The sequence below is a fragment of the Caretta caretta genome, chromosome 4 (assembly GCF_965140235.1).
Source record: "Caretta caretta isolate rCarCar2 chromosome 4, rCarCar1.hap1, whole genome shotgun sequence".
Taxonomy (NCBI): Eukaryota; Metazoa; Chordata; order Testudines; family Cheloniidae; genus Caretta; species Caretta caretta.
This window is the reverse complement of record NC_134209.1, coordinates 133827814-134981246: the sequence shown is the minus strand read 5'-3', so window position 1 is coordinate 134981246 and position 1153433 is coordinate 133827814. Positions and strand designations below refer to the sequence as shown.

At 42.3% G+C, this 1153433-nt stretch overlaps 8 protein-coding genes, 2 long non-coding RNA genes and 1 pseudogene across 38 annotated transcripts in view; 5 read left to right on the top strand and 6 right to left on the bottom strand.

The window, feature by feature from the left end:
* Window positions 1–52069: 52069 nt before the first annotated feature.
* POLN (DNA polymerase nu) lies at window positions 52070–278400 on the bottom strand. Its single transcript, XM_075128232.1, has 23 exons — window positions 278311–278400; window positions 265856–265906; window positions 264342–264488; window positions 248501–248565; window positions 243877–244392; window positions 238645–238841; window positions 229460–229566; window positions 218490–218647; window positions 213173–213241; window positions 189320–189380; window positions 188704–188768; window positions 166082–166165; window positions 165067–165156; window positions 154136–154192; window positions 153258–153311; window positions 152949–153014; window positions 110320–110377; window positions 108067–108144; window positions 107079–107193; window positions 73052–73134; window positions 66953–67084; window positions 54865–54975; window positions 52070–52242 (listed from the first exon to the last, which is right to left on the bottom strand). Exons 3-23 carry the CDS (start codon window positions 264481–264483, stop codon window positions 52070–52072), a joined length of 2481 nt encoding a protein of 826 aa, XP_074984333.1. The 5' UTR covers window positions 264484–264488; window positions 265856–265906; window positions 278311–278400.
* Window positions 266188–278417, bottom strand: HAUS3 (HAUS augmin like complex subunit 3). Its single transcript, XM_048849089.2, has 5 exons — window positions 278311–278417; window positions 276750–277749; window positions 272901–273343; window positions 269349–269577; window positions 266188–267716 (listed from the first exon to the last, which is right to left on the bottom strand). Exons 2-5 carry the CDS (start codon window positions 277659–277661, stop codon window positions 267483–267485), a joined length of 1818 nt encoding a protein of 605 aa, XP_048705046.1. The 5' UTR covers window positions 277662–277749; window positions 278311–278417; the 3' UTR covers window positions 266188–267482.
* An 8024-nt stretch (window positions 278418–286441) lies between these two features.
* Window positions 286442–342740, bottom strand: MXD4 (MAX dimerization protein 4). 4 transcript variants are annotated; one of them, XM_048849091.2, is made up of 6 exons: window positions 342554–342739; window positions 341918–342014; window positions 322565–322594; window positions 299577–299691; window positions 294509–294668; window positions 286442–291955 (listed from the first exon to the last, which is right to left on the bottom strand). In XM_048849091.2, the coding sequence occupies exons 1-6, from the start codon at window positions 342615–342617 to the stop codon at window positions 291807–291809; spliced, it is 615 nt and encodes a 204-aa protein (XP_048705048.1). In that variant the 5' UTR covers window positions 342618–342739; the 3' UTR covers window positions 286442–291806. The 4 variants fall into 4 exon arrangements, with proteins under 4 accessions (XP_048705048.1, XP_048705047.1, XP_048705050.1 ...); XM_048849090.2 differs by having other exon boundaries at window positions 341918–342017; window positions 342554–342737; XM_048849093.2 differs by having other exon boundaries at window positions 341918–342084; window positions 342554–342728.
* A 105189-nt stretch (window positions 342741–447929) lies between these two features.
* ZFYVE28 (zinc finger FYVE-type containing 28) lies at window positions 447930–772699 on the bottom strand. 12 transcript variants are annotated; one of them, XM_075128096.1, is made up of 16 exons: window positions 772313–772699; window positions 701490–701640; window positions 700467–700508; window positions 592039–592179; window positions 540636–540773; window positions 537462–537664; window positions 536055–536144; window positions 534012–534101; window positions 527927–528028; window positions 511476–512837; window positions 495519–495623; window positions 476915–477069; window positions 476079–476195; window positions 475301–475405; window positions 451919–452022; window positions 447930–450257 (listed from the first exon to the last, which is right to left on the bottom strand). In XM_075128096.1, exons 3-16 carry the CDS (start codon window positions 700494–700496, stop codon window positions 450126–450128), a joined length of 2874 nt encoding a protein of 957 aa, XP_074984197.1. In that variant the 5' UTR covers window positions 700497–700508; window positions 701490–701640; window positions 772313–772699; the 3' UTR covers window positions 447930–450125. The 12 variants fall into 12 exon arrangements, 10 of the variants coding, with proteins under 10 accessions (XP_074984197.1, XP_074984198.1, XP_074984195.1 ...); XM_075128097.1 differs by lacking the exon at window positions 772313–772699 and adding an exon at window positions 749429–749559; XM_075128094.1 differs by lacking the exons at window positions 700467–700508; window positions 701490–701640.
* On the top strand, window positions 526175–526257 carry LOC125636310 (U6 spliceosomal RNA; annotated as a pseudogene).
* LOC125636238 (uncharacterized) lies at window positions 634661–664266 on the top strand. The gene is made up of 3 exons (XR_007356521.2): window positions 634661–634818; window positions 659537–659685; window positions 663687–664266. It is a non-coding gene; the product is annotated as an uncharacterized LOC125636238 (long non-coding RNA).
* On the bottom strand, window positions 695168–698517 carry LOC142071950 (uncharacterized). Its single transcript, XR_012668218.1, has 2 exons — window positions 696391–698517; window positions 695168–695375 (listed from the first exon to the last, which is right to left on the bottom strand). It is a non-coding gene; the product is annotated as an uncharacterized LOC142071950 (long non-coding RNA).
* A 428-nt stretch (window positions 772700–773127) lies between the features above and the next one.
* CFAP99 (cilia and flagella associated protein 99) lies at window positions 773128–879215 on the top strand. Of its 4 annotated transcripts, XM_075128090.1 has the most exons (17): window positions 773129–773284; window positions 777771–777898; window positions 786495–786639; window positions 806396–806540; window positions 810521–810615; window positions 818531–818643; window positions 823030–823204; window positions 828434–828514; window positions 831393–831467; window positions 832524–832583; window positions 836521–836609; window positions 839409–839613; window positions 841398–841539; window positions 843862–844013; window positions 848081–848286; window positions 872636–872816; window positions 878683–879215. In XM_075128090.1, the coding sequence occupies exons 2-17, from the start codon at window positions 777876–777878 to the stop codon at window positions 878836–878838; spliced, it is 2043 nt and encodes a 680-aa protein (XP_074984191.1). In that variant the 5' UTR covers window positions 773129–773284; window positions 777771–777875; the 3' UTR covers window positions 878839–879215. The 4 variants fall into 4 exon arrangements, with proteins under 4 accessions (XP_074984193.1, XP_074984191.1, XP_074984192.1 ...); XM_075128092.1 differs by lacking the exon at window positions 831393–831467 and having other exon boundaries at window positions 773128–773284; XM_075128091.1 differs by lacking the exons at window positions 773129–773284; window positions 786495–786639 and having other exon boundaries at window positions 777776–777898; window positions 878683–879214.
* Window positions 879216–883260: 4045 nt separating this feature from the next.
* Window positions 883261–933334, top strand: RNF4 (ring finger protein 4). Of its 11 annotated transcripts, none has more exons than XR_012668215.1 (11): window positions 883322–883435; window positions 887393–887461; window positions 888558–888575; window positions 899209–899376; window positions 899913–900033; window positions 902740–902819; window positions 904507–904516; window positions 910403–910568; window positions 910838–910947; window positions 931809–931948; window positions 932674–933334. XR_012668215.1 is itself a non-coding variant. In XM_075128083.1 (10 exons), exons 4-10 carry the CDS (start codon window positions 899317–899319, stop codon window positions 921076–921078), a joined length of 636 nt encoding a protein of 211 aa, XP_074984184.1. In that variant the 5' UTR covers window positions 883263–883328; window positions 887393–887461; window positions 888558–888575; window positions 899209–899316; the 3' UTR covers window positions 921079–923517. The 11 variants fall into 11 exon arrangements, 9 of the variants coding, with proteins under 9 accessions (XP_074984186.1, XP_074984184.1, XP_074984190.1 ...); XR_012668214.1 differs by lacking the exons at window positions 931809–931948; window positions 932674–933334 and adding exons at window positions 920222–920270; window positions 920929–921017; XM_075128083.1 differs by lacking the exons at window positions 910838–910947; window positions 931809–931948; window positions 932674–933334 and adding exons at window positions 920222–920270; window positions 920929–923517 and having other exon boundaries at window positions 883263–883328.
* Window positions 933335–954235: 20901 nt separating this feature from the next.
* On the top strand, window positions 954236–1058076 carry FAM193A (family with sequence similarity 193 member A). 2 transcript variants are annotated; one of them, XM_048849035.2, is made up of 22 exons: window positions 954236–954727; window positions 986649–986714; window positions 991703–991948; window positions 1002484–1002650; window positions 1002897–1003064; window positions 1005590–1005824; window positions 1009459–1009583; window positions 1013776–1013920; window positions 1018891–1018968; window positions 1019633–1019745; window positions 1019927–1020169; window positions 1029664–1029817; window positions 1029919–1030098; window positions 1031264–1031515; window positions 1038477–1038675; window positions 1040299–1040571; window positions 1041279–1041561; window positions 1043816–1044002; window positions 1045499–1045729; window positions 1048282–1049128; window positions 1055146–1055227; window positions 1057195–1058076. In XM_048849035.2, exons 1-22 carry the CDS (start codon window positions 954449–954451, stop codon window positions 1057286–1057288), a joined length of 4647 nt encoding a protein of 1548 aa, XP_048704992.2. In that variant the 5' UTR covers window positions 954236–954448; the 3' UTR covers window positions 1057289–1058076. The 2 variants fall into 2 exon arrangements, with proteins under 2 accessions (XP_048704992.2, XP_048704994.2); XM_048849037.2 differs by lacking the exon at window positions 991703–991948.
* Window positions 1058077–1147352: 89276 nt separating this feature from the next.
* TNIP2 (TNFAIP3 interacting protein 2) overlaps window positions 1147353–1153433 on the bottom strand; it is a 10397-nt gene continuing 4316 nt past the window's right edge. The window contains exons 2-6 of the mRNA XM_048849075.2: window positions 1153062–1153364; window positions 1150472–1150561; window positions 1149820–1150101; window positions 1149245–1149364; window positions 1147353–1148614 (exon numbers count right to left, since the gene is read on the bottom strand). Of these exons, the coding sequence (XP_048705032.2) occupies window positions 1148330–1148614; window positions 1149245–1149364; window positions 1149820–1150101; window positions 1150472–1150561; window positions 1153062–1153364 (1080 nt within the window). The 3' untranslated portion in view covers window positions 1147353–1148329. The remainder of the gene's footprint in view (window positions 1148615–1149244; window positions 1149365–1149819; window positions 1150102–1150471; window positions 1150562–1153061; window positions 1153365–1153433) is intronic.

Genomic DNA, 1153433 nt, shown 5'->3' with positions numbered 1-1153433 from the left:
CAAAAGAACACTGATTCCACAAAGACAATGTCTCAGACTTGGAATGCTGCTGCATGAGAGACATTTTGACTGAGTATCTAGTGTTCCAGATGCCATAATTAATTATGAATAAAGATTAGTTAGTTATTTTATTCTATAAAAATATGCAGTTCAGTTAACACAAGCAGCATTTTATTCAAATGTAACTTTTACTGATGTGTCTTCTACCTAATATGGGTCTCATTGATTGCATCTTACTGAGTAGCAATATTAATGGACTTCATTGGTCTAGAATATATATAATCAAGGTTTATTTAGACAGTCCTTTAACATCTATAATAAGATAAATTAAACGAAGCATTCAAGGTGGAAAAAACCCTAGACATCTTGGTTAACTTATGTTTGAAATTATTAAGTATGGTATCAACAGTGCTCTATCAACCAATACATAACTTATGTTATCTCCCTGGAGATAAAGGAGTACTCAGGAAAGAGAAGGCCGTTGCAGAGAAGCTAAATGATTTTTTTTGCATCTGTTTTCAATGCAGAGGATATGGTAGAGATCCCCATACCCGAACTGTTCTTTTTAGGTGACAAATCTGAGGAGCTGTCCCAGACTGAGGTGTCAAAAGATGAGTTTTTGCAACAAATTGATAAAGTAAACAATAAGAAGTCACCAGGACCAGATAGTATTCACCCATGAGCTCTGAAGGACCTCAAATATGAAATTGCGGAACTACTAACTGTGGTATGTAACCTATTGCTTACATCAGCCTCTGTACCAGATGACTGAAAGGTTGCTAATCTAATGTCTATTTCTGAAAAAGGCTCTAGAGGTGATCCTGGAAATTACAGGCTGGGGTAAGCCAAACTTCAGTACCAGGCAAATTCATTGAAACTATAATAAAGAACACAATTATCATATGAGCATAGATACTTTGGGGAAGTCAACACAGCATTTGTAAAGGGAAATGTGCCTCACCAATCTGTTAGAATTCTTTGAGGGCGTCAACAAGCATTTGGACAAGGGTGATCAAGCTTGGACTTTCAGAAAGCCTTTGACACAGTCCCTCACCAAAGACTCTTAAGCAAAGTAAACAATCATGTGATCAGACGGAAGGGCCTCTCACGGATCAGTGACTGCTTAAAAGATAGGGAAAAAAGGGTAGGGATAAATGATCAGTTTTCACAAAGGAGAAAGGTAAACAGTGGGTTCCCCCAAGGATGTGTACTGGGACACGTGCTGTTCAACATGTTCATGAATGATCTGGAAAAAGGGGTAAACAGTGAGGTGACAAAATTTACAGACAACACAAAATTACTCAAAATAGTTAAGTCCAAAGATGACTGCAAAGAGTTACAAAGGGATCTCACTAAAGTGTGTGACTAGGTAACAAAATGGCAGATGAAATTCAATGTTGATAAGTGCAAAAACAGTGCACATTGGAAAAAATAATCCCAATTATACATACAAAATGATGGGATCTAAATTAGCTGTTACCACTCCAGAAAGATATTGGCGTCACTGTGGATAGTTCTTTGAAAACATCTGCTCAATGTGCAGCAGCAATCAAAAAAGCTAACAGAATGTTAGGAACCATTAGGAAAATGATAGATAAAAGAGAAAATATTATGATCAACACCCACCACATCTTTCAAAACCATGGGTTCTACACATGCCTATCTCAAGATGTCGTGTATCTCGTCCTGTGTACTAAATGCCCCAATAACAATTATGTGGATGAAACCAGATAATCTCTACAGTCTCAAACGAACTCACACAGGGAAATGATAAAAGACAAAACCACCCTATCACCTATGGGTGATCACGCTCTAGCTGACCTATCATCCTCATCCTCAAAGGAAACCTGAATAATACTTTCAAGAAACGAGCCTGGGAGCTTACATTCATAACTTTCACTAAAAATCATGGTCTTAATAAAGACACTGGATTTATGGCTTATTACAACAATCTGTAACCCACTAAGCCCCCTTTTTGGCCTATGATGACAGTGGTGTTAATGGGTCACTTCTGGAGCCCTGCGTGGATACAATGTGTATCAGCATCCGATCGGCAAAAATTGTCTGTGGAGATCCACATCTCCAGATATCCAGGGATTTTCAGGGCTCTAAACAGCTACACAGGTCACTCCGTAGCAGTGACACAGGGTATGCCAAACCCCCAACCACCATCCCCCCCTCCAGCCCCACTGCTCCCCAGAGACCTCCTGCCCTGCTGCCGGCTCTGCCCCCACCATACCTCCTTCCCCACTTCAGGCAGGGAGGCTGCAATCCTGGACCCTTCTATTCAGTACCGTCCTCCCAGTGGTGGGTTCGGACACCCTACGCAGTTGTGGCGGCTCTAATGCATACAGCCATTGCCACCCAGCTAGTTTAAAGAACAACCACACCTCTTTCAAAATGGCGCTTGGCTCACTCCCTTCTGGGAGTTGTAGTTTACCTCCTCCATCCCAGCAAGTTGGGGACTACAACCCCCAGAATGCCTGGCCTACCGCTGCGTGATCCAGAGAGGTGACCTAGAGCCTGAGGGCTGGGTGACAGCTGCTCCGTTCGGGTGAGTGTGTGCTGCAGAGCCCTGTGAGGATATAAAATTTTTATCTGCATCTGAGCTGCGATCCTCAAAAATGGTCTGCAGATATCTGGTGCGGCTAAAAAGCAGATATCCCTGGATTTGCAGGGCTCTGGTCTCTTCACCTTGAATGGTCCCTTAGAATATGTGCTAACTACTTATGCTAAACCACCTGTTTGATCTTGTATTTAGCAGTGACATTCTGAATACCTTTCCGAGGCCTGAAGAAGAGCTCTGTGTAGCTCGAAAGCTTGTCTCTCTCACCAACAGAAGTTGGTCCAATAAAAGATATTACCTCACCCACCTTGTCTCTCTACTATCCTGGGACCGACATGGCTACAACACTGACTACAACAATGGGGACAATACGTCAGCTGGTGTGTTAAGGTGAGGTCTAGTATAGGCACTGATTCTACTTGAGCTGACTGGATTTTTTTAAATTGCTTGTGCATGAGACTGGAACAAAATTTCAAAAAGTGCTTAGGCCCCAGATCCTCAAAGGTTTTTAGGCACCTGACTCTCAATAGAAGCCCAGGTCCCATTTTCGAAAGTCACTGAGGGCTTGTCTACATGGTGTGTTAATCTGCCCTAGAGGGCAGTAAATTCTAGTGCGCACTAGCACTTCATGCACTAACTGGCCCATGTGGACCCTGCTAGCACAAACTAAAAGTTATCTAGTGCTCATTAACATAGCACTATTTGCAACAGGAGGACATTATCACATACTAGGGAACTTCTAGTGCAAGCCATCAGGGTCCACATGGCTAGTTAGTCTGCAACACACTTGTGCACACTAGAATTTATACCCCTCTAGTGCAGACTAAAACACCGTGTAGACAAGCTCTTAGGCATTTAGGAGTCTAAGTTCCACTTACTTTCAGTGAAACTCCAGCTCCTACATGAATTCTGAAAATGGGACTTAGGCACAATTTTAGAAATTAAAACAAACAATTTTTGTGAACCCCCCCACAAATATTATAATAATAATTACTATTAATAGTAATTAATAAATGATAATATTATTAAATGACTTACAAGTATTCAAATAATTAAAAACTATATTTAAATAATGTAAGGGTTTGACCCGAACTGAAAATAGCCTGCAAATGCTAATTGGAGGCTGAGGATTGCAACCTTAGAGCCTCAGCCAATTCACAGACTAAACTGAAGATGTTGAGTGTGAACCTTGAAAATAGCATAATGTGACTTTTGTTGGCTTGTGCTCTAACGTTAATGTTTTTTCATTGTTATTGTTGTTCCTTAACAATTTTTTTAAAAGAAATGTAAAATCAGGACATGCTATTAAACGTTGCTCAATCAGAAAACTGAATTTTTAAAATTCAGTCAATTTTAAAAAATCCCAGTTGAGTCTGTCCTTTAAGGTGAATCTATACCATCTTGTGCTGTGATCTAGTAAGATCTCACAAATGGGCTGGGTGAGTACCTGAATGGGAGATCTCCAAAAGACTAGGTACTTCAGTTAGCATCGGCAAAGGTAGATGGTAATCTTTCCTATGACTCAGTATAGAACAATTGCACCAATGTCCTGTGAGTGGGATATTGTGATGTTAATGGTGCCATTTTCAGTGGAGATGTAAAGTGAGACTCTGCCCACTTGTGATAACTGAAAATCCCATGGCACTTTTAATAAGAACAGGCAAGTTGACCCTAATAATGTGGATAAATTCCACTTTGCTGATGTTCTGCTCATCTTAAATTTCCTTGAAGTTTCAATATATTTTGGTATCCTTAACTTCCTGCTCTAAACTTATTGTGTTCAGCTGCTGTAAGCTGTTAAATAGCTACTATATTTCACCCCAGAGGTGCATTCCAATTAAGTGAAATGATACCTCTATAATATGGATATTGGTTTGCTAAATTTGAAAAGAACTTTGGAATTCTTTGGGATGAAAGGGGCAATATAAATGCAGAATTATCAATAATATGCACAGAATTAATTGCTTTTAGTCCTTTATTGTTAACTCAGGAATAGATCACATACTAATACATAATAGATTATTATTATTATTATTATAGCTAGAGCACTAATGACATATACTACTGAAGTTGCCTATGTGTTTCCATTCTAAGCCCATTCCAAAAGCTTTCTAAAACTTTCACATAACAAGCTGAAGTTTTCCCTATCTAGTCTCTGCCCAAAAGTGAATTTTTTTGGTCACTTTCGAGCATTATTCGGTCATTTTCAAAGACAAGGACAGTGGGGAAAATATACTTCCCTCATTATAAATAAATTCTTCTGACTTCTTTGGAACAGCACTGCAGCTGAAATGAGTGAGAGTGGAAATCTGAAATTTGGCAGCGCAATACCACTTGCTGCCCAATGCCTTTGAGTGTTACAGTGATAGCTGGCCTTAATCTGACCAAGTTAAAAGACTTTGAAAATTGCACTTTCCTTTATGCCCAGTGCTTAAGAAGAGCATGATCTCAGCAACATTTAGAAGGAAGGTCTCCTCTGGAGTGGTGCTTCATACAATACAATCTCCTAATGTATGCATTTAATCCACAGAAACCCTTGACTCACTGAGCGTACACTTTGTACTGGGCAGGAAGCTCCCAGTAGTGTCTAGCCAAATAATTCCAGAATATATGTATTTTTTCTTCTCTTTTTCTTTTAAAAAGCCTTGGGAATTCTACAGTATTTAAAAATCCCATATCAAGAGATTGCTAACGTTGCACAATCGAGCATTCAGATGTCACAAAATGCCAATTATAAGGTTGCACACACAGCCTTTACTCTACTTCTTCGTGCATAGGCATGCAGCACAATCTTAGATAATTAGATACTGTGTCAAATAATACTGCCACCATACACTTGGTCTATATCCTTACTAAGTGCAGAAGGGCTCTAATGCCCAGATTCTCAAAGGTACTGTTTAGGCATTGCTCCATTCAGCATTGCAACACTTAACCCCTAGGCAACCTGCAGTAGAATTGCAGTAGTCCTGAACTAGCCAGGAGTGAAATGACTGAATTGCTGAGGAGAGGAGCAGAACTGAGGCACGTAAGCCACTGACTTGGTGCACCTAGCTGATGGGCCAGAGATAGGTCCCTCCCTCTTCTTAGGATTCTCTTCTGCCAATCCTCTCCTGGAGTCAGGGAACTAAGCCAAGTTAGCTGCTTTGGTAGCCTGTGCCCTAGGAGTTGAAACCATCTCTCTCTGTGTGTCTAGCCCTCATTCAATGTCTCTCTCACACTTGCTCCACAATTTTAATTGTTAATTTAGGAATAAGCAACTTAATCTATTAAGAATTATCATCATCATCGCTGGTGAGCTAGAGGAAGATGTTGACTTAGAGTTTCTTTTTCTCCTGTTCCTTCTGTCATATAATGCTGGGCTTAAGAAGGCAGCATTAGGGACTGCAGGCTCATGGAAGGCGTAGGTCTTCCAAAGAAATTTGAATGAGAAGCTGGTGGGGCATGACACACTGATTCGGAGGGCATTCCAGATATAAAAGCAGCATAGAAGCAGGCATGAAAGTGCCTTTCTCTTCTTTAATTGAAACTTACCTTGCTGTTATATTAAATGTGTCCATAATGTGTAATGTAGAATTAGTGTTGTAGATCAAATATACTTACACCAATATGTAAAGCAGCATAAAGGAGAATAAAATTGTCCCAACTTCTTTGCTGTTATTGAAAATATAGCCAAATCCTCAGCTCATGTAAACTGGCACGGCTCCATCAAAGTCAGTGGAGCTATGCGGATTTACCCCAGCCACAGATCCGGCTTATAATTAAAAGGTAGAAGGTTCTAACTTGTTTAGAAGCCAGCTGCTAATTTTAAAACAGAATCAGTTTTTAGAAACAACTTGCTGACTCACTTTGGCTGACAGGTTAAGCATGATTAATATGTAACATGAGAAATAAAATGATGGCTATGAAACTGATTGTTTTCAAAGTTTAATGCCTTTTAACACAATAAAAAGATTGTTCAATTTTAATTATACAAATTAAAACTACAATAAACTGTTTCACTGCACGGAATCTAAAGCTGAAATGACACTACTGAAGCGTTAAGCATTTGGGGCCCAATCCTGTGAGACATTGAGCATCTCTTGGAAGGCTCTGTGTGTGTCCTTAACTTCTAATTAGGTCAGTGGGACTTGATGGTGTCTGCACTTCTCAGGAGGACCAGACAGGATTGGGTCTTTAGTAATGCTGCATAAAACAACAGATTTACAGAACAAGCAATACTAAACAAGACTAAGCTATCAACCATAAATCTAAGCATTAAGCCAGAAAGGTGAGCCCAATTTTGGACCTAAACCTTTATCATAAACAATTATCTAGTAATATTTCTGTATTTTAAATAAATTAGGTGAATTTTCCTACAACATTCCTCATTCACTCTAGCACATATTGTATATTGGGTAAATTCATATACCCTGAGTTTGAAAAAAAACAACTCAAGCAGCAATTACCTGCACTGTTGGCCTGGCTCTTTGAAAAGCATTTAGGCGTCCAGGATCTGTCTACCTGTTTTGCTTAAAAAACCTCACGATGATTTAAGGTTGAATAACCATTTTTGTCTGAAGAAAGCTAATACAGTGCCTCATAAAAGCCAAACAGACACATCATTCACAAATTATGCAATAACATGTTGAATAAAACTGTTGGTAAATTTAAAATTGTGTAGTTGAGTTATTTCAACTATCCTGCATTCATAAAGGCATCTGACAAAATATTTAATGTTAACATGCCATATGTGTATGAACTAAATATATATTATGTTCCCGAAGGGTTAATGTTGTCTTGCTTCATTTCTTACATGTGGTACTTTAGCTCTGAACAAAAGCAGCTCCCTGCTGGTTACCTTGGCTAAAGGAAACACAATGAACTGGTAAAAACCAGTTTTATCTTACTGCTGTTGCCTAGGGCTACAGACAAAATGAAGTAAAAAAATTCACATGCAGAGTATTAGGTGCTTATGAAAGATCCAGCAGAGCTGTTGCCTAGTGATTCAGTAAAGAATCAGTATAGGCCAATGATGTGTACTGATACTGAATAACATCCCTGATGACTGTTGTTTTACAGCTCCCGTAATTCTGTCATGCAACCCCATGACTTTCCAGTGGTAAGAATCACTTTCAAGGGGACCTGTCAATAAGATTTAAACAAATAAATAAAAAGTATACAGTGAAAATATTCTTATTTTTGCTTCTCCTTTTGGAGTTCTTGATCTAGGCTACGAGCTTCACTAATTTGAAATATCTTTAATTAATGTCTATTTTTATTTAATTATCATTAACTACAATTCCTAATTAAAAAGCTATAACATTTAGGACCACAGTTTGTCTTTAAATGTGCCCACACATCTCACTAAATTCAAAAGGAAATCCCAAAATGTGTGTGTGGGGGGGTTAGGAGCTACATCATTGTCAGGAATATCATAAAGATACCATTCTTTACCATTTACTTTTCTGGCCTTCAGTTTTGTTTACTTCAGTTAATTTGTGATCACTGGTACTGGTTAATCCTCATTAACAGGAACTGTACATTTTGGAGAAGAAGCCACTTAAAAGATACAGAGTATCTTGTCCTTCCAAAACAAACAAAAAAACCTTTCTCCACTAAAATTGTGTGTGCTCTACTTTGTGACACTTCCTTCTCCATATTAAAGGGGCAATATTCAGATTAACAGAGCATACAAATATATATGAAATAGACGCTAGGTATATGCTGAGGCATTTTATAAAAGCTTATCGTCTTCATCATTCACATCTCAGAAGCATTATTCTCATTATACAAGATAAAATATGACAACAACAAAAACAGATTTTTGCTTTAGTGAGCACAGGATCAGCTCAAACTATTAGTCCATTAAATCCGATATCTGGCACTGATCCAAACCTGATACTTCAGAGGAAGGTGAAACACCTTCATAATGCTCCTAGCCTATTGTGCATTAGAGGGAGAAGGTCTTTCTGAATCCCACAGGGATGCCCTGAAGCAGGAGATGTTGATTATTCTTATTTTAACCAGATTTAGTTACATATATTTTTGGTCATAAAAATACTCCTAACTTTTCAATAAACTCCGCTCAGCAATTTCAGTGAAACCCAACTCCTGACTACATATTGTCTGAGCATGGATTTCCTTTCACCTGTTCTAGATGTACTTGTCATTTACTTGGGAAATGCCAAGCTATTGTGGGAGTGGCCATATTTGATCAGAGCAGTAGTCCAGTTAGTCCAATATCTGACAGTGTCTGGAACTAGATACTTTAGAGGGAGGTATAAGAAACCCTTCAGGCCCCCTCCTCCAAGGCCCTGCCCTCACTCTGCCTCTTCCTGCACCTGCTCTGCCCCTCTCCCAAAGCCCTGCCTGCATGCCCACCACTCACTCCTCTCTGCCTCCCCGAGCACCTCCCACCAGATGCTTGCTGCTCCACCCCAGAACCCGCCATACAGCTGATCAGCAGCCAGCCCGGCCCTGGAACCACTGCGGCTGGTGGGTGCTGAGCACCCCCTATTTTTTCACATGGGTGCTTGAGCCCCGGAGCACCCACGGAGTCAGTGCCTGTAGGCAGATGTGTAACATTTTGCCCATAGGAACTTTTTCTTACCAACCCCTGCCAGTTAGTAGTTGTTTATGCCCTGAAACATGAAGATTTATATCCTCTTATGTAACTTGAGATGTTTGCATCATCCATGATCCCTTTTTAGAACCCTCCTAAGTTCTTACATCAATACCACCTCATGGCAATGACTTCCAAGGATTAATTATGTGTTGTGTAAACCAAGTATTTCCATGTACCAGTTACAAACTCATTCCCTTTCAGTGTCATTGAATGTTCCACCTCCTACCCCCTCATCTTTGTATTTGAAGGAGGGGTAAATAAGAGTGCCTGGGCAATTTTAATCTTGGCATTTCCTAACTTTTCAGTGATTGACTTTGCAACCTTAATGTTCTTTTAACACATTTTTGTATGTAATTTAATCATAGAATCATAGAATATTAGGGTTGGAAGAGACCTCAGGAGGTCATCTAGTCCAACCCCCTGCTCAAAGCAGGACGAACCCCAACTAAATCATCCCAGCCAGGGCTTTGTCAAGCCAGGCCTTAAAAACCTCTAAGAACGGAGATTCCACCACCTCCCTAGGTAACCTATTCCAGTACTTCACTACCCTCCTAGTGAAATAGTGTTTCCTAATATCCAGCCTAGACCTCCCCCACTGCAACTTGAGATGATTGCTCCTTGTTCTGTCATCTGTCACCACTGAGAACAACCAAGCTCCATCCTCTTTAGAACCCCCCTTCAGGTAGTTGAAGGCTGCTATCAAATCCCCCTTTACTCTTCTTTTCTGCAGACTAAATAAGCCCAGTTCCCTCAGCCTCTCCTCATAAGTCATGTGCCCCAACCCTCTAATTATTTTCGTTGCCCTCCGCTGGACTCTCTCCAATTTGTCCACATCCTTTCTGTAGTGAGGGGCCCAAAACTGGACGCAATACTCCAGATGTGGCCTCACCAGTGCCGAATAGAGGGGAATAATCACTTCCCTCGATCTGCTGGCAGTGCTGCTACAAATGCAGCCCAATATGCTGTTAGCCTTCTTTAGGGTGACCAGAAGTCCTGATTTTATAGGGACAGTCCCGATATTTGGGGCTTTTTCTTATATAGGCTTCTAATACCCCCCACCCTCTGTCCCGATTTTTCACACTTGCTATCTGGTCACCCTAGCCTTCTTGGCACCCTGTTGACTCATATCCAGCTTCTCGTCCACTGTAATCTCCAGGTCCTTTTCAGCAGAACTGCCGCTTAGCCAATCGGTCCCCACCCTGTAGCAATGCATGGGATTCTTCCATCCTAAGTGCAGGACTCTGCACTTGTCCTTGTTGAACCTCATCAGATTTCTTTTAGACTAATCCCCCAATTTGTTTAGGTGACTCTGGACCCTATCCCTACCCTCCAGCATATCTACCCCTCCCCTCAGCTTCGTGTCATTTCTATATATTGAGGTTGTGGCTTGTGAATACTTGCCCCGAGGAATATTCAAACAGTGAATAATTGTTGTTACATACTCAATTTTTGCAAACAGGGGGTATGGCCAAGTTTTTAAAAGTGACTAGGGATTTGGGGTGCCTCCATTTTGGGGTACTCCATTTCAAACATTTTAGCGAGGCTGACATTTGAGAGGGCTCAGCACTTTCTGAAAATCAAGTACCTTTAAGGTGTCTCAGGTTAAACAAACAAAAACTAAGGTTTCAGAGTAGCAGCCATGTCAGTCTGTATCCGCAGAAAGAAAAGGAGTACTTGTGGCACCTTAGTGACTAACAAATTTATTTGAGCATAAGCTTTCGTGAGCTACAGCTCACTTCAGCAGATGCATTCAGTGGAAAATACACTGGGGAGATTTATGTACACAGAGAACATGAAACTATGGGTGTTACCATACACACTGTAACGAGAGTGATCAGGTAAAGTGAGCTATTACCAGCAGGAGAGCTGTGGTGGGGGAGGGGAGAACCTTTTGTACTGATAATCAAGGTGGGCCATTTCCAGCAGTTGACAAGAACATCTGAGGAAGGCGGGGGAGGGGGGAATAAACATGGGGAAATAGTTTTACTTTGTGTAATGACCCATCCACTCCCAGTCTTTATTCAAGTCTAAGTTAATTGTATCCAGTTTGCAAATTAATTCCAATTCAGCAGTCTCTCGTTGGAGTCTGTTTTTGAAGTTTTTTTGTTGAAGAATTGCCACTTTTAGGTCTGTAATCGAGTGACCAAAGAGATTGAAGTGTTCTCCGACTGGTTTCCAACACACCTGTGAACAACATACTAACCCACAGAGACCTTCCTACCAAGACTACAAAAACTGGGTGGACTCCTTCTGAAGGTCGAAACAACAGACTGGACTTCTACATAGAGTGCTTCCGCCAACGTGCACGGGCTGAAATTGTGGAAAAGCAGCATCACTTGCCCCATAACCTCAGCTGTGCAGAACACAATGCCATCCAGAGCCTCAGAAACAACTCTGACATCATAATCAAAAAGGCTGACAAAGGAGGTGCTGTCGTCATCATGAATAGATCAGAATATGAACAAGAGGCTGCTAGGCAGCTCTCCAACACCATTTTCTACAAGCCATTACCCTCTGATCCCACTGAGGGTTACCAAAAGAAACTACAGCATTTGCTCAAGAAACTCCCTGAAAAAGCACAAGAACAAATCCGCACAGACACACCCCTGGAACCCCGACCAGGGGTATTCTATCTGCTACCCAAGATCCATAAACCTGGAAATCCTGGATGCCCCATCATCTCAGGCATTGGCACCCTGACAGCAGGATTGTCTGGCTATGTAGGCTCCCTCCTTAGGCCCTACGATACCAGCACTCCCAGCTATCTTCGAGATACCACTGACTTCCTGAGGAAACTACAGTCCATCGGTGATCTTCCTGAAAACACCATCCTAGCCACTATGGATGTAGAAGCCCTCTACACCACCATTCCACACAAAGATGGACTACAAGCCATCAGGAACAGTATTCCCGATAATGTCGCGGCAAACCAGGTGGCTGAACTTTGTGACTTTGTCCTCACCCATAACTATTTCACATTTGGGGACAATGTATACCTTCAAATCAGCGACACTGCTATGGGTACCCGCATGGCCCCACACTATGCCAACATTTTTATGGCTGACTTAGAACAACACTTCCTCAGCTCTCGTCCCCTAATGCCCCTACTCTACTTGCGCTACATTGATGACATCTTCATCATCTGGACCCATGGAAAAGAAGTCCTTGAGGAATTCCACCATGATTTCAACAATTTCCATCCCACCATCAACCTCAGCCTGGACTAGTCCACACAAGAGATCCACTTCCTGGACACTACGGTGCTAATAAGCGATGGTCACATAAACACCACCCTATACCAGAAACCTACTGACCGCTATTCCTACCTACATGCCTCCAGCTTTCACCCTGACCATACCACACGATCCATTGTCTACAGCCAAGCTCTGCGATACAACCGCATTTGTTCCAACCCTTCAGACAGAGAAACACCTACAAGATCTCCATCAAGCATTCTTACAACTACAATGCCCACCTGCTGAAGTGAAGAAACAGATTGACAGAGCCAGAAGAGTACCCAGAAGTTACCTACTACAGGACAGGCCCAACAAAGAAAATAACAGAACGCCACTAGCCATCACCTTCAGCCCCCAACTAAAACCTCTCCAACTCATCATCAAGGATCTACAACCTATCCTGAAGGATGACCCATCACTCTCACAGATCTTGGGAGACAGACCAGTCCTTGCTTACAGACAGCCCCCCAACCTGAAGCAAATACTCACCAGCAACCACACACCACTCAACAGAAACACTAACCCAGAAACCTATCCTTGCAACAAAGCCCTTTGCCAGCTGTGTCCACATATCTATTCAGGGGACACCATCATAGGTCCTAATCACACCAGCCATGCTATCAGAGGCTCGTTCACCTGCACATCTACCAATGTGATATATGCCATCATATGCCAGCAATGCCCCTCTGCCATGTACATTGGCCAGACTGGACAGTCTCTACATAAAAGAATAAATGGACACAAATCAGACGGCAAGAATTATAACATTCAAAAACCAGTCGGAGAACACTTCGATCTCTTTATTCACTCGATTACAGACCTAAAAGTGGTAATTTTTGCAAACTGGATACAATTAACTTAGGCTTGAATAAAGACTGGGAGCGGATGTGTCATTACACAACGTAAAACTATTTCCCCATGTTTATTTCCCCCCCCCTCCCCGTTCCTCAGACGTTCTTGTCAACTGCTGGAAATGGCCCACCTTGATTATCACTACAAAGGTTCCCCGCCCCGCTCTCCTGCTGGTAATAGCTCACCTTACCTGATAACTCTCGTTACAGTGTGTATGGTAACACCCATTGTTTCATGTTCTCTGTGTATATAAATCTCCCCACTGTATTTTACACTGAATGCTTCCGATGAAGTGAGCTGTAGCTCACGAAAGCTTATGCTCAAATAAATTTGTTAGTCTCTAAGGTGCCACAAGTACTCCTTTTCTTTAAACAAAAACTAAGGCACCCAAAATCACTATTCACTTTAAAAAATCTTGGCCAACCCACACTAAGATTTCAGCATAATCTGTGAGGGGAACAGATTCAATTTTTTGGGCTGTGACTGACTAAAATCCATATCTTCTTACATAATTCAACAAGGAAGATAACTTTGTTGAATGAGTTTTTGGCTTAGTGAAGATATGACTGAGGTCTATAAAATCATGAATGGTGTGGAGAAAGTGAATAGGAAATGTTATTTATCCCCTTCACATAACAACAAGAACCAATTACATTAATTTGCAAAGGTTTAAAACTAACAGAAAGAAGTATGACTTCACACAACACACAGTCAACCTGTGGAACTTGTTGCCAGGGGGTGTTGTAAAGGCCAAAAGTATAACTGGGTTCACAAAAGAATTGGATAAGTTAATGGAGGATAGGTCCATCAATGGATATTAACCAAGTTGGTCAGGGATGCAACCCCATGGTCTGGGTGTTCCTAAACCTATGACTGCTGGAAACTGGCACTGAATGTCAGGGGATGGATCACTCAAAAATTGCCCTGTTCATTCCGTCTGAAGCATCTGGCACCAGCCACAGTTCTCAGTTTACAGGAAAGCCAGATACAATGTAAGCAGTTATTTAAACTTTCTGTACATTGTATTTGCCATTTACATGAATCATGGCTTGGAAAATATGCCTTCTGAAGCAGTCAGATGTCCAGTACTTGAGTCGGTAGCTTAACTCATAAAACAAAACCTGGACTTTTGCTGTGAAGAAACTGTTAAATATACCAAGCAGCACTGAATTACTGAATACTTTTTGTGGTTTGGATCTAACTGAAACTGACTGAGGAGAGGTGTTTTGGAATAGATTTTCAATACAGGATGTCTGAGACACATTTTAGAAAGCCTTTGCAGGATATAAATGATTTCTCATATTTTTCATTCTTCCACTCTAAACAGGAATTCCACAGCAATGAATGAAACAGATGTTAGAGCGATCACAGTACAATGTTGACATAAATGTCAGAATCTGGACATGGCCTTAAAAATTTAGAGAAGGGTTTCTTTCAGTCAGTTGTGTTTAGAGCTTCTACTGTGATTTTAAGTCTATAGTACTTGCAGATATGAAAAAGAAACTCGTGAAGTGAATTCCAAAGTAACCATCTATAGGTTCTTGAAATAATTAACAGTAACCTGTAAAAGCCAATATGATAGAGTCTTCAGGGTAAATGTAATTCAATCCAGAATTGTCCATACCTTTAGGGGCATTTCTAAGGCTTTGATTTGCTGCAGGGATTCCATTGTTCTTTTTACAAGTGCTATAATAAAAACATAAAAGTTTGAATATATTCATCTTTAATTTCTAATTTAGAACTATTATATAGAAAGAAAATACTTTATTTGTGTCATGCTGAATACAGTCTTTACTCCTAGATTGAATACACATTTGACTATTCAAAAATTACTCAAATTGTTCTTGTATATCAAACAAAGAAATAAAATGGAAATCCTTTTCTGTTGTGGAAGAGACCAGTTACTTTTAAATAAAACTCACATTCAATTTAAATGAAATTAGCAATTTTAGAGACAATTTTAAAAATATCTCTAATATCTATAATATTTTCAATTAAAAATAATTTTTGAAGTTTGAAACTCAAGAAATACCAAAGCACAGCACTTCAAAGAGACATAAGTATGTAGAGAATGTCTGATTGCTGTGGTTCAAAGTTGTATGGCTTGGCATTTCTTTCCTAATAAAGTATGGTTAAATTTTAAATATGTGAAACTGGGTCTAAAACAAAACTAACAAAAACAATAATACATTTTAGACAGGCTGTGTCACTAAAGACTGGAGCTCTCTTATTCTATGAACCAAAGAGACCAATGCCAGCTAAACAATCCTCCATGTGAGATACCTGGGCTGTTGCTGTTACCACTGCCACAACACTGTCTGTGCACAACACTGTCTTTAGTCTATGTCCAATGAAATCCTAATCCATGCTTAATCTTCTCTCTCTCAGAGGCTTGGTGTACACTACAGAGTTAGGTCGACATAAGGCAGTTTATGTCGACCTAACTATGTCAGTGTCTACACTACAGCTTTGCTCCCACCAGTGTAAGTGCCCTACTACACCAACATAATAACTCCACCTCAAGGAGAGGCACAGGGCTAAAGTTGGTGTAGTTAGGGCGATGCGATATCTGTGTAGACATTGTGTTACCTACATTGTCTATTGGCTAAAATTCTTGTTAATTTCATGGCTCCCTTCTGGAGCCATGAAATTGACAAGCAAGGCTGGTAGGTTCCCTGCTAGGAACCCTGTGCCTGGCTCACAGCTTGGGCTGTCACCCCAGGGCAGGTGAGGGGCTCCAGCTAGAGCCCGGCTGCCCCTGGGCTTTCGACTACCCGCTCCCAGTGGGCTGCTGCTCAGGCTCCTCTCTCCCGCTGGGCTCTTGGCTCCTAGTGGGCTGCTCCTTGGGCTCTCTGCTGGGAGCCCTGCTTTCCCCCAGTTCCTGGCTCCCTGCTCCCAGTGGACTGCTGCCTGGGCTCCCCTCTGTCTGCTGAGAGCCCTGGTGCCCCCCCCCCAGGCTCCCGAATCCCAGTGGGCTGCTGCCCAGGCTCCCTGCTCCCAGCCAGACTGCTGGGCACTGAGAGCCTGGATTCCCAGCCCTCCACAGAGCTCCCAGAGCTGCCAAGAGTGCAACATCTCTGAGCAGAGACAATAGCTGCGTGAAATTGACAAGAATGTCAATTTTACCACTGGTAGGCTCTGTGCTGTGAAACTGAGCTTGTGTGGGGCTCACAGCTGGGACTATCACCCCAGGGTGGATGTGGGGCTTCAGCTGTGAGCCCTGCATGGTTGTCAGTGCCCCACTTTAGTCAAGTGCAAGAGGATGCGCTCCACCGCCAGAAGGAGGGTAGTGTGGACACCAACAGCCAATTGAATTACTGCGGTGGCTGTAGGTTGACTTAATTTTGTAGTGTAGACGAGACCTTACTGTTGTAATACCCTTCTCTATTGTCTTCCCTAGTTTGAGTTCTGAAACCTCTCATATGCCCAGAACGCTGCTGCCTGTTTATTTACAAAATTAGGAGTCCAGAATGCCCACACCATGAACAATTTCACTGTGTCCTCATTCACTTCTACAATCTATTTAAAACAAGCCTCTGTGGACTTGCTCAGTCTACCTCACAGCTTTTCTTCTCTCAGCTCTGCTTCTCATTCCCTTTTCTCATCTAGCACTGGCCTCCTCTCTGCCAGTCCCTGCTCTACAGAGTCCAGCCAGAGACCCTTCAAACTTCAGGGATCTAGGTCTTGCTATATCACTGTCTTATAAAATCAGACTCTTAAAAATATGATCTGAAAAAACATTCCCTTGCCTATCATACTTCAACTTTTTTCTTCTACTGTTATTTATTATGTAAATCCGTAAACCATTTTGGGGTACACTATACAAAACTGTGCTGGATTGCATGGTGTTCTTATCTCTGGGTGCTGATTTATTGCTTGGACTCCTGAAGGAACCAAGTTCCATGAGTTTATTCTTCTACCTGGTTAGAATGTACTGGAGGACTGAATTTAGACTCACTCTTTGTCTGACAGACATGAAGAACTGCAAGAGACGTCCATCGCTGTGTCTTGATTAATTTGTCCACTTGACCACAATCACTACACTTATCCTCCTAGCCCTTCGAGCTGCCCCACAACTTTTGAATGTTTCCACTGGTTCCTCTACTTCAATCACTTCAGATTTAAGCTTCTCATTCTCGCCTTCAAGTTCCTGTATAACTCTGTCCCTTCACACTTATTTGACCTCTATTTAGCTCTACCAGTGATGCCAGCCTCAATGATCCCCTTCATCTATTTTTCTCTCAGACATCTCTGTTCCCTTTTTCATACCACCCCCTTCTTTCTCTGGTTCTCCAAATCACCATCTCTCCTCTTTAAAATTCCTCTGAAAAGTCACCTCCCCATACCCATAATAAATATCCATTCTTAGCTTTATCTTCCTTATCTGTTTATACATTACAAGGCAACATAAGTGAACCACAATGTTTAAATGCCTACACTAAATAACCATGTAATCATATTACTGTATTTCTTTGCAATTCCTTGCCTCCTCCTCTTCCTATTGCTCATTACTTCCCTCACTGTGTCATATCTAACATTTAGATTGTAAAACTTTTGGGGCAAGGACTCTCTTTTGCTCATTGATGTGAAGCACCGAATACATCTTCGGGCATTATAAATAATAACAATAAAAAGTTATTGTGCAGGCAGACATATCCCATCATTTCAATTCTGTCTGTAGAATTCAACTCCAACCTCTGCAATTCAACATATTGTTTCATACAGTATAGTTTACAGTCAGGAATTACAGTATCCCACAGATTATTTTTATTCCTGCTCACTTCACAAATGCCGGTAATGTCATGTTTACTATGCTCTGTACTCTGTCACTACCCAAAAGCATTGTTGGGGATGAGATGAGGTGGAGAAAATCAGAGGAAGTGAAATATTAACAACTAGTGGCATTCTCTTGGTAATGACCAGAATAAATATACTTACTGAAGAAGTTATAAATAGGTGCGAAGAGAAGGAATGAATGCTGTAGGTGGAACAAAAGCTTGTTTGAACCAATTCCATTGAAGAATCTGTTCAAAAATCTTTCATCCATGAGAGAGTATGAAAAATAAAATTCTTAGAGAAGGGAAACTGTAACTTTCTTGTGACGGCCAGTTCCTCCTTTTCTCCTTCCAATTATCGTAGCCCTCTTTTGAACATGTGCCCTTCCTTATGTAGTTGGCAAGTTTCCCAAGAAGTGCATCAAATTATAGCTAAGTAAATAATGATTTATAGAATTTGGCCATAAGCCTACTATTTTTATTCAGATTAAATAAATCCAAGACACTGGACTTGTGATAACTAAAGACAAAGTCTTGAGTCATCAAACCAACTGCGCTTTAAAAGGAGATGGCTATGTTCAGTCTGATTTTTCTGGTATGTGTTGGTTTGTTTGTTTTACACTTAAAGCAATTATTTCTGATGAAAATGTTTTACCTTTTGAAATGTATGAAATATTACCCAAATCTACATGTATTGTATTTGCCAGATAAAAATAAATACAAGGACAAGGAATTCCTAGATTCAGTCCTTCTACCAAAAATGCACAGACAGAACCTAATTCTAAAAATTGCCATAAAATTATATTAACTTGTGCTATAGCACACCACAGATAAGGAAGTAAAACAGAGACATTTACACAAAAATGCACAGAAGGTATTTTTGGTGGTAAATGCCCTTCAGATTAATTGCACTGCTCAGTAATGGGTGTAATGAGGTATGAATAGGAGTTGTGGGGGCAAGCAACTTAACTAATTTTAAGAGAACTGACCAAATTTATGAGTGCAATTGTATGTGACGGGGTTGTTTGTGATGGGAGGAGGCAGAGCTCAGAAGTCCTGGGGCTCACTTCCCGTTTATATCTTATGGGGTTCCTATAAGCTTCAGGGTTTCAGCTATCCACTGGCAGGAGTCAGGAAGGGATTTCCTCCCCCCCCCCAATGTATTCTGGGTTGTTGTTTTTTTAATCTCCTTCCTCTGAAGCATATGAGATGGCCATGGCTGGAGATGGGACATTGGGCATGGTGGGCCAGGGCTCTGAGGTGGCACCAAGCATTCTCTCAGGTATGTAGGTGGCTGGTTCTTGCTCACATGCTCAGGTTCTAACTGATTGCCTGGTTCAGAAGGAATTCTCCCCCCAGGCCAAATTGGTTGTGACTTTGGGGGGTTTTTGCCTTTCTCTACAGAGTGTGGGTGCAGGTCACTTCCCAGGATTATTTGTATACATATGTCACTTAATGAATTCCCTGCTATTGCAGGGACCTTGTGCACTAGTGCACCTCAGTCCTCCTTATTCTTTGCCTGTGGGCTATAATATTTTGGTCTAATTTCAGTTGTTGGGTTTAGTGTGCAGGTGCTGGGGAGTGCTGGTGGCCCATGATACACAGGAGATTAGACTAGATGATCTGGTGGTCCCTTCTGGCCTTAAACTCTATGATTCTATAGAGGGAACACTCCTTAGTAATTATTAAAGATAAAGCTCACCTCTCAGATCTGCTGGGCAGATATGGAATATGCAGCAGAAAATCAGACCTTACAGTCATAGCCACCTGACTATCCCTATACTGTAAGGAGATTACTTTGTATTCCTCCAAAACAGGCACACTCCCACTATAGGCATTAACACATTCAAGGTGACCACTGCTTATTTGCTGAAATGTGTAAGTATGTTGCCACTGACAGCTGTGGGGAGAAAAGTAATTCCGTTTCATGGAAGTTTTCGATATTTTGAAATGTGGTTTAGTTCCAGTTTGAAACAAACCCCAAAATTTCAAAATTCTCTAGGAAAGGGAAAGCACTGGGGTCCCAAGCCCCAGAGCTACAGCCCCAGCAAGCCTTGGGACTCTGAGCTGAGCTGCAAATCTAGCAGCTTGGGAGACACCAGCGCTTGCAGGGCTTCCAGGCTTTTGGCTCCCCATCAGGCAGCAAGGTGGGCTGTCGAAGAGCTAGAAGTCTGATAGCACCCCTTCCCCCCCACACACACACCCACACCATGCCAGGAAGACTGCTGAGGAGCCAGGGTGCAAGCTGGCGGAAGAAACACAGGTTATATGCTTGATTTCAGTCAGCATATTCATCAAAATCGAACTGTCTTCGTAGAACATTTTGATTTTGACGAATTGGCATTATCTAATGGGAAAACCTGTCTGATAGTTTCCAAACAACTCTACTGCCATTTCCTCTATTTGGGCAAATAAGAATTAGTGCCAAATGTACACCACATCCCTGTTGATTACATGAATTATCAAGGAGGAACATGACCTAGCCAAGTTTGGATATTTTAATGAATGGCAAAACAAACCTCTTGTTTGGATCCTGAAATTAAGGCTTGGCTAGGCCCCTGAATGGAGAAATATACTGCATATATACACACAGAAGGATCTGTGAATGTTGGGCAATGTCTGGAGAATATGTGCCCCCCATACCCAAATACAGCAATTGTCCTGTATGTGACATCACACACCATGTGTCTCTGTCCAAACTATAGGAAAATCAACTTACTATATACCCTTTACAGCAGTACACGAAGTTCAAAAGACTCAAAATCATCTGCTGGCCAAAACTTATGAGGTGTACTATCCTCACCTCCTACAGCCCATAAATCCCCAATAAAATTCCTTGCACTGTTGATGACATTATGTCGGGAACGTACGCATATGGTGAGTGAAGATAATAATAATAATAAGTAATAATACCAAGTTTTTATTTTTATACCTATTTCATCAGTAGACCCCAAAGGGAATCACAGTCTTTAATGTATTTATCCTCCCAAAACCCCTGTGAGAGAAGGAAATGCTATTATCTCCATTTTACACAAGGCCCAGAGGCCCAGATTTTTAAAAGTATTGAGGCATTGCTGCATTCAGTATCAGCATCTAACAGATTTAGGAGCCTAAATCTCATTTCCAAAAGGGATTTAGACTTTTAGGAGTCTAAATCCCATCAATTATCAATGAGACTTTGGCTCCTAAGTGCCTAAAACCCTTTTGGAAATGAGATTTAGGCACCTAAAATAATCAGGCATAGCACAGCAACACCTAAATACCTTTTGAAATCCGTGCCAGAGAGGCTAAATGACTTGCCCAAGGTCATCTGTAGGGGAGCAGGGAATTGAAGCCATCTCCCAAATGCTAGGCTAATGTCCTAACTTCTGGACCAACCCCCCATTCACCAAGGGAAAGTCATGCCTGACTAATCTAATTGCCTTCTATGATGAGATAACTGGTTCTGTGGATGAAGGGAAAGCAGTGGACGTGTTATTCCTCGACTTTAGCAAAGCTTTTGACACGGTCTCCCACAGTATTCTTGTCAGCAAGTTAAAGAAGTATGGGCTGGATGGATGCACTACAAGGTGGGTAGAAAGTTGGCTAGATTGTTGGGTTCAACGGGTAGTGATCAATGGCTCAATGTCTAGTTGGCAGCCGGTATCTAGTGGAGTGCCCCAAGGGTCGGTCCTGGGGCCGGTTTTGTTCAATATCTTCATTAATGATCTGGAGGATGGTGTGGATTGCACCCTCAGCAAGTTTGCGGATGACACTAAACTGGGAGGAGTGGTAGATACACTGGAGGGTAGGGATAGGATACAGAGGGACCTAGACAAATTGGAGGATTGGGCCAAAAGAAATCTGATGAGGTTCAACAAGGACAAGTGCAGAGTCCTGCACTTAGGATGGAAGAATCCAATGCACCACTACAGACTAGGGACCGAATGGCTCGGCAGCAGTTCTGAGGAAAAGGACCTAGGGGTCACAGTGGACGAGAAGCTGGATATGAGTCAGCAGTGTGCCCTTGTTGCCAAGAAGGCCAATGGCATTTTGGGATGTATAAGTAGGGGCATAGCCAGCAGATCGAGGGATGTGATTGTTCCTCTCTATTCGACATTGGTGAGGCCTCATCTGGAGTATTGTGTCCAGTTTTGGGCCCACACTACAAGAAGGATGTGGATAAATTGGAGAGAGTCCAGCGAAGGACAACAAAAATGATTAGGGGACTGGAACACATGAGTTATGAGGAGAGGCTGAGGGAACTGGGATTGTTTAGTCTACGGAAGAGAAGAATGAGGGGGGATTTGATAGCTGCTTTCAACTACCTGAAAGGTGGATCCAAAGAGGATGGATCTAGATTATTCTCAGTGGTAGAAGATGACAGGACAAGGAGTAATGGTCTCAAGTTGCAGTGGGGGAGGTTTAGCTTGGATATTAGGAAAAGCTTTTTCACTAGGAGGGTGGTGAAACACTGGAATGCGTTACCTACGGAGGTGGTGGAATCCCCTTCCTTAGAAGTTTTTAAGGTCAGGCTTGACAAAGCCCTGGCTGGGATGATTTAGTTGGGATTGGTCCTGCTCTGGGCAGGGGGTTGGACTAGATGGCCTCCAGAGGTCCCTTCCAACTCTGTTATTTTATGATTCTATGATTCCACAGGGTGTAATGAACATCTAGCAATCCCCAATGCTTCTCAAAGCACTGACCATCAATGAGTAAAGGGACATCATCCAGTAACATTCATCTTTGATCCTGTTACAAACTGTCATTTAACACTGTTACTATCTAGACCAACAACCATTTTTTTAAACATGGGGACCCATCTGACCCATTTATGGCAAGCAGTTACAATTCCCCTTTTATGCTGGCATGTCAATAGTGCCACATGTTCTGCTGCATTTTTCCATATCTTAAAATGTAATTTCTGTGGCCAGGATGACGAACGAGACTTACATGTAATGAAAAACAGCAGCCACACGCCCCCTGAACACAAATGTCGGGGATGCAAGAACTCACGGCTCTTTGCACCACAGTATTATTTTTAAACAGCAAGTCTTGCGGTTATTTTGACAAATATTCATAATCCTATATATCGTGGACTCATCTGGGATGAAGACCAGTGGAGGGATTTTCAGAAGCATTTGAATGAGTTCGGAGCACAAGTGCTGTTGACTTTCACTGATTTTCAGAAACTCCCACCTTTCATCGGCTTCTTTGGCTAGTAGGCCCTTAAACCCGTGTTTCCCAACCAATGTGCCACCAGACCTGAACAGGTGTGCTGCAGAATTTTTTTTAAAAACTACATGCGAGAACAAAAAACCCTTCCCTTGTGTTTTAATCAGTGTCAGATCTGGATCACATTCTGTACTTTTGCTCTCTGGGACAAGGCCCCTTTCAAGTATTATGCACGCATCACATTCCATTCTCCAAAAGAGTTTAAGATAACAAATTTGAGTCCTGCAGAGTGGGGGCTGGCGAGAGAGAAGGAACGGGGGAAGGCTGCCTTCTGATTAGCCATCTGCCCCACTTCCTCCAGGGGTAGAGCAACCAATCAGAGCTCAATCTACCTCTCCTCTCCCCTCCTGTGAGCAACCAGTCAGCTTCTCTACCCCTGCCCCTCTCTCCTGCAGCTGCTGGTTGGGGGTTGGAGGGAAGAGCCCATGGAGCCACTGCCCCAAGCCTGGAAGGGGAGCAGGGATCTTGCTGCAGCCCCCAGGGTTGGGAGTGAGGAAGAACCCCAGGAGGGGCTGAACTCAGGGGTGAGGACCGGGTGTGAGGTGGAGGATCTGGGGGGCAGAACTGGTGGGGGTGGGAAAGCTGAGAGGCAGAACTGGGGACTTGTTGGTGTGAATGAGTGAATTGACTGAAAATACTTGTCACAATCTGCAGAATAAAGTTAATGATGTTAGAGTCTAACACAGGGCTGGGCAAACTATGGCCCGTGGGCTGGATCCAGCCCGTCAGGACTTTGAATCATAGAATATAAGGGTTGGAAGGGACCCCAGAAGGTCATCTAGTCCAACCCCCTGCTCGAAGCAGGACCAAATCCCAGTTAAATCATCCCAGCCAGGGCTTTGTCAAGCCTGACCTTAAAAACCTCTAAGGAAGGAGATTCTACCACCTCCCTAGGTAACGCATTCCAGTGTTTCACCACCCTCTTAGTGAAAAAGTTTTTCCTAATATCCAATCTAAACCTCCCACACTGCAACTTGAGACCATTACTCCTCGTTCTGTCATCTGCTACCATTGAGAACAGTCTAGAGCCATCCTCTTTGGAACCCCCTTTCAGGTAGTTGAAAGCAGCTATCAAATCCCCCCTCATTCTTCTCTTCTGCAGGCTAAACAATCCCAGCTCCCTCAGCCTCTCCTCATAACTCATGTGTTCCAGACCCCTAATCATTTTTGTTGCCCTTCGCTGGACTCTCTCCAATTTATCCACATCCTTCTTGAAGTGTGGGGCCCAAAACTGGACACAGTACTCCAGATGAGGCCTCACCAATGTCGAATAGAGGGGAACGATCACGTCCCTCGATCTGCTCGCTATGCCCCTACTTATACATCCCAAAATGCCATTGGCCTTCTTGGCAACAAGGGCACACTGCTGACTCATATCCAGCTTCTCGTCCACTGTCACCCCTAGGTCCTTTTCCGCAGAACTACTGCCTAGCCATTCGGTCCCTAGTCTGTAGCTGTGCATTGGGTTCTTCCGTCCTAAGTGCAGGACCCTGCACTTATGCTTATTGAACCTCATCAGATTTCTTTTGGCCCAATCCTCCAATTTGTCTAGGTCCTTCTGTATCCTATCCCTCCCCTCCAGCGTATCTACCACTCCTCCCAGTTTAGTATCATCCGCAAATTTGCTGAGAGTGCAATCCACACCATCCTCCAGATCATTTATGAAGATATTGAACAAAACCGGCCCCAGGACCGACCCTTGGGGCACTCCACTTGATACCGGCTGCCAACTAGACATGGAACCATTGATAACTACCCGTTGAGCCCGACAATCTAGCCAGCTTTCTACCCACCTTATAGTGCATTCTTCCAGCCCATACTTCCTTAACTTGCTGACAAGAATACTGTGGGAGACCGTGTCAAAAGCTTTGCTAAAGTCAAGAAACAATACATCCACTGCTTTCCCTTCATCCACAGAACCAGTAATTTCATCATAAAAGGCGATTAGATTAGTCAGGCATGGCCTCCCCTTGGTGAATCCATGCTGGCTGTTCCTGATCACTTTCCTCTCATGCAAGTGGTTCAGGATTGATTCTTTGAGGACCTGCTCCATGATTTTTCCAGGGACTGAGGTGAGGCTGACTGGCCTGTAGTTCCCAGTTTGGATCTGGCCCACAGGATTTCCACCCCATGGTGCCGCGGGCCTCGCACCACTCCTGGAAGCAGCCAGCAACACGTCCCTACGGCCCCTGGGGGATGGGGGGGAGGGGCAGAGGGCTCCATGTGCTGTCCTTGCCTGCAGACACCGCTCCCCGTAGCTCCCATTGGCCGGGAACGGGGACCCACAGCCAATGGGAGCTTCAGGGGAGGTACCCGCAAGCAAGGGCAGCGCGGGGAGCCCTCTGTCTCCCCTCTCCCAGGGGCCACAGGGACATGACACTGGCCGCTTCCGGGAGCAGCGCGGGGCCAGGGTAGGCAGGGAGCCTATCTTAGCCCTGCTGCCACCCCGGAGACGCTCCAGGTAAGCGGCGCCGGGCCGAAGCCCGCACCCCAAACCCCTCCTGCACCCCGCACCCCAACTCCCTGCCCTGAGCCCCCTGCCTCATCCCTTCTGCACCTCAACTCCCTGCTGTACCCCTGAACCCCAGCCTCCTGCCCTGAGCCCCCTCCTGAAATCCACACCCCCTCCTCACCCCAACCCCTTGCCCTGAGCCCCTTCCTGCACACTGCACTCCCTCCCACACCCCAACCTCCTGCCCCAGCCCTACATTCATGGCCCTGCATGCAACTTTCCCACCCAGCTGTGGCCCTTGGGCCAAAATGTTTGCCTGCCCCTGCTCCAACATCAGTAACTGTATTGTACAGACTGTGAATGGAAAGGGTGGTAAACAGATTAAACCCAGGCGATAAGAGGGTGAATCCATTTGGAGACAATATGGTAGTGTGTCTCAAAATAATTAAAGATATCAAGGTGTGCTGCAGCAGGGAAAAGGTTAGGAACCACTGCCTTAAAATGACTGGAAAATATTAGGAGATGGATTCTCACTGGTGCAAACAAGTCAGTGGTGGTTTCCTTAGTATTTAACACAGAAGATAAATACTTAGGAATTCAGTGCTCATTCTCTGGGATAATGAAATCTTCACCATGCCTATTCTTCTTTCATGATCAGCTACAAGGTGAAGGTGAACTTTATTATTGTTGTTCAAACAAGCTACTATTCATGTACTGTGACATTATCAGAATTAGTGTGTGATGAGGACAATGTTTCATGGCTACAAGTGCAGTGACATTGACTACCATAAATTTGAGAAAGTTTATATTACTCCTGTTTTTCTATCTAAACCACAGGCTGAATACTAATGGCTTCCAGACTTTTATGGAAGTACCTGTTATAATGAGCCAGTCTGCTTTGCCTTGAAAGGTTCCTTTCCCCAGATTTTCTGGGACAGCTCATTTTACCAAGGATGCTTTGACTGCTGTTGGAACAGTGACACTTAAGGACTAACTGTTCCTGCTCTGTTACCATGGAGAGGTTTAATATGACTTTAAGGAATTTAAGTGGAGATGGCACTGAGAAACTATCGGTAAAATCCTACCCCACTGAAATCACTGAATATTACAGTGGGGCCAGGATTTCAGCCTAAGTTTATACAAGAGATTATCAGACCTAACATTTTTACTACATCTCTTGCTGAGATGCAAATATAACGTTTTGTGCATTGATGTTATGTACTTTTACTCTCTGAGGTAGGGCCAATAACTATTTTACAGGTATCAAAATCCACCCCTAAATGAGACAGATTTGGAACTGGTATCAAAGACATTTCTCCATATTTACTATGCATCCCAGATCTTGAAAATAATGAATCTGTCATTTACTGCTTTCTGTGCTTGTAGAAGACATGGTTGCCTGAGTATTAGTACAAAAAATTGAAGGAGTTGATATGAATCTAAATCTACTGATATCTGGATTCTGAAGAACAATCAGTTCCAAAACCATTAAAAAACTTGGATTATATTTTTAGAGCCCTGCATAGATACAAAAATTTGGATCTGCATCCTCAATAATTGACTTGTATGTGGACCACGATCTGCACTCCACCTTTATATGTATCCGCATCGGCACCTGTACCCGCATCAGCACCCTATCTCACTGTGCCTCTTAGGAGGAGCATCTGTGTGAATGAATGTGTACTATATAAGAAAGCTATATGGCTTAATAAATGGGCACACTATTATTGTTATTACTACTATTTTAAACATCAATCTTATTATATAACATGCATCAGAACAAATAGCCTTTTACATAAAAAATAATAAAATAAACATCTCAAGTCAATAATGCTCAAAATTACAAACTGAACTATAAAATAAAAAAGTTGGACGCCTATTTAGCTTGTGATGTATAACAGCCCTGAATTGAGGGACTTCCTCTCAAATGTCTTCCCTGGGAGAATTGATTTTCTTTGAAATATTACTGGTAAAAACATTAAATCAGCCACAGTTTCTGGCTTACATGAAGTATGATTCTCATTAATTGTGTAAGCAGAGACTGAGAAGGCTCTCTTGGAGGGTGTGCTGGATACAGGGATGGAATGCACAAACCATGCAACTCAACTAAGAAGGGGGAAATTGTGCTTGTGTTGTCTCCACCACTCCAGCAGTTGCTCATCTTCATTCTTCATCAGCTTCAGGGTGATATACCTTGATACTTCATCATCGTCTATCTCGCAATCCAAATCCTCAAACTCTGTATGTGACCATTTTGTCTCTCTTGGTGATGGTGTTTGTGTAGCTGACGAAAGAAGGATAAGATTCATTGCAGGAATATTTTTCTCCTGCAATCAGACAAGCATGTGATAAACTTCCTCTCTCTCCTCTTCAGTGAAAACTTTCATCCTCTTCATTTGTGGGTGCAGGAAAACCACTACTCTGTGCATAGGCTTGATTTCAAACTTTTCAATGAGATTTTGCAAGGCTTTGGATTTGAGTTGACTTAGACTATTTTCATCAGTGACAGAAGAATGGGGATCCTTTTTCAGCCTTTTGTACAAAATTGGCACCAAGTGGAGACTAAGCTGTGATGGTTGCTCTCACGCATATGATGCTTCCTTGAAAGGCTGCAGGAACTCTATTAAGATGCTCGAGGTGTTGTGGTCAATGCTATCAGTGAGCTGAGTATACCCCTCTTCTGTCAAAATTTCATATATTCTGTCCCACTGCTCCTCGATTATCTTAAACATGAGTAGTTTGCTGTTCCATCATGTTTCTACATCTCCTTTCAGAGACTTTTGGCTGTCTGCTTTGAAGTCCAGATCTCCTGAAATAATTAACGAGATTTTGGCTTGCGTGGATCAGTTCGGTTACTGCTTCCTCTTTCTGGTTTGCCGGTTTGGTAGTGTGCTCAAGTACAGTATTTATAACGTGCGCTGAGCAGCTTATTCACACATAGGACTTCAGGGCTGCCACTACATTTTCTCCCTGGTCCATAACAAAACCATCTGGTTGGTAATGCTGTGTATATCAAATCTTCTGAGTGCTTGAATAACAGCATAAAAGAATAAAAGGTTCTCTGCAGTGTTTGGTTTCCTGCTGTCAAACTGAGTCACACAAAGCACCTGTTCCACCATTCCCAACTGTTGCGGGTCTGTGTAATGAACAGTTACTCCCAAATAGGCAATCTTTCTGTAATTAACTGCCCACAGATTGAGGGTAATGTTGTGGAATATCGTATTAGTGCATGTGTATCCATTTGGCACCCATGTCAATCAAAGATTGAGAATATGCAAGGAATCCCTCGCCGCTGACTACTTTGAAAAGTCTTATGTCTGTTGCTACAAACTTCAGCAATTCCTGAGTCATGGTTCTCTTCATGTCCTGTCTGATAGTGACACATTTCTTGGGAAAAAGAAAAGGAGTACTTGTGGCACCTTAGAGACTAACCAATTTATTTGAGCATAAGCTTTCGTGAGCTACAGCTCACTTCATCGGATGCATTTAAAAATCTTTTTCTTTTTGCAAATACAGACTAACACGGCTGCTACTCTGAAAACTGACATTTCTTGGGGAATATCTTCAGCAAACTGGATCCCAATTCCGGACTACATTTATGTTTAAGTGAGTTTGAAGTACCAGTTTTATGGCTAGTAAAAGCACAGACTTTTTTGCACACAACACATGTGACACATCCAGGCATAGTATCTCAGTTTTCATGAATAAGAAATCTGAATGTATTCCAAACTGGTGATTTGCCTTTCTCCTTTCCCTTCAAACTGTATGCAGCAGCACTTAATTTCTTTTGAATTTCTTTCTTCATTGGCTTTTCAAATACAGAGTTTGGGATCTTTTCTGGAGGCAACTGCAAGGAAGTGCAGAGGGGTGACACTGTGATGATTTCAGTTTTCGCTGATGAACTGACAATGCGATATAGAAGCAAATTAAACTTTCACTGGCATTAGCTGAATCTGAATAATTATATCCATGTCCGATCTGCAATCTGCAAAGATGGCAAACAATACAACCGCATCTGCATCCGCGGGTGCAGATATCTGTGAATATAAAGTGGATATCTACGGATTTGCAAGGCTCTATATATTTTATTGCTATCTGATAAAGATTATACCTCATAATTATGTTAGAGTGCCAAGTAATTTTTGAAATTAGTGGGAAAAGAAGAAAGATAGGAATTTAAAGCGGCGCCACTAAATATAAAGGGTTCTTTCCATTAGTACCCTGTAATCCAAATTCTGAGATAGAAAAGACAGTATATCAATTGATGCATCTTAAAAACAAACAAAAACCCCCAACTCTGTTGCAAAAGAAATTAAATCTTGTACTTTTTAAATCCTCCTTAAATTCTTGTGCCTGGAGACTTTTTAAAAATCAATAAACCTAATCATAATCTCTCTAGAAGCACAGGAGGAGTATATGGCAGCAGTTAGGAGTTTAGAAGAGGTGCCACACTTCATGTCAGAGCTGTGGACAGTAGTTCCTGCAAGGTCAGTGAATCCTTTATGAGAAATGAGGGACAGGGGAGGTTTTTTTTTGTTTTGTTTTTTTACAGAAAGCTGATGGAGGATCAATTTTAGGCACCAATCTCCAAGATATGATTCTGATTTAGAAAGTCTAACAGACATAACATGGTTAGCAACTAATTTTATTACCTTGGTATATTCTCACTGCTAAGAAGTACTTTTCATTATTTCCTGTTTTAAAACATTGCTTTCTTTCCCAACCATCCTTTATAGTTAGACAAGTTCAGAGAGTTAGCTGAATGTTTTGATGTAATTGTATAAAAAACTTTGGCTTCTGAGAAGTTGAGAGATATCTGTTGAATCTGACATGGCCCTTTCTTCCATAGTGAGGTCTGAGGAATTATAACTATCTGCTCATTCTCCATTTGGTCTTAGAGGAAATACAGAGGCCAGTGGAGATAAGGAGGACATTATTATTCCACAGTGGTTGCACACGAAGTTGCTTCTTTTTCTTTACCTTAGATCAAGCGAAAGCCCTGATCTAGTGCCACACTGCAGACCTCCCATTTTTACCACAAGCTGCATGCCAAACTTGATGGAGACATCACCAGCACCCTGCAGACCATCCTGGATACCTTGGAGAAGCCCTGACAGACACCCCTGCCATGAACAGTGAGAAGGAGGAGGGGGGAGATGTTGTGGGCGAGGCAGGGTCCAGCCATACCATGAACCAGGAGCTGTTTGAGACTCCAGCACAATCTAGGTTTAGGAAACCACCTCTGGCTTCGGTGACAAAGAATATTAATACTTTAGTCTCTCACATGTGAAGACATGAATGAGGTCACATCTGAAAATGAGACTGGTGGCCTGATCTAAATCCTCAATATATGTCTGTCAACATCATGATATTAAAAATACTGTACAATATCACACAATCATCAACCTTTGAACAGTAGAGATTCAGGACTGGGATGACATGGGGATTGATAATCAGCAGAGAGGTAGACTGTGGAAGAAGCTTGCGCAATCTTAAAAGCATTAGACGCAGCAGCTGCCAAGATTTAGCGCCATTAGTCCTTCACTTTTATGATCATTGAGTTCTTTTCACATTTTAGAAAATATTTATCAATTTAATAGTTTTCTGCCTGTTTTTAGTGAAAAAATTATATTCTTATTAGTTGTACTGAGATAATTTAATACTATTCTCTACACAATGGGCCAAATTCTTCTCTCAGTCATACCTGATATAACTCCGTTGATCATACTGGCGTTATTACAGATTCACACTATTGTAACAAAGATCACAATTTGACCCAATAAAAACAGAATCTCTGGGTGATAGATATACTTTTTATCTTATTGGAATAATTTTACTGCTAATGAAAACAGGCCTAAAATAGAGTAGGAAAGGTCTGTACGTTTCCCCACAGATCCCGGCCAATGACTGCACTACTGTGTGCAACTCTGAAACTTTGGTATCTCAGCCACTGTCCTCTTCTATAATCTGTGCTGAATGATATAGTGGTTTTATAATTCAAACCAGATTTGAACTCCTGTATTCAGAGGTCAAACACTAATACATTAACCTAATTCATTACATTGCCCCCATAAAGTGGGCTTAAATATTTCTCAAGTTCTTTGTTTTGATTAGGTGGACAGTCTCTGTTCTCCTTATGAACTAATACTCATAAGGGGAATCTTGATGAAGTGAGACTCATAAGGCAAATTACCTTGTTTAAATTAACACAACAGAAAAAGGTTAACGTCATTTTTATTTGGGAGGCTTAGGTTACAGTGGAAAATATTTATTGTGCCAATTAGTAGAAACGATTCATGACCTTATACCGATTATCTTAGCTGAGGGTTTTGTTCAGCTTCGAACTAGATTGAAGATTGTGAACAAACATTTAGTGCCTCACAAAAATAATTTCACCACTCCTCATTGGAGAAGAGACTCTGCAGCCTCATGAGTACCCTTCTTGGCTAGCTAAATCTGAACCAGATGCAGAATCAATCTCTAGATTAGGAAACAATGCTTGGAAGTATGCCAGGTTACAGGATACAAATTTAGGCATGAACTCAACTGATCCTTAGCCTGGAAGATCCATCAAAGTTCTCAGAGTAAAAAAAGCAGAAAAAAATCAGGAAACTAATAGACACTAACTACATTAAGGATTTCAGTATTTCTTTTGCATTGGGTCAACCTTACTATTTAACCTTATATTTGTTGGAAATTTCAACCACTTTTGTTCATTTCTTCTATTTAAATCACTGCTTTTAGACTTATTTTCTCCTTTTTCTTTTCAGGTCTTCTGAACCATTATAGAAACGATTACTATTTTACTGTTTTTAGGCTCCACACTGTTTTTATTTTTCTTCTCAGGGTTCGTTTATTCAAATCAATGGTGTTTTGATTAATTCTGGATAAGCTGCAGTATATAAGATTTTGTATATCACATAGACAGTGTTAGGAAAACCTCAGAAAAGTCTGCACTGTACATGTTTTGTAAATCATGAAAAGAAATATGGTTCCTGCTCTTGTGCCAACTTTTTATACTCACAAATTGAAAGTATTCTGATAAGAAAAGAAATGAAAAAGTTTTAGATTGTACTAACCTGAAAACTCCTGAATTTGAGAATCTTCCACTTCAAACAATAATTCATCATGAATTTGGGCAATAAACCTAAAAAAAAACCAATTTAATGTTAGTCACGGAGCCTTTAGATTTCATTAATATTATGCTCCTGTCTTAGCACAAAAGAATTCAATTCACATTGTCATATAACTGTTGCCATATGCTAGATGCCAACATTAAATTGAATGCAATCATTCCTAGAAAATAAATGTATTCTTTACTAAATGAAGAAGGCAGTTTTTTGTTTTGTTTCTTTAGTTACTTTTCTGAAATATATGGGCCAGGTCCACACAACACATTTTTGCCAGCATAACTATGTTGGTCAGTGGTGTGACAAGGGCCACGTCTACACAACAAACTTTGCTCAATACTAGTTGCATTGGCATGAAACTGCCACTGTTAGTATATCACTTATGTGTGTGCACACATGGTTCCTTGCTTTGGCACTGCTGTATTCACCAGGAGCGTCTGTGTCATGAGTAGGTATCCCAGTATGCAACTCACAATAGTCCAGCACACTATCTTCTGGGAAATAGTGGCCATGCATGATGGGGCAGAAATGAGTCATGCAGCAGTAACTGGGAGCAAGGCCTCAAGTTTCCGTCTGCAACTTTCTCAATCCCATAATCTTCTTGTCTTTTTTTTAAATCCCACAAACCCATACAGCATGATGATTTCATGGAGGACAGATTGCTGTGGGACATAGTGAAAACCAGTTCAAGGTTGTTGGTGGCATTCATGGAGCAGTGCAGATAGGGGAGCACCACTTCTGGGTCTGAGAAATGTGCTTTGACTGGTGGGATCACATCATAATGCAGTGGCTGAAGAACATCTGGATGTGAAAGGCCACATTCCTGGATCTGTGTGTGAACCTCACCCCAGCCCAGGGACCAAAATGAGAGTTCCACTGACAATGGAGAAGCGAGTGGCGGTCACACTGTGGAAACTTGCAATGTCAAATTGCTATTGGTCAATGGGAAATGATTTTGGAGTTCAAAAATCCACAGCGGGGGCTGTTGTCATGCAAGTGTGTACAGCCATTAATTGTCTCCTGCTCTGTAGGATTGTGACCCTCAGCAATATGCAGGACATAGTGGATGGATTTGCAGCAATGGGATTCCCGAAGTGTGATGGGGAGAAAGATGGTGCCATATCCCTGCCCACCTTGCCACAGAGTATCATCAATAGAAATGGCTACTTCTCTATGGATATGCAAACATTGGTGGATCACAGGGAATGTTTCACTGACATCAGTATTGGCTGGGCAGGGAAGGTGCTTGATGTTTGCATCTTTAAGAACACAGACTGTTCAGAAAGCTGCAAACAGAGACATTCTCTCCCAACCAGCAGATTACCAATAGCAATGCTGAAATGCCAATAGTGATCCTGGCTCATGAAGCCATACACCGTCCACTTCGACAGCACCAAGGAAAGATTTAACTACTGGTTCAGCAGGGGCAGAATGATTGTTGAATGTCCTTTTAGTAGACTGAAGGGATGCTGGCATTGTTTACACAAGATTGGATCTCAGTAAGAAAAATATCCCAATGGTTATAGCTGTCTGTTTGCCTCACAGATAATATGCAGGACACAAGGGGGAAAAGCTGTCGCTGGAGTGGAGAGCAGAGGTGGAGCAGCTGTCTGCAGAGTTTGCACAGCGAGACACAGGGCCTATGTGAAGAGCTCAACATGGAGATATGCAGCTGAGGGAGGCCTTAAGGTGCACTTTAATAGTCAGTCACTGTAATGTGATGAGACCTTCTGGTATGCCTGCTACAATTCCTTTGCTTACACACAGCACTTCTGTTGATCCCTGTTGTACCACTTTACCTGCATTCACCATGCAATCAGCTCATAGATATCCATGCTTCTGTGACTGCTCCATGGCTGTGTCTGCACAGTCTCTTTTCCCCACAGGCCCAAGAGATCCAATACCTCATATCTACTCCAGACAAGAGCACATGTGGAGCCTGTAGCCACCATAGTCAGTTGCATAAAAAAGGAGAGCTGCTGGATGTGCTCGCTAAACTGGACAGTCAGAGAAAAGTGTGTGTGTGTGTGGGGGGGGGGAGTTAAGCAGGGGAGGAGGAACAACTTTCAGCCTCTGTAACCCCTGGGCAGTCGAGTTCACAATTGTAACCAGACTGGTAAGTGTTAGGCATTCTGAAACAGCTGCTGGAGGACTGTGAACATTGACATGTGTCACACGGTTTCAACACTCACATTGCATCGACCACACTACATTGACCCTGATTCAATGCCATTTGGGGAGGTGGTCTTATGTGTCACCAAAATGGGTGCTTACATCAGAAGAAGACAAATTTGAGTGTTGACCCAATGAGGTCAATGCAAGGTAACTTACATCCACCTAACGTTGTAGCGTAGGTCAGGCCAAGATATGATCTATGATCCACATAGCTGTGCCAGCAAAACCTCCTAGTCTAAAAACAGTTATACTGCCAAAATTGTGTGTTTAATATAGATTATTTTGCTCAGAAGAGCCAGAGCGGCTTGAATAAGCTATCTCAGCAAAAGAACAGTTTTGTGGGTATCAGGTGCATCCATAATGGGACACTTTGCCAGTATAATATACCAGTAGAGCTACATTGGCAAAGTGTTCCCAATGTAGATCAGCCCATAGACACTGGAATCCTCTTCAGGAAAGAAACCTTTGACATATAAGTGCAAGGCAAGTATCTACATGCTGACACACTAGTAGAATGGGGGGCATTGTGGTCTAGTTGATTGAACGTAGAATTGAGATTTGAAACTCCCATGTCCTAATCCTAGTTCTGCCATTGACTTTGTGTGGCATTATGCAAGCGGCTTACTTTCAGTTCCTTCATCTAAGAAACAGGGAAAATATCTAGCCTTATTGACAGCCAGACCAAGTGAGGCCTGTTAACTCTAACCCTGGAAACTCTGAATGTCCTGCTAAATCAGAAGGAGCCAGGGACAAAGAAGGCCTACAGGGAACAACCATAGATATCGCCACATTCAGGAGTAAGCTCAGGCAAGAAGTTTACATTTGTTGGGATTTAAATTATTAATAAATCAAATCCAAGGAAGGGGCTATGATTGGATCTTATCTAGAGTGTGTGTATTTGTCTCTCTCTCTCTCAGTCCTCAGCTGGCCCCAGCTGTTTAAGGAGTCCCAGCAGGTCTTTATTCAGGTTCACAGAGTGGATTTCTTAATGTTTTTTTCTTGTGGGTGAAAACAGTATGGAAGGTGGTTCTTGAATGGTTCATCCTTCTGTCCAGTTTTCTTCCATTTTAAAAGTCAGAACAAAAAGTTCTGCAAGTGCTTATTGTACCTCACTCCAAAAGAAAGATAAGAGGATGGTGTATTTCAACTAATTGTAGTGAAAACCACTAATCGGTGTACAGAGATACCAGTTGTCTGCCAAGACTCCCTGCAGAGCAGGACTCACCAACTCAAAGCAGCACCAGATCCTGCCAGAACAACAGATGCAAAACCTGCAGACATATCTCCACTGCTACAATGATCAACACCCCCCACAACACACCTTTCCAGATACACACAAGCCTACCACAACATGTGGGTTCTCATCCAGTGCACTAAATGCCACAATAACAACTGTATGGATAAAACCAGTCATAGACTCATAGAATATCAGGGTTGGAAGGGACCTCAGGAGGTCATCTAGTCCAACCCCCTGCTCAAAGCAGGACCAATCCCCAATATTTGGCCCAGATCCCTAAATGGCTCCCTCAAGGATTGAACTTGCAACTCTGGGTTTAGCAGGCCAATGCTCAAATCACTGAGCTATCCCTCCCAGGGGAGGGAGTCACTCTGTTCTCAAATTAATTTACACAGGAAAATGATAAAAGATAAAAACACCTACTCTTGAGGGAATTCTGAATCAAAAATAAATTCTGCACCAAAAAAAAAGATTCTGCGCAAATTTAAAAAATTCGGCAAAATTCTGAAAATTGTATTTGTCAGTAAATAAATGTGCAGGCTCCAGCATGGAAATGGGGAACACAGGTGACTGGCTGCACAGAAGTGGGAGATTGCCCTGCAGCCTCTGTTCCCTTCTAGGATGCAGACTCGGGGATGAGGCTGCACCCAACCCTGACATAGTGCAAGCAGCGGAGAGGGTTGCAAAGCTGGGGGAGGTTTCTGGAAGTCGGTCTGACCCAGCTCCAGACCTGAGCCACCCTGGCTGCTCTGTGCAGGGGAAGTGGGCTCCTACTCTGCCCCTAGCAGCTGAGACCAACGCAGGGTAGGAGTCACTGATCAGGGTAGGGCTGGGAAGGACTAGGTGTGGGGGTGGTAGGGCTTGGTGGGGGTTCTGGGTGCAGGGGGACTCTGGATGTAGGGGATGAGGCTTGGCGGGATGGAGGTTTCAGTGCGGGGGCCTTTGTAGGAGGGTTCTGGGTGTGGGGGATGAGGCTCGGCAGAGGGGTCTGGGTCTGGGGAATCTGGATCCATGGGCATTAGACAGATTGGGGGTGGGTCAGACCCAGGACCACCTGGGGCATCCCAACCCCACCCCACCCCAGTGATTTACCTTTCTGCCGGCTGCTCTGGGTGCCAAAAATGACATGCCCATGCTCATGGGCAGCGCGTATAATAGGCCAGGGAAGGCTCTGCCTCCTCCAGTGCTGCTGTGGTCACCAGACCCCCTGTGGCGGGGTTTGGCAGTGAAGTTTTTGCTTTATTATGCCCCGTGCAGGTTCCGGTGAAGCGGAGGAGGCACATACTGCCTCCTCAGCCACTCCCAAAACCTGCATGGGTCATATCAAAAAGTGTGTTCTACAGACGCTTTTCCCCTGGGCGGTGGGTGGGTTGGCTCCGGGGATGGAAAGCTTGGCATGGCTGCGGCCAGCCCCGGGCTCCTCCAGGCAGCGGGAGGCTTGGCTCAGGGCTTCGGCCAGTCTGGCCGGGACTCCTCTGGGCAGGGGAGACTCAGCTCAGAGCTTTGGCCAGCCCAGCTGGGGCTTGTCTGTGCAGGGTCAGGGGCCACTCCGGGCTGCGGCTGGCCCGGGCCTCCTCAAGCCAAGTCAGGGGGGGCGTTTCCGGGCTGCGGCTGGCCTGGGGCTCCTCCGGGCAGGTGGAAGGTGGGGGGATCAGGGCTTCAGCCAGCACGGGGCTACTCTGGGCAGGGGGCTTGTGGCTTTGGCTGCAGGGGGTCTTATGGCTCCGGCGTGGGTGGAAGGGGCGGAGTTTGGAGCTAGCCTCCCCAGAGTAGGGCTCCACCTATGCCCATGCTATTGCGGAGGGGCATGTGACGGTTCATGCAGCTTCCCTTTGTTTCCCCATCAGAAAGTCATTTTTCTGTGAGGAAGCAAAGAAATCTGCACAGAACATTAATTCTGCAGGCATGCAGTGGTGCAGAATTCCCCCAAGAGTAAACACCCTATCACCTGTTGGTGAACACTTTTCACAAAGCAATCACTCTATATCTGACCTATCAGTCCTCATCCTCAAAGGAAACCTGCATAATATATTCAAAAGACAAGTCTGGGAGCTTAAATTCATATTTTTGCTAGACACTAAAAATCATGGTCTTAATAAAGACACTGGATTTATGTTTTATTACAACAATCTGTAACCCACTAATCTCCGTTTTTGTCCTATGGCTACAGGGGTGTTAACAGACCACTTCACCTTGAATGGTCCCTTAGAATATGTTCTAACTACTTATGCTAAACTATATGTTTGATCTTGTAGTTAGCTGTGACACTCTGAGTACCTGTCCCAGATCTGAAAAGCTCTGTGTAGCTCAAAAGCTTGTCTCTCTCACCTACAGAAGTGGGTCCAATAAAATATATTGCTTCACCCACCTTGTCTCTCTAATATCCTGGGACTGACGCTGCTATAATAACACTGCATTTATCTTCCACAGATTCAGCCATTGCCAGGATCTGTTGGCTTACAGCTTCTTGAGCCTTTTCCTCAAGGCTCCTGGGGGGAGCTTTCTTCTCTTCCTTAGTACCCCATCTTCCAAGCTCACTTTGCCTTAAAGCAGAAGTCTTTATAGTAGCTGCAGGTGTGCTTAACTGAACCACTTCCTGTGTCTCTTTGATCCTGCATGAACCCCTTCTTTATCTTCACAGTGTATAACATCTATACATCCCATCAAAGAGCACCCTGAGAAAGTCAGTAGGTATGAATTCTGCAGAACACTATCCATCACAGAGGACTAAAAAACTTACATAGTATATGTTGTACGCATCACAGTAACAATCACTACCATCTGGCAACCACCTGTGACTACTGTACTTACTAACTTAGGCAATATATCCATCTCTACTCTTACTTTCTCTCCTACCTCCATCCCTCCAATTTTTCTGTTTATTTACTTGTTACATTTTGTCTAAATCTTAAATTGTGAGCTCTCAAGGGCAGGGACTGTTTTTGTATTATTTGTTTGTACAGCGCTCAGTACAATGGGGCCCTAATCCTTGTACAAGGATACAATCGCAATAGCAATAATTAATAAATTCTACTGAATCATTTCCATTGTAGAGTGCATGGAATCTGGCATAGATTTTCCTTGAGCCAAATTCCCACTCATAAGCCAAACGTAGAAGGTAATGTTATATGTGATCATATTTTAATCCTGCTCAATTTACTTTATTATCTATTTTAATTATGTCTCTCTTTAAAAAGGACCATAAAATAGTACCAGCTATTTCTGAATTGCTGTGCAATCCACATATTACATTTAAATTCAATGTTTATTGCACAGTTTGATTAAGACCTAACAGTTTGTCAAGTGACTTTTTTCTTAGAAATGGCTGAAACATCAGAATGGTTACTAGGTTTAACTTTTTACAGCTTTAGATAAAATAGCCATCAATAGTTTCACACTGCTTTAAATAATAATATGACATTGACTAACAGTGTGGGGAGAGTTAATAATAGATCTTAAATTATTAGTCACTTACACACCATGATCAGAGGCTGAGTGAAACAGATTAACATATTTCTAAGAAAACTGGGGCACAGAATACTGAAAGAAATGAATGAGGGCAATATAGTCTGTGGCAAGAGAACACAGCCAGATGAAATGTTATAATTTCCAATAAATAGATAAATCATTATATTAACTTCCTCTCTACCATTCAAATGAAATATTAAAGGTCACAAATCACAAAGAATTGTAAAAATTTTGTTTGTAAATCTTCTGGTTATATTGAAAAGTAATACAATAAATGAAAACTATTAACTTTATTGATTAAATAAATACAGAAAGTATGTGTTATACTGGTAATTATTAATTATTATAATTATTATTACCGTAGTGCCTAGAGCTCCAACCAAGATTGGAACCCTATTGTCTTCAGCACATTGTACCTATACATTATAAGAAACAGTGCCTTCACAGAAAAACTTACAATCTAAAGGGAAAGATAGCATTATCCCCATGTTACCAACGGGGATATGAAGCACAGAGCGATAAGGTTGTGATTTTTTAAAACACTCAAACTTTGATCAGCAGTAAAACTACTTTCAAACTGATTTCAAAGGAACAAAATTCAAAAGACCTAGGAAGCACTGGGAATTCAACCCATATTTCTCACGTCGCAACCTAATGCTTTCTGTAAGCCACATGACCATCCACTATGGGTACATCTACACAGCAATGTAAGCCTGAGCTCAAGCCAACCCCCACCTTGCATTCACACACCAACTAGGTTAACCTAGGGCTCGAACCTAGGGTCCCAAAACCCTGCAGGGTTGGAGGGTCCAAGCCCTATGGCTTTCCTGTCTGCATGTGGCCCCAGCGTGACTCGGGTCCCACAAGTCCTCCAGATGTATTCCAGAGTTCCCTGGGGCAACTTCCTTGGTCCTCTCTATGCTGACAATCTGTGGCGCAGTCTATTGCCCTGCAGAGAGGGGAAGGGCCCAGTTTCCAGCTCAGTATGGCCAGGGGAGGGATGATCCCCATCCCTGCTTCTCCCCCTCCCTGCAGAGCAGTTGCACGGTCCCCCTCCACTCTTTGGCTCTCCCTGCCTGCCCTGGGGCTGTGTACACAGGGGTGCCCGGACAGCATGCACTGTGAGGGAGATGAGTGGGAGCCAGCCCCAAAACCTCCCTGTGGCTCTGGCTCCTCCTGGCTGCTGTGCAGAGCTTGCCCAAAGCAGGGAGCAAAGTTGACAGGTGGGAGGCAGCTTCTGGTCCCCCTCTATTCTCTGTCCCTTACTCCTGGGCTTCCCCGGGGCTGCATGTGCAGAGGCTCCTGGACAGCATACACCATGAGGGCAGTGAGTGGGAGTCAGCCCCAAAACTTCCCCACAGCCTTTCAGGGATCCCTTATCCCTGCCTTCTGGGATGCGGTGGGGGCAGGAATAAGGATTCCTGCGCAGTGCTGGAGCACACTGCACCCCAGTCCTGGGGATATACTTCACTGCTCTTCAACCGGCAGCAGCCAGGCTGGGGCATGCATGTGTTTTTTCTCTGAAACCTACATTTTACGTCAAACTTCAAAACAAAGAGACAAAAATAAATAAATAAAATCAATCAAACAAAAACACCTTCACTGAACATCCCATTTTAAAAATTAAGAATTGCAAGGGTTAATTTTAATAGTTTGACAGCCCTGGAGACTGATGGCCTAGCTGTCCTCAGAACAGGTGCATGGGGGCATTTTCCTGCTAATGGGACTCAGCCAAAAGGTGGAGAGCCCAATTCTCAGATTAGATGGTAATTCAGTATAAAGCCTTCTCAGACTGCACTCATGCTACTGAGACAGCCACCAAAGGCGCTAATTCTGCAGGTTATGTACTCAGATGCTCCTTCTGAGCACCTGAGTCCCACCAATAACATCACCACAGCTAGGAAACAGGATGGGCAGTAAAGTTTTCCCATAGTGCAACTCATTCATAGGGCTAGAGTGTTGACATGGGGCGGGGGAGGGTGCTAGGCACTTTGGGATAGGGCATGGGTGGCGCGTGAACTACCCCTTTGGGAAGGCTAGCCCCTGGCCTCACCCCTTCCACCTGAGGCGCTGCCCCAACCTCACCCTTCCGTCCCCTCACCCGCCACAGCCCCAAGCTCCCCCACACACTGTGGCCAGAGGAGCCCCAGCCAAACCTCCCCAAGCAGGGATTTCCCTACCCCCCCCCCCCGAATTTCCCCAACCCCCCCTCCCAGTTACAACTAGTTCTGTAAACTAGTTACATGCAGTGTTGTCAATTTAGTGATTGTTTGGACATTTGAATTGAAATTGAAACATTAATACACACTTTAAAAGCATATAAAGTGTATGATAAAATATGTGTATCTGAAAAAGTATAATAGATTTGAAAAGTATGAACATAGACTAGCTTCCTTATACAGCTGTTGTTTTTATGCCAATGTCAGTGCATTCATTTTGGTGATGTTGGCCAACCTAATAATTTCAAATTATGATTTGTAAGCAAAGTCTAAATGAGCTCTCCCTGACAGCTAGTGATGAGCTGGCAGCTGGGGGGAAAGGCTTCAGGACCAGATTGTATTTACTTTCACACCTAATCTACCTAGGTATCCAGCAAACAGAGCTGTCAAGTGATAGATTTTGGCTGGGGTTGGGTTACAAATCACTTGAATGCGGGGGGGGGGGGTTAATGAAATGTTGTTATTCTTACTATATGAGTAAAGGGCAGTAGAACTGTACTTAGCCTGTGCTGATTGAGGGCATCAGAAAAGAGGGTGGGGACAGGTGTTTTGCTTGATGGTCTGCCTGAGTCACAAGTACTATTTGACCTGCCCCTCTCCACTGTTTAAAGACAGAACTGATTAGGCTCCATAGATAGTCTCTTGTTTTGTTAAGTGACCACTACAGCTGAAATCACTGATAATCAGGTCTCAGTGCTTAGACCTGCTGTGGGACAGTGTTTCTGTGGAAGAGACAGCCCAGTCTGCACTAGCAGCAAGGTTCCCCCACTGAGAGCTCAGCTGAAATCACTGAGAGCTGGGTGGAACCTCAAGAGACCAACTCGCAGAGGTCACAGTGGCAGGTAGCAGCAGAAGGTGATGTTGCAGGGCCATTGGCAACAGAGCAATGGAGTGAACAGTGGCACAACGAACAACAGGGCCAGAGCGAATAGTGAGCAGCTGGAGGAACGAGCAAGGTGCCTTCTTGCCCTCCACCCGGGAGGTGAACTCGTGAAAGTACCTCTGAACTCTGAGTATCCACTGACCAAGGACAACACTGGTGAGTGTTAATGAGGCTGTTAAGAATGCTCAAGACACAACACAGTTCATGCGAACAAACATGACTGTGGCACCATACTTTCTATTTAAGCAAGAGATACCACACTCTACAAACTGGAGGCCAATGTTAAGTGCATTGTTGCTTGTTCATCCTGAAGTTGAACACTGGTTCCGAACAAGACCAGCAAATGCTCACTATCTTTCTGCAAGAAACTCAATTGACTGGCTAGAAGCATGTGATGCAACAGTGAAAGACTCAACAGTTGAAAAAGTGAAGAACGCTCTCACCACATTCAAATTTGCACACATGGCTGATGAATGCACCGATGCAAATGGACATCAAGTATTAAGTCATTGTGTATGTTATCTTGATGTCAGTGGTAGGCCAGTAGATGCATTTCTAGATGTTCAATTATAGAAGACATATTGGGTGCATCTGTGACAACCCACATCTTAGAAGAGTTAAATGCTTGTCAATTGGACGCCAAACAGATGGCTGCTTTTGCATTTGATGGAGCTGCAAATTTCTCTGGAAGACATGGTGGAGTACAAGCTTTGTTCAGAGAAAAGTGTAACCCTAATCTCTCCAATACACACTGCAGAGGCCATCTACTCCAACTAGCGCTAGTACGAGCTGCAGACTCTTCAAAAGACATTAAAAAAGCTATAAATTTAATGTGTTCATTATGTTCTTTTTTCAGCAAGAGTCCAAAAAGACTGAATATCTTGGAAAATATAGAAGATACACTGGGACTGAAGTTCAAATTAGTCCAACCTGGGAAAACCCTCTGGCTTTCTCATGAACAATCCTTGGCTGTTGTCTTAAAATTACTCCAGCCTTTATTACTGGCTTTGGAAAGTATCTACCAAGATGAGATGGAACTAAGTAGTGAGGCTGGTGGATTGCTTTTGCCATTCTCTCTCTTGTAAGTCTACTGTTGAAACCACTTGGGTCATTGAACAATGCCATCCGGGCATCTGCTACAACAGTAGTAGATTTTTGTCTAGAAGCTACATTTGGATCACTCAGAGATCTATCCATTGAAAAAGTACTGGAAGAACCCTAAGCAAAGACTTCAGTCCAGAAGTTGACAAATGAAGGCATTTATATTGAATCCTTAAGTGAAGGGGACAAGAAATGTTTGTTAAGACAAGTGAAAAAGTATACAGACTTGCTTCTTAAAAATCTAACAGCGACTTCTAGATTCTACTCAACCTCTACGTAGCTTTTACAGATCCCTGTCTTATAAAACACAGACAGTTGAGTGGAGTGAGGCACTACCAGCAATGGGGCTGCCATGTGCTCAGGACAGAATAGAGAATCTGAACACAGAGTGGAATATCATACGACGAATGAATGAAGATTTGACTTCAACTTCTTTTTTAACATCACTAGTGGCTCTACCCAATTTTTATGCTGTTTCCTGGGATGAAAGAAGTAGGAATTCATCTCTTGCTACTCCCAGTCACAACAGCTACAATTGAACTTTCTTTTTCATCATTGAATAAAATTTTGTCTACTGAAAGAAGTCACCTTCTGCCTGATCATGTGAATGAATTAATGAGCATATCAGTTGAAGGAATGGCAGTTCCGGACACACGAGAAGCCACCAAAGATGAACGCATTGCATTCAAGAAGTTCATTAATAGAGTTGTGCAAAATTATAACAAGAAACCAAGAAGGATGAAGACATAGTGCTTCATAGAAGGCTTGAGTAGCCAACTTTAATTTGTGTGATGATTTTAAAACATGAGTTAAATCTAATAAAATGGTAATGAAACATTTTTCAGTTTTTACTATGGTGCAATACAGCCCACTTTCACCCTCATGGTCTCACCCCTCATCGGCCCTGATTCCCACCCCCCTGTAAATTAGAACACCCCCCCTAATTTCAATTCCTGGGGAAAACACTGTCAGGCTGCCAGCCAGCCCGACCCCCAGGTTGTCGGCTGGCCCATGCCACCTGTCTGGCTAGCCCCGAGAGCCCGCCTGACCCCAGGTCCGCTGGCTGGCCCGAGTTGCCACAGGTTGTCGGCCATCCTGGGCCACCAGCCAGCCCAAGCCCCCAGCTCCAGACCGCTAGCCTGAGCTGAGCCCCTGCTGGCTTTGGGGAAGACAGGGAGCAAGAGCGGGGCCTTGGGGCGGAGCATGGGCGAGGTCACAGCCTGGGTTAGGGGAGGCTTAACCTCCCCTGGCCTCTGATATCCCCAACATATGGGACAGGGTTACTTTGACTCGAGTCTATGCACTGCAGAGTGGATGCCAGAGCCCTAGGTTTGAGAAGAAAATCTTTAACCTAGAGTTAAAATGCAGTATAGATGCTCAAGCCCAGTGTTCCCTTACAGGGTTCAGCTGACTCACATCCCACTAACCCGAGGCTTACATTGTTGTGCGGACATACCCTATGTCAGCTGCAGCACAGAGCTAAAAGTTAGGATCTTAGTTCTCTTCCTAGTCTCTTTTGTGAGTGTCTTGCTAAATGATGCATGAGCCTCAGTATACTCAGTTGTTAAAACTGGGACAGTACTCACTTATCTCATGTGTGAGGTTTGATACATTAACATTTGTAAAACCCTTTGACCCTCAGATGAAAGGGTCTGCATAGATGCTAGGTAGCACTATTAATACATTACACAATTTCCTAGTTTGGTACTGTGTAGAGGTGGAAGACTATACACCATTTTCCTGGTTTCAACTGTCTCTGCTAATCCTTCTGTAATTTATGAACTAATATGATATTCCTTCTACTCTCATCCCTCTGTCTTTTTATAAGCTCAAAATTGCACATTGTATTCTTGAAGCTATGTAGTACAGGTCTTTGTTTTGTGGAGTTGTCAATGTACAAACCTTTTTATATAATGCACTGTACTCCATATAGCATGGGGCATTAAATTCTACATGAGTATAATTCAAAGAGAAAATTATCACAGCTGTTTATAGATTCAGTGTGTTTGATACAGTACCAAAAAGACACAAGTGATTAGCTGTGAAATATCTCAGTTCTAGTCAGTGCGCATATGCATTTTGCAGGCTTGGTGAGTGTAATCACAGTAGCTGTGTGTGAGATATTTTGAGAGAATAATTTGGGATTCGAGCTTCGACAGTTTAAATAACCAACCAGTAGGCTAATCAGCCTATCTTCTCCAGTACAATCTTGGAACAGGAGTGACTGGAATCAGTCTTTTGCCAGAATCAGTGATGGGATAGTTTCAGTACTACAAGTTAGGCACCAATTAACTGTGTTTCCTTTTCTGCAGGCGATATTAAATGCTCCCTAAGATTTTGATTTAAAGGCTTACATTTGCTTAATTAATTCTTTGGCTATACTGCGAAAGAATGATTAAGTGCAGCATGCTTTGCAGCTAGACCAGTGTAACATTTTGAAGGCGTATTTTTAACACTAAAACAAAACAATTGCTTTTTGAAACATTAAATATGGTATTAATTTTTCCTTAAAAAGCTATTGAAATCACAAAGATCAAATTTCAGGAAACAGTAAATCACTAATCTTGTTCATTAGAAGGTATTTGTTTTAGGGTTTTGAGAGCACTGCTCCCTTTTTGTCCTAGAAGCCCTGCAATGCGTGAAAAACTGCTTTCTATGTCAACAGCAGAGTGTGACCAAGAGGGCACCTGGAAGAACAGCACTGCCTGCAGAAAGAAGACACAAGACAGCTGTTTCAAACAGCACTTGTGAACCCTCTCAGAGAACCTGGGTGCCAGAAAGACCTATTTCTGCCCAAGGGGAAAAGCAAGCTGCTTATCCCTCTCTTCCTATCCACCACACAAGCAATCTGGCAACGGGGTGGTTTTGTTGGGGGGAAGAAGAGAGAGACACACTTCCAACACACCCACTAGCCCAGGCTAGCTTTATTTGGGAGCATTTATAGGGTGGATGGGATCCTGAGGGGCAACGATGGGTGCTGTGGTTAGGATATAAAGGGAGCACTGCAAAGAAATGGTCAGAAGTCAGTAATGCTGGCCCTAGCAATGAACTCCCTTTGACCTATCCCTGCAGAGCTAGTGGTCTGGCCTGCCCACACCTGATCTCTTTTCCTTTCAGCAGCCCTTTAAACTGCAGCTAAGAAGATGTCTGATAAATGAGGTTTTCTTGCTCCCGCTACAAGTCTGTAACACAGAGAGTCTCTCTCTCACCCCAGATAAATCCTCTGACAGGAAATTCTTTGCTGGCACTAGATCGAAGGGCCACTTGTCAGAGAAGAGACCAGAGGCAGGTGGTCCATACTAGCTGTTGTGCAGGAGCAACAACAGGGCTGACTCAGGCTTGCCTTCACAGTTCCTGAGCTGACCTTAGATTTTCATTCCTGTGCTCCCAGCAGTACGCTCTATTATACCCTTTACCACAGTAGCGCTTCTTTTGGAGGTACAAGGCTTGCCCACAACACCCTTTCAAAACTGACCAAATGTCCTATGTGCTATGGAGATTTAACAGGAAAATTACCATGATCCCCCATCTAGTGCTTGTGGTGCTACATCATCATTCTTCCCACCTTCTGTGAAATTGCACTAGGATTGGGGCCGGAGTTGGGTGATAACAAAGGATCCTATGCACGCAAGCCTGAATTCACACCAAAACCTGATGTGTATTAAGCAAACAAACAATTTAAGTACCTATTCATTTCCCAGTGCCTCAACAGATGCAATCAGTGATCATCACCAGAATATCATTATATAATAGATTCCATGCATGCCAAAACAGATTAAACCTTCTGTCAAGAGATTTTTTTATAAAGTATTCTAAGGAAAACGTATGCAGTAATTCACATCTTGAAAGGGGAGACACATAGGAGGTCACAGAAAGTACAAATGTTAGTTTTGTGACGATGGAATCACCTAAAATGATCAGTTTACCATTAACTGGGACTGAACTGAGGATGCTATCAAGGGTTTGATAGAAGTCCTCCTTAACCTCATCTGGATGTATCATTGTTGGGGCAAATGCGCTGATGACAGAAGCATAATGACCTTTAACAAGGCCAGTGTTGAGCAGCATAAATCTGTCATTAATGCTCTTCAGCAGTGACTCAAGTTTGCAGGCAACCAAAGATCTCTTGAACTCACTACATACTACCCATAGAGACTACATAGCAAACAAGGATTTGGCAGCTAGAAAGGCTGCATATCATCGAACAAAAGAAATGGTCCAGACCAGACTTCAACAAATGAAAAACCAGTGGTGGAAAAGCAAGTGGCAGAGTTACAACTGGCAGCACACGGAAAAGACACCATTACAGGGAGACAGCAGTGCACATGCCCAGAGGCAGAAACAGAGGCACATAGGGAACTACTGCAAAAAACTTAGGGGTCGAGTGAGTTTAGGTGCCTACAGGGCTCAACAGAAGTTTTGTGCATCACGGTGGAGCCAAAGCTAGGACTTGGATCCTAAAACAGAGAGTTAGGTGCCTAACTCTTTTTGTTCCATAGTAGCAGCTGTGTTAGTCTGTATCTGCAAAAAGAACAGGAGTACTTGTGGCACCTTAGAGACTAACAAATTTATTTGAGCATAAGCTTTCATGGGCTACAGCCCACTTCATCAGATGCATAGAATGGAACATATAATAAGAAGATAAATATATACATACATACAGAGAACATGAAAAGGTGGAGTGAGAGGCTAATTAATTAAGATAAGCTATTATCAGCAGGAGAAAAAAACTTTTGTAGTGATAATCAAGATGGCCCATTTAGACAGTTGACAAGAAAGCATGAGAATACTTAACATGGGGAAATAGATTCAATATGTGTAATGACCCAGCCACTCCCAGTCTCTATTCAAACCCAAGTTAATGGTATCTAGTTTGCATATTAATTCAAGCTCAGCAGTTTCTCATTGGAGTCTGTTTTTGAAGTTTTTCTGTTGCAAAATTGCCACCTTTAAATCTGTTACTGAGTGGCCAGAGAGGTTGAAGTGTTCTCCTACTGGCTTTTATATGTTACCATTCCTGATGTCCGATTTGTGTCCATTTATTCTTTTCCGTAGGGACTGTCCAGTTTGGCCAATGTACGTGGCAGAGGGGCATTGCTGGCACATGATGGCATTATAACATTAGTAGACGTGTAGGTGAATGAGCCTCTGATGCTGTGGCTGATGTGATTGGGTCCTCTGACGGTGTCACTAGAGTAGATATGGGGACAGAGTAGGCAACCAGGTTTGCTACAGGGATTGGTTCCTGGGTTAGTGTTTCTGTGGTGTGGTGTGTAGTTGCTGGTGAGTATTTGCTATCTGTAAGCGAGGACTGGCCTGCGTCCCAAGGTCTGTGAGACTGAGGGATCATTTTCCAGGATAGGTTGTAGATCGTTGATAACGTGCTGGAGACATGTTAGCTGGTTGCTGTATGTGATGGCCAGTGATGTTCTGTTATTTTCCTTGTTGGGCCTGTCCTATAGTAGGTGATTTCTGCGTACCCGTCTCACCCTGTCAGTCTGTTTCCTCACTTCCCCAGGTGGGTATTGTAGTTTTAAGAATGCTTGATAGAGATCTTGTAGGTGTTTGTCTCTGTCTGAGGGATTGGAGCAAATTCGGTTGTATCTTAGGGCTTGGCTGTAGACAATGGATCATCTGATGTGTCCTGGATGGAAGCTGGAGGCATGTAGGTAAGTACACCGGTATAGGGTGGTGTTTATGTGACCATCACTTATTTGCACTGTAGTGTCCAGGAAGTGGATCTCTGGTGTGGACTGGTCCAGGCTGAGGTTGATCCACCACACTCTCTTGGTATGGTGTGGTTACACATAACCAAAAGGTACCAACTCTAGGCTATGGCAATGGAGTCTAGCACTATAGGAATATGAGATGGAGATTGTGCACACAAGAAAGAAAGAAAATGTGGTAGCAGACACCCTGTCCAGGAAAGAGCACTCAGAACTGACACCTGCAAAATAGCCAGCAGCTAGCCCTACTGTGTTAATGTCAGATAGGAGGTGTGATACAGAGGCCTATTGGTGCCAAGAGGCAAAGGGTTCTTTATAAGCAGCTCATGTCTCAGACCTGACAAACACACTACACCAAATATCTCACTTTCATAGTATTTACCCATGAAGGGTAGCATGTGAGGTCTCTACTGAAACTTGTAACTTATTAATATTCATGCTCATAATCATTGTGAGATGTATGTATGGGTAAATATTTAAGGAATAACAAATATATTTACCATGTAAAAAGCTATATTATTATTTAATATTACTATATGCATTACCATAGAACTAGGAGCCCTAGTCATGGTTATAGGTGCTGTACAAATACAAAACAAAAAAGACAGTCTTGGTCCCAAAGAGCTCACAATCTAAGTATTATATTATTGTAAAGTATATTTATGGGGCCAAATCCTGGGTTTTTTTGATTAAATGAAAAGTCCTGTTGAATGATTTGATATGTTATTATCACAATTGAGATTTTTTACAAAAATCCCAATATCACATAAAAATATTCCAATAAAAACTTTGACATTTTGCAAACCTTTGTTCTCTGCTTTTATCAGAAATTCTACTTCAGATTCCTCAAGTTCTATTTGACCACATACCACAGCATTATGAAAGACCAGGATTCATTTCTTTTCCCCCCATGTTTGTCTTCAAGGCTTTTGTCATAAATATAAAGGGAAGGGTAAACACCTTTAAAATCCCTCCTGGCCAGAGGAAAAACCCTTTCACCTGTAAAGGGTTAAGAAGCTAGGATAATCTCGCTGGCACCTGACCAAAATGACCAATGAGGAGACAAGATACTTTCAAAAGCTGGAGGCGGGGTGGGGGGAGAAACAAAGGCTCTCTCTGTCTGTGTGATACTTTTGCCGGGGACAGAACAGGAATGGAGTCTTAGAACTTAGTAAGTAATCTAGCTAGATATGCGTTAGCTTTTGATTCCTTTAAATGGCTGAGAAAATAAGCTGCGCTGAATGGAATGTAGATTCCTGTTTTTGTGTCTTTTTGTAGCTTAAAGTTTTGCCTAGAGGGATTCTCTATGTTTTGAATCTAATTACCCTGTAAGGTATTTACCATCCTGATTTTACAGAGGTGGTTCTTTTTACTTTTTCTTCTATTAAAATTCTTCTTTTAAGAATCTGATTACTTTTTCATTGTTCTTAAGATCCAAGGGTTTGGGTCTGTGGTCACCTATGCAAATTGGTGAGGATTTTTATCAAGCCTTCCCCAGGAAAGGGGGTGTAAGGGTTGGGAGGATTTTGGGGGGAAAGACGTTTCCAAACGGACTCTTTCTCAGTAATATACCGGTTAGAGGTTTGGTGGTGGCAGCGATAAAGTACAAGGGCAAAAGGTAAAATAGTTTGTACCTTGGGGAAGTTTTAACCTAAGCTGGTAAAAGTAAGCTTAGGAGGTTTTCATGCAGGTCCCCACATCTGTACCCTAGAGTTCAGAGTGGGGAAGGAACCTTGACAGCTTTTTTCTATTAGAGATAATAATAATAATAACGCTTAGTGACTTTTTGCACCAATAGTTCTATCTTTTATGACTGAACATTAGGTTCTATTCTTCTTGCGAGTCATATATAAGAATCTGGAGGCTGTCCTGTGATCTATTGCCCAACTGTGCATAGCTATACTAACAAAAGGAAATTGTGAGGCATTAGCTTTCCCTTACATTCTATAAGATATTTCCCTTTATGACATAAAATACACATAAATAAATAAATAAATAAAAGTTGCCTGCCGAGAAGCACAATTTGTTCATACAGTTCTCTTCAGTTCTAGTGTCCTGGCTACTATGTTTTTTTCCCTAATCCATTGAATGTGTTAGTAATTTACATCACATTCAATCAACTTGATAGAATAAATTCAGAATAAGTAAAGACATGACCAGTGGGCTTAATTTTTAAAAAAGCTGAACACCAATGATTTCAAATGAAGTTGCGGGTCCCCATTATATCTGATGACTAGGCACAGTATATGTGGATAGAATTACACAGAAATCTACTTGAGCACAAAAATATAAACAAAAATCTTCCAGTAAATATACAAAGTAATAGCATCAGCCCTTGCTTGTTAAACGATTCAGATGCATACTAAACATTCATCTAGCTGAATACAGTAACAAGAAAGAAAAGTCATAGTTAAAGTATAGGTACAATATGTCATATTACATGGAACAATAAAGAATAAAATCCCAGAAATGCCTTTATCTCAGCTACTTCTGTCATAAAATGAAAAAGAACGTCGCTTACTAACCTGGCTGTTAAAGTTGGAGAAATGGCAACAGAGGTAAAAATCTCAACCATAGCCATTTTACAAAGGTCAGCTGCAGATCCTACAAAAGAAAGTGATCTGTTTTAAATATAAAATATGGGGGTGGGCGGGGAGGAAGAGCTCTTTAGTCCTCTGAACTATGCAAAATGACAGCAGGTCTGAAACTGACTCCATAAAGTTAACAAAGATTCAGTATTACAAAAGAATAAAAAATGCTTATTTATACTATTAATGAAGGTATGAATTCATCTTTAATATTGATATGGGAACATAGGAATTGCCAGACTGGACCAGACCAATGGTCAAGTGAAACACAGTATTCTGTCTCTGATAGTGGCTAGTACCAACTGCTTCAAAAGAGGAAGATGCAAGAAAGCCTCTAGTAGGAAGTTATGGAATAGCCTACCCCCCCCCCCAAGAAATTCTTTTCTGAATTACCATTAAAGGTTGGCTTACACCCTGAAACATGAATCATCCCAAATATACATACCGTGTGCATGGGAGAGAGAGAAAAGGAGTTTCTTAACTTATCCACGAGAAAAATCAAAGCGCTTAATAGCCTAAATAACCTAGATTTTAGCTATGGTAAGGCACTGTTTCATGAGTTAAAGCTATAATAAATCTATGGAATAGAGTTATAAAAGACGACAGAAGCTCAGTTAAGAAAGTTGAGCTAGAGAATGGCTAATAAGACAAATATCTTCAGAAAATAATCATGTCAAAGTCAATGACAGCCATTTCAAATTGGTACACCATACATTCCTTTCACTATTTGTGCCATAACAAATATAGTTTTTTAAGCATAAGTTGTCACCAAGATGAGATGCTACCTTACTATATGAAATCAGTACTGTATCTTTTACCACAGTAACTGTAGTCAGTATAAATAGAGGAGTTTAATATGGTTTTTAAAAATGATCTAAGCTGAAATTCTGAAATTAAAATCTCAATGTAGAAGGAATTTTTTGTTACTATTAAAAATAATTGAATATTTTTAAATTATAAACCCATTTTAACACCCTTCCGAAATACCTATCATAATTCTGTAAATAGCTGAAAGCTTTCCAGTCGAACATTTTTCAACTGGAAAATGCTGATTCAACTAAATGAAACGTTTTGTGGGAACATACCAATTTCACTGAAATTTTTGACAATAAATTACTGAAACATTTCATTTTGATGAGGTCTAAGTGCTTCATTTTTACTTTAGTGTTTTGAATATTAATAAATAAATATAAATATAATATATTTAGTCAAAATGATAAAGTCGATAAAAAGCTACAATAAGGTCATTTCAAATTTCCTTTCAATTTAGGAGAAAAGAAAATTTTGAAATGTCCTGTGGAATGGAAATTCCAAGTTTCAACCAATTCTGCAAAATTCTCTTCTTGTGTTTCAATAATGAAAAACCCAAATTTGTTGTCTGAAATTTGGGGTTCAGTCCTGCAAGACACCAAATGTCTTCTGCGAGGTGCTGAGTGTCCTCAGTTCCCACTGACTTCAGTTACAGATGCTCTATACCTCCTTGTAAGATGCAGCTGCCAATGGACAATAGTCCAGAATATTACATAATTAATTTGCCTATTTTGAAAACAAAACATTAAAAGAAAGTAAGTTTGAGGGCAAAAAAACCCAACAACTCATTCTTCCTTCCTAAAGGAAAATTCAAGCCACTTTCATGAGAAGCACCTTCATAAACATGTCTAAAAAGCATTTTTCATTTGCATGATAGGGTTCACAGCTCCACTCTAACTTGCAAACATTATGCAAATCATACCAACATCAGCTCTTTAAATAAGTAAAAACCTGTAGATTTTTAATGCAACCTCTTAAAGCAGCAGAAAGGGTCATTTAAAGACACCACGTTACTTCAAATGAGGTTTGAACTCAGCAGACTGACATAAGTAAATTATGTGGATTTATTGCATTTTGTTTGGCAAGTTTGCTAATTTATATTGCGAAGATAACACCTGTTTAACTCTTTAATGCTTTCTTCCTGCACATTACACATGAAGAATGAGCCCTGGTTTCAACAGAAATAATAATAAAACAATACAAAGTCCCTTATAATAGGTATTTCCCAAAAAACAGAAATCTGAAAAAATAAAAATTTGAATCTCTTAGTAGTAAAACCATTGAAACCCTTGTTTCTGTGCCATGGTCTACATGACAAATTTATGTCTGTATGACTACATCTCTCGGATGTGTGGAAAATCCACCCCCCGAGCAATGCAATTATACAGATTGAACTCCCAGGGCAGACAGCGCTATGTCAACAGGAGGGCTTCTCCTGTCGACATAGCTACCACCTCTTTGTTAGGTGGAATACGAGCTTCTCCCGTTGGCATAGGTAGTGTCTTCACTAACTGCTGCAGCTGCACCACTGCAGGGCAGTAAGTGTAGACAGGCCCTCAGTCACAAACTGACAAAGAAACCAAAAAGAGACAGCCTTAGGAAAACTGCATCTGAAAATCTTCCACCTCATACAGCTAGCTACCATACAGTATTGTAGTATACCATTGTGTTCTTGTTCTCTACAGGCTAGTGAGTGTTTCATACTTCTGTCACTTAAAGCTGTAAAATACAAAATTAATTCATGCCACCCATTTATTATTTCTTGTTTGTTGACTTCAATTCTCAACCTCCACCCAGCCAGAGGAAATTAAACTTTTTTTTTAAATACCTTGGACAACAAAGTTGACAGCCTGCCTCTCTGCTTGAGCACGTAGTCTGTAGTCTCGAGCATTGATATTAGGCAAGTGTCTTTTACGTCCCATGATGGAAACCACATATCCTTTTGATATGTAAAATAGAAAACAGCGTTAATGGAGTGGTTAAATATGAGATTTGAAACAAATCTTCCATTTGTCATACATACATTTGTCAGCAATTGCCTGATGCTTTTGGCCAATATTACAGAATACTGAAAATAGTCTAAGTCACTTGATGCACAACATTTGTTTCCCAGCTATTCAAAAGTAGTCTGACTGGAAGAGTGAAATGTGGATGTAACCATGTATCACTGATATCTCCATTACTCTAACCCTGCAAGGCATTAAGCACACTCAATTCCAGTTCAAATAATTAGAGGTTGAAGTTGCTCAGGCCTGGTCTACACTTAAAAGTTTTGCTGGTATAGCTATGTCGGATAGGACAGTGTGGGGAAAAAAAATTATACCCCTAACCAACATGCCAATGCCAGCAAAAGCCCTAGTATAGACTGAGATGCCAAAAAGTCCTTTTGCTGGTATAGCTTCTTTTATTCAGGAAACTGGTATAAGCAATTTCAGCAAAACAACCCTTCCCAGTAAAAATTGCACCTCCTCTAGGAGGGTTTGCTGGTATAGCTATACTGGTTATATCATAGCTGACAGCTAATAATGGACTCAAGTAGAGACAGGTGTCTTCCATCTCTGCATTGGCTCGCAGCCAAGGATTTTAGCTATGGGACTTTTCCTGGTTATATACATGGATTCATTATCACAGAAATGGGAATGTTTTTTGACACATCTTTCAAGAAAAGAAAGCTATATTATTTTAAGTAGATCTAATCAAAAATATATTGCTTGAGTAGCACTTCATCAAACAGGATGTTTAGGAGTTATTTATGGCTTTAAATATCTGCAGTAATCCACTACTCTTTAGTAGAACTAACTTATTAATGCAGTTATGATATGAAATGACAGCTTATGGTTATGTGCAGTGTTGTGGCTGTATTGGTCCCAGGATTTTCGAGAGACAAGGTGGGTGAGGTAATATCTTTTATTGGACCAATTTCTATTGGTGGAGGATGTGATGACCTGAAAAAGCGCTCTGTGTAGCTTGAAAGCTTGTCTTTTTCACCACAGAAATTGGGGTTCAGTAAAAGATACTACCTCAACCACCTTGTCTCTAAAAATCTATGGTGATAGTAATTTTTTAAGCATTGCAAAGAATAAACAAGGAACAGCATGTCTTCTGTGAGTAGAAGTCTGAATCAATTATATGCTGTTATAAAAAGAGGCTGAAAATGCTATTCTGAGAAAATGATACAGGAAAATGATAAAACACAAAACCACCATATCACCTGTGGGTGAACACTTTTCACAAGGCAATCACTCTATATCTTACCTATCAGTCCTCATCCTCAAAGGAAACCTACACAACACTTTCAAAAGTTGAGCAAGGGAGCTTAAATTCATAACTTTGCTAGACACTAAAAATCATGGACTAAATAAAGACGGAATTTATGGCTTATTACAAAAATATCGCACACACTAACAACCTTCCCCACCAGCTGTTTCTCCCACCCTTTGTTTCCTCCTTATGATTGGATGAGTGTTAATAGGCCACTTCACTTTGAATGGTTCCTTGAAATATGTCTTAACTATTTATGCTGAACAATCTGTTCCATTTATATTTAGCTGAGTAAGTGTCCCAGACCTGAAGAAGAGGTCTGTGTAAGCTCGAAAGCATGTCTTTCTGACCAGTAGAAGTTGGTCCAATAAAAGGTATTACCTCACCCACCTTGTTCTGAGAAAAGTAATTTTCCTGACACAGCATTACAGTTGCAGTTATTAAAGTAACACATTTGATGACAATGCACTCTTCTTCATTGTGACTGGTAACAATAGATGGCAAATCTGTTGATTTTTTCTACGAAATGTTTGTATTGAAAAGTATGTTATGAATTTTGGGGTGAGTATATATATTCTTTGACAATTCGGATAATACACTGAAAAAGAAAATGTCAAATATCTACAACTTCGCCCCAGGAGCGTAGCCACAGGTGGGCCTGGGTGGGCCATGGCTCTGCTCTGGCCCCAGCACTTGGCACCAAGTGCTTGGGAACCAGTGGCAACCTCTTCCCTGGCCCTGATTACTATTATGACACATGGAGTACATTGACTCTGGGTACCCCATTCGGCTATACCTGAGCCCAATTCACCATACCACCTAAATCAGTGCCAGGAAAATGTGTGGTTCCAAAGGATCTAGAAGTTCTGGAGGAGCTGGAGTGTTGTTTACTTTGGGTTCAACTTAACATTCCTCTGGTATGCATGTCCATTGTTACATCAATACTGACCTCTTCCCCCGCACAACATCCGCTCCAATGTTACACCCAGTACTCCTGCCTCAGCAGCCCCTCCTTTAGAGGTAGAATTCTCTTATTCCTCATCTGACTCACAGCACAGTGGGAAGGGATCATCTATCTATTCCCCTAAAGCCTCTTCTTCTGAATTCTATGGGTCAGAAATGGAGTCTTGGGTCTCCTACAAACCTAAACACCATAGTGTTTTCCTTGGGCCTTTATGTCTTATCCATATAATATCCATGCACGGCCATACTGGAAACTGTGCAGTCCTTATCATGGGCATTCCCCCAAGCTCCACCTCTTAGAGAAAGAACTGTGCAACCTCAGACATTCCCAAATCATTTTCAGCCTGTAGAAGTCTCTGAGCCCTGGTCTCCACTACAGGGTTAGGTCGAATTTAGCCGCATTAGGTCGATTTTATAATGAATGTGTCTACACAAGCAACCCCGTTCCGTCAACCTAAAGGGCTCTTAAAATTGACTTCTGTACTCCTCCCCGGTGAGGAGAGTAGCATTAAAATCAACCTTGCTGTGTCAAATTTGGGGTAGTGTGGATGCAAATCGACGGTATTGGCCTCCAGGAGCTATCCCAGAATGCTTCAATGTGACTGATCTGGACAGCACTTTCAACTCCGATGCACTAGCCAGGTACGCAGGAAAACCCCCGGGAACTTTTGAATTTCATTTCCTCTTTGGTCAGCATGGCGCGCTCAGCAGCACAGGTGACCATGCAGTCCCCCCAGAATCGCAAACAAGCTCCAGCATGGAGAGAATGGGAGACACTGGATCTGATTGCTGTATGGGGAGAAGAATCTGTGCAGACAGAACTCCGATCAAAAAACAGAAATGCAAATATATTTGCCAAAATCTCACAGGGCATGTTGGACAGAGGCTACAACAGGGACACACAGCAGTGCCACATGAAAGTCAAGGAGCTCAGGCAAGCCTACCAAAGACAAAGGAGGCAAACGGTTGCTCTGGGTCAGAGTCCCATACATGCCGCTTCTATGATCAGCTGCATGGCATGCTAGGGGGGACCCTACCACTACCCCACCACTGTCTGTGGACACCTGCAAGGGGGAGTCTCACGTAACACAGAGGAGGATTTTGTGGATGAGGAAGAGGAGGAGGAGGAGAATGCGCAGCAGGCAAGCAGTGAATCAATTCTCCCTGGCAGCCAGGACCTTTTCATCACCCTGGAGCCAATACCCTCCCAAGGTGGGATCCCCGACCCTGAAGGCAGAGAAGGCACCTTTGGTGAGTGCACATTTGTAATTACAGTACAGGGTTTAAAAGCAATAGTGTTTAATGTTTGATTTGCCCTGAAGACTTGGGATGCATTCGCAGGCAGTACAGCTACTGGAATAGTTTGTTAACGTGTCTGGGGATAGTGCGGGAATCCTCCAGGGACATCTCCATGAAGCTCTCCTGGAGATACTCTGAAAGCCTTTGCAGAAGGTTTCTGGGGACGGCTGCCTTATTTCGTCCTCCATGGTAGGACACTTTACCACGCCAAGCCAGTAACAAGTAGTCTGGAATCACTGCAGCACAAAGCATAGCAGCGAATGGTCCCGGGTTTTTGTCGCATTCAAGCAACATTCAGTCTTTATCTTTCTGTGTTAGCCTCAGGAGAGTGATATCATTCATGGTCACCTGGTTGAAATAGGGGAATTTTTGTAAGGGAACAGTAAAAGGATCCCGTTCATGCTGGACTGTTTGCGCTTGGCTAAAAGGGATCATCCCAAATAGCCATGCGGAGTTGTAGGGGCACATCCACCCAAAAACCGCAGCCCCTCTTTTTAAATGGCAAATACAACTGGCATTGCTTGCTATGGGAAAGGAAGATGCTGCAGTTTGAAAACATTCCCACATGTTGTGAAGGAGTTTGAAGCCAAACCTGCGTACCCTTTGCCTTACCATGGCTGCCTGGAAAACGAATTCTGTTGCCCAGCCATGTGTGATGTCACTCGCAATGACATGTTTTCCGAGATCATGCAGTCCTCCCGCACTGATAGGGCACAGCTGAATGCATGGAGGCATTCAGTGGCAGAGTCCAGGAAAGCATTAAGTGAACACGATGAGAGAGGCAGGATGTAATGCTGAGGCTAATGGGGGAGCAAACAGACATGCTCAGGCGTCTGGTGGAGCTGCAGGAAAACCAACAAGTGCACAGATCCCCGCTGCATCCACTGTACAACCGCCTGCCCTCCTCCCCACGTTCCATATCCTCCTCACCCAGATGCCCAAGAACGCGGGGGTGGGGGGGGGATGGACAGGGAGGCTCCGGGCACCCAGCCACTCCACTCCAGAGGATGGCCCAAGCAACAGAGGCTGTCATTCAAACAGTTTTGATTTGTAGTGTGGCTACAATAAGCAATGTGCCCTTGTCCTTTCCTCCTCCCCCACCCCACCCCACCCACCTTATCACTTATCTCCCCTTTTTTTAATTAATAAAGAAATAATGCATGGTTTCAAAACAATAGTGACTTTATTTCCTTTGCCAGCTGTGATCGAAGGTGGGAGGGTGGTTGGCTTACAGGGAATTAAAATCAACAAAGGGGGCGGGTTTGCATCAAAGAGAAACACACACAACTGTCACACCATAGCCTGGCCAGTCATGAAACTGTATTAAGCCAGTTACTTCTTGTCCTACCCTTGGTGGCCATGGAGAACATTTGATTATTGTCCTCTTTATAAAATCCCTTAACATATTTGAAGACTATTATCATGCCTCCCTTTGGTCTTCTTTTCTCAAGGTCAAACATGCCCACTTTCTTTAACCTTTCCTCAGAGGTCAGGTTTTCTAAACTTTTTATCATTTTTGTTGCTCTCCTCTGGACTCTCTCCAATTTACCAAATACTATTCATTAATGGAAGCTTCCAGAGCAGGCGTTTCTTATGGCAGGACTGTATTGCAATCCATTTTTAGATAGACTCCAAGCACCCACCAAATTACATCATGTCCACTTACCAGACAGGCAAATAACTTTCTTTTTGCTTGATTATCTGCAGTGGGTAATGCCTTAAGTGCCTCAAAATCTATTCTATTAATTGCAATGAAGCTTCAAAGCAGATCTCTCTCTTATCTACCTGGTCTCTTATACACATAACTGAATGGAAATAGGGATGTCTTTTGGCAGGGATGGGCATCTGAAACTTCATTGTTGAACAAGAGCCACTCAGGACTGGCCTTCTGGTGAGTGACTACAGTGATTCTTGTATTACAGTCACAATTTTCTCAAGTCCTACACTTTGGAGAGTCTCCCTCCAGGTCATGTCTCTACCCTGACTTTCTCAGAGTGAGATCAGGCTTCTTCTTATATAGTCCCCTTCCGAAAGCAGTCACATGCTCCTCCAGCCCCATAACTCCTTCCTGGTCATGTGCTCCAGCTGGGGGAAACTACAGGTCCCAGAATGTTCCTTTCTGACAGGGCTGAGGAGTATGACATGTGAGCTAGGATGTATGCATGCACCCAACAGACCAGTGCACTTTTACAAATTGTATAATATTTATTTCATTAAACTTAAATTTTCATAAGTCATTGTTTGGGGTAGTGAAGGAATTGGTTCATCATCTTCTTATTCATTACAAATTACTGTAAAATTGTAAAACCTGTCCTCTTTTTTTTTCTTTGAGATACTTGCTGAATAAGACCTCTGTTCCCAGAATGAACCCTGCTCATGTCAAATTATACTACATTTTATTGATATATGATGTGCTCCAGCAGAAAACAGCCTAAGGAACCTATTCTTAAATAAACAGACTTGATGGCTTTGGGCCCACAAAAATTCAGCCTCAGAGTTACAAAGCCATAATCCAATTCAGGAGCCAAAAATTTTACATATTTCTTCGATGCAGTCAGCCAGCATTTGTGCTCTTGAACTGTATTTAGTATCTGTGGCTGCAGGGCCATGGAGAATGGGTTTTTTTGGGCCAACAGCTGCAGACTCTCCTTGTATTAAATCATGTGCCCACTACACATCCCCATTTGTCTTTAGTGAGTATCCATACCCTAGGAGTGAAGTAATGAGGGAGGCGAAGCAGTGACATAACCACTGGGCTCATGGAGCTGTGCCCAGGGGCCCTGGCCAACTGGGAACTCCCGGAAAAATAGGTGCCCCCAGGGCCCAACCTGCTCCACCTGCCCAGCGCTCCTGCCGGGGAGCAAGGTTGGGCGCAGGGGCTTGCCTCACTCCACCTGGTGCTCCTGCCAGGGAGTGGGGTTGCGGGTGGGTGGATGCCAAAGTGGGGCAAGCCCCTGCGCCCCAACCTCCTCCCCGACTGGAGCCCCAGGTGGTGAGTAGTGGTTGGTCCTGCACTGCCTTTTATGCTTGTAGTATGGGAGTGCAAGGACATTCAGGATGCATGAATGGCCCCAGCAGACACTGCTGGCCAAAAGACTCCAATCTTAACCGCATGGGCCGCATGTGACCAACAGTGAAATATAACATTACTCTTGAGGGAATTCTGCACCAAAAAATTTAAAATGCTGCACACAATATTTTAAAATTCTGCAAAATTCTGCAGATTTTATGTCAATAAATAAATGTGGAGGCTCCAGCATGGTAGTGGGGAGCACAGGTGACTGGCTGCACAGAGGTGGGAGATCACCCTGCAGCCCATTCCCCTCTGGGATACAGACTCAGCAGTGAGGCTGCACCTGACCCTGACATAGCGCAAGGTCTGGGCCCGCTCCAGAAGTCTGTGTCTTGGTGGGGGGGAAGGCTGCAGTGTGGTCTCCCATCTCAATGCAGCCAGTGGCCTGTGCTCCCCACTGCCATGCTGGAGCCTCCACATTTATTTATTGACAAATAAATTTTGCAGAATTTTAAAATACTGTCCACAGAATTTTTATTTTTTTGGTACAGAATATTTAATGTTTTGGTTCAGAATTCCCTCAGGAGTAGCAGGTGAAGCAACTCACCAGGGTTAGCAGCCCCGTGTCAGGTGTACAAGGTGTGGGCAGGCAGGTTCAATCTGACAGGATCCAAGTGTGGAGGGGCTTAGTGTATGTGGGGGGATCCAGGTGTAGGGTGAGAGGGTTCTGTGCAGGACATCTGGGTGCAAGCAGCTCAGTGGGTGGGTCCGGGTGTGGGGAGGATCTGGATGAACAAGGGCTTGTGGGGGGGGGGGGGGGGGGGGTTCGAGTGCAGGGGGGTTCGGGTGCAGGGGCAATGTGATTCTGAAGGGGGGGTCCAGGTGAATGTGGCTGCGGCTCAGTAGGTGGGGTTCTGGTTGTGGGGAGACTGGGTGCTGGGAGACTGGGGCTTGGCGGGGGGGTACAAGTGCAGCTGGTTCGGGCTAAGCAGGATGGGGGTCTGGGTGGGACTGGCTTGTGGGATGATCCAGGTGCATAGGGGATGGGACTTTTCAGGGTTGGGATTCAAGTGAGGGGGGCTCAGCAGAGGGTGGTCTGGGTGCAGGGGTGAGGGTCTGGATGCAGGGATGAGGGTCTGGATGCAGATGTGAGGGGAATGGCAGGGGTCCAGATTCATGGGGAGTAGGCAGATGGCGGAGCAGCTCCCTGTACAGTGACCCCTCCCTGCATGGCTGAGAAATGATAAGGGCAGGAAGCAGAAGGAGTGCAAATCTGGGGGAGCTTCTGGGGGTGGGTCTGATCCAGCTCTGTCCCTGGTCCAGCCCCAGCTGCTCTGTGCAGGGGAAATGCACTCCTACCCCGCCCCCAATCCAGCAGGGACTAGCAGCTGAGCCCAGCGCTGGGTAGGAGCAACTGGCTGGGAGGGGCCGGGTGTGGGGGTGATGGGGGCTCTGGGTGCAGGGGGTGAGGCTAGGCAGGGTGGGGGCTAGGATATGGGAGGCTCGGGGGGGGGTTCTGGGTGTGTGTGGGGGTGAATCTCAGCAGGGCGGAGTCTGAGTATGGGGTCCCAGATGCACAGGGACTGGGCAGATGCGGGGTGGGTCTGACCCAGCACCAGCTGGGGAGTTCCCAGGCCTGCCCCTCCCCACAGTGATTTACCTCTCCGTTGGCTGTTCCAAGTGCCGAAAACGATGCACCCATGCTGTTGGGGAGTGGCACATGATCGCTCATGCAGCTTCCCTTTGTTTCCCCATCAGACAGTCATTTTTATGTGGGGAAGCAAAGAAATTTGTGCGGGACATGAATTCTGCATGCAAGCAGTGATGCAGCATTCCCCCAGGAGTAATAATATATATGGGCAAGTACTCTAAGAAGAACTTAGAGAAACTTTAGGATGAAGTGACACATGGTGTGAGGAAGGAAGCACCAAGTAAATGACTAAGCAACTTGTTGGGGAGGCATCTAACGCCATTTGCACCAAAGGGTACCAATGCTCCTAGGAACAGCCTTGTCTTGTTGCTAATTACTTTTTTTCCTGAACAGCTCTACATGCCTTCATGCATGTGCATATGCACACAAATTCAAAACCAAGCATAGAAAGTCAACATGTCAATAACTTTGCCTACATCGAGCACTAAATGTTTATTGTTATATATTTAGATTTTTCAGTTATGCCTATCACACACTCTAGATGCACTACCAAAAGTAGCAACACAGACATTAAACAGACCAGATCAACCTTTGAAAAGACAGACCTTTACGCTATCCTATCATCCTGCAACCAACTTTCTCCTCTGAGAAAGTTTGCGAAAAGAACAGTTGAGTCTAGTGCTCTGATGGACCAAAAGCAAAAAGTTAATTCTAAAGTGAAAACCCTCTCACTAAGGACATCCTGCCACCAACCCAAATCTAAGGCTTGGTCTACACTACCAACTTATGTTGATATAACTACATCACTCAAGGGAGTGGAGAATCCACCCCCTTGGGCAATGCAGTTATACCGACCTAACCCCAAGCATAGACAGTGCTATGTTGACAGGGGGCTTCTTCCATTGACATAACCACCACCTCTTGGGGGGTGGAGTATCTAAGCTCTCACATCGGCATAAGTAACATTTTCCCGGTGCAGCTGCGCTACGGCAATGCTTTAAGTGTAGACAGCCACTAAATTGTTAGTGTAAGGGGACTGTTGCCCCCTTACTAACATTCAGTGGGGGTGTGTTGGTTGGCTAGCTCCCAGTACTAAAAGGGAAAGGGTCTATGTGAAATCAGGACCCTGAGACTAATAGTCCCCAGGAACAATGGGGAGAGGCCAATGCTCCAGGTCAGCCTGAATGACAGGGCGGGCAGGCTAATCAGGGAGTCAGGAGGCCAGGGAGGTCCCGTCCTACGTGTGAGCTGGATTTGCCTGGGTCAGACAGAGTGGGGCCGAGCTAAGGAGAAAGCAGGGGCCCAAGCTAAGCTGGAGAGCAGAGCCAGATCCAGAGGGATCAGAAAAGCAGCCCAGAGAGAGCAGACTTGCCCTGGGAGCAGAGCTGCAGCAACCAGAGCCAGAGGGGCCAGAAAAGCGGCCCACAAAGCAGGTCAGTGCTGGGAGCAGAGTCACAGAAGCAGCCGGCACAGCAGACCTGTCCTGGGAGCAGAGCTGTAGCAACCAGAGCCAGAGGGGCCAAAGAAGCAGCCCAGGGAGCTGGAGGCAGAGCAGCAGCAGTGCAGAGACAGAGTGGTGGAGCTCGGGCTGGAGCAGTCCGGAGCTGGGTGCGGTGAGCAGCTGGGGAGAGCGAGGGGGACCCTGGGCAGTGGGCCCAGCACAGGGAGACGCCTCAGCCAAGAGGCTCTGCAGGCCAGGCTTGGATTGTAACCCCGACAGGGCGGGGGCGACACTGGGAAGAAGGGTCCTACCACTTAGAGCCTGAGAGCGTGTGGCCACCACCAGAGCAAGTGTCCAACCCACAGCATCCCTGAAGCACAGCCAGGGCCTGAGAAGAAGGCCTGGGACTTACAAGGAACAGACTGTGAACTGCCCTGACATTCCAGAGACACTGTTTGTAATGTTCCCTGCCACAGAGTGGGTTGATGTGTTTTCTTTAACCTTTCCCATTTTTCCTTATTCTTTTTAAAATTAATTGTTGATTAAATAACTTGCTGTCAAGGTTCCTTCCGCACTCTGAATTCTAGGGTACAGATGTGAGGACCTGCATGAAAACCTCCTAAGCTTACTTTTACCAGCTTAGGTTAAAACTTCTCCAAGGTACAAACTATTTTACCCTTTGCCCTTGGACTTCCACTGCCACCACAAAACGTTTATCTGGGTTTATTTATTAGGAAAGCGTTGTTTGGAAACATCTTTCCCCCCAAAATCCTCCCAACCATTGCACCCCACTTCCTGGGGAAGGTTTGGTAAAAATCCTCACCAATTTGCATAGGTGACCACAGACCCAAACCCTTGGATCTTAGAACAATGAAAAAACATTCAGTTTCCTTACAAGAAGACTTTTAATAGAAGTAAAAAAGAATCACCTCTGTAAAATCAGGATGGTAAATACTTTACAGGGTAATTAGATTCAAAACATAGAGAATCCCTCTAGGCAAAACCTTAAGTTACAAAAAGAGACACATACAGGAATATCCATTATATTCAGCACGGCTTAATTTCTCAGGATTTAAAGAAATCATAATCTAATGCATATCTAGCTAGATTACTTACTAAATTCTAAAACTCCTTTCCTGTTCTGTCCCTGGCAAAAGCATCACACAGACAGACACAGACCCTTTGTTTTTCTCCCTCCTCCCAGCTTTTGAAAGTATCTTTTCTCCTCATTGGTCATTTTGGTCAGGTGCCAGCGAGGTTATCCTAGCTTCTTAACCCTTTACAGGTGAAAGGGTTTTTCTTCTGGCCAGGAGGGATTTTAAAGGTGTTTACCCTTCCCTTTATATTTATGACACTTGCATTTGCTTTAAATTGTATGTAATGGTCAGTGGGTCAGAGAAGTGCCCAGTGCAGAGAGAGTACCCCGGAGTGGGGACACCCTAGCCCCTATCCTAGGTGACCACAGCAGGGTTGGGGGTTGAGCCCCTCAGGAATCCTGGGCCCAGCCTTGTTGGGGTTACGAAGACTCTGCCAGACAGGAGAGTGGAAGGGGAGTCCTCAAGGGCAGGGAGGCCACTGAGTAAAGAAAGTGGGAGCAAGGACTCAGATCCTTTCGCTAGCCCACTTCACCAGGGTAGTGCAGAAGCCAGGAAAGTTCCCCACAACAGCGGGACTATTCCCCCGCTTACATTAGCTTAGACTCTTCAGATGATCACATCTACTGTGACATGACATGGGATAGACAGATGGTGTTTTGAGTTCATATCTTTTAGGGCTTTATAGCCTTGGATACCCAAAAGCTCACCAAGAAATCATGGGGTAGCCAGTGCAGATCACAGGCCATAGGTGTAACATGTTCTCTTTGTGAAACAGTGCTTACTAAGCAGGTTGTGTTATGCCCTAGCAGCAACTTCTTACTAGTTTGACAATATGGTGGTATGTATATTGCATTGCAATAAACTAATCTCGAAGTATAAATATGGATAACTGGACTTTGAGAGCCATATTAAAAAAGAAAGGAACTTCTTGCCATTCACAAATGATAAAGAGCATTCCTGGTAAATAACAATATCTGGGAAGCAGCAGCTGTGGTGGATCCAACCAGATCCTCCCAGTTTGCCAGCATAACACAGGGCAGACCACATTCATCGGGGTGGATATTTTCATCATTTCTTTCAACTTTTTCTCTCATCCTACAAGCATTATCTGAGTTGAGTCTCTGTCGTCATTGTAAAATGTAGCATAGCAGCTGAACGGTAAACAAGAATGTATCTTATAGGTTTTATTACCTTCATTGTGGCATTGCTCAATGGTTTTCTTTGTAAAGTCATGGATTTTCTTGTATTTCACCAGAAAACTCTCTATAAATTGACCAGCTTGAAGAGGAGTAATTCCCAGACATCCAGCAAGACGTTCTTTACCTTGTGCACAATAATGTAGAACAGAAAATCATTTAAATATTGCTTTATTATAAATATTAGTACTGAACTGTACATTGACTAGTGGAATATGACCAGTGTAGTTATTTTCACAAATTTGGATGGTCACATATACTAAGGTCCTGATTCAGCAAACTACTTAAGTATATGTTTCATTTTAAGCTTACGTGTTTTAACTGATTAAGAAAGGACTAAACTCGTCGTTGAAATACCTTACTGAATTTGGGTGTAACTCAGCAGAGGTTTTCCCCCCTGCATATTACATCTTAATAGCTTAAATACAAATCTTAGGATAATATCTGTATTTTAGATTCATAACATGTATCCTGTAGGGTTCTTAGTTTTGTTCACTTTTATTCATAAACTAGTCAGGGGTAGATTTATGCAGAGCCTTGATACGAGGATTAGAAGATTGAATTTAATGTTGAATAAGCAGGGAAGTGAATGCAGAGATGTGAGGATGGTGGTGATGGGGCTGAATGATTTTAGGTAGGGTGTTTTGGACAAGCTGGAGAAGTGCAATGCAGGGAAGCAAAAGAGAAGAATTCAGTAATTGAAACAAGAGATGACCAAGGCATGGACCAAGGTTTTAGCAGGAGCGATGGAAAAGAAAGGATAGATTTTAAAGGAAGCATAGAGAAAGTCGCAACAAGACTTACCCAGCATCTAGATATGTGTTATAAGTAAAACTATATCAAAGTGAATCTATAACAAGATAAAGCAAAGGAGTATGAGAGAAAAATGAGATCAAAGTTTTCCATGCTATGAGATTAAAAGGTAAGAAGTACAATTTAAAGAAATTTGAACCAAGTAGTTCAAGTGCAAATAAAACCATACATCAACATTACTGACAGCATTGTATCTGCAAATAACATTTGCTGAAAGGCAATGTCTTGAAGCACCAGAGATATAAAATATTAGTCGTCACAGTAATAATGTCAAGAGAAACTAGATGGTGTTTTTGAGAGAAGTAAGATTTCAGCCACCCAAATGCCATCACTGTCAGTCTGATATGCATTTCATAATAATTCTCTAGTATTTTGTACTCAGCTATGTCAGGAGCTGCACTGATGCCTAGAAGAACAAATCTAGCCAAAGTGCAAGAATCAGAAATTTGCAAGACATCTGGGATGACTCCTAATGGAATTATTCCAGTGTTGTATTATTGTTTGACGACCAATTAATTTAACTCTCCCCCACTTCCCCAAAATTTCTCATTCATTGTTCAGAAAACATTGTTCAGAATTACCAGTCTCTCTATACCAGTTAGGAATCTGCTTGTGGCTTCACAAGAGAACTGTAACAAATGTCTAAGCTGGCCACATTTCCCATCCAAAGAACATTTAATAAATAGGTTAAAATATCACATATGAAAACATGCAAATTAATCAGCAATAGCAATGAAAAACTGAAAAGGACAGAAAGTGTCAACAATAGCTTTACACTTTAAAAAAAATCATCTTAGAAGACTGAAAATACAAATTCTTTTGTTTTTTTGTCTCCCCTTCGTCCACCCAAACACTCAGATATTGCACAGAGGGATATCAAACAAAGGCTATGTCCACACTACAACCTATGCTGGCAAAACTTCTGTGGCTCAGGGGTGTGAATATTCCACCCCCTTAAGCGACATAAGTTACACTAACGTAAGCACTCATGTGCACAGCACTATGTCAATGAGAGAGCTTCTCCTGCCAACATAGCTTATGCCACTCATGGAGATGGTGTTATTATGCCAACAGGAGAGCTCTCTCCTGTCAGCATAGAGTGTTTTCACCAGACACGCTGTAGCAGTGCAGCTGTATCCGTACAGCTGTACGCTGCAGTGCTGTACATACAGGCATGGCCTAATTTAGGATTTAATGAATTAATTAACTAACAGATAAGTTGGTGCCCCTCATTATATTTTTTACAGATGAACAAGGCACAGACAGGTGCTTCAAAGTAGACAGGAAGTCTGTAGTGTTGTCACTTCTCATGCTGTTCAGTTTGTGTGTTAAAGTACTAGCTTCTGGAGGCAAGTGATTAGGTGAATGTCTCACGGGTTTTGTTTTTGTTTTTTAAGTACATATCTAGTTCTCATGGAAGACCTTGGAAATGTGATCCAAGTGTAATCTAAAGGCTCAACAACCAGAAAAGAACTATATATGATATGATCACCATTTTGTTTTCTTCATTTGCGATGTTGCACTTCAGACATACCTAAATTTGTAAATATGTAGAGCTCTCTGAAATGGTGGAAGAATTCCTGAAGACTACGAAGTGTGAGACAAAAAAGAAAGATCAAGGACGGTGCGAGTCCGCTGCTCAGTGGAGAAGGTGAGCTGGTAACAGAAGATGATAGAAAGACAAAGCTCCTCAATGCCTACTTTGCTTCAGTCTTCTCATAAAAAATAACATGTGACTGCATCTTTGAAAAGGGGGGAAAGGAGGAGCCGGGGAACTATAGACCAGACAGTCTGATTCAATATGTGGGAAGCTACTAGAGTAATGTATAAAACATTCAATTTGACAATACCTGGAGGATGAAAGGGCAATCATTAGCAGCCAGCATGGATTTACCAAGAACAAATCATGCCAAACCAGCTTGATTTCCTTCTTCAACAGGGCAACTGGTTTGGTGGATAGGGGGAATGCGGTGGACATAATATACTTGGACTTCAGCAAGGCTTTTGACATAGTCCTATATGACACTCTGATAAGTAAGCTGGAGAAATGCGGGCTTGATGGAACCACCATTAAGTGGATACATAATTGGTTAAACAACTGCCAACAAAGAGTAATTAGTAATGGAATGATATCAGATTGGAGGGAGGTCTCAAGTGGGGTACCACAGGGATCTGTTCTGGGTCTGGTGTTGTTTAACATCTTTATTAATGACCTGGATGTAGCATACTGATCAAATTTGCAGATGACAAAAAGCTTCAAGGGTTGCCAACACTTTGGAGGATAGAGCTAAAATTCAGAGGGATCCAGATAAATTGGAGAACTAGGGTATAGACAACAAAACGAAATTCATCATAGACAAATTTAAGGTACAGTACTACACTTCAGGAAGAAAAACCAAATGCAGAAATACAGAATGGGGGATAACTGGCTTGGGAGCAGCACTCCTGAGAAAGATCTGGGAGTTGTGGCGGATCACAACCTCAACATGAGTCAGCAATGTGATGCTCTTGCAAAAAAGGCAAATGCAATTTTAGATTGCTTTAACTGAGGCATAGCATGTAAGTCATGGGAGAGGATAGTTCCGCTCTACTCAGCACTGGTTAGGCCTCAGCTGAAGGACTGTCCAGTTTTGGTCACCAATGTATAGAAAGGGATGTGGAGAAACTGGAAAGGATCCAGAGGTGAGTGACAAAGATGATCAAAGGGATGGAATGCAAGCCATAAGAGCAAAGGTTGAAGGAACCGGGTATGTTTAGTTTGGAAAAGAAGAGATTGAGTGGGGACAAGATAGTGGTCTTCAAATACTTGAAAGGTTGCCATTAAAAAGACGCAGAAAAGTTGTTCTCTCTTGCCACAGAGGGCAGGACAACAGGCAGTGTGCTCAAATGACAGCATAGCAGATTTAGATTAAATCTCAGGAAAAGCTTCCTAACTGTAAAAACAGTAGGACAATAGAACAGACTTCCTATGGAGGTTTTCAAAAGGAGGCTGGATAGCCATTTGTCTTGGATGGTTTAGACCCAACAAATCCCACACTTTGGCAGCGGGTTAGACAACATAACCTTTGCAGTCCCTTAACCCTATGATTCTAAGTCACATACAAGTGTATATTACTGTACAGCTCTAGTTTTTAATGTTTTATGGTCTATACTGCTACCAGATTTCTTATTTCAATGCTTTATTAAACAGTTAAATCAATGAGTTGTGTTAGTAAATTTGCCTTTAAGAGCACTAGCATTTGTCAGTCTAACAGCCAAATAAATATTAAAGGTACATGCAAAGGAGTAAAAATTGGGTTTGGGTCCTTTATTTTTTTTCATGATGTAGAAATGCCTGAAAGCTATTTCTATTTATTCTTTACATTAGAAATCTAAACTTTGGAATAATATATTTATTAATAAGACAAATTCCAAGAAAGTGAGAGGGGAAGTGATTTTTATTCAGAATCTTCACTTGTTTCAACCAAAATCTTTTGAGGGGGGTGTCATAAATATAAAGGGAAGGGTAAACCCCTTTGAAATCCTTCCTGGCCAGGGGAAAGCTCCTCTCACCTGTAAAGGGTTAAGAAGCTAAAGGTAACCTCGCTGGCACCTGACCAAAATGACCAATGAGGAGACAAGATACTTTCAAAAGCTGGGAGGAGGGAGAGAAACAAAGGGTCTGTGTGTCTGTCTATATGCTGGTCTTTGTCGGGGATAGACCAGGAATGGAGTCTTAGAACTTTTAGTAAGTAATCTAGCTAGGTATGTGTTAGATTATGATTTCTTTAAATGGCTGAGAAAAGAATTGTGCTGAGTAGAATAACTATTTCTGTCTGTGTATCTTTTTTGTAACTTAAGGTTTTGCCTAGAGGGGTTCTCTATGTTTTTGAATCTAATTACCCTGTAAGATATCTACCATCCTGATTTTACAGGGGGGATTTCTTTATTTCTATTTACTTCTATTTTTATTAAAAGTCTTCTTGTAAGAAACTGAATGCTTTTTCATTGTTCTGAGATCCAAGGGTTTGGGTCTGTGGTCACCTATGCAAATTGGTGAGGCTTTTTATCCAACATTTCCCAGGAAAGGGGGGGTGCAAGTGTTGGGAGGATTGTTCATTGTTCTTAAGATCCAAGGATCTGGGTCTGTAGTCACGTAGGCAAATTGGTGAGGCTTTTTACCAAACCTTGTCCAGGAAGTGGGGTGCAAGGTTTTGGGAAGTATTTTGGGGGGAAAGACGCGTCCGAACAGCTCTTCCCCAGTAGCCAGTATTAGTTTGGTGCTGGTAGCGGCCAGTCCAAGGACAACGGGTGGAATATTTTGTACCTTGGGGAAGTTTTGACCTAAGCTGGTAAAGATAAGCTTAGGAGGTTTTTCATGCAGGTCCCCACATCTGTACCCTAGAGTTCAGAGTGGGGGAGGAACCTTGACAGGGGGAGACCTTCCTTTTACATTGTATAGAAGTAACATGGAAACAAACTCTATTTTTCCTTTTGCAGGTCACCTTTAGGAAGGTTATATAAATTGAAGTAGTTTATAGTAGATTAAGAAAAAATCAGCACATCTAAAGATAGATTAAATAATTAAATAAATGGGATAATAATGGGAAATCCTTCACATAGTGATATGAGATCATGATAGTCAAGTATACAGGAGAAGCCCATTTTATTAAAACAGAAACTTTACCAATATTAAAGGAATTGTGGTATGTATATTTTTGTCTGACTTAGATTCTGAGCTCCAAAGAGCAGGGACCTTATTTTTCCTACAATATTTTGGAAATAGTATTTATACTTATGGTACAGTACAGAGAGTTTAATAAAAATACAACATTCAAGGCCAAATTCTGACCTTGATTCAATAACAACTTCTTTCATCTTCTATGTGTGCATCCACCGGTGGTATGCAGAGGATATTCCACACTGAATTATACTAATTTTAGGTAGGTAAAGACAGATGTTTGAATTACATTGACTCATGAGTCTCCTTATAGTAGCTCAGATGTACTTAGAAGTCAAAATGCAAAATAAGTCAATGCATCAACTTAGCCAGGGAATAACTTTCATATTATGTTAATGCTGCTATATTATTCTGAATGATTTTTAAGTAGACTATTTTATGATAGTCAAAAAAATCAAGATGCAATATTCTGAGATCACTTTATTCACTTTCAGAAATTCAGTGCATGGCTAGTGTTAAAAAATTTAAATTAACTCAAATCCATTGCAGCTCTAGTTAATCATCTAAAAACATAAACAGTAGTGAGAATAAACTTGTCTCTAGTTCTATACAGATCCCTACCTGCTCCATAAACTACTGAGTAGACAACACGCTTTGCCTGTTCTCTATCTGCATGCTTCACTTGTTCACTTGGAATACCCCTCCTAAGCACAAATATAATATGGTTTTCATCTTCTATTTCTAGTTAAAAGCAAATATATATTCCAAACATAATTGAAAATACATTTTAAAGTCAATAATTTAATAAGTAAGTGCAGACACGTAGCATATAAACAGAAGCTCAAGGAGGCTTTAATCTTGGCCTTTGAATCCACAGCTTTTTTGTCATATAATTTGGTGGGGGATGTTGTCTCTAGTGAACCAGGCTAATCTTGACCTTTTATCTCCCTTTTCCACCAATGGTTTGGTTGGAAAAACATCTGCTCTTAAAAGATTAATTTATTATTAGAGATGGATGAACTGGTTCAGATCAAATAAGAACTGACCCAACCCTTTGATATTCCTTGACCTGAACAAAAATCAAACCCAAATATTTGAAGTTTGGAAAAGTTTGACTGAGGACTAGAACTGTGAAAAATATTTGCGCCTATTTTGATTCCACTGAGATTCTGTGAAAATTCAGTAATTTGCATGCATTTTCCTTACAAGTGAAAATGTTGAAGATCTGGAATGCAGATTTCTACATTGTTTGGGTAGTTAGATAAAAATTCACAGAAAGGTTTTGCACTGCATTTTCAAGTTGAGTTGGTTGATATTAGTCACCTGAATTAAGTAAGATATTAAGGTCCCAAACCTGCAAACACTTATATGTGTGCTTCACTTTACTACCATGAGTAGTCCAACTGAACTCAACAGGACTACTCATGATAGTAAAGTTAAGAACGTGCTTACGTGTTTGCAAGATCGGGACCTGTACTTCTGGTTCAAAATTGTCTAAGTCTACCACTGAAGTCTGAGGAAACTGCTTTGACTCATTTTCTTCTGGGAGAGATTGTAGATAAAATGCTCTATGTGAGTTAATGAGAAGCCATTTTAGCTGTGATATTTTTCTCCTCCTGCCCCCCCTCCCCCCAGTATTTATTTATTTCTCCTGGGAATGGATTGCTTTTCGGGTATTCTTGAAAATATGTAAGTCTCCCACTGTTTAGGGTTATTCACAGTTTTAAAAGGGAAAAACAGGTACTGCAAACTGAAAACTATCATAGAAGCCTTCAGTCCTAAAAGTTATTTTGCCTTCTTTGATCTCATGATTTATGCAGCAAGGAAAAGGTAGGTCCTTTATGGAGGAACCACGTCTTGCATTTCCCTATTTCATGTTATTTATGAGACACTAAACTAGAGGTACAATTTTAGTAGTGCTTAAGGAATTTAGGAGCCTCAACCTCATTTTCAAAGTGATGTGGTACTTAGAAGTCATCTCTTTGAGAGTCAATGGGACCAAGGCTCCTAAGTCACTAGGGTACTTTTGACAGTCCTAACCTAGATTTATGACATCTTACAAATACCTCTTAATTTACCAGTAATTATGCACATATATCCATACATACACACACAGTCAGACTTAACTAATCCACACAACCTGCAATTCTCACCCAAATAATGGTGCTCACTCATGACAGCCCAGTTAAGATTTTGTAGCGGTTGGCTGAAATGAGGTCTCCTATTAGTAAGACTCATCAATATCACTTCTGTTGGCTGCCTTATCTCAAACAGTCCATGCAGTCTGCACTCATGCCAGTCACACACTGTTAAATTTAACATTTTCTCATCTTTTATTATTCAGGAGATATGGATATGCTGTCCCCAAAGTGATTAAAACCTTAGTACTTGATGTCATTCCTTTTAATATAGTGCTAAAAATAATATGGTGAGTCAACACTTGTATTTGTGTGTCAGACTGGGGAATTCCAGTATTTGGCAGTAAGGGATTAAGTCTAGCACTCTATGCAAGTTTAAATGTGTGTGTATCACACATAGAAACGGCGTATAATAAAGCAAGAGACAGCATAATTCACAAATGTTTGAGCAAATGGCAAGTCATGAGTCAATTAAATACTGTTTGTCATGCCTAAAAATGAAAATAACTTGTCTCCCTGCCTATCCTCACAATTTTTGGTTTTATTAATAGCATATTTGATTCCTTCTGTAATTCAGAGTAGCACTCCTCAGGTGTGAGGTTGGCAGGGGGATGTTATTCCTTTGAAGAATGAAATGACACTGGTGGGTCAGCTTCTCCTAAATGCAGCTGTCAGATGAGAAATCCCTAATGGACTTTCCCCCTTAACCTCATTTCTATTGGCAATGTGTTTATTTTTACATTAACAAATATGATTTGTTGTAGGAGGTATTGTACAAATCTATTTCTAGATAAGAATCTTATTTTAATTTGAGTTTCATCTTTCATGTTATGCAATGTCATGGTTATCCAGGGTAAGCTAGTGCTGTTTCCAGCTGGGATAATGATACCATAACTATAGGCTCTAAGAAAATGATATATGCAAATAGCATGAAAACTTCATTATATAATTGAATTGTGGTATAATGCAAAACAGACAGAGCCAATGGAGTTGCATCTTCATACACCAGGTCTGAATTTGGCCCACACAGTAATCAGCAGTGTGGTCTAGATGCATTTTTTTAAATAAACTTGAGCCTGAGGGAAGATGCTGATTAGGCCCAAATGGGGTTCAGCTGTTAACCCTAGATATTCAGATAAAGACAGACTGCAGTTCAATCAGAATTGTCTGTATCTGGAGAAGGCAGGTGGGATGAGTACATGTCAAGGGAGTAGAGGTCAGTGCAGAGGAGAACTCAAAAGAATTTGTTGGAGGCTTTGATTCTGAACTCTAGCAAGGAGATTCAGGGGTCCTTCCCTGAAAACAAATTGTAATTACTTTTGACATGAAGCCTTCTATACTTAGCCTTCTTTTGTTTCTTCCCCTCAATTTTCAACTTTGCATTGTCCAAAAGTTTGGATTTTCCATTTTTTTCCTTCTTCTACCTCTTTTTTTCAGTCTCCTGGTTTTCTTCCTCTTCTTTCCCTCTTCTACCTTGTCTTTCCTTTTATCCCTCTTCCATTGTCAAATTCATGTTCATCATCCACATCCTTCCCCACCCCCACTTCTTCTCTCAACTGTCCATCTCCAACATGTACAACATTTCCCCGTCTGATTTCTCATCCTCAGGATGTCCATCCTTGCCTGCATATCTTTCCACAACAACAGTTTGCTAGTGGAGTACCTTCCTTTGCTTGATACTGCTTCCTATGTTACCTGATACACACCTATTAGATAGAAAAAAGAATGGAGTCCTTGTACTAGAAGGCACTTACAGAGTTAATGTTTTACAGCTCTCACTAGAAGAGCTAAGCACTCTAAGAGGGCGATGAGGTCAGCAAAATCCCCAGTGCAGAATACAGTTAAGGAGAATAGCAGGCAGGGCCAGGAAATGTAAACTCCTTAAAGAAGTGGCTCTTCTGAGACATGGGCTGCAGGCCAAAAACAGAGCAGCTTCAGCAAAGATGCCTAAATCCAACAGAAATAGACACGGAGGGGGCAGTTCTATAGTAGCAATGAGGGAGGGGAAGAACAAGCTGCCTTAAAAGTACATTAATGTCAGAAAGAAGAATTAAAACCAAGCATATATAATTTGTTACTTTTCAAGGTCAGTGACAATAATATTCCCCCAAAAGCTTTAACGTTGTTGATTCATTAGTGTAGTCAGAATGGATAGGCCATCTCAAACAGTTTCTAGTGCATCAGGACTTATAATGAGGAATACCATTTTTTCTTATATAGACCATGGGCAATGAGGCAGACAACATACTGATGATGATATGAGACCTAACTCTAGATCAGAAAAGTATGAACAAAACAATGAAGAAATTCTGACGTACATTTCCTTGGAAAACCCGAACATCCCTCACAAAATATAGAAAGCGAATCTGAAGATGCATATTTCAATGCACTGTGGTTCAACAAAAAAGCTCAAAAATACCCACAAAACAAAAAAACCTGAACAACTCTGAGAGAAGATGTTGGGAACATGTGACAATGAATGGAAATCAACCTTTGAAAGATGTGCTAAGACACTTCAGCATTCCTGGTCAAGGTTCTCCAACTGAGAAGCTGACTGCAATAAATATAATAAAAAAGGATATTGGCAGCATTATGTAGACCTTGTCAAAGGAGCTGTGATTGATACATGCTGAAAAAGAATCACAACAGAAAAGGTTACAGAGCTGCCCCTGTGTGATTATGTGTAGCTGCCAAGATTTGTAGAGCTCTATGTGTGATGTCTCGTAATGGGCTATTTGCATTTTATAACTAACTGAACTGTATATACACTTCAACTTAAAAAAAATGTATGCCGGTGAAAGGGACTGGTGTGACAGCTTTGGTGAATGTCGTACATACAGGAAAGTAGCAGGACAAACTTCCAACACACAGCAACATGCTAGTATGCCTCAGCCCTGATCTGAAGCACTCCACCTCTATGGAAAACTGGGATAGATCAGTTTCCATGGCCCACTCATGCAGTTCTTGGCTTCTCTGCTAAGTCTGCCAATTAAGGCAAAACTTGGTGGTGTGGGAACAGGGATGGAGTGTCACCAAACTGCTCTCCTATATGGGTCACCAAATGGGAACAGGCTTTAATACCTGGTGAGCTGGGCTAGATTGAGACTGGTAACCTACAGGAGAAAGACTGTAGCTCACTAGCAAAGCCCTCAGACAGCCAATCCCCGCAAATGTTACACTTTCAAGAATGAGGCTTGCTTTCCTGAAAGATAAGTTGACTAAATTAAATTATTTTCTTTTTGGAGCTTACACAAGAAAAATTATTCCACTTTCTGGAAACAGGCAAAACCTTCCACACTGCTCTCAGTCTCATATTTATATTTATTTATTTATTTATTTATTTATTGTATTACCATAGTCCTAGACCCCCTAGTCATGAACCAGAACACCACTGTGCTAGGCATTGTAGAAACACTGAACAAAGAGACAGTCCCTGAAAATACTCTGCAATTAAGTGTACCACTCTGTGTTTAAAGGAACAACTCCCATTAAGCAAGATACAAACAATTAAAAAAATAACATGGAAACAAATATTAACATAACATATAACATCACTACTAAATACAATTTTGCAGTATAAAATCAGTTCAAAAATTACATCTATTCTAAGGTCCTCACAATAACTTAAGGATTCATATTATATATTACATACAAAAAACCCCTACCTTAAAACATTAAGATTGCAAAATTAAGCACTCAAAAGTTAGGAAATGCAAGAATAATAGGTACATTCTCCTTCTTTTTCTTTATGCTGCTTTTCCTGGTGAGCGTCACAGTGGCAGCACTGAGAGTAGGGAGGACCACACCTCTCTTTCCTCCACAACAGGTTCCAGCTCCTCCTAAGGGATTCCTCAGCACTCCCAGGCCAACCGGGAGATATAATGCCTCCAGCATGTCCTAGATTGGCCTCGGGGCCTCTTCCCAGTGGGATGTGCCCGTTAGAGTTTGAAACAAAGTCTCCCAGGGGGCATCCTTATCAGGTGCCTGAGCTAGCGGCTCTACTCCAAGGCTCTCTCAAATCGCCGAGCTCCTCATCCTGTCTCAGAGAATAAGCCCAGCCACCCTGTGGAGAAATCTCATTTCCGCCGCTTGTACCTAAGATCTCTGTGGGAGCATGAGATCAACCGGCAGATTGGTGTGGGGGCGGCAGTGATGCGGGCACTGTACTGATCCATGGTGGTGAAGCAGCAGCCGAGTTCTCAGACGAAGCTCTCGGTTTACAGGTCGATCTACATCCCCATCCTCATCCTATGGTCATGAACTTTGGGGAATGACCGAAAGGATAATAGTTACCTGTGAAACCTTAATTTTGCCTCCCTGCATGTGTGTATTATGATACAGTGTTTAATTACATATCTTATATATTATTTCTCCCCATACACACACACATACCAGTCATCAGCAGTGTTTGAATCTTCACATACATAGCACTGAAAGAACTCTTTCACTTGAGCTAAAGGAGCAAACTGTTATAAAAGAAGGCTGTCATCAGCCGTGTGGAGCAGCCTCCAGAAGGGGAAACAGCCCCATGATGCCTGGCTTCTTGCTACCGAATTAAAGGAACAGCACACACATCCTCAAACTACCTGCCCTCTTGTTAGAGTATACAGGGAGACAATATTGGGCTCTTGACATTAATACTTTTTTTAAACTGAAAATAACAGTCATTATTTCAGAAGGGTGTTTTTATTGGAGGTCTCATCACACCCAGATCGAATGCTGACTCTTCACATTACTTCTGGATTATCACTAATAAAAGCACGGTGTCGCAACCACATGCTATTCCAGCCGCCTTCCTGCTTGCACATGATGTCACTTGACTGGAGGTTATATAAATTGCCAGACTCAGAGCATTGCTCTGAACTACTCTAGCACAAATGTACGTATGACTGTAATGACTGCATATCAGTTCTCTAAGAAATATATTTCTATTATTTAATAAGAGTGAAATGTATACTATATGTGTGGGATTTTTAAACAGCTGTTGCTGTTTACTATGGGTTAAAGGTTGGTCATATTGTATGTGTATGTCTGGAATGTTGGCACATGAAATTGTGTTTTGGCTGGAATTCTAAATAATTGGTGACAGCTGTAAGGCTTAGAAATACTTCCAGTTTTATGTGGATACTGTTATGTTGATTGCATAAGATAAATACTGTAAATTTATTCCTTAAATGATGTAGATAGGATTACATTTACAGTGGGTAAAATATATGAGCCACTATATGCCTTGGAATGACAGAAGACAGAGATGGAAAAAATGTTACATCATCATCTAGTCCATCCTGCTGGTCACTTTGGATAAGCTATTACCAGCAGGAGAGTGAGTTTGTGTGTGTGGTTTTTGGAGGGGGGTAAGGGAGTGAGAGAAACTGGATTTGTGCTGGAAATGGCCCACCTTGATTATTATACACATTGTGAAGAGAGTGGCCACTTTGGATGGGCTATTCCCAGCAGGAGAGTGAGGTTGTGTGTGGGGGGGCGGAGGGTGAGAAAACCTGGATTTGTGCTGGAAATGGCCCAACTTGATGATCACTTTAGATAAGCTATTACCAGCAGGACAGTGGGGTGGGAGGAGGTATTGTTTCATGGTCTCTGTGTGTATATAATGTCTTCTGCAGTTTCCACGGTATGCATCCGATGAAGTGAGCTGTAGCTCACGAAAGCTCATGCTCAAATAAATTGGTTAGTTTCTAAGGTGTCACAAGTACTCCTTTTCTTTTTGCGAAGACAGACTAACACAGCTGTTACTCTGAAACCTGCTGCTAGTGTAAGGGTCATGCCAAAAAGTCCATTTTCTGAAAGTCGATATACAGTTTCATGGTTAAAGCAAGATACTAATGTAGCACAGATGAAAAATGTCTTCCATTAGACAATTTAACCATGGTATCTGGGAGATAAAGGAACCAAGATTGCACGTATTCCAGTATAACCATAGTCTCCCTAGGAAACTGTTTAAATTTGGATTCAATTTAATTTAGCCCTTTTATTCAACCTTCTGCTACAGTGATGTATCGAATACAGCTTTTCTGATCAAAAGGCTGCAGTGCTCCCAGCTTCTTGTAATCCTTTCTGTGGTAGAGGTGGTTCTGTATCTCCTCCCTCAATCCCTCTTTTCCTCTTCCCAATCCAGCCTGTTATCTATCTACGAACTTCCTTCCTGTACACTACTTAACTATTCCTGATCTTCACCCATCTGCCTGTCCCCTGTCCTTCCTAATCTATCTACTTTAGCAGAGGGTTCAAATGTTTTCCTTGGCCTGTATTGTATCAGGATTGATTTCTTTATTCTTAAATCATCTCTAAAATGGGCATAAAGTCTAGCTTTCAATATTTCACTACAGCTTCATCTCCTCCTGTACTGCCCAGCTCTCTTCTTACCAAATTGTGGGTCAAGAGAGATGCAGATAATGAGACTAGATCCAAGGCTATGTCCTATATTATGTCTATTGCCAGTATAAATTACTGAAGCATGCCTCGGGGAGTCAGTAAAACTTGTGAACCACCTTGAGAATGAGGTTTTCACCATCAAGCTAAACCCAAGGACATTGGACATCTAGGAGATCAGGGTGCATTAGGAAATAGTTATTCTCCACGTTGAGACAAACAAGAACTCAGAGACCTCTGATGGGAGGTCAAGAGTTCTGGACTTTTTCCAGTTAAGAACTTTAGGTTCTCTGACATTAACTGAGAAATTTGAGAGTGCTCGTCTCCCCCTCTTCACTGCTGCAGGAGTGGGAATGTGGCTGTCTTCTCACCACTATAGCTGTCTCAGGTCTGCCAACTGATCTGAGTAGGAAAGATCTATTTCCAGGTCCTTGGATGAATTAACTAACTGGGGAATTATTCTGCCTCACTCTTTGTGGCTGTGAATACAGAATGAAAGGAAGTGGGAAACACTAGCTCAGGTCCCAGTGTAAACACCATTGGGGTGGGCAATGGACCTGAAAGAATAGTGAAACATCATGTCAAAGAACAAAGAGTGGTTCCATGAATTGTGTGAGGTAGCATCTCTCAGAGATTGCATCTCTGACACTGTAAACAGATCAACACTACTGGACCATTTTCTTTGCCTGCCACTCCTAATTAACTAGCTTTGTTGTGGAGGCTTCAGCCATTGAAGGAGGAATGGAAGCCATTCTGGGAGATAATACAGCAACTTCAGAAAGGGCTATATCAAATCATTTCTGGTCTTGGTCTTGATACAAGGAGGCAACTCATACAGGAACTCTGCAGAGGCCTTCCCACAGAGACAAAGGAGGCTGCCTGTGCCATGGGCAAAGATGATCTTGGCTGAATCTCCAAACCCAGAGCATGGTTGAGGCTGAAGGCAGGAATGAAAGAACAACCCTGCCTCAGATGGATGGCATTATACATCTGCTTTCTCCCTGCTTTCTATTTTGGGAATGAGACACCAAAGAAGCCCACGTTCTGTTGAACTGCAGAAGGAAAACTGCAGAAGGAAAACTGGAGTGTTTGGAATGGGATGTTCTGGAAAGGGATTGGGTTTGGAGTCAGAACTTCAGTAGCAGAGTAGCTCATCTATCTGTGTGAAGAGATGACTGAGAAACATTCCGTTACTTCCAGATCAAGCAGTAAAGGCTTTCTAGCTCTTAAGATTAGAAATTACACATGCTACACCTGTGTTTTCTAAATGTTGTATTTAATTTATTTGACATCTACTCTTCTTAATTCAGAGTATTAGTATACAGCATACACGCATTAGCTCATCAGCTTCCATTTACCAAAAAATCCAAGAATGTAAATCTCAATTTGATGTGTGCAGTCCTGAGATGCAGCTGTTTATAAATTTTGTCCAGCTGTGCTTTAACACTTCAGACCATTTTCAAAAAGACATGGACCAATAATATATGCCCAACCAGACCTATTCATTCTCAATTTTAGCAAGATACAGCTTGACCTTAGCATTAAAAGGTGAAGAAAAAAGGGTTAACTGAGAATAATGAAATAAAATGAACTACAGTCAAGTCAGCATGTCAAACTATATTCTGTTCCCATACAACACATGCTATTTTCTTAAAGCAAAAGAAGCAACAGAATAAGAATATAGTAAAATGGCCTCTTTTATACATAGCTGTCTGTGGAATTAGTAGAGTCATACACTGATGCTGGGACAAAGGACTGTTAGGATGGAATTGTCCTATTCTATCGCAAAGCCCACTTATTTTGTTGCATGCATAATGGAGAAAATTATTAAAATTATAGCTTCTTTTTCAGCAGTTTTAGATCAATTATAGGAAACTAAGTATTGTACAACAACAATAATCCTCCAGTCCTGACATCAAATTAAGCTATCTTGTTAAACTTCTGGTTAAAAAAAATGGTTTCACTCATGCTATTGTTTAACTCATCTAAAAACAGAAGCAAGTATTCTTCTCAAAGACTTTCCCCCTGTGCCTTATCTGCTAGTCTAAACAAATGTCACAGCTGCATATCTTCAAGGGAATTGTGAGCAACATGGTGAAATTGCTGTAAGCTGCCATCCAGACAGTCTGTCAGAATGCAAAGCAAGACAACTGTTACATTTCATTACTATCAACTACTGCTTCTTGCAAGAGAGTTTTTAAAATAGATAGAAATTGCTTTGCTGCAAAAGCAAAGCTGTTAAAATATTCCAGCTCAACAGTCTTGGATGTTTTGAAATCATTAGGGCTTAAAAATATCTTTAAAACTCTGATTCTGAGAAGGTCAAAGAAAGAATATATTTTAGTATTTACCAGTTACTTTTGGGATGCAATATCCAATGAAAATATTGGAGGAAAACTAATTGAAAAACTCATGCTGTAATTAAAGATGTGGTTGAACCAGAACCCAAGATCTAAACCTTATGTTTCTATAAGAATCTGAACTAAAAATCCAGAATTTGAACACTCCTGGAGTTGAGGGTTCAAAATCTAGATTTGAACCTTCCCAAATTTAAGGGTGTTCAGATTCTGTCCACTATAGAGAGATGTGTGAGCAATGACCTCTAATCTGAACTCCCAGTTTTGGTTCAGGCTCATCTCTAACCATAATGTCCCTAACTAATTGTGCAATTTATCAGGAGCTGAAGAGAACTCATTCCTAACTGAAAAGGAGTACCTGTGGCACCTTAGAGACTAACCAATTTATTTGAGCTTGAGCTTTCGTGAGCTACAGCTCACTTCATCGGATGCATACCGTGGAAACTGCAGCAGACTTTATATATACACAGAGAATATGAAACAATACCTCCTCCCACCCCACTGTCCTGCTGGTAATAGCTTATCTAAAGTGATCATCAGGTGGGCCATTTCCAGCACAAACCCAGGTTTTCTCACCCTCCACCCCCCCACACAAATTCACTCTCCTGCTGGTGCTAGCCCATCCAAAGTGACAACTCTTTACATAATCAAGTCGGGCTATTTCCTGCACAAATCCAGGTTTTCTCACATCCCCCCCACCCCCATACACACACAAACTCACTCTCCTGCTGGTAATAGCTCATCTAAACTGACCACTCTCCAAGTTTAAATCCAAGTTAAACCAGAACATCTGGGGGGGGGAGGGTAGGAAAAAACAAGAGGAAACAGGCTACCTTGCATAATGACTTAGCCACTCCCAGTCTCTATTTAAGCCTAAATTAATAGTATCCAATTTGCAAATGAATTCCAATTCAGCAGTTTCTCGCTGGAGTCTGGATTTGAAGTTTTTTTGTTTTAAGATAGCGACCTTCATGTCTGTGATTGCGTGACCAGAGAGATTGAAGTGTTCTCCGACTGGTTTATGAATGTTAGAATTCTTGACATCTGATTTGTGTCCATTTATTCTTTTACGTAGAGACTGTCCAGTTTGACCAATGTACATGGCAGAGGGGCATTGCTGGCCCATGATGGCATATATCACATTGGTGGATGTGCAGGTGAACGAGCCTCTGATAGTGTGGCTGATGTTATTAGGCCCTGTGATGGTGTCCCCTGAATAGATATGTGGGCACAATTGGCAACGGGCTTTGTTGCAAGGATAAGTTCCTGGGTTAGTGGTTCTGTTGTGTGGTATGTGGTTGTTGGTGAGTATTTGCTTCAGGTTGCGGGGCTGTCTGTAGGCAAGGACTGGCCTGTCTCCCAAGACTTGTGAGAGTGTTGGGTCATCCTTTAGGATAGGTTGTAGATCCTTAATAATGCGTTGGAGGGGTTTTAGTTGGGGGCTGAAGGTGACCGCTAGTGGCGTTCTGTTATTTTCTTTGTTAGGCCTGTCCTGTAGTAGGTAACTTCTGGGAACTCTTCTGGCTCTATCAATCTGTTTCTTTACTTCTGCAGGTGGGTATTGTAGTTGTAAGAAAGCTTGACAGAGATCTTGTAGGTGTTTGTCTCTGTCTGAGGGGTTGGAGCAAATGCGGTTGTATCGCAGAGCTTGGCTGTAGACGATGGATCGTGTGGTGTGGTCAGGGTGAAAGCTGGAGGCATGCAGGTAGGCATAGCGGTCAGTAGGTTTCCGGTATAGGGTGGTGTTTATGTGGCCATTGTTTATTAGCACTGTAGTGTCCAGGAAGTGGATCTCTTGTGTGGACTGGACCAGGCTGAGGTTGGTGGTGGGATGGAAATTGTTGAAATCATGGTGGAATTCCTCAAGGGCTTCTTTTCCATGGGTCCAGATGATGAAGATGTCATCAATATAGCGCAAGTAGAGTAGGGGCTTTAGGGGACGAGAGCTGAGGAAGCGTTGTTCTAAATCAGCCATAAAAATGTTGGCATACTGTGGGGCCATGCGGGTACCCATAGCAGTGCCGCTGATCTGAAGGTATACATTGTCCCCAAATGTGAAATAGTTATGGGTAAGGACAAAGTCACAAAGTTCAGCCACCAGGTTAGCCGTGACATTATCGGGGATAGTGTTCTTGACGGCTTGTAGTCCATCTTTGTGTGGAATGTTGGTGTAGAGGGCTTCTACATCCATAGTAGCCAGGATGGTGTTATCAGGAAGATCACCGATGGATTGAAGTTTCCGATGGATTGAGAGTTACCAAAAGCAACTACAGCATTTGCTCAAGAAACTTCCTGAAAAAGCACAAGATCAAATCCGCACAGACATACCCCTGGAACTTCGACCTGGGATATTCTATCTACTACCCAAGATCCATAAACCTGGAAATCCTGGGTGCCCCATCATCTCAGGCATTGGCACCCTGACAGCAGGATTGTCTGGCTATGTAGACTCCCTCCTCAGGCCCTACGCTACTAGCACTCCCAGCTACCTTCGAGACACCACTGACTTCCTGAGGAAACTTCAATCCATCGGTGATCTTCCTGATAACACCATCCTGGCTACTATGGATGTAGAAGCCCTCTACACCAACATTCCACACAAAGATGGACTACAAGCCGTCAAGAACACTATCCCCGATAATGTCACGGCTAACCTGGTGGCTGAACTTTGTGACTTTGTCCTTACCCATAACTATTTCACATTTGGGGACAATGTATACCTTCAGATCAGCGGCACTGCTATGGGTACCCGCATGGCCCCACAGTATGCCAACATTTTTATGGCTGATTTAGAACAACGCTTCCTCAGCTCTCGTCCCCTAAAGCCCCTACTCTACTTGCGCTATATTGATGACATCTTCATCATCTGGACCCATGGAAAAGAAGCCCTTGAGGAATTCCACCATGATTTCAACAATTTCCATCCCACCACCAACCTCAGCCTGGTCCAGTCCACACAAGAGATCCACTTCCTGGACACTACAGTGCTAATAAACAATGGCCACATAAACACCACCCTATACCGGAAACCTACTGACCGCTATGCCTACCTGCATGCCTCCAGCTTTCACCCTGACCACACCACACGATCCATCGTCTACAGCCAAGCTCTGCGATACAACCGCATTTGCTCCAACCCCTCAGACAGAGACAAACACCTACAAGATCTCTGTCAAGCTTTCTTACAACTACAATACCCACCTGCAGAAGTAAAGAAACAGATTGATAGAGCCAGAAGAGTTCCCAGAAGTTACCTACTACAGGACAGGCCTAACAAAGAAAATAACAGAACGCCACTAGCGGTCACCTTCAGCCCCCAACTAAAACCCCTCCAACGCATTATTAAGGATCTACAACCTATCCTAAAGGATGACCCAACACTCTCACAAGTCTTGGGAAACAGGCCAGTCCTTGCCTACAGACAGCCCCGCAACCTGAAGCAAATACTCACCAACAACCACAAACCACACAACAGAACCACTAACCCAGGAACTTATCCTTGCAACAAAGCCCGTTGCCAATTGTGCCCACATATCTATTCAGGGGACACCATCACAAGGCCTAATAACATCAGCCACACTATCAGAGGCTCGTTCACCTGCACATCCACCAATGTGATATATGCCATCATGGGCCAGCAATGCCCCTCTGCCATGTACATTGGTCAAACTGGACAGTCTCTACGTAAAAGAATAAATGGACACAAATCAGATGTCAAGAATTCTAACATTCATAAACCAGCCGGAGAACACTTCAATCTCTCTGGTCACGCAATCACAGACATGAAGGTCGCTATCTTAAAACAAAAAAACTTCAAATCCAGACTCCAGCGAGAAACTGCTGAATTGGAATTCATTTGCAAATTGGATACTATTAATTTAGGCTTAAATAGAGACTGGGAGTGGCTAAGTCATTATGCAAGGTAGCCTGTTTCCTCTTGTTTTTTCCTACCCTCCCCCCCCAGATGTTCTGGTTTAACTTGGATTTAAACTTGGAGAGTGGTCAGTTTAGATGAGCTATTACCAGCAGGAGAGTGAGTTTGTGTGTGTATGGGGGTGGGGGGGATGTGAGAAAACCTGGATTTGTGCAGGAAATAGCCCGACTTGATTATGTAAAGAGTTGTCACTTTGGATGGGCTAGCACCAGCAGGAGAGTGAATTTGTGTGGGGGGGGTGGAGGGTGAGAAAACCTGGATTTGTGCTGGAATGGCCCACCTGATGATCACTTTAGATAAGCTATTACCAGCAGGACAGTGGGGTGGGAGGAGGTATTGTTTCATATTCTCTGTGTATATATAAAGTCTGCTGCAGTTTGCACGGTATGCATCCGATGAAGTGAGCTGTAGCTCACGAAAGCTCAAGCTCAAATAAATTGGTTCGTCTCTAAGGTGCCACAAGTACTCCTTTTCTTTTTGCGAATACAGACTAACACGGTTGTTACTCTGAAACCTGTCATTCCTAACTGCTACAGCTGACTGAATAGAGTGAGGCCATCCATGCTTGAGTGTTTTAATGCCTCTACTTCACAAAAACTACTAAGAAGACACTCTCATCTTTTTGGAGTACTTAAGACAGTATAGGGCAGGTGTTGTTATGTCTGCTAAACTTCATCATAATCAATCACTCATTAGGACATATGAGAACTTTGCCAGTTCACCCTCAAAGCCAGGAGACTGCTTATTTCTCTCTTTTGCAAATATGTCATACATGTATTGATGAAAGGCCATTTTGCTACTAGAAAAATATTCTTTCACTCCCTGAAGCAAGACAATAAATAATAATAAAGGGGTATGTTAGATATATTATAAGTATGCAAATCAAGTCATTGTGAATTTTGGGTTTATAGCTCATTAATGTGCAAATTCCAGATCTCTTCCATCAAAAGATCATTATGCTTTACCTCACTGCCCTATAATTTATAGTTTTTATTGTGTACACTGTATACAACACATTAACAATTTAATTAAGTACCTTAAACACCATGAGTAGTATCTTGAAAACAGCCTTAAATATGTTTCTTAAAAATACAATTAATCACAGCCACTGTAAGTCTATTACAAGATTTCAGTAACATGATTTCAGAATTCTAAGATCACAACTTTTGAACACTTCAGAATGATGTGAGAATCCAGTCTTTGTATAGTACCTATATCCATGTTCTATTCTCACACTGTATTTTTGATAATACGTGTGTGGAAAAATCTGTTAGATCTGCAATTGTAATATTGGATTTTCCAAGTTCAGTGGTAATGACTACAGTATATTATAGATTAAAATCTGACCTTTTCGAAAGAAACAAAGAAACAAAGAAAGAAAGAAAGAGCATAGCACATTTTGGTGCCAAAGTTGCCTCATATGAAAAGTAGGCATTTCAAAGGTGAAATAACTTTTTGAAAAACCATTAAATATAATATTTACAATAGTCCCACTAATCCCTTTAGGTTTGTAGCTGAGAGATTTCAAAATCTTCCATAGCAGAAACTTACATTCCTGTGAAGAGTACATATAGCTTATTACACTAATATAAAAATTCCAACAGTTACTGTAACTACTAATTAAGAAACAGGTATGTTTTCAGAAGTGATGCTACATAAGAAAGGAATGCAGGATCTGATACTCTGAGGGTTAGTGCTTTGTGCCTGATCCAAGTATGCAACGTCTTAAATAATCACACTTTCCCAGAACAATGATTCAATCTGTTATCATTACAGTTATTTAGATAACCAGCCTGAGATGCTTCAAATTTATGTGCATGATTACAAATCATATACTGGTTTAAATAAACTCATAAACCAGAATTATTAGCTGAGGACATGGATACAACAGATTTAAGGAGCAGCACCTTCAAATAGGACCAGATTCTGCCTACCCGATAAGTGAGTATATAACAGGAGTAGGGAGAACGGAAAATAGAATTGCAGTCCAGAGGAATACACAACTGCTGCTTTCTATCATTCTCCCATTGGTGCATTCTGCTGCAATAGGTGCAGAGGAGCAAAGTATAGGTGGCATCAGGGCTCCATCTTGTCCCCTCCAGCTGTGTGTGAGTGAAAGTATGTTGTACCGCTTAAGAGTATTGCACTCCCTGTGAGCTGGGGAGCTCCAGGAAGAATTCTACTTCACAGAATCTAAGGAACAATAATGAGGATAACAGACTGAATAACTGTTTTTCGGAGAAATTTGATTACTTAAGATCAGGCCTGCTTGGATCAGGCACAACATTAACTTGCAGAGTATGATATCTTCCATTCTTTTCTTCCAGAGCTTCACTTCTGAAAACATACCCATGTCTTTATTAATAGCTGTAGTAACTCCGTTAACATTTTTCATTATTACAATAAGCTATAGCTATCCCCCACAAGAATTAAAGTTTCTGTTATGGAACATTCAGAATAAAATCTTCTCTCTCAAATACAATCCTATGAAATCTTTCCAGAAGAATGCTTCCTGGCCTTCTTTTGGAGCCACACAGTTCTGCACTGTTACAACTGTAGGGCTCTGCCAAAACCTAGCCCACAATTATATAATCAAAATATCTAATTATTAAGAGCCAGAGAACCTAGCACTATTGCTCACAATGAGTAGTACTACAGTTCACAAGAAGACCTATTGATATCAATTAAGCTAATTTTGGAGTAAGGAACTACTCCACATGAGTAAGGGTGGCAGTATCTGCCCTTAAATGTTTTGGAAACATAATTAGGTTATGTTTTTCTTTGGTCAGCTGGGTGAAACAAAAACTTGAGAACGTGGATTATTTAAATGCCGTAATAAACCAGAGTGCAAAGCGTTGCACATGCTCTACCTAGTCAGTAACTGCACAGCATTTCTGCACTCTTTTTGGCTGAGGCCACTCCAGTTCAGTATAAATATAGTTGAAAGAGGAGGTTGCTTGCCTGTAACTGGAAGTCTTTTGAAGTGTAGTTGTATTCCACTGAGGAGTTATGCATGCTCTCTATGCCTCCAGATTAGGAGAATTTGAAAGTAGTGTCCATTGGTCCACGCCTGCGCCCTGGTTCACCTTGTGCTTCTGTCCAAGATGATAAAGGATGGGGCAGACCAACCGTGTCTTCAGTTCCTTCTCCACTACAAATCCAGCAGATCAGTAGTAGAGGGGAAAGAGGGTAGGAAGTGGAATACAGATAGGGACTACACATCTCAAAGAACCTCCAATTACAGGTAAGTAACATCCTCTTCTTTTTTTGAGTGGTAGTCCCTCTTGTATTCCACTGAGGGTGATTAACAAGCAGTACCTAAATTGAATGAGGGTGTAAGGATGAGGATGGTATAGTAGTGTGGAGGACTGTTGTGCTGAAGGAGGCATCCATGGCTGAGTCCTGTACTAATGCGTAGTGCACAGTGAAGGTATGTAAAGAACTCCACGTGGCCTCTCTACATATGTCAATGAGTGGCACATTCTGAAGGGAGGCCAAGGTCGAAGCCTGAGCCCTCATGGCGTGAGCTTGTCCTCCTGCAGGGGGACACAGACCGGATAGTTGGTTGCAGAATTTAATACACCCCAAAATCCATTTAGAGATTCTCTGGGTGGAGATGGCCTGTCCCTTGAGTCTCTCTGCTACTGTGATCAATAGAGAAGACTGGGGAACCAGAACTGTCTGGGCCACTGTGGGGTGATCAGAATTATCATGGCTCTGTCTTGTTGAATCTTGTGTAGTACTCAAAGAAAGAGTGGTAGTGGAGGAAAGGCGTAGCTGAGTTGGTTCAACCAGGGGAGTAAGAGGGCATCACCCTGGGAGCTGTGGCCAAGGGCTCCCCTGAAGCAATATGTCACGCGATTGCTGTTCACCTGTGAAGTGAATAGGTCTCTGGTCAGGGTCCCTCACTGAGCAAAGATGTCATGTACTATCGAATCGTGAAGTTCCCACTCGTGGTCAATCACAACATGTCTGCTGAGTGAGTCTGCTTCTCTTCTATTGGCTACTAAAAATTTCTTATCCCTGATTGTACTGTCCTCAGAACTTCCCATCCATACACCCATGTGAAACGTGGCCACCTTATTTCCTAACCTCTCACTCCATCTGTCCTAGACTCATTATGTCTCCCCACTCATCCTTGCCCCTGAGGAAGGAAGGGATCATAAGTGAATAAATAATAAATTGCATCGCAATTAAATTGTATTTTTCAATTGCTTATTCCAGCCACCATTCTCGTCTTCTGCATAAATAACAAGAGTAATTTGTCTTTAATCTCTGTCTAAACATGGAAGGGCTTGCCCAATCAGTGCTGCTGGTAACAAAATGGGAGAGGAATCTGGACCATGCACAAAATCCTACTAACAGATAGTCACAACAGTTTTCAAACCACCTCTTCTAAGAGCCATGAGCTGTACCCCTCAGTAGTATATTTGAGCAGCACCTCACCTGTACCCCATTTCTCATTTCATTAACAGCAGTGCTGAATGGAAGAGTCTGATATAAACAAAATAGAAATAACACAAGATATAGAATTAAAGATATTTTGGAAATAAAAACTAGAACAGAAATTAAACTTAGCTTATAAAACAATAGAGACAATGGGCAAGTAGAAATCATTCTTAGGTTAAAAAAATACAGTAGGAATTATTTCTTCAAATCTGTCTCAACAGAAGAAAATGACTAGAGGGTATTCAACTAATTTAAAAATGATTAAATTACTACCACATAATCAGTTTTTCCAGTGTTCGTAAAAGAAAAGGTTAGAGTATATGTAATGTGATGCCCCTCGATGGACCTTGCAGCAGCTAGGATAAAACCAAAGACCTTTGAATTTAAAATGAACCTCTACTGCCTGAGCTAAAAAAACCCCAGGGTTCATAGCTCAAAGGCTACAGCAGACTCATCAAATTCTATACATGGGCTAACCACTGGAAGGGGAATTCAGAGCCACACTGTTAGTGGGTGTTCGAGTGGGAGGCAGCATGATACAATGGACAGGGTGCTGGACTGGGCCTCAGGAGACCTAGGTTCCATTCCTTGCTCTGCCACTGACCTGCTGGGTGATCTTGGGCAGGTCACATCACCTCTCTATGCCTCTATCAGGTAGGTGCAGCTTGTCTGCGGTGGCAGGCAGCACACCCAGGAGAAGGAAAACTCCAATTTCAAACCAATAACATCAGGCCTGGCCAGCCAATTTGTACAAGTTGTGCCAATCACACAAGCTCTATGGGTTACATATATGATACATAAGCCAACTTCTCTCCTATTTCTTCAGAGGAAGGATCCTAGAAACCACTGCAATATTGCAATGTACAGAGGCGCAGGGAAGAGATATGTATTGGCATATTGTTTTACTAGTGTGAAGTTTAGATTTCAAGCCCTATTTATGTCCAGTGGCTTGAAAGACAACTTCACTGCAGCTCCAAGAAAACAGAGATATGGGTTCTTTCCATCTTTTGGAAATGAAGGAACTCACCCTAGCAAGCGAAAGAGAGTCATGAACAGCTGGTGCCACTCCTAACTGAAATAACCAATGCCTCATTCAGAGTAGGAATCGTCCCTTCCTCCTTGACCAACACTGAAGAAACCCACCCTGGATACTTCAGTCCTAGCCAACCAGTGTCAAACTTGTCTTTCCTGAACAAACTCATGGAGAAGCTACCAAAAATTAAACCACAAGCTCATTTAATTGAAGCCAGCATCCCAGACCCGGCACAATCTGGATTTAGGCCAGGACACAGAGTTGAAACTACTTTAATGGAACTGATGATCTACTATTAATAGATAGAGGGCAGAATCTATTCTCATCCTCCTGGACCTCTCTGCAGCATTCAATATTGTTGACCATGAGATACTGCTCTTTTGCCTGATGGAGATGGCAGGAATCCCGGGTAATGCACTAAAACGTTTTGAGTCCTTCCTGGAGTGATGCATCCAATGAGCAATGATGGGAAACTACATCTCTCCACCCCTAACTTATGGGGTTCCACCAGGATCAAGTTTCTCTCTGGTCCTTTTCAACATCTACATTCATCCACTACGTGAACTGGTCAGATGACAAGGAGTTAAGTGGCAGCAATATGCAGATGACACACAGTTCTGCCTCTTCCTATCCCCCAGCACATATGACATCATGACCACCACCAAGATGGCCCAGTGCTTGGATGAGATCATTTCATGGATAAAGAATATCTGGCTGAAGCTGAACTAGAGCAAAAGAGAGGTGATACTGATACTGGTGGGCAGAGGAAAGTAGTTTGAGTGCAGTCTCTTTTGACAATGTTCACATCCACAATTGATCAATTCAGTCCATAGTCTAGGAGTAGTCTTAGATTCCTCACTGAGCTCTCACATTGCAATGGCCAGGAGTAAAGTTTTCTACCCTCTCCAGTTGGCTAGGAGACTGTCCCATTCTGGCCTGAGTTATTCATGCCTTCGTCACCTCACAACTGGACTACAACAGCGTAATGTAACTGGACATAAAATCTTAGCACTTAGGAAACTCTAACTAATACTGTAGCAGGTCTCCTCAGCCACAGAGGCTACAGTGAGCATACCACCCGTGTCCTCCACTCTCTACACTGGCTTCCCATAGAATTTCAAATGAGGTCTGAGTCCTTATCTTCAAAGCTCCCCATGGCCGGGGCCCAGGATACCTAAAGACCATTTAAAACTCTGCGATAAATACTGTGGTTGACAACTTCACTTTGCTGGTGTAATGGAACTCTCAATGGTAAGATAAAGCTCATCTGTGTGGGAACTGAACCTTCTCTGGGGGAGGTCTGAGACTGTGGAATGAACTAGAACTAAGGACTATCACAAACCTCACCACTTTCTGCTCCCAGTGCAAAGAGCAATTCTGTGACCTTCACTTATCTAACAAGAACCCACAACAACAGGTATATTTATCAAAAAAACAAAAAACAAATCTACTAAAATAAGACATGTCACTCCTCTCTCTATGGGAAGAGGATGAGAGAGCAAGCAACATGTCACAGAAGTGTAGTCACATTGCCCTAATGCATTACTGGAAGCCGGTGCTCAGATACAATGGTAATGAGCAAATTGTTAAAACCTATACAGAATAAATGTAGTTTGGAGCTCAACACTGAGAACAGTGAGAAGTTGGGCAACCACATTCAGAAAACAGCGTGCTCTAACTTATGTATAAGCAGCACATGGAATAGTCTGTGACTGCCTGAAAAGCCTGTCGACAAAGATGGAGCCCTAGGCTGATATGTCTCATCCATAAGACATTGAAGAAAAGTCTGATTGCTTGATTCCCTAGACTCCCTGAACAGAAGCCCAGACATCTCCTGAGTAATGTGAGACACTGTTGGTAATATATTTATAAAAATATGTAGGTAAGCACAAGTAATCGTTGTTGGCTTTGTAGCTATTATCTAACATTTTCCTGTATGTAAAAGCAATTTTTCCTTTGTAAAATGTATATATTCCATTCCTGTTTTATTATCTACTGTTATTAAAATTTAGCTTCCAATTTTTAAGTATTAGATTTAGGACTAGTCTTAATTTCTTTCCCCTTGTGACTGATGTTTATACTTATAAGTAACAGTAGGTGGAAATCAGCCTAAGGACTGCCATTAATATATGCTACTATAAATTTATATAGAGGAATCAGGGCAACAACTAGGATTGTGCAAAAGGTCCTGAAAAACCCTTAATTCACCTGAAATAAGGGTAGGCCAAAATCTACCTAAATATAGATACAATGAGCCTAGCTCCAGACTTGAAGAGCCCTGGCACCCTACCCTTTCATATCCCTCTACCCCCTCACAGCTTCTCCCTCATTTCTGTGTCCCTTCTGCTTGCTGCTGCTGACTTTCCAGAGGTCTTCAGGAAGTGCAAGGCAATTCCTCTTCTATATTATATTTTTAGGGCTGCCTTAGGTAGAACTACTGTCCACCACAATCCACTGCTTTTCTGGGGGATCAGGAAGTAGCCTGAACCAGCAGGGAGAAGGTACACAGTCACCGTGTCTCATTGTAGCTCCTGCTAGACTAAATGGCAATCTTCCCATTATCAGATATGGCCAGTGCCTCAATTTATCTTATTAGTTGGGTGGTTTAACCCTTCAGCTGAACGAAAATCCTCCCTCTCCCAGAGTACAATATAGCAGTCCAAAAGGAAAAGACATTACATCTCTGCATTACAGTCCACTCAACAGGGTCTGGGTGAACATCTCGTCCCTTTTTCAACAGTTTTCTCCCCTTCATGAAAGGTTCCTCAATAGATCTTTCTTCAGGTCCTCTCCAGGCTACTTTTGCAGGCTTCTTCCTTAAGCCCTTTCCTTTCAGCAACATCAGCACACTTGTCTCTTGTCTCCTCCTTGCCAGAGAGATTCACTGCATGTCTGACCATTGCCCTGACCTCCCTCAGACAGAGAAAAGCAAGCCTTTTATACCCAACATACTCTGTCGGCAGCCTACAGTTCCCATGACTTCCAAGTTCTCAGATTCCTCTGGTTTTGGCAGAGGCGATGTCCAGAGAAGTGAGGTGAACTTCGTCCTTTTAAGGAGCCAACCAAGCTCATCCTGTGACAAGATGTAAAGAAACACTCTTCAAAGTAACTAACTTTAAAGAGGAGTTTTATAGATCCACTTGGATTCCATTGCTTACATGCACTGTCCTAATATGGGACACTTGTTTCCTCTGCTACTTCATCTAGCAGTGGTATACAGGGAAAGGGTGCGTCCCCTTCTTTCTGGATGCCTTTGAAGGGGACAAACCTTTTCCTGACCTCTCTGAAGACCCAGTGGATTTAAGTGAGCAGTGGCCCTACCTGAATAGACATGGTGCAGGAAGCCTCATTACCCAGAAAGCAGGAAATCTATAACTTACCCATCAATGGAGCAAGGAATGGCAAAGAGAGGTGGCTCAGGGTCTGAATAGGAAGAAACAGATTGGGAGGAAAGGGGTACATTGAAGGGGTTTCATGTGGGTTTGGCTTTTATAAAATGCAAACCATAAAGTGGAACAGTAAAAGTTGGGTCACTGTCAATCCCTTCAGAGTTCTCTCAGTCCTGGACTACCCTAAGTCTTGAGCACTTTATATTACCACAAAATTATATCTTCTTTCATTTTAATAAACAACTTCAATTTCACCATTCAGAATCATACACCAATTTTCTTGTTATTGTTAGTTTTTGAGAAAGGAGAAGCCAGTCACATCAATCACACTAAAAGAAATTCAAGACTGAATCCTGACCTAAGCCTTTTCTACCACAGACTAATCAGTCCTATCCAGAATCTGGTTAAGTCATTAAACTTTCAGTCTTAATATTTTATAACATTGTTTTTGTAGCATCAAAGATAAATAGCAGTGAAGGACAAATGCATCATTGTACATCTGGAGAGAGATTGTTATCATCATAATGTGTGTAGGTTAAATTATATACTATTTACTGGGGATAATCTATTTTAATATTCGAATACTGTCAGTTAGCTACATCATTCAGGTAATTCTCTTTCAATGCATACCACATATAGGTCTGGAATTTCATTAATATGTCCTTCTGTCTTCATGGTACTAAGTGGTTTATAATAGAAATGGTTAAACTTTGTATTCTCATCCTATTTTTAATCTGTAGAAGATAAGAAAGAATTTATTGCACATACAAGAACTCCGAAAATGTTCTCTTTGCTCCCATATTCAGATGATAAAACTCTGAAATGAAAGTGAACTTGGAAGAGCTGAAAAGTACTTGAACTTGACTAGTAAACACCACACTTTTCCAACAATCTATCTTCTTTAGTTGCCAGGAGGTGCTTCCGAGGCTACAGTTTCATAGGGATTTCTTTAGAGTAGACCAACGAACTTCATATGGAACAGCATATATATGGGGACATGACTAGATCTTTAGTCACTTCCTGAAAATGATTACCTACAGAGATAATTATCTTTCTGACACCAGGGTCTGAAATGGAAATATGCATTTCAGGGTAATAGAAGATTTATTTTTGCAGTTATATTACACTATATACGTTTGTTTAAGGAGCTTCAGTAATTGCTGTTATCCTCAAATAGCTTGTATAATTTGGAGAAGGCCCTGAAAAAGTAATATTTACTGAGATTCCTAGGCTTATGTCACCATTTTATCCAGGAAGGAAGCATGGTATTGTGATTAAAGGAATTTTCCTGGTTTCACACATTAAGATAGCATTCCTAGTGGCTCAATCAGCAAGGATAGTAACTATAATCCAAGTTCTGATATCTAAGCCTTTCTACACAGTGTTCCATAAGTATAAGGTTTCAGAGTAGCAGCCGTGTTAGTCTGTGTGCGCAAAAAGAAAAGGAGTACTTGTGGCACCTTAGAGACTAACAAATTTATTTGAGCATAAGCTTTCGTGAACTACAGCTCACTTCATCGGATGCATTCAGTGGAAAATACAGTGGGGAGATTTATATACATAGAGAACATGAAACAATGGGTGTTACCATACACACTGTAACGAGAGTGATCAGGTAAGGTGAGCTATTACCAGCAGGAGAGCAGGGGCGGTGGGGACCTTTTGTAGTGATAATCAAGGTGGGCCATTTCCAGCAGTTGATAAGAACGTCGGAGGAACAGTGGGGAGTGGGAGGGGGGAGGATAAACATGGGGAAATAGTTTTACTTTGTGTTATGACCCTTTGTATAATTTTCCACTGAATGCATCCGATGAAGTGAGCTGTAGCTCACGAAAGCTTATGCTCAAATAAATTTGTTAGTCTCTAAGGTGCCACAAGTACTCCTTTCTTTTTGCGAACACAGACTAACACGGCTGCTACTCTGAAACCTGTCATTATGCAAGGCACTGAATTTAGCCGTATGGAGTGGAAATCTATCAACTTCATGAAAAAACTGGTACAGATACAGACAGGCATCATCTTCCTTTCCAAATGCAAACAGATGGATATCATACCAAAAGGACTGAAGGTAAAAAATCCATTACAATCTACATACCACACAGACGATGCTGACAGCTTGTGCCACACGCTCTCAAAGAAACTGCGGAACCACCTGATCAACATCCTCTATAGGAAACAGGGAAAGATTAAGAATGAGCTCTCAAAACTGGATACTCTCATAAAAAAACAACCTTCCACACAAACTTCCTTGTGGCTGGACTTTACAAAAACTAGACAAGCCATTTACAACACACACTTTGCTTCTCTACAAAAGAAAAAGGACACTAAACTATCTAAACTACTACATGCCACAAGGAGTTCCCTTAACCCACCCAGCAATATTGTTAATCTATCCAACTATAATCTTAGCCCAGCAAAAGAATCTATCCTATCTTGGGGCCTCTCCTTCTGCCCCTCCACCGCCACGAACATGATACAGTTCTGTGGTGACCAAGAATCCTATTTTTGACATCTCCGACTCAAGGAATATTTCCAACACACCTCTGAACAACATACCAACCCACAAAGACCTTCCTACCAAGACTACAAAAAGAAGGATTCTGGGTGGGCTCCTCCTGAAGGTTGAAACAGACTGGACTTCTACATAGAGTGCTTCCGCCGATGTGCAGGGGCTGAAATTGTGGAAAAGCAGAATCACTCGCCCCATAACCTCAGCTGTGCAGAGCACAATGCCATCCACAGCCTCAGAAACAACTCTGACATCATAATCAAAAAGGCTGACAAAGGAGGTGCTGTCGTCATCATGAATAGGTCGGAATATGAACAAGAGGTTGCTAGGCAGCTCTCCAACACCACTTTCTACAAGCCATTACCCTCTGATCCCACTGAGGGTTAACAAAATAAACTACAGCATTTGCTCAAGAAACTCCCTGAAAAAGCACAAGAACAAATCTGCACACATACACTCCTTGAACCCCGACCAGGGGTATTCTATCTGCTACCCAAGATCCATAAACCTGGAAATCCTGGATGCCCCATCATCTCAGGCATTGGCACCATGACAGCAGGATTGTCTGGCTATGTAGACTCCCTCCTTAGGCCCTACGCTACCAGCACTCCCAGCTATCTTCGAGACACCACTGACTTCCTGAGGAAACTACAATCCATCGGTGATCTTCCTGATAACACCATCCTGGCCACTATGGATGTTGAAGCCCTCCACACCAACATTCCACACAAAGATGGACTATAAGCCATCAGGAACACTATCCCTGATAATGTTACGGCAAACCTGGTGGCTGAACTTTGTGACTTTGTCCTCAGCCATAACTATTTCACATTTGGGGACAAAGTATACCTTCAAATCAGCGGCACTGCTATGGGTACCCGCATGGCCCCACACTATGCCAACATTTTTATGGCTGACTTAGAACAGCGCTTCCTCAGCTCTCGTCCCCTAATGCCCCTACTCTACTTGCGCTACATTGATGACATCTTCATCATCTGGACCCATGGAAAAGAAACCCTTGAGGAATTCCACCATGATTTCAACAATTTCCATCCCACCATCAACCTCAGCCTGGACCAGTCCACACAAAAGATCCACTTCCTGGACACTACAGTGCTAATAAGCGATGGTCACATAAACACCACCCTATACCGGAAACTTACTGACCGCTATGCCTACCTACATGCATCCAGGTTTCAGCCAGACCACACCATACAATCCATTGTCTACAGCCAAGCTCTACGATACAACCGCATTTGCTCCAACCCCTCAGACAGAGAAACACCTACAAGATCTCTATCAAGCGTTCTTACAACTACAATACCCACCTGCTGAAGTGAAGAAACAAACTGACAGAGCCAGAAGAGTACCCAGAAGTCACCTACTACAGGACAGGTTCAACAAAGAAAATAACAGAACGCCACTAGCCATCACCTTCAGCCCCCAACTAAAACCTCTCCAACGCATCATCAAGGATCTACAACCTATCCTGAAGGATGACCCATCACTCTCACAGATCTCGGGAGACAGGCCAGTCCTTGCTTACAGACAGCCCCCAACCTGAAGCAAATACTCACCAGTAACCACACACCACACAACAGAACCACTAACGCAGGAACCTATCCTTGCAACAAAGCCCGTTGCCAACTGTGTCCACATATCTATTCAGGGGACACCATCATAGGACCTAATCACATCAGCCACACTATCAGAGGCTCGTTCACCTGCACATCTACCAATGTGCCAGTAATGCCCCTCTGCCATGTACATTGGTCAAACTGGACAGTCTCTACGTAAAAGAATAAATGGACACAATCAGACGTCAAGAATTATAACATTCATAAACCAGTTGGAGAACACTTCAATCTCTTTGGTCACTCGATTGGTCGCTCTTTGGTCAGACCTAAAAGTGGCAATTCTTCAACAAAAAAACTTCAAAAACAGACTCCAACGAGAGACTGCTGAATTGGAATTAATTTGCAAACTGGATACAATTAACTTAGGCTTGAATAGAGACTGGGAGTGGGTCGGTCATTACACAAAGTAAAACTATTTCCCCATGTTTATTCCCTCCAACACACACCCCACTGTTCCTCAGATATTCTTGTCAACTGCTGGAAATAGCCCACCTTGCTTATCACTACAAAAAGCCCCCCCTCCCCGCCTCCCCCATGCTCTCCTGCTGGTAATAGCTCACCTTAAGTGATCACTCTCATTACAGTGTGTATGGTAACACCCATTGTTTCATGTTCTGTGTGTATATAAATCTCACCACTGTATTTTCCACTGAATGCATCCAATGAAGTGAGCTGTAACTCACGAAAGCTTATGCTCAGATAAATTTGTTGGTCTCTAAGGTGCCACAAGTACTCCTTTTCTTTTTGCATAAGTATAAGGTGGCTCTGATTCTCATTCTAAATTTCTGACTTAAGGTAGTGTTGGAGTTTCAGCTTAATACATCTGTAAAACTACTATTTGGTAAAAAGAAAAGGAGTACTTGTGGCACCTTAGTGACTAACCAATTTATTTGAGCATGAGCTTTCGTGAGCTACAGCTCAGCTCATGCTCAAATAAATTGGTTAGTCTCTAAGGTGCCACAAGTACTCCTTTTCTTTTTGCGAATACAGACTAACACGGCTGTTCTTCTGAAACCTACTATTTGGTAGAGTTTTTCTCTAAACCTTATGATTTACAGGCGAGGCTAGGTTATATAGGCTATATATTAAATGGTCTCTTAGTTACTGTTTAGACAGGACAAAGGTTTTTCATAAATCTCTTAGGGTGTTTGTGGTATACGTAGACAAGTCTGAGTAGAGATTGTCTCAGTGGATTCAAACCTGTTATGACCTTGCTGGTTTCTGCACATGAATGTCTTAGAGCATGAGGTCCGAAAGCAGCGTTTCTGCTGCATAACAAAATACTTAAGGCTGATACCTGAAGCTCAGTTCACACATTTATGCAATATTATTGACTTGGCCTCTAGCCTGATGTCTGATTTAGCAGAGAAGGGCTTCAATCATTATTTAACCAGTTATGCTCAAACACACTGCCTTTGAAGATTATTAGTAGTTCATTTTCCACAAATCTATATGGGCAATTCTTGAAAGAACTGTGGAGACCTAGTCAGACACCAGAGAAAGAAGCAGCAGAAAGAACTTTGTTCAGTAGTTCTGGACAAGTTAAAAGGAAATAACCAAAGCAGAAAGGTGAATTCCAGTGGTTTGACTCAGGGGAACATATCAGCCACGTACTGATGGCCCCGTTCAGGGAAGCACTTAAGCACATGCTTAAAGTTAAGTCTGTGCTTAAGTGCTTTCATAAATAGGTATGCCAAGACCAGGACTAGCACATCCTGTGTTGGTGAACTGCTCCCCAGCTGAGAAGCATAACAAACCTCCATTTTATATCAGAGATCTACAGCCACAATGCAGTCAGGAAAAACACTTTGCCAGAGGACACCAAAAGGACTCATTGACTTTTAACTTCACTTATTCTTTAATCCCAGTCTATCTTTGACAGAGAATTCATAAACTATTGATCCCTCTGTCTAGCTAGGAACGATACAGCACTTTACCTTAGTATTTGAGTGCCTCCCAGATTTAAGTCATACTCTCTCTTTCCTTCTTCTAAGTGGAATTTTTAAACAAAATTGCTTATTATTCATTTATTGTGGGAAGGCTAGGTCAGAGAAGTCAGATTTATACTTTACTCTGAGTTGGTTGTCATTTGGATCTCTTGTGGCAGTAAACGCCACAGTGCTTGGCTGCCAAGAAAGCTTTCATTTTCCCTCTTATGAGTCTCAGTCTTGTGGTGACAGTTCTATTCTTCCAGAGAAATGAAACTGTCATGGGGAATCATGATTATGGAGAGCGAGGTGATCTTGCAGGTTGCTTGGACCAATTATATAAAGCATTTTGAAGATTAGGACCAAAATCTTGAACTTCACTGTATTTGATGATGAGTGGTGCACTAGGGCAATGTATTTGTGGTTGTCTATGTTAGAGATAAAAGGGCTGGTTGGGAATTTTCCACTGGAACTATTTTTCAACAGAAAATGCCCTTTTCATAAAATCAAAATTTGATACAGGTAAATTTCAATTTGCTAAAAAATTTTCATTTTCCATCCAGAATATTGCTGGCAATTTTAAAATCTAGATTGGATTTTTTTTAAATAAAAATATATGCTCTAGTTCAAACAGGAGTTATATTGGGGAAATTTTATGGTCTGTGTTATACAGGAGGTCAGACATGATCACAATGGTCCCTTCTGGCCTTGAAAGTTATAAACCTTTGAAAATTGGGCTCCTTGCTGCCTGCCTGGAAGGATCTTGTCAATTTCACTTTCAGCCATCAGGGAAAATGTGAAATTGACAAGAGCTTTTCAGGCACACTGCTGGGGAGATACAGTGGGCCTGTGGGGAAGGCAGGGAGGATGAGTGTGCCTCCTATTGCCTCTCATTTGCCTCTCAAGTCAACCTCATAGGATCTATAATTAAGTCTTAATTTATTAGCATTGAAATTATTCTGTTTGAATCACAATCATCTTAAAGGGAAAATTCAAATAACTCATTTATTGTTTTAAGATTATTGTGATACGTTGACATATATAATTATAAAATTGAGAACTTATATAGCACTTTAAAAAGGTAAAACACTGTATAAACATGAATTAACTCTCATAACACTGCTGTGAGCTAAGTATTATCATCCCTATTTTACAGAGGGGGGAAAATCAGAGAAAATATTTATATCAAGTTATTTCCAGAACCAAACAGAGCCAGAGGCAGAGCAAGACTTGAAATATAGGAGGAATTCCTGGCCCAAGTGCAGGTATCTCTTTCTAGTAGATCATGGTGCTTTCTCATGTAGGTAGTGTTAGCAGTTAATCATTGCTTAAGAGCCATCAAAGGGCAAAACAGTGTCTTTGAGTGTGTAACTACAAATCACAACTAACCTGCACTCAACTTCCTTCTACAAGATCTTTACATTTTAATTAATTTTAGTTTTATATAAAAACTATTTATTTGCTTATTTCTTCGATTACTGCACTTAATATGCAATAAGCAAACACTGTGTCTTCTAACCTTTGTTAGGTTTTAATAATTGGAAAAATGTTTTATCTACTAGATGTTTTTGTTTTACCAGTGTTTGTACTGACTATGTTTAAACACAGTGTACTCAGTGTTTTTGTCTTTGCTATTTTGTTCACTGTTTTTTAGATTGTTATGTTTTATTTGCCATGTATTTACATAGAACCACCACATACACAAACTGTACCCTAGTGTATAGAAATTAGATATTTGCACACATTCAGATACTCAATGTTTTCCAGGCAGAATGTAGGGCATGAATTTTAAAATATGTCCCTAAGTGTTAGTTTGGATCCATACAGCTTATAACCCATCTGAAACCATAAGTCTCTTTGCAATATCATAATCGTTTCCACAGCAGCTAAACATATGTCATAAATTAAGGATTCTGACTACAAGAGCTGAATAAGAATTAGGAATGACAAAATATTCTAAAAGTTCTTGTTTTTAATAGAAGACTTCTTAACCAGCAAGAAGGAGAGAAAACTACAGAAAGTCTGTGTGCTCATACAGAACCTAGTACACTAGATCCCCGATCCTGGTTAAAGTCACTGGGTGTTTCTGTAATTAATAATGATCATAATAATATGTATATTATAAAGTTGCTTCCAAACAGAAAGTTTTCTTGAAGTTGAAAAGAGAAGGCAGCCACTGTTTGAAGAATCATTATGTAATAGTTTTGTAGACACATCATCTCACTCATATCTGATAAAAATATTTGACTGTAACATTTCATTGAAGTTGAAGTTCCTGTGTAGCAACTATATGAGGCTGGAAGCTGCCAAGAGCTGTGAGATTACTGACGAGAATAACATATCTGGAGCCCTGCCCAGAACTGAGACAAAATTTGATTCATATTCATGCATACACTTACAATATACCTCCAAAATGGAATAAGGATTTAATTCCAAGAGGTTCCAATGACATGATAATATGTCACACTTAATTATATCAGGAGATGCTCAAAATTGAATCTAACAATTATTTTCTAATAAGTGTGCTCTTATCAGTCGATTGTCTTTCTAGAGCTCCACTCCTGGGGATCTGTGCATCCGTGAGTCTTGTGCCATCAGGCTACCCATCCCACCTGCATTGATTGAAGAATCGTAAGGTGGATGCATCCGATGAAGTGAGCTGTAGCTCAATGAAGTGAGCTGTAGCTCACGAAAGCTTATGCTTAAATAAATTTGTTAGTCTCTAAGGTGCCACAAGTCCTCCTTTTCTTTTAGTAGAAACTCAGTAGCAGAGAAAATCAGCAGATGCTGGGACTGATGGACTCTGATGATGTTATCGGTGCCTGACTGGTTTTTACACCCTTTACTGTGGATGGCCTTTCTCCCCCCTTTGCTCCCAACAAAATTCCATACAAACAAATAAAAAAAAGAAAAACAAAAAAAGGGTAATTTACATAAGGCTTGCAGACCATCACTTTGTTCACTCTGCTTGTACGCTACGCCCTCTCTCTCCAATCATTTGTCTATCTTGTCTATTGAGACTGTAAACTCTTTGGGGCATGGACTGTCTCTTACTGCATGTTTGTAAAGTGCCTAGCACAATGGAGTCCCAATCTCAGTTGGTGTCTCTAGGTACTACCATATACAAACTAATAAGTAAGGCTGCGAGTTTGTCATGGAGGTCATGGATTCTGTGGCTTTCTGTGACCTCCATAACTTCTGCAGTGGCCAGTGTGCCTGGCCACGTGCATCGGCCACTGCTGGGGCAGTTTTGGGCCGCCGTCCCCCCACAGCAGCAGCAGGAGTTTGGATGTGGGAGGAGGCTCAGGGTTGGGGCTCAGGAGGGGGTGAGGGCTTAGGGTGGTGCTTATCTCGGGAGGTGCTCCCTGGAAGTGGCAACATCCCTTGGCTCCTAGGCGGAGCCATGGCCAGGGGACTCTGTGCGCTGCCTCCACCTGCAGGTGCCACATCTGCAGCTCCCATTGACCGTGGTTCCTGGCCAACGGGAGCTGCAGAGCCAGTGCTTGGGGTGGAGGCAGTGTGTAGAGCTGCCTGGCCTCGTCTCTGCCTAGGAGCTGAGGAAGGGGTATGTCACTGGTTCCAGGGAGGCGTGGAGCCACGTAGGGAACCTGCCAGCCCCGCCACCCCTCCCCAGCACCAGTGGGGGTCCCAGGCCGTGCGCTGTCCGCCTCCCACCCGAGCGCCCATCCCCGAACACCCGTGGCACCCCCAGGCTACCCCTAGCCCAAGATTTAGTCAGGAGTATATAGTACAAGTCATGAACAGGTCGCAAGCCGTGAATTTTTATTTACTGCCCGTGACCTATCCATGACTTTTACTAAAAATACCTGTGACTAAAACATAGCCTTACTAATAAGTATACACTTTAAATAATGCAGTTACTAGAAATACACCATTTTTTCTTCATTCTCTGGAGATCAACAAAGAGTAATAATCCCAAGAACAGGGCTGAGAAGGACTTAATTAAATAAGGAGTGAAACACTGCTCTTTCTCTGAGGGTCTGCCAGGAGACTGAAGTATCAACAAGTAGATAAGCCCTGATTGGAGCCACAAGAATCCCATGAGTGCTGTCCTCTCTGTTTTCTGTACAGGCAGAACTTTGTTTTCCAACGCCTTTAGCAGATGTCTAAGGTTTTCAAAATACTTGTGATGTAATTAGAGAGAATATTATCATCAGGAGACTTGACAGAGAGAAAAGATGTTTTATAATCCTTCAGGAAGCTAATTTATGTCAACAGCTGAGCCGATCCTTTTAAAATGTATTTGTGAATAATTATGCAATAAAAAATTGTCAAGATTTATAACATGTTATTTGCAATGAGTTATTTGACCAGTTCTAGTCGTCAGGCTCATCTAGGTCAGTATTATTTGAGCCTTGAGAGAGATTATTCATATATTAGCCAATGGTAATGAGAGCTGTGGAGGAGAAGGGGGGTGAATAGAACCCCTGCATTGCTTTGGAGGACATGGGTGAGGAACTCTAATACCCTTTCATAATTCTGAAATCCTTTTGGTATGCTTGTCAGCTCCCAATCTTTTGAAAAAGTAACAAATTTTCAAGGAAATAAGTATTGTTTCTAAATACAAGATTTCACTATGAATATACAGTAATACAAGAGTTGAAGGTACTTTTGTCATTTTGTTGGTCTAGTTCATTGGTTTTCAACCATTTTTCTTTTGTGGACCCCTAAAACATTTCAGATGGAGGTATGGATCTCTTTGAAAATCTTAGACATAGTCTGCAGACACCCAGGGGTCTGCAGATGACAGGTTGAAAACCACTGGCCTAGTTTACATCAGATGAGGTGAGCTGTAGCTCACGAAAGCTCATGCTCAAATAAATTGGTTAGTCTCTAAGGTGCCACAAGTACTCCTTTTCTTCTTACCATTGAGAAGCCAGTGTAGTAAACACATCAGTGGTTTCAGGTTCTTGGAATAGTTTCAGAAGTTCTGGATCACAGGATAGGTGTGCAAGGATTCTTAATTCAATATGGGAAAAATCTAGCAAATAAAACTCTCTCAATTAGTACCCTTGCAACTTTTCTATTATTATACTTTTTAACATCCTTTCCATATTTATTTCCATTCTTATATTTTTCAGTTACAGGGCAACAGAATTTTATAGAATTCATGTTTTTTCACAAAAGGTTATACTTTTGTGAAAAAAACTCAAAAACAAAACAATGTAAAACTTTAGCGCCTACAAGTCGAAGCATGAAGGGACATACAAATGTTTAGCATATCTGGCATGTAAATACTTTGCATCATCAGCTACAATACCTGTTCTTACTTTCAAGTGACATTGTAAATTAAAAGCAACCAGCATTATCTCCCATAAATGTAAACAAACTTGTTTGTTTTAGCAATTGACTGAACAAGAAGTAGGACTGAGTGGACTTCTATGAGGTGAATAGAAAAACATCCAAAATATTTATAATACATTTAAATTGGTATTCTACTATTAACAGTGTGATTAAACCTGCAATTAACTGACTACTTTTTAATCTAGTTAATTTGCTTTGAAATAATCACATGCATTAACTGTGATTAATTGACAGCTCTAGTGAGAATTAACCTTGCCCAAGGCATGAAAACTTTCTGCATGAATGATTAAAGTTTGGCAAAGTTATAGGTGCTTATGCTGAAAAGTATTAGGTAGCTTTACAGATAGATGTTGCTAACAGCACTGCCTATAATACAGACATTCAGACTCTGCTTGTGAGGAATGGGCCACACTTGAAGATAACTACACTTAACATCAATGCTTTTCCTTCACAAGGTCAATGAAGATGTAGTGGCATCCAAATGAGGACTGGCAGCAGATATCACAGGACATTTGTTAATAATAAACAATTATAATGGAAAATTTCTTACCTGCTGCTAAGAACATATATCCTTTAGCTGAAACAAACAATGTTCTTGGAGAAATAGTTACTATTTCATTTTCTTTTCCTAGAGAGGAGATGGGAGAAACATACATTACATCACAGAAACAAAACAAAACAACAATAAAACTTTGTTGTAAAACAGGCAAGGTTGCTAAGCACAGGACCTATCTGACAGACCACCACAAATGCAAGGAATTGAAAAGTTAAGCCATCTAACAGCACTTACCCTGTACTCTACAAATAAATAATGAATTAATTTCCTACTGCAGACACAATTTCCTAGGAAATTATTTCCATGTGTACTGAGTCTTTACAGAAGAAAGGACAGGATGACAAGTAAAGTGAATGCATTACTGGAATCCTATTCCACTTGGTGTAGGAAAGGCAACAATGCTTGAAGCATAGTATATTTCCTCTACTACTGATTGTTACCAACTGACTGTAAAAGTTGCAAAGGAGGAAATGAGAATGTCTGGAGTAGTTTGCAAAGGGAAGGAAAACCTGAAAAAAATGTAGTTTTGCAAAGTACATATGATTAGGGCTCAGTGTTTCTCACGGACGTCATGGAAGTTACAGATTCTGTGACTTCTTGTGACCTCCGTGACTTCTGCAGCAGCCAGTGTGGCTGACTGCAGGGCCGCCCAATCAGCTGGCCCCAGAGCCAGCTGCTCAGGCGGTCCTGCAGACAGCCACACCGGTCCCTACTCAAGTGCCTCTGCATCCAGTCGCTTGGGCGGCCCCACAGCCAGCCGCTGCGGCTGGCCCTGGGACCACCTGAGCAGCAGTTTCAGGAGCGGCTGGAGCTCCCGCAGCTTGGCAGCTCCCAGCAGCTGTCCCAGGGCAGCCGGAGCAGTGGCTGGCCCCAGGGCTCCTCACTCCCTGGCAGTGGCCGGAGCAGTTGCTGGCCCCCGCAGGGCCTCCCCCCCAGTGGCAGTCGGAGAAGCCACTGGCCCCCCAGGACTCCTCCCATGTCGTGTCTGGAGCAGCCACTGGTCCCCTGGGACTCCCCCTTCCACGGCGGTGGCCAGAGCAGTTGCTGGCCCCTGGGTCTCCCCCCCCCCGAGCAGTGCCCCTTCCCCTAAGATTCATTCAGGAGTATTTATGGTATAAGTCATGGATAGGTCACGGGCCGTGATTTTTTGTTTCTTGCCCATGACCTGTCCATGACTTTTACCAAAAATACTCATGATTAAATTGTCGCCTTACATATGATCCAGGAGCATCATTAATGAATTTTGGCAGACTCAGTCTAGGTCTGCCTATGTGTTGTAGTACACATTGGGTAGCATGCATATGTATCCACTGTTTGTACAGATGACATAGCTAAAAATGACATGGGAAATTACAAACAAATTGCCAGCTTTAGAAATTTAGATTTTTTTCTCATCTCAGATAGACTCTTATCATTTTAAGGTTTTTATTGTTATTCCAAACTCTGCTCCTCCTTTCACTTGCACTTATATAAACCCTTTTGCTTCATTATATTGAACTGTATCCTATTCCAAAGCCTCCAGTGCAAAGCCAACCACTACTCCCTCCAAAAACAAAGCGCAACAAAGCAACAGCAGCAGTTCTACACCGTGGTCCTGTGCAGCTACCTGCGGGAAGAAAAGGTTCTGTAAGCAAGTCTCTCTTACGCTACAGTTCACTGTTGAGGGTCCAGTCCTTTCTCTATCACTTGGGTCATGATTCCCTAGGACTTACAGCCCTCTCTGTACTATCTTCCTTGAATCCAGTTTATAGCATCCATCTGACAAGCAATCAAAGGATATTTTGGTCCTTAGCCATTAGTTTGATTTACATGGCCTAGTCAATCTAGCATTGGCAACTCCCTAGGAGAAGCTTTCTGAGATGAAAGCACAGGAAAACTTCTTAGTAAGATAAGGCAGGATAACTTGGTTCCATTACAACTATGCAAGCTCCAAACTGTGGGAAAAGAACACAAACTGAAGGTAGGGGGACTGGCCAGGAGAGCAGAGAATATTTAAATTGATGAACTTGCTTGCATAAATCAAGGAAGAGGCAGCAAACCCACATTCTGTACCTGCAAGAAGCAGCAGAAAGATAATGTAAAAGATAATGTTGTATTATAACTACACAGTTTGAATGTAGTCTTTCTTCATTTTTGAGATGTTGGTATGCCTTAATAGTACTTGATCACATATTTTTATTCAAACACTTACTTAGATAAATGCATGTCCTTTTATAAAACTATATAAACAAAAGCTTTTACCTTTACCTTTTACATATTGCTTCTTAATAATTTGAACTGGATACTTGGAGATACCTTGGATATTCTGTAAATAAAATAACAGGAAGTAAAAATTTACAGGAATTGAAAATGTATTTTAAAAGTATAATTTAGCAGAACGTCAAATATTAATTTGATTACATAATGTTAACATATTTTGTTTGTTTTATATTAAACAATATTTGAACTATATTTTGACAATATACATATACTTAATTTTTCAGTACATAATGTAAAATTAAGATTTTGAATTATATGACATAAAAACCCAACTAATGGAAATGATAATTATGTATGGCATACACTCACATGTATGTCATGAAATGTACACTAAAATTTCAAGTATGGAATTGGGGTGTTAGAGAGTCTAGTGGGGTTAAGATGGGTAACTAAATTATTGTATCAACAGATGAGAAAGAGAAGCAAGCACAGCAAAACTATGAAAATTGAGTGTGGTCTGGAAAGCCATATTAAGTAGAAGAGAAGGCAATAAAGACTTACATGATGGAGAATTGAGAAAGTCTAAAAAGCTTAAGAGAAGAGAAGGCATTATTATGATAAGAGAGATTTGAAGTAAGTTTTGGGTGGAGTGATTGCCATATATGCAGGTTACTCATGTTGGCTTAAGAATCATTAAATTAGGGTACGAGGTTAAATCTGGACTCTTTCATATCATAATACATAGAATTGTTATTTTGCTTATCTAAAAAATATGTTTTTAGTTAACCCAAGTAGCCATTCTGTGTACTGTATATACTTGGAGCCAATCTGTCAGCGCAGGACAGGATGCTTCAGGGCAACTTGGAATAGTGGGGGAAACACATGGCTGGGTACACTTTTCTGCTCCTTTAGAGAAACAATATTCATCCTAGCTGCAGGCTACGGCTTACACACTGAAAGGCTGATCAAACCCCCAAGCTAGCAGATCACTTCTCCCAGCACTGTGATGCACCAGCCAGGGCAGTCAGCCAGAACGTTACCCTAAATCTAGAGCAAAATCCCTCTCTGCTGTTACACCGATGGGAAGGGCCTGGGCCAGACTTAAATTCAGCCGGAGATGTCCAGAGCAGAGCTCTAGTAAATATTTTCAAACCCTCAGGAGCCCCGGTGTGCCTTGCAGGGCTGAAGCCCTGAGCCCTGTAGCTCTGGGAAATACTCAATGAGAATTTAAGCCCTGGGAAAATTAAGGGTTCTGAACACTCTTTTCCTCTACTAGCACACCTCTGCAACACAGGACAAAGTTTTGCCCTATATTTAGCATTTTATTTGCTATTCCACATTTTTCTTCACCCTTTTCTTTGGAACCATCACCTGGTAAAAGCAAGTGGGCATACATTGCTGTCAATTTTTCTGTGACTGAACAAGAAAGACACCTGTGGATCTTTGCCCTTCTTTACTATAATATTTCTGGCGTACTGTGAAACTTTGAACAATGAGAATGGATATCTAGATGAATCATGCTTTATGTAAGGATAGGATTTAAGTAAAAATCTAAGATTTTCCAAAGTTATAAGATGTTCTAACACAGTTGTCTTCGCTTTTGGGAATAAAATTGAATTCTACAGGAATTGTTTATCCTTGAAAGACTCTTACATGTTGATCCTGATTTGTGGATGAACCACCAAACATAATAATTCAGACAAAAAGCTTTTTTTAAATTTTAACCTGTTTTATCTCAAATATTATTTTCAGATACTATAGCATCATGAGCTTACACTGCCTACTATTGTTGCATTTTTAAATTTATAATAAATTATGGAAGGGGTTGTTTATTAAGTACAGCAAATGTACAAGTATAAAAGCTGAGAACTGTCTAGCTTATCAGTAAAGAAGACAATGCAGGGCTAGGTGTCAAAGGGATAATAATTTAGCCTTCACTTTTAGAGACCTGGATTCACAGCCTGTAAGAATTACCAATGAAAGGTATCACTGAAATCAGTAAGGACTATCAGTGAAGTGTGAAACATGACATCCGTGATAACTTCCTCCTGTTACTTTGTAACACTATTCCCCATCACCTGGACAGGCAGCATCTGACAATACATGACACGTAACATCTAGCATATGATAATGTGTGTCAACCCAATTGTTATCAGTTCATATAATACATCTGTACATAACTCAGTGGTTAGATGAAAGTGCCAAAGTTATATGTTGGAGGATTCAAGAATGTTGGGAGCAGGGATGTACAATTTCAAAATAAGAAAAGTCACTCCCTATGCAGTTTTGAACTCAGAACCATTTTTTTTAAAACTAAAAGGTATGCAATCAAATTAAAAAGTAAATTAAGTTAAAATTTTAGCAATCCATGTACACCTATAATGGAATAAAATAGAAAAAAGTAAAAATGATTTCCCCCAGTACCACTATGAGGGTATTCACAATTAAATGTTTCAGAGTAGCAGCCGTGTTAGTCTGTATTCGCAAAAAGAAAAGGAGTACTTGTGGCACCTTAGAGACTAACCAATTTATTTGAGCATAAGCTTTCGTGAGCTACAGCTCACTTCATCGGATGCATTCAGTGGAAAATACAGTGGGGAGATTTATATACACACAGAACATGAAACAATGGGTGTTACCATACACACTGTAATGAGAGTGATCACTTAAGGTGAGCTATTACCAGCAGGAGAGCAGGGGTGGTGGTGGTGGTGGACCTTTTGTAATGATAACCAAGGTGGGCCATTTCCAGCAGTTGACAAGAACGTCTGAGGAACAGTGGGGAGTGGGGAGGGGGGATAAACATGGGGAAATAGTTTTACTTTGTGTAATGACCCATCCACTCCCAGTCTCTATTCAAGCCTAAATTAATTGTATCCAGTTTGCAAATTAATTCCAATTCAGCAGTCTCTTGTTGGAGTCTGTTTTTGATGTTTTTTTTGTTGAAGAATTGCCACTTTTAGGTCTGTAATCGAGTGACCAGAGAGATTGAAGCGTTCTCCAACTAGTTTTTGAATGTTATAATTCTTGACGTCTGATTTGTGTCCATTTATTCTTTTACGTAGAGACTGTCCAGTTTGACCAATGTACATGGCAGAGGGGCATTGCTGGCACATGACAGCATATATCACATTGGTAGATGTGCAGGTGAACGAGCCTCTGATCGTGTGGCTGATGTGATTAGGCCTATGATGGTGTCCCCTGAATAGATATGTGGACACAGTTGGCAATGGGCTTTGTTGCAAGGATAGGTTCCTGGGTTAGTGGTTCTGTTGTGTGGTGTGTGGTTGCTGGTGAGTATTTGCTTCAGGTTGGGGGGCTGTCTGTAAGCAAGGACTGGCCTGTCTCCCGAGATCTGTGAGAGTGATGGGTCGTCCTTCAGGATAGGTTGTAGATCTTTGATGATGCGTTGGAGAGGTTTTAGTTGGGGGCTGAAGGTGACGGCTAGTGGCGTTCTGTTATTTTCTTTGTTGGGCCTGTCCTGTAGTAGGTGACTTCTAGGTACTCTTCTGGCTCTGTCAATCTGTCAATGTGTATAAGATGGGCCTCTGCCTAAACAACACACACAAATATATAGTGCATTACTAAATTAAGTCCATTATTTTTTCACATTACAGGAAAACTAAGAACATTTTTCTCAGCCCACTAATGTGCAGACTGACAAGGAAAGAAACACTTGTTACCACGAATAAAAGTTTTGAAATTTATTTTTTGTTTTTTAATTCTTGATTTGAAAGTAGCAATTCTAAACATTTGTGTTGATAGCCATTCTGATGTAAAATAATGTGGGGTTTGTGATACCAGGGATAAATTTTCAAAATGACAGCTATATAAATTGTGTGCACATAATCCACATTTATGTGCACAAAACAAGTATAGTAAATGGGTGTCTATGTGCTTGTTAATGTGAATAATGTGGACAGTCTAAGTGGGTGTGCGAGCTGCTGGATGCTCAGCATTTTTGAAAATCAGATCACTGATTGAAATCAGATCACTGATTCCAATATTTCTAGGTATAGATTTAAGAGTCTACCTACCCATTTGTCTTAGAAGTTTTTCTTCTGACAATTCAATATTGAATATTATTTTATATTCTTTTTCATTGGGCTTTCACAAGGCGAGTGACACTGCTCACCAAGATGTGTGATTCCAGCTCTATGTTAAGGAATGCCACTTGTAAACAAAAACTTTAAAAACAATAACTTTCAGTTATTCCTGCTGATTGGAGAGCCTGAACTTGTGAATTTCCAAATTCCTGCACAAAGTGAAAATGATACAAATTTCCTTTAGAAATTACTTTACCAAGGTAAAAGAATGCTGTATTACAATCCTATTCTCACTGAAAACCAAATGCAAGTACAGTGTTCATCATGCTAATTTTAGTGTTTTCAGAAGTTTTACTAATGTCTCTTAAAATTCCATTCATGCAATCCCAAGGCAAGAAAAATGTATACTGCACCTATTTTCTCATGGAAAATAGTCAGCAAATTACAATTTAAATAACTCTTCAGAAGAGAATTTGGAAAATGTGTGCAAGTTAATGCTGATTTTTAAGAGCATTTAGAGATTTAAGAAGGTAGAGAAACAAAGACAAGGAACTTAAAAGAAGCCTCTTCATAAAAATCTTCTCACTACTTGAGTCTGACAGTTCTCTAAAAGTATTATTTATTATTTCAGAGGTGGATGGTTGATGTGCCTTAGGAATATGGCTATAACTTCTCTAGTAGCACTTTGCACAGCCTATTAATTTATGTATCGAGTACAATACTGTAACCATGTCATAAATGCTATCTTGACATGTGATTATGGTCCTATGATGTTAGATGGAGACATCCACAGGATTGTAAGAAGTAACACAGAAACAGAACCATTCTCTCCCAAGTTATAATATTGTTATGTTACTCTGAATTGAGGCTCTAAACAGGGAAGAAAAAGCAAGTCATGAAAGAATCCACCATTGGCACTTCCTCATTGTTTCTAGATGATCAAAGGCCCTGGAGGTTTTTCGCCTTCCTCTGTAGCATGGGGCACGGGTCACTTGCTGGAGGATTCTCTGCTCCCTGAAGTCTTTAAACCATGATTTGACGACTTTCAATAGCTCAGACATAGGTGAGAGGTTTTTCGCAGGAGCGGTGGGTGAAATTCTGTGGCCTGCGTTGTGCAGGAGGTCAGACTAGATGATCATAATGGTCCCTTCTGACCTTAATATCTATGAATCAAAAAAGCAAGCTATTCTACTGTATGATTAACAAGAGAACTCTGGAATTAGTTTAAAATGTCAGTAGTTGTACATGGAAATGCCAGATAAAGAATAGCGATAGCCGTGTGTAAAAATAAAATTTTAAAAAAGAGCCTACAAATTTCAGTAGACTGCTCAATCATCTTTCTAGAGAAATATATATTTTATATATAAGAACAAGTGGGTTCCCTATGTGTAGTACACTTCAGGTTGCACATGCACTCCATAACCTGGGACCAGAGAATTTTTCCTATCAGTGTGTGTTTGGTCTGCACGTGTACCCCCACTCTCCTTTGTGTGCTCCACCGATGGTATAAAGAGGGCTGCTTTTCCATTGCCATTTTAGTTCCTTCTCCACCAGTAGGACCTGAGGCAGAGGGGCAGGAAGATGGATAATCTACTGCACATAGGGACAACACATCTCATGGAACTCCAGTTACTACAAGGCAAGTTTCCTTCTGTCATAAATATAAAGGGAAGGGTAAACACCTTTAAAATCCCTCCTGGCCAGAGGAAAAATCCTTTCACCTGTAAAAGGTTAAGAAGCTAAAGGTAACCTCGCTGGCACCTGACCAAAATGACCAATGAGGAGACAAGATACTTTCAAAAGCTGGGAGGAGGGAGAGAAACAAAGGGTCTGTGTCTGTCTGTGTGATGCTTTTGCCAGGGACAGAACAGGAATGGAGTCTTAGAACTTAGTAAGTAATCTAGCTAGGTATGTGTTAGATTATGATTTCTTTAAATGGCTGAGAAAATAGCTGTGCTGAATAGAATGAATATTCCTATCTGTGTGTCTTTTTTGTAACTTAAGGTTTTGCCCAGAGGGATTCTCTATGTTTTGAATCTAATTACCCTGTAAGGTATTTACCATCCTGATTTTACAGAGGTGATTCTTTTTTACTTCTATTAAAAGTCTTCTTGTAAGGAAACTGAATGCTTTGTCATTGTTCTAAGATCCAAGGGTTTGGGTCTGTGGTCACCTATGCAAATTGGTGAGGATTTTTACCAAACATTCCCCAGGAAGTGGGGTGAAGGGTTGGGAGGATTTTGGGGGGGAAAGACATTTCCAAACAACGTTTTCTCAGGAACCCAGATAAAGTTTGGTGGTGGCAGTGGAAGTCCAAGGGCAAAGGGTAAAATAGTTTGTACCTTGGGGAAGTTTTAACCTAAGCTGATAAAAGTAAGCTTAGGAGGTTTTCATGCAGGTCCCCACATCTGTACCCTAGAGTTCAGAGTGGGGAAGGAACCTTGACACCTTCTTTGAGTGCTTCAGGTGATTCAGTGTCCTTCTCAAGGAGGCAGGTACCCGGAGTCCTATGCCACAATGAAATGTAGAACTGACCTGCCCAGGAAAGCATCCAAGGCAGCTAATAGTGTATACAGAACTCCAAGTCGTTGCTCTACAGATGTCAATAATAGGGACATCCTGGGGGGAAGCTACCAAGGCTGCTTGGGCTCTTATTGAATGTGCTCTCATGCTGCCCTCAAGGAGGACATTACTACTCCTGGGGAAATTCTGCACCAAAATATTAAAAATTCTGTGCACAATATTTTAAAATTCTGCAAATTTTATTTGTCAAAATAACACTTTATAATCACACCAGTTTCAATTATTTTGGTAATTTGTTTCAAAAAACCTGTCAGCAAGTATGTCTGTAACACTACAGACACATACAAAAATTCCCCCAGGAGAAGAGAGTTAAAGAAACCCCTATGAAACCCAGTTCCTGCTTCTCTGCCCCTTCCCTCCCAGAGCCCAGCCACTCACAACCCCTTTTCCCCAGAGCTGAGCCCAGCCATGCCCCCACCCCAGCCCAGACACTCTCACCTCCTTCCCCCCAGAGCCCAGCCATGGGCCGCCCCCAGCCCAGACACTCACACCCCTCCTCCCCAGAGGCCAGCCACAGCCCCCCCCCCCAAATCCGGACACACATATCCCCTCACCCCCAGCATCTCAGACACTCACACCCCCTTCCCTCCAGAGGCCAACCATGCCCCCTCCTCCCCAGAGCAAGCTGCATCCCCCACCTCCGCCAAGACACTTACCGATCCTACCCTCCTAGATCCCAGGGATCCAGAGGGAGAAATGGCTTGATGCTGGGTTCTGGGCTTGCACAGACTTTCCTGCTTTTCAGACTTTCCAGACTTTTCCTTGCACAGACCTCCCTCCAGGGTGTGTTGGGAATTGCAGCTGCTGGGAACCCTCCAGTTCCCTCCCTCTCCCCCTAGCCTTGTCTTCTATTTGCAAGCTGAGCTCTGCCGAGTCCAGCAGACCCTAGTGGTGGTCAACATCTCTGCAGCCCATTTCTGTGGGGAGAAAAGGAAATTCTGCGTGCCCAACATGAATTTCTTCAAAATTCTGCATTGTGCAGTGGCACAGAATTCCCCCAGTAAATCATTGTACTGCTCATAGCAAAATATTATGCATCCTGAGATCCATTTTGACAGCCTAAATTAATGCAATAGGTTTACCATGAGTGCCCCTAACTCCTCTACCCTCTAGCCAATGTGATCAGGTACAAAATTGCCACCTTTATGGAAAGGTCTTGTAGACAGCAAGATGCCAGATGCCACTTCACTTCTTCTTACTGGTGTGTGGTTTACAGTAGGACACAGGTAACTGGATACATTGGTTGATGTGAAAGTCTGACACTACCTTAGGGATGAACTTCAAGTATAGCCTCATGGATACTTTGTCCTTGTGAAAGGACACGCAAGAGGATTATGTTGTAATAACTGGGCCTACAAATTTACCCTAATTGTGAGCTCAACTGTAAAAAAGTAGAAGTGAGTGAAAATTCAAAAAGTTTCAAAATAACCTGTAACAACAAATGTTGATGGGGAAATGTGCAAAAAGAAAAAAATCAAAAAGGCCCACTAATATAACTCAAGGATTATGTTAAGATGATGACTGGTGAACAAGAAAAGTGGGGGACTAGAAATGAATTAGAGTATCAGAAATTAGACTTTTGGGGGGACAATTGTTAACTGAAAGAAGGGAAAGGAGTAAGCTTCACCATCATGGCTGCCACCTCCACCATCTTCTCAGATCGTGGGATCCACCAGGGTGCTTTGAAGTCCTGGCAGATGGATCATAGGGCAACTTACAGAGGTATGCACCAGGACAATGGCCTCCACATATAGCTGTGAGCAGCATGCCCCTCCATGCCTGTTGATGGAACAGACTATCATCATATTGTTCAAAACATCTAGACTGACTGGCTACGAATCATGGAATCATAGGACTGGAAGGGACCTTGAGAGGTCATCTAGTCCACTCCCCTACACTCATGGCAGGACTAAGTATTATCTAGACCATTCCTGACAGGTGTCTGTCCAACCTGCTCTTAAAAACCTCCAGTGATGGAGATTTCACAACCTCCTTAGGCAATTTATTCCAGTGCTTAACCACTCTGACAGTTAGGAAATTTTTCCTAATGTCCAACCTAAACCTCCCTTGCTGCAATTTAAGCCCATTGCTTCTTGTCCTATCCTCAGAGGTTAAGAAAAACAATTTTTCTCCCTCCTCCTTGTAACAACCTTTTACATACTTGAAAACTGTTATGTCCTCTCTCAGTCTTCTCTTTTCCAGACTAAACAAACCCAGTTTTTTCAATCTTCCCTCATAGGTCATGTTTTCTAGACCTTTAATCATTTTTGTCGCTCTCCTCTAGACTCTCTCCAATTTGTCCACATCCTTCCTGAAATGTGGCACCCAGAACCGGACACAATACTCCAGTTGAGGCCTAATCAGCGCAGAGTAGAGCGGAAGAATTACTTCTCGTGTCTTGATTACAATACTCCTGCTAACACATCCCAGAATTATGTTTGCTTTTTTTGCAACAGCTTTACACTGTTGACTCATATTTAGCTTGTGGTTCACTATGACCCCCAGATCCCTTTCTGCAGTACTCCTTCCTAGGCAGTCATTTCCCATTTTGTATGTGTGCAACTGATTGTTCCTTCCTAAGTGGAGTACTTTGCATTTGTCCTTATTAAATTTCATCCTATTTACTTCAGACCATTTCTCCAGTTTGTTCAGATCATTTTGAATTTTAATCCTATCCTCCAAAGCTCTTGTAACCCCTCCCAGCTTGGTGCCGGCAGCAAAATTTATAAGTGTACTCTCTGTGCCATTATCTAAATCACTGATAAAGATATTGAACAGAACCAGACCCAGAACTGACCCCTGTGGGACCCCACTCGTTCTGCCCTTCCAGCATGACTGTGAACCACTGATAATTACTCTCTGGGAATGATTTTCTAACCAGCTTTGTGAATGTGAAGGAGAAATTGTTTGCAGGACAGCCTGATTGCTCTAAACTTCAATATGATGATGTGGAGCATAGATTCTTGAGAAGACCATGTCCCTTGCACTACCTGCCCCTCCATGTGTGCCCCTCACCCTATGAGGGATGTACTCATTGTTATCATCTTTGTTAGCAGTGGGGAACTAAACAGGAAGCCCCCACACACATCCATACACCCCTATCTTTCCACCAGATAAAGAAGTCCAGGACTTTTCAAGGAACCATGACTAGAAAGTCAAGACTGTGTCTGCCTGAGGCGTACGCTGTCTGTAGCCATCCTTGCAGGCATCTGAAGTGAAGTCTTGCAAATGGGGCCATGTATGTTTTTGCAGCCAAATGACTCAACAGGACCAGGTAAGATGACACGGATGTCCTGGGGTTCATCTGAATTTACTATGAGAGTCTGCTCATACCAGACAATCTCTTTCTTGATAAGTATGTCCTGGCCAATACTATATCTAGCATTGCCCTGATAAACTCTATAGTTTACATTAGTTCCAGGGTAGACTTTTCAAGGATCACCCTGAGACCTAGCCTCTTGAACAAGTCCAGATACACTGTGGTCACTTCCTGAGTTACCTGGTAAAATATTACCTGTAGGAGCCTGTGACAGGGCGCGCCTGACCCACACTGGTACTGCAGGGGTTAACTCCTCCCTTTCGGCAAACTCCGGCTAGAGACCAGGCATAAAAGGGAGCAGCCCAGCTCATTCAGGGCTGACTACTGAGGAGGGAGGATGCATGTTGCAGGCCCCAGCTGGCAGAACCAAGAGGTGCCGAAACCCAGGTAGATGCCCAAGCATCTATGAACACTCAAAGAGTGTTGGAGTGGCTGAAAGCTGCCCAGGCCTAGGAGCCCAGAGACATCTGGGCCAATGCACCAGGACAGGGTAGGAAGTAGCTCACAGGGACTAGTCATTGTGCTGGTGGCATCAGTGTGTTTTGGTCAGATTCTCCACTGACTTAGTGGCGAGCACACTTGCTACTTCCAGGGCCCCAGCCTGGGCCCCAGTGGAGCAGGGAGGGCCTGGGTCCCTTGACCTGGCTGCCTCCCACCCCTAAGTGGTGGCTCACTTCCCTGACTGGCCACTAGGCCAATCAGCCCTGCTGAAGAGGGCAGCAATACTGACTTTGGCTGCTAGGCCACCCCAGCAGAAAGGCAGCCATATTGACCTTGGCCGATAGACTATGCAGATATATAGACCCTGGTCAGTAGGCTACATGGCCCGCACCTGAGGGCAGCCATCTAGACTTCGGCCATTGGGCCACACAGCCTGGAAGGAGAGGGCAGCCATTTTGACTTTGGACATTAGGCCACACTACCCCGAAACCCAGAGTGATCATGCAGACTTAGCAGCAGGTCTATAACAACTCTTACCCCATCCCAGAAAGGGGATGGGGCGCACCTGCCCCATGACAGAACCAATCCTCAAAGCAGGGGTACACTGCCACCCCCTGCTGGTGTAAGTGAGTTGACACCACTAACAGTAACTTGATGAATCCTCTTGGTGCCATTGAGGATCCGAATGGAGCACCAGGTCCTGGCTGGGTTGCTAATCGGAGACAAACCTCACAAATCTCCTGTGTGCCAGATGGATGTTGTCATAAATATAAAGGGAAGGGTAAACCCCTTTAAAATCCCTCCTGGCCAGAGGAAAAATCCTCTCACCTGTAAAGGGTTAAGAAGCTAAAGGTAACCTCGCTGGCACCTGACCAAAATGACCAATGAGGAGACAAGATACTTTCAAAAGCTGGGAGGAGGGAGAGAAACAAAGGGTCTGGCTCTGTCTGTATGCTGCTTTTGCCGGGGATAGACCAGGAATGGAGTCTTAGAACTTTTAGTAAGTAATCTAGCTAGGTATGTGTTAGATTATGATTTCTTTAAATGGCTGAGAAAAGAATTGTGCTGAATAGAATGACTATTTCTGTCTGTGTGTCTTTTTTGTAACTTAAGGTTTTGCCTAGAGGGATTCTCTATGTTTTGAATCTAATTACCCTGTAAGGTATCTACCATCCTGATTTTATAGGGGTGATTCCTTTTTTTCTGTTTACTTTTATTTCTATTTAAAGTCTTCTTATAAGAAAACTGAATGCTTTTTCATTGTTCTCAGATCCAAGGACTTGGGTCTGTGGTCACCTATGCAAATTGGTGAGGATTTTTGCCAAACCTTTCCCAGGAAGTGGGGTGCAAGGGTTGGGAGGATTTTGGGGTGAAAGATGTGTCCAAACTATGTTTCCCAGTAAACCCAGTTAGAGTTTGGTGGTGGCAGTGGATATTCCAAGGACAAAGGATAAAATTAATTTGTACCTTGGGGAAGTTTTAACCTAAGCTGGTAAAAGTAAGCTTAGGAGGTTTTCATGCAGGTCCCCACATCTGTACCCTAGAGTTCAGAGTGGGGGAGGAACCTTGACAGATGTTCATGTGAAAACAGATGTCTTTGAGATGGAGAGGTCTGAACAAATTTCCTGGATCTAGTGAGCGGATAATTGAGGACATGGTCACTATTCTGAACTCCACATGGTAGATAAACTTGTTCAGTTCCCTGAAGTCCAACATGGGTCTTCATCCCCCCTGTCTTTTTGGGATATGAGAAAGTACTTCCAGAATAACACTTTCCCCTTTGCTGCTGGAAGCACAAGTTCTATAATCCCTAGTTGAAGGAGTGACTCTGCCTCCTGCAGAAGAACCTACTCATGAGATGAGTCAATTTCTAATACCCATCTGTCTGTGGTGATCTCTGTCCAGGCTAATAGATAGTGGGATATTCACACTCCAAAAAGGGGTGAGGGGAAGAACCATGAGACTAGTCTAAATCCAACAGGGCTGCTTGTGCTTGGCTCTTGAGAGTTTCATCAAAACACCAATTTAGGAGCCAGAGTTGGCTGAGAGACAGAAGACGACTGCCCCTGGACAAGCTCCCTGTGCACAGGCACTGACTTATTTTTCCGGGTGTGTGCTCCACCCCCACTCCACTCCTTCCCCCGAGGCCCTGCCCTTGCTCCGCCTCTTCCTGCTCCCATTCTACCCTATCCCCTGAGGTTCCCTGCCCGCTTGCTGCTCTCTACCCTCCCCCTAGCTCCTCCAGCAGCCACCTAATAGCTGATTGGTGGCACTGCTGAACAGCTGTAGTTGCTGGGTGCTGAACACTCCCTATTTTTTTGCTGTGGATGCTTGAGCCCACTATAGAGTTGGTGCCTCTGTCTCTGTGCATTCTCTGACATTTGCAGGACAGCTCATGCAGAATGTTAGTGGAGGCTGGTGTCTTTGCCTAAACTGGGGCTTGCTGGATTTCTGCTTCATTGCAGTTGTGTATATACCAGCTTCATGAGTGTCAGTTTCTAGCAGTCAATACAATTCTTGAAGCCGGGGATCCTTGGTATGCTCTCTGCCACTGTAGAAGTCAGCACAAACACTGAATCTCTCTCCTAGACCACAAGCAGTAAGAAGGAACCAAAACAGTGACAGGCCGGCATCCCCCTTTATACCCTCAGTGAAGAGCATAAGGAGAGTGAGGGTGCATGCATAGACCAAATGGACACTGCTAGGAAATATTCTCTGGTCCTAGTGTCACGTTGCCTGGAGTGGCTCAGAACTGTGAGTGCCTATCTCAGGGCAAGACAGTCTTACCATGGAATCACAGTCAGTCCCCTTAGCCTCTCCAGTCTATCTTGCCACCCAGACAAACAACTTTGTGATAAAATGCTATTAAAACAAAAAAAATCACACCATCAGGTTTCTCCCAATCCCAAGAGACCAGTCACTTACCCCAGATCAATTGGTACTCCAGATCTTACACCAAAGACAATGCTGGTAATCACAGTTTGTAACTCCAAATGGTGGCAGTGATGTAATAAACTGTTAGTTTCCCAAAAGTCTTTCAGGGTAACCAGATTGTCTCTGGGGATCTCCACTTTGCATCTGGTATACTTCCCTGAAAAGCTATTCTTTGAATCCATATTTATAGTATCTTCACACATGAAGCAAGCTGACAGTGTCTCTATACACCTGAGCTTTTCCTTTGATGGTATGTGAGGAATGCACTTAGTCTTTTGACTTCCAACCATGATAAATAATGGCCATTTCTTTGAAATTAGCTTTTTCTGTTAAAGGTCTTAGGTCCTTCATTGGCATTCCACAAGATTTCTTTGAGGGGTTATTTAGTTACACGGTGCATACAATGTAAATGTTTGCTGTCACATTATAACAGAAACAGATAAGTGAAAACAATACAAGTAACATTCCACTAGTTTTCATGAAGTTTAAACATCTGAATACACACTTATACATTTAACACTTTGATCTGTACTAACACACAAGTGTTAATAAAATCAATTTTTTATAAGCAAGCAAAGGAAAATGTTCACCACTGCTTTAATCTTGCCAGGTTCAATTACTTTCAGAAACCTTGCCCCAGAAATTCAACCACATTCCCTAATGTTCAAGGAAAGCCAAAATTTCCATATACTTCCAGCAAAGTTCCATTTTATTAACCCATGATTTGAATATTTCAGCAAAAATAAATTAGTTTACCAGCAACAAAACATATTTGTGAAGTCTTTGTGACAGGGTCAGGCCAGATGGCTACAGGAGAGTAACAGAAGGCAGATATATTAGTCCCAGGTTAAGTAGGTCCCTTTTCCCTGGGTAAGGTAACAGGTAAGGTTCCAGAACAATCAGGAACCTTCTGGAGACAATTAAGACAGGCTGATTAGAACACCTGCAGCCAATCAAGAAGCTGCTAGAATCAATTAAGGCAGGCTAATCAGGGCACCCTGGTTAAAAAGGAGCTCACTTCAGTTTGTGGTGCAAGTGTAGGGAGCTGGGAGCAAGAGGTGCTAGGAGCTGAGAGTGAGAAGGCGTACTACTGGAAGGCTAAGTACAAGCATTATCAGACACCAGGAGGAAGGTCCTATGGTGAGGATAAAGAAGGTGTTGGGAGGAGGCCATGGGGAAGTAGCCCAGGGAGTTGTAGCTGTCGCCCAGCTATTCCAGGAGGCACTCTAAACAGCTGCATTCCACAGGCCCTGGGCTGGAACCCAGAGTAGAGGGCGGGCCCAGGTTCCCCCCAAACCTCCCAACTCCTGGTCAGACATGGGAGGAGTTGACCTGGACTGTGGGTTCATGAAAACAGCCAAACTGAGGGCTACCGTGAAGCTCCAAGGAGAGCAAATCTGCCAATAAGCGCAAGACCCACCAAGATAGAGGAGGAACTTTGTCACATCTTCTACCGTATTCTCTGAATATCTTGTTCTCCTGGATTGGAGTCACATTTTCAATGCTAGCACTAGTGATAGGTCTGCTAGTTCCACTGTCAGAACATAATTACATATTGATATTGCCCTTGTTTCCTATCCCTTTCAGGGTATTTTACTCTCTCAGAGGTCTGGTGAAATTCATGCAGAGAACTCTCCAATAAGAACCCAAACCCTACAAGGGAACATATGAGAACACATTTTGATCCTTAGTACTTTTGTCCTTCTGAAGCAGTGTTGCCCAGCACTTTTGTGTTGGAGATCCTTGTGACAGACTGGTGGACGGACACTGTCCAGAACTTTGCATACCATGTTCCCAGCAGAGTTTCTATATCTTTCATTTTTTGTCTTTATTCCTCTTTTGTCTGTCTTTTTTAAATGAAGTTTTGCTCTCTCTTCTTCCCCCTTTTTTGGCGGGCTCTCCTTACCTAAAGCCTTCATACATCTTCAAAGTGGGGATGCGAAAGGACTGACTCATTGCTGGCACTTCATTGTGGCCAGGAGTGATGTAGTAGCTCTCTCCCCGCTGGGTGTCTCTGCCAACAGCCGATCTGTCTTTGTGGCAGTCTGCCTCTTCCTGTGACATGACCCTCCAGCCAGGTCACTTGAGAATCTCTCCCCTTCTAAGGTCCTCCATGAACAAAATAAATAAGGGGAATTAACACAAATAAACTGAGTTAATAGGAAATAGAGGGAAAGGATTTATTCTCAAGGTGCATCTGAATTTGGCCCTCCCTTCCCTCAGGAAGGGGCGTTTGGCCAGTGGTGGTCTGGGAAGATCCTGCCTTCAGTCAGTCATTTCCTCGGGAGCTGAGGGCTGAAGGTCTGTTTTCTTCCTTGGTTTGCCAACAAGTAACAAAAGTTGCTCTGTCTCCTTTTTAAGTTCCTCCTCCAGCCTGTGCATGCCTTGCAGTTATGCCATGGCAGAGCTGCCTAACAGCTTGTTGTCCCTTGTTGTCCAGTGTGGGGTTAGGGTTGCCAGATGTCCAGTTTTCAACCAAACAACTGGTCGAAAAGGGACCCTCCCTGCAGCCTGGTGAAAATGAGTGAGTGAGGGTGGGGGAGAGCAAGCGACGGAGGGAGGGGGGATGGAGTGAGCGGGACAGGGCCTCGGAGAAGTGGTGGGACAAGGGTGTTCGGTTTTGTTCAGTCAAAAAGTTGGCAACCCTAGGGGTTTGTATACTCCATCACAGAGGGGCACCTATTGGTTGCTCTGTGGAGCCAAGACATGCTCCCACCACTCAGCTAAGTGTCATGAGAAAAGAGATGTAAAGTTTGGTCCGGTGAGCTGCTTCCTGATTCCGAAGACCTGTACTTGTGAACTGCTCCTTTACTACGGATCATGGCTGCTGCCGAAGTAGGGAGGGAAATTGCACTCCACTTGCAGCAGTACATTTGCAGCAGGGAGACAATGAAGACTTCCCCAACCAGGCCATCCTAAACCAGACTAGCACCTCCTATGTTGGGAAATGCTATTCTAGAGAGATTATACTACAGAAAGATGAAAAATATGTACTATAAGACTTACCATTTGAAAAATTCTATTGTTTGAATATTGGTCATGGTAGCTTTCTCAGTGTAGAAGAATAAAAATAGTATGTGGCTATTAACATTTCTACAGGAACTTTGTGAGACAAATGGTTACAGTAAAAAAGATACATTTCCCAAGGTCATGTCTGTAAGGTTTAGAGAGATAGAGTATGCAGTACAAAAAATAGGGGAAGTATGGCAGTGATCAAAGTCACCATGGTAACAACATCAGACTTGGAACTAGTGCGCATATGCAGTACCAAGTAGCTGGTTTGACTTGTGTGTAGTTGCCACCTAGTGGCTACTAACAAATTAAAGGCATACATTTTCATTGAGGACAAAGCCACAGACACTGGTTTTCAAAAAGGAAAGATTACTCACAAGTAATGCAGTTGGTCATAACCCTGTTCACCCATCTTATTCAAAAGAGCTGTAACTATCAGGATTATGGCTCCACCTATCAAGAAGAAGGGAGCAAGATCTATCAATGAACTGTGGTATTTAAGTTCCTTTCCCTCGGTTTGAAAAGCTTGTAAAAGCATGAAAGAATGAGAAAAAGTAGAATAAGTGAAGAAGAACCCACGCTAAGTAACACTCCACGAGACTTGGCTGAAAGAAGACTACAGCATACTGGCTTACAACACACTGATAGGTTACAGTCCTTTACCAACAGACAATGGAAGTCTTGCATGCAGCTTGGCTCTTAAGTACTTAAACCCTGCCAGGGTCTCCATGTGGAAGATAGTTGACCATCTGGTAAGCAAAGCATGCATATAAGCTGCTTATTGTTTTTGAGAGGCATTTTCTCTGAAATGCCTTTTGCTCTGAATAAACAGAACTTTACTTTATGAAAGCTGTCTGTGCCACTGGATAAACTTTTCATTGCCCAGAGACAACAGAACTTCAGGTGCTGAACTGAAGTCAGATCTCCTGAGGTGATCACGGTGAACATCAGGAGCCTGCAGTGTAAGACCCTAGCCTGCAGGGAGAGGATTGTGGGATCCCGCGCCAAGGAAGGTGACAGCTGTAAGCCTGAGACCTAAGTAAGGTGCCTTCGAGGAGGCCACAAGGGGGGCAGAGGTGCAATTAACTCAGGAAGAGTGACAGCATGCATTAGCAGGGAATTCACCATCAGGCCAATAAAAACCCTGTCAAGAAAAGCCTGCAGACATGAGGATGAATGAAGAAATCCAGAATAAATGTCAATATGCTTCTCTTCCTCCCAGTGAGAGATGGTACTCCTGAAACAGGGAGTATTTCAGAGATTGTGGAGCTCGTTGAGTGCCTGTCACACAACAAAAATCCTTCCCTAGATACTAGAGGTATTCAATCTCCAGTCTGTTTGAGTTGGATTTTCTGGACTGGAAAACTGAATAAGGCCTACACTGAGATCTTGTCTAAGTCAGCTTCCACAGACAGTAAGTGATCAGACTCATCATTTTGGAGAGCCAACGACAAGGTCTCACGCAAGCCAGCAGAATGACCTCTGCCCTATTCTGTCTATCTTCAGTAACACCATGGTAAGCAATAATTCACTTCTGTGCTCCAATCCTGAGAGAATGCTTCTATTCACAGAGTTCTAGGGACAAAGTGCCTGGAGAAGTATCTGGGAAACGTTGCTGTCTTTTTAGAAGCAAAGTACTTGTGATCACTATGACCATAAAATATGGGGTTAATAGTAAATAGTAATGTTACACATATCACGGTGGTTATACGGAGAAACAACTTGCCTAAAAGCTGCAAGAAAGACTAATGCTGAGAAAATGCTTTTAAATTTTGAAAAATGGAAAAAATATTGGACAATTGAAAAGTATTAGAAAAATGAAAAATAGAAAAAAATAATTTTAAACATTTAGATGGGGTAATTGCATCCCTGAGGGATAGAGGAAGAGAACCTTTCAACCAGTCCCAGTCTTAGTGTTTAGAACAGTAAACACATCATCACTTTGTTCGAGTTGAAACACTGATTACTAATCCATTAATAGGTCCCGACTTCAAGATACAATGTTTCTTCTCTAATAGATGATTATATAACGATACTTATCACACTGAAAATTAGAAGGCTGTAGATGTGTTTTGCAGACAGAATAAACTGGAATGAGTATAAAATCTTCCGATAGTTCCTGAAAAAGAATTCTCACTACATCCTTCTCTTTTCTAGATTCATTACAATAAAGGTAGCAATCCGCACTTTGATAGTAGAGATTAGATTTTTGTTTCTCATGCATGTGCTATGTGCAGCATTTACAAAATTCTGATTTCAAAATTTCTGATTTTCTAGCTTGTCCTTGCTTTCAAATATAGATGAACAAGCCTTTAAATTTATTGCAGTATGAAAGGGTTGTCAATCAACGTAACAGACAATAAAAATATCCCTCTAAAACTATAAAAACTATTTAAATCCTACTTGTAGTATATTAAGTTCGTACTTCTCATGCAGAGTACCATGACACTACTACAGGCATGCAAGAATCAGGAGGTAAGATTTACAGGCAATAGGTTCACAGGTAAAGAAAACTCATCTTCATTTCTTCTAAGTAATATTTCTCCAGATTTAAAAGGAAATAGCTTAGATCAACCCTGTATTATCTTTTCCAGTACTAGAAGAATACAAATATACGCAAGAAAGTTCACATAGCCATAAACATTTTGGGTAAATGAGGTCAGATACTCAGAGGTGATTATAGGTATTTCACTGAGAAAGTGAATAAAGGTTACTTACCACTAACTATGGTTATTTGAACTGAATGTCTGTACATATTTACACTTCTGAGGTATGCAAGTACCTTCAATGAAGTCTGAATGTTCTGGAAGATAGTAACTGTAGGGACTACTCATATGCTCTCTTGTATCACCAAACATTCCAGTTCTTTCCACTTATTCAGAACCCTCTAATAAAGGGGCAGACTGTCCATAGCGCTTTTATGGGTGTGCATTGTAGCGAAGGAGGGCTCAAGGAGCTTTTCTCTCTTGTGAACTCTCTATAAAGGTCACAAATAAACAGCACAGGGAATGAACAAAAAAAAGTCTCTGGTACTAAAATCACTGGGTTGCAAAGAAGGCTAATCCTACTTGACTTCTGAACTGATCATGCAGATGTTAAAAACAGCTGTCAGAACACATTTGAGTTCCTCTAACCCAAAGGATCTTCCCAGTATGGCAAGAGAGCAGGGCTGAAACACTTGCTACATGCCTTCAGTCAGCCTTAAAAAGATGCTTACCTCACAGCTCCTGGTTAATTTACTTACAGATTACCTGGTGCTTTAGAATATCTGGTGGTACTTTAGAATAGTACTATACTCCACAATGATGTATCATAACCAAGAAGTGCTCTATTTATTAGGCACTATTTCTATCTTATAATTCTAGGAACAAAGCCATGTGGGAAATCATAGGGAAAAGAGTAAGAGGTATTTATATGTAAGAATACTTTCTACTTCTGGAATTTTATTTGTGATGTTTCTTTTTGTGCTGAACAGTTTGTTTAAATTCACAATCCCAACGTGTTTATATCGTATGTGTTTAAATTATCATTATTGGAGAGATTTTGGCTCCCTTGGCATGACTTGTGGTGAAGCTGTCTTACATGATATTACCCTATGGTATCAGACTGCATTAGATTTATATAATCTAGAGAAAAATCACTTTTGTTAATAGGTTTTCACCATAGAGAGCAGACCACATTAATCTGTGTTCACTGACTGGAAGCTTCAGTATTCTATAGTTTGATTCCATATAACCTTGAAGTTCAATTGCTATTATAAATCAGATTTTTTTTTAGTAACCCTCCCACAGCTACTTTCTTAGTCTGTTTAATTTTACTAAGTTCATAAGAAAACAACATGTATTAGCCAGTACATAATTTAGTGGAGTTTTGATTGGGTTTTTTTTTCCTGATCAAAAATCCCTGGACATTTATTTGCAGTGTCAATGATTGTTGGCCACATATGCCAAAACCTTTCTATTTTTGAAACATAAATATAATTTTTACAGCTTTAAGTGTTGCTGAATTATTTATGAATTCTGTTTAAAAAGTTGAAAAAATAACATTCCAATCCAATCAAAATATGGCTAGTTTGCTTTCCAGTAATCTGTAAGTATTGTCCCTACAGATTAAATAACACTAAATTATAAATTTTACTTATGTAACTTCCACGTCCATGACTTCCATTGAAGTCAATGGAACTAATCACACATTTGAATCTAAAATGTGCTTAAGTGCCTTACTGAATTGGGGCCTTCACTGTGATGTCAACAGGTGAGAAACACAGAATCCTAACCTCAGGTCTTCACAGATATGCAGCAATTGATTTTCAATTCTTATTTTAATAGCTATGCACATTTATTTATAAGTCTACAAATACATCTTTTGTCTTGTTTACAGACTCTGTATGTTAATTTATTAAAACAAATTTTAAAACTATTTAGTTCACCTTTTCCTATTTTACAATAAAAAAGAAAAAAGTTACTAATCTTTCAGTAATGGGAGTTTTGAATTGTATTGTAAATATGTATTCCACTTATGGTACACACATACTTCATATGCTCAAAATCAGAGTCATTTGGCCAGCAGTGTTTGCCAGGGCTGTACATAGAATCACAGAACTGGGAAGGGACCTCAAGAGGTCCTCTTGTCGAGTGCCCTGCACTCAAGGCAGGACTAAATATTATCTATTTCATCCCTGACAGCTGTTTGTCCAACCTGCTCTTAAAAATCCCCAGTGATGGAGATTCCACAACCTCCTTAGGCAATTTATTCCGGTGCTTAACCACTCTGACAGTTAGGAAATTTTTCCTAATGTCCAACCTAAACCACCCTTGCTGCAATTTAAAACCACCATTGCTTCTTGTCCTATCCTCAGAGGTTAAGAAAAACAATTTTTCTCCCTCCTACGTGAAACAACGTTTTTCATACTTAAACTGTTATGTCCCTTCTCAGTCTTCTCTTTTCCAGACTAAAAAACCAGTTTTTTCGATCTTCCCTCATAGGTCATGTTTTCTAGACCTTTAATCATTTTTGTTGCTCTTCTCTGGACTTTCTCCAATTTGTTCACATCCTTCTTGAAATGTGGCACCCAGAACTGGGCACAATACTCCAGTTGAGGCCTAATCAGCAGAAGAATTTCATCTCATGTCTTGCTTACAACACTCCTGCTAATACATCCCAGAATGATGTTTGCTTTTTTTGCAGCAACGTTACACTGTTGACTCATATTTAGCTTGTGATCCACTATGACCCCCAGATCCCTTTCTGCAGTACTCCTTCCGAGGCAGTCATTTCCCATTTTGTATGTGTGTGTGACAAGATGGCCGATGTTAGTCTGCTGAGTCCTGCACTTTTCTTGGTGGGGAGCTAAGATGCCACCCCTTGCCCCTGTCCTTGGGGCATCGATGGCCCCACTAGAGTCCTAGGAAGGTGGTAAAGGAGGGAAGCGGGGGAGGGGTCTGGGTTTGCTCCTCACTCTGAGCCCCAGCCCCTGTCAACTCCTGTAGGTTCTTACCCTCTTCCCCCTTGGGTGGGGTACCTGCAGTCCTTAGATGCTGGGGAAGGGAGTCTCCCTCCCCTACTGGGGCAGGGTCCCCTTACTTCGGTTCTCTGATTTTCCAAGTCTCACAGCACACCTCCACGCTCCAGTCCTCTCTCCTTCCTCCTCCTCGGTCTGCCTGAAGCAGGGGGTTTTATTAGGTTCTTAACAGGGCCTTAATTGACTGCAGGTGCTCCAATTAACCTGCAGCCACCTTCCCTAGTCTACGAGGAATCCCACCTTAATTAGCCTTGAGTTTATATATTTCCCCTCTAGCACTCTCCCACTGCTCCCTGGCCCTCCTGTATTACAGTGTGCAACTGATTGTTCCTTCCTAAGTGGAGTACTTTGCATTTATCCTTACTGAATTTCATCCTGTTTACTTCAGACCATTTCTCCAGTTTGTCCAGATCATTTTGAATTTTAATCCTATCCTCCAAAGAACTTGCAGCTTGTATTGTCTGCGAACATAATAAGTGTACTCTATATGCCTATATCTAAATCATTGATAAAGATATTGAACAGAACCGGACCCAGAACCGATCCCTGCAGGACCCTACTCGTTATGCCCTTCCAGCATGACTGTGAATCACTGGTAACTACTCTCTGGGAACGATTTTCCAACCAGTTATGCACCCACCATATAGTTGCTCCATCTAGGTTGTATTTCCCTAGTTTGATTATGAGAAGGTCATGTGAGACCATAACAAAAGCCTTACTAAAGTCAAGATATACCACATCTATCGATTTCCCCCCATCCACAAGGCTTGTTACCTTGTCAAAGAAAGCTATCAGGTTGGTTTGACATGATTTGTTCTTGACAAATCCATGCTGACTATTATTTATCACCTTATTATCTTTTAGGTGTTTGCAAATTTATTGCTTAATTATTTGCTCCATTATCTTTCCAGGTACAGAAGTTAAGCTGACTGGTCTGTAATTCCCCAGGTTGTCCTTATTTCCCTTTTTAAGATGGGCACTATATTTTCCCTTTTCCAGACATCTGGAATCTCTCCCGTCTTCCAAGACTTTTCAAAGATAATTGCGAATGTCTCATATCTCCTCAGTCAGCTCCTTGAGTATGCTAGTATGCATATCCTCAGGCCCTGGTGATTTGAAGACATTTAACTTGTCTAAGTAATTTTTGACTTATTCTTTCCCCAGTTTAGACTCTGATCCTACCTCATTTTCACTAACATTCACTATGTTAGACGTCCAATTGCCACCAACCTTCTTGGTGAAAACTGAAACAAAGTCATTAAGCACCTCTGCCATTTTCACATTTTCTGTTATTGTCTTTCCCCCCTCATTGAGTAAAGGGCTTACTCTGTCCTTGGTCTTCCTCTTGCTTCTAATGTATTTGTAGAATGTTTTCTTGTTTCCTTTTATGTCCCTAGCTAGTTTGATCTCATTTTATGCCTTGGCTTTTCTTATTTTGTCCCTACATACTTGTTGCTTGTTTATATTCATCCTTTGTAATTTGACCGAGTTTCCACTTTTTGTAAGACTCTTTTTTTATTGAATTTTAGATCATCGAAGATCTTCTGGTTAAGCCAGGGTGGTCTCTTGCCATACCTTTCCAATTTTTCTAGAAGATATAATTGCTACCAAAAAAGTGTTTTTATAGATAAGTGCAATAAGGAGCAGCTTTCCATGATTCAAATGGGTTCAAATGGTGGGGGGGCGGGAGCGATTTCATTAAACCTGCCAAAACCACATTAAGTTCCCATGGGGAAGGTAGTTCCCTTACTAGTGGCAAAACACAAATTAGGTCCTTAAGAAGTTTAACCATAATGGGGTGGAAAAACCTGTCTAGCCTTCAAGAGTTCACATCCTTGTTGTGTGAATCAAGGGCACCAGAACTGTACTTGGCATACCCTGACTGAGGGACTCTCCCTCAACTAAATGGCACTCACTGGGCAGGGGACATGGGTTCCAAAGCCCAGTGAGTTGAGCGGAGGTGGGGACCATTTTGTACATGGTGATGTGAGCCCTGCTTAAGGGTCTTAGACACTGTTTGACCCTTTTGCTCTTCACTGTGTAATACAAGAGTTAATTTAGACTCAATTGAGAATCTTGTTACACATCCCAGAGCTGAAATCACTGATACTTAGGTCTAAGCATTAGACCTGCTTTGGTACAGTCTCTCTGATACAAGAGACTGTCCAGTGTGCACCAGCAGTGAGGCTCCCCCACTAACAGCTGAAATCACTGAGAGCTGTGTTAAGTGGTGGGACCTGAAGACATCCTGGTGGATCAGCAATCAGCTGGCAGGGCAGCCAGTCGAGAGGTGTGGCAATCAGCTGGCAAGGCAGCCGGCAGAGAGGAACAGAGCCCCACAGAGCGCCGTGGCAATCAGCCAGCAGGGTGGCTGGCGGAGAGGAGCCCGGAAGAGAGGCATGGTGATTGGCCAGCAGGGCAGCCAATGAAGAGGAGCAGCGAGCAAGTGCCAAGGCAGTGGATCGAGTAAGGTGCTTCTTATCCCTCCTCCACTCACGGTGGGAGTGAACTCTGCAAATGTACCTCTGAACTCTGGGTCTGCACTGGCCAAGGAGAACAACTGTGAGTGGGGTGCAGAGAAAGGACGGGCATATTAAAGGGACTTTTGGTTGCTGGATTTAAGAATCTGAGGGAAAAGGCACTGCACAACTTACTTGGGGATGGGCCTTTTGCTAACGGTTTATGTTTATGAACCCTTTGTGCGGTGTTTTTCCCAAATTAATGCCCAGTTACTTCCCTCATTTTATTAAAAGTTTTTTTGCTACTCTCAGACTCTGAGCTTGTAAGAGGGAAGCTTGTTAGAGGCACCAAGGCGGTGGTGTGTCATTGTCCCAGGTCACAGGGTGGAAGCTCGAGCCGGTTTTGTGTCGTATTGTTGAAAAGGAACCCCTAGATACTGAACCCGGCCCTTTTTGCTGCCAACTCTGACTGGCAGAAGGGTTACAAATCTATTAACCTCTGGTCATTGTGCAACTCCTGACCAACCCATCAAAATGGTTGTTTGGAAGCAGGCGCAGAGTGGGATAAAATAGTAGCACAGGCAGGAGGTCTCCATTTCTGCAAGCACTGCCTCTTTCCTGGGGGCTCCAAGATTCTTTGATGGAAAAAGGAATCAGGTGATGGTCTCTATTTGAAGCAAGTGAGCGTATGGCCCAGGAATCTTTCAATGAGTGAAGTATCTCATCAGTTTTCACACTGAAAAGATCTAGCGCCCTCAAAGGGAAGATATTAATGAAATTCTATTATGCCACATTATAGATGTGTGCAATATAATTTCAAAGGCATTTACAAATCCAGATTCATCCTGTTGACACGAAGATGCAAACTACACTTGCTTATATCAACCTTTGCTGCTGTGCTCCAGGGGCATTCACTTGGGAGAGGGCAAGTGGTTGTACCACCAAGTAGGATTTCCATAAGGGACTGAGTGGGCAGTTTTAGTTTGCACCAGAGCTCCAAAGTAGCACCACCAGCAGAGGATGTCTAAGACAGTGGTTTTCAACCTTTTTTCATTTGCGGACCCCCAAAAAATTTCAAATGGAGATATGGACCCCTATGGAAATCTTAGTCTGCGGACCCTCAGGGATTCATGGAACAATGGTTGAAAACCATTGGTCTAGGAAACAAAGTGAAGCAGCACATCCCCAGCTAGCTTAACAAAACCTACACAGCAGTCAAAATAGCTCACATTTGCGACTGTGCTGGTCACCTGTCTCTCTCTGAACAGAAAAGGTTTACAGGTACTTTACAATAGTATAAATCTCCCTTCAAAAGGCTAAACTTCCCTGAGGAGCTATCTGTCAGGATGTGCATTAGCAAAAGGCCACCGGTGAATTTGGCCACAAGTAAATATTTTATTATGTTCTAAAAATATATTTTAGTTCATATTATCTTGGATTGTGTGAAAAATCATTTCTGAGCTACTAATTTTAATTGTTCTAAACTATTGTTCATATGTTATCCTTGTAGTATGTTAAGAAGAAATAGTAGCAAATAAATGGAGTATGAATTTTTTTTAAAAATAGCCCCTAAAATTATGCATATACATTTTATATGCACACTTATTCAGTTTGTGTACACTCAAAAATTCTGTAGCAGAAAAATGACTTCCTTAATTTTAGAGGTAAGATTGGTGCCCTTGGAAAATTTTGCCAAGTATGAATGAGCTATTTAAACATTACATTTTTCTTTTCGGTTGAAGTTTTGGGCTGTTGGCTAGAAGACTGATTAAAACGTATTGTGCTTCCAAAATTTGTGATGGGGCCTACCAGTCTGTTTTTTACAAATAGAAATGTTTTCCTCTGTATTGATTTCTGTATGACAGTAGGTTTTGTAAGCTTTGCACTATTTATCTCCAACTACAACCCCAAACTACGTAACTATATATAAAAGATCATCCCAAATACATAAATAGGTTTTAACTGTGTTTCTGCCCTGATCTTATTATTTCAGTGTTACAGATCCCATCACATGATGCTCCAAGCTTTTGAGCTCAAGATGCAACAAAGCATGCAAGGATTTGTAGTTTCCACACAGACCACACCACTATATTAATTATGCAGTTTGCTATGTTACATAGATTATGCATAAGGTTAAGATTTTTGTCAGTTATTTTTAGTAAAAGTCACAGACAGGTCACAGGCAATAAACAAAAATTCACGGAAGCCCATGACTGCCCCTGACTTTTACTAAAAATGACTGTGACAAAATGGGGAGGGGGAGTCCAGCATCCACCACTGCTGTGGCTAGGGTGACCAGATGTCCTGATTTTACAGGGACATTCCTTTATTTGGGACTTTTTCCTTATACAGGCACCTATTACCCCCCACCCCCTGTCCCGATTTTTCACATTTGCTATTTGGTCACCCTAGCTGTGGCTCTGGGGTCCTCCTGCCACTCGCAGCAGCTGAGAGTCCTGGAGTCCTGTCCCCCCGCGCTTCCTCCCCGTGGCAGCTGGAAACTGCAGGGCCTGAAGCAGAAAATGTCATGGAGGTCTCTGGAAATAATGGATTCCATGACCTCCGTGATATAATCTTAGCCTTAATTATGCACACTGCTTTCCAAAATTGCCAAGGGTATGCACAGAACTTACAGTGGGTATCCATAAAGGCAATTCTCACATAATTAAGCTCTGAGGCAGGGGCTGTCTTTTTGCTTTGTTGTTCGTTCAGTGCCTAGCACAATGGGGTCCTCGTCTTTGACTAGGGCTCCTAGGTGCTATGGTGGTAATAATAAATAACAACCTTTAATAATTTGGTTATAATTACCATAGAATTCTCAATGCTTCATTTGTTCAATTGCTTTAATTATGTAAATTCTCATTACATTCTTGTCAGTATGCTCATTCACTGTGGAGGAGTGAGTCCAATTCTGGGTGCTACACTTTAAGAAAGATGTGGACAAATTGGAGAGAGCACAGAGGAGAGCAACAAAAATGATAAAAGGTTTAGAAAACCTAACTTATGAGAAAAGGTTAAAAAAACTGGGCATATTTAGTCTTGAGAAAAGACGACTGTGGGGGGGACCCAATTACAGTCTTCAAATATGTTAAAGGCTGTTCTAAAGAAAATGGTGATCAATTGTTCTTCATATTCACCAAGGATAGGATAAGAAATAGTTGGTTTAGTTTGTAGCAAGGGAGATTCAAGTTAGATATTAGGAAAAACTTTCTAACTATAAAGGATAGTTAAGCATTGGAACAAGTTACCTAAGGAGGTTGTAGAATCCCTGTCATTGGGTTTCTTTATGAACAGGTTAGACCAGGGGTTGGCAACCTGCAGCTCCGGAGCCACATGCGGCTCTTTGGCTGTCCCCTTGTGGGCAGCCATTTTTTGAAGGGATGCGAGGTGGAGGCTCTGGCAGGGAGGTGCTTACCACAGGCGGCTCCCAGCCAGCGGCACAGCAGGGCTCAGCAGGCTGCCTGCAGGCCCTGGCCCCACGCCGCTCCCAGAAGTGGCTGGCTGCTGGCATGTCTCTACATCCCCCTTGGGAGAAGGGGAGCAGCAGGTCCCCTTTTGCTTCCCATGCCTGCAAGCACCGCCCCCGCAGCTCCCATTGTCCAGTTCCCAGCCAATGGGAGCTATAAGCACGGTGTTGGGGGTGGGAGCAGTGCGTGGAGCCACCTCCCCCCCGCCAGAGGCACACAGAGCCATGACAGCAGCCAGCCACTTCTGGGAGCGGCCTGGGGCCACGGCAGGCAGGAAGCCTGCTGAGCCCTGCTGCGCCTCCGGCTGGAAGCCGCCTGCAATAAGCACCTCCCAGCCAGAGCCTGCACCTCACACACTCTCCTGCACCCCAATGCCCTGCCCCAGGTCAGAACCCCCTCCTGCACCCAAACTAAGACCCCGCACCCCCTCCTGCACCCCAATCCCCTGCTTTTTAATCAAGGAAGACTGGCACCCAGCAGAAGAGGTGGGAGGTTTGCATGCAGGGGTTTCAGAGTCCGATACAAAGCCAGGGTGAGGTTCTCATAAGCATATAATCCACTGCAGCATGGGTGTAGTTATTGTGTCATCTCAGGTACACAATGCTCCTGGCACCCCGTGATTCAGAAGGGCAGAGACCACTCAGCCCCCAGGGAGCACACACATTGTACAGTGACATCACATTTTACTGTGACCCCCTGCCAGGATACTGGCCTAATTCAGAGCCTCATTTGAGGGACTGTCACATCACTGCACGCCCTGTAGCAAATGCATTTTAACATACCCAAATCTGAATGCAAGTATTTGCAGGAGAGATGGGTCCAAACTTATTTGTATGTCAGTAACTTTTCAGTAGACCCAACTGAGATCAGGTCTCCATTGTGCTAGGTGCTGTACAAACACAGGGGGTGTCCCTACATTGCCATCAGAAGCATGACTGCAGCTCTGCTAGCTTTAATCCAGCTACCCTGGCTAAAGATAGCAGTGCAGATGCAGCGGCATGGACCCACCATGGTCTAACACTGTGGCTACATACCCAGGCTGTGGACAGACTGGTACAGTCCTTGTTGAAGCACCTAGATTCTAGTCGCATTGAAACTATTGGTGAGTAGTAATAACTTTAATATGTTCAATTATTATTAGTTGATAAATTCTAACTCTACAAGTAGCTTTGTGTGTGATGCGGCTCTCAAAATACTTTGGTCAAAGACAAAAACAAAAAAATGGCTCTTCTTTGAAAGGTTGCTGACCCCTGGGTTACACTAACACCTGTCAGGGATGATCAAGGTTTATCTGGTCCTGCCTCAGCAGATGGGAGCTGGACTAGATGACCTCTTGAGGTCCCTGACAGCCCTAAATTTCTATGATTCTATGATTCACTTTAAAACAAACACCAACAATAACAAAAGAAGGTGGATAGAGCATTTTAGTCTCCAAGAATGTAAATCCAGCTCCTTTCACAAGCACTAAAACCTTAATTCAAATACTTTTAAAGTTTAAAACAGCAAAAAGAACTGTAAACACATTAGAACTTGACAACATGTACATAAAAAACTCCAAGACTCTTTTGGCAGTACTAATGCAGTCATAGTCATCTTGTGACTACATAGTATTGGGACAAATAAATAAAAAGGAACATGATCCAAAATTAAAATATGCTTTGAATGCAAGGGATACTCAAAGAACAGAGATCTACTATAATAAATGGCATGTGTGTCCTGACTTTCTCTATCAACATGTCAGCACATCTGAGTGATGCATTGTTTTGTATCAGCTAAAAAATATGACACTGAAATGCTTTGATCCAAAGGTCTAAGAATATGCCTAGACAAAGGTCAGTCCAATTTCTCATCCCTGTTAAGACAATCTACCATTATTTTAGTGAAGCTGATGTCACAGCATACTTATCTGAAAAATGCTTGTTGCTAACTCTAGATAATGTTAAAAGAAGCCTTTCAACTAGATGCCTCAAATGAACATGGTAGAAGTTTCACTTATGTGCCAATTTCCATGGTGTTTTTCAATAAAGACCCCATTTTTTTCTTTATTAATCAAGACATACTAAAACAGGTACAGCACAAAGTTTAATGGCTATACTGTAACATTACTTGCCCATTTCACAATGTCAATATTGGATAAGCAACGTGTGTGTCTAACTACATGAAGGCCGTGCATAACAGTACTCTTATCTTCATACAAAGTGTATTCTTTCTTTCAGATAATTGTGCAAATGTACAATGTATCTTTGAACTTTTAGAATTTAAAAGAAGAGAGAGTCATAGCCTACTGGTTCCTGTAGCTGAAACAGAAAAATTTAATACCTTTAGATCAACCACTGATCACTGTTTGATGAATGTCTATGCCTAAATTTAAGTAAATACTAACTATTGCGCTTGAGTGTTCTAGAATTCTTTCCAACTGTGCATAGAAATCGTGCATCTGTTCCTAACTAAAACTTTTATTATATGAGGAGTTTCTAAAATGTGCTACAGTCTTTTAACTATACAACTGTTGTGATGCTATGGATGTGTATTTCTACCCCCCTCTTTTCTGCTCCAAAAGAAGCAGTATTAAAAAGGATATGTTTCCTTTCAATGAGACTTTCTTGGCAAGATATTTTAAATATATGGATTACTGTGTTTCCTAAAGGCAAGAAAAAGTACTTACCAGTTAGTTCTTATATATTGCTTCTTCAGAGTCACACTGTTGGAGTCATACACCATGCTCATAAGCTACAGAATCATTGATAACAATGAAGCCAGTAGGGGGCACTTCTCCACATGCAAGTATCTAGATAATTTATGGCCTCAATCTATAAAATGTTCCCCCTGTATCCCTATTCAGTTCCTTTCTGGCTCAAGGCATCCCAAAAAAGTCTCTACAGAAGAGAGAATGAAGAGTCATGTGGATCTGCAGAGTAAGTAACCTTCTTTCCTCCTTCGTGAACTGCCTCTTTAGATCAATACTGAATTAAACTAAGTCAGCAGTATCATGATTCAGCAGGACTGAAGAACTCAAACAATGATAGAGCCACTGCCCTCCCAAACAACGACTATAATTCAGTTCTAAAATGAAAAAATGTCTAGGTGCCCACTTGATAAAATTTTAAGAATAGAAATATTATGCAGACAAGCAGCTGATGTAGGCATTCCTCTCAGAATGATTTCTTAATCTTTCTGTTTCACCCCCTGCTCATAACAGACATAGAGACAATGAACTAAGAGGGCTTTGGCCTTTGGACTTCTCTCCATAAGCAACAGTTAAACAACAAAGTTACAGTATGGCTTAGTTCTTTCCAAATACTAATTATATCCTTTTAATATCTAGACTGTGCAATCTCATTTCCCCTAAAGACTGTGAGGCCTAGGAAAAAATATAGGGAGAGTTATACCGTTTTAATTATCGTAAAAAAAATCTGTTACCATCCTTAGCAAAAATTTCAGATGAGATTTAAAACACATTTAATCCCTTATGAAAGGTACTATAGCAGGGTCAGCCATAAGAACCTCCAATTTCACTTTCTGAAATCTCCAACTTTTTTGTCCACATACATTCTTAGTATGGACTTAAGAATTCCATTGAACCTCTTTGTCTCTGGGTAGTAAGGGGCAGACTAACTGTTTTATCCCGCAGTTCTTCCACAATTCACTCAATATTCAGGGACATAAAATTTGACCCTCTATCTGATAGGATTTCCTTTGGAAAGCCCACCCTGCGGAATATAGAGAACAGTATATCTGCAACTGTCTCAACTTCCACATTTGCCAGGTGACTGCCCTCTGGATCTCTGGCAGCAAAATTGACAACTAATATGTATCTTTTCCCAGTTTTGGATGGCCTAGGAAATGATATCCATGATGACCCTGTAAAGTGTAATTCTTTAATCACAGCCAAAGGCGGCAACAGAGCTTTGTGGCAACCTGTTGGTTTCTTCCACTTCTCGGTCACAAGTTTTACAATACTTCTTAACTCCTGAATATGGGGCCAACAGAAATTTTTCTTAAGCCTCATAAGTTCTCTGTATTCCCAAGTGACCTGCAAATGGGCAATTGTGCATTAATTGTAGCAGCTCTGCATGATGCCTTTGGGGAACTATAAATTGACTCAAGGGCTCCCCAGGACATCAATTCTTCCCGACTGTGGCTTCTGTGTAAACTCTGCCCTCCTACAAAAAGAGCCTACCCCTGTTCTCTCTGTTGGGGCATCAGTGCAGATAGCCTCCCTTATACTTTCTAGAGAAGATCAGCATCTTGCTCTGTGGCAAATTTTGCTGTGTTTTTGTTTATACCCAAAGCTGTCTTACACAAAGAGGCTGATTTCTCAACTCCCTGCTCTGAAGACCAGCTGCTACTTCCTGCCACTAAGGTTACAGAGGTTTCTCCTCCTTCTACAAGATCAGTGTTTGGGGAGTCACAATTATACTCTTTCTTACTAAGAGTTATAATTTTAGCAGCTTTACGCAAAGACCTTTATTATTACCCTTTAACATATCCACCAGAATGGTATCCTTTATACTAATATTTGAAGTACCTTTTAAACTTTCCCACTCCAATTCTATTTAGGCTAAAGGCACAGTGGCTTCAAATTTTCCTAATTCAAGAAGTATTACATTTTCCCCTAGGTGGAAATCAGCTTCCAAAACCATATATTTTCTGACCAGAGAAATCTGGGCATTAGTATCCCTGCACCCTTGGCATATCTTGCCATTTACATTGGCATCTTTAATAAACTCTTTATCAAATTCCAATAGATCAGCCCTTCCAAAATTCACTAGGCAAAATTCACCCCCTCTGTGGCTCCTGAGTCTAAGACAGCCACATTAATCTGGATTGAACAGGGTTTGTACTTGGATTCCCAGTGATTAGGGAAATCTTATTTTCTATGCTCAGTGGAGCCACATGACTAGCCCAAGTATACAGGATAAAAGACAATACGAAAAGAGGGAGAAAAAGGAAGTGAGAATTCTCCTTTCACTAAATGAAAATCAGCAAATCAACTGGCTATAAATTTACAAAAATTCTAAATGCACATAACACCACTACCATAAGGCAAATATTTTCTACACTCTTTTATGCTATTATCAGGTCTTTCATTGCATACGTACCCAGGGCAGATGCAACCTGTAGCAGGTATCTTCCATAGCAAGGACCACAGGATCTTTTAATCATAGAGTATGCACTTGTCGAACAGTATGTATGCTTGGCTAAATTTCAGTTTGTTCACTCATTTACATTAGTTTTGAAATATTGTTTGGAGATGTGATTTTATTAAAAACAGTAAACAATTTGAAATATATTTGTAGATTTTCAGAACATTGCCATGTTCTCCATCCTGAACATGAGAGAAGACACGAGAAAAAGAAAAAAAACAAGGGAACATGGAAAAACTAATCATACAACCTTTCATGAGTAGTTATCAAAGCTGCATCTGTTTTACAGAATCACTGCAATAGTGATATATGATAGAATAGCAACTATCATCTTAATAAAAGGCAAGGTACTTGTATATCCCTATTTCAATTAATATACCATTCCATACTGAAATCTTCCTAACATCTGTTATGACTTTCTTTTGCTATAAATGTTCTTAGGCTGAAAGTCACATCTTATGATAGATGGAGAAAATAGCAAGTGAATTTTTATTTCACTGTTAATTTAGGAATGTAGTCAGTACATTTAATAAGATTAGCAGCAAAATAACTAAAAACAGCAGCATGAAGAAATGGAAGGTAAGATTCTAACATATGTATTCATTCAAGAAAAGAATTTATTTAGTTATAAAAATATACTCAGAAAAGGGACCCCCATTAGCTCTATTTATAATAAACACAGATTATCTGCATCAGAATGAAAAGAGGATAACTAGGAATGGTATGGTACTGTAATAAAGGAATTTAACTGAAGAGTTAAAGTGTTTTATTTTTAGCTTTTCACAAATACAAAATGTATTCAGTCATCTAGTTGTAAATAAACATTTATAATGCCTACAGAAAGATCACAGTTCCAAAATGCACTCTTGTTTAAGGATGTGCTATATTACTATACATCGCTTTCTGTTGCTAGTGAGAAATGAATCAGCTATGCACTGTATATTTATAATGCAGGTGAAGAAATCAAACTCCAGACACACCAGCGTTGAGGAAAAATAGAAGAAACAAAGTTAAACTAAACTGGGTCATGGGGGGAGGGGGAGATAATGTGAACACTACTGCATGAAACAACAAAAAAACAAAACAAAAAACAACATCAAAAAGTCACATGCACTGACTGTCGAGCATGCTGATCTATTCAGGGTAAAGTCTAGTTCACTGAAAGCCAAAAAGAAATATTTGAGAGTTGTGGAGCTGCTGGGGGACAGGCTAGTGGAAAGTTACTGTAAGTCACAAAATCACAGAAATGTAGGGCTTGAAAAGGGACCTTGAGAGGGACCTAGTCCATCTCCCGCCTCACAGTGAAACAGGGCCAAGTATACCTCGACCATCCCCGATGAGTGTTTGCCCTTGGTAGCCTATTTCTTATAGATAGAAAAATCTCTCTTGCTGAAGATCAAGCCAATTACTTCTTGTCCTATCTTCAGTGGACACAAAGAACAACTAATCACTGTTCTCTTTATAATGGTCCTAAACATATTTGAAGACTGATCAGGTCCCCACTTCACTCTTCTCAAGACTAAACATGCCCAGGTTTTTAACCTGTCCTCAGGGGCCATGTTCTCTAAACCTTTTATCATTCTTTTTGCTCTTTGCTCTTACTTCACTATGGAATCCTACAGACAACTATGTACAAGAAACCCATGGATCACCACATCTACCTTCATAGATCTAGTAACTACCCCAAAACAAACAAAGAAATCTGTTATCTTTAGCCAGGCACTCAGATACCACAGAATATGCCCTGAGGAGAAAGTCTGGGATATACACCTTAACACACTCGAAATCACCATCACCAAACAAGGACACTCCACCAGAGAAGTAGATTGCATCATGGAACGGACCACCCAAATACCCCAAGAGAACCTGCTTCAATATAGAAATAAAACCCACTCCAACCACACACCCTTAATTGTCACCTACCACCCCACACTTGAACCCATACAGTGTATCATCAAACAGCTACAACCCATACTCGATGGGGACCCCATCCTGAAAAAAAAATCTTTCCTGAACCCCCTCTTCTGGCCTTCAAACTACCCAACTACTCCTACCTCATCATCAGAAGCAAGTTCCCCACAGACCAGGACACACCAACTCAAAGCAGCACCAGATCCTGCTAGAAACAACAAACACAAAACTTCTACAACAAGGGCTAGATTTCCAATTAGGCACAGTAGGCATGTGTGTTGGGGCGCCGGCATTCTAGGGGTACCTTACCTCTCTAAAACTGTGTGCAACACGAAGGTCAGCCATAGGCGGGAAGCAGCGGTGCTGCAGATGCTGTGCCTTGGGGTTCATAAGGTGTAACTCTGGCCCCGGCTACAACGATCAATGCCCCCCCCCCCACCACATCTTTTAAGATTCATGGGTCCTACACTTGCTTATCATAACACGTGGTGTACCTCACTCAGTGACTAAATGCCCCAACAAACAACTATAAGGGTGAAACCAGACAACCACTATGCTCTCAAATGAACTCACACAGGAAAATGATAAAAGACAAAAACACCATATCACCTGTGGGTGAACACTTTTCACAAAGCGATCACTCTATATCTGACCTATCAGTCCTCATCCTCAAAGGAAACCTGCACAACACTTTCAAAGGATGAGTCTGGAGCTTGAATTCATAACCTTGCTAGACACTAAAAATCATGGTCTTAATAAAGACACTGGATTTATGGCTTATTACAACAATCTGTAACCCTTAACCCCCCTTTTTGTCCTATAACTACAAGAATGTTAATGGGCCACATCACCTTGAATGGTCCCTCAGAATGTGTGTTAACTAATACTTATGCTAAACTATCTGCTCTACCTTGTATTTAGCTTTGATACTCTGAGTACCTTTCCCAAACCTAAGGAAGAGCTCTGTGTAGCTCCAAAGTTTGTCTCTCTCACCAACTGAAGCTGGTCGAATAAAAGATGTTACCTTGCCCACCTTGTCTCTCTAATATCCTGGGACATGCCTACAACAACACTGTATTTGGCCACTCTTATCAATACTGACATACTCACTACACCTCACATCCTGGTGTCGTATTTATTTAGAAGGTGACATGTAATATATAGTTTGCTCATTGATTTCACTGTGAAATGTTTGGAACAACACTGTAGGTGAAATTACGGGGACACTGATATTATGTCTGTCATCTGGCACTGGGCTACATGGACCATTGGTCTGACCCAGTATGGCTATTCTTATATGATGTCTTGGATACTATGAGCAGACAAAGGGGACAAAACGGGATTTGCCATATAAAGGGGAAAGAAAACATGGTGGCCGATGCCCTGTCTAGGAAAGATGATTCTGACCTGCTGCCTCCAGGTCAGCCAGTGGCTAACCCTCCTCCAGTTTTGTAAGAGAGGAGGTGTAACCTTAAGAGTATCTCACTGCCAGATGGCAAGGGACTTCCTAGTATGTAGCTCTGAGTTTCAGCTGGCTTGACCAGCCCAGTGTATGCTAACTCATTATTGTCATAATCTGTATCTAAAATGGGTCACATAAGGTATCATATGTGAACTGGTGACACATTGGTGATTAATATCATTGTGAAATGTATGTATTAGCACTATATGAGGAATTATGGATACTCACTAATATTATGCTTTAAAGTCTGTGATCCTTCCCCACAGAAGGACAGATCTCTCCTTCTGATTTCCCAGACCAGTGTTTATGGACGTTTGGAAGGAAATAATTGTCAGCATGATGGATTACATCTCTACTCTCTGAGTGAATTCAGTGACAGAGTTTAGCCATGCAAATGCCATCTTTGGGCTCAATGGCCCCATTAAAATTTCTTCACTGCCTGAATATCAACCATATTACACAGGGGATATTTCTGGCTCTTACTTGGGTGCTGTCCCTAACTCCTTCTCCCATCCACACACAAAAGCCTCTCACCCAAGTTAAGTGGTGATTTTTAAATGGGTTAGCTGGCACAGGTGGGGTGTGGATTAGCATTGTTTCCACTTTCACTCTGGAGAGTAACCTGCCATGCACTCAGGATGCAGACTAAATCATCTGAGTGCTGATAGTCTTCCAATGCCTTCCCAAAATTCCATCCCATGTGTCCAGAGGGACAGACAAGTTATCTCACAATTCACTGGGCAAGAATCATAGAGCAGCTCAGCTTACTGTAACACAAAAGAAAAAACAGTTTCTCACCTTTCATGACTATTGTTCTTCGAGATGTGTTGCTCATGTCCATTCCATTGTAGGGGTGTGTGCTCGCCTGAAGTTTTTCCCTCAGTTGTATCCATAGGGGACTGCCTCTGGTGCTCTCTGGAGTGGTGCGTATATGCGCTGGTATAAGAGGTGCTGCCGGCCCCCTCCTTCCCTCAGTTCCTTCTTCTGGAACTCCAACAGAGGGGAAGGAAGGTGGGTCATGGAATGGATATAAGCAACATCTCAAAGAACAACAGTTATGAATGCTTGCTCATGTCCATTCCATTGTAGGTGACTCCCAAGCAGTACCTTCAGAGGCAGGTAGGAGTTCACAGACAAGTCGATCGCAACACAGCTCTGCCAAATCCAGCATCATCCCTGGCTTGCTGGATGATAGCATAATGCGTTGTGAAGGTGTGCACCGACGACGATGTCGCAGCTCTACAGATGTCCTGAATGGGGATATGGGCCAGAAATGAGGCCAATGATGCATGAGCCCTCATGGAGTGAGCAGTTATTAATGGTGGAGGCACCAGCCATGCCAATTCATAATAGGTACGGATGCAGGTAATGATCCAGGATGAAATCCTCTGAGCCAACACTGGGAGGCCCTTCATTCTGTCAGCCATTGCAACAAAGTGTTGAGTCAATCTGCGGAAGGGCTTAGTACGCGCAAGGTAGAAAGCCAGGGCACGCTGGATGCCTAGGGTGTGTAGACGCCTTTCCTTGTTGGACGCATGGGGCTTTGGACAGAAAATTGGGAGGAAGATGTCCTGGTTGACATGGAAGTGCAACACCACCTTTGGCAGGAAAGCAAGATGGGGACGCCGTTGGACTTTATCCTTGTAGAACACCGTGTACAGGGGCTCCAATGTAAGAGCCTTAATCTCAGAGTCTTGCCTCACCGAGGTAATCGCTACAAGGAATGCGACCTTCCATAACAGGTGCGAGAGAGGGCGCAAGAGGCCCAAGGCTCAAAAGGAGGACCGGTGAGCCTGGAAAGGACCAGGTAGAGATCCCATTGGGGAACTGGATCCTGGACTGGAGGAAACAGTCTCTCGAGGCCCTTCAGGAGCCTGATCATCCTCTTATGTGAGAATACCAATCTACCGTGGACGTCAGGGTGGAAGGCCAATATGGCCGTCAAGTGCACTTTGATCAATGAAAAGGTAAGGTCTTGATGCTTTAAATGCAGGAGGTAATCCAGGATGGACTGCAGAGACATGCTGACTGGAAAGATGTTCCGCTCTGACGCCCAGCAGGAGAAGCGCTTCCACTTTACGAGGTAGGTAGCCCTAGTGGAGGGCTTTCTGCTTTCCAGAAGAACCTGCTGGACTTGACTGGAGCAGGCCTGCTTCTCAGAGTTCAGCTGCCCAGCATCCATGCCGTGAAATGGAGAGGGGTGAGATTCGGGTGCAGCAACTGCCCGTGATCCTGAGAGAGCAAGTCTGGACGGTTGAGAAGAGGCCATAGTGTTGCTACGGTCAAGTCCACGAGCGTGCTGAACCAATGCTGATGAGGTCAGGCCGGGGCGATCCTAATGACCCGAGCTTTATCCTTCTTGACCTTGGAAAGGACCCTGCTGATCAAAGGGATTGGCAGGAAGGCATACATCAGAGTGCCCGACCACGACAGGAGAAAGGCATTGGATAGTGGGCCACTGTCAAGGCCTTGCAGAGAGTGAAACTGGTGGCATTTTCTGTTCTGCCTGGTAGCGAACAGGCCCACTTGGGGAGCTCCCCACCTCTAGAAGAGCATCCTGATGACCACTTGTGGTGAAAGAAGGACGTGCTGAGGTAATCCGCCAGTGTCTTCCAAACACCGGGGAGGCGGGAGGTTTCCAGGTAGATCGCATACTGGATGCAGAAGTCCCACAGGCAAAGGGCTTCCTGACAAAGGGCTGATGGGTGGGTTCCCCCGTCTGCTGACATAGAACATGGAGGCCATGTTGTCTGTCAGCACCTGAATCACGCGACCAGACAGATAGGGAAGGAATACCTCGCAAGCCAGGTGGATGGCCTTGAGCTCTCTGACATTTCTGTGAAGCGACAACTCTTGCAACCATAGGCCCTAAATCTTGGGAGCTCCGAGGTGCACACCCCAACTGAGGTCAGACTCATCTGACACCAGAGAAACTGTGGGTCGAGGAGTTGCAAATGGAACATCTTCCAACACTGGATCCGGTTTGGACCACCATTGAAGGGAGGTGAGTACCTGGGGCAGGATCGTGAAGAGCCTGTCCAAAGGGTGTCTGGCTGGGGAATAGATCGATGACAGCCACATTTGAAGGGGCCTTAGCTGCAGCCTTGCATGCCGGACGACATAGGTGCATGCAGCCATGAGTCCTAGGAGTCTGAGGCAGACCTGAGCTGTGGTGAGCAAGTGTGCGGTGACTTGGATCAGATCTGATATTGCCCTGACCCTGGCCTGTGGTAAAAATGCTCTGGCCTGTGTGGAGTCAAGGACGGCTCTTATGAACTCTATCCTCTGAACAGGGACCAATGTTGATTTTTGTTCATCAGCAGGCCCAGAGCTTGACAAGTGACTCGCAACATTGTGACACTGAGCTGCACCTGCTCTTTGAAGCGGCCCTTGATGAGCCAGTCGCTGAGTTAGGGATAGATCTGGATACCTTGACATCTGAGGGAGGTTGCGACTACTGCCATGAACTTTGTAAACACTCTTGGTGCTGTCACTAGGCCAAATGGGACCACCACGAACTGGTAGTGTGTCTGACCAACCACAAACCGTAGGAAGAGACAATGCAGGCAAGTAAATTCTTCATTAAATTGTTACTCCTTACTTTTTTAGTGGGGTGTTGGGGTTTGGGGATTTTTTGGGGGGACTGCTAGACTTGGCCTGAAAAACAAAGGACTATATCTCTGTTCCTTGTTGAAGTATTAAAGCTGCCATGAAGTCCTGACTAATGTCTTGTGATGATCTCAAGCATGCTCATGATGGGAGATGTGAACATGAGACACAAAATGCCCATCAGTTTCTTTTATGCCTTATACTCTTCACACAGAAAACACAAATGGATCAGATTTTTAAAACTCAACCTTCTTTAAATGCACAGTTTGCCAGTATAAGTAATGGTGCAATTTGCGCAGCTGATAAGAACATGGTGGTAGTGCAGTAAGACTAACCTCACAGAAGGGAGCACATTGTGAGATCCTGGTCAAAATTAGACCCTGTATAGTTGTCCCTTCAATATTTTTGCATAATAGTGAAAACAGAAGCTGACGATCATTGCAAAAATATTTAGTTGTATATTTATGAAAACTATAAGAAAAATTTTGTTTTGTTTATTTGAAACAGGAGGGAAGATATTTGGCTAGATTTTCAAAAGTGCTCAGCACCAACAACTGGGACCATAATTTCAATATTTTCAATAAGAGTTGAAGAGTGCTGACTGTTATTTAGGTGCCTACAGGGCAGCAGAGTGTTTTTTAAATTCTGGCCCCACTTCTGGAAATTCTGGTCATAGTGTTAATACATACTACGACGCAAGTATCAGTTTACTGTGAAATACAAAAGAAAAATGTTATGTTTAGTTGAACTATACTGCGTTACAGACAGAATAATCATCAACCTTTTAGCATTCTGCTAGTTCATTTGTCGGACTGTAGTATGTCAGACATAAGTGCTTTTTCACAAACATTTATAAACCAAAATCATGAAAAGTATAATGTAAATAATGTAAAATGACGATAATTTTGAATGCTGGAGTGTAAAAACACTATTTTCTCCTCCTGTCCCTCCATTTATACACTTTGAAGAGCTCAGGTTAAAAATGCATAACCTTCTTCTGTTTGCCACATACCCACAGCCAATTTATATGGCATGTTACCTAATGCTGACAATGAAAATGTCTAAAAATACAATCTTGTGCAAGAAACATGCACAAGATACTTTGTAATGTCAGAGAAGTCATACTGAAACATTTTAAAAACTTCATATACACAGTGCACTTATAAGCAAACATGTTTCCCTGCCTCAAAAAAGGCATGAACAGAAATCAAATTAGTTTTATTTATTAAAAGACATTTCAGTACTATTAGAACTAAGGTATTTGTTTTGTATAAATGCTTCTTGAAAGTTTCTGTCTATCTAGGTAGTTATGGGGTCCCATCAATGTCATAAGAAGTAATCACATTTAATATGATTTAGTAATTCAAGATATCCAGAATTAGGTTAGCAAACCAGTTATGTTTCAATGTAAAATGAAATATAGACCCACTTGCATTAACATAAGAAAGGTAAGAACAATTAGCACATCTTAAATATATGTGTTAAGCACTGATCTCTCTTTAGGTTTCTGCTTTAGTTCCCTCATTCTTTAATCTTTACATTCCCCAAAACTATTAGCAATAATTGTGGCACATTATTTTAAATACATTTAACCAGGTTTAGCCTTTTCTCCTTTTTACTGTACATGTACACTACAATGTCAGAAATAGCAAAATGTCATTAATTTTAAACATTCATACTGATAAGATCTGATACATATTTATTTTTTGGTTTATCATTTTTTGACCCAGTGAAGTTGACATGACCTAAGACGTGCAAGCCCCAGAAGGATGCAGATACTAGCTCAACGGCAGGCTGACCTATTCAGTAGAAAGATCCCAACTCCCCTTAATACTGCCATTTCACAAATGGAAAAGGGAAATTATGTAACTTGACCAATGTCACAAACCAAATACATGTCAGACTCAAAAGTCAAATTCAGTCACTCTCTGCAATCTAAACAAATGGCACATGAGTTTTACTTAAGCCTTTTAAATAAAAAAGTCACCCTGAAGCAGAGACCAGGCCTCAGAATTTCAATCCAAAAAGATGAAAGTTTTGGAAAATTAGGAGCAACTGAAAACAGGAGTTTATATAATGGGTGTGATCTGGCACTCATTACAGCTCTAGCTACAAGAAGTAAAGAATTAAGGTAGAAAATTAAAAATAAAAGAAAAAATAAATAGAATAAATATACAGACACTGAAATGAAACAAAGGTAATGAGACAGAAATTCAAAGAAAAAGTATCATCTTATGTATTGGGTTTAAAGGCATGAAGGGTTATGTTACAAAGTGTGGGTGTGATTTGCTGTCCTTGCAGAGCACAATGGTTGTACCTCAGGTCAAAAGTTTTCACTAATTGCTCTAACAATATCAGGAACCAGAGGCTACATGGCTCAGAACTGACGATTTGTAATATCCCTGTCTCTTTTAGGTAACCTAAATGCTAAGCAATGAATATTATACTCTGTTCTAAAAGTAGTTGTCAATATTATTTAATGTAATCTCTGTCTAAAGTGCAATACCAACTTAACTATATATTTTGTTCCTCTCTCCCATCTACATACAATATTGAAATTACTAGTTCTTTGATCCCTCTGATAGCCAAAGGAATACTAGTTTGGAATTTTTCATGCATATTAAAGAGCATGAAGCAAAATTATGTAAAGGGAGTGTATATTTCCATTTAGCTAACCCGGAGCCCTCTATTGGACATGGCTGACAATGAAATGCATTTTCACCACACTTTCTTTGAATGAAGAAGGCTTCTAAAACACTCACTTACAGGATGCTTGGCTGAAAGTCTGCCAGTCACAGTTCCTGTCTGATTCCATGTAGATGAAATAAATCCCTTTAGAAGTAAAAAAAAATCCAAATATAAAAGCATGTTGTAAATTGTTGCAGAAGTCAATATGTGAAAATGAAATTTTACTCTAAAGCTTATATATACTATGTTATCAATATTTCCATATAAATAGAAACAAGGATTATATTTTTAATAAAAATGTTATAATTTTAAAAAACTTCAGAATTATTTCAAAGCATCTTATATAGAATACTCAAATTTACAGGGGGAGCTTTTTTACATTCTTACCTTTTTCATGCATGAAAGTACTCCATCCACATAGGTTGACTTTATCTTGTGAACCTAAATTAGAAAAAGAGTTTAGTACCTCTCTCTCTCTCTCTCTATATATATATATAGTTATGTAAATTGTAAGAGGTTTTCAAGTGGAAACTCATACTCTTCAACCCATTGACAACTATAGAAAATGTGTAGATACCGCAAAACATTTTCAATAGAAAGGATGACAGACATATTCAATAATGGTTCAATACACTGACTTTAATGGTGTTGAATATTTGGCTCTAGTCTAAATATTTGGCTATGCAGATGTTGCAGTGTGAAAGTTTTAGAGTTTGTCGCTCAGAGATGCAGAAACAAAGGATGACACAAGAAAGCCAAAGACTGATTTTTTAGTTTTACTCTGGAAACACATCCATTGAAAACCCAACTGTTAAATGAAATGGGCATACTAAACTAATGTTGTGATGGACTGTCAGCAGACTATTGTAAAAATAAGAAATAGCAACATATCAAAAAGTCCACTGATGTAGCCCCTTACAATCTCGAGCTCTGTTCTTGTTCCAGATTTTCTCATTGGCAGTGCACTGTATCACCAAACCAATTTTGTTAGTGAAGTTTTCTAAAATTGTTTGTGCAACAAATATTTAGCCAAAAATGTGGCTTCAGCTGTTAACTGCAAAAAATGTCGTGCAAACCAAACCTATTTTTGAACTCATACTAAGAATTTACCTAATGCTCCAGAAACATGAAGATTATTTAAAGAAATACGTGAAATCATATGCTAGCCAAAAGATTCTCAGACAAGTGGTGTAGTAAAGCTATATTTTTGTTCAGTTAATTCTTGCTTTCAATGCAAATATGTTCTTTATGAAAAATGAACTCACCTGTCGGTATTCTAAAATTATCTTAGGCAATGGATGAAGATCTTGCAGTTTATGTAACTGGAGAATAAATAAAGAATTTGACTTAGTAGTGTGCTAGTTATTTAATTAAATTTTGTTATGTTAACAAGCTTAATTTAGCATTTAGAATACTGACTGATTTCTAGATGGCTGAAACCTGAATACTACCTCTTTTAGTAGTTAGGAGCAGCATCAGTAGTGTTAAAGGTCAAGCAGAATTTCTAGAAGCTGAGAAGTGGGACAGGAGGGGACTTTTTACAGAATATCAGGGTTGGAAGGGACCTCAGGAGGTCATCTAGTCCAACCCCCTGCTCAAAGGAGGACCAATTCCCAGCTAAATCATCCCAGCCAGGACTTTGTCAAGCCTGACCTTAAAAACTTCAAAGGAAGGAGATTCCACCAGCTCCCTAGGTAAAGCATTCCAGTGCTTCACCACCCTCCCAGTGAAAAAGTTTTTCCTAATATCCAACCTAAACCTCCCCCACTGCAACTTGAGACCAGTACTGCTTGTTCTGCCATCTGCTACCACTGAGAACAGTCTAGATCCATCCTCTTTGGAACCCCCTTTGAGGTAGTTGAAAGCAGCTATCAAATCCCCCCTCATTCTTCTCTTCCACAGACTAAACAATCCCAGTTCCCTCAGCCTCTTCCCATAAGTCATGTATTCCAGTCCCCTAATCATTTTTGTTGCCCTCAACTGGACGTTTTTCAATTTTTCCACATCCTTCTTGTAGTGTGGGGTCCAAAACTGGACACAGTACTCCAGATGAGGCCTCACCAATGTCGAATAGAGGGGAACGATCACGTCCCTCGATCTGCTGGCAATGCCCATACTTATACATCCCAAAATGCCATTGGCCTTCTTGGCAACAAGGGCACACTGTTGACACATATCCAGCTTCTCATCCACTGTAACCCCTAGGTCCTTTTCTGCAGAACTGCTGCCAAGCCATTCGGTCCCTAGTCTGTAGCGGTTCATGGGATTCTTCCGTCCTAAGTGCAGGACTCTGCACTTGTCCTTGTTGAACCTCATCAGATTTCTTTTGGCCCAATCCTCTAATTTGTCTAGGGCCCTCTGTATCCTATCCCTACCCTCCAGCATATCTACCTCTCCTCCCAGTTTAGTGTCATCTGCAAACTTGCTGAGGGAGCAATCCACACCATCCTCCAGATCATTTATGAAGATATTGAACAAAACCGGCCCCAGGACCAACCCTTGGGGCACTCCACTTGATACTGGCTGCCAACTAGACATGGAGCCATTGATCGCTACCCGTTGAGCCCGACAATCTAGCCAGCTTTCTATCCACCTTATAGTCCATTCATCCAGCCCATACTTCTTTAACTTCCTGGCAAGAATACTGTGGGAGACTGTGTCAAAAGCTTTGCTAAAGTCAAGGTATAACACGTCCACCGCTTTCCCCTCATCCACAAAACCAGTAATCTCATCATAGAAGGCGATTAGATTAGTCAGGCATGACCTTCCCTTGGTGAATCCATGCTGACTGTTCCTGATCACTTTCCTCCCATGTAAGTGCTTCAGAATTGATTCCTTGAGGACCTGCTCCATGATTTTTCCAGGGACTTAGGGGAGGCTGACTGGCCTGTAGTTCCCCGGATCCTCCCTCTTCCCTTTTTTAAAGATGGGCACCACATTAGCCTTTTTCCAGTGGTCCAGGACCTCTCCCGATCGCCATGAGTTTTCAAAGATAATGGCCAATGGCTCTGGAATCACATCCGCCAACTCCTTTAGCACTCCAGGATGCAGCACATCCGGCCCCATGGACTTGTGCTCGTCCAGCTTTTCTAAATACTCCCGAACCACTTCTTTCTCCACAGAGGGCTGGTCGCCTCCTCCCCATGCTGTGCTGCCCAGTGCAGTAGTCTGGGAGCTGACCTTGTTCGTGAAGACAGAGGCAAAAAAAGCATTGAGTACATTAGCTTTTTCCACATCCTCTGTCACTAGGTTGCCTCCCTCATTCAGTAAGGGGCCCACACTTTCCTTGACTTTCTTCTTGTTGCTAATATACCCGAAGAAACCTTTCTTGTTACTCTTACCATCTCTTGCTAGCTGCAACATCTAGGTGTGATTTGGCCTTCCTGATTTCACTCCTGCATGCCCGAGCAATATTTTTATACTCTTCCCTGATCATTTGTCCAATCTTCACTTCTTGTAAGCTTCTTTTTTGTGTTTAAGATCAGCAAGGATTTCACTGTTAAACCAAGCTGGTCGCCTGCCATATTTACTATTCTTTCTACACATCGGGATGGTTTGTCCCTGTAACCTCAATAAGGATTCTTTAAAATACAGCCAGCTCTCCTGGACTCCTTTCCCCCCTCATGTTATTCTCCCAGGCGATCCTGCCCATCAGTTCCCTGAGTTTGTCAAAGTCTGCTATTCTTAAGTCCAGGGTCCATATTCTGCTGCTCTCCTTTCTTCCTTGTGTCAGGATCCTAAACTTGACCATCTCATGGTCACTGCCCCCCAGGTTCCCATCCACTTTTGCTTCTCCTACTAATTCTTCCCTGTTTGTGAGCAGCAGGTCAAGAGCAGCTCTGCCCCTAGTTGGTTCCTCCAGCACTTGCACCAGGAAATTGTCCCCTACACTTTCCAAAAACTTCCTGAATTGTCTGGCATCAAGAAGCAGAGTAAATTCTTCACTGCTGTGAATGCCTGTGTATGACGCTCTGTACCTCGGGGAAACACCCAGCATACCCCCATGTTCATTCTTCTTAAATGATTGTGTGGTATCCCTTGCAAAAGTTTGTCATGTCAGGTGTCTTCAGAAGGCTTATGATGCACTGAACATTGTTGTTATAGTAATTGTTGTTACAGTAATGTTATAGGTTGTAATTTCATGTATATAGTTATGAGGCTGAAAATGTGTCTTCATGGCTTAAAATAAGTCCAGGCAAAAACTCTCTAACAGCACCTCATCAAGGCATGTATGGGACAAACCCAGCCCAGCCTCACAGAAATAAAGGACGCTGGCCTCAGCAGCAACAAAAGGATTTGTTGGACTCAAGTGAGTCACCCCCCTTCCTTTGGTCAGTTTGGGACTGCGATGAGGTAATGCTCACCTGACTCTGACGGGGAGGGGGCAAAGCCAAGAGGGAAGAAAGAACGTGATAAAAGGGAGAGATGTTTGCCATGCTCTTCCTCCCTCTTCCACCTACATCTACAGACACCACCAACAGCAAGTGATTGAAACGCTAGTGGATGAAAGGGGAGAGCCTGGCTGAAGGGCAACCAGCCAGTCTCTGGTGAGAAGCATCTAAGTTTGTAAGAGTACTGAAAGTGTTAAGATCAGCTTAGAATGTGTTTTGCTTTTATTTCATTTGACCAAATCTTACTTGTTATGTTTTGACTTATAATCACTTAAAATCTATCTTTGTAGTTAATAAATCTGTTTGTTCATTCTACGTGAAGCAGTGTGTTTGGTTTGAAGTGTGTCAGAGACTCCCCTTGGGATAACAAGCCTGGTCCATATCAATTTCTTTGTTAAACTGACAAACTCATATAAGCTTGCAGCATCCAACAGGCATAACTGGACACTGCAAGGCGGAGATTCCCAGGGTTGTGTCTGGGACCGGAGATATTGGCTAGTGTCATACAGTTGCAGAATCCGAGGAGCAGCTTACATGCTAGAGGCTCTGTGTGAACAGCCCAGGAGTGGGGGTTCCCAGAGCAGGGTAAGGCTGGCTCCCAAAGTCAAAGATTGGAGTGACCTAGGAGATCACTGGTCCAGATAATACCTTAGGGGAACATCACACTCCGGCATAGTTGGCACTGAGATCATATTTGGTCGATGCGATGATGCTGAAGTTGGCAGTGTAGTTTCTGGAACGGGACTCAACGGTGCCCATTCTTGCACTACGGTCAATTAGTGGTGCTGTCTTAGGCACTAATTTGGAGGAGGAATGCTTGGTTCTCTCTTGCACTCTAGTCGACTCCCTTTCCCCCTGCTTTACAGAGTTTGTGGGGGTGGAGATCTTCCTCTGGTCAAATCTGGCATCAGTCCTTCGTATATGCCTTGCCCAGGCACTTGAAACAACTGTTGTGCAGGTTCCTCACAGGCATAGGCTTTGACAGAAAGCACATGGTTTGAAGCCTAGTGATCAGGGCACGACTCGGTACTGGCAACAGAACCCCAAAATGGGGAAAAACAATAAAAGCAAAACGTTTAAACTACTAAAACTTACTAACGACAGAAACAACTAACGATAACTAGACTATGTACATAAAGGTTGAGAGAAAACTGCACTAGCAATTGACAGGCATTCCAATGACTGTTACGGGCGGTAAGAAAAAAAACTATCGGGGACCAGAGGTGGTTCTGCTCTTTATACCTGCATGCAGTGGTGTGCGGCAGCAGAGGGTGCTTGAGCTACCCAAGAGATACTGATGAGGGAAAAAGTTTCCTATGACCGTGCGCTGGGCACAGAGACACCAAGAGCAGAATGCACATGTGCAACCACTCAAAGAAGAATCTGTTCTCCATATCTTATAATATATGACTAAAGAAATATCCAATGAAATTGAAAGGTGGCAAATCCAAAATTAATCAAAGGAAATAGTATCTCACACACCACTTAAGTAGACCGTGGAACTCATTACCAAGGACTTGTTGCTGAGGGCAAGAACTAAACAAGATTCAAAGAGGAACTGGGACATTTATACAGACAAGAACATCCAGATTTATTATAGTTAATGCTAACTAAAAGAGTATGTTAGTAAAGGAGATGAAACTTCATGTTTTAGGGTTTACGCACATTTCTAACTATTATGGATTAGATTACACCTGCAGGGGGGCTGATTGCCTCATACCTGCATATTGTGAGGTTTATCACACATTCCTCTTACGTATCATAGAATCATAGAATATCAGGGTTGGAAGGGACCCCAGAAGGTCATCTAGTCCAACCCCCTGCTCGAAGCAGGACCAATTCCCAGTTAAATCATCCCAGCCAGGGCTTTGTCAAGCCTGACCTTAAAAACCTCTAAGGAAGGAGATTCTACCACCTCCCTAGGTAACGCATTCCAGTGTTTCACCACCCTCTTAGTGAAAAAGTTTTTCCTAATATCCAATCTAAACCTCCCCCACTGCAACTTGAGACCATTACTCCTCGTTCTGTTATCTGCTACCATTGAGAACAGTCTAGAGCCATCCTCTTTGGAACCCCCTTTCAGGTAGTTGAAAGCAGCTATCAAATCCCCCCTCATTCTTCTCTTCTGCAGGCTAAACAATCCCAGCTCCCTCAGCCTCTCCTCATAACTCATGTGTTCCAGACCCCTAATCATTTTTGTTGCCCTTCGCTGGACTCTCTCCAATTTATCCACATCCTTCTTGAAGTGTGGGGCCCAAAACTGGACACAGTACTCCAGATGAGGCCTCACCAATGTCGAATAGAGGGGAATGATCACGTCCCTCAATCTGCTCGCTATGCCCCTACTTATACATCCCAAAATGCCATTGGCCTTCTTGGCAACAAGGGCACACTGCTGACTCATATCCAGCTTCTCGTCCACTGTCACCCCTAGGTCCTTTTCCGCAGAACTGCTGCCTAGCCATTCGGTCCCTAGTCTGTAGCTGTGCATTGGGTTCTTCCGTCCTAAGTGCAGGACCCTGCACTTATCCTTATTGAACCTCATCAGATTTCTTTTGGCCCAATCCTCCAATTTGTCTAGGTCCTTCTGTATCCTATCCCTCCCCTATCCTGTGCTGGCAACTGTTGGAGGCAGAATACTGGTCTAGATGAACCATGCATCTAATCCAGTATGATAATTCCTATGTTCCTATGACACAGAAGACAGGTTTTTCCATGACTTTGTCTCCCAGCCACTGAATCAGAAGTAGTCCACATTTTTGTTGTTGACTGATACAGAAAACTCTGTCTGTGGTATCCCCTATCTTGGAATATAGACTGCTGCAAATTGTTGTTCAGTTCTCATTTCCTTGGAGACCGTTCTGAATGTCGAGTTTCCGCATGAATATATTGAAAAGCTGAAAGTACCGCACTCCAACTTTTCACTCAATTAAGTCAGTCCAAAAGACTTCCATTCTCAACTGACAGTTGAGGGTGCTACTTTGTTACATAAGCTACAGCCGTGCAACTGTCACTCAGAGCGGAGAGACAAAGTGGATAAGGTAGTATCTTTCATTGGACCAACTTCTTTTGGTGAAGGATACAAGCTTTTGTGCTTACACAGAGCTCTTCTTCAGGTCTGAGAAACTAACTCAGAGTGGCAGGGGCAGTTGCGGGGGTCACGAGGCATCTTATGTCTTATCCGTTATCCACAGTGCTCCTCTTGTATTCTAGAGAGGAACCATTTTTCCCAACAGGAAAGTGTACCCATGTGCACCCACAAATTGGCCAGGCAGGCTTTCATAGTGATCCTGAATTCAGGAATTTCAGACAAAGATTTCCCTTTGGTCAGGTTTCTATATCTGCTCCATATCATGAACTGAAGGACTGAATAAGTCAAGTGAACTCACACTGATAAAAGAAACAGGTGAAAAGGCCTCATTTAAATAATCACTCACTTAACTATATCTAAACAGGAGTCAAACTGTATCTGAATCCTAGGAGACCAAGGGCCTACCAAATTGTTGTAGTTGGATCTCAGTAGGGTCTGAAGTAGCTGCTTGATGTTTGTTGCTCTAAGAGAAGTAAGACACTCTGAGAGTGAACAGAGCCTGGCACAAGGTGTCAAATCTTGTGAATGGGATAAAAGAATCTTGTCCTAATTGTTCACAAATTCATGTTGTTTAAGAACCTCTCTCTCTGTGAGCCCAAAATCACCTTCTGTCTGCACTGAAATCCGATGGAGAGATCATACAAGTAGTGAAAAATGCAGATACCTCATCTTTGAAGGAGGCAATAATCATACCACAAAAAGGTTGAAGAAGATTCTTGGAGCTGACGAAAGGCCAAAGAAACAGGTAAAAAGTAGGGCTGTCAAAAGATTAAAAAAATTAATCACAATTAATCGCACAGTGAAATAATAATAGAATACCATTTAAAGATGTTTGGATGCTTTCTACATTTTCAAATATATTGATTTCAATTACCACACAGAATACAAAGTGTACAGTTTTCTCTTTATATTTATTTTTTATTATAAATATTTGCATTGTAAAAAACAAAATAAATAGTATTTTTCAATTCACCTAATACAAGTACTGTAGTGAAATCTCTTTATCATTAAAGTTGAACTTACAAATGTAGAATTATGTATATAAAAACTGCATCAAAAAATAAAACAATGTAAAACTTTAGACCTACAAGTCCACTCAGTCCAACTTCTTGTTCAGCCAATTGCTAAGACAAACAAGTTTGTTTACACATTTGCAGGAGATAATGCTATCCGTGTCTTGTTTACAACGTCACCTGAAAGTGAGAATAGGCATTCACATGTAACTGTTGTAGCTGGCGTTGCAAGAAGCGCTAAAGATTCATATGTCCCTTCATGTTTCAACTACCATTTCAGAGGATGTGCTGATGATGGGTTCTGCTCGATAATAATCCAAAACACTGCGGACTGACAGACATTCATTTTCACCATCTGAGTCAGATGCCACCAGTAGAAGGAGGATTTTCTTTTTTGGTGGTTTGGGTTCTGTAGTTTCCACACTGAAATGTTGCTCTTTTAAGACTTCTGAAAGCATGGTCCACACCTCATCCCTCTCAGATTTTGGAAGGTACTTCAGATTCTGAAACCTTGGGTTGAGTGCTGTAGCTATCTTTAGAAATCTCACATTGGTACCTTCTTTGCATTTTGTCAAATCTGCAGTGAAAGTGTTCTTAAAATGAACAACATATGCTGAGTCATCATTTGAGACTGCTATAACATGAAATATATGGCAGAATGCGGGTAAAAGAGCAGGAGACATACAGTTCTCCCCGAAGGAGTTCAGTCAGTCACAAATTTAATTAATGCATTTTTTTTAATGACCATCATCAGTATGGAAGCATGTCCTCTGGAACGGTGGTCAAAGTATGAAGGGGCATACGAATGTTTAGCATATCTGGCACATAAATACCTTGCAACACTGGCTACAAAAGTGCCATGTGGATGCCTGTTCTCACTTTCAGGCGACATTGTAAATAAGAAGCGGGGCAGCATTATCTCCCGTAAATGTAAACAAACTTGTTTGTCTTAGCAATTGGCTGAACAAGACGTCGGACTGAGTGGACTTCTGGCTCAAGTTTTACATTGTTTTGTTTTTGAGTGCGGTTATGTAAGAAACAAAAAATCTATATTTGTAAGTTACACTTTCATGATAAAGAGATTGCAGTACAGTACTTGTACGACATGAACTGAAAAATACAATTTCTCGTTTATCATTTTTACAGTGCAAATATCTGTAATAAAAAAAATACAAAGTGAGTACTGTACTCTTTGTATTCTGTTGTAATTGAAATCAATATATTTGAAAATGTAGAAAAACATCAAAAATATTTATTAAATTTCTATTGATATTCTATTGTTTAACACTGCGATTAAAACTGATTAATCGTGATTAATTTTTTTTAAATCACAATTAATTTTTTTTACTTAATCGTGTGAGTTAACTGTGATTAATTGACAGCCCTAGTGAAAAGGCCTCATGTAAAGAAGGCTGTACATAAAAAAAAAGGGTGATTCCTATTCCAGCCACAGGCATCAAATGTCATCCCACAGAGCTGTTCACTTAGCAGGGCTGAACGTTTGTGCCATCTCCAGAGAGGGACCAACAAAAGCTGCTGCACCCACTAATGAGATAGCCCGTGCTAATAGTTCAGCCGGTGTATCTTGCAGCTGGAGGAAGACACTGGCAGACAAGTTGCATTTACCTACTCCTAACTGGTCCACCATTGAGGTAGATCAGTCTGTGTCCTCCGAGGTGGAAGGGTGAAGAGAGATGACAGAAAAAGCAGGAAATAGACTGTCTCCAAGATCTGAGTCTGATGGTTCTCTCAACAAACCAGGCAGAGACAGCAGAGTGAGGTGCTTCTACCAAATGGAGGCAAAACATTGGACTTTTAGCAGAGTTCCAAGCTATCGATCTATAGGGAGCACTTTGGTGCCAAAATCTCTCCAGTGAACTGCCTCCATGAGTGCCTGTGAGTGTTGTTACCTAGTAGTCTGTTCCAGTGCCTGTGCCTGTGAATAAATATTTTTAAAAACCAAGGAAGGAATCCTGAAAGTTAAAATATACCTAGGCAGCCCACTGCCAAGTTCAAGAGAGTCCCTTCTACAGGCGAAAAAATACCTGCCATTAGGTGTATCTTCCCGGCAATACCAAGGTAAGGTTCTGGGGAATTTTAAGAACTTTATAGCCAAAAAGCTAGAGAGTACTCCATTATCCCTGAAAAGCCTTGTAGTAGCTAAATAGAATTATAATCAGAATCTTTTCTATATTAAGCCTGCAAATATCAGGAGCAACTGAGTTCTTCACTAGCCTTTTTATTATTGATAAACAGTACCTACATTGGACAAAAATTCTTTTTAATTTTTGGCACAAGAAAACTAAAATGAGATTATGACAATTCAGAAAGTGAAGGAAAATTTTTAAGCAAATGACAAGTCTACTGATGCAATAATAAATAAATTGTATTCCTATAAACTCTCACTATTATTACTGAAAATAACAAGGATGAAAACCACCAATGTAATAACAGACCCCCAAGGTTATACTCCTGTAAAATGAAAGCATTAAACAGGTATGCATGGTTTCTTAAGTACAATATTTATTTGTAATAAACTGTCAATCAATTTTCTACTTAATAATTGTAAAATGTAATTTACTGTTTCTCACTTTTGCTATGCCTTTTTTCTGTTCCTGAGTTCACTTTTTCTTATCCTTCCTACAATAGATTTTGATGTAATTTTTCCTGCATAGTGTACAGTTGTGTTTCTTCTTTTCTTACTTTCTCTTTCTTGCACTGCACTCACTGTGTGCTCTATCTGAGCCTCCATCATTTGATTTTTTTTTAATAGTTTCAACGGATAATATCTATGGTTATTTTTAAGCATTTTTCTTTTATCAACATAAATTTTCACAGTTGCAGGAAATTATGGAGAGATCAGAAAAGGGAAGCTCAGGATTGTTTAATAACAATAGACTTTGAGATTCAAAAAGTTAAAGCTTCATAACTATTACAACACAAATTGTTAATATCAGATGTCAAAATATACAAAGTAAATATCCTTATATCAAACTCTAAGTTCACAAGAGGCATTTTTCTTACTTTGCCTAGATGTAAATTTCTATTATCAATGGAAATATCTTTTCGTTTGTGTGTGGTTGGTAAAATTGATGTTTACCAACATTTACTGATTAAAATCTAATCCTTCCAAGCCTGTCTATATTTTTGCCTTTCCAACTTCATTCCATTAAATGTCTTTCTACTATGTCATTTTTCCAAGTTATGCAATCAATTTTTCTCACCTTCCCAGCCTTTCATGCATACAGTTAGTCAAATGTTCCAGGCACATGAGAGCCATAGAACTAAACTAAGACAAGGGACCCCAATGTCCAGAGGCAACTCCCAAGAATACTTACTGGTGGTCAGCAGAAAGCTGCCTTTTGGAAAGCTGGATGCCAGCTCTCCTCCTGGTTTCCAGATGTTAAATTGCATCAAAAGACAGCTAGAAATACACTAAACACTTTCTTAATATTATTTTCTTTACATTATTGCTGTAGAAGCCACAGGGATGTAATGTGATCATGAATAGCAGTAAGTTCATCCATAAGACATCTCTCTCCATCATATGAAAAAGTTTGACAATTTCTGAACTAAGTAAACTGGACCGAAAATTTGAATCAAGTTTAAAACTTAAAAAACAACAAATAAATATTTATGAGTTTTGTTATGCTAGCAAATTCTAAACTAGGTATATGTTTAAAAAACCTTTCAGTTCTCACCACAACTTCAGAAGTGGATTGAAGATGCTGCATCTCAGTTCTGGGAACTTTCTCACACAGCATATGGAGCTTTAGTTTTTCGAACAATACCTATATTAACAAAAATATATATATTTCAAGGTGATGAAAACGTTTGAAAATTGAAATTGAAACATAATGGAGCATTACTATTGTGCATCTGGCCTTAAACTCTATAGAAAACAAAAAGCATTCTGTAGCAAAGAGGGAACAAAATGGGTAAAAATTGTTAGATATTTGTAAAATTGTTGTATTTATCAACATCAAACAGATCTTTAATTTTAAAGATGCCTAAAACAGATGAGTCAAATATATTGCTATTGCTATGACTTGGGTGAAACCTTTTATGGATTGAGTTAAAACCCCATTGAGATTGACAGATATGAACTCACCCTTCAATTAACATGACCCATCTAAGACAAATGGTGTGTGGTGACCCTGCATAGGAACTTCAGATAAATATTTTTTTGGGATGTGTGGTTGTGTGTGAAGGGCAGATCACACAGAAACAGAGAACAGACAAGAACAGAGAGAGAGGGACAGACAAGAAAGCCAGTTTGGAGGTTGGAAGCATGGTGTGACGCTGGAAAAAGCTAGTGAAAAAGCTTTTGATCTGGTGTTGGCTAATGAGGCTTAGGGACTTAAGCTAAGAAATTGCTCCTTTTGTTCTTGGTTCCTTCTGCATTCAGAGTCACAGGACTTTGTACATTCCTTGTAAGAATAAACAAGACTTCATCAAAGAAAATACCAGTCTCCATCAATTTCTTCTTCCAGTTGGAACATCCCCAGGACCCCAAACTTTGCTCAAGTCAAAAAGGGGCAATGCTATGTTTGTGAGAAAGCTGATGACATATCCTCCATCATCATCATAAAATGACATAACTAGTACAATAAGGACAAGATTTCCAAAGTTGTGAGCATTACTGCTTTATAATCCCTCTCCATGAATATTTTATAGTGTTAATAATTTAAAGAAAGGTAGCAATCTAAACAGTACCTCTCTCAGTTGACTACTGCTGGTCAATAGGAATTGTTGTCCAGCAGCTCGATGGGCTTCCTGCTCAAGCTCTTTCAATCGCAACTATAAAATTGGTACATCATAATTATTCCACTTGCACTACTTTGTTCTATTTAGAGTTACAGTCTAATTTAACAAGCATTCAGGACTATTTTTACTTACTTGCAATTTGATCACTGTATGTGTCACCATTTTTGGCTATGTTTAGTTTGAGAACGTAATTTATTAATGATTTGGAAAGGGGCTGAGTAATAAGTAGTGACTAGCAAACTTTGCAGTGGACCAAGTTATTTAGGTTAGTCAGGACCAGAAAGGACTGTGAAGAACGTTAGAGATCTACACCATCTAGGTGAATGGGCAACATGATAGCAAGTTAAGTTCAGTGTTGATAAATGCAAAGGAATGCAAATTGGAGGGCAAAATTAAAACTACTCATGCACTTTACAAATTTCTAAATTAATTGTATCAGCTCAGGAAAGGGACCTAGGCATTATTATGTGGACTGCTCAGTGAAGACCTCTGCTGAATGAGCAGTTGCAGTCAAAAAAGCAAATAAGATTTTTGGATGCATAAGAAATAAGATGGAGAATAATACAGAAAATATTACAATTCTATTATATGAATCAATGGTGTGGCCGAATCCACAATACTCTGTTGCAGCACTTACCACCTCATCTCAAAAAAGATATTACAGAATTGGAACATGCTCACAGAAGGGCAATAAGAATGATAAATGGCATGCAAAAACTCTCATATGAAGAAACTGAAAAAAACCTGCAATTGTTTACCTAAAAAGAAGACAAATGGGAGGGGATGAGACAAAAGTATATGAAATAATGAATAGTTTAAAGAAGGTAGATCAGGAACTTCTCTTCTCTGTCTCACAACACAAGAACAAGGGACATTCTATTAAATTAAAAGTGCAGAAAATTCAAAATTGATAAAAATACTTTTTTCATACTTTATGCAATAAGACTGTGGAACTCATTGCCACAGGACATTGCTGATGTCAAAAAATTAGCAACATTCAAAAAGGGACTGGATATTTATATGGATAATAAGAATATCCAGAGATATAATTACTGATGAAAAATTGTAAGTGATATTGAATCTCATGCTGCAGGTCTTAAGCTAATCTCTATAGAACAGGATGAACCCTAATATGGAAGCAAACTGAAAAATAGTTTACCTGGTAACAGAAACAAAATTATCACTTTCTCTTCTGATTCATCACAAGGGAGTAATGCCTGTGGACTTTGGAGGTGATTTTATGTTGTTTCTGAAGGCTTCAGGACTAATCTCCACCCTTCAACTCAGGCCACAGAAAGTTCTTACAAAGCTGTAAAAACTCTTCAACCACCAATTACTAGCATTAAAACAACAACTTTAAATTATATTGCCTAACCTTAAGGCCAAAAAAAAAAATGTTTAAGTCTCTGTGATGAGGTGTTCACCCCACATTTGCCTTGAAAGGGTTAATGCAGACTGAGAAGGGAGCTATTTAACCCAACAGGCCATAGCTAGGAGAAATCAGGTGGCTAAGCAATCCCCTGACCCAATGAGGAAGCCCAGCTGAGGGGAAACGAGCTGGGCAGGGATAATAAAGACAGGAAATTGGCAGCAGAGGAGCACTGCTGGGAATGTCTACAGTCACTCCCTGAGAGAAGGGAGGTGCATTTGGGCTGGCAAACCCAGAGGAGGGAAACCAGAAAGGTAGGACAGGGCTCAGGGAAATGCCATAAAGTCTAGAAGGGAACAGGCCTTGACTGCTGGCTAGAGGGTCACTGAGCCGGAAACCAGAGTAGAGGGCGGGCCTGGGGTTTCCCTGCTAGCCACTGAGGAAGTGGCACCGAGGTAGTGAATGGGAAGACTGCCTAGCACTGCTAGCAGGGAAAGACTTTGATACCCTGCAAGGGGAACCAACTTAGTGACCTGGCCAGAAGGCTGAATCACAAAGATGCTGCAGCAGCTAGTGGGATTAGAGAGGGGCCGCAGACCCGTGGAGAGATGGCATGCAATTGCAGGAAGGGACATTGACCTGGTGAGCTATTCCCCAGAACAATCAGGAGATGCTGCCTTCTTGACAGTGAGTGGATCATCCCATCACAGTCCCCCTTTGGAGAAAAATTCTAATTTGTATTCCAGTCATTTAGACTATCCAGGTGGGTTGAATGAGGAGAAAAGCTGCAAACAGAAAGACAATTATCAGAAAATAATTTTTTGTTTCTGCTGCACAGCTTCTGTCCTTATCCATATAACAAGATTCTAGGATTGTCACTGTTTGTCAAGCATCGTTGAGGGCACTTTTTGTTCAGATATCACCAGGTTCAATCATCACTGGGTTTCACAGTCTGTTACCAAGCAATTTTTAAGTTCTCAGCCATTTTGACTTTACATATTACACTTGTGCAGTGTACAGCTATAGTAAGGGATGTATCTATGCCATTCCAAGAGTCCCAAACCATTGTGATATACAGGTAACTCAACCAATCACCATTCTAACTCTACAGCCAATTAGCATGCAATAATTTCATTGTATGAGGGAGACTGCACAGATGGTGGATTACTTGGCCAACTGCCTCATCCACGTGCCCAACTGTTACTCAGCCAAATCAACATAACTATCCATATACAACCAGCACATACAGTAACCCCAAACATCACTCTGAAGCCTAGAATTTCTGTTGGAAACAGCTGCAAGCATGGCGAGTTTCTTTTGTTTAGAATATCACCAGGTTCAATCATCACTGTGATTCGGTGTCCATCTTTTAAGTTTTCAGCCACTTTCGGCTACTTTTTTCCCCCACACATACAACTTACGAATTACACCTGTGTGACAGCACGGGCCTTCAGCTACTAGTTCACCACATATGGAAAGTAAAGAGCAGTGATTCACAGAAGTAGGAGAGGAAAGGATAAAGCAGAATTTTAATTATTATTAAACAGTAGAACAATAGGAATAAAAGTTCCCCCTCCCATATAGTAAATGCTTCATAATTTAAATAATTATTTGAGAACCAAGCCAGCAGCACCTTCCTACCAAAGGATGCCGCTGCAGAGGAATGGAAATCTACTTTGCCAATCTTCCTCAGATGTGGCTTAGCCTCTTTCTTCTGACAGTGATACCAGGAGCCTTGAAGAAGTCGTCCTGAGTCCCTTGGTATATGGTTTCACATATCTTTTAACATCTTGCCTGCAGCAACCTTGAGGTCTTAACACCTTTCTACTTTGGAGTGAATGAGACAAACAGGATACAATTGGTATGTGTACTCTGTATGCATGAGATGTATCTTTAGAGGTCTCGGAATGTCCATTTATGCCACAGCCTTCCAAAGGAAGGCCAAGGAAAAGAAAACAGTTCCCTAAACTGATACAATTATCTCTGGTGAAACATGGGTTTGATGTTCCATCAAATCACTTCACAACCATATTTTAAGAAGGTTGTAAGTGAACAAATTAAGTTTGGGAATTAGAGCAAAATGGTGGAAGAACTATTTCCCAGAAATTGCAGAAAAAGAATTTACCATGGGCAGAATGATTTCTGGAGCTATAACAACTTTTTCCTCACAACAGCAGCAATGTATTTCTTTTATAGACAGCAGAACTAATGCCAAAACCTGTCTTTTGAAGGCAATGGTAACTAGAGAAATCAGCCAAAGTTTTATTTAATTTGTCATTCTGATTAATCTTGACATTTAATTATACTCAATTCAATGCCTAACTAAAGAATGCTCCTAAGGCTGTTACCCACTTTTCTGTGATACTTGGTTTTAGGACTCTAAGCAACCATCTTGGAGCAACTCTACTGTAGATAAGATTTCCAGAACTTTATTGTTATTATTTCTTTCTATTATGATAGCATCTGTTAGGATACAGATATTCAGGCCTGTCTGTAAAGGCCTGTACGCTAAGAATTTAGGTGTATTCTTATCACTTGGCTAGTTAGAGAGATATAAAAGAGAGAATCAAAATCACTGTCTGCCGGTGTAAGGTCTTTCTCTTACTGTGACAGTCTGAGGCCCGGTTCTTAGGCTAAGGCCTTTGGCTAAGCAACAGAGGCAGCCATAAGCTGGGAAGTGACCAGTCACCTCCTCACATTCCAAACTAGTCACATTGAAATAAGGTGCTATTGGGCTGTTAGGAATACAATCCTGTGCTGATAGCGCCCATCACCTCCAGAGAAAGGGAAGTGCCTAAAAGATGTAAAAGAAAACTTAGTTTGATAGCATCCTGTCTGGCAAGAACTCACTTATCAATAGCTGGGATGTGAAATCCTCACTTCTGTATTGTTTTGTCATTATAGTTCCCACTTTGCTATTGTTTGTCTGTATAATCTCTGTCTGGTTCTGTGATTGTTCCTGTCTGCTGTATAATGAATTTTGCTGGGTGTAAACTAATTAAGGTGGTGGACATAATTGGTTAAATAATCATGTTACAATATGTTAGGATTGGTTAGTTAAATTTCAGGAAAATGATTGGTGAAAGTATAGCTAAGCAGAACTGAAGTTTTACTATATAGTCTGCAGTCAATCAGGAAGTGGGTGGGTGTGGGTGGGGGAGATGGGAACAGGGAATGGGGGTAAGAAAATTGGAATCATGTTTTGCTAAAGGGGGAAATGGGAACAGGGAATGGGAGTAAGGAAGTTGGAATCATGTTTGGCTAAGGGTAGGAATGGGAATAGGGACACAGGTGTCAGGCTTTGTGGTGTCAGAGCTGGGAAGGAGGATACTAAGGAAGGAAACTGGAATCATGCTTGCTGGAAGTTCACCCCAATAAACATCGAATTTTTTGCACCTTTGGACTTCGGGTATTGTTGCTCTCTGTTCATGCGAGAAGGACCAGGGAAGTAAGTGGGTGAAGGAATAAGCCCCCTAACATCTTGGTGCCGGTGACTCGGATGCATCGCATTGGATAGGTGAGTGGCAGCCTGTAAGTCCCCCTCCCCAACAGTCCGCGCAGCTGCTTGGAGGGGGTATCGCGAACTTTTGTGATGGTAGTTGCGGGTTCTGGCAAGCCAGGGTAAAGGATTTTTTAGATAAATGGATAAGGGAGAACCAGGGCCCATACCAGGTACAGGGGTCAACCTGGGATGAGATTAAAAAGGAAATGGAGGAAGTGTTAGGGGACCCAGAGGGATGGGGGGTGGCTGAGGAGCCCACCCTCCTTGGTACATGGGTAGTGGAAGAAGGTCCCTGCCCATGGGGACTGAATGCCTTCCAGGGAAAGGAGGCACTTCAGTCCCCTTGTGAGAGGTTTGAAGTAAGGGCAGCATTATGGGAAGCTACCAGGAATCTTTCAAGTTTGGTGCTGCTTCAGCAAGGGCTGCTGAAGGGTTGTAAATTAGTTAGGGGTAGTTAAAGATGATTTGGCACAAAAGGGTTTAAAGTCAAAAGCAGAGTTAACAGACTACCTTTAGAGACTGGATCTGAGACTTGGTCCTGGGGGAGTGGAGAAAAAAAAAAGTTTCAAAGTGCAACCTGCCATTCCACACTCTTTTGTTTCTCTGAAGTTTTAATGGAGGGTACTTTGGATACTTATGTGAGATGTCAAGAAAGAAGTTTTGTTTAATGATAAAACCCAGTTATATACATGTAACTGTATGTGCAACTCTGTGCAGTCACATTGGATGGAAGCTTGATAATTAAATTATCCAAGGGGTTCAGGTCGAGTGGCTACTACCACCACTATGCTTCTGTCCACAGAAGCCTTTACAGCTATTCTGAGGGAATATGGGCCCTTTTCCCACAGAAATAGTCTATAAGGGACTGCTGCAGGCAGCAGGCAGAGAGAGAATCTGATCAAAATTATTTGACTTTTGGGTAATGTAATCAAAATCACTAAAGGATGGAAGGGGTTTCTTTTGGAACTTAACTTGGCTGCCCCTGGTTGTGTCTAGTTGTACAAGATGGAAGTGTAATCGGGGTACAGTTGTGTAAAAAGAGTAATTACAGTGCAAGGGATGTTAGGCAAAACAGAATTTTGTGTGCACACACAGGTAAAAGGAAAAGGGGAGGAATGATGGGAACACTGAGCCTTGGGGTGGCTCTGGGGGATCAGATTGTTGCTTTGGTGGGTGTGCATGAAAACTCTGTGGGCATGGGAGGCAGTTACACCTTGTGTAACATTAATATGGCTAATATATTATGAAGGTTAAACTATCTGGAAGGAATGTGCATTTTCCCAGGATGTGTACAGTGCTAAAATCTGAAGCTGTCTCTCAGCTATTACCTGAGAATAAACTTAAAGCTTGGTACAGCAGAGAAACTATTGCAAACATGGTCTGTTGTACAAGAGGGGAAACTGAGGTATACCACCTCATGAATTTCATAAATGACCAGCGAGTGGGGTAATTCACTAGCCTGACTACAGAACAAAATAAGGATAGCCTGGAGGTAATTCTTCTGTTTTTCCTGCAATTAACAAGGAAATTTGTAAAAGAAAGTGATATTATTATTAAGCAATAATCTGTCCCCACCAGGGGGGTGGAAATTATTTATTTTGTTTTTCAGACACTCTACAAGCTGGCGCCAGTGGGAAAAATAACTCAGAATACCATGGATCTATGTTTTGTGTTTGTCTGTGTTGTTTGTCTTGTTGCTAGCATTGCTGTGCTTCAATGAACAAAAAATCTCATGACATGGGTGGGGGATGGCTTCAGAAGGCTGACTTTGGGGGGCAGATGTGTATGGGAATGCAAAATGCTCAACTAGGAGGCCAGCACCTGTGTAATAGCTACTGTGGTACCTGGAAATGGAATGGCAACTAAGGTGGTTCCCACGAGCCGTATGGAATAATGAGAAGGGGAGGAGCTCACTGGGAATCAATGGAGGTGTGTAAAATAGTATAAATCAACAGAAGATGTTAAATGTGCCCCTCTCCTGTGACTATGGAGGAGCAGGATCAATGGTCTATGCAAGGGGTGGACAATTGGGTGTACTGTGTATAATTTGTTTTGCTGGGAATGTACATATTACTGGGGGCACAATTACACCAGCCCATAACCAAACTACACCCATCTATATGCTGCTATCTGGACTTTGGTGCACAAATGGATCTGTGAATCTTATTGCTGTGAATAATCAAACCAGGGCATACTGCCTGATTCCATACCAAGTGGTCAAGCTGGTTTGGACAATATCACATTTCTCTGTGAACGTTCAATGGACTTATGATATGGACAAAAGCAAGCAAAACCTGCAGGGGCAGCTTGTTGCAACTGCCAGCAACTGGACACATAAGATCATGACCCTGTCAAAGGAGGAGAGGCAGTGTTTTGGGGGTATCTTGGATGTTGGACCATACTGCAGTGGTCAGGACTCGGTGTTGCTGTGGATTTTGTATCGTTAACTGTACTTGTGTTACGTTGCATATGGAGATAACCTATAAGTAATAAGCCCACCAAACCCTGCAGTGTACTAGATAACCCGGACCCAACCTTCTCTGGCCCACTATAATGGGAAGTCTGGAACACTAATTGGAATAGGTGTGGTATGCCCAGATGAGCGAAGGTCCAGGGCACTATACTACACAAGGGGCAGTGGGACAAATGGACTATTGACACCGTCCACCTTGATGCCTGGCCCTATCAGGAAATGTGTTGCCATATGTCCTATGCTTTTCCAGGGATACCTGGGCAGGAGGATCCCAAAAGGAAAAAAAAAAGGCGTGGAGTGTTAGGATACAGATATTCAGGCCTGTCTGTAAAGGCCTGTACGCTAAGAATTTAGGTGTATTCTTATCACTTGGCTAGTTAGAGAGATATAAAAGAGAGAATCAAAATCACTGTCTGCCGGTGTAAGGTCTTTCTCTTACTGTGACAGTCTGAGGCCCGGTTCTTAGGCTAAGGCCTTTGGCTAAGCAACAGAGGCAGCCATAAGCTGGGAAGTGACCAGTCACCTCCTCACATTCCAAACTAGTCACATTGAAATAAGGTGCTATTGGGCTGTTAGGAATACAATCCTGTGCTGATAGCGCCCATCACCTCCAGAGAAAGGGAAGTGCCTAAAAGATGTAAAAGAAAACTTAGTTTGATAGCATCCTGTCTGGCAAGAACTCACTTATCAATAGCTGGGATGTGAAATCCTCACTTCTGTATTGTTTTGTCATTATAGTTCCCACTTTGCTATTGTTTGTCTGTATAATCTCTGTCTGGTTCTGTGATTGTTCCTGTCTGCTGTATAATGAATTTTGCTGGGTGTAAACTAATTAAGGTGGTGGACATAATTGGTTAAATAATCATGTTACAATATGTTAGGATTGGTTAGTTAAATTTCAGGAAAATGATTGGTGAAAGTATAGCTAAGCAGAACTGAAGTTTTACTATATAGTCTGCAGTCAATCAGGAAGTGGGTGGGTGTGGGTGGGGGAGATGGGAACAGGGAATGGGGGTAAGAAAATTGGAATCATGTTTTGCTAAAGGGGGAAATGGGAACAGGGAATGGGAGTAAGGAAGTTGGAATCATGTTTGGCTAAGGGTAGGAATGGGCACAGGGACACAGGTATCAGGCTTTGTGGTGTCAGAGCTGCGAAGGAGGATACTAAGGAAGGAAACTGGAATCATGCTTGCTGGAAGTTCACCCCAATAAACATTGAATTGTTTGCACCTTTGGACTTCGGGTATTGTTGCTCTCTGTTCATGCGAGAAGGATCAGGGAAGTAAGTGGGTGAAGGAATAAGCCCCCTAACAGCATCTAGAGGTCAGGGCTGGGCAGCATTGTGCTGGGAACTGTACAAAACACAGTTCTTGCCCCCAGATATTTTCCCTTCACATCAGAAATGTAATCTGAGCAGATGAATGAAATTTCTTGGTTGAGTTGACTGGATACCAAAATGTGGCACAATGAGGATAATGGAGAATCCCCATTGAACAACACTTCTCTTCCAATGCCCAGGCTGTAACAGTAGGTGGCCCAGATCCAGATGAAGGAGTCTGCTTTAAGACGTCTGACCTCTGCGGATGCAATGGAGGTTCCTGGGCTATCAAGTCCAAACAAGTGCCTTGTGAGCCAATGTAGAACTAGGAGAACGACTTCAGCTCTCTCTTTTTTAAAGACACAGATACCGAAAAGAGGAAAAAGCAGATTTTTTTCTGCCCAGAACATTATTTCCATACAGAGAAGCTTTGACTCCTGATTATTTCCTGGTTTTGGAAGGAATATAAATACTCATGCTTCAGATCATAAGCAAACCTCTTATTGGACTAAATTTCCCCTCTGGGATATTCTCTAACTTCCTTCTGTAGGGTTTCTTGCATCTGGTACTGACCAGTGTCATAGGCAGGATACCGGACTCAATGGATCATTGGTCCAATCCTGTATGGCCATTCGTACGTTTTTGATCAGACACAACACTGATAGAATTACGTGAATTAAAAGGATGTGTACTCTAAGATTTTGGAAGTTTGTCTTGCAGGTGTGCTGCCCAGCCTGCAAGGCTTGTCCCTGCAAGAGTCTAGAGTGAAAACCGATGGTCTTTCATCATGTTTGTAACTACTGCTCACAAAGGGACATTTGGATATGACCTGGGAATTATGCTGTCATGGGGTGATATTGACCCTTTAAAAGGGAACAGGGCCAATGCGCTCATGCCTTACCTGCACGCTCCAGTTTGGCCAATTGGACTTAAAATAGGGCTCTAGAAAAGAAGACCTAGTGAGTCAGGGCTGCCTGGAAGGAGGAGACTGAGTAGGAAATGAGCACTGGTAGAGACTGTATGTTGTTACTGGGTGGAGACTGAATGCAGAAGAGGAGCAAGAGGAGTTTGCTGTCTGGTGTCTCCATCCCAGAGAGCCTGGGCTGAAGGGCCAGGGAGCAGCACAGGGAGCTGCCCACTCGCTCTAAGCTGGAGCCAAGGGCCAGAGAAGGCTGAAGGCAGGGGAGCAGCAGAAGAGTTTACCCGCTGACATCTCCAGGGCCAGACAGCTGAACCTAGAGGAACAGTGAGAGGGCTGTGGAAGTGTCCCAGCAGGGAGGCTGTGGGGAAGAGCAGGGTTGCAGTCTAGCTTAGAGGCTGGGGGGGCTGCCCAAGGCCAGAGGGACAGAAGAAGGCTGACAGTCCAGATATGGCCAAAGGTACTGGTGTATGGATGTGGGGCATAAAAGGCTGAGATGTCAGGTGAACTTAATGACTATTTGCACTGGAAGTGAGAAATTGATTTTGTGTTAGGACTTTTGCTATGGACCGGTTTTCATGAAGGTTCTTTTTATAATAAATTAGCCCCAAGGAGCGGTATTTTTGATAGAGAAGAGATTGCATATGAAGTTACTGCACTACTTGAGAGCAAAAACTGATGCAGGGAACCACTGAGGCATCCTCAGCCATGAGCAGGGCTCAGGAGACGACTGACCCTGTTACAGATGCCTAATTTTGCATTGCATCATGCGAGTGATTCCATATCCTCAGAAGGAATTTCTGGAGGCACATTTTGTCAAATTCCATGCATGGCACCAACAATCCTAGCCACTGGCAATAACTGTCTATGAATGACCACCGACAGGAAATGACTGATACAATAAAGTTTTGGCTCTTTGCAAATCTTTACTGTGGTGATAAAATTATGGCCAGAGTCATGCCTGTTTTTACCCCTGCATGATCAGTTCTCTGTAATGGATTTAAAAAATTCTTCTTGATTTTAAACACCTCGTGGGTTTGAATCCTTTTCAGCAGCTGGTGAATTACGAGTGGGTATGTTTTTCTGGACAGGGCACTGACAGGTAAGTTGTCCATGAATGGAAATAGATGTGTAGCTTGCGACATGAGCCATGCTATGGCTACTACCAGCCATGTAAGACTCTGGGTGCAAAGGGTAGATCAAAAAGAAGATCAAGACGGTACAGGAATTGTAATAACTCATGCACATATGTTCACTTTGTCTTTGAGAGAGATAAGGTGGATGAGGTAATATCTTTTATTGAACCAACTTCTGTTGGTGGAAGAGACTAGCTTTTGAGCTGCACAGAGCTCTTCTTCAGATTCAAAACCAACAGAAGTTGGTCCAATAAAAGATTTAATAATTTTATTAAGATGATGTTGAAGTAAAAAGAAAATGGTACAGAGTTTAAGCATAGAAGTTTCTGGTTATCACGGAATAAGGTACAGATTATCAAGGGGTGCAAAATTCGGTTTAGGAATGGATGGCGTAAGGAATACATAATCTGCAATCTCCCCAATTGGGGGTAAAAGTTTAAGGGGTCAAAGTACACATTGAGATATGGGGGTATGTTTTTCATAGATATTTAGGTCAGAAGGGACCATTATGATCATCTAGTCTGACCTCCTGCACAACGCAGGCCACAGAATTTCACCCACCACTCCTGCAAAAAACCTCACACCTATATCTGTGCTACTGAAGTCCTCAAATCATAGTTTAAAGACTTCAAGGAGCAGAGAATCCTCCAGCAAGTGACCCATGCCCCATGCTACAGAGGAAGGCGAAAAACCTCCAGGGCCTCTTCCAATCTGCCCTGGAGGAAAATTCCTTCCCGACCCCAAATATGGCAATCAGCTAAACCCTGAGCATATGGGCAAGATTCATCAGCCAGATACTACAGAAAATTCTTTCCTGGGTAACTCGGATCCCACCCCATCTAATATCCCATCACAGGCCATTGGGCCTATTTACCATGAATATTTAATTACCAAAACCATGTTATCCCATCATACCATCTCCTCCATAAACTTATCGAGTTTAATCTTAAAGCCAGATAGATCTTTTGCCCCCACTGCTTCCCTTGGAAGGCTATTCCAAAACTTCACTCCTCTGAAGGTTAGAAACCTTTGTCTAATTTCTAGTCTAAATTTCCTGGTGGCCAGTTTATATCCATTTGATCTTGTGTCCACATTGGTACTGAGCTTAAATAATTCCTCTCCCTCTCCGGTATTTATCCCTCTTATATATTTATAGAGAGCAATCATATCTCCCCTCAACCTTCTTTTAGTTAGGCTAAACAAGCCAAGCTCCTTGAGTCTCCTTTCATAAGACAAATTTTCCATTCCTCGGATCATCCTAGTAGCCCTTCTCTGTAACTGTTCCAGTTTGAATTCATCCTTCTTAAACATGGGAGACCAGAACTGCACACAGTATTCCAGGTGAGGTCTCACCAGTGCCTTGTATAACGGTACTAAAACCTCCTTATCCCTACTGGAAATACCTCTCCTGATGCCTCCCAAGACCACATTAGCTTTTTTCACGGCCATATCACATTGGCAGCTCATAGTCATCCTATGATCAACCAATACTCCAAGGTCCTTTTCCTCCTCCGTTACTTCTAATTGATGCGTCCCCAGCTTATAACTAAAATTCTTGTTATTAATCCCTAAATGCATGACCATACACTTCTCACTATTAAATTTCATCCTATTACTATTACTCCAGTTTAAAAGGTCATCCAGATCCTCCTGTAGGATATCCCTGTCCTTCTCTAAATTGGAAATACCTCCCAGCTTTGTATCATCCGCAAACTTTATTAGCACACTCCCACATTTTGTGCCAAGGTCAGTAATAAAAAGATTAAATAAGATTGGTCCCAAAACCGATCCTTGAGGAACTCCACGGGTAACCTCCCTCCAGCCTGACAGTTCACCTTTCAGTAGGATCCGTTGTAGTCTCCCCTTTAACCAATTACTTATCCACCTTTCAATTTTCCTATTGATCCCCATCTTATCCAATTTAACTAATAATTCCCCATGTGGCACAGTATCAAATGCCTTACTAAAATCTAGGTAAATTAGATCCACTGCGTTTCCTTTGTCTAAAAAATCTATTACTTTCTCAAAGAAGGAGATCAGGTTGGTTTGGCACAATCTACCTTTTGTAAAACCATGTTGTATTTTGTCCCATTTACTATTGACTTCAATGTCCTTAACTACCTTAACTACCTTCTCCTTCAAAATTTTTTCCAATTTAAATGTTCGGTGAGTTTATGGTTCCAGTTCATATGGTCCAATGGAAAAAGTCTCTCAGTCCCTTTCCCATAGTTGATGCACGATGTCATACCGGCTCACACTTCCTGGTACTGTCGGTGGCCAGTGATGTGTTCGATGTAGATGTCCCTGGACCATCGGATGGAGTCCGAGACCATGAGGCGCCGCATGAGCCATGCGTAGCGTCGACCGATCCCACAGGTCTGCGGCACACGCTCGTTGCAGGGGTCCCAAGCGCCCAGGGCTCCGATGATCAGGGCATCCATCTGCACCTCGTAGCCCTTTGCTCTCACGGTGTCGGCCACGGGGGCATATTTTTCCAGCTTACGAGCCTGGGCTTCACGGAAGGCCGGGGTCCTGTTCTCAAAGGAGACCGTGACATCGATGAGGATGATCTTTTTCTGGGCCTCGTCGGTGACTACCACGTCAGGTCACAACTGGCTGTCAGTACCAGGGATGGCGCAGTTCACAGCGACCTCCCCCAGGCACGGTGCGATGGCTTTCACCAGGTGGTTCTGGATGGCGTTGTGGCGCAGCTGCCAGGCTCTGGAGTGGGGCTTGCAGCTGCACAAGACGTGGGGCAGGGTCTCGTTGGCGTAGCCGCACTTCCTGCAACGCTTGTCTCAGTTCCCGTGGCGGACGGCTCTGTTGAGAGGGACACAGTTGAGCCAGGCACGGTGGATGAACTGCCAGTCGGCGAAACGAGTGAAGCCGCCCCCAGCGAGGAAGTGGTTGCTGGTGTCCCACTTGCTGGTCAGTTCGAAGACTCTACCCTGGTCCAGTTTACGCTTCAGGGTTTCCATGTACAGTGAGTGGATGGCTGCCTTCAGGGTCCTCTCCAGCATGCCCTGGGCACTCGGGGTGACGATGGTGTTGTCATCGGACCTGATCTGCAGCACCAGGACTCCCAGCTCCTGGCACTCCTCGCTCCACTCCCAGCGGCAGCCGATGCGCTTCCCCAGGCGACGTGTGGCATTGCGAGCCCGGGACCACAGTGAAGCGATGTCACGCCCGTCCCGTCCGAATTCGCCATCCAGGGAACCGCTCAGGAAGGTGGCGGTGTCTTGGTTGGAGGGGGCTCTGCCGATCTGCTTCTTTGTTGCATCATGGAGGGCGTTTGCTGCGATGTTCCTTACCATGGAGTCAGGACACGGCAGCAGACGCAAGGCTTGTGTGATTACCGTGATATCACACAGGTCGCCCATGTGGAGGACATTGGCACTGCCATGCCTGTGAGCGATGCAGACCAGCTCGTTGCTGGCTCTCTGGGGAAGGAACAGCCACTTCTTCGCCAGCTGCCGGACGATCTTGTCTGCCTTGTTGAGGGGTACCTTCGCCATGGTGGATCCCCTTAGGATGAACGAGATGCGGAGGATCAGGAAGGTGTTCAGGGCATTTATCTTCTGCCACGGTGCTAGCAGGAAGGCATCCATCTTGGCGGCATCCTGCAAGATCTTCTGGATGGTGTCCTTGAGTGTCTGCCGGACACGGAAACCCGTCAGCGTGCCGAGGTGCTGGTACGCCTGCCCCTCTGCCAGGGGGATGATGGGCTTGCCCTGGATCTGGAACCCTGTCGTCTGCACCGAGTCCCTTTTGCTGCTGTCGATGTGGAGAACTGCGTACTTCTTTGCATTGAAGCAGAGCCCTATCCAATCGGCAGCTCGACTGGTGGCATCTAGCATACGTTGGAGGTTCTCTGAGTCGTCCGCGGTCAGGACCAGGTCCTGCATAAGCCAGGACGCTCACCCTCTCACCGTGGAGGTTGAAGCCATCTGTGCCATTGGAGGTTGCTCGCAGCAACGGCTCCATGGCAAGGTTAAAGATGATGGGGCTGAGGGGACAGCCCTGCTTAACTCCGCTCCGGATTGGGATCTCGGCGGTCTCCCCTTCGACCGAGCGAATGGTGGTGCTGCATCCCTCGTACACCTCTCGGATCACACGAAGGAAGTTCTCTGGCATCCCAAACTCCTGGAGTGTGGCAAAGATGTGGTGGTGGGACATGGACACAAAGGCGTTAGCCAGGTCGAGCCACACTACCATGCACTGCCTCCACGCCCTTCTGGCCATTTCGATGGTGGTTTGGAAGACAAAGTTGTGTTTTACTACAACACCCACCTTGTCTCTTCTATATCCTGGGACCAACATGGCTACAACACTGCAAACATTTTGTCTTAGTCATGTTGAGAATTCTCTTGGTTTGGAAAAAATAATGTTTATAGGTTTCCTTGGGAGCCTCTGCTCCAAATTTTCCCCTCTGCTTGGCTAACAGTCCCTTCTTCAACACCATTGGTTTTGGCAGTGACTTACGAACTGCTATGCTGGCTTTGCCAGTAAGGGACAAGGCCCCTCTGCATTCTCAGCTAGCAATTTTTCTAACATTCCCAAACAACTGCATACCTGTTAATTTGGATACACAGGGTATCTGCTTATGATTGACTGCTATTCATGGGTGTAACATGCCTTTGTTATAGCTACAGAGTTAGAGCCATTGTTCTTGTCAAAAATCACATTAAGGATTTGACCAGAATATGAACCCAAGACTTATTACACTCAAATCAGATCTCTAGATGATGAGCCACTTGCTGGTCACCAACTAGGTTTTCTTTATTAAGAGAGAGTTACTCACTTTGTGTAGTAATTGAGGTTCTTCAGGATGGGTGTCCCTGTGGATGCCCAACTTTAGGTGAATGTGCGTTCCTTTGCCTGTGATCAGAGAATTTCAGTAGCAGTGCCTGCTTGGGTCACACGTGTTCTCCCAGACTTGTGCCACTCCTGGGAGCTACATACTGTGGTGCTATCAAACCGTCCTCAGTTCCTTCTCCACCACAGAGTGTATATATGAACTCCGAAGTAGAGGGAAGTAGAGCTGGTAGCGACACACCCACAGGGACACCCATCTGGAAGAACCTAAGTTAATGCACAAGGTAAGTAACCCTTTCTTTTTCCAGGAGTGTCCCTGTAGTTTTTGCAGTTCATTAAGCTTAGAACAGATCCTTTAACTTTCGGAAACATCCTATTAGGACAAGGCCCCATGAGATTATTCTGAACCTGCCTGGGGCTCTAGGGGTGTTACCCCACTACAAATAATAGACTAGAAACTGACTTAAAATAGGAGTGAAACTGACATTTCCAAGTCACTTTCATAGTATTGCCAACCCCAAATGTTCAAAAATCAGGAATCAGGCTCACCAAACAATATGAGATTGGCTTTAAAATAATGAGATTATGTAAAAATAATAGATTTGATGTCCTTTTTATTTACATTCTGCTTTTTGAGACTTTAGGGTGCACTGGGGTCATATTTTGAAGCTTTCTCCACAGCCACAAAGGCTAGAAACTTCATTTTTCTTTAAGAATGAAGGCTGAAATCATCACATATCACTTGACTCCAGGAGCTGGGACTTTAAGGAAAACAATAATTGTCATGAGACCCATTACAAAACCATGAGAGTTGGCAACGCTGCTTTCACTTCTGTTTAAAGGCTAGTTACTTTCCGGAAGTGTCTTAAACACAACACTACAGTGATTGAGTTGCAGTTTACATAGGAGAATGTTTTAAACGAAACACCAAGAAAATTCCATGTTTTAAAGTTGAGGAAAAAAATTAAGATTTCTGAGGTATATCAGGGCCACAGCAGGAAGGAAAGGAAAGGAAAATAAACAGGCACAGAAGCTCTGCGTAGCTCTTCCTCTTGAAAGAAAGCTGAAGGGTCAAATCTTCTAGTCCTTAATCCAGTAAAACTTCTATTGCTGTCAGCATCTCCATTCATAGATATTAACATGTGCTCAATAACTATACACTTTGTACTTAAATATCTGAGTCATCTTATCCAGAGTTACACATTTTATGTGCATTGGCTCAGGGACTACAGTTTCTGGCATATTCTGAACTGTGGTGAGCACACAGATGGTGCCCAGTGAATAATACAAACCATGACAATAATCATAGACTTTATGGACTCTGTGGATGCAATTTCTGTTCTTTGTTCTGGAATTGGCCTGAATACAGCTGAAACCCTAAGAATTTGAAGTAGAATTACATTTGATACTCACATGAAACTTTCTCATTCCTTTCTTTTCTTAAACTCAGAACAAAAAATGACAAAACAAAATGGTTTTCAGTTAAAATCTAAAATTGCACAGCAGCCATTGCTGTACAACCCAGCCCGGGGTAGAACATGCTACCCATTGGAGGTTTAGTTCTCTCCTCTCATCTGACTCTGATTCTTTCTTTCTGTTTCTTTCTTTCTTCATCATTCCTGACCTCTGTGCTGCTTTTCATACTGTCAACCATGACATCCTTCCCAATCGCCTGGGACCAATTGCTGGAGTCTGAGAACTGGACTTCTTGGTTTTGCTCCCATCTGAGTCTTCTTTTTTACAGCTTGCAGCAGAGAGAAAGGCTGGTCCAGTGAGACCAGGGTTCTACTTCCCGACCCCCATGGACTTCCTGTATGATCACAGGTCAGTGCCTTAGGGACAGAGTTTCAAAGGTTTTTAGATACCCAAAGATACAGCTAGGCATCTAGTGGGATTTACAAAGCACCTAACCTTCTAGGCACTTTTGAAAACCCCACTAGGTGCCTCAATACCCTTGAAAATCTGGTCTTTAGTCTGTGTCTCTCAGTGCAATGGGAATAACAGCACTGCTCTACCTCACCGAGGGGCTGTGATGTGAGGCGCTCAGATACTATGGTGATGGGGCCACATAAGTACCACAGTAGAGTGGGAACTTCTCTGTACCACTGCTATCCCTTCCCTGAGTTTTGGCCCCTTCTTTTCATCTACTTCCCTCACATCTCCCTCTTTTCTGAATGTAAACTTGGCTCAGAGGGCTTAGCTGTATTTCTTCTGAGTCCCCTGCGTTCTCTCTTCAATTACCCCTGCAGGAATTCATCTAACCACTTCACTTCCAGAGCCTTAATTTAATTACCAGCTCTTTCTTATCTTAAACACCCTCCCTCTGCTTGTAAACAAAACACTGACTCCCTGCCCCGGGGCACAAGCTGGGAGAAGCACCTGTCTGCAGAACTCACATTCCACACTAATTTTGTGCAGTTAAGAGCTCTGCCTGGTAGTACACCTCATGTATGAAACTCGGGGGTGGCAGGAGTCCCCCGGCCCTCCCTAATTGGTGCCCCTGACAATATGACAGTACTGGTCCGTGGTAGGCCCCACATGCCCTCCAGACCTGAAGAGCATGTTCCAACTGGAGAGGAAGCTTAAAAGGGAGCAAATCAGCCCCAAAAAGGAAGGTTGGAGAGTAAGACAGACCTATCCTAAGGGCTCCTGAATAAAGGTGCCAAAGAAGACTCCCTGTGAGGAAGAAGACTGCCTGCTGAGCCAGGTTGGAAATGAAGGTTTAGTGCTTTTCTTTTGCTATCCTATATTAGATTTGGAGATGAGAGGTAGGCAAATGATAGAAAGTGAGCCAGGAGGCAACTCTGTTATAGGGCCCTGGGTCAGAGCCCAGTGGACTAGGAGGGCCTGGGCTCCCCTACCAACTTCCCTTGTTGCAGGAGGGGCATAAGCCTCATTTCCACCCCACTCCCCTTCTAGTAAGGAGAAGGTAAGGATGTTGAAATCCCTGAGATGAAGCTAAGCCATATACAAGGGTTAAGAACTGGAATGAAAGCCTGGTGAGACTGGAAACTGGGTACACTACCCACTAGGCCACCCAGAACTCTGAAGACTATTAGACTCCCTAGCAACCATTTGAGAAACCTTCTACCATTTGGGGCTTTACTCAGTAATCAGGAGATATTTTGAATATGGGAAGAGATTTCTCTCTTACCTCTTTGTTATCTTGCAGTAGTGCAGCTGCATGATACATTATATGACTCTGTTCTGGGCACAGACTGCTTGAAGTACTCCGTATGCTTTAATGTGGAGAGAGTATATGTTGAGAAGGAGGGATGAGAAAGACCCCCTCCCACCGACTACAATTCTTTGAGGGGGTCAACAAGCATGTGGACAAGGGGGATCCAGTGGCTATAGTGTACTTAGATTTTCAGAAAGCCTTTGACAAGGTCCCTCACCAAAGGCTCTTAAGCAAAGTAAGCTGTCCTGGGATAAGAGTGAAGGTCCTCTCATGGATTGGTAACTGGTTAAAAAATAGGATACAGAGGATAGGAATAAATGGTCAGTTTTCAGAATGGAGAGAGGTAATTAGTGGTGTCCCCCAGGGGACTGTACTGGGACCGGTCCTATTCAATATATTCATAAATGATCTGGAAAAAGGGGTAAAAAGTGAGGTGCCAAAATTGGCAGATGATACAAAAATATTCAAGATAGTTAAGTCCCAGGCAGACTGCAAAGAGCTACAAAAGGATCTCTCAAAACTGGGTGACTGGGCAACAAAATGGCAGATGAAATTCAATGTTGATAAATGCAAAGTAATGAGCATTGGAAAACATAATCCCAACAATACATATACAATGCTGGGGTCTAAATTAGCTGTTACCACTCAAGAAAGAGATCTTGGAGTCACTGTGGATTGTTCTCTGAAAACATCCACTCAAAAAAGCTAACAGAATGTTAGGAATCACTAAGAAAGGGATAGATAATAAGACAGAAAATATCATATTGCCTCTATACAAATCCATGGTATGCCCACACCTTGAATGCTGCGTGCAGATATGGTCGTCCCATCTCAAAAAAGATATATTGGAAAGGTTCAGAAAAGGGCAACAAAAATGATTATGGGCATGGAACAGCTTCCATATGAGGAGAGATAAATAAGACTGGGACTTTTCAGCTTGGAAAAGAGACAGCTAAGGGGGGATATGATTGAGGTCTATAAAATCATGACTGGTGTGGAGAAAGTAAATAAGGTGGTGTTATTTACTCCTACTCATAACACAAGAACTAGGTGTCACCAAATGAAATTAATAGGCAGCAGATTTAAAACAAACAAAAGGAAGTATTTCTTCATTCAACACACAGTCAACATGTGGAACTCTTTGCCAGAGGATGTTGTGAAGGCCAAGACTATAACAGGGTTCCAAAAAAAACTAGATAAATTCATTAAGGATAGGTCCATCAATGGCTATTAGCCAGTGGACAGGGATGGCGTCTCTAGCCTCTGTTTGTCAGAAGCTAGGAATGGGTGACAGGATGGATCACTTGATGATTACCTGTTTCGTTCATTCCCTCTTGGGCACCTGGCATTGGCCACTGTCAGAAGACAGGATACTGGGTTAGATGGACCTTTGGTCTGACCCAGTGAGGCCATTCTTATGTTCACCTCATAGGTAGGGAAAAGGGCTCAGAGTCTATCAGCTTACATGGGCTGAAAACCAGACAGACATAATTCCTGTTACTCCTGTGAAGTTCTGCATCAGACTACAATGTAACAGACTTCTCTGTATACCCAGATATTGGGCGGTGGGGCAGGGGGAGCTGGGAGCAGTGAGCTTCTGTGTATGAGAAACGCCCCAGCAAACACTCCTTCAGGGTGGGAAGGCAAAAGAGGAAGACTTTATACCCTTTTTTTTACACCACTTGCTTGTTAACAATATGCGTTGCTGCCTTATGAAGGGGATACTTGCTTTTTGGAACTTGGTCTCTTGTGGGCAAGTTTTGCACACTCCAGAAAGCTGTGAGGAGTTTTCCTCTCCCTGGGGATCCTCATACAACTCATCAAGCTTTCCTACAGTGGAGTCATTGCTTTGGGTGGTGGTCTAGGCCTCTGCATGCCTAAATGACTCAGAGCCCATTGTGCTGGCAAAGGAAGGGTCAGGAGCTTGCAGCAGGAAGACATAACTTGATCTCTGAGGCTCCTCAAAGCTGCCTATAGAAACTCAGACTTAGCCTGATGCTTGCAGGGCTTTACTGCTGCTATGGTGGGAGGCAGAGGGAACCCACAAGAGAGGTGGTTGTACTGGAGAAACTAGAGGGCTAGAAACTCAAAACTCTAGTGATTCCTCAATTCTTGAGAGAGAAAGCAAAGGCAGAAATTGAAAGGTAGTAACCACTGCATTAAAACAAGTAAAAATTACAATTATACAACAAAGTGGTGATGAGAAATTGAACCGCCAACTTGTTCCACTGCCAAAGGCAGAAACTCTTGTGGCTTGAGTTGAAGGGTAGGGCTTAGTCCTGGAACCTGCAGCATCAACGTTGAACCACCTCCGGATTCCACAGGTGAGAGGCATAACCCATTTGTGATGAATGTGAAGAGAAGCTATATGACAGAATATCACACATCTGCCCATTGCAGGGATTTTACACCTTTCTCTGAAATATCTGGTACTGGCCACTGTCAGACAGGATACTGGACCAGCTGGATCTCAGGTCTGATCTAGTATAAGGTCTACCAACTCTTGCGATTTTCTCACAAGTAACCTGCTTTTGGCTGAGACTGGAGCCAGTCTCACTATGATGCAAGATGTGCCACCCCTTTAGCAAATTTCATTCCTTACTGGGAGGAAAACACCCTCTGACTGGCTGCCATCCCCAACTTCCCCATCCTCCAATCAGAGCTGTTGCAAGAGTTAGCCATATCTCTCTTTCCCCTTCTCTCAGGTGCCAGAAGAATGGAGGGGTAGAGGAGAGGGAGCAGCTGAGACCATTCTCATAGGAGAGGCAGTGGGGAGGAAACAGGAGAAACATCCTGGCAGCTCAGGATGGTTCTGCTCCCTCTTCCCTTTGCCCCTTCTGCGAACTCTGGGTCAGTCTACTTCCTAATATTCCCCCATCCTCACCTTCCCTGCAACACCAAGCCTAGTAAGAGGGGAATAAGAGGGTGGAAAAGCCCCAGTAGACACACACACTCCAGCCTTGAGAGAGGGTGCTGAAAAACCCGAGGGGAGGTCAGGGAGCAGAACTGATAGTGGGGAATGAGGGGCAGAATTAATTGCTCGACTGCAGGGGATGAGCAGATGTGAGGGTGGGAGATTTAATAGATCAGAATTTTGTGGTTTTAGGGAGAAGCGGGAACTCCACACCCTCAGGCAACAGGAGCTAAAATCACTGTAATTCATAAATTTGGGAGAGTTGCCAACACTAATTGTCACACACATACAGTAAGGTTGGGCAAGGGGAATTCAAAAAATCAAAGACTAAAACACAATATTTACTTTTAAATCTCATGATGTTGGAAGGCAGGGGGGTTGACTCATGATTTTTTTTTTTAATTTTGGAGATGGCAATACTGCAGCATGGCAATTCCTATGTGGAGGCAAACCTATGAAAATACTTGTTTTGGTCGTCAAATCTGACCCTAGAAGGCTTTGTTATACCTTCTTCCCAAAGTATTACTCCAAAAGCAGGAATACTAACAGATAAGAACAAAGATAGGAACAAAGAGGTTTGGTGAATGGACACTCAAATCAGAAAACCAATTTACCCATAAAACAATAAACTGTCTGCCGTATAAGGGGTTTTGGCAAATAGATCTATGTCTTGCTTTTATAAATAAATTTAAAGTTATCCCAACTTTAAGTTAACTCATCATTAGCTACAATACATTAGAGGACCCACACCTATATTTGAACTTTCATACAACAAAAGCCTACGGGTTACAAGACTGTTAACTGGAGAACATATTACAAAGTCAAAATGGAAACGAATGTTAAAATAATTTTCTAACTATAATCTTGTCCTCTCCCAGTCAATGGGGGAGTGGTCCTCACACTATATGTAGCACATTTTCAAAAAAGGAAATACAATAGTTTACCCCTAGAATCTCTGATGTTCTTTTTAGTTCTTCTTTATTCACATGTATTTTATGGGTTTCCATCACTGTAAATACAAGTATATAACTGAGAACAAAATACAATTTTGAAAAAACCTTAGAGGCATCAATTCTATATTCAAGCCATAATATTAAAAAATAGTGTTGTATAATGAACTAAGTACCACCTTGGGAACCAGGAATTCCTGGGTTCTACTCCCAATTTTGCCACTGACTTGCAATGTGACCCTGAGTAAGTCACAAAGGACAAATTTTTTAAACTTGGGTGCAAAGTTCAGAATTAGGCACATATGTCCATATTTAAGTACCTAGAAAAATGGCTTGATTTTCAGAGGTACGCTTTTCTAGATACCTAAATATGGATTTGAGTGCCTATCTTTAGGCACCCAAATTTGACAGTTTTGGTCTGAAGCTCTGTTTCTCCATCTGTAAAATGAGGAAAATAGCATTAGAGAAGTGTTGTGAGGATGATATGATGATTATATAGCACTTTAAAGGTGCAATGTTCTATTTAACTATTAAGCATTATAAATCATACTAGAAAATGCTGTCTGAAAAAATTGTTGAACAATCTTATATTTTACTCACATTTTCTTACCTGCCAAAATTTTTATCAAGGGAAGCTCCAAAGTGCAAAAGAGTTTCCACAAGCCTTGAACCTGTAAGGCAGAACACAAAATCTTTCCAATATAAGCTTATTTTAATTATGAAATTGGGCCAGGGTGAGATACTGTTATTCACCATGAGTACTACGTGAATCCACAAGTAGTACTATTAAGTAAATGGGACCGAATGTGGAGTGAACTACTACTCTGTGTGAATAACAGGATCACAATCTGGCCCATAAACATGTAGTCTTCCTGGAAGAGGTACAATTATGCTAATGATGAGCACATGTGTCTCATTCTTTGAAGTGATATATAAAGAGAAATACTCATTGTAATGTAAATTCATATGCATGCTGAGACATTTATATGCACAGATAATAGCATAGAGAGTACACTGAAAGTTTGTGGATGATACCAAACTGGGAGGAGTTGCAAACGCTTTGGAGGATAGCATTAAAATTCAAAATGATCTGGACAAACTGGAGAAATGGTCTGAAGTATATAGGATGAAATTCAATAAGGACAAATGCAAAGTACTCCACTTAGGAAGGAACAATCAATCAGTTGCACACATATAAAATGGGAAATGACTGCCTAGGAAGGAGTGCTGCAGAAAGGGATCTGGGGGTCATACTGGATCACAAGCTAAATATGAGTCAATAGTACAACACGGGGGGGGGGGAGAAAACATCATTTTGGGATGTATTAGCAGGAGTGTTGTAAGCAAGACACAAAAAGTAATTCTTCTACTCTATTCCACGCTGATTAAGCCTCAACTGGAGTATTGTGTCCAGTTCTGGGTGCCACATTTCAGGAAAATGTGGACAAATTGGAGAAAGTCCAAAGAAGAGCTACACAATTATTAAAGGTCTAGAAAACAGTACCTTTGAGGGAAGACTGAAAAAACTTGATTTGTTTAGTCTGGAGAAGAGAAGAGTGAGAGGGGATATGGTAACTGTTTTCAAGTACATAAAAGGTTGTTAGAAGCAGGAGGGAGAAAAGAGAGTTACCTTTTTGTTACTGTTGTTCTTCTAGATGTGTTGCTTATGTCCATTCCATTGTAGGTGAGTGTGCTCGTCACATGCACTGGTGCCAGAAGTTTTCCTGCAGTGGATGAGGATGAGCTCTGGTGCCCACTGGAGTGGTGCGTGTATGCACCAGTATAAGGGGCGCCGCCAGCTCCCCACCCACTCAGTTCTTTCTTGCCAGAAACTCTGATAGTGGGGAAGGAGGGTGGGTCATGGAATGGACATGAACACCACATCTCAAAGAACAACGGTTACGAAAAGGTAACTCTTTTCTTTTTCAAGTGCTTGCTCATGACCATTCCATTGTAGGTGATTCCCAAGCAGTACCACTGGAAGCGGGTAGGAGTTCATGGATGTGTTGATTGCAAGCAGCTCTGCTGAAGCCAGCATAATCTCTGGCCTGCTGAGTGATGGCATAATGCATCGTGAATGTGTGTAGTGAAGACCACGTCATGGCCCGGCATATATTCTGGATAGAGACATGCACCAGGAAGACAGCCGAAGATGCCTGCACCCTAGTCAAATGGGCATTCACAATCAGTGGAGGCACAGCCTGAGCCAACTCGTAACAAGTATGGATGCAGGTGGTAATCCAAGGAATCCCTGTTGAGGTTACAGGGACAAACCATCCCGATGTGTCGAAAGAATAGTAAATATGGCAGGCGACCAGCTTGGCTTAACAGTGAAATCCTAGCGGATCTTAAACATAAAAAAGAAGCTTACAAGAAGTGGAAGATTGGAAGAGTATAAAAATATTGCTCGGGCATGTAGGAATGAAATCAGGAAGGCCAAATCGCACCTGGAGCTGCAGCTAGCAAGAGATGTCAAGAGTAACAAGAAGGGTTTCTTCAGGTATGTTGGCAACAAGAAGAAAGCCAAGGAAAGTGTGGATCCCTTAGTGAATGAGGGAGGCAACCTAGTGACAGAGGATGTGGAAAAAGCTAATGTACTCAATGTTTTTTTTGGCCTCTGTCTTCACTAACAAAGTCAGCTCCCAGACTGCTGCACTGGGCATCACAGCATGGGGAGTAGATGGCCAGCCCTCTTGTGGAGAAAGAGGTGGTTAGGGACTATTTAGAAAAGCTGGACGTGCACAAGTCCATGGGGCCGGACGAGTTGCATCCGAGAGTGCTAAAGGAATTGGCGGCTGTGATTGCAGAGCCATTGGCCATTATCTTTGAAAACTCGTGGCGAACGGGGGAAGTCCCAGATGACTGGAAAAAGGCTAATGTAGTGCCAATCTTTAAAAAAGGGAAGGAGGAGGATCCTGGGAACTACAGGCCAGTCAGCCTCACCTCAGTCCCCAGAAAAATCATGGAGCAGGTCCTCAAAGAATCAATCCTGAAGCACTTACATGGGAGGAAAGTGATCAGGAACAGTCAGCATGGATTCACCAAGGGAAGGTCATGCCTGACTAATCTAATCGCCTTCTATGATGAGATTACTGGTTTTGTGGATGAAGGGAAAGCAGTGGATGTATTGTTTCTTGACTTTAGCAAAGCTTTTGACACAGTCTCCCACAGTATTCTTGTCAGCAAGTTAAGGAAGTATGGGCTGGATGAATGCATTATAAGGTGGGTAGAAAGTTGGCTAGATTGTCGGGCTCAACGGGTAGTGATCAATAGCTCCATGTCTAGTTGGCAGCCGGTGTCAAGTGGAGTGCCCCAGGGGTCGGTCCTGGGGCCGGTTTTGTTCAATATCTTCATAAATGATCTGGAGGATGGTGTGGATTGCACTCTCAGCAAATTTGCGGATGATACTAAACTAGGAGGAGTGGTAGATACGCTGGAGGGCAGGGATAGGATACAGAGGGACCTAGACAAATTGGAGGATTGTGCCAAAAGAAATCTGATGAGGTTCAATAAGGATAAGTGCAGGGTCCTGCACTTAGGACGGAAGAACCCAATGCACCGCTACAGACTAGGGACCGAATGGCTAGGCAGCAGTTCTGCAGAAAAGGACCTAGGGGTGACAGTGGACGAGAAGCTGGATATGAGTCAGCAGTGTGCCCTTGTTGCCAAGAAGGCCAATGGCATTTTGGGGTGTATAAGGAGGGGCATTGCCAGCAGATCGAGGGATGTGATCGTCCCCCTCTATTCGACATTGGTGAGGCCTCATCTGGAGTACTGTGTCCAGTTTTGGGCCCCACACTACAAGAAGGATGTGGATAAATTGGAGAGAGTCCAGCGAAGAGCAACAAAAATGATTAGGGGTCTGGAACACATGAGTTATGAGGAGAGGCTGAGGGAACTGGGATTGCTTAGTCTGCAGAAGAGAAGAATGAGGGGGGATTTGATAGCTGCTTTCAACTACCTGAGAGGTGGTTCCAGAGGGGATGGTTCTAGACTATTCTCAGTGGTAGAAGAGGACAGGACAAGGAGTAATGGTCTCAAGTTGCAGTGGGGGAGGTTTAGGTTGGATATTAGGAAAAACTTTTTCACTAAGAGGGTGGTGAAACATTGGAATGCGTTACCTAGGGAGGTGGTAGAATCTCCTTCCTTAGAAGTTTTTAAGGTCAGGTTTGACAAAGCCCCGGCTGGGATGATTTAATTGGGGATTGGTCCTGCTTTGAGCAGGGGGTTGGACTAGATGACCTCCTGAGGTCCCTTCCAACCCTGATATTCTATGATTCTATGATAATCCAATTCGAAATTCTCTGAGAGGACACCGGAAGGCCCTTCATCCTGTCAGCTATCGCGATAAAGAGCTGGGTCGATCTGCAGAAGGGCTTGGTGTGCTCCAGGTAGAATGCCAGGACATGCTTGACATCCAGAGTGTGCAACCACCTCTCCTCTTTGGTCGAATGAGGCTTCAGGCAGAACACTGGGAGGAAGATATCCTGGTTGACACGAAAGTGAGACACTACCTTATGCAGAAAAGCTGGATGGGGCCGCAGCTGGACCTCGTCTTTGTAAAATACCATGTACGGGGACTCTGAAGTGAGGGTTTAAATCTTGGAGACACGCCTTGCCGAGGTAAGCGCTACAAGGAATGTGACCTTCCATAACAGGTCGGAAAGGGAACAAGAAGCCATGGCGGACTCCGTGAGCCTGGAGAGGACAAGGTTAAGGTCCTATTGGGGAACCTGGTCCCAGATTGGCGGAAAGAGCCTTTCAAGGCCCTTCAGGAACCTGATCGGCATCTCATGCGAGAATACCAATTTACCCTGGATGTGAGGATGGAAGGCCGGTATGGCTACCAGGTGCTCCTTGATCGAAGAGAAGGCGAGGCCCTGGTGCTTTATGTAGAACAGGTAATCCAGGACGGACTGCAGAGATGACTGGGTCAGGGAGATGTTGCACTCTGACACCCAGCAGGAGAAATGCTTCCACTTTGCCAGGTAAATCACTCTAGTGGAGGGCTTTCTGCTTTCCAAGAGAACCTGCTATACCTGACTAGAGCAAGCCTGTTCCTCTGGATTCAGCCACCCAGCATCCAAGCTGTGAGGTGGAGAGAGGCAAGGTTTGGATGCAGGAGCTGACCGTAATCCCGCAAGAGTAGGTCTGGGCGGCTGGGAAGTGGCCATGGGGCTGCCACTGCCAGGTCCATGAGCGTGCCAAACCAATGCTGGCAAGGCCATGCCAGGGTGGTGTCAGCAGCGCACTCCACACTGAGCCATGGTGCTAGGAGCATTATCTGATCCAGTCGGCTCTGAGGCTCTGAGGCCGACTCCATAAGTAGTGCTCGGAGACTAATGTCCCGCTCCTTTTTGGTCCGCGGAAGACGCTCTTGCAGATGCAACACTTGTCGCTAACGTGGATTTCCCCTAAACACTTCAGACAGCTTCTATGGTGATCACTGACTAGCATGGGCTTCTTGCAACAGTCACTGGGGTATGCCCGTCCCTAGGCTAAGTCCCATTTGGAACTAACAAACTATCACTAACTCTACACTAAGGGAACTATAAAACTTTAACAACAAAGTTTTTAACAACAATATACAAAAAGTTCACAACTAGGCACAGTTGAGAGGAGTAAGCTTGCCAAGGCAAGGAGACATTCCAGCACCATCACTGGTGGTAAGAAGGAACTGAGGGAGGGGGAGCCGCTGGTGTCCCTTATACCGGTGCATACGTGCGCCACTCCAGAGGGCACCTGAGCCGGCCCCCTATGGATACCACTGAGGGAAAAACTTCCGGTACCAGTGCATGTGGCGAGCACACACACCTACAATGCAATGGACATGAACAAGCACTAGAAGAAGAAAAATTGTCGGTGGTCCTCCAGCCCCATTCCCACAATGCAGTGAACCCTTTTCTGCCTAACCTTTACCCACATCTATAAAAGGTCCCTGTTGCCCTGCTGTCACCACTAGTAGCAAGTTGTGCTGACCACTTGAGAATGATTTTTCACTGCACTCCTTTGATCAGTACAGGTGACCATGGATAATGTTTGGAGAGCAGCCACTTGCTCTGCCAAGCACACAGCAGTCTTGATACATGTGTGGTCAGAGAATATCATCCTCTACGTCTTCTCCTGTACCAGGAAATGTTACAGAGGCTGGAGAAAGTGGTCATTCTCTGGACTCCAGCCCAATGCTAGGAACACATGAAGCACCTGAGGCTCCGTACCGTAGAGCAAAAAGACTCCAACATTCACTCCAGATGGGATCGTCATACGTGCCTTTTCTATGATGAACTGGACAGGGTGCTCTCCAGGGCTCACAGTACAGAGCCTGAAGTGGGTCAACCCCCTCCTCAACCCTGCCAACCTCATCATCTGACAGGATGCTGATGAGGGCCAGGGCAAGGCAAGGAGGCAGCAAGGGACCATGGAGGAATACCTGAAAGACCCAGATGAAGAGGAGCGTGTCATTTTGCACCTCTACCCAGAGAAGCCAGTTGAGCAAGCCCCCCAATTAGCCTGAGGAGGACCCCGAGGCATGGCAGGAATGAGCACCCAAGACTGGTAAATTACAGTAGACCCCCCCACCTTTCCTGCCAGTATCCCATCTTGCTCTAATGTGATATACCTGATTTTAAGCCCAGCGCCTGGCTCTGCATCACCCCAAAATGGTCCCCAAGCAAAGGCAGCTATAAAGCAATGATTTTATAGAATTTGTATGAACCACTATTACATATTGGCAGGGGCTATAAAAAAGACTTTTAAACTACCCTTGTGCCTGTACATTTCTCAGCCAGCATGCTGTCAGTGATAGTCCTGGGGCCCTGTGGACCAGGGAAAAGGGAGAGGGCAGGTTTGGAAAGAGCCCAGTTGAGGATAGGACAGTTGTAGAAACCTGATTGTTGTCCAAAGTTACAGCGGTCTTTGGCTCCTTTGAAGATTACAAAAGAGTTTAAGTGATTTACCTGAGTTAACCCTGCCCCACCTCAGTCTTCCTGTCACCTTACAACTGGGAGCCACGCGGCACAAAGGTGCACGTGTGTTAGGTACAGGAAGGGAAAGGGAATCCTTTGGTTGTCTGAGGAACATCACAGCAGTCCTCACTCTCTTTGAAGATTACTTTTTTTTTTTTAAACTGTTCCAATGATGCAGAAGCCATGAGAAATGTGGGTGGGTGAGAGATGCACTCTGGAGGTAGCACGAACACAATGCCATGTCCTTTTGCAATGGACAGGTGAGAGGCTTGCAGTGTTGATTGGAAGCTTCAAGGAACAAAAAGAAGTTGTGGTGTGTGTCTTTCTTTCCCTGAGCCTTTCACCACTGTTCAGGGGACACCGGGATTGGATATTCTGATGCTGCAGGGGGCGGGAATTGCAGGGGGAGGAGTTTGCTTCTCCTGTTCCATGGAAGCTCCATCTGCAGGCTTAGAATATCATCAATTTCCTGTCAAATTGCCTTCCCAATCCTGTAAGCAGGGCCGGCTCCAGCTTTTTTGCTGCCCCAAGCGGCGGGGAAAAAAAAAGCCCGATTGAGCTGCTGCTGAGGTGGAAGGGAAGGAATGAAGGACTCACCGCCGAAGACCCAGACGTGCCTCCCCAATAACTGATGGTGTGCCGCTCCTTTCTATTGGCTGCCCCAGGCACCTGCTTCCTTCACTGGTGCCTGGAGCCGGCCCTGCCTGTAAGCTCATTTCAGCAAATGTCTGGTTTAGCAGAAATACCAGCTTGTTTTGAAGTTCAACAGCAGCACAAATGTACTTGGTCCAACTTCATAGCTGACCAAACCCCTCCAAGCAGCAATATGTAGAGGGGTGATGTCATAAATATAAAGGAAAGGGTAAACCCCTTTAAAATCCCTCCTGGCCAGAGGAAAAATCCTCTCACCTATAAAGGGTTAAAAAGCTAAAGGTAACCTCGCTGGCACCTGACCAAAATGACCAATGAGGAGACAAGATACTTTCAAAAGCTGGGAGGAGGGAGAGAAACAAAGGGTCTGGGTCTGTCTATATGCTTCTTTTACCGGGGATAGACCAGGAATGGAGTCTTAGAACTTTTACAGATTTCAGAGTAACAGCTGTGTTAGTCTGTATTCGCAAAAAGAAAAGGAGTACTTGTGGCACCTTAGAGACTAACCAATTTATTTGAGCATAAACTTTCGTGAGCTACAGCTCACTTCATCGGAAGCTTATGCTCAAATAAATTGGTTAGTCTCTAAGGTGCCACAAGTACTCCTTTTCTTTTTAGAACTTTTAGTAAGTAATCTAGCTAGGTATGTGTTAGATTATGATTTCTTTAAATGGCTGAGAAAAGAATTGTGCTGAATAGAATGACTATTTCTGTCTGTGTGTCTTTTTTGTAACTTAAGGTTTTGCCTAGAGGGATTCTCTATGTTTTGAATCTAATTACCCTGTAAGGTATCTACCATCCTGATTTTACAGAGGTGGTTCCTTTACTTCTACTTACTTCTATTTCTATGAAAAGTCTTCTTGTAAGAAAACTGAATGCTTTTTCATTGTTCTCAGATCCAAGGGTTTGGGTCTGTGGTCACCGATGCAAATTGGTGAGGATTTTTACCAAACCTTTCCCAGGAAGTGGGGTGCAAGGGTTGGGAGGATTTTGGGGGGAAAGACGTATCCAAACTGCATTTCCCAGTAAACCCAGTTAGAGTTTGGGGGTGGCAGAGGATATTCCAAGGACAAAGGATAAAATTAATTTGTACCTTGGGGAAGTTTTAACCTAAGCTGGTAAAAGTAAGCTTAGGAGGTTTTCATGCAGGTCCCCACATCTGTACCCTAGAGTTCAGAGTGGGGGAGGAACCTTGACATGGTGGCAGAGTGGTGGGATTAACCTGAAATCATTTTGAGATCAATTTGAGATTTTTTGAACCAGAAATACAGATTTTAAAAAGGAATATTTTTTTCCTTTGGGGCTGCTGGAAAGGAGGTCCAGAAAGCAGCTGAAACTGCTCACTATCAGAGAATAGGTATTCTATTCCAGCACAGCAAAATTTTACAGCCAAGTTTTGTTTGTTTATTTCTAAACCTTGGGTGTAAAGTTAGTTAAAAACAGAGAGGTTAGGATGACAAAATCCACGGCTCGACGAAAGCTGGAATTAGCCAGATTTCAGGCTGAGGAAAAACAAAGGGAACATGAAAGACAGATAGAACTCATGCGGCTGAAGGAGGAGGAGAGGGAAAAAGAGAGGAAGCATGCACTGGAGATGGAGAAGGTAAAGGCTCAGCAGAATATACCAACAAACCCTAGCAATCCTTCTCCAAGTACCACTCCCTATCCCAGAAAGTTCCCCACCTACAAGGCAAGCGATGATACTGAGGCCTTCCTAGAAAACTTTGAAAGGGCCTGCCTTGGGTACAACATCTCTACTGACCAATACATGGTAGAGCTGAGGCCGCAGCTCAGTGGACCCTTAGCTGAGGTGGCAGCTGAAATGCCTAAAGAACACATGAACAAGTATGAACTGTTTAAATCCAAGGCAAGAGTCAGAATGGGGATAACACCCGAGCAGTCTCGTCGGAGGTTCAGAGCCCTAAGGTGGAAACCAGATGTGTCATTTACCCGACATGCCTACCACATTGTAAAACATTGGGATGCCTGGATATCAGGAGCAAGTGTTGAATCTCCAGTAAATTTGCCCTTCCTAATGCAAATGGAACAATTCTTAGAGGGTGTTCCTGAGGAAATAGAAAGATACATCCTAGATGGGAAGCCCAAAACTGTAATCGAGGCAGGAGAGATTGGAGCCAGATGGGTGGAGGTGGCAGAGAAGAAGAAAACTGGTCGCAGTTGGAGCGGAGACCAGAAGGGACAACCCCAGACCACACCCGATTACCCGGGGCCTCCCAAAGCCCCACCTACCTCCCAAAGAACCCTCCAGACCCCTTATCGTCCCACCAACCCGTTCTCCAGCAACCCTCCTCACCCCAGTGAGCCGTCAGCTGGACAATGTTTTAAATGTAACGAGCTGGGGCATGTAAAGGCCAGCTGCCCCAAGAACCCCAACAGATTACAGTTCATTGCACCGGAATCACACCAGAGGTCCACAGGCCCAGATACCTCCCAGATACCCTTGGAGCGGAGGGAAACTGTGAGTGTGGGCGGGAAGAAGGTCACCGCTTGGAGGGACACCGGAGCACAAGTGTCAGCTATCCATGCTTCCTTAGTGGACCCCAATTTAATCAACCCAGAGATCCAAGTGACGATTCAACCCTTCAAGTCCAACTCTTTCAATTTGCCTACAGCCAAGTTGCCTGCCCAGTACCAGGGCTGGTCAGGAACGTGGACTTTTGCAGTCTATGATGATTATCCCATCCCCATGCTGTTGGGGAAAGACTTGGCCAATCATGTGAAGTGGGCCAAAAGGGTAGGAATGGTCACCCGTAGCCAGGCTAAACAAGCAGTGAGGCCTAGCTCTGTTCCGGAAACTTCTATCAGGACCCAGTCAGAGGTGATGAACCCGGACCCCAGGCCAATGTCTGCAACAGCAGTAGCGGATCCAGTCCCAGAGACCCAGACGGAACCAGTCCCAGAACCGGAACCAGCAGAACAACCAGCACCAGACCATTTGCCAGCACTGAATCCAGTACTTGCAACCTCAACACCAGACGGCCCCACCGAATCTGAACCGACAGCAGCCGATAACCCTTCACAGGAGGCTCAGCCGGAGCCTGAATCCCAACATAGTGCACCAGCGGAGAACGGTTCACAGTCAACGGAAACAGCCCCATCCCCTACATCGCTTCCAGAGGGACCAAGCGTAGGTCCACAATCCAATGAGGAACTGATGTCTCCAGCATCAAGGGAACAGTTCCAGACCGAACAGGAAGCAGATGAAAGCCTCCAGAGAGCTTGGACGGTGGCACGGAGCAACCCACTGCCTCTCAGCTCTTCTAATCGATCCAGGTTTGTTGTAGAAAGAGGACTTTTATACAAGGAAACTCTTTCTGGTGGACACCAGGAAGACTGGCATCCTCAAAGACAGTTGGTAGTTCCAACTAAATACCGGGCCAACCTCTTGAGCTTAGCCCATGATCACCCTAGTGGCCATGCTGGGGTGAACAGGACCAAAGACCGTTTGGGGGGGTCATTCCACTGGGAGGGAATGGGCAAGGATGTTTCTACCTATGTCCAGTCTTGTGAGGTGTGCCAAAGAGTGGGAAAACCCCAAGACCAGGTCAAAGTCCCTCTCCAGCCACTCCCCATCATTGAAGTTCCATTTCAGCGAGTAGCTGTGGATATTCTGGGTCCTTTTCCGAAAAAGACACCCAGAGGAAAGCAGTACATACTGACTTTCATGGATTTGGCCACCCGATGGCCGGAAGCAGTAGCTCTAAGCAACACCAGGGCTAAAAGTGTGTGCCAGGCACTAGCAGACATTTTTGCCAGGGTAGGTTGGCCCTCCGACATCCTTACAGATGCAGGGACTAATTTCCTGGCAGGATCTATGGAAAACCTTTGGGAAGCTCATGGGGTAAATCACTTGGTTGCCACTCCTTACCACCATCAAACAAATGGCATGGTGGAGAAGTTTAATGGAACTTTGGGGGCCATGATATGTAAATTCATAAATAAGCACTCCAATGATCGGGACCTAGTGTTGCAGCAGTTGCTCTTTGCCTACAGAGCTGTACCACATCCCAGTTTAGGGTTTTCCCCATTTGAACTTGTATATGGCCGTGAGGTTAAGGGGCCATTGCAGTTGGTGAAGCAGCAATGGGAGGGATTTACACCTTCTCCAGGAACTAACATTCTGGACTTTGTAACCAACCTACAAAACACCCTCCGAATCTCTTTAGCCCTTGCTAAAGAAAACTTACAGGATGCTCAAAAAGAGCAAAAAGCCTGGTATGATAAACATGCCAGAGAGCGTTCCTTGAAAGTAGGGGACCAGGTCATGGTCTTAAAGGCGCTCCAGGCCCATAAAATGGAAGCATCGTGGGACGGGCCATTCACGGTCCAGGAGCGCCTGGGAGCTGTTAATTATCTCATAGCATTCCCCACCTCCAACCGAAAGCCTAAGGTGTACCATATTAATTCTCGAAAGCCCTTTTATTCCAGAGAATTAAAGGTTTGTCAGTTTACAGCCCAGGGAGGAGAGGACGCTGAGTGGCCTGCAGGTGTCTACTACGAAGGGAAATGTGCTGGTGGCGTGGAAGAGGTGAACCTCTCCATGACCCTTGGGCGTATGCAGCGACAGCAGATCAAGGAGCTGTGCACTAGCTACGCGCCAACGTTCTCAGCCACCCCAGGACTGACTGAACGGGCATACCACTCCATTGACACAGGTAATGCTCACCCAATTAGGGTCCAACCTTACCGGGTGTCTCCTCAAGCTAAAACTGCTATAGAACGGGAGATCCAGGATATGTTACAGATGGGTGTAATCCACCCCTCTGGAAGTGCATGGGCATCTCCAGTGGTTCTAGTTCCCAAACCAGATGGGGAAATACGTTTTTGCGTGGACTGCCGTAAGCTAAATGCTGTAACTCGCCCAGACAACTATCCAATGCCACGCACAGATGAAATATTAGAGAAACTGGGACAGACCAAGTTCATCTCTACCTTGGACTTAACCAAGGGGTACTGGCAGATACCGCTAGATGAATCTGCCAAGGAAAGGTCAGCCTTCACCACGCATCTCGGGCTGTATGAATTTAATGTACTCCCTTTAGGGCTGCGAAATGCACCCGCCACCTTACAAAGACTTGTAGATGGTCTCGTAGCAGGATTAGGAGAATATGCAGTCGCCTACCTTGATGATGTGGCCATATTTTCGGATTCCTGGGCAGACCACCTAGAACATCTACAAAAAGTCCTTGAGCGCATAAGGGCGGCAGGGCTAACTGTTAAGGCTAAGAAGTGTCAAATAGGCCTAAACAGAATAACTTACCTTGGACACCAGGTGGGTCAAGGAACTATCAACCCCCTACAGGCCAAAGTGGATGCTATCCAAAAGTGGCCTGTCCCAAAGTCAAAGAAACAGGTTCAATCCTCCTTAGGCTTGGCTGGTTATTACAGACGATTTGTACCGCAATACAGCCAAATCGCCGCCCCACTGACCGACCTAACCAAAAAGAAACAGCCAAATGCCGTTCAGTGGACTGAAAAGTGTCAGAAAGCCTTTAACAAGCTTAAAGCAACACTCATGTCTGACCCTGTACTAAGGGCCCCAGACTTTGACAAACCGTTCCTAGTAACCACAGATGCGTCCGAGCGTGGTGTGGGAGCAGTTTTAATGCAGAAAGGACCTGATCAAGAATTCCATCCTGTAGTGTTTCTCAGCAAAAAACTGTCTGAGAGGGAAAGCAACTGGTCAGTCACTGAAAAAGAATGTTACGCCATTGTCTACGCTCTGGAAAAGCTACACCCCTATGTTTGGGGACGGCGTTTCCACCTGCAAACCGACCAAGCTGCACTGAAGTGGCTTCACACCGTCAAAGAAAATAACAAAAAACTTCTTCGGTGGAGTTTAGCTCTCCAAGATTTTGATTTCGACATCCAACACATCTCAGGAGCTTCTAACAAAGTGGCTGATGCACTCTCCCGTGAAAGTTTCCCAGAATCAACTGCTTAAAATCGTCCTTGAGATGTGGAAAATATTGTTAGTCTTTATGTACTTGGTAGTATATTTAGAGATGCATGCGTCTTATTAACTCTGTTTTTCCTAGAGCTCCAGGAAGAAATCCCAGCCAGCGTTTCACTCTAGCTGAGATGTGGGGGGCGTGTCATAAATATAAAGGAAAGGGTAAACCCCTTTAAAATCCCTCCTGGCCAGAGGAAAAAATCCTCTCACCTGTAAAGGGTTAAGAAGCTAAAGGTAACCTCGCTGGCACCTGACCAAAATGACCAATGAGGAGACAAGATACTTTCAAAAGCTGGGAGGAGGGAGAGAAACAAAGGGTCTGGGTCTGTCTATATGCTGCTTTTGCCGGGGATAGAACAGGAATGGAGTCTTAGAACTTTTAGTAAGTAATCTAGCTAGGTATGTGTTAGATTATGATTTCTTTAAATGGCTGAGAAAAGAATTGTGCTGAATAGAATGACTATTTCTGTCTGTGTGTCTTTTTTGTAACTTAAGGTTTTGTCTAGAGGGATTCTCTATGTTTTGAATCTAATTACCCTGTAAGGTATCTACCATCCTGATTTTACAGAGGTGGTTCCTTTACTTCTACTTACTTCTATTTCTATGAAAAGTCTTCTTGTAAGAAAACTGAATGCTTTTTCATTGTTCTCAGATCCAAGGGTTTGGGTCTGTGGTCACCTATGCAAATTGGTGAGGATTTTTACCAAACCTTTCCCAGGAAGTGGGGTGCAAGGGTTGGGAGGATTTTGGGGGGAAAGACGTATCCAAACTGCATTTCCCAGTAAACCCAGTTAGAGTTTGGGGGTGGCAGTGGATATTCCAAGGACAAAGGATAAAATTAATTTGTACCTTGGGGAAGTTTTAACCTAAGCTGGTAAAAGTAAGCTTAGGAGGTTTTCATGCAGGTCCCCACATCTGTACCCTAGAGTTCAGAGTGGGGGAGGAACCTTGACAGGTGACAATTAGCAGAAACATTTCTCTGGAATAGATTGTTGGCTCTCCTCCAAGGACTGAAAAGGCATCTCTGATGACCAGCCTTTAAAGAAGAAATTGACACCTGGTAACATAACTCTTGGAAGGAACTGAACTCCACTCCAACTGCCCCCTTGAGACACTGTAAACATTATAATATTTTTAAAACATTGCTAGATGTATCTTACCATTATTAGCCTCGGCTCCTTCTTTGGAAGCTGCAAAAGTTGTTTGAGAACAAAGAACAGTCTAACAGTCGCATTCTTGAAATGCAAAAAAGTACAGACATTGTGGCCTTCTATAACAACGTTATGTTATGTGTGGGGATTTCTTAGCTTCTTTCTAAATGAATAAAAAAAGAATTGGAAGGCCCTTCAGCTGCTGAGAGGAAAACCATTTTGCTAGGAGGGCAGGAATATCACCACAGAGATGACAGAGGCAGATGGAGAAAGACTCTAGAGCAATGGTTCTCAAAGCCGGTCCACTGCTTGTTCAGGGAACCCCCTGGTGGGCTGGGCCAATTTGTTTACCTGCTGCACCCGCAGGTTCAGCTGATCGCAGCTCCCACTGGCTGCGGTTAGCCGCTCCAGGCCAATAGGGGCTGCAGAAAGCAGCACGGGCCGAGGGACTTGCTGGCTGCTCTTCCCGCAGCCCCCATTGGCCTGGAGCGGCAAACTGCGGCCAGTGGGAGCCGCAATCGGCCGAACCTGCAGACGCGGCAGGTAAACAAACCGGCCCGGCCCACCAGGGGGTTTCCCTAAACAAGCAGCTGACCGGCTTTGAGAACTACTGCTCTAGAGTACATGCTCATTGCATGGACAGGAGTGACCAGGAGCCATTTGAGTTTCTCCTGGCATGGGAGGGTCAGGTTCTTCAGCATGAGGACACACAGAATCCATGCCACAGGGCAAGAGAGCATGCCCAAAGGAAACAGGAGAAGGCTTAAAGGAAACAGGAGCTTGCCCAAAGAGAATGGAAGCATGCCGATGCAGTCACTAATACAACTGATGGCCAAACGAATTTGGGGCCCACCTGCTGCTGTGACTACTGCTACTTTCTGGGACTCCACCTCTGCTACTCTCCTTTTCTAGCTGCTGCCCAGGGTGCTACTGAAGCAGAGGACCCACACCCGCAAGTGACTGGGAGGAGCCTGCAGGACTCCCGACACAACACCCTCCACTACTACCTTAAACCCCTAACAAGGAAACCCCTTGAACATGCAGGAGGGGAACAATGAACCGTTACCTGAAGCAATCCCTGAAGCCCAGAAGCCCCAAACCCTGCACAGGAGACGTCCCTGGTTTGTCTACTCCAGAAAATTTTCCGCACCTGTTCCCCCCCCTTGTTGGGAAGGGGAAGGAGAAAGGCAATGAGATGGGTTTAGAGACAGTAGCAGGCATGGTGCTCAGGAAGCCAGACCACTTGTGATTTCATGTGCAGTTCCTTTAAAAAAAAAAGTTTCACTTTTACATTTCATGTGTCGCTTTTAATAAAGGTTACAGTTTCCTTAGTCTAAATAATAAGATGGGTGAACTAGAGTGCCTTGTGCTAAAGGAGGATATTGATATAATAGGCATCACAGAAACCTGGTGGAGTGAGGACAATCAATGGGACACAATCATTCCGGGGTACAAAATATATCAGAAGGACAGAACAGGTCATGGGGGGGGGGAGGGGAAGGAGTGGCACTATATGTGAAAGAAAATGTAGAATCAAATGAAATAAAAATCTTAAATGAATCCACATGTTCCAAAGAATCTCTATGGATAGTAATTCCATGCTCTAATAAGAATATAAAAGTAGGGATCTATTTTCAATCACCTGACCAGGACAGTGATAGTGATGATGAAATGCTAAGGGAGATTAGAGAAGCTATCAAAATAAAAAACTCAATAACAGTGGGAGATTTAAACTATCCCCATATTGACTGGGTACATGTCACCTCAGGACGAAATGCAGAGACAAAATTTCTCAATACTTTAAATGACTGCTTCTTGGAACAGCTGGTACAGGAACCCACAAGGGGAGAGGCAACACTCGATCTAGTCCTGAGGGAGCACAGGATCTGGTCCAAGAGGTAATTATAACAGGACTGCTTGGAAATAGTGACCATAATATAATAATATTTAACATTCCTGTATTGGGAAGAACACCTCAACAGCCCAACACTGTGGCATTTAATTTCAGAAAGGGGAACTATGTAAAAATGAGGGGTTAGTTAAACAGAAATTAAAAGGTACAGTGACTAGAGTGAAATCCCTGCAAGCTGCATGGACACTTTTCAAAGACACCATAATAGAGGCTCAACTTAAATGTATACCCCAAATTAAAAAACACAGTAAAAGAACTAAAAAAGAGTCACCGTGGCTTAACAACCATGTAAAAGAAGCAGTGAGAGATAAAAAGGCATCTTTTAAAAAGTGGAAGTCAAATCCTAGTGAGGTAAATAGAAAGGAACATACACTGCCAAATTAAATGTAAAAATGTAATAAGAAAAGCCAAAAAGGAGTTGGAAGAACAGCTAGCCAAAAACTCAGAAGGTAATAAAATGTTTTTTAAGTACATCAGAAGCAAGAAGCCTGCTAAACAACCAGTGGGGCCCCTGGAGGATCGAGAAACAAAAGGAGCACTTAAAGACGATAAAATCATTGCAGAGAGACTAAATGAACTCTTTGCTTCAGTCTTCACAGCTGAGGATGTTAGGGAGATTCCCAAACCTGAGCCAGCTTTTGTAGGTGACAAATCTGAGGAGCTGTCACAGATTGAAGTGTCACTAGAGGAGGTTTTGGAATTAATTGAGAAACTTAATAGTAACAAGTGACTGGGACCAAATGGCACTCACCCAAGAGTTCTGAATGTTCAAATGTGAAATTGCAGAACTGTTAACTATGGTTTGTAACCTGTCCTTTAAATCAGCTACTGTACCCAATGACTGGAAGATAGCTAATGTAACGCCAATATTTAAGAAGGGTTCTAGAGGTGATCCTGGCAATTACAGACCACTAAGTCTAATGTCAGTACCGGGCAAATTAATTGAAACAATAGTAAAGAATAAAATTGTCAGACACATAGAAGAACATAAATTGTTGCGCAAAAGTCAACATGGTTTCTGTAAAGGGAGATCATGTCTTACTAATCTATTAGAGTTCTTTGAGGGGGTCAGACATGTGGACAAGGGGGATCCATTGGACATAGTGTACTTAGATTTCCAGAAAGCCTTTGATAAGGTCCCTCACCAAAGGCTCTTATGTAAATTAAGTTGTCATGGGATAAGAGGGAAGATCCTTTCATGGAATGAGAGCTGGTTAAAAGACAGGAAACAAACGGTAGGAATAAATAGTAAAGTTTCAGAATGGAGAGGGGTAACTTGTGGTGTTCCCCAAGGGTCAGTCCTAGGACCAATCCTATTCAACTTATTCATAAATGATCTGGAGAAAGGGGTAAACAGTAAGGTGGCAAAGTTTGCAGATGATACTAAACTGCCTAGGATAGTTAAGACCAAAGCATACTGTGAAGAACTTCAAAAAGATCTCACAAAACTAAGTGATTGGGCAACAAAAATGGCAAATGAAATTTAATGTGGATAAATGTAAACTAATGCACATTGGAAAAAATAACCCCAACTATATATACAATATGATGGGGGCTAATTTACCTACAACTAATCAGGAAAAAGATCTTGGAGTCATCGTGGATAGTTCTCTGAAGACGTCCAGGCAGTGTGCAGCGGCAGTCAAAAAAGCAAACTGGATGTTAGGAATCATTAAAAAACGGATAGAGAATGAGACAGAGAATATCTTATTGCCCTGATATAAATCCATGGTACGCCCACATCTTGAATACTGCGTACAGATGTGGTCCCCTCATGTCAAAAAAGATATACTGGCATTAGAAAAGGTTCAGAAAAGGGCGACTAAAATGATTAGGGGTATGGAACGGGTCCCATATGAGGAGAGATTAAAGAGGCTAGGACTTTTCAGCTTGGACAAGAGGAGACTAAGGGGGGATATGATAGAGGTATATAAAATCATGAGTGGTGTGGAGAAAGTGAATAAGGAAAAGTTATTTACTTGTTCCCATAATATAAGAACTAGGGGCCACCAAATGAAATTAATGGGCAGCAGGTTTTAAACAAATAAAAGGAAATTCTTCTTCACTCAGCGCACAGTCAACCTGTGGAACTCCTTGCCTGAGGAGGCTGTGAGGGCCTGGACTATAACAGGGTTTAAAAGAGAACTGGCTAAATTCATGGAAGTTAAGTCCATTAATGGCTATTAGCCAGGATGGGTAAGGAATGGTGTCCCTAGCCTCTGTTTGTCAGAGGGTGGAGATGGATGGCAGGAGAGAGATCACTAGATCATTACCTGTTAGGTTCACTTCCTCTGGGGCACCTGGCATTGGCCACTGTCGGTAGACAGGATACTGGGCTTGATGGACCTTTGGTCTGACCCAGTATGGCCATTCTTATGTTCTTATGTGTGGATCCTCCTTCCTGACAAATGGGAACTTTTTATTTAGGTTCAGGTTAGGGCCCCATGATACATAGTACATTTTTGATTTGTGTAACTCAGTGGTGCCATCAGACTGCAAAGAATTCTTTGTCCCTCCCATGCCCCTTCACCGCCGCCACCACAGTTCCGTAAATATAAGAATTCCAAAGAATACACCAGAGGGATAGCTAAAGTTATGCCCAGAACACACTAATAGTTTTAACAGAAGACACAAAACAGGTTAAGTAAACTTCTTTATTGCTCGGTTCATACATAGAACAAGGAGGAAACACAATTAAAGTGACAGTAAAGCCAACAGATGCTGAACAGTGATGAAATGACCCTCTTCCCCACTCTCAGGAAATCAAGGCCAGTTTTCAACCTTGGGTGTACTCATGCATAATAGCTGACAAGTGCTGTTATCTCTGCACTCAGTCAAATGCTAAAAGAATTTCTGAAGCCCCTCCCAAACCCTTAAAGAATTGTTTTGAAGGTCATTGAAACTGACTGAGTGCTCCCCTTAATATAGTCTTCAAAACAGATGTTAACATTAACACCAAAGCATTTCATAATGATGGCAACAGAACTGAGTAAACACACTCCACAGCAAAAACTCAAGCCCCATAGTGTTAATGCTGTGGAGGTGCCCTGCCACAACTGTCCATAAAAAGTCAATAGTTACAGAAATGAATGGCTAATTACACAGTTACAGGGAACTAAACCCTCACAAACATAAGAACAGCCATACTGAGTCAGACCACTGGTCCATCAAGCTCAGTATCCTGTCTTGTGAAAGTGGCTGGTGCCAGATGCTTCAGAGGAAATAAACAGAGCAATTTATCAAATCTTCCATCCCGTCATCCAGTCCCAGCTTCTGGCAGTCAGAGGTTTAGGGACACCCAGAGCATGCGGTTGCATCCCTGACCATCTTGGACAATAGCCATTGATGGACCTATCCTCCACAAAGGTACACTCACTCCCAAATATGTGCCTATGGTCACTCCTGTGCAACTCCAGCAGCTCCATAGGGTGTGATATTGTCCCTCAAAAATGCAGAAGTCACCCACTGCATCCCACTGTTCCAGAATGCATGCACATCAGGTATCCCAGATTTTTCTTGCCCTCCAAGAACCAGGACCACCATGCAAGCAGGCAGGATCTGGCTGTCTAAACGCTTTGCAAACAAGTCCTCTCTTGTGCCCACACTATATGGAAGTACCCGCCTTTACCCTCACATACGTTGTGAAGGGCACAGCAGGCCACAATTATGAGAACAGCATTGGCCACACTGGCATCCAGACTGGTGTGTAAGCATCATCCAACTTTCAGCCACCCAGACTTGAACTTCATGACCATTCGCTATCTATGCAATTTGTAGTTGAGTTCCCTTTTTCCAGGGTCATTGATGTCAAGGGTATGGTTTCATGAGCGAAGCTAAGAGTGGGTATGCAGGGTCTTCCAAAATAACTGTTGGCACAAACCCACTGTAGAGTACTGCTTAGTTTCTAGGGAATGAAGTCCCTTCTTCCCTCAAAGTACAATCCCAATCTCCTCAGCACCCTGGTGTCATGAATCTTTACTGTGTTTCCAACAGTGTTCATGAACTCTGTGGTCCACTAAGCCCTGAAGAATGATTGAGTAGTAACCTTTTCGGCTCACATACTCACTCGCTCCTTTTGGTGGGCAAAGTATTGGGAAATGGATGCCATCAGTGGCCCATGCAGAGTTCGGAAACCCTATTCTCTGAAATCCAGCTATAATGTCCAGTACTCGGATTATGGCAACCACTCGTGGGTAGGTGACAGTACTATTTGTCTCACAAATCTGTACAACCATGACCCTGACAGTAGACTTCCCAAATCCATACTGGTTTGCAACTGACCAGAAGCCAGCTGGTGTTACCAGGTTCCACAAGGCAAAAGCCATGTACTTCTGTATTGGTATGGCTTTCCAAAATCAAGTGCTCTGGCACTGAAGGGTTGGAGCAAGCTCTCTCACATCTCCATCAAGGTCTTCTTCCTCGTTCGGAAGTTCTGAACCCACTGCTCCTAATCCCAGGTTTCCAAAACCACGTGATCTTACCACATCGTGCTCATTCTCCTGGACTAGTAGCGGCAGTCTACTCATGGGCATACCATGGCAATAGCAGCAGACACCATATCTGTTCCATGGGACCATAGTGGATTGTCAGTCACCTGCTTGGTCAGCTGTCTTTGGCTTTTCAAAAAGTTCTAGCACAATTCCATCCAGTATCTCTCACTGATTGCTGTGACAAAGCTCTGTCCTTGCCTCCGTGGGTCCTGCATTTCCTGGCAGATTTCGGTAGCCTCAGAGGCTCACTGTGACCCTCCACGTAACCCTTCTCTCTCTAGAGAGAAGGGTCACAGTCTACTGAGCCATTTTCATCATAAGCCAGCGAGGGAAAGCAGGAGAAGTTATCCTTCATTGCACAACCTCTGTTGTCTCCCAGTCTCAGTGATTAATCAGGGGGCAAAAGGGGGGGGACCCTGGGCCCACTCTCTACTCCGGGCTCCAGCTCAGGGACTCTAATAGTATCAGCTATGGTATCTGACCTTTTAGAAACATGACATGTACAATTCCCTGGGCTACTTCCCCCACAGCAGCCCTCACTATTCCTCAAGCTCCACTTCACCCTTACCTCAGGGCCTCCTTCCTTATGCCTGATATGGTGTGCACTGCTCAGTCTCTCCAACAGCACAACTTCCTTCCTGACATGCACACTCACCTGACTAACTGGGAGGCTTTTAACTAGTTTCAGCCAGCCCCTGATTGGCTTCAGGTGTCCCAATCAACCTAGCGTTCTCCCTGCCTTCTGGAAAGTTCTTAATTGGCCCCAGGTGTCTTAACTGACCTGGAGCAGCTGCCATTTCACTTATCCTGGTACCAGGGATTTGTTTAGCCTGGAGCTAATATAGCTGTCTCCCACTACTTTTCTATAGCCATCTGGCCTTGCCCCGTCACATTGCCTATTGCACTGGAGAAAACTATGTCCCCAAGACGAAGCAGGAGCAGAACCACATCATCATTCACTTGCTCCACATCTTCCACCTAGTTTGGCAGAAGGGAGAGGTGAAAAGGAACTGCCATCGGCAAATATATGAAGGTGGAGGACAGCACCAATACCAAATAGTAAGGCAGTTCCTAGAGCTTCTCCTTTGATGCACAGAAACCTGGGATATGCCCCTGAAATGGTAGTGCTAACATCACGTACCAAACACCGGCAGTGTGGATGGTGGTATACACAGGTACAGCATACATGGACACTCAGTACAGGTATGGGGTACACGTGGAAGCGTACCTGAGCATGCGTGCAAGTATAGATGTAGCCATAATTAGAAAGTTTTTCCTAATATCTAATCTAAATCTCCCTCGCTGCAGATTAAACCCATTACTTCTTGTCCTATGCTTCATACAGAACATACAGAACAATTGATCACCATTCTTTTCAAAACAGCCCTCAACGTAATTGAAGACTGCCATCACGTTACCCCCACCCTCAGTATTCTTTTCTCAAGACTAAATATACACTTTTTTTTAAATCTTTACTCATAGCTTAGGTTTTCTAAACCTTGTATCATTTTTATAGCTATCCTCCGGACTCTCTCCAATTCGCCCACATCTTTAAGTGTGGCATCTAAAATTGGACAATGCGCCAGCTGAGGCCTCACCAGCACAACGTAGAGCAGAACAATCCCATGTCTTCCACGTGACACTCCTGTTATTATACCCAGTATATCTGTCAGCTCCACACTGCTGATTCATATTCAATTTGTGATCCACTACAACCTCCAGATCCACTTTAGCAGTATCACGGACTAGTCACTTATTTCCCATTTTCTATTTGGGAATTTGGTTTTTCCTTCCTAAGTGTAGTACTTTATACTTGTCTTTACTGAATTTCATCTTGTAAAATTAGACCATGGAACTCATTGCCACAAGGCCTACAACTCCGAAAGATTTAAAGAAAGTTTTGACATTTATGTGCATAATTAGAATATTCAGTTATAATAATAAAGACTAACAAAGAATATTGGAAGGGATATAAAACCTCATGACTCTGGGTTTAAACCAATCTCTAACAACTATTATTTTCACAGGGCACAGATTATCCCAAAACTGCGTACTACTAGTGTTTTTTGCATCTTACTCTTATGCATCTAGTGCTTGACACTGTCAGAGATAGGATACTGAACTAAATATAAAATGGGTCTGTTCTAGTATGGCAATTCCTACATTCCTAAGTATGAGAGAGAGGGCTTCTGGCAGGCCATTTCTGTGAGAGCTCCGTTCTTTTGGAATTTTTCCTCCTTGGACCAAAATAGTCTGTATTTATTGATATTCAAGACATATACTGCAAGGCTCATCTTTTTAAGATACCTTTTGGGGAGAGAAAGCTTGCTTAAGGAGGTTACATTTAAGGAGTGTGTAATATTTCTTTTCATTTTATTTGGCTAGAGGTTTATTTACTTATTTCCCTTTGATTTATATTGACTGTGCATGTACTTAAACGTTAGTGGCACTGAAAGATGAAATAGGTGCCTCTTGTGGTCTTATAAATTAAACAAAATCATCTTGAGAACACTTTTGGCATAATCTTCTGATGCCAACCACAGGCCATTACAGGGGCCTCAGGCATTGGTGCACCTTGGTCCCTCCTATTCTCTGCCTCTGGCACATAGTAGTTTAGATTCCTGATAATTTGGTCTAATTTCAGTTCTTGGGCTTGGGGTGTGCTGGTAGCTGGATGGTGTTGATGGCCTGTGATATACAGGAAGTCAGACTATATGATCTGGTGATCCCTTCTGGCCTTAAATTCTATGGTTATGTCTACACAGCAGCTGGGAGCATCCCTCCCAGCATAGATGGAGAGACTCACCCTAGCCACAGAGCTAAAAATAGCAGTGAGGATGTTATAGCACTAGCAGCAGCTTGGACTAGCCATCTGAGCTCAGACACAAGGTCAGGCGGGTTTGGGCTCAGATAGCTAGCCTGAGTCACCACCCATGCCACAACCTCCTCACTGCTATTTTAAGAGCGCTATCTCAAACAGAACTAATGCTAATCTGTTTAACCAGGTGGGAGGCAACTGCAGTGTAAATATACACTATGATTTGGAAACAGCCTTCATTAGCTCTCACTGCTTCAAAATCTGTGTGAACCCCACTTAGCACACATGGCCCTAAATCATGGGAGTGCCTCTGTTACTGAAAACAGCACCACTGGTGGATTCAGTGTCTAATAATATTTAACATATGAGGCCTTCTTGTCTTTTTCCATATATAGACTCTGACTTTACTTTTAATTAAAGGTAAATCACAAATGTTTTTTTTCATTCACCATATCACTATGTAGGTACAATTTTTTGGTATATTTTGCTATGAAAATCTTACCTGTAATTCATCAGCCAGATCCATCATTATGCAGTAAAGTATCTTCAAGTTTAGAACCAAGTTCTGGTGCTGATTTAAAAATAAATAAATCAAGAATACTCAATTACTAATATAAAACTGGTAAGATTATTACTTCAATACTAAGTGACTAACCAACATGAAAGCATTTTTCCTTGTGCATCTACTGATGCTAACTCTTGCATATCTAGTAATATTCTTAGGCCACTGATAATCACATTTCAAGAGCTCCTGGGGAAGTAATGATCTGGAATATTTAGAACTTAATGTATTCCTTATTTTACATACCGCACCTGGGAACACAATCTGAGCATGAAGATTGAAGAGGTGTACTTACTTTTAAGAGATAATATTGTAACATTGGGCTTTTGATACTAGAGTTAAAGTTCTTGTAGTAAAGTGATCATGATAGGGTTAACTGGGTTATCGAGAGCATTATGGGATGGAGCCATTCTCCTCTCCCGTGCCTTACTTCCTGTTTTAGTCCATGGGAGTGTTCTCCCCACTCTGTTGCGATGCAGTTAGATATACAGCAAGTCCCCAGCCTGAAGTCCTGCGAATAGACTTATCTTTGTTGCACTGAGCAGTCCCTTTTCAAAAGTTCTACCATCATGTCTACACAATGGAAGGTTTCTTACCTGATCATTTCCATTCTGCTAGCAGTATCTGCCACAATTCTGTGACTTTGGGCTGTTCCCCTCCTCTCTGAAAAAATGAAGGCAGTTCAAAGTTGCAGCATAGCTCATGCTGGCTATGTTCCCTTCTCCAGCTGCACACCAGAAGAGTCATTCCAAAGCTGTGTAGAAACTCTTACAATATGATTAGTAACAATAGTGCCAGTCAGTGAACTACGTACAGTAGGCTATCTGGCCCACAAATTGTAGACATAAAATAAATGTCCTTTGGCTACTGGAATCTCATCAGGGACTGGTAGAATTGTGGGAGATGCTGCTAGCAAAAAGGAGATCACCAGGTAAGGCACAACATTCTGTAGCCCAGCGTCTCAATTATACGATGCTTGGGAAGTAACGAGCAATGAATTATAAGAAAGAAAGGACCAAAAAAACAGACTGAAATAGAGAACTCTCTGTTTGAAAGTACATGGCAAGTTATTTTTGTATCACCACATGCAGAACCTTCATTCCAAAAGAGGCCTCTGCAGGGGATAGAAAATCCATCTTACAATGTTTGATAAAGCTGTTGACAGAAGACCAGGTTGGAGACCTTCAGATTTCCTCAGTTGAGGCATACATCCTTTCTGCTAGATGATATTGGTAGAGATCTCAGAGGTCTTCAGGAATAGGTGAACTTGATGCCATGTGTCTCCATTACACATAACTTCATCCATCTGGCCAGTGATTGGTAGAATGCCAAAAGGCTTTGGCACTTTGGGTGAAAGAATACAAACAAGGAGCTTGAACTTCTCATCAATTCATTGCACTTGAAGTAGTTCTTAAGTGCTTTACATACATCCAGAATATGCCACAGCTTTTCTGTAGGATGCTGGGTCTTTGGACAGAATAATGGGAGGATCTCTTCCTGTGTGGTATGGAAAGAGAAATCTCACCTTTGGTAAGAAAGATTCTGGAGTCCTTAGAACCAACTTGTCATCATGGAACAGTGTGTTGCTGTATGGATAGAGCTGCCAACTCAGACTTGTCAAGCTAACATAATAGGGACCAAGAAGCATGTTTTGATAGATAAAAAACAAAGGCATAACTGTAGTCCCTTGTCTATACTGTCCTGAAGAAAATCCAGAATAGCTGGAATTCCAGGGTATTTGGGATTTCTGTTTATCTCCAGGAGTTTAACCATGCCCATATGGAGAAGTAGGCCTTTAGTGCTAAAGTCTGTCTGGAGACCAGCAGAGTGCTGACCATCTTGGAGAATAAAATGACTGCTTATGCTTCCCTCTCAATAGCCATGCAATCATATTGATTTCCATTACAACTCCGAATATGAAATGTACAGTGCTCACTTTATATTATTATTATTACTACAAATATTTGAACTGTAAAGAAGATAAAATAGTATTTTTCAATTTACCTCATACAAGTACTGTAGTGCAATCTCTATCATGCAAGTGCCACCTACAAATGTAGAATCTTTTTTACATAACTGCACTCAAAAATAAAGCAATGTAAAACCTTAGAACCTAGCAATCCACTCAGTCCTACTTCCTGTTCAGCCAATCGCTAAAACAAACAAGTTTGTTTACATTTATGGGAGATAATGCTACCTGCTTCTTATTTACAATGTCACCTGAAAGTGAGAACAGGCGTTCACATGGCACTGTTGTAGCCAGCATTGCAAGGTATTTATGTGCCAGGTATGCTAAGCATTCATATGCCCTTCATGCTTCGGCCACTATTCCAGAGGACATGCTTCCATGCTGATGATGGGTTCTGCTCGATAACAATCCAAAGCAGTGCAGACTGATGCACGTTCATTTTCATCATCTGAGTCAGAGGCCACCAATAGAAGGTTGGTTTTCTTTTTTGGTGGTTTGGGTTCCGTAGTTTCTGCATTGGCTAGCCTCCCTGAGTACAAATATACCTGGAACCGGTTGGTATATATTCAAGGAGGCTAGTCCATGCAACCACTCAACACTGCTCATGCTACTGTGTCTACACTATTATTTTTAGCACATTAGCTTGAGGCAGAGCTAGCATGAGTATGTTTACATGAGCTGGGAATCACACTCCTAGCTCCAAGTGTACAGACAGACTTAGTGTCTTTCATCTCTTCTACAGCATCATCCTTTATTTTTTTTTTAACTAGACTGATCTTTCCTCCTTAAAATGAAGATCTTCATTCTGTGAATGAGCCTTCACAAACAAAAAATTTTTAACCATGAAAAGTTGTTCAAGGTAACTGTTGTCACCTCATCTCTTGCAGAAGTGTCCAATATTTTTAATTAGGCAATCTATACAGTTCATTTCCATTAAACCCAATAGTGCTGATCATCAGATTACATTGCAGAGTTTTAAATTTTGAGAGGCTGTGTGAGTGGTCTTGGGTGAAGAGGAGAAAATTACTTGCCACTCTGGCATGGAATTTATGAAAACGCTTCTCAGTTAATCTAGTTGGTTGTAAAATGTTTCCCTTCTGTTGACTGCTTGACTAGACTAAACTTAAGGTTAAATAAAATTAGGTAGGGTAGGGTAAAATTAACAATCTATTATCACTTCCTACTCCTAACCACCAAAATAAGAGAGGTGTGGGAAATGCAACAAGATGTACTTATCTCATTTACCTTTTTAATTTTTTTTAATTTCTTATTTCCTTCTCTTGCTTGGCTCTACTCTGTCTTCTCTCTCTCTATCTCTCTATATTTTTCACTAAAATTTTAACATTTTTCTTCTTTTTGTGAAAAGAGTAGAATCCCTTGCCCATTTCTCTTTCCTGCTTCCTGGGAGTATTTTCCATTTTCAATTACCTCTCCTCTTTTCTTATACTCCGCTCTCTTTCTTAAATGATATTCTCATTCTGTACACCCCATTCCCATGCCCAGTGTTCTCTCCATATTATTAACTCACCATACTCCCCCAATTTCTTATAGTTTTGCCAGCAGAATGGTGATTTCTGTGGAACATTTCTATTGCAGCAGGGCTAACAATTAAGAATTCTATTTTTTTAAAAAGCTTCATTAAATAGACAAAACGTTTCTATTCTTCTTCTTTCATATGACTAGTGTAGAACAGCAACTACAATTTCACCTGAAGTTGATCGAGTCAAATGACTACATCAGTAATAGCAGAATTTATTGCAGTAATGCCTCCTTCATATTTATAAATTGGGTAGTAGGTAGTGATATGTTTGATGGTCTGTCGTGGGGAGCCACACTCACGCACTGGGGAGTCCTTGATTTTCCATTTGTGCATTAGATATCTGCATCTACCATGGTTGGTTCAAATTCAGTTCAGAATTGACCAAGATGAGCGTGGAAGTTCAAACCAGGAACCTTCTGCGTGGGATCTGGCACATGATGCTTATTTTTTAAGTCTTGTTTAGCCCAATCTACTTTCCAAGCCAGGAGGGAGCAATGTTAGACAGAACAGGTAGCCACGGTGTTGGAGTTGACTTAAGGGTTCCCGTGATGCACTGTATTTAGCTGTGTATCCACAAGTCATGTGCGGTTGCATCTGCTCCATACTGGTGCACAATATTCAGTTACTGAATATACAAGTGCTACTGCAGATATTCACAACACTGATGCTGATGCACTCCAGGTTGTACCTGCTAGTTTCAGGATTATGTTGGCTCTCATTTTTATCTTTGCAGCTACCTTGGATTGTCATGGCAAGATCATCTGTATATCCAAATTTTCGTGATTTAGTTGGAGGTATCCCATTTATGTATATATAAAAAGGGGGATATGTTCAAGAAGTTTATAGGTCGTACATAGTAGAGAAATTGGCCTATAGATTCCAGCTTCATCAGGGGGCTTTTCACGCTTTGGAATGGCAATTACCATTGCCTCATGCCATATATTTCTTCCAGAGTGTAAGATGACAGCCTTCTCACTCTGTTAAGTGAGAATTCACAACAAATGCCATCAACTCGGCAACCAAACATTGCTCAGCAATCTTCTAGTCATCAGAGCAGCAACTAAACAAAATTTCTATCATACTGACTGTGACAAATTCACAGATTTTCTGTGTGCATGTTGTGTAGTTGTACATAAAGTTCCCCATGATTCCATGACTATGTAATTTGACATTTTCCCAAGATGCCATGAAATTCAGCATTTCTGGCATGGAATTCACCATTTTGCTGCAGCCAAGTGCTCAACATTTTGTATTTTGTCACCCTACCAGCACTCTGCCTGCAAATGCATCTCTCTTTTCAAATTTACCTCACAAAGGAGAATTAATTAGATTATGATGCATGCACCCTGTACTATTCCATGCAACGAGGCAGCAGGGCATTGGAGATGCTGGGAGTGAGAGTTGCAATCCAGCTTGCAGCCAGGGAGTGGGAGGAAGAGAACAAAGGAGATTTCATGTTGATAACACTAATTAATGTTGCCATGGAATTTAGGGTTTGTTCTGCAGGATTTAGGAGCTACTCATAGAGAATTTGGTTCCATTGGCCCACAGAATATTACAAGCCCTGATTAATCTATACCAATTATCTGGCATATATTGCTAACCAAGATAACCCTTTGCTCTCAGAAGAAAATCCTGCATGTATTTTTCCGGTATATTTTTCTCTATTGTACCTTACAAAGTATCTAAATATCATTACTATTTCACCGTTTGGTTTATCTGACTATGAGTCTCTAAAAACTACTTACCAATGTATTTCTCAAGGAATCTGCATTCATATTCACTGTTCTCTCTGAGACAGGCTTTTCAAAATGCTTATGTATCAAATATTCAAAAGAGGGGACAGTGTCACTGGGGTTTATCAGCCATGCAGCAATCCTTGGATCTAACACAACACAATCAGCCACTACAAAAATAAAAAACTATTTTAATCATTCATTGCTGATTTAATAAAAAACGGTTACTGACCTTTAGTAACTGTTGTTCTTTGAGATGTGTTGCTCACATCCATTCCACATTAGATGTGTGCACACAGCATGCACCATTGCCAGAGATTTTTCCCTCAGTGGTATCTGTCGGGCCAACTAGTGCCCTTTGCAGCCACGCGCTTATGCGCTGATATAAGATATCCCGCCAGCCACACAACCTCTCAGTTCTTTCTTGCCGGTTTACTCCAACAGAGGGGTGGGAGGGAGAGTCATGGAATGGACATGAGCAACACATTTCAAAGAACAACAGTTACAAAAGGTTAGTAACCTTTTCTTCTTCTTCAAGTGCTTGCTCATGTCCATTCCACGTTAGGTGACTCACAAGTAGTACCCCAGGAGATAGGCTCAGAGTTCATGGACATGTTGACTGCAACATCACTCTCTTTAATCTGGCATTGTCTCTGGCCTGATGAGTGATGTCATAGTGAGATGTGAAGGTATGTACTGATGACCAGGTTGTGGCCTTGCTCATGTCCTGGACTGGGACCTGTGCAAGGAATGCTGCTGACAAAGTCCGAGCTTTTGTGGAGTGAGCAGTTAAGATGGCTGAAGGCAGGACATTTGCCTGCTTGTAGCAAGTCTGAATACAGGCAGTTATCCAGGACGAGATCTTCTGGGCTGACACAGGTAGCCCTCTCCTCCTTTCTTCTATCGCTACGAAGAGTTGGCCTGGTTGCTATGGAATTGTGACACCACCTTTTGCAGGAAGGCTGGGTGGGAGTACAGTTGGACCTTGTCCTTGAAGAACACTGTGTAAAGTAGTTCCAACATAAGGGCCTTGATTTCAGATCACAGGCGCCAGCTTCTAATTTACCCCATGGTGCTCATTACCCCAACTCAGCTCCAGGCCCTGCCCCTGCTCCACCCCTGTCCGGCCTCTTCCCACCCACTCCCCTGAGTGTGCCCCGTCCTCACTCCTCCCCCTCCCTTCTAGCGCCTCCTGCATGCCGCTGAACAGTTGTTCCACAGTGTTCAGGAGACACTGGGAGGAAGGGGAAGGAGCTGATCGGTGAGGGCTGCCAATGGGCAGGAGTGGGGAAGTGGGAGGGTAGCTTGGCTGCCAGTGGGTGCTAAGCACCTGCTAATTTTTCTGCGTGGGTGCTGGCTCATGTCCACACAGGGTCAAGGACTGAGCCCCTCCCTGCTTGTTGATATAGAACATGGCTGCAGTATTGTTTGTCAGGACTAGCACCACCTCGCCTGAGATCTGGGGAAGGAACATTTGGCATACTAAGTGAATCGCCCTGAACTCCCTTACATTTATGTGCAGGGAGAGTTCTTGGGACCAAAGGCCGAGTCCTGAAGTTGTTGAGGTGGGCCCGCACTCTAGGTCTGACACATCTGAGACCAAAGACACTGACGGTTGTGGGGGAACAAAGGGCACCCCCATCATTTCTGATCTTGACTCTTTCCACCAGTCTAGGGAGGCAAGGACCAGGGGAGGAATTGTTAGCACTGAGTCCAAGTGTTGTCTGCTCGGGGAGAACACTGAAGCTAGCCACATCTGGAGGGGTCTGAGGCACAATCTTGCGTGTTGAACCATGTAAGTATTTGCAGCCATGTGCCCCAGTAGCCTGAGGCAAACCTGAGCTGTCGTAATTGGGTGGACCATGACATCGGATATCAGGTCCAATATGGTCTGGAATCGGGTCTCTGGCAGGAAGGCCATGGCTTAGGTCAAGTCAAGCACTGCCCTAATAAATTCTATTCTCTGAACTGGGACAAGAGTTGGCTTTTGTTTATCAGCAGACCCAGTGCTCTGCAGGTGGCTTGGACAGTGCTGATGCTGTTCTGTACTTGAGCCTCTGACCGAACTTTGGTCAGCCAGTTGTCGAGTTATGGGGAGACCTGGATGCCTCGTCGTCTAAGTAAGGCCACTACTACTGCCATTTACTTCATGAAAACACAAGGGGATGCAGAGAGGCTGAACGGTAGGGTGGTGAATTGGTAGTGGTGTTGATTCACAATAAATCTGAGAAATCTTCTGTGGCCATGGAAGATACAAATGTGAAAATATGTGTCCTTTAAGTCGAGGATGCCATACCAATCCCCTGGATCCAGAGTGGGAATGATAGAGGCCAGGGAGACCATGCAGAAGCTCAGTTTCTTGGGATATCTGTTGAGGCAATACAGGTCCAGAATGGGCCGGAGGTCCCTCCTGGCCTTTGGGATAAGGAAATATTGGGAGTAAAACCCCTTCCCTCTCAAGTCTTGCAGAACCTCCTCCATGGCCCCATTCGTAAGGGGGATTGCACCTCCTGGACTAAGTATTGCTCATGAGAAGGGTCCCTGAAGAGGGACGGGGATGGTGGGTGATAGGGAGGGTAGACAAAAACTGAAGGGTATAGCTGACTGTCACTGTACTTTGTACCCAATGGTCCGTGGTTGTGTGGGACCACACTAGGCTGAAATGGGACAGACAGTCCAAAAATAAAAGGGAAGTTGGATCTGAAGCAGTGACAGCACACCTTCAAAAGGTCCGCTTGGGCCCCTCAGAGTACCTCCGAGACCTGGCTGGGAGGTTGAGGTGGACAGGAGCGGTTGGCACAGTTGATAACTTCTGACGCTGAGAATGAGGAGGCTGCTGGGGCCTGAATAACTTCCTGGAAGCCGTCGGAGCGTAAAGGCCTAAAGACTGAAGGGTGGCCCTTGAGTCCTTCAGGCTGTGAAGTCTTGTGTCCATCTGCTCCAAGAATAACGAGGAGTGGCCGTGGATGGTTGGACTTTGTGAGGAAGTCCCCAGGACAGGAGTCAAGATCACCACCTCATGGAGTCCATTATCCTGGCTGCCAAGTTGGCTGCATCCAGAGCTGCCTGGAGAGAGGTCCCAGCCCATTCTTACCCTCCAAGAGGGCAATGACCTTCTGCCTTTAATTTTGAGGCAGGGAGTCCTTAAATTTACCCAAGGAGTCCCACAGATAATAGTTGTATCTCCTCAGCAAAGCTTGCTGGTCAGAGATACGTAGTTGGAGGCTACCCATCGAATAACCCTTTCTTCCAAAAAGACCCAGTTTCTTGGCATCTTTTTGTTTGGGGGTAGCACTCAGCTGGCCCTGCCTGTCTCTCTCATTGGCTGCTGACACAATCGGGGGATATAATTATAAGCAAAGTCTGAATGAACTCTCCCAACAGCTAGTTGGAAAGGGGGAGAGACTTCAGGAGCAAATTGTATTTACATGAACACACCTATTCTGCCTAGATATCCAGCAGATAGAGCTGTGTTGCTCAAAGTGATCAACTTTAGCTGGTGTTGGGTTACAAATCACTTTAGTACTGAAAGCAGGGGCAGTGAAATGTTGTTATCAATGTTGTTCTCTTTATTGTATGAGTAAAGGGGATAAGTAAACGCACCTTGTAAGTTATTTTCTGACACTACCATTGGAGCGCTGTCTGCAGCCGAGGATAGTTGAGAAGGAACTGAGGGGGTCGGGCCGCATGAGTGCTAGATGAAGCGTCAATGACACCACGAGACAGCTACTGCACATGTGCGTCCCAACCAGGCACTGCTACCAAAAATCTCTGATCAGCAGTGCCGGGATGCACCAACACCTGAAGTGGAGCACCCCCAGGGACAGCACTTGAAGAACTGTGCTTAACTGTCCTAAATGAGGGAGTCACCTTCAGCTGAAAGGACCTCACTAAGCCAAGGGCTCAAATGTCAGACCCCTGTGAAAGTAAGAGGGGTGGAGACAGGTGTCCCAGCCAGGAGGTGTGGACTCTCCCTAAGGGTCGCCAGTCTGGTTTAACCTGTTCCTCCCCACAGTTCAAAGATAGAGCTAAATAGGCTCCATTAGGAGTCTTTTGTTATGTTAATTGCTCACTAAGAACCGAAAGTCACTAAGGGTTGGGTGGACTCTCAAGAGACTGACTTATAGAGGTCACAGCAGAGAGGCAGGTAGCAGATGGTGACTGGTGAGAGGAACAGCAGCTGGTGAGGAGGCCAGTGGAAAGAAGCGGCGGCCAGCGAGGCGGCCAGCCAGACCAAGTGCTCAGATGGCGGAACAAGGTGCCTTCTTCCCCAGGTGGGAAGTGAACTCACACAGATGCACCTCTGAACCCTGGGTCCTCACTGACCAACAACCACTGTGAGTGGGGTATGATGAGGAAGCAGAGAGGGGCTCAATAAAGGAACTTTTGGTTGTAGAAGTTGGAGTCTGGTGCCGGGCAGGAAGAAGCAGAAGCCTGCCTCTTGGAAATCTGAGTAGGAGAGGCAATGGAAGGGAAGACCCGGTATGAGGGGAATGCCCCAGGGGTTCTGTAAGGCCACTGTATCAGTCAGCGACCTGCTGGCCAGGTGCCATCTGGGGGACTAGTACCAAAGTCCAGTGGCATGTTGACTGGCTACTGGTGGTGACCCTGAGGTTGCACACAGGGTTCCCTTTCAGACTTGGAAGAGAAGTCCTCTCTTAGAGACCATGGCACAGTGGTACCTGCCTCTGCCTCCATGTGGTGCCAGGGGTCCAGGGACCTGTGGCAAACTAGAGATGGTTGGGACATCAGGGTCAGGGACAGCTTGCCTCTAGAGAGTGCTGGAGGGCCCAGTGCCGGGAAGGAGCTCGATGCTCCTTGCTCCTTCCAGTAATCAGAGCTGGCAGGTATCCCATCAGAGTTGGGCAGGGGGACCAGGAGAGATAGTAAATCCCTGTTGATGGGACAGTCAGATTGCTGGTGCCACGGTGGCTTCCGGGTGTGAGCGGAGAATACCACACCGGACTCAATGCTCTGGGCATAGTTGATGGTGCCATCACGGAGCCAGGAGTGGAAGTGTGGCACAGGTCTCACCGTGATTCCTTCCCTCCTCCTCCCCCCCCCCCCGGCTTGTCCTTCTTCTGCAACAGTGAGCGCCCTCTATGGGGCGCTATTTTTTGTGCTTTTTCCATAGCACCAGAGATGTCAAACGGTACCAGGAAGAGCTTGGTTCTGGAGGAGCACTTTGCACTGACACCAAAGTGCTCGGTGCCAAATCAGAGCAGCTCAGCTCTGAGGCAGGTGTGAGGGGAGCTTCCATGATGATAGTCATCAACCTGATGTGTCTGTCTTTTTTAGTATGGGGTCTAAAGTCCCAATAGATCTGGCATTTGTCCTTCACATGAGTTTCCCCCAAGCACTTCAACCAGCTGGAGTGCAGATTGCTCATGGGTATAGGTTTGCCACAGGAGGCACAAGGTTTGAAGCCCGGGCACAGAGGCATGTCCCTTGATGATAGGGACTATTTACAGTAACTATGTACACTGACATTAATCACAATAACTATATACTCTAAACAATGATAAACTAAGAGTTATAGTCCAAAAACTACTGGGGAGAAGCCTTGCCAAAGCAAGAAGGGTCATTCAAGCAACTGTCATGGGCGGTAAGAAGGAACTGAGAATGTTTGTGGCCGGTGGTGCCCCTTTTACCGGTGCATAAGCACGCAGCAACAGAGGGTGCCAGAGCCAGCCCAATGGATACCACTGAGGGAAAAATCGCTGGCAACAGTGCACACACCTAACATGGAATGGACATAAGAAAGCACTCAAAGAAGAATATTTCAAATTTATTTACATTATAGCAAAAGACTAAAAAAAAGGTTTTGCAAAGTAGCACTTTCCCATCTTTTTTGAAGACACATTCCTATGACAATACAACTAAGATCTAAATTAGAGTCAATACTCTATGACTCATACTTTTGTTGAGTGCCTGGGAAGAGATGTTTTTAAAAGGTAGAGAATTTAAATTTGAGGAATAAACTGGGTGATACCAGTAGTTCAAAGTTGAGTTTCTACAGTGAAGGGATAATTATTTACTTGTAATACTACTTGTCTGACTGTATTGTTTTACCAGATTCCTACTTTTCTACTTCCACTCGCTAGTGCAAAGAAAGTCGGAACCCCCTAAATCTCAAAGAGTTGGGGTTTTTGAAGCCCAGGTAGTTTAGCCCTATTCTGAGACCAATTACCAATGCCTCAGTACTCCCCGGATCATTCTACTATAGTTTCTTCAAGAGAAGGAAGTGGAGTTATCCCTAAATTCTAAGTGTAACTAACAGTCAACAAATATTTATAAGGTAGGAGGAGTCCATCAGAAAAAAAGAATCAGCTTTTGAAAAATTATTGCCTCCTCCTCAATAGTGAGGGGACACAGGTGGATGAGTAAGAATCCGGTCAGAAGATATCTTCCAAGAAGCACAATTACAGGTTAGCCTTTCTCTAAAGAAGCCATATTAACTGGATTCCTATGCTTAGAGACTAAAACATATGAGGAGAGTTTTCCATGAATCCATAAATTTTCCAGTCATAGAACAAAGGAAAAGGGAACAAAGAACCTAGGGAAAGAAGTCACTCACCTTGTGCAGTAATGATGGTTCTTTGAAGTGTGTCCCCCTATGGATGCTCCACTGTAGATGTGTCTGCATCCTTGTTCTGCTGATTGGAAAACTTTGGTATCACTGTACATTCTGCCTGAGCTGTTTCTCGCCTACCACGAGGTTAGCCAGCATGCACAGGAAAACCCTCCTCGATTCCTTCTCTACCACGGAGTTAATGACAAGAACTCTGAAGCAGAGGGGAAGAGGGTGGGTTGTGGACCACCCACAGAGAGACACATCTCGATGAACCATCGTTACTGGACAAAGGTGAGTAACTTCTTCTTTGAGTAGTGTCTCTATGAGTTCTACATTGTAGGTGACTCCCGAGAAGTGCCCACCACTAGTGACTGGGGCTTCAGAGTCGAGACTGTTATAGATGCTGGCTCCATGGCACTAAATCTGGCATCTGCAGCCAAGTCCCCCAGGATGGCATAATGTTCTGCAAAGGTATGTGCAAGATGTTCAGGTAGCTGCTCTGCAGATTTCTGATACAGATTTTCTGATATCCTTGGAGAAGGTGATGGAAGAGGAAACCGATCTCATAGAATGCATGCATATTGAAGACGGGAGTGTTACATTACGTATCTGGTAACAGAGCTTAATATAGTTCGAGACCCATTTGAAGAGTCTTCGAGGTGAAATTGCTGTACCTTTTAACCTATCTGCAATGGAGAGGAAGAGTCTCAGAGACTTTCTGAAAGCTCTTGTTCTGTCCAAACAGAAGGCCAAGGCTCTCCTCACATCTAGTGTATGGAGGATGCCTTCCCTATTATCCTGATGAGGTCTGGGATAAAAGGTTGGAAGCCAAATAAGCTGATTTATATGAAATGTTGAAGTCACCTTGGGAATGAACTTCGGATGTGGTCTAAGAGTGACTTTGTCAGAGAAGAACACAGTGAACGGGGATGCGCCATTAGAGCCACTATCTCCCCTATCCTTCTTGCTGAGGTAATGGTGATCAGGAATGCTGTCTTCATTGAAAGGTGAGTTAATGAACAAGTGTTCATGGGTTCAAATGGAGGTCTAGTCAGTCCTTTTAACATTAGGTTGAGACCCACTGAGGACTGGGAAGTCTGGGTTAGAGAAAGAGGTCTGCTATGCCTTTGAGAAACCTCTTTGTAATTGGATAGAAAAAGACTGAGTACCCTTCTACCTCCTGGTGGAAGGTTTCAATTGCTGCTAGGTGAATCTTTAGTGAGCTAATAGAGAGAGACCCGATTTCTTGAGAGTCAACAGGTAGTCCAGGACTACTGGTAGGGTGGCTGCATTTGGGATGACACCTTTGGGCCGACACCAGATTTGAAACCTTTTCCTTTTGTAGGTAGGTACAATGAGTACCTCCTTTCCTAATGTGTAATAACACCTCCTGTACCTCCTCAGAGCAAGATGTCTCTATGTGCTGGAACCATGAAGGAGGCAGGCTTTGAGTCAAAGAATCCGCAGGTTGGGATGGATAGCAGGTAAGGAGTGACTGGAAGAGTCATAGGTGCACAGTGTCAACTGTGTCAGGTAACGGTACCATTTCTGTCTGGTCCAGGTGGGAGAAATCCATACGATGTTTGTTTTTTCTCTTTTCACTTTCAACAGGACTTTCAGTATTAGAAGGAATGGGAGAAAGGTGTAAAGAAGACTGTCATAAATATAAAGGGAAGGGTAATCCCCTTTGAAATCCCTCCTGGCCAGGGGAAAGCTCCTCTCACCTGTAAAGGGTTAAGAAGCTAAAGGTAACCTCGCTGGCACCTGACCAAAATGACCAATGAGGAGACAAGATACTTTCAAAAGCTGGGAGGAGGGAGAGAAACAAAGGGTCTGTGTGTCTGTCTATAGTCTGTCTTTGCCGGGGAAAGACCAGGAATGGAGTCTTAGAACTTTTAGTAAGTAATCTAGCTAGGTATGTGTTAGATTATGATTTCTTTAAATGGCTGAGAAAAGAATTGTGCTGAATAGAATAACTATTTCTGTCTGTGTATCTTTTTTGTAACTTAAGGTTTTGCCTAGAGGGGTTCTCTATGTTTTTGAATCTAATTACCCTGTAAGATATCTACCATCCTGATTTTACAGGGGGGATTTCTTCATTTCTATTTACTTCTATTTTTATTAAAAGTCTTCTTGTAAGAAAACTGAATGCTTTTTCATTTTTCTCAGATCCAAAGGTTTGGGTCTGTGGTCACCTATGCAAATTGGTGAGGCTTTTTATCCAACATTTCCCAGGAAAGGGGGGGTGCAAGTGTTGGGAGGATTGTTCATTGTTCTTAAGATCCAAGGGTCTGGGTCTGTAGTCACCTAGGCAAATTGGTGAGGCTTTTTACCAAACCTTGTCCAGGAAGTGGGGTGCAAGGTTTTGGGAAGTATTTTGGGGGGAAGGACGCGTCCAAACAGCTCTTCCCCAGTAACCAGTATTAGTTTGGTGGTGGTAGCGGCCAGTCCAAGGACAACGGGTGGAATATTTTGTACCTTGGGGAAGTTTTGACCTAAGCTGGTAAAGATAAGCTTAGGAGGTTTTTCATGCAGGTCCCCACATCTGTACCCTAGAGTTCAGAGTGGGGGAGGAACCTTGACAAAGACCCTTGTCTCAGAAAAGGAGGAGAGCATCTCCCATGGAGTGTTGTCCGATCCCCACTCTAGAGCAGTACTGTGGACATTTCTTGTTCTTGTAAGTAGCTAATAGGTCTACTGTCGGTGTCCCCCATTGTTGGAATATGTCATGGAGGAACACTGAATCTATTTCCCATTCGTGGTCATGTGGGAATTTGTGGCTGAGACTGTCCACCTTTGTGCTGCACACGCCTATGTTTTTCATGCCCCCGCAGTACTGGTGCTTCTTTGCTTGTGCCCATTGGGTCTTTAGGCAGCCCAAATTGCTCTGTCAACTCGGTACCACCATGCCCATGGTACCAGATATAGATGGCTTTGGTGCTGTTGGTACCAATGATACTGATTGAGCCTGAGATTGTTTTGGGCTTGATTGGGGCTCACTATGTGGCCTCACAAACCTTTTCTTAGAGGCCTTATGTGAGTGGTTCGCAGGTGTCTCCCTGGACTCACCTCCCTTCAAAGGAGAGGGTTGCGGTGAGGGCTCCTGCCAGGACTCCAGAGGTTGAAGGCCTGACTCCATGAGTAGAAGTTTGAGTCTCAGTTCTCTTTCCTGGATATGGGCTTCAGTCACTGACACAAGAAACACTTCTGTGGAATGTCAGGTTTCAGAAGTGAGCTGTAGCTCACGAAAGCTTATGCTCAAATAAATTGGTTAGTCTCTAAGGTGCCACAAGTACTCCTTTTCTTTCTGTGGAATGTGTTTCTCTCCCAGGCAGTGAACACACTGCGAGCGTCTGTCAGTCGCTGGGATAGATTCCTTGCAACTGAGGCACTTTTTGAAGCCCGGGGAGCCGGGCATACCCTTGTCCAGTGTGTTGGCAGAAGACTGTTTGTGTTTTAAAGCAAGGCCAAAATAAAATGCAAACAAAGTTGGGAAAGAAAAAAGGCTTCAAGGGAAGATAAAAAATAGCAATTCTAAAAGAGTTAATCTGCAAACGAACAGCTCCAGCTCCATCTCTAACCAGGGATGGTTGAGAAGGCACTGAGGAGGACTCACTCAGGCACGTTGGCTAATTTTGTGCCAGGCGAGGAGCAGCGCATGTGCAAACAGAATGGATACTATTACCAAAATTCTCCGATCAGCAGTGCAGGGATGCAGACACACCGACAGTGGAGCACCCATCAGGACACTATTCAAAGAATCCTGGAGACTTCCAAAATGATAAGAACTGCCATACTGGGTCAGACCAATGGTCCATATAGCCCAGGATCCTGTCTCTAACAATGGCAGATACCAGAACTTCAAAGGGAATATACAGAACAGGACAATTTTGGAGAGATCCACCCGTATCTTCCCCTCCCAGCCTCTGGCAGTCAGAGATTTATGGTTGCGTAGTGGGTTAGCAGTAGTCCCTCCCACTCGGGGTCAGTGGGAGGCCACTCACTGTGCGTTGCTCACTGCCAGGGAATTAGCAGATCACTGCACAGCCTATGGCTCTGGCCTGCAGTCCAGGCAGAGCAGCAAATGAGTCTCTGGGCCCCAGATCCTCAAGCAGAGCGAGGCACCAACCAGTCTCTGACTCCTGCCTATAGTCAGAACAGAGCAGCAAACAGTTAGAGGTTCTGGCCCATGATCTGGGCAGAGCAACGCAAAAGTCTCTGAGCCCCGGTCCAGAAAGAGTGGGTAAGGGTCAGTTCTGATATGATTCTGTCTTTAAAATTACATGTAAAACGATTAATGTCACTGTATAATTGTTTTAATAAAGTATATTTATTATCAATTATACACTGATTTCAATGGAAGTTTTGCCAATGCAAAGATGGCATAATTAGGCACAAAACATCTTACCTTGTTTCCAGTTAATATCATCACCATAAACATGAAGCAGTGTTCTCAAAAAATCCTTTGCATTGAAGCAAACAACAGTACAGTGTAGTATTTGAAATAGTATTTCCCTATATAAGATATAAAAATAAATTCACTAACTGAGCATTTCATTTTTTCATATTACTGAATGCAAAATTTACATTATGTACATTTCTGTTGAACATGAATTAATATCACTTATTTAGTTAAAACAAATAAGGATTCTTACTTCTTGTACAAATAGGCTATCGGGGATTAGAAATAAATGTGGTTTCCCTCTCCCTCCCCATTGCTTCTGCTGAGCAATGAATAGGAAAACAGGATTGTATTTTCATTTTACTAAGTTAACTTTTTTCCCCTAAATTATGTTTTTCAAATAACAACCACTTAGTTGATATGCTTTCATAAGAGAAGGTTACTCACCTTGTGCAGTAACTGAGGTTCTTTGAGATGTGTGTCCCTGTGGGTGCTGCACTCTAGGTGATGGTGCGTCCCAGCGCCATTGATTAGACATCTTCAGTAGCAGTGCCTAGCCAGGCCACGCATGCGCAGCTGCTGTCTCGTGGCATCGCTGGAGTCTGTTCAGTGCGCACACAGCATGACCCCCTCAGTTCCTTCTCTACTGTAGAGTCCTCTTTTTTCCAGAGTAGAGGGGAGGGGTAGTGGAGCATAGACAGGGACACACATCTCGAAGAACCTCAGTTACTGCACAAGGTGAGTAACCAACCTTCTCTTCTTCTTCAAGTGCTGTCTGTGGGTGCTCCACTCAAGGTGAAAGTAGAGCAGTACCCACTATGGTTGGGGGGACTTTGGAGTTATGTGCATGGTAGCAGCAGAAAGGACAGTAAGGCCTACTATGGCATCCGCCCTGGGGTCGTGTGTATTGGCATAGTGCTTGGCAAAGGTATGGTCTGAGGCCCATGTGGCGGCTTTGCAAATATCCGGAATGGATACATTGTGCAGGAATGCCACAGGTTGTTGACACGGCTCGAGCAGACCTGTGCATTTTTCTGTTATTAAAAGAATCTGAGTCCAAATTAAAAAAAAAAAAATAGCACCCGGTGTTAGATTTTAAGGCCTGTTTCTTAACCATTCCTAGACTAATTAACAGATTCACTTATAAATTCTCAGAAAAATTCTATATTCAAAGAGGTGTAATTTTAGGAAGGATATGATGTATTCTTCCTATATAGCAAAGGGGTTAAAAATCCCTACTTTAAGTGCAAAACTCAACTCAATATTCTTATCAAGCCACAACTGGCATCTCCATAACAAACTTAACCATGCTAATGGTGCTAAAATAAATTCAATCAGCAGTTTATGCAGGCACATTAGTGAAACCATGATTTAAACAGTTACTGAAAGCTACAAACAAATTGTCAATATTTTAACACTGTACAAAGTGATATTTAAATATAACCTGCTTGTTGCTCTTAGATCCCTTGGGAAAGCATAAGCACATCACACTACTTTTCGTCCTTCTCAAACTAGTTACAGTTTCTTTGCCTGTGCTGTATTTAATAATTTATGACGCACAGTTATAAAAAGAAGAGAGATTTATGTAGACTTTGCTATGAATCAAAACTAGGATGTCACTAAAAGGAGTTCTCATGGACAAAAAAGATTGTGTTTAATAGTAAACAAAGCTTTAAATAACAGTGGACTAATAGATGTAGGTTTTGTCTAAATGCTAATGATTCCACATTAAAATGATATGCTGGTTTTATAGAGGTGAACTATTGTATACAGTAGTACACTGATGAGTTGCACAATTTATAATCTGAAAGAAAAACTAATGCTGGGATTTCATATTACTGAAACTTCACTTTTAAAAGTGCTTTAAGGAAGGGATTATTCTATTTTTCTGAATTGCACAGCACAGTGCCCAGTGTAAGTATTAAACAATAATAATTTACATTAAAATTACTAGCAGAATATGAATAGTAATAACTAGCACCTTTATATTTACAATTTTATAGATGGAGAGAGAGAGAGACATAAAAAAATAAAGTGACTTGCCCTTTGATATAGTTAACTCAAGAACTGTGACAGAACCGAAGTCCCTGTCCCCCATCTTATACTTTGTCAAAATTAATTATACTTTATAATCTGATTTTGTTGTTGTTGTTTTGTTTTTTACTTTTTGCTCATTTAAAAAATTCAGTAATTCACAATAGACCTCCCAGTCATTAGGGTAAATTAGCTAAATTCTAATAAATTTTAAAAAATTGACTAACATTACATTCTGGTCCCTTTAGAATTCTAAGTCCTGTGTCTCCCAAAGTCTAACATATAATAATATATTAAATTTTTAAATAAAACTAACAATGGAATTTGATTAAATTTAAAAAAATGGATATTTAAAAGAAATAAATGCAATCTTTAAAATTAAGTGGCAATAGCAAAGAGAGATTTATACTTTAAACAACACTATCTTATAATTTAGACTGAACTTTTGATCTATAATGTTATAAAAATTGCTACTGGCTGCTAAGAAATATCCTCAGGAATGTTAAATGCTATTTTTAAAAAATCTACTCTATTCAAAAATTTTAAAAAATTATGAATACAGTTCAAAAAGCTGTGCTGTAATCCTGTTCATATGGTCTCTTTACAAACGCCCATCAAAAATCTCCCAGAAATGAAGTACAACATCCATAGGCAAGAAAGAAAAATAAAATTGGAAAGGAAAGTTATTTACCTTTAGTAACTAGAGCTATTCAAGATGTATTGTTTACATGTGTTCCACTTCGAGTTGTATGCATATGCCCCATGCACTGGAGATTGGAAGGCTTTAGCCAGCAGTGTCTGTTAGTCACACCTGCTCCCCGATGACCTTGAGGCCTTCTCACTATGTGATATAAAAGGGTGACCAACCATCCTCAGTCCTAGCACCACTGTCAACTCCAGGCTATTGGTCTGCACAGTAGTGGGGAAAAGGAGAGTGGGTTATGCAACACATGTAAACAATTCATCTCTAAGAACTCCAGTTACTAAAAGTAACTTTACTTTCCATTTTGAATGCTTGTTTACATGTGCTCCCATGCAGTAAGTAATAGATGGAGCAGAGTACTGCAAGTCTAATTAAATAGAGAATGCAACACAGACTTCCCAAACTGGGCATCTGAATGAGATTCCTGAACTAAAGTATAATGGCTTTGGCTAGTGAAAGTATGTATACTACTATAAGTAGTAGCCCTACATATATCAGCTACAGTTATCCCTCTAAGAGGCTGCGGAAGTGGCCTGTGCTCTAGTACAGCGGTTCTCAAACTATGGGGCGCACCTTCCAAGGAAGGCATGGGAATGTGTCAAGGGAGGCGCAAGTTTTGTGCTGCCGCTCCCCCCCTCCCCTTTTTTTTTTGGAAGAGCTCCAGCTGTCAGCCCCTGGTGGCTGAAGCTCTTGCAGAAGAGCTGGGCACACCCGGGAGGTGGGATGGAGGGGATAAAGGGGACAGTCAGACCTCCCACTGCCTGGGGCTTACTGCCAGACCCCCTCCTGCCTGGGCTCTCCTTCCCCACTCCCGGCTAATCCTTCATCGGGAGGCAGCCTGGGCTCAGGCTCTACTTCCCTAGCCTAGGAGGCTCTCTGAATGGTTTTGTTCTAGACAAAATGATAGGGTTGCCAGGCATCCAGTTTTTGACTAGAACACCCAGTTGAAAATGGACCCTGGCAGCTCCAGTCAGCACAGCTGACAGGGCCGCTAAAAGTCTGGTTGGCCTAAGGTGGGCAGGCAGGCTCTGTGCCCAGCAGCTCTGTATGGCTCCCAGGAAATGGCGGCATGTCCCTCCAGCTCCTAGGCAGAGGGGCAGCCATAGAGGCTCTGCGCGCAGGCGCTGCCCAGAGCACCAGCTCCACAGCTCCCACTGGCTGGGAACGCCGTGGTTGCAGCCAATGGGAGCTGTGGAGCCAGTGCTTGGGACAGCGCCTCCGGGCGGCGTTCAGTGCCTGTGGGCGGGAGCAGCTTGCAGAGGCCACCTGGCCGCCGCTCCGCCTAGAAGCCGGAGGCGCATGCTATCACTTCCTGGGAGCCATGCGGTCTTCCTCAGTCCCCAAGAAATGCTGGGGCCACCTGAAGTCAGAGCCACCTGGAGACCGCACCCCCTCCTGCACCCCAACCCTCTGCCCCAGCTCTGAGCTCCCTCCTGCACTCTGAACCTCTCGGCCCCAGCCTGCAGCCCCCTCCTTTACCCCCAAACCCTTCATCCCCGGCCCCACCTGAGAGCCCACAACCTCAGCTGGAGCTCTCACCCCCTTTCACACCCCATTCCCTGCCCCAGCCCAGTGAAAATGAGCAAGTGAGCGAGAGTGGGGGAAAGTAAGCGATGGAGGGAGGAGGGATGGAGTGAGCGGCCGGCGGGGCCTTGGAGAAGGGGTGCGGGCGGGGGGCGGGGCCAGGGTGTTCAGTTTTCTGCAATTAAAAAGTTGGCAACCCTACAAGACAGAGCTTGGAAAACATCAGAGTATGTAATGCAGCCTCACACTTAGCTGAATGAGGCTTTGGGAAAAAATAGGTAAGTGAATGGACTGATTTAAATAAGTGTCAGAGATTACTTTGGGAAGAAATTTAGGTTGTGACCAGAGTGTAACTTTAACCCTGTGAAAAATTATATATGGGGGGTTTCACCATAGAGCTTGCAATTATCTGAGGAAGGATGGTCCAGTGGTTAGAGCACTAGCCTGGACTGTGGAAAACATGGGTTGGGGGGAGGGATAGCTCAGTGGTTTGAGCATTGGCCTGCTAAACCCAGGGTTGTGAGTTCAATCCTTGAGGGGGCCATTTAGGAATCTGGGGCAAAAATTGGGAATTGGTCCTGCTTTGAGCAGGGGGTTGGACTAGATGACCTCCTGAGGTCCCTTCCAACCCTAATATTCTATGATTTCCAGACCCTGCATGCCGATCTATAGGGCCCTACCAAATTCACAGTCCATTTTGGTCGATATCAAGGCCCCAGGATTTTAAAATTGGTCAATATCACGATTTCAGAGGGAGGTGAGACTGATCTCCCTGTGCTCCCTCACTTCTGCGCTGCCACTGGAGGTAGATCTCATCTCCCCACCCAACCCAGGTTAGCAGCTAGGAGCACCTGGCTGAGGTGCTCCCAACAGTACATGGAAGATTGGACCACCACCTCCAGAAGCCTCTTCTGGCTGCAGAAAGCTTCGGGGATGCTGCCCAGCCCTAGAACTTCCTGCAGCAGCGGGAGGTATGCAGAGGTGGGTCTGATCTCCCCCCGAGAGTGGCTGTGCTGTGGAAGAACAAGTCCTGTGTCTTGCCAGCCAAGCCTGGACTAGCAATTAGGAGCCCCCAGCTGGAGTGCTCCCCGGAACATGGGAGAGATCACATTTCTCGTGGAAGGGCTTATTTCACAGTCTGTGACATGTTTTTCATGGCCATAAAACTGGTAGGGCCTACCAATATAACTGCAACAAAAAATGCCATCTTCATAGACAAATGGAGTAATGAGCACAAGGCTAATAGCTCAAATGGAGGTCCCTCCAAGTAGATAAGTACCACATTAAGATTCCAAGATAAAAGTAAGCATTGTAAAATAAGTTATTGAAGGAAAAACTCTCAGAAGACCTTTCACAAACTTTTTAACTGAAGGATGAGATGGTCGTGAATTGGTGGATGATGTGCAGAGATAGCAGCCAAACACACACGTAATGAGCTTAGCAACAAACCAAAGGTTTTTAAGAATAATAGATACTTGATATGAGGGACTGATGTCTCTCATGGGTAAGAATTTACTGAATGGATGAAAAACATTTCCATTTTTCAGTCCTCAGAGACTCCTTTCTTTTTTCTGCTCTGAATCAATATGCTGTATATATCAACAGAACTGTTAGCCAGAGAGTTTCCATGCTGTGAGGTTTAGGAACAACAAATCTAGATGAAATGTTGTCCCATTGTTCTGAGTAATTAAGTCTGGTAGATACTGGAGGTGTCAGAGAGATTTCTGATTTCCTTGAACCAGTATTGCCTGGGCCAGTCTAGGGCTATTAGGATGACTGAGGCCTTGTCCGGTTTGACCTTCCTTAACACACGTAGGGTCAGAGGAACTGGGGGAATAAACATACAATATGGCCTGAACCCAGGGGATTAGGAAGGCATCTTCTTGAGAACTCAGACTTTGTCCTCCCTTGGAACAAAATACTTTGTATTTCTTGTTCTGGTCAGCTGCAAACAGACACTACTGATTGAAAATGGACTTGATGACCAAATCCTTTAAGGACCATTTATGATTCGGAGCAATAGGTCTGCTTAGATTGTCTGCCAGCCTGTCGTATAGTCCTGGAAGGTGATATACAGTTGTTGTGCAGGATACATCAATTCCATAGATCAACTGCTTCCCTGCACAACATTGTTTATCTAGTTCCCACGTTTGTTTACATAAAACTTTGTGGTGGTATGGTTGATTCTCATCTGTACACTCTGATATTTGATATGAGGTAGAAAGGCCATGCAGGCAAGCCATATTGCTCTGAGCTCCAGGACACTGATATGAACCCAAGCATCTCTTTGAGACCATTGACCCTGTACTGTACACTCCAGCAACGACACATCTGTCACTACTGACTTAGTGGGAAATTCTGAGGAGAACAGAAATCCCTTGCAGACCTAATATGGATCTTTCCACCAGTTGAAGGAGTTCAAAACTTCTTGAGGTATGTGTACCCTCATATCTATATTGTGGCCATCAGGGTGATAAGCCATCCATTACCACCCCTTACGACAACAGAGACACGGTCTAGTGTATCAACAGCTGAACATGATCTCCCAGAATGACACTGCCCAAATAGGATAATGCTATCCTTGGATGCATAAACAGAGGAATCTCGAATAGGAGTAGAGTGGTTATTTTAACCTCTGTATTTGGCTCTACAAGAATACTGTGTCCAGTTCTAGTGTCCACAATTCAAGAAGGATGTTAATAAACTGGACAAGTCCAGAGAAGAGTCACAAGCAAGACGATTGGAAGAATTGGAAGACATACCCTACAGTGACAGATTCAAGGTGCTCAATCTATTTAGCTGAGCAAAATATAAGGTTAAGAGGTGACTTGATTAGAGTTTATAAGTACCTACACAGGGAACAAATATTTGATAATGAGCTCTTCAATCTAGCAGAGAAAGGTACAACACGATACAATGACTGGAAGTTGAACATAGACAAAAATTCAGACTGGAAATAAAGTGTAATTTTTTTTAAACAGTGAGAATAATTAATCACTGGAACAATTTACCAAGGGTCATGGTGGATTCTCCATCACTGGAAATTTTAAATCAAGATTAGATGTTTTTCTAAAAGATATGCACTAGTAGACCTGTGTTATATAGATAGGCTAGACTGTCACAATGGCCCCTTCTAGTGTTGGAATCTATGAATCTGTGAAAGAAAAAAAATCTATAATTGGGGTCACCAGAGTACCTGAAGCCATGTGACCTTAAAACCAGAGACTTGAACTAGATTTGTTTTGCAGTTCATTTATCAACTCTGACCTACTGTTGAATCTGCCCTGCAGTAGGTACGCTTGAGCCATCATGGTATCGATTAGAGTCCCAATAAACTATCTTTTGTGTTGGAATTAAATAAGACTTCCATGTTCATTCTCAGTCCCAATCTGGACAACAGAAGTATGATGTACTGAACACTGCTTATCACCTGCTCTGGAGATGATCCTCTCACCAACCAATTGTCCAATAACATGGACACCAGAGAAGCCTTCCAGGATGCCTCCTGCTGGAAAGAGAAGGGAGGGGCTGCTTTCAGAGCTTTCTTCTTCCTGAAGACATAAAGAAGTGACCCAATCCTCTTTCTTTTAAGGGATTCTTGAGAGATCTTCCTCTGTGCTCCTGAGAGGTGTGATGCCTATCCCTGCTCGCAGCCACAGAGGTAGGAGCAGGCAGAGCCCCAGAAATAAAGGCAGTTACTGGGACACTTTTCCCTGAGGACAATCCCAGACTAGACGGATCCTGTCTCCCATCCAGTCAGAGACTAGCCTTATAGCTTTCTCTAAAAGGAACTTCATCTTGATGTCCCTAGATTTAGTTGTCCTCTTGTAAGGATTTTACAATTCTTAAACTTTTCTTTTACATATCCTTCACTTTAAAGCCTGGATTTTTCTGTCCCAACATCATGCCAGACACACCCATCCCCACCTTCCGTACAGGGTAAAAAATGAACCTAGAGAAAGCTGAAACCTACACTCATCACTATACTAAATATGTAGTCTAAATAATTAACTATTTACAAAGTCAGAATAAAATATGCAACTGGAAAAAGAGTGGACATTGTTGGCTGGCTCAGTCTCACATCCAGGAGCAGCTGAAAGGAACTGAGGGCCAGTTGGACACTTTGCCCCCCCCCCGCTTTATACCTTTGAGGCCACCAGCGGAGCAGATGCAACCAAACAACATTGCTGGCTAAAGCATTCTGATCTCTAGCACGTGGGTAGGGTGACCATATGTCCCGTTTTGGCCAGGAGACTCCCTTTTTTAAGCCCTGTCCCAGCCGTCCTGACTTTTTTGGCAAAAGTTCAGAGTGCACCCCCAGAGAGGCAGAGAGGAATGTGCGTGTGGGCGAGGGAGGGGGGGTGAATAGGGCTCTGGCGAGCAGCAATGCGAGCCAGGGGAGAGGGGGCAGGCAGGATATGGACAAACAGTGATGCCAGCCGCATGAGGGGAGGCAGGGTTCAGGCAAGCAGCGACACCAGCCTTGTGGGAGGCAGCAGGGATCAGGCGAAGAATGACACCAGCCCCACATGGGGAGCAGGCTGGGCTCAGGTGAGAGCCCTGTGCATGGTGGTGGCAGGGCTGGGGCCAGCAACTCAGGTCAGCCCTGTGCTTGTGGGGAGAGGAGGCAGAGCACAGGCCAGCCCCATGTGCAGGGAGGGAAGAGGGTAGGGAACAGACAGCCCCAGGTGCAGAGGGGGAGGGGGTATGGCTTGGATGAGCGGGCCCCACGCAGTGTCCCGTTTTCCCTTTGGGAAATATGGTCACCCTACACATGGGGCATATTCACGCCACCAGAAATGGAACACATGCAAATAAGCACTCAAAGAAGAATTACTTAGACATTTGTTGTAGTATTAGACAACAGTGACAATCAACATCACTACTATTTACACACATACAGAACAAAGATTACTGTCTGTTCCCTCACCTGATGTACTTCTTATGAGTCTGTTCCTGTTGCTCCCAAACAGAAGAGTGCTCTATTTTTAAATAAATAAACTTATCATTTCTGGTACAGGCATCCCAAACAATTGGATTAACAATTGAAGAGCCATTGGAAGGACAAAGTTGGTCTGTCTGTCTCTTTATTAACATAACAATTCCTCTTACTGATGAGACTACGCCCTATAAGTACAATTGATTAAGATGAGTAATATTTTTCTACTGAACACCTTTATGCAATTCTATATAGAAATTTCCACATTTCCCTAGATGCAGTGTGTTACATACAGTACATTTATTTAAAAAACAAAGATATTTTAGGGCCGTCAATTAATGGCAATTAACGCAAACAATTAATGCAAAACAAATTAACTAGATTAAAAAATTAGTTCCGATTAATCGTAGTTTTAATCATACTGTAAAACAATAATAGAATAACAATTTACATTTATTATAAATACTTTTGGCTGTTTTTCTACATTTTCAAATATATTGATTTCAATTACAGCACACAATACAAAGTGCACAGGGCTTTATATTATTTTTATTAGAAATATTTGCACCGTAAAAAAGATAAAAGAAATAGTATTTTTCAATCCACCTAATACAATTACTGTAGTGCAATCTCTTTATTGTGAAAGTGCAACTTACAAATGTAGAGTTTTTTTAACGTAACAAAAACAAAACAATGTAAAACTTTAGAGCCTACAAGTCCACTCAGTCCTACTTCTTGTTCAGCCAATTGCTAAAACAAACAAGTTTCTTTACACTTACAGGAAATAATGCTGCCCACTTCTTATTTACATTGTCACCTGAAAGTGAGAACAGGCATTCACATGGCACTGTTGTAGCTGGCGTTATAAGAAAACCAACCTTCTGTTGGTGGCATCTGACTCAGATGACGAAAACGAACATGCACTGGTCCAGTCTGCTTTGGACTGTTATCAAGCAGAAACAGTCATCAGCATGGATGCATATCTTCAGGAATGGTGGTTGAAGCATGAAGGGACATAAGAATCTTTAGCACATCTGGCACGTAAATATCTTGCGACACTGGTTACAACAGTGCCATGCGAACACCTGTTCTCACTTGTAAACAAGAAGCAGGCATGATTATCTCTGGCAAATGTAACCAAACTTGTTTGTCTAAACAATTGGCTGGAGTAGGACTGAGTGGACTTGTAGGCTCTAAAGTTTTACATTGTTTTATTTTTGAATGCAGTTATTTTTCTGTACATAATTCGACATTTGTAAGTTCAACTTTCATGATAAAGAGACTACAGTACTATTGCACTACAGTACTTGTATTTGATGAATTGAAATATACTATTTGTTTTGTTTTTTTAAAGTGCAATGTATTCAAAAATAGAAAGTGAGCACCGTACACTTCGTATTCTGTGTTGTAACTGAAATCAATATATTTGAAAATGTAGAAAACATCCAAAAATATTTAAATAAATGGTATTATATTATTGTTTAACAGTGTGATTAATCACACGATTAATCACAATTCATTTTTAATAGCTTGACAGTCTTACATATTATTACATATTTCTATTATGGTAGCACCTATAAGCCCCAGTCATGCACCAAACCTCATTGTCGTAGGCGCTGTACAAACACAAATAAAAAAGATGCTCCCTGACCCAAGAGTTTATAATTTAAGTCATTAACCCTGGATACTCATCCCATTTAAAAACAAACACAGTATAAAATACTATATAATATTAAAGACTAGTCATAACATCCTGACATATAAATACATACACATCCAACTACTAATATGAGAATAGCAGAATAAATTAACCCTTCCAACTCTCGGCACACACTTTCTCAAAAACCTGGAGGAAAAAGATGGTCTTTGCCTTATTGTCCAGAAGTTTCTGGTGGACCAAGGTAGAGCAGTGAATTTCAAAGTTAGGGAAATCTCAATAAATACCTGCCAATGACTCTCTGAGTTTGTGTTGAGGGAGCTTCTGCTCAAGCACCTTACCTGTTCACAACTGCAGTATGGCCTAACATTACTATAGTGTATTAACATCTTTTAAATAAGCAAAAAAAAAAAAAAAAAAAAAACCACCCTGCATCAAAATGCACCCTTCTCAAATTTTAGTGAGTTAGAGGATGCTGTTTTTTAAAGTATATACAGAAATGGGAGAGGGGGACTAACTTTTTAAGATCAATACAAGCTTTATAAATATGCCACAAAACCATGTACTACAATAAGTATCTACAATACTTGTGGTCTTCATAATAGAGTGGACGCTGATATTTACATTTTTCCAAATATAAGTATTTTCAGTTTCTGTTGTGCAGAAAAGCTTTTGCATTGGTTATTTTTGGTTTCAGTTAAGAGGTGCAGAGATAATATTTTCTTCATTGGGAATATTTCATTCAAAGTTGAGAAACAGAGCGGGAGATGAAAAAGCAGAAAAGATTATTTATAGATTGGAAAACAAAAACCAGCTGAGAGACAATGAGCTCTACTAATTCTAAAAAACTTGAAGGGCCTGGGGCTAGATTTTCAAAGGTATTTAGGCACCAGAAGATGCAGCTAGACAGCTAAAAATACAGATTTCAATGAGAGTTAGGCACCTAACCTGCTTAGGGACTTTTGAAAATCCTACTAGGTACCTAAATACCTCTGATAATCTGGCCCATGGAAACCAGAAACAATCTGTGAATTCATTAACTACAGTTAATACTTTGCTTAATAAATCAGTTTTAAATGCAAAATATGTTTTGATATATTTACTTTTTTTTCCCTTATGTATCCAACACATTTAAGGTAGCCATGTTTAATTAAAAAAAAATTAAGTGCTAGTTCTGTGTATTTTTAATTGAATTTCAATTTCAATTCAAATGCAGCTTGATACAACTCATGAATACAAAATTAAGCATCTAGTACAATAAGAAATGGATCAGTGACAATTTCTAAATCAAGATTGGCTGTTTTTCCAAAAGCTATACTCTAGGAATTATTTTGAGTGAATTCTATAGGCTGTGCTATACAGGACATCAGATTAGATCAGGAGTTCTCAAACTGTGGGTCGGGACCCCAAAGTGAGTCAGGACCCCATTTTAATGGGGTCGCCAGGGCCAGCATTAGACTTGTTTGGACCCAGGGCTGAAGCCCTCTCTCCCACTCCCCAGGGCTTGGGCTCCACGCCTCCCCCCCCCCCCCCACGGATCATGTAGTAACATTATTGTCAGAAGGGGGGTTCCAGTGCAATGAAGTTTGAGAACGCATGGATTAGATTATCACAATGGTCCCTTATGGCTTCAGAATCAATGATAAATTTTCATATTCTAACACAATAAAAATGTAAAAATTTAAAATCTGAATACATTTAGATTGAGCTATATAAATGCTTAAATAAAATATTTACAGATATAGTGTTTCCTCCTGGTTAGCAAAGAGAACCACCAAATTTAGTAAAGATTTATGTATAATATTTAGCATATATGTATATTACAGTATATGTAGTTGCGAATTAACATATTTTAATTGTTATACCCGGAAGTGCAGCAAACCCTACAGAACCTTTCCTTCGAGGGCGTGGGGATTTTTTCAGAGCAGACAGACTCCAAGCTGCACAGCTTGAAAGACTCCAGGGCGACCATGAAGTCGTTGGGAATGCATACGCCGGCAACCCAATGCAAGCACTTTAGTCTCAACCACAACAACAGTGCTTATATCCTCCTCGGCAGAGGCAGGATTTTTATAGACGAAGGGGCAGGAACGGCAGGCAGAAACCTTCCAACCCCCCTTCGGGCAAGGTCATGGCCAGTCTAAACAGGCTCTAAACAGGCCTTTTGAAGATGTGCCCAAGGATGGCGCACCCACCACACTACCATGTTTTCTGAATCATCTATCCCATTTCTACCATGCTTGGTCCCAAATAACATAGGATCACTGGGTTCTTTGCATGGTAGAAGTGGGATACTCTCTCCAATTCTGTTCCTTCCCCCTCTCCCCCCCCCTTTCAGGGACCCCTCTCATGAGCAACTCCTTATCCAGGAGGTGCAATCGCTCCTCGCCATAGGGGGAGTGGAGGAGATTCCTCAGGAGCTAAGGGGAAAGGGCTTCTACTCCCATTATTTCCTAATCCCCCAGGCAAAAGGGGGTCTCAGACCCCTTTTAGACCTGAGAGGACTCAACCAGTTCATGGTGAAGTTGACGTTCCGCGTGGTCTCCCTGAGCACTATTATACCTTCCCTGGATCCGGGAGACTAGTACGCCGCACTCAACATGAAAGACGCATACTTTCATATAACCATTTGACCTGCACACAGACATTTTCTCCAGTTTGCGCTCAAACACTATCAGTTCACGGTCCTCCCATTCGATCTGTCAACAGCCCCGAAGTATTCACCAAATGCATGTCAGTCGTAGCAGACTTCCTCTAGAGGAGGCAGGTGCAGGTATACCCCTACCTAGATGACTGATCTGTGAGAGAAAAGCCAGCAAAGGGGGGTGGCTATTAAGAGCTATTGTACCAGTAGTGGAAGACAAAAAACTCCTAACCATTGTGAGTAGTCATTTGGGAATCAACCATGTCCCTTAAGGATACCTGAAAACATCCTGGTTCCAACCGCCATTCAAGGAGGATCATCAGATCAAGTCCCTCTCCAGTTGGAATACATGTACCCCAACCTCAAACCAAAGGAAACCATAAGTATCTGACACGGGTAATATCCAACCCTCCATACTGCACTCTCAACCCAAACATTAGATCTAGTGTGTATCCAGCCTTAGAAGACTCTATAACCACCTGAGACAGACCAATTGTTGGCATGACAATCATAAAATTCTTGATTAATCCAAAAGAATCATCACCTATGCAGATTTCTGAAGTCCTCAAACACCATTCCATGTTGACTCCAGGCTTCTCTGTACAATCAGCCCCAATAAAGCCTCTTTCCTTGAGTGAGTCGATCTGTATACCCATCAACATATTCACCCATATGGTTCTATATTCCATGAGTTTTGCTTTGAATCTAAAAAGAAAATTCACCTGGAACCTCTATGTTTCACCTGGTTTTGCATCAATATTTTTCAAAACTCCACAAATTGGCCAAGTTCTCTCAAACCATTTATTGATCCTTGTCAGAGCTTAACAAAACTCAAAATCAGGCAAGTTTCACACATTTTTCACAGCTCTAGTATGAACATTTTCTTAAATTCATAGAACAAAAAAGATTGTTATTCACTAACCTGATCTGAGCTCAGCTGTGAAGAACCATCTTGAAATACCATAGTAACTACCAGAGCTACTGCCTCTTTTATAGTTGTGATTAACTGGCTTTTTTCCTCATGTCCTAAATTTCTGATGTCACAAAATGTTTTTTCTGCTTGTTCAGCAGCCCAATCATGCTTTGTTTTATGTGAATTAACATCTTCTTTCATTGGTAACCACCGTTCCATCTTGTATGAGCAATAAGTAGATATATCCTGCTTCCTTTTAAGACTGGTGATTTTATTATTTTCACTATTCTTATTTTTCTTTCTTTGTGCTGACGAGTTTCTCTCTGTATAGTCCCATTTTGGTAGGTCTACATCCTGGTAATTTATAAAAGTGCTCATACTAGAAGTGAGCAATACTGAGCTCACTATTTTAGTGTTTTGATTACAGAACATTTTGTCCGTAAGTTCTGTACTAGCTAACAGACTACTGCTTTTTGCAGTGCTGGTATTCATATTTAATGATACAGCCATAGAATCATGGATCTCCTGGAAGAATCAAAAACTTTTTAGTGGATACATTATTCACCTTAGTATTATAGGTCAGAAAATTAAGCAAATATAAATTTAACATTTCCTGAAAAGCTTTTCAAAATGATTTATGCAGGAAAAAACTCAAATATGTTGATATTGTCTTACTTTCATTTTAAAATAAATCTGCCTGATGCATTTTATGAGTTCTATTAAGATAGAAAGATTCAGTTTAACAAGACTATATAACAAAGAGAAAACACTATAAAGACTAAATATGCATCCCTTTAAAAAAATCACTCTACTCCTTTATATTATTTGTAATAAAAATTACTATTATTTTTCAATTGTTGCTGTTGGGGTCATATTTAAGTGAATTAAAGGGCTCATGGAAAGTGCAAAGTTCACAGCCAACTGACTGCAAAACTGGTATTAGCAGCTGCTGTACACGCTTCTCTATCATTCATATTAAAGTGCTTCATCCATGACCTGGAAAGACAGTCTTCAGAGGCCAAATGGAAGTTTATTTTCCATGCCCATTCACTCTTTCGCCTCATTTATCAAGCAGGGTACCAAAAATGTGACATTAATTTCCCCTTCCTCAGCTTATTCCTCATGCTCCCTAGCTTCAAAGTTATGAAACCAATTCTCTAGCCTGAGACTACACACTCTGGGAACAAGTTGATAACCAAACACAATTAACAGAAAAATCTGTCTTCTTGTACGTGGCTTGTCTGCCATCAACATAGCTAATGGTTCTGACTGATATAGGGTGACTAGATGTCCCGATTTTATAGGGACAGTCCCGATTTTTGGGTCTTTTTCTTATATAGGCTCCTATTACCCCCCACCCCTGTCCCGATTTTTCACATTTGCTGTCTAGTCACCCTAGACTGATAGTATCTGGTTAGGGAAGAAGACAAACTGAATGAATCTGAAGTGAACAGAGTGGGGGGCACTAAAAAGAGTTTGCCCCAACCAGCATTCCCAATCACATGTGCTGTAACCCCCCCTGGCTTGAAGTGGTTTCCATTATATGAAGGCTTTACAGTTTGGTTCAATAGCTCTCAGCACTCCCACTATAAAAATTGTTCCAGAGCCCCTGTTCCCAATAGGACACCATTAAGGCTGAAAGAGAGGGAATATCCTTAGCATGACACCCAAACATTCTATCAGCTGATGCAGTGGAGTGAATTCTACTGCCAAATAGCAAGCAGCGAGTTCTACATTTTTTGTAAAAAGAAAAGGAGTACTTGTGGCACCTTAGAGACTAACCAATTTATTTGAGCATGAGCTTTCGTGAGCTACAGCTCACTTCATCGGATGCATACCGTGGAAACTGCAGAAGACATTATATACACACAGAGACCATGAAACAATACCTCCTCCCACCCCACTGTCCTGCTGGTAATAGCTTATCTAAAGTGATCATCAAGTTGGGCCATTTCCAGCAAAAATCCAGGTTTTCTCACCCTCCCCCCCCCACACAAACTCACTCTCCTGCTGGTAATAGCCCATCCAAAGTGACCACTCTCTTCACAATGTGTATGATAATCAAGGTGGGCCATTTCCTGCACAAATCCAGGTTCTCTCACTCCCTCACCCCCCTCCAAAAACCACACACACAAACTCACTCTCCTGCTGGTAATAGCTTATCTAAAGTGATCATCAAGTTGGGCCATTTCCAGCACAAATCCAGGTTTTCTCATCCTCCGCCCCCTCCCCCCCCCACACAAACTCACTCTCCTGCTGGTAATAGCCCATCCAAAGTGACCACTCTCTTCACAATGGTCATGCCTCCAGCTTTCACCCTGACCACACCACACGATCCATCGTCTACAGCCAAGCTCTGCGATACAACCGCATTTGCTCCAACCCCTCAGACAGAGACAAACACCTACAAGATCTCTGTCAAGCTTTCTTACAACTACAATACCCACCTGCGGAAGTGAAGAAACAGATTGATAGCCAGAAGAGTTCCCAGAAGTCACCTACTACAGGACAGGCCTAACAAAGAAAATAACAGAACGCCACTCGCCGTCACCTTCAGCCCCCAACTAAAACCCCTCCAACGTATTATTAAGGATCTACAACATATCCTGAAGGATGACACAACACTCTCACAAATCTTGGGAGACAGGCCAGTCCTTGCCTACAGACAGCCCCGCAACCTGAAGCAAATACTCACCAACAACCACATGCCACACAACAGAACCACTAACCTAGGCACTTATCCTTGCAACAAAGCCCGTTGCCAACTGTGCCCACATATCTATTCAGGGGACACCATCACAGGGCCTAATAACATCAGCCACACTATCAGAGGCTCGTTCACCTGCACATCCACCAATGTGATATATGCCATCATGTGCCAGCAATGCCCCTCTGCCATTTACATTGGTCAAACTGGACAGTCTCTACGTAAAAGAATAAATGGACACAAATCAGACGTCAAGAATTATAACATTCATAAACCAGTCGGAGAACACTTCAATCTCTCTGGTCACGCAATCACAGACATGAAGGTCGCTATCTTACAACAAAAAAATTTCAAATCCAGACTCCAGCGAGAAACTGCTGAATTGGAATTCATTTGCAAATTGGATACTATTAATTTAGGCTTAAATAGAGACTGGGAGTGGCTAAGTCATTATGCAAGGTAGCCTATTTCCCCTTTTTTCCTACCCCCCCCCCCCCCCCGACGTTCTGGTTAAACTTGGATTTAAACTTGGAGAGTGGTCAGTTTGGATGAGCTATTGCCAGCAGGAGAGTGAGTTTGTGTGTGTGTGTGTGTTTCGAGGGGGGGGGGTGAGAAAGCCTGGATTTGTGCTGGAAATGGCCCACCTTGATTACCATGCACATTGTAGGGAGAGTGGTCACTTTGGATGAGCTATTACCAGCATGAGAGTGAGTTTCTGTGTGTATGGGGGTGGGGGGGTGAGAAAACCTGGATTTGTGCTGGAAATGGCCCACCTTGATTATCATACACATTGTGAAGAGAGTGGTCACTTTGGATGGGCTATTACCAGCAGGAGAGTGAGTTTGTGTGTGTGGGGGGGGGGGGCGGAGGGTGAGAAAACCTGGATTTGTGCTGGAAATGGCTCAACTTGATGAGCACTTTAGATAAGCTATTACCAGCAGGACAGTGGGGTGGGAGGAGGTATTGTTTCATGGTCTCTGTGTGTATATAATGTCTTCTGCAGTTTCCACGGTATGCATCCAATGAAGTGAGCTGTAGCTCACGAAAGCTCATGCTCAAAAAAATTGGTTAGTCTCTAAGGTGCCACAAGTACTCCTTTTCTTTTTGCGAATACAGACTAACACGGCTGTTACTCTGAAACCTACATTTTTTGTGTTCACTTTGTGTGCATGTAAAATTGAATTATGACACTGGAAGTATTACACATAAAACTGTGGGTGACAGTTCTCCTGTAAAGGCTCAAAGGCAGAACAGACAAACAAAATGATTAATTTACTCTATTTCAAAATGTCATTTTGGGAGGAAGGAAAGGTTTGACTCATGAATTTTCAACACTTGGGGCTGGGAATACTGTAATCCTGACTGTTCCAGGCTATGGCTCCTAGGGTAAAAAATGTTCTTGCTGGAAACAGGAAGCAGAAATTTGGGCATGTCTCCTTTCCTCCTCTGCTCACTAGAATTCTTTTTCTGCTAGTTAGAATATATGCCTCTGAGTGTGTTTATTTTGGGGGTGGGACGGGGTTGACTCCGCATGCACAATATACCCTTTCCACTCACCTCCCATGGCTGACTACAGCTATGTCCCCAGGAGCCACAAAGAAGCAAGGTAAACATAGTCCCCATATTATACTAGTGGTGGAAAGAAATGGCACCTCAAAAGTAATACCAGCTTCTTCCTGGAGAAACAGCTAGAGACAACTTGGGAGTCATTAGAGTGAGCTGACAAAGAAGGCAGAACTGGAACCAAGACTCCTGCTGCTAACTGGATGACAGAGGTAAGACAGAAAGCTAGAAGAAGGATGCATATTGTCTGAATGGGTGACTAATCATACACACAGAGTTTGTTTATAAAATTTATGATGGAAAATAAAACAACATAAAAAGTACATTTTTTGAACTTTTTCCTTAGTTTTACAATATACTTGCCTCTTCATTTTCCAAAGTGATTTTCTTTCCCCTGAATTTATACTCATTCATCTTCTCACTATTACCTTAAAAAAAAAAAAAAAAAAAGTGGCAGCAATACCTATGGCTAAGATCTTCAAAACCTTTCCTTTAAAAGGCCCTATTTTCAGTTGCTTTTAACTTCACCAAACTTTAAGCTTTTGCACTGAAATTTTCCCTGCCATTTATATGCTTCAGGCTGAAATTTTTTAAAAAAGATGGTGTTAAAGTGATTCAGCTGTTTCCTAGAATAATTATAAGGAAAAATACATTTTTCCCATGTTGAAAAAACCTGCACAACTTCGCTGAGATGCATTAATACCTCTGTGTGCTGTTGCAAGGGCTTGACATTTGGCAGAGGTCAGTCTCTGGTGTTAAGGATGTGCGTTTTCCCATTCCTGTGAAAAAGCCATTCATTCACATTTGGGCAAGTTATAAGCATATGAAAAATCGCAATTCATATACAATTCTAACCCTTAGAGGCTGGCAGCTTTATTCTCCAAAGAGTCCTCCTTCACCAAGAGGCTCCATTCGTGCACACAAATCCTGTGTGTCAACCAGACTGCGCATGCTTCATCCCCACAGAGTGCCTGAGCATGCCTTATCCCAGAAGAACTGCTAGGGCTGAGCAGGATTTTATTTACAACTGACCCTTCTGGCAGCAGGTGATGCACTCTGGTGCCAGGCACAAGAACTGAGAGCAAGGAAATTCTTTCCTCTTGAGCTTACCAGAGCTCAAGACAGATGGAGGAACAAGAACAATCTGCATCAAATGCAAAGGGATGAGAAGCAGGGGTAGGCTGGGAGAGGTTAAAACAGAGGGGAAACGGACAGGAGCCAGGGTAGTTGATAGGAAGATAGGAACCAAGGAGAACAAGGATAGATGCCAACAGAACAGGAGCAGAAGGGTGAACAGGGACAGAAGGGTATATAACTTCTAGAGAACATCTCCCTCCAGAACCTGGAATTGAAACTGGTATTCCAAAGTCTCAGCATTTTTCTGCTGTCTAGCAAATAGACATAAAACCCACTGGCAAAGTGCACGCCAGCCCCTTTTAGTTGCTGGCCCAGAGGATAACAACTTACTACCGTTACCAGCTACCAGTTAGCTCATGTGATAGAGGTCTGTGCCGTGTATCTAAATATCCTAACCCTGCTAATGACCCATGTGGGGATCAGCACCATTCCACATGATGGAATTATTTTTTTTCCAGTTTGCTGAATTAAATTGTTTCAAAAAATTATTGGCAGAGTGAACAAGGCCCTTTACTCAACTTGATGGAATTTCTCAGTTTGTCTGTAAGTAACCCAATAACTTTAGAGCACCATATTTGATCGATTCCAAAATTTCAAGGAAAGTTCTGGGCAGAACCCTATTGACTTTTTGGGACCGGAGAGAATCAGCAAACAGGAAAGTGGAAATGAGGGACACACAGAGCCCCTTTGCATCTGCGTAGCTCACTTAGCTGTTTTAACCAGCTCAGTAACTGACCTTCCATCCCAACCCCTAACCCCAACCTCCATCTCAGCTCTGCCCATATCCCAATAGAGTTTAAAATGTTGATATCCTGTAAGATTTATCTCCCAGACAGAAAGAAAAGAAATATCAGGGGGAGCCAGAGGGAGAGGAGAATGAAAGAGGTTTTATTCCTTCCTCCCTTAGTACTTTGCTTCCCCAAAGCCAATTCCATGTGGGGGAGGGCACCAGCTATCTGCCCATCCCTTCCAATCCAGTGGGAGACTAAATTTACTTTGGAGACACATAGAGACTCTGGCATGGGAGGAGAGGTGGAGGGGAGATGCACAACCCCTTGCATGAGGTGGGGTGAGTGCAAGATGAACTGAAAATACTCCTGCTTTAGATATTTGGATTATTCAACACTCCTTTTTATGGCTGTTTGGAGGTACTTAATTTAAATTCACCACTTATATTTATGTCATATGTAGGTGTATTATATTATGTTTTTGAATGTTATGATTTATCATAGCATGGGCCCAAACATTTGAGGGAATTATGTTTGACCCTGGGTTCAATAACAAACATTTATATATATATAAGAAAAAGACGAGCAGCTTAAATGACAATTGAATTTAAGTTCTGTGGCAGTACACTGTAAAATGGCAATAGGCTCTAATCTAGCCATACATTCCACGGATTCTCACTGCATGTTTTTTCCTCTCAAAAGCCATTTGCACTTAAAGAGTTAAACAATACACAGACCTCAGCCTGCATGAGCCACAGTGGGGATGGCACATGGAGGTATGTAACTTACATCCCTGGTCTGCACAATGAGCTTGGGCTACAGAAACAATGAAACGTGCAACCCTCTAGTATCACATTCATTCACAATAGCTTCCCCCTGCTTTCCCCCAACATGGATCATCAGCAAGGGTTTGAAACCTGGCCCTGTAGAATCCCGAGACCCTGAGCTACAGCCATAGGATTTATGCCCTTAAGACTTGAGCTAGCCTTTCTGTGGACCAGACAGTAAGGGGCGGGGAGGGGTGGGGTGGGGGGAGACTTGGCAATTTCCCATTGGATTACACCACTCTTTGCTAGACAACTGTAGAAAACCAGAGATGAGGAATCCTGGATTCTATTCCCACTATAATGGATTTTGAGGAGATAACCAAAGCATATAAAAGTGGATTAAGTGGGTAAGGTTTGGATCTACCACATTACAGAACTGGGTTCTATATTCCCAAATATCAGAATGACCTTATGTAATTTTGCTGTTAACATATTTGTAAAACTGGAACCAATGTGGGCCAGGGGGGCGGCAGAGAAGCAGCAGCTCATACTTACCTGTCTTCCAGGGTTAGGATCACAGCCTTGTTTGGTAATAAGGGTGGTGAATGTAAGGAAATATAAAGCACCCTCAGTAGAGAAGATTTCACCTCATGGTCTCCTATTTTGCAGCTCAGGGAACTTTCCCATAGACCAATATTATATAATATATTATATTACAGAAAAGTCCTACAATGCAGACAACACTTGTCACATGCCGATGATAGTGTTGAGAGTGCTTAATATGTCTGCTTCATGCAGACAAAATTAAAAAATAGTAACGTAAAAACAAAAAACAAAAAATAGGAGTACCTACTTCTAGTTAATATTGTCCTACTTAGTCTCATACCAGATGTAATGTGCGAGGCAAAACTCAGACCCCTTGGAACTTATACGTTTTTAACAAAAGGCACCCAAAATAGTCCTTATCCTATTAAAAAAAAATTGATTGATCATTTTTACATCAACATGTAATGTATCCAAATGTATTAAATTGATCTGCACCAAACCAACATAAAAATTCAAATACAATGAATTTTAATTTCAATGGCGTTTCCCTGCTCCACACATACTTTTACATTTCACAGTTTTGTCAAAATATAAATGTTGCCACAACCTTAACTATGCAAAAAGAAAAGGAGTACTTGTGGCACCTTAGAGACTAACCAATTTATTTGAGCATGAGCAAATCCAGGAAATGGCCCACCTGATGATCACTTTAGATAAGCTATTACCAGCAGGACAGCGGGGTGGGAGGAGGTATTGTTTCATATTCTCTGTGTATATATAAAGTCTGCTGCAGTTGCCACGGTATGCATCCGATGAAGTGAGCTGTAGCTCACGAAAGCTCATGCTCAAATAAATTGGTTAGTCTCTAAGGTGCCACAAGTACTCCTTTTCTTTTTGATAATATATACAGAGTATGTATATTTATAAAACAAATTATATTTATTTATATCTTGAATATCAAACTGCTATTACAATGAAACAGGCAACCAATAGGTAAGTTCTATTATTTATTTAAAAGCAACAAGTTGGCCAAATTCTGAAGTATTTATTCAGGTAAAACTCTTATTGTAGTAAGTGGGACCTTTCCTTCAGTAAGGCCAGACACTAAAAACATAAAGCTAATAAACATCAAATAAATTATACTACACTGTTGCATTATAGGATGAAGATCAGTGGACAATATTAAATGAGAAAAAATTGTAAAACATTAATTCTGCTAGGTTTCAGAGTAACAGCCATGTTAGTCTGTATTCGCAAAAAGAAAAGGAGTACTTGTGGCACCTTAGAGACTAACCAATTTATTTGAGCATAAGCTTTCGTGAGCTACACATCCAATGAAGTGAGCTGTAGCTCACGAAAGCTTATGCTCAGATAAATTGGTTAGTCTCTAAGGTGCCACAAGTACTCCTTTTCTTTTTATTAATTCTGCTAAGGACCTCATTTAATGCAATTAAAATAATAATCCATTAACGTTCTAGATTTTATTCCAAGGGAATCTCTAGTTTTGCCCACTTATACCTTCCTCACTATGCACTGCTCAGTGGCTCTCACCTGTATCTTAATATCCAACTAACCTTAGTTCTGTTTTGTATATTTTTCCTGCAGTCTGAAAAAAATGACACTAGATGGCAATATAAACCTATCTTTGCTTTCAAAGATTTTAAAGGCTAGAAGAAAGACAATTGTGATCATCTAGTCTCATACCAGAGGCCATAGAATTTCACTCAGTAAATTCCTTCATAAAGCCCATAATTTTTGGATGAAATAGAGACATACAAACTTTCCAACAGGCACTTCCAAGAGATTAGCAAAATCACATTCAATTCTCCATGTATTACAATAAAATACGGTCTAAAAGTGTCTCCATAGAGGGGGTTCTAAAAGGCTTATCTCAGAAGTTGAATTGTGTGTGTCTTACAAGAGAAACAGTTAAAACAGAAAATTGTGATTCCTCTCCATTTTGAGTCTACCTGTTCTTGAGAATTGACTTCTTTTTCCATCTATCATACAAATTAACAGGCTTAAACCTAGGAAATTCTCAGAATAGAGCACAAATTGTAAACTTATTTTTAAAAGTATAGAATAGGAATAATCAAGACCTTGTTTACTAGGTTGAAAGTGGTTTCATAAAAATGTTGTATTTTCTGTAAGTTTGTTTTTAAAAGTATCCAGTTTTAGGTAAGTAGGACAATTCTATTTAGAAGTAAGTACTCTATTTTTTGTTTTTCCTCAAGTTTACAAATTACTGTTTTTATATCTACTTTCTCTTTTCCACCTACAAAAGAGTTCTGTGAATTGTCTACATTTTCTTTTATAAAAGTAATACCTTTAATTTCTCATTTTAAATATGAAGAGAAGAGAGATCACAAAGATCTAGCAGCAGAGCAACATAATATCACACAGAAAAATGGACCTACACTAGAACTCAGTCCCTCGTTTCCAAGGAAGTAGGGGCTTGAGAACAGAATAGAGGCAGCAAGCTTATCCCTTTGAGAGGAGGGCCGGGATCTTGGAGGGCAAGACAGATTAAAAAGTGTTATGGATATTGTTGCATATGTATTTGTATACTTTTATTTGGTAGGTATGTTTGGGGTTGTCAGGATGTAATAACAGGCCAAGTCAGAACTGCAACCTTTGCCCAGGGACTATTTTTGTTAATGTTTCTCAAACTGGAAATCTTTAGATTGTCATCTAGTTTGTGTAAATTGTATTACATAAATTTACAGCTATGACTAAATCTACTATTGTAGCTTTTTCTTAATTATGTTTTTATAGTTCTAACAGTTTAAGAGTACTGAAAGGTATATATAAGTTATAACGAGCAATAACATGAAAAGCATGACTTCATTAGGCTAACTGAGGACAGTTTAGGTTCTTGTTGAGATGTAATGCTTAGGGACAAATCACTACCATTCTAGAATTAGAAAGTACGTCCTAGATAAAAAATGAACTTTCCAGCTACTACTGTGTCATACATAAGATACGATTTAGCAAGTAGCCCAATGGTTTTTATCAAGTTTTTGAAGCATGGGTCAAGAGATATTGCTGCTGACAAATCACAATTTTTTTCCAAACACAAGTTTCCATATTGCTTTAATTATTCCTGAAGCATTGCTGTTCTTTTTCTCAGATGGGTCAGTCACCTACCCAAGAAGCAAATAAAGAAATGGAAGAGTTTGGTTCAAGCATGACATGTCTGAACACATTACAGGGGTTACTGCCTCAATGGACTACGGAAAGGAAAATCTACTTAGGCAAGATACTTTTAAAAAAAAAAAGAAGTTAAAAACTGGAAACGTGGGGGTCAAAAAGCAGATCTACACTACCAGCTGTTAGCCTGGAATAAGTAATATGTTCTCTGTCAGTCCACCTCATGGCAATGTAACATTTAGATGACGTTTGTGTCATGTTTAGGTATATTTGACTGTGGTATAGTTCCTAATGTTTTATGTTCCTTTGAGTAAGAACTTTTTATTGGTTTGGTTGGTCTTTAGAACAGTGCCCAACTAACTCCATTTTAAAAAAAAGCTCAAGACCAACAACCTACAAGCAAGAGTACATGTATATACTATACCTGACTGCTTTTGTATGTATGTAAGACAAGGGCGGTAACTGTTGCACTCTACTCAGCATTGGTGAGGCCTCAGCTGGAATAGAGTATCCAATTCTGGGCACCAAGCTTTAGGAAAGACCTGGACAAATTGGAGATGGTCCATAGGAGAGCAACAAAAATGATAAAAGATTTAGAAAATCTGACCTATTAAAAAAACAACCTATGTATGTTTAGTCTTGAGAAAAGAAGACTGAGGGGGAACCTAATAATAGTCTTCAAGTATGTTAAGGGCTGATATAAAGAAAATGGTGACCAATTGTTCTCCATGTCCATCGACAGTAAAACAAGAAATAACAGGCTTAATCTGCTGCCAGGGAAATATTAGGCTAGATATTAGCAAAAAGAAAAGGAGTACTAGTGGCACCTTAGAGACTAACCAATTTATCTGAACATAAGCTTCCGTGAGCTACAGCTCACTTCATCGGATGCATTCAGTGGAAAATACAGTGAGGAGATTTATATACACACAGAACATGAAAAAAATGGGTGTTATCATACACCTTGTAAGGAGAGTGATCACTTAAGATGAGCTATTACCAGCAGGAGAGCGGGAGGGGGGGAGAAAACCTTTTGTAGCGATAATCAAGGTGGGCCATTTCCAGCAGTTAACAGGAACGTCCGAGGAGCAGTGGGGGGTGTTCCTCGGACGTTCCTGTTGAAAATGGCCCACCTTGATTATCGCTACAAAAGGTTTTCTCCCCCCCTCCCGCTCTCCTGCTGGTAATAGCTCATCTTAAGTGATCACTCTCCTTACAAGGTGTATGATAACACCCATTTTTTTCATGTTCTGTGTGTATATAAATCTCCTCACTGTATTTTCCACTGAATGCATCCGATGAAGTGAGCTGTAGCTCACGAAAGCTTATGTTCAGATAAATTGGTTAGTCTCTAAGGTGCCACTAGTACTCCTTTTCTTTTTGCGAATACAGACTAACACGGCTGCTACTCTGAAACCTGTCATTATGATAGATATTAGGAGAACCTAATTACAAGGGTAGTCAAGCTCTGGAATAGGCTTCCAGAGAGGCTGTGGAATCCCAATCATTAGAGGTTTTTTAAGAACAGACTGAACGAACACCTGTCAGGAATGGTCTAAGTTTACTTGGTCCTGCCTCAGCACATGGGGCTGGACTTGATTTCTCAAGGTCCCTTCCAGCCCAACAATTCTATAATTCTATGCTTTAACAATATTCTTACATGGGATTAAGATATCCAATTTTAAACAGTTAACTGAGTCATTTACTCAACAACTCTTGCAGTAATGCCATGAAATTTGTAAATATCCTGAAACAAGTGCAGTCTTGCTTGTGAAAGTGGTCAGTGCACACATTATCAACTCTGACTTGCAGCAATGGAACTACACAAATTTAACATGTTTGACTTGTACACTGACTTCCAAGATGACTTGCACATATGGGGACAAATTCTATTCTGTAATACTGATGCAACTCCTCAGTGAAACTGTTGAGGTTGAACAAGTGTACAGAATTGGACCATATTGTTCAAGTCACCATGAACTTGCACACCAGAAAGGCACCACACCAACTGCTTTCTTTGTCCAATAGATCCTACCATGGAGCTTTCAAACTAAATTGGTTAAGACTGAAGCCACATTACATTACATGGGAATACTCTATATTGCTGTGCCATGCACTAGGTACCTTCAACATCAACAAGTTTCTTCAACAAGCTCGCCTCTGCCCCGCGGCATAAGGACACCAGAATGAGAGCTGTGCTCACAATGGAAAGGCGAGTGGTGATCACTGTGTGGAAGCTGGCAACTCCAGACTGCTACCTGTCAGTTGCTAATCAGTCTGGAGTTGGAAAGTCCACCATGGGGATTATGGTGATGCAAGTGTGCAGGGACATTAATCGCTTCCTACTATGAAGGACTGACTCTGTGTAACGTGCAGGAAATACTTGATGGCTTTGTGACGCTATTCCCTAACTGTGGCAGTTCAATAGATGGCATGCATACCTCAATTTTGGCCCCAGACAATCTTGCGACAGAATACATCAACTGAAAGGGCTACTTCCCCATGGTCTTGCAGACACTGGTGAATTACCAGGGCCGTTTCACTGACATCAGTGCAGGGCTGGTCACGGGAAGGTTCAAAATGCATGCATCATTAGGAACACTGGGTTGTACAGAAAACTGCATGTTTGGACTTTCTTTCTAGACCAGAAGATTCCAGTGGGGGATGTGCAAATGCCTATAGTGATCCTGGAAGAACCCACCCACCCCTTGTTCCCATGGCTCATGAAGCCTTACACCAGGAACCTAGACAGCAGCAAGGAACGCTTCGACAACAGGCTCAGCAGGTGCCAAATGAATGTGCCTGTTTAGCAGATTAAAAAGTTGCTGGGACTGCCTTTTTGGCAGGTTAAACCTCAATGAGGAAAATATTCCAATGGTCACAGCAGCCAGCTGTGCTCTGCATAACATTTGCAAAGTGAAGGGAGAAGTTTCCCCAGGGTTCGAGTGCTGATGTGGATCAGCTGGCTGCTGATTTGGAGCAGCCAGATACTAGGGCAATTAGAGGGGCTCAGCAGGAGGCTATTTGAAGGAGCATTTTGATAATGTGCCCCAGTAACGTGTCTTTATGTGATGCATTCAGCTAGGCAATGTTTACTTACTGCCTTGAATGACCCCTGTAATGCTTCCTTCCTGAGCATTAACCGTGATGAGCAAATGTTCTTGCCTGTAGCCACTGTGAATTTTAGCAGCAACTACTGTGTGCATGACACAAATACTCATTTTGTTTCAAAAACTACACTTTAATTAAAAGGATAAAAATTTTTTTTTTTTTTGCACAAACAGAGGAATGGCAATGAGGAACAGTCTCACGGTCAAGGCTCTCACAGCTGTGTGTAACTCCAACTTTCATCATGAAACCAGTCTCTGGGGATGGAGTGCAAGGAGTACTGCGACACAACAGAAACATGAGAGGAATGTGTTGAGGGAGTTTGGGGAAGTCACGGAACAGCGTTCTGTGAGCACGGATGTGCTCAGACTGCAGCTCTGTGAGGGACTTGAGCATCTCTGTCTGGCCCTCCAGTGGCTTTATCATCCATTCCTGTCCATCTATCATCAACTCCTGCCCCTGTCTCCGTTCCAGGCTATCCAGCCTGAGTTTTTCATTAACGGTCTTCCTCCACACTCTTTTTGCTATCTGCTGTATCTATTGACTGCAGTACTTTGAGAAACATATCCTTCTTACTCCTCCTGGTTTGCCTCCTTAATCTGACGGAGGAGCTCTGCTGATGTGTTGGAATTGGTCCTCAAGGGCACATCTGCAGAAGCCAAAGAAACAATGAACAGACACAGCATTATGACTGCACTCTCAGGCATGAATCACAAAAGCCACATACACCTCTTTCTCACTGTCCCTTTGCTAACACACAGCTTGGTGAGAGTCCCAAATATGGGGAGTTCGGTGAAGCAGGGCGGGTTGGGAAGAGGGAATGGCTAAGAAGAGACAAAGGGTATGGGTGATTTGCAAAGAGGGTCACTAGACATGCCTAGGGAGATATTCTGAATATTGGCACCCTTTTCGACAGGCTGGGACAATCAAACCTGATATCTCATTCCATAGGGTAACCCGGCTGCAAGGGTCCATCTCCTGCATGCATATGCCTTCACACCGGGTCCATATGCTACTTACCTATGTGCCACTGTGGTCCCTGCAGAAACAATTGCCTGTTGGCATGATAAAGTTTCCTACACCAAGGGGAGAAACAAGGCAGCTCTGCCAAGGAATCTTCAGCACAGGATTTCAGAGTACCCACATGAAAGTTTCCTAGAGATCTCTATGGAGATCTCTTGGACAGTGTACATTAACAAACTTTTTCACCAAGCCCCCACTACCTAGCTGCATAGGCTTTATTGTTTGTTATATAGTAGAAGAGGGATAAGGGATAGAAACTAAGTAAATGAGACCTCAGTCACCGTGCAGTATGAAAGCAAAATGGGTGCTTACCAGAGCTTGCCTATCCTGCTTCATGTGTGCCGGAGCCTGAGTACTGGGACTGGATAGACCCCTCTGGAGTCAAAAATAGGTCCTAGTTTGCAGGGCTTTGGAGCGGAGCCTGGAGCTGGAGCACGGAGCAGTGGAGCTGCAGGTTTTTGCCCGGACCTGGAGCGGAGCCGGAGCACAGAAAATCTTGACTGCTCCAGTTTTTTTTTTTCCCTCCATTTTCAATCCAAAATGAATGATATTTAGCAAGGAAATCCTAAAGGTGCCCAAAAGTTTCAGCTTGTATAACAATTGATATTAACATCTACTTTATATAATATGTCACAGTTATTCTCACTTTGGCCAAAATCAAGATTTAATGTACAGATACAAAATTACCAAGTTTTTTGGAGATATGTTTTATTAAAGAATCTGATAATTATCAGACAGGCGGCAACACTGCAGACTGCTCCCACCCTTGTGCCAACGTTAGGCGAGTACGTACTCACGTAGATTAGACAGTTAGATTAATATGTGTTGATACTTCTTTTGTAAGGGTTGATCAACGACACGCTATGAGCGCTGCGATTATGGAAAAGTGTGACGCAAGATGCAACATTTTAGATATCACAAACAGGTATATTGAAAAAAATATGTTTACTGATATATTAAAATATTGCAAGACATATTAACCACTTAAGCTCATTTCTCACACGGGCTCCCGTTTCCAGTACATTTGTTCATTTGTACCTGCTCCCATATCACTCTGGCAGACTTATTTTATAGGTCATCTGTTCAACTGTCTTTTTGGTAGCGTTGTTTGTAATTTTACATTTACTGAAAAAGTCACGTACAGCAGGCATATAAATATACAGTAAACTTTTGCATAAATTAGGAGTGATTTTTGTGATATATCCAGAATGATTGGAAAATGTCCAACACAACTTTGGGGGTGAATCTTTAGGTCATTTTAAGAAAAAACATTTGTGAACACGTGTCCTAAAATTCTTCCTAAGGGAGCTACAGTCCCTTCAAGGAGATGATGAAAAGTTAATTGCTGATTAATATCTCAAAAACACTTTGAAAGGCTTGTCGTTGACTGCCCCTGGCTACGAGCGGTAATATGTTCCATAATAAGTTAATAATTTTTGGTTATTTAATACTACATTTAAACTTTGGAACCATAAATTTTAAAAATAAGTAAAATTGTTTGTATCATTCTAAGCATCTAAGCAGTTTAAAATTTTTAAACAGTTCTCGGAAATGGTTAATTATACAAAATAAATTAAGAGTACCATTTTAATGCGTGTTTTAGCATTAAACCATATTCCATGGTTGTACCTGTTAAACAGGCAAAGATTTAAAAAATATTAAATAAAATTAGCCCAGTCCCTCCCCAGTTCACGATGCCTGTAGTTTAAATAATTTTTTTTTTAATGATGTTGTATGATAGAATGTTCGAAATAAACTTTAATGGGAAAGCAGATTCAAATTGCAAGCAGTCCTTTTAGTAAAGAGAGCAAATTTTCAGAAATCTTTTTCCTTCATCAGGCTGGAAACATTATACAAGACAGAACCTGTTATTTGCTCTTTGTATAATCTAATCAGGCTGATGAAGCAAAAACATATTTCTGAAAATTTGTTCTCTTTACTAAAAGGACTGTGCTTGAAATTTGAATCCACTTCCCCGTTAAAGTTTATTTTCAATCTTGTAACATGTAGCCTCGTTACTTCAACAATTAATGTTGTAGAACAGCGATAGCATGTACTAATGCTACAGCGCATACCAAATTTCATTGATATATCTATATTAAAGAGTTTGAGATATTAAAAACTTGCAATTTATAAAAAAAGGTATATTAAAAATACTTGTTGTATTGTAAACTGCAAGAAACATGTTAAAATATTAAAATATACTTTAATAATTGTGTAAAAAGAAATGTGATCATTTTTGCCCAGAAAATCCAAAATAAATTTGAAGTACCTCAGTGGTTAAGATATCACAAGCAGGTACATTATAAAAAAAATGTTATGATCTTCAAAAAGCAATGAACAAAAGCATTACAAGAAACATTTGGCTGCAGTAGCAGTATAAGAAGATTTGGCCATGGCTTATAGCCAATTTACGGAAAAAGGATCTAAACAACGTCTTTACTTTTGAATTTGAAAAAAGCCCAAATTTGAGCTTTTGGGAAAAGCAAAGAAGAAATCAGCAACGTGCAAAGTGGAAAAGTGAATGGCGAGCTCAAACCATGTAGCTTCAAGACAAATGAAGCAAGTGCGCGAAAAGTTACAACTTTTGGCAGCATGTAACACGTAACCATCCTGAAAACTTATGCGACTCTGGTTACAAAAAAGGACCAGGAAGATGAAGCAAAAACAGAAAGCTGACACGGCTAAATGACATTCATCTGGCTCTTTGAAAACTCCTGGAGAAAAGATTTTTCGTGGAGCTTCATCTGAGAAGAAGCCCATAACTGAGCAAACAAAACTTGACTCATATTTGAAGTCCTCAAAGGTTACAGTCACCATGGATGCCAATACTTTCTTTCCATGAAGGGCTGATGGAAATCGTTTGCTTGAGTTCAACACTGCTCACTACATTCAGGCTAAGGAACAAAGGATTCCAAAAAACTGCAGGTGAAATGGGTCGGCAGCTTTGTGTTTCGATGGGGCACAATGCGGTTTGTCATTTAGTTGTCAACACAGCTGAGTCTGGTTGCAAAGAGCTCAAGAAAGCTTTGGAGCAAAAACTGTGCTACCTGAAAATGGATGTGGCAATCTGTGGAGACAGAAATTTCCTTGCAATCAATGCTCAATACTACAAAGAAGGAAAAGATAAAGCTGTGGTAAAAATCTTGGAAGTAATCGACACAGAAGGGCGTCACAATTCTTCATATGTGAAAAGTCAAGTAAAAGCTATTTTAGAAAAATCTGGGGTCAAATGCAAGTGCTGAGCATCTGCATTGACAATGCAGCAAACATGATGTGTGCCATCAAAAATTTCAGCGAGGACAATGAAACCATTTCTACCTCTGAGAACAGGGATGTGGACAGAACTGAAGCTATTTTGCCTGATCAAGGAACTAAAGGAATGGATGAATTAAACTCAACATGCTGCTGTGCAATGGGTTAATGACCCTAGCCTCATATTTCCAACATGGCTTCAGGAGGACGACTCAAAAGTCCAATTAATGAGGGGTGGTATTCACACTCTTCAGCTGTGAATCTGGGATGGACTGAACAAAGAAAATGCGAAGAAATTACTGGCAAAAATTCGACAAGTCGTTGTCAAACTACGTACCCCAAGTATTCAGTGTTCTGCTTGATCTACCTGGGGTAACTCAATCATTGGATACTGTAACTTGCTAGGGTTCAACATTTGCGATGATTGATCGGCTTCGTTTTTCAATCTTACTGTGAACAAGTGGCTGCTGCTGGAACAAGAGAACTCAAGTTAACAAAAGCTGAATGGGACAAAGTGAAGAACTTGCGAGACCTCTTGGCAAAGCCAAACCAAACAACCGTGAATCTTCAAGCTGTTGATGTAATCCTAGGAGTTTTAATGAAGGGATAGTGAAAACTGTCAAAATTCTTGCAAGAAAATGGTGAACAAATTGCAGAAGGAATTCTATCCTCCATGCAGAAATGTGAACAATATTTTTAACAATATTCATTTTCTTGCTGGGGTTTATGTTGACCCACGGTATCGGATTCTTTTTACCTCAAGGGAAATACCAAAGGCAAAGGAAGGGCTCCTGGATACTGCTCGATGACTCAAAACCCAAAATCTATTGCTACATTTGAACTCTGCAAAAGAGGATGAAGAAAACAAAACAAAAAGGAGTCATCAATCGAATCTGCGGTTTCGGAAAGTTCACATCCTTCAGAAATAGCAGGCTGTTCTCAAACTTTGTCTCCACTCTGAACTTGTTCAAGCATCAGTCCCTGAGATGTCTTCAACCATTACAGGAAAATGGAGATAATTCAAGCACCAATTCTTCAGAAGATGATGCCTTCAAAAACGAATTGGATAAACAAGACAGACGCCGGCGAGTTTCTGCAATTCATAATGGTAATGAAGCATTATTCAAGAAAAACTTTCGGGAAGATTGTGAGGCGATGGAGTCTATTGGTAAGCTAAAAGTTAAGTCTGTTTTTGAGACTACCCACACCACATTCAGGCTGCCTGTAGAATTGCTTCAAGCACGCCAACAACTCAAACTTGTGTAGAGCAACAGTTTTCGGCTTTAAAGTTTTTTAAATGATTTGCGGCAGGCTATGAAAGACTACTTGATTGCTGCAATAATTTTTTTACAGAATGAATTATGAATGATTCTAGTTTGTATCGTTGATGACATTTAAATTGTTTTAAAAGTGAGTAAAAATAATGTTTTTTCAAAATTACAGTATGCACTTTTTTATTTATTTAAAAATTAATTTGAGTCAGAGTACGGAGCGGAGTCGGAGCGGAGCTGGAGCAGTCACTATTGGTGCCAGAGCAGAGCAATTCAAAAATTTGATTGCTCCAACTCCCTGCTAACTTGCCATCGCACCAGAGAACCCTGTTGCACAGGGCTCTTGGCAGTGGGTCACAGCCAAGGATAGCGCGCAGCTCCTTGAAGTGGCATGTCTTCGGCAATGCACCAGAGCAACAGTTGGCCTCCCTTGCCTTCTGGTACATCTGCCTCAGCTCCTTGATCTTAGCACAGCACTGCTGCATGTCCCTTTCAAGTCCGTTCTCCTGCATGCCACGAGCATTGTGCTCGTAGATATTAAAGTTCCTACAGCTTGAGTGAAGCCGAGACTGCTCAGCCTCCTCTCCCCACAGACCTAGCAGATCCAACAGCTCTGGCATACTCCAGGCAGGAGTGCATCTGTTGTGGAAAGCTGGCATAGTCAGCTGGGAAGATGCTGTGTGAACAGTACACACCGAGCAAAGAGGAAGAGGAATTTCAAAAGTTCCCTTTAAACAGAGATGGGGTGCATGTCTGTGTACCTGCAGCGCAGCAAACTCCAAAGCGCTAACCAGAGGGGTCAGAATGGGCATTGTGGGACACCCCTGAAGGCCAATTACGGCAACATAAGCAAGCGCAGTGTCCACACTAATGCTGTATCACTAACTACATCCCAAACAGTTCTATGCCTCTCATTGAGGTGGTTGTATTATGTCGGCATAACAGGGGAGTTACATCAGTGGAAGGAGCATTTCAGTGTGCACACCTCCACTGGTTTGTTGATGAAAGTTGACTTTCGTTGACAAAACTGTATAGTTTAGACAAGGCCTTAGTGTTGGAGATATTTCTATGTAAAACTATTGAAACTCTACTTCTACCCCTCAAGATGCCAAAGTGAGTGTTTAGAAAGATAATTTTTCCTTAAGTCTTTCCATTTTCATGATCCATTTCCAAAAATGCATAATATAGTACAAAGTTAAAAACTGAACAAGTTACTCACTCTGTTCACCTTCTCTGCTATTCTGAGCTTCCTCTAAAGGAACAGACTGCATAGCTGACATAATCCTTTGAGCAATATTTGATAGCGGCACTTTACAAAGGTCATGTCCTATGTACTCCTTGTAACCCTCCATTTTTCTCATCAACCCTGAATACAAGATATCACATGTGTATTATACAAGAGACATTAAGATCATGAAATAATTAGCATCTATTACATAAGGCTGAAGATGGAATGGATAATGCATACATAATATCTAGTATATCCACCCTCTACCTAGAGCAGCGGTTCTCAACCTGTGACCTGCTTGCAGCTGAATCAGCACACAGCTGTGGCTCATGTAACATCCTCAGAGCCATACAGGTAATATATATATGTTGTGTGGACAGGGCCCACATAATACAGAGAGCTGCATATGCGGTCCACAATGGTTAATAGGTTGAGAACCACTGACCTAGAGACTTTAATATATACAAACTGATTTTTTTCCCTTACTACCATGTATCCACATTGGTTTGTCAAACAGTTTCTTATGAGTACTGGCAGCTGCCAATTTGAGAGAAATAAGCACTGAAGCATGATTGAAACAGTTTGATACACGCTACCAACAGATTTTCAAAAAGAGGTAGTCACAGCCTTTAAGAGGTGTATTCAGCAACACACAGTGCCTTTAAGAATCAGTCTGACAAGAACTCCAAATCAATGTTATGTGTCTTTGAAAAGTCTCCCACATTGTTTTCTAATGAAGATCTAAAAATTAATGCATGCAGATATTCATTACTTTCTATCCTTACAGCAAAGCACAAACCTCTAAACAGTTTTCAAGTCTTAAGGCTAAAAGCAAAAAAAAACCTCAGAAGGCTGAAACATCATTAAAAGATGGAAAGAAGAGCTGATTATTTAGACACAAAGTTCAGCATTTTCAATTGTTCTCTGATGTTTAAACCTCCACATATATTACTACTGGTCTGGAATCTTATATTTCAATTGACCTGCATTTAATCACATTCTATAATATCTAGATGCAACGTAAGTACAGAATGTAATCACATGGGCCACTGGGGAGCATGAGAAGCAAAATCGTTCATGTCACTAGAGAAGACTATCAGTGTAAATTATAACATGGAGACTCAGACAATAGGGATAACATTTTGAACCATTTACAACATACTACAAATATTTACATAGCATGCCTTACAGTATTTCTAGGGGGTCAAGTTCTCAACTGGGGTTCAAACACCATAGTGTTGGTGGATACAACTGGCAGTTCAGTAGTGGTTAAATAACTTATTCCCATACAGAGGTCTTGACTATTCACTGGCCAATCTTGGCTCCCTTCACATGACTAGTACATTTCCAAATCAAATTCTATCAGACAGTATTTTCTCCCTCTTTAAAGGGAACCACTCATCTTAGCTCAGGAGAAACATTTGTAATGCCTATGGTCATCTCTGTCCAGTATGTGTCTCAGGTCAAGAATGGTCATATAGTCATGACCAAGCCTCTTTTCCTACCTTGGATAGAAAAACAGTCAAGAGATTGTTCCTTAGGTCTGTAGCTTCTCCCTAAAGGAAGAGATTTTTTAAATGTAAAAAAACTTTTTCTCTTGTGGGAGGGGTCAGTCTTACCTCAGGTGGCAAACCTAGATTAGATTTAGAATTTGGCAGGCAAAAAGGTACAATATACCATGGATCAGAATATATAGAAATGTTATGCATTTCACAACCAGATCCCACCATTAATCTGAAACATTCTTATGTTTGTGGATTTAAATCACTTAATATTAAGGATATAAATGCACATATTGTGTTTTTTCTTTTTAATAAAGGGTGTAGGACACATTCCATTAACTTGTAGTGTTTTTACCCTTGATATGATTTATTAATGTTTATAGTCAAGATGATTAAACATTTAATAGGGTTCAAAAAAGACAGTGCAGACTTACAAACGTCAAATATTTTAAAGTACTTAATACTTTTAACAGAGGTTATGCTCTTATTCATTTAAACATGAAAGGTAATCAAATACAATTTTACAGTTAAAAACAAATTTAAAATGTTATTTATACACTAAAATAAATTTTACCTGAAGTTATAAAAACAGTCAGTCTTAATTTGCTTCCCTTTATCAAATACATATTATAAACATATCTGTATATGACCTGAAAGCAAGAACTGCTGCTCCCATCAGGATCCAGATCCAATGGACACAGTAGAGAAAAGGCATCATAATTGTGTGCAATCACATTAAATTTTCTTTAATCTGTAGTAAGTTTCCTATATAGTTTGCTACACATATCTTGGGGTTGCAGTTGATGAGCCAAAAAATCTTTATTAAAAATTCAATAATTCTGGCAGAGTTATTAAAACATTCTGAAATTTGTGTTACTACAAATTCTAGAGTGAGCCAAAAAAAGAAACAGACCATAGCAGATTAATTATCTGCTGAACACAAACATCCTTGGGACACCCTGCTAAAAAAGGCAAGTTCAAAACTCTTGCTCTTAGAGCTTCAAGATTCTAGGAAGAGTAGCATGAAGGGGAAAGAAGGGCAATCAATTAATCCAAAGGATTTTGGACAGTTTGTAGAAAAAAAATGCAGACACACTTGGTCTATAACCAAACATGCTGTCACTTTTGCACAACTGCACCTTACGTCCTCTCAAAGGATCGCAGGACAGAAATTACTGTAAAATTTTACTATTAGGAAAACCATCCGCTTCAGAAGGAAGCATACTATATTCAAAAGCTGTTCCAACCCCTAAAATGCCCTCTCTGCACTAACTTTGCAGATCACACATGAAGAGGATTTCATAACATCTGAATACAAAGGAAAAGCACATCATGGAAGCAGGAATCTGCATTTACTCTGCACATTAAGTAATAGAGGGTAATATGTAGTCTAGCAGTATCTAGATACTTAATGCATTCCCTCTCTCTTGTAAAGCAAACCCTCAAAACTGAAGTATGAGCCCAAAGTCTCTGTATGCCAAAAGCTATAAAAGGGGCTTACAGTCTGTTCTTGATAAGGCTAATAATGATATATTAGTTTATCAAAACAGTTTGTTTTCCCATTGAATCATAAAAAGTCTACACTAAATATTTCCACATCTTAACAGTAGAACAAAGATGCATTTAATGTTTAATCCTCTAGACCAATGGTTTGAGCCTGAGACTGATGCTCTAGCTTCTCCACAATAGCTTTCAAATAGTCTTCATCTTTGAAAAAATACACATACAATTTTCTTTCCATCTGATGCAGTGTATGTGTCTCTAAAACCTTTCTTTTGGCCTTTACATCAGCAAGAAGATCCATAATAAGCTGATTTAGTTTATTTAAGTTCACTTCTAGTTGATAAAGTTGATCTGTTAGTTCCTAACAGAAAGAAAGAAAAAAAGGAAAGTTTATTACATTTGCATTGTTGATACATTAATTCAACTAAAATATAAAACAAATTAAGTTTTGGAGGCAGGTTTGCACAGCACACAGGATATGCCTAATGAAAGGAAGCAAAAGTACAAGGTACAAGGTAATGAATCTCATTTGATTTATAGAGCTCATCTGGCCAGACTGTAATACCCTTACTCACACTGAGTAGTATCTTACTTTACAAATAGTCCCACTCAACTAAGTGAGATTACAAATAGAGACAGCTAGTACTTAATGTGAACAAGGGTATCAGAATCTATGCATCTGTTTTGTATTAGATCAAGATGGTAGAACAATTTTACTCACATTAAAAGTGGTTACAATTCTACAAACTACTCCTCGCACTTAGACAAAAATAATACTTTGTAGATTTAAACTGGAACCAGATTATTGGCACCTGTATTTTTTCATCTTTCACTGCTTCATAGCTTGAATTAATCTTCATTTTTTGTAGCGCAGGTAGGCTATTCATTTTATTATGTTATAAGCACTCAATGCAAATGTCTTGTTATTACTATTTGTATTATCATGGAGCCTAGTCACTGGCCAGGACCACATTACATTAGGAGGGGGTGTGTTGTGCAGGAGGGGGCTCATGGCAAGGGGTTGGGGTGCAGGGTGTGGCAAGGGGCTCAGGGCAGGGGATTGGGGTGCCTGAGGGGTGCGGGCTCTGGCCTGGCACCACTTACCTCAAGCGGCTCTGGAATGGCAGTAGCGCGCAGCAGGGCTCAGGCAGGCTCCCTGCCTGCCCTGGCCCCATGCCGCTCCTAGAAGCGGTCAGCATGTCTGGCAGCGGCTCCAGCAGAGCGGAGGCTGAAGGCTCCGCTGCACGCTGCCCTCACCTGTGGGTACCACCCCCGAAGCTCCCATTGACCACGGTTCCCAGATCCTGTCCAGTGGGGGCGGTGCCTGCAGGTGAGGACAGCGCACGGAGCCCTCTGACCCCCACCCCGCCAGTGGCCACAGGGACATGGTGCCGGCCGCTTCTGGGAGCGGCGCAGGGCCAGGGCAGGCAGGGAGCCTGCCTTAACCTCTCTGCACCACAGGGCTGGCAATCCTGTGGGCCGGACTGAAAGCCCTCATGGGCCGGATCCAGCCGGCGAGCCATAGTTTGCCCTCCCCTGCACTATATGAACCACAGAACAAAGACATTCTTAGAAAGAGTTGCTGCCAGGAAAAAATATTACTATAGATTGTTAAAGTGGTAGTGTAACATTATATTTCAGCCCAAAGATTTCTATCGAACCATACCACAGTAGCAGGAAAGAAACATCTTAAGTTTTTCTATTAGAAATTCATAGATGCAATTTATGACATAATATACTCTGATGAAACATATACCCTACAAAGAGGTATACATCAGTTGTTAAACTGCCATGGCTAATGATGACCTATATATGATCATTACACATTTGGAAAAAAGCTACTTTTACTTCAATACTAAAGGAAGTATTAATTCATGAAATAGATAAAAATATATTACATTACATGTTCAGACCCTTTTGTCTGTATAACTAATCATTTGCAAAATATGCTTACTAATGTAGCAATAGCTGTAATTCTACAATAAAGACTTACCTGGTTACTAAGCAAGATCTGATTTCCTCCCCAATACAGAGAGTCACAAAGTGCATCTAAATCACTATCCAGCTTAGACAAAAAGAGAAATTGTTCTTGAGAAGATACTGCTAGGTGATCTTGCACTGAAGTAATGTCTTGCTTTAATTTCTGAGCCATTTGTTCAATGCCTTCATGTGTTCTGAACAATTGTTGTTTCGGATTTTCTCCTTCCAAAAGCTGGTATAGCCTACGGTGACAAAAATTTGAGATGCAGCATTCATCTTTTAAAAAATTTAGTACATATTTATGCCATCAGTTGATTAGGTAAGGCAGAGCTTTTGCACATTCATCTCTGGGAAGTCATTCTGATGAAAAGGCAAGTACAGTCCTGCCCAACAATGTCAGAGTGATGCGTGTTGCTAACTTCTGAGCTGCTCCTGGTCACTTCTAAGACCACCCTAATTTTTTGGTTTAAGCCTTGGTTGGTAGGAGACGGAAATATTTCAAGCTACAATTAAAGGGACACTGTCATCTTGAAATCTAGTCTATTAAAAACAATTAGTTTAAAAGTAGTCTGAGGACAATACACCTACCCAAGTCCCACTGCCAATTTTTGTGCTTCAGCAAGCATTTTCTTATATTTGAAAAATAATTCTCCCCGAGAAAAAAACCTACACAAACAAGAAAAAAAGACTGTATAAAAAGGTAAGCAGTGAAACTAGCCACAAAGTACTTTCAAATACATTAAAAAAACTGAAAAAAAAAAAATCAGAAAAATGTTTGTCCTCTATTCAGTTGCAGTAATCTTAGGAATTACTCGTTTAATAGATGGTAAAACTGATTCTGACAGGAGTGAATTTTAAGATAACTCTCTAATGGCAGTAATTTTTAAGTATCCCTAAAAATATAGAGTACTTGTGAATTTGTAACATATGTTCCTTCCTGTAAATGGTAGAACTCTAGATACTCAACCGCTAACCTATTTAAAATGGTATTCTTTACCAAATTCAGACACATCAGTGTCCCAAAAGTACACTGTTACTGCTCTATGTTGCCATACATTCTACTATTTTAGCAATACAATCAAAAATTGAATATAATTAACAGTATTAAAAAGAAAATCTTTATCACTTAGTAGTTTATAGATCTGTAGAATAAAATTACCTTGCACTTCTCTAGCATCCCAACCCACTCACACTGCTGTACCTGCTAATCTGAATCAAAACAAAGCCAGTTTTGTACATTATGGCCTAAATTTTCAAATTGGGGTGCCTAAATCTCAGTCCCTATTTTGACACCAAATAAAATACGACTTAATTTTTCAAGAGTGCTGTGCAACTGTAGTTCACAGTCACTTCAGTGGAAATGGGAGACTCTCAGTATCTCTGTAAATCAATCTACTTTTGGACCTTGACATACCTGCCATGAATCCATACTAATCTTCATTAAATTTTCAACATGGCATTTATGACTAAATATGAAGAGGGAACTAGGCCAAAGGTAATACTTTAATTGACTGCATCGAGGGGATAGCAGTTACTCAGCAAATAGTGATGTCTCCTATATTGTGTTGCATTCTTATAGCATTAGGTGGGGAAAAAAATTGTAATCATGTTATTAAAGATTGTACAGTAGACCCTCAGAGTTATGAGCACCTCAGGAACAAAGACTAACTCTGAACAAAACGTTATAGCTGTTCCTTCAAAAGTTTTACAAGTGAACATTGACTTAATACAGCTTTGGAAGTTTACTATGCAGAAGAAAAAAGCTGCTTTTAAGCATCTTAATTTAAATCAGGGGTTCTCAAACTGGGGATCGGGGCCTCTCAGGGAGTCACGAGGTTATTACGTGGGGGGTCGCAACGTGTCAGCCTTCTCCCCAAACCCCGCTTTGCATCCAGCATTTATAATGGTGTTAAACATATAAAAATGTTTTTATATATTTAAAGGGGGGAGTCACACTCGGCAGCTTTCTGTGTGAAAGGGGTCACGAGTAGAAAAATTTGAGAACCATTGATTTAAGTGAAGCAAGCACAGAAACAGTTCCCTTACTCTGTCAAATTACTTAAAAAAAACCTCAAAGTACAGCTCAGTACTGTGTTAAACAATTTTTTTTAGTTTTTCATCTCTGCTGCTACCTGATTGCATACTTCTAGTTCCAAATGAGACATGTGGTTGACTGGTGAGTTCGTAACTCTGAGGTTCTACTGTAGTGGTTTCTCAACTTATTTACTATTGTGGACTGCATCCAATACTACTTGTATGGCCCTTGAGGATGTCACATGGGCCAGAGCTCTACTTGTATGGCCCTTGAGGATGTCACATGGGCCAGAGCTCTGTGCTGATTGGGCCTCAGGCTGAGAATCACTGTTCTACCATATCATAGTTACTGCTAACTGCAAACATTCAGAACTCATGAGTTGTGCCCCCCAAAATCATAAGATATGCGTTTTACAAATATGTTTAATTTTTAAGCCAAAGGTTCTTTTCATGTGCCTTTTGGTTTCTGAGCCTTTAGGGTGCACTCTATTCTTGTTTTCAAGCTTTTCTGCACAACCATGAGGACTTCATTGTTGTTTTTAAATGAAAAGTGAGATTTTTATGTAATACTCGGATTCAAAAAGTTGAGGCTTTAAGTAAAACCCAAATACCATGAGACTCAAGTTATGAATATACATGCAGTTTTACCAAGGGAGCAGAATTAAAATTGTACAGGGAACCATAAATCCAACTTTTCTTATCTTCTGAGAGCTTCACCATAATCAAAGTGTTATTTTAACAGTTATTTTGCTATGTATTTTAATAGGTTTTTTTTTTTAAAGGTAAAAATAAGTCTATAAATATACAATTGGAATAAAAGCCCCCAATGTGTCTCATCAGCCGGATTTGAATCCTGAACCTACAGCACCCCACCACATTCCGACCACTTGAGCTACAGGACTAGATAGCTATATTAGCTAAAAGCAGGAGAATCCTATTATTCCAATGTAGGGCGGTGGTCTCTGGGGCTATGTTGGGCCTGGGAGTATTTGGGGGGGAGCCAAACCCAGCTCTGTACCCCCTTCAGAGATGGGAAGGATCCTGCCCCCGATGGTAACCTAAAGGGGTGGGATTGGGCTGATGGGGCCTCATCCTTGATCCAAGGGGCAGTTCATTCCAGCCTGGTACTCGCCCTCTTTACCCTGCTCTAGCTGGTACTAGGTATTCCCAGTTCAGTGTGTTCTGCTGCCCCAACTGTAGCATGGGCCTGGCCTTAGAACAGTCACACTCAGTTATTCTGGCATGCTGCTAAAGTTTTCCGGAGCAATACCATGGAAAGGAGGGAAATGGCAATTTGAACTATTTCAGCCAAATCCAAACAGAATTTCACAGGACAAGTAAAAGCAAGTCTCTAGCCACAGGGATTTGTCCCTGGTAGGAATTTTAAAGGCCTCTTGCAGTTAATTAGAGCGTCTCAGTAAGAGATAGCAAGAAGATTATAATGGCAAATGGTAGGCAACTTACATGGAGATCTACTAGCTTCCACATAATACTTCATATAAAAGTTTGACAACCACTGTACAACATTTACCTATGAGACACATCATCCCTTGAATCAATAGTGTTCCTTGGTACTGCATGCTGAGATATAAGTGGGTCAGACATCACCTCCAGTCTCTGTTCTAGGGCCTTGCTGCTCTGTTTCAGATCTTGTATTATGTTTTCGAGTTGACGATGGATATCCCGATGTTTCCTCAATTCAATTTCATAAGCTAGCTGAAGAAGTTCAAATGATGCTTTCTGTTTTAGCAACTGATTGCATACTTGATCTTGTCTTGATGTATAGTAGTCCTGTCTAGCAATCTGCAAATCAAAATCTCCTTTCACCACAGGCATGTTCAATAGCTGTGCATTCTCCTTCACCAGGGAAGGCAGTATTTCATTATTTATTTGAGTTAGCTGTTTTTTTGTTTTTGAAATTTCACTGTTTAAGCTACAGATTCTAGCCTCAAGGTGTTCTTCTTTTCCAAAAGTCTATAAAAAGCAAAAGTACTTGTAAGAACATATTCAAAGACGACTAACATTTTTATTCATGTTCCATGCATTTCCCATTTTCCCTAAAGAATTTAGTTTTAACTCCATATTAAGGATCATACAATTAACAAGTCAAATGGAAAATAGCTGAGGAGATGTAAGATTAAGGAAAGACCCAAAAAATATTTCCATAGGACTGTGGAAAGTAATCAGATATTTTATTACAGAGATAAAAAATAGATTCAAATATGAATATTTCAATACCTACTAATGGATTCCATCTTAGAACATTAAAGTGTTATAATTTAAACCATTTGCTGCTGGCAGTTAATGAGAAAGGTGTGCTGAACAAAATATATATTAAATTTTGCATAGTGAAAATCCTTCATGTACAAATATGACAACTAACATGCTCAGCTGATGGAAGCTAGTTTACAATGGGTTCACAACACTGCTGATAGCAGAAGCTCTGTCTTTTTATGAAGACTTATCAGGTTCATCTCAGTTACTCATCCATAAATAGAAATACTGTACATGAATTAATGTGATGGCTACAAGTCACTTCTCTCTGGTATTGACTGGGCAAATGGTGGGTGATTTGAGATTCTCTTTTCAGCTAAATTTTAATGTCATGGCTCTCACCATCTATACTTGCCCCCAACCAGTTTGTTTGTGTGTCTTGTAGTAATGTGACATGTAGATTATAACTCTCTGAACAATAAATGTCTTATTTGTCTGTACAGTGCCCCAATCCTGTTATAAAACAAATAATGATGATTTAAAACAAATAATGATGATTTAATCTCAAGAGATGCAGTGTCTGAGCTTTTGAAAATACACCTGAGGTGCCAAAAATACGTTCTGGAAATTCAGAAATTCTTCTGCAACCACCATCAGCCTCACAGCTGGTTGTATGGGGACTGGATCCTCTATTTTCCAGTAACACTAGATGGAACAGTCAAGAAAACCTTTGTCTTTATATTTGCGTACAACTATCTTAAAGTATGCTGTTTTCAGTAAGCACAAGAAGGACTGATCAAAACAATAGCTCATGTTTTACACAACAAGAAACTCTAAAGAAACTAAACTTCCAAAATCAAGTGGAGGAGACTACACAGAAAGATTACAGGCTGATGACTCTACGGTCACATGGAAATCTGGCATAATCTAATAATTACAAAAAAACTTGGAACAAGCAAGACTGGAATCAAAAATAATTCAAAGAAATTATAGAACTTTTCCATTATTTAGTTAACACGACTGATTCCAAATTCAGGTTCAAAACCCTATGACTTCTGTAACATGAATAGGCTGCAACATAATCCTACACCATAAACTGCATAAAATTGAAGATCCAGATTTCTACCCTAAATCTGCCACCATTTGTTGAATCAAAGTGGTAGAAAATTATGGAAGTAAAATCAGAGGACAGAACAGTTGAGTTCAGAGTTTTGTCAATTAATACCTGCTCTGATGTCCACACAGCACACCATGCAGCGTATTTTACCACATTTTCAGATTGGTTTTCTAAATATTTCATAATAAACTAGGTGCTGAAGCTAAAACATTAGCATATCAGTCTCTAAGGCTAGATAAAAAATGGTCATTTGTCAGCTCAGTTATTGTGTTTGTATTTTACTTAGAATTGGCAGCTTTTCATCTTAGACAATGTGAGCCTTTTTATGTCTGAGAAGTAAATACAATTAAAAGTGAATCACAATGTATATGCATTAAACACTTTTCTTTAATACTTAAGGTTTTCAGGACAATGAAAATCACAACCACCGAAGGTAGTGTCTGATGACCTCGTTCACAACAATGCTAGCTATCTCTGTGCTGCTGAGGAAAGGAGTAGGAACAGGCAGACATGTTCTTATCCAAGAGAACAAAACTTTTAACAAACATGTTTTGCAGTCTCTCTTACCAGAACCACAGTCCTACTCATCAATCATTATTAAGGCTCCGTGTTTGTCACAGATTCTGCAACTTTCCAGGATCTCCAAGACATCTGCAGCAGCACCGTGTGGCTGGCCCAGGAGCTGCCTGAGCAGCTCGGGCAGCCCCGGGGTCAGTCGCACTGACTGCTGCTGGGGCAGTCTCTGTCCCACCTCCCAACTCCAGCAGCAGGAGTTTGAGTGTGAGGGGGCTCAGAGCCGCTGCCTACCTGGGTGGGGGCTCCTCTCCCTCAGCTCCTGTAGCTCCACATGCTGCCTGTGCTGGCAGCCAGGCATGGCCCCACAGCTCCCATTGACTAAGGTTCCTGTGAACTTTTGTTTTCTGCCCATGACCTGTCCATGACTTTTACTAAAAATACCCGTGACTAAAACGTAGCCTGAACCATTATGCCATATGCAAACAATTCTTATGGTACCAGATAAATAACCAAGGTTTTAAAGTTGTATGGTGGGGAGGGAAATCACCACCACACTTTTATAAGGTGATTCCAAAATGACTGGAGTTTTATTTTGGAAATTTTTTGAGATACCAGTCTTATCTAACCCACCCTTTCCTCTTGGTTCTGTATGTAGCGTTTTCCATTAGTAGTGTGACATGGCCTCCAATCTGATTCCCTCAGGCCAACCCAGCTCCCTTGCACGCACTCTTGCCTTACAAATTAGCTCCCCATGCCAAACCTCCCAAACAAAATGTTTCCTTCAGTCAGCCAAACTTTTGCAGACACCTCTGATCCTTGTTTCCCCCCCACTTTCCCAGCCACTAGACTTCTTTCTCCCAAGGAATGATGGCTCCTCTGTGAAAGTCAAGGGATATCTAGAACTACCATTCCAAAAAGTAAACAAACAGAAAATCCTGAATGGTCTGATCAATAAAGGAAGATAAAATCTTTTTAGTCAAACGGAATCCTATTTGTGATTAGCCAGATTCAAAACAGTAATTTGTAACTTTAAAAATTCTTCACACAAAAGGTAGATGGGGTGTGGCAGGTATTAAAAAGTTATGCTAAACAAGAAAAAGGGGCAGGAAAATGTTTCCTATTTTAATTTTTGCCCAACAGGCAACAAAAAATTTTAAACTCAACCTCTACTTGTATTCATATATTATGGAGAGCCTTCTGCATGTATATTCTGTCATACAGTATCGATCAAATGAAATCAACAGTACATAATCAAAGGACCAACCAGCTATTTAAAAATATTTCTAGAATTACTACATTTATAGAAAGCTAGCAAATGTGGTACTACCATCATTGGATACCTAAGAAATTATATTTTGCTAAATGCACCAGAAACTGGTGCTATTTCATAACTATTAAAATTTGTTATTACTACTAAAGAAATACAATTCAAGTTAAAAAGTGAGTAATCGTCAGTTATTCTTTTGTTAAATCCAGAACAAGTCTAGGTTTTTAGACGTCCACTAGATTACATAATTCTCTTTAACAGCTTACCTTGTTCTTTAAGGATTGAAGATTATTCTCTGCCCATTGTACAGCTGAGTTTATGCTTATATCTTTAGCTTTCAGTTGAATCAGCTGATGTTGAGCACAAATATATGCCATCTGCAGCCTAGCCATCTCAAGTCTCTCCTTGCAGACTTCATTGTTCTCATCACAAATTAATGGTTTGCTTATATCTACAAGTTGGAAATTTTCTTCATTTGAGCTTTCAACCAATTCTGATATACCTTGAAAAAACTGTTTTTTTGTGTATGAAGTAAGTGCTGCAGTGCTTTTCTCTTCCTGACACAAATATTTATCCAAGGCAAGTTGGGATAAAAATACTGGATGAGGACCTAACCCTTGTTCTGAGTCAGAAAAGGTGAAGAAAAAGGTCAACTTCTTAACTCCTTCAGTAAGAGAGTGAAGTTCATTATTTATCTTAGTATTTACAGCAGTGAAAATTCCTTGTCCCTCTTTCAGAATTTTAGCTGCTTCTTCTGCTTTATCATTTAACTTCAGTGACATATGGCTGTTTGTTGAGGCCATCATTTGAAGCTTATTACGACGATGAATTTTTAGGTTTTTAATTTTCTGAAGAGCTTGAAACTCTTCCTCTAGCTTCTGAAGTTCTCCTTCTTCCATGCTACTTGATTTTGAATCAAAGGTTTTGCAAGTTTTAAGAACTTCATCCAAAGCCTCTTCTTCTAAAATGGGCTTGCCAGATTTAAGAAGAGCATCAAAAGCTTGCAGTTCTTTTTCAGCTAACACATGCTGCTCATTCACATTTCCACAAAACCATACCAAAAATGATTTATCTTCCACAGTTTCAAACAACCAGTCAAAGTCTTCTCCATTAAGTTGAGCAGCTTTTGGATAACCAACTTTCTTCAGAGTTTCCACAAATTGATTTCCACTGTTCATGATTATAAGCAACACTTTTGCTATGAATATAAAGATCTACAAGCAGTCTTAAAAAAATATCCAAACACAAGGAAAATCTGGAGTCTGTCTGCTAGCCCAATGATAAATAAAAAAAAGAAGTTGTTTAAAATATGTATACAGTGATTTTAATAAGAAAGGCACTGTACAGAAAAAAGCAAGTGTCAGATCACAAATAAGGAAATACCATGCTAATACGATTTGCACAGTGTATATCAATTCTCCCACATTTACAAAACTGAATTAGCCATCCCTGAATTATAATTGCTTTCTAAATATAACCATTTAACAAAAATATTTTCAGTTGCTTTGCAATTTTGATGCCAAGTGAAGTCCCAACATTTGCTTAACTTCACTACAGTGAGTAGTCCCACTGATTTTAGTGGGACTACTCAGTGTTAGTCAAGTTAAGCAAGTAAGTATTTGCAGGATTACAGCCTAAGAAAGTAGTGCACTTTTATGCAAAACTGCTTGATTTACATTAAAAGTTTTCCCTACAATCCAGACCTACAACTAGATATCCTAGAATCACAGCAGCATTTTAAAACATGGTATTTAAGAACAGATATCCAATAAAGTGTAAAATCTACCAATATTATATAATGTGATAAAACACAAAAAAGTCAGTTACCTTTCACTTCGAAGTATTACTTAAGATTATTCCTTCAGCCCCTAGAAATGTGTCCTTTAAAACCTTTTTATTTTTCTCTTAATACTCCAATGTTCATCAATTATTTCCTGTTTGGGGACAGGGAAGAAGTATTTCAGTAAAGCCACTTTGAATGATTAAGAATAACAAGAGCTGTCAATTGTGTGGTGGTGGTGGGGGGGGGGGGTGGAGGTGCACGTATAACCCACACGTCTCCTGGGTATGGTGTTCTGTTCCATCTAGTGACACTGGGACCACTTAGAGAGAGAAAATGAGTCTGCTCTACAGCCTTACCTAACAGGCCGTTGGCTTTCAGCTCATGCTGTAGGGGCTCATGCACTAAGCTCCAGATGTCCCAGGTTTGATCTTGCTGTTACACACACACACCTCTAAATATTATAATAAAACCTATTAATTGTTAAATGTGAAATATGAATTAACTGTATCCAGTGTATATACTCTGGTGTGCCAAGCTCTATTACTATACAAAGTCTCCAACCTTTTTTTTTTTTTTTTAAATTAAAGAAGGGGCCTGAATAATCAGCAGCAACTAAGGAGAGCACACTCCACCATGAGAAACACTGCTAATTTCTCTGTTGCCCTGAAGCTGCACCACTATGGATTGTACCCCTTTGCTTGTTTAGGGCATATAAAGCACAAAACGGTTCTGTTTTTATTTTTTCTGTTTATTACCTTAAGAGTACCAAGAATGTCAAATATGGGCCTTCACTACTTTTGATGGACTACTTGTTTGGGGCAGGGGGAGAGAAAGGTGCTGAACACCCAGAAATCGTCTTTTCAACACCTAATTAACTACAGCATGGGGGGGAAAGGTGGTGAGAAGGGATAGTTACTAACTGTGATGTCATCACCCTATTTCTACCTTCCAGATCCATTAGAAATTCTGGGGTAAGAACAAGCAAGGAGAAAAGGAGTACTTGTGGCCCCTTAGAGACTAACCAATTTATTTGAGCATAAGCTTCCGTGAGCTACAGCTCACTTCATCGGATGCATACTGTGGAAAATACAGAAGATGTTTGTTTTTATACACACAAATCATGAAAAAATGGGTGTTTATCACTACAAAAGGTTTTCTCTCCCCCCACCCCACTCTCCTGCTGATTGTAAGGAGAGTGATCACTTTAGATAAGCTATTACCAACAGGAGAGTGGGTTTGTTTGGGGGGGGGGGCCGTGGGGGGGAGAAAACCTGGATTTGTGCTGGAAATGGCCCATCTTGATTATCATACACATTGTAAGGAGAGTGATCACTTTACATTAGCTATTACCAACAGGAGAGTTGGGGGGGGGGGGGGAGAGAAAACCTTTTGTAGTGGTAAACACCCATTTTTTCGTGATTTGTGTGTATAAAAACAAGCATCTTCTGTATTTTCCACAGTATGCATCCGATGAAGTGAGCTGTAGCTCACGGAAGCTTATGCTCAAATAAATTGGTTAGTCTCTAAGGTGCCACAAGTCCTCCTTTTCTTTTTGCGAATACAGACTGACTCTGCAACAAGCAAGGAATCACTTTAAAAAATCCGGGATTATAAAATCCTTCAGGACTTCATGACCCACCAAAAAAAAAACAAGCGACAAACCCACTCCTATTAGTCAGTCTAAAGGGCCCTTTCACTCAGCCAAGCAGCCCACCCCCGACAACAGCCGCAGCGGCCGCCACCACAGGCGCGGGCAGCTCAGCCGACGGGGCAGGCCTGGCAGGGCAGGAGGGGAAAGGGGGGTGGGAGTCATAACCGCGCCAGGCCCGAAGGCAGCGACGCTGAGTACGACCTGCCCCCCACTCCGGCCGCGACGACGCGGCTACCGCGCGCGGGCGCTCCCTGCTTGGCCGGCAGCCGGGGAGGGACTCGCGGCCGGCTAGCCACCGCCCCCTCGCGCCGCGCGGGACCGGCCTGGATGTCGAGAGGCCGCCGCAGACGCCAGCCCGGCCACCCCTCTGCCAGGTACTCACACCACACGGCTCGCCCCGGTTCGGAAACAGGACCGCCCAAAAGGGCACCGTGACCTCGCCCTGCCCGAGGGAACGGCCGGGCCAACGGCCGCGCTGTGGCGAGGAGAAACCGTTAGCGCGGCACCCGCGAGAGCGATTCAAACTCCTGCCACGCGCTGAAAACTGCCCCACCCCGAAGGGACGGGGGGCGGAGCGGAGCACGATGCCCGCCTCGGATTCGCTCTGAGGGGGAAGCACTGGGCGGAGTTATTCGGGGCCTCTGGCAGCCGGCCGGCGCAAGCGCCGTACGCCACGATTTCTCCGGCACACTGAGCGAGGGGCGGGGGGGGGGGGGTGAGGGAGAAGACTACACTACCCAGAATGCAACGCTCGCCGGAGAACGCCTCGGCCTGCATCGACTAAACTACCCAGCATGCAAGGTTTCCCCGTCAGCCCGATATGGCAGAGAAACGGCGTTTCCCAGGGTGCGTTCCGTCTCGCGAAGGTGGGGCCGCTGACTGATTTAGGGCTCTCCGCCTTAGGAGCCTGGCGGGTGGGGGGGGAGGGGTGACAAAGCATAAGGAATCCACTGGGGTCATTTTTAGGTTCCACGTTGAAATGGGAGAAGTTTGCTAGAAGGGAGCTGAGGCTGCCGGTGCTTAACTCCCATCGGAACAAAACACCTCAATGCCCTTAGTTCTGAGAACCCCTGAGGGGAGAGTAGAGCAGCAACCTGAACTTTTAATCCTAGCTCACTTGGTTCCATAGCTGTAAGGCATGAGGGACGTGTAGGCACAACTAAAGGTTTTCAGTCCCAAATATCAAGGCTAAGTTCCCTACGATTATCAGAGATTAAGGTCTTTTTTTAATTTTTATGTAAGGAGTGCATCTGTGTCATCATCATGGTCCTGTTATGCTCCTGGTATACAAAGCTCCTCCGCTCCTGTCTGTTTCTGGCAAGTCTTTCAGTGGTTCCCCAGCTGTGCCCCAGATTTTTCAGCTTGGCTTCCACAGCTCTTTGCCATGTTGTTTTTGGATGGCCTTGTTTTTCTTGCCTTCAGTTGTACATCTTATTGCTACTCTGGTGATGGAATTAGTTTCCATCCAAAGCCCATGAACAAGGAACCATCTACAAAATGATGTGGCTTATCAGTGGTAAATGGCAGACACCAATAAACACTCTCATCAGGAACAAACAAAGCCACCCACTAACAACTGAGGAAGAACGAGAAATGCACTGGACAGAGTATTTCAAAGAATTGCTGAACAGGGAGCCACCTAAAGAGGAAGCAAACATCCAGGAGGCAGAAGAAGATCCTCATATCAACACAGACGTCCCAACTAAGGAAGAGATCATTCAAGCCATCATATCCTTAAAAAATGGGAAAGCTCCTGGCAAGGATAATTTGAATGCAGAATTGTTCAAGGTAAATCCTAAATTAGCAGCGTCTATCCTGGACTCTCTATTTACATCAGTCTGGGAAAGGGAAAAAGTGCCAGATAAGTGGACCAATGGGGTTATAGTGAAGATACCAAAGAAAGGACCTCTTAGTGATTGTAGTAACTGACATGGTATCACACTTTTATCTGTGCCAAGCAAAGTATTGTGTAAGATCATAGTCCAGCGTATATCAGAGGCAATCGATAGCGTTCTCAGAAAAGAGCAATCTGGTTTTCGGAAAGGGTGGGGATGCAGAGACCAGATCTTCACTCTACAAAACATAATAGACCAGTGCTTAGAATGGCAACGGCAACTCTACATAAAATATGGTGCAGCTATGTGTTAAAGTACAATTTAAAACAATTGACTTCTAAACATTTTCTCAAATATATATCCACATAATAGTTCTAGGTTTTCCATGTTTGTTACCATTGTGTTTGTGTGAGAAAGTTGATACCCCACTTGACCCATTTCCAATGATACTGTATTATCAGAATTTCCACCAACTGGAGGATCTTGGAGCTGGAAGGAGGGGGGTGGGCAAATTCCCACACCATTGAAATTATGGTTCTGTAGATTTTTATGAACCAAATGACACCTTCCTTACCGTTCTGTCACTAACTTGCATGTGGAGTGAGATTTTTCTTCATTAAACTCCCAGACTAATAGGATACAATTGCAAAACCACTATGTGGCCTTATTTCCATTTCAAGTCTCATAAATGATCTTCACCGAAGTTTGTAAAGAAAAATTGTCAATCATTATTGCCTTTGAAAAAAGGGTGAGTAAATAAAAATGGGTAGCAGATATGAAGGCAAGGCACGTGTATTGTTTTCATTTAACTTGCAGAAGGAAACTAAGCAGGCAACGGGATGGGGAAAGTCCAAGGTAGGTGCTCTGCATCGGAAAGAGAAAGTAGGTTTAGGAATAATACTTTTCTTTATTCTAATAAAGTACTTTGTTCAGTGCTAGGTGAGAGCAATTGCTGTTTCTTACATTGTCTCATGGAAGGCTTTGGCTTTTTGTTGCTTTCAAATGTTTACTATGCAAACCAATGGTTAATACCAACTGAAATGAAAGCATTGAAATAAAAATTTTGAACTTATTTGTAACTATTTAGCAACCTATTTTTTTGCATTTGTCCCAGCAGTCCTTTTCAAACAGAAGTGTCATCACTCTTGCTCACAGCCACATCGGCTTGTAACTTCAGGCAAACAGCAGTAGTTAAGGAATTCTTGAAGCAGATCCTTGCTGTATTAACCATTATCTGGTAATGTGGTGTGCAGAACACGTCATTGTTATGTGGATTCATTTTCATTATAAATGTAGCATTTCTAAGAGGTCTCTAACAATTCTATAATGATACATTTACTATGTAAAACAGTTTGGCAACCAAACCGTAAGCAAAATCTACAGGAACAATAGAGATTCAATGCTGAGACTCTGGTGATGCTAAAAAATCACAGGTTTCAGAGTAACAGCCGTGTTAGTCTGTATTCGCAAAAAGAAAAGGAGTACTTGTGGCATCTTAGAGACTAACCAATTTATTTGAGCATGAGCTTTCGTGAGCTACAGCTCACTTCATCGGATGCATACTGTGGAAACTGCAGCAGACTTTATATACACACAGAGAATATGAAACAATACCTCCTCCCACCCCAATGTCCTGCTGGTTATAGCTTATCTAAAGTGATCATCAAGTTGGGCCATTTCCAGCACAAATCCAGGTTTTCTCACCCTCCACCCCCACACACACACACAAATTCACTCTCCTGCTGGTAATAGCCCATCCAAAGTGACAACTCTCTACACAATGTGCATGATAATCAAGTTGGGCCATTTCCTGCACAAATCCAGGTTCTCTCACCCCCTCACCCCCCTCCAAAAAACACACACACAAACTCACTATCCTGCTGGTAATAGCTCATCCAAAGTGATCACTTTAGATAAGCTATAACCAGCAGGACATTGGGGTGGGAGGAGGTATTGTTTCATATTCTCTGTGTGTATATAAAGTCTGCTGCAGTTTCCACGGTATGCATCCGATGAAGTGAGCTGTAGCTCACGAAAGCTCATGCTCAAATAAATTGGTTAGTCTCTAAGGTGCCACAAGTACTCCTTTTCTTTTTTAAAAAATCACAGTGCTTATTATTTTCCTTGCGTGCTGTTGGATACAAATTTTCATATACAGAATATATGTGCCAATATTTTATATTGGGTTTGCTGATTTCCAACCTGAAATGTTAGTGCAGTTGGATTAAACAAACTTTTTTTGTGTAACAGATATTTACCAATATCATTTAGAATGGTAGTGAGAAACTAAAAAAACTGAGAAAGCCAGACTCTTGTGTAAATCTGGAGGTAATTTCTTGATTTATACTGGTATGTAAGAGAGCAAAATTTGGCTCTAAAAACGAGTAAATAGAAAAAGGGAGAGGTGTTATGGCATCATTTACATTCTGTTTCTTCTTCAGGTCCCTATTTACCCTGTCTATCTCTTACTACCACCAGTGATACTGGTTTAGCTAGTGTAATTACCATATATGATGCACGAAGTTGGCGTGCTTGGAGGGTTATTCTCTTGGACCCTGTTTAAAGCCCATAGCTGGGCTAATAAAAAATCATTTTAATTATCACTAAGTGGTCTTTGTTCATTACAGGTTTCAGAATAGCAGCCCTGTTAGTCTGTATTCGCAAAAAGGAGTACTTGTGACTTTATGCATCCAATGAAGTGAGCTGTAGCTCACGAAAGCTTATGCTCAAATAAATTGGTTAGTCTCTAAAGTGCCACAAGTACTCCTTTTCTTTTTGTTCATTACAAGTTGACATGTTTTCTGTACACACACTAGGAGCCAGGGCAAAGAACGGGAAGAGTAACTTGCTCTCTTGCCCCTTCCCTTCTGTTTCTGCTTCCTTGGCTCTGCTTGCATCAAATTGCAGAGTAGCTATTCCCCACCCTCACAGTGAGGGGGATGAGGGAAGTGGCACTGCGAAAAGCTGTGGAGATGGCTTTCTAGCCTCTTGCAGTGCCACTTACTCTGCCTTGGAGCTGAGCCTTTCATGGATGAGAGGGAAGAAGCCCCTAACCCATTGACCCAGACCCAGCCTGCTTACCCACCTTAGTATCAGCCCCCATCCCTAGATCACCCATCAACCCATAATCACCTGGGGGCAGAGGAGTCCCTGGACCAGTATCCTTTGAAACTGAAAAGGATTGTGGAATTGAGAGGGTTATTACAAAAGCTATAGGTAGCATAGAATTTGGAGCAAATCAGTTGAAACATTGCACTAAAACGCCTGTAAACTGGTTATTCTAAAAGAAATTGTTAGCTACCTCATCATGAGACTAATCTACCAGCTATGGCTCTTTCTCAAATTTAAATTGAGTTGCACAGTGGTATAAAATGTTTGTTTGCCCAATTAATAAATACTTCAAAGTTGTAGGCACTTTAATATTTAACCAGCAAAACAGCCCACCATTAATTGGGAGATCAAACGTACCCTAACTGTAAAGAAAACAAATTATAAATACATTAAAAGATTAGGCCTGTACAATCCACAAACTACATGCTGTTTATGAAAGTACTGTCACATTATCTTTCATTACTCATTATTACTGCAGCTGTCCTGCACTACTCACCTAACCTTAGTACTGCCCCAAAATATGCAGAGGTCAAAATAACAAATTAAGATGATTAAATCCTTTTTTCTATTAAAATTTATTTATTTATAATCTAGTAATTTGCTAAATTGCCATTTGTACGCCTTCTGCACCACCTGCATTTTCAAAGCTCTACTGAAAGAATAGTTTGTGAAGGTTCAGTTAGGTTTTGTGCAAGAATCTTTAGTGATTCTACAGAAGAACAAAGACGCTCAGTCTGATATACAACTGATCTGAATCAAGGCTAATTGCAATTTGACAAATTTCTTGTGATTCATTACAAGTTAAAACCTAAATTATTATGTATTGAAATAAATCTGTCTTAAACCTGCACAAGAAATATAGGTAAGAAGCACTCACTATGGAACAAAGACAAGTGAGATCATATTGCTGAATACCAATTCAATATGAAATGATATAACCAATGTGCTTTTGCATGTTAAATTGCTGTATTTATTTTTTATTCTCACATTAGCAGGCCAAAACCTCAGTCTTTAATCAGGATATCTACCACTTTTGGTGTGAGCTCTATGCTCAGTTTAGTAAAACACATTTTAGTCAAACATACAGCTTTCTATGCTGTGTTAACACCTCATTTTGGTTATACCTTGTATACAGATGGAATGATTTTAAGTGAAGTTATATTTTCTTCATATTTAGAGCAGAAATTAATGTCTCATTTTTTTAGTTTGGTTTGGTTTCACACAAATACAGTATTGGTATGCATGTTCTAGGGTAGTTCTGGGCATACATGTTAAGAAAAAAAAACCCAACTCTTTTAAAATAATGGGCCTAATTAATTCCTGGTGTAATGCCGTTGACTAAAGTGGAATTACGTAGCATTTTTATTTGGGCCAGTATATTTAGCAGAGAACTTTTGACTGGTAGCTCCAAACTAGCTATAGCACCACCATGAAGACTTGCAAGGGTCTTTTACCAATGAGCTTTTTATAAAAATGTTTGTTAACCCTGTGTGAAATGAATTGCAAGGAAAGGAAAAGTACACACACAAAACAAATGATGAAAGATGAAAAAATTAGAACTGAAAACCACCACAAATCTCAGGTATAAAAATTGTATTTATATTACAAGGAAAGAATAATATAACACAATTCTTTCAGTGTGTGCTACACAGCGTAGCATGCACCATGTATGTGTGTACAAATGAATCTTTACAATATAATACATCTTAGAAGCTATGAAGCGTTCCTTTTCAGATATATATTCCAATGGCTCTGGCACAGAACGCACCCAGTACACCTCTAGAATTTCACCAGAAACATAAACCTCCACAGCAGGAGGCTCTTTTTCAATGCCTACCCTGTACTTCACATGTAGTGAAATATCACCCATTAAGACTTATTGCACAGACCCTTTAAACCACATAAATTGAATGTTACCATATTTTATACCCACATTACCTATGCAAAGTTGAAGGCTGAAGTTCTGAAGTTAGACTGCCTTCACTATGATTCACTACCAAGTTTTCTATAGGTGTACTTGGGTCACCAGGAATCTTCGTTGGGATTCATTTCTAGAATTTAGGATAATGACAGGCCCAAATGACCAAATGCTTTCTAGTAGGTCCCACCTTATACTTTCCCTTCATTTTAAGCAGTTACATAGTACACATAACTTGGATATTTCTTTTGGAGCTATCAGTTAGGAATATTGCCTTTCATTCACTAACCACACTAACACACATTCATTGTTGGTGAAACCTCATTCATTCAATTTTGGAAAGGACATTATTGATAGATTGAATGTTTTGTCACAATTTTTTTTAAACACAAGGCGCTGGCCTCTAGCAGTAAATAAATATAATTAAGAAGGATTCTGAAATTTGGTTTTTAAACATTAATAAGGTAATGACTTCACAAAACAAGTATATAAAATTAATATCCTTTGTTCAGTGATTGTGCTGACTGGGTTCATAATTGAGAACCATTTTATTTTGCACATGGAAATGACCTTTGAGGAAAAAAACAGTGACAATTAAATGGATTAATAATTGATTTAACATAGATAAAAGGGTCAAATGATCACTCGTCCTATCCGTATATACTGTTTTATACAACTGCAAAAGAACTGGGGACTGTATGCCACAGTTGAGCAAGCATTGGTGTAGTGGACAAGAGCACACTTGTAGACCAAACTCACATGTACACAATCTTATTGTTTTTTAAAACATTGTGATTAATTACTTTATCATTTTAACTGAAAATACTAAAATAACATTGGTTTGATAGAACTTGTGGTAAAAAGAAAACAAAAACCACGTAAATATTTATCAAACAAAAAATTCTCCATTTGTCATATTACTCTCCAGATTGTTACAAACTACCTGCTTGCAAAAAAAATTAAGTTGCAGTTGATATGCCTGATCCAATACCCATTCAAGTCAGTGAGAGTCTTTTCTTTAACTTAAATGTGAGTTGTACCAGGCCCTAGCAGACAATACTTCCAAATCTGAAGAAAGTTTTACAATAAGAAATTAACATTTAGTATCTTTGTAAATACCAGACATGAACTTTAGCCTTATCACTCTTTTTTTTTTGGGGGGGGGGGGGGGGAGCATATCACAGATTTAATTTTTTTTGGCCCATTCCTGCATTCTTCACTCTGGCAAAACTCACATTGAAGTCAGTAGGAGCTTTGCATAAGGAAATACAGTATCCAGTTCTTGCACAGATCTTACTCTTCTAAAAAGGGGAGGGTAGGTTGGTTAGCCATCCATTAATTTGTGGAAACACACCTGGGGAGGGTAGGATGGGACATCCATTGTCTCCCTAAGTCTTGTGGGGAATCTGAAAACAATAAATGCTGCCTTAAGATGCTTTGACTTTTTCATTGCCCCACCCAGGCAGTGGTACAGAAAATACTCACAACGTGACCCAAGTAGAGCTGAGGAGGTGATGAACAATAGGCACCAGAACAAGTGTAGAGGCACAGATCCTGGCCGGGACCTGGCCTCTTGCAGATACCCTGGGACCTGTGGGTTCTGAAGGCAGAATTTCCTCTTTATTCCATGGGTAGGAGAGCAGTCAAACTCCTCATCTCCTTATGGAACAATCTGAGAAAATTCTGCAAAGAAAATTTCATGGCAATTTCCTCCAGGCCTTCTTCCATGGGAGAGAAGCTCCAGCCCCATACGCCTGTAGACCTCACAACTTTCCACATTTAGAAAGTGCAAAAGAAAGAAACTTAGAAATGTGATATTCTCAATTTTGAAAACAATATAACACAACATGGCAGGATGATTGGATTAGATGCAGTTACTCCAAGAAAATGATTAAATGTCTCTCTCCCATCCCTCCTCCCTTTTTTGCTGTACTATTTTGATCACAACCCTAATAATTACACACAAAACGAATGACAAACATCCACCTTAAAATTATTTAAAAAACAAAGCAAAACAAGAAACTGTATTCATCCCTAGTTGCCATGCCATAAGGTAATGTCATAACACTGTTGAATAGGATGGAGAATAATGTTTTGGAACAGAATCATAGGAATCCATCCATCGCCACAGAAATCAAAGGGAGATGGAGAGAGCTGTTAGTACTTTGCTACGGGAATGATACTGTTTGGGCTATTGGTCTGATCCTGCACACCCTTACTCATGCAAATAGTACATCAGTTGTGCCATTGACTTCAATAGAACTACTTCTATGAGGAAGGATTTGCAGGAATGGGTCCCATGTCTGAAAGTGTCATATTACATCAGGCTTTAATTAAGACAAACACTCCATGAAAATGATACCATATTTCTTTGTCTTGATAATGGTTACCATGATAATATGCAAAAGAGTAAAAACAAATAAAACCCTTTTTATTTCCATTCAGATTATTGGAGTAATTTTTATTGAAAATATAAGATCTACAAAGCCATGGATACCCAGCGTGGAAGAACTCATTAAATTAGCACATTCATCTTTAAAAGGAGAACTTCAGATCAACATAAGGTACAACAATGTTGGATTTAAAATCTCTACTCCCCTTCTGTGAGTTTCAAATCTCTTTTTATTAGGAGGTTCTGTGCAAGAGCTGCTTGTCACAAAAGGAAACACTTTACAATTTATGAATGTGTTCATTATATAATAAATGAACAGCAACAATATACTAGCCTTTTCCCCCCCGTTAACAGTCCTGTGTTAAAGTAAACACTTAATTTTTCCAGATTTGGAAATTAGTTACATATGCACCAAAGGAGCTAGTAATTTTTGCTGCTTGTCAGCTACACACAATGAGTATATTGCTGTGTGTTTTCCCCAACAATGAGGATTTTAGTAATATGCAAAGGTGTATAACATAATACCAAAACCTGCATTACAGAAAAGGTTAATTGTTGTTTTTTATTATTCAGCTGCCAGAGTTTATAACCTTAGGCCCCCTCCCCAAAGCCAAAGTACGGATGGCCATAAATTAGGTTATGTAACTTTAAAGTATACATTTTCCTTGTTGGCAAGTTCCAAGCAGTAAGCGAGAGTGCAAACAAGGATTGTAAGCTGCCACAAAATGTATTCATATTTCTACTCTCTGTTGTAAAAGCCAAAGGGAGGGCACATATGTCTAATGTTGAAAGAACAACTGAATCTTTGTTTTGATCATTATGGTCAGTATGTCATGAGTTTTTTATATTTGAATATTAAAATGGTACCACAGTTAGACATCCTATAGCATTATACAATACATTTGTCTCCATAGCCATTTAATATTGGTCTCACAGAGACCCTGGTTCAAAAAGCTAACAAAATGTAGATCTGTGTGCTGAAGAATCAAAGGGAGGGCCTCTATGAAGTATAACGTAATTAATGGTTAACCCTCTCACCAAAACCTAATTTTATAATTGTACTAAAAAGACACACTGATTGGATGTGAGAGAATTTATAGCTCTCCGTGCTTCATTTGTAATAAGATGGACAACTGACCATTCAAACAGAGGGTCTTGAAAGAAACAAAGCTTAGTTGCCTTTAAACAATGAAAAAGGAGAGACATACATAAATGGTCACCAAGGCACAATATGACAAGGGTGAAGAGTCCCTGAGACTCTGGTTTGGGTCTGTACCATTCCCCTCCCTATACAAGTAAATGAGAACATTTAGGAAAATATAATACAAAATCTCTTACAGGAAATATAGACTACACTTGCTAAAATCACTTCTCTAGAAGTGTTTGTAGCTTTTTTTCTTTTTTCTTTTCTTTTTTTTTTCTTTTTTTTTTTTTAAAAGACCTTCTTTATACAGATAATGCAAAGACTGGTCCATTTTTCTTACCCAGCAAGCCAAGCTCTAATGACTTCACTAAGCCAAAGTTGTATTAAAATACAGCTTCGTAGTATTGCTACAATTTGGGTAAATATGTTCTGAACAGCTTGATGAGTACTAAATAAAACTTTGCTGTTTTACAGCATACACTTTATTTTTTTGCACTTTATGTAACAAAAGAAAATGCAATTATAGCGTGCAAAAGAAGAAAAAATGATTAATTATCCTCTAGCTGAATACTGTAATTATAAGCCATGCCTTCCATAAAAATGTATTGGTAGCTATAAATAGGAAAAAAGAAACATTAGCAAACATTCCTTGTAAGGAGAGGTTTAAATTATCAAAATCTGGCTCATTTGAGCTCTGTATTCTTTACAAAAAATACCGAAATGTTTCAAAAGTCACCTCTTCCATGATAACAGGTTAACACTGCAATGTTGCTTTGTGCTAGCTCTGTTATCACGGTGAGAATGATTTGCTGCTGGTTGGATGCTGAATGCAAAAAGCAAAAGAAAGTTGAGATAATCCCACATGAAGTCATTATTAGAGCTGGCTTTTTTCCTCTCCATTTTGAAGTACAGTAGTGACTTGTTAATATGATCTTTTTTCTAAAGATCATCTGAGATTTGGAGATTTTTTTCTGTCTGCTTCTCTCAAACACAACTAGTAAAAGAATTTATACTCTACAGCCTGCTATAAAGCATTAATAATTTTTCATGAAGAAAAAGAAAAAAAAGTAGTTGAATTTTTATAGATTTGAATCACTAACACATCATAGATTCCATTTATTCTTCAATATTTGAAAATGGTTTCTGCAAAATCAAAATGATTTTCTTATTAAACTATGCCATCATATGCTTCCAACAGTTTGAATTTAATACTTCTTGCATGGAATGATATGATTTTTTAAAATTTGCAGAATGGCTACATCAAGCTAGCTTTAAGTCACAACTGTACCTAACCGCAGTTCTCTGCAGCAAAACCATGATTTACAATATCGAATATTGTGGTTACAGTGCAGGGAACCGTGGGTACGAAACTTCCATTTCAGAGTGCTGTGGTTGGGGTTTCCCGGAAGAGTGGCAGTTGACACCTCTGGAATTTTCTTCTATAAGTGCTTCAGTTAGATGGTCCTGAGCTGAATTGGTAACTCAGGCACTATGAGAGCCTGGCATTAAGTCTGCGGGAATGTGTATAGCCACCATCACTTGAACTGCTTTGCAAACTGTAGTGGTCTTCAACATCACTGGCACTTCCAATACTGTCCATTTCACCTGGTGTAAATTCCATTCCTTCAATGTCTACTTCTAAATGAAATACAAAAGGCAGATTTTCAGAAACGTAGAGAATACAGTCAGTTACCATGCGCTGATATTGAACATGTTATTAAAAGCCTAATGTGAAACTCAAACCACACTTAGTTTTCCCAAATAATATTTTTAAATTCAGTCTTAGTGAAAAGTACCAGACCGACAGCCCTAGGAATTAAATCCTCTACATATTTATCCACATAACAAATACAACATGACATCAGCACTAAAGGCTTTCTCATACTGTCCCGAACCCTGGTATGAAGAGACCATCTCACGATGTGGAAAGATCATCTCTAGGGCTGAAAAATAATAGTTTAGCTCCCAAGACAATTTAATACTAGCTGTCTCTGCTGACACTACCAACAAAGGTGACAGCTAGTGACAGCTATGGTATATCTGTCCCCTTAGAATTGGACTGATCCCAACAACTCATTTCACACAAGCCACTGAAAATCCATCATTTGGTAACACGTTTAAGTAATAACAACTAACAAGGGAGGGTACCATAGAGTTGAAAGATCCATATTTTATGACTCATACTTTGAATCACACAGCCCAAACTTTTGGTGGTGAATATCATCCTGGACAAAATTTTCAAGCATTTTCTGGTCTGACTAATGCTTTACACAGAAATAAAACAGTCTATTAAGCAATATAATTTAAGGGAAGATATGCCCATTTTACCAATCCTTCACAAAAACAACTCTAACCATGTAATGCTAAATTTTAAAAAAACTGACAAAAATGCATGAAATACAAATGCTAAGTGGCAGTACAAAACTCTGAATGTATTATTACAGCTGGTCAAAAACCAGACATTTTTGCCAAAATTTTAGTAATTTTCAGAAATTTTCATTCCACGGGGTTCAAAGTGGAACAATGTTTTGTTTATTTGAAGTTTCAATTTTTTATTAAAAGAAAATCATTTTTTTGATTTTCCTTCTCCCTTTTTCCTTTTTTGATTTTGCCACTGAAAAAAAGGGTTATGGGAGGGGACGATAAACTGATGAATGAAAAAATGAACTAATTTTTTTTGTCTTTCAGCTTCCGTGGAAAAACTGAAAACATTTTTCTGATGATTTCTGATTTAGAAAAGGCTGTTTTTCAGTTAAAGTATTTTTGTTTGAAAAATCTCAACTAGTTCTGCTTATTATCCAGAGAAGGAAGAACATGAAACAACCAGGAGACAAGCAGTACTAGAGACTTAGCAGCCATCTGAAGAAATGTCCTAACGAAGAGTCAGATTCTGACATTCTTGCTCACAACAAGTAGCACCTTGTTTCACAAACAGTCCCCTTTATTCCAGTGGGACCACTTTTGGACTGAAGTCTTATCATCCTGACCGAGGATATCTACATCTAATTCCAAGAGCTCAACACTAATCCCAGTGAAGTCAATGGCAATACTACCAGTGACTTAGAAAGGTGCAGGATCAAGTCCAAGGCACCAGTATGGTACATGCATACGACATAAAGAAAATTGCACTGCAGTTACTTATTAACAAAAACTATTATTGAAGTAATAAATTTAACTTGTGACAGCAAGTAATCAAAACCAGGAAATAAAAAAGCTAAATTTGAAATGCCACCCTTAAGTCACAGCTGGCAAGACTGGGACCTGTCTTCAAAAAGGACATAATTACCTCTTAAGAAAATAAACACTCACTATATCCTTCATTATAACTTCAAGCCAAAATAAAAAATGTAATACAAGAAGTAACAGAGAAGATAAATATCTACCAGAGGATATTATCCTTGATGCAGGTGTAAAATTCCCATTAATGTTAGTAGGAACTCATCTCACTAATCAGGAGAGAATAGTCCCCATAATGTATTATTAAAATCATGGCATAGAGGAATTTATGTTGTTATTCACTCAGTAAGATAGTTGCCAATACTCTCTTACATTTCTATATGGTTTAGTGCCTTTACAATCCTGCCTTGTTACAGTGCTGCTCACATCCCCTTGTAGAAACTGATAAATGAGCTATTAGATCATGTGCTGGATCATCAACTGGTGAAAATCAGGATCGGTCCATTGACTTCAATAAACTCACAAAGATTTACAGCAGCTGAGGATCTTGCCCTTAGTCTCAAGTATGATGGGCAACAGCATTCGGAAAATGTGCTGTAGTCATGGATTATATTAACTACAATACATCTACTCTGTAATACATTTTCTAATATGTTACCAATATATATTAGAATAAACATATTTACAATCTAATTTTTAATACAAAATTATAATGTGCAATACAGAAGACAATAAAAGTTCTTAATGATAATCCATTATATTGGAGTAAATTTCATTTTTAATACTTGCATTGATTACTGATTTATCATAAATACACTCGGCTAGATTTTGCATTACTCATGTGAAGTAGTAACCTTACTATGTAATTAGTCCCACTGATGACATAAGAATTTACTCAGAATAGAACAGATTCCAATGGGACAGCACGCAGCATAAGACACTACTAAATTTGAGTAAGGGTGGAAGAAGCTGGTCCAAAGTTTTAATGAACCAGGAGACCTCTTGTTAGATTACCTTGTTCAGAATCAGTGGATATTGTTGATCCCATACTGTCAGTGCGGATACGTTCCATGCCCTGCACGGATAGCTGCTCCAATCTGCGTTTGAGGTAGCGGTGCTCCCGCTGTAATTGTTCTTTAATATTTAGAGCTTTTCGGTCCTGTTCTTCCAATTTCTTTGGGGGTGAAAAATAAATAATTAAATCATTAACATACACCAATTTTAAAATGTAAGTAACTTGTTTCAAAATATTTCAATCTATGTTTCTCATATACATGTAATATTTTTTAAAAAAAACAAACATATATGGTGGGCCAAAATCTTTTCTTTAGTTCCACTGACTTCAGTAGTTTCAACTGCAGAAGCCAGCAGTGAGTTTGGCCCATAATAGAACACCTATGCTTTGAAAATATCCCTTAGAAATAGCTGAGCAACTGTCAAGGCTTTCTCAGACTAAGACCCAATTATTGTTACATTAGTGCTGGGAAATACTTAAATCACTGTACCAATCATTAACAAAAGAAATGAAAAACAGACCATATTAGATTAATACAGAATAAAATAACAAGCAAGAACCAGTTTTCAGTCACAATGTAATGGTTGCTTAGGTGTAAAAGGGGTTTTAATCATAGACTTTAATGCCAGAAGGGACCATTCTGATCACTGTCTGACCTGCGTAACACAGGTCAGAGAAGTTTTACTATTTAAGGTTCTCATTAGTTAGGCAATACTGCAATATCATTACATTGGAAATGGTTTGTTAATGGTGAATTTTCTCCTTGTTTCGTCTATTTGCTTTCCCCCAAATTTCTCCTTGGTATGTACTGTTCATACATTTGTTATGAAATAGAGGTGTAAAGCCAAATGTCATAGACAAAAAGCCAATAAGATAATTATATTGTCTACCCAAAATTTCCCTTCTAGTTTTAATAAGAGAAGTTACTGATCAGTTAATACTCAAAAGAAAAACAGCCCCAACATTTTGTACCGTGTTGCTTATATAGATGGCTGCATTATTCATGTCAATTATTTTCTGCGATTTTGTCTTGAGCCTTTTTGCCTAGTCACATAAGGTCATTTATGGAGGAAACAACAGAAGAAGATACTACACTAACATGGAAGTAAATATAAAGAAATTTGGAATCATATGCAAAAAATATCCACAAATCAAGACCTTTCACGTGTACATGTAATATATTTTCCTCAGAGACCAACTCCATTAACAATCAAAAATATGTCATTCTTTTTGCTAGTTGGTCCAGAATGATGCAGGAATTAGCAGTAAGGGTATGTATAGAAAACTCCCACTTTACATGCCTTCACATGATTACCAAAATTCAAGAGACTTATTAGGAAGGACCATGGGTGCTGGAAGGACTCTTCGCTCACCATATGAATTTGTTTATCCCTGATTTTCTAGAGGAGAGTGCTTCGTGAAAGTGTAGAGCAAACAGCAGGTTGCCATCCTGAATGATTTCAAAGATCCTGCTGTTTCAGAGTAGCCATCATAAAATAGACGTATTGACCTTTTGAAGGAAGGAATAATGTGCACTGTTGATCTTGGACATTTGCCTCATATTAAGACTTGTCCAAGGCCAGGTACCATTTGTGTATATATATATATATATTATACATAGATACACACAACATACCAATTGGAAGAGAGATTAATCCACCTACACTTGTTGATTTATCAAACTACCTGAGCCCAGCTGATCAGATTTCCTTATTCTCCAGCTGCTACTTATCTGCCACAAACTTGAGTTCTTAGGAACACTTTGACTTTAACTCTTGATTCACAGTCAGACTGAAAACTCTATCCAGTACTTCAGTGAAAATACAGGTCTGTTGGGGGAAGGGAAGGGAATGTTCAAAATCTGTTAAAGTGATTCTGCCATTTTAGCAATAGTGAAGGAAGACAAGCACTAGTGTGACTGTCATTACAGCTACAAGAACAGTTCCAGCCAGTCTTAAGAAAAGTAGTGCTGACAATCTGAAAAGCCTCTACACCTGCTGGAGAGAAGCAATCCAGTAGCCATTCAAGAGGAATAGGTTCAGTCTAACTCTTTAAAAAGAAAAACTATTCACTTTCCAAAAATTGGAGATTAATCATAATGTTCAGTGTGGTCAAGGAACAAAGCAATCAAAGGGCATTTATTCCTAGCTTTACTGGCATCTGAATGATGTTTCTTTGGTTAATCGCACAAACTTGTCACTTTTCAAAGCAAATTGTAGTTCTGAATTCTGTAGTACAAAGGCCCAATACAGGTAGTATCACTTGCAGACCAGAACAAAAAGAGCATTCACGGCCCTTCATTCACTTTAATCTAAACTATGAGAGGCCTGATTCTCAGCTGTTATAAATTTGTGTAGCCTTGTTGAAGGAAATGGGAGTTACAATGATTTACACCAGCTGAGGATCTCCCTAATATATTTATTACTAACAAGGATGGCTTTGCTTAACTTCATCTACAATATTTGACAAGAACTATATGTTCCACTCCTGTTAGCTGCATAATTAATACAATGCTGTATGACAGCAGGCTTCTTCCATCATATTTCAACATTTTTACTAAAAAGTATTATATTCCCTTTAACACTCTTCTCATTACACAGTGAACTTTGCTGTAACTTTAGAATGAACCAACTGAATGACTACAATACTGGACATAAAAGCAGAATTTTTGTTATACTCAATTAGTACAGCAGATAAAAAAATATTTTGAAAGCAGGAGCCATCTTTCAGTTTCTTCTTAATGACCATCAAGGTACAGGGCACATAATGTTACTAATAGTAATAAGCTTTTCCACTCCATCAGTTATTTCAGCCGTGAATAGGGTTGTCTTTTACATTAACAGCAGTGCAGTAGCATACCTGCCTGCCCCCAGCCTTTCAAAAGATCAGAGAACAGCCATTATTGACTTGTGCATTATGGTTATAAGGCAGAGTATAAACCAGCAGAGACTGAGCAGAAATCAACATTTTATATGCTTGGGACTGCAAGATCATTTTTAAAGTGTTACTTCAGATGAAACAATACTTGATCTAGAGGGCTTGAGACATAAGGCCTTGCATCTAAGGCCTGGTCCGAGGCCTGGGCTAAAGTAGGAGTAAAAGCTTTGCTGCTATAAATAGGGGTGCCAACTTTCGAATTGCACAAAACCGAACACCCTTGCCCCGCCCCTTTGCTGAAGCCCCGCCTGCAATTCACTCCAGTCACCCTCCATCCATCGCTCACTCTCCCCAACCTTCACTGGGCTCGGAAAAGGGGTTAGGGTATGCGAGGGGGTGAGTGCTCTGGCTGGGGGGTGCGGTCTCTGGGGTGAGACCAGAAATGAGGGGTTCAGGGTATGGGAGGGGGCTCTGGGCTGCAGCAGGGGGTTGGAGTGCGGGAGCAGGTGCTGGCTCCAGCTGGGAGTGTTGGTTCTGGACTGGGACCAGGACCAAGGGGTTTCGAGTGTGGGAGGAGGCTCAGGACTGGGGCAGGGGGTTGGGGTACGGGCTCCGGGAGAGAGTTTGGGTGTGGGAGGGAGCTCAGGGCTGGGGTCAGGGAAGGGGCTCAGGGCTGGGGCAGGGGACTGGGGTGCAGGAGCAGGGTCTGGGAAGCAGTATGTGTGCGGGAGGGGGCACAGGCCTGGGGTGCGGGCTCCAGGAGGGAGTTTGGGTGTGGGAGGGGGCACAGGGCTGGGGTCAGGGGTTGGGCTACAGGAGGGGATGTGGGGTCTGGAAAGAGGTTCAGGGCTGGGGCAGGGAGTTGGGGTCTGGGAAGGAGTTAGGGTACAGGAGGGGGTTCTGACCTGGGGCAGGGAGTTCACGGTGTGGGCTCCTGCCAGGCAGTGCTTACCTCAGGCAGCTCCTGGTTGGCAGTGCAGTGGGGCTAAGGTACGCTCCCTGCCTGCCCTGGCTCTGCGCTTCTCCTGGAAGCGGCCAGCATGTCCGGTTCCTAGGCGGAGGTGTGGCCAGGTGGTTCTGTGCAGAACACGCTGCTCACACCTGCAAGCACTGCCCCTGCAGCTCCCACTGGCCGCAGTGCCCGGTCAATGGGAGCTGCAGAGCCGGCGCTTGAGGCAGGGGCAGCGTGTGGAGCCTCCCTGGCCACCTACGGGCTGCAGGGACATACCAGCCACTTCTGGGAGCTGCGCAGAGGCAAGGCAGGCAGGGAGTTTCCCTTAGCCCCGCTGCGCCACCGACCCGGTTTTAATGGCCCGGTCAGCAGTGCTGACTGGAGCCACCAGGGACCCTTTTTGACCAGTCTAAACCAGATGCCTTGCAACCATAGGTATAAAGCAAAGTTAAGTTGTGAACAAGAGGCAGGCCCTGCTCACAGAATCTGGCAAGAACAGAACTGATATTGCAGAAACATATATTCCTAAGTAGTGCTAGGTACAAGAATATACACAGAAACACATTCCAAAAGGGTGGTACCAGAAAACCCGATACTAGTACATTCCTCAAAGATAACAGGAACACGCTGACCCATCTTAAAGATGAGGTCAGGATGACAGCATGATGGATAAATATGTTTTGATTAAACCAATAGGTACAAGGCAATGTGTGGTACCCAAATATGTCAGAGGGCGACACCTAGATACGCCACAGAAGGAATACATAACTTGTTTGTATTGGTGTATAAAGAGGTTATCTCAGAGGGAGTGTCTTTGGCCAGCCGAGGGGGACAGCGGAAAGTCCCATCATTAACTGAGCTGCGTCTATTGTCACAGGCATACATGCATTGAGTGTACTTGTAGCAAGTATAAGTCACCAATCCCGTGCTTCATCAACAATAAACCTGACCAAGTTCCTTCACTACGAACTGAGTCTGTGGTTATTGGGCAGTTCAGTGAAAGTCTGCTGTCTCCGCTATCTGTGCAGAGCTGGGACAGCATACTGAAAGAACACACACAGCCAAACATCTGACCACAGTGTTTAATAAAGACATGGACATAGGGAAGATCAGAAATACTACATGTGGATTTACTGTAAAAAAACTAAAAAAAAAAAAAGTTCCTTTTCAACCAATACATATTCCTGAAGGTTCTATTTTAAAGAAAACAAAGTATGGATGGATATTTTTGTTTTTACCTTGATATGCATCTTGGCTCTTTTCAACAGACTTAGAGTGGTGTGTCTGGTGCTATCTGGCCCAAGAGGCACAAGCTGTTTTAGCTGCTCCAAATATAGCCGGAGTTTAGCCCGTCTGAAATTATTAAAAATGAAGAATGTTGTAGAAAAGTTACTCTGTGATAGCATATCCTGTTTTCAAACACCATCTGCTTGCCTGGATTTCTGTATAGAAGTTGATTCAACAACAATGGCTTCCTTTTCTCTCCCTTTGTCAAAGCTTCAGGCCCCAAAGCTTCAGGTCACTTGAAATAATAGCTGGCACTTCTGTAGTGCTTTTCATATCTAGATCTCAAAGCAGTTTGCAAGTGTGAGTATGAATCATTATCCCCATTTTAGAGAGGGGGAAATAAAAACAGAGATGTGGATTAACTTGGCCAAGGCCACAAAGCGAATCAGTGGCAGAGCCAGGAAGAGAAAACAGGCTCAAGCCAACTGCTATTCATGTCAGAGTGAGTTTCTCAATTGACTTAAACGGGAATTGGATCGAGCACTATGTCTCCTGACTCCCATTCCTGTGCCCTATCTCCTGGGAAAATATACCCCTCCAAATATATATATATATATATATATGTTCTATCTTTCACCATACATCAAGAATGGTGTTTGCACTAAAAACAAAAGGGGAAAATGAGGAGTTACAACTATGGAATATTCTGTCATGTTTACTACAATATTCCTTCGTAAGTAACACTTCTAGCTACAACAATCTGCCTCCTACATTAAACACCATCCAGTTCATCAGTAAAAAGAAAGATGATAAACATCTATAAGCTGGTATTCTGTGTGTGTTTTTAAAGCATTCTGTGTTTTCTTTCACCAACTGTCTGGCAGTAAAACAGTTTGTTCAATATTTTTACTTTAGAACCCTAAAACAAAGCAAGTGATAAAACAAAACATTCCAAGAGTATATTTCTGCATCTAAAAAAATAAATACTTCCTACTTTTTTGTACATACAATTGAACAAGAAGCAATATGAAGTTCCCATGTATCTTTACAATGACGTGGATATCCAAGTAACTACTTAAGCAATGTTTGTAATCTTGTGCCCTTTTCTGTCAATCTTATCTCAGTGAGAAATTAAAATCAGCATTCTTCACATGTGTTAGCATGAATGGGCCTTTTTAACATCAGAGAAGATTAAAGTCTTAATAGACTGATGATCCTAAAGCTGCCTAAGACCACCAGAAGCAGTAATAATAATAATAATAATTAATTACTAATGAAAATTACAAATATGCCATAAATAATCATTTTCTGCAAAGATATAACTTTTCATTTAAATTCTGCTACATGCTGCAGTACATCCAACCATCTTAGCATGGTAATTATATGCTTCTGAACAAAAATTGCTTACACTTTGCTTTTTTTTATTACTATTTAGAATAAGTATTCAACATCAACATTTAACAGAGTCTAACACAATTTATTAATGCATAAAAGGCCATGTAATTTGCATGAACAAAGACAGAAGACAAACGTAGAAAAAAAATTTTTTAACTTTTTATGACAGATGAACTATTAAAATACAGATAATTGCAAAACTTATGACGTCTATAGTACTGCATGTCTGACTAGATACACACACTTATTAGTTACTTTTTATTGATTGCACAGAGATTAACATATAACATATATGAATAATTAATACAATAAGTGTGAATTAAAATGGCATAATTGTAAAAAGTGCTAATGTGAGATAATTTTTCCTCCTTCAGCCAATCAGGAAAGGAGAACGCTGTAGAAAAATGTGATGTCTTTGGAGAAAGATCACCACAAGGCTTCCTGTCTGTGCATGGGATCTTGTGTTTAAACACAAGGCTTTACTTTCGTAATCTAAACTTTAAAAATGGGAAAAGATCCCATGAATAGGGCCAAATTCAACAACCTGCTCAAGCACATGCCTAACTCTAAACATGAGCAGCCCATTGCACACGAATACTTAAGCAGCTTGCAGAGTCAGGGCCCGGATTCTGATCTTTAAACCAATCAGAAAGGTTAAATAACATTATTAGAGTCTACTTCTACAAATGCAGACACTTTCAACCCGGGAGATTTATCGTCTATACATCTGTAACCTCTAAAAGGTGTCTGGGGTTGTTTTGTTTTTTTGAATTAACAATTTGCTTCTTGGATGAAACTAGGGGAAACATTTTCAAAAGGGAAATTTTCTAACTTTGCACACAATCATTTGTGTGTGCAAGTAGCAGACTTTAGATGCACCAGCAGGATTTTTGCACATACATCAGGAAGGTGGAGATTAAGGAAGAAGCAGCAATGAAGCAGATGAGACTAGAACACAAAGTGGTGCAGTAAAAAGTTAAATAAACTGTACTTTAGCAATCAGTAGATTAAGAGTAGCTAAATTATGTAGAAATATACAGGACTGTTAATAAATGGGATTTGTATTGTTAATCCAGAAAAACTCATATAAAAATGGAACCTTTTTACTAAGCTTACTTGCTCTCTGAGTGAACACACACTAATTCCAGTGGAAATAGTTTTTTCTATTTATTTATTTGTAAAGCATCTATTCCTCTGTATTATGTGCAACTCAGAGATTGCAGCATTTGTGCATACTAACCAGAAAGAAAAACTAACAGAAACTGACTAGACTCTTTTCACTGATCAGTGAGAAAAATATAAAACGACAAATGACCTTAACAGCGATAAGTATATTACATTTTTAAAATGTCTTCACTTTTAATAATCTTGATTTAAGTATTCCAAAGCATGGATACGTTCAGAGCCAGCTCCACATAAATGAGATTCTAACTGGTTGGAAACCAACTTAATGCCTGGAAGTTGGGATTTCCTTAAACTGTTTTCAATATATACGTAATCCTGATGCTAAAAGGTTAAACTATTCTGACAAATGTACATACATGTTTACATAAAACAAAGGTAAAGCAATGACCCCAAGTCTGAAAAGGCCAAGTGTACATGGCTTTTCAATATCTATGTTATGAACAGCTGTACCTTTCCAATCTACTGGTCAAGGAACATCAGTTGAAGAATTCTGTAAATCCATATTATGGATGGCTTTTCATGTAATTCAGCCATAAATGTTTCACATCAAAATTTGAGTACACACTGTGTGTGCATATGACGAAGGACAAATAAACTACATATTGTCATGTGAACAAGGTTCATGCAAACGTCAGGTTTAGATAATTGTAATGAAACAGATTATTCTTTTTAAAGTGTCAGAACTGAAAAAACAATTATTAAATTAAATCCCAGGTTTTGTAAAAAAACAACACAAAGAACTCCAAACACTATTCAGCCATCAATTTGGTTATTTATATGCACTGAGTGACAGCATTACTGGGAAAATTTTCAAATCTTTTAAAAAACTGGCTCAGCTAAATCAACTTCAAAATCAGGTTGGAGCAACAGTGTACACGTGGTTTTAGGTAGTTTGTGGTGGCCTGAGCTGTTTTTACTAAACTGCTTTCAAGACCACTTCAACTCTTGAAACTGGTTCTGACAAAATGGGCCAGGCCCCTTTAGGCTGGGTCTACACCTTGGCTCTAACCAATTTTAAAATTGGTTTAACTGAACAAGTTTTGTAAGTGTTTAGTAAATTCTCCCAGTGTACATGGGCCCAAAATCTTAAAAACGTCTTTTTAGCACATCAAGCAGTGGGATATTAGACTAAGCAGAAAAGTCTTGTGTATGTTAGAGAAATCTATGATTCCAAGAACTTGTTTTTATCACTGGAATACTGGTAAAACACTTCAGGTTCACACACAAAAGTACTCTGACTAGTTTACATGCATTCTTGAGCAGGTTTAAGAACTACTGTAGTTCCAACTGTTTCAGTCTCATCCATTTTAGTGCCAGCGTGGATGTGGACTAGCTGAAATGGTTCAACTAGTCCTCCCACTATCTCAACATACAACAGGGACCTTTGAAATGTCCCAAAATCTACTGCTTCTGGGAAATCTTCTGGGAGCTGCGAGATACCTGTGGGACTGAGGAGGAATCAGAATGCATTGCAAACAAAATGGTTTAGAGGAGCACTAATGAGGGCAAGAGACACCAATTTGCAATGGGTTTTAAATTAAAGATTGGACACAATGAACCTTTTGTGCTTAAACCAGTCCTAACCAACTGGTTCAATTTTCTAGTCCAGACAGAGCCTTAGAGTGTATTCAAAGGACCAAATTCTGCCCTTATTTGCATGTTAAGCACCCATATCTTTTGGTATCGAAAAGTTTGGTTTACAGAGGATGGAGTTACTGCATAGAATGTGGATCAACAAAGAACTCAAAATGTAGCTGTGGGAAACAATACTATACAACTATTGAACTCTGGATAATAGTACTGTATTTGTCAAGCTAATTCCAGTCCCACCTCTTAGGTATTAAACTATTTTTTCCACACGTAAAGCCTGCCGCAATCCTACATAATGCTATATGTAAGGGGACAGTTGCCCCTTGCTAACATTCAGTGGGGGTGTTGTAGTTGCTAGCTCCCAGTACTAAAAGGGGGAAGAGTCGATGGGGAATCAGGAACCTGAGACTGACGAGTCCCCCAGAACAATGGGGAGAGGCCAATGCTCCAGGTCAGCCTGAATGACAGGGCGGGCAGGCTAATCAGGGAGTCAGGAGGCTGGGGAGGTACCATCCTCCGTGTGAGCTGGAATTGCCTGGGTCAGACAGAGTGGGGCCGAGCTAAGGAGAAAGCAGGGGCCCAAGCTGAGCTGGGAAGCAGAGCTGCAGCCCCAAAGCCAGAGGCACAGCCCAGAGACAGCAGACTTGCCCTGGGAGCAGAGCTGCAGCAACCAGAGCCAGAGGGGCCAAAGAAGCAGCCCAGGGAGCTGGAGGCAGAGCAGCAGCCGCCGTGCTGAGGCAGAGTGGAGCTGGAGCTAAGACAGAGTGGAGCTGGAGCTGGGGCTGCAGCAGGCCGGAGCTGGGTGTCATGAGCAGCTGGGGAGAGCAAGGGGGGACCCTGGACAGCGGGCCCAACACAGGGAGACGCTTCAGCCAAGAGGCTCTGCAGGCCAGACTCGAAGGGGGATTGGTAACCCTGACAGGGCGGGGGCAACACTGGGAAGAAGGGCCATGCCACCTAGAGCGTGTGGCCACCGGCACAGCAAGTGTCCAACCCACAGCATCCCTGCAGCACGGCCAGGGCCTGAGAAGAAGGCCTGGGACTTACAAGGAACAGACTGTGAACTGCCCTGACATTCCAGAGATGCTGTTTGGGATGTTCCCTGCCACAGAGCGGGTTGAGTGTTTCCTTTAACCTTTTTCATTTTCCCTTATTCTTTTTAAAATTAATTGTTGAATAAATAACTTGCATTTGCTTTAAATTGTATGTAATGGTCAGTGGGTCAGAGAAGTGCCCAGTGCAGAGAGAGTACCCCAGAGTGGGGACACCCTAGCCCCTGTCCTGAGTGACCACAGGAGAGTTGGGGGTCGAGCCCCCCAGGAATCCTGGGCCCAGCCTTGTTGGGGTTACAAAGACTCTGCCAGACAGGAGAGTGGAAGGGGAGTCCTCAAGGGCAGGGAGGCCACTGGGAAAGGAAGTGGGAGCAAGGACTCAGATCCTTTCGCTAGCCCACTTCACCGGGGTAGTGCAGAAGCCAGGAAAGTTCCCTACAATAGCAGGACTATTCCCCCGCTTACATATATAATGAAATGAGATTCACGAAGAGGGATTGAGTTTGGAAGTGTTACAGCAATGTGAACTTGGTCACATTGAAAATATGTAGTATTTTCATTCCTTGTTAAATGTAACTTCATATAATTTTTTTAAAATACAGGTCACCTTTAGAAATCATTCATGGAATGTTTACCCTGTAATGACTTACGGGCCAATCCTAAAGAGTTAAGTCAGTAGGAGTTTTACATGTTGCAGGATCAGGCCTTTTCTTCATTGAACCACTGTGCCTGCTCCTGCAGTTAACATCTTTTTAATCAATACAGTTATCGTTCTGTATAGCAACTAATATTTTACACCTGGTCACACTGTATGTATTGTGCTAAGGGTTTTGCTGTAAATTGCCTTACTCTTTCTCTCTGTGTGTGTTTTACTATCTGCCCAACGATAGGCTTGTGCTCAAGGGCATTGATGAATGAGGGCCTTAATCCCTATTAAATTCTATAACACTTTTTCTTAAAGGAGAGGTATCAAATATATTCTATTTATGGTTCTAATAATATTTTTACAGGCTAATTTTTATTAAATTAAAGTTATTTTGTACCTATGAAAATATAAAATTATCTTTGTTTAAAGTATTCTGTAAGTAAAAGGAAAGCATCAATCAATGCTAATAAGAAATGTTTCTAGAGAAACCAACTCAGTTGTGGCCTAGACACAATTTAAAAAAAGATTAATTGCAATGTAAGACAGTATGAACTTTGCTTTTCAAAGCATGACATTCTACTTTTTCCATATTTATTCAGCCACAAAGAGTCCAGGCCCCAGTCAGAAAGAGTCCTGATTATTTTTATTTTTTTTGCCTTCCCTATAAATATTTCCAACAAATATTTTACAGTGAATCCCAAGTCGAATTCAAATTTCACAATATGCTTCAGCTATATAGCAATTTCGCTTTAATGAAGAGGGAAGAGAAACTCTTAGTCCTAAGGCACTGTACCATGGCAAGGCACCCAGTGTGCTGCACTTTAACATTGTGATAGCTATGAGATATGTGAAATAGTTGCTGACAGTCTAGTGCCTTAGAGCTAAAAACTGAACATTCAGTAGTGTTCTCTGTCTATAGCAGATCTCCGTGCTTCTATTGTGCAAGCAACAACAACAACAAAAAGATATATATATGTAGCACATTTTATGGTAGATGTACCGTTTTTTTGCTCACTAAGGCCTCAATTCTGCAAGTTGTTCCGTGTGCATGGAGTATAAGTCGAAGTCCCTGGAAATCAGAAGGGGTCTTTCCATTGATTTCAAAGGACTTTGGATCAGGCCTTAAATACACACACAAGACCTCATGTGGGCCCCTGGACCTAAATTCTGCAGCAAGGTCTGTGGAGTGTGTGTTACTCTGGCACAGCACACAGGAAAAACTGTAGCTGCTTAATTTAATTTAAAGAGGTGGACTGTAGTGAAATAACTCTGAAAGTCAGTCATACAATCCGTGCAGTAGCCCCTGTGTTATTTACTTTAATAGTAGCATTAATTTCATTCTCTCCCTACATTTTCAGTGTTCTACAGCAGATTTCTATATTGTCCATGCAGCTGCATGGCTGAAGGTATCTGGAAAGAAGGTGAACGTTTTTTGCAGCTTGATAAGGATGAGTTGGGGCTTTTTATTTGGAAAGGTATAGGAGGTGGCTTGGGTTTGAGGCATAAGCACATTGGCTGGATAAATCTTGTAAAACGATCAACAATGAAAAACTTAACAATGTTGACATTAAAATGATCTTTTAGCTTCAGTGTATACACCCCACTGAAATGAGTGGTGCTGTTCACGTCTCTTGAGCTAATGTTTCAGGCTGTCTACAGACTGAGGAACACAACCCTACATCAGTTCATGCTTGGTTCACATTTTCAAGCTTTTCTTCACAACCAGACAACTAGAAATTTGTTTTTCTTAAAAACAAAAGCTTTTTGCTTGGAGCACAATTCTGCAGCAAGGGGTGGATACAGTGGAAAGAAAGCTTTGAGCAAAAGTAGAGATGGGTCACTGTAGCTAACCATGTAGGAGGATGACTCAAAAATGGAAACCATAGGAAGGGACAGTGTAGAACCTTATCCATTCTCTGAATTCTTACCAGGGACCACATTGGTGAAACCCTGTCATTTTTATTAGCTTTAATAGGTTTAGTTTTCTAAAAAGTAGGCAACTGGTATTTTTTTCAAGCCCTAAAACATGACCCTGAATAAACAAGAGCCACCATATATACCATCCAGTTGATTGGTTGGTTGTAATGGAACCTCATTCTCCAACCACCTAATTAAACTATGTTATTGTCAAAGTTTGCCTACCGGCTATGAAGTAAAACAAGAAGATTGATGACTTGGGAACCTAGACCTGTACTACAAAAACCTCCTGCAGAAGACAAAGAAAAGACTGACTACCTATTACATTCAGTCTCCTGTGTATTTATCATTTTTAAGAATGGTGACATCTGGTTTAGATCACTGTACACAAATTTATATTCCATAGTATTCAGTGCATACTTCAGCTCTTAAAAAATGGGACTACATTAAATACTACCTATCCTGAGCCCAGGTTCAAAACTTTGACTTGGGCCTTTTTCCTTTGAAGTCTGAAGCTTGTCCATGCTATAGAAGAATATTTGTGACACACCAGAAACTATTCCTACATCTTTTAGCAAACATAAATACGGGGAAATATCTGTAATACCACAAATGTATAAATTCTTGCCCAGCTCTGCAAGTTGGCAGCAGCATCCAGAAAGATGGGCTTGGAGCAAGTTGGGGACAGGTGAACACAGACTGCATTGTGTCAGGGATGTACTTGACTCATTAGAAAGAGAGTGCCTGGCAGAAAGTCTCTACAGCGTTTTTCTCACAATCAGTTCACAGATGAGTACCACTGATGGCTGCCCTTTAGAGACAAAAAGGGATAGTCACACCACCATGTTTCCTAAATAACAGTGAAGTGCTGACACATCAGCAAACTAGGAGAAAAAGAATTGGAGCAATATGATAAAAGAGGCAGAGCAGCCCCAGAGAATTCCCTAGCACAGGGACAACACCTGACTGTATATGCCAGAATAGAGGCATATTAGAGAGATACGCTGGGTGAAGTAATATCTTTTATTGGACCAACTTCTGTTCGTGAGAGAGACAAGCTTTCAAGCTACACAGAGCTCTTCTTCAGGCCTGGGAAAGGTATTCAGAGTATCACAGCTAAATACAAGAATGAACAGATGGTTTAGTATAAGTAGTTAGAATATGTACTAAGGGACCATTCAAGGTGAAGTGGCTCATTAAAACCCCTGTAGTCATAGGACAAAAAAAAGGGGGTTAGTGCATTTACAGATTGCTGTAATAAGCCATAAAGCCAGTGTTTTTATTAAGACCATAATTTTTACTGTCAAGCAGAGTTATGAATTTAAGCTCACACACTCGTATTTTGAAAGTGTTGTGCAGGTTTCCTTTAAGGATGAGGACTGAGAGGTCAGATATAGAGTGACTGCTTTGTGAAAAGTGTTCACACCACAGGTCATCTGGTGTTTTTATCTTTTATCATTTTCCTGTTGAGAGAATAGTGATTGGGTTCATCCACATAATTGGTGTTGGGGGATTTAATGCATTGGATGAGGTATACACCACATGTTGTGATGAGCATGTGTAGGACCCATGAATCTCGAAAGGTGTGTTGTGGGCAGTGTTGATCATTGTAGCAGTAGAAATACGTCTTCAGGTTTTGCATCTGTTTTGGCAGGGTCTGGTGCTGCTTTGAGTTGGTATGTCCTGGTCTGCAGGGAGCTTGCTTCTGATGATGAACTTGGAGAGGCTGGGGGATTGTTTGAAGCCAAAAGAGGGAATGCAGGAAAGACTTCTTTCAGGATGGGGTCCCCACTGATTATATGGGTTGTAGTTGTTTGATGACACCCTGTATGGGTTTCAAAGGGGGGGTAGTAGGTGTAAACTAGGGGTATAGAGGCATGTCAGACACAAGCAGGAATGTCGAGTACTGCCATAACTTAGAGGCAGTTGCTAAGTCTGTGGTAAATTAAAGCAGGCTCTGAGCACTGCAATGACTTTCACAGCAACCTAGAGTATGGAAGGCATAAAAATGGCTTGAAGGTATCTTTGTCCCACCATCTCAGCGCTGCACCTTTATCCTACTAACACTAGTACATGGTACCATCTTGATTATACGCAGAATGTTAGGCTCCAATTTGAACTATAGGGCAACGCTCATTCCATTTGTGGTTTTGCCCATCTGGGCAGCAGCTAAGAATCAACTTATATAAATGTATATGTATAAATCTGTTTTCACATATTTAACTGCACATACCTGGTTGAGAATCTGCAAGGTCTGACAATGCTGGTTCTGTTGCTGGTTGTACAAACCAGTAAGTTTTCACCCTTTGTGACTTTTTTTTTGCAGAAGAGTGTGAAGTGGGCCTAGATCTTTTGTTGCATGTCCATTTATCGTACAGCTGGAAACAAAGCACCATTCTTTTGTTGTTGTGAATAACTGACATTAATTTTGAAGGTTTGAGATGGTATATTAAATTTATCACCTGCATAAAAGGAAATTCTATTTAAAGATATTCCCTGTTTTTATCCCTTTTACTCCTCCTCCGCCCCCATACTGTTTGATATGGCTATGAGTGGCTCTACTGAAATGGTGAACAGAAGTAGGAAAGAGGCCAATCCTCGTATATACCTCTTAAGTATAAGAAATTGAGCAATAACTCCAATGACATCTTGTACAATGAAAAAATACATCTGAATGAAAAAGGTTCATTCATACAGGATTTGCTTAGATTATTTCCTCTTCAGTATACTAAAAAATCCAATGGCATGCCTACATCCCATGGCACCTATATAATTTAGGTAGATGAACAGCAACGACTCTTGGAGAACTATGCAAACTCTTGAAAATACACACACAAATATACATGCATAAGCGTACAGAGGGCTGGAAACAGCATTTACAAAAATAAGACTTTTAATGGGTTCATGTCTTCGAAGTTGTTTTTTTTTTAAAAGGCTTACCGCCATATCATAGCCTTTCACTCACTCATTTTGCACACTAACATGCTGGAACTCTTTTCCCCATGTAACACAGCTCCACAAATCCATCTGTTTTAATTTTGGTTTTATTTATTTGTTAACTCTGCAAAATAGAAAATCCCAAATCTTCATAAGTCAGTCTGGTGCCTAAGGAAACTGAAGGCCCAGTCCAACAAACCCTTGAGGGCAATGAGATTTCCATTGCACGACCTATTTATTCAGATGCTGGTACATTATAGGTTTAATTCCATTACTTTATATATACACCCATCCTGGACATATGTCTTAATACTCCAGGGCCTGATTCTGCCCTAAATTATACAACTGTAAATAAGGAGAAACTCCACTAAAGTCAGTGTGTGGTTAAACTGGTTTTATACCAGCGTAAGGGAGAATGGCATCGCCAGTCTTCTATATATTTACTTTATTAATTTAAACAATACTCCCCCTAGGGTGTGGGTTCAATCAACATGTACGCACACACACTGTGCATAATCAGGCACAAGACACACTGTCGCTCAGCACACACCAACTGGGTATTTATCGACTGACAACACACATCCTGGAGCACGTTGCTGCTTACAAATCAGCTCATGGCTTGAAACCTGTTTTAATTATCAGTGTTTCCCCACATCAAAATGCTAAACAAGGACATTGTGTCTCTGGACTGTGGCCAAGAGGAAGGGATCTAGAAAAAAAAGTGTAATGCTAGCAAATCTGAGCTGCAACACAGACTAAATCAACAATGCACAGTACTGGGCTCTCAGCAAGTCTTTAGTCTAAGAATGATAGAGGATTTCTTGGGGTTTTTTTACTAAAAAGAAAAGGCATTTTTGAAACACTCAGTTTCCCTTAGCAGGTGGTACTGAGTTGATGGCAAGACAGGCCAAGTTAGATATGGAGATTAATTAGGGACAGTATCCATAAATGCTGAAAACAATATCCTCTTTGCTTTATGACAAAACACAAAGTTGGTGGGAGGTACACACCCTGCTTTGCTAATCACCCAGAAGAAACAGTGATCAGTGGGTGAAAGCAATATATATCCACATTAAATCCCTTCTCCCACCCACAGTTAACTAGAGAATAGATAAGTAGATAAGATAGATGCATGTGTGTTTTTACTGTTACCATGGCAAGGTAGAATATCCTTATTATTGCAAGTTAAATATTTAGGTGCCAGCTATTGACTTCTAAGAGCTATCCATATACCAGGCAAATGTCACAGACAAACAGGAATTCCTCCAGGGAGCGAGGGCAGGATACACCTATGCTGCTACTGTAGCTCAGAACCTTGTTTTCAAAGCTAGGTAACCAAATTTAATTCTATAGTGAGGCACCTAACTAAACATCTGATTCTGTGAGGTAACAAGTGCCTTTAACTCTCACTGGCTTTTGTGGGAGGTGTATGTGCCCAGCATCTCTGAAAATCAGGTAACTTTTAATCAGATGACTGCTTCTAGGTACCCACACATGAAGATTAGGCCTCTGACTCAGTTTATATAACTAACATTTTAGTTACTAGAAACAAATCATATTTGGGGGAAAAGTTTTTAAATATCAAAAAACAGAAGTTTTATTCAACGACATTTCTGTATATGCCCAGACGAGCTTCTCTCTCTGCTGGAGCCATCCTGCTCGTGATAATCCCTTCTCAGCCCCTGAAGTTTTAGCCGTCACAGGGTCTGAGCACATAGGGGGTGCATATGTAATGACAGTAGGGTGAGCAGATGTCCTGAGTTTATAGGGACAGTCCCGATATTCGGGACTTTTTCTTATATAGGCGCCTATTACCCGCTCCCCCAACCTTCTGTCCCGATTTTTCACTTTCTATAGGGTCACCCTAAATGGCGGGAACCTGAGTGTATACAAGCAGAGCGAATGCTAAAGCAGCTCTAGCTTTCTGCCTGTGTTTAGAGCTGTGGAAGTCGTTAATATTTATAATGCTGATGTCAGAACAGGGCAGTTGTGTTGCTCCCCTGGAATGAACACCATTTGGTAGATCTCTCTGCAAAGCAATGATTGAGTAATGCCCTGAGCAAGAACAGAGAAGCTAAAAACCCTCCTCAGTGATGTGAACATATCTATGTCCCAAGCCTCTCCTACTCTGCTTAAACCCCATCTATCAAAACCTTTAGCTTCTGCAACATAATTAGGTGTTAATATAGCAGTCCCCAGCACAAAGAAAACTGAAAATTTAGGGGGGCAAGAGTAAAATAAAGTGAACATAATAGCAATATATATATATATATATATATATATATATAAGCACAAAGGACTCTACTGATTCTATTATTCATTTTCAAATGTAATGAAATAAAAAACTGTAAACTTTCATTTGTTTAATACTTCCCCCAAACTACTGCAGAATTCCCTGTCTCCCAACCTGGAGCACGGCAAATTAAAAAGGGCTTTGCGACAGAATTTAGATTTACCTTGCCACAGAAGTGTGTAGGGCCCTGATATAAAGGCAGTTCCGTTCTATTGCCCTTTACATTTAACAGCATGAAACTGGTATTTCTTTGTGCTAGACAGGATGTGGTCAGGTAGAAGATTGGAGCCATCGTTCTGGAGTGGTAAGGTAGGGAAGAGCTTTTACAATTTTTTCTCCCCTCCCCCCCCCAAAAAAAATTGTCTTGCTTCATAAATATCCTGAGAAACATCTGGTGATAGCAGGACAGAACTAGTTACGAGTCCAAATTTTAAACTTGAGCACTGAAAGTTAGGCAGCTAAACCTACAGCCAAGCACCTGAAAGTCTGTTTTAAGTGTCACACATTAGCACCTAAGATTGAATATTGGTTTCACTGCTAAATACAAAAAAAAAAAAAAAAGCTAACCCACTGCCTGCTTCTAGCCAACAAATAAAACATATTGAGTTTAGATTTCCCAATAGAAATGGATTAAAACCATGCTTGACTTACTCTATCTATGCTGCTTGGTGTAAGAGACCAACACCAAAGCACTTCCAGTAGTATTAGATCAGCTTTTTGAGTTCTGCTATGATAGACTATGTTACCTTTACATTTAGGAATAATAATATGTATAAAAAGTAGGGTTGTTAAGCGATTAAAAACTTTCATCTTGATTAATTGCACAATTAAAAAAATTAATCACGATTAATTGTGTTAAACAATAGAATACCATTTATTTAAATATTTTTGGATGTTTTCTACATTTTCAAACATTGATTTCAATTACAATACAGAATACAAAGTGTACAGCGCTCACTTTATATATATATTTTTGATTACAAATATTTGCATTGTATTAGTGAACTGAAAAATACTATTTTTGTTTTTTACAAGTACTGCCAGGGCAATCTCTTTATCATGTAAGTTGAACTTACAAATGTACAATTATGTACAAAAAATAACTGCATTCAAAAATAAAACAAAGTCCACTCAGCCAATAGCTCAGACAAACAAGTTTGTTTACATTTGTAGGAGATAATGCTGCCAGCTTCTTGTTTACAATGTCACCTTAAAGTGAGAACAGTCATTTGCATGGCTCTGTTGTAGCTGGTGTCGCAAGATATTTACGTGCCAGATGTGCTAAAGATTCATATGTGCCTTCATGCTTCAACCACCATTCCAGACAACATGGGTACATGCCGATGATGGGTTCTGCTCGATAACAATCCAAAGCAGAACAGACCAACGCATGTTCATTTTCATCATCTGAGTCAGATGCCACCAGTAGAAGGTTGATTTTTTTTTTGGTGGTTCGGGTTCTATAGTTTCCACATCTGAGTTTTTCTCTTTCAAGACTTCTGAAAGCATGCTCCACACCTCGTCCCTCTCAGATTTTAGATGGCACTTCAGATTCTTAAACCTTGGGTTGAGTGATGTAGCTGTTTTTAGAAATCTCACATTGGTTCCTTCTTCGCATTTTGTGAAATCTGCTGTGAAAAAGTGTTCTTAAAACAAACATGTGCTAGGTCATCATCCAAGACTGCTATAACATGAAATATATGGCAGAATATGGGTAAACAGAACAGGAGACATAGATTAATGGGTTGGGTTTTTTTAACGAGCATCATCAGCATGGAAACATGAAGGGGCAAACAAATGTTTAGCATATCTGGCATGTAAATACCTTGCAACACTGCTACAAAAGTGCCATGTGAAAGCCTGTTCTCAATTTCAGGTGATGTAAATAAGAAGCAGGCAGCAGTATCTCCTGTATATGAAAACAAACTTGTTTATCTTAGCAATTGGCTGAACAAGAAGTAGAACTGAGTGGACTTGTAGGCTCTAAAGTTTTACATTGTTTTGTTTTTGAATGCAGTTATTTAAAAAAAAAAATCTACCTTTGTAAATTACACTTTCACAATAACGAGATTGCACTACAGTACTTGTATGAGGTGAATTGAAAAATACTATTTTTTATTTTTAGATTGCAAATATTTGTAATAAAATAATATAAAAAGTGAGCAGTGTACACTTTGTATTCTGTGTTGTAACAGAAATCAATACATTTGAAAATGTAGAAAAACATCCAAAATATTTAATAAATTTCAATTGGTATTCTATTAACAGTGAGATTAACCAATCGCAATTAATTAATACAGTGATCCCTTCCCCTGTGGCTGAGGAGCAATGTGGGCAGGAAATGGGGGGGGGGTGAAGCTCCCTGCAGCTAGGGGAGGTTTCTGGGGTTGGCCCTGACCCTGGACCCAGCCCTTTCTTGCAGGGAAATAGGAAGTCACAACATCCCCCACCCTCAGCCCAGCTGAGACTAGCAGCTGAGCCCACCGCAGGGTAGGAGCCACTAATCAGGGCATCCCCAGCCCCCCCTTACCCCAGTGATTTACCTCTCCACCAGCTGCTCTGGGTACCCAAAATGACATGACTACACTGCTGGGGAGGGGTGGGTGACCACTTTTGCAGCTTCCCTTCACTTCCCCGTCAGAAGTCATTTTTCTGCAGGGAAGCAAAGAAATCCACAGGGGACATGAATTCTGCATGTGTGCAGTGGCGCAGAATTCCCCCAGGAGTAATCTTAGCAAAGATACAGCATGGAGTTCCCTTCCATACAAACTGCCTGTCACGTTGCTCCCAGGGGGAAATGCTTTTCAGAGTGGGGGCACGACTACAAAAAGAAGTGGCAGACACCCCAAAGGACACCCTCCTCTCTCTCTCTCTCTCTCTGCCTATTGATTTACTGCATCAGAAGGAACAAAGGAAGTAACTATTGAAGGGATCCTGACCTAAGAAGTTTAGTCAGACTGCTGAGAATGTGTGGTGAGAAAAACTTTGCTTTGAATTTAACAGTTGCAGTTTATCTTTATTTTTACTGTAACCATTTCTGGCCTTTGTGCCTCATTTCTTGCACTCAAAATCTCTGTCTTTGTAGTTAATAAACTTGTTTTATTGTTATATCTAATCTGGTGGGTTTGAATTGAAGTGTTTGGGAAACTCCATTTGGGGTAACTAGCTATGTGTATCACATTTCTATTCATAGAATCATAGAAGATTAGGGTTGGAAGAGATCTCAGGAGGTCATCGAGTCCAACCCCCTGCTCAAGGCTGGACCAACACTAACTAAATCATCCCAGCCAGGGCTTAAAAACCCTCTAAGGATAAGATTCCACCACCTCCCTAAGTAACCCATTCCAGTCCTTCACCACCCTCCTAGGGAAATAGTGTTTCCTAATATCCAACCTAGACCTCCCACACTGCAACTTGAGACCATTGCTCCTTGTTCTTTCATAAAATGACCGATATTGTATAAACTTGTATTGTCCAGCAGAGGCCTGGGCAGTAAAGGACATACATTTCTGGAGTATGCTGGGTTCATGGAGTCACCATGCAATATAACCAAGGCTAGTAAGAGCCAAGGTGTGGCTGGTTGGCTGCAGCACACATACAGACATCGCTGGGAGCGACTTTCATGCTGGAGGCTGTTTGTGAGCTGTCCAGACGGCAGGCGACAGCAGCAAAGCACCATAAAGGGCACCCCAGGTTAGAGGGCAGAGGTGACACAGCTACTCATTAGTCTGGACTGTACCCTGGGTATGTCACAGAGCATAACTTGGACCACCCACAAAATGGTCACAAAACAAAAGCAACTGAAACACACTGGGCACTAATCCCCCAGAGGCTTTGGCCAGCCAGGAGGGGAAAGAACATACCCTTCCCCTTAGGGTAGCCTAGTTTCCCCCCATCTAGGATGGGAAAGGACACACCCTTCCCCTGTAGTAGCTCTTCCCAATCACTATTCACAGTTCTTAAAGTCCTTCCAGGAACTCACAGCCAAGGCTTCCCCCTAGCCAGTTCCTGCTTCCTGCATGCCTCCCTCTTAGGCTTTTTGCCGAGCAGGTTCAGAGAGCCCCCTCCCAGTTGTTTCCCTGACCTTAGGATCTCCCTTCTCTGCCGAAGAGACAGGAAGCTTAATATGTGATTTCCTATGCAGCACATGACTACATAGGGACAAAGGACTGAAAGGAACCGCCTGGATCATTGAGTCCCCTGAAATCCCCAGGCACCCCCATCATATAATCTGGCTCATAAACTTATCAAGCTCCATTTTAAAACTAGTTAATATTATTTGCCCCCATCATTCCTATGGGGAGGGGGGTTATTCCACCCCTCTGATAGTTAGAAACCTTCTAGTTTCCAACTTAAAATTTATTCCTGGGCCTTTTATACCCATTTGTTTTTGTGCAACCATCATCCTTTAATTTAAATAGCTCTTCTCCCTCCCTGGTGTTTACCCCCACCCTCCCAATGGAATTTACAGTGAGCAATTATATCCCATCTAGGAAAGCAAGCATGTGATCTGCAACTCAGCTCCCAGCTTTAAGAGGTCCAAGGGCCAGAGCGGACAAACTAGGACATATATATATGCATCCCAAGGGCCAGTCCCCTCTTGCACATCCCTTTTTAATAATTGTGGCCATTGATTGTAGGGTATATTTCTGGGTTGCACTCCTGTGTATGATATAATTGTCATTGTTTGGTCTCCAGAGCGGCAGGCTGTGGGCTACAGTGATATGTATGTAAGCGTAGGGGAAAAGTAACTATTTAACACTAAAAAAAAAAAACCAACGAACTCCCTGGAAGCCTTCTATTGCTGTCTAATAGGGCTTGGTCTCCAGGTATAAAATATATATACCTACAAAGTTCAGTTTAATCTATTAAAAAACAAAACAAAATGCAAACAAAATAACCAAAAAAAAATACAACTTGCCAAAAAATGATGCTTTACCTGGATCAAAAGCATTGAAAGAACTGATCCAATTTAGACTGCTATGAAGAGATAGCATTATGCTTTTCACTAGCATTGTTTATTATCTGCTAGGTTAAATGTTCACATTTAGCACTATTTCTGGAACCCGAACTGCATATTTCACAACACAGCAGGCCCAATTCTGCTCTCAGATGGCATACCTAACTCCCATTAAATTCCCTAAAACTGAGAGCAGATTTGGATAACCAGTCTGCAACAAGCTAAACCACCATATCTGCTTCAGGGGGGGAAAAAGCAGATTAAAAATTAATTGACCCCGAAAGAATTTTGTGCAATAAATTTAAGACACAGATTTTTATGCACAAGTCCCAGCCAACGAGAATGAAAAAGGGTAATATTTCACAAGCTGCAACAGGGACATATACACTGTACAATGCTTAGTAAGTAGAGAGCTTAATTTGGGAAGAAGGCCATCCTTCCAGTCTTTCTACACCAAAAAAAAAATTTGAAGGTAAAGCTTCACTGTTCAGAAAAGGATTATTACTCCTGCAATTGAGGCCCCAGTTCAATCTACAATAAACTGAAGGTTGAAACTTAAGTTGATCCCTTTGGATACACACTGAAAGCAGACTGTAAGAAAAGGCACTATGGAATTCCATGTTTATTGTCCATCATGGATTCTGTGCTCAATATACAATTTAAAAAAAAGAAGCATTTCTAATGGTCAGCCCTGAAAACTCAACCTGGGTTCTAGATTTCTCATGCCATTATCACTATTAAGGATTCGCAGGCCAAATTAGACCTTTTGTTATACTTGTGAACGCTCATGATCTTCAAATGATGCCCCGCATGACACCTGGGTAAACCCGTTGCTCTTTGTAGGTTTCCAAAGCTGTAACTGACTGCAATTTAATAAACAGTTCTGTTGATGATGTACAAGACTAGGCTCTACTCCAGATTTCTAGGGCCTGGATTCACAAAGGGACTTAGACATTGTAACACGGAACTTTTAGGCAAGTGGAAAAAACACAGGAACAACACTGTGATCCACAAAGCCAAGTCAGGCGCCCAGGCTCCCTATACAATGAATGGAGAGAGACGGGCACCTTAGAATGCAATCAACAGAAGTCAGCACACAAGGTCAGGAGCCACCTAAGCTAGCCAATGGGAAATTCTTACAGTCAGGGTGTTGCAAAGCCCTGCCCCTCTCTCAGAGACTAGCACTTAAGTCAGGGCTGCAGGGAGGCGCCTATCTCTTGTTAGTGTTCTACAAACAGGAACCTGCCGCCTACAGGCTTACGTGCCGAAGACATTTCTTGAAGGATGAAATGGCAGAGGAGGAGGGGGGTGCCCACCTTATAACTTTTAGAGACTCAGTTCCCCTCTTTGCTGGTGGGTGAGAAGGAATTTGAACAGGGGTCTCCCACACCTCTCAGAAGCAGGGCTCTAACCACTGGGTTATGGGATATTCTGATGTGGGCTTCGCTAGGTCTCTCCTGTTGAAGCTGTTCCACTGTGGATAAACAATGAAAGCGTGATTGGGGCAGGGGATCCTGGGTCTCCCACCTCCCAGGTGGGTGCCATAACCACTGGGCTACAGAGTCATTCCCTCTTTAGCTCTCTCCAGCCCAGTGACTGTGGATAAAAACAATCACTGGGCCAAAAAGAGATGCCGCCCACATCCCAGCGAATGTTCTAATCACTGGACTACAAGTTTTAAGGTGAGCACCGCCACTTCCTCCTCCGGCCAGATTCTGAATGGGACCCAATCCAGTAGGCAGCCTCTGAGCACGTCTATCCCCATTCATGAATTGCTCTGGGGCTTAGGCGGCAGATAGGCACCCAGTCACCTAGAGCGAGGCAGCGGTGCTCATGTCCAGAAGCAGGAACATAGGCATTGAGTAAACGTTTATTTCCCCTAAAATGTAAGCACTGAGTGAGTTTAGGTACCTAGAGATGGCAAAGTTTGCACATGATACCAAATTACTCAAGACAGTTAACTCCAAAACTGACTGTGAAGAGTTACAAAGGGATCTCACTAAACTATGTGACTGGTGACAAAACGGCAGATGAAATTCATTGTTAATAAATGCAAAGTAATGTACACTGGAAATAAAATCCCAACTATACATACAAAATTATTGGGTCATTAATCATTAGATTTACCACTCAAGAAAGAGATCTTGGAGTCTTCGTGGTTAGTTCCTTGGAAACATCCACTCAACATGCAGGGGCAGTCAAAAAAGCTAACAATGTTAAGAACCATTAGGAAAGGGATAGATAATAAGACAGAAAATATCATAAGGCCAGTATATAAATCCATGGGATGCCCACGCCTTTTGCCACATCTAAAAATATATATATATTAGAATTGGAAAATGTTTAGAGAAGGGCAACAAATTATTAGGAGGAAGGAATAGCTTTCACATAAAAAGAGATTAACAAGATTGGAACTGTTCATTGTAGAAAAAGAGATGACTGGGGGATAAAATCATGAATGGTGTAAAGAAAGTGAATAGGGAAACATTATTTTATCCCTTCACATAACACAAGAACTAGGGGTCACCTGACAAAATTAACAGGCAGTAGGTTTAAAACAAACGCAAGTAGGTACTTCTTCACACAACACAGAGTCAACCCACAGAACCTGTTACCATGGAGATGATGTGAAGGCCAAAAGTATAACTGGGTTAAAAAAAAATTAGATAAATTCATGGCAGATAGCCAAAATGGTCAGGCGTGCAACCCCATGTTCTGGGTGTCCCTAAATCTCCAACTGCCAGAAGCATCTGGCATTGGTCACTGTGAGAAGACAAGTTACTGGGCTAGATGGACTATTGATTCTGACCCAGTATGGCCATTCTTATGTTCTTAATTTTACACATTCATGTTTGCAGGCTGGATTAAGGCTATCTGAAAATTTGGCTTTAACTACAGTTTAACTTTAGAACCTGCAGTATGTAACTACAATTAAATATTCTTAACTGAATGCAATTAGAAGCTATATCTTCAAGTTCCAATGTGAAAATAGGTAAACTGCAGAGAGAAAATGCCACAGTGCCAAGTACTATTGACATGCATGTGAAAAGACACATTGCAGAACTCAAAGTGAGAAACTGAAATGTGATTATATACATATAAAAAAAAAATCACTCCTTTCCTGCACCTGCATGCAGTGCTAATGCCTCCCCCAGCCCGTGCTGCTTAAATGTGCTCAGGACTAGAACAGAGGGAGAAATAGGAAACTACATGCTGAGATAATAAAAGAGGAATGGGGGAAAACGGATACTCAGTAAAGATGGACAGATTAGTAGTGATAGAGCAAGGAAGGGTACTAAGAGATTGAATGGAAGATCAAAAGACAAGAAGGAGGAAAAAAACAACAAGGTGAAAGCACGGGGACAGGAACTTTAATAAAGAAATTGTGATTAAGGTACTTTGTCCTATTTTGGGATAGGACAGGAAGAAAATGTCAACATTACAAATATCACCCTTCCCTTTGGATGCAACACAGTAAGAGTAACTATCAATCACCCTTCACGTAGTCTGAAGAATGCATCAAATCTGTGTGCATAATTTCATGAGCCATACTTGTCACCTATTCTATACTGCCATAGTTTGTTTGCATACATTGTCCTCAGCTCCAGTAACTGCCTTAGGATCCATGGCCTCTTTTTTCTATAGAGTCCAAACCCCAAAATTGTGCACTTGTGTAGTTGTTACTATAGTTATGAAGAGTCTATTTAAAATTCTGGGCCTAAAGGGTTTCGTGAACTTCTTTAATTAATAAATACACCTCTACCCCGATATAACGCGATCAGATAGAACGCGGGTTTGCATACAACGCAGTAAAGCTCCAACATGCTGCTCTGAGCAGCATGTTAAGGGTGTGGGCCGGGGGTTGGATAAGGGGCAGAGGGTCTCAGGGGCGGTCAGGGGCTCCCCCCGCAGGGTCTGGGAGGCAGGAGCTGTGTGGGGGGCACTTTGGGGGGCTTCGCAGTCCCAGAGTGGCCCGGGGGATTAGCGGGGGGCCGGGAGCAGCCCGCTCCCCTTGCCCAGTCCCAGCCGCGCTGCTCGGGGGAGGGGGCTTGGGGGAAGGGATCCTCTCCGCACTCACCGGCAGCAGTGGAAGCAGAGCAGCCCGGCCCCAGACCACTCCACTCCGCCAGCTCCCAGCTGCGTCGCTCCGCTTCCAGCTACAGCTGAGTACGGGGGGCATCCTTTCCCCAACCTCCCCGCACTCACCAGCGGGGGGAAGCGGAGCGCTGCGGCTGGGAGGTGGCATAGTGGAGCACGTTGCTCCGCTTCCCGCCGCTGCCAGTGAGTGCCTGTCAGGGGGCGGAGGGTGTGGATAGGGGTCCGAGCAGCCAAGGAACAGGTAGCGGGGGGTTGGGTAGGGGGTGGGGTCCTGGTGGTGATTAGGGACGGGGGGTCTCTGGAGGGGGCAGTCAGGGAACAAGGAATGGGGGGGCCAAAGCAAGTTCGATATAACGCAGTCTCACCTATAACGCGGTGAGATTTTTTGTCTCCCGAGGACCACATTATATCGGGGTAAAGGTGTAATAGTTTTTCAAAGTGTTGCAGACACTTCTAGCCCTGGTTTCCAGCCCTGAACATAATCCTCTGGATGGACCCTGCTGTCTCTGCAAGGAAGCTGAGTTAATGGGAAATTTGTTTGCACCAGTTTATATAGAGTGGGAGTTGCAAGACTAAATCCTTCCTCTGTGACACATAAGTTTACTTTAAGTGTTGTTAAACAGTAAAGTAATTCTGCATTTCATACTTCTCCCCTAGCCCCAAATTCATGCAGCTTAATCATGATAACTCAATTTCTATTGTATTAATAACTCTAAAGGTTTGCTAGCAAACAACTAGGGGAATCAATTTCTTTAATAACATCATTAATATTAAAGTTATACTTCTATAAGTACAGTATTAATCAACTATAAGTTTAGATGGTTCATTCAGGACACCATTCTAACACCATATCCCTGTCTATACATGGTCGTCCTAACATCTACGATGCTTTTTCTAGATAATTTCACTTTCTTTTCATGACTTACCTATGTTTTTCTAGTTCGTTGTGTGATGACCTAGTAAAAATAGAAAAAAAAATATTTTAGAATGATGAGTACTGGATTTTAGAATAGCTAAAAATGTCACCTATATGGCTTTCAAAAGAGATGTTAAAAGCCTGCAATTTAAAACAGATTATAAACTAAACTAAAGCCTAGACTTCACATGGATTTTAATGCAATATATGTTTTTAATTGGTTGCTTTTAACATAGCTTTCGAAAGACTTCAAGGTGTCAACATTTTTTTAGTTGTTTCCCTAGAATATCTAGCTACTCCATTTGCATGGGTAAATCTTTTTGCACAGACTACAATTTGTACAGAAAAGTTTCTTAAATGGTCTTCAGGCACTAAGCACACTTCTGCCTCTTAATCTGACCCAAGTGGTACGAGAAACAAACCACACAACATTTTCAGCCATGGAGAAAAGGGAAAAAAGATCAAACAAACAAAACAGTTGCAAGATTTAACTGGTAAAAGATAAGAACTGTAAGAATAAGAGGGACGAAATCCCAAAAGAACAGACTCAAAACTTAGTTTCTGGGAGACCCTGAGGGAAGCATTTAAAAAAAAAAAACAAACCACCATTTAACAGCTGGAGTAATTGTGAATATCAGTCTTAATGCAGAAAAGATGTCTCTTTTCTTTTGCTAAACCTGTGTATGGATGAGAAACCTAGAACTTTAAAAAAATAAAAAATAAAACTTCCAAGAAATTAGGACCATTTCCCATTCTAGAAAAATTGAATCTACTATCGAAAACTCCGTTTAAAAAACAAACAAACAAAAACCCACCAGATTCAGACAGAAACACTAATTACATTTATTTATACAACTGAAATTAAAAACATTTCTCAGATGAAATTATTGTCACTGTTACAAAACCAGTCATTTCCTGGACTAGTAGTTCTAGTTCTCTGAGAATGGAAATAGATGTTTATTATTCCAGTGTGTGAAGATCATGAATATGAAGGTGGCAGCAGCAGCTTTTAGGGTGCAACACACTGCAGCATCAAGATCCATGCAAGCAGATTTTGTTGAATCAGTTTTCCAACAGTATGCTAGAAACCGAACCAGCTTCCGTGCACTGTGTGCTGACAGAGGTTGCTTTGTTCATGCCTTAGGTGTAAAGAGCACAGTCCATTCTAAGACATGTGCAGTTACCAGGTGCAGCACAGGGTCATCGATCGTTCCTACAGAAGCATGTGGCTGGCTCTTAAGCAAACCGCCCACATAGATCTTGCAGCATACTTGAAATTTCTTATTGATGTGAACACTGCAACCAATGTACCCATCTGGCTGCACAGGGAAAGCAAAGCTAGGATCGTGTAATCACCAAATTCATGACCATGAAAAACACGTCACAGACCGTGAAATCTGGTCTTCCCCCATGAAATCCGGTCTTGTGTGCTTTTACCCTACTATAAAGATTTCACAGGGAAACCAGCATTTTTCAAATTGGGGGTCCTTACCCACAAGGGAGTTGCAGGGGTGGGAGGTCGCAGTATTGCCACCCTGGACTTCTGCACTGCCTTCAGAGTTGGGTGGTCGGAAAGCAGCGGCGCCCCACCAGCAGCAGCGCAGAAGTCAGGGTGATAACACCGCATCATGCCACCCTGACTTCTGCACTGCTGCTGCCTTCGGAGCTGAGTGGCCGGAGAGTGGTGGTTGCTGACTGAGGGCCCAGTTCCGCAGGCAGCAGCGCAGAAGTGAGGGTGGCAGTACCATACCAGGCCGTCCCTACTTCTGTGCTGCTACTGGCGGCAGCTCTGCCTTCAGAGCTGGGCTCCCGGCCAGCAGCCGCTGCTCTCCAGCCGCCCAGCTCTGAAGGCAGCGCCACCGCCCAGCAGCGCAGAAGTAAGGGTAGCAGTACCTCAACCGCCCCTACAATAGCCTTGCGACCGCCTGCCGCCCCACACACACACACACACACACACACAGCTCCTTTTTGGGTCAGGAGCCCTACAATTACAACACCGTGACATTTCATATTTAAATTGCTGAAATCATGAAGTTTACTATTTTTAAAATCCTATGACCGTGAAATGACCAAAATGGCCCGTGAATTTGGTAGTGTCCTAGTAATCACTCATGATCAGACCCTGAAATGTTTTTTTCCACGTCCAAGTCTACCCACTATGGCCCGAATCCTGCAAACATTTATGCACTGACTTAAATGGGACTACTCACATAAGGGTCGGAATGTGTAAATTTTTGAAGGATCAGGGCCTCTGAGCCCAATCCAGGCTTCTGTGGAAACCTCCCCATTGATTTTAGTGAGAGTTGAACAGATCATATACGAGTTGGTATCTTTTTGGGAAAAAAAAAGTGTCTTTATATTTTAAATCTTAAACTAAGTGCACCATATCATAAAGTGAAACAATGGGAATACATATACACATTATTTCCTGCTCAAATTAATCACGTGAAAACTATTTAAACATAATCAGAGCAACAGTGGTAGACCAAAAATGTGATCTGCCTTTTTATCAGTTTATCACTTAAGATTATGTAGTTGTGTTACATACACAGACCCCCAAAACAAAGACAGAATTTAGCTCCCAGAAAAAAAAAGCAACCTTGCAACAAACAAACCAGTGTGGCATCCCTACTGAAAAACCTCTCCATATAACTGTGTGTGCATCATTTCTGAACTTGCCCCTGTGTGTCTGTGGGCATATTCCATGCTTCTTTGTGCTGAAATGCTCTCGGATTCTTTCCCAGTCAACTGCAGGAAAATCTGTTGGTTGTTCAGGGAGAACTGTGGAAAGGGCACTGAGGCACTATTAGTTCTCCAGTGATTTTGCCGGCATCCTAGCGGCAAAGTGGGCAGGTTCCAACACAAGTTAAAGCTGAGCCTGGATTCTAACCCAGTGTTTCCCGAATGGAGGGTTGTGAAAAGGTTCTAGGTGGGTCACAGGCCCAGTGTGGAGAGGAGGCCCAGAGGAGGAGAAGGGTATTGGAAAGCGAGCCCTCCCTACGCTTATCCCATAGTAGTGGTTTCTGTCCCTGGGGCTGGGCCCAGCTCTGCTCCTGGTGTTGTGACCCAGCACACGAGGTCACAGAGCTGCTCAGTCAAGTTTGGCCCAGCCGCCCTTTCCCTTCGTCCCCGCCCCCCCCCCCATCACGAAGGAGGGGTGGCTGGGCCAACCTGAGTGGCATTGGAACTCCTTGTGCCAGGTTGCAATGCTCAGAGCAGGGAGACGGGCTCGGAGAAGACAGGAGCTGCCACTATGAGGTGAGTGTGGGGCAGGCTCACTCTCCAACCCCCTCTTTCCATCCAGGGCCTCACCTCCGCACCAGGCCATGATGGAGGGTGAAGCTGCAGGTTGTTGGTGCCCCTCTGCAGGGTGAGGAGGTGGCACTGGCAGAGGAGAAGGACATTGGCCTGTGATTTTTGGCCTTAGAACAGCTTAAAGCAAACTCTACACAAAACTGGCCTGTGTTTAAAGCATCCTCCAAACTTGGATAAAAAGTTTTTCTGTGTAGATGGTAGGGGGGTTGGGCTAAACCCCAGTAAGAGCCCGTGTTAACTGTATAGTAAAGACACACATACAGGGAAATAATCTTTCAGCAGGAAAAGATTTCCAAAGCTCTCATGAGCATACCCGCTTAAATTACGAGAAAATTGCTCACATAAAGCGTTTTACATAGCAGATGAAACAGGTGTTGGGCTAAATCATCCCTACTGCACAGTAACTTTATGGAAGTCACTAGAGGTGAACCTAGGATGAATCTGACCTGTTACACACAGCCAATCAGCTCCAACGTCGCTCCAGAAATCAGCCTGCTATAAGACAGACTGTACAGCGTACATCACACTTGGATTATTGGAGCAGACAAAGGTAACAACCCGTATACTGTAGCAGAACAGCAAAAGCAGCGGAATCCTTAAACAAGAATTTTTGCATAGACTGAATCCTTGATGTGCAGAGTATGCTTTGCTAAGTTAAAGAAAAAATTGTTATAAGTCTTACACGTTTGAAAGTCTGCCTGGGTACAAGTGAAGTTACAACGTTGCTGCACTAAGCTATGATGTGACTCCAGACTGCAATGTACATATGAATGTAGCTAAGTGAGCTTTGTAGTAAAATTCCTAGGCCCCCCTGTAACCAGGGTCCTAGTGGGGCACCAGCTGTGATCACTCCATTAAGGTGAACTGCAAAGAATGGGGCAGACAATCCCTAGAAAGCTGGTGGATATTCCAATACTTAGATTTACCAAACCAGCATAAAACAGCTTCTTTGTTACCTCATTGGTTACTCAGAAGTCCAAACAACACAGTTCCCTTAAAGTGATCCAGCCTCAGGCCTCCATCCAGGTGCCTAAGTCAAATATGATGATTTCTGAAAATCTTATTTCATCATATAAAAGAAAAGGTTCTACCAGTCCCAAAGGATCGGACACATTACCTCCCAGGTTATTGAATATTCCAGATCTTACCCAAATACATGCTACAGCCAATTCTTATTAACTAAACTAAAATTTATTAAAAAACACAAGGGGGGGTATGGTTGAAAGATCAATATACATACAGACATGAGTTCAATTCATTGAGGTTAAGATTCATAGCATAGATGGTGAGCTTTGTAGTTGCAAAGAGTTCTTTCAGAAACAGTTCAGAAACTATAGTCCAATATCCAAATATCATACTCAGGACGTACCAGCATAACTGGGACCTCAGTCTTGCGACTCAAACTTCCCCTGATGAAAGTTAAGCATATCTGAGAGAACAGAATCAGGACCCAAGGATCTTTTATACAATTTCCTGTCTTCTGACAAGTTGGCATTCAAAAGGTAATTAGCATGACTTTGAAGGTCCATCACCGGTACTTAGCATAAGGCAATTTGTTTGTTCCTCCACCATTCACAATACATTTCAAAGAGAGATGAATACTGAGATATCCCGTGTTTACAATTCATTTAAATGCTAGGATGTTCTTTTGATCTCTGAATTATCAGAATACAGCACAGACAGGGACTGTTGATTACATTGTGGACCCTACTCATACAGATGTAAATTCACAAAAACACAAACATTCTCTCGCCACATGTCTTTTGAGAGTTATTTATTTTGCAGGATGTTTAACCCTTTCTAGCCATGCGTCATACCCCCAACGTGTGGAAGGGAGCAAATAGAGCTCCTGGATACACCTTTAAGACCTTCCAACATTGATATCATTTGTGTTTACACTGAATTCTTTGTAAGGCAAATGACTGAGGCACGCTTTGGCCCAAGTTAAAAACTTAGTCCACACTCTGTGAAACACTTTAGTGATTCCAAGGTTTGGTTTATATGTTGACTTAACATAGCCATTAATGTTCTTTAGAGAGCACTTACTCTGGCATTCAGCCATGAAGGCTGTTAGGAGTTGTACCTCAGTTTCCCCTTTTGCACAGCAGTTCAAGCTTGTGGTGGTTTTTCTGCTGTGTACAGTTTCAAGATTAGATACAGGCACTAACTAAAATATCAATATCAACAGGCCTTTTAACATAAAGTGTGTTGTCAATGAAACAGTATAACCATGAAGGCTTTTACAACATGAGTTCTTATGTATTTCTCCCAACATGTTCAAGGTTTTTCCCAATAGACCCTGCACATTCTACATTTTTACAGTTCTTGGCATCAGCGCCACAGTCACAAACGTTAATATTAGCATTAACATCAAATTTATTACAAGTGTACATTTACAATCAGTTTTTGTTATGCCAAGTCTTTTGTTTAGGCAAATCATTCTTTAGGTCAGGTTGTTCAATATCCCTTTTGAACCTTTGTAGCTTTTTCTTGACCCTCAGGGTCTTCCTTAACATAGGCTTTTAGTTTAACCACTTCCTTGGGGTTCTGGTGTTTTATGGTTAACCTGTGGCTTTTATTTGCAATGTTTAATCCTTCCCTTCCTCCCTATCCAGTAGGGTCAAAATCTGAACTCTTGAATAACAGAATCCATTGGCTGGCTGGGTACATCCTCTTTGCTAAGGGCTATGGGCAAGTCTTTCTCCCCCTAGTCAGTCAGGTAATTTGCATCAACACAGACACTAGCCTGTTTACTAGTTTTCAGATCCTCAAGATTTACTGATTCCAAGGCTGGACTCGGTCTTAAAGAGATACCATCCATTTTCACTAGCATGTTAGACACAAGGTTCTTTTGTCCTTCCCTTACCAACCTCTGTTTCCACATGGAAACAGATGTCAAGTCCACTGAGAGATTAGAAATCATATTCAAATTGTCTAGAGATGAGAGTTTACTTGCTCTCCTCTGCATCCTTGTAGGTTCAGTTATAAGGCTGTTATGCGCTGAAAAACCAGTAACCCGATCTTTTCTCAGTACCTGAGTCACAGAATGCTTATTTACAGAATCAACATGGAGACATTCATGTTCCAACAACATCTCCCCAACAAGCTGATTAAGCTTATAGGGCTGTTTAAACTCCCTAACATTTTTTATTACATCTGAAATCTTTTCAAAGCTATCCACACTGGGTCTTTCTGAAGCAAGCCCATTGGATTCATACACATTTGAAAGACTTTGGCCATTAGGCATCATCACACTTTCCTCAGAAGAGAGACTGTTTACTATCAACAATGGCCCATTAAGAGTCACTGGAAACAATTCCTTTTCACAGACTTCAAAGACTTCACTTCGAAATTCCTTTTCTTTTGCAATATCATGCACTGCAACAGATTTCTTCTGAGCTTTATTTATGTCTAGAACCAACTTTGGCACAACAGACAAATCACCAAACTTCTTCTGAATTTCACTCACATCCAGAATCACCTCTGGCCCATCAGGAGGATTTTCACACAACCCCCTTTCAGGTAACCTGCTGGACTTCATAGTCACAAGATTAGAAGTATTCTCTGCCTTGTTCCATGTTTCCACACTGTCAGTAGGTAACAGTCAAATTACCTTCATGCTTTCCTTGTGCCCTGGGTATATCACATCACCCTGATCAGACAAGGTTGTCATATCTTTACCCAGCAACACACTAGCAACAGGCAAAATAGAAGCACAAGAATCGCTTGGTCTCTGGGAGCTATTTAGGACATCAACTGGATGGTAACCTAGTTGCAGTGTCATCATCCCTAGCAGCTACAAACTTAGGAACACTTCCTTCTTGGGCTTAGTTGTATCCAGAATCAACTTTGGGTCAACTGATAAATTTTCAACCATCGTAGGCTGACAGGCTTCTTCTGTCTGCTTTACAGACAGAAAAGAGCTGGAGAAACATTCCCCTTTAACAGACAAACAGCTTGGGTTATCCTTTCCTTTGTCCCAGCATACATGGCTATTCATAGACAACTGCTTGGAGATTGGTGTAGCTCCCTTTATGGGCAAGTCATTACCCCTAACAGACACAGGAACATTTCCTTCACCATCACAATTCTCCACACTGATAATAGGTAAGATATGGGGATACTCATGTTCCACTAACCTTGCCTTCCCAAACCACTGATTAGACAAAGCCTTCAACTCAGAAGGCTGCCTACGCTCATCTAAACCTTCTTTGCCTTTCCCTCCCTTAACAGATAAACTGCTGTTTTCCACAAATAGTGTCGTATTACACTGCGCTTCTTTAAGCACATCACTTTTACATGGTCAGGCTTACTTTCCCAAGCTTTACCCGCCAACAATTTAATCACTCACCAAGAATGTACCCCTTCCTTCCTCAGTTAGGGCTTTAACCTGGTCACCAACTTTAACTTGCTCTAGAGAAACATCTTCCTGAGCCTTATCTAATGCCAGATTCACTTGTGAGGTACCAGACAGACACTCAGAAATTTCTTCCACAGATGCACTGCTTTTTTGCACAAACAGCTATTTTCCTCAGACAAACATTTAGAGAAACCCTACATAGGCAAATCCTTGCCCCTAGCAGACACAGGTTCAGGATTATTTCTTTCCTGTGACTGATTTATGTCAACCTGACCGAACAAAGCTTTAATATCATCCCCAAACAAAAGATCCTTAGGCAATAAGCTTCTTTACACCAGCTATAACTTCATGTTTAACACCATTCCATTTAAGATGGATTCTGGCTAAAGGCACACTTACAGTAAACCTCACAGAGGATTACAACATTCACACTCCTATTTGGTAAGTAATCTTCCTCTTTGACAAGATCTGCTTTAACAAGAGTGATGTTAGAAGCTGTAATTTGCCCTAAACATCATTTTCCATTGACTTTTACATTCTCTGCACAAGTTATGGGGTTACCTCCACCTGCGCTCACAGTAAAAGCATTTACATAGAAGGTGACAGTGTTGGGGTATATTTGGTTACACACAGACAACTGCTTAGAGTCAAACAACATACCAACATTGTTACCAACTGGATAGATTCTATCCCCACCTTTGCTGTTGAGAGGAGCTGGCTTTTCAGGATGATACAGTTCCTGTTGTTCCTTTATTCTGTTGAGTTGGAGCTTAAGTTTTTCACTTTTGCCTTAACTTCTAGTTCTTGCAATCAAATATGTGCCATTCTTTGTTCATGGTCAAAACACAGGTGTTTTCTTTCAGCAACTTTTCCTTCCAGATCAGCTATTTTTTGCTTTTGTTCAAGTGCTAGCTGCTGGTTTCTCACTGCAAGCATCTTCACTGGGTCTGCTTCTTTATCACTAGTAATTACTAGTAAACTTGTAACAGATTTTTCAGTTCCTGTTCTAGGCCTTTTTCTTAAATGACAACTCCCTCTTTAAGCACAATTCATCCAGGCTTTTTCTGTCAGAATCTTGATCATGAGTCACTCACTGTAACTGATTTTTAACCCTTAAGCTCTCTAATATCAAAATTAATTTTTCACAAGCGTGTGGTTCTGATCCAAAAACCTGTGGTAATGTGTATCCAAGCATGACCACACCACTGTGACCGGGGCCTAGTGGGGAGCCAGGTGTGGTCACTCCATTAGGGTGAACTGCAAAGAATGGGGCAGACAATCCCCAGAAAGCTGGTGGATATTCCAATACTTAGATTTACCAAACCAGCATAAAACAGCTTCTTTACTATCTCACTGGTTACTCAGAAGTCCAAACAACACAGCTCCCTTAAAGTGATCCAGCCTCAGGCCTCCATCCAGGTGCCTAAGTCAAATATGATGATTTCTGAAAATCTTATTTCATCGTATAAAAGAAAAGGTTCTACCAGTCCCAAAGGATCAGACACATTACCTCCCAGGTTATTGAATATTCCAGATCTTACCCAAATTCTTATTAACTAAACTAAAATTTATTAAAAAACAAGAGAGCAAGAGAGAGAGAATGGTTAAAAGATCAATATACATACAGACATGAGTTCAATTCATTGAGGTTAAGATTCATAGCATAGATGGTGAGCTTTGTAGTTGCAAAGAGTTCTTTCAAAATAGTTCACAGATTATAGTCCAATATCCAAATATCATACTCAGGATGTACCAGCAAAACTGGGACCTCAGTCTTGCGACTCAAACTTCCCCTGATGAAGCCTAAGCATATCTGAGAGAACACAATCAGGACCCAAGGATCTTTTATACAATTTCCTGTCTTCTGACAAGTTGGCATTCAAAAGGTAATTAGCATGACTTTGAAGGTCCATCACTGGTACTTAGCATAAGGCAATTTGTTTGTTCCTCCACCATTCACAATACATTTCAAAGAGAGATGAATACTGAGATATCCCATGTTTACAATTCATTTAAATGATAGAATGTTCTTTTGATCTCTGAATTATCAGAATACAGCACAGACAGGGACTGTTGATTACATTGTGGACCCTACTCATACAGATGTAAATTCACAAAAACACAAACATTCTCTCTCCACATTTCTTTTGAGGGTTATTTATTTTGCAGGATGTTTAACCCTTTCTAGCCATGTGTTACACCCCCAACATGAGACTGGTGTGGAAGGGAGCAAACCGAGACCTGCAGCACCCTGTGGCTTGAAGTAGTAACAACAACCAAATACTTGGCTTCTACTTTCAGCACCCCCACTACAAAAATTGTTATAGCACCCCTGCTAGTGGTTTAGGCATTGAAAAAATCTGAGATCTGACATAACCTGCCAGTTTCCCAGTTGTAAAATGGGAGTTAATAGTTCTACAGTACCTACCTCCCCACACAATGAGGGTTCATCAGGAAAGGTTGTATAGTTCTTTGAGAGGATAAAGCTCGATATAAGTAATTACTATTTTTCACCCAGTCAGTTCTGAGAAGCACAGAGCACTGCCCCAGGGAGAACCAATATTTCTGCGACCCCTCATCCTGTATCCTCTGCTCTTCACACAACCCAGAGGGCAGATGGGAAGAAATCTAAGGGCAGATTTACACACATACCTGCACCAAAATAAATAAGTGATTTTATTCCATATCTTTTGTTATTTCAGCACAAAACTGTGTTTGGCGAGCCAGAAGCAGAGGAAGAATAGAAGGGACTGGGTAGGGGAATGTTTGCCACAAACATTTCCTGTGGAGAAAGAAGAGAGGCCAGATCCACAGAAACTCTGGCTACTTTAAGATGCAAAGCAGCTGTTGCAAATAGTAATGGCTACTATCTAGGCGTTCTGGAATTCTTCTGGCCAGGACTGCACTGGTTCTCCGCAGGGGTCCTCCACCTGCCCCTGGAGGAGGGAGGACAGGGCCTGAAGTGCCTGCACACTCAGGTCCATGTCTTCCGCCTCCAGGCCCTGAAGAGGCTCCTTTATGGTGCAGGTAGCCCACCGTGGAGTGTACTGGCACATGCCTTCCTGCGCCGCTTTCGAGGGCTCCAATACGACCAGCAGCTCCTTTAGCTCCATTCAAAAGACCTCTCTGGGCTGCCAGTCTTCTACCAGGACCTCCTCCGGACCTGGAAACTGCTCTTGGCGACCAGGTCCGTGGCAGCCACCGAGGAGGTGGATCTCCTCGAGGAGCCCCTGCTACACAACCCCCAGCTCCATATGCAGGTGGCAGAGTCCCCCTTGGTGCACCAGAGGCTGGTCCTGGCCGAAGTCACCAGAGTCTGAGACCTCCTGGACTACGACCAGGGAGACTGGCTGGATCCTCTGACACTCGCTCAACGCCTGGGGCTCTCCAGGCCTCATACTCCCTGGCGCATACTTCAGGAGGTGAGGGCCGCTTTACCGCCCACTGCTCGGGGTTCCTCGACCGGGTCCTGAGAGAGGGCGTGCCCTGCCCACCCTACACCACAGGCCTTCAGGACCTTTTCATCGGGTCCCTGCCCGGTGGACCTACCCAGCTATCCCACCCCTTTACCGCGAGCTGGCTGCATGAATATCAGCTGGTTCGGTTCCGGACCATGCCAAGGAAACATCTCTACATGCTCATGCTCCACACTCTTCATGTACTCACCCTCGCATCCCGCCCCGACACAAAGTGGCAGGACCCCCCTGCCACCTCTGGAGGGTGAGGCACCCCGGTGGGCCAGCCTATATTCCACCCTGGTCCCGTGGCCCACCGGGGACATCACCTCCTTCACGGAGCCGTGAGCATAGGCGTGTACTTGGCATGGTTCACTCCCCTCCCAGACACCTGCCCCTTTTGCGGCTTAAGGGAGACCCTGGCGCACGTATATCTGGAGTCAGCCAGGTTGCAGCCCCTATTCCGATTCCTCCTAGATATATTATTACATTTTTGGTTGCACTTTTCCCCTCACCTTCTCATCTATGCACTCCCTATCCATGGCCCCACAAAGTCACGGGACCTCCTTGTCAACCTCCTCCTAGCCCTGGCCAAAATGGCCATCTACAAAACCAGGGAGAGGAGGTTGGCTGACGGGGTTTCCTACGGCCGTGAGGCCTATTTCTGCTTCTCAGTTCATTCACGTATCTTGGCAGAGTTCCTCGGGGCAGCGACCGCTGGCTCCCTTGCCACCTTCAAGAAGCAGTGGGCGCTGTCTGGGGTTCTCTGCTCAGCGTCCCTGTCCTGTTCCCTTCATTTAACCCTGTGACCTCACTCCCATTCCCGTTATATCTTTAGTTGTCCCCTGCAATGATTTGGAATCCCGGACCTGTGGATCCGCCCCTTAGACTGAGGGGAGGTCCTTTAGCAGTCTGCCCACTTCCTGGATCCCAACTGGATATAGGTGAGACAGCATTAGCATTCATTATCTAGTACCAAGGAGTTAAATGGTGATTAACCAGGTGTGAAATTCTAAGCTCTGATTCTTTTAAAATGCAAATTATCAAATAGGATTAAGGGGCATGTTTTCTTCTGTAGCTGGAGTCAGGGATGGCAGCACCTAAAGAGTCTCTAGCCAAGTAATTACAGATTATGGCATTTACATGCTCTAATTGCAATATTTTACAAACCAGCAGTTTCTTAATAGTGAAGACAAAAGCTCTTTCTCCTCCTCATCTTTATTCCTGTTTTTTTTTTTTTTTAAAAAGGTACCCTTAGGAAGTTACCTTTCAGATATCGTGTTAGTGCAATGTTAAGACTACATGTTAAAATGCTCAGATGTACAGAAATATCAAAATTAAGGTCAAAAGGCCAGGACCCTGCCTACCAGCTGACACTGGCTGTGCAGGTGGGGAGCAGAGAACTCTGCACAATGTTCTATAGTTTGACTGCTTTCCTGTTAACTCATCTTCCTCTCCCCTTCCCCCACCCATCTGTCTCATCTTCCTCTTCTGTCATGTCAAACCTAGTCTGTGCGCTCCAGGCACTACTGCAGTTCAAACACTGGGAGCCATAGATAAGTTACTGGCTGCCACCATTATTTTAAGCCCCACGTCTATTAGAGCAGCATTGTAGAAAGTGTGCTTAAAATGATGGTGAGCGACATCTAGCATTACTGGTATACTGTCAGCATTGAAAATATATTAGAAATATTAGCCCAGACCAAAACACAAGAACAAAGAATGGTAAGTTCCACAAGATGCTACGTACATATATCCACGCTGGAGGAAAAACACACAAATAAACATATTTAAATAAATTTGTTAGTCTCTAAAGTGCCACAAGTACTCCTTTTCTTTTTGTGGATACAGACTAACATGGCTGCTACTCTGAAACAAATAAACATGACAATGCATTATTCAAGACACAGCATGTGATCATCTAATAAGAGTCTGCAATGTAATAGACATGCGTGAGGCAGAGATAGGGTTGTATTTTCAAGTTGAAGGTTTCCATCTGCTTTACTTGAACTTGGTGCCAGCACACCAATCTGCAGCGGGGCTGTATATTGCAGGATCAGGGCCTAACTTTGGAACTACCTGATATTTGAGTGGTTAGAGCACAACCTCACTCAGTTCTGCATTCATTTATTCTGACTCCCACCCCCACCCTTTTTTTAAAAAAAATTGACCACATAGTATCTCTTAAAAATATTTCTCTTTTAGTTCCACCTCACAGCAGAATTTTGTCAGTATTATGGATGAGGGCTGGGATTCTGCAAATAGATACATCGGTGCAGTTCCTTATGCAGAGCCTTGACTCTAGTGAGTATGATAAATCTCGGTGTAAGAGCAAGGCCTGATATTGCTTCTCATTTGGTAACTTTCTTAAAAAAAACAAAAACAAAACCACATAAAGACTGCTACTCTGGTATATACTATAGTTCCTCATTGGTAATAGATCAACTTACAAGATGTATTTTATTAGTGTACCACTAGCATTATTTAATTTTTTTTAATGCATTCTGTAATATAGACCATTTTCCTTCATGCCTCATTTTCCTGGGGGGAAAATAACAAGAAGGATACACTGAGTTTAGAGAGTGCAAAGCAGATTGTTTTGTTTCCACAGTCTGGATGTTATGGTATTTTATTCTCTGCCTTTCATTTTAAAAATGAAGGAAAATAGGCACTGATCCCTAAGCTGCTTCCTCGGATGTAGAGGTCTATCTGCATTGGAGCTTGGCACATAACTGAATTGTCAGTTCTCTTGACAGTTCAGGGGGGAGCGCAGGAAATCAAAATAAGCTTTCAGTTCAGGTTGAACCAAATCCAAACTTTCAGAATTTTCAGTGAATCAAAAAAGTTAGAAAAATGTTGTTTTGGGTTGAACTAAATTTTTGGGGTATTTTTAATAAAATGAAAAGAAAGAAAGGGCTAGATTCACAGCCAGAGGAGAGGGAAGTGGTGCTCTTCTTATAATCTTTAGCCCAGTGGTTAGGGCACCACCCTTGACTGTAGGAAACTCAAGTTCAAAATCGCTCCTCTGCCTGATTTGGAGCAGGGACGTGAACCAGATCTTCCCCATCCCAGATGAGTGCCCTACCACACAGGCTATTCTGGAGTGGATCTCTGAGCCTCTCCTGCTGAAGGTGTGCTACTTTAAATGAAATACTTTAATAGTCATTGGGCCAGAGACAGAGTGACTCGATAGTCCAGTGGTTAGGATTCAAGTCCCTGCTCCAGAGTGGAGATTCAGACTTGGGACTCCCACAACCCAGGTGAGTGCCCTAAGTATTGGACTAATGGTTATAAGAGGGGCACATTCACCAGTTTTGCTATATGAATCTAGCCTGGAAAAAATCAAAATGAGACATTTCAGAAATGTCAAAAATAGTTCCTTTTGACATTTCTGGAGTTTTTTCTTTTTTCCACTGCAACCGAAACAATTCACCAAAGTCAACATGAATTCACAAAATGTTTCAGTTGACCCAAATCTGCATTTTTTGGCTAAGAAAGTTTTGGCTGAACAATTTCACACACCTCTAGTCTGCAAAGAGCAGCTTGCCAGATATGGGCCAGAGACTGGTTTGCAGTGACAGACGTGCAATATTAACAAAAGAATGGAGACATTAAATAATGTTTTCATTTGAAATATCAGACCGTTTTGACCCAACACCTTCTTTTGCACATATATCCCTTCATCAGAGCAGAGTACATTGTACACAACTCTATTTATTGATACAAAAACATTATCAAATATTGATTAGTTTCAACAGATGCAGTGGGATATTTATAAGCCCAAGTTTTGCTTTCATTTTCCCTCCTTTTTATCAGCTCCTAAATTAACAGGCCAAGCAGGCTACTTCACAGACTTCCATTTCCTGCTCTGGCAGTAAATTTAACTGTGACCCAATAGACAGGCATTGAGCACTAAGGTTTTACTCTGCATATTAATTTAACTTCTGATCTTTTCATGGGCACAGAACACACATTGGGCCTGATGGTCTGCTGCTTTGTGCAGTCTTTTACACTCACATAAAGGTACAATGGGCGTTTTACACCCACTATTAGGGTGACCAGATGTCCAGATTTTATAGGGACAGTCCCAATATTTGTGGCTTTGTCTTATATAAGTGCTTATTACCCCCATCACCATCCTGATTTTTCACACTTGCTTTCTGGTCACGCTACCCACTATACACAGTGATAAGAGACTGCACAAAGTACAAGGCAGTGGAAAATCAGGCCTGTCTAGTTGTTACATGTGCTGGTGCTGCGATGTGGGCCACTGTCCACAAGGGGATCAGTTCAGACTACCAGTTTTCCCCCTTATATAAACACAAAAATGTATAGGCTTATCTCTCTTAAGTCGGCATCACAAACAGGAAACAAAACAAGAAAGCTCCAATTATCTGAAAGCTACAGTGAATTCCTATTAACAAATAACTTTCTGCAACCAAGTAAGCTTCTGAACTTCATTGACTTTCTGCTTCTGTGAAATATTCCCTCTGAACAAATTGCAGACATCTACAATACATCCATTTCATTACACCCACTGTACTCAATGGAAAGACATTTGACAGTTTAACATTTCAACCTCCAAGGCACAACTCTACTAAATATGACATTTCTTCTAGCCTGATTTTATTCCAGCAGCATATTAGCAAGCATGTTAATGAGCTCCACTGTATTGCTTTTAGGAACTACAGTTATTATTCTATCAAGAGGAGACATTTTCCGCACTACAACCAAATACTGTCTAGTTATCACCATTACAAGAAGAGCTGACCTGGGTTTACCTCCCCTACCCTGGAAAATCAAATACAAACTTGCGCCTTTCTCAAATCATCCATTCAGATTGGAAAACAAAAATCCAATTTCATCTACTAGGGGATTTTCGTCATAATCATCTGAGGGGAACACTTCCAAATCTCAGGAGAGAACGCTATATAAACAAAGAAGTTTTACATAAAAAAAACCTTTCAAATCTGTTTTGTGTAAAGTGGGAACATTATATATATATATATATATATATATATAGATAGATAGATAGAGAGAGAGAGAGAGAGAGAGAGCGAGCGCGCGCGTGCTCCTGACTCAAGGGCAAGAAACTACAAATCATAAAAGGAAATTTATAGATCAATTCATCATAAATAAATTTAATATATATTATACAAAGATGGGGCAAAAAATGGCATCAAGCAGCATTTTCTACCATCTGCACAATAACATGAAAATGTTTCTTCTATCAACATAAAATTAAAAATTGACAAGTAATATTTTAAACAAACACATCAACAAACAAAAAAAATGTAAAAATTATGAACTCTTTCAATGGACTGCCTAATTATAGCTTTCTGGTAATGGCCAGAGCTACGGCTGAAGAAACACTTTCCCCGATATGCACGTGTGTCCAGTTGCCTGTAACTTGTTTGGGGAGAGGAAATTTTTCATACTTGTTCTCAGTCCAAAGGCTAATTTAATTTTTTTAAGTTTGATACAATTCTGAGCCCGATTTTTGAGTTATCCATGCACGAAAGAGATGCTTTTCAGGCTTTAAAAACAATTGTTTGTGCGCTTTTATTTGTGCTCAAATGACATATGCAAAGGTTAGTTTTCAAACCTGCTGAGACTGCTGGAAGAAATCGGATTTAGAAATAACCAAATTACTGAAAAATAACATTGGTGCAATTTTGCACTATGCAATTGCCCCCACCCCAGGATCCTCCAAACTCTGGCCAGATGTCTACCCCTCTTAATTCCTGAATTGCTTATAAAGATTTGATTGCATGATCAAATTGAACACTACATTCAAATCCTATGCACTCTGAGGCTGTGACCCAACATCTAAATAACCATTAAATTAGCTCCCAATCAGGGGTGCTGGAACAATGTTTATAGTAGGAGTGCTGCGAGTCATTGAACCAAACTATAAAGCCTGCATTTAATGAAAACCACTTCAAGCCCGGGGGTGCAGCAGACCCCCAACACCCCTAATTCTGGCACCTGTGCTCCCAATACGAATAACAGCAGTGGTGTGATTTGAATTTGGGATCATAAGCTCATAGGTAAAAACAGGCATCTCAACCTGTTACTTAAATTTGAAACACAAGTGCATGTTGTAGGCAAGCACAACGCAGGACTGCCAATGTACCTTATCACAAGATCCTGCTATTTCCAGCCAGAGGTGTGTGTTATAGAAAGATTGTCAGGTATGCCCAGCGGAGATGGTTGTTGTTTTCCTTAGGGTGTGAACAAATATCCATGGTGAACTAAACACAAAGACTGAATCTGTGGCCCTACTTCTCCAGGGGTGTTGCCTTACCCCAGTATGAATGAGCCCTTGCTAGTCTATAAACGATAAAGCTGGCAGGAAAATGATAAAAATATCACTATGCATTTTTTTAAAAAGTGTTTGGGTGTGCACGACAAGAATCAGAGTGAGAAAAAAAAACTGTGAGAAATATCTGACAGACAATGGTATCTGTCAATAGTGATGTGTGTTCTGGCTTTAATAAATAATGCTACCAAACCTGTAACAATTGTTTTTTCAATTCTGCTGAAATAGATAGATTACATATCTTCTGCTAAAAATTCCTAAAAGCAGCTTACAGTTCAAATAAATGATTGTTTTGCTGTGGACAGCGAGAAACCCAAGAAAGGAAATGATGGAATAATGCTTCCACAAGTAATACAGATTTCTGTCTCTTGTATACAAGAAACAAGGATCAGAACAAGACCATGAACTCTAGAACTAGAAACCCTAAGAATTCTGTTTAAATTAACTGCCTTTGTACAATATGGAGAAATGTACAGAGATGAAAAATGTCTCCAAATCTAGGTACCCCTGTGATGCCTGATCAGACCCCTTTAAAATGAACGGATCTTGTATCTTTGTACACCAATTTAACTATTACCCCCTCCTCCCGAATTTATAGCCCCGGAAATATCAGCACTGTTTGGAGTAAGGGATGGGGAGAGAAGGATTTACACCCTGTATTTCCTCAGTTGCGTTCAAGCACATTGCCCTGCAGCGGTTACTGCAAGCATAGCTCATTGTGATCTTGTATGTTTCTAAGGGAGATGTTGGATTTTTGTTTAGCTCATATTTTCAAAATTTAATATCCGTAACTGGGCTGTTTTCTGCTTTCCCATTTTGCCAGTAATCCCATTGACCACACTGGGGTTGTGCAGGATTTATGCTGGACTAACTGAGCTCAAACAACTGGCCCGATCAGACTAACTTTCCTCTCATTTGGAAAATAAGTCATGTGCAAGTTTTGTTCATTTTAGGCTATTCTGCAGGGCTCATCATAATCAAACAATTTTTTTTAAAGGAGTCGTTTTGTAAAGAGGAGAGCACCAATGCTTTGGAGAAGGAGGGAACCATCTGGGCATATTTTGTGTGTGTGTGTGTGTGTAAGAACATAAAGCGCAAGAAAAGAAGGAATTCCTACGTAAAGAGGAGGCGCTGTCTCTTTAAGACAGCCTTCTGCACGTAGACAGTGCACTCTGAGCACTGCCCGGTCAGGCAAACAAAGCTGCAGGGAGGCTGCGCAGAAAAGCTTGAGCTAAGGGTGATCACAGAACAGGTAGTGGCTGCAAGAAAAAAAAACAAACAAACAAAAAAGGCAGCTGATAATAATGTAACCATGCACTGTAATTCAGCTGCATGCAGAGGGACTCGCTCGTGCAGGCGATGCACAGACCAGAGCAATGGTGCAGCAGACCCTCCGGAAAGGTCAAGTTCACTCAAACACTTGAAAATACATACATAAATCCAAGTTCACTAGGAGATAAATGTTCCCTCCATTCCCCTTCCCCTCCACTCTTCCCCCGCCATCAAGATCCCGGCGTTACACTGCAGCTGGAGGCTGCATTTGATCTCGCAGCAATAAAGAGATTGTAAATAAGGACTGGGAGGGAATTTGCAAGGGAAGTCAGGATTTTGATTATTATTTTAAAAATACATAGGAAAACAAGGCGCCCACACCCATTAACAAACCGGGGGAAGAAGCGTGAGTGCAGATGGTTTAGAAAGGCAGTGAGTGCTAAGGCGATGGTGTACGCGTGGCAGTGTTTATATGAGAGATCAAAACAGAGCCAAGCCCATACAGGGGGAAAATGGCGACTACTGGGAACTGAGACACAGGATTAGTTATTATTTTTATGCATCTATGCGCTACACACAAAGCTAGACATATAGGAAAGGTTGCCAGTTCACTGTGGAAAATGACGGTACATCTATTACCTGTTATTCTGGGATTTTCTGGCCAGCGTGCCTGCCTTTGTTTTCTTTCTGGAATAGTCACTATCGAAGGGTAAGACTGATGCATAGCCATGTTCTGCTTCTAGGGACAAAGTCAGCATTAGTGGCAATATATTTTCCCATGCATTTTTTCCTCCTTTGCAGGAACGCTAGGGTAAAAAACAAAAATTTTGGTTGATTTGTTTGGATTTCATTCCGGAATTTTTAAAAGAAAGACAACAAAACAAAAAGTGCCAAAAAAGGAGGATCATCCGAGTAAATAGTAAAAAAAAAAAATTGGCTAGATTCATGCACATCTTGAAACATTGTGACAAGGGGGAAGGGAAACTGCAATGCAATCACAAACGGCAACATGCACAACAATGTAACCTACACTGAATGCTGCAACATACATACGCTCCAAACAGACTCGAGCCACGGCTCGTTTGTTCAAAGATTTTGCAAGAAAATAGCATTTGTTCCCCCCCCCCCGCAATGCATCTGACAAAAACATGTTTAAATCCCATGGCACCTTTGCAGGTGAAGGAAATATGGACTCAGAGAAAAGGGCGTCCGAATACCCACGCAACAAAGAGAGTGAAATGTTTAGAAGTGCCTGGTAGTCATTTCTCTGAATACCTCTGTCTCTTCTTTCCAAATACTCAGCTGCTTCCAGGAGAATTAACAGAGAGTTCAGCTCCATTTTTATGTGTGTTCTTTGAGTTACCCCCAAACTCTATGTCTGCCTTTCAAACAGCTGAGGAAGGCAATGAGCATTAAAACTGCACTGAGTTCACAGGCTGGGGACTTCCAAGTCCCCTATATAAACCACCTCTCTCAACCTACATTTGACACACAGGCGACTGGCATAGCCAATCATGGGCAGAATTTCTAGGCAGAGGCGGGCTTTAGTCCGAAGGTAGAGCCAATCAGGGCAGACAAGCGCCCTCTGGTTAGGAGACAGAATGTTGACAGATCTGAATCTTCTCCCTGATAGGTCAGCCACTACAGTAACAATTTAGAAGCCGAAGCTTAGCAACAGCACGTGGTGGCCCAGCCCCCAGCCTCACTGAGTGGCCGGCTTTATGCATTTTAAGCAGTCAGCAGCTGCTGATTGGAGATGAGGAGGCTATGCAAATAAGCAGAGAAAAACTAGCCAATAGTTTTGGAGAGGTGTGTCTTGTTGCAAGCAAGTGAAGGGGGAGGGGCTCAGGCAAGTGAAGGAGGAGGGGCCCATCCACCCATGGTGCTGGTGGAATTATTGTTGCTGTGAGGAAGAGAAGTCTGGGCTGCAGCTCAGTTAGGGACTGGGGATAAATGCTAGGGTGTTAGAATAGCAGCCCCCATGGTTCTCTCCTTCCCTCGCTGCAGTCAGATGCATGAGCTATAAAACTGCTAAATAAAACAAATGTATCCACCATCCAGGGAATGTTATATAGAGACTGCCTTGCATGACAAAGAATGGTAAAGTACCTAAACTATGTAGTATAGATATACAGCAGCACCAAATGCAGCCACCTCTGGGTGGTAGGGCTGCAGCAAGTAAGGCAAATACATTCGGCACAGAAGATTTTGCTTTTAAGATACCAAGGTAAACTTTCTGTTCTTACAACAAAGGGCCATGGGATCTTGAAGCCAAAAATGTTCCAATTTTGGTGCTTTGATTTGTGAGTGACCAACTTGAAATATGTTGGACTTGATTTTCCGAGGTGCTGGATTCTCAGAACTTAGGGTCACCAGATGTCCTGATATCATCAGCACTATCCCGATATTAGGGGATTCATTTTATATGGGACCTTATTTCCCCCCCACACGCGCACACACACACACACACCGGCATAGTACCCTTTCTCCTGTCCTAATTTTTCATACTTGCTATCTGGTCACCATATCACAACTCCAGCTGAAAATAATGGGAGCTGTGGGGTTTTAGCACCTCTGAAAAATCAGGCGTAAGCTATCTAAAGTTTAGAACCCAAAATGAGTGAGCTTTGAATATATTGGCTTTAAGAGTTCTGACAGAGAACACACAAACAGCTTTTAAAGTCTTACTCCAAAGACCCACACAGTCACTCTGCCCCAGAAAGATCTGAACCAGACTTGATGGGATGTGAACTTATGAGTCCAGGAAATCTGAATTTCAAACATGACAACCTTTTAATGCACCCATATGTGAAAACTGAGCTCATTGTTTTTCAGAGCTGATGCTTATTCCACTAAATCAAACAGGCTTTGTTTTGTTGGTTATGCTTTGTCCAAACTCTTCAGGTAATAAACTATCGTATAGCATCTTTCATTCCAATGGGCTTTATAGATTTAATAACAGTTTCAGCAGTATATAATAATTGATATAAATATAATAAGCAAATATATTTTCAAAATTCTGTTTTACAGTTATATACAATACACATATTTGTAGCCATCCCCTGACTGGATGGCTGTTGCTGTCATAGGGGTGTTGCTAAAAGGAAAGTAAAAACACATCCTGCAGCAAGCAAAAGCAGAGCACTAGAAACAGCAAATGCAGAAGTTTTATGCTGTGCTTATAGCATATTGTACATATCTAGTTTACCAAAAAAGAAACCAATATTGTGGAGCTGTTTACGGGAAAACATGACTTTGCAATTCATTTATGCAACTGATGCTCCATCCTGCTTCTGCTTAGAATGATAGGAGGTATTGCAGTGTGTGGTTTACGCATGTATGTATGTTTTATGCGTTGCAACCAGATGGGCCTCCTGTATGTAGGACAGCAGGAGGCAAATGCCCTCAACTCGTTTACTTGCTCTCTGCCAGCTCCCTGTGGAGGCTGAGGTGGGTCAGGAGACTTTAACAAATTTTCTTTCCCAGGCTGACTACAAAAGTATTCTCGCTCCCTCCCCCTAATCCTTTGAGGAAGATAGGAACTGCACTACTTGACCAGTGATCCAGTTTGTGCAGTATTCTGTCTCTGACAGTGGCCAGTACCAGCTGCTTCAGAGGAAGGTGCAAGAAACCCTGCAGAAGGCAGTTGGAGAATAGCCTGCCCATATGGAAAATTTCTTCTTAAGCCAAGAGCATTTTAGGATGCACAGAAAAACAGATAATTTTGGCTTGAGATCTAAATATTGCAGCAGATTTTTTCAGTCTAGTTCTTTATTGAAGGGATTAAGGAATACACATCTGAAAAGTAACCTGCCATGGATAGACTAGGGCATAGTTACCTACTGTTTCTGTTCATGAGATAAAATGGTATCTCCCTAGAACTGTTACCTGTTACTTAACATGAAGGAGCACAAGGCGGAAAAATGCTTCATTAATAAACATTTAATTAGTGAAACTTTCCTATCTTCAGGTGGGCCCTGATCCTGCACTGATAACCCTGTAGGCACAGCCTTGTGCTGCAGGTTGCCCTGGGACAGGTGTTGGCTCATGCAGAATCCCATATGTTAGTGGGACTCCATATAGGGAAATGGCTCTGTCCAGAGACCCTTCAATGTCATTTAGGCTCTCAGGTGCAGGGGTCTGCCTTCATAGCTCTCAGTGCAGAATTGGGGCCATAAACAAATATACGATGTATCATTTCCCCTAACTTCCAGTTTACCTTCAGCTAGAGCCCTAGTGATACCTACATTTCAAGATTTTAACATTGTATTGTACATCTTCTGCTAACCATCAGTGAGATGGACCAGGAAGAATTTAAAATTGTATGCAGAAATATCATATGTAAAAAACCCAACAATAACAAGATCTCACAGTAGATAATATGTCAATGAGATGAACTGGAAAAAAAGAGATAATGCACCTGGCTGTCTAGGATCTGTATAAAGACTTGATCCTATGATTCTATAGTTTGCAAAATGTGATTCCATACAGTGACCAGAGGTTTAAAAAATTGCAGTGGTGCACAAATATGCACTAACATTTAAAAAAAGACCAAAACAGGCACAGCTCAAAATCTTCTCTAACCTGAATTGTAAAAACACCTGAAGGGCTCCAGGAACGTAGTCACAGCTCTCTGCATGCCACCAGCATATCCAGTTCCCTTTCTTATCTGGATATGCTGTGCACAGGAGCAACCTTACATACCAATCTAGACTGGTTATGAAGGTGCTCAGCACCTCCCTTCTGACGTCCATACTCTTTGCACTACTATAGTTTAGTTTGCGCTTTTAGCCCAGAATGCTGGTGACGGCTGCACAGCTGCTGCTGCTTGAAGACTGGTGATCCATTCACCTTAACAAGAGCAGGACATAGTAACAAAAATCAGGCCATCACCTGACTTGCTCGCTTCTTTAGTCTAATAAGGCCAAATGCTGCATCTGTTGAATAGCACTTACATGAGTAGTCTCATTGACTTCAGTGGAACTATATCATAGAATCATAGAATATCAGGGTTGGAAGGGACCTCAGGAGGTCATCTAGTCCAACCCCCTGCTCAAAAGCAGGACCAATCCCCAATTAAATCATCCCAGCCAGGGCTTTGTCAAGCCTGACCTTAAAAACTTCTAAGGAAGGAGATTCCACCACCTCCCTAGGTAATGCATTCCAGTGTTTCACCGCCCTCCTAGTGAAAAAGTTTTTCCTAATATCCAACCTAAACCTCCCCCACTGCAACTTGAGACCATTACTCCTTGTCCTGTCCTCTTCTACCACTGAGAATAGTCTAGAAACATCCTCTCTGGAACCACCTCTCAGGTAGTTGAAAGCAGCTATCAAATCCCCCCCCATTCTTCTCTTCTGCAGACTAAACAATCCCAGTTCGCTCAGCCTCTCCTCATAAGTCATGTGTTCCAGACCCCTTGTGAATAAGAGCTATTCAGCATAAGTGAGGGTTGCAGAATCTGATCCATCTTGTTTACCTCATGGTATGGTTTAAACAACTTTTTACTTAGAAGCAGAAAGTAGAGTTTATGCCCATGAGAGCTGATGATAGCCACACTCCACCACGTGCCCTGCCTGCCTCTTTTCTATCGAGTATGATCCATCGTCTTTTTGGTAGTATTTAAAGTCTTAAATAACATAGCCCCATTCTTCTCAAGGGGACTTCAGTTGCCCTATGTCCTGATATATCATTTGAGATAGTATGGTTAGTAGTACTGACAGTCCTGAGTTATTTATAGCCTTTGAAGGACCATAGAGGCGAGGTCTTTAACTCTGGAACTCTTCCATTCACAATTCACCATCTGCATCCTTTTATACTCAGTCCTTGCCCAAGTTTCAGGATTTGTTGCATTGTAGCTATTTGTTATTTATCTATTTTTGTTTTTTTCCTTCCCTGGCATTTCACTATGTCAACACCTGAGCTTCACTCTGACTTTGGGTCAGTCCCTCTGGTTTTTTGGTTTAAGGTGTTCTGAGGCTTAATTCTCTAATGAAGCAGTACAGTTCTCTTTCCACATAGGAAGAGGGGTCTACACACAGGGACGGAAGACAGTTTTCTCCCTGTATGTGGCCATGGATGTCTTAAACTCTGTTTAATTTCATGTTTCACTTATGGTACAAGTTGTTACCTTAGTTTTACAGATGGGGAAACCAAGACACAGAGAGATTAAGGAAGGCAACAATTTCAGCAGCGGCCATTGATTCTAAGTGTCAAATCTGAGACATGATTGGTCTGATTTTCAGTGGTGCTGAGCACCCACAGCTCCCAGTGAGTTCATTGCCTCAAAAAAGCAGGCCCAAGGTGTCTCAGGTTTGGCAACCCCAAATTAGTGGCCACTTTCAAAAACATAGGCCTCTATGGCTTGCCGGGGTAAGGGGGGACATTGTTGGTGAGTCAGACAGGCCCAGGATTTGGAGTCAAGACCCAAGTTCTAATCCCCATTATGGTGCTCTTATTCAAGTCAATGGAAAAACTCCTATTAATGTTCATGATGCAGGATCTAGTCCTATGTGCCTGAGCCAACACACACTGGGGTCCGTGGGAACCTTTCCACTGCCTTCAATGGACTGTGCAACTGACAGTATGAGGCTAGCTTACTGCATGAACTTGAGCTGCTCTTCCGCTGACTTGATGCTTGGCCTGCTCAAGTCATGCACACTTCTCTAGTCTGTGTGCTCCCTCTCTCTATATCTCAGGGTTGTGAGTTCAATCCTTGAGCGGGCCATTTAGGGATCTGGGGCAAAAATTGGGGATTGGTCCTGCTTTGAGCAGGGGGTTGGACTAGATGACCTCCTGAGGTCCCTTCCAACCCTGATATACTATGATAATAGGAATGACAACATTTACTTCTCTAACAGGGCTGATGGGGGGATAAAATAGTTAATGTCTATAAAATGCTTTTGATAATTTTACACTTGAAAATTAAACCTGAAAATTTTAGTACTTAAAATATTTGAGTTCCAGAGCCCTGTTTTCACTCATTGCTGTCTTAGAGAAGGCTTAGGACTGTTACTAGTAATAATACCTACCTCTTATTTAGTGCTTTTCAGGAGTAAACCTGAAAGCACTTTACACCAGAGGCCAGTATCATTATTCCCATTTTACAGATGGGGAACTGAGGCACAGAGACTTGCCCAAGTTCACACAGCAGGCCAGTGGCAGAGCCAGGACTAGAACCCAAGTTTCCTGAGCCCCCACCACTGCTCTGTCTACTAAGGCACACTATTACAGGAATGTGTGTTATGGCAAACTGGGCCTGATTCTCTGTTACTCTATGCCCCCCTTCCCCTTAGACTACTCTAGCATTGAAAAGTTAATCATTAAGTTAAGTTAAAAGTTAAGCATTAAATCATACTTACACCCACTTTAAGGCCCCTCTAAAAGTATAATGTAATGCTCCTGGACTTAGAGTAACTGAGAATAAGACCAACTGTGTGTGTGTGTTTCTGTAATAACTACTGTTTGAGCAAGCTGAAGAATTAGAAGCAATTACTTAGCTCTTAATCGGTCACATCTGAGATCAGGCCTTCTTGTTAGGTTATCTTTAATTTTGTTAAGGCATGTCCCTGATTGCAACAAAGAGCATCCTTTAGAGGAGTAAGCACATTTTCTAGCAAGCAGTTGTTATAAGTTGCTTTTACAGTTACACAACTGTTGCAGTTAGGGACATTTCTTAGTGAAATAAAAGATTCCAACAATCCTTAGCCAGGCTGGGCACAAATAAAAAACCCCAGAGGTGAATCCAGTTCAGCACTGGCAAGTGGAACGTTCCATTTTAATAGAAAAGGGAGGTGAGTGTGGGGTTTTTGATCAACCTGTAATAAAAAGATGTAAAGTGCTGTTGTAGTCAGAAAGCGTAAAACCATTTTCTTACCCATTATATCTGCATCCTGTGTGGCTGTGAGTCATATCTTCTGCATTTACTGGAAAAATATTTTTGTATTACTGTCAGCACTGAAAAGTTAGTATAGGTATGGAAGAGCAAGCTTGATTCTATTATGTCTCGTACATCAACAACAAACATCAGACTGCAGAATATTTATTACTGATGGTGAGGAAATAAGAGGCAAAGAGAACACAGCTTGACTTACAGATCTTACAGGGAGTTTTCAGCACTGACCATCTGGACAACCATCTTTTGGCTTGTAAACTCGCAGCGAGAGCAAAAAATAGAGGTGGAACCTTGCAATGTCATTTTTACACAGTAATTTTTCTGACAACAGCCACATTTAATATATAAGCAAGTTTTGTTCCTCAAAAAAAAAAAAAAAAAAAAAAAAACAACAAAAAAAAAAGATCTATAATACATTTACAGGCATAGCTGTGTGGCTGCAGAATGTAAGTGTACTCTTACAAGTCTTACCCCCTCCAATGTGGAATTTTTATGACCAGTGTAAATATTTATGACAGATGCAACTCCATTGAAGTCAATAGAACTGTGCCTGCTTGCTTATGCCAGCAGTGAATTTGGCCCAGTAAACATGCAATGGAATACTCTTATAACCTGAAAAATTAAATAACAATAGTTACAGTGCTATGCACTCTAATAGTGCTCTCCCTCAAGCATTTCAGAGTGCTTGACCAATTTTTGTTAAAGGTCAGATTTGCCTTTACCCACGTCACGTTACCTTCATGTCAGCAAGTAAGACACTGCTTAACCGACAGAGGGACTCAGAATCGGTCCTAAGCTGCACAAGACTCCTGTGAGTTAGGTCAGTATTACTCTACTATAGATGGGAGAACTAGCACACCAATTAAACCTGTCCCTTAAGTTGTCCACATTTTAGTAGAGAGATTATGTCTAGTGGAACGGCTAGCTAAATGGCTGAGATTTGTGGTTGACATAGGTTTCTTGGCAGCTGGCCCCAGGCTGTGGAAGTCACTCCCAGTCCATGTCAGAATGACCACGAATCTTGCTGTTTTCAGTATAAAATGCACAATTCACTTATTTGTCTTAGAATTCTTTGAGGTGGAGTGGGAAAGTTTTCACAATGGCAACGCTACTCACAGTTACCATATCCCCACCAACAGCTATAAGAAAAAAGAATCATTCGACAGAAGACCCCACTGGGGATAAAACCACATACTTAATCATTACATTGTTTGATTTAGGGAAAAAAATTACTGTGAACTCCTTATACATCATATCCACCACAATCTCACCACCACCTAGAGGACACCTATACAGTCCCTGAAATCCAAGCACTAGATAGTGATTAAACCAGCAGAGAAAGGGTGTGCCACCATAGTCCTCAACCATGATGACTACATTAATAAGGCCAATTGACAACTCTCTCTGACACCACCCACAATAAAGAACTCAAAGAAAACCCCACACCACAATTCATCCAGGAACGTAAGGGTATCATCAAATCCTTCCCCAAACAACTTCAAGAGAAACTCTACAACCTCATCCCTCATGAACCCACCCCCAGGGACCTTCTACATGCTTCCCAAGATACACAGATAAGGGAACACAGGCAGACCCAAATCTATCTGGCCTTGACACTCTTACTGGAGGAATATTAGGACTCATAGAAACCATCCTCAAACCACTCTCCATACAGAAGGCCAGCTTCCTCCAGGACACCACCGATTGCCTCCAGAAACTCCACAACATTAACTATCTCCCTCAGAACACCATCCTTGCCACCATGGCTGTCATGTCCCTATACACCCATATCCCTCACAATGACAGCATTGCTGCCTGCCTCAACTATCTAAAAGACAATGGATAACACTCACATGGCCACTCAACACACATCGACAAGCTCCATTTCATCCTCAACCATAACAACAAAACATTCAACAACAAATACTTTATCCAAACCATGGAAACAGCCATGCGTACTAAAACGGCTCCTCGGTACGCCAACCCGATGAAGAATTTCTGGAAAAATGCACCACAAAACCAATGATGTACCTGAAATTCATCAATGATATTTTCTTCCTGTGGACAGATGACCTAAACTCCCTCATAGATTACTACCACAACTTCAACAACCATCCATCAAACTCTCTCTAGATTGGAACACTCCCACACCAGCATCAACATCCTAGATACCACAATCAGGTTTAACAATGGAACGCTACAGACAGCTAAATACAAGAAATCCACCGATCGCCATACTTACTTTCACGGATCCAGTAACCACCTCAAACTCACAAAGATATCTGCTACCTATAGCCAGGCACTCAGGTACCAGAGAATATGCTCTGAGGAGAAAGTCTGGAATACATATCTTAATACACTTAAAACTACTTTCACCAAACAAGGATATGCGACCAGAGAAATAGATCACATCATGGAACGGGCCACCCAAATACCACACAACCTGAGTTATCACCTATCACCCCACAATGGAACCCATAAGGGGGGGAGGATCATTAAACAATTACAGCCCATTCCCAATGGGAACCACATCCTGAAATAAATCTTTCCCAAACCCTCTCTTCTGACTTTCAAACAGCCACCCGCCCTCACCAAGCTCATCATCAGAAGCAAGCTCCCCACAGACCATGCCATACCAACTCAAAATGGCACTAGACCATGCCATAACAACAGATGCAAAACTTGCAGACATATCTCCACTGCTACGATGATCAACACCTCACACAACACACCTTTCAAGAAGCATGGGTACTACACATACCTATCACAACATGTGTACCTCATCCAGTGCACTAAATCCCCCAATAACAACTGTATGGGTGAAACCAGACAATCACCACGCTCTCAAATGAACTCACGCAGAAAAATGGTAAAAGTCAAACACACCACATCACCTGTGGGTGAACACTTTTCACAAAGCGATCACTTTATATCTGACCCATCAGTCCTTGTCTCAAAGAAACCCGCACAACACCGTTAAAACATGAGCCTGGAAGCTTACATTCATAACTTTGCTAGACACTAAAAATCATGGACTTAATAAAAATATATGGCTTATTACAACAATCTAAAGCCCATTAACCCTCTGCCCCCTTTTTTGTTCTGTGAGTGGAGAGGTATTAACTAGCTACTTCACCTTGAATGGTCCCTTTAACTACTAACTACTGCTAACTACTTATGCTAAACAATCTGTTCCACCTTGTGTTTAGCTGTGACAATCTGAATACCTTTCCCAGACCTGAAGATGAGCTCTGTGTAGCTCAAAAGCTTGTCTCTTTCAGCAACAGAAGTTGGTCCAATAAAAGATACAACCTGACCCACCTTGTCTTTCTATTCCTTCTTTTCACATTTCCACAGATTGGGAGTATGTGGCCTCCAGTCAGTTATAGGTGGGGACTAATGGCAATTTTTTTGTGTAAGAAAAATTCATTCAAATCATTCAGTTCATTCATTGCATGTGATTTAGCCCACCAGAATTTAAATTTTTTGTGGAATTTGTGGAAGACTGAAAAATTGTTCATACAAAATGAAAGAAATATGTGGCGAGTGGCTTGTGCTCAGGGCTGGGAGCCAGGAACTCCTAATATGAGTTCTATTCCTACCTGTGTCGTTAGCAGGCATTACTTAAACTTTGAACTTCTTTAGCCCATTGAAAACATTATTTACATTATGCCTTTAGGTTTTTGCCCTTTCCGTTATCACCATGCCCTACATGTGTGTTAACCTAGATTTCTCTCCTTCTCCATCGGCTTTTTTTCTTTATTGTGGGAAAGTTAAGTCAAATACACGAGCTGTGCATTTTATAGTGAAGACAGCAAGATTCGTGGTCATTCTGATGTGTTCTGGAAGTGAGTTCCACAGCCTTGGGCAAGCTGCCAAAAAACCTATATCAACCACACTCACAAGTCTCACCCATTTAGCTAACAGATCCACTTGAACATTTGTGGGCTGCCAGGGCCACACAGAAGCTGGAAGTTTCGTTGGGTTAAGTGGGCCAGAGCTGTGGAAAGCTTTGTATGCTAGGACCAAACCCTGGCTTTGATTTTTTGTTCCATGGGAGCCAGTGCTGGGAGTAGAGCACTAGCATGATGTTCTCTCAGGGTATGTCTACACTGTGATAAAAACCCCACAGCACCGAGTCGCAGAGCCTGGGTCAGCTGACTTGGGCTTGGTGGAGCTCTGGCTGCGGGGCTAAAAATTGCAGTGTTTGGGCTCAGGCCTGAGCATGGGCTCTGAGATCCTCAGAGACCAAACTCCAGCTCAAGTCTAAATGTCTCCACTGCAATTTTTAGCCCGGTAGCCTCAGCCCCATGAGCCCGAGTCAGATGATTGGGGCCAGCCACAGCCATGCTGCTGGTCTTTTATCCCAATGTGAATGTACCCTCAGTGGTCCCGTGTTGCTGTACAGGAAAGAGAGCTGTTACATTTTGAGCCAATGAGCAAACCTAAAGGTACTCTAGGTTAATGTTATTGACCCTCTTTTGAAGATGGAGAAACTGAGGTTAAATGACGTGTCCAAAGTTACATAGCATGTCCCCGCCAGAACCAGCATTAGAACCTAGGTGCTCTCACTCCCTCACTGATGCAACTCTACTGAGGTGTTACACCAGAGATGACACTTGGCTCATTGGACCAAATTGTAATTTCAAATATCCATCCAGAGGACAGACTGAGGAGTCAGAAGGCATGAGTTCTGTTCCCAGATCTTCCAATGGTTTGGTGTGGAACATGGCCAAATCACATAACCTCTGTGTATTTTTGTTTCCCAATCCGTAAAATGGAATATCAATGCTGATCCATTGATTTGAGAGCTATAGCAGGAGAGTGCTATATAAATACTAAGTATGTTGTTGTGAGCGTGTAGGTGTGTGTGGCCCTCCCTCGCTGTCAATCTCCAAGGGAGGCCACGCCCCTGGAACAGCAGTCTAGAAAAGGGGAAGTTAGCAGCTTTAGGGCTCCAACCCTCAGGCAGGGTGGAGCAGTAAATAGTTCAGGGGCCCAGGCCCTCAGGCAGGGCTGGGCACTGAGCAGTCTAAGGCACCAGCCCTCAGGCAGGGTAGAGCACCAAAAAGTCTAGGACTCAGACTGGGTGAGCACCAAATAGTCTAGCATCCTAGCTCAGCGGACAGTAGACCAACACAAGCCTCCTGGCCTGGGGTGAGGTGGCAAGGGGACCCGGGCCCACCTGACTCCACCAGGTCCCAGCCCATGGCCCTAACAGTAGCGGAGTGTTCCGCCACTGGGTCAGCAGGGATCCAGCCACAACACGCTGACCTAGAGTCTGCCAGCAACGTATCCAGACAGTAGGCGGCTGCCCCCGGGCTACTTCCTTCCATCCCCTTGGGGTGTACCTGAATCCTGGGGTCTCCTTCCATCTTCCCGGAGTACACCGCCAGCAGCTCCTCAGTGTTGGGTGTATCTAGCAGTTCTGGTAGCTCAAGTAAGTCCTTGGGACAGCAGAAGTTTTCTGCAGGCTTTGGGTCAGCAGGGGTTGGAAACATCTGTCTCCCTCGGTGACAGATCAACTAAGCTACAGGGCCCTCCTCTTATACTTCCTGTTCCTGTCCTGCCCTTCTGCTCTCAGGATGGTGGCCAAGGCCCTCCTGGGTCTGCCCACCAGGGAGCATCTGGCCCCGCCTCGCTGTCCATCTCTGAGGGAAGCCACACTTCTTTGCTACAGTTGTATATTTTTTAAAAAATCTACTATTGCTACTTGGATGATCAGTAACCAACATACTGGATGATGTTACATTGAAGCATTGCATTCCGCTCATCTGGCACATACATAGCAAAACTGGAACCATTACAGGTCATCTTAGTTAATGCAAAATGTCATATAGACTGAAGTCATCATGCTTGTTCTGGATTATTGTAAGAGCTAGAAATAAATTGCAATGTTAGACTAATATGAAAGATTTTTAGTATGTGTGTCTGTGGGGGCAAGGGGAGTGCTAACCTTCCAGAGTTTATTCTTTGAGAGTGACACTCCAATACACCAGTAATTCATTGGGCTTCTTCAGAATTTTCCTATTTTTACTTGTAGCCTGTATATTGTATTCTCTTTAGCAGAAATTTGAACAGTGCACACTTCAAATTTAAAGTGTCCTATTTCTCTTTGTCGTCCCGCCCCCTCCCGACTCTGACCCCCCCCCCCAATAGTATATATACCATCAACTGTTTATTTTTTTAAATATTTCTCTCCTAACAAAAAGGTTCTGGAAATGAGAGACTTTAACGAGATATGATGTAACACAAGAAGGTGTTGTGCGGCCATCCCTTGAGTTGTGTGGAAAATACGTTGCAGTTCTGACAGCAGCCCTGCTATTTTGGTAGTAGGCTACTGCATGGAGAGTGAGATCAAACCTTACTGATTGTAGAGTGATTCTGAGATCTGTTCTACGTACAACGTGAATGAATCTGCCTTACACTTTGTAATCCTGAATTAACAGAGGTAGGTCACATTTCCTAAATATTACTGTGCTATTTTCATGGATGATGTTGTGGGCTAGTTAGCGATTAGAGCAGTGGGCTGGGAATCTGGACTTATATATATATGGATATAGACCCCATATTTTCAAAACTTGTATTATTAATGCTTTAGAGGCTTGAGCCAAAGCCTGTTGAAGGCGGCTTTCCATTGAGTCTAATGGACTTTGGATCAGGCCATAGATTAGTAATAACAAAAGCATTTTAGAATTCCAGATAGACTGTTTACTTATTTTCAATGCTCTCAACTTGGGCAGTGAATGGAACTGCTCAGTGCGGCTACTCGTATGCTGCAGTGCTTTACTAGATCAGGGTTTGAATAATTAGTGGTCCCTTAAAGGACAGAATGAGCATTGTCTCCAGTTCTGGGGTAGAGTCTGACAGAAAGATGTGAAAATGCCACTGTCCTATGGTATGGCTAACTCCAATGGGTGTCATTCTGGGGATGTTTGCACTAGCATTTCCCCTCTATTCCCTCACTTCCCCTTGCCACTATGGGCATCAAGCTACAGGAGAGGAAGCAGCTTGGGGTAGCAGGGAAGAGATTCTGTAGCCATCACTGTGAAGTGAGTTTAGTGATTTCAGTCCAGTTCCTAGCTACTGGTCAGACGTCTGCAGCTCTAAACCAGTGCTTAATTTGTGCCAGGGCTGATCCCAGCACTTCTAGGCTTGGCAGTTCATACCCCTGGCACCTCTGGGCTTGCTGCGTGAGTTATGAATGTAAAAAACATTTGTTGAGCCCCAGCATCTAATTACTTGAGCCCTGGCGCCTCTTTCATTACAAATTCAGCAGTGCTCCAAACCAACCACTTCAGTTGAGAGGCCAATAACTAAATGGAGCCTTGGCTGCCCCCTCTCACTCTTAGTGGTGGAGCCACCAGGTCAGGGCAGAGGCTCTGTGGTGAGGATGGTGTAAGGAAGCTTGCTTTGCCATGAGGCGTGATCCTACTCATGACTCCAGTCAGTAAGACTTACTCAGGTGATTGTTCCATTGTCTCCAGGGGCACTTCCTGTGGGCCAGATTCTGTCATCCTTAGTCATTCTGAATGATAAGTTATTACACAAGTAGTTCTGCTCATGTCAGTGCAACTGCTCGCACGGCAAAGCACCACGCAGTGTGAGTGAAGGTGGCAAAACTGACTCCTGTGTGAATTAGGATTACTCAAAGAAGTAAGAATTGCAGTTTTGGATCCACTCTCTGTGCAACATCTGTTCTGCCAATAAACAGGACTTAATTCTCCAGAATTTCCAATCTTGCACCTTTGATGACCAGTACACTACACGTTCCTCAGTATGGTTTTATCTATTCTGAAACATTATATATGTATTTGATGTCTTAATATTAATCACATCTTTCATCCAAGAGCACTTAAGTTGTAAGGTATGGAAATCAGTGAATGCCAGCAGTCAGTTTATGTTTCCTCAGTTCAGAGGAAATTCCCAAGGGGTGGAAATTGCTTAAAAATGTAACTCTGTATTGTATTAATAAAGAAAATATAAAAAAAGTCTTAAAATATACAAAGATATTCTATGCTATTAGCAGCATAGGTGGAGACCGTTATAAAGGCCATTTTAAGAGACGAAATGAGAATGGTATGTATTAAGACAGCGAGGATATACTTGCCCATTGGGACAATAAAATAATACATTTCTGGTTTTAGGTGACCGTGCCTGGAGGCCTTCAGGCATCTTAACATGAAGTAACTAAAATCATAATTTACAGTGCTGCAGCTAACATAATTCTCCGGGGAAAGAATATCCCACGGGGGGGGGGGGGGGGGGCAGCTGAGCTAAACCCTCAGCAGCCCGCCTGCAAAAACCAGCCAATCCACAGGGAACCAAAAGGTCTTTCCCAGAAGGACACCTCAGCTGGACACTGGTGGATGTGGATTTCCAACGTTGTAGGTTGTTGGGGGCCACACCTTTCCAGATGATGCCTGGGATGGGTAGAGAAATAATTGGAAGCTTCTTCTCAGTCCGTGTACATGGCTCAGTGCTGCCAGTTCTCTCTCACTGGCAAAACAAACAAGCAACAAGTTGCACTGGCATTTTAAAAGTAGCTGCAGTGAGAATATGTCAGGGACTGCTTCCTGCCTAGCAGAGTCTGAGGATTATTTATTGAGCACTATCAGTTTACTTGGTGCTAGACTAAGCATGGAGGAAAACATGATCCTTGTTGTAAAGAGGCTTTCTAAGGCTAGATTCTAAGACTAGATAAGGGCTTTGCTCCAAACTTTGGATGTCGAGTGGCATGCAGTTTCCCTTCCTGTTTTCCAATAATGACAGTTTGAGAACCATTTTTTTTCCAGTTTGCTAATAAGAGTTTACCATATAAACACTTTATATATACCATATACTCCACTTTATCCTGAATAAGTAGGCTATGCTGGTAGGTGGGTATTGAAAGCACCAATATTATGTCAATTGCAGTGGTGTTTTGTTCTGTAAACCCACATTGACAATGAAGCCCCATGTTTGGAGCTGGGGAATAGGAGCATGGGGGGTGGGTGAAGACCCTGTTCAGGGAGGCTAGCCCCCTACCCTGTCCAAGGACTCATCGCGCCCTCCCCTTGCCTGCCAGAGCCAGAGTAGTCCTGAGACCCTCACTGCGGGCCAAGCCACCCAGGCCAGCCTGAGCTGCCCTGGGCCACCAGCTGGCCCCAGGCAGCCCGGAGCTGAGCCCCCGCCGGCTTTGGGGGAGAGGCGGAGTAAGGGCGGGGCCTTGGAGTGAAGCATGGGCAGGGCCACATCCTGGGTTTGGGGAGGCTTAGCCTCCCCTGGCCTATTATACCCGCCACCCATTAATAGGAATCAAGGTTCTGTTCCTGACCTGCTCTGTGACTTTGGACAAATCATTTAGGCCCTGATCCTACATAGTTAGACTCTTAGACGGGAATTTTCAAAGGAGCCTAAGGACACCTACGTCCTATCAAAATCCCAGTCTGAACTTCTCAGCGTCTCAGGCCAAAAATTTCAAACTTGAGGATGGGATTTTCAAAAGCACTTAACTCAATGGAATTTGTGCTCCCAAGACACTTATGTCCTTTGGGAAATCCCACCTGAGTGTCTACAATTAGTTACATAAATTTACATGCAGGCAGCTGCATAAGCATCTTGATCTTCCTTAAGTGCTGACGCTCACAACTCCAGGCAAAAGTCAATGGGAGAGGAGGGTGTTTGGCACTTCTGAAAATCAGGCACAGGGTGTCTTAAGGTGAACATTCAACAGTGGAGGTGTTCAAAGCCAGGGGATACTACTGCAAGGTTTGGTCTATGTTTGAGCATTCTCTTCAATGATGTCTGTTCTCTGAGTCTGCTTTTTAAAATTATACAGGTAGAGCGTTCTCTTTAACCTGTGATTTGGCTAATTCCCAACAGGTTTTCCATTGATCTCCCTTGCAGGATAATCAGTGCCATTTAATAAAACAACAGTAGCAATAATAATAAAGGAATCATGCCCATAACAGCTTTCTGATGGCAGATCTATAAGCACTCGCAATTCTCTGGTTAAGATTCTGTATCATTAAAACTTTCAGCACTGACACTCAGCCTGATTATAGATGCTCAACGAATCCATATGATGCATAGCACAACACCACACACACGCCTGTTTAACAGAAATTGTAGTCTTTCTGCTCCAGTTATTGCATGGCACTTGGAATATCGTTTAATTTGCAACTTTCATTTGGATCCATTTCAATTATTCAAATTATTTCACACAAAGTGTAATGAATATTCAGGGGCATAGGAAGAAGGGGCAGTGAACCAAGGAGCACTGGTCTGTTTAAGGTATCATTGGATATGTTTCCAGGCAATGGAAGGAAGAAACAGTTGTAATGAAAGCAAAGGAGAGCACTAGGCTGTCCTTTGAGCTTAGCACTGGCTCTCTCAATTGTCAGCCTCCCTCGAGCCCTGTTTAGACTTAGCCCTGCAGTAAAATTGGGTAAACAATTACTGAAATCTAGAGGCTGCATCTGATTTGAGCTTTTGTCAGTAAATAAATTAAAAAAAAATAAGGAAATCTGAAGTAAAGTTAATGGGAAATTAGCTTTACTAGGTCTCATGCCATTCTCATACCCTAAAATTGAAGTGTTTTCCTGTTTTTATGTGAAATATCCTGAGTGCATCTTATTTGTGACTGTGAACTAAGCATTGTGCAATGAAAACAGATTTCACAATGGCCACTGATGTTACACAGTTTACACTCAAAAGTAAGCAAACAACAAAATTAAGGCTGTCTGTGCAATCTTCTTTCTACCCCCTGGTGTTTGTGCAGCACGAGACAGTATTTAATGACCTCATGCTGCAGTCCATACACACAAAAAGGCAGAGTTCCTGCTACACAAGCTGCATGGGTCAGGACTTGGAAGATCTGCTAGTTTACAAAAAAAATGAGACATAGCATCCATAAATGACATCAGCTAGATTGTTTGGCTGAACATTATCACAATGCACCTTAGGTGAGTCTAAGCGGTCTCAGAGCAGGACTCCCTTGTGCACACATTCATTACAAATGGTGAGACTCACCCCATGTGCGGAAGACCCAGGCACCACTTAAGATCCTCTTCAGCTCCATTTTGTGGGCTTTACTGGGACTTAAATGGTGCATAGGCCTTGAGTGGGCCCTCTCTAATGGAGACAAATATCACCCCAAGTGCACAGGAACCTCCCTACCATGTGCAGGAACTGAGTGAGCCAAGCAGAACTCTCCACAGACACAATTTTTCATGCATTCCTAGATTCTGAATGTTTTTCCAGGCGGCTCCCGAATTCCCACAGGGGAGCCACATCGTTCAGATTCCCCTTCTGTGCCTGAGCTTGGGCAGCAGGTGACTCCATTGCCAGGCTCTCAGCAGCTGAGCCTTCTGAGCACTAAGCGCAGGGTTCTGTTCTACTGCCTCTCCTCCACTCCCTAGGGGGTGCGGTTGTGGAGCACTGCTTCAGCCCCTCAGCACTGGCAGCTGGCCTAGGGTGAGGGGCGGGAGAAGTACTGTGTGCTGTCCTGGGGAGAAAGCGTACGCTGCACCACTTTGAAAATAAGGGTTTATAACTGCCCTGCTTTAGCACTTGTATCACCCAGTGACTGATGGGCCAATGGGATTCAGGGTTGGGTTTTTTACTGAAGAAATAAATCACCGTTCTGCAGAATGAAAGGGCAGTGAATAATACCACCACATTTCATCCAGAGATTGCCAAGTATTGTGCAAAGGTGGGTGGGCAGGCTAGCATTAGTACCCTTCTTATAACCTGGGGCAATCCAGGCACCAAGAGGGGAAAGGATCTGGCCACGATCAAAAAGGAAGTCAGTGGCAGAGTCAGGGCCAGCACTCTGATTTCTTGAATCCCAATCCTTTGCCCTGCCCTCTCAACAATCTGCCTCAGCTTGTGTCGCAGATAATTTTGCTGTTGATGTCCTCTGGGTGTATACAAACCTTTTATGTACGTTGTCAAAATCATTCTAAATAAAGGACTGGTAGAATTTTCTGTGCACTGGGGTGGACAGAGCTATACCAGTCCCTGAGGTGCTCCAGTTCTGTAAAACAACAAGGAAAGCAAGCACGTGGTTGTGTTGTGGCACAGTGTTTTCACTTTCCTGTACGATGGAATTGAGTGGCTATAAATCAAAGTTATCTGTCACAATTTGTACTCCCCCATTGGCTCAGCATGCCATCTTTCCATCCAGTGTCAATGAATGTCAACAGATGCACAAAGAAAAAAGAAAATGAGAGGTGACAATAACAATGATATTGCTAGACAGAGCACATCCTGGGAGAGCATTCTGAAAATCTGCTTGCGATGTAAGAGAATTCTAAATGGAGGGCCTGCTCCTGCAAACAGCCCACACTCTGGCCCTCCCACAGACGTCACTGAGAGCTCCACAGGCAGAGCACAGGCAGGGCTAGGCTCAGAGACACGACTGCTTTATTTAGCATTCCCCTCCAATTCTATTCTATGTTTCAAGTACTTGGCCTGTCTGCACACAAAGCCAAAAATTCTGCCTGGAATTACACCATCTGCAACCCCCATGTATTCATTTTGTCTGTTTAAAAAACAAGCTGTAAAACTTTTAGCTGTTTTCCTTAAAAGCTAACTCCATCTCTGTGGTGGGAAATAAACTTTGAACCTGCAGCATGAGTCCAGCTGTACAGTCTCCTGCAAGCTGGGAAAGCCTGTTCTGTTAAATACCCCAAAAAGCCTGTTGGAAAGCTCTGACTTCCATCCTGCTTCTAGGATCCATGGAGACCTGACACACAGGTGACTGAATGTAGAAAAATCACAGTGTACGCCTATTTGGCAAGCCATACGAACTCTCTTCTGACTAGCAATAAGCCACATAGAACTCCTGGTGGCCCACCTCCTAAAGCTAGTGGTGGACTCACAGAAATTAAAGGAAATGAAAGCATGGCTTGCACTTTCGTGACCTACACAAAATAATACTTAGCAGCTTCCAAATAGTGTGGAAATGTTAACTAATTAATCCTCTCTATACCCCCTGAGCCAGGTAAATTGTCCCCAGTTTACAGAAGGGCAAACTGAGACACATTAAGGGCCAGACTTTTAAAAGAGTTAAGCACCCAACAGCTCCTATTGAGATCAATGGAAGCTGCTGGATGCTGGCCGCTTCTGAAAATCTGACCATAAGTAACTTGTCCAAGAACACAAAAGTAAGTGTGAGAATGGGAGTGGAACTCAAGGGCTCACCGCGCCTCATCAGGCCACTGAACCACATTGCTCTTCTAGAACTGGAGCTGGCTTTTTTCTCAGTGCTAGGGCTGGCCTTACCACCAGGCCAACCACAGGATTTGCTCCTTTCTCGGTCTCTACATCACTCCTTATTGCTTTGCTCCCACACTTTTTAGCAACTTTTTCAGTACCTTCATGATTTACCTCTTCAGAATGATGTGTCTCTATTTCTATTCAGTTCTGTGCAGTGATAAGGGGACTTCCAGAGGGGTAGAAATTTTTCATGCAGCATCTCTTCTCACTTTCATTGGAATGAATTAAGAATAAATCTATTGAAGACTATGGAGTTAAACCAAAGTCAAACTGCACAAGCAGGCTTCTATTTTTTTTTAGGTGACTTGTGGTTTGGTTGCATTATGCTGTGTTTGCTACCTTCCAATTTTGGTGCCATCAGAAAGTTTGATCATGCCTGGAATGTACACGAAAGAAACACTCAACAAAGAAAGATACTTCCAGGTGCCACCAATTTGAGAATCATTGAAATGAAGAGTCAGTTTCTGAGCGCACTTCTGTCTTAGAACCATGAGTTTTTCTTAGTAGCTGTCAAAAGTGAAAAGAAAAGCTGTGGCATTGATTTTCCCTTTTCTATCCACATGGCAGGTAAAAGACGTGGAAACATTTGTTATACCATTTCTGGTGATAGCTAAACCCAGGGGCCTTCGCCCACTGAAGATTTTGTTCTGCTAATCTTTTTTTGTCACCTTTGTAATGGATCTGCTCTCCACAGTTGCAGGAGGATGGAACCTCACAGTTGCTTTCATGAAGAAATAAAGACACACATCTCAGCCTCCTGATGGGGGAAAGAGTGATAAATAAATCCCTCTGGTGACTTCTGTTTGTTGGCAAGTACATTTCTTCCTTTGAGAATTTCAGGTCGCTTCCAAGGCAACTAGCACACTAGCTACTCGAATGCTGGAATAGTAAAAGATAGAGAGATTGGGGTTCTTTTAATAACAAAAAAAAAGAAAAAAAGAACGGCCATACTGGGTCAGACCAAAGGTCCATCTAGCCCAGTATCCTGTCTGCCAACAGTGGCCAGTGCCAGGTGCCCCAGAAGGAATGAACAGAACAAGTAATCATCAAGAGATCCATCCCTTCTCGCCCATTCCCAGCTTCTGTCAAACAGAAGCTAGGGACACCATCCCTGCCCATCCTGGCTAATAGCCACTGATGGACCTAGCCTCTTACAGTTGGTATGGCTACTTCCACCTTTTCATGTTCTCTGTATGTATTGTGACAAAGTTCCTCCTCTACCTTGGTGGGTCTTGCACTTATTGGTGGATTTGCTCACCTTGGAGCTTTACGGCAGCCCTTAGTTTGGCCGTTTTCGTGAACCCATAGTCCAGGTCAATTCCTCCTGTGTCTGAGCAGGAGTTGGGAGATTTGGGGGAGAGCCCCAGGCCCCCCCTCTACTCTGGGTTTCAGCCCAGGGCCCTGTAGAATGCAGCTGTCTGGAGTGCCTCCTGGAACAGCTGTGCGACAGCTACAACTTCCTGGGCTACTTCCCCATGGCCTCCTCCCAACACCTTCTTTATCCTCACCATAGGACCTTCCTCCTGGTGTCTGATAATGCTTGTACTCCTCAGTCCTCCAACAGTCCGCGTTCTCACTCTCAGCTCCTAGTGCCTCTTGCTCCCAGCTCCTTACACGTGCACCACAAACTGAAGTGAGCTTCTTTTTAAACCCGGGTGCCCTGATTAGCCTGCCTTAATTGATTCTAGCAGCTTCTTGATTGGCTGCAGGTGTTCTAATCAGCCTGTCTGTCTTAATTGTCTCCAGAAGGTTCCTGATTGTTCTGGAACCTTCCCTGTTACCTTACCCAGGGAAAAGGGACCTACTTAACCTGGGGCTAATATATCTGCATTCTATTACTCTCCTGTAGCCATCCGGCCCGACCCTGTCCCAGTATATATATATATTTTCTTACTATATGTTCCATTCTATGCATCCGACGAAGTGGGCTGTAACCCACGAAAGCTTATGCTCAAATAAATTTGTCAGTCTATAAGGTGCTACAAGTATTCCTGTTCTTTTTGCGGATACAGACTAACACGGCTGCTACTCTGAAATCTATCCTCCATGAATTTATCTAGTTCTTTTTTTAACCCTGTTATAGTCTTGGCCTTCACAACATCCTCTAGCAAAGAGTTCCACAGGTTGACTGTGCGTTGTGTGAAAAAATACTTCCGTTTGTTTTAAACTTCCTATTAATTTCATTGGTGATCCCTAGTTCGTGTGTTATGAGAAGGAGTAAATAACGCTTCTTATTTACTTTCTCCACACCAGTCATGATTTTATAGACCTCAATCATATCCGCCCACACCCCCAGTTGTCTCTTTTCCAAGCTGAAAAGTCCCAGTCTTACTCTCCTCATGCGGAAGTCGTTCCATGCCCCTAATAATTTTCATTGTCCCTTTCTGAACCTTTTTCAATTCCAATATATCCAATATATTTTGAAATGGGGCAACCACATCTGCATGCAGTATTCAAGATGTGCTTGTCCCATGGATTGATAGAGAGGCAGATATAGAATCCTTTTCTTAATGATTCCCAACATTCTGTTTACTTTTTTGACTGCCAGTGCACATGGAGTGGCTCCTTTCAGAGAACTCTCCACAATAAGAAAGAAGCCAGGTATGGTTACAATGCAGACATACGGGGCTAAGTTCACTCATTGTGATCCACTAGCAGAACCCAGACCTTGGGCTGCCTCTGGTAGCAACTCCACATAAGGGGACAAAGCAGTGGTTCTGCCCACAAAGTGAGTAAGACCAACCAGGAAAGGTGGGGCAAAGCTAGACCAGTTGGAAGAGGCACTGATCTCATACCATCCCAACCACATTGTATAGCTGCCCTTTCCTAATGGGACATCCAGGGAATGGCAGCGGCTGCAGCACTGACAGTCACTGACCCCAGAGTAAATCTCCCTTCTGGGGCAGCTGTTCCCAGGGGCACAGGAGTGAATCTGGCAAAAAACAAACACAAAGGAGGTCTGAACATGGCAAGTGGAAAATGGCTGAAACTTTTGTGCCTCTACTCCCTTCGCTATTCACCCAGCTTTAGGCGCCGCATGTGTGAATTTTACCAATTGACAGTGTATTGCTGGTGTTTGGAAGGAACGTTGCTGCTCTAAGAATGTCACTATTTTGCAAAAGCATTTCAGTACCTTACTGGATGCCAGATACCCAGACTCGCTAATGCAAAATGCATTAGCCCAAACAGCAGGAGCTCTAGGGCTGCTGGCGCCATTGAGTTCCACTCATTTCATCTTTATTATAAATACCACATTGTAGTCTCATTCTTTTCTCCCATCTTCACTTCAGAAAAGAACTATAAGGCTCTAGTTGACTGGTTCCTTTGACTTAGTACAGTTGTTAAACCACAGGCAGTAAATACCTCTTTCAATTGTGTAAGGCGGATGTATTTATTTCATTGGAACAACTGAATGAAATCTGAAAAGGCTAAAGAATCCCCCTTTTGAAAAATACTTTTGGCTCCACTTTTTCCATCTATGAATTGGATGCCAAAGAAACACTTCATAAAGATGCCATGTGAAATCAGTTCCTTTTCAGGCTGGGCCCTGTACTGATTGCATTTTTCATGTTTCTTGATATATTTGGGACTAAAAATCTATAATAATAATAATAAGAAGAATAGAACAGCTTATATTTAAATAGAACCCTTCCTCCCAAGTACCTCAACACACTATACATTTTAATTGGTATGCAAACTATTCAGAAGATCATGTCTCCCAACACTGAAATGCAGCCACCTCTGGGGTAAAACGTGGCACCTTGCAGCTCTGCACTTTATGCAATGGAAACCGCAAGGGCAATATAGGAAAGCTAATATTATTAATTGAGCTGGAAATTTGCCAGGCCACCATGGCTAATATTCCTGCATCTGTGAAAAAAATATTAATGGTCTTTAAATGACCCCAAGGGGTCAAGGAAAAATGTGTTTCATCTCATCCAAAAGCAAGTCTAAGAATACGTTTCTTCTATATCATCAGACTATTGGAAATGAATCTGAATGATCAGTGATAAGTAGTCATGGCTTTACGCAATAGATTTTGAATTGACTGGTGCAAGTATTGTTCTCACTTAGACAGAGCCAGGTACCTGAATGGTACAGGGATGTGCAACAGGCAGCTCGCTATGCTGATAAGGCCCTTGGCATTCTGGGTGCAATTCACTGTGGGGAAGGGCAAGCAACATCCTGCTGAACACTCATGAGAAGCCCAACCATCATAGATGGTCAAGGGGGACACGATGGTTCAGCACAGCACTAGGTCACCACCTGCTTTTTTGTGCTTTCCACACTGGATGAGACACTGGAGCTGTCTTATTGCTATTCCAGCTCTTCACCCAGTGGGGAGTTTTGGGTGCATGGGGCCCAGGCCTCAGTATAAACCATGTGCATGTGTGAATCCATCTCAGAAAGGCTTAGTGATGATACTAAACTAGGAGGAGTGGTAGATACGCTGGAGGGCAGGGATAGGATACAGAGGGACCTAGACAAATTGGAGGATTGGGCCAAAAGAAATCTGATGAGGTTCAACAAGGATAAGTGCAGGGTCCTGCACTTAGGACGGAAGAATCCCATGCACCGCTACAGACTAGAGACCGAATGGCTAGGCAGCAGTTCTGCGGAAAAAGACCTAGGGGTGACAGTGGACGAGAAGCTGGATATGAGTCAACAGTGTGCCCTTGTTGCCAAGAAGGCCAATGGCATTTTGGGATGTATAAGTAGGGGCATAGCCAGCAGATCGAGGGACGTGATCGTTCCCCTCTATTCAACATTGGTGAGGCCTCATCTGGAGTACTGTGTCCAGTTTTGGGCCCTGCACTACAAGGAGGATGTGCATAAATTGGAGAGAGTCCAGCGAAGGGCAACAAAAATGATTAGAGGTCTGGAACACATGACTTATGAGGAGAGGCTGAGTGAACTGGGATTGTTTAGTCTGCAGAAGAGAAGAATGAGGGGGGATTTGATAGCTGCTTTCAACTACCTGAGAGGTGGTTCCAAAGAGGATGGTTCTAGACTATTCTCAGTGGTAGAAGAGGACAGGACAAGGAGTAATGGTCTCAAGTTGCAGTGGGGGAGGTTTAGGTTGGATATTAGGAAAAACTTTTTCACTAGGAGGGTGGTGAAACACTGGAATGTGTTACCTAGGGAGGTGGTAGAATCTCCTTCCTTAGAGGTTTTTAAGGTCAGGCTTGACTGAGCTCTGGCTGGGATGATTTAGTTCGGGATTGGTCCTGCTTTGAGCAGGGGGTTGGACTAGATGACCTCCTGAGGTCCCTTCCAACCCTGATATTCTATGATTCTATGATTCTAGTGGTTGGCCAAGCCTGGGAGTGCACCTTCTGGTCTCTCATGCAAGTAAGTTAAGGGGACCCCTTGTATGAGGAGCAATTCTTAGCTCTTTATAAAGCTTTTCATCCATAGCTCTCAAAGCACTTTGGGTAAGGTAAGCACAGTCTGGCCTGGTGGCCTAGGGGCAGGAGCAGCACAGAGGAGTACCTGCCTTTCAGACTCATGTCCAGTCCACCAGATCATGCTGCCTTCAAACTATGGCATAAATTTCAATACACGCTATGCAACACCTTTATCTTTCACTTGTGGTTGTCACTAAGCTCTCTCTAGATCAATTACATCATTGTTTCCATAGTAATTAATGTGCTCCTGCGGTAAAACTGTCTACCTTTTGGTCTTTCAAAGCATTCTGCAGGGCATCTCTCTGTAGGAGGGCTCATAGAGAACCCATTATTATTAGGAGTGATTTAAAAGGAAAGCGGGGAATTTGATTTGTTGGAGTGCATTTAGTAATACTGTGTATATTTATGGGGCTTCCATTTATGGTGATAGATGGATTCACTATATTTTGAAATACAGTGTTTAAACTGATGCTTCTTTCTACTTTATAATTCTACATATAACCATGTTTTCTATTTGTCTATAACTGTGCATTGCTATACTGTGAATTTTCAATTTCTTTTAATAAAACAGACCAGATCCATCCCTGATGTGCCTGCATCAACTTGAATTGTGTTACACTGGGAATGAATTTGGCCTAATACATTTTGAAAAGAAAAACAAGGAAATGAAGAATGGGGGGAAGGAAAAAAGGAAGCTGCAGCCACTAATTTGATTTGAGGGTTCAGATGGGGAGGAAAAGCCTTATTTGTATTTGATGGTTTTAAAGGCCCAATACTGCTCCTTTTAAAGTCAGTGGCCAAATTTCCATTGACTTCAGCAAAAGCAGGATCTGGAGCTATCAAACAGGAAAAGAAAAACATTTAGCCCAAAAAGACTGTTCCATTTATGAATGACCTCACAACCACTTCCCCATATTTGCACCATGACCCCAGTCTCTGCCCTAGAAACAGACCATATTCTCTCTTAAGTCAGTCATGCTCTACTTTCTCCTTGAAAAGTGCTTTCCGGCAACTTATTTTTCACAATGTGTTAAAAATTCTCCTTCAAAGGGCAACACACATATGAAATCAGTGGCCAGTGAAGGCTCTTGGTCCCTCTCAGCAAGGGCATTTGGCAAGGGCTAATCCTGTGCTTGCAGTGTCCCCTGGGTGTTTTCATCTGAGACAGAGCTGATAAGGGATTTTCTTTCAAGTGGAAAAGCATAAACTATATTTATATGGAGATAATTGCTGATTTGTTGTGTTTAGCTTAACAGGCTCAATTTATGGCCTGCCTCTCTGGTTCTCTCTGACCACATGAAACATATTTCCAGTTGTCAGGATGGAAGATTATTTGCCAGAAGTTGGAGAAATGCCTTAGAAATGTTGGCATAAGAGGGCAAGGGTGACAGGATTTCTGATTCCTTTTGCATCTATTCTGTAGGTTGATATAAAAGGGGGGGAGGGCTGTAATAGGCCTCCGAAGCTGTTTAACATTTGCAACTATTTTTATTTATTACAGACATTTATATTGGTGCACATCACTGTAGTATCTGGGCATACTATGTATAGTTCCGATCAAAACAAAAAATATTCCCTATATTTATCAAGATAATACCTTGTGAGCCACCCTCAACACTATGATTTTGTAGGGTACAGACAAGGAGGACGTTGGTTAACTAGGTGGCTGGAGAAACGAAGCTACACGGACAGAAAAGGCTGGATACATAAGTGCAGCTTACAAAACTCTGTGCTCAGATTTAGGTGAGGCAAGATAAAGTACATGTAGTAAAGGAGATAGATCACTTGATTGCCTGTTCTGTCACTCCCTCTGGGGCACCTGGCATGGGCCACTGTTGGAAGACAGGATACTGGACCAGATGGACCTTTCGTCTGACCCAGTATGGCCATTCTTATGTTCTTATTCAAAAGATGCGTACTGTCATCTCATTAGACAGGGTAGCGAACTAGCAATCAAGAAGGATTTTCCCCATCTCCTTATTGCATTTCACAAATTGGCCTAGTATATTACAGGTTTTTTTGTTTTTTGTTTTTGCCTTCTCCTGAAGTACAAGATACTGGCAATTGCTAGAGGCCAGATACCAAATGAGGTAGAACTATGGTCTGATCCTCTATATCAGCTGTGTTGCATTCTTGTGTAAAAACAGATAATCATCAATACCTTTCTTGCTACCTAGGAGGCTAATCCTTGCAACTCTCACATCAATTGGTGGCTTGGCGATATCCCAATGCCATTTCAATCACTGTTCCACTGCATTTTACATTTAAAATGGATTCAGCCTTGTGGCCCAACCCATCAGGAATATGCAAGCAGATACTTTGGCCGCATTACAATTGCTACATTTTAATGTGAACTTTCATGCAAACAATTGCATCAGCTTTAAATGACCTTACCCAGGATTGACCATTTTTCAGTTTTGCCTCTTCCAGGACCTAAAGACTCAGTGCTGAGATTCCTTCCAATAGTCTCCTCTGCCAGACCCTCACTCTTTCTCCATCTTGTTCCTTGTACTTCAACTCATTTTCATGTATCTTTCTAATCAACCTTTTCTTTATGTTTTTGTGCTGTTGGAAACTTTTCTGCTTATGGTGCTTCATTTTTTTTCTTGGGAAATCTGATTTTTAATTGAGTGGAAGCACTTCCTACATCCACAGTGAAGGCTTTGATGGCAAAGGATATAAAAGGAAATAATGGTTCAGAAGGTGGGAGAATACTGAGGTTCAGGAAACCCATCCAGGAAAATGCGTGCTGTGGTTCTGTTTTCTACTAAAAACTAACCTGTTGCACAGTTGCACTAGCTACAAAGTGCAATTGTAGGTGAAGCACATTTCAAAAGGCTGGAATGCAAAAAAGCCTTCAGAATGCCATAATTATGGGAAGGAAAATCTGTCTATACCCAATATTATCCAACTCCAAGTCACTTCCTTCACAGTTCAAAGCATTTTGCAGCCAAACTGATCACCGGTATTTTTAATTCCTTTTGCTTTAGCCTCTCAGAATCCTGCCCAAGGAAATGAAATTTTCTTCGGAGATGTATAGACAATTTTTTGGGAAGGGAGGGAGCAGAAAGGGCAATATGTTTCATTGCTCCACCCTTTGGTTTTATAACCAAGATGTAAGGTGAGGACAGAGAAGAGATTGTATAAATTATACATGGGAGAAGGAACTTTTATCTATAAAAACATCACAAGCCTCTTCCAGTCTATGTAATAAAAAAGACCCTTAATGAGGGACTCTTGGGCTGTCACAATTCTGACTTTTAAATATTTGTTAAGCAAAAGCAGTTCTTATTTTAAGAAGGCAGCGATACACGTTTGGGAATGACTCCAGAAGCTTTATTCCATCTCATCCGAAAAATGACCCCATTCCACCACTGCAGCTCTACGTCTGCTCAGAAGTCATTCCTATGGGCAATCAGGGGTTTTGTCTCCCAGAAACTGTAGATGTTTTACATCGTGTACATTTTGGTTCTCAGTTCCCCGTTACTGTTTTCTTTCACTTTGGGGATAATCTGAGATGTATGTTTCTTGCCACTTAAAACCAAGAGAAAAACCACAACAGTATTTTCCATGTAAGCAGAAATCTTTCACATGTGCCAAGTGTCAGGGCAGACAAAAGGGCTTTGATCACATTCAGGCACCATAACTAGCTACTTGTTTTAGTTACAAAATGTTTTAGCTATTATTGCATGATGGCCTGGCACACTCGGCACATGACATAATTTTATGAAAGCTTTTCATTTCTTTCAGCGGAGTTCCAGCCCTGGGCCATTCCACAGACAGTGGAATAAGAATCATTTTGAACCAACCAAAGAAGATTATCTCAAACTGAGACCCACTGCAATCTGATTACACTCCGACTCCTCTTCCCATTCAGGAATTCAGGCTGTCAGCCTGTCCACCAGAACTGAATTCAGCCCAAGTTCAGGGTTGTGAATTACCCCCAGACTTTGGTTTTTATTCATTTTTTTTTCAATTTTTGAAATCATGCAATTAATTGTTTCTCAAGAACATATTTCAGTCTATGCCTGGTTGTGAACTACTTGCCTTGACTTTTGGTCATGTGTTTTCCATTTGTAATATACTGTTGATCTTGAGTAGTTGTCAGCTAAATCACCTGATATTATTTCCACTTCCTGACTGGATTGCTCTCAGACCATTCACAAATACATTTGCATGGGTTTTCCTGTGTGATTACATAGTTTCACACATATGTGCTGCACTTTCCCTTTTTGAAAAGCCTTCTTGGGAACAAACTTTTGTTGACCAAAATATTGACAAAACAGCAATCATCATCTCTTATTTGTATCAAAGTGGAGCCGTGGTTTCTACTTGAACAAATGCTCATGAATACTCATTTGCAGTATCTTTACATCTCTAATCATCATCACCTGAGCATGTTAAAAGAGAATATTTGGAATATAAATTGCATTCTGTTCACAACACCTAATTGCAAATGAAATTAAATCATTAAGTGTATTAAATACAATAAAAATGAATTGTCAAATAGGAAGCTGCCATCTTGACACTGAGAACACAGAGTGGGACCGAACGAATCTGCTTCCCGATTTGCAAACATGGGAAAGCAGCTTCAAAGCTATTTAGTTCTTTGATTAACAGTAGTTAAACTAGCTTGTTAATTCAAGTGCTGATTGATCTTTAGGCACGAGTAACAGCCCAGTGTCGGTTCTTGTAGTGTGGCCTGTGTGTGTGATTTCACCATGTCAGTTTTACTCACATTTAGACAATCGTGGTGCTGAAGTTTGCCTTAATCTAGTGCTGGTCCTAAGGGTGAGCAAATTCCACCACTGAGTGATACTGAACATGACAATAAGGCACTTAAATAATGACAACAACCTGTAATTTAATCACTACCTAATGGCAATATTCTACTCTTGATCTTAATGGGAGGTTTGGACCCAGGCACCTCTTGATGCTAACTGGCAGAGGGCACAAGGGGTGCATAGGGATCCCTTGAATCAGGTATATACATATTAGTTCACCATAGGATGGCATTTGAGGTCTGTACCAAAAGCTAGTAGCCCACTGGTCATCAATCATTGCAAAATGTATGTACAGATAATATTTCAAGAGTTTTGTCTCTATACCAGTGGTTTTCAACATTTTTCATTTGCAGACCCCTAAAAATGGAAGTGTGGACCCTTTGTAAATCTTAGACATCGTCTGAAACCCCTAGGGGTCCATGGACCATAGGTTGAAAATCACTGTTGTATGGTAACGACCACCTTTGGCAGACCCCTTATACATACTCTGTGGCCTCCCAGTAGAAAAAACTACTGATCTATATGGAAAATTATGCACTTAAAGTCTGGGAGTTAAGATAGGTCATCATATCAGAGGTGATAGATGCTTATCTCTCTCTGTCTGGTCCTGTGGGTATTGTGTATTGTATTCCTATTGAAGACGGAGCCAAATGCTAATCATGAGATTGTGAAATCACCAAGAAAGAAGTATACAGGAAAAAAAAACACCAGCAGGGGACACCTTATTTATCATAGAATATCAGGGTTGGAAGGGACCCCAGAAGGTCATCTAGTCCAACCCCCTGCTCGAAGCAGGAATATGAGTAAGGACAATGGATTGTGGGGATATAACTGGGGATGCAGGGATACCCCCTCTTTCATCTTTTCACCTAAGAGGCAAGCTGACAGCATGACTTGTCTCATGATGGAAGATCACAGCCAACTCTGGCTGTAAAGACACTGGAAGGCTTTTGGGTGAGCTTTGCTCTATATGACAGTAAGGTATCTAGTTAAATAAGTCTAGATTCTAGAATGTGTGTTATAATTTTTAATATTTTAATATGTAACGCTTTGTTTTCAATACTTTGTCTGGGCACTCCAGGGAAACAATCGGAGGCCTCGGGGGTTGTAGTGTGCTTATCGCTAACCTGTAGCAGGAGAGTGGGGCCTACACAGGCCTAGAGGGGAGAGTTTGTGTGGCCCATGGCCAGTGGAGTTGGGAAGCTGACCCTGGCAGGCCCAGACAAGACTTCCTCTTGCTAAGGGCAGGTGGTAGCGAGGTGCCTCACAGCCCTGGGTATCCCTGGGAAGTGTCACAGATTTTTCCCATTCACATGAGTGAGTGATTGGCACTGGATTAAGGCTGGCAGGGAATCCTACATTTATACCCCAGCTCATGGGCCATGATTAAAAATGGAACTCCAGCCTATCAAATGACTTAGACTCACCTCAGAGACACCATTTTATCAAATGGGTGCTCAAGAATTGGTTTGTCTATCTTAAGTCTTTATATAGCTACCATTACCATAGTATCCAGATGCCTCCAATCCCCCTGGGAGTAGAGAAGTACTTTTATTCCCATTTTACAGATGGGGAACTGAGGCCCATGCCCCAGGTCACACAGGAGGTAGATGGTGGCCTAGAGAATTGAAACCAGATCTCAAATTTCAGGCTACTGTCTTACCCACCTCCTCCATGTATCATATATCAAATGCATACATACATGATGTAGCATGCATCATACATGTCCAGCAAGACTGGGCAGCTTTAAAAAAATCCACTGGTTTGAAGATGCTTCCTGCTTTAACAGAATTCCCCCATTGTAAAGATATGGAATCTCTCTGGAATGGATAAAGTCCTTCATATCTGAGGGTCACCCTCTACATTCCTTACTCCTCCAATAATTAATAATGACATTTTAATACACTTAAGTAAAAGCATGTGTTTATTATAAAGATAATACATTGACTGTAGAGTGTGACTTGTTTTAGTTAATGAGGACACAGAAATAAAAGATAGTTATTAAACTTGGGCTGTACACCAAAAACTATTTTTTCAGCTGGGCTGGAATAAAGACATTCTTTAAACATGGATCTGTCACCTCACAGTGTCAGTGGGTTGTCGTCGGATATTCAGAACACATGAGCACTCTGCCAGCTTCCTCATGTAACAGAAAAAATAACCCTTTCCTCATATTACTTGATTTGGGATTATGTTTCGTTATATCTCATCACGTGACCTGCTGTAACCAGAGACAGCTTCAGGTGCTAACAAAACCTGTGGTGTGCAAGAGTACAGTCATCTTTGCAAAAATCGATGTTTGTGTTACAGATTCGCAAAAACAGAAGGCCTCATTGTTTGACTTTTTACTCAACATTAAATGAAATGTGGCCCCAGTGGGCTGCAAGAGAGAGAGAAATCGCTAAAATAATGAGACCTCAACACTGACTTCAGTGCCAGGATAATGACTCATGAGACTCAGCTATGTAAAAATGTTTTTATCCTGCCAGTCTCCTCTCCCGCATGTTGTCATTTATTATACTACCAACCCATCAGTCCTTCTGAAAAGCAATCTACAGTCACTGCTTCAAAACACTCCAGCGCAAATTAATGTCAGTCACTGAAAAGAGCTTTTGTCTTCTCTTGCAGAAGAGACCAAGCTAATCTGGGGAAGTCTTTCCACCCATCTGGAAGTGTAACCCACACTTGGAAAGTGGGGGGCTTTCCCCTTCTCTATTAGTTGGTTCACATTATTGATATGAGTGTACTACTGCTATTAGCTAATGGAGCTACTCCTTTAGCTAAACCAGTAGAGACATGTTTTAATGCTACAGATTCAAATCCCACCACCAGCCCAAACAAAATCAATATAAAAGCAGAAGCAGAGAGGCCTAGTTGGATTTAGAGGATTCCAAATATAAAAGATGCTCAAGGCATTCAGAAAATTCCAAGCCCCCTGCATATGAAATGGACCCTTTCCTCTCTTGGATAGTAAAGCCTAAAGAGAATGCCAGAGAAAACTAGTTTTGGAGGGCAGTACTTCCTAGAGATAAGGACACCCTGCAGAAACCTTTTAGCATGCAATAATCCAGCCTGCACCTAAGGAACTAGCACTCAGTGCAAGCTGGCCTGAACCTCTGTAGGCTTTGTCTACACTTACAATGCTAGAGCAGCACAACTGCTGCATGGCAGCTGCAGCATTTTAAGTGTAAACACTTACTACAGTGACAGAAGTGGTTCGCCAATCACTGTAGTTAATCCACCTTCCTGAGAGGTGGCAACTGGGTTGGTGGAAGAATTCTTTCATTGATCTAGAGCTGTCTACACCAAGGATTGGGTCAATTGGTCACACCCCTTAGGGATGCAGCTATGCTGATGTAACTTTTCAGTGTGTAGTGCTGCCCTAAGAGTGAGTATCTAGGAGTAATCCTACATTGCTGGTTGCTCCTGGAGATCAAGAGACGGTGGTGGCTAAGGATGGATTTTTAAATCTGTGCTTGATGCAACAGTTGTTCCCATTTCCCCCGGGCATGCACCTTATCTCTGACTCAGCTTCTATCACTGGGTAGCCAGGAGACTGCCTCTGCTGCAGGCTGGCCCCTGACATAGGCTGATCAGGAGCAGCTCTGCTGTTTTTGAAAGGTGTTAAGCCCTACCTCCGCTAGTGTTTAAGATGCATTAATATATGTTAGCTCACACATTTTAAGACATGATCGCTTTTCCTAGCATGGACAGGCCAAAAAAAGTTTCTCTCCCAAGGGGGGGTAAGACATTTGAGTTAAGTAGCCATTAATAAAAGTAAAGGAGGACTTGTGGCACCTTAGAGACTGACCAATTTATCTGAGCATGAGCTTTCGTGGGCTACAGCTCACTTCATCGGATGCATAAAAGTAAACAACATAGAACATGCAAATAATCCTCTCTCCTTTCAAATGCTGTAGTTTCAGTTTCTTGCAATGCCACAATGCCACTGGCTGTCTAGAAATCCACCAGCTAAGGCACCCTCCAGTTAAAATCTGGTTCTTCTAATGAAGAAGAAAGAACCCCAGTAATATCTACACTTTAAGAGTAGCAGGGTAAAATGGGGAACAGAAAATCCCCACCTGTTCGTGCACCATAACAAATCAAATAAAGATGGGAAGCACAAACATTTTTTCCCCTGGCAGTTCGTTTTAAATAAAGAAAAAGAAATTTCATAGGCACCCATTAATCCCCCAAGCCCACTGCAGTCCATCTGTTATTATAACAAGGCCCCCGGTGTAGACGGTGCAAATCATGGATTCTGGCAAACTCCTTTATCTGATCTAGTGATATTTACAAACAGAAGTTAACTATGTTTAAAAATACCAGGAAAGGTTTTATTGGACCTTGAAGTCGTTGCCCTGCATTGGAGTGTGTTACCCAGGTGCACTACCGCAGCAGAAGCTCCAGGAGGCATTGTGGCCATTGTGTCATTTCTGAAGAGGGCACTGTCCTCTGAGCCCAACAACACACTGTTGGGTGGTGTCAGGATGTGTGGGGAGGGGGGCGGTGGGATTCTGGAGAGGCTTGTGCCAGCAATAGTTCTAACTGTGCAAAATCCTTGGGCTCATGGCATGCAAGGACCTCATTGTCCCCAGACCCTGCAATGGGTATTCAAGTAGCTCCTGGTGCCCTCTCCCCACTTTGTGCATCTGTGCAGGGCCAGGAAAGCCTTGCTCAAAGCGTCTGATTGCCACCAGTGGCATGGGAACAGAACTAATTGTCAGACCTCGGTAGTCCCTCCAGGTCTGTGCTAGAGCATGGACCAGCATGGGGAAACTGCCATTGTTTCTTCCTGTTATATCTGTATTGTGGATAAGAAGATTTCATTATCCAGAGCTGAGAGCCTGGCACCTCTCTCTCTCTCACACACACACAACCGGCTCTTGGCACCAGCAAAGCAAGCACGTGCTTGGGGTGGCACATTTCCAGGGGCGGCCTTCCCCCCATCCTTTTCTTTCGGGGCAGTTACGCTCTCGGAGCTGCGCCACTTAGACGGGGCCAGGGCGCCGTGGCCCCGGCCGCAGCGGGAAGGGGAAGCCCCAGCCCCGGGATGCTGAGCTGCCAGGGCCCAGCCGCTACCTGGGGAGAAGAGGGCGAGTCCTACCGGGGAGCCGGGGCTGAGCTGCCCCCTCTGCGCACTGGCTGCTGCGCTGCCTCGTGCCACCCCTTATCTCGGGGCTTCTCTGCGCGGCCAGGCGGGAGAGGGGGGAAAGCCCCTGCAGGCGCTGGGAGAAGGTGACATCACTCCCTCCGCTTCCAGTGCCACCTGCGAGCCCCACCCCCACCTGAGCTTGGGGCGGCAAAAAACCTAGAGCCAGCCCTGCACACGCACACGCACCCGCACCCACACCCCCCCCAGCAAAAGATCTACGTGCACCAACTCAGTTCACACAGACCTCTAAGTTCAGTGATAGTTAACCAGGACTGGAATCCTATTCCCAACCATTTCATTAAATAAATAAAGTGCTGACACGGAAGCTGATACCTTCAGTATAAAATATTAAGAAACATGCACAGCACATGACCAATGAAACAGTGGTATTTCAGCATGCAAATTGGTTTGATACTTCAATCCATAATAGACTTCGATCTCCCTTCCAAAGAGATTATGTTTCTAATTACGCATACCGTTTATCTTATTTTGAAATCATTATTCAGTTTGAAACATTAATTAAAAATACCATGCAAATTTGGGTGAATTGAAGGGTCACCCACCTATCTGTAAAAGAGACAACCCAGAACGGTTGTAACAAAGCTTCTAAACACATAAGCTGCATACCCTGTAACTGTGTTAGAGAGCCTGGGGGAGTGCATCATTCAAAGAAACAGACAATAATGCCCTTTTGAACAATTTACAGAACTCAGAAGCTATGAGGTCTCACAAATGACTACGGGTTCCAAGGACAGGGATATTTTCTCACCTCGCTGTGCATGGCTTAAGTTGACATACACACAATCCACTTGCATGCCCAAGTCTCAGTAAGTTCTTTCACCAGCACATTCAGGTGTTAGCACTTGGAGGGACTGCATAAGCATTTGTGGATGGACAAAAAGATCCCTTTAGAACAAACCAACCAACCAAAGGTTGCAAGGTTAGAACTATTTGCTGGCACAAGCCTCTCCAGAATGGGTGTAACCCAACTGCCCCAACAGTGTGTTGCTGGGCTCAGAGGACAATGCCCTCTACATGCCAGTCCAGGTATTGAGTATGATCTCCATGAAACAGAGCCAGATATTTAAAAAATAATAATAATAATCAGCAATCGCAACTGGGACCATTTTTTCAGTTGTACTCAGCAAAGAGGGCAGCTTTTCAAAAGAGCTCAGCTCACTGGGTGCAGAAATTAGAACTCTTGAAAGTCTGGTCATTATTTAGGTGCCTAAATGGGAGTTGAACTCTTGAAAATCTGGCCACACCTGTGAAGACTGAGGGACTGGGGAATGCCCTTCATTTGGAACCTGTGTTTGAAATGTTGAATGAGGTTTTTTTCCTTTTGTCATTTCATTAGACATATATTCATGGGCCTATCAAGACTCCCTCTAGTGTTTAACTTAACACCTGAAAATTCAAAACCATCTGAAAAAGAGGACACATTCCTGCATTATTCCTTTCAGGACATAAATAAGAATTTGTGGTGAGCCAACAATACAAGATTGAGTTGTTTATGTGGCTGCAGTATCTGGTTTGGGCACTGAATGAACATGCAAGCAGAGCTCAGGCCTAGTCTTCACGTCGAAGTTTTGTTGGTGTTGCTATACTGACAAAACCTTCCTTGTGTAGATGCAGCTCATAGCAGCAAAAAAATGCTTTTGCCAGTATAGTTCATACCTGTTCAGCAATTGAAATAAGCTACACTGGAAAAAAGTACTCTTATGCTGGTATAACTGTGTCTACACTAGGACTTTTGCAAGGACAGAAATGTCACCAATATAATCTCACCCCTAACCAACTTTACTATACCAGCGAAAGTTTTTAGTGTAGAACTTGCCTCAGATTTTGTTGAAAGAGGGAAGGTGACTCTTGCACTTTTTTCTTCCCCAAAGTTTTGGTGAGAAGTGGGTTATTCACATGCACCTGTGTTCCCAGTTAAAATCCACAAGTGGTGGGTAATCGGAGACAATGCACCTCAGAGATACCAAAGAGCATGTTTCAGGAAATGGAAACTTTCCACAGCTGTTTCTATAAAAAAGAAGTTGTGAACATTACAAAAAGTCAGTCTGTGAAATTTGTTGCTTTTGAGATAAACCCATTTTTGGCAATCCGCCAACTTCTCCCCCACCATCTTTTTGATGAAAGGTAAAATTTTCAAAAAAAGATTTGATGAAAGGTAAAATTTTCAAAACAGCCTAAGTCCCATTTTAAAAAGAGACAGGTGCTTATTATTTATTTACATTTTTGTAGCACCTAAGAGCCCCTGTCATCATGGCTCAGGACCCTATTATGCTAGGCAGTCCCAGCTGCAAAGATCTTATCTAAGGATCAGACAAGAGACAACAGATGGACACAGGCAGATGGGGAGAGTACAAGGAAACAATGAGATAACGTTGTCTAAATAGATCAGACAGACACAGGATGGCCGAAAGGGTAGAACACACAAGCAGAGCAAACAATGTGATGGCGGCAAATGTCGTGTTAGTTCCACAATTTTTTTTAATGGGTTCATATTTAGGAGGGAAAGAACTAAATGGAAAGAAAAGGGAAGAGGGCAAGGGAGACAGGTGTGGAGTGAAGCCACTGGTGCAAGTAGAAACCATTTCTTGCAGTTACTGTACTCATGGGAGGGACTCAAGGGGGGGCATGTGACCTCCCCATGTGACCCTCCATGTGATTCCTCCCCACCCCGCTCCCAGCCCAAGGCCCCCACGCTCTCCCTCTGCCCTCTAACATTGACTGGCTCTAGTTGGAAGTATCAAAGGATGCATAGATCAGGTCTATTTAACCACTATTACCTTCATCCTGCCTCCTCATTCCTTCTAATTTTTACTCCCTCTTGTTCATTCTTGTCTTACATTAGGCTGTAAGCTTTTCAGGAAAAGAAGCACATTTTCCTATGTATTTCTAGGATGTCTAGCACAACAGGACCTGATCCCCAACTGGATCGCTGGAGACTACCAAAAAAAAGGCCAAACACATTTATAGACCCACTTCCGAGTACTAGGAGTTTTACAAGACAAGCAGGAGCCATGTACTCCACACAGGTAGCTTTATAGTCTGCAGTTTAATTACAGACATGATACAAGAAGCCAGAGCAAGGAACAGGGATGAGGGTATGATAAGTTTTGTTCAATATCTTCATTAATGATCTGGAGGATGGTGTGGATTGCACCCTCAGCAAGTTTGCAGATGACACTAAACTGGGAGGAGAGGTAGATACGCTGGAGGGTAGGGATAGGATACAGAGAGACCTAGACAAATCAGGGGATTGGACCAAAAGAAATCTGATGAGGTTCAACAAGAACAAGGGCAGAGTCCTGCACTTAGGACGGAAGAATCCCATGCACCGCTACAGACTAGGGACCGAGTGGCTAGGCAGCAGTTCTGCAGAAAAGGACCTAGGGGGTTACACTGGATGAGAAGCTGGATATGAGTCAACAGTGTGCCCTTGCTGCCAAGAAGGCTAACGGCATTTTGGGCTGTATAAGTAGGAGCACTGCCAGCAGATTGAGGGACGTGATCATTCCCCTCTATTCAACATTGGTGCGGCCTCATCTGGAGTACTGTGTCCAGTTTTGGGCCCTACACTACAAGAAGGATGTGGAAAAATTGGAAAGAGTCCAGCGGAGGGCAACAAAAATGATCAGGGGGCTGGAGCACATGATTTATGAGGAGAGGCTGAGGGAACTGGGATTATTTAGTCTGCAGAAGAGAAGAATGAGGGGGGATTTGATAGCTGCTTTCAACTACCTGAAAGGGGGTTCCAAAGAGGATGGCTCTAGACTACTCTCAGTGGTAGCGGATGACAGAACAAGGAGTACTGGTCTCAAGTTGCAGTGGGGGAGGTTTAGGTTGGATATTAGGAAAAACTTTTTCACTGGGAGGGTAGTGAAGCACTGGAATGCGTTACCTAGGGAGGTGGTGGAATCTCCTTCCTTAGAGGTTTTTAAGGTCAGGCTTGACAAAGCCTTGCCTGGGATAATTTAGTTGGGGATTGGTCCTGCTTTGAGCAGGGGGCTGGACTAGATGACCTCCTGAGGTCCCTTCCAACCCTGATATTCCATGATTCTAAGAAAAACTATTGATGGGGAATACGGGAAGGGTCATGGGAGGATAAGCCAATGCTTATTAACAAGTTAGATTTGTTCTCCTCATCACTAGTCCTGGCCCCAAGACTGGATGGGAGAGAGAAAACAGAGTCAGAGTTCCCCTTTCCCTCAGTGCTAACAGACTGGGGTGAGCCAGCTTCCAGGAGAGGAAGAGACCAGGAAGTGGCTCTTGAGAAGCTCTGTCTTCTCACATGAAGGGTGCGTTCAGGAAGAGGCGCAAGCAGAATTTTTCTAAGGAGGGGCCCAGAGCTCTTCCTCTGCTTCCCTGCACCCAATCCAAAATCTCTCCCCCGAACTGTCCCCCACACTTCCCCCCACAGCTGGCTCCCCCCGACCCAGCCCCATGTCCTCCCCCACGAATGCCCCATGCCCAGTCCTGAGCTCTCACACTCTCTCTGCCCCCAGCCCCATGTTCTCCCCCCGCCCCATGCTCATGACCCTCCTGCTGCCCCAACCCAGCCCCACACTCTTCTTCCCACATTGCCCTGCACCCAGCTCTGAGCTCTGCCCCCTGCGGCCAGATCCTTGGTCTCCCCACACCCCACCCTGCTTCCAACCGTGAGCTCATACCCAGAGAGGTGGTCAAACTGAAGAACACCATGGACTAGGCTGGTTTGGGAGCTCCAGATCCCATCCTCCTTCTGCATCTCCACTTCCCCAGGAAGCACAGGTCCAGTCCTCCAACCGTTGGGGCTGGAAGTTCCTGTTGACCCTTGCTCCATCACTCTCCAGGGGCTATGATGCCTGGTACCCAGGGGTGCAGGAAGGACCAGAAAGGTGGCGGGACCAAGCACAAGGTCATACCCCCACTCAAATTTGGTCCGACCACCCCTCTTTCATGAGGGAGAGGCTGCTGGGCCAAATTTGAAAGAGCGGCATTGTAACCTGGTAAAGGGGGTCACAGCAGCACTCAAATTTGGCTCGACTGTCCCTCTGTCATTTCAATAGGGAAGGGACTGCACCATTATGTCACCCTGCTCTAGTCAGGACACAAGGAGGGTGTCCAGGTCCCCTGTCTCCCTTCTCATTTCCCCCACAAGTTGCACCCTTGGACTCAGACATGGTACAACACAAGCTTGTTCTACAGTAATAGAGTTGCCAACTTTCCATTTGTTCAAAACCGAACACTACAGGCCCCTTCCCCCGTCACTTACTTCCCCATCCCTCTGGACTCACCTGCCGCCTGCCAGAGTCAGGGTGGGAGGAGCTGGTGTGGAGCCTGCCTGCCCAATTGGGGCACAGTGCGGCAGTGGGGGGAGTGTGTCTGTTCCTGGAGCAAGGGGCTGGAGAGAGCCAGGGCCCCAGGAGGCTGAGAAGTTGGAATAGGCCATCACAGGTGGCAAGCCTGGCTGCCAACCCTGCTGCTCAAGTGCTGTGCACTATCAAGATCCCTCCTCCTCCAACAGCAGCCACTCTTCCTGCCCTTCGAGTGGCAGAGGCCAATCGCGGTTACTGCAGTAACCGGACTTTTGGTCTTCGGTCAGCAGTGCTGACAGGACACTGCACGGGTCCCCTTTCAACTGGACTTTCTGGTCTAGCTGACACTCTCCTTTTGGCAAAGCCTTCTGGGAAAGGAAGGGGTCAGGAAGAATCTGGAGCTTTATAATCCTAATTCCCTCAGGGCTTCCTCTCTGCACCTTGCCTCTTTCCAGGGCCTACCACAGGGATTAATTCCATCCCTCTGACCTTCTTCAGTCTGCCCGCCCCAGGCCCTTCTCAGAGAGGGAATTCCCTACCTCCTTTCTCTGTGGTTTCTCTGTTGCAGGGCCTCCTTTTGCACCTTTCCTATAGCTTTCATTTCCTTCTCCTTTGAAGAAGGCCCAGCTTCTCCCCCAGCTGGGCCTAATAACAAATCAAGGCTGACACACTCTCCTGGTGCAGCAAGGTGGGCTAACTGAGCTCATGGACTCCTGTTAACTCTTTGTTCACCTGTGCAGGGTAGACGCCTCATCACACCTGATTGCCACTAAAATCACCATTTGGCCACTCAGGATGCAGAGGTGAGACAGTGACCTCACAGGTGCCTGTGGCAGGGGAGAAGAGTCACTCTGGATAAAGAGGAAAGGCAGCGACCTTAGGATTAGGGGGTCCCTCATCTTACATCTAGCCAGCCCCATCTCAGCCAGGGCTCTCGCCCCTCCACTCTGGCTTGTGTGATGGGCAGGATCATTCTAATATTCTTCTGTGGACTTACTACAGAGGGGAAATAAGGAGAAGGACAGCTGCAATAATAAGATTACATGATTAGTTAGGCTTGCTATATGCATTGCTAAAGGGTTTTGCTTTAATCTAATCAGTGACATCTCACCTCACTTGGTACCAGCGGATAGAGGCTGAAGTGAAGGATTTTTAAATAAGACCAGTAGGGGAACCAATGTCACTTAATTTGTTTGGAGCTCTCATGGGGGCCAAATCCTGATGCTCTTACTCAGTCAAACTCTCAGTGGGAGTTTTCACTACATATAAACTAAGAGCCTAAGAATTTAGCCCAGAGAGATGGCAGGGGAAGTAATAAGCAAATGGCATACACTATAACCATGTGTTTGAAGACCTTGTGAACCCAGTACAAAAATACACTATTAGGCACCCTTTGTCTGAAGAAACCACCCAAAGTATCCCCAAATATTGTTATTTGTATTCCAGTAGAACCTAGAGGAGTCTACCACGATCAGGGCCCCACTGTGTCAGGCAAACACACAGTAAGAAATAGTTGTTTGTGCCAAAAAGCTTATTGTCTAAACTGACCAGGAGTGAGAGGAAAAACAGGCACAGAAAAGTGAAGTGTCACAAGGTCACTTACAGAATCATAGAATCATAGAATATCAGGGTTGGAAGGGACCTCAGGAGGCCATCTAGTCCAACCCCCTGCTCAAAGCAGGACCGATCCCCAATTAAATCATCCCAGCCAGGGCTTTGTCAAGCCTGACCGTAAAAACTTCTAAGGAAGGAGACTCCACCACCTCCCTAGGTAACGCATTCCAGTGTTTCACCACCCTCCTAGTGAAAAAGTTTTTCCTAATATCCAACCTAAATCTCCCCCACTGCAACTTGAGACCAGTACTCCTTGTTCTGTCATCTGCTACCACTGAGAGTAGTCTAGAGCCATCCTCTTTGGAACCCCCTTTCAGGTAGTTGAAAGCAGCTATCAAATCCCCCCTCATTCTTCTCTTCTGCAGACTAAACATCCCCAGTTCCCTCAGCCTCTCCTCATAAATCATGTGTTCCAGTCCCCTAATCATTTTTGTTGCCCTCTGCTGGACTCTTTCCAATTTTTCCACATCCTTCTTATAGTGTGGGGCCCAAAACTGGACACAGTACTCCAGATGAGGCCTCACCAATGTCGAATAGAGGGGAATGATCACATCCCTCGATCTGCTGGCAATGCCCCTACTTATACATCCCAAAATGCCATTGGCCTTCTTGGCAACAAGGGCACACTGTTGACTCATATCCAGCTTCTCGTCCACTGAAACCCCTAGGTCCTTTTCTGCAGAACTGCTACCGAGCCATTCGGTCCCTAGTCTGTAGCGGTGCATTGGATTCTTCCGTCCTAAGTGCAGGACTCTGCCCTTGTTCTTGTTGAACCTCATCAGATTTCTTTTGGCCCAATCCTCCAATTTGTCTAGGTCCCTCTGTATCCTATCCCTACCCTCCAGCGTATCTACCTCTCCTCCCAGTTTAGTGTCATCTGCACTAAATGGATCACATCAGCTTAGTGTCAGAGCCAGGACTAGAATCCAGACTAGCTGACTCCCATGCCTTACCCACTGTGCCCCATGAAAAGTCAAAATTATTTAGCCTAATAGCTTTCATCTCTCTTTATTAGAAGACTACCTCCTTTGCAAATGTATTTCTGTTGGTCATCAGAGACAGGTTTCACTATATATAAATTCATAACTCAGATGTTTCAATACAGTACTCATCAACAGATGGGAAAGGATGAAATTTGCATAGGGAGTCAGACACAAAAGCAAAGCCTGCAGGATCAGAGGACTGAGCTATTGAACTGATACTAAAGGTATTCTAAAAATAACACACTTATCAGGGATGGAAGAGCCAACAGTTCTAACTCGAGGAGAAGAATAGCGAAGCGCTGGCATAGGAGGATTTCTTTATTGTTAGAAGTCATGGGCTGATTCACAGCTTGCTGATCTTGTGCAAATATATTCCATTTGTTTAAGACTCCCAATAAAATTGGTACAATTATTCAGCTTCACGTTCACCACCCACCTGCTTGGCCATTTGCTATTATGCAACATGGCATGAGTCAGAGCTATTTCTCTTTATAAAAATAACACGAAAGCCATAGAACTCGTGACTTGACCAACATCCACCAGAAGCATATAGGCTTCACTATCAGAGTCCAAACTAAATGGCTTGGCAGCCTCAACTGAGGAGCATAGGATGGACTAGGCCTACACTCTTACCCTGTACAACAAGGCTGTGGTGCAGTGATGGGGCAGTTCAGGGAGAAGATTGCATTGCAGAAAAAAAAATCCCATATCCCCCAAACCACTAAGACAAATACATCAGTAACCTAAAATAATCACATGGCTGTATTCTTGTAACCCTAGTCCTTGCTTTCCCATTTCTCTCCCTATTGTTTGCTGCTTTCACTCACCATGCCATATCTAATATTGAGAATGCCAAGTCTTTGAAGCAAGGACCAGGTCTTTTTAAAAATCTGTTTGTATTTTGTAAAAAGAAAAACCTAGTGTATTTTTGGACACTACACAAGTAATTACATAACAGCAATACCCAATCTGTGGCAACACAGAGGATGGTGGTTTCTGATCCCATCAATCTAGCATGTGTCACGAGTGCTAAGATCTTCATACAAAATAAATCACACAAAGAGGTGAGATGGAGGGGGTTCTTTCATGCATTCAAGCAGCACGTAAGAGAGAGCAGACAGCTGTGAGAGAAGCAGAGGAATGGGGCAGAGGTTGGAAAGGGCAAAGCATTTGGGCTGGTGATAATTCTGGTAGCACTTTGGATAAATGCTTTAAACTGAAATTAGGAAAGCAGCCATGCCTCTGATCAGGCTGCAGTTAAGTGTCAAAGAAAAGAAACTGTTTCCTCCTGGCTTCATCATATTACTGGTTAACCAGCTGAGGAGGAAGTTTATTTATTCATTATTATTATTAATTTTTTTTATTACAGTCATGCCAAAGAACCCCATTCATGAATCAAGGCCCCATTGCATTAGGGGCTGTACACATAAATGACAAAGACAGTCCCTACTGCAGAGTGCTTACAGCCTTGATGATGAACATTCAGATTTATCGTTGTGCCACACAAGAGAAGTCAAGACTATCCCACGCATGCTACATGTTCCTGCTGCCACAGGGTTGCTAAGAGAGATAGACTCTATACACAACCCAGAATACCTACCATGTTAAAAATATTTCTAATTGATCCAACCAGTTTTTCCATGGCTGCCTGCTGGACCTTTTTGTCACTTTTGCACCTGATCAAGACTAGCAAGAGAGCAACTGAAGAAGCAGATGAGTCACTCACAGAAACCACATCCCACAAGCAGTTTTCCTCAACCGGAATAAAATCCAATTGGCCAAAGTGACAAAGTCCTGGCACTTAGAAGGTAACATATTCAGACACAACAGCGCGAGATCAGTTCCTGTTTGTCTGAAGTGTGCTGCACTTTGCACCATAAACCCCAGACTTGTAAGAGTTTGTACGACTCCACATTTTATTTTTTTAGCGACAGTATACGTGCACAAATGGACAGTTTCTGGGGGAAAAAACCCACTGCCACTCCTCTCCACAGGATCATGTATCTGCTTTACAATTTACACATGCCTGGGAAGCTCAGACAAATCCCACTGGAGCAGCAAGCTCAGTGGGAGTTTGTTTATTTAAAACAGTGCATGCAATTGCATGGAAAGTCTTGAATGTATTGCAAGCTGTACGTCTTAATTCAAAAGCAGTTATGCTTCTCTTACAATACCATCTCGAGAAACCTCCTTTAAAACTTGGCTTCCAGGGGTTTTTGGCTTGCTAGTATCCTCACATACAGCACAATATCATAGCATAATTAAAAAATTTACAAAACAAAGATAATCTATGGCCGGATCCAAGTTTCTGTGGAAAGTTGGAGGCTATGGTGCATGCAGCTGTTCACGTCCAATGCAAAGGTTGGCTGTAACTCCACTTCTGAGCACATTCATAATTTAGGGGATAATGTATCTGTTCTGTTTACATAGTTGTTCTCAGCTTGCACAGCCCTGAATATAGCTAGTACATGGTTCCCATGTAAAAATGGCATTTGTCCCTTGCTATCTTAGTCCAAGCAATTAACTATATTTTTATAAATTAGCAAAACTTCCCTATTTAAAGGTCTAAGTGCTGGGGCTGCAGATGCGGAACTGCATGACGTGTTGCACACTGTGCAGAATGAACAGGAGAGAGAATACAAATGCTGTCGTCCCAAACTAGTACTGGCTCATAACAGCCAAGAACATGCCCCCACAGAGGAAGCACCATTTTATTTAGCATTTGGGAGCCATCCAACTTCAGCTCTGCTCTACTTCAACTCTCGAGGGATTTATACTGCCTTCATCACTGAACTCCGAGTATCAGAATGCCATGTCCGGTAGCGTACAGGGATATAGTCATCTCTTGGGCTACAGCCAATGGCAGTTGCTGGCAGTAAGTGAACGAACTGGCTGTCATTTGGAAGCCAGCAAACCAGACTGAAATGAAGGACGCTGGTACCAGATGTTTCATAGAAAGGGTAGGGTGGGTATAAGTACAGCCCTGTAACTGTCTATTCCTGCAGTTGGCCCAGCCTGAGAAGGCTCCTGAAGTTGGTGCCACCTGCAAGAGCTGGTTACAGTGTTTGCTCCTTCTCCCCATCCCCTACCCCCAGTTAGGGCATTCAAATTGTGTCTCCTGTTAAACAGGCCTGGATGCATGTACACAAGGGAGAGACGTATCAGAGGAAACTGGAGTGAGGGAAAACAAAGAAAGTCACCTAAGAGAAGATGCTGCCATATCCCTTTAAGGATAATTAAGTATGTTTATAGAGAGCCATAAGTGTGCATGACCCCTTATAGGCATAGATTATGCAAGTTCCCTGCCTTGAGGATTGTACAAATAATTCAACCAGACACCATGGAATTGGGGAGGACTAGTCAGGGCAGGGGAACAAAACAAAGGAAGAAAGGGGGAGAAGTGCTTGGGTCAGCATCTTAGATGTTTTCCATGAAGGACTTTTGGGGTGATGTCACTGGGGGGGGGATCAGTACAACTGTTGCTTTCTTAACACAAAGCTGATGAAAGCCAGCCAACCTACCACTAGTTGCGAATGAACAGTGCTGCTATTGGTATTGTCTCACAGACCCTTATAATTGTGGTGGGTAGGCAGGTGAAATCTCATGCGCACAAACCTACTTGCTCCCAATGAATTTGTGAACAATGTAAATAGCTTTATTTTTTTATACTAAAGGTGCTTAAGAAGAATGCTTTAGAGCCCTCAGCAGAAAGACAATAAGCCAACAGACTAACTTAATTTGCAGTGAGTTAGTGATGGCCACAAAGGTAGGCCTGGCTTGACATGAACAACTGGACATGGGTACAAGGCATCATTTCTTGGCAGACAGGATTAGGGAGTTAAATGGAAACAGAATGCCTGTTCTAGCTAAGATAAGGGGAAACACTGATGGAACCATTGACAATGGACAAGATAATAATGGATAAGATAAGCCTGGAACATAAGATGAGGAAAAGAGTAAGCCGTGCATTGACAGTGTGTGCTGTACTGGCTCCTACAAAGTAACCAAGCCAGTCCCAAAACATGTAGCGCAAAGTATATGTAATGTAATGCAATGAATGCCATGTAATGTGTCAATGTATATAAAGGAAGAGGTTTGCGGCATAATTTTGGATGTGTGGTACACCTGATACACACCCCTTGTGCTTGAGTCTGATTAACTCAGCATAGCTTTGCTGTATGCCAAATAAAGGAGCCTAAGTGACAAGACTGGAGTTGAACTGAGTTCTTTGGGAACCGAGCAGAAGAGGTCTCAGTGGAACCCCAATGTAGTGGTGCTGTGACTTGGATCCTCTCCTCTGGAGCAGGTAATGTATACACCCCTTAGTGTGAGGGTTGTAACCTGACATTAAGGGAAATGGCATTGGAAGGGATTAAGGGTCTAAATACGAGGAAGTTAGTAGCATCCTGGAGAAGTGAGTTACACCTGAGGGCAGACTCTGTGGACTCTCCAGAGAAGTATTAGAGGGAAACTGGGATAGCATGAAAAAGGAACTCCTGAGAGTGGTATTACATTAAAAAAAACAAAAAGACTACTTGGCAGAGGACTGCAGAGGTCCGTTAAATGCCATAAATAAATAAATAAATTGTTGGCAGAGCACAGGAAAGTTCTGTTGAATGCCACTGGAATTTTCAAAAAATTGGACCCACTGGCAGCCCTGGAAACAATAGTATCTAGTTTCTTTTAGCCTAATGCAAAAAAAGCCCAAATCAAAGTAGCAGCTTTACAAAGATTATTTCTGGTGGCTAAAAGCTTACAGATGAAATGTGCCACCTGGAGGAATGAATGCAAAAAGCATAAAAAAACAAATCAGAGTTGTAGAGGAGGAAACAGGCTAAATGAAAAAGATTCCTAAAAAGTCAACATAAACACGTCTGTTACCTATTTGCATAAATCCAAAGTGAAAAGCAGGCATCCTTCAAGGCTTGTGTTTAGTGCGTACAGCTTTTCAGTCAAAATGTATTATGTTAAAAAATAAGTGCAAAAAACAAAAGATAAGCTTAGAGCTGCTGAGAAAAAGTCCACTGAGAAATGTGTTACTCTGAAAAAATAAAATAACAAAGTTACAGAATTTACTCGCTAGTGAAGTCTTGGGGGGTGTCTTATTAAACAATAAAACTGAAGTAAATTTTTTTTTTTTTAAGTATGTGCCGTTAAAATGAGCTTTTGCACAAATTAACACTGCAGAGCTTGAAAAAGCTAAATAGTCAGAAGTAGTAAAAGTAACAGTGTTAAAAACATTAAAAATGTTAAAAAATGCTTGGTTTAATAATACAGCCCTGTTATGGCAATGCAACTTAGTGCAGTCATGCCTAGTAAAAGCCTTAGTAATGGAACAAATTATGCAAAGGGAAGGTCAGGTAGTGACAATTACCACCACTATGTCCCCCTGCCGAGAAGCCTTGACAACCATTCTGAAGGAAACTAGTCCTTCTCAATAATGTGTCTGTAAGTAATCCATTGTGCCAGCTGCTACAAGTACAAAAACAATCTAATTTAAATTAACTATAAAAATGTAATTAAAATCACTAAAAAACCACAAACTTTCTACATAGCAAATCAGAGTTGTAGAGAAGGAAACAGACTAAATGGAAAAGATTCCTAAAAAGTCAGAGACAACATAATGTCTGTTAATAAAAAACGTAACCTAAGCACAAATAAATAAATAAACAAAACTAAATTTAAAAATAAAACAGCAAGTAAAACTCCTTATGAAAAAAGTTAAATGTAATAATAAACTTATTAAAATAATAAATAAAAACAACAAACCATTGGTAAAATACAGCCATATCAAAGCCCAAGCCAAAAATATTATCTTGTCTATAAAATAAAGTTTTCAAAGCTTAAATATAAAAATAAAAGTTGCAGTTTAAAAATGTAACACACTTAAATATATCAATCTACTCATAACTTACAATTTACAAAAAAAGACCCTTCGAAAACGTAAAACCATTAAAAAATGTCAGAAACTTGACTAACAAAGCTAAATCAAGCAAGTTTAAAACATTTGTTTTGGTTCTTGTAATAAACTGTTTACAAGACAGCAACCCCCATAAAATTTTTTAAAATACCTATTTATATATATAGGAATTTTTTTAAAAGCCAATTTTTATACACACACACACACACACACACACATATATACACAAAATTTAACTTTTAAAAAATTAAATTATAAAAGTTAAACATAAATTAGTAAATAAAAATAGGGACTAAAAGGGTGGCCAGAACCAGGATAGTGGGGAGAGATGTTGGATTTTTCCTTCAGGAATAATTCAGTTGCACCCTTAAGATGTGCACATAAGGAAATCCTTGAACTAAGGCAATAAGTCATTCAAAGTTTTCCATGCCAAATTAATATTTAGCAAAGTTTATTTAACAGTTTTCTTAGCCCAAGTTTGAACTTGAGGAAAGAGAGCTTTGAGTTCCTAGCGCTACTCAGAAAGAAGTAAAGACTTTGTGTTTTAGTTCTTGGTGTTATTTAATCACTGAGAAACACAGCGGAGTTCCAGTTGGGATGTAGGAGGTGATGGTTTATAAGATTGACTTCAGAATGCAGCTGTTTCCAGAGGCACTCTGTTATTTTACAGCGAAAATAATTTGCAGATGAAGATACAGATAATCTTAAAAGATTTTTAAAAAGACTCAGCCAAACCACAAGAGAGCTAGAGAGTTGAGATAAATGTCACTACATATTACAGACGTCAGGTGAAAGGGGATTCATTTGGTACCATAGAGTTGTTACATGTTATGTTTCAAACTCTTCAGATTATAACTGCTGAATTCATGTTAATGTCAAATGATATTGTACATTGAAAGGTCATGGTCATTGTATCTAACACACAAGAAAAGGTCAGGTGGGCATGCACAGGCAGTCTGAAGCGTGAAATATACAAAGGAAAGATTCAGCATCACGCACAAATAGCCTCTACCAACTTCAAGAATAAAGGCACAAAATGCCTCTGACTAAATCTCAATAGAGTCATGAGGGAAGAGACTGGGAAAACTCTTCTTAGAATTCCAAGGAAGCTGATTGTGATGCAATCTGTAGCACTCGGTTTTGGGTTCCCAGTGAAATACTTGAAGGCAAAATGTAAAATTTCTGGCACCTGAGATACTGAAAAGTGCAGTGCCAATGAAAAGAAACTTTGGTGGCGATTTTGTTAGTAGGGCTTATTACAAGTCTATTTATATAGATAAATATTGTTACCTGCAGGTAATTACTGGAGTCTGTTGATTTTATGACCTGCATTTTTTAAAGTTTGTCAGGGGCGCTCAGAGCATGGGACAGGTGTGGTATTGTTTAATAGTAGAGTTTTATTAACTCAAATTTCTACCTACACTACCAGTTTTGGTATTTCTACCAGAAATGGCCCAGGCTGTAAGATTCATATATGGTTCTGAACTTCCCTAAAATTCCATGATGGCAGGACTGAGGTATTGGTTTTGGGCTTATTGCTAACGGGGATGCACACGCACACACATGCACGTCATAAGATATCCGCAATCCAGAATCAACTGACTAAAAAGACCAAGACTCTAAGGTGAATATAAGGTAAGATTTTGGACATGACACAGCAGTCATTTCCTAGAGGTAGATTATATTTTCTAATGCTCAGTCATGTACACCAAGAGCTGGTTCTCAGGAGAGCAGTTCGGTCCATGTTTATGTCAGCGTTGGTAACAAGACGTTTCTGAGTCTTGGTTAACTAGCATTTATTCTTTACTGCTCCTACCAGTTTTGTTGTTAAATCACAGAATAACGTCACATTGTGCAATGTTTGATTTCTGAAATATTTTTGGCAACAGAACTTCTGGGTACATCCTGGTTATCTAATGGCTGAATCCTCAGCATCCAATGATCTGCTTGCTGGAGTTTGGGCTTGATAACTACAACCCAGAATGTGTCAGGGAAATGTGTGCACGGGAGATCTGTACGTGGATCTCCACTGCCACACGTGTGTACCATGTCAGCCACCTCCACAGGGCTATCTCCCCTCTTTCTTGGGATTAGGGTGACCAGATAGCAAGTGTGAAAAATTGGGTCGGAGGTGGGGGGTAATAGGTGCCTATATAAGAAAAAGCCCCAAATATTGGGACTGTCCCTATAAAATCGAGACAGCTGGTCACCCTACTTGGGATCCTGCAGAGGTAGGCATCATTCCCTAACAGCACCAGAGAAGGGCAGCACACGATAGAAGGAAGTGAGAGAGGGGCATATTAGAGGCTCCAGAGACAATGCAGAGGCACAGGCCTTCACACAGATGGTACTGATCCTCCTGCAGATCCCTTGAATCTGCTGGGTTGAGGGTGGAATGATGTCTCATTCCATGGGAGAGGGGTGGAGAAGATAGGGAGACAAATTCTAGTTCCCTTCAGAATGTTTTGGGACAGATGCTCCATGAGGGGACCTGTATGGAATTTTCCTCCCCCCATGCCCTTTGGGCAGGTATTTTTGTAGGACTGAGGTGATCAGTCTTTCTGTTTACACAGAATCACATTGCTTCTGAGGGGTCTGATGCTACAGCCACTGCACCTGGAGAACTCCCACTGAAGTAAGTATAACTGCTTTATCTTCTGTGGATGCTGAGTGGGAACTAGGATTCCTGGACAGTTACTTAGTGGGGGGATTGGAGATTATATGCATGAACTCCATGCCCCTTGGAATAGCTCTGAGGAGCCTCTCCAGTCTCTTCTGCACCATCCTTGGCATCCGTCAGGCTAGTGTAGCACAGGCATAAGAAGGTACCATAAGTTAATTTATTGGGACTACTCAGCTGCTTAAAGTTATTCATGTGCTTCAATGAATTGGGGCTTTACATTGGTGTCAAACTCTTGTGAAATGGGAATCAGGCCCATAGTTTCAACTTGACTATTTTAGTCTTCAGTCAGAAACTTTGCTCAAGCTATTTGGAGAGATATCTCAGTTCTTCAGTAGATAGCCAGAGCATTTTACATGTTTTCGGCAATCCCCCAACCATTTCCTAAGTTCCAATAGGCCTGAACTGTAAAAGAAGTACAAACATTGTGAATTTAAACCAGTTAGTTTTAACCCACAGACTTGGGGCCTATGGAAATTTTTAAAAAAATCTGTTGAGAGTAATTTGTACAGAATGTGTTTTTCTCCTTTGCAGAACACCTGCTCTGCTGCCCATAGGGCCATTGATGTTGTTTCAGGGGTTACATTTCTTAAAAAAATACCCAGTAAACTCTTTGCATGTTAAAGAACTTGCTATATATAGATGAAGATTTAAAGTTTAAATTAAAAGACAGATATTTATTTAAGTTCTGAATGGAGTGTTTTCTTCATAATTACTACTATACACACATTAAAAATAGATCTGAAGTTAAACAGCAATTAAATCTTAAGATCATCAGCCAATCAAGAACTATTAAAAAAGAAAGCTATTTTTGAACCAATCCAAACAACACAGACCCCCCCCCAGCCAATTACAAAACACCTTCCTCATAAAAGCACAATTTTCTGTGCAGTTAATGAACAGATGTATTTGATTGCTGAGCTCAAAAGAAGCATACAAGTATCAACTAATAAAGCATTTGCTATGTAACGATATACAGCGAACAAACTATGCTTTGATTTGCTTTAGAAAAAGAGGTGTGTATACAGCATGTACACATATATACGCATACACCTATGTGTATATATATATATATACACACACACACACACACACACACACACACAAATAGTGAGGGAATCCTGTCTACAAAGAATTAATTGGATTAAAGTTTGAGTTGTTATAAAAATCAGTATAACCTGGGATTTTGGAGCGTGTGCGTATGTATTATGGAGGCATCAATAGCAAGTCCATAGTTAAAGTTGAGTTGATTTTTGCACTTACAATAAGGATTCAATCTCTTTGTTATTTAAGAAAAGTTGAGTGTATCCTTGCCAATAGTGCAGCACTTCCTCTCTGAGTACAGAATGAAGTTTCTGAAAACTTACAAGTAAATCTGTTAACTAATTTAGGAATTAAAATAGATTTAAAAGGAGTCCTTTTAAAAAGTTTGGCATTCAGTGTGACTTTTTTGTGACCCTAATAATCTCACTAACAGAATAACAAAATCGTTAAACTTCCGACATAGTTTTAAATCACTGAAGTCTTGTGCATAGGCCTCATCCTATTGGAAGGAAGAATTAATTATTATTTTTCCATATCGTTCTTCATAGACTCATAGATATTAAGGTCAGAAGGGACCATTATGATCATCTAGTCTGACCTCCTGCACAATGCAGGCCACAGAATCTCACCCACCCACCCACTCCTGCAATAAACCTCTCACCTGTGTCTGAGCTATTGAAGTCCTCAAATCATGGTTTAAAGACTTCAAGGTGCAGAGAATCCTCCAGCAAGTGACCCGTGCCCCATGCTGCAGAGGAAGGTGAAAAACCCCCAGGGTCTATTCCAATCTTCCCTGGAGGAAAATTCCTTCCCGACCCCAATATGGCGATCAGCTGAACCCTGAGCATGTGGGCAAGATTCACCAGCCAGATATCCAGGAAAGAATTCCCTTCAAGTTGGAAGGGCATATCAAGTGGGGGTCCCACAGGACTCAGTTCTGGCTCCAGTTCTGTTCAATATCTTCATCAATTATTTGGATGATGGCATAGAGAGTACACTTATAAAGTTTGCGGATGATATCAAGCTGAGAGGCGTTGCAAGTGCTTTGGAAGATAGGATTGAAATTCAGACCGATCTGGACAAACTGGAAAAATGATCTGAAGTAAACAGGATGAAATGCAATAGGACAAATGCAAAGTACTCAACTTGGGAAGGAACAATCAGTTGCACACATACAGAATGGGAAATGACTATTGTGGAAGTATAACGTTGTATAAGGGGACATGCTGGATACATTGTATATGAGAGGGCATGCCAAAACATGTTACAAAGTATCTGAGGGAGCACACGTAGGGACAGTTAGCTTTTGAATGGAGAAGCAATTAAGATAGAGCCAGCACGTCTAAGAAGCAGGCATCAGAATGGAAGGTGTGAAGGGCAATTAGTTAAGTTAACTGGAAGCTGTTAAAGGAGATTGTTAAGGGTGGCAGGTAATTGAAGATACGTGACTGGTCTCAGGGATCTGAAAGGGTGGTGACTAAAATCTTTTTCTTCTTTTGTCTGTAACTTCTCTGTAACTTGTTCTCCAAAAAACTGTATAAATTAAAAGACACAAGCCCCACTCGGGGGGCTCACTTCTAAATGTATTAGCAGAGGAGCTTTGCTAATAAAACAGAGTGGTCTGATAAATTATGAGTCTGAGTCAAACTTTGACACTACCTAGGAAGGAGTATTGCAGCAAGGGATCTGGGGATCATAGTAGATCACAAACTAAATATGAGTCAACTGTGTAACACTGTTGTAATAAAAGCAAACATCATTCTGGTATGTATTAGCAGGAGTGTTATGAGCAAGACACGAGAAGTAATTCTTCCTCTCTACTCTGCACTGATTCCAGGCTTCAACTGGCATATTGTGTCCAATTCTATGTGCCACATTTCAGGAAAGATGTGGACAAATTGGAGAAAGTCCAGAGAAGAGCTACAAAAATTATTACAGGTCTACAAAATATGACTTAGTGTAACACTGACAGAGCCCGGTCGTCGGCAGGCAGGATCGAACCTAGGACTTCTGGAACTAAATGCATGAGCCTCTACTGCATGAGCTAAAAGCCACGTGGCTCTTAGCTAAGATTGTAGAAGACTCTTTAATCTCTAAGTGGTCTTGGTGCCAGTAGCGGGGGACACAGCACCACACCCAGGAGGTGTGTGGATTACATTCGAATGAGGAAAGATTGAAAAAATTGGGTTTGTGTAGTGCAGAGAAGAGAAGACTCAGGAAGAACATAACAGTTTTCAAGAGCATAAAAGATTGTTACAAGGAGGAGGGAGAAAAATTGTTCTCCTTAACCTTTGATGATAGGACAAGAAGCAATGGGCTTAAATTGCAGCAAGGGCAGTTTAAATTGGACATTAGGGAAAACTTCCTGTCAGAGTGGTTAAGCATTGGAATAAATTGCCTAGGGAGGTTGTGGAATCTCCATCAGTGGAGATTTTAAAGAACAGGTTACACAAATACCTGTCAGCGATGGTCTGGATAATAGGTCACCCTGCCATGAGTGCAGGAGACTGGACTAGATGACCTCTTGAGGTCCCTTCCAGGCCTACAATTCTATGATTCTATAACAAACTTTATGCTTCAGTACTAGAGGTTGAAAGTTACAATGATCTGCTATAGCAAATTCCGCAAAGAACTGCCCTCTTCCAACATGGCTGCCATTTCCCTTTGCTCTGAAAGGGACTGAAGTCACAGCTGCCCTCAGTTGGTGGCCATTTTGAGAACAGTCTTCCTTTCTCTCGCTGTTCCCAGTGGGACTCAGTATCTCCGCTTCCTCAGAGCATAGACTTCCCAGAAGGAAGCTGTGGTTTCAATCCCACTGAGAACAATGGGGCCATTTTGAAAGGGGGCAAAGTTTTGTGACAAACTTTCAGTTATGAAAGATAACCGTTAACCTTAAATATCTTTTCAAAAGCTTCCTATTGCCCCAGGACTACTCATCTGGCAGCTCAGGAGGGAGGGGGGGAAACTAGTGTGCATGTGTGCCCATGCAAGGGAATGTAGGGAGATGGAGAAGGCAGGGGTACTTGGGAAGCGAAAGCACAGGGGAATGTAGGGGTTGCAGGAGGAATTTGAAGAGCAGGAAGTAGAGGGGAAAGCTGTGGTGTGTTCTGAACTGATCTGAGAAAATAAAGTAACTGTAAACCCAGTTTAACTGGTTCCTATGCGTTGGCTGCTTTATGCTGTTTGGGGAAGGTGGGGGAAGCAGCCAGAGCATATTGGTGAATCTGGTTATGAAAGTTAAATTTTAAAAAATGGTTTTAGAGTGATACTTCAGCTCTTCAAATCATTATGTAACCCTTCTGCCCGTCAGAGTTGGCAGCAACAAGGGCCGGGTTCAATATCTAGGGGTTCCATTCCAATAACACAATGCAAACCGGCTCGAGCCCCCACCCAGTGACCTGGGACAAATATATACCACCCCTGCTGGGCGCCTCCAAGAGGCAATACTTCCCCTCTCGCAAGCACATAGTCTGAGTGTAGCAAAAGCCTTTTAATAACAGAGAGAAACAATGTGGCATTATGTTGGGGAAACACCACCAACAGGATTCATAACACAACCCATGAGCAAAAAAAAAAAGAACCCACCCCAGGCAAATTGGGGCATGCCCTTTTCCCTTTGGTTCTTGAGTCCAGCAACCCCAAATCACCCAAAGTCCCAAAAGTCCAATGCCCCAAAAGTCTCTGTCCCTGGTCAGGGCAGCCCCAGAGTTCGAAAGTTTATCTGCGGAGCTTTACCTCCCAACCTGGGTGGAAATGGGACGGGGGTAAGAGGCACCTTACGTGATCTGAAGCTGACCGCCCCATAGCTCCATAGCGGCACTCCGCTCCGCCAGCCGCCCCACGAACTCCTTCGCTCCGCTCCGCTCCGCCAGCCGCCCCACGAACTCCTTCACTCAGCTGCGCTCTGCTCCGCCAGCCGCCCCACGAACTCCTTCGCTCAGCTCCACGGCCCACAAGCCGCTCCTGCCATCCACACACTGCTCCGCGTCGAACTGCTTCACCAGCCGTCCCGCAAACTGCTCCACAATATATCTTCAGGCTCCCCCACTACTTAACACAACACTCAGTGATTTCAGCTCTTAGGTGAATTCAGCTTGTAGTAGGGGAGCCCCAGTGCTGGTGCACTGTCAGCCCAAAGTGAGCTCAGCAGCCTATAACTAGACTTCTAATGAAATCAAAATTAGCTCTGATATTCCACAGTGGAGAGAGGAGGAAGTGCAATTAGCATGTAAGGCCCTCATCAAGGGGCCCATGCCACCAAGTATTAATACTTGTCCCCAGCCTCTCTCCATTCACACAGTTTTGGAACCCATGACCCTTGCCTAGCGAGTGCTACTTAGTTGATGGTGAATCCCTCCATCATAACAAAAGGCCACGTACAGTTCCAAGCACAGTTCCCATAATCAGGGTAATAACAATTTATTCTTCCTGCCCCAATAACAGAGACACTGGGGATCCCACAGCAGCCAAAGTGACCATTTGGGCAGCTATGGTCTCATTCTAGGCGGGGTGGGTGTGCCTATGCAAATGAGATCGGCCCCTGAAGTTCTTTTCCACAATTTGCCACACCTCACCACCAGATGTCAGGGTGGAGCTCATCCTGACACTGCTTACAATTAGAAATATCCCATGGTAACATTCTCTCTGAGCCTGTTTACTGTTTATGTATGAGATTTTTAATTTAAAAATCCCAAGGCTATTTCAAAACAAAATAAAAGGTATTAAGATGAAGTTAAGGCTGAGAGTAAATATCTGTAATTTAGGGGAAATAACATACAAAAGACAGATGAAGATTAAGGCTTTTCAGTGTTTGTCGACCAATTAGATTTTATTGATTTTTAAAAGCATGTTACTTTTTACCCCCTCATGGTGTTGCTACAGGGCAGAGTTAAGGTTTTTGCTGAAGGTGAATCTTTCACTTATGAAGTCTCTCATATATATTCATTCAAATATAGCCTACACGGGACATGGAAAACAATTGATTGTCGTCTTCTTTATTACAGCCCTTAATATATTTGAAGATATCTCAGTCTTCTTTTTCTCAAGACAAAACAGGCCCAGATTTTTTTACCCTTTCCTCAGAGATCAAATTTTCTAAACCTTTAATCATTTTTTCTTGCTGTCCTCTGGAATCTCTCCAGTTTATCCACATCCATCTCACAGTGAGGTGCCCAGACACAGTACTCCAGCTGAGGCCTCACCAATGCAGAGTACAGCAGGATAATTCCCACCCTTGTCTTACATATGACACGCTTGTTAATACACCTCAGAATGATATTAAACTTTTTCACAACTGCATTACATTAATTTGTAATCCACTGTAACCCCTGGATCATTTTCAGCAGTACTATCTAGTCACCTATTGTAGTTATCTGATTTTTTCCATCCTAAGTGTAGTTCTTTGCAACAGTCTTTATTGAATTACATCTTGTTGATTTCAGACCAATTCTCTCAACTTGTCAAGGTTGTTTTGAATTCTCATCCTGTCCTCCAAAGAGCTAGTAGCTCCTCCCAGCTTGAAGTCATATGTAAATTTTATAAGCATACTCTCCACTCCATTATTCAAGTTATTAATGAAAAAAACAAACAAGTGTTAAATTCTTTATCAGGACATTAGAAGATGCAGGGGAAAGGGTGAGATTGTACTTCAAAGCATCAAAGTCCTTAGCCTCTGCATGCCCATCGTATGGGATTGCCCCATCCCTACACCAGGTATTTGATTTCCCAGGACACTTCATTATGTATCAGGCATAGTGAAAGATGACAAAGAGATTAAGGGTGTGTAACATGAGACGACAAAGGGAACTTTTATTAGCTCGCCCAGGGAAGCTGCTGAGGCATCACTAGACAGAGGTACTGAAGAATAGATAAAAGGTAACTCAATAAGGGAACAGTCCTGCACTTAATACAGGAGGTTGCACTAGATGGTCCAACTAGGGTCTGTCCAACCCTACCTTGTACAATCTAATTAAAGTAAGTCCTCTTTCCTACTTGTCTGGCTTTCCCATCTTTGCATAGTCTGTGAGATAGGACATCCAGTCCAGATGACCCCAGAGCAGTGGAGTACACATGGGTTCCTAGACAGGCTAGTCTTGGTGTGAACCAATGCACTATGGGATAACAGTGAGAGGAATAACTGTAGCAGTATAGTTATGCAGGCATAGGTGTGCACCCACATTTTACAGATTTAACTCCTATCAAAATAGAGGAAAGTCACTTCCAAAGCAGCTTAATTACCAGATACATTGCCTTTTTTCAGTTTATGTGTGGCTGCAATGCAGCTTCTGCTCAAAAAACTACACTTATACTGGTACAGCTGACTCATGTAGACAAGGCCCTAATTATCTCTTCCTGGAAGCTCTAGCATCCTCAAGGGCAGCATGAATACTTTACTTCAAGTGCTTTTTCCAGCACAAACAAAAAACCCCCACCAAGCTGTAAATATCATAGCTGGCAAATTAAATACCATGTTTAGCAAGAGCTCCTTGTCATGCCAGTGGAAAAAAATCTCTGCAAAATAAGAGAGTAAATTGTGATGCTCTAATGAATATTGTTAATTTACCCAAAATCATTTGCATTAGGGTGGAATAATCCTGACGTGTTTGAAGATTTGCTTAGGCTGGTTCTTTTGTAAATTGAATTAGTTCATGTTGCTGGCACTTGCTGAGTTTAACAGAACATGCACTGATTAGTGTGAAAAAGTCAGCCAATCATCCGTTTGAGGAAATCATGCCATTTAGATGCTGGTGTATGACTTTTGTTGGATTAAATATCTGCATTCAGAAAGTACTGCCCTATGACCTCTTTTGGGTGCTCAGCTTGGGACATCTTTAAGGGACTGCTTTTCAGAAAGTGCTAAGCACCTATTCCCTGAACAGCAAGCCCCTTTAAAGGGGTCTCAAGTCAGGAACCCAAAAATTGAAGTACCAAAGATCATTAGTCACTTTTGAAAACTGTGGCAAATTAGATTAGAATTCCCTAATTCAATTCCTTTGCCTTGTGGTTTACTTGCATGACTTATTTCTACAGTGTCTTCCATCTACTTTTTTAAAAATTATTTTTCATTTTTAGAAATTCAGCATGTTTAAAAATTTCATTTTGCCGAAAAAAAAATACATAAATAAATGTATTCCTGATTGTAGGAGCTAGGTTTCAATTCACTATGAATTTATGATTCTCCTCTGCTGTGGATGTTTTTGACAGAGAAGGAAGTAATCCAAGTATAGACAGATATTTGGTAAAAAGGACACAGTGTACCCTGTGGTAAATTAAGAGCAGTAACGGAAAATACCTAAGTGCTAGTGTTGTATCAGAGTTACCCCAGAGTTAATTCAGACAATGTGCCCTTCAGAGTTTAATTCCAGGTTCGTACACAAGCTTGCCAAGGAGACATCACTTCTAGCTTATATGATGATGATTTCCTGAATCCAAATAAAAGAAAAAGACTGCTTTCCACTGACCCTAAACCTCAACTTTGTAGGATGTAAACCTGAGGCCTCTACATTTCTTTTCTTGCTCTTTACTGGGGCAGGATCAGGTCTTTTACGGTGTGTGACAGGTGTTAAATCCAAGCAGAAGAGAATGAGCCAAAATCTGCTCTCTGTACAACAGAACTGAAGACAGACTTGCTCAGTGCTGCTGCTTTAACAGAGCATGGAGAAGGTTGGCCCGTGGTTAGGGTGCTAGCCTATGACTCAGGAGACATGCATTCGGTTTCCTGCTCTACCCTAGATTTCCTGTGTGACCTTGGGTGAGTCATTTAGTCCTTCTGTACCTCAGTTCTCCATCTGTAGAAGGGGGTTAAAAATACTCTGACTCACAAGGTTGTTGTGAGAATAAACGTGTTAAAAGACTGTGAGGTGCTCAGATACTGTGGGAATGGGGGCCATAGAAGTACATATAGAGTTTGTCTCATCATCTTACTCAGGTGTGCGATGGATTCTGTCATCCTGGCTGGATTCAGAATGAGTTTGTCACAGAACTCCACCCATTACGCAATAATACTTTGGCAAAATTCTGATGTTTGTTGCCATTTCCTTGCTGTTATCCTGGAAGCGTCTTTCACCACAATAAACTATTCTGCGGCTTTTAGCTATGGCTTTGGCAGCCATTTTTTGCCTTGACTTCTGTGGAGATATGCTGCTCTACACCAACTGAGAATCTGGCCCTACATTTGTTCCCTTTCACCCCCTCTTTGAGTCTATAGTAATCCATGGGTAAGCAATTGCTTTGCTTTCATTAAGAGCGTCTGCCTGATTCTGATCTGTTGGGTCATCCAGATTAGCTCCTTGCTCTCCCAAAATGCTCATGCAGCCAAAGCTGTTACAGCTTCCAAATTCCTGTCCAGTTTCTTGCCAATATCTCTTACTAATTCTCACATCAGCTGCTGTGAGGTAGAGGCATCTCCTGTGCAGTATGCAGGCATGGGGGAGCGATCCTTGCATTATGACAGACAGCTGTTAAAAGAGAATATCACCCTTTGAATTCATGCCCTGCCTTTGAAATCCTGAGGCCCTGTAACAGCAGTCTGACACCTCCACATTTTGAGGAAGATTGTTTTTTTTGCAATTCTCAGTGCATTTGGCTACCAGTGACATACTGGTGTGGAAGTATAACATTGTATAAGGGGACATGCTGGATACATTGTATATGAGAGGGCATGCCAAAACATGTTACAAAGTATCTGAGGGAGCACACATAGGGACAGTTAACTTTTGAATGGAGAAGCAATTAAGATAGAGCCAGCACGTCTAAGAAGCAGGCATCAGAATGGAAGGTGTGAAGGGCAATTAGTTAACTGGAAGCTGTTAAAGGAGATTGTTAAGGGTGGCAGGTAACTGAAGATACGTGACTGGTCTCAGGGATCTCAAAGGGTGGTGACTAAAATCTTTTTCTTCTTTTGTCCGTAACTTCTCTGTAACTTGTTCTCCAAAAACTGTATAAATTAAAAGACACAAGCCCCACTCGGGGGGTTCACTTCTAAATTTATTAGCAGAGCAACTTTGCTAATAAAACAGAGTGGTCTGATAAATTGTGAGTCTGAGTCAAACTTTGACACTGGGAAGGTTCCAGTTTGGGCTGTGGCCTGTGTTGGGTATTGTCACCACACATCATAGTCTTCAGTGATCTGTTGGAAGGGGCTCAGGACAGATTTAAGACCCCTTCTCCCCCACTCTGTTCATTCTCTCTTACACTAAGGAGTATCAGTCAAGACAAGTTTATTAAGATCCAAATCCTTCCCCCTCCCACTGTTAAACAGCTGGGCTTATTGCAAAGAGTTTCTACAAGGGTATTTGAGGGGAAGAGAGCTACAGAGCAGCAGAAGAAGTGCTCCACAACAGATACTGTTGTCTGGAGCTGAGGATGCCCCTGCTGCATTTCTGCCCTCCATTTGGAGGGCAATAAACTGTGGGTCCAGGTGCACCAGCTTTGCTCCATTCCCCTTCTGACCTGCCCTAAAACCCACTGTGCAAGGACATGAAAGGTGCCCCCAGGTACGTGGGCTTTGTAGCTGCATCCTGAATCCTGCTTCCTGCACAACAGAACTACACCAGATCAGCTGCAGGCAAGATCTCCACAGCCAGAGAGCTGAAGGTAAGAGTTGTCCCTAAGTGAATGTCAGTTCTTCCTTTGTGCAATCTAAATACTGCGTGGTGATAAATGTGCACCTTTTAAACTATTATAAAGGTCATTCTCTTTCTTGTCATCCTATAACTTTCTAATCTAGCATATAACGACCGTACACTATTTTATATGTAATTTTGATGGTTATTTGAAAGGCTTAACCTTTCCAAGTGGCATACTGAGTAGAAGCCAAAATTTTCTAAGCCATGCTAAATGAGTGTCATTTAATATGGAATCACAGTCTCTCATAAACAGGTATTAAAGACTATTACAATCAAATAGATAGGCTTCCACATGACTTGAGTCCCAGCTTTGTCTTCCATTTTTACCTGGCTCCACACTTTGTCTGGTACTCCAAACATACAAATAGAAACATCTAGTGGCTGAATAATTTACTGCAAGTAAATCTAGGAAACAAATGTTTGTGGTTTATTTTTAAAAGAAGAATTTACTAAATATAATAGCAGAATTTGTTAACTTCCTAAAATTTTCATAGCATTTGATTTTGGAGCAATGTGTAGACATTAGGCTTAGCATCTCTTGAGTTTTAACTCTGTAATGTAAAAATATAATATTAAAAAGTATAAATGTTGGACTTACTATTGTAGGAACTAAGCTTCAACGTGATATATATTTGATTTGCCTCTGCTGTGGGAGTTTTGGATAGAGAAGGAAGTAACCCAAGTATAGACAGATATTTGGTAAAAAGGACACTATGTATCCTGTGGTAAATTAAAAGCAGTAACGGAAAATACCTAAGTGTTAATTACTAGCTAGGGCCTTTCTTTACGATACATATTTCTTTACGCAAACTTAAGATAACTTTAAATTTCTGATTTTATTTGATTTATTCTACAACAAGAAATTAAATAGAACAAAAATAATTGTCTCCATTTTTCCCCCTGTATTTACCAGACATATTTTTAGTAATGGGGTTCTGGATGGAAAACAGTTTGGATCAGTTGTTAAAAATGTAATTACAGATCAGACTGTGCCTCTTTCAGCTAGAAAACCATAAAATAATTTCCAGTTAGTGTGACTGATTTATTTTATTATTGATGATTTTACTGAACAGTACATAGGATTACAAATCGATTCACTACAGGATAAGCAGAGATCACCTGAGTGCATTTCACTCGGTATCCCTAGCGTGCAACAGCAGAATATATGGTAATATCAGGTGAATGGTACATGGTAAGATTATAGTAAATGTGGCATAGCCTATCCAAAAAAGACTCCCCATCTGTACCTGATCAGTAATGTACTGCACATACAAATAAAAGGCTTGTTGATCCTGACTTCCAAGAAAAATCTGGAAGCTAGGCCAATCCCTATTAGCTGAACTGAAATGGTTTTGAACCTGTAACTAATCCAATTTTAGAGCAGTCTTTAGTGTTTATGTACAGAATGAACTAATTTGTCATGTGTATTACATGCTGACTTGTAAACCCTACATGTGTAAATGATTTTAATAGAAGGAACAATTTGATTTGTCACTAGCAACTGGGAAGTAATTAAATTACTTGTCACTTATTGTACACTAATAAGCTTGCCGTTAGATTTTTCTTTGTTAATTTACATCATGCAAAGGGGGGTACAGTGCAAATTTAAATCTCATCACAGCCAAGAGACCTTACTGTACATGTCAAAATACTATGGTATGTCCAAATAATCATAAAGATTGGATTAAAAAACCACATGCAAATCAGGAAAGGCAGAGTTAAAGAGAAAACTATGTTATGCAATTATACATGTTACATTTGATGTACAAAACAATTTTCATTGTTTGTTTAACATTTACTATTGTATTCCTGTCAGGTTCTACTGCTCCATTTGAAGTCTGTATTGTCTGTTATATATACCTGGTATTTGAAAAGTGAGGTTATAGTTCAGTAGATTTTCTAGCTCAGTAGACAAGTTTTTAAAGGGCTTGTACACAAATGCTAGAAGTCTAAATAATAAGATGGGTGAACTAGAGTGTCTCGTGTTAAAGGAGGATATTGATATAATAGGCATCACAGAAACCTGGTGGAGTGAGGACAATCAATGGGACGCAATCATTCTGGGGTACAAAATATATCGGAAGGACAGAACAGGTCGTGGGAGAGGGGGGGAAGGGAGGGGAAGGAGTGACACTATATGTGAAAGAAAATGTAGAATCAAATGAAGTAAAAATCTTAAGTGAATCCACATGTTCCACAGAATCCCTGTGGATAGTCATTTCATGCTCTAATAAGAATATAACAATAGGGGTCTATTATCGACCACCTGACCAGGACAGTGATAGTGACGATGAAATGCTAAGGGAGATTAGACAGGCTATTAAAATTAAGAACTCAATAATAGTGGGGGATTTCAATTATCTCCATATTGACTGGGAACATGTCACCTCAGGACGAAATGCGGAGACAAAATTTCTCGATACTTTAAATGGCTGCTTCTTGGAGCAGCTGGTACGGGAACCCACAACGGGAGAGTCAAGAGCTGGTCCAAGAGGTAACTATTACAGGACAGCTTGGAAATAGTGACCATAATATAATAACATTTAACATTCCTGTGGTGGGAAGAACACCTCAACAGCCCAACACGGTAGCATTTAATTTCAGAAAGGGGAACTATGTAAAAATGAGGGGTTAGTTAAACAGAAATTAAAAGGTACAGTGACTAGAGTGAAATCCCTGCAAGCTGCATGGACACTTTTCAAAGACACCATAAGAGAGGCCCAATTTAAATGTATACCCCAAATTAAAAAACACAGTAAAAGAACTAAAAAAGAGCCACCATGGCTTCACAACTATGTAAAAGAAGCAGTGAGAGATAAAAAGGCACCTTTTAAAAAGTGGAAGTCAAATTGAAAGGAGCATAAACACTGCCAAATTAGGTGTAAAAATGTAATAAGAAAAGCCAAAAAGGAGTTGGAAGAACAGCTAGCCAAAAACTGAAAAGGTAATAACAAAATGTTTTTTAAGTACATCAGAAGCAAGAAGCCTGCTAAACAACCAGTGGGGCCCCTGGAGGATCGAGAAACAAAAGGAGCACTTAAAGACGATAAAATCATTGCAGAGAGACTAAATGAACTCTTTGCTTCAGTCGTCACGGCTGAGGATGCTAGGGAGATTCCCAAACCTGAGCCGGCTTTTGTAGGTGACAAATCTGAGGAATTGTCACAGATTGAGGTGTCACTAGAGGAGGTTTTGGAATTAATTGATAAACTTAACAGAAACAAATCACCAGGACCAGATGGCATTCACCCAAGAGTCCTGAAAGAACTCAAATGTGAAATTGCAGAACTATTAACTATGGTTTGTATCCTGTCCTTTAAATCAGCTTCTGTACCCTATGACTGGAAGATAGCTAATGTAACGCCAATATTTTAAAGGGCTCTAGAGGAGATCCCGGAAATTACAGACCGGTAAGTCTAACATCAGTACCTGACAAATTAGTTGAAACAGTAGTAAAGAATAAAATTGTCAGACACATAGAAGAACATAAATTGTTGGGCAAAAGTCAACATGGTTTCTGTAAAGGGAAATCATGTCTTACTAATATATTAGAGTTCTTTGAAGGGGTTAGCAAACATGTGGACAAGGGGGATCCAGTGGACATAGTGTACTTAGATTTCCAGAAAGCCTTTGACAAGTTCCCTCACCAAAGGCTCTAATGTAAATTAAGTTGTTATGGGATAAGAGGGAAGATCCTTTCATGGATTGAGAACTGTTAAAAAACAGGGAACAAAGGGTAGGAATAAATGGTAAATTTACAGAATAGAGAGGGGTAACTAGTGGTGTTCCCCAAGGGTCAGTCCTAGGACCAATCCTATTCAACTTATTCATAAATGATCTGGAGAAAGGGGTAAACAGTGAGGTGGCGAAGTTTGTAGATGATACTAAACTGCTCAAGATAGTTAAGACCAAAGCAGACTGTGAAGAACTTCAAAAAGATCTCACAAAACTAAATGATTGAGCAACAAAAATGGCAAATGAAATTTAATGTGGATAAATGTAAAGTAATGCACATTGGAAAAAATAACCCCAACTATACATACAATATGATGGGAGCTAATTTTTAGCTACAACTAATCAGGAGAAAGATCTTAGAGTCATCGTGGATAGTTCTCTGAAGACGTCCAGGCAGTGCGCAGCTGCAGTCAAAAAAGCAAACGGGATGTTAGGAATCATTAAAAAGAGGATAGAGAAAAAGACAGAGAATTGCCCTTATATAAATCCATGGTACACCCACATTTTGAATACTGCATACATATGTGGTCTCCTCATCTAAAAAAAGATAGACTGGCATTAGAAAAGGTTCAGAGAAGGGCAACTAAAATGATTAGGGGTTTGGAACGAGTCCCATATGAGGAGAAATTAAAGAGGTATTTTTCAGCTTAGAAAAGAGGAGACTAAGGGGGGATATGATAGAGGAATATAAAATCATGAGTGATGTGGAGAAAGTGAATAAGGAAGAGTTATTTACTTGTTCCTATAATATAAGAAGTAGGGGCCACCAAATGAAATTAATGGGCAGCAGGTTTAAAACAAATAAAAGGAAGTTCTTCACACAGTGCACAGTCAACTTGTGGAACTCCTTGCCTGAGGAGGTTGTGAAGGATAGGACTATAACAGGATTTAAAAGAGAACTGGATAAATTCATGGAGGTTAAGTCCATTAATGGCTATTAGCCAGGATAGGTAAGGAATGGTGTCCCTAGCCTCTGTTTGTCAGAGAGTAGAGATGGATGGCAGAAGAGAGATCACTAGATCATTACCTGTTAGGTTCATTCTCTCTGGGGCACCTGGCACTGGCCACTGTTGGTGGACAGGATACTGGGCTGGATGGACCTTTGGTCTGACTCAGTACAGCCATTCTTATGTTCTTATTTTATGTAGATTCTACCTAAACCTTTCAGACAATACTCTAGAAACTGCAACAGCAAAATATGAGGTTGGTCCATCTACTCAACTATCCAGCCTTTGGCGGTGAACTGCGGTCTGGCTTTATAACATGTTGCCTCAGTTAGCAGTATGGAACCATTAACATGTTATTAGGGATAGATGGCCTTAGAACAGTGGTCCCCAAACTTTTTACCTCTCACCCCACTTTAGCCCTGTCCGCGCCCCCACCTGAAGCTGGGGCCAGGAGTGGGGCCATGGCTTTGGAGCGTGATGGGGTGTAAGACACAGACAGGAGTAAGAGGGCCAAAGTTGGGGCTATAGCGGGGGGGGGGGGGGCCATGGGAGGTGGCCTGGGCCCCAGCCATGCCTCCCTGAACGTTCCCTTTGGGGACCTCTGCCTTAGATGTAGATATCCAAGCCATCCCCCAAGACATTTTAAAATACAAGGTGTCATTAGCGATAGATAAGTGTTTATTACAAATGCCTTAAGTTTTTTGGGTTTTTCTGAGGGGAGGCACAGAGGGCAGAAAGCGTAGTTGCTGAACTCTGGTTTACCCAGTGAGTTTGACTTGCGGCCAATCCTTTACTATGGATGCGTCACAGCTACTAACAGGTCAGCCAATTTTGGACTTGCACGGATTCCTTGCTGCATATTAAATTAAATATTAAATGGGAAATGCAGCACCCAGCCTATATCTCAAAGACGTAGCACAGCAACTATAGCACTCCTGCAAAGCAGCTCTGTGTTTGGGAGTCTCAACTGCAGCACCTTCCCCTTTGCCTCTCTCAAACTGCTCTTTTTTAAAAAGCTTCTCAGACAGCACATTATGTCCTTTGTTTCGGTCATGTGCCCGGGGCTGTCATTCCGTCATTTCCCATCCCCAGCCACCTGGTCTCGGTGTCAGTCAAAACTAACCCTGGATTGGAGGCACTATTTTCTCATCTGTGGTTTAGAGCCATTTCCAACTCCAAAGGGTTGAACACAAAGTTCTCGAACATCAAAGGAATCATGCTTTTGAGACACTGTTTACAGCATTCAATGTGGTAACATTGGCTACATTTCCCACTTGATACTTTCATGAACTCATCACTCTATTGAGCTGGATGAATCTGCCGCAGTAGTTAACCCTTCCTACAGGAAGGCTCATAATCTCTGTTTTGGTTTAGTAATAAATCGATGAGTTTCATCTCCACCATAATGCACGATTAATCACAAAGCTATGAACAAAAGAGATTACCGTGTTAACACTAACCAGATTTCAGACACTAATTCCTCCATTGTTTGCATTTCCTCTTCAGTGTCTTAAAGGGTGCTCTCCAGTTCTGGATACTCAGCCTGCATAATCTCATTTCTGGAAGAAAAGCAAAACATTTTAAGAGTTAATGGAATGCCATAAATCACTAAGGAACAGTCAGCTACTTGGATCCCTCAAACACTGAGAGATCCTGACTCTATTTGGAAAGGAAATGTTGCTGCATGCAATGGGAAGGTCCAACATTTCAGTATTACTACTGGGTTGCAGATGGTTTATAATTTTTAAAGGTCCGATCCTGTAAGGTGCTAAGAGCTAGATTCACAAGAGAGATTTAGGAGTGGCCACTCTGAATTGCAACCCCTATCTTTTAGGCACCCTGAAGCCGAGTTACAGCCTTGAGTTAGGCGCCCAGTCTCCCTGTACAATGCATGAGGAGAGTTAGGCGCCTTAAAATGATTCACAGAAGCCTGCCCACCACATGGGGAGCCACCTGAGCTAGCCGATAAGAAATGCCAAAGAGAGAGGTGTGGCCCTTTTTCAGGAAATATGGTTGTGGTGCCTCATCCCAGAATCCCAATGGTTAGAGCACTCACCCAGGATGTGGGAAACTCCACCCTGCCTGATTCGGAGTAGGGACTTGAACCAAAGTCTCCCACCCTGTAGGTGAGTGCCATGCTAACACCCTGCTGGATCAGGCCCTGCTGGGGAGACAGGCAGGGGAACACCTAGTTTGAGGACCCCCCTGCTTTTAGACACCAACCAACTCGACAGTGTCAGGTAGGTAGGTAGCTTTGTGCATGCCAAACAGCAGAAATGTAGGTCCCTAGGGGGCTTTGCTGCTGGTAACTTAGGTAACTAGGAAATTTAGATGTCTACAGGGTTAGGCAGCAACTGTGAATACCAGTGCCTCCTAAAATAGATACTTATAGTAGCAATTAGGTGCCTAAGTCCCCCTTGTGAATCTACCTTAAGTGCACCCAGTTCCCAAAGTCCAAGTCCTTGGCCACCTTGCAAGCACTGGGTGGAAAAAAGTCTTAATCCATTTTATTGTCTGGTCTATATTAGCACTTAAATGATTTTCGCTGTCAATTCAAGGGAACCCATTATCAAACTATTTCTAGCAATAATTCAATTTCCTGATGTAGCCGGATAGGTGATATGACTTTTCCAAGGTCACAGAGGAAGTCTGTGGCAGAAGGGAGAAGACGATTCCACTCTCTTGCTTCTCAGTCCTGTGGTTTAATCCACAAGACCAGCCTTCTCCTCCATAATTCATAACAGGGTCACTGAGAGTCGTTAAGAGAATACTCTGCGCAGCTGCCCCCAGCAGAGATAGTGCCACATAACTGTGACACTGAACATTTATTTTCCTTTCATGAGTAATTGATGTGGGGAAAAGATAAGGATGAGTGAGTACAGTGAGTATAGAAATCCTGCCACCAGAGCTCTGTGATTTACTGTGAGTAAGTGGACACTTCAAGTTCCCATATAGTGTAACAAAGGCCAGGTTCTGATAACTCAATCATCTTTCCTGGGCAACACCTTTCTCCACAAGTAGCTCCCTTGACTTCATTGTGATTATTGATGGATTGAGATACAAGCCAACATGAGTAAGGATACTAAAGTCTAGCCCTATGTTGATAGATGAGCCGAGGGTTCCTGGGTGTTTACCCAAGTTTCTCTGTGGGCAACTCTGGGTAGGGACAAGGGTACCCCTACTCTAGGGCACTCCTATCTCACTTGTTGCCCTTTTAATCGATAATCACTGCAATTCACTTAAAAAAATTAGCAGGTTCTTAGCACCCACCAGCAGCCAAGCTCCCCCTCTTCCCCCAACAGCTCCTACCTGCCAGTGGCCCCACCAATCAACTCCTCCCCCTCCCTCCCAGCACTTCCCACCCACCGCAATCAGTTCCGCAGTGTGCAGGAGGTGCTGGGAGGGAGGGGGAGGAGTGGGGATGGGGTGCACTTGGGGGAGGGGATGGGAAGAGGCAGGGCGGAAGACAGGAAGAGGCAGGGCAGGGGTAGGGCCTTGGAGGAAGGGGTGGAGTGGGGATGGGCCTGGGGCAGGGCAGGGCTGAGCACCCATGGATAGAGAAGAAGTCAGCGCCTGTGACAATATATACAATTTATTTACACCAGAACCGTTTCTTTGGGGATTAACAAGCACTTCCCAGCATAAGCACTGTGAGGAAACGGCTTGGTAAGGGTCAATACAGCAGTCTCTAAAGGGAAACAAACTTTACAGTTACCACAACTTTACTCGGCTAGTGTCTGCTTCCAGGAGCAGGACGTGCTGCTGTAGCTGCAGGTGCGGCACTGTCCCAGGATGGGTTTGGACTCCATGCGACAGAACCCATTCTCCACCTTTGGGTCTGGCTCTCCTGTCAGGCCACGTCCCCCTCTGGATCTGGCACTTAATGCCCTCTCTAGCTGCTTCTGGGAAAGGGGCCCCGTCTCTCCCTTGACCAGTGCACACGACCCTGCTATGAGAGTAGGAGACTCACCCCACCAGTATTCCTGCAATGCTGCTTCAGTTCCAGCTGCTGCTCTGACTCTGCTCAGGCGGCTCATGCTGTTGTGCGCTCCCTGGCTCTGCACGGGGCTGCTGCTCTCTCCGTCTCATGCCTTAAGTTACTCTGCCCACAAAGCATGGGCCTTGTGCTCTCCATTCCCTCACTGACCTTCCCACTGCGTCAATCTGGCTAATTTGGCGTGTGACCTCTCCCTGTTGCCCCTGGGATTAGAGCTCTTCTGATTTCTCTGGGTCTGTCAAGGCTGATTCCCCACTCTGGCAGTTCCAGTGCAGAAGATGGGGTCCCACAAGGATTCGAAAAATTAATACTGGCCACTCCAGGCTTGTATTAAACTCCCAAGTTTACGGCTTCTCTCTGACCTTGGATGGGTAGATGCTGCCACCACCCAAGTGCAAAAAAACCCCAACCCCTTTAAACCCAGGAAGGCGCACTTGGGAATTCCTCCCTGTGGGGTACCCTCAAGCCCTTTCACCACCACCCCCTGCCCCACTGGGGAAGAGCTGAGAAAGAAAACAAAGGAAATCAGCTGTTGCTACCAGCTAATTAAACAACATATGCACAAACCTCTTAGGACACAAAAATTCTAATCCTGTTCTTAAAAAAGGTAAATTTTATGAAAAACAAAAAGAAAGAAAATGCATCTGGAATTTAGGCTATTGCTAGATTTAAAAAGAGAAAATATAATAATTAAGCATCAAGAATGGTTTTCTTGAGGTCCAGCTTAGTGGTTACAAGCAAAACAAAAGCATTTGGGGGTTAGCACAGAGAAGTCCACAAGCCATAAAGAAATAAGAGAGAGAAACCTAATCATGCCTTCCTAGACATTTCCTGATCTACTTACATATGTGGGGTTTCAAAGGAGTAGTTTCTAGGTATGATTTAATGATTTTTCATACCTGGCACCAGCTTTTACAGCATAGTTCCAGCCCCGTCCCTGCTCTCCGGGAGAACAACCACAGATAGACAAAAGGGGAGTCTTGTTTCAATTTTTAAAAGTTCTAGCCTTCCCATCAGCCCTTTTAGCCAGGTGCCCACTCACTTCCTTTTACCTATGCATGTAGTCAGACTTTTTAACTCTTTACAGGTAAAGCAAGTAGAGAACAGCTACCAAGAAGGATTTTATAGCTAACTGGCTGGCTGGGTGTCCATCAAAGGGAGCTACACTGGACCCCCTCCCCACATTTATCACAGGGTCCCTGTCAGTCCCAGGATCCTGATTTCTTTTCGGCCCTTCCCCTTTCTCCTGGTATTGGAAGAGGGCCAACAAAAAAGCGCACTAAATTTCAGTAAGGGGCCAACAGCCTCCTTACACAAGGCAAGTATTTTGCTGTAGTCTGCATGATACAGTTTCATTTTTCTAATTAAGGTTATTAAGAGAGAGTTTGTCTTTTGGCACCACTGTGGTGAACCAACTCCATTAAAATGTTTATAGGGAGCAGGACCGGCTATTCTGTTTTATGCTCTTTGAAGCAAGATTTTTCTTTCCAAAACCTAATAGAATCTAATGGAACTGCATTTTAATGAACTGGTAGAAGTATTTTCCTGCTATAATTTTCAAATGCATCTTTCATGCACCACACTATGTACTTTAGTTAATGAAATAGACCAAATTTTACTTTTGGTCTTTGCACTACATCACTGGTGTGAGTTCAAGCTTCAAAATTCAACACTGGTAACCTGAACACCTCAAAAATCATGGGACTTGGGGTCTAGCATTTCAGTTTGGTCCATTATAATGGGAGGGACCATTTCCAACATTTGGAACTGGATCCAAGTTTGGATTCTGAAATTACCCCTAAAGTTTGGGTTGCTTTGGTTCAGCTTCAGCTCTACAGATGATTATTCATGATAAACAGATCCTAAACCACAAACCTAGAAACCCAGAACTGCCAGCTGATATAAAGACTAAATGTTTTCATTCACACTTTTTGTATTAGTGGCTTGTGGAACCTAAGGAAAGTCATACGGCTGTGCTTTGAACATATGGACCGTGGTGATTTACTCTATTAACACCTTCAATTAAATCTATGTGGCTGCAATTATCTCAGAATCCAAGACCTCCTAAGCTAAAATTCTCCCCCAGACTTAGCGACTAACACATTTATTTGGGCATAAGCTTTCGTGGGCTAGGAACCCACTTCATCTGATTAAGTGGGTTCTGGCGCACGAAAGCTTATGCCCAAATAAATTTGTTAGTCTCTAAGGTGCCACAAGGACTCCTCGTTGTTTTTGCTGATACAGACTAACATGGCTACCACTCTGAAACCTGTCCCCCAAACTTGCACCTTTTGCACCCCTGAAGTCAATGAGGTGTCACACAAGCTGTAAGTCTGGGCAGAATTGGCCCCATGTATTAAACCAGTGAAATTTTATTGAAACTGTTGTCATTCATTGACAAGGTCAAACCAGATAATAGATTAGACTGATCTCAATCCTGAGCAAGGTGTCAGTGAGCAGCCCTCCTCTATAACCCACTAACAGCCTCCCCAGCTGTCTTGTCCCCCCTACCAGTCCCCCCTATGACTGGAGGGGTGTTAAAGGGCCACTGCACCTTGAATGGCCCCTTGAAAAAAATATGTGTTAAACTGCTTATGCTAAACAATCTGTTCCACCTTGTATTTAGCTGTGACACTCTAAGGTCTGGTCTACACTACAGAGTTAGATCGACTCTGTTAGTTAATTGCTTCCTTTAATACGCATTTATTTTTTGATGGTCAGCTGTACTGTGCAACACTCTAAAATGTGTCCTATTTATAGAATGGATGTATCTAGCATTTTTCAAAGTGTTCCATCCATTTGTGCTAATCATTTTGTAGTTAAACAAGTGCTTTCTCTCTCCATTCTGACTGCTCCTCCTTCATCCTGCAGTGAAGTCATAGCCCTGTGTTCACAGCATCACAATTACTCACCTAGTGAGCAACTGAGATGGTTTGCTGTGTTCTAGTTTGCAGAAAACCATTATTTGGAGAATTTTGCTTCTGTAATGGGCTGTCTGGCCTGTTCAGGCAAACCGGGCTCAGTCTTGCCCCTGACTTAGCAGCTATCCCTCAGTCTCTCTCAGGATCTGGCAAACTAAGAACTAATTAGTGACCCCAGCTAGGCGTAATGGGGCTTCATTAGAAAGTGACCCCAGTTAGTCATGCTCCATACCTGGCTGGCAGAGGTGGTGGAGCTAGGCCTTAAATAGAGCTGAGAATGGAACAGAGGTTAGGAGATCCTGGTGGGAGGTAAAAGAGGAGTTTTCAGTGTGTAGACAGACAGGAACAGCCACCAGGAGCAGAGGAGGACCCCAGAGCTAGGGCCTAAGAGAGGAAGAGTAAAACAGAGAAGCCTAGGAGGGGCAGAAGGCCTACGAGTTCTAGGAGAAGCTTTGCAGCAGGGAGATCCCCTAAGGAAAGCAGCTGAAATCCCTTGGGAAGGGAGGCGGTAGGGGAATCCTGCTGGAGAAGAAAGAGGATTATGGTAGAGCCCAACAGGGGCAGAAGGAGTATTACTTCAGAATATTTGATTTTTGGACTTGGAGTTGGCTCCGGAAGGGGACTGAACTGCACGCAACTTGGCCGGAGGGCTGAGTCACAGAACTCCCAGGAAGGGAGCCCAGAGAATGGACTGGCTGGGACTTATCCTTGAGAATGAGCAAATGGTGACCAGAGGGTGAGTGGGAGGCAAAGGCACCTGCAATGCTGTGTATGAGCATAGAGGGGTGCCCTAGAGGTAAGGATGTGTGTCTACAGCCTCTTTTTGTTTGGGCTGTAATAAACAAACAAAAAAAAACCCATTTTTTCTCCAGTTTATTGGTTGTTTGGAAATATTCAGTGACATATTTTGTGAATTTTTTTTACTTAGTGGCTTGCTAGGAACAATTCAACCCATGTCAATTATTAGCAGTGGGTTTCTCTTCCTTGACTGGATCTCTTGCCATCAGGTTTCTGGTACTCATGCTTCAGAAGAGTGAATTTTAAATTCCCTTTCCATGGGTACTGAAGAGTGAGAGATTAAAACTTTTTTCCCCTTAACATCATTATTCATAAAACTTGGTCATACTAAGCATTATGGTAAAGAAACATAAAAAGACGTGTGAATATGGGCCATATGAATTGCCTTAAAACTCAGATGAGTAGTGAAGGAAACTTTATTTTGGCAATGTATTCACTCAGCCCCACTGCAAGTCTAGGATTGTGTCTTCTCTGCAGCATCAAAATGCTGCAGGGATGTGGGGGAGCTTTTATCCAACACACTTATCTGCCCAGGAACCTCCAAGGGGACTTCAAAATGCTACTAACAAACTAAATAGTTTCTTATATAATTATTCTCTTTGTTCAAAACTGGGCCAAGCCAGGAAACGTACTGCCTGAAAAGGGCTTCCTGGCATTCAACACGTTATCATTTAGTATAAAAATGGGTGAACGTACAGTACAGATCTTTTCATTCAGATGACTTTTGTTGTTGTTGCTTAACCCTTCAGTGCCCTGGAGGTTTAACTCTCTCTCAGGAGCTGCAGTCATTTGAAAAGAGGGCATTTTATTCCTGTGATATGTTTCAGGTTGATGTATGGAAAATGTATCCCTTTTGCAGGATATTTCCTCTCATGGGATCTGTGAAATGAGCTCCATTGCTACTAGGGTGAGAGCTCAGTTCTGTCTTTTCTGTCATTTCATATGGCTCTTGGTAAAATAAAAGGAAGGAACATGTTTAGGGAGGGAATTTAAAATAAAAAGGATCCTGGGAAGGGCATTCACTGTGATTGTTTACTGGTCCCCAAAGGCAGAAATTGTTTGCTAATGGCATGATTAATGTGGCTAGTTTAACCTTGACTATGTCTCTAATTTCCTTAGGGAACAGGATGCCAAGATAGCTGAGCTTTGTCTGTTGCAATCTAAATGTCCCTATAGGAGAGTCACTTCCCTCTAGATCCAATAAGATCTTCATTGCTTTGGACTTATCCCAATTTATCTTGTAGTCAGAGAATTTGCCAAAGTTATCTAATGTTTGTAGGGTATTTGGAGTAGATTGATCTGAATTTTTAATAAATAGGAAGATATCGTCTGCATATGGAAGGCTTTTTTGTCTCCTGAGATCCTGATTTGATCCCTTGAATATCTTGGTGTTCCCTAATTAGTATTGCAAGTGGCTCTGTTGCTAAACTGAACAGGAGGAGGAAGAGGCAGCATCACTGTGTAGTTCCTCAAAACAGATTAAAGGGTGGGGGGAATACTGTGCTATTTGTTAGAATGCAAGAGTTGAGATTGGCGTATAACAGCCTTAGCCATGAAACAAAGGATTTATCAAGGGTCAGAAAGAGACATTGTGTGTTCACTCTGTCAAAGGCTTTGTCTGCATCCAGTGAAATGATTGCATGGAAATTTCTAGAATATTGGTGCACTGCCGTAACATTAATCAACTGTGTGTTATCTGAACCATGCTTGTTTTTAAACAAATCCAATTTGTTTGGGGTGAACTACATCACTCATTACTTTTTCAAGTCTAAGACAATATTTTTGAAAGAATTTTTATATCAGTATTGATTAAAGAGGTGTGTCTATAGCTATTAGACTGGGTAAGGATGCGCAAAAGTCTAAGTAGTGAAGTGATTAGGACTTCCCTGATCCTGAGATGTGCACATGATGAGCCAATTGTTGAGATATGGGTAGACCTGGACACCCCAATGCCTCAGGTAAGTGGCCACTGGCACCATATATTTTGTGAACACCCATGGGGCCGTCAGGAGTCCGAAGGGCAGTGCCGTGAATTGAAAATGGCACTGGCCCACCATAAAATGGATGAACCATCTCCCGGATGGTCTCCCGGATCCAGGAAGGGAATGATGGAGGCCAAGGAGACCATGTGAAACATCAACTTCTTGCAATATTTGTTGAGGTGCTGCAGGTCCAGAATGGGTCTTAGGCCCACTTTTGCTTTCGGGATTAGGAAATAATGGGAGTAGAAACCTTTCCCCCATATTTCTCGAGGGACCTCCTCCACTGCTCCCAGCTGCAGGAGGTTCTCAATCTCCTGAACGAGGTATTGCTTGTGAGAACGGTCCCTGAAGAGGGACAGGGAAGGAGAGTGTGAGGGGGGTGGATCCATGAAGCTGACTGAGGTGTCGCTCTCGAGTGCATCCTCAAAATGAGCACCTCTGGACCCCCCGTGATGTTTGGCCTGGCCAGGCCGAGCAGGTGAGTGGGAGGTAGAAAGGCAGAGACAACTAAAACTCTTGTCTCTGTCCCTTTTTGCAGAGCCATGCCGAGGCCGCCAATGCCTTGGTGGTGGGAGTGGCTGGAACTGCTTTCTTGCCGACTTTGTGGTGTATACAGACCCAGTGAGCAGAGGGTGTGTCAAGGTTCCTTCCCCACTCTGAATTCTAGGGTACAGAGGTGGGGACCTGCATGAAAGACCCCCTAAGCTTATTCTTACCAGCTTAGGTTAAAAACTTCCTCAAGGTACAAACTTTGCCTTGTCCTTGAACCCTGTGCTGCTGCCACCACCAAGCATGTTAAAGAACAGGGAAAGAGCCCACTTGGAGCTGTCTTCCCCCCAAAATATCCCCCCAAGCCCTACACCCCCTTTCCTGAGGAAGGCTTGATAAAAATCCTCACCAATTTGCATTGGTGAACACAGACCCAAACTCTTGGATCTTAAGAACAATGAAAAAACAATCAGGTTCTTAAAAGAGAATTTTAATTAAAGAAAAAGTAAAAGAAAAACCTCTGTAAAATCAGGATGGTAAATACCTTACAGGGTAATCAGATTCAAAACATAGCCCTGGTCTACACTAGGACTTTAGGTCGAATTTAGCAGCGTTAAATCGATGTAAACCTGCACCCGTCCACACAATGAAGCCCTTTATTTCGACTTAAAGGGCTCTTAAAATCGATTTCCTTACTCCACCCCTGACAAGTGGATTAGCGCTTAAATCGACGTTGCCGGCTCGAATTTGGGGTACTGTGGACACAATTCGATGGTATTGGCCTCCGGGAGCTATCCCAGAGTGCTCCATTGTGACCGCTCTGGACAGCACTCTCAACTCAGATGCACTGGCCAGGTAGACAGGAAAAGAACCGCGAACTTTTAAATCTCATTTCCTGTTTGGCCAGCGTGGCAAGCTGCAGGTGACCATGCAGAGCTCATCAGCACAGGTGACCATGATGGAGTCCCAGAATCACAAAAGAGCTCCAGCATGGACCGAACGGGAGGTACGGGATCTGATCGCTGTTTGGGGAGAGGAATCCGTGCTATCAGAACTCCGTTCCAGTTTTCGAAATGCCAAAACCTTTGTCAAAATCTCCCAAGGCATGAAGGACAGAGGCCATAACAGGGACCCGAAGCAGTGCCACATGAAACTGAAGGAGCTGAGGCAAGCCTACCAGAAAACCAGAGAGGCGAACGGCCGCTCCGGGTCAGAGCCCCAAACATGCCGCTTCTAGGATGAGCTGCATGCCATTTTAGGGGGTTCAGCACCACTACCCCAGCCGTGTTGTTTGACTCCTTCAATGGAGATGGAGGCAATACAGAAGCAGGTTTTGGGGACGAAGAAGATGATGATGATGAGGAGGTTGTAGATAGCTCACAGCAAGCAAGCGGAGAAACCGGTTTTCCCGACAGCCAGGAACTGTTTCTCACCCTGAACCTGGAGCCAGTACCCCCCGAACCCACCCAAGGCTGCCTACTGGACCAGCAGGCGGAGAAGGGACCTCTGGTGAGTGTACCTTTTAAAATACTATACATGGTTTAAAAGTAAGCATGTGAAAGGATTACTTTGCCCTGGCATTCGCGGTTCTCCTAGATGTACTCCTAAAGCCTTTGCAAAAGGTTTCTGGGGAGGGCAGCCTTATTGTGTCCTTAATGGTAGGACACTTTACCACTCCAGGCCAGTAACACATACTCGGGAATCATTGTAGAACAAAGCATTGCAGTGTATGTTTGCTGGCATTCAAACAACATCCGTTCTTTATCTCTCTGTGTTATCCTCAGGAGAGTGATATCATTCATGGTCACCTGGTTGAAATAGAGTGCTTTTCTTCAGGGGACACTCAGAGGAGCCCATTCCTGCTGGGCTGTTTGCCTGTGGCTAAACAGAAATGTTCCCCGCTGTTAGCCACAGGGAGGGGGGAGGGTTGAGGGGGTAGCCACGCGGTGGGGGGAGGCAAAATGCGACCTTGTAACGAAAGCACATGTGCTATGTATGTAATGTTAACAGCAAGGATTACCCTGAAAGAGTGTAGCCACTGTTTTATAAAATGTGTCTTTTTAAATACCACTGTCCCTTTTTTTTTCTCCACCAGCTGCATGTGTTTCAATGATCACAGGATCTTCTCCTTCCCAGAGGCTAGTGAAGCTTAGAAAGAAAGAAAAAATGCACTCGCGATGAAATGTTCTCCGAGCTCATGCTGTCCTCCCACACTGACAGAGCACAGACGAATGCGTAGAGGCAAATAATGTCAGAGTGCAGGAAAGCACAAAATGACCGGGAGGAGAGGTGGCGGGCTGAAGAGAGTAAGTGGCGGGCTGAAGAGAATAAGTGGCAGGCTGAAGAGAGGGCTGAAGCTCAAATGTGGCGCCAGCGTGATGAGAGGAGGCAGGATTCAATGCTAAGGCTGCTGCAGGACCAAACCAGTATGCTCCAGTGTATGGTTGAGCTGCAGCAAAGGCAGCTGGAGCACAGACTGCCACTGCAGCCCCTGAGTAACCAACCGCCCTCCTCCCCAAGTTCCATAGCCTCCACACCCAGACGCCCAAGAACGCGGTGGGGGGGGGCCTCTGGCCAACCAGCCACCCCACCACAGAGGATTGCCCCAAAAAAAGAAGGCTGTCATTCAATAAATTTTAAAATTGTAAACTTTTAAAGTGCTGTGCTTAAAGTGCTGTGTGGCATTTTCCTTCCCTCCTCCACCACCCGTCCTGGGCTACCTTGGTAGTCATCCCCCTATTTGTGTGATGAATGAATAAAGAATGCATGAATGTGAAGCAACAATGACTTTATTGCCTCTGCAAGCGGTGATTGACGGGAGGAGGGGCGGGTGGTTAGCTTACAGAGAAGTAGAGTGAACCAAGGGGCGGGGGGTTTCATCAAGGAGAAACAAACAGAACTTTCACACCGTAGCCTGGCCAGTCATGAAACTGGTTTTCAAAGCTTCTCTGATGCGTACCGCGCCCTCCTGTGCTCTTCTAACCGCCCTGGTGTCTGGCTGCGCGTAACCAGCAGCCAGGCGATTTGCCTCAACCTCCCACCCCGCCATAAATGTCTCCCCCTTACTCTCACAGATATTGTGGAGCACACAGCAAGCAGTAATAACAGTGGGAATATTGGTTTCGCTGAGGTCTAAGCGAGTCAGTAAACTGCGCCAGCGCGCCTTTAAATGTCCAAATGCACATTCTACCACCATTCTGCACTTGCTCAGCCTGTAGTTGAACAGCTCCTGACTACTGTCCAGGCTGCCTGTGTACGGCTTCATGAGCCATGGCATTAAGGGGTAGGCTGGGTCCCCAAGGATACATATAGGCATTTCAACATCCCCAACAGTTATTTTCTGGTCTGGGAATAAAGTCCCTTCCTGCAGCTTTTGAAACAGACCAGAGTTCCTGAAGATGCGAGCGTCATGTACCTTTCCTGGCCATCCCACGTTGATGTTGGTGAAACGTCCTTTGTGATCCACCAGAGCTTGCAGCACTATCGAAAAGTACCCCTTGCGGTTTATGTACTCGGCGGCTTGGTGCTCTGGTGCCAAGATAGGGATATGGGTTCCGTCTATGGCCCCACCACAGTTAGGGAATCCCATTACAGCAAAGCCATCCACTATGACCTGCACATTTCCCAGGGTCACTATCCTTGATATCAGCAGATCTTTGATTGCGTGGGCTACTTGAATCACAGCAGCCCCCACAGTAGATTTGCCCACTGCAAATTGATTCCCAACTGACCGGTAGCTGTCTGGCGTTGCAAGCTTCCACAGGGCTATCGCCACTCGCTTCTCAACTGTGAGGGCTGCTCTCATCTTGGTATTCATGCGCTTCAGGGCAGGGGAAAGCAAGTCACAAAGTTCCATGAAAGTGCCCTTACGCATGCGAAAGTTTCGCAGCCACTGGGAATCGTCCCAGACCTGCAACACTATGCGGTCCCACCAGTCTGTGCTTGTTTCCCGAGCCCAGAATCGGCGTTCCACAGCATGCACCTGCCCCATTAGCACCATGATGCATGCATTGGCAGGGCCCATGCTTTCAGAGAAATCTGTGTCCATGTCCTGATCACTCACGTGACCGCGCTGACGTCGCCTCCTCTCCCGGTATCGCTTTGCCAGGCTCCGGTGCTGCATATACTGCTGGATAATGCGTGTGGTGTTTAATGTGCTCCTAATTGCCAAAGTGAGCTGAGCAGCCTCCATGCTTGCCTTGGTATGGCGTCCGCACAGAAAAAAGGCGCGGAACGGTTGTCTGCCGTTGCTCTGACGGAGGGAGGGGCGACTGACGACACGGCTTACAGGGTTGGCTTCAGGGAGCTAAAGTCAACAAAGGGGGTGTCTTTACATCAAGGAGTATTTCAGGCAGGACTTCACGGAGGGTTCCAATAGGAAATGGTGCACCTAAGTTATTGTTCTTATTGGAACAAGAAGGTTAGCCTGGCCTCTGATTGATACATGGCTAGATTTACCTTGCTGCACCTTCTCTGTGAGTGACTGCAGTGTGACCTAGAAGAATGAGTCCCCTAGACGGGGGAGGGGGAGAAGCAAATGAATACAGAACAAATCTGGTCTATTTCTTGTTTTGATCCACTCCATCTATCTTTTACATCTTTGGCTGGCAGCAGACGGTGCAGAGGGGACTGCATGCCATCCACATCTCATGGCTGCTCGGCAGAAGATGGTACAGTACGACTGCTAGCCATCCTCATCTCTTGCCTGCCTGGCAGAAGATGGTACAATATGACTGCTAGCAATCCTCATCTCTTGCCTGCCTGGCAGAAGATGGTACAGTACGACTGCTAGCAATCCGTATCGCCTGCCTGCTCACCATAAGACGGTTCAATAGGACTGACTGCAGGACTAAAGAGAATGACCTGGTCAAGTCACTCCAAATTTAGTCCCTGCGCCCATGTCTGTCCAGGCGCTCCCAGCCAACGTGGCCAGGAGCACCTCGGACATGACGATGACGGCTACCAGTCGTACTGTACCGTCTGCTGCCACAAGGCAAGGGGTTGCTGCTACTGTGTAGCAATGCTGTACCGCGTCTGCCAGCACCCAGGAGTTATAGGGTGACGGTTACCTGAGCGGGCTCCATGCTTGCCATGGTATGGCGTCTGCACAGGTAACTCAGGAAAAAATGCGCGAAACGATTGTCTGCCCTTGCTTTCACGGAGGGAGGGAGGGAACGGGGGCCTGACGATATGTACCCAGAACCACCCGCGACAATGTTTTAGCCCCATCAGGCATTGGGATCTCAACCCAGAATTCCAATGGGCAGCGGAGACTGCGGGAACTGTGGGATAGCTACCCACAGTGCAATGCTCCGGAAGTCGACTCTAGCCTTGGTACTGTGGAAGCGCTCCGCCGAGTTAATGCACTTAATGCACTTAGAGCATTTTCTGTGAGGACACACACACTCGAATATATAAAAACGATTTCTAAAAAAATGACTTCTATAAATTCGACCTTATTCCGTAGTGTAGACATACCCATAGAGAATCCCTCTAGGCAAAACCTTAAGTTACAAAAAGACACAAAAACAGGAATGGAATTACATTCCATTCAGCACAGCTATTTTACTAGCCATTAAACAAAAGAAAATCTAACACATTTCTAGCTAGATTGCTTACTAACTTTTTACAGGAGTTCTGAAGAGCATTCCTGATCTGTTCCCGGCAAAAGCATCACACAGGCAGACAGACTCTTTGTTTCCCCCCCCCTCCAGCTTTAAAAGTATCTTGTCTTCTCATTGGTCATTTTGGTCAGGTGCCAGTGAGGTTATCTTAGCTTCTTAACCCTTTATAGGTGAAAGGATTTTGCCTCTGGCCAGGAGGGATTTTATAGTTCTGTATAGAGAAAGGTGGTTACCCTTCCTTTTATATTTATGATAGGGTGGCTCAAGTGTCCTTCAGCCCATGCAGCCTCGCATCCATCTGCTCTGCAAAGAGTCCACTCCCATCAAACAGGAGGTCCTGGATGGAGGACTGCCTCTCCTGGGACAGGTCTGCGGTTCGAAGCCAGGAACTGCGCCTCATAACCACTGCTGATGCTACCACCCTGGCAGCCAAATTGGCCATGTCCCAGGCCATTTGGAGGGAGCATCTAGCCGCTGTTGTACCTTCATCAACTAGGGCCCCAAATTCTTGGGACCAGTCCTGGGGCAGGGAATGCCTGGGTTTGACGGCTAACCATCGCCATGGGTGAACAATGCCTTGAGTAGGAAGAGCAGTGCAGGGAGTGGGGAGACTGGTACCATGCCGGAGATTGGACCAATGGTCTAGGCAACAAGGATTTATGCCATGGAGACAGCTGGAGGGAGGACGACCAGCGCTGGACAAACAGTAACCAGTGTCTCCCTCTGGGCGATCCTCGTCGAGTAGGTGGAGATTGCAAGCACGGTGCCGGCAACCTAGAACATCAAACCGGCAACCTAGGCTGTAGAGACAGAGACCTGGGACATGGAGATGGGGAGCACTGCCTCAGCTCTGGAGAATCGCGGCGTTTGCTTGCCATCTGGGGAGTTTTCATAGCTGGCTTGCCCTCATAGGGAGCTTTCACTGGATCCAGTGCTGTGCATGGTGCCATCGCAGTGGGAGGGTTCTCTGCTCCCTAGACACTAGGAGGACCTGAGAAGACGATGGCCCTGTCATGAGTCTGGATCACCTATTGCTCCCATCCCTGGTGGTGGATCCCTCAGGGGGCTAAGGGGTCTGATTGGGGAGGTACCCCCATGTAGTTCCAGGGTGGATGGGTGGCCTGAACTGGATCCTTTACCTGATACCCCTTGACTCTTCTTGCTCAGTGCTGGGGAGTCATGCTTTTTCAATCACTTCTTGGGCACTGGTGGAGGGCAGCAGTGCCAGGCACAGCCTGGTGCTAGGGATATGCTACACACCAAGGCCGAAGTGCTGGGCGTAGAGTCTGGCTGGGAGGGCTCTGACACCAGGCAGAGAGCAGCCTCGATGAGGAGGGCCCTCAAATGGATGTCACACGACTTGTGTGTTCTCAGACGAAAGTTCTTACAGATGCAACACTTGTCTTCACATGTCATTCCCCCAAGCACTTTAGGCAGCTGCTGTGAGGGCCTGTTACAGACAGAACAGGGCTTACAACCCAGAGACCGGGGCATGTCCCGCCTGGGGCAAAGTCCCCGCCAGGACTTTAACTTACTAGCTACACCTCTTAACAACTACTTAATAACTAACTACTGTCAACAAACAATTTACAAGACACTAAGACTTCAAAGAAAGGAGAGAACCACTAACCACTTGCTAGGCAAGGGGGAAAAAGTGATCTGACCAAACGTTATGGGCGGTAAGAATGAACTGAGAGGGTGTAGGGCTGGCGGCGCCCAAAATACCAATGCATGAGTGTGGCACTCCAGACAGTGCTCTGTTCTCGTTCTTTTTTCCTTTATAATAAACGAGAGCAAAAATCTCCAACGACTGTGCACATGGGTGCGCACACCTAGAATGGAGTCAACATGAGCAAGCACTCAAAGAAGAACTTTAAAATGGGGACAAGCAAAATCCCCATGCTATTTCCATGTTAAGCAGCTGGAAGTTTGCAAGGTAAGTTTCCTTCAAGATCCAGGGACAGTATGTTAGATTAACTGTGTGTGACATGTGTCTTCACCAGTGCCATGCTTTTGCATACTGACCCAGCACATGATATAAACCTATGCAAATGAGAACCCTCCCTGGCTTGCCCAGGCTGCAGGCAGGGCTTTTCCCCTGCTGCTCTCTCGCAGTTTGAAGTGTTTGATGGCTGAAGCCTGGGTTATGCATTTCAGCAATAATTCATGTGCTATTCATAATTTAGGAACTTGCTTCACTTCCCCAGTAACACAAATTGTGCAGCATGTACATGCCAGGCTAGATGGCTGCTTCAAGGTGGCTCCAGGCATAATTCATAGTGAGAATAAGTTTGATCCATCTCCAGTTTGCACCTGCTAGATCTTGAAGGGAGATAATTGGATTAAAATATTGTAATTATCATTTCATTTATATGTGGCAAAACCCTTAGGGAAAGGCTTTAAATCAAAGAAAATTTGAGCATGCCAGCTGCAAAATCTGATCTTACCTCACCAGAAACTAGAATTTTATTCTTACGGGAACCACAAGGCAGGCTGACTAAACTTGACAAGGCATGTACCATGGGCACAAGCTACGTATCTGTGATGCTGTATGGAATATGGGAGACACTTTATGATATTGTTGATACCAATATTATAAAATTGCAAGGAATCTGACCAGATATGCCATATGAGGTATCTGTAAAAATGTTATAATTTCCGAAGTATGATCTTGTTTATATGTATCATCTCTGTATTATGAGTTATAGATCTGTATGGTATGTCTGTATTTCCAAACTTGTGCTGTGTTTCTAGGTGACACCCCCAGAAAGACTGGTATCAGCACTAGGCCTGCTTGATGGCCCACCAAGGGCCATTAACTGTACAATGAATCCATTGAAAGGAACCAATGAAGACACCTTGTGACTCAGCAAGGCATGTGTCAGCAGTGTCAGCAGTGTGCCCTTGTTGCCAAGAAGGCCAATGGCATTTTGGGATGTATAAGTAGGGGCATAGCGAGCAGATCGAGGGACGTGATTGTTCCCCTCTATTCGACATTGGTGAGGCCTCATCTGGAGTACTGTGTCCAGTTTTGGGCCCCACACTTCAAGAAGGATGTGGATAAATTGGAGAGAGTCCAGCGAAGGGCAACAAAAATGATTAGGGGACTGGAACACATGAGTTATGAGGAGAGGCTGAGGGAGCTGGGATTGTTTAGCCTGCAGAAGAGAAGAATGAGGGGGGATTTGATAGCTGCTTTCAATTACCTGAAAGGGGGTTCCAAAGAGGATGGCTCTAGACTGTTCTCAATGGTAGCAGATGACAGAACGAGGAGTAATGGTCTCAAGTTGCAGTGGGGGAGGTTTAGATTGGATATTAGGAAAAACTTTTTCACTAAGAGGGTGGTGAAACACTGGAATGCGTTACCTAGGGAGGTGGTAGAATCTCCTTCCTTAGAGGTTTTTAAGGTCAGGCTTGACAAAGCCCTGGCTGGGATGATTTAACTGGGAATTGGTCCTGCTTTGAGCAGGGGGTTGGACTAGATGACCTTCTGGGGTCCCTTCCAACCCTGATATTCTATGATTCTATGATTCTATGTGGGGCATGCCTATGGACAGAACTCTAAGGTTTTTCCATGCCATGTGCTGGGCAACTTGTGTTTGGAACAAAGGAAATACAAGCTGCATGGGAAAAGAATATAAAAGGCAGCTGCATCATCTCCATTTTATCTTCAATCCTGCTTCTTTCCTCTGGAGTAACTTTTCTACAAACTGAAGCTCTGAACAAAGGACTGAACGACCTATCCAAGCTGTGGATGTGTTCCAGAGGGACTTTCAAGCCAGCAAACTCACCAATACTGATAAGAACTTGATATATGGACTCTGAAGTCTTTGTATGTATGTGACTGCTTTATCATTTAACAGCTCTCTTCTTGTTCTTTTTTTCTTTATAATAAACCACTAGTTTTAGACACTAAAGAATTAGCTGGCAGAGTGGTATTTTGGGTAAGATCGAACCTAATATTGACCTAGCAATGTGGCTGGCCCTTTGGGGTTCAGAAGAACATTTTGTATAGTGAGCAGTTTTTAAAATAACTTCTCACTGTACTGGACCTAGGTGCTGATTGGGAGCCAGAGAACTGGAATGCAATAAGGGGGCTGTGTGATTTCTTTTTTCTTCTTGATAATCAGTGTGGGGATCAGAAGCACAGTTTGTGGCTGGTTGGGGAGTTTAACTTCAGTGTTACCCACTAGTCTTGGGAGTATCTGCTCTCCTTTTTGCAGCCTATTCTGACCTTGACATTTCTAGTGAGGGCTACCCCATGTCACAGTATGTACCATGAATGCTATAGCATAACACTTTGATTTGATCAGGACAGCATGTTCATATCCATCATGGTGTTTGCTATCACACTGTTATGCCGAAATCATCACAATACTATGTTAGTGCCCATATCCAATTCTTTGCTGCAGTCCCTGCACAGGGAAATCTCCTGTTAAAACTTCCTTCAGTGGCTTGGCATGAGCCCATGTTGAATCTCTAGGATGGAGTAAAGAGAGAGTGGGATTCCCCTTCTCAGGACCTAGTTGTAGGCTTCATTTCTTTCTCCATAGACAGAAGGTTGCATGTTTGAGGACTAAGGAGCTGTGGGTCCTCCAGGAGCAAATTCATGACCTTTGGTGGGCTTCTAGTGTTAGGTCTGACCTGCTAAGTCATGGCCATTAGAGATACAACGTGGGAGAGGCAACACGGATGAAAAATGTTTAATGGGGCAACTCTCCTGTGATACTGAATGTTCATAAGGCCAATGTCAGAGGCAAGTTTAAGTGGATGTAGAGAAGCTAGGTAGATATAATTTGCATCTTCCTCCTGCCCTCTCATCATATTGTGTTATTTTAAGTTACAGTATAAGTAACTTTAACTTAATTATGTATTACCTCTCAGTCTAAATTGGTGCAAGCATGCTGTAAGCTGTACCAGAAAAAGCCCTTAAAAGGAGGGTGTCAGTTGAAGTAAGGGACATTGTGATTAACATTTATTTTATTTAATTTAATGTCACTGCTTCATGTAGCCTAATGTGGAGACCTAAGTTTTTTCAGCTTCCATCTATGAATGAAGAAAAACTGGGACTGAAGGAAAATCCTACTATGTCAAGCTCTGGTGAAGGATCCATCACAGTCTTCTCTGTGCAACTGGCTACCCCCTCCTTTCCTCAGAATGATGTTGCAAAGGAGGCTTGGAGCCAGGGAGGCACGTAATTAAACAAAGATTGGTCAGGACATGGGGAGTAAAGTATGTTGAAGGGAGCAGGAAATAAGGAAGATGGTGCAGCAGAACCTCTCTTTAGTCATAGTGGAAAGGGGTTGCTCTACAAGGAATGGATGGTGCATGTGTGTTGGGGTGTGGGTTGTGATATGTGAGGGGAGAGCACATTCAGATTCCCAACCAAGGCTTTGGACCAACTGCAGAAAGTGTCCTATATAAAAAAACCCAAAACCCATCCCAGGTTTTATCCTGGACTGGTCCTAATGGCGTAGGACTTTGAAAGCTTAGTTAGTAATCCAGGCCATGATCACGCCAACGCTTGTGCACATGCTTAACTTTAATCACGAGTAGTCCCAGTGAAGTCAACAGAACTAGTCAAGTGCTTAAAGTTAAGCATATTCATGAGTGTTCACAATTTGGGGGCTTAATTCTGATTTTTATTATCAAACCTCAGGGTTGTTTTTTTGGTTCCCTTAAAGGTGTCCGATTTTTCAGAGGGTGAGTGCTCAGCAGTATCTGAAGAGTGGGCCCCTTTTAAGGCATCTGAAGCTGGACATACAGAAACAGAGGCATTCCACATCATTAGTCACTTTGAAAAGCTCCACCCAAGGGCATTAATTCAGGAAGCGCTGCATAACCTGGCAAAGTAAAGGAGGGTCACATTTTAATTTTAAATTCACACCAAAAGTTTCAGACTGCAGCTCCAGCACTGCCAGCAATGCTGAGAAATCATCAGGCAGTGAACTTGAAATGAAATGAAATTCTCTACTTCCCTATGTCACAGCTCACCTGGATACAGAGCATTTGGCCTTTAAACCACATACTTCCTGCAAAAAAGAATCCTACCAAAACAAGATACACAAGGATCTCGTGTAAACGCAGAAGCCCAAGAAAAACACAACGCCTCAGGTAAGGTAGAGCTTTCCATACCCACCTCCCTCCCCACAGGATTATCCACAATATAGGGAGCGTAAAGTGTAGCAGTCAGACTGTATACGCTGCTTGTAGTGCACTGAACACCGCCATTGTTTGTGCAATTTCTCTTGGTTCTTCAAGTTAAAATGGCTCGAAACAGCATTGTCAGTCGCAGGCCCTCTCAGCTTCATTTTATAAATCAGCCATTAAAGATCTAGATTGGATTCAGATGATCCACCTGGCCATCTTGACAAAAATCATAAAACCCAGCCATTTCCAACATGCAGAGCTTAATTCTGGAGTTTACAGTTTCATTATGTTAGCAGAATGACCAGGACTGCTCTTGATTAGTGCTACCTCCCAGTGAACTATTTTTAAGAAGTCATATGGCTGTTTGGTGATGGTATAAGTGTGGTACGGACAGTATTCATCTTAACTAGACACAATGCCCCAAGTCCTCATAGATATTTAGGGACTTAGCTTCTGTTGAAATCAATTGGAGTTAGGCACCTAAATACCTTTAAGAATCTGGACACAATGTGAATTCCTCAAATTACTTCAACTGTGACCCTAAGTCCCACACTACTATAGCCTTGCCATCCCATCTCTGATCCTCTCATATTTATGGTACAAGTAGATGCTTGTCCTCTTAATCCTAAACATTTTGTATGACATTGGCATACGTCTCTCTTAGTAATACCTTAACTGGTAAAGAGAACTTAGCTTTGCTCAAAGCCACACTGTTATCCTGCTCCCTTGCAATGTATTTTAATCACTAAACTCCTGTGACCCGAACTAGAATTTGAACTGGACTCTTCAGAGGTGAAATTACATTGTACACTAGCTGAATCCTTCCTTTATATCCTTTTGTAGTTATTGGATGTGATGCAGCGCTGCCACCCATTCTGGGAGCATTGGGACCAAAGATTTGTTCCCCAGCCTACATACGTGCATGTACACATATGAAGTAGGTTGGCCTGCATGTTTTCGGAGGAGCTGTTTAGGTGAGTGCAAAGTACGTATGGGTCTGACGATGACCCTTTATATGTTAGAGGGTTATACATGTGTCCTAGAAGTAAGGCACACTGAACTTATTTTCAGAGCAGTGCAGCATCAACTTAAGAGTGTTGTAGAGTTTAAAGACAAAAGGGACCATCAGATCTTCCAGCCTTACACCCCATCTCCACCCCTTTGCATATCATAGGCCATCAAACACCAATCAGAAACAGACCAAAGTATTACAGTATTCAGGAGAATAACTTGCGTGTGCCACAGGCAAAGAGCAGGAGGGAACAAGGTGCACCAATGCCACTGCAACGGCCAGGAATTGATTGATACAGTGAGATAGACAACCAAAAAGCATGCTTACAGTTGGGTGGGAAATCCAGGAGGGGGCTGTTTGCCATCAGTTCCCTGTTGGTTACTATAAGAGGAGCCAGTGTTCCAGAAGGACTAACTGGATAATCAAGCTGCTGGAAGGGGGCCACTGGTGGTCAAGATAATGGAAGCTCTGGGAGTCTTCTTAGATGCAGTTTCGTTCCAGAAAACCCAGTTCCAGCAGTATCAGCTTCCTCCACATGAATAGACCACTTCAAAGGATAACTAACTGTATTAGTTTTGCCAAGGAAAGACAACACAGTATATGAGTTCTCTGACATAGCTCAGCCTCCATCATTCCTGAGTGGCATGGACATCCCACTGAGGCCATGCAGACAAAATAAAGCAGCCTTCAGGAAATCATTTTATTCAATTAACATGATGTCCATCTGAAGATCACAAACAGCGCAACACACTGGATGCAGAAACTACAGAACCCAAACCACAAAAAGGAAAATCAACCTTCTGCTGGTGGCATCTGACTCAGATGATGAAAATGAACATGCGTCGGTCCGCACTGCTTTGGGTTGTTATCGAGCAGAACCCGTCATCAGCATGGATGCATGTCCTCTGGAATGGTGGTTGAAGCACAAAGGGACATATGAATCTTTAGCACATCTGGCACATAAATATCTTGCGACACCGGCTATAACAGTGCCATACAGACGTATCTCCTGCAAACACAAACAAACTCGTTTGTCTTAGCTATTGGCTGTACATGAAGTAGGACTGAGTGGACTTGTAGGCTCTAAAGTTTTACCTTTTTTATTTTTGAATGCAGTTATTTTTGTACATAATTCTACATTTGTAAGTTCAACTTTCATGATAAAGAGATTGCACTACAGCACTTATATTAGGTGAATTGAAAAATACAATTTCTTTTGTTTTTTACAATGTAAATATTTGTAATAAAAATAAATATAAAGTGAGTCCTGTTAACTTCGTATTCTGTGTTGTAATTGAAATCAAAATATTTGAAAATGTAGAAAACATCCAAAAATATTTAAATAAATGGTTTTCTATTATTAACAGCACGATTAATTGCGTAAATATCTTTACTGATCAGACAACTAAGCTAGGTTTATTTCAGTTATATTTTGATTCACACCTGAATGGATCCCATGTTAAGGGATTATTGGATTCTGCAGTGTGCTAACATGCCTACATCACTTTCAAGGCATTCATCATGCCAGTGCTAGCTTGGTTTCAATGGGCTTTGATGCTACTCGCTCTCAAGCAGCTCCTGAACAGTTTGTTGCCTCCTGTTTTTGACTCACCATATGTTCCATACCAAGCACATTAAAAGCAGAAACAAACATAACATTGTAAAAATGCAACGTTCTCAAAGTCTTTCAAATGTGAGTCCAATTGTCTGTCCCAGGAGCTCGGGCAGTCCCTTGATCTTGCCACAAGGTGTCAGACCAGACTTGTAGCTCTTTCAACTGGAACTGAAAGCACCTTTGGTGATAGCTTTTTACAACCCACAAATGCTATTTATAGGAAACCACCAGCCATTTCAATATGCAGGCTTCACAAACCATATACAGCAAGGCGACATGCCCTGGAACAGGCAGGTCTTGAAGGGCGGTTGGCAAGTGCTGATATAATAAATGTTTCGGCTGTATTTTCTCCTAGTGAATTCAGAATATGAAATCATAGCTGCTACTCCAACCCTGACCCCGACCATGCAAGTAGTCTCTCTAATAGAAGCTCTGTGTTGCTTCATTGAGTCCCCACGTGATTCACTCAGTATTTAAAATGTTATCAAAACTCTTGTCTGAGCAATAACACAAGACTGCCTGGAAGCCAAGCAGAGTGGGGAATATACTATGGGCTGGCAGCCTCAGAGATGGTGGAGTTCTCATGCCATGTACCACAATCCCAAGGCTTCTAGCACAAATTTAAGAGTAACCAGGCAGCCATATTAAGGCTCCACACTTATCTGCTGTTCTGGGGGCCTTGCACCTAGCCCTGAAACATGGCCTGAGCCATCTTAGCATAGAATAGCTAAATATCAAGCAAAGAGCTCATCCAGCTGGGAGAGCCGAGGCTGGGGCGAACACCCCAGGGGCTGCTGCTGTGACTTGGGAGAGCAGCAGGAAGAGCCTCAGAGTGCAGCCAGGGATTGCAGTGAGAGCATCTGAATCTCTTTGCTTTGTTCTGGGTAACTCACTCATTGTCTGCCCCAGTGGAGCGGTACACAGGAAGAGCAGGATTGTATATAACCTGTATACTGTATACAACCAACTGTAGTAGCTGAAGTAGGGGACTGTGCAGAGTGATATTTCCCAAACAAACTCCCTTGCAAAGTCCTCTCAGGCTGGGAAAACATCTTCTCCTACCCACACAGCCCCTAGCATTACACATGGAACCACACTTGCCTGTACCCTGGAAAGGCAGGGTGCCAATTATCAGGGTCAGGAGGGTGTCAGGAATGGGGTAAGGAGCAAGGGACTGGTGCATAAGTTGAGAAGCGAGCTGCCTTCAGGCCACAAAGTGACAGCGTGAGGCCATCCTGTCTAGCACATCAGGGATGTCACGATTCAGGGAAAAAGAGAGCTGGGGAATACATTTAGTATAGTTTCAACGATGACATTTTTCTTCATTTGGATTGTTGCACTGGGACAATGGTAGCACGGCTTTGAAATATCCAAAAGGTCCAATATTATGGTGTGAGGAGATACTGAGAACATAAGTCGGGCAAGTATATAAGGAAAGTCCAGTGCAGAGAGGCTCTTATGTCTAATGGACTCTATCCAGTTAATAGTAGCACAGCCTTATTTCTATTGTAGAATATCTGCAGTCATTTAGCAATCTCAAACAGTCTAAAAACCTGAAGGAATCCAAGTGCTTTACAAACCCGTTCTGCCCTTGTGGACAGATCATCCCGTACAGAACCCATTAAAGGCGGTAGGACAAGGCAGCAGTCTGACTACTCCTGCAAACCCTTACTACTGAACAGACAGCCTGAGTCTGCAGGCTGATCCATGTGGGTGGCCACTTAGGATTTGTTTACATGGCAGTTAAACACCCATGGCTGGCCCCAGGCTGCTGACTCGGGCTTGTGGGGCTGGGGCTGCAGGGCTGTGAAATTGCTGCGTACGTGTTTGGGCTTGAGGTGGAGCAAGAGCTCGAAGCCCCCCACAACCGAGGGAGGACGGACCCTGATCCTGGGCTCCACCTCAAGCCCAAACATCTACACAGCAATTTTTAGCCCCACAGTCCAGGCCTGCGAACCCGAGTCAGCTGACACAGTCAGCCGTGGGTCTTTCATTCCAGTGTAGACGTACCCTTAGTCCCAAGTGGAGCCCCAGTAAAGCCAACAGAGCTCTATGCAGGAGCAGAGCCCCCAGCCCATGGATCAGCTTGCAGGATTGGCGCACTAGTACTTACTGCTGTAAATAGTCTTACTGGGGTTACTTGCAGTGGTAAGCGCTCTGCTGGCAGCAGGTGTTTGCTGATCAGGCCTTTATATACAGTACACACAGCATCACTAATGTGCAGCCAACCTGGGGTGGAGAGCAGTAGCTCACCTGTCAGCCAGAAATTGAAAGATCTGAGCTTTTCCTCTCTGCTGCCCCTCTACTTATCCTCCTTACAACATACAGCCTTGGCTTTCAGCGGCCAGTGCAGAAAAGCTCAACCTAGCATGACACCCACCCCTACAATTCACCACTCCTACACCCTCTGAAAGGATCGGTCACCCCTCATCAGCAAAATCACCAGGATCATCAGGGGCTGATGTTTTGAACAATTACAGTATTGCCAAGTAGGGCGGTTTTGTGCCTCAGCGCAGGAGTATTTTTGTGGTGTGAGTGTATTCGTCCCCTTCCAGTTAACACCATGGACACCAAGGGCTGAACATCTGAGAAGGCTTTGGGGGCTGCAGTCTCACCTGTGTCTTCAGAAGTGACCCATCACTCTCACAGATCTTGGGAGACAGGCCAGTCCTTGCCTACAGACAGCCCCCCAACCTGAAGCAAATACTCACCAGTAACCACACACCACACAACAGAACCACTAACGCAGGAACCTATCCTTGCAACAAAGCCCGTTGCCAACTGTGCCCACATATCTACTCAGGGGACACCATCAAAGGGCCTAATCACATCAGCCACACGATCAGAGGCTCGTTCACCTGCACATCCACCAATGTGATATATGCCATCATGTGCCAGCAATGCCCCTCTGCCATGTACATTGGTCAGACTGGACAGTCTCTACGTAAAAGAATAAATGGACACAAATCAGATGTCAAGAATTATAACATTCATAAACCAGTCGGAGAACACTTCAATCTCTCTGGTCACGCAATTACAGACATGAAGGTCGCTTTCTTAAAACAAAAAAACTTCAAATCCAGACTCCAGCGAGAAACTGCTGAATTGGAATTCATTTGCAAATTGGATACTATTAATTTAGGCTTAAATAGAGACTGGGAGTGGCTAAGTCATTATGCAAGGTAGCCTATTTCCCCTTGTTTTTTCCTACCCTCCCCCCCCCCACCGAGACGTTCTGGTTAAACTTGGATTTATGCTGGAAATGGCCCACCTTGATTATCATACACATTGTAAGGAGAGTGGTCAGTTTGGATGAGCTATTACCAGCAGGAGAGTGAGTTTGTGTGTGTATGGGGGTGGGGGGTGAGAAAACCTGGATTTGTGCTGGAAATGGCCCACCTTGATTATCATGCACATTGTAGGGAGAGTGGTCACTTTGGATGAACTATTACCAGCAGGAGAGTGAGTTTGTGTGTGTATGGGGGTGGGGGGTGAGAAAACCTGGATTTGTGCTGGAAATGGCCCACCTTGATTATCATGCACATTGTAGGGAGAGTGGTCACTTTGGATAAGCTATTTCCAGCAGGAGAGTGAGTTTGTGTGTGTGGTTTTTGGAAAAAAGGGGGGGGGGGTGAGAAAACCTGGATTTGTGCTGGGAATGGCCCACCTTGATTATCATACACATTGTAAAGAGAGTGGTCGCTTTGGATGGGCTATTACCAGCAGGAGAGTGAGTTTGTGGGGGGGACGGAGGGTGAGAAAACCTGGATTTGTGCTGGAAATGGCCCAACTTGATTATCATACACATTGTAAGGAGAGTGATCACTTTAGATAAGCTATTACCAGCAGGAGAGTGGGGTGGGAGGAGGTATTGTTTCATGGTCTCTGTGTATATAATGTCTTCTGCAGTTTCCACGGTATGCATCCGATGAAGTGAGCTGTAGCTCACGAAAGCTTATGCTCAAATAAATTGGTTAGTCTCTAAGGTGCCACAAGTATTCCTTTTCTTTTTTCAGAAGCCCAGAAACCTTGAGCCCCAGTGTAAGGGATGCTGTATTTATTCTCTCCCCACTTCTGGCTGCCTTGCTAATTTCCTGCAGCTAGTTGCAGCCAGACTGTGGCAGACATGTGCCAGGTGGAGTGTCTCAAACCACCACAGGACTCAACCAATCAGACCATAGTAACTGGAGGAGGCCATGGTGTAATCATCTTGGAAAAAGCCTTTAAGCGCTAGAGAAAATTGGTAGTTGAAAGACCACATCAGCCATTGGAGCAGCAGAGAGTGAAAAGTCCGTGAGTCTTCAACCATGAGGCCACTGATCACAGTATGAAACATCCAACACCCATGGAGGCACCTTATATTATGGCTAGGAAAAAATAGCCCAGAATGGCAGGCACAGAGTCATCCAAGTGTAGATAGGTCAGGCATTCTGGGAGCCCCAGAGCTACTGAGCTGAATAGCTCTGGAGTTAAAAACCATGCCACACTAAGGAGCTTTAAAACAGCCCCGTTGTTCTAGTGGAAAAGTTGTTGAAATAAGGGGAAAACACACAGATCAGAAAAAGCACAGAAAACTAAAGAAAGTGAGGAGGACCGAGAGATGAGAAAGCTCTGTGGAATACAGCCTGCCCAAAACTCGACTGTTACAACAACAATACACAAGCTGTGGGAGAAATATATATACTACGAGCAGGAAGAAAATGAGGCACCTCTTACTGACTGTAATTAATCAGCTAGTTACTGAGTAAACAAAACAAATAAACCACTCCCTGCTGTATCTTATATGATAATGGAACTAACACATGCAATTCATGATCCAGGCAAATCCTTCTCATTCACCCCACTGTACGTATGCAGAGAAGCAGACATATTTTATTCTGGGCTGTAATTACTAGGAAGCAGCAAATATCCAGATATACTCTGAAATGGCACCACTGGCGATCCTCCTGCCCCCTTGGCCCAGACACTAGGGCCTACATTTTCAACATTGCCGATTAATTTTTGGGTGACTCAATTTCTGACTCTCATGCTTGCCGGACATCTAATTTTCTGACCTACTGAGCACTCACAGCTCCCATGGAAATCATCTGATTGCCCAGCACCTCTGAAAACTGGGATCCTGCTGTCTGACGCTGCAGAGCCTGAAATTGAGACGCTCAAATTAGTGGACACTGGTAAATTGAGGCCTATGTCTATGCTGTCCAGCTGGATTTGAAAGTTGTAACAAAGCAATTGGAAGGGCATGCCATTTTTATGATAAGGCCTGGCTATAACAGGAGAACATATTTAGCATGGGTAGTTCTTAAATCAAGCTAAATAACAGACATTGCGATTTGCGAGTTACGCACCACAGCAGCTACTGTCTCCTCTAGGTTCAGTGGAATACACTTCCCATTTCTTTTAAACATTTGAGTAACTCAGTCTTTTCTTATAGGCTCACCTTTGGAGTAGGCCCGTCAAGTATTGAGTATTGCAACCCCTCCCTCCTTCTAGATAGGTCTTTAGCACACGTAGGAGGCTGAAGGCAGCATGGCTTAGAGCAGTGGTTCCCAAACTTGTTCCGCCGCTTGTTCAGGGAAAGCCCCTGCCAGGCTGGACCAGTTTGTTTACCTGCTGTGCCCGCAGGTTCGGCTGGTCGCGGCTCCCAGTGGCCGCGGTTCGCTGCTCCAGGCCAATGGGGGCTGCAGGAAGCGGCGCGGGCATTGGGACATACTGGCCGCCGCTTCCAGCAGCCCCCATTGCCCTGGAGCAGCGAACCGCGGCTACTGGGAGCCACGATTGGCTGAACCTGCGGATGCGGCAGGTAAACAAACCGGCCCGGCCCGCCAGGGGCTTTCCCTGCACAAGCGGCCGAACAAGTTTGGGAACCACTGGCCTAGAGCAATATTCTCCCTGACCTGGAAGGAAAACAGTCTGACTGGGTGACAAACAGGGATGACTAGAATAGACACCAGACTAACCTTCAAAGGGTGGCCCAGAGCAGATAAAAATATGGTAGTCTGGGGACTATGGCAGCTCCAAGACTCTCAGTCCACTAAGAATGTAATCTTTTCAGATGTCAGAAATGCCTTGTGACCTAAGATACAGGGCTAGGTGCTGGGAGCTAGCAATTCCTGAGTTTCAAGCCTATGTATGTCCTTTTTGTGGACAATTGTGTGACCTTGGGCAAGTCATTTCACCTCTCTCTCCATTTCCTCAGCTATAGCATGGAGATAACTTACCTATATTGAGGGCAATTAGTTCCTGTAGGACTGTGTGCATAGCACTTTTAAACTGTAATGCTTGATGAATGAATCACTGGGTGAAATATATGGGCTGTATTTTGCAGGAAGTGAGAGTAGATGATCATAATGGTCTCCTCTGGCCTTAAAAATCTATGAATGAGTCAGAGTTGGCTGCAAGATTTTGAGGAGAGGTACAAAGAGAGAGAACTGGAATCTGAGCAGAAGATGGATCTTGGGCTTCCACCAATCTGAACGCTAGACTATCTCTCACATTCTAACTTAAGCGCTTCCAGATGCTGTATTGCAGGTGATATAAATGTTATCTTGCTCTGAAAAGGCTGCCTAGTGTCACTGCAAATACTTACTGAAATGCACTGCTCCCTAAGAAGGTAAAGGTATATATATATATATATATATAAAACTTGAGTCAGCCACATTTTTTTCCTGAAGCCCTTGGGTCCATGTGTATAGCCCACTGTGGCAAATGTGTGTATCATTTCTCACACTCTTAGGTGCACATAAGGGTGGGGAGGATGTTTTCCCACCCACACTATGTCTTGTGAGTGTTCTTCTAGCATCCCTTTGTTTCTCTATGTGCCTGCTTACTCCCCAGCAGAAATTAGCTGTTTTTACGCTATCTATTAAAACTACAAATGCAAGGGAAAATACAAAACAATCAATTCTAACAAACTTTTACAGTGCAAGTCTGATCAAAATGGGTGCTCACAAAAGACACTAAGACAACATAAGGAGGAATGCAGTATAAAACTCTAGCGAGGCAGTTTTCTTTTCGTCTTTATCGCTCAGTGCACTATTCTAGCGAATACAAAACCCCAAAAAAGCAAATAGAACCTGGCAATAAAACAAAACAATGCTTAGCTCCTGGGAACACCATATGCTCTTTAAAAAATATCCTTAAAATATAATACTATATTCTTGGCAAGAAAGTCATATTCTTGAGAACTTTTACTTTAGCGATATACCAGTTCATCACTTTTTTCTCCATGAGGCTGTATCGTGAACTTATGTCAGGAGCCTGAACAATTTTATAGACATTTCACATGAAACTACAAGGAAAGTAAATGAGGTCACAGAGTAAGGAACCATCAGGTGCTGAATCCCTCAGTACACAGGGTAGCTATGAGGACATGATTTGGCAAGTACTGGTTTCCAGTGGTATATAACACATTTTGGCATCAGCCATGCCTAGAGAGGGCACTTGAAAACTTCCAGGAATGACATGCCAGATAATCTTCCATCGATGCAGTGGTGTGGTAGCTGTGTTGGTCCCAGGATATTAAAGAGTCAAGGTGAGTAAGGTAATATCTTTTATTGGACCAACATCTGCTGACCTGAAGAAGAGCTCTGTGTAAGCACCAAAGTTTGTCTCTCTCACCAACAGAAGTTGGTCCAATAAAAGACATTACCTCACCCACCTTGTCTCTCAACTGCCAGACAACCAGCGTTTTATTACTCTGTACTGTCACTCAGATACCCTGCTCTCTGAGATATTTACAGTAGGAGCAAGTGTGTGCAGAATTGATTTAGGGTTAATGATTTTTCCAGTTATTTCAAACATTTAATATTCTGTATTTGTGGTATATTAATATGAATAATCATATTGTGGATATTTCAGTTATTTATAACAATAATAATTAAAATTGACCTGAGGAAGAGCTCTATGTAAGCTTGAAAGCTTGTCTCGCTCACCAATGGAAGTTGGTCCAATAGAAGATATTAATGCACTCACCCTGTCTCTCTAATATCAATCAAGATTTTTTAAAATAGAAAGTTTTCAATGTTTCTATTTCTTGTTGCAACAAAACTGAGCAGAAAGGCAAAGGAAGAAAAAACTCCTTAGGACTTGTGTTTTTGTTAATATTGCTGAGAAGAAGTATATGATCAACATACCTTGGTCTATCTGAGCAGGTGACTTTCCTAATCTGCTCTAAAACACAGTCCACGTAGAACAAATGATCCAAATGCAACCCTTTCCTGGGATTTGACTTTATTAACATAGACAATAATAAGATGGAAAATGCTCAGCTCAAGCCTTCTCCCCAGGCTTGACTGCTCAGTCCACACTCTATATCCTCCCTGCTTCCTTTTTTCTTCAGACGTAGGGTAGGATCTCTCTCTTAAGGGAGCAGCACTCTGAAGCCTGTTTCCTTCCTTTGTATTTCCTCAAGCTAGCATTCCAGTGCAAGACAAACACTTCATGGAAGTATAGTCTCTGAATATAAACAGGGATCTAAGAGGTAAAACTTTTATAACCTAAAGTTTTCAGACAGGCACTATTTGCAATGTCCTTCCCTTCAGCCCAAATAATAGATAAGTTGTTTCAGTGCTGGTCAGACGAAGAAATGAGAGGGCATATCCGCATTTAGACATGTCTGAGTCTGTTGTGTTTCCTATATTTTTTTTTAAGAGCTGAAGCTCAAAGCTGATCAAAGTTTGAGAAAAGATGGTGGCTTTTGAGAACACAGTGAACTATTATGAGCATGAAGCCGTCTTTTAGTAACACTGATGCAGAATCTTTTAGTAACACTGATGCAGGACCTGGCTTTAAGACTAGATGGCAGCTTTGTTTGGAGAACGTGACTTCAGATACCCCTGGAGTAAGGAGCTGTGAAATAGTTCAGAAGACTGGCCGTGTAGTATCAAATACTTGGAAAAAATTACTTAAATTCCCTTGTTTGAATGGTTTGAATGGTGAATGCAGCAGGCTTTCTCCAGTAACACTGTGTACTAATATTTAAAATTATATAACGCTTTTACTCCTAAAAAGACATGGTTTATAAACCTCAACTGACACTTTTCACTTCTGTTTCCTGATAAAAAGAGCACTTCCTGAGAAGATCAGACATTAATGTTATTCTTTGCAGCAGCTACAAGAACCAAAAATCCCAAGATGAAATCAAACATTTCAGTGATTGACAGTGTGGACATTTGAACTGTTTAGTTTCTCTGTTTTTTCCTCCTTCATCTAACAAAGTTGTGAGACTTGGGAAATCCCAAAGCTGATTTCTTTTAAATGTATTTATGAACTTGTACAAGTGAAAAAAACTTTGCATATCCTCACTACTACCCATTAGATTTTCACAGATGAGCCAAAGAAAGTGATTTAAATTATTTATGTATTTCAGAAAGGCTCTTCCAGCATAAGTAATAAGAAACTTGCTTAACAATAGAATTTTGTAACAATTTTGGGGAAGGGGGTGGTGGTCGGAAAATGCCGATTCATCTACATGGAAACTTTTAGTGGGAATGTTATCAGTCTCAGGGCCAGGATGGAATTTCAGGGAGGTGGGGGAAGAGCGGAAGACAAACAGAGAGGCACACACAAACCAACCCCCACCTGAATAGCCCAGTGGTTAGGACACTCACCTGTTGGTTGTTCAGGAATGGGGTGCTCTCTCCATTTTTTTCATGACAACATTTAGAAGGTCTTGGTTTTGCTCCGACGAGGAAGAAAAACAAATGTCAAAATCTTGAATTTTTTTTAAAAACGTCATTCCTTTTTTCTGGCCAGCCCTCCTGAACAACCCTCATGCACTATATGCCCTCTACAGGCAAACTGATTATTTGAGTGCCCAATAGGTTGCTTCAGATGACAATACAAGAAAAGACATAATGGGGTATATCCTCAGGTGGTGTGAATCAGAACAGCTCATTTGACTTGAAAAAACTTCATTGGAAGCTATTGACTTCAGTGGGGCTGCTTTAAGATAACTGGCTGAGTATGTGGCTGGCCCATGGTCCCTCCTCCAGATGTAAAATGTAAAATTTTCCAACGCACACAAGTGATTTACGAGACTCAAGTTCCTTTTCAAAAGAGACTCAGGAATCTAAGTCTCATTGAAAGTCAAAAGGATTTGGGTTCCTAAAAGTGCTTTAATCCAACTGAATTTCAACTCCTAAATCTCTTCTGAAAATGGGACTTAGGTGCTTTTGAAAACTTTACCCACACTCTAATAATCATAGCCCTCAGGACAGTACTTCTTTTCCACTGCCTGTTCATGTCTCCCATCCTTCTCTAGCCTTTCCCAAGAACACTTATTTGTATTATGTTTCTTTAAACAAAGTATAAGCCCCGTTGGGGGAAATGACCATGTCTTTTATTGTCCTGTAAGGAACCACGTATTATTATGAGACTAGACAAATAGCTTTCTGGAATAACAGTTAGGTTTAACCTACACCCAAGTGTTAAAATCCTCTATGAATGCTTGTCAGCAGTGTTACTGTTGTGTGGACTTCACTTTCTGGGATTGGGGTGATTAAAAGAAAGTAGAACAAGAAGCCTGGTCTTGTCTGCCTTTCTCAGACACACTAGAACTTTTTATGCCCAGCTATGCTGCATCTGGCCATGCAATAGTGAACATCACTCACACCCTCTTGCCTGACTTTAGGCCCTCAAAACATTGTGTCAGTACATCCAGGCCTAATAATGAGTTGCCAAAATGTGCATGGCCTCTTTCCATGTTATAGTGCAGCTCATCAGTCCATATTCCCCATTTTTGTAAGACATTTCTCACTATTCCTTCTCTAACTCCAATCCTGTAACGTGCTGAGAACCTTCTCCTGCAGCATATCGAATGTCTTCCACTTCCATTAAATGGCAGCAACTCAACAGCTTTCAGGCATAGGCCTTGACAGCGTAAGCTGTAAAGGGCAGAGTCTGTCTACTAAGACTGTGTCTCTCGTATCCAGGGGGATATATGAACAATCATTGCCATCGCTTGCAGAATTGTTTAAAGTGACAGATGAGTCCTGGTGACCTCCACTTGGAAACGGTCAGACCTTTCATACTGAGAGGACTTCTCCATCTGTTTTGCAATCAACCTGATCAGATCCACAATGGGTTGGCTGCCATTGTGGAGGCAGATCCGTGACTGGAGGTGACAAATTCAATGTCCTCTTTGACAGAATGTCAGTTATTTTTACTCACTTAGGTTCTGAAGTCAGTGGGGAAGCTTGTGCTTTGGACCCAGATCTCTTATGGTTCATAAAAACAAGTGGTGAAATGAATGGCTGAAATTGTTCAGGCCTACTTATCGGAGAATAGGCTGCTTCCTGTACAGAAGCAACTGGGTGCAGATTCCAATAATACTGATGATTAACGGTAATATTATCTTCACATTTTAACCCTAATGAGAACAGACCTGTGGTTAAAAACAGCCAAACAACAAACCTCTTATCTTTTGTATCCTTTTTAAAAGACAAGAGAAACTCCTATCACAGTGTTAATACTAGTTAATGTAAAATAGAGTGTTCTCAGTGATAAAATATTTAGTAACAGTTAACACACGGGATCTGAGATACCAGCCTTGCCTTCTCTCTTATTCTAGGAATAAGGAAATAGTGCTGCATTTTAGACACCTTGGTGTGGCAATTGTTGGTATATGGTTTTTTTTAAGTGGTGACAATGCTAGCAGGCCAACCAGATGGTCTAGAATTTGCATCATGCACTAACATGCATGGGAAAATTCAGAATCATCCAGCATCTCTGAGTTTGGCAGGTGCACTATACAGAAGCAATAGGAAAGGAAGCTCCTTGAAGCACTTTGTAACATTGCCTCTGGTTGTATGAACTGTAGTATTAATGAGCTCCAGTGGAGGTTGCATCCTACTCTGCCCAGTTTCTATGCAGAAGAAACTGAGAGAAGTGTACGGTGGGAAGGGAAAATAAATCAGTGAAAATGGAAGAGACTGGACGATTCAGTGCTCAAAGGATTCCCCAGGGAGGAAATTCCTCATCATACAAAACATATTTCAGCAAAACATTACCAGCAAGGTACAGCATTCATTCCTATCTACAAATACATATCTGACCCTGGAGCATAACCCTTCATAATTACAAATAAAGATGTTTAAGCAATAATTTTAATGAAGCAGAAAGCATAAAAGTCTCTCTGATTGCCTGCAATGGAATGGAGAGCTGCAGCCCTGGCACGTGGTAAAGAGATGATATCAAAGGATTGCCAAGGTAACCGAGGATGCAGACACAGCATCTTACAGTTTTTTAATCTGACAGAGAGTTCAGCTGGGGACAAGATACTGAGAGTGCGGCTGTTTTCCTCCAGCTCAAGGGGAAGATCGCGGTGGAATTGTATTTGACTCTTCCCCCCACCAAAATCTCCCACTCAGGCCATTGTTATATCCTCCTTCAATGTTCTTCTCTCTCTCTCTGCCCCTGTCTGTTTAGACAACATGCAGACAAAGTCATCTTCCTTGCCCATCCATTTGATCTCCCCCTCTTCATGGGTCTGTAGTGAGGCCTGTTTAATGTTTTTAAAGTGTTTTGAGGTTCTTGGCTAACAGGCTCTCTCTGAAGTCAAAGTATAGTTTTTATTCCTATTTCTTTCATGACAAGAGGGAGCCCTTGATACCCCACCACACTTTACCAACTGTATGAGAGTGATCAGGAAGCAAAGACTCATTAATATAAACATGGAGAGATGATTATTTTATAATTTTTCTTTGGCTTCCTCAGAAACCAGCCTTGTTACGTATATACTCCGCTTGTTAGGAGATCCATGACCATGTGAATTACGGCCATCAAAGGTAATGCTGCTTTTGTTCACTTCCAGTCTCTCCCGTGACCCCTTTGAAAGGAACTGGCAAATAAGAAGGAATAGAATCATGGTTGTGGGAAAAAACCCAAGACTGCCCCGTTTCCTGTTCTAGACAGACTGTGAACCATTGTGGATGCCACGGACATGCTCTTTTAGGACCAAATTCTGCCTTCAGTTTTACGTAACTTCCACTAAAGTCATTAGGAACATTATTTGGCCCTAAATATTCTGTACACTAACCCCACTGAAACTATGATGTTACCCACAGATACAAAAATTAGTTGTTACTGTTAGCATCTCTGTTCAACTTTTACTACTATTATAGTACTAAGAAGCTGTGGTTACATGGCCACAACATGCTTTTATCGAGTAAAAGGGCCATCCAAAGATAGTTTTTCAGATTATTTGAAACCTGTTTCACAGGATGTATTACACTCCCACAACTTTCACAACTGACATGTTGTGCTGTTTGCTGTGTCAGGCATATGTATAAAGAACACTTCCGGTAAATCCAGGGAAGATTATTCTTACTGTAGATTTTAGTCATTCATAGAATGGATTCTTCTTTAAATCTGACACACTCTGACCCAGTATATCCAATTTGCAAAGCAGTCATTGCACATAAGGACATAACGTACAACACATTCTCAAAGGATGAAATTCATCCCTGTGTAGAACACCAGCACAAGGGCCTATGCATCATTTAAGCCCTGAATGTTAAAAAGGCCTTTCACTTTCCCTCTGCACAGGGAAAAATTGCTTCCTAAAAGTTTAAACCTTTTGTTTCTCCTGTGTAACCTATAAACTAGGTACAGTGTGAATGGATTGAGACCGATTTCTCTGACAGGATGTCAACTGTCATTGTGTGTAAACAGACCAATAAATGAAACAGCAATCCAGCACATGGAAGTAGAAAGTCTTGACGTTTTAATTATTTGAAGAGATTACAAGACGAAAGTCTTCCTTGAGGCAAATGCATTTTAGTATTGATATAGTCATTGTGCTTTTCAGTAAGAGAAATAGGAGTTTGTATTTACATAAGAAACTATAGTGTCTGAGATCCTTAAATATCATATTTATGGAAATGATTCTGAATTACAGCATTTACAAAATAAAAACAAGCTTGAATAAATAATATTCAGCCCATTAAATGAGATTTTTTTCACAGAAGCAACTTTTGTGCATATTTATTTCACAATTGAAGTTGGTTGCATTTTATTTTTTTCATCCTATAAAAGAAGCATTAGATTTGTTGTTTCTCAAAAAATAAAACTGCAATAATCATTGCAATGTGAAGCCTGAGATTTAAGCCTGAATAAGTATCACTGCTTGTACCATACGACCCACCTCACATCTAAGCTATCCACCCTGAGCCAGCTAAACTCTGGTGAATGATGACACTCCAATTTGAGGATTATGTGAAAAAGACTTTGCAAAAAACATATATATAAATAAAGTGAGAACATACCACAGCTGAATTTACCCACAGCTAGCTTCATAAGGCTTGTGCATTTCACATAAACTAGTGAAGCTGTTTAATCTGATTTATATGGCAGCAATTTCAACAAGCTGTATACCCTTATATGGCTCATTTGCATTGGATAAAAAAATCACAAAGCAAAGGGAATGTACACACATACACACAAACAAATACTGACTAGATTTTCTTTGTCATTTTAAATGAGGACCCTTCTTGAGCAAAACAGCGCAAACAACTTTTTTATCTTCTCTCCGTTAGCTTGAAACACTGTGTGATACTGCAAGTCACCAAATGGGATACCACAAAAAGCTCTTGCTATAATTTCCTCTCTAACCACAGCATGCTGCATTGTTCTTTTAATGTGGCTAACTCAAAGCATGTCCAAACACCTTTGAAAATCCAGTACTCACACAGCTCTTTGTGCAAGATCATTGCATGAATCTATGTGAATTTTTTTCCAATCCAAGGAGAACCAAAATCTATCCGTGGTGCTTAAAATAAATGTAAATGTCTTCTGGGGTGGTAGCAGGATGATCTAAAAGTAAGAGTATGAAATATTTTATAAAATTATTCAGCCAACTATGGACGATAAGAAACTTCAGATGCTAGGCCAATATTTCAGACCTTTTGAATAAAAATATACAGTATTGTTTAATGTTCGCCTTTAGAAAATCATTTTAAAAATTTAAAAAACACAGCTTGGGATAAGTTCTGTAACATGTGACATTTATAGTGCTTAACTTTTCCAAAAATATGTGGTTTTTTCTAACAGTAATTCATTAATTTGTTGAATATCTCCTCTGGAGCTGTTTTTTAGTTAGTATTTCATTATTGATATTGCAAACCAAAGTCTTTCTCACATGTTATATTTTTATTACCAGGAATTGGTCTGAACTATGCTGCATGTAAACAACTTCAAACATCACAAATTATATAGAATTAAATTAAAATATGTAAGAATTAATTTTTAGAAGACACTGAATTGTTGCTGTGATGAATAAATGAAAGGCAACAGAAATATTCTGCTCTGGAAACTTCAGTTCTTCCTATTTGGTTCAAAGAGAATTTTGCCTACATGAATACTGAATGTAAGTTTGAAATATTTTGCCTCAATTAATGTTAGCTCAGGTAGCTTATATCCAGCAATGGAAAAGCTAAATAGCAATCGGCGGGAAAGAGCTGATCTTCACATTCAGAAGCATCCCAGAACAGGAGTGAATGCAGAAGTGTCGTAGGTTTGGAAATGATTTGCTGTGATGAGTAAGTTAGAATCAACCACCTACTCTGTTCTTAATTTGTAAAATAAGCAGCAACATTTGTTCAATTCTCTGAGCCCTATTTCTTTCCACGCAGTGTGCTTTATTCTGCATATGGCATTGTAACATTATCATTAGAAATTTATGGAAGACTGTACTGTAGCCTAACAGCTACAGACGCATCATGCTTCCCTTTAGCAGCTTAATAAAATACAATAAAAACTGCCTGTACAAAATTTATAGTAATGGATGACAAAGCCTACATGCCCACACAAGGTCCTTCTTTCAAGTTAATTCTTGGCTTAGATCAAATGTAATATCAGTCCATATAAGACTCCAATAGGTACATCACTAGTTTATTATGTCAGATACCAGCTTTGTCACTGTAGAAAGGAGTGACATGGAACATGTAACAGTGAGTGCAGACACGGACAGGCTTCATCTGACCATAGCGAGGTAATGGAGCAGAGTGGGAGGAACAGCGAGAGCAGAAGATCTGAAAAATACAAGAGAGATTGATTCCACTTACTGTTTTTTTTTTATTTGACACGACTAAATCTGTTTTCTTAAAAAGGAAGGAACAGAAAATTGTGTGCATGACCCTTTTATGTGAGGTGTTGGAACTAGGAAGCAACACTGTCATAGGCCCTTTAAGAGGGATGAGGCCAGTGCACTGTGACTAGTCAGCTGACCTCCGAGTTGGGCTTAAGAGAAGGCACCTGGGTCCTCCTGGGGGAGGGAGTCTGGGTGAGTCAGGCCTGAACTGAGAGTCAGCCAGGAAGGGGACAGAGAGAGCAGACACGGAGGTCTCATTGCCTGAGCAAAAAGCAGTGGAGAGCAGAAAGCTCTGTAGGCGCTCTCCAGGAAGAGAGACGGGATGGAAGCCAGGAGGCCTGGGTAGTGTGAGGAGCAGACTTTGGAGCAAGAGGAAGGCCCAGGGGTGCATTCCTGAGGCCACTATCCCGTAATGGGGCAGGGAGCCAGAAAAGACGCAGGAGGGATGTGAGTCTTTTATGAAGCCCAGGTGGGTGGACAAGGTTTGCATTATTCCTGCTTTTGAACTCTAGTAGAGGGCGCCAGGGGTACACCCGAGAGTCTTCCAGTCTGAAGAACGATTGAGACTGATCAAGAGCCAAGCATCACAGAAGGTGCTTGTGCCAGGACCTTTGAAGTCCATTTTGGGATTTCAGATGTCCATAATAATAAACTGTCCTGTGACACGGCTGTTATTAGCCTACATGTATTCTTGAGAAATCCTGAGAAGGGGAAACTGAGGGTGGGGCGTTCTCAAGGCCACTCCGTGCCATGAAGAAGCAGTCTGAGATGGCAACTCTACGACAAACACCTTGTAGTGTATTTTAGCTAAAAGCCTTCATCGGGCAGGGACCACAATAAACTGTACCTTGACCCTGCATAGCGTCTCTTATGTGTGTACTCCTTACTCACGTGAACAGTGCTATTAAAGTCAATGGGACTCCTTGCATAAGTGAGACTATGGTGGATTGGACTCTTGAAGCATTATTTAAATTGCAACTTAAGTGTAACATTGTAAGAAAGGACTAACCGCATGTTTCCTTGGAAACACCCATTCTCTATCTCATCTCTTTTTCTCCTGTGCACTTACAAGAAAGAGAAAGTGCAGAAGGGATTGGAGACTCACTACTGTTCAGTGCGCAGGACCTCAGTGTGACTAACGCTTAACCTTCCCACTCACACTTGCTGAGCAGCTCATACACTTTGTACACAATGCTGTATGCAACGTAAACACATGCAAAAGCAAGGACACAGAGTGCCCAAAGCTGGAACATTTGCCATTCCCACACTGCAGGCTGCTGGAAATTGTTAAAGCTTCGAGGCAATATTTTAAAAAAACCTAGTATTGAGTCTGAGTGCCCAACCTGAGACACCTTAAAAGGGCCTGATTTTGAGAGGATGATTGCTCCTGACTTTCACAAAATCATGCCCTTTTAATGTGTCAAATTGGGCTCCCACAAATATAGGCACCCAAAATCACAAGTCCCTTAAAAAAATCTTGGGCTCAAGGGTTTTATGATGCAGAGGGCATGGTTGCCTCTGCACTGTGAATTTCTGGGGTTTGCATGAATTTGCTCTTCTTTTCAGCAGACAGCATATCAGTTGTTTTTACTGAGTCATTACCTTGCCACAGCTCCTGCAATGATGTTTCCTGCGAATTACTGTGAAAGGCGCTTTGCATGCAGTGCAGTAGCTACAGACTTCATCTGGTACCCATTCAGGAGGATCTATCAAAAACACAACAACACGGAGCATATATCACACTGGAACAAAAATAACCACGTGATACTTGGGGGCCTCCAGGGAACAGGAGGAATAAGATATTAAATGTATATAACAATAGCAGCTTTCTGACTAGTATCTCAAAGTGCTTTACAAACATCCATTTGATGTTTGATTTAATTGGGGATTGGTCCTGCTTTGAGCAGGGGGTTGGACTAGATGACCTCCTGAGGTCCCTTCCAACCCTGATATTCTATGATTCTATGATTCTATGATTTAGGCTGAGAAAAGGCTAATAGAGGGGTCACTTCTCCCACCACTAAAATACAGCCACCTCTGGGGTACAGCAGGGTAGTCAATTAACAGAATATGGAACCACTACGTAGCTGTTTAACTCAGGAAATAAAGAGTATCCTGTGAAACTGAAAATGATAGAAAAAGTATAAAAGGCAGTGTTAGGATATAGATTTTCAGGCCTGTCTGCAAAGGCCTGTACTTTAAGAATTTAGGTGTATTCTTATCACTTGGCTAGTTCTAGAGGTATAAAAGAAAGAATCAAAATCACTGTCTGCTGGTGTAAGGGCCTTCTCTTACTGTGACAGTTTGAGGCCCTTGTCTTAGGCTAAGGCCTTTGGCTAAGCAGCAGAGGCAGCCATAAGCTAGGAAGCGAACGGTCACATCCTCACATTCCAAACTAGTCACATTGAAATAAGGTGCTATTGGGCTGTTAGGCACTATCAGGACAGGATTGTATTCCTATCACCTCCAGAGAAAGGGAAGTGCCTAGAAAATGTAAAAGGAAACTTAGTTTGATAGCATCCTGTCTGGCAAGAACTCACTTATCAATAACTGGGATGTGAAATCCTCACTTCTGTATTGTCTTGTCATTATAGTTCCCACTTTGCTATCGTTTGTCTGTATAATCTCTGTCTGGTTCTGTGATTGTTCCTGTCTGCTGTATAATTAATTTTGCTGGGTGTAAACTAATTAAGGTGGTGGGATATAATTGGTTACATAATCATGTTACAATATGTTAGGATTGGTTAGTTAAATTTCAGGAAAATCATGGGTTAAGGTATAGCTAAGCAGAACTCAAGTTTTACTATATAATCTGTAGTCAATGAAGAAGTGAGTGGGCGTGGGTGGGAGGGGATGGGTGTGTGGGTGGGGGAGATGGGAACAGGGAATGGGGGTGCGGAAATTGGAATCATGTTTTACTAAAGGGGGAAAGGGGACCAGGGAATGGGGGTAAGGAAATTGGAATAATGTTTGGCTAAGGGTAGGAATGGGAACAGGGACACAGGTGTAAGGCTCTGTGGTGTCAGAGCTGGGAAGGAGGATACTAAGGAAGGAAACTGGAATCATGCTTGCTGGAAGTTCACCCCAATAAACATTGAATTGTTTGCACCTTTGGACTTCAGGTATTGTTGCTCTCTGTTCATGTGAGAAGGACCAGGGAAGCAAGTGGGTGAAGGAATAAGCCCCCTAACAGGCAGGAATGTTAAATACAGAGATGGAACCATAAGTATTTTTCGGCAATGTAACCGTGAGAAGAAGCCTAGAGTACAGCTTTGTATTCACTAGCCTGTCAAGACTTCACTACAGACAAGGCAACCCACTTTTTCCTCAATTTGGTTAACCCCCTCCTCATCCCCTCATCTCTCCAGATAATCAACTAAGGGCCTGATCCTTCTTTCCTTGCTTAAGCCCTCAGAAACACTCTCATTGCTCTGAGTGGAAGTTTGCCTGTACAAAGACCACAGTATCAGAAGCACCAGTCAATCCAAACATTGAGTTTAAATAGAGCCTTTACCTTTCTAAAGATCATGGGAGGCAGGTGGACCCCCCTTTGGGGAAGTTAGGCCCCCAGCCCCACCCCTTCTGCCCACGGCCCTGCTCCCTCCCATGACCAGAGCCCTGAGGTTCCCCCCCACCCCCGCCCCACACTGCCGGCTCGAGCTAGCTGGAACGCCGAGCCCCCCTCAACTGTGGGAGGAGTCCCGGGCAATCCCCCAGCCACCCAGGGAAAGAGATTTTTATATGAGCCATGCAGGTTCCAGGGTAGCTAAGGTGGTGGTATTTGCTACTCAGCTTCCCAGGTTCATCAGTAATCTCTCTGGAGTCCAGGGAGATTACTGATGAACCTGGGAAGCTGAGTAGCAAACACTGCCTCCTCAGCCACCCCAGAACCTGCATGGCACATATTAATAAGCAAAAACTTCCCCCGTGCAAACCGCCAAAACCTGCAACTTGGTATCCGATGGCGGCAGCTGCGCCATGGGAGGCTTAGCTTTCCCTGGCCTATTATACCCAGAGCCTATCCTAAGGTAACACCTTTGATCCCTAACTCAAACACCTCAATTCAATCAGAGAGCAACATTAAGGGTACAGCCAATGTTAACAGAGAAAGAATTTTAAAGTATTCCTTAACAATATTGCCCTTGTTTTTCTTTCAATAACTTCTGTAATCATCCACAAAAGCAAAGCAGTGAAGTGAGCTGCCCCTTGAAAAGCAAAACACATGAGGCTCACTTCTGCTCACCTGCTTCTGCTAGTGGCAAGCTGACATCACCCTGGAGAGCCTGGAATTATGGGTGTCAACGTGATGTAGACCATTGCTTAATTAAGTTAATAAAAATCTAATCAAGGGCAAGTTAAGTGCTGCCCAGGAAGGAATCTCTGGACATAATGAAAGGTAAACTCCTGGAAATATTTACACAAATTCCCAAGTCTAGATTCTGTCGGTTATTAGAGTGTGCAGGGCATATGTCTGTTGCTTTATCAGCAGAAAAGAGACAAGTTCCCTTCCTCAGGGAACATAGTATCAACCAGAGATAAACATATGATACATTTAATACACAGGTCAAATGGCAAGTGAGTTGGAGGTAGGGTCAGCAAGGAAGAACAATGGTGGGAGACTTAATTAAATGAATGAAAAGGTCAAATCCCAACATAGTCTTCTGTGAAATATTATTTTCATTTCATGTAAAATTTACCAAATTAAAGCAATGAATGTTAAATTAAAAATAAACCATATGCACAATTCAATCAATAAAATATTTTAACAAGCAGGTTAACGAAATTAGAAAAAACTATGAGCACAACTTCAAAATTCAAAAAGCTTTCTATTTTTCTGAGTTCCCATACTTTGAAATGCACAACTAGGTATATTTTGGGAACTAAACTAGTAGAGAAAGGAATGTTTCATTTTTAATTATTCAAAATGTGAAGGATTGATTGGACAAAGGACATGCTTTTAGGGGGAATACTCTAAAAACAAAATGAAATTGTAAAGGTAGAATCATTTAAGTAGTAGGCCTAAAGAACTTGGGAAAGAAAAAAAGTAACTAAATTGCCAAAAAGCAAGTTCCTAAAAGAGAATAAATGGAATAAATACCTCCAATAAAGTAGTAGTGGAATAAATATACCCTGATTTCATAAGCATACCAATATCTTATAACCAGAGGTGAAAGTAAGCCGGTACGCCCCAGTGCACCGTACTGGGGCAGCCCGGCTTCCCCAGGGTGCAATTTAAAGGGCCTGGGGCTCCCAGCAGTGGCTGGAGCCCCAGGCCCTTTAAATTGCCTCCAGAGCCCCGCTGCTGGAGCCCTGGGGTAGCAGCTGTGGGGCTCCGGCGGCTATTTAAAGGGCCTGGGGCTCCCCTGCTTCTACCGCCCCGGCCCTTTAAATAGCCACCAGAGCCCCGCCACTGCTACTCCAGGGCTCCGGGAGCTATTTAAAGGACCGGGGTGATAGAAGCAGGGGAGCCACAGGCCCCTTAAATAGCCCCCAGAGCCCTGGGGTAGCGGGGGCTCCAGGAGCTATTTAAAGGGCCGGGGCTCCAGCTGCCTCTGCCGCCCAGGTCCTTTAAATAGCCGCTGGAGCCGCGCCGTTTCTCCAGGGCTCTGGCAGCTAATTAAAGGACCAGGGCAGTAGAAGCAGTGGAGCCCCGGGCCCTTTAAATAGCCCCAGGAGCCCTGGGCTGCTGCTGCTACTGGCGGGAGGGGGGGGGGGAAGAGGAGGAGGAAAAAGAGGGGCACTTACCTTACAGGGTGGGCTGGGGCTGGCTCTGACCCCCTCAGCTCCGCCCCTTCCGGGGGCCAGAGCTGGCCCCAGCGTACCGGTAAGTCAGTCGACTTACTTTCACCCCTGCTTATAACCCAGAGTTAATGGCTACACAAGAATTTTACTTGTGTAAAATTGTGCCAGATTATAACTTCACAGCAAATTAGGTGATATTTACCTTTGTTCCCTCCTTGACATGTATAATGACAATATTACTTGGAAAATTATATGCCTCATTGGTACTCAAGATATAGAAGGAGTGTATATATATTATTACTTGATATACTCTCTATATATTTCTTTTCAAAATTAAATATAGTAATTCTCTGTTCCCCAAAAGTGACTTCATGCATCTTATCGTTGGCTTACTCATCGTTCTTCTTATCACAGTACAGTATATTGTGAGCTAACCTAAAGGGTACTCCCTTTCCTAACCAGTGACCCAGCAAATGCGAAAACAGTTCAAGTGCAGCTGTGAATTTAGCCCTGTGGCGTATCGATTCTGGCTTTTACTTCCCACCCTACATGCACCAATCCAATATCAGCTGCACTGCAACATATCCCTGAAATAACACTTAGCACATATAGAACATGTTCAAATGCTGTGCAAACATAACTAATTAATCCTCAGTCACAATTTCCCTGTAAAGGTTGGTAAATCAGTCAGTTTGTGGATGTTAAAAATCAACAAGAAATAAATTAATTGCTCAGGACCACAGCGGTGGACCAGATTAAAAGTTGAGACTCATGGTTTCCAATCCTGTGTTCATTCCTGCAGAAGAATTTGTGGCTGAAAAATCTTCCTATGGGGTGCAAAAGCACAGGCTTAACTTTGAGACAAGTAGGCACTTTCTTAAAGGTAAGCATGTGCTTAAGTGCTTTGCTGAATTGCAGACAAAGTGCTCAACACTTTGCATTGAGCCTTTAAAGATTTAGCCATATTTTAAACCAGGCAGGCACCAAGGACAATACAATTTACAACCAGGATCCCTCTCCAAGGATCTTCAGCCCCCGTCTCACACAGCCTTGGGAGCTGGCTTTTGGGAGTTACTGTATGTACTAAACATTGAGCTCTCTAGAAGAGATTTTTGAAAGATTGTTTAAGAGAGGTCTCATGAGAGGATAAAAATATAATATGATGGGAAGTACAGCAAGCTTTGTAAATTAAATTCCAAGCATTACTCTGAAGACACTGCTGAAAGCAGGGTGGTAACAATGCATCAGCACCAACAGGCTTTTATTTTATAGTCATTCTCCTGAGCTGCACTGCTCCATTCGCTCTGCATGCAGCAGGAAATTGAAACGTACAATATATTTAATCTCTGAGGCACTGTCTACCAGTGCTTTAGAGATCTGCAAACAGAATAGAGAGAACACCTTGCTCTCAGCGCCAACTGGCCCATTGCTCTATTGTGCACGGGGGCCAAAGAAAATCTGCCGGAGAATAGATGACAGGCAGAGAAGGTCACAGCAGGAACATCAAGGAGGGGGAAAAGAAATAATAAGCATCGGGGGGGAGGGTGCTAAAATAAGAGGGAGAGAATATTAAATAAAGTGTTAAGAAAAAAGCAGAAGAAAGAAAAAATATTGAAAATGAATAAGAAGAGTGATTTTGGAGATAAAGGAGAAAGAGTTAAAAAAAAAAAAGAATCAAACTTGTTAACACAGCATGAGGGAAAACAGACAGTGAATGAAAGATAGGAACCTTACATGAATCCAGGATCTGGATGTTTAAGAAAAAACATCAAATACTACATGTCTTGTGACAAAGTGACAGGAGTTGGAGACACTGGAACAAAAAGGCATGTGGTGTCCAATTCATTTCGATATGCAGCAAATCTGCTACACAGCTTTTATGGTGATAAAACAAGGATAACATCTCCCTGGCACACAGGAGCAGAGAGGCTCCTGAGTTACTCAGTTTGGACCTGGCTCCAGACTCCCCCTGACTTTGGAGGATTTGGATGTTGTGTTCTGCTTTGGGTCCATCTGTAGGAAAAAGTGAGCAGATTGGCCCTTGTATGCATAGAAAGGCTACATAATGAAGACTCAAAGTTTGAGGACAAATGCCAGTTTATTTAAGGGCAGCCTGCCTCTAGCTTGTCAAAAAGAAAAGGAGTACTTGTGGCACCTTAGAGACTAACCAATTTATTTGAGCATAAGCTTTCGTGAGCTACAGCTCACTTCATTGGATGCATAAAATGGAAAATACAGTGAGGAGATTTATATACACACAGACCATGAAAAAATACACATTGTAAGGAGAGTGATCACTTCAGAGGAGCTATTACCAGCAGGAGAGTGGGGTGGGGGGAGAGAAAACCTTTTGAAGTGATAATCAAGGTGGGCCATTTCCAGCACATTTCCAGGAGTTAATAAGAACGTCTGGGGAACAGTCGGGGCGCGAGGTAGGAATAAACAAGGGGAAATAGTTTTACTTAGTATAATGACTCAACCACTCCCAGTCTCTATTCAAGCCTAAGTTAATTGTATCCAATTTGCAAATTAATTCCAATTCAGCAGTCTCTTGTTGGAGTCTGTTTTCAAAGTTTTTTTGTTGAAGGATAGTCACTTTGAGATCAGAAATGGAGTGACCAGAGAGATTGAAGTGTTCTCCAACTGGTTTATGAATGTTATAATTCTTGACATCTGATTTGCGTCCATTTATTCTTTTACATAGAGACTGTCCAGTCTGACCAATGTACATGGCAGAGGGGCATTGCTGGCACATGATGGCATATATCACATTGGTAGATGTGCAGGTGAACGAGCCTCTGATCGTGTGGCTGATGTGATTAAGCCCTATGATGGTGTCCCCTGAATAGATATGTGGACACAGTTGGCAATGGGCTTTGTTGCAAGGATAGGTTCCTGGGTTAGTGTTCTGTTGTGTGGTGTGTGGTTGCTGGTGAGTATTTGCTTCAGGTTGGGGGGCTGTCTGTAGGCAAGGACTGGCCTGTCTCCCAAGATTTGTGAGAGTGATGGGTCGTCCTTCAGGATAGGTTGTAGATCCTTGATAATGCGTTGGAGAGGTTTTAGTTGGGGGCTGAAGGTGACGGCTAGTGGCGTTCTGTTATTCTCTTTGTTGGGCCTGTCCTGGAGTAGGTGACTTCTGGGTACTCTTCTGGCTCTGTCAATCTGTTTTTTCATTTCAGCAGGTGGGCATTGTAGTTGTAAGAAGCTCTACGATACAACTGCATTTGCTCCAACCCCTCAGACAGAGACAAACACCTACAAGATCTCTATCAAGCATTCTTACAACTCCAATACCCACCCACTGTTCCTCAGACATTCTTATTAACTCCTGGAAATGTGCTGGAAATGGCCCACCTTGATTATCACTTCAAAAGGTTTTCTCTCCCCGCACCCTACTCTCCTGCTGGTAATAGCTCCTCTGAAGTGATCACTCTCCTTACAATGTGTATTTTTTCATGGTCTGTGTGTATATAAATCTCCTCACTGTATTTTCCACTTTATGCATCCAATGAAGTGAGCTGTAGCTTACGAAAGCTTATGCTCAAATAAATTGGTTAGTCTCTAAGGTGCCACAAGTACTCCTTTTCTTTTTGCGAATACAGACTAACACGGCTGCTACTCTGAAACCTAGCTTGTCAAAGGGATTTATGCTCATGTTGTGTTCTGACAAACAGGAGCTTGGGTTCAGTTTCCTGTCCTGGTCTCTCACTTGTGAGAATGTTGCTGAAACAAAACATCCAGTCCCTGGAGGTAAGAAGGACCTCATATCACAGCAGTGACTGCTCTGGCCAACGAATAATGCCGACCTGTTCCAGAAAGGCTGAGTCCACTCAGCTGGGAAGAGTGGGATGTGATGCAGGAAACTGGGAGAGTGAGGAAAATTGGGAGATTGTTAGGGCTCCAACAACGCTAGCTCTAGTCTAGTGGATTTCTTCCCAGTACAATGACAAGACTATCTCTTTAGCACTAAGTACTAAGCACATGGCAAGACACACATTGTGGCTGAACTGTCCAGAGAAGGTAGTCCACACTGAACCTTGTTTGCTGGTTTGGATATTCAGAGACAACCATTAACCCAGAGCTCCTACGGAAACTCTCTGCTGGACCTGTGTGCGTCAGATTTCACCAAGCACAATTGAGAAGAGAGAGAGAGAGAGAGAGAGCAACCCACATATAACCCTGGTTATCTTCTACCAAGATAACCTTAAAAGTTCTGTTTCTACAGTGGCAAATGAAACTTATGGCACTGCAAATGTCACAATGCATTACCCTCACAAGTGCAGAAAAGTCTGATCATCTTGCTCTCACTCTCCTCATGGAAGCAGTAATTACTGAACATGGTAAATACTTATGCTGCAGGCATGACAACTAGAGAACCCTGGGGACATCAGCAATGCTTGCCAAGTTTGGAAAGTACCATCACCTTTTCCCCTCCCTTCAATTCCTACCTTAAAATCGGCCCTTTTGTCCATAACACACAACTTCTCTTGTGCCATTTTTATATAATCCCTCTTATTCTTATCTTTGATGCCTAAAAAGCCACCCAAGGCAATTATACCCAGCTATTCCTTCCTGTTCTCAGAAAGGATATGTTTACACTGTAAGTGAAGGTGTGATTGTAGCATGAGTAGGCATACTCATGCTAGCCTTAATCTTGCTAGTGTAGATAACAACAGTAATGTAGATGTGATGGTATGGGCTTCAGCATAGGCTAGCAATCTGCATATGTATCCAGAGTCCCTGGAGGTCTTGTAGTCTGGTTGCTAGCTGTCATAAATATGAAGGGAAGGGTAAACCCCTTTAAAATCCCTCCTGGCCAGAGAAAATTCCTCTCACCTGTAAAGGGTTAAGAAGCTAAAGGTAACCTCGCTGGCACCTGACCAAAATGACCAATGAGGAGACAAGATACTTTCAAAAGCTGGGAGGAGAGAGAGAAACAAAGGGTCTGTGGGTCTGTCTTTATGCTCTTTGCCCAGGATAGACCAGGAATGGAGTCTTAGAACTTTTAGTAAGTAATCTAGCTAGGTATGTGTTAGATTATGATTTCTTTAAATGGCTGAGAAAAGAATTGTGCTGAATAGAATAACTATTTCTGTCTGTGTATCTTTTTTGTATCTTAAGTTTTTGCCTAGAGGGATTCTCTGTGTTTTGAATCTAATTACCCTGTAAGATATCTACCATCCTGATTTTACAGAGGTGATTTCTTTACTTCTATTTACTTCTATTTCTATTAAAAGTCTTCTTGTAAGAAAACTGAATGCTTTTTCATTGTTCTGAGATCCAAGGGTTTGGGTCTGTGGTCACCTATGCAAATTGGTGAGGCTTTTTATCCAACATTTCCCAGGAAAGGGGGAGTGCAAGTGTTGGGAGGATTGTTCATTGTTCTTAAGATCCAAGGGTCTGGGTCTGTAGTCACCTAGGCAAATTGGTGAGGCTTTTTACCAAACCTTGTCCAGGAAGTGGGGTGCAAGGTTTTGGAAAGTATTTTGGGGGGAAAGACGTTTCCAAACAGCTCTTCCCCAGTAACCAGTATTTGTCTGGTGGTGGTAGCGGCCAATCCAAGGACAAAGGGTGGAATATTTTGTACCTTGGGGAAGTTTTGACCTAAGCTGGTAAAGATAAGCTTAGGAGGTTTTTCATGCAGGTCCCCACATCTGTACCCTAGCGTTCAGAGTGGGGAAGGAACCTTGACACTAGCCTATTCTGAAGACTGTGCCACCACGACTACACTGCTATTGTTACCTGTGTTAGCTAGCTACAATCACACCTTCACTTACAGTGTAGACACACCCTCAAAGAGTTCAGTCAGTACAGACTATTATTTTGGTAGCACATGTTTGGACTGAAACCAACTTTCTCTTGCCCGATACTTCAAAATCTGGAATCCAATTGATACTGAAATTCTGATTTCTCTCTGTCTAAGGAACTTTCTCTCAATGCATTTCTGGGGCACAGTAAAGTTCTAATCTTTTTGTAGAGCAAAAACAAAATCAATCAATACATTGGGATTTAGAAACCGTGGGAAAGTTGTGGTTATTGTGGTGCCACACGGCAGCAGTGCTTCAGAGCAACTGCAGGACTCTATATAACTCTATACAACTGCAGTTTCTATACAACCAGAAAAAGCCCCAAAGAACCTACAGTCTAAATAACATACAGACAATACAGATCAGACCTGTAAAATAGAATACAAAGGATGAAGATTCCAACTGGATTAGATGTGATTCTCCTTGCAGGTTCCCTGGACTTAAGTCAGACCAAGTTATTGTTACATAACATGAAACCAGACCTATTAAAAGCTGTGGGTCTGGAAATTTGGATATTTTATACAAATAATGAAATACACTATTCTACTCTATGTTGGCTTTTATGCAGCGCTCAACACTGTAGTATCTGAGCAACTTTCTGTAGTGCAGTGGTTTTCAAGCTGGGGAGCGCTGGGATCCACAGACTATGTCTAAGGGATCCATGAAAGGTTTTTGTTACCATAGAACAGTGGTTTTCAACCTGTGGTGTGCAGACTCTTGGGGTCCGCAGACTATGTCTAAGATTTCCAAAGGGGTCCACACCTCCATTTGAAACTTTGTAGGGGCCTGCAAATGAAAAAAGGTTGAAAACCTGTGCCGTAGTGCATTAAGCAACGTGACTAAACATCAGTCATGTGGTGTTTATTCTCTCATCCTCTCCCCAGAGAAGCTGCACTAATTTGAATATTTGATGATTACATGTTTCCTCATTTGCATAAACCTGTTGCCGGCACCCAGTGCCAGAGGCAAACAACAGCAAACCACAGGACCAGATCCAACAATACCCCCTTGGGTTCACCATCTCTCTCCCTCTCTCTCTTAATCATCTCTTAAGATTCCTTTGTCTGGCTTCCCCCTTTTTCCCCTCAAGTTTCCCCTGTCCTGTCTCGCCCTTTCTCTGGCTCCCCAGAAGCAGTAGAAACTTTTCCCCTTAGTTCTGAAGGGGCGAGGGGTTACTACTCCTCTCTTCTCCCCACCCTCCAAGGAGTATATCTTGGTGCTGGGATCTAGAAAGTAGCTCCCTTCCCCGCCTGCTGCAGAGGGTTTCCTGTCTTCCTCCTGCTGTGGATGGCAGTGTGCTGCTCCTCCTGCTGTTGGGCTCTCTGTATTGCTGAGCAGCAGCTTCGTGGAGGAAGTTCTTGATCTTGCCAGAAGGACAATTTCAGGTCCTATATGCTAGGCAGTTCAGCTTACTCCCTGAAAACCAGAGATTCAAGCAGCCACTCTGGAAGCCAGGAGAAGGTACCTGAAATCAGGATTCTCCCAGGGAAACTGGGAGTCTTAGCAGGTAATGTGTGGAGCACTGTCTCATGGCTCAGGTAGAGCTGCTGACTAAGGAAGAGTTTTGCAACAATTTAAATGATTTCATTTACAAAATGCTGTTGGTCATCATTATAAAGACCAGAGCAGCTATAGGCATTTAGAGAACAACAGGAAAATTGGTTGTTCACATCAGGCTGACAACTAATTCTGATTTAACGATTACTAGATACTATATTCCGCAAATGCTCTAGTGTGTGGTTTCCCGTGGCTATGGGAATTAGGGTTTAAGACCTGGGCTGAGGGATACTGGATATAGTTAACTCTGCATGTTAGAGAGCAGCATGGAGTTATGACTAGGCAAATGTGGGGAGAGAGGAGAAATTATGTTATGTGTCACAAACAGATGCAAACACATGCCACAAATAGCTATTTACGCTGGCATTCATGACACCTACACTATGCCTGGAGTTATGACTAGGTGACGGTGAGCACAGTGGTGTTATAGGAACGGGAGTGGGATCAGAAGGGAAAAATTAGTGTACTGTTACATGGTACAAACAGATGTTTTCACATGATTACCCTGGAAATTCACAGCAAACATGTTATGTCTGGAATAGAAGTTGTGTCTGAAGGGCTATGACAAATCTATCTTTATAGAGCACAAATAGCTGTGTGACACATCCATCTTTCCTCCAGAAAGTCTTTTGATTTGAAATCTCATGCTTATTGTTACGACAGAGATGAATCTAAATTTCTCTTTGTCTGCCCAAAACTCCATGACCTTGTCTACGTGAGAATTGTTCAGATCATAATTCCCAATGGGGAAGGCTCCATCGGTGGTAGCACCAGTGGAAACTGTAGTGCAGAAAAAACTCAGTAAGTTGCCTAAGGTTAGACATCACAGTATTAAAAATACCCAAGCCAGTCTCAAGTATTTACACTACCGCTTCCAGTGATGCTGCCAGGAGACCTGCATTTATTGGGAATTACAGATTAAAAAATTCCTAGTGCAGACAAGTACTAAAAGAGCTTGTTATAAAAAGTCTATTGAAGAGTAAGGCCAGGTATGTGAGGTAATATTGTTTATTGGACCAGCTTCTGATGGTGGAAGATACAAGCTTTCAGGCTTCACTGAGCTGTTCTTCAGGTCTGGGGAAGGTAACCAGTGTCTGAGCTAAATACAAATTGGGACAGACCGTTAAGGGGCTCACACATGCTGTAAAATGAAGTGGGCAATTAAGCGTTAGCAGGCAGTGAGGTGTGTTACAAATTGTTGTAATGAGTCATAAAACCAGTGTCTCTGTTGAGTCCACATTTTTTAGTGTCTTGCAGAGTAATGAATTTAAGTTCCCCGTCTTTTGAAGGTGATGTGCAGGTTTAGTTTGAGGACAAGAACTGAGAGGTCATATATGGATTGAGTGCTTTATGAAAAGTGTTCACTCACGGATGATATGGTGTTTTTGTCTTCTATCATTTTCTGTGCAAGTTCATACGAGAGCATAGTGACTGTCTATGCAGAGTTAAGGTTCATGCTAAAACTGAAACTGAGATTTTTACTAACTTTAATCTCATGTATAATTTTTCTTAATGCTGAATAACATTTTCCTAATGTGTGAGGATACTTTTTTTGTAAGACAAATATATCTCAATCTTAGCTGTGCGTTTGCAAAGATTTTTGTAGTGGGATACCAAATAATCCAGAGTTTATTGCATTTCACCTTCACAAAGTCACTAGGTTTCCAACTCATCTATCCTTACCAATGTCAGGGGATTCATAATAAAAATTCATATTTGTTTTATGATCCAGACCAGCTGGTGGATTTTAAACAGAGTCAGAATGAGAAATCTGATAAAACTGAGAACGGTTCATTATCTCCATCTGAGCTGGGACAAGAGCCACTAATGGAATTTTAGATCTATTTATTCATCTTTACTGATTGAAAGTAATCTTGTATATTTGGGCACCATTTGCAAGGGAATACGGTCTGTGATTGTATATGGGAATTAATTAGAAATATTTGGACATTTCTTCCCTGTTAGGTCGTCTAGTGAACTCTTTTAGTGTGAAAGGTATTTATGCTCTTTGGTGATAGCAGGAGCCGGGGTTAGAGATATGTTCATTTTATGTAAATTTGTTCACTTTATGTGGAAACATTAATTTAAAAAAAAAAGAAGTGATTGGAAGTGTAGAAATGCTACACACAAAAGAGTATCGTTGACTGGTGCAATCCCAACAATGGCCTTCAGGATGAATTCATTGGGAGGAGGCAGACATAGAATCATAGAATATCAGGGTTGGAATGGACCTCAGGAGGTCATCTAGTCCAACCCCCTGCTCAAAGCAGGACCGATCCCCAATTAAATCATCCCAGCCAGGGCTTTGTCAAGCCTGACCTTAAAAACTTCTAAGGAAGGAGATTCTACCACCTCCCTAGGTAACGCATTCCAGTGTTTCACCACCCTCATAGTGAAAAAGTTTTTCCTAATATCCAACCTAAACCTCCCCCACTGCAACTTGAGACCATTACTCCTTGTCCTGTCCTCTTCTACCACTGAGAATAGTCTAAAACCATCCTCTCTGGAACCACCTCTCAGGTAGTTGAAAGCAGCTATCAAATCCCCCCTCATTCTTCTCTTCTGCAGGCTAAACAATCCCAGTTCCCTCAGCCTCTCCTCATAACTCATGTGTTCCAGACCCCTAATCATTTTTGTTACCCTTCGCTGGACGCTCTCCAATTTATCCACATCCTTCTTGTAGTGTGGGGCCCAAAACTGGACACAGTACTCCAGATGAGGCCTCACCAATGTCAAATAGAGGGGGACGATCACGTCCCTCGATCTGCTCGCTATGCCCCTACTTATACATCCCAAAATGCCATTGGCCTTCTTGGCAACAAGGGCACACTGCTGACTCATATCCAGCTTCTCGTCCACTGTCACCCCTAGGTCCTTTTCCGCAGAACTGCTGCCTAGCCATTCGGTCCCTAGTCTGTAGCTGTGCATTGGGTTCTTCCGTCCTAAGTGCAGGACCCTGCACTTATCCTTATTGAACCTCCTCAGATTTCTTTTGGCCCAATCCTCCAATTTGTCTAGGTCCCTCTGTATCCTATCCCTGCCCTCCAGTGTATCTACCACTCCTCCCAGTTTAGTATTGTCATAATATAAAGGGAAGGGTAAACCCCTTTGAAATCCCTCCTGGCCAGGGGAAAGCTCCTCTCACCTGTAAAGGGTTAAGAAGCTAAAGGTAACCTCGCTGGCACCTGACCAAAATGACCAATGAGGAGACAAGATACTTTCAAAAGCTGGGAGGAGGGAGAGAAACAAAGGGTCTGTGTGTCTGTCTATATGCTGGTTTCTGCCGGGGATAGACCAGGAATGGAGTCTTAGAACTTTTAGTAAGTAATCTAGCTAGGTATGTGTTAGATTATGATTTCTTTAAATGGCTGAGAAAAGAATTGTGCTGAATAGAATAACTATTTCTGTCTGTGTATCTTTTTTGTAACTTAAGGTTTTGCCTAGAGGGGTTCTCTATGTTTTTGAATCTAATTACCCTGTAAGATATCTACCATCCTGATTTTACAGGGGGGATTTCTTCATTTCTATTTACTTCTATTTTTATTAAAAGTCTTCTTGTAAGAAAACTGAATGCTTTTTCATTGTTCTGAGATCCAAGGGTTTGGGTCTGTGGTCACCTATGCAAATTGGTGAGGCTTTTTATCCAACATTTCCCAGGAAAGGAGGGGTGCAAGTGTTGGGAGGACTGTTCATTGTTCTTAAGATCCAAGGGTCTGGTTCTGTAGTCACCTAGGCAAATTGGTGAGGCTTTTTACCCAACCTTGTCCAGGAAGTGGGGTGCAAGGTTTTGGGAAGTATTTTGGGGGGAAAGACGTTTCCAAACAGCTCTTCCCCAGTAACCAGTATTAGTTTGGTGGTGGTAGCGGCCAGTCCAAGGACAACGGGTGGAATATTTTGTACCTTGGGGAAGTTTTGACCTAAGCTGGTAAAGATAAGCTTAGGAGGTTTTTCATGCAGGTCCCCACATCTGTACCCTAGAGTTCAGAATGGGGGAGGAACCTTGACAAGTATCATCCGCAAATTTGCTGAGAGTGCAATCCACACCATCCTCCAGATCATTTATGAAGATATTGAACAAAACCGGCCCCAGGACCGACCCCTGGGGCACTCCACTTGACACCGGCTGCCAACTAGACATGGAGCCATTGATCACTACCCATTGAGCCCGACAATCTAGCCAACTTTCTACCCACCTTATAGTGCATTCATCCAGCCCATACTTCTTTAACTTGCTGACAAGAATACTGTGGGAGACCATGTCAAAAACTTTGCTAAAGTCAAGAAACAATACATCCACTGCTTTCCCTTCATCCACAGAACCAGTAATCTCATCATAGAAAGCGATTAGATTGGTCAGGCATGACCTTCCCTTGGTGAATCCATGCTGACTGTTCCTGATCACTGAGAGTCTATGCTACACTGCAGTTTGTGGTGCCATCTGTTGGATGACAGCAGAAACATTTATCCGTTTGACATAATCTGGCATATATGAGAGGAAAATCTGCATAATTCATGTCAACAATGACAACTTGGAGCACCTCACTGACTTGCATAACCTGCTGTGTCTGTAGGGATTCTGGCCTGAATTGCTTGGGGAAGGGGGTTGTGTGTACAGTTCTTGTGCAGAAGCCAGGCAGCTTTAACTCCAAATGCAGGTTGAGCTAAAACTTTCTAAACCTAGGGAGTATTTGAAAGTCCTGAAACTTTTTACCAGTAGTTCATTACTTGCCCGTATGCCTCCACTCCCAAACAGTCAAAAAATCCTTCAGTCTTTACACCCTGAACTAATGCTGGCACTGCTCTTCCCATAAACTTCAGTGGTGCCACTTAAATGTCCCAGTTGCTGGCAGGACCTATTTTTTTCAGTCTGGTTGTTTTGTATGGGTCATTCTGGAGGCCAGAGAATGAGAGGCTAGAATGACTGCCTTGGCATAAGCAGTCTCATTACCAAAGATAACACTGTGGAAAGTCCAGTATGTGAACAAACGAGGAACCGGTCCCTCCCAAAAATTACTGATTATCAGAATGTGTCATGCTTTGACTTCAGGAACTACCTTTCTTTATCTAACTCTTGATAGGCTTGTGTAACACCGAAACACCCCAGTCACTGGCGGGCGGGATCAAACCTGGGACCTCTGGAACTACATGCATGAGCCTCTACTGCATGAGCTAAAAGCCACATAGCCCTTAGGTAAGGCTGTAGAGCAGAGTCATTAATCTCTCTTTCTACGTGGTCTTGGTGCTATTAGATGGGACAGAACACCACACTCAGGAGGTGTGTGGGTTACACTTGCTGAGAGCTCTACTTTACCAATAGCCATCTACTTATATGGCCCCCATCACTTAGAACCCGTGACACTGACAAGTCCATCTAAAATGGTGAGAAAAATGAAGTTTCTTTTCTTTGCTTAAACCATTTTTTTCTTCATTCTTGACTAGAAAGGATGAATTTTAGACCCCAACAAGCCCAAATTTAGTTAAATGAGACTCTATGGTTTTCCCTCTCATCTTGTCCGTATATTTTAATTTCCGCCTTTTCCAGCAGTGGCAAAAGATATACTTCCCTTCACTTCCTATTTTGTGATACAGTCCCATTACTTTAGATGAACTGGGGAAAACTGTAGCCACTCAGACAGAGTGACTGAGGCAGATGCAATCAACGAAGTCAATGGAGCTGCACTGATTTACACTAGCAAAGGATCTGGCCCTATGACACATCAGTGTTATTTTTACATTAACTCCACTGGAAGCTGGATCAGACTCCTAAAATGCTAGTTGCTCAAATCCTGATTAAAGCACAAATGAGAAAGACATTAGTGATATCATTCTGGTCTCTAGCATATTTCTATCATCCATATCACAGGATAGATTTTATGTTCTTTTGGAGCAAGGAATGTGCCTTTTTGTGAGTGATTAAAAATAATCACCACAAAATTCTCAGAATCAACAATTTTTAACGAGGAGGAAAGCGTCTAGCTCTAGAAGTAGCAGCGGATTTTACAGGTCAGGAATGAACTGCCCTGCAAGAGTTTCATTGGGACCAATAGCATCTGATGTAGAGGGTCCCCATGCCATACACACATATCTGACTAACTAGCCAGAATGCTGCCCTTAATTCCCAGTCTGTGCTCCTGTCTTACTCCAGACAGAATTCATACTATCATAGAAATATAGAGCTGGAAGAGATCTCCAGAGGTCATCTTGTCCAGCCCCTTACACTGAGGGAGGACCAGGTAAACCTAAACCACCCCGACAAATGTTTGTCCAACCTATTCTTAAAAACCTCCCATTATGGGGATTCCACAACCTCTCTTGGAAGTCTATTCCAGAATTTAGCCACCCTTTTAGTTAGAAAGATTTTCCTAATATCTAACCTAAATTTCCCTTGCTACAGATTAAGCCCATTACTTCTTGTACTACCCCTGTTGGACATGGAGAACAATTGATCACTGCACACCTCAGAAGCAGTGCAAAGACTTGGGGGAGTCAGGGGTAATGGAGGAGCTGATGGAGAGGGAAGTAAATTGCTGGGAAGGAGCCTAGTTGTGAACTTGGAGGGTTATTGGGTATGAGTAGGAAAAGTAAGGAACAGGTTGTTTTTTTGTGGGGGGGGAGAGGTGGAGGGATTGTTAGGGAGCTTCCCCCATGCAGACCTTGGCTGACCCCTAGTCTCTCCCATTCAGTCAGGCACATCTGCCCCTGTCCCCATATGTCCTTGCACCCCCTGTCCACATGTGTCCCTCGACTCCCACTGAGACACCCACTCCCCCCATCCCCTCGTGGCCCTGCATCCCCTCCCCCATCCCCATGTGTCTCTGTGCCCCCACCCAGCCATTCCCCTGTCCCTATGTGTCTCTGTACCCCCTCCCCCTGTCCCCATGTGTCCCTGTACCCCCTATCCCTGACCTAATGTGTCTCTGTGCCCCCACTCAGCTACCCTCGTCCCTATGTGTCCCTGTACCCCCTCCCAATCCTCATGTGTCTCTGTGTCCCCACTCAGCCACCCCTGTCCCTATGTAGCTCTGCACCACCTCCACCATCACCATGCAGCCCTGTGCCTCCATTCCCATTCAGCTCCTGCCCCAGTCTGTCCTCTCCCACTAGTCCTTATGACCCCCTGTCTGACCCCCCCCAGCAGCCGCATGCTGTCTGTCTCCCCATAGGCCCTGTTGCCTGACCTGGCCCGACAGGCACTGCAAAGAAGGCAGGCACTTTCTCTTCCTTAGCTAGCTGGGAGCTGCTGCTCTGTTCTAGCACCACAGCACTCTCTGGTGGGCAAAAGGCAGAACTGCAGCAATATTTCAGCAGAAGCTTTTTTCTGCACAAAAAATTAAAAGTATGCGTGGTTCATTAATTATGCACACACACAGTAGCGCAGAATTCCCCAAGGAGTAATCTCTCCTCTGCATTCAAGCTGAGATCTAAATTACCTATCTATCTGATCTCGGGTTTCCTGAATTCAGAAGACTTTGAATAGAAAGCAATGGTATGCACAGCCTGTATACAGGTAAGTACTGAGCATTTCAATACACAGCTAACCAAATATGCTTTAGAGACCTGTCCTGGAGCAGAGAAGTCTGAAGTTGGGGTCTCATGCTCTGAAAGACTATTCAAGTGGCTTCAGTGGAAGCAAGAGAGACAATGATTAATGGTCGTCTGACTGTCTTAGGGTTTTCTATAGAAACCATCAAGTGATATTGGAAGGTGTCAAGGTTTCTCCACCCCCACTGTGAACTCTAGGGTACAGATGTGGGGACCTGCATGAAAAACCTCCTAAGCTTATCTTTACCAGCTTAGGTCAAAACTTCCCCAAGGTACAAAATATTCCACCCGTTGTCCTTGGACTGGCAGCTACCACCACCAAACTAATACTGGTTACTGGGGAAGAGCTGTTTGGACGCGTCCTTCCCCCCAAAATACTTCCCAAAACCTTGCACCCCACTTCCTGGACAAGGTTTGGTAAAAAGCCTCACCAATTTGCCTAGGTGACTACAGACCCAGACCCTTGGATCTTAAGAACAATGAACAATCCTCCCAACACTTGCACCCCCCCTTTCCTGGGAAATGTTGGATAAAAAGCCTCACCAATTTGCATAGGTGACCACAGACCCAAACCCTTGGATCTGGGAACAATGAAAAAGCATTCAGTTTCTTACAAGAAGACTTTTAATAAAAATAGAAGTAAATAGAAATAAAGAAATCCCCCCTGTAAAATCAGGATGGTAGATATCTTACAGGGTAATTAGATTCAAAACATAGAGAACTCCTCTAGGCAAAACCTTAAGTTACAAAAAAGATACACAGACAGAAATAGTTATTCTATTCAGCACAATTCTTTTCTCAGCCATTTAAAGAAATCATAATCTAACACATACCTAGCTAGATTACTTACTAAAAGTTCTAAGATTCCCTTCCTGGTCTATCCCCGGCAAAGACCCAGCATACAGACAGACACAGACCCTTTGTTTCTCTCCCTCCTCCCAGCTTTTGAAAATATCTTGTCTCCTCATTGGTCATTTTGGTCAGGTGCCAGCGAGGTTACCTTTAGCTTCTTAACCCTTTACAGGTGAGAGGAGCTTTCCCCTGGCCAGGAGGGATTTCAAAGGGGTTTACCTTTCCCTTTATATTTATGACAGAAGGCTTATATACATTTAGTCATTACATATTATACTGTATATGGTGCTGTAGCGGTGCCGACTTTCTAACATACTGGGTGGTGCTTGACCCCCCTGGCTGTGCTCCAGACCCAACCCCCACTCCACCCCTTCCCCCAAACCTCCACCTCGCCTCTTCCTGCCCCCACTCTGCCCCCACTCCACCCCTTCTCCCAAGTTCCCACCCCACCTCTTCCTGCCCCCGCTCCGTTCCTCTCTCCCCCCCGCAGTGCCTCCTGCACACTGCAGAACAGATGATCTGCAGTGGGGGGAGGCTCGGGGGGGGGAGAGGAAGTAGCTGGCTTACCAGTGGAACTGACTGCCGGTGGGTGCTCAGCACCCACCATTTTTTCCCGTGGGTGCCCCAGCCCTGGAGCACCCACAGAGTCAGCCTATGGGTGCTGTGTTTTCACAAGCATGTTTTACAAACATTAACTAATTAATTCTCACAATGCTGTCGTGAAGGAGTGGCTAATCATTAGTAACTTCTTTTAACAGATGCTGAAAATGCAATAGAAAGATTAGGTCTGATCGCCATATTTGGGGTCGGGAAGGAATTTTCCTCCAGGGCAGGATGGAAGAGGCCCTGGGGGTTTTTTGTCTTCCTCTGTAGCATGGGGCATGGGTCACTTGCTGGAGGATTCTATGCTCCTTGAAGTCTTTAAACCATGATTTGAGGACTTCAATAGCTCAGACATAGGTGAGAGGGTTATTGCAGGAGTGGGTGGGTGGGTGAGATTCTGTGGCCTGCATTGTGCAGGAGGTTCAGACTAGATGATTATAATGGTCCCTTCTGATCTTAATGTCTATGAGTCTATGAGGTGATTTGCCCAAGGTCACATAGCAAATCACTAAAGGTCTCAAAAATTCCATTCCTATTCTCTAATCACTAAACCATGCTGCCTGTCAGTATTTTTGGTAGATGATTAGAACAAAATATTTAAACAATGTGTTCTTCTATATGTAGTGTTCCATGTAAAGCTAAGCATGTACACCTCAGAACCAATCAAATTCAGCCACCACTGAATTTTAAGGAAGTTCAGATACAGACTCAAACTATGTGGTTGGTTCCATACCTGTATCTATACACCTAAACCAAAATTGGAGACAGGAGCTTCTTGGATGCTTGAATCCTGATGTGAATTTTGTGATTAGGTCCCATTTCTAACAGCATAGAAAGAGGGGCCTACATTTTCAGAAGTGGAAGCTTCAGTTTTAGTTCAACTTGAGAGATCTTAAAAGGGCTTTAAGAAAAGGAGTACTTGTGGCACCTTAGAGACTAACCAATTTATTTGAGCATGAGCTTTCGTGAGCTACAGCTCACTTCATCAGGGCTTTGTTTTCTAAGAGCGTTGACCTTTCAAGACGTTTGAAGTTGGGGGTCAAAAATCACTAGATGACACTTTTGAAAACTGAGAATTTCCTATCAGTTGAATATCACTGAGAGTAAGAGATTGCCAGACTCCCAGTGGGATGCAGCACTTGCATTTAGCCCTAAAAGATCAGACTTCAAAATACAAGTTATTTTAGAAACCTCTAAAAATGATCTAAGATATATTATTTATAATTTCTTTTTCTCTTAGGTGGTACAGCTTGATTTCTGATGCTAAGCCTTATACTGGCTTTATATATTGAGCGATACAAAAAGAGTATCAATAACATTTTTTTAAAAATTCTCAGACATTTGTAGAACACTTCTGAAAAATTATGTTGATTTTATAAAAATGCATAATGCTGAGGCATGGTATTCATTTGGAATGACCTATATAAATCATTTGTGGTTTTTCCCTCTTACTTAGTAATGCAGTAAAATGACACACATGCCATATAAGCTTACACACCATATAATTATGTATTCACTATATACAGTATATCTCTATACTGACACAGATATACATACTGTACATACAGGATTTTCAGATCTCAGGTGAAGTTTTGCAGGGCTGTCAGTTATAAAAAAAAAAAAAGGGTATAGATGGTAAACCTGAACATGTTCCATCTGGAGTCATGACCCCACGGAATCCCATGATGCCATTTTTAGTCACTTTTCAGAGAACAGCCACACTTTTAATCAGTTTTCTTTTAGTCCTAATCAGCAACTTTTGTACCTAAGTCAGTGTTGTTGGGGTACCATTAAAAGTAAGATCCTAAAGTTGAGACAGTCCTCAAAATGCATTCACAAGAAAAATTCTAATGAAATGGGTTTTTTATAATGATGCATAAGCAAAATGACTTTGAGTGAAAAAGGCCTTTGAAAACCCATATTTAAAGAAGATAAGAAATGTTGACAGAAAAGGATCATTGTGTTTTCCATAACTACCCTGAATAGAGTAAGGGGTAGAATAGGATGATATCCACATATTGAATTATAATATTGAAATATAAAAACAAAGGATTGCTAATGATAAGATTAAAAGCTTTGATAGCTACACTTTAAAAATCTGTAATTATGGGTAGTGAATGAGTATAGAAGAGGTAACACTTAGGCCAAGGCCTTGGTGGCAAAAGTATGGTTTTGTCGATTCTTCTTTTACAAAGAATCACTGATCTGCTTAAAATGACGTGATTGCTGACAGAACAAAGATAATACGTTGTGCAGAAAGTTTTAAGGTAAAAATACACAAACCTGGAACAACAATAAGTCTTTTACTGGGAAAACCCAGAGGCACAAAACGACGTGACATAGAAATTGCACAAACAAAAAAATAAATAAATGCGGAAGATGGGTAATCGAAGTTTGCACATATGTAATTTTAGGTAAGCTCTGAGTTACCTAAAACCCAAAGGGTTAATGTGATTGCAGAAGCCGATTGTGATTACCAAGCTGACTGCAGAAAGGTTAAATAATCTGTAATGTGGTAATGTATAAAAGATCCCAAGTCAACAAGACCCAAATCGGAGAAACACCGGACCAGAAATGGAAGGACCAGACTGAAGGATCATTCCAAGAGATCAAAGGAGATGACAACCATCATGGAAGACGTAAGGCCTTCCTGGTGCTCTGGAATGTGGTAACTTGGGCCCTTTATTAATTTCCTCTTTTCTGTTATCATTTGTCTTGCATAAATGTATGTTCAGACACTATAAGTGACAATATTTCTGTCTGAAATAGTATATAAAGGTGAAAATTGATAAAGCCTAAATTGGGTGAACTCGTGACTCAGTTTCCCACTTTACCCCCCAACAGCGTGCCCTTATTTGAATTCTCAGAAATGTTAAAATACCTTCAAAGTCTCCATCTCTGGCCTTTGCTGCAAGTTCTGAAGAAGATATGGTTTCCTGGCATAAAGCACAATCTTCCAGTGTGGCATTCCTTAAACCCTGATTAACTGAAAAACATGAAACAAAATGAACTTAACATCACATATTAGATTGTGATAGCATATCTTTTTCGTAGTCTTTTACCAATACCGCAGCAAATTATTGGGAGGTCCCAGCCACACTTAGGTTACATCTACATTGCAGCAGAGTGTGTGATTTGTAGCTCATGTAAACCTATCCATGCTAGCTCTCTAAATATAGAAGTGAGGATGTCATGGTGTGGGAGTCAGCACCAGCTGTACAAGGCAAGTACATACCCAGGGGTGGTCAGACAGGCTTGCGCAGCCCACGCTGAAGCCTGCAGCTCTGCATCCTCTCTGCTATTTTTGGTGAGCTATCTAGAGTACAGCTAGCATGAGAATGTCTACAGGAGCTACCATTCACACCCACAGAAAAGAAATACTATTTCTTGCCTCGTATCAGTAAGCAAATGGGCAGAAGCACCCTGGACACTCTGTCTTTTGACTTTTGGTGCAAGGCATACTAACATGTATGTATATTTTCCACTGACATATACATTTACATACCATTTCTATGATCTCATTTTACCAAGGGTTAAATGACTGTAGAAGAGCTGAGAGTTATTTCACAGGAACAAAAGACAAATCTCCTACCAAATATTTTAAAGACCTATGCACAACTGAAAAGTGCAATAGAGAAAATGTACTTTATTATGTTCACCTTTCTTCTGCTTTTCCTTGTCCTCTGTTTCGGGTTTGGTTGCCATCACTTCAAATAAGGTCTTTAAGATGCTACGCAAATCACTGGCATAGTTTGTCTGCAGCTGGTCAGCCACACCTAGCCGGTGGTGGAAATGGGTAAAGCCATTATTATTTGAACATCACCAAAAAAAATGATCCTCTAAATATGTACAATGCTGTTATTAATGATTTTATGTTTAAAAAGACTAGGGAACACTTATAGTTCATACTGGTAATAAAATTAAGATCATAACTGAAAATTTTATTTTTAAAAGAAATTAGATTAAACTACAACAGTCAAGACTTTTTTGTCCCTAAAGTACTTGTAATCTGATATGCAATATCTGTAGTGTGCTTTTGTCATAAGAACATTCTGAGATTTTTTAAATATGAATTACATTGTTACAGAGCTAGAAAAAGTTATGATAAGTTACAAGACATAAGTTATGATACAAGGACTACTACTACCAAACGTCTTCATTCCCCTCAGGAATTTCTTCCATTGGAGTCTTAGGACAGCACTGGGAAGAGGAAACTCTATGAGGATGAAGCACCTACATAACCAAACTCCTCCTTAACTGCAGGTTTCACAAGTCCCCAAACACCAGTCCTGCAAGCTGCTCTGTACAGGCAGACACCTGCCCCTGCAAGAGCTGTTTGCAGGGTAAGGCCCTAAATTACAATCCTGCAGCCACATCGTATCTAGTCAGTGCTACATCCTATATTTTCGTGCACACCCTAATTTCATAACAGAGACACAAAGAGAGAAAGATGAATAAAATTGACATTCGTAACAAACAAAGGGAGCTCTCAGACCTGAGATGCAGACAAAGAGTCGGTGAATAAGGTCATTGCTGCCATGAAATCGGGATCTGATCTTTTCTCTGCTAGCAATTTTAGCTGCCTGCAAGGCAAGCTGGATTTCCTCCTGATCAATGTCATCGGATGAACAGGAGCTGGTCATTAAACTGCTGTAGGGGACAAAATGTAAGGAAGAAAGGTAACTTAAATCATCACTTTGTCTTTCAGAGAACTACTGGCCTCTTAAAGGATTTCCTGCTCAAACACTGCTCTTACCATAAAACAAAACAAATAGTTGTATATTCTAGCTGACCCTTCTGTTCCAAGCCTATTTAATTACTATGAGGGCCAATTTTCATTCTATGGCATATTTATGAAATAACATTTAACCAGAAAGCCATTTGCCAGTATTTTATTGGACTCTCCTTTGTTACTATGAAGTGGCAGTAACCAATCCATAACTCAGTTCCGTTTCCAGTGTAAGCCCAGTTCCAGTTACCACCACCCCCTAAAATCCATAAAAAAGAATATTAGCCTCAAAATGGGAAGGTTAGATCTGGGGCCAAGTTAGAATTTTTCTATCAATTTTCAAGTTATTTGGAATAGGGGTTCCTGAATTGAGATCCCAAAACAGAGAGGTTAACCAGAATCCAAAAATCATTCTAGTTTTAATTGCCACTTTGCAGGGGGGGAAAAGGGAAAGCAATCAATTGTAGTTTCTTTAGTAAAGGTCTAGTACACAGACCAGATTAGTCCATTACACCCTAATTTTAGAAGTTATTGAGATGTTAAATTGTTATCTCAGAATGGCTCATCAGCGCCAATGAGCTTATAATAGGCCACCAAATGACCTTAAGAGACTTAAATCTTCATTTTTTAAAAAAAGTTACTCCCTAGTCTTTTCTTCTTATAGAGACAGAGTTCAAAATGTAAACCAATCCTCAGGGAGGCTTCCCAGTGGAAACAGGATATTTTCTCCACCAAAACTGAAGTTAATCAAACAAGCTATTTTAAAAGGTGTTTGCCAGAGTTAGAATATCCAACAGTGGTTTCCCCTTTGATCATAGCTTTTGAATAGAGTGAGCTGCAATTAAAATTGAATTCATGTAGTCGAGGCAAAGGAAACATGCATTCCTCTACTCTAGTCCTCCGAGAAAGTTAGAAACTCAAACTAATTTCCTCATATATATAAAAGAGAGTCTTCTCATCAGTGACTAGGAAAATCTAGAATGCTTTACTCATAATCACACAGTAGTTTTGCTAACTCCAGGTTTTTTTCCCATTATACACATGGCATTGAAAAAAAAAGTTCACTTTACAACTTATTAAAAATAGCATGCTGAAGGCAATCATTTCCTTCCTCACATTAGAGGCCAATCCAATAAGGTACTGACTGATATGTTCAGCATCTTGCAGCATCAGTCCCCAATACTGTATGGCCCCAAACCAATTATTCAAATGTCAGATAAAGAGCTAATGTATTTATTGAGATGATTTTAAACCAATAATTTGTGGGGCACAGTTTTGATATTCCCCTTATGAGCTATACAAGCAGAGTGAGTGCTCAAAAATGTAATACCGTAGATATTAGGCTGTGGAATTCTGAAAGTCTTACTAGAAGTCTTTGATCTGAAAATGACATACCTTACTGGTTCATTATAAAAGGAACACGGATGAAAAGTTGGGTGGTTGGGATCACTCAGAATGCAGAATTAAGGTAGCTTAAATAGTTTAACTGTGATTTTCCATACTTTCAAATATTTGGGTTTCTTGCAAGTTTAACCTTAACCATCCTGTTTAACATTTGTTTTTTGCCTAGGATTAGTGAAGATAACCAAATTTCTCTCTCACAACCAACTTATCCATGATTCTCAGGGGTGAAATCATAATATTTGTGATATCTGTTGACATGGAAAGGTTTCAGATATCACCGACTAAAGGCAATGATTTAGCATAGGTTCAAGCAAGATGAGTAAGTGCTTTGAGAGGGAGTAAACTGCTTGCAAACACAAATTGCAAAGGGCCAGATATTGAACCCCTTACTTGCGGTGGGGAGTAGTTAGACAATTAGTCCCATTGACTCCAAGAGGACAAATTGTGTAATTTCTCACCAATGTGAACTTGGGGGATTGGGGAGTTTCCTATCTGGTCCTAACCAACATGGCAAATGGAAAGATTTTTTTTCCCTATCTATACCTACATATGAAGTAGGTATATTTTTCCCTATATATATATGGCTAATGGTGAGAATAAACATTGTGATCTCATTGGATCTCTCAAGCTAAGCTGTGTTGGGCCTGTATGGGAACCTTTACGGAAAACCTAGGTGCAGCAGAAAGTGGGTCTGGCAATGCAACAGATGACTCTTTTCCCTCTGAATCACTACTGAGGGAGTGTTGCAGACTCCAGAGCATGCGGTTAAGTGGGCACAGAGCTCTGTGAGGGGCCTTTCAGAACATAATATATTCAGTCATTTCAGTTTTCCAAGAGTAAGAGGCGTTCATCCCAATGTCCTGGTCAGATTCTTATCTGGATAATCATGTTTTACCTACATAAATTCCTCCTACTATTTCAAATGGATACAATTTTATTCACTTCCTATTCCAAATTACTAACAGTTCTGTAGTGTGCTGTTAACATCTGACACGCTCTACTACGTAGCTGGCTGAACTTCTGTGGTGGGTGGAGATTTCTTACTACAAAAATGCTTGGGAATTCTGGGGTGAAAGGTTTTATATAATTATGATAGACAGATATAAATTATATATAATTATTTACAGGAAGATGAAGTATTTAGCATTCAGGATTGCTTGTGCCACTGTTCAAAGAAGAATGGACTTTCCAGAATAATATCAAATATGGTGTTAATAATAATTTCTGGGTTAGATTGGCACAGTTTGCCTTTATCATGATGATCAAACCATATTAATGCAGCAGCACCCTAAATATAAAGAAAGATTGATGAAAATAAAATAATTTATTGAAATAAAGGACTGACCGGTCATATCGTATTTTAAAACATTTTACTTTAATAATGGTATAGGGAATAGTATACAGAGATGCTTTGAAAATCAAAGATGTAGTGTAGGGAAAAAGAAAATGATCAATTGGCAATTAGAGATATAACTTTTTGTATAGCAGTGGTACCCCAAACAGGGGTGGCTATGTCAAAACACGTATCCGAGACTTCGTAGGTAAATGATCTTATAGTAAATTCACTTGAATACTGCAGAGGTTTAAAATATTGGACAGCTATGTCTTCACCATAATTTCAATACCTGATCAGGTAGGTTTTAGAAATCATAGAATCATAGAATATCAGGGTGGGAAGGGACCTCAGGAGGTCTTCTAGTCCAATCCCCTGCTCAAAGCAGGACCAATCCCCAATTAAATCATCCCAGCCAGGGCTTTGTCAAGCCTGACCTTAAAAACTTCTAAGGAAGGAGATTCTACCACCTCCCTAGGTAACACATTCCAGTGTTTCACCACCCTTCTAGTGAAAAAGTTTTTCCTAATATCCAACCTAAACCTCCCCCACTGCAACTTGATCTAGTGGGAACACCTTCCTTATATGATTTCATAATAGCTTTGCAAATAATAGCATGATAGCACATAACTTTGATTAAAAATGATCTTTACCAATTCATAGCAGATGTGTAGAAAGCATTTTTAAAAAATGTTATCAGATTGGCCTTGATATGGGATGGTTCAGTGCAGGCACTTGTAAGAAGAGGCTGTTATTTGCACTGATAGCAAATAAATATTATGTTCTGAAGTAATTAGAGAGGTATTTCCTCATTTATTCAGAGTCTCAGTTGAGGGGAAACCTAGTTCCTCTGTTAATAAATTTTCAAAAGAAAATAATCTAATAAATATTGAGAGAAAACCAGAAAGGACAAGGAGTTCCTCTTGTTAAATGTGTATCACACAAACCCTGAATCTATTTTGATTAAAAAAACTAGAACAATATAAAATGCACATGGCACCCATTAAATGGATTAAAAGCTGGTTAACTGATAGGTCTCCAAAAGTAATTATAAATGGAGATTTCAGAGTAACAGCCGTGTTAGTCTGTATTCGCAAAAAGAAAAGGAGTACTTGTGGCACCTTAGAGACTAACCAATTTATTTGAGCATCACGAAAGCTCATGCTCAAATAAATTGGTTAGTCTCTAAGGTGCCACAAGTACTCCTTTTCTTTTTATAAATGGAGAATCATTGAGCAAGTGCGTTTCCAATGGAGTCCTACAGAAATCAGTTTTTGTCCCTATGCTATTTAACATTTTATCAATGACCTGGAAGAAAGCATGAAATCATCACTGACAAAGTTTGTAGATGACATAAAAATTGGTGGGGTGGTAAAAGAAGAGGACAAATCACTGATACAGAGTAATCTGGATTGCTTGGGTGCAACCAAACAATATGTATTTTAACACATACCCATCTGGGAACAAAGAATGTAGGTCATATTTACAGGATGGGCATTCTATCCTGGGAAGCAATGACTTTGAAAAAGATTTGGGGATGGTGGTGGATAACCAGCTAAACACAAACTCCCAGTGTGATGCTCAGTTTCAGCAGAGAGTTATATAAGCTTTACATTTATATTACACAAGAACAATTAGTTCTCTTAAAAGGAGATTAAGAGAAGCAGTTGATTATTCACAGCAGGGGGCAGTTGATATCCTACTATGTACAATTCAATAACTTCATCAGTTCTGAAGAGTAAGAAAGTTCCCCTCTGATATTCTTGTTTCAGGCAATGTCTTTAATTATGACTCTACATTTCATGTAGAGATTTCAGCACATTGTCAGTGTTAGTTTAATAAATCTAAATCAAATGGGCTTCAATTCCATCAAGACAGGTTGCTCTTAGACATAAAATCAAAATGGCTAAGGCCTTGGAGGCTCCACAGCAACAATACAAATATCATCCAGAAAAATATTATATAGAACTGAGTGATTATTCTGGGGGGCATGGATTGGTGTTCACATCTCATTCCCTGTTAGTAACCGGCAGGGGCCAGGCAAGCTAATGGTCCAACCGGCAGACCAAAGTCAGGGACGAAAACTGGTTATGTGCCACCTGAGGCATGCTGTGCATATGCTAAGAAAAAGTAATGATTATTCTTACCATATGAATAATCTTAAATTACATGTAATCTGGATACTTCTATTGGTTGTTCTGGGAAACGCTATGAAGCTGTATGAGTATTGGTCCTAAGAAGAAACGTGACATTTCACAGCAAAATCTGAAATGTGAAAATTTCCACTTTTGTTGAAAATTCAAAATTACTTTAGTTTTCAAAAATGTGTTCCTTAAAAAGGTACTATTTTGATGTGGAGTTTAGCTTATTTTGAAGCAGAAATTTGACTCACTGCAAAACCAAGAGATGATACATTTTGCAGTTAAGTTATTCTGTCATAATTCACACACACACAAAGTAACATTTCAGAGATGTTGAAATGAGATAAATCACACTGTAGAAAAATTTGAAAAAATGTTTTCTATGATTACATACATCTTCAGCTTCAAGGAATAATATTAACACTGCTGTACGTCATGCTGGAAATTGGAAAGTGATATCAGTCAGTTCTTTAGTTCTGATCTATATTCCACAGAAAAAGACTTCGGGTCAGATTGTTTTGCTATCATGCTATTATATGCAAAGCTATTATGAAATCATATAAGGAAGGTGTACCCACTAGATTTAGTGTAAATCAGTGTAGCTCCTTTGACTTCCATGGAGTTATGCCAGTTTACATTAGCTGAGGCTCTGGCCCTATGTTAACAATCCCTAAAGTTCCATGGTTAAAAACTGAAATTAGTTTGAAAAAGGAAATTCTGAATTTAAGGCTGTATATATTTGGCTCCCTCATGCATATGCATTATGACACAGTCCTAATTATACTCCTACATACCATTTCTCAAATTATATATTATATCATGCATTCTTTTCTCCCACCTTAGAGATCTAAGTTTGTCTCTTATAATAATTTTCTTTTTATACCTAAGCTAATTTTTTTTGTCATAAGGATCCATTATATTTTTGACTTTGAATGGGATTTTCAAAAGTGCCTACGTAATATAGGATTACAAGTCCCATTGAAATTCATTTAGGTGCTTTCTGGAAATCCCACCCATTGTCTTTTTATATAAAGCCTCTTCTGTAAGTTATTATTCTCATATAATGTTTATATAGCATTAGCACCTAATGGCCTCAACTAGGTCAGGGCGCCAATGTGTGAGGCATTGTACAAATATTAAATGACAATCTCTGACTTACAGAAAGCAAATGGGTGAAGAAATAACTTTCTAAAAAATTAGAAGATATCAGTGTTGGTTTCTACCAGAGTTTTTATGTCAATAGAGACTTGCTAGGTACCATATTTAGTATTTTGTTCAAATTTTTCTGAAATTTAAATGAAAATATGAAAAAAATGGCAAAATAAAGATATTGGAAAAAAATAGCTGGGAATGTAAAACCTAAACCATCTGAATTTACTTTCAAGAGTTTTCTGTTTCCATTGTGACAACACTATCTTTCAACAATTTCTCACTCGGTCAAATATGCACCCAAGGCTCTCAGAAATATACAGTCACTTTGGGAAAAGATACTGCAGAATGGAATAGATCTAAACTGCAAAAAACAATCCTTAACTTGAAGAATTTAAAAATAAAATTATTAAAAGCATCTTTGTGGGGGGGAAGGTAATAGTGTATAGTAATATGTTGAGAGCATCAGCCCAGGAGTCTGTTGGGGTGTGAATGTATGGGTTTCGATTTTGATTTTGAACCCTCACTCTCATACTGGAAGGATCTGAGAGCACTAAGGAGACAATGCACTCTTAAGGAGAAGATTGCATTTCATATTAACACATGGAGCTACATTGGCCAGCATAATAAATAGTAATATAATAGTTGACTCCAAAAGAAGCTATCCAGTTATAACTGTGTGAGACAGACAGAAATAGAGACTGAGATGCAGAAGTGTAGAATACTTTTTCCCACTTGAGGGACTATAGGAGCTACAGAAATTCATTAGCATAAAGTTTTCACATTCCCCTATTCCCCAAAATCAGTTCTCCTAACACAAAAAAATTAAATAAATAAAAAACAACAATCTGCTGAAGTCAGTTGTAAAATTTCCCAGAGCCAAGTCCTAATGTATCCAGTCATAGGAGTCAGCACCACAAAAAGCTGATTAATGTATTTAAAAGTGCCCTAAATTTTTAATTAAAAAAAGAAGCCATCTCTCCATTTTTCATGCAGTTCCAAGAGTGGGAAGAAATTCTCTCTTTTTTAAACTTAATTAGTGATTTTACATGACGTCTTCCCGTTGCCAAGAACTCTGCAAAGGTTGCAATTATTGTAGCAATTTAGTTAATTATGTATAATCTTAAAATCCCCAAACAACATTCTATTTTAAGTTTTTGGAAAAAAAGCAATTTGCACTATAAAGTTCATTTTCTTGAATCTAATAATTTATGTGCTATTAATAGCAAGGAAATGCCAATTGGCATTCAACAATGTTTTTATATCTTAAAAATGATAGACAAAGTCAAATTCACTGCCAGAAGCTGGGACTGGTTGACAGGGGATGGATCACTCAATAATTGCCCTGTTCTTTTCATTCCCTCTGAAGCATCTGACACTGGCCACTGTTGGAAGAGAGGATCCTGGGCTATATGGACCATCAGTCTGACCCAGTATAGCCATTCTTATGTTCTAAGTAACTAAATTATTAAAGGGTGAACTGAAAAATCAAAGGTGAGGCCCTCGTGACTGGAAAAAATGACTAAGAATTACAATTTGAAATAAAATAAAAAATAAAGAAATAAAATAAAACTGGTGAAAAAGAGTACCACTAGGTATAAATCAGTAGATAAGTTTATTGAACATAGGAAATACAAATGCTCCAACCACAGGCAGTGAGAAGGAACTGAAGGCGGGGAAGTTCTACCCTCACTTCAAAGCACAAGGAGTGGGCTGGGCCACCTCTACTGGTACTTCTAGGGAAAACTCTCTGGCACCAGGATGCACGCAACTCTGGTGTAACGAACAGATGCATACCCTCAAAGAACAACAAAACCTTTGCCCTTGTTTAAGATTCTTGTATATTTGTTTTGACTATTTTATTTAGTTTAGATAGAAAAGTAAAAAAATGTATTTAGGGATAATTATTCTATTTCTACCATATTGGACATTTTAAGCCCTGTATCTCTTCAATATGAAATCTAACATTAAAAAATAAAAACAAAAATCCTACAAGCTGAAGTTTTACCCTCATGTTATAACTTTGTTAAATAGTTATAAGTTCATATAACACATCTCAGTATCTTCTTTGGCAACGATTCTATCTCACTCACTCAGGACACTGAAGACGCATTAGACATTTGAAAAATTTAACCTGCCTGCAAACAGACTGTGGAATTTTCTAGGTGACATATGGTAGATTAGAAAATGCAGAGACCTTTGGATGTTTTGTTTGTGTCTGCTGGGGCTCCACTAAAAGTTTGTGAAAACTGGCATTAAAAACCAGGGGAGTCATGAAACACATCAAGAGATTCCTGCTGGTGAAAAACCAGAAAGAGCTGTTACAGTCAAAAATGTCTTGTGGTCTAAGATCATAAGCAAAAGCTGGCAGAGCTGATCAACTCTGATCTCTTTTGTATGCACCACTCCACAGGAAGTGGTCAGAAGATATGGTAATAAAGTAGTAAGGTAAACCATTATATAATACAGTGTATTATACCAGTTCTTCCCAAACAGTGGGTTGAGAAAAGGTTCTAGATGGGTCACAGGGCCCTAAGCAAACACATCCTTCTCCTGGCCCTTGCAGGGGGATGAAGGGATTTAGAAAGTGAGCCCACCTTGCACTCATCCTGCTCATGGGACTGGCTTCCTGCTCTGGGTGTTACAGCCTGTGGCACGGGGTCACAGTGCCATGCAGGTTTTGCCTATCAGGGTTGACTGGAGTCACTGCTGTGGGGTGAGCTCACTCTCCAGACCCAACCCTCACTCACACCCTGAGAAATCCCCTCTGTACGGGGTCAGGATTAGGGTTGCCGTGCTGCTGGGGAGGGTGCATACATGCAAGGTGGGTTTCCACACAAGACAAAATGCAGTTGATCGGTCACCTTAGTAAAAAGTTTGGGAACTACTGTATTTTACTATTATGTATTATTAGATATAACTATTAAAACAGCAGGTTGTGAATAAGAGTTCCATATCAAATACCCAGACTCACAGAGCTTAAAACATGCACAGACAATCTAGAATCGAACACCTTCCAGCAGGAATGTTAACAATTTAGGATGAAAAAAACAACTGTTGCATATTCTGATTTTCTCTTTACACACAAATCCCTTCCTCCTCCCTCAGCTACACTGGTTGAGATCTTTACTTTCCTGACCCTAGAATCTAAAGCTTTATATGCAGAGTAGTTAGCAGCAGCCTTTATAAATTCTGAACTGTCTTTTCAGAAATGAGAGCAAGGAAAGGGGAAAAAAATAATCTACAGTTACCCAGTGACCAAAATGTGGTATTCCCAAACAAAAGCCTAAATTAAGATAGAGTTAAGGTTGTACTGCCAATACGTATACCTTAAACAAACACACGCACACCCCCTCTGATTGGAACAATGTAATTAAAAAATTTAAACATCTGAAAGTGAGGAAATTCACAGTTGAGCTTAATCAAGTAACTGATCCATCCCCATGTTCCTGATCACACATGGATTTGCCCGAAACATCTTTAATCTCCACACATTATAGCCTCCTGCAATTCCAGTAGAAGCCACCTCTCCCACTATATCATCCCACAATTTACATATTACCACAATAGCCATCCACTCACTTCATATGAGCCACCTTGCCAATCACAAAGCCTCCACCAATTCACCTTCCTTTCATGAACCAGACAAACATCATCTCACCTCTTCCTCTACTGACCAAAGATGGTCTTGTGACTCCTTGTCCCACATTCCCTCAAATACATGTTTGTTCAGCACATGCATCCACACTGACAGTCTGGGATTTACGCAAACTGTTGAAAACAGGGCTTTGGAGCTGTGCTCTGGCTCCACTCCAGCTCCAGGCAAAAACCTGCAGCTCCACTGCTCTGGAGCTGCTCCGCGCTCCAGCTCTAGGCTCTGCTCCAAAGCCCTGGTTGAAAATATACAATTTTACCTTTCCTGGGTATTTGGCTGGTTTCATCATTTTACATTAATTATTTAGTAACAAGAACAGGAGATCTTGCCCTAATTAGCATTTCCCCCCTCTCTAACTATAAAGACTTCGGTGTCTGGTTTAGACATTAGTATTTGCTGTTTGAGTAACTGCAATGCCCATTAAAGGTCTGAAATCCAGCATCCCATTGACTTATGTGGGTTTTGGATCATTCTAAAGGAAATAAGATTCACCTTGCACTCAAAATATGGCATTAATATTTTCCAAAGAAGTTGATGGTGCAGTGCTGCTACATGGAGGATTTGAGTTACCTGCCATGCTTAAGACATCAACTCACACAGTTAGATCTAGTGAGATTGGAGTAGTCAAGTAATTAAACCAGAACTTCCCCTCTGAATTATTATTATATTCAAAAGAGCTGTCTGGGGTTTTTGGGAAAAATAATCCAAAACACAGATATTAAATGGAGAGACATGTTTCTCTGATTAAAAACAGTGTTAGTCTGCTGGAGAAGGCACCAGTTTTATTATTAAAAGGCCCCAAAATTATTATTTCCTATTAGTCCACAATTTTCCCTTTTCTCATATGAGTAGCTGAATCAGATCATCACTGACGGGGGGCTTTAGCTCTTTTCATTCTGTGTGAGCAGTCATTACAGAAGTGGAGACAAGGGAAAAGGAAATTGTAATTCAAAAATTAAGAAGTGGACTGTAGCACACACCTTAGCCAGGCAAGTGGACTGTTACTAATTCATTAATATATCTTAAAAAGAAAAGGAGTACTTGTGGCACCTTAGAGACTAACCAATTTATTTGAGCATGAGCTTTCGTGAGCTACAGCTCACTTCATCGGATGCATACCGTGGAAACTGCAGCAGACTTTATATACACACAGAGAATATGAAACAATACCTCCTCCCACCCCACTGTCCTGCTGGTAATAGCTTATCTAAAGTGATCATCAAGTTGGGCCATTTCCAGCACAAATCCAGGTTTTCTCGCCCTCCACCCCCCCACACAAATTCACTCTCCTGCTGGTGATAGCCCATCCAAAGTGACAACTCTCCACACAATGTGCATGACAATCAAGTTGGGCCATTTCCTGCACAAATCCAAGTTCTCTCACCCCCCCACCCCCCTCCCAAAAACCACACACACAAACTCACTATCCTGCTGGCAATAGCTCATCCAAAGTGACCACTCTCCCCACAATGCGCATGATAATCAAGGTGGGCCACCCCCAGCACAAATCCAGGCCTTCTCACCCCCCCAACCTCCATACACACGAAGGCCTGGATTTGTGCTGGGGGTGGCCCACCTTGATTATCATGCGCATTGTGGGGAGAGTGGTCACTTTGGATGAGCTATTGCCAGCGGGATAGTGAGTTTGTGTGTGTGGTTTTTGGGAGGGGGGTGGGGGGGTGAGAGAACTTGGATTTGTGCAGGAAATGGCCCAACTTGATTGTCATGCACATTGTGTGGAGAGTTGTCACTTTGGATGGGCTATCACCAGCAGGAGAGTGAATTTGTGTGGGGGGGTGGAGGGCGAGAAAACCTGGATTTGTGCTGGAAATGGCCCAACTTGATGATCACTTTAGATAAGCTATTACCAGCAGGACAGTGGGGTGGGAGGAGGTATTGTTTCATATTCTCTGTGTGTATATAAAGTCTGCTGCAGTTTCCACGGTATGCATCCGATGAAGTGAGCTGTAGCTCACAAAAGCTCATGCTCAAATAAATTGGTTAGTCTCTAAGGTGCCACAAGTACTCCTTTTCTTTTTGCGAATACAGACTAACACGGCTGTTACTCTGAAACCTGTTAATATATCTTCTTCACTTACATTTTTTTAAAATTGATGAAGTCTTTACTTAGCTAAATAAAGCAACCTTGTGCTTCCGTTGTCGACACTCTTACATTCCCTCCCCCTTTTCCCACAATGTGTTCTACACCCATCTGCTTCATTTTTATTATAGCGCCAATCCTGTAAAGCATTTAAGCTCATGCTTAACTTTAAGCACATGAGTAGTCCCATTAATTTATCTTCAATTAAACAATTTAAACACATGTTGTAAAGTGCTTGTGAGGATCTAGCCCAATAACTTGAAGGGATGGTGAGAGCTGAGAAAGAAGGGACTTCTGCAGACAGCATTTAATTTTAAAAGCGACTGACTTTCATAGCTGAGTAAAGAACATATACCTGAAATCTAAATTGATTAGATTCAAGCATTACACTTTATTTCTTTAACAATATAAAAAAGTTCTTCAATGTGTGTACACTTATAGAAAAAGAAAGGAAAAGGAAACAAATTCTTTCACTGAATCTTTGTGTTTGCATACATAGTGGATAAATTCTGTTCTCTGTCTACTGATGTCAATTCCACTGAAGTCAAAGGTCCAGACTTACACTGGTGTAACTAAGATCAAACATTTGCCTCGTGCTGGGAAGTTGCATGATACACAGATCACTCTGAAACCCCAGAGAAAATGTAATATGTTTATTTTCTATTGATAAAAATGACAAGTGATTTTGACTGCCTCAATTTTGGGTGCTTAACTTGGAAAAAATTTGCAGAGGGCCAATTTCCAGAAAGTGCTGAGCACCCAACCATCTGAAAATTGGGCCCTTTGTTGAGTTTAAGCTGGCCACCCAGAAATGGAGGTATGTAACATCACCAGTTACTTTGAAATATTTGACTTACATATATGTCCGTAAGGGCACATTATTCAATAAATACATTTGACCTTATCCTTATCCATAAGTATATTGTGTTAGTGGTAAATTCCTCTGTTACTATTAAAGTTAAGATGTGATTGCACATAAAAGATTTAGCTGTTGACATAATTATACAATGTTTGGAAACATCCAGTATGTTATTGTTCTGATAGTGCCAAAAAGGTGTGTGGAGCACTGGCTGGGAAAAAGACAAGACAGAACAGCAGGGCATGTGATGATTCAATGCATCTCCTAAGCAGCTTTCTTCAATAGGATTCCACTGACTCTCAACTAGAATTTAAAGTTCACCTTCCCCCATCCCCCTGTCCCCCAACCCCCAGCAAAAATCCTGAAGGAAAGCAGGTAGTGGCAACATCAGGTTATTCTTCCCTGAATGCATGGATCCAGGCTTATATAAGGATGTGGAATATTCTCCTCTTGGTGAATCTAGCCCTAAAAGATTAAGTAGAGGGCATTTTAGATCACAGACTCATCTTCAGGTGCAGGGATGATGGTGGTGGGGAGTTGTATGTGCATAATTTCTCCCCCACTGCAACATGAGAAACACTGTAGGGTCCATGTATCATTCTGAATTAAATTGTTTAATTGTTTCAATTCCATGACAACTGGTAGCTAGAAAGTTTTTCTTACTTCTTTGTAATATCAGTGTCAGTTAGCCTACTATAACCTTCAAAGGATTATCGCAGCAGCATGAAGAAATTGATGTTCAAGTAGTAAATGCTTCCCTCTTCCTCTGCTCGTCTGACAGATAAATAATGTTAAAGAGATATTTAGGGTTAACCCAATCTTCTCTGCTCTCAGAGATGCATCTCTCACTCTAAAGAGTTTGACAACCCTAAGGGAAATTCATTAATGAAATGTTGCCAAATAAAATATGAAACTATACTGCAAAAGGGCATACATGAAAAAATAGCACTAACTTAAATAAGAAAAGGGAAACAAGTGATGAATGGTTTTGTGTGACTTGGTTTCTCAGGGGTTCATGTAAATATATTTTTTAAATTTCAATCCACATTAGTTCTCAACCTCTGAACTTTGATTTCTGCATAGAGTTCAAAGTCAAAAGCCAAAAAACAAATAGTTCAACCTACCAAATTTGTCCTGTGTTGGCATCAAATCAACTCAATTTGGGCCAGAGTACAATACCCTTACTCACAATGAATAGTACCTTACACCACAAAGAGTCCCACTGAAGTCAACAGGACTACTTGTGCAGTAAGATAGTGTGCATAGCAGTATCACGCTTTGGAGCTATTTGAATTATTTCAATGCTAAACTCACAAAGCTCAAAACTGGACACAGGTTTGCTCATAAGCATTATGAATGTTAGCAAACTCTCCCATTAATGTGCTTAAAACTGAAAATTTGTAACAACATCCTAAAGCAAGCAAGTAAATTTAACATGGTTTGGGATTACACTGGACAAAATGACAGGTTTCAGAGTAGCAGCCATATTAGTCTGTATCCGCAAAAAGAAAAGGAGGACTTGTGGACCTTAGAGACTAACAAATTTATCTGAGCATAAGCTTTCGTGAGCTACAGCTCACTTCATCGGATGCATGCAGTGGAAAATACAGGGGGGAGATATTATATACACAGAGAACATGAAACAATGGGTGTTACCATACACACTATAACGAAAGTAATCAGCAGGAGAGAAAAAAAACCTTTTGTTTCTATGCCAACAGGTGATATTCATTCCCTTCCACAAAAGTAAATAATGCATTTTGATTCCTATTTACATTCTTATTGCAGGTTATTAGAGAAAACAGCAAAAAGGTAAACATTTAGACCACACATTTAAGAGTAAAGAAGGAAAAAAGAATCAATAAAAGTGCCAAAAAATAACAAAGACGCATGAGGGGTACAACTCAGGAAGAGTGCAATAATGTAACAGAGAAAAGGTAAGACTGTAAAAAGCTAGTTGAGAGAATGAAACAAACATTGCAGAAGTTAAGAAAGGAGATTTTTCAAGTACATAAGGAGCTGCTGGGGACCTTTACAAGACAGCAGAGAGAGTTTAATGACGGAAAACACTGCAAAAAGCGTTAGTAAATGACTTGTATGATTGCTTAGGAGGGACACAGTTACCTGTCCAGCATGTTTTCCATAATATATAAGAATGATGCCCAAGGAGCTTGAGTTACATTAAAACATTATAAAATTCTGGAGAAAGATATTGATGAAAAAACTGTAAGATACCAGGACAAGATGGAGTTCCTTTTATGATGGTTAAGGTGGTAAGAGGAACACGTTTAGAGAGATTGAAAAGCTTATGACAAAAAGGAAAGTTCTCAGGTGCTGGAAAGACAAATACTGTGTATGTATTTAAAAGGATCTAGTAAACTAGGGCTGCAATCCAGGAAAGCACTTAAGCACCTGGTTTAATTTAAGGCACACAAGTATTCTCAATGCTTTAAATCAGGATAGTGACAGGGTTAAAGTTAAGCACGTTCTTTAGTGCTTTGCTGAATGGGGGGTTTCACTATGAAGCTTTGACTCCTAGTAACTTTGATCAGATAGAGAGTTGGAAAATTCTTAATTTTTACAATGGCATCCAGGGATTTAGCAATGATTCTCACAGTGACATAGCATGGACACTCACACAACAGTGCAAGCCTTATAAATCTGACTTAATTTTCAGAAGAAACAACACAGAACACGAAGAAGTGAAAAAGGTGTAGACACAAGTTATCTTAACTACAAGAAACATTAGTACAGTGGCACACAAAATACTAATTTACAAGGACAGGTGAATATGGTGCAGGAGATATGCTGCTCTAGCTGATAAAGAATTACTTGTCCTCAAGGCTCCTGTAATCTCTGGTGAACACTTGAGATATCCTGTATTGCCCATTTAGCAATCACTGCGCCTGGAGTGGACTTATTCCAGTGTTACACAGCGTGCTTAGCAGAGGCCAACCACATTTGGCAGATAAAATTTTCTTTATTCAAAGGAAATTGGTAAGTGGAAATACTTCAAAAATGGAAAGACACAAAGAATGGTTTTACCATGCAAAGATAAACACATTAATCAAAGAAACAGAAAGGACAGATACAATAAGACCACTTTACATTTAATTCCCCTCACCAAAAAAACTAAGGTCTTGTCTATATGGGAACACTCAGAAAAGTTCATCTGTATTAACTAAAGGTGTACATTTACAGTGGATTAGTTAAACTGCATTAAACCCCTGTATAGATGCTCTCGTTCAGAATTAAAGTGGCCTCAATTCAGTTTAGTTTAATTCACTTTAATATAAACCCAAATTCCTTGGGCAACATTTCTAGATATTCTGGAAAATTTACTGGACTGGTATGTCTGACCCTTGTACTATGCACTTTGAATTAAACTAAACTGAATTAAGGCCACTTTAATTCTGAATGAGAGAGTCCACTCAGAGATTTAATGCAGTTCAATTAATTTACTTTTAATTCACACCTTTTAGTTAACTTGGATTAATTTTCTGGAGTAGCCCCATGTATACAAGCCCTAAAAGATGCAAATGAAGGCAAAGGAAGGATGGGATGCTTAGAATAATTTAGGAGTAATGAGTTTACCTAGAAAAAAAATCAAAGATTAAAAAACCTCAAGAAAGTTTTGTGCAATTGACATTTCAGACAGACATGTGCGGGACCAACTTACAGCCAGAGTCAAAGATCAAAAATTCAATAAGATGGGAGGAAAACAGACTTTCCAACAACTTTTTTTATGATTGCTGATAAAAATTAGTGCAACATGCAAACAGAAAAGGTGGGAAGAGCAGGAATTGCATAACCCATCAGGAAAACTAGATGCCTCCCTACAATGCCATTATTTGGCATTTGGAAGTACAGAAATCATTTTAACTGCAATCTTACAATGGAGGCACTCAAAAAAAATTATTATTTTGATATGGTACTTCCTCTGACATTTTTAGAGAAAGACCATCTTTCCCCCCATTCCTGCTTCCCCAAACTTCTCAAACTCTTGAATTCTTGATCCTACACCAAGGTCAAGGAGCACTGAATACATATAAACAGTTGAAAAATAAAGAGGCAAGAAGAAGAACAAAAGAAGAAAAGCAGAGAATTATCACAGATCTAGAAACACCAGAAATGACTAAAATCTCAGTATCTCTCCGAATGTCCTGTTAAAAAGGCAATGTCATTTCTATGACAATACTAAAAAAGCAAAAGAACGTTTATTTCTGTTTTAATAACCTTTTGTTGCCCTAAAATGTATTCCCTCATAAGTAAGGCTTGAGTTTGTCACAGAGGTCATGGAAGTAATGAATTCTCTGACTTTCTAGGACCCCTGTAACTTCTGCAGTGGCCTGTGTGGCTGGCCCGGTGGCCTCTGAGCAGCTCGAGCAGCTCCTGGGCCAGCCTCACTGGCTGCTGCTGGGGTAGTCATGGGCTATTTCCCCCTCCCCCCCCCCCCCCCCGCAGCAGCTGCAGGAGTTTGGATGTGGGAGGGGGATCAGGTCCGGGGATTGCGGCGTGGGAAGGGGTGAGGGCTCTGGGTGGCACTTACCTTGGGGGGACTCCCCAGAAGTGGCAACATGTCCCTCCCTCCTCAGCTCCTAGTTCTGAGAGCTGCCTCCGCCCACAGGCATCACCCCCGCAGCTCACAGTTCCTGGCCCATGGGAGCTGTGGAGCTGGGGCTTGGAGCAGGGGCAGCACATGGAGCTATAAGCTGAGGGAGGGACAGCCCCCGTCCCCTCCTCCCCAACACCAGCGATGGTCTTGGGCTGCGCACTGCCACCTGCACCCCCCAGCACCAGCAGGGGTCCCGGATTGCCCCCCCCCTCCATTGAGGACCCATGGCGTCCCCCAGGGCCACACACCCCTGAGCTGCCCCTTGCTTGAGCACCCACGGCACTCCCTGGGCCATACCCCCCCAAGATTTAGTCAGAGGTATATAATACAAGTCATGGACAGGTCATGGGCCATGAATTTTTGTTTACTACCTGTATTTTTGGGCCACAAAATAATAGAAAAACTAAATAAACTGTTCTTAGTTGTAAAAAGAAAAGGAGTACTTGTAGCACCTTAGAGACTAACCAATTTATTTGAGCATAAGCTTTCATGAGCTACAGATGCTCAAATAAATTGGTTAGTCTCTAAGGTGCCACAAGTACTCCTTTTCTTTTTGCGAATACAGACTAACACGGCTGTTACTCTGAAACCTGTTCTTAGTTGTGACATTCCTCTGATTTTACTATTAGATCCCAGGGAAGCAGAAAACAGATGGCAGAAGCATGCCATCTGGAAAGCCAAGACCTAGTAATGTATAGTCACTCACTGTTTTTCAGTAATAGTCTCTTTCTGCGATGAAGTCCTTTTGTATCAGGTGTATAAAACTCTCTGTCTAAAATGTATTTTAAAAGCTAGTTATCTTAAGTACCTCTTTAGAAATGTACCTAAAAAGTACCTCTTTGAACATAATGAAAAATGAGATCAGATGATGATCCCAAATGTTGTACAATTCATTGTTGTGTACCTCATGACGATGCTCCGCAAACAGTAAGACTCTCACAATGACTTTATTAGCATACAAAACGAGCTTCACAAATAAATGTGCCTGTGTTCTGAAAGGAAGAATTATCTGAAGTGCTGCTGTCACTTTAGTGTTAATTCAATGAAAAATTGTTGTCAACCATCACTCAATACAATTAGTCAAATGTGACTGTGAAGTGAGATTATTATTACCTCAGAGTGTATATGCTGGAGAGACTACATGTAGTGACAGAAACACTGTCATAGTCACTGCTGGAGATGGAGTTGAGGGGGGAATCACGTAAGCCATCCTGAGAACTGAAAAAAGCATATGGAAACAAAATGAACTGCTGAAAAGAACAAAAATGAGAATAGAGCAATGGATCACAAATGATCATACCAAAAAAAGAAAAGTAAACCGACAGTAACACTCATTTACTCTCTGGGAGCCCAGTTATATATTTGAACATATTTTAGATTAGTACAAAAAGCGCAGATCAACTGGCAGGATTAATGGGCATGCTCTCTGTGAAAATCATCAATTTAATTTATAGTATGCAGTTAAGAACACTGGGGAAAGAACAAAAGACCCTAGTTATTTTAAAGTGTGAGTGCAAAAGTGTCTACATGTTGTAAATATTGGCCGACATTTTAGAATGAAGATACACCATGACCAGGCATCCTGAAAATCATTGTATGTTTCATACCAATATAACCACAGAAATAAGCCCAAAGAACTTTTAAAATGCCAAGACAAGTTTCAGCTAACAGTTTCCAAACTGCTGGAAGGAAGGAAGGAAAAGAATGGGAAGGGAAAGTCAATGTGGTAAATGGAGAGTTGCTTCTTGCTTCCTGTCCTGCTGCTATACTATATGATTTAACAAGTCCATTATTCAGTAAGTCAGCACAGGACTGCATGGCCCCCAAAATTGCCATGTGGCTCAAAATTTTATCTAAAGCCTGATTGACATTCCTATGCAGAGCTTGAAAGAATGGCCACATGACAAACCACTGCTACTTTATAAATCTACTGGCTACCAAGCAAAACATGAACTATTTAAAACAATGGACTACACCCAACAATGAAACAGCTTGTAAATATTATATGATCTTTAAAGGGACACTGTCGACTTGAAATGTAGCCAATTTCAAAATTAGAATTAAAAATAGTTTCAGGCAGTACTCCTGCTGCACCTTACTAATTTGCAAATAACAGTGTTTATATCTCAGTGACAATTTACCACTCTGCTATTGGAAGTTCCACACACTGAAGGAAATTAATTTACAGTAGATAAAGAAAAATGTACTCCTGAGCAAATTTACCACAGTAGTATTGGTTCTAGGCATTACAAAAAAAATCTTTAAAGCCCTTTGAACGAATGAGTTCTGACAATGAAAATCTTTAGACATCCAAAGTCTGTCTTAGAAATATATTTAGTTTGAAGAAACGTAATTGGTTAATTTGAATTAATTGTTTTTTTCCTCTACCTGACAATTTGTGAAATTCTCATGCATTTTGACTGGCATGTATGTATGGGGTATGCATTCAAGACAGGTGTAAACTAGATTCTCTACTCCGGTCATATTTAAAACACAGCTAGTTTTGCAGGCAAGTGTCCAGAAGAACACTTAAGGGGAATTTTTCAAAGGTACATGCTCTAATCTAATTAAGAAACAATAAGATTTGTTTGCATGCCTCCCACACATTGCTTTCAAAATATACCCCTTCATGTTCCTCATTTCTGATTGCCAATTTAAAAATAAATCCCAGAGTATATTATGTTTTAGTTGAAAGAAGGAGTGTCACACTGGGAAAATAATTTATCAGACTTCAACAAAAATCCATTTAATTTTCATTTGTTTTAAGTAATTTCCCTTGCCAGTTCTGCTCACTGTGAAGAGACATTTGCATTTAAACAAAGATTCGCTCTCATACTCATCTTCACCTTCTTAATTCTGAAATATGGTCATACTGCTAATATATGGCATCATAATCAGTTCTATGGCAGCAAAATGATATAATAAATACAAGATTATGAGTCCACAGTATGATCACACAGGAGAAACTGCCTTCTCAAGATGAAAGCTACTGCTCAAACTCAAATATCTTCAGTAGGAGTAACACTATTATAGAATACAGAAAACGATTAGCAGTTTCTTCTTTTATAATTTTTCTATTTCAATTTTGCCCCTCATCTGAAATTTCCTCCAGCTGGTAATAGTTTCTTCAAGAAGGGAACAAGTCCTGCTTTCCTTATTTACTTTTCTGTTAAATCCTGCATGAAGAAACCCAGTGGTTATTTCTCAGTTTCCAGCAATACAGAAATATTGTATCCAGTTTTGCTAAATTTAGTAGTCCACACATTGTAAACATTAGGAGTCAGACTGCAAACATTTTAAAACTGGCTAAAGAGCCAGGAGATTTTTAAAAAACATTCCAGATTATTTATTAGGGCTGTAGATTAATCGCAGTTAACTCACGTGATCAACTCAAAAAATTAATCGTGATTAATCGCACTGTTAAACAATAGAATACCAGTTGAAATGTGTTAAATATTTTGGATGTTTTTCTACATTTTCAAATATATTGATTTCTATTACAACACAGAATATGAAGTGTACAGTGCTCACTTAATATTACTATTTTGATTACAAATATTTCCACTGTAAAAATAATAAACAAAATAAATAGTATTTTTCAATTCACCTCACTCAAGTACTGTAGTGCAATCTCTTTATCATGAAAGTGTAACTTACAAAGGTAGATTTTTTTTTTGTTACATAACCACTCAAAAACAAAACAATGTAAAACTTCAGAGCCTACAAGCCCATTCAGGCCTACTTCTTGTTCAGTGCTGCCCCACTTCTTATTTACAATGTCACCAGAAAGTGAGAACAGGCATTTGCATGGCACTTTTGTAGCCAGCATTGAAAGGTATTTATGTGACAGATATGCTAAACGTTACTATGCCCCTTCATACTTCGGCCACCATTCCAGAGGACATGCTTTCATGCCGATGATGCTTGTTAAAAAAAATTTGTTAATTAAATTTGTGACTGAATTTCTTGGGGGAGAATTGTATGTCTCCTGTTCTGTTTTACCCACATTCTGCCACATATTTCATGTTATAGCAATCTTGGATGGTGACCCAGCCCATGTTCATTTTAAGAACACTTTCACTGCAGATTTGACAAAACGCAAAGAAGGTACAAATGTGAGATTTCTAAAGATAGCGACAACCCTTGACCCAAGGTTTTAAAAATCTGAAGTGCCTTCCAAAGTCTTAGAAGGATGAGGTGTGGAGCATGCTTTCAGAAGTCTTAAAAGAGCAACACTCAGATGTGGAAACTACAGAACCTGAACCTTAGAACGTTGCTTAGGGATATGAAAATGACACTGCCCTGAATCACATAAGTTACATTGACTTAAAGTGGTGTCCACACTGCACCGTGTTGGTGGGAGATGCTCTCCACCGACATAACTTCTGCCTCTCGTGGAGGTGGAGTAATTATGCCAACGGGAGTGCGCTCTCCCATTGGCATAGTGTGTCTTCACCAGTGCACCTATGTAGCGTGGTAGTGTAGACTTACCCTCAGACATGGTCTGCAGACCTCAGGTTGAAAACCACTGGTTGAAGAGGAATCAGAAAAAAAAAGTGTCTGAATTCCACTCCACACTCCCATCGCTTGTCAAAGGTTTTTTTGTCAGGTGCCAAAGACCTGTGCCTGCTAAAATTTGCCCCTTGGGGTCTCTTCCATCATTTAAATGTATGCCTGCTAGTAATTCTAATTAATGCATATGCTTCTGCAATGTGCTTTAGAATTTAAGCTACTTAAATTCAACAATAGACTTTATAGGTTAGACAGAGTTAGTCTTGCTATTATTCCTCCATATCTATACAAATAAAAAATTTCTGAGACTTTTGGGTACTGTATCTGTCTCAGACTTAAAAATTATCTGCTATATGGCTAAATAGGTGCAAACTCTTGGTTGACTAACCTGTCAACATGTAATGTAGATTTATGTCAGGCCATCTTCATACCAGAGAAATTCCTCTGACTCCATTTTGTGTCCCTAGCTTTTATTTGGAATAAGCAAAAGTCACTCCACCATTAGAAGCTGCAGGTCACACACAACTGAAAGCTGCAGGTCACATGATAAGGTTAGCAAGTCATAGGTCTGGGGTAAACAACAGCAGTGAGTGTTTGGAATGTGCACCCCAGAATAAGGTAATGTAGGCATGCATTCAAGCTGATAATGTTTGGCAGGGAGCATGAGCAGAAAAGACCTGATAAGACAGTGAGCGTGTGCAGTAAAGATCTGATAGCTGACAGAACAGTATAAAAGGCAGACGGCTAAAATGGTTAAGAGAGGAGTGAACAAGGAGTTATGAAAGTGAGGAGAGAAGTTATACAGGTGAGAGGTGGAGAGTGGACGAACTGGCAAGAGAGCTGATCAAGAGAGGCAGCTACAGCAGCAGCAAAAGAAAGCCGACAAGACAAAGGAAGCCTCCAAGTTTTTAAATCATAGTATTAGAGTGTGTGTGTGTGTGTGAAAATGTCTGAGTGTGTGTTAATTGTAATTTACCTCTGTAAACCAAAGTACAATTTAAGAACTGCTGTCAGTGATCCGTTGCAGACCAGATATCTGTAACAGAGCTCAAACATTTAGAATAATTTGAACTGTATGCAGTTGCGTTCTGAATACTCTAACTTGCAATAACAGATTTGTATTTTAGTTAGGTTTTTAGATTATATTGTATTAGGGATTATTAGTTACATTAATACAAGGATTTTTTTTATTTTTATTTTTTGAAATACTGTCTGTGTCAGTCATTTATTAGAAGTCAGTATCCATGTCCTCCAAGTTTCTCCTCAGTTATCCCGGAGACCCATATCTGAGGAACACAGATTAAGGGGGGTGATAGGTCGGTGATTCTAGGGGCACCCCAAGTTTTGGAGTGATAGTCTAGATACATAAAACACATCATCCCACACGATTATGGGAAAGCATTTATTTTTTTACCTGATTTACACATGAACCCTTCAAACAACTTCATTTTCTATAGTTATACAACAGATGAAGAATCAACATCTGAAAAGCTCTCTACACGTGGTCCCCCAAAAAGAAGACTTGTGGTCTCAGTCCTACATACAATACAGTTCACATTTCACATAATAACCAATATACTGGTAAGGTATTTCTTTACATACAGTCATATGAACACAAAATCACCCCAGTAGTTCAAAAACCACACAGAGCACCGAGAATGAAATAAATAAATAAATATTGGGAAGTCATACAAACCATAAAGCATTCAGTAACAGATTAAACAAATCTTTTCACATTAACAAAAATACATAAAATACTTAAATTAAATTTTTAACAGTGTCCCCTTGCGTATCCCGCCCTGTCTCTTTAACCTCGTTTTCCCATCCCTCGTCCTTTTCTTTCTTTGTTGAAGGGACTGGTATTTCCTACTTTATCTTTTCCATTCCCTCAGATGGTGAAAGGAATGGATGTTCATGCAGGATTAACCCTGAGGAAAACAACAAATAAAAACAGCATTACACTTACCTGTTAAATGTGTTTCTCCATCTGCACTTCTATGTGGAATTGTTTCATGAATGGCCTGATCATAACATTCTAAAGACAGGCATAACAGCTCTTCAGCTCATTTACATACCTTTTGACACCTGTAATGACTCTCTGCTGGACTTGAAGCTGTAAGTTGACATATTCGTCTTAACTTTCGTTCCACATCTGCTGAAATTCTCATCCATGCTGCCACCTTCTCACATGTTAATTAAAGCAACTCCCTCTCCTATGACTTCCCCAAATCCTAGCTTTTCAGGACTCCTGTATGTGCAGAAAGCTACAGCCTCATGGTCTTCTCATAAACATCAAGAAGCACGGCCTGATCACTGCCAGCCACAAACATCTCCATTTGTTTCTCATTCAGAAGCTGAGAATTACCATCCAGCCAGACTAGCTGATCAAAGTGGTTCTTTCTGGTTATACAACCTGTGAATCTTTGAATCATCTATGACTCTTTGGGACAGAGCCTCACCTGGTACAAACTGGCATAGATCCGTTGATGTAAATGGAGTGATACCGATTTATACCAGCTGAGGATTTGATCCCTGCTCCTTTTTAAAAAATGATCTCCATGGATTTGCTTCAGCCTACTTTGTATCATCTTTCACTACTCTCCTCATCTTACACCCTCCTCCTCAGAAACTAGTCAATACAGGAATATCTTTCCCTTTCCAGCTCTTGCCATCTGGAACAGCCCTTGTGTGTCTTTCTGCCTTACTAATACTCCATGTCAGTTCCAACCTGATCCACTAACCTCTTGCCTATGCCTGTCTCCCTTCTTTATATGCTAATTTTTGTTACTCTCTTTATGACTATAAACATTAGACAATGCCTTCCCTCCACTGTTTTCCATACTTAAACTCACATATGGTCAGTTATCTCATTTTTTATTTCTGTAGTGTGTTTGAGGATATACATTGTATGAAAGATTCCATTAAAGTTAAAGATAGTGTGATATATCAAAGGCAGGTTTAACTATTAGAAAAAATAATGTATACACATTTTTAAAAGTGTCTCGCTTCTCTGTGCCAATATAAAGTGAAAATGTCTACCAGAAATAGTAATATTTCGTTCTGGTTGATTATTTAGATTGTAAGCTCTTCAGGACAAGACACTCTGTGTTTATATAAGGCCCAGTGCAATGGAACTGCAATAATTATCGGGGTTTACAAACAATTTCCTGATGTTACAATAACTAATCTAACTGATAGAGAAAACATCTTTATCCACTTTTTTGGGCACTTCATTTACTCACTGCAATTTCTGTTATATTAACACTGTAACCTTATGTTTGATTAAACCTACTTAATGTGCATGAAATCAAGGTCCCCCATTATACTGTTCTCTTCTGTTCTCATTAGCACACCCTTAGAGACCTACTCAGGAGTTCCAGGGATCCTGTGAGATCCTGAGGTCAACTGACCTGCATTTCCTGCCTCATGGTTCCTGTAGTCAACCAGTGCTCGCTAGCTGCATGTGTTCATTAGCGCAGTTATAAGCAGATGAGTCATGCATGGACAGGCATATTTCACAATAGGTGTTAGCGTAATCAGTACTGGAAATACAAAACACTAATCCTTCCCACCATCCATCCACTCCTTTTATGAATTGTGCTTTTTTTTTTTTTTTACTGTATCTCCTTCTTGGTAACGAAAAGACATGCCACATCAATTTGGGCCTTGCTAGGTTTGTGGGACTCCTTGCTAAACCCAAAATAGTGGGTGAAAGGTGGATAAAACTTCGTTCCAACCTATGAACACGTTAGATAAAATTGTTTATGAAATTATGGATCAGAGCCAAAATGACCAGTGCATTTAAAATGAAAGAAACAATGAGAGTTTTTCAAAGTTTCTAATAAGGTTAGAGAATTGTTTTAGCAACACAAAGTTAAGATGGAAGGAAGTATGTATATATGGGACCAGGAGATATTTGTTTTGATGGAACACAATTTCCACGTCTTCTTGGGCATTACATTTCTGGGGAGCACTTGAGAATTAGCTTATGCATGGAGATAATAAAAATGCAAGGCAGTGAGCCTATACCTACAGGGAACATTAGCTATTATAACTCACATGTTGGTGGCCTCCTTGGACATGAGATAAAGGCTCATCCAGTGGTTAGGACACTAGCCTAGGACTTGTGAGACCAGAGTTCAATTCCCTGCTCTAGCAGACTTCCTGTATGACCACCCAGGACAATACTTTGTGCTTCAGTTCCCCATCTGCAAAATGGGGATAAAAGTACTTCCCTACATGACAGGGGAGGCACAAGGATGAACACATGAAAATATTGTGAAGCACTCAGATATTATGGTGATCGGGCCCATACAGGTATCTTAGATTGATAGATTTATCATCACACCATCAGGATTCTGTTTTCCACATCTTGAAAATTGTTCTGACCAGACTAAACAAGGAGAAGGAGTCTAATGATACCACACCTTCCATAGCTGTGTCCTCAACCACTCCTGAGATGTACCCCTAAAATTTATTTTATTCCTTCCATAGTGTATTAATTTTCTATCCTATCCTGTTCCTCCTACCTCTTTTATTAGAAAGTTCTTTTTTTAAAGAAAGAATCCAATTTAGTCAGCCAGGACATACCTGTCTTTTGGCAACATGTCTCTGACCAAAAAGGCAATCTTAAAAAACCAAAAACCCGAATACTTAATTCTGGCTAATAAGTATTGCTTTTTACTATGTGCTGTTTCTGTGATTTTCCAGCAAGTGAACAGAAATTATCAGTGAGAAAGTAATAAATAATTAATAGCAATTGCATTTGTTTTCTGCTATTTTGGCACTCTCTCTTATTTTTACTTTTTTTCTTTGGTTTGTTATACAGAATCAGACCCAAAAGCTAGCAACCAATACTGATGCTTTTTCCCCAACAAGGGCTTTTAATATTATCTGAAAAATGGTTAAGCACAGAACTCATCTTTTAAAAGTCTCTGTACAAATGCAAAAAGAGGAAATATATTCCTCTGTCCAAATGAAGATTTACACCTTTAAATGCTCTAGCTGTTTTCTTATTGTGTGCACTTAAAAGGTTTATATGGCAGCTGGTTGCACTAGGAGCAGGTCAGGGACACTTTACACCAACCCTAAATCACAATTAACTGTTTATTGTTGTAACAGTAAAACATTTTAATCCCACCAAGACCACCTATCATCACATCTCACAAGCATTTCATTCCGTGTTCAATACCAAATTGCAGTAAACTACAACTATATACTAGACTGTTTGGATAGCATGCTGATTTCACAAGGAAATGTCAAAGTTCTGTGAATTGCCTTTATCGAGAAAGTGTGTACAATCAGGAAATACTACCCAAAGTAATATTAAATAACCAGTTTCCTGGCATATTGAAAAGTTATTGTATTTCTTTCTTACTTTAAATACACCATAATTAACATGCTATCAAGGTCGGACAATGGTGATGTCACCCTTACTAGTGCTTTCCTATGATGTGATACAAGTAGACATGTTAACCAGTATTGCAGTTTTGAACCTGCGAACAATTTTGGAGAGTCTGGCTATTTTCTGCAACAAAATAAATGTGTGTTTGATGCTTGTTTTCATTAGTTTTAACAGTTTTTGGCCAGTTTCCACTCCATTCCCTGGGATGTGTATCCAGTATCTTAGGTTTAATAATTCCTTATTTCATAAGATATTATTAATTTCATTCATAGATTATCTATGAAATTTCAGCTACTTTTATATTCTAAGTGTACATTACCAACAAGCTAACTCTCTTAAATCTCTTGCGTCAACTATATTAAACTTAATCAGATGAACAGCTTTTAAAGCTTAGTTTTCTTTACTGGATTTTTTTATTATAGTGAAAACTGAGATTTAGTAGATTTAGTATTGCTTTTGCTGATAAAGGGCTTGCTGGTACAATACATTGACATTTTCATTTCATCCCAAGGCTGGATGATAACTGAAGTTACATTCTTAGTTACTGTGCAGAATCATGATGTTCCACATGTGAAGTCAAACATTGTAATATCTAATTTGAACCTAGTGCTGTGAAACATCTTGCAGAAAAGACTCACTGCCAAATTCAGTCTTGGTTGTACTTACTTATGCAAAGGGCAGGTCTACACTACGGGGCTAAGTCAACCAAAGTTACGCAACTCCAGCTACGTGAATAACGTAGCTGGAGTCAACGTACCTTAGGTCAATTTATTGCGGTGTCTCCACTGTGCTGGGTCTCCCGTGGACTTACCTTATGCCTCATTCCGGTGGAGTACTGGAGTCAACGGCAGAGCGATCAGCGGTCGATTTAGCGGGTCTTCACGAGACCTGCTAAATTGACCCCTGATGGATCGATCACTGCGTGTCGATCTACTGGTAAGTGGAGACAAGCCCGAAGTCTGAACTTTACCTACCATATAGATGCAGGATTCTATAATACAAACAAATGATTGTAAGAGGAACTGAGAAATTTCAATGGGGTGTTCAACAGAAGGCTAGGGAATCACTAAAGAAAAACTCACCCATGTGGACAGTTGCTGTTATTTTTCCAATCAACCACTCTCTCCCTAATAACTGTATTGACAGGAGACAGTTTCCTGATTCTTAGATGGCTGGGTTAAAGATTAGAATACAAACTGGCTATAGAGACAAGTTTTCATTTAAATACACAGTTTATCAACACCCATCTGCATTTAATTCATGGGAAAGGCATCTTGCTATCACGTGAACACAAGGAACAATTTCCTTAAATCCAACAGCCAGTAGAAGTTACATTTTAAAACCAAATTTATCAAAATCTTTGATTTCTATTCATTTATACGGGTACGAATGACTATAGCATATTCACATTTTTGTTAAGAGCCAACAATTAAATACAAGACTAAGGCTGTTTTACTGAAAACCTCCATTTACTTCACAGTTTACATATGACTAAATGTTGTAACGTATTACATGTAAGAAGAAAAATACCAAAATAGAAAGCTGGCATTGTAGGTGAAACAGCTGTTTATCTTTTTATGAAGAGTTCTGAACAATATATTGGGAAATGGAGCTTTAAAAATTCATAACTGCACAGTTGTAAGGCTAAGAAATTACAGCAACAAGAAGTGGAACAACTTGAGTGCCAGGCTCGGGAAGGTTAAATTAAGAATCTTAATGTAGGGTTGCAGTCAGTAATTAGGGACAGCTCAGAAATGTGCTTTGCACAGGCAATTTGCCCAGAATGCATCATCCGTTCTACTTGGGAAAAATCACTCTGCTCATTAAACTTCTGCTAACCAAATTTGAACATCTAACTACAACAGCTAATGAAAGATACACTATTACAGCTCATAGAAAATGAAAGGAAATATTAACAACGTTTTCCTCACTACTAAGCATAGCTCAGTTCTTATGTATACTATGAAAAACAGCTATACATGAGAAATCTTATTAGCACGCACACTCTAAATACTTGCAATAAATTAATAAAATAAAGGGAGTCTGGTGAAAATTCTGTATTTTAAGTTAGACAGAATAGACCTGGATGGAAACAGAGAGAAACCACTTAAGAATTCTAATTTAGGTGTTGCAAAGTCAATAAAGAGATAACATAATGGCACAGTGAAACCAGGCATATGAAACCTAAAATGCAAAAATGCTAGCAATGCATAGCCACATGGAACAAATTACCAAAGCCTTATTTGACAAGTAGAAGAATAATCCATCTTTACAATGATTCTTCAAACTCCAGAACTAAAGAATGTTTTCCATCATGTATAGCTCTTCATAAAGGGGAGAGTATTGTGATAGTTAGACTCAGCATTTTACTTATTCTGTCTAATTTATTCACAGTTAGAAAAACATGAAATACAGACCTAAACATTCCTTCTTCAGTGAATCTCATGCCTTTCTTCCCCTAAAACACTTCTTTGTTGCATAATTCTATTATAGTCTTTTGACTTATTGTTGATCTGCTATTCTTTAACAGTTTTCTTCCTTCACGGGTTTCTACTTTGTGTTAACGAACTGCTTGTACTTCATATATGCTGTCTTTGCAACAAATCACTGGTTCACCAGATCTTTACAAATACTACAGTTATATCTGCATAATACTAATGCTGCTGCCTGTGACTAATTTAATATTGTGCATGTTTCATTTCTTCAACATACTTACAGGGAAACAGGGAAAAAGAGAGAAATATATGTCAGACTGGAACGTAAGGACTATCTGCTGTCACCTACAAAAAACAAAGTAAAGACATGTCAAAAAGATAAATCTGATTATTATGTACAATAGAAGAATTTTAATGGTATATTAAATTTGATTGAATGATGACTTACCAATCAACACTGCTGCATCAAGAAGTTCAGAGTAGCTGGCTTGGCTGGGTATTTGCAAATAAATGTGAATGGTAAGATCCTGTGTTACCTGGACACGCTAAATACAATAATCCTGGTTGGATCAGAGAAAGCATATCTATAAATGACGTGATATTCTTTATTATTACCATAGACCTCACTACATGAAGATGCTCATGCTATCATTCATTCATGTGCACATCTGATAGCTGCTTGATTGAGCCAGGGCATAGAAACTTCTCTTTTCCTTTAGTTGTTGATTTTCAATGACTGAAAAGTAAATATACTTATCAATCTGATGAATTAACATTTGCTGTGGTTCTCCCATGCTTATTATACTGCTTACTGTTGTAGCTAAAAAGTCTATCATTCTGAAAATAATCCAGTGTCTCAAACACTTCACTCACTGTTAAGGTAACATTCACAAGCACATAGTAGGAAGCAGTGATAGAGAGCTCCAAGATGACATTCCTCTTTTAAAAGAACCATTAAATATCAGTGATTAGTCATCCAGGGAACAATGAGTAAGAGGAGACTGATGATGTTCCTTCTTGTATCTCAACTGTCATGACAAATGACGTACATAGCCAAGAACCAAACGCAATGACAGATATTCATATATCTGTGAGTATTTATGTATGCAGTGTTGTAGCCGTGTTGGGTCCCAGGATATTAGAGATACAAGGTGGGTGAGGTAATATCTTATTGAACCTAGTTGGACTATTTATGTGGTAATCTAAATGAATGAGAATCTCATATGGTTTCGGTATTCCTAAAATATGTCTACTCCTACTATTCCATCTTCATATATGCACATACTTTTGTTAGTTTGCTATCAATAACAATTGTATGTAATGAATAAGTACACTGTCTTATGGTCTTATAATCAGAAGGCTGAGATAGCTAAATTTAATCAATTAACATTAGTAAGCTAGTCCTGGATAGCATTTGCTTTGTGTACTCTCTGGTTTGTCATGGATCTTTGACAGTTGTTGCTCTTCTTCTCCATATGCCTGCACAAAGCGTAGACCTGTGTAGAATATTGTGTTTTTTTCTCATTCCTTCTCTATTAGCATATGACTTCAATCAAAGCTCCTTGCAGATACAGTATTTTGTTTTTTTTTTTTGCAGAAATGTCCATCCAGATGCCACTTAATATCTTTTATGCACATCTCACCCAAAAAGTAGTCAAATTCTTCATTTGTGGCTTTGTAACATGTATTTCAGCAGTGTGCAGTAGTACTGTCTAGATACTAGAATTAAAGGTGATATATCAAATATTTTTAAGCAACATTATATTGCCAAGGATTGTATTCCTTCATTTGACTATCCAAAAGGATAAAATTAGTCAGTTTGTAAAAAGGATTCAGGCTATGAGTCACTTCCTACAATGAAATTCACTGAATATTTCTGTTGCATGGTTCTAAAAGTGGTCATAAAATCCAAGAAAATATTTACAAGCCTAAAATCATACATATTTCAAAATAATAAAATGGATAATGTTAAACTGTATCTGGAAAGGATATTACAAGCAAGGAATGTGATTTGTTTATAAAAGGGATTATTAGTATGTAGGTACAGCAGCACTTACTGCTAGTTTGAAGTACATGAAATATACAGTAAAAGTTTTTAAATGTAGAACAGTGATTTACAAGTGTCAGAAAACAACAAAATAAGGATGTATGTAGGGATTAAATTTTTCCAAGTATGGCTCTGACAGTAGAGGCCACAGAAACAGGGCTAGCAATTAGAACAATAAGAATATTTACCAGTTAATTATGTGTATGTGCATTAGAGATACCTGTCTGGAATTGTTGGGTTAGTTGCTCACATTGCATGAATAGCAGGTGACAGCACCTATTATATTATATTGGCACAGAGGACCCTCAGTTCCATTGTTTTCTGTTCTCACTATTAGTGTTATTATGTTTAATATTGGTATTTCTATTGGTGTCATTCTTATTTAATACTTTTATTTCCATAACTTTTGTACTATGAGGTAGTGCCTAGAGGTCCCAATCAGTGGTTGGGGCACCACCGTGTTACCCTAGGCACTGTACACAACAAAAAGACAGTCCCTGTCCCAAAGAGTTTACAGTCTGTGTAAATCTTCATTAGATGAAGCTTCCAGAGCACTCAGAAATAGAAAGGGTCATTAAAACTGGAGAACCATAATAATCCCTCTCCCCCACCCCGAAAATTGTAATAGTTATAGTTATGTTAGAACAAAGGGGCATCTGAAGCCAGAACTCAGAATAAAAAAAAGACAGGATGCCTGCTGGACATTTTACTCCCCTAAAATGATATGATGGAGTTAACTTCTAGTGTCTGTTGAACTTATGTTTGCACTTCTTCACACTATGCATTCACCAATGTTCTGCATGACTGCAATGCTGTAACATCGGACAGTACTACTGCCATCAGCTTCATGAAAACACTGGTGCTAATCCTAGACTGTATAGGAGGGCACATTAGTAAAGATACATATAGCTAATACAATTATTCATGTCCTTCAGGTTGGGAAGATTCAGCTTCCTTTTCTTAAAGAGCTTCTACTATAGTGCAAGTTAGAATAAAACCTCATGCTAGGAAAAATTCCCAATAACTTGTAGCTCATTCTGCACTTTGAACCTCATTCTGCACCACTGAACTGTGTTTTGATTTACTCTGGCAAATATCTCTTTCCAGACACAATAGCACAGAAATGTACTCCTGCAACCTTTTCTGAGTGAGTCACAGTGAGAACTTTAGAAATCAGTGACAAGACAAGACTCGGAATTCTTGGTACAATTGAAAGTAGCACTTCTGCCTTCCACTTACATTATGTGAACAACAATTAACCCAACAGTTCCAGACTGGTGTCTGCAAGCCTGCACAAGTGTTGAGAGTCTTCAAGGTCCCCCCTATAATAAAAAATGCACAGGAAATTCTCATTTCCTTGTACAAGTTTTATACATAAAATTGTCATTGATGGAATGAACAGTGTTCTTTATTGGTCTGAGAACTGGATTGGGAACTGGAAGATGCCGAGTTCCAATCTCAGCGATATGTATTCACTAAGTAGCCTTAACTCAATCATTTAACTGCTCCACTTTGGTTTCCCACTACCATTTGCAAAATGAAGATAACAACGTTTGCTCACCTTGGGGATTAATTAGCTAGTGTCCTTAAATGTTCTGAAGATGGAAAAGAGCTATGGATGTTAAATGCCGTAATTATTAAAAAATAATTTGGTTAGAACGTTCAAAAGAAACTATTTTTTTCTGAAAAAGGGTCTCCCCCACCTCCCTCCTCCACAGAAACAAAATATCTTTTTTGGGGGGGTGGGGGGTGGAGGAAGAAGTGACATTTAACATTTTTTCCATTTTCCACAAAAAATATTAATGATTTTTGAAATTAAAAAAACGAATTGAAAACAGTTATTTTTTTTTTTTATTGAAAGCTGAGTGTTTGGGAAAACAAATGTAATTTACCAGAACACCTGGTTTTCAGCAAACAAAAATTGTAAATAGCCATTTCTAAAGGTTTTGATAATCTTCTCAATAACATTTTGAAAGAACAAAAAATATTAAAAAAATAAAAACGGTTCTGGTTTGTTCACTTTGAAATGAAAACAAATGTGAATGTTTTGAGAAAGTACTTTTTATTTTTTGACCAGCTCTAGCAGTAAGTTAAATATCAAAAGATGAGACTAGAATATCAAAATCTGTATTTCTACCCATAGTTCAAGTTATGACAACCAGTTTTGCCATAGTAGTGCTAATGCTCTGTAACCATGTAGAAAGGATCGTACACTGTGTACAATAATATAGTATGTTAAATGTAATTTCAAACATATCACAAAACAGAATTATGTTAAACTTTAAATAAAATTAAAATAGATTGCATTCTTAAAGGGCAATTCTTTGTTAAGCTAAACAGGTCAGATGTTATTTAATGAATTTATTTCATAGCTCAGGGGACAACATAAAGACCCGAGATTAAAAAGAGTTTTAAACGGTTGCTGAAAATGCCATAGTTTGCACAAAAAATAAATCTGATCGTACAGTAAAAAGTATTTTTAAAAATAGTAAAAAAATGTTTTCCTTTATAGTCAACAATTCCTTGGCCTTTAACATTTTATTATTTTAAAAATCAGCTAACATTATGTGCGCCCCCATTGCTAAGGAAAGCATAGTATAAATCGCTATGTTACTATTAGCTATTTTGTATGCAAGTCCTGAGACAATAAAATCATTGCAAGATGGTCTTACCTTGCACTGGATCTTGATTTAATGTCATCCTTTGCTATTCTTTCATTACTACTTTCTTCATTGTTCTCTGATTGCTTTTGACTTGGATGCCTTCTTTTCTCCCATTTCTTTTGCTGATTTGAGATTTCCACCTCTACTTGTGATCCATTTTCTGCTCCCAGCTGTGAACCTGAGGAATGTGCCAGGCACTTAGAGGAGTTAGACAGTTTCTGTTCTTCTCTGCCAGAATCTCTTTCTGCTAGCAAAGCAGGAGACATTTCAGTTTTTAATGCCTCCTCTGCAGAGACTGCACGATCAAGTTTGTCTATATGGTCCTTTTCTTTAGATTTTACTAAACTATAAGAAGCATTTATAACTTTTCCCGGGGAATGTCTGGTCTTTAAACCATCAATATTATCCTCCCTACTGTCTTCACAGCTGCCACAACACACACAGGAATTAATTAGACAATTTGTGGCAGCTATACTGAGCTTATGGGATTCACTCTCCTCTTCATCAACTAAAGAATCAGAAGACCCAGGAACACAACTGATAGCTACTTCTGGTGTTGTCACTAGGGATTCTGAAGTAGAAGGAGATTTGGGATTAAATATTACAGTAGCAGATATCTTCATTCCACCTGTCCTATGGGCTATCATTTCTGCTGTCTCTGCATCAACATATGTATCCCAGCCATTGAGGTATAACTGTGAATCAGGACCTTCTAAACAACTGCACGAATTTTGAATTGAGATACAAGTCATCTGTTTGCTATCTTCAATATTGTTATTATTGCTTAAATCGCTTTCTGCTTCTTTTAAAAGTAAAGTCTCTTCTGTTTGATGACCATTGTCATACACTAGAGGGTCCCTGTACAGCACACTCTGCTTTGAATTGTGGCAAGGGTTATTCACCCATGCAAATGTGTCATTGTCTGAATCCAACCCAGCAAGAGCTTCTCCTGCTCCATCCAGATCATCCATAAAAAACACTCTTTCCTCTTCGTCTGTTAAGTTGTCAAAATGTTGCCTGTTAGGTGAGGTCTCTGTGCTGGAGCCATTTCTTATGCCAGGCCTGTGTGCTGGAGACTGGCATACACTTGGTGGGGAAAGCAGGGAAGACATCTCATCTCCAACCCTATGGACCATCCTATTCAGCTGTTCCAATTCCTGTTCATCATACTGCATAGAGCAGGCTAGCTCAGCCTCTGTGTTTTCAGCTTTTGCTGAAAGCTCCTCAGCAGGCAAAGGCGCAGCTAAGGCAGTTGTACTGACAGTGGGCACTTCAGGATCTGTTCTGACAGGAAAATCCACATCCTGGGATATGCAGAGGTTACGTTCCAGTGTATGCAGCTCATCATCAGTTAAGGTCTGAAGCAGATCCCTACAAAGCAAAAAATGCAGACGTTATGTTGCAGTTTGTACTCATAAAGGGTGACTGCATTACAGATCTTACTAGAAGCTTTCTCTGTCTGAAAAGAAATCCACATGAAGAATTTAGAAATAGACACAGAAAAGTATTAGCTAGCACTTGGAGCTGGAGAATTCTAAGTGCATTGTAAATTCTAATTCAGAGTATGTGTGTTCTCCTACACTTGAACCTGGGACTATGCTGGGAAACACAGAATAAAATATTCTCTCTTTTCTTGCTGCAAAAAAACAAACATTTAGTCATCTGGGGTGCAAAAATAATGTTTCACATTTTAAATATATTACTAGCTTGAATTAAAACCCCGCATACTGTAATTTGGTTAGGACACAGACATGTTCCTGAGAACTAGTCAGTGAAGGTTACTGCACTCAAGAGTATAGTTAAAATTTCCCAAGCTATTACACGGGCAGATACAAAGAATGTATTAAAAACATTAATCAATGTCCCCTTTGCAGTGCTGACTTATTGGAAATCTCAGACTGTAATTGAGAATATAGTCTAAATTATAAAACCTATTTTGAAGAAAACCTAATCTGTTCTTAGACTTTATACAATAATATATTTCTAGGTAGGTTACTATGAGCATTTTCCTTCTGATTCCCATTACTAATACATAAATAGTTAATAGTTGAGAAATTGACAGAAGACAAAAGATTGGAGATTTCCCATCTTTTCTTTCCACCGCCTCTTAGTGTTTCTTTGCATTGTGATACTTTCATTTATTCCTTGACATTGTTTAATCAGCTGAAATAATATTTAAGAGTTCATGAGGTGAAAAATATTTACTGACATTACTCTTTTCAGTTCTGCAAGTAATACGGTTACTGAGCACACTATTAATCTACATTAAAGGAAAAGCTTACTTAGAAAAAATATACAACATTCTGATGAACTGAGCTGAAAAAAGAGCAGTTGCAAATATGACTAAACTAAGGAAGACAAGGTGGGGTAAGGTAATATCTTTTGCTTAGAAATATCTTCTATTGAACCAGCTTCTGCTGGTGAAAGAGACGGGCTTTCAATCTTACACAGAGCTCTTCTTCAGATCTGGGACACCAATATTATGACGCCATTGCAGAGTTACTTCCATATCCACTTAGAAATCATGTTTTACTTACATTTAACATTTTCCATATCCAAATGATAAATGAAGAAAAGTTAACAAGTATAAGAGCCACACTTATTTTGTAAACACGAAGCTGTGTCATTTGAAGAATCCTGAGGCATAACTGGAATGGAATAATACACTACCCTTGTCTGATACTTGGCAGGACAGCAACGACAAACTGATAATCTGTCAATACGGCAATTCCTTTTCAATATATTACTCAGCAGACCCTCTATTTTTTCCTCCTTTCTACTACTAAGTGATAATTACTTTCAGGGGTCAAATTCCCTATTTTGGAGTACAGGATAGTAGACTTTTAAGGAAACAAGGCTAGTGCGATCTAATTGATCCCTCATCAGGCGGTGTTTGAGACTTGATTCAAAGTCCACTGAAGTAAATGAGAATCTTTCCATTGACTTCACTGGACTTTGTATTATGCCCTGAAAGTATTGTGGAGATCATAAACTTACTGGATGCTCAAAGACTTAACATTACCTTGACAATTTTGTACGTTAATAACAAGATAACAGCTCTCGACTTCACATCTTAAAACCTGATTTACATTCTTACTAATAATATCCTGATTCTGAAATGGAAACACCATGTAAAAAAAAAGTCATCTTTGGGACTGATACTTTAACTCAAAAATGCCAACTGCATTAGCCTTGAAAAAAAACAAAAGATTTCCTGGTGGCATAAATGTGTGCATGTGATTTTTAGGGGCAGCACAGTCCTGTGGCTAGAGCACAGGAAAGGGAGTGAGCCACTCCTAATAGGCTTAGAAATCATTGGATGGTAGGTACTATGTAAGTGCAAAGTGCTATTATGATTATGTGTACTATATCCATGTAGACAATGGTGTATGTTGCATTTATCTTATTTTAGGTATGAGGTATGTGGGATGTAAAATATATGGGTGGAAATGAGAAAGTGGCTTGAAACTTCGGGAGGGCCTTTGGGTTGCTTGGAGCAGCAGTGGGAGGAGGATCGTGGAAAGGTGAGTGTGTGGAGACCAGCTGGAGGTGATTTTGTCTGGGCTGGGTGAAATTGCCAAGAAAGGTCTCTCCATATTCCACAGACTGGTCCATCAGGCATGATAAAGATCCAGGCTTGTAAGAAGGTGGCAGTGATACTGTGACATTGCACCTCATAATGCTTTCTAGAAATATGCTTATGAATGTAAATATGACATAACTGGAATATGTTTTATTCTAGATATGCCAGGTAACATATCTTTGCAAAGGTTATGTTCTACTGCATGTATTCATCCTATTTGTATGCATGTATCATTTCTATATCTGAAATTATGAGCGTTGACTCTATGCTTGTATTTAAAGTGTTTGCTGCAGAAAGCACCTAAGGCAGATTTGGTCAACATAGTGTGAAGGGGTTATTCAAGTAAATGGAAGTACTTGGCAAACAATGGACCTTGATAGACACCAATCCACATCTGAGCTTTCCTGGGAATGTCCCTGTAGATAACTAAGTCATGCATGGACATGTGACTTGCCCATGTAACTCCAAGACTCCATCTTGTAGCTGGGATTCTACACAGGGGGAGGGAGGGGTTTCCACCCACAAGAGAGAAACTATATAAAGTCCTGAGAGACCCCTCCATTTTGTCTTCAGCTGGCTCAAGAGGTAGCCTCTCCACCCCCAAAGGATACCTGAAAGAAACTGGAACAAAGGACAGTAACTACATGGGTGTCTAACTACATGCTAGACCCAGACTAGAAGGAGGCGAGTCTATAAAAGAAACTTACTGGAACATCTCTGAGGGTGAAATTTCATCTGTAATCACTTTCTTACTGTCTTAGGATTAGACTTGTGTGTTTTATTTTATTTTGCTTGGTAATTCACTTTGTTCTGTCTGTTATTACTTGGAACCACTTAAATCCTACTTTTTGTATTTAATAAAGTCACTTTTTACTTATTAATTAACCCAGAGTATGTATTAATACCTGGAGGAGGCAAATAGCTGTGCATACCTCTCCATCAGCGTTATAGAGGGCAAACAATTTATGAGTTTACCCTGTGTATGCTTTATAGAGGGTAAAACAGATTTATTTGGGGTTTGGACCCCATTGGGAGTTGGGTATCTGAGTGCTGGAGACAGGAACACTTCTTAAGCTGTTTTCAGTTAAGCCTGCAGCTTTGGTGGGACATGGTTCAGACCTGGGTCTGTGTTTGTACCAGGCTAGCGTGTTTGGCACAACCAGGCAGGGCACTGACGTCCCAAGCTGGCAGGGAAAACAGGTTCAGAGGTAGTTTCAGCACATCAGGTGGCAGTTCCCAAGGGGGTTTCTGTGATCCAACCATCACAGATACCACACTGGGAGAACATCTGACTCTGTGGCTTATGAAAAAGAAACTGAAATGGGGCTTGAAAAGGACAGAGAGCTCTGCCAGGTGATCAGTACGAGAGTTAATTGTAAACAATATATTTCAAGTTCTGTAATTCAGTCTGTATAGAAGCTGTGGTGAACTGGAATTTCTACAATGGCCTTTGAAGGGAGGGACTGCTTTGCAAACCTAGTCCTTATAACAAGGGAGCAGACAGTAGGGTGCCCTGGGTCATAGGAAACCTGGGGTTATCAAAACTCCATAAAAAGAGTGATTGTAGTAAAAAAAAGTCACTGAAGGCAAAAAATAGACATCTCTTGGATCCATATTTATTTTTACTCAATGACTTCCATGTCAAATTTACTATGTTAAAGGTCAAACAAGATTTTTAGGACTGCCACCACTGCAACATCAACATATTATCTGAAAATAAGTCATGTTATATCTGACTCATACATCACCAGATATCACACAACAAAAACTGTAGAATCAAAATGTAGCTGGCAGCTTTAGATGATAATAACTGACGCGGAATAAAAGACAGCACATGCTCTTCTGCAGCTCTGCTGACTGTACAGCGTTAACAGTAATAAAATACTGATTTTTTTAAAATCAGTAAACCTAAGCAGCTATGACTCAGAATAAACACTTGGATACAGCCACGTGCAGTCACCAGGTGCCATTTTTGCATTCACTTTTATAGCCATAATCACACTATGTGGATTGTGTCCTCCACCTTACACCCACTTCCCCATTTTCTCTGGCAGATTTGTTTTCATTCCATAATGCTTATTATTCTTCTGCATAAATCATTCCACATGAATCTTGAACTTTAATGTTTGTTTGGCAATTTCTTCAGTTGTAAATTTGTTAGAAAAGGTACCATGCAATCTCTCTAGGGCTAATTATCCTCCATAGTCGGAAGTCAATCTTGTTATCACGCTGTATTATAAAATTTAAAAAATCTGTAAGTTTACAAGTCCATCTGATAGCTAAATATTATATGAAGATCGATGCATATGGCATTAGTGTCAGTGATGAATTGGGGGTTCCGTCTGTACCATGTCTGAATTGTGATAATTTTATGAAATTGTATGATGAAAATACTGCATCATGGAAAGCCAATGTGTGTGTGTGGATCCACCATGAATTAGCAGGGTTGTCGACATCTGATTTAATAAATGCCAGTGAAAATGACGTAGGATCAGAGGCTAAAATAGGGAAACAAGTTAAAAATTATAGTAGAACCTCAGAGTTACGAACACCAGAGTTACGAACTGACCAGTGAACCACACACCTCATTTGGAATCGGAAATACACAATCAAGCAGCAGCAGAGACCCCCCCTCCCAAAAAAGGCAAACATAGTACAGTACTGTATTAAATGTAAACTACTAAAAAAATAAAGGGAAAGCAGCATAGTAAATTTTCAAAGCTGTATTAAGTCAACGTTCAGTTGTAAACCTTTGAAAGAACAACCATAATGTTTTGTTCAGAGTTACAAACATTTCAGAGTTATGAACAACCTCCGTTCCCAAGGTGTTCATAACTCTGAGGTTCTACAGTACTTAGACAAGTTAGATGTTTTCAAGTCACCAGGGCCTGATGAAATACATCCTAGAATACTCAGGGAGCTGACTGAGTTGATATGTGAGCCATTTAGCGATTATCTTCGAAAAATCGTGGGAGACTGGTGAGATTCCAGAGGATTGGAAAAGGGCAAATATAGTTCCAATCTATAAAAAGGGAAATAAGGGCAACCTGGGGAATTACAGACCAGTCAGCTTAACTTCAGTACCCAGAAAGATAATAGAGCAAATAATTAAGCAATCAATTGCAGATACCTAGAAAATAATAAAGTGATAAGTAATAACCTGGATTTGTCAAGAACAAATCATGTCAAACCAACCTAATTGATTTCTTTGACAGGGCAACAAGCTTTGTGGATAGAGGGGAAGTGGTAAATGTAGTATATCTTGACTTTAGTAAGGCTTTTGATACGGTCTCACATGACCTTCTCATAAAAAAAACTAGGGAAATATAGTCTAGATGGAGCTACTATAAGGTGGCTATATAACTGGCTGGAAAACCATTCCCAGAGAGTAATCATCAGTGGTTCACAGTTAAGCTGCAAAGGCATATTGAGTGGGATCCCACAGGGATAAATTCTGGGTCTGGATCTGTTCAATATCTTCATCAATGATTTAGATAATGGCATAGAGAGTACACTTATAAAGTTTACGGACAATACCAAGCTGAGAGGGGTTGCAAGTGCTTTGGAGGACAGGATTAAAATTCAAAATGATCTGGACAAACTGGAGAAATGGTCTGAGTAAACAGGATGAAATTCAATAAGGACAAATGCAAAGTACTCCATTTACGAAGGAACAATCAGTTACACACATACAGACAGGGAAATGACTGCGTAGGAAAGAGTACTGTGGAAAGGAATCTGGGGGTCATTGTGGATCACAAACTAAATATGAGTGAACAGTGTAACACTGCTGGAAAAAAAGCAAATATCATTCTGGGATGTATTAGCAAGTGTGTTGTAAGCAAGACACGAGAAGTAAATCTTCCACTCTACTCCGTTCTTATTAGGCCTCAACTGGAGTAATGTATCCAGTTCTAGGTGCCACATTTCAAGAAAGATGTGGACAAACTGGACAAAATCCAGAGAAGAGCTACAAAAATGATTAAAGGTCTAGAAAACATGACCTATGAGGGAAGACTGAAAAAACTGGGTTTGTTTAGTCTGGAGAAGAGAAGACTGAGAGGGGACAAGATAGCAGTTTTCAAGTACATAAAAGGTTGCAACAAGGAGGAGGGAGAAAAAATTTTCTCCTTAACCTCTGAGGATAAGACAAGAAGCAATGGGCTTAAATTGCAGCAAAGGGAGTTTATGTTTTACATTAGGAAAAACTTCTTGTGAGGGTGGTTAAGGACTGGAATAAATTGCCTAGGGAGGTTGTGGAATCTCTGTCAGTGGAGATTTTTAAGAACAGGTTAGACAAACACCTGTTAGGGATGATCTAGATAATACTGTACTTAGTCCAGTCCTACCTTGAGGGCAGGAGACTGGATTAGAAGACCTCTAGAGGTCCCTTCCAGACCTAAAGTTTTATGATCTTTCCACCAGGCCAAAGATAGTGGTGAGTGATCTGCACTACTCAAATTAAGACAACTCAGGACAATGGGTATGCTCTACTTGGGAGACTTCTTCCTCATGTCTGAAGGGAGAGGGATTTGGGAGTAATGGAAAAATACCCAAAGGCAGAACAAAAGCAGATGACCCCAGCAGGAGTCCATGAATGGACTCATAGGGAGAGCTGAGGAGATGGGTAGAGCCATTTTGCGCCAGAGTAAGAGGAGGAAGACTGCTGTGGGGCAGGCTAGGCAAGAGAACAGGGGATCCTGCCTCCCTATCTGAACACATGGTACCCCAAGGACTCCCAAGAGAAGGGGAGTTAGTGAGGGTTATTGTGTTCAGGATGTTTTATTGTTTTGTATGATCTATACTCCCCTATGCTTTACATGATTAAATATAAGGAGCACAAAGACATTAGACTGTACAAAGTGTGTGTGTAGACTGCGTCACAACTCCTGCAGGCCCTTGAGAGAGTTAAACTGTAAACCAAAGCTTCACATCTTTGAGGAGGAGTTCTGGGATAGTGCAGTCTTTAAGTACTGGAGAGTATGAAGGTTCAGCACTGTGCTCAGAGGGGCTAGGCAGCTGGACAGGAGATTTCTACACTCAGGGAGGGAGGGTGCCAGATAGAAGGTCTGTGCACTGAGAGTGTGCCTGGGGACCCTCAGGTTGGTGCCATGACTGGACTCCAGGAGCTTCAAACACACCAGTGATCCAGAGCAGAGGCGTGGATTCCCCTCACAGCAATCCTAGTGGGTGGCCAAGAAGGGGCTCTCACTAGGATCTGTGACAGTGTGCTCACAGAGTATTCCAAAGATATATTTATTTAATATGTGCATAGTCATCTAGCCAAGTGATAGCATCTTCAGTGCCGTGATGCAGTTCGAGGCCACCGCTGGCATTCATCGACAATGTGCATCATTGTCTGTGTTGCAAGACAGCCGCACAAAGGGCTGTCATGAAAGCCCCAGCGATACTTTACAGAGACCTTGCCTGATCCAAAACCTGTTCAACAGGGACCATTGGCGATGGGGCAGGTCAAAACCACGTGGGCAAATTGTGGGGTCGGCGACGAGGGACTGGTTAGGGATTATAACAGATATCCATTCCTCTCACCAGAGTGTTTCCGCCCTAACATCCTGGCATGGCGGATGAGACCATAATGGGTGACGTGACGGCAAACGTGCAGCTAGTGGTTTAAAAAGATCATTGTACAGCAGCAGGCTTGAGGTGTGTATTTTCTCCAGTAACTTGCCAGTGGCAATTTCTCGTCTGATATGAGGTGGAGCGATATTGCTCAGAACTGGGAGCCATGGGAGTGGAGTCGGACGCAGGTATTTGTAGGAGTATTTGTTCAGAGCTCTCTCTACTTAACAACTATCCACATTTTTCCACAGACTAAGAATCTACTTTGTTTTCATGATCATATTTTGCTCTTACCAAGTCAAATTCTCTACTGATGTAAACTGATGCAGCTCTATTGACTTCAATGGGGTTATTTACAACAGCTGAGTATCTCAACTATGTCCCACTGGAAGCTTATCTGACGTTGTCAAAGCTACTCTAAAATCACATGCATATCTACATTGTTGCTATAAAGAATTCTGCATTTACCAACAGTGGTCACATTACAGAATCTGAGTTCTTTCTTATTCCAGGTATAAAGAAACAGGGTATGATCCAAAACAAATGAAGTCAACCGAAAGACACCCATTGAATTCAGTCAGTTTGAATTAGGCCCAGACTGCACTATCTGAGATACCACAGTCCGATAAATATTGACTTATAAAGTATGACCACTTTAGTTCCAAAATTATATCAATTAAAGCACTTTACTTGATGAGACTCACTGTTTTCTATGTATAATTTCATTGATTCTTTGTGTTCCCCCATTTGTTTGTTTTATCCACCTGTTGATTATAGCCTTACACTTAGATTTTAAAGTTTTGGGGCAGGCATGGCCTCTTTGTTAGATATCTGGATAATACCTAGCACAATGGGGCCCTGGCCTCTAAGTGCTACTATAATACAAATAATATCTAATTTTTAAATTCTACATATACACATATACATACATATGAACAAACACACCAACATATATCTATGCACCTGAATAATACTGTGTCTAAATATAAATTATAAACTTTTTGCATGCAAATCGAGAGGATCCTAATGGAGTTACACCTAAAAGGTGGGTTTCAGAGTAACAGCCGTGTTAGTCTGTATTCGCAAAAAGAAAAGGAGTACTTGTGGCACCTTAGAGACTAACCAATTTATTTGAGCATAAGCTTTCGTGAGCTACAGCTGGATGAAGTGAGCTGTAGCTCACGAAAGCTTATGCTCAAATAAATTGGTTAGTCTCTAAGGTGCCACAAGTACTCCTTTTCTTTTTACCTAGAAGGTGGTGTATTTTATGCATTAAATTTAAAATATGCAGTAAACTAACCATCGCTGGACATTGTTTCTTAGGAAAATTCTTTGCAATATAGAGCAGTAATTATCCTCACTAAGAAGATGAAAGAGTTGTTATACAAAACCTGTCAGATTAAATTGGGTAATCTTCTGTTGCCATTACTTCAATAATTAGAATGGAAACAATGTATGTCGTAAACCTGTTAAACAAATTGTTCCATGTCACCAATTCTAAACATATCAACAGAAGTTTTATTATAAACTGAAATTGCTTTCACTGTGAAAGGGAACCATTCAGCTAGTTCTGTTTTTCCTTTGCTCTGTCTATGAAAAATTATCAGGATTTCAGAGATACTTTTCAGATACTAAATGAAGCTTCTTTTTCTTATAAGATACAGGCAACTGAATAATGGAAATACTTTTTCACACAATACATAATTAGGCTTCGGGATCCATTGCCATATGAAATCACTGAAGCCAATAACTTAACAAGATTAAAAAAAGGAATTGCATATATATCAAGAATGTCCAGAGTTGTTTATAATTATAAACAACAACTTCTGGAGGGGGTATTAAACCTCATGATTCAGGGATTAAGTTAAATTGCTAACCATTAGAGATCAGGATGAGACCTACTTCAGGGGGCTGATTATCCTACATCTGCCTGCTGCACGGTTCTTATGCCTTCCTCTGATGCCTCTGGTACTGGCCAGTGTCTGGCAGTATACAGGAGTAGATGGGCCTCAGGTCTGATCCAGTATGCCAAGTCCTATGTTACTATGAAAAAAATAACATTGGATCTTTCTCTCTCGCCTTGTTTTTATCATTCACAAGAAATGAGTAAGTAGAGCACCTGAAATCCAACTCTGACAGTTTCATTATATTTCCTTTTTATGGTGGACTTGAAAAAAGATTGGCTATAAAAGTCACTTTGGGGGTTCTAATCTGCCTTCATTCTAATTGACACATTATTACATGAGGGCAAATTATATTTGGAAAAATAAAGAATATTTGTCTTCTACTGTATACTGCAGATAAGCAAAAAATAAGCAAGATTCTTAAAGTGTACTGTGGTTGTTATGAGCTGTAGTTACTCTACCTATTGCAAAAACAACAGAGCATTTTGCACAGCTGGCAGAACCCAGGCTGAAGAACTTGCTCCATCAGTGGTCTGGAGCTGGCTGGCTGCCCAGCCCACAAAAAGGGCAGAGTAGCTGAAGAGAGGATGAGGACAAGGCAGCTAGGAGATTAATTGATTTCACACATCTTCCACGCAGCCTCCATCAGGTTGGCGTCTATGGAGACCTGTCCAGAATTTAAAGTTCCCTTCCCTTCAAGAATAGAAACAATGGTAATTTTGATTGCTTTTTTCCTCTGAGGGTCAATCCTCCCTGTATGTAGCTGTTCCCATAGGAGTAAGATGTGGGTATGAGTGCAAATTGCAATTAACTGATCTAGCCCTAAACCCCACCCTCCAGAAACAGACCTGATATGCACTGTTACCCCCTCCACCCTGCACAACTAGGCTGCATATGGCAGAAATCCAAAATCACCCAAACATTCTGAGATGGGAATATAATGTATTACATTTTCATTCACAGTAAATGGTATGAAACGGATTCAGAGGTGTTATAGTATTTATGATGTACCGATTTGATTATTAGGGGCTTGATCCTGAACCACTGAAGTCAATGGAAGCCTTGCTGTTGATTTCAACGGGCTCAGGATCAAGCCCTAGGTGGACATAGAGCTTTGATAAAAGATTAGAGATAAACGTATCTGCAGAATTTTAGATCTGGCTGAAATTACTCAGTAATGACAGTGTGTGTATTATCTCTCTACTTTTGTGCGGAGTAACTGTATGTATCCAAGTTAATATTAATATAATTATAATATATGCATCTTATATGTGTCTCAATTAAAAATTTAAAACATTTTGTTTCCTGGCCTACAGCACCAGAACTTGAAAAAACAATTCTTTTTGCTAATAGTACACAGAGTAGGATAATTACTCCTAGACTAATTTTCAGAGGTGCTCAATATCTACAGTTCCCACTGATTCCAAAGATGCCTTTGCACCTTTGAAAATCAGGCAATCCAGCAGTAGGACATCAAGGAGAAGAATATAATGGATTTATCTAGCCAATAGACACTTTACTAATCCAATAGCTATACTGTAATTTTATAATAGCTAATGGAGCAGTGTAAACCCAGTGTCTGTTATTTCCTTTAATGAACTTCAACATGACAGATGTGTTATAATCATACAGTAAGCATTTCAATAAGTCTTTGTTTTGTTTTATATTAAGAATGAAAATCTAATTGGCTAACAGGTAAAGAATATTGAACTTTATACTGAAATTTGATAGGAGTCAATAATGTGCTGCAATAATATGTTGGTTTTTATAGTCTTACAACAAGCATTGTATTGCAATACAGCATGTGAGCATTCTAAAAGTAGAACACACCAAAGCCCATTCTATTGCCCTCATTCACTGGTGACAAAGCCAAAGTGTAGCTGGAGGGTGAGTTAACGTCTGACTGCTGGAAGGAAATGCAAGTGCCCCATCCGACTTCCCCCCTTGATCTCCTTTATCTGTCTCCCCGAACCACCTCACTGTCCAGTAATTGCAACCCAGTGAGTTTAAATCCACCAGTCACAAGGCAAAGAAAGCCCATGAAAGAACCCCAAGGCAGTTACTCAGAGGGGAGGGGAAAGGAGATGGAGCACCTTCCCTTCCTACTGCCTAAGTGCTGAGGACCCTGCAAACCCAGTGGAGATGGCTCTATTGTTGTTTTTAATGAACAGTGGTGATGATAGAGTTCATAAGGGACGTTGTTGAAGGGGCAATAATTGCCTGATTGGACTTAACTAGCTAGACTGCTAACCACATCAAAGTTTATACATACTGTAATTTCACATAGTTTATGTATGATTTGCTTTGATTTTCTGTGTGATCACTAATAAATATTGCATCACTGAAAATATTTTGCAAACTGGCTCCAGATAATTTAAATCTGGACCCTTTCCTAAGAAGCAGTATATTGTAGTCTCCAACTTGACACAAAACTCAGATTTTGTTAGAACGGACATTTTCAAAACTAAAGATTGAGCTAAAGGTTTTCCATTTTTAAAAAAGATTGCATTAGAAATAGTTGTTATTGAACAAATATTCATTACCCTGATATGACTGCAACCCAACAATTAAGATTTGAAAAGTTGAAAATGAAATGGACTAAGCAAAAACAAAAACTGATTTAACTGATTTTATTGTCTATATTGTAAAATGTGAATAGTAGACAAAATGTACAAACACTGACAAGTAAATTAGATTTTAAACATTATCTCCATATTAATTTAAGGGGATGTGAGCAATTTAGATTAGGATTTTTTGTTGTGGTTGTGTACTGGAAGTAAATAGAACTTTTTGTTTTAATGCAACTTTAATTGGACTTCAAAATTCAGTAAGCACTAAATACAAAAGAATGTATTTTCAGGATTTTATTCTAGGTAAAGAGTATCTAGGTAAAGAGTACCTTATTAATTCTGCATCTCAATAATTTGTTTCTTCATGCCCAGCTTTCTTAAATCAATATCACTACAAAGTAGTAACAGTAATATGTATTCATTTCAGCAGTGAGATACAGGATAACTACCCAAAAGATCAATATTGTACATGTACTTGCATATCTATGGTATATGTCTTCTAGACAGAGATTTCAGGGGAGATTTTGTGCTTAACTCCCATTGACTTTCCATGGGAGTTAGAAATCAATTTGTGTATTTGAAAATTTCCTCCATCTAAATCTCACAAACTAATAAAGTATCATTAACTGTAAACAGAGAGAAAAGTGTATGAGTACTTATGGTAATTAAGTCTCACAGATTAAGAAAAGATCAAAATTGTAATTTTATTTATACATATCAATGTCCATACAAAAAGAACGAGTAGTACTTGTGGCACCTTAGAGACTAAAAAATTTATTTGGGCATAAGCTTCCGTGGTCTAAACCCTACTTCATCGGATGCATGCAGTGGATCCACGAAACAATGTCCATACAGTTCAAGATAGCATATAATAACCTGATTGATTTTAGTGTCAGTATTGCAATTTACAATCACATACTGCTTCTGGCTACAGAAAAACCTAGTCCAACGTATTTTTCTTCTTTTCATAATAGTGCATGTTAAAGAAACATCTAGTTTGTTAAGGGAAGAGCAATAACAAAATTAAAGGTTTTCAAAGATGTAAACAAACAGGAGGAGGAAAATTGGAGGAGGGAAATTGGAACATACAGAGAAGGTTAGCATGGCCCCTGCGCAAGGACGACACGCAAATCTGAGATATTACCTAGTCTGTCTCACATTAAATAGATCCAGGCTACGGAACACATTTAAGGGAAATGGTGCAAGCTCCATCGCTTAGGACATTTAAAACTAGACTAGACAAAACACTAAAAATACATGTCTAGATTCTTAGCTTGTGCAAATCAGTATAGCTCAGGTGAAGTCAATGAAGCTTAGCCACTTCACACTGGTTTACAATCTGGCCCATTCTGTATTGAACAATACTGCATATGCAGGATAAAGGAATAAATGACCTATTAGAGAGATTCTCAAACTGTGGTCCGTGAACGAGGTGGAGCGCTTCCACAAAAACAGGGAAGCATCTGCTCACTGTTAAGTAGGGCTGCTTTCTGCTAGTTGTAGCCTAATCCTGAATTCTTTTAGGGTTTCTAGAAGCTTTTTAGATAAAGTAAACACAAAAACAAACATCTTTCTGCACTCTGCACAGTCCCTTTGTTAGCTTCATTTCTCTGTGTTTGTGATGTACTGTAACCTCAGTTGTGATCAAATTTTGGCTAAACATAAAATTCAATGAATGGCAAACACACAGGGGGATAGAACCATACTGCAAAATGATCTAGAAAAATTTAGAGCAGTGGAACCCGTGTGCAGTGTGAGGACATTCAGTACTATTAAAACATAGGCTTACATTTTAAGAAGTTTCTAGTGATTACGAGCCTCAGTATTTCAGCTGAGACACTTTAAAGGGTCCTGATTTTTTGAGGTGGAGGCTCAGCAACTCTGAACATCAGGCCCCTTTAAAAAGGTCTCAAATTGGGCACCAAAACTGAGGCACCCAAAATGAACAGTCACTTGAAAATTTAGCCCCTAAGTGCCAGATTTTTAAGGGTATTTAATGGGATTTTCAAAAGCATCTAATTGCCTAACACCTATTGAAAACAAGGAGTTTCAGGCACCAAGGTGCTTTTGAAAATCCCATTAGATGCCAAAAATACCTTTAAAAATCTGACCCTAAGCTCCTACACCCAGAAAAAGTGTTTAGACAAAAAGGGAGGGAGGTAACCAACCATCTCATTAAAGTGAGGTTAGCTCTATTCCTTCTTCCTGATGTAGTCCTGTTATTACTTTTAATTAAACCAAACACTATAGTTTCCAAGAGAGTTATTGGGATTTGGCCGTTGGGAAAGGAGGTGTGCAGGAAATGATCTATTATTTAAAGAAGTGGTCCACAATATGGAAAAATCTGATAACCACTAACCTAATAGAAATTACAGATGGAAATAATCTAATAAATCACTACCTGTGTATTTCATCATATCATACTGAGTTAAACAAAAAATATAAAATAAATGTAATTAAAGCAGAAACACAACAGTTAACGAAAACTATAAAATGTCTAGCTTCAATATTGCAGCCATCCACCACCTATCATATCTATTGAAAATAAAGAAAAACAAACATAATAAAATGATTCAAGGGAAAAAAAAAAAGGGTAAAAAAGAACTGGAAGAAATTGAGAACAGACCAGAGTAAAGAAAACCAGCTCAACTGACTGCTGGGTACAAAAAGATACACAGGGGGAAAAAAAGGTAAATTATGGTAACAGAGTAAGCATAGAAATAGTTTTTGAAACATTTTCCTTTTTATGCGTAATTTGCAGTCCTCTCATATTCACCCTATGAAAGATGTAATTACAAGAAACAGAAATCTTTTATTACTTGCCTTATTTTCCTTAGCAAAGTGTGGAAGGGTCTGAAAAGCTCAGACATATCTTCTGGCTTGCGGTCCAAGTTCAATGGTCCTTCAGAATAAACTACAAGCCCACTGTATTTAAGACACACAAACAAAATAAATCTTTTTTATGACACTTGGACAGAGTTTAGAATCAGAAAACCATCAATAAACAAATATTTGAAATTATATTCAAGCTGCTGGTTGCATAATTATGCACAATTTTATGTAATTATATGTTCTCTCTAAGATACCTTATTTTTCTTTTATTTGTAAGAAGTTACAGACATTTAACAGACTACAAGGAATTTGGTTCCTTTATATGTGGGGGAAAAGCAATCAAACCATACTACAGAACGAATCCATTGTTTACTTCATTTATTTAACTGACTTGGAAAAACTAAAAATGAGTGTTTAGAAGAAATTAGTAAGTGAATTATCAGAATATTTTGGACTCTATTGTCCCAAGATACATTCTAACTTTCTTCTTCTTTCTATTCTAAATAGGTTCTAGACAGGTGGTTTGACCCCTCTGAGTGCCAGTGCTTCTTAGTATTTGTGATTATATCAGCCTCTCTCAGTCAAATTAAAATACAGAATGGTAGAAAAAACATCTGTGCTAGGAAAGAAACACGAAGCTTTACAGGATGTAACGTTTCCATACTACCAGGCTACTAATTTAACTAACTGCTTGTAGGAAGGTGTCCTCCAAAGAAAGGAAGCTTTAGTCCTGATCCTGCTTATGCTTCACGTTAAGCATGAGTAGTCTCATTGATTTCAATGAAACTACTTACATGCATAAGGGTTTGTAGGATTGGGGGAGGGTCTCAGAGCCCCGAGCGGGAACATGTACACAACTGTAAGCCCCATAGTGTGAGCCCAACTCAGTTGACCTGAGCTCTGAGACTTGCTGCCACAGAGTTTTTGTTTTGTTTTGTTTTTTGCAGTTTGATATTCTTAGTTTGCAAATATTCATTACTTTGAAGGCAGCCTTCTTAAAAGACACCTAAGCTTCAGGATGTTGTTGATTAATTTCAAAGGGGTCTGAATCTCTGACAGACAGACTAATAGAGGCATTCAGCACAATAATAATAACAAACTCACTTTTTGCCCCCTTTTTTGTTCATTTCCATCCAGCTCTGCCGTGAATGGCCAGCTGAAGATCTTCTGAAACACTCCAGCATGTATCATAGGCTGATATAATCACAAATACTATGAAATCCCACTGGAGCACAAAATCAATATATGGGGGCATCACTTGAGTGCTATTTCTTTGCTTTCTGAGAAAATGTTGCTATGTTTCTTGTGTTTACAACTAAAGATGGTACAAAACAATGAAGTAATTTATTTTGAAAATGCCCAAGAGTTTTTCTTTTTTTTTTTTAAAAAAAGGATCTGTCTGTCACTCTGCAACTTTAGTTTGGGCCTTCATGTATTAGTGAGAATCTTTTTTTACTGTCCTGTTACCAGCAAGGTCCATTCTGTAACCTTTCATCAGCAATGGAGCTAGCCATCTGAGTTTTTTAGTGTCAATATGCCAAAAGCCAAGCTTGTTTATTGGGGGCAATCAACACAACTCTGAACATGACAGATTTTTTTCATTCTATTTGAAAGTCACCTTTCACAAATCCTTTCTGGCTGAAGACCTCAATTCTCCAGTTACTGTAGACACAATTTTACTTCTTTAGTTTCTTTATTTCAGTAGACAGACTGCTATCAATGAACTAATTGCTGCTGACTCAGGTACTAAAGTCTTGTCTAGAAAAATAAGCATTACCTTTTCTCTGGAAAGAAACCAGAGTCTGCTCAGGCTAAATTTTTAACTGCTGCAAAACCATGTTCATTGGGCCAGTAATTATGTTACACAATTAGTACCTTTCAGATACGGTTCTGTCTGAATTTCTTCAGGGAGTGAAAAACTATAGAAGTTAGATGAGAGGGAGATCTTAGATTTCATGCAACTCGTTGGTGATATAATAAACAAGAGAAAACTTCATGGAAATGTTTCATTCTGAAAGCAATCAAATATGAATTTTTGCCACTTGGGAAAGGGTGAGCCATTTTATGTTGTTTTGCTCATACATTTTTATGAAACTCATTTCAGGTGAAATACTTTTTTTTTGGACAGAGCCACTCTCAGGCTACTTCTACACTACACACCACTTTCGGTGCAAAAAGCATATTGTGTTGTGTGGCTACACATGTCACCGAAAGTCACTGGTAGTGGGGAAAGGCTTCAGTTGTTCCCCACTGCCACCATAGCCTTGCCCTGCGACAAGGAAAGGCTCTGACAGGGGGTAGGTAGCAGGGGAAAAGCTCAGACTTTTCCTGCTGCTTCACCCCCGCCAGAGCCTTTCCCCACCACTGGAGTCTTCCTTTCCCTGTGGCAGAGGAGAGCTCCAGCAGCAGGAAGCTGCCAGCCTTTCCCCACTGTCATCTACTGCTGGAGCATTTCCCTGGTACCAGAGTAGTTTCCTGCAACGGAGAAAGGCTTCTGCACTGGGGCCTTTTCAGTGGAGAATGGCTCCACCATGCCATCCACGTGCCACCGAAAGAATACCACGTGCCACCGAAAGAATCCTGCAGTGTAGATGCACCCTCAGAGCTCAGTCCTGCAAAGAGTTGAGTACTCTGGCCCTGTCCAGTGGGACTGCTTACATGCTTCAGTGATTTGCTGGATCAAGGCCAGTGTGCTCTGCACCTTACAGGATCAAGTTATCAGGCACATTTTTGCAATATCTACACTTTCTGCCTTCACACACACAGACACTTCTGCTTGAAAATACTTTCAGGAAGTTTTGTAAAAGTTTTTACAATTTAAGAGAGAAAATATTGTGAAGCAAAGATGAGATATTTGGCCCAAATTTCTACTAACATGAGGCCTTTGGACTGTCTCACTTTATTATGACTCACATGCCCTTAAATACTGGAATGAGATACACATTTCAATTTTCATAGCCTTTAATTCTAGTAGACTGAGGTGGAATAAGCTGAATTCATTTAGTCTGCTCCCCTCAAATGGGTTTTTTCCTCAACAAGTTCCTCATTAGGTTTTTAACTGTCGATTATTAGGATTAACAGAATATTGCGATCTCTTATTAAATAATTTAAAAACTGTCCTCTGAGTCATCCAGCATTAGATGCAGTTTGCGTTGATTGGCATTGGTCAGTATGTTATTTTTCGGTTAGTTTATTACTACTGTACGTGTTCCTAGAGAACTTAAAATGGACAGACATTTATAAATAAAAAGATAAACATTAGAGTTGCCATGCGAGTTCCTGCCATTCAGCATAAGGATAGTCCCATATGTCTTTACAAACTGAATGGCAGCAATTATTGTTCATCCTCTAAAACATTAACACCATGTAGTAGAATGTCTGGAAAAGTGGTTCATTATCGACGAGTCTGAAGAAGAGTCATTATCCAAGTTATAGTCAATAGGCACTTCTCTGGCACCAGGTGATATGGGATTTCACATGCTTCCCCTCCTTGTGGCAGGGGAAAATGGGAACTTTTGAGGGGATTTAGAGGAACCACTTGTATTAAAATTTTAGGATGAAGTTTACAGCAGGCTAGAGAAAGTGCCATGGGTGCTTTAAGTGAGGAAATTACACCTTTAAATCCTAGTGCATTGATGGGAGGACAAACTTTTGAGGGTTTTACTGCACTGACAACCAACAACAAATATAAATATATAAAGACAGACACACCCACTCCTACCCTCCTTGGAATGGCAGGGAAAAAAGCATTACATGTAACCTTGTCCAGTAGTATGTAATCAGAATTGTGAGAGAAACTGGACTGCAGAGAACTGGAGAATGCTGAATATTTTTAAATGGATCAAGTGATAACATAATATTCAGTATGGTGGAACCAATCTCTCCAGTTCTTCATCTCTCTCAATGTTATGACTAGTAGAATTTTAAGGGATCTTTAATAATGATTTAGTCCAGCGGCTCTCAAACTGTGGGTTGCGACCTCATTTTAATGGGGTCGCCAGGGCTGGCTTAGACTTTCTGGGCCCCAGGGCAGAAGCCGAAGCCCGAGCCCCACCACCCAAGACCGAAGCCTGAGGGTTTCAGACCTGCATGTTGGAACTCAGGTTATAGGTCCCCTGCCTGGGGCTGAAGCCCTTGGCTTCAGCTTCCCACACCCACCCCTGGGTCGTGGGGCTCGGGCGGGCTCAGGCTTTGGAACCCTGTCCTGGGGTCATGTAGTAATTTTTATTGTCAGAAGGGGGTCGCAGTGTAATGAAGTTTGAGAACCTCTGATTTAGTCCATTGCTTCCCCCCCACACTCCTATATTATATTATAAATTGACCTAATTATTCCCAAACCAGCATTGACAGAGCACTAGCTAATCTATGCTTCAAATCTCAAATGATGGTAATTCCACAACCTTTACAGGTAACTTGTTGCTCAGCTGTTCTTGTAGCTAATTTTTTCCTAATATTTTAACCAAAATTTCCCGTGCAGCTCATTAATCTGCTTTACAAATCACACCCCTCTGGCATGATTTGCCAGGCTGTGTAGACAAGCCCTAAGTTTACAGGCATTCAGCGTAAGAATTTATTGTATAGTAGCTGCATTTCATGCTACATCACCTACCCTACACAATGCTGCATTGCTGGGTGAATTGATCCCCACAGATTTTGTCTCTCTGCCAGTCCAGATATTCAGCTGTATCTCACCCTATCTAGCAACAGTTGCTAGAAAGGAGGAGATTTTTATTCACTAAAGAAATACAATATGCTAACAAGCATGGCACGTTCTAGACGTATCTTCCTAGATTTTAAGATTTATTTCTCTACAGTCCAGACATTAGGCCTACCAGTATTCAAGGAAACTTTGTATCTGGATGATACAATTTTCCAGGAATATCAGCTGGAGGTGATGCATGTTTTCATCTCATTGTCTGTTCTGGGAGCAGCCATATTGATTTTTAATCTGGGATTGGCAAAGGCCATTTCTCAGAGTGTCTTTGGTTTTCCAGCCAGACTAGATATATTTTATTTTTTTGTATGAGTTTTCCACCTGCTACTGCAGACTCTAAATGGTGTTTAACATGATGAGCAGTCACTTTCTCATAGTCTTGCTGACTTTTGATGCTCAGATGAATTTATTTATTTATTTAGTTGTGACATTTATAGGCACAGTACTCTGCTTAACAGGAGCAATGAACCAGAGTGATTTCCCAAGGAGAAATTTACACTTGCAGGTATGAGGTTTCTTATTTTCTAAGTTATTTTAATACCCTGATGCAAACTTTAAAAAACCATAACATTTATGAAAATGCAGTACTTGTAGCCTTGCTTCCTTTACTCCAGAGAAATTGCTGTCTTATTAAATAAACAATATCCATTAGGGAGCATTCATCTTGTTCATTTCATATGTGCTATTGTTGTAAACTGATTTAAGTGAAAAGCTTGCTCCACCCAGCAGTCTGAGCAGAAAAATTAAGGGCCAAGAGGTAACATGCCATTTTTCTGATTCCAGCCAGTTGTATACAGTAAAGACGTTCTAGAAAGAGGTCTGTACCTCATTCACTTTTTGTTACACTGTATTATGCTAGTAGATTCCATAGCAGGTCCCTTTGGTTCTAGTATGTATCATGAAGGAAACTAAATGGTTACTACTGAAAATCAGTTTTTCATGGATCCATATGATAAGGCTCTTATGCAGCGAGGTAAAACATTTGCATCTAAAGAATTTATTTATAAAAGATGAGTGTACAGTACCGAGTCTGGTTTGGATGATGTGATGTTCTAAACCCCTTCACTTCTGCATTTCCTTCTGGGGGGATGACTGACCAGCTGCTCTCAGTTCCTAGTCTGCATAATTAGCTGCTCTGACTTTTCTCCATTTGGCACTTGTTGCTTTATTAATGCCACTCCTTGTTAATTCCTTTGTGATCTTACTGCCTTTTCTGGTTCTTTCTTTGAAAGAATGTGCTCATAAAAATCAGCTGCAAGCAGGTGTGAAACAATGAACACTTTGCTATGTGACTTTACCAAAAAACTTTCAATAAAATATTATTCATAGATAAAAATCAAAGTAAAAGTTATAAATACTTACCATACAATGGCTAATCTTGGGATGGTAAACATTAATGCTGGTTCATAGTCATCAATCATATCCTGAGTGAGGTATCCAAGCTTTAAAGCTCTAGGTAAATAACAAAATACTTGTAAATCATTTTTCAGAATGTTCTCAGCTTATTAGCTGTTCATAAATAAATTTGAATAATTAAATAGGAAAAACTATGGAAAAAATTAATGTTGTGATATAAGCCAGGCGAACTGAGGAAGAAAATTCATATTTAAAGCTCACTCTACATTAACTCTGTCTCTTTTAACTATTATCAATCCCACTCCACCTAACGGAAACCAAATGGCTCAATGATCTCCACTCCCAACTCCAAGATGCAAAATTTGCAAAGAGTAGGAAGAAGCCCTGTATATATTTAGTGAACTTCCCCTGGTGACAGATGTGATGCCATGATTTACTGTCAAAGGCAGTGTTGGAGAGAGTCCATCTCAGTCTCTCTGTTGATCCTTAGCTGTAGAAGGATGGACAAGCCATTCCTGAGGAGTTGCTGGTGATGAGCCATACCTGAGGAGATGCTGTCCCCTTGTGGACTAGGGGACACAGGATACACCTGGTGCCTTGAGACCTGCCCCCACCACCACCAAAGAAAGATGTGGAAGACCACCCCAGAGGTGTAACAGCCACATCCAGACAGACCTCTGAGTAAGTCCCTGCTCAGAATTCCCATGTCTCTCATCCTTTCCTTCTCCCAAGCCCATGTTTCCACCAGGCAGCCATTGTCTCCATTTTTCTTTGACCAGACAATCTGACTACACAGCAAAAGAATGCCAAAAGTGAAACAGTGTTTGCATGCATATTAAAATACCATACTGAGGGAGGTAAGATCATTGCTATTGAATGACACAGGATTCACAAACTGCTTTGGTATAATCCATAACCCCATGTATACACATGCACAGAGCATACCTCTTGGTTTTAGAATACTGGGAGGCTGAATCCATTGTCATTTAAAAAAAAAATACAATTTAAGACTTCCCAATGCAACGAAAAACAAAACCAGTTTTCATGGACACTCTCCTCCCCCGGACTATCTTTTCACAAATTTCAACTTTGTACTCCAAACCACTGAGTCTTTAGAGATGTCCAAATACAAGGCACAAGATTTTTTTCTAATAAGAAAAGGAGTACTTGTGGCACCTTAGAGACTAACCAATTTATTTGAGCATAAGCTTTCATGAGCTACAGCTCACTTATGCTCAAATAAATTGGTTAGTCTCTAAGGTGCCACAAGTACTCCTTTTCTTTTTGCGAATACAGACTAACACGGCTGTTACTCTGAAACCTTTTTCTAATAGGAGAAGTATGTGCCCTCATTCTCAAAACAAAATAAAAAAATACCCTAAACATTTTTTGCGCAAATCTCCTTTTCCTACCACGCTACACCAAACCCCAGAATCAAACAAAAAACAAACAAAAAACCCTAAATACCTCTGATCCAGAAAAGTAAACCCAAAAGTTAAAAGGTAAAATGGCCTCTAGAATGGAAATGCTTAGTCAGCCTTAACTAGAAAAGGAGTACTTGTGGCACCTTAGAGACTAACCAATTTATTTGAGCATAAGCTTTCCTGAGCTACAGCTCACTTCATCGGATGCATACTGTGGAAAGTGTAGAAGATCGGATGCATACTGTGGAAAGTGTAGAAGATATCTTCTACACTTTCCACAGTATGCATCCGATGAAGTGAGCTGTAGCTCAGGAAAGCTTATGCTCAAATAAATTGGTTAGTCTCTAAGGTGCCACAAGTACTCCTTTTCTTTTTGCGAATACAGACTAACACGGCTGTTAATCTGAAATCAGCCTTAACTATAAATATAACCATGCACACCAGCTATAATACAATAATATATTTTAAAACATTTCTGCAAATAGCTAATGTTTTTTGATTTTTCACTTCAGGAAAATGAAATGTTGCTTCCTAAAGATTACAGGTATGAAATTTGCATAATATGCCAGATCATAGGTAATTACAGCAAAGAAAAGTGTAATTAATATTTCTGAAAAGCACTTACCTCTCTACTGTTTCACAAAAAAGCACGATTACCTCTTGCTGTACATAATACTCTTTTGGAGACTTTACAGGTACCATGGCTGATACATAACTACAAAGATTTTAAAAAGAGGTATATTTTAATTACTTTTCAATCCCTTCAAAGATTTTAAAAAGTAGTATATTTTAATTACTTTTCTTAACCCCTTCACAATCAGATATAATGTAATGGAAAAGAAATGCAGGTCAAATGATCTTAATAATGAACTATGATGGTTTTCAATACATTTTGAAAATTTGCATTAAAAGAACTTTACAAATTCAGTGGAAATGAAAAGAATTTCAATTGCTATATTTATTACTGAAGCAGACTGCTGCAGTAACTTCATAAGTACTGTTACAAATATTCAACAATAAAATCTTCATCCAATTTTTTTTTGCTTTCTCTAGATTGAAGAATAGTTTACTCTACATTTTCTAAAAGCACAGTAATTGAATAAAATTAAGAATTTTATCTAATGCTATTCCAAATGAAATTACATTAATAAAGCATAGCTGATCAGTAGACTGTGGAATTTAAGGGGCTCTAACGTTGGCACAATAAAGTCTAGTGTATGTGTGAAATTACGTACAATTACTGAAAAATACATTTTTATGTGCAGATAAGCAGTACTTGCATGCAATATTTGTGTGTAAGTCACTGGTCCTCTACCGGACATAGGAACTGCACACTGGATCAGACCCATGGTCCATCTAGTCCAGTATCCTGTCTCTGACAAAGCTAGAGATTGACTTTAACTCTGAAACATGAGGTTTAATATCTCTTCCTAAATTTATGTCAACATTCACTATTATACTGGATATTCTTGTTTTGGATGTAAATCTTCAATCTCTTCTTGATTCTTGCTTTGTTTTTGACAATGAATTCCACAGTTCAGTTGTGCCTTGTGTAAAAAGTATTTCCTTTTCTCTGTCTTGAATTTGCCACCTTTAAATTTAATCAAATATCTCCTTTCTCTTGAGTTATGAGACAGGGAGAACAGAAGCTACTGCTCTGCACTCTCTAGACTATTCATTATTGTATACACGTTTATCATGTGCCCTTTTATTTATCTTTCTCCTGACAACAATATTAATGGGGAAGATTTACAGCTTCCATTTGTGCCTTTGAAAATCTCTCCCAAATATCATACCAGTATGCTAATGTAGAGATTACACTGTACTTGAAGATTGCAAATTCTGATTGCTAAGTGGCTATTGATTTTTTAAAATCTGAATAGAAGGGGAAAGGATGTGACAATGTTATAAATAGGTATAAACTGCTAAAGAAATTCAAAATCTGACAAAGGAGAAAAAGAAGGATTCTTCTGCAAGAAAGTGTAGCTATAATTGACAATGTTCAGGATACATATATTTTTGAATCTGTTACCTTAACTCAAATTCAGCAAAAAGGACATCAAAATGTTTAAGCGACTCTTTCATTTTTTCTGTGTAAAGATTCAAATCCCTTAAGGCCTGGTCGCGAATAATGTTCCTAACTTCCTCCAGGCTGCGGGTCAGATCCTTGGCCAATGGTCTCATAGCCATGCTCTCAATTTCACGATTCATAATAATGGAACCAGCAGACAAGCACTGTGGAAATAACATTTTAAAAAATGGATTAAAAGGTTGTACTTTATCCAAGAAAATGTTATAGCGCAGGATAGCCCTATAAGGGAAGTGGGCTTAGCCCCACCTGTGACTCCCAAGTGATGGGTTTGAGGCCAGGTCCCTGCAGGTCTTGTGGTCCTCAGATAAAAGGCCAGCTCAGTTTGGGAGAACTAAAGGTAGCAGGAAGGCTCCTGCAGAAGACCCAGGATCAAGGGGAAGAGCCTAGAAGGGGATTTTCCATGTGGGAAGGGGCAGAAGCCTTAAGAGAAAAGACTTCAGAAGGGACCAGGCAACAAGAGCTAATGTTCTGGTTTTGATTTGTATTGGACTGTTTGGTTTTTGAAAAATAAGCCTATCTCTGGAGAAAGGAACTGAATTTCTGCTACTGTTGGGACCTTTATTTCATACACTGGCCAGTGCATGCCCACAAGCTCATGGATATTTTATAGGCATACTTCGTATCTTTTAAGAAGCCTTAAGAACATAAGAACGGCCATACTGGGTCAGAGCAAAGGTCCATCTAGTCCAGTATCCTGTCTTCTGACAGTGGCCAATGCCAGGTGCCCCAGAGGGAATGAATAAAACAGGTAATCACCAAGTGATCCATCCCCTGTCGCCCATTCCCAGCTTCTGGCAAACAGAGGCTAGTGACACTATCCCTGTCCATCCTGGCTAATAGCCATTGATGGACCTATCCTCCATGAACTTATCTAGTTCTTTTTTGAACCCTGTTATAGTCTTGGCCTTCACAACATCCTCTCGCAAGAAGCTCCACAGGTTGACTGTGCATTGTGTGAAGAAATAACACCTCCTTATTTACTTTCTCCATACCAGTCATGATTTTATAGACCTCTATCATATCCCCACATTAGTCGTCTCTTTTCCAAGCTGAAAAGTCTCAGTCTTATTAATCTCTCCTCATAGAGCAGCCATTCCATACCCCTAGTTATTTTTGTTGCCCTTTTCTGAACCATTTCCAATTCCAAAATATCTTTTTTGAGATGGGGCAACCACGTTTGCACACAGTCTTCAAGATGTGGGCGTACAATGGATTTATACAGAGGCAATATGATATTTTCTGCCTTATTATCTATCCCTTTCTTAAAGATTCCCAACATTCTGTTCACTTTTTTGACTGCAAAAGCCTTACTATATAATATAACAGAAGATATTTAATAATCTCCATGGCTGGACAGGTCCCTTGATTTGGAAGTCTATGTATGTTGAAGTAAATCATACTTGCTGCATTTAATAGAAATATATTTTCAAAATTAAGAAAAACAAAGGGTATTTTGTTCTTGAGGCTTTTATTTTTCTCTCTTTTTTCAATCCCTGTTCTTGGGTCTCTTTCTTGACTGCCAAATAGCAGCAGATGGAAGGCATTTTTCCAGCTCTGTAGGAGGACCTATAATCCTAGACCTTGCTCAGCAGTTTGATGTACTGATTTGTGATACAAGGGCACTCCCAAGATCTCTTGTTCTTGTTCTCTAGGTAGTCCAAAGCAATAATTACAGTAAAGTCAAGTCTGAGATGTTGATGGCTATAATTCTTAGTTTGAATAAGATTCAAAATGAGGATGCTGACAAGAATACAATGTACATGCTAATCTCACAGTGGTTTATACAAATAAATTCAGTCTCCTGTACTATGTACATTTAAGGAAGATGATGGATCCTAGTTCTGTTTACAATTAAGTGAATCATCAGAACTTTATCATTGTATAGAACACTTTCTGAAACCAGCAACTCTGTTCAGCACAGCCAGTGAAAGCCTGATTCAGGCAGGCCAAAAATACCCATCAGTTATGTAACACCTGCAAAGAAAAACATTTAGAATGTGGTTCAATTCCTTTTCTCCCCAAATGTTTTTGTCGATCTCAGTGCTTTTTCAAGCATTTTCCACCCCAGATGCAAAAAAACCCAGCAATAGTTTCTGGCTCTAATTACAGTGGTAATTTACAGTGGGATTGTGGAATTCATCAGGATAATGTCAAGAATCTGTAGTTGGTTTTGCAAACGCCCCAAAGAGGAGGCAGAAGTGTTGCAAAGTTGTGTATTACCATGAGGGGGCCTTCAGGAGTGGTTAGTTTGTCTACACATGCTCCATATCCCCTGACATCATTAATGGACATGTACATTGATATATATCTATTGACTCAGCTCTGGACCCTGAGACTTTCCTGCAGTCCAGAATACCCCAAGCCTATTAAACATCAAAGCATACGGCAAGACACCTATGTACACAGGCTTCTATAGAGGTGGGCCTTTGAGAGAAGTCAGATGAATCAGAGAAAGGAGTTTAGTGTTCTGTGAGCAATCTAATTTTTGTTCAGAATTCATGGCAAGGGTGCTTAGAATCTTGGGTAGTTGCTCTTTTTATTTTGTATATATATCTAATAATTCAATCATTAGTGCCATTAATACAATCTAAATGAAGGAGATAGAATAGAAAGCCCTAAAAGAATACTTTTAATTCTAGGAATGAGATAGAGTAGAATCCTTTTTCATGAGCCAAGTTTGACATGAAAACCTGTGGACATCTGTAGAATTTCCACACTCTACATGGGATAGTTATTCATAGCAAATACAACTCCCAATATAAATTGACCCAATATATATAAAATATGTATCAAATACTAATACATTAAGGGTACCTACACATTATTTAAATGAAGACAAATTTATGTTAACACGGTTATTAAAATAAACTAGTATTTCACAAGCACAACAGATATCAAACCACAACAAAACAATACTTTTAAACTATATATTAACAACTAATTAGATTAATTTTCAAAGTAAATGTTTGAATACCGATCTACAAGTTTATATGCTTTTTTGTGAGAAATTATTCCCACACATTTCAAATACAGGCCCTCAAACATACTTTACAAGCAGCATGCAATAAGCCAATCTTCCTTTAAAACAAAATAATAGAAACAACAGTGACCTACCTCTGCTCCAAACCAAAGCTGCCCTGCAAGGTTGTCATGGCGTATTTCTTCTGGAAATTTAACACAGAAGTCCCGGTTGGCCCGTTCATGTGGAATGCATTCATCCATGATTTGATTTACGATGTTTAAAACATTATCCTGGAACAAAAACGGATGGATAGTACACATGCAGTCATATGATATATTTTAAAGAAAGTAACTGAAACCAAAGAAGTCCCATGATATTTTCTCCAATATTTATAGAACTAAGGGGACATCACCTAAAAATCACATACTTGACATTTTACATGTTAGCATGAATAAAATAGATTGGAGGGGGAAAGAGAACACATTCACTATTTTTTTAGGTAGCTTACTGCACGCATTTAGCAGCACTTTGTGCATAATCAGTTGCACTGCTCCCCCATGTAACAAGTCAGTTTGTAAAGTGAGCTTCCTTTTGTTTATGTGGAGTCTTTTGCAAATCAACACAAGAGAGAAAACAAATTAAAAGAGAAAAATCTGATTGTAAAGCCACAAAAATTGGCAGGGGAACTAAGGGAAACGTATATTTCTTAAAAAAACTGACTAGATTCTAGATGTATTCATTTATTTACACTGTAGATTTAAAAAACCACAAGAGACACCTATCTGAATGCTCTAGGCACCTGTGAAAAATTCTTATTGTATTTCTAAATCAAAAAAGAAACAGCAACCCCATAATATATAAATTCCACTAAATAAGCAGGAAGCACAAATAAATCAGATTCCTCACCTTTAACTATGACCATCACCCCTAACAATATATGCTGCAATTTTCCTAAAATATGCTTCTCAGAGTACCCTAAAGGTAATCAGAATATAAGAACTGGACTTTCTTGGAAGGGAATGAGAGGGGATTGCTCTGGCAGTCTAAAGCAGGTGGTTTCCACTCCCAAGTGTCCATAAGGCACAGAGCTGGAGTGCCTGGCTGCTATTCCTCCCTCCCTTGCAGTCCCCTTGAAAACCATAGGCAGCCAGTGCATGGTAGAGAAGCCTAGAGGCTGCTCTGATCTGGGCTGAGGCAAGAGAATAGGGGAGCCATAACCAGCTTCCTGATATTCAGTAAATAATCTGGCCCATATTCTGTATTCATTTATCTGAAAACAGTTTACAAATCCTTTGGGAGTGTTGTATGGAACTGTTTCAATGTAAGAAAGGTAGATTTGGAATATGAAAAAGGCCAAGAGTGCCCTTATTAAAGATGTTTTGTTTGTGTCTCGTATCTTCTCTAATGTAGTCCGTTTCTTTATACCTAAAATGTTTTTCAAACAAATAAACAGAATATGTCACTTAGAGAAGTATGTTTAGAAGGCAGAATGCTTTTAAGTCTACAATTTTTTTCTTTTGCTTTTCGTTGTGTTTTTTTATAAATGAAAAAGCAAACAAGAAGTTTAAAGAAAACTCTCCTCTTTACCCTCCCTTGGGGATGAACAACATCTCCCTGACTCAAATGCAGAGTCACATTTCCTACAATTCTAATGCAGGCTGCTATAATCATTGTTACCACAGAGCATTGTCGCCTCAACAAATAACCAACAGATACAGCAGTCTCCATTTAAAGAGTAAACATTCACCAAAACTTACTATTCACTGGTATCTGAGGGTATGTCCACACTACAAAATTAGGTCAATTTTATAGAAGTTGATTTTTAGAAACCGATTTTATACAGTCTGTTGTGTATGTCCACACTAAGCGCATTAAGTCGGCAGAGTGCATCCTCACTACCGTGGCTAACATCGGCTTACAGAGCGGTGCACTGTGAGTATCTATCCCACAGTTCCCGCTGCCCACTGGAATTCTGGGTTAAGCTCCCAATGCCTGATGGGACAAAAGCATTGTCTCGGGTGGTTTTGGGTACTCGTCGTCAGGCCTCCCTGCCCCCTGTGAAAGCAACAGCAGACAATCGTTTTGTGCCCTTTTTCCTGGGTTACCCATGCAGATGCCATACCACAGCAAGCATGGAGCCCACTCAGCTCACCATCACCGTATGTCTTCTGGGTGCTGCTGGCAGACACGATACTGCATTGCTACACAGCAGCAGCTCCTTGCCTTCGTGGCAGACAGTGCAGTAGGACTGATAGCCGTCGTACGTCTCCTGGGTGCTCCTGAGAGACCTCGCTGAGGTCGATCACGGGCACCTGGACAGACATGGCTATCCTCCTCTTAGAGCACCAAATGGGAGCCAGAGACTCCAGATCATTCTCTTAAGTTTTGTCTCATGGAGATTCAGTCCTCCTTGGAATATCATATGTGCTGGAGGTTTCTGCCTCAGGCTGCTCTCCCAGCCAGCAGCACCATGCGGTTGCACCTACCCCAACCTACCTCTTCCTCCTATGGCTCATGAAGCCTGGACAGTAGACTCATAGATATTAATGTCAGAAGGGACCATTATGATCACCTAGTCTGACCTTCTGCACAATGCAGGCCACGGAATCTCACCAACCAACTCCTGTAACGAACACCTAACTTATGTCTGAGCTACTGAAGTCCTAAAATCATGGTTTAAAGACTTCAAGGTGCAGAGAATCCTCCAGCAAGTGACCCATGCCCCACGCTGCAGAGGAAGGCGAAAAACCCCAAGGGCCTCTGCCAATCTACCCTGGGGGAAAATTCCTTCCCGACCCCAAATATGGCAATCAGCTAAACCCTGATCATGTGGGCAAGATTCACCAGCCAGACACCCAGGAAAGAATTCTCTGTAGTAACTCAGATCCCCCACCCCATCTAACATCCCATCACAGGCCATCGGACCTATTTATCATGAATAGTTAAAGATCAATTAATTGCCAAAATCGTGTTTTCCCATCATATCATCTCCTCCATGAACGTATCGAGATTAATCTTGAAGCCAGATAGGTCTTTGGCCCCCACTGCTTCCCTTTGAAGGCTGTTCCAGAACTTCACTCTTCTGATGGTTAGAAACCTTCATCTAATTTCAAGTCTAAACTTCCTGATGGCCAGTTTATATCCATTTGTTCTTGAGTCCACATTGGTTACTGAGCTAAATAATTCCTCTCCCTCTCCGGTATTTATCCCTCTGATATATTTATAGAGAGCAATCATATCTCCCCTCAGCCTTCTTTTGGTTAGGCTAAACAAGCCAAGCTCATTGAGTCTCCTTTCATAACACAGGTTTTCCGTTCCTCGGATCATCCTAGTAGCCCTTCTCTGTACCTGTTCCAGTTTGAATTCATCCTTCTTAACATGGGAGACCAGAACTGCACATAATATTCCAGGTGAGGTCTCACCAGTGCCTTGTATAACAGTACTAACACCTCCTTCTCTCTACTGGAAATACCTCGCCTGATGCACCCCAAGACCGCATTAGCTTTTTTCACGGCCACATCACATTGGCGGCTCATAGTCATCCTGTAGTCAACCAATACTCCAAGGTCCTTCTCCTCCTCCGTTACTTCCAATTGACGCATCCCCAGCTTATAAATACAATTCTTGTTATTAATCCCTAAATGCATGACCTTACACTTCTCACTATTAAATTTCATCCTATTACTATTACTCCAGTTTACAAGATCATCCAGATCTTCCTGTATGATATCCCGGTCCTTCTCTGAATTGGCAATAGCTCCCAGCTTCGTGTCATCATCAAACTTTATTAGCACACTCCCACTTTTTGTGCAGAGGTCAGTAATAAAAAGATTAAATAAGATCGGTCCCAAAACCGATCCCTGAGGAACTCCACTGGTAACTTCTCTCCAGCCTGACAGTTCACCTTTCAGTATGACCAGCTGTAACCTCCCCTTTAACCAGTTCCTTATCCACGTTTCAATTTTCATATTGATCCCCATCTTTTCCAATTTAACTAATAATTCCCCATGTGGCACCGTATCAAATGCCTTACTGAAATCTAGGTAAATTAGATCCACTGTGTTTCCTTTGTCTAAAAAATCTGTTACTTTCTCAAAGAAAGAGATCTACCTTTTGTAAAACCATGTTGTATTTTGTCCCATTTACCATTGACTTCGATGTCCTTAACCACTTTCTCCTTCAATTTTTTTTCCAAGGCCTTGCATACTACAGATGTCAAACTAACAGGCCTGTAGTTATCCTGATCACTTTTTTTTCCTTTCTTAAAAATAGGAACTATGTTAGCAATTCTCCAGTCATATGGTACATCCCTGAGTTTACAGATTCATTAAAAATTCTTGCTAATGGGCTTGCAATTTTATGTGCCAATTCCTTTAATATTCTTGGATGAGGATTATCTGGGCCCCCCGATTTACTCCCATTAAGCTGTTCGAGTTTTGCTTCTACCTTGGATATGGTAATATCTACCTCCGTATCCTCATTCCCCTTTGTCATGCTACCATTATCCCTAAGATCCTCATTAAATCCTGAGGCAAAGTATTTGTTTAGATATTGGGCCATGCCTAGATTATCCTTAACCTCTACTCCATCCTCAGTGTTTAGCAGTCCCACTTCTTCTTTCTTTGTTTTCTTCTTATTTATATGTGTCAAGGTTCCTCCCCCACTCTGAACTCTAGGGTACAGATGTGGGGACCTGCATGAAAAACCTCCTAAGCTTATCTTTACCAGCTTAGGTCAAAACTTCCCCAAGGTACAAAATATTCCACCCTTTGTCCTTGGATTGTCCTTTGTCCTACCACCACCAAACTAATACTGGTTACTGGGGAAGAGCTGTTTGGACGCATCTTTCCCCCCAAAATACTTCCCAAAACCTTGCACCCCACTTCCTGGACAAGGTTTGGTAAAAAGCCTCACCAATTTGCCTAGGTGACTACAGACCCAGACCCTTGGATCTTAAGAACAATGAACAATCCTCCCAACACTTGCACCCCCCCTTTCCTGGGAAATGTTGGATAAAAAGCCTCACCAATTTGCATAGGTGACCACAGACCCAAACCCTTGGATCTGAGAACAATGAAAAAGCATTCAGTTTTCTTACAAGAAGACTTTTAATAAAAAAATAGAAGTAAATAGAAATAAACAAATCCCCCCTGTAAAATCAGGATGGTAGATACCTTACAGGATAATTAGATTCAAAACATAGAGAACCCCTCTAGGCAAAACCTTAAGTTACAAAAAAGATACACAGACAGAAATAGTTATTCTATTCAGCACAGTTCTTTTCTCAGCCATTTAAAGAAATCATAATCTAACACGTACCTAGCTAGATTACTTACTAAAAGTTCTAAGACTCCATTCCTGGTCTATCCCCGGCAGAAACCAGCATATAGACAGACACACAGACCCTTTGTTTCTCTCCCTCCTCCCAGCTTTTGAAAGTATCTTGTCTCCTCATTGGTCATTTTGGTCAGGTGCCAGCGAGGTTACCTTTAGCTTCTTAACCCTTTACAGGTGAGAGGAGCTTTCCCCTGGCCAGGAGGGATTTCAAAGGGGTTTACCCTTCCCTTTATATTTATGACAATATGGCTATAGAACCTTTTACTATTGGTTTTAATTCCCTTTGCAAGGTCCAACCCACTTGACTTTTAGCCTTTCTCACTTTAACCCTGCATGTTCTGACCTCAATAAGGTAGCTTTCCTTGCTGATCCCTCCCATCTTCCACTCCCTGTATGCTTTCTGCTTTTTCTTAATCACCTCTCTGAGATGCTTGCTCATCCAGCTTGGTCTACAACTCCTGCCTATGAATTTTTTTCCCTTTCTTGGGATGCAGGCTTCTGATAGCTTCTGCAGCTTTGATTTGAAGTAATCCCAGGCCTCCTCTGCCTTTAGATCCATAAATTCTTCAGTCCAATCCACTTCCCTAACTAATTTCCTTAATTTTTGAAAGTCAGCCCTTTTGAAATCAAAAATCCAAGTCACAGATTTATTTTTGTTTATCCTTCCATTCAGTTTGTATTGAATTAGCTCATGATCACTTGAACCAAGGTTGTCCCCTACAACCATTTTTTCTGTGAGGTCCTCACTACTCACCAAAACCAAATCTAAAATGGCATCCCCTCTAGTTGGTTCAGCAACTACTTGATGAAGGAATCCATCAGCTATCACATCTAGGAAAATCTGAGCCCTATTATTATTACTAGCTCTTGTCCTCCAGACTATATCTAGGAAATTAAAGTCTCCCATGATCATGCAGTTTCCATTAGTATTTACTTCATTAAAACATGAAAGAGGGCTCTATCCATATCCAAATTAGATCCCGGCGGTCTATAGCACACCCCAAGCACTATCCCAGGCGAGGCTCTAGTAGTTTTCTTCCCCAATGTGATTTTTGCCCAGACCGACTCTGTCTTATCCATTCCATCGCTTCTTATTTCTTTACATTCTACCTCATCATTGATGTACAATGCTACTCCATCACCTTTACCTTTATTTTTGTCTTTCCTAAACAGCGCATACCCTTCAATACCTGTAGTCCAGTCATGACTTCTATTCCACCATGTTTCTGTTATCCCTATAATATCTGGTTTCACTTCCTGCACCAGTACCTCTAGTTCCTCCATTTTGTTACCTAGTTTCCTCAAATTGGAGTACAAACATCTTAATTTTGCTGTTTGTCCTCGTTCACATTCTTTACTCGATTAGGCACAGACATTCTACCGCCAGTATGACCTATTAGACTGGTATCCACACTGCCCTTCGTCCTTATGTCCATTCTCCTACCCACGGCTGTATCAGTTCAACTATAGGCTGAGCAAGTGCAGAATGGTGGTAGAATGTGCCTTTGGATGTTTAAAAGCTCACTGGCGCTGTTTGCTGACAAGGTTAGATCTCAGCGCAACCAACATTCCCACTGTTATTGCTGCTTGCTGTGTGCTCCATAATATCTGTGAGAGTAAGGGGGAGACGTTTATGGCAGGGTAGGTGGTTAAGGCAAATTGCCTGGCATCTGATTTTGAGCAGCCAGACACCAGGGCAATTAGAAGAGCGCAGCAAGGTGCGCTGCGCATCAGAGAGGCTTTGAAAACCAGTTTCATGACTGGCCAGGCTTCAGTGTGACAGTTGTGTGGGTTTCTCCTTCATACAAAACCCACCCCCTTTGTTGATTTTAATTCCCTGTAAGCCAATCACCCTCCCCGGTTCAAAATAAGGTAACTATTGTTTTGAAACCATGCATTCTTTCTTTATTAATTAAAAAATAAAAAAAGAGAACGGACAAGGTAGCACGGGTGGGTTGGGGGAGGAGGGAAGGACAAGGCCACACTGATTTTTAGTGTGGCTGCAGTAAGTAAACTGTTTGAATGACAGCCTTCGGTTGCTTGGGCCATCCTCTGGAGTGGAGTGGCTCAGTGCCTGGAGCTTCCTCCCGTGTTTCTGGGCATCTGGGTGAGGAGGCTATGGAACACGGGGAGGAGGGTAGGCGGTTACACAGTGGATGCAGCGGGGATCTGTGCTCTTGTTGGCTTTCCTGAAGCTCTAACAGACGCTTCATCATGTCTGTTTGCTCCCCCATTAGCCTCAGCATCGCGTACTGCCTCCGATCTTCGAGCTCACTTAATTCTTGATTTTCCTGATATCTGCTGGGAGAGCAATACAGCGGTGCGTAGACAATCCAGGAAGTTTTTGGAAAGCGTAGGGGACAATTTCCTGGCGCAAGTGCTAGAGGAGCCAACTAGGGGGGGAGCTTTTCTTGACCTGCTGCTCACAAACCGGGTAGAATTAGTGGGGGAAGCAAAAGTGGATGGGAATCTGGGAGGCAGTGACCATGAGTTGGTTGAGTTCAGGATCCTGACACAGGGAAGAAAGGTAAGCAGCACGATACGGACCCTGGACTTCAGGAAAGCAGACTTCAACTCCCTCAGGGAACGGATGGCCAGGATCCCCTGGGGGACTAACTTGAAGGGGAAAGGAGTCCAGGAGAGCTGGCTGTATTTCAAGGAATCCCTGTTGAGGTTACAGGGACAAACCATCCCGATGAGTCGAAAGAATAGTAAATATGGCAGGCGACCAGCTTGGCTTAATGGTGAAATCTTAGCGGATCTTAAACATAAAAAAGAAGCTTACAAGAAGTGGAAGGTTGGACATATGACCAGGGAAGAGTATAAAAATATTGCTCGGGCATGTAGGAATGTTATCAGGAGGGCCAAATCGCACCTGGAGCTGCAGCTAGCCAGAGATGTCAAGAGTAACAAGAAGGGTTTCTTCAGGTATGTTGGCAACAAGAAGAAAGCCAAGGAATGTGTGGGCCCCTTACTGAATGAGGGAGGCAAATTAGTGACAGAGGATGTGGAAAAAGCTAATGTACTCAATGCTTTTTTTGCCTCTGTTTTCACTAACAAGGTCAGCTCCCAGACTGCTACGCTGGGCATCACAAAATGGGGAAGAGATGGACAGCCCTCTGTGGAGATAGAGGTGGTTAGGGACTATTTAGAAAAGCTGGACGTGCACAAGTCCATGGGGCCGGACGAGTTGCATCCGAGAGTGCTGAAGGAACTGGCGGCTGTGATTGCAGAGCCATTGGCCATTATCTTTGAAAACTCGTGGCGAACCGGGGAAGTCCCGGATGACTGGAAAAAGGCTAATGTAGTGCCAATCTTTAAAAAAGGGAAGAAGGAGGATCCTGGGAACTACAGGCCAGTCAGCCTCACTTCAGTCCCTGGAAAAATCATGGAGCAGGTCCTCAAAGAATCAATCCTGAAGCACTTGCATGAGAGGAAAGTGATCAGGAACAGCCAGCATGGATTCACCAAGGGAAGGTCATGCCTGACTAATCTAATCGCCTTCTATGATGAGATTACTGGTTCTGTGGATGAAGGGAAAGCAGTGGATGTATTGTTTCTTGACTTTAGCAAAGCTTTTGACACGGTCTCCCACAGTATTCTTGTCAGCAAGTTAAGGAAGTATGGGCTGGATGAATGCACTACAAGGTGGGTAGAAAGCTGGCTAGATTGTCGGGCTCAACGGGTAGTTATCAATGGCTCCATGTCTAGTTGGCAGCCGGTATCAAGTGGAGTGCCCCAAGGGTCGGTCCTGGGGCCGGTTTTGTTCAATATCTTCATAAATGATCTGGAGGATGGTGTGGATTGCACTCTCAGCAAATTTGTGGATGATACTAAACTGGGAGGAGTGGTAGATACGCTGGAGGGGAGGGATAGGATACAGAAGGACCTAGACAAATTGGAGGATTGGGCCAAAAGAAATCTGATGAGGTTCAATAAGGATAAGTGCAGGGTCCTGCACTTAGGACGGAAGAACCCAATGCACAGCTACAGACTAGGGACCGAATGGCTAGGCAGCAGTTCTGCGGAAAAGGACCTAGGGGTGACAGTGGACGAGAAGCTGGATATGAGTCAGCAGTGTGCCCTTGTTGCCAAGAAGGCCAATGGGGAGGTTTAGATTGGATATTAGGAAAAACTTTTTCACTAAGAGGGTGGTGAAACACTGGAATGCGTTACCTAGGGAGGTGGTAGAATCTCCTTCCTTAGAGGTTTTTAAGGTCAGGCTTGACAAAGCCCTGGCTGGGATGATTTAACTGGGAATTGGTCCTGCTTCGAGCAGGGGGTTGGACGAGATGACCTTCTGGGGTCCCTTCCAACCCTTATATTCTATGATTCTATGATTCTATGATTCTTTCCTGGCCTCTGCCACTGAATGCCTCCATGCATTAAGCAGTGCCGAGGACTGCATGAGCTCGGAAAACAAGTCATCGCGAGTGCGTGTTTTTCACCTTCTAATCTGCGATAGCCTCAGGGACAGAGATGATAGCAGGAGTGTAGAAACATTCTATGCTCTATGATTCTGGGGGGACTGCATGGTCACCTGTGCTGCTGAATTCGCCATGCTGACCAAACAGGAAATGAAATTCAAAAGTTCCCGGGGCTTTTCCTGTGTACCTGGCTAGTGCATCAGAGTTCAAAGTGCTGTCTAGAGTGGTCACAATGGAGCACTCTAGGGTAGCTCCTGGAGGCTAATACCATCAATTTGCATCCGCACTACCCCAAATTCTACCCAGAAAGGTCGATTTTAGCGCTACTCCCCTTGTCAGGGAGGAGTACAGAAGTCGATTTTAAGAGCCCTTTTGGTCGACGGAATAGGGTTGGTTGTGTGGATGCAGTTATTTTTAAATCAACCTAACACAGCTAAATTCAACCTAACCCTGTAGTGGAGACCAGGCCTGAGACACTGCAGTTATTTTTAATTTCAAATATCCCACAATGATTAAAAACATATGAGGGCATTGTAAATGAAGCAAGGATGTCTTGTTGCATGCTAACAAAGATGTGCATCACTAAATTTGAAACACGTATGTGATAGAGTAATATTCAGTTGCCTGTTCTAGGAGAGTGGGCCAGTAAATCAAATACTTCAAATAATCAAAAACTAACTCAGAAAACTTGCTTTTGAACTATGCTTCACAAACCACTGTTGACTCAGGGGATCTAATTAGTGCAGCAAAATATTTTGCAAGTGGCCATAATAGGGAGAGAAATGCCTAAACGTTGTCCTCACCCAAAATTACAGAGAGCAGAATGTCTGAGCTCATTATGATCCCAGGAATACAAAAAGTTAAAAGGTACAAAGTCACGAAGCAAGCTAGAGACTTAAAATCAATGCAGTATTGTACTTTGGGATCAGGTGAATTGCCTGAAGCGCTCATATTATCACCAGTGTAATTTGAGTTAGCACATCAGGTTAAAACCTCCTGACTTCTGGTATCAAAGAATTAATATAAGCCTCTGAAGATCTTTTAACACTGGAAAGAGAGGGTGGGAAAATGTAATCTTAACAATTTAATTCTGTAAAAGCTGCAGGCAATACAGAGAATTATTATAGCAGGGGACTCAGAAATGAATTACAAAATTTCAAACTTGGTAACAAAAGTTTGTACAATACTATGCTAATTTAGGACACGCAATGATATTCTACTTTAAATTTATTTTCTCACTAACTTGAATGTGTACTAATGTCATAATTTTCCATTCGCTTTCTTTCACTGTACAATGATAATATACAGCACAATGAAACCTATTCAAAGGGCATCCCTAGTAAACGATTCCCTATTTTAATTCACCATTTTAAAGCATGTCCAAGTTTTCCAATAGAATTTTATTTTACAGCAAGTTAAAGAAAGATTCTGTTTAGGGCTGTCAAGCAATTAAAAAATTAATTGTGATTAATCGCACTGTTAATAGAATACCATTTATTTAAATATTTTTGGATGTTTTCTACATTTTCAAATATATTGATTTCAGTTATAACACAGAATACAAAGTGTACAGTGCCCACTTCATATTTATTTTTATTACAAATATTTGCACTGTAAAAAACCAAGACATTGCATTTTTCTATTGCCTAATACAATCTCTTTATCATGAAAGTTGAAATTACAAATGTAGAATTATGTACAAAAACAACTGCATTCAAAAATAAAACAATATAAAACTTTAGAGCCTACAAGTCCACTCAGTCCTATTTCTTGTTCAGCCAATTGCTCAGACAAACAAGCTTGTTTACATTTGCAGAAGATAATGCTGCCCATTTCTTGTTCACAATCTTACTTGAAAGTAAGAACAGAGGTTTGCATGGCATTATTGTAGCCAGCGTCGCAAGATATTTACATGCCAGATATGCTACAGATTCGTATGTTCCTTCATGCTTCAACCACCATTCCAGAGGACATGCGTCCATGCTGGTGATGGGTTCTGCTTGATAACGATCCAAAGCAGAGCGGACCGACAATGTTCATTTTCATCATCTGAGTCAGATGCCACCAGCAGAAGGTTGATTTTCTTTATTGGTGGTTTGGTTTCTGTAGTTTCCGCATTGGAGTGTTACTCTTTTAAGACTTCTGAAAACATGCTCCACACATTGGTACCTTCTTTGAGTTTTGTCAAATCTGCAGTGAACGTGTTCTTAAAATGAACATGTGCTGAGTCATCATCCGAGACTACTATAACATGAAATATATGGCAGAATGATACAATGGAGTAAAATGGAGCCAGAGACATACAATTCTTCCCCAAGGAGTTCAGTCACAAATTTAATTAACATTTTTTTTAAACGAGCGACATCAGCATGGAAGCACGTCCTCTGGAATGGTGGTTGAAGCATGAAGGGGAATACGAATGTTTAGTATACCTGACACTTAAATACCTTGCAGTGCTGGCTACAAAAGTCTCATGCAAACACCTGTTGTCACTTTCTGACATTTTAGATAAGAAGTGGGCAGCATTATCTCCCATAAATGTAAACAAACTTGTTTGTCTTAGCAATTGGCTGAATGAGAAGTAGGACTGAGTGGACCTGTAGGCTCTAAAGTTTTAAATTGTTTTGTTTTTGAGTGCAGTTATATAACAAAAAAATCTAAGTTGCACTTCACGATAAAGAGATTGCACTACAGTACTTACATGAGGTGAATTAAAAATACTATTTCTTTTATTTATCATTTTTATAATGCAAATATTTGTAATAAAAATAATAATATAAAGTGAGCAATGTACACCTTGCATTCTGTGTTGTAATTGAAATCAATATATTTGAAAATGTAGAAAAACATCCAAAATATTTAATAAATTTCAATTGGTATTCTATTGTTTAACAGTGAGATTAAAAATCTGATTAATCTTTTTAATCACAATTAATTGCTTTGAGTTAATAGTGTGAGTTAACTGCGATTAATTGACACCCTAATTCTGTTCCTATTTGGCAGTCTTTTCTTTAGCAAAATTCCCATTGATGTCAAAGGAAGTTTTATGTGACGTGAGAGTGAGGTACTGGGTCCACCACTGCCTGAGCAACTGGGTTTTGCTTGTCTTCCCATTTACATTGCATTTACCAAAGTGTTAGATTTTATCTTGATTTTATAGAAACCTAATTTCAACAATTAATTATTACAAGCATCTGAAGACTGAATACATTCAATACATTTATCGTAGCTCAAATGCCATTATTTTTAAAGGTATAAAATGATTCCAATAACTAATATAAACATTTTTAGAAAATGATCATCTTAGGCTGCAAACAACAAACACAGGTTGAATTTACATTTTTTTCCACTGTCAGACATTTCTGCATATAGTATCTCTAGAAGTTGCTACCCTAAAAGAACATGAGATAATTATTGAAACGCTTCTCCCTCTTTGCATACCCCTAGCTTCTGTCATAGTACAAATCTACTGACCTCACCACCTGAATTGACATAAGATCAGGTGTTTTGTTATTTGTGCTGCATCAGTAATTTAGACAATTAAAACTAACGTATAGTTTCTCATTGAAGATAAATCAACAAAATTAACACACAGCGAATTTCAACCTGCTCTGACACAGGAAACACATTCATGCATTAATAGAAAGTTTCAGATTCTGGACTGCACCAGAAGTAGGCAAGCTCTTTACACTTTCCTTTTACTAGGTGCTATTATATATTATAGCACCTGTATTTGGTATAAGTGATTAGTGAACCTGTGATGGGGTGTATAAACCCCACACTAGAACTGAAGGGGTTAAGGAGCACTTCTGGACCTCTGTTCGGGAGGAAGGGACTACCAGCTTAACCGAGCCAGGCTGAAGGTTCGGTTACCCTTCCCCCCCACCCCCCCTTTTTTTTTTTTTTTTTTACTTTGCTATCTTAAGTTGGACTTGGACACTGTGGAGGGGGGTGAATGGCAGGAAGCGGCCCAGGGAGACAGTCTTGAGGCACACCCTGATGCCTGCCATTGCTTGCGTCTCATAGTGCCCTAGGTCAGAGCCCAGGGGTGTGGGAGAGGGCCTGGGCTCCCTACTAAAGACTCTTGCCATATAGGAACAAAAACCTCATTTCTACCTCTCCCAGGAATGAAAAGACTGCAGAGATGCTGAAAGCCTTGTGGCAAGTATAAGCCCCTGACAGGAGCTAGGCGATAAGGACATGGGGCCTGCTACAGTTCATTGGACACTGCTATCCTGAAAGGGAGGCTGAGCTAAATTGGTGACATGGCTGGAGGGCCGAATTGCAACCCATGAAAAGGTGGGCTGTCCCAATACTGGGAAAGTTGCCAACAGGAAGCACCACAGACCGAGAGGGGGAAATTGAGGGTCCAATGATCTAACCACTAAGCAATGCCACTGGCAAGCTTGGACTCCCATCACAGTCATTCTGTGAAAAAGCAGCATCCTCTAGAAACACTTGTGCATCACCCTTCCAGTCTTGTTGGTACAGGGTATCAGATGCTGATTTTATCATGTCATGTGTCTCTCTCCTGAAGGAAGAATTCTATGTGGTAAATATATTATTATGACATATTATTTACCCTGGTATGAAATTTCCTGACCTTTATGTAGCTTCCCCCATTAGAAATTATTCACCCAACACTTTGGTTTAGTGCTGTTTTTATAGTTATATTAAATAAGCCTGAGTCACTGGAAGCCTATCACAAATACACTATGTATGAAGCATTTTTCTAGCTGATTTCGTGTAATCTTATGATGCAGAAATCAGAATAACCAAATTAGGAAATTTGGAACACTTGCTTCACAATGATCTCAAATCTCAGCCACCCTGAAACTGGAAGAAGGCTAACTGATTTAGACAGACTATCCAATGCATTGTAAGCAAATTAGTCTTTTCTTTAATAGAGCTTCAAGAAACATTCAATTTAGTTAATTACAATATTCTGCTTTGTAAGCAATGAATGAATGGGTGCAGACACATGGTGTTGTGGTTTCACTCTCATTTAAGCAACAAAAATCAATTATTTGGAATTAAAGTAGTAAATCTTTCACTTGATCCATGTCTCTACAGTGGAGCTTCAGGGTTTTATTTGTTATCTTTTTATTTATTTGCATGCTAGGATGAGACTGTTTCCATTTAAGATCATCTAGTGACTTTCTCCCAGTGCAATCGCCAGCAGTTTCCAGACACTCTTGGAAACTACCTCAGGTTTCTCATTCCCTCCATGAGCTGGGGTCAAATGCATCATGAAGGTGACAAATGAACTTTTTGGATGGGAGAGAAAGGCAAGTAGTCCAAGGCCTATAATGGACAGCAAGTTAGTTTGCAATGTAAAATATTGGCAAAAAATAATATAATATATAGAATATAAGTCTTGGCAAATACTCAAAAGTGTAACAGCATGGAGCATGGAGATAACAGTCACTATTTACATGGCTTGAGTGAACCATAAATTTGGTGAGATGCAGTGTTGCACTTGCCTTCTGAAGGTTAGAAGATGGTTAAGTTCAACTAACTTCTACTCTAGAACGTAAGGTTACACCAACAATGCAGGCTCGATCTGTCCATTTGTCATTTTCTTGCATTAAACTGTGCTTTCCTCACATCATCCCTTAGATGGACTATGCCCTTCTTAAGGCCATCCACAAGGTTCTCTAACTCTGTCCAGCATTTAAGTGCCACCTAAAGATCCACTTCTGCTGTGGTACCTAAAAGGAAGCCACCTGAGTAACAGTCCTCCTACCCAATATTTGATCACATACTACTAATTTCTGTCTCATTGTCTGTCTGAATTGCTTACGTTAGACTGAAAACTCCCTCCAAGCCGGGATTGTGTCTTACTTCTGTCTGGAAAGTGCCTTGAATACTTTGGGTACTACCAAAACACAAAGCAAATACATAAGACCTAAATTCATAGTAAATGTTAATTCCATTATCCCTTTTGGCCTGGGCAGTTAGCCAGTCTTGTGGGCTTTTTCCAGTAGGAGGAGAAATTGATGATTGAGCCAGGTATTTCTTTAATGAAATCCTGTTTATTTACATAGAACATATATAAAGTTGGGTTTCCTAGAACACCATTGGAATCAAACAGAAGGCATTTCCTTTGCTCCTGTTTCTAGGCTTTTTTCCAGCCAGCACTGTCCCTCCCCTCTTCACTTTCTATCATGATCAGATTTCTAATCCTTCTCTTGCTCCTGGCTTTGTAGCTGTTTCTCTCTGCCTGTTCTCTGGCTGCTGCTTCTTCTCTCAGACATACATATTTCTAACAAACAATTTCCCACAAAACCCCATTGCCCACATAGTTCAGTTTATGACTTGGCTTGCATGTGGCCTTTATTTTGGGTAGTGGCTCCTATTGTTTCAGCTACCTTATCCCAAAATGTAGTTTAACTACTACTTACATTTATCGTGAATGAAGGATAGTTGCCACACCCACTGATTTAAATGAGATTTCATAACACTGATTGCTGCAGCCGATCTGTGTTTAGTTGAAATGTAGAGGATTACTGTTCCTAAACTGGTGTGTAGTACTGTGGGCTTGTTATTATGGATGCTACAGATGATGGAAATGACTGCTTTTTGATAACAGAAGTAATAATCTCTAACAGTGTATATATTCAAATCTCTTTGAGATTTGTATAATTAATACATTTAATCAATTGCCCGAGTTGGGTGTGCCAAGACAAAGATGTCACTTAAAAGTGGGGGTTGGCAAATGTCGTTTTCAAATAAAATGTTTATTTATCTTAGAGCATCAATTCTATTGAAGTGGTTGCCTGAGCAAGACGAGCCAGATCTTGCTGTAGTTGGAGGAACATGTACTACCATCTAGACTCTAATTCCTGCTTCATTATATTAGATTTAATCATAGTTCCAACTTTCATGTGCATTGCGTTTGAGTCATATAATATAGATAATCATCCTATTCTCATCTTTCTCTAAGAGATAGATAAATTAAGACCTAGTCATGGAATATTAATTTCACTTTTCCCCAACCTCCTATAGTAATTTTAGGTTTTACTGAATTACCAAAAAAAAAAAAAAAAATCAAAGGGAAATGGTAGCTCTCTCCTAGGATGCAACTCTTGCATTAATGTCTTTTGGGAGAATATTTCTTTTTCTTTAAGAGACATTCTGTAGCAATGCTGTATGGGATTATCCTTTCTTTATGGACAAGTACATTTTTGGACCTCAGCTGGTTGACGGTGTCCTTGTACGATAGCAAAGATTTATATTCACTCACTTAGATGGAGAAAGACATTAACCAACATTAACGTCTCCTGGTAAAATAGGAGTATCTTTACTGAAATGGGTCCCTTCATTCTCTCCCTAGGGTTATATATGGATTTCATAGAAAAACTGGGTTTTCATTAGAAACCGCCTGTCCCAAGCCTTATTTTGTTACTAAGGGATAGCTCTATCACTTAATATATATAGATGGAACTCTTGAAACCTATTATTATCTGACAGATACATTAAGAAGACAAATACGTTTTGTTTCCTGGAAACAGGGCATGCCTATCTGAGTCTTTTTATTATAAACATCAGGTATAGTGCATTTGTCTTGCATAAACAAAGTTCACCAGTATTAGAATAAGTACCCTTGTTTCATTACTATTCATTCTACAAATAGTGTCATGGCCATAGCCGGGATAAGCACAGTGCTTAATTTGTGTCAGGGCTGAGCCGTGGCACCTCTAGACTTTGCAGTTCATAGCCTCGGTACCTCTGGGCTTGCTGCATCAGTTTTGAATGTAAAAAAATTGAGCCCCGGCACCTAATTGCTTGAGCCCTGGCACCTCTTTCATTACAAATTAAGCACTGGATAAGCGACACTGTCTTTGAATTACACCATTGATGTGTCTTATAAAATGCACATAATGGGCCTTGTTCTTGGCCCACTTAAGGTCTCTGTGCTGCCAGAGTGGGGCAAAGTGATCTTAAGCTGCTCTAAAAGAGCACTGAAGATTCTCCAGGGGTAAAAGAATTCTGGAACGGGGGTGAGCTAGAAAAGCCAGCTTCACACCACACGCTCCCTTCAGCCTTAGTGTAGAGGCCTTGTCGGGGAGCTGGGGCACAGTGCACTTCACTTGATTCCAGCAGGTGAAAGAGTCTATTCTGGTGGGTATAAGAGCAGCCTTGTGTCTAAACAATTTTGTCCTGGAGACCCCCCCAGGACCAGAGGGATTGCAACGGTGACTTCGAGAAAACGGTTACTCCCCTTCTCATAACTGTTGCTCTTCAAGATGTGTTGTTCATGTCCATTTCAATCAGGTGTGCGTGTGCCATGTGCATGACAGCCGGAAAAATTGTCCCTTAGCAGTATCCGTAGGGTCAGCCTGGGTACCCCCGGAGTCAAGCCTTCATGGTGCCCAATATAGGGCCCTGCCAATCCGACCCCCACTCAGTTCCTTCTTGCCGCTACTCCAACAGAGGGGGAGGAGGGAGGATTTTCGAATGGACATGAACAACACATCTCGAAGAAGAACAGTTATGAGAAGGTGAGTAACCGGTTTTTCTTCTTCAAGTGGTGTTCATGTCAATTCCAATCAGGTGACTCCAAAGCCCAAGTTCAGGAGGTGGGGTTGGAGTTGTCCACTGATTGGAGCACTGCTCTACCAAAGGCTGCATCGTCTCTGGTCTGCTGGGTAATTGCATAGTGCATGGTGAAAGTGTGTATGGAAGATCACATCACTGCTCTGCAAATTTCCTGGGTCCAAATCTGTGCCAGGAACGCCGTTGAGGGGGCCTGCGCCCTGATGGAGTGTGCAGCAATCAGAGGGGCAACCACCCCTGCCAGGTTATAACACTCACATATGCAGTACGTGATCCATGACGAAATCCGCTGAGAAGAGACAGTAAGACCTTTCATTCAGTCCGCCACTGCCACAAATAGCTGGATGGATTTTCAGAAAGGCTTTGTTCTCGCGATACAAAAGCCTAGCGCTCTGCAGACATCCAATGAGTGAAGCCTCTGCTTCCTGCCGCTCGAGTGCATCTTAGGATAGAACACAGGGAGGAAAATGGCCTGGTTGATGTGAAATTGGGAGATAACCTTCAGGAGGAAAGCCAGGTGAGGCCAGAGCTGAAACTTGTCCTTACGGAACATAGTGTAGGGGGGTCCTGATGTTAGAGCCTTGAGCTCAGACAACCTCCTGGCTGAGGTTATCACAACCAGAAACGCCACCTTGTACGAGAGATAGAGCGGGGAGCACATCTCCAGTGGTTCAAAGGGCACATCAGTTTGGAAAGAACCAAGGTCCCAAGGTGGGATAGGCTGCCTGACGTGTGGATATAGCTTGTCGAGACCTTTGAGAAAGCGATTGACCATAGCATTGGCGAAGACCAACCGTCCCTCTGCACCTGGATGGAACACTCAAATGGCAGCCAGGTGAACCCTTATTGATGACATGGATTGGCCCTGCTGTTTGAGATGGAGGAGGTAGTCCAATATAAGCAGTATAGCAGCAAGCGTCAGGGAAGAATGATGCTGCGCCATCTAGATTGAAAATCTCTTCCACTTGGCCAGGCAGGTAGCCCTAGTGGAGGGTTTTCTACTGCCAAGAATGACATGTCTAACCTCATCTGAGCAGGTAAGCTCCATCAGGTTCAGCCATGGAGCTTCCATGTCGTTAGATGCAGCAACTTGAGGTTTGGGTCCTGGAGGCAACTGTGATCCTGACTTATTAAGTCTGGGACGAGCAGCAAGGTGACCGTGGCTTCCACAGACAACTTGAGGAGGGATGTGTACCAGTGTTGGCGGGGCCAGGCTGGCGCTATCAATATCACTGAAGCTTCTTCCCTCTGTACCATGAGGAGCACCTTGTGAACGAGAGAGATGGGTGGGAACGTGTATAGGAGATGATTTCCCCACAGTAATAGGAATGTGTCCACTGTGGAGCCTGGACTATGGCGCCAGAAGGAGTAGAACACAGGGGTTGGCACCACCATGTTGTGCGACAATCACTTGACAAAATTACCGTACTTAGTGATGGACATGGGGGTGGGGGGGGGCGGAGGGTGTCATTCAGTCATTTGATTTTTTTTTTTAAAAATTACCATGCACCTCAAATTTTTTAGCATGGACACTTGTGTAGAGGCCATGTTGGAGAGCTAGGGTACAGTGCACTTCACTTGATTCCAGCAGGTGAAAGGGTCTATTTTGGTGAGTATAAGAGGTCACTTGCTGACCCCTGGCAGACCTGCTGACACTTCCTGTTGAGTCGCGTGGCAAAGAGGTCTACCAGGGGAAAGCCCCACCATTGGAAGATGGAGTTCACGACATCCAGATGTAGGGACCATTCATGGCCTTGGAACGACCTGCAGAGGTAGTCTGCCAACTCTTTCTGCACCCCAGGAGGTATGAAGCCTGCAGTTGTATCAGCATGAGGTCTTCTTGGTACGAGGAGAGGAGCGTGCCCTCCCCTGTTTGTTGATATAGAACATTGCTGTGGTGTTCTCTGTCATAACTGAAACACATCTGCCTATTAGGTGGGCTCGGAACATCTGGCATGCCAGGCGCACTGCTCTGAGCTCTCTGACATTGATGTGGAGAGCCAGCTCTGCCTGTGATCAGGGGTCTTGCATCCTGAGGTCTCCCAGGTGTGCTCCCCAGCCCAAGTCTGATGCATCGATTACCAACGACAGAGTTGGCTGGGGGCTGGTGAAGGGAACCTCAGCACACACCACCTGTGGGTCGCACCACCAAAGAAGGGAATCGAGGACATGGGGAGGCAGAGTCACCACCCTGTCCAAACTGTCCCGAACTGGCTGATATACAGAGGCTAGCCAGGATTCGAGCGGCCGAAGTCTGGTACACATGGCCATGTGTCCCAGGAGCCTTAGGCAATTTTGTGCTGTGGTGGTGAGAAACTGCCTGAGACGCCGAATGATGTCGCCCATGGCCCAGAACCTCGACTCTGGCAGGTATGCCCTGGCCTGGGTCAAGTCCAGAACCGCCCCTATAAATACTATCTGCTGAACAGGGGACAGAGTGGACTTTCCCCACATTCAGGAGAAGGCCCAGTGTGTCGAACATTGCCATGATGAATTCGACTTGCACCTCTACTAGAGCCCTGGAGTGGCCCTTGATCAGCCAGTCGTCTAGGTACGGGAACACCTGTACCTGGCGCCTGCTCAGGAACATGGTCACGACTGCCAAGCGTTTGGTGAATACTCAGGGCGCCGCTGATAGACCAAATGGGAGGACTGTGAACTGATAGTGGCTGTTACTCACCACAAACCTGAGGTATTTTCTGTGGGATGGAGTTATTGCTATGTGAAAGTACGTGTCCTTCAAGTTGAGGGTGGCATACCAGTCCCCTGGATCCAAGAAAGAGATGGAGGCCAACAAGACCGTGTGGAATTTGAGTTTCTTTATGAACTTCTTCTGTTTGCATAGGTCTAGAATAGGTCTTAGCCCACCTTTGGCTTTTGGTATTAGGAAATACAGAGAATAAAAGCCCCTGCAATCCTGAGGAACCTCTTCCACTGCTCCTAATGAGAGGTGCAATTGCACCTCCTAGATAAGGAGTTGCTCGTGAGAGGGGTCCCTGAAGAGCGATGAAGAAGCGGGGTCCAGGGGTGGGAGGGAACAGAATTGGAGTGAATATCCCAATGGTCTGATGTAATAGGGGTCCATGCGGGGTAGAAAGGGGATAGACGTGACAAAAAGGTAAGGCAGGGAGGATCCAGTCTCTGAGCTGGTGTGTTGCCCCTGAGTGCACCTTCAAAAGACCTGCCTCTGGCCTGAGGAAGATTTCGACTAGCCAGACCACTGGCTGGAGGAAGGATGAGGTCTCTTCCTCGAGTTCCTGTTCCTCCTACGCGACCCTTCCTGTCTGCCCTGAGGCTGATAATTCCTTGGGGCTGGGGGAGGCCTGCAGTGCCTCCTTTGCATCGCAGGTGTATGAAGGTCATAGAATCATAGAATATCAGGGTTGGAAGGGACCTCAGGAGGTCATCTAGTCCAACCCCCTGCTCAAAAGCAGGACCAATCCCCAATTAAATCACCCCAGCCAGGGCTTTGTCAAGCCTGAAAAGGTCCAAGGACTTCAGGGTAGCCGAAGAGTCCTTGAGGCTGTGCAAACGCGAGTCAGTCTTCTCTGAAAACAGCAATTGACCCTCAAAGGGGAGATCCTGAATCATCTGCTGCACCTCAAATGATAGGTCCGAGACCTGCAGCCAGGAACTCCTTCTCATGGCCACCCCAGTAGTCATCGTACAGGAGGCTGCATCCAAGGCCACCTGCAGGGACACATGGGAGATCAATCTGCCTTCCTCTACTAGTGTGGAAAAGTCCGCATTTGAGTAAGAGGCAGAAGTTCAATGAAATTTTGCATAGCCCCACAGGTGTTATAATTATATCTGCTAACCTCTGCCTGATGGTTAGCAATACGGAGCTGCAACCCCCTGTATACCCAGTCGAATGTACTTTTCTCCCCTAAAGGTCCCATTTCTTGGTGTAATGGTTCTTGGATGAGGACCCCTGGTAGCCCTGTCGCTCTCACTGATTAGCCACATCCACTACCATGGAGTCTGGCTGGGGGTGGGTGTACAAATGTTCATACCCCCTGTGAGGGAACAAAGTACCTCCGTTCATTTCTCTTTGTGGTAGATAGGTGGCAGCGAGGATGGGGTCTGCCACAGTGTCTTGGTGGCATCACTGATCATTTTGATCAGTGGCAGCGTGATACGGGATGGCCCAGAAGGGGAGAGAATATCGACCACTGGGTCAGCTTCCTCCACCAGCTCCTCCATTTTGTTATTTGATATTTAGTTCTGGGCCACCTGTCTCAGCAGCTGCTGAAGGACCCTAGTGTCCTGTAAGGCTGGAGCGGTTGAGGTACCCACCACCACCTCATCCGACAATGAAGAGGATGAGAAGGTGGACAGTACCGGCGGTCTGATCACTGCCCTTGGCCCCCCTGGGGTCCCGCGGGGCAAGGAGCAACGGGATTGGTGTTGTGATTGGTGCCGGTGCTGGTATCGGGGCCGCAGCCGATGCTGGGATCGACACCACATTTGACGTCGTGATCAGTCCCGAGGAGAGTGCGGCAGCCAGCGCAGTTGTCAGAGTGCCTGAGACTGAGGCCACCAATGCTGATCTGTAACCCTGACTTTGATGATAGACCCAGGATGTCCAGAAGGGGCAGTGGGTCCCCTGCCATTGGCCATGCCAGGGCGCCAGGTAGGGATGATGACTGTGGCGGCAGCGGGATTTTCTGCTCCTGCTATAGCAAGAGGACTCCGCCTCCAAGGTCTTGGATTTTGATGACCAAGGAGGAGTGGAGCCTCTTGGTGCCGAGGATGGGTGCCAACTTGGGTATGGGAGTGGCTCCCCCGCAGCAACTCCTGGTGTCAGTGGTTGATGTAATGAGGATGGCATCACAGTGGACATCACCACCGGCTTGCCCACAGAATGTACTGGGCTTGGGATTGGTGCCGGCGATCTGTCCATCCTAGGAGGTGAGGGCAGCACTGGGAGTGCCAATAGGTCTGCTGCCACCTCGAACACATCCGCCGTAGAGGGGAGTTGTATGTCCTCGTAGTGGCGGCCTGGTGAGCGGCACAGGTCCAGACTCGACTGTACCCCTCCTGGGGCAGGAGTCGACGGGATGCCAGCCGACTGAGCACCCAATGGGGGTTTACTCGTTATGTGGTCCTTAGAATTAGCTAGGGAGCACCCTCTGTTGGCTGTCTTCTTCTTCTGGCGGGGCGAGGAGTGCCTTACTGATGCCTGCCCATGGGTGGAGCTTCGGTGGTGCCAAGGGTCTCTAACTGAGTCCTTCCTCAGCACTGGTGTGCTGCACACTGCGTATGCGGCACTTGAGGCCAGGTCAGGCGTGGTGTGCTTGGATTGGAGCTGAAGAGCCACTTCCATAAGCAGGATTCACATGAGCTACTCTCTGTCCTTAAGGGTCCTGGGGTGAAAACCCTTAAAGATCTTACAGCGGTCTCCGAGGTGCCCCTCACCCAGACACTTAAGGCACGAGTGCGGGTCACTCCTTGGCACAAACCAGCCACAGTCCGACACGGTTTAAAACCCAGGGACCAAGGCATATCCCGGTGCCGGGGGAAAACATCAGAGGGAAGACCCCCAAAAGGAAACCTATAATAAAAACTACACTAACTATAACTACTATGCTAACTATGTGCACAAGGATAGAGATACTGTGAAGCACGCACTTGCCAAGGCAAGAGCAGTAGGGAGTTCCAGCTAGCCGTAACAAGGTGGTAAGGAGGAACTGAGTGGGGGTTGGGTCGGCAGGGCCCTATATTGGGCATCATAAAGGTGCGACTGTAGGGGGCGCCGAGGCTGACACTACGGATACTGCTAAGGGAAAAATCTTCCATCTGTCGTGCATGTGGCATGCGCACACCAGATTGGAATTGACATGAACAAGCACCCAAAGAAGAACCTCCTTTACTTTCCCCCTCACTCAGTTGCAGAGCATAAGCACCCTATGTACTCAACACAACTGGGATTTGAGCCAAAATTCCTCCTTAAGGCTTTTCTTTCCTAGATATTAATTCCTTGATTTGTACTGCACAGCATTTTCAATCCAGTCCACCCACAGCCTTAGTCAATGAACAGTTTCTCTAAATGACCTACTTGAAGCAACAAGCAGAAACAAATTGAAAACCTGGTGAACACGGGGAAGCTTCTATGTTCATACTAGCTTTCCCGCAATCTCTCCCCCAGTTTTCATTTTGTTTCTCAGACTTTAAGGGATGGCACATCTAGTTCCTTTGTAGGATCAAAAAGGATGTTCCAATGAATAGAATGGCTGATTAATTCTTTTTGATTCAGAGGGACATAATGTCCAGTTGTGCTAAAGGCTCTGCTCTTAGATGATAAGTAAAAGGAATCTTTCATATTAATTAGTTTCATATTATTCACTGCAGACTAATAAGTGTCACGTTAATCATATCTCAGAAATATAGAGAAGAACTCCATATAAAGTTGGTAAGTTATGTATGCATAATAAACCAGTTTTGTTTAAAATGTCAATCCAATCTCCAGCCCCATGATTTGATTTTTTTCATGGATTATATGAAACTTCTGAAACAGTTTTAACAATAGCAATTTAATTGACACTGACTGGCTGACAAAAGCTCTGACAATACTTGTTTCTAGCTCTTATTTTCATGGGAACAGATATGGTTGTGGAAAATGGGGTAAACAATTTAAATTAAATTCTACAACCTAACCTAACTTTAATCATTCAGTCCATGATAAAGGGACCCAGCTAATGGTAAGCCTGCAGTCAGACTATACAGTATGAGAATTTTCACATTTAGATTTCAGTTGCTGGTTTTCATTTGGCTGCTGAAATCCATAGTGCTTCAATCTGCTACAACATTTCACATGAAAATGTTTGTGTATTTTATTTTTAAAAGGAATTTTATACCCCTTTACTATTCGTTTTATATGTAATTAAAAAAATATTAAAGCAACAATTCACAAGCAGTGTTCGTTTACATTAGAGTCACACATTTTTGGGGTTTTCCTGTGTGATAGTTATATAAGCAATCATCACTAGGAGTAACTGCAATAGAACAGTATTTATAATCTACTTTAACATAAAATATTAAAATATATTGCTCATTAAGGAAATGTCCTCCTGTCTACTGTCAAAGGTAGGTCCCCACAGCACAAATGGATACTCCATCCTCAACTACAAATATTCCCAAAAAGAAAATATTACATAATTCAAAGCTTGTCCTTGCGCTAGTCTTGGCATCATATTTTAGCCTTTCAAAATAGTTATGTTTTTCTCTTCAGTCTGATTTCCTTATTCTTTTCTGGATTAGAACAATCCTCAGTGCTTCCTCCTCTTTTTATGCATTCTCCCTGTATTTATTTAGCAGACCATTTTATTTTTAAAAGGCTTACTGTGTTCCTCCCATGTCCATTTCAGTAAATTTTCCAGTGTTTCCTAAATATATTTCCAACTCTCCCTGTCACAGTTTCATCAACTAACTTCTTACATATAGGTTTTATGAGAGCATCCCTTCAGCCCATCAGTTCCGTCTATTGTTTGCCATTAGTTTTCAAGTGTATATGCTGAAGGATAGCAGAATTCGGAATACTGGAATGGATCCTGCCACAGTTATAACCAACCTTCACATTTTCTAATGTGATTGAATGGGCTGAAGGAATTTTGCTTTTCATCACTATTTCTTCTCGTTCCCTGGAAAATGTGTATCTATAGGTCTGTTACACCCATCAGTTCCCAGCATCGAGGATCACGAAGGCAAAGAATTTAAATTATTTTAAGCCATTTCTCAGTAATTACTCCTGCCATCTCTTATAGGCCCTACTATCTCCTTCACTGACCTCTGCTGACATAACTAGTATAATTTCTAAAGGGTTACAAAGTAAGCAGCCTAGGAAGAATAAACCATTTACAGGTTTCAGAGTAACAGCCATGTTAGTCTGTAATTGCAAAAAGAAAAGGAGTACTTGTGTCACCTTAGAGACTAACCAATTTATTTGAGCATGAGCTTTCATGAGCTACAGCTCACTTCATCAGATGCATACTGTGGAAACTGCAGAAGACATTATATACACACAGAGAATATGAAACAATACCTCCTCCCACCCCACTGTCCTGCTGGTAATAGCTTATCTAAAGTGATCATCAAGTTGGGCCATTTCCAGCACAAATCCAGGTTTTCTCACCCTGGATTTGTGCTGGAAATGGCCCAACTTGATGATCACTTTAGATAAGCTATTACCAGCAGGACAGTGGGGTGGGAGGAGGTATTGTTTCATGGCCTCTGTGTGTATATAATGTCTTCTGCAGTTTCCACAGTATGCATCTGATGAAGTGAGCTGTAGCTCACGAAAGCTCATGCTCAAATAAATTGGTTAGTCTCTAAGGTGACACAAGTACTCCTTTTCTTTAAACCATTTACATTAGCTAAAAATACTCTTGGTTCAAAATTCACAATGTCTAACCTTTATACAGTCTAATGAAATGAAATATAGAATATAATCTAGTCGACTTTTAACCAATAGTTATGTTTCAGACACCAGCTGGGACCTTCTTATACTGTTAGGCTAATTTGTCTTGTGTTAAGAGATGTCTCTGGGCATAATTCTGTGTGAAAATGATCTTCAGTGGACAGATGCAATCAAACATGGAAATATCACAGCTGCTTTAAATTGCCTTGATGTTTTCAATGACTACAATACTTGCTCCCAGAGCACCTTTATCAAAAATGTTAAGTAATGAGTACATCCAGCATTTCCCCCATAATTCACTGCCAATCCATTCTGACAATATCATGGTACTATTTGTGTTTTCATAGCTCTTCACATGCACATGTATCTCAAAAGGATGCTCAGTGATGACTTTTTTTAACTTTGTCCATTAAGCATGAATTAAATACAGATTAAATTCAGTGTAAATGTTAATATTTTAATCAAAGTGCTCTGATTTTGTGCATGTTGCCATATAAACTTGAAAGACAGAAGGTGACATCTTTGGACAGGTTCTTTAATACATAAGGAAGAGCAGAATGTTTGGCTGAAAGCAACCTAAGGCATACAAGCCCCTTCTCAGAGATGATTGTTGTAGTGGATTTCTTTTTTAAACTGGTCTGCCTTTATCTCATTTGTTCATGCTCCACAAATCCAGGCAATAATGTGATGCACATTACCCAGAATATAAGAAAAAGTTATTCACCTTGTGCAATAACTGTGGTTTTTGAGATGTGCCCCTATGGGTGCTCCACTTCCAGTACACATGTGCCTCTTGAGCCCTTGACTGGAGATTTTCCATTAGCAGTGTCCTTTTGGCCCATACATGTGTGCTATACAACCGCGTGCCACACACCGAGGGGCTATAGAACAGCGCAGGCAAACTGCCCTCATTTACTTCTCTATCCAAACATCCAACAAAAACAGTCTAAAGCAAAGTGGAAGAAGGGTAGGTAGTGGGGCACCCATAGGGACACACATCTCAAAGTACCACAGTTACTGCACCAGGTGAGTAACCTCTTCTTCTAGTAGTGTCCCTCTGGACGTTCCATTTCAGATGACTCCCGAGCAGTGTCTCCACTGGCAGGAGGGAGCTTTGGAATTGAGTCCAAGACTGTATACAACACAGCAGAACCAAGTGCTGTATCAGATGTGACAAATTGACCAAGGCATAGTGTTTAGAAAAAGTATGCACTGAGGCCCATGAAGCAACTCTGCATGTCTCAGACACTGGAATGTTCTTGAGTAAAGCTGGGGAAGTTCCCTGTGATCTGGTAGAGTGTGCTATTAATCTTTGGGAGGTAGAGTACCAGCTACATTGTAACAAGCATTGATACACCTCAAAAGTCTCTCTCTGTAGAGATTATGGATCCTTAGATCTTTCTGCAATGGGGACAAACAAGCTAGATGACTTCCAAAATTGCTCGGTCCTATCTAGATAAAAGTCCAATGCCTGTCTTACAACTGAAGTATGAAAGGAGGTCTTGGGATGAGATTTATGTGATTTACAGAAAAATACTGCTAGACGAATGGTCTGCTTACAATACAAATCTGACAGCACTTTAGATACAAGTATAGGATGTGGCCATAAAGTGATTTTGCCTTGAAAAATACCATAAATGGTAGGTCTGCCATCAAGGCCCTCATCTCCCCAACCCTGTGGGCCGATGTGATAGCTACTAGAAAAGCAGTCTTCGTAGATAAGTGAAACAAGAAGCAGGTTGCCAAAGGTTCAAAGAGAGGGCCCATGGAGGTATCTAACTACGAGGCTGAGATCCCAAGTAGGAGTAGGATCCCTAACCTGGGGGTAGATGTTTCCTAAATCCTAAATACATCTAAGGACATAGGGTGAGCAAATATGGAAAACCCTTCTAGTGGGAGATGAAATGCAGCTATTGCAGCCAGATGAACCCGAGTCTATTTCAGGAGTGGGTGAAGTACTGTGGCCTGCAATGTGCAGGAGGTCAGACTAAATGATCACAATTGTCCTTTCTGACCTTCAAGTTTATGAGTCTAAAAGAGCCAATTGATAACCCTGATTTCAAGTCCAACAGGTAATCCAAGATGGCTGACAGCAAAGACGATTCAGGTACTGGTGACACAGTGGTTGAATCATCTCCATTTCTGAACGTAAGTAATTCAAGTTGATTCCCTTCTACTGTTTAGTTATACCTGTTGTACTCCTGTTAACAGGTGGATTCTAAGCCCATGAACCATCTAGGAGCCATGCTCAGAGGTGAAGGACCCCTAGAGTGGATGAAGCATGCAACCTGCATCCTGAGAGAGGAGAGGAGGGACAGTCAGAAACTTGTATGCAAGTTAAACACACAGGTGAAGCAGATAAGAACACCAAGCCAGTCTTTGGCAGGAGTAGGTGGGTGAGGTTCTGTGGCCTGCAATGTGCAGGAAGTCAGACGAGAAGATCATGATGGTCCCCTCTGACCTTAACATTTATGAATCTGGCAAACTGCTGACAATATACCACCCAGCATCCTAGTATGGCCATTGGGAGGCCCAAACGGGAAAAGGGGTGTTCCCCAAGACTGATCCCATCATCCCTGTCCTGGACGGGGATCCTTGTCAAGATATGGATTTCTGTACTGATGTGGAGGGGAACCCTGCACTGGTAAAGAGGAAACTCCTTCATCCTCCTGAATGTTCTCCAAACATGGGGGAGGGAGCAGTAGAATAAGGCAGAAAATCTTGTGATATCAGGAAGCAATGGTAATCCAGAAACCAAGGTCTCTGTACCAGAGAGTCATTTGCAGTGGGGACTCTGGTCTGTCTAAAACTGACAAGTCCCTGGAGTAGCAGAATTCCTGCAGTACTGAGTTGAGGTACTGTTGTTCTGGACTGCGCAGGTGCCAGGACTGAAGGCATTTGGCGCTTCAGTTTTGCCAGTACCCATTGTGGTGAGAAGGCATCAATGGTAAGTCTGATGCAGTCGGTGCCATTCTAGAGAAGTGAATGTCCTAGTCCTCCGTGTCCTTCACAGATGGTGTGACTGGGTGCCTGGGATGGACCACACAGAGTGCCACATTCAGGGCAGACTGCAAGAAATAGGACAGACCATCCCCGAAACTGGTGTTTAGTCTATAATTAGATTCACCAAGTCACTAACAAAAGTGCCTCTGGAGTACCACATTGGTTAACCAGAAGTCAAACACAGTTCCCTTTAGGCATTCCATCTGTTGACTCCCATCCAGACAAACAGGTCTAATAACGTCAGGAGTTACTGAAAACCCATTTCACCATATGTGAGGTTCTACTAATCCCAAAGGATCAGACACTTACCTCTAGGTCAATATGTATCTCGGATCATACCCAAATATCACACTGTCAGCCAATCCTTAATAAACTAACTAAAGATTTATTAATTAAAAAAAAGAAGAGCATTATTGAATGGTTAAGGAATTATATACACAGAAGTGATTTCAAAGTCCTTATATCAGGTTTGTAGCAGTGATGGCATAGAGCGCTGGCTTGCAAAAGTCACTCTGGTAACTTCCAAAAGATTGTAAGGTCCTAAGCCCATAGTTGAAGATATTCCTTTTAGTTGTAAATCCACAATCCTGAGAATTAGAACAGGAAAGAGACAAAATGGAGATGTCTCAGATGTCTTATATCCTTTGCCATGTGCATGGAAGTTTACTGTCCCAAACAAACCCCACAGCCCCTGTGTAAGGAAAGTTATTGGCCCAAGATGGGCCATTTGGCTCAGGGTCACATGAGCATACCACATGCCCCTTCATGCTTTGCTGAATCACAGGGGGTGGCATTTGGCTCCTTGCTATCTGAGGCATCCTCAGGAAGACCTGCTGGCTGGGATGAGATTCTTCAATGGTCCATTGTGAGAATGGAGTGTCCTTAATGGGCCATCAACGGATAGATTTACATCAGGGCTAAACTGCTCCAGGAACACAGCACATGTTTGAAATACAAATGCATAGCCAACATTAATAACTTTAGATACAAAGATGACACATGGATTGAACCAGAGTAATCATACTAGATAGAATATAATTTTTCCATTGACACTTTACATAATACACTTTGTATAATTTTTGTTGCAGTTGTATAACAGTGGTAATAACACTGACACAAATAGTCATTTTCAATTATACGTCACCACAGATGGTACTGGGTGCCTGAAAGAGAAAGTACCAGGTTGAGAGAAAGGCCATCTCTCGGCCTGGTACTTCCACCACTAACCCGCAGCACTGGTTCAATGCTGATTCTGAGGAAAGAGTACTAGTGCTTTTATTGGAACCATCGTAGGCTTGTCCCTGCCGGTGTCCCTCCAGTTACGTACCCCTGCTTAGTTAATGAGGTCTGATCACAGCTGGAGGTGTTGTTCACAGTATACTGAAGTTTAGCATTCTGTCTCCTTGATACAATATAACATTTTAATCTGAAATAAGTTTTTAATGCCTCTCTTTTGCAATAGCTAATATGTTTTGTTCTTTGTCAGTATCAGAAGCTGTGCAAAACCCAAAGATTATAATATTTAGCATCTGTATGGCACAATTATTTAAGTTCTCATAGCATTTACCAATATTAAACCTCAACTTCCTTGTAAGGGATATGTATAATTATTCCTGCCACCACTGAAATGCAGCCATTTCTGGTTTGGAATGCAGAAGTTGAATAGTGCATAACCACCTCACCACAGTTTAGAACAGAAAGTGAAGAATACCATAGCCATTTCATATTGTAGAAGAAATTTGAGGAATAATGTAATTACACATCGTAAAATTTGGCAAGGAGTACTGAGATTAAAATCACTGCTACTACAAAAACTGGCCATTGGTTCTTTAATAATTACAAGTGATCAAGGCCTCAGCTCTCTGAAGATGGCACCATCAGCAGCACAGAATCCAACGGATTCACTAAGAGTGACCGTCACTGAACGGGATAGCTTCTGGACAGGAGAGGCAGCGTCTGAATCCTGGTGAGCCAGGCATGCCCAGCCTAGCCAAATAAACTCTCTAGAAAAAGACTGGGGTGGGGAGGAGGAAAAAAGCCAAACCTCTCATAACTATCTAACTAATTCTACACTAACAACAAAAACACTAACTAGAAACACTAAACTAACTAAAAAACAACAACTGCAGAACATGCTGAGGCACACACAAGGCAGACATGCTACAGCTCTGTCTCAGGCTGGGGCAGTAGAGAAGGAACTGAGGGCAGTTTGCCCATACAGCTCAGTACAACCCCATGAGGTTATAGAGAACATGCATGGGTTGAATGGACACCGCTAATGGAAAATCTCCTCTCAAAGGGTCTAGTGGCACATGCACACCTGAAGTGGAGTACCCATAGGGACACTAATTGAAGAAGCATGGTTATTACATTCCTAAGGACAGCCCAGGAGCTTGTTTGAGTCAAAGACCGGACAATTTGTACAGCTTTCAAAATTGTCAGAGGACTCTGCAAACAAAACCATCTCACGTTTACATAAACATGTTTTTCTGAAATCACTACATGTATTTCATAAATACAATTAGAAAAACTGGGAATGCTAATTCAGGGCATAGATAAATTGAGGGCTCTCTGCTATTAGCATGAACATGCATTGCATCAATGCAGAATGCTGGAAAAGCTAAATTTCTCTGCATTACAGGGTTAATGGACTGAGGCAAATTAAAGTTTCATTGCTCCAAAATTGAGTAATTCAAAGAAAGGCCGACATCACTGCTTCTCTCATCAGCACACAATAAAGTAATATCTAACAGCTAGCCTTAGACTCAAACCAAAATCCCAGATTTCAACACCTAAGCACATTGGGATCCAGATCTGAAGTTTCGGGCTGGAATCATTTCTATCAATGAATTTAGTAATGACTACTTAAAGTCTGTTTCTTCTTGAAAGAGTATCTGCGTAAAAATGGCCGTGTCTTTTTTAGCAGATCTGTTCTCCACAGCCACTCAATCATGTTTACTTTCTTGATGAAAATTGAAGTTTATTGCTTTATACTTATGTTTGCACTGTAGAAAAAACCTCACAGTTTGAGAATATGAGCTGAATTCTATCAACAGAATTCTTAAAATTCAAGCTGCAGGGTCAAATTCTGTTCCCAGTTATACTTGTACAGTCCCCACCGAAAACAGTAGGGAATGCAGAGGTGTAACTAAGGGCAGAATCTGAGGATGAAGGGGTTGCACAAGTTTAAATGAGACTAGCATTATTTTTATTACCAGTAATAATGTATGAGTCGAACAGAATTGAGAATGAATTTCAGATGCCAAGGTGAATTTGTAGGACTATCAGTTGGAAAAATCATCTTTATTTATTTGCAAAAGGAGTAAACTTGATTCAGTAGGAGAAAATGAACATGGCTCTTTTGGTGTTATTTTTACAGAGCCTTTTTTTTTTTTTTTTAAAGAGGAGAGATGCATTTTTCATAATTGGTAGATTTTTCCATCTGCATCTCTTGGTTAATATAAAGAGCAAACAGTATAGAAAGTCCTGTGGCTGCAGAATCCACCCCCTTGCCCACCTCTTGCTGCAGAATTGTGTTCCAGATCCTGAGCTTTTATTTACAAACAAAATATTTCTAACCCTCATGGCTCTGAAGATCTTTGAAAATGTGAAAACAAACCAATGAAGTATCATCTTCCTGAGTTTGCCCACAGCAAAACAAAAACAAAACAAACAAAAAAACCAGCAACCCCCAAATCCTCCAATACTGCCAACCTCAAGCTTTCAGAAGTCATAAATAGATACCCCGCCCCCCAAAATCACGAGATTTAAAAAATAATGAATTTTGGATTCTTTTATTCCAGTTTTTGAGCCACTAAGATACAGTTGGTTTGCAAGATTTCCTCCACAATCATGAAGACTAGAAACTTACATTAAAAAAAGATGAGATTCTCATGTTATTAAAAAAAAAACCAAAAAACAAGAAACTGAAGCCTTATGAAAAATACCAAACATCATGAGACTTGCAATAACCTTGAGAGAGTTAGCAACACAGAGGTGTTAACTGCACCATTCATCTCAGAGAGTGAACTCTGACACCTAAAGATGTAAATAACTGTTTCACTGCCAATCGATTTAGCAGAAACACACAATTGATGTACTTAGTTATTCCACAGTCTCTCCTGTACCCTTAGGTGCCTATAGCTCTGCTGCCAAAGTCACTAGCTTCCCCGTTCTAGGATGCAGTTAAGCATAGTCAGTACAAAACTGAAAGCATGCCAATAGTGCAAAATAAACTAAACTTAATATCAAGTAACAACTGCTTTTGTACAGAGTATTTTACAGTTTCATATTTAAAGAAAAAACTTGATTTTTTTCAGTTAAAGAGCTGCTGCAGAACTTTCCACCTGCTGTGATATCTGGAAACTGCCAAAGAATTTAGGTCTCACTTGCTTTGGAGTATATGAGGTCTTGCCCTTTGATAATACCATTGTCTCATAAACTAATACTTTGCACTGTAGGCTGAAGTTTCCTGCAGCTTTAAATTGTCTTAAATGCTTAATTTTTTTAAGCAGCCCGCTCTTTGGTGCAAAATATGCCTGGTCTCCAACGGATGCCTGTCCTGCCTCTGGCCTTTCTACTGGAAGACTGAGCAGAGGTAACACAATGAAAGAAATTAAGCCACCTGGAAGGCTTTTAGGCTGCACTGTACATTTATAATGTACTATGATATTCTTAACTGTTACTGATTTATATTGTTCCAGTTTCTTACAGTGTCACAATGAAGTACTTTTGTATTGAACAAAGGATGACATACAAAGCAGAGTTATTTTTCCCAAACTGGGAAAATTCTGTGCAATTCACTTCATAAAGATATTTATTTCTCAAACATAAAAGAGTGCATTATGTGTTCAAAATGAAAAGCGTGATAACCACTTCCACAGTCTACTACCTGGTTAGGCCCATCACTCTTTTGTATTACTCTTAGACACTCTCCTCAGTTCTGCAATTTTACTTCAACAATTTTCCATGATTGTAATACAATGAACTTTGACACAACCTCCTTCCTAAACATAAAATTGGGTACAGAAAGTTGGATCTTCATATTTATATGCTAGAAAAGAAAGGAACTCAGTATTATGTCCTGTTACTCCCCACTTCCCCCAGGGTAAAGTTAGGCAGAGTTGACGCTGACCATGGGAAGTTCTGGGGTCAGGCTTGTTACACTTTTTAATGTGATCCCCAAATTTGGACAATGAGTTTTCCCCAGTTAGATTCAAATTCACAATATGATCACAATTATGGCACTCTACCACCCAATGTCAAAGTCCTTTCTACAATGCTGGCCCAACTTTTCCAAAAGATGCATAATTTGTTGCACTCAAGTCCTCCTCTTAACTGCTAAAAAAGAAAAATTAATTGTATTGTATGTAGAAAGAAGAGTTTCCTTTTTCATTATCCAATATCTTGCCAAGTCAAATTTCACCTTGTGCATTACTTTTATCACAGCACACAGAAGCAATATTCCATTCTATACTACAGTAACTTAAAGAATGGCAGTGTCATATTGTAATATTATATGAAGATACTTTCCATTTTCCATTACAGACAATGGACACATACTCTGCAGTGAGCTGGACTTGAATTCTGTGGTGATGTTCCTGGACTCTGGGGTATTCTGGAAATTCTCTAGCATCTTCATTTTAAAAAAAATGAGGTCTTACATGAATTAAATACGAAAATACATGCTTCAAAAGAGTAATGGTTAAACTTCAGCCATAAAGGCAACAAACATTTTTTATTTTTAAATAAAAGTTTAGATTCTGGAGTACAACTCTGGGGTAAAGCTGGAGTCCACAGAAATTTTTATGGCCACATCATCCACAAGACTAACTACAGAGCCCCTGTCATATTTTATTTATATTCCTATCTTCCAAATCATATTACTTAATTTCCATTGCCCAATCACATCCCTTCTTCGCACACTACTCTACGTAATAAACCCATTAAACTTGTAGATTAATTCCATCCATATACATGGCACACAGCAGTACTCCCTTACTATAATGGCCTTTATTGACATGAGACTCAGCTCACTTAAATACTGCTGCTGTCATAAATATAAAGGGAAGGGTAAACCCCTTTGAAATCCCTCCTGGCCAGGGGAAAGCTCCTCTCACCTGTAAAGGGTTAAGAAGCTAAAGGTAACCTCCCTGGCACCTGACCAAAATGACCAATGAGGAGACAAGATACTTTCAAAAGCTGGGAGGAGGGAGAGAAACAAAGGGTCTGTGTGTCTGTCTATATGCTGGTTTCTGCCGGGGATAGACCAGGAATGGAGTCTTAGAACTTTTAGTAAGTAATCTAGCTAGGTATGTGTTAGATTATGATTTCTTTAAATGGCTGAGAAAAGAATTGTGCTGAATAGAATAACTATTTCTGTCCGTGTATCTTTTTTGTAACTTAAGGTTTTGTCTAGAGGGGTTCTCTATGTTTTTGAATCTAATTACCCTGTAAGATATCTACCATCCTGATTTTACAGGGGGGATTTCTTTATTTCTATTTACTTCTATTTTTTTATTAAACGTCTTCTTGTAAGAAAACTGAATGCTTTTTCATTGTTCTCAGATCCAAGGGTTTGGGTCTATGGTCACCTATGCAAATTGGTGAGGCTTTTTATCCAACATTTCCTAGGAAAGGGGGGGGTGCAAGTGTTGGGAGGATTGTTTCATTGTTCTTAAGATCCAAGGGTCTGGGTCTGTAGTCACCTAGGCAAATTGGTGAGGCTTTTTACCAAACCTTGTCCAGGAAGTGGGGTGCAAGGTTTTGGGAAGTATTTTGGGGGGAAAGACGCGTCCAAACAGCTCTTCCCCAGTAACCAGTATTTGTTTGGTGGTGGTAGCGGCCAATCCAAGGACAACGGGTGGAATATTTTGTACCTTGGGGAAGTTTTGACCTAAGCTGGTAAAGATAAGCTTAGGAGGTTTTTCATGCAGGTCCCCACATCTGTACCCTAGAGTTCAGAGTGGGGGAGGAACCTTGACAGCTGCTCTTAGTGATTAAAGGAAAACGAGGTTAAAGGAATGTGAAGAGAGATCTGATTGGTTGAAGCAAAGTGGAATAGTTATTTTAAACACTCTTAGCCCTGGTCTACACTAGGACTTTAGATCGAATTTAGCAGCGTTAAATCGATTTAAACCTGCACCCGTCCACACAATGAAGCCCTTTATTTCGACTTAAAGGGCTCTTAAAATCGATTTCCTTACTCCACCCCTGACAAGTGGATTAGCGCTTAAATCGACGTTGCCGGCTCGAATTTGGGGTACTGTGGACACAATTCGATGGTATTGGCCTCCGGGAGCTATCCCAGAGTGCTCCATTCTGACCGCTCTGGACAGCGCTCTCAACTCAGATGCACTGGCCAGGTAGACAGGAAAAGAACCGCGAACTTTTGAATCTCATTTCCTGTTTGGCCAGCGTGGCAAGCTGCAGGTGACCATGCAGAGCTCATCAGCAGAGGTGACCATGATGGAGTCCCAGAATCGCAAAAGAGCTCCAGCATGGACTGAACGGGAGGTACGGGATCTGATCGCTGTTTGGGGAGAGGAATCCGTGCTATCAGAACTCCGTTCCAGTTTTCGAAATGCCAAAACCTTTCTGAAAATCTCCCAGGGCATGAAGGACAGAGGCCATAACAGGGACCCGAAGCAGTGCCGCGTGAAACTGAAGGAGCTGAGGCAAGCCTACCAGAAAACCAGAGAGGCGAACGGCCGCTCTGGGTCAGAGCCCCAAACATGCCGCTTCTATGATGAGCTGCATGCCATTTTAGGGGGTTCAGCCACCACTACCCCAGCCGTGTTGTTTGACTCCTTCAATGGAGATGGAGGCAATACAGAAGTAGGTTTTGGGGACGAAGAAGATGATGAGGAGGAGGTTGTAGATAGCTCACAGCAAGCAAGCGGAGAAACCGGTTTTCCCGACAGCCAGGAACTGTTTCTCACCCTAGACCTGGAGCCAGTACCCCCCGAACCCACCCAAGGCTGCCTCCTGGACTCAGCAGGCGGAGAAGGGACCTCTGGTGAGTGTACCTTTTAAAATGCTATACATGGTTTAAAAGCAAGCATGTGAAAGGATTACTTTGCCCTGGCATTTGCGGTTCTGCCTTTGCAAAAGGTTTCTGGGGAGGGCAGCCTTATTTCGTCCTTCATGGTAGGACACTTTACCACTCCAGGCCAGCAACACGTACTGGGGAATCACTGTAGAACAAAGCATTGCAGTGTATGTTTGCTGGCATTCAACCAAAATCCGTTCACGCGGTGGGAGGAGGCAAAATGCGACCTTGTAACGAAAGCACATGTGCTATGTATGTAATGTTAACTTTCAAGGTTTACCCTGAAAGAGTGTAGCCACTGTTTTATAAAATGTGTCTTTTTAAATACCGCTGTCCCTTTTTTTTTCTCCACCAGCTGCATGTGTTTCAATGATCACAGGATCTTCTCCTTCCCAGAGGCTAGTGAAGCTTAGAAAGAAAAAAAAACGCACTCGCGATGAAATGTTCTCCGAGCTCATGCTGTCCTCCCACACTGACAGAGCACAGACGAATGCGTGGAGGCAAATAATGTCAGAGTGCAGGAAAGCACAAAATGACCGGGAGGAGAGGTGGAGGGCTGAAGAGAGTAAGTGGCGGGCTGAAGAGAGTAAGTGGCGGGCTGAAGACAGGGCTGAAGCTCAAAGGTGGCGGCAGCGTGATGAGAGGAGGCAGGATTCAATGCTGAGGCTGCTGCAGGACCAAACCAGTATGCTCCAGTGTATGGTTGAGCTGCAGCAAAGGCAGCTGGAGCACAGACTGCCACTGCAGCCCCTCTGTAACCAACCGCCCTCCTCCCCAAGTTCCATAGCCTCCACACCCAGACGCCCAAGAACACGGTGGGGAGGCCTCCGGCCAACCAGCCACTCCCCCACAGAGGATTGCCCAAAAAAAAGAAGGCTGTCATTCAATAAATTTTAAAGTTGTAAACTTTTAAAGTGCTGTGCTTAAAGTGCTGTGTGGCATTTTCCTTCCCTCCTCCACCACCCCTCCTGGGATACCTTGGTAGTCATCCCCCTATTTGTGTGATGAATGAATAACGAATGCATGACTGTGAAGCAGCAATGACTTTATTGGCTCTGCAAGCAATGATTAAAGGGAGGAGGGGAGGGTGGTTAGCTTACAGGGAAGTAGAGTGAACCAAGGGGCGGGGGGGTTCATCAAGGAGAAACAAACAGAACTTTTACACCGTAGCCTGGCCAGTCATGAAACTGTTTTTCAAAGCTTCTCTGATGCGTACCGCGCCCTCCTGTGCTCTTCTAACCGCCCTGGTGTCTGGCTGCGCGTAACCAGCAGCCAGGCGATTTGCCTCAACCTCCCACCCCGCCATAAACGTCTCCCCCTTACTCTCACAGATATTGTGGAGCACACAGCAAGCAGTAATAACAGTGGGAATATTGGTTTCGCTGAGGTCTAAGCGAGTCAATAAACTGCGCCAGCGCGCCTTTAAACGTCCAAATGCACATTCTACCACCATTCTGCACTTGCTCAGCCTGTAGTTGAACAGCTCCTGACCACTGTCCAGGCTGCCTGTGTACGGCTTCATGAGCCATGGCATTAAGGGGTAGGCTGGGTCCCCAAGGATACATATAGGCATTTCAACATCCCCAACAGTTATTTTCTGGTCTGGGAATAAAGTCCCTTCCTGCAGCTTTTGAAACAGACCAGAGTTCCTGAAGATGCGAGCATCATGCACCTTTCCCGGCCATCCCACGTTGATGTTGGTGAAACGTCCCTTGTGATCCACCAGAGCTTGCAGCACTATTGAAAAGTACCCCTTGCGGTTTATGTACTCGGCGGCTTGGTGCTCCGGTGCCAAGATAGGGATATGGGTTCCATCTATAGCCCCACCACAGTTAGGGAATCCCATTGCAGCAAAGCCATCCACTATGACCTGCACATTTCCCAGGGTCACTACCCTTGATATCAGCAGATCTTTGATTGCGTGGGCTACTTGCATCACAGCAGCCCCCACAGTAGATTTGCCCACTCCAAATTGATTCCCAACTGACCGGTAGCTGTCTGGCGTTGCAAGCTTCCACAGGGCTATCGCCACTCGCTTCTCAACTGTGAGGGCTGCTCTCATCTTGGTATTCATGCGCTTCAGGACAGGGGAAAGCAAGTCACAAAGTTCCATGAAAGTGCCCTTACGCATGCGAAAGTTTCGTAGCCACTGGGAATCGTCCCAGACCTGCAACACTATGCGGTCCCACCAGTCTGTGCTTGTTTCCCGAGCCCAGAATCGGCGTTCCACAGCATGAACCTGCCCCATTAGCACCATGATGCATGCATTGTCAGGGCCCATGCTTTCAGAGAAATCTGTGTCCATGTCCTGATCACTCACGGGACCGCGCTGACGTCGCCTCCTCGCCCGGTATCGCGTTGCCATGTTTTGGTGCTGCATATACTGCTGAATAATGCGTGTGGTGGTTAATGTGCTCCTAATTGCCAAAGTGAGCTGAGCGGGCTCCATGCTTGCCGTGGTATGGCGTCCGCACAGAAAAAAGGCGCGGAACGATTGTCTGCCGTTGCTCTGACGGAGGGAGGGGCGACTGACGACACGGCTTACAGGGTTGGCTTCAGGGAGCTAAAATCAACAAAGGGGGTGCCTGTACATCAAGGAGTATTTCAGGCAGGACTGCACGGAGGGTTCCAATAAGAAATGGTGCACCTAAGTTATCGTTGTTATTGGAACAAGGAGGTTAGCCTGGCCTCTGATTGATACATGGCTAGATTTACCTCGCTGCACCTTCTCTGTGAGTGACTGCAGTGTGACCTAGAGGAATGAGTCCCCTAGACAGGGGAGGAGGCAAATGAGTACAAAACAAATCTGGTCTATTTCTTGTTTTGACCCACTCCATCTATCTTTTACATCTTTGGCTGGCAGCAGACGGTGCAGAAGGACTGCATGCCATCCACATCTCATGGCTGCTTGGCAGAAGATGGTACAGTACGCCTGCTAGCCATCCCCATCTCTTGCCTGCCTGGCAGAAGATGGTGCAATACGACTGCTAGCAATCCTCATCTCTTGCCTGCCTGGCAGAAGATGGTACAGTACGACTGCTAGCAGTCCGTATCGCCTGCCTGCTCACCATAAGACGGTTCAATAGGACTGACTGCAGGACTAAAGAGAATGACCTGGTCAAGTCACTCCAAATTTAGTCCCTGCGCCCATGTCTGCCCAGGCGCTCCCAGCCGACGCGGCCAGGAGCACCTCGGACACGATGAGGACGACTACCAATCGTATTGCACCGTCTGCTGCCAGAAGGCAAGGGGTTGCTGCTACTGTGCAGCAAAGCCGTACCGCGTCTGCCAGCACCCAGGAGACATAGGGTGACGGTTACCTGAGCGGGCTCCATGCTTGCTGTGGTATGGCGTCTGCACAGGTAACTCAGGAAAAAAGGCGCGAAATGATTGTCTGCCCTTGCTTTCACGGAGGGAGGGAGGGAACGGGGGCCTGACGACACGTACCCAGAACCACCCGCGACAATGTTTTAGCCCCATCAGAGCGCTCCATTGTGACTGCTCTGGACAGCACTCTCAGATGCCCGATTGTTTGCCATTGCTCTGACGCTGGGAGGGGCGCTTACAGGGTTGGCTTCAGGGAGCTAAAATCAACAAAGGGGGTGGCTTTACATCAAGGAGTATTTCAGGCAGGACTTCACAGAGGGTTCCAATAAGAAATGGTGCACCTAAGTTATTGTCCTTATTGGAGCAAGAAGGTTAGCCTGGCCTCTGATTGATACATGGCTAGATTTACCTCGCTGCACCTTGACTGCAGTGTGATCTAGAAGAATGAGTCCCCTAGACAGGGGAGGGGGGGGAAGCAAATGAGTACAAAACAAATCTGGTCTATTTCTTGTTTTGACCCACTCCATCTATCTTTTACATCTTTGGCTGGCAGCAGACGGACTGCATGCCATCCACATCTCATGACTGCTCGGCAGAAGATGGTACAGCACGACTGCTAGCAGTCCGTATCGCCTGCCCGCTCACCATAAGACGGTTCAATAGGACTGACTGCAGGACTAAAGAGAATGACCTGGTCAAGTCACTCCAAATTTAGTCCCTGTGCCCATGTCTGCCCAGGCGCTCCTGATCGACCTCACAGAGGCGACCAGGAGCACCTCAGACATGACGATGACGGCTACCAGTCGTACTGTACCGTCTGCTGCCACAAGGCAAGGGGTTGCTGCTACTGTGTAGCAATGCCGTACCGCGTCTGCCAGCACCCAGGAGACATAGGGTGACGGTTACCTGAGCGGGCTCCATGCTTGCCATGGTATGGCGTCTGCACAGGTAACTCAGGAAAAAAGGCGCGAAATGATTGTCTGCCCTTGCTTTCACGGGGGGAGGGAGGGAACGGGAGGCTGACGATATGTACCCAGAACCACCCGCGACAATGTTTTAGCCCCATCAGGCATTGGGATCTCAACCCAGAATTCCAATGGGCAGCGGAGACTGCGGGAACTGTGGGATAGCTACCCACAGTGCAACGCTCCGGAAGTCGACGCTTGCCTCGGTACTGTGGAAGCGCTCCGCCGAGTTAATGCACTTAATGCACTTAGAGCATTTACTGTGGGGACACACACACTCGAATTTATAAAACCGATTTCTAAAAAACCGACTTCTATAAATTCGACCTTATTCCGTAGTGTAGACATACCCTTACTGTGTGTCTGATAGATACTGTGTGACAATAACAGATTTTTGCTACCAAAACAGTTCTGAATCACATTGCTTCTCAGAGACATCATAGATCAGGGATTGGCAACCTTTGGCACGTGGCCTGTCAGGGAAATCCTCTGGCAAGCCGGGACGGTTTGTTTACCTGCAGTGTCTGCAGGTTTGGCTGATCACAGCTCCCACTGGCTGCAGTTCGCCGTTCCAGGCCAATGGGGTCTGCGGGAAGTGGCGCGGGCTACAGGGAATGGATCACTTGATGATTACCTGTTCTGTTCATTCCATCTGAGGCACCTGGCATTGGCCACTGTTGGAATACAGGATACTTGGCTAGGTGGATCTTTGGTCTGACCCAGTATGGCTGTTCTTATGTTCTAGGAGAGTGTCTTCGGCAGGCAGACAGAAGGTGGGCAGGATGCAGGTGCATATTCTCCCTCTCACCCCCCAATGGGCCCTGCAGAGATTCACAGCGTACTCAACTCATAATATTTGGTATTTTTCTCAAAATCACAACTCTGGTAGCTAAAGCCCAGATTTTTAAAGATATTTCAGTGTTGCTGCACTCAGTATTGCAATGCCTAACTGTTTTAGAAGCCTGAATCTCATTTTCTAAAGGATTTAGGCCCTTAGGAGACAAAATCCATTGACAGTAAATGTTTCTGTGTTTTACTCTGTAAGCTCTTTAAGTCATCAGTGGTCTCATTTTTTGTCTTATATTGCACAGTGTTTATTGTTGGTAGATAATAAGATACCCCTTACTAAAATCACATCACATCAGTTCATTGTGTCCAGTGTCATGCTGGACTTTATATGGGTCCCCAATATGCCATACAAGGACTGACTACAATTGTGTAATAAAGGACAGTGAAGTTACACCTTGATGAGAACAGATCCCTTTCTAATTTACTTTTGTGCAGGGTTTGGAAAACATTTTGGCCCAAGAGCCACATCTGGGTATGGAAATTGTATGGCAGGCCATGAATGCTCACAAAATTGGGATTGGGGTGCGGGAGGGAGTGAGGGCTCTGGCTGGGGGTACGGGCTCCAGGGCGGGGCCAAAAATGAGGAGTTCAGGGTGGGGGAGGGGGCTCTGGGCTGGGACAGAGGGCAGGAGGGGGATAAGGTCTGAAGCAGGGGATGGGGGCACCGGGGGATGGCTCAGGGGTGCAGACTCAGGACGGCGCTTACCTCAAGTGCCGTCTGGAAGCAGCGGCATGTCCCTCCTCCTGCTTCTATGTGGAGGCACGGCCAGGCGGCTCTGCAGCTCCCATTGGCAGGGATTCCCAGCCAATGGGAGCTGCAGGGGTGGCGCTTGGGGCAGGGGCAGCATGCGGAGTGGAGCCCCCTGGCTTCCCCTACATTTAGGAGCTGGAGGGGGGACATGCTGCTGCTTTCAGGAGCTGCGTGGAATGGCCCCCGACCCTGTTCCCCAGCTGGAGCGTCGGACTGGGGCAAGCCCCAGAGCTCGCTCCCCAGTGGGAACTCGAGGACCAGATTAAAACGGCTAGCGGGCTGGATGCAGCCCATGGGCCATAGTTTGCCCACCCCTGCTTTAGTGGGTCAAATTACCACATTGCTGAGAAACTTGTGACCTGCAGTGCTGGGAATAATTTTCATTAAACCATGCTTGGAACTGACTCATACATTGTTCTGAGAACGCGCTATATCATGCAGAGAAATTATTCTCATCATATTAAAACAAGAAGCAAGTGCTACCATTTAGAAACCTCTTTTAATATAAAGCATTTCTACACAGTATTAGAGGACTGAAAAGGCATCTCCATTAACAAGAAAAAAGTTGCTTTTAAACTTGGCCTGGTCAAGTATCATCACTGAACTTCTTTGCTAACACATCAATTCCAATAAAGTGGCTCAGGAATTATAATTTTTAAATCATCTTATTAACTCAAGTACAGAACTTAAACTAATTGGGGCCAAAGCCAGTTCATGCAGGGGGAGATCATTAATGCAGATGATTAGTCAAAAATGTGTGTACCATAGGCAAGGTCACAGTGCTGTAAAATATGAAACTTCAGCCCAAAATAGGTTCTATCATGTCTGGAAGTTTCTGAGTGGGATAAAAATTTATAAAATTTGACATCTACTCAAGAAATACCTCATGGAGTAATTTATATTGCAGGAAAAAATGTGTAAAGTGGGCTAAATGTTATATGTATTAAGATTTTGTACTCAAAATTTGCAAATTTCAGTTAAATGTATCTTGTTTAGCTAACAGAATATACTTAACAGGCATTGCCACCATTGATGTAGTTTGAAAAATTAATGTATTACCACTAGACTGGAACTCAGATGACTTGAGTTCAAAGTTCTGGTTCTGCGACAGGCCTGCTGGTGACTTTGGACAAGTCACTTCACCTCTCTGTGCCTCAGTTTCCCCATCTGTAAAATGGGGATAATGATATCAACCTCCTTTGTAAAGTGTTCTGAGCTCTACTGATGAAAAGTGCTACATATGAGCTACTACTACTACCACCATCTTGGCCTGTGTACCTCATAATTTAAGGAAGTGTATATGTGATTGGGAGTCGTCATATATTGACATAAAACAGTTTAGGGCTTATCGTGAAGTATAAAATAGAGTAGCACAAAGATGAGTTCTGGCTTTGTTAGATATAGATTATAAACAGCAAATGCAAGATATAATATTAACAGGTGTGTGTGCTATAACAACGTAATACCACTGATATGCAAATACCAAAGCAAAAACAAGAATGCCATTTTTACAGTAAGTCACTATAATTGAAGCAAATTGTTATACTGCATTAATAAGTAAATGAAAATTGAAGCTTTAAAAACTTGCTCTTTATCTCAGCACCATGGTATCTAAGCAACTTGCCATGTTTGGTATCCAAGATATAGCAGCTTTAGAAGTTTTAAAAACTTAATTTTACTTTAAAAACATCATTTGATCATTACTCAAATAGCTTTTGAGTAAAATAGAGCTTTAAAAAAATTTAATATCTTGTTTGTAACTTTAGTCATTTTTTTTAAAAACTATGTTGACAGCCCTGGAGACTGAAATTTTCTATTGATCCACATGAAAAGCTAACATCATGAGCTGTGTCACTGTAACTCCTTCATTCCATCAGTATGCCTCAAAAGACTAGAAATCCTCCTTTTGGGTGGGGAAGATGGAAGATATTAGTTATATAAAATCCATGTCTAATATGTCTAATCTAAAATGTTAGTTCCTCGGGACAGGACCTGCATTGTTTGTCTATAAAGCATTATGCACACTAAAGCTGTTGTAGCCATATAAACTACTATCACCACGCTTCCATTAACTAGGATCTCTTTTTAAAACCTTAGATCCAAATCTGAGAAGTCTAGACAAAGATCTAAATTAAGTTTAAATTTCTGAAGGATCTTCTAAAATAAAATACAGTCTTTTCCTCAAAAGAATAAAGGTTAGTAAAATCTGTTAGTCTATTATGAATCTGCCATCAGTCCGAAATTATATTTTCTTTTCTATTTAAGAAAAGAAGGTATGAAGTTTAAGAATGACACTTGCTAATTAAGCAGGTACTGCCAGTCTAATTTGTTAAAGACAAACAACCCAAGAAGTAGGAGGAGAGATCAATCTAATTAATTAATTCCTAAGCTAGCTAAAAAGACAAAGGATACCAGTACTAGAAACCTATTCCAGTATAAGAAAAAAAGCAAATTAAGCTCATGCTGAAATCATGTCTCAGTCAACTTTCCTAAATGAGATTGTGGGGATAACCTCGCAGTGGGCTAAGGAAAGCAGAAATGATGGAAACTTGGGTACTAGACATTAACAGAAAAGTGCATCATACAAAGCCTGGGAATCTGATAAACCATGCTCTGCTGTTTCCAAGGTCCTGTTGAAAACTAACTCCTGAGGAAATTAAAATAGTATGTTTTTAAAATTTTCAGTATCATTAATAAAAATCACACACTTCTTTGCTATAAATGCTAAGTTTACACTGAGATATTTTCATACGTATATATTTGCAGTAAAATATTTTTGATACAAAAATTGGACCTTGGTTCTCCTTTCTTTCACAAGCACCTTCATGTCTTCTCAGATGCTGGAAAGTCTTCCCATCCTTATTCCCAAATACCTGCTCAAAACAAAAAACCTCTTTCCACAATTCCTCAAGCAACGGTTCTTATTTCTGCTCTTATGATCTAATTTCTTATAAACCGTAAAAAAGAAGCATAACTCTTTCTCTTGCAACTTTGTCTTTTTAGACAGAAAGCTCTTCAAGAAGAGACCTGTTTTTGTAAAACACCTAGAACACTCTGGGGGCTATAAAAATATGTTTAAAATAGGTCTAATTAATAAATATAATTATTTCATATACCATTGAACTAGGGTGTGATCTTTCCTGCAACACATCATTAAAGTGGCAATTTCTGCAAAGATTCTGGCATCTTGCATCAAACCATAGATAGAAAGTGTAAGCATTTTCAAGTCTTTCTGCTCTGGTAGCAGCAATTTTGTTTGACAACTGAACCTAAGCATAAAAGTCACCAGGAAAGTATTAGTGTCACAGCATGGGATGTCGTTCGAGGACACAGTCAACGGAACTGACCAGGGTTCTACCCCAGTATGACATTTCCTATATGACTAGGTGACTGCCACTTCTGTTAAATGTAACAACTGTAAAGATAAGTTAAGACAAAATGTGGCATCCTTGACTACATGCATCTAATTAGTAAGGATGGCAACTTTTGTGTGTGTGATCAGGTCCTAAGAATTGCTCTTTCCGGCTACTGCTCTACTGTGATAATGCACTGATTTGGTGACTACTTCCACTCTTCAGGAATTGGGCCTGCCTTAAAGTTAGTTGTCCTGCTTTTTCAATGTTCCTCTGAAATTTTTCAATGTTGTGCACATTTAAAGGTTTCTTTTAAAAATAAGAGTAGTGAAGACTACAGCCCCTCTGCAATATTGCCTTATACTAGACTTGCTGTTTGCCTGCAGCCATACTCCACAATCCACCACTGTTGACTGGTTTCAGAGTAACAGCCGTGTTAGTCTGTATTCGCAAAAAGAAAAGGAGTACTTGTGGCACCTTAGAGACTAACCAATTTATTTGAGCATGAGCTTTCGTGAGCTACAGAAGTGAGCTGTAGCTCACGAAAGCTCATGCTCAAATAAATTGGTTAGTCTCTAAGGTGCCACAAGTACTCCTTTTCTTTTCACTGTTGACTGGTGATAGCAAAGTAGCAAACGTTGAGAATCTGCAAAAGCAAACTGAGGTAATGAATATAAAACTTTGGTGAAATCCCTCCAGAGGTAATTATGGTAATTTGAACATGAGCTACTTCTATGGAAACATTCTCTCAAAAACTTTTGCAAGCCTTCTTTTAAGAGATGTCAGAAAGGAGAGCACATAGTACATTACTCTTTCCCTGTGTCCCTAGATTCAGCTCACTTAATATGGGTGCTTGGTATGTTAATGGTATACTGCTCTTCAATGTCATTTTCACCTGATTAATGGATGGTATTTTTCACCAAGTTAGCAACTCTTTTTTTGCAAGTCTTAGTGGTCTTATTGATCTAAGGAACAGTAAGCAATTCCAGAAAAAAAGCTAGTCAATACATTCTCTTTAGCATTCCTCTTCTTTTTAAATTGGCAGAGGTGTAAATGAAGTTTTATTCCTATCCATTCTATTTGTTCTCACATTCCACTGAAGACTTTTGTTTACCTCACCTGAACTTGCCACGCGATTACAGACATGAAAGTTGCGATATTACAACAGAAAAACTTCAAAACCAGACTCCAGGGAGAAACTGCTGAATTGGAATTCATTTGCAAATTGGATACAATTAACTTAGGCTTGAATAGAGACTAGGAATGGCTAAGTCAATATGCAAGGTAACCTATTTCTCCATGTTTTTTCCTTACACTCCCCCCCCCCTTCTCCAGATGATGAAGATGTCATCAATATAGCGCAAGTAGAGTAGGGGCTTTAGGGGACGAGAGCTGACGAAGCGTTGTTCTAAATCAGCCATAAAAATGTTGGCATACTGTGGGGCCATGCGGGTACCCATAGCAGTGCCGCTGATCTGAAGGTATACATTGTCCCCAAATGTGAAATAGTTATGGGTAAGGACAAAGTCACAAAGTTCAGCCACCAGGTTAGCCGTGACATTATCGGGGATAGTGTTCTTGACGGCTTGTAGTCCATCTTTGTGTGGAATGTTGGTGTAGAGGGCTTCTACCTAAAGCCCCTACTCTACTTGCGCTATATTGATGACATCTTCATCATCTGGACCCATGGAAAAGAAGCCCTGGAGGAATTCCACCATGATTTCAACAATTTCCATCCCACCACCAACCTCAGCCTGGTCCAGTCCACACAAGAGATCCACTTCCTGGACACTACAGTGCTAATAAACAATGGCCACATAAACACCACCCTATACCGGAAACCTACTGACCGCTATTCCTACCTGCATGCCTCCAGCTTTCACCCTGACCACACCACACGATCCATCGTCTACAGCCAAGCTCTGCGATACAACCGCATTTGCTCCAACCCCTCAGACAGAGACAAACACCTACAAGATCTCTGTCAAGCTTTCTTACAACTACAATACCCACCTGCAGAAGTAAAGAAACAGATTGAGAGAGCCAGAAGAGTTCCCAGAAGTTACCTACTACAGGACAGGCCTAACAAAAAAAATAACAGAACGCCACTAGCGGTCACCTTCAGCCCCCAACTAAAACCCCTCCAACGCATTATTAAGGATCTACAACCTATCCTAAAGGATGACCCAACACTCTCACAAGTCTTGGGAGACAGGCCAGTCCTTGCCTACAGACAGCCCCGCAACCTGAAGCAAATACTCACCAACAACCACATACCACACAACAGAACCACTAACCCAGGAACTTATCCTTGCAACAAAGCCCGTTGCCAATTTTGCCCACATATCTATTCAGGGGACACCATCACAGGGCCTAATAACATCAGCCACACTATCAGAGGCTCGTTCACCTGCACATCCACCAATGTGATATATGCCATCATGTGCCAGCAATGCCCCTCTGCCATGTACATTGGTCAAACTGGACAGTCTCTACGTAAAAGAATAAATGGACACAAATCAGATGTCAAGAATTCTAACATTCATAAACCAGTCGGAGAACACTTCAATCTCTCTGGTCACGCAATCACAGACATGAAGGTCGCTATCTTAAAACAAAAAAACTTCAAATCCAGACTCCAGCGAGAAACTGCTGAATTGGAATTCATTTGCAAATTGGATACTATTAATTTAGGCTTAAATAGAGACTGGGAGTGGCTAAGTCATTATGCAAGGTAGCCTGTTTCCTCTTGTTTTTTCCTACCCCCCCTCCCCCAGATGTTCTGGTTTAACTTGGATTTAAACTTGGAGAGTGGTCAGTTTAGATGAGCTATTACCAGCAGGAGAGTGAGTTTGTGTGTGTATGGGGGTGGGGGGGATGTGAGAAAACCTGGATCTATGCAGGAAATAGCCCGACTTGACTATGTAAAGAGTTGTCACTTTGGATGGGCTAGCACCAGCAGGAGAGTGAATTTGTGTGGGGGGGTGGAGGGTGAGAAAACCTGGATTTGTGCTGGAAATGGCCCACCTGTTGATCACTTTAGATAAGCTATTACCAGCAGGACAGTGGGGTGGGAGGAGGTATTGTTTCATATTCTCTGTGTGTATATAAAGTCTGCTGCAGTTTCCACGGTATACATCTGATGAAGTGAGCTGTAGCTCACGAAAGCTCATGCTCAAATAAATTGGTTAGTCTCTAAGGTGCCACAAGTACTCCTTTTCTTTTTAGATAAGCTATTGCCAGCAGGAGAGTAGGGTGGGGGGAGAGAAAACCTTTTGAAGTGATAAACACCCATTTTTTCATGGTCTGTGTGTATAAAAATATCCTCACTGCATTTTCCACTTTTATGCATCCGATGAAGTGAGCTGTAGCTCACGAAAGCTTATGTTCAAATAAATTGGTTAGTCTCTAAGGTACCACAAGTACTCCTTTTCTTTTTGCCAAAAAGTGTATGCTTAGAAAGGGAGAACTCTGGGACTGAGTTGGTCTGGGACTGATGATTTGGTTTCCTTTTAATTTTTTTTTCTTTCTTATCTGAGACCAGAAGTGGAGAGAGTAATGGCAGTAAGTGACCCAGTGAGGGTGTAACAGAGGATCCACAACCCCCCAGGGTTCAATGCTGCTGACTCTGCTAGGGCCCTGGGTCAGAGCTCATTGGAGTGGGCAGGCCTGGGCTCCCCTACATTATCCTCCCCCAGCTCAGTGGATGCTAACAACTAAGCCATCCACCCCACCAACCCTACTACCATGATCTAACTGATCTTTGCTGTTTCTCAGCCTTTTGCCACAGGATCTCACTTACAAAAAAGACCACAGTTTCAGTAAGTAATATCCTGATTCACTTTTTAAATAATAACAGATGTTATATACAAAGCAGATATGTTAGTAAACCCATAGAAAGACTCTGGTTCTTAATACAACTTACAGCTGAAATGCCTTGTCTTATGCAGTAGTAAGAAGTAAGGAAACCTTAGTTATCCCTTCTTATCTTCAAGGCTCTTTGCACTAAACAGAACATATTCTCTCCAAAACTTAACATCTAATTGAAAAGCCAATTGTTTTTCTCCATCTACATAAGTGACTGATGGGAAGCTACTCCTGCCATGTAATTTGAAGTTTAGGTAATTTGAAACAGTGAATACCATTAAAAACTTCAACATTTACAAAAGAAGTTAATGTATGGTAGTGTCTGAAATCCTGCAACATCTCAGATTCCAGATTTTGGTAACCACTGGTAAACTCTGACCATGGTATACAATATTTCATATGGGAAAAAATATCTAAACTTTATTGTATACATATTTACAAATCTTTAATTCAAGAGCAGTTGTTTGTAGATTTTGTTTATGCACAATTCTTTGAGAGCAAATGTGAAACACCTTTAGTTTAAGCAGGAATTCCATTGATCAAAGCCACGTTTCTTAAGGATCTAGTTATAATTCCAAAAATTAGGCAATAAATCTGTGTAAACAAAACAAACAAGATAAAACATAGCCGAGAACATGCCATTCTGGTTACCTGACAAGAGCGGAATTGGTTGACTAGCAATGTGCATCTTTGTGGGTCTTTTCTTCCATCCAAACAGTCCAATTCAGCTGCTACTTGATTTAGTTCTTCATCTGCGTAGTAGAACTGAGCAAGGAGCTGCGGGTCAGTCCTCTGCAATAAAGAGAAACACACAATATTACACTTATCTATCCCTTATTTGTCTTTACAGAAAAGACCCTTTGGTTAATTATTTACATTTAAAGGGAAACTAGTGTATGAACTGTTTTAGACCAGAACCCGACCAAAAGCTGTCAGAGTCTGACAGAGAGGAGGGGTTCTTGTTAGATACATAATTATGGGTAGTTTTTAAATTTTGACCCTCCAATAATTTAAAAAAAACTAAAGTCACTATTATTGCAGGACAAAGAGACTTATTACAACAAGCACTATCTCCAGAGTAGTACTGGCATGCTCAGCGATACTGATGCATAGTTACTCTGGCATAGTAAACAGCTGAATCATAAGTTTTATTTGTTAACCAAATCAAAATATGACACACTTCAGCTGTAGTCAAAACAAGCAAAAATCATTTTCCAAGACAAAAAGGACAGAAGTTAGTGAAGAAATCCTAATCTTCTAATAAAGAATTATACAACTGACTCTTCTGACTTTCCCCTCTCCAAAGTTTCCATGAGTCTACAGCCCACATTTCCTAAGCTATAACTGCACTGAGGTCACACATGCACACACCCCTATGAGCATTTTATTATTATCCTTTTAAAAGGACCTTATTAATTTACCAATTTTAATATTAGCAAAATACACATTCTGTAAAAAAACCAAAACCCTGAAGCCCTCACAGCACAACATACAAAAATGTTTACAGCTATATAACCCACAAGAAAGAATTTCATAACATAAATACCCTTTAGCAAAGATCAACATACAGTCACTATATTTCATAAGACAAACAAGTAACACCACTGGAACTGTTTATTGCCTACCAAGTTAAGATGTAGTGACTTTAGCTCTGTAAACTATGCTAAAATCACTTTAGTCAATATTTGTCTTAATGCTTCTCAATCACTAATCTAAAGGGGCAATAACAAAAAGCTAACCTGGTAACTGGCACACTGACTCTTGTCCTTAAACAACTCATTGTGCATAAGCTTAATGAGTTTCAAGCTGTCTCTTATATCATTATGAGCTGAAAAGCCTTTAAAGTAAGATCTCAAACAATGTGAAGCTTGAAACAAGTCAATGCAGCCTTTAGTAAGGGAGCTGAACAAGAACATATTGTACTTTAAATGTTTGGAGAAAATATTTTTCCCCTTGTCAGCAGAAAGTCACACACTTATCGTGAAATAAACAGAAAAATACCTGAATGCATCCGATGAAGTGAGCTGTAGCTCACGAAAGCTTATGCTCAAATAAATTTGTTAGTCTCTAAGGTGCCACAAGTACTCCTTTTCTTTTTGCGAATACAGACTAACACAGCTGCTACTCTGAAACCTATAAAATACCTATAAACTTTACCAATTTAGAGCATCTCTGGATTTATTCTCCTCCTTTCAGTCCCTTTGTTGTCACCTACTACTGAAGATCTGAAGTACAGTAACCAAGTATTAGCTGTTAAACATTCACAGACTTTTACAGTAGTTTTCCCCTATGCTTGTATTAGGGAGGAGAATGAAGCTTAGGGAAATAATTAAGAGATATAGAATTTAAAGTTAAAGCACCATGAGTATGGTCAGAGGGGAAAATATGTCTAACTGAGCTGCTGCCTGCTACGACTTGTTTTGCTAAAAATCTCTGTATTTGCTCAATAAGTTTCCAAACTGCAGCCCGGATCTCAACAACAGAACTCCAGCGCCTTGGGACTCACATTCCACCACCACCTACAGACCTGTAACCCACACCAGGCTCTTCAAACCATCAGACTTTTGCCTCTAAAGCTCTGGATGCTCTACCATTGCCATCTGGCTGCCTGATCTAAAAACTTTCTTCCACTTCTCTCCAGCTACCAAACCACTCCTGCTGCCAACCTCCACAATAAGTTCTTCTCCGTTATTTTCTCCTTCACGTTCTCACTCTACTGCCCTTTCCATTTCTTCATCTTCCATCTATCTCCCTGTTCCTCTCTTCCATCCCCACAATCTCTTTGTTACTGTTCCCTTCTCTCTCGTTCAGAAAAGGACAAGCAGAACCTCCAAAGCAAATTCATCCTTATTTTTGTTACACTTTCCTCTTGTCCTCTACCCACTACTTCTCTCTGACATATCACATCTACTCAGACTGTTAGCTCCTCAGGCCAGGGACCTGTCTTTCTGGTATATTTTGAAAGGTATCAGGTACAATTCTGGGTGCATTCTGTAAGAAATATTGCTTACCCTCTTGCTGGAAGTTTTACTAAAAAATGCCAGGTATTGAAGGGCAGATTATGTGGTCCCAAAACTCGATGGATGGGCAGCTGCCCCCAAACCAAGGGTAGAAAAGCAGCTGAAATGCCACACCGTTCCCAGCACAAAGCCTGATTGCTTTTGCTTTCTGAGCGAGTGGTGAATTTGACCCTTAGTTTCTAAGGTCACCACAGTGTTCCTTTTTCAGTCCTATAAGGACTGGTAGTTAAGTCCCAGAGGCAAAGTTTTAGTGAGACACGGCTGAGTCCTATAGCTTACTGCTTTCTAAATTATTTCAGCCTGTTGAATATTAGTTTTAAACAGATTTTGATATTTCTTTGAAAATAATTAGTTGCAGAAATCAAAGTGTTAAATCCCTTTACAGCAAGGAAGGCATGATTTTTAAATGAATTTAGCTAAACTACCCTGCAGAAGCAAATATAGAAGTTAAATAATTATGGTCTTAAGCAAAAATATGAAGCTGACTTTTGAGCTCTCACATGACTGATCTTTCAAATTGGAGGATAAGAAGCTTTAATTGAGTTCTCTGCTGTGTTGTGTTCTGTTGCCGATTAGTGGCATAATCTTTGATTAATTATGTCAATCATATGTGGTCTATAGCAAGATGAAGCTGCATGAAACTAAATCTCCCAGCAGGGGTCACGTGAAGTGAATAACCACAACTTTCTGAATTCAATTTACACTTGATTAGCAGCAGTAAAGAGAAAGATAGTATCAAAGTCTCAGTGCTAATTTTCTTTTTCAAACTATGCAAAATATGGTTCAAATGATCCAGTCTGAAATTACTTATTAGTTTTTCCTGGATTGGTGTGAAATAGTATTGCAAATGTTTAAATCAACCCTTCTGATGCCAAATGAGGAATCTGGTTTAGAAGCACTTGCATGCCAAAGAGGTAATATATAATGTGAAACCCGCTGTTAAATGATTTTTGGTAAAATGTTGATTTTGGACAGTGTTAAAATGGAGTTTGTTCTTTTGGACTACATTTTGAATCAAAGCAGATTTAGAACAACTTGATACATACCAAGAAGATTAACAAGACAAGTGAGTGACATGAGTGACACATTTCTTAAGCCCCAACTTTAAGATGTTATTACTTTCGATTTAAAAAAAAGATGTTTAGAATTCATAACCTTATGACACTTAAATCATCATCCTTGTCACTTGTATAGCACTAACAATGTGGATGGCCCTGTACAGAGGAGTGTGAAGAGTATCAGGTTGAGAGAGGCATAGTCTTTTAATCTTAAATATGTATTATTTATTTATAAAACTGCAATTCTGAAGCTGAGAAGAAAATTATACTTACATAGCTCAGAAAGAAGAAAAGTGATAAGTCAATCCCCCATACTATCTGAAAGAAGTTACTAAGGCTCTGATCCTGTCAGCTCATAAACATGGAGAAATCCCTGCACAAGGAGCACTGTTCAAGTCAAAAGTGCACTCCCTTAACATGAAGCTTAGGTATTCATCCTTCTCAAATACTGAACAGTTTGCAAACATCTGCACATGTGGGGGTCCAAGCATGTGCTTATGTGTAGGGTGTGTGCTGGATACTTGGTTGCCAGAGAGGAAAAAGGACAAAAGGTATGAAAAGCAATCTTATTTCAAACTTTTAACAAAATATTATGCAGGCCAAAGGAGGCCAAAAGCCAAAAATTAAAAATCTGACCATGTCTTTTTAAAGAACCATTCCAAAGGAAGCAAAATGTGTAATTTTGAAATGTTTGGGATATTCAAATAAATGAGGCAAGATCAAATTTCTTTCAAATACAACAGTTACATTATCATGATATAGCAACGTGCTATCCAAAATCAAACCAGACTATCCTTAAAAAAATCTGTGTTGAGTGGATAAGGGCAAGTATTCTACAACTGGAATAATCCAGAGGACTTTTTAAAATTGTTTGCCAAATTTTCATCTTTCTTTCTAAAATTCTCCATCATGTCTAATCCCTGCCCAATGTGTTTGATTTGTTTGTTTTCTGAAAGTTTGAACACTTTCACAAAGAAAAGGAATTTTTTACTCTGCATATAGAATAATCTTGGAAGGTTCATATGGATGACTCATTCAATCAGATCTTGGAAAGGGCAGAGGCAAAAGGCATTCACATCAGGAAGCGCAAGTTTTAAGGTTGCGTGTGTAACCTTTGCTCTGCTCCCTTATGCAGGCGCTGTGACCCCCTGGGGTTCAGCCCAGACCAGGAAGGGTTGTGTTGTGCAGCCTTGGTTCAGAGCCTTGGTTCACTGACAGCAACGGAATGCTCAGCACAATAGCCTCACCCTGGCTTCCACATGCCTGGTTACGCCTTGCAGGATGACACCAAAACCCTCCCAGTCCTAACTTCTCTCCAAAAATGCCTCTCTGCAATGCTCTGCCCTTCTTACTGTAGCACCCACAAAACCTTATCAAGTTTTCTGCCTCTTTACAGAGAAAGTAAGTACATAGCAGATTATTAACTTAACTGGGACTGACAAACCCTCCACTTCAATCAAAGCACTGCAGAGAAAGACTTTTTTGGGGAAGAACTTAGGGCTGGAACTGTTGTTGCGGTCCCCAGCAAAGAGTAATTGGGCAGTGGAAGCCAGGGTGTGACCAGCATGTTTGTATGCTGCCTGTTGGTGTCAGGGCTCTGAGCAACAGCAGTATAACATCCTAGGTGCCCACAGTTAAAAAGCAGGTAGTGACTGAACCCCTTACCGGCCTAGGTGAACCCCAAAGCTTCCCATTGGCATAGTTGAACAGGATTGACACACAGCTTGCTATTTGACTGAGGTTTACAATTCAAGTCCTGGTAAAATAGTTTTAAGTAATTCCCACGCAAGTGAAAAGGCTGGGAACAATCACAGAAAGGTTACAGTTTTATTATTTTCTGTTTATTTATTTCAGGTGTGGAAACAGAACAGAGGACATTTAAAATGAGAGACAGCGAAACAACAGCTAAGTTAGAGCTGGCTAGTTTAGAAAAGGAGCAAAAAGCCTAAAATGAGCGGCTGAGCAAGGACGATGAGAAATGGGAAGCCAAACAACAAGAGCATGTGAATACCAAAAATGGGATGTGAACCAAATGGGCAAGAAGCAGCACACAAGTGGGCCCTGGAAGCAGAAGCAGCTGCCCACCAATAAGCCATGGAGCTGAAAGAAAAGGAAACCTTAGCGGGGAGGGGGGAGGTGGGGGAGCTATATAATCTGAGAATGGGGAAAAGGGATGGATAGGTTCCACAGCCCACAGGTACTTTCTCTCCCCAAGGAACACCAAGCTCGGATAAGCTGTCCTGTGTACAGAGAAACAGACTAATTCCTTACCACTTCTGAAAGGCTTTGTGAAGTACATAAAGTTCCAGAGGACAAGAAAGTTCCAACTTTGATTACTAAGCTCGTGGGTAAAGCATTACATATATTTAATGAAATGCCAATTGAACAGGCTTTGAAATATGAGTTGTATTGCAAACCTTTTCGAATTACTCCTGAAGTGTATAGAGTGAAATTTAGAGATCTCAGAATTAATGACAAGATGAGTCATAGGGAATGTGTGTATACATTGTGTGAGTAGATGAGAAAATGGTTCAAGGGGAAGGGGGAAGAGAATTATGACCAATTATTTGACCTTTTTACATAGGAACAGTTCCTGCGCATATATTCTGAAGAGATCGGACAAGGTATTTGGGATAAACTTCTGGATTCTTTCCAAAAGGCAGCTGATGCCTGTGTGAAGCTAAAGCATTTGGTAAGCACAAACTGCAAAGGGGGGAGCAGAAGCCCTGTTTACCCATGGGAAAAAGGAGCGTAATTGGGAGTCCAAACAAACAGTCACCTCCTCAAAATGAATCCCCTCTTGGGAATCTCTCTCTCAGATCCACTGTACAAGGGAACAGTCCCAGGTGTTACCTGAGTGACTCAACTGAGGCACAGCTGGAAGATGCTGGGAGCAGTCAGTCCCTGGTACAGCTAGGTGAACAGCTGTGGGCCAGGACTCCACTGGGAACAGGGCAGACTCATTGTGGTAAGAGATCTGGTTTCACACCTTTGTAGGTGGCAGAACCCTTTACTGGCTGGGGTGACCCAGAAGGGCATGAAACAACTGCTGGGGCTGTATAGATGTTAAGCAGGAAGAGAGATGCCCCTTAGTCTATGGTTCAGGGGGACTGTAAACATATGTCTGTGGAGTAGCCAGTGGCTAAACTTAGTGCATCAATGTCGAGGAGAGGTGGTATACTATTCTATGTCAGCAACTCTTGTCAGGCCTGACATACAGATTATGACAATAGTGACTTGGGGCAATAAGTATCTAAAAGGTGACATGTGAGCTATATACAAACTGGTAAACAGCTGGTCCTGAAAATCACTGCATGGCATACGTTCAGGGTGTGTACAAATATGTGCTAGAATTACGTTCTAAAATGTTTGAGGCAGACTGGTATCATGCATTGTTTGCCATAGATAAAGGAATGTGTATTTGCTTGTCTGACCAGCCTGATCATCAGCAGACGATGAAGGTATATGTACATATAAGATAGAATTACGTTCTAAAATGTTTGAGGCAGACTGGTATCATGCATTGTTTGCCATAGATAAAGGAATGTGTATTTGCTTGTCTGACCAGCCTGATCATCAGCAGACGATGAAGGTATATGTACATATAAGATAAACAAAGATATCAACTAACAAGTGGGGGAGACGACAGCCTAGTGTCTATACCCCAGCAGGAGAAAGAAACTGTGTCTGAGCTTACTTTTCAAATAATACATTTCAAAGGTTTACTTTACTATAAAAAGAGGGGGCAGGAACCCCAGAGTTATCCTTCACCTGAGGAGTCAAAGAAACCAAGCACTTTGAGCTCCATGTGTTGGACCCTAGCTAAAGAATAAAACTTTGAATTTGTCTGACTTCAACTTCCAGTCATTGGCTCTTGTTATCTCTGCCAGATTGAAGAGTCCATTAGTACACAGTATTTTCTCCTCTCGAAGGTACTTATACACTGTAATCAAGTCACCAGTTAAATCTTTTCTGATAAACTAAACAGATTGAGCTCTTTAAGTCTCTCACTGTAAGACACGTTTCCAGCCCTCAAATCATTTTGTGTCTCTTTTCTGCACTCACTTCAGTTTTTAACATCCTTTTTTAAAATGTTGACTTCAGAACTAGATGCAATACTCCACTGCCAGTCTCACCAATGCATCTACCATCCTACTCCTACTTAGTACTCTCCTGTTTATACATCCAAGGATAGCCCTTTTTGCTATAGCATCACACTGGGAAGCTCATGTTCAGGTGTTTGTCCATTATGACCCCTAGATTATTTCCCAATACAGGTCCCCTAACGGTAGGTATGGTCTGTATTCTTTGCTCCTGGGTGCGTAACTTTGCATTTGGCTCATTAACATATATTTTACTTTAACAGGCCTAGTTTACCAAGCAATCCAGATTGCTCTGACTGCAATTAGGTGTGTAATAATGATGAGTGAAAGCATATAGTATCAGCTAAATTATGAAATTATCCTGAATATAAAACTTAAGAAAACTATTCTAGGTAAACATTTATTTTTACTTCGCTGTGGAACAGAAAGTTCATATGCATTCTTCCTCCCGCACTACAACTGCAGGAGAATGTAATCTTCTTTATAACTAAAAATATTTATTTATGAGAATCAAGCCACAAATAAAAAGCCTAATTAGCTAAATAAGGCACTGGAGATATTTTATTGCAGCTATTTAGATGGACCTCACACAGTGTGTTTCACTTTGAAGAAACTCAAAATAGAAAGAAAAGCATAATCCAAGGGCATTGCAAATCATATTCATAATCTAGCAATCTCTTAAATATTTCCAAATTTTTATGTGGAGTCTGCACAAAAATTAGCAGTTAAATGTGTTATATCCAGGGTGTCACGGCCGCCTCAGTTTTAGAAGTCTCATTTCCACCATTCTCCGTAACGCATAAAGTACTTAATTTGTCTTAATTTGATTTCTGCATCTTCATTTACCCAGTATGGACATGAATGTGTTATCAGTGTGACTGGCAGCAGCCTCCAGTGAAAAGTAAATAATTTCAGTACCAACCAGGATATACTTCCCTTGATAACCTTTCCTCAAAGTCTCTGTTCTGCCTTGGCAAGAGATAGTTACATCAACAATGCTCAGATTTTTCTGCAGAAAATGTCATTTTTAAATTGTTTTCTTTCTTTGTCTTCTCAACTGGAATAAAAGCTAAGGAAAATGGAAATATCATGAATGAACCACAGAAAAGACCAGAACAAGGAATCCATAGTGGGTTCTGAATCCTGGGTGTTGATAGAATTATATGGAGGTGCTGCCTGTCAGTCATCCTGAGGACAATATTAATCATTTCTGTTTTGCTGAAGGCTGCAGAACAGAAGATAATCCTAAAATCTGACCAGAAATGATCCATTGAGTCAGTATTAAAGGCTCAAGACATCAGTTGTTCATTTGTATTTTCCTCATGTTCCGAGCATTTATCCCTTTGCTATACATTTAAGAAATCCAGCAGTCTACATAAACCAATTAAATGTTTTCTCTACAATGTGTTCCAAAGGTATTGTTTTATGGATTCAGCTGATGGTAGATCTGAATTTCTGTTTATTGACCACCAGAGGGAATGGTGCAAGCCTCCATGCACTGTAAAACATGTATTTTAAGTGGTACTTTGACAAACAACTACACTATGAATTTTTTACCTCAACCCTGCCACCTGTTGCTACCATTGCTTCTGCTCCATCAATGTTTGTAATGGTGGGGACACTAGCATAGACAAAGTGTGCGTTGCTCTGGGTGTTTTAAGTGTCATATCACATAGACCTTTTCTGAGCAAGATTGGATATGGTGTTTAAAATGCCAGCTGTTACCTGTAAATCTATCTACACTAGCATTCCTACTACTGCTTCCACTAGTGGAGACATACCACTTGAAGCCAAGATGAATTTTTTAAAAGAAAAGGACTTGTAGACACACTTCCTGAAAAAGCACAAGATCAAATCCGCACAGACACACCCCTGGAACCCCGACCTGGGATATTCTATCTACTACCCAAGATCCATAAACCTGGAAATCCTGGGCGCCCCATCATCTCAGGCATTGGCACCCTGACAGCAGGATTGTCTGGCTATGTAGACTCCCTCCTCAGGCCCTACGCTACCAGCACTCCCAGCTACCTTCGAGACACCACTGACTTCCTGAGGAAACTTCAATCCATCGGTGATCTTCCTGATAACACCATCCTGGCTACTATGGATGTAGAAGCCCTCTACACCAACATTCCACACAAAGATGGACTACAAGCCGTCAAGAACACTATCCCCGATAATGTCACGGCTAACCTGGTGGCTGAACTTTGTGACTTTGTCCTTACCCATAACTATTTCACATTTGGGGACAATGTATACCTTCAGATCAGCGGCACTGCTATGGGTACCCGCATGGCCCCACAGTATGCCAACATTTTTATGGCTGATTTAGAACAACGCTTCCTCAGCTCTCGTCCCCTAAAGCCCCTACTCTACTTGCGCTATATTGATGACATCTTCATCATCTGGACCCATGGAAAAGAAGCCCTTGAGGAATTCCACCATGATTTCAACAATTTCCATCCCACCACCAACCTCAGCCTGGTCCAGTCCACACAAGAGATCCACTTCCTGGACACTACAGTGCTAATAAACGATGGCCACATAAACACCACCCTATACCGGAAACCTACTGACCGCTATTCCTACCTGCATGCCTCCAGCTTTCACCCTGACCACACCACACGATCCATCGTCTACAGCCAAGCTCTGCGATACAACCGCATTTGCTCCAACCCCTCAGACAGAGACAAACACCTACAAGATCTCTGTCAAGCTTTCTTACAACTACAATACCCACCTGCAGAAGTAAAGAAACAGATTGAGAGAGCCAGAAGAGTTCCCAGAAGTTACCTACTACAGGACAGGCCTAACAAAGAAAATAACAGAACGCCACTAGCGGTCACCTTCAGCCCCCAACTAAAACCCCTCCAACGCATTATTAAGGATCTACAACCTATCCTAAAGGATGACCCAACACTCTCACAAGTCTTGGGAGACAGGCCAGTCCTTGCCTACAGACAGCCCCGCAATCTGAAGCAAATACTCACCAACAACCACATACCACACAACAGAACCACTAACCCAGGAACTTATCCTTGCAACAAAGCCCGTTGCCAATTGTGCCCACATATCTATTCAGGGGACACCATCACAGGGCCTAATAACATCAGCCACACTATCAGAGGCTCGTTCACCTGCACATCCACCAATGTGATATATGCCATCATGTGCCAGCAATGCCCCTCTGCCATGTACATTGGTCAAACTGGACAGTCTCTACGTAAAAGAATAAATGGACACAAATCAGATGTCAAGAATTATAACATTCATAAACCAGTCGGAGAACACTTCAATCTCTCTGGTCACGCAATCACAGACATGAAGGTCGCTATCTTAAAACAAAAAAACTTCAAATCCAGACTCCAGCGAGAAACTGCTGAATTGGAATTCATTTGCAAATTGGATACTATTAATTTAGGCTTAAATAGAGACTGGGAGTGGCTAAGTCATTATGCAAGGTAGCCTGTTTCCTCTTGTTTTTTCCTACCCCCCCTCCCCCAGATGTTCTGGTTTAACTTGGATTTAAACTTGGAGAGTGGTCAGTTTAGATGAGCTATTAGCAGCAGGAGAGTGAGTTTGTGTGTGTATGGGGGTGGGGGGGATGTGAGAAAACCTGGATCTATGCAGGAAATAGCCCGACTTGACTATGTAAAGAGTTGTCACTTTGGATGGGCTAGCACCAGCAGGAGAGTGAATTTGTGTGGGGGGGTGGAGGGTGAGAAAACCTGGATTTGTGCTGGAAATGGCCCACCTGTTGATCACTTTAGATAAGCTATTACCAGCAGGACAGTGGGGTGGGAGGAGGTATTGTTTCATATTCTCTGTGTGTATATAAAGTCTGCTGCAGTTTCCACGGTAAACATCTGATGAAGTGAGCTGTAGCTCACGAAAGCTCATGCTCAAATAAATTGGTTAGTCTCTAAGGTGCCACAAGCACTCCTTTTCTTTTTCCGAATACAGACTAACACGGCTGTTCCTCTGAAACCCCAAGAGTGTCTTCCTTTGCTAATTCCTGTGGAAGAAGTGGTAGAATGGCTTCAAGTACTGTATAATGCTCCAGCTGCTTGACAATCTAAATACTGTAATTGGTATCTTCTTCTGCTGGTGTCACAATCTTGGGTTATGGGACAAGAGGCCTTTTCACGTGTCCAAATGATGATAAGCAACCTCAAACTTCCCATTCCTTAAAATGGGTATAGTGGCTGCTAGCAAAGTTCCATGAATACAAAAAATTACTATACCATACAGGAGTCAGAAGGGGAAATTCACAAAAGAAGGCACAATAATGCAGATCAAAATTTGAAAAGGCTACAGTTTAAGGACTTTATCCTGCCTACCAGTATTCAGAACAAATGGCCTAATATTTTGGAAAATCAGCTTTTGTATACATATGACAATGTGCACTGCCAAAGGCAGAACCGAGCTCTAAGGGTTTTAAAAACATTAATCTATGCAGTTCAGATTTAAAAGGTAGCTACAATATAGCATTTTTATAAACTACATAGCTGTAATAGACATTATGCACTAGCTACTCAAATGAATTTTAAATGAAAACTGGTATGAAATCTAACTAACACCTGGTTATGAAAATGAAGATATGTATGACATGCCTGATCTGTGACAAAAGCAGCTCTATGCCTAAAGCCAAACACTTTTCAACAAAAACAATTTATCCAATTGCTCATATGAAAAGTAAGATCCTTACAGTGCTACAAGTTTATCTGTTGGAAGCTTGTTATGCCAGTTACAAATTCTTAGGGAAGCTTGTCTTGTACACTGAATAGTTCGAAGGCTTCAAAGTTGTTGGGTTTTTCCCCTAGAAGTGAACAAGTAACTTGTTCAACTGGGCCCATTCTTCATACTTCTCTATTTTTTTAAACTCATATGAATATGTGCTACCTCTGCCTTATACATATACTTGGCAAGTTCCTTAAAACAACATTACAAAATTCAAACACCAAATCCAATACATCCATAGGCAACAATCCTGCAGTGGTAGGTGAATAGGCCAAAATACCTAAAAGGTCTTTTCTATTTATAATTCTATTATAAACCAAGCAACAATAAAGATTTCTTATAACACAAGTGACATAGACAAATAGTAATATATTTTTCTTTTAACTTATGTGACATTTTAAAATCTAGGAAGCAAAAGCAACTTTGCCAATGTTCTAATCTTCTTCCTTTCTGTATTTAAGAAAGAGGGAAAGTTTGAGAAGAGTTTCAATTTTGCACACAATGGTGCTTACAATAAAGAATGCGGTTTTGCTGGCTTTCTGGTGCTGTTGATCTCAGCAAATTTGAAAAGTGATGATTACATTCATACTCCAAACTATGACTCTGCAGAGGTCAGGCCACTGGTTTTGTGATAGTCGATAAAGTCATCCTAACGGCTCTTAGTAACATGACCTGGGTTTAAGCCTATTTTCATTAGAAGTGCACCATAAAGTGCACGCTGTGGTAGTATTGCTTGTATTCCTGATCTTCGGTCTACCATTTGTAGTTGGAAATATAGCTACATAAAATCAAGAACTGTGAGGGACAGAGAAGTTGGGTAGCCAACCACAGACATTAGAAACATTACTGGATATACTGCACCATCTTTCCCCTGGGTTGACCATTAATGATCTATATAAGTCAATAAAATAAAGCCTGCAAACCTATTCTGCTGACCATGACCAACACAAAACATGAGATAACGGGTGAAAGCCAGGCTCTGTTGGAGTCAACAGTGTTGACTTCAGTGGCTCCAGGATTTTCCCCAATGACTTTATACCTGATAGAAGTTTTCAAACAGACAAAATATTTTAAACAAACAAAACAATCAACTATATGCAAATTGGAACGATATGCACTCAGCCAGGGACACTGATTTAAATAAATGTATCTATAGGTGCTGCAATGGAAACTAAAATAAACTAATGAACTATAGATTTATTCAATACCTACAAAAAAGTCAAAATAAAAGAGCAATAATATATAATCTGATGGAAGTATATTTTATTATCACATGAAAGAGCTCCAAAGCCAGAAGTTAAAAGATTCCTCTGCCCATTCCCCTATCTGTCCCCAATGTCTACTGAACAACCATGATGTCTTTCCTTACCCCATTCCTGTCCTATAACAGGGCACTGATCCTCTGGGTATATGTGCAGCCCAACATACCTATTACAGGCTCTGGCTTTAAAACCTGGAATTCTCAAAGAGATAATCTGGAAGAACAGAGAGAAACTCCAATCCCAGGGCCCAAGAATGAGAGCAAGACTGTTAACAGCAGGAAACAGGATCATAAGGCTTCCTGTCTCACAGAGAAGGAACTAGTAGACAGTTGTACAGCATGCAAAAGCTGCTCGGGAAAGCACTCCAGTTGTGCAAGGAGAGGGCTTCCCCCACAACTGGCACCACAGCTGGAAAAAGGGGGAAATTTTACCTGTATGGAGCAGGAAAGAGCAGGAAATGGCTGGACCAATTTAGGAGTGGGGGGAGATCACTACCATTCTAGTTGACCAGAAGAGAGTGAGGGTGGTATTTATACCCTATGCAGTCCTGGAGAAATCTATTACCAAGATCTGTCAGATGCCACCACAGGAATATTAAAGCCCAATCATTGGATAAAAATTAATAAAGAGATGAATAAGGATTTGGGAGCATGTGACAGCTTCTAAATAATTTGAACAGAATGCTCAATGTTTTTTGGAGGGAGGAATGGATAATTGAGGCAGATTTAAAGATTCACTGAGCTGCATGAGATGGAATAGGTTTGGGGATTTTTTACCAAGGCATGTGGTATGTGCAGAAATGGCCCTCTGACCAGATAAAAAAGGGATAGTAAAGGATACAACAGTCCTGAAATTATTTCCCGTTGTAGTGGCAGTGACTGTTTGGAGAATGGATTTTACAAACAAAAGTGCATGTTTTGGAATGACAACATGACAATGGTGCATGTCCTCCACATCACGCAGAATTATGAGGTGAGTAAGGGCATTTGCACTTCAGTGTTTAAACTTTAACCATATGTTTGTTTGCAAAACATGTGCCTGGGGTCGATAATGGCAGAGCCAATGCACTGTCTCACACTTCCAGGTGGACAGATTTCAGGACCCAACATGGAACCCAAAACAGAGGCTGGTAGCATTCTGGGGGAGGATGGCTCTTAAGAGCTGTACAGAGATCATTAGCACTGCAAATATTTAGGGCTTATGACAGGATTTTTAAAGATTTTGTGCAATTTCAGGGGAGGGAGGGCCTGCCTATGAAATGGCCATTTCCAGATGACCAGATACTTCAGTACATGGTATTGCTGGCAACCTGTGGGCTTGCATCATTTACCGCCTCCAGCCACCTATCAGGCTTTACATTTACCAGTAGGATTGGGGGATATCCCAGATCCTTGTAGTGGATACTTTAGTTAGTTCAGAGGTTTTTAGTGACGAGGTATCAACACACCATCCCTAGAGAGGATCCCCATTACTGCTCAGACACTTAGGGATTTGGGGCAAGTTCTCAATCAAATGTGCAGAAGCAGACAGGAAGTGGACTTGTTCAAGGCTGCATTCCTGGAAGCATTTTTTTAAGCTTTTAGAGTCAGTGAACTAGTGCCTGGATTGGTGAGGGATATGTTGGGAAAGGCTTTGGAGTGGAGGGATTTACAGTAGGAGGAGCAATTGGTCATCTTGACCCAAACAGGAGGGGCGAGGTGAGTCCATAATGCTATTGGTGATGGAATGAGGAATTATATAGTGATGAAACCAGCTGGTCAGGGGGCTGGAAGGGCCTTCACAACATACCAGTCTGTTACAGTTTTTAAAAAGGGGCTTATAAAGTTAGGGCTATAGGTGCATGAATTTGGTTCCCACTCACTCCAGATTGGAGCTGCAACAGTACTGCCCAAATAAGGCTAGGGGCCAGTGTGATTCATGCAATTGGATAATGGCACTCAAATACATACAAGACATACACGAGACCCCAGATGGGAAAATTAGCTCTGATTCTCTGTTTCAAATTTCAAAATCATGTCCACGGTCCAAGCAAGCAGTGGTGTGGCTCTGTGAGCAACAGTTTTGTACACTAGGCACATAGGCACCAAGTCGTCTGGAGGTTCACAGCTGGATCTAGGTGGTGAGCTGGCATAGAAACAAGGGTATGCTATGGGACCAGCTGATGCCCCTTATACGCTCTTTGGCAACTCAGAAGCAGGCACCAGATGTGATTATGGTTCACCTCAGTGAAAACTATTTGGGAAGGTGTAAGGGGCTCAACATGATAAACAGAGCTAAGGCAGATCTGAGGGAAGATCCAGGATTTTTCCCATGGGCAATGATTATTTAATCTGAAACACTGCAGTGCAGGGAACAGTGGAACTTCCACAGGTGGATAAGGTGAGGAGGTATGTAAATAGGTAGGTGGCTAAACACATACATAACCAAGGGGGTTTGGTCATTTCAGATCTGGACATATCTTACTTGGCGCCCCAGGGAGGATGGGATACACCTATCCAAATAGGGGGTGGATATACTTTTTTCTGATATTAAGGAAAGAATCAGTGAATACGTGGAAGCACAGCAGGCTTGTGGTGGCCATGTGGCCCAAAAGCATAATTGCTGATGCCTCCTTGTGGAAGATGTCCAGTGCAGGTACTTGTTGTGGAAGATGTATGGTTATTGGATAAAATGGCAAAAAGGGTTACCTACCTTTCGTAACTGTTGTTCTTCAAGATGTGTTGCTCATGTCCATTCCATTCTAGGTGTGCGAGCGCCCATGTGCGCGGTTGGAGATTTTTGCCTTCGTGGTATCCGTAGGGTCAGCAGTGGTGCCCCCTTGAGTGCCGTGCTCATGCATTAGTATATCAGGCACTGTTGAGCCTACGCCCACTCTGTTCCTTCTTGCCGGCAATCGTGACAGAGGGGCATGAGAGCAAGTAATGGAATGGACATGAACAGCACATATCAAAGAACAAGAGTTATGAAAGGTAGGTAACCGTTTTTTCTTCTTCGAGTGCTTGCTCATGTCAATTCCATTCTAGGTGACTCACAAGCCGTACCAATGGAAGTGGGCTTGGAGTTCACGGCCTTGCAGCTTGCAGCACTGCATCATCCCAGGCCTGGGTAAGCGCATAATGGCAAGTAAACGTGTGGACAGATGACCAGGTAGCAGCTCTACAGGTCGCTTGGATCGGCACGTGAACCAAGAAGGCCGCTGATGACACCTGCGCTCTAGTCGAGTGCGCCTTGACAAGTCTATCTGGGGAGTTTTCCACTTTCAGAAAAATCATACCGGCCACCTCCAGATGGAGTGACCCCTCATGGCGAGACGAGAAGGTACTGCTGAGGTGATCTTCTAGCACATTCCTGGTCCTAGGCAGGTGCGTGGCTACCAGATGAATGGCATGCTACATACAAAACTCCCAAAGGCTGAGAGCTTCTTGGCAAAGGGCTGACAACCTGGCTCCGGCCTGCCTGTTGATGTAATACATTGCGATGGCATTGTCCGTGAGGACCTGCACCACCTTGCTGCTCAGGTGGGGCAAGAACACCTGGCAGGCCAGACAAACTGCCTTTATCTCCCTGACATTGATGTGAAGGGCCAAATCGTTCCCCAGCCAGCGGCCTTGAGTGCTGAGCTTGCCCAGATGGGCTCCTCAGCCCAGGTCCGAAGCATCTGAGACCAGGGTCAGCGACGGGGACGGGATCACGAAGGGAACACACTTCAATACTGACCCAGGGTTCAACCATCACTCCAGGGATGACAGGATGTGATCCAGAACTCTGACTACCCGATTTAGGTCGTGTCTGCTGGCAGTGTAAACCAACGCCAACCTTGCTTGCAGAGGCTGGAGGTGGAGCCGCGCATGACTGATCACATATGTACAGGTGGCCATGTGGCCCAACAACCGCAGGCAGGTGTAAGCCATGGTGAGCAGGTGGTTCTTCACATGAGAGATCAGGTCTGACATGGCCTGAAAACAAGCCTCCTGAAGGCAGGCTCTGGCTCGCGTGGAGTTGAGAACTGCCCCGATGAATTCTATTAGTTGAACTGGCCTTAAAATGGATTTTTGCTCATTTATCTACAGGCCCAGGTTGCGGCAGGTGGAACACAACAGATGGAGGCTCCTCTGTACTTGTTCCTGGGACCTGCCCTTGATAAGCCAGTCGTCGAGATATGGGAAGACCTGGACCCCTTAATGTCTCAAGTAGGGGCCACTGGCACCATACATTCCATGAAGATCCTTGGAGCCAATGAGAGGCCAAAGAGCAGCGCTGTCAATTGGAAATGGTATTCGCCCACTATGAAACGGAGGAACCGTCTGTGACGTTGGAATATGGAAACAGGCGTCCTTCAAGTCGAGGGTGGCATACCAGTCTCCCAGATCCAGTGAGGGCATGATGGAGGCCAGGGAGACCATGCTAAACTTCTACTTCTTGAGAGACTTGTTGAGGCGGCATAGGTCCAAAATGGGTCTTAGGCCCCCTTTTGCTTTTCGGATTAGGAAATAACGGGAGTAGAATCCTTTCCCTGTCACGTCCTGAGGGACCTCCTCCACCACCCCCATGTGCAGGAGGTTCTTGACCTCTTGAATGAGGAGTTGCTTGTGAGAAGGGTCCCTAAAGAGGGACGGGAAAGAGGGGGTGGTGGGAGGAGGGTGGCCAAAAACTGCAGGGTGTAACCTTGAGACACTATCTCCAGCACCCAACGGTCCGAGGTGACTCGTGACCAGGCCAAACGGAAGGGATGAAGATGGCTGAGGAAAGAATGGGTTGGATTCTGGGAGGTGACTGGGGCATCACTCTCAACTGCACTCTCAAAACGAGTGCTTCTGGCCCCCAGGGTGTTTTGCCAGGCCAGGCTGCACAGGTGAGCAGGAGGAGGAAGGGCAATGGCTGCTGAAACTAATGTCTCTGTTCCTTCTCCTTGCAGACCCCAAACAAGACTGCTTTCTCAGAGACTGTGGCATATGCATGTCAAACAAGCGAAGGGTGACCAAAGTGTCCTTCAACCCATACAGCCTTGCATCCATTTGCTCTGAGAAAAGCAACTGAATGGGAGGTCTTGGATCAAGGTCTGTATCTTTTGGGAGAGGCCGGTGGTCTGAAGGCAGGAGCTACACCTCATATACACCGCCAACGCTACCACCCTAGCCGCCGAGTCAGCTGCATCCCATGCCATTTGGAGGGAGCACCAAGCCGCCATGGTGCCCTCCTCCACTAGGGTGCTGAATTCCTGGGCCAAATCCTGTGGGAGGGACTCCTTGAACTTATGGGTGGGAGTCCCATATGTTAAAATTGTATCTTCCTAGGATGGCCTGATTGTTTGCCACCCAAAATTGCAGCCTGGCAGTCAAATAATTTTTTCTCCCGAACAGATCCTATCTTTTGGCCTCTTTATTTTTGGGGGGGATGAGCTGGTATGACCTTGCTTACCCTTTTCACTGGCTGCAGAGACCACCAGCGAGCCCAGGGGAAGGTGGGTGAAAAGGTATTCAAACCCTTTGGCAGGGACAAAGTATTTTTTTCGGCCCTTTTCGAGTTGGGAGGGATGGATGAGGGAGTTTGCCAGAGGGCCTTGGCAATCTTGATGACAACGTCATGCACTAGTATTGCAACACGGGCCAGGGTAGAGGCTGACAGAACATTAAACAAAGTGTCCACCTGCTCAGCCATTTCCTCCACCTGCAGGCCAAAATTCTCAGCCACCCAATGAAGCACGGCCTGGTGTTCTTTAAAATCGTCCAGCGGGCTGGCCCTCGAGGGTCCCGCAATCGCCTTCTCTGGGGATGAAGATGATGACTGCAGTGTCGGGGGAAGGAGGCTTAGGGGTGGGTGCAGTCTCCTCTGCCTCGACTTCAGAGTGTGCATCATGCACTGAGCCCAGTGCTGTCGGTGCCACCAGCTGTTGCTCCGAGGCAGTGGCCAATAAGCTGTGTGAAAGGGACATCACCGTGACCGACACTCCCCATGCATTTCAATAAGGCCACTAGCCAATGGCCGTGCTGCCAAGGTGGTGCCGTCGATGTCGACGTGGCCTCAGGTGCCCATTCACACCAGTGAAGTCTAGGCAAGAGGCTGAACTGTGCTTCTGTGCTGGAGGAATCCCCTTCCGGTGACCACAGTGGGGCTGTTGACGCCTGAGACTGTTTGCTGACCATTGCCATTGGAAACCGGTGCCCAGAGTGAGGAGATCAGTACTGGTATTGGGGGGACTGGAGCTGGTGCTGGGGGGGTCTGGAGACACGACAGGGAGCGCTCCCACAAGGCAGGTGACCCGGACCTGAACCGAGAGGACAATCAGCGGGAGGGTGAACGGTGTCAGTATTGTGGAGACCGGTGTCTCCCTCTAGGCGATCCGTGTCGAGATGGCGGGGACCACAATTGCGATGCTGGTGACCGAAGCGAGCCTCTGAGGATCCAGGCTGTGATTCCGGCAATCTGCAGTGCAGTGGTGGAGAGCACTGCTTCGTCTCGGGGGATCAGCGGTGATCCACTGGCCCTAGAGGGGTCTTAGCAGCTGGCTTGCCCTTGTGGGGAGCCTTTGCTGGTCCTTGAGGCATGTGATGCCTCGATGGCATGGGCAGAGGCCTTTGCTTTCTGAGCGCTGCGGGAGCTTATGAAGGTGTTGGTGCCGTCAGGAGCTTAGGTCCCATGCCGCTCCTGGGAGTCGGTGGTGGACTTTTCAAGGTGCTAAGGGCCCTGACCAGGGAGGCATGAATGCGTGGCTCCAGAGTGGCTGGGCAGCCCGAAGTAGGTCCCTTCCCCGATGACCCATGGCCCTTCTTGCCTGGTGCCAGGGAGCTGTGCTTCCTAGCTTTCTTTTTTGGGGGACGAAGAATAGTGCTGACGGGTTAGAATCCATTGCTGATGTAATAACCTGGTATATGGATTTGTGTACAGGCCCAAAGTCCAGAGTTTAGTCAAGAGGTCAGAGTCATAGCAAATATTGATTAGCTAAGAGAAAGCAGAATAACCAAAGATAACCTTGCTTTTGCTAAGATATGCCTGGTCAGCGGAACGCCAGATGTTGGGGGCAATAATTGTCTTATTCAAAGTTGCAATTAGAACAAAGAAGCCCTGTTTCTGTTGTGTTAGTTTCTTCTGGAGGGAGATGTTCTTCCCAAACATCCAACCTTGAGTTTATGAAAGGTTCAAGCATGTCAGTGTAAGATATGGCCTCCTCCCACCTCCCTTTCCCAGGGACCAATGCCTGCCTTAAAACACAAATAAGCAACTTGAAAGACAATCTTTATTGCCGCATACTTACACTGTTTCTTTGCTTTTACCCCTAGATATGTATCTGTTGGACAATCAAAGGAGCTACTTCATTCCTATGGACCCCAAATCAGAATTCAACATATATATTTTATACTAATACATTAATTGAAGTACTAATTAAATGTTGATTTGTTAACTTGAGACCATGGGCAGAGACATTATGTAACCTTTGACCATTAGCTGTAAGACATGATAGCACAGTAGCCAAACCTATCCGGGGGTGTGGGACTGCCTACCCCGTCACTTTCCCCACCCATGGAAAATCCATATATTCCATTATAATCAACTGATTAACAATGTCTCTGAGCCTAATAAGCTAGGTGACACTCTGTCAGCACTATATGTAATAAACTCCTGTGCCTGACCTCTACACGGTGTGGATTTATGTCCTTCAGTGCCGGGTGGAGCCTGGTGTCGGGGGCACACTGCACACCAAGGCCAAGGTACTCGGCGAATCCTGGTGGGACAGCATGGAAGCTGGATGAGGAGAGCCTGCAACCGAATATCCTGCTCCTTCTGCATGCTGGGCTGAAAGTTTTTACAAATACGGCACTTATCTCTCATGTGTACTTCCCCCAAGCATTTGAGGTAGCTGCTATGCGGGCCACTCACAGGTATAGGCCTGGTGCAGTCTGTGCAGGGCTTAAATCTGAGATATCGGGGAACGCCCCACCTGGGGCAAAGTCCCCGCTGGGATTTTAACTGCTAACTACGCTTAACAACATTAACTACTATAAACAAACTATTTACAAGGACCTAAGTCTCGAAGTAAGACAAAAACTGCTAGCCCTTGCTATACAAGGAAAGACACTCTGACTAACCACCACGGTAGGTAAGAAGGAACTGAGAGGATGTAGGGTTGGCGGTGCCTGATATACCGGCACATGAGCGCGGCACTCAAAGGGGCACCACTGCCAATCCTCCGGATACCGCAAAGGCAAAAATCTCCGATGACCGAGCATATGGGCGCGCATACACCTAGAATGGAATCGACATGAGCAAGCACTCAAAGAAGAACAATCAATTTGGTGAGACAAAGTGAAATCTAGTGCAGAAAGTTTTGAAGACTTATTAATAAGGCTACATTTTAGTCATGGATATTTTTAGTAAAAGTCATGGACAGGTCACGGGCAGTAAACAAAAAAATCATTGCCTGTGACCTGTCCATGACTTGTACTATTTACCTCTGACTAAATCTTGGTGGGGGGTGCACAGGGAGCAGGGGCCCGGGACCCCTGCTGGTGCTGGGGGTGGATAGCGGGGCTGGCAGGCTCCCTACCTAGCTTCTTGCAGCTCCCCAGAAGCAGAGACATGTTCCTCCCTCAGCTCTTAGGCAGAGGTGTGGTCAGAAGGCTCTGTGCACTGCCTCTACCCCAAGCGCCAGCTCCGCAGCTCCCATTGGCTGCGGGGGGCAGTGCTGCTCAGGTGACCACCGAGCCAGCTACACTGGCCACTGCAGAAGTCACAAAGGTCCCGAAAAGTCACGGAATCCATGATTTCCATGACCTCTGTCACAAACTCGCAGCCTTACTAATTAGTCATCAGCAAGAGGGAGATTTTGCATGCAGAGATTTCAAGAGAGAGACACCACTGACAAGTACCACTTAGAAAAGGATGTAAGGGAAAGCATCCCTTAATGGAGCTGAGAAAGGGGGTTCAGGACTCCTACATCTTTTGCAGTGGGGAGCCAAACCCCCGCCTTTTCTAGTCCCCAGCACTCTTATGAGAGGAGGGTGGCAGATGCTGTGATAAGGCTGGGGATTACGTGAAAAGTCTTAAGGAAATGGTGACAATGCACTGTACTATTGGTTGCCAGGTACTTCCAGATATTTTAAGTGAATAAAGTTGCAGGCTAATTAAACCACATACATAACTCTTGGCATCACATCACTAGTCCAATCATTACTACAAAAAAAATTTCATAGTGATTTTGTGTCTAAACACATTTTTGCTCAATTCCAATAATGTTGAAATGGACCCCACACAGTGCCTTTGACAGAGACACTGCCCAACCTTGTAGCATATGCTTGACATTGTGATTTCAATGAATTTCTCCAAAAGTCAAAGTTTGATAGAGGTTTCCATAATTTTAGCTAGTATCAGAGTCTTTGGGACATTCAATAAGAATTTTGTATGAGCCCTTGTTTGTTTCCCCTCATTTTTTTGCTTTAGCTGCAGGGCAACCAATGTACTGGATGACACAATATCACAGGACTCTCATTCGTGTCCCTTCCTTCGTGACCCATCTAAATTGTTTATTTTTGCTCAGTAAGGCATTCCTTTGCCACTCCAGATGATACTCTCAAGTCCTGTCCTTGAACTCCCAGTCATATACTGGGATTCCCTTGGGAAACAAATGGGTTTGTACAACTATTTTTGGCCTCTCTGCACCAGCTCAGCTTCTGAGATAGACACATACAATTTAAGTTAGGTGAATTCTCCTCATTAATGTGCAGCTTTAAAAACTATTATTTAAACCACATAACTCTTTTGCTGTTAAATCATTAGCTCTTTTTAAAAACAGGTTTCTATAATAAAAAGATACAAAAGGTGTAAAACAAATATTTAAACAGAAAGTTCAATAGATACATGAATTACAAGGAGTATAATTTCTTAGGCAGTTCTGCAGTCCTAGCAAGAAAAAAGAAACAGAGACTACACAGTACAGCATCTCACCAGGTACTTAAGATCCTGTATTCCCTGTCTCTTAAGACAATATTACCCTCATTGATCCTTCTGAGTCATTCCCTTGACTAGCAAGTTAAATCCAGCATCTGGCACAAATAAGGAACTATTTAGTTGATGAAGCACGTTTCCTTCCCCTAAACTTGAGAAAACAACTTCCAGGAAGGCCATTACGTACATAGCTGGTAGCCAGTTATTCTCTATTGATCCACAACCTCAGTTGCAATAATCGTCAATATATATCTTTTGCATAATATTTATATATTAAAACATACAGATTCCTTTGAACTGCACCCTTGAAACTTCTATTTGCTAATATTTCCTGTAGAACTTCAAGCGCCCAGGATGCTCAAGGGAACTAAGGGCTAGATTGCTAATTCCCAGTTATGAGCATGAAAATATATTGCTAATATAGATAATTGAATTAATGAAAGCCCTCCTATGGCAGGAATATGGTCCAAACTGATTAGACATTTTCTCTTAAAGAATGGATAACAGCAAAAAAAAAAAATCAATACTATATTGGACACATGAAGGAAAGTGGAAGATTGTGAGGTAATGCTTGAATAGTATTCCTGCTGAAGCAAAGCCTGCATTTTTGTATTAACTGATTATACTTAGTAATTCATTTTGATTTCTACATAGACATCTATCACAGGCTGGCTCCTCAGCAAGACAAAGACAACAATAACCTTGATCTGCACAAAAGCTTCCTTTCCATAAAAAATGAAGTTCTCCCCCAACCCTTCATCAGTTCATGTAAAACTACAATCTCCCCATTTAAAAAAAATCCACATCCGTATCCAGACCCCTAAAACTGAGCCCTTCACTAATATTTGCCTACAGCAGATGAGCTTTGGATCATCCCAAAGGGCAACAGACTCAGACTTATTTCAGACAAGGGAATGGGGCAGAGAAGTCTAAAACTGAGGGGTCCTAAAGGATAATGCCTGCCAGTGGCTCCATCTCTTACTCACCAACAGAGCTCCAGCCCTAGAACTGCCCCACTGATCTCAACTGTGGAAGTATCATGTGGGAAGAGGGATGGTCACTCAGGTAGGCAGGTCTCCAACCATTTAGAGCTTTACAGGTCAGAATCATCATCTTACACTTCAGCTATAAACCTATGCAGCCAACAGTTTCTTATGCACCTGCTTGCAGTAAAATACCACATTTAAATAAGCAGGCCTACTGCCTTCTGTGCCACCTTTCCTCTGCAGGTTGATAGAAGGTGTTGCCCAAGCAGAGTGCATTGTAATAGTCTAATCTTGAAGTGACAAGGCATGGATGATGGCACCAATGTCCTTCTCTTAGATAAGGTTTGCATCTGAGAGGAGGAGTTGTCACATACTGACTGTTTAATAGCAACTTGGAGTCTAACCAGGGCCTCAAATTACAAACTGCGACACAACCCTCTTTGCCACATCTCCTAATTGCTTTCCCCAACCTACTATAACAATTCCATCTAATTTTTCTCTGGAAGGAGCCTCACACAGCTAGCTCTCATTTATGCTTCATTCACTACCATCTACTGAGAAAGATACTCAAATTGCACCATCTGGGTTAAATGAAATGGAGGTAGAGAGATAAGTTTCATCAACAAGTTGACAATATTTCAGTTTGTGCCTCCTCACTAACCCTTCCAATGGCCCCATATTGAACAGGAGAGGTGATAAGAGTACAACTCAGAAGAACCCATTCAACACCTTTTAGACAGAAAAGTAATTGCCATAATTATCCTCTTGGTTCCAAGAGAAAAGAAACAAGCTACTGTCACACTTCGGGGTGCAATCCAAACCAGGAAGGAGTTGTGTGACCTCTTACTGTGTAACCCTGAATGCATCACAATGCTTTGCTACTGTAGTTCTCTGCCTGGGATGCTCACAATCAGCCACAAGCATGCAGGTCACACCCTGTCTCTGGGTGTGTTAGCTATGCAGCCAGCCCTGGAAACAGCAACTCTGACCCCAGCAGCCTGTCTACAGTCCCATAGCCCTACACTGGCTTTCACCAGCCTTGGCTACAACCAACAAAGTGACCCCAACACTCTTCCAGTCCTCAATTTCCCCAAACTGTGGGCCCTTAAGTGTCCAGCCCTCTCCTGGGCCACTTGGAGAAATAATACGGTCCGTTTGCTCCTGTAAAGACACCAAATGTACAGCTTACCACTTTAACTTGAGTTAACTAACACACTTTTAATTTAATCTAGCAGTGCTGTGTTTGAATTAAAGTAAAACAAGTTTATAACAAAAGAAAAGAGGATTCTCTGTGAGATCAAGTAAAAGAGATAGAGATTGAAATGGTTACAAACAAATAAAAGTGAAAAATACTTCTAGTGACTAAAAACTTAACCTAGCAAGATACAGACTTTGTTCAAGATGGCTGTTTTTGCCCACAGTCTTCCAGCAGGACATCTTACCCCATCCCTCCATTCTAGTGGCATAGCTAGGTAGAGCGAACAGAGGCAGCGGACATAAAAAAAGGTGCCACCAGCTTGTACCCACTGGGCAGCACTCCGGGTCCTCGGCAGGAACCGCCGAAATACCGCCGAAATACTCGCCGAAATACCGCCGAGGACCCGGAGCGAGTGAAGGTCCCCGCCACCAAAGACCCGGAGTGCCGCCGGGTGAGTAAAAATTTAAAAAGTTGCCCATAAATTAAAAAGGCACCACTTGTGCTCAGAGGGGGAACAGCCACTCCCCCCGCTCCCTCCCTGGCTACACTACTGCTCCATTCAAGGGCTCTTCCAGAAGCCCAAAATGCTGGTTCCTTTGTCTCTTTGGTGAAAGAGAGAACTTGGTTTTCTGCCCCTTTCTTTTATAGTTGAGTAAACCTTTGAAATGGATTCTTCTGAAGGTTCCCCTTCAAAATAAAGTTTATTCAAGCTGTGAGGACGGCAACATTGAGTCTGGAGGTGAAGAAGCACCATGCTGGGTTTCCCCCCAATCCCCGCTGATATTTGCTGAAATGCAAATGGTTCTGTTTCCTGCAATCTGTGCCCCTTTTGCTAGTCCTGTTTACTGCTTATCTATAAATTGAGGTAAACCTACATTCCTTTAAAAAGAAAAGGAGTACTTGTGGCACCTTAGAGACTAACCAATTTATTTGAGCATAAGCTTTTATTTTATTTTTATTTATTATTTTATTGAGCTGTAGCTCACGAAATCTTATGCTCAAATAAATTGGTTAGTCTCTAAGGTGTCACAAGTACTCCTTTTCTTTTTGCGAATACAGACTAACACAGCTGTTACTCTGAAACCTACATTCCTTTGTTTAAGACAGACCTATTTAACACCTTTAACTAAGCAAGGCTGTCTCGTGTTGAACATGGTCTAGTAACATCATACAGGGGGAATTCATAACTTTACATATAATGTTGTTACATACATTTCACCATAATATTTTTGACCACTGAGGTATTAGGTTTTAAATGATACCTCATAAGGCATATTTTGAACAAAGATTATCACACTAGCGTATAGGGTGTCAATACCCGGGTGCTTTGGGTCACAGCTCCCATAAAGCATCCCTGTTTCCTCCTGCTGGAATCCACATATACATGAACAACTCAGTGATATTGAAAGCAGCCTTAGCTTAGCCTCACTTTGAGTGCAAGTTTTACTGTTCATGAATATCTCATTTCAGACAAATACATCTGTATATTTCATGTCTACTTTTATGTAACAGCAATTAAGATTAAAAATAGATCCTCAGTTCCTTACGCCATCTTTCCTAATCACCTTATGTCCCTTTAATGACCAATTTCCTTGGACAACAAATCAGTATCTGCAGAAATTTCAGATTTCATAAGGGTATTTCTGTAGATTTTCTTGTATTCTCCAAAAATAAAAGTTTCTAGTGAGGTTTAAACTCAGATGAGGTGCCTCTGACTATAAAAAGCAGTTCTCTGCTCGTCTTCTGTATAGGATTTTGGAACCCTTCTGAAATGGTCATCTTGGATACTTTTATCATCTTTTATGACCTTTTCATAATACACGAAGTTTAGGATAATTTATACTTGCTTACCCAAAGTTTTCTTTTTCCCCCTCAAGTAGTCTCTTCTTCTTTCGTATGGCTGGTGCAGAGCAGCAACTACAATTTCACCTGAAGTTGATCGAGCCAAATGGCTACACCAGGAGTAGCAGAATTTATTGCAGTAATGCCTCCTTCATATTTATAAATTGGACAGTAGGTAGTGATATATTCGATGGTCTGTAATGGGGAACCACACTCGCACACCGGGAAGTCCTTGATTTTCCATATGTGTATTAGATATCCGCATCTACCATGGTTAGTTCGAATTCGGTTCAAGTTGACCAAGATGACCGTGGAAGGTCAAATCCAGGAACCTTTTGCATGGGATCTGGCATAAGGTGCTTATTTTTAAAGTCTTGTTTAGCCCAAACTGCTTTCCAAGCCTCCTTCTGATCATAGCCTGATTGCATGAGACTAAATGAATGTTCCCAGAAAGGCTTAAGGACTTCTTTTACTTCCTTAATGCTGACAGTGGAAGGTGCTCCTCGGGGGATTGATGCAAGTGTTTGACAGAGTTGTTGATACACTTCTCTTCTTGTGTGTTTATCAAGTGGTCCTGTCAAGGTTCCTCCCCCACTCTGAACTCTAGGGTACAGATGTGGGGACCTGCATGAAAAACCTCCTAAGCTTATCTTTACCAGCGTAGGTCAAAACTTCCCCAAGGTACAAAATATTACACCCGTTATCCTTGGACTGGCCGCTACCACCACCAAACTAATACTGGTTACTGGGGAAGAGCTGTTTGGACGCGTCCTTCCCCCCAAAATACTTCCCAAAACCTTGCACCCTACTTCCTGGACAAGGTTTGGTAAAAAGCCTCACCAATTTGCCTACGTGACTACAGACCCAGATCCTTGGATCTTAAGAACAATGAACAATCCTCCCAACACTTGCACCCCCCCTTTCCTGGGAAATGTTGGATAAAAAGCCTCACCAATTTGCATAGGTGACCACAGACCCAAACCCTTGGATCTGAGAACAATGAAAAAGCATTCAGTTTTTTACAAGAAGACTTTTAATAAAAAATAGAAGTAAATAGAAATAAAGAAATCCCCCCTGTAAAATCAGGATGGTAGATATCTTACAGGGTAATTAGATTCAAAAACATAGAGAACCCCTCTAGGCAAAACCTTAAGTTACAAAAAAGATACACAGACAGAAATAGTTATTCTATTCAGCACAATTCTTTTCTCAGCCATTTAAAGAAATCATAATCTAACACATACCTAGCTAGATTACTTACTAAAAGTTCTAAGACTCCATTCCTGTTCTGTCCCTGGCAAGAGCAGCATACCGACAGACACAGACCCTTTGTTTCTCTCCCTCCTCCCAGCTTTTGAAAGTATCTTGTCTCCTCATTGGTCATTTTGGTCAGGTGCCAGCGAGGTTACCTTTAGCTTCTTAACCCTTTACAGGTGAGAGGCGCTTTCCCCTGGCCAGGAGGGATTTCAAAGGGGTTTACCCTTCCCTTTATATTTATGACACGCCCCCCAAATCTCAGCTAGGGTGAAACACTGGCTGGGATTTCTTCCTGGAGCTCTAGGAAAAACAGAGTTAATAAGACACATGCATCTCTAAATATACTACCAAGTACATAAAGACTAACAATATTTTCCACATCTCAAGGACGATTTTAGCCAGTTGATTCTGGGAAACTTTCACGGGAGAGTGCATCAGCCACTTTGTTAGAAGCTCCTGAGATGTGTTGGACGTCGAAATCAAAATCTTGGAGAGCTAAACTCCACCGAAGAAGTTTTTTGTTAGTTTCCTTGACGGTGTGAAGCCACTTCAGTGCAGCATGGTCGGTTTGCAGGTGGAAACGCCGTCCCCAAACATATGGGCGTAGCTTTTCCAGAGCGTAGACAATGGCGTAACATTCTTTTTCAGTGACTGACCAGTTGCTTTCCCTCTCAGACAGTTTTTTGCTGAGAAACACTACAGGGTGGAATTCTTGATCAGGTCCTTTCTGCATTAAAACTGCTCCCACACCACGCTCAGATGCATCTGTGGTTACTAGGAACGGTTTGTCAAAGTCTGGGGCCCTTAGTACAGGGTCAGACATGAGTGTCGCTTTAAGCTTGTTAAAGGCCTTCTGACACTTTCCGGTCCACTGAACAGCATTTGGCTGTTTCTTTTTGGTTAGGTCTGTCAGTGGGGCAGCGATTTGGCTGTAGTGCGGTACAAATCGTCTGTAATAACCAGCCAAGCCTAAGAAGGATTGAACCTGTTTCTTTGACTTTGGGACAGGCCACTTTTGGATAGCATCCACTTTGGCCTGTAGGGGGCTGATAGTTCCTTGACCCACCTGGTGTCCAAGGTAAGTCACTCTGTTTAGGCCTATTTGACACTTCTTAGCCTTAACAGTTAGTCCTGCCTCCCTTATGCGCTCAAGGACTTTTTGTAGATGTTCCAGGTGGTCTGCCCAGGAATCCGAAAATATGGCCACATCATCAAGGTAGGCGACTGCATATTCTCCTAATCCCGCTAGGAGACCATCTACAAGTCTTTGGAAAGTGGCGGGTGCATTTCGCAGCCCGAAAGGGAGTACATTAAATTCATACAGCCCGAGATGTGTGATGAAGGCTGGCCTTTCCTTGGCAGATTCATCTAGCGGTACCTGCCAGTACCCCTTGGTTAAGTCCAAGGTAGAGATGAACTGGGCCCGTCCCAGTTTCTCTAATAGTTCATCTGTGCGTGGCATTGGATAGTTGTCTGGGCGAGTTACAGCATTTAGCTTACGGTAGTCCACGCAAAAACGTATTTCCCCATCTGGTTTGGGAACTAGAACCACTGGAGATGCCCATGCACTTTCAGAGGGGCGGATTACACCCATCTGTAACATATCCTGGATCTCCCGTTCTATAGCAGTTTTAGCTTGAGGAGACACCCGTTAAGGTTGGACCCTAATTGGGTGAGCATTACCTGTGTCAATGGAGTGGTATGCCCGTTCAGTCAGTCCTGGGGTGGCTGAGAACGTTGGCGCGTAGCTAGTGCACAGCTCCTGGATCTGCTGTCGCTGCATACGCCCAAGGGTCATGGAGAGGTTCACCTCTTCCACACCACCAGCACATTTCCCTTCGTAGTAGACACCTTCAGGCCACTCAGCGTCGTCTCCTCCCTGGGCTGTAAACTGACAAACCTTTAATTCTCTGGAATAAAAGGGCTTTAGAGAATTAATATGGTACACCTTAGGCTTTCGGTTGGAGGTGGGGAATGCTATGAGATAATTAACAGCTCCCAGGCGCTCCTGGACTGTGAATGGCCCTTCCCACGATGCTTCCATTTTATGGGCCTGGAGCGCCCTTAAGACCATGACCTGGTCTCCTACTTTGAAGGAACGCTCTCTGGCATGTTTATCATACCAGGCTTTTTGCTCTTTTTGAGCATCCTGTAAGTTTTCTCTAGCAAGGGTTAAAGAGGTTCGGAGGGTGTTTTGTAGGTTGGTTACAAAGTCCAGAATGTTAGTTCCTGGAGACGGTGTAAATCCCTCCCATTGCTGCTTCACCAACTGCAATGGCCCCTTAACCTCACGGCCATATACAAGTTCAAATGGGGAAAACCCTAAACTGGGGTGTGGTACAGCTCTGTAGGCAAAGAGCAACTGCTGCAACACTAGGTCCCAATCATTGGAGTGCTCATTTACGAATTTACGTATCATGGCCCCCAAAGTTCCATTAAACTTCACCACCATGCCATTTGTTTGATGGTGGTAAGGAGTGGCAACCAAGTGATTTACCCCATGAGCTTCCCAAAGGTTTTTCATAGTTCCTGCCAGGAAATTAGTCCCTGCATCTGTGAGGATGTCGGAGGGCCAACCTACCCTGGAAAAAATGTCTGCTAGTGCCTGACACACACTTTTAGCCCTGGTGTTGCTTAGAGCTATTGCTTCCGGCCATCGGGTGGCAAAATCCATGAAAGTCAGTATGTACTGCTTTCCTCTGGGTGTCTTTTTCGGAAAAGGACCCAGAATATCCACAGCTACTCGCTGAAATGGAACTTCAATGATGGGGAGTGGCTGGAGAGGGGCTTTGACCTGGTCTTGGGGTTTTCCCACTCTTTGGCACACCTCACAAGACTGGACATAGGTAGAAACATCCTTGCCCATTCCCTCCCAGTGGAATGACCCCCCCCAAACGGTCTTTGGTCCTGTTCACCCCAGCATGGCCACTAGGGTGATCGTGGGCTAAGCTCAAGAGCTTGGCCCGGTATTTAGTTGGAACTACCAACTGTCTCTGAGGATGCCAGTCTTCCTGGTGTCCACCAGAAAGAGTTTCCTTGTATAAAAGTCCTCTTTCTATAACAAACCTGGATCGATTAGAAGAGCTGAGAGGCGGTGGGTTGCTCCGTGCCGCCGTCCAAGCTCTCTGGAGGCTTTCATCTGCTTCCTGTTCGGTCTGGAACTGTTCCCTTGATGCTGGGGACGTCAGTTCCTCATTGGATTGTGGACCTAGGCTTGGTCCCTCTGGAAGCGATATAGGGGATGGAGCTGTTTCTGTTGACTGTGAACCGCTCTCCGCTGGTGCACTATGTTGGGATTCAGGCTCCGGCTGAGCCTCTTGTGTAGGGTTATCGGCTGCTGCCAGTTCAGGTTTGGTGGGGCCCTCTAGTGTTGAGGTTGCAAGTACTGGATTCAGTGCTGACATGGGGTCTGGTGTTGGTTGTTCGGCTGGTTCCGGTTCTAGGACTGGTTCCGTCTGGGTCTCTGGGACTGGATCCACTACTGCTGTTGCAGACATTGGCCTGGGGTCCAGGTCCATCACCTCTGACCGGGTCCTGATAGAAGTTTCCGGAACAGAGCTAGGCCTCACGGCTTGGTTAGCCTGGCTGCGGGTGACCGTTCCCACCCTCTTGGCCTGTTTCACATGATTGGCCAAGTCTTCCCCCAACAGCATGGGGATGGGATAATCATCATAGACTGCAAAAGTCCACATTCCTGACCAGCCCTTGTACTGGACAGGCAACTTGGCTGTAGGCAAATTGAAAGAGTTGGACTTGAAGGGTTGAATCGTCACTTGGATCTCTGGGTTGATTAAATTGGGGTCCACTAAGGAAGCATGGATAGCTGACACTTGTGCTCCGGTGTCCCTCCACGCGGTGACCTTCTTCCCGCCCACACTCACAGTTTCCCTCCGCTCCAAGGGTATCTGGGAGGTATCTGGGCCTGTGGACCTCTGGTGTGATTCCGGTGCAATGAACTGTAATCTGTTGGGGTTCTTGGGGCAGTTGGCCTTTACATGCCCCAGCTCGTTACATTTAAAACATCGTCCAGCTGACGGGTCACTGGGGCGAGGAGGGTTGCTGGAGAACGGGGTGGTGGGACGATAAGGGGTCTGGAGGGTTCTTTGGGAGGTAGGTGGGGCTTTGGGCGGCCCCCGGTAATAGGGTGTGGTCTGGGGTGGTCCCTTCTGGTCTCCGCTCCAACTGCAACCAGTTTTCTTCTTCTCTGCCACCTCCACCCATCTGGCTCCAATCTCTCCTGCCTCGATTACAGTTTTGGGCTTCCCGTCTAGGATGTATCTTTCTATTTCCTCAGGAACACCCTCTAAGAATTGTTCCATTTGCATTAGGAAGGGCAAATTTACTGGAGATTCAACACTTGCTCCTGATATCCAGGCATCCCAATGTTTCACAATGTGGTAGGCATGTCGGGTAAATGACACGTCTGGTTTCCACCTTAGGGCTCTGAACCTCCGACGAGACTGCTCGGGTGTTATCCCCATTCTGACTCTCGCCTTGGATTTAAACAGTTCATACTTGTTCATGTGTTCTTTAGGCATTTCAGCTGCCACCTCAGCTAAGGGTCCACTGAGCTGCGGCCTCAGCTCTACCATGTATTGGTCAGTAGAGATGTTGTACCCAAGGCAGGCCCTTTCGAAGTTTTCTAAGAAGGCCTCAGTATCATCACCTGCCTTGTAGGTGGGGAACTTTCTGGGATGGGAAGTGGTACCTGGAGAAGGATTGCTAGGGTTTGTTGGTATATTCTGCTGGGCCTTTATCCTCTCCACCTCCTCCACATGCTTCCTCTCTTTTTCCTTCTCCTCCTCCACATGCTTCCTCTCTTTTTCCTTCTCCTCCTCCACATGCTTCCTTGCCTCCATTTCCCTCTTGTGGGCAGCCTCCTGTACCTCCTTCTCCAGCCGCATGAGTTCTATCTGTCTTTCATGTTCCCTTTGTTTTTCCTCAGCCTGAAATTTGGCTAATTCCAGCTGTAGTCGAGCTGAGGATTTGGTCATTCTAACCTCTCTGTTTTTAACTAACTTTACACCCGAGGTTTAGAAATAAACAAACAAAACGTGGCTGTAAAATTTTGCTGTGCTGGAATAGAATACCTATTCTCTGATAGTGACTGTCAGCCTACAGAAAAAGACAATTCCCTTGTCTCTGCTCTGGGCCCAAATTAAAGCAAAAAACCTCCAACTACTTGGAAACCTGCTTACCCAGCCCAAAGAAAAAGCAAATGGGTAGAACACACACCCCCTATTTACTTTTAGGAAGAAAAGAAAAAAAAAACCTCTGGGTTGGAAGACTGTGAATTTCCCTGCAGGAGTTAAGTACCCTGCCTCCAGGCAAAGAAAACCTGCAATTCACAAGATAATCCCCTTTTGTCTCTGCTTGGCCACAGTTTCAACTTTCAGTTTCAACTGCTTTCTGGACTTCCTTTCCAAAGGAAAAAAAAATTTCCTTTTTAAAATCTGTATTTCTAGTTCAAAAAAAAATCTCAGCTGGATCTCAAAATGATTTCAGGTTAATCCCACCACTGTGCCACCATGTCAAGGTTCCTCCCCCACTCTGAACTCTAGGGTACAGATGTGGGGACCTGCATGAAAAACCTCCTAAGCTTATCTTTACCAGCGTAGGTCAAAACTTCCCTAAGGTACAAAATATTACACCCGTTATCCTTGGACTGGCCGCTACCACCACCAAACTAATACTGGTTACTGGGGAAGAGCTGTTTGGACGCGTCCTTCCCCCCAAAATACTTCCCAAAACCTTGCACCCTACTTCCTGGACAAGGTTTGGTAAAAAGCCTCACCAATTTGCCTAGGTGACTACAGACCCAAACCCTTGGATCTGAGAACAATGAAAAAGCATTCCGTTTTTTACAAGAAGACTTTTAATAAAAAATAGAAGTAAATAGAAATCCCCCCTGTAAAATCAGGATGGTGGATATCTTACAGGGTAATTAGATTCAAAAACATAGAGAACCCCTCTAGGCAAAACCTTAAGATAACCTTAAAAAGATACACAGACAGAAATAGTTATTCTATTCAGCACAATTCTTTTCTCAGCCATTTAAAGAAATCATAATCTAACACATACCTAGCTAGATTACTTACTAAAAGTTCTAAGACTCCATTCCTGTTCTGTCCCTGGCAAGAGCAGCATACCGACAGACACAGACCCTTTGTTTCTCTCCCTCCTCCCAGCTTTTGAAAGTATCTTGTCTCCTCATTGGTCATTTTGGTCAGGTGCCAGCGAGGTTACCTTTAGCTTCTTAACCCTTTACAGGTGAGAGGAGCTTTCCCCTGGCCAGGAGGGATTTCAAAGGGGTTTACCCTTCCCTTTATATTTATGACAGGTCCTTTTGTGTTCTCCACCAGTTTGGAGGCAATTGAGTTTGGCTGGATTTTTGGCCGGTACTCTGTGGATTAGCGGCCCCAAGACGTCGTAGTAATGTCCAGGCTTGACAACTTGAAGTGTAAAAATCAAGGTTTTGCACGCAATCAAGCCAGAGCTGGCATCTCGCTGTGTCAAGGGAGCATAGCAAGTAGTAAAAGTCAGATTCTACAATAGATCTTCAGCCCATTTGCTGCTTTTGGGGATCAGATCTGTCAATCATTAGCTTCAACTAGCTGAGGTAACTTCAACAGCTATGATGAGAACAGTTCTTTTAACAAAATTCTACTATAAGCAAAATGACTAATTATGAATATGCTTACTGCAGAGCATGAGAGCTGTTCTATCAAACAGTAAAACCTTTATATTATCCAAGGTCTGGTAGATCTGTGGACCATAATACATGAAGAAAGGAAATTTTGGGGAAAGCACATATAAGTTTTTATTCTTCAGCATAGTACATTCCACACATCTGATAGTGGAATACACAAACATATAGATGATTGCCTGACCGGCTGAAGCACTGCAGTGAGAAACGCTATCCTCCTGAAAATGTCAGGTGAGGCTTTAACTTTCAAGTACTGTATGAAGGACTATATATATAACTATAGAACTGGAATGGACTATGAGAGGTCTTCTAGTCCTGTCCCCTGCACTCAAGGCAAGACTAAGTATTATCTAGACCAGGAGTCGGCAACCTTTGAGAAGTGGCATGCCAAGTCTTCATTAATTTAAGGTTTAAGATTTTGCGTGCCAGTAATAAATTTTACATTTACAGGGGGCCCCCCGATGGAACCCCAGACTGGCAGTGGGCTGAGCAGGGCCGGCGGCCAGGACCCTGGCTGGCAGGGGGCCAGGCGGCTGGAACCCCAGACCAGCAGTGAGGTGAGCGCGGCCAGCAGGTGGTATCCCAGGCCGGCAGTGGGCTGAGCCGGGCCAGTGGCCGAGACCCTAGCTGGCAAGAGGCTGGCGGCCAGAACCCCAGACCGTCAGCGGGCTGAGCGGGGCCAGCGGACAGAACCCCATACCGGCGGCGGGCTGAGAGGGGTTCCGTCCGCCAGCTCCTGCCAGCTGGGGTCCCAGCCAGTGACCCCGCTCAGCCTGCTTCCAGCCAGGGGTTCCATTCACCTGGCTGGCAGGGGCCCGGGAGGCTGGAACCCCAGACCAGCAGCGAGGTGAGCGGGGACAGCGGCTGGTATCCCAGGTCGGCAGCAGGCTGAGCGGGGCTGGCAGCCGAGACCCTGGCTGGCAAGGGGATGGCGGCTGGAACCCCAGACCATCAGCAGGCTGAGTGGGGCCAGCAGACAGAACTCCAGACTGGTGATGGGCTGAGCGGCTCAGCCTGCTGCTGGTCTGGGATTCCAGCCGCTGACTCCTGCCAGCCAGGGTCCCGGCTGCCAGCCCCGCTCAGTCCGCTGCCAGCCTGGGTGGCCGGCAGTGGCTGAGCGGGGCCGGCAGCCCGGCTGGCAATGGGCAGGTGGCCAGAACTCCAGCCTGTCAGCGGGCTGAGCGGGGTGGCAGACAGAACCCCAGACCAGCAGCGGCTCACCCACTGCCGGTCTGGAGTTCTGCCAGCTCCTGCCAGCCGGGGTCCCAGCCACCGTGCTCAGCCCACTGGTGGCCTGGGGTTCTGCTCACCTAGGCAGGCAGCGGGCTGAGTGGGGCCAGCGGCCAGGACCCCAGTTGGCAGCAGCGTGCCAGTAAAAATCGCCTCACATGCCGCAGATTGCCAACCCCTGATCTAGACCATCTCTGACAGGTGTTTGGAGATTTTTAAGAGCAGATTAGACAATGACAGAGATTCCACAAGCTCCCAAGGCAATTTATGCGAGTGCTTAACTACCCTGACAGTTAGTTAGTTTTTCCTAATATCCAACCTAAACCTCTCCTGCTGCAATTTAAGCCCACTGCTTCTTGTCGTATCCTCAGAGGTTGATGAGAACAATTTTTCTCCCTCCTCCTTGTAACAACCTTTTATGTATTTGAAAATTGTATCATGTCTCCTCACAGTCTTCTCTTCTCCAGACTAAACAAACCCAGTTTTTTCAGTCTTTCCTCAGAGGTCATGTTTTCTAGACCTTTGATCATTTTTGTTGCTCTCCTCTGGACCTTCTCCAATATGTCCACATCTTGCACCCAGAACTGGACACAATACTCCAGTTGAGGCCTAATCAGTGCAGAGTAGAGCAGATTAATTCCTTCTTGTGTCTTGCTTACAAAACACTTCTGTTAATACATCCCAGAGTGATGTTCACTTTTTTTGCAACAGTGTTACACTGTTAACTCATTTTCGCTTGTGATCCACTATGACTCCCAGATCCCTTGCCACAGTACTCCTTCCTCAGCAGTCAATTCCCATTTTGTATGTGTGCAACTGATTGTTCCTTCCTATGTGGAGTACTTTGCATTTGTCCTCATTGAATTTCATCCTGTTTACTTCAGACCATTTCTCCAGTTCCTCCAGATCATTTTGAATGCTAAGCCTAACAGCCAAAGCACTTGCCACCCCTCCCAGCTTGGTATCATCCGCAAACTTTGTAAGTGTACTCTCTATGCCATTATCTAAATCATTGATGAAGATGTTGAACAGAACTGGACCTAGAACTGATCCCTCTGGGACCCCACTTGATATGCCCTTCCAGCTTCACTGTGAACCACTGATGATTACTCTCTGGGAAGGAAACCCATTTTAACATGTAATGTACCCAGGCTAGTTCCTACAGAAAGAATCGTATTGACAGAGAAGACATCTTCATCCATCAGAGCAGTGATTTTCTTTTGTTGGCCAGTTTCATGAATTTGTCCAGATTCTTTTGAGTTGTCCCACTTAATATATCAAGGTTAGATAAGAGGCTCTGGAGTAACATACCAATAGAGAAAGAAACAAGCAGACCAAAAAGGTGAAAGATCTCCCACAAGCCACATCTACTGGAAGAAAAGATTGGAAGATTTTTTATTCTCTTAGATCTGGCTCTTTGGTGGAACTCCTTGTGATCGAATGCACCCCTGTATTCACAACCTGCACGCTACTGTAACAATCTTTGTACAGAATATGCTTTGTGAGTATCCTTTGCAAACTAATAACTGACTGGTCAATAATATCATGGTGAAGTGTATGCAGCAACATTGTGTGTAAATCTATGAAACCCCCCATCTAATGTTAAGGGGCTATGTTCAAACTCATGTAGTACTAATTAGGCACAACTGGTCAAGCAGGTCTAACAACAAAGTGATGTGTGGTTACCTCAATTTGCTTATAAGCTGTAAGCAGAGTCCTCAGCAAGAGAAAAAAGAAGGGAGACAAAGAAAATCTGTATCTCAGCATAAACAGGTTAAAACAGCATGAAGAATCTTTCCTAACTAGCCTCCATGTCTCCATATGCTCAGCTGAATAGTACATATATAGTTCCACCCCCTCATAAAGTTATATTCAGCTGCGCAGAAAGAGACAAGGAGGTTAATCAGTTCACTAATGTCACAAGATCACTAGTATCAGACTGCTACTCTCTAAGATTTCATACAAAACCACTCTGAGGACTGAGCACTATAGTTATTCCATTTTTAAGTGCCCAAGAAGTCCAGAGGGAAACATCCTATGGGCTTAAAGTGAGAACTGTTGCAATTATGAATCTAGGATCATGCTCCATCACCACAAAAGTTTCAGATGGCAGATTGCAAACCAAGCCTCCTAGCAGAGCTGACAGGAACCATTACCCTGTGGAAAATTAGGGAAGATAAGACATAGGAAAAGGAGAAGTGAGTCGGCCCCTCTGTTCATCAGACTGAACAGTGGTACGTTACATTACTGCTAATCAGAAAGAACATTATCTTCCCCTCCTGTAATGTTTTTATTCCTTCTATACACTGAAAATATCTTCCATTTTACTGTCTGTTAAAATGTTTTTAAAATAATCTCAAAATTTTCTCAGGTCATTGCCACATGCATCTCCTCTAGGGTAAATATTGGGAACTGAGCAGGAGAGAGAAGGCAGGCATAAAAAAAAAACTGTGCTTCTATTTATCATTGCTGCCTGTCAGTCTTAGAGAAGAATGTTACCCATTAGTTCCAGGTTGGTGAAATCTGAAGGTGCAGAAGTTAGTATTACTCTCCCAATGCTGTTTGTAATTTTAAGAAGCCTCAACATCCAATGCCTTCATCTTTGTTCAGATTTTTTTTAATAAAAGGAGGTCACAGTTATGGGGGTGACTGCACCTTTTTCCCCACTCCACCCCCTTCTTGTGTACCCTTTCAAGCCACAGGCTCTGTGCCACTACTTGTGGTCCCTCATGATTCTCCCACTCACAGACTGGGTCCTTGGGCTACACCACCAGTTTACCAGCCATGTTTTCTCAGCAGGTCCACCTGGGTTTGACACCTGCAAGAGACTGTCTTTTGGGAGCTGTGACTAGTGGGTAAATGCTGTGACTCAGAACTTAAAAAAAAAAAAGAAAGGATTATTCATTTATCCGCAGGAAAATAGTGCTTAGAGAAAAGGGTTAAAACAACAGAAAAGTCTACATGCATTTCATCATACCTAAAGTTTAGTATTTTCCTCAAAGCTTAGGCAGGCAGCCCCAATTTATCTCAGGTACCCCTCATTCTGAGAACTGGATTCAGTCTTCTTCCCTGCAGACACTGCCTCCAAGTCTCCGGTCTTCCCTGAACTTCAACCACTTTGTTCTCTGTGTCTGCAAGATGGGACTCTTTTCCCCTTGCCAAACTCACCTGATGAATGCACTGGAGGTGGAGGTACACTATCAAACAGAAGAGTCCACTCATTGTCTCATAAGTATTAGCCAACCATCTACAACCTGAAACCACTGTACTCCTTTCCTTGGGATTTGCAAGTAACTCCTTGTCAGCGTATGACAGACCCCATCATAACAAATCGAACAAAATAGGTACACATAATATTCATAAAAATAATACACCCGCCTCCCACATTTTTCACAAAGCATATAACATTTACTCTTGCCCAGTACATAGAAAGTCAATGTGCCATTACTGGGTGACCATGATTAACAGACTTTACTTTGTCCCTTAGAATTAGTGTCAAATTATTTCTGTTTGCATTTACCAAGTTCTACATCAGTTGTGCAAACACAGACATAAACCTTTGTTTTCAACTGCCAGTCAAAAGAAATGTAGATGCTAGATGGACTTATCAGTTGAAACTTAACGGGAACACTGATAACGCTGAAGATATTTAAAAAAAAAATTGTATTATAGTCTGTGACCACAGCTAGTGTACTGAGATGGATTTGTGGATTACAGCAGGATTGCACTTCTCAAGATCACATTTATGATGGGGAAGACTTTCAAAGGCACAAAAGGCAGTCAGTAAAAGTCACTGGGACTTGGCCAGGCCATCTATTAAACATTTGTGCCTTTGAAAAAACTCCCAGTGCCCTAAAGTACTGAGAACTAGTATGTAGATGAGCACCAAATACTGTTCTTCAGAACTGTATTTTAAACATAAAAAAGTTTAAATTTAAATAAAGACAATTGAGGTCAATACCATTGAAAAGACAGGCTACTAGATGTTTCCAAAGAAATAATGTGCCTGGCAACCGGCTTGTAGAAAACCCTACCACCTTTCGTATCCAAGGGTACGGAGAGAATGAATTCCCAGGGTTCTAACAGGTTACAAATGGCAATTGCAGCTAAGACATTAATATAACCTTGTCATTCTAATTATAATGCTGCTGCCAACCTGTGCCACTGGAGTACATTGAAAACCAGAACTTTGTTTAAAGAGATAATAGCACATTATTATCTAGAGTGACAGTGTTTTACATTTTATTTCAGGCAAGTCTAATGGTTTTAAATGAGTTTTGTAAAACACTAAAAAACAAACAGCATCTAGGTTTTTACTTTTAACAGTACAACATGACATCATGAAAGGCTGAAGTAAATGTGTGCTATTTTGCATACCATCAGTTTAATGTAATCTGTTGCACAGAATGAGTGCTAATTATGTTCCCTATCCAGAATTCCAAAGCACAATAAAGATGCTTGTATTTGTAAGGAATAGAAGTCCCCCAATGTTCTTCATCATTCCATAACATATGGATGAACAGTCAGTTCTGACGACAGATTTTATTACATATTTTCAGATTTATTCACACACACTAAGAAATTTTTAGTTGGTTTCCATCAGAAAAGTTCACATAAAGCATCAGAGCAACATATTTGAATTGGCTAGTGATTCTGAATTGATAAACAGGAAGAGATTTTGGGGTTATAAAGTTGAAATGTAACTTTCATTTAACTCTTTGAATGTCGTACCTGCCTTGCATGCATAAGGCAATTATTTTGCAAGACTCCACTTCTGCCATGACTCATACAGGAAACTAGCTGACCAATGGCAAGTTTGAATAGTCACTGGCAATAGCTGGTATAAAGAGAATATAAAAAGCAGACACTGATAACATAACCTTTTATTACCAATAAATGGTCAATCACCACCTTAACCACTATATTTTATGGTGTACTGTTTTCCCTTTTACCCTGTCTTTAGCTTCTGAGCTCCTTACGGCAAAGAATATGCCTTCATTTCTGTTTGGAGAGCACCTAACACATTGTGAACATGACCAAATTGAACATTACCTAAAATAAATGTAATAAGGAACTTCTTTCTTCTCTTTTTCTATGGTATATGAACTCCACAAGACCATAATAAAACCTTTAATTGATATTATTATTTCATATTTATATCATAATAAAACCTTTAATTGATATTATTATTTCATATTTATATCACAGTATCATATAGTGGTACTGGTCACAATAGAATCAATTGTGCTAGGCTCTGAAAATGTACATAACCCTATCCTGTAGTGGGAGGGTGGCCCTTGTGAAAATCAGTTTCCTTTTATATATCTCAAATTGGGAACCCAAAAACGCTCAGGCAGGCACCAAAAATCACTAGTTACTATTGAAATGTTAAACCACATGCACATTTCAAAATGTGATATGTATATACATGTCTATGATTTAAACCTGTACTTTGAGTGTGGGATTGATTTCTACAGCAGTTTAATCTCTACATCACACCGAGCCACCAATATACACAAACATTTCTCGTGTCATCTCTACCGGATACCGGAGAAATTCTTCAGTCTCCATTTTGCATTCCTGACTGAACAAGTAGGTTCACACCATTATTGGAAGCTGCAGGTCACATGAACAAGAGTAGGCTAAAGATTGCATCGCCTGGTAAACAGATTTCTCGGCATGTACAGTTCAAAAGTAGGGGAGAGGTCAGAAGTAAACAACAGCAGTGAGCATGCATGGAATGTTGGCACATGTTCAAGAGATGAGGTGATGCTGGCATGCATTCAAAAATGTGAGGTATTGTTGACATGAGTTCAAGAATGTTTGGTATTGAGCATGTACAGCACGTGCAATAAAGATCTGATGAGGTAATTAATCTAGAAAGTTCTGAAAGGACAGTATAAAGGTCAGTGTGCCAGTGGGCAGAAAACAGAGTGCTAGTAGAGAGCTGCTGAAGGATGAAGGGACCAGACCTTGGATGGAGAAGTGGTGCCGAGCAGAGCTGAGACTGATAGCTGACTGGAGCGGATGGTGGCAGCAGCAGCTACAGCAGATAACACAGTAAACCCAACAGGACAGAGTGAGCCTGTCAGTTTTAATTACATTATTGTAGAGTATAGAGTAGTATTAGTATGTGTGTGTGTATTAATGAAGATGCATGAGTGTGCGCTAATTGTAATTTGTATATGAAAAACTTAAAGTACAATTTAAGGACTGGTTTCAGAGTAGCAGCCGTGTTAGTCTGTATTCGCAAACAGAAAAGGAGGACTTGTGGCACCTTAGAGACTAGCCAATTTATTTGAGCATAAACTTTTGTGAGCTACAGCTCACATCCGATGAAGTGAGCTGTAGCTCACGACAGCTTATGCTCAAATAAATTTGTTAGTCTCTAAGGTGCCACAAGTCCTCCTTTTCAATTTAAAGACTGTCAGCAATCTGTAACAGACTGGCCATCTGTGACAGGATGCAACCACTTAGAATCCTCTCAGCTGTACGTTATTGCAGTTGGGATGCTCTTTAACTTGCTGAAGGGATTTGTGTTTTTAGATTACTACTGTATTAGGGATTATGGTTTCTACTAACAAAAAGGCATCTTGTTTTGGAAAAGAATACTGCTTGTGTCAACCAATCATTTACCAGAATGTCTGTGTCCTTCAATAATGACAGGTTTCAGAGTAACAGCGTTGTTCTTCACAAAAAGAAAAGGAGTACTTGTGGCACCTTAGAGACTAACCAATTTATTTGAGCATAAGCTTTCGTGAGCTACAGCTCACTTCATCAGATGCATACTGTGGAAAATACAGAAGATGTTCTTATATATACAAACCATGAAAAAATGGGTGTTTACCACTACAAAAGGTTTTCTCTCCCCCCACCCCACTCTCCTGCTGGTAATAGCTTATCTAAAGTGATCACTCTCCTTACAATGTGTATGATAATCAAGGTGGGCCATTTCCAGCACTAATCCAGGTTTTCTCCCCACCCCCACCCCACAAACCCACTCTCCTGTTGGTAATAGCTTATCTAAAGTGATCACTCTCCTTACAATGTGTATGATAATCAAGGTGGGCCATTTCCAGCACAAATCCAGGGTTTACCAAGAACGTCTGAGCAATGGGGGGGTGGGGTAGGAAAAAACAAGGGGAAATAGGTTACCTTGCATAATGACTTAGCCACTCCCAGTCTCTATTCAAGCCTAAGTTAATTCCAATTCAACAGTCTCTTGCTGGAGTCTGGTTTTGAAGTTTTTCTGTTGTAGTATAGCAACTTTCATGTCTGTAATCGCATGACCAGAGAGATTGAAGTGTTCTCCAACTGGTTTAAAGTCCATCTTTGTGTGGAATGTTGGTGTAGAGGGCTTCTACATCCATAGTGGCCAGGATGGTGTTATCAGGAAGAGAACTGATGGAACAGAGGGTAATGGCTTGTAGAAAGTGGTGTTGGAGAGCTGCCGAGCAGCCTCTTGTTCATATTCCGACCTATTCATGATGACAACAGCACCTCCTTTGTCAGCCTTTTTGATTATGATGTCAGAGTTGTTTCTGAGGCTGTGGATGGCATTGTGTTCTGCACGGCTGAGGTTGTGGGGCAAGTGATGCTGCTTTTCCACAATTTCAGCCCATGCACGTCGGCGGAAGCACTCTATGTAGAAGTCCAGTCTGCTGTCTCAACCTTCAGGAGGAGTCCACCTAGAATCCTTCTTTTTGTAGTGTTGGTAGGGAGCTCTCTGTGGATTAGTATGTTGTTCAGAGGTGTGTTGGAAATATTCCCTGAGTCGGAGACGTCGAAAATAGGATTCTAGGTCACCACAGAACTGTATCATGTTCGTGGGGGTGGAGGGGCAGAAGGAGAGGCCCCGAGATAGGACAGCTGCTTCTGCTGGGCTAAGAGTATAGTTGGATAGGTTAACAATATTGCTGGGTGGGTTGAGGGAACCATTGCTGTGGCCCCTTCTACAAGCCATTACCCTCTGATCCCACTGAGAGTTACCAAAAGAAACTACAGCATTTGGTCAAGAAACTCCCTGAGAAAGCACAAGATCAAATCCGCACAGACACACCCCTGGAACCTCGACCTGGGATATTCTATCTGCTACCCAAATCCATAAACCTGGAAATCCTGGGCGCCCCATCATCTCGGGCACTGGCACCCTGACAGCAGGATTGTCTGGCTTTGTAGACTCCCTCCTCAGGCCCTACGCTGCCAGCACTCCCAGCTATCTTTGAGACACCACTGACTTCCTGAGGAAACTACAATCCATCGGTGATCTTCCTGAAAACACCATCCTGGCCACTGTGGATGTAGAAGCCCTCTACACCAACATTCCACACAAAGATGGACTACAAGCCTTCAAGAACACTATCCCCGATAATGTCACGGCTAACCTGGTGGCTGAACTTTGTGACTTTGTCCTTACCCGTAACTATTTTACATTTGGGGACAATGTATACCTTCAAATCAGCAGCACTGCTATGGGTACCCACATGGCCCCACAGTATGCCAACATTTTTATGGCTGACTTAGAACAATGCTTCCTCAGCTCTCATCCCCTAACACCCCTACTCTACTTGCGCTATATTGATGACATCTTCATCATCTGGACCCATGGAAAAGAAGCCCTTGAGGAATTCCACCATGATTTCAACAATTTCCATCCCACCATCAACCTCAGCCTGGTCCAGTCCACACAAGAGATCCACTTCTTGGACACTACAGTGCTAATAAACAATGGTCACATAAACACCGCCCTATATCGGAAACCTACTGACCACTATTCCTACCTACATGCCTCCAGCTTTCACCCTGACCACACCACAAGATCCATTGTCTACAGCCAAGCTCTGCAATACAACCACATTTGCTCCAACCCCTCAGACAGAGACAAACACCTACAAGATCTCTATCAAGCAATACCCACCTGCGGAAGTGAAGAAACAGATTGATAGAGCCAGAAGAGTACCCAGAAGTCACCTACTACAGGACAGGCCTAACAAAGAAAATAACAGAACGCCACTAGCGGTCACCTTCAGCCCCCAACTAAAACCCCTCCAACGCATTATTAAGGATCTACAACCTATCCTGAAGGATGACCAAACACTCTCACAAATCTTGGGAGACAGGCCAGTCCTTGCCTACAGACAGCCCCCCCAACCAACTCACCAGCAACCACATACCACACAACAGAACCACTAACCCAGGAACCTATCCTTGCAACAAAGCCTGTTGCCAACTGTGCCCACATATCTATTCAAGGGACACCACCAAAGGGCCTAATAACATCAGCCACACTATCAGAGGCTCGTTCACCTGCACATCTACCAATGTGATATATGCCATCATGTGCCAGCAATGCCCCTCTGCCATGTACATTGGTCAAACTGGACAGTCTCTACGTAAAAGAATAAATGGACACAAATCAGATGTCAAGAATTATAACTTTCACAAACCAGTCGGAGAACACTTCAATCTCTCTGGTCACACGATTACAGACATGAAAGTTGCAATATTACAACAGAAAAACTTCAAAACCAGACTCCAGGGAGAAACTGCTGAATTGGAATTCATTTGCAAATTGGATACTATTAACTTAGGCTTGAATAGAGACTGGGAGTGGCTAAGTCATTATGCAAGGTAAACTATTTCCCCTTGTTTTTTCCTCCCCCTCCCCCCCCCCCTTCCTCAGACGTTCTTGTTAAACCCTGGATTTGTGCTGGAAATGGCCCACCTTGATTATCATACACATTGTAAGGAGAGTGATCACTTTAGATAAGCTATTACCAGCAGGAGAGTGGGATGGAGGGAGAGAAAACCTTTTGTAGTGGTAAACACCCATTTTTTCATGGTTTGTATGTATAAGAACATCTTCTGTATTTTCCACAGTATGCATCCGATGAAGTGAGCTGTAGCTCACGAAAGCTTATGTTCAAATAAATTGGTTAGTCTCTAAGGTGCCACAAGTACTCCTTTTCTTTTTGTGTCCTTCAAGTATTTCCTTGACTACCCTGGAGACCCATACCTTAAGAGAACAGATTGGTGAACAGGTGGGCTGTTGTAAGGGAAAACCTTTATGGGGATATTTAAATTCTATCCACACAGGGAAAAACTGTTAGGGGATATTTAAAAATTCACTTGTTTTGAGGGAATCCCTTGGTAAGCCCCGGAGGGGGAAATAAACCAGTTATATTATGGGGGTACCCTAATTCTGTTTTCAGGGTAACGCACCTACAACACATTATTTCTTTCTTTACCATTCAAGATCCTTCCCAGCATGTCAATTTGGAAATGTAACAAAAACCAACGTCATACTATCAAATCATAATCCCCCTTTAGTCAACTTGTAAATCAGGCAAGTTCTAGGTTGATGGTTCAGAATTTGAGTTTCCAAGTGAATTTTTGCTTCATTAGATTAGGACTGCCAGCAATCTAGAGTGATAGCTTCTAATTAGCACTCTAAATATATAATGTGTGGATGTAAGTCTTTAACCAAATAGTTTAGCTCATGTAGGAGGAATCTGAATTTCTGAACCAAAAAATATCCTGAATTCTTTCCCCACTGATGACTAAAGTTCATGTGCCCATAATGTGTATGTGGTATAAATTGCAACTGTGAAGAGTATGTGAGCAGACAATCACTATATGATAAGATAGAATCATAGAATCATAGAATATCAGGGTTGGAAGGGACCCCAGAAGGTCATCTAGTCCAACCCCCTGCTCAAAGCAGGACCAATTCCCAGTTAAATCATCCCAGCCAGGGCTTTGTCAAGCCTGACCTTAAAAACCTCTAAGGAAGGAGATTCTACCACCTCCCTAGGTAACGCATTCCAGTGTTTCACCACCCTCTTAGTGAAAAAGTTTTTCCTAATATCCAATCTAAACCTCCCACACTGCAACTTGAGACCATTACTCCTCGTTCTGTCATCTGCTACCATTGAGAACAGTCTAGAGCCATCCTCTTTGGAACCCCCTTTCAGGTAGTTGAAAGCAGCTATCAAATCCCCCCTCATTCTTCTCTTCTGCAGGCTAAACAATCCCAGCTCCCTCAGCCTCTCCTCATAACTCATGTGTTCCAGTCCCCTAATCATTTTTGTTGCCCTTCGCTGGACTCTCTCCAATTTATCCACATCCTTCTTGTAGTGTGGGGCCCAAAACTGGACACAGTACTCCAGATGAGGCCTCACCAATGTCGAATAGAGGGGAACGATCACGTCCCTCGATCTGCTCGCTATGCCCCTACTTATACATCCCAAAATGCCATTGGCCTTCTTGGCAACAAGGGCACACTGCTGACTCATATCCAGCTTCTCGTCCACTGTCACCCCTAGGTCCTTTTCCGCAGAACTGCTGCCTAGCCATTCGGTCCCTAGTCTGTAGCTGTGCATTGGGTTCTTCCGTCCTAAGTGCAGGACCCTGCACTTATCCTTATTGAACCTCATCAGATTTCTTTTGGCCCAATCCTCCAATTTGTCTAGGTCCTTCTGTATCCTATCCCTCCCCTCCAGCGTATCTACCACTCCTTCCAGTTTAGTATCATCCGCAAATTTGCTGAGAGTGCAATCCACACCATCCTCCAGATCATTTATGAAGATATTGAACAAAACCGGCCCCAGGACCGACCCTTGGGGTACTCCACTTGATACCGGCTGCCAACTAGATATGGAGCCATTGATCACTACCCGTTGAGCCCGACAATCTAGCCAATATTTATATTGTTAATGGATTGGAAAACATTCCTTATAGTAGTAGACTCAAGGAGCAAAATCTAGCTATCTTACACAAAGAGAAGATTAAGAGGTGACTTGATCACAGTCTGTAAGCACCTACATGGGAAACAAATATGAAATGCTGAACTTCTGTTTCCCTAGCCACTATATAGGCATCAGTTGAACATAATGTTTTATTGATATACAGTAGAACCTTCTTTATCCGAGCCTCCATTATCTGACTCTCCGTATTAACCGAACCACCAGCCGCTCGGGGCTGACAGCAGCAGGGGCTTTGGCTGTCAGCTCCACCACCTGGGGCTAACAGCTGGAGCTCCTGCCTTCCCACATCTTAAAATAAGGGATAGAAAGCTCTTTGCCAATTCTCCTGATTATCCAAATATTTGATTATCTGATCTGGCCCCAGTCCCAGTTAGATCAGATAAATTTGTAAATTTAAGCACATTCAAAACTCAACCACAAGAGGGGAAGGTTTCACACATTGAATATGTGATGCTTATTTACCTTCAGTAAAATTTAGTTCATAGTTAATATATGTTATTTTTTCACAAAACGTAAAAATTAAAGATTCTCTGTAAAAATGAAAATTCTGCATTTTTCCATAACAAATGGATTTCTAGGATCCCTGCTCATTACCTCTGAAAATCAGGCCCGAAGTATAGCTATCATTAGTTGGGGAACAGCACAGAAACACAGCTTGTGTTCTAAAGCCTGAAAGGAACAAGAGAGAACAGATAATCTTGAACTGACCTGCATAGCATAATGGACGCAACAGAAAAACCTAAAAAAAAAAAATCTTTTCAATAGAAATTGAAATTCAGGGCTCCAAAGGAACTTTGCTCAAATCACCTTGGAATTAAATTAAGAAAACATGGTGGAGACAAATCTTCTATATGAAATAGCTGCCTTAATAAATGAATTGAAAGTAAACAATAGTGTCTACTAAGGCTGCCTTTCCTCCAGCCCCTAGAGCACTAAGGGTATGTCTACACAGCAATTAAGCACCTGTGGCTAGCCCAGGTCAGCTGACTCAGGTTCATGGGGATTAGGTTACAGGGCTGTAAAATTTCTGTGTAGAAGTTCAGGCTCAGGCTTGAGCCCAAGCTCTGGGGCCCCACAAGGGTGGAGGGTCCCAGAACCGGGGGCTCCAGCCTGAGCCCAAATGTTTACATAGCAATTTTTAGCCCCACATCCCAAACTCTGCGAGCCAGAATCAGTTAACCCAGGCCAGCCGCAGCTGTGCCACAGGTCTTTTATTCCACTGTAGACACACCCTACGAGCTGAACTGTAATCCTATAAAAGGTGCTGTCAGATAGGGTCTAGTCAAGGCCTATTTGAAGAAACACCAGGCATGATGGAGCTAGTCCCCCCTTTCGTACCAGGAACTTAATACCACTAATTTTCTATGTTGTTGATGTAACTGATGATTTCTTGGTGGTATTCAGTACCTGGTTCAAGGTGTAGGAAGAAAGAACATGACTGCTTGGTCAGACACCTAATAAAGAAAATAAGGGATGGGGAATGGACTCTCACAGCTGCAATTTTCTAGATTATAATCAGTCTTCTTTCCTTTCTAATGTGCATCACAGATTGAGCTGGGCTTTGAAGAGGTTTCAGAGTTCAGTTCACTTCTGTGGCATGGTCTTTGTCAAAAACAGAGAATCTGGCACATCTAGACCAGGAACAATGGGAACTGAAGGATGCTAACAAAGCCTGCTGGGTCTAAAGATGCCTGCTTTTCCCATTATGGGGGACTAGGAAGAGGGCTGAACTTGATTTGAGTCTCTCTGCAAAGGCAGAAGTAGGGAGAAAAGGGAAGGGCAGAAGTATTGATCTTTCTAAGTAGTAAGGGCTCAAGCAAGCTTGCAAAAGAGATCTGGGAGGAAACTTGAAAAGAAGCTGGGCAAAGAGACCCACAAAAGCCCCTGAGAAAACAGAAGAAGTTTTGTCCAGATCCTGATGATGGATCTGCAGACCAAAGAGTTTCTCTCTTTTTTTGGACTGTTTTTGGTTACCCCAGAAAGGGAAGTTTTTGGTTCATCCAGAGGACTAAACCATGAAGCTAATGGGGTGGGGGGTGGGAAAGAGACTGTAGCACCAGCCAAATCCAATGACAGGTAGGTAAACTGCACCCTTGCAACATGCTACCAGTCTCATTGAATGCTGACCAACAGAAGTCTACCAGTTTTGGACACCAATAGGAGAAGAGTCTTTTGCATGAATTCCTGTATGTCATATTTCTCCTATCAGGTGCTGGTTGAAGGCAAGCTGCTCCTTGGTACATGAGCTTGGCCTTATTCAAGCTACTATACCCCCAAATCCTTTTCTGACTAATTTGAACTTGAGGGAACATTCATGTCACATGGGGAAGAAGATTCATGATGAAAGTGAGCAACATGATAATGCTTCCCCTTCCTTGGATTTCCCCAGTAATGTTACCTTCAGAAAATCTTTGCAGAAGTGGAACTGCTGAATAAGGAAGATGTGTGATGCTTAAAGACTGAGTGTAAACTGGAGAAAAGAGAAATGGTACAGTGGGTGAGACTTTGGCACCAAAAATCTTTGTGAATTAGAAAAAACAGAAATCCCATAATTAAGGAAAATTTCACATCCTGTGCCTGTTCTTTGCCCCTTTACCCCAAATTCGGTCTCAATTACTTTATCAAACTGTTTTTAGCCTTACTGTATATGATCTCTCTTTAGATGGAACTCCCAGATACAAAGCAGTCCTTCTAATTACTACTGCATTTATTTTTAATTTACAGTTTCCACCACAATGCTTGGCTGTGGATAATTAATTACATATCTGTATCAAGCTGTTTCTGTATCAAATTATCTATATCTTGTTATTTATTTTAAAATTCAGACTAAGGTACTCTGTTTGGAAGCATTAGGGGAACAGACAATAATTCCAGGTATATTTTTAGGCTATTGCTATGATTCACATTGTAACCTTGAGCATTACTGGTCTGGTGACATTTTACTGAGGCACCATGATAAGAAAGAGCATTATGTTGAAAACTATGTTGATTAAATAAGACAGGGGAAAAGAAAGAAGAAAGAGAAACTAGAAGGCCCCCAAGCAAAAAACAGAAGTTGCATCCTTCTCAACTGTTGCAGTTCAGATTTGTGACTCAGGATGGTTTTCTCAGTAAAATGTTGTGTGATGTTTGCTTTCTCACAGGTAAAAATTTAATCAATTCTATTCAGTTGAATAAGTATTTCAGTTCTTAATTTTTTTTAAAAAAATCCATTCTTTCAGTCAAAAATTGAGACATACAAGACAGAAATGATACTTAAAATAAAAACTAAACAAATTTTTAAAAAATCAACAGAATGAGCCAATAACAAATATGGTCAAATATATAACTTACTTCCCCCACCCCATTTATTTCTATCCTCCCTCTTGTCTCTAGTGAGTGGTAAGTAAACTCAATAGCTTTAGCTCCAAGCCTGGCAAAACTACTGAGCGGCATGTAGCTGATGGTTAGAACCCAGAACTGTAACTCACTTTCTAGGTACTGTTCCCAACTCTGCCACTGACTTCCCATGTGTCTTGTTTTGGACTCGTTTTTAGGCCCAGATACTCAAAGGTATTTAAGCTCCTAACTCTCACTGAAATCAATGGGAATTAGGCACCGAAATATCTTTGAGGATCTGAGCCATTAGGCCCTGATTCTGCAACCATATGCTTCACTTTAACACAAGTTGTCCACGGTGACCCAGGTGCAAAATGTTAAGCATGTGAACGATGGTAGGGTCAGGGCCAGAAGCTCTGCATTTCTCATATGTAAAATAGAACCAATATTCAGGAATACAAAGCGGTGTTGTAAAAATTAATTTGTTAGTAAATGTTTGTAAAACAATCTGAGATTCTTGGGTGAAAGTTATTACATAAGCTTCAAAATAGTATTACTCTAAATTAGTAGGGAGTGCTCTGGATCAAGACTAGTTGCTAGCCTCCCAACACTCCTCATCTCCTCCTACTTACTGAATTCCCTCTACTATGATCTCAGTCTTCCTATAGCCTGGGGAACAAGCATCTGAGTGCATAAAATTAGCAATCTTTTAAGTCTGATAGCACTTGAGAAAGTGCAGTTTTATTATTTATATTTATATTTTATATTTTATTTTATATTTATTTTATATTTTATATTTATTATTTATTATTATAATGCTGAGGTTAAACATTAAACAGTCATTTTGGAGCCAGACTTAAAATAAGAGGGAGGAAAAAATCAACATATTAATTCCTTGGATAACTTTGAAGGATTAGCAGCCATAGCATCCTGTGGATTTTAATAGGTCACTGTCTTTTAAGGAAAAAACAAAAATAAGTGACATGCAAAGGCTACTTCATAGGATACAGAGAAATATTCAAATAAAAACTAATCTAAATATTTATATTCTTGTCTCTGTGCCCAATCTAAAGTTTTCTGATATCTATAACTGCTTTTTGGCTTTATTCAGATTATGTTGCCCAAATGTATTTCTAATTGTTCATATGAAAATTTGGGTACTGCACAAACCTAAAACAATACTCTGTATTTCTGTAGCCTCTTCTGTCTAAGGCTCTCCAAATATTTTACAAAAAAATAAGTAATGGTAATAGTTGTATTGCATTAAGACCCAAAAAGGCAGTGATCATCATCAGGATTCCTTTATGCTAGGCATTGTACAAACACTGACCCCCTGAACTGAAAAGATTACAATCTAAGTTGATATGAGTATAACAAACAAAAGGAGTGAGAACAATAGTATGTATGTTAGCATTGCACAATTTGAGGGTTCCAAATGCTATCCCCAAGTGCAGTTCCACCTAATTCTCATTGGTTGACAGGTTCTCTGTAGGCATCACAGAATAGATAGATCTTTAGGAAGGATCTGAAGGATGGCACCATTAGGGATCAGTGTATCAAGGTTATTCTTTGCAAAAAAGGGCAGTGTTGGCGAAAGTGTGGGAATGTTTGAGAGACACACAGAATGAGCATTCAAGCCTGACTGTGAAAACACCCCCACCCTGTGAGATAGAGAAACATTTACCCAATTTTACAGAAGTGGAACAGAATAAAGTGACTGTCTTCAGGTCACACAAGAATTCTGTGGTTATGATGGGAATATAATTTCAATATCTTTACTCTCAGTCCTGAGTTTTGACCAGATAACTACATTTGATCTCTCAAATGGGATGTGCTCATCACCTGTATCTATTGTTTCCAAATTTTTACCTCTAATAAACACTTGTTATAGTTAATGCGTGGTTAGCATGATAGTGTTTGAATTGAGTAAAAAGAACATCTCACAGCAGGTACATATTCTATATGGGGTTATATCCATTACTCACTTTTACTAAAAGTTCACAGTGAAGTCAGCAAGTGCTGCAGAAACATTTATAAGACAGCTAGGTAAATTAGCCAGCTAGTCTAAAAAATGAAGGCTTAAAGCAGCATTTAAAAATCAACATGCCCACATTCAGTAAGAAGCTGTCACAGGAAAACACCATCAATTTCTGTAAAATCTAAGCTTTCAATGGATTTCAAATGATGGGAGCATGAAATGATGAACAGAGTACGCTCTCACTTGAGTCACCCATTCAAAGATGTATATCCTGATTTTCGGTGAGACTCAGGAGTAACGGAGCAAAATTTGGCCCAGTACCTTCAGTTTAAAGACCAATTACTACATACCCCACACAGTGTTCAGTGTGATGGATAAAAGATCCGTATTAATCTATTAACAGTGGCTCAACAATTCAGACAATGAGATGGTTTACAGACACTTCTGTTAATTTGTCAATGGCATGACAGATGTTGAAAACAATTACTGATACTTAACAACAAACAACATCATCATCATCATCTACATAATACCATCCAGACATAACCTACTAATCTAAATCAGTACCTTGTTGACGTTCTACGGTATAAGAGTCGGGCTGTGACGTGCTTCCCTCATGCAATCAGCCTGACTCCTACCACCCAACAGCTCCCTGGTTCTGCTCCCCAGTCCCCGTAAAGCCATGTGCTGTGGTCACAGCCTCCACTCTCTATTGGCTTTCCAACATGCAAGACCTAAATATATCCTTTCACCACCTATTGAAAACAGTAGATCCATATCCTGCAAATGCTGTACCACTCAAAGCACACACATCTATTCAGAAAGAACTCTGAATCTCTTTATCAGCAAAGACTATCTATGACAAGGAAGGAAAGTGGAGGACAAACAAATAAGAACTAGTTTGAAAATGCCAGTTCATTGAATCCAAAATTTCTCATGAAAGCAGGTTGGGTTCAATGACCTTTCATCAAATCACAGGCACGGCTGCACAGGAACCCTGTCTCTGAGCCTTCCAGGGTCCGTGGCTCCAGGGCAGCCCTGTCACACGGGCTCCGATGGTTTCTTGGGTTACTGCTGTGCAGCCAGGAAGCACTGGAACATCTGGCTTGAGATGAGGCTTTTGGGACTTCCAGACTTCTGGCTCCACAGCGGGGAGCCCAGAAGCCCTGACTCCTGGCTCTGCAGGAAGGGAGCCTGGAAGGTCTGAGAACCATGGTTCCAAGCTCCACAGAAGGGATCCTGAAAATTCTGGGTGTCCTCAGGGTTTCTGGCCACAAACCTAGGAGCCTGGAGGTCCTGGGATGGACTTCCAGGCTCCAAGGTTTGGGGGCAGCCCTGCAATGTAGATTATATCCCTGGCCAGAAACCTCAGGAGTTCCAGATTCCCAGACCAGCTGGCTCCCCGTGTTGGCCACTTAGGAGTTAGGCAGCTGAAATAGCCAGCTGGCCTGGGAGTCTGAAAGCCCTGAGGTCCCCAGCCAGGGGCCCAGGAGCCACAGACCCTGGAAACTGGCAGTTGCTATCTGAAATTGGCATTTATTTTTGTCAGTTTCATGTGTGCTATGCTAGTCCAGGAACTCCATGTCTCAGTGCTTCCTAAACTAATTTTTAGGGAGATTTCTGGTTTGCAATACATTTCAAAATGCCAAAATTTCTCATATTCCACATTTTGGTCAGCCCTACTAACAATATATTAAGTGCATAATTTAAAAGCCCTGAAGAAAAAAAGAAGGTAAATCAACCCACATATGAATTCCATAATGTTCTATTTGGAGAAACAGAAGAACACATATGTAGCACATGGCAGACTACCTGCCAAATGACACTATAAAATCCTCCTCCTTTCTCCAGCTAGTAGCTAATGCATTGCAAGTGCAGGAAAACAGAAAAACCCCTCACAAACAAACATCTATAGTCCTTTATGTGGCCTGGATTACAGTCCTTTTCCTGACTGGCCTACCTATACCTTCCTGAACATCTTCCTGTTTGCTGCCGTTGGCCACTGGTTGAGTGTGGAGATTAGTGCTAGTTTCAGGAATTCTTTAAAAAATGACTGGTGAAAACATTAGGAACAAAACAGGAATAATGATCTGTGCCATGTTTCAGTTACATTTCTTCATGATTGATAATTGGCGTATGCTTAATTTTAAGAGGTCCTATCTAAAAAGCAACATCTAGTTTGTTTGTTTTCATTTGAATTATTACATGTGTGTACAATTTCTACTGAATTTCAATTAAATGCAGAAGTACTGCAATTCACTTTTCCCTACTTTGTCTGGCTGATAAAATGCATGGTTAACCTAAGGTGCATTTAGTTTCTACTGTCTTCTGTTGAATAAAAGAGCAGTTAAACTCTGAATACAGACCTCTGCTGTGAGTATAATGCAGGCCCTCCAGCACAGAGATTATGTGATTATTTATGGATGCCGCAGTCATGTGGCTGTACAGCAATGCTTTTGTTGGAAGCATGACACAATTAGATTTCAGTCAAACTGCTGGCAGCAACTTGCAGTGTTGCATTTTCATAAAACATGCCCTCTTAATGATGGTAAGAGAAAGGTCAGCATTTTAGTATTTGTCTCAACTAATATCCATACTCCAGATTTTTCAATGCTTTAAATGCTAATTTAACAAAATTAACAATTTCTTTTCCACTGTTAAAACGTAACTTTTTTTGGGTTTTCGCTTGCCTCATGTGTTTAATCACAGGTGAATAATATATTCCTTGCAAAAAAAATGGTTAACAGAAATTAACTTAAACTGGTTATAAAAGTCAGGAAATAGGATAAGTTTAGGTAAACAAACAGAATATTTGTTTGCCCCATGTGTAAATAGTATGCATAATAATATAGTCTAATTACATAATCACATACTGCTCCATTTCTCAAAAAGTATAACATATACACACCCTTAAATGTAGAGTTGTCTTCTCTGTCAAGTATGCATTTGAATACTTTTATCTGAACCCATTTAAAAGGGTATTTTTTATTTAATTCAGAGATAGACATACCTCTGAACTATCATCGTTATGTCTCCCATTTTGTTTCTCTGAGAATCACTTACATTTATAGTAACTGGATTTTTTAAAATCATCCCTTGTTTTACTATTATGTTGAACATAGCTGTTTCGTACATTTTATGTTGGCCTGCTCTCAAAATGTTTCAATAAATGCAACAATATTACTTCCTCTATTAGATGTATTTTATTTAAAACATTGATGAAATTTAAGAAAATCAGTTTAAGATTTTGAGTTCAGAACTTCTAAGTAGAAAGTTGACTGCACCGCACCTTAAGCGGAGGGTGGGCGGAAATGTCCAGCTTACCAGGGGAAGGGGAACAGCGCTTTACAGGTGGGGGGTGGGAGAGAGACTCAGAAGCTGCTGCAAAAGGGGGAATGGGTCAGTGTGGCAATGCTGACTCATCCCCAGGGACCAGAAGGGCTGGGGAGTTGAAAAGGACCAAGCCCAGCGAATGAAGCCCCTTTTCCCCAGATGAGGCACAGGAGCACCCACCCTCCCTTCCCTTGAAGTGGCAAAATACCAGGTTTGGTCAGGACCTGCAGTGGCCATCGCGCTAGCTCCTCCTTTCTAGGGGGGCTGGGAAGGAAGTTTTCCTCTCAGCACCGGATTGGCCTAGGTGGAGTGGGGGGGTTTTCCACCTTCACCACAGCAGGCTTGTGGGAGGCTTTGTTATGGTGAGTAGAGAAGGGAGTTAGGCTTTGCTGTCACATCTCATTATGTAAGTGTGGGACAGATGTCCAGTGCAGGTGCTCCCATAGGGAGTAAATTCAGTGACCAGACAAATGGCATGATAAAGGACTTAAAAAGAAGGTGTTTGTTAAAAGAGAGGAATGAGGGGGGAAACAAAGGGGAGTGGAGTTTGAGGTTCCTTTGATTGGCACAGCAGGGAGACAACCCTCTTTCCTTATAGCCTACCTTAACCCTCATTTAAGGTGGTGGCTGTAAAGTCCTAGCAATGGGTTGGCTCAGGGAACTGTATGGAGAAAAGGGTGGCTGCCAGAAGCCCTCAGGTAGATATTGAATGATCCTGAAGTTACCTGCACTATACATTTATCTGCCAGGTAGTCCTAGACATCTACTAATAAAGTTGCAGCCTGATTAAAACCATATTAAGTATCTCATGTCTTTGTTTCAGTATAGCTGAACAATAACAGTATATATCTACTGGACAACTTACTTTCTGTAAAAAGAGAAACAAGTATGAATGTATTTTAGGATGCTAAATATTTAACTGTATTACACAGCAAAATCTTTGTATAGTAAGGTGTACTGAGGGAGCACAACTGACATACTGAGAGTATATCATAACGTTCAAGGATGTCCTACGTTTTACTTTACACATAAATGGCTACTATGGAGTCTGTGTCTGACATACACATTAGTACACAGTACTGCAAGATACTAGATATGTGTATCTGGTGTTGTTATACATTATTTAGTCACATTTGAGTGGCGATATGATCATATAATTCAACATTTTATTTTGAATACAAGTTCTTAACTTTTACAGGACTTAACAGTCTCTTAACACGGTTCTTTGAATGGCATTTCCCATTTATTTTCCTTTTGAAAAATAATGGAAAATAAAAAATTATATTAGTACTTCAACCAAACAAATTGGATCTGTTAGTGAAATATTACCAAACCAAAAAGTCACAGAAGTCACCAGAATCCACAAATACCAGAAAATTATCCCAACGTACATTAAAACATTCTGTAATGAGAAAAAAGCAATTACAAAATTCAAAATATAGTTTAAGACATATCACAAACTTAACAGTAATAGACCTGTCCATTGCTCTAAACAATCCCCTCACCTCCATTTATGGGAACAAGTAATATAGTAATAGATTGTCCATAGCTGAAACACCACTCAGAACCCTAACCATCCCTTACGTCTACAGGAACAGCGCTTGTTCCTAACAGTTCAAAACTCCACACTTAGCAGGGATAAGAGAATTAATGAACGCTTAACTACAGATGAATGCGTGAGGGGCACATTTTTACTTCATGACATATTTAATGAGTCTCGTCAAAAACTGTATTATGTATGGTCATTGTGATTTTCAAATTCTAAAAAATTTGGAAGACAAAACCCAATTTCCTCCAGAATAAATGCACCTCTCCTCATTGAAGCCCCATTTCCATACCAGATTGCCAATTTCAGACTTCACCCATTTCAGCACGAGGCCTATTCAGATGTCTCTAACAAAAAGTTGTGAGGGGGTAAAAAATTACAAAGGCCAATCAAAGAAAAAGGTTGGGCAAAGAGGCTGGGTGGGGGGAGGCTGGAAGCTGAGGTTGGGGGGGTTTGAGGAGTCAGATTTTGAGGCCAGAAGGGCCCATAAGATCATGTAGTCTGATCTCCTCAGAGACTGGGACTGGCTGGGTAAGGTTTCCTGGGGAGGAAAAGGAAGATGGGGTAGGGATGGGGAAGAGACTGAGATCAGATTAGGAACCAGTGTGGGAGACTGAGGCTGGGAACCAATAGAGCAAGGGAAACTGGGGAGGGGAAACAGATTGGATAAGAAGGCAGTGCAGGTGACTGGGAGGGCAGTCAGTGGAGCAGAAGAAAGGAGGGGAGGCAAGACTGATCTGAGGAGGAGCCAGGGTATGGGTGGAGAACTGGGATTCACTGGGCAAAGAAACTGGGATAAAGAGGAGGGGGGCAGGGAGTAGAAGGCATTAGGAAGGGAGACTACCACTGGGAATCAGTGGGGACAGAAAAAGTCGGCAGGTGGCGTGACTGGAAGCTGAAGAGGAGATAAACAGATTGGATGAGACTCATGGGGACAGAATTAGAACTAACTGGGTAAGGGACTGGGACTATGACAAGAAGGGGGAATTGGGAATGGCTGGGAAAGGGCCTGAGAGTGTTGGGGGGCATGACATGGAGACCGCTCTGAAGGGCTCCTATGCTGAAAAAGTCACTTAAACCAAACTTTTTACCAGGTGGTCACTAACTGTGCATAGCTCATTTTCTAGGTGCCTGACTTGAGATCCTGCAGTCTGATTTGCCGACATCCTGAGCATTCACAGCTGCAACTGAAGCCAATGGGAGCTGTGCTTTGAACATATAATGTGCTATATAATGCTACATACTCTGGAAAAATCAGGCCACAAGTGTCTCAAATTGAGTACCCAAAATCAGTGGATACTTTTTAAAAAACTGTTTATTAAGGCAAGATCACAATAGAACATCAACATTGTACATTACTTCAGGATCAGGTTAATATTCAGAGAACCTAGCTAAAGATTCTGGCTTGCTGTCTGGGGAGCCCTCCTCCTCTGACTACGGTAAAAGGGATGACCAAATTCTAAATACCAATCCTCTTTTTGGCAATTCTCTTGTGTACATACTTGGCGTGAAAGCTTTTTCATTTAAATGATAGTCCATATTTTACTTCACCACAATTCCATAGAAGGAGTCAAATTTTTCCAGTAATGTGCAATACAATGTCCAGCTACTAACAGTAAAAAAATTAGATTTGTCATTCTGTTTGAAATGTAGATCCTTTAGTGGAACATTAAGCAAGCACGTCAGGGGAGCTATAGGAAGCTGGCTGTGGCTGTGAAATCCCCTGGCAGCTTGGGATTTCAGTACCCTGTCTTGTTGAGCCAGACACGCTAGCCTGCTACAAATACAGACCCAGGTCTGAACCACGTCCCCCAAAAGCTGCAGGCTTAACTGTAAACAGCTTAAGAAGTGCTCCTGTCTCCAGTGCCCAGATACCCAGTTCCCAATGGGGTCCAAACCCCAAATAATTCCGTTTTACTCTGTATAAAGCTTATACAGGGTAAACTCATAAATTGTCCACTCTCTATAACACTGATAGACAGATATGGACAGCTATTTGCTCCCCCAGGTATTAATACTTGCTCTGGGTTAATTAATAAGCAAAAAGTGATTTTAGTAAATATAAAAAGTAGGATTTAAGTGGTTCCAAGTAATAATAGAACAAAGTAAATTACCAATCAAAATAAAACAAAACCACAGAAGTCTAAGCCTAACACAGGTAAATCTCACCCTCAGAGATGTTCTAATAAGCTTCTTTCACAGACTAAACTCCTCCTTAGTCTGGCTCCAACAAGCCATCTGATCATGTCTTTTAATGATGCATAATAATAATAAGCCAAATTAGAGAACACTAATCCACCCCACTTTATAAATTTATACCTAACTCCCTGTGCCTCAGCCCTCCTTCTGTAAAATGTGGATAATAATACAGCCTCATCTTACACTCAGATTCTGTAGCGGTGAGCACCATGGAAAAGTTCATGAGAAAATTAATAATTCTGTCTTTGTAGCAGGGTTTGATTAGCATGCAGTAAATAAGGCTTAGGGTCACACAATAAGATAAGAATTACTTAGACAAGTTAAATGTTGTCAAGTTGGCAGGGCCTGATGAAATACATCTTAGAATACTTAAGGAACTAGCTGAAGAGATCTGAGCCACTAGCCATTATCTCTGAGAACTTGCGGAGAATGGGAGAGATCACAGAGGACTAGAAAAAGGGCAAATATAGAACCCATCTATAAAGAGGGGAATAAGCAAAAGCTAAGGAATTATAGGCCAGTCAGCATAATTTAGGTTGCTGGAAAGCTAATGGAGCAAATAATCAATCAATCAATTTGTTAGCACCTAGAAGATAATGTGATAACTAACAATCAACATGGATTTGTCAAGTCATGTTAAACAAACCTAATATCCTTCTTGGACAGGATAACAAGCCTTGTGAATGGGGGGAAGCAGTAGATATGATATATCTCAACTTCAGAAAGATTGTTGATATTATCTTACATGACCTTCCCTTCTAGGGAAATATAGCCAAGACGAACTGGGAGAAAGTCCAGAGGAGAGCAACAAAAATTACTAAAGATCTAGAAAACAAGACCTACGAGGGAAAACTGGGAAAAACTGGGTTTGTTTAGTAAGGAGAAGAAAAGGCTGAAGGGGGGAGGGCATAATAACAGCCTTCAAATACGTAAAAGGTTGTTATAAAGGACAGGGTGACAAATTGTTCTCCTTATCCGCTGAGTACAGAATAAGAAGTAAGAGTCTGAAATTGCAGCCAGGGAGATTTAGGTTAGACATTAGGAAAACCTTCCTAACTGTAAGGGTAGTTAAGCACTGGAACAAATTACCAAGGGGGGTTGTGGAATCACCAGATGCCAGGGTTCCCTCCCCACTCTGAACTCTGGGGTACAGATGTGGGGACCCGCATGAAAGACCCCCTAAGCTAATTTTTACCAGCTTACGTTAAAAACTTTCCCAAGGCACAAACTTTGCCTTGTCCTTGAACAGTATGCTGCCACCACCAAGTGATTTAGACAAAGAACAGGGAAAGGATCACTTGGAGTTCTATTTCCCCAAAATATCCCCCCAAGCCCTTACACCCCCTTTCCCGGAGAGGCTTGAGAACAAACAAGATGAGCACAAACCAGCCTTGGATTTTTAAGACTCAAAAAACCCAGTCAGATTCTTAAAAATCAGAACTTTATTAGAAGAACAAAAAAAAGATAAGAGAACAACTCTGTAAGATCAGAATGGAAGATAATCTTACAGACAGTCAGATTCAAAACACAGAGAATCCCTCTAGGCAAAAGCTTAAGTTACAAAAAGACACAAAAACAGGAATACACATTTCCTCCAGCACAGCGAATTTACAAGCCAAAACAAAGAAAACCTAACGCATTTTCTAGCTAGATTACTTACTAACGTTACAGGAGTTGGAGGGCTTATATCTTTGATCTATTCCCAGCAAAGGTATTACACAGACAGACAAAAGCCTTTTCCCCCGCTTGTCCCCTCATTGGTCATTTTCGGTCAGGTGCCAGCGAGGTTACCTTAGCTTCTTAACCCTTTACAGGTGAAAGGATTTTGTCTCTGGCCAGGAGGGATTTTATAGCACTGTATACAGAAAGGTGGTTACCCTTCCCTTTATATTTATGACACCAGCACTGGAGGTTTTTAAGAACTAGTTAGACAAACACCTGTCAGAGAGGGTATAAATAATACTTAGTCTTGCCTCAGTGCAGGGGACTGGACTAGATGACCTATTGAGGTCCCTTCCACTCACATTTAGTAAGCACCATTCACTCTGGATACTGAATTAGGTAGGGCTCCTGGGGGTGGAAGGGGGTAAATATCATGGTTACATAATTAAAGACTGTTTCGTCACTCATACACACAAGGGGGCAAAATTGAAGTTGCACAAGCAATCTTAATTCTGGCAGTTCCTAATTTCTGAGTGCTTGACTTTGCAACCCTAGCAATGTTCTTTTATATATTGAATAATCCTAACATAATATAATCTATGCTGTCTGGATAGAAGAGACAGAGGCATAATACATTTTGCGTGTACCAAAATTATAAAGTGGATTGTGTAAATATCACAACGATAGCTGGCATATTGAAATTAAATAGGCACAAAACACACCAACAAAGAAGTTTTGGAACTAGTTCAAAGATACCCTAACATTTCAGTACTAGACTGGACATTTCCTAAGTAGTAAGCCAACTGCATGAAAGTTTTATAATGTTGACACATTTTCACTATGGACTAGCCAGATAAATTTAATTTATTCATAAGTTAAGCCAGACTTTATCCTCATACTTCAGCAGTGAAAAAAACAAAAAACACCAAAAACTACTGCTCAAGTCACATTCATTAAACAAAAAGAAAAGGAGTACTTGTGGCACCTTAGAGACTAACCAATTTATTTGAGCATGAGCTTTCGTGAGCTACAGCTCACTTCATCAGATGTATACCGTGGAAACTGCAGCAGACTTTATATACACACAGAGAATATGAAACAATACCTCCTCCCACCCCACTGTCCTGCTGGTAATAGCTTATCTAAAGTGATCAACAGGTGGGCCATTTCCAGCACAAATCCAGGTTTTCTCACCCTCCACCCCCCCCACACAAATTCACTCTCCTGCTGGTGCTAGCCCATCCAAAGTGACAACTCTTTACATAATCAAGTCGGGCTATTTCCTGCATAGATCCAGGTTTTCTCACATCTTCTCACATCCCCCCACCCCCATACACACACAAACTCACTCTCCTGCTGGTAATAGCTCATCTAAACTGACCACTCTCCAAGTTTAAATCCAAGTTAAACCAGAACATCTGGGGGGGGGGGTAGGAAAAAACAAGAGGAAACAGGCTACCTTGCATAATGACTTAGCCACTCCCAGTCTCTATTTAAGCCTAAATTAATACTATCCAATTTGCAAATGAATTCCAATTCAGCAGTTTCTCGCTGGAGTCTGGATTTGAAGTTTTTTTGTTTTAAGATAGCGACCTTCATGTCTGTGATTGTATTACCTGTTACTACATATCTCATATGTGATTGTATTACCTGTTACTACATATCTTAGACATCATAAAATTACCCACTCGTTTTCCTGAAATAATGTTGTCCTCTAGAACTTACAAAAATAATATAGCTTGTGTACTATATAGATATAGAATTTATTGGGCTCTACTGTTGCTTAACCATTCAACAGATAAAATACAAATTGCTTAATAAGTCACCAGGCTCTTCAGATGTATTACTGGTGACATCATATAAGATCCTGAAATAAAGACAAGAAAAAAACCTGGATCAGACCTACATGCCTTTTGTAGGGTAACAGTTACCAGGCTAACTGCACCTATCATCCCTCCTGGTCTATGAGTGCACCCCCTCTCAGGTTTTTCCCTTTTCCAGGGTAGAATCATGTGATTCTCCCACTCTCAGACCAGGCTTTGTGGATCAACCATGATTGCCACTAGTGACCAGACAAGCCATGGACAGCCCTTGGCAACTGACACTCTCCCCCCACTCCCATTTCCTGTTCAGAGGGACTTTTTAAGTGTTTAGTATCCTTTGGATCTCTTGGCTCCCAGTCCTGGCAAAACAAGGCTTGCACCTTAGTTGGAGGCAGGATATATGATCCTTGAAACTAATAGTTTTCCTCATTGTCTTTCAAGTGTGTGCTGGGGTGTTTTTCCTCAGTCATTGTATTGTGTTCCTGCTTATTCTTCAAATAGCTCGCTATTAAGCTGGATCAATACATTCATACAGGAAAGACTAATAAATCAAAATAACTATATAATAACTTCCTCACTGACCATGTCACATACTACATATATAAAATTAATATAGTTCAGTATTCTTAGATTATTACATAGACGCTTCACATCTAGGTAATATACTTGGACTTCTATACCAGCATATGACTTGGTACTGCATGTGATTTTGATTTAAAAACTAGAATGTTATAGAATTAACATGGCACACATTAAATCATTGGTTCCCAAACTGGGGGGCACGCCCCCCTGGGGGGGCGTGAAGAAATTCCAAGGGAGGGCGCGAGGCTACCCGGCCCTTGAGCTCCTGGCAGGGGAGGCTAGCCCCTGGCCCCTCCCCCTCCTCTCCTCTCCACCCTCCCCCGCAGCCACGCCGCCGTGCAGGCAGTGCGGCTTGTGCCCGCCCACCTCCCAGGCTTTCCAATAAGCCAGTCCTGCCGCTCTGAGTGGACTGGTAAGAGGGCAGGAAGCGGGGAGTTTGGATAAGGGGCAGGAGGTCCCGGGGGGCAGTCAGGGGACAAGGAGCAGTTGGATGGGGCGGAGGTTCTGGGGGGGTGGTCAGGAGATAGGGGGAATTGGATAGGCATGGGAGTCCCGGGGGGCCTGTCAGGGGGTAGGGGTGTGGATAGGGGTTGAGGCAGTCAGGAGACAGGGAGCAGGGAGGGTTGGATAGGGGGTGGGGTTCCAGGGGGGCAGGGGGCCCGTGAGGGGACGGTCAGGGACAAGGATCAGGGGGTGTTGGATGATGGTAAAGGAGAGATGGGGGCCATGAGGGTTTCTCAAAAATTAAAAAGGCGGTGTGATGCAGAAAAGTTTCAGAACCACTGCACTAAATGGATTAGAAACAGCCTAACTGATAGGTCTCAAAATGTAATCATAAATGAAGAAACTTCACTGAGCTGGTGTGTTTTTAGTGGGTATTTAATGTTTTTAATCAATGCCCTGGAAGAAAACATAATATTACCAATAAAGTTTGCAGATGACACAAAAATTAGGGTTAGTAGTAAATAATGAAAAGGACAGGTTACTGATACAGAACAATCTGGATCTCTTGGTAAGCTGAGCGTATGCAAACAACATGCATTTTAATTCAGCTAACAGTAAATGTATAAATCTAGGAACAAAGACTATAGGCCACACTTACATGATAGGGGACTCTATCCTCGGAAGCAGTGAGTTTGAAATATATTTGGGTGGACGCAGTGGACAATCATTGAATATGAGCTCCCAGCGCAATGCTGTGGCAAAAAGGGATAATGCAATCCTTGGATGCATAAACAGGAGAATCTCGAGTAGGAATAGAGAGGTTATTTTATCTCTGTATTTGGCACTGATGCAACTATTGCGGCAATACTGTGTCCAGTTCTGGTGTCCACAGTTCAAGAATGATGTTGATAAATTGGAGAGGATTCAGAAAAGAGCCACAAGAATGATTAAAGGATTAGAAAACATCTCTGTTAGCAGTAGACTCAAGGAGTTCAATCTATTTAGTTTAACAAAAAGAAGGCAAAGGGGTGACTTTATAAACAGGCCATAAATACCTGGAAACAAATATTTAGCTCTTTGATCTAGATATAGATTTGATATAGAGACAGGTATAAAATGATCCAATGACTGGAAGTTGAAGTTAGACAAATTCAGACTGAAAATAAAGTGTAAATTGTTAACAGAAGTAATTACCCACTGGAACAATTTATCAAGGGTTGTGGTAATTTCTCCATCATTGGCAATATTTAAATAAAGATTGGATGTTTTTTCTAAAAGATATGGTGTAGGAATTATTTTGGGGAAGTTCTATGGTCTGTATTATACTGGAAGTCAGATTCAATCATCACAATCGTCCCTTCTGTCCTTGGAATCTATGAATCTGCCACAGTGTATAGCACACAAGAAAAAAAAACTTTTTACTTTACAAAGGAGAAAAAATCAATTCAAGCTTCTAAACAGCATACTTTATTTAGCCTTAAGCCATCATATTGTTTCTCAAACTTAGTCATTCCTTTTCTTTATGATTTATTTTTATATAGAGACGGTTAATTTCCTCAGTCTCTTGGCAACAGTAACAAACTATGATAATGTCAAACCATCATTTTATATTTCAATGTAAGTCATATTACAAAAAAGAAAATGGGACATTCTCCTTCCACAAATTCACCTGAAGTTTGCAAGTTGTTTTTCAATTACGACAACTCATCTATCTGTTTCTTCTGGGCACGAGGGTCTTTGAGACTCAAAATCAGGAACAAGTGGTGGATTCAAATAGGTATATTGGGTAAAATTTTCAAAAGCATCTAAGTGACATAGGGCCCTAAATCCCATTGACTTTCAAAGAGACTTAAGTTCATAAGGGCTTAAATCACTTTTGAAAATGGGACTCAGGCTACTTAATCACCTAGGTGCTTTTGAAAATTTTGCCCATTCTGTTTGGGATTCTATGCTAGAAATCAGTTTCTGGCACAGTGTTTTAGCAAGGTAAAAAGAGGGAGTCATTCCCCCATTCTATCACCTTGGATATTTTTCTTTGATTTCTGTGTTTGATGGAGACAGATAAAGGGATTTCTGGAATTTGCCTAATGTTCTTTCAGGCAACCTTATAAATAACCCTTCTCGGTGGTGATCTGCCTTCTACTTTTTTCTGCAGGAGTCCTTAGTCCTTGGGATACTAAACAGGGGACCTAGGTCTGAGGACAGGTTGGTGGCTGCTTCCCTGGCTGCTACAGCTATAAAGAGCTATGTCTGGTTCAAGATAGCACATCTCAGCGAGCCACAGAATAAAGCCCATGAGCCAAGGTATCAAGCACAAATTAATTTCCATACAAAGAAGTCCTGATTACAGTTGGTGATGAAGCAGAAACGTCATCTGAGGGGCACCTAGACCCCATCCTAGGTCTAATTGCTAGTTACGATAATTAGCCATTTATTTTACACTAGTATTATCATTTAAATAAAACTGAAGTATCATGTCCTTGATGCTAGATCTAGAACATGGTTTATCTCAATAATAATGAAAATATTGTTCTACATGCACAAAAATTATTAAAATAACTGATATTTTAAAATTATGTACAAGTTGATTTTTTTAAAATGTCAATTATCTAATGCACAGGTTGTAACTTCATCTTGCTCAGCATTCATTTTAAATGGTATATGCTCAGGAATTGAAAAATGGAATTTAGCATGACAGGTCTTTGCACACTCTCAATATTCATAGTTTTTGTTAACTCATTGTTTTGTTAAGTCATTGTTAACTACTGCTGGTGTGTGAGCTACAGCAATTAATTGAACATTTTCAGTATGCTTGTGCATACAGAGTATTTTGTTTTCTTTGCCAGACAAAATTATAGAAGACTTTTTCACCTCAATACTCTTATTAAATATTCATAGCTTTCAAAGCCAGAGGAACCATTACCATCATCATCTACTCTGCTCTCCTCCACAACACAGAATTTCACCAAATAAGTCCTACATGAAGCCCATAATTTCTGGTTGAGCTCCAGCATACCTTTTAGAAAGACACCCAATCTTAATTTAAAAACTTTAAATGATAGCAAATCGACCACATCCCTACATAAGTTGTTCTAATGGTTAATAAGACTAAATAATAAATTTGCACCTTCTATTTAATGTGAATTTGTCTAGCCTCAACTTCCAGGAACTGGATCTTGTTATGCTTAATTCTACTAAATAAAAGAACCCTTAACTATCAGAAATCTTCTTCCCATATTGGTACTATAGACCATGATTAAGTCACCTCTTAACTTCATTTTAGGTAAACTAAATAGCTAAATAAAACAAGCATCTTTAATCTCTTACTGTAAGGCATATTTTCCAAATCTCAGATCATTCTTGTAGCTTTTTTTCTGATTAATTTGTCCACATCCTTTTAAGTAGTATTGACACCAGAACTAGACATAGTAATGGTCTCACTACTGCCATATACAGTGGTAGTACTGCATGGGGTAACATCTCCCTACTTTCTCTTTATACTCTCCTGCTTACTCATTCAAAGATTGTGCGTGACCTCTTAATCGCAGCATCATGTTGGGAGCACATATCCAGTTGGTTATCCACCCTGAGTCACTGCTTTCCAAAATACAGTCCCTCATCCTGAAAATGTAATCAACATTCAATGTTCTTACATGCATAACATTGTATTTGGCTGTATTAAAAACGCACATTGTTCAAGTAAACCCAGTTTACCACGCAATCCAGATTGCTCTGTAGAATTTTCTTCTGTGTTAGGGTTTTCATGTGCATTAGATTGATTCATAAAGCATTTTACCCTTTACATAGCAATGATATTAGGAAATTACATAAGAAACTTTTCATTTTATTAACATGCAAGTATGCATTTCACAAACTTTTTTACCATTTCAACATGTACAAAATAAACAAAAGGTTTAAAGTATTTCCACCTAAACACTATTTTCCCATAGGCTTTTCTTTGCAAAGAGGGAGAGGGAAGGGTTTAGACTGCACATCCCAACATTCCTCTGGAATATCCTGAATAAGGAACATCCTAGAGAGACAAGGTAGATGAGGTAATATCTGAAAGAGAGAACTTTTCAGCTACACAAAACTCTTCAGCTACTTCAGAGCTCTGTGTAGCTCAGAAGCTTGTCTCTTTCACCAACAGAAGTTGGTCCAGTAAAAAAGATATTACCTCACCCTCCTTGTCTCTCTAACGTGGCTACAACAACACTGCAAAGAACATCCTCACATTCTTTTACATGACCAGGTCTTTCCTAAAAGATTTTTCTTTACAAAGTTTGTTTTCTTGAGGTGAGAACATAATAACGGCCATGTGGGTTCCCTCTAGCCCAGTACCCTGTCTTCTGACAGTGGCGAATGCCAGATGCCCCAGAAGGAATGAACAGAAGAGGTAATCATCAAGTGATCCATCCCCTGTCACCCATTCCCAGCTTCTGGCAAACAGAAGCTAGGGACACCATTCCTGCCCATCCTGGTTAATGGTCATTGATGGACCTATCCTCCATGAATGTATCTAGTTCTTTTCTGAACCCTGTTATAGTCTTGGCCTTCACAACATCCTCTGGCTAGGATTTCCATGGGTTGACTGTGCACTGTATGAAAAAATACTTCCTTTTGTTTGTTTTAAACCTGCTGCCTATTAATTTCATTTGGTGACCCCTAGTTCTTGTGTTAGGAGAAGGAGTAAATAACACTTCCTTATTTACTTTCTCCACACCAGTCATGATTTTATAGACCTCTATCATATCCCCCCTCAGTCATCTCTTTTCCAAGCTGAAAAGTCCCAGTCTTATTAATCTCTACTCATATGGCAGATGCTCCATAGCCCTAATCATTTTTGTTGCTGTTTCTGAACCTTTTCCAATTCCAGTATATCTTTTTTGAGATGGGACGACCACATCTGCATGCAGTATTCAAGATGTGGGTGTACCATGGATTTATATTGAGGCAATATGATATTTTCTGTCTTATTTATCTATCCCTTTCTTAATGATTCCCAACATTCTGTTTACTTTTTGACTGCCGCTGCACATTGAGAGGATGTTTTCAGAGAACTAGCCACAATGACTCCAAGATCTCTTTCTTAAGTGGTAACAGCTAATTTAGACCCCATCATTTTATATGTATAGTTGGGATTATGTTTTCCAATGTACTTTACTTTGCATTTATCAACATTGAATTTCATCTGTCATTTTTTTGCCCAGTCACCCAGTTCTGAGAAATCCTTTGGTAGCTCTTAGCAGTCTGCCTGGGACTTAACTATCTTGAGTAGTTTTGTATCTGCAAATTTTGTCACCTCACTGTTTACCCCTTTTTCCAGATCATTTAGGAATATGTTGAATAGGACTGACGCAGTACAAACCCCTGGGGGACACCACTATTTACCTCTCTCCATCCTGAAAACAGATAATTTATTCCTACCCTTTGTTTCCTATCTTTTAACCAGTTACCAATCCATAAAAGGATTTTTATCCTCTTATCTTATCTTCCCAATCCCTCTTATCCCATGACTGCTTACTTTGCTTAATAGCCTTTGGTGAAGGACCTTGTCAAAGGCTTTCTGAAAATCTAAGTACACTATATCCACTGGATCCCCCTTGTCCACATGCTTGTTTACCCTCAAAGAATTCTAGTAGATTGGTAAGGCATGATTTCCCTTTACAAAAACCATGTTGGCTATTCCCCAACAAATTACGTTCATCTACGTGTCTGACAATTTTGTTCTTTACTATAGACCTGTTTGCCCAGTACTGAAGTCAGGCTTACCGGCCTGTAATTGCCGGGGTCACCTCTGAAGCCCTTTTTAAAAATTGGTGTCACATTAGATCTTTTCTCCAGTTATTTGGTACAGAAGCTGGTTTAAACGTTCATGCAAAATCATTTTTGCATTGGCGTTGAGATTTCTTCATCACAGGTCCCAAAGGGATCTGTTCTTTCCTTAATGATACTCAGTATATGTATCAATGATCTGGAAGAAAAATTCATTGCTGGTAAAGTTTGCAGATGACAAACATTGGCGGAGGGGTTAACAACGACAAAGATTTTAAAACTCTTGTAATAATTTTGTAATGATTTTATTGGGATAGGCTGTTATAATTTAAGATGTTTAACATTTCTCCAGTTAAACAGCAAATGGCTGGTCCACATATTCCTGGAGAGGAGACAAGGGCTAAATATTGTTAAACAGAGAAATAATGGGATTTAAGATTCTTAATATTTACTAATTAGCCTATTTTAAGACAATTCCTTAAATGGCTTCTTCTAAGTAACTGATTTAAATATTTTCTTTGATTTTATAGGATTGAGTGAAGATTGCTTACCTTGCCCATCTATAAACTATTATCCCTGATAATCAAATTCTTGAGTCTATTTACAAAGTCTTCATTTTCTAATGATATACTACGACTTGCAGGGCTGGCTCCAGGCACCAGCGAAGGAAGCAGGTGCCTGGGGCGGCCTATAGAAAGAGGCAACACTCTGTGCGTTACTGGGGCAGCACATCCATGTCTTCAGCAGCAATTCGGCAGCGAGTTCTTCATTCCCTCTCTACCTCTTCGGCGGCAGCTCAATGGGGTTTTTCTTTTGTCTTTTTTTTTCGCCACTTGGGGCAGCAAAAAAGCTGGAGCCGGCCCTGATGACTGGACTCACCAAAATTTTGGGAAATAATACCTTGGTTTTAACTTACCAAGGATAAAGCACCCCAGAGGCAGTTCACCCTCAAGGGTATAATCTCTGTTAAAAATGCTCTAAAGAGACAGACATACAGAATCAATTGTAACAAAAGTAACTAGTTTATCATTTGTGTTCTGTTCTGTGTTATATCTAATGTGTATTTTTTTTTACTTCCTTTAAGAATAAAATAGCTCTGGTTAATAATTATGATGGTTTTGCTTAGGTTTAATCATGGTGTCCCCTAAAGTATGTAAAAGAACCTCTTTGATTAAATAGTAGAAGTCACATCCTTGAGTTGGCAGCAATAGAAACAATTAACAAGAGATAGCACACCATATTTTCTATATATGTATATCTATATATGCTATATTGTTTCTCTAGACTGAATAATTTTAGGGATCAAATTATTTGGTGCTCAATAACAGTACAAGTTAACCTTTTTCACACCACAGACCCTACTAGAAAGATGCCTACTGGATTATTTATGTTACATCACCCAGTTTTTAATCCATTTAACATGTGTTAGTTGATGTTGTGTTGTAATAGCTTTTTAATCTGAATGTCATGGCAACGATTAGAATCTATGCCAAGAATGCTGATGGACAATGGGGCAAAACTTGTTTATTGTCGCATATCTCACCTGCAGAAGTCCAACTCCATTTTAAGGCTTCTTGTGACAGAACAGAACAGAACGAAACCCTGGATGCATCTACACAAAATATTAACACTAGACACAGCCATCAATGGTGCAGCAGCAGTAAACTGCTCGGGTAGACATAGGTCTTTACAATGGTGTAACAGAAAGCTGCTCAGAGAGGGATTTTATCACATAGTAATGCCTGTGCCCTGTTGACAGTAACACTTACAGCGTGGCTACCACCAGTGCAAGTGCACCATTGGCAGTTACTGTTCATACAGGTACTAACTTTTTTTTTTAAAGGGGACAAAGCTTTATAGTGTACCTGTTTATATTAGTAGTATTATTGTAGGTCCTAGGAGCCCTACTCATGGACCAGGACCCTATGGTGCTAGGCACTGTATAAATACAGAAAAAAAATGTTGACCCTGCTCCAAAGAGCTCACAGTCTCAGTATAAGACAAGACACAACAGATGGAGGAGTGCAAGAAAACACAGAGACAATCTGGTCAGCATGATAGGCAGTAGTCTCAGAACACCAGCAGCCTGACTGTTAAGTTTTAAAACTTTGTTGTAGGCATCATGGAAAAGGAGAGTTTTGAGGAGGGCTTTTAAATGGAGGATAATGAGTTAGGTTTACGGATGCTTATAGGTTTAGGGGTTCTGGGTCACACAGCAAATCCTATTCGCTTTGCCCCCTTTGTAAGGCAGGCCTTCCAGCTGGGGCCAGAGATTAGGTCAGACCCCAAAAGGGTAAGGATTTAGGTCATATCATCACCTCTGTTGCATCCTCATTTCCTGTGATATTGAAGTAACGTGAGATTTCTGGTGACAACATCCTTACCTCATCCATCAATTTTCTTGACAAAAGCTAGGAGCAGTATACAACAGAGATTATACAGTGCTACCAAATACTAAAGAAATTTTGATGCTCCTTGTAGTTACTTTGGATAGCACTTTTTTAGAAAACATTCATAACTATAAATATTTCTATTGTAAAATTCATAGTACATTACTTGAGGATACTGCAGTTTTATAGTAATTTTGGTCACTATTTCCCCATAGTATCGATCTTATGTATTTATATAGCACCAATTACATATTACCTAAGCATCTTACCATCTTTAATGTAATTATCCTCAAAACAATCCTGTGAGGTAAGGAAATACTATTATCCCCATTTTACAGATGGGGAACCTGAGGCACAGAGATGCTAAGTAATTAGCACAAAGCCAACAGGAAGCCTCTGGAGGAGCAGGGAATTGAACCCAAGTCTCCTGAAACAGTTAAACACAACTCTAAATTTTAATCTAACTCTGAGAATGAGTTTCTTTAATGAATTCTATTCAATTAAAAATTATCTTTCCAATATTTTAAAATGTAAATTCTCATTGAAAATTATAAATCTGATGTGAATGTTTAACTATTAAACTATAAATACAATTGAAACTCTTCATACAAGGATCTCAATAGTTTATGACATCAAGTAATTTTATTTGAAAACTCTCTTTAAACAGAATTCCCCATGCTGTCATTCAAATTAATAGGAGTTAACACAGAGTATTTTCAAAACATCTTTTCATTTGGATTCAATTACATTTGGATTCAGTTACTGTCTTATTACAGGACTTCTTCAATAAGGAGATCTAAGACTGTTGTTTGATTATTAAGAATATGCACCACATGCTCTCTTTCATTAGAGCAGAAATTCAGAGAAACACAACGAGATTCTAAACTCAAAATTCAGGATTCCATATACGTGAGAAATCTTCTTACTGCACATATGTCCACAAGTAAATGTTTTTTAAAGGAAACACACAAAGCATTCTGCAATACTGAGATCACAATGCTGTTAAAAAAAAATTTTACTGCAAGATTTGGATAGATCAGGATTTAAAACTTGACCACATAATTACTTTACACAATGCAAGGCAAACCACAACAGCAGTTATACAATAATTATACAAGACCAGCTCAACTATATTTAACTCTTGGGATTTCTGTTAAAATGGTTTTGATAGTACAATTTTACTCCAAACCTATTAAACATGCAATATGTATTACCCCTACGAATTAGCCAAACTGATCTGTTTCAGAGTAGCAGCCGTGTTAGTCTGTATCCTCAAAAAGAAAAGGAGTACTTGTGGCACCTTAGAGACTAACAAATTTATTTGAGCATAAGCTTTCGTGAGCTACAGCTCACTTCATCGGATGCATGCAGTGGAAAAAGTGGGGAGATTTATATACACCGAGAACATGAAACAATGGGTGTTACCATACACACTGTAACAAGAGTGATCAGGAAAGGTGAGCTATTACCAGCAGGAGATTGGGGCGGGGGGAGAAACCTTTTGTAGTGATAATCAAGGTGGGCCATTTCCAGCAGTTGACAAGAAGGTCTGGAGGGGAGAATAAACATGGGGAAATAGTTTACTTTGTGTAATGACCATCCACTCCCAGTCTTTATTCAAGCCTAAGTTAATTGTATCCAGTTTGCAAATTAATTCCAATTCAGCAGTCTCTCGCCTGAGTCTGGTTTTGAAGTCTTTTTGTTATAATATTGCGACTTTTAGGTCAGAGATCGAGTGACCAGAGAGATTGAAGTGTTCTCCGACTGGTTTTTGAATGTTATAATTCTTGACATCTGATTTGTGTCCATTTATTCTTTTACGTAGAGACTGTCCAATTTGACCAATGTACATGGCAGAGGGGCATTGCTGGTACATGATGGCATATATCACATTGGTAGATGTGCAGGTGAACGAGCCTCTGATAGTGTGGCTGATGTGATTAGGCCCTATGATGGTGTCCCCTGAATAGATATGTGGGCACAGTTGGCAACGGGCTTTGTTGCAAGGATAGGTTAGTGGTTCTGTTGTGTGGTGTGTGGTTGCTGGTGAGTATTTGCTTCAGGTTGGGGGGCTGTCTGTAAGCAAGGACTGGCCTGTCTCCCAAGATCTGTGAGTGATGGGTCGTCCTTCAGGATAGGTTGTAGATCCTTGATGATGCGTTGGAGAGGTTTTAGGTGGGAGCTGAAGGTGATGGCAAGTGGCGTTCTGTTATTTTCTTTGTTGGGCCTGTCCTGTAGTAGGTGACTTCTGGGTACTCTTCTGGCTCTGTCAATCTGTTTCTTCAGTTCAGCAGGAGGGTATTGTAGTTGTAAGAATGCTTGATAGAGATCTTGTAGGTGTTTGTCTCTGTCTGAGGGGTTGGAGCAAATGCGGTTGTATCGTAGAGCTTGGCTGTAGACAATGGATCGTGTGGTGTGGTCTGGCTGAAACTGGATGCATGTAGGTAGGCATAGCAGTCAGTAGGTTTCCGGTATAGGGTGGTGTTTATGTAACCATCGCTTATTAGCACTGTAGTATCCAGGAAGTGGATCTCTTGTGTGGACTGGTCCAGGCTGAGGTTGATGTTGGGATGGAAATTGTTGAAATCATGGTGGAATTCCTCAAGGGCTTCTTTTCCATGGGTCCAGATGATGAAGATGTCATCAATGTAGCGCAAGTAGAGTAGGGGCATTAGGGGACGAGAGTTGAGGAAGCGTTGTTCTAAGTCAGCCATAAAAATGTTGGCATACTGTGGGGCCATGCGGGTACCCATAGCAGTGCCGCTGATTTGAAGGTATACATTGTCCCCAAATGTGAAATAGTTATGGGTGAGGACAAAGTCACAATGTTCAGCCACCAAGTTTGCCATGACATTATCGGGGATAATGTTCCTGACGGCTTGAAGTCCATCTTTGTGTGGAATGTTGGTGTAGAGGGCTTCTACATCCATAGTGGCTAGGATGGTGTTTTCAGGAAGATCACCGATGGATTGTAGTTTCCTCAGGAAGTCAGTGGTGTCTTGAAGATAGCTGGGAGTGCTGGTAGCGTAGGGCCTGGGGAGGGAGTCTACACTTACATCTGAATGGGTTGAGGGTAATGTGCAACAGTGAACTATTTTTTAACTTTGTTTTTTTAAAACAGATTTCTACATCTTTTATTTCTTTTCAGAGAACTAAATTACTCAAAACTGACTTATCTTTTAATCAGTTGTTATAAAGTCAGCTGAGACATTCTTAAAACCAAACTTTATCAGGGGACATTTTCCTCTCAAACTCTGTTTAGCTACTGACAACCGATTCTGTACTGTTTCTTCTCTGAGCCATTACCATAATAAAATTTTGTGACATCTAGAGTCAAGGCAACCCATCTGCTAATACGTGGGTAGCTAGTATCTTTGACAGGCTAATTTTTATCAAGGGCAGCAAGAAAAATGATCTTGCTAACATCATATATATCATAAGATTGCTCAGCTTGTGCTTTTCATTATTCTTCCTGGATTGTATTTGAGGGAAATTGAATTGTTACATTAATACATCTCACTGTTTTGTCAACAATAGTTGTGACACTAAGTTTAAACCTGAAAGCATTATCATGTAAAGGGAATAATTTCATGGAGAACACATTAATCAATGTACCTGGAAAATATGACAAATCGAGAATGAGTTGAAAAATAAACAGGAATTTCAACTTTAATTTGTGTGCTTAAAAATATGAGGCAGAGATTGAAATACACATCCTTAGTTATTATTATTAAAAACTGGTAAACCTTTGGGATAGGCTCATAAAAAAAATTCCAATAATTTAATATACTGTTTCAGTTTTATAATTCTTTTTAAACAGTATGCTAAAAAGAAACCAATGCAATGCTTATAAAAGAAGAGAACTTTTACAAATGGTAAACCATCATGTGTTTAGTGTAAGGGTTTTCATGTCTGTTACTACTCTAAATACAGAAATTGCACAGTTTTGTTATATGCCATAACATGTGACAGAGAAATGGCACTGAAAGGTTTTTGTTCTTTTGTGGAATTGGGAACGGAGTGAGTAGGGATGGGGTTTCGAGGAAAAAATGGTTACCCACCTTTTTTGTAACTGTTCTTCAAGATGTGGTGCTCATATCCATTCCATTCTAAGTTATGTGCGCCCATCAGAGATTTTTTCATTAGTGGTATCCGTAGGGCCAGCTGTGGTGCCCCCTTGATTGCTGCGCTGATGAGTCGGGTATATCAGGTGCCACCGGCCCTACGCCCCCTCAGTTCCTTCTTGCTGACAAGATCAACAGAGGGGCAGGAGAGCAGGTAATGGAATGGACATGAGCAACACATCTCAAAGAACAACAGTTACAAAAAAAAGATGGGTAACCATTTTTCTTCGAGTGCTTGCTCATGTTGATTCCAATCTAGGTGACTCACAAGCAGTATCAATGGAGGCAGAATCAGGGTTCACGGTCTTGAGGCTTGCAGCACTGCTCTGCCAAAGCCAGAGTCATCTCAAGCTTGCTGGGTAAGCGCATAATCAGACGTGAACATGTGGACAGATGACCAGGTAGCAGTCCTAAAGAGCTTCTGGATTGATACCTGTGCCAGGAAGGGCACTGACAACACTTGTGCCCTAGTCAAGTGTGCCATCACGATCGCTGGCGGAGGCACTTTCACCAGCTCAAAGCAGTAGAGGATGCAGGCCGTGATCCAGGATGAAATCCTCTAAGCAGACAGTGGGCAACCTTTCATTCTGTCTGCCACCACAACGAACAACGTGTTGACTTACAGAACGGCTTTGTTCTCTCTCTATAGAAGGCCAGCGCCCTCCTGATGTACAGAGTGCGTAACCTGCGCTCCTCATCTGATGCATAAAGCTTTGGAAAGACAACAGGCAACCATGTCCTGGCCAGTATGAAACTGGGAAATGACCATGGGCACAAACACTCGGTGTGGTTACAGCTGGACCGTATCCTCGTAGAAGACTGTATAGGGTGGCTCTTAAATAAGCGCCCTGATCTCAGACACCCTGCATGCTGACGTTATCGCAACTAGGAATGAGACCTTCCAGGAGAGAAGCAGGAGAGATCAGGAAGCTAGAGGCTGAAAGGGAGACCCCATGAGCCTCGACTGTATGAAATTCAGGTCCCAGGATGGGACGAGATCCTGGCCGTGCAGGTAGAGTCGCTCCAGACCTTTCAAAAACCATGCCATCATGTCGTGACCGAAGATTGACCTGCCTTGGAACAGAGCACGGAAAGCAGAGATAGCGGTCAGGTGGACCTTGACAGATGACAGGGACAAACCTTGGAGTTTGAGGTGCAGCAGATAATCCATGATCTCCTGCAGCGGGACCTGCTCGGCCCAAATACACCATTCCGAGGCCCAGCATGTGAATCTTTTCCACTTGGCCAGGTAAGTCGCTCTGGTGGAGGGTTTCCTGCTACCCAGCAAGACCTGCTGGACACAGTCCAAGCATGCCCTTTAGTCCGCGCTTAGCCATGCAGTAGCCAAGCCGTCAAGTGCAGCACTGCCAGGTTCAGATGCAAATGGCTGCTGTGGTTGTGTGACAGCAAATTTGGCCAGAGGGACAGCTGCAGTGTGGTGGTTACCGAAAGGCTTGGCAATCAGCCAAACCAATGCTGATGAGGCCAAGCAGGGGCTATTAGGATAACTCTAGCCCTGCCTTGCTTGATCTTCACAAGGACCCTGGAATCAACAGCACTGGCAGGAATCCATACTTCAGCACCCCCAACCATGAAATGAGAAAGGCATCTGACAGTGAGCCCCTGTCCATTCCCCAGATCGAACAGAACACCTGGCATTTTCTTCCCCACCTCTGGAAAATTATGCTGACCACCTACAGATAGAGCGACCACTCGTGGCGAGAGGAGAAAGTCCTGCTGAGGTGATGTTCCTGGTTCTAGGCAGGTGCGCGGCTATCAGGTGAATGGCATGCCACACACAGAAGTCCCAAAGGCAGAGAGCTTCTTGACAAAGGGCCAAAGACCTGGCATCGCCTTGCCTGTTGATGTAATACATCGTGGCAATGTTGTCTGTCAGCACCTGCACCACCTTGCCCTTCAGGTGGGGCAAGAAAGCCTGGCAGGCCAGGCGAACCGCTCTGAGCTCCCTGACATTGATATGGAGGGTGAGATCGCCCCATAATCAGCGGTCCTAGGTGCTCAGCTCTCCCAGGTGGGCTCCCCAGCCCAGGTCCAAAGCATTGGAGACCAGGGCCAGCGACAGGGATGGGGTTGCGAAAGGGACTCTCTCCAACACTAACCTGGGGTCCAATCACCAATCCACGGACGACCTGATGTGGTCCAGCACCCTGGCTACCCGGTCCAGATCGTGCTTGTTGGGAATGTAGACGAACACCAGCCACACTTGCAGGGGCCGGAGATGAAGCCAAGCATGGCTGACCATGTATGTACACATGGTCATGTGGCCCAAAAGTCGGAGGCAGGTGTGAGTCATTGTGAGAAGGTGGTTCTTTACATGGGAGATCAGGTCAGGCCTGGCTTGAAAATGTGCTTCCGGAAGAAAGGCTCTGGCTCGCATGGAGTCGAGAACTGCCCCAATGAACTCTGTTTGCTGGACAGGCGTGAAGGTGGATTTTTTCTCAGTTATTAACAGGCTCAGGTCGCAGCAGGTGGAATGCACCATATCAAGGCTCTTCTGTGCTTGACCTGTCTTTGATGAGCCAGTCATCGAGATATAGGAAGACCTGGACACCTCGGCATCTCAGGAAAGCAGCCACTGGAGCCATATATTTTGTGAACACATTTGGGGCTGATGAAAGGCCAAAGGGCAGCCCCATGAATTGAAAATGGCACCCGCCCACTATGAAACAGAGGAAGCGTCTGTGGCCTGGGAAAATGGAAATAAGCATCCTTTAAGTTGCGGGCGGCATATAAGTCTCCTGGATCCCAGGAGGGGATGATGGAGGGCAGGGAGACCATGAGAAACTTCAGCTTATTGAGACACTTGTTAAGGCGACACAGGTCCAGAATGGGTCTGAGGCCCTCTTTTGCCTTCGGAATTAGGAAATAGCAGGAGTAGAACCCTTTTCCCTTCATGTCCCGAGGGACCTCCTCTACTGCCCCCAGGTGCAGGAGGTTCTCAACCTCTTGAACGAGGAGTTGCTTGTGAGAAAGGTCTCTGAAGGGGGACAGGGAAGAGGGGGGTGGGAAGTAGGGGCAGCCAAATATTACAGGATATAACCCCAAGATACTATGTCTAGCACCCAGCGGTTTGAAGTGACTTGCAACCAGGCCAAACGGTAGGGATGAAGATGGTCGAGGAAAGGACAAGGTGGATCAGGGAAAGTGACTGGGGCATCACTCTTGAGTGCACCTTCAAAATGAGAACTTCTTGCCCCCAGGATGCTTCACTGGGCTGGAACGTGCGGGAGGAAGGAAGGTGACGACTAAAACACATCTCCTTGCAGACCCCTGATGAGGCTGCCAAGGTCTTGGTGGCGGGGGCGGCCGGAACTGCTTCCATGCAGACTGTGGTGTATGCATGCCCAGCAAGCAAAGGGTGGCCTGAGAGTCCTTCAACCCGCAATTACAATGCTGGTGATCAAGGGCGAACCCCAGAGGATCTGGGCTGGGACTCCGGAGATCTGAGGTGTAGAGGAGGAAAGCGCTGCCTTGTCTTGGGGGATCGGTGGCACTCCACTGCCCCCTGAGGGGGTCTTAGCAGCTAGCTTGCCCTCACAGGGAGCCTTTGCCATTTCCTGTGGTACACGCAGTGATGGCTGCATGTGCGGAGGCCTCTGCTCTCTCAGCACCAGGGGAGCTTGGGAAGGAATCGATGCCATCAGGCGTTTGGGTCCCCTACCACTCCCAGGAGTTGGCGGTGGATCCTTTAAGGGGCTATGGTCCCCGACTGGGAAGGCACATACATGTGGCTCTAGAGTGGCTGAGCGGCCTCAACTGAGTCCTTTGCCTGATGTCCCATGGCCTTACTTGTCCGGGGGAGCCGTGCTTCATTTTCTTTTGGGGCACCAGCGATGGGGAATGGTGCTGAGTGGAGCCCGGTGCCAGAAGGTGCACTGCACACTGAGGTCAAGGTACTAGGTGAGTCTTGGCAGGATGGTTCGGAAGCCAGACGAAGGGCAGCCTCTATGAGAAGAATGAATGAATAAATATCCCACAAATGAATATCCCACTCTGAGTCCTGGGTCAAAATTTTTTAAAAATTTGGCACTTGTCCTTCACATGTGATTTTCCCCAAGCACTTGAGGCAGCTGTTATGGGGGTCACTTACAGGCATAGGCCTGTTACAGTCCACGCAGGGCTTAAAACCCAGAGAGACTCTAACTTCTAACTACACTTAACTACTTAACACTAACTACTATAAACAAATTATTTACAAGGCCCTAAGGCTCAAAGTCAGAAGAGATTAAACCGCTAGCCCTTGTGATGCAAGGAAAGGAGCTCCGACTAACCACCACGGTCAGTAAGAAGGAACTGAGAGGGCGCAGGGCTGGAGGTGCCTGAAATACCACCACATAAGCATGGCACTCAAGGGGGTGCCACAGCTGGCCCTATGGATATTGCTAAGGCTAAAATCTCCGAAGACCATGCACGTGGGTGCGCACAGACCTAGAATGGAATCGACATGAGCAAGCACTTGAATAAGAACATCTCATACAACCCTTATTCAGTCTTAGATGTAATATGCCTTTGCCTGATCCCAGTGTTACTCCAAGTAGACCTGCCAATGATTTATCATGATGTTGGTACAGAGTTCTCAGTACATTTTGACAGGGTTACTTTCCTTGAGCCAAATCATAAGAGTTGCCGACGCCATTCAATCTGTGAAACATACATGCGCTCAAGAAACCTATCAGGATTCAGGACTTGATCCCCTCCATTTATAATGTTCCCAGTGAGTTGCAGAATTTGTGGTTTTATATGTCAATATCTTTCCCAAATAATTTCCACACAGAGTTTTAGTGCATTTTACATTATTTACCCACAGTACATTGCACAAAAGGCAAGTACTTGAAGTGGCAGTCGAGGTCATTAACAGACAGAACACATACTTGTTAAGCTACTGGTAGTGCTCTGTACTACTATGCAAGACTCCAAGAATCAAATTCGGGGAGGCTGCTGCTGCAGGTGCAGGGTAGGCAAGGGGGTAGAGAACTCTCCGTCCCTGCTTGCTGCCTGAAAGAACACAGATGATCCCCCAAGGACTCCCAAGGGAATGGTGAACTAGTGGGGGGCATTACGTTTAGGATGTTTTATTTTTGTGTACAATCTGTACTCTTCTGTGTTTTATCTGTTAAGTAAAGAGCATACAGACATTAGACTGGACAATGTGTGTGTGTGTGTGTGTGTGTGTGTGTTGACTGCTTCACAACTGCTGCGTGCCCCTGAGAGAATGAAACTGTAAACCAGACACTTCACACCTGTGGGGTGGAGTTCTTGGAGATGAGGGTGTTTAAATACCAGGGAGTCTGAAGGGTCAACACTATGCCAAGAAGGCCTAGGGAGCTGGACAGTGGGTTCCTACACTCGGGGGATTCCAGATAGAAGGCCTGTGCCCTGAAAGTGTGCCTAGAGACCCTAAGATTGGGGTAGAGGCTGGACTCCATTCAGGCTCCAGGGCCTTGAAATATCCCAGGGATCCAAAGCACAGAAGCTTGGATTCCCCTCACAGTAGTCCTAGTGGAAGGTCAGTAAAGGGCACTTGCTAAGTTCTGTGATAATAAGTACCTTGGCTAGATCTACATTATTCAGTTTATTCTTTAGAATATAAGTACAACAGGAGGTCAAGTTCAGGTGGGAAAAAAAAAAAAACAGATTGAATTGATGCTAACCATCCATTCTTTCCCAGAATCTTCAATGAGATACTGAATAGGAATAAAATAGCACATTTTCAGAGATGAAACAGCTTGTGTGTTAATGTTTTAACAAATTTTAAAAGGGATGACCAATAGCAAATAATGTGCTTTAGTGTTATTATCTTTACTATAATAGGACAAAACCATAATTTCTATGCGAGCTGGCTGTATTTTAAAAGAATCCTTATTGTGGTTACAGGGACAAACCATCCCGATGTGTAGAAAGAATAGTAAATATGGCAGGCGACCAGCTTGGCTTGACAGTGAAATCCTTGCTGATCTTAAACACAAAAAAGAGGCTTACAAGAAGTGGAAGATTGGATAAATGACAGGGAGGAGTATAAAAATATTGTTCGGGCATGTAGGAGTGAAATCAGGAAGGCTAAATCACACCTGGAGTTGCAGCTTGCGAGAGATGTTAAGAGTAACAAGAAGGGTTTCTTCAGGTATGTTGGCAACAAGAAGAAAGTCAAGGAAAATGTGGGCCCCTTACTGAAAGAGGGAGGCAACCTAGTGACAGAGGATGTGGAAAAAGCTAATGTACTCAATGCTTTTTTTGCCTCTGTCTTCAAGAACAAGGTCAGCTCCCAGACTCCTGCACTGGGCATCACAACATGGGGAATAGATGGCCAGCCCTCTGTGGAGAAAGAAGTGGTTCGGAACTATTTAGAAAAGCTGGACGTGCACAAGTCCATGGGTCCGAGAGTGCTAAAGGAACTGGCAGATGTGATTGCAGAGCCATTGGCCATTATCTTTGAAAACTCATGGTAATCGGGGGAAGTCCCGGAAGACTGGAAAAAGCCTAATGTAGTGCCAATCTTTAAAAAAGGGAAGCAGGAGGATCCTGGGAACTACAGGCCAGTCAGCCTCCCCTCAGTCCCCAGAAAAATCATGGAGCAGGTCCTCAAGGAATCAATTCTGAAGCACTTAGAGGAGAGGAAAGTGATCAGGAACAGTCAGCATGGATTCACCAAGGGAAAGTCATGCCTGACTAATCTAATTGCCTACTATGATGAGATAACTGATTCTGTGGATGAAGGGAAAGCAGTGGACTTGTTATTCCTTGACTTTAGCAAAGCTTTTGACACGGTCTCCCAAAGTATTCTTGTCAGTAAGTTAAAGAAGTATGGGCTGGATGGATGCAATACAAGGTGGGTAGGAACTTGGCTAGATTGTCGGGCTCAACGGGTAGTGATCAATGGCTCCATGTCTATTTGGCAGCCGGTATCTAGCGGAGTGCCCCATGGGTCGGTCCTGGGGCCGGTTTTGTTCAATATCTTCATAAATGATCTGGAGGATGGTGTGGATTGCACCCTCAGCAAGTTTGCAGATGACACTAAACTGGGAGGAGAGGTAGATACGCTGGAGGGTAGGGATAGCATACAGAGGATACAGAGATACCTAGGGGTATACGCTGGAGGGTAGGGATAGGATAGGATACAGAGATACCTAGACAAATTGGAGGATTGGGCCAAAAGAAATCTGACGAGGTTCAACAAGGACAAGTGCAGAGTCCTGCACTTAGGACGGAAGAATCCCATGCACCGCTAAAGACTAGGGACCGAGTGGCTAGGCAGCAGTTCTGCAGAAAAGGACCTAGGGATTACACTGGATGAGAAGATGGATATGAGTCTTGGATTGTTGCCAAGAAGGCCAATGGCATTTTGGGGTGTATAAGTAGGGGCATAGCCAGCAGATCGAGGGACGTGATCGTTCCCCTCTATTCGACATTGGTGAGGCCTCATCTGGAGTACTGTGTCCAGTTTGGGGCCCCACACTACAAGAAAGATGTGGAAAAATTGGAGAGAGTCCAGCGAAGGGCAACAAAAATGATTAGGGGTCTGGAACACATGACTTATGAGGAGAGACTGAGGGAACTGGGATTGTTTAGTCTGCGGAAGAGAAGACTGAGGGGGGATTTGATAGCTGCTTTCAACTACCTGAAAGGTGGATCCAAAGAGGATGGATCTAGACTGTTCTCAGTGGTAGCAGATGACAGAATGAGGAGTAATGGTCTCAAGTTGCAGTGGGGGAGGTTTAGGTTGGATATTAGGAAAAGCTTTTTCACTAGGAGGGTGGTGAAACACTGGAATGCGTTACCTAGGGAGGTGGTGGAATCCCCTTCCTTAGAAGTTTTTAACGTCAGGCTTGACAAAGCCCTGGCTGGGATTATTTAATTGGGGATTGGTCCTGCTCTGGGCAGGGGGTTGGACTAGATGACCTCCAGAGGTCCCTTCCAACTCTGATATTCTATGATTCTATGACTATTTTAAACAAAAACTGTGTTTTATGTTCTTATGACACCTCTGCCAGTTTTAGAACAGCTCTAAAAAACAATCCAACCCTTCGATCTAATATATTACAACAGCATTAAGAAATGACAGAGCCTGTTTTAGATGTCTTTCTGTGGCCAAATGCCTCAATCCATGAAAGGAGTATATTAATGGACTATTGAAGAACCAGTACCTGGAAGGTCTTAGTTTTGTTTAAAATGGTTCCTTAGATTTTATTTTTTATAACATATTAAGTTAACCTTCTGGAACACCAACAGATTCTGATCGTCATCGTCCAGGATCAAACCTGGGACCTCTGATGCTTAATGCACGAGCCAATACTGTGTGAACTAAAAGACACATCTCCCTTCCAAGACTGTAACAGGCGCAATAATCTCTAGCTTGTCTAGCTGCCACTAGAGGGGGACAGAGCGCCACACCAGGAAGGCATGGGTTAAACTTCCACTAAAACAAGTAAGCCACAATAGAAGAAGAGCAAAGAAAACTACTAAATACATGAACTTGACCATATTTTTCCTACTAAGCTATTCTGAAAATGTGTCAGTTTTCAATCCTGTTTCGTATTTGACATAGAACCACCTATATTTCTTAACCCTTCTCCTCCACAGCAAAAAGGTACTTTTTAAAAATGCCTTCTCTCCATTCAAGCTCTCCAAATGCTACTGAAACGCCAATGCTTGTCTTATGAAATTGAACATTCAAAAATATTCCAATTCAACTTGTTACAATAAGTGAATCAATTTTAATCTTGTTTTGCATTTGTACTTTATTTTCCTAAAATAGATTGATCCTAACTAATTGGTAATCATTAAAACATATTTGCAACTACATATAGCCTTCACGCTAAATTTGGTGCCCCCCCCCCTTTTTTTTTTTTGCTAACTATACACTATTTCTATATATAAACATTTATTTCAGCAATTATACAGCTTAACTCTACCTTTATACAAATTATTGTTTACATTTTTTTTGTTATGTTAGAAAATGATGAATGATGCTTTTCTTATTTACTAGACAAATATTTTTTTTTCCACTAGTGATTTGTGTCCATCATTATTTGGATGGAAATTCAAATTCAACTAAAAACAGCAACTTAATATTTTATTAAATAATATTGCTTTAAATATGCTGGTTATATAAGAAAAAAGTTCATCCAACTTTATCAAAACCTGTTTTGCATTTAAAATTAACTGATTTATTAAAGGTTTCAGAGTAGCAGCCGTGTTAGTCTGTATTCGCAAAAAGAAAAGGAGTACTTGTGGCACCTTAGAGACTAACAAATTTATTTGAGCATAAGCTTTCGTGAGCTACAGCTCACTTCATCGGATGCATTCAGTGGAAAATACAGTGAGGAGATTTATATACACACAGAACATGAAAAAATGGATGTTACCATACACACTGTAAGGAGAGTGATCACTTAAGATGAGCTATTACCAGCAGGAAAGCGGGGTGCGGGGGGGGAAGAAAACCTTTTGTAGTGATAATCAAGGTGGGCCATTTCCAGCAGTTAACAAGAACATCTGAGGAAGTGGGGGGGAATAAACATGGGGAAATAGTTTTACTTTGTGTAATGACTCATCCACTCCCAGTCTCTATTCAAGCCTGAGTTAATAGTATCCAGTTTGCAAATTAATTCCAATTCAGCAGTCTCTCGTTGGAGTCTGGTTTTGAAGTCTTTTTGTTGTAATATTGCGACTTTTAGGTCAGAGATCGAGTGACCAGAGAGACTGAAGTGTTCTCCGACTGGTTTATGAATATCATAATTCTTGATGTCTGATTTGTGTCCATTTATTCTTTTACATAGAGACTGTCCAGTTTGCCCAATGTACATGGTAGAGGGGCATTGCTGGCACATGATGGCATATATCAAATTGGTAGATGTGCAGGTGAACGAGCCAATGACAGTGCAGCTGACGTGATTAGGACCTATGATGGTGTCCCCTGAATAGATATGTGGACACAGTTGGTAATGGGCTTTGTTGCAAGGACAGGTTCCTGGGTTAGTGGTTCTGTTGTGTGGTTCCTGGTGAGTATTTGCTTCAGGTTGGGGGGCTGTCTGTAGAATTATCTTAATTTAGTGAAGTGAACGGATTGTTCCTGGTCACCATGTCCATCAAGATTTTCGAGCTAGTAGACTCATCCTCTCACACGTAGTTTTATTCATAGATTGGGAAAAAAAAACAAGCTTTCCTGTTTTTTCAACTCTCAATCAGTTTTGTAATTCTGAATGAAATCATCATTGAACTGAACTAGTTGAGTAAACTGAAATGAAGAATATATTTTCTCTGCACCTGTGGAAGAGGCTACTGCCATCAAAAGCTGGGTTAGCTTCAAACTGTGGCTCCAGGTGCTTGCTTAGCCAGTGACTGCCACCAGTTCAGTTGTTTGATGATCTTTAAAACTTGGCAGGAAATATGTATGGCTCAATATTTTTATTTAATTTAAATTATTTGAATAGGGTATAATCAAGTTTAGGCCTTATCAGAGGTTGTCAATTTCAAATAGGTTTATTTTTAAAGAATAAATGTATATTTAATTTACATTTTTAAAAATCCTTATTAATTAAGGCATGTATTTGTATTCCCACTTGTTTAAATTGTCCACATAACATGGACCAGGGACATAGCCAAACTCCTGCATCATGAATAAGTGTTCTTCTGCTATCAGATGAACTGTTCTGAACTTCTACTTGGGATGTACTAGGAACTCTGAAATAGCTTTCAGTATAGATTAAGTTAAAGCAACCCAGAAGCCTACAAAGTGCTGGAGCACAGTGACCAAGAGGAATGAGAAATGTAGCTTTCCCTTGAAGTACAGCCAGCCAAGCTTTTCAGATAGCTAATTTAAAAAACGCTGAATTTTTTCTCCAGGATAATCATTACACTCAGTTTCTTAAAATACTACAGAACTTTAATAAATGTTTATATTACAGTAGCATCGAGAGGACCCATACCAGAACTGGGACCCCATTAGGCTATGTGTACCCAAACAGATTATAGAGACAGGTCCTGCCCTAGATGGTTTATATACTCTAGACCAGTGGTTCTCAAAGCCAGTCCGCCGCTTGTTTAGAGAAAGCCCCTGGTGGGCTGGACTGGTTTGTTTACCTGCCGCTTCCGCAGGTTCGGCCGATCGCGGCTCCTGCTGGCTGTGGTTCACCTCTCCAGGCCAATGGGGACTGCGGGAAACAGTGCGGGCCAACGGACTTGCTGGCCTCCCTTCCCGCAGCCCGCATTGGCCTGGAGCGGCGAACCATGGCCAGTGGGAGCCGCGATCGGCCGAACCTGCTGACACAGCAGGTAAACAAACTGGTCCAGCCCGTCAGGGGCTTTCCCTGAACAAGTGGCGGACCGGCTTCGAGAACCACTGCTCTAGGCTTCGTCTACACTGTGAGCTATGGGCATGATTCCCAGCTTACATACACATACTTGTGCTAGCTTGATGAGAGCTAGTCAGAGTATAAATAATAGTGTAGCCACAGTAGCACAGGGCACAGAAGCATGGCTTAGCCATGCTATGTACCCACAGAGTTCAGGCAGGTTTGTACTCGGCATGGCTATACTGTGCTGCCGCTGTGCATGTTACCACAGCTACACTATTTATACTCACAGTAGCTCAATAAGAGCAACCACGAATGTGCATGTGAGCTGGAAACCACACCCCTAGCTCGCAATGTAGCCTAAGAATGAGAAATGTACACAGAGTGGAGGACAGGGAGCCCACCAAATAGATACTGTGCAATTGTTTAATATATAAGTATATATGTTTTGAAATTACATTAACACTGACTTTCTTCAACTGCCCCAAGACACCTGGCCCAACTATCCCTTATCTTAAGTATTAAAGAAATTAGCTAACATGTAAGACAGTGTGCCAGAGGGAGTAGCCAATCTGATCAGTTTGGGGAAGCTATTCCAATCTGTGATGATTCTCAGGGTGCCCAGGACTGTGACATTGTAATCCCCTAGCCTCCAGCAAGAGGGAGACATGCTTGCACTTAACTGAGCGTCAGCTCCCTGTCGCCAACAGCCTGTCAGCCACTCTCACAATCTCCTCTGGGCTACAGCAGCCCTTACTTTGCCTTGCAGATTAACAATAGTGTATCCCAGTGCCTGAGCCCCTTTGAAACATTCCCGGTAGCATCCAGCCCTTTATCCACTGAACACACTCACAGAAATACTAAGTCTGTTGTACCCAAGGGAAGAGTGTAAACATATCAACTTGAATGATTTAGCTCAGGATCAGCACCCTGCATAATATCTCAGTACGTAGATATATTTACAGTGAAAAACAACAATATGTTTGTTTTCAAAGATTCAAGAGATAGTGAGTAAGGCCAATGGAAACCAAAAGGGCTATATATAAAAAATTCACACTTTCTACAAACTAAACTTTACTGGCTAACTGTCTGTCTAAAGAAGTTTCTCTTACCCCTAATGTCCTTTGCAGCATTTCCCATTTTGTGATCCTATTTTCATCAATGTGATCGCACTGCAAAATTTCTTCCTACGTGCAGGATAAAGAGGTATTTTCCCCTTCTACTTATATCCCCAAAGTTCATTGTACTCCAAGTCAGCATAATCCCCTTGGCTTGTTTTCCTATGTGCTACTGCCCTGTTGATTTCACATCCCCTCGTTGACTTCGTATGTAGATGTGCAACCACTGTGTTGGCTTACAATGCTTAACTTGCATGCTGATAGAAAGTCAGGTGAATAAACATCTTTAATTTGACAGAAAACCTTTTTGTCAACTCTGCCTTGATACTAACTCTAAGAACATATTTTTAGTATACATACATAACTCCTACATAGTATCTGTATATATGATATACATGATATAAATGATATTAATGACAAGGTGACCCTGTCTCATTTAAGACCTCACATGACATTCTTTGATGAAACAATGTACATACCAGGATCAGGATACTCTTGTATTCCCCTTGCCAGTTGGCACTGAAGGATTTATGGGTCACACAAGCATAAAGGGGTGGTGTGAAAGAAAGTGAGGAAAGAGACATGCGGTCAAGGTAGGCAGCATTGGTGGAACGGGAAGGGTGAGGCAGCAATGCAACAAAAAGAAGTGTAAATAAGTAGGTATATGCAGCATTTTGAGGGGACTTGAAAGTTAGGACAAGAAGCATGAACTTAATGTGATGAAAGAGGAGCTAGTGAAGAGATTTCAAACAGGGAAGAGGGAGGGAATGTGATCAGAGTAAAGGGAAAGGACAATAAACTTAGCAGCTATATTTTGTATGATCAGAAGGGGACGAAGAGGGTGTTAGTGAGGTCTGAAAGAGATTGAAAGGAGGAGGGTTGCCAGAGAGTCATACAGTTTAAGGCCAGAAGGGGACAAGCAGTTCATCCAATCTGACCTCCTGCATATCACAGGCCTCCAACACTACACAGCATCTGCACATAAACCAACAATCAAAATTAGACCAAAGTATTACAGCCCCCAGGAAATTAAACTATTATATGCTATAGGCAAAGAATCAGAGGGACCAATGTGCACCAGTGCCTGACGTCCCTACACTAGAAGCTAATTCTTGAAATGAGATATACCCAGATAATCCCAGCAACTGGCCCACACTCCATGCTGCAAAGAAAGGCAAAAAACTCAAAGCCCAAGGTTGCTGCAGATCTAACCCGGGGTGAGGGAGGGAGAATTCCTTCTCAACCCCCACATATGGCCATCAGAAAGTGAGGAAAGAAAACATATGGCCAAAGCTGGCATCAGTGGTGGAACAGAAATCATAGCCAAGATGACAACTTCTAATTTGTGAAGAAAGAGAAGGGTGAATTTTAGAAATATTATGAAAAAGAGGCAAGATTAGGAAACAGTCTGGATTTGTGAGATCAGGATGAATTGAAGATTACAACACTGATTGACGGGAAGGTAACTGGAATGATGGTGCTAGTTTCAAAAGTAACAGAAAAAGGATAATGGAGAAGGTTTCAGAAGAAAAACAATGAGTTTAGTTTTGATCATTTTAAGTTTCAGTTAATGGTGGAACACCAAAGGGAGATGTGAGAGAGACAGGCTGAGATAAGGTACTGGACAGAGGTAGACTGGTCAAGAGTGGATAGATTTGCAAATCCTTAGCATAAAGATACTAGCTGAAGCTATCTGTGCATTGATGCAGCAACACAAACAAGGGGTAAAAAGGGGAAGGAGCTTAGAATCCAGAATTGGAGCCCTGTGAGAGTCCTGCAGAGTGTGAGAGAAGGGAGGAGGAGGAGGGGTTCAAGATCAAAGAGTCAGGAAGAGATGCAGAACAAACAGTCAGAAAAGCCAAAGGAGGACCAAGTTTGAAAATAATTTTTACAATGAATGTGTTTTTGTGTTTTAAGAACTGGTTTTCAGTTTATTTCTTATGAAGTGTAGGGAACCTCTAGAATGGGCAATACTTCTAATGTCAGAATGATTTTTTTAAGAGCACCAATTGGTAAGTTGGTTGCAAACCATATGCATTCAATTCAGAATTTTTCTGTGTTTGTGTGTGTAAAAAAGTCAGATTTCTTTAAATCACAATACTAACTGTAATACAAGTTCTTTGAACAATCTTTCTTAAGAGTCCCTGATCACAAATGTGTTACAATCCTGATGCATAAGGTGACTCCAAGACACCATAGCCCCATGTATCCCACTGAAAAAGAATTTGCAGACCTTTGCTTCGGAATCTAAACTCTTCTTTTTAAAAGTTGGTTTCTTGTGCTTAGGACTGAAAAAAAATTGACAAATGTCAACTGAGTGTAAACCAATGAAGTTTTGTCTCCCTGAGCCTGAAATAATAACTCAGAGGTGAAAACGGTCCCATCCTTCTCAATAGGAGTATTAAGTCTAAATGCTACAGGTCATTTAAAGAGTTACAAATCACCTATCAGGACTTCTGAAAGGCCAAAACTTCTGAAATCCTCCTGCCCAAACAACAACTTCTCTGATGCAGTTACACATTTTCAAATCAAAAATCTTTGGGCCAACCAAAAACAACTTAATATGTAGTGACAGCATAAAATAAGTTGAAAATCAAAACAATCCGGGGGGGCTCCTTTTTGTATTTCTTTCATCTGGGTGGGGGTGGGAAATAGATGAAGTCATTTTCATTTTAATCAGTTTTGTTTTCAGTGTTGGGATGTTTGGTTGCAAACACTGAAGGGGAATGTTTGTATAAAACAAGCTGTTCCCATGGAAATATTACAAAATCATAGGAACATGTATATTGGTTTGTGCTTCTTTAAAACTTTATTTTACAAAACCTAAATTTTAAGCCAAATTTGAGTTGACCATGTTCTTTTAAAATTATAAAATAAAATTATTCAGATAATTCATCAACTATCTTTAAGAGAGACAATGCCCAACTTCATTAAGTTAAGACCTATTAAGTCTGCTTTGCAACTTTAAGCAGGTATCTGAGGACTGACCTCAGCACAGAGTTGGTGTAGTGGGTCCTATGCCACACATATTCCTGGCTCCAGCAGAGGTATAACTAGGAGCTTCTACGTAATCTTCCTGATCCCTAGCAACCATAAAAGTCCCTTAGAGTCAGGCGCACCTGGGAAAAGGGGGAAGCCTGCCAGCCCCATGATTGGGTAGCAACAAACAACACTGAATGCCTCCTTTGTCCCACTTCCAGAGTTGTGATGAGCACAGCTTCGGCAGTCCCATGAAATCATAGCTAATGCATTTTTAGTAATCTAGGAATAGTAAGTACACAGGATAAAAAAATGTCACTTTTACACAGTTAGAGGATCAGACCAAATTTCAGGTCAAGAAAAGAGTAAACACAGACATACTTGATCTTAAATTCACAATCTCATATCAAAGCCTTAGGTATCAATCTTTACATCACACTGTATCTATTTGGAATTTACCTTAACCCTGCAAGTAGAGTTTTAGCTACTGTCCTAAATATGCCCTTCTCCCTCTCTGTTGTGGAACAGTATAAATCAAATTAACTTCCTGAACCAATGTGTCCTTCAGCTTACATTTCCAAATTCTAATTACCTTTTTACAATTTTTACAACTTTTTACAATTGACAGGGCAATCAGTCTTCTCATTCATATTTTCAATTACTCCAAGTAAACACTCATGACACCAAAATAACTTCAGTTTTAAATTAACTGTGTTAGCTTCGCAACATATTTTCAGATCCATTATATAATCTAAACCTTGTAAATTAGTTGTGTATTTATCATTCCTACATGCTATTTGAACACTCAAAAGTATGTATTATGAAAATATCACATGTCAAAACAATATATTCCTCTGATGTTATCTCTTAGATAAGCTCTAGTTTTATTCCCTTACATAAATACATGGTTCATTAGTATTTGTTTGTATTTAGCTTATCCGGCAGCATTTTGTAACTGCCATTCAACAAAACTTTATCTGCCTTGGACATTTTGTCAAATATATGCCATGTGTCATTTTAAATTTCTAACCGTGCACTTTAAATTATTAGGCTTCAAAAACCTGTATGGAGATTTATAAACCCTGTGTGAAGAATTCACTTGAGCGATTTGAAAATACTCAGAGGGAGATGAAACAACAACATCTGTACAAGTAGGACAATCTGCTGGAAAACAGGCAGCAAGCCAAAGACCCTGTGAAGGTCTGGGCAAGCAAAGAGACAAAATCCTGAAAAGCTGTAAACAGTAAAGGTGGAAGTGCTTTTTACATTAAATCAAAGAAATTTTAAAAGAATAAGATAAGATGGTAAGATAAGACACTCTTTGAAGCTTATTAAAAACCACACTCACAAATCAACACATGGAATGTTTTCTCTAGTCCATAGGCATGTATTCTCATTTATTATTGTACTGATTAACAATTTGATTACTTGTAACCAAAGAATCACAGAAATTAGAAGTGAAAAGAAAAGGAGTACTTGTGGCACCTTAGAAACTAACCAATTTATTTGAGCATGAGCTTTCGTGAGCTACAGCTCACTTCAGCACCCAAAAATGTGTGAGATGCTTCACTGACATGCAAAAATATACACAACCTGTTCTGAGGAACATAACAAGAACATAAGAAAATAAGAAAGGCCATACTGGGTCAGACCAATGGTCCTTCTAGCCCAGTATGCTGTCTTCCAAAAGTGGCCAATGCCAGATGCTTCAAAGGAAATAAACAGAACAGGGCCATCATCAAGTGATCCATCCTCTGTCGTCCAGTCCCAGCATCTGGCAGTCAGAGGCTTAAGGGACACCTAGAGCATGGGGTTGCATCCCTGACCATCTTGGTTAATAGCTATTGATGGACCTCCATCAACTTGTGTAACTTTTTTTTAATACAGTTGTTGTTTTGGCCTTCACAACATTCCCTGCCAATGAATTCCACAGGTTGACTGTGCATTGTGTAAAGAAGTACTTCCTTTTGTTTGTTTTAAACCTGCTGCCTATTAATTTCATTGGGTGACCGCTGGTTCTTGAGTTATATGAAGGAAGTTTACAGGAGTTGCAACAAGTGGAATCAACAAACAATGAGAGGGATAGTAGGAAAAGGGGACTACCAAGCAACAAGTGTACGGTCATATGGTTCCTTGGTTTGTTATATTAGTGTCTTGATGGTTCCTAGAGGTTGTATTTATAAATCTTTTTGGACTGGGAAACCTGAATGGAACTGATACGATATGAATAAAGATGGGAAAAGAGAGCAGAGGCAGGAGAGAATGGAAACAGGAAGAAACAGGGAATGTAGTGGCATGGGGGAAAGGGTGGGAGGGAAGGGTAACAGGATCAGGAAGAGGAACCTAGTAGCCTTTGTAACGCTTATTGAACACAGAAACAAGAACTGTATTAGCTAAAGAGATGGGCCTGGTTTTATTACTTGGGAAATTAAGAAAAACCAGGTGCTTCAGGAAGTGAATTGGAGGGAAGCATCATCACTAAGGCTACATTTTAGTCATGGGTATTTGTAGTAAAAGTTATGGATAGGTCATGGGCAGTACACAAAAATTCATGGACCGTGACTAATCCATGACTTTTACTATATACCCCTGAATAAAACTTGTGGGGACAGTTCGGGGGGGGGGCAGCCCTGGGGGCCCTACGGGTGCTTGGGGGGGAGACAGCCCAGGGGGAGCCGCTTGGGAGTGAGGGGGTTGGCGGAGGAGGTTCCCTACCCGGTTCCTGGGAAGCAGCAACCTCCAGCTCCCAGCTCCACATGCTGCGTCCACTCCACCCCAAGTCCCGGTTCTGCAGCTCCCATTGGCTGGGAACTACAGCCAATGGGAGCTGCGGGGGCAGTGCCTGCAGGCAGAGGCAGCACATGGAGCTAGGAGCTGAGGGAGGGGAGTTCCTGTCACCCTTCTGGGGAGTCCCCCCAGTAAGCACTGCCCTGCACTCCAATCCCCAGCCCTGAGCCCCCCCGACACCCAAACTCCTGCTGCTGGGGGGCAGTGACTTCCATGACCTCCGTGACAAACACAGAGCCTTAATTATCACTACCAAGACTAGACAGAACTCAATTATTCCCCTCAACAAAAAGTACAATCTATACAAAAAGACTAGCTGGCTTTGAGCGAAGTAAAGCGGTTTTTAATACTGTTGCCTAAGAAAGGTCCTCTAAACCAAATCCCTTGAATTAACTATAACTTCAAAAAAATATTCTGTTTCTAAGAGTGAGAAGCCCCACATCTTTCTCTACTTGAGCAGACCAAAACAGCAGTATTTAGATGCCATGCTCTTTTGGCCATGTTTTCCTTTTCCTGCTTTATGATTTATAATGCTGCCAAAATATTCAAAGCTAAAAATCAAGAGAAAACAGAAAGCAACATATACAACCTTCACTCACTGAAAAAAGCCTGGTATGGAAATATTCTGTCAGGCTCTCATTTAAAGATCAAAGAGGACTGAAACAAGTTGATGCAATTGATGGAGACCACTCAGAAGTTTCAACTGTTCCAAAATGCATAGGCATGCACTGGCAGTGTTACCTAAAGGAATCTCATTTAACCAGTTCTCCAATGAATCCACTGGCTTCTTATTTGTGTCCTGGTGCAATTCAAGGAATTGAAATTAATTTATGAAGTCCAATAGCATCTCGAACCCTCACTCTTAGAGGCTGCTTCTCTTCACATATAGTGCTGCAGCAGTGAGGTCAGCTGAGGTGTTGAAGCTAAGTCCTTAGATATAAATTAATGGTGGCAGGGCATACTCACTGGAGGAAATTACTCTCTCATTTGCTTTCCCTGTAGGTCTAAAACAGCTTGAGTGTGATCTTTGGAAAACACTACAAGGACCCTCAATTTTCTTGAGTTTTTGCCTGGGTAGTATTGGAGTGGGTTCTGCATAATTGTGACCATGTCCTTTCTCTTCAATTTTGGCCATGAAAAATAGTTCATTATTAAACACTACAGGCTCCCTGATCTTTCTACTTGGGTAAATTCCATGAATAAAAAGTAAAAGCATTCATTGCAGCTAGCTTTCACTTCAAAGGTAAAACGAAACAAAAAATCCTCAACCCTTAGCAGATCTGATTGGTGGCCTGAGACAATACATACCTTACTGAAGAATTCTCTCCCCATCCTGTGTTCCATTTCTCTTTTCCCCACAGGTCTTTGCCATCTCATCTTTCTACCACATTATATGTGTTCTCCCACCATCTTTAGCATTGATTCCAGCATAATTTTTTCTTGCTGCTCTACTCCACCATGGAAACCAGCTGCAGAGTAAGAATTACCAAAACCCCTCTGAAGAGCTGAACACTGATACTTGAGGTAGCAGGATTCCAATCAATTTCACAGACAGTGTTGGCAATGAACACAGTGCAGAGGAGCAAGTGAGAAATCCAGAATGAATATGGAGGGCAGTAGTAGAGAAAGTGTGGGAGGAGGAAGAGAATACACAGGAAATTGGAGAGTGATACAGTAAACTAGAAGGAAGAGGGATGTGCATGAATTGGAATGTTGGTACATGTAAGAAAACTTGAGAGACAAGAAATACACACTTTAAAGGCTTTTTGGAAAGTGTTATCTGCAGTCTCAGAGAACAATTTGGGAACCAGAACGAAGCACAATACCAATGTGCCTGAAGGTGAAACTGTCTTCCCCTGCTACTTCACATACAGAATCAGTGCTAGAGCTGGTTGAAAGTTTTCCAACAAAACAGTTTTCTGTTTCCTGTTTTCTGATTCAGTAAATGCTGAATCAACAGAACTGACACATTTCACAGGAACATGTCAATTCTGTCAAAACTAGCCTGCCTGGTTTCCTGACATCCTGCTTGGCAGAAGGGTTGCCAACTCTCCAGGTTTGGTCTGAAGTCTCCCAGAATTGGCATCTATCTCCCGGTGACTACTGAAAGCAATCCAGGAGATTTTAATAGGATACTTTAAGAAAATGACATTATGTCGTGTTGGGGGGGCGGGGGGAATCTCCCGGAATAGCTTCAGTCAGAGTTGGCAAACCAACTTGGCGGGCTCTTTAGCTTCCAGTGGCCAACTACCCAGCTAGCTGGCTCCCTGGAATACCCAAGCTTTCTCTGACCTACCTGATTGTCCAGCTGGCTTACTGGCCAGGGAACCAGCCAAGGAGCAGAAAAATTTACAATTGTTACTTGTTGTTCCAATTCACAATAAAAATATCTGGAAATGCAAAATTTTCCACAAATGGAAATTCTGGCTGCAGCACAGTTCTATGCAATGCCTAATCCCAAACATATCACATAACCTTTATAAAATGGTTATACTGCTTTGTTAGAAGTTACTTCTTTTTCCCCAAGACACAAAATAATGTATTCTTGAAATACTATAGTAAAAATATAGACGTTTGTATCCTTCCACATATTTAGCACATATTGACACAATTAATTTTCCCCAGTGATCTTCATGCACCTGCACTAAATTATTTTGCAGGTCTATTGTCATCGGAACTACACGTTGTACCACGGACATTGACAAACATCTTGAATCACAACAGAAGTATCCAATCATATTCAAACAGAAAATAGAAAATAATGTCCTTGTAAAGACTTCACAGGAAAAAACTACAACATATACCCAGTGACTTGTTCTTACACTGAAAATGAAGGCATCCTTTTCTTTGACAAAAATAGAGCACATTAGTACCATTTATAAACAATCACAATCAAAATTATACTTTAAAAATAATATTTGCAGGATATAATTATGTTTGTTTTCCTACAACTAAAATAAATAGTTAAATATTCAAAAACACCTTGGAAATATATTGCATGGCTAATAAGTTATTTTATATATTCAAGCTTCAGCCCAAAGCAATTTGAAATAGCTGAGATATTAAATTCCTCCACACAAAGATTTATGACAGAAATATCACCTCATCCATAACTCCGGACATGCTGCTAGCAGTGCCATTTAAAAAATAAGTTATTATGGACCATTGCTCCAGTGGCACTGGCAGTTATTGGCATACAAGGTTCCAGTGATTGATGGCAAAGAAGTGCACAAGAAAAAAAATTGGAAAGTCCATTGAGAGGAGGTTTGAGGAGCTTCTTGACAACCAACCCTGTAAAAATGTAGCTTTTACATTTTGGGGTAACCGAGATACTCAAAACAAGCAATGCTAACGGTACTTCTTGATTCAACAGTCTGTCTCCTCCTTCCTCCCCTGCTCCCCAGTGTGCGCACATGCACAGACTTCCTATGTCCAGCTAACCATCATTTCCCTGCCCAGCTAGTCACAAGCCAGAAATACCAGTAGTAGGGAAGATGGGACTTTGGGGGCCAAGCAGTATTCACAGCCACAGGCCAACTCTTTGGTTACCCTTGTTGAACTTCTATACTTTTGTTGCCATAGTGATCACCATTTAACTGATACCCAGCAGCAATCTCTCTCCCAGACCAAGCCAGTTCTCTGCTTCAGTTTGTTGGACTTTCCCCATTAACTCATTACCTTGTTAGTCTGCTGGCGGAGTATCTGTACTATTGTTTTATTGCCTTGTTTTACCAAATGACTCCTCCTTCATCTTCCATCCATCATTCATTATCTCCAGCTCCTTTGTGACAATCCTTCCTTTTCTGCTCCTACCAACTCTTTTCCCTCCTCTCTCCCACACATTCCCACAAATCTCTTACTTCCACATTCTCCTCTGGAAGTATCTTCCCCAACCTTAACCTTGACTCATCCTTTCATCCTGATGTTTTCTGTACCACTCCCTCACAAATCTGCCCAGTGTCCCTATCCCCATCTGCCTCACGTCACACCTTGTTCCCTCACCTCTGTGTAAGGTCTTGCTCTCATTCTGTCCCTTCAAGTTCATGCATGCTTCGATCTCCCTCATCCCAACCCCTTTCCCTGCCTGCTTTACCCCAACTACCTCCTCAAACACCCCATTTCACCAATAAATACTAATGTTCCACCTACCCCACTACCTGCCAAGATCTAGAGCCAATTTTATATAAATGCCTCTTTCCTCTACTAATGATGCCTAACATGAGTCACTCTTTTAAAACATCTAGCTCTTCACATAATCCACATCCTTTTAAGTGGTGAACAAACCTGATCAAAGAGATTTATCCAAGTTTGAGTCTAACTATACAGGTTCACAGTTTCCAACAGCAAATTGGAACTTTGCCAGTTGGGGGTGGTGGGGAGAGAAGCTCTCCAAGCACAAATGAAAATTCTAACAATCTATAGATCTTCTGAAACTAAATAGGTCCATACTTTGCATCACCCAAGGCTATTGATTTTTAAAGCATTAAAAAAAGGTAAAAGACTAAGTTGACAATGACATATTAATGTTATAGAAACTATGAAAATTCTGAAAAAAAGCCTTAATATTTTCAACCTATGGTTATACTTCTGCATCTTTTGATTAAACAGAATATAAACAAAAAATACACACACAGAGAAACTAATTTCTTAAACAGCTTCATCATCATAGTGTCTGAGGTTCAATAGAAAAAAAATCAAAGGCCAAGAAATCTGCTTTATTAGAAAGAAGGAAAAGAATCCATTTCTAAACCAGCCACCCCTTCTAAAACAGCCAGAAAACAAATACTCTGCTAGTCTACTAATAATGATCTTACAAATAGCAAGTTCTATCTAGCTGGGTCCAAAACACTTTTCAATCTTTATGTTTGAATGAGCTTCTGTATGCACATGTGTATGCACCACTGTCCAACTCGGTGTCTCCTTTAGCTCAGACACTATTTGCTTGTGTTTTGGTGCATGAAGAGGAGAGTTCTCACTAGGGTGACCAGATGTCCCGATTTTATAGGAACAGTCCCGATATTTGGGGCTCTCTCTTACATAGGCACCTATTACCCCTCACCCCCTATCCCGGTTTTTCACACTTGCTATCTGGTCACCCTAGTTCTAACACATTGCTGCTGTGAAGTTCTGGATAGTTGTTCTGGGCAGGTTTGTATTGGTTGCTCAGTTAGATCCCAAAAAGTGACTTTCCAAGCAGACTAGTGAAAATTATACATTTTACTGAAGAAAAAAGGCTTCTGCCTCTTTAACATTCAATATTTGCTAGAAAACAAGTTGCCAGTCGTTTTCAATTACCCTTTGCAGAGGTACTATACCAAGTATTTTTTTTATCTCAAATAATGAAATCTGTTCAAGCATTCCCCAAAGGCATGCACTCTGAAAGCATACACAGTGAAATTTAAAAGTACAGTAGTATGGAAAACTGAAGCTTGTATATCATATGCTCTAATTCCACACTAGAAATCAGGGGGAAAATGTCTGACAGCTTCAAATGGCTCAGTTTTCTACTGAAAGAGATCGGTACAGTATAATCGATGTTGAAGTTTATGGGCTAAATGAAGGATTTTTCGAGAGTGCTTAAAGGGAGTTAAAAGAAAAGGAGGACTTGTGGCACCTTAGAGACTAACAAATTTATTTGAACATAAGCTTTCATGAGCTACAGCTCACTTCATCGGATGCATGCAGTGGAAAATACAGTAGGGGGATTTTATATACACAGAGAACATGAAACAATGGGTGTTACCATACATACTGTAACAAGAGTGATCAGGTAAGGTGAGCTATTACCAGCATGAGAGAAAAAAACCTTTTATAATGATAATCAAGGTGGGCCATTTCCAGCAGTTGACAAGAACGTGTGAGGAACAGAAGGGGAGTTAGCTGTCCAACTCTCATTGAAGCATCATTCAAATAGGTATCAAAACACTTCATTGTTTGCTATAATACACACTTTTCATAAAAATATAACTAAGTATGGGGCAAACCCCTGTGATTTTTACATTTTTTGTTTTATTTTGGGGGAATTGCATATTATTTTCTCATATCCATTTTGCCTGGCTCCCTGTACCGACCATTGCAACCTGATGCATGGCGTTGCAGCTCCACTCAGGTATGGCTCGGCTGCCCCTCCAGCATAACGACAGACGAGTGGCCACGCTACATTTGAGTGAGTGGCACTGAACCCCGTGCCTCACAACACAACATCACTCACTCAAATTTGGCCCAATCACCCTGACAGAGGGGAAGCTGGGTCAAACCTGAGTGGCGCTGTGACCCATGGTCCAGGTCTCAATTCCTGGAGGAGGGAGCTGGACCTAGCCCCGCAGGACAGGAGCTGACACTACAGGGTGAGTTTCATTTTCTATGTTGTTTTTCATTTTATTTCATATTTGCAAAAAATGTGGTGGTAGGTATACAACAGCTAGATATAAGGACAGCTAGCTAAAATGAGCACTTTCAGGTAGGATTTAAGACGACTGATATTACCACCAGTGAGAAGGTGTGTAGCAGTGGTTGGAAGCTCTGTAACAAACAGTTGGGCAGGAGAGAGGACAGAGTGCACTGCAGGCCACTTGTGCCAGCGTGTAGGGTATGTGTAGCTATACACCACAGTGAAAAGCAGATGGCATCCACACTGCAGTGCATAGCTACGCATGTCAGTGAAAGGCTCTGGCAGGGGGGATGCAGCAGGGAAAGGCATCAGTAGCTGCCCTTTACTGGGTCCTTCCACAACAGCAAAGAAAATTTCTGGTGGTAGGGGTGATGGGGAGACACAGAAGGGAAGGCATTAGGCCAAGACTCAGCCCCTATCAGAGCCTTTCCCAGCTACCAGAGTCTTTTCCTGGGGTGGGGAAAGGCTCTAGCAGTCAGTAGGCAGCAGCTCACTGCACTGCTAACAACAGAAGTATAAATGGGGAGGCACAGCTTGGGTGAGTAGATAGCTGTGTAGGGTATGTGCTTGGGTACATATCCACAACCTTCAGGCATGTCTTTACTCACCTATGCTGTCCCTCGTAGTCTATTCTGTTATTTATATCCATGCTAGGGCGGGGCTATCTGTGTATGTACTCTACACACCACAAGAATCATGCAGCATAACATACCCTCAGAGTAAGTAAAGTACAAAGGAACGGTAAGATCAGGGAGAAGAGAGACTTATTTTTTATGTTTATGGAAAGCACTGAAGTTTTCTCTTTAGAAAGCTGTCATTGGCATCCATCAGCATCAGACGCAGATAAGTGTGTAAAAAGATGCATGTTCATGTATAAGAAAATGTAACAGATTGAGATTCTAAACACTAATGAGGTGTTAAAAGGGTCTCCGACTTTATTCTCCCTTGAGGACAGTTTTAAAACTCAAGTACACTAACATTACAAACATTGAAGCAAGGAGATGTTCAAAGACATTTTCTTCTTTTAGTCTCTTTAAATGCCATGTTTACTTTAGCTAGGTCATTATACTTTTTTTGAATTCTGATGTCATGGTCTATAAACATCTTTCCAGCTAATGCTGAAATGAAAGCACAAAAAAAGTTTCTCAGTTTAACACGTTGTCTCTGGGAAGCTAAAGGTAGCAGATTCTCCTTCAAGGATGATTTTATGCTCAACTGCTGTAGTTTATTCTTTCTGCTTTTGAAAACCTAACGGATTATGCTTTTGAGTTGCATTAATGTGTTTTTGCTTGTAAACCTATACAGAATATTTTCACTAGGTCACATGAAATTCTGGGCCTTTATTGGGCTTTACACAGAATACAAGATGTGCTCCTGACAAAATATTTTCCTTCTTCAAAGATTTTACTCTGTTTTTGTCATGAATTTATTGTTCATATTGACCTTAAATGTTTTTAACATACACAAATAGTGTAAACTCAAGACCGTGCCTAGAGTCTAAAGATAACAATTCATCGCAGTCTAAGTTTTTACTATGGCTGAGCTCTTCAAAGCAATCTGAAATGGACATTCATGTTGAAAAATAATACAACAGACCAGACCATGGTATTTTTCATAGCTGAGCTCTGACAACAGTACGAGGGTTTTGATAATAAAACAGGACATTAAATACATAAAAATGACCCCACTAAAATAACTTTCTGAAATTATATGTTAATTGTGAATTTGGTGCTTATGGATGCAAAGTACGAGCAGCACTGACTGAAGCTAGACACAATGAAGATCTCTAATCTGCATCTTGAGCAGGGATTGCCAAACATGCCAGGTTATGGCACTTTTGTATTAGAACTATATTTGCCAAGGACTATGTTTAGACGGTCATATTCACCTTCCAATATAACTGAAGCCAGAGCGGAAAGGTGGGTTTAAATCCTAAAGTGAAAAGCATCTCTCTCAACATTCTAATATGGACCTATAGCTCCAAAATGACCGACAGAACATGGAACCTCTCCCCCTTGCTCCTTACCCCTGCCCCACTGTTTCCTATCACTGCCTCTCCCTCAAAACTTATTCTTTCCTATCTCCCTGCATTACAACCACACTATTTTTCCACATTCCTCCCAACCCACTTACCTATTAGCCTCAGAAGCATGAGGGATTCGGGCAGCCAGGAGGATGATAATTAGGTGTCAAGGTGGCAGCAGGGGAGCATACCATGAAGAGGGGAGAGGTGCACCTCAGCCTGCTGCCCTGCACACAGTGAGGAAGAAACATTACAGGAATAGAAAGTGGACAAGCAGATGGGGGGAGGCAAATGGGATTAGAGGACAAGTCGTGTGTCCCCCCCACCAACCCCCTCAAAAACACTTTGCCTCAATATATGGCACTCTGACTTTAAGAAGTGTGTCAAGAAAACAGTGCACTAATCATAGGTACACAAATGGGAATTTGCCCAGGAGTCAGACACTAAGGTTTGGAATACAACAACCCCTACAAATTCTGAAGCATGTGACATTGCAAGGGATTTGGACTATCCCATATTCTGACATACTGCAGAATGTACAACAATTCAGCTGGGATACTCTGGGTCACAGAGTCATCTTTCAAGAGCAGAGTTATTTAGTCAGGCTAGGGGAAAAGTAGCTAGAGGTGAGATCACCTGGGTCTAGAGTATGCCTCTGGTAGAAAAGAGGTCACTTGATCAAAGCAGGTGACTTGGCAAGACTGCTTTCCTTACCTGTCTCCTAGCCCTTACTCCCTAGAAACATAATAAAAATGCCCGACTGTGAAGGTACATTTTTGGGGAGTGGGGAGAGAGGGGAAGGGAGGGAAGGTATTAAGTACCATATGTCCTGGGGCACATAACTAAAAGGGATTTGGGGAACTGCACACTATTGCATCCCTATCAATATACTAAAGAAGAAAGGGGGTGGGGGGAGTCTTATGACACAGACAAGGGATTCACAGGCACCGGGGCAGGTGATCTCATTCCATAGTCCATTATCATTTGGATTTTTGGTATTAACTCGAGAACTGATAAAAATAAGTAATACCTATCCAGTCCTTTCTTGTGAAATATGTGCAATGTGGCCTGTTTATGGTTAGGTTGAAGTCTTTAGATCATGATTTGAGGACTTCAGTAACTCAGCCAGAAACTAGAGGTCTATTACAGGAGTGGGTGGGCGAGGTTCTGTGGCCTGCAACGCGCAGGAGGTCACACTAGATCTCAACCTATTTACCACTGTGGGCCACATATGTAGCTCTCTATGTGTTATGTGGGCTGCGTCCACACAATATATATATACTACCTGTCTGGCCCTGAGGAAGTCACATGGTCTGCAGCTGTGTGCCCGTTGGACCACAAGCAGCCCATGGGCTGAGGGTTGAGAATCACTGGGCGAGAGGATCACAATCATAGAATCATAAAACTGGAATGGACCTCAAGAGGTTATCTAGTCCAGTCCCCTGCACTCAAGGCAGGACTAAATATTGTCTAGACCATCCCTGACAGGTGTTTGTCCAACCTGCTCTTAAAAATCCCCAATGATGAAGATTCCACAACCTCCCTGGGCAATTTATTCCAGTGCTCAGCCACCCTAACAGTTAGGAAGTTTTTCCCAATGTCTTACCTAAACCGCACTTGCTGCAATTTAAACCCATTGCTTCTTGTCCTATCCTCAGGAGGTTAAGAAAAACAATTTTTCTCCCTCCTCCTTGAAACAACCTTTTATGTACTCGAAAACTGTTATGTCCCCTCTCAGTCTTCTCTTCTCCAGACTAAACAAACACAATTTTTTCAATCTTCCCTCATAGGTCATGTTTTCTAGACCTTTGATCATTTTCGTTGCTCTTCTCTGGATTTTCTCCAATTTGTCTACATCTTTCCTGAAATGTGGCACCCAGACCTGAACACAATACTCCAGTTGAGGCCTAATCAGCGCAGAGTACAGCGGAAGAATTACTTCTTGTGTCTTGATTACAATACTCCTGCTAACACATCCCAGAATGATGTTTGCTTTTTTTGCAACAGTGTTACACTGTTGACTCATATTTAGCTTGTGATCCACTATGACCCCCAGATCCCTTTCCGTAGTACTTATTCCTAGGCAGTCATTTCCCATTTTGTATGTGTGCAACTGATTATTCCGTCCTAAGTGGAATACTTTGCATTTGTCCTTATTGAATGTCATTCTATTTACTTCACACCATTTCTCCAGTTTGTCCAGATCATTTTGAATTTTAATCCTATCCTCCAATGCACTTGCAACCCCTCCCACCTTGGTATTGTCCGCAAATATTATAAGTGTACTCTCTATGCCATTATCTAAATCATTGATGAAGATATTGAACAGAACCAGACCCAGAACTGATCCCTGCGGGACCCCACTTGTTATGCCCTTCCAACGTGACTGTGAACCACTGAGGATTACTCTCTGGGAATGATTTTCCAACGAGTTATGCACCCACCTGATAGTAGCTCCATCTAGGTTGTATTTTCCTAGTTTGTTTATGAGAAGATCATAGGAGACAGTATCAAAAAGCTTTACTAAAGTCAAGGTATACCACATTTACCATTCCCCCCTGTCCACAAGGCTTGTTACCCTGTCAAAGAAAGCTATCAGGTTGGTTTGACAAGATTTGTTCTTGACAAATCCATGCTGACTGTTACTTTTCACCTCATTATCTTCTAGGTGTTTGCAAATTGATTTCTTAATTATTTGCTCCATTATCTTTCTGGGTACAGAAGTTAAGCTGACTGGTCTGTAATTCCCTGGGTTGTCCTTATTTCCCTTTTTATAGATGGGCACTATATTTGCCCTTTTCCAGTCTTCTGGAATCTCTCCCATCTTCCATGACTTTTCAAAGATAATTGCTAATAGCTCAGATATCTCTTCAGTCAGCTCCCTTGAGTATGCTAGGATGATTTGAAGACATCTAACGTGTGTAAGTAATTTTTGACTTCTTCTTTCCCTATTTTAGACTCTGATCCTACCTCATTTTCACCGGCATTCACTATGTTAGACGTCCAATCGCCACCAACCTTCTTGGTGAAAATCGAAACAAAGACGTCATTAAGCACCTCTGCCATTTCCACATTTTCTGTTATTGTCTTGCCGCCCTCATTGAGTAATGGGCCTACTCTGTCCTTGGTCTTCCTCTTGCTTCTAATGTATTTGTAGAATGTTTTCTTGTTACCCCTTGTATCCCTAGCTAGTTTGATCTTGTTCTGTGCCTTGGCCTTTCTAATTTTGTCCCTACATACTTGTATTATTTGTTTATATTCATCCTTTGTAATTTGACTGAGCTTCCACTTTTTGTAGGACTCTTTTTTTTTTTTTAATTTTAGATCATTGAAGATCTCCTGGTTAAGCCAGGGTGGTCTCTTGCCATATTTCCTATCTTTCCTACGCAGTGCCCTTAATAATGTCTCTTTGAAAAGCTGCCAGCTGTCTTCAGTTGTTTTTCACCTTAGACTTGCTTCCCATGGGATTTTACCTACCAACTCCCTGAGTTTGCTAAAGTCTGCCTTCTTGAAATCCATTGTCTTTATTGTGCTGTTCTAAGGAATGGTAGGAGGGAGAATCATGAATTCTACCATTTCATGATCACTTTCACTTAATGGTACCTTCTGGCCTTAGAGTCTATGAGTCAACTATAGTATACATTCAGCAAAATTCCATTTTACAGTACTTGCCATGAGAGTACTTATGTTAAAGAACATAAAAATAATTATTTTTAAAGTGTATTTCAAGTAAGCTACTCTAAAGCTCCACTACATTAATAGTCTAACTAATTACCATATCAGACAAATCAAAATTCTTAGCAAAAAGGATAATATATAAAAGTCGTATGGACTGGTGGGTTAGGTTAGGGTTAGGTGGTGTATAATTACATGGATTCCTTTTTTGAACAAGTTATTGGGATAAGCACTGTTGTCAGCATATTAAACCCAAATTATTAGTGCTGCTAACATCACAGCAAACATAATAAAAACTAACAAAACTCAAAACAAGTCAATGTAATCTTGCTAAAATAAGTAACAAATTCAGTATATGTTAAAATGAAAATGATACTGCATTCAAACCCACATAGGACATCTATGACTAAAATTAACATTTACATATCATGCACAAGTAAGCTTGTTCAGGCCGAAAAATTGTGCTTTTTATGTGAGGAAATAAAATAATTTATACATGTATAATATTTACCACTTTCTTGTTGTGCCCATAATTATTCATAGTGACATGGTGCTGGTGAAAAAACATAAAATACGTGTGATCATGGCATGTAGTTCAGTAGCTACTTCCGTGGTATTCTCACAAAAGATTTATCTCCTAGCATTTAATAAAAAAAATCCTATTTTCCTTTTGATGCAGTAGCAAATTCAAGTTTATTAACATATTCAGAATATAAATAAGTAGTGATAAGTAATGACTAAAGCCTTTGAAAGGTATTATATATACACATTTTAACTATAGCATTTTATTCTGAGAGTTTGATACAGAATTCACATTATAATATACTTAGCACTAAACTGTGGCCCCGATAGTACACCAGTATGGGGGCATAGAAGGGTGCATGGCATGCTCTTGGGGTAGATACCTTCACCCAGATAGCAATGCAGGACGGAAAGCAGGTTCCGCAAAGCTACGTCCCCGTGTCATGCAGATGGATGGGAGAGATCCCATGAAACCTTGGCTCTGTCCTCTTCCCTCCTCACATTGGGTCAGCCAACTTAACTACACCAGCATGCCAGGGAATGTTTGCTGCACCAAGTATAGACCCAGCAGCGTGAAAAGCAAGAGGCAGATTTTGACCAAGTAGTTTAATTTCATATGGATTATATTGGTTCAAGAGCTTTGAGAAGGCAAAAAGTTTACAGTTACACATCTCACTTAGTACAATCATAACATCAGTTATGGTCCAGTGAATAGGGCACTGGGTTGAAAGTCAGAATGTCTGGCTTCTACTCCTAGCTCTGCCACTGACCCATTGTATGAACTTGGGCAAATCTATTTCACTTTTGACTGTTTTGAAATTTCTCATCCTTTGTAAAACTCTGAAATCTGTGGCTGCAAAGTATAATTATTAATCAATGTTGTCAACAAAACCCAAGCCCTAATGAATCACCGTGTTTACTAAATAAAAGCATGGCACCTGCACCAGGGGAACCCAGCAAGCACAGATGCTTTGACACAGTAGCACCGAATTCCCGCATAAGCAAAAGGTACCCAGTTTCTGCACTCCCCTCTGCCACGTGCTGCCTGTCTTTCTTCTCTGGCTCCTCAGGATCCAGGGTGGTGGAACTGTATGTGCTGAACACAGCTGGTGAGTCAGAGGTGCAGACTGGCAGCCTCAGAGAACAGAAGTAGTTGGCAGAACCTGATACAGAGATGCAGAGATCATTAGGAGTTCTATTGAGCAAGAGGATTTTTTTGTGTTTAAGTTTAACATTTAAAAAGAGGCTTAGGACTGTCTGTGCAAGAAGTTTGAAGTTCGTAAACTGTGGCCCTTTAGCTACAGAAACCCTGGGAAAAAAAGGGAAATGGCAAGAGTCTGTTTTATTATTAACCAAAATATTATTGAAAATTGTGTTGCCTCTTACAGACTGAATAATTTGAATTTAGTCTCCAATATCAACATAATGTGTGAAATTGACAAAGCAGTTCAAAACCTCAGGGTCTTGTTAAACTCATTCCTAAGCCTAGTTAATCAGTTGGCATCAGTGGTAAATCTCTTCTTTCCATCTAATTAATCCTTTCTTCCCAAAGTGATCATCTAGCCAAAGTGACCCATTAATTCATCACATCCAGACTGGATCAGTGTACGCAAGGCTGATGGTAGAAGTTACACATACAAAGTCCCGCTCATGCAGAATACAGTGGTTACTCCCTCAGTGGGTAATGGGCTGCAGCAATCACATCACCCCTGTGCTCCAGTCCATCCACTGACTCCCCGTCAATTTACCCTACAAGATCTTGATACTGATCTTGAAGGCCATCAAAGTGTTAGTCATTGCATTTCCATCCATGATGCACCAAAACAATTTGACAGTTTTTTTGTTCACTGTTTGTACAGCACCTAGCACAATGGAGTCCTGGTTCATTATTACAGGTCTTAGGCACAACAGTAATACAAATAAATAGTAATAATTAGCTTCTCTGGAACACTCCACTTTAGAAGCCAGCGAACAAAGCATTTGAGATTCAGAGATAAATCATTCTTTTTTGAGAAGGATTCAGCTCTGGAACAGGATTCCTAGCTAGTTCAGACTCTGGATTGATTTACTATCTTCTGGGCATATTATATTATAAGACCCTCTTGTTTGACGAAACTTTCTCACCATCATCAAATTAAAAAGGGGGGACAGTAAGTAGGGATGTAAATAACATGTAAAAACAGTAACCATGTAATTGATTAAAATTCTATCGGTTACACAAATGTTTACCCAGGGAACTAAGGGTGTGTGGGGTGCCGTTTTATGCGGGGCTCCGCTGCTGTCCATGTGCACGGAGATCCCCACTTCTGTCCCTGTGCCCAGGGATCCCCACTGCTGCACTGCGCCTGGAGCTCTGCTGCCACCCGGCATCCCGGTGCGCCTGGGATCCTGGCTGCCGGGACCGGCAGCCAGGATGGACCCAAGGTGCAGAGCCAACAGTCCGGAGGGACCCCGGGTACAAAGCCAACAGCCTGGAGGGACCCCAGGCATACCAGGATGCCAGGCAGCAGCAGGGCATCAGCTGGGACCCAGGACACGAAGGCCAGCAGCCGAGATGGACCCCGCCAGCTGGGACGGACCCCAGCATGCGGGGCTGCAGCTGGAACCGCGTGCGGAGTTTAACCATTAACAGAAACCAATAAGCATCAAGTTTATCGGTTAACCGATTAAACTTTTACATCTCTAAGCTTAAGGAGGGAAGGAACAAAACAAAATATTATACATACCAAGGAAAATCTCATTTATCAGGGAAAGAAAACAGGAAGAAGACTCGAAGACCACTAAGGGACTCACTGTGAAGACTTAATTTACCTGCGAAGTGCTTGGTGATGGACAGTAATAGATATTACCCTCCACCACTGAATGAAAATAAGATCCAGATTAAGAAAAAGCACTCTTAGAATATAATGAAAGATGAATGTTTCTTGGTAACCATACTGCAACAAGAGGGGAGTTGGTGAGCAGAGGGCTCCAACTGAGAACGTGAAACGACTCATAGGGTTTTCTGGTTTGTTTCGGTTGTTTTTTTTTTAAACACTCAACTTTACACTGCCAGAATGTGGCACAGAAGTATAAAAATGTCTTAGCGTAAATGAAAATGAGACCCAAACTGTTTCAATTTACTCATAAGGAAAATTATTGCATATGGAGCAATAGATATATGAGAATTCTGGTCATCTTTATTTTACAGGTTGTGCCTTGAGAGGACATGTTTTAGACAGACATAGAAACATCAAAATGTAGGGCTAGAAGGGACCTTGAGAAGTCATCAAATCCAGGGCCTTGCACTGAGGCAGGACCAATTAAACCTAGACCACCCCAACAGGTATTTGTCCAACCTGTTCTTAAAAAAATCCCAATTATGGGGATTCCAGAACTTCTGTTGGAAAGTTATTGCAGAGCTTCACTGCCCTTAAAGTTACAAAGATTTTCCTAATACCTAACTTAAATCTCCTTTGCTGCAGACTAAGCCCATTACTTCTTGTCCTACCATCAGTGGACATGAAGAACAATTGATCACTGTCCTCTTTGTAACAGGGATGCATTTAGAGATCTATTTTTGGTTCCTGCCCTAAGAATTTGAAGAATGGTTTACCAAAGGCAGCAGACCGAAATCATATTTTGAAGTTTTCAAAAGCTGTCTTTCACTAGGATTCTCCTTTTTTAATACAGCGGAGACATGAGGTTTGAGTGTGTTAAGAACTGTTGATGTTTAATTTGATCCTCAGTCTCCTGCAGGTTAGTATGATTTGGAGTTCTTGCTCTATGAAGTACTCTGATAAGCCCCAGTAGAAAGAAAGGTCAGATTTTTGTGCAAAACCAAGAGGGCAGTAGGGAAAGATCAGTTTAATTTTTTGAAAGCCTTATGTGTACTATAACAGAACACACAGATGAGGCAATCCCTGTTTCTTAATCTAAATATATTTCAGCAGATCATGTAAATTCAGTATTGGATGAACCAAGGAAATGCTGCCGTTCTTTCTGAAAAGAGCACACAATATGCAAAAAAGGCACTGCCTGCTATAGAAAGGGTATACTGTTATAACTGCTCACGCATTGCATATACTCTTGTAGTCGTGATGCAATTTATACCAGTTCCCTGAATGAAATTAGCTGTAATGGCAAAAGGACCCTTTTTTCCAGTATAACTGCATCTGCACTGGGGCTTTTGCTGGTACAGCTATGTTGGTTAAGAGAGTGATTGTCTGACGGAGGGGGGAGGGAAGAAAGGGAGGACACACTCACCCACTTACTCTCTTAACCGACATAGCTAGGCCAGCAAAATTTTTAAGTTTTGACCGGGCCTAAAGCTTGTTGTCACAAGTGACAGGATAATTCTGTATTGTTCGGTGTATATTCTAGCATAAAGGGAAAGGAGTTTTCAGTGATCATTCAATCTATTTTTTCCTTCTTCCAAGAAAGTGAAGCTCCATTTAGGTTTTTAAAGCAATATACATTTGAGTCCACCCAACCAAAAGATCAAGTTCTACCAATGAAAATGTTTCTAAGGTTTCTTCCAGTCCACAACATACTGGTCTGCATTTCCACACAATCTTAGATGGTAGATGTTTATTACAGAAAACAGCTACAACTATAGACAAACACAAGCTTCCACACAACTCAAGTTCCAGCTTATTCTCTGTTATTTACAAGGGACTACATTACATCTGGAACACCATAGCACACAGACACTCATGTTGAATAACAAGTCATTATAAATAAACATGATTACACACAAGGTTAGGCAAAAAATGTGTGAATGGGAAAGATTAAAAAAAAAATCTAAACTTTTCAAGTCATATGGCATATGCACATAGTCCTGAATGAAGTAATCTCCATGGGCCATATCAGGTAAAACAAATTCAAGATGGAGGCAAAGTTGTGTTAAACACTTGTTTTTGCTTAGTGAATGTCAAAAATTTTTAGATTTGCTTTTGTCAGTAGGATAGCAGCTACTGCTGCAGCGTACAGAGCTTCATGATTGCACCCACAGACAGGCAATCAAGTTTCCCTTATATAGAAGCCTTCTGTTTGAAGAAGGGCTGGAACAATATGAGTGGGTTTGACAGATTTCTTTTATATATAAAATTGACAGATAATATTGATTTTTATTTTTAAGCATTTCTTCTGTTCTTACCAATCTAAATTTTCAGGTTCACAAAATTAAGGATTTTAAGTATTGTTTTAGATTTTTATTCATTTAAATTTTCAGTTTTGGGAAATTGTGGGGAGACTGTCAGAAAATGTGTGTGTGGGGGGGTGTCATTAAATAATTGTCTAACAGTAGTAATAACTTCCAAAAGTTAAAGCTGTATAACCACTAAAACACAAATTGTCAACATCACACTTCACAATATACAAAGTCAATATTGGTTATCAGACTAAGTTCTTTAGCTGCATTTTTCATAGAATCATAGAATAACAGGGTTCGAAGGGAACTCAGGAGGTCATCTAGTCCAACCCCCTGCTCAAAGCAGGGCCAATCCCCAATTAAATCATCCCACCCAGGGCTTTGTCAAGCCTGACCTTAAAAACTTCAGAGGAAGGAGCTTCCACCACCTCCCTAGGTAACGCATTCCAGTGTTTCACTACCCTCCTAGTGAAAAAGTTTTTCCTAATATCCAACCTAAACCTCCCCCACTGCAACTTCAGACCATTACTCCTCGTCCTGTCATCTGTTACCACTGAGAACAGTCTAGATCCATCCTCTTTGGATCCACCTTTCAGGTAGTTGAAAGCAGCTATCAAATCCCCCCTCATTCTTCTCTTCCCCAGACTAAACAATCCCAGTTCCCTCAGCCTCTCCTCATAAATCATGTGTTCCAGTCCCCTAATCATTTTTGTTGCCCTCTGCTAGACATTTTCCAATTTTTCCACATCCTTCTTGTAGTGTGGGGCCCAAAACTGGACACAGTACTCCAGATGAGGCCTCACCAATGTCGAAGAGAGGGGAACGATCACGTCCCTCGATCTGCTGGCAATGCCCCGACTTATACAGCCCAAAATGCCATTGGCCTTCTTAGCAACAACGGCACACTCCTGACTCATATCCAGTTTCTCGTCCACTGTAACCCCTAGGTCCTTTTTTGCAGAACTGCTGCCTAGCCACTTGGTCCCTAGTCTGCAGCAGTGCATGGGATTCTTCCCTCCTAAGTGAAAGACTCTGCACTTGTCTTTTTTGAACCTCATTGGATTTCTTTTGGCCCAATCCTCCAATTTGTCTAGGTCTCTCTGTATCCTATCCCTACCCTCCAACATATCTACCTCTCCTCCCAGTTTAGTGTCATCTGCAAACTTGCTGAGGGTGCAATCCACACCATCCTCCAGATCATTAATGAAGATATTGAACAAAACTGGCCCCAGGACCGACCCTTAGGGCACTCTGCTTGATACCGGCTCCCAACTAGACATGGAGCCATTGATCACTACTCGTTGAGCCAGATGATCTAGCCAGCTTTCTATCCACCTTATAGTCCATTCATCCAGCCCATACTTCTTTAACTTCCTGGCAAGAATACTGTGGGAGACCATGTCAAAAGCTTCGCTACAGTCAAGGAATAACATGTCCACTGCTTTCCCTCATCCACAGAGCCAGTTATCTCGTCATAGAAGGAAATTAGATTAGTCAGGCATGACTTTCCCTTGGTGAATCCATGCTGACTGCTCCTGATCACTTTCCTCTCCTCTAAATGCTTCAGAATTGATTCCTTGAGGACCTGCTCCATGATTTTTCCAGGGACTGAGGGGAGGCTGACTGGCCTGTAGTTCCCAGGATCCTCCTCATTCCCTTTTTTAAAGATGGGCACTACATTAGCCTTTTTCCAGTCATCTGGGACCTCCCCCAATCACCATGAGTTTTCAGAGATAATGGCCAATGGCTCTGCAATCACATCCGCCAACTCCTTTAGCACTCCAGGATGCAGTGCATCCGGCCCCAGGGACTTGTGCTCATCCAGCTTTTCTAAATAGTCCCGAACCAATTCTTTCTCCACAGAGGGCTGGTTGCCTCCTCCCCATGCTGTGCTGTCCATGTTCCCATGCTGCCCAAGGGAGCTGACCTTGTTCGTGAAGACAGAGGCAAAAAAAGCATTGAGTACATTAGCTTTTTCCACATCCTCTATCACTAGGTTGCCTCCCTCATTCAGTAAGGGGCCCACACTTTCCTTGACTTTCTTCTTGTTGCTAACATACCTGAAGAAACCCTTCTTGTTACTCTTAACATCTCTTGTTAGCTGCAACTCCAGGTGTGATTTGGCCTTCCTGATTTCACTCCTGCATCCCCGAGCAATATTCTTATACTCTTCCCTGATCATTTGTCCAATCTTTCACTTCTTGTAAGCTTCTTTTTTGTGTTTAAGATCAGCAAGGATTTCACTGTTAAGCCAAGCTGGTCGCCTGCCATATTTACAATTCTTTCTTCACATCAGGATGGTTTGTCCCTGTAACCTCAATAAGGATTCTTTAAAATACAGCCAGCTATCCTGGACTTCTTTCCCCCTCGTGTTATTCTCCCAGGGGATCCTGCCCATCAGTTCCCTGAGTTTGTCAAAGTCTGCTTTTCTGAAGTCCAGGGTCCGTATTTTGCTGCTCTCCTTTCTTCCTTGTGTCACGATCCTGAACTCGACCATCTCATGGTCACTGCCTCCCAGGTTCCCATCCACTTTTGCTTCCCCTACTAATTCTTCCCCTGTTTGTGAGGTCAAGAGCAGCTCTGCCCCTAGTTGGTTCCTCCAGCACTTGCACAAGGAAGTTGTCCCCTACGCTTTCCAAAAACTTCCTGGATCGTCTGTGCACTGCTGTATTGCTTTCCCAGCAGATATCAGGGTGATTGAAGTCTCCCATGAGAACCAGGGCCTGCGATCTAGTAACTCTCGTTAGTTGCCGTAAGAAAGCCTCGTCCACCTCATCTGGTGGTCTATAGCAGACTCCCACCACGACATCACCCTTGTTGCTTACACTTCTAAACTTAATCCAGAGACTCTCAGGTTTTTCTGCAGTTTCATACTGGAGCTCTGAGCAGTCATACAGCTCTCTTACATACAGTGCAAACTCCCCCACCTTTTCTGCCCTGCCTGTCCTTCCTGAACAGTTTATATCCATCCATTACAGTACTTCAGTCATGTGAGTTACGCCACCAAGTCTCTGTTATTCCAATCACATCATAATTTCTTGACTGTGCCAGGACTTCCAGTTCTCCATGCTTGTTTCCCAGGCTTCTTGCACTTGTGTATAGGCACTTGAGATAAGTCGCTGATTGTCCCTCTTTCTCAGTATGAGGCAGGAGCCCTCCCCTCTCGCGCTCTCCTGCTCGTGCTTCCTCCTGGTATCCCACGTCCCCACTTACCTCAGGGCTTTGGTCTCCTTCCCCCGGTGAACCTAGTTTAAAGCCCTCCTCACTAGGTTAGCCATTTTTCTTACTTTGTCTATCTGTACATTTTGATTACCACCACTGGAAATATTTTTTCCTCAGTTTGTGTGGGTACAGTGAAACTGACATTTACGGATTTAAAAATCGAAGCGTTCCAAGCCTAAATTTTAGAGTCTATTAGAACAACAACATTTCCTTTTGTGATAAATCACGCACTTGGTCACAGGATGACCGAGTCCCTTTAAGGAAAACGGTCTCAGTTCTCCTGTGGCTGAACCAGATGCACCCTGCCCAAGCCTGGTTGGGATGGCGTAGTACCTGGAGTCAGGAGATAATGAAGCTTGGGAGCCAGGAAGGGGGAAAATGAGCTATTCAGCCCAAACTAAGATACTTGGAGCAGAAGCTCAGCTTCCAGGGAGAGGCTTAAAAGAAAGCACCCTGTTCTGTTGCAGGAAAGAGGTGCAGAGAACAGAAAGCTCTTCAGTCCCTCCCGAGGAATCAGCTGGCCTGCGTAGCAAGAGATGGAGACTCTGGAAGAAGGAGATGGACCAGGGGAGCACCCCTGTGGCTGCTGTCCTACATAAGGGACGGAGAATCAGGAGATAAATGAGGCTGAAGAAAGCGAACGGCCTGCAGAGCAGTAGAAAGGACTGTTTCCTTCAATCTCTGAGAGTGCTGGCGGTGAAAGAAGACCGAAGGAATCACTCTTGTGGCCATGGCCCCGTACAGGGAAAGAAACAGGTAAGGCATGAGATTTATTAAGGCCAGGGCAGGTGGACTTGTTTATATTGTTTCATTTGGGCTTTTGAACTCTATTAGCAACTCTGGAGGTAAATCTGAGAGCCCTCCAGACTGAAGAGCAATTGAGACTGATAGAGAATCTGGAGTCACAGAAGGCCCCAGAGCCAGAACCCTTTGAGTTATGGTAGTGAACTTTACTTTGTGGTTTCCATACTAACAAGTTGTCCTATGACACAGGTATTATGATCCTAACAGAGGGCTGAAGATGTATTCTTGAGGAGCCCTGAGAAGGTGAAACCAAGAGTGAAGCCATGAGGGCCATGGCATGAGAGGGCTTTCCAAAATGGTGGAACACTGGGTCAACCTCTTACAGTTAAAGCACTTATTGCAGGAATTCTAGGGACTGCATTCAGTCCAAAAGACATTCATGGCTTCCTCCTGGAAGTAGAGTGTACTTTTCAAGGTAAATCAAGGGGCTCTTCTATGGAAGAAGGATGTATTTCTGTCCAAAAGAAAGCTAAGTTTAGACAGATTCAGCCAGCTTCATCTTCAAAACTAACCTGAGTCTAAGAGTCAGGTGTAGTCTGCCCACAGGGCTAGGAATCAGACATTCCTGAGTTCTAGTGTTGACTCTGACGCTAACTCCCTCTGTAACCTGGGGCAACTCACTTAACATTATTACCTATTTTAGGGGACAATCATAGAAATGTAAGGCTGGAAGGGACCTCAAGAAGTCATCAAGTCCAGCCCCCTACACTGTGACAGTTCCAAATAAATTGAGACCATCCCTGACAGGTGATTGTCTAATCAAGTTTTTAAAAACCGCCAATAATGGGGATTCCACAACCTCCCTTGGAAGCCTATTCCAGAGCTTCACTCCCCTTAAAGGTTTCAAAATAGCAGCTGTGTTAGTTTGTATCTGCAAAAAGAAAAGGAGTACTTGTGGCACCTTAGAGACTAACAAATTTATTTGAGCATACCCTTATAGTTAGTAAGCTTTTCCTGATATATAACTTAAGTCTCCCTTGCTGTAGATTAATCCCATTACTACTTCTCCTTCCTTCAGTGGAGAACAGTTGATCACAGTCCTCTTTATAAGAGCCCTCAACATACCTGAAGACTTATCAGGTCCCCCATAGTCTTTTTTTTTCAAGACTAAATGTCCTTGTTTTTTAAAAACTTTTCTTCATATTAAATAGCTTATAAGGTAAATTTGTTTGGTGTTAACATCTCAAAATCACCTTATAACTGTCATAACTGTTGCCAGACTTAAGAATGCAAGGTTTGAGTGGGCATGCAGATTTAAGCAACTTCTTGCTTCAAGAAGCAGAACATTCAGTATATAGTTCATATGTACTAATCTAATCGCCTTCTATGATGAGATTACTGGTTCTGTGGATGAAGGGAAAGCAGTGGATGTATTGTTTCTTGACTTTAGCAAAGCTTTTGACACAGTCTCCCACAGTATTCTTGTCAGCAAGTTAAGGAAGTATGGGCTGGATGAATGCACTACAAGGTGGGTAGAAAGCTGGCTAGATTATCGGGCTCAACGGGTAGTTATCAATGGCTCCATGTCTAGTTGGCAGCCGGTATCAAGTGGAGTGCCCCAAGGGTCGGTCCTGGGGCCGGTTTTGTTCAATATCTTCATAAATGATCTGGAGGATGGTGTGGATTGCACTCTCAGCAAATTTGTGGATGATACTAAACTGGGAGGAGTGGTAGATACGCTGGAGGGGAGGGATAGGATACAGAAGGACCTAGACAAATTGGAGGATTGGGCCAAAAGAAATCTGATGAGGTTCAATAAGGATAAGTGCAGGGTCCTGCACTTAGGACGGAAGAACCCAATGCACAGCTACAGACTAGGGACCGAATGGCTAGGCAGCAGTTCTGCGGAAAAGGACCTAGGGGTGACAGTGGACGAGAAGCTGGATATGAGTCAGCAGTGTGCCCTTGTTGCCAAGAAGGCCAATGGCATTTTGGGATGTATAAGTAGGGGCATAGCGAGCAGATCGAGGGACGTGATCGTTCCCCTCTATTCGACATTGGTGAGGCCTCATCTGGAGTACTGTGTCCAGTTTTGGGCCCCACACTTCAAGAAGGATGTGGATAAATTGGAGAGAGTCCAGCGAAGGGCAACAAAAATGATTAGGGGTCTGGAACACATGAGTTATGAGGAGAGGCTGAGGGAGCTGGGATTGTTTAGCCTGCAGAAAAGAAGAATGAGGGGGGATTTGATAGCTGCTTTCAACTACCTGAAAGGGGGTTCCAAAGAGGATGGCTCTAGACTGTTCTCAATGGTATCAGATGACAGAACGAGGAGTAATGGTCTCAAGCTGCAGTGGGGGAGGTTTAGATTGGATATTAGGAAAAACTTTTTCACTAAGAGGGTGGTGAAACACTGGAATGCGTTACCTAGGGAGGTGGTAGAATCTCCTTCCTTAGAGGTTTTTAAGGTCAGGCTTGACAAAGCCCTGGCTGGGATGATTTAACTGGGAATTGGTCCTGCTTCGAGCAGGGGGTTGGACTAGATGACCTTCTGGGGTCCCTTCCAACCCTTATATTCTATGATTCTATGATTCTATGTACGTCAAAGACTTGTTACAAAGCCAAGTAGCAGTTGTGTGGCTACATACAAGGTTTCTTTCTCCAGTGGTTTAGTTTGGTAGTTTGAGCACTAAATTCACTTTTTCAAGAAAGGTGCATTTCTGCACTATAGTACTAGCGGGTATGAGATATGTTCATATGGTGATACAAGCATAAGCGCTGGAAGTAGGAGTGCGGAAGGTGCTGCAGCATCTTTGGGTTTTATGCGGGGGTGCTTCCCACGCCTATGCCCTGGCCCAGCCCTCTGCCCGCACTCCACTCCCCAACCCCTCCTACGCCTATGCCCTGGCCTGGCCCTCTGCCCCCACTCCCAGGGCCCCACGCTTGACCCCACAGCTGAGGCTCTGCACTTTGCCCCGCACGTGGGGTCCTGGCTGCCAGCCCCTGTCCAGGACTCCACTTCTGGCCCCATGCCTGCTCCCAGCTGCGGCCTCGGCCCCCTTTTCCCTGTCTGGGTCCCCCCCGCCCAAAGACACAGCCCTGCTCCCAGCCTCAGCGGGGGGGAAGGCAGTGCAGACAGAGGTAAGGGGGCTGGCTTTCAGCATCCCCACTACTAGAAATGTTCCAGTGCCACTGGATACAATGCAAACTATCATTGTTCCATGTTGTGCATACTTCTAGTAAAAGGTAAAATATATAAAGTAGCAGCATTCACACAGAGGATCCAAGCTCTAGGCTTTCCAAACGCACTTTGACCCATTATACATCCTTTGGGGAGGCAAAATTTGTATAGCAACATATACTATCGTAACTAGTATAGTGAACCCAGCATCCCCCAAACCATTAGGATCAGTATTATCATGTAAGCAGAAGCAGGATGAGCTCTACCCTGACATCTGGTGGCGAGTCATGGTGGGTCATGGTAAAGAACTTCAGGGGCTGATCTCATTTGCATAGGCACACCCACCCCGCCTAGATGGTCACTTTGGCTGCTGTAGGAGCCCCAGTTTCTCTGTTATTGGGGCAGGAATAAACTGTTATCCTGATTATGTGAATCAAGGACAGTGGAACGGTAGTTGGCCTTTTGTACTTTTGTATTAATATCACCATCAACTAAGCAGCACTCGCTCGGCAAAGGTCATGGGTTCCAAAACCCAGTGAATGGAGAGAGGCTGGGGACAGGTATTAATACCTGGTGGTATGGGCCTTACATGCTAATTGCACTTCCTCCTCTCTCCACTGTGGAATATCAGAGCTAATTTTGATTCCATTAGGAATCTAGTTACAGGCTACTGAGCTGAATTCACTTTGGGCCAATGGTGCACCAGCACTGAGGCTCCCCTACTACAAGCTGAAATCACAAAAGAGCTAAACTTACTAAGGGTATATCTACACTACGAAATTAGGTCAAATGTATAGAAGTCGTTTTTTTAGAAATCGTTTTCATATATTCAAGTGTGTGTGTCCCCACAGAAAATGTTTTAAGTGCATTAACTCAGCGGAGTGCTTCCACAGTACCGAGACAAGCGTCGACTTCGGGAGTGTTGCACTGTGGGTAGCTATCCCACAGTTCCCGCAGTCTCCGCTGCCCATTGGAATTCTGGGTTGAGATCCCAATGCCTGATGGGGCTAAAACATTGTCGCGGGTGGTTCTGGGTACATATCGTCAGGCCCCCGTTCCCTCCCTCCCTCCGTGAAAGCAGCAGCAGACAATCGTTTTGCGCCTTTTTTCTTGAGTTACCTGTGCAGACGCCATACCATGGCAAGCATGGAGCCCGCTCATGTAACCATCACCGTATGTCTCCTGGGTGCTGGCAGACGTGGTACTGCATTGCTACACAGCAGCATCAACCCATTGCCTTGTGGCAGCAGACGGTACAGTACAACTGGTAGCCGTCATCGTCATGTCCGAGGTGCTCCTGGCCACGTTGGCCAGGAGCGCCTGGGCAGACATGGGCGCAGGGACTAAATTTGGAGTGACTTGACCAGGTCACTCTCTTTAGTCCTTCAGTCAGTCCTATTGAACCATCTTATGGTGAGTAGGCAGGCGATACGGATTGCTAGCAGTCCTACTGCACCATCTTCTGCCGAGCAGCCATGAGATGTGGATGGCTTGCAGTCCTTCTGCACCGTCTGCTGCCAGCCAAAGATGTAAAAGATAGATGGAGTGGATCAAAATAAGAAATAGACCAGATTTGTTTTGTACTCATTTGCTTCCCCCTCCCCTCCATCTAGGGGACTCATTCCTCTAGGTCACACTGCAGTCACTCACAGAGAAGGCGCAGCGAGGTAAATCTAGCCAGGTATCAATCAGAGGCCAGATCAACCTGCTTGTTCCAATAAGAACAATTACTTAGGTGCATCATTTCTTATTGGAACCCTCCGTGAAGTCCTGCCTGAAATACTCATTGATGTAAAGCCACCCCCTTTTTTGATTTTAATTCCCTGTAAGCCATGTCATCAGTCGCCCCTCCCTCCGTCAGAGCAACGGCAGACAATCGTTCTGCGCCTTTTTTCTGTGCGGACGCCATACCAAGGCAAGCATGGAGGCCGCTCAGCTCACTTTGGCAATTAGGAGCACATTAAACACCACACGCATTATCCAGCAGTAAATGCAGCACCAGAACCTGGCAAAGTGATACCGAGCGAGGAGGCGACGTCAGCGCGGTTACGTGAGTGATCAGGACATGGACACAGATTTCTCTGAAAGCATGGGCTCTGCCAATGCATGCATCATGGTGCTAATGGGGCAGGTTCATGCTGTGGGCTCGGGAAACAAGCACAGACTGGTGGGACCACATAGTGTTGCGGGTCTGGGACGATTCCCAGTGGCTGCAAAACTTTCGCATGCCTAAGGGCACTTTCATGGAACTTTGTGACTTGCTTTCCCCTGGCCTGAAGCGCATGAATACCAAGATAAGAGCAACCCTCACAGTTGAGAAGCGAGTGGCGATAGCCCTGTGGAAGCTTGCAATGCCAGACAGCTACCGGTCAGTTGGGAATCAATTTGCAGTGGGCAAATCTATTGTGGAGGCTGCTGTGATGCAAGTAGCCCACGCAATCAAAGATCTGCTGATATCAAGGGTAGTGACCCTGGGAAATGTGCAGGTCATAGTGGATGGCTTTGCTGCAATGGGATTCCCTAATTGTGGTGGGGCCATAGACGGAACCCATATCCCTATCTTGGCACCGGAGCACCAAACCAGCGAGTACATAAACCATAAGGGGGACTTTTCAATAGTGCTGCAAGCTCTGGTGGATCACAAGGGACGTTTCACCAACATCAACGTGGGATGGCCGGGAAAGGTACATGACGCTCGCATCTTCAGGAACTCTGGTCTGTTTCAAAAGCTGCAGGAAGGGACTTTATTCCCAGACCAGAAAATAACTGTTGGGGATGTTGAAATGCCTATATGTATCCTTGGGGACCCAGCCTACCCCTTAATGCCATGGCTCATGAAGCCGTACACAGGCAGCCTGGACAGTAGTCAGGAGCTGTTCAACTACAGGCTGAGCAAGTGCAGAAATGGTGGTAGAATGTGCATTTGGAGTTTAAAGGCGCGCTGGCGCAGTTTACTGACTCGCTTCGACCTCAACGAAACCAATATTCCCACTGTTATTACTGCTTGCTGTGCGCTCCACAACATCTGTGAGAGTGGGAGACGTTTGTGGCGGGGTGGGAGGTTGAGGCAAATCGCCTGGCTGCTGGTTACACGCAACCAGACACCAGGGCGGCTAGAAGAGCACAGGAGGGCACGGTGCGCATCAGAGAAGCTTTGAAAACCAGTTTCATGACAGGTCAGGCTATGGTGTGAAAGTTCTGTTTGTTTTTCCTTGATGAAACCCCCCACCCCTTGGTTCACTCCCCTGTAAGCTACCCACCCTCCCCTCCTCCCTTCGTTCACTGCTTGCAGAGGCAATAAAGTCATTGTTGCTTCACATTCATGCATTCTTTATTCATTCATCACACAAATAGGGGGATGACTACCAAGGTAGCCCAGGAGGAGTGGTGGAGGAGGGACGGAAAATGCCACACAGCACTTTAAAAGTTTACAACTTTAAAATTTATTGAATGCCAGCCTTCTGTTTTTTGGGCAATCCTCTGTGGTGGAGTGGCTGGTTGGCCGGAGGCCCCCCCACCGCGTTCTGGGGCGTCTGGGTGTGGAGGCTATGGAACTTGGGGAGGAGGGCGGTTGGTTACACAGGGGCTGTAGTGGCAGTCTGTGCTCCAGCTGCCTTTGCTGCAGCTCAACTATACACTGGAGCATACTGGTTTGATCCTCCAGCAGTGTCAGCATTGAATCCTGCCTCCTCTCATCACGCTGCCGCCACATTTGAGCTTCAGCCCTGTCTTCAGCCTGCCACTTACTCTCTTACTCTCTTCAGCCCGCCACTTCTCCTCCCGGTCATTTTGTGCTTTCCTGCACTCTGACATTATTTTCCTCCATGCATTCGTCTGTGCTCTGTCAGTGTGGGAGGACAGCATGAGCTCAGAGAACATTTCATCATGAGCGCTTTTTTTTTTTCTTTCTAATCTTCACTAGCCTCTGGGAGGGAGAAGATCCTGTGATCATTGAAATACATGCAGCTGGTGGAGAAAAAAAAAGGGACAGCGGTATTTAAAAAGACACATTTTATAGAACAGTGGCTACACTCTTTCAGGGTAAACCTTGCTGTTAACATTACATACATAGCACATGTGCTTTCATTACAAGGTCGCATTTTGCCTCCCCCCACCGCATGGCTACCCCCTCAACCCTCCCTCCTCCCCGTGGCTAACAGCGGGGAACATTTCTGTTCAGCCACAGGCAAACAGCCCAGCAGGAACGGGCACCTCTGAGTTTCCCCTGAAGAAAAGCACCCTATTTCAACCAGGTGACCATGAATGATACCTCACTCTCCTGAGGATAACACAGAGAGATAAAGAACGGATGCTGTTTGAACGTCAGCAAACATACACTGCAATGCTTTGTTGTACAATGATTCCCGAGTACGTGTTACTGGCCTGGAGTGGTAAAGTGTCCTACCATGGAGGACGCAATAAGGCTGCCCTCCCCAGAAACCTTTTGCAAAGGCTTTGGGAGTACATCCAGGAGAGCTGCGAATGCCAGGGCAAATTAATCCTTTCACATGCTTGCTTTTAAACCATGTATAGTATTTTAAAAGGTACACTCACTGGAGATCCCTTCTCCGCCTGCTGGGTCCAGGAGGCAGCTTTGGGTAGGTTTGGGGGGTACTGGCTCCAGGTCCAGGGTGAGAAACAGTTCCTGGCTGTCGGGAAAACCGGTTTCTCCGCTTGCTGTGAGCTATCTACAACCTCATCATCATCATCATCTTCATCCCCAAAACCTGCTTCCATGTTGCCTCCATCTTCATTGAAGGAGTCAAACAACACGGCTGGGGTAGTGATGGCTGAACCCCCTAAAATGGCATGCAGCTCATCATAGAAGCGGCATGTTTGGGGCTCTGACCCAGAGTGGCCGTTCGGCTCTCTGGTTTTCTGGTAGGCTTGCCTCAGCTCCTTAAGTTTCACGCGGCACTGCTTCGGGTCCCTGTTATGGCCTCTGTCCTTCATGCCCTGGGAGATTTTGACAAAGGTTTTGGCATTTCGAAAACTGGAACAGAGTTCTGATAGCACGGATTCCTCTCCCCATACAGTGATCAGATCCCGTACCTCCCGTTCAGTCCATGCTGGAGCTCTTTTGAGATTCTGGGACTCCATCATGGTCACCTCTGCTGATGAGCTCTGCATGGTCACCTCTGCTGATGAGCTCTGCATGGTCACCTGCAGCTTGCCACGCTGGCCAAACAGGAAATGAGATTCAAAAGTTTGCAGTTCTTTTCCTCTCTACCTGGCCAGTGCATCCGAGTTGAGAATGCTGTCCAGAGCAGTCACAATGGAGCACTCTGGGATAGCTCCCGGAGGCCAATACCGTCAAATTGTGTCCACAGTACCCCAAATTCGACCCGGCAAGGCTGACTTAAGCGCTAATCCACTTGTCAGGGGTGGAGTAAGGAAATCGATTTTAAGAGCCCTTTAAGTCGAAAAAAAGGGCTTCATCGTGTGGACGGGTGCAGGTTTACATCGATTTAACGCTGCTAAATTCGACCTAAAGTCCTAGTGTAGACCAGGGCTAAGAGATGAAATCACTGAGTGTTGTGTTAAGTAGTGGGGGAGCCTGAAGATATATTGCGGAGCAGTTTGCGGGACGGTTGGCAGAGCAGAGCGGCTCTTGGAGCAGAGCAGTTCATGGGACGGCGGGAGCGGCTCATGGGACGGCTGGCAGAGCAGAGCAGCTGGTGGAGCAGAGCAGTTTGTGGGATGCCTGGAGCAATTCATGGAGGCGGCTGGCAGAGCGGAGCAATTCGTGGGACGGCTGGTGGAGCGGAGCAGAGCCCCATGGAGAGGTGGGGCAATTGGCTTTGGCCCACGTAAGGTGCCCCTTAAACCCCACCTCCCATCTCCACCCAGGTCAGGAGGTAAAACTCTGCAGATAAACTTTCGAACTCTGGGGCTGCACTCACCAGGGACAGAGACTTTTGGGTGTTGGACTTTTGGGACTTTGGGTGATTTTGGGTTCCTGGACTCAAGAACCAAAGGGAAAGGACATGCCTCAATTTGCTTGGGGTGGGTTTTTTGCTCATAGGTTGGGTTAGGAATCCTGTTGGTGGTGTTTCCCCAACATAATGCTACATTGTTTCTCTGTTATTAAAAGGCTTTGCTTCACTCAGACTCTATGCTTGTGAGAGGGGAAGTATTGCGTCTTGGAGGCGCCCAGTGGTATATATTTGTCCCAGGTCACTGGGTGGGGGCTCGAGCTGGTTTTGCATTGTGTTATTGGAATGGAACCCCTAGATACTGAACCCGGCCCTTGTTGCTGCCAACTCTGATGGGCAGAAGGGTTACAATCACAGCATAACTGCAGGTGTTTGCCTAAGGACAATATAGTTTTTCTAGCTCTCTATAAAACAAAAATAAATAAATACCACCATTACCAATTCAGACTGCTCTTTCAGCAATAACAGAAAAATTTGAGTGAGATGTGGTTCCTTTACTTACATAAATCTAAAAGATGTAATTTACGACTTGGTAGTGCAATTCTAATACCACTATCTAGAAGACCAGCAAGTTAATGTTACAGTTACACACCAATTCTCTCTCTATTTAAAGTATTAAACTTAAGAAGGCCTCCAAGATGTTTAACAACAACAAATTTCACTTCATGTTTAAGGTAACCTCTAAACAATGTATTTAGTTTTGTACAACTGGCTACTTTAAAACTCACAGTAGATATATTAAATTTCATGTAACTAAGCTGATGAAAACTTTTCAAATACATTTAATACCAAAAGAGATTACTAAACTGTATTCAGTGGTGAACTGTCCAGTAATGAGAAGAATCAAATACTGGCAAGGGAAAAGACCTGTTAGGTTAATCTATTATTCCCCACTGTACACTTACTTCTGTTTTATCAAGTCTAGTTTTAATTACTCCAGATGATGGAGCTTCTATTATCATCCTTGGGAGACTATTCAGAAATTTGAGATGTCACGGTTAGGAAGTTTTGCTTGATATTTGCCTAAAATTTTCCTAATTTCATCGCAATCCTCCTATTTATACCCCTTTATTCTATTCAAAGGAATTCTCTCCCTCTGGTTTTTTACACTTTTTAGAAGTTTATTGTCTATAAGGTGAAAGGTCATTTTACATTTAGGTAAACTATTCTTCATCATCTGTCTTTATAAGTAATTTTTTCCAGCCTTATAATCCTTTTTGTTGCCCTTCTCTGAACTCCCTCTGTTATCACACTATCTAGTAATGAGATTCCCAGAACCGAGTACAACTCAGGTGTATTGACACCAGAGGTGCATAGAAAGGCAATTACCTGTACTTCACTGTCCCATTATGTGAACTTTGTGTTCAGAGCTCAAAATTGCAACAACTTTTGATGCTGCCTTGCAAAACTCATGTCTAGTTTGTTGTCTCCTATCAACTGTATTGTAAGTCTTTCTGCTCTGCCGATTTCCAGGTTTCTCCCTTCCAATGACTCTCTCTTAGGAGGGCATTTAGCAAATTTGTTACACAATCACCTCTAAGAATACGCATAAGTATTGGAAGATTTAAAAACATAATGAGAGACAATTTCAATGTGATCTAAAGACCTGTTTGCCAAATAAAGTATTTACATACCATACTTTAGTTAAAAGTTAAACAAACCGTAAAAAAAATAAAGTATTCCTTAATAACTCTGTAGTATTTCTTAATAGCTACACAGACCTGAAGAAGGGTTTGGTGTAGCTCAAAAGCTTCTCTCTCACCAACAGAAGTTGGTCTAAGAAAAGATATTACCTTACCCACCTTGTGTCTTTAATACCCTGGGACTGACATGGTTACAACAACCCCTTTCTCAAGTTAGATGATCATTCAACTAAGATAACTTACAGTTAGGGCTGTCACGCGATTAAAAATATTAATCATGCTGTTAAACAATAATAGAATACCATTTATTTAAATATTTTGGATGTTTTCTACATTTTCAAATATATTGATTTCAGTTACAACTAAGAACACAAAGTATACAGTGCTCACTTTATATTTATTTTGATTAAAAATATTTGCACTGTAAAATAGTATTTTTCAATTCACCTAATACAAATACTATAGTGCAATCTCTATCATGAAAGTTTAACTTACAAATGTAGAATTATGTACAAAAATAACTGCATTCAAAAATAAAACAATGTTAAACTTTAGAGCCTACACATCCACTCATTCCTACTTCAGCCAATCACTCAGACAAACAAATTTGGTTACAATTTGCAGGATATGCTGCTGCCTGCTTCTTGTTTACAATATCACCTGAAAGTGAAAACAGGCATTCGCATGGTACTGTTGTAGCCGGCTTTGCAAGATATTTACATGCCAGATGCGCTGAAGATTCATATGTCCCTTCAGCTTTCAACCACCATTCCAGAGGACATGTGTCCATGCTGACGATGGGTTGTGCTCGATAACTATCCAAAGTAGAGCAGACCAACTTGTTCACTTTATCATCTGAGTCAAATGCCACCAGCAGAAGGTTGATTTTATTTTTTGGTGGTTCAGGTTCTGTAGTTTCCATACTGGAATGTTGCTCTTTTAAGACTTCTGAAAGCATGCTCCACACCTCGGCCCTCTCAGATTTTGGATAGCACTTCAGATTCTTAAACCTTGAGTTGAGTGCTGTAGCTTTTTTATAGAAATCTCACATTGGTACCTTCTTTGCTTTTTGTCAAATCTGCTGTGAAAATGTTCTTAAAATGAACATGTGCTGGGTCACCATCTGAGACTGCTATAATATGAAATATATGGCAGAATGCAGGTAAAACAGAACAGAAGACATACAATTCTCCCACAAGGAGTTCAGTCACAAATTTAATTAACGTATTTCTTTAATGAGCATCATCAGCATGGAACAATGTCCTCTGGAATGGTGGCTGAAACATGAAGGAGCATACGAATGTTTAGCATATCTGGCACGTAAATACCTTGCAACACTGGCTACAAAAGTACATGTGAATGCCTGTTCTCTCTTTCAGGTGACATTGTAAATAAGAAGTGGGCAGCAGTATCTCCCGTAAATGTAAACAAACTTCTTTGTCTTAGCGATTGGCTGAACAAGAAGTAGGACCGAGTGAACTTATAGGATCTAAAGTTTTACACTGTTTTGTTTTTCAGTGCAGTTATGCAACAAACAAAAAAATCTACATTTGTAAGTTATACTTTCACGATAAAGAGATTGCACTACATTACCTGTATGAGGTGAATTGAAAAATACTATTTCTTTTGTTTATCATTTTTACAGTGCAAATATTTGTAATAAAAAAATATAAAGTGAGCACTGTAGACTTTGTATTCTGTGTTGTAATAGAAATCAATATATTTGAAAATGTAGAAAACATCCAAAAATATTTAATAAATTTCAGTTGGCATTCTATTGTTTAACAGTGCAACTAATCACGATTAACTAAAAAAAGTTAATCGCAATTTAAAAAAGTTAACTGTGAGTAATCGACAGCCCTACTTACAATTCTAACATTGAATCTCACCTATATTTACATTTTTTCCCCAAATTCCTTACACAGCAAGCAGAGTTAAACTCACAAGAACTAGACACTGAACACTGATTTTATGTACAATATATCACTATGGGGAGACCAGTAAACGAGGAAGTTTTTGAGAACATCTTTTTCAATAATTTTGGCATTTTCTTTGCTTCTTTGATGCAGAAAATATTCAGTGTTTAATCAAGATGATTCAATGACAGAGGGAGACAAGAATACAAGTATTCTTAAAGCATATAGAAACTAGGCAAACAGGCATCTTCATGGGAGGCTTAGTTACAGTGGATTGTTTGCTGCCCAGATACAGTAACCTTATCAGATTTTGTAAAACAATTCCTTAGACAACTGCCATGGGAAGCTACGTACCTTATTTGTAAAAAGGTGAGTAAATATCACAGGACATTCAGATCACAGGTTAAAACTAAACAAAAAAACTTAACTGCCTCAATCACTTGTTTGCATTTCCAAGACCACACTACACATTAGTCTGAACGTGATGATGCCTAAAATGGAACTCCACTTTACATCCACTATGTTACTAATCAAATGGTGTAATGATTCCACATGCATTTTTTTTGTCCTACTGGGATACTTCCTTCTACTGAAACTTAACACACATAAGAATATTTGAGCCCTAGACTTTTCTCATCTAAATATTCTTCTGTTAATTATTCTGCTGTTAATTATTACAGCAGTTCCTACAAGTTTTCCTACATTAAGTTTAGTATTGACTTTTATGAAAAACTGAAAAGTAATATTTGTTTTCTTTTGGGAGACAAAGATGAATAGATTTGTATTCTTTAATCTTATAAAGTAAGACTTATAGGAACCATGAGGCCTTCTTGTGGCCCTAAACTCCCATGTCTTAAAGATACAATCTATTAATTTTTCCTATGTACAATAATTAAGGCTACTTTTTAGTCACTGGTATTTTTAGTAAAATGGACAGGTCACGGGCAAAAATTCACAGCCTGTGACCTGTCCATGACTTCTATTATATACCCCTGACTAAATCTCGGGGGTGGGAGGGTGAGTGAGGGGGGTGGAACTAGAGGAGCAGACAGACTTCATGCCTGGCTCTGCGCCTCCCCAAAAGTGGCAACATCCCCCTTGATCAGCTCTGAGGCAGAGGCGTGGCCAGGCAGCTCTGCGTGCTGCCTCTGCCCACAGTGCTGGCTTTGCAGTTGCCAGCCAATAGTTCCTGGCCAATGGGAGCTGCGGGGGCGGTGCCTGCAGGTGGAGGTAGCGCACAGAGCTGCCTGGCCACGCCTCTATCTAGGAGCAGAGTGAGGGGGCTGTCGCCGCTTCTGGGGAGCCCCCCCGGTAAACGACGCTCAGAGCCCACCTCACCCCATCCCGTGCCCCAATCCCCTGTCCCCTCCCACACCCAAACTCTGCTGCTTCTGGGGGGAGGGGGAGGAAGAGAGGAGGGGCACAGTGGCCCGAGACTGCACCAGCAGTGGCCGGTGTGACTGGCGCAGAGGCTGCCTGAGCTGCCCCTGGACCAGGAGCACCAGTCACTGCAGAAGTCATGGAAAGTCATGGAATATGTGACTTCTGTGACCTCTGTGACAAACTCGCAGCCTTAACAATAATGTATTGTACACTGCATGGTACCTTTGTGCCTCTATTAGCTCTTCATTTTAGAGAGGCAGCTAGAGAGAAATATACCAGCCAGTAATAAGTTATTATTGTATCTTGAAGCTTTTGGTCACTACAAGCGTTTCAAACTATTTTATAACTTGGTATACTTCACATTAAGAGGAAGCTCTATTAAGCCTAAGATTCACATTAGATTTGTATTTGGTGCCTTGAGATATACATGCACAATTCCCAAGTTTGTTGTGGGAATCATGCACACAAATCCCTGTGCACGGTGCTAAAAATTTATCTTATGGCTAAACTGTAAGCAATTATTGTCTTTTGAAATTATTGTACTCTCTTTAGCATAGAAGAATGCACAACTTTATTTTCAGAAAAAAAGGAAAAGATGTTAACATTTTAATTTATTTTTTTACTAGTATGAACAAAACCACAAATTTACAGAGAGCCTTTCATGGGGTAATTTGTTTCAGGGGAGGCAAAGAAATCTTCAATTAATAAAATATTTAGTTTTAAACATAACATGAAATTTAATTGATTCAAAAGATTAATATCGCAATTTTCATAAAGCTGAAAGAAAAATTCTTATAGTGTCTCTAATAACATTCAGATTACTCCTGCAATCACAGCCACTGAAATAGTGGAAGGCTTTGATAATAGCTAACAAAGGACAGAGGAATGGACAGCAGAAGGAGAAATTATTAGAGTGGGAAAGGATGGGAACAGAAAGAAGATTGACAACGGTGGAGATTCCTTCAGAGCTTATGTCATGAAGCAGGAAAGCTTGATAGGAACAAATGCACTACAGAATTTTTCCCAACCTGAGAATCCCCGTCCTCCCACACATGTTGGATTGGGGTCAGGGGTGGTAAAAACAAAAACCAAAAAACCGCTTCTTTTTCACAGCCCTGACTTCAGCCCAGGGAGACTCTTGCAGAAGGGACAGGACTGGTAGGTGGAAACCTCTTTTGTAAGTTGCTTTCACCCCCTACCTCTTCGGATGGGCCATTAATACAGCAACCAGCAGTCCTAAGCAGTAGAGATGATTCAAAAATGGAATTTCTGGCCCACAGGGAATTTTGACATTAAAGATAAATCACCCTGAATTGGGACAAAAAGTTGAAATTTCCTGATCAATGCAAATTCTGCAAAATTTCAATTCGGAACGTTGAAACATTTTGTTTCAATAATATGAAAACATTTCATTCTGATAACATAAAAGCCTTTCATTTTGAAAATGTTGAAATACTAATACAAAATTATATATATTAGAAATATAAAAGTACACATTTAAATAAAGTCTAAGTGAGATGTTTTGCAATTTTCCTAATGAAAATTTGTTCAGGATAGACACATTCCTGCAAAATATTTTGATGAAACTTGTTAGGATATAGATATTCAGGCCTGTCTGTAAAGGCCTATACTCTAAGAATTTAGGTGTATTCTTATCACTTAGCTAGTTATAGAGGTATAAAAGAAAAAATCAAAATCACTGTCTGCCAGTGTAAGGTCCTTCTCTTACTGTGACAGTCTGAGGCCCTGTTCTTAGGCTAAGGCCTTTGGCTAAGCAACAGAGGCAGCCATAAGCTGGGAAACAACTGGTCACATCCTCACATTCCAAACTAGTCACATTGAAAGAAGGTTGTCATCAATATAAAGGGAAGGATAAACACCTTTAAAATCCCTCCTGGCCAGAGGAAAAACCCGTAAAGGGTTAAGAAGCTAGGATAACCTCGCTGGCACCTGACCAAAATGACCAATGAGGAGACAAGATACTTTCAAAAGCTGGAGTGGGGGAGAAACAAAGGCTTTCTCTGTCTGTGTGATGCTTTTGCCGGGGACAGCACAGGAATGGAGTCTTAGAACTTAGTAAGTAATCAAGCCAGATATGCGTTAGATACTGTTTTCTTTAAATGGCTGAGAAAATAAGCTGTGCTGAATGGAATGCAGATTCCTGTTTTTGTGTCTTTTTCTAACTTAAGGTTTTTCCTAGAGGGATTCTTTATGTTTTGAATCTAATTACCCTGTAAGGTTTTTACCATCCTGATTTTACAGAGGTGATTCTTTTTACTTTTTCTTCTATTAAAATTCTTCTTTTAAGAATCTGAATGCTTTTTCATTGTTCTTAAGATCCAAGGGTTTGGGTCTGTGTTCACCTATGCTAATTGGTGAGGATTTTTATCAAACCTTCCCCAGGAGAGGGGGTGTAAGGGTTGGGAGGATTTGGGGGGGAAAGACGTTTCCAAACGGCTCTTTCCCAGTTATATACCTGTTAGACGTTTGGTGATGGCAGCGATAAAGTACAGGGGCAAAAGGTAAAATAGTTTGTACCTTGGGGAAGTTGTAACCTAAGCTGGTAAAAGTAAGCTTAGGAGGTTTTCATGCAGGTCCCCACATCTGTACCCTAGAGTTCAGAGTGGGGAAGAAACCTTCACAAAGGTGTTATTGGGCTGTTAGGAATACAATCCTGTCCTGAGAATGCCTATAGCCTCCAGAGAAAGGGAAGTGCCTAGAAAATGTAAAAGGAAACTTAGTTTGATAGCATCCTGTCTGGCAAGAACTCACTTATCAATAGCTGGGATGTGAAATCCTCACTTCTGTATTCTTTGGTCATTATAGTTCCCACTTTGCTATTGTTTGTCTGTATAATCTGTCTGGTTCTGTGATTGTTCCTGTCTGCTGTATAATTAATTTTGCTGGGTGTAAACTAATTAAGGTGATGGGATATAATTGGTTACATAATCATGTTACAATATGTTAGGATTAGTTTGTTAAATTTCAGTAAAAAGATTGGTTAAGGTATAGCTAAGCAGAACTCAAGTTTTACTATATTGTCTGCAGTCAGTTAGGAAGTGGGTGTGGGTGTGGCGGGGGTGGGAAATGGGAATGGGGGTGGGGAAATTGGAATCATGTTTTGCTAAAGTGGGAAATGGGAACAGGGACACAGGTAAGCCTCTGTGGTGTCAGAGCTGGGAAGGGGACACTAAGGAAGGAAACTGGAATCATGCTTGCTGGAAGTTCACCCCAATAAACATCTAATTGTTTGCACCTTTGGACTTCAGGTATTGTTGCTCTCTGTTCATGCAAGAAGGACCAGGGAAGGAAGTGGGTGAAGGAATAAGCCCCCTAACAAAACTACCTTTTTCAATGGAAAACATTTTGATGCAACGATATTTTTCAACTACTTCTATTCACAAACAATTTCCTCCTCTTCACCATTATCTTTTAGAACAATAGCTGTTACTTTTGTTCTTGGGTATGGGAAACATTTACACTTTTCTCTAGGTGGCTTTGTGCACATCAGGTGCCTAGAACATTTTTTTTTATTCAAAAATATTTATGATGTAGGATGACTTTTATTATTTATTACTACAGCAGAAATAGAGGAGGAAGGAGAACTGGCTGCTCAGCAAGAACGAGACTGGCTGCTGGCCACCCTGGGCAGTAGACCGTGCTCCACTTCCCACCCAGGTTCCCTGTCTATCAAACTGAAGAACCAGTATGCTGTACTGGCAGCCAGGGGTGAGGAGCAGGTCCTAATGGCTGTGGAGGAAGCCATTCACTCCCAAGGATGGGTTCATGGCTATCACACCAAAGAGGAGGAGACGCAGAGTGCTGATGGTCAGGGACTCCTTTCTGAGGGGAACGGAGGCATCCATCTGCTGACCTGATGCCCCCGAGGCATGCTGCTTGCCTGGAACCTACATCTAAGACATCAGTGAAAGGCTGTCCAGGCGTATACATTCCTCTGATTACTATTCTATGCTGCTCATCCACCTGGGTACTAATGATACCGCCAGGTCTAACCCTGAGCAGACCAGCAGAGTCTACAGGGCTCTGGAAACTAGGGTGAAGGGATAGGGATACAGCTTGTGACCTCATCCATCCTCCCAGTTAAGGGTAAAGGTCCAAGAAAGGACATGTACATCCTGGAGATGAATGCCTGGCTGCACAAATAGTGTCAACAAGAGGCTTCCTTGACCCAGGGATGCTATTCTGGGAAGATCTGCTGGGAAAAGATGGGGTCCACCTAACCAAGAAAGGGGAAAGTACCTTTGCGCACCAACTCACCACCTAGTGACGCGGGCTTTAAAGTAGGTTAAAGAAGGGAGACGACAAAGCCCACAGGTAAATATAAAAAAAGTTACCTTAACAGAGAGTTAGATGTTGGTGGGGGGAGAGGGGGGAGGAGAAGACATGGAAAATTACATCAGGGTCATAGGATCAACAAAAGGGGGAATCTGCTCAACATCTCAGATGTCTATACACAAAACCAAGAAGTACAGGGAATAAATAAAAAGAACTGGAAGTATTAGTATACAAGCTAAATTATGATTGAATTGAAAACAGACTTGGTGGGATAAGTCTTATGACTGGAATATTGGTAAAGACGGGTATCGCTTGTTCAGAAAGGACAAAGGTAAGAACAGAGGAGGTGTTGCATTATACATCAAGAATATATACACTTATTCTGAGGTCCAGAAAAGTGAGAGGCAAACCAGTAAAAAGCCTCTGGATGAAGATAAAAGGATTAAAAAAATAGGGATGATGTCATGGTAGGTGTCCTGTACAGACAACCAAAAGAGGAAGAGGTGGAGGATGAGGCATTCCTACCTCAAACAGAAATATCCAAAACAAGACCTGGTAGTAATGGGGATTTTAATTATCCAGAAATTTATTGAAAAAGTAACACAGCAAAACACAACATTTCCAATAAGTTCTTGGAATGTATCAGGGACACCTTTTTGTTCCAGGAAGTGGAGGAAGTAACCAGGAGGACAGTCATTTTAGACTTGATTCTGACCAATTCAGAAGAATTGGTAGCAAATCTGAAGGTGCATAGCAATTTGGGTGAAAGTGATCTTGAAGTCATAGATTTCGTGATTCTAAGGCAAAGAAGGAATGAGAGTAGCAGAATAAGTACAAATGGCTTGAAAAAAGCAGACTTGAACAAATTCAGAGAACTGATAGATTTTCTTCCTATGGGACCTTAACTAAGGGGAAAAGGTGCTTAGGAGAGCTGGCAATTTCTCAGGGAGAAAATACTAATACACAACAGCAAACTGCACTGATGTGAAAGAAAGAAAGATAGGCAGAATAGTAAGAGGCAAATATGGCTCCTTCAGGATTTCTTTAAGGACCTGAACATCAAAAAGGAATCCTACAAAAAGTGGAAAGATGCACAAATTGGATAAGGGCATAAAAGAACAAGCACAAACATGTAGGAATAAAATCAGAAAGTCTAACACAAAATGAATTACACCTAGCAAGGGACAAAGGCAATTAGAAGAGGGCCTTTAAATACATTAGAAACAAGTGACAAATGAAGGAAAGTGTAGGTCCTCCACTTAGTGGGGAAGGAGAGCTAATAAGTGATAACAGGAAAGCTGAGGTATTAATGCCTATTTTGCTTCAGTCTTCACTATAAAGGTTAATGGTGACCAGATACTCAACACAATTCATATTAAGAACAAAGAGAAAGGAATGCAAGTCAAAATAGGGAAAGAACGGGTTAAAGAATATTTGGATAAGTTAGAGGTATTCAAGTCGGCAAGGCCTGATTAAATTCATTGTACACTCCTTAAGAAATATCCGAAGCAATGTGGGAACCACTAGCAATTTTCTTTGAGAACTCTAAAAGGATGGGTGAGGTCCTAGAAGTCTTTAGAAGGGAAAACGTTGTTCCCCATTTTAAAGGTACCTAGGGAATTACACACCAGCCCACCTAATTTTGATACCTGAAAAGATACTGGAACAAACTATTAAACAATCATTTTGTAAGGCCTTAGAGTATGGAGTTATAAGGAATACCCAGCATTGATTTGAAAAGAACAAATCATGCCAAACCAACCTAGTTTTCTTCTCTGACAGTGTTACTGGCTCAGCGGATGCGGGTACACAATAGATATAACAAGTGATTTAACTTGATTTTAGTACAACTTTTGACATAGTCCATTTAATTCTCATAAGCAAACTAGAGAAATGCGGTCTAGAAGGCATTACTATAAGGTGGGTGCACAGACTGAAAGACTACTCAAAGAGTAGTTATAGACTTTACAGTCAGAAGAAACCATCGTGATCATTTAGTCTGACCTCGTTCCTCGCATTGCAGGCCACAGAACCTCACCCACCCACTCCTGTAATAGACCTCTAACCTCTGGCTAAGTTACTGAAATCCTCAAATCATGGTTTAAAGACTTCACGTTACAACGAATTAACCACTTACACTATCTGAAACCAGCAAGTGACTCAGGCCCCATGCTGCAGAGGAAGGCACACACACCCCAGGGTCTCTGTCAATCTGACCCAAGGGAAAATACCTTCCCGACCCCAAATATGGTGATCAGTTAGACCCTGAGCATGTGAACAAGATACCTGGAAAAGAATTCTCTGTAGTAACTCAGATCCCCTATTAAATAGGCTATTTACAAAATACAGTGTACAGTAAATATGTTGATGTTGCAACATTAGGCATCTATAATTCATTTAGTACAAAAATCTGGGTTATTGTGGGGAAAATAGTGTATCAAGCGTTGCTTCAGGAATCAATCCCCCCCTTCATACCATTGATTCCTATGGGAAAAGCAGTTTTGACTTACAATGCAATTCTGAGGAACAAATTGTGTCGTAAATCCGAGGATTCCCTGTATTTGATGTTTCATGTGCAGACTGTAAGCGACCTACTGAAGCCAATTGTTCCCAATTTTTTTTAGTAAGGCAACCAACTGCATTTTCTTTCTTTTTTATTTGTGACTCCACCCTGGTCCAAATATATCAGATAACCAAATTCTAGGTGGCAGTTTGCCAATTTGTTCTTCCGTCTGTGCCCACATATAGGACAGCAGACTTTGGATTCTTATGCAGTGGACTTTAATATCACATAGACAAGCAATAGCTGTTGTACAGGCGCTGATCCAAATAGCTATTAACTTCCTGAAGCTCTTGTGCCTCCTTTACATGATTCAAAAAACAAACAGTGCATAAAATGCAGATGATCTTCTCTCACCCTCAGCCCAAGCTTATGCTACAAATTCAAATGAGAAGAAGAAACTGGCCAAATAGAAACAAATCTCTTGCAAGTGTAAGAATGAGCCAACATTTAGCCAGATGTGATAGAGACACAACAAAACCCATCTGCAGAAATGAAATTAACTCCCCTATTCTCCTTGCAATTTGTGTTCCCACCCAAACTATTCTGACAAATGTAAAAGCAAGACTGAATGAATCACCTCAAAAAGGCAAATTTGAGGAGTAAAAGAATATGCTACACACGTTAAGTGTGCATTTAATTAGCCACATTGTAAACAGCAGGTTTTCCTCCGTTTGTCAACCAAGAGATTGGAGGTGGGAGTAGTTTTTGTTTTCTCAAAGTTATGTTTTGCCATTTAGTTCTAACTAGACACAGAACTAAATCATATGCTACAGAAAGACGTTGATTTCAGTAACTTCAGGTTAGCTACACACTGTCATTACCAGGCTCCAGCTTAGGATAGGGATAATAGAGGTCTGGCATATTATAGAATAAGAAGATAAATCAAAATAATGACAGCATACTTAACAGACTTAATCCCTTGCACAAAGCAATTGTATCCATTAATAAGGAGATTGCTAGCTTAAGGGCTAAAATGAGTTAGATAGAGAAGATCATTGGCCTGTAAACTGCTTCAGGAGAGTTTTTTGATTTGTTAATAAGACTAATTAAGGAGAATAAATTTCCTAAAATGAAGATATGTTGCACTGAAGAATCAACTCTGTGTAAATATTAGACTGGTCGGGTGGCCATTTTCCTGGAGAGTTGGGACTCAAATGCTTCTTCACAAATGGACGTGCAAATCCATAGAAAGTCCATGGGCAAATAACTGAGGCTCTCTGCCTCAGTTAACCCATCTGTAAGAAGGGGAGATCACACCACTTACAAGAAACAGCATCCTGATGAGGTAAGCAAGATTAGTTACTTTGGAGCAAAGAAGTTTCCTGATCCAGTTAAGTTGGGTTTAAGAGTTCAGCCTACCAGAGGTCATCTATATCTATATTAGTCCAGACTCGGTTTTAGGAGTGAAAATTCTTCTAAAAAGATACAGGCAAGCTTAAGAGAAGAAAAACCTGCATTTTAAGAACATAAAAACAGCCATATTGGGTCAGACCAATGGTCCAGCTATCTCAGTATCCGGTCTGCTGACAGTGGCCAGAGCCAGATGCTTCAGAGAGAATAAGGGGAACAGGGCAATTATCGAGTGATCCATCCCATCTTCCAGTCCCGGCTTCTGGCAGTCAGAGATTTAGGGATGCCCAGAGCATAGGGTTGTGTCCCTGACCATCCTGGCTAATAGTCACTGATGGACCTATCCTCCATGAACATATCTTTTTTGAACCCAGTTATATTTTTGGCCTTCACATCATTCCCTGGCAATGAGTTTCACAAGTGTGCATTGTGTGAAGAAGTACTTCCTTGTTAGTTTTTAACCTGCTGCCTCTTAATTTCATCAGGTGACCCCTAGTTCTTATGTTATGTGAAAGGGTAAACGCTTCCCTATTCACTTTCTCCATATCATTCACGATTTTATAGACCTCTATCGTAGACCCCTTTAGTCATCTCTTTTCCAAGAAGAACATTCCCCATCTTTTTAATCTCCCGTCATATGGAAGTTGTTCCATACCCCTAATCATTTTTGTTGCCCTTCTCTGCACTTTTTCTAATTTAAATACATCTTTTCTGAGATGGCGTGACCAGAACTGCATGCAGTATTCCAGATGTGGGCATACCAGGGATTTATATAGTGGCAAGATGATATTTTCTGTTTTATTATATATCCCTTTCCTAGTGGCTCCTAACATTGTTAGCTTTTTTGACTGGTGCTGCACATTGAGATGTTTTCAGAGAACTATCTGTCATGTCTCCATGATCTCTTTCTTGAGTAGTAACAGCTAATTTAGACCATCATTTTGTATGAATAGTTGGGTTTATGTTTTCCAATGTGAATTACTCTGATATTTATCAACACTGAATTTCATTTGCCATTTTGTTGCCCAGAGACCCAGTTTTCAGTGAGAGCCCTTGAACTTTTCAGTTTACCCAGGCTGCTTTGAAGAAGAGGAAGCGATGGAACAAATGAAGCAACATCCATGTGGATTCAGCTGGGTAATAGCAAAACTTATAAATGACAGCAATGAGATAGGTCTAAAGGGCTCTTTTTTTTTTTATTTACACATTTTTTCTTGTGAAAGATTTCTTCAAGTTAACGTATTTCATGAAAGACTTAAGTGGCCCTTTGTAGAGAGATGAATTTCACCCTTCAAAGAAGACTACAATGATGATTCTAAGATTATAAAAATACATTTTTTAATTATTTTTTTAATAAAGGGTAACCTGTTGCCAAGATCATAAAAATAGTTATGGTAGTTTCATAGAATCCTCTATTTACAAGTAGCGAGACCAGAGCCTTTCAGCATCTCACTATTTAATTATATTTTGTTCAGATTATTTTGTTCGGTTTCATTTTGATAAGTGTTTGCTAATTCTTAAATTCCATGTGAAAAAACAGAGTGACAGCAACATAAGAAAATAAGACTACTCTTCACTGGAACAGAAGAGCTTCTCCAAACAAGGCAGAACAAAACCATGCTAAAATAACTTTTAAATCTTCAAATACATTATTACAAGTGAGTTTAAAGAGAAAAATCTGATCTTTCAGCCCTGTAAGGGCTCTCCCACCCCACTTCCCACCCCTTTAGAGCAAACTGGTATTAAGTTACTTTAAAACTTCATGATCTATGCTTTGCTAAATCTCATACCCACACATCCACATTGAATGTCCATTTACTGAGGCATGAAATAGTGAGTTTCCATCTTCAGAGAGTTGCCATCACCAACAGAGACGACCAGGAGCATCCAAGACTCACCACTGGACTTGAACTTCACTCAGGACTCCTGAACTCTGTGTGCAGACACATTGCTTGGTTTCTACCCTTTCAGACTACACAGTACCACTGGGCCTGTGGGGCCTTTTGTTGAATGCAACCCTGTTTTACCACTCCTCCTATATTTCCTCCTGTTTTTTCTCTTTTCATCCCTCTGTAAATAAATATTTCCCTTTCCTATATCATTGACGGGTGTGGCTGTGTTCATTCGCTCTGTGGGGGTTGGAACAGGTGCCTCTGGGGTGAAAGGGACTGTCCCTGCTGCATTCCTACATGCACCTTCTCTTGGCCAGAGCTGCCTGCAGAGTAGACTCCATCTTGGCCAAAAGGGTGCTAAAGTTACACAAATAAATTTCAAGAGTTAGCAATAGTTACCTGTAACAACGTATTAATGTGGTAGGAGCAGATACATAAGGATATATAATCTCATTGAGAGAGTATTACTCATATTGGGCTAGAGGGATATTTATTAGACACATAATGCTTAAATTCAGTGAGGGCCATGGGAAGAACATACACGGAAGCAACACAATGAGAACATCTAGGACAGAGGTGGGCAAACTACGGCCCGTGGGACCGTCCTGCCCAGCCCCTGAGCTCCTGGCCAGGGAGACTACCCCCAGCCCCTCCCTCGCTGCTCCCTTCCCCGCAGCACCACCACCACACCACGCCCAGCGCTCTGGCCCGCTGCTCCTACCGGGCAGCACAGGTGGCGTGGCTGGCTCTAGCGGGGCTGCCAGCTCCTGCTGCTCTGAGCAGCATGGTAACGTGGCAGGGAGTCGGGGGGTTAGATAAGGGGCAGAGGGTCCCGGGGGAAAGTCAGGGGACAGGAAACAGGGAATGGTTGGATGGGGTGGAGGTTTGGGGGGGCAGTCAGGGGATGGGTAGCAGGGGGTTGGAAATGCGTGGGAGTCCCGGGGGGGGGGGCTGTCAGGTGACAGGGCTGTGGATAGGGGGTGGAGCACTCAGGGAACAGGGGGGTCCCAGGAGGAGGCAGTAAGGGGACAAGGAGCAGGGGGGGTTGGATAGGGGGCAAGGGCCAGGCTGTTTGGGGAGCCGGCCCTCCATACAGTTTCGCAACCCCAATGTGGCCCTTTGGCCAAAAAGTTTGCCCACCCCTGATCTAGGAGCATACAGTGGGGCCCAGCTGTTAGCTTCAAAGATCGTGTAGCTTGTCTCCAACATGCCATAAACCTTGTTTTGCAATACTGGTGCCTGCCCCCATCAGAGAGCTACAATTTATACTCCTGGGGGAATTCTGTACACAATATTTGAAAATTCTGCATATTTTATCAAAAAACACCACAATATAATCACACCAATTTCAATTATTCTGGTAATTTATTTCAAAATACTTGTCAGCAAATATGTCTGCAACAATACAGACACCAAGAGATTCAGGAAATGTTTTTGGACAAATAAATTCCTTGCTAGCCATATTAATAAAGAACTTTGAGTAATAATTCATTTAAACTACAGTACAGAAATATATTTCCCACAGCCCTTAGAAGCAGTGCAAAGGCTTGGGGGAGTTAGGGGTAGTGGAGGAGCTGAGGGAGAGGGAAGTAATTGCTGGAAAGGAGCCCCAGTGCAAACTTGGAGGGTTGTTGGGTATGGATGGGAAAAGTATGGCACTGTTTGGGTTTTGGGGAGATGAATTGTTAGGGAGCCTCCCCCATTCAGAATCTGACTGACTCCCAGCCTCTCTCATTCAGTCAATCACATCTGCCCCTGTCCCCATGTGTTCCTGCATCTTCCCATCTCCATGTGGTCCAGCACTCCCACTCAGCCACCGCCTTCCCCATGTGGCACGGCACTCCCTTCTCCCCCATGTGTCCCTGTACCCCAACTCAACCACTGCTCCTCCCCCCCATCCCCATGTGTCCCTGCACTCCCACTCAGCCCCTGCCCCAGTCTGTTCTCCCCACTAGCCCTTCTGAACCCCAGTCTGTGATCCCCCCACCCAGTAGCCCCATACGGTTCATCCCCTCCACCCCCATATGCCATGCCTCCTGACCGGGCCCTGGGGCAGGGCACTGTGAGTAATGCAGCCTCTTCTCTCCCTAGCCACAGCTGGGGCTGCCCCCATCCAGAAGTGGCTGCTCTCTGTTCTGGTGGGCAAAAGGCATAACTGCACCACCTCTGTTAGAATATATACTCTGCAGAGAAAAAAATTCTATGCATGTGCAGTTGTGCAGAATTCCCCCAGTAGTAAATTAAAAAGTGTTTTGATTCCTTTAAAAGTTGGGGGCACTTGTCAGAAGCAGTCTAGGGGGACAGGCTGACACAGAGACAGGCTCTGTGAGGAAGTCTAAAGGAACTGGGCAATCCCAGAGGTAGGGAATGATAAGGGAAAGCCAGCATTGTGTTTAGGCTCATTAATTGTTTTTAAGGTATGTTTTATCTGACATGCTTTTTTTCAAAATAAATCATACTGTGCTTTAGTATTTAGGAACTGAACAGCTTTCTTAATGTTATAGCCCCAGAGGAAATGGAAGTGTAGGTGCTGAGCCTAAACCGTAGCTACAGAGGTGACCACAGTGATACACAAGGGACTGCAATCTAGTATCCTGTTGGAGTAGGAAAACCACACAATTCCATCCTGAGAAACAGGTATGGCCCAAGCCTCAAGACCCGAGAGAAGCATTCAAAGAGATTAGGAAGTGGCAGAGGTACCATTCACCTATACCTGTGACAACATTCTTAACCAGGTGTTAAGGAAAACAAATATTGCTTTATCCTTAACTAAAGGAATTAAGAATAGAAAAAGCATGATCCTGGGCTAGCTGTAGTCCCACTGGTTTGCAACTATAGCACAGTAAAAAGTTTAAACATTTTATATTACAACAGCAATTTAGCTGCAGGAAAGAGCAGCTGTGTCTTTTAAGATTTAGAAGGACCAGCTGTACTTTCTTGAAATATCTTGCAGTACTCTGACTTGCAGCCATACCTCTTTGGCTTGTGTTCTCAAATAAAAAGGGTTTGGCTGCTCTGCACTAGATGAGACAGCATCTAGGAAAACCCAAATGTTACAAAAAAAATCCCTGTTGGATCAACTGGTGGCACTTGAGCCTGAGTTTGTACTGAACAAATACCCAAGCACAGGTTATGAAGCAGTGTGCTACAGAAGGCACAATTTTCAGATGTTATATAATTGAACACCTAACAGCTTGTGATTTTTGTGAACAGTACAATGACACTTCTCATGACAGTATGAGCATTATACCTGCATCATGTAAAAAGGTCAATTGGATAATATTCTGGTTCCAAAAAATTCCCCCTAAAGATTCCATGGGATATGGCATTCTTCACGTTTGAACTTGAACTGCCATGTACTTACTACAGCTGTCAACTTTCATCCCAGAAAGGATTACTAGGGACACTAGATGAAAAAGAGTATAAAAGTATTTTTTTATTACTACAGTTTTTTCCTGCAGATTTGCCATTGCATTTTGTTGTGTTTTTGGTACTGCAAAAAGCATTGTAGGTACTTAGTTTTGTTCTTTGAACATAAGCACGCTCAGTAAATCAAGTGTGCTGTACACATTTCTTCTGACTTACTGCAAAGATGAAGAGGGTGCACAAACATTGTTTATGGCTGTTTTCTCCCCACCACTAAGCAACCATAGATTTTTAGTAGACAATGCCCCACCAAATAATCATTTTAAAAGGCAGCTTAAATTTGGAGCCTAAACTGACACTGAGAAAGAAAAATAAATCTACGGTGCAGATTACTTCTCCCTGTGGAAAAACCAACAGGAGGAATTGTGGAGCAGAAACACTTTGCAAGGCTCTCCTTTGGTTTCCGTGTAGGTGTTCCCCTCAAAGTAAAAAAAATCTGAGGTTATGCAGATTTCTCATGGACAACAGTGCACATGCTGGGTGTAGAGCTGATCTAGAATGCTCCAACAAAACACAGTTTTGTCAGAAAACGTTGATTCATTGAACCTGCAATGTTTTATGGAAACATGTCGGGTTCTATTTTACATCATGCTCATCACTGTAATATCTGTGTGCATATCCAATAGTGCATTAAGCAGTGTGATGACACACTTGTCATTTTTTTCTTCTCTCATCCTATCTCCAGAGGGAGAAGTAGATGCAGCGAAGTGTTTTAGTAGAGTTTTTTTTTTAAATGCATCTGTTGCCCTCTCAAATATAAATATATAGCAAGGTAGAAGAAACGTGCATTCTACTTGGAACAGAAGGAGGTGAGATTTGTGATGGTCCTTTCCTGGGGGACTTCATTCCACAGTGTGGCATCACCCCACACGCTCCACAGATGAGCTTTACTCTTTTTTGAGAGTTTCATTGCACCAGAGGACAAGAGTTGCCAACCATGGTCTTCATTCCAGAACTTTAGACAACCTTTTTGATATCCTGGGCTGACAGGTTGAAACCATGGCTAGTTACTTGCCAGCTCACCTGACAGGCTGCTGGGGAGCCAGGGCTTCCAGGATCTGAGGCTCTGAAACAGCCCCATCATGCAGACTGTCCTGGGATCAGGGCTCTTGGGGTTTCCAGGCTCCTTGCCACAAAGCTGGGAACCTGGAAACCCTGGGATGGCTTCCATGGTTTGCGGGACTATGTTGCAGCAGCGGACCCTGGAAGTCCATTCCATGTGGACTGCCTTGAAATCAGGGCTTCCAGAATCCAGGGCTAGCTGGCTCCCCAACTCCTACAGCCTGGTAAGCCAGCTTCTGAGAAAATCAAAAATTTCCGATTAACTCGTTAGCTCCAAGTTTCACAGCTAACTCTAGATGGGACAATACCACTGTCACATTCAGGGGTACCGCCCAGACCAGTGATGGGTTGTGTCACTGCTTGCACTACAAGCTCAGGTGCCTCATAATGCTTTGCTGTTGTAGATCCCAACTTGGGTTGCTCACAATCAGCCTGGCAGCATGTAGTGTTGCCTAATTTTAGGAGGTTAATATTATTAATTTGGATAGTATGGGTTATAAACTCACCAATTAATCTGAATCAGAAGATAAGAAGCTTTTTGCCAAGAATCATCTACACAGAGTTTTGCAAAGGACCCTCGGGGATATGACAGGACACTCGCACTGAGTCAAATGACAGGTTAGTGTTAGTCTGTATTCACAAAAAGAAAAGGAGTACTTAATTTGTTAGTCTAAGGTGCCACAAGTACTCCTTTTCTTTTTACTGAGTCAAATATAGCCTTAAAGACTTATTTAGATAAATGGAATGATAGTCAAATAGTAATCAAATGGTAAAATAATCAGAGTTACAAATGCAATACTATTATTCTAAAGTACATATGGTATTATATATTATAAAGCTTTTGATTAATATACTCACACCCTACCTTGATAACCCTGTGGTAAGAGACAAAGGACCAGCCTCACCTCTGGCATGCCAAAAGAGTTCAGGTCCAGGTTCCTCAATTTTTGAGTGGGAGATGCAGAGCTTAGAACAGGGATGGGCAAACTACAGCCCGTGTACCAGATCCAGCCCACCAGCTGTTTTAATCCGGCCCTTGAGCTCCCGCTGAGGAGTGGGGTCTGGGGCTTGCCCCGCTCCAACCAGGTAGCGGGGTCGGGGTCTGCTCCACATGGCTCCCAGAAGCAGTGGCATGGCCCAGCTCCAGCTCCTACACATAGTGGTAGTCAGGGGGCTCCGCTCTGCACTGCGGCCAATGGGAGCTGCAGGGGCGGCACCTGCGGATGGGGCAGTGCGCAGAGCCGCCTGGCCATGGCTGTGCATAGGAGCCAGAGAGGGGACATGGCTGCTTCTTCCAGGAGCCACTTGAGGTAAGCGCCACCCAAAGCCTGCAACCCTGAGCCTCTCCCTGCACCCCAACCCTCTGCCCCATCCCTGATCCCCCTCCTGCCCTCCAAACCCCTCGATCCCAGCCCAGAGCACCCTCCTACACCCCAAACTCCTCGCCAGCCCCACTCCAGAGCCCTCCCCCTCCCCAACCTGGAGCCCCCTCCCCCACCCTGAACTGCTCATAGAGCCCACGCCCGCACCCCGTCCCACACCCCAACCCCAATTTTTGAGCATTCATGGCCCATCATACAATTTCTAGTCCCGGATGTGGCCCTTGGGCCAAAATGTTTGCCCACCCTGGCTTAGAAAAAGCTAGAGCTATTGAAGCTAACTTAGAGTTTTACTTAACTAAAAGACTTAAAATTAAAGAACAGATTAATAGACTAGTAAAACTAAAAATGAAGAAGCCTGGAGCTTAGAAACTTAGAAAACAAGTTCTGAAGCTCAGAAACACCTCGGAATCCCAGAAACTTAGAAGCTTCCTTGGCATGGTGGGTCATCCCTCTTATAGTGCATGGGTGCTTTAGCCCTCCTCCTATGTCCAAACTTAGTTTCCTCACCCACCAAATTATTGGGGTAAACTTACAAACATACCAGCTTATGCAGTATGTATTAATGACATATACATACATATTAATGACATTAGATCATTCTCACATTTGTTATTTTTGTCCTCCTGGTTATTTTGGTTTCTTTCCTTGTGGTGTACCTGTTTACAGAGGATATGAAATTAGGAAAGACCCCAACGTCAACCTGCTTCAATGCATCCTTTATGTATCTAAGCTAAAGGTCACAGTCATATATGGACCTTATGCCTTTACTCATCACTATCTATTTAGGTGAACGGTCCCAGACATATGTATGCCTTCGCTCAACATACAGGATGTGGCCTGTAGGTCCCTTGCGTTACAGCCAAACTACTTTAATATAAACCTATTATACTAAAATAATCAAACCCATTAGAAAATAAGAAACCTATAAGAAAAGATATATATATAGGCAAGCAAGCAGGGGAGCCTTACAGGCTACAGTAAGTAATACCCTCAGTGTCTGTTTATAGCCATAGCCCTGGTCCAGCAACTCTGACCCCAGCAGCCTGTCAGGGACACACCAGCCACACTCTGGCTTCCAGCAGCCTTGGTTACTACTTGCAGTGTGACCCCAACATTTTCCCAGTCTCGAATTTTCCCCAAAATGTGTGTGTGTGTTCTGCACTGTCCAACTCCCTCCTGGAAAGTTCAAATAGTACAGGTCCATTGTCCTGTGAGGCATCAATATCCAACAGTTTGCCCCCTCAACTGGAGTTACCCAAACACTTCAGTTTAAACACTGGATTAGTTTTGATAAAACAAAACAAGTTTGTTTAACTTTAGAAAGGAGAGTGATTTTAAGTGAGTACAAGTACAAGGTATTAAAGTCAGAAATGGTTATAAGATAAAATGCTTTCTAGTAACTAAAACTTCACTAACTAGACTTGGTTCAAGGTAAAATCCTTACCACATGTTCCCAGCAACCGAACAGGGCTGACCAAATTCTCAGCTCAAAATCCCTCTCAAAGTCCAAAGGCTGTTTCCTTTGTGTTGTCTTCAGTGAGAGAGAGAGATACGGGTGGGGGAGGAGAATCCCTGGGGTGTTTTGCCCCTCACTTTTTAGTACAGTGACCCTTGAAATGCATTTTCCTGAGGGCTACCCCTAGATAAAAAAATTCCTTCCCACTATGACGATGGAGACATGAAGTCTCATGGTAGAAGACGTCCCATGTTGTTTGTTAACATGCAGATCAACCTGTTTCTGCCCCCCTCCACTGCCAAACAGTGGCCACTTCACAAAATTGCCAATCAATTCTGACGACACCTGGTTAGAGGCATCACCTTGTCCTTTGTCTTTGAGGAAACAGGTTTAATCCCCACCCCTAAACTTGCCTGGTAAACTGAAATTATGACTGAAATGTGTTTATGTTCAAAATTTTAATACACACATTGCAGAAGTATATTGATGATCAGTGAGTTATTAGTTTTTAAATGATACCTCAAGGCATATTTTGCACAAAGATTATTACAGAGTGTGTACAGTGTAAATACAGCAGTGCATTTGGTCACAATCACACATCCAGATCTCTGTATACAGAGAAGCTTCTGCCTCCATTGCCCTTCTTCCCACAAACAGCATGGTACCAGAAGGATCCATGTAGCCATTGTCTGGATTGCCCCGCAGATGCTCACAAGCAGAAGTGGTAACTCTGTTAGAACTTCGACATGCATCCGACAAAGTGGGTATTCACCCACGAAAGCTTATGCTCCAATACGTCTGTTATTCTAGAAGGTGCCACAGGACTCTTTGCCACTCTGTTAGAACCGGAAGTAAATTCCATAAGCTAAATTATGATTTAACTGTCATCACAAAGATTCGTTGGTATAAATCTCATGACTGGAATATTAGTATAAAGAGGTATAGCTTGTTCAAAAAAGGCACTCAGGAAAAACGGGATTAGGTGTGGCATTATACATCAAGAATATATTCACTTGTTCTGAGGTCCAGAAGGAGGTGAGAGGCAGACCAGCTGCAAGCCTTTGGGTGAAGATTAAAAAAAAAAAAAAAAAAAAAAGGAGAAAAAGAAAGGGGTAACTTCCTGGTATTATCTACATCCACCACCAAATCAGGAAGAGGTGGTGGATGAGGCATTTCTAGAACAAATAAATATCTAAAACACAAGACCTGGTAGCAATGAGGGCTATAACTACCCAAATATCTATTGCAAAATAATACGGCAAAACACAGGGCTTCCAATAAGTTCTTGGAATGTACCAGGGACAACTTTCTGTTAGAGAAAGTAAAGGCAGTAACCAGGAAGGGGACAGTCATTTTAGACTTGACTCTGACTAACAGGGAGGAATCAGTTGCTAATCTGAAGGTACAAGGCAATTTGGGTGAAAGTGGTCATGAAATAGATTTCATAATTTTACAGAAAGGAAGGAGTGAGAGCATCAGAATAAGTAAAACGGACTTTAAAAAGGCAAACTTTAAACAAACAGAAAACTAGCAGGTAAGGAAAGAAAAAATCTAAGGGATAAAGAAGTTCAGGAGATCTGGCAGTTTCTCAAAAAGAATATATTAAACATACAACGGCAAACTAGTCCAATGGAAAGGAAAGATAGAAAGAATAATAAAAGAGTCCAATATAGCTCCATCAGTAGCTCTTCAATGATTTGAAAAATCAAAAAGGAATCCTGCAGAAAGTGAAAATATGGGCAAATTGATAAAGAGTAGTACAAAAGAATAGCACAAGCATGTAGGAACAAAATCAGAAAGGCTGAGGCACAAAATGAGTTACATACACAGAGGGACATAAAAGGCAATTGGACAAAGTTCTATAAATACATTAGGAGCAAGAGAGAAATGAAGGAAAGTGTAGGTCCTCTACTTAGTGGGGAAGGAGAGCTAATAAGTGATGACATCAAGAAAGCTGAGGTGTTAATGCTTATTTGCTTTAGTCATCAATATAAAGATTAATGGTAACCAGACACTCAACACAATTAACAAAAAGGAGGGAACACAAGCCAAAATGGGGAAAGAACAGGTTAAAGAATATTTAGGTAAGTTAAATATATTCAAGTTGGCAGGGCTTGATGAAAATCATAATGTACTTAAGGAACGAGCTAAAGCAATCTTGGAACCATTAGCAATTATCTCTGAGAACTTCTGCAGGACGGGTGAGGTCCCAGAATGTAAGAAAGGCCATACTGGGTCATACCAATGGTCCATCCAACCCAGTATCCTGTCTTCTGACAGTGGCCAGTGCTAAATGCTTCAGAGGGAATGAACAGAATGTGTAATCAATTGATCCATCCTCTGTCACTCACTCCCAGCTTCTGGCAAACAGAGGCTAGGGATACTTCAGAACATGGTTTTGCATCCCTGCCCATCCTCGCTAATAGCCATTGATAGATCTATCCTCCAAAGACGACTTGAGAAGAGCAAACATAGTACCTATCTTTAAAAAGGGTAACAAAGACGACCCAGGGAATTATAGACCAGTCAGCCCAACTTCAATATCTGGAACAAGTTATTAATCAATCAATTTGTGAGCATCTAAAGGTTAATAGGGTAAAGGAACACCCAACATGGATTTGTCCAGAACAAAAACATGTCAAACCAACCTAATTTCCTTCTTTGACAGGGATGGAGCGGGGAAGCAGTGTATGACAGATCTTAAATTTTAGTAAGGCTTTTGACACAATCCCACATGACATTTGTGATGTTGCGCCCCATAATGCTTTATGGAAACATGTTTATGAATGTAAATGACATAAATGGAATATGTTTTATGCTACATATGCCATGCAACATATCTCTTCAAAGATTATGATCTACTGAACATATTCATCCTATCTGTAAGCATGTATCATTTTTGTATTCTAAGTTATGAATATTAGCTGTGTAGTTGTTTGATTTTAAGTAGCCTTAGTAAGGCATTTGGGCAGCTTCGTTAGAAAGGAATTTGCAAGTTAAGTGCCCGATCAAGAAACACTTAATGGACAATGGATCTTGGAAGGCTCCAATCCAAATAAGAAGTCTACCTGAGGATGTTCAAGATAGCATGTGAACAATGGCTGCTACCTGTAAGTTTTGAGTCATGCATGGACATGTGACTTGCCCATGTGACTCCAAAACTCCATCTTGTAGCAGGGATTCTACACAGGGGGAGGGAGGGGTGTCCACCCACAAGAAAAAGTCTATTTAAGCCCCTGGGAGACCCCTCCATTTTGTCTTCAGCTGGCTCAAGAGATATCCTTTGGGGGTGGAGAAGCTACCTGAAAGAAACTGGAACAAAGAACAGTAACCACGGGGATGTGAGTGATTGATTTTACAGACTAGAAGGAGGCTAGTCTGTAAAAGAGGCTTATTGGAACATTTCTGAAGGTGAGGTTTTATCTGTATTCAGCTTCTTACTGTATTAGGTTTAGACTTGCATGTTTTATTTTATTTTGCTTGCTAATTGACTTTGTTCTGTCTGCTATTACTTGGAACCATTTAAATCCTACTTTTTGTATTTAATAAAATCACTTTTTACTTATTAATTAACTCAGCGTATGTATTAATCCTTATGATGTATATGCTTTATACAGGGTAAAACAGATTTATTTGGGGTTTAGACTCCATTGGGAACTGGGCATCTGGGTGTTGGAGACAGGAACACTTCTTAAGCTATTTTCAGTTAAGCCTGCAGTTTGTGGGACATTGTTCAGACCTGGGTCTGTGTTTAAAGACGGCAAGCATGTCTGGCTCAGACAGGCAAGGTACTGAAGTCCCAGGCTGGCAGAGAAAACAGGTTAGAAGTAGTCTCAGCACATCAGTTGGCAGCCTTAAGGGGGTTTCTGTGATCCAACCTGTCACAACTTTCTCATAAGTAAACTAGGGAAATGTGGGCTACATAGAATTACTAGAAAGTGGGTGTACAACGACTCAAAGATTAGGTAAATGGTTCGCTCTCGAACTGGGAGGACATATCTAGTGGGGTCCCATAGAAGGTGATCTTGGGTCCAGTACTCATCAATATTTTCATCAATGACTTAAGTAATGGAGTAAAAAAGTGTGCTTATAAAGTTTGCAAAGGACAGCAAGCTGGGAGGGGCTGCAAGCACTTTGGAGGATAGTATTACATATTCAAAATGACACTGACAAATTGGAGAATGGGTCTGAAATCAATTAGACTAAATTCGATACAGACAAGTGAAAAAAGGGAAATTAGGAAGGATATAAAAAAATCAAATGCACAACTACAAAATGGGGAATAACTAGCTAGGTGGTAGTGCTGCTGAAAAGGATCTGGGGATTATAGTGGATCACAAGTTGACTATGAATCGACAATGTGATGCAGTTGTGAAAAAGGATAATATTCTGGGATATATTAACAGAAGCGTCACGCAAGACACGGGAGGTAATTGTCCCATTCTACTTGGCACTGGTGAGACCTCAGCTAGAGAGGCAATTCAATTTGTGCATGTCTTTTTTGAAGTGTAGAGCCCAGGAGAAAGTCTAAAGGAGAGCAACAAAAATGATAGAAGATTTAGAATACCTGACATAAGAAGAAAGGGTTAAAAAACAGGGTATGTTTAATCTTGAGAAAAGAAGACTGAGTGGGGACCGGATAACAGTCTTCAAATATAAGGGCTGTTATAAAGAGGACAGTGATATATTGTTCTCCATGTCCACTGAAGGTAGGACAAAAAGTAACAGGCTTGATCTGCAGAAAGGGAAACTTAGAAAGTTTTTCCTACTATCTAATCTAACTATAAGGGTACTGAAGCTCTGGAATAGGGATACCACAACCTCCCTTGGAAGCCTATCATTGGAGGTTGTTAAAAACAGGCTGGACAAACACCTGTCAGGAATGATCTAAGTTTATGTGGTAATGCCTCAGCACTGGGGTCTGGACTTGATGAGTTTGAGACCCCTTGCAGCCCTACATTTCTATGATTCTGGGATTCCTGAAGCAGCATTAATTCTGCACCGATGTCTGCAGGGCTACCTCTTCCCCCTACAGCGCAAAACCCCCATGGAGCTTCTTACACATAAAGATCACAGAGGAGCATCTTCATAGTGCTGGGGGGAAACAGACTGAGTAACAGAAGCATCACTCCCTCATTCCCCTAACCCTGCTTTTCATGTGGAAAAGGGAGATCCACCCATGGAAGGTAGTTTCTGTTTGTGATCCCAGGATGATTGTCCAGCCTTAGTTCTTGTAAACATAATACTGTGTTCCCTTATTTTATGGCAGAGTTTTATTTGCTGGCTTTCAAGCAACCAAGAAACAGATGAGACTACTTGCTTAGCTATTGCATGCCTGATTTAAAATTAAATTAGCAAGAATTTGCACTTCTCCCCTATTCCAGTAAGCATACAATGAAAAATATAGCATTGTCTGACAATAGTGCCATTTAATATATTAATTCACAGCCAGCTAATGAAAATTAAATAAAGGAAAGGCTTTAAAAGTCACTAAGATTAATTGAAAAATGTTGAAATAGTATAATTAGCTGATCCTTCAATTTACTGGCGCCAAGCCCCAGATCAGTTAATTCTAGGTTTGACAACTCTTGGAATGAATTTGAAACAGAAAACAGACATGCCAAAGAAAAAGTATGATATTAACTGTACTTCAGCTAGAGTAGCCCCCAGAGTCCTGGTTGCAAAGAGCAGTAAGTTCATAGGCAAAATAGCTTAAGGGTGGTCCTGCCCTTTTCCATGAAATCTGCCAAGTCTGGCACTGTGCTTATGTATAAGAAAGGTAACCATTTATATCACTGTTGTTGCCACTGTTACAGTTTCCATAAATCTTATACAAAGTGGGTCATGTAAGGGGTCAATGGAAAGGTAATGATTTACTAAGTATAATTATCTTGTTTACAAGCATGTATCATGTTTGTATCTAAAATTATGAATAATGGCTATGTGCTTATATCTTAAAACTGTATTGTACTCCTGGGTGACACTCTCCAGATAAGTTTAGAATCAAGGCTAGGCAGTTATGTATAGATGGTCCATTAAGGACTCTCCAATCTCACAATGGGCCAAAGAAGAAACTCATTGCACCCAGACAGCTCTTCCTGAGGATGCCTCAGACAGCAAGGGGCCAATGGCCACCCTCCTGGAGTCAGCAAACCCTGTAAGGACATGTGATATGCTCATGTGACCCTGGACTCCATCTTGGACCAACAACTTTTCACAAAACAGGGGCTGTAGGCTTTGTTTAAGACAGTAAACTCCCATGCACATGGAGGAAGATATAAAAAGGCACCTGACATCTCCATTAAGTCTTCATTCCCTGTTTCATTTCTCTTGACTGGATTACTAACAAGGAAGCTCTAAACAAGGACTGATGACCCCTATTGTTTGGGTGATTCCAGAGATTTCTGCAAAATAGAAGTTTATTCCACCACTGCTACAAACCTGATAAGGACTTTGCAATCTTTTGTATGTATAGGATTCCTTAAACATCCAATAACTCTTCTTTTCTTTCTTTGATATTAAAGATGTTTTTTAGTTCATAAATCTTAGGCTCTAGAAAATGTTTTATATCTAACCTTTGTTTCCAATACCCTTACTGACTATCAGTTGGATTTTTTTGATAATAAACTTATTCTTGTTTCCATTATAAATATATCTAAGTGCTGTGATGTTAAGCAAAGTGCTGGCCCTGAGTTGAGTATTGCAAGCTGGTGTGTATAATTTTCCTCCAGGGACAGCAGACCGGGTATTTCTGAGAGTAGCCACCGACAGGGGATGGATAGCACAGAGGAACACTTCAAAGGGACTCTGGGATTGAGCATCTATTTTAACCTGCAAGGGAAAGTACGGGCTGGCATAGCCCAGAGGAGAGTGCTTGAGTGGCTAGAAGGCTAGCAGTATCAGGAAGCTGACATCCAGCTAAGCACAGGTATGACTCCCTCACACTGGAGGTGGGGGAGTGAGACTCTCAGTCCTGGCTATGCAAAGAACCATCCATCCACTCTCTGTACTGGAAATTCTGTAGCCTGTAATGCCTCTCTACCTTGCTTTCATGCTAGTCACCATGGGGGAGAGAGCATATGTGAATGGCCTCAGTTTGACCAGCTCTAGTTCAAGTACAGGCGAGTGGTAGAGAGAACAAATCAGATAGATTGAGCCTGCTAGAATAGGATGAAGGAGCAAACAGCTCTTCAAACATTTTCTGCATTTCTGTTTTTGCATCTTTTGGACTGAAGAGTCTGTTGTATTAATTGCTGACAAAAATTAAGAAAATTGTGGCATTTTTCTTATTCAAAATGGGGAGTTGTAGTCATCTCATATGAAGCAGAGAATTAACTGAGGAAGGTTAGGGCTAACTGAATAGGCTGTTGAAGATGCCAAAATTCTGAGTGGCTGCTGCATGCCAATTATTGAGCCGAATGAACAACTATCAATTCCAGATTGGTTGTGTCTAACAATACAGAATGACAGACCCTGTATATGCTGTAAATCACTTGAAACACATTCAGTATACTGAATAAATGTTTTTCAAAGACTGAAAAAGAGAAGATGGTAGTCTTCGCAAAAAGGGGTGGGAGGAAATCAATTAACTACAACCCCTTCCCCTGCAGAGTCCCATTGCCCCTGCACCCAGAACACCCCCTCCAACAAGCCCCTGTGCGTACAGATCTCCCACTGAGACACCCATACCCAGATTGCCCCACACAAACCTCTCACCCCATACTAAGCCCCTCCACACTTGGATCCTGCTGAGCTGAGCCTGCCCACCCACACCTGGTGCACCTGGCGCAGAGGGGTAGGCCCAGTCCTTGCCTTGTGTCAGGGTCAGGTGTAGCCTGACTCCTGAGTCCCTGTACCAGGGAGGTGGGGGCTTCAGTGTGATTTACCACCTCAGTGCACCCAGTGGCCTGTGTTCCACACTGCCATGCTGGAGTCACATTTATTTAATGACAAATTTTAAAATATTGTGTGCAGAATTTTTAATTTTTTGGCATAGAATTCCCTCAGAAGTAAAACTCCACCAAATCGCCACGGGCCTATGATACACCGCTGCCAATTCTAACTTTGTTCAGCAGAGGGCACTATTACATAAACACACTAGTCATTACAAAACACCTGTTTCCAAAACACTCGTAATTAAAACATAGATATGTAAGTATCATACCATCCAGAAAAATAGTATTTACCACTTCCTCCTTTATTTGGAAAGTTAGATAATCAGCATAAGCATATATCATAAGTGTTTGCTGAAAATGAGTTCAAGAGCCGAGTTTAGTCATTTACTGATAACACTATATCATTGCACAAACAGTTTACGGTGCATTTTTAAAAGACCATTTTAATTTGTGTTTTTCTGTATGGCATTTACCTCATCATCACTTGAATTCTCTCCTCCATTGACTGTTAATTCCTTCCATAACTCCGAGAGAAAAAAGTCTTCACACGGTGTTAATAAACTGCAGTACCACAACCACCTTCTGTCACTTTAATATAAAATTCAATTTTTTTAAATTTTCAGCTAAGATTAAATGTTTACTTATTTTTTCCAGATCGAACATATTTAAATTGATAGCACATTAAACAAAAATCCTAAAAAAATAAACAAACATTCTTTATCTTGCAGTCAGACGTCACTGACTGCCATTATCTTAGAAAAAATATTTTAAAAAAAACCCCCTCACTGTAGCCGTTTCCACCAATTTGGAAGAGATGAGACCAATCCTCCACCAGCATCACATACCAGTTCAAAAAAATGGATTTACTTTGTTGCACCATCTGAGGAAGACAAGAAAGAACACTCCTGACAAAACTTATTTAACGCATGGGAAAGTGAAGCATGGATCTAAACATGACTAGTAGTAAGTAGTTAACGATCACCATTTCCCATCTCCTTTATTTCCTCATCTGTAAACAATAATTGGACATGAATCTCAACATATGGCAAGAGTAAATTGCCCTCCAATCTTCTTTGGATTTGTAAATCCATACAATCCAGTCCTCGGTGTTTCAGTTGTTTAGAAAAAAGAAAAGGAGTACTTGTGGCACCTTAGAGACTAACCAATTTATTTGAGCATGAGCTTTCGTGAGCTACAGCTCACTTCATCAGACTCCAGCGAGAAATACCCTACCAGAGGCTGACAGGAAAGATGTTGTTGTTTAAGAGACTGGATTGAGAATTAAAACAAAAATCTAGGTTCTGTTCCCACTTCTGCTAGACTTCCTTGTCATCTTGGGCACAGAGTAAGTCACCTATACTTTCAGTCCTCCATTTGTAAAATGGGCAGAATAATAACTCCCTTCTTCAGCGATATGAGGATAAATTCATTAATATTTGTGAGACGCTCAGATACTACAATGACAGGGGCCACATCAAAGTCCATAATAAAGTGAGAAGCAACCCCACGGAGTTTCCTACCCCAATTAACATCAGATTAATTTGGGCCTGATCCTATTAAGAGCTGACTGTGCTTAACTCCCACTGAAAGTAAGGTATCCGGGAGAAGAGGGTGTTGGTAACACCACAACTCACTATCTTCAAGACAGGTTTCAGAGTGGTAGCCGTGTTAGTCTGTATTAGAAAAAATAATGAGGAGTCTTTGTGGCACCTTAGAGACTAACAAATTTATTTGGGCATAAGCTTTCATGGTTTAGAACCCACTTCATAGTATTACTGACTATAGTACTGAATGATTCATCTTTTTCAAAAAGCATAAATTATGCAGGTAAGGCCTACACTGATCAAACCATACTGGTTTTATACTGATCAAGCAAGCTAAATTCAAACAATAGATTTTCATTTTATTTATATCAAAATGACACTATGTATACTTATTTTATCTCCACTTATTTGTCAATGTCAAAACAGTGGAGCTGCAAATACTATACTAAGAAGTTAAAAGGACACTTGAGGTAAGGAAAAAAACCCACGATATAACTTCAGTCTGGAAAGCATCATTTGTTGGGTTTTTTTTTAAAGATGCATTTTCCAAACCAATACAATATTTTCATCTGTAAATGTAACGAAATAATGAATGGCCACTATCTCATAATTAACAGCAGTGTGCCCTATTAGTATGACGGAAATCAATGTGTCTTGAAATTGCACACATTAATTATAGATCAACAAAAAATAAATACAACCTAGTACTAAGATTTTCTTCAAGGAACCAAATGACAATATTTTGGCCTGGTAAAATGTGATGGTGTCCCTTTAAAAGCCACAGTACATAAGAACATTTAAGTACTAAGAGACTTTGTATTAATTACTCTTCCTGAAATGAGTGTAGAAGCTAGTGGTGGGTAGGAATGCAAAGAAACCTGACCCCTTATCTTGATATGCTAGTAGCTTTATCCTTAATCACACCATTCTTATCAGGTACACTATTTGTTTACCTAATGACTTAATCCAATTGGCACATATCATGGGATATGGCCCTGCAGTATGCTTTGCTGTGGTCTGGCAAATGCACTGCACTCCATACCCTGCTCTTTCCCAATCAATTATCCAAACATGTAACCCCTTCTTAAGATTTGATTTATTGAGTCTTTATAGAAAGGCTAATGGACACTAATAATAACCCAGGTCACCCCACTCTCGGTTCATAGAAGTTTCCTAGTCAGCTATTGCCTGTTCAGAAGATCCCCATCCCTCTTCCTAAAGCTGGGGTTGTATTTCAATTGGTCAGTCCCTCAAACAACAGCCTCCTCTTGGAGCTGGGTGCATTTCAGCCTGCTATAGGGCCTTAATCAGCTTCTTGTTCAGCTGGCCCCACTTAGTCCTCAGGGTTTGGCAGACTTCTGCTGGTGTCTGCCCAGTTATGGGGGAGAAGGTAGGATTTATACTGGTTCCCTTCTCATTGCCAATTGGTTGGGTGAGAGAGGAGCTTTGCCCCACTCTCTCTGCAAGGCTCCTGGTCTCAGGCCTTAAAGATACAGTGACAAAGTTCTTCTCTAAACACCACTTACTCCCAGGACTGCTTCCTCTCTATCAATAATACCGTAGGCATGTGGGTATATTATATAATATCCTTTCAAAATCTTAAAGGACTTTGCAAAGTGGCAGGTTGGGCTGACCACTAGGAATTATTGCCCTTAAAGGGGCAGGTCACCCCATCACAGGAAGAAATAGTGTTTGTAATAATAGAAAATAAGAGACCATGACTATGGAAAAAAAGGAAGAAAGTACCACCTTGCTGTGCCTATAAGGCAGGAGTGGGCAAACTAAGGCCCGTGAATCACATCTGGCCTGCCAGCTGATTTAATCCAGCCCTCAAGCTCCAGCTGGGGAGCGGGGTCGGGGGCTGCTCTGCGTGCATCTTCCATGGCTCCGTGCAGCTTCCGGAAGCTGCAGCATGTCCCCCCTCCGACTCCTATGTGTAGGGCAGCCGGGGGCTCCGCACGCTGCCCCCACCCCAAGTGCAGCCTCTGCAGCTCCTAGTGACCGGGAACTGTAGCCAATGGGAGCTGCAGGGGCGGCGCCTGTAGACAGGGAAGCACACAGAGCAGCCTGGCTGCGCCTCTGCGTAGGAGCTGGAGAGGGGGATATGCTGCTGCTTCTGGAAGCTGCTTGAGGTAAACGCTGCCCAGAACCTGCACCCCTGACCCCCTCCCAGGCCCCAACCCTCTGCCCCAGCCCTGATGCCCCTCAAACTCTCCAAACCCAGCCCGGAGCACCCTCTTGCACCCCAAACCCCTCATCGCCAGCTCCACACCAGAGCCTGCACCCCCTGCCGGATGTGGCCCTCAGGCCAAAGTTTGCCCACCCCCGCTGTAAGGTGTTTCCGTAAGGTACAATGAAAATCTTTTCTCCTTCAAAACCCATACACACTGTTGTATGGAACTTTCTCAGGTACCAAAACCATTTCTAATTTTTCCATCTCAGGTAAATACCAGAAAAGCAGCTAGTTGCAGCACCTCAAATAATCTTCTAAAATATAGCTGAGCAGGTTTTTAGAGAATAACTTACCTCGGTATTTAAAAAAAATATTTGAAATGGAAAATAAAAGACACAGATTGATATTTATAGCTTACCTTAGGCTTGAAAGAGACAGTTTCTGTTTTGTACTACTACTTGCCTCTGGACTATGCAAGGGAAGCTGGTATGTGACTGAGTGATTTATCTGAATTTACTTTTTTTTTTTTAATTAAACTCTACCTATATTTCCTAAAGTTTTGGAAGGGCAGACATTCCTGTTCTGAATTAAAGGACCTGTATACAATGCCTAGGCTTCTGAACACATTCCAGAATAAATCTTGATGATGAGTTAAGAGCAAGAAGCCTTGATAGTTAGAATCTGGAGGAGTTATATGATGTGAGTTGGTGTTCTCAATCCACTTTCTAGTGGTCAGGTGTGTATATCTCCAATCAGTCACTCCAAATGGCATATTTGCTGGGAACCTCAGTAAAAAGATCAAGGATGAATGACATGAAAACTGGCACACACACCAGTTGCAGCTGCTCTGTGAATGCCAACATCAATCTTGAATTGTTTCTTTCTATGGACAGGGCACGTAGCACAGATTCCTGTTCAGATTCACAGCTCATGAAATACTGCAGGATCAGCTATGTTGTGTACATAACACTTATCACAAGGTATGCAGTGCAGGATCCCATGCTTTCAGGCAGAGATAGCAGGCACGGAGTTTATAGGGGCAGTTGAAAAATAGCGCAAAACAGTTGGAAGCCCATGAAATTATGGGACGGAGAAAGCTGCATCATGGGGGCAGTGATTCCACCTCATAGTGCACTGTGATCCATTCCCAGAACTCATAGTGGGAGAAGGTGGCGATTTGCAGTGTGATAGCTACCCACAGTGCACTGCTCACTCTGTAGTGCTAGAGCGCCAACTGTGCACACACTCTGTCAACACAAGGAACATTGTGTGAACATGCACAAGCACTGTAATTACAGTGGTTTATGGTTGTTGACATAACTTAAGTTGCCTTAACTCTGTAATGTAGGCATGGCCTAAGTCTCTGTGTAGAAAAGCCCTATGAAAATAGCCAGGTTACCCAACTCCAACCTGGTTGGCGGGTTTATTCTCGCATGTTTCTGTAGATGAACTATTTTTCCCTGTAACGATGTACATGTGAAATATTTTAGATCCGATTTTTTCTTTAATTTCAATGAATGATAAAAAGTTCCCAGATATTAATAGCAAATTAATTTTAGTTTATATGCAGCTATGCCCATTTTCTGAATACCATACAGTACCAAATAAGAGAAATATTCTACCACAAATAGGATATCTCCCTTTTCCCTCATAACGCAAATAGTTTTATTTCTTTAAATTAAACTGCTTATCCCTCGACCAAATTTGCTCTAGTTCTTTCCCCTGAATTGCTACAGTTAGTGCTTCACTTGAATGACTTTCACATAATCACAACTACAAATAAGATACTTAAAACTGTATCAACTTCTTTTCACTCTACAACCACTCTGCTCCAAATAGCTTCATCTGTGGCCTGCTGTGGACTCCTTTTTCAACTCTTCCCTTTTCAGTCCAATAAAAACATTACTGCTAAATCATCTTCCTCCCTCATTGTTAGTTTATGTCTCATTCCACTACCCACAACTTCAGAGGGACTATTTGCGGTGTGTAAAGTTAAGCACATGTTTAAGTCTTTGCAGAATCAGGGCTTTAATCTTCATATTGTCTTCCTTTTTTCCACAGAGTTTATGTGGCTGCTACTCAATTGCAAAGTTCGCCACAATGTTCTCATTTACAAATGAGATTTCTTTCTACCCTCCAACCATCTTTTGCTCCTGACTGCTCCCTTTGTCTATTTCAACCACTCATGAATTCATATCCCCTAGGCTTGAAAAAATTCTGCTTACAAGGCACAAACTCCCTTCTCCTTAGAGTCTCTAGTAAAAGCCCACCTGTTCCAGGAGGCCTACCTATAAAAAAAAATCCACAAAGTTCTCCTTCAGCTGTAAACTCCAAAAGCCCAGGAATTTATCTGATGTTTTACCAGCTACAAAGCACTGCTCACAATTACATCAATAGCGCTGTATAAATAACTCTTCTTGTTTATTGTTTTAATAGTAATAGTTTAATAGTTTTTCCATTGGAAAAGTAAAGGTCAGTGTTTTTACAAAAAGAAATGTAATATTTTAAGGTAACATAATGGCTCCTTCTGCAAATGGGTATGTGCTTGCTATCATGTAGGAAGGAGGCACAAAGGGCCCAATTCTTCATGCTCTGCACCTTGCACAGTCATTTACAGGGGTATAAAATGAGTGTACAAAGTAGACCTAGTTGAAAATAATTGAAAAGTCATTGCCAATTGGAAAAGATTCTCAGTGTAATTTTTAGTGGAAAGCTTTTTCTATTTTTTGACATGCTCTAGTGGAAAGACAGTGTAAAATGCCACCACAGCAGAATTATCTTCTCACCCACCCTCCTGGTCTTTTTACATCCGTGTAATAATCACTTTACCCCTTATGTAGTCATTTAAACCTGTGTAAGGCAGTAGAAAAGAAGGTCTAGGGTTATAAATCAGAGAGATATTAGACAGTGGTTCTCAACCTTTTCCATTCTGGAACTATCCTTGCTCCCAGAAACCCATTCCCATCCACCTATCTAGCTACAATTCCCCACCCATTTAGCAATACGGTCTGAACCCCTAGACACCCATTTATGACCACATAAAGAACCCCTGTTTTAGTCTATCAGATGATTTCACTATTGGAGTGTTCCAGAATGATTTCTTCTAAAGCTGGGACATAAATAGTTAAGAATTATTAGAAAATGTAGCTTAAAAAGAACCCACCTGAAGTTCTAGAGAGACAGTATGTCAAGAACTTCTTTCCATTCCCCCCACATCCCTGCATCCACCCACAATTGTATATTTTGATCGAAGTGTAGGACCACAAGAATAGGTACACAGGACTCAAAATTTAAGAAGTGGGAACAATTTTCCACTTCAAGGCAAATCTGCAGACAAAGTAACTACAATTACAGCATTTCTCAAACTGGAATCTGTGGACCCCTGGGGATCCCCAAGGGTACTCCAGGGGGTCTGTGGGCCCTGCTGATCAACTCCTCCCTCTCTATCTCCCGGAAGCTACTAAAGCCAATATGGGAGATTTTAGGCACTAGAAGTCCAGTGGCACAGCAGGGCTAAGGCAGGCTCCTAACCTGCCCTGATTCTGCACCACCCCCAGAAGCGGCTGGCACGTCCCTGCAGCCCCAGGGGGTGGGGGAGGGGATCTTCGTGTGCTGCCCCTGCCCTGAGCCACTACTCTGCAGCTCCTATTGACCGGGAACTTCGGCCAATGGGAGCTGCAGGGACAGTTCCTGAAGGCAGGGGCAGCATAGAGACCCCTTCCCCCCACCCCACCCCCCGCCTAGAAGCTGCGGCTAGAGAGGTGTGTTGGTTGCTTTCGGGCACTGCCCAAGGTAAGCACAGCCTTGCCAGACCCTGCACCCCTCACCCCCTCCCACACCCCAACCCCTTGCCCCAGCCTAGAGCCCACACCTTCTCCCACACCCCGCCCCCCTCCCACATCCAAATTCCCTCCCGGATCCCGCACCCCCTGCCCCAGCCTGGTGAAAGGAGTGAGGGTGGGGTACAGCGAGCGGAGGGAAGCGGGGATGGAGTGAGTGGGGGTGTGGGAAGAGGTGGGGCAGGGGTGGGACCTTGGGAGAAGGGGTGGAATGGGGGCAGGGCCTGGAGCCAAGCAGGGGGGTTTGGGGGTCCCTTAAAAAATTTAAAGCAAAATGGGGGTCCTTGGGTTGCTAAAGTTTGAGGACCGCTGTACTAGTAGAAGATGGGAAGGGGAGAAAAACTTCAGAAAAGAGAAGGAAAGAGAACCTAGTATTTTCACTACCAAGGAGCATTCCTGTGCTAAATCTAAATCAATGGAAACTTGACGGTCCAGCTTGTAAGTACTGTTAACTGTAGATGCTCAGCAGATCTCTTCATGGGTTCAGATACATGCACTGCTAAAGAGGGTACCAAAGATTGTCACAGAAGTTAAGTAGCCTTTGTTGTTAAGATCTGTTTTAATGGATAGTTGTAGTCTGGTGATTTTAGGGATTTAAAAAAAAATACATACTAACTGCTCTGGCATGGGGAAGCCATGTGGACCACAGGCAATTGGTAAAAGCACCCCTAAAAATGCGCTAGTAAGATTTAATGAGATTATTAAAAATGATTAATGTGGTGTAAACTTCAGACTAACTGGAATCATTTAATATTAATAAACACAAGCAACTTTCTTCCTCCTTTTACCATGAAGGAGGAAATTAAAAACAAAATGCTAGATTAGTACAATGTTAAGGTTGCACAGTTAAAATTAAAACAAGTAAGCAAAGCAAAAAAGCTACGGTTCCTGCAAAAACTTTAACCTGGACTTGTTGCTTGTACATCTATTTTCTGTTATTAGTTTTTCTTGACACATATATAGCATAGGGTTTTTATTTTGCTAAATGTAAAACCATGAAATATTAAACTAAAATTTCACAGCAAAAATGGGAAGAGAAAATATATATGTTTAACATTTCCAAATTAACTTTGCTAAAGGAGAGAGACAGTGTTGCAGTTTTGGCAGACAACAGGGAATGAGAAACATGTACATTGATTACATTACCATTTCTGCTAAATCCTTCATTTATGACCTTGGCATGCCATTTAACCTCTCTCTGCCTCCGTTGCTCAGTTTTACCTTACTAATTAAGGTAACGCACAAAAAAAAAAAAAAAAAACACACCACACACAAACTTACCTGCTGTGAGGCTAAATGTATTAAGTGTTTGTAAAATGATCTATGATCTTAGAATAAAGGCACTATGGAGGATTATGAGTAGTTATATAAGACCGTTTGAATTTACCAGCAGTTTATTTTAACTGCACATCCTTACTGGTGCATTATCTGTTCTGGTGTATTACATATAGAACATGCACACTAGAATCAACTCTTACTGCCACTGTTAATCTCGGTTATACAGCATCTACACACAAAACAGAATACTAATTGTAAATATAACAAATCAATTGATAAAGTAAATACAACAATTAAAAAGGCCCTGGAATACTGCTCAGCTCATCATTTCAATACTTCATCTGCAGTTGTATTCATTCTAGCCCCCTTCCACCATGGGTTAAATGTGAGAAGATATCTTATCTCTTTGGAAGACCTACAAAACCACTATCAATGATTCATGAAGAATCATTTTTATCTCAAAGATCCTGTGTGCATCAAGCTCTGCTGCTTTAATTTCCTACACAAGCAATAGATTCTCTGTGATTTACTAGAAACTGGAACTTGCAGTGTTCTCAGCACCTACTAGCCCTAGGACTAAGCAGGCTAGTCTAGGTGAAAGAACTACTTTTACCAACACACTCCCGGGAGGCCATTGCTGTGCATTTTTAAACACTTGTGTACTATATTTAGTTATACCATTGCCAATCAACTTTCTATTTAATAACCTGTAAAGAATAATTACTCTGTCTCTTATGCTCTATACCATTCCTAGCTTCACTCCATATTTATGTTTCTGCATTAGAGGAAACATGCTCCTCATTTCTCCCCCTCTCCACATCCTTTCCTCTCTCTCTTCCCCCCCACCCCATTTTTTTTTAATTGAGCCCCTCTCATTCTGATCCACCTAAGCATGCACTCATCCATGTGACCGGGGTCCTGGGGGAGACAGCTGAGGTCAGTCAATTAGGGTGAACTGCAAAGAATGGGGCAGACAATCCCCAAAGCTGGTGGATATTCCAGTACAGTACTTAGATTTACCAAGCCAGCACTAAACAGCTTCTGTTATACCTTACTGGCTACTCAGAGGTCCAAAACACAGTTCCCTTAATGTAACCCAGCCTCAGGCCTCCACCTAGTTACTCAAGTCAGATATGATGGAGAATTAATAAAAGAAAAGATTCTACCAATCCCAAAGGATCGGACATACTACCTCCCAGGTTAATAAATATTCCAGACCTTTACCAAATACATGCTTCTGGCGAATTCTTATTAACTAAACTAAAATTTATTAAGAAAAAAAGAGTATGGTTAAAAGATCAATATACATACAGACGTGAGTTCAATTCACTGAGGTTCAGATTTATAACAGAGATGGTGAGCTTTGTAGATGCAAAGAGTTCTTTCAGAAATAGTTCAAAGGTTATAGTCCAATGTTTATATTTCAGACCAGTCAAATCAGAACTGAGATCTCAGTCGTTGTGGCCTAGGCTTCCCCTGCATGAAACCTCAAGCAGATCTGAGATGACAGGATCAGGACTCAAGGATCTTTTATACAATTTCAAGCCTTCTTTGACAGGTTGGAGTCCCTTGGTTTACAATAGGTAATCAGGGCAACTTTGAAGTAGGTCCATCACTGATACTTAGCTACACAAATTAATGTAAGGCAATTGCCTGTTTTTCACCATTCACAGATGATCAGCTATACATTTCAAAAAGTTGAATACAGCAATATCTTGTGTTTACAGTTCATTTCAATACTAGGATGTTCTTTTGATCTCTGAATTAAGAGATTACAGCATAGACAGGGACTGTTGATTACATTGTTGACTTCTACCCATATATATGTAAATACACAAAAATTATCTCCCCATATGTCTTTGAAGGTTGAATTGGGGTCATTTGGCGTAACCCTTTCCGGCCATGTGTCTCAACCATATTCAACCATCCAATTAGATTCATTCCTGTCTCTTCTACTGCATACTGAAGACAGAAGTATCGCCTGGGTCATTGCAATTACTGACTGTCCTCCTCCTCCTAAAAAGAGCTGTGGGGATGCTTGTACCAGATTGCTTCCTTTCCAGGATGGGAGTGGGAAATAGCGGCATCTGAGTCGGTTTCTTCTCCCTCCCTCTAAAAAAAAAAAACACCCAGAATCTTCCAGGCCAGTCTATTCCCAGACTTGTCCACTTCTTTAGGGCATGGCTACACTCAAAACTTGAGAGAGTTGCCGTGGGAGCGCTCCCACAGCAACACTTTCAAGTGCCAGTGTGGTCATGCGCCAGCGCTAGGAGAGAGCTCTCCCAGCGCTCCTGGTACACCACCTCCACGAGGGGATTAGCTTAGAGCACTGGGAGCATGGCTCCCAGCCCTGGGGCACTGTTTACACTGGCGTTTTACAGCGCTGTATCTTGCTGTGCTCAGGGGGGTGTTTTTCCACACCCCGAGCAAGAAAGTTGCAGCGCTGTAAAGTGCCAGTGTAGCCATAGCCTTAGAGAAAGGAGCCAGCAGCTCCAGCTGCTCTGCTCCCCAACCCCAACCCTCTTGTTCTCTGTACATCTGTTAACAGCAAGGATGTATAATCAGTTAACACACAGCCATTTCATTATCTGTTCAAAGTGTGAACATAAGAGCCAAAACAAAATACTCACTGTTCTTACAAATTGTATCTGAAATTTCCACAACTTAAGTCAGTTAAATTTTTTAAAAGCTAATCTACTTATATTCCACAGGCTATTTCCCTCTATTATAAGCAGAGGCAGATACCTGCTTTCAAAATTCCTGCTCTACAATTACAATTCAAAAGATTCCTCTGGCACCAAACAGAATGTGATTGTTGAAACTATACATCCATCCTTGGTCTTCAAAAAAAAAAAAAAAAAAGTTAGTAAGTGTACCCTTCCAGACCAGACATTTTTACTGATAAGTCCCTTATGCTATTCAAGAGGGAAATTAATGCTAACCTGTTAAATCCCATGGAATCAGAATCTAAAAGGCATCCGAGAGTTCTACCAAATAAATATATACAGTACAGCTTCAGAATACACCAGAAGAAAGGTGACAGGATAGTTCAAGGGATTAGCAGAGACCACAAACATTGTTATCCTCTAATCCCATAGGCAGAATAGAATTTAAGATAAAGCTGGTCAAAAATTTAACGGCACATTTTTCACATAGGAAAATGCTGTTTCATCAGTATCTACATTTTTGTGGTAATGTGTCAATTTCAACAAAATTTGATGGAAACATTTCTGAGACTATTCAAAATTGAAATGAAGTTAGCATTCTATTGTTACATTCTGACTTTGTTTCTTCTGCTATACTTACATTTTAGTATTACAATGCGGACATTACCAAAGAGGGGTTTTTTTAATATGCTGTTTCGATGTTTCTGAAATTAAATATTTCCTTTCACAAAATATTTTGAGATTGATTTTTAGCCCCAAATTGGGACCAAAAACAAAATGTCAGTGTCAGAATTTCCCAAAGGGCAAAGTTCCATTTTCCGACCAGATGTAGATGAAGCACATTGATAGACCCAGGCTGTACCAGATCTGCAGATAAGTAGACTTTATTGTCCAGGAATGTCAGTCAGGCACTGTTCACAAACACTACATTCATTCAAAGATGTCACACAAAAATAAAAGATTAAGAGCTACATTCCATTAGCAGCATTTCCAGTTTGAGTCTAATTCTGGAACTTCATTCTCCGTCTCTGAATACCAAATACATAATAGGTTTCAGAGGGGTAGCCGTCTTATAGCCCACGAAAGTTTATGACCAAATAAATTTGTTAGTCTCTAAGGTATCACAAGGAGTCCTCGATTTTGCAAATAGTGAATTTTGTACTGGTACCTGTGACAGAACTTTTTTGGAAAAAAACAGAATATGGCACCTTAAAAGTCAACAGACAATTCTTCCCCAAAACACCCAACTGCAAAAAAACAAGAAGCAAATCAGTGAGTACTCTGTACTATCAAACTTGGGACAAGGAGGTTTATTTCCCAGTCATGTTTGCACATTATCTTGGTTACGAACAAGAAATCAAAGACAAGCATTTATTCTGAAACCGTGGTTGAGTCATTTTGAAAAACAGACAGTCAAACATTAGGTTTCAGAGTAGCACCCGTGTTAGTCTGTATCCACAAAAAGAAAAGGAGTACTTGTGGCACCTTAGAGACTAACAAATTTATGTGAGCATAAGCTTTTGTGAGCTAGCTTATGCTCAAATAAATTTGTTAAACTTTATTAGATAAAGGAAAAGGTTAATTTTACTTTTAGTTTTGATGTGAAGGGCATGCACTTATCCTGTTTTTAAACAAACAAAGTGAAAAAGACAGGCTAGAAAAAAAATGGGTGAAATATGGCTTTCACTGATGTTTTTGGAAGACCAGACCACTGGTTAGTTATGAGTGGATGCTTTGACTCAAGTCAATCGCAATACCTGCTTGGACTTTTGTTAGTTTGATTTGGTTAGCCGTGTTATTTGGTTGGATTATTTTGTTTGTTTTTGAGGCAAGGTAGGTTTGAATGATTGCAGTACAGTTGACTATCTACAGTTGACAAATCTATGCTAGAGCTCTGATGTGCTAGAGCTACTGAATAGGTGTTTTTTGTCCAAACTGAAGATGAATTCAACTACTCAGGATTTCTCAACCAAACAGCTATTCTGCTCCGAGCTTGAGTCCAGTCTCATTTCTTCTTTTAATGTGCACATTATAAATCAGATGGCTGAACATTCTAAAGCCCATAATTTTACATAGGGTAAGCAGAGTCAGGATGAGCTCCACCCTGACATCTGGTGGTGAGCTGTGGCAAGTTGTGGAAAAGAACTTCAGGGGCTGATCTCATTTGCATAGGCACACCCACCCCACCTAGCATGAGCCCATAGTTGCCCAAATGGTCACTTTGGCTGCTGTGGGATCCCTAGTTTCTCTGTTATTGGGGCAGGAAGAATAAACTGTTATTATCCTGATTATGTGAATCAGGGACAGTGGAACTACACTTGGCCTTTTGTTATGATGGAGGGACTCGCCATTGCCTAGTGAGTGCTAGTTAGTTAAGGGACATGGGTTCCAAAATTTAGTGAATTAAGAGAGGCTGGGGACTGGAAAAAAAAATTTAAGTCATACCTGGTGGTATGGGCCCCCTGGTGAGGGCCTTACATGCTAATTGCACTTCCTCCTTTCTCCTCTGTGGAATATCAGAGCTAATTTTGATTCTATTAGGAGTCTAGTTAAAGGCTGCTAAGCTGAATTCACTTTGGGTCCATGGTGTACTAGCTCTGAGGCTCCCCTACTACAAGCTGAAATCACTGAGTGTTGTGTTAAGTAGTGGGGGGGCCTGAAGATATATTGTGGAGCAGTTCATGGGATGGCTGGAGTGGCTAATGGGACGGCTGGCAGAGCAGAGCGGCTGATGGAGCAGCTCATGGGGGCAGCTGGCAGAGCAGAGCTGTTCGTGGGATCACTGGTGGAGTGGAACAGAGCGGAGCCCCATGGAAAGGTGGGACAATCGGCTTTGGACCCACGTAAGGTGCCCAGTAACCGCCCATCTCCACCCACATTGGGAGGTAAAACTCTGCAGATAAACTTTCGAACTCTGACGCTGCACTGACTCAAGTGGAGTGCCCCAGGGGTCGGTCCTGGGGCCGGTTTTGTTCAATATCTTCATAAATGATCTGGAGGATGGTGTGGATTGCACTCTCAGCAAATTTGTGGATGATACTAAACTGGGAGGAGTGGTAGATACGCGGGAGGGCAGGGATAGGATACAGAGGGACCTAGACAAATTGGAGGATTGGGCCAAAAGAAATCTGATGAGGTTCAATAAGGATAAGTGCAGGGTCCTGCACTTAGGACGGAAGAACCCAATGCACAGCTACAGACTAGGGACCGAATGGCTAGGCAGCAGTTCTGCGGAAAAGGACCTAGGGGTGACAGTGGACGAGAAGCTGGATATGAGTCAGCAGCATGCCCTTGTTGCCAAGAAGGCCAATGGCATTTTGGGATGTATAAGTAGGGGCATAGCGAGCAGATTGAGGGACGTGATCGTTCCCCTCTATTCGACATTGGTGAGGCCTCATCTGGAGTACTGTGTCCAGTTTTGGGCCCCACACTACAAGAAGGATGTGGAAAAATTGGAGAGTGTCCAGCGAAGGGTAACAAAAATGATTTGGGGTCTGGAACACATGACTTATGAGGAGAGGCTGAGGGAACTGGGATTGTTTAGTCTGCAGAAGAGAAGAATGAGGGGGGATTTGATAGCTGCTTTCAACTACCTGAGAGGTGGTTCCAGAGAGGATGGTTCTAGACTATTCTCAGTGGTAGAAGAGGACAGGACAAGGAGTAATGGTCTCAAGTTGCAGTGGGGGAGGTTTAGGTTGGATATTAGGAAAAAAATTTTCACTAGGAGGGTGGTGAAACACTGGAATGCGTTACCTAGGGAGGCGGTAGAATCTCCTTCCTTAGAAGTTTTTAAGGTCAGGCTTGACAAAGCCCTGGCTGGGATGATTTAATTGGGGATTGGTCCTGCTTTTGAGCAGGGGGTTGGACTAGATGACCTCCTGAGGTCCCTTCGAACCCTGATATTCTATAATTCTATGACCAGGGACAGAGACTTTTGGGACTTTGGGTGACTTTTGGGAAAGGAAAGGGAAAGGACATGCCCCAATTTGCTTAGGGTGGGTTTTTTGATCACAGGTTGTGTTATGAATCCTGTTGGTGTTTCCCCAATATAATGCCACATTGTTTCTCTCTGTTATTAAAAGGCTTTTGCGACACTCAGACTCTGTGCTTGCAAAATCGGGAAGTATTGCCTCTTAGAAGCACCCAGCGGGGGTGGTATATATTTGTCCCAGGTCACTGGGTGGGGGCTCAAGCCGGTTTTGCATTGTGTTATTGGAATGGAACCCCTAGATACTGAACCCAGCCCTTGTTGCTGCCAACTCTGATGGGCAGAAAGGTTACAATAGGATGCTTTCTGCTTCACAAGTAATTATGTAAATTGGTTGTACTATTCTCAGTGAAAGATATTCTTTGAAAAGTTTCATTTATTTATTTTATTCGGCCAACTTCACAGTTATATAAAACAAATTTCTTCATGATCACAAACTTTCTTTTCATGATTTTTCATGACCAAAATTAATTGCAAAGGTTTTATTTACTCATCCTATGGCCTAGAAAAAACACTGTTCAGGTGACACCATTAAAAAAAAAAGAGAAAGATTACTTAAGGGTCCATGTAAATTTGTATTATACTTTTTACCTCTTTTTCAATCAGATTGCACCCTAGCTGAATATTCCAAGCTTTCAACTCTGAACTTGCCATAATTTGTCGTTAGAGCTATGCAACTGATTTTTCTGTTCACAAGCTGAACTGAAAGAGCACAAGAAAAATCATTATGGAGTCAAACTGTTTGGTTTGACTCAAACTAAATGTTTTGTTTCACTTTCAGTGTCTCTTTAATGTTTGTTTAAATAAGATTGAGGGAAATGCCAAAATAAAACATTTTCCTGAAGAAGAAGAAAAAAGTCAAAATATTGTGTTTTGGAAAATACTGAAACATATTTTGTATTCCAGAAACTTTTTTTAATCAAAATTTGCCAAAAATTTACCCAAATTTACTAATTGTTTCAGTTGAACCCAAATCTGCATTTTTATTTTTATTTTTGGCACAGACAGGTTTTGCGTGAAAAATTCCACCTGTGACAAGCTAGAAAATTCTGTTTTCACAGGAAGAAGAAATGTTTAGAAATTCCGTTTTTATTCCTCCTGGCATTAAGCCCATCAAATGGAGTTTGCTCTATAAGATTTCTCCCTCCAAAATGATCTGGTCAATCCAATGTCCTCAAACACACTACATGCTAACATATCTTCCTTTATGACATCCCAACACTTCAGCCTCCGTCTTTTTGCCTTTAATCTTGTTCTGTTGGACTCTTACCCACAGAGTTGTCAGGACTGCCCTTTACATGACCAAACCATCTGAGTCTATACTCCTGCATTTTTTTGTTTATGGGTGTTACTTTGAGTACATCTCTAACACACATTTCTCATATGGTCCTTTTTGCTTACACCAATTTCTAAATATTTATCTACTGAATAAATTAACTTAATGCCCTATTTTAAATCTAACAATACAAGATTATTAATATATTTATAATTATCTTATCTGCTCCTATTTGCAGGTTTAGCATCAGCAAACCTGTATTTCACTTTCACAAGTCTAAAACAACAGCCATACAAAAGAATAAGTGATTCATTTCCAGTTCACCTTTAACTTATTTTTTTCTGAATGCTTTCGATATCATCACTGATTTAAAGCTAGTTTTGAAACTACAAAAAACTCTTTAAAGGCCCAACTTTCCACTAACCTCTTGATACCACTTGTGAAATAGCCTCTGACCTAACACATGTGGAATGTTCTGTCAGTACAAGATAAGAAGTGAACTGAACTGATAAGATATTTTTTCCATTACGTGTATACACACATTTCAGTCACAGGTGAGAAACCCTCTTATCTAAAAGAAGAAGCCATCACTTTTTTAAAAAAGGCAGCAGCAAAGGCTGGAAGCCTGCAACACATAAGAGAGCAAACAGGATAACTATTGTCCTATCAACATGCAGCAATTCAAGAATACAATTGCTTGAAATCCCTGTCTGCATTTGCTTCGAAAAGAAGGGAAAACACTCAAAACAAAATCTGCCTTGACATATCAAATCTGGAGTCCCAGAAAGGGAAAATAAGATTTACAGGAAACTAGCAACTAGGAAACAATTTATGGTATTCAAAACAATGGTTACTGTATCCCATCTCACTCCCCTCCAGTCCATTTACTACAGCAGCTAAAAATCATCTTCCTCACTAGCTACTCAAACCATTTCACTATGCTTTTTGACTCCTTCTCCTCCCACTTGCAGCAAATACAGCTCTCTTAGCTTCCCCTTCCATAACCAACATGATTGGAGACAGTGTGGTCTAGTGAATAGGACACTGCTTGAGGGTCCAGGTCTTATTCTGGATTCTGCCACTGACTTGCTTGTGACCTTGGGCAACTCGCTTCATTTTTCTATGCCTCTGTTTCTCCTCCCACTCTTTGTCTATCTTGCCTCTTGTAATGTCTTGGGGGATGGGACTCTCTTACTATGTGTCTATACAGTGGGGGCCCAAATCTTGGTTGCAGCCACTGGGGACTACTGTAATACAAACAACAGCAACCATTTTCTGTCTCACCTATATCTGTGTCCTTTTCTTCCTACTGCCCCTCCCCTCTCCACTACCGCAATGAATTCTGCCTAATGCTTCCCAAGTTTGCAATTCTTACAATACTGACTGCTTGATTACGGATACTAGATCTTTAAGAAAGTCAATTATGCAAGAACCTCAGCTTTCTTTTTTGTTTTTAAGTTTCTAGCATTCATGGTTGTTAAAAAAAAGCTTTAAAACATGAACCGTAAAAGCTCCAAAACCAGAATAAAAATGCAGACAGTTTTTTTTTTTAAATCTCACAATTTTTGGAGCCCATTTCATAATTTTAAATTCCTGAAGTCAGCAGTACTACCCCTCCTTTCATGTTTTTCTCCTACTTTTCTTCCCTCTCTTTCAGTGCCCTCTATGCTGATAGGGATTTTGAGACATGTCAGATGCCTACCTTCTCGATCAGTTCCCTGCTGAAAATTGAGTTCTTCCCTAATACCCACAAGTACTAACCCATCACTAAAAATGCTGTCTCAAACCTAGAAACTTAACTACCAACCAGAAAAAAAAACTTGACCAAAAAAAGATGCTAGCTTTTCTTCCTCCTCTTTACATCCAATTTATATTTTCTATTTAGATTGTTCTACATAGTTGACTGAGACCCTATCTTGTACAGTGTCAAGGAAACGTTAAACACTTCAACACCATTACTCTGCCAGGGAACACTTGCTCTTTGAAACCGCCAAGAGACAGTTCCCCAAAGATGCTGCATCTTTCTAATCCACTTAGCATCAGCTCAGTTAGGGAATCTCCACATAGATGAGAGCAGCTAACCCATTGCTTTGTCCCCTCACAGACCTATTTCTACAGGGTCCAGATGAGGGAGGTGAACAATAAGGAAGCAGCCCTTCCTACTTTTATGCCACCCAGATTCTCCAAGTTTGGTCCAGGTGAAAATCTACCACCACCACATTTAGTTGCCTGGGTCTCTTAATATAATATGCTCAATTTCTCACAAGGTTGAAATCAAAGTGATCTGAAAGTTGGCAAATACTGTACGCAGTTCAAATATAATTGTTTAAACTACTTAAATACTCCTTAAATCTACAGCACACAATAGTTGGATGTTTCCAAAGATATTTTCACCATCTAACTGAAATTTATTTTTAATTTAGTTTGTATGTACTTACTTTCTGCATCTCTTTTATAAAAAATGTTCTTATAGTCAATTGAGTAAAGTTTACGTCTGTATGATAGCACTAGTCAGAGGTTGTCACAGAGTCCCTGGGCGATGCTCTGGAACTGCTCCCTACGAAGCCAGGGAGGACTCTGGGGAAGTCTCCTCTCAGGGAGCAGCCTGTCTGCAGGACACACAGTTCACCTGGCTTCCACCTTCCTGGGTCTGACCTCGGAGCATTGAGCATCCTCTGCCCCTCCATGCGCTTCCCACAGCAAGTGCGCCCAGACGGGGTCCTGGGGAAGCCAGAAGGTCCTGCCCCACAACTTCGCAGTCAGACGTGACTCTCAGCCAGCCAATAAAACAGAAGGCTTATTAGATGACAGGAACACGGTCTAGAACAGAGCTTGTAGGTACAGAGAACAGGACCCCTCAGCTGGGTCCATTTTGGGGGACAGTGAGCTGGACAACCACGTCTGCACTTCACATCCCCAGCCAGCCCCAAACTGAAACTCTCTTCAGCCCCTCCTCCTCTGGGCTTTGTCCCTTTCCCGGGCCAGGAGGTCACCTGATTCCTTTGTTCTCCAACTCTTTAGCTCTCACCTTGCAGGGAAGAAGGGCCCAGGCCACCAGTTGCCAGGAAACAGGGTGTCGGCCATTGTCTGTGTCCAGACCCCTGCACACACCTGCCCTCTAGGGCTCTGCAAGGATCATACACCCTTATCCCACCACCTAGATTCTTAAGAACGGCACAGGGAAAACTGAGGCACCCCACACTATTCAGAGGAAACATTAAGAACAGTCCCACTTCGTCACAGAGGTAAGTATAGTAAAGGCTGGTTCTACATTTAATTTGTCCATATAGTTTTATCTATTCACCTCATTTGTGACGTGCAATACTTGTGCTACCCTATTCCCTGGCTTCTCTTACAGAATTGGTGCTGATTTAAAGTAAGTTGTGTATTAGTTTTATGAGATGGACAAATGTCTACTGGTATTTATTCTAAGCCATATTCATTAATGAACATGTATGAATAGTATTAGGAACCCAGGTTTGAAAGATGAGAGATTGTCTAAACTCAGTACCATGCATTCTACCACTACCCCACTAAAAAAAAAAACAATGGGGGGGGGGGGAGAAAATTGAACACTTAAGTTAATTAACTCTAAAAGGCTAACAACAGAATTGCCAAAAAGAGTAGTGTCAGCAAAATTTATTGCTATTGCAAAGATCCAAGTTTAAGATTTTAGGAGCTTTAGGACTGAAGAGGGAGCTGGTGGCAGCAGGCTGGAGTTGAGAAGTGTAAGAATGCCTCATATCTCTGACACACACATGGAAATGTATAGAGTGCAAATCCAGCACTGTCTATCCCACCCCCCAAAGATCACCATGCTAAATTATATAAAAATGAACTGTGGGACAGACCAACCTACTAAGGGGACACTCCAGACCAATTGATAGAAGGGGAAAGCAGCTAGCATAACCCGGGAAGTGATGGACAAAGTGCCAGGCATCCCTAATCCTAAATTCCCATCTTAATTTCTAACTCAAACTTGTTATTTAAGTCTTTGTGTATTTAGTTCTATTGTGTTACTCTAAGAAATATTCTACAGTAACAAATGTTTTAACAGATACTTACTGCAGGAGTGGCTGTTTCTGGAGGAATTCACAATTACCAATTACAGTGAACAATACTGATTCTGAATATAATTACACTAGTGTGAAAAGAACAAAATTGTTTGAAACAAAAACTTACTTTCATCCTTGCAAGCAAACCATGTATGAACAAAAGTGATACCCCTTCTGATGAAAGTAACTTTGTTTTTCTCTCTTTTTTTTTTTATTAAAGGGAGGTATTGCTCTTTTAAAAACATAATGGGAATGGTTCTATTTGAAATGTCAATACCGATTTTATGAGGCTCAATACTCTTCCACCACAGGTTTGAGAATTTCCTTTGCTCTCAAATGAAGTGAAACAATAGTATGCAAACATATACTACTGATAACAGTAAATCAGTTTCACCATATCTAGAATTCTCTATTAGAAGGAACACTATCACTTTAAAATCTAATCAGTTTCAAAAAGGAAGTAGCATCAGTTACTGCATTTACCAGTGAGTTCTCCTACTAAATTTGTGGCTTTGCAAAGATGTTTTCCTGTTTTTTTAAAATGGCTTCTCTCTCCCCCACTGCTAAATAAAAGGTGTGCACAAAAAACAAGCTGTCTATGAAGGGGAGAAACTATGAAGGTGACTAAATACAAAGTGCTATCAAGTTTATAAAGTAAACAACTGAAAGAAGATTCCACCTGTCTCCAATTTCACTAGGTTAAAAAAAATCCCTTTTTCAAAAAGTGTTAATCAGGATTAAATTATATATGAAATTCTACAAAACCAGCAAACAAACTTTTATAGCATCATCCCAATATACAATAAAATGACAAAAGGACTGGTTCTTACTATTTGGATGAAAGTAGCAACCATGTCTGAAAGATTTAATATGAGACTTTACACCATATTAAAATTAAAACTTAAAGAAAAATAGTGACATTTACAAGAGTTAAATTAGGTACTTGAGAACATAAACACAACTACAGTATCAGGGCATTCCATTCATCACCTAGACATCAGTAAGCTGTTCAAAAATATTAACATCCTTTCGTTTATGAAAAGAGTGTCATACAAAAGAGAATACTGCTCTCCTACCATTACTTTACCTATCCCAGAAGCTTCTGATAATTCTGGTGTAAACTGTTTTACAAATCTTGCTTTATGACGTTTTAATTAATTAATTTTGGGAGGCAAAACAAGACGACATCCATCCACAAACCACAATGTAACAAAATCTTTACTTAGAAGTTTTCACTTTATATATATTTAGTAAAAAGAAAAGGAGGACTTGTGGCACCTTAGAGACTAACCAATTTATTTGAGCATAAGCTTTCGTGAGCTACAGATGCATCCGATGAAGTGAGCTGTAGCTCACGAAAGCTTATGCTCAAATAAATTGGTTAGTCTAAGGTGCCACAAGTCCTCCTTTTCTTTTTGCGAATACAGACTAACATGGCTGTTACCCTGAAACCTATATATTTAGTAGTATTCCATTAAAATATAGAATTAGCAACATTTGACAAATGTGAAGGTTTTACTCGCTCTCCAAATTGGGAGTGAATTGTATGCAACACAGTAAACAGCTGCTATATGGGTTTAATTGAAACTAAAAGTCCAAAGGGAATAAAGGACTGCCTAGTAACTGTGAAAAGTGAAGATTACACTGGCAGAGTAGTAGTCTCACACAGCTAAACCAGCAGCAGCTCTACATCAGCACAGAAAGACAAACACAGTAAGGAACCTCCAATGAGACAACTATCCCCCAAGAACAGCATCCGAAAGCCTCCCCCTCCTCTTCTTTTGTTGTCAGGTCCAAATAACAATAAAGCACATGCTCTGCTTTGTCATCTCGCCTCCCTGAACAGATAAGCTGCCTGAAGGGCTCTCCCGACGCGCAGAGAAACCGCTCACTCGAATGCGGGTGCCTTGCAAATCCTAGCACACTTTTGCTGTCTCTGAAAACACAGTGGATCATTATCAGCAGCACAAATAAAACAAAATCCTATTTCTCTATAGATCTCTACTGCCTCCCTTTTAAAACTGGGTCTACCTGATAATTAAAAAAAAACAAAACGCATGTTCTTCAACTGCCAAGGATCTAATCGGCTGCAAGTTAAAGATACAGCGAATCACGGGATGCCCGTGAGAGACAAGCAAGGTTGGGAGGGCGGCGGGCTGCCGAAATCCCTTTTGAGCGCCACACACCGTCCAGGTGAGCCCCACAAAGTGAGGCACTGCCAGACCCCCTCCTCGGACCCCTTCCCTGACGCTGCCCGGCAAGACCTAGACAATAACATACTCCCTCCTCTGCCCACAGCAGCTCGTAGGTGCACGGGCTGGGCACAGCGCGGCAGGTACGCCCGGCAGGCTCCCTCCAAGGACTCCGCTCACACGCGGGATCCTACAGGGCACCTCGGCCGGCGCTTCCCGCGCCCGTCGCCGCGCACACAGGCACCGGGGGCTCCCTCGCCCTCCGGCGCGCAGGAAGGGCTGACCCACAATGGACACCCCCAAACCAGAGCCGGCGCGCCGGAGATGCAGCAGGCTCGCAACTTACCTTGGGCTTGTAGAGCCACTTTCTGAACCTGTTCATCATCGCCCCCGCGGCCGCCTCAGCCTCTCAGGCCGCTTCCCGCCCCCGGCTGCTGGTGGCGGGGGGGCTTTGGCGGATCCCTCTCCCCCGGCACCGCAGGCGGCTGGGGGGGACCTGCCGAAACCCCGTCCCCTCCTCAGGCTGCTCTGAGGGGCTGGCAAGCCCCGGTCAGGCTACGAGCCGCGAGGGAGGCTCTGCCCTGCTGTGGAGGAGTGTCCCTCAGGCTGACCTGCCCAGGCACCGGCCAGCAACGGCGGCGGCGGCGGCGCCTCTCTTCATTGACAGCCCCCAAAACATTCCGCCGCCGCCGCCACCAGCTCCCAGCAGCAGCGCTCATCCGTGCGCCTGCGCACGGGCGGACCCCCTCACCAGCGCTCTCTGCTCTTGGACCAATTGGAAGGCGGCCGCGAGGGGCCCCCTGCCCGCTGACCCCGCCCACTCGGCTGCTCATTTGCTTAACATGGATCCCTCTCCCTAAGCAAGCTCAGAAGGGGAGGGCTACAACTCCCAGCATGCCACGCCGCCATAGCTCAAGGGGCCGCTGAAAATAAGGGTGGCGAGTTGTATGCTGGGACTTGTAGTCTTGTCGCAGGGCAATAATTAACGCTTCCACTTAATAATATTAAGTAAATAATTATTATAGTCAACCCGGTTAATTAGGTTTCAGGCAGTTTCTGGGGCTAAAAAAATTCACCAGCTGGGGTCCCGCTGACCACCAGTTACTAGGCAACAGTATGTAAACATTTGCCGCCATCTTGCTTTTAGTCTTGTAGTTTTTTACTCCTCCCTGGACTATTCGAATACACGAATGAGGACGGCTGAGTGGACTACAAATCCCAGAGGCCTCCGCGCCTGCACACTGCGGGCACTACCTGGAGAACCAAGTAGTCTCCGCTCCAGATGGACTGTGCTGATTCTGCTGCGGCTCCCATAGCGGTGAGTGGGGGCTGGGCCTCGCTAGGACCCTTACTACTGCCCAGGGATTCAAAGCCTTCAACTTCAAATACAAATGCCCCGCCACAGCCCTTCGCCCGCCCGAGAGGGACCCCGGTTTAGGGCTCGCCCCAGCCATTCCCCTGTTTGAGGCTCGCTGCTATTTAGTTCACTGTGTGAGAGTCTTCAGGATGAAACCCAGTGCTTATTTTGTGCCAGGGCTTGCCAGGACTGAGCCCCGGCACCTCTGGGTTTTCTGCATCAGTTCTGAGTGTTAGCAAAAAAAAACCCACACACAACATTGCTAGAGCCCTGGCACCTCTTTCATTGCAAATTAAGCACTGATGAAACCTTAAAAGGCAAGTTGTGTCCACCCTCCCTGTGCAGAAATTGAAGGCTGATTTACTTTATTTGTTTGATTAGAAGAACAGAGCATTGCCTCAGTATCCTTTGCTAAAATTTTCCCTCTCCCACACTGTTGTGGAACTTATTAGACTTGCTGTTGGCCTCCCCTACCATTTTAGAGGTCGCTGCTTTTCATCCTTATTTCTGCCTGGTCACACTCACCATGTACTGGGCAATTTCCAGACATGGTCCCTATCATGGGAGCTGAGAGACAAACAAATAAACAGAGGGTAGAGAAGGGATGTTGTATACATGCAGTTATTTAAACTAATTTGTCAATATACAATTACTAAAATAGGACAAGTAAATTGTACTTAAATTACTCCACAAGCATAACATTGACAGACAGGATGATATCCACAGGCATGTTTCTGAAGCACTTTGGGACCCTTCAAGATGAAAAGTACTAAAAATACATGAGATCTTTTATTGGACCAACTTCTGTTGATGGGCAGCACAAGCTTTTGAGCTACACAGAGCTCTTCTTCCTTCCACCAACAGTAAAAGATATTACCTCACCTATGTTGTCTCTCAGATCCTGGGACCAACATAGCTACAACACTATAAAATACATGAAACATTATTATTGTCTGGGGTTGTTTAGCATGTAAGCATTCTATAGTGCAGTGGTTCTCAACCTTTTTACATTTGCAGACCCCTAAAACTTTTTGTATGGAGGTGTAGACCCATTTGGAAAAATAGTATGCAGAGTCCCAAGGGTTAAAAGCCACTATTTTATGGTAACAACAACCTTTCACGGATCTCTTATACATAGTCTGCAGACCCCCCAGGATCTGCAGACCCCCCCGGGTCCGCAGACCTCAGGTTGAGAACCACTGCTATAATGGGCATCACTGGGCAAAGAAGTTATAATTGCTTACACCCCAGGATGGGTAGTCAGTAGTAGGGATCAAACTTGGGACATCTGGAGCTTAATAAATGATCTTCTGCTGCCTGATCTAAAAGAGCCTATTCTCTTAGATGTGGCTGTACCAAGCTCAGATGTCTAGTTGGCCTAGCCACCACCAGATGGGCACAAAGTGCCACACCAAGTAGGCATAATAGCTTACATACTGTCCCTGGCCAGGCAAGCATGTTATGCAGTTCAGAGGCTTACCAGTTCAGTTCACTATAGAGGCCACCAGTTGTAATGCCAATGCCCCTGGGTGGGTCATTGGCAACAGGGATCAGAGCTGGGACCTCTGGATCTTAATAGTTTAATCTTTGCCACCTAAGCTAATTCAACTCTCTTCACCAAGGCTGTAGCAGGTTCATCAATTGTGTTGGCCTAGCCACACCGAGTAGACATGGCTTACACAGACAAACAGCATCTGTTACATACATGACCATAAATGTATACTTTTGACAGACAAAACAGAGATAAGACAAAAATGGGTAAGATGTGTGATCATGTGCATCACTGAAGGGAAAAAAATCAAGTTCACTGTATAGTTTAACCAGAATTCTAGTGGCTGACTAGATGTCTATAAATATAATAGAAAAAAAAAAGAACAGACTACAATATTTTGACAGTGTGTGTCTTTTTTTTAGAGCAGAATATTGAGAAGTAGGACTGCTGACCTTTATCCCTGATTGTGGTGACCCTGGATAACCACTCCTAATCACTCTGTCCCTTTGTTTACCTATCTGTAAAATGAGGATAATAAAATTGACTTGCCTGAGAGTTGTTGTGTAAGGATTAATAGCTGTGAGAATGCACTGTGAGATCATCAGATAAAAAAATGCTATACAAGGACATAGTATTTTTACTAAGCATGTTACAGAGCATGCAACTACATACATTAAAATATATTCATGGTAGGATATGTAGGAAAATATCAAATGTAGGGTCTGGTCCTTTAACCAGTCAGCACACAAAGCTTCCATTATAATAACTGCTATTGTACATCCATACCACTTGTATGTTTAAAAAAAAGCCTTTTTCATCTAAAGTTATGCTGCCCTAAGACAAAAGCATGCTGCAAAGAGGAGTTGTACCCTGACTCCAGTTGATTATGGTCATAAAGTGGTGTGATTAAATGTTAGGGGTGCAGAAAGTTATATGGTAAGTGGGGATGCTCTGGTGTACCCATATTTCCCTTCTGTGGAGATTTTTACCCTATATTCTTTGCAATTTCCATGGTTTTGTTTCCTTCTCTGCCACATAGATGAAAAAAGCATCTGGGTCATTTTGAGCAGCACCTACTCAACCTTATTGAATTTCACAAAAACCTTATTTGGTCCTGATTTAAGAAAGTGTAGTAGTTCCACTGAAGTAAATGGGGTTGCAACCTTTTAAGGCTATTAATTGAAATTCTGGATATGGTAGTGAAGGGAAAAATGTCTGTTGATACAGAAAACTTTTTAATAGCTCAGGATTAGAAAATATAATCTCCTATTATACTTTGCAAACAGAAGGATAACAAGGCACCAGCTTGTGGTTTTTACTCCTAATTTTTCATACCATTCCACCTTATTTGAATTTGGTTCTGTTTTATTTGACTGAAGCCAGCATGAAGATTAAACAATCTGATTATCATTTTTTAAAATAAAACCTCAATCTGTTTAAATATAGTCAAACTCACCAAACTGCTGCTGTGAAGAATTTTTTTCTTTTACATAGTACCTGTATCAGGGGGTCTGACAGTTAATTATGGAGCTTCAAATACCTTGTTTTTCATTTAACTATTTTCAATTTTTTAAATTTTTACTGGGGATATGTGAAGCTCGGGATGTTCAGAGGGGGAGGGCCCCAACCAATTCCCATTACAGCAGATAGAAAGACTCCCTTTGACTTCAATGGTAGTTGGATTGGAAGCCTTGGGTCAGTCTGAATAACCACATAGATACCTATCCCACCTGGCACCCTTATCTAAATCTTTAGAGCCTGAAAGAATTTTGTCATTCGGGGTGGAGCAAACTATACCCCATAAAAGGATATAGAAGTGAATATTCTCCTCTTGCACACTGGATGGTTCTGGGAGGTGTTTCCCTGAAGCAGAATTCTTCCTAATGCTTTTTCTGTGGCAGTATGATTCTGCGGCACCACTCACTTCTAGGCTGTCCCTTAAAGACATGATGTAGCTTTATATAATTGCTTTATAAAATTTATATAATAATAAAACTGCTCAGAAACTGTCTTACTAGTTAGCAGTTGTGTTTTGATCAGATCTGTTAGCTATATGCCCATATTAAACATAATCACACACAAACTCATTTTCCTTTCAACAGTTTGAGATTAGTATTTAAACATGTTATGAAAATTATAGTGAAATGCAGTAGTGCTGGAAGGTGAGGTACAGAAACTTTGTATTAGGAAGTATTCTAACAGCCTTTTAGAATCTTGATCAAGCATTCTTTTTTAACAGAAGTGTATGATATATGTTAAATACAAGATTTGGGAGGTTTTTTTAACATTTTATTTTCACTATGAAAAAATTAAATTGGTGATAATTTTGGTTTGCATGGCTGGACCAAGATAATGACTTTACTCACTGAACATTATTATGTTTACCTGGCAATGTAAACAGGCATGGTGATGTACAGACAAACGTTCTCAGGACAGAGACTTCTTTTAAGTCTAGGGATCAGGTGGGAAAGGGAACAGAGTAAGGGGGTAGTGTGCAATCTTGTGAGTATTTTCCCTAAGATTGGATTTAAGACTAAAGTTCTGTCTTCAGTTACATCTCAATAGGAAAGTTCTGTGAGTTAAATTAGCGCAGAAATTGGCCCATAAAGTATGCATGCTAGAGTTACTGTTTCTCTCCAATACAAGTTTTAGATATACTTCACCCAATAATCTGCTACTGAAATTAGTTGAATATGTTATCCTAATGATCATTAAAGAGACATTGTCAGAATAAAAGAGGCCTCATAATTTGTCACTTATTTATTTTATTGATGCTTATATTGTCTGCTCATTCCTTCTGTTAGCCTTTCTGGTTGGACAATTGGGATTTTGAACGCTTGACCTGAATGTTCCCATTTACATTACTGCAGTATGCGTGTCTCTGCAAGCCTATCAACATACATTATGCTGCAATTGAACGAGCCATACAAATTTAATGATTTACTTTATTTATAGGACTTTGCATGGTGAAGATGGCTAGCCCTGGAAAACATATTGAAATAGTGGTCCAGCAGCTCAACAAATTTAATCCTGAAAATGAGAGCGTAGAGCATCTCTTGGATGAGTCAGCTAAAGTTTTACAGGTACAGTAAGTGCCAGTTTATCCTAGGTGGATTTCACAGTTTTAATGGGAGTTTTTTTAAATATAAAGATGTCCTTTCTCTAATGTGATATTTTGAATTTCACTGCATTTTCTTACATATTTTATAATGTTAACCTATAGCTAGGGTGACCAAATTTTCAAACCCCAAACCAGGGCAACTTTCTTATAGTGATCACCAGGAGCCAGGGAACTGGTGTGAGAGGCTTTGGATGAGATACAGTGGCCTGGAGGTTCAGTGGTGGCAGGTACTGGAAATAGGAAAGGGTGGATGAAAAGGGGGATTGTTTGTGTGAGCAAGGATGGGAGAGAGGTTGATAACTGACAGTGTTTGTCATGGGGGACTAGAGGAAGAGAGAGGAATGAAGGTACAGGGTACTAGCACTCAGGAGATGTAGATTCAAGTCCATGATCCTCTACAGATTGTGTGTGACCTTGGGTAAGTCCCTTAGCCTCTGTCCTCAGTTCCCAATCTGTAAAAATGGGAATAAATAGCACTTCCCTACCTTACAGGAGTGTTGAGAGGTGCTCAGATACTCCAGTAATGGGCACCATAACCTCCTTAGACAGATACTGTAGTTAGATGGGCAGGAGTAAGTGACATGGGATTGGTTAGTGGTGAGGACGTGCAATTGATGGGTGCATATTACCATCATCCTATTTACTTTCATTCAACCTCCTTTTGCTGGTCCCTGGCTCCCATTCCAGTGCTGCTTCCCCTTTTCATTTCTACTGAAATCAAGCCCAGAAGCTGCCTCTATGTTGGGCTCAGTGTGGCACTTGCCAGGCAGCCTCCTGCTTTTCTTTTATTCTGCCTCAGATTGTCTATATGCTGCAGGCAGTGCCACAGAATCAAAGAGGGCCACAGAATCAAAGAGGGAACAAAGGGAGCTTAGAGATAGGGAGGGTGGTGTATCTGACTTCAGTGAAAAGGAAAGAAGAGAGGTTGGAGAGAAGCTAGACATCCTTCTGGCCAATGTAGTTTAAACCAACTGGAACAATGCAAAAAGTTGTATTTATGGTCCAGAACCAAAATGTATGGTCACCCGAGCAATACCACAACAGTCCTTAACTGGTCAGTACTTCAACTGGGATCAGTACATGGGGCTGATTCTCCACAGCCTTGCACCTTATGTAGTCATTTCCATCTGTACAAAGCAGGTATCAAATGCTACCATTTTAACCTGATAGTCTTTTAAACCCTCTTTGTACAGGTGTAAATAGCTACAGAGTGCTAAGCAGTGGAAATCAGGCCCAAGGACTTCAGGCTAAGGTTCAAAGTTAACCCTGTTTGTGTTTTATTTAAATGGTAATGTTTTGTTTACCATCAACACTTTTTTTAAAAAGGGTCTTGTTTCCTACTACTGTTTTCTTAGTTGTTCTACAGGGTCTGGAGCTGAAATCTCCATTACAATGCTCGGATGGGTTATTTCATCAAGACAACCTCTTGGCGGTAGATATCATGGGCCACACAATGCTTTTATTTACACTTGGACAGTCCCTTTTAAGTCACTGCAGTGGAGTTGTACCAGTGTAATAGAGCAGATTTTGGCATGAAAATTGTATAATGAACACTTTTTATTGCATTTATTTCACACCTGAAATATATTGACTCAGAATAATTTTGATAGGAAATTTCATTTGAGTAATGTTGACTTTTCTCTTCGTAAGCAAAGAATAAGGAAGTTTAAATTGTTTATTCACAATTTTGGCGGAAGATTGGAGGAAAGGAGGGAAAGTGTTATATACAGAGGTGTTGACATCTCTTCACATTTATTGAACAGTTAGATTGTACTTCCCGCTCTAGAGTGGGAGGTACAAAAACAAAAGAAGTACCTGCCTCCATGATGGACAAATGAATCAAACTTTCTTACACATCCTTTTTTAAAAAGGAGGAACAGGGAGAACAGCTGAATCTAGGGATATGGCAAGTCACTCTGATACTTGCACTGTCTAAATCCTCCTTTTTCTTTACTCTTCTCCCCCGAGTATTTTTGCTGTCATTTTATCCCTGAAAATAAGATCCCTTTTTGTATAAAAGTCACTGTAGAAACCATGCCAGTTATTATTCATTCTTCAAGGAAAGCTTTGATTGTGATTTATTCTTTCCTCTTATTTTGCATAACGGGTTGTTATCTGGGGGAAAAAATAGACTTTAGCACCTTTGTATATGACTTCTCTCCTCTCTTTTGTCACCTGTCATTTGCATTTTATCAGTGTCACAAATTCTTGAAAGTCAGAATTAAAATATTTTCTGCTTTATTATCAGTTAAATCCAAAATTGGTGTTGTACAAGGACTTTCATTATAAATAGATTCTTCTTGTAAGTCAATACTTTACACTTCTGATAGCAAATTCTTTTTCTGCTTGATCTCCAGAAGTCCTTATTTAAACTGTGTTATTAATTTCCTAGCATCTATGGATATTTGTGTGGCTACAATGTTCTTCAGTCATAGATGGAGTGGAGTTATTCTGGATTTATATTGGTGTGTCTAAGAGCAGAATTTGGCTCCATATTTATAAACTATAAAACACTATCAATCCAAATATCATCTGACTGGGTTAGTCATAATTGTGAGCTGCTATTTAAAATTTAATTTTATTATCTTGCAAGGTGCCCTGAGATGCAAAGAACGAAGGTAGCTCTAACAGTGTACTTTTGATTAGATTTGATGCCATCTACAGTACATTCTGGGATAGGTCTCATTTACACAGTTTGCTTTGATAATGCATCAGCAGAGCCTTGCAGTCACATTTGGAAAACTCTCTTCGGAGTTATTTATTATTTGCATTACTGTGTCACCTAGAACCCCTAGTCATGGGCAGGACCCCATGGTGCTGGGGTCTGTATAAATAAACAAAAAGATGGACTCTGCCCCAAAGAGCTTGCAGTCTAAATATAAGACAAGAAACAGTAGATGGATACAGACAGACAAATGGGGACAGACAATCATCCCCATGATACAGAGTGGTCACTGCACACCAGCAACCTAACTATTAAGTTTTTTGTACACATGACAGCAAATAAGAGTTTTAAGGAGAGATGTGAAGGAGAATAATGAGGTAACATTGTGGATGTTTGCAGAGAGCTCCTTCTCCCAAGCACGAGCGGCAGCATGGGAGAAAGCACAAAGATGCTTATGAGCAAATGTAACAAATGGAGAATGGAAGTTGGAATCATTGACCAAATGGACATGGGAGTCGACACATCAACAGTGCATAAGAAATAAGTAGGGTAGGGGTAGGTCCTGAAGGGCCTTGAAAGTAAGGATAAGTAGTTTGATGCAAGGGGGAGCCAGCTATACGCTTTGATTTAAATATTTCTAATTATTTTAAAAAATAAATAATACCAATAACCAAATTAAATTCTTTAGGTTTGAGCCTCCAGCGTAGTTACAGACACATTTAATTTAGTGGAGCACTGAGAATGAAACAAGTGATAACGTTTTTAATTCTATTTAAAATAAAATTAGTTAAAGCAAACAGGCATTACAAAATAACTATACACTGCATTTTATACTCACATTCCAAGCTGAAATGGTATATCCAGGGGTGATAAGTCCCTGGATGAGAAGAATGGATATATAATCATTTCTCTAATGATACCCTGATGGTGCATGAGTGTGCTAATTTTAAATTAGCATACTACCCTTTGTATAATTATAACACTCCTTCATTAACATTAAGCTTGCCTTTTACCATATTTATATTTCCACTAACATTATAAAAATACCTTCTACTCCCTCATTGGCTATTTAATATTAAACCCCTGCATAAATGCCTTTCCTACAACTATCAAGATAGAGAGATAGCATCCTTCCAAAACATTCACATTTCATCTAAAAATTTTGTTAAAACCATTTAGAACCAAAAATGTTTACAATATGACCAGGGGTGATGTCCCAATTTATCTCTGAGCTGTCACTTCATCATTTACCAGGCCTCATTATTATCAAGGCTAAATTTAGGCCCCCAAACCCTATTTTCTACTTACATTTGAGCACATTTCTATTACAGTTCTATTTAACAAAAACCTCACTTTTATAGGCTACATTGTGAAGAGGGACAAAAAAAAAGAAGATGAAATGGTCAAAGTGATAGGCTAGAAGAATGATCTTTTCAGCAATATCTAGGGTTGCCAGGCATCCAGTTTTTGACCGGAACGCCTGGTCAAAAACGGTCCCTGGTGGCTCCGGTCAGCACAGCTGTCCGCGCCGCTACAAGTCCAGTTGGCCACAGCACTAGCAGGGCAGGCAGGTTCCATGCTTGGCTCTCAGGAAGCAGCTGGCATGTCCCTCTGGCTCCTAGGCGGAGGGGCGATCAGGGGGGCTCCACGTGCTGCCTCCACCCTCAGGCACCACCCCGAGCCCTGGCTTCACAGCTCCCATTGGCTGCTGGGAGCTGCGAGGGCAACACCTGTGGACGGGGGCAGCACGCAAAGCCTGCTGGCCACCTTGGAGCTGGAAGGACATGCTGGCCACTTCCTGGGAGCTGCCTGAGGTCAGCACCATATGGAACCCACACCACGAACCCCCTTCTGTGTCCCAACCCCAGGTCAGAATCCCCTCCCGCACCCAAACTCCCTCCCAGAGCCTGCACCCCCTCCCAACCCCCTGCGCCAGCCCTGAGCCCCCTCCCACACGCTGAATCCCTCAGCCGCAGCCCAGAACCCCTTCCTGCACCCCATACACCTCATCCCTGGCCCTACCCCAGAGCCCACACACCCAGCTGGAGCCCTCAGCCCCTCCCGCACCCCAGCCTCCTGCCCCAGCCCAGTGAAAATGAGCAAGTGAGCAAGGGTGGGGGAAACCGAGGAACGGAGGGAGGGGGGATGAAGTGAGCAAGGGGTGGGGCCTCTGGGAAGGGGCAGGGCAAGGGTTTTCAGTTTTCTACAATTAGAAAGCTGACAACCCTACTTTTATCCAGACCAGAGAAGTGGATGTTTCAGTAATCAAGACACAATAGGATGAGAATCTGGATCAGAGTTTTAGCTGTGTGAACTTAGAGATGTTTTTCAGAAACAATCAGCAAGATTTAGACGTAGGATGTGAGGAGCTAAGGGAGGTGAGAGCCAAAGATGACACCATATAACAAGCCTGAGTGACTGGCAGGGTGGTGGTGACCACAGTGATCAAGAAAGTAGATAGCAGGGAGGTGTTGGTCAGGGAAGATTATGAGTATTATTTTAGCCATGTTGAAATTGAGCTGACCATTAGGCATCCACAAAATGTCAGAAAGACAAGCCAAGGTTTTAGATTCTAATTCAGGATTCTTACTCACAAAGATGATGATTGTGAATATGCTCTGAAGAGAAGGTTGAGTTTGGTGTTCAGGGAGAGAGTCAGGGAGCTACTTTGAGCAAGCCAGGTTGTATCCCCGTCCATCAATCCACAAGTAACATAGGGTCAGCCCTGGGGAGACCTCTTGCCTACTATATTTTTAAGTTAGATGGTAAGAAGGAATTGTGTAGTGAATTGAAGGAAAACAAGAAGAGACGGGCAGACAAATACATGTTAAAAATGAAGGAGAGTAAAGTGGCAAAAAAAGAATGAGGAGTCAAATGCAAAGGGACACAAGTGCAGTGAAGATGTGCCAGCCTTGTGGACACAATTTTTTATAAATAAGAGAAAACTCCTACTCCTTGTGTTATGATCATTCTAAATGAAATGTGGTTAAAGATTTCTATTTTTGGATAGCATCAGATAAACATTGTTTGACATGATTAGAAATCAGTGATCAAAATTAGTCTATAATTAATTCAGCATCCTTAACCACACTAGATCTCTTTTGTGGAATACTTAATATCCCCATGCTGTGTATGTCATGTTCTAAAAGGGATTTTTTCCATGCATTGGTACTGTAGAAGGGTGAACTCACTGCTAGATCACCTCCTCCTGGCAGGGTGTAGTGTAGCAGCTCTCTCCTAGCTAACACCACCTACTGACAATTGCTGCAGTCCCACAGTGGTTCACCTCTTCTCATAGTTTGACCCTCCAAACAGGTCACTTTAAAGGCTCTCTCCTTGTGGGGTACCAACATCTCAAACAAACAGTGTCCCATACAACATTGGTCATCTGTACACCATCTGCCACCCTCCAGGGCTCCTCTTCCCTTCCACTCCTCTGTCAGAGAATGGCCCCAGGGATTCTGCCTGGAATCTTTTAACCTAACTCAAAACCAAAACACAATGAAAGCAACTTCTGCCCCCTCGCTCAAGCTTAAACTTTAATCCATCCTGTGTCTTCTTTAGCTCTCAATTCCTCTGAAAAGGAGGAAGAGTTCCCTTAAGAGCTACCTCCCTGGAGTCTAGGCTTTACTCTGGATCCTCCACATCTGTCTTCCGCTCAAGGCCATCTGCCTGTCAATTGGCATTCTCTTAGCCCCACTGCAGGAGTCTCCTTCACCTCTGCTGCCCTCTTCCATCAGGGCCTCTCTAAGGGTGTAAAATCACTCCCGAAGCCCCTCTTCAATTAAACATCCGCCTGAGTTTCTTCTCTGGAGATCCAGGTCCTACCGTTTTGTCAGGGCTCACCACCAGAAGTTACTCCACCCTGGTAGCTGCTCTGGGTCTCTCCAGGTTCTACGCTGTACTGCTGAGGGGGAACTGGCAGAGTTTGTCCCTTTACATCCTCCCTTTTACTCTAGTCTTCCTCTCTTTATACAAACCACACATCTCCTTTCCGGCTGTGCTTCATCTTTTATTAAGCCTGGCCCACCCACCAGGTACAACCAGGTGGATTAACTAGCCTCTCCAGGCCACATTAACCCTTTCACCACCTATGTGGGATAGATATCCCATCACAGGTCCCTTTGAATTATCAGACTTAATCAACTCTTAAGAAGAAATCTACATTTTGATTTGTTATAATTAAATTAGTTGCAACCTAAAGATTTATTATATTTTAAATTAACTTAATTAAATTGGCTGGAATATTTTCAGTGAGAACAAAGGTTAAATAGTATAATATACAGTTTGTAGTGACAGCAGACGTGCTGTTAAGTTTTTAAACTTTGATCTTAGACATAGGGTATGTCTACACTATGAAATTAGGTCGATTTTATAGAAGTCAATTTTTAGAAACCGATTTTATACAGTCGATTGCATATGTCCACACTAAGCACATTAAGTCGGCGGAGTGCGTCCTCACTACCGTGGCTAGCATCGACTTACAGAGCAGTGCACTGTGGGTAGCTATTCCACAGTTCCCACAGTCTCCGCTGCCCATTGGAATTCTGGGTTTAGCTCCCAATGCCTGATGGGGCAAAAACATTGTCACGGGTGGTTTTGGGTACATGTCGTCAGGCCTCCCTTTCTCCCTCCTTCTGTGAAAGCAACGACAGACAATCATTTCACGCCTTTTTTCCTGGGTTACCCGTGCAGACGCCATACCACAGCAAGCATGGAGCCCACTCAGCTCACCATCACCGTATGTCTCCTGGGTGCTGCTGGCAGACACGGTACTGCATTGCTACACAGCAGCAGCTCCTTACCTTCGTGGCAGATGGTGCAGTAGGACTGATAGCCATCGTACGTCTCCTGGGTGCTCCTGGCAGACCTCGGTGAGGTCGATCAGGGGCACCTGGACAGACATGGCTATCCTCCTCTTAGAGCACCAAATGGGAGCCAGAGACTCCAGGTCATTCTCTTCTTTAAGTTTTGTCTCATGGAGATTCAGTCCTGCCTGGAATATCCTGGAGGCTTCTGCCTCAGGCTGGTCTCCCAGCTGGCAGCACTGTGTGGTTGCACCTACCCCAGCCTACCCCTTGCTCCCATGGCTCATGAAGCCTGGACCGTACTAAGGAGCAGTTCAACTATAGGCTGAGCAAGTGCAGAATGGTGGTAGAATGTGCCTTTGAATGTTTAAAAGCTCGCTGGCACTATTTGCTGACTAGGTCAGACCTCAGCGTAACCAACATTCCCATTGTTATTGCTGCTTGCTGTGTGCTCCATAATATCTGTGAGAGTAAGGGGGAGACGTTTATGGCGGGGTGGGAGGTTGAGTCAAATCATCTGGCGTCCGATTTTTGAGCAGCCAGACACCAGGGTGATTAGAAGAGCACAGCAAGGTGCGCTGCGCATCAGAGAGGCTTTGAAAACCAGTTTCATGACTGGCCAGGCTTCAGTGTGACACTTGTGTGTGTTTCTCCTTGATGCAAACCCACCCCCTTTGTTGATTTTAATTCCCTGTAAGCCAACCATGCTCCCCCCTTTGAAATAAAGTAACTATTGTTTTGAAACCATGCATTCTTTCTTTATTAATTAAAAAAAGAGAACGGACAAGGTAGTACGGGTGGGGTGGGGGAGGAGGGAAGGACAAGGCCACATTGCTTATTGTAGCCACACTAAAAATCAAACTGTTTGAATAACAGCCTTCTGTTGCTTGGGCCATCCTCTGGAGTGGAGTGGCTAGGTGCCTGGAGCCTCCCCCCCACGTTCTTGGGCATCTGGGTGAGGAGGCTATGGAACATGGGGAGGAGAGTAGGTGGTTATACAGTGGATGCAGCGGGGGTCTATGCTCTTGTTGGCTTTCCTGCAGCTCCAACAGATGTTTCATCATGTCCGTTTGCTCCCCCAACAGATGCTTCATCATGTCCATTAGCATCAGCATCATGTCCTGCCTCCGCTTTTCGCGCTCACTTAATTCTTTCCTGGCCTCTGCATCCCTCCACGCATTAGGCTGTGCCCTATCGGGAGGACTGCATGATCTCGGAAAACATGTCATCGTGAGTGCTTTTTTTTCGCCTTCTAATCTGCGATAACCTCAGGGACGGAGATGATAGGGGGAGCGTAAAGACATTCTACGCTCTACAATTCTGTGGGGACTGCATGGTCACCTGTGCTGCTGAGTTCGCCATGCTGACCAAACAGGAAATGAAATTCAAAAGTTCCCGGGGCTTTTCCTGTGTACCTGGCTAGTACATCGGAGTTCAAAGTGCTGTCCAGAGCAGTCACAATGGAGCACTCTGGGGTAGCTCCTGGAGGCCAATACCGTCGATTTGCGTCCTCACTACCCCAAAATTCGACCCAGCAAGGTCAATTTTAGCACTACTCCCCTCATCGGGGAGGAGTACAGAAGTCTATTTTAAGAGCCCTTTAGGTCGACGGAACGGGGTTGGTTGTGTGGACGCATTCATTTTAAAATCATCCTAAAGTGGCTAAATTCGACCTAACCCCGTAATGTAGACCAGGCATCAGACTGTGGGCATCAAAGTTCATAAAACCAAATGCTAACTGCAAGCAAAGGCTTGTGTTTATATGTGTGACCTGTTTGGCATCAAAGTGCTATTCAGTCTGAATAGCCCAGTTAACACTTCACACTGGATTTTTTAAAATATATCTCGATTCTTTTAGTTAATAAGTATAAAGCAGTTTAATATCTTGTACTCACCTTGAAGGCCACATCCCTGCTGACATTTTGTACTATTCTCCTGTCAATGCTAACACTCCTCCTAATATGCCTTCTTAAACAATCCTTTGATATCCTTCTCACTCTCCTCTTTATGGCTTCTTCATACCACACGTTGACCATGTGTCCTAACTGACCTCCCTCTCTTCATTCAAACACTTATTCCATAAAGTCTAGCAAAGACAATCTGCTAAAAATAATTCTGTCTTATCCAGAGTGTTTTTAGGAAAAGTCATATTCTGATTATTATGAATACGGCTAAAGTCATGGAAACATAATAACAACGTGAAGTGGCACAGGTACTGTTGTGGACCCAAAATAGTCCTCATTTTCCTGTTGAAACTATTAGAACCATTAGCTTTTGCTATGGTAACAGATGACATTTTAATATAGAACTCAATCTGGCAAACCCTCATGCAGTTACCCATGTGAATAGTACCTTTACCATAATAACAGGTTTCAGAGTAGCAGCCGTGTTAGTCTGTATCCGCAAAAAGAACAGGAGTACTTGTGGCACCTTAGAGACTTGATAGAGATCTTGTGGGTGTTTGTCTCTGTCTGAGGGATTGGAGCAAATGCAGTTGTATCTTAGAGCTTGGCTGTAGACAATGGATCATGTGGTGTGTCCTGGATGGAAGCTGGAGGCATGTAGGTAAGTATAGCGGTTAGTAGGTTTCCGGAATAGGGTGGTGTTTATGTGACCATCACTTATTAGTACAGTAGTGTCCAGGAAATGGACCACTAAGGCTGACTTAGAACAACGCTTCCTTAGCGCTCGTCCCCTAACACACCTACTCTACTTGTGCTACATTGATGACATCTTCATCATCTGGACCCATGGAAAAGAAGTCCTTGAGGAATTCCACCATGATTTCAACAATTTCCATCCCACCATCAAGCTCAGCCTAGACCAATCCACACAAGCGGTCCATTTCTCCAACGAGAAACTGCTGAGCTTGAATTAATATGCAAACTAGATACCATTAACTTGGGTTTGAATAGAGACTGGGAGTGGCTGGATCATTATACATATTGAATCTATTTCCCTAAAGTTAAGTATCCTCACACCTTCTTGTCAACTGTCTAAATGTGCCATCTTGATTATCACTACAAAAGTTTTTCCTCCTGCTGATAATAGCTCAACTTAACTAATTAGCCTCTCACAGTTTGTATGGCAACTTCCAACTTATCTGTATGTACTGTGACAAAGTTCCTGCTCTACCTTGGTGGGTCTTGCGCTTATTGGCGGATTTACTCTCCTTGGAGCTTCACGGCAGCCTTCAGCTTGGCCGTTTTTCTGAACCCACAGTCCAGGTCGACTCCTCCTGTGTCTGACCAGGTGTTGGGAGGATTTGAGGGGAACCGGGGCCCACCCTCTACTCCGGGTTCCAGTCCAGGGCCTTGTGGAATGCAGCTGTCTAGAGTGCCTCCTGGAACAGCTTTGCGACAGCTACAACTCCCTGGGCTACTTCCCCATGGCCTCCTCCCAACACCTTCTTTAGCCTCACCATAGGACCTTCCTCCTGGTGTCTGATAATGCTTGTACACCTCAGTCCTCCAACCGTCCACATTCTTACTCTCAGCTCCTAGTGCCTCTTGCTCCCAGCTTCTCACACGCACACCACAAACTGAAGTGAACTCCTTTTTAAAACCCAGGTGCCCTGATTAGCCTGCCTTAATTGATTCTAGCAGCTTCTTGATTGGCTGCAGGTGTTCTAATCAGCCTGTCTTAATTGTCTCCAGAAGGTTCCTGATTGTTCTTACCCAGGGAAAAGGGACATACTTAGCCTGCTCTCCAGCTGCTGCCCTCTGGCCTGGGCTTTCCTTGCTTTTTGCCCCTGCTTTCGGCTTCCCCCCTGACCGGGCCAGACGCTCTCCCCCCTTTCCTTTCTTTTTGTTGCTTTTTTTTTCTTTCGCTGCTGTTGCTAGAGTGCTGGCCGGCTGTCGGTCGGCTGTTAGCCCCCCCCCCCCCCCCGCCTGCCCTCGGACGCTGCTGCCGCTCCAGCTGAACCCCCCCCCCCCGAGAGAGGGGGGCCTGCTGACCCGCTCCCCGGAGGGGGGGAGTGGAGGGACCCAGCCACTTGCTGTTTGTTTGTGGACCCGTATTCGGCTGAGAGAAACTTTTATCATCTGCTCTGGCATCCCTGGAATGTTGCAGCTATGGAGAAAGCCCGGAATAGAGAGAAAGAGAAACAGCCATCTACCAGAGGAACACCATCCAGGGAATTTACAAATCGCCGTGGAGGGGGTCCAAGACTGAGTAACTTTTGAACTGTGCTCTCGTGTGGGGGGAGGCCTTGACTGTGTCTTGACTGTGTTTGTAGGGACACAGGGGGTGTGGCACGGAGCTGCCCCCCGATCCATCTGTGTCCTCCCAACCCCCACACTACAATCTTCCTCACTGCCCCCTCCATCATCATTGCTGGCTGTTTAACATCTGCCTCTGGACTTAGCTGCTCGCCCTGATTCCACCTTGTGTGCCAGAAGCACCAGCCAACCAAACAGGACTCTCTGGACAAGCGTACGGTAGTTCATGTGCCCCCCCCCGAACTGCCCATCCCACAGCCTGTCCCTTTTTACCTGACCCCAACTCCTGTTAACCACCTGCCACCGCCCCTGCTGGGGCATCGGCAATGGAGGGCACCGGGGTGACCTCCGCCGCTGCCATGCCCACCGCCTCCCCAGACTCTAGGGGAGCCACCCCAGCTGGCGGGAAAGGCCAGGACAAGAAGAAGGGGAAGGGCCCCACTAAAACCACTAGGCCCTCCGTGGCAGGGGCCACCCCCACTGCTGTGGCCCCGCCACTGACCACAGCATCCTTCCCCGCTACCCCCCCCACCAGCTCTGCGGGTGTCCCTCCCTCACCCCCCAGGACATATGCCCAGGCGGCGGCAGCCCCCCGCCTGCTGCCTCGTCATCTCTCCCGGCCACTGCCTCCGCCACCATCAACAGCGACCAGGGCCCTTTCCCCACCATGACAAGGAAGCACGGTCTCCGATGCCTCCTGGTACCCGCCTCACCCCACGTGGAGACCTACATGCGGGCATTGGCGAGGGTGGTGGGGCCCTTGGCCATTGTGGCGGCCTCCAAAATGTATGGGAAGATCGTCTTCTTCTTAGCATAGGAGGCTGCCGCCCAGGAAGCGGTGGAGAGGGGCCTGGCGGGGGGGGGGGGGCGTGTTTGTCCCCCTTGAGCCGCTGGAGAACCTGGGCGTCCACCTGGTCCTGACCTCTGTCCCTCCTTTTCTCCCCAATGCTGCCCTGTTACCCGCCCTTTCCACCCTGGGGAAACCTGTTTTTGTCATCAGCCCTCTCCCGTTGGGCTGCAAGGACCCCACCCTCCATCACATCTTTTCCTTCCACTGGCCCCCCGGAAGACCAGGAAGACCAGGAAGGGGGGCACCGATGCCGAACCTTCCACTTTGCCCACGAGTGCGTCACATCCACCAGTGTCAGCCGGGAAAGACGTGGTAGCACTGGCGGGTAGTGTCTCCCCTCCACGAGAGATCCTCCCCTCTGAGACCCTCGAGGAAGACCCTTCTGTCCTGACACTACCCAAAGCCCCCGTGAACCCCGAGGCAACGGTCGTGGAGGGTGCCAGTGGGGAGAACCCCGGGGCGACGGAAAGTGTCCTCTCCTCCATGTTCGAGGAGATCGAGGCCCTATATCTGACCCCGGTCGCCCAGGGGGAGGACGACCTTCTGCCAGCAAACCTCGATTTGGGCGACCTCACTCCACCCCTCTTTTCCCCATGCTCCCTCCCTTTAACTGCTGCTCCCGATCCCACCTCCGAGGAGCCCCTGGACTCCTTCATCGACCCGGCCGCTGAAAGCACCCCACTGATGACCACCGAGCCTGCTCAGGTGACAGCCAGCGCCACGCGGTCGGGACACGAGTCGCCAGGGGCACCCCCCATTGGTGCGGAGCAATTGACTTCCTTCCCGGGCGGGGGCCCAACAGAAGATAATCCACCTCCTGATGCTGTGGCCGCTAAATCCACCATAGATCCCGCGCCCGGTATCACTGAGAGCTCCCTCCCCACCCCCTTAACCCTCGAGCCTAATCGGGAGGTGCCACCATCCAGCTGTTTGCCTCCCGAAACCCAGAATCTCACCTCTGCCCCTGCCCCTACCCCTATCCAGTCTACCTCCTGCGATGTTATTGCCGCCCCTGGGGCTGTCTTCTTCCCTTTTCCAACTGATGACCCCCAGGGAGCGGCCTTTGCATTCTCCTGCCCCGACCCATTAGGGGCTGCTATTTTCCCTCCACCGCCCCCTATTGTCCTAGGGCTTGAGGCGGACCTAGAAGCTCCAGCCAATCAGGCACCCCGTCAGGGGTCCACACCCTGTTTGCCCATTTTAGTGAGCCACGGGGCTGCACCAAGGGCCCCGCCGGGGAACAACCGGGAAACCATAACCCCACCCCCCCATGAGCTGCGAGGAGAGCTGCGGAAGTTTTTAGAGGATGTCCATGGCTCCCGCAACAAGGTACAGCTTGCTCTCCAGCAATGGGGGGACTTTTTTCAAATCCTCCGGGCCACAGGGGCCTTCATGGGGGAAGGTAAAGGGACGGGGAAGCAGGATGCCGTGGCCTACTGGCGGGTCCGCGTCTTCCGTGACCAATTAGTCACCTACGGGATGGGTCAAGGACTGTTGCGCAGCCCACTGTGGGATGCGAGTGTCCCTGCCAGTGAGGATCCCCCCGGCCCTCCCCATGACACCTCTCACCGTCGCAACATTGAACACCCGGGGTTGTAGGATGGCTCTCCGCAGGTTCCAGGTGCTCTCCTTCCTTCGGGAGGGAGGGTACTCTGTGATTTTCCTTCAGGAGACCCATATGGATCTGACCGCCGAAGACAGTTGGCAGCTGGAGTGGGGGGACAGGGTCTACTTTAGCCATTCCACGGTTCGGCAGGCTGGAGTGGCGACCCTGTTCTCCCCCGACCTATGGCCCGAGGTGCTAGGGGTCGCCGAGGCCGTGCCGGGTCATCTGCTGCATCTCCGGGCCCGTATAGAGGGGCTTGTGGTTAACCTTGTTAACATCTATGCCCCGACATCGGGCCCAGAGCAGCTGCAATTCTATCAGCGGGCGTCCACCTTCCTCAGCACCTTAGATTCTCATGAGTGCCTGGTCCTAGGAGGGGATTTTAATACCACCCTCGAGGAGCGAGACTGCTCGGGGACCGAGCAGAGCCCGGCCGCCGCAGACACCCTCCGGGAGATAGTTGAACATCACTCCCTAGTGGACATCTGGCATGGCCACCACCCGGATGACACTTCCACGTTCACCTTTGTCCGGGTGGAAGCCCATCGGTCGAGCCACTCCCAGTTGGACCGCATTTATTTATCACGCTTCCATCTCTCATGAGCCCACTCCTCCAGCATTCGGCTGGCCCCATTTTCTGACCATCACCTAGCCACCGTGACAGCCTCCCTCTGTGTGGAGAGGCCGGGGCGGGCATTTTGGCATTTTAACAACAGCCTGTTGGAGGATGAGGGCTTCGTGACATCCTTCCGGGAATTCTGGCTGGCCTGGCGAGGGCAGCGGCGTGCCTTTCCCTCGGCACGGCGATGGTGGGACCTGGGGAATGTGCGCGCCCGGCTTTTCTGCCACGACTACACCTGGGGCACCAGCCAATGGAGAAATGCGGCGATAGAGCAGTTGGAACAGGAGGTCTTAGAGCTGGAGAGGCGTCTGGCCGCCAGCCCCGAGGACCCGCTCCTCTGCGGAGCGTGCCGGGAGAAGCGGGAGGAGCTCCGGACCTTTGAGGACCTATGAGGCCTAGGGCGCCTTTGTTCGATCCCTCATCCGCCTCCTTCGGGAGATGGATCGCGGCTCCCACTTCTTCTATGCCCTGGAGAAAACGAGGGGGGCCAAGAAACACGTCACCTGCCTCCTGGCAGAAGACGGCACCCCCCCTCACGGAACCGGCGGAGATGTGCGGGAGGGCCCGAGCCTTCTATGCAAGTCTTTTCTCCCCGGATCTGACCAACCCTAGCGCTTGCAGAGTGCTTTGGGAGGAGCTCCCTACGGTCAGCGCGAGCGACCAAGACCGGCTAGAGTTGCCTCTCACTCTGGCTGAGTTCTCAGAAGCCCTCTGTCGTATGCCCACTAATAAGTCTCCAGGCATGGACGGGCTGACCGTGGAGTTCTACCGCGTGTTCTGGGACGTCCTCGTCCCAGACTTAGTCACCGTCTGGGCCGAGTCTCTGCAGAGCGGAATCCTCCCTCTTTCGTGCAGGCGAGCTGTGCTCGCCTTATTGCCGAAGAAGGGGCACCTCCGCGATTTACGAAATTGGCGTCCCGTCTCACTCCTCAGCACGGACTACAAAATCGTAGCGAAAGCAATCTCGCTGTGGCTAGGGTCTGTGCTGGCGGACGTGATCCACCCAGACCAGACCTACACAGTCCCGGACCGCAGTATCTTAGATAACCTATTTCTGGTTCGGGACCTTTTGGAACTCGGGTGTAGAGACGGTCTGTCGTTCGCCCTCCTGTCCCTAGATCAGGAGAAGGCGTTCAATAGGGTGGACCACGGGTACCTCCTGAGCACTCTGCAGGCGTTTGGCTTCGGACCCCAGTTTGTGGGTTTTCTCCGGGTGCTGTACGCTTCCGTAGAGTGTCTGGTTAAGCTCAATTGGACCCTGACCGAACCGGTCAGCTTCAGGCGAGGAGTACGGCAGGGGTGCCCCTCTCGGGCCAGCGCTCTGGTGATCAAGCCCTTCCTCTGTCTCCTCCACAGGAGGCTGACAGGGTTGGTGCTGCGGGAGCTGGAGCTGCGGCTGGTCCTGTCGGCGTAGGCTGATGACGTGCTCCTCGTGATCCAGGACCCCGGCGACTTGACACGGGTGGAGGCTTGCCAGGCCATCTCTTCGGCAGCCTCCTCTGCCCGGGTCAAGAGCTCTGGCTTGGCGGTAGGAGACTGGCGGCAGGTGAGCTCCCTCCCACCCGCAATTCAGACCATCCGGTGGAGCGCGGGTCCGCTGCTCTACCTCGGCGTTTACCTTTCTGCCACACATCCCTCTCCGCCGGAGAACTGGGAAAATTTAGAGGGCGGGGTGATAGAGCAGCTCCGGAAATGGACGGGACTACTCCGATGTCTCTCCTTCCGAGGGAGAGCACTGGTGCTTAATCAACTAGTCCTGTCCATGCTCTGGTACTGACTCAACACCCTGGTCCCGGCCCCGGGTTTCCTGACCAACCTCCAGACATCGATTCTGGGGTTCTTTTGGTCAGGAATGCACTGGGCCCCTGTAGGGGTTCTTCATCTACCCCTGAAGGAAGGAGGACAGGGCCTGAAGTGTCTACACACTCAGGTCCGTGTCTTCCGCCTCCGGGCCCTACAGAGGCTCCTCTATGGTGCAGGCAGTTCGGCGTGGAGCACACTGGCGCACTCCATCCTGTGCCGCATCCGAGGGCTCCAATATGAAAGGCAGCTCTTTTATCTCCATCCGGGAGGTCTTCCGCGAGACCTCTCCGGGCTACCAGTCTTCTACCAGGACCTCCTCCGGACTTGGAAACTGTTTTTAATGACCAGGTCCATGGTGGCCACCGAGGGGGTAGATCTCCTCGCGGAGCCCCTGCTACACAACCCCCAGCTCCGTGTGCAGGTGGCGGAGTCCCGCTCGGTGCGCCAGAGCTTGATCCTGGCAGAAGTCACGAGAGTCGGAGACCTCCTGGACTACGACTGGGGAGACTGGCTGGATCCCCTGACGCTCACCCGGCGCATGGGGCTCTCCAGACCTCGTACCCCCAGGTGCATACTTCAGGAGGCGAAGGCCGCTTTGCCGCCCACTGCTCGAGCTTACCTCTACCGCATCCTACTCGAGGGCACACCCCGCCCACCCTCTACCCCAGGCCCGCCGGACCTTTTAATTGGACCCCTGCCCCGCAGAACCAATCGACCCCCTCACCCCTTTACTGCAAGCCGGCTGCATGAACTGCAGCCAGTACGCTTCCAAACCACGCCAAGGAAACATCTATACACACTCGTGCTCCACACCCTTCACGCCCTCACCCTAGGGTCCCGCCCTGACACAAAGTGGCGAGACCTTCTGCCACCTTTGGAGGGTGAGCAGCCCTGGTGGGCCAGCCTATATTCCACCTTGGTTCCGAGGCCCGTCGGGGCCATCAGTTGGCGGCTCCTTCATGGAGCTGTGAGCACAGGCACGTACTTGGCGCAGTTCACCCCCATCCCAGATACTTGTCCCTTTTGTGGTGTGAAGGAAACCCTGGTGCACGTATATTTGGAGTGTGCCAGACTGCAACCCCTGTTCCAGCTCCTCACAAATCTCCTATTATGTTTTTGGTTGCATTTTTCTCCTCACCTTTTGATTTATGCACTCCCCATCCATTGCCTCACAAAGTCGCGGGATCTCCTAGTTAACCTCCTCCTGGCCCTGGCTAAAACAGCCATCTATAAAACCAGAGAGAGGAGGTTGGCCGATAGAGTTTCCTAAGACTGTGGGGCCGTTTTCCGATCCTCAGTCCGTTCACGTATCCGGGCGGAGTTCCTCTGGGCGGCATCCACCGACTCCCTTGATGCTTTTGAGGAGCGGTGGGCGCTGTCTGGGGTTCTCTGCTCGGTGTCTCCATCCGGGTCCCTTTGTCTGACCCGTTGACTGGGGGAGAGAGTAAGGAACCCCAGCCCCAGCCATTGCTGCTGCAGACACAACCACCTTAGAGGGGTCCTTTCACACATGGGTGCGTGTGCCCCCCCCCAGATTGTCCACCCCACAGCCTGCCCCTCTTGTTGGGTGCTTTCAGAGGAGAGAATTGTTGGTGACACTGGGCGTGGCACCAGGTAACTCGAGGGGGTGGCAGACCTTGAGAGTCGAGGAAGCCCCCCGCTCTGGGCCCAGGCAAGCTTGAACAGTTCCCTCCCCTGAAGCTAATGAGAAAACAATTGTGATTGGTTGCTGTGTTACACATTGCATATGCTGCTGTTTTTATTTTGTAAGTGTGTTATGCAAATAAAAATATCTTTTGCTTCAAAGAAAAAATTACTCTCCTATAGCCATCTGGCCCGACCCTGTCACAGTCTATATGTTTCTTCTTACTATATATTCCATTCTATGCATCTGATGAGTCCCCATCTGAGGAGCACGTCATCAGCGTACGCCGACAGGACCAGCCGCAGATCTGGCTCCCGCAGCACCAACCCTGTCAACCTCCTGCTGAGGAGACAGAGGAAGGGCACTGTAGCCCGCAAAAGCTTATGCTCTAATAAATTTGTTAGTCTCTAAGGTGTCACAAGTACTCCTGTTCTTTTTACCATAATATAATTACTTGCCTAAATTAGGGTTGCAGGATCAGACCCATAGTTTTGACTTTTGTAAATCCAGCATAATTACAAAGCTCACTGCTCTCATTGGGAGTTCACTGGTCCTTTATTCCCACAGTGTTGATACCAAGTTCAACCTGTCTATTGGCATCTCATGCAGTACATGGTTTAATTTGGGAAGAGGGCTCAATGTTCTCCATTAATCTGGTTCAGTTGTGTATGTCAGAGCCACCCACTCACTCTGAGCAAAATCCAAAAATGTCAAAAATCACAGATTTATTTTTAAACATGAAAATCACTTGATGTATGATTCCTGTGATAGATGTTACAAAACCTTATTTATAGATGTCTGATGTGTATCGTTTGTGACTGATTTTTACATGTAGATTGTGAGCTCCCTGAATAAAACCCATGTCTTCAATGGTGCTTGTATAGTTCAGAGCACATAATCAATATTGATTTAATAATAAATACAGTAGTATAAACCTTTCCTGTGACTTCAATGGACTTTTGATTAGGCCCTTAGAAAGGAGTAACATTAAAGCCTGAAGTGATATAAACTAATGAGATCACATATAAAATGAGTGTATTCCGACTAGAAGCAGCTGAGTTCAGTGTAAACTACTATTCAAATCTCAGGAGGTAAAAAAAAGCTTTATCTGTATATAAAATATTATCTCCCCTCTTGAATGTTAGTTTAAACTTAGAATAAGGATTTCCATCCAGGGATAAAAGTTGGCCCTTCTCTTTCTCTCTCTTCACCCAAACAGAAACCTTCTTTTCCTCACCTTTCCCATCCTTTTTCTCTTTATTAATCTCTTGAAAAAGACACATTGCTAGCCCTTCCCATCTCCTTCCCCCCTCATTGGCAAAGCTCCACCCCACTACCTGTCTATCTTACGTAACACTACTTATTCTACTCTCCTATGTTGAAAGTATTGTGCTCATTCCTCCCTGCCCCAGCCTGCTTGGTCCCAGTTCTCCTCTGCTGGTTCCTAGTAGAGCAAAAAGTCAGGAATCAATAATGGGAAGGGGCACGTTAGGAAGACAGGCTTGGAGAGGTGGGGGATTCCTACACAGAAGGAGGCAATGCCAGTAAGTATATATTTCAAGCAAGAGTCAACCTGCTTCATCTTCTTCCCAGCACAGAACACCCAAAGGCTGTCTCCATGCCTTTAGGAACTGGTCACTTGCAAGGTATTAAACACTTGAGAATTAGCAAATACTGAACTTTCAAAATTCAAGGCCATAATGGAGAGACTTTGTACCCATAAACAATTTAGAAGCCAGTGCAATCTGTGGAGCTCAGGGACAAAAAGCTCCTTGAATTAAACACTTGTAATTAAATAGAAAAACATATTATGCACTTGCTGAAGGTTCCAAGTGGTCTTTAAAGTGTAGTCTCAAGTAAAGCACATAGTCGTCAAACATGCAATCTGGAAGAGGCAAAACTGTGGATGTATGTGGTCAATCCATATCCAAAAGGAATAGTTAGCCTCTCTGCCAATCAAAGACGGGGGAGGGGAAATCTTTTGGTTATTTCTGCTGCCTGGATATTCAAAGGCAATTGAAAATCCAGTAGGACCTAAGTTGCCAGCTTCGGTAACAAAAGTGATTGCAATTGAGAAAATAGATATAATCAATTACAGTTTCTATGGAAATATCCCTAGGCAAACAACTTCTAACCTCTGCCTTATCTAGAAGGACCCTCAGCCAACTAGCTCTAATCAGAGCTCCAATCTTAGATAGATAGAGGGAAAGCTGAGTGTCAGGAATCAGATTCCCCAGTAGAGCCAGTCTGGAAGTAAAACCTGCAGCAGAGCCAGTCTCCAGGTGACCTAATGCCTGCAGCTGGCCTATAGTAGGCTGCCTGATTGGCTGGAAGAGTACTCAGAACTGCTTTTCAGCTCAGCAGCAGTTTAGTGTCTGTTTCAAGCATTTGCCTATGGCTACAATAGCTTCTCCTCATGAATATTTTGTTAAGATTTTGGTTGCACTTTTCCCCTCACCTCCTTATCTATGCACTCCCTGTCTGCAGGACCTCCTGGTCAACCTCCTCCTGGCCCTGGCTAAAGTGGCCATCTATAAAACCAGGGTGAGGAGGTTGGCCGATGGAGTCTCCTGTGACTGTGGGGCCTATTTCCGATCCTCTGTCCGTTCACGTCTCCAGGCAGAGTTCCTCTGGGTGGCATCCACTGACTCCTTTGACGCCTTTGAGGAGCAGTGGGCGCTGTCCAGGGTTCTCTGCTCGGTGTCCCCGTCCGGTTCCCTTCGTTTGACCCTTTGACCGCACTCCTGTCCCTGTTGTTCATTAGTTGTTCCCCCGGAATTATTTGGTTTTCCAGGTCCTGTGGACCCCCCCCTTAGGCTGGGGGGGATCCTTTAGCACTTCCTGGATCCCAATAAGGCTACAATAGCTCCTGTGCCTGGTTGTTCCCAGCCCTGCTTCTGCCTTGGACCCGGCCTTGCCTCATTTCAGGCAACCCAGTTCTGACCCTGGACTTTATATCTTGACATCAAACACATACCTGTAGTAAAAAGAAAAGGAGTACTTGTGAGACCAAGTACTCCTTTTCTTTTTGCGGATACAGACTAACATGGCTGCTATTCTGAAACATACCTGTAGTAAGTAGCCTATTAAATTAAAAACCAACTCGGTAGATTTTCTGTCCAGGAGAGAGGACATTTTTGGTATGTGGCCCATATAGCCTTTAGACATTAAAGTTCTGAGGCACAGCTGACCCTGAACTGCTCCTCTTGTCAACACATTGCTTAGCCTCAAGCCATGTACTGATTCTTTGCTTTTTTGCCCATTGTTATGATGCAATAAGAGCATCATTCCTCTTTCTGTACTGGGACTATCTTCTGTCTCTGCCCCTGTTAATTCAGGGCAACAGAAGAAGTACAGTAAATGGAGGCAAGTGATTGCACACGTACACTCCTCCCTGCTGGTCACTGTAGAATAACTGCTGGTCAGAGCACAGCATGTGATCATTCCCTGGTGTTCTGTATGTGTCAGATTTTATATGGCCTCCAAGTCACACTTTAGGCACTTCTGTTTTCTGCTGTTAGTGGATCTCTTCTTGTTTCATCATTCTTCCTACTGCTCTTCCTCCTTCAAAACTAAATAGAGTAAAATTGGTTTAATATACTACCTTTTGTACTCGGGGCATCTCAGAGTGTTTCATGCACTAATAAGTTGAATGCCATGATTTTAGACAAATGAAGATTCCAATATTTTTTGTTCACAAGGATTGGGGGAGACTGGAGAGTGCTTATTATTGGAGCCTTACTGATGGCCTCTCATTTTTTAACTTTGGGGTGTTAATTTCACCTGTTTGGGAGAATTCCCTTCAAATACACTCTTTCAAATGATGGATTATAATCTGGGGCTAATGGCTTCACAGATCTTCAGTAGGAGGTTAGATTTCTGAGTTTTTCCTATCAATCCTGTTAAACAATTAAGTTAATAGACCAGTAGCTGAAAGAAACGTGCATAGATCTTGGTCCTGGAAGGTGTCAGTAGAAGTTGCTAAATTCTTCAAAGGAGTTCTCAGCACCTTGCAGGATGGAACCCACATTACTAATATTAATTTCCTCATATATTTTCATTTTTTTTATTTTCCTTCCACTTCTCTAGTCTTTTCCCCACTGACTTTTGTATGTCCCCTCATTGCCTTCTTTCCCAAGTGTGTCCTCTGCCCTTCTCTCCTCTTTTAGCTGCTCTTTGGGCAGAGCCTTGGTTAAGGGTACAGCTGAGGTCCTACTTATGCTGACTCCAGTCCCTAGATGCCGGTAGGACTTTTTAAAGTTACATGATCCCTATGGTCATGCAGCAAATTTCAAGTGTGGTTCTACTCTGCACCTTCTTACCCAACAGATCTTTTCCCAATGTGTATTTAGAATCATATTTGCTGACTTCATTGACAAAAATAATTTTTTACTATTTTTTTAACTCCTATTAGCCCTGCAAAGTCAATAATGCTCTGAAACCTGAGCAGGATTCTATTTCTACTTGTTCACTACTGACAGATTATTTGCTAAATTCCAACCCCCGAGCTAATCAGTTAATCACTTGTGCAACCTCAGTGAGGGTAATGAGACTGCAGGAGTATAACTGATTGGCCTGCGGACTTTGTATGAGTGATAATCCACAAGAAGAAAAGTACCCAGCTTCACCCTCCAAACCTAGGCTGAGTTTGTAGGGATGGCAGGTAGAAAATAACATTTTTTATGTGTTCACTCAATATATTTAATCTGAAAGACAGTGAAAGAAAATAAACCTGGAACTTCACAGCACCATTTTTATAAACTGACTTTTCAGATTAGAACTATACTTTAAAGCCCTACCACTTATTTGTCCTCACTTTCAAGGCTCTGTATTGTGATGAGCATGATTATGTTTCAGGAGGTGTTTGGCATGGCTCTTTTCCAAATCCCAATAACACCACTCTTGAACTGGATGGGAGTCACTGCAGAAGAATAGCAGCCTTCACTCCGCTGCCAGGGACAGGGTACGGGGTGAGTTGGACTACTAGTCTAATGCAGCATAGCAATTCCCCTGTTCCCACCCCTCAGGGCAGGCATTGACAATGCTGCTTACAAGCAAGGCTGGTGCAACCACTAGGCAAACTAGGCGGTTGCCAAGGGCACCAAGTGGTTGGGGGCGCCAAAAAGCGGTTCCTGGCTCAGCAGGGAGAAGCCGCCTTCCGGAGGCACTGGAGAGCCAGAGTGTCGGCTTGCAGGGGCGGCGAGCCCCAGCCATGTAGGAACGGGTGGGGGAGGGGGCAGCAGCCCTGCAGAGGAAGTGGCACCGCTAGCGGGAAGCAGCTGCGCCCCCCGCCCCGCCTGTCCAGGCTGTGGCCCGGTGCCCCGCCCGGGGGAGGGCTGCTGCAGGCTGCAGCAGATGCATGCAGGCGGTGGCCCCCGTGCACCCCCTGGCTCTCCCCTTGCCACGCTCGGGCTTTTTGGCTCCTGGGAGTGTGAGCCGCTGCTGCCCCTCCCGGAGCAGGCTCAGGGCCCCGCGCCCCAGTGGTGGCAGCTCACATGGTCCGGAGCCACAGAGCCCGAGCGCGGTGAGGTGGGAGCCAGGGGGCACACGGGGGCCACCGCCCACATGCATCCGCTGTAGGAGCCGCCGGGGGGGGCGTCGGCACAGCCCAGCTCCCCCCCCCGGGGGCTCCTGCAGCAGATGCCTGTGGGCGGCAGCCCCCGTGCACCCCCCAGCGTCCCAATCGCCGTGCTCAGCTCTGCGGCTCCCGGGAGTGTGAGCCGCCGCTGCTCCTCCCGGAGCAGGCTCAGGGCCCCGAGCCCCAGTGATGGTGGCTCACATGGCCCGGAGCCACAGAGCCTGAGCGCAGTGAGGTTAGCCAGGAGGTGCACGGGGGCTGGCGCATAAATGCATATTTAGGGTTCTTCAATAACTTGATATCTCATCACATTGCATTTTTGGTCTTTTGTGTTTGAAAAGCAGATTCTGTGTTCACCATTGAAAATCTTGGTTAAATTCCAGAACAATGGTACAGAATTCAGAAGAAGCTCTTGATTATAGCTTATCATGCAAGATGGGAATATTCTTCAGATTTCAGATAAAAAAAGACCAATTACATGGTTGAGGAGTAAATATAAAATATTTTAATATTTTTATACAAAGTGAGTTTGTTTACACTTGGACCATCACATCTTTAAAAAAGTCTTGTTTTACTAACTTTAATATTGTTAAAAATTCACAAAGAAAGAAAATGATTTTGAAAGTTGAATGTGGTAAAACAACCTTTTATTTTTTTGCCCTTTTCTGCCTTTTGAGGTACTGTTACTCAAATATTTGCACAGCATATTTTGAAAGTCAAATGAAAAACAATGAACTCATATCAACTAAGCCACCAAGTAGTTAGGTTTCCAGAGGATGGGGAGAGAGAAATACATTTTTTATCTAAGAGATAAAGAGCCTAGATTTTCATGAAAGTTGCTGAAAGTTAGATGAGCAATTAACTGAGTGGGATTTGTCAACTGCAAAGTTGATTCTTGATAGGCTATGTCACGTGACTTTATTTATTAATTTGGATTTCATTCTAAAAGAAACATCCCACAGCCATATGCACCACTGACAACCTGCCCAGTGTTTGCCTATGCACCTGTTAGATCATGTCTTTAGACTGTAAACACCTGGGGACTCTCATTTACTATGTATCAATTTAGTTCCTAGCACAATGGGGCCCCAACTTGGTTGATGCCTCTGGCAATATAAATCTTTAATATTAATATTTTTAAAACACAGTGCCATAGGAATTGTAATACATAACTCCATCCAGAGTAGCAGCATTTCTCCAGCCCCCATGCTACACGCACTGAAGCATGTGAGTAACTTTAAACATAGCGGAACTACTCACAAGGTTGAAGTTATGCAAGTACTTCAGTGCTGTATTGTCTAATCATCAGTTAGTAGATGCAATGGCATTTGAAGTGCTCTTTAACCATAAACTGACAGATTAGTATTGTCCTGCACCCTGGGACACACAGTATATGGTTGCAAGTAGTCCTGCTTCAGGGATTCACTCTAGGTGCCCTTTGTGCACAAATTCCCTCAAATGGTGTTGGGCTGCAGACTTGGTCATGTTCCCCTTACACCTTTCTCCACTTTGGTTGCAAATATGGTAGCATGTCCTCTAGAGATGGTGTGCCATGCACACACCCTATCCCTGCTCTCTGGAGTTGTTGGGAGGCAATGTGTCTATTCAATTGAAAATGAGGCATATGGGTGTCATGTTGGCCCAAGGATATGTCTATTTAAGAGCTAGCTCTTCTAGATGTTCCTCCAAGTTGCCTTGCAAGGGAGAAGAATTTGTGTGTTGCAGGAATTCTGAGGAAAAGCTGGGAATAGAACATGGATCTGCTCACTCCCAGGCATGTGACTCACACACAAGACCTTCCTTCTTAGCAGCATGTATGATTTATATTATAAGAGAAAAAGATTTATAACCCAATAATAAAATATCCCCTCTGCCCTTGTATTGTATGATTGTATTCATTACTGATCATGAAGAAATATCTTTTTAATAATCAAGAGGTAACAGGTACAGTTAGAGCTAGAAAGGCTTGTTGGGATTTGCCCCTCAATGAACCGATGTGCAAGGGGGGGGGCACAAGGTGAAAATTTCACCGAGGGCGCAAAATATCCTTGCACCAGCCTTGCTTACAAGTGAAGAACTGACGGAGAAGTCATTTTGCAGAATAGCTCAGAGAGCCTTAGATATTAGAACATGCTTATTGAAAGAGAGCACATTGGCCCTCTCTCAATAAGATTATCCCTTTCTCTTTTTAAAAAGTACCATAAAATCTTTAATTTCTACAAACAGATCTTTGAAAAACAGGCAGGATTTAACATCTCATTGAAAGGCAGTCTGCAACCACAGTTCCAATAGCTCCTAATGCTCTGCAGTGCCAGCTCTGGGTATGAGCCCATGTCCTAATAATAATTGGACTTGCATCCATTATTTTGTATATAGAGTCATATTGACACTTTAAAATGACAAATTATCACCATAAACAAGGAGCATTGCCACTGAGAAGGAGAAATCAAAATGTGGACTATATCTTTTCAGAAGATGCATTGAGCTTTGTTTACTTCTTGCTAGCATCTCTAAATCAAGGAAGCATTATTTTCCTGCCACTCTTCCCAAAATCAGTTGCCCTCCTTGTAATTTGTTTAATAGAAAATTGTACCGGGCATTAGACCCTATTACAATATTCTAAAGGTGATTTAGAATGGAAATATTTTCAATATAATAAAATGCATTTGAAAGATTGTTCAGCATGAAATTCATCTATGCAATTCACCACCACAGATTCTTCCATGCCACTTAAATCTTGCACTGGGTTTGTGAGGGGGTGTCACAGGTAGAGTGTCCTTGCAAGGGGGCCTCTGAACCTTCTGTATATTTCACAAAGGGTTTTCAGACAGGTGACTTTGATGGGTTGGACTGCCCATCCAGGATGCCACCTGATGTACTGGGGTTTCACTGAGCCTGCCTGTTCCACTAGCCTGGGCTCCCTCTCCCTGTTTTGTTGAATCAGGCTCTCCAGCCTCTGGCAGCACACACACACAGGTAGGGACGCACCAGCTGTAGAATCACACAGAGTCTGCAAGTAGCTCTCTATGGGAAGATTCAGCTAGGAAATTTCCTAGCACTCAAGTGCACACGGCCTTTGTGAAGTAAACCCAAAATAATATTGTTGTGCGCTGTATAGAAAGATCTGCGCAGCACAAGCTCATAAAAATTCACCCTCTCCCTCAACGTGGAGAGAGATTTTGCCCCCCCAGATATGAATTGCACAAACTGGGTTTTGAAATAAATTAAAAACAAGTTTATTAACTATAAAAGATATATTTACATGATTATAAAGGATAGCAAACAGAACAAGGCAGATTACTGAGCAAAATAAACAAAACACGCACACTAGGCTTAATACGCTCAAGAAACAGATTACAAAATGTAATATGTGACCCTAAATGTTGTTTTAGGCGAGTTGCAGAGTTTCTGTAGCTTAGAGTTCCAGTTATTTCTCTTTATAGACTAGACTCCTGTCTTAGTCTGGACTCAGCCCTTGCCTTTCCCTCAGCTCAGTTCCTTTGTCTCTTCAGGTACTTTCATCTGTCTTTCTTCTTGGGCAGGAAGGCAATGGAGAAGAGTCCTGTTTGCCTTACTCCCCAGCCTTCAATAGAATTTACATAAGGCGGGAAGCCTTTGTTTCCACGGGAAAAGAACCAGCAGTGTCCAAGGTGGTACTTTTTACTAGGTGACATTATCACCTGACCTTGCAGTGTCAAAGCAACCATCAGACCAGGTTTATTTACAATGTTCACAGGAAGGAACTCTTGGAAGATGGGGGATCCACATCTTCAGAGACTTGTTGTTTTTTTCCTAATAGACCATTAAGGCTGATTGCTTACTATCTGGTGGGTGTCTCCAAGTATAACCACAGTTGTAATTGTAACATAGTCAATATTCCTAACTCCAGATACAGAAATGATACATGCATACAAATTGGATAATCACATTCAGTAAATCATAATCTTTCCAATGATATCTTACATGAGTCATCTTGCATAAAATATATCTTAGTTATTCCATATTCATATCATAAGCTTATTTCTATAAAAAATATGGAGCATCACGTCACAGTGACAATGGAGACCAATAAGGTAATATGCACAGAATCTACATTAACAAGGATCCTGAGACTTGCACATGCAGAATGTATTAATTGTATGGATGGCCTGTGGCCACTTTCTCCATCCGATAAGTTGAAGTAGCAACCTCAGAGGGGTACTTCCCCTGGCCCCTGCCCTGATTCTGGGCTTCATTTCACCTCCCCAAACTACAGACACTTCTCCTACATACAACCACATTACTTGGCATTATGTAGGTAAAGAGAATTTCCCCGTGCAAGAGCAAAACCTCATTGGAGGTTCCCCATTCTATTGGGTGAGTTAGTCATTGATCATAGCTCAAGGACAATACATTACTTTACATATACATTTTCTTTGCATTAACTGTTGACTTTCACACATCATTTGAGGTTTTTTGCTAAATGCATGTCAGCAGATTAACTGAAAGTCAAAGATTTTTTTCTTTTAATTTTGCTTTACAAAGGCCATTAACTTCTTAAAGTTGTATTCATTTTTAAAATAGTTTTAAAATTGTGCCTCCTCCACCTCAGTCAGTGCTGTTTGATTTAATATTTTGTTCCCTGAATTCATTCATCATTACTTATTTTTTGTATCCCTCTAGACCCTTAATGTGACAGATGGAGCATTTGAGTTGGAGACTCTAGCTGGATGTATTGAATATAAACCTTTATTGGACATAGTAGTCAATGCATTTTTTGTTCGGGATGGGAAGCATTGCCTGTTTTCTGAGCGCAATCTCTATGTGGGTAGGTATTCTTTTAAGCTACATAACGTAGTATAACTATGGAACATAAGAAAGATACATTATTTCAGTTGTTCAGGTGTTACGATTAGATTCCATGTTAAGCATTATCATTTGGTCAGTGCTGTACAAAATATAAAGACTTGGTCATTCACCAGTGATCTTACAACCTAAAGGCCAAATCCTGGAATCCTTTCTCAGTCCAAACTCCCACTGATGGGAGTTTTGCTTGAGTAAGTACTGCAGAATTTGGCTGAAAGTTAGACTGATGGTACAGTTCAGATACATGATCATATCCATCACTAGAAGAAAATAAAGTATCCAGGTGGTGCAGATTTCACTTAAAAATTTTCTGCAACAGCCTCTGTGCTGTCCCACTTATGGGATCTAGCACTTCTATCATCGCACTGCAGAATTGTATAGCAAAGCCGTGTCTGCTGAGAGAGGGGTGTGACAGCAGCACTGTCATGCTAGGATGACCACCAGAGTTCCTTTGCCAGTGACACAGACAGCTAAACAGAATTCTTTCTTTTCCGTGAGCTAGTTAGCCTAGTTTATTATTAGTTAGGCCCAGATTTTTAAAGGTATTTACTAGGCATTGCTCCATTCAGCACTGTAATGCTTAACTGACTTAGGCTCCAATATGGCTTAAGTCACTTTTGAAAATGAGACTTAGGCTCCTAAGTCAATGAAAGGTTTTTGTAGTGTCCCAATGCACAGTTTTCTGGACCTTTCAGGGGTTTAAGTCTTTATTCTATCAAAACCACTACGGCACCAACTTCAGCATCAGCAAAAACATCAATACCGATCTTCTCCCAGCACTAGAGGAACCTTCTTTGGCACTGAGAACTTTCCTGGTATGAACCTTCTCCCAGGCCCCACCACCTTCAAGGATACCCATGTTTCACTCAGCGCAGATAAGACTAGCGCTGTTGGCCCTGGCAACATTGCCTCCCCAAAAAGAGTGCTGTGGGTATGATAACTGTGAGGAGACTTCTTCAGAGGAAGTGGAGCAGTCAGCCATCAAGTATTATACCAATGGTATGTCCCCTGACGATCAAACTGGGACTTCGTCTCTCTTCATAATGAACAGAAGCAATTTCAGGAGCTGACAAGGAGAATTACTAATACCCTTTTGTTACAGACTGAGGGGTCTGCACCATCTGATACCCTTTTTGACATCATGGAATTGCATACAAAAGACAAAGTCACCTTTCCTAATCTCCAAGGACTATTCAAGCCAGCAGAAGACATTTGGCTCTTTTCTATGTCCTTGCCACCAGTATCAAAAAGGGCTGATTGTATGTATCCTATACCTTCAGAGGGCCAATTATTGTTACAACATCCACTGGCCGATTCCATGCTGATCTCGACAGCTCAGGAATTATCTAAAAGTTACAGAGCATCTGTGACTGCTCCCTTTACATAGAGAAGGATGGAGGACCGGATCCCATTGGAAGAAAAGTTATCTTTTCCACTTCTGGGTTGCCAAGTGGCAAACTGCCAACTCTCATGTTCAGATATAATTATGTGTTATGGGACTCCATTAACCCTATTCAGTACTCCTTACTGGATGAACAAAGGGAAGCAACAAAGTTTGGTCACTGAAGATAGACATACCCAGAGGGCAGTTTATGACACTTCAGACTCTATTATCAGACCTGTGCCCACTGGCATTGCTCTAAGGAGATATTAATGGGGTAGGTCATCAGGCCTTGCTGCAGAGTCCCAAAAACTGATAGAACTCCACTTTGAGGCTTCAGCTCATTTTAGTGATAAAATGGATACGATTCTGCAGAAATTAAAACCAAGAGAGTTAAAGCCCAATCTCTAGGGCTTTTCCAGTCCTCATCTCTTCAGAAAAGAAAATACCTTATATGTTGTTTCAGTTCCACAGGCAATCCCCTTCTGTTCAGCAGCAGCAGAGCACTCAATCCCAGAGAAGATACCAATCTTCTACCTTTTCCAGGATTGCTCCTGCAAAAAGTCCACAATACAGACTGCATATTGTCCTGCTGGTGGTGGCTACGCAACATTGTGGGCAAGATGGCTGAGAGTCACACACTTCTATCTATGCAATTTGGACCACATCTCTTGACCTTCTATGATGCCTGGTGCAAGTTCACTTCATATTACTGGGTACTAGATATCATCAGTCGTGGTTACTCAATCACATTTTACACCAGGCTTTCTCACATCCCTCTCCCTCTCATGAAAAACTTCTGTGGGAGAAAATAAGCTCCCTTCCATAAAGGAGGCTATAGAAGCGGTTCCTCTATTGCACCAAGAGCAGGCATTTTACTCCAAATATTTCCTAGTGCCCAAAAGAGATACAGTCTGAGACCCATCCTGGACCTCAGAATCTTAAGCAAATTTATGAAAACCTTCAAGTTCAGGAAATTAATAGCTAAATGTGAACCTCAGCTATCATGATTCAGATTCATCGTACATCCAAGAAAATTTTAAATGATACCTAATTATCCACAGTTCTCCATCATAAACAAAGAGCTTATGTTTTTCAGTGTCAGAAGCACATAAATGTGACCATTAAGCTGACTATTGCTGTTCCTGGATTGGCAGGATTGGTCCTGTCAAAGATCTCCATTAATCAGGTGGAAGTCGGGGGGGTGTCCCTGAATATTTTCCCATATGAACAAGTTGAGAGTCCAAAGGTCATTGGCTTAGATTTTTCTAAGCTGCTTGTGACGCTCCTTGCCAAGCTTCATTGACAGATTATCAAAGTTGTTTATCATGGCTGTTACTATATGTGAGCAGATTTGAATTTAATAATGCTCTTATAAGATACATCTGTATTCCACTAAGACCACTTAAATGTGTTGCTATGCTGAAACAGAAGATTGATACTCTGTTACCATACACTGACTTGCCTCCTGCACATTGGTCAAGATTTGCTAATAGTTACCATGCTGTGGTATCTGAAATACTGCGCTATAGGCAAATCAACTAAAGCCTGGTATGTTCCTCAGGGCTACCACTGTGCTACAAGGGTTCCTTAGCTTCACAGGATCAGAGAAACACCATAGACGCTTCTGCCAGTTCTGGGAACAACTCTACGCTTCTCTGCCTTTTCCTTCATTGGCCCCTATTTGCTCAAGACTAGAGCTGTGTGGGAACTGCAATTGCACACGAAACAACATTTTTTTGAAAAAAAAATGCTTTGGATCAATTGAAATGTTACATTTAGATTTCAACTTTTAATTTTTTTTAAGTAAAAAATAATTTTCAAGATGAAAAATTGTATTGAAATGAAAAGATGAAATGTCCCATTCGGAAAAAGTCAAAATGGAATGTTTTGAGCTTATCAAAATGCTTTTCTTCCCCTTTTTAGGAGCAAAACTTCATTGAAGCAACATATTCCCACAAAAAGTTTCAGTTCCAAAGAAACAGCATTTCCAACAGAAAAACTTTCTGTCACAGAAACTTTGACCAGTGGTACTCAGGACGCATTTGGTCCCTTTCCTCTCCAGCAGCTTACACTGCCTTAAGTTCTGTTCCTGCAAGGCATAGAACACCTTTAGGAGTTTAGCTTTAGCCCTACAGAGCTTCTAAACTTTGCAGGAGTTGATCTTCCAGATATGCAAACTCTCAATTGTCTGAAGGTTACTCCACTGCCTTCAGATAACTGTGGTTTGTTTTGTATTTTTCTGTAGTTAAAAGCTTCAGATCTTCAGCTTGTGTAATTCCAGTGGAGCTATATTGATTTACACCAGCTGAGAATCTGGCACAAAATTGAAAATAACTATAGTATCTGAGAGTCGGCTATGATAAGACAAACAGGGATGTCTTTTTAATGGCAATCATTATATAGCCCCGTTATACAGACGAAAGGAAAAAAATATTTCAAAGTTATTAATAATGAAAGTGCCAAAAGTGAGTCACATGATTTGGTTTCAGCCATAGCCCCATGGTCAAAATCCAAAAGTGTAATGAATATAAATAGTTTTTATATGTGTCTTTTGATAGTTATTTGCTATTTGGCCACTTTTCAACTGGAGGAGCTTGGTCTTCAGCAATTCAGCAGAATTGTCAAATCTCTGGACACTGCTAAAATGCATAAGGTAATGAAAGTAATTTCACTTTAGCAAAAATTTTAAACTAACATCACACCATGTTTTCATATTGTTTGATTAATTATTTTTTGAGTCGAGAGGTCTTTGCTGTGATTTTAAAAACTGTGGGTACTGTTCTTCCTTCACTTACACTCTGAACTTTTCAGCTTCTGAGTTAATTTAAATAAGACTGGATGAATGTCTTTTGGTTAAACGATGGGAAATCAATATTCTGCTAGCACAAAACTGCCGCACTTCCGAAGTCATACTCATTTTATACTACTTGTTCATGATTTATTTCCATGTAAAGCAATAAAAATTATATTACATGGATGTACCATGGGTAAGCTCTAATTGTCTATATGTCTGAGGAGACATCCAAAACACTGAGGTTTTGGGTAATTGGCATTTCAGTTCATAAATACATTTGTGTTCAGGGGAAAGGCAAATTTCAGATAACTGGGATTTATCTATACAGTCTTTATACTTATTATCCTGCTCATTGTGACTGCATTGCCTTTCCAGTGAGCATAGTTGTCATGTAGTATAAGAGAAGAGAGCAGGCTAGTCTGGCTGTGTTATGCATCTGAAGGCCTTGGCATGGAGTGTTTCCATAAAGTCAGTTCAAACAGTAATGATGTAGTTCATTAATTGTTAGGGATAAGAATACAGGAGATGTGGCTAGGAAGATTATCAAAATCTGATGGGCAAATGACACTTTCTTTAAAAAGTTCTCCCAACCCCCAGGACTCTTTGTAAAGATTTCTGGGGAAAAACAAGTGGTTTGGACACTTCTGGAGCTCGTGTGGCTATCAATGATATTTTACTTTGCAAAACATCTGATTTCTAATCCATACTGGTCACCGCTCAATGATTCCATTCTCTTAACCTTAGGTGGCTGGAGTGCCAGTGTCCCTGACACTATTTTGCTCCACACACATTTATTTTCTCCTTCCTTGCGTACAATATACCTATTCCATAAAGGAAGGTGTAGTACCAAGTGACCTTCCACACTGTTTCTTCTGGTACACTTTTTTCCTCTTGCATCAGAGAAGCTTTTTTGTCTCTAGAGTGATGCTAGATTAGATGAATGCACCTGCAGCAGAGGATTTAGAAGCAGCAGTTGGTCCCCCAGCAACAGGGACAAAAACAACAGAAGGCAGATTTGCAGCCGTAGCAACAGCATGAGGGTGGCAGACAGAATTCTGGGATACCCTTTGGGGATGTTGACCTATTACAACATGCTAAGATCCTCCTGTCCTGAGTTCATCTTGCGTTTTAGTTGAGATGCAAACTCATGTTTCATGTATATTACTTAAACAGATTTACTTTATCTAATGAACATAAAAGGAGATGTTTCTCCAGATCATGGGCCCAACTGTGTGACTCTTAATTATGCAAGTAGTCCTTACTCATATCAGTAATCTTTCTGAAGTCTAGGGGACTATTTGAGTGAGCTCTACTTGTGTGAGTAAGAATTGCAAGATGGGATTCGTATTTGTAAATGCTGATAAAATAGAGGAAAAACCCTTCCTCCATACCAGAATATGGCTGGGTATTTTGATTAAAGCAAAATAATTAGGAATACTAGACACATTTCAGTCTGAATGGAAAATTAGGAATCTGTGCATTAGGAATCTAAACATGGAATCTATGCATGTAATAAGAGAACATACAAGAGCTCTTTAAGGCCCTATACCTATAAAAATATTTTACAGGAACAGGTTCCAATCCTGCAATCTCAGTGGGATTCCTCTTATGAGAAAAGATGACTTGCCTATTGGTTGCAGGATCAGGACTTACTGTTTTTATTAATCTGTATTATTCTTATATGTATGTGAGGAAGTTGAAGGGTTTGTATCTTAAAGACAAGGACAAAAGAGAGACAAAAATGAAGAAAATAACTTTGAAATGTACTGTGCCATTAGCCTTACACCTCTTTATTTTTATGTCATTTTAGCACTTTGTTGACTATAGTGCTGTGCAGCAATAACTGATCAGCACAAAAATACATACTGACTTAGTGTTTTGTTTATTTTTAGCCTTCGGGAATCTGTTTTGTTCTGTCTCACATTCTGAATCCCTTCAACCTTGACAACTGCTAATAATAATGACTTTGTTTGTAATGTGCTTTGAGATCTACGGATGAAAAGCACTAGGTATTTTAAATTATTATTACTGTATTATGGGTTATGCATGTAATAATGCCTAAATTAAGATTTCCTAACACTTCCCATTATAAAAAGCAGTCGTGGCAGGTCCACAGGGAGCATGACAACCTACTACCATTATCAGTTACTCTGTTAGCTTACATGGCTGAGGTCTGTGCTGTGGATATAAAGGTTCCTACCCTACTGATGACCCAAGTCAGTGTCAGTATGATTCCATGTGATAGAATTTCATTTTTTTCAGTTTGCTTTTTTAAAAACTTAGGAAATACTCTACAAAAAAATTACATTAAAGATTGTTATGGTTGCAAAGTGAAGTACATAACCAACTTTAATTCACCACCCCACCACCACCTGCCCCCTGGCCTTTGTACATTACAATAATATCTTTAATTACATGATCACATACTATTTTATTACTTCAGTAATATATTAAAGCACTACAGTGGGCAAAATTAATCCCTGGTGTAATTCCATTGGTTTCAGTGGAATTACATGAGGGATGAATCTGGCTCATTGTAGTCTATGAGTAGTGAAACTTGGAGCACTTGAGGACAGGCTATCAGTGCCTACACTGAAGAAATTATCTTTTTACCAGGCAGTGTGTATTTCAAGATGAATAAGCAAAGTAAGGTCATTACCAAAATGATAGCTCTGTGACTTCCCTTACACATTTGATACCAATAACATCACAAGATAGCAAAGACACAAATAATCACTAATGAGGATGCTACTTATTTACACATGACAAAAAGGAGGACTGAAATGCAATGGAATTTTTCTCATGGCTCATTAAATAATTGGTCAACAAAACACAAAAGTTCCCATTGTTAAGGAATGAAAAATGCACTGTAGGTTCATGGGGCTGGATTCTACCCACACTTGCACTCTGTGCAACCCTATCATGTGGATCATTAAGGCCAGATTTGTGGACTTTGGCTCAAACAACCTCCTAGTCAGAGCTGGAGGTTGGCATACCCTGGAATGTGTGTCCAAGAGTGGCATTCAAAGCCTTCTCTGGCATGGCACATAAAGAGCCTCTACAGGGCTTATGCACAAACCCCTGATTCTTTCTGTTTTGTCTGTCCTTGAGGACTCATGCAAGAACACACTGGTCACTAAAATATACATCACCGTAGCAAATATCTTAATTATACCTTTCACAACTCTCTGTATATTTTAGAGTAACAGCCATGTTAGTCTGTATTCGCAAAAAGAAAAGGAGTACTTGTGGCACGAAAGCTCATGCTCAAATAAATTGGTTAGTCTCTAAGGTGCCACAAGTACTCCTTTTCTTTTTGTGTATATTTTAGACAACTCATAGTGTTTGATTACTTAATTACCCATTTTTCCCTAATAGAGTGTGAAATCTTCATGGCCACTATGTAATTGGACTAGCAGCAGGAAGCCTCCAGGGACAATAGCCACCTGTCAAAGATATATGTAGTCTTGAAGCCATGTGGGTCCCAGGATATTAGCAAGACCGGGGGAGCGGGGAGTGATGTAATATGTTTTACTGGACTAATGTCTGTTGGTGAGGGAGGCAAACTTGTCTCTCACTCACCAACAGGAGTTGGTACAATAAAATATATTAGTTCACCCATCTTGTCCCACCTGCTAATGATAGGTTTCAGAGTGGTAGCCGTGTTAGTCTGTATCAGCAAAAAGAAAAGGAGTACTTGTGGCACCTTAGAGACTAACAAATTAATTTGAGCATAAGATTTCGTGGGCTAAAACCCACTTCATCGGATGCATGCCGTGGAAAATACCGTAGTTCTCTGTGTATATATATATCTTCCTATTGTATGTTCCATGGCATGCATCCAATGAAGTGGGCTTTAGCCCACGAAAGCTTATGCTCAAATAAATTTGTTAGTCTCCAAGGTGCCACAAGTACTCCTCGTTCTTTCTGCTAAAGATAGCAGTTAGAAAATTATGTACGAGTCGGTGCTGCCAACCCAAGAACAAGAGTTGTTAAAAGTCAATTGATCTGAACTTATTTTTCTTATAAACTTTGTCTGCTTTGGATAAGAACTGATTCATTATCTTTTATCAGTATATATTATTGTTTCATCTGCCTTGAAATGGTAGCTGCAAGCACCATGCAGAGGATGATTAAGCAAAGATCCAGGGGGTCTAGGCCCTGCAGTCAGAGGGAGCTGAGAAAGAGCAGTGAATCAGAGGCACAGCGGCAGGTGGTAGCGCAATGCACAATTGATTGCTGCCTGATAGGGTGGGCTGAGTGAGAGGAATATCAAGGACGCAGGAAGGGAAGGAAGAAAAGAGTCCATATGGAAAGAAGGGTCTGCCAAAGAGCAGCAGTCCTTGACACCAGCTTTGGTTTAACTAAATCAGTTTAAAAACACCCCTTTGGATTAACTGGTGCAACTCAGTGTGTAGATAAGGCCTTCAGTACATCACCACTATGGAAGAATACTGTGACATTGGACCTGATTCTCTTCTGCCTTGTGCCCTATGTCAGGGGTGGGGAACCCTTTTTCTATCAGGGGCCATAGACCCACAGAAAAAAATCAATCACAGGCCACACACAAATAAAAAGCAAAGGTCTGATCCAAAGCCCATGCCGTTGACTACTCCGGTCTTTGGATCAGATGCTGTGATGTTGTTCTTGCCGTAAATCAGCCCTACCATCCCCTGCTGCTGTCTTGTGGCTCTTCTCTGAATTCCCCTTTGTTTGTCAGTATATTTCTGGGGGGCCCAGAGCCAAGTGCAGGAATCCCAGGAGCGTGGGGGGGCTCCTCCCCAGAAGTGGACGGAGAGGAGCTGTCCTCCCCCTGCTCCGGGGTGGATGTCCCAGTGGCTAGCCAGGATGGAACACTTGGATGGGCCCCAACTTTGGGTGGGTGGGCAATGACAGGGGGCAGGGGTGGGGGAGAGGATGGAATGGGGCTGCGTCTCCCCTGCCTCCTCCAGCTGGCGTTGCAGGGGCGATGGACCCAGGCACGCACCCAGCTCTGAGGGGAGACGCCTCTCTCCAGCAGCAATGGCTTCCGTCCCACCGCCCCACACCAGGCCTGGCTCCCCAAGCAGCAGGCCTATTTTTTTTGAGCATTCCTCTGCCATCGCTGGGCTGCCCGCTTGCTCACCCACCCTACACCAAGCGGCGGATTAGCCCCTATGCCAAGGGGGTGTGCCCAGGAGCCCCCGCCAATTGTGGGGCCCTGAAAAAATGGGAGCCCCTGCACCCCCACCCATTCTGACTCCCTGCCCAGCGCGCCTGCTGGGGAACAGTGTCAGGGTGCGGGGGCTTGCCCCGCTCCGCCCGCCTGGTGCTCCAGTCAGGGATCGGGGTCAGGGCATGGGGGCTTGCGGGCGGGCACACCCCCATGCTCTGACCCTACTTCCCGGCTGGAGTGCCAGACAGACAGTGCGGGATGAGCCCCCAACCCCACTCCCTAGCTGGAGCACCCGGCGGGCAGAGCAGGGCGAGCCCCCGACCCCGCTCCCCAGCCGGAGCACCAGATGGTCAGAGTGGGGCAAGCCCCCGCTCCCTGGCTGGAGCTCTCAGTGGGCAGAGCAGGGCGAGCCCCTCAACTCCGCTTCTTGGCTGGAGTGCCAGGCAGGTGGAGTGGGGTGAGCTCCCAACCCCTCTCCCCAGCTGGAGAGCCAGGCTGAGTGGGGCGAGCCCCGGACCCTGCTTCCCAGTTGGAGCACAGGGTGGGCGGAGCGGGGCAGGGCTGGATGAAATTAAGCAACGGCGGAATCTGGCCCACGGAACATAGATTCCCCACGCTTGCCCTATGTGGTGACATTTACACCTGTGCAAAATGGGTGAAAAATGTTACTGTGCTAAGATGGTACTGTTTTACATCCAGTTTGCACAGATGTAATGACAATATAAGATGCAAAGTAGTAGCGAATCAGACCTATTGATTCCACAGGGGAGGATCCTACATTTCCCCATATGCAGGGTGTGGTAAACCCAGGACAAACAGCTACAAAAGGGGGGTAGTAATTAGTCCCAGGGGTTTAAAAGGCCCCTCCCTATCCACTAAGGAGAGAGAACTATGGGGCAATAAGGTTCAGCTGGAAAAGGGGTTGCTAGGGAACCAATTAGGTTCAGCTGACTCCAACTACTTGGGACCTTTTTAAACCCTCCCCTGAGTGGTAGGAGGGGGAGAGTGAGGGGAGTAGGGAAGTTGCCTGTAGGCTGTTTGTGACAAGACACCAAATCTTCCCAGTAAGGAGGCTGCACTTGCTCCCCAGAAGGGAAGGAAAACAAGCACAAGGGAGTGACTGAGGAGAGGAGTAGCAGGACCCTGTGCCACCAATAAGGATTTGCCTTGCCCCAATCCTGAGTCTCCAAGGCTAAAAAGGACTGAGATGAACAAGATATTTTGCCACAAGGGAGAATGATTTGCTAGACTGGCTAGGAGGAAACATATCTCATTGCTGTAGAGCTAACAAAAAGTATTCCACCAAAATGAGAATCACAAATAAAACAACATTATCCATACCCTAGGGCAGGGGTTGGCAACCTTTCAGAAGTGGTGTGCCAAATCTTCATTTATTCACTCTAATTTAAGGTTTTTGCATGCCAGTAATACATTTTAATGTTTTTAAAAGGTCTCTTTCTATAATATATAACTAAACTATTGTTGTATTTAAAGTAAATAAGATTTTTAAAATATTTAAGAAGCTTCATTTAAAATTAAATTAAAATGCAGAGCGCCCCAGACCGGTAGCCAGGACCCGGGCAGTGTGAGTGCCACTGAAAATCAGCTTGCATGTCATAGGTTGCCTACCTCTGCCCTAGGGTTTCATTTTCATACCAGGCCTTTTTGGGCTGAATGGAATGCCTGTGGTTTTCCAGAGCTTGATGGACTAGGTTCTTCAGCCCCCCAGCCAATATGCTCTAGGGTATTTGGATGATGTGGTAGTGTACAGGCTAAGATGTGCAATAGTTAAAAATGAGACCTAATCCTTAGGTACTTCCTTGGAAATGGTCCTGTCAGGCCTATAGTTAGCAAAGTGAAGGTCTCACAAGATTTTTCCACACTCACTGTCAGGCAAATCCTTTCATTTCTAAGAATTGTAATGGAAAGGTCAAAGTTCAGATTTAGAATTTATCCTGAAATCAGTGGCCCATAATGAATGAGAGTACCATATTTCAAGATTCTAGTTCAAAAGGCCATATAAATAGTTAAAATTCTATAGAAAGGCTGATGACCTTTTGGTGAACTCCAATAGAAAAGTGGAATTTCAAATGTTAGATCTTGTTTTTTCCAGTATTCGGAGGCCCACAATGTGTGTGTGTGCCAAATTTCAATCTTCTAGTTCAATGGGAACAGAAAATTAATTGTGTTAGTCATCTTTATTGTATAGCTAGATTTACTAGACTAGAATCATTTCTTTACAGTACCCAGTTTTTTTCCAGACACAAACTTGTGTCCCAGTATTGTGATGTTTTAACAAGCAGTAATTTGAAAACAAGGTCACACTGCATCAAAACATCATCATACTATGAACATGGGGGTGTTTTTCAGGTCCATAAAAAGATTTTAGGACTTACTGATATCAATCGCACAAGGTATGGCTTCAGGACATAAGGTTGTTGCAACAAAACTGAAATGCACCTACAAATACTGGGGTGTGTATTAATTACAATTGTAGTGTAATACACAAGCGAAGTCTGCAGCAGTGTTTCTAAGAAAATCTGTGTAATCTCAATGTAAATATTGCATGTAACTCAATTCTTCAGTTCATCAAATTTGAAAGAAGTAATCTCTTGTTAGTTTCTTAGATTCTTCTTCAGTGTCTTGAATTTGAGTACATGGATAAAAGATGAATGGGGTCAGATATATGATTCTCTTTACGTAAAAGAGAACTGGATTGATCCATTGCTAGGGTAAGTACTAAATATTCAATATATTTGAAAGTTTAAAGGTGACATCATGGAAAAAGGTCCTCCTGAAAATTCAGTTTGCTTTAAAATATATTTCTTTGCAATTTGCTATGTTTATAAAACCATATGGTCCAATCCTGCTCCTATTGTAGTCAATGTCAAAACTCTTATGGGCCTCAATGGGAGCAGGGCAGACCCTTTAATTTATCCATAAGTGAGTTACTTAGCTCTAAGAAAAGTTCTCTCATAGATGTTACACGCTAGTTTCCCCAACCCAGAAAATGAAACTGGAACATATAATATTGAAATCAGAGTCAAACAACTATCTTCTAAAGTTAGGCTTTGATCCAGCAAAACTTTAAGCACATGATTAATCCCACTGACTTCAGTGATACAACTCTCATGATTGAGATTGCATACATGTTTAAGTGCTTTGCTGGGTCAGGACTCTAGGGCTGTCCAAGTTCAACAACGGTTCTAACATGTAGACACAGGGCCAAACTCTGTTAGGCTAAGCATATACCAGCTGGTTCCACTGATACAGAGTATAAACCATCATCTAACTCAGTTGTTATATTCAGTACAATTTAAAAAAACACTGTTTAGGTGGAGGCAAAGTAGTAAACACACTGGTATAAATTCTGTCTTGAAATACACACACAATTCCAGTAAAGTCAGTATGAGTTGCAGATGTGTGTGTGTGCTGGCAGAATTTGGCCCATTCCATCCCCAGTACAGTAATTCAAAACACAATGGCTGCTTCCAGTGATTTTTATAAATATTTTTAAATCTGGGATTAGTATTTCATTAGATGTAAGACCACTGAGCCTGATTGTCATTTACACTCAGTGTAAAGGGCCCTTAAAATGGACATAAATTAAATTTACACCCTCTTTGAGGGTGCTTCATACACTGTTAGAGTGCTGTAAAAGACTTGAGTTTTATGAGATTCAGAGGCATTGTTTTCATTAGTCCCTGTATCATCTGTTCCAAGTGTTGATCCCTCTTTTCGTACTGTAGATCCTGAGCTCCTATCTTCTGCTGAGGCAAAATTCTCAACAGGCACTTGGCCTGAATAAGGAGTGCAGGACTAGGCCCATAAACTAGAAATATCTAGTAGATATTACATAGCAATGAATACTGATGGCTCTGCTCTCCAGGGGTGGCAGAAGCTTCTTAAAAATGGAAGGGCCACTGGCACCTGAACCGTGGCCCCACCCCCCACACCTCCCCTTCCCCGCAAGGCCCTTCCCCATCTCTTCCCCCAAGGCCCCGCTCCCTGCTCACTCTTCTCTGCCCCTCCCCCCACTCGCCCTTAGGGCTGGTAAAAAGTGGGGGGGCCCATGTCCTCCTAGCCCCCCTGTTCCAGCGCCCTGCTGCTCTCAATAAGTGTATGTGTCTCACGTAAAAGTCAATGGGAGTTGCTCAGGTGCATCCAACCACCCGATTTGGCCAGTGGGTTTGAAATTTGCATCAAAGGGTTGAAAGTGTAACCACGAGTAATAAACTTGGCAGCTTCAAATGTGTTGAATGTACTTTTGTTTCCCTTTCACTGGGCCTGCTCCAGCTTCACTAAAGTTAGTGGAAAGAATCCCACTGACTTCAATGGGAGTTGGATTGCACGGCAGGCTAGATCCACAAAGGGACTTAGGTGCCTTGCCATCCAGTGGAATCCACAGCCCTGAGTTTGCTGCCCAGACTCCGTATACAGTGAATGGGGAGAGATCAGTGTCTAAGAAGGGGATCCACAAACGCCAGAACACCTAAGCTAGCCAATAGGAAAGGCTGAGGAGGGGGGTGGGTCATAAACCTCACCCTTCAAAGAGACTTAGAACCCTCTGCTGGAGTTAGGCACCTAACTCATATCTTGCAAAAATGCTGGAGCAGAAGTGGTGGTACGACCCTGTGCCCTATAACTTTTAGCCCAGTAGTTAGAGCATTCACGCAGGATGTGGGGGAGCTGGATTCAGTTAATCTCTCTACATGATGGTGCAAAGGGATATGAACTTGTTTCCCCCTGCTCTGGAGAATTCTCTCACCACTGGACTCTGGGATATTCTGGGGCAGGTTTTTCCTAATCTCTCCTGCTGCAGCTGTTTCCTGGTATATAAATAGTTAAATATGCACTGGGCCAGCGGAGGTGTGAGAATAATTCTATAGTCTAGTGGTTAGGACACCAAGTGGTCTCTGGGGGACCCAGGTACCAGTCCCCCTGTTTCAATGTAAATTAAATTATTTATACACAGTAGAGCAGTTTCAACAGGAGAGACTGAGAGAGACCTACCCCAGAATACCTTCTAGACCAATGGTTAGTGCTTTCTCCTCCAAGATGCAGCAAGGGAGACTTAAGTTCATAAAAAAAGAAGAATGGCCATATTAGGTCAGACCAATGTTTCAACCTAGCCCAGTATCCTGTCTTCCAGCAGTGGCCAATGCCAGATGCTTCAGAGGGAATGAACAGAGCAGGGCAATTTTCGAGTGTTCCAGCCCCTGTTGTCCAGATTCTGGCAGTCAGAGGTTTAGGGACACCCAGAATATGGGGTTATGTCCCTGATCATCTTGGCTAATAGCCATTGATGGACCTATCCTCCAGGAACTTGCCTAATTCTTTTTTGAACCCAGTTATACTTGTGGCCTTCACAGCATCCACTGGCAACAAGTTCCACAAGTTGACTGTGCATTGTGTGAAGAAGTACTTCCTTGTGTGTGTTTTAAACCTGCTTATTCATTTCATTGGGTGACCCCTAGTTCTGTTATGTGAAGGGGTAAATAACACTTCCCTATTCATTTTCTGCACACCATTCATGATTTTAGAGACCTCTATCATATCCCCTCCTTAGTCTTCTCTTTTTTTAAACTGAACAGTCCCCGTCTTTTTAATCTCCCCTCATATGGAAGCTATTCCGTACTCCTAATAATTTTTGTTGCCTGTCTATGTACTTTTCCAATACATCCTTGGTTAGTGCCCTAACCATGGGTTAAAAGTTGGGGTGGGGAGACTTCTCTTGGAGCTGTTTTGTGTGGGTTTAGGCATGCTCAGAGCATGCCTACCAGATTAGGCCATGTGGGGGAATGTGTAGTTTGAGGATCCTACTGTGTCTTTGGCACGAGATAGATGCCTGAGTGCCTAGACTGAGATGGCTGTGCATATGCTCATTGGCAGAAATTTAACAACTAGAGGACTTTAATGGTGGAAGTTTAGGCACCTACAGAATTAGGCATCAGCTGAATGGGCATTTGAGGATCTCAGTGATGCTTAAATGTTGCGTTTAGGTGTCTAAGACCTTTTGTGGATCTAACCCTGACTCCCAGAAGTTACCCATTGGCATTACATCAGAATGATAGTACAAACTAAGATTCTGAAGCTCCTTTTACGTTCTCAGTGAGAGCTGAACTACGTAATAAGGCGTGGAACCTCATTACACTACCCCTCTCTAATATGAAAATCTGTTATTCAGTTACTCCCACCCTTTGTTTTGATGTGAGTGGCTATAGACACGTCAGAAGCCTATGTGCTCTTATTACAAAGGGGCTCTAAAACCAGAGAGAAAGAGGTGAAGATCACAGAAAAGTATTGGCTTCTGAAGAATTTGTGATACCAAGAAGGCAACGTCTCAGTTAAGCGATGTTGTTCTTTCATTGCATGAGACTCCCAAAGTAATGCAAACCTTCAATATTCAAGACCTGAGTGTTTATGTATGGGATACTAATATGTCTGTTTTAAGTATAGGTTCAAATTACATTAATGTATTCCCCATTGACTTTGGTGGGGTTTGCAGTAGTGTAACTGAGAGGAGAATTTGGCTTTAAGCTGTGAACGTTTTAATTCTGATATACACAAATAATGCAAAACAAAAAACCCAAACCATGTTGGATGTCCCACCAGCTCCACTTTTTTGTTTGAGGGATTTATTTACTCAAGCAAATTATTCCTGTCCTTCCAATTTTTGATTAAATGAGATTGTGCTAGCGATACACTCGCTCTGTCAGATAATATGAACAATGTTACTTAGACCATTGTCTGTCTTTGTTCTTTCATCGGTACCTACTTTGTTTACCATAACTGCCTCCCTGACTCGCTGTCTGACACTGCTATAAAATGAACTTGCAATGGGCTTGTTTAGTCAGCATGGATTACACTTGTTTCACACAGATAAACAGTTTATTAGAAATAGACTAACTTTTGTTCAAGAAGTGAAGTAACATTTTGAGTGCCACAGTCTGTGCCACTAATCATTAATCAAATCAATTGATCAATTCAGTTAATAGGGAATAAACAGAGCCAAAGTCTTATCAAATTTGCGTCACGGACAATTTCAGATACTGCATTATTATGAATTTGTATAAGAGAAAAAGTGAAAATAAGATTTAAAAGTATTTTTTTTAAAGATGGCAGCCAAAAATAGAACAACTGATCAAGCAACTTGCTGACAAATTAGCGAATCGTGTTTCCACTGTAAAGACTTCGATGGTCACAAAGCCAAAGGAATTTGATTTGACCACCCCTAAGCCACGAGCCATAACGATACCTGAGCCAATACCGTTACAGGAGAAGCATCGACCTGTGAGTGGTTTTTATTCCTTGGAAAATGTTAAGTTGTATGTGTTTTGTACTCAACCATAGTATATGGTTAACAGTCTCTTCCCTGAAGTTATCTGAATCTAAAATAATTGAAGAAAACCTACCAACACTGATGGAATAACAGGAAACACTTTGGTGTTCTGAATTGAAGGCTAAATTTGTAGAAAATAATTCATACTGTTTTTAATCGATGTAATTGGTATTTTCTAAGCATGTCATAGATACTCTTCTATAGCAAGGCAAGGAAAGGGTAGCAAAAAGGTGGCTCCTACAATTGTTGGGAAAATTGGGATTTTTCTATGAAGCAACAGTTTATTCCTTGCCCCTTGAATGTGTAACTTAACAGGTTGCTGCCAGCCCATTTAATGTGTAGATTATTCTGCCTTGGGGGATCTACAGGTGCATATTGGAAATAAACCCTCAAACTGTAATTTTTTTATAAAAAATATATGGGTGTGATCCTGCTCCCCATCAAAGTAAATGGCAAAGCTCCCAGCAATTGCAACATAGGCATAACCAACTCTAGATTTGCAGATCATCCATGAGGATGGAATTTCATTGCCTGTGATGTGGGTTTGTGGTGTACCTTAATGTTAATGGTTAGCATTTAATATGTTAATGAGTGTAGAGGTTCTCTTGAAGGCCTGACTGTTTGCTTTTCTAACTTAAGCAGTCACATTGGGTAATATTCTAATTTCAGTCACACTGGTGTAATTCTGGAGTGACACACATTCAATAGTGGTGTTTGGTTAAAGTAAACAGGATTTGGGCTAAGGTTGCTATGATTCACTGAATAAAGACTCCATGGTTTACATTTAGTTTTGTAGGCAACTGAGTTTAGGGCTATAGCTCTGGGCATTATCTATAGCCTTTTATTAGCACGTTAGGTTCTTAATAATACAAATGTTGAATGCTTACAAAAATCATTTTGCATCTTTGGGTAATAGTGCAATTTCATGGTAGCGCATTGGTGGTTTCAGTGTGAAATCCCATTAATTCTACAAATACCAGGTTCTGAAAAATTGCATTTTATTAATCACTTACTCAGTGTAGGAATGAATCCTGTTGTTGTCACCTTTATATTGTACAGTCTCCCTGAGAGTAATTTTGCATTAACTCACATGTATTGAAGATCATGTGAGGTGCAAGGATTATATTGGATTTTATTTAAATTCAGATCAAGTCTGCCAAATTTAAGTGCTCATGAAAGGGGGAGTCTAATATCTTTGTCACAGTATGAGCAGACACTGCGCTAACTTCCGGACATAACTCTGCAAAATGAGCTTTGATTCTAACCTTTAACCCCATTGTCACAACCACTAGTTCAGATCCTGGAGCCCTCCAAAACAGAGAATGATAATCATGTTGAATTGTCTATTAGTTTGCTGATATGGACTAGGGTCCTCTTAAAACCTAGGTTGAAACCATGATATTTCTTTTGAAGTTGCAGCAAACGTGGTTGATCCCTCAGTCAGACCAGACTGCAGGGTATAGGCTAGGAATATGGGCCCACACCCTTGGAATTGGCTAGTGTGTGATGGGTGGCTGTGCATCAAAGGATGGCCCAGAGAGAAATAGGCCGCCTCTTGTTTCACTCTGTATACTGCTGCAAATAAAAAAGTGACCTCATGGCCAAAGGTTTATAATTGCTTGTCTCCCTCCTCATTTACACACCCCCAGCCATTGCAGATATGGCTTTCCACAAAGAAAGCGGTTTCAGTTGGGATTTTCACAGGCACAGAAGGGAGCTAGGGGCTCAACTTCCATTAATATGCAATGGTATTTGGATACCTAAATCCCCAAGGCTTCTTTGAAAATCCCAGCCATGATTTATAGTGTAATCTAATCCATTCCTTTAATATTAGTACTATTTATGGTGAAATTATTACACAACATTTTTTAGGTTTGTCTAGAATTAAAATGTATACATTGAAATGCATTAGGCCCCATTCAGCCCAGGTAAAAGTTCTTGTAATTCCATTGGAGTTGTACATATTAGGACCAGGGCCATATTTAGCCCACTCTTTATATATTTCCTTGACCTTGTCCCTTTAACTGTCTATTTTTTCTTAAAAATAATAACAAAATAAACAAATCCACCTGGCTAACATGCAAGATTCTGTCTGGAAATATATTGATGATGTAATACATAAACTCTAGAATCTTGTGTCAAAACAGAAGCTCTTAATACAATACACATAACACTACCCCTATCCTTGTCCATCTCACAACCTTAATTTTTAAGGAAATACATGAATGGTCACTGCCAAAGCTGAGAAGAGTTTACTGATCACTAGGTATAGTTTGTATTCCCTTCCCATCTTGCTCCCCCGCTCCTAGTTTATGTTCTCAAGGCACTGAAATTGCCTCATTTCCATCCAGTATAAAACATTACTACTTGTGTGTATAATTCTGAGTGGTTAAATAAAATTAAGTTGATACCTTACAAACCATTTGTCCAGTTGTCCCTTAATATTTAGGGCCATACTGTGCCTTTAAGGCACTGGTCTGTGTTGTAGGTAGTACAGAATTTCACAATCACTAGGGGAGCTTTAGGAGAGATTGTGCCTCCAGGAGCACACCTATTACATAATCCATTAGAAGGTTACATCATGCTGCTCCCCTCTGCCTTCATCCATTTGGTCACCTATTCTGGCCAGAGCGGAGAGGGGGCATGGCCCAGTCTCTTCCACCTCTCCCACAGCAGTCCTCAGAGGCCAACCCATACCAGACATGCCCTTTCCTTAGACCCTTTGTTGGGTCATGTGGCAGACAGGTAGACCTTAACCCTTTCCTGGATGTTTTACTGTTCCACATTCCAAGATCTGACTACCTCTCTAAACCTGTGAACGCTGCTGTGAGGACCCCCCTCAAGAGATGTCAAGAGTAACAAGAAGGGTTTCTTCAGGTATGTTGGCAACAAGAAGAAAGCCAAGGAATGTGTGGGCCCCTTACTGAATGAGGGAGGCAAACTAGTGACAGAGGATGTGGAAAAAGCTAATGTACTCAATGCTTTTTTTGCCTCTGTCTTCACGAACAAGGTCAGCTCCCAGACTGCTACGCTGGGCATCACAAAATGGGGAAGAGATGGCCAGCCCTCTGTGGAGATAGAGGTGGTTAGGGACTATTTAGAAAAGCTGGACGTGCACAAGTCCATGGGGCCGGACGAGTTGCATCCGAGAGTGCTGAAGGAATTGGCGGCTGTGATTGCAGAGCCATTGGCCATTATCTTTGAAAACTCGTGGCGAACCGGGGAAGTCCCGGATGACTGGAAAAAGGCTAATGTAGTGCCAATCTTTAAAAAAGGGAAGAAGGAGGATCCTGGGAACTACAGGCCAGTCAGCCTCACTTCAGTCCCTGGAAAAATCATGGAGCAGGTCCTCAAAGAATCAATCCTGAAGCACTTGCATGAGAGGAAAGTGATCAGGAACAGCCAGCATGGATTCACCAAGGGAAGGTCATGCCTGACTAATCTAATCGCCTTTTATGATGAGATTACTGGTTCTGTGGATGAAGGGAAAGCAGTGGATGTATTGTTTCTTGACTTTAGCAAAGCTTTTGACACGGTCTCCCACAGTATTCTTGTCAGCAAGTTAAGGAAGTATGGGCTGGATGAATGCACTACAAGGTGGGTAGAAAGCTGGCTAGATTGTCGGGCTCAACGGGTAGTGATCAATGGCTCCATATCTAGTTGGCAGCCGGTATCAAGTGGAGTACCCCAAGGGTCGGTCCTGGGGCCGGTTTTGTTCAATATCTTCATAAATGATCTGGAGGATGGTGTGGATTGCACTCTCAGCAAATTTGCGGATGATACTAAACTGGAAGGAGTGGTAGATACGCTGGAGGGGAGGGATAGGATACAGAAAGACCTAGACAAATTGGAGGATTGGGCCAAAAGAAATCTGATGAGGTTCAATAAGGATAAGTGCAGGGTCCTGCACTTAGGACGGAAGAACCCAATGCACAGCTACAGACTAGGGACCGAATGGCTAGGCAGCAGTTCTGCGGAAAAGGACCTAGGGGTGACAGTGGACGAGAAGCTGGATATGAGTCAGCAGTGTGCCCTTGTTGCCAAGAAGGCCAATGGCATTTTGGGATGTATAAGTAGGGGCATAGCGAGCAGATCGAGGGACGTGATCGTTCCCCTCTATTCGACATTGGTGAGGCCTCATCTGGAGTACTGTGTCCAGTTTTGGGCCCCACACTTCAAGAAGGATGTGGATAAATTGGAGAGAGTCCAGCGAAGGGCAACAAAAATGATTAGGGGTCTGGAACACATGAGTTATGAGGAGAGGCTGAGGGAGCTGGGATTGTTTAGCCTGCAGAAGAGAAGAATGAGGGGGGATTTGATAGCTGCTTTCAACTACCTGAAAGGGGGTTCCAAAGAGGATGGCTCTAGACTGTTCTCAATGGTAGCAGATGACAGAACGAGGAGTAATGGTCTCAAGCTGCAGTGGGGGAGGTTTAGATTGGATATTAGGAAAAACTTTTTCACTAAGAGGGTGGTGAAACACTGGAATGCGTTACCTAGGGAGGTGGTAGAATCTCCTTCCTTAGAGGTTTTTAAGGTCAGGCTTGACAAAGCCCTGGCTGGGATGATTTAACTGGGAATTGGTCCTGCTTCGAGCAGGGGGTTGGACTAGATGACCTTCTGGGGTCCCTTCCAACCCTTATATTCTATGATTCTATGATTCAATCCTCCACCCCCAAGCAATTCTATACCCACAACTGGCAAACCCTATCTAGAAGTATAGTGGAGCAAGAAGTATGTAGGAGAGGACAGCTGGCCTGATTCTCCTTAAAGGCAACTTCAGGTTGATCTTCCCCTTTTCACTTTGTGGGAGGCACGGGGGAGCAAGCATAGGATTTCTTTCTCCTTTGGCTTTCGCCTGGCAAAGATGGACTTTTTTTTTTAAACTGTGTTAACAGCTCCTTTGGCTGAAAGCACCTGGAACAGGGTTGACAAGGCCTGGACAGCCCCAGCCAAATAGTGATGGTTGGTGGATATCTATCCCTTTTATGCATTCACCCCTAAAACTTTACTATTCATTTTATGGCACTAATAGAAAAGAAATCACTACTTTTTAAATAATGGCTGTAGTTTTTCATTAGGGATAAATGCCCCCCACACACACACACACACAGATTTATTGTTTGAAACATTCAGTCTTTCATACCTGTATTACAGAAATTTCTGCCTTTTTAATATAGGTTCCTCAGAGCACCTACAAACCTCCAAAGGAAAAACAGCACCTGCAGGAAATCAAGTATAGAAATCGCAGAAGAGCAGAGGTAAGTGTAGCATGATTTTATTTTTAATTGCCCCTCTCCAGCATCTGTTTATTCTTTGATGTAAGTTACAGTTTTCAGAGCTTTAGGGCTCTATCCAATGCAAAAATGCTTCTGCAGCTGCTGGGCCACCCCCTGTCTTGGAGCAATGAAGGCTGCTTCTTCTATCCCTTTCCCCCATGCTTTGTCTGTCTTGTCTATTTTATTGTAAGTTCTTCAGGGCAGAGACCATCTTCTACTCAATGTTTGTTGCAACACAAATAATAGCAGTACGGTTACAAAGGGTAGTGCTTGTGGAAGCAGCCACGTGATGTTGTCCTAATGTAGCCAATCAAGATTGCTTCAAATAAATTTGTTCATTTCTAAGGTGCCACAAGGACTCCTCATTGTTTGTTTTTGCTGATACAGACTAACACGGCTACCACATTGAAATCCATTTACATACTTGTTCTTACATCAGTGCCCAGTGCCATGTTCTTTCCCCCCTCCATCTGCACTGACCCTGTGAAGGTGTTTACGGACTGCAGATAGCCCAGTGAAGGCTCTTGCCTCCCCCATACCTGGCTCCTGCTCCACAGAGGGATTGAGGGGAAAGTTTCTCTCCCACTGTGTTGAGTAGTTTGAGGGGCATTCCCCACTGCTTCTCCACTACTCTCCAAGGAGAGGACATGAAGGAACTTGCACCCCACTGCTTCTGCTCTGCCCTACTATAATGAGGTATTAGGGGCCTTTCCGACGCCCCATTGCATCTACTGCTTCCCCTGACTCCAGGGATAAGAAGTCAGGGTGCATGGCTGGGGTATTCCTCCAAGCCCTGCTTGTTCCCTCTGGCCATGTGGAGGGGGGCACTGGGGAACTTAACCAGCTCTGTGGAACCCTACAGAGATCCAGGAGAAGCTACTCCTTTGCTTGCATAGGACACACAGATAGTCAATGTGTGCAATTAACCATTAAGGCATTTAAAAATTTGACATAATTTCTGTTTCCTACCTGAGAAATAATTTCATAGCATCATCCAGTTACAGAAAAATCTCAGTAGCTCCTGACTGATCTGTAGTATTTGGTGCTGCACATACCTGAGAGCTCCTCCCCAGACCAGGCTCTGAGAGTAGGAGATCATCATGACTAGGAAAGCAGCAGAATTCAAGGCGCTGTGTGTTAAGAGAGAAGTGGGAGGGAAGGCCTGGAAAGGGCCCTGACACTTGATCTGCTCTGGTTATTTGAACTGATCCTGATTTTGAAATGAATCCTATTAAATAAGTCAGCTCTGATTAGATTTAAGGCAGATTTCTGTCTTCCTCTTCCTCTCCTTGGAAGGAAATTACATGGTAGCTCCCTCTCCCATCAGACCTCCCACAATGCAATCCCCATATAGAGGTGCTTTAGAAGCTTGATAAAAGGTCTGGTTTTTTTACATCTTTTTATCTGTACTCTCCCACCTGCATTCCACAAATGCCTTGTTCTAGTTTTCACTGACTGATACCAGACAATTTATCACTGTACTAGCCTCTCCATGTCCTTGTGCAAGTTGCATTTGGTTCAGTTCCTGTATGTAGAATATGCTGAACTGCCTACATATTTTGTTAGGGTCAAGCTTTCCTTTTGCCCTTTTGTTGCCCCATCTCATTATAAGCATCTGTTACTTTTAGGTTCTTCACTTTCCAGCAGTATTACTTTATTTTGTATCCTTTCATTATGTCTGTGTTGTGCAGAATGTACATGCTTAGTACACATTATATGGAAAGATTGAAAGGGGAAAGAAACAAAGCACATTATCTGGATTACCAAGAGTCTGAGATAAGTGTAGAATCACTTAACTAACAGCCACAGTCTCCAGTGGAGCAGATGCATGAATGCAAGCAACACAACGGAAAGCCACAGCAGAAAGTGAAGTTGTTGTAGCAGCCATTTTTGTCACTCTGAAATGGCATAAAAGGCATTTAAAGCATTCACAAAGGTCAGTTCCTCAGACTGTTCACTAAATGAAGCTGAAATTGTGGCTCCTGAAAAGAAAGATGCATATGGAAATGTCACGGTCATAGAATTGCACATGTGACTGATGTATCAGAGCAACTCTAGAAAAGAGTGAAAACACTAGGAGCCTCTCCCTGTGCATTTTATCTCAGGGCTGATGCTACATGTCCAGCTTAGCATCATCACTCAGAGCCAGTGGAAAAGCCGGAGTGCTCCTTTCACTTCTGGGGCTGCATCATTATCATCATTTCACTGTTGGGCCTTATTTCTATTGGAAACGAGAAGACCTGAAGTCTTCACAGACCGAGATTCTCCCATTCTTGTACCCTCTGTTTCCCCACATGAGTGGTATGTGTGTGAGAGGATTCAGAAGAGTGCGGTCACTGAATCCTACAGGTAGGCTAAGGGGAGTCTACCCCGAATTAGGGATTATGTGGATGGAGCTCTGTAGCCCCCACAGTAGACCCACTTAAAAGGCTGGTATTGGAGAGACCGGGACAATAAAGCAGACAGCTCCGCTCCCCCATGCTACATTTATAAAAGTTGCTGCTCCAATCCATCCTTGTGTCTTTCTTCATTCACCTGCATGTCCTGATTAAGCCTCTGCCTTCAGAGGTTTTTTCTTTTCTGTAGTCACTGTCTAACCCACGAAGTTTATTTGTCTATGATCCCTTTTGGGAATTTGTTGTGGCTTGTTGCAAATTATGTTTGACCATATAAGAATAGTTCTTGTACACCATTTGCTTTGTGCTCCAATCATTTATATTTTCACTTGGTATTTAAATATTTAGAGTTCTGTGTTTTAATGGTTGCCTCAATTTGCTACATCGAAAAAAGGTGTTTTTAAATTTCTCAGTGGAGAATTTAAAATTTACCATACTTAAAAAAATAATTGTTTTGATTTTAGGAACTGCTGCTGGAAGCAAATGTTAGCCAGTTCAGGTGTGCAACCGTAAAGCCTGAGAAAAAAGCCCCGAGAGGTGTAAGTTAAACAAAATTGGTAAATTAAAAAACAACTATCGTGTGTTTTTTTACACATTAATTACTTTTTATCAAAGTACTCAAAGGATCTCTCTGTATTTGGAGTTAGGAAGTATGATACTATCATTCCATCAAGGGGTTCTGGTGACCTTCTAAACTACAAGAACCAAGGCCTGTCTAGCTTGACACCAGATTCCCCAGGTAGAATTAAAGCCCTGCAATTTGAAATGTGGATGTTTTTATTTTATATAATGCACAGATCCTGGACTGTGCTTCATTCACTGTGAAAGTTCTCCACTGGCTCCCTTTTCCTCACCCCAGTACTCCTGCTGCTGCCCCTCCCCTCTTACCTGCCTACTTTAACACTGCTCCAGCAACTTCCCTTGCCACTCAAGCAGTTCTCTCATCTAACAGAGCAGTTTTCCATTACATTGAAAGGGTACACAGCAGCATAGTGAAAGCAGCTCTGTTTGATTAGGTGACTCCTGATTTACAGCTGTAGGATCATGCCCATTCATGTAATGTGATCACTGCAGTATCATATCTGTGTATCATTTATACCATGCCCATCACCAAACACCTTCATTTGAGCATCTGTAGCTAGCAGCATAGAATGAAGTTCCCTGTCATTGTCAGAATTCCACATACACTTAATAATCTCATGAAATGTCCTTTGATAACCTGCTTTATCTTCACAAAACTCACATCTTAAGAACTGACTATATTAGTGGCCTTTGGTAGTATTCCATATTCAATATTTCTGTAGCAAACAATATTACTTTATTATTTTGTTATGTTAGCCATCTAAATACATTTCATAGCAATCAGCAATAATTTTTCTGGGGACCTGTTCTGCAATTATTTGTTACGCAGAACTCTCAATGAGTTTGGCATGCACAACAAGATTTAAGGATGCTATGATTGCAGTATCTAGTCCTCAATAATCACATCTGCTCTTCCAAAGGGAATAATATTCAAGATACAATTTAATAAGATTTTTCCTGAGTATTTGAATATCTATTTCTGAAATGAAAATTAATTTTTGGATGACTTGCAGTATATATCCGGCATTATGAAGAATAAAACGAAGTTCCAAGCTCAAAAGATCCAGGGCAAGGTGAGTAACATTTAGAATATACAGATGTTACAAGTGTTTGAAAAGTGTGGACTGAAAGTCATGACCAGATTTGGAACTGGTGCAAATTGATACAACTCCTCTGTAATCAAGGGTATTACACCAAGGCCTATGGCCATGGGAATGGGATAGTTCAGGGGATTAGCAGAGGCTGGGCAATAGAGCCTTTCACCTCTAGGTCACTGGTTCAAATCCAGGTCCTAAAGAATGAGCAATGGAAATGACTATTTGGTGTGAAATGAGTTTGGTCTGTTGTGTAGTTTCCATTAAACAGGTATCTAAAGCATAAAACCCACAACACTGATTGCCTCTTTGCTGAGACTTCAGTAGTGCAAGTAGCAGGATGTGCTATCCACCTTGAGTATGTGTCTAGGGTCTCAGATGAGCTCAGGCTTGGGGTGGCTAGCCCCTTGTGCTGCTGTGGCTACACTCTTATTTTTAGCTTGCTAGCCCAACTTGAAGTGTAGACACACCCTTAGAGATAGTAAGACAGCATTGGGCAGCCTGCATTGCCTCTGCCTGAGCTGTGATTGTCCTGTGGATAACAAAAGACTTCAGTCCCCAGGATTTTCTATCTGGCATCTTTCATAATCATCAAGATCATACCAAAACAGCTGAATCAAAATAACAGAGTGTCTCAGGATCAGATTCACTGTTAGTGTAAATGGGAAATTTGTCCCATAGTCTAAGGAAATAGATGTTTGCTCACCTTTATTGAACAATTTTTGATACTGATGTTTTAGCAGTACATGGGGCCAAATTCTGATCCCAGTTGCACCAGTACAAATTTCAAATAACTCCACTGACTTCAGAAGCTGGCCAGTCAGGTGGTGTTGCACATACAACAGAGGTTCATGCACTTATGGTTCCCTCAGATCACCTGCATGTGCAAATCTGCTAACTAATCACAAATGGATAGTCAGTTACAGCAGGCTTACATATTTTATTTGTGAGGTCATCTAGATTCCAATTTCCCCCTTTGAAAATCTGGCTTCTGGAAAATATTTGTAAACCACATCAGACACTGATGACTTACAGTGTTCAGCAATAACAGTAATACCACCACTATACTTACTGACATTACATTAATAAGTCTGTTTAAAAGTGCGGTCCGATACGATATGTCCAATTTGTTTTTAAAGTGCTGTATAATATTAAGACCCCTACTCCTTCCTCGGTTAACACACTCACAGGACCAGCTGTAATTTGGACTCTGTTGAAGTCTGTGTCTGTTACACTTCCCTCTCAGACAATCTAAAATATTGAAACTTATCAGCTAGAGTGTTGGCCTGTGGGAATTAAACCCATTGGTTAAGCTGCATAAAAGAAAAATATGGATCCAGTGTCTTATTAAATTGATTAGGGACATTTTTAATAGTTGTTCGTATCTTTTCCAGTGGCATAGTCGTATTTATCTCACCCAAACGCATTCGCCTTGAAGGTTGATTAGGTGGCTTTCAGGGAGCTGCTATAAAACTTTCATAGCTGAGATAAGCATATTGTTTGAGTCTTAAAATAAATTCTACTTCTCACACCCACTCCCATTCATCCTTCACCTCCCAATAGACAACTGAGAAGATTTAGGAGGAATGTGTGTACAATATGTTAGAAATCAGGTCACAAAGTCCATCTCAAAATAATCAAATTGTATAATATTTAAATAGATTAGGGTCAGTATGCAATTTACCATAGTTCATTTACCTTCTTGTGAGAACATCCATTGTACAATAAACACATTTTCTAGTCTCAGTCAGGCACATTGAAACTGCCATGCAGACAAAAATGATTAACCACTGCTGTTACAAAATCTTTATTCTTTCTTTCCACTGCAAGCAGTGAGACTGTACAAATGGCTCATTACTCTGGCTCAGTCTGCCTTGTGCTCACAGGAGATCCGGTTCTCTACATATTTATTGGTTTGGGGTGAAAAATAGTGTGTTCATTAGGTGAAAATATTGAATATGATTTTTTCCACAAGAATTACTCAAGTTTGCAGCCCCTTCTTCCTACTTGATAAGGGGGAAGGAATGACATGATAGAAAAGGGGTAATGTGAAATCAGGTATTCACTGATAATATATGCAATAGAAAAATCTGTTTGGATACTTTTTTGTACATACCTGCACAAATCTTCTAATCCTTGTGTATTCTGGCTGTTTAGAGTGCATTTTATTCAATCATAATTTTATTTATTAAACTGGAGATGGAACATTTCTAGGTAAAATATTGTCCCCATAATCAGTTTCAGTTCAGGATATTGACCACTTTTCTGTCTAATCTACAGGAACTCCATATACTACATGAAGGGGGAATAAACAAGCAGTTTCCAAAAGCATAATAACTTCCACATATTTTAGTGAATGTTTTCAATTTAAAACCAATACAATATAAAAAATATAGACTATCTTTGAATTCTGCGCTCTTGAGTACATTTCCCACCCCTGAAGAAGAGCTCTGTGTAAGCTCGAAAGCTTGTCTCTCTCACCAACAGAAGTTGGCCCAATAAAAGATATTACCTCACCCACCTGTAGAGATGGCAAGACCAGTATAAGGAAAGAAAGGATTCTTGTTGCTGTCTCCTCCCCCAAACTTTGGCACCCACCTTTTTTGCACTGAGAAATAGATGGGTAACTACATTTCACAGGTGGGCTATTAAAATGTGTCCCATGCTGTAGGAAAACACTGTTCACCTCCATTTATTGAATTTCCTGATTACAACATTTGACTGTTGTGCTCAACCTACATAATCAACCTCAAATATGAAACAACCATGTTTTTCAGTTTTGCTTATGTATTTCAGTTGGTTGTGCAGAAGGTTGGTATAGGATGTCTTGAGTGATTCTGCACATCTTTAGGGACTGGCAGAGCAATACAGTTATCTTGTAGTTAAAATACATTTTAATATGATTTGCTTCCATATCCACATTGTGAATGGACTTAATTTAACTGGCTGGTGTCATGAATGATTTTTGTTTTCTATATGGAGTGGGCTCAATTCTGATCTCACACCAGTTTTACACTGACACTATTGCATTGACTTCAAAGGTGTTGCCTCTCTAGTATGCTGGTCAGATCAGAATTGGACCCATTGTGTGCCACTGTAAAGCTGGATCTGGCCCTCTAAGGATTCCCCTTGTGTAAGGGGAATCCTTGGCTGGCAAAGAAGCTGCGTAGTGGCTCTACTCCACTGCCTCTCTCAGGCTTTAGGGATTATCTGTCCGTCACTCCTAAGGCAATACTTACCCTGAAGAGAGATGCTGAAGCAGCCCTGGATCTAGTAGTCCCAGTTGTACTGGTAACTCTCTCTGTGACTTTGAAGGTCAATGAAGTCTGTACTTCAGTTTCTCCATCTATAAAATGGATATAATGATACTGCCTCCTAGAAATATGTTAAAGTTAATAAATTAATGTTTGCAAGCCACTTGAGATCCTCAGATGAAAAGTTCTACGTGTTACTGGAATATGTGTGTGATCTTCCTTCCTTTCAACTCTCCCAGAGGTGAACACATAAGATGTTTGCTGTTCGAAGCAGTTGGCAATCATATCTTTGTCCAAATCAACTGGAATCTTTTTTTTTCCTATTGGAATGTTTCCATGTACATGAGTATATAAGAGTTTAAAAAAATTAAAAGAAGTGAACACCTTATATGATTTGACATGGCCCAAGAGTGATTACAAATTTATAATCCACTTCAGGGACCTGGCTGACTGCTTAAACAGCTTGAGTGGTTTATGAAGAGCATGCAAATCTATTGTGAATGTGAGATTAATGCTTTGAGCAAAATTTATACTTCATCTTGAAGGTGATCTAAAGTGATTGAATTACCGTGGATTGATTTATTTAACCCTTTGAATTGTTTCTGTAGTCCATTTATGATTCACATTGCTAAATATAGTATGTGCATTCCTTTTCCTGATAGATTGACAACGTACCTATTAAATTAAATGCAACAGCAATCTTAAGAGAAGGTGCTCACTACCAGCGAAAAATGGAACAAGAACTCAGCAGGTACTTTCTGTACATAATATTTCCCAGCTCCTTTTTATACATCCTTTGATATAGAGAGCACATTAAGGGAGACTCATTATATTAGTTTAACTGCAGTTTAATTAATCTGTTAAAGGCATATGAAAATTTGCATGATTAATAATGAGCAGATAGGACTGAAATTAAAGACTACATTAGAATGGCAATGAAGACTTTTTTGTTTTATTGTAGGTAGAGTACAATGTGACTCTGTTCTAATTGAGCATTCTAGCTAATGCCCACTTGTTAAGTGCCATGAATAATCATGTTTTAGATACACATAAGTACATCATTCTGGGTAAGTAATTACACACACACACATCCATGCATGTACGTAGTTATACATACAAACAGATTATGTTCGTACCCATTCAAGTACTTATAGTGTATTTGTTAAGGAACACAAATAATTTTTGGTGTAACTCTGTTACCTTCAGTGGAGTTACATCTGAGCTGAATGTGGGCTATTGTACTCAGAGTTTTATACTCAAACTGGTTACTATTTATGTAATAATACTCACTGGCTTCCATGACCATACAGGACATAGTAGTCATTAGTCTAGGTTTTCAGTTCACCTGTTAATCATTGGGGGTGAGGGAAGAGAGAGTGAATGGACAGTGCAGGTTGTGTTCTTTCACTAGAAATAAATAACATTACAACTAGTAATTTCGACTGAGACAAAATCTAGAATATTGTCATCTTGGGTTAATATTATAAATGTTCCACCTGAGTTAGCAGGCTTAGTGCAAAACATTATTAACCTCTTTAGAAGACTCCAGCCTTCCACAAAAGCTTTTAGAAGTGAACATAATGAGGCTAAGGATTAAATTCAAACCTGTCAAATCTGACTAAAATGAGTGACCCCTTCAAAATGAGAGATGTCACTCATTTGAGTTGCAAGACCCCACATCCTCAAAGGTATTTAGGTATCTAATTCCCACTGATTTCAATTGGAATTAGGCAACTAAATACCTTTGAGAATCTTGGCCAAGGTTACCTATATTCCACATACATTTGGCATTCCATCACTATTATTGTTGAGAATAATTTACATCAAAATAGAGAATGAAACTTCTATGCTATGCTAAAGCATGAATTGCACAGCATTGAGATGCCTGCATGGATTTTTTTTTTTCCTATTTTTTTTTCTTTTTTTTGGTGTCCCTCTGTCACGCTGCGTGGAGTGGTTCATGACCCTGAGTGCCAACTTCTGGGCACACTGTCAAAAAGGTAGAGCAGAGATCTCAAACAGGTGGCTTGTTCTATAATTAGATTTCACCAACCCAGTAAAAACTATGAACTCATGAAGCACTATAACAGTGTTACCATTGAGTCATGGACAGTCCCTTTGGGCATTCCAGCCTACCTTGCCACCCAGGCAAGCTGGACTTTGTGATAGTTGGTTGCTATATGCCAAAGATCACAAACTATTCAGGTTGCTCCCGGTCCCAAGAAACCAGTCACTTACCCCAAGTCAATTTGTACCTAAGTTATCACACCAAAGACAACACTTGTAGCCCATCCTATAGTAAATTAACTAAGGCTTTGTTAACTAAGAAATGAGTTATTTACAGGTTAAAGCAGGCAAACACATATACACAAATAAGTTACACTCTGTGGTTCCAAAAGGTGACCGAGTTATAGTAATCGGTCAGTACTGTGTGTCTTTTAGGTTGACCCTGAGGATCTCAGCTTCTGTTTCAGAGCTCCAGCCCTGTGAGAGTCCAAACAGCAAAAAGAAAAATATTCATGTCAGTGATCTTTATGTCCTCCTTCCAGCATTCAAGCTGATGGGATGAGCTTATTTGCATATAGCACCTTCATGGGTGTGAGAGGGAAATTAACCAAGTGTTTGTATCATGAGGTTCCCCAATGGCCCATTTAGTTTTGACAGCCCTTCTTGATGGGCGTGGGACCATTTCTTCTGACTTGGTTCACAGGTTCAGAGCAAGCATTTTTACAATTATAAAGCAAAACTTGCATATCACTGTATAGCATGGGATATGGACATTACAAGTGAAATTAATTCATGCAGCAACATACAAATATTCCATAGAAACTCAACACATTTTTGTAAGTCTAATGCCTATCTTGAAAAATACTAACACATATGTGAGCTGGTCTGGTTTCCAGCTATGAATTTGTCAGTGCTCAGCTGATGCCTAGAGCCTTGGCAAGAGCTGGCAGCCTGGGGTGAGCACAGGAGACACTGGGTAGAAGCACTTCTCCCACTGGCACTGTCCTCGCCCCCAGCCCAGTGCAAACCAGCGCATGGCACAGTCCGGGGCAAGCCCAGCCTGCCCTGCAAGGCACTTCCCTGGGCCTGCCGGGGATTCTGCAGCTCACCCCGAGAGCAGACCCTCCTCAGCCACAAATTGCAACAACACCCCTGCAACTTCTGCCCCTCCCCCAGCTGGGAGCCGGCCTGACCTGTCCTGCCTCCTCTGCCAAGCCAGGACACCGCACAGGCCAACGAAACCACCCAAAAGTGGGGAGCGGAGCCTGGCTGGTGGGCACTTGCCTCTTACTGTGCCCGGATGCTGGCACCCTCTTGACCATGGCGCCCCCACCCCCCCGACCACGGCACCCACGGTGGTCACCCATGTCACTCACCCATAAGGCTGGCCCTGTCAACCATGTTTGAAGGGGTAACTCAAACAGGTAAATGGGTTTTGCTCAAAGTTTTTTAAGAAATGTTTCAGCTGAAAAGCAGAATTTGCTCATAGCCAAAATGTTCAAATACAGGAACCTAGTGTTAAAGGTTTTCTTCTCCTTTCCAGAATTGAAAGTTTGCTACGAGGTGCCCATGACCCATCTGAATTCCTGGAATGGCAAAAACAGATGCGTGAAAAAGATTTGGAACAACAGCTGGCTGAAATAGAATGTAGGAGGCTACAAGGGAAACTGAGTCACGAGGAGGCAGTTCTAGCACGTCAGAATGTAATTCAGGAAAACAAGAAGAAAGCTGAACTAAAAAGAGAAGAGGTAAAGCATTACAGAATTACTCAGACTTTATTTGAGCTTTATATCAATAAACAGCTTGTTATAACAATGTACAGAAGTTCATTCAAAGTAGGTCTGTGTATTTAACTGGAGTCTGCAACTAGTGCAAAAATCTTGTGCTTTAGTTTACATCCACAGAAGTTCTAGTATGTTGGGAAAGAAAAGGTTTACTAGTATTTGATTTGATAGTTAATATGTGCTTATTAAAGTGAGTAAAAGCAGAAGAAATATTTACCTCTGAATCCCTTGTTGTCTTGGATTTCCCATTCTTTGTAACTAAGAAGTGCGGACATCAAGAGATTAAAGGCAGTTATTTTCAGTGGACTCATTAGTAGAAGAATAACTATGTTATGGTGTTTGAATAGGATCAAAGCAACAAAAAGTCTGTCAGATGTCTGGGCTCACCTGATGTGTTCTGTGCCAGCGGTTCTAACTTTAGCAGCCCTAGGACCCCCATTTTGATTTAAATTTTTTCGCAGACCCACAAGCCAGGTTTCTAATTTTCCCTGGGGGTGTTCAACCCCTGGGCCCCACCCCCACTCCGCCCCTTCCCACAAGGCCCCACTCCTGCTTCACCTCTTCCCACCTCTGCTCCACCCCTGCCCCTCCTCTTCCCTACCTCTTTCCGTCCCTTCCCCCGAGCACACCCCATCCCCGCTCCTTCCCCTCCCTCCCAGCGCCTCCTGCACGCTGCTGAACAGCTGTTCTGCAGCATGCAAGAGACACTGGAGGGAGGGAGAGGAGTTGATCAGCAGGGCCGGTGGTCCTGGATGTGACTCGCGGACCCCCTGGAGTATCGTCGCGGACCCCGATGATGGTTTGAGAACCACTGCTCTGTGCTATTTAGGATATACAGAACCTCAATGGTGGGGAAGCGCAGGAGACCACTTTATAGATGTGCATGCATATTTTATGCTGAACAGTTGTTTCATGAAATACACTTCCAAATGCACAATCTTTGAGCTAATTCATCTCCTCTCACAAGCCAATACAGACGGTAGCTGAAAACATGCTTTCTCTGTATTATAGAAAGGTAATGCAGGCTCATTACGGGACCATAGTTCAAGTTAGCCCTGTATCAGGGTTGCCTGAGAATAAAACATGTCTACATGGGACACTCAGGAAAGTTAAGGAGAATCAACTAACGGTGTGAAGGCAACGCGCATAAGTTAAAGCAGGTATGGATGCTTCCATTCAGGAGGAAATTGGCCTTCTCTTTGGAGAGGATTAAATTACAACAAATTCAGGCCAGTTTACTTCTGAATGAGAGCATCCATACACGCTTTAACAAATGTGCATTGACTCCACACCTTCAGCTGAGTCACCTTAGCTTTCCTGAGTGTCCCTGTGTAGACAAGGCGTCAGTTAGTCATGACCAGGGCAGAAGGTAACTCCTTATGTGCTCTGAAAAACAGTTGGGAGCAAATCTATGGAGATGGTGCAAATGAACTTTCCCTCCCCTTGGCTGTCTGTGTGGCCTTCTGAACATCCTGTCATGTTGGTTTTCCTGTAAAGGGGGCACAGAGGTTACTGCAGCTGTAGAGTTACAACAAACCCTGCAGAACTGCTATCGAAGAATGAGGCAGAATCAGGATCCTCGAACTGGGGTTTCCCTCCTGTCTCCCTCCTTACACACTTGTTACTTTTGTAGAGGCTGCAATCCTGCTAATCCAGTTGTTCTTACCCGTTTTTAACAGCTTGCAGCAAAGAGAGAAGAGTTGTTTTTATCATTTTCTTTACTGACCTGTTGTTTGTTTGGGGTTTAGACAGCAGAATTGATGCACCAATATGCAGAGAAACGTCTTCAGGAAGCGAAGGAAATGAGAGAGTTGGTGGAGCAAGTAGTGGAAGGACATAAAAATGTGAAGCAAGCACGAATGAAGCTCCAGAAGTACAAACGACAAATAGGTATTTGTGTTGCCAAACCCCTAGGATATGATGGCAAATTTCCAAGTCATTTTATCTTTATTTTAGTGGGCAACTCATCTAAATTTTGTTGAAAAAGAAGAGGGGGAGAAATTCAGAATATATGTTCCCGTAAACAAGTGGACCAATGTAATAAGTGAATCTTTGAGCCCACTCTAGCTGAAATGAGCATCTAAGCTATGCTACTGGCCCAGAGAAGTTATTCCCTGTGTTTAAAGGGGAAGATGCAGAATCAGGCATTCTGAAGCTACCAGTCTACACTCCTGCCAGAAGTGGTACATGTGACTGCCTGTTCTGATTGCCATACCAGTATATGGTGATCAGATTCATGTGACTCATACTGAATCCCCAATGTCCTAAAGAGAAGACTTGTTGGGCCAACTGAAAATTTTAAAGGAGACATAACTCATTATTGACCTCTTCCAAGCTGAGGAGGAGGAGAAGAAAGCAGCCACTGAGATAAGAGAGAGTTTCTTCTCTAAACCAAAATAAATCACTGGGCGTGAAAAAGGAGAGCAGTGATTGGAGTGGAGAGTGGATGTTGCTGGCTTTCCACAATTCTCCAAGGGGACGTTCCAGTTTATATTTTAGCTCAGATGACTTAGTGGTGGTCATGAAGCTGGTCTCTTCCTCCATCCAAAGATATGCATGGTACTTACTCCATTATAGGACTGCACTAATACCTAGTGAAGGAATAGGCAGTCTCTAGCCTTGAGAAATATAGAGTGCAGAAGATGAGCCCTCAAATGCACAAGTTCTCCTCTGCCTGGATAGGGTCACACCTCTGTCATTCAGATTTTAATTCTTGTTTTTAGCTTCTGAGTGTGATGCTTCCCAAGGGTCCCCAGGGCTGTGAGGTACCTCGCTACCACCTGCTGTTCATGTGAGGAAACCTTGTCTGTGCCTGCTGTAGGTCAGCTCCCCAACTCCACTGGCCAAGGGCAACATAAGCATTCCCCTCTCAGCCTACACAGGCCCTGCTGTCCTTCTGTAGGTTAGCAATAGGCACACTCCAACCATAAGCCCTTGGATTGTCCCCCTGGAGTGTCCAGCCTCTAGTCTTTTGGACACCCACAGTATTCACAGATTCAATGCTCCCAAAGCAACACCATGCCCCAGCTTACCAGATACACCTCACATTACTGCTCTACTTTAACACTCAGCACGTAGGGAAGTTTATAGTTAAAGTCTGTTTAACAAAGATTCAAGTGATAGCAAGTATAAATATTGGAGACAAATGGTTTCATATAAAATAAAAACACATTTTAGAACCTAGACTTACTTAACTAGTTACTGTCATGTCTTATAGGTCAAAGCTCACCCAAAATCCTTCCAGCATATTACAGCCAGGCTTGGCTGCGGTCTTCCCTTCATGAGACAAGTCGTGCTGTCAGCTTGCCTCCTCGGTGGAAAAGATCCGAGAGTGTCCCCCTGTACCCCCAGTCATCTTTGTCTTTACTCATAAATAGGACAGTCTCCTGTGTGCCTCTTTCTTGTCAATTTCACAATCTCTTGATTAGCATTGAGCTCAGACTGTAGATAGGCCTCCATTGTGAAAGTGACAATACACACATGACCAGCCAGAGAAAGAGAGAAGCATCTCTTCCGTCCTACCTGACAGCAGCATGTTTATCACTTTCTGGTGACCTGCCTTAACTCACATACCTTAAGAACATAATTTCTTAAACATTATCTGTACATACATTTTGCAATGATTATTTGGCTCTTGGTAGAGGCTTCACATGCCACCCTTTGGTCAACTTAATTTGCGTATATCTGACCCAGGAGATCCCTGTAAAACTCTATGCGGCCCCTGTGCCCTCTGCCAGTTGGCACCAAGAGGTTCCTGGGTTACACTGAGTAAGCCAGTCTTTCTCCTAGATAGGTGAGCCTGGCAGTGAGCCAGAATCCATAGCTTTCCAGAGTACATACAGCTTGGAAAGCTATGAATATTTGATGCTAGACAGAGTCTGTACTTTAAATAAATGAAACTACGCATTTTCCTATTTTTTTTGGTCTCGAGTCTAAACTAGAAAATAAATTACCACATACTAATTGTGTCAACTGTAAGTATAAACTGCTTTATATTTCAGTTCTGTGTCTGTAAGTCTCATAGAATCACAGATATTAGAGATGGAAAGTAATTATTAGTCTCTCTCATCATCCTTCCTACCAGGGCAGGGTAACAACCTGAAGTATATTCAGATCAGTATTAGTCATTATTCACACATGTACAAGAATTCATCTCCAGATGTATTGCAGCATCCGACATGCAGCTAACATGGGTTATTTGTTTTCTCTCAGTTCAGGAAGTGTCTGAGGAGAGCCGAGAACTTCTTCGTCAAGCTCTGGAAGAAGAAGAAGAGAAGATTAGGAAAAGATATGAATTGATTCAACAGATAAGAGCTATAGAATCTCTGCCATTCTTTAGGAACAAGTTTGTTGACTTAACCCAGGTAGGTTCATAAGGAAAAAAATAACTGTTTTAGAGGTATGTTTACCTTTCACACAGGCGTGAATTATACTGCATACAAAAATATTGCATGTTGGATACATGCAATTAGAGATGAGCCCAAGACATGCAGCTTTGATTGAAAAATTAAATCTGAACCTGAATTTTCCCAGAGTTTATAAAATGAACAATTTATAAGAGAAAACATCACGAGCACAGATCAAATCCTAAACCCCATTGAAGTCAATGGGAATTTTGCCATTAAGTCCAGTAGTGCCAGGATTTCATCCTATAACATGTCTCTTAAGACATTTCCAAGTAGAGCCCCTAGATTGCTCTACCTTCACAGTAACTGTTTTGTCAATACTTGGAGCTCTCATGTCCACACATAGAGCTTGGAATGATGTAGAGGTGTTCATATCACTGCAGTGACTACACTGACTCTGAGTAAAGCTATGCCTCCTATACTGTGTCTCTGGACAGGAAACACAAGCGTGGCAATTGCATTGGTGCAATTAGTCCTCCTAGCACAATCCCACAATGCTCCCACCCACCCTTCAGTGACAACATTAGCAATTGGCTCTGCCACCTCTCAAGCCAGCCACCTACTGGCTGCATACAGGCCCAAAAGCACCTGATGCAAAACTTGACTGGTCTCAGCTCTGCCCAGGATCTCGTCTTCCTCCCTTGCCCCTTCCCCATATACCCAGAGCAGCATAACAAAACAAAAAGATAAAGCAAAATAAAAGTTGACTAACACTTGTAAACGATCAGAACTGCTCTCTTTTAGTTTTTCCTTTCTTCCATGGGAATTCAGCTGAAAAAGAAAAAGAAAAAAATCCTTAATGGTTAGTTAGCAGAAACCAACAGAGAGATGCTGTTCCTTCCATGGAGAGGGCGTTGCTGGTGCAGCAGTCCATATGCTCCTTTAGCAGTATCTTCCAAACTCTTGATATCTAAAAGCAGAAAACAGACCTGAGTCATTAGTAGCCTACTTACCCCTCACCATCTCCTCAGATCCCCAAACAAATCCACCATGTTACCTCGCCATACTTCTCCAAAATCCACTTTTGTCCCTTCTGCCCCATCCCATTTCCCTACCCCCTGTTTCCCAAAGAAGCTATTAATTCCCTGTGGGGGACACTGCATTAGTAGTGAGAAGAAGGGAGGACTGGCTGGACAGTGTCACTTGGGACCTTAAAGGGAAACACAAGAGAATGAAACTGGGATCAGCTACAAAGCAAAGTATAAACCTAACAAAATAAGAACAGAAAAAAACAATAGAGAAACCCAATTTATCTGAAAAAAAAATGAATAACTGAAGAAAAAAAGAATAAAGTCAACTTCCTTCTCCCTTGGAGCACTATCAACCAAAGGCGGTATCCACCTAGAGCATAGACCCTGCTCTTGACAGTGCATATACAGACCTTCACATGGGATGAAGCTATTTAAAGCAGACAATGGAGCAAGCCAAAAATGTGAACAACTACAAATAGACATTATGTCTCAGAGGTTATATACCTATTCCCTGGGGATGTGGGAAAGAGTCAACAATCCACAAGCTCTGCAGTGCTCACAGGGAGTGCTGTGAATGCACGCAATGCACTTTGTGGACCCTGAACAGGCTCTCTTGTGTGTTCACATTGCAACTTGCACTTTTATGACTGAACCAGTCTGAGCAGCAGTGGTGCAATGGCACAGTTCTTTAATGTAGTCAGGGCTTGGAATTACAGAGCTCTCTCAATCACATGCTGCTGTGGAGCAGCACTCATTGTCTGGTTCATTAAAACGAAAGGGATGGGAATTCCGGTACTTTCTCATTTATAGGCCTAGTTCATTTCATTGCCATTGACAGTGGGCAAAATTTTGCAGTCAGCTCCTCACATACAGCTCCCATTGTTCCCATTTGTATCCAAGGGCAGTATTTGGCTTTAAATATGGTTTCCTATCTAACTTATTCTTGAGAGGAGATTCAAATAGCAAGTGAACACAACACATTTGAAGTCATATTTGAAATACTCATTCCAAATCAAGCCAAAGGGAAGCCCTTGCTAAATGTAAATTTTGTAAAAGTGAGCTGGTCATTCAAATTACAACCAGATAAAGAAAGGAATGAGAACTCTCAGGTTTACATTATAATTTCCTAGTAGTGCTTAAGATGTGACTCCGATTTCAGTTAGTACATTTTACTTGCTTAGCCTGCATTTCTCTTTTGTAAAAATACACTTTCAAACTAGATGAAATAGAATTTGAGTCCATGAAATTCTCACTTACTTTCATAATCTTTAATGTCCCCAGCTATCCACTTGGTGGCACTCCAGTTACATGAACAGCAGTGTTATCTACTGTGCAGGAAAAGGAGCCCCTTCATATATTCCCAGGACCATCCCACAAAGATTTCTGAAACTCAGTCACCACGTTGGGCTTCTAAGCAAATCCGCTTCCAAAAAAGGACATTGCACAGTCTCCCTACTAAGTTTTCACACACCACCACCAGAATCTCCATCCTGTACTAATGCATTTCCCTTTCACTTCATGTGTTACAGCTCTGCAACAATGTACTGACTGGGTCAAACAGTAGATGAGGGGATAGTTCAAGGATATGCATCTTGAAATGTGAAAATTAAAATGCATCAGGATGGACAAAAATAGTCGTTTTTTGGTGTGAAACTGATGCAGTTTTGGAAAGGAAACTACTCAGAAGCCCAGTATTTGTGTCTATATATGCACCCATCAGCATGCATTGCACTGGTACAGGGTGGAGGTACTGATGCACATGGTGTTGAGACCCAGCAATGTCCTTTTGGAAGAGAGATTGCTTAGAAGCTCAGTGTGATGATTACATAATTTTGATGTTTGTATTTCAGAGGTCTGTGAGGTACAATAACTGGGGTGATCCTGTAAATATGTGGAAGGGGTCCTATTCCTTCACAGCAGATAATTTTACTGCTTATATATGGCTTTGGTAGTGGGCTAAAAATGTCAAGCCCCTAAACTTCTGTTTAGAAGTGTCCTGATTTTCTGAGATGCTGACCACCTGCAGCTCCCATTTTCATAGATTCATAGATATTTAGGTCAGAAGGGACCATTATGAACATCTAGTCTGACTTCCTGCACAACGCAGGCCACAGAATTTCACCCACCACTTCTACGAAAAACCTCTCACCTATGTCTGAGCTATTGAAGTCCTCAAATCGTGGTTTAAAGACTTCAAGGAGCAGAGAATCCTCCAGCAAGTGACCCGTGCCCCATGCTACAGAGGAAGGCGAAAAACCTCCAGGGCCTCTTCCAATCTGCCCTGGAGGAAAATTCCTTCCCAACCCCAAATATGGCGATCAGGTAAACCCTGAGCATATGGGCAAGATTCACCAGCCAAATACTACAGAAAATTTACTTCAATGAGGGTTGTGGTTTCTCAGCACCCTTGAAACTCTGGCTGCTTCTCTTTGGGCTCCTAAATCCAGAATTCAATGCCAAACTTTAGGCACTCAGATTTTAAAATGTTGGCCTTGGACATTAAGGGTCTGATCTTGCCAGGTGCAGAACAGTTAACTCCTATTAACCTCAGCTGTTAAATGCAGGTGCTCAGTATTTCACAGGATCTGGCCCATAATCTGCAGCTAGATTACTCTTCCACCCAAGTGGAAAAACAGATACTAGCAAACAAATGATCTCAGTATTTATTTTTGAATGTATATTCCCTTCTGGTTTTACAGATTTCACAGTTTTCCAAATTTAAAATGATGCTGTTAACTTTTAAACTTCCTATTAAAACTGGATTTTGTGTTATCTAGAATCATTTCTGGTCAGATAAAACTGGACTTTTATATTTGTGGTTAGTTCAGTTTGTTTCCTAGATGAGATTTCTTCTGTGAAAAGTTGTATTGTCACATCTTAGACTCATGTACTATGATACATCTCTGAAAATGATTTCTATGCCACAGAAAGTAGCTTGTAAATAAGTTAAGGCCAAATCCTGCTTAATTGAAGTCAAAACTCCCAGTGACGTCAATGTGAGCTGAAACATGATCAATATAGTCTTTTTCCACTCACTGATTTGTATTTCTGTAGACTGCTGGCTATGGCTTTAGAGGTGAAATGTCAATAGTGGAACTGCGTGAACGCCTAGCTTTACTGAAAGAAGCACAGAAGAAGGCAGAGGAGGAGAAGAGAGACCAGATAATACATGAAAAACAAGCCAAGGAACAACAACTTCTAGACAAACTGGAGCAGATTTCCCTGTTCAGAGCAGCACTTGGAAGAGCAGCTGCATTAAAGTTAGTTTAAAATACCATAGAGATGTTTAGAATATTACATCGTTGCTAATATCTTGTTGTTTGCAGGAATGAAAGATTTGGGGTGAAATCCTGACTCCATTTATTAGGACTTCTGCGATTGTCTTCAATATGGGCATGATTTCAATCTTGCTGTTCAAATTAGGGCTCTTGATTACTTGCAATTAAGTCACGTGATTAACTCAAAAAAATTAACTGCGATTAAAAAAATTAATTGCAATTCATTAAATTACAATAGAATACCAATTGAAATGTATTGAATATTTTTGGATGTTTTTCTACATTTTCAAATATATTGATTTCTATTACAATATAGAATACAAAGTGTACAGTGCTCACTTTATATTTTTTTATTACAAATATTTGCACTGTAAAAATGATAAATAAAAGAAATAGTATTTTTCAATTCACCTCATATAAGTACTGTAGTGCAATCTCTTTATCGTGAAAGTGTGATTTACAAATGTAGATTTTTTTTTGTTACATAGCCGCACTCAAAATCAAAACAATGTAAAACTTCAGCGCCTATAAGCCCACTCGGTCCTACTTCTTGTTCAGCCAATCTCTAGGACAAACAACTTTATTTACATTTATGGGAGATACTGCTGCCTGCTTCTTATTTACAGTGTCACCTGAAAGTGAGAACAGGCATTTGCATGGCACTTTTGTAGCCGGCATTGCAAGGTATTTATGTGCCGTTATGCTAAACATTCATATGCCCCTTCATGCTTCGGTCACCATTCCAGAGGACATGCTTCCATGCTGATGACGCTCGTTAAAAAAATAATGCGTTAATTACATTTGTGACTGAACTCCTTGGGGGAGAATTGTATGTCTTCTGTTCCGTTTTACCTGCATTCTGCCATATATTTCATGTTATAGCAATCTCAGATGATGACCCAGCACATGTTCATTTTAAGAACACTTTCACAGCAGATTTGCCAAAATGCAAAGATACCAATGTGAGATTTCTTAGAAAGATATAGCACTCTACCCAAGATTTAAGAATTGAAATGCCTTCCAAAATCTGAGAGGGATGAGGTGTGGAGAATGTACACTTTGTATTCTGTGTTGTAATTGAAATCAGTATATCTGAAAATGTAGAAAACATCCAAAAATATTTAAATAAATGGTTTTCTATTATTAACAGTGCAGTTAATCACACGATTAATCATAATTAATCGCAATTTTTTTAATCACTTGACAGCCCTACCTAATATATATCATACAAATCTACTAAATTTGAATTTAAAGATGTAAAGTATCCTTAGCATATTGGTACAGGCTCTTTGTTGTGACTAGATTCTGAGTACCAAATATTCAGACACAAAATCATGTATCTGGAACAAGAAAAGGAGTACTAGTGGCACCTTAGAGACTAACCAATTTATTTGAGCATAAGCTTTCGTGAGCTACAGCTCACTTCATCGGATGCATTCAGTGGAAAATACAGTGAGGAGATTTATATACACACAGAACATGAAAAAATGGGTGTTACCATACACACTGTAAGGAACAAGCCGTCAGGAACAGTATCCCCGATAATGTCATGGCACACCTGGTGGCTGAACTTTGTGACTTTGTCCTCACCCATAACTATTTCACATTTGGGGACAATGTATACCTTCAAATCAGCGGCACTGCTATGGGTACCCGCATGGCCCCACAATATGCCAACTTTTTTATGGCTGACTTAGAACAACACTTCCTCAGCTCTCGTCCCCTAATGCCCCTACTCTACTTGCACTACATTGATGACATCTTCATCTTCTGGACCCATGGAAAAGAAGCTCTTGAGGAATTCCACCATGATTTCAACAATTTCCATCCCAACATCAACCTCAGCCTGGACCAGTCCACACAAGAGATCCACTTCCTGGACACTACAGTGCTAATATGCGATGGTCACATAAACACCACCCTATACCGGAAACCTACTGACCGCTATTCCTACCTACATGCCTCCAGCTTTCACCCAGACCACACCACACGATCCATCGTCTACAGCCAAGCTCTATGATACAACCGCATTTGCTCCAACCCCTCAGACAGAGACAAACACCTACAAGATCTCTATCAAGCATTCTTACAACTACAATACCCACCTGCTGAAGTGAAGAAACAAATTGACAGAGCCAGAAGAGTACCCAGAAGTCACTTCCTACAGGACAGGCCCAACAAAGATAATAACAGAACGCCACTAGCCATTACCTTCAGCCCCCAACTAAAACCCCTCCAACGCATCATCAAAGATCTACAACCTATCCTGAAGGACGACCCATCACTCTCACAAATCTTGGGAGACAGGCCAGTCCTTGCCTACAGACAGCCCCCCAACCTGAAGCAAATACTCACCAGCAACCACACAACAGAACCACTAACGCAGGAACCTATCCTTGCAACAAAGCCCGTTGCCAACTGTGTCCACATATCTATTCAGGGGACACCATCATAGGGCCTAATCACATCAGCCACACTATCAAAGGCTTGTTCACCTGTACATCTACCAATGTGATATATGCCATCATGTGCCAGCAATGCCCCTCTGCCATGTACATTGGTCAAACTGGACAGTCTCTACGTAAAAGAATAAATGGACACAAATCAGATGTCAAGAATTATAACATTCATAAACCAGTCGGAAAACACTTCAATCTCTCTGGTCACTCGATTTCAGACCTAAAGGTCGCAATATTACAACAAAAAGACTTCAAAAATAGACTCCAACGAGAGACTGCTGAATTGGAATTAATTTGCAAACTGGATACAATTAACTTAGGCTTGAATAGAGACTGGGAGTGGATGTGTCATTACACAAAGTAAAACTATTTCCCCATGTTTATTTCCCCATCCCCCACCTCCCACTGCTCCTCGGACGTTCCTGTTAACTGCTGGAAATGGCCCATCGTGATTATCACTACAAAAGGTTCCCCCCTCCCCCCCGCTCTCCTGCTGGTAATAGCTCATCTGAAGTGATCACTCTCCTTACAGTGTGTATGATAACACCCATTTTTTCATGTTCTGTGTGTATATAAATCTCCTCACTGTATTTTCCACTGAATTCATCCGATGAAGTGAGCTGTAGCTCACGAAAGCTTATGCTCAAATAAATTGGTTAGTCTCTAAGGTGCAACTAGTTTTCCTTTTCTTTTTGCAAATACAGACTAACACGGCTGCTACTCTGAAATGTATCTGGAACAGCAACTTTACCTCCATCACTTTCTATTTCTAATTTCTAGTTAATCAGAAACAATTCCATATCATTAGAATGATCCTAGATAGCCAACTAAAGTGGTTTCTCATTTCCACCTAACCAATACACTAACTTCACAATATCCTTCCTTAAATCTCATTCTCTATGTGGAGAGGCTAGACTGTGTATCTTGGAGCTTGTCTACGCTTACCGGGGGATCAATGAGCAGCGATCGATGCATCTGCGGTTGATTTAGCGAGTCTCAGATTACTCTCCTGTCAACTCCTGTACTCCACCAGTTCGAGAAGAGTAGGGGGAATTGACATAAGAGCATCTCCTGTCGACATTGTGTAGTGTGGACCCCATGGTAAGTAGATCTAAGCTATGTTGATTTGAGTTACATTATTCACGTAACTCAAATTGCATAGCTTAGATCAAATTTCCCCTGTAGTGTGGACAAGGCCTTAGTTAAAGACATGTTAGGGAACTATATCTTTTCATAATCCACCTCAGTTACTAATAGCATGGGGATAGATCAAGAAGAAATATCTTAAAGATTGTCTAAATTGTATTTATTATTATTCACTATTGTATAGTGCCCAGAGTTCTGGAAGGTGCTTCATACATGCAGAAGGCAGGTCCCTGCCCCAGAGAGCTTAAAGTCTAAACTAAAACGGTTTACAAATAAAGGAAGGCAATGCAAGACATGACATGTGCATGTGTGCACACACAAACACACATGGGTGTCTTGTTCCTTCTTTTTATTGTATCCTGACCTCGTGGCTAGTTGCTATTATTTTATTGCTGATTAACTTTAATCTTTTCCTTTTGGGTTTTGTTTGGTGTTTTAGTTCTTCTTATATTTAATTTGTGTATCAGCTTGTCATGTGTCAGTGGCTCAGAGTCTTAAGATATAAGAACATAAGTATGGCCATACTGAGTCAGACCAAAGGTCCATGTAGCCCAGTAACCTGTCTTCCAACGGTGGCCAATGCCAGGTGCTTCAGAGGGAATGAACAGAACAGGTAATCATCAAGTGATCCATCCCCTGTCACCTATTCCCAGTTTCTGGCAAACGGAGGCTAGAGACACCATCCCTGTCCATCCTGGCTAATAGCCATTGATGGACCTGTCCTCCATTAATTTATCTAGTTCTTTTTTGAACCCTGGTATAGTCTTGGCTGTCACAACATCCTCTGGCAAAGAGTTTCACAGGTTGACTGTGGGTTGTGTGAAGAAATACTTCCTTTCACTTGTTTTAAACCTGCTGCCTATTAATTTCATTTGGTGACCCCTAGTTCTTATGTTATGAGAAGGAGTAAATAACACTTCATTATTTACTTTCTCAACACCAGTCATGATTTTACAGACCTCTATTGTATCCCATGTTAGTTGTCTCTTTTTCAAGCTGAAAAGTCCCAGTCTTATTGATCACTCCTCATATGGAAGCCATTCCATACCCCTAATCATTTTGTTGCCTTTTTCAGTACCTTTACCAATTCCAATATATCTTTTTTTGAGATGGGGCGACCAGATCTGCATGTAGTATTCAAGATGTGGGTGTACCATGGATTTATACAGAGGCAATATGATAATTTCTGTCTTTTTATCTATCCCTTTCCTGATGACTTCCAACATTCTGTTTAACTTTTTTGCCTGCTGCTGCACATTGAGTGGATGTTTTCAGAGAACTATCCACAATGACTCCAAGATCTTTCTTGAGTAGTAACAGCTAATTTAAACCCCATCATTTTGTATGTGTATATATAGATTCAATCAGGCCCAAAGCAGCTGCTTCTGCATATCCTAGGGCTTGTCTACACTTACCGGAGGATCCATGGTGTGGCAATTGATGCATCAGCAGTAGATTTAGTGGGTCTAGTGAAGACCCGCTAAATTGACCGCCAATGGCTCTCCTGTCGACTCCTATACTCCACCTGATCGAGAAGAGTAAGGGGAGTTGACAGGAGTGCGTCTCCCATCGACGTTGCATAGTGTGGACCCTGCAGAAAGTAGATCTAAGCTATGTCAATTTGAGTTACGCTGTTCACGTAACTCAGATTGCGTAGCTTAGATCGACTTTCCCTTTCGTGTAGACAAGGCCTTAGAAGTTTCTATCATTGAGGTACAGAAGGCTGCTACTTGAAGTTCAATTCATTTTATTGATTTAGCTTCCAGTTCTCATGCTCAGTTCCATAGAGCAGCCCTGCAATCATTATTTAACTAGTTTTCTGTAGTCCCAGCTCTGATTGGCTTTGTTACTGCAAGTTAATCCCCAAAGAGTGCGACTCTATGTTGTCACTACTCAAAGGAGAAAGAAAGGCTATTATTTAGTAACTGTAGTTCAAGTCAATTGACAGCATAGGTCTGCCCTGCCCAATTGTCTGGTATCTCTAGAGTGTATTCTGATTAAGAATAATGGAACTGAAATAGAGTTGGGGCCACTGCTCCTTATAAATTCCTGGCTCTGAATTTTCAGTGCTCTGAGGGAGCATGCAAGGAATCCCCAGGGTTACTACTTTCCAGAGCTCATCTACTACCAAGAATGTTGTTCCATGCTGTCTACTCAAAGAAGCGTTTACTGTGATAGATAAGTAGCCTCTGCATTTTGGTTGATGAAGGATTCCTTTAAAATGCAATCTTTGTGTTATTTTAGATCAGAATGGTTCTAATACCATAGGTAAGACCAAGTTCAATTAGTTTTCTTAGCTGCTATGTTTGGAAAGTTATTTAGAACAGACTATCATGCCAAAGATGACAGAACCCCAATGAAACAACACTTGTTTGCTGGCAGTGGTTTTATTCAGGCTCATGGTGACAGTATTAAAAGATACTTTAATTTGAAGGAGACCTTATCTTACACTCAAAAATATTTAAAGTTTAAATAGTTTTGTAGGAAATTAGATGTGACATGACTTTGCCAGGGAGCTATGATTGGAGAATCTACATACACAACCAACAAGTGTCGGTAAAGTGTCCCAAGAATATTGTTCTCCAGGCATGTACTTAGCAGCATTATCAGATAGTGTGCAAGTCTGTGATGGCATTTCTGTTACTATAGTATGACTGCTAACCTATTTGCAGATGATGGGCCATTTCCTGCAGCTTGCATTTCATCTGAATAAACTACTGACTTTGTATGTTAATCCTGCTGTACAGAGCCTAAATCCTGCATTATCTCAAGTCAGTGTGATTCATTGCTCAGGTTGTATGGATCCCACCAAAGGGGATTGCTTCTAGAGAATTAATTAATTATGGGGATTGAAGAATGAGTAAGATAGCTGATATTCATGAGATACTACTGTGTACAAGATGAACTTACATGTCCTTAGCACATTTAGTCTCAAGTCACCTTATATTAAAAGCTAGTACAAATCAGCTAAGGTGTGATGACTAAACTTTGCTTAAAAATGTGCTCTTCATTTGTATCACTCAGTCTAACTGGGTCCTGAACATGCAGATTACTTTTAATGTAATTTTCAGATAGATAGGCACCACCACAAAATAGCATATCAAGCCAGCATATAATTGATTATATCAAACAAAACAGAAAGTGAAGCCTGATAAATTATTAGGGTATCAGCCTTTAGCTTTACTAGACTGGAAACTATGGCATCCATTACAAAGGCAACCATATGAATGCTTACAAACACTTGAGAAATTAACTAGGTGCACATTCTATGTTCCTTTAACCACTGGTATTGTTGGCACAGTTCAGAAATCAGCAATGATATGTGAAGTGGAAGAATGTTCCAATTATTGGCATGCAAATGAGTACACCAACAGTCCATACCCTTCTGAATGTTCTACTGCATTTGGTAGTATCACACAAAACCAGGTTGCCATGCTGACAAGCCCTGAAGAGGAAAAACACATGTACAAGGTTGCACAGCTGAGGCCTGATTCTCATTTATTCCCTTCCTGCATTTAGGGCAAGGAGGGAGAGGTAAAACAAAAGTGGCTTTAAGCTACCTGTGTGCTCCCCATACTCTTGGGTGTGCATGAGTCAATCTAGCCCCAGGTGTAAGTTAGAGCAGCCTTATGGCTCTCCTTCTAAAGAGCCTCTATATGAGTGATAAGCAGAGAACAGTCATAGTCCACTACGCTTTCCATATTCTCTATCCCAGGGGTATGGGAGAAGGCTTGGTGATATCACAGGACTGGAAGGGACCTCGAGAGGTAATCTAGTACAGTCCTCTGCATTCATGGCAGGACTAAATATTATCTAGAACATCCCTGACCGGTGTTTGTCTAACCTACTCTTAAAAATTCCCAATGATGGAGATTGCAAAACCTCCCTTGGCAATTTATTCCAGTGCTTAACCACCCTGACAGTTAGTAAGTTTTTCCTAATGTCCAACCTAAACCTCCCTTGCTACAATTTAAGACCATTGCTTCTTGTCCTATCCTCAGAGGTTAAGAACATTTTTTCTCCCTCCTCCTTGTAACAACTTTTTATGTACTTGAAAACTGTTATCATGTCCCCCCTCAGTCTTCTCTTTTCCAGACTAAACAAACCCAAATTTTTCATTTTTCCTTCGTAGGTCATGTTTTCTAGACCTTTAATCATTTTTGTTGCTCTTCTTTGGACTTTCTCCAACTTGTCCACATCTTTCCTGAAATGTGGCACCCAGAACTGGACCCAATACTCCAATTGAGGCCTAATCAGAGTGGAGTAGAACAGAAGAATTACTTCTCGTGTCTTGCTTACAGCACTCCTGCTAATACATCCCAGAATGGTGTTTGCTTTTTTTGCAGCAGTATTACATTGTTGATTCGTATTTAGCTTATGGTCCACTATGACCCCCAAATCCCTTTCCACAGTAGTCCTTCCTAGGCAGTCATTTCCCATTTTGTATGGGTGCAACTGATTGTTCCTTCCTAAGTTGAATACTTTGCATTTGTCCTTATTGAATTTCAACCTATTTACTTCAGACCATTTCTCCAGTTTGTCCAGATCATTTTGAATTATAATCCTATCCTCCAAAGCACTTGCAACCCCTCCCCGTTTGGTATCGTCCGCAAACTTTATAAGTGTACTCTCTATGCCATTATCTAAATCATTGATGAAGATATCGAACAGATTCGGACCCAGAACTGATCCTTGCAGGACCCCATTTGTTATGCCCTTCCAGCATGACTGTGAACCACTGATAACTACACTCTGGGAATGGTTTTCCAACCAGTTATGCACCTACCTTATAGTAGCTCCATTTTAGGTTGCATTTCCCTAGTTTGTTTATGAGAAGGTCATGTGAGACAGTATCGAAAGCTTTACTAAAGTCAAGATATACCAAGTCTACTGTTTCTCCCCTATCCACAAGGCTTGTTGTTACCCTGTCAAAGAAGCTATCAGGTTGGTTTGACAAGATTTGTTCTTGACAAATCCATGCTGTTACTTATCACCTTGTTATCTTCTAGATGTTTGCAAATTCATTGCTTAATTATTTGCTCCATTATCTTTCCAGGTGCAGAAGTTAAGCTGACTGGTCTGTAATTTCCCAGGTTGTTGTTATTTCCCTTTTTATACATGGGCACTTATTTGCCTTTTTCCTGTCTTCTGGAATCTCTCCTGTCTTCCATGACTTTTCAAAGATAATCGCTAATGTCTCAGATAGATATCTCCTCAGGCAGCTCCTTGTGTATTCTAGGATGCATTTCATCAGGCCCTGGTGACTTGAAGACATCTAACTTGTCTAAGTAATTTTTAACTTTTTTTTCCCCAATTTTAGCTTCTGATCCTATCTCATTTTAACTGGCATTCACTATGTTAGACGTCCAATCACTACCAACCTTCTTGGTGAAAACCAAAACAAAGAAGTCATTAAGCATCTTTGTCATTTCCACATATTGTGTTTTTGTTTCCCCCCCCCCCCCATTGAGTAAAGGGCCTACCCTCTCCTTGGTCTTCCTCTTGCTTCTAATGTATTTGTAGAATGTTTTCTTGTTACCCTTTATGTCTCTAGCTAGTTTGATCCCATTTTGTGCCTTGGCCTTTCTAATTTTGTGCCTACATAGTTTTGTTTATATTCATCCTTTGTCATTTGACTTAGTTTCCACTTTTTGTAGGACTCTTTTTTGATTTTTAGGTCATCAAAGATCTCCTGCTTAAGCCAGGATGTTCTCTTGCTATACTTCCTGTCTTTCCTATGCAGTGGGATAGTTTGCTCTTGTGCCCTTAATAATGTCTCTTTGAAAAACTGCCAACTGTCTTCAGTTGTTTTTCCCATTAGATTTGCTGCCCATGGGATCTTACCTATCAACTCCCAGAGTTTGCTAAAGTGTGCCTTCTTGAAATCTATTGTCTTAATTTTGCTGTTCTCCGTCCTACCGTTCCTTAGAATCATGAACTCTTATCATTTCATGATCACTTTCACCCAAGCTGCCTTCTACTTTCAAATTCTCAACCAGTTCCTCCCTATTTGTCAAAATCAAATCTAGACCAGCCTCTCCCCAGTAGCTTTCTCCACCTTCTGAAATAAAAAATTGTTTCCAATACATTCCAAGAACTTGTTGGATAATCTGTGCCCTGCTGTGTTATTTTCCCAACAGATGTCTGAGTAGTTAAAGTCCTCCATCACCACCAAGTATACAGACATCTAAGATACTGATTTGATTCCCCTTCCCCCCGCAGTTCTGTCGTTTCTCTCCCTTTTCCCTGCTACAATAGCCCATGCTCCCCCAAATTCCAATCCTTCTCCCAGGTCTGCATATTTTTGACTTACCTGTGGGCTTTGGTCACCTGCCTCCTTCTAACCTAGTTTAAAGCCCTCCTCACTAGGTTAGGCAGTCTGTATCCAGATATGCTCTTCCTCTTCCTCGATAGGTGGACCCCATCTCTGCTTAGCAGTCCTCCTTCCTGGAACAGCATCCTGTGGTTAAGAAAGCTGAAGCCCTCTTGGCAACACCATCCTCACAGGCAGGCATTCATCTCCAGCATGCACCTGTCTGTGCCAGCTCCACGTAGTAGGGAGCCCTCTGTGTAGGGGCATTCTCAGGTGGCAGGTTTTAACCCTGCCTGGGCACCATAACATTTCTTTATGGTAACTGAACCAAGCTTCTGGCCTGGGTATGTAACTTTTACCAGTTTAACAAGCTCTTTGTTTAGGTAGAACAAGTACAGATAAACTGTAAATGGGATTTCAATAGCAAAGCTAGAGAGCTGCTAAAAATGTGCTTATTAGCGTACAATCACCTGGAATCACCTTTCAATTCACAGCCATGTTTGTGGAAACAAAGGAGTTTCAGCTGTTTTATACATTCAGTTGAATTCTGCCTAATACATCCAAAAATATTTTGTGAATGTCACAAAATCTCCTTGTAGTCAAAAAGAAGGCTAAGGCTCATAAAAAAGTTAGACAAGTTTTGACAAGGTTAGGCTGGTGTATCTTCTAAGGTCACAGATATATTACAATGTAAAAGGATTTTACACAGTCATTGGTTTCAGAGGAACAGCCGTGTTAGTCTGTATTCGCAAAAAGAAAAGGAGTACTAGTGGCACCTTAGAGACTAACCAATTTATTTGAGCATGAGCTTTCATGAGCTACAGCTCACTTCATACCATTAATGACCTTGTTGTTCCACCAGGAAATTTTCTTTGCAGGAATTTCTTGATTTATGGTATGGGTGGCTGCTAAGCTGCTTGCTTTGTCTTTACTGAAGACTGTGCCAAGACTCAGTAAGAAAAGCTAAACAATTGGTCATAGAAGGGGCAAAGTTTTGGTTCTTCAAAATATTGTCTGGGAAAGTGTTTTTTGATATATAAATATATATTCTTCAGTATGTGTTTGTAGTAAGTAGGATCTAGCTGCTGAATTCCTACTGTTCAAGTCTTCAGTAGACATACAAACAGCAGGAGGAAATCCATCAACAATGAACTTTGATTATACAGGTTTCAGAGTAGCAGCCGTGTTAGTCTGTATCCGCAAAAAGAAAAGGAGGACTTGTGGTACCTTAGAGACTAAATATGTTAGTCTCTAAGGTGCCACCAGTCCTCCTTTTCTTTTTGATCATACAGTTTCACAGCATTTATTGCAGATGAGCAAACTGCTGTTATGAATGGCAGTAATTTTCCCACTACAGTTAGATGTGTATTACTTTAATTATTTTAGCGGGGAGCCAGAATTTGGTCATTTACATGTCTTGCATCATCACACAGTGTCAGTCAACATGACAATGTAGTGTGCTTAAATGTCAGTGTTGACCCCTGCTACAGATTAAAGTGATTGCTGCTAACAATTCATACATTCATTTTCCCTGCTGAAATAAGTAAGTGGAATAACATGGCAAAAGACAGAAAAAGATTCTGTGAATACAGAGTCCCAGATTGCACCAGGTCACTGAGACTGTAATTGCTAGCAAATCCAAAGAGACACTCCATTCTGATTGTAATATAGAACAATCTCAACCATGAACGTTTCCTTGAATTTTATGAACTAAATTTGTTTTTGATTGTTTAATAACACAAATAAAAAGCACATTTTCAAATGCAGGCATCTAACTATAAATTGGCATGTTTTAGTACACACCAAGACATACCACCTCAAAGCACCACCAGCCCCTGGCAGAACAACAGATGCAAAACCTGCAGACATACTTCCACTGCTGTGACAATCATACCCCTCATGACATACTTTTCAAGATTCATAGGTCCTCCACATGCCGATCACAATAAATAGTGTACCTCATCCAGTGCATCAAATGCCCCAACAGCAACTATGTGCATGAAACCAGACTATCACTATGCTCTCAAATGAACTCACATAGAAAAATGATGAAAGAAAAAAACATCATATCACCTGTGGGTGAACGCTTTTCACAAAGAGATCACTCTATATCTGACCTAACAGGCCCCATCCTCAAAGGAAACCTGTGCAACACCTTCAAGAGACAAGCCTGGGAGCTGAACTTCATAACTCTGCTAGACACTAAAAACCATGGACTCCACAGAGACACTGGTTTTATGACTCATTACAACAATTTGTAACGCAGCCCATGGCTTGCTAACCCTTAATTGCCCACCTTGTTTTAAGTGGTCTCCGACAGCATGTGTGAACCACTTAAGCTTAACAGTATGTCCCAATTTGTGTTTAGGTCAGACACTAGTTACCTTCCCCAGACAGGAAGAAAAGCTCTGTGAAGCTTGAAAGCTTGTGTCTTCCACCAACAGAAGTTGGTCCAGTAAAAGATATTATCTCACCTATCTTGTCCCCCATACAGCTGATCTGGGATAGGGGTAGTTTGGCTGTGTGCAGGCAGGGTGGGTTCTTAACTGTTTCCTGCCTATATTTTGTATGGGGTCCCCCCAAAAGTTCGGAAAACTTAAAAATTCTATGGTATGGAAATAATTTAGAGACTCCAGCAGATCAGAGACACAACATCTTATCCATAAAAGGACAGAAAGATCCTTTTTTATACCAAAAAAGGGGAGAAACCCCAAACTTCTTATGGACTAGAGGTCTGATGTTCTATTTCAGAAACCAGTACAAAAGCAAAGCACCTTCCTTCAAGCCTTCAATTCCTTTGGCTGCTATGTAACAAAGTGTATATCATAAAATAAACTAACAACAGTACATACATTTGAAGTTCCCCTTTAAGGAATGTTGAGCATATAGCAGCAGCCCTAAAAGCAGAATGGCCTGTATAGATATGTCTAAAAGGCACCTGGGAGTGTGTCTTACATCTCGAGTGAACAAACATACGCTAGCTCTGCTTGAGCTAACATGCTAAAAATAGCAGTGTGGACATTGTGGAATGGGAGGTGTCAAAAGCTAGCCGCCAGAGTACCAACTCACCCAACCCCCAGGGTCTGAGCTTGGGTGGCTAGTCCATGCCACTGCCTGCGCCACAACACCCATACTGATATTTGTAGTACGCTAGCTTGAGCAGAACGAGCACATCTGTCTACCCGGGCTGTAAGGCTCTCTCTCAGGTACAGTGTAGACATACCCTAAATATACTCCAGGGGCACTTACACTACACTCTCATTTTGAGCTCCTGAAAGGATTCATCTGGGTCTACACTTTCCCATTCCAGGCAGATGTCACCTCACTTCAGTAGAAAAACTATGTGTGACAGGTCCAGTGACAGAGACTGCCTTGGGACTGTCACCTGATGTGCTGAAATTACCTCTGAGCCTGTTTTCCCTGCCAGCTTGTTGAGCCTGCCGCAACACAGACCCAGGTCTGAACCACACCCCCAAAGCTGCAAGCTTTAACTGAAAACCACTCAGCAGGTTACCTATCTCCAGCACCCAGTTCCCAATGGGATACAAACCCCAAATAAATCCGTTTTACTCTCTATAAAGCATATACAGGGTAAACTCATAAATTGTCCTCCCTCTATAACACTGATAGAGAGATATGCAGAGCTGTTTGCTCCTCCAGGTATTAATCACTTATTCTGGGTTAATTAATAAACACAAGTGATTTTATTAAGTATAAAAAGTAGGATTTAAGTGGTTTCAAGTAATAATAGACAGAACAAAGTAAGTCACCAAGCAAAACAAAGCAAAATACACAAATCTAAGCCTAATACATTAAGAAACTGAATACAGGTAAATCTCATCCTCAGAGATATTCCAATAAGCTTCTTTCAGACTAGACTCCTTCCTAGTCTGGGCCCAATCCTTTCCCCTGGTACTGTCCTTGTTAGTTCCAGCAGGCATCTTAGGTGAAAAGCAGGGGCTTTCTCATGACTGGGACCCTCCTTTATTCTCTTCCACCTGCTTTTATAGCTTTGGCACAAGGCGGAAATCCTTTGTCTCTATGGATCCCCACCCCTCCTTCTAAATGGAAAAGTGCCAGGTTTAAGATGGATTTCAGCATCATGTGACATGGTCACATGTCCTGTGAGACCTCATTCTTCATTCTTCCAAGACTGGCCCCCAGGTATCCAGGAAGGTTTGCAAGTAAACAGAGCCATTTACAAGCAATTGTCCCAGTCAATGGGAGCCATCAAACTTCCAAACCACCATTAATGACCCACACTTTGCATAATTACAATAGGACTTCAGAGTTATGCTTCATATTTCTAGCTTCAGATATAAGAATGATACATACATACAAATAGGATGAACGCTAGATTATAAGCTTTGTAATGATACCTTACAAGAGACCGTTTGCATAAAGCATATTCCAGTTACATCATATTTACACTCATAATCATATTTCCATAAAACATATAGAGTGCAACATCACACTATGGTCTGGGAGAACCATGACCATTTGGGCTCCCTTCCTCTGGGTCCCAGAAGGTCTGTACCCCCCATGACAAACTCCCACACTTTAAACCTCCTTTTATGATTTTTTCCCCAAGCCTTCCAGAAATAGTCTACCTTAGCATGAGGTGTGACATAAAACATTTCCAGGGACTGGCTTTTTTGGGGCATGATGGGATAGTGGGGAGGAATTGAATATGGGGCTTGTAATGGGCAACTGTTTTTAACCTTAACTGTGAAGTAGCTACCAGAACTCCATAACGTTAGATTTTTGCTGCTTCTCCTGTGACTGTGTTTACAACATTGATTTGCATATAATGAAAGGTTTGTTGCTCAATCCGACTGACTGTTTGATCATCAAGTGTTTAACTAAAAACTAATTAGCATGTTTTCAGCACATTTTGGGAAAGAGTGCCTCATGACCATGAAAATAGAAATAACCGATTTTCATGTAAGTTAAATGTTAGAGAATAAGTTTTAGAATCATATCAGACATTTAACCCATAGTAACAGGTATGTATCAGCCCTTTAAGTCTTTCAGAAGAAGCATTATTCTATTCTGTTTAGGTTTTTATACCATGCTTATCACCGTCATGTCTGAGCACTTTCCAATGGTGCATTAAGCAACATGACGATACATCTGCCATGTGTTGTTTGTTCTCTCATCCTCTCTCCAGAGGGAAAGGCATGTACAGTGGAGTGTCTTGTTTTCATAGGGTTTCTCATTTTATTATTATGGGTTTTTTAATAAATATACCTATTGCTCTGTGTTCATGTTAAAGAAGGCAAGATCTAAGAAATGTGCCTTGTACTTGAAATGGAAAGTGGTGCAGACTGTGATGGTTCTTAATTCTTGGGGGAGTTCATTCCACAGTCTTGGACCACCCATGGAGAAAGTTCTGCATGCCAAACATGTGAGCTTTACTCTTATTGTAGAGAGTTCCATTGTGCCAGAGAGGCAGAGTCATTGACCATGGTCTTTGTTCTGGAGCTTTACAAGGTCTTTTAAATACCCGGGGTCCAGGCCATGGAGCACTGTGAAGATAAGGACCAAGATCTTGAACTTGATTAAGGAGGCGGGTGGTGGTGGTCGGGAACTCTCTACTCCGGGGGACTGAGTCATCTATCTGCTACCCTGACTGGGAAAACCGAGAAGTCTGCTGCTTGCCGGGGGCTAAGATTTGCGATGTGACAGAGAGACTGCCGAGACTCATCAAGCCCTCGGATCGCTACCCCCTTCTTGCTTCTCCATGTGGGCACCAATGATACTGCCAAGAATGACCTTGAGCGGATCACTGCGGACTACGTGGCTCTGGGAAGAAGGATAAAGGAGTTTGAGGCGCAAGTGGTGTTCTCGTCCATCCTCCCCGTGGAAGGAAAAGGCCTGGGTAGGGACCGTCGAATCGTGGAAGTCAACGAATGGCTACGCAGGTGGTGTCGGAGAGAAGGCTTTGGATTCTTTGACCATGGGATGGTGTTCCATGAAGGAGGAGTGCTGGGCAGAGACGGGCTCCACCTTACGAAGAGAGGGAAGAGCATCTTTGTGAGCAGGCTGGCTAACTTAGTGAGGAGGGCTTTAAACTAGGTTCACCGGGGGAAGGAGACCAAAGCCCTGAGGTAAGTGGGAAAGTGGGATACCGGGAGGAAGCACAGGCAGGAATGTCTGTGAGGGGAGGGCTCCTGCCTCATACTGAGAATGAGGGGCGATCAGCAGGTTATCTCAAGTGCTTATATACGAATGCACAAAGTCTTGGAAACAAGCAGGGAGAACTGGAGGTCCTGGTGATGTCAAGGAATTATGACGTCATTGGAATAACAGAGACTTGGTGGGATAACTCACATGACTGGAGTACTGTCATGGATGGTTATAAACTGTTCAGGAAGGACAGGCAGGGCAGAAAAGGTGGGGGAGTAGCACTGTATGTAAGGGAGCAGTATGACTGCTCAGAGCTCCGGTACGAAACTGCAGAAAAACCTGAGTGTCTCTGGATTAAGTTTAGAAGTGTGAGCAACAGGAGTGATGTAGTGGTGGGAGTCTGCTATAGACCACCGGACCAGGGGGATGAGGTGGATGAGGCTTTCTTCCGGCAGCTCGCGGAAGCTACTAGATCGCATGCCCTGGTTCTCATGGGTGACTTTAATTTTCCTGATATCTGCTGGGAGAGCAATACAGCGGTGCATAGACAATCCAGGAAGTTTTTGGAAAGCGTAGGGGACAATTTCCTGGTGCAAGTGCTAGAGGAGCCAACTAGGGGGGGAGCTTTTCTTGACCTGCTGCTCACAAACCGGGAAGAATTAGTAGGGGAAGCAAAAGTGGATGGGAATCTGGGAGGCAGTGACCATGAGTTGGTTGAGTTCAGGATCCTGACACAGGGAAGAAAGGTAAGCAGCAGGATACGGACCCTGGACTTCAGGAAAGCAGACTTCGACTCCCTCAGGGAAGGGATGGGTAGGATCCCCTGGGGGACTAACATGAAGGGGAAAGGAGTCCAGGAGAGCTGGCTATATTTCAAGAAATCCCTGTTGAGGTTACAGGGACAAACCATCCCGATGTGTCGAAAGAATAGTAAATATGGCAGGCGACCAGCTTGGCTTAATGGTGAAATCCTAGTGGATCTTAAGCATAAAAAAGAAGCTTACAGGAAGTGGAAGGTTGTACATATGACCAGGGAAGAGTATAAAAATATTGCTCGGGCATGTAGGAATGAAATTAGGAGGGCCAAATCGCACCTGGAGCTGCAGCTAGCGAGAGATGTTAAGAGTAACAAGAAGGGTTTCTTCAGGTATGTTGGCAACAAGAAGAAAGCCAAGGGAAGTGTGGGCCCCTTAATGAATGAGGGAGGCAACCTAGTGACAGAGGATGTGGAAAAAGCTAATGTACTCAATGCTTTTTTTGCCTCTGTCTTCACGAACAAGGTCAGCTCCCAGACTGCTGCGCTGGGCATCACAACATGGGGAATAGATGGCCAGCCCTCTGTGGAGAAAGAGGTGGTTAGGGACTATTTAGAAAAGCTGGACGTGCACAAGTCCATGGGGCCTGACGAGTTGCATCCGAGAGTGCTAAAGGAACTGGCGGCTGTGATTGCAGAGCCATTGGCCTTTATCTTTGAACACTCGTGGCGAACGGGGGAAGTCCCGGATGACTGGAAAAAGGCTAATGTAGTGCCAATCTTTAAAAAAGGGAAGAAGGAGGATCCTGGGAACTACAGGCCAGTCAGCCTCACTTCAGTCCCCAGAAAAATCATGGAGCAGGTCCTCAAAGAATCAATCCTGAAGCACTTACATGAGAGGAAAGTGATCAGGAACAGTCAGCATGGATTCACCAAGGGAAGGTCGTGCCTGACTAATCTAATCGCCTTCTATGATGAGATTACTGGTTCTGTGGATGAAGGGAAAGCAGTGGATGTATTGTATCTTGACTTTAGCAAAGCTTTTGACACGGTCTCCCACAGTATTCTTGTCAGCAAGTTAAAAAAGTATGGGCTGGATGAATGCACTATAAGGTGGGTAGAAAGTTGGCTAGATTGTCGGGCTCAACGGGTAGTGATCAATGGCTCCATGTCTAGTTGGCAGCCGGTGTCAAGTGGAGTGCCCCAGGGGTCGGTCCTGGGGCCGGTTTTGTTCAATATCTTCATAAATGATCTGGAGGATGGTGTGGATTGCACTCTCAGCAAATTTGCGGATGATACTAAACTGGGAGGAGTGGTAGATATGCTGGAGGGCAGGGATAGGATACAGAGGGACCTACACAAATTGGAGGATTGGGCCAAACGAAATCTGATGAGGTTCAATAAGGATAAGTGCAGGGTCCTGCACTTAGGACGGAAGAACCCAATGCACAGCTACAGACTAGGGACTGAATGGCTAGGCAGCAGTTCTGCGGAAAAGGACCTAGGGGTGACAGTGGACGAGAAGCTGGATATGAGTCAGCAGTGTGCCCTTGTTGCCAAGAAGGCCAATGGCATTTTGGGATGTATAAGTAGGGGCATAGCGAGCAGATCGAGGGATGTGATCGTCCCCCTCTATTCGACATTGGTGAGGCCTCATCTGGAGTACTGTGTCCAGTTTTGGGCCCCACACTACAGGAAGGATGTAGATAAATTGGAGAGAGTCCAGCAAAGGGCAACAAAAATGATTAGGGGTCTGGAACACATGACTTATGAGGAGAGGCTGAGGGAACTTGGATTGTTTAGTCTGCAGAAGAGAAGAATGAGGGGGGATTTGATAGCTGCTTTCAACTACCTGAGAGGTGGTTCCAGAGAGGATGGTTCTAGACTATTCTCAGTGGTGGAAGAGGACAGGACAAGGAGTAATGGTTTCAAGTTGCAGTGGGGGAGGTGTAGGTTGGATATTAGGAAAAACTTTTTCACTAGGAGGGTGGTGAAACACTGGAATGCATTGCCTAGGGAGGTGGTGGAATCTCCTTCCTTAGAAGTTTTTAAGGTCAGGCTTGACAAAGCCCTGGCTGGGATGATTTAATTGGGGATGGGTCCTGCTTTTGAGCAGAGGGTTGGACTAGATGACCTACTGAGGTCCCTTCCAACCCTGATATTCTATGATTCTATGATTAGACATTCTATGGAAAGCCAGTGTAAAGAGTAGAAGATGTGTGATGTGCTCATGGTAGCCTGTGTTGCTGAGGAAATGCACTGCAGTGTTCTGAACTACTGGGTGTTTCATAAGTGCTGAAGGTTTTATGCCCAGTTATATCATGTTGCTGTAGTCCAGCCGAGAGGTGACAAAGGTATGAATAACTCAGTCCAGGTCTTCATCCACCAAGATGGGACAGAGTCTTCTAGCCAGCTGGAGATGGCAGAAAGACTCTGTCCTTTTTTACTCACAGCTGTTGCTATGCAAGAGCTCTGCATCAGCAAGGAATCCAAGAGACTACAGATTGAATTGACCAATTATGAATGTGAATCTTCAACCAAAGAAGGATGCACCATGGCTGCAAGCTCTTAAAAATACTTTCCTCTGCCCACCAGTGTTACCTCTGTTTTGCTCAGGTTCCGCTTCAGCAAGCTATTCTTCATTCATAAGCTGATCTCATCCAAACACTGGGCCATCTTGGTGGTAGAGGTGTGGTCATTACTTCATTCCTTACCCCAAGACCAGGTATAGTTTTTAGAGCAAGAAATATGGCAGTTCAGGGAGAGTCTCCGGAAGGCCGCTACAAGTGTAGGAAGCACATCTAAATGGCTGCCCTTATTTATGGCCAAGATTGAATTTCAAAGCATTGGTTGGGTCAAAGCTCCTTTTCATTCAGTTCTTGAGGACTGCTGAGCCTGTAGTCCCAATCCCCAGGAATACCTGCTATAAAAGGGACTGGCTTTACAAGGTGCTTCCTGCCCTTTGAATAACAAGAGACTTGAAGAGAACAGGATGGCCAAAAACAGCCTCTCTGAGGGATGGAGAGTGTCTGAATCTCTAAGGGCTTTGACATAGACCTTCTGTGGTGATGAAGTGATCTCAGAGCCTGGGGGAAAAGCACCCCTGAGAAGGAGAACTTATCTTTATTTGACAACTTAATTTACCAAAGGCTCTTATGTAAATTAAGTTTACCAAAGGCTCTTATGTAAATTAAGTTGTCATGGGATAAGAGGGAAGATCCTTTCATGGATTGAAAACTGGTTAAAAGACAGGGAACAAAGGGTAGGAATAAATGGTAAATTTTCAGAATGGAGAGGGGTAACTAGTGGTGTTCCCCAAGGGTCAGTCCTAGGACCAATCCTATTCAATTTATTCATAAATGATCTGGAGAAAGGGGTAAACAGTGAGGTGGCAAACTTTGCAGATGATACTAAACTGCTCAAGATAGTTAAGATCAAAGCAGACTGTGAAGAACTTCAAAAAGATCTCACAAAACTAAGTGATTGGGCAACAAAATGGCAAATGAAATTTAATGTGGATAAATGTAAAGTAATGCACATTGGAAAAAATAACCCAAACTATACATACAATATGATAGGGACTAATTTAGCTTCAGCTAATCAGGAGAAAGATCTTGGAGTCATCGTGGATAGTTCTCTGAAGACGTCCACGCAGTGTGCAGCGGCAGTCAAAAAAGCAAACTGGATGTTAGGAATCATTAAAAAAGGGATAGCGAATAAGACGGAGAGTATCTTATTGCCCTTATATAAATCCACGGTACACCCACATCTTGAATACTGCGTACAGCTTTGGTCCCCTCATCTCAAAAAAGATCTACTGGCATTAGAAAAGGTTCAGAAAAGTGCAACTAAAATGATTAGGGGTATGGAATGGGTCCCATATGAGGAGAGATTAAAGAGGCTAGGACTTTTCAGCTTGGAAAAGAGGAGACTAAAGGGGGATATGATAGAGGTATATAAAATCGTGAGTGGTGTGGAGAAAGTGAATAAGGAAAAGTTATTTACTTGTTCCCATAATATAAGAACTAGGGGCCACCAAATGAAATTAATGGGCAGCAGGTTTAAAACAAATAAAAGGAAGTTCTTTTTCACACAGCGCACAGTCAACCTGTGGAACTTCTTGCCTGAGGAGGTTGTGAAGGCTAGGCCTATAACAGGGTTTAAAAGAGAACTGGATAAATTCATGGAGGTTAAGTCCATTAATGGCTATTAGCCAGGATGGGTAAGGAATGGTGTCCCTAGCCTCTGTCTGTCAGAGGGTGGAGATGGATGGTAGAAGAGAGATCACTTGATCATTACCTGTTAGGTTCACTCCCTTTGGGGCACCTGGCATTGGCCATTGTTGGTAGACAGGATACTGGGCTGGATGGACCTTTGGTCTGACCCAGTATGGCCATTCTTATGTTCTTAATGACCCTAGCTCTTGAAAGAGTCTGGGTTACACTAAAAAGACTGAAGAATAAGAACCGTGGGGGGGATATTTTTTATATTGTATTAAACTTCTCCACAGGTGTGGCCCTTTTTTGAAATTTGGCCTGCCACACTCGGAGTAACAGGTACAATTGCTATTAGCCAAGCAGAGCACCAACCCACACCCTGCCTTCGACAGGTAAATAGGAATTTTGTTCAAATTTTCAGAAAAACCATTTGAGAAATACTGTACCACATAAATCCTTTTACAAAACTCAGTGCTCAACAATTAAATGTACCTGTGATCATCACAAACAAGTTCCATTAGCCCTATCAAGTGAGAGAAAGGTCCAGATCAAACCTAGTATAAGCAGTTGTGATGCCATTAGCTTCAGTAGAGTTCCAACTTCTTACTTTAGGTTTGAATTTTACCTGAAAGGTATAACTGTCCAGAATGTGATCTTAATACTGTGATATGAAGCTAGTCACTAAGCCAAATTCAAAGGTGATGTAAATACACGTGCAAGTTACATGTCAGTAAGTGGGTAAATGAATGTAAGTTGGCATAGATATCCAACAAGGGGTGTTAATAAGTTGAGGTTATAGGAAGTAAGGACTTGTCTATATAAACATTTAGTTTTGAAACAAGAGTAGATTAAAGTGCACCAGGAAACGTTTAGTTCCCAGCAGCAGTTCAGATGGACAGTTAGGCCTTGTCTATACTATTGGGGTAAGTCGACCTGTTATGCTACTCCAGTTATGTGAATAACGTAACTGAAGTTGACATAGCTTAGGTCAACTTACCGCGGTGCCTGTACCATGCTGTGGTGATGGGAGATGACTTCCCTTACGCTTCTCAGGAAGCTGGAGTACCAGAGTTGACCGGAAGCACTCTGAGATCGATTTAGCGGGTCTTCACTAGAGCCGCTAAATCAACACCGCTGCATTGATCACAGCAATACCAATCTACCAGTAAGTGTAGACGTAGCTTCAGTATGCAGCAAGCTAGGGCAAGATAGATTTACACTTCTGCTCACTGTGAACTACGTGTTCATATAGACAAGCCCTAAGTGAGCATAAACTGATACAACTTACAACAAGGGGGTAGCAGAGTAGAGGTAGCGGAGGGGGGGGAACAGCAGGAGAGTGTAAAATAAAGTAGGTACCCCAGCGTTTCTTCCACTCTCTTGTTTGTTACTTTAGTGCTACATTGTCTCTTCTACACCATTAGGGTTCATCTAGGGTGACCAGATGTCCCGATTTTATAAAGACAATCCTGATATTTGTCTTATATAAGTGCCTTTTACCCCCACCCTCTGTCCCGATTTTTCACACTTGCTATCTGGTCACCCTATCTCAGAGGTCCCCAAACTGTGGGGTGCACCCCTCCCCAGGGGGACACAGAGGAATGTTTGCAGGGGGTGCAGTTGGGACCTCGGCTAGCCCCCATGGGGGGTGGGGAGGGAGCGCCATCCAGCTCTGCTCCTGGCCCCAGTTGCTGGCCCTGCGCCCAGGACTCTGCTCTCAGCCCTGTGCCAGGGCCCGACTCCCAGGACAAGGCTCTGCTCCCAGCCCTGCCCCAAACTGTGGCCCCAGCCTCGGCCCCCTTACCCCTGTCCATGTTCCCCCCTTTCAGAGCCGCAGCCATGCTCCCAACCCCAGCTCCAGCGGGCCAGGGGTGGAGCGTGGAAAGGGGATGGGGGGGCTGAAATAAAAAGTTTGTGGACCACTGCCCTAGGTGCATCTACATTACAGTGAGGGTGTGAATGGAAACTTGTGTAGATGTATCCACACTAGCCATACTCTAGCTAGTGCACTAAAAATAGAAGTGAGGACCCTGTGGCTCAGGCTTCAGTACTGGCTGTACACATGAGTATGTACCATGTACTGAAGACTGTACTACGGTGTCCTCACTTCTATTTTTAGCAAGCTAGCTACTGTACAGCTAGCATGGGTACGTCTACACAAGCTGCCATTCACACACCCCAGCTGCAATATAGACATATGTCATAAATATAAAGGGAAGGGTAAACCCCTTTAAAATCCCTCCTGGCCAGAGGAAAAATCCTCTCACCTGTAAAGGGTTAAGAAGCTAAAGGTAACCTCGCTGGCACCTGACCAAAATGACCAATGAGGAGACAAGATACTTTCAAAAGCTGGGAGGAGGGAGAGAAACAAAGGGTCTGTGTCTGTCCGTATGCTGCTTTTGCCGGGGATAGAACAGCAATGGAGTCTTAGAACTTTTAGTAAGTAATCTAGCTCGGTATGTGTTAGATTATAATTTCTTTAAATGGCTGAGAAAAGAACTGTGCTGAATAGAATGACTATTTCTGTCTGTGTGTCTTTTTTGTAACTTAAGGTTTTGCCTAGAGGGATTCTCTATGTTTTGAATCTAATTACCCTGTAAGGTATCTACCATCCTGATTTTACAGAGGTGATTCCTTTACTTCTATTTACTTCTATTTCTATTAAAAGTCTTCTTGTAAGAAAACTGAATGCTTTTTCATTGTTCTCAGATCCAAGGGTTTGGGTCTGTGGTCACCTATGCAAATTGGTCAGGATTTTTACCAAACCTTTCCCAGGAAGTGGGGTGCAAGGGTTGGGAGGATTTTGGGGGGAAAGACGTGTCCAAACTACGTTTCCCAGTAAACCCAGTTAGAGTTTGGTGGTGGCAGTGGATATTCCAAGGACAAAGGATAAAATTAATTTGGACCTTGGGGAAGTTTTAACCTAAGCTGGTAAAAGTAAGCTTAGGAGGTTTTCATGCAGGTCCCCACATCTGTACCCTAGAGTTCAGAGTGGGGGAGGAACCTTGACAACATATTATATTATAGTCCTTGCATCTACTGAGAAGGGACTTCAGATTATGCTGAATTGTTTCATACTGGTTAGTAGTATTATGTGAACAACAGGAATCAAGCTGAGAACACCACATTCATTTCCTCATATAATGTAAACCTGATTTGAATCTAACTGGTCACCAGAGGTAAAAGGCTGGTGCATTAACTCATGATTTGCAAAGTAATATATTTTGATTCTAAATAATATGGATTGGATTTATTTTGTAGATCTTGTCCATCTATTTTCCCCCCTTTTTTTTCTTTATTTTTGACCTTTCAGGCAGGAAGAGAAGAAAATAAAGTCCCGGTTAACTGAAGGACCTATGAAAGATGAACGTGTTTTAGATCTGCAGAAAAAGATTATAGAGAAAACTATGGAGCGTAAAAAACAAGCTGAAATCTTAAAGATTACACCCCAGAAAGATGGTGCAGGGCCAGGGAGATCTTGGGAGTCATATGAAGTAAGTAAATAAGTCTTACAATAAATAGTCATAATGGGATCTTTTTTTTTAAGTTTCAGTTAGCTCAATGGAAGTGTGACAGATATGGCAATATCTTGCAATATTCTTGGGAGACCTTATTGAATTAAGTTAAGTATCTTTGGGGTCCACTGTATTAAATGAATGGTTTATTTCTTGTTGTGGGCCAGAATTGTATGTAACTTCTCAAGGGGAGAGATGTAATGGATGTGAGACTTGGGGTTACAAAGGACTATTTTGAACCATGTGCCAGACAAGAATGGACTTTAGGAACAAATAGTGGTAAGTGGTTTTCCTGGGGAATACCTAGGGGGAGGTGAATGCAAATTCCCCAGCTTCAGTTATGCACAAGCTCAGACTTTTGAAGCTGCACCCTGAGGAGGGGGCATTGTCTGTTGATCACCTGTTACATGAGGCCCAGATCAAAGGTCCATGCAGAATAAGGAAAGACTGAACTATTCATGGTTATTCTGACTTTGACACTGAGACAGTTATGAACTTGTAATCATGGGGGGAAACCAATTGTGGATTTTGTAGGACTGACACCTACCAGACCCCGAGGTTGGAGTTGGGGTAACGTCAGGTCCACTTTTTAGCTTGCACATAGGTTCTTTTATTGTTGTGAATATGTTTTCTCTGTAATGCTTTCCCCTTAAAAATAAATGTGCTTGCTTCTAAAGAGCTGTGTGCTAACTTATAACTGCAGTCCATTACCTTGTTCTTAGCCTCTGGAGAGAAACCAAAGCGTAGATGCTGGCCTATTTAGACAGTCTGGCTTGTGGGGAATATCACTTCGTGTAGACAGGGAACTGTGCAGCCTGGAAAAATCTTGGTTTGGCAGGATAGAGATGTGAGCGTCTACCCAACAAAGGTGATAGCTGGGGAGCCGGGAACCTAGAGGGGTACCCTTGAGGGACCACAAAGGGGAAATACAGGTGCAGTTGCCGTGAACTTGTGATTGGCCCATTTATCTCTAATCTTCCTATCTGTTGAAATAATAACTATAGCCTATTTTGTTAGGAGACTTGGCAGAGCTGAATTCACAACCTAGGGGAAAGCTGTATTTTTCAGATATAAATAGTAAACCTCTACCTCAATATAATGCAGTCCTCAGGAGTCAAAAAATCTCACCGCATTATAGGTGAGACCGCGTTATGTTGAACTTGCTTTGGCCCCCTTGTTCCTTGTTCCCTGACTGCCTCCTCCAGAGATCCCCATCCCTAATCACCCCCAGGACCCCACACCCTACCCAACCCCCCTGCTCCCTGTCCCCTGACTGCTCTGACCCCTATCCACAACCCCCACCCCCTGACAGACACTCACCGGCAGCAGCGGAAAGTGGAGCAACGTGGCCCCAGCCCGCTCCACTTCGCCACCTCCCAGCCGCAGCACTCCGCTTCCCGCCGCCGGTGAGTGTGGGGAGGTTGGGGAAAGGACGCCCTCCACACTCACTGACAGCAGGAAGCGGAGCAACATGGTCCCAGCCCACTCCGCTTTCCTTGCCCCAGCCCCAGCCCCAGCCGTGTCGCTGGTGGGCGGGGGGAAGTTGGGGAAAGGTCCCGCACTCACCTGCAGCGGGAAGTGGAGCGCTGGGCTGGATGAATGGACTATAAGGTGGATAGAAAGTTGGCTAGATTGTCGGGCTCAACAGGTAGTGATCAATGGCTCCATGTCTAATTGGCAGCCGGTATCAAGTGGAGTGCCCCAAGGGTCGGTCCTCGGGCCGGTTTTGTTCAATATCTTCATAAATGATCTGGAGGATGGTGTGGATTGCACCCTCAGCAAGTTTGCAGAGGACACTAAACTGGGAGGAGAGGTAGATATGCTGGAGGGTAGGGATAGGATACAGAGGGCCCTAGACAAATTAGAGGATTGGGCCAAACGAAATCTGATGAGGTTCAACAAGGATAAGTGCAGAGTCCTGCACTTAGGACGGAAGAACCCAATGCACCGCTACAGACTAGGGACCGAATGGCTCGGGAACAGTTCTGCAGAAAAGGACCTAGGGGTTACAGTGGATGAGAAGCTGGATATGAGGCAACAGTGTGCCCTTGTTGCCAAGAAGGCCAATGGCATTTTGGGATGTATATGTGGGGGCATTGCAAGCAGATCGAGGGACGTGATCGTTCCCCTCTATTCGACATTGGTGAGGCCTCATCTGGAGTACTGTGTCCAGTTTTGGGCCCCACACTACAAGAAGGATGTGGAAAAACTGGAAAACGTCCAGCGGAGGGCAACAAAAATGATCAGGGGTCTGGAACACATGATTTATGAGGAGAGGCTGAGGGAACTGGGATTGTTTAGTCTGCGGAAGAGGAGAATGAGGGGGGATTTGATAGCTGCTTTCAACTACCTGAAAGGGGGTTCCAAAGAGGATGGCTCTAGACTGTTCTAAGTGGTAGTTGATGACAGAACAAGGAGTAATGGTCTCAAGTTGCAGTGGGGGAGGTTTAGGTTGGATATTAGGAAAAACTTTTTTACTGGAGGGTGGTGAAGCACTGGAATGCGTTACCTAGGGAGGTGGTGGAATCTCTTTCCTTAGATATTTTTAAGGTCAGGCTTGACAAAGCCCTGGCTGGGATGATTTAGTTGGGGATTGGTCCTGCTTTGAGCAGGGGGTTGGACTAGATGACCTCCAGAGGTCCCTTCCAACCCTGATATTCTATGATTCTGTGTGGCTGGGAGCTGGCGGAGTGGAGCGGTCTGGGGCCGGGCTGCTCTGCTTCCACTGCTTCCGCTGCTGCCGCTGCTGCGGGGGGATCCCTTCCCCCAAACCCTCTCCCCCGAGCGACATGGCTGGGGCCGGGGCGAGGGAAGCAGAGCGGGCTGCTCCCAGCCCTCCGCTAATCTCCTGGGCCACTCTGGGACTGTGGGGCCCCCAAAAGTGCCCCCCATAGCTCCTGCCTCCCAGACTCTGGGGAGGGGAACCCCTGACCGCCCCCAAGACCCTCTGCCCCTTATCCAACCCCCAGGGCCGGCTCCAGGCACCAGCATTCCAAGCAGGTGCTTGGGGCAGCACTGTGAAAGGGGAGGCGGTCCGTGTGCCATCAGGGCGGCATTCGTGTTTCCGCGGCAGCGGCAATTCAGTGGCAGCTTCTGTCTTCAGTTGTCCTGCTTGGGGCGGCAAAAACAGTAGAGCCGGCCCTGCCAACCCCTCGGCCCCGGCCCGGCCGCTTTACCACGTTGTATGTGAACCCGCGTTGTATCAGGTTGCGTTATATTGGGGTAGAGGTGTGCAATAATGTAAACCAGGGGTTCTCAAACTTCATTGCACTGTGACCCCCTTCTGACAACGAAAATTACTACACAACCCCGGGTGGTGGGGCTCGGGCTTTGGCTCCACACCCAAGCAAGTCTAACACCAGCCCTGATGACCCCCATTAAAATGGGGTTGCAACCCACTTTGGGGTCCCGACCCACAGTTTGAGAACCGCTGATATAAGCCTTTCACAGGATTGCTTACTGCAGCTTCAGAATCTCCATTTAAGGGACAAATCCTGTAAAACACTTAAGCATTTGCTTAACTTTAAGCACATACTTAAGTCCATCCCTTTTCAGCAAAGAAAAGTATTTGGGGCTTTATTCAGGAGAGTATTTAAGTGTGCCCTAAATAGGGGTGCTTTCCCGAATAGAGGCCTTAAACACATGCTTCAATCCTTTGCTGAATCCAGGCCTACAGAAGTGCAGATGCAATAATTAGAGGCCTCAAAGGAAAACTTCAGTGTAATAAAAATATTCAAATCACTACAAAGAGTAAGACACATTTTGAAATAAATAGAAAAGAAATAGAAACCTATAGATAGGATCCTTGACAGTATAATGGTAGAATATGACTGTAAATGCAGCTATCATTTGAAGCATAAGAGTTCCATAACTGTTATGAAGTTCTACTCTTTTGTTTTGTTTAACTTTACACTTTAAATATCACAAGATGCTAGTCCTCTTCCTCTTCCCTCCACTCAAGTCCTAAGGCACATAGCTGTAAAAATTACTTTTTAATTCAATATAAAGTATAAATAAAACACAGGTTAGCAAAAGATATTAGGTTTGCTCTAGTCCCCATCATTGCTGCTTGGGTCTACATAGCTCTGGCCAAGTTTTATTTCAGAGAACAAAGCAAATTCTTGCATCCTGCACCCATTTAGTCCAATTGTGTTGTATGCATTTAATTTAGAGCAGAAAGTGGTCCAGTATGTCTGCCACAGGATAGTAAGCCCTCTTTCTGTGCCATAACTCCAACATAGTCCACCCTGAATGCCATTTGTACTGCCCACCTTTTTGGTGCCTTACCTCTCTGTTCGTGAATACACTGAAAGTAGAAGATCCCCTCTTGGTGTTGAAGTGCCAGGACCAAATTTTGGCCTCACTTACACCTATGTAAGCACTTTGAACTCAGTGGGTTTGTGCACGTGTGAATGAGGGCAGAATTTGCTCCACACACATATTTTTAACACTTTTAAATTAATAACAAAATAGAATGTATATTACAATTTAGAAAACTGAAGACAAATGTGTTGTAAAAGAGAGAAGTTGTTCTAGCATTGTTGGTGGCAATTAGATGATAACGTCACTTTGTCTGTCTGTGCTGGGCTTTCCTGGAATACTGTCTTTGTGAATCTAACTGTTGAATCAGAACACTGTAAAGTTTGATATAGGAGATAGATGTATGCATCTGAGTGTTGAAATAGGACTACCAGGATAAACTTCTGAGAGGGAGGTAACATAAGAAAGAGACAAAGGAGCATAACAATTCAAATGTAGTTTGGTTTTGTCTTGGCCTAAGATTTTGTACAGTGTTATATCTGTGCTCAATCTAGTCAGCGTTTCTCAAATGTGGCCACCAGGATTTTTTTTTTTTTTTTTTGTGGCCACAGCCTCCTGGGCAGTGATTGGAGGGGGAGGCAAAGCATTCGCCCCCTTCCCTGGGGCCAACAGTAGGGGTTGCGCCCGGCCCCCATCAGGAGCCAGAAAAACCAGAGTAGCAAGCAGCCAGTGTGAGTTCCCCCCTTTCCAAGGGAAGGGGCAGTGGGGCTCGGGCTTCTGGCTTCAGCTCTTGAACGTTGGGCGGCAGGCTTCAGCCATGGTATTTGGGGTTCCAGACGCAGGGCTTTGGGCTCCGGCCCCGAGCGCACCCTCTTCCCCCAATCGTCCATGGTCCCCGCTGCCTTCCCCAACCCTCCACTGCTCCTGGCCCCTGCTGCCTCCCTACCCACCTCTCCATTCAGAGCTTAATATTTCCCCGGCTTGCCAGGGCTGAGTAAGTCTGCTGTGAAAAGCGATATTAACAAACCTACAAATATCAGTTTTCACAGGAGCAGACTTACTAGATAGCAAGTCTTAAAAAAAAAAAAGGAACCAAGAAAACAAAAGAAACAACAACAACAAAGAGAAGAATGTGCAAAGCAGCTTATTTTGTTTCTATTCTGTTTAGGTCCAGTAAAGAATAGAGACAACTGTACATTACTTCTGAGTCTGGAAAAAACCCCTACATAAATAAATTACAATGATTTGGGCATGGATATGTGCATATTTATTTGTTTTTCCTAAAGTTAATTAAGTATTTTAGGAAAAATTTTCAGCGTAGCCACCAGCAAGAGCTGGTGGCCACACTCTAAGGCCACCAAAAAAATTCTTGTGAGAACCCCTTGTAGATTAAACAAATTGGGCACCCAACTTAAGTTTGTTTCTCTTCATCACGGCCGTTATGAAGTTGCTGTGCTTGCCCCAGTCATGGTATCAAATGGAATATTTGTCTGCCAGCCATCCAGATTGTTGTGTGAATATTCATTCCATAATCTGATTAGTCACTCATGTTTGTCCTATGATAATCTGTCTTTCATTTCTGCAGAACTCTCTACAAGAGCCCCACTGGAAAGAGATGGAAGAGAGTCGGGAACAACAGTTCAAGATGCTTCAGAATGGCTTAATGTCCAGAGAAACAGCTCAGAAAATGGCTGCATATCAGGCCGCAAGAATTGGAGCCACTTCTTGTATATTGAGATAATACGTAAAATGAAATGACTCTGGAAGAAATCCAGACCTGGTGGAGATGGGAGCACTTCCTATTGTGACTGCCAATGCCAGGGTTGAATTTAGACCTTTTTCTAATATGTGTAGGCTGCAGAGTCAAATTACGGTTGGCACCGGCATAACTGAAGCAGAATTTGGTAACTTGTATTTTAAATCTGTGTTGGGACATTTTTCCATTTAGAATTAAAACATGTAATAGATTAAATATTTACCTTGCAATTTGTTTATGGTGACAAACTAACAGGTAAGAATGTTATAGAGAGGACTTTGAATGTATACCCTGCCATTGTTATATGCTATGCCAGTTGTTTGCTATGTTCATTTTCTGAAATAAAAAGTAAATATATGTGAAACAAACAGAATTTTTACTTCTCAATTTAGCTTTTCACAGGATGTGATCAACCCAAGTTTAGAATAGGGATCCATGATCTTACAATAAGTACAGAATGTGGTTACCTGCCCATATCAGCAGGTCAACCAGTTTCAACACTGGTTGTGGAGGAGCTAGGGAGGAAACCAGGTTGTGTCCCAGGGTCCAATACAGGAACTTTCCAAGTGCAGTCAGGTTCTCTGTCTCCCTTGTAAAACTGAGATGATTATAACAACTTAGGCCCCAATTCAGTATGGTACTTAAGGATGGGTCTAACTTTATGCACATATTAGTCCCACTCAAGTGAAGTTGCTCAAGAAGCAAATTCCCCTCATCTCAAAGTGATGATAAGAGAAAGTATGATTCCTTATTCTCTTTAGAGAGCAGTTTTCAGAAAAAATCAAAACGCTGTTAGTCACCTAGAATTAATTTGACATCTATGATAATTTCTATGCTGTTTCCATAAATGAACTTTTGAGTCATAAGACTATGTCAGCATAATGCCAGAGGCAAAGTAAATCTCAATTAAAATCTGTGCAGCAGTAAGAATATGTAATGTATTTCTATCTTAAATTTGTGCCAGTTACAAGATATTTAATTATTGCCATTGCAAATATTGAAATTGAATCAGATTGTATCTGACGTTAAATACAGGGAGCTGCTCTTAATGCTCATACAGCATTACAATTCCTCCTCTCTACCAAAGGAAATCTAATGGGTTAAAAGAAAAGGAGTACTTGTGGCACCTTAGAGACTAACCAATTTATTTGAGCATGAGCTTTCGTGAGCTACAGCTCACTTCATCGGATGCATACCGTGGAAACTGCAGTAGACATTATATACACACAGAGATCATGAAACAATACCTCCTCCCACCCCACTGTCCTGCTGGTAATAGCTTATCTAAAGTGATCATCAAGTTGGGCCATTTCCAGCACAAATCCAGGTTTTCTCACCCTCCGCGCCCCCCCCCCCCCACACACACACAAACTCACTCTCCTGCTGGTAATAGCCCATCCAAAGTGATCACTCTCTTCACAATGTGTATGATAATCAAGGTGGGCCATTTCCTGCACAAATCCAGGTTAATGGGTTAAGGAATTCTTTCATTGCCATCTAGCTGTGAAAATCTTTCCCACTATCTGCAATACTTATGAAATGTGCTGTATTTTTAATTCATCAAAAATGTTGCCATCTCTGGATATACTGCAGATGATTTGAAGAGTTCTATTGAGCCAATGGGGTTTAAAGGGTATCAGGAAGCCAGTGTAACGTTGAGGCAGGAGTTCAGTAGGAACAATTCAGGGAGAAAGGAGTAGTAGTGGCAATGCTGAGAGAGAAAGAGTTGGATAGTGGGATCAGTCAGAGAGAGAACCGTGAAAATGAGGCCTGTAAAAGGTTGAGCAATAGCCTATGCTGACAAGCTCTTTGGGGCAGGGACTGTATTTTCCTTTGTGTTTGTCCAACACACTGGGCCCAGTCTTGACTTGGACTGCTCAGTGCTACCATGATACAAATAGTAATGCTAACAGTCAGAACCCTGAGATGTTATGGAGTTGAATATCACCCTTTAAATATGCAGCTGTACCTAGCATTTTGAGAGTGAAAGAAAGTTAAAGACACAGAACTGACCAGGAAGGCTATGTGGATGTTGCCACAGGCCATCACACTGTGGCTCACTTCCTCTGAGATACTGTTCCTGATATTCAAAGCCCAAGAGTCAGGATTAAGCTATCTCAGTGACCATCTCTCCTTCTGTGCCCCACGCCCTTGGCAGCAGCAAGCAAGGATGACAATGCGGAAGGTGTCCTCCAGATGAAATTCAAAGAAGGCTGGAGGAAGAGTGCTCTCACTGGAGAACCCTAGGGTGTGGAATTCCCTACCAGAAGTCGTGATCAGCCTGGTTGCTACCTTAGGACACAATGGATAACCCAATAAGTCAAGGGAGGAATAGAGAATTTAGGGGATGAATCAATGTGATTCTCACTTTTTTATATAGACTCATTATTTTACAGTGATGGGTGAATCATAGCAGAGCACAGGGATAAAACCAAGGTTAACCACCTTGATTGTGACAATCTCAGATATCTGAGTGTCAGATTTACATCGTATGTTTATGTCCACACAGTGCATTGGCACATTGCAACATATTGTGACAATGATGTATCCTCATCATATTGAACTGAAGCTAAAGCTGGGTAGATAATTCATAATGAATCATTTGTTCTACAAATTTTGCCTCTTTTTTCTGTTCACATATTGTCTGTATACAGATTGTGATTTTCCAAAATGTATTAATTGTTCAAAATTATTCACTATGTAATTTCTGTGAATAATTCTTGACATATGGGATGTTCACAGCTAATTCATTACAAGTATTTAATATTCAAAATTTGAGCTGTTTTGATTGGACAGACAAGGAACACAATATTTTCCTGGATGTCAAATAACTTCTTAAACTAGACTGCCTACTCTCAACCCCAGAATCCAGTATCAAGGAGTTGGCAATTCTACATCCACTCCCTCTGTTCAAAAATCATGATCCAGGCCCCCAAAAACCATGAGATTGGTTTAAAAGTCATGAGATTAATAAAAAATAATAATACATTTTGGATTCTTTATATTTACCTTCTGGTTTCCAAGCTGTGAGGGGGTGCACTTGCTTTACATTTTCAAGCTTTTCTCTATAAACATGAAGGCTAGCCTAGAAATTTACTTTTTTCAAGTAAAAACTGCAAGCCTCATGCAACCTCTGCCACGAGCAGTTGGGGCTTTACGAAATACACCAACGAATCACAAGAGTTGGCTGTACTGTCTCACTAACACTTCTGTGCCTTAGAGAACTCTGCCAAGGCAACTCTCCATGAGTAAGTTTTGGATTGTGGCAGAATCCAAGATATACATCATGGTGGTGGTTTCTTCTTGCCTTTCTACTGAGGGAATCCTTATTTCCACCTCAAGGAGGAAGTGGTCCACCTGAAGCTGGTCAGAAATTTTCCAATTAAATTTTTAGTCAGAAAATGCTGGTTCATCTAACCTGAATTTTCTTGCAAAAGCAAGTCGAGTTCAATGCACTTGCAGCCAGGGTTCTGATGGAAACCTGCCTAGTTCCCAGACAGTGTGTCTGCTGGGGAGCCCCAGCACAGTCAACCCTGTGGCCTGGGACAACAGGCCTCCCATGTCCACAGCTCCAGGACAGATGTGTCATGCCAGGACTTCCAAGCTCCTTGCTGTGGAGCCAGGAGCTTGGCAGGCCTGGAAACCCGGCTGTAACCGTGGCTTGGCTCCTGGCTCCGTAGCATGGAGTCTGCAAGCCCTAAGAACTCTGACTCAGATCAGGGCTTTCAGAGCTGCCAGGTTCATTTCCGTGGAGCCAAGTGCCTGGAAGCCCAAGGAGACCCAGCTCTGGCCAGATCTCTCAATCTTAGTCTCGGAATGATACCAAATTTCAAACGCTGAAACTTCTCACAAACCAGGAATTCCACATTTGGGCCAGCTGGAGGTCCATGCCCAACCCAAGCATCCAGTGCAGAGTACTGTTAGCTCTGATGTGTATGTGGTGGTGGGGCTCTGGAAGTTACCTGTGAGACAGCTAAGAAGGACAGTGTGTATGGAAGGTTCGGGGCTGTGGTAGCCAAGGTGGACGGCGATAGATGGTCTCTGCGGGACAGCATCTCTCTCGGTAAACCTGGGGAGCCTTTGGCATCTGAGAGTTTCTAGTTCAGCTGGTTGCCCAGGCTGGTCTGGGGAGCTCACATATTATATGGCCACACTGCCGACTGCCCCAGGGCTAGCCAGGCACCCAGAGAGCCCCATTCAAACCTTCTGTCCAGCTGACACCTGTCACCGAAGTTCTTCCCTAGACTGGAACTGCGGGACTTACACTGAGGCCTGAGCATCACGCCGTGAGAACTACAACTCCCACCGTGCACCGGGGCCGGACGGAAGGTGAGGGCGAAGTCAAACGGCCTGCTAATTGATATTCATGTCGTCCAATCAGCGAGCCGGAAGGGCTGTGGCCTCGCCAATGACTGGGCGGCAGGGGTGGGCCGCGCCGGCTCTGTGTGGAGTTTCCAGATCGGCCCCTAAGGAGGGTGAGTATGGTGGGCAGGGGTTGCTGGGACCCCGGCCGCCCGCCCGCTCTGCGCTGAGCCGAGCCCAGCCCAGCCCCCAGCAACGTACAGCGGAGCCGCGGCGGCAGGTGACAAGGGGCCCGAACCCTGGGAAGCCGGCTCCCTGCGGGGCGCGGGGGCTTGGAGCCCGGGCCGGAGCTCCCCAGCCCCCTGAGAGCCGGGCCCGGCCCCCCAGCGTCGCAGAGCCCCCACGGGAGCCTGCCCCGCCCCCACCCACCCCTGCCACACGGGAAGCAGGGTCCGACCTCCCCCCAATATCCTGGGCCCCCCGCAGGAGACTGGCCTGTGGCCTCCCTTCCCTTCTCCCTCGCTTTCTTCCCCTCCCCTCCCCCGCGGGAGACGGGCCTGTGGCCTCCCTTCCCTTCTCCCTCGCTTTCCCCCTTCCCCCCCACCGCAGGAGACTGGCCTGTAGCCTCCCTTCCCTTCTCCCTCGCTTTCTCTCCCCCCTTCCTCTCGCAGGAGACTGGCCTGTAGCCTCCCTTCGCTTCTCCCTCGCTTCCCCCCTCCCTCCCCCGCGGGAGACGGGCCTGTGGCCTCCCTTCCCTTCTCCCTCGCTTTCCCCCTTCCCCCCCACCGCAGGAGACTGGCCTGTAGCCTCCCTTCGCTTCTCCCTCGCTTCCCCCTCTCCCCCGCAGGAGACTGGCCTGTGGCCTCCCTTCCCTTCTCCCTCGCTTTCTTCCCCTCCCCCCCCCCCCCCCCCCCCGCGGGAGACGGGCCTGTGGCCTCCCTTCCCTTCTCCCTCGCTTTCTCTCCCCCCTTCCTCTCACAGGAGACTGGCCTGTAGCCTCCCTTCGCTTCTCCCTCGCTTTCTTCCCCTCCCCCCCCCCCCCCCCCCCCCCGCGGGAGACGGGCCTGTGGCCTCCCTTCCCTTCTCCCTCGCTTTCCCCCTTCCCCCCCACCGCAGGAGACTGGCCTGTAGCCTCCCTTCCCTTCTCCCTCGCTTTCTCTCCCCCCTTCCTCTCGCAGGAGACTGGCCTGTAGCCTCCCTTCGCTTCTCCCTCGCTTCCCCCCCTCCCCCGCGGGAGACGGGCCTGTGGCCTCCCTTCCCTTCTCCCTCGCTTTCCCCCTTCCCCCCCACCGCAGGAGACTGGCCTGTGGCCTCCCTTCCCTTGTCCCTCGCTTTCTCTCCCCCCTTCCTCTCGCAGGAGACTGGCCTGTAGCCTCCCTTCGCTTCTCCCTCGCTTCCCCCCTCCCTCCCCCGCGGGAGACGGGCCTGTGGCCTCCCTTCCCTTCTCACTAGCTTCCCCCCTCCGGGAGACGGACCTGAGCCCTAGCCGGCCTCCAATTCCTCTGTCCCTGCCGCACCCCGTCCATCCCTGTCTCCAGATGTGCGTCTCCCCCGCCCCATCCCTGTCTCCAGGTGTACGTGCTGTTACCTCCACTTCTTTCCTGCCCGTCTTAGAAGGAGGCCGGTCTTTGAGATCTGCTCTTCCCATTGTGTCCTTTCTCAGGGCAAGAACGACCTCTGAATGCTGCTCCCCTCCCCCAAAGTCTTGCTGATCATCCCATTGTCATAGAGGGAGAGGGGTCTGTCAGGCCATTGCCCCCATTAACCTTATCTTGTTTTCTCCCTCCCTGATGGCCCGGAGGGAATTGGGCTTGTAGGGATCACTGCCCCACCCCTTCAGTCCTGGTTCTGCTCCCTCACATGCCATAGGGAAAGGGGGTGTGGTTATTGCTCCTTCCTGATCAACTCCTGAACTGACTGTGTATCATATCAGAGTGACAAGGAGGGTGAGGTAATATCTTTTATTGGACCAACTTCTGTTGGCGAGAGAAACAAGCTTTCGAGCTAACACAGAGCTCATCTTCAGGTTTGGGAAATGCAACAGAGAAGGGGGAGCCAGTGGAGGGATTCAGAGATAGGGGTGACATGGTTATAGCAATGAGCTAGGAAAATTATCTTTGCAGCAGCATTCTGAATGGGTATGAGTGGGGGAAGATTGCATTTTTCAAAGCTGGTGAGAAGAACGTTGCAGTATCGAGATGAGATTGGATGAGAGTTTTAGCTGTGTGGATGGATAGGAAAGGCCATATCTTAGAGATGTTACAGAGAAAGAATTGGCAATATTTAGATATATCTTGGATATGAGGACCTAGAGAGAGATTCAAGTCAGGCTATGGGCCTGAGTGATGGGCAGGTTGGTCGTGGTGGTGGTCAAAGTGATCAAGAAAGGAGGTGGTGAAATCTCCAAGGCTGAGGCATTAGCATTTCATGTTTTCCTGATTGTCAGGTATGTTGTTTTTGTACATTGTCTTACTAAACCCTGTACATAAATTGGTTAGTCTCTAAGGTGCCACTAATACTCCTTTTCTTCCTGTACAGATTGAACATTTTAACTGAACATTGAAACCTGACCAGCTAACATGTTAAAATTTGCCTAGTCTACTTTGGGTTTCAATGCTTGTGTTAATACACCTTTATTCCTAGTGTAGACAAGTCCATAGCATAGATGAGCCATCAGCATTTTAAGCAATGTCATCTAACCACTCAGAGCAAGGCTGATTGACAAGGTCCCTAAAATGTTAGTAGTATGCATCCCAGTGTTGTAAATGCTGGTGGAACTGAACTGGTGGTATTAATAGAAGAAATAGTCTGTAAAACCTTCTCTAGTGTAAACAAGGCCTACTGTCAGGGAAATAGCACTTAGCTAGCAGGAACTGTGCTCTGTGTCAGTCAGAATAGTGTTTTAATTGTAGCGTATTCATGACGCAGCTGTAACAAAGTCACTACAGAAGGATTGTAAGACAACAATAGTAGCAATGTGTGGCGAACTCTTGAATTTGAGGGAGGAATGTGGTGTGGCTTTCCTTGTACTACCTCATCCTACAATTTAATACAGATTTTGCTATGAGATGCAATGAAAGGTTAAAGATATTCAGTAGTCTGTTAAACAACTGCTTTTCTTTCTAGGTCAAGGTTTATCAAAAACTCAGAATCATTTAAGCTTCATAAATTAGAAACTGAGCGTTGTCTACATGCCACTTTTTTACTGAGACTAATAGTATATTTCTGTGCCAAAATCAAAAGTATTCAGTTACATTCATATCCCTATAGAAAGTTCTCCCAAATGAAGAAAAAAAAACCAAAAAACCCCACCACCAGAAGTGAAACTTCAGCTTCTGCAAGTCCTCTTTAAAGCCAATTTTAGGAACTTACAACTACCAAGGCTGTATTAGAAACAGCCAGGCATTTTATGTAACTAGACATTCCTTTCATGCACCAACAATTTGATTAATTTGAAACTACTTTTTTGTTTTGGGTTCCAGACCAATATTCTATTATGCATCTGGTTGTTAGATGACCTGGAAAAGGAGTGTTCCACATGTTCACATATAAAAAAGGTTTCATGTCTTTTTTAAGATTCTAGCCCCTCTCCCCCCGCCCTGCCCCACCAGTTCTTTTAACCAGGGCTCCTTGTGAAACTAGAGAACTGGAGTACAAGGTTATTTTAGTATTTAATACAACATGGGCAGAGGTGGACTGCTCAAATTTTTAGAGCCTTGCACAGATACAAATTTATATCAGTCAATATTAATCGGTATGAGCGGAACCACAGGGCACTTCTGGGAACTGCAGCGGCGAAAGGAGCAGAACGTGGGGGCCGCCACTCCCAGGAGCTAGCACCCCACGCTGACAGCTCCTCCAGCACAGCAGTACTGCCTCCCGCCCCACCCACTGAGGTGGGCCCCAGGTTCACCAGCAGCTGTCCCTGGTCTTGCTCTTGTGTTCATGCGGTGCGCATGCCCCCAGAGGGGAGATGCAGATAGCTGCGTGGAAGGGCTTGGGGCGGGGCTGCGGGTGGTACAGCTGCACCAAAGGAGCTGCAGGCGCAGGGCACTGGCTCCTGGAGCAGCAGCCGCTCCACATTTGGCTCCTTTCACTGCTGCCCTGTGGTTCCATGGATACCAATTTATATCCACAGATATCCGCATCTTCTGCATCAGTTAATTTCTGTAACTCTTTGACCTGGGACAAAGTTAAAATTCAGTGTCTTTTTTTTTTTTTTTCTTTTTTTTTTTAGGTCTGCATTTTTATTTGACGTGCTGAAGCTTTGTAAAGGGGACTAGTGTCCTGAATTCTTTTGTGACAGGTATGTTGCTGGAGACTGCATGTAATCTTCCTCCTCGACCCGGGTGTGTACACACACTCATGCTTCCCCTTCAGAGTATTTTCCCCAACTGGAGGCACAGGGATCTCAAATGACTTTTTCTAAAGTGTTGCTTCATGAAGCTACCCTATTATGTGAGCAGTAGTCCCTGCCCCCTGTGAAAGTACAAAGACATCATGCAACCTACTCCCTGCCTTCCCAAATATTTCTAAGGAAAATTTATTTAGCCCCATCAGTATATCTGTAGAGTAGCTTCAACCGCAGAATAAAACATACACATTATTCAATGGACCCAATAATACAATGTAGCCACCAAAGTGACCTTTAACTGCAGTTCCAACTATGTTTCAATGCAAACCATTTCAACCTAAAACTGATGCCTAACATACATCAAAAGCATTACCTTCAGTTACAAACTAGTGTTTTTAGCTGTAGCCTACTTTTATCTGCTTACTTTAACCTAATCCTGGCCCTGATGCAATAGCTTCTTGAGTGGACCCAAGAAAACATTGCTGGTAGAAAAGAACGGAGAGCAACTGTTCAGTATTAAAATATCTAGGAAAGCAGTTCCCACAGAGAAATAATAATGAAATCCTTAGGGCCCCCACAAGTTACAAACCAGACCACTATAAAATTCTGGTAAAACTCCACTTGAAGATGTTCTCTTCTTAGTTATTAACCTAGGCAACAGTCCTTCAAAAGTTATGCATGTGCGTAAATCTTACATACCAAGTAATCCCACGCTATGAGCAGTTCCCTATTAGTGGGTGCATATGTCTTTGCAGGACTGGGGTCATAATTTTTCACATTTAACTTCCCCTCTACCTCTCTCTTCCTTGTTGTGAAAGGAAGAAACTGAGTTTAAAGTTGTCATTGAAAGTGCTCATGAAGGCAGTACAATTGAGAATGTAATAGTTGTCTGTTGACCAATGGTCCATCTCTTCTGCTGGACAGTTGCAGATGCTTCAGTGGGAAGGTCTTTTTATGTTTTTAAGAAAATAACTACGCTTGGCAGAATTTTATTTTTCATGTTTGTTTTTTAAGCATTTTTTTTATTTTTATCAATTTATTTTCACAGGTGCAGAAAATACTAAAGGTCAGACAATATTTAATAACTTCCATTGTTGTATGCGGTGGTGTTGTAGCTGTGTTGGTCCCAGGATATGAGAGACAAGTTGGGTGAGGTAATAACTTTTATTGGACCAACTTCTGTTGGTGAGAGTCAAGCTTACACAGAGCTCTTCTTCAAGTCAGGAAAACGTACTCAGTGTCACAGCTAAGTAAAAGACGGAACAGATTGTTTAGCATAACATCTGATGAAGTGAGCTGTAGCTCACAAAAGCTTATGCTCAAATAAATTGGTTAGTCTCTAAGGTGCCACAAGTACTCCTTTTGTTTTTGCGAATACAGACTAACACGTCTGTTACTCTGAAAGCTAGCATAACTAGCTGATGCATATGTAAGGGACCATCTGAGGTGAAGTGGCCCATTAACACCCGTCTAGTCATAAGGCCTGGCCTGTTAACACCTCTCTAATCATCATGGCTCACAGTTGTTATCAGGGCAATTAATGCACTGGATGAGGTACACCACATGTGATATGCATGTGTAGGACCCATGAATCTTGAAAAAGTGTTGTGGGAGGTGTTGATCATTGTAGCAGTAGAGATATGTCTGCAGGTTTTGCATCTGTTGTTCTGGCAAGATCTGATGCTGCTTGGAGTTTGTGTGTCCTGGTTTGTGAGGAGTTTGCTTCTGATGATGAGCTTGGAGAGGCTGAGGAGTTGTTTGAAGGCCAGAAGAGGTGGTTCAGGAAAGATTTCTTTCAGGATGGGGTCCCCAGTAAGTATGGGTTGTAGCTATTTGGGTTCTAGTGTGGGGTGTTAGGCGACAACTAGGGGTAGGAGAGCTTTTTATTTCTGTAATAAGCAGGTTTTCTCTGTGTATTTGGGTGGTCTGTTCTATGATGCAGCTTACTTCGCTAGTGAATAAAGACATTGGGTTTATGGCTTATTACAACAAGCTATAACTCACTAACCCAACCCTCCCCACAGCTAGCTCCCCCTCTTCCTTTCCCTCCCTGTGACTGGAGGGGTGTTAACAGGCCACTTCACACATTTCAAGGGAACATTTAAAGTGTTAACTAGTAATGCTAAACAATCTGTTCCACCTTGTATTTAGCTGAGATGCTGTGTACCTTTCCTGGATCTAAGGAAGAGAGAGATCTGTTACTTCACCTACCTTGTCTCTCTAATATTAAATAATAGTTGATGTTGAGACTCAAAGTTAAAACTTTATAACCTTTAAAACACAAATTGTCAACATATGTCGAAATATACAAAGTAAATAGCCTTAAATAAAACTCCAGTAAGTTCTCAAGCAGCATTTTTCTTATTTTGCCTATTTATAAGTTTCAACTATTGGTAGAAGTATTTTTTTTCCATCAGTTTGTGTGTGTACAATGAAATTAACACTTATGGATAAAAAAATCCTTATGGACCTAAAATAATATAGCATAATGGTCAGTTTGGCAATAAGAGACCTATGGGGAAAACTGATAGTCTGTCATGCACCGTGAATATTAATATCCATTTTCATCCTATCTAGTATTGGATATTAGAATAAATGTCTAATCTTGCTTTTTAAGTTCTTTGCTATGACATCTCTTGGCAATTAACTCTGTGGGTTACATATGCAGTCTCTTAAACTTTAGTTTTCTCAGCTTTCCCTTAGGCCAAAAGTCAGAAGTTGGGAATGGGCAACAGGGGATGGATCACTTGATGATTACCTGTTCTGTTCATTCCCTCTGGGGCACCTGGCATTGGCCACTGTCAGAAGACAGAATACTAGCCTAGATGGACCTTTGGTGTGACCCAGTATGGCCGTTCTTATGTTCAAAACTTAATAACAGCAGCTTAAAAGTGTAGGCTTTTAAAAAAAAAATTTTTTTTAGTCACTTGCCTGATTTTAAAAAGTGCTGAGTACCTAGCAGCTCCCATTGAAGTTATTGAAAATCTGGCTACTTGCTCAAGACCTTAACTTCAGGGACCCACTGCTTTAAATCTTGGCCTTGGTTTTCCTACAATAGATGCACCCAATCAATCTTCCCTGTGCCATATATTATTTTATAAAATCATGTTACTGCTTATTCTTTTCACTAACTTGATCCTTTTGAGATTGTTTGCTTTAAGGACTAGAGTGAGTTCATGCAACCATCTAATGCTTAGAGGTAGATGGCTTTCTGCATATCTGGATAAACTGGGCAGCTAAGAATCTTATACATGATTCAGAGACTGTTTGCAGAAGATTTAGATAGATATTTTTAAACAAGAAGTTAGAATTTGCTGAATGGAGCAAAGATTTCCAAGATCCTAAAATCTCCAGTCTGAACTTGTTTATACCCACAGTTTTACCTTGTTCTGATGCTGAAGATGACCCACAAAAGAGAATTTGGGGTTGTACACTTGTTTCTTTCTGATATATAAACAGACAAAAAGTGGGGTTTTAAAGGTATTTTTCTGCTTATTTAACCTTAGAAATAGCAGTTGTCTGGTCTTGCTGGAATTTTGACATGGAGGACTCTATGCATATGGACTATTACTTTCTTGGCCCTTAGTTGAAGGCGTACTGTTCAGTTTTTCTTTCAACTGTTTGTTTTAGGTGTTCGTGTAAAAATATTTGTTAAATAAAACAGACTTTTAAATAATATTTTAAAAACCGCCACTCTTCAGTTAGTCAGGTTTAATTTTCATGGATTTGCTGGTGTCATGAATTATTCTCTGGTAATCCATTAGTCTTCCAGGGCAGACAAGGCCTGAATTTCTAATATTCAGTATCAAGGGGCAAAACTGCACAAACCAGCTCTTCTTTTTGGGGTTAAAACCAAGCAAGAAAAGTTATAGCCCCCAAAGAACAATTTTTTTTACAACATTCTGAGAAAAAATGGGGTTGTAGTCATATGAGATTCCATATGTAACCTTAACTGTAGGGTTTGCTTCTGTAAATGGAAAAGCTGTATACTGTTAATCTGTGTTCAGAGAACTTTATCAAATAAGACGCTTACCAAAAAATTAACCTTTGGCTGTTGTAGCAATGCTTCTCCACTTTGTAGTTATGAAAACTTGCATAGCACTGGTGAAGTACTAAAGATGAATCATAATGCTGCATTTTTATCTTTGGTTTGTAAGGTTCTGGTACTTTGCTGTTTGAGTCAAGGTTGTATAGAGGGGAGGGAAAAAGATCTTACCCAATGTGAAGAAGCTATCATTAAACGTAACAGGAAACTATAACCTTATGCAACTGAATTTTTATTTATCATTCTGTTAACCACAAATTTGCAGAGGGAAACCTATATTACTACTAAGAGTGCTATTGTATGAGTTAATAGGTAGATATTTTTTTCTAGTTTTCCTGAAGAGTGTTTCAGAATAAACTGTATTTATATTGCTTTTGAGTGCATATTTGGAAGTCTTAGCTAATATCAGTGTATCTACTCAAATAATTAGTCCTAAATTGAAAGACACTTAGAAGTCCAAATAATTGCAAAGAGTAGACTTCAGAAGAAAGTGAGCAACTGGACTCCAATCTGAACTTTGCAGGTGTAACAGAAACCAAGGAAGATTCTTTAAATTATGTTAGCGCTTAATCTTTAAATGTCTCCTAATTAAGCTTGCCTACAGTTTTACAGATGCAAGCTTTACTATTCTGCTGGCATGAATCGGTATCTTCTGCATGTCAGTTTAAAAGTTAGTGTAATGTGGACTTTAAAAATATAGGCATGATAGGGTTTTGGAACTTGTTTCCTTTTGAGTTCAACTATCTTGAATGGCTTGTGTTGGTGCTGACCCACTGTGATATGGAGACAGTTTCTCAGTAGTTGTCCAAATATAGCCATCTCTATAGATACAGATTGTCAACTCTGCTTCCATTGAGAGATCTGGGAGGAATTCCCAAAGGTAATCAGATTTGATCCTATGGCAACTGCAGATGTGCCTTAGGTACACCACTCTCCAATACCTATTCTTCTTCTTTTGTGTGCTTGCTCATGTCCATTCCGTATTAGGTGTGTGCACTCACCCAATGCACCACTGCCAGAAATTTTTCCCTTCGCAGTATCCATAGGGGATCAGCTCTAGGGCCCTCTGGAGTGGCACTCACATGGTGCGATATAAGGGGCGCCACCAGCTCCCCCACTCTCAGTTCCTTCTTCCTGCCAATCACAGTGCTGGAACGTCCTCTGCTTCGGCTAACATTAATTCTTCTCCATTCTTGTGAACTTTGCAGAACCTGTAATTTAGCTGTATATAGTTAGTAGTTGAATTAGTTACCCTTAATAGTAGTTTTTAAAGCCTTTGTTAGTCCCGAACGGCACTCAGCCTGGGGATGGGGCATGCTTTAAGCCGTGTGATTGCTGCAGACAGCCCATACCCGTCAGCAATCCCCATAATAGCTGTCTTAGATACTTGGGCGAAGGGCATATAAGCGACAAGTGTCATATTTGCAAGTCCTTCAAACCCAGGACTAAAAAAGGAATATGACAACCACCTTAGAGCGCTTCGCATGGAGTCGGCACTCACTCCGGCACTGGAGCAGAGGTCCAACTTCGCACCGCTCCCCATCATGAGGGATGTCCCGCCACTGCCTGCCGCCCAAAGTCGTCACGCCTCAGTGCCAGAGAGGCAAGTTCAGCAGAACCCTTTTCGGTCCCCGGGCATTGGGCACTAACAGCAGGATTCGAGGCATACCTCACCGGTAGCCTGGCACAGACCCACCAGTGCACCAGCCTCCCTGGCAGGAACGCCTAGACCAACCCTTCATGCCGCCAAGAGCTCAGTAGAGATCCTGGGAATATTGGGGGACTGAAGCCACCGGTCACCAGTATTCCATCATCAGACTCCAAGACAGGGATTGCTGTATTTGGGACAATCCTCCCGGCAACCATCCTGTGATAGCTCCCAGTCCCGCTCGATTGAAATCAGGGTGTTTTTTTCGTTTGTTTGTTGGTTTGTTTTGTTGGTTTGTTTTTTCCCCCTAGTTCTGCTTTTGGTCTGGAGCTCAGCTACTATAGTTATGGGAGCCAATAAAGACTCTAGATAGCTTTTGCTGTTCACCTCTCTGATGTCATCCCAGTTGCTTTGCTTATCCCTTATCTTTAAGCAGTGTAGAAGATGCTTTTTCAGCACATAAGATGCACTCATCTCAACTAGATATAGAAGTATGGCCATGACACACTGGGTTCCTCGCAACTACTCTTAAGAATTTTGCATTGAAATTGCATCTTGTCTAATGAACGTTCTGGTCTGGAGAGGTTGTGTGAGTCTTTCTTGATGGATCATTGATGCTGCAAGCATGTGTTTTTTGTTGGTTTTTTTTTTCCCTTCTCTCCTCCCCTGCCACCTTTTTTTGGTCATTTGCAGGTCTGTTGAAAGATAACCTAATGGCCTGAAGAAGTAGTCAGTCTGTAGCTGGATGATACCCTGTAATTATATATAGTTGAATTACATGGGATGTGCCATCTGGTCCAGATGCAATTCACCATCATGTCCTGCAGCATGCCTAAAAGCACTCCTGAGCTCCTCTACGCTCATCATGTAGCCTTCAAGGCAGTCTGAAACAACTAGGGCCTTGAAGGACCAGAATCAAGGTCGCTGAGCTTAATCTGGTGCAGATTAGTGTCAGTTTAGCTCATTTCATTTGACGGTAATGCAGTAGATTCACTTATTACTACAAGAACAATAGCTGAACTGCTGCCAAGCTATAATGACATTTTGGGGCAGAACAACCTTGGCAGCTAAATTCAACCCCTTAATGCCAGAGACAGGCAGAGCAGCCATGTCATTATCTTTATGGACAAACCGTTGCTTTGTTCTGACATCAAGACACACATCTAAATTCAGATAATTTTAAGGGAATAGGTTCTGTTACGGAATCCTTCTAGGGATGCCCAAATGTCTTAGCCAGCAGTCTATTAAACATCTCTGTCCACTTTTTTTTTTTTAACCAGGAGGTTTAGCCGTTCTGCTTACTACTTGGGTGGTGGTTTTAAAACATGGGAAGAGATATCTTATCCTTCCCACTAAAAAAGAAATGCTACTGTTTTCATGTTTGAACCAGGCTATTCATTCTCTTTCCTTCTGTAAGCTGCAACTTCTGGGTTCCATTTGTTTTATTTTGGAGACACCCACATGTAGCTATTCAGTTTCCATATATTTGAATCTGGAGATGGGTATCTCCTGGAGAAAAGATAATTACTTGTCTGTAATACTTGCTTGCTGAAGATGGTCAGTTTTGGATTAACAGTCCCCAACCCTGACTCTGCCCTCAAATTTGGTGGTTCTGTAATTTGTATGCACACATAATTTGCTCCTTCTAAGGGTACGTCTACAGTACAAAATTATTCAAAATTATTCTATTCGAATTTTCGGAAGCAATTTTATACATTTGGTCTTCTGTGTCCCCACTAAAGCACGTGAATTCGGCGGAGTGCATCCACAGTACCAGTGCTAGCATCGAATGTCGGAGTGGTGCACTGTGGGTAGCTATCGCACAGTTCCTGCAGTCCCTGCCGCCCATTGGAATTCTGGGTTAAGCTCCCAGTGCATGATGGGGCAAAAACATTCTCACGGGTGTTTCTGGGTGTGTGTTGTCAGTCGCTCCTCCCTTCGTGAAAGCTACAGCAGACAATCCTTTCGCGCCTTTTTGGCGTGCAGATGCCATACTGCTTTCAGCAGATGGTGCACCGCTGCTCTCCTGCTGCTATGAATCTACCTAGCACTTCCTCTCATCTTCCTATGTAATCTCTAGTATCTACTTTCTCTTCCTTATTGAACGCTTCCGCTGCCAACTCTGCTTTCCCGCTCTTGATGTGCTACGGAGCTTCTCCACGTTGTCTGTCCTGGGCTCCTTCCTCTGTGAAAGCTACAGAAGACAACCATTTCCTGCCTTTTTTTGGCTATCGTGAACTGAACAGCACCTCTTCCGCTGCCACTCTGCTCTCCTATGTTTCATGCCCTTTTTCCAGGATTACCCGTGCAGGCGCCATAGCCATGGAGCCAGCTCAGATCTCCACTGCAGTTTTGACCGTTGGAAATACCTCGCGCATTATCCAGCAGTATGTGCAGTACCTGCGAAACCGGGCGAGGAAGCGACGACAGTGGGATTACGATAGTGATGAGGACATGGACCGGATGTTCCTAGAAGCACAGCATGTGGCGATTGTGAGATCATGGTGGTATTGGGCCAGGTTCATGCTGTGCAATGCTGATTTGGGGCCCGGGAAACAAGCACAGATTGGTGGGACCACACAATGTTGCAGGTATGGGATGGTTCCCAGTGGCTGAGAAACTTTTGTATGCGTAGGGCCACTTTCATGGAACTGGGACTTGCTGTCCCCTGCCCTGAAGCACAAAGACACCAAAATGAGAGCAGCCCTCACAGATGAGAAGCGAGTGGCCATAGCCCTGTGGAAGTTTGCAGTGCCCATCAGCTGCCGGTCAGTTGGGAATCAGTTTGGAGTGGGGAAATCGACTGTCGGGGCTGCTGTGCTGCAAGTAGCCAATGCAATCATTGACTGGCTGCTATCAAGGGTATTGACTTTGGGAAATGTACAGACCATTGTGGATGGCTTTAATGCGCCGGGGTTCCCTAACTGCGGCGGGGCGACAGACAGAACACATATCCCTATCTTGGCCCCGGAACACCGGGGCGGCCAGTACATAAACCGCAAGGGGTACTTTTCCGTGGTGCTGCAAGCACTGGTGGATCACAAGGGACATTTCACCGACATCAATGTGAGATGGCCGGGAAAGGTGCATGAAGCTTGCATCTTCAGGAACTCTGGTCTGTTTGAACAGCTGCAGGAAGGGACTTATGCCCAACAGTAATTTTCTGGTCTGGGAAGTGTTGAAATGCCTATAGTTACCCTCTGGGACCCAGCCTACCCCTTAATGCCATGGCTCATGAAGCCGTACACAGGCACTCTGGACAGTAGTAAGGAGCAGTTCAACTCTAGGCTGAGCAAGTGCAAAATGGTGCTAGAATGTGCTTTTGGACGTTTGAAAGCGCGCTGGTGCAGTTTACTGACTCGGTTAGATCTCAGCAGAACCAGTATTTCAATTGTAATTGCTGCTTGTTGTGTGCTCCCCAATATCTGCGAGAGTTAGGGGGAAACCTTTATGGTGGGGTGGGAGGTTGAAGCAACTCGCCTGGTGGCCAGTTTCACACAGCCAGATAACAGGGTGATTAGAAGAGCGCAGCAGGGCTCTCAGAGAAGCTTTGAAAGCCAGTTTCATGACTGGCCAGGGTACAGTGTGACGGTTGTTTGTTTCTCTTAAAGTTACCCACCATACATTTTATTTATTTATATATATATATATATATATATATATATATATATAATGAAAGGAAATAAAGTCACAATTGTTTAAAAAACATTCTTTATTATTTGTTGCACAAAACATTGAGAGAAATCAGAAGCGAGACGGGGGAGGGGAGGTACTGGGTTGGGCGGGTGGAAGAGGAGGAAAGGACAAGTCCAGAAACCAAATAAAAAATTAGGATATGTCAGCTTTCTGCTGCTTGTGCAATTCTCTGGGGTTGACTGTGTGGGTCCCCGTAGCCCACCTCCCCCCAACTCCCCCCACCCTGTTCTTGGGCATCTGGGTGAGGAGGCTATGGAACTTGGAGAGGAGGGAGGGCAGTTACATAGGGGCTGCAGCAGCAGTCTGTGGTCTTGCTGCCTTTCCCACATTAGATCCACCATATAGTGGAGCATGTCAGTTTGCTTCCCCCATGAGCTTGACTGTAGCATCCTGCCTGCTCTCATTGCGCACATCCCTCCTCTCTTCGTATTCATGTAACGCTTTACATGACTCCACAATTGTATGCCTGCACGCATTCAGCTGGGCCCTATCAGTGCAGGAGGACTGCATGAGCTCGGCAAATATGTTGTCCCGAGTTGGTTTTTTCCGCCTTCTAATCTAGGCCGGCCAACCTCTGGAATGGAGTAGATAGGGACCACATTGAAACATTTGCACCTGCTGCAGGAGGAGAAAAAGGGAGGGTAGTATTTTAAAAGATACATTTTTAGAGAACAAAGGGGACACTGTTTCTCAATGAAACAGGCAATTCATTGTACACAGCACATGTTCTTTCTGTACAAGGTCACATTTTGCCTCTTCTACTGAAGTGCTTGCCACTTTGGTGTGAGTAAGCCGCCACATGCGGCCGGGCAAGCACTAGGGGCATGCGGGATTCTGCTTCTTTTGCATTGATTTCAATGCTTTCAAACTTCCGGGCCCCCTTTCCCATAGCAAGCAATGCCTGGTGGGTTTGCCATATAAAAGGAGGGCCTGTGGTCTCTTTAGGATGATCGCTTCACACAACACCCTCTCCCCCACACACTCACCTACTGCGGGGCTCCGATGAGGCTCTGAGCAGGGACGAGCCCTTTAACCTAAACGCGAACAGCCCGGTGCAGCTGGGTTTCCCCCCACCGCGTGGTTCCGATCAAGCTCTCACTCACCAGAAGTGCCTTCTCCATTGTCATGGTCCGGGAGCATGCCTTGGGAGTGGGGGGAGGCTGTTGGCTCCAGCGTTAAGAATAGTTCCTGGCTCGAGGGAAAAACTGATTCCCCACTTGCTGCCTGTGCACCGTCGTCCTCCTCTTAGTCCTCCAAAAATTCATCCTCCTCGCTCCGTGCTACTTCCCCCTTGCAGGTGTCCACGGACAGTGATGGGGTAGTGGTGGCGTCACCCCCCCATAATTGCATGCAGCTGATGGTAGAAGCAGCATGTATGGGGCTGTGACCCAGAGCACCCGTTCGCCTCCTTGGCTTTTTGGTACGCTTGCCTGAGCGTCTTGATTTTTGTACAACACTGCTGTGTGTCCCTGGAGTAGCCTCTTTCTGTCATGGCCCTGGAGTCTTTAGCGTACGTATTTGCATTTCTTTTTTTTGGAACGTAGTTCTGCCATAACAGATTCGTCTCCCCAGCATGCGATGAGATCCAGTACCTCCTGTTCAGACCATGCTGGAGCTCATCTGCGAATCCGGGACTGCATGGTCTCTTGTGATGGTGGACTCTGCAATTGCCTGTGATGGTGGACTGTGCTGATGGTGACCAAAGAGGAAATTCAAAACTTCCCGGGGCTTTTACTGTCTACATAGCTAGTGCATTGGAGTTGAGTGTTGTCCAGAGTGGTCACAAGGGAGCATTCTGGGATAGCTCCCGGAGGCCGATAACGTCGAATTGTGTCAACAGTACCTGTAACCCGGAACTGCGATCTCAATTTTAGCGCTACTCCACTTGCTGAGGTGGAGTACAAAAATCGGATTAAAGAGCCCTTTAAATCGAAAAAACTGGTTTGGTCGTGTGGACGGAATCAGTTTTATTTCAAAGTAACTCAGCTAATTCCGAAATAACCGCATACTGTAGACCAGGCCTTAGAATTGCCACTTCTTGTTTCAAAGGAAACCTCATTTGGGCTTTTAGGTACTTTCCCAATACAATAATAAACTGACATTGGATTGTAGGTGTTGGGAGTAGGAGAGCATAGCAAGTTTTTGAGACATACCTTTGGATGCCTCAGAGGCTCAAATCTTAAACTATGGGAGTTCCTGACTGGTCTCATGCAAGAAGCGTTGACTCAAAAATGGGAATCCGTAGAGATGGCTGTACTTAGGAGAGCAAGAATTACAGGTAGGTAATCTTCTCTCTCCTTTTCTTTATAGGTTTGGAAGAGCAACATTCTAAGATACTGAAAAATCTGGACTTTTAATTATATACTTCCTAAAGAAATATAAAGCGTTGAAAATTGTAGCCTCCTTGCAGTTTATTTTATGGTATCTGTACCTCTTACTTTTTTCTGTATTTTATATTCAAGAAACAGCATGAGCACAGTAAGTATTTTCTTAATGAAGTAAATGCATAACTGATTATCTAGTTCTTTATCATTTTTAGACTTGTAGCCACTTGTGCCATTTCAAAACATAATGTGTGGTCTGAACAACCTGAAGAAAACAGATTGTAATAAAAGTAAATTAAGATGCAATGTAATCCCATATTCTATCCTGATTAAATTTAATATCTCTAGCTATTGTTAGTATTACTCAAATAAATAAACACCCTTAATGTTGGGGAATAGTCCTGTTTTTGTCCAAACTAACTGAAGAAGTCAGTTTGAATCTAACAGTTGATGTAATCATGAAATAGCCCTCTTGATCACCAGTGATCACAGAAAGCACCTTTCCTGCCTGGCCCAACTGGTAAGAAGCATTGTGGTGATGCCTTTACTTTGGCGTTTCCAATTCAGATATTGGAATGAATCTGTACAAAACCATGTATGCAGTTAGCAGCAATTAAAAACATTCTATCAAGATCAGGTCTGCATTAATACTAGCTTTAAAAAACAAACAAATATTCTTTTCTCTCTTAGACTCAAAGAAAACGTCGTGGAGGAGCCATCAATTCTAGGCAAACTCAGAAACGAAACAGACTGGTAGCTTCAGCGACAGAAATGGCTTCAGAAGCAGAGCCAATAGAACTTGAAGAAAGCGGTAAGCCTTATTTTTTCCATTTAAAAGAAAAATTTTTTGCTTCTGGAGTGTTGGGAGCCCAGTTCACATGCAGAGGCAGATTATGGGTTTGGGGGTGGTCCCTCCCCACCTCTTCTGCCTGCAGTCCCCCCTGTCTCCCCACCCCCCCAGGCTCCTGCCTCCCACTGTTCAGATGTACTTTTATCAAAGTAAAGCTTCCAAATCCAATTCTTAAAGGGGGGCAGGGGGGGAAATGCTCATTGAAGGATAGCCAGTACAGAATATTGGTGTCCATCTAACTTCCTAATCCTAAACAGTTTAGAGGATGGGTAGAAATTTGGTCTACTATTATTCAGGCTTGGACTCTTCAAGATAGAGGCCTTCAGACAACTTGTTTCTCAAAAAAGTAGCACAACAGCGTTAGAAATGTAGAGGCTTTTTCTTAGCCTTCTGAATGTACCCACGACATAGGGAAGGATAGCAAAGAGAGGTCCTGGTGGCCAAATTTAGGCTGCTAGGTAAGAGATTGAAGTCTAGGGCCTCCTTGGTAACATGCTCTGAGATGCTTCCAGTTCCATGCACAGGGCCAGTTAGGCAGAATTGCAGGCTCTCAATGCATAGATGAGACAATGGTGTAGGGAGGAGGGGTTTAGACTTATTAGGAACTGGGGACACTTTTGGGAAAGGGGGAGCCTATACAGGAAAGATGGGCTCCACCTAAACCAAAATGGAACCAGATTGCTGGCACTTAAAATTCTAAAGGTCATAGAGCAGTTTTTAAACTAAGGGTTGGCGGAAAGCCAACATGTGCGGAAGAGCACATGGTTCAGACAGAGACATCCCTAAGGGGAGGATCTATTAATGGAGATTCTCTATGTTCTAGTAAGGAGGAAAGGATGGAAAATGATAAAAATACAAGTAGATCAATGAGAAACAGTCAAATAAAAAAAAGTCCCATTCAATTACATCATGTAATGGCAGACAGCTAAAAGGTGACAAGTTTTTAAAGTGCTTATGTACCAATCCTAGAAGTCTAAATAATAAGATGGGTGAACTAGAGTGCCTCATATTAAATGAGGATATTGATATAATAGGCATCACAGAAATTTGGTGGCATGAGGATAATCACTGGGACACAGTAATACCAGGGGTACAAAATATATCGGAAGGACAGAACAAGTCGTGCTGGTGGGGGAGTGGCACTTCATGTGAAAGTGTAGAATCAAATGAAGTACAAATCTTAAATGAACCAAACTGTACCATAGAATCTCTATGGATAGTAATTCCATGCTCTAATAATAAGAATATAGCAGTAGGGACATATTACTGGCCAACTGACCAGGATCGTGATAGTGACTATGAAATGCTCAGGGAGATTAGAGAGGCTATTAAGATAAAAAACTCAATAATAATGGGGGATTTCAACTGTCCCTGCATTGATTGATTGAGTGCATGTCACCACAGGACAGGATGCAGAGAGAAAGTTTCTTGACACCTTAAATGATTGCTTTTTGGAGCAGCTGGTCCTGGAACCCACAAGAGGAGAGGCAATTCTTGATTTAGTCCTAAGTAGAGCACAGGATCTGGTCGAAGAGGTGAATACTGCTGGACCGCTTGGTATTATTGACCATAATATAATTAAATTTAACATCCCTGTGGCAGGAAAAACACCACAGCAGCCCAACACTGTCACATTTCATTTAAAAAAAGGGAACTACATAAAAATGAGGAGGTTAGTTAAACAGAAATTAAAAGGCACAGCGCCAGAAGTGAAATCTCCGCAAGCTGTATGGAAACTTTTTAGACACCATAATAGAGGCTCAACTTAAATGTATACCCAAAAATAAAAAAGCATAAGAGAACCAAAAAAGAGCCACTACAGCTAAACACCAAAGTAAGAGAAGCCGTGAGAGGCAAAAAGGCATCCTTTAAAAAGTGGAAGTTAAAATCTAGTGAGGAAAATAGAAAGGAGCATAAACTCTGGCAAATGAAGTGTAAAAATATAATTAGGAAGGCCAAAAAAGAATTTGAGGAACAGCTAGCCAAGGACTCAAAAAGTAATAGCAAAAAAATGTTTAAGTACATCAGAAGCAGGAATCCTGCTAAACACCCAGTTGTGCCACTGGACAATCGAGATGTTGGGGGAAGAGATTCGTTGTTAGATCTTTTGAGGCAAAGTAAGCAGCAGTGTCTAGAAAGTGATAGAATTGCACCTTCTCTTATTTGACAGTGCATTTGAAGGTTCATGCAGGCCTTCATAAAAGGGAATACCTGAAGTCAGAACATTTAAAGCATGATGATGGGGAAATTCCTGGGTATTACCAAATAAACTTCTGTAGAAACAGTGTTCCTCTCTTCACAGTATTAAAGTAATACATCCAGTTTTATTGATACTTGCCTCACACAAGTTATCACACAAAAAAAGTTTAAGAAAATGAAGTGTGTGCACGGCGTGGGGGGCCGGGGAGAACAACCGCTGCAGTTTCTCTGTTGCTGCAAATCAAGACACGCAAAAGTAGTATTAACTCTCCAAGCATTTTAATGAGGGTCGAGAGCCTGAGAGAAGTGTTCAATGTCTGTCTTAAAGGAGAAGGGTGGGGAACACAAACTATCAGCATTTAGTAAATGGTAGCATTCTGTCGGTTCATGCCTGACTCTTGTTGTGGAGTGGCAGGTGCTATACAGCTCTACATGCATGATCTTGACTCTTATCATTGTATTTTTAAGCTGGTGAAGAAGTAGTAGATCTCACATGTGAATCTTCTGAACCTGTAGTAGTTGATCTAACTCACAATGATTCTGTTGTGGTAAGTAACTGTCGGTGCACTTACCGAAATACTCTGGTCAAATTAGGTTAATGCTGTGCTTCTTAGAGGTTAGAACTTGGAAGGCAACTAAAGCCACAATTAGATATCCCAGACTATGTTATCAAAATGGTCTGATAAAGGTAATGCATTGATGGTGTAGGTAAACCCAGCAGCCATTATTTGTATAATGCATCTCCCACACTAGAACATCTTACAGGGATTATACCAGTGCACTCCTTGAAAAGTATCTTCGTGAAATGTCATATAAAAATGCAAACTAGAGTCAGTAATGTCCCTCTTTAAGCACAAATTTCATCTGTGTTTAAATGATAACATATCAGGCTTTTTATTAAAAAATAAAAGTTCTAAATAACTGAAAACTGCCCATTTCTTGTTCTTGAACACACAGTTCTGAATAGTGTACATGATGACCGCCCTCAGTGCATGTTCCTAAACGATAATGGAGTACTGTCAGTGTTACTTTAAATCGAACGCTTTGAGGAAACTTGCTTCGCTACTGTGTCAGGCACTTGTGGAGGATAGTCAGGACTTTCTGAAAGGGCATATTGGTAACCTGCTTGAAGTAAAGAAATGTGGAAGATTGTGGGTTTAAGATGTTGAATAATATTTTATTGAAATGGATTTTCTACTATCATTGTTTCAAGATATGTGCATCAAACAAAATGGATATATTGAATGTCAGTCTGACCAGAATTGGGGACATAATGAAAAGAGATGGTAGACCAAAACTTTAAAATGGATTCCTAAAGTTCAGCTCATTGGTCCTTAGTTTGACACCTTCCTAAGTGTCCTGCCTTGTGAACATGCATTAACTAGGTGCTCATCACTTTTGAAAATATGCCATTTTTGAGGTGTCAGAATATGGACTAATGAGCTGAACTTTATGTGGGGTTTTTTGTTTTTTTTTTTTTTTTTAAATTGACCATATTTTTTGTAGTACGATGCGACAGACAAAAGCTCACCTATATAGATATGGAAAAAGAGTTTACTACAACAAAAGTCTTAAAGCCCAAAATTCAATATCAATTGCACAGAAACCATGTTTCATGATACAGCACTCAGGTTTAATGGGAAACTGAGAAACTTGTTATAGTACACTGTAGATGCAGTCAAACTGCACAGGAAAAAAATGCTATCGGATGAACGAGATACAAGGGTGGGATTTTCAAAAGTACTCAGCATTGGCCTATTTCTGCTCCTGTTGATGTAAGTGATAAAGTTAGGTCAATGAAGTAGTTCTGAAAATCCCACACAAGTTGTCTGAGGAAAATTAATCCCTTTTTGAAGGGGTTCTAAATTTGTTGAGCTTTCAATCCTAATATTGACTGAGAATTGCAACTTAAAACAAACTACAGTACTGATGGCTTGCATCTGTTACCGTAGTACGGGTGATGAACTGTTAAGTCACAACAAGATTTTACGTTATCTTCCATGAGGGTGCATGGCCAACACCATTAGCTTGACTTCCAGAGCTGGTGACATGTTTCCAGCAATTCACATGATTATTGCTCTACCTCATGCCTCCTGGCTCTGCTTATACAACTACAAACAAATAAGAATGAACATAGCTATGGTCTTTTGAGATGTTTGTCTATAATGCATATATGTGCACAACAAAGTCTAATTGTGGTTTTTTATTCTCTTCTCTCCCTCTTGTTAATACAAGATTGTTGAAGGTGAGTAGTCATGTTTCATGTATTCCCAACTGATAACAGAATTGTGACCATTTTGTAATGCTGTATGGTATGTGCACACCTTGCTACCAAGAATATGCTTTCCACCAGCCTCCCTTTAAAATTGTCTCACTTGTTTGTCTTCAGGCATATATTGCTTATATTGTCAAACTAAACTAGTCAGTGAAACCAAATCAAATGTATTGTTTTTAATTACTGGTAATCAACGTACTCATGCTAAGGAAACACTCCCAGGGTTTATACTACTAGTTTAATACAAAGCCTGAAGATTTAATGTGCTGTATCAGCACTTATCTCACGAAATAATCCCAATGTTGTTCTTGTCCCTTGATACAATTCTCAACACTTTTACCACACATGGTAGTGGATATAGTTTGGGAAAATAGAATAAACTTGAAGATATAATAATTTGTTGGTCTGCAATAACTTGGCCAAAATCTCAAATGCTCCCTCCAATTGGACTTCACAGTCCCCTGGTGTATGTACATGTGGTGGGACACTACTACGGCTTTCTGCTAAAGTCTTTATAGAGAAATGCTCATTTCAATACTCCATATATTACAGACACAAAACTTAAAAGAACATTAAGTTTGCAAAGTCAGGAAATGCCAAAAGTACAGTTGTCCGTGCAATCTTTCTTCACTCCCCTTGTTCATAGGTATGATAGTTTTCAGTTACCTGATCAGATTATACATTTTCCACAGAACCTCTGTCTCATTCAGTGCACTGAATGATGATGAACAGGAATGAATCAAGGTTAAGTGGTAAATTATGCTGTTGTCTGTTGGACCTTTGCCTCTTGCCTTTCAGAAATCGAAATGTATGTAGTGAATGAGGCAGAAGACTCCAGGGAGAGAGGATAATCTCGTGATCTATGGCACTGAATGCTGCCCTGGAGTATTTGATTCTATTCCACCTTTATCTGATTCTGTGGAATTTACTTAAACCAAATTTTACAAAGGTGGCCATTAATAGTGTGCTCATTTTCTAAGTGCCCAACCTGTGATAGTTGAGGCCTGACTCCTGGATGTGCTGAACACTCTCAGCTGCAACTGAAGTCAGTGGAACCTCTATTCTGAATATACCCAGTGCTATAAAATGCTGAATAGTGTGAAAAATCAGGTCCTTGGGTCTCAAGTTGGGCATCCTACCAATGAGATTAGTGAAACAGAAATTAAAAGGTACAGCATCAAAAGTAATATCCCTGCAAGCTGCATGGAAACTTTTTAAAGACACCATAATAGAGGCTCCACTTAAATGTATGCCCCAAATTAAAAAACATAGTAAGAGAACCAAAAAAGAGCCACCATTGCTAATCAACAAAGTAAGAGAAGCCGTGAGAGGCAAAAAGACATCCTTTTAAAAAGTGGAATTTAAAAGCTAGTGAGGAAAATAGAAAGGCATGTAAACTTTGGCAAATGAAGTGTAAAAATATAATTAGGAAGGCCAAAAAACAGTTAGAAGAATAGCTAACCAAAGACTCAAAAAGTAATCTCAAAAAAAATTTTAAGTACATAAGAACAGGAAGCCTGCTAAACAGCCAGTGGGGCCACTGGACGATCGACATGCTAAAGGATCACTCAAGGATGATAGGGCCATTGTGGAGAAACTAAATGAATTCTTTGCTTTGGTCTTCACAGTTGAGGAGGTGAGGGAGATTCCCAAACCTGAGCCATTCTTTTTAGGTGACAAATCTGAGGACCTATCCCAGATTGAGATGTCATTAGAGAAGGTTTTAGAACAAATTGATCAATTAAACAGTAATAAGTCACTAGGACCAGATGGTATTCACCATAGGGTTCTGAAGGAACTCAAATGTGAAATTGCAGGACTCCTAACTATAGTCTGTAGCATGTCATTTAAATCAGCTTCTGTACCAAATGACTGGAGAATAGCTAATGTGATGCCAATTTTTAAAAATAGCTCTAGAGGTGATCCTGGCAATTACAGGATGGTAAACCTGACTTTAGTACCAGGCAAACTGGTTGAAACTATAGTAAAGAACAGTATTGTTAGATGAACATAATTTGTTGGCGAAGAGTCAACATGGTTTTTGTAAAGGGAAATCATGCCTCACCAATCTACTAGAATTCTTTGAGGGGGTCAACAAGGTGGACAAGGGGGATCCAGTGGATATAGTGTAGTTGGATTTTCAGAAAGCCTTTCCAAGGCTCTGAAGCAAAGTAAGCAGTCATGGGATAAGAGGGAAGGTCCTTTCATGGATTGGTAACTGGTTAAAAGATAAGAAACAAAGGGTAGGAATAAATGGTCAGTTTTCAGACTGGAGAGAGGTAAATAGTGGTGTCCCTCAGGGGTTTGTACTGGGCCCAGTCCTTTTCAACATATTCCTAAATGATTTGGAAAAAGGGGTAAACAGTGAGGTGGCAAAATTTGCACATGATACAAAACTACTCAAGATAGTTAAGTCCCAGGCAGACTGCAAAGAGCTACAAAAGAATCTCTTAGAACTGGGTGACTGGGCAACCAAATGACAGATGAAATTCAATGTTGATAAATGCAAAGTAGTGCACATTGGAAAACATAATCCCAACTATACATATAAAATGATGGGGTCTAAATTAGCTGTTACCACTCAAGAAAGAGATCTTGGAGTCATTGTGGATAGTTCTCTGAAAACATCCACTCAATGTGCAGTGGCATTCAAAAAACTGAATGGAATGTTGGGAATCATTAAGAAAGGGATAGATAATAAGACAGAAAGTATCATATTGCCTCTATATAAATCCATAGTACGCCCACATCTTGAATACTCCGTGCCAATGTGGTTGCCCCATCTCAAAAAAGATAAATTGGAAAAGGTTCAGAAAAGAGCAACAAAAATGATTAGGGGTATGGAACTGCTGTCATATGAAGGAGAGATTAATAAAACTGGGACTTTTCTACTTGGAAAAGAGACGACTAAGGGGGGATATGATAGAGATCTATAAAATCATGACTGGTATAGAGAAAGTAAATAAGGAAGTGTTATTTACTCCTTCTCCTAACACAAGAACTAGGGGTTACCACATGAAATTAATAGGCAGCAGGTTTAAAACAAACAAAAGGAAGTATTTTTTTCACACAACACACAGTCAACCTGTGGAACTCCTTTCCAGAGGACATTGTTAAAGCCAAGACTGTAACAGGGTTCAGAAAAGAACTAGATACATTCTTGGAGGATAGATCCATCAATGGCTATTAGCCAGGATTGGCAGGGATAATTTCCCTAGCCTCTGTTTGCCAGAAGCTGAGAATGGGCAACAGGGGAAGGATCACTTGAATACCTGTTCTTTTCATTCTCTCTGGGGACCCTGGCATTGGCCACTGTCGGAAGACAGGGTACTGGGCTAGATGGACCTTTTGTCTGACCCAGTATGGCTGTTCTTATCCAAAATTAGTGGATGCTCTTGACTTTAATTTCTGTTTGCCTTAGTTCCTGGTAAATAAGGCCAATAATACCATCTTATCTCACCAGGATTTGGTGAAGACAAATTCATTAACATTTGAGACATACACCAATACTACCGTGATGAGCGTCATGGAAAAAGACCATGATGAAACTTAGCATTTTGTATGTAGGGCAAGATATAAAGGAAGTGTCATAAATAAGATGTTATGATGCATGTAAAAATAAATATTGAATAGCTGCTTATTCAGTGAGCACAGTCTTTCCTGTGCACTGATTGAGGCAGACATCCTATGGAAAAAGCATGGAATCATAATGTGAGTACAGAAGGGGACAGAATTAAGGTTATACCTTTATTCTGGCATTTCCGAACTATTGAGCACTTGACTTTGTAACATTGTCATTCTTTTGACGTGTTTTTATGTCATTTTCTACATTTTAAAAAAGGCAAACAAGAAAATTCCATTTTTTGGGGACCATTATGGTCCCTAACTGCATCATTAACAGGATAGGACCCTTTAGATCCACAGTACAGAATTCTGCAATTTGAGATAACTGCCGATGGCTTATGGGAAGTTCAGTCAGCACATTGGAGCTGTGTGGTCATGAAGAAGATACCCGTGACTAAAAATAACCTTTAGTAAAAGTCATGGAGAGGTCATGGGCAGTAAACAAAAATTCACGGCCCGTGACCTGTCCATGACTTGTACTATATACCCCTGAATAAATATTGGGGGAAGAGGGGCGGTCTAGGGTGTTGCATGGGTGCTCGGGGTGGGGGGACCCAGGGAGTGCTGCGGGTGTTTATTGGGGAGTGGGCAGGACCCCCTGCTTGGAGTTTATGGGGATTGATGGGGCTTGCAGACTCCCTACGTGGCTCCTCACAGCTCCCCAGAAGCAGCAGCATGTCCCTCCCTCAGCTCTGCGCACTGCCCCTTCCCCAAGTGCCAGCTCTGCAGCTCCCATTGGCCGGGAACCATGGGGGCGGTGCCTGTGGGTGGAGGCAGCGTGCGGAGCTAGGAGCTGAGGGAGCGACATGTCGCCGCTTCCGGGGAGCCGTCCAAGGTAAGTGCTGCCCAGAGCCCTCACCCCTTCCCATGCCCCAACCCCCACTCCTGAGCCCCCTCACACATCCGAACTCCTGCTGCTGCTGGGGGTGGAGGGCATGGTGGCCTGAGACTGCCCCAGTAGCAGCTGGTGTGGCTGGCCCAGGGGCTGCCTGAGCTGCTCAGGTGGTCCCTGGGCCAGCTGCACCTGCCGCTGCAGAAGTCACGGAGGTCATGGAATTCATGACAAACTCATAGCCTTAGTCATGAAGTATGGTCAGTTTAAATGGAATCTCCTGAGAGTTCCGGTACCAACTCTAACAAGCTTCTGCTAAGCATGTGCAAACAGACTTTTTTTCAGAAATTTATAAATTGGACAAACTTGGGTGTATTGTTCATTGAGCTGGCAAAAGCCAAACTGGTGACACCAGTGACCAAACACACACACACACACCCTCCCACAGTGAAATGTCAATACTCTACTCCAAAGCATGAAGGCAATAGAGTTTCTCAGTGAAGCTGTGTACAGTTTTTTTTTAATCTTCAAGGTTGTGTTCCCTAACCTGTTTTCAGAAATAGTCAAACTGTTTTGCTGAAATTTTCTAAAATATTCGTCCAGAATCAGACGCATGGAATGGGAAAATTCAGCCCAAATGATTAGTTTGGCAATAAAAACAACTGAAAATAAGATCTATAAAGGAAAGCATTAGGTAACAGTGCTACCAGCAAAATCTGTAATATATCTTAAAAACCCTGTAACATGAATAAGGCTCTGTGGTGCATATGGATAATCCTTAAGAGCTGCAACTTAATATTGGAGCCAATAGCCTAGATTTAGGCAGTTTATATAATCCGCAAGGTTATCATCCACTCCTAATTTGTTATGCTGTTTTTAAAAAAGCCACCTGCATGCTGCTATCCAAGCTCTCTTATTGCTTATCCCTTACTTTTGCTGTGCTAGTTGTAAAGTTAGCCCCTGCCTCTTCCCCAAGAAGACTTTAATTTATTTACAATAACTGCTTAATGCAGCCTCCTTCTCACATGTGTGACAGGATGCCAAATCTAAGGACTTGTCTATATGGGGAAATTTAGCTGCATAATACATTAATATAACTACAGTGGTACTGGCATAATTGTGAAGGTAAATCTACCCATGTAGAAAAGGCCTAAGATCCATATCTGTTCTTCTGGGAATAAGAGCAAATTAGCAGACTAAATTCTGTTTTAGTATACAATTCTGTATTTTTTGGGGTAGCTGGAAGTATTAAGTTTCACAAGTAAACTTGTTTTTAAACAGTTAAACTAAATACAGATTTGTCCATTTAAATAGTCCTATAACAGTGCATATTTAATGCATTGGAGAAATAACGTTATAAATCCTGGAAATACACCTAATTTAACAAAATTAAATTGTAGAGAATCAACGTCAACGGAGAAATCTAGGGTTAAGAAGCCAACGGCAATCTGACAGCTGTGTATTAAGTAGTGATGATGAAGATGAATCAAGAGATAATGATGTATACGTAACAAACAAGGTGTCTGGAGATTTAGAAACACTGGAGGATGAAACTGCAAGTTCAAGGTATGTACCCTATGCAACTTCCTGTGGACATATAAAATGTAATATGTAAAAAAATCAAAAACCTTGTCATACTGAAAAAGAGTAGTGTGGTGGCATCCTGTATGTGGCTTAGTCTCCTTTTTGACACTGTTAACCTATTCTAAAGTTTCATATCTTCTCATTTATGAGAGAATGGGAATATTAAAGCTGCTATTGAAATAAGGAAAAAATGGAATAATATATTTAAATATGGAGACAATGATACCTGGCTTATTTTTTTGGATTACAAGTCAACTGAAGACACAATTTAGAGAAGTGGCAAGAGGAAATGCTAATCAAAAGCCACAAATTGTAACTTACAGCATTGTTCTTTCATACAAAGCTCAAGGACCACAGTGAGGTAGGTAACTATTTTCACTGATGTCCTACGGGAAGTAAAAATACCCACCACGATTTTTCTTCTAAACCTTTTATGCCTTTTACAGCTCTCCTCTGAACTCTTTCCAATTTCTCCTCATCTTTGTCAAGTGTGGCAGCCAAAACTAGATACAGTACTCCCATTTTAGGCCTCAGCTGTGCTAAGTAGAGTGGGACAGTTGCCTCCCATGTCTTACATAGAACAGTTCTGTTAATACAACCCAAAATATTAGCCTTTTTTCAACTGCATCACATTGTTGGCTCATTCAATTTGTAATCCACTATAACCAGTGTGTAGCCAGTTATTCTCCATTTTGTAGCTGTGCATTTGATTTTTCCTTCTTAATTGTTGTTGTATTTGTTACTTATCTTTATTGAATTTCATTATGTTGATTTCAGACTAATTGTCCAATTTGTCATGGTCACTTTTCCTGCTAATCCTATTCTCCCAAGTGTTTGCAACCCCTCCCAGCTTGGCATCATCCGCAATGTTATAAGTATACTCTCTACTCCATTATCCAAGTCATTAATGAAAATATTGAATAGTACTGGACTCGGGACTGACCCCTCCAGAACCCCAGTAGATACACACACCTAGTCTGACATTGCTAAAAGCAAACCATAGATAACTACTCTGAGTATGGTCTTTCAACCAGTTATGTACCCACCATAATTTCATCTAGGTCACATTTCTCTAGTTTGATTATGAGAATGTCATGTTGGGACTGTATCAAAAGCCTTACTAAACTCAAGATGTATCACTTAAACTGCTTCCTCATATCCACTAGACCTGCCAAAGAAGGAAAATAGGTTGGTTTGGTATGATTTGTTCTTGACAAATCCATGCTGGCTAATTCTTATAACCCTGTTATCCGTCGGGTGTTTATAAATTGATTGTTTAATTTGTTCCAGTATCTTTCCAGATATCGAGGTTAGGCTGACTGGGCTATAACTCTGCAGGTCCTCTTATAGTATCTATCTTAGAATTTATTTATTTATTTATTTATTTATTTATTTATATATATATATATATATATATATATATATATATATATATAATTCTTTTTTTTCTTCCCTCCCTCCCCCACCTTCTGGGACCTCACCCATCCTCCATGAGATTGCTTCAGCTAGTTCTTTAAATACCCAGGTACAAGCATAATTCATATACATTTACCTTGGGGTAAAACAAGGAATATGTGCTTAAAGGGTACACATAGAGTTTATCACAAGAATCATTTAATGTCATTACAGCCCTGAGACTGAATCTAGTCATCTGTCTACCATCGGAATCCCAATTTGAGTTGCTGAATTAAGCTAATGTGCAATAATTAATAAAATACACTTTAGCTGTTCTCATTTTCCTCCTTTCTTTGATTAGAATATGCCAAGATTATAATAAAAACTTCAGTGTATCATAGAAATATAATTACAGTATCACAGGCTTTCCATATTATTTGAAAATAAATCTTTCTTTCAATGTCCACAAATGCAAAAAGGATCCTTCATCCTGCAGAGCTTTTAAATTTTTGGGCCCTTCAAGAACTAATGCCCACTGATTCCCAAAAGAAGGGGATGAGAGGAGAATGAGGGTGCTGATGACTTCAAGATTAAGCAGCCCTCTCTTGTCTTCCCCTGATAGTTTTAGATTTAAAACCTATAGAGACACATTTAATATTTGGTTTTTTTATAAGTGAGCTAGCTAGCCATCTCCATGTGACCTCTCTTTTTAGGGGTCCCTTATTAGTGCTCTGACTTTGAAAACTACTTTTTTGGGAAAACATTTCAACTTTTTTCTCTGAGAGCACCCTTCACTAAACCTGCCAGGTAGGATAGTGCAGTCTTTAATTCTGTATTACACATTTTTCTTTCCCCTCACCTATATAAATCTGCATATTACTGCTTTTAACATTTCTTCTCTGGCTCAGAGATCAGCAGGTGGAAGCTGTAGGTCAGAGGCTGAAAAGCGGCATAAAATATCTTGAGGTCTAAAAACTCTTTGTTTGAAGGCAATAGATCAGGCAAGACATAACAGGTCTGAGCTCCTGAAGTGGTACAATTTTTAGGCAGGAAACTGATTGGGCAGCCCCCTCAAATTAATGCTGAAGAGAATGATAGTGTTAGATATGTCTGAACACTGCCAATGAGGTGATTCAAACTTTGAGGATCAGCATGTAGCTTTGCGTGTGATGTGAATTCAGTGCTCACTGAATCATGAGGGAAACTACAATGGCTGCAAGTAACCATTGGGCAAACTTATAAAAATGCCAAAAAATCACTTCTGACCTACAAATCAGGCTCCCCCAACTACTGGAATCAGTTGGTCACCAGACAACTGCACGAGTTTACATTATTTGGGATAGTAGATAGCTTGAGCATTGCTTAATGGAATAAGACCATGAAACTACCTTTGTCTTGAGTCAGAGTTTAAATGCTAATGTACAAATCCGCTATTCTACCTACCTCTCAGGTAGTTTATAGCCATATACACTTCGGTGGCTGAGGACTTCCATATATAAAGCAAGATGAATTGTGATGAGAAGAACTCACAAAAGGTCCAGCGTACTTCTTTTGCCCTGGGAACTCCATCACCCCATCCTGGCCATTCCTCTTTCTGCCCCTGCCATAGCCCCTTTTCTGGGACTTGCTGGGAGGCTGAATAGGGCAGCCTGTGGCTGTTGTAGGTAGTGCCTGTGCCTGGACAATTCCCTCCCATCCCAAGACAGTTATGGCACTTTTAAAGCCCTGTGAACTGCTGTAGCAATGTACAGGGGTCAGTAGCATAGTGGGGAATCCTTTCCTAGGACAGAATGTTGGTGTTAATCAGAAATTGTCCATCTTTTATTTTGTTATTTTCCCAGTTTATTTTGGATCACTTTTTAAAAATCTCCTATGCAAGACAATAATATGGCTTACTTGAGAACTGTAAGTTCTTGTGTCATCTTGTGTCTAAGGGTATGTCTACACTACAAAATAAGGTCAATATTATAGAAGTCGATTTTTAGAAATCGACTTTATACAGTCAATTGCGTATGTCCACACTAAGCGCATTAAGTTGGTGGAGTGCATCCTCACTACCGTGGCGAGCATCGACTTATGGAGCGGTGCACTGTGGATAGCTGTCCCACAGTTCCCGCAGTCTCCACCGCCCATTGGAATTCTGGGTTAAGCTCCCAGTGCCTGATGGGGCAAAAACATTGTCACGGGTGGTTTTGGGTACATGTCGTCAGTCGCCCCTCCCTTCATGAAAGCAATCATTTTGCGCCTTTTTTCCATGCATACGCCATACTGCTTTCAGCAGACGGTGCAGTAGGATTGCTAACCGTCGTCATCCACCTCTTCCACTGCAACTCTGCTCTGCTGCTATTGTCTCAATAGCGAATTTCTCCATGTTGTCTGTCATGGGCTCCGAAGTACATGTGTTCTTCCTCGGGAAATGTGCACGGTGCTAACCGTCGTCATCCACTACTTCCACTGCAACTCTGCTCTCCTGCTCTCATGATTCCGCCTCTGAGGTCCTCTCTTCGTTCTCTATAAATATCTGTTCTCATGGCATCTGTCGTCAGCCACCGCTTCCACTGGAACTCTGCTCTCCTGCAGACGCCATACCACGGCAGGCCTGGAGCCCGCTCAGATCACCGCAGCAGTTATGAGCATTGTAAACACCTTATACGTTATCCTGCAGTATGTGCAGAACCTGCAAAAGCAGGTGAGGAGGCGACGGCAGCGTGGTGATGAGGACATGGACACAGACATCTCTCAAAGTACGATCCCCGGCAATTTGGACATCCTGGTGACAATGGGGCAGGCTCATGCCATGGAATGCTGATTCTGGGCCCAGGAAACAAGCACAGACTGGTGGGACCACATAGTGTTGCAGGTCTGGGACGATTTCCAGTGGCTGCGAAACTTTTGCATGCATAAGGGCACTTTCATGGAACTTTGTGACTTGCTTTCCCCTGCCCTGAAGCGCAAGAATACCAAGATGAGAGCAGCCCTCACAGTTCACAAGCGAGTGGCGATAGCCCTGTGGAAGCTTGCAATGCCAGACAGCTACCAGTCAGTTGGAAATCAATTTGGAGTGGGCAAATCTACTGTGGGGGCTGTTGTGATCCAAGTAGCCAACGCAATCACTGAGCTGCTGCTATCAAGGATAGTGACTCTGGGAAATGTGCAGGTCATAGTGGATGGCTTTGGTGCAATGAGATTCCCTAACTGTGGTGGAGTGATAGACGGAATGCATATTCCTATCTTGGGACCGGACCACCTTAGCAGCCAGTACGTAAACCGCAAGGGGTACTTTTCAATGGTGCTACAAGCACAGTGGATCACAAGGGACGTTTCACCGACATCAACGTGGGATGGCCAGGAAAGGGACATGATGGTCGCATCTTCAGGAACTCTGATTTGTTTGAACAGCTGCAGGAAGGGACTTACTTCCCAGACCAGAAAATTACTGTTGGGGATGTTGAAATGCCTATAGTTATCCTTGGGGACCCAGCCTACCCCTTAAGGCCATGGCTCATGAAGCCATACACAGGCAGCCTGGACAGTAATCAGGAGCTGTTCAACTCTAGGCTGAGCAAGTGCAGAATGGCGGTAGAATGTGCGTTTGGACATTTAAAAGCGCTCTGGCGCAGTTTACTGACTCAGATCTCAGCAAAACCAATATTCCCATTGTTATTGCTGCTTGCTGTGTGCTTTTCACAATATCTGTGAGAGTAAGGGGGAGACGTTTATGGCGGGGTGGGAGGTTGAGGCAAATCGCCAGGCCGCTGATTATATGCAGCCAGACACCAGGGTGATTAGAAGGGCACAGCAGGGCGCACTGCACATCAGAGAAGCTTTGAAAACCAGTTTCATGACTGGCCAGGCTACGGTGTGACAATTCTGTTTGTTTCTCCTTGATGAAAACCCGCCCCCTTGGTTCACTCTACTTCCCTGGAATCCAACCGCCCTCCCCCCTTTGATCACTGCTTGCAGAGGCAATAAAGTCATTGTTTCAAAATCCTGCATTCTTTATTAATTCATTACACAAATAGGGGGATAACTGCCAAGGTAGCCCGGGAGGGGTGGGGGAGGAGGGAAGCGCTGGGTGGGGTGGTGGATGAGAGGAGGAGGAAAGGACAAAGCCACACTGCACTTCAAAACTTATTGAATGCCAGCCTTCTGTTGCAGCCCTCTGGGGTGGAGTGATTGGGTGCCCGGACACACACACACACACACACGTTCTTGGGCGTCTGGGTGAGGAGGTTATGGAACTTGGGGAGGAGGACAGGCAGTTACATGGGCTGTAGCGGTGGTCTGTGCTCCTGATGCCTTTTCTGCAGCTCCACCAGATGCTGGAGCATATCAGTTTGATCCCCCAGGAACCTCAGCATTGCATCCTGCCTCCTCTCGTCACGCTGCCGCCATCTTACTCTTGCTCCCGCAACCTCTCATCTTGCTTGTCCTTTCTGTCCTCGTGTTCATTTTCTGCTTTCCTGGACTCTGCCATTGTTTGCCTCCACGCATTCTGCTGAGCTCTTTCAGTGCAGGAGGACTGCATGAGATCAGAGAACATTTCATTGTGAGAGCGTTTTTTTTCACCTTCTGATTGGCGCTAGCCTCTGGGACGGAGATGATAGGGGGAGCGTTGAAACATTTGCAGCTGTAGGAGGGGAAAAAAAGGGAGAGTAGTATTTAAAGAGACACATTTTTAGAGAACAATGGGTAGACTCTTTCACGGTGAACCAAGCTGTTAACATTACACAGCACATGTGCTTTCAGTACAAGGTCGCATCTTTCCTCTTATATTGAGGGCCTGACGGTTTGGTGTGAGAGATCATACACACAGGGCCGGGCAACAGAATTCAGCTTGCAGGCAGCCATGGTAAGCCACAGTCTTTCGGCTTCTTCAACCTTCATAACATGTGGGAATGGTTTCAAATAGCAGCGCCCTCCTTTCCCATACCAAGCACCTGGTGGGTTGGCCATTTAAAAGGAGTGGCTGCAGTTTTCGGGTTAACGTGCAGCACAAACCCAACTAACCCGTTCCCCCAATTCTCTGGGATGATCCATTCACCCCTCCTCCTACCGCCAGCCAAACGCAAACAGCTCAGAGTGAATAGGCCCCGCCCCAACCACGTGGCTAAAAGCGGGGATGATTTCTTTTCAGCCACAGGCAAACAGCCCAGCAGGAACGGCCACCTCTGAATGTCCCCTTAATAATGTCCCTGGAGGATTTCCACTCCATCCCCAGACACGTTAACAGACTTTTCCAGTAGCTGTACTGTACTGGCCATGAATGCATCCCAAGTCTTCAGAGCAAATTAATAATTAAACACGCTTGCTTTTAAACCATGTATTATATTTACAAAGGTACACTCACCAGAGGTGCCTTCTCTGGCTTCATGGTCCGGGAGCCCACCATGGGAGTGTATTGGCTCCAAGATGATAAACAGTTCCTGGCTGTCGGGGAGAATGGTTTCTCTGCTTGCCTGTTGTGCGCTCTCCTCATCTTCCTTATCCCCCAAATCTTCATCCCTGTTGTGTGAGACTCCCCCTCTGTAGGTGTCCACGGACAGGGGTGGGGTAGTGGTAGGGGCATTCCCTAGAATTGCATGCAGCTCATCATAGAAGCGGCATGTTTGGGGCTTTGACCCGGAGTGGCCATTTGCCGTTTTGGTAGGCTTGCCTGAGCTCCTTAATTTTCATGCGGCATTGCTGCAGGTCCCTGCTATAGTTTCTGTCCATCATGCCCTTGGAGGCTTTTTTCAAATATTTTGGCATTTCATCTTTTGGAATGGAGCTCTGATAGCAAGGATTCTTCTCCCCATACAGTGATCAGATCCAGTACCTCCCATTCGGTCTATGCTGGAGCTCTCGTGATTCTGGGACTGCATGGTCACCTCTGCTGATGAGCTCGCCACGCTGACCAAACAGGAAATGAAATTCAAAAGTTCCCAGGACTTTTCCTGTGTACCTGGCCAGTGCATCTGAGTTGAAAGCACTGTCCAGAGCGGTCACAATGGTGCACTCTAGGATAGCTCCCGGAGGCCAATACCGTCAAATTGCATCCACACTACCCCAAATTCGACCCAGTGATGTCTATTTCAGCGTAAATTCCCCTCGTTGGGGAGGAGTACAGAAATCGATTTTAAGAACCCTTTAAGTCGACAGAAATGGCTTTGTCATATGGGCGGGTACATGTTTAAATCAATCTAACTGTGCTAAATTCGACCTAAATTTTCGTAGTGTAGACGAGGGCTAAGTGTAGATCTGAAATTGCTAAATATAATGGACAAGGAGAGCACACATCTAAATGCTTCTGTGTTCTGCCATCCCTAGAGCTATCAACCTTCTATGAAGCTGGGTACTAGTGACATAACTTGTCCTGGTCAGGATGAATTGATATAAATCACTGATTTTAATCATGATTCATATCAGCAAATAGGAAGATTTCATTTTAAATCTATTGTAATTGTGTTTTGCACTTTTACTTTATGCTTGTTTTTCTCATTAGTTGGTAATCATTAAATTATTATTTGAAATGAAATATAGCCTTGACACTAAATTTGGTGTTTCCTTTTGCTTACCCGGAGGAAATACTCTATGCATGTTTATTTAAGTAATTATAGCTTAACTCTACTTCTATACAGATTCTCTATTTTTATATTTTTTATTGTTAGAAAATGGTGAATGATGCCTTATTTACTAGGTGATTTCTTTTTAACTTGTGATTTGTGTCCATCTCTGGATGGAAATTTAAACTCAATTCAGAATGCACAAAAACAGCATTTCAAATGTTTATTAAATTACCTTACATAAAAAAAAAGCTTATTCAACATATTTATCGACTTGTTTTGCATTTAAAATTTAACTGATATATTAAACAAAGGGGAAGTATGTGTCTGTAGTTGATGAAGTGAACTGATTGATTGTTTCTGGTCACCATTTCCTAGAAGATTTTTTTAGAACTAGTAGACGCCTCCTCTCACACCTACTTTTTATTCAAAGATTGGAAGAAGAAAACAAGATTTCCTGCTTTTACCACCCCTGATTGGTTTCTTAACTTTGAATGAACTAGTCACTAAAGTGAGCTAGTTGAATAAACTGAAATGACAAAAACAACCTCTTCTGCAAGTGCAGCGAGACTAAGTGCTGTCAAGAGCTTAGCACTTCAACAAACACTAATTTCAGATGTTTTGCCAGTGGCTTCCACCAGTTCAGTGGTTAACTTCCTTTAAAACTTGGCAGGAAATGTACTGCTTAATATTAATTTTGCATTTAATATAAATGATTCTAAGAAGTTTAGGCCTTAACATAGGTTGTATTAATTTCAAATAGGTTTGTTTTTAAAAATACACCAGTGTTTTAAATTTTTTTAAAAAAATTTTAATCAATTTTTATCCACCCTAAGTGGTGTTACACTCCAGTATGTGCCTGTACTCTAACATGTTATCACTAATCACAATAAAGTCTAACCTGCCATCAATTTCAGCAGTACAACCACTGGTGAAAATATCTGCAGTGGAAACTCAACAGATGTTAAAAAAAACAATAAATAAAAATGTCAAGCAGGCTTTATTGTGTTCTCCATGATAACTCAATTCATACTCAGGAAGTTCATGAGCACCCTCCCTCCCCCTTCTTTTTGCTTATTTATTTCTTATTTAATAATAGCTTATGTGGTTTTGTTGCTTGGTATGTGAGATGATGTGGTGAGCCTCAGCCAGCAGAGGGATTTGGAGTTGAAATGTTTGCATGCTGTTCTACAGTGAAAGAACTTGGAGTAATTCAGTTAACCTTTTACAATATGCTTCTGCAAGGAACTTAGAGTTCTTAGAATTGTGAACTCTGTTCCAAAAATCTTCTGGAGACTGCTGTACCCTTCTATATGCTATGTGTATCCTGTACAGTGCTGTAAGTTATCACTATTTTCAAAAGTTACTTCTTTGTTATTAGGACAGTTACAGTGGGGATGAGGGAGAAGAAATGGTAAACATGAAGAGGATGAATGAAAATAAGGGCCTTCTCCTGTGAGGTGTAGGAGTGCCTAATCTCATTAATGTAACAAATTGAGAGCCTAATATGAGCACACCCCATGTGAGCCTTTGATTCAGTATAATAGAAGTTGGCCTAAAGCCAAGTTTCTTGAGTGTGAGGAAGAGGAGAGGTTCTTGCCTGAGGCAAACTCTAGGACACAAAATAACCAGATATTATTGTCTGAAGTTTCCAGTGCATAATGGAACTAACATATTGTTTTGGGGGTTTTTTAGGCCTTCAGGTACCGTTAGTTGTCCAATTTGCATGGATGGATACTCAGAGGTAAGAATCTACACCTTGTCTACAATATTTTTTGTTCCACTGAAAGGAGAATTAAAATGTGAGGTACAGAATCACTACACTTGTTAGCTAGTTGTATTTGGAGAGTCAAACTATTGTACACATTAGAGAAAATCTTAGTTTTTAAGTCAGTGCATAAGGGTGATAACATCTTCTCCAGGAGCTTCTGTAGGATATTCAGTTTCCTTAATAGAAGACTAATGTAATTATGATGATGTAGCGTATTTCAATTTCTAATATTCCTTTACTACCTGCGTTAGTAGACCTTTCCATTCTCAAGTTGCGACAAACATGCTACTAAACAACAGTACCTCACTGACTGCTCCTAGTGACTAAGACTCTGAATTGCTAAATTTTGCAAGTATTGAAATGGTAATTGAAATCTGATATGTTGAGCCATATGTCATAAAAACATCATATCTGGCAGTATATTTGTTAAGGGAAGCTTGCTCTTGAGAGCCAGCTGATGACAATACATGTTTCCATGTTAAGTCTTGAATAAACAGCGCTAAAGTCACCGAAATATTATGGATTGCAAAGATTTGCTCTTACACGGTTGTGTTATGTAATCAATATTGCTCTTGTGCAAAGCTGAGTTTCTTTCCCATGGACTTCAGCTTTATAGTTTCTTCTCTTTCAGATTGTACAAAGTGGACGACTTATCGTGTCAACCAAATGTGGCCATGTCTTCTGTAGTCAGTGCCTCCGTGACTCCCTTAGAAATGCTAACTCTTGCCCAACTTGTAGGAAAAAACTCAATCACAAACAGTACCATCCAATTTATATATAAGCACTTTGAATTCTTCTCAGGACAGCCTCAACTGGATCTTGGTGAAAATGTCATGCATTTGTGATGCCTTGAAGATTAAAGGAGCAACAGGTTGTATGCCCACCCAATTGTAGTAAAACGGATTTTTTGAGAATTAACTTGTGCATATCTAAACAGCTTTCATATGGTCCAGTCATACTGTCCAAAATAGCTTCTTGTTTTGTCACTTGTTCGTGTTAACAGTTCTTGAAGGTCTGCAAACACAGGTCGGTATGTGTCACCAATGAAGCAGCTGATGTTCTGTTTCCCTTTGCTTCTTTTCAAGTGCTTGAAATTGAGTTCTGGATATATATATATTTTTTTTTCTATTTCTTAAATGCTTTTAATTACACCTCACCTTCCCCCTTCCGCCCAGATAAAGAAGTTACATTGCCTACAAGTATGAATAAATGCTTTCATTTGAATCTTTATCATGATGTAGGTGGCAGGCAGCAAGTTACTGGAGAGCACCCTGCTGCTAAAGCATGTAGTCTTACCTGAAGTGCAGTTAGTCCAACTAGAATGAGTTTTGTGATAGGCAAAAACTTAATGCAATATTAAATTGTATACCAGGGTAATGCATTGAACTAATATGCCATTAGCCAGCAACTAACCTTTCTGTAACTAGAAGTCTTGAATATGCAGACCTATATTTATGGGCTCCATGAGGTTTAGAGTACATAGCCAAATTAAAACTTTCATAATATGAATGTGAAAATATTTCATTTCTGGTGTACCTTAACTGCCCAAGAATTACTTGATTTGAATCGCAGTATTGAAATGTTTCCTAATCTGTGGTGAGATGATTTCTTGCTTTAATACTGTTCAGTGCTGAATGCTATAAAATAGAATTTTTATTTCAGCACAAAATTACAAGGAGATATGATGCCTCGGTGAGTTGATGCATTTAACTGTAATAGTTCTATATGTAGGCAAGATGTTAACATCAGTTTTCTATGATCTCTGTACATACCTGACACTTGGGCCGATGTTTTGTTCCACAATATAATAACAAATTCTACCAAGGCATCTTTAAAACTGGAGGTTAGTCTGTGAAACATGAAAAAAAATAAACTGCCAGCTACTTTGAAGACTGTTAGAATACATTTTTCAGACTTTCTTTTTACCCCTTCTTTCCCCCCCCCCCAACTTCCAAAAAGAGAATTTCAAGAGGTATGTAATTAACACAGATAATAAGTAGTAGTATCTTATTACTCCATCATTGGGAGAATGGATTATTTTAAATGAAAGAACCTGCTCTAGTTAGCCAATTAAACTTTGAAGAGGTGTCTAGCCAAGACTACACAATGTTTTGTAGAATCTTCAGTGTGCAGAATATGGCCTGTATGTAGCAGTATGGTTACTGACCCAGGAGAAATGTAATACTTGCGCTCCTCTGATCCTTATATAATCAGAGTTTTTTACATGGAAAAGCCTGCTGTACTGTAACCTATGCACCCTGGCAATACTCTCTACATATTAAAAGGATATAATCGCCAGTAATTGCTTTCACTTACACTGAATTATTTAAACCTAGTGCTGAACGAAGACTTTCCTAAAATATTTTCAGGACAGTGCAATTAATTTCTGTATCATGTTTATAGAAGAACCTGTGGGATTTTTTTTTCTTCCATGTCTTGGAAGACAAACTGAGCAAGAGCTTTATTCTCTTCAGATTGTTCGGAAGCATCTGTCACATGCAGAAAAAGCAGACCACCATGATGCTGTCTAGTAAGTTAGGACCACATACACTCGACTATTAAAACCTCCCAATAGTTTCTAAATAAATTAAGGTAAATGGTTCTCAGATATGAGCCATCATACCTAAACTACTGTGTACAGGGAAGGCAATAAGAGCATATAAATGTAAGGGATTAAGTCTGGGGTCGTGGTTGAGTAGCATGTCCCTAGATCTTTAATTTGAGTACTAGCCCTAGCTTGAATTGTGTTTTTGCACAGTTTCCACCGTGTAAATATCTCTTTACAGCTTGCATATCAATATATAAACCTACTTGGACTTTAGATACTACAAACTGTAGAATATTCAACAACAAAAGTTTTTAACTTTTGTGATCCCTATTAAGTGCCACGTTTTGTGTACTTGAAAACAAATTTTAAACTTTCAATATCAAAATGGCAAATGTTAAAGTTGCATTATAATTTTAAAAAACTTGAAATAGATATATTTTAATTTCCAGTAAAGGCAGTGGCTCAGTATAGCTCATGACATTTGCAAGAACTGATAGATAATATAAAGATTTTTTTGATTATGTAAATGTATGTTTTTCACTTGTCATTGTATATAGTTCAAATTTTCCTGTATTTAATTGTATTCATGTCTGTATGTCAGATCTACTTTGGACTCTACTGGTAGACAAATAATTCTTTAACAGATGGAAATAAAACTATTAATTTGACCAATCAGAAGTAGTCCATTTATTTTAGTCATCTTATATTCCAATTCAGTTTGGGTGGAAAAAACCAAATTGATTGCATATTCCTAAATCCCAAAGGTTTCAATTTTTACTTTTTGGTCAACATTTCTCTTAGCCTGCCTAGTACTGATAACAATTCAGTGCTGATATTATCAGTTCAATACATAATGAAATGTATACCTTGCAATGTCAATTTTTAAATACGAACTGTCAAGCTGAAGGGAATGAGGAGGATAAGAAAGGGAAGGACGAGGCATGCATGTGGGGGTTGAATTTTTAACTACAAAAGCACATCCTCTTGCCTAAACTTACAACGTAAAGGAGCACGGTACTGCAAAGACACAAGTGTTCTTCTCAAATCTTTTTTTATTTGATTTTGTTACTCTGGTCACCTTAAAACTGAAATCTTATTAAAGCTATTTTCTCCAATTTTGCAACTTTTCAGTGCAAATTAGACGTGTACATACTCTAGCAATTGACAGAGCATGTGCATCAGCATGGTGCCCATGTGCACATGCACTACACCGGAGAGTTACTTGTACTCTTATTAATTCTTAAAATAAATGGTATACCATAAAATTACTTTGCTTTTAATCTTTCAAATTCAATTGATTATATAATTGCCCATCTTCTAAGGGGTGGTTGGTTTTCTTCAGCCCCGAACAAATCAGGGACCTGGGAGAGCTTGTGATGGTCTGGACTGGAAGTGCCACCATAGGTGTTTAACACTCAGCTCTAGATCTCATTTATGTGATGCTTAGCCTGTGCTGCCTCCTATCTTGAATGGGAAGAGCAACACTGAGATGATGAAGCTAAGAAGTACTAAGAAACTCTCTCCTCCATAACTGCTCAAATTATTGAGACATTTGCCCTCTTATTGTTAAATTGGCCCACAATCTTAGGGTTCTTATTAGCCTCCATTGCAGTACCCATCTAGCTACTAGGGGGGGAAGGTATGTCCATTTCCATCTGACCAGGTGTGAGCTTTTTCTGTGGTGATCTATCCATTTCTAACATCAGGGCTTAACTACAACAATTCTCTGTCAGGGAATGAATTTTAATTTCTTGACAAACATCCAGCTGATTCAGGACACCCTAGCTTGGCTACTTTCTACCACAGGCCTCTTCACTACTCTATGCTGGCTGTGTAATGAACACAGCCTAGTTCAAGGTCTCTTGACTGTCAAAATGCTTATTTGAATAGGATCCTATCTATATGAGACGACTACTCTCTGACTCTGCCTTCTCTCAACATCTCCAGTGCACTAGCGCAGTGAAACTGTCAACCAATCGAGGGATAGTCATGAGTAGGGAAGATTGAACCTCCACGGAAGCCCAACCAAGTCATCCTCTCAGATGAAACAAGGACTGTTTAACCTCAATCTCCAAAATAAAATGCAAAACCCAACTCTTTACTATTTATAGGCTCAGGTAAGAGGTCTTCTGGACAATGGGCAACATGTACTATTATCTTCTTACCCATAAACATGTGACAATTGTGCCTTACTCATCTATTCTATTATTTTAATCTTGGATCTTACTAGTAAGAGAGGATGAGCGGTGGCCGCGGGTTGACTTTTGGGGGAACTCAGAAATTAACATGTTCATAGGGTTAATACCAGAACCCAGATAGCTGTAACTTGAAAGTATTGGACAGTGTGGAGTAAAAGTATCTCAGCAGTACTCATTCAGATTTACTCCCCATTAACTAGGTTCTGATCTGAAATATAGAGGTACATTCCAGATCAATAGTAGGATTTGTGTTTAAAGTACAAAATAGAGGAACTTTAGTATTTTAATGTTTGGATTTAGTTCCTATATTTAATATGTACTCTTCATATATCTTCAATTTTCTGTAATTTACTTTTATTCTCTGATGCTGTGAAGACAATTCACAAATTCCAGGCAGTATAGGGTGTAGCTGCCTATTCTCCATGGCTTTGGACATGAGCATATCAGCCCCATGCTTAAATCCCTCCAGTGGCTCCCAGGCAGCTTCTGGTAACAATTTGTCTTTTTGCCCCTAATTTTCAAAGCACCTAACAGATCAAGCACCAGCAACGTCAGAGACTGAATTTTGCTCTGTGAATCTCTCGTAGGACATTACAAATCACAAAAATGAAGATGAATCCTCCAAGAGCTGTGGACAAAATGTTCTCAGTCAAGGAAACTTACTCTGGAACAGATTTCCAGAAGAGATTAGGTGAAGTCGGCCCATCTTTAGGAAATGCTGCAGACCCTTCCTCTTTGAAAAGGCTTTTCCACCGTAAAAATGACACTTGCACTTATCCTGCCGTGATGGGTGGCAGTACAAAACCCTAACATAGTTGTATACCAGCATACCTGTGTTCAGCAATGAAGCCTTGTGCATGCCAGGTTGTGGAGGGGTACATGTAGGGGCCTTCTTAAGGAGCAAAAGTGTCCATTGGGATGAAGTACCAGGGAGGGAATGGGCCTGTGTTGGCTGCTGGGAGAGCCTAAAATACCTGACAAGGTATAGTCCTACAGCGACTGGACTGCCTATACTGTACCTGTCCGGTACAACAGAGAGCCAAGTCAAGGCTCCCAATGCTACTTTTGTCTCACTTCCAGCAGCCCACCATGCACCACTGTGTGGGGAGCCAGAGGCGAGGCTCAAGATGGATTGAGGCATGGTGAGTCACCCTTGTCTCTGAGAGACCTTCATTCTCCACAGTGGTCATCTTGGCCCAACTTGTTCTGGTGGACAGGAGGCTTGCCTGAGGGAGAACTTGCCTCAGAAGCAGAACTACTCCTGAGGCATCTTCATCTGTAAGTCTCTTCCTCTCCCAATCCTGATTATGGTGGAGCCAGGGAGAGCCTTTTACCACCATATAACTCTGGAGAAGAGATAAGAGGCCTATGTGGGCAGAAGCTTTTCCCACTGATGAACCTCCTGTGCTTTCCCAGAGGGGACTGCAAGATTCATCCCAGCCACTATGGATGTAGAAGTCCTCTACACCAACATTCCACACAAAGGTGGACTACAAGTCGTCAGGAACAGTATCCCCGATGATGTCACGGCAAACCTGGTGGCTGAACTTCGACTTTGTCCTTACCCATAACTATTTCACATTTGGGGACAAAATGTATACCTTCAAATCAGCGGCACTGCTATGGGTACCTGCGTGGCCCCACAGTATGCCAACTTTTTTATGGCTGACTTAGAACAACACTTCCTCAGCTCTCGTCCCCTAACGCCCCTACTCTACTTGCGCTACATTGATGACATCTTCATCATCTGGACCCCTGGAAAAGAAGCCCTTGAGGAATTCCACCATGATTTCAACAATTTCCATCCCACCATCAACCTCAGCCTGGACCAGTCCACACAAGAGATCCACTTCCTGGACACTACGGCGCTAATAAGCGACATAAACACCACCCTATCCGGAAACCTACTGACCACTATGCCTACCTACATGCCTCCAGCTTTCATCCAGACCACACCACACAATCCATTGTCTACAGCCAAGCTCTACGATACAACCACATTTGCTCCAACCCCTCAGACGGAGACAAACACCCACAAGATCTCTAGCATTCTTACAACTACAATACCCCACCTGCTGAAGTGAAGAAACAGATTGATAGAGCTAGAAGAGTACCCAGAAGTTACCTACTCCAGGACAGGCCCAACAAAGAAAATAACAGAATGCCACTAGCCATCACCTTTAGTCCCCAACTAAAACCTCTCCAGCGCATCATCAAGGATCTACAACCCATCCTGAAGGACGACCCATCACTCTCACAAATCTTGGGAGACAGGCCAGTCCTTGCTTACAGACAGCCCTCCAACCTGAAGCAAATATTCACCAGCAACCACACAACAAAAACACTAACCCAGGAACCTATCCTTGCAACAAAGCCTGTTGCCAACCGTGTCCACATATCTATTCAGGGGACACCATCATAGGGCCTAATCACATCAGCCACACTATCAGAGGCTCGTTCACCTGCACATCTACCAATGTGATATATGCCATCATGTGCCAGCAATGCCCCTCTGCCATGTACATTGGTCAAACTGGACAGTCTCTACGTAAAAGAATAAATGGACACAAATCAGATGTCAAGAATTATAACATTCAAAAACCAGTCAGAGAACACTTCAATCTCTCTGGTCACTCGATTACAGACCTAAAAGTGGCAATTCTTCAACAAAACAACTTCAAAAACAGACTCCAAGGAGAGACTGCTGAATTGGAATTAATTTGCAAATTGGATACAATTAGGCTTGAATAGAGACTGGGAGTGGATGGGTCATTACACAAAGTAAAACTATTTCCCTATATTTATTCTCCCCCACCCCCCGTTCCTCACACTTGTCAACTGCCGGAAATGGCCCAGCTTGATTATCACTACAAAAGGGTTTTTTTCTTTCCTGCTGGTAATAGCTCACCTTACCTGATCACTCTCATTACAGTGTGTATGGTAACACCCATTGTTTCATGTTCTTTGTGTATATAAAATCTCCCCACTGTATTTTCCACTGCATGCATCCGATGAGGTGAGCTGTAGCTCATGAAAGCTTATGCTCAAATAAATTTGTTAGTCTCTAAGGTGCCACAAGTACTCCTTTTAACAGTAAACTGTTTATTCAAATGAAAAGTTTTATATGGGGATTTAGAGATGTATTGTTTTCTTAAACTCAGAGGTGGCATTGTATTTTGAGTTCTGTTTTAGTTCTGCAGCAAACCACACTGACGAATGGAATTCAAAGCATTAATCTACGTAATACTTTTTCCCCTGTCTTTCCATCCACCAAAATAAACTCTGATATTTACCCAGAAAAATCCAATGTGTTTTGCACTGATTTTTCACCTGTTTTGGTGTGGTAATAAACACTGATAAATTCCCAGGGAAAAGTTAAATAAAAACTGAAAACAAAGGGCCCTACTCATGCAAGAGAGTAACAATGTTAACAAAACAAGCATCACCTTATACAGATAATACATATACGTTGAAATAAGTTCAGCTTAATATCAGTGTAACTTTTTGATGACCTATAGGACACAGTGCTGAGTGTATTTGTGCACTACAGATTTATATTTGGACCTTATTTGGCAAAAGTACTTATCTTTTCAGTGGGAGGGGACAGATGCAGAGTGCATTTTATTTGTGCCAACTGTTTTTTTACTTTTTGTAATATATGCTCAATATATGTAATATATGATGATTATAGGCATAGTAAATATGTCCAAGAAAAGCAATATAGGTATGCATGCCAGAGCTGATCTTGCAGTTTTCAGGTGTGGTCATTTCATTTTAAGGGCATGGTTAAGTTGAATTTTTGAACCAAAATTAAGGTTTTTGTCGGGGTAGGGGTGGTTGTTTTTTTTGTTTTTTAAAGCTTTTTATGAAACAGTAAACAGATTTTCATGATTCACTTTTTATTCCCACAGATTTTCATTTTATTTATTTAGTAACACTGAATTAGTGCAGGAAAACCTGCAAATAAAACCTGAGAAGAAACAAATGTGAAACTGACTAGTCTATTTTCATTGTGTAAACTGAGAAATCTGAAGACGGTAAACAAACAGGACAGCACTAATAGTGAAAAGTAAATTGTATTTGTAAATATCACTGCTTTAATAATCTCAAGTGATATTAGTAACATATGTAACAAACCTTTTTGAAATATAATTTTTAAGTTGGCAGGGTCAGTTTAAGTTACGTACAGAAAATAACTGAAGCTGTCCAAGTAATTAGATTGTTGACCTAAATTCCTCCTGCAATTTCAGCTGGATACAGCATTCATCTTGTCCTGAACTGATGTACAGTGTTGCTCTGCACTGATCAATAGTTGCTGGATCTCACCCCAGTGGTGACTGCAAAGTGATTGGTGAATTGAACAATGTAAGGTTTTTAAAATGCTTTAGGATCCTTCAGGATGAAAAGGTGTGTGTGCACAAATCAGTGAAAAAGATATAAAATGTAAGGTTGTTCCTGTTTAATTTCCATTGTGCTCATCTTCACAGCTACCCTGTTACAGAGGGATATATTCTGCCCTGTTTTACATTCTGTGCTATGCCCTGAAGGTCAGGCAGAATCCTGACCTGGGAACTCATTTCATAGTTCACTTGAATAGGAACAGTGGTGGGTCCCACACTGGCAGCAACGGGATGAAAGAGCCTGTGGACCCAGTTGTCCCCATCCCACTACATCTGCAACCAAGGTCGTGTGTGGAGAGGGGAGTTAAAAGGAGAAACCTACTCCAGCTAAGGGCTGACCAGGAAGGAGAACAGAGTTCTGCTACTTTTGGATGAGGGAAACCTAGTTCCAGACAAGAGCCTGATGCAGCTTGTCACCATTATCAGTGGTTCACAGTCAAGCTGAAAGGGCATAGTGAGTGGGGTTCCATAGAGATCAGTTCTGAGTCCGGTTCTGTTCAATATCTTCATCAATTGTTTAGATGATGGCACAGAGCATACATTTATAAAGTTTGCTGACAATACCAAGCTGGGAGGGGTTGCAAGTGCTTTGGAGGCTAGAATTAAAATTCAAAATGTTCTGGATAAACAGGAGAAAGGGTCTGAATTAAATAGGATGAAATTCAAAAAGGACAAATGCAAAGTATCAGAGGGGTAGCCATGTTAGTCTGTATCCACCAAAATAATTAGGAGTCCGGTGGCACCTTAAAGACTAACAGATTTATTTGGGCATAAGATTTCATGGGTAAAAAACCCACTTTTTCAGATGCATGGAGTGAAAATTACAGATACAGGCATAAATATATATTGGCACATGAAGAGAAGGGAGTTACCTTACAAGTGGAGAACCAATGTTGAAGGCCAATTCAGTCAGAGTTGGTGTGGTCCACTCCCAATAATTGATGAGGAGGTGTCAATACCAAGACAGGGAAAATTGCTTTTGTAGTCAGTCAGCCGGTCAGCCACGCCCAGTCCCTATTCAAGCCCAAATTGATGGTGTTAAGATTGCAAATGAATTGTAGCTCAGCAGTTTCTCTTCGAAGTCTGTGTTTGAAGTTTTTGTTGTTGAAGGATGGCTACTTTTAAATCTGTTACCGAATGTCCAGGGAGATGGAAGTGTTCTCCTACTGGCTTTTTTATGTTACCATTCCTGATGTCTGATTTGTGTCCATTTATCCTTTTACATAGAGACTTTCTGGTTTGGCAAATGTACATGGCAGAGGGGCACTGCTGATACATGATGGCATATATCGCATTAGTAGATGTGCAGGTGAACGAGCCTCTGATGGTGTGGCTGGTGCGGTTGGGTCCAATGATGGTGTCGCTAGATATGGGGACAGAGAAGGCAACATACTCCACTTAGGAAGGAACAATCAGTTGGGCACATACAAAATGGGAAATGACTGCCTAGGAAGGAGTACTGTAGAAAGGGATCTGGGGGTCATAGTGGATCACAACCTAAATATGAGTCAACAGTGTAACATTATTGCAAAAAAAAGCAAACATAATTCTGGGATGTATTAGCAGGAGTCTTGTAAGCAAGACATAAGAAGAAATTCTTCCACTCTACTCTGTGCTGATTAGGCCTCAACTGGAGTATTGTGTCCAATTCTGGGTGCCACATTTCGGGAAAGATGGGGACATACTGGAGAAAGCTCAGAGAAGAGGAACAAAAATGATTAAAGGTCTAGTAAACATGACTTATGAGTGAAGATTGAAAAAATGTGGGTTTGTTTAGTCTGGAGAAGAGAAGATTGAGGTGGGACATAACAGTTTTCAAGAGCGTAAAAGGTTGTTACAAGGAGGAGAAGAAAAACTGTTCTCTTTAACCTCTGAGGATAGGACAAGAAGCAATGGGTTTAAATTGCAGCAAGGGAGATTTAGGTTGGACATTAGGGAAAACGTCCTAACTGTCAGTGATTAAGCACTGTAACAAATTGCCCAAGTTGGTTGTGGAATCTCCATCATTGGAGATTTTAAAGAACAGGTTAGACAAACACCTGTTAGGGATGGTCTAGACAATATTTAGTCCTGCCTTCAGTGCAGGGGACTGGACTACATGACCTCTTGAGGCTCCTTCCAGTCTTACGATTCTATGATTCCATGGTGGTGGGGGGGAGGGGGGCTGTAGATAGGTGAGATATGCAGGGGTGAATGATTTAAGGGCAAGGTCAGGAGGGATGAGTAGAGAATGGAGGTAAGAAAAAACAAAAATGTTAATGGCAATCATTACCCCATAGCTCTCATTGATCTGTTTCTGTATCTTGTCCTGCTCCTTGTAGATCATGCCTGAAGTTGACTGAGATATTGTCCCTTCTATGCCTAGGGTATACTGCAATTTCTGTGGCAATAGTAATATCACAGTGTGGTCAATAGCCATTGCTCCAATGCACACTGTACATAAATATTCAGGGAAGCAACTGATACTATTATCTCTTGCATCTTCACTGAAACAACTGTACTCCAGTGAGTAACATTTCTTACTCTGACTCTTAAATCCTTTCCTACCCCACCAGCATATGTCTTGTAACAAATTTGCAGCAATCTAAAAATTTCAGGGTTACCACCATTATGGGACAGATTTTCAAGTGCTCAATACCCATAATGGGGGCCAGTTTTTAAGTAGAATTCAGCACTCCCAACATGCACCTAATGAGCTGTGGTGAAAATTTGTCCCTGAATGTGGGTGATAACATCTTTGGAAAATTCTGATCTGTGTTGTATATCTTGGAAGCCTAGGAACTACTTCTCAGACAGTGAAGGAGAACTTTGATCCCCCTGCTCGAAAAATTCATGCCTCTCCCATTCAAACTATTAATTTGACACATAATGGTCAGCTTTAATTCCATCCAGTAGAGGGCAGTGGTTCCCATGCAATGAGCCAGTTGGTAACAATGCATTGTTAGACATTAACATAAATGAAAATGGAATATTGTCCCATGTTCATGTCCCATAGTGGTGTTTGTGCTGTGCCTTGTTTTTAGCCAGTTTTACTTTATCCTTTTAACAGACCCACCACTTCTCAAACAGCATCCCAATACTAAACAGAGTTTTTTAAATCACCTACTGCCTTATTAATCTTCTTGCCAAACTCTGTTTCACCTAAAGTAACAAACATTCCCTTTTTAATATGTATAATTTGTCTCCAAATGTGCTGACATATTAGAATTAATTCATCAATATTTCTCTAGCCCTTCCAAACTGGTTACCACCTAATTTCCTGGCGTGAAGAGTTCGCAGCATAACCACCACAAGAACAACACAGAGAGAGATTGCTCCATGAGGTAAAATTAATTAATGTGGTCAGATAGGATTAGGCTTCACAGAAATCAATTTTTTGGTTCTAATTTTGGCAGATATCAATGTTTATTGTTAAGCATTTTTTTAGATTCTTATTTGTTTTAAATTTTCTTGGTTGTGTGTTTTTGTTTCTTGGTCGTTTTTTCTGTTTTTATCTATTTAAATTTCCGGTTGCAGGAAATTTTGGGGGAGGGGAGAGGGGATCAGACAATAATTAATGACAGCAGACATTGAGATTTAAAAAGTTAAAGCTTTATAAACCATAAACACAAACTGTCAACGTCACATGTCAAAATATACAAAGTAAAATCCTTAACCATCTCCTCTAATGCAGGCATTGCACCACGTTTTATATAAATTAAGGTGGAATACTAATATGTTCTCAAGCAGCATTTTTTTCTTTGCCTATGTGTAAATTTTGATTACTAGTGATGGAAATATTTTTGTTGTTGTTTGTGTGTACGGTGAAATTTACTGATTAAAAATCTAATCCTTCCAAGCCTAAATATGAGAGCCATTGTGTGTGAGACATGCCCTTTCACCAGTATGTATGTATAACTCAGCTTGACACTGACGCAAGTTAGGGTTGTACCAGAAGGAGAAGAGATTTAGTAATAACAATGGAAAAGCACTTTGATCTTACAGACCTACAGGGAGTCTACAGATTTGTCTCCCTTTCCTTCCGCTACCCCAGAACTCTCAAGGGCATTCTCCCTACCAACAACACCTGTATTTTTAACTGCATGCCAACTAATTGCTTACACTTATGTTTAATTGTTCTACAATAAAAACACAAGTGAAGTACACAGTAGAGTTCAATAGGAGAAAATAATTTGCCATCCCAGAAGAGCAGTGCAGTGACAAAGCCTATAATGTGGAGCCTATATGCCCAGCAGCAGCAGCAACAACAAACTAAAATATCAGTCTGTTGAGAGAACTGGATGGATGAAGGGATTGATTGGGAAGTCATTGGTTCAAATCCAGCCTGGGCTGGCCGTGGCCAAAAGTCATTACAGTCTGACAGCTGTTTGGAGTTTACATCTGGTTCCTAGTGGCATGGTGTCCACATCACAAAACTCACTATAAAAACTGGTAGCCTCAGCAGAAGCACCACTAACTGAATGGGTGTAGAGACATAACTTCCCTTTCACTCTTAGAAAGTCTCTATGCAGCAGCTGGGAGGGTGCTTCCCAGTGCAGGTGGACGGATGTTTGCTAGCTTTGCCCAAGCAGTGTGGCTGCAGTGGCTCAGGCTAGCTGCCCAAATACATGCTAGGAGGGTGAAGCAGGTTTGTAATCAGGTGACTAGCCTGAGCTGCCACTATGGCCACATTGCTCTTTTCAGGGAGCTAGCTCAAGCAGAGATAGCATGTGTCTGTCTACCCAGCTTGGAAACATGCTCCCGTCTGCAGTGTAGACATGCCCTAAGCTGGTATCTTCAGGCAAGGACTGTAGCCTTGTGGTGTGGCCTCTGGCTGGCTGTGCTGTACCTTTCCTGTGGACAAACACTGGACTTCAATTGCTTTCATCATTATCCACCTGATACTTTTCATGAGCTCTGAATTACCTTGAAAAAATTATAAACAAATACAAATGAGTATGTAGTATGAGTTCAGTCTGCGAGGGGCATATTAAGATTTCAAGAGTAGATATAAGCATCCAAAGAGATTTATTGCAAAACAGTTTGTTTTGAGCTCTCTGCAATACTAATGAATAACAAAAAATAATATAGTCTGGTGATTATTCCATAAGCAACATGTTGCAGAAATAACACTGGTACCATTATTGAGATACTTATGATGTGCTCTGGACTGAATAGTACTCTTGGGAGCCATCTATGTCAAATCAATAAACACAGCATCTTCATATAGCCAGATGACTAAAACACCCACTTATTACTACAGCTGTTGGAAATATATACTGTGTAAATTCCATGCTTTAATGTACATTTAGATTCTTCAAATGGGTTTCATTGTTTTCCACAGAATGTACATTTTCATTAAATATTACTTTTATTTCTAACCTCTCTGGCTGCAGATACCTTACTGAATGTGACCTAAGGTAGTGCTGTCTTGCTGAGTCTGCAGACAGAAAGCTCACAACTATGTTGTTAACATTTGTCCATAGTGCCATAATATCTCGTGTGTTCTGCAAATCCAACGTGGTGAAATTTGCCCTGGAATCCACTCCTTGCTTCAGAATCTTACATGGAAAAACACCAAATCTCTGTGGCCCTTTTGGTAGCAAAGACAACTCTACAAATAAGAGCTGAGTGTAAATGTTTGCAGTGCTGTCTTCTAATCCTGAAGCTACGTTCTAAAATAGTGGTGCTCAGACATGTGAGCTACCCCATTCAGCTAACGGCAACAATGTAAATGTCGTCTCAACAATTGTACTTTAATAGTCAAAATAAATAACATGGCAAAGAGCTATGGAAGCTGAGCTGAAAAATCTGGGGCACAACTGGGGACCCATCGACCCATTGCCAGAAACGGACAGGAGTGGAGGAACTTTGTCACTGCCCTAAACGCCAGAGGTGTAATAGGAACATGACGAAGACGACTGCGGAAAATGTAATATTCATTTTCATATTCAGGTAACTAAACCCTACCATTTTTAATTATATAAATTAGCCACAGAAGGTTGTCTACTAAATCAGAGTGCCACAGAATCCCTGGAATCTTTCAGTCAAATTTGCACTCAGCTTGCCATGAATCATAAAAGGTCTTGGAGTACATCTATTGAAATGAGTGAAAAGCCTCTCAGAATGTGATCTCTGAAGCCTAATGACAACAACTCAAATGTCCCTATTAACTCACCGTTTTTTATGTTTCAAGGCTTAAACCAAATTCTAACTATATGGGCCAGGAGGAAACTTCTCTGGTAGCAGGTTATCTCCTAACTGCCTAGTGAAGATGTAACTCTTGCATCTTCCTCAGAAGCATCTGGTATTGGGCTCTATCAAGGAAGGACTACTGGACTAGAAACACCACTGGTTTGATCTCATCTGACAATTCCCAAGGTCCTATTATTTTAGTAGTAACACCCACCTAATGTGCTTTACTGAGTGGAATTAGTCATTCTCAATTAAATTCCACAGGGATGGATCTTCTCTCTTTAAAATGTTAAGAACATTTTAAGTATGTGTAATAGAGGACTCTAAAAGGGAAAGGTAGAGAGATGCTCATGCTAGAATGATTGGAAGATCTCAGGGGGAAGAAAAGCCTTGGAGAAATAGGGGAGGAATTTTTTTGAGAGATGACATTTAGTGAAATGTATCTTTTTTTTTTTTTAAATCCAAACTGACAATTTATGGAACAACATATTAGTATTGAAGATCCAATCCAAAGCCCATGGAAGTCAATGGAAAGACTCCCTGAGACTCCAAGGGGCTTGGAATCAGGCTGTAAATAAACCTGCTTAAAAATCTGCAGAATCTGAGAGGAAAAAAATCCCACAAAACGTTAAAAGTTTGGTAACATTTCTTACAGATTTCTAGTGGCCCTAATTGCACCCTAAAGCCCCAGTCCTAGGCCAATGTAAGGTCCCATTGGGGCCTGTGTGTGTGTGTATATATATATTGTCAAGCTAATTCAGAAAATAAAATATTGAGTGTGATTTGTGGAGTGAAATACCTTTAAGCCCCCATTCTCTACATGTAACCAAAATGCACCTAAGCATGACAAACACTTGTAAAATTATAAACAACAATTTAATCATTGAATGCTCATGTAACACTTTCCTCCTAGGTATTCATTATAGCACTTACTCCCAGCAGCCATACCTTTACCTGCATTCATTATCTCATGAAAAAATGCACTAATTTATCTTTTCCTTACCAGTCTTTTAATCTCTTTTTCTAAAACAAATTGATGTTGCTCACTCCCTTTGCCATCTCCTTTGTAACAGAACCAGGTGACAAGCCAAGGGCATCTCACATCTATAGCTGCTTCTAGCCACAACAGAATGTTTAAACTACAAATATCACTGCACAGAAATGGCATAGCTGCTTTATTAAGTTATTTATATAGCACCCCAGGGTGTGCTACATGCTTTGCAGACAAATGAAAAAGATCCAATCCCACCCCCACACAGATCAGTCTAACACCCAGATCCTGCAAACAGCTCTATGCAGGCAGACCAGCAGGGTTTCCCTTCACACACAACTAGCTGCAGGAGCAGGGCCTACTTTTAGTCATGACTCAACTGACAGCAATAAACCAATGGGAAAGGAGGAAGGATTAAGGAAAGAGATTCAAAAAATTACTAAGGTAATGGGGCTTCTTAGGTTTGTTAAATGCTTGTCTTGATAGTTCCATGAGGTCTACAGTAAACATATACATATGGGTGTGGACAGTGTCTGTGTGTGTTCAACCTTGATTGTATAGTTGCAGGCCTGTCAGTTTAAGGCAGATTGGGAGAAGCTTTATTTGTACACACAATATCACAGCATCTGGGGTAATTTCTCAGCATGCTGCTTGGATGAGCTGGTTCAAAGCTCCTGTTAACAACAATGAATGGTGCCTGTGTAATACCCTGTGTACAATACATAATCCTTTAGTGAGCCTTTTTTATTAAGAGGAAGAGGCTCAGTAATGATCTTATGCATCATGTAAAGTGTCCTTCGCTGTTGTAATGCCACTCACACTTGTAAGGCAGGCAGAATTTCATCAAGGTAAAGTAAATTATGTCATACACTAAATGGTGACAATGCAAATGGGATTGTTTCTTTGCCTGAAAATCTAAAACTATTAGGGTATGTTTATATTGCAATGAAACACCTGTTGGGCTTGTGGGGCTCGGGCTACAGGGCTGTTGAATTGTAGTGTAGACATTCAGGCTTGGACTGGAGCCTGGACTCTGGGATCATGCGAGGGAGACTGATGCCTGAGAACCGGGCTCCAGCCTGAGCCCAAATGTCTACACTGCAATTAAACAGCCCTGGTGCCAGAGCCCTGTGAGCCTGAGTCAGCTGACATGGGCCAGCTGCAGGTGTTTAATTGCAATGGTAGACATAGTCTTAATGAACAAGTCAGCAATGCATACACTCAGCTTTTTATGCAATAGGTTTACTTGTCAATTGCTAAAGCAGGGAGAAAGCATTAGTCTCTGGAGACTTACAGAATGGTGGAATAAAATTAGGATGATCTTCTTTCCATCTTTTCATTTTAATTACATGTTTCTCCAAGCAGGCCCCGTCTTACTGTCCATCCCCCTTCTCATGTGCAACACCCTATCTGCCTGTTTCAGTAACTCTACAGCTTTATGGCTATCCCTGGGTCATTTAAGATGGCAGCCAAGGAGGGAAAATGGGGATGGGAAAGAAATGTATGGTGCAGGTTGTAGTTGTACTTGTTATGTACATCTTGCTACAAAACCAAGGGATCATGGTTATTTTACCTGGTCCCTAGGATGTTCTACAGGAGCTGTCCTACTACTTTGACAAGAGTGTAAAATTGAAGGTACAACTGAGGGGACAAGTTGCTGTACTGAAAGCAGTTGGGAAGTGCTGACGCAGGTATCAGGAGGACAGTGGAGTGTGCTTCTTACTATGACAGTCCTTGAAGTCTGAGGTGTGCAGCATTTCTGGGTGAAACTTCAAGGTGTTGCTAATACTGTATCCCTTTTTTAGGCTGTTTTGACCTCACTCATGCTGGTGTTAGACCATTTAATTCCATTGACTTCAAAGGTGTTGTTTTTTATCTCCCTCAGGGGTATGTGATGGTTGACTTCAGCTGAAGCAGTTTTACTGGCATACCTATCTAGCTTCATTTCTGTAGTATCTGAGTAACTCATAATCTGTAATATAATTATTCTGACAACACCCTTGTGAGTTAGGGAAGTGGCATTATAACGATTACAGGGGAAACTGAGGCACATAGAGGCAAAGGGCAATGGCTACACTTGTGAATTAAAGCACATTAAAGCAGCCCAGTGTGCTCTAACTCTCAGCGCATCCACACTGGCAAGGCATGTAGAGTGCACTGATTCCGTGGCTAGAGCGCTCCTGGTACTCCACCTCTTGAGTGGAATTACATTTGATGCGCACCCGCTGGAGTGCCGCGACGCCAGTGTGGATGCCCTGGTCTGTTAGTGTCTGTTAGGCACTCTGATTGGCCTCCAGAAGTATCCCACAACGCCTGTTCTAGACACTCTGGTCATCACTTTGAACTCTACTGCCCTGCCCTCAGGTGAACAACCGTCAGACCCGCCCTTTAAATTCTCTGGGAATTTTGAAAATCCCCTTCCTGTTTGCTCAGCCAGGCATGGAGTGCTCTCAGCGAATCCTTCCAGGTGACCATGCCTCCACGCGCCAGGCGATCCCCAATATGGAGCAATGGTGAAGTGCTGGACCTCATCAGTGTTTGTGGGGAGGAAGCTGTCCAGTCCCAGCTGCGTTCCAGCCATAGGAACTACGATACCTTCGGGCAGATATCAAGGGCCATGCTGGAAAGGGGCCATGACCGGGATGCTCTGCAGTGCAGGGTTAAAGTGAAGGAGCTGCAGAATGCCTACCGCAAAACCTGCAAGGCAAACAGCTGCTCCGGTGCTGGCCCCGCAACCTGCTGTTTCTACAGAGAGCTGGACGCGATACTTGGGGGCGACCCCACCTCCACTCTGAGTACCACCATGGACACCACAGAGGCCAGTGCAACAAGGCAGGAGGAGGAGCAAAGCGGGAGCCAGGGTGCTGAGGAGGAGGAAGATGCTCCTGGCTGCAGGGATGCCAGGGTTATTTTCAAGCCAGGAGGAAAGTAGCCAGTCACGGTGGCCGGTGCTTGAGGAAGGACAAACACCAGAGGAGGTTCCCAGTAAGTGACTTCTATTTTGGGAAGGAAGTTATTCAGTGCAGGCTCTTGGGGTGAGGAGGGTTAGGGCTGCATGCATGCCTAGATGCGGAATAGGGCATTGATGTGCTCTCTCACATCGCAGTAATCAGTCTCAGTGATCTCTTCAAAGGTCTCAGCCAGAACCCGGGCAATGCACTTGCGCAGGTTTCTCGGGAGAGCCACTGTGGTCCTTGTCCCAGTCAGACTAACATGTCCACGCCACTGCGCCGTGAGGGGCGGGGGGACCACTGCTGCACACAGGCAAGCTGTACATGGGCCAGGGCGGAAGCCGCATTGCAGCAGAAGACCCTCCCTTGCTTCCCAGGTCACCCTCAGGAGCAAGATATCTTCCAGGACAAACTCCTGTGGAATATGTGGGGACAGTGTTCAGTATAGGGGCCCCCTGCAGCTGTTGGCTCTCCCTAAGGCACAGAAACCCAGAGGACAGTACAGCCATGAAAGAATCAGTCACACTTGACTCTGTGCTTACTCACCATTTTGGGGCTCCCCTGGTGTATGTGTGCTCGCTTTGGGATGGGCAAATTATGCTATTGTGTAGACTCTACTTGCCCTTAAGTACAGAGGAATCATTGCTCTGTCTTGTGTGAACAATGGTGCCTCTGTTAAGTGCTGCATTTTGCCTTTACAGATGCAACCTTGAGATCTCAGCCATCCATGTTATCACTGGTTGAGAGGCTGTAAAGAATCAGGAGGCCACGAAGAAGCAAAGAGGACATGCTGCATAAAGTCATGAGGCACTCCCTTAATGAAAATTAAAAAGTGCAGGAGTGGCGGGAGAGTGAAAGGAGGGTCTGCCAGCAGAATGTGGGTCGCCAGCATCAAAGCACAGAGCGGCTGATAAGCATCATGGAGTGCCAAGCGGACTCGATCCAGGAGCTCGTAGCCATGCAGGTGGAGCACTATCGTGTTTCCCAAGCAGTTGTGTTTCTTTTCAATAAATGCATTTTCTTTTCATTAAATGGATTTTTTTTGCTTTGAAAATGTTCTTTATTATTGCATAATGTAAAAGATACCTTGGCCTAGGAAAGCAACAGGCACTGCAAGTCAGTGTATCATACGTAGCAAACACAGATTCCTACTAACATTGGGACCACTACACTTCACTCCCGTGCAGGGCACCAGACATTACTGGTGGCTTTCAGCCTCAAATTGCTCCCTCAAGGCATCCCTAATCCTTGCAGCCCCGTGCTGAGCCCCTGTAATAACCCTGCTCTCTGGCTGTTCAAATTTAGCCTCCTGGTGTTGAACCTCCGAGTTCCGTGCCTGAGTGAATCTTTCACCCTTCCCTTCACAAATGTTATGGAGGGTACAGCACATGGATATAACCGCGGGGATGCTGTTATTGGCCAGGTCCAGCTTTCCATACAGAGAATGCCAGCAGCCCTTTAAATGGCCCAAAGCACACTCCACAGTCATTCTGCACCGGCTCAGCCTGTTGTTGAACCGGTCCTTGCTGCTGTCAAGGCTTCCTGTGTAGGGTTTCATGAGCCACCGCATTAAAGGGTAAGCGGGATCTCCAAGGATCACAGTGGGCATTTCGATTTCCCTACGGCGATCTTCTGGTTTGGGGAAAAAAGTCCCGGCTTGCAGCTTCCTTGCAGTGTTCCGAAAGATGCATGCGTCATGCACCTTTCCAGGCCAGCCTGCGTTAATGTCAATGAAACACCCACGGTGATCCACAAGCTCCTGGAGAACCATAGAGAAATACCCCTTCCGATTAATGTACTCAGAGGCGAGGTGGGCTGGTGCCAGAATTGGAATATGCGTTCCATCTATCACCCCTCCGCAGTTAAGGAAACCCATTTGTGCAAAGCTGGCCACAATGTCATGCACGTTACCCGGAGTCACGGTTCTTCTGAGCAGGATGCGATTAATAGCCCTGCAAACTTACATCAACACAATTCCAATGGTCAACTTCCCCCCTCCAAACTGGTTAGCAACCGATCGGTAGCTGTCTGGAGTTCCCAGCTTCCAGATTGCAATAGCCACCCGCTTTTCCACCATCAGGGCAGCTCTTAATCTCGTGTCCTTACACCACAGGGTGGGGGCGAGCTCCTCACACAGTCCTGTGAAAGTGGCTTTTCTCATCCGAAAGTTCTGCAGCCACTGCTCGTCATCCCAGACTTCCATGATGATGTGATCCCACCACTCAGTACTTGTTTCCCAAGCCCAAAAGTGCCGTTCCACGGTGGTGAGCAGGTCCATGAATGCCACAAGCAATCTCGTGTCGTATGCGTTACTCGTGTCGATATCATTGGAGTCCTCACTGTCACTTTGGATCTTAAGGAGTAACTCGACTGACAAATGTGATGTGCTGGCGACACTTGTCAGCATATTCCTCAGCAGTTTGAGCTCCATTCCCGCAGACCCAAAGGGAAGACAGAGCGCGCAATACAAAAAACGTTGAAAGATGGCGCCAATTGTGGACGGAAGCAGAGGGATTGCTGGGATGCAAACCGATGTATCACAAGGCATTGGAACAGGACCCAGAATGTCCCATTACCCTTGCACCCTCCCCACAAGCCACAGCACCAGAATGGGAAGAGGTGCTGTGTGGAATAGCTGCCCACAATGCACCGCTCCCAATGCCACTGCAAGTGCTGCAAATGTGGACATACCAGTGCGCTTGCAGCTGTCAGTGTGGACAGACTACAGCGCTTTCCCTACTGCGCTCTACGAAGGCTGGTTTAACTCAAAGCGCTCTACATTCTCAAGTGGAGCCATGCCCTGAGCAAGTGACTTGCCCAAAATCACACAGAAGACTGGCAAAGCAGGGACTTCAAACCAGGTCTAACAAATCCTTGGCTAGCATGCTAACAACTGAAGCATCCTTCCTCTCTATTCTAGGTTTCCTCTGTTAGGGAATGGAATTCTCAGTGGAGGAACAGAATGAGTTTCCTGCATGAGATCAGCCACCAGGCTTAATAGCTTTCCTAGCAAAGTGTGCATTAACTGAGGTCCATCTGGCATCCACTTCCCGATTTCTGAGTTGTACTCTATGGTTTTTATCAGTGGTGCACCCAACTGCCCAAGCGATAATGTAGATTATTAAAAATGCCTCTCTTTTTCTAAATGTGATTGCTTGGTTTCTGCACTTGGAGCCATTGATTCCCACTTTGACAAGAAAAGTGGCATTTTCATGTAAATGTTCAGTGTACTGTATTTCGCATAGTAGCAAGTTACATTATTGAAGCGCATTTTATGGTATACATTGCAAACAGTGTGTACACCTGCAGTGATTTAATGACATGCCATTTATTTAAAATGAGGTGGGAACAATTCGTTGCCGTAGAATAAATGAATGTTGAAGATAACACATTTTCTTTTCTGGTAAATCTGCACTGCAGACTTAAGTTTTGAAGGAGAACACAAAAATCACTTCAATAGATATATCATAAATATAAAGGGAAGGGTAAACACCTTTAAAATCCCTCCTGGCCAGAGGAAAAACCCTTTCACCTGTAAAGGGTTAAGAAGCTAGGATAACCTCGCTGGCATCTGACCAAAATGACCAATGAGGAGACAAGATACTTTCAAAAGCTGGGGGGAGGGAGAAACAAAGCCTCTCTCTCTGTCTGTGTGATGCCTTTGCTGGGGACAGAACAGGAATGGGGTCTTAGAACTTAGTAAATAAGCTAGCTAGAGATGTGTTAGATTCTGTTTTGTTTAAATGGCTGAGAAAATAAGCTGTGCTGAATGGAATGGATATTCCTGTTTTTGTGTCTTTGTAACTTAAGGTTTTGCCTAGAGGGATTCTCTATATTTTGAATCTGATTACCCTGTAAGGTATTGACCGTCCTGATTTTACAGAGGTGATTCTTTTTACTTTTTCTTCTATTAAAATTCTTCTTTTAAGAAACTGAATGCTCTTGCATTGTTCTTAAGATCCAAGGGTTTGGGTCTGTGTTCACCTATGCAAATTGGTGAGGATTTTTATCAAACCTTCCCCAGGAAAGGGGGTGTAAGATTTGGGGGGGAGAGCCGTTTCCAAACTGACTCTTTCCTAATAATATAATACCGGTTAGACATTTGATGGTGGCAGCGAAAGTCCAAGGGCAAAAGGTAAAATAGTTTGTACCTTGGGGAAGTTTTAACCTAAGCTGGTAAAAATAAGTTTTGGAGGTTTTCATGCAGGTTCCCACATCTGTACGCTAGAGTTCAGAGTGGGGAAGGAACCCTGACAAGATACAAAGGTAACATGGTTATAATTCAGTGTGAAGAACTGTAATGTGATACAGTATTATTCTTAGAGAGAGAAATGAAAAGTGTCCATTAACTTACTGGGCCAAATCCATCCAGCCTTCGGTTCTGTTGACTTCAGCAGGGCTGCATTTGCCACAACAGTGTCATTGCTGCTTTTTTTTTTTTTTCAGGGGCGGGGAGGTGATGTTTATTTCAGAGAATTATTAGAGCAGCTTTTTAAAATCAAGTAAATGATCTTCCCTTTTTTTCAGTTAACCTTGACAAACTGCTGGGCTTCAAGTCGTGCTGTGAAATCTCTTCATTGAAGTAGGAAACACAATTTGGGATTATTTCTTAAATTTCCACAGTGTCTGACTGCTGTTCAAAGGCGCTCAGATACCATGATGGTAAGTACAGTGAGAAGTCTAAGATATGAGAACGGAGAAAGTCAGGAGTCCTTGTCCTAAGGAGCTTACAATCTGACGGCCAGATCCTTCAAACGCTTAAACAGGTGAGCAGTTACTCGATGGGTAGACCCACTCAAATCAATGGAGCTATTTACATGAGTAGAGTGACTCGTAACTATGTACAGGATCATGTCCTAGGTGCTCAAATATTGTATTTGTTAATATACTGTACAAATTTTGCCACATGTTGCATTTCTCTCTCTCTCACACACCCACCATCCTTTCCAATCAAAGAGCTACTCAGCTGGATGGGTATGTTGGCTCTATGATATTCTGATTTTTAAAAACAAACTACACCCCACAACGGTGCCCTGATTTCTCTGTGGGGTTTTGCCAATGGTATATTTGACGGTGGGTGCTAAATATGACCAGAGGGATTAAGCTCCTTTTTATCTATACAAGCAAACAGTGCAGTGCTCATGGTGTTTTGCTACTTTAAAAAAAAAAAAAAAAAAGCAGCCCTCTGCACAGGAACTGCCTGGATTAATTAGCCTGCCTCTGCCAATGCTCTTGATACTGCTGTTGCAAATGAAGACTCAGACACTGAAGCTGCTCAGGAAATGTCTCTGCCTGCTTCATTAATGCATAGACTGCCTTCTTGCCATTCTATAACTGCCTCTTAAAAGCACACAGTGTGCCAGCATGTCGGTGTTTGTTCAGCCTGCACCTGAGGTGCTGAGCAACCTCAACTCATGTGTAAGCCAAGGAGGTTGATGCTCAGCACCATGCAGGATCAAGCCTCTTACTTTTAAATAATGCTACGTTCTCCTCCTTCATAAGACAAGTCACACACAAAAAGGGAGTCTCACATTCTTGGATTTGTGCCAGTCTCTGCCAAATGTGACCTGGCCTAAGGGGGATTCCCTTGAATGTTTTCTACCATGGGAATAAGAGAAGCGCTAAGCTATGCTCCCCTGTATCAATACACTGAAACTCAGAGTTGGCTATAATGTAACTTTTAACTGACTATAAATGTGACAAAAAAATCCCACTTCACAACTGACATTAAGCAAGCAGGACTCTGAGCGGCTTTTGAAGTATTTTGGGCATGATCAGGAGAGTGCTTAAGTCCTACCACCCCTATTATGAAATTTGGGATGTACAATGTCTCCCAGGAGTGTATCATTACAAACTAAACCACGCCAAAGTTCTCTGAGGATTATCCAAATAAAATTAAAATATGCTCTGGATTTTAGGAGACATTATAAAAATGGTTCTACACTCTAGTCCATTCAATATCAATAATCTCATCAAATAAGCTAAATATTTAACTAGATGCAAAAAGACTTATCTAGTGGGGAGTTTCCATCTGGGTCTGAAATTCACAGCTGTCTCATTGCTCTGGCTTGGGCCTGGACCAAAACCCAGCTCCAAACAACCTAAAATGTTGGGAAAGTTCACATCATAGTCCAGTCTTGGCCCATCTTTACATCATAAAGTCAATATCATTGGTTTATAGGAATAAGCTTCTCTCACTCCAACTGGCAGTTTCTTTGTAATACATTATGAAGTCCTAATTCAAGGTGTGTCCAAGAACTTCACTCCACTCGTTGGGACTTGCATCTTGCCTGGTTATATTTATCAAAAATTTAGAAGGTGAATTGAAAGGGGCTACTTCCCAACCTCTTCTGCACAGGGGGAAGATAAAAAGGGAGAAAAGCAGATTCCAGAAAAATCAGAGAAGAGGAAGAATATTAAAATACCCAGGGTTAAATCCTGGCTCTGTTGAGGTCCAGAACAAAATTCTCATTGACTTTAATGGAATCAGGATGTCCCCAAAGTAAAGGATTGTTACAGCCATGTCAGTCAGATCTTACTTACAGAACATATGACTCCAGAGGAAGTTACCAATTCACAGGTCTCTAGTTGCATCTCATCCAGCTAGGGGGCTAGTTGTTGAAATTTGAAATGGAGGAAGAACACATACTGGCCAGATGTGAAATGGGCACTGAGGCCCAGATCCTCAAAGGTATTTTAGACACCCCTAACTCCCACAAACCAAGAACAATAGGTATTCAGCTGCCCAAGTGGCATACTGGGGTCCAGGCTGTAGATGGTCTTTGAACACATCTACAGCATCCGGCCCCTCAGGCAAGTTTGCACAAAACAGCCAGTGGGGAGGAGGATACCCTCCCTCATGATATTTAGCCTAGTCGTTAGGGAACTCACCTGGGATGTGAGACCCCTCAAGTCCTTTCTCCTCCTGATATTAACATTAGTGAGACCTCATAGTGAAAACATGAGACTAAGGCTATGTCTAAACTACAGAGTTAAGTCGACTTTAGTTACACCACCATTCATCTGCTGCTGTAATTAAACCACATTTGCATGTCCACACAACATGCCTTGTGACGGCAGAGTGCATCCACAGTCGGTGCTCATGCATCGACAGAGAGAGCAGTGCACTGTGGACAGCTATTCCCCTGTGCAACTCACCCCCCCCCATCTGCCACTGGTGTTGTGGGAAGGGATTGCAGTCCCTCACGGGGGTGGGCTCAATGTCCCAGTTTTCTCCATCGGATCACTCCATGGGCTTCCAACAACATTTCATGCTGCTTTTCAACAGCCCCTGTAACCTGTTCACCCGGCATCTCTGTCTGAAAGCATGGATCCTGCACTGCTCTCCAGTCTTGTGATAAGCATTATGAACACAACGAGGCTGATCTTGTGGTATTTCATGAGCTGACAATCTGATAATCACATCATGGTGTCTGCCCTGCTGTATGCCATGGACAGAAACAATTCAAGATTGCTGTTGACATTCACGGAGCAGCTGCACATGGTGGACTGTCATTACTGGGCTCGGGAAACAAGCACTGTGTGGTGGGATCACATCATGCTGCAGGTATAGGATGATGAGCAGTGGCTGCAGAACTTTCCTGGGACTGTGTGAGGAGCTTGCCCTTGCACTCCAGCTCAAGAACACCAAAATGAGAGCTGCCATAACAGTGGAGAAGCAAGTGGCAAATGCTGTAAGGAAGCTGGCAATTCCAGACTGCTACCGATTGATCCTGCAGTGGAGCGATAGATGGCATGCATATCCCCATTTTGGCCCCAGACCACCTTGTGATGGAGTACATCAACAGAAAGGACTACTTTTCTATGGTATTGCAAGCTCTGGTGGAGCACCAGGGTTGTTTCACTGACATCAACACAGGGTGGTCTGGGAAGGTACATGATGCATGCATCTTCAGGAACACTGCCCTATACAGAAAGTTGCAAGCAGGGACTTTCTCTCCAGACCAGAAGATTCCAATTGGGGATGTGGAAATGCCAATAGGGATCCTTGGAAACGCAGCCTACCCCTTGCTCCCATGGCTCATGAAGCCTTATACAGGCAACTTTAACCGCAGCAAGGAGCACTTCAACAACAGCCTGAGCAGGTGCAGAATGATTTTTAAATGTGCCTTTAGATGCTTAAAGGGTTGCTGGCACTGCCTTTTTGCAGGTTAGATCTCAATGAGGAAAATATTCCCATGGTCATAGCAGACTGCTGTGCTCTGCATAACATTTGTGAATCTGAGGGGGAGAAGTTTCCACAGGGGTGAAGCATTGAGGTGGATCAGCTGGCTGCTGCCTTTGAGCAGCCAGATACCAGGGCTGTTAGAGGGGCTTAACAGGTTGTTGTTCAAATCAGGGAGACTTTAAAGGAGTATTTTGACAATGAGCCCCAGTAATATGGGTTTATGTAATTAATTGAGCCCGGCATTGTTTTCTTGCACTGTAGTATAAACCTTGTAATGATTGCTGTGTGTGCTTTAATTTTACAATGTAAATGTCCCCATTGCCATTGTGTATGTATGTCAGCAGCAACCACTGTATGTAGGGGACAAATAAAGATTCCTTCTCTTTCTATAAGTACATTTTTATTCAACATTGCTGCAAACATTTGTGTGTTCTGCAAGAAACATTTAAACTATGAGCAGATTTTCAAATGAGGCTCTCACAGCTGGGTGTATGTCCAGCTGTCGTGAAATATATCCCTCAGGGTGGAGTGCCTGGGCTACTATTACACAAGGCTCCCACCACCTGCTGCTCCCTGTATCCCTCCTCTCCTCCTTTCCCCACCCCGAAATCCCCCACTGCTCACCCTCTCAGCATCCTTCCTCTCTTCTATCCCCCTCCATGCGGGGGCGTAGAGGTGAGGAGCGACGCAGCAAGTGGTGGGCGAGGGGTCTCACGGGGGTCGGGGGGGTGAAGAGGGATGCAGCGAATGGCAGGCGACCTTGCAGGGGGGAAGGGACACGGTGGGCAGGCAGGGTCTTGTGGAGATGGGGGTGGAGGAGAGGAGGGACGCAGCAAGTGGTGGGGACCTCCATAGACGGGGGCTGGAGTGGAGGAGAGGAGGGACTCACCTGGCAGCAGCGGGCTATGTGGGCCTCGGGAAGGGGCAGAACAGGGAGGGGAAGAGGCAGAGCGCAGGTGGGGCCACTACAGCCCAGCTGTCTGGCAGTGGGGTGGCAGCGGCTGCACCAGGGCAGGCTTAGCCTTCTCTGCCCTGTTATAGTTGCCACCCATGGGAAAAGACCCCATATTTTCAATGAGACCCTTAAACCTATCTGCTAGGCAAGGGGAAAAGAAAAACAGAGCCCAGAAATAACTTGGGAAATATAAATAAAGCCATTACATAATGTACAAAACAGTGGAGAAAAAATTACAGCTTTAAAATCCCATCAAGATGCCTCTGTTGCTCTAAACAGCTGTGAACTCTTGGACATCTGAGTAGTCCCATTGACTTCAATGGAAATACTTCTGCCTGTGTTTGCAGGACTGGGCTGAAGGGCCTGATCCAAAGCCCACTGCATTCAAAGGAGCCCTTCTATTGTAATCTCACTGGGGCAGATGCTGTACTGTAACAGACTAACACAGCTGCTACTCTGAAACCTGTAACTTCTATATATCTGTACAGCACCTAGCACACTTTGGGTTGCTACGAACCAATTATTTATTATTAATTATGTAGATATTAAGATCTTTGGGGGCAGGAACTGTCTTTTTGTTCAGTGTTTGACTGATGCCTAGCCCAACTGGATCTTGATCTATGGCTAGGGTACCTAAGAGCTACAATAATACATGATTGATTAATAACAATAAGCAGTAGGAGATCTGTCTCTACTTTTTGTGATGGACACATTGAGTGGTACATTTCTACAGATCATTGTCAGGTGCATGACAGGACACTGCCACAAACCTTCCAATTAAACTGTAAAAGCTACATTGTGCTTTCCTGTGCTCATGTGAATTTTGAAGACCGAATCTGACCCTAATTGAGCCCTGTGGAACTCTGCACACAGCTTTTTATAGACCATATGCCTCAAAGACTAAGCTACAATACTGTGGAAGACTGACCTGTTCAGGTGGCAAAACATTGGAATGCACGACAATAGTCTTACAAACATTCGGTTCATCAGTCCTACTGTTTGTGACCATTTTGGGTGCCAGTCTGAGCAGTTTTGAAATTATTAGCAGTCTAAATAATATCATTTTGCACACTAATTCAAAGTGTGAGGCTCTGGCGAAAAGAAAGAGTGAGGCAAATTAAAGTTAATTCTCTCAAATGTTTTAGCGGAATGGTTTTATTTTCTTAGTGATGATGAGGAGCACTACACTTGAGCTGATTCAAGTAAGGGCAAGAAACGAAGGTGTAGGTCTTTTGAGCAGTCACAGCCACATGAGTTTGGTCACATCATCTCCCCACCTTCTTCCACGCTATACATATTTCAAATTTGCCATTAAACTGGCAAAGTGATTTCTAAAACAACCCAGGCCTGCAGCAGCTAAGATTGGACTGCAAGTTAAAAATGAGGTATAGCGGCAGAGCTGTGTAGGAAACCACACAAGTCTCTCATTTTCGTGGGCAGTAAATTCACTCAGATTTTCAAAAAACCCAAAACCACAGCTCTGCTTTTCACAGTTTATAAATATTCACAACCCCATTCAGGCATGGGAACTGTTTTTAATTTTGAAAACTGAATTAAAAAAAGATGACTTGCTGGTCCTTTATGGTCTGAAGAGTAAAAACAACATGGTGATGCTTCTGTAACAAGGGAATTAAACATGGTGAGAACAAAGTATTATTACTCTTATTGCTGCAGTGTTGACTGCTTTTTATTATAATAGTTCCCAGATTAATGCATCTTATCTGCAACACGTGGGGAATATACAAACTGGCAGAGCTGTAATAATTTCTTTTGAAAGCCCAGGGTTGGGTGAATGGGCACAAGTGTAAATAAAATAACTCGGAAAAAATAAAGCTGGCTCTGGATCAGACTTAAATAATAGCATGCCAAAACATCAAATGAAAGATAGGAGCTCTCTACATTAAAAATAATACCCTACGTAAAAATGATGCTTTATGAAGTAAAATCAGAATTTCTGCTATTATGCATATTTTTTGCTTGAAATAAAATGCTGTTTGTGAAGGTAGGACAAGGTGGGTGAGGTAATATCTTTTATTGGACCAACTTCTGTTGGTGAGAGAGACATGCTTTCGAACTTACACAGAGCTCTTCCTCAGGTTTGTGAGGGTGTGCACTTTGTATAACACTAACATTCCACTAGGACAGGGTGGGCAAACTATGGGCCGCGGGCTAGATCCGGCCTGCTAGCCCTTTTAAGACGGTCCTTGAGCTCCTGGAGCTTGCCCCCCTGCAGCGCTGCGGCGCTCCAGCCGGGAAGCAGGGTCAGGTGCCGCTCCACGTGGCTCCCGGAAGCCGCAGCATGATCCCCCATCTCCAGGGTCAAGCAGGGTCATGGCCGCGCAACGCAGCTCCTAGAAGCCGCGGCATGGTCCCCCTCCAGCTCCTACGTGTTCCAATGGCCCCGCTCCAATGGCCCTCTCCAATGGGAGCTGCAGGGGTGGTGCCTGTGGACAGGGCAGTGTGGAGAGCCGCCCGGCCGTGCCTCCACGTAGGAGCCAGAGAAGGGACATGCTGCTGCTTCCGGGAGCCAGAGAAGGGAAGCGCTGCCCAGAGCCTGCATCTCTGAGTCTCTCCCTGCACCCCAACCCCCTGCCCCAGCCATGATCCCTCTCCCACCCTCTGAACCCCTCGATCCCAGCCCGGAGCACCTTCCTACACCCCAAACCCCTCAGCCCCACCTGAGCCCACACGCTCAGCCGGAGCCCTCACCCCCCCTGCACCCCACTTCCCAGCCCAGAGACCCCTCCCACACCCTGAACTCCTCATTTCTGGCCCCACCTCAGAGCCCTCACTCCCTCCTGCACCCCAACCCCAATTTTGTGAGCATTCATGGCCTACCATACAATTTCTATTCTCAGATGTGGTCCTTGGGCCAAAAAGTTTGCCCACCCCTGCACTAGGAGCATAACCGGCAGATATGAAGACAAAGGCCAAGCTCCAAAGAACTCACAATCTAACCCGCCATCGTACAGAACAAGGTGGGAAGGGGATATGATCAGCAGTGAGATTCAAGGGTGAAGTAAAGCACATGTCTTTCTACTTCCATAATTGCATGTGTGTACATAGAAATATCTTTTTCAGTCGACTGAGAAAGACTAGTCATAGAACAATTTCACTGTAGGCAGAAGGTTTGCTAGAATGGAAACACCACTTTGCTCATTACAAGACAATGAAACAACTGTGCACTTTCAATCCACAGCACTGTAACCTAGAGTTGCCCTTTTTGTGAGTAGGAGAGGCCAAGTGTAGTCATTGTGCCAGTGGGGTCAAAAATATTAGTAAACTATGTTGCAAGATTGCTTTGAGTGAAAAACAATCTGCTTTCAGCACTCATCTTCATACTATCATATATTGTCATCTTGAATTGCATCAAAATATAATGCTACGGTAATCTGCCACTGGCTACAATAAAATATGATAAAGCATCAATATATCGTCTGGTCCTATCGATCTATTTGCATGCTGCAATGCTACTTCATCATATTGTGTCAACATATAGTGATGCAGTGTCACATGATTCATGGGCCTTTGTCATGCCAAAAACATAGCTAATCCCAGAAAATTATGCCAACCTACTAAGTGGTTTCTGATTTAGAAATCCACTGATAGAGTATTAGATAGAGGGATGGGTTTGTGGCGTGTGTACCACTGCCCTCTACTGGATGGAATTAGAACTTCTCAACTGTGTGTAATAACTTTGGATGGGCTATTACCAGCAGGAGAGTGAGTTTGTGGGGGGGGCGGAGGGTGAGAAAACCTGGATTTGTGCTGGAAATGGCCCAACTTGATGATCACTTTAGATAAGCTATTACCAGCAGGACAGTGGGGTGGGAGGAGGTATTGTTTCATGATCTCTGTGTGTATATAATGTCTGCTGCAGTTTCCACGGTATGCATCTGATGAAGTGAGCTGTAGCTCACGAAAGCTCATGCTCAAATAAATTGGTTAGTCTCTAAGGTGCCACAAGTACTCCTTTTCTTTTTGCGAATACAGACTAACACGGCTGTTACTCTGAAACCTGTAATAAACCTGTTACTACAAAGAATTAATGGAGATTTTCCACTAGCACAAGTGCTATGGGCCTGTACTTTTGGATCAGGAACCAGCCGGAATTTACCCTTGTGTTAGAAAAAGTGTAGAAAGTCAGTGTTGGAAGCACAGTGATGAGTAGGGAGACCCAGATCCGCAAAGGTACTTAGACGGCTGAGTCCAAATTTTAGGCTTCACTGCCATCCACAAAATTCCTTCTTGGCTGCCACCTAACCCTGTAGGTGCCTAAACTTATTTGGCACCTGAATTCCTCCCTCTGGGCATGTGCACTGCTGCCTCATATGCTCAGACACCTATGTCCTGCCTAAGTCCCAGACGGGGGAAAATAGGTGTTTGCCTGCCTATCCAGTAGGCAGCCTCTGAGCACTCCTACAGGATCAGGTCCCATTCAAAATCTGGCAAAGGGAGGAGGTGGCACTGGTGCCCACCTTATAACTGTGAAGATGCTGTAATAAAAAGTAACTATTGAAATGGTTTGCTATTGTGTACTTAACAGTTTAAAATACTTAATTTAAAAAAATTGTTTGTTTTGTATTATACAATGTATTTGCAGAAGGCTCCTAGTAGTGTGTTTGAGATACTGATACAAAACTGATACATGCAGTTTCACTGAAAGACTCTACCTGTGTAAGTTCCAAAGGGTCAGACCTCAAGTTAATAAATATATATTTCTGGAAAACAAGCCCTATATTTAAAGGTGTAACAAATCCACGACAACTGTGATGAGGTTAAAAGCTGTCATCATCCAATGGATGTTTGATGGGCCATATTTGCGATGAGTGTGGTTGGTTTTAGCTCCCGTATTCCAAACTCACCACTGTGCTTTGCACTAATTGGAAGACTCAGTAGAGGTCAAAACCTGCACGGACCATGGAGACTGAACTACATTGAACCAAGATGCATTCCAATCATGTTCCCTGCATGGGGGTTCCACTCTGGTGAAAAACACTGCTGCAGCTCAGCTACCTCAGCCTTCACATCTGGAAATTGCAGTGCCATTAGACCCCCCTGTATTCGGTGCACAGCTGGGAAACGACATTGCACCTAATAAAGTAGCTACACTGTATTCTACACAGGACTGTCCTGACATACCCTCTTTCTGTGCAATGGACTCTTGGAGGGCTGCCTAAGGACCCTACCCCTTTAAAAGCTCCTGTAGCCAACAATCACGCGGTGCTGTTAGACTCCTCCACCGCTGCTCCTTCTTTGCGGCTCTGTAGTCCCCTGACAAGGGTGGCAACGTTGGTCAACCAGGCTAACGGCTGCGAAGAAAACTACAAATCCCATCGAAAGCTGCGAAACGAGATGACATAACCGACCGCTCCCGGCTGGGCCGCGCAATGCACGCCGGGAGTTGTAGTCCTATCCCCTCCTGCTGATAGGATGCGGTGCCGAAGTGGCGGCGGATTACGACTGCATTTCCCGGTGTGCTGCGCGGCGCGGGTTCCCGTCAGCGCAAGGGGGAGCCCCCCGACGTAAAGGGGGATCACTTTCCCCTTGTGTCCGCCATATTGGACGGTAACTCTGGTCAGCGGCGCTGGGGCCAAGGGAGTCCCCGTTACAGTGACAGTTCGTGCACCCCTGCTCCTCGGTGCCCGGGGCGGCCTGTGCCCCGCCCTTACCCGCTCCCCCTTCCGGGCGCTGACGGCGGCTCCGACCTCCTCGCTGCCCCCTCGCTGCCCGGGTGTCAGACACGATGAGTCCGGCCGACGCCAAGCGAGGAGCCAAGCGCAGAAAGAACAAGCGGGGCGGCGGCCTCGGCAGTACCGGCGGCCCCGGACCCGGCGGCGGCGGCGGGGCGGGAGGCCTGAGCAAGAGCGGGGCCGCCTCGGCATCGGCCGCCCTGCGGGCTCCAGCCCAGGCGGTGGCTGCCACGCCGAGCGTGGTGGGCGGCCTGCTGACAGCGCCGGCAACGGCCACCGGCAACGGAGCCCTGAGCGGCGGCGCTGGAGGGGCCGGGGCGGGACATGGCGAGGTGAGGGGGGGGCGCGCTGCGTGGGGAGGCCTGGCCGCACCCACCCCCTCTCCGGGAGCAGGGGCCGCCGCCCCTGGGTGGGGAGGCGGGGAGCCTATAGCGGGGTCCGCTCTGCGGCCGCAGTGACAGGCGTCCCGCTGCAGCGGAGCCCCGCGCACGCCCGCCCGCCCGCGGGAGGAAGCCTGGGGGAGCTGGGCAGTCATCCGCGGTGGCGGGGAGAGCCCCCTTTTGGCCCGTTCGCAGCCCCCAGCAGCAGGGAGGCCCGGGGTGTTGCCTGCCCCCCACCCTTGCAGCGGGGATGCAGGGCTGGGCACTGTTCCCCCCCCTCCTCCCACAGGGGCAGGGCGCTGCAGCCTGATCCAGGCAGCGTGGTGGTGGGGAGTCTCGGGGAGCATCCCATGCCAGGCATCCCATCTTTCTGCGCCCCCAGGGCTTGTGCTGAACCTTGTGGGAGGAGGAGCGAAAGAAGAGGTTTGAGCCTTTGCCACCTAGGGCACAGGCTCTCTCCTTAAAGTGAAGTTCCCTTTTCTCCAAAAATATTTTCATTGAAAAGTTGCATGTTCGTTACTAGTGGGTTTGCAGGCTTGTCTGTTGAGCTGTTGAAACCGTTTGGGCATGTTTGCTCAGTTTTACTAGTTGCACTTCAGTGAGGTTTATGGTAAGCGTCTCATATTGTGCAGTGATACTTGTCTTAGGTGACTGACTGAGGTTCAAGCAAAAATCAGTTACAGTATTGATTTTTTTTTAAGAGATGCTCTGTTGTCATAACTAGCAAGACAGCAACTGAGGTTGACCTTTTTTCCCCACTTTTTCTTTAAAGGTTGAACAGATTTTTGTTGAGAAGTGCACTAAGGTTAGATTTAGGTGCTCCACTTACAGGGTGGTTACCTGTTGGCAATGTCCTTACTTGCAAGTTTCAGTGTATACCTCATTTGGCACCTTCATCTTCCTTCTCCATAAGGAAATTGTCAGATACCTGGGGGAAGAAAGAAGAAATGGTTTCTGTGGTGTGAGAGGGATCCAAAATACTTAATGATGTAACCAACTGGATTTTAGTTCTGTGTGTGGTCTTATCTCCTGTTTGTTTTGCTAGGGCAATGAGAATTCATCAGTGATAAATATAAACTTGTTTTATTTATAAATACAGTAACCTGGCCTTCCCTCCTCAAAGCCCCCCACCCAGCATCAGCTGCAACTTAGTTATGACAACCATGAAGCTATCCTGCTAATGCAGTATTTATGTCAAACATAATTTCCATTTGGGACAATAGGTGCTAACATAACTTGTTAGTCTCTAAGGTGCCACAAGTACTCCTTTTTTTTTTTTAACATAACTTGTGAATATCTAGAAGAGGTATGGATTTTACTGCTACATTGGGAGGAGGCCGTAAAACTCTACTGTTATCCCAAAAAATATCTAGTGAGAGGCTGAAGTTCAAGTTAAAAATCTGTATAACACTTTAATAGAATGCAGGTGCTTTGGGGACAGGGTCTGCCCACTACAATGTCTAGTGCAATGGCTCCCCATTGTTGGTTGATTCCTAAGCACTGTGGTAATACATGTGATTGACATGCCAGGGGAAAATGGAGCGAGCATAATACACAATATGGTAGATGGAAGTGATTCAGCCAGTGAAGGGGTTTACTGTCCCTGGTAACTTGGGTTGTCTATAGATTGTGTGTCTGCGATAAGCAGAGTCCAGAAAAATATTCTGCGAGTGGCTTTCTTAAGATGGTTACTGACTAGCAGATCTCTTGCAAAAGCTCATCCAGGAGGACAGAATGGGCTGGTAATCATTCCACTTAAGCGCTGCCTTTAGGTTTTAGACTTAGTAGTTGTCATTTATGTGTCTCACTTCTAAGATAGACCACCATCTCTTTGAAATTTATACAGTATTTAAATAATTGTGAAAACACTTTCAGATGTTACTGTTTGCCCTTGTTCATAGTAGAGAACTTAAAAAAAATTTTCTGCCCTTAAATGAGAGAGTACTGTATTATACAAGTCCATTATTTTGTAAGTCAGTTCCACATATAACAATTTATTTTACTTTTATACTTTTAAATATACTCACAGGTTATCAACTGTTTCCATGTTTTCACAACATTTGATGAACAGTATGTTACGAACGATTCTGCAAGCTGGTTGGCAAATATCAATTGGACCAACTAGTTAAGTTGGAAGTAAATTCATGAGACTGGATTTATATATACAAGGTAGCAAACATTACAATTGGTTTTATAATGGGAGCAAACAGATAATCCACTATGCCATGTTACTGAAAGCCACATATACTTAATACTACATTTGAACACTGATAGATGTGGATTGGCTCACTTGCCTCATGTCATATACACTGATGTTTTTCTTGACATGTTAAATATTTTTTGATTGTGGTAATGCAACAAAATTGCCAATACTTTGTCATTTAATGCCACAGTTGTTTCAAGCATATAAGCTCAAATAATTTGTCATTTTCTAAATGTTGCTTGTGCTCCAGAATGTAATACTCTAAATAGTTAACCACTCTGACAGTCAATAGTACAGGTTCAAGACAAGATTTGTGATCTTCATTCACTGGGGTGATGGCTTACCATGTGTTTGCTTTCCTTCTCCACACAACCCAGAAGCTCTGTGTACTTTTCACGAATGACCTGTACAAATCAGGTGCATTATTTATGTTGGCTGCGTGAAAAGAAAATGGCATGCTAGTATCTCTACTGTCATAATCAGATTTGCATTACTTTCATCTTGTACAAAATGTTGCTAAGTGTCTGTGAGGTGGTATGAAAAATCAAAAGCCATTGTTCTAATTTACAAACGTTAATGGCTTCTGATCGCTCATAATATATATTTTAAAATCCTGTTACTGTTGACTGCTTAGCTGGGACTGCACCCCAGAATATAATGTAGTCAAGTTGCTAGCCCACTAGTACTGCTCTGTGTCAGTTGTATCCCCCTCATGTTGGAAAGACTGTTTTTATGTTGCTGAACTATGGCACTCCCTCCCATTAGAGTTCTATTAGCGTGAACTCCCATTAGAACACATCATTAAATTTAACCTACACTTTAGAAATTTTTTTTAAGGAATGACCTCTTGTATCCTACATATTTGTTATGTGCAAATCAGTTGCTAATTATCTGGTGATATATTGATAAAAGATGTTTTATAAGCAAAGTTGGATTGAGTTTTAAAATACATAAAATTTTATACTTCCAATTAAAAAGCCCTTTTCTTAATTTTCAAATTCTAGCTATGATTTTCATAGCTAATGAACATCATAATTAAATTGAGATTTTTATGGTTCTTAGCCTAAGATTCTCATTTCCCTGAGTTTCTGCATTAAACATATGCTAAATCTTGTCCTGTGATGCAAGCAATTCTTTTTTAAAAAAAGATCATGTTGGAGGTTACTCTTTTGGCCCTATGTACTTACTTGAAAACATCAGAATTCCTGTCTTCCAAATAATATTGTGCAAGTGTTCTACAGAAACTAAAGATGCTTTCCTTGGTGTTCCTCTAGTAAGGAAACTTGTTGGTGACACTAGTTTAACTGGAATTGGAAGCTACACAATTTAGGCTTGTGGGGTAGGATCATAAGACTTTACATATATCTTTGTAATGATAAAATAATGGCTACTGGGAATAGTGTTGTGGGATGGAGAATCAAGTGTCTCACATTAAAGATAGAATAATTTATAATCTGAAGTTTGAGCATATAGACCAGACATTTTTAAATTAAATATCTCATTTATCAGTGAAAAGAAAAGTGAGCGTTTTTTAAAAAAGTGTGATTATACTGTGTTCTGTGATGATGAAATATTAAGATTTGGATTAATGGTTATAATTTTGATTGAATCTGTGGGATATATTTGGAGTTGCTTTTTATTGTTCACTGCATAATACAGGATTCTGTGGTGCAGAAAAAAGTTGTAAAGTTGGCTTTGTGTGATAGCTTGCCTAGGTAGTTGGGTGTAAAGAACTGCTTGTCTATGACTGACCTGTTCCAGTAGACCTTACTACAGGTCTGAGTGAATTTGTGTGCTTTAACTAGAATGAACAATTTAGTAAGCCAAAGAGGGGAGAAATTGCTATCTATCTTAGAATTATTGTCTGTAGATAACGTGTACTAATGTGATCAATCTTTGTACAATTAAAAACCTTCTGACACAGACTAACTTAAAATATTTTACCAAAAACTCTGTTAGATGTACTTCATTTACCTTTCTCTCATTATCAAAGGTATTGATGGATCCCCCTCCAGAATAGGCTGGCTCCTCTAATTTGATTCATTCAGCAACTGCAATCCAGTGCCCATGACATGATTACTTTCATGGTAGTGATATTGCATGCATTGGATTGTGGCATTACTGAATGATTCAAACAGGCAGAGGAAACTGATTACAGAAGAGGCAGTTTCTATTCTTATTGAAATCTAAATTTTAGCTAACACTTTTCCTTTTGTTCTGTCACTTTTTTTCTTTTCTTTGTGTAAGGGTATATATTATTTTTGACCAACTTTATCTAGTGTAAAGTAGACACTTTCCTATTAAAACATATAAGTATATTGAGTATTGAGACACTTCTGTAGTAGTTCACTTGTGCGCTTAACTGCAGGCACTACATTTTTATTTTGTTATTTAAATGCAGACTGTCCCTGCCCTAAAGATCTTACAGTCTGATAATAGTAGATACATTAAACAGAATGGAATCATTAGAGTGGGTTTTTATAGCTTACATAGTTAAATAGACTTGTGAAGTTAGAAACAAAATCCGCTGTAGTTGAAATTATTTTTAACTCTCTGATCACTTAAAATTTCAAAACAAGCTTAATGTCCCCTTTATACTGACATAAGAACAAAGACCAAAGGTCCATCTAGCCCAGTATCATGTCTTCCAACAGTGGTCAATGCCAGGTGCCCCAGAGGGAATGAACAGAACAGGTAATCATCAAGTGATCCATTCCCTGTCTGTCATTCCCAGCTTCTGGCAAAAGTAGCTTTTGCTTTATTTGTTCCTTGGGCTAACTGAGATACACTCTTCCCGTGTCTCAGATTTATCTGATAAAAGGGTATGTATGTATGTATGTATACATGACGTTGATGGATCTCAAATCCAGGTCTGTTGGCTGCATTTTTTCCTATTATACATGTGTTAATGTGAGCAGATATCCAGAGTGATCAGACTTGAACTGCTACATTAAACATCCAAACAGCTTGTCTAGAACAAATATTAATACGGTTGAAGTTTCACATGCGTCAGATTCTGGCTTAGCTATATCATCAGATATTTCATATAACTAAGGTATCGTATGGCTTGAAACATACAGTCAGAGGGAACATTTGTCTTTCCTTGTTGGACATAAAAATTTTGAGAGAAAACTTAAAAATCTAATTTTAGCTACCTTCAAATATAGAATGCAGCTGCCCCCAAAACTCCATTGTTTGCAAAATCTTAAATCCTGTTGTAGGTCACTACATAATGATTAGATGCAAATTCACGTGAAAAAATAGTTTCTGAAAAATGAATGGGTGCAGATAGAGAGCAAGGTAAGGTATTATCCAAATCTCAGTCTAATCACAGTATAAACTAATAAGGTTGAATTTTGAACCTTTATTTTTGTTTGTGATTTTTTTTTTTTGATTAATGCACTCTTTTACCTTTGGTAACTTGGAGGAGGAATTGGGCCCTCTTATCTTTTCAATTTACAGGTAGAAGCAACCCATAGCAGTTTACAAGGAAAATGTTGGGTCCCTAAGGTAGGGGTTCTCAAACTTCATTGCACCACAACCCCCTTCTGACAACAAAAGTTACTACACGACCCCAGGAGTGGGGACCGAAGCCTGAGCTAATTTGATTCATTCCGAAGATAGTTTTAAGAGAAATGGCTTAAAAAGTTTGTTTCTACCTCATTAGAAAGACTGAAATGTAACAGAATGGGCATTTCCACACTATCATGAGGCCCAATTCAATACAGAACACTAGTGCTTTTTTTTAAAAAAAAATTGGTCCCTAAATTAGTGGTCAGTCTAAAGTAATATTTGTATCAGTAATGACTGATACATAAAATTCAAAACATTATTGTATCTCGTTTGCTCTAAATATTTAACCAATTTCAGACTCCGTATATTGGTCAAATATATATGTAACAGGACTGTTTTGTCCTGTACTGAAACTTAGTGCGTTCTTTTTTGGTTGAAGAGAAATCAGGATCCTGAGACTCAGTGCCCAGGGCAAATGGGAAGAGGCCAATGCTCCAAGTCAGCAAGATTGACAGGCAGGCAGGCCAGTGGGGGAGTTGAGCCCGGGACCCATCCCCCATGTGAGCTGGGACTGCCAGTGGCAAAGTAGAGGAGAGCTAAGGAGAGTTAAGCAGCCAGAGTTGAGCTGGGGGCAAAGCAGCAACAGTAGCACTGAGGCAGAGCTGGAGCAGCACAGATCAGTTGCTCCGATGGTGAGCCAGGGTTGAGCTACAGCAGGGAGCTGCAGGGCCAGAGCAGGGGAGCAGATGCCAGCTATGCCACAAGTAACACTGGAGTGGAACACAGTGAGTGGCAGGAGGGAGCGAGGTGGGGCCTTTATCAGAGAGGACTGAGCAGAGGGAGACCTGTCAGACATGAGGGCCTTGCAGACTGGACTGGGGGACGGGACATGAAACTGACAGCAGGGCCAATACTGGGGAGAAGGGTCCTGCCACCTGGAGCCTCAGGGCGTGCGGCCACCACCAGAGCCAGTACCAGGTTTACAATGGCACTGGGACCACACTGAAAAGGGTTCCCAGTGGGTCAACAGTGTGTCATGTGAGTCAACAGTATGCCTTGTTGACAAGAAGGCTAACGGCATTTTGGGGTGTAAAAGTAGGAGCATTGCCAGCAGATGAAGCGACGTGATCATTCCCCTCTATTCGGCATTGGTGGGGCCTCATCTGGAGTGCTGTGTCCAGTTTGGGACCCCACCCTACAAGAAGGATATGGAAAGTTGGAAAACATCCAGCGGAGGGCAACAAAAATGATTAGGGGGCTGGAGCACATGATTTATGAGGAGAGGCTGAGGGAACTGGGATTGTTTAGCCTGCAGAAGAGAAAAATGAGGGGGGGATTTGATAGCTGCTTTCAACTACCTGAAAGGGGGTTCCAGAGAGGATGGATCTAGACTGTTCTCAGTGGTAGCAGATGACAGAACGAGGAGTGTACTCATGGCATCTTTGTAAGACATGTAGCATGCATTTGTTTTTTTTTTTAAGTGGAGAATGATAATTCTGGGTCCACTTTAAAACTAAAATTCCATTGATGCTATCTTTTTTAAAATTTTGAAATAAAAAGTTTGCTAACTTACTTCACTCCTTGTAAAAAGCCTCCAATTTTACTCTATTTTTCTGAAGTAAAGTTATGATAGTACAGTCATGGGCACTTCCATGAAATCTTGCTGTTACTAAAATCTTTTTCCTGAAGCCAGTGAAATAAGATGGGGAGGGAGTATAGATGAAGAGGTAACATGGAGTATGATTGAACTTCAAGAACTGTCTTCAAGTGCAGTATTCTGCACAATAGAGGTCCTTTAATATATAATGATCCATTGAACTAAGCTGTGATAGCTTTGTAAAACAGTTAATTTTAAAATACTTCAGAATAGTAAAGAACAAAGAAAACAAACATTTGTTAGATAATTCTATTCATTCACAAGGTACGAAATTCATAGTATTTCAGAACTGAGATCTTTGTTCTTCATTACATTTCAGATCCCTTAGGAGGGAAGGAAGGGGCATTACTCGTCTAAATTATTGAAATGTTAAATAAATAACTTGTTGCTTGTCACAGTGTGTCAGTTTTGTTCACTTTTTCATTTTTAGAATCAATAACCATTATTTTTCACTGGAGATTAGTACTGAAATTCATATTCTTCTAAGAAGTGTACCTGATTTAGAAGGATGAAGTAAACTATTCATTACAAGTACTTTAAGCTGACTTATCTGAACAGCCTTGTCTACAGAAAGTGAAATTTTGTCTTTTTCCGCTAGATTAATGAGATCTAATGGCCGGACCTGCAGAAGCTAGAGAAAGTCACAGTAGAAATAAGTGTCAGGTTTTTTTAAAAGTGAGGATAATAACCATTAGTATAAAGTTTTCCTGGGTCATCGCTTCTGCAGAATCAGTGTTTTTATATATATATATATATATACACACACACAATATCAGCAGCATGGGATGTTAAAATTAAATATTATATATACATATTAAATACACATACCCTTAATACTGTATGATTGCTAAATGTGACTAGAATGTAAATGGATCCAATTGTGGTCTGCCAGAGTTTGCAGACAGATGGCTCTAGTGTTGTGGTAGCTGGCGGTAGCTTTCCAAGCTATAACAGACTGAGAACTGACACAATTGTTTTCACTGCTTCTCTTGAAAACCCTGGTGGCTGCCTTTAAATTAGTTCTAAGTCAACTCAGATTTTTGGAAAATCTGTAAGCAACAGCAGATGCGAGCACACTGAAACTGTTCATTGGAAAGCCTAACTCACAAACAGGTTGGGGAAAGGATTGAATGTTGGGCACATCACTCCACAGCATCCATAAGTGGGTTGTGGAGGGGGGTATTGTAGCAGAAACCCCACTCACAGTTGCAATACATAGGAGACTTCACGGAGGGGGGAACACAGAATGCTCTTGTGTTCTGGCAACCCGGGGTAGTGGGAGGGTCTTCAAAGGCAAGATGGAGCCACTGATCAGGTTCCAGGGACAGCACCCTGGCAGGAATTAATTGTAACAGAGTCCCTTTTCCCAGCAGCTGATTTGCTTTTCCCTGGATGAATGGGGCAGGGGGAGAGGTTACATCTTCTGTATATTATGTTTGATTTAGTCTCCTGGCTGTTTGGAGTCCGGTAAAATTTCCAAGCCCCGTCTAAGGGACTGTGTAGGTGACTGAGTATGGGGGTGGAATGGGCAGGTGAGGAAGGAGTGATGGACTAAATTGAAGAGACTCTGGGGGCAGACTAAATAGGCTATGTACCTTGATGTAGGGAGAGAGATAATTGGAGAGGGGGATGAGAATGAAAAGAGGAAACACTAACAAACCAGGAAAAGATGGATAATAATCAAAGATGATGAGATGATAGAGAGTTGATGAAACAGGAAGGGAAAGAATCTAAACAAAAGTAAAGTTTTTTTTAAAAAATCTATATTGAAATGTGACTGACAGTATTATACAGTTAAATACTTGATTCCTTTATTACTGGGGATATGACCTGAGGGACAAGGGTGCATGTGTCATGGCATTACAGGTATTCTTTTACCTTGGCTAGTAAGATTAGCCTTTGGGTTCATAGGTGTTAAATGTTTTAAACCCTGTTATTATCTACCTCTCAGTGCCTCTGTATTATAACTAATCACAGCCATTCACTTGATAAAACTAATACAGATCCAAAATGGGTGGAGGCAGTCTATTATATCATAGTCTCTGAAGAATTTTCTTTTAGTGTGAATTATGAGTTTTCATAATCTGTGCATTTCATTATTGGGATTTAGCATTCCATTACAAATAACTATTTTTTTATTTATTTGAAAATATTCAGTGTTAATGTGACATTCTGCAAAGTGTTCTGAGTCTACATTGACTTATGTTCCATTTAAAACCTCATCCTGTCAGAATGCATCTATGGCAGCACAGTGCAAATGAGAAGAGGTGGCATTGCCAGCTTTGGAATGCATACTGTCTTCAACCACTTGTTATCTTTGATGCTTTTTTGAGGCGAGGAAACTGGTGTCAAGTAGCTTTATGCTGAGGTGGTTTCTGAGCCAATAAATAAACTATAGCTGTTGTGAACTTTCACTTCTCTTACACATCAAGAACTAAGTGTTATTGCACTTAAATGGGGCACTAGTTTTTATTTGAAAATTAGATCTGCTTCATTTCCTACTTAACCAGTATGCAGAAGTGGTAGTTTTAACTCCCAAAGGTAAGCACATAAAAAGCTCTGAGGATGGTGCTAGAATCAGACGTTGTGTGAAAACAAACTATTTAAAAACTATCGTTTTTCTCCAGTTTTTAATTATCTTGATCCAAAAAATTAAGTGTGGATAGCCCCACCTGACTAAAATGCTTTGAGTAAATGATCTTTTTTGAGCATTTTTTATGCCTTTTATGGCTGTTAAGACAAAATATGGAAACAGAATTTTGGCACAGTAGTGTAGGTATTTAAATACTAAACTGAACAATTTAAATGACTCAAACTTTTTAGAGCTGGGGTTAGAAGGATGTGTGAAGCTTTGTGATTTTAATTAGAATGCTACCATTAAGTGTGAATTTCTGGACTTCTGTCACTGATGGAAAATTGTTATACTTAATTTTCTTTAAGAATGTATTATCATGGCATGTGTATGTGTGTAGTACATACTCTTCTGTATTCATGTAAATTTTCATTTTTGGGGTAGGAAATCACTGAAATAAAATACATCATTTGAGTTCTTATTAAGCAAAGGTTATGAAGTGGCTACCTGAAGCTAATGTAGTTCCTTGCTAGTCTTGCTCATTCAGTTTCATTTGTAGTATTTAGCAGCCTTTGGAAACAGAATACTTGCCTAATACAACATCCATCTTGCCACCAGCTTTTTAACCATGTCTGGACTACCATACTGCTTTGTCAGCCTTTAGTGTTTATAACTTATGTGAAGTTCGCATCCAAGTGATTGCTTAGCTTTTCTGAACTGAACTACTCCAGGCTGTTGATCCTCAGTAAGCTGCTGCCACATCAGGTCATACGTTAATGGTTTTGTTTGGAGTTCATTGTAAGTGCTCCATGATCTTGTTGTAAGATAGCAGCGACTTGTGTAGATATAGGTAAATTGCTGCAGAAGAAAGATGTCTCATGGTGGAAGCACAAGTCTTCTTCAATTTGACTTACTGTAATATAAATCAGTTTTGAAGTTTTATTGTGTGGATGTGTGGGAAATAAAGGACGACTTCACTTCTGAATGGGTGACGGGATGGATCACTTAATGATTACCTGTTCTGTTCATTCCCTGTGGGGCATCTGGCATTGGCCACTGTCGGAAGACAGGATACTGGGCAGATGGACCTTTGGTCTGACCTAGTATGGTCGTTCTTATGTTCTTAGAAGCATAGGCGTCGATTCCTTGGGTGCTCTGGGGCTGGATCACCTGCGGGGAAAATTTAGTGAGCGCTCTGCACCCACAGTCAGCCAATCTCCCCTCCCCTCCCCGCCGCCCTCTCCTCCCCTGAGCATGCCGTGTCCCCTCTCCTCCGCTTACCTCCCAGCACTTCCCACCCGGCTGCCACCAGACAGTTGTTTGGCAGCTCTGGGATGGGGTGGAAGAGAAGCAGGAACATGGCGTGCTCAGGGAGGAGGCAGGGCCAGGGTGGGGATTTGGGGAAGGGGTTGGAATGGGGGCAGGGCTTCATGGAAGGAGTGGAGTCAGGGCGGGGCTGGGGGCAGATGGGGTTGAGCACCCACTGGTGGGAGCAGAAGGTGGTGTCTATGCTTAGAAGATGCATTCTCTCTTCCCAGTCCCCAAGATTCTCCTTGTTGCTGCGGTTGTATGTGTGGTTGTCTTTATTCTGTGTTCTCCTCTCCCCTGGGCTGTTGTGCAGGTTTATCTCCATTACCCTATCCCTTTCCCTAACTTCAGTTTGAGGAGTCCTCTTAGTGAAGTAGCATTCGTGTCTTCCTCTGCTTCTGCTCATAACTATTCCAAGCAAGAGTAGAGGGAAACGGACTGATTTTTGTCGGTTTCATTGTGATCCACAGGGTTTTGAATAGCTGTGGTGAAAATGAACCTACTGATTATTACCCTACTGATACTCAAAACTTTCCCAAGTTATATTAGGCACTGGAGCTGTCTGCAGACTTAGGAAAACAAAAATATATCAGGTATACTTAGCTTTCCAAATGTGAACCATCAGCACAATCATAAGAGTTGGAAATTTTTAAAAAATGAAAACTTAGATTCTGCAGAAGTTGGTGACACTCTCAAGGAGACGTATCACTTTTTTGGGGGTAGAGAGGGTTTTTTCAAACCATGAATTTTGATTCAGTATTGAGAACTGGCTACCATACTTATTTCAAGTTCATGACTACAGAATATTGTAAACTTTCTGTGGTGCAACTGTTACACCTCTTTCTCCCCCCGCCCCCAGGTAACCTAGTCCCAAAAGAATAGGTAACAAACAAAGATGAGTTATCTATTGTATTACATATTTATATTTTGGGGGACACAGTTTCATTGGTTGCATAGTTCAGAGTTTTGTGATCCACTGAGATGATAAACAGTAATATTCCAGGATTTCAAAATTCTAACCTTTTACTTTAGTGACAACTATGGAATAGGTTTTTAGGTCTCTTCCATCTTACCACGACTTTTTAACATGGCTGAAATTGCCTCATAGCAGTAGTGAATAGGAGCGTTCTTGGTTTATGCTTCCAGACCTATTTCTTTTTCGTCAGAGGAAAATATTAGATCACCTGTTCTTCAGCAGCTTGTTGAAACACAACTGGTAACCACCCAGTGAAGATGTGTTCCTGAAATACCTCTGGGTGCAGGTTCCCAAGAAGAAGGGGAAAAAATAAAACCCCACATTTTTAAAAAAAGCGGTTGTCACAATTACAAGAAATCTACCCCTACCCCACCCAAAAGACTCACAACTCAGAGTGATTGGTTTGGCAATGTTCATGCTTCATCACATGAAGCAGCCACATTTACATTCATGTAACTTCTGATTCAGTGGAGATCCACTGTCTTAGATGGCAGAGTCACATGTTAGAGACTTCAAATTCAGTAGCACAAAGCCTTAAACATCCAAAAATTGAGAGCTAAAATTATTTTGCAGCTAGACTGAGTAGATCTGTGGAGAAGGGAAAAGGAGAGGGAAGTAGAGCTGCCCAGTGAGATGTCTTGCTGCTGATCCCAGTTTCCCAATCCAATGTCTAGCCTGTTTGCCTCATTCCTTTTCCTGTGTTCACTAACAATTAAGCCTTTGTTTGGGAACAAGGAACTGGGCTATGTAATTGGCGTGGGAACGACAACGTAGTGGGGGGCCATGGAGACAGCAGCGATTCTACTGCCCAGACCTGTTTCCTCCTTTGCCCTTCCTGACATAGATTAGAATGAACCCATGGCCCCCAGCTCCCTGCCCATTTCTCTCTCTCTAATATTGATAATGTCAGTGTGGTTAAATATCTGCTTTGACACCTATTTAGTAAAAACCTAGAAAATTCCCCTGCAAGATGTCACTAATTTGTACTATAGTATATTTACCTGACAGTAAATTTGACTCGTAACTGCACATTCTTTAGTGCAGTCACCAGAACTGCCAGTTCTGTCAACATTCACAACTACACTAATCTCAATTTGCATACCTTGCTATTTGAACCACATAATAGCCAAGCAGTCAAACTCAATTGTAGTCTAAAATAACCACCCACAAGCAGAATTCGCCACAATTACATTTAAATGCCCAACCTTAACTCTGGCCTTGGATAGAGTAAGATAGAGATGTTGTGGTAAAAACTTAATATTCTCTGTACATAAGTCTATTCTGAGGTTTCACTGATTCATAGCTTAAGGTCAAAAGGGACAATCATGTCTGACTTGTGTATCATAGGCCATTAATTTTCACTCTTTTCCCCTGGTATTATAGCATCATAGAAATGCAGGGCTGGAAGGGATCTCATCTAGTCTCATTCTCCCCTGCCTCCCAATGCTGAGGCAGGATAAAGTATACCTAGACCATTCCTGACATGTGTTTGTCTAACCCAGGGCTCCCCGTCTGCCCTGGCCCTGTGCCCCGCCTCTCCTGGAAGCAGCTGCAACATGTCCCTGCGACCCCTGGGGGAGGGAGGCAGAGGGCTCCATGCGCTGCCCTTGCCTGTGGGTACCTCCCCCGAACCTCCCATTGGCCACGGTTCCCTGTTCCCAGCCAATTGGGACTGAGGGGGGGCAGAGCCTGCAGGCAAGGGCAGCGCACGGAGCCCTCTGTCCCACCTCTCCCCCAGGGGCCACAGGGATGTGGTGCTGGCTGCTTCTGGGAGTGGCGCGGGGCCCATGGTGCCATTGGGGGTGGCAATCGCATGGGCCAGATCCAAAGCCCTGTTGGGCTGGATCCGGCCCTTGGGTCGTAATTTGCCCACCCCTGGTCAAACCTGGTCTTAACTTTCAGTGATGGGGATTCCACAGCCTTCTTTGCAAGTTTATTCCAGTACTATAGCTAGATTTTAGGGGAAAAAATTTAATCTAAATCTCGCTTGCTGCAGATTAAGCCCATTACTACTTTTCCTACCTTCAGTAGACCTGGAGAGCAGTTGATCACTGTCCTCTTTATAAGAGCCCTTAACATACCTGAAGACTTATCAGATCTCTCCTTCAGTTCACTTTTTCAAGACTAAACATGCCCAGTTTTTTAAGCTTTCCTCATACCTCTGGGTTTCTTAACCTTTTGTCATATTGGTTGCTTTTCTCTGGACTCTCTCCAATTTGTCCACATCTTTTTAAGTATTATGCCCAGAACTGGACACAGTACTCCAGCGGAGGCCTCACCAGTGCATAGCAGAGAGAGACAGTTCTCTCCCATGTCTTATATATGATGTTCCTATTAAAACACCCTACAATATTATTTTTGCAGCTGCTTCACCTTGTAGATGTAATCAACTTATGATTAACTATAACCCCCAGCTCCTTTTCTACAGTACTACCACCTAGCCAGTTATTCCCCATTTTGTAGTTGTGCTTTTTGATTTTTTTTCCCTCTTCCTAATTGTAGTACATTGCACTTTACTGAATTTCATTTTGTTGATTTCAAACCAATTATCCAATTTGTCAGTCATTTTGAAGGTAATCATTTTGACTGGTAATCCAGTCTTCCAGAGTGCTTGCAACCCCTCTTAACTTGATGTAATGACAGATTTTATAAGCACACTCTTCACTCCTATTATCCAAGTGATTGATTAAAACATTGAATGGTACTGGTCCCAGGACAGACCCCTGTGTGATCTGACTAGATACATCATCCCAATTTGACAGCAAACCATTGATACCTATTCTTTGAATATGGTCTTTTAACTGGTTGTGCATCCACTTTGGAGTAATTTCATCTAGTCTGTATCTCCATAGTTTGCTTTTGAGAATGTCATGTGGGACTGGATCAAAAGGCTTTCTAAAATCAAGATCACATCTCCTGCTTTCCCCAGCCACTAGGCCAGTAACTCTGTCAAAGAAAGAAATTGGGTTGGTCTGGCATGATTTGTTTTTGACAAATACATGTTGACTATGCCTTATAACGCTATTATTCTCTAGACTGTGGTAAATTGTTTATAATTTGTTCCAGTATCTTTCCAGATATCAAAGTTAGACAGACTGGTCTGTAATTCCCCAGGTCGTCTTTGTTCCCATTTTTAAAGATAGATACTATGTTTGCCCTTCTTCATGTGTTCTTGAAAATAATCTCAGATGGTTCAGAGATCGCTTCTGCTAGTTTAAGTACCCTAGGATGAATTTTATTAGGCCCGTCTTGCTTGATTGCATCTAACTTGTCTAAATATTCTTTAACCTGTTCTTTTCCTATTCTGGCTTGTATTCCTTCCCCCTTGTCATTAATAGTAATTAGTGAAGACTGAAACAAAGTAGACATTGAATATCTCAGCCTTATTAATGTCATTTGCGGTTAGCTCACATTACCCAATAAGTAGTGAATCTACACTTTTCTTTGTCTTTTGCTGATAATGTATTTATGGAACCTCTTCTGTACAGAGGGGTTTCCCTATGTACATAACCAAAGTGCTCTCCATACCTCCCTCCATCCCTGCCTAACCCATGAATGAATGAAAAGCAGATGCCAGCTCTACCTCTGTTTCTTTGTAGCTGTAATTCTTCTTATACCAGTAAAACAATGAACTAGATACCTTTGTCTTGTTAAATTGGGGGTGGATCAGGTGCCGTCTCTAAACGTTGTAAAGGAAAATGCATGCAGAAACGTACTTAAGTTCCCTTCCCCTTCATCAGGCTCATCTGCACTCGTTTGGCAGGACTGGCTAGACACTGGTGGAGTCTCAATCACGTCCTGGCTCATAGCCTGGCTAGAGTCCCCTGGTGCACTCCTTGCACGCATCTTCCCCCCCATTTCCTTGTCACTGTTCATGGCAAGGGTCTCTGTCTTGGGCTCCTCCAAGATGTCCACATTGGTCTGTGGGTTGCTGATGGGATCTTCGTCAACTATGGCAGAGTGGCACTAGATCTATTATTGACCTCCTTCATGCAGTACTGATTCCCATCATATCTCTTTGCCTGCATGCCTCCTGTGAAATCTTCTTGTAGATGCTGATTTTTCTACAGCTGGTCTGTAGCTGTGGTTGCACAGCCTGTCCTGGGCCTGTGGGGAAAGAGATCCAGTATATCCTGTCTCCTCCAGGCAGGAGTATGTCTAGTGCATGAAGCCAGCATGGTCAGTTGCTCACAACATGGGTGAGCTGCTAGATGTGGTTGCCAAGATGGACAATCAGGAAAAGGCATTTCAAAAAACATGTGAAGGGCTTCAAAAGGGGTGGTGGCTTCCAGTCTCTGTAACCCCTGGGTGGTGAAGTTTAAAACTGACCAGAGCGGTTACAATCGCAGGGAGTGTGGGGCCTTGTGGGACTGCTGCTGGAGGACTGTTGATACGCAGGTCCACTTGCAATCCAAGTGTCTACGCATGCCGTCCAAGTGTCTATACTTGGACTGTATAAACCTCAGTAGGTCGACCATGATTCTGTGCCATTTGGAGAGGTGCTTTTACTGCATAGCTATAACGGGGAGTCTTACGTCAGCTGGAGACAAACTTAGGTGTGGATACACATACGCAAATAAGTCAATGCAAGGTGATTTATGGGACCTAACTTTGTAGGGTAGTCCCTTAAATTGTCATTGGGCATCTGAGTTGACATCTTAGAGCTATTTTTAGGCTTGCCGCAGACTTACATAGACAACTGTACATCAGTTACTCTGTGCTCACATTTTTTTTAGGTTTTCTTCAAACTGCTATAGACTTCCTTTCTTTGTGGATGGTTTTTTGTTTATTATTTTTTATTTTTTTATTAAAATGAAAGTATGCTGGCTTTTCCAAGGTAACAAATCAGTTTAGCCAGCCAATAGATTAAAGAAACAGAAAAGCACTTTCATTCTCAAGGAACATATCTCAACCCTCCCTGAAAACTCTTATCAAACACACATAAAATAATTAACTTGATTACTTACTGATCTGTCTACTTTTGTAAGTAAAATACCTCCTTCTGTTTTTATGGCTTCATAATTTTAACTCCTGGTTCCACTTTGGGAGACCTCAGACATGTAGCTTCTTATTTCATATGTCTCACCATAACTTCTGGCAAAAATCTTCTTTTCTTGGAAGAGGGACTTAGGGATCTGCCTTAGTCGGAGATCCCTTAGTCAGAGAGTTTTCAATTACCCCATTCTCCAATAACCGTAGCCTACATTTTCTCCTACCTCAGCATCTGAAAATTAGGCAGAATGGAATACTTTCCTTTTGTCTTGCCTTATACTCTGTGTTACACAAGTCCTTTACGTGCTCTTCAAGTCTTGGTGGGAACTTTGTGATTTGGATGGTTTTTTTTATATTCAGGCAACTCAAGTTACAATCCAACGCACTTATCTCCCTAGTGGTTAAAATGGTTTGGCGGGCAGGGTCTTTTCTGCAGCTTATTATAATTAATATTTGGAGTTCTGTCTCAGTAGTTTAAAAAGTCTGTTTTGAGCTGTCTTATCTGGCTTTGTCTAAGGTGGGTAAGTGGGTCAATATATTTAGTTGGAGTAGGCTTTTTTTTTAAACTAGTGGATTTCTCTTATTACAGGGATGTTATGTATGTCTACAAGCTATTAAATTGAGAATAGTACAGTTCCATAGTTAAGTATTTGAGTCAGAAAGTGATACTTTAAAGTTGTATACATAATTTTTCTTCCTCTTATGCTGCATATGCATTGTTAATTCATATAATTTTTTCTTGTAGTGGAGATACCTAGTATCTTGTAACTTCATTTTTGCTCACTTACGTTATTTTCATTGTAAGTACAGTAGAATCTCAAAGATATGAACACCAGAGTTACGGACTGACCGATCAACTGGACACCCGGTAAAACTGGAAGTAACCAATCAGCCACAGCAGAGCCAAAATTAAAAAAAAAAAGCAAATATTGTACTGTGCCTACATTGCATCTTAAAAGTAGGCATGTCTGGGCTGCTTGTCCCCACCCACTGACTCAGGAGCTTAGATGCTACTGAAGCCTGGCCTGGAGTGTCAGCTGCTGGCTCTGGAGCCTGAACTGCGCTTTGTTTAGAGTTACGAACATTTCAGAGTTATGGACAACCGCCATTCCCGAGGTGTCCGTAACTGAGGTTCTACTGTACATCTGACAGACTTTGTATAGAAGTCACCTTCTTTAATGTATGTATTTTTATAATTTTAGTCCCTTGGCCTGTAAAACACATAGGAAAATATTTAAAGCACATGCCTGAATAGGGACACTTACCTGAACTGGATGTCTGTTAGCAGCCATGTAACATTTACTTACTTTTTCCCGGCAGTGCAGTCTGTCTTCACTCTTAGCCACAAGTTAAGGAAGCCTATATGCTATAAGATTTAAATTATTCTATTACTCTATGTATTATCAAATCAGTATAAGCGTAGGTCAGTATTTCATACACATGACTGTTGTGGAGTAATGCACAGTACTATAAGATGCGGCAGATGTGTTTAAGGTTGTGTGTGTGGGAAAGGGGGGAATATTGAATTGCTTAACTAGACCAATGCATGTTCACAAGAAGGCATAATTAAGGTTGTTTAGCTAACTTTCTAACTCAGTTAGTTCTTGGCTTTTGAATTCTTTTTTAAGCTTGCCTCACTCTCTTAATGTAGTTTAATGTGATTTCCTAGACTTAAAAAATACCCTTAGAAGCTGTCCACCTGTGCTGTTTATCATATTTTACATAATCTATTCTCGGAATGATTTTTAGTTTTGCTAAACTATACTGGTACAATTTTTCGTATTTATTTAAAACTCAGCCTGAACTGAAAACATTAACAAAAATCATCTTCATCTGCATCTAATGTGCAGACACTAACAAGGCTCCCGTTCCCCAACCCACAAAGCATTAATTTCACAGGTTAGTGAAGTTTTCAAATGGCATTGCTGCAGCAGTGGTAGTCAGAGAATGAAATGTTGCAGGATGAAGTGTTTCAATCATTACAAAAATTAAACAGTAAATTTGGAATCAAAATTTCATTTAAAGTTCATGAAGTCTTAATTTATACAGGATTAAAAAACTTTCAGTAACTTTCTAAATATGATTAGACTACTGGTGTAACAGCTCTGAAGCAGTTTTGTTAGAGAACTAGCAAGGTTGGGAGCACACTAATGAGATGGTTTGGGGTCTTTTTGTAACCGACATACTTGTTTAAATATCTCTGGGGAAATATCAGTGTTTTTTTAACTAGATGTAAAATCTGCCCCAGTGAAGGTAAAAATGTGATCTGTAAATGTATTAGTGGCTACATACTGCTAATAGACTGCTGCTAGGTGACATCTGACTACTTCCCAAAGGGCTTAAGTGAGTTACCTCCTCAGCACTCCCAGGCCCCACCACCTCATATCTGTGTAACTGAGAGCTACATTTAGGCTCTCTCTCCCTGGCATTTTCCTTCTTTTACTTTCAGGTTAGGTAATCCTTCATTGCCTGGTGCCAGTGTTTGCGTTTTCTTGAGGCAACATTTCCTCTATCACCAATGAACATGTATTTCCTGCAGGCTGAACATGCTGGAGAGTATGGCCATGTATACTGTTTACACTACAATAGATGGAGTGTGCACTGGCATGACAGCCCTGATCCTGGCATATTCAAATACGTCACACAAGGTATACATTTATATAGTAGCCGTGTCAGCATCTTGCCACAGTTACCGTAGTTGTTTCACTGGATGGTCCAGTGGTAAGAACACTAGCCTGAGCCCTGTGAGATCTGGATTCAATTCCTGGTCTCCCACAAACATCCTGTGAGACCTGGGGAAAGTCACACTGGATGTTTGAGGCAGAGCAGGAATTGCATATGCCTCCATTCCCCATCTGTAAAATAGATATAATGGAACTTCCTGACCTTACAGGGTTGGTATGAGGATAAGTACATTAAAGATTGTAGAGAACTCCGATGCTATTGTGAGGGGGTGGCCATAAAAGCACCATCGATAGCTATCCTAGATGTAGAAAATAACTGCTGTACATTGGTTATCATTGTGATAACCAAAAGCGAATTTTTAGTGGCAATTGATGGAGCCATGTTTAACACTTTTTCTGATATCCAGAAGTGCGATTAAATTCTTCACTAATTTTCATTTTTCCCTTTCACCCAGGGAACTCAGCTTTTCCCCACTGAACTTCCTTTCGTTATTTCAAACAAAGTCAGATTGGCTGCTTTTGAAAGTAATGTAGTTGTGGATGATGGTTTGGCTGGTAGGTGGTTAAGATAGACTTTCCACTGGTCTTCTCTAGATACAAGGGTATAATTTCCTGACAAGAGCCCTCATCTTTCCTGAACTCTGTGCTGCCTTTTTTTTAGCAAAGAATTAGAGAGCTGCTGTTGGTTCAGATCACTCTCCATAGGATAGGTCGTCTTTTTGTTCAGGCTTTATATTTTCATTTTCTCTGTTCAGAAGCTTAGGGTTTCGTGTATGTGATTGTTTTTTTTAAATTGTTGGAACTTTCTCTTTCCACACACCATATGGAGTAGGTGGGTCATTACAAAACCTAAACTTAATTTCCCCAATACTAATTTCTCCCTACTGTTGTTCTCACTTTCTTGTCAACTGTCTGTAATGGGCCACTCTCTTATCACTTCAAAAGAAAAAAAATTTCTCCTCCCTTGGTATCCTGCTGTTAATTGATTTAGCTCATTAGACTGACCTAACACTTGGTAAAGCAACCCATATCCTTTCATGTATTTATACCTGCCCCTGTATCTTTTACTCCATACATCTGATGAAGTGGGTTCTAGCCCATGAAAGCTTATGCCCAAATAAATTTGTTACTCTCTCTAAGGTGCCACAAGGACTCCTCGTTTTTTTGCTGATACAGACTAACACAGCTACCACTGAAACCTTTATCAATTTTTGCTGCTCAGGCTATTGAGCTAATGACCTAAATTATTTCCTTGAATCATAGTTGTGGGAACCTGGGAGGCAGTGACCATGAGATGGTCGAGTTCAGGATCCTGACACAAGGAAGAAAGGAGAGCAGCAGAATACAGACCCTGGACTTCAGAAAAGCAGACTTTGACAAACTTAGGGAACTGATGGGCAGGATCCCCTGGGAGAATAACATGAGGGGGAAAGGAGTCCAGAAGAGCTGGCTGTATTTTAAAGAATCCTTATTGAGGTTACAGGGACAAACCATCCCGATGTGCAGAAAGAATAGTAAATATGGCAGGCGACCAGCTTGGCTTAACAGTGAAATCCTTGCTGATCTTAAACACAAAAAAGAAGCTTACAAGAAGTGGAAGATTGGACAAATGACCAGGGATGAGTATAAAAATATTGCTCGGGCATGCAGGAGTGAAATCAGGAAGGCCAAATCACACCTGGAGTTGCAGCTAGCAAGAGATGTTAAGAGTAACAAGAAGGGTTTCTTCAGGTATGTTAGCAAGAAGAAGAAAGTCAAGGAAAATGTGGGCCCCTTACTAAATGAGGGAAGCAACCTAGTGACAGAGGATGTGGAAAAAGCTAATGTACTCAATGCTTTTTTTGCCTCTGTCTTCACAAACAAGGTCAGCTCCCAGACTACTGCACTGGGCAGCACAGCATGGGGAGGAGGCGACCAGCCCTCTGTGGAGAAAGAAGTGGTTTGGGACTATTTAGAAAAGCTGGACAAGCACAAGTCCATGGGGCCGGATGCGCTGCATTGGAGAGTGCTAAAGGAATTGGCAGAAGTGATTGCAGAGTTATTGGCCATTATCTTTGAAAACTCATGGCGATCTGGGGAGGTCCTGGATAACTGGAAAAAGGCTAATGTAGTGCCCATCTTTAAAAAAGGGAAGAAGGAGGATCCTGGGAACTACAGGCCAGTCAGCCTCCCCTCAGTCCCTGGAAAAAGTCATGAAGCAGGTCCTCAAGGAATCAATTCTGAAGCACTTAGAGGAGAGGAAAGTGATCAGGAACAGTCAGCATGGATTCACCAAGGGAAAGTCATGCCTGACTAATCTAATTGCCTTCTATGACGAGATAACTGGCTCTATGGATGAGGGGAAAGCAGTGGACGTGGTGTTCCTTGACTTTAGCAAAGCTTTTGACACAGTCTCCCACAAGTATTCTTGCCAGCAAGTTATGGAAGTATGGGCTGGGTGAATGGACGATAAGGTGGATAGGAAGCTGGCTAGATTGTCGGGCTCAACGGGCAGTGATCAATGGCTCCATGTCTAGTTGGCAGCCAGTATCAAGTGGAGTGCCCCAAGGGTCGGTCCTGGGGCCGGTTTTGTTCAATATCTTCATAAATGATCTGGAGGATGGTGTGGATTGCACCCTCAGCAAGTTTTGCAGATGACACTAAACAGGGAGGAGAGGTAGATACGCTGGAGGGTAGGGATAGGATACAGAGGGCCCTAGACAAATTGGAGGATTGGGCCAAAAGAAATCTGATGAGGTTAAACAAGGACAAGTGAAGAGTCCTGCACTTAGGACGGAAGAATCCCATGCACCGCTACAGACTAGGGACCGAATGGCTAGGCAGCAGTTCTGCAGAAAAGGACCTAGGGGCGAGAAGCTGGATATGAGTCAACAGTGTGCCGTTGTTGCCAAGAAGGCCAATGGCATTTTGGGCTGTATAAGTAGGGGCATTGCCAGCAGATCGAGGGACGTGATCGTTCCCCTCTCTTCGACATTGGTGAGGCGTCATCTGGAGTTCTGTGTCCAGTTTTAGGCCCCACACTACAAGAAGGATGTGGAAAAATTGGAACATGTCCAGCAGAGGGCAACAAAAATGATTAGAGGACTGGAACACATGAGTTATGAGGAGAGGCAGAGGGAACTGGGATTGTTTAGTCTGTGGAAAAGAAGAATGAGGGAGGATTTGGTAGCTGCTTTCAACTATCTGAAAGGGGGTTCCAAAGAGGATGGATCTAGACTGTTCTCAGTGGTAGCAGATGACAGAATGAGGAGTAATGGTCTCAAGTTGCAGTGGGGGAGGTTTAGGTTGGATATTAGGAAAAGCTTTTTCACTAGGAGGGTGGTGAAACACTGGAATGCGTTACCTAGGGAGGTGGTGGAATCTCCTTCCTTAGCGGTTTTTAAGGTCAGGCTTGACAAAGCCCTGGCTGGGATGATTTAGTTGGGGATCGGCCCTGCTTTGAGCAGGGGGTTGGACTAGATGACTTCCTGAGGTCCCTTCCAACCCTGATATTCTATGATTCTGTGATGGTTTAGATAATACTTAGTCCTGCCTTTAGTGCAGGGGACTGGACTAAAAGACCTCTGGAGGTCCATTCCAGTTCTATGATTCTAAGATATAAGGAATTGTTGACTTCCCTGAAAAGCATGGTTTCTTCACAAGAGATGGTCCTTAAACAGATTTGTCTCTTTCACAGCTTAATTCTTGTGGATTGATTGTTAACATTAATGCTTGGAATGAAACCTAGTCACCCTGGCACACTTCAAAATAATTAGTAAATACATTGACACTTCTTGCAATTTATATTGCTTTAAGTTTCTGCTGAAATCTTAGTGTTTTGTTTTGTAGCAGATTTCACTGACTCTTAGGAACTCTGAAATCCCTTATATAGATCAAGGAACTCTGTCATTTTATGAGATGCCTTTAGCACTATGTCTTTTGATTGACTGTAGTCATACTTATGACATTAGCAACCAGTAAATATTCTTTTTGGGTTTTTTTGTTTTGTTTTGCTAGTTTCTACGCTATAGTAGTGAGACACTGACGAGTATGTGTTAGCAGAAATAACTCTGCCTTCTGTTCATCGCCATCTGAGGTGAGCAATTATCACCCAGAAATGCACACCTATAGTGTCGCCTTTCTTAATTAAAACATCTACTAGTTCTCAGTCTGTTTTTTGTGGACACTTTTTTTACCAATAACCTACAGTTTTCCAGAGCTCTTTATTTAAATATGAAGGACAAAGACCATTATTGCAACAACCAAGTATTATTGCACTACTTTGTCAACAAACTATGATAATACATGGGAGAGCTGAAGCTCTAGTTTTGATTGCCACTGCTGAAAAATTTATTTTGGGATGTTGGCCCTTCAAGGGATGCAGTCTTAAATGGGCCCCAAATTTAAATGTTCTAAAGACTTCTATATTACTGAAGAGCAAAAGAAATGTACTCACTAAAATCAAAATAAAAGACAAATTTAAATGTTTTTAAAACTGTGGTTTTTAAGTGGTTAGAAACTATGAACCTGGTAATGAAACTGGCTTCACTGATTTTTTTCATTGTGCAAGCTGAGAGAACTATAAAAAAACAATGTTGTGACAAACTGGATTTCTTAGGCCTTGCACCTTTCATAATATAGGGTGTAAATGTAAAGAGATCTTGCTGTGTTTTTAACATAATTTTTTTAATATGCATCCCTACAGTTGGGCAGTTTTATGGCAGCAGTACCTCTATAAGACTTAAAAGCTTTCAGAAGCATTGCATATTAAATAATTAAATAACTGCTTATCTAACCTGAGGGCTTTAATCTGTCAACCCTCTTTTAACGCGTATGTGACGTCATTAGGGGTAATGGGTGACATGAGGAGTTGTCCCTCCAGAACACTGATTAATCAACGCCTTTTTTATGTAACCTGGTTTATGCATATAGCTCACTGTCTTGTTGGGATTGTGGCATTTTCATGGGTGATTTTTAAAACAAGTATGATGCTGAATTCTTGAAAAAACTGACTTGCCCAATGAGCAGGAAGCTTTCCCAGACTGTTTTCTGCAGAGTCTAAACATTCATTTAAAACCTTCATATTTGTTATGGAATTTGGAACATTATTTTTAGAATGCCCAGCATGTGAGCCAGTGCTATGTCCTAAGTCTTCCAAGTCATAGATTTCAAGGCAAGAAGGAACCAGTATGATCATCTAGTCCAGTGGTGGGCAGCCTGAGGCTGGTGGGCCATGAGACAGTTTGTTTACATTGACTGTCCACAGGCGTGGCCGCAGTTTGCCGCTCTCGGCTAATGGGAACTTTGGGACGCAGTGGCCAGCACGTCCCTGCAGCCTGCACCACTTCCCACAGCTCCCATTGGCTGGGAATGGCAAACCAGGGCCACTGTATAGCTTCAGCCCAGAGTTTGTTTGCATGGATACTACTGAGAACCCTGAAAGCAGAAGTGAAATCTATTCAGTTCCATTCTACTTGTGCTTCAGAATACTGAGTTGCAGCAGAGTTAGGCACTAGAGCTAGTAGCTGGGGAGAAACACTAAAAAAAAAAAAAAGCCTAGAGAAAGGGTAGAATATTGGTGCTGATTTCCTGTAAGCATTGTAACATCCAGGGCTGTCATTACCCATATGTAAAGAACGCAGCTGCATAGGGCACCAGGGAATTTGGGTCACCAAATTTCGTGGTGCCCTGCGCAGCTCTGTGTTGCTCCAGCCCCTGCTCCGGATCTTCCCCAAAGCCCGTGCCTCTGCCCCACCCCAGCCCTGTCCCCACTCCCCTGAAGATTGCAGCCAGGCCCGACCTTGCACTCATCACATGGTAAGTGGAGGGACCTGGCCCCAGCCTGCTCCACTCCCCTGGCTCCCAGCCGTGCCACCAGCGAGTGCTGGGGGGCGGTTTGCCCTCTCCCCCTGAGCCGGGGAGCAGAGCAGCCTGGGGCCCCAGGCCTCTGTGGTCATGAGCCGGGGGGTGGGTGGGGAGGGGACTGGCCTCAGGCCTCTGTGTCGGGGCATGTTGGGCCCCAGGCCTCCGTGGGGGGGAGCAGGGAGGGGCTGGCCCCAGGTGTCCGTGGGGGACGGGGGCTGGCCACTTCCTGCAGGAAGTGGAGTGACCCAGCCCCAGCCTGCTCCTCTCCCTTGGCTCCCAGGCTTCGGGGGAGGGGGAACTGCCCCCCAGCACTCGCCAGCAGTGTAGCTGGGAGTCATGGGAGCTAGGGATGGTCCTGGTAACATCTGTGATGCTTTAAGCTGCATCTGTGGAAGATCAGATGTACAGCAGAGTACCTGTGGCATATTATTGGTACCAGAGTCCACAAGGTGACTTTACTACTTCTGGTGGTCTCAAGTAGATACTGAAGGTGGCTGTAAGTAGATGAAGAGAATCGATTGGGGACAGGGTGGATCCTTGTTACTTGGTAGGTAGGGACCCTTACTGAAGAGTAGTAGTTCAGACTAGTGCTGCCCTATGGATTCTGTTGGAAAAAGATGATTGAAGGTAATATACTGTTATCATATTTAATTAGTAACACAGCACTCATGGTGGAACAGTGTGAGCACTGAGAGCAGGCCTCTGGTTGTCAGGACTTCCTTTTTGCGCTTTTTCAGGGATATTTACTAGGCTTGCTACTCTGAAAGGAGACATTGAGTTGTTATGGTAGTGGACACAGTTGTTCAGTGTTGTCTCATCCATCCAAGAGGATGCATGGGTTTGTTGTAGGTGTTGTCTTAAATTTTCCTGAGAGGTTTTCAGGACCTCTGAAACCGTGTGTGACTTGTGCTAAGCTTCAGTCAGGCTGGTAAATGTCAACAGGACCAGTTGTAGATAGTGAAGTCCCTGTAGATAAAAACCCAATAAATTTCTTATTTCTAATCCAAAAACTTAAATTTCTGTTTGTACCATTCTGCAAAGTGTTAGTTAGAACTGAAGATTTAGTTCTGAAAGAAGGTTAGAGTGGAGAGAGCTCAGCCTCAAAGTAGAACTCTAATACGGTTGGTTTAAAAAGCATAGGTGGTGTAGCAAGTGGCATAAATAAAACATTCTGATTAATGGGTTCATCAGATATCTGATTTAAATCTTGTCTTTATCACAGAAAGAGGGAAAGACTCCTCTATTGTCTTAACATTTTTTTAAAAAGCTTGCTGGATAGTGGTTTTACTACTTTAGTCAGAGGGAAAACAACTTTGAAATCTATTAATCCTGTGTGATATTTAGAATATCAAAATAAGGCCATATGTGGCAGTCTTACGTTATTTTCACCAGCCTGAATTTACACTTGATAGCATATCCTTTCCTCAGGGTGTGCTACCTGTCCTAATGCTATTTGATGGCAACATACTCAACTCTAACTTTTATAACTTTCTTATATCAGAACATTCATTGATTGAATAGCACACATTTTCCTCTTTTCCCAATATAGTACTCACCTCAGCACTGTGTTCGTTCATAAAGAATATATGCACTCTTAAGTAGCTGTTAGCTACTTAGGAGTGAAATAGGCTGTTCTGATACGACTAACAGATAGGAGTCCAGTGGCCCCGCGTAGTTTTTGTGGATACAGACTAACACAGCTACCCCTCTGATATGACTAACTCTGCTATTTGGCTACTGTCACCTTAAACACTCTTTCCATAAATAGTTTTGCATTTTTTGTAATAATGTAGTACTGTTAATATTTGTAAAAAAGCTTTGCTCCAACTTTCTTAAATGTCTGTCTTCCATTGAAAAGATTTTGGAAATTGAAAGATTAACTTACACATTTGTCTACTGCTGTCTGAAAATTGTAAGTTACAAAACCAAACTCTTCTATAAAACTGTTCTGGAGCTTAGTAATGAGAATGTCAGATTAAGAAGGCCTGTCTGCAAGTTTTCTATTCTCCTGTACTTCCACCAAACATGGATAAGTCACTCACTTTTCATTTTCTGGCACATCTATTTGATTCAGCATTGTTTTATCATTTTAAAATGAGCTAAGATAGAATTTCAGAATCTGTAACTTGGTGGTCAACTCACTGAAGCTCTGATAAAATCACCCCTTCATTATCGTTGATAGCAGTCAGCAAATTATGACCCATGTCTAACCTTGTATGTGCAGAATTTACTTCCCCCACAGATTTCTTTGCTTCCCCGCAGAAAAATGACTGACGGGAAAGCAAAGAGAAGCCACAAGAGCGGTCATGCGACCCTTTCCAGCGGTATGTTTTGGGGGCCCAGGGCAGCCAGCAGAGATGTAAATCACTGTGGGGCAAGAGGCAGAACTAGGGAAGACCCAGCTGATGGTTCCTACCCTCCACTGGGCTCAGCTGCTAGTCTGGGCCGACCAAAGACCCACCCGCAAATTTCTACCTCGGCTGAACGAAGCTCTGCAAACTCCCCTCTCCCCCTCACCCCAGCTTCTTGCACCTGTCGCTCCTGAGCTGCAGGGGGAGGGATCCCTATAGAGGGAGCTGCTCCCCCATCTGCCCAACCCCTCTGCATCCAGATCCCCTCATACCCAGACCCTCCCACTGAGCCTCACCTCCCACACTCAGAAACACGCCCCCTTTCCGATGAGTTCCACTCCCCATGTACCTGGACCACCCCAACAAGCCCCACTGAGCCCCAACCAGCTGCATCTGGACTCTCCACTGACACCCCACACCCATACCCCCCTGCCAAGTTCTCTCTCCCACACCCAACCCCTGCCACTGAGCTCCAACCACCTTCACCTGGACCCCCCGAGAGTCCCATTACTGTTGCACCCAGAGCTCCCCAACAAGCACCTGTGCATCCAGATCCCACCCAGCACCCAGATCCCCCACTGAGCTGCTCACACCCAGATTGCCCCACACAGAAGCCTCTTAACCTACACCTGGACCCCACACTTGGATCGTGCCTTGCTGAGCCTGCCTGCCCACACATGGTGCACCTGTCACAGAGGGGCTAGGCCCTGGTGTGTTTCTGGGGCAGACTCAGTCCTTGTACTGTGTCAGGGTTGGTTGCAGCCTCACTACTGAGTCCATGTCCCCGGAGGAGCTGCACAGTGATCTCCTACCTTTGTGCAGTCAGTGGCCTGTGCTCCCCAATGCCGTGCTGGAGCCTCCACATTTATTTGTCAAATAAAATTCACAGAATTTTAAAATTCTGTGTGCAGAATTTTTATTATTATTTTTTTTTGGCACAGAATGCCCTCAGGAGTAATGTATGTATAAATGCCAATTACCGAGTTAGTGTTCTCCAAATCCTGCAAGCTAGATGGTTACAAGCACATTGGTTGTAGTAGGGACTATCCTTCTTTTATGTTCTATGTATATTGAGATTATACTATTGAATAGTTTATCCCATAACTGTGCTCTAGAAGCTAAATTTTAACAAGAAAAAGGTTAAAGGAATGCCCACTTAATCATGCTACTAAACTTGTTACAAATAACATTAACTAATGGAAAAGGGAAATTGTCTTTATTCCTATTTTGTACTTTTGATAGCACTTCCTGTGCACTTAGTTTCACTCTTTCCCCTCTTGTTGGGGAGTGCCTCTGTGGGCAGGCTGGCAGTACTGCCTAGTGATGGATGTCCAGGGCCGCTTTGCCTAGCTGCTGCAGTTCGTGAGAGTGTGTCCCAGCAGCCAGAGTCAAGGGCCACTCTGCCTAGCGGCTACAGTCCCCAGAGGGGGGGTAGGAAACCCAGGTCCACCCTACTCCACTGGGTTCCGACCCAGGGCCCTTCAAAGCAGTAGGACGTATACATGGCCTAAAATCCATTACCCTTACTCCCTCTCCGTGGATCACTTCTTACCTGTTTCCTGTACCTCCGTTGATGTCACAGTTCGGTCTTCCTACCTTCCTCCCAGGTTCATCTCTGGAGCTCCTTCCCCTGGCAACAGCAAGTCGTTGCCCTCTGCTCCAGAAGATTGGCTAGATAGACTCAGTCCCAGCAGCTTCTTGGCAGGAGGCGGCTGCACCCAACTGCTCTCCTCCTCAGTCAGCTCAGACTGAGCTGACCTGCTCCCTTTTGAATGCTCCTGCCCCTGGGAGCATGCCAAGCAGAGACGAGGGGGTGTGGCTTCCTGTGTCTAGAGCAGCTCCTTAACCTTCGCCTCACCAGTGCAGGATTGTGACAGGGTGTATTACCTCCTCGTGTGAATCTTTCTCACAACAGAGAAGAATTTTCAAATAGGTAAATCTGATTGTAAAACTAGAAAAACTAGGGAGGGACTCCTCCTTCACCAATGTAAAACCCTGCTGGGCTTTTGATACTTCAGAGGGGATGCAGAGCTTTCTTCCCCCTCCTTTTTTGGGCAAGCAACCACCTGAATGCCAAAAACTTAAGCTACCACACCTTCGTGGCTGTCAAGCTTCACTTGCTCCGATTCAGCTGTTAGAGCCTCCAGATTTGCTGAGACAACTAATGCAGTTCTTCATTGTAAATACAAAAATCAGCAATACACTGAAAAAAAATTTTTTGACCTTGTCCAATTAAACTTCATGTCAAAATAGAGATCGCTTGCCCCCCGCTACTGTTTGAATTGGACTAGGGGACGGACAGTGCTGAATAATTTAAGTCTGTTAAGCCATATGGTCGTTGGGCCTTGTCAGTGTCACTAATAGCCTGTAACAGTAGAGTTTAACATTATCAGGGTATTGTGAAATCACTAATCTTTGCAGCATCTCTTGTGAGTAAGGCATTGAGCCACTTTTTTTACTGGTAGGAGGGAGAAGAGTTAGTAGAAATCTTTATTCAAGGCCATCCAGTGAGTAGGCATCATTGGTCAGAAATTCCTAGTTCTGTTGATGTGCAGGAATAATAGACTCTAGCTCATACTGTAAGTCCATGGTCTCTGTGGCTAGCAGGAATAAAAGAATATTCTGTTCACTTAAGTGACCAGATCTGATACAAATACATGCTTCTCTTAAGTAAGAGGTGTCGTATTTAGTTAGCTCCTTATCATACTAATCTCACTTAATGTTACATAGTGCAGTGAGGGAAACAAAAAGGGATAAACAGAAATGGGAAAAGGGGACAGGGGGCTGATGAAAATAAAGTGAAGACCTGTCTGAAATCTCAGAGGGTGGGCAATACCCAAACAAAGAGAAGGGAATGGGGATAAGTCTCCTTCCTCTCCCCCAGTAAAAACCCACTGAAAAGAACTGACATTTGAAAGTTCCCCTCTCACCCTCCCTGCAGTGCACTTTGTTTCTCTCACAAATGAATTGAAATCTTGTTCTTAGATAATTTCATAACCAGATCATCCTCTTTCTTGAGTGTTGTCATTGACTTATTGTTGTGTCCTATTTTCACTTTATTTGGGTTTGGTGACATATAGTGTCACTTGTGGCTTATCAGGCAATGCTTAGTTCAGTGTGTATGGAGAGGAGGGTGGAAAATAACTTCTGGTTAAACTTGAGACTACGGGCTTAATGCAGGTATTACTGGATGAAATTCTGTGGCCTGTGTTATGCAGATTGGCCTAGATGATCCAAGTAGTTCCTTCTGGCCTTAAAATATATTATCTAATTTCAAAATGTTTTTCTGAGGGGAAGAATTTTGCTTAGCTAATATGTGAAAACCTATTTTTCTAAGCTATATTATGCAGAACCTCCAAAAAGGTGAAACTTTTGTAAATTAAGATGATAAAAATACAAAAACGAGAACAGTTAATGAAAGGCCTACATGAACCCGGAAACTTGAGCAAACAGGCAATCATATTTTTGGTCCTTATATCCATTTCACTGGGTGACTTTGCTCTATATTTGGTGTTTGAATTGCATTTGTAATAGATCCATTCAGTTCCTACTCATACTGCTGTACTTTGAAATGTCCACATTATTAACTCCTGTATCTGGAGAATTTTATCACAAGGGGAAAAAATGTCTCTGTCAAGTCCTCTCGAAAAAGGCTTGTAATGCTATAGATATAGGCTCAATTGTGGTGGTAGCAAGTGCCATTCTCTCCAAGATGCAGTAAAAAACAAAAAATACTTAGCTGTTATAATCAGTCTACTCTTGTTGTTTTCTAGGTTTCATTAAATGGTACCCAGTTTACAGTCAGTTCTGTTGGATCAGAGTTCACAGGTGTTTCTCAGGTAGGTACAGTCAAGTTTGGTTGGTCAATAGTCATTGAACGATTTATTTATGGAAGAAGTACTGAAGTGCAAATATGCGGCGGAGACCTCATTAATATAGGTTTTAGGGCTTGACTCTGTTCGCTGAAGTCCGTGGTAGCCCTGGTCTACCCTAAAAAGTTATACCGACCAAGCTCCCGTTGTAGACAGTGCTATGTTGAGGGGAGGGTTCTATCCCCTCTTGGGGAGATGGAGTACCTACGTCAACAGGAGAAGCTCTTCTGTTAGCATAGGTAGCGTCTTCACCAAGCACTACAGCGGTGCAGCTGCACTAGTGCAGCACTGTAAGGATAGACTACCTTGATGCTGAATCAAATACTAAAGTATTACAAACCCTAACAGAATTTTTATTTTCATGAAACAATGTAAAAAAATTCCTGGAAGATTTATATCCCAAATAGCAATGTGCTTATGAAACTCACTAAATGGTTTTGTTGTGCAAGCTAACAAAGTACAAAAATGACAGCATGAATGGTGAAAAGTAAACTAGATTTTAAAACAATTATTGAGCTAATAATCTTTGAGGTGGAAACATGGATAGGGAAAACTTTAAATTATTATCTCGACTTTAGCGTCATGTTAATTTTGTTCTGAAGACAAAAAGAGAATTCTTCTTGGAAACAAACTTAAATAGATATTCCATTTAAGTAATGCTGACATTTCTGTTCTTCCAAATTTGTTAACAAATAAAATTATAAGCAAACTTCTACGGACATCAGATACTCTTCCTCATTGAAGGCTATGGCAGGTTTTGAAATTTGATTAGCAAAGTGCAAACTTTTTCCCCCCCCAAGTGTACACTTTTTACCTCGAAAATGTGAAATGTACAGGTGTATGGATCTAGATTAAAGTTCATGTAATTGAAAAAGAGCTCAACTGTTATTGTGGATGCTTTCACATACAAGTATGCATGCACTCTCCACCTTTGGGCTGCGAGAAAGCATGAGAGATTTCAGCCTCATGTTTCTGAGAAAGTTGCAAAGATATGAAAGTAGGGGTTTAGAATTGATTGATTTGCTTCAAGATATGTTTGAGACTAGTTGCAATTTTACTGTGGCAGAAGTAACAGGAAGTTGGCATCTCGGATTGCCCATAGTCAAGATGGTAAAGGTTAATTTTGTTAGAATACAAAATAGTTTAGAAACTACCACTGCGTATAATTCGCCCCACCTCTCTTTCTGAATATCAAGTGATGTTTCTTGTTTTATGAACCAAATGTTTGTAGTTCAACGTTTAAAACTGTGCTGTAAATATAAACAAAGGGAATCTTCTAGATGGCCAGCCTTTGAAATTATTGTTCCTGCTGTTTGTGGTGGTGGTTCTCCTTTAAATAGTACTGACTAGTTTTATTTTTCCTTGTACTACAATGCAACAATCTAGACTGAATCTACAAATCCTTGTATAGGAAGGTTGGAGGCCAGCTTCCCTGACCTTAACCTATTTAAAAGGTTGAAGGTCAGGATGTGTTGATACATACCTTTTAATTATTGTTTGAGATCATTACACTTCTGTCTTCCTTTCTGGGGGCAAGAAACCCTGCTGCTGCTGCTGTCCATAAGGATCTACTGGTAAATAGCTCTGCACAGATCCTCATGGCAGCAGCAGGGAGACAGCCTGACTTCTGAAAAAAATAATCTTGAACAAGGAGATGAGCAGCCAGGCCACCTGCTGCAAGCTTTTCAGACTGGTTCCAAGTATCCGCAAGACCCAACTGTTGCGTGAAGGGGTGGGTCCAGGAAAGCCCTCCTAGAAAGAGTGGCTGACTAACTTTGCTGCTTTTGAAATCTGTTGTTTGACTGCGCAGAGCCAATGAAGGGACAAGCCAAGCCTAGCTCATAAGGAGACACAAAGGGGGCCTCTTCACTCTCAAAAGTCCCTCCAGTGGGAGTTTGCATGAGGACAATGCTTTTCTCCTTTTCCCCTAAGGCAACTTACTATGGCAGGAAGTGGTGAGGTGTCTGCAGCTTGCAGGTAGGATCAAGAGGAGGCAGGTGACCTTGTGGACAATTTCACAGGTAGTGAAAAAAGCTGGCTAAACACCTTAGGACAGTGGTGGGTAACCTGTGGGCCACATGTGGCCCATTAGGGTAATCTGATTGCAGGCCACAAGACATTTTGCTGACGTTGACCGTCTGCAGGCATGGCCCCCCGCAACTCCCAGTGGCCGCAGTTTGCTGTTCCTGCAATCAGATTACCCTGATGGGCCACATGTGGCCCACAGGTTGCCCACCACTGCCTTAGGACCTTCTACTTCCTGGAGAAAGTTTGTGGGTAGGTGGAGAGGATTGATGGAACATGACTATCTGAAATCACTGTGTTCTTATGAAGGTTTGGGCTTGTTAATTCTTCCTTCACACCCACCTTCCAGAATGGCTTTAGGAAGCTTTTGATGCTAGTCTCAGCTCTGTGAATCTTCTGTTCCTGGCATTTGGGCTGCCTGATGCTGCAGTGAGGAAAATACAGGCAGATTCTCTTCAGATGGCAGCATTAGGGGATGGAGGTTGTTGCTGCAGTGAGGAAGAGAGTAGGGTTAGTGGAACACAAATAAGATTAGTCTACATCTTGATATGATCCTCTTGTTGTGCCGAAGTGAGTGTCAGAGATCCAGCTGTACTCTAATGTTGCAAACTTTCAATATGTTTCCAAAACTGTACTGGCTATTTGTTAATGCTGAAGTGTTGTATTTGGCGATGTGTGTTTTTTTTTAAAAAATACAAACACCTAAGGGCATTGGGAATCCCTAGTGCTTCCATGCTTTGAAGAAAGGCTTTGAAATTTGGTAGGGGATGGCCTTTATGTCAGAGATGTGCCCCATGATCTTCCCTGGAAACACCACCCAAATCTCATTCAGTTATAAGCTTTTGAAAAATCTGAAATTACACGAGCTCAGTAGTGACTTGTTACAGTTTGGCAGCTGAATTCTTTGAAGATTTTATCTGCACCAACCCAGGGCTGCAGGGGATGAGCAGGACTATCCCTGTAGTTGTTACACTCAATGCCGCAGGCTGCTGTGGTGCCAGGAACTAGAACTGAAAGCAGGGAATGTCTCTCTCTCTCTCTCTCTCTCTCCAGTACTATGGGTGCCAGAGAGAGTAGATTTAGCCAAGCCGTTTGCAGGGAGACTGAGACTGGAAGCAGTGATGCTGGGACTGATTATGAAGACTGGGAGGCGGGCAGAAACCAGCTGCTAGGGGGAGACTAAGATCAGACAGATTGCCCAGCCAAACCCAGTCTTCCCTCCCTGGCTAAGAGTGGGGAAGAGGAAGATAGACTGGGAGCTTAGGATGGGGGTGGTGCAGGGAAATGGGAGCAAGTGGGAAAATGGCAGTTGGATGAGGAGACTGGGACTGGGTGCTGGGGAGAATGGATGGCTGAGAGTCAGTGGGGTAGGAAAGGAAGACTAGCACGGACTCGATGGGCAGAAGAAGTCAGGCTTGTGAGGAAACAGGGCCTGAAGGGTGTGTGACCGCTAGAGAACACTCCCTTCCATAATCTTGACTAGAACCCAAAATTCCTGAGTGTCCCTATTCCTCCACTGTCATGAGTTCTCAGTGTGAGGCTGTGTCCAAAAGGGCTAATGTGATCCTTGGTTGCATAAACTGGAATCTTGAGTGGGAGTAGGGAGGTTTTACCTCTGTATTTGGCATTGATGTGCCTGCTGCTAAAATACTGTCTCCAGTTCTGGTGTCCACAATCCAAAAAAGGATGTTGACTAATAGGAGAGGATTCAGAGAACCACCATGAGAATGATTAAAGGATTAGAAAACATGTCTTATAGTGACACTCTAGGAATTCAATCTATTTAGTTTTATAGAGAGCAAGTTAAGGAATGACTTGATCACAGTCTGAGTATCTAGATGGGGAACAAATACTAAGCTCTTCAATCTAGCAGAGACTGGTATAATAAGATCTAATGGCTGGAAGTTTAAGCTCAACAAATTCAAAATTGAAATAAGGCACACATTTTGAACAGTCAGGGTAACTAATCGGTAGAACAGTTTTTGCCAGGGGTCCTAGTGGATTCTCCATCACTGATTTTTTTTTTTTTTTTTGATCAAGATTGGATGTTTTTTCTAAAAGATACGCTCTAGGAATTTATTTTAGGAAAGTTCTATGGCCTGTGTTGTATAGGAGGTCAGGTTAGATTATCACAATGGCCCCTTCTGATCTTGGAATCTATGACCAGATAGGTAAGGGAATTGATGCTTGACTCTATAGACTGCAGCTTTGAACAATCAGTGCTCAATTTATTGGGCCTTTCTGATACTGACACATTATATACACCATTTTTGGATAGTGCACAGTAAGCATTTTATTGCTGGAAACTTGTTCCTTTTTACATCCACTGTCCAGAGGAGGGTCTGGAGGAAAGGAATAGCTTTAAAATGCTAAGATGACTTCATTCCAAAGCAGTTTGGGGCCCTCTGTAAGCCACTTCAGATTTGCAAAAGCTAAATCCAGTCTTTATAGCCAAGTTAGTTAAGTGTTTGGGCCACAGCTGATGCTGAAGGAGCAGCTGGGCCTGTAGGAGACAGAAGGGAAGGAAGTCTAAGGAGCCATTATATTTTCCTAATTTCTTTCCCTTTTAATACAAAAAACAACAATAAACATTGAAACTAGTGAAAGGAGTTCAATTTTTCCCTTCTATTTTAACTTTGAATCATTTAATAGTAGAAAGCTATAATGCATTCCTCCAAAAGTAAATTTTTATTTAAATAAAATGTGTAATTATGGAGCCTTATTCATAATAGCAATAAGACCTTCCAGGTTCTATGTTAATAGGATATTCAGCATTGGGGTTTCAATGCACCCAAAGCATGCATCAAGTATTAACACAGACTTTGTTGCTCCTACTGAATACTTTGTAGAATAAGAAATGTAAAGATGACTTTTTTTGTCCGTTAAGCATGGAAGTAACCAGTTGTGTCTATTCAAATATTTGTTTGTAGACTCCATTTACTTTTGGCTTGGGTCAAAGGGCACCATATACAACAGGCGAGCATTGTCTTCTTTGTAGAAGTGAACGGAAAGACACCTTGCTTTCAGAGAGCGGGATTAAAAATTCTAGCAAAACAGCACTTTCTACATCTCCAAAAGCAAATAGTATGCTGCATCTTCCACTGTGGGTGTGTCCAGACTGTCGACGAACAGTCGAGAAGGAGGAGAGGCATGCCACGCTAGAGCAATCTCTTGTGGTAAGTTTCCGTGTATGAGTTGACTAAATTGAGATGATACCATGATGGACTAGACGCTTGCTTTTTTTTTTTTTTTTTTTTTTTTAAATCCCTATAATGTATGCATTTGCCAGGGAGTTTTGTTCTAGAAATGAAACTGAATGTGTCACATGGTTCCCTAGCTTTGAAAATGAGTCTCTTAAGAACGTTTTGGGCCATAAGATAGAATTCAGTCTTGGATCCTTTTAATTGATTTTTGTTAAGCCCTTTCAACTTTTCTTTTCTACTCTTTGCCTTTTCCCTCAATTTTATTCTTTTTACCTTCTTCCATTCCTTTTTGTATGATCCTTTCCCCCAACTCTTACCTTGTTTTGTCCACTTATGCTGATCTTTGACTGTTTTGCCACCCATCTGTTCTTCAGGCTTCTCCTTTCTTTCTTCCTCTCAGGTTACTATCTTTCATTGCTACTTTTCTTCAGGTCTCTGTTTTTATCCATTCTGCTCACTTTAGAGAGGCTATTAAACATATGCCTCTTTGTAGGGTATGCAGCCAACGAACACTTCTGCCATCTGCAGACTCTCAAATTCAGTATACTAATTTGAGACTCAAGTTTGAATTCTTAAATGTTAACAACTTTTAAATTGAATTTTCCTTTTTTAAATGGTAGCTCATGTACACCAAGTAATACAGAAACAATGCATATATACCATGGAGAAAATATACTAGGACAGAGGCTTTCAATCTGTGGTCCATGGATCCCCGACGGTCCACAGACTATCTTAAGATTTCCAAAATGGGTCTGGACCTCCATTTGGCATTTTTTTTAAGGGTCTGTAAATGAAAAGAGGATGAAAAAGCATTCTGAGCAAAATTCTGCTAGATCATAGAATAGAGTTTTTATTAAAGTCCCATATTTTAGATTAGGATGGAATTCTGTAACACTTCCAACTAGCTTGATATTGAAGGACCAAGGGGCATCTATTGATAAATCAACAAGCCAGTTTTAGAACGGTGATCTGTTTTATACAAAAGGAATCTAATTCAGCTATAATGTGAGTTTTAAGTTAATAAGCTAGACCTAAGCATATTTTACCCATATTAACCATAAACAATGTTTGATGTACTTCTCATCTCATTAGCCAACATTTATGATAATTACCATAGACAGGCCATCTTCAGAGAGGAGGTAGCTTAATTCTAGACCTCTCCTAAAAGTTGCAGAAAACAGTGGGTTCAAAGGACAGTCTTGGCCAAGTCACAAGGCCTAGGCATTTCTTCTAAATTCGGCTTGGAAAGGAATGAGGAAGAACAAACAGTGAACCAGACACCAGGAACACCAAATTTTGAAGAATAACAAAGAAGTTGAAAGCAATTGTATCAAACTACAAGTAAGTCAGGTGAAATAAAAATATATAAGCCCCTAGATTTAGCAACCATTACACTTGTCATGCTGTCTGCAGTGGCTCATAACTGTGAGTGCCACCTTCAGGGTAGAATGTCAAAAAGCTGGGGAGAAACCTCAAACTGGTTGAATTTTCTATAATTAGATGTTACTGACTTGGTGACAAGTGTGTGAACTCCTAAAGCACTGTAACAGTTTTACCATGGAGTCACAGAGAGTCCCCTTGGGCATTCCAGTCCATCTTGCAAACCAGGCAAGCTGGACGATGTGATAAATGGTCATGTTACACCCAAAATCCCAATAATATTCAGGTTACTTCCAATCCCAAAGGACCAGTCACTTACCCCAAGTCAATTGTACTCAGACCTCAAACCAAAGACAATGCCTGTAGCCAATACTGTAATAAACTAGCTAAAGATTTATTAACAAAGGAAGGAAATGAGTTATTTGCAAGGTTAAAACAGGAAACACACACACAAATGAACAACGAGGAGTCCAGTGGCACTTCAAAGACTAACGGATTTATTTGGGCATAAGCATTCATGGGTAAAAAAAACCCACTTCTTCAGATGCATGGAGTGAAAATTACAGATACAGGCATAAATATACTGACACATGAAGAGAAGGGAGTTACCTTACAAGTGGAGAACCAGTGTTGACAAGGCTAATTCAGTCAGGGTGGATGTGGTCCACTCCCAATAATGGATGAGGAGGTGTCAATACCAAGAGAGGGAAAACTGCTTTTGTAGTGAGCCAGCCACTCCCAGTCCCTATTTGAGCTCAAATTAATGGTGTTAAATTTGCAAATGAATTTTAGCTCTGCAGTTTCTCTTTGAAGTTTGTGTTTGAAGTATGGCTACTTTTAAATCAGTTATTGACTGTCCAGGCAGACTGAAGTGTTCTCCTACTGGCTTTTGTATGTTACCATTTCTGATGTCTGATTTGTGTCCATTCATTCTTTTACGTAGAGACTGTCCGGTTTGGCCAATGTACGTGGCAGAGGGGCATTGCTGGCACATGATGGCATGTTTCACATTCGTAGATGTGCAAGTGAATGAGCCCCGGATGGTGTGGCTGATTGGGCCGGGTCCTGTGATGGTGTCACTAGAGTAGATATGGGGATAGAGTAGGCAACAGGGTTTGTTCCAGGAATTGGTTCCTGGGTTGGTGTGGTGTGTAATTGCTGGTGAGTATTTGCTTCAGGTTGGGGGGCTGTCTGTAAGTGAGGACTGGCCTGCCTCCCAAGGTCTGCGAGAGTGAGGGATTGTTTTCCAGGATAGATTGTAGATTGTTGATGATATGCTTGAGAGGTTTTAACTGGGGGCTGTAGGTGATGGCCAGTGGTGTTCTGTTACTTTCCTTGTTGGGCCTGTCCTCTAGTAGGTGACTTCTGGGTACCCGTCTTGTTGTCTGTCTGTTTCCTTATTTCCCCGGGTGGGTATTATAGTTTTAAGAATGCTTGATAAAGATCTTGTAGATGTTTGTCTCTGTCAAGGTTCCTCCCCCACTCTGAACTCTAGGGTACAGATGTGGGGACCTGCATGAAAACCTCCTAAGCTTACTTTTACCAGCTTAGGTTAAAACTTCCCCAAGGTCCAAATTAATTTTATCCTTTTGTCCTTGGAATATCCACTGCCACCACCAAACTCTAACTGGGTTTACTGGGAAATGTAGTTTGGACACGTCTTTCCCCCCAAAATCCTCCCAACCCTTGCACCCCACTTCGTGGGAGAGGTTTGGTAAAAATCCTCACCAATTTGCATAGGTGACCACAGACCCAAACCCTTGGATCTGAGAACAATGAAAAAGCATTCAGTTTTCTTACAAGAAGACTTTTAATAGAAATAGAAGTAAATAGAAGTAAAGGAATCACCCCTGTAAAATCAGGATGGTAGGTACCTTACAGGGTAATTAGATTCAAAACATAGAGAATCCCTCTAGGCAAAACCTTAAGTTACAAAAAAGACACACAGACAGAAATAGTCATTCTATTCAGCACAGTTCTTTTCTCAGCCATTTAAAGAAATCATAATCTAACACATACCTAGCTAGATTACTTACTAAAAGTTCTAAGACTCCATTGCTGTTCTATCCCCGACAAAAGCAGCATACCAACAGACACACAGACACTTTGTTTCTCTCCCTCCTCCCAGCTTTTGAAAGTATCTTGTCTCCTCATTGGTCGTTTTGGTCAGGTGCCAGCGAGGTTACCTTTAGCTTCTTAACCCATTACAGGTGAGAGGATTTTTCCTCTGGCCAGGAGGGATTTTAAAGGGGTTTACCCTTCCCTTTATATTTATGACAGTCTCTGAGGGATTGGAGCAAATGCGGTTGTATCTTAGGGCTTGGCTGTAGACAATGGATCGTGTGATGTGTCCTGGATGGAAGCTGGAGACATGTAGGTAAGTATAGCGGTCAGTAAGTTTCTGGTGTAGTGTGGTGTTTGTGACCATCGCTTATTAGCACTGTAGTGTCTAGGAAGTGGATCTTTTGTGGGGACTGGTCCAGGCTGAGGTTGATGGTGGGGTGGAAATTGTTGAAGTCCAGGTGGAATTCTTCAAGGGCCTCCTTCCCGTGGGTCCATATGATGAAGATGTCATCAATGTAGCGCAAGTAGAGGAGGGGTGTTAGGGGACGACAGCTGTGGATACAGACTAACACGGCTACCCCTCTGATACTTGACACACAAATGAGTTAGTCTTAGATATAAAAGGTAATATAAGCTTCCATAATAAACAGCTCTATACTTCCTATAGGGCTGACCCATGCCAAGCAGCACGGGGATCTCTTGCTTATGTTCAGGAATCTTTGCTCCTCAGAGTCTAGGCAGCATGAAGAGACCAGTTTCTCCTTGTCAGGATTTTTATGCTCCCCTCACCACAAAATCCAATCTGATTGGATGAGTTCATGTGTTGGTCCCTCTTTCCTGGAGGGAATCAGGAATACAATCACCAAAGTCTCTGTCCACTGATTTGCCTTCAATGGGCCTTTTTGTGTGCATGGTGAATACTTTACCTTAATTAATACCTGCTTAATACCTGCTTTTCCTGTTTGGTGAGTTACACAATTATAGAGATTTACAATGCAAACACTCAATATAACTTTGTACCATGAGATACAGATATTATAAACGGGATTAATATATGTAGCATTGTACAAGCATTCCATAAAGCATAAATACAAACACATTCTTATAACACTATCTATTTTAACTATACTAACCCCACACATAAGCCAGACTGGTTTCCAACTGCATTTATCAGTGTTCAGTGAGGCTCTGGGCCTTTGTGCCTGCCAGCATCACAGCAATGTTAAAAATGCATTTTAAAGGTAAGTGATTAAAGGAGCGTCTCAGAGTTGTCTGAATTTAACTTGAATCGATAACTCTTTTTAATTGAGTTTTTCATCAAACAAACTGTAGAAGGTGGCTAACAACTCCAGACTTAGGGTACTTCTACAGTACGAAATTATTTCAAAATTATTCTATTCTAATTTTCGGAAGCTATTTTATACATTCGGTCTTCTGTGTCCCCACTAAAGCACGTGAATTCAGTGGATTGCGTCCACAGTACCAAGGCTAGCATCGACTGTCTGAGTGGTGCACTGTGGGTAGCTATCCCACAGTTCCCGTAGTCCCCACCGCCCACTGGAATTCTGGGTTAAGCTTCCAGTGCATGATGGGGCAAAAACATTCTCATGGGTGTTTCTGGGTGTGTGTCGTCAGAAAGCTATGGCAGACAATCATTTCGCGCCTCTTTGGCATGCAGACGCCATACTGCTTTCGGCAGACTGTGCACCGCTGCTCTCCTGCTACTATGAATCCACCTCTCATTTCCTCTCATCTTCCTATGTAATCTGTACTATCTACTCTTTCTCCTCCTCATTGAACGCTTCCGCTGCCAACTCTGCTCGGCCATCGTGAACTGAGCAGCACAGCTTCCGCCGCCAACTCTGCTCTCCCGCTATTGCCACACTTCCGAGCTTCTCCATGTTGTCTGTCCTGGGCTCCCACCTCCGTGAAAGTCACAGAATTCAACCATTTTCAGCCTTTGTTCGGCTACTGTGAACCAAACAGCACAGCTTCTGCTGCCACTCTGCTGTCCTACGTTTTGCGCCCTTTTTCCAGAATTACCCATGCAAGCACCATAGCCATGGAGCCCGATCAAATCTCCGCTGCAGTTTTGACCATTGGAAATACCTCGTGCATTATCCAGCAGTATGTGCAGTACATGCAAAACCGGGCGAGGAAGTGACGACAGCGCGATTACGATAGTGATGAGGACATGGACACGGACGGCACGGCATATGGCGATTGGGAGATCATGGTGGTATTGGGCCAGGTTGATGCTGTGCAACGCCAATTCTGGGCCCGGGAAACAAGCACAGATTGGTGGGACCACACAGTGTTGCAGGTATGGGATGATTCCCAGTGGCTGAGAAACTTTCGTGTGCGTAGGGCCACTTTCGTGGAACTTGGACTTGCTGTCCCCTGCCCTGAAGCGAAAAGACACCAAAATGAGAGCAGCCCTCACAGTTGAGAAGCGATTGGCCATAGCTCTGTGGAAGCTTGCAACGCCCAACAGCCACCGGTCAGTCGGGAATCAGTTTGGAGTGGGGAAATGGACTGTCGGGGCTGCTGTGCTGCAACTCAATCATTGACCAGCTGCTATCAAGGGTAGTGACTTTGGGAAATATGGAGACCATTGTGGATGGCTTTAATGCGCTGGGGTTCCCTAACTGCGGCGGGGCAATAGACGGAACGCATATCCCTATCTTGGCTCCGGAACACCGGGGCGGCCAGTACATAAACCGCAAGGGGTACTTTTCCATGGTGCTGCAAGCACTGGTGGATCGCAAGGGACATTTCACCGACATCAACGTGGGATGGCCAGGAAAGGTGCATGACGCTTGCTTCTTCAGGAGCTCTGGTCTGTTTGAACACGTGCAGGAAGGGACTTACTTCCCAGACCAGAAAATTACTGTTGGGGATGTTGAAATGCCTATAGTTATCCTCGGGGACCCAGCCTACCCCTTAATGCCATGGCTCATGAAGCCGTACACAGGCACCCTGGACAGTAGTAAGGAGCAGTTCAACTCTATGCTGAGCAAATGCAGAATGGTGGTTGAATGTGGCTTTGGACGTTTGAAAGCGCGCTGGTGCAGTTTACTGACTCGGTTAGATCTCAGCACAACCAGTATTCCAATTGTAATTGCTGCTTGTTGTGTGCTCCCCAATATCTGCGAGAGTTAGGGGGAGACATTTATGGCGGGGTGGGAGGTTGAAGCAACTCTCCTGGTGGCCAGTTTTGCACAGCCAGACAACAGGGATATTAGAAGAGCACAGCAGGGCCTGCTGCCCATCAGAGAAGCTTTGAAAGCCAGTTTCATGAGAGTTGTGTGTGTTTCTCTTAGTTACCCGTCCCCTCTATATATATATATATATATATATATATATATAAATAAAAATATGGAAATAAAGTCACAATTGTTTAAAAAAAGTTCTTCATTGTTTGTTGCACAAAACCTTGAGAGAAATAAGAAGCTAGACGGGGGGGGAGAGGGAGGTATTGGGTTAGGGGGGTGGAGGAGGAGGGAAGGAGAAATCCAGAAACCAAATAAAAATTTACGATATGCCAGTTTTCTACTACTTGTGCAGTCCTCTGGGGTTGACTGTGTGGGTCCCCGTAGCCTCTGTCCCCCCTCCCCCCACGTGTTCTTGGGCGTCTGGGTGAGGAGGCTGTGGAACTTGGGGAGGAGGGAGGGCGGTTATTCAGGACCTGCAGCGGCAGTCTGTGGTCTTGCTGTCTTTCCCGCATTAGATCCACCATACAGCAGAGCATGTCAGTTTGCTCCCCCATGAGCTTGACCATAGCATCCTGCCTGTTCTCATCGCGCATGTCCCTCATGTAACGCTTTACGCGACTCCACAATTGTTTCCCTCCATGCATTCAACTGGGCCCTATCAGTGTGGGAGGACTGCATGAGCTCGGCAAACATGTCGTCCCAAGTTTTTTTTCTGCCTTCTAATCTGGACCAGCCTCTGGGACAGAGTAGGTAGGGGCTGCGCTGAAACATTTGCACCTGCTGCAGGAGGAGAAAAAGGGAAGGTAGTATTTTAAGATACATTTTTAGAGAACAAAGGGGAAACTGTTTCTCAGTGAAACAGGCAATTCATAGTATACAGCACATGTTCTTTCTGTACAAGGTCGCATTTTGCCTCTTCTACTGAAGTGCCTGCCACTTTGGTGTGGGTAAGCCATCACATGTGGCCAGGCAACAGAGTTCAGCTTGCAGGCAGCCTGTGGGCTCTCTGGGATGGTCGCTTCGCACAACAACCTGCCCCCCCCCACACCCACCCATTGTGGGGCTCCGATGAGGCTCTGAGCAGGGATGCGCCCTTTAAACTAAATGCAGACAGCCCAGCGTGGCTGGGTTTCCCCCCAACATGTGGCTCCAATCAAGCTCTCACTCACCAGAAGTGCCTTCTCCAGGGTCATGGTCCGGGAGCATGCCTTGGGAGTGGGGGGAAGCTATTGGCTGCAGCGTTAAGAATAGTTCCTGGCTAGGGGGGAAAACTGATTCCTCACTTACCGCCTGTGCACTGTCCTCTTCGTCCTCCAAAAACTCATCCTCCTCGCTCGGTGCTACCTCTTCCTTGCAGGTGTCCACGGACAGTGGTGGGCTAGTGGTGTCGTCACCCCCCCATATTGCATGCAGCTCACAGTAGAAGCAACACGTATGGTGCTGTGACCCAGAGCACCCGTTCGCCTCCCTGGTTTTTTGGTATGCTTGCCTGAGCTTCTTGATTTTTATACAACACTGTTCTGTGTCCCTGGAGTAGCCGCTTTCCATCATGGCACTGGAGACTTTAGCGTACGTATTTGCGTTCCTTTTTTTTTTTTTTTTGGAATGTAGTTCTGCCATAACACATTCGTCTCCCCAACATGCGATGAGATCCAGTACCTCCTGTTCAGACCATGCTGGAGCTCATCTGCGAATCCGGGACTGCATGGTCTCTTGTGATGGTGGACTCTGCAATTGCCTGTGATGGTGGACTGTGCTGATGGTGACCAAAGAGGAAATTCAAAAGTTCCCGGGGCTTTTACTGTCTACATAGCTAGTGCATTGGAGTTGAGTGTTGTCCAGAGTGGTCACAAGGGAGCATTCTGGGATAGCTCCCGGAGGCCGATAACGTCGAATTGTGTCAACAGTACCTGTAACCCGGAACTGCGATCTCAATTTTAGCGCTACTCCACTTGCTGAGGTGGAGTACAAAAATTGGATTAAAGAGCCCTTTAAATCGAAAAAACTGGTTTGGTCGTGTGGACGGAATCAGTTTTATTTCAAAGTAACTCAGCTAATTCCGAAATAACCGCATACTGTAGACCAGGCCTTAGATATATCAGTCAGCATGGGCTGGAATGTAGATGACCTCTTACAGCAGGTCCATGGTCACACTACTAACTGTTATTACCAAGCACCCAAAAACAGCATCTTTCCAGCAGCACTGTCTGTAGAGTAACATCTAGTTATTGGAAACAGCAACATTTTATGCATTTAGCTAGGATAGGTTATCAAACTATAGAAAATGAGCTACAAGCTGTCAAATCCAAACCATAGATTAAATAGGTTACATGATTAATTCCAAAACGCATTCTAATTAAATTTCTATCTAGCACTTTACATAAAAACATAAGTGGCCATACTGGATCAGACCAAAGGTTCATCTAGCCCAGTATCCTGTCTGCCAACAGTGGCCAATGCCAGATGCTCCAGAGGGAATGAACAGAACAGGTAATCGTCAAGTGATCCATGCCCTGTCTTCCATTCCCAGCTTCTGGCAAACAGGCTAGGGACATTATCCCTGCCCATCCTGGCTAATACCCATTGATGGACCTATCCTCCATGAATTTATCTAGTTCTTTTTTTAACCCTGTTCTAGTCTTGGCCTTCACAACATTCTCTGGCAAGGAGTTCCACAGGTTGACTGTGCGTTTTGTGAAAAAATATTTCTTTTTGTTTGTTTTAAACCTGAGGCCTATTAATTTCATTTGGTGGCCCCTAGTCCTTGTGTAATGAGAGTAAATAACACTTATTTATTTTTTTCTCGACACCAGTCATGATTTTATAGACGTCTATCATATCCCCCCTTAGTCATCTCTTTTCCCAGCTGAAAAGTCACGGTTTTATTAAGCTTTCCTCATATGACAGCCGTTCCATACCCCTAATAATATTTGTTACCCTTTTCTGAACCTTTTCCAATTCTAATATATATTTTTTGAGGTGGGGCAACCACATCTGCATGCAGTATTCAAGATGTGCGCATACCATGGATTTATACAGAGGCAATATGATATTTTCTGTCTTATTATCTGTCCCTTAATGATTTCCAACACGCTGTTCGCTTTTTCGACTGCCGCTGCACGTTGAGTGGATGTTTTCAGAGAACTATCCACGATGACTCCTAGATCTTTCTTGAGTGGTCACAGCTAATTTAGACCCCATAATTTTATATGTATAGTTGGGATTATGTTTTCCAATGTGCATTACTTTGCATTTACAGCTTGTTGTAAAATATTATTTATATTAATGAGGATGTTAATAATCAACATATTTTAGGGTTAGTAGAAAAGAAATTGTTATTCCCACCTCTGGATTTCCTTGTTTGTCAATTCTTGTGCTTGTTTCTTAGACCATAAGCTCTTCAAGAAAGGGAGTGCCTTTAGTTTTGTGTTGTACAGTGTCAGCACTAAGGACTTGTCTACGCTTATAGTGCTGCAGTTGTGCTGCTGTTATGCTTAGTGAAGATGCTACTTATGCTGATATGAGATCTTCTCCCGTTAGCATAGGTACTTCACCTCCCCGAGAGATGGTAGCTGTGTCGATGGGAGAAACTCTTCTGTTGACATAGTACTGTCTACACCGTGAGTTCAGTTGGCATATCTGTGTTGCTCAGGAGGGCTGGATATCCACACCCAAGAGCAACGTAGTTATACCAACATAAGTTTGTAGTTTAGAACAGGGCTGTATAAATAAGCTTTGAAGTAAAGTTAATTCTAGTTATTAAAGCTTTGCCTGCTTGTCTAAGGTTCATGTTTGTCTGTTTTGTAAGGTACGTTTTTGGTTTTTTTTTGTTTTGTTTTTTTTAAACAGAGCCAAGATTTCCTTTTGCACATGCCTCTTGGAAACAGTGGATCACAGCAGGAATCTGTAGGAGGAGGGAGAATAACTGTTGGAGCACAGACAGTACCCTCTGCAGATCTCAGTAATTCCTCTCCTTCTGACGTAGCGTGTAACTGTGAGGCCTGTAATGAGCGCAGGTGAGGCTTGCTGCAAACTTGAGGCTGCAATCAGTAAACTTGGTAATATTGCAACTTATTCTGCTCTCATTTTGCTTATTTAAATAATTTTTGTAATTCAGTGGTAATTCTACTTTAATTGGTTTTCTAATCTAATTTAGTTGGTGGATAGGCACTCTGTTTTTACTGAAGTGCATCTTTGAAATAATGTGGTGGTACAATAACCTTAGTTTGTATGCTATGTTAACCTTTCTCGCATTGTTGCAGAGAAATTTCAGCAGAGACTGAACGTGAATCTCAGCAGCTTCAAAATTACTGGTCAGAAGTAAGATACATGGTCCGATGTGTATATCGCCAAGCAGGGACCCCATTGGCAGATGATCAAGACCAATCCCTGGTACCAGATAAAGAGGGAATGAAGGAGTTGGTAGATAGGTATAAAAAATTTTTATAGAATTTTCTTATGTAGATTAGAATTGTTCCTCCAGTTTAAAGGGTCTTTATTATGAAGCTGCAAATAATTCAGAATCACTGATTTCTATAGTAGAAGTGTATTTACCCCCGCTTAATCTGTGGCCATACTTGTTAAAATCATGAATCTCTTACGTGTCCAAATATTCAGAATTTGTCATTAGAATGAGGAATTAGAGCAATTTTAACCAAAACTCCTGCATAAATATGTTGAACATTGGCTTGAATGTATCATGAAATTATTAAACTCTGACATACTAGTCTGTAAGAGGGCTATTGATGCATAAATTATGCATATCTCCTAAAAATTCATCTCTTCAAAAGAATATGAGAAGTTAATATTAAGTGCTGACGTACTACTCTCAGATGACATTTCCATACATTAGACTTTGTCCTTATTTAGTGCATTGGATTAGAACGAACAGTGGTGGATTCTTATAACCCTGATGACAGCTAAAATATTACATAATTAAAAAAAAAAAAAAGAAATTAGTACATACCAGTGGATTATTACAGTAGGAAAATTGAGATTTGTAGACACTTAAAAATTAGTTGCATATTTGGAATGGGAATCCTTTCTTAGTATGATGTAGAGAAGATTAGCTTAATGTGATCACTGAATATTCATGCTATTGAAGATAATATAACAATCTGAATGTCTTTAAACTTCCCCAGTATATTGGGTAACTATCTTAATTTCTTAGCCTCACTGGAAATTCGAATCCAAGAATAGCCTACTGGTGTCCTGAACGTTTAAAATATTAGTGGGTCAGCTCTCCTGGTACCTGGATGACACTAGCACTATGAGTAAGAGTTTTTGGCTGGAACTAAGGGCTTGTCTTCACTACTGCTGCAATCAATGCAGCAGGAATCGATTTAGCGGGTCTAGTGAAGACCAGCTAAATCAACAGCAGAGCGCTCTCCGGTCAACCCCAGTACTCCAGCTCTCTGAGAAGAGTAAGCGAAGTCGATCGGAGAGCATCTCCTGTTGATACAGCACAGTGAAGACACTGCGGTAGGTCGACCTACTGATGTCGACTCAAGCTATGTTGTTCACGTAGCTGGAGTAGCGTAATTTAGGTTGACTTACCCTGGTAGTGAAGACAAGGCCTAAATTCTGGCAAGATAAGTGTGATGGTGGGTAGAGAGAAATGTTTTGAAGGACTTTATCGTCAATTGATACCATCCTGGGAGTGTTCAAATATCATGCAGTCTGTCTCATTCTGGAATCATAATTGCTCTGGGATGCCCAAATGATCTTTGACTATAATTGGCTGGTCAAGAGACTTCGGCTTTTACTGTTAGTTATAGCTTGCCATGATGATCCACTTGCTCATCATTCTTAATCTGTCAGTGTTTTGTTGTATCAGACTTGCTGTCAAACAATGGATTGCTGTTTCAATATCTGCTTCTATTGTGTGAGCCTATCCACTGGGTTTGAACACATTTTGTTCAATTATATTGCAAGAAAATACCACTGTTAGTCATGACTTGTTTGTCAAATACTTAATAAAAACATACATTTCAGATTTTAAACTAGAGAATGTGAAAGGTGGTGTAGTTGTGACTCACTATTTTTTTCTTTGATTAAATATGCATTATATGTGTGTTTATATAAATTGTTTCTTTTTAGCAGAGGACATTTAGGAATTTCAGGATGTACTATGTGACATTTCTAATGTAACTGCAAATGTTACTTCCATAAGTTTATTTTACATTTGAGGCATAGGGGTGGGGAACTAGTATTTAAAGTGGAATTATGGTTCTCAATCCGAAAGAGTTGGAAACCACTGTTCAAAACTATGATGATGCCCTAGAACTACATTATCTATATTCCCCTCTTTTTGGGACTGCTCTTAACCTTTGGCAGTGTGAGAGACAGGAGATGAGACTCAAATCTCAGGTTTTCCATAAGCCAAGTATATTGTAGTGTGCGCCCAGTAATAATCTTTTTATAGCACTGTACAAACGCTAACTATTCAAAATGTTCGACAACATATTAGATGTAGGTATGGTAGGTAAGCATATTACCCCAATTTGTAAACACAGGAGAGGGTAGCTAAATTGCCAGAGTCCATGCAATGAGCTGAGTAGAGCCAGATTTAGGATTCAGGAATTCCTGTCTCATTGCTGCATGCTCAATCTGAGAGACCAGGATGCTGCTTAGCTAGATCTGCCTATCTTGAATACATGTATAGCCCCAATTACCATAGTTTCTGAGTACCTCATATCGTCACAAGTTCGAGAAGTACTGTTATCTTTTATCCATTTGAGGCACAGAGAGACTAAGTGGCTTGCCCAAGGTTACACAAGAAATCTGTTGCAGAGCAGGGAATTTGGACCCAGGTCTCAAAGTCCTAGGTTAGTTCCCTAACCCCTCGACCATCCTTCCTCTAGAATAATGCTCACGGTCTCCTAAATATTCCTAGGAGAGTAAACACTATTTTGATTGTCAATTTTTGGTCACAATTATTATTCCAAAAATGCAGGCTTTGTGAAAGAGATCCTTATCAGCTTTATCAACGGTTGGAACAGCAAGCTAGAGAATATGTGCTTGAAATGAAGGTTCGTCTACTCAGGCACTTGTCGCTGGGATCTAAAGTTGCATCAACATTATCAATACCAGGCCCACCGCAGGCACATCAGTTCATCTCACTCCTTCTTGAGGAATACAGTGCACTCTGTCAGGCAGCATGCACAATCAGCACCTTTCTTGTCACTCTGGTAAGATACAAAAAATATTCCTGTGTGCTGTTGATCTATAGAGATAATACAAATTTGTTAAAAATATGTGCTGTGAGTTCTTTCACAATCCTTTTGCAGATTGCAGAGTATACGCTTTTGTGTGTTTGGATGGGAGAGTGGGGAATACACTTAACTGTTTTGTTAAGGATGTCCCAGGCTAGATTTCAAAATGAGGACATAGAAGTTAAGTCACAAATGGGTGAAATTGCCAAAACTGTCCATTTGCGAGGGGCAGGGTAAGCTGCTACATCATCTGAATGATCAAGAGGAAGCTATTAAACAAGTACTGCAAATGGTTAATGGGACTGACTAGTTTCAAAACAAAACTTTTGAGTCATCTGTTCAATATTGAAATATTTGGTGTTGCCATATTTTGAATTATTTTATTTTAGACAGCCCCATATCTAGGATGGGTAGAATATTACACTAGTCAGCTTCAGTGATGTCTTAAGAAAAGTATTATGAAAGCTTTAATGCCCTTTCAGCTACATTAATTCAGATATTCTGATTCTACATATTTTCTTTTCTCTTCCCTGATCATCAAAGATGCTTGCTTGAGAAGACTATCTCTTGCATAGGAATTAATCTGCTCCTGTTACTTATTACAACCAAAGTCGTCATCCTCTTCGATATAATCCTTTGCTACTAACCAATTCTGTTGTCACACTTCAGGTTATGTTGACAGGTAGAGAGCAAGCAGCAGGCAAAGGTCTACCAGAAGAGAAATACAGAAAATATAAGTAGTAGAAACAGTTATTTCTAATGTTTTTTCACTTTGCTTTGAGGACTTCAGTCTTTACAGCCTTTTTGTTATGCTGTACTCCCTTATTTCTTTTCATACTATGTACATGCTGAAGACTGCAATGGGAATATTGACAGAGTAAAGTTTGGTTTTGCTGTAGATGGGCTGGAGAGGTGTGGGACAGAGTTGTAGAAAGGAATGAAATGGGCAGTAAGTAGTGGTAGACAAAAGGGGAGAAATATAGAAGGGGATGGTGTTCAGACCTCTTGGGTGATTTTAAAAAAAAATAGTGGTGAAGAAAAGTTTCTCAAAGAGAAAAGGAGATGCATAGAATTAAATATTCAAAGAAACAATTTATTGGTGTTCAGATATACAAAAGTATATGATAGTTGACTGTTTCCTACCCTCCTTGGTCTGAGCTCGCTATTTTCTCATCTTCTTTCCCTGCCCTTAGACATGATGCACTTTTATTAGAAATAATTCATTACCTCCCATTCATTAGCATATTCCTGTAGTAAAGTCTTAAAATTTCTCTCTTGAGAGGATGGTTCTTAAGGTTACTGAGTTGCTTTACTGTTTAGAAACATACTTGACTTCAGAACAGATTTATTGCAGTATGAAAATTAAATTGATGCAACTGAAACTAGACAGTTTTTATTTTCCTCTCTGAGAATCCACTAATTTTGTACACTTTGTTGTCAAGAAGATATAGCTAATCAGAAATTTGTTTTCATGTTTAGCCACTCCTTTCCTCCTTTTTCTGGTCTCTACTGTGGACCAGTAGTAGTAAAGTCAACATGTGTAAGAGATCAAATTGACAGGAAATGCTTAGCATGGACTTGAACTCTCCAACATAGCAGTTTTTGCCCTACTTAAGTGGAAAGGGTACCCCATTCTCCAAAGAGTTTGAGTGGATATGGTATTTCTACACTAACCCCTTCCTTATGTGTGATTGGTTCAGCAGTTCAGTCAGTATTGAGAACAGCCATTGTTCCGCTAATAGGCTTCAGCATTCAGAAATTGAACTAAAGCTGTAGTAGGAACATAGGATATTGTTCCTGTGGTGGCTTTTTATATAGATTTCTTGGATTGCTACATGGCCTTTTCCTTAAGCACGCTAATATTTAGAGCTTGGAAACTAAGATTTAACTGCAGAGAAAAAGCGTAAGGAAGTGGTCTCATTTAGCATTTTCAGTGCACGTGAATGCATTTTGTTAAGACTCTACTGCACTGTTTGAGATCAAGAGAAATCCTTTTAGCCTCAAACACACACAAGTGGCTAGATCATCATACTGTAAACTTGTAATTCAGTCTTCCACTTGGCTAAGGTCCAACCTTTGTGTGTAGCCTGCAGTATGATGGCAGGAAGAGCCTTGAACCTCCATCCATGTGCACTTAATTTCTTAGTGAAATTATGACTGATTTTCCTTCCTTTCAAAGGAGTCCAGCTCTTTGGAGAGGTTCAAGAACAAGCATTAAAGCCTTTTTGCCCCACCAGGGGATGAGACACCATACCAAGATCAAGATGGAGAGACTGTGGTCAGTACAGAAAAGTCCCTCAATCCCCAATTTAGCGGTCTAAAAGAAAAACTTGCCTGATACTTTTTGTAGGCAGTACAGAACCTGATCAACTGAACTAGGGATGTAAGCCTTCTAAAGAAGTTTTCAGTTTTGTTCTTCAGACCTATGGAACCTACCAGAAGGCTCACTTGTTTTCAGGATAATCGGGCTAAAATTGAAGTTTTATTAGTAATGTGTAGGAACTAAAATCTTTTAAATCATTCATCATCCAAAGCAAGGGAGTACATTGCTTAATTGCACACCTCAGGAGTGGAGAGGCTATAATTATGTACAGATGAGTGTTTTCCATTGTTTTCTTCGAGCAGTGCTAGCCGGACTAGAAGTGCTTGATACTGAGGTCTGACTTGGAATACATAACTCCTATCAAAGTTTGAGATCTATAAAATAAGATGACTTTATCCCATGTGATGCTTGTATTACTGATTACTCAAAATCATAGTGCAGGGGATTCACTTGCTGGTGTGACAGCCAGAATGCCTTTGTTTAATTTTGCTGAGTGTGGGGTCTGATGACAAAAAACAGACACTCGTGTTTGTTCCATAAATGAAACACTTGCTGAATTGATAGTTAGGGGATCTCTCATAGGTGGTCCATTGTTCAGCTGTCAAAACTGAATTACTATAACCATAGATGTTAACTCTTCTGTTTTAGAAGTACCTCAAGGTTGGAAATGGGTACATGGTTGATAATCCAGAAACCAAGATGCACATTTAGTATGCTAGCCAGATGAGTAAATAGATTATTGCTTGTTTGAAGAAGAACATTTCTGAGTAACCATACTTAGAAAGGACAACTTTTTCAGTTTTTTAGTTAAACCGTGTGGGAAAAGCAGAACGCTCTAGGAGAGAGGTATTGCCTGCTATACATGGTAAAGAAGAATCTAACATTGATCAGGGATGATAGCCAGAAACTTTCCAGGGGTTTTGATGTGCTAAGATGATACACTTGATGTCTATTGAGAGAGAAATTGAACTGTGAATTTGTGGAAGGCCTTTCAACAAGATAGTACCTTCTTCTGATTTCCCAACCCACCCAGACTATTCAGAAAGATGAGAAAAGAAGCTAGAGTGACTTTCAGAAGTCAGTGAAGGTCCTGATTCATAGATCAGTGGCAAAATAATATATTTTATGATTGTTAATGTTAAAACTTGCTAAGGTCTAAGCTGAATAACCCATCTTCTGGGCTGGTGGGTTTAAAAGGTTACTAGCTAAAGAAATTTTCTTTCTGGCATCTGAAGAGTTCTTTTAGAAATATGTTAGATTTATAGAAAATTTAAATATTTTTAATAGGAAAATGAACACTTGAAGAAATTTCAGGTGACTTGGGAATTGCACAATAAGCATCTATTTGAAAATCTGGTATTTTCTGAGCCACTTCTGCAGAACAGCTTGCCAACACTGGTGTCACAGCTAAGGTAAAGTGTCTTTCAATATATCTGTATACACACACATTAAGTAAAGAGAATAATAGATTACATAGTATCTGTAACAAAATAGTTAGATACTTTTGATAGGACTAATGGTAAAACTATTCATTCTTTTTTTTTTTTTAAAGGATTAGATTCTGATTTATTTTTTTTCACTAAGCAAACCACTGAAATACCTCTTCACATTCCTCACAAACTACTTTAAGATGAGGTGTGATGAAAACATCTGTTCAGTTGGTGCACTTGTATGTAAATTGGGTTTTTCTTTTAATTACTGCATGTTTGTTTAGAATCTTTAGCTGGTCTGCTACTGTAGGTACACTGAAAAACACAAACCTTACAAATATAGAGCTCAATCCTGCAAAGGTTCACCCCTGAGGATGGTACATATTACCATGATTGGATCCAAGAGTGGCTTCACAGTATATCCCTGGTGGTAAGTGTTAGCAGAATTAGGCTCTCATAAGCAACCCTCAGATAATATCTTTAGCAGTGGCCTACATGCCACTATCCTAAACACACACCAAAAAACATAAAACAAATTAATGGTCATAATATATTAATATTAAACAAAAGCAATCAAATGGACAAAACCCTATTAAACACAGGTTTTTAAAACATTGCTGCTGCTCCTCTGAGTTTTGCTTTCATAGAGACCTTTAAAAATGAGTTACTTTCTTAGTCTGTGCACCTGTTTGTATGTGAAATTGCTGGTGCACTATAGGAAATGCAGTAGCGCGTTTGAATAATAGTTTTGATAGATTTGTAAACGGATCATATGTTTTGACCCAAATAAGTTAGGAATATTTGCGATCTGTCTTGGATCCCATACAATTGAAAGATTAAACTCTCTCTTTTTAGTAACTGTTGCCCTACATTTGTCTTAAACAAATAAATTTGTTGTAAATGTGTAAATGCCAAGTATTTTATTTCAGAGTAGCAGCCGTGTTAGTCTGTATCTGCAGAAAGAAAAGGAGGACTTGTGGCACCTTAGAGACTAACAGATTTATTCGAGCATAAGCTTTCGTGAGCTACAGCCGATGAAGTGAGCTGTAGCTCACGAAAGCTTATGCTCGAAATAAATTTGTTAGTCTCTAAGGTGCCACAAGTCCTCCTTTTCTTTTTAAGTATTTTATTATAACTCCTGATTTTATACAGGTATAAATACTGCAGTATTGCCAACGGAAAATGTTAGATCATGAGTTGGCTTCAGAAATGGAAATTTTGAAAAAATGTGTTTTGAGAGTTTTATTTGCCTTTTGGTTTTTGAACCAGTGTAGGGTTCATTGGGGTTAAATTATCATGTTCTTCTCTATAGTCATGAAGGCTAGAAACTTGCTATTTTGTATAAGAAGGGTAACGTTGTCCAGAGTTGTCATTACTTCAGGAGCGAGGGCATTAAGAAAAAAAATTAATTTCGTGAGTCTCATGATAAAATCATGAGAATTGGCAACACTGATTGCTGGTAGAATTTTAAGCACCATTGAACATTCCATGTAGTTAACTTTATATTCTTAATGCATTTTTATGTTTTCATGATTTTTGGTATGTAGAAAGTATTGTCCTAAAAAAGCTGTAGCTGAGGTTTCCATAAAAAATAAACAACTTGAGATCTTGGGTGAAATGGAGTTAGTGGCTTTCGTTTAACAGTGGGCAATAGTTGTCTGCATTCACTTTGTTCTTAGTTATTTTAGGTTCCATTGCTGCCAGATGGTGGTAGGCAGTATTGCATAGCAGTTAGAATAGAGAACTAGGTATGAAGTCCTGGCCCCATTAAAGTCAATGGCAAAACTCTGTGAACCTGATTGTGACCAGGATTTCATCTTATGAGATGAGATGCCTGGTTCTGACAATAACTTTTTGAGAAGCTCTCGGCAAGTCACTTAACCTCTTTGCCTTAGTTCACCAATTGGTAAAATGGGGATAATACTTGACTGAGTGGCATGGCTTGGTTTATATTTGGAGGAACTCAAAGACCTTTGTAATGAAATGCACGTTAGAAGTGTGTAACGTACTATAATCTCTACCTTACTTGGTTCTGAGACCAAGGTTCAGGATGCTGACTTGGTAGTTTGCGGATGCTTGCACTGATGTTTTATGGCAGACCTCAAAGAAACAAGCAGTATAAAACTGCTGATTCCACAGTAGTAGGGGATCAGGAAAGCCTCTGTCTTCCATTCCTGAAAATTCCTCTTTTGAGGGAGAAGTCTCTTTTAACCTACCAGTCTGAGAACAAATGCTGCCTCTAGTGGGTAGGATGTGAGTTTACTCATGAGGGAATTCTGTGCCAAAAAAACAAAAAAATCTGCACACACTATTTTAAAATTCTCCAAAATTCTGCAAATTTTGTCAATAAATAAATGCAGAGGCTCCAGCATGGCAGTGGGGAGCACAGGCCACTGACTGCACAGAGGTGGGAGATCACCCTGCAGGCCTCCCCCCTCTCTCCCTGGACATGGACTCAGCAGTGAAGCTGCACCTGATCCTGACACAGCGCAAGGGCCAGGCCAGCCCCAGAAACACCCGGGGCCTTGCCCCTTTATGCCAAGTACACTAGATGTAGGGAGGCAGGTTCAGCCCAGCAGGATCCAAGTGTGGAGCAACTTAATGTGGAGAGATCCAGATGTGGGGTAATTGCCCCACACAGAACCCAATCTGTGTTTGGGCAGCTTTGTGGGGGGATCTGGATGAACAGGGGCTCATGGGTGGTGTGGGGGAGAGCTTCTGGATGCAGAGACAATGGGACTCTGCGGGGAGGGGGGGTCCAGGTGAAGGTAGTTGGAGTTCTGCAGGGGGGTCTGGGTGTGGAGGGCTCAACTGGAGGGGGCGGTCCAGGTGCTGGCTTTGTGTGTTGCAGATCTGGGTGCTTGCTTGGTGGGGCTCAGTGGGATGGGGATCTGGGTTTGTGGGGGCTTGTCAGTGTGGTCCAGGTGGAGGGGGGTGAGTGGGGGAGGGTAGTTTGGGTGAAGGGGTGGGGTCCGGATGCAGAGGATGAGGCTTGTTAGGGTGTGGGTTCAGGGTTCTGGGTTTAGGGCGTGAGGTTTGGTGGGGTGATCTGGGTATGAGGCAGGTCTGGATGCACAGGGGTTGGGTGGAGGAGGGAAGCAGCTACCTGTAGAGTTAACCCTCCCGTATGGCTGAGGAGCAAAGGGAGCAGTGGTGCAGAGCTTCTGTAGCCGGAGAGGTTTCTGGGGGTGAATCTGACACAGCCCTGGCCGCTCCTTGTACAGGAGAAACAAGTCCCATCCTCCCCAGCCCAGCTGGGACAAGCAAGGTAGGAGCCAGTGGCTGAGGCATCCCCAGCCCTGCCGCACCTTCCCCCAGTGATTTACCTCTCCACTAGCTGCTCCGGGCACCTGAGACAAAGCACGTGTGCCGCTGGGGAGCGGCAGCATGACTGTTCTTGTGGCTTCCCTTTGCTTCCCAGTCAGAAAGTCATTTTGCTGTGGGGAAGCAAAAAAGTCGCGGGGGACATGAATTCTACTCACGTGCAGTGGCACAAAATTCCCCCAGGGGTACGAGTTACTGTGTGTAACCTAGTTATGCAGTAGCTTGATTTCATGTCTGTTTCCCCAAATGGAGGCCCAACAGCCCTAGCTATTAAATAATTAGTGTCATCCTTAATCATTATGCTGATTAACGCTTCACCAGACCTGGGTTTGTCTTTGCTATCCAGCCCTTTGGTAGATGGTCATCTCTACTTAACGCATATGTGGTTCAGGAAGATAAGTATATCAAGCAATAAAGCTGGGTGAATAAGTATGGCTCAGTTGCGATGACCCTAGGTTTGCTTCTTTCTTACTCACAATTATTGCTTACACGGGTTACAGAACATAGAGTGAGCTGTTGTCAGACCTTTATGCTTAAAAATACAAATAAACATGTTTTGGGGAACTAGTGGCCAAATAGCTTCTGTGTCAGTTACTGTAGTTACATTAAACGCCTAAAGCCATTTTTTTGGATCCTAAAACTATTTTAAGATTTAGTTGGGGTTGGCCCTGCTTTGAGCAGGGGTTTGGACTAGAAGACCTCCTGAGGTGTCTTTCAACCATAACCTTCTGTGATTCTAAGTGGTGGTGTATATCAGAAAGGTTAGTGGACATCAGTGAATCATTTTGATTATTAGGGGGATGCCTCTGCTTCTATTTCATACTCTAATAATTGCTATTTAAACTTTTAGGCTTGGAACAACACATGATTCCTGTAGTGAAGATATGTATAGTACCTTGCTACAAAGGTATCATCAATTGGAACAGGAGATGTGTCAAGTGGCTGAAGCCTGGCTTGAATGCCAGAAAAAAATAGATGATTATGTAGATGAACAGGTAAGGACCATGTAAGCTATTGCCTGCCTTGCAGTAAATGTAAAACATACAAAGTTATATATTGCATACATATTAATTCTTAGATGTACTCCAAAAATTATGACCTTTAGTCAAGGTGGTATAACAGGTGCTGATAAAAATGAATTATTACTTAGTCTGAATTCCTGTAGCATGCACCGATGTATCGTGTATTTTAATTACTACTTTTGGATAAGAAACCATAGTCTTTAAGATGAGTTTTGTTAATTAAAAACTTAATCCCCATGTTTTATGTACATTGTCAATAAAGTTACTCATTTCTGCTTAGTTAACAACTACTACAATCCACTTTGGGATGTTGCAAGTAAGTCTGTTAGCAGTGTCTTTGTTAATGTCTTGCATAAAATCTTGAGGATAGCTTCAAAGTATCTGAAGAAAATTCTTGTTGCCAAACTCTGCCACCTGTATAGCCTGCATGCTCTAATCCTAGGTATACTAAAAGTGAAAAATCACCATAAAGAAATCACTTTTCTTTGTTAAAGAAAAGTAGGCACAGCAAATAATGAACATTTGCTATTGTTTATAAGAATCAGACAGAAGTAACGGCTGCTACTCTGAAACCTGTCTTCACAGTAGTTGTCTATCTGATTTTACCTTATTTGAATTTCCTTGTAATATTCATGTACTAACAATGAATACAAAAGGTTAAAGGCTGTGTTGCATCTTTGCTTTACAAAGTATAATTATAGGCATCACAAGAGAAGCTCTTGAGGGGGAACAGTGAAACCCATTTTTGCATATGTAAATGACAGTGTCTCTTCTAAAATTTACAGTCTTTCTGGGGCTTGAGAGGTGTAGGTCTTTGCAGGCTCAATTTGTAAGCAGGAAATAAGCACATGTTATAGTAGCCATCATCTGATATAAAGTGTTGAGCATGTGTCTGAGTGCAGACTTTGACCAGTCTCCTGCTACAGAGAAAATGCTACAGAGTTACAGTGCAGTTTTGGGAACTATCCAATAGGTTGTGTAATGGAAACAGGAAGCATTCTGGACTCCAGATTTTTTCGGGGGGGAGGACCACCAATAGATGAGCCTCCTAGGAAAGAGTGGATTTTTTTTCTTCTTTAAAAGAGCAGTTTATAAACAAGCCATTGCCTGCTTCAAATGGTCCTGCCATTGGGAGCATGAGTGAATGGTGAGAAGATCAGTACACTGGCATCACAGTCAGAGAGAACTTTGCTAACACAAGAGGCTGAGACAACGAAACTGCTGAATTGCCACCAATTATTTAGCTGTATAAAAGGAGCAAGAACCAAAAGAGAACTCCAGTAAGTGAAAACAAGCCCTTTCTTAGGGTAAAATGAGCTCTTTTTAAAATAAAAAGCTGTGATTGGGCAGAAGCTATTCTATGCTTTTATAGTTTTTGAATATATGGGGTGTTCAGAGTCCATATGTAAGGAATATCTGAGGGGAGAGGCATCACTGAGATGGTCTCTGGGAGGCAAGGCAGAAGAAATTTTGTCAATAAGGCATTTGCTCCTGTTGAAGATGCACAGAGCGCAAAAAAAAAATTTTTTTAAATCAAGAAATCTTACAAAAATTTTTCTGTGCTGCAACTAGACTTTGCACCGTTGTCATCTTGGATACGTTGGTGAGAATGGTCAGAAATAGAGTTAAAGGTTTGAAACAGTCTCCCTGTAGCATGTGTACAACTTTTTTAAAATAACACTAGGAAAAATAAGAAATGTGGGTTGCGGTTGAGAAATTAAACTGAACCAAAGTATCTAAAATCCACACTGGAGAGACAAATGCTACCTACTGTTAAGGCCTCATAGAATTTGTAGGCATGAGAAAAGCTCGGCAAACTCTTTATACAACATCTTCCAATATCTTTGTGAACAAAAACCTCTTGACAGATGTACTCAGGGTATTATACAAGCAAAGTACAATACAGGTAAAGAGTCACTAATTAAATAATGTGAAATCAAAATAGTTTAAAAAAACCAAACAGATCTCATGTAAATAAAAGAATGTAGGGGAAACAGTGATTAAAGTAGGAGACACTTTAATTAAAAAAAAAAAAGTGGGGTGGCAGATGCCCAAGAGAACAAGTTCCTGACACCCTAGGCATCACTACAGCAAAAATATCCATCACCCTTCTGACTTAAAGTGCAGCATTGGAAAAGTGGGCCTGTCAAAGCAGTTACTCCTTAGGAAAATGCTAACATAGACCATCTCAAATATGTCCAGGTTTCTTCCCACAAATGGATTTTAAGATGATCCTGTTGACTTCTAAAGTTAATCTGTTATGCTATCAGCAGCTAGTATAAAGAATATTTAAAAGTCCTAAAAAGGAATTACAGCCTGTGATCCACATTTATTTAATGAAGTAACATTATTCTGGAAGCGGAGCTTCTTTTTCTTTAACGATTAAATTCTCACAGAAACACTAAAAATCAGGCTATTATGGTATGAATAATTTGCATAATGAAGCCACTGAAGTATTCAAAGGCTAATGACTCTGAAGTAGCCTTTATGCCATTGCTTCAATAACATGAATATGAGAATGTCTGGTAGTACTAGTGCTAATGTGCATTTGTCATACTTTGCAGTCTTTATACATTTGAAAGATCATATTAGTTTGTGAGAGTTCCCATGCTTAAAGGCCTAGATTTTGTCTTTAAGACCACAGCCCTTGTGTAGAGAGGAGTACGGAATCTAATCATGCCAGGAATAACACTGGAGAAATTATGCCTGCCTGAGGCACAATCACACTGAGGCTTCTGCTTGCATATGAGGTCGTGTTGGTCTGCTCAATTTTGTATGCCAGCCCTGCTCCACAGGCTGGTGCAAAGTGAAGGGGACAGAATAATGACCCCACTCCCTTCCCACCCGTCTTCACTAGCTTGCTCCCATGGAGAGGAAAAATATAGCAATTGTTGTGAGATGCACGGGTGAGTAGGGGAGGCTTCTTGCTTGTCCCTCCACTCCTGTGTGCCTAAGTGAGGGCATCTCAGTTTTTCCCAAAACAGTGAATACAGTATAAGTGAAATTACCTCTCAAACTAGTAGAGATTAAATGCATCCACTATGGTGTTGTGGTTGCTGTGTAGATCAACCATTCACATTTGTACAGTGCTTTAGACCCACGTAAGGTAGGTGAATAAATATTTTTTTAGGTCCCTAGATTTAGCAGTGATAGGCGCTACTTGAAGGGATGGATAAGTAGGTAGAATAACTGATACAGAAATTAAGTGACTGCCCATGTCCTCAAAACAGTCAGTAGCAGAGCCAGGAATAGCTCTTGAGCATTCTGTATTGCCATAAATCAGGAACATTTTAATCCCTCTGAGAAGTGGTACAAAGGAGGGTCCATAAGTGTTCATGCTTACTATTACTTTTAACCATTTAAAAACATTACGTGACTTACAGTATTGCTTTTAGTGTAAATTAACATAATTCCCTTGCTGTGAAGGGAATTCAAAATTGAATAGTAGTAATCCAAATTACATTTGATTTTTCTGATTCAGCATTAGAGAGCAAAATCATGCCAAGTAACATTCAAATACAAGTGTTGAGGTGTAGTGGGTATAGTTCAACATAGTATTTCCTGAGTGAAACAATATTCCTATTGTAAGTGGTAATCTTTTAAACTCATGTTCATGTTTGAATTCTATGTTCATTCCTTGAAATATGAATTTAAGGTAGTACTACAAACTGAGGGTTACAACATGAGCTAATCCTAGTAAGTTCTGGCTCATTTGCTGCAAATTTTGTTCCATAAATATATAACCTCTGAAAGGTTTTGAATTTCTAGTACTTATATGCTAAATAACTAGGTAAGTGTTGAAAGAAACCTGGATAGGTGCTTTCCCTTACCTATTGAAACAGTTCTTTCAAAATGATTTGGGAAACAGATGGAGAAACTCCATTTTTGTACTTCAATGTTAAAAAAAAATTTACTGAATGTAGTATTGTTGTATGCGCGCTGGTCTCAGGATACTACAGACAAGGTGTGTGAAGTATTAGTCAAATAAAAGAGAACTTCTGTTGCTGAGAGACAAGCTTTCAAGTGTACAGATCTGGGCACTCTTCAGGTCTGGGCACTCTCTCACCAACAGAAGGTGGTCCAGTAAAAGATATTATCTCGCCCACCTTGTGTGTCAAAAATTTACGGATTTTTCTTTTTTTGTTTTATGTTTGTAGCATTGTTTAACAACTCTAAAAAGTGTACTCTTCAAAGACAAAATGTAATCTGATTTTAATAGTGCTTTTCCAGTAACATGCCCCATGGTGCTCTATAATTAAAAAGTATCTTGCTGAGTTAGCTAAACCATAGGCAAGAAATACATTTTAACCTCAACCTTAAACACTAACAATCTAGATCATTACATTTGAATGGTTATAATTTTAAACTTGATCTTTTCTTTTTATATAATCTTACAAAAAAGAACAGTCCAGCTTCAGTAACCAATATTCTTCTATGATTGAACGAAGAGCTCTAGATCTGTGGAACACCACAAGACTTGCTCTTGACCTTGAGCGTGTATCTGAGACTTGCCATAAGTCCTGTATTGCGAGATCTTCACATTGATCAGGAGATGAGATATTGGGTATCTGATGCAGAACACTTTAAATTTTATCAAAACTTTGTGTATAGTATACAGTTGAACTTAATGTCAGTGTAAAGACTTAACTGTGGTGGGGAGGGTGCAAGGGGGGGAAGATTGCCAAATGATTTTACATTTGCTTTAGAGTTTAAATACAGTGGCCTTGCTAATGAAATAAGAAGAGCACTTGGATAAGATAAATTCTGTCTTTTTAATGTAACTTGAATAACTTAACTTTGTTTTTAATTACACAAAATTCTTGTGAGTTTTTTCTGAAATAAACATGGACAGGATAAATAAAATAAAATGTGATGGTGGCATAACAAATACAGTGTAGTGTTTTCATGTTTAAACCAATGAATCTCCCTGTATTCTATTTTAGATGGCAATGAAAACAAAACAGCGCATGCTAAAAGAAGACTGGGAATTTTTTAAACAGAGGCGTTTTATTGAAGAGCAGGTAGGATTATGGTGTTTTAGCAATTTATATTCGGTAGTTTGAATATTTTCTGTATGCTATGAGAGACAGACACTTGCAGCTGAAAGAGTAATCTGTATATTATACTAACCATATGTGTTCTAATTCTTCAACCCTATGCTTAGAGCACACTTGGATAAATGGGAGTTAAGCACAGATCAGCTACAGAATTGGGCCCCCATGTTTTTTCTAAACTTTAAGGGTAATTGAGTTTGTTCCTACATGTTAGTCCCTTTGTGTATATCCATAAAAGGCATGTAACTGCTGAAGTGAGAGAACTGTGTTGTGATCTAATAAAAATAATATACAAAACTCCAGTTATAACTGGATCAGAGAGATTGACTTAGCCTTCTGATTTCTTTAATACGGAAATACATTGTCTTTGAGCTAATGTATTTTGAATGCCAGGTGTTTACTGCTTCTAACTTTAAACTTTTGTAGGTATAAATGTTTTTGACTTTGGGTATTGTGATAGATGATCAAAAGGATACTTTTATCAAGTTATTACTTGCATTATAATTGTCTTTAAGTTGAGCATTATAAAAGGAAAGGATATTTTTTTGCCGTTAGTTATGCTATAAACTGGTTAAAATTTTAGTGAACATATACTTGCAATACTAAACCACTGCCTTACAATTTACTTTAGTTAAATAACAAGAAAGCACTAGCTGGTGAGAACAACTTCACAGACACAATGAGGCATATGTTGTCGTCACGTTTGAGCATGCCTGACTGTCCCAACTGTAATTATAGAAGAAGGTGAGCTGATGTTTTTAATGAGTTCATAATAAAACATTAATCTCTTGGGTTAGAGAAAAGAGGATATCAAATATTGTAACTGGCACAGTGCATTTAATAAAATTGAATGCAACTTCAAACGATACCTTTTTAGAAATCTGTGACACTGATAAGTTTTATTACTATCTTAATTCTTGAGCAGATGTACTTGTGATGACTGCAGCCTTTCACACATTTTAACATGTGGCATCATGGATTCACCAATAACAGATGACATCCATATTAACCAGTTACCACTACAAATTGATTCTGCTCCGGATTATCTGTCTGAGATCCGCCCACCTAGTATGTCTTCAGCAAGCTCAGAATCAGGTTCCAGTTCTCCTATCACAATTCAGCAGCACCCAAGACTCATCCTTACAGATAATGGCTCTGCACCAACTTTGTGAGTACTGTTTTTATTGCAAATTTTGGAATCCTAATGAAATTGAGAGAACTATGGAAGACAAGTTACAGAAAGTTTGATAGTCATTTAAAGTGAAACTGTCATTGTTTAAAGATTTAACACTTATATTTGCAGTAGTACTTAGCCACATTGGGGAACTTACTCTGAGAGGTATCAACTGCCTGAATTCATTACAATGAAGTGGTAATTCTTGAATATATGTCTTAATTTTATGCCTCCAAATGGCTGTACATTCAGGAGTTCAGGGAGACATCCACCACAGAACCCTGTATACACGTTTAGCCACTGGCAGTGGTAAGGATAAACTTTCTGGATGGTGACCTGCTAGCTAGATGACTTCCTGTTGTTCCACACATTTTTTTCACATCATCTGAGATCTTGCTTTAGACATCTACCCTAAGTGAAATCAGGGTGGATTGATTTGAATCACTGATTTTGATCATCATGTAAATCAGCAAGCAGGAAATCTTGGTTTAAATCTTGTTTTAAATCTTGTTTTGCATTTGTACTTTTTAGGTATTTTTCCAAAGAAAATTTGAATGAGTGGTTGGTAACCATTAAAACGCGTTGGTTTGCCTTTATGCTGTATATCTTGCTGCTTTTGCATACCAAAAGGTTATGCTGTGTCTATACACATTACTTTCATTGAGATTCTTAATTTTATATGAGGATGTGAGGGAGATTCCCAAACCTGAGCCGGTCTTTTTAGGTGACAAATCTGAGGAACTGTCCCAGATTGAGATGTCATTAGAGGAGGTTTTGGAACGAATTGATGAACTAAACAGTAATAAGTCACCAATGTGACGCCAATTTTTAAAAAGGGCTCCAGAGGTGACCCTGGCAATTACAGGCCAGTAAACCTGACTTCAGTGCTGGGTAAACTGGTTGAAACTATAGTAAAGAACGAAATTGTTAGACACATAGATGAACATAATTTGTTGGGGGAAGAGTCAACATGGTTTTTGTAAAGGGAAATCATGCTTCACCAATCTACTAGAATTCTTTGAGGGTCAACAAGCATGTGGACAAGGGATCTGGTGGATATACTGTATTTAGATTTTCAGAAAGCCTTTGACAAGGTTCTTCACCAAAGGCTCTGAAGCAAAGTAAGCAGTCATGGGATAAGAGGGAAGGTTCTCTCATGGATTGGTAACTGGTTAAAAGATAGGAAACAAAGGGTAGGAAAAAATACGGTTTTCAGAACGGAGAGAGGTAAATAGTGGTGTCCCCCAGGGGTCTGTACTGAGTCCAGTCCTATTCAACATATTCATAAATGATTTGGAAAAAGAAGTAAACCGTGAGGTTGCAAATTTTGCCGATGATACAAAACTATTCAAGATAGTTAAGTCCCAGGCAGACTGCCAAGAGCTACAAAAAGATCTCTCAAAACTGGGTGACTGGGCAACAAAATGGCAGATGAAATTTCATGTTGATCAATGCAAAGTAATGTACATTGGAAAACATAGTCCCAACTATACGTATAAAATGATGGGGTCTAAATTAGCTGCGACCACTCAAGAAAGAGATCTTGGAGTCACTGTGGATTGTTCTCTGAAAACATCCACTCAGTGTGCAGCGGCAGTCAAAAAAGCGAACAGAATGTTGGGAAACATTAGGAAAGGGATAGCTAATAAGAAAATATCATCATATTGCTTCTATATAAATCCATGGCACGCCACATCCTGAATACTGCTTGCAGATGTGGTCATCCCATCTCAAAAAAGATGTATTGGTATTGGAAAAGGTTCAGAAACGGGCAACAGAAATGATTAGGGGTATGGAATGGTTGCCATATGAGTAGAGATTAATAAGACTTGGACTTTTCATCTTAGAAAAGACACGACTAAGGGGGGATATGATTGAGGTCTATAAAACCATGACAAAAGGAAGTATTTTTTCACACAGCGCAGTCAACCTGTGGAACTCCTTGCCAGAGGATGTTGTGAAGGCCAAGACTATAACAGGGTTCAAAAAAGAACTAGGTAAATTCATGGAGGATAGGTCCATCAATGTCTATTAGCCAGGTTGGGCAGGGATGGTGTTTGCCAGAAGCTGGGAATGGGCAACAGGGGATGGATCATTTGATGATTTTCTGTTCTGTTGATTCCCTCTGGGGCACCTGGCATTGGCCACCTGTTGGAAGACAGGATACTGGGCTAGATGGACCTAGGTCTGACCCAGTATGGCCATTCTTATGTTCTGTATGTTATGTTAAAAATGGTGAGTAATGTATTATTTATGAGATAAAATATTTACTTGTGATTTGTTTCAAGGTTGAGTGGGAATTCAGATGTAATAAAAAATGTACAAAAGCAGCATTTAAAGGTTGGTTTTTAATTAATCTACCTTAAAATCTGTGTGATACATAAGAAAACTTATAAAAACAGGTTTTGAGTTTTAAAACTAACTGATTATTAAACAAAGGGAGTATTATCTGTAGTTAGTGAATTAAACCGATTGTTCCTGGTCACCATGTCCTTCAAGATTTTAGAAGTAGCAGACCTCGTCCTCCTACATCTACTTTTTGTTCTTAGGTTGGAAGAGGAAAACAAGCTTTCCTGCTTTTGTCAACTCTCAGTTGACTTGTTAACTTTGATCTAGTCATTGAACTGAACTAGTTAAATAAACTGAAATGAAAAAATATTCTCTTTGCACCTACAGAAGAAGCTAGTGCTCTCAAAAGGTGGCTTAGCATTTCAACAATGTCTGGTTCTAGGTGCTTCACCAGTTCAGTGATTTGACTTCCTTTAAAACTTTGGCAGGAAACATGTATTGCATAGTGTTTTGGGTGTGGGTTGTTTTTTTTGTTTTTTTTTTACTTATTCTAATCTATTAAAATGATTTAGATTAAGACCTTAACATAAACTATCATAAATTCAAATTTAACTTTAAATATAAAAATCTGATTTAAACTAGAAAAATCTGATTTTTAAAGTTTTCTTTTAAAATTGGTTTTAATCCTCTGTGAATGAAATATTGTTACACGTGCACCACATGTCTAAGGAATACAACCTTACCTGTCACGTACTAACCAGAGATACTCAGACAATCATAACTGGTGTTTTTCTGGTTTGCCTTACAAAGAATCATAGAATCATAGAATATCAGAGTTGGAAGGGACCTCTGGAGGTCATCAAGTCCAACCCCCTGCCAAGAGCAGAACCAATCCCAATTAAATCATCCCACCCAGGATTTGTCAAGCCTGACCTTAAAAGCTTCTAAGGAAGGGGATTCCACCACCTCTCTAGGTAACGCATTCCAGTGTTTAACCACCCTCCTAGTGAAAAAGTTTTTCCTAATATCCAACCTAAATCTCCCCCACTGCAACTTGAGACCATTATTTCTTGTCCTGTCATCTGCTACCATTGAGAATAATCTAGATCCATCCTCTTTGGATCCACCTTTCAGGTAGTTGAAAGCAGCTATCAAATCCCCCCTCATTCTTCTCTTCCATAGACTAAACAATCCCAGTTCCCTCAGCCTCTCCTCATAAGTAATGTGTTCCAGACCCCTAATCATTTTTGTTGCCCTTCACTGGACTCTCTCCAATTTTTCCACATCCTTCTTGTAGTGTGGGGCCCAAAACTGGACACAATACTCCAGATGAGGCCTCACCAATGTCGACTAGAGGGGAACGATCACGTCCCTCATTCTGCTGGCAATGCCCCTAGTTATACATCCCAAAATGCCATTGGCCTTCTTGGCAACAAGGGCACACTGTTGACTCATATCCAGCTTCTCGTCCACTGTCACCCCTAGGTCCTTCTCTGCAGAACTGCTGCCTAGCCACTCGGTCCCTAGTCTGTAACGGTGCATTGGATTCTTCCATCCTAAGTGCAGGACTCTGCCCTTGTTCTTGTTGAACCTCATCAGATTTCTTTTGGCCCAATCCTCTAATTTGTCTAGGGCCCTCTGTATCCTATCCCTACCCTCCAGCGTATCTACCACTCCTCCCAGTTCAGTGTCATCCACAAACTTGCTGAGGGTGCAATCCACACCATCTTCCAGATCATTAATGAAGATATTGAACAAAACCGGCCCCAGGACCGACCCTTGGGGCACTCCGCTAGATACCGGCTGCCAACTAGACATGGAGCCATTGATCACTACCCGTTGAGCCCGACAATCTAGCCAACTTTCTACCCACCTTGTAGTGCATCCATCCAGCCCATACTTCTTTAACTTGCTGGCAAGAATACTGTGAGAGATCGTGTCAAAAGCTTTGCTAAAGTCAAGGAATAACACGTCCACTGCTTTCCCTTCATCCACAGAACCAGTTATCTCATCATAGAAGGCAATTAGATTAGTCAAGCATGACTTTCCCTTGGTGAATCCATGCTGACTGTTCCTGATCACTTTCCTCTCCTCTAAGTGCTTCAGAATTGATTCCTTGAGGACATGCTCCACGATTTTTCCGGGGACTGAGGGGAGGCTAACTGGCCTATAGTTCTCAGGATCTTCCTTCTTCCCTTTTTTAAAGATTGGCACTGCATTAGCCTTTTTCCAGTCTTCCAGGACGTCCCCCGATAGCCATGAGTTTTCAAAGATAATGGCCAATGGCTCTGCAATCACATCCGCCAATTCCTTTAGCACTCTCCGATGCAATGCATCCAGCCCCATGGATTTGTGCACGTCTAGCTTTTCTAAATAGTCCCGAACCACTTCTTTCTTCACAGAGGGCTGGCCACTTCCTCCCAGTGCTGTAGTCTGGGAGCTGACCTTGTTTGTGAAGACAGAGGCAAAAAAAGCATTGAGTACATTAGCTTTTTCCACATCCTCTGTCACTAGGTTGCTTCCCTCATTCAGTAAGGGGCCCACACTTTCCTTGGCTTTCTTCTTGTTGCCAACATACCTGAAGAAACCCTTCTTGTTACTCTTAACATCTCTTGCTAGCTGCAACTCCAGGTGTGATTTTAGCCTTCCTGATTTCACTCCTGCATGCCCGAGCAATATTTTTATATTCTTCCCTGGTCATTTGTCCAATCTTCCACTTCTTGTAAGTCTCTTTTTTGTGTTTAAGATCAGCAAGGATTTCACTGTTAAGCCAAGCTGGTCGCCTGCCATATTTACTATTCTTTCTACACGTCGGGATGGTTTGTCCCTGTAAACACAATAAGGATTCTTTAAAATACAGCCAGCTCTCCTGGACTCCTTTCCCCCTCATGTTATTCTCCCAGGGGATCCTGCCCATCAGTTCCCGGAGGGAGTCAGAGTCTGCTTTTCTGAAGTCCAGGTCCATATTCTGCTGCTCTCCTTTCTTCCCTGTGTCAGGATCCTGAACTCGACCATCTCATGGTCACTGCCTCCCAGGTTCCCATCCACTTTTGCTTCCCCTAGTAATTCTTCTTGTGAGCAGCAGGTCAAGAAGAGCTCTGCCCCAGTTAGTTCCTCCAGCACTTGCACCAGGAAATTGTCCCCTACACTTTCCAAAAACTTCCTGGATCGTCTGTGCACCGCTGTATTGCTCTCCCAGCAGATATCAGGATGATTGAAGTCGCCCATGAGAACCAGGGCGTGCGATCTAGTAGCTTCTGGTAGTTGGCAGAAGAAAGCCTCATCCACTTCATCCCCCTGGTCCGGTGGTCAATAGCAGACTCCCACCACGACATCACCCTTGTTGCTCACGCTTCTAAACTTAATCCAGAGACTCTCGGGTTTTTCTGCAGTTTCATACTTGAGCTCTGAGCAGTCATACTGCTCCCTTACATACAGTGCAACTCCCCCACCTTTTCTGACCTCCCTGTCCTTCCTGAACAGTTTATACCCATCCATGACAGTATTCCAGTCATGCGAGTTATCCCACCAAGTCTCAGTTGTTCCAATCACATCATAATTCCCTGACTTTGCCAGGACCTCCAGTTCTCCCTGCTTGTTTCCCAGGCTTTGTGCATTTGTATGTAGGCACTTGAGATAACCTACTGATCGCTCCTCGTTCTCAGTATGAGGCAGGAGCCCTCCCCCTCACACGCTCCTGCTTGTGCTTCCTCCCAGTATCCTGCTTCCCCACCTGCCTCAGGGCTTTGGTCTCCTTCCCCCACTGAACCTAGTTTAAAGCCCTCCTCACTAGGTTAGCCAGCCTGCTCGCGAAGATGCTCTTCCCTCTCTTCGTTAGGTGGATCCCGTCTCTGCCTAGCACTCCTCCTTCTTGGAACACCTTCCTAGGGTCAAAGAATCCAAAGTCTTCTCTCCTACAGCACCTGCGTAGCCATTCATTGACTTCCACGATTCGATGATCCCTACCCCGGCCTTTTCCTTCCATGGGGAAGATGGACGAGAACACCACTTGCGCCTCATACTCCTTTAACCTCCTTCCCAGAGCCACGTAGTCTGCAGCGATCTGCTCAAGGTCATTCTTGGCAGTATCATTGGTTCCCACGTGGAAAAGCAGGAAGGGGTAGCGGTCCGAGGGCTTGATGAGTCTCAGCAGTCTCTCCGTCACATCGCGAATCTTAGCCCCTGGCAAGCAGCAGACTTCTCTGTTTTTTCCTGGTCAGGACGGCAGGTAGATGACTCAGTCCCCCTGAGGAGAGAGTCCCCAACCACCACCACCCGCCTCCTTTTCTTGGGAGTGGTGGTCGTGGGACCCCCAACCTCAGGACAGTGCATCTCATGCCTTTCAACTGGCGGAGTCTTCTGCTCCCTTCTCCCAGACGTATCATCTGGGCCACTCCCCGCAATGGTACCTGGGGAGAGAACATGAAAATGGTTACTTACTTGTCTCTGCGTTGCTGGTACGTGGACGTTCCCCCTTCTTCTGGAGGTCACATGTTGCCAAATTTCTGCACCGTCCGTCTATCCCCGCTGCGCAGCCTGCTCTGAATCTTCAGAACCTTGTGCCCGTAGAAGCATATCCTGACATCTGTCCAGGAAATCTTCAGATTCTCTTATGCAACACAGGGTCGATACCTGTTGCTCCAGACCTTGAACCTTCTCTTCCAGTATGGAGACCAGCTTGCACTTTGTACACACAAAGTCGCTTCTGTCCTGTGGAAGAAAGACAAACATGGCACATCCAGTGCAGGTCACAACAGCTGAACACTCCCCATCCATATTACCTTCCTACTACGAGCTTCCTCAGGAGATGCAGTAATTACTCAGAGAAGCTGTCAGGGTGCAAGCCTCAGTGGGCTTACCCCAGGCGAACTCCCAGGCAAACTCCTGCTGTTTGCTGCTCTGCTGTTCCCCACTGCTCAGCTGGTTTGCAGAGCACTGGCTTTTTTAGACAGCCAGGCTCACCTGAAACAAAACACTCCCAACTCCCGCCCTTTTCAGCCAACCGATCAAGCACTCACTCAAACTTTCAAGCAACGATTGAGCAACGATAAACCTGAATATAAGAACTGCTTAATGGATTTTTTTTTTGGCTATCTAGTGTGAGAACAGGAGACTTTTTTTGAAAGGTTAGTCACCTGATTACAAGTAACTGACTTCTGAAATCTTCTATCAAGACGGTTGAGTTGACATTAATTAAGACTCCTAGCAAAGATTCATGTGCAATGAAAAAAGTTCTTCTCTCATCTCCTTCTAATAATCATAGTGATTTTAGAAACTGAGGCATTTGATATTGCTTCCTGACCCTTCCCCAAAACCAGAAAGGGGTAGAAATGATTTTAAAATTGTGGGAGTGGATTGAATTTTTTATTCCCGACCCATCAAGCCTTCTTAGCAACTGTCTAACTACTACACCCTGTTACAGTATGTGGCACATCAACAACAGTGAAGAACATTTAAGTTGATTCTGCTATGGTGATCAGTAGTGAAATAGCTAACCTAGGTATTTTAGGGAGTTGTCATTAAGATTCAACGTTAACATTTTATTGAAGTGAATGGGAATAGCACAAATATGTCAGTTATTGTTTCAAGCTAATATCACTTCATTGATTTCTACCTGGGTCTCATTTCAAAATTTATCTTTGCATTTATTATTGCTAGACTTACTGCTTTATGTTCAAGAATCTATGCTTTCATTATAATCTTGTGCAAAGTTTATTGAAAAGGGCATTTATATGGCAATTTATGCAGTGGCGCAGTTGCATTATACTCGGTGTTTCTGATCACTGTAATTATTTTTCTGTTTGAAGCAGTTAAAGTGCCATTCAGCTTGTTTGTTTATTTTGACACACATTTAAATCAGCATGTTTCCAAAACAACTAGCATTGTGCAAGTATTTCAATTTTCCTATCTACTTAAATACTAGTATCTATATCTCTCTCTGTTTGCTGTGTTGATACTAGCCTAATGCCTAAATGAGACCAAAACAGTTGTTTGGGTAGTTCTATGATGTTGCACTGTGGTGTTATGAAAAACATCAGTAGGTTTTCTTCTCCTGTATTTAAATTATCTGTCTTCTAGTTCTTCATCTTCGTAAAATTTTCAAAGATGAGGGTGGGCTTTTGTAATATTATGGATCTGCTTTTGCCAATATTTTACTATATTATCTCAGAAGTTCTTAAGCTAACTTCAGTTCTCCAAGAATGAAGATCAATAATATTAACTGTCTTCAGAGATACTAATTTAAACCACACTTACTGAAGGCAGTGTTATCTACAGACAGACACTAGTTCACTCTTCCTTCAGGGGAGGATCATTCTGTTTCTCAAATTAGGGCCTAAATAATCTCTTAGGTATTTCTATCCCTGTGGCACATGTGACGTATGCCTAATGGTACTGTAATTAAATCTCAGCAAAAGTCTTACTGGAATGCAAAAGGACATAATAATACACTTAAAGAGCTCTTTATATGTTTGAGTGCTATACAGATATTACTGCAACACCCACGTGAGGTAGGTAACTAAGCTTGCATACTTTGTTCAGTTGTGGCAGGAAAAATTTCTAGTCCCCTATTCAGGAATTGTATGAATAGGCACTATAAAAAGGCCTGAAGGATGAATGCTTTTTTTTTTTTTTTTTAAACATAGCTAAGCTAATATAGTGTGGTATCCAAGAATGCGTTATTAGGGGGAAATTTTTAAATGAATGATCATTAATCAAAAAATGAGATTGTTATACTTAGTAATTCATGTAGGGAATTCTGGCTTAACATTGTCAGTGCTTGAAATATTTTAAACTTTTACAGTTCATACGTTTTCTACCAATAAACTCATTGAAATAAGGCTTTTGTCTCATCAGAGCAAAGCTGGATTTACCCTTCATTGTGTTTTGGCATGGTGGAGTTACTGGATTTCTTGATGGCACAGTATTAGGGAAAAATTACACATAAAAATACTAGAAAATCTTTTTAGCCCAGGCTTTCTGGTGAGGAGTTAAGCTAGTACCTTAAACAGGCTAGATGGTAGGTAGTTAGCAAGTCTGTTTTAAAAAACAGCTATCTTTAACTATTTCGAAGCAGATCAATTTAAATTGAAATACAAATTATGTATCTAAATTTTATTTCATTCCAATGTTTTGTAACTGCTTTCACAGTGGCTTAGGTTACCGATCATCATCATTTATGTAAACCTCTCTTTCCGCAGTGGTAGTGATGATGAAGATGTTGCACCATTATCAGCAAAATTTGCTGATATCTATCCATTGAATAACTATGATGATGCAGAGGTTGTAGCCAACATGAATGGAATCCATAGCGAATTAAATGGTGGAGGGGAAAACATGGCATTGAAAGATGAGGTATATGGCACTTTACATAAATTTTGTCTTTAATCTGTCAAATGAAATAATCATTGGAGACTAGTTTATCTTTTTTTTTTTTTTAAACTACGGATTTTCAGTCTCCTCAGGTGAGCAGTACTAGCAGCAGTTCTTCAGAAGCAGATGATGAAGAAGCAGATGGGGAAAGCAGTGGTGAACCACCAGGGACTCAGAAGGAGGAAATAAGTCTAGGAAAAAGAACATTAAGGAAAGATGAGGCCAAAATGGATAGTCCACCCCCATCTTACCCGAGTCAGCAGGTATAGCTCACTGAAGTCTTATATCCATTGTAAGTTACCTTTAAAATCTTGACTATTTGAGAATGAGTGAAAATAGTTTAATTAGAAGGTAAGTTGCAGATATAGGGAATCTTTTGATCTCTTAAGCTGTCATTATGAGACTTAAATTATTTTCACAACTGAATATATAACCGTTAGAAATCTAGTGTTGGCTGGCCTTCTTGAAACTGAAATCTGAGACCTTTTGTAAGGAGTTGTACTCTTTGCTGCTGCTGTCTTAAAAAGACTGCTTCCTGGTTGAAATAGTACTTCAGTCAGCATGAACTTAAACTGTTGAACTTATAACAGAAATCCAGGATGAACTTACTGTTCTGAGCTTGAATGGTGAAAAAGTTTTAGTTACGTGATGGACAGTGATTTTTTTCCCCATTGTTGAAGTAATTAATGAATATTTCAATAATTGATCTAAAACTGATTTGCAAATGTAGGGGAGTCTAGGATAGTTCAGTGCTTCATACTTCCTTTATATAGATGTCTTGCATGTAGATCTGTTGTGACTCAATATTTTATTGGATTGCTGATCTGTTTACTAAAAATTCCCAAATATCATACTTGGCTCTCTGCTCAGTGTGTATTAGTTTCTATTTTAATGAGTAAATAAAAAAAATTAAAGTCAGTTATGTGTGAGCTAATTTTTTTAAAAGACAGTTGCTACAAATCCAAGGGAACCTGTATGTACTATTGATTAAAAACAACCATTATACTCTATTATAAATCTGCTTGCTTGCATTCATAATGCCATATTCTGACTGGATCATTTCCAGACTGGTAATCAAGCTTTTTAATAGTTTGATTGTGGAACAAAATCAGTTGCCTTCGTTAATTCCTTCCAAGCAAGAACCAAACCGCGCTCATGCTTTTGTAGCCCTGACCACAGGAACCACCATAAAAATGCTTTGAATAGCTTTACGTTGCCTTTGCTACAACTCTGGACCTGTGAACCCTGATGAATATTAACTTTGGTTTTAAACCTGTATAAATGTGTAAATTGCTCCTTACCCATTCTCCTTTATTATACAAGACTAAACAATATTTAGACTTGCTGTTTTATGACATTTAAAAGAAATAAAACTATCTGAATTCCTTGTCTGACAAAATGAGGAGAGCAACTTTTCATTCCTTACAGGCTGACCAAGGTCCAAATACTTGTGAATGCCATGTTTGCAAACAGGAAGCTTCAGGTCTGACTGCTTCAGCGCTCGCAGCTGGACGCCTTCCTGCTGGCCATCAGTTTGTGAACCCAGAAAAACCTGCACATCCTGCACTTCACCTTTACCCCCATATACATGGACATGTACCATTGCATACTATTCCTCATCTGCCTCGTCCACTTATCCACCCTACCTTATATACAGCTTCCCCCTTTACACACAATAAGGTAAGTGTGACTAAAAAAATGCTTTCTAATTTCAGGAAAACAATTGTAAATTTGTGTGCATTACAGTAATTTAACTTAAGGCCTTATTGGCACATTACATTTACTTTTTTCCTAATTTATAAAGGTAATCTACTCATACATTCTGTAAAAGGGAAACCTGAAGTTGAGAATACCCCAGTTCTGATGGAATTTGGCCATCACTGGATTAGCAGTTGCTATCGTAAGGCTAATCTTGGTAAAGATTTTGTCAGTTTCTTATCAATTGGAGTAGATGTAGGGACAAGAAAAAAGTCTTTAAAAGATCAGTGTTACATTTAATGTAATATGGCTGTGCTAAATTTTAAATTTGTATATATTTGAGATCAAAAGTTAATAGAAGAAAGGCAGCTGTTGTTCCTTTTCAACATTACTGTCCTGGATTTGGGTCAAAATGGTAATACTGTGAATAAGGTCAAGTGTAGAGGACTACTTGTTCAATGTTTTTGTGCTTTTAGGAGAGAGTAAATTCAGCAAAGCACTTCTTCAAAAGAGCATGGTTAACTAGCAAGATAAGGCTATTATAATCCATGTTCATCTGGAGATGTTCAGGCACTCTGACACTTCAGTGAGTGGGGCCAGATAATTGCCTGGTTAGTTTTTCAGAAGTTGCTCTGATTTAAATTTTTGAGGGTTTTTTTGCACTTAATGAAGACTGTCAGATAAGACTGAAACAAAAATGTGATTCACCTTTGCAGTACAGGTCTGCTCTGAAAAGGGATTCTAAAAATTAGCTCTGTGGAGTTCCACATCATTTTATTCAAAATCAATTAGTTAATTTTTCATGTATAAAGTATTCTAATCAGCCCCATAAACTCAGTCTGAGCTCTGAGAGGTGCCAAACAGGGCTGGGTGGGGCAGGGAGGGAAGATTCCTTGTGCTCTCATGCATAATTACCTCTGAAATGAAAGGTTAGTGGGATTGTGTAAGTAGTGTGGAAGGCTGAACTTAGCCTGTGTCATGCTGTCTGGAGTGGCTCACAATTGTGACTGTCTATCTCAGGGCACACTGTCAGAAAACAGGGCAGACACCCCATGCTGGTGTTGTGTTCTATAATTAGATTTCACAAAGGCAATAACAAATGTGAACTCCTGAATCACTATACTAGTCTTACCATATTAGATCACAGATAGTCCCCTTAGGCCCTCCAGTCTACCTTGCCACCTAGACAAACTGGACTTTGTGATTAAACCAAAAATCACAATACACTCAAGTTGCTTCCAATGTCAAGAGATCAGTCACTTACTCCCAATCAATTGGTATTCTAGATCTGACACCAAAGACCACTCTGGTCGCCAATTGTATAGTAAACTAACGGTTTATTAGCTAAGAGAAGGAAGTGAGAGTTATTGAGAGATTAAAGCATGAGTCAGTTTGTAATTCCAAATGGTGGTAGTGATGATATAACTTGCCAGTTTCCCCAAAGTCTTTTCAGCATTCTTAAATTGTCTCTGGGGAGCTCCGCGTTGCATCTGATACACTTCCCTGTAAGAGGTCAAAACAGTCCAAACATACAGGATCTTTGCCTGAATCCATACTTATAGCTTCTTTCACAGAAAACAAGCTGACAGTATTACTACCCACGTAGGCTTTTCATTTGATGACCGATAGTGAGGAATGCATTTTGAGTCTTTGACCGCCGATCATCTCACACAATAACCACTTGCTTTGAAATTAGCACTTTTCTGTTAAAATTCATCATTACCATTCCACAAGGCTTCTTTCTCATTTGATGGATTATTTAGTTATAGGAGCATACACAATGTAAATGTTGGGTACTATATTATAACAGATACAAATAAGTGAAAACAATGCATGTAACATCCCATTAGTTTTCATGAAGTTTAAACACCAAATACACTCTCTTGTACATCTAAGAATCACTTTGATCTATATTAATATACAAATGAATTGGCCTGGGTCTCTGGCATGAGCTGGCACCTGGTCTGCCAGCGTAACAAGCTGAATCGCTTTTACTGTCAGTTGTATGTGAGAGGGGGAAAAACACCGCTTCAGTTTCAATTTCCAAGTTGTATATGCAGAGCTGGCAATTGGAAAACTACAAATCTTTATTTGAAAATGGAGCAGACTTTATATGGAGTCAGTGACTCAGAAAATTTGGGACCCTGCAGTGCTACTTTTAGAGTGTAACTCTCCAGATTAGAGGAAACTTGCACTCACATATCTTAGTCTGATTCAGATGGAGGCTTTAATGTCTGGTCCAAAGTGAATTAAATGTGTATTTCTGTGATGAAAACAAAGATAGTTGGAATGCAAAATCTTAGTGTATCGTACAAAAAGATCACAGAACACATCAATTGGTGTATATATTCAGATGAAAGCAAACTATACTGGTAACATCTGTAAAAGAGGTGTGAAGTGAGTATATAAAAGCTTCAGGGATAAGAAGTAAGGAAAATAAGTCAGAGTAAGGTTTAATTGGTTTTGGACTTTTTGACAGTAGGTTAGGCAGAAAGGGTTTTAGTATTGAGAAGGAGCTGAATAGGCACAGAGGAAAAGCTATTGCAGATAGTGGGGATGCATAAAGGAGGTTGTATTAGTCATTGGAGAGACAGCAGGAAGAGAGGGAGTAGGATGGGAAATAAGTCGGTGGAACAGGAAGTCTGAGCTGGTCGTCGTCATGGGGAGATCGAAGCTGCTGCAATCGATGCAGCAGGGGTCAGTGTAGCAGATCTATTGAAGACCTGCGAAATCTACAGTAGAGCACTCTCCGGTCAAGCCTGGTACTCCACCTCTCTGAGAGGAGTAAGGGAAGTCAACCAGAGAGCGTCTCCCATCGATGCAATGCAGTGAAGACACAAGGGTAAATCGACCTAAGCTACATCGTAGGTGGAGTAGCGTAATTTAGGTCTACTTATCCCGGTAGTGAAGAATCATAGAATCATAGAATATAAGGGTTGGAAGGGACCCCAGAAGGTCATCTAGTCCAACCCCCTGCTCGAAGCAGGACCAAATCCCAGTTAAATCATCCCAGCCAGGGCTTTGTCAAGCCTGACCTTAAAAACCTCTAAGGAAGGAGATTCTACCACCTCCCTAGGTAACGCATTCCAGTGTTTCACCACCCTCTTAGTGAAAAAGTTTTTCCTAATATCCAACCTAAACCTCCCCCACTGCAGCTTGAGACCATTACTCCTCGTTCTGTCATCTGCTACCATTGAGAACAGTCTAGAGCCATCCTCTTTGGATCCCCCTTTCAGGTAGTTGAAAGCAGCTATCAAATCCCCCTCATTCTTCTCTTCTGCAGGCTAAACAATCCCAGCTCCCTCAGCCTCTCCTCATAACTCATGTGTTCCAGACCCCTAATCATTTTTGTTGCCCTTCGCTGGACTCTCTCCAATTTATCCACATCCTTCTTGAAGTGTGGGGCCCAAAACTGGACACAGTACTCCAGATGAGGCCTCACCAATGTCGAATAGAGGGGAACGATCACGTCCCTCGATCTGCTCGCTATGCCCCTACTTATACATCCCAAAATGCCATTGGCCTTCTTGGCAACAAGGGTACACTGCTGACTCATATCCAGCTTCTCGTCCACTGTCACCCCTAGGTCCTTTTCTGCAGAACTGCTGCCTAGCCATTCGGTCCCTAGTCTGTAGCTGTGCATTGGGTTCTTCCGTCCTAAGTGCAGGACCCTGCACTTATCCTTATTGAACCTCATCAGATTTCTTTTGGCCCAATCCTCCAATTTGTCTAGGTCCTTCTGTATCCTATCCCTCCCCTCCAGCGTATCTACCACTCCTCCCAGTTTAGTATCATCGGCAAATTTGCTGAGAGTGCAATCCACACCATCCTCCAGATCATTTATGAAGATATTGAACAAAACCGGCCCCAGGACCGACCCTTGGGGCACTCCACTTGATACCGGCTACCAACTAGACATGGAGCCATTGATAACTACCCGTTGAGCCCGACAATCTAGCCAGCTTTCTACCCACCTTTATAGTGCATTCTTCCAGCCCATACTTCCTTAACTTGCTGACAAGAATACTGTGGGAGACTGTGTCAAAAGCTTTGCTAAAGTCAAGAAACAATACATCCACTGCTTTCCCTTCATCCACAGAACCAGTAATCTCATAAAAGGCGATTAGATTAGTCAGGCATGACCTTCCCTTGGTGAATCCATGCTGGCTGTTCCTGATCACTTTCCTCTCATGCAAGTGCTTCAGGATTGATTCTTTGAGGACCTGCTCCATGATTTTTCCAGGGACTGAGGTGAGGCTGACTGGCCTGTAGTTCCCAGGATCCTCCTTCTTCCCTTTTTTAAAGATTGGCACTACATTAGCCTTTTTCCAGTCATCCGGGACTTCCCCCGTTCGCCACGAGTTTCAAAGATAATGGCCAATGGCTCTGCAATCACAGCCGCCAATTCCTTCAGCACTCTCGGATGCAACTCGTCCGGCCCCATGGACTTGTGCACGTCCAGCTTTTCTAAATAGTTCCTAACCACCTCTATCTCCACAGAGGGCTGGCCAGCTCTTCCCCATTTTGCGATGCCCAGCGCAGCAGTCTGGGAGCTGACCTTGTTAGTGAAAACAGAGGCAAAAAAAGCATTGAGTACATTAGCTTTTTCCACATCCTCTGTCACTAGGTTGCCTCCCTCATTCAGTAAGGGGCCCACACTTTCCTTGGCTTTCTTCTTGTTGCCAACATACCTGAAGAAACCCTTCTTGTTACTCTTGACATCTCTGGCTAGCTGCAGCTCCAGGTGCGATTTGGCCCTCCTGATATCATTCCTACATGCCCGAGCAATATTTTTATACTCTTCCCTGGTCATATGTCCAACCTTCCACTTCTTGTAAGCCTCTTTTTTATGTTTAAGATCCGCTAGGATTTCACCATTAAGCCAAGCTGGTCGCCTGCCATATTTACTATTCTTTCGACTCATCGGGATGGTTTGTCCCTGTAACCTTAGTTACACTTATTCCACAGTCTCAGGACACAGCCCCCTGAGAGAAACTTTGGAGATTGTACAGGAAACTTTTGTGACTGGCTTTCTCTTTACTTTTGAAAGCATTAAAGATTTGAGGAGAGGATATGGTGTGTGACCAGATACAAGTAAGCCTTTGTATAAACTGGAAGATATGAAATTAACAAAGATTATAGGAAAGAGGTTATTTCTCAAAAGAGAGAGATGATCTTTTGGTTAAGGCACTGCACTGAAGATAAGGTTTGGGTTAAATTCCCAGCTTTAATACATTTCTTATGTGAACCTGGGCAAGTTGTTAAATCTGCCACATTTCTGCATCTGTGTTTAGAAAAAAGATGGGGGGCAGGAGGAATAATAATAAAAGGGGGAGAGGCAGTAAAACTTCCCTACTTTACAGGGTTGTTGTGAGACTAAATTCATGAACAATTGTCATGCTTATGATAATGAGACACACATTGGTATGTGTGGGTTTTGGGGAGATTACATTTGTATTACAGTAGTTCTACAGGCGTCATCCACGTCACATCCCTTTGAGAGGTGCTCAACAGGCACAGTAAATCAGATCTTGTAATCTTTAATTCAGAGGTTTAAGAGGTTGGTGAAACTGGAGGAGAAGGGGGAACAGTGAAAAGTGTATGAACATGTCTTTTCATAGGCTAACTTTGTGCCCAGTTAGTAGGTGAGAGGTTTTTTGTTACTGCAGACAAGTAGATCTGTAGAAGTGATCTGATCTTGCCAACTTCCTAGTCATCATCAGCTGATAGTGTTCTGTAACCATCCCAGTAAAAATGAGTTGGAAAGAGGACAGGATAGTGCTTTGTGGGTTTTTTTTTGTTTTGTTTTTTTTGAAGGAGTCTATTCATACACAAGGTGTGGCATGAAAGAAAGCATGCTGGGTGCCTGTGGAATAAGTGGGCAACTAAGGCTAGCATCTTTGCCAAAAAAGTGGGGAGTTGCAGATGCAGTACTGAGAGCATATTAAAAAGGGGGGCTAAATTGTGAAGACCCTTCTCAACTATGAGTGGTATTTACCTTAGCTGTTAGAAAAGTTATTGGACACGGCCAGTGATTTCAGTGTTAATATGCAGATTTCCAGTTGTATATATCTTTCCATCCCATTAATTTTGGAAGAATAAAACTGAAACACTTTTTCTAGGCTTGCTTAAAGGCCATGGTACTCAGAGGGCTTGTACAACACACTCAAACTTCATCCCTAAAATTGAAAACTGAAATTACAAAAATTAAACCTGAAGAAATCCAGAACCTACTTCCGTGCAACTAAAGGAGGATGCTATGTGCTTTTGACCTAATAATTCTAGGAACAAAATAGTTTACACATTTCATAGATTCCAGTTGTTAAAAAAATACTGTTAAAACTCCTGTTGAGATGACAAGAGTAGAAGATTTAGAGTACTAGAGAGAATCTATTTAGAAACACATCTGTTTAGACTAGAATATATACTTTATTTCTCTTTCTCCTGTGCTTATTTACCAACTGATATTTTCATAATCCCCTGATCCCCTGTTGTGGTAATGATTATATTGTCACAGAGGATTGTTTTCTGGTGGATAATAGGTAGTTAAAAATAATGAGTCCTTAAAGGTTCAGCTTTTATGCAAATATAATTTTTAATAAAAAGTTAAGACCAACAGAAACTCAATATGCACACAACTTTTTACAAGAGGAAAATTTTTCTGTCAGCTGGTTGTTCTTTAAGAGCTGTATATAAGTGTATGTATGTATATATAGATAGATATAGATATAGCAGTTAAGGTACGACCCACACATATTCCTATATAAATATAAACAAACCTGCCATAATTGTTACTTCAGGAGACAAACTTCTATTAGTTTTTAGTTTACATAATTTCTTACAGGATCATAACACTTTATTATAATGACTTGAATATTGCTGTTGGAATAACTGTGTAGGCAGACAGATTATTAATTAGAAAATACTCTTATAATTTTTGTAGGCATTACCGCCAGCACCGGTTCAGAATCATACAAACAAGCATCAGGTATTCAATGCATCGCTCCAAGATCATATTTATCCAAGCTGTTTTGGGAGCACTCCCGACTGGAATAGCTCGAAATTTATAAGTCTTTGGGAAACAGAAATGATGAATGACAAGAACTGGAATCCAGCTACATTTTTGCCTGACACACTTCCTGGTGAGGGTTTGTTATAATTTCGCACTGGATAGCGATGAAAACTGCATTATGAAACTGAATATGGTACTTTCTGGCAGTGGTACATATCATTGTCATTTTTGAGAGAGCAGTTCTGGTAAAGATTTGCATAGACAGGGAGTCATGGTAGCTATAATGGCTGAAAACATGAAAGTAAAAACTCTTTAATCTCATTGCAGGGGCAAAAGCAAAAAGAAACTGCTTCTCTTGGCCTCTGGTATAGAGAGAGATTTATAGAGATGCTTGTATCTTCAGATTCGTGCAGCTACAGAAAGATGTGGGTTTAGAGAGATACTTATAAGGAAGGGATAAGAAGTAAAAATCCTGAGTCTCCTGTCACAAGATCTTGATCTTGTTTCATAAAATTATAGGAGCACTGCTAGACTAACGCCACCACAACTGCCACAGATTCCTTCCTCTTGCCACTGTGATGGGAGAAAAGCTAGAAGAACCCAGAGTGGATGACTTAGATGCAAAACAAGCTTCAGAATATTTTCATGTTACATTATGTTGTAGAATTACTTCCTTAGATCTTTGAATTTATTTGACTTATCATACAAAGGAACAATTTATAGATCAGTTGCCACTATAGGATCAGGTATTTAGGGGCTTGTCCAAATTTGAATGTGTATAGGTATGTTTCATGTGAGTTCAGTATGTCTTGCTTCATTAAACTAGTAAGTCTGAGGGAATTCTAATTGGCATTTGGATACCGAAAAGTCTGTGCTGCTTTGCAGCAACATTCTTGAAATCTAAAATACTGTCAAGGTGAGAGAGAACAGCGGCAACTCAACCAGTAAAATAGTACCTTATAGTATACTAAAATAGTACAGTATACATGTACCTTACTTCTCTTGCTTTCATTACAAATATTGCATTTTTTTGCAAGACTTCTTTCTGTCGTAAAACATGACTCACTGAAAAACTGTCTTGTTCTGAGACTTTATTTTGCTTTTTGTTCTGATTGTCTCTTGTCTGGCCTGTTTCTAATTTGTACCCAGCTACTATAGTAGCATTAAAAAACTAACAAAATACTCCATCCAGGTCACTAGTGGAAAACAAGTGAGAGTAATCTCCGTTATGGAAAGTCACACCCCAAAAAACACCAGCACAAACTGGCACTTGGAGTCGCCAATAACTAAGTAAGCATTAAGGCTACATTTTCTTCTCACTCTGATTGAGGTGGTATGCTGTCAGTGCCTGTTGTGTTATATGGCTAAACTGGGCATTAGACTCCAGAGCTGTCAATCTTACACATTTCACAAGTGTAAATTCACTTAAAAAAATTAAAAGGTTGAACAGATATGTACAGTAATGCAGTATGCTGCTTATTACCTCTACTGATCTTTAAGAACACTTTTCAAATTTTAGTTTATATGACAAATTGGCCTGAGAATTTAAATTTAGTTACACTTACATAGACTAACATTCAGTGAGAACATATTTACTTCAGTAGTCCTACCAGGCCAGTAATAACATACATAGCTAGATATAGAAGTAAACATCAGAGTTCAGCAAATTAGAACATGCTTAAATCTGGCCAAGTGCCATAAACACAATTCTTGTAATTCTAGAAGTCTTAATTTCTGTATGTTTCACTTGAAGGGAGTGATCTATTAGCACCAGCACTCTCAGAAATAAGACCTGAAGCACTTCCTACTACATCTAGCAGTGAAGCAACAGCAGTTACAGATAGCAAAGACAAAAAAAATGCTGCAAAGAAGAAATGTCTGTACAATTTCCAGGATGCCTTTATGGAAGCTAATAAAGTTGTCATGGCAACCTCTTCTGCCACTTCTTCTGTCTCTTGCACAGCTACTACAGTGCAGTCAAGCAGCAACCAGTTTAAAGTATCATCTAAGAGACCTTCATCAATAGGTAAGAACTATAATGCATGCGAAGTAACTTGAAGTCAGTTGCTAAATTAATGAGCCACAAAGGTTTTAAGGTATTATTATTCATATTATGTATTTAAATGGTTTAAACAGCTTCTTTTACTCAAAACTGAGCTATTACTCTGGAACTATATTTTTTCTGTACTCTCTTAATTTTAGGACTCTTGATTAAGTCCTTTTGGGTTAGGGTTGGTTTGGCCAAAATGTTGGTGTGTAAAAAGGGAAAATACATTTTAAAAATATATTCTTTAAATATGCTTGAATATCTTAATTGCTTAGTTTGTGACTAAAAAGATCACTTACCTTATTTTTAAAGGTTTCGGAGTAGCAGCCATGTTAGTCTGTATCCACAAAAAGAAAAGGAGTACTTGTGGCACCTGAGAGACTAACAAATTTATCTGAGCATAAGCTTTCATGAGCTACAGCTCACTTCATCGGATGCATACTGTGGAGGTGTATTTTCCACTGCATGCATCCAGTGAAGTGAGCTGTAGCTCACGAAAGCTTATGCTCAGATAAATTTGTTAGCCTCTAAGGTGCCACAAGTACTCTTTTTCTTTTTGCTGATTTTTAAAGAGCTAGAAGTCAAGAATAGCTGGTTCAAGCTAGTGGAGATTTGTTACTTCATTTTTTGAAGGAAATTAACCTTTTCTTTTTTTTTTTCTTTCTTTTTTTTTTTTCCAAATTTAGGAGAAGTCTTCCACAATATCAATAAAGAGGACCATAGACATTCTGCACCAGTTGCACCACGAAATAGCCCTACTAGTTTAGCATCCCTTCCTTCACTCTCTCCTGCTGCACTGTCTCCAGCCGCTACACCCCATATCCCAAATCTTGCTGCTCCATCTTTCCCCAAAACTGCTGCAACAGCACCTGGATTTGTGGATCCACATTCAGGTCTTTGTCCCTCCACAGTTGCACCCCCAACTTCAACCACAAACAGCTCCGTAAGTGCGCCACCAAGTGTCTGCAGGTGAGTTTACTTTGTTCATACTTAAATTGGCATTAAAAATAGTAACAAACATGCAAAATAAATGTTCACTCTTGCAGCACCACTTTGTACACCATTGTAACGTGAGAGGGAGTCTTGTCCATTTGATAGATGAGCAGGACACCTGAGTTCTGTTCCCTGGTTTGCCACTCACTAGCTGTGTGACTTTGCACAAGTCACATCAAGTGTGGTGTTACTCTCAGGAAAGTGTGGCCATGGTGTTTCTGGGGTTGCATTTTTTTTGTCACATGCAGAATCACACTTGTTCAGCTTATAAGTAAAAAGACATGTTTTCTCACTGTGTGCGCTAAAATGGGATGGAAAAGTCAAACTGTGCTTTCTGGTTCATTCATCATTCAAGTGACAACATACTTTTTGTTAGTTTAGTCAGCAGACTTCATAGATTCATAGATATTAAGGTCAGAAGGGACCATTATGATCATCTAGTCTGACCTCCTGCACAATGCAAGCCACCGAATCTTACCTACCCGCTCCTGCAATAAACCTCTCACCTATGTCTGAGCTATTGAAGTCCTCAATTCATGGTTTAAAGACTTGACTTGGAAACCATACAAGGAGCATACTTCATGTGAAAGCTACCATATTTAAACAGTGTTTTGACCATAACTGTGCTTGCAACTTCTCTGAGTATCAGTTCCCCATTTGTAAAATGAATGTAATAACTAACCTTTTTTGTGATACTTAAAATTTTAAAGATCTTTGAAAGCATTGGATGAATTGAGTACAGGACGTTATGGCAGAGTGATTTCATAGTGACACTGATTCTCTAGTGTCTGAAGAGCAGTAATGTCCTAAAGGCAAAGCAGCTGACTCATTCTTCTGAGTACTCTGACTTGTAGTACTGTGGTGATGGTTGCTATGGAGGAGATGGGAGGCCACAGCCGTAGTTATGATGGGGGATCTTGAGAACCAAGCAGAGTGATAGCTATCCACTTGAATTACTTTTCAAAAAGTTAGCTTTGTAACATCTGGCTAGCTTTGTATTACTGCTGTTTGAACTAGAGGAAATTATTGAAATATAAAAATGATTCTTTGCAATAAAAAGAGAAATGTTTCTTTGAGCGTAGGTTACCTAGTCTAGTGCAATAGAACCCAAATTTCTGTTAGCACCACTAGGTGCTGCTGCAATGCGAATAATATTAGGATGTGTAGGAAATGGGATGGAGAAAAAGACAGAAAATATCATGCTGTTATGTGAATCAATTGTACATCCTCACTGGAAAAACTTTGTTCAGTTCCGTTATCCTGTTTAAAAAGGATGTAGTTCAAGTAGAGGGGGTTCAGAGACAGGTGAAGAGAATGGGGAGAGACATGGGAAAAAATTCAGTATGAAGAGATAGTGAAAAGACTGGCAGTGTTCTCCTTGTGAAGAGATAAATAAACATAGAACATGCACTACATTTTACAGTTTCTCATAATGAGACATTAATTATAAGTACTTTTTTCACACTATGCATGGTTACCTTATGGGACTGACTTTTGCTATCTTTGGGGACAATAGCTTAGCAGAAATCAAAAAGGATTGGGCACTTACATGGATTACGTGCATGTGCAAAGTTATAAGCATGAAGGTTATTTTAAATATGTAAGGATATAAATCAACCTGTGTTTCTTGGTGAATAAACTTTCCCTGGGCTAAACTATTTTATAACTGCCTCCTGCAGAACTTTACACCTTCCTCTGAGGCACCTGATACTGGACTAGTTGGATCACTGTCTGCTCCTTGTTTTCAGATGATCTTGAGAGTCTTGTTTGTAGTAAAGAGTTTGGACATCTGTAGAAGCAAGGGGGGAAACAAGGAGGAGAGCAAATACTGTGTGACCAACCAGCTCTACTGACCACCAGTGATCCATAGATCACAGTTTGTAAATCACTTTGTTTTAACAAATGAAAATAACTGGTTTCCAGATTATGAATACAAGTATACCTTTTAGACCAGGATGGATTTCTCTAAACAGTGATTCTCCCGTTTACTCATTCAGTGGACCGCTTCATGAGCATTTCATGGAGCCATCTTCCCTTTAAAATACCCTAGTCTCATTGCTTGGTTTTGAACATACAGGTCTGCAGACTGCTAGAATAGGTTTTGAGGTGATGCACGTCCCACAGTTTGAGAACTGCTGCTTCTGATTCACATACATATCTCTATATATATACATATAATATGTTTCTTTTTTGTTATATTGTAATAAACCCTCTGTATTCTTTAATACAGTGATCCTGACTGTGAGGGCCATCGCTGTGAGAACAGTAATACGTATGATCATCAACAGTATGATGGAGAGGAGAGCCAAGATGAAGACAGCTGTTCAGAGCATAGCTCTAGTACCTCAACATCCACAAATCAGAAAGAAGGAAAATACTGTGACTGTTGCTACTGTGAGTTCTTCGGTCATGGAGGTGTAAGTTTTGTTTAATTATTTTAATAAGAGTAACTGTTTTCAAGTGTGCCATCATCTGCTGCTTGTTATGTTATCTAATTGGCTGTAACTGTTTAGTGGCAGAAATAGTAAAAATAAATGACTGTAAATTCCTTTTTTCATTTTTAACTGTAAATTTTAATCCGGTATCTTATAATAAGCTTACTGCAAAGATAGGAGTTTTGTAGATAGAAAATGCATTCTAAAGCCTTTTCTAAGAAGCACTAAAAATAAGCTAGTGACAATAAAACTATTTCACAGCTAGATTTCCAGCACTGTGTGATCTTAGGCAAATTATTTAACCTCTGTTATATTTGTGAAATAGGGTGATTGTACTCTAGCCACCTTTGTGGTACACTAAGAACAGAGAAATAATAGAAAGGGATGGAGCTAGAGAGATCAATATAAGAGTAGAAAATAAAATGTAAACTGGGAAATTTGTGTATCTAGTATGAGCAAAGCTTAAAACCCCGTGTTTTTAAATTAAATTAAAAAAGTTTCCTAATTCTTAGTATTACAAATATACTTACAATTCTGAAAAATAATTCACTAATAAGAAAAGTACACTGAAACAGTGACTTGACCAACTTAAAAGGCGTTTTGTAGTCATAACAAAGCTTTAATACTTATTAATTGGCTATGGGATCTCTCCTTTTGTCTGCTTTTCTTCAGTGCTGAGGATTTGACTCAAGCCTGTTTAAGTCAATGGGAATCTGAAGACTTAAGTGCATACTCCTTGCATAAGCAGCAAATATAAACATTTTAAAAGTTCTGTTTAATTGCAGTTTTTATAAATTGAAATAGATACTTTTAATGTGGCAATCTATTTTAGGGTTTTACACAGCCATCCATTACCATAGTAGCTAATGATCTTCCATGTAAAATCTGTAATAATAAAGCACCTAGTAGACTTCATGGAGTCTCTGGCGCTTTTCCCATTTTGGGGTAAAAACTGTGCTTATGGGGATTAAAATAAAATCAGCCAATACTACCTACATTGTATAGCAGTAAAGACAATTCAAAGTGACAACCAACCTAGCTGACTGGATTGGGCTACAGTTTTAGCCCAAAGTCAAACAAACAACTGCATGAAAGTCGTGGTGGCTTATTTTTTTTCCCTGCCACTAAATATTTACATGGAAAACAGTGGCAACAAAGACTTACTCCTTTTTCAACTTACATTTGATAAACTGTCAACAACCATAACTAAGTCCTGACCTACCACTGGAAACTCCTCTGCTGGCATTTGGTCTCCCTCTACCTCCCCACCCACCTGCAAGATGAAAATAAACAGCTCTGGCTAATGAGACAGCCAAAAATCTGTTGTGATACTGTTGTCTGTTGCATACGTATTGCATGTGCACACAACTGGCATTGGGGGTCGGTATTTTTTATGCACTATCTGAAACTTCATATTGCAAAATTCTAAGCAGCACTGTGAAACTTTCAAGCCATTTTTTTTCTCTTATGGCCATTAGCCACCAGCTGCACCAACCAGTAGAAATTATGCAGAAATGAGGGAAAAACTTCGCTTACGTTTGACAAAGAGGAAAGAGGAGCAGCCGAAGAAACCAGACCAGATTTCTGAAAGAGAGAGTGTAGTTGACCATCGAAAAGTGGAAGACTTGCTACAATTCATAAACAGCTCTGAGACCAAACCAGTAAGCAGCTCTCGGGCAGCCAAGCGAGCGAGACATAAGCAAAGAAAGGTAAGAAACAGACCCATATTTGTCACAAATTATCTAACTTGAATTTATAAAGGCATTGTGTGTCTAGGTATTTGTGTGAAATTTTCCATAGGCATCATTTTAAATGGCACACTACTGATTGAATGTGCATTACTGATTTTAAACTGGCATTGATGTACTCTGTAGCATACAGGTATATAACACAGCTGGTTTAGTCTGGTGAGTATATTCATGGTGCTGTTTTGAAAGCTACCTGAGATTTTTTGCTCTCAGAGGATTTACCAGTATATCATAGCCTTTTTTTTTTTTTTTTTTTTTTTGTGGCAAGTAAATTACATATTAGAACTGCACATCATCAAAGGGGGTATTTCTTAGTGTCAGAATTTCAGGATCTTTAATGCACTCCAGGGTGGTTACCCAAAGTGACACAGTAATAATGGGTGGATGTCAAAATCTAGCATTCTTCACCAGGACATCAGTCAGCTCCATTAAAATGTTCCTTCAACCATGTAGCATAGGAGCAGTATGTCTGTGCTGATGTGGAGGAGAGTCAAGATTTGTAAGTTATTTGGTCTCTACTGTGGTCTAAGTGGAATAAAAGACAGGTTGAGTGAAGAGCCATGGTCTCCCTGGTTGGCTGGAGGGTAAATATTCATAGAATATCAGGGTTGGAAGAGACCTCAGGAGGTCATCTAGTCCAACCCTCTGCTCAAAGCAGGACCAACCCCAACTAATTCATCAACTAAATAAATATTGGGTCAGGGAGAAGTGGCAAGTTGCAGTATGACATCTGAACTTAACTAGCTTTCAAATGTCAGTTGGCAAAAAAAGAGGAAATATATGGAATTATGTCCTTCAAAAATTGTGACGATTTGGTTGTGAGGGGATGCAGGAAAATAGTTAAATTTTTGTCTTTTGTTGAGCTGATATCTTCACACACCAACTTCAGGATATACAGGAAAAGGTTCAAAATAAGGCTTAAGTTACTGTGTGTGTTTGAAATCTGGAAAATAAATTTTATAAGCTCCCTAAGTATTCCACGTTTTAGGTGATACTTTACTTTGCACATTTGGATTTTTGTAGTTTGGGGTATTTCGTGGGGGAGCCAAAGTTGTGTTTTAACATAGGCCATACTAATGAAAAACAGACTATTTTTTTCGCAAAAAGAAAAGGAATACTTGTGGCACCTTAGAGACTAACAAATTTATTTGAGCATAAGCTTTCGTGAGCTACAGCTCACTTCATCGGATGTTCACGAAAGCTTATGCTCAGATACCTTTGTTAGTCTCTAAGGTACCACAAATACTCCTTTTCTTTTTGCAGATACAGACTAACGTGGCTGCTACTCTGAAAACTATTTTTTTCATAAGTCCCAAAGTTAACAAGTAGTTTTTCTTTAAACTGCTTGTTTTTAACATTGTCCATTAATTCATTTTAAAAACACAAATTATGCAAATACAGTGCTGTGTACTCAGAAGAAAAGAATCAGAAGATTTTATAGGATTTTTTTTTTTAAGAACCCTCCCCCACACCCCCAAAACTTGCTAATCTCTTAAAAGGAATGGGTCACATATAAGCGCTTCCAAAAATTCACAAAATTTTTGCGAGATCTGGCTGTCAACTAGCAAATGGCATTGCGCAAGAAGCTACTGCTCGTAATTTAATTAAGAGGGGTAAGCAAACTTAGCACAATAAAACCTTGATTATTTTCAGTTATAACTGGGAAAACCCATTGTGAATTAGTAATCAAGTAAACCATTTTTAAAAATTAATAATGAATGACTGTCCTTTTATTTTTTACAACTTTAGTGTTAATTTGTTTCATAATGTACAAGTAAAAAGGACTGTGATTCTCATATAGTGTTACTGGATAACATTATTTTTACTGGTGGTTGTTAAAATTTAAACTACTGTGGAATTTTCCAATGAAGAGCATATTTTCCTATCAATTTGTCAAATGTTCAGTAGAATACTAGACTTTTAATATTATAAAAACAATACTGAAAAAAGGGTGTGATCAACTTTAGTTATATGCCTAATACCTTTATCTGGGTGCATTCATTGGATTTTCAGAATAAGGGCCTGTTTGTGGTCAGGAATAACACTGTCATGTTTCTTGTATCATATTTACACCTATTAGTACTATATATGAACACCCAGCCTTTATCCACCCCAGCGACCTATTCTTGCTTGTGATAATATTCTGAAGGATATACAGTTGTGCACTCAGTTAAATATTGCCTCTTTAATGTTACAAAAATGAGCTGAAAAATGCTTTTTTCCTGCTTTCTATTGAGCACAATACAAGTTATTGTAAATGGAAAATGTGCTATAGCTTCATGGACAATATCTGTAGGTAGCTGCTAAGTGTGTTCGTTTTAAATTGCTTACCCATTCTAATACTATTCTTGAGGGGTACATTTATGTTTCATACTGTGACTTCTAAAATACCTTAACACATCCTTGTAACATGGAATGTTTAGGAATTAGCTACTGAGATGAAGATCTTTTCCCAAATGTCTAGTTCTTTGAATCTTTGTCATCCTTTATTTAATAAACTGCTGCTTTTGTAGCTAGAAGAAAAGGCTCGTCTTGAAGCAGAAGCCAAAGAGAGGGAGCATCATCAGTTGATTGAAGAGCAGAGACGGCGGGAAGAGGAGGAGGAAGAAAGACTAAAACAGGAGTTGCAACGACTTCAAGAACTTCAGCAGTTACAGGCTGTAAAGAAAAAGAAAAAAGACAGAACAAGTAAAGACTGTGAGAAGATGGAAATGCTTACTCGAGACTGCCAGGCAGTGAAGGAATCAATCCCAAAAACACCAGAAGACATTCAGAATGGCATACTTGAGCAATCAGAAAAGGTAGAAACCTCATCTAGTTCACTGTCTAGGCATGTAAATCATGTAGAACAGAGGCCAATTCCTGAGATGATCTGTGAACTATCTGATCCCACAAACACTAGAGACTCAAAGTTGCTTTTCCAGAAAGAGATGAATGTGAAACAGCATGAGCCCCTGTCTTTTCTCTTTGATATAATGCATCATCATAAAGAAGGTAATAGTAAACAAAAACTAAAGCAAATAAACAAACCCTGTGCTGAACAAGTGAAAAAGCCTGCTGAATCCCTCAAAGCAACAGAGATTCAATCTAAGACCAGAAACCAAATAGAATCCAAAGTGAAAGAAGCAGAGCTCCCACAGCTTGCAGAGCCGAAAAAAGAGGAGAAAAAAACAAGCAGTAATAATAACAAAAAGCAGCTGAATCACGTAAAGGAAGAGAAAACACCTGTAGTGAGTGAATCCCCTTCTCCAAGTGAGCAGCAACAAAACAATAAACTGATACTCGCAGAATCTCCTCAGCCAAAAGGCAAGAACAAGAAAAACAAGAAGAAGAAGGGAGACAAAGTCAACAATTCCATAGGTAAGTGCATAACTAAGAATTTTTCATATAGATTAGTTTCAAAATTTTGGGACAGCTCTCCAATCACCCATATCAGTGTAAATTGGGAGTAACTCACTGGTGTTAAACATGTGTGAGAGGAGAATCAGATCTCCTTCATCTGTTGAGTCAATCACTAAAATGACATTTTTAGTTAGTTCTGCTATTTTTCTGTGCTCTTAGCATTGATGTTTAATCTGATGTTCAGTATTAATAATAGAGATGCAAATAGCTAACCAGTATGGAATATTAATAAGTATGGAAAAACATGTAAGAGAACATTACAACTAGTAGTGTTTTGTATCCTTTCCATACACTTTGAGTCAGCTAAACAATAAGATACAGGTAGCATCTCTTTCATAAGGCCTATATGAAGTGACAGACTTGAAATATAATTACTCGATATTTTGATGACAAAACCCATTTTGGAGAAACTCTTTAACTAGTTTTCAAAGCATGTTTTTAAAATTAATCTCTATTGTGATAGTAGGATTGAATCAGTAGGAATATAGAGTCTAAAACGCGTCACTCTCATATCACATGGTAAATCAAAGAGCACAGGATTTTGCAGACAGTGAAGAGTTATACATATATAGATTGTTTTTAACTAAAAGCATTCTCCATAGAACATCTTCTCTGTACAGGAAAGGTGATTACAAAGCAAATTCAGTATTTCATTTTATTCCACTACAAACAGTTTCACTATGCATTCACAATGAGTAAATATACTGTGAAGTAACATAATTGAATGTGAAAGTTTGCCATCCAAATAACACACATCAGATAAGCACAAATTGCTTCATACATTTATTTTATGCATTTTTCCATGCTAAGAAGTTATTAATAGTAAGGCATGTCTCTATATTTCTCACACAAGGTGGAAAGATGTAGAATTCTTTTCATAAAGTGATTTTAGCACTTCTGAAAATGCACAGATTAACCAGGTTACTTTAATTTCCCTTTCTCACCTCAGAACAGGCATATCATGAGCAGGTGCAGTCCAGGCTTCCCCACAGTGCCCTGCCAACATGCTACCCTGAATACCACCTCCACGTGCTAGCATAGTTCAGAATGTGTCTATTCAGCCTTTGATGAGACTACGAATTTAGTGATATGGACACTTGTCTACTTGGACTTGGACTGAGAATATCAACTAATTTTCCATAAATCACCAAATAGCTGTGTGATAGCAGTGCTTGAACGAAGCCTCTATGGCATAATGGCACTTAATTTTAGTATTTTGTATTTCATCCCTGCAGCTCCCTTTAGTATTCTGCAGATTTAGAATTGAGAACCTTGGAGGGTGGTGTGGGCTATGTTCCAGCACTTTTACAAAACTGAATTATTGTAAGTTTCATTACCAGAGCACAGAACAAATGCATGGTGGTCATGAGTGCTGGATGGGGAGCCCAGGTTTATTTTCAGTGGTTTTATGCTGGGATTGAATGAAACTACTTCAGATCTCTCTCAAATTCTTCCCATTCCTTGACCCTTCCCTGCACATCTAGTTGTAGTTTGTTGGGTTTTGTTTTTTCTTCACATTGGCCTCACTACCCTAACTCCTTTATTTCCCACTCTCCTGTGCATACTATCCTTCTCAATATGCAGAGGAGAATCATAGACCATGGCACCTCTCTTCTTCCTCCTAGTTCCAGATATATTTGGTGGGAATTAATGATCACTACTGGTGAGGAACTGAAAGGTGTGGAAGGTTCTATGGTGAGGAACTGAAAGGTGTGGAAGGTTCTATAATAGAGCTGGGTGAATAAGTGAATTTTTTGCTTCAGCCAGCCAAGTGAAAAATCAGGAAACATTTGGTTGGTTCCAGAAATGTTTGTGCATGTCCAAGACAAGTGCCCTAACCACTGGTCTAAGTTGTGTGTCTGTAAGCTTTAGTCCAGTGGTTAGGGCACTTTCCTGGGACACCCAGCTTTGAATCCCCATCCTGGAGCAGGAATGTCAGCTCAGATATCTCTGCTCCCAGGCAGGCATCCTAACCATTAATCTACAAGGTCTTCTGGGGTGGGCTGTTCTCAGTCTCTCCTCCCTTGAAGCTATTCTACTTTGTGTACTTAAGTATTTATTTGGCCAAAGACAGAGTGACTGTGACTCTGTAGCCTCGTGATAAAGGCTCTGCCCTGGGAGGTAGGAGACATGGATTCAAATCTTCATGCTGCCTAATTGAGCACAGTGGGGTCCGGGTCCGGGTCCTGGTCCTGGACTAGGGCACCTAGGTGCTGTGATCATACAAATAATAAATAAGGAAAGTATCAGAGGGGTAGCTGTGTTAGTCTGTACCCACAAAAACAATGAGAAATCTGGTGGCACCTTAAAGACTAACCGATTTATTTGGACATAAGCTGTCATGGGTAAAAAACCCACTTCTTCAGATGCATGGGATTCTCCAGTTAGTTTTTATACAAACACAGGCTTGTTCAAAGTAGATTTAAAACAGGGACACTTTAATTTTGCACATTTTTGTAGCAGCTTCAAAAGTTGCTCTAAAAAGGGAGAGACTGGAGTAAGTTAACCATGAAAGCCCTTAGGTACCCCAGGATTCTCCAGAGTGCCAAACCCAGTAGCATCTGTAGAGAAGAGTTTCATGTAATTTAACATGTAACTAAATCTCTAGCCTTTGAAGTTTACCCTTCTGTGAACCAGACAGCCCTGTAAATACATAGCATCTCTCCTGTACTCTCATTCTGCGTGGTTTCATCATAAGAAGGAACTATTACATTATCCTACAATAAAATGATGCTTTGTTAAATGAGAAGGGATCCCTCACTGGAAGCAGCACTAGCTTCTTCCCTCAAGTTTGTCTATTGATTTTCATATTCACTTTCTATGACAATGGAGCTTGCCTATCCTTCTTCCAATTATCTCCATTTTAAAATTCACCTTTTAAGTTGAAATTATCTTTTCACCCTTCCTAATTTCATCTCATCTCCATTTTAAGGCCTGAATTGGGAGAATGTGGAATATTACAATTAGTGAACTCTTGCTTGTCTTGCTTGGTGACCACATGTTGTTCCAAATACAGTTTACAGATTTACTATTCAGTAGCTCAGAGCACCTGCTGATTATCATAGAATTATCAAAATGTAGGGCTGGAGGGGACCTCGAGAGGCTGCGTAGTCCAGGCCCCTGCACTGAGGCAGGACCAAATATGCTTCGGCCATCCCTGGCAGGTGTGTGTTTAACCTGTTCTTAAAAACCTCCAGTGACAGTACACCAAGATTTTGTAGGCATCACGACAGAGTTTTAAGGTGGGATTAGAAGGAGGAGGATGAGAGAGCATTCTTCTCAGTCCTTTTGACGGCCAGTTGTCTTGGAAGGTACAGCACAAGGATCTATGCTAACAAGAAGACTGTAAAGGCTGCTGCTGCTGTTAGTTTTTAGCATATTTACTTAGATTACATGGAGAGAGACTTTTTAGAAAAGCAAAATTAAATTGTAAAATAAAGCCATTGTATACGCCCAATTCCTGTAGAAACAACTTTATAGTCAACAACAGTAGTCTCCAATTATGGTTAAGATACAATTAAATCTGGCAGGGTAGACTGGACCAAATTCTTTTAATGCCCTCTAAATCATGTTCTAAGAAAGCATATGCCGTAGCATGGTTGTATAAGAAATGAAACATGTTTTTGTCCTGACGAATCTTCTCTCTGGCTGATTCAGAGGAACAATTTGAATTCATATATCCTTTCTCCCTGTTGAATATCTTACTCATTAGGCTGTAGAGTTATTCTCTCTCTAAGGCCCAGTGAATATTTAAATATCTATACAAAGAGAAACTGCTTCAGCAGGAGAGATTGTGGGGAACCCACTCTAGAATAGCTATAGTTAGTATGCTCAGCTGGGAGATCTGAGTTGAAGTCTCTGCTCCATTTGTGTATTCAAACCTGGGTTTCCCATATGCCTTAACCACTGGGCTAAATGGCACACGTGCACATTCATGACGCTAATTAGGCTAAATTCAGGAAATAGTTTTCAGTTGACCAAAACAGCAGTGTGGTTTTTGGGAGGGGTGGGGGAGGTGAAGTATTCATCTGAAAAATTTTGTGCAGCTCTAGTCTGTACCCTGGGTGGGAAGGGACAGGAAGGGGAGGGCAGCCTCTGCATCGTATTAGCTATTTCTGTTGTTTTTCTCCTTAGATCAAGTACTACTTCCTTTTTAAATGTAAAATCACTTTCAGAAAAAGTAATCGGACATGGGCCCTGTTTTACAAAGCAGTAATTTTATTCTGTAATTATTCTTTGAAGAACCTGGACTAGTGCAGAACAAATGAGGCATCCTTTAATATTATTACAAGTATTCAGAAGCGATACCCTGATGTGCTCTTATTCTGGATTCAGCCATCCGTTTCAGCACTATGAATCTCCAATTACTCATGGGCTTTGTTTAGACTGGGAGTTCTTGGTCATGTTGTTCCAAAGTTAATTGATTGCCGATTAACTGGAGTTAACTAATATAGTTTTAGTGCTACACTATGTGTTCCATAAGCACTCGTTCCAGATCATGCTTCAGCAGAGTGTAAACTGAACCATGACCAGGAACAAATGATTGTGGAGTGGGATAGATAATAAGATGGTAACTAACATAATACTGCTGTATAAATCCATGGTAATCCAACACCTTGAATGCTTTGTGCAGTTCTGGTTGTCCCATCTCAAAAAAAGATACATTAAAAATGGAAAAGATACAGGGAAGGGCAGCAAAAAATTAAGGGTACAGAACAGCTTCCATATGAGAAGATATTAAAAAGATTGGGACTGTTCAGCTTGGAAAAGAAACAACTAAAGGGGGCTATGATAGAGGTCTATAAAATGATGAATGGTGTAGAGAAAGTGGATAAGGAAGTGTTATTTACCACTTCGCATAATACAAGAACCAGGGGTCACCTGATTGAAATTAATAGGCAGCAGGTTTAAAACAAACAAAAGGAAGTACTTCATCACACAACACCTGTGGAACTCATTGCTGGGGGATGATGTGAAGGCCAAAAGTATAACTGGGTTCAAAAAAGGAATTAGATACGTTCATGGAGGATAGGTCCATCAAAGACTATTAGACAGGCTAGTTAGGATGCAGTCCCATGTTCCCTAAGCCTCTGATGACCAGAAGCTGGGATCGGATGTCAGAGATGGATCACTTGATAATTGCCGTATTCTGTTCATTCCCTTTGAAGCATCTGGTATTAGCCACTGTTGGAAGACAGGATACTGAGCTAGATTGATCATTGGTCTGACCCAGTATGGCCATTCTTATGTTTAGATTAGCATTCAAATCACATTCGTTAACTTGCGTTACAACCTGACCAAAAACTAGTCTAAACAAAGCCGTAATGAATTGTGGTTTTTTTAAGCATTCCATCCTGGGCCAGCACTATTCTTTATATATCCTAAATAGGTCCTGAGGTCAGACTATGTTTAAGTATGGATGTTAATCATGGTAAAAGCACAGATGATCACAATCATAGCTATATCATTATTCTGGTTACATTGTGGACAGGGCCAGACACTATGACCCAGGGCCAGTATTATCAGTACTGCAAAAAACCAACTCCAAAATTTTTTTTAAATGCAAACATGAATTAGGTATTTGCAAAAATTGCCTCTCAGGTGTTTAGATTCATCAGAGGGTGATGAGGCTAACAAGTTCAGGACAGCCAATTATTGTATATTTTTCACTCCGAGTAACCCTTGCTGGCTGAGCAGCTCTTCAGTTTTCCAGTCTGTTCTGTAACTGAACTCTCTCTTGCATGGGCCAGTCCTGTGGAATGTTTTGTAATCAATATGAAGAGTAAATCTGCTGCTGATTCCTTTGTCTTTACTTTTGGAAATAAATTGTTTAGTTTTTTAAGCCTTCAGTCAAAAGAGGTATACAAAGGCCAAGCAGTCCTCGGAGACCTCACTTCAGTCTGTCCAAATTTTGTTTTTCTTCTAGAGTAAAACAGCCAACTGAAACTAATTTGATGTATCTTTCCATTTTGCAGATGATGTGTTTCTGCCCAAAGACATTGACCTAGACAGCGTAGAAATGGATGAGACAGAACGGGAAGTGGAGTATTTTAAAAGGTAAATAAAAGTGCTGTCAACCCTGCATGTACGCCTGTTGTGTTGCTTAATATATGTGACCAAAATGAAAATAATTAACTCTTTTTGCATAAAAGCATGTGCTTTTACTAGGACTGTCTTAAATCACCAGTCACTGCTGACACAATCTGGTTACACAATGAGCTTCAAAGCTATAGCTTTATGGGTAGAAATTATAGTCATGTGGCCTTAGCACAGAATATGGAGAACCGGACAAGAGCCAATAATATGTATTTGCCATACTGGAACAGACATTTATCCATGTCATCTGCTCTTCTACTTCCATCACTGACATTACTTATTACTTTGGAGGAAGACTAAACTTTCCCACAATGCACTTAGCTATCTGTTCAGTGCTGTCTGTTTAGTTTTTTAAACTGTTGATCACCATGGTATCTGAACACTTTGTACAATTTCTTCTGAACTCTGGCAAGTTGTCTACTTACACCAAGAAGACACATTTTATGGGCTTTATTTTCTATCATTTTTTTTAAAAATTGTTTCAGAGGTTTCCTTCATAGATATAATGGAGAGTACTACCTGAATCAGTCGGAATTCATAGAAAATCCAGTTACAAATATTATTATACAGTTTGCCAGTACTCTTTAGCAATTTCTAGCAATGAATTGTACTACAGCAGTGAATGGTACAGGCTGACTAGGAGTTGTGTAACTGGTACTTTTTACTGCCTCTGTAATGTAGTTAGTGTCACTTTATCCACATTTTGGAATTTCTCTAGCAAGTTGCCTTTAAATCTCCTCCATTCCAGGTTAAATAAAAGCTTAGTACTTGCAGGGTAACTTTTGCCTTGCCCCTCTCACTCTGTTCCCTCTCTTCTGTGGACTTTAATTCTTAGGCCTGATTTACTCCTAAAACTTCAGTCAACCTAGCTACATCATGCCCTGAGCCCTGTAGTTAAGTAGACCTAATACCCACTGTAGGTTGACCAGGTCAACAGAAAGGTCTTCTGTTGACCTACCTACCACTGCTGAGAGGTGGTATCAACAGAAAACCCCCTTCCATCAATGCAAGAAGCTTCTGTAATATGGTGGTACAGCATCACAGCCATCGCAGTGTAGATGTACTTTTAGTGAAAGCAATTTAGCACACCAAAGAGGAACTAGATACTACTTTTTGTGAGTGTGTTCTCTTGAGGCTTACATGTAACTACCACAGATGCTAAGAATTGCACAATCACACTCAATAGAGAATATAGCTTGCCCTTGATACAGGACACAAATACACGTTAACAATCGTTAGAATACGTGCTTACCTGTTCTATTGAGTTGTTCTTGAAACATTGTCTTATTCATGAACTATATGTCCAATGAAACTAGGTAGATATTTTTTTGTTTTGAACTTTTATCCGGACAAATGGACTATTGTCTTTGTCCTAGTTACAGCCACTTCCTGGATACTTTCTCATGGCATTCATTTGTGTCTGAAACATAGCTTTTTAAAGTACAGATTCACTACAGTCAGGAGAGGACCACTGTATAGGAGTAATGGTGTCCTGAATACAGATGATATGTAAAGCAGAGGCACTGACAACTTAAGTTCATTAATTAGTCTATCCTGGGGGGGTTGTTCTATTTTTACCAAAAAAAAAAAAAAAAAAAAGTGTTGGCTCAGTGTCTAGGCAGATTCCAGTTTGGATAATAACATTTTCTTTGCCTTAGTACTTCCTATTCTTTGTTGAATGCAGTAGTCTTCACTATATCTCTTAAACGTTAGTGTTACTGCGGACTGTTAAAATGGTTGGTATATTCCACACCAGGGGTAGTTACATTTCAGTGGTGGGTGAAGTGTTTCCTCTGTGTGTGATTTTTACAGTGTTTTATGGTCCACTGGGATTAAAGATGCTATTTAAATGCAAACTAATATTTGTACCTTTTTGCTGGTAAACAGTGTAACGGTTTCACTTTATCGTTTGCTTGTTTTGTTTACAGATTCTGCTTGGACTCTGCCAGGCAGACAAGGCAGAGACTTTCCATCAACTGGTCCAATTTTAGCTTGAAAAAAACCACCTTTGCTGCTCATTGAAATGACACAGTTTGGGGAGGGAACCCTGCAGGAATCAATGAAAGACAACTCCACTTATCTGTCCTGCTGTGCTGAGAGCTTATCTGGTCTTGAGCCAGTGCTGCCTTGCCTTGTCCCCAGTGCTGTGTGGATCTGCACTGAACCCCTTGGCCTGATAGTTCTTGCAGACTGAGAAATTGCCACTTTCTACCTGAATTTGTTAGCTTGTGTGCTTGTAGTCTGTGAGTGAGACTTACTTGATTGTAGCTGTATGCTGTTGGAGTTGGAACAATAGCTTTTTTTCCAACTCCTTCTGATTGCCTTGGCCTCAGAGACTTTAAACCTGCTTCCTAGGCTTGGGTGGAGGCCAAAATCTTATTTTGCATCATCTGCAGTGGCTCCTGTCACTTCTGCATCTAGCTATGTTTTGTCATTCTGACTCCTGACAAAGGAATGGACCTAGTCAGTTGCGCTTTCATCTGCTCCAGAACTCTCCTGACACGGTTTCATGGAAAAGAGGCTCTCATGGGACAAGCATTTCCTCAGTTCTTTCACAATCTACTGTTAAAGAGTGTACAAGTTACGCTATTTGTGTTTTGATTTTTTCCTGACTTGTAGCCAGCTTGTGTAAGAATACTTGCAGAATGAGAACGTTTAAAAAAGAACAATACTCACACTATCAAATCTGTTATAGAGAGTATAATTGTATTAACACTGAAGCCTAACTGGCTACTTTTTTAACATATTGTTAAGTAATATTAAAATCATGTCTTTCTTTTTGAAAGATGGAATACATTAGTATGGCAGAAGGCTTGTGTCTTGCTTATTTCTGCTTGGGGACAGGGAGTGGAGGAACAGAAAGGGACTGGTGAGTAAGCTCTAGACTCTTCAAAATGTCTGTGAACAATTGTATTGAACCCATCCAATAGCAGTATGCACACTATCTGCTGTAAGTATGGTGTACTCTTGCGAATGCTGGAATTCATACCATGGATTATACTCTGATAAGCACTCTGATACCTCTCTTTCAATAGATATTATGTGAGGAGAGAAACTACATAAAGCTTTAATACCACTGTAGAAAATACGGTACATGGTATGGTTTCCATGCTACCACAATACAAATGTTAAATAACAATAGTACAGGTAACCAATGCCTTTTCTAGCTTGAAGGAATAACTCAAGGTTCTGATTTGATTAAAGATACTATTATGTAAATTTAGTGCTTATGAAAGTGGTTGTGGCATGATAGCTCTAGAGACTGAAATCTTCTCTTTGTAGATGAGACACAGCACAGATAGAAACAGTACAGGCTTTCCACTCTTGCTCAGCCATTATATCTCACCTTATCCTCGAGGGACTGCTTTATTGAAATGAAGACGCTCCTCATGCACACCCAGTACCTGGTTTCTCTATTAACTCTACAAACAATTCTACTAGTTAATGCCAATTATTTTGGACAACTGATGGGCCATGCATGGAAAATTGAAATCAGACTCAAACAGCAGTCAAATGGGAACAGCTTTTGGTCTGTGCCAAACTGGGCTAAATTTTACCCAGTTATGTAAAAATGAAAGGATTCTTGTCCTCATCAGCTCTTTGTGCTATATAATGCACTAAAGAATACCATTGATTTCAACCCACCATTGTAAAGATTGGCTATCAGTGTGAAATCTAAGCTCTTCAGTACCAAGGTATAACACAGGGTGGCATTGTGGATCACAACTACTTGAAATTTAAGTTTTGAATGATTTATTCAGCAGTGAACTATTAGTGTTAAATGGAATGTCTGCATCCTATCATGTGAACAGGTAATGTTCAAGATTCCAAATACTATGCAATTTTCTTCTCTTCCCTCTTCCCCGCCAATAGGTGTGCTTTTAAGAGGGCAAATGTTGGGTTTTCTAAAATCTATTTAAAATACATGTAAGTCACTTCCTACACTTAGAATGTTTTAATAAAAATTACCTTTCCTCCCCATGTATTTAACATGGTGCACTCAATAAGCTGTTTATATAACATGATTTCCTTTTCTCTGTTTTGAAAATATTCATTTTATAAGACTTAACAAAAAGACTTGCCCCACACTTGAATTGTTATATGTAACTTTCATTCTTAGAAGTTGGTACCTCAATGTTCTTCACAGCTGACCAGAATATACAGATAAAGCTTATTCAGTTCCAGCCACTCCATGGAAAGCATGGAAGAATAAGTCTGAATGGATCACCTATTGCTCCTGTCTGATGAGAATTTACAGGCAAGTCGCTCCTCCACCCTACCCCCACTTCATAATTGTTTCAGTAAGGACAATCAGAGGTGTGGACAGGGCTGGGATCCAGGAACCCAGTACTAATCCTTGCTCTAATAGTTACTTTTTCTATGATCTTGGGCAAATCACTTAACCTCTCAGTCTGTTACCCTGTCTGTAAAATGGGTATGATAATACTTTCCAAGCATACAATAAGGCTTCATTTAGGTAATGTTTGAAAAGTTCTGTGAAGATGCAAAGTGGTATCTAAACACTGAGCATTATTATTAAGGTTTGTAAAACACAATATTATTGCCTGAAACATCATTGTCTTTGCTCAGAAATACAAATTTTCTGGCTTGATACATAAATATATTTAGGTCTGTTTTCTTTAACCTAAATGTAACTAATTTAAAAGTTTTCTAACATAATTGCAGTGCATGCAAAATGCAGTTTTGCATCCAGTCTGCTGTGGGGAGGCTCTCTTTTTTTAACTGTATTTCTTACATCATTGTCTGTCAGACTCTGTCTGTATTAGGGGTGTTTTTCAAACAATTTCCCCCTGTTGCTCATGCCAGTTCAGTGCTACCAATATTAGCAGCTTTGAAAGCCATAATGTAGACAGGCTTCCAGCTGCCACTGCTGTTCTAAGCACTGCCATCTAGCCTCCTCAGAATGGATCTAACCTGTCGTTCTTGGCCTGTCCACATGATGGCTCTTAGCACTGCTAACAGCAATTATGGTAAATTTATTAACAAGGTTGGGAAATTCTTGAAACGTTTCCCAAGTGCAGACAGGAGTTATGAACAGGGGAGTCCAAACCGTAGGGGTACAGAATTGTTCAGGCCTTCATTACTCCCTAGATCCAAATAGGGTTAAATGTGGATGTTCTAAGCCTGCATCCACACTAGCAGTGATCATTAGTGACAGTCAGGGCTGGATTAATGCAGGGGCATTAGGGACTGCAGCCTGGGCCCTTGGATTTTGAGGACACCCCAAAAATATGAATCAATTACTTCATTGTTTTTCAGCTGGCAGCCTGCAGTCCAGTTCTGACTTGTGAGGGGCTTCTGTTTGGCCCACTGCTGGGTATCTGCTCTCCTTTCATGCCTCCTGGGAAGCAGCAGCCAATCACAACTGCTCCACAAGCTGCTGAGCTCAGTCCCCCTTCCCTCAGGAGCTTAGCCTCTACTCTCACAGGAAGGGAGGTGCAGAGAAGCCGTCCCTCCTCACAGGAGAGGAGGACAAAACAGAAAGAGCCCTGCAGCTCCACACCCTCTTCCCTTCTCCCCTCCAGTGAGCAGGAATGGCTTCTCTCGACTCCCTCCCTCTCTGTTATGCCCAACCTGGGAAGGGAGAAGGGGGGTAAAGAACCCCTGGCAGGGGCCATGCTGCAGCCCAGTAGAAAGCAAAGCCCCTTGGTCCTAGTGATTGCCTTTTGGCCTGCCAAGGTTTGGACATTGCCTTATCTGGCCTTCCAGAAAATGTAATTGAATACCACTGCTATAAATGCTATAGGTTATTAGGTAATTAAAGCCATAGCATCACTGTGAATTACTACCAATTATGTGCCTAAATAAAAATGGTTTTATGCATTGTAATTAGGGCTGTCAATTAATCACAGTTAACTCAATTAACAAACAATTAACTCAAAACAAATTTGATTAAAAAAATCACGATTAATCGCAGTTTTAATCACACTGTTAAACAATAGAATACCAAATGAAATTTATTATAAATATATTTGGATGGTTTTTTCTACCTTTTTAAATATATTGATTGCAATTACAACACAGAATACAAAGTGTACAGTGCTCACTTTATATTTTTATCACAAATATTTGCACTGTAAAAAGATAAACAAAAGAAATAGTATTTTTCAGTTCACCTCATCCAAATGCAGTCTCTTTATCATGAAAGTTCAACTTACAAATGTATATTTTTTGTTGCATAACTGCACACAAAAACAAAACAATGTAAAACTTTAGAGCCTGCAGGTCCACTCAGTCCTACTTCTTGTTCAGCCAATTGCTAAGACAAACAAGTTTCATTTACAGGAGATAATGATGACCACTTCTTATTTACAATGTCACCTTAAAGTGAGAACAGGCATTCGCATGGCACTTTTGCAGCCAGCGTTGCAAGTTATTTACGTGCCCGATATCCTAAACATTTGTATGCCCCTTTATGCTTCGACCGTTATTCCAGAGGACATGGTTCCATGCCGATGATGCTTGTTAAAAAAACAAACAAAAAAAAAGTTAATTAAATTTGTGACTCAACTCCTTGAGGCTGAATTGTAGGTCTCCTGCTCTGTGGTTTTAGCTGCATTCTGCCATATATTTTGTGTTCTGGCAGTCTCTGACGACCCAGTACATGTTGTTCAATTTAAGAATACTTTCACTACAGACTTGACAAAATGAAAAGAAGGTACCAATGGTGAGATTTCTAAGGGCAAATCTACACGATAGCGGTACATTGGCGCAGCTTCACCGATGCAGCTGTGCTGCTGTAGCACGTTTGGTGAAGACACGCTATGCTGACGGGAGAGCACTCTACCATCAGCATAATTACTCCACCTCTGCGAGAGGCAGAAGCTATGTCGGTGGGACAGCGTCTCCCACCAACATAATGCCGGTGTGGACAGTGCTTAGGTCACTGTAAGTTGCATCGCTCAAGGGGGTGACTTTTTCACACTGTTGTGTAACGTACATCGACTTAAGCGGTAGTGTAAACCAGCACTTAAAATAGCTACAGCACTCGACCCAAGGTTTAAGAATCTGAAGTGCCGTCCAAAATCTGAGAGGCACTAGATGTGGAACATGCTGTCAGAAGTCCTAAAAGAGCAACACTCCGATGCAGAAACTACAGAACCCGAACCACCAAAAAAGAAAATCAACCTTCTGCTGGTGGCACCTGACTCAGATGATGAAAATGAAGGTGCATGAGCCCGCACTGCTTTGGATCATTATTGAGTAGAACCTGTCAGCATGGAAGCATGTCCTCCAGAATGGTGGTCAAAGCATGAAGGGGCATATGAATATTTAGCATATTTTGCAACACTGGCTACAACAGTGCCATGCGAATACCAGTTCTCACTTTCAGGTGACATTGTAAATAAAAAGAGGGCAGCATTATTGCCCCTAAATGTAAACGAACTTGTTTGTCTTAACGTTTGGCTGAACAAGAAGTAGGACTGAGTGGGCTTGTAAATTGCACTTTCACGATAGAGATCACACTACAGTGCTTAAAAGAAATAGAATTTTCAATTCACCTCATTCCTTTTTTAGGGTGCAAACATTTGTAATAAATATAAAGTGAGCACTGTACCATTTATATTCTGTGCTGGAATTGAAAATCAGTATATTTGAAAATGTAGAAATTATCCAAAAATATTTAAATAAATGGTATTCTATTATTGTTCAACAGTGCAATTAAACCTGTGATTAATTGTGATTAACTTTTTTAATCATTTGACAGACCTAATTGTAACTCTTTCAGCTTTACAATTGGTATCTCAGATTTAAAATCTGGAACTGAAATAATCAAGGTCATTTAACAATAAAATATTTGACATCAGGCATGCGTGTTGGTAAAATAGTAAAGGGAAGGAACTGAGTATGCAAAGAGGAGGCGGCAAAACTATAACAACTCATCAAACTTAATCCAGCCCTGCTGAACATGGCAATGGTGAAAGCAGTAGTCTAGCCTGGACGCCAAAGATTTTTTTTTATAACCTATTCAGCAGAGTGTCTTCAGTACAGCCACCTTTGCTGATAACACCTGTGGTAAACATTTTAGATCTTAAATTTGCTGATGTAAATGAGACCCACCACAGTGAGGACCCAAATCTCAATGTAACCCATTTTGACGACTTTCCAGTTATAACACCAATCTCTTGTTGTGTTCATTGTTGAAGTTAGCATTATTTGCTCTAATCTGGATAGCGGCTTTATAAAAACGCTTCAGTATATCACTATCTGTATTTCAGTGAAGCAAAGACAACCCTCTTTGCATCTTATTAGGTCTTTATTCATTTTAAAGTGGGCTCCTTCATATTAGAATACACAAATTAAACCCTTAAATATTACTAGTATAACTTTTATTTTGGTAGTCTCTTACAATTTCAAATATATCTCAGCACTAATTAAGTTGTGCAATTTGTAATTATAGGAACCCCACACATACAATAAGTACGCACATAATGCACGTCTGAACAAGGTGAGGCAGCATGGAGAGTACAGTATAGCTTTTTTGACTGCCTTATTTTGCATTTACACCTTCAGAAAAATCTAAGTTTAAAGATTAAGTCAGTTGATAGGCCTCATACTTTAAAGGGAAACTTTCTATATTAAAAATTGTATTACAAGTAAGTGCTAATGATCGGAATCCCAGTTAGGATTATCTGCAATTCAGGAACGTCCATTCTCCCCCTCCCCTCCAAAATCAAATTTTTCTTTTCTAAAATACCAATTTTCCAAATTTTACATGTCTCCAGAGCTGTCAGAATAGATGGCTTGTATTTGTTACCTTTTATCTTAATGCCTTATGTCTTAACACACAAGACTAAAAATGTTAGGTAAATTGATGTCACTATGCTGTGTTTTACTTTGGGTGTATGACTCTCTTTTGGGGGATGAAACTAGACTGGTCAGTTGTAACCTCTTCAACCATTCTCACTTTGGTCTTGTCCACACTTGGTAATAGCCAGTTCACACGTCAGAGATGAGTTATCTGCAGAAATGCACAGTCTCTTAATGTGTAGACAAGGGCATGCAGGATCTTATACCAATTGAATTAGTCCCATTTACTTCAGGAACACTGCTGAATTAGGGTTATTCCGAAGTGTAGACATGTCTCCATTTCTATGGACTACCACATGTTCTGTTTGTAGTAGGTGGTGATGGTTACGCATTGTTCTGTGCCGATCCCTGTGGTGTCTGGATGCCATTGCATAAACTTGAAAAAACTTCAGTTCCTTCTCAGGAAAGGAATAAAACTCCTCCTCTCCCCACAGGCTAAAGCCAGTTATTTCAGAAGTTTCGCATTTCAGTAGTTTATTTCCTAGAACATGCAGCTAGACCTATTTCACAACTTGTTTCTAGGCGAAGGCAGATGAGCCAGTCCTTGTACCACACCTTAAGAATGACATGACTCAGGCTCAGGCTATCCCCATCTGTGACAAATTCCATAGGTAAGAGCCTCATAAGTGTTTCCATGTCAAATGCCGCTGCTCTGGTGGTGTGTAGTTTCAGAGATGATCTGATAGCCCCTAGCACATTTAGGGTATGTCTACATTGCAGTGTAAGTCCAGGCTTTGAACTCGGGCTCAAGCCTAACTCCGGCTTCCATCTATACACAAATCATCCTAAGGACCACATGGGGGTGGAGTGTCTGAGGCTAAGTCAAGCTGGAGCCCAGGGTTCAAACCCTATTGCTTTGCAGTGAGTCAGCCCCACTGGACTTATGCTCTGGAAGTCCCCCAAAAATATCCCACAGCCCTATGGGCTGACTTTATTTGTCCTCCGGACAGTCAAATTTTCCCACACTACACCACGAACAAAGGACTAGAAGGGCCACATTTTGGGATGGCGCTAGGAAAGCTGGGTTATTGGTGGTTGGACTTAAGCCTACATAATTCTGTGTAGATGGTGGAGCCCCAGGTTGGAACTCAGGGTTCAATAATTCATAACTTGGGGGTTACAAATAAGTGTAGATGCTCAAGCCCTAGGTTAACAAACCTGGGGTCAGCTAACTCGAGTTCTACTAACCCTGGGTTTACATAACATTACCTTAGGCTACGTTTACCCTGCAATTAGACCCCTGCAGCTGCTCTGTGCCAGCTGACTTGGGGTCCCGGAGCTTGGGTAAAGGGGCTGTTTAATTGCAGTGTAGCCATTCAGGCAGTTGTGAGACCCTCCAACCTCGCATGGTCCTAGAGCATTTGTGCCAATTTAAATGAACAATGTCAACTTTCATTTTTGTTAAACTGAATAACTTTTTTAAAATATAGTGTTCTGATAGAGCCCCTTTAATAGGATGGTCTGGATTGTTTTGGGGTTGTTTTTCTTTAAACCTTCTAAAAAAGTTGTGGTTTGTGTCTGTTTTTTTGTTGTCTGTCTTTTCCCTGTTTACCCTACTGTGTGTTAAAACTTTTTGCATGGACCTAAGAACAACATCAACCCTTTTGGGCTCCCTTTTTCTCCATCTTCCACTTCCCTCTCGTTTCTCTGTACACACCTGCCTATGCCTCTTCATATTTAATTTCAGCTTCGCTGCTGCTGTTACCAATAAACCTCTTCTTGTAGAGTGCACATGTGACCTTCCTGCAGTTCTGTGCCTGAGAGATGGCTTCCTGTTTGGGCACAAGCCAGGAAGCACAGCTAGCATCAATGAAATGGTGACACGGAATCTACCCAAATTGCTGATAAATGCACCAAGTAAACAAACTGGTAAAAAATTTAAGGCAAAATACACCTTTTCTGCAATCAGATTCCATTGTAATAATTTTATAGGGTTACTAGTTGCAATAGTAGATACAACATACTTGGGGAAACATAACTTACAGGTTGGCAATCTCCCCTTTTAATCAGTGCTATTTAGAGGATGCGTATACCTTGACTTGCTGCTCTACAGATCACTGGTTTTCCTGGCTGGTTTCATTGACTTCTTTTAATTTAATAAAAATCTTTTTCAATTTGTGGGTTTAAAAAAAAAAACACAACTTTTTTGCAGTCTAATTTAGGGTCGGTGCTCCTTGGCACTGCCCCTTTCAACAAGATAGAATTTCAAAGTAGAGCTCATTGTCATACATTCATTTGGCAACGTTGTCTAACCAGTAGGCTATAAATGCAGTAAACACTCCTCAGCCTTTACCCTTCTATTTAAATCTTTATTCTGTTTCCTCAGGTACTACAGAGGTGGGTGTGAGAAACAAAATCTGCACAGATGGATGGATCTATCAATGCAGGCTACTGGGCAATCTTTCCCTGGAGCTGCCAAAAGACTGTAGGCAACTAGTGATAAGAGTTGAAGTTTTCATCAGCTTGTGTTTTCTTAACCAGCTTTAATCTCTGTTCTGCTTCCATTAGAAGCATCCAGAGCGAAATTGTTGTATATTTTAAGTCCTACTGTAAATCTAAATAACAAGCTAATTCATTGCTTTGAGTTAGTGGCAGAGACCGATAGAGGAAGGACTGGTCTTATGTACAGCAGTTTTATTTGTGGCCCTGTTTTCATCATCTTGAAAGATAATGTATTTTCTTGCTTGCTTCTTTGCCTCCTTCTCCAGCCCCCATCAGTTGAAAGCTCAAGCTTGTGCCAAACCTTCTCTGAGGAAGGTCTTTAAATTCTTCTTTGGTTATGTCCCCTTTTCTTCCACGCTTGGAATCCTGTCTGCTTTAATGGCTTACACCCTTTGATTTACTGGCCCATGTAATGTATTGCATGCTCAAAGAGTGGTGTCAACTATGAAATCCAAAACTGCCATTGAATTCCATAGGGCCAGGATTTCACCCCTAGTTTCCGCTCACCACATCTAACAAAGTCTAACCTTCATTTCTAGTATCATCCATACATGTGGCTTCCCACCTATGAAAAATGGGAAGTTGTAGGCATACACAATGCCATACGTTTCTCCTCTCCCAGGTCAATGCATTGAACAATAAAACAAAAAATCCACACTAGTGCAACTTCTACCTTATCTACAGTTTATATCTCTGTAGTTACCTAAGATAAGTATGTTCTCTGAGTCAGGTAGGTCACCCAACCAGTTTACACTGGCTTGATTCTTGGAAGACGTGGGTTCCGTTCTGCACCTCAGTCCTGACTTGCTAGCTCCATTTTGATTTCTGTTAAGCAGAGAGACTGCCAGCTCAAACCAAAGGTGTAATTGTTTTTTGGTGTGTCCAAACAGTGAGGATGAGGCTGTCCGAATTCATTTTCAATTGTGACCAAACAGAATTTGAATCTAGGACTTCAATGTTGAGGCTTGTGTGTCATAATCCACTAAAACACATAAATGGTCGGAAATCTGCTGCTGTTTTAATAGACCTTGTGTTGCAGGCCACCTTTTAGGGCTCTTCTGTTGAAGCTCTCTAACGTTCTGGGAATAACCTCATGAGACTGTCCTTGCTTGCCTGACTATAATCTGAGATCATGCCTTCAGTTCTGAGTAAACGAAGGGTAGGATTCTAGGAGTAACAATCTCCCAAGCATGTTTCACTGCCAGAACCTATTTGACTGGAAGCTTCTCACTGTTAATTGGAAATATGTCAGAAGTATCTTTTACCCCAGGCTCGTCATTTCCAAAAGAAATAGCAAGAGCAAGGTCTGTCAATGCCAGATATTTTGGTCTTCAAACATCTCCACCTGCGCTCTCAATCCTCATGTCTTTGCAAGGTGTGCGTGTGTGTAACTAAAATGTGTAGATAGGGCTACGGCATAAGAATCAAGTTAATATCTATATCTATCATATTAGAATGCATCCCTAAGAAAATTCTCATTAATTTGATTCACTGAAAGAATCTTCTAGTGAAGTGACTTTCAACCTTTCTATATTGCAACCCCGTGTTAATCAGGAAAAAAATATATGGATATTCCCTCTTCCTCCTCCCTTCCCCAATCGAGCCATAAAGAAAAGAAGGGTGATCAGATCCCCTGAAACATGTTTGAGACCCACCCTCCCAGAACTATGGTCCATCAGCTATGGTATTTGCACTATGCTCCTGGCCCTACTGTCTGTCTGCCTTACAATTTCTAAAAAGAAACACACATTTTCTCTCTTCTCTGCAGTTCTAGGAAGAGAAAGTTTGAGAATTATTATTTTTGGAAAGCCTTTTTCAGTACTGTTGCACAGTGGTGTGATTGTATTGCGTAAAATATGGATGTTACTTTGTTGGCTGCTGTGAAGTTAAAGATTCACTGTGCTCTTTTTTCCCCCCATATCACTTAAAATGAGTATTTAAACAATTTAAGTGATTTATATTTTACTGGAAGTTGAGGAGAGGAACTGTTTGAACACCACTTCCTGAAGCATCCTGTCATCTCTGTGATTGCTCTTAATTACTGGGCTTCATGGATGAGGGGCTGTCTTTGTTACTTGCGTAAGGCTGAATGTATTGTCTGCCCTTAAGATATTTTCAGTTTGACCATGTGTATGGTATTCTGGGGTTCTCTCTTTAATCAAAGCTCTCTCCCCCTTTCTCCAGGACGTGCAAAATTAAGTAAAGGCTTTAAACTGTAATTCCATGAAGAGCCAACTGTTGAGCGACTGTATCTAGTGTAAAGAGTGGCTATTATGGTGATGGGGCTATAGAAATATCTCAATAGATGAGTGGTCTAAAGATGAGAACCACGAAGGAAAGTAAGAGGTACATGGCATAAGATGTTACCTCATCAAAATTTCACTTTTGTTGCACATTCTCACACTAGACAAGGAAAGGAGGCATTGTTTAATAGTAAGCATGCTAGTCTTTGAACTCAGTACGGTATCCTGTTGCTGAAAGTCCCAATATACCATCTTTCAACCTCTCCGGGCTGTTTACGCATTTGTAAAATGGTAGCAATAAGGGGTGCTAAGAATAATTGGTGGTTAAGTGCTTTGAGCTCCTCTGCTGTATTTGCATTGGGAATTTTTTTGATCCTTATGTGGTTCCAAATGTTGTGGAATCCTGTGTGTTAAACTGCTGCTGAGGAAGTAATGCTGTACTCATGAGTCTGAGTTGTCCTTAGCCTTTAACAGATCTGCAGGAGGAAAGATTAAAGTGAAGCAGAACTACTGACTGGCTGCTCCAAGCAAGTGTACTCTGACCTCATAAGAAATGTTGTTCCTTTCCAAGTGTTGCTCAAGTTCAGTTCATTTGAAGAACCAGAGTTTGGAGTCATAGTGATTGCGTGTTGGGGTTTTTTGGTTTTTTTTTTTTTTTTTAAATCCATGATTACTCCAGAAAATTGTGCCATGTTAATCCATGTTAATAACTGGGCAATCCAAACTGGTCATGGATGAGCCATCACAAATGCAGACGTGTTAGTGTGTTGTCCTAAATGGTCTGGTATCTTTCATTTTTGATTGAATTAGTCTTGCTGTGGTGATTCTGATTCATGATCAATTTTGGTATGTTTAGAAGCAAACAAGTGTATTAAAAATAAGTGCCTGTTTAAGACAATTGCACTGCATCATAGGTTTAAGGGGTTTTTCACCTGGAGTGCAGAAGAATTCTTGAGTCTACAGAAATTCTCCAGTATGTCATAGGGAAACTTGTACTGGACCTGTTCTGCTTGATCTAAAAATCTATTTTTGCCATAGAGAGCTAAACTGATCCACTCTGACCTGACTTCTAGCTGATAACAGTTAGGCTGTGAATGCTGAGTTGACAGTGGGAGACGGCACAGAAAGAGTGTTCTGAGTAAGGAAAACATTTTAAAGTAGAAAACAGATCAGGCTGAGAAAGAATTAAGGGACAAAAAGAATGAGTGGTAGATTTCCTGAACAAGGGAAGAAATTAAAGTAAGACCTGTCTAATTTTCCTTCAGGGCAGGAACCTGCTTCTCATTGTGTGTACAGTGCCTAGCACAAATAGCCCTGATGTCCAATGTGGGCCTCTAGGCCAGTGTTTTTTTCAAAGTTCAGATCACGACCCAGTACTGGATTGCAGCATATAAGGTACTGGGTCGCCTTGCTCAGCACCCAGGGACCCTAGCGGCTCTGGTTAGGCACCACTGACCAGGATGTTAAGTCCCATCAGCGGTGCTGCCCAGGTAAGGCAGGCTAGTGCCTACCTGCTCTGACACTGCGCTGGGCCCCAGAAGCAGCCAGCAGCAGGTCCGGCTTCTAGGCAGGGGGGTCACGGAGCTCCGCATGCTGCCCAAGCACCAGTTCCACACTCTCATTGGTGGGTTCCCTGCTGGTGAGAGCCGCACAGAGCCGCTTGCACACTTCCACCTAGGAGCCAGACCTGCTGCTGTCTGCTTCCGGGACGCAGCACTTGTCTGTGGCGCCAGGACAGGCAGGCAGTCTGCCTTAGCACCCCTGCTGTGACGCTAACCGGAAGCCACTGGAGGTAAGTCCATGCCCCAGCCCTAAGCCTCCTCCAAACCTGGAGCCCCTCCTGCACCCCAAATCCCTCATCCCTGGCCCCACCGCAGAGCCTGCACCTCCCAGCCCCAGCCCGCAGCCCACACCCCAATCCTCTGCCCCAGCCCTGAGCCCCTCCTACTCCAAACCCCTCATCCCCAGCTCCGTTGGGTCACAGGCATCAACAATTTTCTTCAACTGGGTCCCCTGGAAAAAAGTTTGAAAACCACTGCTAGGCACTACCACAATATATATCAATAGAGTGCCCACAGCATTGGAGCTCAGCGATGTGTTTAACTTATTCAATAGGTGTGTAGTGATTTTGCCTATTAGAGACAGCTCAGGATCTTTGAATTTCGCATCTCTCTAATTAGCTCTTGATAGTCTAAAAGTACTCAAAAATTTACAGGGAGAAAAGGAAAACTCTTCAATGAAGTTGTTCAGAGTCTTTCAGTGGAGAGTGTGATGTTCTTTCCAGCTGGACACAGGAGTTGCAAATCAGACTTCTGTATTTGTAGCCTGGAAATGGAGAATAGATTTCACAGATGAAGACACCAGCTTATGCATAGCTTATATCTGCTCGTTGCAAACACACTTTGTTGTTGTTGTTGCTTAAATGAGTTTCAAATGCCTTGAGAATTGGGTAGTTCTGAGGTGAAGGAAAACTGGGAGAGGCTGCAAGGTCTGGAGCAAACATCTCCAACAGCTTTGCTGTAAATGGAAGAAAATATCTTATTCTTTTCTTTTTAAGCCTGCTTCATGTCATCTGAAATGCTGTCTTTGCTGTTTCTTAGCTCTATGCGTGACTGTTGCTTTTTGACACAACACGTCTCTTGCACAGCACTGCATGTTTCTATATGCCTTGCAGTGTGTGAGTGTTAAGGATGGCTGAGCTTGAAAGAAACCTCAGATCAAGACATCCCTGCAGTCTAGACCATAGTTTTCAATCTGCCAAAGGCCCCCCCACACACACTCTTATTCATGCAGGAAATTTAAAAGACAAAACTAAGTGACTCTTCAACTGAAAGAAGTGTCTACAGGGGTTTGTCCTAACTAACTAAACCAGTTTAATTAAACTGCTGAATGTTTTGTGTAGTCAAGACCTGGGAATGCCCTGCTGCCTATTCCCTCCCACTTACACCAAAAGGATGCTTGTGATAACCGCAACTGGTGAGCTACCATATGGGGAAGAGAGGCAGCCTTGCAAGCAGCTGGGACCTAAATATTTAGCTTGCATTCTGCAGACTGTTTATCTTGCTGTGATTCTACTTAATTGCTCAATTCCTTGTAAAAAAAAAAAAAATGTGTGTTAAAAAAATTGGGCAATCCTTATGCATACTCCAGATTTGTTTTCAAAACTAGCGCTTTCATTTCCCCCTTTCAGGCACCATAACAATATTTGGTTGTAGATGAGCTAAGAAATTCTGAATGTTACTATAACACTGAGTCACCCAAGCAAAGATTAACCAAATAAGGAAACAATGCAGTGGATTGAGAAATTTTGGAAGCCATCATATTTTGACATTTTTGTTTTAAAAAAAAAAAAAATCTAGAGCTATATTCAGTATAATATGGAATGTGTTGTTTTCTGTCAATACCCACTAATCAATGCAGCATAAACAAAACTGTATAAACAAAAACATGCCCATTACCAAGTTTTAGATCGTAGAATCATATGGACATTATGCTTTAATATGTGCACAGATTTGGATGCCACTTAAAATGCCAATGATCTGAAAATGTGGTTTTTTACCTGTAATGAAATGTGGTATAATTTCCTGTTTCTTTTTTTCCCCCTTTCAGTTGCAATTTTTGATGGAGGCAGTGACCAAAAAAAAAAAAAAAAAAAATCAATCAATGGAGTCAGTTCCTGTTTATACTCCTTTTTTTGGTTGTTTTTTTTGTTTTTTTTTTTAAGTTTTCATTTGTATTCATTTTCATGTTCTCAGAGTAGCAGTGGCAGAGTTTCAAACACTGCGGGGGGTAATATAGGGGATGCTGATTTGTTTCAAAGCTGCTGTCTTTGGATTTTTAATTGTGGAAACGTTTTGTACTAGTCTGAAGTTCTCTAAAATCATGTTTTTACCAACGTATTTTTAAACTTTGAGTCAAATGTAAGTTCACTCTGTGTTCCTTTAAATTCGTCTGTTATGCCTGAATCAAAATCATGCTATGTTATTCCACTTCAGAAGATGCATTCCAAAAATTAGATTGAGGGGACTGAGTCTGATGCTCAAATTGCCATTTTTTAAATTAGAATGGCATTAAAATGTTGATTTATAAAAGATTTTGCATGAGACTCTTTGGTGCAATGGAAAGGGTTCAGGTGTCTCTTATTTATACAGTATCATAACCATGCCGAACAAATATAACACTGTCCCTGCACAGAGGTACTTGTAGTCTAAATTTGGCTATTAATTGGTGATTATACAAGAAATGATGAAAACTGGAGGAGAACTGGGGCAAATGGAAACAGGGTGGAGGCTTCTAACAGTTTGTTGTGACTTCTGAGTCCAGCTTGTTAGTGTTTTTAACAATTTATTTTATTGTATAAATTTGTAGCAGCTGTTAAAGAAATAAGATTTTTCTGCACTCTGAAGTTGCTCCTCAGCCTTACTGAGGAGTATGTTTTACTTCCTTAGTGACTCTGACTTACCAATTTCTTAATTGCTCACATAATGTGTTGCTTTTTGTTCTCTTTAAAATGTTTCTGGTTCATGTGTGTGGGTGTGCTCTCTTCCCAGTCTCAGTGAGTAACTGTTGAGCTGAGACCTAATAGCAGCATTGTCATAACGAAGCTTGTTAATTATTTATATTATGGTAGCAAGCCCCACACTGATATCAAGGTCCCATTCTAATAGACACTATCCAATTTCTGTCCCAAATTGTTTACAGTCTAAATATATAAGAAAAGAAATATTATCACCCCCATTTTATGGAGGAACCTTGAGGCACAGAGATTAAGGTCCCAAGGTCACACTGGAAGTCTGAAGCAGAAGTGGGGAATTGAACTCAGATTTCCTGAATCTCAGTCCAATACCTTAAAATCAAGACCAGCCTTCTCTAACATTAATTTATGAATTATTACTGGATGAAAACCGCCAGAGTTCACATGGTGAGTTTCGTTTTGTTTCACAATCATTTTACTCTAACTTCTTCTTTCTGTTTACTCCCACTCCAGTGTCCAAAAAAAATGGAAATATTCTTTTTGTTTTGTGCCAGAGTCCATGCCAGGAATTTTCCAAAAGCACCTGTGTAGCAGATTGGAAATGTAAATAGTAATATTTTCTGAGGCTTCACAACACCAGTAGGGCTTGGGATTTAACTGATTATATTAGAATTTCAAGTATTAAACTATTATCTCAGACCTGTTTTAAACCACCACCACAGCTAGGTGACTTTGGGGCACACTTTGACACTTATGTGGGATAAAGCAGATGAAATGGCCTGTTGCTGCCACATTCTGTTGTGAGCCCATCAAATCCTGCAAATTGAGCTGGATCAGAACCAAGTAAATCCTAGATGCTGCAGTAAGTAGTCTTAGTTCAGCAGAAGGAGCTCTTTCCTCTGAGACCATTCTAAACTAATGCCCCAGAAGGGTAGGATGCCGTGTGCTGTTACACCTGCAGTCATTCAGATGAACCGTAAAGGTCCTTACCAGGCTGGTCTGTCATGGCAACTTTTTCATAAAGATAGAGGCGTTAACCTCACTGTTGTGGCCAAACTACAATCCAAAACATTAATGCTCTGCAGTTTCCTACGGATGCAGTTCACCTTCACTTCTGCTCATAAATGACTCTGTAATGTTGCTGAGTTGATACTGTCAAACTGCTGCTGCTTTCCATCCCACAGGTGACTGCAGTTCACTGGGGGAGTAGGAAGTGTGAACCTCTGGGGAACGCTTAGTCATCAGTGTTCGGAAAGTAATATGAGAGTCTCGTCCAAAAGGTGCTGTGAGTGTGCAGTATTACTGGTAATTATTAAGTGGATAGATGAAAAATTGTAATGTTAACTAAAGTTTGAGATCCGTGTTATGTACCACCTGATGGAGCATCACCAACCTCTGCAAGGAGAGATGATTTGACTGGCCTACAGGCTTTAACTCTTTCAAGAGTGAAAAGACACAGGATTTAATGTGGTTTAGGTTTGACATAAATGTTATCCCCACCACTGATTATCAACTGTATAGAATGACACTCATTTTCACTCACTAGATATGTGACTTCCAGGAAGGCACGTGATTTATTTTATGTACCTTAGTGCCTCTGTCAGCTTAGAAACTGAGCATGTCCCGCCGAGGCAGCAGTCTTGTACAGCACCAGTCTGAATGATAAAGAGGCTTTCATTCGTAGCGGGTGTGCTGCTTTGCATGAACCACATTTTTTGCACAATTTCTTTATTTTCCAATGTCCTAACTTTTGGAAATGAGAGGAAAAAAGCATCCCTGGAAGAAGCCTTTGCACCGCCTCCTCTTAATTTTTTTCCTTCTGTAGATAAGTTGTCTTGTTAGTGCCTATCAAAATTTTGCTGTGGTTTCACCTATGCATTCAAATTGCATGCACTTAAAGAACTGACTGTAATACAGTCATGCTGTACCAGATTCCTGCAAGAATGTAATGCTTCTAATTGAGTAAAAATGACTCCTTAAAATCCAGTTGCCTCATTTGCACTGGAGATAAAGATGTGGTGTTTGTCTCCCTGTTTCAGCCCCAGAGAGGACTTGCCAGGATTGCAAGTTGTAATTTTTCCATTAAGGAGACCTGAGAAGGACCAAAGGACCCTACCTAGGCACTTATACACTCGCCTTCAAGGTGTCTAGAGATCATTCACCAGTTTCATTTTTGGACTGAGCCACTAAAATGCCTTTACTCTGGTTCTTGCCATTGGTGACTCTCAAGGCTAGTCTGAAAAGGAAAATGCCTCTCCAGGCTGAGTGTCATCGTCATTGTGGAAGTTCAGGAGGCTTGTGAGGAGGAGGTCCAGCATTTCTACTGGGCCCCGTTTCTACTTTTCTTACTCTCAGCTCTGCTCCTCCACGGCTTCCTATTTATTGCGACATAGCCTATAGAAGAGACAGAATGTTGACTGCCAATGAGTCACAGTGCTGCAGGTCCAGAGGCTCCCTCACAATCAGAAAGCAGCATATGCAACATCCCCTAATTTAAATAGTCTGAGCAGCCCTCCGAGTCATCTATGTGGCCCCTTGCTCCACCACACACCAGCTGGCATCATTCCTTTGAGAAACTCTAACAGGAAACAGATGGATTTACAGATGAATTATCCGCACTAAACTGAACAGCTGCATTTGCCAGATCTCTATTGTTTTCAGGCCGCTGTTAAGCTGGTATTGCAATCTAGGGCTGTTCAAACCAAACTAAAGGCAACTGACTAGTAACGGAAAAGTGAATTTAAAATCCATTGAATTCCTAAAGCCCTCCGCTACAGAGATTCAGATGGGCAGGAATGAGAGCACAGAGGGAAATGAGTACTGTGTGTGATGCATACAAGATGAGGAAGGGTGGAGGTGGAGGAAAGATTTAAAGGTTAATCTTTAATTAAAGATTATGCCGTGTGATGAAACATCTAGGAGTACATCCAACCAAAACTGGCAACCCTAATGGGATCTTATTTCTCATTGGCCCTGTTTAGACAGGAAAATGAGGTGTTTAATATGTTTTAGCTAACATATGCTAAACACACATATCCCCATTCAGCACCTAGCGTATGCTAAGGGCTAGTCTACGCTGGCTTGTGTGGTCACGGCAGAGCGCTGGGAGAGAGCTTTCCCAGCGCTCTTAAAAAAAAAAAAAAAAAAAAAAAAAAACACAAACCCACCTCCACGAGGGGCATAGCACTGTCTACACTGGCACTTTACAGTGCTGAAACTTGCTGCACTCAGGGGTGTGTGTTTTCACACCCCTGAGCGAGAAAGTTGCAGCGCTGTAAATTGCCAGTGTAGACAAGCCCTAAGATAGGGCTAGTTTAAAAACACCACATTCTCGGAATAGACAAGATCTGAGAGTGTTGCACAATCCCATGAGATTGTTGCCAGCTTGAAGAGGTGGGGGAACTGTTTCCTAGACAACTTTGTAAACACTCAGCATGATGTTTAAAATCATAGAATCATACAATATCCAGGTTGGAAGGGACCTCAGGAGGTCATCTAGTCCAACCCCCTGCTCAAAGCAGGACTAATCCCCAATTTTTGCCCCAGATCCCTAAATGGCCCCCTCAAGGATTGAACTCACAACCCTGGGTTTAGCAGGCCAATGCTCAAACCACTGAGCTATCCCATGTTTAGAGGAAAGCTTTCGCATACAAAGACTATCTAAATCACTAGACTTGGTCATTAGGTGGCCATATCACCAAACAACATAGCTTCCCTTTCAAATTTTGGACCTGACTCAATCCTGCATGACTCACTCCACTTTCGCTCCTCAGAGAGACAGTCTTGTCCCTTGTCTACACCACACATGGGAACCAGGTTGCAACACTCTTGTTCCGTAGACTGATTACAAATATGACTCCAATGTGTAGTTTGGGATTGGACCTTAATGGTGGCAGAAGTTTTTTGTAAAAATGGTCGAGGTCCTGTTCACTATAAACTGGAACCAATTTTGTAACTGAGGCCAGGAACTATAAATATATATTTCCTGACATGCTATATTTGGACAAGCCCACATGCACCTCTTTAAAACACACTTCCCCTCCAGTACTCTCCTGTCTTCCTCTTGGGATACTGGCTGCTCTGCAACAGCCATATGAGAAGCACCAGTTGGCAAGATGATTATGAATTATGAAGCTCCTATCTCAATGAAGGGGTTTGGTGACACCATAAACTCAAAGCCCAAACTCATGGTGATTAGTTTTGGCATTTCTAGAGCCCATGGAAGAAATTTCAGTACTGTGTGTCAGCAACTCTTTTTTATTTATTTTGAACATTGTGATATTTGGTGTTTTTCTAAAATACCCAGCTGCTGCAATCAGGAGATTGCCTCAGATTCCATCTTCCATTTAAAAAAAACTAGTAAGTGTCTAGTCCTCATGGCTGCAGATAAAAGCTTGAAAACATGAAGCAAGTGCACCCTTCAGAATCCAGAAAACAAAAGAATCCCAAATTATTTAATTTATTTTAAAAAATCTGACTTTTGGTGCCTGCCTCCTGATTTTTAAAGCTTGGAATTGCTAATAGAGCTGAGTGAAATTTTTCAAACAAAATTTATTTCACCAGAAAATGCAGATCCATTGTCTACAGCCAAGCTCTACGATACAACCGCATTTGCTCCAACTCCTCAGACAGAGACAAACACCTACAAGATCTCTATCAAGCATTTTTACAACTACAATACCCTCCTGCTGAAGTGAAGAAACAGATTGACAGAGCCAGAAGAGTACCCAGAAGTCACCTACTCCAGGACAGGCCCAACAAAGAAAATAACAGAACGCCACTAGCCATCACCTTCAGCCCCCAACTAAAACCTCTCCAACGCATCATCAAGGATCTACAACCTATCCTGAAGGACAACCCATCACTCTCACAGATCTTGGGAGACAGGCCAGTCCTTGCTTACAGACAGCCCCCCAACCTGAAGCAAATACTCACCAGCAACCACACACCACACAACTGAACCACTAACCCAGGAACCTCTCCTTGCAACAAAGCCCGTTGCCAACTGTGTCCACATATCTATTCAGGGGACACCATCATAGGGCCTAATCACATCAGCCACACTATCAGAGGCTCGTTCACCTGCACATCTACCAATGTGACATATGCCATCATGTGATGATGATTTATGATTGATGATTTAACTGGGAATTGGTCCTGCTTCGAGCAGGGGGTTGGACTAGATGACCTTCTGGGGTCCCTTCCAACCCTTATATTCTATGATTCTATGATTCTATGTGCCAGCAATGCCCCTCTGCCATGTACATTGGTCAAACTGGACAGTCTCTATGTAAAAGAATAAATGGACACAAATCAGACATCAAGAATTATAACATTCAAAAACCAGTCGGAGAACACTTCAATCTCTTTGGTCACTCGATTACAGACCTAAAAGTGGCAATACTTCAACAAAAAAACTTCAAAAACAAACTCCAACGGGAGACTGCTGAATTGGAATTAATTTACGAACTGGATACAATTAACTTAGGCTTGAATAGAGACTGGGAGTGGATGGGTCATTACACAAAGTAAAACTATTTCCCCATGTTTATTCTCCCCCCACCCCCCCCCCACTGTTCCTCAGACGTTCTTGTCAACTGCTGGAAATGGCCCACCTTGATTATCACTACGAAAGGTTCCCCCCCTCCCCTTGCTGGTAATAGCTCACCTTACCAGACTACTCTGCTTACAGTGTGTATGGTGACACCCATTGTTTCATGTTCTGTGTGTATATAAATCTCCCCACTGTATTTTCCACTTTTATGCATCCGATGAAGTGAGCTGTAGCTCATGAAAGCTTATGCTCAAATAAATTTGTTAGTCTCTAAGGTGCCACAAGGACTCCTTTTCATTTCACACATCTGTGTCAAATTAGCCAAATTAATTTTGTTTTAAAAAAAATTCTGGAAAAATAAAAACATTTTAGTTTTGATACTAGAGAAATGAAACTTCAATTTGAAACAATCTTTTTTTTTTTTTAATTTTACTTTTAAAAGGTTATAAAAACTCAAACACAAAATTCAGGTTGGTTTGACCCAAATTTTATTTTTTTATTTTTTCAGTTTGGTCAGCACACCAAAGTATCAGTTATTGCACAGCTCTAGTTGGCAATACTGCTTTAAAATGATTGTTTCAGTCATATCCCACTGACCCTCCCTTCGTCTCTGCTGCATTCCCTTCCCTCCTGGCCTCCACTACCTTTCAAACAGCTCCTATTGCCTCCTCAGCTGCCTTCCCACACTGTGATAAAACTCTGGTTCCTATGTGCTTTTCGTTCCTCCTGCCATGGCGCAACCTATGCTGTTGCTGAGTCTTTCAGGGATCAGTTCTTTGTTGCTATTGCTGGAGTCTTTGTAGAATAGGCTGGAATGTTTTTATTATAAATACTTGTATTTCTATAGCACTTTTCCCCTAAAGATCTTAAAGCATTTTACACACACGAATGAATTAATCATCACCGTATTCCTGGGAGATGGGGAAACTGAGGCACAGAGGCTGTGATGTGCCAGAACTGAGACTAGAACCCATATCTTCTGACTGCCAGTACTCTGATCACCAGACCATACAGGCACTCACCATAGCTTAGCATTTTGTAGCCAGTTTTTAACCACGGGCTCCTTTAATAGCACATCCCAGTGCCACATCTGAATGGCTATATTAGCACATAGGCAAATGCCCATTTTACATAACCAGACAAAGTCCAGAACTGGAAGTTCTATCAAGGTTTGAAAATTAAGCACCTGTTTTATATTGCAGTTTTCACTGAGCATTCTTGTGCCAATGCTACTACTGGATAGATGGAGTACTAATGTGAGAGGGTACAAAGAAATCTTTAAATTGCCATGATCTATTGAGGGGAGGAGTCCTTTTTTTTTTTTTTTTTTAGAAAAAGTGCTTCTTACCTTCAATTTCAGCATGCTTGGTTGCATGCTGTTCCCTTTCTTGCTGCACGCAAGGCAGGTTACTTCGATTGAGGAAATATTCGATAAATGGCACTGGGATTTCCCTGACTTAAATTAGCCACTAACCTTAGAGTGTCACAAACAGCATCTACCAAAAGCCCCTGTTGAGTTTCCTGGTGTGCTTTAGTCTGTAGCTGTCACCAATCTGCATTTAATGCATTAATGTTTTGGGGGAGGGCAGGAAGGGATGGTGTGACTGTTACCCCTAGTTCTGCACAGGTTGATTATTGCTTGAATGAGTGGACTTCCGGATTTAAAAGTAGAGGATGAATGGTCTCCTTCTCATACTTTCAATTTTATTATTGAGGGTACTTTAGTAGCAGAGTGTCAGCTGCAGCCCCATGCGAGTGCTGCCTAGACAATCATTTCCATTTCTTGAGAAAAAGTCCATCTGACGCACCAATGGGAAGTAAAAACTTTCAGTTTACTAAAAGTGAGCAACGGGGCGGATGTCCGTGCGCAGCTGAGAATGTTTGTCTTTCTGAGCACAGTCAGAGAGACTGAGACTTAGACTTTAAAGAGCTTCCATTCCCCAAAGGCACACACTGTTCCATCTCAGTTACCTTGTGTAGCAGCATTAGAAGTGAGCCTGTAGCTGCTAGTTCATTGTTATGGCAAACTTTAAAGTTAAGAATCTATGAAAAAAAGAAAGTTACTTCCTTTGTTTGCAAAGTAGGGATGGATTTTGATTGCCTGTGAGAAACAAGCCAATTAAGGATGTTCTCAGTGAAGGGGCCTCTGGGGAGAACCGATATTAAATAAATAACCCCCCTTGTGTTTTTATCCCTTTCCATGGCCTTCATGTGTTTGGGACAAGGTCAGTCTTTCTATCTTTATGGACAGAACCTGGCCCAGACGGGACATTATTGTAATACAAGTACTTTGGGAAGGTAGCCCAGTGTGCCTAGATATTTTCACTTGATTTAGACAGCTCTTTCGGAGACTCTCTCCTACAAGAGTTGTTACTACTTTTGGGTTTGTCTAGTGGGATGTGCTGACATTTAAATGGCCATATTGCATGAAAATATCACATGATTATGCAGCAGGACATTCTGTGGGTCCATGGAAAAAGTTTTTCTGACCTGGTAGCATCCCACAAACCAGATTTGCAGGATGCTGGGATGACTCAGCAAAAATGAACAATACCACAAACAGCAGGGTTGATGGCACCCTGAAACAGTGTAGGGACCTGACATACAGAAATTATTTCACTCCTATTTTAATTCTAAATTTGTTCTATTAGCTATATAGGAATTTAACCCATGGACTTCGTATTTTTTGATACTTAGATTTTATAGGATTAAATATCATGGGTTCTAGTCTGGCAACAAGTTTGATCCTAGGCTATCTGTAACAGAGGGGAGCAGTGGTGTGAGAGGTGCAATCCTCTGGATTATGTCTATGCTACAGAAATTGGTATCTCATACCTGCAGTCACCTAAGCTAGTGCTCAGAACATTACTCTGCTAATGTAAATGACATCAAGAAAGTCCGGGGCCTAATGAATGAAAGTGTTTTAACCACTCAGCCGAGGTATCGCGAAAGCTTATGCTCAAATAAATTGGTTAGTCTCTAAGGTGCCACAAGTCCTCCTGTTCTTTTTACAATAGGGTGCACTCTCAGACACAGCGGTTTGTTCAGTGTAGTCACGTCTCTGGGTAAGATGATACATTGAGGTTCCTTTTACTGTCTAATGGTTCCTGAGGTGGAAATTTTAAAAGGGCTTTTCAAAGTGAGCTTGGAAATAATCCTGGGGCCCTGGCTACTGTTCCCTATAACACAGGTTCTGACAATTAGGTTCTTCCGTGAGCTCTTGCATGGAGTGTAAGAGCTGCTTCATTTTCTTTCACAGTCAGTGCATTATTATTCACTGTGCAGAGCACATTGAGGTGTACTGAATTTGCAAGATGCTATTTTTTAATAACCCTTAACAGGGAGGCAGTATGGAGAAAATGAGCACAGGGTTGGGAGAAGGGGAAGTCCTGAGTTCTGAGCCTGACTCTTCCACTGAAAACATCTGTGGCCTTACGCAAGTCACCACACCTCTCTGCCTCCATTCCTAATCTTTAAAATGGACATGATGCATCCCTACCTCGTGGTATAGTGATGGTCGTAGCTTGTCACTGCAAAACAGCAGCCAAGACCTGATGGTGTCACTTCTCCCAAATAGTCCCTCTGGAGGATAGGATGTTGACAGGGGCCGATGTATCAGGCAGCGTTCAAGTGTTTACCTAGGCTCACCCCAATCCTGTTTGGGGTCAGTCCTCAGTTTACAGTTGGTCATATTGTCACTACTCTTTGCCACCCAACCTCTCTCTTGACTCACAGTACACCATTGTTTTTGTTAAAGGTCAATGCCTGGGGGGAGGAGTTCTGAAGGAACCAGGTTCTCCATGATCATTGGCATTTCCTGCCATTTTGTTAGTGACATTTTGGGGTAAGGGATTTTCAGAGCCAAAGCTCTTTCTGGACTTGCACCTCTTGGGTGGTGGAATGTGTCCAGGGTGGGTCTTGGATCATGCACCTGTTTTTCATCTCTCCTTTTTACTGAAAGCATCCTGCCTCACTGATTATGGCGCAATCCATACAATTCAATATAGTGACAGTGTGGGAGTCCATTTCAAAGTGATGATACTACACGATTATATGGTGAGGATTCATTAACATTTGATACACAGCTTTAAGTGTGTAAATGTGCTAATTGCTAGCTGATTACTATTTTAACACTTCCCATTTTTCATAGCAGAATTTTTGGCCTCATCACAATTTCTGATCAGTTTCCTTAAAAAGATTTCATATTCCCTTAAGGTCTTGCCATATTATAGGCCTGGGCATCAAGCAGCTGATCTCAGAGCTGTTGGAGAGGAGATGGAAGCTGGTGAAAGTTTGTTTTTCTCCCTGCCAATGTAGGGGAGCAGTATCTGCTGGTTTTCATACTTCCTCCTCCTCCTCCTTTTTGTCAGCTGGAGCAGTAGTTCTCAACCAGTGGTCCAGGGCCTCCTGGAGGGCCGCGAGTAGGTTTTAGAGGGTCCGCCAAGCAGGACCAGTGTTAGACTTGCTGGGGCCCAGAGCAGAAAAATGAAGTCCCACTGCATGGAGCTGAAGCCTGGGGCCCTGAGCCCCACCACCTGGGGCTGAAGCAGAAGCCTGAGCAACTTAGCTTCATGGTGCCTCCTGTGGAGTGGGGCCCTGGGCAATTGCCCTGCTTGCTATCCCTTAATGCCGGCTGTCATAAATATAAAGGGAAGGGTAACAACCTTCCTGTATACAGTACTATAAAATCCCTCCTAGCCAGAAGCACAATATCCTTTTACCTATAAAGGGTTAAGAAGCTCAGGTACCCTGGCTGGCACGTGACCAAAAGGACCAATAAGGGGACAAGATACTTTCAAACTCGGGGGGGGGGGCGGCTTTTGTCTGTCTGTTCTGTGTGCTTGCCGGAGAGAGATCAAGAGAGATCCAACTTCATTAGAATTAGTAGTACTAGCAAGGAAATGCGTTAGTTTACTTTTGTTTTGGCTTGTGATTTTTCTCTGTGCTGAGAGGAAGGTGTATTCCTGGTTTTCTTTTTGTAACTTTAAAGGTTTTGCCAAGAGGAAAATCCTCTGTGTTTTAAATCTGATTGCCATGTGAGATTAACGTCCCTTCTAATTTTACAGAGGTGCCTTTTGCCTTTTTTCTTTCTGTAAAGTTCTGTTTCTTTTAAGAGTCTGACTGATTTCTCTGTGGTCCTAAGACCCAGGGGTTTGGGTCTGTGATCACTTTGTAACCAATTAGTTAGGATATTATTCTCAAGCCTCCCCAGGAAAGGGGGTGTAAGGGCTTTGGGGATATTTTGGGGGAATAGGAACTCCAAGTAGTCCTTTCCCTGATTCTTTGTTAAACCACTTGGTGGTGGCAGCGTACCCTCCAAGGGCAAAAAGTTTGTGCCTTGGGGAAGTTTTACCCTAAGCTGGTAGAAATAAGCTTAGGGGGTCTTTCATGCGGGTCCCCACATCTGTACCCTAGAGTTCAGAGTGGGGAGGGAACCCTGACACCAGCCCTGGCTTTTATATGCAGAAAATCAGTTGTTGTGGCACAGGTGAGCTGTGGAGTTTTTATAACATGTTTGGGGCAGCCTCAGAAAGAAAAAGGTTGAGAACTCCTGAGCTAGAAGATTGCTGTTCCCCCCTCTCCTACATCCTCATCTCTGCCCAGATATGTTCAACTACTGTTATAAGAGAATTAATTTGTGGTCTCCAGAGATCTTCAGGTGAATTCCACCCAGGCTGTGGTGGCTCCTAGTGCATGCTTTAGAAAGGTTCCTCTTCACAGAGATGTAAGGCAACTATTTCGAGCTCCATGCACACTTCCTCTCAGCACTTCTGTTTAGATGTAGAAGCTGGGTTGAGTACTTGCTTTAGTAAAGCACAATTTCAGAGTAGCAGCCGTGTTAGTCTGTATTCGCAAAAAGAAAAGGAGTATTTGTGGCACCTTAGAGACTAACACATTTATTTGAGCATAAGCTTTCGTGAGCTACAGCTCACTTCATCTGATGCATACAGATGCTATAGCTCACGAAAGCTTATGCTCAAATAAATGTGTTAGTCTCTAAGGTGCCACAAGTACTCCTTTTCTTAAAGCACTGTCGTAATTCTTCTTTAACTATGGACTTGGCTTTCTCTGCGAGTTGGTGCTGTCTAGTCTTTAAGTATAGGTTTCTCTAGAAGCAATTTCCAAAAACAAAAAACTAGCCAGTCATTGCAGTTAACTGGAAAAAGTTGACTCCAGAGTCACTCATGTTCCTTCTTCCCTTATCTGTGTAAACAGATGGTCAGAAACTGAGGTCTCCGTGCCATATAAAGCATTGTGAAGTTCCACATTTGTATTTGCTGCACACACACGTGTTCCCAATGGGACATAGGCATTACCACTGGTCACATTAGGCTTGCTTCAAGTGAGTCTACCCACCATGTGATTCTATGTGGTGCCCATCTCCAGCAGGGCAGTACTGGCGTCAAATGGTGGTGTAGCTACAACAGTGCAGATAGCCCCCCTCCTACAATCCCACAGTACGTAAACAGCGTGTCTGGTTTACCTTCTGCACTCTGCTGCACAAACGTCAAGTTGGACAGCAGTCACTTATTTCTCCAAATAGACCTGCACATACCACCTGAGCTATTTTCACAGTGACCAACATAATCGTCTCCATCTGTGACCTAACAGATTGTAATGCCATCAGGTCAAGGAGGAGACCACCCTAGGAATTTGCTGTTAGCTGGTCTCAGGTCAATGTGCTAGGTATCCAGCAGAGAAGGGGAGGAGACCCAGAGGCAGCTGAACTTGGTCAACTAAATAGTCTGATGCATGACTGTGTGTCCAAGGAGCTTGCTGCAATGAACATCATCAGGAGCAGCAAACAGCACCTCAAGAAGATGAGACTAAGGGTCTGCTATAACCAGGCCTAGGACAGCAATAATCACTCCTGCTCCAAGTGGGAAATACGTTCATTTTATAATGACTTGAACCAAATCTGTGGGATTTGCTCCTACTAGATAGAATGGAAGCACTTTGTGGAATATCATGAAAGTTGCAGACGAGCTGGAAAAAAAAATCCTCCATGTAATTAAAGACTTTATCATAATGTAATATGCACATGGAGGCTGAATTAAGGTTGTGCAGGGACCTTTTGGCATGTCCAGACTTCCAAGTGCTAGACTTTGCAACCTTAATAAAGTTCTTTTAACATAGTTTATTTTGTGTAATATATTAATATTTTACACTTGCTTGTACCTTTCATAAAACACCTCATTCTGGGGGTAGACCAGTGTTCACTAGTTTTACAGATGGTAACTAAAGTTAAATGAATTGCCAAATATTACCCAGTGACTCAGTGATGGAGCAGAAGGCCTCCTGTCACAATCCCATGCTCTAAACAAGCGGTTTTTAACCTCTTTTTATTTGCGGACCTCTTAAAAAATTTCAAATGGAAGTGTAGAAATCTTTGGAAATCTTACATAGTTTTGCGGACGCCCAGGTATCCATGGACCACAGGTTGGAAACCACTGCTCTAAACTAAGCTCTCTTCCTTCCTAAAGCAGAATCTGTTTTAGTGCCTGGCTAAAACAAGTAGCTGTACAACTACATGATGGAAATGTTCACAAAATGGTTACATATGCCTAATAACTAGCAGCTTCAGTTTTCATTTGCAAGTTTCGGCTACAGGACTCATTCATTCAGAAGTATTTTTTGCGTATGCAAAAACATCTTTTTCCATTTCTTCCATATTTATTACTTTGCATGAGATGGGGAGACTTTATAGGCTGTACTTTACAAGGTCACTACAATACAATTGCTTAAAAAAAGTATTTTTCTTGCCATTTGAATGCAAGACATCAATGAGTTGGAATACAAATAAGCCCTACAAAGTGGGTTGCTTGGGTCAAAACATACAATGATTGCGTCAGACCTCTTTGAAAAAGTTCTGAATTTATTTTTCCTCTTGCAGCTTTCTCCTCACCAACACTTTCAAACTATTTTTCCCCCTCAGGTTGTAATTATTGTAGGGAACAATACTGCATTGGCCACCAGGTGCACTTTGACCCAACAGATTTTCATCTCTAGTGTCTGACTCTGCTGCACATAGGGCAAAAAAATGTAATAAACTGAACACGCTCTGGGCTGCCTTTAATTAAATCGCACAATTTTGTTGCTGACAAAGTTGGAGTTCAGCCCAATGGAAGCGTAGTCCAATGTTGTTTTTCTCCACTGGAAAACACAGTCAGGCAGTGACTTCTTGTGGAGGCGAAATCATTAGTTTGAGAGGGACCAATCTGGTATAAATCCTTTTCCTCTTCAAATTAATCAGCCTTACACATAGCCCAATGTTAAGGGTCAAAACCAGTGACCTAGATTAACTGTTTTGCATTGTTTTTGTAAACTACACATTTCTCCATCACTCAGAATATTTTAGCTGGTACAGTCGTGTAGAGGTTACCTGGAAATCCTGGACGCTCCATCATCTCAGGCATTGGCACCTTGACAGCAGGATTGTCTGGCTATGTAGACTCCTTCCTCAGGCCCTACGCTACCAGCACTCCTAGCTATCTTCGAGACATGACTGATTCCTGAGGAAACTACAATCCATCGGTGATCTTCCTGAAAACACCATCCTAGCCACTATGGATGTAGAAGCCCTCTACACCAACATTTCACACAAAGATGGACTACACGCTGTCAGGAACAGTATCCCCGATATGTCACAGCAAACCTGCTGGCTAAACTTTGTGACTTTGTCCTCACCCATAACTATTTCACCTTCAAATCAGTGGCGCTGCTATGGGTATCCACATGGCCCCACAGTATGCCAACATTTTTATGGCTGACTTAGAACAACGCTTCCTCAGCTCTCGTCCCCTAATGCCCCTACTCTACTTGCGCTACATTGATGACATCTTCGTCATCTGGACCCATGGAATTCCACCATCAACCTCAGCCTGATCCAGTCCACACAAGAGATCCACTTCCTGGACGCTACAGTGCTAATAAGCAATGGTCACATAAACACCACCCTATACCGGAAACCTACTGACCCCTATACTTATCTACATGCCTCCAGCTTTCATCCAGACCACACCACACGATCCATTGTCTACAGCCAAGCTCTACGATACAACCGCATTTGCTCCAACCTGTTAGACAAACGCCTACAAGATCTCTATCAAGCGTTCTTACAACTACAATACCCACCTGCTGAAGTGAAGAAACAGATTGACAGAGCCAGAAGAGTACCCACAAGTTACCTACCACAGAACAGGCCCAACAAAGAAAACAACAGAACGCTACTAGCCGTCACCTTCAGCCCCCAACTAAAACCTCTTCAGCGCATCATCAAGGATTTAGGGGGGGAGGGATAGCTCAGTGGTTTGAGCATTGGCCTGCTAAACCTAGGGTTGTGAGTTCAATCCTTGAGGGGGCCATTTAGGGAACTGGGGCAAAATTGGGGATTAGTCCTGCTTTCAGGAGGGGGTTGGACTAGATGACCTCCTGAGGTCCCTTCCAATCCTGATATTCTAGGATTCTATCTACAACCTATCCTGAAGGACGACCCATCACTCTCACATATCTTGGGAGATGCTTACAGACAGCCCCCCAACCAGAAGCAAATACTCACCAGCAACCACACAACAAAAACACCAACCCAGGAACCTGTCCTTCAACAAAGCCCGTTGCCAACTGTGTCCACATATCTATTCAGGGGACACCATCATAGGGCCTAATCACATCAGCCACACTATCCAAGGCTCGTTCACCTGCACATCTACCAATATGAATATGCCGTCATGTGCCAGCAATGCCCCTCTGCCATGTACATTGGCCAAACTAGACGGTCTCTACACAAAAGAATAAATGGACACAAATCAGACTTCAAGAATTATAACATCCAAAAACCAGTTGGAGAACACTTCAATCTCTTTGGTCACTCGATTACAGACCTAAAAGTTGCAATTCTTCAACAAAAAAACTTCAAAAACTGGGAGTGGATGTGTCATTACACAAAGTAAAACTATTTCCCCATGTTTATTCCCCCACCCCACCCTACCCCCACTGTTCCTCAGATGTTCTTGTCAACTGCTGGAAATGACCCACCTTGATTATCACTACAAAAGGGTTTTTTTTCTTTCTCTTTTTTTCTCTCCTGCTGGTAATAGCTCACCTTACCTGGTCCCTCTTGTTAGTGTGTATGGTAACACCCATTGTTTCATGTTCTCTGTGTATATAAAATCTCCCTACTGTATTTTCTACTGGCATGCATCCGATGAAGTGAGCTGTAGCTCACGAAAGCTTATGCTCAAATAAATTTGTTAGTCTCTAAGGTGCAACAAGTACTCCTTTTCTTTTAGCCTACATTCAGACTCCTTTCTTGAACATGAGCCTTTCAGGCCCCAATTCTGCAGTTCCAAATACAGGATAGACCGTGCTGGCTTTAGCAACTCCCTACACCTCCTGGAACCCCAATACAATAGAAATTTGATAGCCCCTAGAATAAAGGCATTATTGACATAGGACTCCCTGATGACATGCTGCTTGGGTGACTTGCTCCTGAGGTAACCCCAGCTATCTCTAGGTAATTCCAATGCCCCCATTGTTATATCGTATCTACTGTCAGATAAGGGGATTCCCAGTCAGAACATATCCATATTCCCAACTAATCTGTCTTTGTTCCTGTCTGAGAGAGTTTTAAATTCTTTGGGTGAAATCCTGGCTCCATTATGGTTAATGGCAAAACCTCCATTTGGCTTCAGTGGAGCCAGGATTTCTACCTTTATGTCAACTCCTCACCTCCAGTGCAGCACATGCTCAGCTCGGGTTTCATGCTGCGCTCTGCTCTAAGCCTCTTGGCTCCTCTCGTCTCTCCTGATGAATATATGATAGATGCACAAAAAATGTGGATTCTGCTGTTTGAGGGTGGCTTTTTTGTGTGTGTGGTTTCCTGTGGAGTCTGAGCTTGGGTTTTGCTTTAATGTCTCTTTTTTTCCGTTGTGAAACTCATATGTGCTGAAGCCCCAGCCTTGCAGGAAACCATCTTCAGCCAACTCTTAGCAGCACAGCGGTGACCTGCATCCCCCACCCCAAAAGAGCCTGAAAGATCATATAAGTGTAATTCTTAGAACTGTGACTTTTGAGGAATGTACATACTGAATATTAACCCCCTAGTATTTCCAGTGTGTCTGTGCAGCTCAGGCCAGCAATTCATTTGCTCTTGTACGGTGGTGCCCTTAAAAAAGAAAAAGGGGGAAAAAATTGTTTGGGCAATACTCCTACCCCTACCGCCCTTCATCTTGAAATCGATAGGACTACTTGTGCTTAAAGTTACATGCATGTTTTAAGTAAATTGGTAAGATGAATGGTTGTATGTAGGTATTTTGTTTTTACAGGACTATACATTTCGGAGACTAGTTGGGACCGTTTTGAGGCTGCCGTTAATTTCATGAACGGAATATTATAAAACAACCAAATTGGTCTCGCCATGTCTTTCGGGAATTCCAAAGAAATTAATCTCAGGCAGGACTGTCTTCTCTGAGCTTTATATTAAAACACCACCACCACAATCCAGTTAAGCAAACCTACAGACCCAGGTTATTTTTCAATGTCTCCTTAGAGAATTAAGCCTAACACCAGCAAGAAAACTAACAAATTAAAGATAATCATATTTTTCTTACACTGTAGGCCCTTATTTTTCCCCAGGATTGTATACGTTGATAACTCCATTAGAACATGAACACGTTTATCCAAAATATAGATTCATTAAAAATATAACACCAAATTGCATATTTCCAAACATATCAACTAAAAATAATTCACTCATAAGATTAATGGTCTTCCATCATATCCTTATGTAGGAATATGCAAAGTATCCTATTTTCTATTCAATTCCACTTTGTCACCAACACATGGTTCTACCCCCCAGCTATGCCCAGTGGTCAGCTCTATTTTGTCCACCAATAGATAATGCTGTCAATTTCTGTAGTCTTTATGGTTGCAAATTATCCCCAAGAAAAGATTCTCTGCCTTGAGTAGTAAAATAACGAACACAGCAGATACTCCAAAAAGCCAAATTCTAACAAAGCAAATTGAATTTCTTTTCGGTAACGGTTAACATAATACTCGTGTTTGTACAGTGCTTCTCTGGTTTAAAAATTCTAACTAATCCTCACAGCACCACTCTGAGAAGAGTAATGGTAATCGGAGCATGGGATTAGGAGCTCGGGAGTTTGGAGTTCTAATCCTGACTCTGCTCCTACTACAGTATTGTCCCCATTTAATTGTATGGAAAATGAATTAATATTTAGCTTGTGACCTTGTCCATATTCACTGATACAGCGTCAGGGTTAGAACGTAGGACATTTGATTCCCAGTCCTGTGCCAAGTCCACTAGAATTGACCATCTTTCTGAAGCTTTGTTCTCTCTCACCCAGGTATAGGAACACAGAAATGATCCCAGTCCAATACAACAATAATCTATATAATTCTACTGTTGACCAAAATACTGATCAAAACTCTGTATATTGTGACAATATGAGAAACATGGCACAACAACAACGCAAGAGTCATCTCCTTTGCTGTCTGGATCAGCTTCCACGTATCTCTTTGCCTCATGGTCTCTTCAGGCCAAGCTCTGCTGTTTCATTATATGGGTATAAATCTAGTGTCTCTGATGCGCAGTTCTCCAGACTTGCACTGTTATGGAGGACCAAATTCAGCCCTTAATCTCTTTTCAGATCACACCAGAAATATTCTTTTCTCCTTTTCTGCATTTTATCTCCTCCTCCTATTTGATTCCATTGACTAGATTTAACTCTAAGGCTTTGAGGGAATATATTGACTTTATAATTATTTGATTGACTTAAATGGTCATAGGATCAGGCCTATAGTTTCTATGAAAGGTTCTGTGTAAATTGAAGTTGTGTTGTAGTGGAGTCTTAAATTAATGGTCTTTTGTTTTCACTCCAATTGTTTTTCTGTGCCTTTGTTCACATTCTCTCTGAAATGGGACTTTTCCCAGTCTATGTACTGGGACAGAAGAGATCAGGGAGTTTCTTGCCCCTTAACTCTTGAATTTTTCTTTGTATTTCGCAATCTCTCTGCACTGTAGCAGTTGCCGTGGGGCACCTCACTTCTTGTCTGAAGGTTCCTTTGCCTAGCTACTGTTATGGGATGTTGGAATGTATGCTTTTGCTATGCCAATTCAAAGGGAAAATGGAGACAAGAGTAAGGCTAATATGGTTTAAAGACCAGCTGATTAGGTGAACTGGGGATTTTTCACTTCTGAATTAGTGGTTCAAACCCAGCCAGCCAGAAGGGTAGCAAAGTCCAATGCATTGCAATGAGTGGAAGCTGTCGCATGAGAGGCTGTTGAATGTCCATTGTGAAATGTGTTTGGGGATCACCCTTTGGTTCTCCATAGGCTTTATAGTCACGACTGAAACTGGCACTTCTGGCAGCCTTAGCAGAGGAAACATGGACTTGACTAGGAACAGAGACTAAACTATTCTCTTGCACCTACAAGTCAAGTGGCTTTTCCACATCAAGATTTTGGGGTGTGTTGGCAGGTCAATGGGTGGATGCCTGCTGAACTGTTGCCCATATGACACCTGCTCTCTGGATAAACAGAGAGCTTCATTTCCCCGGGCTGTCAGGCCTGCATCTTCCACAAACCACATTCAAACACACTTTCCCTCCCCTCCCCCCACCCCCGATCCCCCTGCCCCAAACAAGGCAAAGGAGCTAGAAAATGAGTGGGGGATTTACTGTCAGCAGCCCAAGTGACGGGGCCTGACGCTGAGTGAGGACATAAAGACAGAACCAGAAGTCAGAAAAGCTCAACACCCCCACAAAATAGATGCTATTAATTAATGGGCCAGATTCTACTCTTTGTTTCACTGGTGTAAATCTGGAGTTACTGTTTTAAACTGGGGGGTTGGGGCACAGGGGAAGAGGGAAGCAGGTACTTAGAGGAAACATGGGGCAGCATGGGGTGGAAGGCTTGTTTGGAAAAGGGGGGTGGTGGTAAGGTAAACTTGGACGTTTGTTACAGGATCTTGGAGCAGTCCAATCCCCATTATTCCTTCCTCTTTCCGCCCTGTCCCATTTCAGCTTCTGTCCTACATGTTGTCGGTTTTCAGCCTCTGACCCCTTCATCTCTCTTGCTGCTGGGCACTTGGGCTGTCACTACTCCCATCATGCCTTTAGATCCAGCATGGAGAGCAGTGAGAGAGGCAGGTTGGCTGCCTGCAATTCCTTTGCCATAGCATCCCCCAGGAAGAGAAACTGCAGGAAGAATCCCTGCAAGATGCATGACATACTAGCAGAGCTGTGTGGAGGTGTGGCAGGGCTATTAGACACATGAGCAAGAGACAAAATTCCTGACACTTGGTAGCTCGGACCACTGGTACAGACTGCTGTAGCTGGTAGGGGAAGAGGAAAGTCCTGAAAGAATTTGTCAAAACTGGCCACAGATTGTTGGCTGTCTGGTCACCAGGGCCAGCTCTACAGTTTTTGCTGCCCAAGCAGTGAAAAAAAACTGCCTCTGTGGACAGCAAAAGGAAGCAGCTGCCACTGCGGCCGGAGGAACTGCCGCCCCTTTCTAACTCCTGCCCCAAGCACCTGCTTAGAACTCCAGTGCCTGGAGCCGGCCCTGCTGGTCACACAGTAAACTAGAAACAATTTACCTATAACAGTTGAAGTAATAAGTCACCAAAGTGGCTGCATTGTGCCGTGAGAGATTATTACATACTGTACAAGCTACAAAAACTACAGTAGCTACAACAGATGAGTTAAGGATGGACTTTCCACACTGACTGTGAATTGCCTTGGTTGTCCAGGCTTATGTCAGTCCCTTGGTGTTATTTCAACCTATTTTTTGTATCTATATTAAAGGAAAAAAGCCTAGTGGCTATCTGGCCGTAATCTGCTAACATGACATCAGTGGTTTTATCTATGGAATGATTTTGGTCAGTAACATTTCCTCATTTCTATCCAGAAAATGTGAAAAATCATCTGTTTTTGACAGTCCAGCCAAAGGAGGTCAACACGTGATTATTATTATAGAATTAATGAATAAAATTAATTCTAATTTAATTCTAAATATTATTGATAGTCGGATGTCAATGCTAGGGAGCATATTTGATTTAATAATCCACCCTGGAGGCATTTGCAGGTCTGGACCTGATTCCGTAAAGTTCTGAGGACTTCCTGAAAAGTTCTAAGCATCCTCAGCCCCCTGCTGATGTTGACATTACTTCTGTGGCTCTGAGCACTACATAAACACAAGGGAATAGAATTGTGGTGTTAAAGTGCATCTTGAGGATATTGACACCTGAAATTATTTGCTCAAGGATAACAGGAGAGGCAGTTTAGATCTGTGGTTAGACCACAGATCCCCAGTCTGCCTCTGATGCACTGGGTGAATTTCACCAAGTCACTATGGCTTAGATTTTTAATGATATTTAGATGTTGCTGTGCTCAGCTTTTTATTGCCTAATAAATTTAGGAGTCCAAGTCTCATTTTCAGAAGGGATTTAGGCACTTGGAAGCTAAAATCCTATTGATAGTTGATGGATTTAGATACCTAGGTGCCTAAATCATTTTCAGAAATGAGATTTAGGCTCCTAAATCAGTTAAGTGTTGCAAAGCTGAGCATAGCAGCACTTAAATATCTATGAAAATCTGGGCCAAAGCCTCTGTGCCTCAGTTTTCTCATCTTTAGTGGTTAGAGAAATGGGTAAATTTCATTAAATACTTGGAGACCCTTGGATGAATATTATGATACAAAAGTTAAAGTTTTATATTACAGTTTCCTAGGTCACTTAAGACAAAATTAACTTCTTTGCAGAGGGCAAGTACTATTTAAGTCCCATTCAAGACCTACTTTGAAGGTGTGCATGGGCATTGTGCTGACCCTCTGCATGGGGTGAATTTCACCCTAATACTCTTGTTGAATTTCTGTGCTCCGAGTGAACCACAGAGAGGTCTGCAAACCTCTGGATCAAGTCATCATTAAACTGAACATAAAACAGTGAGGGTTTTTCCGGGGGGGTTTCCTACTGCAGAAAAGTTTGTGACCTGAAAGGTTTAAATATTTGTTGCACTATGAATGGCTAAGTGCCGTTCACCCCCTGAGAGACATAGTTAAGCCAACTTAATTTTCTAGTATAGACCAGGCTTTAGTGCTGTAGTGAGGAACAGCAAAGCTCTCCTCTTAGTTTTTGTCACAAATAAGTCTAATAATAAAAAACCAAACAATATTTACTGTGACTGGGATCCCAGGGAGCCAGGCTGAGGTTACTCAGGGTGAACTGCAAAGAATGGGGTAGACAACCCCCAAAGTTGGTGGATAGTCCAATACTTAGATTCACCAAGCCAGCACAAAACAGCTTCTATAATACCTTACGGGTTGCCCAGAAGCCAACAACACAGTTTTCTTAAAGTAACCCAGCCTTAGGCCTCCACCCAGACACCCAAGTGAAATGTGATGAGGATTACTGAAAATCTTATTCATCATATAAAAAAAGTTCTATCAATCCCAAAAGTTCGGACACATTACCTCCCAGATTAATGAATATTTTAGATCTTACCCAAATATATGCTTACAGCCAATTCTTATTAACTAAACTAAAATTTATTTTTTAAATAAGAGAGAGTATTGGTTAAAAGATCAATATTCATACAGACATGAGTACAGTTCTGAGATCAGATTCATAGTAGAGATGGTGAACTTTGTAGTTGCAAAGAGTTCTTTCAGAATTAGTCCATAGGTTATAGTCCAATGTCCATATTCAGGGTGATCCAGGTGGGACTGGAGATCTCAGCCTTACGACTTAGGCGTCCCCTGCATGAAACATCAAGCAGATCTGAGATAAAAAGGATCAGGACCCAAGGGGTTTTTTTGCAGTTCCAAGCCTTCTCTTGACAGTTCAGAGTCCCTAGGCGAACAATTGGCAATCATGGAGACTTTGAAGTAGACCTATTTCCTAAGCATCACTGGTAATTAACTATAGACATTAACATAATAAGGCAATTGCCTGTTTTCCACCATTTGCAGGTGATTTGATATACATTTCAAAGAGGGATGAATACAGTAATATCACTGTGTTTACAGTTCATTTAAATGTTAAGATTTCCTTTTGATCTCTGAATTAACAGAATACAGCATAGACAGGGACTGTTTAATTACTTTGTTAACCTCTAACAATATATATGTAAACACACAAACACACAAACATTATCTACCAATATGTCCCCAAAGGTTGAATCTGGGTCAATTAGCCTGCAAGCTGCTTAACCCTTTCTGGCCATGCGTCACATTACTGGGCTAGGGCTACTTGCAAAACTTCTTTCCAAGTAGGCTTAGTTGAGACACGTATTGAACACCACCATACGGGAAAGTATTTCCTTTAGGATGGCCTTTTACTGTCATTAAGGAGCGTAACACTGAGCTTTCTGTTTAATGTCGTTAAGTCTTTGTAATGCACTGCATATGATGAAATCAGGGAATTTCAGAAAATCCTAGAAAGGAAGTGAATATATTGTCTTCCTGCATGGCATGTCCAGAGGGCAAAAGTACCCTGGCAAAATGGGGGGGAATTCAGGTTCAAGTCACTGTGGGAAAGCACTTTCTAGAGAACTGGGTTACTTAGTACCTGGATTTTCAAGAGTAAAAGTTTTTTGGCTGTGAAATTCTACAGAATAAGTTCCAACGTACACGTACTTTTTGGGTGTGTTTTGGTGAAGGTTAAATATGAAACATATGCCATGTTATATAGAGTGGTTAACCAAAGGGAATTTCACTTCGGCTCAGAGATGGGAAACCACAGTCAGTCTCTCTCTTCCTGCAGGTTAACCAGTGGGCATTCGAAAAAAAACCTCCAGTGTTCTAAAAATGTAAGCCCAGAGTTCCTTTATTCCATTCATGGGTTTTGTAAAAGATCTGTCAGTGTGGGTGGCGTGGGCTGGCTCAGAAATACCAAGAATATTTTTAACTAACCTTTATCTTTTGCTAGAAACATCAGGATGTGTAATTGTCAGGCTGATTTCAAGAGCATCTACTATGGATGGCTTTAAGGTAAAGGACTTTTGACCCAAGGTATCTGCCCCAAATGCATTACTCCCCAATGTACATACATTGTGGGGTATAATATACCTTCCCTAAATATGCTTCCATTTTTAAAACAACAGGGCCAGGCTAGAGTTGTCAGCTGCCTGACCCAATGTTACTGAATGGAATTAATCCAACAATCAAGAAATCTCCTGCAGGACAGGCAGGCTGAAGGTGAACTGCAAAGGAAAAAAAAATGGTTTTGTGACCTGTTTTGCTTGTTTATGATGTATGGAAGGCCTTGGGAGGATTTTAAAGGAAGAAGAGAGTTGTTAGTTTGTTGGCTTTTTACCTTAGAAATGTCAGGCCAAGACTCCCTGGATTTTGGGGTAATCCTTTTGGAGAGAGACTGGTGAGGAGTAAGTGGATTGGGAATTCTCTCTGCTCTTAATGTAAAGGTCAGGGTTTTGATTCCTTAACAAATAAAGCATTTTTTCCTAATAGTTATGTGAAATAGGTACCCTATATCCACAAAAACACACAAACGGAGATTGTTTCAATCTGAATAAACATAACATCCCCTCTCAGTTAATGGGATTTCACTTCTTTGGTAAAAAGAAAAGGAGTCCTTGTGGCACCTTAGAGACTAACAAATTTATTTGAGCATAAGCTTTCGTGAGCTACAGCTCACTTCATCGGATGCATTCAGTGGAAAATACAGTGGGGAGATTTATATACACACAGAACATGAAACAATGGGTGTTACCATACACAATGTAACAAGAGTGATCACTTAAGGTGAGCTATTACCAGCAGGAGAGCGGGGTGGGGGGGGAGCTTTTGTAGTGATAATCAAGGTGGGCCATTTCCAGCAGTTGACAAGAACGTCTGAGGAACAGTGGGGGGTCGAGGGGGGGAATAAACATGGGGAAATAGTTTTACTTTGTGTAATGACCCATCCACTCCCAGTCTCTATTCAAGCCTAAGTTAATTGTATCCAGTTCGCAAATTAATTCCAATTCAGCAGTCTCTCGTTGAAATCTGTTTTTGAAGTTTTTTTGTTGAAGAATTGCAACTTTTAGGTCTGTAATCGAGTGACCAGAGAGATTGAAGTGTTCTCTGACTGGTTTTTGAATGTTATAATTCTTGACATCTGATTTGAGTCCATTTATTCTTTTACGTAGAGACTGTCCAGTCTGACCAATGTACATGGCAGAGGGGCATTGCTGGCACATGATGGCATATATCACATTGACAGATGTGCAGGTGAACGAGCCTCTGATAGTGTGGCTGATGTGATTAGGCCCTATGATGGTGTCCCCTGAACAGATATGTGGACACAGTTGGCATTGGGCTTTGTTGCAAGGATAGGTTCCTGGGTTAGTGGTTCTGGTGTGTGGTTACTGGTGAGTATTTGCTTCAGGTTGGGGGGCTGTCTGTAAGCAAGGACTGGCCTGTCTCCCAAGATCTGTGAGAGTGATGGGTCGTTCATCAGGATAGGTTGTAGATCCTTGATGATGCGTTGGAGGGGTTTTAGTTGGGGGCTGAAGGTGATGGCTAGTGGCGTTCTGTTATTTTCTTTGTTGGGCCTGTCCTGTAGTAGGTATAACAGATGTTTGGTATCACAGATGTCACAAACCTACCTGTACTTACCCACAAAGACCAGAATTTCTAATGTATGAAAACAAGCAGAAAAAGAAATTGATTTCAGGCCTTATTTATACAGCTTGAAGAAGCAAAAGATGGTGTCAACCCATTTTTTGTTCTGGTTAAACTACTTTTAAATGGCTCGGGCGATGATATTTTCTGAATGACCCATAAAAAATGCTCCTTCCAAAAATGCCAATTCAAGTCTTTGTGGAAGAAAACACTGGCAATGAGTAGCTGAAAGGGTATGGATTAATTTTTAAAGGTCTTGGCATGTTATTTAAGAAAGATAGTCAGATGTTTTTTAGGGTTATTAGATGCAATATGAGAAGTAATTGGTCCTTTCCCCCTTTGACTTAATTATTTAAAAAGAGGAAAGGAAAATAAAGTTTAAAAGTCTCCACTGGAAATATTGAGTTCTTTTTTAAAACTAAAGGGAAACTCCAAAGTAATCGTACACGAGATTCTGGCCACTAGAGTCCACCTAATTACAAAAACCAAATCACTAAAATAAATAAATAAGCTGTCTTAAATCTAAGAGGAGGAACTAACAAGTAAACAGGAAGCTGAAATTTTGACTGTTTAATGCTGTGCAGGACTTAAAGAATCAAAGTTTTTCATAATACTCCCAAAATGCAGGTCAAGAGGTAGACTGGAATATTGGGTGAAATGCTGGCCCTGTTGAAGTTTATGGGAGTTTTGCCATTGCCTTTTAGTGGGGCCCAGGTTTCACCTACAGTAATTCTTTTCTTTTTTCCCCCTCCCAAGAAAATAGAACATAGATGACTGTATAGAATGTGTTTACATTAGCAGTTTCAGTGATATGCATTGATGTATTTATATCGTGGCCCCAATCCTGCAACATTTTTGCATGTGCCTAATTTAAGCATGAAGTCTATTGGGCTAACATGCAGAAGTGTTTGGAAGACAGGCATATAAATGTGTATATAAATAAAATTAAACATTCAGAAAAGCCTGGGGAATCAAAATTGAGGGAATTACTACGTTTGGAATTTGTAAATCAACTTTTAAACTAACCAGTTATTTAAAATTTTACAACAGCTTTGAAACTCACTGATTTCCAGTGTTTTCTACTGGGAAACCTAATCAATCCACTCTTTGCTCTCATCATCAAATGAGGTCTCTTCTGCGAACAATTAGCCCCTGAGATCCAGCAGGCTGACGTCACTGTATGAAAATGCTGAACCAAAACCAGGCATGTCTAAAGACTGGTGTCAGAGCTTTGTCTGAGTAAGGGTTACATAATTTGATTTCATTTATTAAAGACTTCTGTCTGCCACACTTGCACTCCCACAGTGGGTCCGTTTGTGGAGTAATGGGTTATTCAAGACCTGCAATGGTGTTTGAAACAGTAGAAACAATTACTTGTCTGATGTAAGATTAGAACTACTTAGTGCTGGTTCTATCACTCCTGTTCCACTCTGTTCTTTCCTTTTGTGGTGTATTTTATTTTATCCACTTTTTCCTTTGTGATCTTATTCTTTGTTTTTGTCAGGTTTTTTTACACTTACTATCCCTTGCCATTTTTTACTTTTCTCTTCTTTCTCTGCCTCCCTTTCCCCTCTTTGCTCCCCGCTGCCCCTTTTCTTTCCTATGCAGGCCCCTTCCTCTGCCTCTCTGATGTGTCTGTCTTCATATTTCCCCTTCATTCATCCACTGTACACAAACCACAGATCTGAAGCTGCCTTTGTAGCAACTCTAACTGAATTCTAAGTAATCTGTGAGCTTTGAAGCTGACCTTGGCTTCATTGCTGCTGAACAGACAGCATTGCATAATGAGTGCAAAGGAACTGGTATGTTCTGCCACATACTGACCTATTTTTACTAACCAAGTGGGTGTCAGAATAGCATGACTGCACAACTAAACTATGTGGCAGTATTCTGCAGTTTGCATTCACCACCCCAGTCTGTCCCACTCTGACATAACAGTGTGCTGACAGCATGAGTGCCCCCTTATACTATTCATGTTTTATTTAGTTTTCAGCCCCTAGTGAGTTTCAAAGTAATGACCCCAACCAATATACTGTGGTGTTTAAGAGCTGCTTTGGAGCTGAACTCCCACACTGACAAGGCCTTCAAAATCTAGAAGTGGTGCTTGGGGACTGGACCACAGGGTAAAGAACCCAAACGCTCTGGACTTGAAAAGCTGGCCTGGTGATGTTACTTTTCCCTGCTGTTCCAGGTTGGCTAGAGCTGTATAAATAGGGCCCTACCTAATTCATGGCCATGAAAAACGCATCACGGACCATGAAATCTGGTATTTTGTGTGGTTTTACCCTATACTATACCAATTTTACGGGGAAGGAGACCGGAGTTTCTCAAATTGGGGGTCCTGACCCAAAAGGAACTTGCAGGGGAGTCCCAAGGTTATTTTAGGGGATTGTGGTATTGCCATCCTTAGTTCTGCGCTGCAGAGGTACACTTAAATCTAACCCAGGGGAGAGGATTTCCAGCCTTCTGGAGACAATCACTTTGTTCTCCTTTGCCATTGAACTTTGCTGCTGAACTGAGAAACCAATGAAAGCTTGAGGCGGCTCTGTCCCTGTTAAGTGTTTTGTAGAGGTTGCAAAGCCAGTGAAATCTCTTGTTTTATGTCTTTTTTTTCTTTCATGTAATTAAGAATTTTAACTTGGCTTGCTCACGGAAGAAAACGGATGTGGAAAAATAGAGGACTTGGGCAAGTCACTTACTTTCTGCCTCTGTTTTCCACAGGGAGAGACTACTTTCCTCTTACCCATGTGATGGATTAATTACTCATTTGTAAAGGGCTTTGAAAGTTAAAAATGCTTAAAAGATAAGTAGAAGTGTTGTGTCCTCTAAAATGTATCATCCAGGCCCCACACATCATTTAGGTGTGAGCTGCTTTATCCCCACTGCTCTTAAATGTCCGCCTATTGACTGCAGACAAGTTGGAACTTTTGGCTCCAGAATATAGTGAACTTCCTGATTCACAGTTTTGGCACCTTTTTCTTGTCTCTTTCATGAATTAGTAGAGAACCCATGATGACGAGCTAAATTTTTAAAACAAGACCCCTGCTATTTTTATTCTAAATTTCATGAAAATTGAGGCAAATAAGGAAGTTAAATTGCTAGAGGCCCTGAATAGTGAGATGCTGTAAATCACTGATTTCACTGTACTGTGTTCTTGGAATGAAGGAACATCCAAAGCATGCAGATGTTTCACTAGTTAATGATGTAGCTCTCCTACCTGTACTTGGTAAAACAAAACATGTACTATATCATTTCCAAATACCAGGGTTGAAGAGTACACAAAAAGGAAAGAATCATAAGCCTTTAAAGGAATTCCTGGTAGACCAGGACATTATGTACCTGTCTGGAGTTAAATCATGCTTTAAATATTGTAGATCCAGTTGAGAAAGGTAAGTACTACAAAAAGCAAATATTTTTCTCAGATATTCGCTCAGGTTTTTTTACTAACCACTGGGCTATTAGGAGAAAAAAGGGACACCATTGCCCGCTCCATTGTGTGAATGGCGTTTTCAAATTTATTTTGCAAAACAGTTAAAAATGCCTGAAATCAGAACAAAAAAATTCATTTGACCCAAAACGATCTGTGTGTGTGTGTGTGATATGTAAATAATGGGTGGTGGGTGGGTGTGTTTGAGAAAACAAAAAAATAATTTTGGATCAATTTGAAACTAACAATTTTTTTTTTTTTTTTTTTTTTTTTTGTTCAGCCAGCGAAAATTGATTTGGCTGATTCTGGGCGGAAAATTGCCATCCTTTGGAGCTGGCTGGCACAGTGAGTAAATGTACTAGTTTTCTTTTCCAACACTGCTACTTGCTGTATATATCTTGGCTTAGGTTGCAAGTGAAAATTCATTCATTGATCTCATTTTAGTTCTCAGTGAACATGTGTCAACATCACAAACCATTGGGTCCCATGAGACCCATGAGAATTTAATTCTGAGAGAACACCCTCCCATCACTTCCTGACCACTGAAAATCACTAAAGTCAGCAGGCTTTCATAAACCTATTCCTCCTCAAGTAAAGCATTTACTTCTGAGAACATGCCAAATAGGTGCAGTTTAGATGAACAGCTAAAACTGACTCATGGTATTTTAGCAGCAGTGCTATCTGCCTCCTCTCACCACAATCAATGCCTCTTTAGTGCTTATCAAACACTGAACTGTGCATAGTGACAGGTTTCAGAGTGGTAGCCGTGTTAGTCTGTATCAGCAAAAACGACGAGGAGTCCTTGTAAAGTGCCACAAGGACTCCTCGTTGAACTATGCATAGTATTTTAGCAGGAGCCCTACATATGCACACTTTATGGGGACCACAGTCACCACACCTGTGGTGTTGGTGATAATTATAAAGGGACTTAATTTAACGGTTCTGGTGCCAAGAAGAATGTTGACAAATTGGAGAGGGTTCAGAGAAGAGCTATGAGAATGCTAAAAGAATTAGAAAACATGTCTTATTTTGATAGGCTCAAGGAGCTCAATCTGTTTATCTTAACAAAGAGAAGGGCCTTGTGTTAGAAGGTCACAGTGGTCCCTTCTGGCCTTACAGTCTAAGAACTGGGACTCGGGATTTGGCATTTTTGTAAAAAATTCATGACATTATAGTAAACCTGCCATGCAGCAATTATTTCCACTCTTTTCTTTTCTCTCATTTCCCCACAGTTTAGTGGGGTGGTCTTTCTGGTCAGTTCTCTTTTGTAGTTTTGCCATCTCATTTTGTACTATGCACTATTGTTTGAAGAGCATGAATCACATTGAACCACACACAACCAGTGGGCGATAGAGAAAATCCCTTTAGTTTATAGTCAATGGTGCTATGTCTCCCCCACAATCCCCCCATTCAAAATGTTGTGAGAGTCCATTACTCTCAAAAACGAAGGGCTAAGAGCACTGACTAAGACCAGGCAGATGTTCTGGAAGCTTTACCCACATAGCTCTGCTACCATGTCACAATCGTGACCTGCAAAATCTGCACTTCACTAGTCTGGGATGCAAACACCTAGAAATTCCACAGCACAGTGGTTCCCACACATAAACATATTTACAGTTTTTAATATTTTTTTATTCAGGCACTAAGGAAAAAAGAAACCCAAAATCCCCCCACCCCCACTCAGCTTCCCCACTCCTCCTTGCTTTTGCTCTGCCAGCCCTGTTTCTTCCTGCAGCTGGCCCTTCTCTCCCTGTGGCTGGGTTACAATCACTCCCAGGCAGCTGGCTGTCCGCTGGCTGGCTCCAGCAACTTCCTTCATGTTTTCAGTCCAGATCCTGCTCCCCACACTGCTGCCTGCTGCCCAGGGGGAGTGGGAAGCACTTCCAGGGCATGTGATGGGTGGGGACAGTTTGCTGACAGTCTGCTCACTGGCTCCAGCCACTTCTTCCATATTCCTCTTGCTACCCCACTCCAGCTGCCCAGGGGAAGTTCTGTTCTGTTCATTCACTCTGAAGCATGGGATCCTGGGCTAGATGACCCATTGTTCTGACCTGTATGGCCATTCTTATGAGAGCGAGGGGAGGGGAGGGGAGAAGAGCACCTCTAGGAAATGTGCGACCTACCTAGACCCTTCCTGCGACCCAGTGGTGGGCTGGGATCCACCATTTAGTTGACACTAAATTGGGAGGAGAGGTAGATACGCTGGAGGGTAGGGATAGGATACAGAGGGACCTAGACAAATTAGAGGGTTGGGCCAAAAGAAATCTGACTAGGTTCAACAAGGACAAGGGCAGAGTCCTGCACTTAGGACAGAAGAATCCCAAGCACCGCTACAGACTAAGGACCGAATGGCTAGGTAGCAGTTCTGCAGAAAAGGACCTAGGGGTTACAGTGGATGACAAGCTGGATATGAGTCAACAGTGTGCCCTTGTTGCCAAGAAGGCCAATGGCATTTTGGGCTGTATAAGTAGGGGCATTGCCAGCAGATCGAGGGACGTGATCGTTCCCCTCTATTCGACATTGGTGAGGCCTCATCTGGGGTACTGTGTCCAGTTTTGGTCCCACACTACAAGCAGGATGTGAAAAAATTGGAAAATGTCCAGCGGAGGGCAACAAAAATGATTAGGGGACTGGAACATATGACTTATGAGGAGAGGCTGATGGAACTGGGATTGTTTAGTCTGTGGAAGAGAAGAATGAGGGGGGATTTGATAGCTGCTTTCAACTACCTGAAAGGGGGTTCCAAAGAGGATGGATCTATACTGTTCTCAGTGGTAGCAGATGACAGAACGAGGAGTAATCGTCTCAAGTTGCAGTCGGGGAGGTTTAGGTTGGATATTAGGAAAAAATTTTCACTAGGAGGGTGGTGAAGCACTGGAATGCGTTACCTAGGGAGGTGGTGGAATCTCCTTCCTTTGAGGTTTTTAAGATCAGGCTTGACAAAGCCCTGGCTGGGATAATTTAGCTGGGGATTGGTCCTGCTTTGAGTAGGGGGTTGGACTAGATGACCTCTTGAGGTCCCTTCCAACCCTAATATTCTATGATTAGGGAAATACTGTCATAGGGCTCTGTTCAACCTGTGGAATTGTTTTGAAACCACAATCAACAGACTAAAATATAAGATGGGATAGGCTTGGAAGCCTGTGAAGTCTAGCCCAGCTATCTAACTAGTAGCAGTATCCCCTAATAACCATTCAGAAATTCTGATAGTACAGTTCTACCACCACTTCCCAGAATCCCTACCCAAGCTGATTCAGTTCTTTTTGGAATTGCTGAAATACCTTATCTTGTGTGCTTTGTGTCCATGCTGATGTATCTCGTGTGTTAGCTAGGGATCTCATGACCTCTGTGACAACTAATGCACAATCTCAGGTGGTTTCCTACTCCACTCATACAGATGCATATACTCTGATTTTATATGTATGTGATGGGAATGGACACACATTCATAAATACAGAATTTCCTAATAAGACCCTTTCTATTTCCCCTTTATATCTAACTTTATTATAGAGAGGTGGCAGAATGTCCATGCCACCATGTTGCAACCAACTTCCATTTTACAGCCTTATTTTAGCCTCCTTATAACTTTAATTTTGAAAATAGATTTGATTTGAAAATTGTTACATTTACTCTGAAGGCAATTTAATTTGAAGAAAATTCATCTGTCTATGCTTATTTATGAGTTACAGGTCACTACAAACTTTCCATGATCTGAAATTTTGACTTTTTTTGTCTAACTTTTCATTTTCATCAAGTACAAAAAATCTTATGAAAACATAACCTTATCTCTTATTCAAAATATGTTTTGAGATTACTTTAAAATATTGAGACAAAAATCAAATATTCACAATGATCTACATAAAACAGGCTGTCTATAATTCCCCAGGTTCTCTTTGTTTTCCTTTTAAAATATAGGTACTATGTTTGCCCTTCTCTAGTCCTCTGGGACCAGACCCATCCTTCAGGAGTTCTCAAAGATCATTCTAATGGTTCCAAGATTATTTCAGCTAGTTCCTTAGGATGAATTTAATCAGGACCTGCCAACTTGAATCCATCTAAATTATCTAAATATTCTATAACCTTTTCTTTCCCTATTTTGGCTTGTGTTCCTTCCCCCTTGTTCTTAATATTAATTGTGTTGAGAATATGGTCACCATTAACCTTTTTTGTGAAGACTGGAGCAAAATTGGCATTATGCAGCCTTCTTCATGTCATCAGTTATTAGCTCTCCTTCCCCACTAAACAGAGAACCTACACTTTATCTTTCTCATGCTCCTAATGTATTTAATTAACCTCTTCTTATTGCCTCATGTCCCTTGCTCAGTATAACTAATTTTATGCCTTAGCCTTTTAGATTTTGTTTCTACTTGCTTGTGCTTATTCTCTTTATCTCCTCCTCAACAATTCATTTATTTTCCATTTTTTTATGGGGTTCCTTTTTGATTTTCAGGTCAGTAAAGAGCTCACGATGGGGCCATATTGGACTCTTCTTATCCTTCCTATCTTTCCTTCACATTGGAACAGTTTGCAGTTGCGTGTTTAATATTGTCTCCTTGAGAAACTGCCAGCTCTCCTCAATTCCTTTATCCCCTTAGATTTTCTTCCCATTGGACTTTGCCTTCCAGTTCTTTGAGTTTGTTAAAGTCTGCCTTTTTTGAAGTCCATTGTCCTTATTCGGCTGCTTTCACTCCTTCCTTTCCTTGAAATCTATCACTTCATGATTGCTTTCTACCTTCAGATTCACAATCTGTGGTAGACCCCTAACATGTCATCCCATTTTATCTTACTCGGAGACTTTAAGCTGGTTCCCCTCTCATCTCCTTCTAGATCTTAGAACAAGACTATATATTCTTCTTGTATAATGCAACACCTCCCTTGTTTTCCTTGCCTGTCCTTCCTGAACAAGCTATACCTCTTTATGTACATGAATTTTGTAAGTGATGTGAAAGTCTTTACACGTAGGCATTGTAAGAGGTGTGATTTGTCGCTTAGCAACCTTAACTGGTTTTTGCAATAATTTTCTTGGTTTCAGAATACTTTCTGTTTCTACTGCTGCTCTTATTTTTTTTTTTTTTTTTTTTTTTTTTTTTTAGTGACATGTTACGGAATGGAGAAAACAAGGCTCAAAGAGATCAAGTGGCTTACCCTAATGTCATCCTGCACATCAGTGTCACACTTAAGAATACAGCCTAGACAAATGTTAATCCTCAGTCCTGCAGTCCTTAATCAGAACATCCATTGTCTTCCACTGGAGCTTTCTCTGAGTAAAAACTGGCTCCATGCCTATTTCATTTTTCTGAGTGGTTAAATTCCCATCAACAGGCCACAGTATTGCATCCAGTATTTTCCTTTGTTTTCATTGTGTGTTTAAAGGGCTTTTGTATTGTTTACATTCACTTTCTAAATTATCCTTCATGGTCATGGTTTCAGATCAGTAATTTAGGACCTTTGTTTTGCTTTATGATCCTCTTTATCTATTTTACACTTCGGACCTCTTATTTAGTTATCTTGGTTATCTTAGAAATAGTTTATCTTAGAAATCCAAAGTTACAAGCATGCACAGAAGTATACAGCTTTAGATCTCCTAAATCAGCCCTGTCTGGCTGTTAATCAGCTAGCTTGCTTTACAAGGATTCTGTTTTATTTTATTTTTCTTACTTTACAAGTTGACAAGGGTTTTCACCTTGCCTCCATTGGGATTTGAACCACTGACATAGCTTCACAAGTTGCAGACTTCTAGTGACTTGCATTGATGCAACTTACTCTGGCTTCAGCTTGGAGTACATTGTCTCAGTGTGCCTACATAAGGGATTTGTTCTGGTGCAGCTTCATGTCTGAGTGTAGAAGGCCTTACTTTTAGCAAAGTTTAGCCTTAATACAGGAGCAATCTCCCAGAGGAAAAGTCTTATGACCTATGATATATGTCCCAAGGAATAGCACTAACTCTCTTTGACAAAGCTTCAGTCTCTATTCTTTTGGGAATCAACATGCCCATTAATTAGGGACGGTACAAACTCCTGCAGAATGACCTGCAACCAGTGAAACACTAAGAACTCTAATGATAATGGGGAGAGGAAAATATACATTCTGAAGTATAGCCTTTCACATTAAATGACACTTCATAGCTCTTCCCTGTTACGATTAGAATCTTAATTTCATTCAACTGCTGAGTTAGCAATCTCTTGTTCTTTGAATCGCTTAATTGTTGGATTTTTATTTTTTACGAAGATGCATGTATGGAAATACACGGTTGTAAGAAATATAGAAGTTTGATGTACAGTAATATACTTTGAGTCAAGGCATGTATCTAGGAATCAAGTATTTGAATGATGCAGGGTATATTATAGAATTGATAGCTGCCCTATAGCAAGGGTTGCTTCAAACGCCTATTTTCAAAGACTTATGTCTATTTAAGAGAGAGAGCTCTGGGCAGACTAGTCACACAAGAATATTTTGTAATTTTTAAAGTATGCGGAAAAAAAATACCACTTCTGGATAGAGCTCTAGATGGTGGGTCTTCAGCTTCTCTGAAAATCACACCTTAGATGCCTCACGATGGGCACGCAAAGCTAGCGGCCATTTTGAAAATGTGGGGGCATGAGACTTATCCAGGGCCATGCCAGAAGCCAGTAGTAGAACCTGGGTATAGAAGCCAGATTTGCCAATTTCCAGTCTTGTGCTAATCGTGCTACCTCAAAGGGAGAGGTGCCCAGCAAAACAGCCGCGGAAACTAAATAGACACACTCCAAAATCTTTAGAAGTACCTGCCAGAACATTCCACTCAATTATACCAAGCTCAGCAGGCTGACAAGTGCAGTTTCTTCTTCGAGTGCTGTCCCTGTGGGTGCTCCGCTCTAGGTGTTGGTGCGTCCCGGCGCCATTGATTGGAGATTTTCGGTAGCAGTGCCTGGTCGGGACGCAGGCGCTCAGTTCGTATCTCCCGTCTTGTTGGAATCTTCCTGAGCGCCTGCGTCCCGCACCCCCCTCGGTTCCTTCTCAACCGTCCCTGGCTGCAGACGGGACTCGGGGCAGTGCTACTTCTCTTCCCTGGTCTCTGTAGGAAAAAAGTAGCAAAGAATATAGAAATAGTTATTAGTTGCATCCCAGTTGTTTCCCTTCCTTTAGTGTGATTACATAGTTAGTTACTTACTTAGTTAAAAAAAACCTTTTCGCTTCAGGCTTGTCTCCCGCTGAGACACTCTCCCCTGCCATTTCAAGTTCGCAATGCCAGGGGCTTCAGGATTCAAAAACTGTGTTTCCTGTCAGGACTCCATGCCACGGTCGGATGGGCACTCACATTGTGTGAAGTGCCTAGGGGAAACCCACATTCCCGCAAAGTGCCTCCATTGTACGAGCCTCAAGTCAAGGGCTCGGCGTGACAGGAACCTGCAGCTTAAAATGCTTCTGATGGAAAAATCCCCGCAGCCGCTTTCGGAGACGGGGAAAGTTAAACCCGCTCCTACGCGCTCCCCAGCCAGATCCGAGCCAGTGAGGAGTGTTGCTTCACCCCCTTTGGAGCAGAGGCAAGAAGCACAGCAGTTTCATAGGAGGGACTCTGACAAGGGTAAAGGGTCTCCCGCGAGATCCTTACCCTCTGTGCCGACCGCGCCACAGGCGGGCGCCTCAGCTCTTTCTAAAGCCTCAGTCGCAGCGACCGCAGAGGCAGGAACCCGACCTCCCGTACCGGGAAGGTTTCTGCGGCGCCGAGCGCCTCAGCGCTGAAAATAGCCACGGTGCCGGCTGCGCACTCTGCCCCGGTGCCGACAAGGACGTCCTCACCGACCCCCTCTGCACTAAAAATAGCCACGGTGCCGGGAAGTACGTCGGCACTGAGCCTGCCTCCTGCCCCGGCACCAGCAGCGGACCCCCTGCAGGGCACCTCCAACAGACCCGTGGCACTGCTGATACTTTCACTTTTACTTCTTCTTCCTAACGCGCTCGAGCAGTGGTTCTCAAACTAGGGCCGCCGCTTGTTCAGGAAAAGCCCCTGGTGCGCCGGGCCGGTTTGTTTACCTGCCCCGTCCACAGGTGCGGCCGATCGTGGCTCCCACTGGCTGCAGTTGGCCGCTCCAGGCCAATGGGGGCTGCGGGAAGGGCGGCCAGCACATCCCTCAGCCCGCGCCGCTTCCCGTAGCCCCCATTGGCCTGGAGCAGCGAACCGCAGCCAGTGGGAGCCGCAATCGGCCGAACCTGTGGCCGTGGCAGGTAAACAAACCGGTCCGGCCCGCCAGGGGCTTTCCCTGAACAAGCGGCGGCAGCCCTAGTTTGAGAACCACTGCGCTAGAGCACAGTCCAGGCTCAGCGCAGCCCAGGGAGGAGGAGCAACAGTTCCTCACTCAGAGTGACCTCTCAGTGCCACCTGAGCCTAACTCTCCGCTCCTGGATACGCAGGGCTCACTCTTCGAACAGCCGCTCTCATCACCTGAACTGGCCACCTTCACTGACAGCAAACCCGATATACAGCAGCAGGCGGAGTTCTCCCCACCTGCCTCTCCTCCTCCACCGGAACCTCTTCCACCTCAAGTTATGGTCCACAGCCACCTGCCTCAGTTTCCCTACTTCACCCCCCTGTGGACAGCACCTGGGTTCTCCTACCCTATGCCTGTGCCAAGGGTACCACTCATCCTCAGACCTCTTCCACGAAACCACTACCTGCTTCTGTGCCTCGATCTCCAGCTCCATCCACTTCTAGAGTCCATGAACCCCCTCCGGAGAACATGAGCTACGAACCATATCCTGACTCACTGAACCCGAATTCTCCATCTGCTCCAGACGGAGCCCTCTCATCCCTCCATCCCCTCCTCCACAGCACGTGGACAACTGTAAACATTTTCAAGAGGAAAGGAGTAAGTTTGGCACCTTAGAGACTAATAAATTTATTTCAGCATAAGCTTTCATGAGCTACAGCTCACTTCATCGGATGCATTCAGTGGAAAATACAGTGGTGAGATTTATATAGGTAGAGAACTGGATACAATTAACTTAGGCTTGAATAAAGACTGGGAGTGGATGGGTCATTACACAAAGTAAAACTATTTCCCCATGTTTATTCCCCCCGCAACTCCCACAGTTCCTCAGACGTTCTTGTCAGCTGCTGGAAATGGCCCACCTTGGTTATCGCTACAAAAGGTTTTCCCCCTTCCCCCCTCCCCCGCTCTCCTGCTGGTAATAGCTCACCTTAAGTGATCACTCTTGTTACAGTGTGTATGGTAACACCCATTGTTTCATGTTCTCTATGTATATAAATCTCCCCAGTGTATTTTCCACTACATGCATCCGATGAAGTGAGCTGTAGCTCATGAAAGCTTATGCTCAAATAAATTTGTTAGTCTCTAAGGTGCCACAAGTACTCCTTTTCTTTTTGTGAATACAGACTAACACGGCTGCTATTCTGAAACCTGTTATTTTCAAGAGGGCGGCACTCAGTCAAGACATTCCCCTAGAAGAGGTTCAGGAGACACCACCCACTCTCCTCAGAATCCTTCAACCCTCTGCACCCTCAAAGATCACACTCCCTATAAATGAAGCACTCCTGCAACCAGCTGACACACTCTGGCAAACTCCAGCTTCTTTATTACCTACCTGCAGAAAGGCCGAACGTAAATACTATGTTCCTGCTAAGGATGCTGACTTCCTATTTTCTCACCCACAACCGATCTCTCTAGTCATGGTTGCAGTCGCACAAAGAACAAAACAGCCACAATATTGTCCCACCCCGCAAGACAAGGACCTTAAATGCCTTGATGTCTTGGGTCGCAAGGTTTACACGTCCTCCACTCTACAATTCAGGATTGCAAACTACTCTGCACTCCTCGCCAGCTATGACTTTGATAACTACAATAAATTTTTTGAATTCGCTTCCTACATTCCACAGGATAGGAGAGCGAAATTTAAATAAATTCTGAGCAAAGGGCCAATTGATTTCCAGAATGGCCCTACAAGCCTCTTTAGACATGGCAGACACAGCAGCCCGTACTACTGCAACTGCTGTGGTTATGTGCAGATCTTCATGGCTTTCTGCATCTGGCCTCCCTAAAGATCTGCAGACCAAAGTGGAGGACCTCCCTTTTGATAAAGACAAACTGTTTTCCAAAAAAAAGATGAACTACTTCACACCATGAAAGATTCTAGAGTGACACTGTGCACCCTGGGTATTCACCCATCTTTTCCCAGGAGACCATACCAACCCTACCAAAGACCGCGCACACAACAATATTATCGGCCTCAACCCAAACCATATGACATAAATAGGAATCGCGCTAGACCCCCTAAGCGCAGACAAAATCAAGATCAAGCAACCACCTCCCACACATCCGGGAATAAACAACAATTTTGAAATGTTGGTCAAGGGTCTGCGCGACCACACCTTGATTCTCCAGCCTACTTGCCCATTTGGCCATCACCTCCAGAGTTTCCAACATGCCTGGCAGCGTATTACATAGGATCGCTGGGTCCTCGAAGTAGTTCAGTCCGGTTACTCTATCCCGTTCATATCCTATCCTCCTACCCTTCCCCATCCCTCTTCAGGGACCCCTCTCACGAGCACCTACTTCACGTAGAAGTGGCTCACCTTCTCCAGCTAGGCGCAGTGGAACCTGTGCCGACTCAACATCGAGGGAAAGGGTTCTACTCCCATTACTTCCTGACCCAGAAAAAGACCGGGGGATGGAGGCCTATACTAGATCTACTCCAACTGAACAAACTCATGAGGATACAAAAATTCAAGATGGTCACACTGGGTACAATAATTCCTGCACTGGATCAAGGGGACTGGTTCACAGCCCTCAACCTACAGGATGCTTATTTTCATAATAATTCATCCAGCTCACAGACGCTTCCTATGATTCACAATCGGTAATGACATTTTTAATACAGAGTTCTTCCTTTCAGCCTCTCCACAGCACCGAGAGTCTTTTCCAAAACTCTAGCCGTGGTCGTGGCTCACCTCTACGAACATGGGATCACGCTTTTCCCCTACCTGGACGATTGCCTCATCAAGGGCAACTCCTATGGCAAGACACTTCAAGCTACCCGTTTCACCATCTCCCTCTTTCACAGCCTAGGCCTCCAAATAAATGTCCAAAAATCCACCCTGACACCTACACAACAGATAGAGTTCATCAGAGCTCATCTCGACTCAGTCCGGAGCAGAGCCTTGCTCCCATATCACAGATTCCTCGCTATCACGCAGCTCATACGCAAGCTCTCTATTCGTCCCAGAACACAGGCAAGAATCTGTCTACAGCTCCTTGGTCACGTGGCAGCCACCACCTTTGTGGTCTAGTATGCCAGGCTACATGATGTCTTCAGGGCTGGCTCAATTCCAATTTCAAACCCAACAGACACACCTTAGGGACGCTGCAGACTCCTCCTCCCAATGTTCTAGCTTCCCTACACTGGTGGACAAGACCAGAAAACCTCTGCACGGAGGTTTCCTTTCAGCAATGATCCCCAACACTCATGCTCACCACGGGCGCTTCCCTACTCGGTTGGGGAGTGCATCTAGGGGGGCACAAGGCAGGTGGTCCTCATCAGAGACGCACCTACTCATAACTCATAGCTCAGAGCAGTGAGGTGAGCATGTCTTCACTTTCTTCCCCTCATAAAGAACAAATCTTTTCGGGTCTTAACAGACAACATAGAATGTATGTACTACATCAAAAGACAAGGTGGAGGCCGATCACATTCCCTTTGCATGGAAGCCATCTGACTATGGAATTGGTGCATACAACATCAAATTCAAATCATCGCTTCCGACCTACCAGGCTGCTGATGCACTCAGCAGACACTTCTCAACAGAACACAAATGGGAACTGCATCCTGTAGTACTTCAACAGCTCTTCTCCCTCTGGGGTACCCCATCAATAGACCTCTTTGCCACAACCCAGAATCGAAAATGTCGGCTATTTTGCTCCAGAGCAGGACTCAGGACCGCATCCCTAGGAGACGCGTTCATCATCCTGTGGAACAACTCTCTTCTACGCCTTCCCACCAATCCCTCTGCTACACAGGGTTCTTCGGAAGATCATAGACGACAAGGCCTGGGTCATCCTTATGGCCCTGGCTTGGCCAAGACAGACGTGGTATCCTTACCTACTTCTCATGTCTCCCGTCATCCATGGGCTCTCCCCAACAGGCCAGATCTCCTTTTCCAGGACAATGGATGGGTTCTTCACCCCCAGCTCCAAAAGCTCCACCTGACAGCCTGGTTCCTTCATGGTTCCAAACCCATGAACTAGCCTGTTCCGAGCAAGTCCGATACTTCCTCCTGCACAGTACAAAAGACTCCACTCGTAAAACTTACCTGCAGAAGTGGAAGCAATTCGCCCTCTGATGCTCACGTAATCACTTAATGCCCAATATGGTGACCCTCCCTAACATTCTAGACTACCTCCTGAAACTAAAACAGGACGGACTTTTGCTCAGCTCCATCAAAGTACACCTGGCAGCACTTACCACCTTCCACAACCTGTTAAAAGGTTATTCACTCTTTACCCACCCCACCATAAAATGATTTCTGACGGGCCTGAAAATCTCTACCCTGAAATTTACCCAACGGCAGCTACATGGAATCTTCACCTCGTTCTTCATGCTCTCATGAAACCTCCATTCGAGCCCTTGGCTACCTCCTCTCTTCTCCATATGTAGCTTTTTTAGTTGCAATAACATCAGCAAGGAGAGTAGGTGAAATAAGCACCCTGATGACCCATTCTCCCTACACAATCTTCTCCAAAGACAAAGTCACTCTGAGACCACATCCTAAATTTCTCCCTAAGGTGGTATCCACCTTCCATCTTAACCAACTGATATACTTTGCCTACTTTTTATCCCAAACCTCACAAGACTCCACACGAGGCATCCCTGCATACTCTCAATGTCAGGCGAGCAATTGCCTTTTACTTAGACAGGACTAAGCCATTTCATAAATCTCCCATGACTCAGTCTCCATTACCGAAAGATGGAAAGGTACGGCTATCTCTAAACAATGTCTGTCCAAGTGGATCTCTGACTGCATCAGATCCTCTTGCCGTATTCAAAGTATTCAACTGCCCAAAGGCATTAGAAGTCATTCCACTCGAGCTATGTCGACATCCGTTGCCTTCCTACATAACGTACCCATTTCTGACATTGTAAAGCGGCTACATGGTCATCTGAACACACGTTTGCCGAATACTATGCTATCACGCAAGGTATCACGGCAGACACCATAGTAGGCCGTACAGTACTCTCTACAGTACTCACTGACGCATCTTCAAAGTCCCACCAACCATAGTGGGAACTGCTACACATTCACCTAGAGTGGAGCACCCTAAGGGACAGCACTCGAAGAAGAAGGGGAAGTTACTCACCTTGCAGTAACTGAAGTTCTTCGAGATGTGTGTCCCTGTGGGTGCTCCGCTCCCCACCCCCCTCCCCTCTACTTTGGAGTACTAGTATAATCGCTCCATGGTAGAGACGGAACTGAGGGGGGTGCGGGACGCAGGCGCTCAGGAAGTTTCCAATGAGACGGGAGATACCCACTGAGCGCCTGCGTCCCGACCAGGCACAGCTACCGAAAATCTCTGATCAACAGCGCCGGGACACACCGACACCTAGAGTGGAGCACCCAGAGTGGAGCACCCACAGGGACACACATCTCGAACTTCAGTTACTGTAAGGTGAGTAACTTCCCCTTCTCAGCACCCCTTAGCAATGAGTGACTACTCAGGATGAAGTGCTCTCTCTTGTCTGAGATTAAAAATATATGCGTAAATGTATAAAGAGAAACCCAAAGGGCATGTGACAGCTGTCAGACACTATCAAGAATCTTCAACTTGATAGGATGCTAAGAGATGAAGCTTCTAGGAGACCTTTGTATTGTTGAATATGCAAATATTAAGGCTGTCAATCACAGTTAACTCATGCGATTAACTCAAAAAAATTAATCATGATTAAAAAAAATGAATCTCAATTAATCACACTTATAACAATAGAATACCAATTGAAATGTATCAAATATTTGTGGATGTTTTACTACATTTTCAATATTGATTTCAATTACAACACAGAATACAAAGTGCACAGTGCTCACTTTATATTATTTTTTATTACAAATATATGCACTGTCAAAATGATAAACAAAAGAAATAGTATTTTTCAGTTCACCTCATACAAGTACTGAAGTACAATCTCTTTATTGTGAAAGTGTAACTTATAAATGCAGATTTTTTTTTGATTACATAGCTGCACTCAAAAACAAAACAATGTAAAACTTTAGCACCTACAAGTCCACTCAGTCCCACTTCTTATTCTGCAAATTGCTAAGACAAACAAGTTTGTTTACATTGACGGGAGATAATGCTGCCTGCTTCTTATTTACAATGTCATCAAAAAGTGAGAGCAGGTATTTGCATGGCACTGTTGTAGCCAGCATTGGAAGGTATTTACATGCCAGATCTGCTAAACATTCGTATGCCCCTTCACGCTCCGGCCACCATTCCAAAGGACATGCTTCCATGCTGATGATGCTCATTAAACAAATAATGCGTCAATTAAATTTGTGATTGTACTCCTTGGGGGAGAACTGTATGTCTCCTGCTCTGTTTTATCCACTTTCTGCCATATATTTCATGTTATAGCAGTCTCGGATGATGACTCAGCACATGTTGTTCATTTTAAGAACACTTTCACAGCAGATTGACAAAAACGCAAAGAAGGTACTGATATGAGATTTCTAAAAATAGCTGCAACGTTCAATCCAAGGTTTAAGAATCTGAAGTGCAGTCCGAAATCTGAGGGGGACAAGGTGTGGAGCATGCTTTTAGAAGTCTTAAAAGAACAACACTCTGATGTGGAAACAACAGAACCCAAACCACCAAAAAAGAAAATCAACCTTCTGCTGGTGGCATTTGACTCAGATGATGAAAATGAACATGTCGGTTGGCACTCCTTTGGATTGTTATCGAGCAGAACACATCATCAGTATGGATGCATGTCCTCTGGAATGGTGGTTGAAGCATGGAGGGACACATGAATCTTTAGTGCATCTGGCATGTAAATATCTTCTGACGCCAGCTAAAACTGTGCCATGCAAAGGCCTGTTCTCACTTTCAGGTGACAGTGTAAACAAGAAGTGGGTAGCATTATCTCCTGCAAATTATAACCAACCTTGTTTGTCTGAGGGATTGACTGACCAGGAAGTAGGACTGAGTGGACTTGTCGGCTCTAAAGTTTTACATTGTTTTACTTTCGAATAGAGGTTTTTTCGTACATAATTCCACATTTGTAAATTCAACTTTCATGATAGAGATATTGGACTACAGTACTTGTATGAGGTGAATTGAAAATACAACTTTTTTGTTTTTTACAGTGCAAATATTTGTAATCAAAAATAAATATAAAGTGGGCACTGTACACTTTGTATTCTGTGTTGTAATTGAAATTAATATATTTGAAAATGTAGTAAACATCCACAAATATTTCAAATAAATGGTATTCTATTGTTTTACAGCGCAATTAATCGCGCAATTAATTTTTTTAATCATGATTCATTTTTTTTAATTGATTGACAGTCCTAGCAAATATCAAAAAATATCTGGTAATGAGAACCCAGCTGGAAAGTGAGGCATTTGCTGAGCTGGGTAGCAGAAGAGGTTCTGAAAGGGATTCTCTATCATTACTGTGATCAAGTCATATGATATTTACCATGTCACATTTTTCAAAGCACTCTGCCAACTTTATTTATCTCTGTGAGGCAGGAAACTATTTTGACAAATGGTAGAAACTGAAGCACAGAGAGAAAGTGATTTGTTCATAGCCATGCAGTGTATGTATGTCAGAGGTAACCTAGGATTACAATTAATGAGTAGCCCAGCCCTAATGTAAGTCCACAAGGTCGTATTAACTTCTCAGTTTAGCTAATTATGACAAAAACCATTACATAATTGCACTAAATGGCCTAGTGGTAGGTAGAGGGGTAAGAGAAGTCACTTACTGATGTTAACATGGTAAATAGAAAAGTGCAGACACACCCACATGCTTCTGCCAGTGCAAGTAGTCTCAACACTTAACATATGAAAAGGAGTACTTGTGGCACCTTAGAGACTAACCAATTTATCTGAGCATAAGCTTTCGTGAGCTACAGCTCACTTCATTGGATGCATACTGTGGAAACTGCAGAAGACATTATATACACAGAGACCATGAAACAATACCTCCTCCCACCCCACTCTCCTGCTGGTAATAGCTTATCCAAAGTGACCACTCTCCCTACAATGTGCATGATAATCAAGGTGGGCCATTTCCAGCACAAATCCAGGTTTTCTCACCCACCCACCCACCCCACCCCCCACACACAAACTCACTCTCCTGCTGGCAATAGCTCATCCAAATTGACCACTCTCCTTACAATGTGTATGATAATCAAGGTGGGCCATTTCCAGCATAAATCCAAGTTTAACCAGAACGTTCTGGTTAAACTTGGATTTATGCTGGAAATGGCCCACCTTGATTATCATACACATTGTAGGGAGAGTGATCACTTTAGATAAGCTATTACCAGCAGGAGAGTGGGGTGGGAGGAGGTATTGTTTCATGGTCTCTGTGTATATAATGCCTTCTGCAGTTTCCAAGGTATGCATCCGATGAAGTGGGCTGTAGCTCACGAAAGCTTATGCTCAGATAAATTGGTTAGTCTCTAAGATGCCACAAGTACTCCTTTTCTTTTTGTGAAGACAGACTAACACGGCTGTTACTCTGAAACTTAACATATGAGTCCATGGAGTTGGAGGCTGTGGAGTGCAGAAGAGCATACGCACCTACTTTAAAAGCCAAGCCGAAGCCCAAACCACCTGCTTGGTAGACAGTCATATAACAACTTAGAATCCCAAACAGGAAATCCTCAAAAAATCCAGAAAAAGCGAAAAAGGAGCTTAAGCCCCTCCCCCCACTTATTTACAAACATCATGGTTCCTTTGTCCAGATGCTGTGAGAATCACATGCATTGCTCTACAGCTATGCTTCTTCCCCAGCAAGGAAGCCATGTTTTTTGCTTCTCTTTACTGGATGTTACTAGCTACCTGCACCGCTAGCTATTTTTACCCCTAAAGCCCCTTCTCCCCCTCCCCGACCTTTTCTGCAAGCTTCCCACATGCACGGCTTCAAAATCAAAATCCCACAGTGACCCAAACAATAAGGAGTCCCCAGATTTAAAATCTGAAGGCTGCAACCTCTAATGTAGTTGTTTACTGCAGCTGAAATTGAAAGAGCCCTCAGCACAGCCAGGGGCACAAATGCAGCAACAGAAATGAATGCAAAGGCTGGGATAACTACCACACCTCACCTTCCTAAATTGCAAAAGCCACTTTTACGGTTTAAATATTTCCCAGTCAGTTACCACATAAAACTCAATTGCCACATACATTAATGCACATGAGAAAGTACAGCCCAGGCAGGAGAAGAGTTTTTACACTGTTTTGCAACACTGCAGCTTCAAACTTCCTCAGCTGTGCTAAGAGGAAGTGGTTTTACAGTTTTGTTGCCGTTTCAGGGAGGATGAAGCTCCAGTAAACTTTCCCTGAGAGAGTCATCTGGGTACCATGAAGAAAAAATGACCATTTTGTTCATTATTTGTAAAGGAGATCCAGTTGCCCTAGAAAACTGAGGCCTAGAACAAGGGTTAGGATAAATGGTGGAGTTAATAGTGAAAGTGATAGTGAGGGAAGGCCAGTGAAATGCCACTTTACATGAGGAGTTGTGTATTGCAGACACTGTTACAGGTTACTGGTTAGTCTCAGAGTTGTAACATTTGACATTCTGTGGGAGTTGCCTCTATTGCCATTTAATAGATGTGTAGGTACCAAACAGAATGAAGTCTAAAAGTCAATCACAGAATAAGTCATGGTCCTTTCTTGGTGTGATGATGTATATGTGCAAATCAACTTTTTCCACTGAAAGTTGTAGCTCACCCAAAAGCTGTCACCGTATGGCTGGTTAGGGGATTCCATGTTCAATTTTAGATGGGTGTATCTCGTGGGAGGGGGAAGCCTGCCTTCCCTCATGCCTTCCCTCACTAGCCTTTTTTAGTCTAAGTTACAGACTTTAGCTTAATAAATGACTTGATGCAAATAATACTAGTTTTTAAATCCTTCCCTTGACCTTCAGTCAGTCCTGACTCCACCTCTCTTCCTTCAAATGCCTTTCAAAGAAATTCCACTTATTCTCCATTGAGACCTAGTCTGCCCTCGAGAATTGTACCATTGCAACTTGCACAAGTGTAATGTGCAGATACACAGCACTATTGCATAGGTACCCTATTTCAGGTACACACAGTATAATGGATCGACATACAACATTTCCTGTCAGCATTGTGGGTCCTGTCGTGTTGCATCTCTCCCAGAATGCCCCACACATCTCTGTGGATAATGTGTAACATCTGTGGTACATGAGGAACATTTGTGCCTGTTCAGCTGCCTGCTTTGAATATCCCTGTCTTGCACGAGGGTCCGTAGCCCATCAAAAGGGCAGACTTTTCCTTGTGACACCTTCACGCTTGCAGATTCATAGTGGAGGGCTGCTAAGCCATCGCTAGTGTTTTGGAGTGTATTTTGATGCTGCCACCTGAAGGATGGGGGAAGTAAGAGGTAAAGAACTTAAAATTAAACAATTGTTGAATAAATGAATGAAAATAATAAAACTAGTTTTTAACTGGGTTTCTCTGTTCTTATTTTGTTAGGGTTTTTTTTTGTCTTTTCTTTTCTCTTTAGCTAAACTAACAACTTCTTTTTTCTGTAGTGGTTCTTTTTAGGATCCAAGGCTGGAAGTGGTCAGCGGAGGATATCTGCCCAGGGGTGTCTATGCAGCCCAATGAGTGTCACCTACCCTCCCCCCCCCCCCCCACTTGTTGTACTAGGGCCCCTCTGGGATGGACTATCTCTCCAGTGGCCCACAGGGTAATAGGTGAATTTACTTGGGCACATGTCCTTAAAGTAATGGTCCAGGCCAGTTTTCTCTTTGCAGCTCTCAGGAGGGTAGAAAATACTGCTGAGTCTGTACCTCCATTTCTGGGGCAAGCCCTGATAAAGTAATTGTGTGTGTCAGTGTGTCCTTCTGCTAATTAAGCACTGGTTTTTGTCTTGTGTTTTGCAGTGAATCCCCAAGGAGCAACTAAAAACTCTTCCTATGTTTTTAAACCAGGCTAGTGCTCTGAGCTGTCAAAGTTGTTCCTGAAGGGTAGACCGGAACACTTTGGGACCAAATAAATGTACTGGTGCAGCTGCCATGCCTGCATTTTCTGCCCACACAGGCACTGTGTGGGGTACAATAGCCATTGGGTTTTCTCCGAACAAGTGCACACACAATGTGTTGTGAACACCCGTGCACTGTTAAGACATTATGTGTGGTTTTAAAGCTGTCATGCGGGGAGTTGCCAACATTTTGTATTGTAGACAAGCCTTTGGAGACAAAAGTGCCTCAGAACTGGTGGTGCAAGGGAATAGTGAGGTAATAGTCTGTATAACTCTATTACACCACCCTTCGTGCACTGCACCGCACCTTAACTTTTTGCTGAAATATAGGCTAGAGTTCTGTCTTTTCGGAAAGCATTAGCCAGTTAAACCTCAGGGCTTTTCTATGTAATACCCTGACCAAATACAGGTTAATAGTTCCCAGTCAACTTCCAAGGGAGAGTAAAACAAACACATAATGCTCACATAAAACTTTATAACTAGTATAAAATGTGATAAATATTTGTAATACTATGAACAACTTTTAAACAAAAGCTATTAGTCTGAAATCTATTAGTGCTCCTTATACAGACTTCATCCCTTTGCTGCTGTTACATATATTCAACTATAAGTTCCAACATAACATCTACACTCCTATACTTTTGCACACACAAAAACCCATTGCTCTCTGATGTTCTTTCAGAGATGATTTCTTGGTTTTTATAGAGTGGCCATGCTATGTAGTGTGTGTCGCCTGGATTCTTCAGAGTTTGAGAAATGACAGCATCTCACTCCTTTCAAAATACTGCCAAACTTAGTCCTGCATCCAGCTGCTGAGTTAATTCCTGTGTTTACAATCTTCTTCCCCCTTCACCTCCCACAGGCTAAATGGTAACTGGGTGTGACCCACCAGGAAGATTGCCCACAGTGAAAACTTACTACACGGTTTCAGAAGCAGCTACTAGAAACTGTTACACTCACACCCTATTTCTGGATGTTTCTGGGCCCTTTTAGCTGAATTGTCTTGCCCTGCCCTCCACACGTGTGCAGAGATGATATTCCAGCTACCATCCATGTCCCCTTCCCACTGCTGCTTTGCCTTTCTTTTGGGCCAAATGCTGCAGTATAAAGCATGTGGGTTACATTGGCATCTGAGAATTGTCTGTGCCACTAACTCTTTGTTCAAGGCTGAAATTGGTGCGCGCGTGTGTGTGTGATAAAAGCATACACTCTCGCGCACACAGACAACCACTACCTCCAATAAGCAGGTACTGATTTTTGATCATGACTGATAAAAACCCAGTCATTTAATATATAGTCAATAATGAAGCAAGGGAAAATTAAATGTCTGCCTACCAGACATGGTTGGTTATGTAATTATATAGTGATACACTGCTGTGTGCATATGGAGTGCGTATAGTGCACAAATACACATACACTCAGCCTTCACATGTCAAGCTGAGTGACTATTTTGTGTCCAGGCTCTGCCTATTGTTGTTGTTTATTCCATGAACTGGGAATAGCAGCGTATAAATGTATTGTGCTAGGTCATCCAGACTGACTTAAATGATGGCTCCTGAATTCACTTAAAATAAAGGAGTCGTTTGTTTAGCTGGAGGAATATCTAAACTGTAGGGGAAAGGCTGTACCCATATGGACTGGAACACATTAGCCAAAACACTGTGTGTAGAGTCCTGCTCACAAAACATTCTTCTTTCCTCAAAGAGCTGTGATGGATTTTTTTATTATTATTATTATTATTGAATACAGAATTCAACACAATAGTGGGACTGTGTAATCGGGCTTGATGAGGGCTCTTCTCAAAGCTGACTCCTGCAAAGAAGTTTAATACCCTATGGTCATTTATATAGCTAAATTTTAAACAACCCCCCTGCAAACTTATGTTGCCCTCAACACACATCCTCTGCTCTCCAAACCAACCACATGATCCTGTTCTCTTCACCCTCATTGCCCATCTCTTCTCCATGTGCAGTCATCTCTTCCTGCTTGTTCTCTTCTCAACTTAGACTTGATCCTGTAACTAACTGTGCAATAGGCTCTGTTTCAAAATTAAGAACTGTTTACAGGACATTAGTCCATAATGGGAGCTATTCTTCTCGATTAGTATTTTTTGCTAATTGAATTCTCAAGTTAACGTTAAAGTGGCTATGCTGGTCATTCAAAGTAAACTTTTTCACAGCCTATTTTAATGTACTTTCAGCATCAGCAAGCTATTAACATGATTTCATAGATTCCTTGTGTACGGGCCTTGTACTTGGTTCCATTATGTAGAGTAACAGGCCTCACCCCCCGATCCCCTCCTATGACTAAGAATATCCCTAACCAGCTTAATACTGGAAATTGGGTAAGTTTCTTTTTAAATATAAGAATGGTTCATTAGAGTAGTTTACCACAGTGGGGAATCAGTCATGATTTCATATACTTACAGTAAAAGATATATTTTTAAAACTTACCTTCCCCACCACCACAGATCAATACTACTTTCAACTACATGTTAAAAAAGTATGGCAAATATAAAACAAGACCGTATGCTTTAGCCACAAAAATGCAAGGCATCAGACAAACTACAGACATCTGCTTCAGTGCTTCTATAGTATCTCTCCCACACAGTGTTCATCACACTAAGATTGGTACGATGCACATTCAGTACATGTACTTCTCCCTCCTAATTACAGACTTGTTAGCATAATACCCAGGGGATTTATACTCCTGGAGAGCTGCTGTACACCCAGCATTAAGCAAAACTTCCCCAAACATACCTAATCTAGGTACATCCCTACTGATGTACCTGAGCAAGGGAAAAGATGTCCTATTTAAAGAGACAAGCATATCCATCCCACCACCCTCTTTCTTTTGTACGGATTCCATCCATGATTTAAAAATGTAGTAAATCATGTTGTTGTGTCTTAACCTGCCTTTTCCTAGTAAGAACAGGAAGTACAATTCAGATGATCTCTACTCAAAATCTCACGTGCACTTCAGTCATGTCTGTGATATTTGTAATAATTTGTGTCATGATAAAGCCCAAAGTCCCCAGGGAAACTCACTGTGCTAGGCAATGTGCATACATAATGAAAAGATGGTTTCTGCCCCAAGAGTTTACTGTCTAAGTATATGACAGGCAACGGGTAGATACACCAAGTAGAAGGGGGAAAGCACAAAGTAGTGGTGAGACAGTTACAAACACCAGCTTGCCTAAAGTGATTTGAAAGCATCATGAAAGAGAGGATGGGATTTGAAAGATAACAATGTAGTGGTGGCTACTTAATCTAATTAATACTCTGTATTTAGCTAGCCCATTTCATCCAAAGATCTAAAAGCACAGGAAGGCCATGCAAATTGTCATAGTAACATGGTGCTAGGATTTAGTAGTACTTTGAATTCTCACATTAAATCATTGATCTTACAGTGAAGGATTTGTTACTTCCCCTTTCTGAAATGAGAACCCTTGCGGGTATGAGTGTAACAGTGTGGCAGGTTACTTGGAATTTCCCTTGCCTTTTTTTTTTAAAACAGATCTATAGAAACCACAGGAAATGGAAGTTGTTTAACAAAAAAAGTACCATAAAACATAGGTAACTGATGCCTCTTGAATCACAAGTCTTATTCTTGTAGCAAGTTTTATTCTTCTTAGACACATCTGTAAATTTTGTGTACCAAGAGAGTTTGTTTCCCAAATCCCAGTGGGGGGAGTTAAATATACATGTGAAAGGAGAACTAAAAAACTTTTTAAACTTAAAAAGAAAAGGAGTACTTGTGGCACCTTAGAGACTAACCAATTTATTTGAGCATGAGCTTTCGTGAGCTACAGCTCACTTCAACCTTTTTAAACTTAGTTCTAGAGTGAATGTTGCTAATAACTAAACAGTACAGGATTGTGCTTTTTAGGACCTCTCTCCTGCAAGGCAATCCACATACTTAAGGGTAGTGAGGACTAGCCGGGCACCACCATGATGCTTTGTGGTCTGACACCCTCCATGGTCAGTGAGGTTAGTGCAGGGGTCGGCAACATTTCAGAAGTGGTGTGCCAAGTCTTTATTTATTCACTTTAATTTAAGGTTTCGCATGCCAGTAATACATTTTAACGCTTTTTAAAAGGTCTCTCGCTATAAATCTATATATTATATAACTAAACTATTGTCGTATGTAAAGTAAACAAGGTTTTCAAAATGTTTAGGAAGCTTCATTTAAAATTAAATTAAAATGCTGATCTTACGCCGCCGGCCCGCTCAGCCCGCTGCCAGCCTGGGGTTCCATTCACCTAGGCCGGCAGCAGGCTAAGCAGGGCCTGCGGCTGGGACCCCGGCTGACAAGGGGCCAGAAGCCCAGACCGGTCGCGGGCTGAGCGGGGCCGGCAGCCGGAACCCCAGATCGGCAGTGGGCTGAGCAGCTCAGCCCGCTGCCACTCAGCCCGCTGTTGATCTGGGGTTCCATCCGCCGGCGGCTGCCAGCCCCGCTAAGCCAGCCGCCGGTCTGGGATCCCAGCCCTGCCTACATAGTGGGTACCTACCTTCTCCCTGGTACTAGCCCCTTCTCTTCCTCTCTCTCTGCACTGAGCTGAGGGTGGGAGTGCACTGAGCACAGGGCTGGGGGTGAAGGAGCAGGCTGGGAGTTGGAGTGTAGGGTCTGGCCAGGAACTAGACTGAGGGAGGGAGCCCAGGGTTGGGGTTTGGGTGGGGAGTGCTTACCTGGGCAGCTCCCATTTGGTGCGAAAGGGTGCAGGAACACCCATTTGGTGCTTGGGGGGGGGGAAGTGTGGGGGGTGTAAGAGTCAGGACATGGGGTGTGAGGGGGCTGGGTATGTGTGGGGGGGTGCAGGAGTCAGGGCAGACAGCTGGGGCCATGTGAGGGGGTGCAGGAATCAGGGCATGAGGTGAGGAGGGGCTGGGTATGTCTGGGGGTCAGGGGATCAGGGCAGAGGGCTGCGCGTGAGTGAGGGGGGCGCGGGGGGTCAGGGGATCAGGGCAGAGGGCTGCGCGTGAGTGAGGGGGGCGCGGGGGGGTCAGGGCAGAGGGCTGGGCGTGTGCGAGGGGGGCGCGGGGGGGTCAGGGCAGAGGGCTGGGCGTGTGCGAGGGGGGCGCGGGGGGGTCAGGGCAGAGGGCTGGGCGTGTGCAAGGGGGGCGTGGGGGGTCAGGGGTCAGGGCAGAGGGCTGGGCCTGTGCGAGGGGGGCACGGGGGGGTCAGGGCAGAGGGCTGGGCGTGTGTGAGGGGGGCGCGGGGGGGTCAGGGCAGAGGGCTGGGCGTGTGCAAGGGGGGCGTGGGGGGTCAGGGGTCAGGGCAGAGGGCGTGAGCAAGGGGGGCGCGGGGGGGTCAGGGGTCAGGGCGTGAGTGAGGGGGGTGCGGGGGGGTCAGGGGTCAGGGCAGAGGGCTGGGCGTGAGCGCGGGGGGGTCAGGGCAGAGGCCTGGGCGTGAGCGAGGGGGGCGCGGGGGGGTCAGGGGTCAGGGCAGAGGGCTGGGCGTGTGCGGGGGGGCGCGGGGGGGTCAGGGCAGAGGGCTGGGCGTGTGCGAGGGGGGCGCGGGGGGGTCAGGGCAGAGGGCTGGGTGTGTGCGAGGGGGGCGCGGGGGGGGTCAGGGGTCAGGGCAGAGGGCTGGGCGTGTGCGAGGGGAGCGCGGGGGGGGTTAGGGGTCAGGGCAGAGGGCTGGGCGTGTGCGAGGGGGGCGCAGGGGGGTTAGGGGTCAGGGCAGAGGGCTGGGCGTGAGCGAGGGGGGCGCGGGGGGGTCAGGGATCAGGGCAGAGGGCTGTGCGTGAGCGAGGGGGGCGCCGGGGGTCAGGGATCTGACGTTGCACTCCATAATATTTTATGGAAATATGCTTATGAGTGTAAATATGATGTAACTGGAATATGCTTTATGCAAAAGGTCTCTTGTAAGGTATCATTACAAAGCTTATGATCTACTGAGTGTGTTCATCCTAGTTGTATGTATCTATCATTCTCATATCTGAAGCTAGAAATATAAAGTATAACTCTGAGATACTACTGTAATTATGCAAAGTGTGGGCCATTGATGATGGTTTAGAATCTTGATGCTCCCATTGACTGGGACAATTGCTTGTAAATGGCTCTGTTTACTTGCAAGCCTTCCTGTGTTCATGTAAGGCAGCCCAGGAAGAATGGTGGAATCCATCTTAAATCTGGTGCTTTTCTATTTAGAAGGAGGGGTGGGGATCCAGAGAGAGACAAGATTCGCACCTTGTGCCAAAGCTATAAAAGGGGGTGGAAGAGAACAAAGGAGGGTCCCAGTCATGAGAGAGCCCCTGCTTTTCACCTAAGATGCCTGCTGGAACTAACAAGGACTGTACTGGGGAAAGGATTGGGCCCAGACTAGGAAGGTGTGTAGTTTGTGAAAGAAGCTTATTGGAACATCTCTGAGGGTGAGATTTACCTGTATTCAGCTTCTTACTGTATTAGGCTTTGACTTGCTTTATTTTGCTTGGTGACTGACTTTGTTCTGTCTGTTATTACTTGAAACCACTTAAATCCTACTTTTTATACATAATAAAATCACTTGTGTTTATTAATTAACCCAGAGTAAGTGATTAATACCTGGGGGAGCAAACAGCTCTGCATATCTCTCTATCAATGTTATAGAGGGAGGACAATTTATGAGTTTACCCTGTTTGCGCTTTATACAGAGTAAAACGGATTTATTTGGGGTTTGGATCCCATTGGGAGCGGGGTGTCTGGGTGCTGGAGATAGGTGACCTACTGAGCAGTTTTTGGTTAAAGTCTGCAGCTTTGGAGGTGTGGACCAGACCTGGGTCTGTGTTGCAGCAGGCTAGCGTGTCTGGCTCAACAAGGCAGGGTACTGGAGTCCCAAGCTGACAGGGAAAACGGGCTCAGAGGTAACTTCAGCACATCAGGTGACAGTCCCAAGGGGGTCTCTGTGACCAAACACGTCACAGGCTCATCCAGTTATTCAGATGTCATGGTGAGGACAAAGGCTGCATCAGTGAAGGAGTTGTGAAACCAAGAATTATTGGCATAGTGGAGGCATGGAAGTTTGTGGCATGTCATGATTTCTCACCGTCAGGATGACAAGGAAAAGGTGCTTATCATAACTCTGGGATCTGTGTAATAGGAGTGAGAGGATCCAGTGTAGTCCTGCCGATTTCAGCCCATAAAATCTCACGAGTGTCATCAGTATCATACATTCTGTTATCAAAGCCTGCTGAGAGATCTAGTGATATCAGCACATAAGTCGGGAGAAAGTCACCCCTCAGCACTGGCAGGATCATTCCTCTGCCATGCCTTGGTGTGAAGGATCTATGCTGTTACACTGTGCCCAATAGCTGTGCAAGGGGACCAGATGCACTGTGAAAGGCTGCCTGGAGGGTTTCCACCACTACTCCATGGTGATTAAAGTTAAAAGTGTGAATGTTCTAAAACAGCTTGTGTTCTAGCTTTAAAACAATCGGACATGGGCATTGTCAAGGTTCCTCCCCCACTCTGAACTCTAGGGTACAGATGTGGGGACCTGCATGAAAAAACCCCCCTAAGCTTATCTTTACCAGCTTAGGTCAAAACTTCCCGAAGGTACAAAATATTACACCTGTTATCCTTGGAATGGCCGCTACCACCACCAAACTAATACTGGTTACTGGGGAAGAGCTGTTTGGACGCGTCTTTCCCCCCAAAATACTTCCCAAAACCTTGCACCCCACTTCCTGGACAAGGTTTGGTAAAAAGCCTCACCAATTTGCCTAGGTGACTACAGACCCAGACCCTTGGATCTTAAGAACAATGAACAATCCTCCCAACACTCGCACCCCCCCCTTTCCTGGGAAATGTTGGATAAAAAGCCTCACCAATTTGCATAGGTGACCACAGACCCAAACCCTTGGATCTGAGAACAATGAAAAAGCATTCAGTTTTTACAAGAAGACTTTTAATAAAAAATAGAAGTAAATAGAAATAAAGAAATCCCCCCTGTAAAATCAGGATGGTAGATATCTTACAGGGTAATTAGATTCAAAAACATAGAGAACCCCTCTAGGCAAAACCTTAAGTTACAAAAAAGATACACAGACAGAAATAGTTATTCTATTCAGCACAATTCTTTTCTCAGCCATTTAAAGAAATCATAATCTAACACATACCTAGCTAGATTACTTACTAAAAGTTCTAAGACTCCATTCCTGTTCTGTCCCTGGCAAGAGCAGCACACAGAGAGAGACAGACTCTTTGTTCCTCTCCCTCCTCCCAGCTTTTGAAAGTATCTTGTCTCCTCATTGGTCATTTTGGTCAGGTGCCAGCGAGGTTACCTTTAGCTTCTTAACCCTTTACAGGTGAGAGGAGCTTTCCCCTGGCCAGGAGGGATTTCAAAGGGGTTTACCCTTCCCTTTATATTTATGACACGCCCCCCAAATCTCAGCTAGGGTGAAACACTGGCTGGGATTTCTTCCTGGAGCTCTAGGAAAAACAGAGTTAATAAGACACATGCATCTCTAAACATACTACCAAGTACATAAAGACTAACAATATTTTCCACATCTCAAGGACGATTTTAACCAGTTGATTCTGGGAAACTTTCACGGGAGAGTGCATCAGCCACTTTGTTAGAAGCTCCTGAGATGTGTTGGACGTCGAAATCAAAATCTTGGAGAGCTAAACTCCACCGAAGAAGTTTTTTGTTAGTTTCCTTGACGGTGTGAAGCCACTTCAGTGCAGCATGGTCGGTTTGCAGGTGGAAACGCCGTCCCCAAACATATGGGCGTAGCTTTTCCAGAGCGTAGACAATGGCGTAACATTCCTTTTCAGTGACTGACCAGTTGCTTTCCCTCTCAGACAGTTTTTTGCTGAGAAACACTACAGGGTGGAATTCTTGATCAGGTCCTTTCTGCATTAAAACTGCTCCCACACCACGCTCAGATGCATCTGTGGTTACTAGGAACGGTTTGTCAAAGTCTGGGGCCCTTAGTACAGGGTCAGACATGAGTGTCGCTTTAAGCTTGTTAAAGGCCTTCTGACACTTTCCGGTCCACTGAACAGCATTTGGCTGTTTCTTTTTGGTTAGGTCTGTCAGTGGGGCAGCGATTTGGCTGTAGTGCGGTACAAATCGTCTGTAATAACCGGCCAAGCCTAAGAAGGATTGAACCTGTTTCTTTGACTTTGGGACAGGCCACTTTTGGATAGCATCCACTTTGGCCTGTAGGGGGCTGATAGTTCCTTGACCCACCTGGTGTCCAAGGTAAGTCACTCTGTTTAGGCCTATTTGACACTTCTTAGCCTTAACAATTAGTCCTGCCTCCCTTATGCGCTCAAGGACTTTTTGTAGATGTTCCAGGTGGTCTGCCCAGGAATCCGAAAATATGGCCACATCGTCAAGGTAGGCGACTGCATATTCTCCTAATCCCGCTAGGAGACCATCTACAAGTCTTTGGAAAGTGGCGGGTGCATTTCGCAGCCCGAAAGGGAGTACATTAAATTCATACAGCCCGAGATGTGTGATGAAGGCTGACCTTTCCTTGGCAGATTCATCTAGCGGTACCTGCCAGTACCCCTTGGTTAAGTCCAAGGTAGAGATGAACTGGGCCCGTCCCAGTTTCTCTAATAGTTCATCTGTGCGTGGCATTGGATAGTTGTCTGGGCGAGTTACAGCATTTAGCTTACGGTAGTCCACGCAAAAACGTATCTGCCCATCTGGTTTGGGAACTAGAACCACTGGAGATGCCCATGCACTTTCAGAGGGGCGGATTACCCCCATCTGTAACATATCCTGGATCTCCCGTTCCATAGCAGTTTTAGCTTGAGGAGACACCCGGTAAGGTTGAACCCTAATTGGGTGAGCATTACCTGTGTCAATGGAGTGGTATGCCCGTTCAGTCAGTCCTGGGGTGGTTGAGAACGTTGGCGCGTAGCTAGTGCACAGCTCCTGGATCTGCTGTCGCTGCATACGCCCAAGGGTCATGGAGAGGTTCACCTCTTCCACACCACCACCACATTTCCCTTCGTAGTAGACACCTTTGGGCCACTCAGCGTCGTCTCCTCCCTGGGCTGTAAACTGACAAACCTTTAATTCTCTGGAATAAAAGGGCTTTAGAGAATTAATATGGTACACCTTAGGCTTTCGGTTGGAGGTGGGGAATGCTATGAGATAATTAACAGCTCCCAGGCGCTCCTGGACCGTGAATGGCCCTTCCCACGATGCTTCCATTTTATGGGCCTGGAGCGCCCTTAAGACCATGACCTGGTCTCCTACTTTGAAGGACCGCTCTCTGGCATGTTTATCATACCAGGCTTTTTGCTCTTTTTGAGCATCCTGTAAGTTTTCTCTAGCAAGGGCTAGAGAGGTTCGGAGGGTGTTTTGTAGGTTGGTTACAAAGTCCAGAATGTTAGTTCCTGGAGACGGTGTAAATCCCTCCCATTGCTGCTTCACCAACTGCAATGGCCCCTTAACCTCACGGCCATATACAAGTTCAAATGGGGAAAACCCTAAACTGGGATGTGGTACAGCTCTGTAGGCAAAGAGCAACTGCTGCAACACTAGGTCCCAATCATTGGAGTGCTCATTTACAAATTTACGTATCATGGCCCCCAAAGTTCCATTAAACTTCTCCACCATGCCATTTGTTTGATGGTGGTAAGGAGTGGCAACCAAGTGATTTACCCCATGAGCTTCCCAAAGGTTTTTCATAGTTCCTGCCAGGAAATTAGTCCCTGCATCTGTGAGGATGTCGGAGGGCCAACCTACCCTGGCAAAAATGTCTGCTAGTGCCTGGCACACACTTTTAGCCCTGGTGTTGCTTAGAGCTACTGCTTCCGGCCATCGGGTGGCAAAATCCATGAAAGTCAGTATGTACTGCTTTCCTCTGGGTGTCTTTTTCGGAAAAGGACCCAGAATATCCACAGCTACTCGCTGAAATGGAACTTCAATGATGGGGAGTGGCTGGAGAGGGGCTTTGACCTGGTCTTGGGGTTTTCCCACTCTTTGGCACACCTCACAAGACTGGACATAGGTAGAAACATCCTTGCCCATTCCCTCCCAGTGGAATGACCCCCCCAAACGGTCTTTGGTCCTGTTCACCCCAGCATGGCCACTAGGGTGATCATGGGCTAAGCTCAAGAGCTTGGCCCGGTATTTAGTTGGAACTACCAACTGTCTCTGAGGATGCCAGTCTTCCTGGTGTCCACCAGAAAGAGTTTCCTTGTATAAAAGTCCTCTTTCTATAACAAACCTGGATCGATTAGAAGAGCTGAGAGGCGGTGGGTTGCTCCGTGCCGCCGTCCAAGCTCCCTGGAGGCTTTCATCTGCTTCCTGTTCGGTCTGGAACTGTTCCCTTGATGCTGGAGACATCAGTTCCTCATGGGATTGTGGACCTAGGCTTGGTCCCTCTGGAAGCGATATAGGGGATGGAGCTGTTTCTGTTGACTGTGAACCGCTCTCCGCTGGTGCACTATGTTGGGATTCAGGCTCCGGCTGAGCCTCTTGTGTAGGGTTATCGGCTGCTGCCAGTTCAGGTTCGGTGGGGCCCTCTGGTGTTGAGGTTGCAAGTACTGGATTCAGTGCTGACACGGGGTCTGGTGTTGGTTGTTCGGCTGGTTCCGGTTCTGGGACTGGTTCCGTCTGGGTCTCTGGGACTGGATCCACTACTGCTGTTGCAGACATTGGCCTGGGGTCCAGGTCCATCACCTCTGACTGGGTCCTGATAGAAGTTTCTGGAACAGAGCTAGGCCTCACGGCTTGTTTAGCCTGGCTGCGGGTGACCATTCCCACCCTCTTGGCCTGCTTCACATGATTGGCCAAGTCTTCCCCCAACAGCATGGGGATGGGATAATCATCATAGACTGCAAAAGTCCACATTCCTGACCAGCCCTTGTACTGGACAGGCAACTTGGCTGTAGGCAAATTGAAAGAGTTGGACTTGAAGGGTTGAATCGTCACTTGGATCTCTGGGTTGATTAAATTGGGGTCCACTAAGGAAGCATGGATAGCTGACACTTGTGCTCCGGTGTCCCTCCACGCGGTGACCTTCTTCCCGCCCACACTCACAGTTTCCCTCCGCTCCAAGGGTATCTGGGAGGTATCTGGGCCTGTGGACCTCTGGTGTGATTCCGGTGTAATGAACTGTAATCTGTTGGGGTTCTTGGGGCAGTTGGCCTTTACATGCCCCAGCTCGTTACACTTAAAACATCGTCCAGCTGACGGGTCACTGGGGCGAGGAGGGTTGCTGGAGAACGGGGTGGTGGGACGATAAGGGGTCTGGAGGGCTCTTTGGGAGGTAGGTGGGGCTTTGGGCGGCCCCCGGTAATAGGGTGTGGTCTGGGGTGGTCCCTTCTGGTCTCTGCTCCAACTGCGACCAGTTTTCTTCTTCTCTGCCACCTCCACCCATCTGGCTCCAATCTCTCCTGCCTCAATTACAGTTTTGGGTTTCCCATCTAGGATGTATCTTTCTATTTCCTCAGGAACACCCTCTAAGAATTGTTCCATTTGCATTAGGAAGGGCAAATTTACTGGAGATTCAACACTTGCTCCTGATATCCAGGCATCCCAATGTTTCACAATGTGGTAGGCATGTCGGGTAAATGACATGTCTGGTTTCCACCTTAGGGCTCTGAACCTCCGACGAGACTGCTCGGGTGTTATCCCCATTCTGACTCTCGCCTTGGATTTAAACAGTTCATACTTGTTCATGTGTTCTTTAGGCATTTCAGCTGCCACCTCAGCTAAGGGTCCACTGAGCTGCGGCCTCAGCTCTACCATGTATTGGTCAGCAGAGATGTTGTACCCAAGGCAGGCCCTTTCGAAGTTTTCTAAGAAGGCCTCAGTATCATCACCTGCCTTGTAGGTGGGGAACTTTCTGGGATGGGAAGTGGTACCTGGAGAAGGATTGCTAGGGTTTGTTGGTATATTCTGCCTGGCCTTTATCCTCTCCATCTCCTCCACATGCTTCCTCTCTTTTTCCCTCTCCTCCTCCACATGCTTCCTTGCCTCCATTTCTTGTTCCTTCTTCAGCTGCATGAGTTCTATCTGTCTTTCATGTTCCCTTTGTCTTTCCTCAGCCTGAAATTTGGCTAATTCCAGCTGTAGTCGAGCTGAGGATTTGGTCATTCTAACCTCTCTGTTTTTAACTAACTTTACACCCGAGGTTTAGAAATAAACAAACAAAACTTGGCTGTAAAATTTTGCTGTGCTGGAATAGAATACCTATTCTCTGATAGTGATTGTCAGCCTACAGAAAAAGACAATTCCCTTGTCTCTGCTCTGGGCCCAAAATAAAGCAAAAAACCTCCAACTGCTTGGAAACCTGCTTACCCAGCCCAAAGAAAAAGCAAATGGGTAGAACACACACCCCCTATTTACTTTTAGGAAGAAAAGAAAAAAAAAACAATGGGTTGGAAGACTGTGAATTTCCCTGCAGGAGTTAAGTACCCTGCCTCCAGGCAAAAAAACCTGCAATTCACAAGATAATCCCCTTTTGTCTCTGCTTGGCCACAAAGCAGAGAGAAACCAAGCTGCTTTCAGTTTCAAAGCTGCTTTCTGGACTTTCTTTCCAAAGAAAAAAAAATTTCCTTTTTAAAATCTGTATTTCTAGTTCAAAAAATCTCAACTGGATCTCAGATGATTTCAGGTTAATCCCACCACTGTGCCACCATGTCAAGGTTCCTCCCCCACTCTGAACTCTAGGGTACAGATGTGGGGACCTGCATGAAAAAAACCCCCTAAGCTTATCTTTACCAGCTTAGGTCAAAACTTCCCGAAGGTACAAAATATTACACCCGTTATCCTTGGAATGGCCGCTACCACCACCAAACTAATACTGGTTACTGGGGAAGAGCTGTTTGGACGCGTCTTTCCCCCCAAAATACTTCCCAAAACCTTGCACCCCACTTCCTGGACAAGGTTTGGTAAAAAGCCTCACCAATTTGCCTAGGTGACTACAGACCCAGACCCTTGGATCTTAAGAACAATGAACAATCCTCCCAACACTTGCACCCCCCCCTTTCCTGGGAAATGTTGGATAAAAAGCCTCACCAATTTGCATAGGTGACCACAGACCCAAACCCTTGGATCTGAGAACAATGAAAAAGCATTCAGTTTTTACAAGAAGACTTTTAATAAAAAATAGAAGTAAATAGAAATAAAGAAATCCCCCCTGTAAAATCAGGATGGTAGATATCTTACAGGGTAATTAGATTCAAAAACATAGAGAACCCCTCTAGGCAAAACCTTAAGTTACAAAAAAGATACACAGACAGAAATAGTTATTCTATTCAGCACAATTCTTTTCTCAGCCATTTAAAGAAATCATAATCTAACACATACCTAGCTAGATTACTTACTAAAAGTTCTAAGACTCCATTCCTGTTCTGTCCCTGGCAAGAGCAGCACACAGAGAGAGACAGACTCTTTGTTCCTCTCCCTCCTCCCAGCTTTTGAAAGTATCTTGTCTCCTCATTGGTCATTTTGGTCAGGTGCCAGCGAGGTTACCTTTAGCTTCTTAACCCTTTACAGGTGAGAGGAGCTTTCCCCTGGCCAGGAGGGATTTCAAAGGGGTTTACCCTTCCCTTTATATTTATGACAGGCATTTTAGAATAATGCTTGTGCATGTTCTTGTGATAATTACCTGGATTGTATTCCGCTCTTCCTGAGCTGATGATTGCTGCACATTTCTTCTTTTGATGCATTCTTCCTCCTCCAAAGGTTTGTTGGAGCATAAATGTAAGACACCCCCCTCCCTCACACACACACACACACACACACACACACTTACTTGTCCTACAACACTCTTCTGTTCAGTTACATGACGGGGAATAATCATGCAGCACCCAGCAATGGAAAACAAGACATTAAACAAGAAACAGGAACATCAACTGGAACATTCATTTCCTCTCCCTGTCTCCCCTCACCCTTTTTTTGTTTGTTTGTTTTTGTTTTTGTTTTTGAGTGGAACTATAGAAAGGCCCTTGACTGAGGACTTCATATATTGTTTGCTTCTGTAATGACGCATCCACCTGTGGAGGTTTTGACGTTGCTCATATCCCCAAGCCCTGTGTTGGAGGGCCCAAGTTGCGATGGAATGGATGGCTGTCCAGGTAGATTGTAGAAGTCTGGGAGGAGGGGCAGAGTGGGCACCTTTGCTGCAGGAGTGACTGTGTGTGTGCTGTTGGGAGAAGAGAGAGATTTGTCATGGGTGGAAGGGAGGGAGAAGACAGGCAATCAGAGCTCCCTTTCAAAGATTTATAATTAGGTTGACCAGATAGTAAGTGTGAAAAATCAGGGTGGGGGGTAATAGGTGCCTATATAAGAAAAAGCCCCCAAAATCGGGACTGTCCCTATAAAATCAGGATATCTGATCACCCTACTTTTAATTGGATTTATTGCGGCATAAGCCACCGCACTCCAGTATACCCTGTGGGCATAAAACGAATAACTGCCTGGAGTTGAGAAGGCTTTGCTATGGGAAGATTTTAATTCCATACTTATCCAGGATGGAGTTTTGCACACCTTTAACTGAAATATCCATTACTGGTCACTATCATGGACAGGACCCTCGTACAAAATGGACCAGTGTTCTGATTCCAGCAGGGCTTGAGAGTAAGAAGCTTTCACAGGTGAATATCATCAACTTCAGCAGAATCTAAGCTCTAAGAAAAAGACACTACCTCTTTCAGATGTTTATAACCTTCCACACGTAAACCAAGAGGATACTGATACAGTCCCGTCTACAGTGAGGCAGCTCCAGTGCTTCTATACCGGCTCATAGCTTTACCTACCTGCAGCAGAGTGAAAACTGAATGCCTTGTCAATTTTTCCCTTCTGCTATTCAGAATCCCTGGGAAAGCAGTGAAACAAAAATTGTCCAGGATACGCATTGTTAGTGCTTAGGAAAGCTATGAGAAGTAGGCACTGGAGGACCCACAGATGGAGGCAGGTTGAGAGAGAGATTCCTTCTCAAAGGCTACGCCGATATTGGTACATATACATCTGCCTGTGCTGAGGGACACCATCACACCCTCCACAGTTGCTGGAAAAACACAAGGAACTATTGGCACATACTTGTGGGGCTACAGCTTTGTGAGGGTTTTCTTCCCCTTAGCCATTTGTTCAACTGCACACCATAAACACATTTGTAGCCGGGCTCCTCCACTGGGTTGGGTTTTTGTGGAGGGTAGCATCCAAGGTGTAATGCAGGCATTGGACAATGCTTCTGTCTCACTGTTCACACTTGTTTACAAACCTATTATGGGGAGTACTCCATCTCTGTGGTCTTATCTCTATTTGCTTGGAGGGGGCAGGGGTATGCAGCCATTTCTTTTAAACCACTCTGTCAGCCCCCCTAATTGCACTTAGTGGCTGATATGGAGCACTAATCCCTACTAAGATTGAAGGGATGGTAAAAATTTTATCTTCCAAGGGAGAAGAAGTTTTCCTCAGACAACCAAAGTGTTCAGTTCCCTTCACCTTCCTGAACCTAACCCCCACCCCCACTGTTTGTAAGGGGATGGTCATATGAAGTTGGGTGGGAGGAGAAGCACTGAAACTGTAATCTTGCAAGGGACCAAAGACAGCTGCTACTAACTGTAGACAAACTGTACGTTTTCTACAACTGTCCCATCTCCAACGAGAACCTTTCTAACCCGCCCCGTCCCCTCACCTCCCCCCGCTTCTTGGCCCCGGGATCATCACTGCCTGGCTAATAGTGGTTCATCAGAAATCAAAACCATTGATTTATAGTATCAGAGGGGTAGCTGCGTTAGTCTGTAACAGCAGAAACAACGAGGAGTCCGGTGGCACCTTAAAAACTAACAGACTAATCTGTTAGTCTTTACAGTGCCACCGGACTCATTTTTTTTATTGATTTATAGCTGTCTTGCTTCTGGACCATTTTGGGGTAGGATGGAGTGAGAAAAGTTGGAGGAGTGTGGTAAGGGGACAGGGTGTGACAGTGCTTCAGCAAGGCAGTTCAAACTCAGTGAACAGAGCAGTACATGGCATTTTATTCAGGGAGGAAAAGTCAGTGCACAGGGCTTCAAATGCCCTGGATCATTGTCATAAATATAAAGGGAAGGGTAAACACCTTTAAAATCCCTCCTGGCCAGAGGAAAAATCCTTTCACCTGTAAAGGGTTAAGAAGCTAGGATAACCTCGCTGGCACTTGACCAAAATGAGGAGACAAGATACTTTCAAAGTTGGAGGGGGGGAGAAACAAAGGCTCTCTCTGTCTGTGTGAGGTTTTTGCCAGGAACAGAACAGGAATGGAGTCTTAGAACTTAGTAAGTAATCTAGCTAGAGATGCGTTAGATTCTGTTTTGTTTCAATGGTGGATAAAATAAGCTGTGTTGAATGGGATGGATATTCCTGTTTTTGTGTCTTTTTGTAACTTAAGGTTTTGCCTAGAGGGATTCTCTATATTTTGAATCTGATTACCGTAAGGTATTTACCATCCTGATTTTTCAGAGGTGATTCTTTTACTTTTTCTTTAATTAAAATTCTTCTTTTAAGAACCTGATTGCTTTTTCATTGTTCTTAAGATCCAAGGGTTTGGGTCTGTGTTCACCTATGCAAATTGGTGAGGATTTTTTATCAAGCCTTCCCCAGGAAAGGGGGTGTAGGGTTTGGGGAGGATTCTGGGAGGGAAAGACGTTTCCAAGTGGGCTCTTTCCCTGTTATATATTTGTTAGACACTTGGTGGAGGCAGCAATAAAGTCCAAGGGCAAAAGGTAAAATAGTTTGTACCTTGGGGAAGTTTTAACCTAAGCTGGTAAAAATAAGCTTAGGGGGGTTTTCATGCAGGTCCCGACATCCGTACCCTAGAGTTCGGAGTGGGGAAGGAACCTTGACATGGTGGCAGAGGTGGGATTAACTTGAAATCATTTTGAGATCAATTTGAGATTTTTTGAACCAGAAGCACAGATTTTAAAAGGAATTTTTTTTTTCCTTTGGGCTGCTGGAAAGCAGGTTTTAAGCTGAAAGCAGTTAGTTTTGTTTTGTTTTTGGTTTGGTTTGTCTCTGCTTTGGGGCCAGAGCAGAGACAAAAGAGAATTGTCTTTTTTGAGCTGGAGTTTTCTCTACCTAAAGGCAGGGTAGTTAACCTCCTGCAGGGAAATTCACAAGTCTTCACAGACCTGAAGTATATATATATTTTTTTACCTAAGAGCAATGAGAGGGATTTTCTGTCTATTTGCCTGGAGACAAAGGTGTTAGGGTTTTTTGTTTTTTGTTTTTTTTTAAGGATTTTTCTATAGGCTGACAATCACGATCAGAGGACATAGGTATCCAGTTACAGCACAGCAAAATTTTTACAAGCCAAGTTTTTTGTTTGTTTTATTTCTAACTCTCGGGTGTAAAGTTAGTTAAAAACAGAAAGGCAAACATGACAGAAACCAAGACACAACGCAAATTGGAGTTAACCAGACTGGAGGCAGCAAAAGAGGCAGAAAAAGCCCTAGAAGCTGCCCACAGGAGAGCTATGGAGGCAGCAAAAAAACCAAGAGGCTGCCCCCAGGAGAGCTATGGAGGTAGAAAAGAACCAAGAGGCTGCCCCCAGGAGAGCTATGGAGGCAAGGGACAAAGAACTGGAGGAGAAGGCAAAGGCTCAGCAGAATATACCAACAAACTCTAGCAATCCTTCTCCAGGTACCACTCCCCATCCCAGAAAGTTCCCCACCTACAAGGCAGGCGATGATACTGAGGCCTTCTTAGAAAACTTTGAAAGGGCCTGCCTTGGGTACAGCATCTCTACAGACCAATACATGGTAGAGCTGAGGCTGCAGCTCAGTGGACCCTTAGCTGAGGTGGCAGCTGAAATGCCTAAGGAACACATGAACAAGTATGAACTGTTTAAAACCAAGGTGAGAGTCAGAATGGGGCTAACACCCGAGCATTCCCGTCGGAGGTTCAGAGCCCTAAGGTGGAAACCAGACATGTCATTTACCTGACATGCCTACCACATTGTGAAAAATTGGGATGCCTGGATATCAGGAGCAAGTGTTAAATCTCCAGAAGATTTGCCCTTCCTAATGCAAATGGAGCAGTTCTTAGAGGGTGTTCCTGAGGAAATAGAAAGATACATCCTAGATGGGAAGCCCAAAACTGTAATCGAGGTGGGGGAGATTGGAGCCAAATGGGTGGAGGTGGCAGAGAAGAAGAAAACTGGTCGCAGTTGGACCGGATACCAGAAGGGACAACCTTAGACCACACCCTGCTACCGGGGGCAGCCCAAGGCCCCAACTACCCCCCAAGGAACCCTCCAGCCACCTTATTGTCCCGCCACACCGTCCTCCAGCAACCCACCTCGCCCCAGTGACCTGTCAGCTGGACGATGTTTTAAATGTAACAAGCCGGGGCATGTAAAGGCCAACTGCCCCAAGAACCCCAACAGATTACAGTTCATTGCACCGGAATCACCCCAGAGGTCCTTAGGCCCAGATACCTCTCAGATACCCTTGGAGCGGAGGGAAACTATGAGTGTGGGCTTGAAGAAGGTCACCGCGTGGAGGGACACGGGAGCACAAGTGTCGGCTATCCATGCTTCCTTAGTGGACCCTAATTTAATCAACCCAGAGATCCAAGTGATGATTCAACCCTTCAAGTCCAACTCTTTCAATTTGCCTACAGCCAAGTTGCCTGTCCAGTACAAGGGCTGGTCAGGAATGTGGACTTTTGCAGTCTATGATGATTATCCCATCCCCATGCTGTTGGGGGAAGACTTGGCCAATCATGTGAAGCTAGCCAAGAGGGTGGGAATGGTCACCTGCAGCCAAGCTAAACAAGCCGTCATGCCTAGTTCTGTTCTGGAAACTTCTACCAGGAGCCGGTCAGAGGTGATGGACCCGGACCCCATGCCAACGTCTGCAATGGCAGTAGTGGATCCCGTCCCAGAGACCCAGACAGAGCCAGTCCCAGAACCGGAACTGGCAGCAGCTGATAACCCTACAGAAGAGGCTCAGCCGGAGTCTGAACCCCAACATAGTGCACCAGTGGAAAGCGGTTCCCAGTCAACGGAAACAGCCCCATCACCTACATCGCTTCCAGAGGGACCAAGCCTAGGTCCACAATCCAATGAGGAACTGATGTCTCCAGCATCAAGGGAACAGTTCCAGACCAAACAGGAAGCAGATGAAAGCCTCCAAAGAGATTGGACGGCAGCCTGGATCAACCCAACGCCTCTCAGCTCTTCTAATCAATCCAGGTTTGTTGTAGAAAGAGGACTTTTATACAAGGAAACTCTTTCTGGTGGACACCAGGAAGACTGGCATCCTTAGAGGCAGTTGGTAGTTCCAACTAAGTACCGGGTCAAGCTCTTGAGCTTGGCCCACGATCATCCTAGTGGCCATGCTGGGGTGAACAGGACCAAAGACCATTTGCGGAGGTCATTCCACTGGGAGGGAATGGGCAAGGATGTTTCTACCTATGTCCGGTCTTGTGAGGTATGCCAAAGAGTGGGAAAACCCCAAGACCAGGTCAAAGCCCCTCTCCAGCCACTCCCCATCATTGAAGTTCCATTTCAGCGAGTAGCTGTGGATATTCTGGGTCCTTTTCCGAAAAAGACACCCAGAGGAAAGCAGTACATACTGACTTTCATGGATTTTGCCACCCGATGAGTGGAAGCAGTAGCTCTAAGCAACACCAGGGCTAAAAGTGTGTGCCAGGCACTAGCAGACATTTTTGCCAGGGTAGGTTGGCCCTCCGACATCCTCACAGATGCAGGGACTAATTTCCTAGCAGGAACTATGGAAAGCCTTTGGGAAGCTCATGGGGTAAATCACTTGGTCGCCACTTCTTACCACCATCAAACAAATGGCATGGTGGAGAAGTTTAATGGAACTTTGGGGGCCATGATACATAAATTCGTAAATGAGCACTCCAATGATTGGGACCTAGTGTTGCAGCAGGTTGCTCTTTGCCTACAGAGCTGTACCACATCCCAGTTTAGGGTTTTCACCATTTGAACTTGTATATGGCCACGAGGTTAAGGGGCTATTACAGTTGGTGAAGCAGCAATGGGAGGGATTTACACCTTCTCCAGGAACTAACATTCTGGACTTTGTAACCAACCTACAAAACACCCTCCGAACCTCTCTAGCCCTTGCTAAAGAAAACCTACAGGATGCTCAAAAAGAGCAAAAAGCCTGGTATGATAAACATGCCAGAGAGCGGTCCTTCAAAGTAGGGAACCAGGTCATGGTCTTAAAGGCGCTCCAGGCCCATAAAATGGAAGCATCGTGGGAAGGGCCATTCATGGTCCAGGAGCGCCTGGGAGCTGTTAATTATCTCATAGCATTCCCCACCTCCAACCGAAAGCCTAAGGTGTACCATATTAATTCTCTAAAGCCCTTTTATTCCAGAGAATTAAAGGTTTGTCAGTTTACAACCCAGGGAGGAGATGACACCTTCAGGCCACTCAGCGTCTACTACAAAGGGAAAAGTGCTGGTGGCGTGGAAGAGGTGAACCTCTCCATGACCCTTGGGCATATGCAGCGACAGCAGATCAAGGAGCTGTGCACTAGCTACGCGCCAACGTTCTCAGCCACCCCAGGACTGACTGAACGGGCATACCACTCCATTGACACAGGTAATGCTCACCCAATTAAAGTCCAACCTTACCGGGTGTCTCCTCAAGCTAAAACTGCTATAGAACGGGAGATCCAGGATATGTTACAGATGGGGGTAATCCAACCCTCTGGCAGTGCATGGGCATCTCCAGTGGTTCTAGTTCCCAAACCAGATGGGCAGATACATTTTTGCGTGGACTACCATAAGCTAAATGCTGTAACTCGGCCAGACAACTATCCAATGCCACACATAGATGATCTATTAGAGAAACTGGGACGGGCCCAGTTCATCTCTACCTTGGACTTAACCAAGGGGTACTGGCAGGTACCGCTTGATGAATCCACCAAGGAAAGGTCAGCCTTCACCACACGTCGGGCTGTATGAATTTAATGTACTCCCTTTCGGGCTGCGGAATGCACCCACCACCTTCCAAAGACTTGTAGATGGTCTCCTAGCGGGATTAGGAGAATATGCAGTCGCCTACCTTGACGATGTGGCCATATTTTCGGATTCCTAGGCAGAACACCTGGAACATCTACTAAAAGTCTTTGAGCGCATAAGGGAGGCAGGGCTAACTGTTAAGGCTAAGAAGTATCAAATAGGCCTAAACAGAATGACTTACGTTGGACACCAGGTGGATCAAGGAACTATCAACCCCCTACAGGCCAAAGTGGATGCTATCCAAAAGTGGCTTGTCCCAAAGTCAAAGAAACAGGTTCAATCCTTCTTAGGCTTGGCAGTTTATTACAGGCAATACAGCCAAATCGCTGCCCCACTGACAGACCTAACCAAAAAGAAACAGCCAAATGCCGTTCAGTGGACCGAAGAGTGTCAGAAGGCCTTTAACCAGCTTAAAGCGACACTCATGTCTGACCCTGTACTAAGGGCCCCAGACTTTGACAAACCGTTCCTAGTAACCACAGACGCGTCCGAGTGTGGTGTGGGAGCAGTTTTAATGCAGGAAGGACCGGATCAAGAATTCCACCCTGTAGTGTTTCTCAGCAAGAAGCTGTCTGAGAGGGAAAGCAACTGGTCAGTCAGTGAAAAAGAATACCATTGTCTACGCTCTGGAAAAGCTATGCCCATATGTTTGGGGACGGCATTTCCACCTGCAAACCGACCATGCTGCGCTACAGTGGCTTCATACCGCCTCGGGAAATAACAAAAGACTTCTTCGGTGGAGTTTAGCTCTCCAAGATTTTGATTTTGACATCCAACACATCTCAGGAGCTTCTAACAAAGTGGCTGATGCACTCTCCTGTGAAAGTTTCCCAGAATCAACTGGTTAAAAATCATCCTTGAGATGTGGAAAATATTGTTAGTCTTTATGTACTTCGTAGTATATTTAGAGGTACATGTGTCTTATTAACTCTGTTTTCTCCTAGAGCTCCAGGAAGAAATCACAGCCAGCATTTCACCCTATCTGTGATTTGGGGGGCGTGTCATCAATATAAAGGGAAGGGTAAACACCTTTAAAATCCCTCCTGGCCAGAGGAAAAACCCTTTCACCTGTAAAGGGTTAAGAAGCTAGGATAACCTCGCTGGCACCTGACCAAAATGACCAATGAGGAGACAAAATACTTTCAAAGCTGGAGAAACAAAGGCTCTCTCTGTCTGTGTGAGGCTTTTGCTGGGAACAGAACAGGAATGGAGTCTTAGAACTTAGTAAGTAATCTAGCTAGATATGCGTTAGATTCTGTTTTGTTTAAATGGCGGATAAAATAAGCTGTGCTGAATGGAATGTATATTCCTGTTTTTGTGTCTTTTTGTTAAGGTTTTGCCTAGAGGGATTCTCTATGTTTTGAATCTGACTGCCTGTAAGATTATCTTCCATTCTGATCTTAGAGTTGTTCTTATCTTTTTTTGTTCTTCTAATAAAGTTCTGTTTTTTAAGACTCTGGGGTTTTTGGGTCTTAAAAATCCAAGGCTGGTTTATGTTCATCTTGTTTATTCTCAAGCCTCCCTAGGAAAGAGGGTGTGGGGGGTTTGGGGGAATATTAGGGGGGAGTAGGAACTCCAAGTAGTCCTTTCCCTGATACTTTGTTAAATCACTTGGTGGTGGCAGCGTTTACCTAATCCAAGGGCCAAGACTTTGTGCCTTGGGGAAGTTTTAACCTAAACTGGTAGAAATAAGTTTAGGGGGTCTTTCATGTGGGTCCCCATATCTGTATCCTAAAGTTCAAAGTGGGGAAGGAACCCTAACAGAGGCACTAGCCAAAATTGTTAGAGGCAGCAGTGAAATTAACAGAGGAGTACGTGGAGGTGGACTTGCCACAGCAAGAGCTCCATACCCCGATGACCAAGGGTGAAGGAAAGAAGCTTGAAGACCCTTATGCAGCAAAGCCTAATATTATGGGGGCCAAACAAGGGTGCCCCAGCTCTAGTCTGGTACCTGTTCCTGGGCAAAGGACACATGAAGAAACTGCCCTTACATGAACTGTGGGTACACAGAGTGCTCTAGGTGGACAGATGTAAAAGGGGGACCAGGGATCAGGACGATTCGGATTAGAGGCTGAAGAATGACAAGGAGCATTGAAGATTCAGTGGCAGCTGTTCCCTTGTACAGAGCGCCTTGGTTAGGCTGCAGTGGTGACAGAAGGGAGCAGTGATAATGATCTATTGTATACATGGGGAAAAGATCACTTAAACTGTGACCATTATCCCCTTGGAAGTAGAAGGGACGTTTAGATGGCAGCAAGTAGTGGTAGTAAAGACATTGCCCTACTCAGTAATGTTAGGAACTGACTGGACCCCATTCCCTTTATGTAAAAAGGGTAGACAGTAGGGGAAGGTCTGTGTGAAAAGCTCATGCTGTCCATAGGCTTTCCAGGGAGTCCTCCAGGTCCAGTGTGTGACAACCCTAGAAATAAGGAAACAAGCTCAGAAAGAGGTGACACACTGGAAGACTTACGGGAGAGGGAGAGAAAAATGCAAGCAGCAGTGAAGCAGGGAATGATGGAGCAGGGATACCTAGAGGATAAGGAAGATGGAAGCTCAACTGATGCCCAGGAGAAATAATCCCTGTACAAGACACAGGGTAAAGAACCAGCTGGAAGGAGAGGGAGAGAAAAAGAGGAGGGTCCTGACATGGAAGCCTTCGTGGGCAAACCCACCCTGCCAGTCCCAAACCAGGGGCAAGGTAAATCAGAGGAGGAGAGAGATCTTGAAATTGTGGCCCTAGAGAGACAATTCAGGTAGACCTGTCGGAAGTGACTGGTGCAATGACCTATGCCTAGGGCCCTTTGTTTTCTGTTTTTATTTTAGTTAATTTTTCCTGGGAATTTATTGGTGGTGGAGTAGTAATAAGAGGTGAAAATTGGTGGAAAAAATATTAATTTTTCTCGATAAATATCAGGGTTTATTTTGGTGGACGGAAGGACAGGAAAAAAGTATTTGGTAGATTTATGCTTTGATCAATTTAATTCAATGTGGTTTGCTGCAGAACTAAAACAGAACTCAAAACACGTATTGTTTTCTTAAACTCAGATATCTCTGATCTCCAAATAAAACTTTTCATTTGAATAAGTTTACAGTTGTAGACTGATCTATTAGTCTATAAATATTTTCATTTAACAATCACTGCCATTGCAGCAGCCTGAAGAAGGCTGCAGGCCTAGCTGAGGCCAATTATACACTTTCTTTTGGAAGGATTGTGAGCACCTGGGTGGCAATCCCTGGTCTAACAAGGTAATTGGGAGAATATAAGGGGAGGAAACAAGAAGCAAGGGCAGCTCAAGAGGAAGCTCACAGGGTAAGCCCAGGCTGAGGAGTGAGGGCTGCAGGGAAACCTGTGCTTTCTGTAAGCCCACAGTGCATGGTATTACTATGCAAGAGAATAAATACATACCTTGGTGAAAGAAACAGCCCAATGTGCGTTTGACTGTGAAACCACCTGACTGACTGGGTAGTGACAGAGGGGGCCCTGCAACAGCATCTCATGTGAACAGAGACTGAAGGGAAGGAGACTCTGATCACTAGTTGTCTACTTAGGAGATACCTAGTATTTCCAAGTGCTGCAAAGGGCACATGACAGCAGTTAATAGGATGGGGGGGGGGAAGGAGAGAGACAGGACCAGGGGGATAAGTATACTACAGAAAGGAGAAAATGTCAGAAAAGCTGGACCCTGACTTGTTAAAGGAAATGGGGATGAAAAGGGAGGAATGAAGTGAAGCTAGGATAAGTGATATGCAAAGTATACAGTACAGAGTGTTGTTCCTTTAATTTAGAGACAGCATGGTGGTGCAGGGTTTTTCACCTACTCACTTCACTTCGACTCCAGATTTGTCATGGTGAGGTACATTTTTTCCAAGCTCAAGCTGTATGTATCTGTTAGGTACTTATATGGCCCCCATTGCCACAGTAGTTGAGCACCTCACATTCTTTACTATTTATTCTCAAGAGCCCTGTGAGGTAGGGAAGTGCTATTTTCCCTCTTTTACAGATAGGAAGCTGAAGCACAGAGGAGGTAAGTAACTTGTGCAAGTTCCTCAGTCTGTGGCATGGCAGGAATTGAACTTGGGAGACAACCTAGTTCCTAAACTAGCACCTTATCCCCAGGCTTATCCTTCCTCTCAGTGCAATAACTTAGCACTTCCTATTTGAAAATAGTATGTGATAAGGAATCTATTTCATGTAACAGCAGCTTATGTCTAAAGTAATGTGGCAACTCTTATTTGAAGCTGTAACAGTCAGCCAGAAATTGAGTCCAGCTGCATTTAGACTCTTTTTCACTGAAATATTACTAACCCCATAAAGCATCTACACCACCATTTTATTATAAAAATAACTGACAAATTTTAAATTTGTATACAATCTGTATTCACATATTTACAGTCACTTTCTAGCACAGAAGAAAAAAATAAATATAATCCCCATGCAATGTGTTTCAGTGCAAAAAGAGGGTTTTGATCAGAGTAACTAGTATCTTAACGTTTTCCTCACATTCAATGCAAGTGATTTATAAAAGCTCTGTCAGACAGACATGACTGATTTCATTCTAAGACTCAAGGTAGTGGCAAATGAGATGCCTCTATTCAACTGTACCCCAGAGACGGCACAGTGAAGCTTTTTTCCCTCCTACCTTACCACTTTTGCCACTCTTCTCTGTATGGCTATATCTATGAAAAGGAAGGTATACAGATTTCAAATCCAGTTACAATCTCTGTACTTGTGGCAATCTGAATATTTATAGAGAATCATAGACTTTTGCTTGTAAATCTGTCTGTGCTCTGAGCCCATCCACAACTTTTGTGCTCTTCAGAACTTTTGGCTTGTAGCAGATTTGCATTTGTTAACACTCCAACAAATGTGAGTGTAATTTGTATATTTCCATTCTTTGCAAAATGGCTGGATTTATGTTGAAGTCTCTTGTGCAGTCCAACAGGTGGTGGAATGAAGTAAGAGGTAGACGTTTCTTATCCTGTTGGTTCCTAACATCCCACATTATGGCCATTTAAAATGAATTATTTCATTTTTTTTTGCCCTTACTTATTGTAGATTAGTAACAAATTAACTTTTCAGTAAGATGTCCTCAAATTAGAGAGATTCAATGCTGAAACTAAACACTGAATTTATGCTTAGATAAGTCAGTCCAAACATCCAAACTGGATGATAAATATTAAAAATATAACCAACATTAATTGGTACTGTAGTATACATCTCAAAGTGCTGTTTTCTCAGTATCAAGTAGTGGTTGATTTGATATTTGATTGCACTTCTCAGGTCAGATTATTGACAACATTCAGCAACATGTCTGAGAAATTCATCACTGAGTTCATCATTGAAGAACCTCATGCAATGAGGACACTGAAGTTCACCCTGTCCTCTTCTCTCTGATCCTGAACTCCCACTGTCTGTGCGTGTAGCAGCTTGTTCAGATTGTGAACCTGTTCTCCTCACGCCTGACTGGACTTGGCTGTTGCCCAGTAGATGTTCAACATTTGTCTGTACATACACACGATGATTTTGGTTCCCAGTGTGAACTCTGACATGACCAGCTGTCTCTCTTGATTCCTAGGAAATTAAAATCATTTAAAAAAAAATCAGTATCAAAAATCCAATTTTGAGCCCAAAAGGGTTAATCTAAAATGCTAGTAATGACATTTTGATAAGGCGGACCAAAGCCAATGCATACTTCACAAAGATTTTTAGCTGAAACTCAAAGCAATCAGAGCCAGCAACTGAAAGTTGATTAAGTTCCAAACAATCATAAAACCTACATAAGTGATTGGGAGTCAAGTATAGCATGTGCAACAATAACTGAAATTAAAAAAACAAGCGAGTTCCACCTATTCCCTGTTTGTACTGAACTGGTACAGTGTCTAAATCCATGAGAAGAAATACTATTTCCAGTTCTGCTGATTCAACGCAGAAGGGACACTGGGACTAATAGGAAGCGTTATATAAATAGAAGACAACTCCTAATTCCTCTAGAACTGAAGTTCTGAAATACAGGTATGGGATTTTTAGCAGTTACAACTTTGACACCTCTGAATTTAAGATATTGAACAAAACTGTCCATGATTTATTGGTATGTTTTGGAGTTATTCTTGTTTCCTTGGGGTGCGTCTGATTTTCAGCTTGAGTTTCCCTTATTAATGAAAACAACTTGGTTTAATATCTTGCCTTTCTAGATTTCTTTACCTGTCTCCTGATTAGCTGGTGCTGTAGACATGAAACTTCTGCCTGAAGCTCCTGTATTTTACTTTGTGCACGCTCTCGATCCGCTCTTTCAGATGTGAAATCATCCTTGTAAACAAGGACCTGAAAATGAATCATTTAAATATTTTAGCCATTTACTGAGAGTGGTGAGGTAGCAGAGGTCATAGTTGGTAAAAGAATTATACATTCTCCCATCTCTAATATTTAAATTAATACTCCGTAACATTGGTTCAGAATGCAGGTATTCTTTTCTACAGTATGTCTGCACTTAACTAGATATATGGAATTTAAAAAAATCCTGATATTTTGTGTTGGAGGAAAATAAAGCTATCACAGAATTCCTCCAGTACTGCATTTTACTTGAACTTGTGTGTGCGCCCCTTTGTACTGTTGCCACCTTTGCAATCGGTACAGCCACCCTATGTCCAAGTGCCAAATCAGAAAAATCAACTGTTTAAAAAAAGTGAAAAATTCAGTGAACTTGTTTTCCCATCTTTTTCTGAGAAAATCTTAATTCCTAAATCAAGCAATTCTGATCGAAGAGTAGATTTAATGACCTGTTGCTCCAGCATTTGTACAAGTTCACTATCTCCATCTCTAGCCTTCTTCGCATCCTCTAACTCTCGCTTTACTTTAATGCATTCATTCATTTTTTCTTCCAGTAATTTGTTCAACCGGGAAATCTCCTTCTGCATCAGCTCTGAATTTCTTTTCAGTGGTATAATGCCTTGCTGTTGTTCGGGTTGAGACTTCAGTTCTTTCAGCTGCAGGTGGAGTCGTTTCACATATTCCTCTCTACTAGCATCATATGCCTGCCATTTTGTATTTAAGTCTTCCACCTGAGAAAGCAACAGAAAAGTCAAAAATAAAATTATACACCTTAAAACAAAGTGTTGCAAGCAAAAACTTTCAGAGAAGGATTAAGGTGAGTGGTGTTAATGTGGTGTTAGGGCAGAAACAGAATTCTTAAACACGTTGCATTCTGACACAATTTCTTTGAGTCAATGGGGCAGCTAGGCTATGTATTGAGGATTTGTATTTGCCAAGGGAACAAAGATTACATGCTAGCTAATATTTTTATGGAGACTATTCAGGGTCTGCATAAAGGTACCATTAGGGTTAAATTAAATTAGGGTTTGTTAGTGGGAATTTACTGTAGTTCAAAATGTATAATCAAATCCTATTCTACAAACTAAAAAATGTACTTACATGAAACACTTTTTGTTGTAACTTCCGATTTTCCTCCTGTAGCTGGCAAATAATTGTTTGGAGTGAAGTTTTATTCTCTGAAAATTGTAGCTGTCAGACAAAGTAAGTGTTACTTTGATTAAAAAAACCGCACAAACCTGTAAGACATTCACAGCTTTATTTTAAAAATAGCACAAACATCCTCCATTTTTCTTCCCTAAGCTATTCAAACATGTTTTTAGATTAGCTCATTGTAAGATCAGTTGTTGGTAAACGTTTTTTAAGCAAAGAAATTAAATTTGCTTTAATGTAAGGGAGAATAGCCCACCTGAAAAACCATAAAACAACCAGCAGCCACAAACACTCATTCATTTTGGCTTGCTATGACTTTTAGCAAATGAGAACAAAAAATAATAAAGCTGCTTGATGAATTTTTGACCAGAAGTTTTAAACTTTTGATTTAATTACATGCCTTTGGACTTTAAGAAATGTCATCTGTTAAAAAAAAAAAAACCCCAAAAACCCAAAGTACATGAGTAAAAAAACATTTTTGAAAAAAAATTCCCTAGAATGAACTAGGAATCATATCTGAATTTCTCTTTGACAGGGAAGTCCCCACTGTACAAGGTAAGCTAGTTATTAGACTGAAAACTTATTACTTAGAGATGGATATTTCAGTTACACATAAAACATCACATTGCTGAAAATTTCAAGTCCCATTAAACAATCTGCTTTTCTTTCCATCTAAGTCAGCCTCTGTCTATTCACGCAGTAATATTTTACATAACAAGATCATCTTTCATCCCAAAGGCTCCCAATGCACTTTACAAATTTAAACTCTGCACTGGGATCACTGAAACTCGCAGCTCTTTTAAAAGATCCAGTAACAGCAGCTCAGGACAAGAAATGAGCAGTACTTTCATCTGCTTTAAACTTCAAGAAGAATCTTCATAAACAAAATTAACGGAATGTCACCACAGTATCTGGTTTTAATACCCTATTTCTTATGGGGGTTATAATATCTTAAATTATCAAGAGTTGCCAAATCATGATGCTGTCATGGAACAACAGTTGTTGTTTAAGTAGTTCCTCATTTTGGGAACAGTAGGGTTTCTCTTGCAAATTTTTACCATTATTTAATACTGCCATCTCCCAAGGCTTTCAATGAAACTGAAGTCAGACAGCCACCAGTGAGGTGCGGATTCTTGGTAGGTATTTCTTGGCTATCACCGTAGTATCTACGCACCTGCCAAACACTAAGGCATTTACCTGAACAAGGCTTTGTGGCAGGGAAATTATATTATCTCCACTTTAGGTAGAAAATAAGTCATAAATGAAATAATTTGTCCACAGCCACATAGAAGTCTGACAGAGCAAGGAATTGGATGCATTTCCTGGTTCCCTGGCCAGTGTTTTAATCCTTCCCCGAGAGAGGAATCCTCTTCCATAACCTAACAGCAAGAGTAAGGCTTACATTGTGTGTGCAGGGATGAATTTTGAATTGAAAATGATCACACACACCAAGGCTCAACAAATCAGAAAAAAAAATGCAAATTCTTTTAAAATCTTATGATATTTAAGCCAACTTGACTTTTGTGGTCCAAGGACACATCTACCCTGCAATTAGACACCTGCAGCTGGCCAGTGGCAGCTGACCTGGGCTCACAGAGCAGAGTAAGCAATAGTGGCCTCCAGAGCTCTGAGATCCTTCCATCTTGCAACCTCCAGCTCAAGCCCAAATAAACAGCCCTTTAGCGTGCACCCCATGAGTGTCAGCTGGCATGGGCCTGCCACAGGTGCTTAATTGCACAGACCAGTGGTTCTCAAACTCTGGGTCAGGACCCCAAAGTGGGTTGCGATCCAATTGTAATGGGGTCACCACGGCTGGCGTTAGACTTGCTGGGGCCTGGGGCTGAAGTCAAAGCCCAAGTCCCACTGCCCAGGACTGAAGCCAAAGCCCTACAGCTTCAGCCCTGGGTGGCAGGGCTCAGGGTACAGGCCCCCGACCTGGGGCTGAAGCTCTTGGGCTTCGGCTTCCCCGCCCAGGACAATGCGGCTCAAGCTTTGGCTTCCCTCCACAGGGCAGTGGGGCTCGAGCTTAGCGTGCATGCGCACACACACACACCCCTTGTAGTAATTTTTGTAATCAGAAGTGGGTTGTGGTGCAAGGAAGTTTGAGAACCCCTGGCATAGACATACCCCAAGGGCCTCATTTTTTCTCTCGTCAAAGGGATGTCACCCCCAACAGCACAGCACCCTCTAGTGCTCCGCTCTAGCCGCCACTGGTTTACTGAATAATAAGTGTGTAAATATATAATATTCATACTTTGGGAAAGAATGCTTATGGCACCTCCTACCAAAAGAGGCTCTGACTACTAGAGATAGATGAGGGATGGCCAAGATGTACATGACATGATCAAAACCAGCTTCCATCTCTCAATGAATACCAACAGTTAAGGTTTTGTGAGAAGATTCTCCTTTTCTCTTCACTGTAGCTGAAGTGATTGGGGAAAGTAAGAAATAACTTAGAGCTATTGCATTAACAGTTGCTTACAATGTAACATCCCTCCCTCCAAATTATTCACACTGACAGAAAATGTATTAAGTGTACCTGATTGGATCTTTCAATAGGAATATGCTCCTCCAAATGCCCTCTGTCTTTTCTCTTTTCTTCTAGACATTTTGCCAGCTGCTGACACATTTCTGCTGTGGATGCCAATTTACGTTGAAGTTGGTGAGTTTCATCGGTGAGTGAACGACATAGTACTTCACTTGTAGCCTGGACTCTCTCTCTCTCTGCCAAGCTTCTCTGGAGTCGTAAGATTTCTCTCTCTCTTTCATACTGTGGCTGGTTTATTATCTGCTGTATATCTCTGTCTTTGTCTTCTAACTGCCGATTCAGCTTCTGCACTTCCTAGATATTGGGGGTAAAGTTGATATATTTGAGAACATAAAATGAACTCAAAAGCCAAGAGATTTATAA

What these genes read in the sequence shown, in the direction of transcription:
- POLN (XM_075128232.1), bottom strand. Translation starts at nt 264,483, where the DNA reads ATGAGAAAAATGGAGGGTTACAAGGAGTACATAGGACATGACCTTTGT. An exon ending in TAAGAAGCAATATGTAAAAG is followed by an intron (nt 108,145 to 110,319) that starts GTAAAGGTAAAA and finishes TCTCCTCTCTAG; the next exon opens with GAAAAGAAAATGAAATAGTA. An exon ending in ATATATGTTCTTAGCAGCAG is followed by an intron (nt 107,194 to 108,066) that starts GTAAGAAATTTT and finishes TTTATTTGCTAG; the next exon opens with ATTTTTCCCATATTGAATTA.
- HAUS3 (XM_048849089.2), bottom strand. Translation starts at nt 277,661, where the DNA reads ATGAACAGTGGAAATCAATTTGTGGAAACTCTGAAGAAAGTTGGTTAT. An exon ending in TTCAATCCTTAAAGAACAAG is followed by an intron (nt 273,344 to 276,749) that starts GTAAGCTGTTAA and finishes TGCTTTTTATAG; the next exon opens with ACTTTTGGAAAAGAAGAACA. An exon ending in AGATCTTGCTTAGTAACCAG is followed by an intron (nt 267,717 to 269,348) that starts GTAAGTCTTTAT and finishes TCTTTCTGTTAG; the next exon opens with GAACTAACAGATCAACTTTA.
- MXD4 (XM_048849090.2), bottom strand. Translation starts at nt 342,617, where the DNA reads ATGGAGCTGAACTCTCTGTTAATTCTCCTGGAAGCAGCTGAGTATTTG. An exon ending in AACGAACTAGAAAAACATAG is followed by an intron (nt 299,692 to 322,564) that starts GTAAGTCATGAA and finishes TAATAATTTCAG; the next exon opens with ACGGGCTAAACTCCGGCTAT. An exon ending in ATCCACTGATTCTGAACAAG is followed by an intron (nt 291,956 to 294,508) that starts GTAATCTAACAA and finishes TATTTCATTTAG; the next exon opens with AAGTAGACATTGAAGGAATG.
- ZFYVE28 (XM_075128094.1), bottom strand. Translation starts at nt 772,351, where the DNA reads ATGATGAACAGGTTCAGAAAGTGGCTCTACAAGCCCAAG. An exon ending in ACTCTTTGTCTGCATCTCAG is followed by an intron (nt 476,196 to 476,914) that starts GTCTGAGAGCTC and finishes ACCACCGGCTAG; the next exon opens with GTGTGGCTGACCAGCTGCAG. An exon ending in ATTGCAGGAGCTGTGGCAAG is followed by an intron (nt 450,258 to 451,918) that starts GTAATGACTCAG and finishes TGTATTTTTCAG; the next exon opens with ATCTTCTGCTCTCGCTGTTC.
- CFAP99 (XM_075128090.1), top strand. Translation starts at nt 777,876, where the DNA reads ATGAGTCAGCTAAAGTTTTACAG. An exon ending in TACAGGAGAAGCATCGACCT is followed by an intron (nt 823,205 to 828,433) that starts GTGAGTGGTTTT and finishes TTTTTAATATAG; the next exon opens with GTTCCTCAGAGCACCTACAA. An exon ending in AGAAAAAAGCCCCGAGAGGT is followed by an intron (nt 831,468 to 832,523) that starts GTAAGTTAAACA and finishes GATGACTTGCAG; the next exon opens with TATATATCCGGCATTATGAA.
- RNF4 (XM_075128085.1), top strand. Translation starts at nt 899,317, where the DNA reads ATGGTATCTGTACCTCTTACTTTTTTCTGTATTTTATATTCAAGAAAC. An exon ending in AATAGAACTTGAAGAAAGCG is followed by an intron (nt 900,034 to 902,739) that starts GTAAGCCTTATT and finishes TGTATTTTTAAG; the next exon opens with CTGGTGAAGAAGTAGTAGAT. An exon ending in GATGAAACTGCAAGTTCAAG is followed by an intron (nt 910,569 to 920,221) that starts GTATGTACCCTA and finishes GGGGTTTTTTAG; the next exon opens with GCCTTCAGGTACCGTTAGTT.
- FAM193A (XM_048849035.2), top strand. Translation starts at nt 954,449, where the DNA reads ATGAGTCCGGCCGACGCCAAGCGAGGAGCCAAGCGCAGAAAGAACAAG. An exon ending in CATCTTACCCGAGTCAGCAG is followed by an intron (nt 1,030,099 to 1,031,263) that starts GTATAGCTCACT and finishes CATTCCTTACAG; the next exon opens with GCTGACCAAGGTCCAAATAC. An exon ending in CGAGACATAAGCAAAGAAAG is followed by an intron (nt 1,045,730 to 1,048,281) that starts GTAAGAAACAGA and finishes CTGCTTTTGTAG; the next exon opens with CTAGAAGAAAAGGCTCGTCT.